Source organism: Chrysoperla carnea, chromosome 3 (genome assembly GCF_905475395.1).
Source record: "Chrysoperla carnea chromosome 3, inChrCarn1.1, whole genome shotgun sequence".
Taxonomy (NCBI): Eukaryota; Metazoa; Arthropoda; class Insecta; order Neuroptera; family Chrysopidae; genus Chrysoperla; species Chrysoperla carnea.
The window spans coordinates 67,336,454-68,433,391 of record NC_058339.1 but is presented as its reverse complement, the minus strand read 5'-3'; the positions used below and the strand labels follow the sequence as shown (position 1 = coordinate 68,433,391).

At 28.8% G+C, this 1,096,938-nt stretch overlaps 30 protein-coding genes across 46 annotated transcripts; 12 read left to right on the top strand and 18 right to left on the bottom strand.

Annotated features, from left to right (window-relative positions):
* Positions 1–3,793: 3,793 nt before the first annotated feature.
* Positions 3,794–8,583, bottom strand: LOC123294895 (mitochondrial basic amino acids transporter-like). The gene is made up of 4 exons (XM_044876083.1): positions 8,411–8,583; positions 6,807–6,867; positions 6,478–6,732; positions 3,794–5,470 (listed from the first exon to the last, which is right to left on the bottom strand). Exons 2-4 carry the CDS (start codon positions 6,838–6,840, stop codon positions 4,845–4,847), a joined length of 915 nt encoding a protein of 304 aa, XP_044732018.1. The 5' UTR covers positions 6,841–6,867; positions 8,411–8,583; the 3' UTR covers positions 3,794–4,844.
* A 9,438-nt stretch (positions 8,584–18,021) lies between these two features.
* LOC123294627 (xenotropic and polytropic retrovirus receptor 1 homolog) lies at positions 18,022–25,660 on the bottom strand. Of its 3 annotated transcripts, none has more exons than XM_044875719.1 (9): positions 25,390–25,660; positions 23,475–23,888; positions 23,024–23,285; positions 20,622–20,992; positions 20,413–20,560; positions 19,528–19,728; positions 19,186–19,355; positions 18,377–18,510; positions 18,022–18,310 (listed from the first exon to the last, which is right to left on the bottom strand). In XM_044875719.1, the coding sequence occupies exons 1-9, from the start codon at positions 25,456–25,458 to the stop codon at positions 18,037–18,039; spliced, it is 2,043 nt and encodes a 680-aa protein (XP_044731654.1). In that variant the 5' UTR covers positions 25,459–25,660; the 3' UTR covers positions 18,022–18,036. The 3 variants fall into 3 exon arrangements, with proteins under 3 accessions (XP_044731654.1, XP_044731655.1, XP_044731656.1); XM_044875720.1 differs by having other exon boundaries at positions 19,528–19,722; XM_044875721.1 differs by lacking the exon at positions 19,528–19,728.
* A 5,660-nt stretch (positions 25,661–31,320) lies between these two features.
* Positions 31,321–35,681, bottom strand: LOC123295082 (embryonic polarity protein dorsal-like). The gene is made up of 6 exons (XM_044876298.1): positions 35,650–35,681; positions 35,092–35,380; positions 34,436–34,644; positions 33,404–33,612; positions 33,088–33,337; positions 31,321–32,565 (listed from the first exon to the last, which is right to left on the bottom strand). Exons 2-6 carry the CDS (start codon positions 35,319–35,321, stop codon positions 32,063–32,065), a joined length of 1,401 nt encoding a protein of 466 aa, XP_044732233.1. The 5' UTR covers positions 35,322–35,380; positions 35,650–35,681; the 3' UTR covers positions 31,321–32,062.
* Positions 35,682–38,654: 2,973 nt separating this feature from the next.
* On the bottom strand, positions 38,655–42,787 carry LOC123296654. Its single transcript, XM_044878217.1, has 3 exons — positions 42,668–42,787; positions 41,981–42,055; positions 38,655–40,150 (listed from the first exon to the last, which is right to left on the bottom strand). The coding sequence occupies exons 2-3, from the start codon at positions 42,027–42,029 to the stop codon at positions 39,435–39,437; spliced, it is 765 nt and encodes a 254-aa protein (XP_044734152.1). The 5' UTR covers positions 42,030–42,055; positions 42,668–42,787; the 3' UTR covers positions 38,655–39,434.
* Positions 42,788–47,490: 4,703 nt separating this feature from the next.
* LOC123296653 (embryonic polarity protein dorsal-like) lies at positions 47,491–78,826 on the bottom strand. Of its 3 annotated transcripts, XM_044878215.1 has the most exons (7): positions 78,681–78,826; positions 57,128–57,230; positions 53,873–53,911; positions 52,571–52,853; positions 51,620–51,798; positions 50,333–50,562; positions 47,491–49,918 (listed from the first exon to the last, which is right to left on the bottom strand). In XM_044878215.1, exons 2-7 carry the CDS (start codon positions 57,135–57,137, stop codon positions 48,311–48,313), a joined length of 2,349 nt encoding a protein of 782 aa, XP_044734150.1. In that variant the 5' UTR covers positions 57,138–57,230; positions 78,681–78,826; the 3' UTR covers positions 47,491–48,310. The 3 variants fall into 3 exon arrangements, with proteins under 3 accessions (XP_044734150.1, XP_044734149.1, XP_044734148.1); XM_044878214.1 differs by lacking the exon at positions 57,128–57,230 and having other exon boundaries at positions 78,681–78,825; XM_044878213.1 differs by lacking the exons at positions 57,128–57,230; positions 78,681–78,826 and adding an exon at positions 71,117–71,261.
* A 31,074-nt stretch (positions 78,827–109,900) lies between these two features.
* Positions 109,901–123,978, top strand: LOC123295520 (SUN domain-containing protein 2-like). Its single transcript, XM_044876899.1, has 7 exons — positions 109,901–110,428; positions 113,860–114,094; positions 115,981–116,124; positions 116,753–116,944; positions 122,271–122,413; positions 122,635–123,013; positions 123,699–123,978. Exons 1-7 carry the CDS (start codon positions 109,911–109,913, stop codon positions 123,816–123,818), a joined length of 1,731 nt encoding a protein of 576 aa, XP_044732834.1. The 5' UTR covers positions 109,901–109,910; the 3' UTR covers positions 123,819–123,978.
* Positions 123,979–133,321: 9,343 nt separating this feature from the next.
* On the bottom strand, positions 133,322–307,247 carry LOC123295030 (apoptosis-resistant E3 ubiquitin protein ligase 1). Of its 2 annotated transcripts, none has more exons than XM_044876231.1 (12): positions 307,026–307,247; positions 141,430–141,586; positions 140,510–140,715; positions 140,166–140,446; positions 138,898–139,203; positions 138,411–138,618; positions 137,421–137,632; positions 136,333–136,687; positions 135,946–136,235; positions 135,043–135,363; positions 134,506–134,768; positions 133,322–133,539 (listed from the first exon to the last, which is right to left on the bottom strand). In XM_044876231.1, exons 1-12 carry the CDS (start codon positions 307,201–307,203, stop codon positions 133,437–133,439), a joined length of 2,880 nt encoding a protein of 959 aa, XP_044732166.1. In that variant the 5' UTR covers positions 307,204–307,247; the 3' UTR covers positions 133,322–133,436. The 2 variants fall into 2 exon arrangements, with proteins under 2 accessions (XP_044732166.1, XP_044732167.1); XM_044876232.1 differs by lacking the exon at positions 307,026–307,247 and adding an exon at positions 302,114–302,199.
* Positions 196,975–200,183, bottom strand: LOC123295031. Its single transcript, XM_044876233.1, has 2 exons — positions 200,136–200,183; positions 196,975–199,517 (listed from the first exon to the last, which is right to left on the bottom strand). The coding sequence occupies exon 2, from the start codon at positions 199,492–199,494 to the stop codon at positions 197,380–197,382; it is 2,115 nt and encodes a 704-aa protein (XP_044732168.1). The 5' UTR covers positions 199,495–199,517; positions 200,136–200,183; the 3' UTR covers positions 196,975–197,379.
* A 13,683-nt stretch (positions 307,248–320,930) lies between the features above and the next one.
* LOC123294881 (1-phosphatidylinositol 4,5-bisphosphate phosphodiesterase classes I and II) lies at positions 320,931–668,576 on the bottom strand. Of its 3 annotated transcripts, none has more exons than XM_044876065.1 (13): positions 667,975–668,576; positions 650,401–650,547; positions 354,750–354,887; positions 333,371–333,504; positions 333,103–333,288; positions 327,512–327,892; positions 325,105–325,367; positions 324,681–324,883; positions 324,400–324,616; positions 322,922–324,224; positions 321,900–322,179; positions 321,581–321,835; positions 320,931–321,267 (listed from the first exon to the last, which is right to left on the bottom strand). In XM_044876065.1, exons 1-13 carry the CDS (start codon positions 668,098–668,100, stop codon positions 321,172–321,174), a joined length of 3,729 nt encoding a protein of 1,242 aa, XP_044732000.1. In that variant the 5' UTR covers positions 668,101–668,576; the 3' UTR covers positions 320,931–321,171. The 3 variants fall into 3 exon arrangements, with proteins under 3 accessions (XP_044732000.1, XP_044732001.1, XP_044732002.1); XM_044876066.1 differs by having other exon boundaries at positions 321,900–322,155; XM_044876067.1 differs by having other exon boundaries at positions 321,900–322,152.
* Positions 668,577–668,847: 271 nt separating this feature from the next.
* Positions 668,848–671,088, bottom strand: LOC123296204 (intraflagellar transport protein 57 homolog). The gene is made up of 5 exons (XM_044877664.1): positions 670,937–671,088; positions 670,715–670,877; positions 670,535–670,653; positions 669,765–670,375; positions 668,848–669,032 (listed from the first exon to the last, which is right to left on the bottom strand). Exons 1-5 carry the CDS (start codon positions 671,086–671,088, stop codon positions 668,848–668,850), a joined length of 1,230 nt encoding a protein of 409 aa, XP_044733599.1.
* A 1,234-nt stretch (positions 671,089–672,322) lies between these two features.
* Positions 672,323–674,704, top strand: LOC123295797 (protein cornichon homolog 4). The gene is made up of 4 exons (XM_044877255.1): positions 672,323–672,418; positions 672,497–672,699; positions 673,108–673,430; positions 674,559–674,704. Exons 2-4 carry the CDS (start codon positions 672,622–672,624, stop codon positions 674,626–674,628), a joined length of 471 nt encoding a protein of 156 aa, XP_044733190.1. The 5' UTR covers positions 672,323–672,418; positions 672,497–672,621; the 3' UTR covers positions 674,629–674,704.
* A 2,811-nt stretch (positions 674,705–677,515) lies between these two features.
* On the bottom strand, positions 677,516–690,343 carry LOC123296203 (cilia- and flagella-associated protein 44). Its single transcript, XM_044877663.1, has 26 exons — positions 690,162–690,343; positions 689,932–690,094; positions 689,329–689,474; positions 689,103–689,266; positions 688,394–688,524; positions 688,086–688,337; positions 687,700–687,942; positions 687,004–687,120; positions 686,747–686,941; positions 686,282–686,558; positions 685,680–685,896; positions 685,009–685,446; positions 684,590–684,719; positions 684,328–684,524; positions 683,719–683,905; positions 683,465–683,653; positions 682,875–683,069; positions 682,414–682,718; positions 681,100–681,518; positions 680,105–680,276; positions 679,691–679,829; positions 678,997–679,193; positions 678,338–678,791; positions 678,117–678,280; positions 677,589–677,757; positions 677,516–677,533 (listed from the first exon to the last, which is right to left on the bottom strand). The coding sequence occupies exons 1-26, from the start codon at positions 690,341–690,343 to the stop codon at positions 677,516–677,518; spliced, it is 5,460 nt and encodes a 1,819-aa protein (XP_044733598.1).
* Positions 690,344–691,842: 1,499 nt separating this feature from the next.
* Positions 691,843–697,352, bottom strand: LOC123294894 (FGGY carbohydrate kinase domain-containing protein). Its single transcript, XM_044876082.1, has 7 exons — positions 696,958–697,352; positions 695,254–695,365; positions 694,393–694,630; positions 693,069–693,587; positions 692,858–693,008; positions 692,723–692,797; positions 691,843–692,236 (listed from the first exon to the last, which is right to left on the bottom strand). Exons 1-7 carry the CDS (start codon positions 697,153–697,155, stop codon positions 691,877–691,879), a joined length of 1,653 nt encoding a protein of 550 aa, XP_044732017.1. The 5' UTR covers positions 697,156–697,352; the 3' UTR covers positions 691,843–691,876.
* Positions 697,353–705,787: 8,435 nt separating this feature from the next.
* On the top strand, positions 705,788–733,479 carry LOC123295033 (SPARC-related modular calcium-binding protein 2). Of its 4 annotated transcripts, none has more exons than XM_044876236.1 (8): positions 705,788–706,003; positions 727,460–727,910; positions 728,032–728,085; positions 729,733–730,062; positions 731,794–731,940; positions 732,031–732,318; positions 732,771–732,858; positions 732,930–733,479. In XM_044876236.1, exons 1-8 carry the CDS (start codon positions 705,902–705,904, stop codon positions 733,222–733,224), a joined length of 1,755 nt encoding a protein of 584 aa, XP_044732171.1. In that variant the 5' UTR covers positions 705,788–705,901; the 3' UTR covers positions 733,225–733,479. The 4 variants fall into 4 exon arrangements, with proteins under 4 accessions (XP_044732171.1, XP_044732170.1, XP_044732173.1 ...); XM_044876235.1 differs by having other exon boundaries at positions 705,789–706,003; positions 732,019–732,318; positions 732,930–733,478; XM_044876238.1 differs by having other exon boundaries at positions 705,791–706,003; positions 731,827–731,940; positions 732,930–733,477.
* Positions 733,480–738,382: 4,903 nt separating this feature from the next.
* On the top strand, positions 738,383–751,418 carry LOC123294740 (titin). Of its 3 annotated transcripts, none has more exons than XM_044875872.1 (5): positions 738,383–738,666; positions 741,382–742,417; positions 746,283–746,519; positions 746,581–748,639; positions 748,897–751,418. In XM_044875872.1, the coding sequence occupies exons 1-5, from the start codon at positions 738,447–738,449 to the stop codon at positions 751,222–751,224; spliced, it is 5,880 nt and encodes a 1,959-aa protein (XP_044731807.1). In that variant the 5' UTR covers positions 738,383–738,446; the 3' UTR covers positions 751,225–751,418. The 3 variants fall into 3 exon arrangements, with proteins under 3 accessions (XP_044731807.1, XP_044731808.1, XP_044731809.1); XM_044875873.1 differs by lacking the exons at positions 738,383–738,666; positions 741,382–742,417 and adding exons at positions 744,353–744,393; positions 744,491–744,809; XM_044875874.1 differs by lacking the exons at positions 738,383–738,666; positions 741,382–742,417 and adding exons at positions 744,379–744,397; positions 744,491–744,809.
* A 21,857-nt stretch (positions 751,419–773,275) lies between these two features.
* On the top strand, positions 773,276–786,116 carry LOC123296202 (titin-like; the record flags this gene model as incomplete). Its single annotated transcript, XM_044877662.1, has 11 exons — positions 773,276–773,317; positions 777,455–777,580; positions 777,660–777,951; positions 778,713–778,893; positions 779,084–779,387; positions 779,461–779,552; positions 779,908–780,126; positions 780,437–780,817; positions 781,188–781,573; positions 781,630–781,960; positions 783,043–786,116. Coding segments are annotated over exons 2-11 (5,367 nt in total), but the record flags the coding sequence as incomplete, so codon positions are not given.
* A 51-nt stretch (positions 786,117–786,167) lies between these two features.
* On the top strand, positions 786,168–802,326 carry LOC123294739 (titin-like). Of its 2 annotated transcripts, none has more exons than XM_044875870.1 (5): positions 786,168–789,034; positions 789,083–799,599; positions 800,076–800,348; positions 800,411–800,626; positions 801,867–802,326. In XM_044875870.1, the coding sequence occupies exons 1-5, from the start codon at positions 786,453–786,455 to the stop codon at positions 802,301–802,303; spliced, it is 14,025 nt and encodes a 4,674-aa protein (XP_044731805.1). In that variant the 5' UTR covers positions 786,168–786,452; the 3' UTR covers positions 802,304–802,326. The 2 variants fall into 2 exon arrangements, with proteins under 2 accessions (XP_044731805.1, XP_044731806.1); XM_044875871.1 differs by having other exon boundaries at positions 786,168–796,235; positions 796,464–799,599.
* A 4,706-nt stretch (positions 802,327–807,032) lies between these two features.
* LOC123296568 (F-actin-monooxygenase Mical-like) lies at positions 807,033–839,191 on the bottom strand. 2 transcript variants are annotated; one of them, XM_044878092.1, is made up of 20 exons: positions 839,106–839,191; positions 838,552–838,791; positions 837,645–837,818; positions 830,700–830,949; positions 830,188–830,546; positions 829,079–829,688; positions 828,299–828,657; positions 827,428–827,637; positions 824,829–825,059; positions 822,748–823,005; positions 822,457–822,690; positions 822,188–822,381; positions 822,005–822,123; positions 821,017–821,337; positions 819,664–819,788; positions 810,539–813,649; positions 810,007–810,160; positions 809,812–809,947; positions 809,356–809,754; positions 807,033–808,561 (listed from the first exon to the last, which is right to left on the bottom strand). In XM_044878092.1, the coding sequence occupies exons 2-20, from the start codon at positions 838,756–838,758 to the stop codon at positions 808,474–808,476; spliced, it is 7,539 nt and encodes a 2,512-aa protein (XP_044734027.1). In that variant the 5' UTR covers positions 838,759–838,791; positions 839,106–839,191; the 3' UTR covers positions 807,033–808,473. The 2 variants fall into 2 exon arrangements, with proteins under 2 accessions (XP_044734027.1, XP_044734028.1); XM_044878093.1 differs by lacking the exon at positions 824,829–825,059.
* A 9,112-nt stretch (positions 839,192–848,303) lies between these two features.
* On the bottom strand, positions 848,304–854,619 carry LOC123295147 (motile sperm domain-containing protein 2-like). Of its 2 annotated transcripts, XM_044876380.1 has the most exons (10): positions 854,508–854,619; positions 854,334–854,434; positions 852,825–852,971; positions 852,567–852,744; positions 851,354–851,517; positions 851,069–851,289; positions 850,297–850,360; positions 850,118–850,230; positions 849,855–850,052; positions 848,304–848,873 (listed from the first exon to the last, which is right to left on the bottom strand). In XM_044876380.1, the coding sequence occupies exons 2-10, from the start codon at positions 854,416–854,418 to the stop codon at positions 848,550–848,552; spliced, it is 1,494 nt and encodes a 497-aa protein (XP_044732315.1). In that variant the 5' UTR covers positions 854,419–854,434; positions 854,508–854,619; the 3' UTR covers positions 848,304–848,549. The 2 variants fall into 2 exon arrangements, with proteins under 2 accessions (XP_044732315.1, XP_044732314.1); XM_044876379.1 differs by having other exon boundaries at positions 854,334–854,599.
* A 3,538-nt stretch (positions 854,620–858,157) lies between these two features.
* On the top strand, positions 858,158–860,712 carry LOC123295499 (ras-related protein Rab-21). Its single transcript, XM_044876874.1, has 3 exons — positions 858,158–858,408; positions 858,752–859,038; positions 860,201–860,712. Exons 1-3 carry the CDS (start codon positions 858,280–858,282, stop codon positions 860,439–860,441), a joined length of 657 nt encoding a protein of 218 aa, XP_044732809.1. The 5' UTR covers positions 858,158–858,279; the 3' UTR covers positions 860,442–860,712.
* A 1,719-nt stretch (positions 860,713–862,431) lies between these two features.
* Positions 862,432–867,380, top strand: LOC123295498 (SIN3-HDAC complex-associated factor). The gene is made up of 4 exons (XM_044876873.1): positions 862,432–862,535; positions 862,992–863,097; positions 864,552–865,091; positions 867,030–867,380. Exons 2-4 carry the CDS (start codon positions 863,024–863,026, stop codon positions 867,349–867,351), a joined length of 936 nt encoding a protein of 311 aa, XP_044732808.1. The 5' UTR covers positions 862,432–862,535; positions 862,992–863,023; the 3' UTR covers positions 867,352–867,380.
* An 11,599-nt stretch (positions 867,381–878,979) lies between these two features.
* On the top strand, positions 878,980–882,485 carry LOC123295289. Of its 2 annotated transcripts, none has more exons than XM_044876577.1 (4): positions 878,980–879,197; positions 879,273–879,400; positions 879,498–879,570; positions 881,034–882,485. In XM_044876577.1, the coding sequence occupies exons 1-4, from the start codon at positions 879,089–879,091 to the stop codon at positions 881,465–881,467; spliced, it is 744 nt and encodes a 247-aa protein (XP_044732512.1). In that variant the 5' UTR covers positions 878,980–879,088; the 3' UTR covers positions 881,468–882,485. The 2 variants fall into 2 exon arrangements, with proteins under 2 accessions (XP_044732512.1, XP_044732510.1); XM_044876575.1 differs by having other exon boundaries at positions 881,019–882,485.
* A 2,132-nt stretch (positions 882,486–884,617) lies between these two features.
* LOC123294538 (ketimine reductase mu-crystallin) lies at positions 884,618–888,512 on the top strand. The gene is made up of 5 exons (XM_044875599.1): positions 884,618–884,966; positions 885,994–886,170; positions 886,849–887,047; positions 888,033–888,245; positions 888,310–888,512. Exons 1-5 carry the CDS (start codon positions 884,643–884,645, stop codon positions 888,381–888,383), a joined length of 987 nt encoding a protein of 328 aa, XP_044731534.1. The 5' UTR covers positions 884,618–884,642; the 3' UTR covers positions 888,384–888,512.
* LOC123294537 (protein C12orf4 homolog) lies at positions 888,380–897,040 on the bottom strand. The gene is made up of 8 exons (XM_044875598.1): positions 896,847–897,040; positions 895,301–895,525; positions 895,141–895,237; positions 894,247–894,732; positions 891,367–891,470; positions 890,368–890,756; positions 889,098–889,223; positions 888,380–888,490 (listed from the first exon to the last, which is right to left on the bottom strand). The coding sequence occupies exons 1-8, from the start codon at positions 897,022–897,024 to the stop codon at positions 888,401–888,403; spliced, it is 1,695 nt and encodes a 564-aa protein (XP_044731533.1). The 5' UTR covers positions 897,025–897,040; the 3' UTR covers positions 888,380–888,400.
* A 225-nt stretch (positions 897,041–897,265) lies between these two features.
* Positions 897,266–899,445, top strand: LOC123295029. The gene is made up of 2 exons (XM_044876230.1): positions 897,266–897,480; positions 898,199–899,445. The coding sequence occupies exons 1-2, from the start codon at positions 897,405–897,407 to the stop codon at positions 899,443–899,445; spliced, it is 1,323 nt and encodes a 440-aa protein (XP_044732165.1). The 5' UTR covers positions 897,266–897,404.
* Positions 899,446–903,066: 3,621 nt separating this feature from the next.
* On the bottom strand, positions 903,067–938,936 carry LOC123294620 (guanine nucleotide-binding protein subunit alpha homolog). The gene is made up of 3 exons (XM_044875710.1): positions 938,214–938,936; positions 907,633–907,901; positions 903,067–905,345 (listed from the first exon to the last, which is right to left on the bottom strand). Exons 1-3 carry the CDS (start codon positions 938,691–938,693, stop codon positions 904,988–904,990), a joined length of 1,107 nt encoding a protein of 368 aa, XP_044731645.1. The 5' UTR covers positions 938,694–938,936; the 3' UTR covers positions 903,067–904,987.
* Positions 938,937–945,156: 6,220 nt separating this feature from the next.
* Positions 945,157–946,176, top strand: LOC123296200 (heparan sulfate glucosamine 3-O-sulfotransferase 6). The gene has a single exon (XM_044877661.1). It carries the CDS (start codon positions 945,157–945,159, stop codon positions 946,174–946,176), a length of 1,020 nt encoding a protein of 339 aa, XP_044733596.1.
* Positions 946,177–950,100: 3,924 nt separating this feature from the next.
* LOC123294766 lies at positions 950,101–953,460 on the bottom strand. The gene is made up of 6 exons (XM_044875905.1): positions 953,382–953,460; positions 952,766–953,200; positions 952,560–952,704; positions 952,098–952,322; positions 951,581–951,783; positions 950,101–951,286 (listed from the first exon to the last, which is right to left on the bottom strand). The coding sequence occupies exons 2-6, from the start codon at positions 952,918–952,920 to the stop codon at positions 951,154–951,156; spliced, it is 861 nt and encodes a 286-aa protein (XP_044731840.1). The 5' UTR covers positions 952,921–953,200; positions 953,382–953,460; the 3' UTR covers positions 950,101–951,153.
* On the bottom strand, positions 953,096–965,424 carry LOC123296199 (cilia- and flagella-associated protein 57). Its single transcript, XM_044877660.1, has 15 exons — positions 965,210–965,424; positions 964,537–964,816; positions 963,684–963,946; positions 962,838–963,192; positions 962,302–962,718; positions 961,228–961,425; positions 960,833–961,039; positions 959,420–959,741; positions 958,744–958,959; positions 958,306–958,496; positions 957,269–957,575; positions 956,958–957,127; positions 956,140–956,268; positions 955,813–956,061; positions 953,096–953,200 (listed from the first exon to the last, which is right to left on the bottom strand). Exons 1-15 carry the CDS (start codon positions 965,422–965,424, stop codon positions 953,096–953,098), a joined length of 3,624 nt encoding a protein of 1,207 aa, XP_044733595.1.
* Positions 965,425–971,612: 6,188 nt separating this feature from the next.
* LOC123295666 lies at positions 971,613–1,072,873 on the bottom strand. The gene is made up of 2 exons (XM_044877087.1): positions 1,072,776–1,072,873; positions 971,613–972,367 (listed from the first exon to the last, which is right to left on the bottom strand). The coding sequence occupies exons 1-2, from the start codon at positions 1,072,802–1,072,804 to the stop codon at positions 971,743–971,745; spliced, it is 654 nt and encodes a 217-aa protein (XP_044733022.1). The 5' UTR covers positions 1,072,805–1,072,873; the 3' UTR covers positions 971,613–971,742.
* Positions 1,072,874–1,096,938: the final 24,065 nt, after the last annotated feature.

Below are 1,096,938 nucleotides of genomic sequence, written 5' to 3'. Positions count from 1 at the left end.
GATATCATGTCTAAAAAACCAATTTTAAGTTTGAGAGACAATTCCGGCAGAGTAACTCAGATAATCATATATTGAGTCTTTCTCTACTTCATATGCAATATCTTGCAAAATTATTTCTGTAAACCGAGCTTTTTTGCCTTCTTTTGAAGCAGCAGAAGTTTGCAGTACGCGATCAATTCACACTTCTTTACCAGAAAATACGCTGTATCTCCGAAAATAATTCGTATTTTGAAAAATCTGTTTAAGAACATATTCTTAACGGCCTAACCTTTAAAAATATGCAACAAAAATCGATTTCCTCAAATTTCTAGACCAGAATACTTCGTTTAGTGAATAGCCAGTAACGTTGAGACAAAAATTATGTCATAAACGCAAACAGCAGAGATACCAACTTGATATTGAAAAAATTCACAACAATTATTCCAAATTTTCAGGATTATTCACAATTAATTTAAAAAGAGAATAAATAGACTTATTTTAAAAGCTACCCTATAAAATTGTTTAAATAAATTCACTTTGATAAATATTTACAAATTAATTATACATTTTTTTTATTATTAGATTAGAATTGATTCAATAATTGGATTAACTTTATAACATACAAATGGATAAAAAAAAATAACCAACCTATTTCTATGATTTCACTTCGAGAAAAGTACAAATATTTAATTGTTTTCAACAACAAAAAAACTATTCTCGAATTTTGTAATTATTTATTCTGTACCTCTACTGATATAATTTATTTTGTAATTAATAATTTTTGATATTTGAAAAGAAAAAAAAAACAAATGTTTACCAAAATCCCTCAAAACCTGTAAAACAATACTCACTCGGTTAAAAACGAAGGTGTGCTTCCATTTTTATTTAAAATTGAATAATTTAGAAAAAAAACATCACATAACCTGGTTAAAAATTCATTCCTAGTCCATTCCCAATAATTTTTGTTTATTCCGAAACAAAACTCCAAATAAAATTATGAATTTTGACATGAGAGTGTTAAAACTTTTGTGGTTACACTTTTGTTAATTTTCAAATCCAGGGAGCCGAATAAAATTTAGCAATTTTTAATTTGTGTAAAAAGTAGGTCTAACTCAAGTAACCCAAAAAAATATTCAATTTAGATATTTCTATTGTGTACAAATTGCAGTGTGCCTCCATTTATTAAATAAAAAATGGAAATTAGTTAAAATTAAAAACTTAAAACAATCAAATTTAGTATAATTATACATCGTATCATTTTTGCACAAATAGGCTCATTCTTCCATTTTAAAAATACAACACTTCAAATTTTTTTGTTCGAACATTTAGGATCTAAGATAAAGTATATCTTTATCCTTATCTTTAACAATTCTGCAAAAATCTTCCTCGAACTAAACTGAATTTTTGTTAAAATGTCAAAAATTCTGAATAATTACCTTTAACACAAATTTTTTGGCAAGTTTAACGCTATTTTTTGTTATCTTGACCAAATTTCTCCCGAAAGACGTCATTTAAATTATCCTGGCTAAAGGACTGGTAGATTTTTTTTAGATAAGTAAAAACTATTAAAACAGATAAGGATGATATTTTTAAGATCCTAAATAATAAAGCCTCGTTTAAATTATTCAAATTACCCACACACACATTTACCTGAAATGCAAATTTTCACTCAAGACAATTTATGTTTTACAAAATATTCCAATATTTGAAAATTGCTTACCAATAATTAATATGTAAATCATTTATTTAATATTTTTAATTACCAAAGACTGATTTCAAAATAATTAGTTATTTATTATAAAAAAAATAATTTACAATATTTATTTTTCATTTAAAAATTATTTTTTTTAATTATAAAAATCACATTCAACCGAATCATTAAACGAAGAATCGAATTTTTTTTTGTCACGACATTTTTGAAAACTCATTTCATCCATTATTTTTAGTAATAATTTTTGAAAACGGTGAAAACAAAAAATAATTTTTACGACACATAATTTGTTTTTAAAAGCACTTCTTGTTACTATATTATAATTTATTTTGTTTAAAAGAAGAAAAAAACTGCTTTTAAAAAAAAACTAATTTACTATTTTCGTAGTAAATTCATCTGTCCAGTAAAATATGTAAATTAGGAAATTTTTTACTAAACTAGTATTTTATAGTTAAGAAAAAAAAAACAATAATCTTGTTTGTACAAGAAATCTATATTTTTTTACATTTGAAAAAAAAGTCATGACTAAACAAACATATTTTAATCTCGAACGTGGAGAAAAAGTTCTACCAGCGTTTTCTCGCCGATATTTGAAATATTGAAAGAAAATTTGTGGAGTATTTTAAAATTGAAATAATAACTGAACAAATCTTATAAAATTTAAAGTTTAAGGAAATGTTGATTGTCAAATTTGATACAAATTGAAATTTGGCCCGCAAAAATAATTTACTAAATAAACATGTTTTATATAAAGGGAGCCAAAATACAAATAAATAACCATTTGCCAGTAATAACATAGGCAAGTGTTGAAACACAATTAATTTGGGAATCATTTACGAATAAAATTACAGTCAATAGAATTATGAGAAAATTAATCTTTACTTTTTTATATTTACAAAAATGAAAAGATGAGACGATAATTTAAAAAAATAATAGAAAAACCCATTAAAATAAGACGAGATAGTACTCTATTTATTATTAACAAAATACTTTTCTCATTTTAATTTGCTTCACATCTTTAAGATTTTGAATATAAAAAAAAAAAAAACTACTAAAGATATCGAGATACAAGATATTTTCTTTCAATATTTCTTCATCACTTTTTCTCTACAAATTATTTAAAAATAGTTAGTTTAAATAAAAAAATATCATTAAGCATTATTTCTGAATTATTTTAGATCTAGTCTTAACCAAAAAAAAAAAAAAGTTGAAAAAAATAGCGCAATAAACAAGAATGAATACTTGATTGCAAACTTTTTATTGTTTAAAAATGCATGTGATAAATCTAGTCATATTTTTTAATTTAAATGAATTATTTAGTCATGCACCAAAGAAATTTGTCATTGTAAAAAATTAAATTAAAAAAAATTGAGAATTTATATTATAGAAAAAAAAAGAGAAAAAAAAAACTATGTGTACATTTTTGTGTCTTTTTTTTTTTCTTTTGGGTGTATGTTTTGTTTTTGAATGTTACGACTGATTTGATGATAAAAAATAAAAAGCAATTTGTTAGCCATTGACAATGCAAAACTAATTAATTATTATTATGATTATTATTATGTGACGTAATTTTATACGAAAACAAGGAAGGAGAAAAAAACATTGAAAATGTTTTTTCTAGTAATAAAAAAAGTTATGAAAATTAATTTTGTGGTTTCTATATTTAAATTCCCTTTACTTTTCAGAAAAGTCGATTCGAAGGTAAGTATTAAAAGATTTTAAAGTAAAAATGTGAAAAGCGAATAAGTAAGTATATTAAGATAAATTCAGGTTTTAAAAAAAATTGTTTATAGACCGAAGACTAAAATTAAAAATATCAGAACAGATGGACATTAATTGTATTTTTACGTTCACCATTTTTACAGAAATCTTTAATTTATGGTTCAAAATGATGCTCATAGATGGTGCAATGAAATGTCAGTCTAAATTGAATTTATTTATTTATTTTTGAAATATAGCTTTATAAATTATAGCTCATGTGTTAGTCTGATGTATGAGCTATACTATTGTAAAGTTTCAATCAAATCCAGTCAGTAATTTTTACGTGAAAGCATCGCAACAAACAAACAACGTTACTTTCACATTTTTAATATATAGGGAAGGGATAGGGATAAGAGGCCGAATTTTAAAATGAACCAATTGATTTTACTTTTCATTTGGAAGGAATTTTATATTTTCTTAAAAAATGCACAATATTTTAACACAAACTTAAATTTTCACTCAAATGCTCATAAGTTCTAACACACATTATTTACACAGCTTATGCTCCAGTCTCCACATCTTTGGTTGCGATAGAAAGTGAATACAGAATCGCTTTGTTTTTTGCTATGAGGAATATCCTCAAAGAGTTTGGGATATATGACAAGATTGAACAAGTTGACATTTTGCATGTACATATTAATATCGTTCTCTCGAGCTAGAGAAAAAAAGACAGCCTGATGTGCAATACAAAGTACGCAACGAGATAGGCGTCTTTTTTCCTGCTACCCTCTCCACTCGAGTTTCACATTCTATATATATATATATATATATATATGTTCTTGCCCTTAGCCCTATTGTTAACTAGTATAAAATAAAATTGGCCATATAAAGCTTGAAATGGAATAAGGAATAAAAACAAATATGACTGGACGGCAGTAATCTAACTTCTGTTGCCTTTACCTGGCAAATTTCCTAACCGACAATAAGGAATATTCATGAAAAATATAAAAACACCGTAAAAGAGATGACAAAAAGTGAAATTAAAATTAAAATCGGCTAAGAAATACGGATGTATAGACATTTTAAATTACTAATTAATTAGGCAGATATTAGACAGAGAGATCGGACATAGTATGCGACGTCCTATACTTTTGCCTATAAGAACTCCATGTTAAATTCTGCTTTGCTAGAAAGAGATACAAACAAATCTATGATGTCCTTTATCTTGAATGTTTTTATAGTTATTCGAAAAATAATTTTTCTTTACTGTTTGTTACATGAACGAGCTTTTAAAACAAAAACAAAAATCATGAATATTCCCTATTGAGCTTTAACAAAAACTAAACTTAATGGAGACTGAGCTAATAATGACTTTGGAAAAATGTTTTTCATTTGTATTTTTAGACTTCTAAGAGTGAAAATTCATAATATTATTGTAAAAAAAAAATAAGTACTAGGCAAGTTGAAGATTATTTTGTGGGGTAACATCACATATCCGAAAACTTTCACCAGTCTTTTTTATTTCATTAATTTCACTACCAGAGCCTGGAATTGTTCTTCCTGCGGGATTACACAGTCTAAACGTCCAAGTCACAACAGCAAAACACACAGCATTTGATGGAAATGCTCGAATTAATGAGACGGCTATACCTTTCGAAAAAATACTGTACCCATCAGTTCGTATACTTTTTTTGGCACAATCAATTATTCCCTTATATTCTCCTTTTTGGTCGGATTGAAAACGTGTTTTGATGACATCTATCGGATACGTTAATAACCATGACGCTTGACCAGCCAATCCTCCGGCAACTAACATACGTGCCGTAGACGTCTCCCCAGTTTTATTTGTTAAAAGTTCATAAGTTAGAAAATAAATTGTGTATGCGGGCACTTCTCGTAATACCGTGATTAAATTACCCTTAAGAAGACCTTTACGTAAGCCTTCTTTGTTATAAATGTTTTTTATAAATTGGAAAATATTTTGTCCTTGTCTGTCCTTTGATGAACTTATTTGATACCTAATTTTAACCAATTCAATTGAATTTGTTAAGGGACTTTGTACCAATCCGGCTATACCACCTGAAACAAATTTTTTTTAAAATTACTTTTGGTAGTCTAAAAAACTTTTATGACGTGTTAATGTAAAATATCTAATGAATAAGCAGTGACGGAAGAGACAAAAGTTTATGGTCACGAAGTTCATTAAGGAAGACTGAAAAAAGGGGAAAGAGAAATTTTTATGAAAGGGCACCACAAATGGGGGCTCCAAGTTCAGTAACGAAGGCTAAAAAAGAAAAGCGTCTCAAAACTATAGTTTCAGGACTCCTAGGGAGATTTTGTCCACTGGGTCCTTTTCCTTAAATCCGCCGTTGTTAATAAAGAAAGAAAGGGGTCCAGGACCAAAAGCTGTCATGAATCATGGATGATGGAGCACCCAGATTGAATGATAAATGCTCCAGATCTGCACAGTGGGAAATTCGCAACGTGAATGTAACATCCTAAACCATTCAAAACATCTTAACCTATAGAGAACCAAATTTGATTTTTGAATATCGAGCTTATTGGGGTATTATATAACGCTTCTAAAGAAATTTTAAAGCTGTCCTGAGAGCCGGCAAAGTATTTAGTTATCTATACGCGATTATAAAGGGAAAAAGCAGGATGATAAAATAACCTTAGCTCATTTAAGAAGAGAAGGACCTTCTTCTGATTCGATGTTATATCTGCCAATATCCTTCTCCAAAAAAAGGCAGCGCGGCTAGAGTTTTCCACTTACTTTCTTGTGAAAAACAATCCTAGATAGTATTTTAATTCAAGTTGAACATTTATTTTCGTAATATCGTCAAAATTCGAGAAATTACGTCGGCTGTTCTAGGTACTTGAAAATCTCTGTAGCGTTTGCAATTCAATACTAATAAACTAATATTTGTATTGATGTAACTTTCAAATATTGTCTTATAAACTGTTGCCGGGGCTCAAATTTTGACACTGTTGAGTATCATATAATTTCTACTCGTCCCTCTCTAAAGGTTGTCAATGGCGAATTTTTATTAAAATTAGTGGCGAATTATGTAAAATCTCATTACCAGCGAACACACAGGGATAAATAACATTTCTTTTTTCAAAATAACGTTCAACATTTCCAAAAATACCAAAAATTATCGTGTTTGCCATAACTGATCCAGCTACTGGAGGCATAACACCTCTATACATTCCACGAACACCATCACTTTTAATAATATTTTTAAAAACATTAATCGCATTTTGACTTTTTGCTGTTTGCGATTGTACGAGTACTTTAATTGTATCTAATGGATGTCCAACCACTATTCCAGCAGCTCCTAAATTAATTGGACAAATATTATTATTAAAAAATTTCGCCATTATTTATTTTTGAATAAAAAAAATATTTTACCTCCAAGACATCCTGCAAAGAAATCTAAAGCCATTTGCTGTGTTCAATATGTGGTTTAGAACTGAAAATATAAATTGAAAAACTGTTTAAGAATAAAATTCTGGATTCAAAGTTCATGTAGCATAATTTTAAAATTTATCAAGATTATTTATTTTGTGTTACTAGTCGTAGACGTCATTCAATAACAGAAGATCTCTAGAGAGATGGACTCTAAATCTAGAAAGATATAGAAATAGGAAAATTTCATACGGAATTTTTTTCCTCATACATTTAATAAACAAACTTTAAAACTTCGATATTGTTTATACTATTTTCAAATATTGAAAAAATATATACATTTTTCCGATAACGTCTACGATTTCATAAGTATCAAAAAGAGCTAAAACACTGAAACTTCATGTCTAACTTTCATATCCATGTAGAATCGAACATTAAGCTATTGGTCGGCATTTTCGAATTAGATTATACACTTTACTGTAAATTATTTTAGGTAGGTATAATAGATTTTCTCGGCAACACATATAAAAAGGTTAAAGGTCGAATTTCTAGTCCTGAAATACACAACATCATTTGTGGCACACTTTATATATGTGATCCACAAATGATGTTGTATATTTCAGGACTGGAAATTCGACCTTTAATTTGCACATCATAAATTACTTGATCATCAAAAGAATCCAAATTGAATTATTTAGAATTTTATTAAGGTTGCACTCGGGTATATACCCGATATATATTATACTCCGTATAGCGCAGTATGGCTTAAAGCTTTTATTTCTTTAAGAAATTATGAGATTTAAAAAATTCATAATAATTTGTATCAGAATATTTTTTAAAACTATTCTTCAGAATACGATGTTTATTTTATTTTTATAATCTACGACAGGTTTTTTAAATTTTTATCTCTTCATCGCCAGCATATGCAAGTTTTACGCAGCTTCGCAGAAATACTTATAATTTGATGAGATATTTTTTAATATTCTTTATTTAAATAATATTCCATTATCTTTTACGTTTAATTACTAGTGTACTATTTAAACAGAATTTATAAGAAATTTTTTACAATTTTTATTGTGTAATTGTAATTATCAAGGGTAAAACAAAAATTTTTTTTAAATTATAAATACTATTTATACAGAACAATTCCATCATTTATTAAATAATATTGCAAATTAATGAATTTTAATTAATTGGAATTATTTTTTTAAATGTAAAGCTAGTTTTGCTCCGTAACACAACGAATAGAATTATAAATTTGATGAAAATTGAGTGTTTCAAACAAAAAATTTTATGAATTGCAATTTAAATAAGTAGTAGATAATCCCATGTAATTAAATTTCGCTATTGATTGACAACATATTAAAAACTTTTCATTAATGTTATTTTTAAATACAATATTCTGATTTATTATTTTTAATTTAACGATAAATGTAATTCAAAATTTTTTCCATATGGATTATTCTAGATTTATTATTTTTAATTCAAATAAATTGAGAAAAAATCGTTAATGATAAGAGATTATACGACCAAAAATTGCAAATGGTGGATTCTATTCTTAATCTAAACACACACACTCAAATAACGTGCAAAATTTAGTTAATTACATTATTTAAAAAATTTATTAGTTGAATCGCCTTCCTTTGTTTTCTATTGTTTTCGAACAAACTTTCAAACTTTATTACGAATTTTTGCTTTACGTAAATATGTTGGATTTAAAGTCATGTCCGAAAAAATTATTTATTAAAAAACCAAAAACTAAGGATTGAAAAAATCCTTAAAATTCACCACACGGACACAAGTTTATTATTTTAATATGATCACCCAACTAAGTGATGTAATTAACTAAAAATTTCATTAATTCATTGAATAAAAAAATTTACACCAATATAATTTAGAGTTGACTTTACAAGGGTCAAAAGTTTGTGATAACGTTTTGTTAAACAAGATTGAAAACATTTATTTTGATATTCGTATTTTAAAAATTTGTTAGTAAATGATTAAAAGTTTTCCAGATGATTTCAAAATATTTAAGTACAAATGTTTTATTGACTTTTTTTCAAAAATATTTTTTATTTTGTGTAAAATTTTATTAATTATACGCCAATAGGGTTTTTCAACAACACGTTGAAATTTCATTGACCTTAAAAGAGATTATGAGCATTGTTGTTTTATTGAAATAGTTTTATTGGAAAGATAAATATTTATAGCCTAGTAAAATTTTGCTCAAATTTGCAACTTAATTATGATAAAAATGTTCCAAAATTTCCAAAATTATTTAATATGTATTTTCTATATAAGGATGCATTTTTGTTGACTTCGAGTTGACATATAGTTATTGAAATAAATACCACGATACTCGAAATAAAATTGTATATTAAGAAATTCTATTTAACAAATACAATTAAAAACATACAACAGACTTAAATTTCGCTCAATATCGATATTTCGATTGCAGAAAAATCATCGTCAGTAACTAATTATATTCATATAACACATATTTTGATATTTTTAACTTAAAGAATGTTTGTAATGTGTTATATGTATAAATTTAGCTATACTGAAGATGATTGCGTTGCAATAGAAATATACATATTTAGCGAAATGTAAGTCTGTTGTATGTTTTACAATTATATTTTTTAAATAAAATTTCCTAATATGTATACAAATTTATTTCGAGTATCGTGGTATTAATTTCAATAACTAATTGCTTCCTCCTTCTCAGATATCACTTGAAATTCGATACGATCCATGACATCGGCCTTGTGGCTTCTTTAACTCCAGACGATATTTTGTAAAATATTGACCAATCGTCTAATAATCCGATTTTTGGGACCGAATTATCTTAGTTTTATTTAATTTAGCATTATATTTAACTCGCAAAAGATTCTACTGCTTTAAGATTTGTGCGGATTACTTTATTGAAATAACTTCATAGGAAATTTATCAGGAAAATTTTGTAATTTTTGCAAACATAAAAATTAACTAGGCTATTACAATAAATAGTGTAATTTGCATTAATTGAAATTTTTGTTATTATATGACCTTTTGATAATTATATTTCAATACATGCCCTAATTAAATGAATTTTGTTTCTTTGTTTATCCGACCAAAAATATATTCAAATTTTAAGGTTGTATTATTGACTATAGCTAAACTAAAATCCGATTTAGGTACGATAAAATACTTTTTTCAAAATTAATTCCAGAGATATTTACAATTATGAAACATTAAAAAAATGCCTTTAGAAAAAATGCTTAGTTTTAGTTTCTTAATCCCGTTCCTTCATTAATTTTCATTCCTGTGTATTTAGCAATTTTAACGATTACGTCGTACTGTTTTCTCCCTATGCCAGTCAGCAGGATTTCGATTTGCAAGCTTTGCTTTAAAGATTGATTATTTATAGCCAAGTATTTTCTTTTTGTAATTTCTACATTTATCACTTATTATTAATTATCAATTATTTATGGCTGACCAAAGACTATTGTTTATGTATGTGTCACAGCCAACTAGCTTAATTAGCCGTTAAATTAACAGCCTAGCCTTTGAGTGAGGAACCTTATTATTGGTGTTTCTCACAGTTTGATTGCGTTTACGCAAAAAAAAGTACAATCGGAAGAGTCTAGTGACAAAAAGTTTGAAACAAGTATCGTACTAGTTTTCACGGCAAAAGTTGCAGTATTCAGATAAAAACTATGACGATGAAATGAGAGAGGCTGTGGCAAGTCAGTCATTTTTTGGTGACCAGAGATTCCAAAAATTTATCTGTAAGCCTGCTCTGAATCAGTGTCGCAATAATAGATGTGCTTGTTTTAAAAACAAAGGTCTTTGCGGATCCAAATGCCATGGAAGTTTAACATTTCGATAAAAAGAAATATTTTAATTACTAACACGAATACTTTGTTATTGAGTTACGCTATTTGATCTCATAATGATCATGTTATAATTTAAAATTACGAAAATAACAAGACACCGTTTAGTAAAAAGGCTAGGCTACTATCTGTACGGATAATTAAACTAATCCGCTGCGACATATGTATGAAAATTGTATGCAAGTTAAAGCATCTTTTATATTCGGGCTTAAAAGGCTTCGTAAGGTGGAAAAAACGCCCATGCCGCCGCTTCTCTGTATGGAATTTACTTTACTGTGAATGTTCGGAATTTTGTTCCCAATAATTTTTTCCGGTTGTTTCAGCCTTTGATCAACTTAGCTTAGTGGGTGTGCTTTTTTAACAATTACTTCATAGTTGCTTTCTTGGCCGACATAAGCTAAACAAAATCTGAAACAAACAATTTCATGTGATTGCGACCCTTATGGTCCACATCATCAACTACATAAGTAATAAATATTAATATTTTTATGTACTCTATCTAAGTATCACTTGTATTCCAAATCCTTAACCGAATCACACTATTGAGTGGAATATGAAGGTTGATATTTGGTAACACGTGCCAGCTATTCTATCTATGATTTTCCATTAGGTTTGCACAAGATTAATACTGGGATAGTTTTAATACCGGGATAGCTCCTAACCAAGTCAACCATAGCTGCAAACCTCCCACTTCCTTCCATTTCTCCTTATCCCCTTTTTATGACATGTTCTGTACAATGATTGTATTATTTAAAAAGAATGATTAAAATTGGATTGAATTGAATTGAATATTAATTTTTCTTTCTATAAGATGATACACGCATTTGTATACAAAAAGTCTCGGAATCAGCACCCAGCACTAACAAACAAAAATTTTAATTATACAAATTCATAAGAACTTCTCCATGTATTAGAAGTCAATAGGCTCTCAGTGTTGGGTAGCAAAATTAAATTGGACTTGAATATCAATGTTCACTAGTTTTGTTCTTAAGAATTTTAGTACAACTGCCTTTTGAACTTATTTTTTTATAGCCTACTTGAACAAATACGTTGAAAACATGCGTAAATAAATTCGTCGTAAATAAAAATTGGAATCAATTAAAACGCTTCATGTATATTTACTACTAAAATTGTTTATTATATACAAAAATAATACATTTATTTGGATATCAAATATTAAGTTCATCAATCATATTGTTTTAAAGTTTATAATAAGTAATACAAATAAGTTTAACGTCATTTGACGTCAATGGCAATTATTTCATTGTATATGTTTATAAGTCTAATAATTGTATATCGAATTTATAAAATTGATCAAAATACGTCAAAATAATGTAGGTTTATTAATCTTCTTCATTGTTACACTCATTATAAAATCCGCTTAGAATAGCACCATTAGTCGATTATAATCAATAACAAAGGTTGAGATTTTTGGAACTATATTCCTTTTCGCGCGTAGATGGGGTCTAGACATAAAAAGTGTCCACTTTTTCTATAGTTAATTATTTTAATAGCCGAGGTGCCAAGTTTACAGTACTCGCTTCACATGCGGATGGTTGTCAGGTCGAAACCTATCCACGTAAATAGTTTTTTTTTAATTCTACTTTGTTAAGTAACTCTTGATCATGATATTTGGTAACTTCTGATAACTCATTCATAGATGGCTTTTGACATTATATTTGAAAAACATATTTTGTTTTTATTACCCATGTTGAAATTTTTCGGGTAAGTGCAGGCGAGAATATGAATGTCACACCCCTGCACCAGCAAATATGTACGCATTGATGAATACTAACTCTGCATAGGCATTCTAAGCGAATTACATAAATACAGTAGTTGTTTTCGATAAAGAAAGTGTGATTGTCATTAAAAATTATCATTTTCTGAACTGGAATATCAAATTATATTCACATAATAATTGTTATTTATATTTTCCTACATATTTACGAATTAGTAGTCACCTCAAAAATTTTATTTAATAAAACTTTTCATTTAAAAATGTTGTAAGTACAATAATTTAATTTTTAAATTCATGGTTATTTCATTTAATTAAAAGGCCGCATTTTTTATGTCTTTTCTTGTTATCGTAATCTAACATTTTATTTGTCAAAGCACTTTATGTTGTGTCGTTTTCGGTTTTTACTGAATGCTTCCGGTGACAAAACCGAATATATTAGGAAATCTCGGTCTTGCCAATAACAAGCATTAAGCACAGATCGAACACGTTATCTATACCTATGTTGTATTTTATTATAAAACGTGTAAAAAATTGTGATATATTTAAATTACGGGTTATTATTTTATATTTTACAATGTACAACAGCCATTTTATAGAGTTGTGTACGAGTCTATAGACCTTTTCATTTCAATTACGATTCATTATTGTTTCGTACACACAGTAATAAGTTGGACAAAGATAAAAGATATTTATTATTCATTTTGTCACATTAGTTTTTCAACAAACTGTCCGAAACAAACGGTAATCACTTTTTAAAATGACGAACTCTATTGGACTCTCCAATTGAGAGATGCTCTATCTAGTGATTAAAATAAGAACTAAAATCATTAGATTTTTTACACTTGCTTAGTTTGCTTGGTACAACACACTATAAGACTATTAAAGATTTATCCACAACTGAACAAAACGGGTCGAGTTTTTACAAAGTGCAGTTTACATATTACATTTTTTTATTTATTAAAGTACACATAAGTTTATATAAGATAAATTTAATCACAACTTTTATCACTGAAGTTTCAAACACTCCTTCTAGCCCAAGTAACTATTATTCGAATATCTCGATATGTATAAGAATGAATTTTTGTTGACTTCGAGTTGAGACATAGTTATTGAAATAAATACCACGATACTCGAAATAATGGTAATGTTTTCCATTTTTAATAATTTTAAATTTTCCGTAATTTTTGGTAATGTTTTACATATTAATTTTTAACTTTGTATAGAATGTTTGAAATGTGTTATATGAATAAATTTACAGACGATCATTGTGTAGCAAGAGAAATATCGATTTTTAGCGAAGTCTGTGGTATGGTTTTTAATTATATTTAAAAAAAATTCTTAATATACAATTTTATTTCGAGTATTGTGGTATATGTTATTTCGTTTGAGTACGATCATACACGAATAAAAAGAGAATCATCTATCATAAAATATACATTTCATCGATTAAGAATCTATCAGTTCGATTTATAACAATGGGGTTTAACCTCCGTTTCTCAGCCATATACGTCTATAACAGAGGCCACCCACATTATTATTTTTAATCTTTATTTATTTAAACTACGTTCTTATCCAAGCGACGACAGTGTGATCAATTTACCGTCCCATTAATTATAATTGATCAGACTGCCGTTGCCTGGATTCGAACCCGCAACCTAAGTCTAAGTATAAGGATGATTTTATTCCCATTATCGTGATATTTATTTAAATAACTAAGTCTAAGTAGTCAAACGATTAAAGTCGATTGCGCTTTAGCTCGCTCGGCTACTTAGCCTCAGTTCGATTTAATTCATTGTAAAAACAGCTATTTTTGCAGCACGAACATGTTTTCCATCAGGCTCCATCCACAATGTTCGAAATAATATGATCAAGTAGATGAAACTCCAGTTTTTATTTTTCAAATGGAAATATATTATTAAGTACTATAATACAAGTTTAAAAAAAATAATTTGATCAATATTAAGCGTAGAAAAAGGACATATTTCTTCTATTATATTAAATTTAGTAATAGTGTGATCATTGCGCAATTGGAAGATATCTATCGTAATACTTCAGATATCGGTTTTATTTTAATCCATTACTATGGATTTCCAAATATATCGTACCCGCAGTATACTGATTTCAAATATGAAGTCGCCATATTTCCTCCAATTACATTATTTTATTTTGTTTAGTTACACTTAAATATTCAAATAATTTCTGAGATGAACGGAATGGATATTTTGTACACTAAAATTTTCTAAATAAAAATAATTAACACTAATATTTTGATTATAGATTACTAAATCACTCTAATCTCATCATTTTAAGTTTATATAAACAAGTTAAAAGATATGTTTATAAAAGTATAAGTGTAGTTTTTATTTACATCATGTACCGTATAAAAAAATGAATAAGTTTACTCGATAAAGATGCCCACAATCACTTGAAAGTTGCTAAGAAATTATAAAATTTAAAAATTCTAGACCGCTAATCTCCAACGCAACTGATTTTACCTGAAATTCCCATCATTTTAGCGGAAAAAATAGGCCTGCTTGTCATCAATGTACAATTTTTCGTAAAAACTGTGCATTTTAGAGAAAAAAGTTGTAAAGCATAAAATTATCAACAATTATTCCCAATCTTTCACATTTTGAGAAAAATCGATATTTAAATCCACGTTTTTTTCGCAGTTTTTTAGAATTTATTCAAAAACTATGTATTTTAGGGAAAAAAACACTTCAGTCCAAAGTTGTAGAGAAATACGAAATATTGAGAACAATCAAAATCTACAAATCAGTAGCAAATTTTATGCTTACAACTGTTATTACAAGTATTTTCCCCTAAAATGCCTAATTTTAAAAAAAAATTTAAAAAAACCAACACGGAAGATTGTACCAATGATGTATTTTCAAAAAATATAAAAGATAAGAAAAAGTTTTTATATACAAATCGATCGGAAATTTTACGCACGATAACTTTTACATGGCCTATTTTTTCTCTAAAATTCATTGTTTTCGAATAAATGGCAAAAAATTGTAAAAACGAGAGAAATCGTTTTCTCGTCAATCGCCCTTTTTTTTTCTGCGCGTATGAAAATTTTTATTGTACTGGTAAAAAAGCTAAAACTTGGCATAGTTGCCATTGTTGCCTTCAAAAAACTTCAGTAAATTTCACCAAATTTGATGGGAGTATGGCAGAACACGGTCGCTATTTTGATTTCAAGTAATTGTAGACGCTTTTGTGGAATAAACTTATCCAATATTATATGTATAAAAATAAAAAACTTTGATAAATTAAATTCCTGAACTTCATAATTATGATTCGTAAATTTAAAAGATATCAACAAAAATTTCTATCCTCTGGTAGAAACATCTAATTTTAGAACTCAATTTATCAAAGCTTAATGCAAATAGCTAAGTACGATTATGTTTTCCAATCATTGTTTATCACTCAAAAAGCATAGTTTGAATCATTAAAAAATCGCCAAAAAAAACTAGAAAACATGATTATGAATTCCTTTTTTTCTGTTATATTTTGAATTGGGTAAGACTGCTGAAAGTGGGGTTTTACCTGGCAGAACACAATTTAAGTTAGGAGTGTTTTTTTTCAAGTTTAAAAGCAGTTCAAAGGTTTAAAAATTTTCAATTTGTTTCTCGTCAACATAACATCTTAAAAGATGGAAACATTAATGATTTTGTGGATTCAAATATTTTTATTATTATTATATTTTTACACATTCAAATATAATTAAAGGATATTACTCAGATTCTAAATATTTTATAGAAAGTTTAATGTATTACTTAGTGATGTCGAAACGAGTTTTTGTGCACTACTTTTAAAAAACAAAATTATTAAAATATATACTAAAAAATATCTCCCTTTCTATTTAAAATGGAATAAATGTTTAAAAAAAAGTTATGTATGTGATTATTAAAATATTTTAATCTTGATGAAATTCCTTTAACAAGGCACTAAATGTCTTTTCAAGTGTTACAGAAATTGTGTACTTAAAATTTAATACACAAATTTTATCTTATTTAAATTTATATAAAAAAAATTATTATCAATGTTCAGCCAATATGCAGTAGTTTAACTTAATCGAGTAACTTGGCTCATCTGCTTTGATTTTTCGCTGTTTACACATAATCGAGTTAAAAATTATGATTATTTCACGGGTTAAACTAATTTAGCAACCCTTATTACTCGACAGTGCAAACTGGCTTTAACAAATTTTTGTTTATTTTCCCAATAATTAGGCGATTGATAAGTTTTAAATTTTAAATCTTGGCACCAATGATAAAATTAAAAACCTAACGGAAGACACTTTTAAAATGAAGCGAGATATGAACATTATAATACTGTTACTGTTTGATGATTTAATCGAAAAACACTTGAGAGGGAATTGGATACTTGGGTTGATGTTGTAGGACGTAAGACAAGTCCGTACTTTAAAGAGTTGATTTCTAAATATTATGGCACGGATCTCACTTCTGATGCATTTATGTGAATGCATAATTAACTCAACCCTTCCCTCTCCCCCTAATGAGAATCTCCCCACATAAATTTGAACCAATAATGTAGTCCTGTAAATGCAGCTATTTATGAAACGCATTTCCACTAACTAGTTAGTGGTTCAAGCTGTTCCGACATTGGTTTACATTTATTGATTTTTGATCTCGAGACTTTTGACCGTGGATATTCATCGCTTTTTATGTAAAAAACCACGCATCATTGAAATTATTGAAAACGAAAATTTGAGTGTAAGGAAATAATTGAAACGCTGGAGAATAATTCTGCGATGAATACGACATGGAATTGCGGTAGCCAAGGCTCTTATTAAAAAAGATTAAACGCTTGAATTTAGAGACTGATTCAACTGGCCAAACTGTTTAACTATACTCAACAATTTTACACGATGATTTTCACGACATCAGGATCGACGAAGTTAAACTTTGATGAAGTTTAAGTTTTTGAGCCAGGCAGAACGTCTAAAATTCACTCGAAGCACTCGATATTTGCAATGAAAATATGAAATAAACTACCAAATGCTTCGTATGACAACAGCGGTGAATGAACGCTCCTTTTCAACTTTGTGTCGTCTCAAAACATACCTTAGATCGGCTATGTCAGAAGATCGACTAAACGGTTTAACCTCGCTCAATATACGCCGCGGTGTAGAGGTCGGTGCGCGTAGAGTTTTGAAATAGTATTTTCTGTACTTCGCAGAATTAACTTATTGAAAAATAGTGATTAAATGTCACATTTTGATCTGCATACGGGCCTGCCTTACCTTGTAAGCAATTTTATAAGTGCCAATTGTAATGAATAAAAGAATGTATTTTTTTATAGTACCTATCAAAATCTTGATTTAAGATAATTTTAAGAAACTGTTTCTTTTTAAGTTAATAGAGCAGCCATATTTGCTTCTTACTAATAAGTACACTTTAAAAATTACTGTAATCACAGAAACTAATAAACAGCCAATTCGATTTTAAATTCTAATAGAAAATAATAAAAAACTAAGGACAAAATTTAAAATTTCAACATATGCGAAAATATTTTCAAAAAAATATTTCTCGTTTAAAAATTATTTAAAAAAGAAAACTGTTTAAAATGTAATCATAAATATAAATGGTGTATATCAGCTTTCTGGACTTTCTTTAAACGTTACTTGATTCTCATTTGGTAAAATAACAACTGTTGGGTCATCTTTTAATAATGGCCGTTTGTCTTCTTTCTTTTTATATTTACGTGGTTTACGATTTATTACACCATCCTCGTCATCCATCATACGTAATATTTGTGAATGGTCGGATGAATCAACTGGAGCTACGGATATATCTCGAACAGCTCTGAACTTACCACAGTTATTCAAATGTTCGTTCTCTAATCGGAAGAAATTCCATACGAAACGTCTAAAAGAAAAACCCAATCAGTACATTCATTTATAGGTTATTTGAGAAATGGGATTTTAATTTTACCTAAATACTTCTAAAATGGCAAGAATCGATGTCGCCAAATCTCCACTAATGTACCCTCCGCTAACTAGTACATATGATGGGGCCCATAAAAATCGTATAACAAAATCTTCAACTATGGCAAAATAATAAAAACCCTAAAAAATTAAAAAATTAAATTTTATTTACACATTTTGAAGAGATTCCTTCCAAAAAATCATAATTTTTGGGGATGTTCTTACTTCGGGCAAATTTAAAAAAATAAATCTCTGAAAGTCGTTCTCAAAACTAAATAATTTTGCAAAATCTTGGAAAATATTCATACAATCATCAAATGAACTTGGTTTTTGGATTTTGTTGTGTCAAAATTACCTTGGTAAACTGAGTTTTTATGAAAAAGTTTTCTTGATATTTTGCATGTTTTTGAAGAAGTCAATCGAAAAAAAATTTAGAAATTTAATAAAACTCATATAAATATTATCGAAGATAATAAATGAGAACTCTAGGATATTTTGAAATAAATATTGAGACATCCTAGAGTTAAATGGCGCACTGCCCCATCAAATTAGCAACGAGTAACATACATAATAAGAGGTAATTACGATTAGCTAATTCATACTGATGATGACTACTTGGTAGTCGAAATGCGTATTTATAAAATACAAAAAACTGATATAGGAAATTGGTAAAACTCAGTTTAAAGGAAATTTAACAAGCGATTTCAGAGATATTGCCTGAAATTATATAAGAGAAGCTATATAATATCTCGATGTAATTTCAGGTATTCCTATAATTCAAGTCAAATGGAATTTTAAAAAAGGCAATTATATTACCGTTGACGAATATACAATTTCTTCTCGCAAATATTTATTTTCGCCAGCGCTTTTATCAAATAAACCCCAATCCATTTTGATATCCCAAGTGTACGCATACAATGAACCAATTGTTGATGCAACTAACCAACAATATAAAAATGGATTATCCATTTTATTAGGGTATTCCGCTAAAAATAAATTATTATTTAATATGAATTGTATAAATATATAGAAGCCTCGAAATGTCTTACTTTCAACCAATGTCTAAAGATTTTTAGCCAGGTTGAAAGGCGTTTAAGGATTTTCCTACGTGAAATGCTACCATTACGAGGCATCTTATAATAAATTATATCTACTTACATGCATGCATATCACGTAACGTTGCAAATCCAACGACGAAAAATGTTGTTGAATATTTTCCAGCATTCACTAAATGTGGAAATGCTTCACGCGAATCACGATATCGTCGTAAACATTGTGCAAAACGTAACCATGCCGGAATACAATTTACCAGTGGTTTTGTAATATATGAATATTCCCAACATTGTGTAGTATCTGTAACTTAAATGTCTACGCATAAATATTTTTTAATAATGCAAATCCAACTTCAATATTATGATTAGATCATTGATAACAATTTAGATCAATGATAATGGCCAAGGTTATTTATCCATTTCAACCAAATTATTTTCGCTAATATAGTACAGGCTGAGAAAGTTCAAAAAAAATTAACCCGTCTGGTTTTTCAACGTAATAATTAGAAGAAAATGGTAGTTTTTAAGAAAAAATACTTTACAAAAAACCGATGCAAACTTTACGAGAAAATACGGTGTTACCGCCATTTATTATCTCGTTTTATATAACTGTAGGAAATAGGTTCGATGCTTAAATTGTAGGTTTTAATGGTATCTTTTTGTAAAAAAAATTTTCTTGGCTAAATAATATAAACATTCGGCACAATTTACGGAAATGCAAAAATAGGTACTTCGGAAAAGCCGTGCGGAAGGGAGAAAAATAACATCCTACAGAGAGCAAAATAACTTCCCAAAAATTACTATTTTTCTCCTAATTATCACATAGAAAAAGCAGACGAATTATTTTTTTTTTAATACTGAGGTATTTTACGCCGCACATACTGCACTAATAATGACCTACTCGAGAACACTTCACTCACAATGTAGCTCATTTCAATTAAAATTTATTATAAAAAAAAAGATCAATGAAAAAACAAAAAAATTAAAATACCTTCTGTATAATTCCAATCTGGATTTGTAATATAAAAACAAATGAGAAAGTGTAAATCTAGTAACGCAGAAACTAAACTGTTCAATTGATCAGCCAGCCAGAAATCAGCAAATCCAACATGAAAAAATGGTGCTCCAAACATCCTACCCTGTTAACGTTATATAAACTTTTTTTTAAAACTATTTAAAAACCATTTTTGAAATACATACACAAATTCGAAGTAACCAAAATCTAGCTTCATGTCGAAACACTTTGAATGGATTTAATACAAAAACAATCATAATAACTGTAAGTGCCAATGGATTCACAAATTGTGGAATACTTAAACTGGCGCTATATAAAAAACTTAATAAACTCAGCGTCCATACAACACCAAATACTGCGGCTAGTTCCATTAAATGTTGTTCCGATAAATGATTCCGTGGGTCAAGTTCAAATATAAGTACATGATTAACACCAGACGATCGCCATCCATATACGTTTATACCCATTAAAAACACAAATTCCACAATTAATAATGGACCACGATATAAGCGAAATGCAATTTTTAAATTATCTAAATTGCCATCGTGGAAAATAGCTACAAATTAAAAATGGAAATTTTATTGCAAACAGAAAATTTTATCAAAAAAATTAACAAATTAATAACCTCGATAATCTTACAAGGAAGTTGGGATCTTGAGGGTCACAACACACACTTCACAAGCCGAATTATATTCCATCACAAAGTATAAATAATCAGGCAACTGTAGGGTATAAAAATTTTTTTATTTCTTTAGAAATTTAAAGGATATAGCGTGTGAGTGTTCGTTTTAATTTTCATAAAATTAAAATGAGAGTTTTCATGTGCTGAAGTGAAGAATTTGGATGTTGGATGTAATTATTTTGGACTTTTGCACACTTATTGGTCTGAGAAACGGTATAAGGTTGACCTTCACTCATCTGATAACCAGATGAGGCATATTTTTATGAAAATTTATTGATTGATAAACACAACTACGATAGTTTGTGTATCGTAAAGTGTTCATGACTATTTTTAATTAAATTAACTTTTTTTCATAACGGCTTTTTGCAGGAAAGCCTATACTATTATTTACATAATTAAACTATCTTTCTTCTGATACCAATTTCGATTAGTTAACAGATCGGTGTAAGTAAGTATATTGACTTATCTGAAATTGGTATCAAAAGAAAACCGTTATGTTCCTATAAAGTCTATGTAGATGTGTGAAGGTCGTATTCCTACCGTCTCCCGTACTATAATATTAGCATTTACACAACAAAATTTAAAGGTAAGAAGTGAAATCCATAGAATCTCTAAATTTTTTTAATATATTTTTATTCTGACTCTCATATTTTGAACTAAGAACTTCTGATCAATTTTTAATAATGTAACACATATTGAATGGCGTTAGAATAAATAGATATTTGTCAAATATTGGTATAAACAAACAAAAAATCATACAACATATAATCTATTTTATATCTATTTTATAAGTCTAGTTCGTATCTCAATTAGTAGAAATTATCCTTTTTTTGGTATTTTATATGTTCTAAGATAATGTTTACATCCTCTTTAACCGCTATTACAGTGCTATCTATGGTATCTTAGAGTCGGGAATAAACTTCCATCCAGTTCAATTTAGGAGACAGATAATAATAGCATCGGTAGGTCCTGAATTATTGCACCAGTGGCAAAAACGAGAACTATGGTCTGGGTTTATTAATGTATACAAGCACCGGTACGTCCTGAATTTTAGCGCAGCCAGTGGCTGGGTTTATTGTTGTGTAAATGAATACCAGAGAAAAGCCTATACCGTTCGGACCCCTTGTGTCTATACTTCGTGATTCCATCAATATGTCGCGCATGAACTGTCAAAAATAAAATATGGTAGATATAAACTGTCAAAAATAAATAGGTAAAAAAAACTGTTAAAACAAGTCGATAAATGAGGTGTCGTTGGATTATGAGAATATTATAAGATATTTTCAATAATTCAGAATATTTCAGAAAGTTAAAAATATGCGAATAAAATTATAAATAAAAAGCTCGACTATATAAAACATTTAAGGAGGCGAAAATAAGTAGAGTAAAAAAATCCTGAATATTTAAGCTTTAATGATAATATATAGTTTAAGGTTTCAATTACTTTTCTTTCCAAACTGTATTAAGAATTTATTATACGAGATTCATTTTTTTACTGATATCCATTGTTATTTCCGAACTTTTAGTAAATTTTTAAATTTCAAGTTTTCAAAACAAAGTTATTTATAGATTCTAATCGGTTTTTCTTTATTTAATCTGATTTATACAAATTCTGTCTGAATACGATTTTGAGTTTTGGTCTAAGAACGAGCCACAAGAAAAGTGTGCAAACATCCAACACTGTGTTCGAGTATTTCCAATAATTTTATTTCACTTTTTGATAATTATAAAAAAATAATCATTTTAGCATTATATCAAACAGCTTGTTGATTTTTTGTAAATTTTTAACTAAATATTTTAACAAAAGAATTCCTTTCCAAAAAATATTGCAAAATAAAATTAACGGAAATTTATTTTTGAAAATATTATTTGCCGTCAAATAACCAAATAATTTAAAATAAGTACCAGATAAAACTACGGCAATAAATAATACGATAAATGACCCAGAAAAGAGTCCAACTTTAAATGTTGTCCAAGGAGATTGTTGTTCACCCAATGGCGGTACTCTCAATCTTTTCATAGCTTTTTGCCTATCACCAGCCTCAAGTTCATTTGTCACTGTTGCCTCAGTTTCAGCAATTAATCGACCAATCTCAGGACTTGTATGAAACCGAGCAATATCTACATTTTCGGCTCGCCATCTTGCTCCTATATCCACATTTAGGAGCTAAAATCAAAGCCAACAAATTGTTAAAGATTTTTTGTTCTGTATACGGGATATGTACCACAAAAGTACACGCTGTTTATTCGATAAACAACTGGTTGTTCAATTTATTATTATCATGCGTCAATCGACTCGGAACAGCGTGTAATTAATATAGTACTTATCCCAAATAAACAAAGAAAAAATATTTACCTTATCGTGTTTTTTTAATATTTTTCTGAAGCCTGTATGATTTAACGTTTGATAATTTTGTAAAAGTATTAAACTTAAATAAAACTCACTAAAAGCAAGTTTCAATTCTTGATATTTCCGTGCAGGCACATTTGGTTTTTTAAAGGCAATTGTTGCTTGTTTTGAATGTGTTAATTTATGTTTTGAACCAGCTTCAGCTAAAGAAGTTTTTAATTCTGCTTGTAATGTTGCAAATTTTCTTGTTGCTTCAGCTAATTTTTCACAGTAAAATGTATCAATTTTTTTCAGTTCTTTTTCACAATAGTGCAAGAAATGTTCATCGAAATTTCGAAAATGTCGTGTTAATACTTCTGGTTCTACGCTTTCGGCGGACGGTGCTTCTTCTACAGCGAGGTAAAGCATAGCTTTCATTTCCTAGAATTATAATAATTAAGATAAATAAATTATCTATGCCTAAATTTTTAATATACATTCGAATTTTTAGATAATATTATTAAGTTTTCATATACTACTATTGAAAAATCAAAATCTATGAACTGATGGTATTTAGATTTCCATGTATACCCGGAATAAATCAGGGTAATGAAGACTCAAAAAACATAGAACATCAAGCTCATTTAATGATTAGATGACTATTTTCAATACATCTCCAGAATCGTTTCGAAATAAAGCTTTTCGTACAAGTATAAGTGCGATAATTTCTAGTCGATGTCCCAAAAACTATTCACCCGATCGTTAAACGAACCCGCTTTTTGAATTTTTAGGATTAAAGTTATTTAACAAATTAATTTTCGTCAAATTTCGGAATATAATTTTCTTTTCGTTATTTTCTCGATTTTTTTAAAAACTCTCGCCAAAATTTCGAAAAATTGGAAAGATTTTTTATTCTAAATTCAAATAAAAATCTCCATATGAGGTAATTTTGCTCCAAAAAAACAAAAATTGGGTTTATTTGATGATTGAATGGATTGTAGTTCATGACATATGGCCGAAATTCATGGTATGAGGAATCGATTTCGGGCGTTATCTTTGAAACTAACTACTACAAATTTTGAAACAAATATCGATTTTATCCAATAGTCGTTCCAAAAGTCGAGTTAATTTGGGTAATAAGATAAATTACCGAGATACCTATCCCCGAAATTCATGAACAGTTTCTCGAATCGATTTCAGGCTCCAGCCGAAATTGCCTAGTGTATGGGGCGGTTTAAAAAGCCTATATTTGACTAAATATGTCGCATTCTTTAAAATACTGAAAATTATGGGATTTCATTTCTTTCAGAGTATTGAGCAAAGGGTTACATACTAGATAGCTTTTTAAGGTTCAATTACGGGCATTGGGAGGCCAGATTTTTCGGAGTTTTTTAGGATTTCAATTTTAACTAATTGTGTATTCCACATTTCAGTTTTATTCAATTAATAATGGTAAATTTGTATTGTTTCTTTTCACGTGATTAGCCTTGGGAAAAAGTTGAAATAGAAAATCTTGTAATAAAATATTGAATAAAAAATAGTGTAATAAAATATTACTATGAAAAGTTAAGCCAAATAATATTATTTAAAAAGTTATTAAAAGCAATGAAATAAAACATTTTAATTATTTTTAATTAAAACGTTATAACAATCAAATTCTAGGAACATTTTTTTATAAATTGATATTAATTAATGTTTTAAATTAAATTGTATTTTTAGATAGATTTACAAAAATATTAATAATAAATGTCTTTGGTAAATAAACATTTTGTTTTTTAATCCATATTTATTATTTTCTATCCCTTTTGTTAATGAAGGATAGATAATAACATCTCAAAAAGCAGACATAAGACATAACCTCATTAATTGTCAAAATTGCAAAGGTAAATTAAAATACAAGGCTAGCAGTGTACAAAAAAAAATTGTTATTCAATTGTTTTACCTCGTAATTTATGTACTGTTTTCTCCATTCTGGTGTAATATGTGCTGATAAATGTTCTGCAAATTTCATTTTTTTTTTGTTCGTAAATACTTTTTTTTAAATCACTTTTTTGCTTTTATGTGTGAGGAAGATACATTGTCAACATTCTTCTTTGTAAATTGAAACTATCAATATCATTAACATCTTTTTTTTCAATAAATATCTCATTAAAGTTAATTAACTATCTTAAATGAAGTCAATGAATAAATTAAAGTGTGTGCTCATAACAACTGAAAATCTGCTACTGAATCAAATTCAGAAACCTTGACTAATATGTCTAGATAACAAAAGGGCTCCATTTAAGAAAATTATATATACATGTTGTACATTATTATTATTATAAATGCTAAACAAATACTTAAAGAATACAAATATTGACAAAAACAATTTATTAAAAATTATTAGTCTATATCGTAAAAATATATTGCACAAAAATATTTTGATGACGTTGTTCCACTTAAAAGAAATCACATGTAGTGTATTCAACTAAATTTTTTTTTTTTTGAACTTTTTAATTTTTGTAATTTTAATCACGAATTTGTACGGAAATAATTGTTGGAGTTGGCAGTAATATTCACAAGATAGTAAAACAATGAATCAGTTATTTACTCCATTTCAGAAAGTTGGTAACGACTGGCTGTATTAAACTGTGCCTCACAGCTTTTTCTATGTTAATTTTAAATAGTTTTGGTTACTTTTCTTGAATAATGATCGATTTATTTAAATCATTTGTTTTCATAATGCATGTTTGAATAATGCATATTACGTCAAATCTATTGCGTGTACCGTAAACTGGGTGAAGTTATTGTGACACCATCTTGCTGTTTCTTAATAAAGGATCTCAGCCTTCCCTTCAGAGAATTGCCTCTTTTAGATTGACCTTTCAGATAGTGTGGTTTCCAGTTTTGGCTTGAGGGGATAGGAAACTACCCTCCGGCGACTTTACCGTGATTCAGTTATAAAAATTTCGAATGGCTGTTACTCTCCTGTTCCTTCTTACATAAACTCTTTAAACTTTCTAAAATCTTGGCTTTTCAGTCCTTAACAAAATTAATTTCTCTTTGGGTACGTATTTCCGTCACCTCTTTCAGCCCATCTAGAAAATCTTGTCCTAGAGTCTTTTGGCATTAGTTTTTCAGAGCCAAATTCATCCAGATGATCTACCATTTCTTGAAATTTTTGCAGTAAATATCCTTTATGGTACTCCATTTTCTTTAGTTTGATCACGACTGTAATTATTTTTGTAGTTGTGCAGACTAGACTCTTCTTATGCTTTAATAGTCGTTTAGTCCTATTGAAATCACTTCTTGGAAACATATTTCGAGCTAGGAAGTGGCAGAAAAAATTCAGTGAAATTCAATTTGAACACTGTCCAAAACTTTTTGGTACTCCTTTTTCTTTAGTTTGATCCCGACAACTCAGATTTCTATAATTATTTTTGTAGTTTTGCAGAGTAGATTCTTCGTATGATTTAATAGTCATTTAGTCCTACTGAAATCATTTTTTGGGAACAGATTACGAGCTATGGAGTGGCAGAAAAAGTACAAGGAGATTCGATTTGAATACTGTTCAAAACACGAAATATCTTTTCTTAGCTTTTACCACATGAGATACTTTTTTAAAAGAGTTGGTAAAAAAATGAAAGAAATGTTACGAGCCTAAACTAGGCAAATAGATGCAAGAAATCGTTTTATATCGTTTCCTATTGAAACGGTTCAGCCGTTTTATTCCATAAACTAATATTTTTATATAGCAGTCTGCCGTATACAGGTATAAACGTTTATGTGTATATGTAAATTAAGTATAAGGAGTGGTATGTGGCATTTAGCGGGTACATATAGGTACCAGCGTACCAATTTTAAGACCTTCTGTATCGTATCTGTTATCTGTCAAATTCAACCAAACTATACGGACAAAAATCGATTATTATATTTTTGAAAAATAATAATTATCTATAATTCTCGGGTAAGTTTCAAAACTTACTAGAACATTATATTATTATTATGACATGCTTTTGGAAATAATTTAATGGTATAAGAGCTAAGCAAAATGACGGAAAAATTGATTTCAAAACGGTTGGCTTTAGGATATTTCTTATTGAGGTACGGATGAGCTACACAAGGGACCTGAGACCTCATTAACTTGAATCGTTTACTTATAGTACCCATCCCACAAAGGCTACGAAAAGTGCATATTTTAAAAGACAATTTTTTAATCATCTTTTAATATGTTCGGTTAGCAATATAAATTATAACTGCCAGACAGTTTTGCCAAATATTATTTTAATAATTAAAAAAATTTTTTTCTATCATTTTAGTGTTACTGTAATTTTAATATTACTTAGTTTTATAATTGAAGAATCTAATTTTATTTTGGCAGGTAAAAATTCGGTTGCTTTACTAGCACACAACCAACGTTAGATAACGCAACCGCTCTCAGATGCGAGATGAACTTCATCCTAAGTTCAATTAAATAAGGAAAATAATATTCGAAATTCAGCCGTCTTAAAATAAACTTTCGAAAACCCCGGTAAACTCCGCTTCTCAATTAGTGTGTATTTTAAGAGATTTTCGCCATACTATTTTCTTCTTTTACAAGAGAATTCAACACTCTTCACCAATCCAAAAAGACTCCTTTTTGTAAAGGTACTTAGGTACACTACATGCCAAAGAAAAGAATACAGTATTTATTCTGTATTCTTTGGCCAAAGCTTCTGCCATCTTCTTAAAAAAAACATTTTTATCATCCACATACAGATAGCGCTACCAAACTGCATTCGGATTAAACCAAGTGAGTCGTAGCAATATGTAGTTGTGATCTTCATAGTTCTAGAATGCTATCTTCAAGATAAAAATTTTGAAAAAACTGCTTTAAGGACTGCAGTCCATAGAATTTTTTATGGTTTGCAACATGATCTGCCCTAATAGGAAATCATAATTTGACTATTTGCAGCAGACTAAAACAAAAATTTCTCCATAAACGGCGGCGATTTATTCAATTTTAAGTGGCTTTCTTTTTGTGAAATAGCTTTTGTACTTTTATTTTTACTTACACTCCTGGTTCTTATTTATATCTAAAATAAATATTTATAATTATATAATATTTACATAATTAACTAATGAAATCAAAGTGGAAGATTTCCGACAAAATCACAATATTTAATTACATTAATAAAACTGATAATGGTACAATGTGTCCCTCCCTCCACATAATGGTCTAAATATTTTAGAATATTTTTCGAATTATATCTATGAATTAGGAATAAATATTTGACTTTTTTACTTGAACGCACTAATGCGATGCTCTTACTGCAATTTAAGAATTGTTCATTTTGATCCTTGACGAAATGTACGATCAGTTTCCTAGTAGTTGCGTACGAATCTGAATCGGATAGTGAATTGTGCATTGAGATTTGTCGAGGATGACATTTGTCAACTCAGACTTGCAGCTCTAATCACAGACTCAATGGAATTTTGTCTGTGCAGCAATCAGCCTTTCCCCTCTTTCTATGCTTTGTCTAAGTCTGTGGATCCATTACTTACCTTTATCATTTTGTTAAAGACCAATGTTCTATTATCAATAGATTTATTCCGTTACAGGTCCCTGTATTAACTTTTTCTATATTCTAAAATATTTTACTAAATTTATTTTTGACTGAAATATTAAAGTTCACATTTGCGTCAACTTGCTGGAGCAATGAAATTTAAACTTCAACTTAAGTCGTCGTACAAAGCCTTCAAAGCCATTAAAAAAATTTACCATTTTACAATAAATTCGATTGTCGATGTCTGTGTAGGAGCTATAATATGGTTAGTTGAACTTACGCATACCGCCGAATCGAGTTTTTTTTTTTTGTAAATTAATGGCTACGTTTAGCAGTTTTTTCTTCGGATAAGCAGAACATATCAAATCATATTAGGAATATGTTAATAATAACTGTATTCAATTATTTAAATTTTTAAAGCTAATTATCCCATGGCGAATCCAAAAATAAACTTATCTAAATAAACATAAATTCTATTTACATTTAATTAAACAAAAAAGATTCTAAATTTTAAGGATTCAAATACGAAATACGTATTTGGCGGTTTTATTTAACTTCAAAGAAAAATTCATTTAATAAAAATTAATTTTATTCAGTAACATAAAAATAAAACTTTAACAACTTTTATAAAAAATATAAAATATATATATAATCATAATTATCTAAGTGTATATATAACGTAAATTAAGGAGAACACACCAAGTTTTAAAGGAGCTATTTCGAGTTTGTATATTACATTATTGTATATTACATTATTGTACATTATTTATTTACTTTTTTTGGGTACATTTTTATTTGGATGAAAAGAAATAGTTTTTGACTAGACAAACAATTATCAAAAAATTACATTACATTACATTTTAATATTCGATATTAAATACAAAAAAATTACCCAAGAATTAGTTGTATCAAAAACGTGGGTTTACGAGTGATGGAAGAGCATCGAAGGAATGAGAAAGTGTAAAAAAAAATGGAAGACAACTCTTCCAATTCGTGGTGCAATCTATCATATGTAATCCACAAATATTCAGCAGCTAATTCAGTAGACAATTGCCTAGGACGGAAAACTCTTATATACAGAACTCAATGTTAACGTTTAGCCTCGGAGAATGTACAGTTAATTTACTGAGCGATCGCTCAGAGGTGTAGCTAGGTAATCAAAAGCCCTGGTGCAAAAAAATTCGGGTTCTAACTAAACTGTGTATGTTCTCTCAAGTAGCTGCAATAATTATCAAATATTCTTCAGTAGACTTTTCAACCAGTACTGCAGTGGTCACATTATCTGAGTCACTATTAACAGAAACAAAAGGGCAAAACTACTTGTAGAAGACTACTTTTTGTTTTCTATCTTCTCTTTGCGCTTAAGCATACCACTATAAAAGATTTTTTGTTGCAATAAAGTTTTAATTGATTTAACGGATTATTTTTATAGACCGTTTTCTTATTGCCTTAACCCGCTAAAAGTGACGGCAAATCTTTCAAGTTGGCAACACCAACAAACAACAGAAAGAGTACAGGGTAATTCACCACTGCCGAAACTTGTAGGGAATTCTCCTGAATTCTTTCAAATGAGCTGGCATGATTAAAGTTGTGTTGCAACCTACTTTATTTATATTCCAAAGGTGTTTTATTTAATTTAATAAGAAGTTTGTCGGTCGGGATCCGAGGACCCCCAGAGTCTAGGGGCACCGCCTAGCCCTTCGCCCTCATATATTAACCCTCGACGCAAAAAGAGGGGTGTTATATGTTTGATCGCTATGTGTGTGTCTGTCTGTGACATGGTAGCTCCTGGACGGATGAATCGATTTTGGTTTCAAGCAAATCGGTTCAGTTTGGAGAGAGCTGCAAGGAAAAAGCCACATTTGTCTTTAAATTTGATGTGAGAAAGCCAATGCAAATATGTGGTATTTTTACGTATATAATGAAGTCCTATAATTTGGTGCGTTCCCCTTCTGAATAATCACCTTTAAGTTTAAAAAAATATATTAACAGTATATTATAAAATTAAGCCAATAGTATCACCTTTGAGTATCAAAGTATAGTGTTCTTTTACGTTTAAAATGATCCCAATACGCATGAACACGCAGATCAGTATTGGATTTCATGCAAATAAGTTTAAAACCGTTTGGATTATTTTAAACAGAAAAGAACACAGCTTAAAAGAATAGACCTAACCACAGGTACAGGTAAATTCAAAATATGCTTTCAAAAATAAAATGTACGCATGGTAACAATAGTACTTTCATTGATTAAATCACAAATGTTGTTTAAAAACATTATCTAAAAATTTCTAATTATTATAATCGAAATATTCAGAATAATTTTTTAATGTCTATTGTCATGGATTTTAATAAATTAGTACGATATATACAAAAATTTACATTCGAGAATAAAAAACTTAGGCTACAGCATCAAAACGCATAAAGTTTGAAATTCAAGTAGGTATTTTTAAAAAATATATTCTCAAAGGTATTTTTTAATTGGAATGTATGAGTCCTAAACGGGGAATGGATCTCACTCCTATTCAATATTGTTTAGTTCTAAACCTCTAATTGATAATCTAAACTTTACAAACATAACTCGTAACGTATAGTATTTCTTTAAAAATCAGTTTAAGGTAGGTCAGTTTCAACAATTTGATCGAGCCTTATCTAAGTTAGAGGAACTTCAAATTGACGGAAGCCATATTCATTCATATACATTCTTTGACTAGCTTTTGTAGTGCAAGATGAATCAATCATTTTCTCGCTTGCTATTTTTGTACATTTCCAAATGAGTGAAGGAACATGTACTAAGTATTAGAAAGAAATTCATGTTTCAAGTGTGCTCTGTTCCGGATAGCCGCTATTCACGATAAATCAAAATCTCCAAGAAACTTTCCGCCGCACAAGTTGAAAATCAATATAGATTTAGCTGGGTCATAACAGTGAACGAATTTTCTAATTAAAGCTAAAACTACGTGTGCTTTTAAGATTCTCAAAATTTTCTTACATTTTCAAAAATAAAATGTTCAAAAGTCCATTAAAATAATTTAGGAGAAGCTTTATATGTTATGTTGATATAGCAAATGTATTTTAAGTTTATTTTCATTCAGAATCTGTTAAATGGACCTCCACCAATCGAGCTTGGACCATTCTCACCTAACCACTCCATTATTTCACCAGAATCTATTTGGTCAGTTTCTTCGCTAGTTAAAATTGGTTGCTGTTTTTGCATATCTTCCATGTGTTTCTGTCTTAATATGTTTTCAAAAATCTTCAGCTGTTCTTCAGGATCTAGTTTATTTGGCGACGGTACTGTAATATTATAACGCCTGCTTGAATTGTTAGATGAATCCATCAGCATTGATGTATCGGATGATAGACCAGGGGTGTTTATATTTTTTGGGCCTTGAAAAAATTGTTGCGATGTACCAGATGGTGGGCCAGGTATATTTATATTATTTGGACCAAAATTTTGATAAAATTGTAATAAATTAAGGTCATTAATATAGGGTTTAGAGGGTTGAAGCAGCGACTGAGGCGATCCTAAATCGTTATACTGTTGAATGGTTCTTTCTTCTGGGCGACGCCGTTTTTGTTGCATAGCTGAGACTGAAAAAAATTAAACTAGCTAGTTTATTTTTATTTAAAATGAGCCTAGTCAATTCATTAACTTTTGAAAAAAGAATTACTAATTTTAAAAAAAATTCCAGCCAGAAATTTGGGAGCCTATGAAAAATAATATGAAATGCCGGCTAAGTCGGTGACAATAAGAGAAACGTAATAATTTCTCTCTTACTTCAATCGGTGAGACGTGAGACTGCCTAGAATCCTATTATAAAGGAACCTTGCTACTAATAATTTGTGTACGTAATCTATTGATTTTTATAGCCTGTATATATGAAATATATATCAAGATATACTAACTATAGTCCCAAGTTTGTAACGCTTAGAAATATTAATGCTACGAACAAAATTCTGATATAGGTGTTCATAAAATCACTTAATTAGCCCATTTCCGTTTTTCCGCTCGCTTGTCTTTAAGAATAAATATTTTCCAAATTTTCGGAGAGTTTGATCGCATGCCATTTTCAATAAGAATGATCTGAAATTTATGTATGGATAAATGCTTACCGGTTTCATTTGGCTTATAGTAAAAATCTCGTGGAGCACTAGCAGTAACAACATCTCCATCGGTTCTTTCTAATCGAATTTTCACTTTCACTGGGAGTGTAATATCTGTTTTCCTATATTTTGGGGTTTTAAAAGCAATACCATATTGTTTGTGCACATCAGACGGTCCAAATGTTCCACAACTTTCCCAAACTATTTGATTATCTTGTTCTTCTATGAATCGAATTTTAATAGTATCTGATTTGACTATCTAAAATTGACAATGGAAAATTTTTAACAATTTTATTTTATTTGGGAAATTTTTTAATTATATTACTTTTTCACAAAACATTAAAATCTCTTCGTTACCCTCTACGGCTCCGCTTACATGGCTTAATTTATATATTATTAAATCTTTGGTGTCCGTAATTGGATTTGAAACAAGTCTAAAATGTGGAAAAGGATTTTCACGTTTACCAATAAATACTTCAAAACATAACCTAAGACAATGTAAATCAGCAGAAGTAATTTGATGACCAAATCCAGCTATAGAATAGAAAAACAGTTGTGAATATATAGTATACTTGTTCAGGATTCGACGTAAGTTAGCAATCCAGCATATCTGATAACATCTAAAGAATGAATATAAAGTCTAAGATAACTAAATATAGATGTTATTCGCCAAATATGCTGGATTGCTAATTTAGATCTAATAGGGAATATTCATGAAATTTAAATTTGGTTCAAATATTTTTCTTCCGCAACTTTAATGACTGGACATTTCAACTAAACCATTATTTTAGTAATTGATATCTTTTTAATTACTTAAAATTAATTAATAAAAATACAAATTCAGTGAGGGCATTTAAAAATTTCCAAAACGGAAATTCAAATTTTTATACGGACGTGACATCATAGTACGGGCTTGTCAAATTTGTTGGCATACTGTATGATATTAATTACTTACATTTTATATAGTATTTCATTAAATTATACTATTCTACGGTTTTTTATTAGAAAACTTAATAATAACGAGTGTAAATTCTGTGTTGTAAATTCATTTTTTTAAAGTGTAAATTTCGTTTTGTGTTGTGAATGATTTGTTTTAACATATACGACAGAAAAAAACTTTGTTTTACATTAGCCCGATATTTCGACCTCGTTTTAAGCCTAAATTTTCATAATTATTAAATTTATCTCTACCAAAACTTAAAAATTAAAAAGAATTTTCATTAACGGTTCGCGGTGTTTATCAACTATGGTTAAATTAAATGAAAAATGTTTGATTTGACACGAGATATCTTATTAATCAGTTAATTATTGTATTTAAAATAATTAATTACATAAAAAGACTATAAAAGAAACTTACTACCAAATGGATCAACTCCATATTGTGCTCGAGTCTCTAAAACTCCTTTAATATCGCCTTTTTTGACACAGTGTAAGCCTAAATTTGGAAACGTTATCCCATCTGAACTGTTTTCTATGGCAAGTTCATAAATCCCCTCATTACAGACAGCACGGTCTGCATAGGCATTATTTCTTACTGGCAGCTTTTTTAAATTATGTGGATGTGGCCTGTAAAAAATTTTTCAAAATTACTATTCTAAGTATCAGAAAAATATATTTGCAAAATTAAAAACATCTAATATGCACTCCTGCATAATCCCGTTTAAGTTTTGTGGCAAACATTTACGGTTTAATTTAATTTTATATAACTATACTAAATTTTAATTTAAAGTATCTTGGACCGCCATTTTGGATCTAAACAGATTAATCTATTGAGACAATCGTACTACATTTCTCTTCAATTCAAAGCGTTTAAGGACTTTGGCGCTCACAAGTTATAACATGAAAAGTAATCCTTTTTATAGGCAATTTATAGTTTGCGTAGCGCTATTTTTTTACAGTTAAAATTACAATCAATCGTTGAATAGGAATACAAAAGAAATCTGCTCAAAAATATTTGAAAGCAAAAAATTAATAAGCAAATTTTTTTACTTAAATGAAAAATGTTCTTTTTACCTGTGTTCGTCTGGCGGGCCTTTGGTTACACATGACAATCGAATATAGACCATCCCAGTATAATTATAAATTTTAATTGTTGGATAAATTGGAATTTCATTTGTATGATTTTTTCCATAGATTCGACCAGCAGTTCCTTCACTCACATATCGAAATCGCATCGAATCATTTGGTTGGACAGTTATCTCACAATCAATATCATAAACATTACGGAAAGGTCCAGTTGCCATTTTTGTTAAAGACAAATTGGTTTTTCAAATTTTTATGAAGAAACGAAGGAAATCCTTCTCTGAAAGGATAGATAATAACTGTTGTATTATTTAAAAATTAAAGAGTTTAGGTAATTATGATAGGAAAAAACTTTTAATTAAAATATTTTTTTCTTCATTTTATAATGCTTGATTGTCTTTTCCTCATAAGGTTATTCCAAGAAATCATGTAATTTACAGTAACCTAAAATACACCTAATACCGTTTGAGAATATTAATTATAAGTGCTATAATTTTTCTAAATTTTTTTATAAATTAATCTCGAAAATTAATAGCAACAATAAATTACCAAAATATTGCACTTGTTTCATTGATTTGTTTTCAAATAATCGTGTAACAATATTAATTTTTTTATATACATAAACAAACTACAAAGTCTGTACTGACGACTACTAAGTTCTCTGAGAGTCATCATCATTTAACTAAATCTGACTAAATCACAAACTTAATTCATAGTTGCGCAGATCATGTTGAAATTCTTTACCAGTTCGCATCTAAAAAATATTTTTTTTTTTTTTGATCACGCTTAATAATTGATAAAAAGTCGTGTGTGTATTGATAATTTGTATAATACTGTGACGTTTTGGAATTTCCAGTTTCCAGAGTTTTTGTTGTGATAATAGTGTTATTTATTTTAAATCTCTGGAATTGGAATTTCCAAAAATTGAATTTCAGTATATATCAATTCCAAGCGCGAATTCATTCTTATGGGCACCATGGGCATGCCCACAACTCTATAGACTTATAGCGGTACACTTTTACGCTCTATTGAGATCGATATTCTGATGAATTATTTTCAGAGGCAACAGAGCAAGCAAAAATTCCCACGTTCCAAGGCAAAGGTACAGGTCCTATTATCAGGCGAGATCGGCAGTAGAGCACTTTCAGAAATCAATTTACCTCTTTTAAATTCGAGATTAGATATCGATATTGAGACACTTAAAAGAAATCACATGTAGTGCATTCAACTAAATTTAGTTTGAATTTTTTGAAAATTCACAAGATGGTAAAACAGTGAGTCAGTCATTTACTCGAATCCAGAGAGTTGATAACGACTGTATTAAACTGTGCATCGTAGCTTTTTCTACGTTAATTTTAAATAGTTTTTGTTACTTTTCTTATATAATGATCGATTTATTTAAATCATTTGTTTTCATAATACATGTTTGAATAATTCATATTACGTCAAATCTATCGTGGGTACCGTAAACTGGGTGAAGTTACGGATATTGACCTTTCCTTCAGACAATTGCCTCTTTTAGATTTTTAGATTGAGCTTTCAAAAGCTATGGTTTCCATGAGAGGATAGGCAACTGCCCTCTGACGACTTTACTGTGACCCAGTTATGAGTGATAATGACATTTGTCAACTCAGACTTGCCAAGGGTGGGTACTTAACACAGACTCAATAGAATTTTGTCTGTGCAGCAATCAACCTCTCCCCTCTTTCAAAGCTTTGCATAAGTCTTCCGATTCATTACTTACCTTTATTTTTTGTTATAGACCATTCTATCATCAGTAAATTGATTTCGTTTTTAAAACAGTTCTCTCTAGTATATAATCTAAAATATTTTACCAAATTTATTTTTGACTGAAAAGTTCTTATTTGCGTCAACTTACTGGAGCAATGAAATCCAAATTTTAACTTCAGTCGTTGTACATACACTGCCATTAAAACAAGTACAAGTTTACAAAAAATTTGATTTTTAAAAGTGTGTATAAGAGTTATAATATGGTTAGTTTTTCTTACCCATACTGATAAATACCGATCATGTCAAGTTTTTTGTAGATTGATGCATTTTTTTTTTTTTTTGGATTAGCAGACCATGTCAAATCATATTAGGAATGTTAATAACTGTATTCAATTATTTAAATTTTAAGTATGTTAATCTAAATAAACATAAATTGCATTAACATTTTATTAAACAAAAATGATTTGAAATTTTGAGTATACAAATACGAAATAAATATTTAGCGGTGCTATTCAATTTCAAAGAAAAGTCATATATGTAATACTCCTATATTAGCCAGTGCCTTATGTTCCTCTATGAGAGAACTTTAAATGCTATGCGCATGCGCCTTCTTTTACTATAGAGCCACGAAATGACGCATGCACAAAAAAATAAAAAAGATAGTTTCATAAGACTATCCTTTTCTACTAAGAACCTATCTATTTTAAATTGTAGGATAAAACCTAAATTACGCGTCTAAACAAAAAGACCTATGTGAACTTAGAAGTGATGAGCATCAAGATCAAAACAAGACTGATTTGTCTATCTTTATCTTACACATCTACACTTGTACTTTGATCTTGCTATTACACATTAGTATTGGTGCTTCCATAATTGACTATCCCTGTCTTGCTCTTACAATTGGAAAATCAAGAAAGACTTTCAAAACTAAGACAATAGTGTAAAACAAAGATGTAAAACCAGTAAGATTAAGTATATTAACCAAAGATAGCCTTTACTTTTTAAAAGATGTAGAATCTGAAAATCGAAAATTAAAACTTGAATTTGGCAAATAACAGTCTCCGGTAAAATTTTACCATTCAATTTTTTGGGATATTTTTGATAATTTACATTTTTAGTACAGTCGACAGGTAATTAAAATAAAGATAGTTAAAGGTCGGAAGTTAATGAAACTTTGGGATGTTTTTTAGGATGGTGTATTAACATTTTGTCTAGTTTTGGACCTCGAGAAGCCTGTGCCAAAAGATGAGGAGGAACTGCAAAATTTTCAACCTTCCGCTGGTTTTTCATCAACAAGTTTTTGTGGTAGACTGAAACTGGGTTGTCGAAAGCCACCCGAGTCAGAGAGTGGAGAGAGGTTTCTAAAGTTAGTGATTATAGCCAGGAACCATAATCTACAAGTAAGGAACTTATCATCTTTGTATCTGAAATTGTAGTGTAAATTACACTCTGAACATAAGAACAACAATCTGAATATGTTCGCTCAGTGTTTGATTTGAATTTTTCTGCTCAAAGTAAACTCTACGTAATTAAGATAACTTGCGATTACTTTTGAGCAGAACTGTTTTATTCAAACATCAAGCAAACGTGCATTAAATCCAGAAAAAATACAAAATCGCCTTTCGAAATAATATATTTCCAAAAAAAAAAAACATATTTACAAAAAACAACAATCATTTTGATTTATATATTATATAAAACATTTTATTTATAATTAATGATATTGTTCATTTTCTAAAACAAAATATTTATAAAAAAATTTAAATTTTATAAAAAAGGACAAATATAACAAACAGTTTATAGATAATTTTTTTACTTTAATAAAATTTATCATTAAGATTTTATTTTTCTTTTTTTTTAAAGATTGCACTTTAAGTCTAGTACTTATCGGCGCACGAATCCCACAGTCAAAATTTTTCTTAAGGATCTTCTTGAGGATCGAAGTATACGCAAATATGGGTTTGACGAAAAATCCAGACGCTTTAGAAATATTTAACTTTTTATAAAAGTAATTTTACGATTGCTTATATTAAAGCACTACAAACTTTTGACTGGGACGGAATTTGATAGATATAAACAAGTTTTCTAAAGATATTTTAATGGATGGCAACACTTCTTATCGCTGTCAAAAATTTTAACCTCCTTAAATAAGTGAGCTTAGCTTAAGTTTAAACGACCGTCCATATATGAGACACGCTTAGCAAAAGGTTCATTATACTCAACGAAAGTCCCACCTTCATTGGATATTCCATGAATAATTTGGACTTTATAAGAGCGCCGTAAACGTACTTCAACGTCAACAGATTTTAAATCTAATATATCGTTAAAACAAGGCTGATCAAAGTGAGAAAGCCTTTTGTAGCATAGGTTGTCTCCTCGTCTTTATTTCCTAATATAAGTTTCACGCCTCGAAAGATAGTAAATTGAAAATTTTCAATTTTTATAACAGCGATTATCAATCCAATGAATATATATTTTCGTATACTTCAATAACCTCACCAGAAAATCGTAGGGAAGTATTTCGATCGTATATTTTTGCCGGTACGTGCTAAACTATCAATAAAAAGAAAAAACGAACAGTCTATTAAACAAGTATGTGTTTTTTAATTTTCGGGATACATTTTATTTAAATTACATATTTCATTTAGTGTTCGTTGAATGCCACTATCAGTCATATTTTCAACAGTTTCATCCATAGTACGATTATTATTATCTAATGTTAAATTATTTGAAAGTGTTTCAGATAATTGATTTTGATCAAACACATGTAAATTATTTGCAAGATCTGTTGAATCTAAATTTTGTAAATTATCACCAACAGTTTTTAATAATCGTAATTCTTGACTATCCAAATCGCAAAACGTTCCTGCACCAGTATTATCTGTACTTTTCATTGTAATATCATTTGTATTATGTATATTTGGTCCATAATCGACCCAATGGTTATTTGGTTGCGTAAAATACATTGGTGATTGTTGTGTGTTGGGTTGTGCTTCACTAATATTCATTTGAGGTATTTTATTACTAAAATCATTTGGACTTTTCATTCCTGTTTGCATATTCCATTGTGCAGCGTTATAACAGCCATCGTTACTATTTGATGGCGTTGATGAATCACTTGGTGATAGCATCACGTTTGGATTATGTGGTGATTGATATGGATTATTATAATACATCAAATCGTTTTGATGATGATCCATTGCTGGGGACATTGAGTGACCTGGAGATATTGATAATGGGTTGCGATATTGCATTGCGTCAAGTGTTGCTGGCGATGCTGGACTAAAACTTCCACCATATGTTTTAAGATATGGTTGATCTGTAAAAAAAAGGACAAGGAATTAATATTTTCAATGGTATTAATTGTGAATATTTAATAATTTTCGCTGGACATGGTCCTAGCTTTATACAATTTATATTTTTGACAAAACAGTGGAACGTCTTTCACTGCCTTAAACTATATCATTTCGAAAAGCATGGCCCAAGCATTCATCCTGAGGCACGCCAACACTTGTTTTTTGTATACCATAATGTTCAAAAATCGAGAATGCATTAAATTTTATTCAAAATCCTTTTAAAAAATTTGTAACTGACAACCCTATGCCATCATAACTGGGAATAATCTATATTTGCGAACAAAACTTTTGTTTATTCTACATAATTAACCTTTGACTACTGTACCAAATATGACCTTTGAATTAAAGAAAAAATTGACCTCTGAATTAGTGCCCAGTTAATTGATATAATATCCTTTGTTTCCACTATCTGCATAAAATATTCGTCCATTTCAAGCAGACAAATGTGTTATTTGCTATTCGTGAAATATATTGAAATTACTTATTGTTAGTTTAATTTAGGTTAAGTTTGTTGGGTCGTATTAATTAAGAGTTTGCGAATTTATGGTACAAGACTGTCTAAATTTCTGATTCATGTTAGGAACGAATTAATTGATTCGTGACATGAGCAAATAAAATTGTACAATTTCTGAAACTGTACGGTTAAATTTTAAAATATCAAGGCTGGGGAAAATAGCACATCAAAAAGTACTATATTTTCCTATATTATAATTTATTTATTTTTGAAATTATAAATATATTAATTTTTTTAATTATTATGTTATTTTAAATGAATAATTATAAAATAGATTCTGTATGAAATTCACTTCATGAAACGAACTCATCAAACTAATTGTTTTTTGCTACTTATTTATTTTAAATGTAGTTACATATTATATTTTACAATGTCACATTTAGTACAAATTCACGTAGTGCACTTGAGAGCATACAAATAAAAATATAATCATTACATAAAAATATAAGTAAGGTGTTATTTAGGGAGACAAAGGGACTTAGACTAATAAAAACAAACTCCTTTTCTCTTCATGAAATGGACAAATACTTTATGCAGATGGTGGAAAAAGAATTACAATCATTTAAGTGGATATATCCTCTTCATGAAATGCACAACTTCATTAAAAGGACACATACCTTATCCTACTTCTAGTAACATGAAATGTTTGTAACATTTACTCTGTTATTTCTTTCATTTTACATTAATTTTATAATTGTTAAAATTGTTTAGGCAATTTGATTTGCCTTTCAGGTTTGATGAATCCTGGTATAGAATTAATAAAGTCATCTTTAGACCTAGATCCATTTTTTATAGCTTATTTATCATCATTATCCTTAGACTTCTTTGACATTATTATATTTCTTGATTGTAGAACGAGTATTTTATTCGTAATTTTAGTATTCTCACTATTCCATGTTTGATGAACTTAAAAATCATTTATTTAAACTTGGATTTGAAAGTTTATTTCTAGTTTTCAACTAAAAAACATCTGAATACTCGAATATTTTTGTTTTCTAACATCATGTGTATGGTTACACCTAACAGGGGCAGTAGCTTTTCGGTAACAATTTGAGAATTCGAGACATACTAAACTGGTAGACAAATGAACTTAATTTTTATTTTTATGTCTTTTTTTGCTCTTTATTCTACAAAATTAAGAGACAGTTTCAGTTTCGGGTCAAAATAACTTTAATAATGATCTCCTAAACAAGAAGTCTCAAAAAGATTAACGCTTAATTGAGAGTGTTTAACTAACAGGATAGTATTTATCTTAAAAACAAAATTAAACTTTAATTACCTCGTGACTCGGTTTTTTCAATTTTAACAGACGTTGCAGGAATATTCATTGATCCATAAGGAGGTAAAGTATTTTCTATAAAAAACATACAAAAGTAATATGTAATAAAAAAATTATCAAAAACATAAATAAATGTAAAAGGCATAAAAATAATTCTACTTTTTATTTTTATACAACACAGTTTTCCTACTTAAATTAAACTACTTTTAAATATTTCTATTCCAATATATTTTAAGAATTATACTTTATATAAAATATATTCTCAAATAATTCTATTTAACATAAAACATACTTTAATATATTTCTACTTCAGAATAATTATACTCTCAAAGATTGGTACATTCTACTTTTAAAAACGTCTACTCCTGCCAATTTGAATTGTATATTATTTGATTCCATGTAAGTATAGATGTTTGAGAGTAGTATTATTTTGAAGTAGAAAAATATTAAAGTTTTTTTAAGTAAAATTATTTACGAGTATATTTAAACTAAAGTAAATTTCTTAAATAGAAAAAGGGTGTAGAAATATTTTGGAGCATAAAAATAAAAAGTAGAATTATTTTTGCCGTTGTAAAATATTTTAACAAAAATTAAAACAAAAAATGTTACTTTAGCTTTAATAAATAAATATATAAAAAAAAAACAAAAACATTTTACACTAATAAAAATAATGACATGCACATTTACCTACTAAAGAATTTTATCTGTAAAAACCGTTTCATATTTGCCTGTTGCCTGTTATTTAATGTAATGAACGTCGTGATACCAAGTTGCGAGACCTAGTATTTGCATTGGGTTGACGCTTTTCTGTTGTAAAATTAAAAGAAAATCTTTAGTAGGTAGAATTTTAATCGATTTAAAGATACAAATAACGTCAATATTTCCCTAGAAAAAATTTCCAATATGTTTTCTATTGAAATTAATCGAAATAAATCAGTAAGTAAAACTCATTTCTATTGAAAGACATTAAAAATTCCTTCCCGATTCCTTTCCATTCATTCCAATTCAAAATTTTGAATAGATCTCAATAAAAAAAATAAATGGAAACTCAATTTTCAATTCATTTCAATAGGAAACCCATGGGAATTTTTGTAAGCAGTTTTTTTTTTGACATTAAAAATATTCAAAAATTATTTGAATCTTTAAATCTTAAAGCGTACTTTGAATTACAAATTAATATAAAATTAAAGAGTGCCTAATTATAGCATCACAAAAATTATAATTCAGAGTATTCATAAATTACAAGATTTAACGACCTTTACTGATGACTTTCTAATTGAGCTTAAGAGTAATAAAATTGATACAATCAATCATCTATAAAGGTCGCAAAAAGTAAAACTTTACATGCTCAGGTCGCAATATACATTTAAGTAGTGGAAGATTGGCAGAAGGTCAAAAATTTCCATTGCAGAATATTTATGTCCCGGCTATAATACAATTTTCCAAACGATTAAAAAATCGAGCCATAACCGTCCGTCTTATTACGAGCGAAAAACAGCAATTCAATCATTTTTTTGAGGAAAGTTGCTATTAAATGTATATTGACTTTTCAATCACCTGTGTTAGTATAAAATGAATGTTAATAAAAGCAAAGCAAAGAAAACCACACATAAAATACAACATATATATATGCTCATACCCAGAAAAATGTTCCCCAAATGCGAAGATATCACTGAAATGGTTTAAACATGATATAACGAAAACAGTCACGTGTATAAATAAGCTTTTTCAGGTATTGTAAGCACGTTCCATAACTGTTTATTGGTTCTCAAAAATAAAATAGAAATTTGATCAAATGTTTTTAGTTTCAATAGAAAAAGACTGTTGAAGGTCATTTATGTTTAAGAAAACCTTTTATACACAGCCCTTTGTTATACACAGCAAAAAAGTGTAATAAAAAAGTACAGAAGATTTTTTAACCCTTAAATGGCCTGTTGCTGTCTTTTTTAATTGAAAATAAAATTGTTTAACCAAGTTTCTTCCCTAAGTTTAAACGTGTTTTGAAAATAATTGTAGCTCATGCTTATTCCTTACTGGCCTGGTTTCCAGAAATTTAACATCATAGTTATAATTCTTCATAGAAGCAGAGTACTTTAGTCTAGATCCTTTTTTTTCACAAACTTAAAATTCTCAATTCTTAAATTGGTAGAAGTATTGAGAATTATAAATTTGTGAAAAAAAGGATCTAGATTAAATTACTTTGTTTCTTAGAAGAATTATAACTATGATGTTAAATTTCTGAATACTAGGCCAGTAGGCCAGTATTAAGGAATGATGCTGAGCTACATTTATTTCCAAAACACGTTATCATTGCACATACTTGTTTTAGTTATATCATGATTTTAGGGCTCGAAAAAGGGAAAAATGATTTTCAAAAGATAGAAAAATTATTATATATTTATTGCATTTGTTTTTTAAAACGGCTTATTTATAAAAGGTATCTTCATCACTAAATGGGTGAAAATCTAAATTTAAAAAATACATTTAACAGAAAACCAGTTTATAACTTTCCGACATTTTTTTTTTTTTTTTTGTTTAACACACAAAAATATTTTATTTCAATAAAAAAAAGAAACGAAGAAAATGATTGAAATAAAATTTTTATATAAATATGGTATTTAACGACATTACTTTTTATACAATTAATTTAGTATTTTGATATGATTTATTAAGAAATTTTTGGCAGATGAAAGATAAGCGCAGTTAGGTTATGATGATTTTAATGAATGAATATTAGATGAAAACTCGTGAATTTTTTTTTAACCAGAAATGGTCAAAAATATTAAACTAGATATTTTAGGTAAATATATTTTTACCTAACTATGGGATGATATGTAAAAAATACCATCGTTAAGAGTGAATTTACGCGGGGAAAAATATTTTAAATTTCCCTCACATAAACTCTTTATACTCAAATATAGCTTTAGCCAAGAAATTTAATCTATCTCGCGCAATTTTAAAAAGAATGTCTTTTTATAAAATGGAGTGAATTGAAAATAATCGACATCCTTTTTATGTTACTTCTCGCATAACCTAAATTCAAGTTTGGTATGTACTTCATACAGAAGTTACTTCTTACTGTATCACCCTGTAGAAAATTGAACAAATCGAAGAAATGATTCTTAATTCAAAAATTTTTGTGTTATAAAAAAATGCATTGAGAAATTCATCGGGGGCGTAGTGACATGATGGCAGTAGTAGATATAAAAAAAACAGTTAAGATGACTTTTTAAACCATCTGTTATGTATTTTTAAGAGTCATTATTATTTTCGCATTTAAAGTACATTTGTTTCATTTAAACAATTAAGTAGTTACGACACTCATTTAGTAACAGGTTGGTTTCTTGTTAAAAAATAAATCGAAAAAATCAAGAGTTTATTTTAACAAATAAATAGATTAATAATACATAATAATAAATTCTAAAAATAACTTTATAACTTTTAGAATTAAAAAAAAAGCTGTGAAAATTTCGATATTCTGGGGTTAATTAAGCGGAAAATTTCTCAATATATTTTCTTATACTAAATTTAAGAATACCCAGTTTGTGTTTGAGATAAGAATATTTTATCAAAATAACAATACTGTAAGAAATAATCTCTGTTGTCCTAGATAAAAAAATTTTATATAACAAGAAAATTTATACTCCAAATAATTGTTTTTTGCCATAATAGAAAAGAAGAATATTTAATAGAAAAAGAAATTTTATATGACAAAATCCCGTCACCAATAAAAGTTTTTATACAATTTGATAACTTACTAGAAGTTTGGAGTGTTTTAGCCCTAGTATAATTATTTGGGGTATCAGAACCCGATCGTTGTGGTCGTTTTCGTTTCATATCTGCATCTAAAGAAAAATTTACAATAAATGCATCATATTTTTAAAATACAAATTAAAAAATTAATATAACAAGTTTTGTTTTGACTAGAAAATAAAAATATTACAATGATATCATTTAGCTAAATTTAAAGCAATTATGTCAAATTGGTCGCCATTTTAAGATGACATTGTAATATATAACAAACATTTTGCATAAATAGAATTCTTAAAAAAATTGAAAACAAATAATTATCAATAATATTGTGAATAATTAACAATAAGTAGTTTTTTTATTAACATGTGATAAAATATGTAAACAAAACACACGCATTACTTATAAATAAAATCAACTATCAACTACTCTGAAAACTTGTTTACATATAAGGGTCATGCGCTTAATATGACCCATACTTTAAAAGCCTTCTCCAAACTCTCGCGAAATAGAACAAAGTCCGGCGAAGGACGAGAATGTGCAGGTGATTCTTCAGGTGTCGCACATGCTCGCCTCGCCTTGTTCGACTTATCTAAAAGGCGGTTTTCTGTACCCAAGCTTCATCTACACATTATCATGATTACTTGTGAAGTTCAGTAAAAACGTTTTTTCAACAAACAAAATAATTGTTGATGTTAATTTTATGAAAGAAATTATATATTTTTATTATAATAAACATGAAGATAATTCTACTAGTTATACGCACAGAAAGCTACCACATCAGGCAGCTATTTGCCACTTCGATATCAGCCATAGCAATAAAATACTTGCGAAATAAAACGAGAGTGTGGTATTAAGTGCGTAACTTCAGCTTTGGCGAGTATACTTCGCGAAAGTGTGGATGAAGGATAAAATATACAAATAGTGCGATTCAGTCACATTATTCCAGTTTATATACGCTTTAATCCTGTAAATTAATTGCACATACTGCGAGAGTTAATTTAAAAACTGAACTTTGGAAATTGAAATTACATTATTTTTCTATACAACTAAATCATATTAAAATTCCAACCATACTAAAATGTTAAAAAAAAATTTTTTAAATTATTAGATTGGTATTTGGCGTGGTGTTAGTAACGACATAATTGTATGTCAAATATACATTAATATTTGCTATAAAATTCATCTCAACAAGGGAAAAATATCATAAGCATGAAAAATCATACTTATAAAAGAATAATTTTTCACTGCGTCTTGGCCTCTGATGAATTTGGTTTTAATTCCCCAACAAAATTTAACAAAAAAGGATTACCTCGGCACGTTTTAAAATATAAAATCATCCTTGTAACCTTTTAAATGTTTTGAGCCATGCAGTCTATCTCTAACTGCGTGGGAAATTTGATAAAATTCCGTTTTTTCAAAGTTAATAATGTAAAAAAAAAATTGATAACCTTTTGTTAAAGGTTATCAAAGAAGAAGCGGAAATAATCGCAATAAACTGGTAATTACTCGAAATTATCATCATAGATAAGATATGATAGTAGTTTTACGAAGCTCTTTTGAACTTTCACATAACAATCAGCTTTATCTTTCGAGTATAAAGGATATATTTGTCATTTTTGTCTCGCTTACATGTGTGTACACGGAGAAATCTGATCGTAAATTGTCTAGAAATTAAAATTAACATTGCCAACGAAGTCTGGCATTTGAATTTGATTTTAATTACTAATCTGTATATAATTATAATATAATTATTTTGTTTATCTCAAATTAAAAGTTTATGAATCAGCCATAATTTATCATATGGTCAACAAACAGATTAATTTTAGTTTTCATTCTTTACGGTTTGTTTTCAAGTTTGCATTCTTTCCGGAAGGTTTAAATTTAAAAAAAATTGTTTATCTGATTTTAAGGTCGCCTTAATAAATTTCTGTGAAATTAAGAAGGGATACATAGTTAGATTCTTGAAGGCGAATAATCGAGCTTCGTGCAGTCTAAGAGACAGAGGTAAATTCCCTAATTATATTTTTACTATGATTCAATAAATAATTCTAAAAAAAATTTTTCTTTGGAAAATATTTCTATAGATATGTTACAGTCAGAACACTAAACTGGTCGAAACGGCTTTTAACCAATCGAAACTCCTAAAACAACCAACAGTTAATGTTTTACAACAATTTTTATTGTATGAAAAGTTTTCGACTCCTGTTGTTAAGAAGGGTAGCGTTTCCGGACTCATGTTCCTTGTATCGGCGTATCTTATCACTTTCTTGGTTATTGACCATTTGTTCAGATACTGTATTTTTTTTTTTACGTGTTAATTTAAAAATTAAAGATAGTTAAAAGCACTTTTGAGCGATTTGAAGTTCTGACTGTGAAAAATTTCTCTTGAACATTTTTTTAACTATTAATTCATCTCATATTTGTGTAATTTATGTCTATATTAATATTCATAAATTCGTTATTATGGTAACCATATTGATTGAGCTTTTCTCTATTTTTCATCGAGTTAAATTTTTCAATAAGAAAATTAAAATTATGTACAAAATTATCTTCAATATTAATTTAAAAATTTGAACTTTAAGACATTATTTTACCCCCTTCGACAGGCGCATAATAGCATGAAGTCTCATCGAATTCACTTTGTGTTGCATGCGGAGCAACAGCTGTATATAAAGCATAATGTTCAGCTTCCGTTAAATCTAAGTTTAATTGATCTGAAGTAGGAGTTTTTGGTTCGTTTAAAGCATCGTTTACACTAGGTGAATCTGGATTACTATTTAATGGACCTTTTAATGATATGTGAATAACATCAGGTGTATCTTTACTATTCGGTGTTAGCGTTTTCATATGGCCACCTGATAGTGAAATATTACCCGCAGTTGAACTATCCCGTAATGATTTAAAGCTAGCAACTGAACCACGATTTGGTGTATTTAAATTACTATTATTTGTATTGAGTTTTGTACGCGAGACACTTTTTTCTTTACTACCCCGACGTGAGAATAATTTTGTAAAAAATCCCTTTTTCTTAGGATTAGGTAACGTTGTTGTACTACTGTGTTTATTTGGCGTCGGTGGTAAATTCTTTTGTGGGGCCAAATATTCTGGTTTATTTCGTACAACATTAAATGAAGCTGATCGCGATACCGGTTTACGAACGATTAAGCTTGAACTCGATCCTAATATACTTTGCGCTTGTTCCGTGCTTAGCGTAATACTATTTGATGAAGAATATATTGTTTGTGATAACGGACGACCTAATAGTGGTGTCTCAAGCTTTTTCACACGTTTTGGTGGAAGAGGTGGTAATTTTTCCGAATCATTTTCTCGTTTCTGTGAAACAATTTCAATGACTGGACTTTGAGCTGATATAATATTTTCCTCGAATTTATCTAACATATCGATAGGATTTTTGAAAGCTAATTGTAAACTTGAATAAGTATTTGTATCATCAAAATCGTTATCTATATCCATTGGATTCGAATTTTTGATAAAATTTTGTGTATTATGATTCGCGTCCGTTTCCATTGGATTATTATCCAATAAACGTGCTTGTGATTCAGAGTAAATTTCATCTAATTCCGCGACTTGATTTAAGAGATCATTTAATGATTTTTCTTCGTTATTATTATTTGGTTCAGTGTTTTCTAAAGGACTATCAGAAATGTTATTCCAATTTTCAATAATATGTTCGTTTTCAATTTCTTTAAGACTTTTCCATTGATCACCAATTTGAATGGAATCATCATTTAAATTAGGATCGTTGATTAAATTATCTGGTTTCTCCTCGTCTTCCCTGTCAACAATATTTGGTACAATTTCAACTAAATTATTTTCATTAGCTGTCTTTTTATCAGCAGCCAAGATACTATTAAATATCTCATTTAATGCTGAGGCTCCTTTTTTAGTATATGGACGTCTTAAGGACCAATATGATGGTCTACCTGATTCTAATGGTGTTAAAAAGAATGGCAATGGTTCACTGCACGCTCTGTCCGATGGTCTAAACAATTGTATAAACACTTTGACTGGTTCTGTCACTTCTAACGAATGATATTTAGGTGTTGTGAATGCTATTCCAACTTGTCGATGTACATCTGATGGTTGAAAATCTGCAAAACCTTCCCATACCATTTGTCCATTTTTTTCTTCATAAAATCGTACATTAATGTCATCTTTTGTTACCTGAAAAGTTTTAGTTTGATTATAATTTAGCATTTGCTATATTCGATTCAGAAATTTTTCAATTCAATAGAAACCTAAATTGTAAGTAGATTGTTACTGATTGCATGAACGTTTATGAGCGATCGAGACCAAGGGCGGGTCCTGCTCTCAAATTAGTTGAGGCGTTTTGTCACTGGTACGCCTGTCTGTACTAGCCACATGATAAGATAGTCTAATTAGATCTGATATGTAAACCATATCAAAAATTTGGAAAATATGACCCAAAATTTAGTAGAATTACATATTATAATACTTAGCAAAATTTATTGTTTCGCATGGAATTATAATTATCAGCTTATCTACCTAGAAGGTCTTAATTTGGGTTTCTGTTTGAATCAATGAATTTAAATTATGGATTTAAAAATAAGTCTTTACTTTTTCACAAAAAAGAAGTACTTTTTGTCCACCAGCTACCGAACTATAATCAGTACTTAACTGAAATATAGCTAAGTCTGACATAGCTTTCTTATCGAAAATAGGTTCACTAACGACTGGTGGTAGAGGACACGTAAAAGACTTTCCATCCGTACTTAAAAATACTTGAAAGCATAATCGAACAGCATTTAAATCTATTGATGATGCTTGATTTCGATGAGCGAATCCAGCTGAAAATGAAAATAAAAATTTATTATTAAATTATCCTTATAAATAAATTGTTGTTAAATACAAATACTCATTTTGTAACAGGTTATTTTAACATTTAGAGAAGAAACTTCTCTATTTGAGAAGTTGCATGTTTCTTAACTTTTTTTCAAACGGAGCAATGATAAAATAACATGCAAGATGGTAAATGGTTTGTCCCTCAACTGGTTTTTAATATATTATAACATAATTTTACTTGGAAACAAGCCGAAAAATGTAGGAGCCGATTGGCCCCCAGTCTCATGGGATATCAAGACGTCACAACCAATCACAAGGCGGTTTTTTTTTATTAAAAAGTATAACTATTTTTATTTATAATTAATGAAAAAAAAAAAAAGGAATTTAATAAATTTTAAAAAAATTACTTAAATATACTTTTGATGAATTGTTCTTTCATTTATATGTATATGAATTTGTGGCAAAAAGGAAACCTCTCTTGTTTTCAAATTGTATACAGCCGATTTAAAAAAAATGTATTCTCTTTTAAACATTTATTCGATTTTGTGTCACTTTTTTCCAGAAATAGAAATATTAAACTCAAGAGTAGTCAAGAGCAACGATCTTTTACAGGTATCATTAAATTTATTTTTGCAATTTCCAAGAAATTATCCAATGAAATTATTCTTGGAAAATTGTATTACAAAAAGTTTTGTATTAAATATTCTTTTAAAAAATTAATTACATAAATTTAGTTTTATCAAAGCAGAAATAAAGAAACTGCGGTGTATAATCTTTTGTGGTCTTGTGGTTAATATTAATCAAACTAAATAAGGTTGTAATTTTTAAACGCCTAATAACATCAGTGATTCGAATGAAAAATAGGGAATTTTAATTTTGAAACATACAGTTGTAACACTTTGTAGCAGGTTAGTCTCTCAACGATTTGTCTTCCTTTGGTTAGTTTATATTTAAACGTAGTTGACGTATTTAAATATAAAATATTTATCCGTATGTGTATACAATTCGTGATTTGCAAGTTTTCAATTCTTTTAATAGAAATTTAACACCAAAGATACTTACTTCGAAATGGATCTACACGAATTTCTTCTCGTGTTTGTAACGCCGATTCAATATCACGTTTTTTAACACATCTAATACCAAGATTTGAAAATGTTACTGTCATTGTGTCTGTGGGTATTTCAATTGTACATACGCCTTTTTTACATCCTTCTTTGCCAACTAAGTTATGAGGATGTGGTCTAGAAAAAAAAAATTAATTATCTATCATCTAAGCATTATTAATAGACCATGAGTTCATACGGAAATAAAAAGTTAGTGATTCGTTTTATCTGCTTTTTAGAAGATTGATAAGGAAAAGTTAAATAATAAAGAAAATGGCTTGACTGTGACCCGTATGTCGCAGCAATGAAATGGAAGTTTCGATTTTTGTGGCATTAAAAGAAAGAAATTAATCTACAAGCCCATGCTGAATCATGTTGAAACATATGCTCCTATATGTGAAAGTAAGTTTAAGCACCATGGAGTCAATTTTGCGGGGTACAGGTGAGTACAGGTGAGAATATGAATGTCACACCCCTTGGAATCTCACCCCATTACCATCAAATATGTACGGCGCTGCTGGATACTAACTCTGCATAAGTATTCGAAGCGAATTACATAAATGCCGTATAGGAATCACGTAGGGCTTCGGAAACTGACGGGAGATTAAAAAGTTTTTTTAATTTGCTTCGAATGCTTATGCAGAGTTAGTACCCACCAACGCCGTACATATTTGATTGTGCAGAGGTGAGATACTAAGGGGTTTGACATTTATATTCTCACCTGTACCCCGTAAAACTGACGCCATAGTGCTTAAACTAACTTTTACATATATGAGCATCTTTTATTATATGATGCCTGGTGAGTCATTCCATTCAACACACAAAAAAAAAAAGTGGCAGAAGGCTTGAAGTAGCGAAACGGTTGATAGCCGTCAGTAAAGATATAACATGGAAATTTAGTATTACTTACTTGTATGGTTTATCTTTTGTGACACATGATACTACAACTACAGCTTTTCCCTCATATCCTACAACTCGTATCGTGGGAAATGTTTTATTTTCTGATGTACTATTTTGTCCTGGTATTGAGCCTGCTGATCGTCCTTCACATTCATAACGAAATCGCATAGCTTTTGATGCAGGTTGTTCAACTATTTCTACGTATGCCTTAGACATTTTGTTTTTATCTAGATTATTGCCCGCACCTTCAGTTAATTTATTGAAGCTTGGATCGTTATTTTCAATGACTTCAACTGTAATTAAAAAAAATCCAAATTAATCAAAAATTTTCATGTCTTGTGTGTGTATATACATGAGAGACGAGTATTTTTATCCGACTTCACAACGCAAAGGAATGGTAATGTGTTTATCAGTATGTATATATGTTCCTATGTGGCACACTAGAAACCAAACATGTGGACCGATTTCGATTGTCAATCTATTTGCCTTAATCTTGTGAGGGTCACTGGAGATATGGCAGTAATGAATATTCAATATGTTGACCCTCAGAAGCCATATTGTGAAAAAGAAATATAATGAAAGTCATCGAACTATGTTAAGTAGGATATCATTGAATAGCTATTAAATCGATAAATCGTTTGACGAAAGAATCATTAAAATCGGCTCACGCGTTTGGTCTCTAGGGCGCCATAAATGATTATACACAAATATACAGGCTGAAAATCAATGTCGACGAACTATATTAAGTGGGTTATCATTGATTAGGTATTGAAAGTTTTAACTAAATAGTGCTAAAAAAAATTAATAAAAAAAACCCGATTGCGTTAAATAAAAAATGAAAAGAAAAAAACAAGTCCAGTATTACATAGCGACTGTAACAGTCGGAGCCCATTATTGGAAAAATAAAATTTAAGCCGGTTTAGATTTTAATGAGTCCCGAAAGTCGCTATGTAATACTATACTTGGTTTTTCCTTTTCAGTTTTTATTTGGCAATGTAGGTTTTTTTTTTTTACTAGTTCGCTATTTAAATGAGGTTTATAGGGATTTTTCTTAAGTTTATACATTTAATTGTAATTATTTTAACGAGAAAAATTAATGAAACATTTTCGTCCATTTAAATATTTTAAATGAATCTTTACACTAAAGTAATTTGTAATGTAATATATACTGCCTATTTATGATAATTTGGAGTATTTTTAAAAATTCATAAGTTTACTACATTTGGCGCTAGCTCTGATCCGCTGGCGCCAAATTTTGTATTCATTTATTCATAAACAGAAAAGATTGTTCGTATAGAAAAATGGTACTTACTGACATCGCTTAGATGAATATCACAGCCGCCTGTGCCGTCTAGAAAAAGAAATAACAAATGTTAATTCTAGTTAATGTTAACGATAATAAAAATCAAGTTCAAAAAAATACCATGCTGATATAATATTTAGTTAAAGAAAAATGAGTATTGAGCAAAGAAAAATTCAACAGTCATCTATTTTAAAATTGGTAAAAACTATAGCCAGGCTAATTATTCCTTCAACCAAAAGTTTTTAAATCAATTATGAAGAATGTTAATAAAATTTCTAGTTCCAACCTCTATTTTAATTTGTTTTTAACTTTTGTTTACAATACTCACCACTTAATTCCTTAGAAAATGTTAGAAAATTAAAAAATTGCTAGAAATATTGGAAAATTTTTCTACATCCAGTTCCCAAATAACTCTGGGATTGAGATTTAAACGAAAAAGTATAAATTTATCAATTTCTCTCATAATTCAAGAAATATAATTCTCGTCTGGGAGGTTCTTTCAATTTAAGTTCTATTTTTTTTATATTTCTTAAAAATATTTGTTTTGAAATAAGGGAAATAATTTATTCAGTGAAAAAAGATAAATTAGTTGATATTTGCACAAAAAAATTAAATTTTGACATATTTAAGGCTCAATATAAATACCAACTATTTGACGTCACAACATATGAATGTAACATTTGCGTTTACAGTGGAAAACTTTTTATGTTTGACAATTCAAAAAATGAAATTCCAACTAGTAGTTCAAAAAAACTGTCCTGTATTTAAACATGTTGAAAATTCGCATTCCATGGCAATATGCCCAAAAATTTTTTTTGTATTTATTTAAGATTAATGAATTTTTTTTCAATTTTGATTATTTAGTTTTAATTTGATTAAAAAAAAACAAAAAACAAAATAGAATAGAATTTTTTTAATAAAAAATTTAAAAGTTTAATCTAATGTTTTTTATTTAGCTTTAATAAATATTTTTGTATATTGAAATTAAATAAATCTCTATAGTGGTTTAAATATCGTATAAAATGAATAGAGGATTTTATTTTTTATTTCCTATACAAAATTTTTGGCATCACGTCAAATAAAAAATCATAAAATAAAAAAATTAATTGAAAAAATTATGTAAATATATTTTAGACAATATTGCAATATTATAATCTTTCAGGGTATATTTCCTGTCATAATAAGTCTGAAGCGAAATAATTTCAGCAGCTTTAAATTATATCGAAAACATAAAAAAAATTTTTATTAGAAGCAATTAAGAAAAATTCATGAAACACTTATTGAGTCCTGAATCAGAGAAATCAAAAGTCTTCTGTTCAAGTAGCAATTAGACAGTCTTGATTTTTTTCTGCCCTTGAAAGATGTTTATAATATGAAAAACATCTAACACTAATCGGCTTCATGATTACCATTTTCATCGAAGTATAATGAAAAGGAAATATTAGTGGAAAGTTAAATATAAACAAGTTAATCATAAATTTATTTTTTTTTAAATTAATAATATGCAATATTATTTTAAACGCCTATAAAATTGTAAAATTTTCATAAAAATTAAATTTATTACTTTTTGCTGATTTTAATTTTATATTGGGATATATGACTAGACGTTCCTATTTTAAACGATATTTCTATTCCACTGTTCAAGGATTTCTTAGTAAACTGGTGATTCATATTACTATATATTTCTGGATAAGGATGACTTTTTCTGTAGCTACGAAAAAACTGTGTTTCAAAATGAAACGTAGAAATGAAATTTGATTTAAGAATTTAACACAATTTACATACAATTTTTAATGATGAATTTTGTTAGTTAAATGAAAATACGAATAGGTACAACTGAAAGAAAATTAAAAACAAAAACTTGCATGCATTTTTTGCTAATTTGATAAAATTACTTTTTTGTGTGCTTATTTTTTGGCTGTGCATTTTTCAGCTTTCAGTGATTAAACATTTCTCAGTACTACAAATTTTGGTTAGAACATTGATTTTGAAAATAATCTATCAAATTTAGAGTTCTATAATATGAGGACTCCAAAATTAGGTAGTGCTACTTCTCTACATGTGTTTTAAAACAATATTTTTTTCTGTTTCATTTTCGATAAACTGGGCAATAATTATGTTATCTTTAAAACTTTGGCTCTCTCAATTAACTTGAAAATCAAGAGGTTTATGACAAACATTAAGGAGTTATATCCAGTTAGAATTTTCAAAGAATCGGTTTTCTTTTGTTGCATTTCCGGAATGTACATATATTTAATTATATTCTCAAATTTCAAGTTGATCCGAGTAATATTCACGAAGATAAACACAAAAAAAATAAAATTTTAACTGAGTGTAAACGTCTTTTGAAACTTTCGTGTTTTTCTCGAAACAGTGTTTAACACAATGTTCTTCGATATTTTCTCCAGGTATTAATCGAAGGAATAAGATTTCTGAAAATTATTTAGATATTTTAAACCACTTTGCCAAAAATCAAAATTTTGGCATTTTGTCAAAAATCAAAATTTTGACTAGTTCTTCGATTTATATCTGTATTCATCTATCGACTAAAGAAATTTTCTAGGATTTTTTCATTTTAAACAATGCAAACAACCAAACCATAGATATGGTGCTCACAGCCGGACACTTTTTTTTGGAAAATCTCCAGGAGATCGCCTTCCGGAGGAGTACCATATCAAATTTTGGAAATCAGACAACGGAATATTAAAATTAAAGAAATGTCTATATGTACACGTTTTTAATATTTAGGTAAAATAAATAGTCTTCCCAAAAAATAAAAAAACGTGTTTTTTTGGGTTCGTAACTGGATATAATCCCTTAAAAGTCATTGATTACGACCATGTAGATAAAACAAAGAATTTCTAAGTCACTTCAAAGGTGGGATTTACTACAATCACTATTAAAAAAATATTAAACTATACTTGTGCATTTTGTGCAGGCAATAATTTATAAACGAAATACTTCAACATAACTTTTGAACTCATGCAAGCAAAATAGAAAAAACAGTAACCAACACCAAATGTTACAGTTAAACCTTTTTAAAATTATTTTTCAGTAAGTTTTTGCAATACAAAGTACATATATACACGAATAGGTTTCGCGTAAATGAATAATGAGACGAAAGGAAATTGATTACAAACATTTTAAAGCAGTTTAACTGTAACATTTTGAAAAAAAAAAAAAAAACAAAGTTACACATGCAACATATAATTAGAATAAGACACCAACTTCACATAAAATGTTTTAACACACACATGTACACACCTCTCTCCATATTTGTAATGAGATGTTATGAGCACACAACTCGAATGACTTTAAGGATATGTTCTCGAATGGTGTGGATGGTTGGTCCTTGATACACCTCGTCCTTTATTCAAAAAACAAATTATCGTATTATAAATAATTTATTCATATTTTAATAATTTATTTTTCTTATAATATTTGAAAATATCATCAATGGAGAGCTTATATTCTATTTTATTATAGTTAATTAATTAAATTTGAACATTAATTTCATTAATTAGTTATTAAGAATTAATAATTATTTTAACGAAAATTAATTTTTTTATATTATATAAAAAAGGTTAGCAGTGAATCTATAATTCAAAAATCTAAACTTTTTTACAATGGTTTAAGAAATTCAGCAAGATGCAATGGTGCTGATCGATCAAAATTAGTCTCGATCTTGCAGTCGTGGTCTTTTCAAGACCAGGACCAATATAGTATTACATCGGCAAGACCAAGACATAGCCCTGCGAGACCAAGACTCATAACAAGACTTTTACTAAACTTATTTTTGAAAATAATTATTGAACCCCCTAGAGAATTTTTCAATGTGATTTTTCATTATACAGAAGTAAATTTTTCTTTCGCATTTTAAGTAAAATCAGAGAAATAAAAAAAAAACAATAACTAATTCACTAACTTTTTGCATATCACAGTTTGGGTGACAGGCTTTGGTTATCTGTTCTCATCATTTTATATAAATAATATACAGGGGGTCCCAGAAGGAATGGACGCCCTTGTTGCATCAAGTAGAAAATAAAATCCTAAGACAAAAAGTTCTCTTTCATTTTTTGCCCCTTTTCTACACATTCACACACTTGCACATGTATGCATACGTGCACGCCAGCATAACGTTGAAGTTCTCCCGTCTCACTCTCACCCCCCCCCCCACTGTTACGTCGCTCTAGCGTGCTTTTGATTGGTTGCCTATTTTTATTAATAGCTTATTATCCGTTTATCGGATAAAAATATGGAAGAGGACTTTTCGTCTTATAATTTTATTTTCTCCTTAATGCAATCAGGGCGGCCATTACTCTTGGGACACCCTGTATATGCAGCTAATAAATTTTGTAATAATTATTAAAAGTAAGACTCAATCGTAACTTAAAAGGTCGAAACATGGGTGATGCAAGACAAAAAATAAGACTCGATTGACCAAGGCCAAGACTGAGATTATTTTTGCAAGACAAAAACTAAAAATAATAATGAAAGATCAACACCAAGGTTTAATTGTCAATATCAAGATCAAGATTACTATAGTCTTGGTGTTGCTTTTGGTCTCGCTCAACACTAAGATAAGATTTTTCGAGAATAAAGAAAGCACTGCAAAAAGGAAAGATTCCACGAGGATCTCATACCAGAAACAATTATAGTGAAGTCTTGATAATCGGACATTTCATCCGCACACACCTTCCATCTCGCTCTCTACAATCACTCAGAAATGATATTGTTTATACGTATATACATCTAATATGGTTCATTGTTATGATTGTAAAAACTCAATAACACCACAACAGCACGTGTTTCATTGAACAGTCTCGCCTAATTACTTCCATTCGAATACTGTTTTTGCAATGCTTAATTTTATTTATAATGAATTTTTCCATACAATCTCAATAAATCATAATTGATAATATGTTCAGATGTTAGTATAATGCGATGACCATGAAACAGACTTTATAAATTTGTTTTCTTTACTCAAGCAGGTAAGTATACTCTTTGAGCACTGTTTTCCAAGAGACAACTAACTAATTGCACAGAAAATAGGACAGAAAGTGAGAACTAATTACGCAATCGTTAAAAAAAATGTTTTGTGTATGAAACACACAAGTGTTTCTAACATGGAATTGGTCGATTTGAGTTTTTATTATTTTTATAAATACTCTTGCATACTATTTATATTTTCAGTGCAGAGCAAAACCTAGAGACATTTCGCCGAAAAATTTATAACTGACAGATAGTAGGTTAGGTTAAATTGGCTCTCCAAGAACGACACACTTAGGCTATAGAGCCCATTGTGATATCATATATGTGTTTTACCACCTTTTCCGCTAATAATTTCATTTATCAGCTCCTCAATTATTTTCAGAGGCTGAGTGCACCTCCTTCATGCATATACCATTCTCTACACCAGCCCATCAAAACTATTAATTAAATTAATTTTTGTTGCGACGGCGGGAATCGAACCAGCTACTCTAGGCATACCGCGTACGGAATTGGTTATGCGTAAACTAACTGGGCTACTAGGGCGAAAGTAAAAACTAATAATCTTCTAGATATTATGAGTATCTGGCTGCATAAAACTTATGTCATGTATATTACCTACATTTTTTATAAATGGCAATTGGTTTTACTGTTATTTATTAACGAAATTGGCTAATCTGTGGAGCTAACTATGTTCTGCATTAACGGGTGAGGATAGCAAATCTGCAATAATGAGCTTGTTGCTAGACAATTGCTCAATAATTGTGTATACAAAAGCAGTTCTGAATGAATCAATAACTTGTTATTTTAAAATATGATATTTTACAATGAATGAATTAAACCGTGGAAAATTCGAAGCACTCAAGAACAGTTAGTTTTTAAAATGATAAAAAAAAATTCATTAAAAATAATAAAAAGGTCAATGTACACAATAGAATCACATTTTTATGAATAATACTATGGTAAATCCAGTCCTTAAGGAACTCAGAAGTATGAAAAAAATTTTAATAAACAATTTATTTCATAAACGTAATTAAGATTTCTAATTAATTTGCTGATTCATTTTTATTAGAATTTAACCTGAGTGTATAGAATGTCCCTTCAAGCACCTTCAAAAAAAGTCGTAGCGGAGGACCTGCGTTAGCTAAGCGGATTCCCTCAGAGATTTGAAAAAAAAAACACAGTTTTCTTAAAATCGAATATTGCATTTTTAGTTTTCCAAGAATTTTTATTTTGAAAACTAAATGTCCAGAGAAAAAAATCACAAGAGTAATTTTCTGCTTAAAACTGATCAATTTTGTATTTTGCGCACCACCCTTTGTTTATCTGTCGATTTTTCTCAATAAAGAACTTGACTTTTCAAATACCAAAACCCTTCTTGATACCAAATTTTATTCAAATCGGACTTAAATTGCGGCCGCTAGAGAGTTTACAAACACTTAAACGTATAGATACATATGTATACATATTTGGTCATTTTTGACATTTACTAGGTAGGATCGATGAACATTTGAAGAAATTTTTTCAAAATTCCATCATCAATGCAAAAACAATAGATCCATTGCCTTCGAAAATTCGCTAAATGTATACAAAATGTAATGGTTGTTTAATAGAAATTAAAAAACAAGTGAAAACAAACAATTGACTGAATTAACTGTTAAAATACCATGTATATACAGTGTTGATTACACTGGCACATTACACATAATTACATGTCGCACATATACATATAACTATGATATACCATATAAAACTATGCAATTTGCGCATAATTTGGGCTCTCACGGGTAAACAGTGGCATTTACGAAAAAATGTTTCAAACAAAAGTTGTTTATTTTTTTATAGGGAACAAACTTTTTTTTAAACTTTTGTTCTATCTCTAACGGTTTCTAAGATGACCCAAGACCCAATTAACCTATGTTGCTCATTTACCAACTTGACCTCACTTTTTACGTCCTCAGCACGCTTTAAATTTCAGCTTGATATCTCTTTTCGTTAGTAATCGCGATGACAGGCGGGCTGACAGACAGACAACCGGAAATGGACTAATTAGGTAATTTTATGAACACCTATACCAAAATTTTGTTCATAGCATCAATATTTTTAAGCGTTACAAACCTGGGACTAAACTTAATATACCTTTGTATATTTCATGTACTTGGTATAAAAAGGGGGAGGGTGAGTACATTCTGTAATTTATTTATAAATTTTTTTGTATTTATTTATAGAAAAATGAATAATTTGTTTAAATTATTTTATTTATAACATGAGTTATGTTTATTGAATTTTTAAAGTTTTTTTTTTTTTTTTTTATGTAATTGAGAGAAAAATTCCCATGGAATTTACGTAATATCAATGTGGTTTACATTTATATGATGAATACACGATTTTATAAAATATTTTCAAAATTCTATAAAAATATAAAGGGCATAATTAATAAAAATTGATATTCGAATAGAAGGTGAATCATATCTATAATTGTCATGGAAAAATATAGGCATTTTCCAAAATTTATGATCCATCATCAAGTGCATGAGAATACAGTTGATTTGAATAATCCCGGAAATGGTTCAATTATATATATTTATTTTATTAAATATTAAAGAATAATGGTGCATAATCATAATATGACATCAGTTTACAATATAATGCATGTTATGGAAAAAGCCTGGCTGACTTACGTTCCACTAATCTATCTGGTTATTCTAGCTGGTTACGCACTAGGCAACCTGGCTCGGCAGCCAGCTCCGCCTGTAAAGCTAGCCACGTATTTAGTAGCCTGGATGCCACTCGCTGGTTGTGGCATAATAGACCTTTTCATCGATTTGCTTTTGTTTCGGACAGTTGTGAAAAAATTATTCAACCTAAGAAAGTTAATATATCTTTTTTAAGCAGCGCTTTTTGACAAGGATAGAAGATATAAGATATGTCTTTAATTGATTTGAAAAAGTCCGAAACAAAAAAGAATCATTTTGTAAATGAAAAGCCCTATAGTAGACAGAATTTTATAACGTGAATAAACGGAGGAATTGATTTATAGCATTTTTGAAGTGGAAACTTCTTTTGACACGTTGAGCACTTTTTGGGTGCACAAAAATCATGGAACTGGCGTCATCGATGTTTGTTATTATTCAGGTATTGTGAATAGGTATTTATTCGAGTTATATGAGATTGATAGAGTTACAGGCAGAAGGCCAAATTCACTTCCGTCACAGTTTATGAAAGAGTCGACACTAGAAGCGTCACCAAGGACTAGAAGAAATTCATAAAAGAAAATTTATTTACTATAGGTCAGATTGTATCAGTAATTAAAATACAATTTTGATAAGAAAATAAATTTGTAGAGAGCCAGACCAGAGCTTTAGCAAAACGTCTCTAAATATATTTATGTTAAAGTTTTTATTACAATTAAGAAAATTTGCTACAAAAAGTATTGAAAATTGAATCGTACTAATTTCATAATTTTTTTCTAAAATATTTTTTCTGGGTACGGAAAAAAATAGAAAAGTAACACCAACAATAATAATTAAATTATATACATGTTTAAGTTTTCTTTGAATAAACTTGTACCTACTTCCAAGAAGACAACATGTTAAGCTTTTAATATGTATTTTATGAAATAATTACCTGTACATAACATATCACCTTGAAAATGTATATAAGATTTAATATTGTTAATAATATTTTATTAATTGTATATTATTTATATTCATTTTTGCTAATAATAGAAATATGAACAATATTAATAATTGGTAATATTCGAAATATCCTTAAACACTGAATTTTGGTGTTTTTTGGATTTTTCTACTCTAAATATTACAAAAACAGAGAAATTGGAATTTTATCTTAGGCCAATTAATTAAAGCAAAATTATGTTTTATATTTCAATGATTTGCAAATCATTTTCAAAATCAGTAACATTTCAAAGAATTTTTCAGTTTTGATCATTTTGATTTTAGACCAATGTGTCATCGAATTAAGTAGGATAACTTCCAGTGGCAACAAAAATATAGTTAATTTGACTATATAAGAAAACAATTAAATACAGACAATATGTGATTTCCAAAGTGATTATTGAAGGCTCACACCTATTTTTATTACCAGTAATGGATTTATTTACCTGGAAATCGATTTATTTATTCAATGATATTAGAAATTGATTATATTTACATTAAACAACGCGCGCGTTATGTACTTCAATTGATATTTTTATCTTTTTTTTTATTAATGATTCTAGTTCTTTATTGATTAAATTAGATCCTAGAATTATCTTACATCAGTTCTAAAATCGGCAAAATACTTTATAATTTTTTTATTTGATAACAAAAATAATCATTTTTTGTGTATTATTATCGTAGTATTTATAATTCTATTTAACTGTACACTTCGTCCGTTCTGGGTGTTGCTCAATTGTCTTTGTGTTTTAATCATTCGTCACATGAGCGCCTAAAGCCTTACATTTTTTAAGATATTGCCTGAAATGGAGCCGATGATCGCTTTTGGTGTAGCATTTTGAAGGGTGTTTCGGAAACTATGTATTAAGTCATTAAATTAAATAAACTCTTCTTGGATCATTACCTTATAAACTGAATTTTATCCAAGTTGGAGTACACAAATTATTTTCTAAATTTCTTAACTCTTTGGAAAAAGTAAAAATTACTAATTACGCAACTTCTTATTTTGGAAATTAATAAAAATATGTATATAGAGTAGTTTTCGCCCATAAAATCAGGTTATTTGCTTTAGCATTTTCTTCGGTATGCCCAAAATCCTATAAGACATGCGTGCTCGATTGTCTCGTAAATAAACAAAGGCGTCGTGTGGCGATCAAATAACTAACTCATCAAAGATTTCTACTGACGGTATCTCAACTACATATTTTATTTGCTAGTTTTTTTTTTGCTTTTGAAGATCTCCATGTACCGCAGGGCGTACGTTGTACCATTTTAAATATCTATGAACGCCACCGATTCTATCGTTAGTAATAATTATTGCACTGATAACTTATAATTTTGTAATTTATAATATTTTTCGTAATTGTATATTTAAAAAAAGTTACGAAATCATGTTTTTATTTTTTACAATAATAGATTTTTCATTGTAAACCACCCGCTGTAAAAAGTATTTACTTCCTTGTACCTACTAAGGAAGTAAGGTACCTCAGATAAATAAGGGTCGCAGAATAATATGATCCATATTTTAAATTTCCTGGTAAAACAATAATATCACACTTTACTCTGTATGCTCACATATGCTTAGCCGGTGTAAACGCTACGGTATTGCTCCGCAGTTCTCACGTCACTATAGTATTTTGTCAGTAACGCACGAAGCTTTGTTGAAGCAAGTTACTGAGTAGTTTTATAATTTTTTTTTTAAATATTATACTGCGTGTTTAACTATTTAACTACTATGGTCATATACCCAGTATTATAATTTTTCGTCCTAAGAAACGGTAAGTTTTTTTATTCGTGTACAATATAATGGATCAGTTTTTTTTTTTTACATTTAGAATAGATTTTTTTATTTAATAGATGTTATTATACCACCGCGTTATAATAACGTAAAAGGAAAGGGTATTTAAAAAAATCAAATATTTTCCTAGTTTATAAGAATTTTTGTAGACCTTTATTTTTTTGCACTACAACACAATGTTAAATGCTTTTTATAGCATTGTTAATTTAGGTATGCCTTAAATGCCACAGACACCTTTCTAAACAAATTAGTATTTGGTTTCTAACAAAAATATCTATTTAGAAATGTTCCTGATTTTTCGAGAATGACCTCAAATGTTTCAGAAAATTAAAAAACGTTAGAGGATGTGCATCGAATTTAGCGCCCAAGGAAGTAATGTGGGGTACACATCAGATTTTTTTGTACGCAATAATATTGTATTTATTTTTATTATCATAAAAACATAATAATGATATTGTAATAATTGTAATTTTAATAATACAAAAAACTATGAAATGTTTTCAGTGTAAAAAAAAATAAATAAAAAATAACAATTATGAATGATTAGTATAGATATTAATTTGTTGAAATATTTTTTATTATTATTATTGCTAATGACCTTCAATTTATTCAACAATTATCAGTATGAAATAGGTTTTGTTTACGAAAAATATGATTATGTACCTACCGGTAATCGGTATTAATGACCATTTTTAATAATGTAAAAATTATTCCGAAATGCTAACTAATTGTTAGTGCAGCGGTGACTATTTAATATTATGATTTTTATAAATTGTTTAATTAGTGTTTCGTCGTGAAAATCCCTATATATTATAAATGTGAAAGTAGGGATGTTTGTTTGTTACGCTTTCACGTCAAAACTAGCGAATGGTTTTTAATGAAACTGTACAGAATAAATATAGAATATAATTATAAACATATAGATATTAAAAAAAAATTAAATTTAATCTGATATACTATTTTAAATTTTTACAGAAATCTTTAACTTATGGTTCAAAATAATGATCACAGATGGAGAAAATGATAATCATTTTGAATCATAAATTAAAGCTGTAAAAATTAAAACAGTAAATGTCAAACAAATCATGGCCATCTTTTCTGATATACTCAATCAATTATGACTATTTTACAATTTAAAAACTTGAAAACTGTGCATATCTTTTTTAGCTACGTAAAACAATCCCTTCAAGTGTTACGGAAGGGGAATAGTGAGATCAAGAGAGGTGGAGGCTATAAAGCTGTGGTTTTTACTTTTAAGCCCAGTGAAGCGGTCGGGTATCAAGCTAATGATTTTATAAAATCACACACTGAGTAAAATTTATGAAATCGTGACAACTCCGCTCTGAGTTGAAAAATTCTTAAACTAGCTTCTTTTAAACCAACTGCGAAAGAGAATTAAAGTTAAGTTTTAACTGCAGTTGAGTCCACTAAATTTGAATTAGATGAATGAATTTGTTTTTGATACAACAAAATAAATAGTACAATGAATAAATCTTCAATAATTGACCTGGAACTTTTTTCTTTTCAATTTGTTTTAAAATTTATTTAAAATATTGAAGGATTTTTTGAAAATTTTTACGAGCGATTCTTTGAAAAATGTCAATCAACATTAATGAAAATAAATTTTCACTTAAAATAAGCAAAATTGCAATAACGCAGTATAATTGACTTGTATAGTATTGGCTTGTATAGAGAAATACATAATATAGGGATAGGAATTGGTTAGAATGATTTAAACAACCTACAACAACCGGTCATTTAACCATCAAATTAATGTTTTCTAATAAAATAACTTACATCGATCCGAGAAATCGTTATTTGTATGGGTTTTTAATCAATATTTCCGTAATTATCCATCCAATCTACAAAATTACCATAAATGATAGTTTTATCGGATTTGGAAATACAATTATTTGTCACCTTTTTCGTACTGATAAAAATCTAAAAATTATGAGGTATATTATAAAATGCTAGAAGTTTATTATGCGTCATTAGGAAGATTTACATTTGATAAACGTGACTGGTATAAACAAATTTCGACAAAAATTAATATAAATTTTATTTTAAATTTATACAAAAAATAGTACAAAATTAAAATTAATTACTTATAATTAAGCACGTGTAACGTTTCTAAAACTATTTCATTCATAAAATTAATGAAAAAACACATTAAAACCGATTTCGAAACACGTGTATAGCTATAATATTATTTTATAAGATTTTCCTTAATAAAATTTATTCAAAAAAAAATATTTAAAAAAAAAAGTATATTCCAAATCCCCAAGCTGTATTAAGTGTTGCATAGAAGACATTTATCATTAATGGAGATATACTAAATAAGTCGTGGTGGATATGACCTGTAGAGGCTAGATTAATCAACTTTTGATTATATTATTGTACTATTGCTAGATTAATCAACTTTTGATTATATTATTGTACTATTATCAAAGATAATAAATGAGTACTCTAGGATCAAAAATCGTAATTACTCTTATAAATAGTGTATGTCACTCGTTCCTAAATTCGTGACGGTCTGCATACTGGTGTTTTGGTGAGGATAGAGTTTAGATTTCCCAAATATCTAACAAATTGTGATATCAGCCAAATAATTCGATCAGGTTATTAGTGTTTGGTCAATGAGCGTGGATAACGTGATCTCTTTTAGGCCACTTATATTCGAATATTTTATCACCTGATTTTGACACTTAAAATTGCAAACTAAAAATAAATTATGAAGTTAAATAATTTTTCAATTTCTAGTTTGTAAAATCTATTACATATTAATTTCTAAAAATTTAACTTTAAAATTATTTTATTAAATCCGAAGTTGGAATAGTTTCCTTATCCAAGTTCATTGCCCAGTTTCTGAATGTTGTACTGCTTTTAAAAGTTTTAAATTATATTTGTCGATTTTATGATCATTTTCGATAACGTGATCAGCTATATATGCTTTTCCGATTCTACCATATTTTAAGTGTCACATGGTATATTAAAAATAAATCTTATAACAATTGGTCGTCTGTTTTGGCCTTCATTTTTTTTTTCGAATTCATACTGATGATGAGTACATACTGGGCGAAATATGTATTTAGATAATACAAAATTGATCAAGGAAATTGGGAGAATAATCGTAATTTAAGTTATAAATCAGAACTATCCTCACGCCTTAGATAAGATATGGCTTAGGTGACAGGCTTATAAATATCCATTCACGAAACATAAAATTTTACGGATAGGCTTGGAAATAACGAAACTAAATTCCTAGTAATTTATTGCAAGTATGGTGATTCGTGTAAGTGATCAAATTACTTAATTATTTGAAAAGAAAAAAATTGTCCCAATAATCGCAAGACGAATAAAATTATTGCTGTTATATCTCCAAGTTCATTCATATTATTTGTATTGTATTTCAATGTGTATTATCGATATACTGCATACAAACAGACCTGGAAGTCAATGGGGTAGGCTTTTGCCCAACAAGTGTGATCATATGGGCTATAATAATAATAATAATAATAATAATAATATCGATATATGTTAAGTGCAAATATATTTACGAGGAAACAAATTTTGCCACTATTTCCAGGTACTTTAATTATCTTACACACAGAGTATATCCGGACATTGTATTGTTCCAGAATATTTCCGGTTAACATAGCGGATAAGATTATGTTATATTTTTTCTCCGTACTAATGGTTTACACAATAAGTTAATAAATTATTATCAAATTCTTATTAGATCGAAGATAAAAGGGGGCAAGAAGAAAGTGATTTTACTGTTTAAGTGGCCTATCAATAAAAATTCCGTACCAGTTGCACACGAAATTGGGGACAAATTATAGGGAATTATCTATTTGTCACATGAAAAATAGTGCGGAAAGTGAGTAATTTTTACAAGCATTTATTTAGTTTCACCTTTCCTCATATCTGTAATCAAATCATACAAGTTTTCATAGGAAAAATTATTAATACATAATAAGAGTTAAACAAATAATTTTTTTTTTTTTGCTGCAAAAAAAACAATTTAGTCACATTAAACGCTACAAAACACAACTTATTTGTACGTGAAGATTTAAGAAAACATTTAAAACTACGCGCTTTGAATACAAAGCGTAAACGAGGAAAATTAAACTTTTAAATACAAAGCATATAAACGATAAAAATTAAAAGTTTGAATCTTAATTTTATTCAAGTAGCAATTTTTTCTTATTAAATAACAACATTTTAGATATTTATTTTTGGATATTATCGAAAAATCACGTAATAATAATTGTTTACAGGACATTTTAATAAGTTTTAACAATTTTAAAGACAAGGGAATTTCTAATACAAATTTTCATTTAAGTATTTAAAAAACGTTATTGAATTTTAATTTCAAAAACTAACATATTCCTGAACATTTTGATACGAAGAAGAAATAGATTACATTTAATATTTAAAACTTACACAAATTTAAGAAAGAAATACACAAAAATTTGTGATAGCCACTGTAATACAAATGATAAAGTAGTACTTTTTTTGATTAAAGATTATTTAATTTTGGCAATCATATGAAGCCACAGGCGATCTAAAAAACCGTATTTTCCTGTCTAATTGTATTTATAGTTTTAGAATAGGTGTTACTTAAGTGATATGAAGTTATTAAGTCATATTTTTAAAGTTATGAATGAAGTCATATGAAGTTATGAAGTCCTAATCTTTAACACACAAAAAAAACACATTTTCCTGTCTGATTATATTTTTAATTTTAGAATAGATGTTACTTAAGTTTTATGAAGTTGTGATTGATTTTTATCAAAAATATTGCCAAAACGAATCAGGCGAGCGCAAACGTTACCTTATAAGGGAGTATATTTTTAATTATTGTTGTATAATTGCCCTATTTTATTGAGATTTTATTTCAGTATGACAAGTGTAATATAGCGTAGTATTAAAAATACCACACGGTTCATTAAACTTAAGGGCGTTCCTAAAAAAAACGGGTGTATAGAAATATTTAAAACTTACGTTTTAAATTTTGATGAATGATTCTGTTAGAACTGGACAAATCTATACGAAAATTTAGAGTAAAATTTTTCGATATATACCCTAGTTTTTAAAATGTTGATGCGATAGATTTAGAGAAAATTATTTATAGAAGAAATAACAGACAAATAATTTATAGAAAAACGAGTCTCGTTTGTTATAATTTTCTTTATAGGAAAATATTTGTCATGATTTTAACCAATGAATATTAATTTTCAAAATTAAACTTGTTACATAATAAAGCATACCTTTAAAAACACTTCAATGTTAGATTTATATATTAAAAACGAAAACTTTAACAGCTGAAATCTATAAATTTAACATCGTAAGAAAACGTGATATTTTGAGCACGCCATTGAAGGAAAAGTCGTGTGATGAATAAATAATTCCCTAAAATCGAAACACCTTTCTGAGAAAATTATCTTTGAAAATGGTACGAGATCTGGTAGCGTTTTCTATAGTTTATTTTAAGGCGGATTAATTTCGAATATTTCTTTCTTTATTGAACTAACGTAAGGATGAAGTACATTTTGCATCTGAGAGTGGCTGCGATAATTAACGCGGAATGCTCGAGAATAAATAAACCGAATTTTTGTCTCGCAAAATTATTTAATTATAACTCTGACGCGGTGTTTGCAACGGCAATTAGAAGCCTGGCAATCATAATTTAATTGCTTAAAGGAAATGAAAAATGATTAAAAAATTTATGTTCAAATCCAGCAATCTTAAAATCAACTTTTTCGTGATGTTGCCAGCTAATTAAATGTAATCCTGGTAACAACCTCTCGAATGTCCAACTATTCTGACCCTAGTCCTACTAACATAAACAAGAATCTATGAATATCTTTGAATTGCCTGTACATTATTTCCATGCAAATGAATCATTAGTACTTGTAGCAAATAAAGGTATAATTAATTTCAAAAATTAATCAATGATTGGAAACAATTAATGTGGTAAAAATAATTTTGAAAAAATAATTTACATAAATATAAATTATGTGCCAATCGTGGAAATAATAACAGTTCATAGAAATTGATCCATATATCATAGGTATGTGACATTCTGAAGGTGATAATTACACTTTAGTGGAAAAAGAAATTTCCCGTTAAACAGTCTTTTTTATTAGACATCAAAGTTCTCAACATAAACTCTAATTCAATAGCGCAATTATTTAAAGAATCAAACAAGTATTTGACTTCTAAAGTTAATACCTTTAATTTACAGAAAAATATCTTGTAAATAAAAAAAAGTAAGCGCTACGTTTATAATGTACCAAGGTACGAAAGGAATATACTTCCAACTGAGTGTCCCACGACACCTCTATATCTTTTACACCTCTATATCTTTTTAAAAAATTTAGTTTTTTAGTTGCAAATATTCGAAATAAATTTATAATACAAAATAATAAAATATAAAACTCGTAAAATCAAAACTGTATACTTCAAATAGAATATAAAATTTAAAAAACTTCCCTGCGCCAACACCAACAACACACATCATGTCTACAATCCCCAAATAAGAACGTTTATTTATAAATATATTATTACTATCTACTCTGCATGCGCCTGTATGTATATCCAATTAATCCCAATACATAAATTTTGTAAATCTTAATTTAAAAAAAAAATTATTCATATAGAAGTAAATTTTTCAAATACATTCCATGCTCAGATATTTTTTCCAAACCGATTAAATAAATTTTACTTAAACGATAATCAATCAATTTTTACAAGCAAAGATAATAAAAAAGTTAAATAAAATCTTACTATGTTTCTTTATTTTGTAACTAAAATCATTTGGAGCCATTTTTGTATCTGGCGAAAACAAAAAAGCCGCAACAAACAAAATCACAGTTATCACTTATAAAAATGTTCTCAAATAAATTATTATTTTATTAGTCCACTTGCAATGAATGTTATAAACAAACTAAATGTTTTGATCATCAACCAATTTGATAAATAAGAATTATAGATGGGATTCCCAAGATATATTGATGACCTTGAATGTATTATATTTCCCCTCCCATTCCTAACACTTAATAGGCTGTGTGTGAGTACAATCAGAGTTAAATGAATGAAAAAACTAGTGAGCAGCAGAGCACCATCACTAAAGTCATATTCCCCTCTCCCCAATATATTGCTTTTGTTTGATTTGTTGAAGATTTTTTCTTTGAAATGAGATTTTTCTTTTCTTCATGTTTCTATCGATAAGATTCAGAGACACTCCTTAACATTAATCAATTCTCAGATAAATTTTCAACCTTCTAACTCTTTGGTAAAGCCGAAGAGGTGCCCAAAACTTTTAAAACATCGGAAAACATACTTTCATATATGAAAGGGAGTGGAGTGTTGGGTTTATAGCCCTAAAGGACACTTTCTTGATATTAATTCAACTCCAACGCCTTAAATCGTATTTTATTGCACAAAAAACACACACTCCGAGTCAGACAGTGAATAAGTCTATATTTTGGGAGAGACCAAAGAATAATATAAACTGTAATATAATAAAAATTATTATAATTTAAGTGTATGTTTTTACAAAAATTGTGGGACACGATTTGAATAATAATCGATTATATATTTTTACGCCTAGAAAATCCCCTCAATAAATTTGGCTAACATGAATAACATTGTAGGCCATAATATTTGACTTCCAACTTGACTTCCTCATTTTCACACTTTTGACTCGGAGGGTCCTCAGAAAATATTTTAGGGTTGGTTAAAATAAGGGGAAATGTTATTTGGACATTTGTAAACCTATGGTATTGTTTATGGACGTTACGATATCAAATTTCACACTTGTGATTAAAAATTGCCATGTTTTGTTGCAAAATCATGATCGTATCTTAATCCATTGTCGTTTTCCGATAGTAGGTCCGATATTCCGTGAGTAGCTTTCGAATGCGATTAAGCATCTCTAAATTTTTTTGTGAGTGAATTTGAAACCTGCTGGATTGATTCTTAGTTGGGTTACAGGTGGCATCAGATGTAGGTATCAATAGCATGTTTGGTGAAGGCCCCCTTAAGCAGCCGTTTTCTTTGATCCTCGTAAATCTTTCTGAGGCGCCACATAGGAGCTCTTTTACCAAAATTTTTTTAATGTAATTTTATTTTGGTGATGATTTCTTAAACATTTTCATTCTTAGACAGAAACTACCAAGTAGAAAAATTAAATACAAAATAATTCATGTAGAAGAAATAGTAGCCAAAAATAATAGGAGAAACTAAAAGATTTTATGATAACTTTATTTATCATAAAATATTGACGCTTCCACCTTTAAAAAAAACTATTTAAATTAAAACCTTAATAAATTATTGAAAACAAAAAAAAATTGTTGAGCCCGAATAATTAAGGATGTACGAACACGGTAGTGGGGTCACAAATAAAAAAAAAAATATATATTTTCAATTTTGATGGTGAATTATGTTAATATAACACGAAAAGTAAGAATTAAATTTTACGAAATCTGAAGTAATTTTAAAATATTGAAATTTTTTAAAAATATTTAGCTTTCAATATTTTGAAAATCAAGGCAGACTTCGAAAAATTGTATTATTTTTTTTCGTCTATATTCATAAAGTTATAACAAAATTAATCATCAAAGTTGAAAATAAGGTACAAATAATTTCAAGCACAAGTCTAAACTTGCCTTGACGCTCGTACTTCCTTAATGACCCGGTAATTATAGTTATATAGAGTTAGTGTAAATAAACAAATTGCTTCGCTGTTTTAGCGAAATTAATACTGTTACAACCAATTACGAACTTGGAAATCCCGTGGATAGTAGTAGTCATTGATAGGAGGTAGTTAAACATCACTCATGAGTACGTATACATACTGTAAAGAAATATCCTTATCTAACTTAACACAAATTTGTATCATCTGTCTTTGTTCACTGCATTTATATTTACGTGCAATGTATATTGAAATAAGTCAAAACATGTATGCGGTACATGATAAGGTGATTCACTCATGAATTCATCAGAATTCGATTAAAATTGAAAATATAATAGTAAAGCGATCTTTATTTAAAATCTAATTTTTTTATTGATTTTAATTATTAATTTTGACAAAAATATAGCATTCTGCAGTCATTGAAAGTATACTTAATTATATTCGAAATTATATACAGAATTTTACGCCGACTGTAGCGGAGGAACTACCTTAAAAAGAGATAAAAATGAAAAGAAAAAAATAATTAAATTAAGTCGTTAAGTGATATAATATTCAACAAATTGAACTCTCTAGGTCAATTTTATTGGAATTTCCAATGTTTATTTACAGTTTATGATTTTTGCTAAGTAGAAATGGTACTAGGGGGCTGGTAACATCATGAAATAATTGTTTTTAAGATGGCTGGATTTTTGATATTTCTTTTCTTATTGAAATTAGTTAGGGATGAAGTACGGCAAGGATAACCTAGAACAATTACGTTAACTATAGCACACTTCCGAAAAATGATGCAAACATAACTGATTTTAAAGTAATTTTGAAATATTTTTATTTTTAAATCGCTCCAGCTGCGTTTGCTAAGCTAATTACCTCAGAGATTGAAAAAATAATTTTTTTTTTTTTAAACCGAATATTGCAATTTAATTTCTCCAAGAATTTTTATTTCGAAAACTAAGCGACTAGAGAGAAAATCACAACTTAACTTTTTTGCTTAAAATTGATCAAAAAATACAAAAATATTTATTTTGAAAACATTCAAAATTTTGTACTTTGCTCCAAATTCGACCGCCTAAAAATGAATTCTCGATAACGTTGCCAGATCTCGTATTATAAAAACCGAACTCTATAGTGCAATTTTATTTTTTTAGATAAGAATATAAAAAATTTTAATATAATTTTTTTTGGACAATTTGAGTTATATCCTTATAATACAGGTAATAGAGAAAATCGTTACTCTTGTCTATAATGCAGTAAATTACAGGAGTTTTTTTTTTTTTTTTAATAGGTTCCGTATCACGTGTGCACAAAATCCTTACAAATTTGGAGGGCGGAAGTGCCACCCACCATTTTGAAAAAAAACTTTTTCGGTCTATATTTCGTTCTATCTTTTACTGTACTGTCATAATTTTATAGCCTGTATACAGGTTGCCTCATATTGATCTCATACAGAAATATATTTCTGTATATATACAGAAATATATTAATAGAACTGATTGATGATGGCTTTTTGTTTATCTACTTATTTAAGTAATAAAATAACCGAATCCGAAAAATATTTTCTTTTTTAAAATCTTCTCGATTATTCACTTTTGGCAGTAAGTATTTTTTAATCAATATTTAAATTTTTTTGCATTGATTTACATGAAACATTTACATGTACATTTAATGTATTGCAAATAAATAACAAATTAGATTTAGATACGACATAGTTAAACATAAAATATGAAGTATAAGTAAATAAAAGTCTGTGAATTGAACTGTATGAAATAATTATTACTTGCGGAAAGAAGCCATTGTGCATTTGATGATATAGATATGTACAATATATTTATTAAATGTTTGACCATGAGTAAAAAAGGTGGTCAAGTGCCAAGAGGACTCGCGCATACATGGATCTGTGCGAATAATTACCATGTTTAGTAGAAATTTAAAGATTTGTTTTAACTATTAGAGTATAATAGTATCGAAGTCATACCATTCTAATCAAATCAGCAACTTTTCTTTTTTAACAAACAAAGCTTATGAATTAATTTGACTAGTACGAAGCAATAACTTCCGTAAAATTTTTAAGTTGGTGTTACGTGTAAAATTTTAATTACTTTAAATAACAAAAATATAAACCAATCACGGAGGTTTAAAAAAATCATATATATTATTGCTATAGCAAGTTTTTTTCTGTCTTACCCTTATCTTCCTTATTCCTTGATGATTCACCCCTCATTTTCAAGCTTATTATGTCTAGGTTTGACGAAAAATATACTCACGGACTAAAAATGTACCGCTTAGGAAAAAACATACTAGACAATTTGAATTTGAAAAAATTACCATAATATTAAATTTTAAATAATAAATTTATTAGTCACACATGTTTTTACAGATGCTCCCTTAATTGTCTAGAAATATAATAACTATTTTTAGTACATATTCTCCTAATATTAGTTTTAAAATTTTTGATTTTTTTCACTTCTACGAAATTTGTTGTTTGTTGTTTTTTGCGCAGGGTCCAGCGTTGCCACGGGTAACGGTAACTACGGAAGCGAAATTTTTTAAAAACTGTGCAGCAAATTATGTTGAAATCCAATAAAAAATACGTTTTTAGTGCTATGTAATAAATACACCAAGATATTTTTTACTATTCGTTGTGTGCGTAGTCATGGTAGAGACAATACAATCGATGCCAGCGCTCCCGGTGAAAATTTTTTGCGATAAAGGAGGCTGTTATGACTAATTTGGAGTTCTTTACATGTTAATCTTATAGAAAATGTCAAATGATAATTATTGAAAATCACTAATTAATTAAACTTAATGCACTAAAAATTGTGAAAGTAAGAAATTAAATTGCACAAATATCATTTTTCAAATGTAAATTATCATAATTATTTATTTAAATTTGTGAGACAATAATATTTAATTTTCAATGTAAGTCATAAATGCAATCCATACAGTGAATAGGTGAACTTTGCCAATTTTGCTTACATAAACCATTTTCGGTAAAATTGACCAAATCTACCCCTTTTTTGTTTACTAGATTCGGGATTAAGAGTAAAATAGGCGTGTAAGAAACACGGACAAGCAGACATATGTCAAGGTTTCTTTTTATATCGGATGAACGGAACCCTTAATGAAACACAAACAAAAAACAATTGTTACTAAGAATTCTTTTTTCAATCTAATATTTAAATATTCTGAATTGTTTTCCTTATAATCATAAATCTTATATCTTTGATTTGTTGCTTTTTTATATATATTTTTTTTAAATTCATACTTGATTTTGTTTTAATTTTCAATAAACTAATGCGCATCAGAAAATTGAAAGCTTTTATAAAGGTTTGTGTACATTTAGTGAATACTAGAATATTACAAGGCTGCCACCTACCGAGATACAGACATAAAAATGAAGACCTTTTTTTTTAAACTACAGATCATTAATTTATTAAAAACAATCATAAGTTTTGAACTCTTTGTAATAAAATAAAAGTATATTTATTTATTCATGCGGTGAGAATCAGATTAGAATAAAGATTTCTTTTAGTTTTGAATTTTTCTAACAGATTGCTCTGCTTTTAATTTGCTCAAAATCCAATTCGAATCGATTTTAGACTAGGCACTTATTTTGTCTTTTTGTCTCCTCATTCGTGAGCCTGGAGCATGACAACAATGTTTGATTTAAAGGCTCAAGATTTATTTTTTATTTTTTCGGTGAATCCAGCAGATATATGTTGGAAACGATATTAAGGTTGCATTTTAAACATTTATTGTAGGCTGACTTTTACACAAAGAATATGCGATTCAAATTTCAGCTTAAGTATCCATGCAAATTTTTAAGAAAAAAATCATTGAAAATCGATATAAAATATATTGCTCTTACGGGGAAATCTCAAAAAGACATTTTTTGAAAGTTTTTGATAATTTTCACTTAGAACGAATGAAAAAACAAATAAAAAAAAAAATTTAATAGCAAGTCAATCATATTAGCAATGACATAGAAAAAAAAACCAAGTGTCCCCATTCATATCAGGGATGTACGAGCAGGGTATATTTAGGGTTGAAATTATTTTTATCTTATTTTCAGCTTTGATTTTTCTTCATTAATGTAGACAAAATTAAGAATAAAATTTTCGATATCTGCCTTGGTTTTCGAAATATCGAAAGCTGAATAATTAAAGAAAATTTCAATATTTAGAAAATTACGCCAGAGATATCGAATAATTTATTTTTACTTTTCGTCTTATATCGTAAAGTTATAACACAATTGATTGATGGAAAATTATTTGGGATTTGGTTAGAAACTGTCTTTGTTTTTAAAAAATTTGTGAAATTAGTTAACAAGTATATAAGTATATATTACAAAAAAGATCAATAACCTTTGAAATTATAAATAAGAAGATAAACTTGCAATACAATCCTTTTCATATCTTTTATGAGAAAAATAGCAACGTTTTTCCCCAAAAATTTTTAAAAATACATACAGGTTGTAATTATTAGAATTGTATATAGAGAATAGTGTGTATGTTATGAAGATGTTTTTGTTTGGTATTGAGATTGAGAACAAAGAAGGGGTTATTAAGAGTCGACTTACTGTGTCTTGCTTCTTTCATTATAAAAATAATGTCTTTCAGGAAAATTTAAGAATAGACCACAAAGAGTGAAGTGATAAATAAAATTTTTAATATACTGATATTTCACCACCTTTGTTATAAATCTCTTTATAAATAAAAGAATAATTCGCTTATTGGCTGTATGCGCAAAATTTACTGAAAATATCTAGATGTGACTTTTTTAAACTTTATACATAATAGCTAAAAGAAACAATTTTCTATTTGCCAATTAAGCTACAAAACGAATTTCTTTCGCTGAAGAATTAGTCTTAACAACCATCCAAACATCCAAAAAAGAAGTACTTATTGACTATTTGTCCGTATTCTCTAGACGAAGTGTTGCTATGAGCCTTAGACGAAATTTTTTTTTTTTATATTTGCTATCTATTGATATAATACAAACACTTTGTTACTTGTGGTGACTTACAAATTGCTTTGCAAATTGTATTATGGATACATTTATTTATTTATAAGTATTCTATTGTAAGGATTTCTATTCCTTAAATATTTGAGAAATTATACTGGTTTCTTTTTAAAAGAAATGGATTTTTTTTTATTATTTATTTTTATATTATAACATATCTATTCAACTGAGAAAATATTTTAGTTTGACTTATGTAAATTACAGTTTAATTTTTTTTATATACTCCATCTAAGTACCACTTGTATTCCAAATCCTTAACCGAATCACACTATGAGTGATACTCGGGAGGAATTTGATCTTTTAGTATCAGAAGCCGGCTATCCTACCTATGGTTTTCTATTAGGTTTGCACGAGGTTAATTTCGGGATAGTTCCTAACAAAGTCAGCCATAGCTACATACCTTCTCCCTTTCTTTTTCCCTATCCCTTTTAATGACATGTTCTTTACAATATTGTATTGTTTAAAAAAAGAATGAATAAATTGAATTTGAAACTCCAACATGTTAACTCAACCCAATCCAATGAGTGTGGGTGAGTTAACCCGACTTGGAATGTCTCGTAAATAGTTAGATAACAATGTTGCTACGATTATATACATTTCTAAACATAAATAAAACGAATAATATTAAAATTTTACTTGATAAGTTGTTAAACTTGTTCATGATTTCCCTTTCTATAAATTTTCATATTTTTCCCTGCAGACCATACAATTTACACATAAAAACAGTGATACACTCTATTAAAACAGTGATACACTATTAAAACTGATCACCGCACAATAGCATGAAATAAAAACTAATTTTTAATTGTATTTAATTAATATACACAACAGTACACTTTTAAAATATGTGTGGTCCAAAATTGTACTACAAAACATTATTTTCAAACTGTCAATTATTTATATAATTCGATAATGCTTCGTCGACATTAAAATTTTACGATATTATAATTATTTTTGTACTAAATGGTTAGTTGTAGAGACATCACTAAAATTTATAAATAGAACCTCACAAAAATAAAACGTATTTAACTGAACATGTATTTTATAAACTCTATTTCAACTAATCCAGTAGTAATAATATGTTACTGAGACTTCTGTGCATGTACTGTCTAACTACTTAAATTCTCATTTTATAATCTTAGCAAAGATAACTGACACACCTCAACAAAAATTAGAATACCTATCTATATTTGTTTAAATATTTCAATGTTGGAAAGATCAAGGTGATCATGAAATGAATCGTCTGCCTGTCTTCTAAACGGATGAAGTGATTTTTTTGTTTGTTTCAAAGGTAATTTAATGGAAAGTGTTCTTAGCTATGTTTCAAGAAAATCTATTCACTTTGGAGAAAGCTACAAGGAAAAAATTGCATTTGATCGAGGTTTTTTAAGTTTTGTAAAATTCATTTGTTCATTATGATCGGGTTTGGGTAAATGAGAAAATAGGGTAGGTACTTTCGGTATCGAAAAATAAATCATGAAATATACTTAAATATACTGATTTTGAGTCATTAAAGCACATTATTGTTTTTTTATATGAGAATTAAGAGTAGTAATTTTTAATCTGTATATCACGTGACCTAAAACATGAGCCGCCATGATGTGGAATCATATAGGCAAAAACAACATCCTTTAATTACTTATTTTTGATGCCTTTCAAAGTAATTTTAGGTTATGTTACCATCAACTTAATTTATTTTTATACATATAATAATGACATACACGACTGTTGTTTTTACAAATATTACGCCACCAAAATGGCTGACAGCATTTTTGCGAGAATAAAAAAGTTTTAAAATTTAATTAATTTTATGGCAAGAAAGCCTGTTTATTTTGCCGAAATAGATTTTTTTGTGGCTTCTTATTAGGAAAATAAACTTTTTGAAGTATTTTTTCAAACAAAGTAGAATACCCTATTCTATTAGTGTTATTAATTCTCATATATTCTGTTAAAAAACAAAAAAATAGCCGGTATTTTTACCTCCTTGTAAAAAGTTTTTCACGGAAAAACGGAGTTTTCAACGGAAAAAGGCTAGGAATTATCGATTAATATTAAGCATCTATAAATTATTTTGAATTTAGTTCCGATTGTATACTCGACTTCATTAAAATCTTCTAATTCATCTAAGCGTTATTACTATAACATTACATATTATGCGTGCACTTAGAATGTTCTATTTTAACTGTTTCGATTTTAATAACATAGAGTATACGTGCTTATGTATCTCGCTTAACTCAAAAAGCATTAACCGAAAAAGGATGAAATTTTCGGTTTAGAACTACTATAACGATACCGAAAATTTTCTATTTCCAGATTCCAATAGAAAAGTAGACCCATTTTTGCTATTCCTGAATCCATTTTATACTTTTTAACTCGTTATAAAAACATGGTACAATTTTTTTATTTTATTATTTTTATTTGAAGTCTCTATCGAGAAGCTAGTTTAACATCAATTAAAAAATTCTATCCGAACCCCAAAAAACGTTTTTTAATCTCTTCCTCCTTTTCGTGTTTCTTTTTCTTTCCAAATTTCAAGTCCCTAGCTCATCGGGAAGTTACTTCAAAATTAATTATAAAATTCCACCCGAACATAGAAAACGCGAGTCTCTTGGATAAATACTTAAATGATTGTAGAATCAGTTTTATGTGTGTACAATCAATCATACTTTGTGTCAATATTTTTCTCATCTAGTGTACCTATTATTTCACATCAAAGATCACTTCACAGTATGAGAGATAAATAAATAAATATAGACGAGATAAAATATTGTTAATATGCAAAACGTATGTTATAAATTAAAATGGAACAGACAGATTATAATAAAAATTTACAAATAAACTTGACTGATTTCAAGTACTTGGTAATTAATTATTAACTTTATCATTTTTGCATTGTTTATTATTATGTATTATTTAACATTGTTTTACATAATTTTTTAAAATTATTTATTTTATTTTTACATTTTATAACAATAAAATGTAAATAAATACATCCTTCTAAAATTAATTTTAAACAATTCTAAAAATCTTATCTCCGAATAGAACGAGAGTTCATCTGGTGTTTGTATATATTGTATATAAATAAACTAAAATGGGCGCTGTCATTCCGAAGTGAATTCGGGTTGTTTTTTCTTCTGGAGTTTTTTCTGGAAGTTGCTTTGTGGGTATCACTCACCAAAGAGTGAGTGATACCCACAATACTTCTGGCGAATAACACTATTTAACACTGTATTGTCACTGATGCTACTATAATGGCATACCAGTAATATTTATTAAAATGACAAAATAGGTTAAGAATAATAGAGTGACGATCAATGTGGTAAAACGCGAGCAACAAACACAGCGTTTACACCTATACTGATCGAAGTTCAATAATGCGTATTGATAAACGCGCCAAAAATTATAGCGGAAAAACAATTGCGCTATCGGCAATGTAGTATGGGACTCAAGATCATATACTGACGAGTTGAACTTACTATTTACAAACATAAGTGGTGCCAGGGCTTTTATACCATACAGTATTGTTTAGGGTATCTGTCCCTATACCATATCAGCATTGTAATAAACGCCATGCATTTCTTATCGAGGGGTTGAAATATATCAAGAGGTATAGAGGTATTAAAAATGCGAATCGAATGAGGGCTATTTCAAAAAGATTACTGTTATCGTGTTCGAGAAAAATTGAAAAAAAAAACAAAAAATTTGCTGGTTAAGACCCATTTTTGATTGGATGACATAGAACACATTCACTTTACGCGAAATTTTAATTATCCAGATTTTTTCGTTTGAAATAAATTATGGGAAGTTGTGTAGCGTTCACCTGAGCTTATAGGGTTCCATTTCATTTAGAAATCTAGAAAAATTGCTGAAAGAAATACTAGAAAAAAGTATTCTCCCAAATTATTTCTAGCTTGATACGTTTATCAGGAGCGAAGGAGGACTAGGTGAAAGTTTTTTTTTAGGGGGGCGGGGGCATTTTATTTAATCGATGAAACAAACCTGATATAAGGTGTTTGTATAATTTAAATGCTTATATTTATCGTTTATTACTTTTTATTCTAAGAGAAAATAGTTCAAATTCCGCATTCACCTATAAAATACTTTGCAATCCGACAATTTTTTCGAATAGAATAAATAGTTCAAATTTCATTTCCACCCATAAAAAAATAATAATTTTCCATTATCTATCTGACATTATTTTCGATTACATTTTTTTATTATCCTTAACGAGTTTTCAGAAATGGGAGTATTAAAATCCAATAATTGCGCAATTATATTTAATAAAACACTATAAAACATGTGAAAACTATTTAAAATATGGCAGTTAAAAACACTAACTATTTTATAGTTCAAAAATATGTTTAAATAACTCAAACTCCCAGCAATATTCTTAAGCGTTACAAATTTGAGCCTAAACTTAGTTTACCTTGATATATTTTATACATACAAAGTATAATAAAGGTTTATGATTATTTTTTATTCTAAGAATAAATAGTTCAAATTTCATTTCCACCCATAAAAAAATAATAATTTTCCATTATCTATCCGACAATATTTTCGATTAAATTTTTTTTATTGTCCTTTACGAGTTTTTAGAAATGGGAGTATTAAAATCCACTAATTGCGCAATTATATTTAATAAAACACTATAAAACATGTGAAAACTATTTAAAATATGGCAGTTAAAAACACTATTTTGTAGTTTACAAATATGTTTAGGTGTTAATAATAATGACTTAAAATACCTACATAATAGAAGTATGGAAAAATTGATTAGAATATAATTGTTAGGCCTTGAAATAACTAATCTAATTTAATTAATAAGTAAAAGCGTAAATTTAATTTTTAAGCGTAATACCTTATAGCGAACTAAAGCAATAATTGGATGAAAGTAAAATAAACTTCATTATTTAAGATAAAAAGTCCCGTAAATTTTTTTATAATAAAGTATGTAAATAAAAATGTGTTTTGTTTTTTTATGAACGTAGACGAAAAATAAGAATAAAATTTTTTTGATATCTGCCTTAGTTTTCGACTTATCGAAAGCTAGATAATAAAACCAAATTTTTGATAATTTGAAAATTACTCCAGATAATGAAAACTTTATTCTTACTATTGTCAAGTTATAACATAATTCACCATCAAAATTGAAAAAAAATATACATCCTTAATTACTCGGGCATAACGGGTTTCTTTTGTTTTCAATAATTTACTAAGGTATTAACTTGGAGAAATCTATGAAAAAATATCACCATCTATCGTTTTACCATAAAACCAATGTTAATTATGCCTATTTTTGAAGTCATTTACTCATTTAAATAATCAGGCAATCCCCCTAAAACTTTAAGAACTGATTAAGACTTAGTCCAACTTCATATTTAAAAAAAATCAAGCTTTATATTTAAAATTGCCTTGGTACTCGTACATCCTTAATAATTTGCCTCGTCCTAAAATATATAAAAGTCCTGACGCCATTTATCTGTTTTGTAAAGATTTAAGTTGCATAACAAACAAACAAAAATTTAAATCGTTACTTTGCAAGAGAGACTTTTCTTGAGAATTATCGGAGTAGATTATAAATGTTTTTTTGGTAGAATTCTAACAAATGATGTAAGTGGCGTCCAGATCATAGTTCCGAACCATTTATTATACATCCAAGTAAGTATTCGAGTGCAAGTAGCTCGTTCGAGATTTTTTCTTTGTTTACCTTTTCTTCTAGAATAAATGATAATTAATCCATTAATTGTCTTGAAACTTCAAGGACACTCACCTATATGGATTAAAAATTACCATTCAGAAAAAAACTTAATAACGTTTCCATTAATTTAATTTAAATATAATGTTAAACAAGTGAAAACAAACAATTGACTGAGTTAATTGTTGAAATACCATGTATAGACAGTGTTGATGCGCAATAGTTTGTTTTTTTGACGTCACGTAAATAACAAAAGATATTCACTTTTAAATAGACACACACACAACTGATTTTCCTATATTAATACATACTATAAAATTTGCACCTAATTAACGCCCTCGTGGGTAAACAGTGATGTTTACAAAAAAATGTTTCAAACAAAGGTTTTTTATTTTTTTATAAGGAACACTTTTTACATTTAAACTTTTGTTCTATCTCTAACGGTTTACAAGATGGGTCCTACGCACCCAAGACCCAATTGACCTATGATGCTCATTTACGAACTTGACCTTACTTTTTACGTCCTGAGTACGCTGTAAAAAATTCAGCTCGATATCTTTTTTCGTTTTTGAGTTATCGTGTCCACAGACGGACGGACGGACGGACGGACAACCGGATATGGATTAATTAGGTGATTCTATGAACACCTATACCAAAATTTTTTTCGTAGCATCAATATTTTTAAGCGTTACAAACTTGGGACGAAACTTAATATACTATGTATATTTCATATATACATGGTATAATATCTGTAAGTAGCCGCTTTGCTTTATTTTTTCTTGTTTATGTAACAGTTTGGATTTATTAATAAATTTAATGGGCTTGATTTTTTTTATAAATACTATTAAACAAAATTATTTGCTTCACATCAAAGATTGCTGGATTATTATTACCTGGTCATGGAATTGGAATAATTTGTGGTTGATGTTTGCAATACATTGAATTGGTTTGGCCTTGATTAAATATTTTATTAAAAGTAAAAAATCTAATCTCTTACATAAAATTATCAAAAATCCCAAAAAAAAAATTTCATTCATAAAATTTTGTTTACATAATATATTAGAATGTAAATACACCCAGTATCAAAACGGATTTAAAATAATAGTATTTGTACATTTAATATACAAACATTAAAAAAAACTTTCACCAAATAATATGTCTGATTTTTAATGAATCATAATGTATATAGATATAGTCTAGGTCTCTAGGTGGTATTGGTAGACATATATCTTTATGTTCTTGGAATCAATTGGATACTAATTTGACAACGCGCAACTTCTCAAAATAGGGTACTTTATGTACAGAAATACTTTAATATACTGATTTTGAGTCATAAAAGCACATTATTGTTTAATTATATTAAAATTAAAAGTCGTAATTTTTAATCTGTATATCACGTGGCCTAAAACATGAGCCACCATGATGTGACATCATATAGGCAAAAATAATATGCATTAATAACAAATTTGTTGATGGCTTTCAAAGTAATTGTAGGTTATATTACCATCAACTTTACTTACAAATATAATAATTACATACACGACTGTTTATGTAATGTTTTTACCAATATTACGTCACCAAAATGGTTAACACCGTGTTTGCGAGAATAAAAAGGTTTAAATTTTAATTTAATTTTATGGCAAGAATGCATGTTTATTATACCGATATATATTATTTTGTGGCTTTTTATTAGGAAAATCAATATTTTGAAGTACTTTTTCAAACCTAGTAGAATACCCTATTCTAAAAAGACCATGTAGAAGAAAACGACCGCAGTTAGCTTAGGAACTGGATAAATATGTTATTACTTATAAATCGAAAGTACCGAGCACTTGCATTAACATATCAGTAAAAGTAAATAAAATGGGACATTGCAAAAAACTGGAGAAACTTTTTCCATTGAGATGTATGCGTATCTGGCAAAAATCGAATACGCTATAAGAGATTAAGGCACCAAACTTTCAACATTTGAGATATTAGTGGCCATATTTTCTAGACTATACATATACAATACAGACTAGAGACAATATTATACCATTAACAGAATTTATAATAAAATAAACTAATTTAACTAAAAATATTATTAACTATATCATTAATTAGGATATTATATTTTAGAGATTATTAAGTTACTAAATTTCTTTACATCAATAATTTAGATATTAGTGCCCGTATTTCCTAGACTATACAGGCAAAGACAATATTTATTATTATTATCATAATTTATAATAAAATAAAATCATTTAACTAACAATAATATTAATTATTATTAAAATTAATAATATTATTGTAATTAATTAGAATATTATTTATCGAAATATAAAATAAATAATTACTTTTGTCATAAATAATTTCGTTAATTTTATTATTAATAAACGTTAATGTTTAATCTTTTTTTGAAAATTGTTTTGTAATTAAAATGATTTATATCCGGTTTAAGTTCAAATCTCTTAAAGTGTTTAAAAATATCTTACTCCCCCTTATATAAAAACTTAATTAGTTCGAAGACGGATATATAGATATAGTAAACACCTTTCTATTACGGTATTGTCCTAAATAAATAATGTTATGTAATTTGATGACTATGATGATATTAGAGAAGCGTGTCTAATTAAAAACAATTGAAATTGACGTTCTCAAGTTCCTTGACAACTTCATTCAAATTAATTGTCTTGTCTTGTAATTATTGTATTTACCTCGAAAAAAGTTTAAGACTCAATAAAATGTTTATTCGTTAATGGTAGAAAATTTTTTGTAAATTATAGGAAATTAATTACCTGTTAAGCTAAGATTACAAATATATTTGGAATTTTAATGTTTGATTTTCGGGGTTAATATTACTAATATTAATTTGATGGAAATTAGTAAATTTGTGTTGTGGGCAAAGTTTTAGAAAATTAATTTTACTATTATTTATCAAGCGCAGTAATGTAATCCATCAGAAGCTAATCAATCTGGCTTCTAAGAGTCTGACTTATGGGAACTTGTTTATTAATTTACAGATACGCAATTTATTATTCAAATATTGACAAAATTTATTTACTTAATTGAAAATTACTGGAATTCGTGAATTACACTGAAACTGATTACGATGATATGTTTATTTTTATAAAATTGCAAACAAATGCCAATCAATGCTGAATTAAGGTAAAGGCAGATTGAGATACGTTGACTAAGGTTAAAAAGAAGATTTTTGAATTGGAAGAATAAATAAAATTTGAGAATCAATAAATGTCATACTTTTTGAGACGTTTAACTAATAATTAAAGGTAGTATAGTCGTGCTATGGGCATAGTGTCAGAAAATGTATGCCTTTTAAGGATATTATAATACAATTAACATCAAAATTTGTCGCTTAATCGTCTCTTACTCGTGATAAACGTAATTAAAGTTCAGATCATTAACACGGAGAGCACTGGAGAGGTTGTGTTTTTAAGAAGTTTTTTAATCTTGATTGAATTTTCAAAAAAACTAACTGTTCATGTATTTGTTCTATAATTTAAAAAAAGAAAAAATTATTGTACTGTTTTTTGTTGAGATATAATAAGACAAAGTTACACAATATATAAAGCAATGTTACTCAATTTGAAAAATTGGTTAATACGTTACATGAGTATCTATCTGATTTACACCAAGAAAGTATTATTAAAAAAAAAAGCTAATTACCTTTACATTTTAAAAAACCAACTCAAATTTACTTCTAATACAGTGTAGAGTATCATGGCGACTTGAATGACATCAAACCGTGACATACTATCATTTTGTATATGCAAGTTTACAAGTATTTTGTAAGTTTACATGTTTTTGTATTTGTAAACTTGCATAGCCTTTCATATGGCGTGACGCAGTACCTTCAAAGTACACCTGATTGGTGTTTGCTGTCACGTGACTTGATGTATAATTTTAAACAATTTATTTTTTTAAATAATAATAATCCTTATATTTTATAAAAATTAATTTTGTGTTTTGTTAACTGCATGTCATGATTAATCATTGGAAATTTTTATTCGAAGTGTGTGTAGCCTCCGCGGGTACAGTTTTACCGCGCATATAACCCGAAATTTTTTTGATAATATTGTAGTACGACAACTATCTTAAGTAATAATATTTCTCAACGATAATAATTTATTAATGTTGAACAAAATATAACCTAAAGCCTATGACGTATATAATCACGTTTTGACGTCATTACAAAATCAGGTATATGTTAATATTATTGTATATACATTAAATTATTGAGTTTTATCATACTTAAAAATGCAATTTGATTGATACATAGTCAACAAACAGAAAGGTAAAAATTATATATTACTTTCATTCTGAATCACTGCACTGTCAGTCAGTCAGTGGTCGGTGTATTATAACACTTTTTAGCTGGATATTGAACCCGGATTGTTGATAAAATTACGCATTATTTCTAAACACTTTTATTTATGTTAAATAATTTCACTGTTAGTATGGAGAGATGTTATTTAATATAATACGGATTTTACACCTGGGAACTTTCATTGATGTCTTTTTATTTAACCGATTTGCTTATTTATTGCCAACCTACTTTGAATTACTAATTTGCCGTTAAACTGATAACAATCGATAAATTTACTGGAACTCACAGTTTAAGAATTTATTAAAGGTGATCCATTTTTATTAATGGTTGTTTATTTTTTTATAACGAAGATTTTTTACATTTAAACTTTTGTTTTACCTCTAACGGCTTACCAGATGGGTCGTACGAACCCAGGATCCAATTGACCTATGTACACCTGAGCACGCTATCAAAATTTCAGCTAAATACTTCTTTTCGTTTTTGATTTATCGTGCACACAGACGGACAGACAGGCATTCAAACGGACAATCGAAAATGGATTTTACGAACACCTATACCAAAATTAAGCTCGTAGCATCAAAATATATTTAAACATTACAAACTTGGGACTAAACTTAGTATACCTTGATATATTTTATTAACCCCGGACCTAAAAAGAGGGGTGTTATAAGATTGACCGCTATGTATGTGTGTCTGTCTGTCTGTGGCATCGTAGCGCCTAAACGAATGAATTGATTTTGATTTTCTTAGTTTTGTTTGAAAGGTAAATTAATGAAGAGTGTTCGTAGCTATGTTTTAAGTGCGTCAAATTTGTCGGGTTTTTTTTAAAACTTGTAAATTTTACTTGTATATACACGGTATAAAAAAAGTCATTATGGCCTCTGATAATTATTACCTTACTTTAATATTGATTTAAGTGTAAAAGTAAATAAATTAAAATAAATAACTATTAATAAAAAAATGATATTTCTAAAGAATAAAATAAATTAATAAGCTAATCGCTGTAGTAACACAACAGCTTTGTAGAAAGTCACCACATTTTATCTTATACTAACTATATAGAATTAAAAATATTCAAAGATTCTACGAATTTTGTTGTTCAGTTGTGCTTGTTATATTTAAAATCAAGTTTTGAAGGTAACTGATTTTCTAAGATTAAAAAATCAAACAAAAAATATGTATAAATTCTATTAATATTATTACATTGTGTTTCAAAAGGTTAGCGTTCTATATTTTACTTGTCTGGGTAATTCGATTTTTAATAATCACACATCCTCAAAAGAGGATCGAACTCTATTTTCGGGATTACTATTTTTGAATTGAAAAATGAAGTTGGATTTTAAAAATCTTTACTAGTATGGTTAGGTTAGTTTATATTGGCTGTCCACGAAGGACACACTGAGGCTATAGAGCCCATTGTGATACCATATATGTGTTTTACCACCTTTCCGCTGATAAATTCATTTATCAGCTCCTCAATTTCAGAGGCTGAGTGCACCTCCTTCATACATATACCATGCACTACACCAGATCATCACAGCTATTAAGTAAATGAATTTTGTTGCGACGGCGGGAACCGAACCCGCTTCCCTAAGCATACCGCGGACGGAATTGGTTACGCATTAATCAACTGAGCTAATATTCGACAATATATAAAATTCCTAATTAAACAAAGAGAAAGATAGCCACTAATGACGTCATACGTGGGTATCGCCATTGAGATTACATATAAAACTTTCTTTTGCTAAAAGGAGATGGGCAACAATCTTTGATTGCTTATTACTTCTTCGTTGTTTAATCAATTTTAATTTCACTTTCAAATTTTGCCATGGTATCAAGTCTAGTTTTACATTTTTATGGGTAATATGGCCTATTCAACATTATTGGATTATCCCCGATTAAAAACCAATAGTCAAAATCCGTAAATAAAATTGTACTCTTGCGTAATGACCGAGTAATTAAAAACGCATTGAAAAAAAAACCAATATCATAATCTTTTGTGAGAAAAATTCTCCAAATACACGTGGAAGAGACTTTTGAAACATTCTATCCACTTATAAAATAAATACTACCTATTTAAAATTATAATTCATTATTTATAATTTTTTTTATCCTTTTCATATGCACATATTATAACAAAACACTATTCATAATATTAATTTATTATCTTCATTACTTCTTTTTTTAAATTCATAGATCTATTTTGCAAAAATTATTTTAGTGCAGGCTCTGGCATGTGTTCGCTCTGAGTGGACATTATTGAAAGGTTTACTCAAGATAAAAATAATTTCCTACTTTTTTTGACTCGTAGAATCGATTTTTGACTCATCTATTCGGTTAGTTTATAGCAATTCACATTTTTATACTTTGTTATCGGAAGGCGCGGAAGGAAAAAAACATCGATAATGGGCTCTATAGCCTAAGTGTGTCCTTCGTGGACAGCCAATATAGCCTAACCTAACCTAACTTATACGCTGGATCAGTTTACCTTGGGAAAATTGATTTAAGTCAAATAATGATTCTATGTACACTTGCCACAGAACTCCTGCCAGTTCCTGGATGATCAGTTGTTCACATGACCAATCTAACATTTAGACCTTCACCTTTTTACTAATTACATAGAATCTGTCAGTATAAAGATATATTCATTGAGCTTACCATTAGTTTAAAAGTGATAAAAAGTATTTAAATTTTTTATAGTTGGGTACTGTCAAAATCAATAAAATTGAATTAGGTAAATAAAAATTAACTTGAAAATAAAAATCTAGTTCATTTGACTATTCGACTAATATTTTCTACCAAATTTTGGTATCAAAATTAACTTAAGCGAGCATTATCGAAATTGGAAATAATTGTTTTGCTCATTAATTGAGTTTTATCAATTTTCAGAATTTGATAAAAATATTCATTAATTTTAGTCATTATACTGTAATTTTAATCCAAAAAAAAAAATCTATTGTATTTGACGATTGATATTTTAGGCGATATCTCGGGAAATACCCACTTAATAGTTAAATACATCTTTTGGATCAATCGATTTTATCAAAATTGGGAGAACAAGTTTTTTTCGTAATTTGTTAAATTTTTCTTGAATTCTTAGAATCACAATCAAACTTCTGTTTCGATATTTGGTAAAATTCGATATATAGAGTAATTTTGGCGCGAAAAATATAAAAACTGGATTTATTCTGTGAGTTTTTTCTGTGGTATCGTTCGAAAAACCATATAGAATTTTAATATTTTGGATAGATTTTCGGCGTTATATCTCAATAAATACTCATTTGGTTATTAATGAATTATCTATTCTTTGCATTATATATTCCAAATCCAGAGAAAACAGGAATTTTCAATTTCTTGATATTTTCCAGGACTGATAAAATCTCAAAAACTAGAAATCGCAAAAATTGAATAAAATATAAACAATTTCTTTTTGATATCGATAAAAATCATTGTTCATAAAATCCACAATTAAAAAATTTCGTTCGATAAAATTCGTTTGGAAATCGAAAATCAGTTTGAATTTTAGTTTCATATTTTAATCACCTGTATAATTTTATAAATTTCACTGTCTACACGATATATATTTAAATATTAATTATATATGTTTACACTAATTAGTTGTTTGAATTGTAAACATAATGAATTCAAAATAAAAGAATGATCGTTACGTGTGTATGAAGTTAGCACAGAAGAATTAATTAATAGATGAATCATAGTCTCAGTAACATTGCACAAAAATGTGTTGCATTGGTTCATATGTTTTTGTTTTTAACGTTCTTCAAAAGGATGAGGTTCTCAATTCGACTGTTTTTTTTTTTGTTACCTCGGAACTTTCGACTGGGTGAACCGATTTTAATGATTATTATATTATTTGTAAGCTGGTGCTTCCCGTGTGATCCCATTTCAATTTGGTCCTGTTCTGACTATGACATCCATTAGAAAGCCATATAGGTCTTAAAAAAAACTACTCTAAACAAATTAATATGGACTAAAAAGTGAAAAATAACGATAATATAATGTTTTTACATTTATTGTTATTTTTGGAGTCGATGTCAGCCAAGTTAATGAGCAAAATGTTCTGTCACAGTTGTTTCCTTGGCTGACATCGACTCCAAAAATAACAATAATTGTAACAACATTATATTGTCGTTCTTTTTTTCTTTTAAGTGCATATTATTAATTAATTTTGGAATAGTTTTTTTTAAAGTCGGTTTTCCATTTGTTAAAAGTTTTTTTATTAATTGCATACATGCCTTAATTTTGTCCTTAGACGAACTTTTTTAAACCTGAACCGATACAAATCACCAGATGGTTTTTTTTTAACTTGACCAATGATTTATTAGTTTGGGGAATTTAAACAGAAATTTTTTTGCGAATTGGTTCAGATTATTTGTTTTTAAGTGTATACACCTGTCTATAGAGTATAGATGTATTTTTATTTAACCTGTAACCAACCAAAATTTCCCAGATATATTTTAACTTGATCAGGACTTCTTATCTTAAAGTGTGGAAATAAAAATAAAAAAATTGTGCGGTTGTTTGCAAAGATAATGATTTTTAATTCACGAATGTAAAAACTATAACTACAGCAATGCAAAAGTTGTAAGGAATGTCCATCCGTAACATGTGTCTCGAGTTATTGGCAAATATATTAATGATTAATGGGCATCAAGTTATGAGCACACGATTTTTTCGCCGTCAACCAAAACCTAAATTGCCAAAAGGTTATTAACAGTAGTAGGCAATAATGTAAGCAATTAAAAGCTTAATATACACCCTGTTAAAACTATGAAGCTAAAACCCGCTAAAAAAATTTTTTGGCCGTCAGAGCTTTTGATGAGAACGGTCCGAAGAACATTTTGTGTACGGTTGGAAAAAGTTTCACAGAAAACCATTTTCTTATCTAATCTTGCTTAGTTCTTTGGTCTGTGTTGTTTCCAAGGCTACGTTTACATGCTACGTCTTTTAAGTGGGAGTTATACTGCTAACTATAATGTACAAATGCTTTTTCAATTTATGATAGAGATCATAAAACAAGTTACAGCAGATTTCTTTATTTTATTTTAAATTCGAGAAGATCATCAAAAATTAACAAGACACGGTAAAAATAAAATTTTATTAAATTTATAATATTCATACTAGAGTTGTGTTTTAAAAGATTGTGACCTGGAAGCTGTGATTGGTCATAATCATTTTATAGATGATTTCGGTGAAGCATAAAAAACATAGACATCTACAATAAAAAATATATGCAAGGACATTGAGCGTACACTGATCTTGTAACTTGAAATCAAATAATTTGTGATAAAAATAAATATAATAAATATAGTATTTGGGTTTTTCCGGTAAAACAATTATTATCAGTTTTAGCATACATTTTAATTTTAAATGCTGCGACTATATACAGATTGTAATTGTTAGAACTGTATATATACCAATACATTACAGTTTATAATAAAGGCAAAAAATATTATTCGAACACTAGATAATGTCGGTAAGATCGGATAAGTACTTGAAACTTTAAACGAAATTTTCTCAATACTGTGTTTTCTAAACTTTCCTCTATCATAACTCGAGAACGGTTCAACCGGTTCACTTTAAATTTATAAGATAGGCTCAGTACATGTAAACGCAACAAAATGTTTTCACCTGGTTCTTCGTTTGATGCATTTGACTTTCTAGATTAAAACAATGTTTGTTTTTTCAGATAAGCCAATGAGTCGAAATCATGGACTCATGTACCACATGAAGTGGTACAACTTCCGTTCCAATAAAGATTATTCTTTGAAACTTTTTCTACATGATTTTAAAATAATAATAAATAAATGATAAAAACGTCAAAGTTCTATCTTTTCATTGTTCGTCAAAAACAATTACCAAAAAATGCTTAAAAATGGGCTGTCACACAGCAGGACTTCTTTAAAGTAAATTCCTCTACCCATACTGCTATAATACAAAGTTTGCCAAAGTCACCAGGCCAAACAGAAACTTATGTATTCCTTTATAAGGATTAAGGCGTCGTTATTTAACAGTTTTAATTTTAAGAATTTCTCTGTAGTCGAAGCAATGGTTTTAATTTTGTAAACTTTATATGTATCATAACTGCTTGTTTAAAAGCGTATATACACTTCTCACACTAAATTTGTTTAAAAGCGTATATACACTTCTGAAAAATACAGCCTGTACACATAATATAAAATAATTAAGGATTCAAACTCAAATTATGCTTATTACATCAAATGTATGACGTATAAATTGGAATTTCCTTCAAAACTTCGTCATAATACTGAAAAAAAATTTTTCTCTAATATTAATAAAAATTCCATATAACAATTTTTATCACGTATGACGATTCATCATTACTAGTATAATAAGATGTTGATAGTATTTATAATTAAAATTAATTTTGTTAATTATAAAATAATTAATTTTCATTATAGTAAAATGCAAAAATTAATTTGATTGTTTTGAGTAAATTTATTACATTGGTGAATTTTTTTTTAGCGATTTAATCAACAATAACAAAAATTAACAGAAGGGCATGTTGGAATATATGCATCTAAGGTTCCGTAGCAATAGACATATGAATAGATTTGAGATTATCAATAATTTTAGATTAACTAAAACCGTTGATCAAAATTAATCGGTACCAAAAAAGTTGATTTAATAATTAAGGTTGGTATTCAATGTATTCTTAACTCTGTAAGATAATGTAGATGTCCTCAGACATCCCGGTGTGTATTGAATCGTATGTAACCATAGAGATAACACCATAGAGCTGCAAAGTCGCCGTCCAAACTATGTTTCTCTTATACGCCTACAATTTCTGTCTCTTTCTACCTCTCTCATGCGATCAAGAATTCACTTTTATTGCGTTTTCTATGTCTATACAACTTTATGGTATTATCACTATGGTTGTACCCGTTGTAACTAAGAGCTAGTATATTTAAAGAAAATTTCAGCTAATTTAAAAACCTTATCTCATCAACTTCATTTTTATATGCGAAGAAATTTCAAAAGGAAATTATTGAAAAGCTCAGCAGTTTCAATCGCACATATACAATTTTGACTCAAGTGATTTTAAATAAATTCGGGATAGGTATTTATTAATTTAAGTACTTGAAACCATTATTGGTACAAGACATTTTGTTTTTTATATCCCTTCAGTTCCAAGTACTTAAAACACATTTATATTAAATTAAATTTTAATTTGAAAAATTATTTATACAAAATTTCTTTTATTTAATCATCAAGTCATTCTACGATAAGATAAATCAAAATAAAACATAATAAATTTTAATAAACTTAATAGACTTTATGGCGAGATAGATTACTAGGACAATAATTACTTCTTTTTAAAGGAAAAATTCGCGATTTGCTAAAGAAATGTATTCGCGAAAAAAACAATCTTGAGTATTGACCTTTCAATTCAATTACGCTCCATTATTGTTTTGGGCAGACAGAGATAAAGATACAAGATATTTGGACAAAGACACAAGATATTTGTTATTCATTTTATCATATTAGTTTTTTGACATACTACCCGAAACAAATGGTAGTCACTTTTTAAAATGAAAAGGTCTATTGAACGGAAATAATCCATTTTAAGGAGTCTTGTATCCATTCTGGTTAATTCTTCGTAACGTCTTTACGTTTGTACCGGTGCAAAATTCATACCGGGTGATTTTCTTAATTCTTCTCATAACTGATAGCTTTTATTTTTACACTTATTAGAATTTTATTCGGATTATTATCCGAGATTAAAAGCATTGACTTAGTTTTTTAAGTCCTATTATACTATATCATCAAACCAAAGCGGTTTCAACTCTTTAACTATAAAATTAAATTAAATTAAAGATATTATTTAAATTTAATTATTAAATAAATAAATACTAAAAAAAAATATAAATAGACTTACACTTACAATTAATTAATTAATTGTATGATGAATATAATTATATCAGGGGGATTTTTATTGTCTTAAAAAAAAGCTTGAAGATCTATTATTTAACAAATATTATGTAAATGCCTTAAGCCTTCTGGGAATCACATTATTTATTTTAGGAATTAAGATTCTTTTATAAAACCCCCTTAGTGATAAATAAGAAAGTATTTTGACTGGTGATTCACCTGTTCACAGTTCAATTTTTGTTTAGATTTAAATATTTTTGTGCTTAGCGGTATTTTTTAGATAAATACATAATGTATAAGGCCGAGCCCAAATTGAGACACAGCTTAGTCAGGAAACGTGGCGCCGTTTTATGTAGATGGAGGTCAGTGTGTTTGTTAGCAGTCACGGAGACTGCTAACAAATTCAGACCAAGACCTATATCTACAAATACTGCGTCAAGTCATCTCACAAAGCTGAGTCTCAATTTTCGTTCGGCTTAAAAGTGTAAGAAATTAATATAGGTCAGTGTTTCTCAAAGTTGGCAATAACTCCCCCTTTTGAGAAGGGGGAGCTAGAGGTCTACAAGGGAGGCTAATTTGTAATTTAATATTGATATATTTGCACACATTAAAAACTTATAACGGCAAAATTTTATATATAGGAGGCACTAGGAAATAATTGATTCTCGATGTGAGTAGTAGACGAAATAAGTTTGAGTAACCATGAAATAGGTGAATTCATCAAGTATTCTCGATTTTTTGCAATGGGATTTTAGTTATGCGAAATATATTCAATAATTATTATGTATTATTTCAATTACGATTAAATTTTTTGTAAATGTTACCAAATTTATTATACATACTAGCTGTTTCCCGCCCGCTTTGCGTGGCGTAAAATATACCCGCTTTGCTGGGCAACATGGCTGGGATAACAGTTTTGTAATGTACACGTCATGCTCTTTTATTTGATACCCCACTTAGGTATATTTGTAAATATTCGATATTTCCTTCCCACTTTCTCGCTACACCTTTCTACCCTCCGAAGGTTAAAAAAATTTCTAAATGTAATTTAAAACATTCTGACCAAGTTTTGAACTATTAAAAGCCATAATTGAAAAATATGAATTTTTTATTCATGAACACCCCCGCAACCCCCCTTGTGGGTAGAATTTCGAATATTCCTCCCAAATTTCAAGTCTCTAGGTCTTATAGTTCCAGAGATATCGTGATGAGTGACTATCTATCTATCTATCTATCTATCTATATCTATAGAAAGTCTCCTATATATTTATAGTATATATTACCATAAATATTTACTACACTACAATAATCTATATTTTTTACTTCAGTTGTCTAAATACTTTATGTCGAGGAAAAAGGGTTTTTTTTTTTTTTGTTAAAGCGGTAAGTAAACCATTCTGCGGAATTAAGAAGAATATCAGAGTTACCCGAAATGCTCAGATTTTAAGTTTCCTCAATATAATAATTTTAAGTTTGCTTTAATAATGGTTCATTCATGTAATAAACAACAGAGAAACATTATTTTTCGAGTAACTATAAAAACAACCAGCAAAATCAAGCTTCCTAGCAAAACATAAATTAGCAGGTAGCCCTCCAGGTTCTCTCTACTCAAATATATACTAATCGCAAAAATTTTGATTTTTAGTTTTTACAAAATGTTTTAACAGAAATTCGAAGAGGCGTCTGTATGTAAATAAGTATTTCGAGTAACTAAAAAATTACTAGCCACAAAATGTCAAAGTATTGTATTTATTGAGGAAAATTATTTAAATTAAAAGATTGTTCTAGTAATTGAGCTAACCATTAAAAATAACATTTTTACATTTATAAAATTTTTGATTTAATTTTCGCCAATTTTTTCCTCACTAATTTGGTTTAATGAGTTCATTAACCATAGGTAAATTAATGACAATAAATTATCAACGCTCAAAAAAAGCAAAAAATTAAGATTAGGTAGGTAAGTTAATCTCCAATAAGTTAAGATTAAATCATGATAAAAAATTATGGCATGGTGTCTAATCTTATAAAGAATTGATTCCTTTATATGTATAATTGAAAATTTAGTTTTTGAGATTATTGGTTAAAATTTCTTAAAATTATTCATTTACTAGTATAAGGTGATTTGTTAGTTTCATAACAAAGCAAAGTACCACATCAAACTAGATTGTTATTAGTTAATATCAATAGACAGTGAGCATAGGCGTCACTAAGGTGAAATTATTGTGCTATTCTATTTAAGTTTCCCTCGTATCCCTTCCCCTTAGCTATCCCTGCGACAATAGCACTCAAAAAATATATGGAAATGTGAAATTCTTTGTCTTGGGGATATAACACAGGTAGATATAGTGATGAATTTCTAGGGGCTCTGTATTTAAGTGAGAAGTCTTGTTCTTTCCCTTTTTCAAATATAATCCACGTAGGAGAATCAATGTTAATTATTATTAGTGTTAAAACCACTATAAAACTATGCCTCTATAACATTCATCTTTTTACATTATATACATATTGCTTCCCTGTTCTTACTTCTTATTAAACTAGAGTGAGTAGAGGCACAATCGACTTAAACCGTTGTGGGTTCGAATGTAGGCAGCGGCAGTCTAATCAATCTTATAATTAATGAAGCGGTAAATTTATCACACTGTCGTCGCTTGGATAAAAAGGAAGTAACAGACTCCACATCGTACATTTAATTGCATGTATTCGAATGTAGTTTAAATAAATAAAGGTAAAAAATAATGATATGGGTGGCCTCCGTTATAGACGTGCCTGCCTGAAGAACAGAGGTTAAGCCCCATTATTATTATTATAGCTGATAAATGTAAATAAAATTTTGGTCAACTTTGATTCGGATCCGAACAGGAACGGTTCGGTATCATAGTACAAGATATAACACTATGAACTTCTCTTATTAAATAATTTTGTAAATGGAATTAATACCAGTTTTTTATTATATAATACTGTGTATGCACTTACTTTTGCCAAAAAAAAGGATACGGAACCCTGAACTCCCACTTGAGCGGTTCTTTTTTATTGTTATACACTATACAATTTCAGTTGACTAACTATTGCGATTTATGAAATACAGCCCGATAACAGACTTATAATCCTGGCTTGACCAATTGATCGCATGTATCCGGCAGTTAATAATAAATCATCCTATACATTTCCGCCAGATTAATATGTCTATAAACATCTTAAAAATGACCACATATTTTTGAAATATAAGCAACGGAACTAAGGAAATGGAAATTTTGCAATAATATTTAATTATTCGTCTATAATCTTGACCTTCGCTATAAAAATAATAAAACGTGTGGTTAGTGTCTAAATTGAATGAATTATAATTTTCTTAGATGATTTATTAGAAAAATAAGATTAGTTTTTAAAAGTCTTTAGATAACATAAAAAGAATTGAGGTAATTACGTGAATCTGTATCCATATATACGTTTTAAAATCAGTAACTATATCAAATTACTCTTATGAAGTTAAGAATAAGTACACAGGTTTTATTTTTATGTTATTGTTGACAATAATTTTCTTAGAAAAATGATTATCACGTGTTCAACAAATGATCTTAAAATTTTTGCATAATATTTTCATAGAAATAACCAGAGGGATGCATACAATAAACAAATTAATTGAAAAATAACTCATAATAAACAGTGATAAAAATACATCATTTTATTAATCCACACAAATCCCCAACCAAAAACATATATTTCTATATCAAAAAGAACATACATTTATAAATAAAAAAACGTATGATTTCCTGGAATTTAAAATAAATGTACGTATCACCAAACACATTTACCCAATGTCGATAATTAAACAATTATAAAACAAAAATATTTATTATAAACATTTTATAATAATAATTAACTCACCTATTTAATTACTTATTAATATATATCAACATTGAAAAATAATATTTAATAATAATCTCACTTCACAATATAAAAACTATACAATAAATTGAATTTATATATAAAAAAAATAAAATCCAAGGTCTTTTTATAAACAGTTTTAAAATACAATAATAAACTTTTTTTAAATTAATCAACTAGTTAAAAAAAACTTTTTTTGTTCAACAATTTTTCACTAAACACTCAAAATATATAAATCTTTGCATTGTTATTTATTTAATATTTAAACTTGAATAAAATAATAAATTTTCATTTAATTTTTCAAGTAAATGTTGTTCTCTTTCAGTTATAAAAGCGTTTAAAATTAATTTTATAAGTCTTCTCTTATGTGATGTTTGTTTCTTATTTTATAAACTATGACTAATAGTACGTACAGAGTTAAATAAGCATGCACGCTCTACACATTCAAAGTGTATAATAAACACAACTGCCCTCTACCAACTAACAACAGTGACTAAAATATGAAACAAATGCTAGTCGCCAATCTCATTTGGCAATGTGATATAGATAACAAGTGTATTTTATAGTAATCCCACTTATGTCAAATAAATATCTTTATTAACCTAAAAGATCTACGGTTAGAAAGTCATCAAAAGTGAAGTTAATTTTTTTCGAATTTTAGAATGATTTTCTTTTTTTGTAAATTAATTAGTGATCACGTGGATAATTAAATGATGTACGTTTTTTTTTTGTTACTTAATTGAATACGCGTGCGCTGCCTATAACAGTATATTTGTAAAGCGCTGAGAACCTGTATTATTATGTATCATTTGTGTATTGTATATTATGAGATTTATAAATACACTTTTAACTAACAATTTACTATATAGCTTAAATATATTTTAATATTCTATGCTTGCTTAAGTAGTATAATAAAAACATATTTTACTCGTGCTATGTATGTAATAAAATAAAACCACACTGCTGATGTAGAAAAAGAATAATATAATAGAAGAAATGCTCTTTATACCGTGCTAATTGTTATTTGAGCAAAACTGCCTTTACTGATGGTCTAATTATAACCAGGGAGACTTTAGAATTAGTGGTCAAAACGAAGAAACGCTATCCAATTTGAAGCACTTTTAGTATATACTGTATGTCGTATGTATGTGCAGGCATGGGCAAACGTGGCTTAGAGAAGTCCCTCAGACTGCTGTACCTAAAATACGAGTAAGACAGTGACAACCAAAAATACGAGAAGACTGAGAGACAAAATTTTTTTTCTACCTATCTCATTACTATAAGAGAAACTGAGATAGGCAGAAGAGTCTTATACTCGTCTCGCTTCCTCCTCTATGAGCAATGCGGACTTGGATAAAGAGACATAATATAAAGTTTATGGCACACAATAAAGTTGACTTCGACTTAAAATAACTCGCCTATGCCTGAATGTAGACAGATTTTTACTTCATAACCAAATAAACATATATTCCTGAAATTACAAAAAAGGAGAAGTATAGAAGTGAAAACATCTGGACAATAATCCATCGTGAAATCGGGTCTTAAGTTAAGTTGTTTGAGAAACAGCTCTAGACATTATTATAAAAGAAAGAATAGAAAGAGTCAACTCCGAACGAAGGCTTGCCACATCTCTAGATCTCATGATACAGATAATGCAACTAACGACTAACAAGAAAATGGTCCACTAAGAATTTAGTGTTCGAGACTTGTCCAATATCGAAGATTAACGAAAAACTAGAAAATGTATAGAAAATGGAAATATAGTCAATTAAGCACACAAAAAGTGTAAGCAGAAATTTTCATTTGTAAACTTTCTTTAATGAAAAGTTTAACACTGTTGAACTTTTATTGTATCAAAGCCTGAGGACGAAGAATCCTTGGGAATATACATATATAATGGAACTTATAAGTCTATTGAAAGACAACAATTTAGTATGAAAGATGTAGAATTACAGCTATGCAGTTAGAATTAGAAGATGAAAAAATTTAACCGGAAAAATTGAAGAGATATTTACTGTGAGGTTATAGAGAGTGTCGTAGATTTTCCATGCTAAATCATTAAAAGAAGGCAGACGTTAGACGTCTTACCAATTGCAGCTTCCATATAGAATTTCAGAAATTAAACTTAAAACTAAATCTTAAATCTGAAAGTGTTGGAAATTTCGTCTAGATAATATGATTTTCTCTAAAGAGAGATTTCAATTAGAATATTATTCAAGGAAAAGAAATCTGGTTAACTCCTTTGAATTATTCAGATATTTATTTGAATTATTCTATTTTTATAAACACAAAATCGAAAATGGTGTTGAATATTCAAAGTGAAATAGACAGAAAAAATATTAATAAATTTGAAAACAGATCAAACCATAAGACTAGGTTAAAGTAAAAACATTGACTACCTCAAAAAGTTTTGAAAAAAATATGAGTTCAATTACACTTTGGGTCGACAATATTGCAAATTATAAAAATGATTTGAAAATTGAATATTTATAAATAAAAATAATATATTCAACTGTATGAAGCAGTGTTACGAACATTAAATAACAGATGAGACTTTATTTTGGCGTCAAGTTAATTTTGGATTATGACAGTGACGATACAAAATAATGAAGATAAAACAATTATTACAATTTAATAGTCTCACAAATCTTACCTTTGCCACCAATGCATATATATTATATACTTGGCTCCGCGTAATTTAAATTTATTGACACAAAAAAAAGTTGATCCAGACGACAAGTTTCAAAATAAAAAAAAAATTTTAAGAAGGGAAAAATAAACGTCTAACCCCACACACGTATACACTCACATAAATAATGATACAATTTCTAAAAATGAAACTGACGTCAAGTTTTTTTGCTGAATGAGCCACTAACGAAAAACACTACCTCACTTACGATGAGAGACGTTCTATGTTTTTTTTATGTAAGTTGGTATAACGTTTTTAGAGAGAGATTATCGTTTTTTTTTTTTACATTAAACGAAAACTTTATTCGCTAGTTGAGTAGATGTATAACAAACGTAATTTCACCATCAATTCTAAAAATAATTATTAGAACTAATATATTGTTGTGTATACTTGAAGTAAGTGTTGGATTGAATAAAACTAATTCGGCAAAATAACATTACAATGTGATAAAATAGCACATTATAGACTTATTTTTATTAACGTCTAGGATTCCGCTTTTGAATAAACACAATAAAGTCTAATTTAAAAAAAGGTTATAAATTTGGATATGAATTCAACGACCTTAATAATCTTGGAAAAATTCACAAGTCTAAACCTTTGCCTGCGCGAAATTTTTAATTACAAGAATATATACATTACAAGTTCATCAGGATATATACTGAGCTTCTTACTGTTGACTTAAAAATCATATGCACAAAATCAATATTGCAAGGAACAATCTGCGCAGATTTTGCCATGAAGAGGAGAATTCTAGAATCCATATGTGTCGTGAATGCGTCATCCTAGGACGAATAAAACACTGTGTCTCGTCAAGCTATATAAAAGTTATCTTCTGTACATATAAAATGCTTTGTTCTGAATGACTGACTGACGGATCAATGCATAGCCTAAACCGCTCATAGAAACCTAAAACTTGGAGAATGTGTTCTTTATATGGTGTAGGCATCGGATAAGAAAGGATTTTCCGAAATTCTTCCCCTAAGGTGGTCAAAAACGGGGGCAAATTTTGTATAGGACAACATGATTCTTTGCTCTAATATATACTTAAAATTTTGCATAAACATTCTTTAACAGAATTGATTGAAGTAGTTGTGTGTATTTAAAATTCAAATTACTCAACGAAGCGGATGAATAACTGCTAGTATAAATAAAATAAGAACTTGTTGTAATCAAAGAAGGCTGACTATGATCGGCTCCTCTACTAAAAGGAAATAGAAAAAATGGCTTGTTTAGAATATTTTGATGATTTCAATCAAGTGAATCAATTCTGTGAATCAGAATTAATGAAACCGACACTAAAGACAATAGTGTTAACTTAATACTTATCGGCTATTTTGTATTATTATAATAATAGATTCATGTTAAACATACGAATATTTCGATTTTTACAATTGTACAGAGTGGCAATTGTATAGAGTGTTTAACTTTTTAATCAAGAAAGAAAATATACCGTGGGACAGAAAGAGTGCTTTGTAAAATGATTAAAACATACTTGAAACTTCGTGAGTGACTTCGTTTGAGCGAATCTACCAAACTTCTCTCTACGAAAAAATGAACTATATATGTATTGAAAGGCAAAAATATTTAAGTACGGCATGTTCGAGATCGGATACGGGTAGAAAAGCTTATCTGTGCAGTATTTTTGTCGGACAAAATATTTTATTGTTTAATAATTATTACTGTTATCAAATGGTCAAAGTGGCAAATTCCCTCTGCATTTTTTCAGCTTAAATATGAACGTTAAGTTACCTATTGAACCCACATCAAGTTTAAATTTCGAATTATTTCCTTGGGTTAATTTGTCAAATGTTGTGGATAGCATTTAAGACTGTATTTTATATTCAAAGGTGTATCTGGTTTTAAAAGCTTACTTTTAGGAATTCAGCTCAAAATTTTGTTGAATATTTTACTAACTACCTATTTTGTGTCAATGGAAAACAGTTGTTTTTCATTTTTCAAATGACGCACTTGAAAGTTATAACAAAAATGGTGTCCTGCTTTCAATCTTTAAATAATTACCTGTGGATGAATTAGATCCAATATTACGCAACTATTATAAAGCTAATGGATTCCTTTTAGTACAAGGATTTCAGAAATGCATTTCACTTTTATAATGACGCACTCGAAAGTTGTTATTCGAATTGCCCTCCTTTCCAAAATATATTTGACGTCAAAATTTCAATTAAAGTTCCCGTAAAATAGGTCTTAACAGTTTTAATTCTCACTGTCCAATATTAATTAGATATTTGTTTATTTTTAATTTTAAATCAACACATACACCTTTTTTAATACCTATACAACTTTTATATGTACACATATAAACGAAAAAACAGAACCACACTGTTTTAAACTGAGAATAGCATTTTAGAGCAGTGATTAAATTTTGCCTCAGGTCATTTGAAATAATAATTAATTTACAAAATTTAAAAAATCCTCGACAAATTTCCGGTTTTTCCTTGTAGCCCTCTTCATACAGAACCGATTTTCTTGAAAATATATAGCTAAGAATTTTCTACATTAAATTACCTTTCAAACGAACAAAAAATCAAAATCGATTTATTCGTTTAGGAGCTACAATGCCACAAAGACACACACAACATCCGTCTTATTGTATCAGGGGTTAAAAACTGAAAAACTGTAATGGCCAAAATACTCAAAAATTCGAGAAAATCAACTCAAGATCCTGTATCTCAGAAAGGATCTGAGATGCAAGTAGAAGTGACATTTCTAGGGTTCTACTATCGTTATATGATATAGGAGATGCATGAATACGATGGATTTCTCAATGTTTGGTTTCTTAAATTGTACCAATACAAAGTTGCTGAAAATGTATTATTTAAATTTCTGTAAAATAAACATACAAATTATGTTTATTTAAAGTTTTCATTCTTTTTTTTTTTGTAATTATTTTCATGATTAACTGTGTATTATTAACTTTATTGTATTACACCAAGAAAAAGTTTGATTTTGGAGATCAATCAATCCATTATGTATAATACCGCAGTGCCATATAGGAGACGCGTAATTACCATTTAAGTAAGCCGCGAAGTGGGTCAGAGATCCACACGAATAACTTCCCAGCATTTATATAATAAAGAGTTATTACAAAATAACTCGACCGACTAGAAATGGCTTAACCGGATGTTATAAAATTCTTTCCGATCATATTGCCGCTAATACGCTTCGACCGACCTCTCAACGGAGTCGATATCATTTTTCGCGTTATATCGATCAGGAAACCAAACTTCGCCAAACTGATGTTAATGTCCTGACCATGAAACGTAAAGATATGTTGAATTTTGCGTTTTCGAAAATCGAACCCATTACAATAACTTCCTATACTGGGAAGTTAAAAACCCGTTTCTATAAAATACTCGATCGTTTAATTAAAAAAATTTTGTTAAGTAAGTAGATTCGGATAATGTTTTGTAAAGGTATCTCTGTGAAGTTATGTTCTTAAAAGTTATGGAGTACTTTTATGGCTACTCTACCGAAATATGTTTCAAATTTTACTGTCCATACGTGTACATAATTCTTTATAAAATGGTAAAGATTGACGTATTTATATTATATACAATAATATGTACATATTATTATGACGCATATGTAATACAAAAATTATGAATAAAACCAGTTTTTATATTTTGATTCGAAATCTTTTCAAGAATATTAATTAGCAATACAAGCAGAAAGGTAGGTATGTACTTTAAAATGTTAATGTTGATGATATGATGCATATTTGTATCTAGGTAATACCAACAATAATAATATACAAAGATTACGTAGGTACTATTACAACTAGTTTATATATTTTATATAAAAGTATGGAATTCAAGAATGGGGATTCCCGAGGACCATAATCAATTTTATTTATAAACATAATGAGATGATAATATTAAAGGTGAATGTGTTATGTGTGCGTTTTTTTTTTAATTGAAAATATTTATAGACACCTGTTTTGTGGGAAAAATTATTGTTCTGTATTATTAATAGAGAGCCGTAAGGTAGAAAAATCCTTATATCTCGGAATCCAGAACCAGTCGATGAATCTTTGTAAAAATTGTTCGACTGCATTGTATAAAGCTTACTTAAAGAAATTTGTTTGATCTTGCCCCGGTGGAAAAATATTTGAAGAAAGAATAATTCTGAAAAATTTTTAGGAACTGTGAATAACTCTGAATTTCTAAACGTTTTGGAACTGTCTAATTCAGACTGAATAAGTTTGAATAACTCTGCATTAGACGATCCAAAAGCGTTGAGAAATTCAGAGTTATTCAGAGTTTCTAAAACTTTTTCAGAGTTTCTAAGACTTATTACGACTCATTCTTTCTTCAAATATTTTTTTTTCACTAGGGTGGGTTTTAGGTCCATCTTGTAAATCGTAAAGAAATACAACAAATTCGAAATAATTTTTTGTTAACCATCACAGTTTACCTGTGAGGACACTAATTAGGTCAGGACATGCATTATTACATAAAGCTAACTTACAGCTAATTAAAATTCTAAACTAAACAAAAAATAGGTTATTTGAATTAAAGCATATTATTGTACCAGGTCCAAATTTACTGGAAAATACAATTGTATCGTCATAATGGTTCATTAGCTGATTTGATATCTTAATGATTTGGACTTTTTTATTAGTCCAAATTTAGTTCAAATTAGTGCCCTCACGAGGGCACTAATTTACAAGGAACATTTTTTACATTTAAACTTTTGTTGTATCTCTTACGGTTACAAGATTGGTCCTCCGAAACTAAGATCCAAGATCGCACAAATTTTTGTTTTTAACTTCTTTAAGTAAGTTTTAAACAATGCAATCGAATAGTTTTTGTAAAGATTCATTGACTGGCCCTGGATTCTGATGTATAAATCTTACGGCCCTCTACTATATCTGCCAAAAACGTTTTTTGGATTTCCCAGAAATTAAGTTTGCCTTGGGGGCGGTGGGGAGATGTATCGATAACTAGTTCTTGGGACATAGAATAGTGAGTCGCAAATTAATCCAAAACTATTATTTGGATATAAAACTATTAAGTTGGCCTATTGAGCCTACTATCTCAAGATTATTGACTATTGGGCAATATTTTTCGTGAGTAAACCATACTCTCTTCGCTGGTTTAGTTTGCTTCTTAACAAATGTGACCTTTTGAGTTTCACATTCCAAAAAGATTAATTTTCTTTTTCATCGATCTAAAATCTTTCTTTTGGTGGCTTGGGTACGTATGGAGTATTGGGAAAATTTAGTTAAGTAGTCAAAATAGCAATCATAAGCAGGCTTAAAAAAGCTGTAGTGGTCTATGAAAAGACTAGCTTGCCATTTTAAAAGAGTGGCCATAATTCATTTATACATTTAACGGTTTTTGGTTTCTTAATACTTATCGAATTATTGTACGCTACCTGAAACTCAGTTTAAGCCCTGTTATCGTAGTTCTATTCTAAGCCACTGGTTTATATTTTTGAAATATATATCCACATATGTATTGTGCTTATGTTATTTAAATAAAAACTTATTTATAACTCTTGTACTGAGGAAAATGATTAATTTTTAGTTCCTTCCAGAAACATTTAACGTATTTCCCAGAACTGTATGCGAATTGGGGAATTTATCAATTGGGAGTACCAATAGTAGGGTGTGTCAAGTTATTATTATTAATTCATTATTCTTTACGTCTTTTATTAAATAAAATATATTAATAAATTAATTAATAAATGCAAATAATAAACAATACCTATATTTTGTAAGATATTCTATTTTGGGTTTTTTTGACCTTTATATCTATTAACTTTGACTTTTTATTTATTTATTTCCTGCAACTTGACTTTCATAAAACTTTCCATTAGATACTAATGGAAAATTCCATCAGTTTGAGATTCTTTTTTTCTGAATCAAGTTTGTTTTTGCGTACCAATGGTAAAGGACAACCAAGAACAGCTACGCTTTTGGTTTCTATAATGATAAATTAACTGAGTTATCCTCTTTCTTTCATCTCAATCCAAAGGGTGAGTTTGCCTATATCCTTTTATTATAATTCGTCAATCCATTGCCTGTTCTTTTATCGATTATGAACGCCCTCATCAAAAATTTTTCGCACCAATGTGGGGGCCTGTATTTTTTTTCACCTTACCGATCGATCAGTTGCCATTCCTGCCGTAAAGTATAATGTTCGAAATATTAGTGTCTACTATGAGCAGTATAAGAGTATGTATAGTATGAATAGCTACGTAAGTCTTGATGCAATATTTATAAAAGGTGTGATTAGGTTTTGCAAATTTTATTTTTTTATCGGGCCAGTCGATTTTAGAATTTGACGACATATTAGATTGAAGTTATAGCTGTAACCTGGTTTCAGATTTTACTGCAAAATGTGTGTCTATATTTAGGTATCAAGAGAAAATCAAATTTTCATCGTCTCAACTCAAGCCTATCAAATTTTTTTTCAACTCTTTTTCACGTGTTGAGTCACCTTTAATAATGTTATAGCTGTAAGCTGGTTTCGGATTTTACTGCAAAATGTATGTCTATATTTAGGTATCAAGAGAAAGTCAAATTTTCATCGTCTCAACTCAAGCCTGTCGAACTTGTTTTCAACTCTTTTTCACGTGTTGAGTCACCTTTAATAACTTGAGGCTGACACCAAAGACAAGGAATGCGATTAAACTTCTTGAAGATTTTTAAAATTTTGAAATCAATCTAGAGCATAAACCTATCATTGGGAAATTTTTGATAGTATTCCTAACGTTTTTGAAATCATTTATTGCAAGATTGCTCGGTAAATTCATCAAAAAAACTTCTTGAAACCGTTTTTCAGCTATTTCAGTAGATTAGGAAAGGTAAGCAAAAATAAGTTTGTACAGATTTAAATTTTTGGTTATCGTTTTTTGGAATAAAATTCGAATCCTGGGATATCTAACACGATCTGATTTTGCTTATATGAGAGATGGCATAACTTTCAAAGCCACTTTTAGCGGACATTCAATTAAGTGTAGAGTAAGTGTATACTGACTAATCTATTGGTATTTACCAATGCCAGATGCCCAGCTTACGATCAAAATTTGGCAGGCTTGGCTCTTGGTATAGTATTTTTATGTCTGTGATGAAATTTTTGCCGAAAAATAAGCTAAACGGTCCATTTTTGAAATCTGCTAAATGAGGTCAATGGGAATTAATTTAATTTTTGTTAAATATCTCGACTTTCTAACTCAAATTTTCTAAAAATATTTAAATATTTTTCACAATTAGAAATTTTTAAAATAATAACAAAGAAAGCCACGAACCATTTTATAGAAAGCGTTGTAAACAAGTGCTTGTTTGATAAAAACAAACACAGTTTCTAATAAAATAAAAACATAATAACAAGTATGTCAATGGACAAACAGTGCAAAGATACATCAATTTTAATTGTCGAACATCTACCAGATACACCACCGAATCGTGGCGGTAGTGGTGATTATACCCAATTAATAGCTTTACATGAAAATAAAGCTAATAATAACAGTGTTGGGGCCGTTGTAACAACAACCGAACACCCAACTTCATTAACACCAGAAGTTGGTACAGTCGTTGGCGTTAATAATCGAACGCCAATTCCATCATGTCGCAAATTCACAATACGTTCATCCAGATCATCATCTAGAACACATCAACGGCGAATGTTGGCTGATAAAATACAACAAATTATAACGTCATCAACAATAACACCACCAAATACACCAACAAATAAATGTAACAATAACAGTAATACTAAGAACTATTATAATACGGATACTGGGAAATTATTTGTACGAAAATCACGGAACCGTCATAAATCTCGACGATCGTTATCTTTCGATGGATCTACTAGAATGGACAATCGAGAATCATCACTTCATAATGACAGGTAGATTTGTTTTAATTCTCGAGAATTCTTAACCATGGCAGAAAAAGCTATAGGCATTTCTTTCGGTAAGATAAATGCTAACAAGAAGGGATATGCAAAAAAAACTCTCTAGATGTATACTAGGGTTGTAAGTTCACTCTGGTTTCATCTTTTAAGGTATTTCGATACCAAAAAAAAAAAAAAAATAAATAAATAAATAAATAAATAAATAAATAAATGATCCAAAAAAATTTATTTATTACTTACGGTTTAGGAGAAATTAACTATCAAAGAAAGTTTTTTTTATAAAAAAAAAGGGCACATTTCTCATAAACCATACAGATATTCTATATAAATTTTTCACAAAAGACCTGTACAAGGGTGATTATAATTGATAAATAAATTTTTTTATTTTTATCATTTTCGTTTCAACTCTTTGAGGTATTTCGATACCGTAAATTGAAAATCATACCAAATATTTGAAATTCTATTTATCAATTAATCATCCTTTTATACGTCTTTTGATAAAAATTCAAATCGATTCTCTGTACGGGTTAGGTGAAATTAACTATCAAAGTCAGTGATTTTACCAATAAAAGTTTTTCATTCTTATGCACAGTTCTTAATTGGTACGATTTTAAAGCTTAAAACTTGAGGAATACTAATATAATTTGTTTATGCAAATGGTAAAACATTTTTAAAAGCACTTATTGACTAAAAAACCAATATATATTACGACTTCTTCATACACTACCATATAAAATGGTCTGTTTTTAATAATTAATTTATCGAAAACTGTACAGAGAATTGACTTGAAATTTATACAGAAGGCGTATAAGTATAGGCGTATACTCATTAGCACACAACATTATATCGAAACACCCGGAAAAACTTTTTTTTTACTATGACCAGAAATTCTCCCTTTTTCATAAAATAATATACCTTCTAATCATTGGATACCGATAACATCTATTAGCGAAAAGTAAAGCTTCATACGAAATCGAAATTTCAATACTCGTGTCGAAATTTCGTTTCGTATGAAGCCCTGGAGAAAAGTGTTTTTAACATAAACAATGTGCAACTCTCGAAAATTTGAATTATTTCTTAATCCGGTTCATGAGGTTGAAAGTATGACCTCTAACATTTTAGCACAATTTTTATTTATTGTGAATTTTGTAGTAATGCCTAGAAAAAATTTGGAGGATGACGCATGTTTACAATCGAATTCAGTGAATAATATTGGTTTTTTTACTAAACGTCAGTGAATCCAAATGATCCCTATAAATGAATGACCCCTTTACTATAAAAGGTCTATAAACTATTAAGTCTTCAAAATAAAAAATTTGTTTTTATTTATTTATCTCGTAACATGAATTAATAAAAATAATAGAGCAAATTAAATCTTATAAATGCACGGATTCATAAATTGAACTTAGTGCAAAACTAAAACCATTAACATTTCTTTATTAGTAACTAGCTCTGAATTACTCGCTTCGCTGGGCAACTTCAATTTTAAATACAAAATTAATTAAAACCTTTAATTCATATGCCGTCACTTACCCTCCTTTTGTTCACAATTTCGTTTAACCTCTAAAATTATCAGTTTCTCTACTATATTATTCATGTATTATATATAAAAACCTTCTCCTTGTACTGTATCTATTAGATGAAACCGCATCAAAATCCCTTGCGTAGTTTTAAAGATCTAAGCATACATAGGTACATAGGGACAGACAGTCGGAAGCGACTTTTTTTATACTATGTATTGAAGACTAAAAATATTTATTTCGTAGTCTTGGCGAATAGAAGGTAATAGAATTAAAGCATTAAAGACGCAACTATCAATGTTAATAAGACATATCAGGAAAAAAAACATTCTTTATCCCTTGAAATAATCTTTTCCGCTCTGCAACTATTTTTTTTTCCGATCTTATTCATTATGCCTAAAGCACATTTGATTGTATGAAATTTTATTATGATACAACTTCAACTTTTATAATTCCCACACGAAAGATAAGATTCGTAAGTCTGGCCCGTCCCAATACATCAGCCGAACATAGTATCTTTACGTTGGCTCAAATTATTTTACATATGCAATTTTCAGTTTTGTGTTTTAAACAATACGTAAAAATGTTTATGAATACGGCTAAAATTGTTTGAAAACATGCAAAAAAAACTAGAAAGCCGTGCATTTTTTAATATTAACTGAGATAGCAAAATAACAACAATCATTTTATATTATGGCGGAAACAAGTTCAGTATTATAGGTCAATGTCAATTTATGGATTGAAAATTACTATAATATATTATCCGCTAGAGATAATAAACTCAGTAATTGATTTTTAACCTTTTTGAAAAACAAATCTTAGATTTCTTAAATTTACGTTCGTTACCAAGGAATTAAAAATTTTTTTAGAGAAAAATTATTCAATTAGTACCTAATTTGATCAATACGAATTTCTACTACCTTTCTTTTAACTCGTAGTGTCTGAATGTTTGGTTGTCTGCCGAAAAAAATTTGGACCGAATTTCAACCCTTTTTTTCAAAACTTGGTTTTTATGGGTTATTTTTTTTCACAATAAAAATATTTAGAAACAGTGGCATATCGGTACCAGGGTTGGGAACATTTTTGATTGTTGAATTTTTAAAAGGCTCAATTTGGGTATTTCTTTCTTTATTCAACTAAGTAGGAATATGCCTTTTCTTCTTGAGAGTTAAATATAAAACTATATCATATTAAAATTGTAGTCACACTAAAATGATATGAAGACGTTTTTTTTATAATTATTATATTAATATCTGGCGACCTAAACCTAGCTACGGCAAAATTGTGTGGCAATTATAATTTATTTTGGGATATAATTTAATCTGGGACATGTTAAAAATAATTTAAATTAAAGTTCTCAATGTTTTTAAATTTTTCCATTTTCTTTAGGAAATGTACACTAGTAAACGCGACAGATCTAAGGTGACAGACGTACTTCAACTCCACCTTATTTCAATAATAAGATGATAATATGTACCAGCCGTTTTGAAATCAACTTTTCGTAACATTGCCAGCTCTTGTGCCAATATAGTAATGGTATAACGAAAGCTGGCAACGATTTCGAGAGTTTGTTTCAAGATCCACAAAATTGAAATTCGGAAACTTTGTCTTTCGGAGTTTTTTGTCGACTATAGATGCGGAGTTGGTTGTATTCTGAAGTTTTTAGCCCTTGCGTTCAAAAATGGGACACTTTTACAAAAAAATTTTTCGGTCTAATTCTTCCGGGTCTTATTTTTGTTAGTCTATTTTTCCAGGTCTATTTTTTCCGGTCTATTTTTTACACTATAAAAACCCTTTATTCGGTGTGAAGCCACGAAAAAATTAATGACCTCTTAACGATAATAATCTACATATAATTTAAAATTTTTTAACATAATTTTATTTTTACATGATTAATTACAAAAGAAGTAATATTTTAACAAAAGAAATTGTAATAAGAAATGATATGGGGAGGAATACAAATTCAAATAATGGTAATGATAATTGTAATAGCGACATCGACAACGATACTGCCGCCGCCAATTTGCACATGAAACAGGCGTCACGACGCGTCGGTTTTATGTTAATGTTAAATGCGTGGCGCCATTGTCGTGCCCAACTTTGTGATATGATTCAGCATTCGGTTAAACTCGAATCACAGGTTGGTTATAATTTTTTTTATTATTATTTATTATTTATTTACTTTACTACTAAACATAAACATGGCAGTGACTGTAGTGTAATGTCCGCGATACACTTGGCCGTCGCTTACACATTGATATATTTATAAACTACTTAGATCTAGTCCAGCGCATATCGGCGCACAAATATCGAAATATTCGGCAAAAATTTTTCTTTTGGGTTTTCAAGTTAGTCTATCAAAGTATATATATACGGAAATATACTCCCTGAGAATTAGAATTAGTGATCCTAAAGCCAACGTACTGGTTTCGTATTATGCCAGAACATTATTCTTAGGAAGAATTTTCTCCACCAGGGCCGGATTTACACATAGCGCTATTCTTGGGCACTGGCAAAAATTTCCTCCCAAAGTTTCATCAGCGTGTTCTGATACAATCAAATACATATACAATTTGAACTGATGCAATAATTGCACGAAATCTTTTTTATCGATCCTATATGCTTAAGAATTTGTCATTATTTCAGAAAGAATATGAATCAGGATTTAAATATAATTCGCTTGGTTGAGAATATGTTTCTAAGATAAAATTCACATGTATCCAAAAATATTTTAATATTTGGATCAATTTGCCGCTTCCAAAATTTACCGTCTAGGGCCATGGCCCATGTGGCCCAGTAGGTAAATCGAGACCTGTTCTCCACTGATAATGTAATATTTTTCATTCTTATTTCAACATAGTTAGTTAATGATACTTGGATATTTTAAACCATGGATTTCGAATATCGTTATATATGAACGCGTATTTGAATTTTATAATATATATTGCATGAAATAATGCTCTTTGAATAATTTTTAATTCAATACTTATTTCATGGTTACAAGAAAATATCATTAACTACCTATATTGAAATGAGAAGGAAATATTGTTTTACCAGTGGATAAAATACATAATAACTCCAAAATAACTTCTTATTTGAAAAAATCTAAAACGTCGTCCTCTCTATGTCATCTAGAGACTAACTATAATCCCAATTCCATACCTATTGGTTGGATGTTAATAAAAGCGAAAGTTAGTTTGAAATATTTTTGGGTTGCGATATTTCAAAACTGATGCTTAAATTAGGGGTGCTAATTGAATTTAACAAAATAAGTTATTGCATTATCAAAAAGTAGAGGGAGAAAAAAGTGAACTATTTATGGTTGCTTCCGTGAATCTTTAAAATACAAATTTAAAATACAAATTTTGTTGTGGCACTTTCCTAAATTGTATGCAAAAGGATAAATAACCACTTAAGATTGTTATTGACACTTCGATGAAATACGAAAAAATAGAATAATAAAAATTTTCGCCTAATATTTACGACTGCACGCCGATAAATGTTAGATTAATTTAAAAAAATGATATAGACATTAACTGAAAATTAATGATGCTTGTATGTGTTGTCGGTTGATGTGTGTACTTTAAGGTATATTTTTGAGTATACTTTTTTGAATAAACGATTACCTCATCGAAATTAATATGAACTATCCGCGTTTTGCATCCAAATCATTTTAAATAAGAAATTAGTATATTTATAGGTTGATTGTACGAACAGAAATCCTTAAAATTTATTTTTAAACGTTTTCAATCTCTAAGATAAAACACGTAAAAATTATAGAAAACTTGAAGCAATTAAAGCTCTGTAAGTTTAATAAAAGTTTCAACCGAAGTTATAAAGCTGTATTTTTTGATGTTTTTATAAATGATAATATTATCTAGTATATACCTACCTACTTTTCAATAATTCATATCATCCAAGATTTCCATTCACCCACAATCTTATTTCAGATCAAAATAATTTTAATCTTTTTCCACGCAATATCTTTGTCAAATTTGTTACCAGTTACTATTTTTCTAAAAACAGATTGATCAACAAAGGCTACAAATTGCTGTTTTACGAGAATTAATTAATACAGATAATTTAAGAGTATCAACGGCAAATGAAGAAGCAAAAAAGGCACAAGAAGCTGTTCTTGTCGCTGAACAATTAGTAAATCAAACACAAGAAGTATGTATTTTTTTCATAATTTCGAGCTTATATTTCTTTGTTAATTCGGTTTATGTGGTACATGGATGTTACTATTTACATGAGTAAAAGTATAAAAAGCACACTTTTAACCCTAATTTAAATCATATTTAGATTGACTTTTGATCGAAGTTTAATCATATTTTAAAATTATGTCAATTGGGGCTTTCCAATATTCAGCAATACAATAATACAATACATGAGTAGGATCCCAAGCACCCTTGTGACCCTAATTTTAATCATATGTAGATTGACTGATCCAAATTGTAATTATGTTAGACTTCAAGTTAAAAAGCACACTTTTTTTTTATTCATAAAAACTCCAAACAAATATTGAGATCTTTTGACCTAAATTTTAATTATATTTTATAAATGTGTCAGTTAGTTTTGCTACTAACAATTGGGTCAGTTACACTAACTAAAAAAAAACCCAAATAAAATACTTTTTTATTAAGAATGAGAATTATGTATTTCGCCTCCTTTTTTCAATCTTTTGGTCATCAGAAGATAAGAAAAGTGAGATTATACTCTATGCTGGCTCAATACTGATAGTAGTTTGCAAAATTTACGAAAATGAAATTATCTCAAAAAATGTTCTTTTCCAATATAGGAAAATGAAGAATTAAAGAAGAATATTAGTACAATGGAAGATAAAATCATTGAATACACGACAGAAATAAAGAATGAAAAGAACAATATATTAATGGTTCGATCACAAGTGAATGCTTTAGAAAATCAATTAACAAAGGATCGTGAAAAATTATCTAGATTACGAGATGATAAAATGCATTTAGTTCATAAGGTAATTTATAATATAATAGGTATAATTTATTTCGAATTACCTATATAATAATAATTTATTCTATTTTTCTACACAATAACGATACTCGAACTTTTTTAACTTACTTCAAAAATAGTAGGTTCTCAATAATTCAATTGTTTATATGTTCGAGTAGCTCCGACAAATACATGTCGATTTGAACTTGTTTTTCTTCTGTAAGAGCTTCTTATTTCTGAAGTGTTCGCATAATTGAACGACATAAGAAAAAGTTTATTAATTTGTTGCGCTGCTTTGTGAAGATTAAAGCTTTTTATACCATGTATATATGAAATATACATAGTATTATAAGTTTAGTCCCAAGTTTGTAACGCCTAAAAATATTGATGCTACAAAAAAAAATTGGTATAGGTGTTCATAAAATCACCTAATTAATCCATTTCCGGTTGTCCGTCCGTCCGGCCGTCCGGCCGTCCGTCTGTGGTCACGATTACTCAAAAACGAAAAGAGATATCAAGCTGAAATTTTTACAGCGTGTTTAGGACGTAAAAAGTCAAGTTCGTAAATGAGCAACATGGGTCAATTGGTTCATGGGTCCGTAGTACCCATCTTGTAAACCGTTAGAGATAGAATAAAAGTTTCAATGTAAAAAATGTTCCTTACAAAAAAATAAACAACTTTTGTTTGAAACATTTTTTTGTAAACATCACTGTTTACCCACGAGGGCGTTAATTAGGTACAAATTTTATAGTATGTATTAATATCAAAGTGAGTATCTTTTGTTATTTACGTGACGTCAAAAAAACAAACGAGTGCGCATCAACACTTGCGCATTATATGAGAATATCAGTTAAATATGTCAGATATGTATGTATGTGAAATGTGACAGAGTTATCAACACTGCCTATACATGGTATTTCAACAATTAACTCAGTCAATTGTTTGTTTTCACTTGTTTTAATATAATATATATATCGTGTTAGAGAATATAGTGGCCTAACATGCGTACAGAAACAGTTTCATCTAGTTAAAAAATAAAATTACCTAATTCAAAAGACACCCGTAAAAAAAGCAGAACTTTGGGAAAAGTTAATCCCATGTTAGATTAGGTACACGAATTCTGTCACGTATTCCAAGAACCATGCAATTATTGACCCGAAATTTCACTTGTTGGTACAAAAATTGAAACTAAGCATTTACCGTCCCAACTGTTACCTAGGAAATGTTTTTGGCCGCTGATTACGAATCTGATGTGAAATTATCGGATTCTGTCACGCTTTCTGAAAATCATACCATTTTTGGTCAACAATTTCATTTTTGGGGCACAAAAACGGCAATTGATAAAACAAAACTAACATTAGTTTTGGAAGGTCCCTATAAGAACCTCATTCGGATCTACAACAAAGTACCAGTTGATCTACTCAAGATAACGAATATACATTCATTTAAAAAGAAAATGAAAGATTTATTGATTGCGAAGTGTGATTATAAAGCAGCTTTACATCTCGTTTTGCAATTTTAGTTGTTTTTTTTTTGTGAGATTTTACTGGCGTTTAAGAAAACAAATTTGTGGTGCATTTCTTAATCATCTAGATTCTAGACCTTCGAAAAAACACAAATGTTTCTCATAAATATCTTTGGAAATTTTTGTCGAAACATATTTTCGAAAATCGAACAATTTCGGCGCAAACGGTGCACGTAGTTTTTCACGCTTGTAGATCCGAATGAAAACTTTTTGAGATATATGTTACTTATACCAATACCACATTTGTGGTCTCCTAAAATAATCATCATTTTAAAATAATCCGAAGGAAGATATTTGCATAATCTTTTTATTCTATTAAAAAAGCTTTTTTACAAAACTACTTCTGATCTTAGACCATTTCCCCCGCTTTTTGTAAGATGACCCGTGCGTATTTTTGCACTGGCATTTTTTTTAAAAATAAGTACATTCAGTTTTTATTTTATTTCAAAAACTAATTCTCGACAATATTGCGATACTCGAGCTTTTCTATTAATAAAAGCACAAATAAATTGTAATATAGAACGAGGGAGGACTTGTTGGAGCCAAGCATCGTGTATATTAGATGTATTTGAATGAGTCATCGAGAGTAGTAAACGAGTTCGGCAGGATAAATACCAGTTCCTGGAATTATTAGACATACTGTCTATATAGCATATATAATATTAACTCCGGTCTGACTCCGGGAAAGTAGTCTCCATTTATATAACTTGATATGTGGTGGTGTGTGTATGAGTCATTGAAATCCTCTTGACGCCATAGTGTGTGTCATAACACCACCTTACCATCACTACGGCAACGAGTTAGGGTTCATACACACATACAGTCATCGTACCCATCGTATATCGTACTCTATGAATGGGGATGTTGATATTGACCGTGAACTTGATTCGTTATAGTATTGCAGTTTTTTTCTACAAGAAAATGGACTCATTCTATTGAAAAAAGAAAAGCTTTTACTAAAAGATATCGCAGCAAAGTGGAGTTTCTTCTCGCCGAGTTACTAATTCTCTTACTTATATTGTATTTTTGTATTTGAGTAGGTACACAGTAAAAAAAATTACTGGATTGAAGAAAACACGGTTTATACTTGGCTACTGTTCTTATAACAAGAACACATTTCTTGAGTAGATGGTCTCAATACTTAATTCAAGAAAAAAGAATTTTTTTAAGAAATTTTTTTGAATCAAGGATATATTTACTTGCTACAATACAAAGAACGTATTTTTCTTGCAAATAGAACATTTTTTTACAATGTAGGCTAGTTTTACAATGTCACAGTGATTTAAAAAAAGGGCTTTTCCCTAAATTTAATCAGTCACCCCAGTTTACGCTACTAATATGCCTTGGTAATGTTAGGTATTTTTAGTTATCTACCTTTTTTGAGCTAGGCTTCTATGGCCATATTCAGCTTTTGTTTCAAAAGGGGAGAGGGGTCCGTAAAAGGGAATGTTTTTCATAAAGGAGGACATAAAACAATGTGTTTAACGAACTAAGCTATGAACATTCTAGGTTTAAAGTTGGATAACTAACCATTCCTGATCTTTTCTCATTCATATTAATGAATACATTTAGAAAATAATTAAGCATAATAAAGGGAATACTCGAGAAATTATTCCCAAGTAACATGGGTGTGGTTACAGGAAAAATGTATATTTAATGGAAAAATTATGTCATGAATAAGACCATTGATGCTAAAATTCTCTTTATAACCTGATACACAAATAAGTTTTTCCGGATACTAAATATAACATTCATGACGTTATCAAAGTTAAAAATAAGTAAAAACTTTTTTGGTATATATATATATATTCTATAAAAAACCACAAGTTATTTTTCTTAACGGGAAAAATCTTACGTCATCGATTATAATCCATTGCATTTTTTTACCTTTTGAATTTTCCAATTTCACGTAGATTTTATAGAACAAGGAAGTGATTTAATACCTATTGGAATAAACGTAATTGTTTTATGTTTTAATTAAATTTCGTATTAATTAATACGTAATTTTTATCTATGATGTGTAAATGGGAAATTTTACCATTTATTAATATCTTTATTTTGTTTATTATAAATAGTAAATAATAGATTGGACGAATTTAACAGAAAAATTCGAATCACAGATTAGATTTCCCTTTTAGATCAGACCTAATCAGAATCGTGGTTGACACTCTTAAAAAACATTCCCAGCATACTCCGATAATTTCATTCATGCACACTTAGAAATATAATGATTGAAAATTTTTGGGTTAAATTTGATCGCTATTTATATCAAATTAAAACTAAAAGTGCTTCATAAATCGCACATGGGTTAGTTAACTTAAAGACATAGACTTATGAGGTGTGTGGTTTAATCGTTTTCGCTGAATTAAGTTAACAGATTCCGTTTCTTACAAAAGTTGTTTGCTTCCTTACATAAAGAATAACATTACAATGTAGGTAAATGGCAACAGGAACTGCTTTGTTTTTTACCCTCTTGCGGTTGCTATTACATTTTTTCTGTTAAAATCGCCTGATCAATAAGACAAACAAATACATTACTATTTAAAACAAATTAGCCTTATTAGATTAGTCATCAATCAGTAACAAGTTTATCTACTGGTTTCAATGATATATTTAATATTTTTGGCAAGCGTTTGTGTGATCTTTAGGCTGTGGCTACACGAGCGTCTTATTTAACACGCGTTACAACGTCGTCAGTTTCAACATGCTTTTTATATATCGCACTCCACAAGAGGTCAGATAAAAATGTAAATAAAATTTACACTAACGTAAATTTTCCTTGGTATCAAATTTCTAATTTCATCTTACCACTTTTCTTGACAGTTGGGAGCCTGTATAATATCGATCGTTTTTAGTAATTCGTTTTTATTTATTAAGAGCCAAACGCCTGTTGAATTCAGTGCTCACCATTTTTTTTGTCTTTATCGATCGATCAGTACTAATGACAATAAAAAAATGAATTTAAACAAATCAAAAGAAAATCTGAAAAGAAAAAAACAAGTTCAGTAGTTTACATAGCAACTGCGGCAGTAGGGATTCATAATAATTGGAAAGATTTAAAACGATTTAGATTTTAAGGGGCCTCGACTGTTGTACACTACTAGACTTGCTTTTTTCTTTTCAGTTTATATTTAACGCAGTCCGATTTTTAATTTTTTTTCCACACTTTTTAATTAAGATTTCCAAATATCTACTCAATGATACCTCACTTAAGATAGGTCGCCGATTACTATCACGTCTTAGGTGATATTCGCAAGATTGACGTAAGAATAATCAAAATAGGCCCATACGTTTGGTCTCTGCATACAGAAACTGTATGTATGTCGTGCAGTCGGGTAAAAAGAAGGCATGCGTTAAATACAAACTCTGGTTATTTTCAACTTCAACATTCAACAAAGTAGTTTAAACAAGTGTTATCAACTCTTTGTACCACCAGATAGTCGAATGATTTTGAAAAACATCAATAACATTTGGGTTATGATAAATAAACTATATCAATTCATAGAAATAAGATGGAAAAACTGACGTAGACGCTGCAATATCCATGTACTCTAAAAATTCAAAATAGCATTCTGAATTGACGTGAAAATTAGGTTCATATGTCATCTAAATAAAATAATAATATCGAAGGCCACAAGGCTTAAAAAGTGCGTGATATTTTCGGTTGGCATGGAGTAGTATAGACAAATTTCGAAATGGAAGCAAGGATGATTGGAAGAAAAAATAGACCTTAAATACATGTTAAAATATTTGCTAATTTACTTACCATTTTTGAAGGAGATTGAATGTTTAGATATGTTTTTTTAAGTTTGTTGATTTTAATAGGTGCAACAAATTGAAGAAAAATTACAGCAAAAGGAAATTGATTTGGAAACGATAAAAGCTGTTCATTTACAATTAGAAGAACGATTTGACGAGCAACGAATGATTAATGCAGCTTGTATGGATGAAATTGATACACTTAATGAGTAAATATTTTTCTCTACCAGCTGATTTAACTTATCGAGTATAGTTATTTAGAAATAATGCCGAAATTCATTTCGACATAGGAAATATCTTGAGGGAACCATTGTCCTAATAGCGTGAATATGAAATTTAAAATTCTCATTCGAAAATTGCCATTCTAAATTTTTACTGGTCGTTTTTAATTTGTGAATATTAATGTACGAATTATAATCATTATTTAAAGGGCTTTAAAAGAAATGCAACTCAATAGAGAAAATTTAGAAGAAAAATGCAAAGCATTGGAGAAAAAACTTGAAATGCGCCAAAGTGAATTGACAAATGTACAAACTGAACTACAGATTGCCAGAGAGGATGTACATAATTTAGCTGAACATAATGATCAATTGAGCAGAAGTTTACATGATACACAAAGTCGTTTACATTTACAATGTCATCGCCCATGGTGGTCACTTGCTGCCGAACTTGCTACTGGGCCAATAAGTGCATTACATACAGCTGCACGTATTGCTCTACCAGCACTACCACAAAATCATCAAACACGATTAATGGATAGCGATTCGAATAAAACTAATATATTTTCTATGAATGAATACATTTTAAAGGTAAGCTTATTTTATTACGCTATCAACGTTTAGGCTATTTGAAAGCATTAGGTTAGGCATCGAAATCAAGATTTAAATCCTCTTTTTTTTCCATTCTATTAATACAGGGTTCCTCAAATTAGATAGCATTTAAAGTTGAAGAAAATACTGTTTTTTATTTAAAGTTAACAAATATTATAAGAATTATGTAATGGGTGGGCTTGTTTCTTGTCGTAAATTGATATCGAGACGATTTTAGGAGTAACTTTGGACAATTTGAACCTTAAATTCTGAATCAGCATCAAATCGAGTTCTGTATTTTGTATTTATCATGACCGAGTTTGAAAACCATTCTTACATAAGTATATTGTTGCGAGGATATTCTTTCTGTCTAGCTGCCTTTCTTTCTGTAATGACTCCTGTTGATTAATACTCTCAAACTAGAATTCGTACGCTCATTTGTGACCACAAATGTATTTCCAATCCAGTCTTTTGAGAAAGTTGAAGAACTCCTACACCTAAACACCGTACTCACCATTATATATTGTCGCGGACCCTCTACCGACAAATTGCGAGCACCTAAGGGTTCGTGTACCCCACTTTGAGTAATCCTGTATTCATAGATGAGACTATATTTTTCCAAAGTCGAATTTCTGGATCATTTAATCACTTTGAGATAAATCAAGTTAAAATTAATTATTTCTAGGTAACGACACCAGATAATAGTTCGGATGATGTGGGATCGTCATGTTGTTATTCGGATTCGGAATCGTCGCGTACTATATCTAATAATGAAAACTCTTATACTACTATTCAAGAATTGTGAAATGAAAAAAAATTGGTTTATGGATTAATGTAATCCTCAAGAAAATAATATATATTGATCGCTCTGCACTGTTGATTTTGTTTCTTATAATTTAAGCGTATATAAAATAGGAAACCCTACTACCATACATATTTATGGGGTTAAGATTTTACTTTTAAAAATATTCTTTTACTCGAAGTTCTTTTACTTTAAATAACTTATATATATTATAATAGTGATTTTTATATTTTTATTGTAAATTTTTGATTCATACAAATATAAATATTTTATTATTTAAAACTGTTAATTTATGTTATTATTCTATTTAGGGCGACATGATCGGAAGAACAATTCATTTGGTAAATGAATGGTGCCATTCTAATAGTTTATCTTTAAATTTGAACAAATGTCAAAATCAAACTTTTCCGGTACAGAACCGTAAACTTGCACTTGAAACATTTCTAATAACACTCTACAATTACCTTTTCTTTAGAGCATTCTCCAAACTGAATCAATTTTGAGGATCATGGTCTATTTTAGTTGTTCCGGGTATGAAACAAAATCGGTAAATCCGTTTAGGCGCTGCGATGCCACAGCCAGGCAGGCACAAACACAAAGCGTTCAAACATATAACAACCCTTTTTTTTTTGTTCGTGAGCTTAAAAAAAGGTTTTGCAAGGTTTTTTTTTTTACATTAGGCGCTTTTCTGAATTCATGAACCATGGAGTCCTTGTCTTCTGCTATGACACAGATACAAACACACATGCACTTTTTTTTTTGCGGACTTAACGATGAATAATGGTATAATCACGTTGTTTATTGTTTCTAAATCCGCTCTGATGTGTGTGCGGCCTTTTATTACGCTGAATGACATAAAAAACTACTAAAATCGACTACTTTCAAATCCTAAGTACGCGAAAAAAGATGCAGCAAATTTTTCAAAATCGCATTTTCTTCGTCTTGAAAAACCTTTTCAAATGGCCACACCTACCCTCATTTAATAAAACTTGTAATACCTCCTCATTTACGTTTAGAACTAATTTGAGGATTGTCAAGCTTTTTCCCATCACTATACTTCCTTTATTCATTTTTTTTAATGGCTATTTTTAATTAAATTTTAATCAATTTTTTTTCAAGATTTTTTGCAGTCAAGCCTATAACATTATCGGTGTAACCATACCTTTTCACACAAGTTTTAGAAAGTGGTGTGGATAGGTAAGTCATTATAAAGTAACTACACCGATCTATAGTCTTGACTGCATAATATCGTTATGAAAAGAATCGATTAATTAACCTTAAGTTGATTCAAAAATTGCCATAAACACTTTTTGATAAACAAGCTATCATAGGCGTGTTTATCAATAATAAAATTTCATAAAAAATATGTCTCATCTGATGGGTGAAGTTAGGTGTTATACTGTTTCTTAGACTATAATGAATTTCAAACCAAAGTTATGACGATCTTTTATAAATCAAAGAAATTCTATAATAGATTAAATGGAAAAATGAAACGAAATAAACTGGTTTTGAATAAACTATTTTTTATTGGTTGGTAAGATAACAAATTAAAAATTAAAATTTACATTTTTGTTCATTCCAAATATTTATTTCCAAACCAAACGATAAATTAGAAAAATTATTTTCATTTTTTGTACACTCACTGTCAAAAAAAAGTGCCACAGTTAAAACATTCTAAGCGTACTCATCATATGTTATGTTATAATAGTAACACTTAGAATGTTTTAAAACGAGCATTTTTTGTGACATTGAGTATACATTAGAACCTTAATGTGTTTTTCAAAATTAACTTGGACCATAAAATAATTGGATCTATTTACGATTATCCAAAATACTAAGTGACCCAAATCAAGGTTCTCATGAAAAAAAGTTCGAGTTGATAACTAAATTTTGTAAATTTTGAATTCTATTTGTGATAACTGCAAATATTTTTCTATTAAGTTCAATAATATCTAATTTTAAACAGAAAGGAGTTAAAATATTAACAGGCCATTATAATTCCTTTTTTTTGTACATTATAGTTCAGTAACAAATTTTCTATGAAAAATTTGACTGCATAATTTTTTCTGGATTAAAAGGGGAATAAATTGGGTAATATATTTTTAATCTTAAAATGTAAAACATTTTCAACAGTATATTTGCAGTCAAATTTTTTTAGCCGTAAATTATTTACTACTTCCACATTTTTGTGAAATTTTTCTTCTCAGTTATTTCCAAAAATCAATTCAATAGTTGAAGACTGGTATGGAAGTGTGAAGCAAATGGCGAGCTTTAAATTAACAATTCCTTTGGTGGTGCACCAGATACAAAAATAATTTTTTTTATCCACGGCTGAATGCACGTAATTTCTGTCTCCCAGTAGAAGCAGAAAGTACGTACTTTCGGCCGAAAATAAAGAAAAATAGTACACATCATATGGGCAGAAAGAATGAACTGCGTAGTACACGAATCTCAAGCTGTATGCCCTTGTAGTGTAATATATTACTATTTTCCTGTTTATTGTCACCCCCTTGTGCGTTCATTATAGTGCAACTTGTTTACGACTAAGTTTCTTCACCAGGCAACATAATTTTTCTCGTTTTAATATGTAAAGTTGTTTTACGATGGAATATATTTAAAAATCTGGATTCAAATTGGGGAAATATGGTCGATGGAAGGAAAATTTCACAAAAAATTATACATTTTTGTTCTAAATTCAACTATCGAAAGAATTATATGTAATGGTTTTAAATGACAGTGCTTGTAAAACCAAGCATAGAAAACGTATAAAAACACTTTTAAATTGATTTTACTATGCTATTTTCACTGCCGTTACTAATTTCAAAAGATGAGAGAGAGGAAAAACAAATCCACTACATAACAAAATCCCTGAGCTAAATATGGTTCTTTTAGGGAAGCATTCAACTCAGGAACTTGATTTTATTTATTTTTATCGTGTAGGTATTGAATATATTTAAACATGTGAGGTACAATGTATTTGTAAATTAGAATGACATGGGTTAATTACCCAAAAATTGCTTTAGAATTTTTCCCTGCGTAAATACTGACACGTTTATGTACTTGATAGAGATTTGGAAAGTTTTAAAACTTATCTTCACAATGGTTGCTGATGTTGCCTCACCAACTGATTTTTAAATACAGATGATAATATAAGTCCGTCATTAACGCCATACAGTTTAGAAAGAAATATGTATGCTATGCTCCTAAAGTTATGCATAGTCTAAGGAACATCTTAAAGTAATTTTGGGTATCCCTATATTTAAAATGGAAATTAAATCATACAGTAAAAATTATTTAAAATCACAAAAAAATTAATTCAATACTAATAATACCGTCACCAGGGGAAGGAGTTTCTCTTTGTTACTGAATTCTTAAAAGCGAACATTCTGCGTCTTGGTAGATAAGTTCATTTCTCTGAAAGATATGACAATTTTAAAATATGCTCTGGAAAAACGAGTTTACGTATTATGCGGTCATAAAAACATAGAATACGCTTACTAGTTCTCGTGGAAATCAATCGGCCACGAAAACCACCCCCTAGTTTCCGCATTATCAGTAAAATCACAAAAAAGTATACTTATTTAAAAATAACACAAAAAAACGTAAGATTCGATTGAAATATTTTATACATTTAAGAAACTTTAACACTTGAGTTAGTCAGTCCCTTCAAATAAAATTTTATTAAAATATCCTTTTTATCTTGGAAGAGATTGTAGGTCATAAAATCGCTTAAATGATAGAAATAAAATTAATATCTTAAAATGATTTATTTGCATTAAAACAATTATCGCCACGAGTTTCTTCATGTTCAAGAAATTCTTGATTTTATCTCTATGAATATGGGCAGAGAAAACCACAAGATTATATTTTATTTAGGCCGATTTCTATTCCCGGTAAGCACTATTCGATTAGTTTTAAATGAATCTAAACCTGCGAATTGCGTAAATCAAATTAATCGCACAAAATTCCCCAAATTAATTTCCGCGAAGAACATTACTTAATTCTCTTATTTAAAAATAAAAATCAATATAATCATTTGAACGACGATAACAAATTGTATCGATACAAAATATTTCCTATTAATAACGATGTTTTGAAGTTTAAAATTTTAGGCTAAGGCTAAGAGAGATTTATCATTTTGCGTTAAAAATATAAATTCAAGCTCATATTTTGATGATTATTTTAATGCACATACCAAAACTACAGAATAATACTTTTGAAAAAAAAAAAAAACTTTCAAATTCCTTGTATCTAAAACTCCTGAATTTATTTTATTCACACAAAAGTTTTAACATTTAAAACTAGCGATTAATGTATGAATAAAATTTATATATTTTTTAATATTCTTTTTTCAAAAGAATTTTTACTTCGAAAGTTAAGTAAATATCCTTTCGAGCACCGATATGGCTCTTGGAATTGAAATTTTAAATTAATACTTAATACTATGGTTAGGAATGAAAAAATAATTAAGTACTTAAGGTAGTATAGCAGTATGGAAGTCGTACTACTCTAGTCAAATCAGCAATAATTTTATTTTTTCAATCTATTATATAGTCTATTATATAATATGTGTGTGTTTATAGTTTTTAAAATAGCTATTTTTAAGGAATCAAAAAAAATTAATTCATATGAATTAATTTGACTAATACTAAGTAGTAACAACTTTCACTGTAAAACTGTAACGGTAAATCATGTTAAAATTCAACAAACATTCGCTTTTAGTGCTATTTAATTCATCATTTACTTTAGATGAACTGTCCCAATTTTGCATACGTAAACCATTTTCGGCAAAATTGAACAAAGACTAATCACGAATCTCCGTAAAGACCACAAGCCCATGCTCAAATTTTTCAAGTGATATAACCCGCCTGGATTCATGTTGAAAAAGATGCTCCTATACGTAAAAGTATTGCTGGATACTAACTCTGCATAAATATTCGAAGCGAATTACATAAATGCCGTAGAGAAATAAACACCACGTAGGGCTTCGGAAATTGATTTAATGGTGCAGAGACGAGATATAAAGAGGTGTGACATTCATATTCTCACCTGTACCGCGCAAAACTGACGCCATGGTGTTTAAACTTATATAGGAGCATCTTTTTCAACATGATTCCTGGTGGGTCATTTCACCCAAAATATTTCAGCATGGGCTTGTAGTCTAGTATATTTCTTTATAATTTTAATTAATTTTATATCTTTTTTCTCTTAACTAAGAGAAGAATGCTTTTTGAATAAATTTAAAAAAAATTGTTAACTATGACCCTTGATACTGCCATACTACAACCTTAATGGTGCTCTCTAAATACTAAAGAAATTGTATTTATATGCCTAAATTGATAAGTTTTTATTATTTACGTTTGTTTGTACGGGCTATGAATTAAGTATAAAAATGTATCCTGGTTAGAGTTCCAGCAATTAAACAAAATTGATTGTAGCAGAAAAGAATAAGTATCAGCTAACATATCTCAGAAACCAAAAACTCTGAAATTATTTGCATACACTTTGCTACAATTTGACTACTAGTAAAAAACTGAAAATTATAAAATGTTCGCTAAATCAAATTTTCCTTCTTAATTCATGAAAAAAAAAAATTATTTCTCAATGTAGCTTCATATGATTTTAACAAGAATACATCTTTTTTCGATATAATATTTGTGAAAAATGTAATCCTAGATTAAGAGAGAGAGAAAAGAGATAGAGAAAGAGAGAGCACATTAATATCTAAAAATACGATTTAAAAAAATACTGAAAAAATATAAATAATTTATCTTTTAATAATAATTTGTAGTGGAAGAAGATTCGAGAATGATATGAATATAATTTTGACTAGTTTATTTTTTTTTTCATTTTTTTTGTTATGTTTAATAATAATTAGTAAGTTTATTGCTTGTCAACAATCAGTGTTTTATTATAACTCTAAGGCCAACGTTGGTTAAAAAAATTGTTTAATTTGCCTGGCTTCGTGTTGGCCTATTTTTAAAAAAATTAATTATATTTGCAATATAATATTTAGTTATTCCTATTGCTTTATTTATTTAAATTTTTTTCGAAATTATAGATATTTTTTTAATATAAAATGCTATTTATCTATCGCGCTACAAAATATTGCACATTTTGAACAATTGATTGATTTTATTAATAATAACAAAAACAATATTTTTTATTTAAATTTGTGCTAAAATTGGTAAAAAGCCCTTTTTTTCTACAATAAAATTTATACTAATATGGAATATTTTTCATAAAAAAATATTTTTAGTATAATTGCATTATATACTTGCGATTTATATTTATTATAAATTAATAATAGTTTTTACAAATCTAAAACATTTAACGATTTATTTTTGATGAAAATTGCTACCAAATTTGAATTGTTATTTATTTATATAAAATTCATAAATAAATATCAATAAATTGTAGATTTTCATTGTTTTCTACAGTATTTTAGATTTTGTGTAGAGCGATAAACACATAAAATTTTAAAAACAAAGTAGAAACGAATACCTTTATAAATGATAAAAAATTTTCTAATTTTCATATCTAAAACAATTATAAATTCGATAAAAGTAGAAAATATTAAATTAAATTAATAAAAAAAAAGTAATATTAGTTGTAATACTGGCTTTGAATCATAGGAATCAGATCCGAAAGAAGTTAGAAGCATCCTTTATAAAAACTTTCGAAAAATCTTTAATAAATCAGTAGAACCTCGATAACGTAAAAACTTCTATAAATTAATAAATTTTTTGTTATCTTCTCCTCATAGCCTAAAACCTCTTTTACTTAAGGCTGTTATGAAAGTGGAAGGGGTGTCATTATCCTTCTGACTTTGTCTCAATCCAAATACATAGAACAAAGTATATGCTACCAACTTTAAATAAACAAATATTTTTATTTTTCAAATTGATGAAAGCATATTTTTTTCTTATTTATTTTTTATTAAATTATTAGATTGTGTATTTAATTACTTGTCTTTACTCGAGATAGGAGGGGTTCGTAGGAAGTAAAACCAGGATGAGTAGATGCAGTGTTTTCTGAAGGTTTTAAAGTCGCTGATTACGAATGTGTGCTTAAATTATTACATCCTTAAGCCTGATAAATCCTTAACAAGTAAAAAATTCGGTAGCTCAAATTATATAACATTTCCCATGATTAATCGAGGTTCTACTGTGCTTAATAAATTTTATAATGGGTATATTTTATATATACATTTTTTCTTCTCATTTCGTATTATCCTCCTTTCTTTATTAAGTGCTTCTTTTTGCTCCTGCTCCTATTATTAAAGTAATGTTCCTAGTTGTATTGTAATGGTATACATTCTTCCTTGATCCGTATAATTTTCATATGTATGGTATCATAGAAAAATAATTAAGAATTGAAAGAGATTGCAATACTAAAATTTTGGTTCTTGACAAAACTTTTCGAAGATTAAGTACTAAAATTATTATTTTCGATACGAAATAAATTCAGTCCAATTTACTCAACTTGAATCAATAATGAAAAATTCGTTTAATACAAAATAATTTTTATTAAGTTATCACAGATAAATAAATCTTACAAACAATGAAAATTAGAAATTTTTCTCATTTTTCACAATTTATTGTTAACAATTAAATGTATTTGTCTATTTTAAGCATAATACTTGAAAAAATTGCAATACTATTAAAAAATACTTTTTTTCTTTTGTATAATTGAAGTAGCTAGATTTTTAACGCTTAATAGTTACTTTTAAAGGCAGTAGAAAAAGATTCTTGACAAAATGTGGTATAACTTGTGACAAATGTGCCATGTTTATTAAATTTCAACTGGTGAAATTCACCGATAATAAAGATAGAGATAAAATAAAAATAAGTAACAAGAGAGTAGTGAGCTTAAGATTAAACAAAGTTAATAACAAAAAGAAAACCTTTAGTCAAGAACATATATACTAAGGACGTAAAAATAAGAACGCCTATCTGGGCGAGTCGGTCGTTGTGTACTTTGTACTGTGCATCAGACTGTCTTTTATTTTCAATCAATTGAACAATTTCACTCGTTTTCAACCACTTAGACAGCCTGATGCCCAGTACAAAGTGCGCTACAACCGATGATTAGACCCCCGCCCTTATAGCTCTGCATAGAAGATTTCATGTCCTTAATATATATGTTCTTTCCTTTAGTCTTACTTAAGGTAAAATTACAAAAGAACATTCAATAATTAAGCTCTTGGTGATCTATTTGGTATCGCGCAAAACCAAAAGGTAACAGCCTGTAAGGAAACTTAAGGGTATATAATGTTCTTTATAACCAGATTTTCTTTCTATACAAAATACAAAAGTTTTTTTATTAGAATTTCTTCTCGTTTGGTTTTGCAGGAAAGCTTCGCATTTTGAAATTAATAATTTGACGATAAAGTAAAACATCTTTTTGTTAAAATAGAGTTTTTATAATTTAATTAACCCATTTCAGCTCGAACGAGAAAACTGAATAAGAAGTTCGTGGTGATAAATAGTTTAAAATAATTTGGATGTAGAAAGTAATATTAAATTAGCTATTTATATAAATAGTTGCAAAATGAACTTTTTTTTTGCATCATGTTTATACAGCTTAGCAATAATCCCTTCTTCTATCCATAATATATGAAGTGAGAAGAGTTCTTATGGACATTCTTATGTATAAAATAAAGAAAGACAGGCAGGAAATATTGTGCTTGAACACTGCTTGGTTATGAGAAAATTGTCGAATATTTATTCATTCAATGTGTTCTCTAACTTTGTTTTATACATGGGGACTTTTCTACTTCATATATATGGACAGAAAACGGGATTATTGACAAGCTGTATACAAGATTATTTGTAATTCCGTTGACGGAATGTCATAATTTTAATACTCATACAAAACTTTTACACATTTAGTTACAAAATTATGACATTTCGTAACTGAAATACATTTTTTTATCTGATCATTTGATTCGAGTAGATTTTATATTTTTCTAAGTAAATGTGGAAGTTTACTATAAGTTTATTTAATACTTGAACCCCCCCCCCCCTTCCATCATTGCTTTGTTTTTTTTTTCTATTTTCTGAAACATTGCTGTGGCGAAAGACTTAATTCCTCCCATATCTAATTTTGAAACTAATTTTCTCACTCTCTAAGTGAAAATGGAGTTTGTAACTTCAAAACTTGCGTCAAGATTATTCTACTGCCCTTATTTACTACATAACATACAAATTTGTGGTAACAGAAAAAAATGAATATATCGTATCACACGCCGGAACCAGTATGTAGAACTTTTTTTTAAATTTGATTTTTCTATTATTTTAATATTTTTTTTGGTTGTTGTAAACATCACAGCTATATTACACATTTATATGTATATATATATTTTTCATATTGAACACTTGTAAATGTTATAATATTTTTTGTTATTTTTTTATTTATTTAAAAAGTGTAAAATAAATAATTATATTCATTTTTTAATTAATAATAGTTAAAAGCAATAATTAATATTATAAAAGCCAGCGGATTGGACTCTATGTTTACTAAATTAAGTGCAATTTTTTTATTACGGCGATTTATTATACATATATATAATTATTATGGTAAAGCTTTTCTTATTTTTTTTCGAAAAATTTGTTGATTTTATACCATGCCGAATCCTTCAGCACCTTCACTAATTGCAAGAAGTAGGGATTTTTCAAAATGTTCATAACATTCATAGCCAGGCAGGCAGAGTTGATTAAAGCTAAAATAATAAATAAAAAGGATCAAAATTTACATTTTAAAGACATATATAGAAGAAAAAATTATATATTATAAACAATCAATTTTAAATTAATTTGTAATACGCTGAAAATTTCGTGATAGCCCTTAATATGAATGCCGTGTTCTGTGAAAATTTTTCATGAATGAAACTGGCGTATGATTCATTTCACGGGGTACAAGATTAAGAGATATGTACCCGATTGTGAAAGTAGCTTTTACATTTCCAGGGGCGTAACTAGGACTTGGCAATGCAAGCACGCCACACGGGAACAACATAATTTGAGTCGTAAAACAAAAAGTATGTTTTGTACGTAAAACCAAATGTCAATCAAGGATCATACAAAAGACGCAAATACATTTTTTTTATCATGCCCGGCCTGATTATTTTATAATATTATATAAATGTCATAGCTTGTATAAAAAAATAATTGGTATAAGAATATTAAATAATTTTCCTTAAATATTAAGGAAACAAAAGCTGATAGTAAATTAAATGGGGTATATGAATGTATACATCAAGGAGCCCGTCTGTTCTATTATAGTGGCAGTATCGGAGATACATTGCGTGTCGCATCAATTGTATTTATTTTTTACCAACCATACTAATAATATTTTCCGAAAAAATACCGCACTAAATTTTAACACATAATAATTTAATTTGTTAAATTTTTTTATCCATATAGAAGAGAAGTTATTCCCAATTTATGTAACAATAAATAAAATAAATAAAATAGGGAACAGAAACTATCATTTCATTAAGGAGAAACACGATCTAAATATTTGCCACAAGCGCTGCGCACCCTACTCACAGCTCTGTACATTTCATTCAATTTAGGAACAAATAGCCTAAAAATTTAGTTTATAGGTAGATATGACGTGTTTCGATTGTTAAAACGATAATACATCGAATTTATTCACAAGAAATGAAAAAAAAAAGAAAATTTACCAAGTATGTGCTGTGGGTAAATTACCAAAAGTGGGAGCAGCAGTAATTTGAAACTTAGGATTTAATTCACGAAAACCACCAGGTGGTAATTGTGCACAACCAGTCGTAAATTGTAATAATCGAGCCATTTCCTCTTGTGTAAAATTACCAACAGCAGCCCAAAACCATCCAAGAGTACGTCGAAATTCACTAGAATTACCATTTATCACATGATGAGCTTTAAAATCTGCTATTGAATAATTACCCGTACCACACAATAAAAGCTACATTAACACAAAAACAAAATAAAACAAAATTTAAAATTGTTATAAAAATTTATTTATACAAACAAAAATAATGAGCCTATTCCAACAAATTTCTTTTATGATTTTATTAAAAAATAAAAAGTAATATATAATAATTTTAACGTTTGTGGAAATAACAATTGGCATAAGACTTTTATACTATTTTCTGGCAACGGTTATGTCTAATAAACAATGAAGAATATAAAAGAATAAAATTTTTTGGACAGGTTCATTTAATTATTAAATTACATACTTCAAGTTCATTTTCATCAAAAATACTTAATAAATTATCTGGAATGAGATCATTTAATCCTTTTAGGAATGCATCAACTTCTTCTCGTACACTCGTGGATAAACGATATTGTGCTAATGAATTTAAATATTGCCGTTTATTATTATCGGTTACTTTGATTTTAGAGCCATTTGATATTAATTCAACAGTTTTAGTTAATTGACCACCTTCATCGTATTGTTCTTCCACAAAATATAAATCTGTTTCAACTTGATCCATATTATTGTCTAAGATATATTTTACTTTACTTAAATATAAATCCGGATCATCTTGTTCGAAATACTAAAAGGAGAAAGAAAAAATTATTAATTTGTGTTTAACAGGTTAATTTCTTGTTTATAAATAAATTAGAAACATAGTTAGGGGAAAGAGCTATATAATGATCTCTAAAATGATCCCTCGTTGTTCTAAGTGAACTATTAAAGCCATCCATTTATTGATATTCTTACAAGGTCAGTAAAACTGGATATTGGCTTGCCAATATTGCAACACTAGAATGGAGAAACCATAAATATTTCGACGTTATACATATCTCGAAATAGTTTGGCTATAAATTGTATTTTTTCTTATCAGTACCTTCCCCTATTTTAAGAATACAAGTGCACAATCGGTTCGTCCGTTTAGGAGATACGATGCCACAGAAAGACAGACACACGCATTATAACATCCCTGTTTTTGCGTCGAGGGCTTAAAATAAAAGTTCAGATTAACATTATAAATTTTAAAAGAATTGTATGACTCTGAGAGAAAGAGGAATTCTCTTTTCGGTGAGATCAAAGTAATTTCCTTCTCCAGTGATCTTGGAACGTAGAGTTTAGGATTCATTAGTCTTCCATTATATAAAAGAATATGATTGAAACAAACCTTATAATGGACACGTAAACCAATAATCTGTGCAAGAAATGATCGACTAAAACGAGCTCGAACAAGTTGTCTATAAGATCCACCAAGTGCACTTTCATATAAACATTTACCAACAATTCTACCAGCGAATTCCATATGTTTTAATTTTAAATGTGGTGGACGATTTGGATTTGGATGCACTAATGCTTGTTGCCCTTCATGAAAACTTTTAAATAAACCATGACGTGCATCAAATAATTGACTACATAATAAACTGAACCATTCTCGGCGTACACCACCCCAATCAATACCTGAAATTTTTATTTTAATTAATAAATTTTAACAAAAAGAAAATTTTGTATTTCACCATTCAGTCTAATTTTATTGTCTAACAGTTAAAACGCTTACCTTGCTCACCAATAAATGTGATTTCAAAATTACGACACCAATCTGATACGGAAAAATTTTTCGTTGCTTTCATACTTGATTCCAATATTTTATCACGGTTCACTTTCATCGTTAATTTTTCATGATAATGTTTTTGATGATATTTTCGTATTTCATGATAAAAGAAATCTTGTTTATCTTTAAATTTTTCCGAACCACCAATATTCTTCAATAAAAATTGTGTAAATGTTGCCGCAATTACATTACGATCACGTGATGTTAGCTCAACTTGAGGTTGGCAGCCATCATCAATAATAAATGTATGATAACCGTTCGAAAATTGTTGATTGTTTGATTGTTGAGATCGAAAATGAAACTAGAATATTAGAAATTCAGTAAGTATACAAAAATAGTTAAATTTGTGTGGTTTGATAATTGATTTTACTGTCCGTTAGCATATGATGTCATTGATAGATACACTACTAGATCAGCCAGACTAGTATTTTCTGAAATATCGTATACGAGAGTAATATCTCAGAACGATTTCATGCAATAATACGGAAACTACTCGCCCAACCGTTAAATGAACTCGATTTATTTTCTTTTGGGTCAAATCGAAAATTACAAATTTTTATCGATTTTTTTGTATTAGAATTTGGTAAAACTCATTTTAGAAGGTATCTTTGACACAAAAAATACAAAAATTGTGTTTATTTGGCGATTGGGACTATCAAAAGCGGTAAAAAGGGAGCGATACCTCGGAAAATATTCGCCCAATTGTCACAAGCACATCCGATTTTTGCATTTTTTGGATACAAATTGTTAAACTAAATTTTATTTACTGATTTTTATCGAAATCGGGAAATAAAATTTTCTCGATTTGTTACTTTTTTCAGGGTAAAGCCTCCACAAATTTATTTGCTCTAGAATTTGGATAAAACTCACTTTAGAAAATAAGTCTGATCCATTAAATATAAAAATCGTGTTCATTTGACGATTAATACAACATTGAAATCGATATGCAATCATGTAACAGTTTCGAATTTAGACAACAATTAGCAGATCACAAAAGAAATTGAAAAATTTTAGATTCAAAATATAATTCAAACCTTGGTCGAAGGACAAAGACGAAATGTAACCAAACGTTTTGGTATAAATTTTAAAATTAATTCCTTAACAGTTAATTGTTTCGGTGAAACATAACAAAAAACTTTACGATGTTTTGTTAATCTTTCACCATTTAGGCTAATTAATTTTGCTTCATAACATACATTAGGATTTTTTGTTACCACATTTTTATGTACAACAGCTGCTTCTTGTGCTAGGATAGAAAAAGAAAAACTAAATTGATAATCGATATTTAAAAAAATTTTAAATAAAAATACTTTTTAAGGTTGATGCTTTTATTGTACCAAAAAGAAGAAAATACTAACTTATACACGACTATTTGTAAAAGCTATAGACAATATTAATATTCAATTTAAAATATCAAGGATGATTCGAAGCTTCAAGCTTTTACACCGCCGTGTGTAACTCGTAGAACAAAATTTTTTCTTTATTTTAGTACAATAAAAGCTTAACCCTTTAAAAAGTATATTTTATTAAAATTTTTAATTTAAAATTAAAAAAAATATGTATATCAAATATGATGGAAGCGATGGGAAAATCAGGTCATGTTTACCATAAAAATGTATTGTCATTTACATTTACATAAGCAGACAAAATTTAGCTCAATCGGAAACTGAGAAGTGGGTTTAGATTTTAATTTTGCCCCAATTTTCTAGATCAATTTTCGTATTATATCAATAAAAATTTCGATCTGGTGACGTACAGGTCGTCAGCAAATTAGCAACGAGTAATACAAACTATGGCGATTAGCTAATTCATATTGATGATGATTACATGATAGTCAAAATACGTATTTGTATAATACAAAGATTGATTCAGGAAATTGGGGCAAAATCGAAATTTTATTCGAAATATGATAGAGTTTATTATCTTTGATAATATTTATATTAGAAGATTTAATTACAGACACTGGAATAGATGAAACTAAATAAAAGCTTGTAAAAAAGGTAAGACTAAATAATAAAACTTACTTGTTAACACAATAATATCAAAATCACCATTTTGTAATTCTTGGCCTTGATATGCAATTGTGGCATGATAACAACCTTCTAATGTAAAACGTACTTGAATACTTAATCGACGTTCACCCCAGTCATATTCTAATGTTATCTTATGTGTCGGATCAAATTCCGGTGAACGGATTTCCTCCCCTAATAATGTTATATTTACATTATAACCCTGTAAATAAGATAACATGAAAAATTAATTTATTTATCTTGAAAATTATCGTTACATATTCGTTAAGTTTTAATATCTCTATACTCTACAAAATGATTCAGGTTTTGGGCGAAATATTCTTTGGAAAATCTTTGTAAGATTTCTAATGATTGATGATTTACGAAAACTCTAAAACACGGCAAATTATCACCATCAAAATTTTTCCTTAATTCCTTCAGTTTAGAAAGGCAAGATATATTTAACATTTTGAAAAAGTCGAATTAAATTTTTAATTATTACCTGTGTTGGATCCTCATTTTCTTCAAAAATACAAACATTACTGTATTCATCTCGTGGTTCAATATGTAAAATATGTGTTACGTCAACAGTGCACACAACCGTACTGCTATGCCGTAAAACTGGTGTTTTATTCGCATCTGTTGGTCCAGGCAAAAACGTTTTGACAAACGGACTACCTTGTACATGCGAATCACCAATCATCACCGATATACGATATTGGCCAGCATGACGTACCATAAACTTGATCTTTGCAATATTTGCACTGTTTGGATCGGTTGGCGAACCAAGCTCCGACAATGTGGCAATCTAAATTATACGTCATTTTTTTAATCATAAGTTTTAGATAAGGAATAATTGAGCCTGCTCAAAAACTTTTATTTTTAATTCTTTAGTGATGTGAATTATCTTTATATTAGGGGATGGTGTGCTTTAATGATTCCTCTAAGGTAAAATGTAATTTATAGCCAACCTATTCGACATATTTACAACGTTAAATTTTTTTGTTTCTTTATTCAAGTGTTACAATATTGGAATGTTAATTTTTTTGATCTGTTCAAATTTTTAGAATTATTCAATATTTCTCAAAAAGGATTGTTTTGACCGGCATCATTGATTAGGTATGAAAGCAAAAATCAACACAACATTCAAGACCCGCCACCTGATGCGGGATCATTTTAGCTATTATAATTTTACACGCAAAATAGGGATCATTTTAGCATATATAAAGGGAATCATTTTAGCCCTAGCGATATATTTGAATAGCGTCATAAAAACTGACCTTAAAAATTTTTAAACGCCTATCAAGATGTGTTATAATATTATTAATAGTCAACAGAAGCCAAGTGCAAAAACTAACCCAAAAAAAAAAATTAACGTTGAAATTTATCTTACCATAGATCATAAGCAGTAAAATTAATATTTTTGCTGCGAAACATAGATTAGCTTATACATCGCTATAAGTCGTGGTTAAATGATTAATTTGATCACGCGGAAGCCATTTATCTATAAATATACTAGATGGGTTTAATGGTTCACTTAAAACAAGGACATGACAGATGAATTAACGAAGACTCCTTATGAGATTGAATCAGGGATTGGATTGAAAGCCTTCGGATTCATATTCTTTTAACTTTTTTAACCGACTGCTCTTTTGACTTTTTTTGACTGATATTATTCTTATGAACTAAATATATCCCGAGAGGACAGTGGCCACAACCTAGCTTAACTAATAAAATACAAATTGTTGAACAGGCTCATTAAATATTTACTTTTCTCGTTCCTTCAGAAACTTCGATAAATAATTGATCAGTATCACAGATTGGATATGGTTGTCCATTACGTTGAAAAAATTTAACTGTAAAACAAACGGTACGACCTACAGGATGTGGATCAGACCAATGAAATGAAACACGACAATTTGCTGGTAATAAATATTTCCCCGTAACATATTGTAACAATGAATGCTTTGCTTCGGGAGCTAAAGCTGGTTGTGTCATTGCTGCAAGGGTTACTAAACCTGCTACAGACACTGAAACTACCAGCATCCCTCCTAAAATAAACAAATTTCACATTAAAATTTTATTACTAAAATTGTAAATACTAATTGACTTACCCCATGTCCAAGCGTCTTGATGTTGACTACCTTTAACAACTTCAGACCAGAGGTCAGCTTTTAATGATTCTAATTGTGGTTTTGAACTAGGTAACGAGGCACGTGCTTCCGTCCATAAAGCTAAATCCTTTCCAATTGCTTGCCGTGCAACTGTATCTTCTAACCAGTATACGTCTTCTAAGCTCATTAGGCCTAGACCAGCTAAGCTGAATACAAATTAAAAGGAAAGTTAGAACAAAATTTCTTCATGCAAAATGGGTTTATTGTAAATTGTGGATCGAATTATGTTAGATCGGTTTATTTGTGTTGATATTTTTTTACGATAATGGTATAAATATGATAAATATACAATTAGGCAAAATTCATATTGAACTTGATAGTTGCAGAAACGAAGCATTGAAGTTCGAAAATTTGAATAGTAAGACAGAATGAAATTTCTGCATTCGATTCGTTAGAGCCCCAGGAAATTTTGTGACCTAAATTGATATTATTAAGAAATTAAAAATATGCATTTTGCATAAATAAAATACATTTTTATTTGACCGTAAATGTACTAATTTCACAATTCGGTTATTAGTGATGGAAATGATTTCAAACTTGTTAATCGGGAGTTTTTGAGGTCGCTGACAAGAATATCAGAATTGATCGCGGGGGTATCTGGGGCTTATATAATCAGTCCAAACTCGTTATTTGGGGGTTTTTGGGGTGGCTCAACACGAATACCGTGACAGAATTGGTCTCCGAGGTAATTTCTTATAAATCACAAATGCACAAAACCGCATTACAATCCGTCTTACTGTTAAAATTTTTCGAACTTTGACTGTTTTTAGTGTTTCGTTTCCGCAACTATATGAGTTATCACTTCTAGGATAAATATGTGAAAGCATTCAAATTTACAATTGGGGATAATAAATTAGTACCGTGGATAGTGTTGATCCAGTTTATGTCGATTGAGCCATTGACGTAAAACAAGCCTTTGTTGAAGTAAGGCAGCTGCACGTTGCAATCTTTGTTCATCTGGCGCAGGTAATTCTGGTAGATCGGCCACTATACCGCATTGCGCGAGTGTTGATATACCTGAAAATAAAAATATTTTTAATATTAGAAAGCTGTATAATAAAAAGCTTTTATAAAAAAATATTTCTTTTCATTTTTCTATACAATTTTTTATTCAAGATAAATATTAATTCGAAACAATGATACTTGTTAATTCAAGTAGATTGTGTAGGTACTGAAAAAAAAAACCATCAAATAACAGTCACTTGAAATGAAAAATCTTTGACAAAGCGTGACCTTCATTATTAAAGATGAAATATATGGAAGAAAAAAAAGTAGAAATATTACTTTTTATTAAAATTATTTTTTCCCTTTTTTTTAATTTTGTCTAAAAATAATTTCGTTTTATTTTTATATAAAAGTCAAGAGCGAAGAAAATTTCTTATTCAACGAAATGAAATATTATTCGTTTTATTCAAAATCTCGTAATGAAATTAATTTGTTTTTCAGAGGCGTTTAAATATTTTATGGAAAACCTTGTTAATCAAATTAAAAAAAAAATTATTCTTATTTAGACCAAAATAAAGCTTTGAAAGAAGAAAATAAGATTATGAAATTTGTCTAGGCTTAAGAAATTATTCTTATTTAGACCAAAATAAAGCTTTCAAAGAAGAAAATAAGATTATGCTATTGTCTAGGCTTAAAAAATTATTCTTATTTAAGACCAAAATTAAGCTTTCAAAGAAGAAAATAAGATTATGAAATTGTCTAGGCTTAATTTTTTATATTTTATTGGTATAGCTGTGATTAAATTTTCCAATGACATCAATGAAGTCAAATGAAAATTGATGTTAGTCTATCACAAGTATATTTTATTCAGTTCTAATTAACCAAGAATGCAAAAATAGTTTGGATAAAATGCCAGCATATCGAATTAAATTTGGATAACTGGCTTCTTTTTTTTGTATCTCGTGATGACATAATATAAAAACAATTCAATTTTCTAACATTCAGCCCCCCCACCCCGTAAATTTTAATCAATTTTAATAAACCATTTTTTTATACTCTATACTTAAGCTTAAGCAAAGTCTTAAGCCACTGTTTTCAATTTTATGGTATAATTTTACATAACAAATTTTGTTTATCTAACCAAACTCATACGCATATCTAAAACTAACTGCCAATTTCTACAATCTAATTTTGATGGTCGCGCTCAAATTACTTTTCTAGCATCATAAAGTTGGAGTCTATATTTCGAAAACCAAACAAAACAAGCCACCTTGAGATTCACACGAATAACTTCCCAGGATTATTAAGAGTTATTAAAAAATAAATAAATAGTAACTCGACTGACTCGAAACGACTGGACCGAAAGATACGAAGTTATTTTCGGATCATATTGCCATTCATATGCTTCCATGGACTCCTCAACGAAGTCGATACTATTTTTTATTCGCGCGATATTGATAAGGAAAAAAATTACCACGAACGTACGATACAGTCACACATACTTTTTCTCCAAATTGGTGTTAATGCCTTGTCCTGACCATGAAACGTAAAGATATGTTGAAAATTTCGATTTCGAAAATTGGACCCAATACAATAACTTCCTTTACTGGGAAGTTTATATGCGATATTTGGTTTTATTGTGGAAATCAACAATTTGTTGTTTTTTGTTTACAAAGAAAAAATGATAAAGCAAAATTCATAAATTACTTTTGTTTTCTAAATAAGCGAGCTTGCTCGTAATTGATATTAGTTAGAAATAACGTTAATACCATGAAATAAATCAAGGCAACTCAAACAAGCCGGTACCACCGAGCACTTTTTAGTTTTTACATAATAAAGTTATTATTTTCCAAACTACCTAAAATATAATAAATAAACCGTATATGGCGGCGAATAATGCTAAAATAATGTAACCAAAAAAAGAAGCATTATATATTCCATTATTAGTAAGCTCTTCCTGTCTACCATACTTATTGCATTATACTTTTTCATACACTAAAATTCATTTAAAAAAGTTTTTCTTTTAATTTTTTTTTGTTATGTTTTGTTTCAAAGTTTTAATTTGAATAGAAAACATACATACATACATACATACATACATATGTACGTACAGGCATACATGTACCTAATAGTATAGTAGGTAATAAGTAGAATGCTTGGAATAAAATTATATTAGGATGATAAAAATCTGGTGTAAATCTGCAAGACAACCTCTATGTATAAACTTCAACAAAAATAGACAAATTAGTAGCTCGAATATTTGATTGGGACTCTTTGATTAACACCCTCCCCCCTCCCCACTAGTTAGCCGAAGTGAACAACTCACTACCACACTCTCATTGCTATGGCTGACATCTTAGTTGATACTGTTGCTAGGGTAGCTACTTGGTAGTCGAAATACGTATTTATATAATACAAAAATTGGTCTAGGAAATTCGAAATTTATTTCGAAAAATCCCAGAGTTCTCATTTAATATCATTGATAATACTTATAAGAAGTATCATAACAATACGGTTTTCACGTGCGTTTTTGTGGCTCTGAGTGTACATAGATTATTGATTAATTGTCTGCCTTACATTACTGTCGCTGTAATTTTAAAAAGTCATCTGGCAAAAGTTGTTTTTATTGGCTCTATTAAAAGGTTTTTTTTTTTGTCCTTAAATGCCAAAAAAATACCTGGATCGAATTATAGTGGTCTATAGTGGTTCATAATCAATGATGAAAACTTTTCGGGGATCGAACAATGGCATAAAGAAAATCAGTTAAAGGTGAATTTGAAATATTGGCTTATTCCTGAGGCCATTTATCAATTTGGTTTCAGTTTTGTACTTTTATGGATAATATAAACGGTGTCAGTGAAAAAACAGTTAAATTATTATTTTTCGGAGTAAATGTGATTGAGAATTATCGGAGTAGGCTATAAATGTTTTTTGGAAGGATTCTAATACGAATAAAAATGTAAAACTAGGCTTGATACTACGAAAAAGTTTGAAAGTAAAATTAAAATTGATGAAAAACGAAGAAGTTATAAGCATTCAAAGATTGTTGCCCATCTCCTTTTAGCAAAACAAAGCTTTGTACGTATTTTATACGTATTTCTAACCTAAATCTTCCTATTTGTTTAATTTGGAATTTTAAACGTTCATATTCTGCGTACTTCTAAAGATTTTCAAAAACCAACTTTATTTTTATGCCGGTGCAGTGAAAATTATTCCCCTGAAGTGATTAACAAAATTTATCACTCTGATATGCCATCCAGTCTCGATATATTTTTTGGGCTAAATATCGGTCTTAAAAGGAAAATTTGGATTTATCAGATTTATTCGTAAAAAGACAGCGTCCGTTTTCGAGAAAGTTCATTTCTAAGGTTAGGGTGCATAGATTTATTTTTCTATATTTGTATATAGACGTAAAAATAAATGTCTGTAGTAATAATAAAATTATATGATTATCGTATGGAACAAATTCACTACTGTTGTTCTTCTAACTATTGTTCAAGTATAATGTAATAATAACGAAAAATACAAAACTTGATTAAGCGAAGTGCGGGGCAAAGGAGGAATAACTAGTGACGGTGAAGTGGGTAAACTTTTAAGCAAAGTTTAAGGTATATTTAGGGTTCTATACACAATTTAATTTATTCGTGAAATGCCATTTTTCAGAAATTCTTTAAAATTGAAATATAAGATTAGGAGACATTCATAAATTGCGTCACACAAATTTTTATGCTTTTTTGACTCCCTCTTCCGTCTATGACCCAGATGGTCACATTTTTATAGTTTCAAATTATTTCATATTTTCATTCAAAATATTATTTAATAAAATTAACATAAAGTCGAATGGTGCGTAAATTGCCACTTGTCGAAGGTCTCGCAGACAACGGACACGCGGAACGGTAGGACAGCTAACATTGACTCGATTGATTTTTTTTAACCCCTGGCCCTTGTCACACGATGTCACAATTTGTTGACTATCTGAATCTCCCCTCCCCTTAACGTGTGACATAATGTATGGATGGTGTCTTAACAATAGTATTCTGTATAAAATAAAAAGAATTTTTTTTCACCTCCTGTGGAATGGGACATTAACAAGCCTGGGACATGGGACATTAAACACAATGTGCATAATTAACATGATGTAGATGTATCGAGTATAAAAAAATAGAAAATTTTATATATATCTCGAAAATAACGTATTGAAACATGAATATTTAGTACCAAGAAAATATTTCTTGCCCTTATAAATTTGCAGTTTTGTGTGTATTGGGCATATGTATTGGGATATAATGTCTTAGTATTGTACACTGCTATCACAAATAGTCCACGAATAGAGGAGCATTTTTGTATAAGAGCAAAATTGCAATACTGCACGTGCCAGAGCCATAGGTATCATGTGGGCCCTAAAATGACGATATATTAGTATAGTTGACGATAATTTGTTGAAAGTTAATCGGACCGATAGTTTCGGAGATTTCGTGATGAGTTAGTCAGTGGTAAATCGCTTATATTTATATAAGTTAATCGGACCGATAGTTTCAGAGATTTCGTGATGAGTTAGTTAGTGGTAAATCGCTTATATTTATATGAGTTAATCGGACCGATAGTTTCCAAGATTTCGTGATGAGTTAGCCAGTGGTAAATCGCTTATAGTCTGTTCTTAGTGGACGTCTATGTCACGAAAGGGGTAAGTATGCGAAATTTGTTTAAAGTTAATCGGACCGATAGTTTCGGAGATTTCGTGATGAGTTAGTCAGTGGTAAATTGCCTTTATATATATATATATATATACGGATTATACGGAATTCTTTTCCCAACGGATTTTTTTCGTGGTGTAGGCCTACTGGGGATCCCGCTACAATAAATAACGGGAACACAGTCCCAATTCACAGTACTTCATGGGTGATGTAGAAATCTGTGTATTCAGTGACTGGCACTATATTTTCCTATTTTAAATTTGAAAAATTTACAATATATGTCAAATTGAAATAAAACATTTCGTTAATAAAAGAAGTATAGACTCACATCCAAAAGGTTAGGTAAAGGTTAGCGAAGCGGGCGGAAATCAGCTAGTATTCAATATAAACATAAAATACGAATTGAGTGTTAAATATACTTATAACGATTACGAGCAACCTTCATTTTTACAGGGTTGAAATGAAGAATAGACATCAAGAGCCTAGAGCGTAAAATTTTCTTCTATCTATTTCGGAATAAATGTGTAATACAACTAAACCAATTCTATTGAATTCAAGTCCATATTTTTGTTGTCATAGCCATCGGCTACTCTTATTTCGTTGATACATTTTGGCTGAATTGTGTTGAAAGTAGGTACGTGGTGTTTTATAAAGAACTTTAATTGTGAAATTTATCTTTAAGATATTTTTTTGATGATATAGTTTTCTTAGAATATAAAAAAAAATAAAGAACGAAAATTAGATAACACTAAAATCTAAATTTTTAAATGGAGAACAAATAATCAATATTAATTGGTTTAGAGGGTAATCGGAAAAAATAAACCATAGACCAAAAATTTTATAGATCCGGAGTATTGTTGCAATTACGAGTTGGTTGGTTTGTGTTTGTTGACTATAGAGTAGTTGGTTGGGTTCTGAAGTTGTAGCCCTTGCGTTTAAAAATGAGACAGTATTACAGAAATTCTTTTCGGTCTATTTTTTCCAGTTTAATTTTTTCTAAATCCAATTTAGAGAAAAATTCTAATGGTGGTCCTAGTGTATATTATTTATGGCTTTTTAAATTGTTCGTACTTTTCAGTTTTTTCAACAACATTTATTTTGCTTGATAAATTTAATCATGATGTACTATATTGAAATCGGTACATATATTGCTTAGTTGACAAAACCAATCAAAGTATAATAAAGGGAGATCTCATTGCAGTTTGTTCTGAATATTTCCGTCTAATGTTGGTTTGGAATATTTAATTTACGATAATATGTTCGTTTAACTAACGTTCAACAAGGTTCAACCCTCAAATGGTTCACTAGTTCTACAGAAGAATTCTGTATAGGGAAGATTATTCTATCTATAAATATATAGGAGACTTTCTATAGATATAGATAGTCACTCATCACGATATCTCTGGAACTATAAGACCTAGAGACTTGAAATTTGGCAGGAATATTCCTTTTGCCAAGTAGAGGTCAGCTAAGAACGGATTTTACGAAATTCCACCCACAAGGGGGGTTGCGGGGGTGTTCATGAATAAAAAATTCATATTTTTCAATAATGGCTTTTAATAGTTCAAAACTTGGTCAGAATGTTTTAAATTACATTTAGAAATTTTTTTAACCTTCGGAGCGTAGAAAGGTGTAGCGAGAAAGTGGGAAGGAAATATCGAATATTTACAAATATACCTAAGTGGGGTATCAAATAAAAGAGCATGACGTGTACATTACAAAACCGTTATCCAACGCAAGGAAATGTGGTGGGAGGGGTGCAAGTGGGGATGTTGCCCAGCAAAGCGGGTAGTTCCCAGCTAGTCATGTATAAAGTATTACGGAAAGATTATGAACAATTTAATCGTCCTATTGTGCGAGCAATTCGCAGCAATTCGTTCAGCCAAGAATACGCCATTGGATTTCATTTTGTGATTTTTTTAAAAGTCGCTTCTATATCAACAAACCTGCAAAGCACCTAAAAGCGAACATCCTCCAAGTTATAGTTGAAATAGCTCCCCGGAACTTACAAAAATTACTTCAAAAGAACTGCTTCAGAAAGTCCAGAAGCAGCCATTTGGCAAAAATCATTTTTCAAACTTTTTCATACTAGTGTATACTTAATATTCGATTAATGTAAATATTAATAAGAAAATACTACATTTTGTGTTTTTAAAAATAAATTGAAGTTAGGTAACAATTTGGATCAACCTTTAGAGTTAACCTACTTTATCTTATAAGCCGGTTTGAAAATTATTTTCAAATGTCTAAGTTACAGAAGTGCATTAATTGTTCATACGGATCCATACAGGAAAAGAAGACTATCGTAGATACATTTGCAATTCGATAAATTGTATACTAAGACGATGCTTATTATCGGTGTATGTTGGTGAAGGTATGTAAGTAGTTAAGTTTCGACGTACTTTTGTTGTACCCAACGTGAAAACATAATAGTTAGGAATATAATTCATTTTTTATATTGGTATCATACTAATACGGTAGTTGTCTGATATCGAATTTGCCATATTACGCATAAAAATGTAAAACTAGCCTTGATACCATGACAAAATTTGAAAGTGAAATTAAAATTGATTAAAAATCGAAGAAGTTATAAGCATTCAAAGATAGATTGCCCATCTCCTTTTAGCAAAACAAAGTTTTATATGTATTTTATAGGTATCTCTATGGTGATATCGTATAATGACGTCATTAACCTATATCTTCCTCTTTGTTTAATGATTTTACAACATTTAATTTCTCTCTTTTGAGCCCTATTCTATATTAGGATCTATATTCTATTTTAAAAGGACTCTACTATTGTCAAATTGAATGGTTGGTTAATCATTCGTTTTCATGGTTAGGGTGTCACCAGAAAATCTATGGTGCTCAAATATTCAGACCAGGAACAAATATTCAATTCGAAAATTTAAAATAAATTATGTCTGGTGATCTTCAAATTTTAATTTTTGGGATTGATTTAGCTGAAAAACAAGCTTCGTTCGACTTATAAAAAAACAAGCTTTATATTCTAAATTGGCTTGGTGATCGTACATCCTTATAATAAAAATATTCAACAATTTGCAAGCGTTGCTCTGGCACAAAGCAACTATATGTTGTCAAATCGGTTGTCAACTCAGTTGAGTGTTGTCAACTCAAAGACATGAACCTCTAAAAAAACCCTCTTTAATAAAGAGAAATTAATACTTGTTCTTTTCCAAAATATGTGAACACCTTCGGGTTTTTTGTGACACATTGTATGTGTCATATTTGACGAGGGTAGAGTTCTTTGAAAGTAGAAATATTTGGTTTAGTTTATTGGCTAAAGGTAGTATTATTTAAACAGGAAAATAGTGCAGTAGAAATATTTTGCAGTTGATATCAGTCATTTAATAAATCGATATTATTCATCAATAAAGTAAATTATAAAATGAAATATTGAAATGTTATGAATATAAAAGCAAACTATAAATAAAATTCTTCCATTTTATCTGTATATTCCACTATCACACATCTAGATCGAATGAATTCGATGATGACGATGTCGACGATAATAATAATGACGATGATGACAAACTCAAACCACTATAACCTACATATGTAACGACAATTTTCTTTTTGTATGATACTTTGGTAGGTAGAGTTTTATAGAGAAGGTAAGTCTTTAAAAAGGAACTGGTTCTCGTCCTAGTTTTGCAAACAAACTTCTTATATGGCAAAGGTGAATGTATATAACATATATTACATTTCATCAATCTAATGCTGCTACATGTTATATAACGCCGCTATGCTATCTAGAAAACTTTGTACACACACACACACACACACACACACACACACAAAGTTAGTAGAAAATATCGAATAGAGAGAATGAATATTTTTGTCAGCAATTGATCGATTTGACAGTAAAAATAGAAGGATTTATTCTTATGTATCAATCAGAAAAGAGAATTGAAAGAAGCGAAAAACGATCTTCGTTTTTCTTTTTTTTATTTAAGTAGAGATATGTTTATCAAATTGACTCTTTCATAGAAAATGCTTTTTTTTCGAAATTGTAAAAAGCAGAGTTCTTCTATTATGATATGGGAATTGATTTATCTAATTTCATGATAGATTGGTAGCAATAATACACTACACCTCTGCAGTCCGTGAAGATGTCGTTTGCTAAATAAACCCGATGTAGCCTTTGCTAAAATTCTACTTTTTCTAAAATTCTATTTTTTTATAGTTTTTGATTGGGGACATCATGTTCTGACATCAGATTGGAAATTGGAGGAAATGCGACATAAAAAAAATTTTTTCATTATTGCATTCCATCGAAAGAACATGCGCTAGCTTTAGAAATGTTTTAGATAAAAATTATCAAGGGCAACAAAGGTTATTCGTTTTGTGTTAATAACTTTTAAGCCCAGGTAAAATTTCAAGATCATTTGAAGATCAAGGTCTTTGAAACTAGAATTCCAAGCCAAAGTTATGGACACAGGCGAATATCCTTTTTTACCCTTAACTTTGGTTAATGCATTTTTCGCAGGTTTTCTTTCGAGTAAATGTAAATGTATCATCAAAAGAGAAAAAACAAATTATTTTTGATTAGTTACAAGCGAATAAAATTTTGCACTTTTTCTTTTCTTGACAAAAGGGCGTTTCTGAGCTGGGTTTCAATTATCCTGTTTCTTGAAATTCGGTGTAAATCAAGATAAAAATCGTCCACTCATCATGGCGTTAAAAAATTTATATTTTACCATTTTGTATCGAAAGTTTAAAGGGTAAGAAATCTCTTAATTGTTTATGAAATTTGGAAATAATTATCAGACAGGAATCATTCTGATAATGTTTGAAACTTGATTTCAATTCTTTTTTTCTGAAAAATTTTGCCTGTTTCAATTTTTGTTTTTCTTGTTTTAGTTACCAGGCTGCCATTTTGAAAAAATGGCCAAAAAATATTACCCCATCATAAATAGAAATTCTGAAAGAATTCTAAGGAAATGTAAGGGGGTGTAATATATTTTAAGAGGAAAGCCGATTTCGTAACATTTTTAGTTTTTTTCTGGTCATGTCGGTTTTTTTCTGGCGAAAAGCCTCATAGTTTAACATTGTGTATCTCAGAGTTATCTAAATTTTGAAAATATCATTTGTTTAAACTTTCGAATGGATATTTTTAAAAACCTCCTGTATCTCTATCTTCTCTATCTCTATCTCTATATATTATAAATGCGAAAGTAAGGATGTTTGTTTGTTTGTTTATTACGCTTTAACGCTAAAAATAGCGAATTGTTTTTAATGAAATTGTACAGCAATATAGCTCATACTTCAGAGTAACACATGAGCTATAATTTATAAAGATATTTATTTAAAAAAAAGTTAACCGACATTTACTATTTTTAATTTTTACAGAAATCTGTAATTTGTGGATCAAAATGATGTTACAGATGGAGTAGACCTATGATCATCATTTTGAACAATAAATAAAAGGTTTCTGTAAAATTTTAAAATAGTAAATGTCAAACCATTCATGGCTAACTTTTCTGATTTACTCAATGAATTATGACTATTTTACATTTAACAAAATTGAAAACTGTGCTATAGAAGAGGCTATAAAGCGGTGTTCTTTTACTTTTAATCCCAGTAAAATGGGCGGGTATCAGGCTAGTATTATATATAAAGTATAATATTTCAAACCTATATATAAAGTGATACATTACATATTATATATAATATAGGTGGGTATGTTATTATTTTGTATACCTATAGTGGAGCAACAAAACTTCATTTTCTTAAAAGGTTTTTATTTTTATACATTTTTTTCAATAAAAAACACTAGAAATATACAAACATTAAAATATATGCTTTATTATTTTGTTTGTTTGGTACAAATTGATTTTTATTACTATTACCTTTTAATATATACCGATAGTTTACTTAAAAATCCTACCGAAACCTGCAAAAAATATTTCGAATAAATTATTCACGGAACATAAGATTCATGTAGAAAATTTCTTTTCTTCAGCATTCTTTTACACGGGTTTTTGCTTGCGGATAAATTTTTTCACGTATGCTTATAAAACGTTTTGTCACACTGAAAAATAGTTTAACACACATTGATTAAACAAAATCGTTGTTATACAAAATTGTCTTGACTTTGTTAGCATTCTTTATTGCAACAAAATGTTTAATAAACCTTTTTCATGAAAAATAGAAATGCTTTTGGTTAATTTTTTATGAAAATATAGGCCGAGTAAAACCTGTAACTCGAAAATTACGAATTTTTAACAATAAACAAATTGGAAAAAAGACACAATATTTTAAATAATTTAAAACGATTATTCTTGGATCCACTGACACACGTGATCTCTGACGTCAATTCGACAAGCAATAAAACAGTGTTGACAATAAAACAGTTTCAGCAGTCATATTAATATATCGTTAATATCAACTTTAAAGGGGTATTGTCTATGTTATTTCATTTCTGAAAGTGAAGAATAAAATGTCTCCAAAAATCGACAAGGGATTTTCAAAGGCAGGTCAAAGAAATCTACCGAAAATAACTTTTTTTATGATATGAGAGTTTTCAGTGCAAGATGACATGTTCAATGCAACTTTGTGAGTACTAATTTTAATAAAGCAACTTTTTTTTATAAAAGCAACTTTGTTAGTACTAATTTTAATAAGAAAATATGTAACATTCTAGAAAAAAAAAGTGAATAATAAAATTTCTTTAAAAAATGGTTAGATCATCGAAGCAGAGCTATGGGGACACTGCAATTGGATGGGTTTCTGTCAAACGGGAAAATCACCTTTGCACAGTACGAGGTAAAATGTGCCCTGAACATAGAATTTGCAACAAAAATTATACGGTTGAGCTGACTGTTGAGGAGAAAGAAGAAAAAGTTGTCGATGTAAAATGTTTTGATTATTTTTACTGTTTTGAAGGAGTATTCGGACACAGAGGCACAAAACACGCCCGAAATATTTTTTTACGCGATTTTTCGTCGTCACTTTTGACTGGTTTATCTGTCATAGTGGGTTTATTTCATTCGCAATCCGTATATTTATGATAATTAGTCAAAGTCAATTGACGAACTGCGCAAGTTTCCGGATCGTTTTATCCAATTTGAATTTTAATGATTTTCAATACTTTTTTCTCGGTCATATGGCTCAAAAAAAATCGGGGAAAAAATTAGCCCATTCATCGAGACATTTTCTTTCATTTAAAAGAAAAGAAATGTGAAAAAGGTCTATTGATTGGTATACTACATATTGATAAAACAGGATTTTAAAAAAGGTTTTAATATTACACATCCCTTTTAATTTTAATTTTAACTTTAAACAAAAGGGTTAGTTTACTTACGCATATAATCAAAACAGTTTGTTTAACAAAGTTTTGATATGGTTAATCATTATGTAACGATTCGTATTAAATACTATCGACATATTTGTAAATGTGTAATAATGTATATACTCATGGAATATTTTCATTTTTAAGTGCTTTATACATTTTTCCTTTCAATTAAAGAACATTAAATAAATGGTAAAAAAAAAATCAATGCATTTTACGTAGTAAACGATAAAATTTATTTTTATTGTATATGAAAAACAAAAAAAATGTTATTCTCAAGAACAATATTAACAAGTGAAAACAAACAATTGATTGAGTCAATTGTTGAAATACCATGTACAGACACATGTTGATTACTCTATCACATGACACATATACCTATACATGTCACACATACATAACTGATAATCCCATATTAATACATACTATAAAATTTGTATCTAATGTGTGCCCTCATGAGTAAACAGTGATGTTTACAAAAAAAATGTTTCAAACAAAAGTTGTTTATTTTTTGATAAGAAACATTTTTTATATTTAAACTTTTGTTCTATATCTAACGGTTTACAAGATGGGTTCTACGGGTCTAAGTCCCAATTGACCTATGTTGCTCATTTACGAAATCGACCTCACTTTTTATGTCCTGAGTGCGCTGTAAAAATTTCAGCTTGGTACCTTTTTTCGGTTTTGATTTATCGTGTTCACAGACGGACGGACGGCCAACCGAAGCATCAATATTTTTAAGCGTTACAAACTTGAGACTAAACGTAATATACTATGTATAATTCATATATACATGGTATACAAACTCGACTCTTTCTTGTATGAGAACCATAATAGCAAATTAATGATTTTATTATTAAATTTTTAATACATTATTATTTTATTATACCATTCTTCGAGTTAATGTATTCGAAAATGTGCTACTCTCATGATTTTAATTTTTTTTCCTATAAACTACAAAAAAAAAATAACGAAGATTTTCCATTCATATACATTTTAAAGAATATCTTTAAGTAATATTATCGAAAAACGACATGAGAATCTATGCCCTTGTCTAGTAAATACACAGGATGTCGCTTATCACATATCGCTTAGCTCAAAATAAGTTTACTCTTTTGCAATTTTAATCTTTGGTAGAAGAAAGATTGAGACAAAAATTAAGTTTTGAAAAATTATTTACATTTGATTGAGATATTTTTTATATAAAAATAATACTTAAACAACAGTTATTATTATACACACTTCATGGCCATGGGGAATGGGTTCAACAAAATATCAGAAACAAAAATCCAAAAAAATTAGCTTTGAAACAATCTATTTTGGCGGGTTTTTTGAAAAATTCTGAATAAAAAGCGGTTTTTTGGGAAAATTATTGATTTTCGCTGGTAACATTAAATAGGAAAGTTGAAGATAGTTCAAAAATACGTTCTCTAGTTATAGTCAATTGAAGCTTTGAAATTGACCAATTTTTTCTCGGAAACGATGGGGACGGAGGGGTTAATAATAGTATGAAAAGATAGCCCTTTTTATGTACTATTTATGATTTTTTTTTCGATTTTGTATTAATAATAGAAACAGGTCCACGCCTGTTTGTTTTTGAAAATTGGGGGACCGCCGGTGACAGTTGGGAGGGTTATCGACAAAATGAACCCCCTCACGCCAAAGTATGACTAAATATCTACAAAATATCAAAAAATCAAATTTCGCAACTTGCCTAGCAGTTATTGCAGAATTAACATTTTGGAAATTGAAATAATTAAAATATTACATTTTTAGTTAATAATTAATTAATTTTTCTTTTTTTTTTAACGTTTTTCAATAAAAACATAAAAATTATTACAAAAAAAAGACCTAAAGTTTGCTTTGAGCAAGGAAAATGAGGACTATAAGATAAATTTAAAGGATTTGCAATGTTTCAATCACATGCTTACTATAGTAAGTACTTATCTATAGTATAGTTCAATCACATACTTATATATATTCGTCAATTTTCTGATAGAAAATAGAAAATTGGATAACAAAAAATATCGAAATATGTGATCTCATACTAAATTTAAACATAAAATATAAACAAGATACCTTACATCCTATCCTATTTAAGAAAAAAGGTGGGTAAATGGGTTTTATACTTTTTCACAAATTACACACCTCAAAAAAAAAAAAGAAGTTAAAACCTTCATTGCCTACGAATACTCACACAGTAAACCTTTTTTTCATCGTCAAAGAGACTTGTTATTATCATTTAAAGAGGAAATATTCATATAAAATGATACTTTTTTCACCCTTAGATAATCCTAATTAGATTCACATTCATAATATGGTGTATATCCTTCTTGTTTCACCTACCTAGAAAGTACCTCGAACAACGAACCCTCTTTAAAATGTTATGTAATCTACATAAAAGTGTGTATAAACGAAACACAACAGTGAACAGAATCATATAAAGAAATGGATTATCATATAAAGAGGTTGTATTTTTTAGAACTGTTTTTGGAAGGAACATAGGGATGTTCTTCAACTAAAGATTTATAGTTAATTTAGACTAATTAATTATAAAATGGAATGTAATTTCTGTTTTACGAAAACTATTTTGATGTGATTTTTAACATTTCTCTAAAATTCCCACTTTCTCGAATATTTTGGTGTAAAGAACGTTTAGTTATAAAACTAGAGTTAAAGACCGTAGGACAGAAAGAGCGTTAATTGATTAATACATGCTTGAAACTTCGTGAGTGGCTTCCTTTTGGTAAGTCTACCAAAGTTTTCCCTACGACTTTTTTCGAAAGTGCTGCGTTTTCAAATGAGCATGATAACGTCATATTTAATGCAGGAACAAAAAAAGAGGAAAAATAAATTTGACGCGGTAAACTCGCGAAAAAATGATTAATAATTGAAAAAAGTGTTTAGATGAAGAGCAACATTTATATCAGCAGTCTGAAAAATATAAATATTATCAAATATTAAAAAATGAGAACTCTAGGATATTTCAAATTAAATTTCGATTTTCCCCCAATTTCCTAAATCTATTTTTATTATATATAAAGACGTATTTCGATTACTATTTGTCATCATCTTCAAAATTTCTATAAAATCGAAACATTTGAGTCAACCATTCTTGGACGACCTCTCTGAGTTGAGAAATATCAATAATTATTTGATATTGTTGAACAGTAGATGCAAATGGTCCAAGAAAATGACTTGCCATAGTCCTTATTACTTAATTGTTTTCCATCTGAACAGAAAATGCAATCTAGCCTTACCTAAAAAAGTGAATTTTTCAATTAAAGAAATAAAATTATCAAAAAAATAATTTATGTTTTTCTTAGAATTCTTTAATGCATCTAGATATTTATTTTTGAAATAAATTAAACAAAGGCTACTTTTTAACCGACTTCAAACAAAAAAGGAGGAGGTTATCAATTCGACTGTATTTTTTTATGTGTGTTACCTTGGAACTTTGGACTGGGTGAACCAATGATTCTTTATCTATATGAAAGTTGGTGCTTTCCGTGTGGCCCCATTTCATTTCGGTCCAGTTTTGACAACGGTATTCATGAGAAAACCATAAAAGTCTTAAATTTGCAATAAGTATGCAAGACAAGAGGACGAATTACTCAATATCACGCCAACCGATTTCGATGATTCTTTTTTTAATGACAAATTAGTTACTGTACTTCAGATTCACTAAAAATTGCAAAGTAAAAAAAACTTAAAACAAAAAGAAAACCGACTTCAAAATAAAAACTTTTCCAAAACAAATTAATATGCACTAAAAAGTAAAAAAATAACCATAATATAATCTAGTTAAAATTATTGGTATTTTTGGAGCCGGTGTCATCCAAGCTAATGTAGCAAACTGTTCTGTCAGAGTTGTTTCTTTGGCTGACACAACAATAATTTTAACTAATTATATTATCGTTATTTTTTTATGTTTTAGTTCATATTAATTTGTTTTGAAAAAGTTTTTCTTTTGAAGTCGGTTTTCTTTTTGTTAAAAGTTTTTTTAATTTATAAGTAGGTGTAAATGCCATAAATCTAAAGAGCTACTTTTGTTTGTTTGCAAAATAATATATAAATAGAAGAAGTTACCATATTTACCTAGATGTAAACATAATATTACTTTCAAAACTTTTACAATAAAGTTTTAACATATTTAACATAAATACATGTTATATAATATGTAATGTCTCATAGTCACTTTGTGGCAATTGTTCCTTTAAAGAGAAAACATGTAAACACTTTACGGTGGAACATATATGCATTTAAGGTAATTTTAAATAACTAGGAAGGCAGTCTTTATCTCTAACGTGTTCTAATTATTGAATTATTTGAGAGCATATTTCATATTATAATATTTCGATATAAAGCTCCATATTTTATATACCACTATAGTATATGCATTTATGGTTTGATTCTAGTTTATATTCTATTTTCTCTTGAGAAAAAATGTTGAATAATCTTCATTGAGTTACAAAAGAGCTAATGTTAATATTATTAAATTAAAAATTTAAAGAAATATCCAGCATAAAATCAGGTTTGATTCATTCGTTGGAGGCATCGTAGCTTCTAAAGGGCGATTTTAATTTTTTTAAATTTTGTTCGACAAAATTAGCTATGTTTTTTTAACTATGTTTCAAGAAAATATACTCAGCTGTTTGAATACATCCGTCTCTTTTCTAGTTGTTTCGGGTAAAAAACCCATAACCCGCACTTGAAATATAGCGAACAACACTCTTGATCAAATATCTTTCAAACAAAATAAAATGGATTCATCTGTTTAGGAGCTACAAATGCCACAAAATCGATCATAAGATTAGTTTCCGATATCGTAGCTTTTAAACGGAAACATCGAGATTTTTTGTTTGTTTGAAAAGTAATTTGGTCAAGAATGCTCTTAGTTATGCTTCAAGAAAATTTGCTCACCCGTTAGACGATCGTCACCTCTTTTCTAATTGTTATCGGTTACCGAACTCTTAACTTGCACTTGACAAAGCTAGGAAGAGTATCGATCCAAAAACCTTATAAAAAAAACACACAGATACGTTAACTTATATCACCCCTCTTTTAAGTCGGAAGTTAAAATAACAAGTTGTAGAATTTCCGAAATTATTAACTACAAGTTGCAGTAAATAAAAACAGATAAATAGCATACATTTAAATTTTAGAAAATCATTTTATAGTAAAAAAGCGTGGGGTGCTAAATTTCAATTATTGTAAATATTTTATAGACAGATATCGGTAAGTAAAGTCATTATATGACGCTTAAAAAGCGCTTTTTTACGATAAAATGATTTTTTTGTATTTAAAGAAATTATTTTCTACCTTTTAGTTCAGTTAGTTACAAAAGCGTGTTTTTTAGTTTTTTTAAACTATTATTTATTTTGTGTTTTTCAGTTTTTTAGGCAATTATTTATTTACTAACAATTCAGTATAAATATGGTGGGAGCGGAAATAAATGTATATATTTTCGGTCCTTGATAATTATGCCAAATTTCGAGTTAATCCGACGTTTTGAAGGGGACCAAAATCATGTACAAGTTTCCGTTACATACTGATATATGAAGCTAATAAAATAGTGTTAAAAATAGAGCGTTTTTAGTAGGTATGATTTACTGAAAGCAATTTTTTTTTTTAAATTTTCAATTAGTAATCTTTAAACTCAATTTATTATAGTAAAAGTAATTTTGATTCTAATTGAGAGTGTTACAAAAAAATTTTTTTTAAATAATTAATTTATGAACTTCCTAATTAAAAACTGTTTAATAAACACCCTATATGTAATAAAAATGTATAGTACTTATGTATAATATTTTTGGATGGGTAAAAACAATCCATTTGAGAGAAAACAATGTCAACTTAATTATTCATATCGTGTTCTAGTTATTATTATTTTTTTGTGTTACCTGCATTTAGTCTATTCGTCATGGCAACATTTTTGTTGGGGTAGTCGCTATATTATATACTGCGACTATTTTTATAACCTGTATATATGTATTATAAATCAATATAAGTTTGGTCTCAAGTTTGTAACGCCTAAAAATATTGAATATTGATGCTACGAACAAAATTTTGTTGTAGGTGTTCATAAAAACTCTTTATTAGTCCATTTCCGGTTGCCCGTCTCTGGACACAATAACTCAAAAACGAAGAGATGTCAAGCAGAAATTTTTATAGCAAATCCAGGACGTAAAAATTGAGACTTAGTTCGTAAATGAGCAACATAGGTCAGTTGGGTCGTGTAAACCGTTAGTGATAGAACAAAAGTTTAAATGTAAAAAAATAAACAACCTTTTTTAAAACATTTTTTCGTAAATGTCACTGTTTATCCGTGAGGACGCAAATTAGAGCAAAATTTTGGTGTCAATTTTCTCCAAAACTATAAAAGATAGAGAGCTGAAAAGAGAAAGCTTCAATTAGGGGGTTTGAGAAACATTCTCGAAAAACGAAAAAAAAAAGTTCTAGAATATACTTTCGAAAATTTTCGAAAACCAATTAAATCGGGGTGGTTTTTTAAACTCTTCTAATTAACAAAAAAATAATGCAAGCATTGATATTCACCACTTTCTATACAGGGTATTTCAATAAGGTACTCAGTTAATTATTTGTTTTTATTTGTTTAGGTTTAGTTTTAAGAGAGAAAAAACTAAAATTTAATCTGACATTTACTATTTTAAATTTTTACAGAAATCTGTAATTTATGGTTCAAAATGATGATTATAGATCTACTCCATCATGAATTAAAGTATTCTGTAAAAATTTAAAATATTAAATGTCAAACCATTCATGGCTAACTTCTCTGATAGAATTATGCCTATTCTACATTTAATAAAAATGAAAACTGTGCACATCAAGAGAGGTGGAGGCTAAGCGGTGTTTTTTACTTTTAAGCCCAGTGAAATGGGCGGGTATCAGGCTAGTCTTAAATAAACCGTAATTAAACCGTAGCGAATAGACTATGTGGATTATTATATAACAAATAATATACAATACTGTAAACTATTTGACAGCCCACTCGTATATGGTTGATGGAGGTTTTGGAAGGGTTTTTTTGATATGTTGTTTTGAGTGTATGAATTAAAAATTATTGACAAGGGAATAGAATACCTGATCAGTATATGATGTACATTCTGATACAGGTAAAAGCACAGGTAGTGATGAAGCTAAAAGCATATTCGATATTATACCTACGTGACTGATCTGTATATGAAACATATATATATATATATATGGGTTATTTGTTATCATTGGAAAATAATATTTGCTGATCATTTTAAACATATCAACGATTATTGTCTACCCACAAAGTTTGTTGTATGATCGATCGGTTTCTTGTAATGCCATTAGTTTTATTAAAATTGATGATTTCGCAATGAAAATAAATTTATCACTGTTGATTATTTTAAAGGTAGTTCTTTCGTGACATTCGCAGTTTAAAATATATTTCACATATTATAGATACAAAGAAATAAAGACTTTCTTGCATGACGATATTTTTTTGCATTATAAAAATTTATTTGATGCGAGGTAAATTTTTTCTTACCTCGTGTAAATTTTTTCTTGCCCCAAAAAATCTTTTTTTCTGGGTATAGTTTATGATTCAAGCAAATATCATACATTAGTCTCTTAAGGTGTATTAGATACAATAGTCTAAAGAAAAAAATGAAATGCGATTTATTGACACTTTGAAAACTATCTAGATGGAAAATGCTAAAAAATTATTATATTATCTCTGAAAAAAACTTAATTAGTTATTAAGATGAATACCTTAGCAGGAAGGTCTTTTTTTTATTTAGAAGGGGTTAAAGAAGCATCTGTGGCGATTCATTAAGATCTGTGCTGAAACAGTCGTCTTGGAGATGATCATTGTTAAAATTCGAGTACCCTTTCACATAATTTTTCCTCAAGTTCATTAATGCCCACGAGAAGGTTCACTACAGAAATTTGAATAGATAAAAAGTATGAATATGAGTTTCGCTTGAAAAAAAACTGTACTTTCTCTGTATATTTGTTAGAAAAAACGGCGTTGATTTGTTCCGTCAAATTGGTTCCTTTTTTAGCTATTTTTTGAACACGTTTTGACAAATATTTACAGATTGCAAAAATAAAATTCAATCTCGTAAGAAATGTAGTTTCGAAAAGCAAAAATCCCCCAATCATTAATAAAGAAATCGATGATGAATCGCTCAAATCTGTAAAAAGCCATACTTACCTTGGGGCATTCGTTACAAGCGATGGTAAATCAACAAATGAAATCAAGAGAAGAATAACATTGGCTAAAATTACCTTTAACAAACTAAAAAGAATATTAATGAACAAGTACATACGAATCTCTACAAAGAATAAAATCTGTGTGTGGTCAGTGTTAGGTTATGGCTGTGAAAGTTGGAATCATGAAGATTATAAAGAAGGAGAAAGATCGCTATGTACTAAAGCATTAGCGCACCTGTCCCTGAAAATTTGTAGAATTTATAGTTCATTTTTAAGCCACCAGCCGCGCTGTCATCAAGAAGTAGTATCTGCGAAGTTAGCTGTTTATGAGTACAAGTAGATGAAGTTAGTTGCATAATGTACAAATTGATATATCATTTCAAATTAGCGCACAACAGCCCGCTTTTATTGATACTACTTAACGGTCGCAGCGCCTCACTTATTTTATTCATATTTCTTATAAGCTTCATGGTTGGAATATTAATAAAAACTTATTGAAGTCATTAGAAGCTTGTGAGGTATGGTGCTGGAGAAAAATTTTTAAAATAAAATGGCCAGACTTTGTATTCAACTATAAAATATGGAGAAAAATTGGTTCAAAAAAATATTTGGTTCGAAGCATTCAGAAACGGCAACTGGAATTTTTGGGACATATTATTCGTAAGGGGGCATTGAAGCAGTGGCACTCACGGGGAAAGTTGAGGGTAAATTCGGCAGGGGTAGAAAAAGAACCAGCTACCTAAGCAACCTTCCTTGTGAAAATTGGACCACTGAAAAAATAATTCACACGGCATACGATCGAAGCCTGTGGAATAGCATGTTAGTCAACGTTTGGTGCAACCAAACATGACACTATCGTCATCAAGAAATCTAAATTAAAAAATGCCATTTCGCTTGTTCCATGTTAAATTAGCCAAAAAAAAAGTCAATTTCACCGCTAACGATTTGACTTGATCATAAAACCTGAACACAATCGTGATATTTGGCAGATTATGATTTTGTTTTGATAATAACTCTGCGCTAGAAATATAACGGTCATATTCGGGTTGATAGCCATCATTGTTGAAATATTTTACCATGTCGATAAAAATAAACTAAAACGGGAGTGTTGATATTTAAATTAAAAAAAAAAAAAGATTTAAAATTAAACGGTCAATGTCATCTGTTATGTAATTACTTGATTCTTAAAAGTTTCCAATATGGTATACTAAATATTTAATAGAAGCAGATTGTATATAATTTCATTTGAAACTGGAAAATTCAATATCAGAAAATTTTAATAAAAATACACCATAGAATTATTATAATATTTTCCCCAAGTAATTTAATATTTTTATTCATACATTGGGAAAAATACGAAAAATACATAACGTTGTGAATTATAATCAATGCAGGAAGTATGCACTTTTATCAGATTAATAAATTCAAAGATTTTTTTTGCTAGTAACTTTATTTGTTAAGTGAGATTTACAGGAAATTTCCGTTGAAGATAGTATTTATTTAATTTGGTTAATAAATAAAAACTTTCTTAATAATAGTTTCAAAGAAGAGGACTTATTCTTTTATAAAAAAATTCAGATAAATTTTTGATAATATCAAAGTTAGGTTCGTTAATTTAATAATCCTTCTATATAAAAGTCAGGTGAAAGAAGACAGAAGAATCTTCGTTGCTTAGGCCTTTGTTTTGAGTAATTGACGATAGATTTGGTTAGTATTTTTTTTTTATCAAAGCGTGCCTCGGTAAAAAGTAGAAAAAACGAGAATGTTTTCTCCAGCTTACTGCAAGAAGTTTGCTTAAATGTGTCCAAATAATCTGCAATATTTACGGGACAAAAATTGGAACTTGAGGAATAGTAAATTTTTTTATAAAATCAATTAAGTAAATTTCAAATAAACAATTTGCAACATTATACAGGGTTGGTCATTTAAATTTATAAATAACAGCTCACTTTGTAGTTAATCAATCAAAATATAATAAAAAAAAAAACAAAAGTTGCAGACTTTTTTGAGAGAAGATATAGAATAAACGGTAAAAGATAGAATAACACTTTAAATTAGAAAGTTGATCCTCATAAAAAAACTAACAATTTTTGTTGCATTTAATCGAAAGAAAATGCGCTTCAAGTTTATCGATAATTGTAGGTCAAAGTCATGGACATAGGAGAATGTCCTATTTGCCCTTTAAAACTTTTGGTCAAAGTATTTTTCCGTAGTCAGCGTGTTTTCTTTCGATTAAATGCAATAATGACATATTTTTAAGTCGCATTTTCTCCAAAAGCTGACATTTTTCGAAAAAAATTTTTAAAACAAAAATTGTTAGTTTTTTTATCAGGATCAACTTTTTAATTTAAAGTGTTATTCAATCTCTTACCGTTTTAGATTTAAATTGGCTATTAAAGAAAACCGAAGAACGAGGCCCAATCTGTTTTCAGAACATGATATCTCCCATCAAACTCTGCAACTTTTGTTTAACTTATTTTTCGATTGGTTAACTACAAAAAGAGCTATTAGCCATTATAGAAAAAAAATGACATACCCTGTATAAATAGATATCTGTAGTATATACAGAGTAACTAAACAATTAATTTGCCTTTGGTCCATCACAGTCTCTCAGTTTGTATAAAAGTGATAAAGTTTTGAGCTATTTATAGAAATTTGTATGCCAGTTATTTTGAAAATTAATACACATATTTCAATAACATAAAAGAAGCGAAAGCGTCTTTGTTGAAAAGAGAACTGGAAAACATATTTACGAAATGAAAGTATATAAAGTAACAAATTTTTTATCATCTGATAAAAAGTATCAGGTGCTTTTGAGTGTAAACATGTTTGTGACTTTATGTAACTCATCAACCATCAGTGCTGTGAATAAAGAAATAACCTTGCATGCATTTTTTAGTCTTGTTTTGAATGTATATTTTATGACTGCAACCTACATGTTACAATAAACTTTAAAATGCATAAAAGGACGTTAGTCATATTTGTAAAAATTACTTTTTTCTTTTGGTATAAGACATATGGTATAATATTAGTAATGCCATGAAAAACTTGATTTCAAGACGATTGGATTTTGAATAATTCTTTTCTTATTGATGACAGGGATAAAGTTCACCGGGCTCTTGAAAGCAGTCGCGTTTACTGCACTTAGAAGTTTTTCAAGAGTAGGCATTCGTTGCCCAGAATATTCAAATTTTCAATTACCTAGCGCCCAAAATTGATTTCTCGAGTTCTCGAGTCGTTGAGTGTTTTCTCCATCACCAGTAACTCTAGTTCCTATTTAACTATTTAAAGATTGAATGAGACATATTGTCGCAAAAAGTGATAAAATTACTTGTTAAAGCATTCTTTGAAGACACGACAAATTTTATAAGACACGAATGTTAAAAAAAAATAATTAAGTAAAAACGGAATCATACCTTTAAGGTTATTGAGGACACAATATGAATAAAAGTTTCGAGGTAAAGTAGTTAAAATATTGATTTTTTATTTAAAATAATGTTTTTAATATCGATTATACCTTCATATATATATATACATGGAATATTAAAATAATTACTCAAAACACAAACTTTCACAACATTATTTCGTTGAGTTACAAGTCTAGCCTGAATCGGTTCACGAGATTAGAAAAGTTTAGAACTAAAAATAGGGCTTCTCGAGTGAACATTAATTAAAGTGTACACGAAAAGTAAAAGAAAAAACGGTTTGAATCAATTAAGTTATTAGCAGCTAAGGATTTTGGATGAATGTTGTGTGGACCTTCATGTTAATCATAATAAAAGCAGTCTAAAATTGTAGGTGTGAAATAAAAGGCCGCATTGTTAGAAAAAACGCTTAGAAGAAAAATAGTTCGCTAAATATTTTGGTCTCTGGATTTGATAAAGGAACCCATTTCAGGTGGAAAACGACTTATCGAGAGTTGAAGTTTTAATTTTTACCAATCGTGTCATTTCCCTAATTTTATCTAATAATTTTTTATAAGCGATATTTCATTGGATCATGACAAATTTATTTAAAAATGATTTTATGTAAATTAACGCCTCTAAAGGTATCAATAAAGCTACTTTCTTAAATTGAAAAAAGTGAAATTTACAAAATTAAAAAAACCCCGGGAAGTTTTTCGGATACCGAACCTTAAACTCCCACTTGAAACATATCTAAGAACACTCTCCATTAAATTACCTTTCAAACGAAACAAAAAAATCTAAATCGGTTCATTTGTTTAAGCGATACGATGCCACAGACAGGTTCTTCTTTTTTGGTTCGGGAGTAAAAATTAGTTCATTTACACTTCCATATAATAAAATCATCCAAAACTGTTAATTATTGTGGAAGTGAACATGATGAGTAACAGCATTCTTAACTCCAAAGCGGCCTTTTGACGATATTGGAATAATGGATCTGTTTTAACACAGAAATTGCCGCATTTGAAGTTAAAGACCCCACTATAAACCCTTATGTTCATGAATCACGTTAATATCCACAAAAATTAACCGTTTGGCGTGTGTTTGTCTTATGGAAATGTAATTGAAAATGGAAATAGCCTTGCTGTATTCGAAAGAAGCGGTTATTTACATCAATTTGTGATATCTGATACCGTTTTGTTTTTATTCCAATTTAAAAATATTTAACTCTTATCTGCTCAACCATTACGTACCTATAAGAAATTAGATCTATCAGATGAAAAGTATTGTTGCACATCGTTAAAATTGATGGAAAAAAAGAAAATTTTCGGATACTTTTGTGCCAATATACACTAGACTTTGTAAGATAACCAAGGTGCACATTATAAACACGCAATTGCATGTTATAATAAATGTTAGTTCTATTGTTTCATAGTCAGTATATATACTTTTATACCTGTGCAATATAATTACATATTTAAAAAAATATAATTTATAATAATTTGATTAAAACTTACTGATATTTCTTTAATATTTATATTTAAAAGTAAGTAACATTTTTTTTAAAAGTATAGTAAAAAAAAAAATTGCAATCTTAATGATATAATCTTTACGATATAGGTACACCTACCTCTATTTGTCCTCGAAGGACAAAGAAATAGATATTATTGATTCGATGACGTGCAAACCATAATTATTAGTGTTGCTGTTATTAAAATCGTTAATTACCAGACATCTTGGCAGTAGAAATGGTTTATGACTGAAGGATAGTTTTAATATTACTTCGATAGCATAACACCTTGAAAAAATCGTTTTCCGTTTTCAAGCCATAATTCACAGTTATTAATACACTGTAAAAAAATTACTACTTGCAAGATAATATGTTCTTAGCATGATACAGAGTAAATATTTTCTTTACTCAAGATAATTTTGAAGTACTTAAGTACTTATTTTCTTGTATTCAGAGCAAAAAATATTGACTTGTAATACAAACATCAATAGACAAATAAATATGTTTACTTCAATTCAGTAACTTCTTTTACGGTATGTTAATTTTTTTTGAGAACCTCACTGTAACCACTTCCAGATTTTTAATGTTTAGAAACTTCCAATACGCGGAATAATTACCACGGTTCCATACAAAATACGGTCTTTACATGAAACTGGTTTCCATTAGCAAATGCCTATTTTTGAGGGTAGAATGCCTGAGCCGACAAAATCGTGGCTGTTTCGAAAAATGAGAAACGAACTTTTCGAAATGAAGATCACAAGAAACTGTCCATCTCCAAATCAAAGCTATAAAAGCAAAGCTAATTGTCGTCTTATCGTTTATCGTCTGTCTTCGTCTTGTCTTGTTGCAGGTCTTATTTCATCTCACATCAGGATAAGACGTCCCATAACTTTTCTATAATTCAAAAATATTCTCACATGTTCGTGGACATCTAGTTTGGGTTTTACGATGTTATCTTTTATTGTAATGTACTCAGAAAATTTTCAGTGCGATGATGATTATTTCAGATTTCGGGATTTTAAAACTAGAAGTATCAATTGTGCTTGGAAATCGAATATTTTGGTCCAAAAAGTTAGTATGTATACTTTTCTCAGATCATTTTCATGAAAAATAAGCAAGCTTCCGATTGGTCTTAAATTATTTATTGTAAAATAATTTTTGTAACGCTTCTAAACGCTGTAAAATAATTTTTGTAACCCTTCTGTAACAGTAAATAAGTTTTAGTATGCTTCTATAAAAAATTTAGTGATAACATTTCTCACCCTTCCGCCCGCCTTGCAAAGCGGCAAGGGGTGATAAAAACTAGAAAATACAAGTTTTCAAACGAACTATAGTTGTTCCAAACTCCATGATTTTTGGCAGAGATATAGATCTTTAAAATTTTGTGTTAACAAAATTTTCCTTTAATACTTTGATTCTGTAACTAATATCAAAAATCAAAACAACAAATATCGATTAGATTCGACACTTATTTATTGTATACCTCTCTGTATACAATGAAAATAACATATGATTTTAGTAATTTAATAAAAAGGCAAACAATATTTTTGGCAAACTAAATAGTAAATATGATATTACAAATATTGAATTCCATCCATATGTACCTACAATCATAATTTATTTTGTAAATACAAAATTGACCTGATTTGATATACTCATATCCAATATTAAATCTATGTAGATATGTGTGTAAATAAATATTGCAAACCATTGCCAATAGCGATATTATGTAATAGCATAATATTCTGGATTGGTCTATATTTTCCTAAAATATTAATAAATTACCCAATTAGTAATTAGTATCGTAGATAATTAACAAAATGATCTAAGGAATTATAATTTATTAACTGTATGCTATACGAATTGATTTCGATAAATCACGTTTAATACCCGTATACATGCAATGTACTATATAAGTTTAGTGTTAAGACGGTTTAGTTTAAGACATATTTTTCAATGGCGTGAAATCATTATTTGACTGGCGTGAAACTTTCTAATTTTTTTAAGACTCCTCTTAAATATTTATTGGTGAGAAAAAATATTTATAAAGAAAAGCTTTTCCAGATAATAAAGGTTAAAGTTACATTTGAATTTCAAGCACTGTGATTATACCTTTTACTTTACCGATTTGAAATTTGGATAAGTTATAAGTACTCATATTCTACCTGCACTGGTTACTTTTATTTTTCGAAAATGTTAATTTTCCCAATTTTCACTGTTCACATCCAGTTATAGTGGAATACGAAAAAGCACCTAAGTGTGAATAATAAAAAATGTGAAAATAAACAGGATTTTCGAAAAATAATAGTAATCAGGGCAAGTAAAATATAAGTACCTATAACATATCCAAATTTCAAATCGATAGAGTAAAGGATAAAAGAGAAAACCGCTTTTATTTATTAAATAAAAAAATTATAAAGTTTCACGCCAATCAAATAATGATTTCACTCTATTGAAAAATGTGTAGTCTGAAATAATAGCTAGGCGTGCATTAATTTCTGGTACAAGGACTTTCCAAGGCCAAGAGAAAAAGTAGCGTATAAAAATTACTGTGATTTTTGTATCTACGTTTTAAGAATTTTTGAAAAATTTTGCTAATAAGGAAAACTGAAGGTTTAATCGTGACAGAGTGGACTTTTTATATCAAATTTCTGACCAAAATATAATGAAGGGATTTTTATGCTCAAAAATCTATTTAGATGCAAAAACACCTTTTATTTGACAATGATTAAAAAGAAATTTTTTGGTCAGGTTCGTCTTTATCTTATTTGATAAATGATATTCTATAAGTTGCGAAGTTTCACTGGAAAACTTCCTGCTACTTTCTATTAATTCTCCCTGAAGCTATCCAAATCTGTCCTTAATCTTAAAAGAAAAGGCGCAAGTTCTCTCAAGTTTTGTTTCATCAAGATATTATAAAATACTTAAATTTTTAAAACCTGGCGACACATAAACAAAAAGCTTTGAGAATGATAAATTTAATGAAAAAATTATCTTTTTTAACAGTAAATATGAATCATAAACATTTTAATAGAAACATTAAAATTAATTACTAATAAGTAAAGCACAAACCTTTCTCTTCAATATCCAATATAAATCTTTACTTATTGGCGGGAGGCGAGGTTGAGGTAACTCAAATGGCCTGTTTGTGATGGAGTGGTTATCTAACTACACCAAAAAACTACTTTCAATGCAAAACAAAAGAGTTGGTTTTTCTGAATTTTGGCCAGGAATTTTATATAAATATTCCACTGTAAAGGATATTTGTAAATAACTCTTTTCTTATGTGTTTCGATGGTTGCAAACTTCCTGTAATTTGTTAGATATTGTATTCCCAATGACGCTTTTATACGACAGATAAAAAAAATTGTTGAAATACCTCAATTTTCGACCTTAATCTATCTAAAGACAGGCAAAAAAATCATAGAATTTTTAATCCCTTATGGTCTTCTATTTCAAAATATTAAACAATCCGACCATCATGAAATTACAAATTTCTATTCATATAGAATTTAAGAATCGGTAGAAACTCGTTAAAAACCGCTATATAACATGGCAAAATACTTGCGAAGATAAGTGTGGAATAATGTAGAAATTTACATTATTGATATACTGACTTCTATATTTACTACTTCGGTTCGATAAAAATCTGTTTTGAAAGTGAAATATAAAAATTATTATATCTTCTTGACTACAAATATTCAAGACATTCAATTTTATTAGCTTCAAGATTTGTACACCCAATCTTGTAAAAGCCAACATACCAAACATGGTTGAATATAGAATAGATGTTCTGGTTTGTTGCTTTATTTGTTAACTGATGTTATTTTAGTGACATGTAAAGTAATCTAGGACAACGTCCAACCAGACAGATAGATTGTTTGACACAATGATGGTTTTGTAAACATAAGGCATGTCTTTAAAACATATCGTCTTTTGTCTTCCTATAGCTGGTTAGTAGTGAATAGTCAATATAAGATAATATTAATAATAGCATATAGTGTGCTTTGATAGTGTTGAATGTATATAACAAGACGTGCATAATACGAGTATAGATGGGATAGCCGATGGGAAAATTAGATAAATTATAAAATGTCTTATTAAGGCAGTGTAAGCGCGTGAAATAGCTTTTCTTAGGGATTCAATAAAATTGAAATATAAAATTAATACAAGTATTTACAAAATTTTAAAAACCCCCGACAAATAGGTTTTTTCCTTGTAGTTCTCTTCAAACTGAATCAATTTTCTTGAAACATAGCTTAGAAAACTCTCCATTAAATTACATTTAAAAAAAAAAACGGTCCTTCCGTTTAGGAGCTAAAATGTCACTGACAGACAAAAACGCATAACGGTCAAACTTCACTTCTCTTTTTTCGTAGGATGTTTTACAGTATCCTGTATTTATTAAAAAAAAAAGGAAAAGGATCAATCAAAATGTGCATAATTATGTTGGAGGTAAATCGAAAATAAAAAAAATTAGTACTTTTCTAAATATCTCGAAAACGGTTCTAACCATTTTTAACTAACTTTTTGATACCAAGAAAACTATAAGCTTATAAATTTGCAGTTATGTGTGTATAGCTAGGTATTGAGTATATGTATAGATACAATGTCTTAATATAGTACACTCTTTCTTGTGCCTTAATAGGGTATTAGACTGGGGTATTATACTGGATACAGGTCTGGAAACCATTTCAGATTTATAGAGCCCATAAAAAGTGTTTATTTTTAATTATTTTATGTTTTTTTATTGCACTTTAATGCTAAGAAAGACTCTATCTAGCGATAGAAAAAAAAGCTATTGTCAGAACGCCAAATATAGGACAGCACATTAAAATGTATAATAAAGCATATATCTTCAAAATTATTATCATAATTATTTCATAATTAAAAACCGAAAAATTTTCTTTCATAACCGGCGAAATCGAAGAAATTGCAAAAAATCATTATTTAAGGATAAGAAAGTTATAAGTCTCAAAAATAGCAATCCATTTAAAAATTGAAATAACGCCAACGCCAACAATGCCATTGAGTTTAAAACTGGATCTCCAACGATAAAGCTCATCATGGCTTTCTTGGATATATTTTGAACCGTCAAATCTTTGGCAAACTAGATTATTTGTGAAATTACTAATTTTACAATTATATACTAAACACCATCAAACTCTCATGAATATATTCAATACTGTATCGAATCATTTTGCATATGCTTTTATGGAATATCAGACAATATGTGTGTTTAAGGTTAACTTTTTATCAGGTTACTATTATGAGGAGCTCGAATATAGAATGAAGTTAATACCGTAAAGTGAAAACTTATTAAATTTATAAACTTCAATTTTTAACATTTTATAAAAATGTAAATAAAAATAATATAAGGAATTTTATATTAAAAAATTTTATGATCCAAAATTGTTGAAGTTGTTACCGTTATTTTTATCAATAAAAAAAAGGAAATTTTTTTAGATAGTCAAATTATTTTTATGAATTTTTGAATTGAATAAAAAAGTTTTTTTTTTAGAGTTAATTTGTTGATCGAATTTTTCTTTTTACTTTTATTGTCACTAGTAAAAGTTTAAACAAAAATTTTGAAAATTGATAAAGATGATACTTAGCTAATTTTGTTAATATTTTCCATTTTCGGGTTGGTTTTGAGAATTGACACAATCAAACCATTTATGACAGTACGACAACTCGTTAATTATGACTAAATTAACTATTGAATAGAAAATAATAGTTAATAGTTATGTAATTCGACCTATCAACCGATCCATATTGAAACAAATGAAATGGTTTAAAATTTTGTGTATCTTCAATTCTAATAAAATAATATTGTTTAATAATTTACTAAGAGCCAAAGTTTTTTTAAAAATTATTACATCATATTTTAGAAAATATTATTTAAAATTCAATACATCGATTTAGCTTGTGTATACAATGGCATTATTTTTAATTATGGAATTTATAATAATAATTTTATCAATTGTATCTCTGTATAAAAATAAAAACACAATTTATTTTTTGTTTTAGTCCTTTGTAATAAAACCATATATTTACCAATAAAATTTTAATTGTTTACTTATAAAAAGCTAAAATAATAAACCAACAATTTTAATGTAGGGGGTTAAACGTCTCTTTTTAACAACACAAAAAAGGAATTAAAAAGAAAATATAATTTGTTTGCATGTTTAATTCTAATTAATATTATTATTTTTTAAAGGCCATTTTAGATACAAATTATGATCCGATTATATTTACCAAAAAAAAAAAAAAAAAGAAAATTTTTATGTTAATTTATTGTTTAAATAAAATATAAGCTATAAAAGTTAATGGTAGATTATTATTTAGGAAAATATTTTTAAATTTAGTATTATTTTTTTAGGATGTCATTAGAAAGTTATGATTTATAGAAATATTAAAACTAATAGGTTAATAAATGTTAATTCGATTCGCGATAATTTCCTATTTCGAACAAGCACCTAAAACTTTAATATCCATATTTTTAGAAGCTTTAATCACACTTTTCAGTTTTTTATAAAAACAGATATTAAAAGAACGAGATAACTTAAATTACAGTATCATCTTTTAAAAAACTACTCGATCAGTTATTTTATTTAAGAAAAAAGTTCAGTTAGTTATTTAAAAAAAATTTACAATATAAATTTTTAAAAAAATTTAATCTTTCCAGCCCCCTGAAGGTGGATTTTTTCTTCAACCTAGAATAGGATCCAGCAAGAAGTACTAAAGCTATTGAAAATTCATACCTACAATGCAGGATTTCTGATTTTAAATTGTATCTAAATTTAAATTACATAAGACAAATTATTGGAAAATGGTAAAATAAAGAATCTTAGTATTTTAGAATTAAATTTATTAGAAAAATAAAGCGTGCCTGACACCATCGTCACTATGGATTGAAAGATAGTGGTATTTTGAGTATTTTAAAAGTAACCTTAGAAATTTATATTACAGGGAACTTCAAAACCATCTTTAAGAAATAAAAATGTACTAAAATGCTATTTTTGAGTATAATTAAAAAGGATTAAAAGTTCACTAATAAAATTAATAATTGGAAATTTAACTCTCTTGGTTTCTATAAGCATAAATAAATAAATTTTAATGGAAACTTGACATTAACGAAGAAAAAATATTATTTAGGTACTAGAAGATACGGAAAGCTAAAAGTACTACAGTCTTGGCACATTGCTAAAGTATTTTTACTATCAAAAATAGTAATATTTTTTTCCCCATTCATGGTACACTTTTTCATGGAATCACCCATTTGTATTTTAACATTATTATGTCAGGATCATAGCGTACTGTGTCTAAATAACGTTTATAATCTGTGAATTCTTTTAAATTAACTTATATTCACTTACATATAACTTTAAAAACATTTTCTTGGCCAAATTCATTATTATTTATGATAAATATTTGAAATAAAATACAAAAATCGATGATTATTTTTCGTTCAAAAACCCACTTAGCTAAGACATACGTAACAAACATACATACAGAAATTTAGTCGCAATGATAACCTTCTTGTTTTGCGTCGGTTAAAACACTATACTGCCACAAGTGAAATTTAGAAAATTTAAAAAACCCCCGAAAAATGTGACTTATTCCTTGTAAACCGATTTTTGAAACTTAGCTATAAAATGTTCTCAATCAATTCGGTTCAAGAACAACACAGACTCACAGAACACTTTAAACTTATAACACTCCTTCTTAAATCAATATCAAAGTGATGGTCAAGGACATCAGATGAGATAAAAAGGATACTTAGAGAGCTTTCATTTTTTGGGATAATTTTTTGGAAATATTGTGATTAAAATTGAAATATTTGAGTTGACTTTGTTCTTTTGTATTATTGTTTTGAATTACCTAATTATTTTACCATTTCACTTTTCGAAATGAATTGAGCCAGGTTTATTTGATCATTCATTTCCATAGTAATTATTTATATGTTAAAATTATATGTCATGCCTTTTCCAAACTGAATCGATTTTGAAGATCATCGCCAATTATTTTTGTTTTTTGGGGCACGGAACCCTAAACTTGAAACATAGCTAAGAAGACTCTTCGTTAAATTACCTTTCAAATGAAACCAAAAAAAATTAAAATCGATTCAACCGTTTAGGCGCTACGATGCCATACACGGATAAACATATAGACACACACACAAAGCGGTCAAACACCGCTTTTTTTTTAGTTCGATAGTTCGGGGGTTAATAAACGTAACATTTAGTCAGATTTTTAAGGTCGAATATAAAATAAACAAAAAAAATCTCAGCATGTCAACTATATTGAACCGTTTAACGATATTTAAGCACATTCATATTTTAGAAGACTGGTAAGTATTACACGTTTAAAAAAAGGTGTTATTTATTTTAAAAACATCATTATAAATTTTTTGTTCCCAGATAAGTTAAACTTTAATGAGCATAATAATTACATGATGGTTGGTTTGGTAATTATCATCTTCAGTATTAAAAGCCCTAAAATATATGCGTACCCATACACTTCTACAAAACTTTAATGCTTTTGTTGAAATATTTATTTGTACGTGTATAAAAAAGTGCACGACATATATTTCGATCTTAGACAGCAGATTTTAAATACAATTTTATTACAATGCTATTAAAATAAACGTAACAATTATATAGCCCCGATCGTTACTTTTGTCATTACTTTTCATTAAAAATATTTTGTGACCAACTAATAATTATTTTCGTTCAGACGACACAAATCATGTACTAAGTTTTTCCTTGTTGAATTCGAATTCTTTAATACATATTTTACGGCGCCTGACTTTTCCGAAATATATCACCAAATCAGGCTTATACATCATAAATTAGAAAGAAATATTGAAGTATATGTTTTCGTTTAAAGATTTGAGATTCATAAATGCGGGTTTCCATTTTTTCTGATCTTATTTAACGCAGTCGAGATTTAATTATTATTTGATTTATATATTTTTTTATCTGAAGAATGATTATCATTTTCTCGTATAACAGATTATGAAAAACTAATCAGAATTTTTATCTATAATCCTACACATAAAAATAATCAGTTAACGTGTATTCGACTAAAACCTAGTTCGGTTTAAGATTACATTTTTAATTCTGAAAATTTTTAATAATTTATTTTATATACTCTTCAAATATAAAAAAATTTTAATGTGAATGTAACAAAATCTCCTACATAGAAGCTACAAGCTGATATATTGAGATTGCATTGCAAGAGAACTATATTATACTACCTTGATATCCGCCCGCTTCGCTGGGCTTAAAAACAAAGACCACTGCGTTATAGCTCCCACATCTCTTGCTCTTCCGCATTTCCCTTTCATAACACTCGAAATAGGTATAAGTATATCGTTCACAATTTTACAGAAATCTTTAATTTATGGTTCAAAATGAGGCTCGCAGATGGGGTAGTGAAATATCATAGACTAAATTTAATTTTATTAATTTAAAAAATATATATATATCTTCATAAATAATAGCTCATGTGTTACTGTGATGTATGATCTATATAGTTGTACAGTTTCATTCAAATCCATTGGCTAATTTTTGCGGGAAAGTGTAACAAACACACAAACAAACAAAAAAACAAATAAACATCCTTACTTTCACATTTATAATATATATATATATAGGAATATAGGGATTTATAAAATGGAATCGTGTATTTGAATTATTGCTTTTCAGCGATTTTTTTTGTTTGTCGTATTGAACAAAATACATTGCCAAGGCAATACGTAAAAAAAATTGCACCAAGCTTGTAGTTCTTGAAACGGTTAAAAAATAGAATGTAATTCTAAGAAAAATCAAAAAGATCTATCAAAGCTTTTATTTTATACGGTTGAAATTTTTACATAATTCTTTCTTTTTTTTTTTCGTGCGTTTAATTTGAGACAAGATTTATACAATTAAGTGAGAATATCAAAATTTATAATTAAAAAAAGATGATATTTTGATTTATGAAAATAGAAAAACTATAAGTTTTTGTAAAAATTATTCAATTGGATATTCATCAGGGAAATACGATTTAAAGTAGCCCAATTTAAGTTTCTCTTCGAGTCGAACTCGTTTTAATGATCATATGAGCATACATACATGCTCCTAATGACAGTTAGGAACAACACATCTACATTTTTCCTCCAAAATCAATAGCTGCAAGTGGTATTTTTTGCTATTAGGAATTCTCAAAAAGTAAATACACTATAGGTTAATCAACATCGATTTTTATACTAGTAAAATAGTTTGGATTGAGAAAATCACTGACGTCAGGCAGTCCTTATGCCAGTCATAAGCAGTGTTAAATATTATTAAAAAGCAACAGTGAACTATGGAACAATAAATAACCCATAACATAACCCCCGGCATAGCAAAAAGGGGGAGTTTTAAAAGTTAAGCGTGTGTATTTGTGTTTCTGCCTGAGGCAATGTTTCTTCCAAATGAACGAGACGACATTGATTTAGTTTTGTTTTTGTTGAATTGTGAATCAGATGTTCTTACCTTTGTTTCAAGGAAATTTGTTAACTTTGGAATGATTCCCACGGAAAACCGATAGAGAATTGAAAACTTGCATGTTCAGATAGTTCCTAAGAAACTTCTAACAAGGATGTCAGTTACTCCATCACCATTTTATATCGACATAATGCTTTTTGAAATTTTTTGAGATTTGTGCATCTTCCCAAGTAATTTGAACTGAGCTAGAAGAGGATTGGGAATGTTTATACTATTTTGCGGATGATCGGCAATTTTTATCCAATTGAACAGCATTGTTGTAAGTTACTATGATTCTGTAGAATCAATCTATTTATTCAGCTCCTGCTAAAACCCAGTTTAAGTCTGTTACCGTAGTTTGAGTTTTATTTAAAAACACCGACTTTCGACTATCGCAAAATCATTTTACCAATATAGAGAGGATAAAAACTTTAATGAAGAAAAAATAATTTTTATAGAAGAGTAAATCCAATTATACAATGTATCTTGATAGACAAACATAGGATATATAAATGGAAATATAACTCAACTGAACTGTATAAATGTGGAAATGTGTGCTTGTTAATTAGATAAAACTATAGACCATGCTTACTTAATTTTACACGTCAAGTCTGAACGCCATTATATTATTTCAATATATTTTGTGTTGAATGGAATTGTATCCATATTCCATCGTATTCTAATACCATCTTATTTCTAGAATAGCAATTCAATCTATCTGTGATGTAGTAATATTCTAACCTTTTACACCTACCTTATTTCGAAATGTAATTATTTAATTAAGTATAGAAAATTGTGTTACTACGTAATCAATTCCCAGCAAAGAAATAATAAGTTTGATATTACGTTTTATTTGCGTCTCTAAGCGGCTAAATATTATTTGGCCGTTGCTGGGAAAACTAGTTTCTTTCAGGATTTCAAAATTTTAATGGAATTCCGATTTTTCTAAAATAAAACCGAATTTATAGTAGGGGAAACTAGAACAAAAAAAATTTATGTATTTTTTAAAGTAATGCATTAAAATTTCACATCGAAAATTGTTTCTGGAAATTTATAGCACTGTTATTTCTCAACCCTAAGTATTTTTTTGAACATTTAAATATTAAACAATTAACGATAAAAAGGTGTGAAATCAGGTACAATATTATAATGTACCATGGTTCACAGCTTAGTGTACCTAGAATTACCCCCACTGATTATACCTGAGGTCGTTATCTTCAATACATAATCATTACAAATCACTGTAGGGAACAGAATCATTAAATGGATGGTTAAGCAACAGTTTCATCTGGTATTTTTAAAAATTTGGGTAAATGAGACTTTTTTCCCTACTTATACATCACTTACTAATACTTAGAAATCCATAAACACAAGAATATAATTTTAATATTTAATGCATTAATATATTACAAAGTACCAATAGTAGGTATATTATGTTGTTTGATTCAAGGTACATAACTTTACGTATTTGAGTAAAATGGAATTTTAGAAAGAATTTAGCATTTAACTTGCCATGTGATAATTGCATAATATCCATTTGTTAGCTTGTAAATAGTCACTCAGGTCAGAATAATCAAAATTTTTTATTTTTACGCAATAAAATTTTATGATTTTGAAACCAAAATCATATTGACACCCAGTCTTCAGCCTATTTTGAATCTGATATCCTCATTTCAATACTATTGCTGTCCAGTAGAAAGCAATAACTATCGAGAAATTACAGAATGATTCAAAATACATTGGATTACAAATACTACATCTTATGTTACTCGATTCCATCCCTTTTTTTCATTATTTGATTTATACAAGTTAGCAGAATGTAATTAAGAAAATTATTTACTTTATTCTTTATCCTTGTTTTTAAAAAATATCGAGAAAATTACCAAAAATTATTGTCTTTTATTCTTCCCTGGTTAAACCTTCAGTTTTATTACAAAATTACCATTAAAAATACATGAATAGATATTCCCAAACATGATATTCACTTGAATAATTAAACTTCTTTCGTATCATTGTGTAATATCAATTGAATTTCCAATTCTTTCTATCTCAATAAAAATGTTTTTAATGGATAAAAACCACCATATTACTTCGTCTGAAGAACGAACACCGAAGTCATAAGTGGACGAATATTTCTGTAAATAAAATATAAGTTTAATAAAGATAAATTTTTACGATTTTTTTATACTGCTCACACATACTAAGTTTCTAGAATTAAATAGATAATAAATTTTGTTTAACATTTGATGTTAGCTAGTACTACTAGCTTGCTATTTGCTCATAATACACACAATGGGTTTTTTGTTCAATTAGTGTAAAAGTATATAACCAAAAAGTAGTTAAAATGGAATTAAGTACCTACCATCTTATATGAATGTTTTTACTGTGTATACTTATATACAAAAAAACGTAATGGATTTCAATCAGATTTTAATATATTTGAAAGCTTTATTTACTGCTTTTGAAGCGAAAAAACGAAATTAAATCTTAAGGTTGCTCGATTACTAATGAAATACAAGTGAAAACAAACAATTGACTGAGATTGTTGAAATACTATGTACAGATAGTGTTGATTAGGTAATCGTTTGTTTTTTTTAACGTTATATGAATAAAGAAAGATAGCCACTCTTACACAAAAATTAACAAGAGTATCTTTGTTCTAACTTCCTAACGCGACGGGAAAAAATTGAAATTCAGTCGAATATTTGTATCGAACTACTGGTTAAATGAATAAAAATTGTTTGTCTTTATAAAATAAACATTTTTTGTTCTTAAAGATTTTCTGTTTCTCGCAAAGTTTTTGTTGAATTTTTTTTGGAATCTATTTGCTTTGAATCGAAGTTTAAAACAAACAAAACATTGTTCCTCGAAGTTAGATCTCTAACATATTGTCGAATGGATTTTGAATGAAATAACAGCCAATGGATTCACTTTTTGAAGCCAACTATAAATTTTCAACTTTCTTATCTTTTATAGTTTCAGAGGAATTAAATTTTTACCCAAATTCGCACTCTTATGAGATTACCACCATAGCTCTTTTCGAGGTAAATGCTTTAAACGAAAAATGTGAATTCCAAAGGCACAAATCTTGTACCGGCATCAAATACGATCTAAGTTTTCGGGTTCGATTAAAACTTCACTCTGATTCATAACTGACAAACACTAGATGAACAAGAACTAAATTAAAGTAGAAAGTTGTTCTTTATAAATACGCAAACATTTTTTGTTTGAAAATGTTTCTGTAAACCGATTAGTTTAGACAGTTATTGAAAGCTAAAATCTAGCTTTTTGTGCGTTCATTTATACAATTTAAACAAAAATGATCTTTATAGAAAAACAAACCACTTTTATTGGATTTAATGGAAAATGGATTTAATGGATTTTCGAAGAGTGCAAACAATTTTAATACGAAAAAACAATTTTGGATAAACCTTTTCAGTTCGTTTTTTACCTAAACTGTTTGGTTTGCGGAAAAATGTATCGAACAAAAAAATATTACTTTTTTTAATCAATAACAATTTTTTAATTTAATGCGTTCTTCTTTCAATTACCAGTTAGGGAGAACTGTGAGCTTTTCTTCAAGCTTGAAAAACTACATCAGGTTTAATGTCTACGTCTAAGATATACGCCTACACACCCAACATTTTTTCCTTGAAGCATTTTTATCGATAAAACTTATTTTTTTAATGTGTCACGCATATGTGAACTTAAAAAAGAACACCCTGTATACAGGAGGTATAATTTTTCATGTATATGAAAATATTTTGTATATTAGATAGTTATTTGTCATGTGGTACATGGTAGTTTCGTTAACAGTCTCCAGTATATTATTATTATTTTATAATTTTGTGCTGTGTCGTTATAAATACCATTCCATTAGTTAATTTGAATATGTTTTTGTTTGAATATAATGAATCTAAACAAACATTTCATTTATAATTAAAATTATTTAAATTTTATACGAATATAATACTTATACAACTCGTATATACCTACCTATATCTAAATAAATGTATGTATTTCTTGTTGTTTTTTGAAATGATTCATTTTACTTAATTAATATAAATAAAATGTTAATATTACTTCATAAACTATTAAAATAGAATTTTGATTCTTTAGAATATTTATGAAAACAAAATTATAACTTCATATTAACAAAGCTGCAGATTATTACAAATATTTGTTTGGTTTTTGTAGTTTATGCAATTAAAACATTAAACCTTCATAGCTCCTAAAACCAATGGCATATCTTTTAAAACATCAAAAGGGTTATCAAGTTTTTCCACACCATGGAAATTTTCTTAACCCATGGCTAAAAATAACAAATTTTGTATAAAAGTGGAGACAAGTGAAATTTAAAAAACCCCCGACAAATAGCATTAATTCCTTCTAAACCGATTTTTGAAAACTTAGCTATAAAATATTCTCAATCAAGTCGGTTCGACCGTTTAGAGGCTACGATACCACTGAGAAATATTCCTTCTTAAATCAATATCAAAGTCATGGTCAAGGACATCAAATGAGAGGAAAAGGATACTTAGAGAGCTATCTTTTTTTGGGACAAATTTTTATAAATATTTTAATTGAAGTTTAAATATTTGAGTTAACCTTGTTATTTTAAATTATTGTTTTTGAATTACCTAATTATTTTACCATTTAACTTTTCGAAATGAATTGAGCTAGGTTTATTTGATAATTCATTTCCATAGTAATTAATATTTTTTTTGTTAAAATTATGTCATAATCGCCAATTTTTTAGTTTTTTTATGTACGGAACCCTAAACTCGCACTTGAAACAACTATAAACCCTCTCCGTTTTATTACCTTTCAAAAGAAATCAAAAAATTGAAAATCGGTTCATCCATTTAGACGCTCTACGATGCCACAGACATATATTAGAGGGGCATGTATTAAAAATAGCAATTATTTGTCTAGACTTCTAGAGTATTAGGAGAGCATCTGTAAAAACTAACATGTTTGCATAATAAACTTATTTAAATTTATGATATTTTTTCGTTCAAATTAATTGTCTAGCATGTTTTTTCCTAAGCGGTGCATTTTTTGACCGTATATTTATTCTTCGCCAAACCTAAACTTGACAATGAGGGGTGAATCATGGAATTTGATAAAATAATATGGAAGATAAGGGTAGGGAAGAAAAAAACTTGCTAGAGTAATAATATATAAGATCGTAGAAATTTATTTTTATTAAACTTTTATTTTTTTTTATTTACAAAAATATTCATTCTCTTATGGCTTCGGTTCTTTTTTCAGACCAAATTTTATTGGTAGGTTTTATACTTTTTTTATTGAGATAGAAAGAATTCGAACTTCAATTGATATTACATATTGATACGATAAAAACTCTAATTACTCAAGTAAATATTACGTAAGGGGATCTATCTATGTTTTCTAATGGTAATTTTGTAATAAAACTAACGATTTAACCAGGGAAGAATAAAATATAACAATTTTCTTGATTTTTCCTAAAAACAAGAGTAGAAACAAACTTAATATTTTTCTGAATTACATTTTTTAACTCGTATGAATGGAACAGGTAAGATGAAGTATCTAAAACTTTTGTATTTTGATCTTTCTGTAGTTTCTCGATAGTTATTCCTTTTTACTGGACAGCATTTGTATTTAAATGAGGGTTATTTTATCAGAATGCAAAGAGGCTAAAGACTGGTTGTCAATATATGGTTTTATTTTAAAATAAATGATTTGGAATGGATTTTTTTGAATAGATTATAATAGATAAATTTTTCAATCAATTTTGAACGCTTTCTACAATATTGAACGCTTTCTACAGAAATAACTTGCAAAAGTAAATAATGGTGTATGAAAATAAAGTTTTAATTAGATCAATATTAGTTGATTCGAATAATTACATGACAACTTATTAAAAACTTTATTTAAACTAAAATAATTAGAAAATTACAAGAAATTATATTAAATGTATTTAATGAACATAACAACCAAACATTATAATTAGATATATTATGCATAACTAAATTCATAATATATTGATGAATAATAGTATTCTTTGAGAACTTATTGATTTAAAGTTTACCACATGTTGATTTAAGTTTGAAACATAGCATGCATGTTTTCTAAAATATTATCGTTAATTATATAATTATAATGGTATATCGTTATTTCTTTTGCATATATGAGTAATTTTAAAACGAAATTTTAATCCAGCTTTGCAAAACAAGATTTATTCAGAAAAATTTGTTCATAATCCCCAAAATCATATAAGATTTATTTTGAGTAATTTTATTCGAAAGTTGCGGGGATTGAACTAAGTTCCTTTGTATACCAAGTTGCGATATTCATTTCGACGGTCATAGTTTGACGTGTTTGAAATTGCGGATAATAGATTCCGGATGAAAAATTATCATTTTTACACTCAATTTTAATTCTTCCATTCAAATCTTTCCTAAGAAAAATCCTAGATTGCTTTAGTCGTAAATTAAAAATAAGCGGGTAAATAAGCCCAAAAAGAAGCTGTTCATGTTAGTATGAGCTTATGGAACTCACATTCAACTTTCTAGATGTTGAATATAATTTTGTAAAACACTGCAATATTAATTATTGTATTGGAGCCAAGGAACGTTCTAGGCAGGAGGTACTGGGATCAATATTTGACAAAATATATTTTCAAGATTATAAAAAATGCTTTAGCAAAGCGGATTCCCTCAGAGATTGAAAAAAAAACAATATTTTCTTAAAATCGAATATTATTGCAATTTTTAGTTTTTCAAGAAGTGCCCAGAAAAAATCACAGATTACTTTTTTACTTAAAATTATTCAAAAAATACATAAATATTTTTTATTTTCAAAAAATTCCAAATTTTGTACTTTTTCTCATTAACGAACTTGGCCTTCCAAATACCAAAACCCTTCTTGATACCAAATTTTATTCAAATCGTGCTTAAATTGCGGCCGCTAGAGAGGACATTTTTGACATTTACTAGGTAGGATGGATGAACATTTGAAGAAACTTTTTCAAAATTCCATCATCAGTACAAAAGCAATAGCTCTATTTTCGTCGGCAATTCGTTAAAAATCAATTCTGGTTGGAGTTGAATATTTCTGTAAATATTAGTTTTACAGATAAATGAAAAGAAAATTACTTTATTTTTATTAAAGTTTAATTTTTCTCTTCCCTCAACGCTCCATTGTCTACGCGCCATTTTTAGCAGCTTTCGTCCACGCCCAATTTGTATACTATCCTGCATTATGATTTATGCACATAATACACAGGAATTGTAATAAAAATTTATTGTATTAAGTGATTTGATTTAAAGTTTAGGATTCACTGTTAGACTACAAACATTGTTGTTAGAACGTTATTTATTTTTTAAATAGTAGGTATAATAATAATGAAATGAACATTGTCACGCAATCATGATACATACGATATTCTATCTAGTCTACTGAGAGACTCAAGAAAATTCGAACCCGTAAGAAATAAAGAAGATATTAAAAGAAGAGAATGGCTATATTAAACAAAAATATTAAAGACAATATACCACTAGTTCGATTTCCATTTAGGCATATAAATATCACTAGTATGACAGAATACATGCGTTAGGCAATGCATGTAAGTGAGAGGTATTATATACATGTGTTGACCCCCACTCTCTGCAGGCATACAACAGAAGAACTGTTGTATAGCTTAAAAGACATCGAAGCCACGATACAAGTCACTTTTGCAATTTCAAACAACATCTATAATACCCCTAACTTAGATGCATTGCTCAACGCAGGTACTCTGTCATACTCGTGATAGTTATATGTTTAGATGTAACTCGAACTAGTGGTATATTTTTTTTTTCCTCTTCAGTGGCAGCCCATTTTCTGTAATGTTTCCCTCATAATTAAGAATATTTCGATAAATGCTTCTTTCAAATGTGGATCCCTATAAGCTTATCATTATTTTAAATCGATAATCGATAATTGATTAATTAGATCTTTAGATAGATAACATACAGCTTCGACTTTGCTGGGTCATGCTGTAAAATATTAAATTTTATTGGTATGTGATTCATACGATAATAAAGTAGTAGTAATCGCCTGAAAGATAAAATTTAAAAGATAGTGTATGGGTTTATATGAAAACCTTGGAGTGAAGTTAATTTATGTTTGCTAAAAGTTAAATTGTTATACGATGCCATTGACTGGTGATGACAATGAATAAAAAAATTTTCTTTCAAATAAAAGGATTTTTTTATAAATGTTTTCAGGTGGTTATAAAAATTATATTTACGTTGTCCTTGTTGCTTCGTGCATTTCTTTCAAGGTAATATTAATAAAATCACACTTTGATTTATTGATTTCAAAACATAGTCTTCACTTCTATTGCTTTTAAATTAATCTTGTCAAATCCGCAGGGCCCCATTTCAATTTCCGTCGAAGGGTACAATAAATTTTTTAAACTCTTTAGTAGAAAAATGGATCGAAGTGAAAGCGTTCACTTGGTTCGTGAAGTTCTTATAACAAGCAAATATTTTCTTGAACCAAGAAAATATATACATGCTACCATGTTAAAAACATATTTTTATGATACTTTCTAGTATTTTCTTTACACATTTTATTCTTTATATTTCTTGAATAACTTTTTAATTATAGCCATTGTTACCAGAAATGACGGTTTTGTCCTGATTTCTTTATCAATTTTTGAAGTGAAAACTTTTTTGGCACGTTGAGCACTTTTTTGTAAACAAAAATCGTGGAACTCGTGTCATCGTCGCCGTCACCGCCAGCGTGTGTTTGTAATTGAACTCCTCCTAAACGGATGGATCGATTTTGATGAAATTGTGTGTGTGTGTGTGTTCAAGTGGACGTGAGGATGGTTTGAATTCACAATTAGGTCCACTAAAAAATGTTTTTGAGAGTTCCGCACCAATAAATTTAAATCCGTGACATAAATGGTGGAAACGCTTATAAATAATGTAATATACATTACTTACAATTCACAAGTTACTTAGTTTTCACTTCGTCAAAGACTGCTGGCATGTTTTTTTTTTTTGAAAAACTAAAATCCATTGCTTTGTGAATCACGCAGTTAAAGAAGCTTTTTTTTTAGAAGTTTGTGAATCAAAAAGTGCAATACTGAAAAAAAAGTGATGAAAAGTGAAAAAAGCTTTCTAGAGTTGTAGATTGAACGAATTCCAATAATAATTGATATTGGTGTTGTCCAGAGTCACAGGTCATCTCTCGTCACAAACTAAACTCTCGTGACAGACAAAACGGACAAACAAAAACAAAACTCAAACTACAACAAAACTGCAACAAAAACAAAAATAAAACTGAAACTGTAATAGCCATCGGCTAATACATTGTCTCCTAAAAGTTTGTAAAAATTTGCAGTTTTGTTTCATTTTCTTTAAAGTAAGTTGATATTTATCTACTATAAAGAAGTCTTTTAACGAAAATGTATAGTTTTTTTCGCGAATTTAAAAAAAAAAATAAATGATATGTAAATCGAATTTGATTATAATATGTCAAAAATTTCAAAAAAATATTGTGAAAATGTTTTTTGTGTCTGTGGTATGAGACACACGTTTATGCCAAATTTATTCTTTATATGAAAATAAATTGATCAAAATGACATTAGTGAAATGTTTGGAACAAAGCTCGTCTCACCCCTCTCCACCCCTACATTCGTACCTCCTACAGCGTTTATATAAAATTGAATGATGATATATCGTTTAGAACAACAAAATCAAGTTTCAACACAAACAAAATGTGTTTAAAAAACTCAGTGTATATTAAAAAAAAACTTGTTTTTTTGGTCATTAGCCTATTTCGGTATACAGAATGTAAGAAAATTATTATACAAGATTTTGCAGTATTGAATTAAATTTCAGGATTTTATTTGTTAAATTTAAGCAGTTACGGTAGCTTTTCAAATGGTTAAGGCTAGCCTTTTAATAATAGTATGACAAATAATTAATGTTACATCAGTATGATAATATCTGTAAAAGATTAGTCTAATGGGCAAAATCTCAGCCTCGAACGTAGGAGGTCCCAGGATCAAATCCCGCTTGTGTTCATTTTCTTTTTTAATAAAAAAAAATATTGTGCAGTAATTTTTCGTCAAACTGTTTTATTAGTTTTAATGTAGGTTATTTTAAAGTTTTTTAAAGGAGTTAAAAATGTAATCAGTTTCTTTTTTTGTTGGTATTTAGAATCCAAATTTTGAGCTTCCGTTTCGTTCCGATTTTTAGGGCTTCCGTTTTGTTGTTACCTTCTGTACAGGTAATGTTTTTGAATATTGCATATCCAATTGTTTAAAAAGGACCTTTTTTTTTGTTATTGAAAATCAATAACTTATTAAATGACTGAACCAATAATGTCATTAAGCTCTTTTTGTATATTTTAAATGTATATAGTAAACAATTTTTTTTTTCGATTTTAATGGTACTCAAATTAATTGATATTTATTAACTGATAAATTTTTAATATTTAGTGGTTTTCCATTATATTTTTCCCATTAAATACAAAGTGATTTTTTAGAAGTGAAGTTAGTTAATTCAAACAGTTTGTAATGCATTCATAAAATGATAAAAAATAGGTAGTCAAAAGTATACATAGATTATTTAAACAACTAAGTACCTGTTGATTTCTCGATTTTCTTTAAAATATCTTTAAATAAACTCGAGCGTGAGGTCTTGGTCAGTTTTTGACACTTACCTAAAATAAAATAAAATATATGATTAGTATATATTATAAATCTTGATAAAAATAGGATAGTTATATTAACTTATTAGAACTTATTGATTCAATAAATCTTAGAGAATATTACAGGAATTGAAGAATGTCAAAGGGATGGAATCAAACAAAGAGAAATAGATGATCTTTTCATCTGTGGTGTTAGTTTTTCGCTACAATTTACTTTTGTGCTAAAAGTCTGGACCAGGCCTGAGATTCGCCATGAGTTCCTTTTCTTCACTGACTCATTCAAGAACCATATTTTCTTCGTTCCAAAGTGGTTACAATATAAAATGCAACCAACTTGGAACGAAGAATATATGGTTCTTGAATGAGTCAGTGAAGAAAAGGAACTCATGGAAAATCTCAGGCCTGGTCCAGACTTTTATCACAAAGGTGAATTGTAGCGATAAACTAACACCACAGATAAAAAGAGTAACCCAAAATTAGGGATTTCTCAAAAATAAATTGATTTTTAGAACTTTATGACTTCCTAAAAACCCAAAAATTTAATTTTGCTCTATCACCTGTAAATTAAATTAAATTTTGATAAGCCAAGTATGTAATCCAACTTAATTTGGGTCATACTTTTCAAATTTCTGATAAAATTTAACCTCACTATAATACGTTTCAAGAATGTGGGATCCTGGTTCCGACTTTGTGTTCATTGGCGAATTTTAGCGAAAAACTAACATCAAAGATGAAAAGAGTAACCCAAAATTAGTTGTTTTCAAAAAATTTCCTTTTTAATTGAATAAAATTTGGCTGTATTATCCATAAATAGATTTTTTAAACTTTATGACGTCAATGAAAACCAAAAAATTTAATTTTGGTCTATAAATTAAATCCAAATTAAATGCAAATTTTGATAAGCCAAGTATGTAATCCAACAAAATTTGGGTTATAGTTTTCAAATTTCTGGTAAAATTTAACATCAATATAAAACGTTTCAAGAATGTTGGGCCCTGGTCCAAATTTTGCAAATACTCGATTTTTAGCGAAAATTTAACATCACAGATGAAAAGAGTAACCCAAAATTAGTGGGTTTAAAAAAACTTTCATACAAACCCTTTCAAATTTCGAAAAAATGTATATTTACCACCCTTTATATTATCCGACAGGTTTGGTATAAAATTATAATCAATAGACTAATTATTTCAAGGTACCTACAAATTTTCAATTTTCAATCTTGTATAGTTTTAGAGAAAATGGAAACCTATGTATTCTAGTATGCGTAAACAAAGATGTTTACGAAAAAATGTTTTATAAAAAAGTTGTAAATTTTTTTATAGGGAACATTTTTATATTTAACCTTTTGTCCTATCTCTTACGGTTTATAAGACCCAATTAACCTTTGTTGCTCATCTACGAACTTTTTACAAACTCACTTTTTACATCCTGAGCATGCTGTAAAAATTTCAGCATGATATCTCTTTTCGTTTTTGAGTTATTATGTTGACGGGCAGGCGGACAAATGGACGGACAAGCGGAAATGGACTTATATGGAGATTTTATGAACACCTATGCCACTGAAATTTTGTTCGTATCAATGTTGGGGCTAAAATTAATATGCCTTGATACGTATTTCATACATAGGGGGAATAAAAAGTCATTTGAATAAAGTTTTATAAAACTATTCCATTCAGATCGTTTTCATTCACATTGCAGGCATAATATTAAATTGCCTATTTTTAATTTAAAAAGAAGAAGGTAATATCGTTGTAACAATAATCCAACGTTATTTTTGTATATAATATAATATTTGTACTTGTTTCTAGGTATTCTGTAGACGTAGAGTGAAGTACAAGGTACTTACTACAAGTGGATTATACATATACTTATATACACTACGACTGCCAGTTAAAGTTAGAATAAAGTTAGAAAGAGGATTGTTGGATTATATTATTACTACTATTTTTGATATGTATATATTGTTGGACATTTGTGTATAATAAAAATAAAACCTTGTTTTTGTTTATATAATAATAATAATCATAATAATTATATATAATTTTGTTAAATAATTTGATATCTCAATTGTATCATTAAAATATTTAGGTACTTTTGTATTGTTATTATGTTTTTGAGTTGGTATTTATTTTATAAAATTACCATTCAGAAAAATAAACCTTTTTGAAACTGCAACCAAAAACCGGTTATAAAGACATCCGTTATAACGACGAATTGATTATATGAATGTACCGGCTATAACAACATCGGTTTTAGTGATATATCGGCTATAGCGATTAATATTCATAGGTATCATAAGCCGGAATATCTGCTATAACGACCATCACATGTATACACACTTTTGTTACACGTCCAAAGATTTTCAGTTTAACAAATCAATATGTTAGGTACTATTTTAAACATTTTTAACTTTATTTTAAAACTTGGATCTCATTGCCTCATATATCGGTTATGACGATTTATTGTCATTATAACTAGTCAGCAATAACGATCCACATGTGTAATATGAACTTAATTTCACTTTGATATAAAAATGTACATATCACTTAAAACAACTATTGTTACTGATCCCTTTAAAGTCATTATAACCGATTTGATTGTGATAATTTAATTACCTGAATATTTTAAACCTCGTAGCTCAAGGCCGCCCAAATTATCCGGTCAAATTACACATCCGAAGGTACTAAATATATTACATTACACAGGTACATTATACATTTTGTTATATTTAAATATCTGATCTACAATATTCGTCTGAACTAGTTTTATCGCGAGAATCACGAAAAATTCGTTTCTGTGACCTTTGACCACGAGTACATTTTTTTCTAGGTATCGGATAGATGAGGTCTTTTTAGACTTAATTTATGATGGTGTTTTGAACAGTCCTATCAACTTTAAGGTGCGGATTTATGTAAATTCACTCCTATTTTTTAGTTCAATTTGACCGGATAAAATGTTTTACCAGGTTGGTTTTTGAGGTGAAGATTCATTTATTTTATTGAGCCTTTGCTAAACTGTACCAGCACCCCATATTTGATAGAAATTTTTTTTCTTTAAGACACGTGGGGTGCCACTATCTTTTTGTTCACTATCAACTCTCTTTCTATTGTCTTGCCTGTCTGTCTTTATGTATTCTTAAAAACCTTGTATTGAAATGGGTTAGAGAGCTATAAATCACAGGACAAGTGTAAATCGGATGACAATATAAGATAAGGATATGAAAATAATATAAATATGATGGAAGCGATGTAAAACTTAATTACTTTTCTTATGGCTTTCATCAGCATTTTGAAAATATGTTGGAAACAATAGAAGAAAAATTGGAAATTCGGTTACCGCTGATGGTACTCGAATAAGAACTTGAATTATTGTCATGTATAATTTTAATTTCTTTATTTTTATTCTATTCTTCGAGATGTTTCCATCGAAGAATTTGCTCTACACATTTTCCCGTGTTTTTGTTTTGACAAAAAGAATTCACCAAAGCCCTTACACATGTTTAACAGATCAAACTTTTTTTAGGTATAGTTAACGATAAAAAAATAGGTTTGTAAATATAAATAGTAAAATTGCTAATATTTTTAGGCAAAATTAGCACTCTAAGCGTTTAAAATATTCCTAAAAATAAATGTGTTTTTTTTTTTTTTTTTAGTAGGAACTAAGATTTTTTTATTACTATTTCTTTTTTTTTTAATTCGTAAAAAAACTTTTATGTACCATTTTATTTTTACAAGAATAAACATTAATGAAAATTCATTTTATTAACATGAAAAAAGGATCACCCATCAAATTTTATATTGAGCATTAAAAATTTTGTTTAAAATGTGCTTTAAAAAAATAAATAAATATATTTATTATATTTAACAAAATAGTGTGAAACTATAAATTACTCTTCGTATTTAATACGAACGTGTATATTTTAATAGATTATTATATGGGAATTGGTTGGTTTGATATATCTTTCCAAACTAAATATAATGATATAGATGTTTAGAGGTTTGGTCTATTACAAGTCGACCGTGAGCCCATAATGAAGTGAACTTTTAATGATTTTTTCTGTTTCTCATTTGCAGAATCGATGAAGTTACGTACTACCCATTGACGAATCATAGAGGAATACCCAAAATTGATTTTAGTATAATATTATTGAGCTTTGGGTTAAGCTTGGAAAGCAAGATATATATATTGACATCGAAGGATAACAACGTTTCAACATTGGGTATCAGATAGTATACCAAAGTCGGAAGCAAGTAGAAAAATTTTTTTGCCTTTTATACACTACCATGTTTAACTTTACCTAGTTTGTCTCCTTTGATAATCTGATATTTGTTATGCATAATTACAAGCCAGTTTTTAGATCTATAAATTAGACTAGCAATTACCAGATGGGCATCGCTGCGAAATTTCAACTTTAAAAACAAAGACTACCGCGTAATAGCCTTCTCTTCCTTTACCTTCACGTAATTCCCACTTTGTTCGCCATTTAAGGGGTTTTAATGTTGACAACGTAGCGTGAAAGAATTTTTAAAATACGACTGCTATACATAAGTATTGTAAAGTTAAAAAAAATTGGTCAGCAATAATGTATGTCCCACAGGAACATACTATCGGGATAAAAGTATGCTATATGTTAATCCAGGATTGTAAACTATCTGTGATTCAAACTTCATCCAAATCCGATCAGTATTTTTTGCGTGAAAGAGTAACAAACATCCATACATACTCACAAACTTTTGCATTTACAATATTAGTAGGAGAGATTTTTCATAAACGGGTTGGGCTCAAGTTCGCACGCCTAATCTCTCTACTTTCATAACAACAAAAACCATAAATATTATTACTTATTATTGTTGTTCACATTTAATTATGCACACAATATTTACATCATGGTCTGTTTGACTAATTTTGATATATAATATGTTACATTCAATCGTAAACTAATTATTGACAAATGCTTGTCTAGTAATCTTAATTAAAGAGAATTGAAAAAAATACACTCGAGAAGTCCGGGTTCGAGTCCTGGTTCGAGTGTATTTTTTTCAATTCTCTTTAACCATAAATATTAATTAACAATAAACTAAGTTCCTTACCCTTAGACAAGTCTTGGACAAACACGGGTCTGTCAAGGAAAATTCTTGTTCTTCGCTTGTTTAAGGCTTGATTAAACTTAATTTATTAGCCTTTTCTAAAGTTTGAGCAAGGGCTTCCAAATAAAATAATGAAAAGTTCCATTTCATTGTATTCAATGCTCGAGTCACGGTTGAAACAGCGTTTATAGAAGGCCTAGCTTCAAATCTCGATTTCTCCATCAAGCTAAACCTTTCATGAATTTTGTTTCAATCGTGGCTCGAGCATTGAATACAATGAAATCGAACGTTTCGATACGTAAAAATTATTGACGATAGTTTACAAATGTCGGATTGTTCTCCATTTTAAAACCCTTTGGAAAGTTGCAAATTTCCTGCCATTTACACTGAAAAATAAAAAAATTACTGGATTGAAGTAAACGGGTTTACTTGATAGTCGATGTTCTTAAACAAGTAAATGTTTCTTGAGATATTTACTTATACAGCACTTATACTAGATATTTACTATTACTATTAACATATACAGCAGAAAATACGAAATTAAACAAACTCGATTTCCAGAAATTTAAATACGAGCCTCGACTAAAATCTCATTTTTTATTATTACCAAAATTCTATTTATTAATCCTCCGGATAACAGACAAAAAGAAGAATTGAAATTTCGTGGATTCATCATGGACTTATGGTCTAATATATATTTTATCATTCATGGTTCTATTACACACACATTATATTATTAGTGAGTAGTCACAGTATTAATCCATATCCACACATATTTAACATTTATTACCTATAATAATTTTTAATGTGAAATAATAAATAAAACCATAAATCCATATAGTCATTTTATATTTATCATTATAATATGGTATGTGTACCTACTACTGAATCTATTTTTATAGGTAGTTAGTTTTTAGTGAATTTCACTTTAAGAAAATGAGTTATTGGTTTAGAATCGATGATGAAATTTCAAATTTTTCATAAATTCAAATGGCCTGAAACTATGGATTCTGTTAGTTCATAATAAGGTATCTGCACCTAAAATGGCCCTACTCCTAAGATGGCATAAATACATTCATAGAATCTCACACTTGTGCACTCATGTTTGGTTAGTGTCAAATAATACTGCAACTTCATATCAAAGGAGTATCGCTATCTTTGTCAGAAAAACTAACTATTTTTTATTTCTCTTTTTCTTTCTTTTTTAATACAAAGTTACTTAGGTTTGAGGGTATTCCTAACAAGGAAAGTGTTCTTTGTATCCTTTATTAATTTTCATTAAAAAGGAATAGTTATTGTTAACGGGAACAAACCAAACCCTATAAATACCCACCACATGGATTGTCAAGATGGCCTTGGGAGCCCGTGTTCTTTTTTTATGTCCAGTATGATGATAAAGGTCTTCCGTGCTGTAGTTGCGTGTTATTAATAAGTTTCAGTTTAAGGGATTTTCGTGCTTATTTCATAGATTTTTGCAACTATGTTCTTTATCGCACGATATTTGTTTGCTGGTAAGAAGTTAAAACCAGAAAACTGCAACGGACACCAAAAATCGACATCTAGATTACCTAGGAAACTAAAACTTTTTCAATCAATTCAAGTTGCCGTGAATTTTGAGAAAATGCTTAAATATTTTTATAACTGTCAATTTGTATTTTTTGTCAAAATTTTATGTTTTATTTAAATAAAATAGAGTTGTGCAAGTTATCAGAAGTTAAAGAAAGCAGAAATAATTTAAAGTAAGTACAATGCAATTTTTATGTTATGTCATAATAAATGTACTAATCAAGCCAAACGTAATGTACTTACATATTGGGTTGACTACTGAATCAGAAATGTGTCTTTTTTAAACTAATACTACAATTATTTCATACAGAAAAAAAAAACTAAAAGTAGTTCTAAAATTAACTTCTTTAAATCAAACAAGTATTTGACTTCTTAATACAATAAATTTTCAGAAAAGTATCTTGTAAATAAAAAAAGTAAGCGCTACATTTATAATATACCAAGGTACGAAAGGAATATAGTTCCTGCCGGGTGCCCATGACACCTCTCGTTTTTTTGTTTTTTTGTTTTTTTTTTTTTTTGTTATACTAATGCACACCGAAATTATAAACAAAAAGTTTTTTGTGGTCATTTGCAAACATTTTATTGTTTTTTTATTCAATTCCGGAAAAAAATGACGAAAAATTTAAATAGAAAATTTAAAAAAAATCCCATATATGCTCTCGTATATATTTTGAAAAACTCGTTCTGAAAGTTTAGCAATTCCTACTTGTTTCAAATTCATGAGACGAAAACTTGATTGAAATATTTTCATAATACACAATAATTTAATGAATGCTATTTTTCGTGTCACAAGAAAATTTTCAACACCACAACAAATAATCCATTATTATTATCGAAAAAGAACATAAATCATTGTTTTTTGTAATAAAAAATAAACTCTAATTTTTTTTTTTAAATGAAAAAGATACACACCGTTCAGATAAAAATATTTTCTTTTTCAGAAGAGAGCACGACGACGAATAATCATATCAAAACACACAAAAATGATGAAAATAAAATATTATTAATGATAAATAAAAAGTGAACGGAAGATAACACGTTTTTTTATCATCATTTTTATTTCTACTACTTATACTAACCGTAACCCGTTCGCTTCGCTAGACTATTCGAACATTATAAATAAATACTACACAATATTGTTATTTGATTTTCTTCTTTAAACTCATGTAATCTAACCACCCATTTTCTTTTCTTAAAATCTTCGGACTATTACGAACATTTAAAAACAACAAAAAAGTTCGTAGCGTAGGAGCCGCGTTAGCTAAGCGAATTCCCTCAGAGATTGAAAAAATAACGCATTTTTGTTAAAATTGAATATTGTCTAGAGAAAAATCACAAGATTACCTTTTTTGCTTAAAAAATACAAAAATATTTTTTATTTAAAAAAAATATTTTTAATTTTGTACTGCGAACAACCAAGTCAATTTTTGTAGAATTTATCACCAAACTCTCTGCACTTTTTTTAAGTTTTTGCCCTCGTGGAAATTTTGCCATACACCTTTTGGAATTCGAGGGGTGAAACATAGGTAAGTGTCCTGGGGCTATCCCCTACCAAACAATAAAATTACGCCTTATTTCGATTTAATGTAAATCTAGATACATGATTCTACTGTAGTAAATTATTCAGCTATAATTCAATAATACGAATACAATGAAGAGATAGATAAGAGAATTTTGACCTGTCTCCCAAAGGCTTTATTCACCACGGTTTGTTATCTATTTGTATAGAATCTGAACAAAAATTTTTTGAGGGGTCATACCTTATCACAAAACCATTATTATACAGAATATTATTTTAAATATTAAACATATTGAAATTTTTGTTCCTATACGGGGTGTACCAAAAAAAAGTATACACTCTTTTCATGCCCACGAGTGTGGAAAACAGCCATTTATCGAAGGTATTCAGATTAGTGGCTATCTGAATACCTTGGATTGATAGCCTTTCTATTTATAAAAACACTGTGCTTGAAATGCTCCACAGACAAAAAAAAAAGGAATTTTCAAGTGTATTATTAAAACTTTTCGACTACTCCTCTTTCTCTTGCGGGACGCCGGCAGGTGAATATGGTCTTCCGGAATAAACATCAAAGTACTTTGGACTGTTCTTTCTTCTTCAAACTAATATCGCAAATAAGTAATTCCGTTTGTATATCTCGTTGAAACTTCACCAGTGTAAACTTTTTTTGGTACATTGTGTATTCGTTATAGTGTTGCAAAATCATTTCGATAAAAGCAAGCCTTTAGAATATACTAAATAAAGTAAAAAGACATGTTTGATGTAAAAAATATTTCATATTTATTGATTCAATGTAATACAGCCAAATAGTCCGAGCGATTTTAACAGAAAAAAATTCCCTTTTGAAAACCCAAAATATTAATAGTAAATGCAGAATCTTGTGCTTTTGTTTCAAAAATTTCTCCCTCTACCCCAATTTTCTTTAAAATAATAAGAATTTATAAAAAAATCATTATTTTTCAAAAGCATTCGTGATAAAAACTTTTTAATCTGAGAAAACTTGAAATTAGGTGTCAAAAATTGAGGTTTAGGGCAAAATTTTTATACAAAAGTTGATTTTTGGGGCAAAGAACAAGAAAGAATCTGCTACAAAAATATGTAATTTAATTTCATAATTAAGGAAGTAGTGTCTTTTAAATGATACATCAGCTCCAAATACTGCAAAGGAGCTTGCTTCTTGGAATTTTATCCTTTATAGAATTCTGATTTAAAAATGCGGTAGTTTGGCAGCACCCAATATATAATATATTTATAATATATAATAACAGTTCTTTAAAAAAAATTTAAAATAGAAACATGACCCCTTTGTTCTCCGATAATTCAAATAAATTATAAAAGTAAATCAAATACTAAACATTAACACTGTATTTCCCATAAACTTGCACGCCACAAATCTCCTGTTGGTACTCCAGTTTTCAAAGTAAACACTCTTCGTCTTCCATTATCCTTATAAAAGCGAATTCCCATAAAAACACCATCATCAAGACTATCCGCATGAAAATATTCATTTTTAAAAACATTTTTTAACGTAAAATATTGACCACCATTTCGCGGTACAATTTCCCATTCAGCTTGCGAAATATCATCAGGCTGTTGTTTAGTGAAAACTTCTCGCTTAGGATTGGTAGTCCCTATATTATCCCAATTATTAGATACATACAAATATTCATTATACTGGACATTTTTTAACGTAAAAGTTTCACAATTATTAGAAGTCTCAAATTTCCATTTACTTTCAGGTTCTAGGATACCAGCCGGGTCAGTAGCTGTTTGCCATTTCCAAAGAAATACATTGTGTCGATCACTACCAATATCACTCCATAATAGAAATCGACCATCAGCATATAAATATTGTAGATAAGCTTTATTTCTAAGTTTACATCCATTTGGGCGAACTATAAAATTAACCATTTGTTTTGGTAGTTTATCAAGTTCATTTCCAAGTTTTTCTACTAAATTTTCGATCAATTTTGTATTATTTGATGCTGAAAGTTTTGTTTTAAAATAGTTGATATAATAAATCAAGCTTAATGTATTACGATTTTCTAAAAGATTATGTGATATTATATAACCGTTAAGGTGAGATATTCCATCAGCAACTTGATCATAATATGGAAAATTTCGAATATTTTCAAGGATATTTTTTAATCGTTTTGTTTCATCAGGAGACTGTTTAGAACATGCGTTAGTTATAATTTTTTTGGAATAATAATTGAAATAGTTACCAAACTTTAATCGTAAAAATTGGTTAAATTCAGAATCTTTTCTATTAAAAGCTATAACATCAGAAAATGACGATAAAATTGGATCTATGAATTTTAGAATTTCATTTGTTATTTTAGAATCTGAAATTGCAGATTTTCCAAAGGTGTAATTAAGTATTAATACTCGTATACTGTTCAAATGTTCTTTTTCTTTCATTTCTTTGTAAAATGTTTGCATAGCCTCAACTTTTCCATTTTGTGGTAGACGTTGAATAAAATCAGATATGTTTATAACTCTATCAATTTCATCAGGATTGGAATGTTTATGATGATTATAAGCTTGCTTAACAATTACAGACATGGTTGTTGACCTTAATTCTTTAAAATGATCAACAGCTTCCGTTATCAATCCTTGAACAATTTCCATTACACATAATTCTGCTGTATTTACTTCTAAATTTTCTAACGCAGTATTTAATAATTTTCCTAAATTTTGCATTTCTTTATGTAATTTATCTAATTCTAATTGATGTTCGTGTGAAAGTGATTGTATTAAATTGTCTTTTTCTTTTTCAAATTTGTGTGATAATTGATCAAAGGCATTTTTCCATTTAGCAACCTCTTTAGCTGAACCTTGATTAGACATTGCCTCAAGATACCCGTCTTTTATATGACCTAAACCGCACTGTATTGTTTTCATGAGATTTTGACAATTATCATCGTCGAAATTGAGGGTACATTTCCTATCAGCTTCACTTTTGCTTGTGGTGTTTGAAATTATAGATTGAATTTCTTTTTGTAAATTTTCTAATTTAACTTTTGAAATGGAGCATTTTGGTCTAGATACTGTTGATCTGGTTACACGTGATTCTTTTTTATTAAGTGTTTTCGAAAATGAATCTATTATTTCATTAACCGTTTGCATTTGACTTAATATTCGATTTCGATCACTATTTATAAGTGATAAGTAATTTTTCTTTTTAGATTCGTATAAAGCTTTCAAATTTGATCTCTCTGTACATCTTCTATCATTTTCTGAGTCGCTATTCAATAATAATGAATCTGTTACATTATTTGGTTCCACTAAAAGTTTAAGTTTTGATTCCGGAGAAATATCCATTGTAATATTCTTTGATAATCCATGAAATTTTGTAACATTTTCAGTTCGATTTAATTGACTTTGGCATAAAGTTAACTTTATAAATATTAAATTTATAATTATTGACACTTTGACGCAATTGAACCAAAATGGTTTGTCCCTTTGCATTCTTATGGAATTTATTCTATGATCTAAAATAATAATAATCTTAATTAATGATTAATTCTGTTCGATAAGTCGAAACATGTTAGACCCTTTTTCTATTAAACATCTTTGTACGTTTTTACCATCAGTTTTATAGACCAGTAAAATGAAAATTCAATACATACTAATAGTTTCTACGTCATCATATATGTCTGCCCTTGTCTGTGGCGCAGTATCCTTTCTCATACATAATAATGTAAAACCAATATTACAACAATGAGAGATATAACAAGGATATTGGACCACAAACAAGGGCAAATATTACTTTACGGAATTTTTTTGACTAGTGTCCGACTAAAGGTCGGTTTCTGTCCGATTAATCGGCTATCGCCACAACCGAAACCGAAACTGAAGACTTAAAAGTTCTAAGAAATTTTGTTCAAGATTAAATCATCTTTAGAAGTTGGTCTAGAAAATTGGTTTTGTAGTTTATAAAAAAACCAGCTTTGGCTTCACTTCAGCCAGTTTTTGGGACGAAGTCGAAGATTTCGCTGAAGATATCCTTGCAGCCGAAGGTAACCGAAGTCAAAACCGAAGCTTTGCCCGGACACTTATTTTTACTAATTTAAAAAAAGCAATATGTATAATAACAGTTTTATACAGACCTTAATCAGTAAATCGCAAAAAATCAATGAAAATATAACATCTTTATCGGAATAATTTTATTCACAAGAATATTATTTATATATAGTTTTATTTAAATAAAACATGCAGCAATATCACATCTTTTAAGGTTACCAAAAACTGTTGTAAATAACATGAAATTTAAACTATCTTATTGAGGCAGTTTTATAAGTGGACTCCATGTCTAGGTTGGGTGATGATTCGTGGTTAACAAATTTTTTTAGTTTTACTAGATCTATGAAAAAATGGGATCATCATGGTAGGTATTGTGCATGTATAGTGAAATTTCTTGTTTGAAAATACGCAAGTAATTAAATCCCATCATTTGCTTGGTTGTGCTTTAAGCCAATGAGACAATGACGACAGTGAAACCATTGTGTAATAAAAATTCGTTCATTAGTTTTCGATGATTCAAAACGAAAATAACGCCAAATAAAAGTACATGTCGGAACAAACGAGCGAAATGATAGGATCACTGTAAATTAAGTGGGTACCTTTCTGGGTATAAAAGCCGATGGGAGCCATAACAAGATAGCATAGATGATCAGTAATTATTTTGAGATATTTGGAGAAACTTTCGTCAAAATGTTAGAAATATGACGGAGAGCTCTTTCAATTTAGAATTTGTATTCGATTCAATTCATAATGTTTGTACCTATACCTGATGAGAATTGTTTTGTCTTTTTCAAGTCTTCGAAGTTTTATTTTCAAACTTATAAGGAAGTATAATAATATGGAGCTTTCGATAAATGAAAGATCTAAATTTCTATCTCGAATATTATTATTTCATAAATTCTTGTTTACAAAAATTCAAAAAATAGCATAGTCGTCTCCTCATTAAATTGGGCATTACACTAATGTTTTAATAAAAAATTATCAATTTATCATCAATCAAAAATTTATTTAATATAAAACCTACGGACTTTCAAAGTTTATCACAAAGTTTACAGTGGTCAAGATTGTTTTCAAATTCAAATATTTATCAAACTCAAAATCCCAAGTGTTTCATATTATAAAATTCCCATAATTAAATTTCTTCCTTAAACAACAAAGAATTATCAAGCTTAATAAAATCGAATACAATGTTAAATATTTAAAATGTTAAGAAGACAAAAGTAGGACATTTTAGAAAATATTTTGTTCCATAGAAGAAACTAGAATGTTAATCATTTTTCTAATAAATATCTAAAGCTAAAAGAAGAAAATACTATATAAGAAGTTTAGTATACTTCCTTAATACTTTTATAAGGGAAGGTAAATTTTATATGATGCAAAAAAGTTTAATGTTAAAGTTAAATCATCGATTAGTGAATACCATAGAGATTTTATTATTTTTCAGAGATTATATTACAGTTAAACCTGTATATGTCATTCAGTACTAAATGGCCTATATTCTAAGAATGTATCCTTCTGGTATCTATACGTTTTGATGTATGCTCACAGAATTTTAACAATGTTTCCTGTTATGAAAGAGTATATTTCTGTTACGAAATAATATTGAAAGCCATATTTGGGTATGATAATATTTTCAGCGATTTTCCAAATGATTGAAATTGTAAAAAAAAATCAATACCTTTTAAATTTTAAGGTGTATTTTTACGAAAAGGTGTTATATGGAGACGCATGTTATGAGCTTTTTTTTTTATCAATACACCAAAGGAACTTGATCATTCCCATTCCAAACAAAATGCTAAATAATGAGGAACGGTTCGGCTCGACACTAAAGCTGCCCATTAAATTTTTTGGGTACTGTGGTTCCAAATCCCATCAACTAGGCCCTAAAATTAATAACTAAGTCCTAAAATTGATAAATAAGCCTTAATAACTATAAGCCACACAAGATACTGGGACTATTAAGTTTAAACTAAAAAATTAAACTAATTATATTTTGAAAATTGCCTGAGGAGGTGAAGTCTACAGCACTTTCATAAAAAACGTTTACTGTTCCACGTAGACGATTTTTTTATTGCTTGTCAGATGAATTTAATAAACAGTTTTAGTTTTGAATTTGATTGAGAATTTGCTTGTATTGGGTAACATTAAAATATACATAAATCAAACGTTATTAAATAAGGTTTTACTGTAGTTAAAAATAACTTCTCAACAAATGTTTCATAAAAGTTCAAATTTTTTTTTTCTCTTGTAAGTAAGAATTTAATTTTAAGATCATTTCTATGTTACTTTATTCTAAATATCTTGTGTATTAAAAAGAAATAAAGATGTGACATTCGGGAAATGTTACTTGTATTTTATTTACATATTTCAGTTCGCAGATACAGATACTGATATCAGTGACATTATATCTCTATCTTTAGTGATATATTTTTAATATTTACGTATATACGTAGTTTTATTTTCAACAAGACGAAAAAACTCGTTAAAAGATAATGTCACTCTTTTGTTTCGATACATTGCTACTTCATCTCGATTGTGAAAAACAAAACAGTTTTAAAATTTGATTTTTGTAGAAATTTTGGAAGCTTGCTTCCCAAACATAATATGTGCTTAATATTCGCGAATCCATAATGTAATGTGATTATTTTTACTTCTGATTTTTGGAGATTTATTAAAGCAAATTTGGTTTTAACTGTAGGTATATAAAATAATACGTTAAACAATATTATATCAAATAATAAGCAAGAAATAAGGAAGGGTTGAAAATTCATTTATCAACTCCGACGAGACATACACTGTTTTTCCAACTTTTTAAAAAACTTCTTTTGTTATTAATTATTTTGTTTTAACATTCATAATGAACTAAAAAATCATTGAAAAGAATTTAAGAGGATCAATTGCTAGCCCACTCCGTACGCGGTATTCCTAGGGTAGCGGCTTCGATTTTCTCTGTTCAAAAAAATTATTTTTTTGAATAGTTATGATGGACTAAATGGATTCAAAATAATTGAGAAATTGAAATAACCAGCGAAAAAGGTGGTAAAACACATAGGGTCATAGATTGGTAAAAATTGTAAAAAAGTCACAGTATTTGAAATAATTTAAAACGATTTTTTTTTTGGCTCCACCGCACACGTGATCTCTGTCGCCAATTCGACAAGCAATGACAATAAAACAGTGTCAAAGGGGTAAAATGAAGAATCAAATGCCTCCAAAAATCGACCCGGGATTTTCAAAGCCAGACCAAGGAAATCTATCAAAAATAACTATTTTTATGTTATGGAAGTTTTTAGTGCAAAATCACGGGTTCGATGCACCCGAAGTTCATGGAGTAAAAGCATATTTGTGAGTACTAATTTTAATAAGAAAGTACGTAACATTCTAGAAAAAAAGATGAATAACAAAATTTCATACAAAGATTGTTAGGTTTTCGAGGGAGAGCTATGGGGACACTGCAATTGGATTCGTTTCTGTCAAGCAAGAAAATCACCTTTACACAGTATGAGGTAAAATGTGCCGAATTCGCATCATCGAATTCGCAACAAAATTATACGGTTGAGCTGACTGTTGAGGAGAAAGAAGAAAAAGTTGTCGATGTCAAATGTTTTGATTATTTAACTATTTTTGCTGTTTTGAAGTAGCAGTCGGGCACAGAGGCACAAAACACGGCCGATATATTTTTATACGCGGATTTAAATCGTCACTATTGACCAGTTTATCTGTCATCGCGCGGTTTATTTCCAATCCGTATATTTATGATAATTCAACTGTCAAAGTCAACTGACGTCACAGCGGCATTCGTATAACTTCGTGAGTTTCCGGATCGTTTTCGCCAATTTGAATTTTAATGATTTTCAATACTTCTTTTCTCGGTCATATGGCTCAAAAAAATCGGGGAAAAATTAGCCCATTCATCGAGAAATTTATTTTCATTTAAAAGAATAAAATGTGAATAAAATCTCTTTTGTTCAATTCTCTAACTCTTATTTTTTCAATTTTGACTGTATAAAAGTTAAGAAGTTTTAATTTTAATTTTTTAAGTTTAATATTCTTACGATGTGAGAAAGCACAGAACATGGAATATTCAAGAAAACTATTGAATATATTTTTTCATTCTTTAATTTTCAATTGAATTGTCTAGAAAAAAAATGTTAGAGTAGCAATAAATGTAGTTATTCTATCTTGCTCTATTCCAATGTAAATAGTAAATACATGTGTTTCATTTTAACTAAGTACTTGTAGTTTATGAATATTCAAATAACATTTGTAATGAAATATTGATGGCATAACGACGCAAAAAAGTGGGTGGTACGTACGTATAGTATAAAGAAATGTCAAAGGAAATGAATATCATCAAAAGAAAAACCACAAAAAAAACTATAGAAGTAAAAAAAAAACATTCATATTTCAAATTTATTTGCATTTAATGAAAATATTTTCAACGTTATAACATTGATATCAGAAAAGTAAATGTGAACATAAGATAAAATAAATTGGACTACACTTGTATTGAACTGAAGGTATTTTTCTCGAATGTATGTGGGCTGAAGACTGATTGCCAATTTGATATTTTTTTCAAAATTTTGTAGTCGACAATTTTTAAAAAATTTGATTGTTTTTAATGTCGCTTTGTAAGCCGATTGCATATTGTTTGCCGATTGGCATAGATCGTACTTCATTGTTTATTGCTTGTTATACCATATTCCAGTTTTAAGCATAATGCTAAATTTTGAGGAGTTCAAGTTTCAAATATGCAAAGGTACCTTGAATCTATCAACAAAATGCACTTGTGGTACCATGGTAATACGTATTCACTAAATTTGATAGCTATCTTCGTGTTTTTATGAGTTACCAAGTAAAGGTAAGCAAAATATAAAGGGGAGAAAAATAAGTGTCATTCACCACGAGTCAAAAGAAATTCCCCCGAACTAAAACAAGGGGTGTTATAAGTTTGACCGCTATGTGTGTCTGTCTGTGTGATTGTCTGACTGTGGCATTGTAGCGCCTAAGTGGACGAACCGATTTTAATTTTTTTGGTTTCGTTTGAAAGGTAATTTAACGGAGAGTGTTCTTAGCTATGTTTCAAATGCAAGCTTAGAGTTCCGTACCCGAAAAAACTAAAAAATTGGATCTTCAAAATCGATTCAACTTGGAAAAGGCATAACGTATAATAGGGCTTTTCATTTACAAAATGATCATTTTTTGTTTCGGACAGTTTTCAATCAAGTAAAGACCTATCTTATATCTTCTATCCATGTTAAAATGCGCTGCTTGAAAAAGATAAAATATATTTAACTTTCTTAGGTTTAAAAGTTTTTGACAACTGTCCGAAACAAAAGCAAATCGATGAAAAGGTCTATTTTAACATATAAATTATTACTATGGAAATGAATGATCAAATAAACCTGGTTCAATTCATTTTGAAAAGTGGAATGGTAAAATAATAAGGTACCTAATTCAAAACAATAATTCAAAAGAACAAACTCAACTCAAATATTTCAATATCAATTAAAATATTTCAGAAGAAGTGTCATAAATTAAAATGTTTATCTGTGCGTTTGTGTGTTTCTCAGTGGCATCGTAGCCCTTAAACGGTTGAACCGACTTGATGGATAATATTTTATAGCTAAGTTTCCAAAAATGGGTTTACAAGGAATACATTTGTCGGGGTTTTTTTTATATTCTGTAAATTTCACTTGTAATCGATATTTATTAATATTTAAATTCTCGAAAAAAAAACATAGTATTGAGAATAACAATATTATAAACAGAAACAATTTCCACTGGGAAATTTAAATAAAATGACTTTAAAAACACATAAATGTCTATTTTGATTCTAGGTACATACACCTTTCGTATATTTTTTTATAAAATCGGGGAAATTTGATGAACATTATTCATATCTTATATCGGATGAAGGGACATGTAGTCAACGTTTTATTTCGTGCAGTGAAAAACAAAAACTGATGGAAACATTTTTTGCAAACCGAATAGTTATGGCAGAAATCTAATTTAACTTTTTGGAGCCTTCAAAATTGCTGTTTATGTTGCCCCATCCTTACCAAATAATATTACATTATTATTTTATGTGTATTATTTTATGTCTTTTTTTTTTATAGTTCCATGTATTTGCTTGTAGCAACAATTATTTACTAATTTTTATTTCATGGTCGCCCCACATCATGCTTATTGTGATTGCAGATAAGCCTCTGTACATTACGTCTAAACTTAGGTAGCACTATTGTTCACTTACCGCAAAACAGCTAACGTTTTTGAAAAATAACTGATTCGACAATCTATCTGCGACATACACATCAGCTTTTTATAATATTTTTATTATATGCAGAGAAAAAGGAATATTACATTTTTAAAATGGTAATATTTGTATTTTGTGTTTGTAAAGGTAGAAATTTCTATAAAGGTATAGCTAGCCGTTAAAACCAAAAGTACCTGCCTCCCGCATATTGTATATATTGCCCTATAAAGAAAATATACAGTGTGTCCACTGATAAAATCTAAAAGATGACAAAAGAAAAATTCTAATTTTATGCGAAAAAACAGCGATAATTACCCAGAGGAAAACCTGTATTAATCTTCAAATTCTTTTTCACTCATTTTCTGGCACATTCTACCCTTTTTAGTACCAACGTGGGTGTTACTAGTACAAAGGGGTATATTTTTAAAGGCAAATAAATTTCGATACACATAAAAATTATAACAATCGCGACGATATTGCGTTCATGGGCAAGCAAAATTTTGTTTTAAAATTGACCCTAAGGGTTGCTTGACTGAAACGTTAAGTGTATTTCTAGTGGAAAGAGTCTATTTGACACACAATGTTTCTAATGGGAGTCTGTTTGAGCTGACTGATAATTTATTCCAATATATTTTGTTATTTTGCTTCGAAATAACGCTTTAAAGTGGTCTCCTCGTATGGAAGTGGTCAACATCTGCGTCTTCTAACTGCTGTATCTTTATGACAACTACAAATTTAGCAAAAACACTCTACCAACATACTCTAAACCTGTCATCACACGGGGATCCCCTTAAAGAAAATTTGCACCATTTGTGTGATGTCACATCTATAGATTATTTTCTGTGGGGATATTTTAAGATGATAGTTTCCATCGATTAAATTACACATATAAGAGTAATTGAAATCCAACATTTGCCGTGATATTTCTGCCATATTAGATAGGAGTACTCTATGGAAAGGTCGAAAATATCATTTCTAGATTACCCTTTATTGAAACTAAACATGAGGACCAAAATTATATTAAAACAAATAAACTCAGAATCAAGGTTGATTGGTATTATTTTTAAAATTTTTATTTCGATTAAAAAGTTTATTCCGTTAAAAAAACACCCGTTACATGCATACTTTGGTTTTTCTAACTGTTGTGTTTTGTACGAACATATGTAGCGAAAAAATTTCAATTTACTTACATTTTATATTTTCAATTTGAGCAATATAAGAACAATACAGACTGTGTTTTTTTTTCTTTTTGCTTCATTATTTTTGTATACATTTGCTACTCTACAGGAATATGAAGTGTGTACATTTCAAATTAAGTTCAAATCTTATTAATGCTTTCAAATTATTCAGAGAAGCATTTTGTGTACATTTAGACTTGTGTAGATGAACAATATTTAAATATTACATTTGAATCTTGAATGTTACAAATCCCTATTATATTATAAATGTGAAAGTAAGCATGTTTGTTTTGTTTGTTTATTACGCTTTCATGCAAAAACTAATGAATCGATTTGAATGAAACTGGACAATAATGTAGCTCATACATCAGAATAATACTTACATTAGCTATAATTTATAAATTTATTTAAAAAAAATTAAAAAACATTATATACCATCTATTATCATCATTTTCAATCCTAAATTAAAGATTTCTGTAAAAATTAAAAATAGTAAATGTCAAACAATTCATGGCCATATTTTCTGATATATTTAATGAATTATGACTATTTTAAACATTAAAAAATTGAAAACATGTAGAGCCGGCGCTAGATAAAGTTGTGTGTGCAAAAATCGAAGACCGCATTTTGTCAATTGATTCTTTTTCAGAAAAGTTTATAGATTACTATTCCGGATGTTGCCAAAAACCATATTGGTCCAATTTTTATATATCCCTCCCCCTATACAGAAACAGTCAAATGTCAAGTTTTTGAACCAAATAACGCTACCCGAGGTTTTTTGGGTAAGTTTACGTCAATAAATATTAACAGTTTATTGTTTGGAAAACTCTAGAAAGGTTATTTTCAAAGCTGAAAATTAATGCAAATAAATTTCTGAGTTTTTCAAAATCTTAAATCATCTTTGAACATCTTTTATAAAGGTCTGAAGAGTAATTCCAAATTATTTGATTCTAAAGCCTCAGATTTTAATAGTTTAATCACATTTTTCGTCTTGTTTCTATGGAATAAACTACTATAAAATATAGTGAAAGCAAGTTGAGAAACTATTTATCATTTTCTTTGTTATTTTATTATTTCTTCGTGCGGTGGCGTTAATAAAGCGATCTGTTAATGTCACTGGCGTTTGAATGTATAGTTTGAAAAACCATTTTTAATTTTTTTTAGTAATTGTTAGTAAACTTTCGAAAAAATAAAATTAAACACAATGATAAATCATTGTGTGATCATTGTAAGTATTTTTTTTAATCGATAAATAAATCAACTGAAGTTTTATATACACAAAAAACTGTGTATGTTAAAATCATAAACCGGAAAATATTTGTTTGAAAAATTAAAATACGATTTTATGTTATTTTATCGAAATAAAATCCATCTCTCTATAATAAAATGGATAACATTTATATGAAAATGTAAAAATTACACCCAAAGGACACGAAAGGAAAAACAGAAATATATATATAGGATTCAATCATGAATGAAAAAAAAGAAATATTGTGAGAGAAGGAAATTGTAAAAATACTCATCATACAACAATATCGTTCAGGCTCGAAAAAAAAAACTAATTTTTAAAAAACAAAGACGAAAGAAGAGAAATATATCGTTGTTGAATCAATCAACAAGGTTTTTAACAGGAAAAATAAATTCTCCACAGAAAATGATTAAACCTTTTTTTATTTTTTTGTTAGTTTAGTTTCAAGTTTTGTTAGTTGAAAGTGAGAGATTGAGTTATTTTTCTTTTATGTGTATCTATATGTGGATGATAGGGTAATTCACTTTAATTAATTGAAACCATTTTTTATTAAACGTATTAAAAAAATTTTTCAGTAAAATTGAAATTTAAATAAACACGAGCTTTGCAACTTTTTTGATACAATTTTAAGCCAAAAACTTTGCATTCAATGGTCAATTAAGTTTTTTTGAGCATTAATTACCCTTAATATTTCATTGTTTTTATCGAGTTATAATCGATAAATTAAAAAAATGCAAAAAATTTGTTTACGTTTTTAGATTTTCTAGAGTTAATAATTATCCAAAAGTTCAGAAAATACAGTTAATTTGATCATTTTAGAACAAAATTTTGTGAAAATTTTCCTAAAATTTATTCGAAAATTCCCTTATTGATTCATATTCGATTTCATAATAATTGGACTAATAGTTTAATGTGTATAAACAAAACATTACCGCTGAGCAGCAAAGCTTTTTAAAATGCCCATTACAGCCATTTTCTGTATAAAACAGATTTATTAGTCATTACGAAAGTAAAGCACCAAAATTCTGATAGAATTAGTCGTAAAATTTTAGTGATAACATCATTTAAATCGTCTCAGCCATTATTTTTTTTATTATTTTTAAGGAAATAATCTTATTTTATCTATGAAAAACGACACTAAATTGTGCCTATTATACGAAACATCTTAACTATATTGAAAAGAAAATTGTCTTTAAAAAAAATATTTCTTTTTCTTAACAGTGTCGTCAAATCAATTTAATTTTATATAAGAAAAACAAAATGATTTTCGAAAGAAAATATGCAAAGGCGTTGGCGTTGAATTTCTATTTTATATTATAATGTTACTAGACAATGAAATTGAATTTTATTAAGATTGGGGACGACACCTAATTTTATCAGTAATGGAACGTGAATAAAATAAGTCATTTTAAATTATCTTTTCAATATGTAGTATCCGAACATCATGTTATCGATTTTATTAAAATATTCAAGATATTCATTATTGTATTGAATATTTGTCACAATATTCTTACATTATTTAGAAAATTCTATGAAATTGCAGATACATTTTGATTTACTTGAATAAAATTAGAACCCAAATATCACGAAAATTGAATTCATTGATTATGGGCAAATAGAAATTTCCGGAAAGCGATTCGATAAACCGTTTAAACCGTTCTTTCTATGGGGTCTCATCCAACAATTGTTTGTTTTTTTTTTTTTGATCAAAATTACCTTACATATAAAATTTTATCGGAATTGGAGAATTTTATTTCGGAATAAATTCTACTAATGATGGATAATTGAATGGCTTTTATGGTTTTTGGGCCTTTTTTACCTAATGTAACCCATACAAGTAAAAATTCGTTCAAACAATGTTTGACACTTCGTATCTACACCAGAAATCAGGTTTCGGTGTAATCAAAAAATCCTAGAAAGTTTGTATTTTTGTTTTGAATAAGGAACTGAGATAAATGTTAAATAATAAAAATTCGTTTTATACTTGAAAAGCTTCGACAATTTAGACACCTCTAAGATTTTCCTCATTTCCACAAATCTTGATCAATTATTTCCGATGGTCATCCCGCAAACATACGATCATCATAAAATAGATTGGTAACTATAAACACGTGAGCCTAAATAGGTCTAGTTGAAAGTGTTCGGCTTGGGTTATATACAAATTTTACATTTTTATTTCGAACTAGATGACTGAACTTCGTTTCATCTATAATTTATTCAATTGCCACTATTGATCAGTGTTTATTAATCTTAATTAACCTGCTTAGCCCGCCAGCCAAACATAATTTTTTTTGCGCTCGCATTAGGCTCTTACAAATACCTATTCACAATACATGACTAAAAATAAATAATACCTTAATACTATTCAAATAGCTGTTCACAATTCTAGATAAATATGGTGGGAGCGCAAATAAATACATAAGTACATAGTAAGATAATATAATGCATTATTTATATGCGTTTCTACCATTTATTGAATTTAATATTTTGACTTGAATATTCTAATATTTCGCTCAACTTCGTTTTTTCTTTCATAAGAATCTTCTCCTGACAATAATTAACAGAACAAAAAAAGAAATTGTTCCATCCATTTTCAAGTTACAGCATGATCAGGAGAACTAGGGGATAAATCATTATGTTAAATGCATTAGAAATCAGCACGTATTTATTTGTATATTTTTAATAGTAAATAATATTTTACATTGCATGTCCAGCACAAGCTGTATACATTTTTTGTGGATTTTACACTATATTTTTTATACCTTAACTCCAAGACTAGTAGATAGTAGACAGTATTAGATAGTAGACAGTATTAGTTCCCAAAAGCCGCCTTATATTCTATGCTTTACTTAATAACAAAATGTTCAATATACTAAAAACAAGTGAAAACAAACAATTGACTGAGTTAATTGTTGAAATACCATGTATAGACAGTGTTGATTACACTGTCACATTCCACACACATATATGTCACACATACGTAACTGATGCACCTTCACGGGTAAACAGTGATGTTTACGAAAAAATGTTTCAAACAAAAGTTATTTATTTTTTTATAAAGAACATTTTTTACATTTAAACTTTTGTTCTATCTCTAACGGTTTACAAGATGCAATTGACGACCTATGTTGTTCATTTACGAACTCGACCTCACTTTTTACGCCCTGAGCACACTATAAAAATTTCAACTTGACATCTCCTTTCGTTTTTGAGTTGTCATGATGACAGACGGACAAACAGACAAACAGTGGGGCAACCGGAAATGGACTTATGAATTTATTTTATAAACACCTATAGCAAAATTTTGTTCATAACATCAATAGTTTTAAGCGTTACAAACTTGGGACTAAACTTAGTATACCTTGATAGACATTACACATATACATGGTATAAAAACAAAACAAAATGTTGAACAAAAAGAAGAAAAATAATTTTTGAGGTATAAGTCAAAGAATTCACAAAAGTTAAGTTCAATATTATGAACAAAAAAAAAAAGCTTCCTTGCTTTTAACGTGATTGATTTCTAAACTTTATTTTTATAGATTTCTGACTGGAATGTTTTCAAGTTTAAACGTAACTATATATAAGTAATATTATTTATTATAAAGTTTTATTGTATTCTTCGATAGAATAACTTTAAAATAAAAATCATTCGGGTAATAAATAAAAGTATATATATTTTAAGAATGGAATGATGATATGATTTTTGTTAAAAACTAGGTGACAACAACCACCAATGCTGTTACTACAAAACAATAAAAATAATAAATAACCAAAAAACAACATTTTTTACATTATTGATTTTCGACTACTACTTGTTTTATTGCCATAAATTTTTTGTAATAATAGTTAAGTTATGTTATATTATTTATTTATTTTATTTTTTGTTTGTAATTTCTATTTCATAAAAGTTTGTTATTTTTATGTCAGTGTAATACACGAAATATAAGTAGAAAAAGAAGGTATTATTAGAATCAAAATGAGACTCAATTTTTTTAACTAACTTTTAGTGTAATACACACCTAGTTAAAAAGAACAATCTTTTATATGTATGTACTATAAAATATAATAGTTCATATATGTAACGTATTATACACAATATATTACTACATAGTGTCAAGTTTATGTCCGGTTTAAATATATATTACAGTTAAACCTAATTCGCGTAAATATATAAAATATTGCGATCACATATCGCTACTAGATAAAATATTAAGGAAATGTAACGTGTAAGGATTAACAAAAGTAGTAGCAAGTTATATAATATAGAGGATATACGACGGTATAGGACGTACACTCTTTGGATTCGCTTTGACTAATACAACCCTGTGCTTTTTAAAAATTGAACAAAATATGTCTTTATAACGTATACTTTCTGACGATTTTACTGTATACATTATAAAATAAAATTGAGCTGAAAATAAACTATCAAAACAAATCTCAAAAAATGGAAGGACCAAACTGGTACATTGATGAAAAAGAATGTTAACGAGTGACGGAAAAGAATCGTAATGTACAACCAAGTAATATAAACTTAAATATTTGTGAGAATTATAATGATTTTTATTGGTTAGTGTATCAGTGCGGTGCATTTTTAGACCGTGGGCCTAGTTTTCGTCAGTAGCCAACACGATAAGATTTAAAATGAGGTGTAAATCATGGAATTTGATAAATAGGGAAGATTTCGGGTCTAGAGAAATTATATATAATACATAAAGTATTTATAAAAATGAAATTCTAACTATTAAATTATTATTGTTTTATTTAAAAAAATACATGGATCATTATGGTTCTCTCATCTATAATATGGTCAACTCATCAACCGCTGGCGTGATATTATTGGACAAAATGCTATTAACATTTGAAAATTATTTAAATTATCTGGATTTAATGCAACGTATAAAATTGCCTAATCCTAGCCTAGCAAGTTTGCTTCAGGTTAAATAACAACATTTCAAGAAGATATTCTGCATTATCATGCTTCTCTTCACAATTGAAGGGTTTGGTTACCCATTCATTTATCAGGCGCTTCGGAAAATCGGCTCATTGAGGATTTGATGAACGAGAGTTTAGCAAACAAAGTACTTAAAAGATTAATTAGCCGTTGAGTAATACTGGTCGAAAAGTTACAAAAGAAAATTTTTTATTTGCACGTATGTTTTTAAATTGTTATATAAACAAGAAAGTTAGTTGGCGAAGCGGTAACAAGTAAAATAAATACTACACAAGGTTATGCACTATATAATTTTCAATAAATATTACATAAATTCACATAAAAGACAACTATAGGAAGAGTATTTTATTTGGTGGCGATTTACGAGTTATTGATTGTAAGGGTGTATTATTCAAAAACTCCACTATAGCCCATTCAGGTTTAACTTTACCATATCCTACTGTCTACTTTATTGTTAGTATAGGTAAGTGAGCGTCATGCAACCGAGAACATTTAGTGTGCAGAATGTATTTTTTAGAACTGTATATATAAGCAGCTTATGAAATATATTTTTAGATATAAATTAAAATCTCGAATTGAGTAAATTTTATCAAAATCGTTTAAGGATATGGTAACCTGTATGTTACAAACACATAGGAGTATTGGAAAAAACGGTTCGGGACACTATGTGTAGATGATGGTTATTAGAGGATCTATAATTGACTTGTCTTAACATAAAAATTTTAAGCAAACTCCTTTAAGAATATACGAGCACTGAATTTTTATAAATATTGAGTGATTGATTTTTTATAAATAAGAAAAATGAAAGTTTGAATAAAAGATAGATTTTGGAAAAATTGGAAAATTTAAAACTTTCCAAAAATTGTTACCATTTCATTTGTTACCGTTTAAGGTATTTCGATACAAAAAAAAAAAAAAAAAAAAAAGAGAAAATGATTCACAAATTTGAAATTTTATTTTAAGTTAATCATCTTTTTATACGTCTTTTGTGAAAAATTCATATTTATTCTCTGTACAGTTTAGGAGAAATTAACTATCAAGTCACTGTTTTAAAAAAATCATATATTCTTAATTTTGGTCTGATTTGAAAGCGTAAAACTTGAGAAATATTGAAAGTTTTTATGTACATGGTAACATTTTTAAAAGCATTTATTTACAAATAAACCCAACATTTATTACGACTTTTTCATATACCACCATATAAAAAGGGCTGTTTTTAATAATTAATTTATCGTATCGAACAGAGATTCGACTTTAAATTTATACAGAAGGCGTGTTAAATACTCATTAATTGACACACAAAATTTTAGTTATTTGACAACACTTGCTTTTGCCTTAACTTGTTTTTTAGGAAAATATCATTCTGAATTGATTTAAGATCGATTTGGTTCTTGGTTCACACTAAAAAATGGGAGTATATTTAGATACTGGTTATTATAAGACCTAGAATTGATCCTTGTGGAATTCCTCTTGCAATGTCTAATTTTCTTGATTTACAGGTTTTTTTTTTTTTAAAAGGCAATGGAATACTTTACCATATGCTTACACTCTTTTTTATCTTAACACAGATACAAGGTAATTCCTATTTACAGTTCTAAAACATCCAGCCTGTAATGTATTATTATTTTATGTATGGGGTAGTGAACGAACTAACTGTTGGTTCTACCCAACAAACAACAAAATAACAACACAAATAAATGCAAACGACATTATTATTTGTTTGTTTTAACTTGGATTATAATGTTTAAATTATGTACAGTATTTTGTTATGTACAATGTACTTGTACGAAAAGTATGCGGACTAATCCATTTGCATTTATATAATACCTACTACGATACTACGAGTAGAAGAAGAGAATGAACGGATTCATTCGTCTATTTTACATATATTACATAAGTACCACTTTAAGTAGATTTATTTTGTTGTAAAGAAATTATAAATAGTGTGATTTCAAAATCAAATGTTACATCATAATAACATTCAATTGAAAATTTAAGAAAACCCCTGATAATAAAAACAAACGTTTAAAAAATAAATAAAAATGGGATCAAGATTATTGATAATTGGCAGCCCCAGCAGACCCTACTTATATTCGTTCTGAACTTACATACAAATTTCCAACGCTCTATCTAAATTTAGAGAGGTTGCGGAGAATAAGAAACGCTTTGAAAACGTTTAATAAATAATCGTCTCTTAACTTTGCAGGACGAAAATTTTAATTAAGATATTTACAAAACTTTTCGTCAGACAGTTTTTTTTTCTTCAAATTTTTATCTATAAATTCCCTTCTTAATGTCCGATAAACCATGAGTAACTTTTAATTTTAAAGCAAAATAAAAATGAATTTTTTGGACGCACTTAAATTAAATATGTTGAAAGCAACAAAAATAATAATTTCTTCATATTGATTCCAATCGTTCCTAACCACTTCAAAATACATTTTAACAGAGTAGCTTAAATTGTCTTTACATAATTTTAAAGTCTTAATTCCGCAAGCAAAAAAATGGTTAGAAAGCTGGAAATGTTGGAAATCACATGACTTCGATATATCTATTTCAATTTCGCACATCATGTGCTAATATGTTTTTGAAAATCTCATACTATAGATCCTGATTTAAAGTGAATATCATTAAGAATAATAATTTAATAACACATAAAAATCCCTTAATTCCTAAAATAATATAAGGAATCTTCTTGTTTATTCTACGACTGTTAATTATCTTACAACAGATTCTGTATCATGAATATTCATAACATTGGCGTTCATACTTTTACTGAGGCATCAATACATTTTATTTTCGGATTTTATTTTATACAGAATTTTGATATTAAATAAACTAATTAATATTTCAAAACTCAATTATAACAAAGTGTCTGTGTTTTTTTTTTGCTAATGGAAATTTTTGTTTTTGTTTTTGTTGAATTTATAATTGAAACACATTATGTATGATACATTTCAAAATAAAATTCATATAATTGTTTTAAACCACCTACACGAGTCACGAAATAATTATAGGTCACACATATTATAGGTCATATCATTATTTGACACGGCATCAATGTGTCTATTTTTGATATTTATCGTAAATATTAAATATAAATATGGATTTATGACGTCTTAATACTATGCTGTCTAGTCCATCGATGGGCACCGGTTACTCTATTATTCAGTAAGTTCTGCAGGTAGTTTACGTATACTCCAATGAGAGAAAGCCAAGAGAGGTATGTTCTGAGGTAAGCCTCGCTCAGTGTTAATACAGAGTAGCCTACCAATTTTTTTTTTTTAAACATTTATTTGGGAAAAAATATAATAATGTAATATGAATTTAATTCTTTTTATAGACTGAAAAGCAATGGTCTTTTCCACAATTAAAATCACTTACAAAAAAAAGCATTTCTTTTTACTTTTTCAATTCAAAGTAACCTTCGAAGAAATTCAGTTATGAATGAATAACCATACAAAATTATCCCCACCCCTAAAACCTTATCATTGGCATGTGTATAGTAAATTAAAATTCCTCTTGTAATCTTTTTAACAACAGTAAACTATTTTCTATTTAGATTCTAAACAGGTAGCCACTCTAACGTTAAAAACCATAAAGAGTATAAACAAAGTCAAAACCTGTGGTCGACAGATGTATACCTGTAAATTCAAAATATTTGAAATAAAGGATCATACTAATTTTTTTAGATGAAACTATTCAAACTTCTGTCAACTAAGCTTTATAATCCAGGCAATAACTAAAGAACATAAATCCGAATCGGGCAACACAAACAGATTTACAAAACACCTGGCAAAATTACGCCTTCATTAATTATACTAGGATGAAAATGAACACCAATCGGTTTTCATAATTATTTAGTTGTCCATAAATCCGGAAAGTTATTGATTGACAATTTGTTTTAAAATTTAAATAAACATACCCTTGCATTAGTTTTTCAAATTTTGCAGTTTTTCAAAGTAATTAGAAAGTGGTTAAGGGTGTTGTCTCGCCATGGGCAATGTGACATAAAATTCTATACTTATTAAGGATATTCTTTTTTATACTTATTTAGGATATAATAACACAGTGTCATTGAGCAAACTCAGCTCTTAACAGGCGAGCACCTTACATGTCCTAAACGCTCAGGCAACAAAGAGACCATAGCTTCAAAAATTGATTAATTTTAGACAAAATCACGAATACCGTACTATTCAGGGGTAACAAGTTCACTTTTTGTATCCACTTTTAATAAATGAATCTTCATGTACGAAAAAATTTTTTAAGTACTTGGTGTGAATTTTTGGAGTAATTTTGAATTGTAAAAATATTATTAAAATATTTTCAAATTTAAAATGAATTTAAATTTAGATTCAATTTTATTAAAATTATGTTCAATCATCATCTCTTCAAAATGCTTGAATTAAAATTCATAGAATCGTAATCGGAAGTACTCATTTTTATGTTATATTGTTTAAAAAATAATTTTTTTGAATTAAATCGAATTAACATCCAATAAATATATAAAAATATTGAAAAGAAATAATTATTAATAAATATACAATAATAAATAAAATTTTCAATAAGAATGATAAAATAATTTAAATAACGGAATTTATTTAGTAATAATAATAAATTTAATTATAAATTATTATTATTATTAAAGATAGATAGATAAAGAAAAGTAAAATCCATTTTTCATTTAGTTCCGTCGAAGCAACATCAATTTGTATGAACAATAGATATATAGGTATGGATAGAATTATATCATTTTATAATAATAAATTCAAAGAATAGAAAAGAAGAATAATATATATGTATAGATGAAAATAACAAATGAATTGCGAAATAGGAAAAGCAGAATGAACACAATACTATGAGGGTTGTTTTGTTTAGGTGTTGCATACCTAATTTTAGATTTTAACCCAGTTTATGGGTGCTAGACAGCTTGGCTACGGCAGTCAAAAATGTTCATTTTCAAGTTCAAGTCATTAAAAATCAACGATTCTAAGATTCTCTTAAAAACATATATCATAAGAGCAAAGGAGACGACAAAAACGTCCACTTAACTTAGTTAGGAAGAATGAAAGCTGCTCCCAAAATTAGTCGACTGGAAGACAGTTAGTCTACGCTAAAAAATTAAAAAAAAAGATAGTCATTCATGGGCACTGGAACTGTCAACGGAAGTGAAAACTTAAAACCTTGGAATAACTGGCCTTTGACCTAGCCTTGGTCCTTTGATCTGAATTTCGGCCTAATTGGAACCTTCGGCAGAGGAGCTCGTTGCGCTTGTATATAGCTCTAATAAATATCTATTCACAATACCTGAATAATAATAAATAATACCTCAATACTATTCAACTAGCTGTTCACGATTCTAGATAAATATGGTGGGAGGGAAAATAAATACATTTGAATAGTAAGATGTAATGTAATATATTATTTATATGCGTTTCCACCATTTATTTCATGGATTTTATTTTTGTGGTGTGAAACTCTCAAAAGCATTTTGTAGTGGACCGCATTGTGAATCTAAATTTTCCTTCCTTTTCCGTTTAGGAGGTCAATTACGAACACAAGATGACCCGAGTTCCATGATTTTTGTTCACCCAAAAACCGCTCAAAAGAGTTTCTCACTTCAAAAATTACTACGTAAGTGGTAACATCTTATTAAACAACACCATGTGCTTATACAATAGCTTAATTTTCGAATCTTTTTGTAAAGTTATGTACAATGATATTTTAAATGAAGAATACCTACAATATTCAATTCAAGAAATTATAATAAATTTTGTTGAGTATAACATTATAATACAAGTATTTGTGTATGTCTGTATGGTATGTCTCATTCTGAAGATTATATTTTATAAAATAAATTACGTTATGTTTAAATTATATCCTTGTTTATTTTCTTCATTCATTAGTCTGTCATTAATTGAAAAAGGAAAATTAAAATAATTATTATGATATTATAACAAGATAAAAAAAAAAGTAATAATAACAAAAATTTTCAACGAATGTTAAATATCAACATATTTTTATTCAACAAAAACAATAATGGAAAAGTCAAGAATTTCTTAAATTATTAAAAATATTAAGATGAAGACATTTATGTGTAAAATGTACTTTTATAATTAAGAATACTATAAGGTAGTACGAGCGCCAAGACAAGTTTAGACTTGTGGTTGAAATATGTTATCTTATTTTCAACTTTGACGATGAACTTTGTTATAATTTCATGATTGTAGACGAAAAATAAGAATAAATTTTTTTCGATATCTGCTTTGGTTTTTGTAAATTAACGAAAGTTAAATAATTTAACAAAATTTTCGATATTTTGAAAATTACTCTAGATATCGAAAAATTTTATTTTTACCTTTCATCTTATATTGTCAACTTATAACAAAAATTAACCATCAAAATTGAAAATTAGTCGGACACCACGGGTTGTTTTTGTTTTCAATAATTTATTAAGGTTTTAACTTTAATTTAAATATTTTATAAAAAGTATATGTACTTGTACATTTGGTTAGAGTATTTAAATAGTATAGGTAGTTCACGCTTGCGCATTGACCTGAGTATAGAAATATTTCCTTACGTCAGGCATGGTAGAGTTATTTTAAGTCAAAGTCACCATTTTTATAACTTTATTGTGTCCGTATGGCTCATACAAAAGGAAGCGAGGCGGGTATACGACTCTTCTACCTATCTCAGTTTTTCTTATAGTAATGAGATAGAAAAAAATGTTGTCTCTCTGTTTTACTCGTATTTTTGGTTGTCACTGGTTAAGTTGCCACAGTCTTTCTCGTATTTTAGTTGCATAAGTCTTGGGGACGTCTCTAAGTAATGTTTGCCCATGCCTGCCTTACGTTCATTGTAAGAAACGTATTTTAGTGATAAGCAGCTACATTATTTTTGTAAAATTCAACGAGAGTACTGTGTATACTTTTTATGTACATTCTTTCTACAGCATTTACGCTATTGGTGTGAAAAATTAAAAAAAAATCCTGTGTTTATAAAAAAGAATATACTAATTTATTAATGATTTTCGAATAAGATAAAGGCAGATAAGAAAATCTAATAAATTATATAGAATTAAAAATTAGCGCATTGAAGCAGTTTATTTTAAACCACCACCATATACCGTTCAAATTCTAATAAATTGATATTAGTTCACTTGAAAACTAATCAAACACAAATGATAACAATTCGTCACGTGGATGACCTTAATGGCCGTGTGCCAGTAAGTATAAGTACTGAAGTATCAAAACTTCTAGCCAATAAAATTTCCATTGTTCAAATCACAGATTAGTACTATACCAAGTACTCAAGTACTACATATAATGTTATTCGTTTAAAATCTATACACAATATGACACAAAAAAAGAGAGACATATGGAGATCAGATATATTTATTGAATGCATAGTTAGATTATTTTTTATTTTGACCACTAGATGTCAGATGTGAAGATACTGTTGTTACCTTTAATTGTTCGCTGTTATGGTTTCTTATAATAAATATATCCGAAACTATTACCTACCATATCCAGGCCATAACTTAATATGTCTTTTACGTATACTAATTAAATAGCTATGTATTTACAGCCGAGATGAAAGCAAGACCACGAAGTTTTGTTGAGTGTCATACCTAAGGCCTTTTTTAAAGTAGCATCCTTTCATTTTTAACATTTAATTATTCAAATTTATAAGTAAGTTCTTCTCTAAATTTAGAGGCTTAAAGTAGAAAATTTCAGCGAAAAAAATCAAATTGTGAGAAAGAGTTGCAAGACAATTGTTAACCAGGAAAAGATGGCGGAAGAAGAAGAGATAGACCGAAGATCACTAGCAGTTCACCCGAGCAAGTTCAACAGATAAAAATTTAAGAAAAATTGGTAATTGTAAATTGGAAAATTTGTCGAAAAGAGAAGCATATAGCGAGAAGTTGCTTCAAAGTCAAGGACAACCTTTTTTGTCACATTCTGTAACATCCGGTAAAATTCATTGTTGTAATATATACGATTGCACATCTACTATTCGTTATATAAGCTAGATATACGTATAGAGTTCTATATACATTTGACCAATTAACATTTATCCTTGTTGCGGTATTGTTGCGGCAATATTAAAACAAAACCTATATAATAGTGTTTCTGGTTGGATAATATTGTTGGGTTTAGATAACTTATACAATTTATAATCCCAATATTCCAAGGTTTTGAAGTGAACAGATGTTAGATTGCGCCAATTGAAAGGCTATACAATTGAAAGACGGAATATTATATTGGAGTTATTTTGGTAGAAGTTGCAATATACAAAACTTTTTCAACATTTTGGAGCATAATAATTGGTAAACTTTTGAAAAATTAGCTGCACATGTCAACGAAATAACAGGAATTAAGAGTCGTTTTGAAATTAAGTAACAGTTTCTTTTGATTTATTAGTTTTGCTTTTGTACAATTACTTCCAAACCGTTGTCAAGATCGTGTAGTTAATCTTCCGACTTTAATGGATAAATATCTTTGCCTAGATATAAAATAAATCAAGATTCGGATCCTTTCTGAATGTGTAAGAGTTTACTCTTACATCTGAAAATGGAGCAATCTAAAATACGAAATAAAACCAAAAGAACTATGTTTGAGAATTCATTCCGCAATTGTCTAGAGTACAAACAACAGGCGTTGCTTAGGTAATGTTTGTCTACAAAGCAAAGTCGCATTTATCGAATGTAAATACATTCGATAGAAACGCAATTACAATGTCGTTACAAATGAAAAAAAATCTAATAAATTAAATTTCAAACTTATTTTGAAGTGTATCAATAAAATTTAAGAAAACTTTCAAAATTAATTTTAGCTGATAAAAGTATAATAAAATAAAAAGTGGAAGAATGGATCGAATTGATCCCAATCGTCCTTGAGTAAAACCGTTCATTGCCAAGGCTATGCCAGTAACGGCTGTTAAAAAAAGCTTCTGAGCGATTTACATCCTAAAAAATTCATCCACTTTAAACTTCAGAAATATTTGCACTAAAACCTCACTCAGAAAAGGGTCTCTGAACATTTCATCATGAAGAGGATAAAACTGGAATTCACATTTCGTGTAAATGCTCTTGAGCATCTTTGTTGTAAAGAATGAATTGCAGTACACAATTTCTCAAAAACTTCTCCGTAATTCTAAGCTCGTTAAATTTAAGTTAATTGCTGTCATGGTTACAAAGATTTAATGTTGTAAAACACAACGCTGGTCTTGCTGATATCCAACTGAAGAACGATCGTACCACGAATAGATAAGGAGATCCAGCACACAGGTACTTAATACCCGATGAAGAAATATTATGGGTCATCTTTAAGACTGGATATATTCATATTCTACCTGCCCTGGGTACTTTTATTTTTCGAAAATCCTGTTAAAATTCGAAATTTTCATTGTTCACACCCAGGTACTTTTTCTTATTCCACAGGATTTCGGGAAAATTATCAGGATTTCAAAAAATAAAAGTACCAAGGGCATAATATGAATACCTGTAACATATCCATCGATAAAGTAAATAGTATAATCGCAGTACATGAAATTCAATTCTAACTTAACCCATTCTTATCTGAAAGTAGCTTTTCTTAATAAATTTTTTTTCCACCAATGAAGATTTAATGAGGATTCTTTAAAAAATTATAGTTTCACGCCAATCAAAAAATTGTATAAAACAGCCTTAAGTATTTTTATTTTTACCATTTCTATGATGTGCTACAATTGTATTAAGTTGAGATAGCGACAAATTTTTGACGATACTATCTTTAAAATTATCGTGAATATATTTCGATTGGAATTTTATGAATATAAAAAATAAACAACATGATATATCCTGTATATTCGTATTTAGATAACGATTTCATTATTATATTATTGCTTTTGTTTTTTGAATATGTGATTCGTTTTACAAAAAAGTTTTTTTTCTGTTTCCTATTATAAACATGTTATACGGTTCCAAAATTATTTTGGCAGTGTGTGTTATATGAGACGCCATCAAACCATTTATACGATACATTAATCCGATGTATGCATGCATTTTGTGTGTCTATGCAAATGAGATGTATTAGTTTTCAAATCACGCTCTTCTACAAATAAAATATAGTCCATGACCTTGAATATATATGGTGAAATTTTACAGTTGAACAACTTTTTGTACTTTTGGCAATGCTAAATCTTTCTATATGTTTGTTATTGGAATTGAAGCTTCACGCATTATATTCAATAATATGTCAGCCGATATAAGCAAAATCATTTTGCCAGGCGACAACTGGTGGCTTAAAATGGAACTATGATAACAGGCTTAATTGATAAATATTAAATCGTAGCACAGGAGCTGCGTTAGCTAAGCAAATTAAATCAGAGATTGAAAAAATAACTTTCTTAAAATCCAATTTTGCATTTTTAGTTTTCTAAGAGTTTTTATTTCGAAAGCTAAGAGTCTATCGATGATTTGGTTATAAATTCAAGTGTTTTACACTTCAAGACAAAAGAAAATGTACAGAAACAGGAAAGAAAATGTGCAAAAACTGGAGTGTACGGCAAAAAAAACAAAACTTCTACAGCATATTAAGGATTCGATCTGATCATAACTATCTGTTTTTATACTTTCAGTTATATTTCACTCAGGTTTTTGGTTTTTGATATCTATGATTAATTTTTCTACATAAAAGTTGTCATCATCATTCAATGTCAGTTTCATGAAGACATAAGTGTTTGGCTATTTTGTTGAATTTATCAAAATTTTTTGACATGATGATATGGTTGAGAAGTAAGTACTTACCTAAACTATCCGTCCATAACCATTCAAAACTCTCCAAATAATATCATAAAGTTTGTTCGTTTTGAAACGGTGTAGTACACTCTAAGTACAAATAAGTAATGATAGGGCTATTACATTGTAATAATACTGTTTTTTTCTATAAACACTCAGTGTAAATAGTGTATACACTAGAGTACAAAATGAACTAACTTAAATACTGTATTATAACGATATAGTTGAAAGCAGTAATAAGTAATAAAACGTTGTTATCTGTGCACATTGCAAGCGACATTGATGAGCTTCAAGTGTTATAAATGTGTTTATATTATCATGTTTATGTAGTTGTTTACAATTGTGGTTAAAGGTACTTCAAAAACTATATTAAATTGCAACCAAATGGAAAAACTTGTTGAAAAAAAGATAGTCTTTTAGTACGAATATACTCAACAGTAAAGTAAAAGCTGTTACAAAAATCGGAATCTATCTCTTGTGTGTCAAAAATCTTTAGAAAGGCATGATTTAGTTGTGCAAATGTTTCTATTTGAATATTTTCAAGAATTTCAATTAAATGATCAATGTTAAAGTTAAATTTAAAATTAGTAAATAGGCAACGCTTAGAGAGTATGATGTAAATATTAAGTGCCAAATAATCGAAAACTATTATACATGTATAACGTATACGTAATTCAAGTTGCCTATTTATTAATAATGTAAGTCAACTTTAACATTGATCGTTTCACTGAATTAAACATTTATTGTTTATTAACAAATATAAATATTTGCGAAACTAACTCAAGCGTTATTAATGATATTTGACACCTAAGAGACACATTCCATGAGGTTTAAGCAACATGCGAGCGGTTTCTTTCATTTTCGTTATTTGTAACATCTTTAACTCTTTTAACTCAAGTATGCACAGTATAAATTTTTGCTGACAGTTGCAATTTTGGCATGATCTAGTTTTGGAACTTGCTACATATGGTATGTACATATGACGGTTTAATGAAGCTATAAAATGTAAATTTGGTGAAAGCTGCGGAGATAAATAATGACAGAGTCTACATTTTGTTTCATTTTTAGGTTTAGGTAACACCGAAGAAAATTTTTATGTATATAATCGTTGGTGAGTACGATTCAAAATAGGTTATCGTGAAGCCATTTGAACGAATGAGGTTAAATCCATACAATTGACTTGTTTTACAAGGAAATTTTTTGTTGCGGCAGCAGGAATCCCTGTGATCAAAGCTCAATCCTTCTCCAAATCTGTTTCCAACAAACTTACCTTTTTTTTTAGGGATATAAGCCTAAATGGCTATATTATGCTTAGAGTGAAGCAAGATCTGCCACACAATGGACAAATCCAATGATGATATATAAATGATGCATTGCATATATATAAATTACTAAAATATAAGCGCCAGCGACGCAGATCACCGCTGTTAGTATGTTCACATGGCTTTTAACTAATTGGAACCTCTGTTTTTATTCCCAAAACGTTAATACTTCATGAAATTTAATCTCATTCCAATGAGATATTAAAACAAGTGAAAACAAACAATTGACTGAGTTAATTGTTAAAATACCATGTATAGACAGTGTTGATTACCCTGTCACATTACACATACATACATGTCACACATATGTATCTGACATGCCCATATAATACATACTTTGATGTTTACAAAAAAATGTTTCAAACAAAAGTTTGTTTATTTTTTTATATGGAACATTTGTTACATTTAAACTTTTGTTCCACCTCTAACGCAGGCTATAAAATTTCCGCTTGATATCTGTTTTCGTTTTTGAGTAATCGTGATGACAGACGGACAGACGACAGACAGGCGGACAGACAACCGGGAATGGACTAATTAGGTGATTTTATGAACACATACCAAAATCTTGTTCATAGCATCAATATTTTTAAGCGTTACAAACTTGGGACTAAACTTAGTATACCTTGGTATATTTCATATACATGGTATAAAAATGCCTCCAAATTATTTTTATGATTATGGTAAATCTGTTTTATTTAAGCCTTTCCTTTATTACTTTGAAATGCTTTTATAGCATTGGATATTCAATATAATTACATACATTTATCATAATCGTTATAAATATTTTAATAGTCACTCATGTATGTGATATATTATATTGCATATGCATTGATTGAATATTGATACGCTTATAAAACACTACATTCCATTGTCATAGTTGATCATAGAATGAATGAACGCATCTATCTGTATAAAATCAAAAATAGTAGTTGTATTGTAATCGGTTGAAAATAGTGTCAAGTACGTTTAACTATTCAATTTAAATCCCACAAAGAAATATCAGAATGAATGAAAGTTTACGGCAATAAACCCTACCTTATAGAATATTTACATGTTGTTTTGTAAAATATATGATTCGGAATAAAATGGCAAAACAATAAACCTGATTATATTAAATTAAATTAATGGCAAAAAGTTTGTTATGCTTCATTGGATACAGAACAAATAATTTTTATATTAAAAAACATAAGCAACATTATTACATAAATCATTTAACTTTAGTGTAGAAATCTAATGTTTCGAATGGTTTACTTGACAAAAATATTTAAGATTTACACGTTAAATAAGTATTGATAATTAGTTATTGTATTTTTTTTCAATTTTTTTCAATTCTCTTTAATTAAGATTACTAGACAAGATATTTGTCAATATTTAGTTTACGTTGTATGTATCATATCACAAACATCGAATATAATCGAATAGCATGATGAAAATAAATGTCGTATGCATGATTAAAAGTAAACAAAAACAATAAGTAAAAATTATAAATAAGTAGATAAACAAAGTAAAAATTCATTGAGTTGAAAAAATTACATTCGTATCTAAAACTCGAATAGCCTAATTCGTAGGGCGCTTGACATGAATCCAAAAAGTCCTGGTTCGAGTCCTGGTTGGAGTGTATTGATAATCTTTTCACCCAAGAAAATAAATAACTGACTGAGTTAATTGTTGAAAAATCAGACAGAATATCTGTCGTTGAATTGTTTTGAAAATAAAAATCCAATTTTTCTCCACAAAATGATGCCTTTTGATAATCTTCATGTTATCGGACAAGTTTAGTCCGAAATTCGAATCAATAGCCATACTATTTGAAGCTACCTACAAATTTTCAAGTTTTTGAGAAAAAAGAAAATAAAATTTTGCTCTAATTTAGACCCTTTCATAAGAAAAAGTAATTATTTTTAAATTCCATCTTTTGCGGTGCACACGATGGGCTCTACGAATCCAATAGAACTATGTGGACCATTTACAAACTGAAACTCACTTTTTGAGTCTTAAGTACGCTATTAATTGGGTCCTAAGCACGCTACTTCAGCTCGATATCTCTTTTCGTTTTTGAGTTAACACCTATACCAATGTTTTGTTTGTAGCATCAATATTTCTAACAGTTACAATAATTCGGAACTAAACTGAATATACTCTGAAATATTTCATATATAGAGTATACAAATAAAAATGTTTTTAAAATTTTTTAAAAAAGAAAAACTGCAGCAATAATCCTTGACCTTTCTAGGACATAAACTCTAACGGATCATTGATCCGAATTTATCGATTAAATGAAATATATTTTTTATTTTATATTTATTTTCAAAAAGTTTATGTATAAAGAAGAATTTATCCAAGTATGAATCTGCTGAGTCAGAATATTCTTAATATACAAGGTGCCACCGAAATTGAGACGCAAAAAATTACACAATTTTTTAAATATTAGACATGTATGGTTCTAACAGCTTTGTATTGCCAGATGCCCGAATAATTACCCAAAATCATATAAAGAAGAATTTATCCAAGTATGAATCTGCTGAGTCAGAATATTCTTAATATACAAGGTGCCACCGAAATTGAGACGCAAAAAATTACACAATTTTTTAAATATTAGACATGTATGGTTCTAACAGCTTTGTATTGCCAGATGCCCGAATAATTACCCAAAATCATTCGAATCTAAACACGTATTTTCGATTTTTATTCTATAAATTCAAAATCTTGACAAATTTTTTTTTAAATTTCTTACGATTTTTATCCTTGCACATAGAAATTTTGAGAGAAAGTTGTCACGATTTTATAAATTAATAATTAGAACCCAAAAGTCATAAAAATCTATTTCTCAAAATTATTAGACAAATATTTTTTGTCTAATATTTCCTGTTGTTTTAATATTTCCTGAAATCGATCCGTGAACTGACTTTTCGAATAAGATGTTTGACGAAATCTCAGAAACCAGGAGTTTAATTATCAAATAAACCCGATTTTTGTATTTTTTAGCAACAAACAAAAAATTTTCTGGTTTTTTTTTTAAACTTTCTTAATCCTTTCCAAAAATCGTAAACAACTCATTGTTTCCGAATTTGAGAAAACTATTTATAGAATAATTTTTACTTCTTTTCTGGTATCGCCTAAAATCCTATATGCATTTATTTTGGAGCGGTCCTTGGCGGTATCTCTAGAACTATTCATCCACTGGTCAAATGAACTAAACTTTTGTATTTTCTTCGGTTTCCTCTACCTTATGTAATCCAAAAACTCATGTAATTAAAATTTTAGATAGCTTTTTTAAGCCTACCGAAATACTATCAACAAAAAGCTACTATCACAAAAATTTACTATCCGTTAAAACGATCAAATAATTGTTTCGGATAATTCGCATTTATTTCTAATAAAATTAACGCCTAAGATAATAATAACAGCGTAAATATTTGAAGATATTTGATATTCTTGAAAATTCTATCGAGCAATAAATATTTGAAGATATTTGATATTCGTAAAATTTCCCTGATTCCGATATTAATTTCGGATTGAACATATTTTCACCAAAAGTAACATTTTCCCAGATTGTAGTGGTTCTGTTTAAGCACTCTGTACAAAAAACAAAATTTTATATAAAAATCAAAATTTTGTCAAATCATGTTAAATAATAGAAAAATCGACTCTCTTGGTGATGAATATTTCTCTGTATTTTTCCATCTTTCTTTATTCCATACAAAATTCCTATACATTATTTAGAATTTAAGTCTTTAAATATTTTCAAGCGATTTAACTTTACTTTCAAATAAATGATAGAACATATGAGATTGAAAGATTTCGGAAGGAAGGGGAGGATTTTAAAATATATCAGAATGAACCACAATAATTCGACACCACTGCCTAGAGCTCCTGCTGCCATATATATGTATAAACAGGGTGTCTTTTTTAAGTTACATATTCTTGAATTCGATTTAAGTTTTCAGGTTCAATTACAACCTCACCACAATTAATAACTGGCAAACATTATGCTGTGTTTTATAAAAAAAATTTTTGTTTGAAACATTTTTTTGTATATCGATTAGTTTAAACAGTAATTGAGCCTTTTGCGCGTTGCTTGAATAATTTGAACAAAAGCGGTCATTTTGGAAAAACAAACCTCTTTTATAGGAAACTATTTTTCGAAGAGTGTCTAGATTCCACAGAAAGAATTATACGAAATAACAATTTGGAAATGAAAAAAATATTTTGATTAACCTTTATATCCGTTTTGATCATAACTGTGAGGTTTCGGGAAAATGTTACTTTTTTAATCAATAAGAACTTTAGTAGACTGAACTTTTCATTGAGCCTGAAAACCTAGGTCAAGTTTAATGCCTGCGTAAGATGTGCGCTTTTATACCAGACATTTTTTGCTTAAGGACGTCCCCAAATTAATGAGTTTATGCAAATATTTCAGACTTACGTTTTAGATTTTGAGGGTGAATTTTGTTAGAACTTGAAAATAAGAAGAAAATTAAGAGAATATTTTTCGATATATACCAGAATTGAAATTACTGATGTCTAAAGATTTAGAGAAAATCTTAGAAGAAATACTTATTTTCTTATCAGAAAGGTCATTGTTTCATCACTATAAATGTATTTTATGGAAAAACGAGTTCCGAACCTTCTATAATTTGCTTTATAAGACAATATTTGTCATGCTTTAACAATGAATGTTATTTTTCCAAGGGGTATTAAAAAATTTACTTGCTTAGAAAGGGCATTAATGAGAATGCATATACACGATTTAAAGGCGATCCTAGGAAAATGTGATTTTTTGGAAACATCCGGCAATTTTATCGATAGCATTTATTTTTTATGTTTCATTTATATGTCAACATAAAAATAAAAACATCCTGTATATGTAAGGTATTATGATCTTAGAAAAACGGAACATAAGTGAACGTAGGTGGGATATATTATTCTACATTGTCGAGTTAAAGATGAAGAACGTTTTAAAGTACTTTTTATAATGTGTTTGACATTATTTGTGCATAAGTAAAAAAAAAAAAAAAACTGGAAAAATATTATCATCATATCCACCTACGGTTTTCTAAATAACAAAAATTTATCGATCAAGTAGGGAAACAAGTTCAGTAAGAAGATGTTTCGTTAATTAAAAAAGTTAAGTGAATATATTTAAGAGATTATTTCAACAATTTTTATCTAGAAATCTCGCTTCATATTTTTATAGTTTTTATATACAGTAGTCTTAGTAATACGAACTTGCCAGTAATCTGACATCTTTTTGTCCATCCATTTCACACCTCTTTCCACGCCTGTGAGACATTTATGTATTTTTCTATACGAAAGTCGAACAAATCCAGTAGTCCAATCAATCCTGTCTTTACAGCTCCGATTAACGAATACTACTGTACTTTCAAAAACAGGCTACGTTCCCAATTTCGCTCACTTTGGATGTATTATATATAATTATTTCCAAAAATAAAAATAAATTAATACTTATATCCGAACAAAAAGCATTGTTTCCGGCGCGAAAAAATTTCCATTGTTATGCCAAGAAATTGCGGAAGCCCAATTGGGATCCATCCTACAGCGATTTTGATTTTACTAATTCCTAAAGACCCGTTTTTACTTGACAAGTACGTCAAAAGAGCCTAAAGGCTATCATCGTTTATGCAGCCAATTTGAATACAGTGAATTTTAAGTGGTTGGAAAAGGACTATATTTCAGGCTACAAAGGCGCTTTTACTAAGTTGTAAATAGATTACTATAAAAACGGTAAGTTGGAAAACGATTAAAAAAGTTGTTCAGTTTTGCCATTAAAAAGAATGGGTGTAGCCTGGAATCAAGTTTCTGATCGCGCGTTCGGTCGATGGAGACAAGATGTCCGACCGAAATTTTTTCAATAGTATATTATCTTAAAACTTATTATAAAAATTAAAATTTAAAATACATAAATCAATGCGGGTCGTGCTCTTGTGGCTACGGTTTCCGCTCCTCATGCGGAAGGTTGTTAGGTAAAAAACCATCAATAGATTTTTTTTTTTAATACAAAAATAATCGCGAAAAGAACATATCTCCTACCGAGTATCTCGCGACACCTCTTGCTCTTTTTTAATATGGTAGGAAATGAATACTTTTATAGATACATTTCGAATGGCTGCATGTTGGAATCCAACCTTTTTTTCTCGATAGATTGGCTCTTATAATTTTATTTTATAACTGCACATTTTACAAATGTTGCGCCACCATATTTATGAAGCACATTGCTTTAAGATTGACAAAAATAAAATTATATTTAACAAAAATATCCCCGTGATTGAAAAATTGTTACATACCTTTAGAAACATCATAACGAAAAGATGTAATCGAATTATTCACACTTACCTAAAACAAAAGAAAAATATGTATAAATAAAACATGTAAATGTCAGTGACTATTTTATTGATAGCCGAAATGGATGTAATGCCGGTTTTCCACTAGACGGACAAACCTAAACATAACAGAAACTCGTGTCAGAAAAAAACTGCAACTTTTTACAAACTTTTTGAAGACTGGAAATGTAATACAGTTTCATTGCCAGTGTTACAATTTACATTTAGTTTTTGTTTTTCAACAAAAACTCAACTGCCCATTTGGTGGAAAACCAGCATTAGATACGGATCACTAAAAAAATATCTGCAAGTGTTAGATTATATAACATGATATCACTACAGTATAGTTGACTGGTATCTATAATATCTCATGGTGTTTGCTCATTTTAAGTTTTTATCGTTTGGTAGCTTTATATGTAATATGCTATATATGTGATAAAGTTTATATTATTCAGATTCATATAATACTTTTATATAATATAAATATATAGCCAATATTACAGGCTGTTCAAGCAAATTATAAAATTAGCTGATTTGGATGATTTTGGAATGATTAGATTTTTTAATAGGTTTTAACAGCATTATTAACGTACGCCTGCGAAATTTTCACAACGAGTGTGTAGCACGAGTTGAACAATCGAAGAAGTACGTTTATAATACGGTATCACACGTATATCGTACAAAACTTTATCTACGCCTCTAAAATGTGAAAATAAGAGATAATTATTATTTAAAACTTGTCATGGCTTATTGAGAAAAATAGAAAATTAAAAAAAAAAAACAAAAAAACTATATTAACTGAATTTATTATCGCTCTAGTGCGGGAATGAATTCATTATCACACTAGGAAGGTAATGAACTATTTCGTAGATAAAATATAGAATATTACGAGCCTAGGCCCGAAAGTTGACGAATGATCGTAGTTGACGATTTATGGGAATTAGATGGATCTGAACTTTTAATATGTTGTAGTGGTAAGTGAATAAAACTTTCAGAGATTTTGGTTCGCCTTTTTCTTGTGAAACGGGCCTTCATAGAAGTGACGTCAGTTTTGTTATATCTCTCTTTTGTCTAGGAATTTTAAAGGTTCATATTCTGTATATTTTCAAAAACCAGCTTCATTTTCCTATACGTGAAATGATGAAGTAAAAAACTGGGGATTCTCGGGAAAATCATGATAAATGGCATTGGAATGAGTTTAGCATGAAAGATTATGTAGAATTATTATATTATTTTTCGTGATCATTATGGTTAACTACCGCCATATTGAGAACGTGCATGAGTTTTAGTTCAAGCTTTTCCATGAAACCGATATACTACTTTATTAATATAATTGTATGGATGGACATATAATTCTATGGTTTCTATATACGCTTAACATTTAAAATTTAATAACATTTTCTAACAATTGTTTCACCATTTGTAAGTAGTCATATTTTAAATAAAAACGCATGCTTTATTGTAATTTAGCCTACTATGTTCTCTGCCAATACGATTTAAATAAAGAAATAATTTTGTTTAAAAATCAAAGAAGATTTATTTAAAGAAATTAAAATCACTGACTGATTTACTAACGCTACACTGGTTAGTAAAAAATTACAACAAAATTTCTGACAATAAAACAGAAATACTTCTCAATTCGAAAAGAAAAAACATTAAAGAAACAAATCATGAAATGACATAAACTCTGCAGCCTTATAAAACAGCCTGTAGATAAACACATAACATATAAAAGCAATAAATTTATATACTTTTGTTTATTTCATCTTGGAAAAAACTTCCAATGCTTTTTGTTGTGGTTTTTCCTTTATAACTTTCATTTTCTCTCACTTCTGTATTCCTGTTACAATTGATACCAAAATGGGTGTGTATGATGATGTTGTGATGTCGACCATATTTTATTTTTATATGTATTTTTGTTTTTTAAATTATTCATAGCACAACAATAATCATAATGAAATCAAAAATAATGGTATCTATCTTGAATTTATTGTTTAGAGAAATAGAAAAATCAAATTTCATAATCATATCTATTTGTTTTGAATATTTTGAAGAATTTTATTCACCAAGGTCGAATAAAAAACTACCAGTAGCAAGTCGTAGAAAAAACGATTTCAACAGCTTCCACGTCTTTTTTTAATGATTCACTGAGAGACTGTTGTTTTCAATCCATATGGTTAAAAAAACACTCGTAAAATTTCAAAAGCAACATTATTTTTTGTATTTTTTAAACTGTCGAAAAAAAAAACGGTGTGCAGTTTATTTGAAAGCTAGTTTCGTGTAGATGACTCTAAGCTGTGCTTTGAGAAAAAGTTATTTAAAAGCCATTCTTTCCTTTTATGTGACATGAATTTCGATTACACAAGAACTTGACAGGGCATGAGTGATCATTCAGAATACGCCATTGACGCCCAAATATTGGCATGTGTGCAATAAATGTCCTTGTCACGATTGTGCAAGCTAAGCGGACTTTCTCTAAATTAAAGATGATCAAAATATTTTTGTGTAGCTCATTGGAACAAGTAATTTAGTAATACTGTCCACCTGAAAATAAAGAGTGTGCAAGATAAACTTCAAATAAAATAATAAATGAATTTGCTACCGAAAAATCTAGGAAAAACAGGCTTAAGTTATCATGAAAATTATGAGTATAAGATGTGAATAAAAATTATTTGATCGACGAACAATATTATTATAATGAATCATTTTTGGAAGGGGTCCCCAAATTTGGGTTTGTCTACTTTCGATTCTGATTATTTTCTATCTTATTAGACCGTGAGACAGCACGTTTTTTTTACAGGATGAATACAGACTTGAAACTTTGCGAGTGGCTTGCTTTTGATGAGCCACCAAAATTTTCCTCTGCGAGTTTTTTCGAAAGTGCTGTGTTTTCAAATGAGCATGATGACGTTATTTTTGAGTAATCGCCTGAAAAAATTCAGCAGGGAATTTATAGCACACTATGAACACTTGATAACTGCAGTATTTTTTCCGACTAAAATACTGCACTGATGAGTTTGTCTTCCAACTCAAACATGCAGTATTTTTGAATTTTCAATACATACATAATTCATTTTTCTATTCATACTCGTTTTGTTCTTTCGAAAAAAAATTGCAGAGGAAGGTTTGGTAGACTTGTCAAAAAGAACCCACTCACGAAGTTTCATATATGTATTTATCATTTAAAAAAAGCAGTGGTATCCCACGGTCTATATAAAAAGATTGTAGTACTAGAGCCGGCATACTACATATTTCGGAATAATTTTTTTATAGCTCGTTAGCTATAAAGTTATTAGGTAGTTTGACAACAACGAGCCAAGGGAAATAATGAGATTCATTTCTTAGTTGTGGTAGAAGGTAATCAATCGACTCGCTGACACAATCGTCATTCAACAAAGCAACGTACCTTTAGTCCAACACTCGTCCATTTCTTTTCGCCACATCTTTTCTCTTGTCTTTCGTGGCATCACTAATTAGATCAAATGACTTTATTTTATGTGAGATTTTATTATTTAATCAGTGTGATCTGATAATTTTTATTTAAGATTGCATGACTTTTTCGATTGAATCTGTAAAAAATTTTGATTGGCGTTTATGAATACTAATTAAAAGTAATTAGTGACCTAATATTAATAATTAGTTAAATAAGACATGAAATCAAATAAATAATTCAATGTCAACTGCACTCAATAATAAATATAAGTGTATTTAAAATTTAATTTGTTCTTTTAAGGTCGGCGTACTAACTGTAAGTAGAAAAAGATAATATTACACTTTTTTTCTGCTTATAATAATTACAGTATATCGATTTGTGAAATCGGCAAGTGAAAACAAACAATTGACTGAGTTAATTGTTGAAATACCATGTATAGAGTGTTGATCACATTGTACACATATACCTATACATGTCACACATGCATTACTAATAATCCAATATTAATAGATATTATAAAATTTGCATCTAATGTGTGCCCTCGTGAGTAAACAGTGATGTTTACAAAAAAAATGTTTCAAACAAAAGCTTGATATCTTTTTTCGTTTCTGAGTTATCGTGTTCACAGACGGATGGACAACCGAAACTGGACTAATAAGATGATTCTATGAACACCTATACCATAATTTTTTGGGACTAAACTTAATATACTATGTATATTTCATATATACATGGTAACGACTAAAACACGTTTCAAATAGTAGAAAAATTACAAAAAAAAACATTTGTATCACAAAATGTAAAATTACTCCTGATATTTGTCCATAATCGCACTAGTTTATGATATGGCGTATATTTTAATATTCATATTGACCCAAAAAATTGGAATAAATGCATTTATGTAAATTGGAGATATAAATTTAAGTGTCCCATTTCTCTATAGTATTTCATAAACGAATTTCATCATAAACTGAATATTCAATTTCCATGAAACATTTAAAATAAATGCATATGGAATATATGAATTTTTTTATTGATTTATTTTTATGATATTTAAATTGTTTTTTAAATAAAATCAATTTTCTTCTTAAAAAAAATTACAAAAATTCAAGTTATAGTAGGATACCAAGTTTAAGCAATGTTGAATGTATTTTTTTTAAATAAATATTCTAGAATTAAATCGAGAATCGAATGATACACACTTTTTGTATTCACAATTCTTCTGAGTAGTAAAAAAACTTTGAATTGGGCTTAAAAAACTTGAAAAATGACTCGTCATATTCTTGACTTCAGCTTCTCCGAAATCATTAATGAGTAAGGTGTAATGAACAGTTAAAAATAGGTTTAATCAAATTCAATTATTTTGATAAATATTCATATTATTGTCAAATTCATTTTTTTGTATAAGTACTTAAAATTAAAAAAAAACAACGCCCCTATTTTTGTAATGTTTATAAATTTTCTACTTGGTTCATACTATTTACAAATATTCAACCAAAAACAATTTTATTTTTTAGCATAAACTATAAAACATACTATAAATAATATATGTAAGAGTTTTAAATTTTAATACTTTTTTACAAGTTTTTTTTTCGGTTTTTATTTATTTATTCATTAAAACTACTATTTCAAGTTCCGTATCAAAAACGTTTCGTTCGGGCATATGTATGGATGTATCTGGGAAGAAAGCTCAAACGAGGTAAAAAGAACTTAGAGCCCGTGGACTCGTCGACAAGCAAAATCAATCCCACAAATCTTCATTTATTACGCGATAAAAGGTTGAAAAAAATAACTAATACAAAACAAATTGAGGGTAAGGATAGTTTTTTTCAAAATTTATTATTTATTTCTTTCTTTTACACCAGAAAAAGACGCCTCGAACAACGTCTCTTCTTTTTCAAAAACCAACTTTTGTTGGTAAATTTTACCTACAAAATAAATATATTTTCTGAAAATTGTTTATCACATATGTATAAAAATATGTTATATATTATGCAAATGATCAATAAGTTTAGTTCACATTCTTCAACAACAATCTTCATGTAGTTGAAACAACCACAAATAGCCTCGACATGACAGGTATATGCTCGTAGTAACCAAATCCTATATTTAAAGCAAACGATGAGCAATGTTTTTTTAATTCGTCGATTCGCTTTATTTACACGAATATATAGGTATTCCAACTAAGTACAATTGTATTTTCCATCAATAAAATGCATGAGATTAAACTAAAATCAATCTCTTTCATAAAATTAATGATTTTGTTTATTTAACTTCTGGGACTTTGTATCAATGAATTCATATTTTAAATTCAATCCCATTCTATTGTAAATACAAATATTTAGCTGTACTTATACCAATCATTATTAAATTGTTTGAAAGTTTACTATTACTTTTTGAAAGTTTCATATTACTTTATTTTAATATGAAATGGCCAACTTCGGAATGAGGTTGTCATTATTTTAACTTTTTCCGTGTGTTAAACAAACAGGGTATCACAATGGACCTCTGGCCTCCGAGTGAGTGTCCATCCAGTCTTTCAATTTACTTTCGTACCCTCTTATGTTGATTCAATTTAAGATACGGTATAAGAAATATCCCCTTTGCCTGTCGCATGACGTGGCGGGTTGAAACTTAACATTTCAATTGATACAAACATGAATGTAATACACTTTTGATTTAGCTGGTCCGTGATTTAACTAGGTAACCCATTTGTGATTACTAATCTAAATAACAGATGAGTGTATATATTTCTTATTCTGTGTCTCGTACTATCTGGAAAATTTGGTACTACGGAACCATTGCCGTGGAAGTTTAAACTCGCACACTCCTAATTTTTACCTGTGTAAGGTAGCAGCAGTAAATATACAATAATATTTCATTGTAATACAAACATTACTTACTACATTTATACCTTGCTATGTGCTTGCTATTTAAGGATTAACATAAAATTGTGGTTTGAAAAATACCGACTACTGTGTCTGTGTGTCTGCCTCATAACAGTATCTCCTCTATTTATATGTTTTTTTTTATTAGTAATTTTAATCTTATTTTCATAAATGGAAAATATTATTAACAGTGTTTGTTTGTATGTTTGCGTTTTGTAATCTGCATTTTGTGACTGTATATATAATGTGGCTTATTCGTACAAGGCGTCAACCAGTACGCCTTATCTATCATCAACATGAAGTTTCATATCCTATTACAGGATCTTAGAGACCACTCTATTCCATTGAATTCGGTCCATTGCGGCCGACTTTAAACTGTTGAATGACGTAAAGTTAGAGTATTTTTTAATATTCGATATTCACGTTATCCGCTTTCCGCCTCTTGACACAAAGCCATGCATTTTATCGCACATAATTAGTCTTTGAAGTACGTATCTATTTCCTCTATATAGATAGTGTGTCCCCGGATAGAGGTAACTATTCTTGTAAATTTCCTTATTTTGCATTTTAAGAAAAAAAGTCATTCTTTATAAGAAGTTTTGATTATTCTGAAAAGTATGTAGGTATATTTAAAACTTCTTAATAATGTACAGGGTAGCCAAAAATTTGGAATCACTATTTTTATTTTTGGTAAACTATCCTTCTTTTTTATTTAAGTTGGCGAAATGTTACTATGAAAAGTTACTCGCAATTAAAAATTATGACTTTATACAAAATACAAGAAGCTCCGTGTACTTTAATTATAGCATCATTTTTTATTTGAACAAAAGCTGTAATTATAAAAAAACGTAAGAAAGAAAATAATAATAAATCAATTAACATATACCATCCGAGAGTGTAATTTTTGTTGGATAAACATTCAATAAGAATGGAATTGTCAAAGTTGGAAAGATCTTCTTGATACTTTGTATAGAGTCATTATTGTTAATTTCGTGTACAAAAATTATTATTGTTAATTTAAAAAAAAAAAATAAAAAAAATAGTGATACCAAATTTTTGGCTACCCTATAAATTATTTAGAAGTTTTAAATATTCATACATACTTTTCATAATAAGCAAAAGTTCATACATACTTTTCATAATAACCAATATTCTCTTTAAAATTAATGTAACTAAACATCATCTCTCATATTTAACTTTACGATTACTTCAACGTTACTTAATTTCTCTGTCCACTTTATTTTTAACATTTTCCTGATGCACCATGTTTCAAAAGCATTCAGTCTGGCTTCACATACACTTTTTAATTTCAAAGTTTCGCACGAATATAGCAGCGCGGACTACACATAGCACCTTAACATTTTAAATCGATTATTAAAACACAATTTTCTGTTGGTTAAAAAAGTCTTAAGTTTAACAAAATTAGTTTTAGCGTCAGCTATACGTTTTTTAATTTCAGTTATTTGGTCGTTATTACACTTTGCCGTATCTATATATCAGATACTAAGACAGTGATCTTCCACTCAATTCTAGTGTAGGGTTTCCAACAATTCGAACCTATTCCGATAATGTATAATCACATTTCTAACGAGGAATGGCGATAAGATATTTTTCGAGACCTACTTTTCGAGTATCAACTGTGAAAAAAGAGCCAAAGCTATACCGACGTTTAACTTTTTCCTTAAATGATAATTTCGAAAGATTCTAAGTGAGATAGTGTAGATATAGAAATGGAATTTTCAACACGTGCAATATAATAATATGACGAACGTTCTCAATATGCTGGAATTACTTTTTCCTCCGCAATACTTTTTGTGGAGAAGACAATCTGTATATTTTTTTAATGGAAACCATAATATGAAAATGTGAATGAAAAAACGGTGGTTTTTTAATATTATCTATTGTTATAGTTTTCTTTGTTTGGTTTTGCAAAAGTATCGTATTAAAGCACAAAAATTATTTTTCTTACTTTTAATAACAAGGGTGCTCCAAAGTTATTAGAAAAAGTCGAAAAAGAAACTTTTGTAGATTTAAATTTTTTACAACAAATATTTTTTATTTTCAAGATTTCACTTTTCCAATTTTCTATGATTTTTTGCTAACTTATAAAAATTCCAAAAAACCTAAACAAATTATCTGGGCTTTTGCAGATTTTTAAAGTTATTAGGTTCTAAACATCAAAAAAACTCCGTTCATTTGACATCTAGACAAATATAAAAGAAACTGCCTTAAATAAATCGGAGAAATTTCTCCTTCTCTAGGATTTTTTGAGATATCTCAAAAATTATGTATTCAATCATTTAAGAACCGAATTTTTGAATTTTTTTGGATCAAAATAACCTTATGTACAGTGTTTTATCGAGAGTAAAATAATTTTTCTCGATTTTCTAAAAATTTCCTAAGACGGTTCTCTACTCATTTTTTAATGGCGTGAAATTATTATTTGATTGGCTTGAACCTTATAATTTTTTTAAGACTCCTCTTAAATATTCATTGGTGGAAAATAATATTTACAAAGAAAAGCGGATTTCCAGATAAGAATGGTTAAAGTTGCATTTGAATTTCAAGCAGTGCGATAATATCCTTTACTCTATCGATTTGAAATTTGGATATGTTATAGATACTCATATTCTACCTGCCCTGGTTACTTTTACTTTTCGAAAAATCAATGAAAATTGGGAAAATTAACACGATTTTCGAAAAATAACAGATAGAATATGAGTACCTGTAACATATCCAAATTTCAAATCGATTGAGTAAAGTGTATAATTCCAGTGCTTGAAATTCAATTGTATCTTTAACCATTCTTATCTGGAAAACCACTTTTCTTTATAAATTTTTTTTCCACCAATGAATATTTAAGAGGAGTCTTACAAAAATTTAAAGTTTCACGCCAATCAAATAATTATTTCACGCCATTGAAAATGTGTATAAAAAAATCATAAACAATTTTTTCGATTTGACAAAAGGCTTAATACATATATTTTGATCCAAAAAATACAAAAATCGCGACCATTTGGCGATTGATCCAGTAATTTCATTGGTATTAGCCCAAGATCCTAAATGAGTTCCTATAAGTTTAAGACGTTTTTAGATAGATCCTTGATACTTCATCAAAGGTTTTGATCCTAAGATTGTTCAAAAGATATCGCCAGGCAGTAGGCATATGGTATATCAATCAGGTAAGTAATATGAATGCTTGGAAATACAATATAATCATTTTTAAAATTAAATAATAAATTCGAGGTTTTCTCAAATTAAGAAGTGAAACTATGATGAACCCCACAAACTTCCCGCCAAAAATCGATTGTTTCAGGGGGAAATTAAAAATTACAGGCGTTTACGAGTCTTAAAGTCCGTGAATTCTAAAAAATTTTGTACATTTTCTATATGTATTTTTCACTTTTTGTTATATAGTTCAAATTTCAACAGTTTTGATATACAAAAGATTATTGTACATCGCATGAGAGAGACAAGAAAATTACAGAGATATAAAATAACATACCAAATAACAGTATGCCATTCATCATATTAATAAATAATGTCTTTTGTATTATATATATTTTTCGGTTATTTTTTTGTCATATAGTTTAGTTTTTTTTCTGGACACAAAATTATATAATATAATAATAATAGAATTAAATGTAGCTTAACAATAAACGAATTTTATTTAAAATATTTATACATTAACAGAGCTTTATGTTATTTAATATATTAAACAAAGCATTAAATAATGTGTATACATTTAGATACAAAAAAATAATAATATGAATGTATTGTAAAGAAAAATTATTATAATAGAATAGAGAAAATGTGGAAAAATGTGACAAAAAAGATAAATTCATACTACATTTAATGTAAAAAAAAAAACATGGTGTAAACTTCACCATCGCAACCTCTGTATAGTGTTTACAAAACTAGATTGATATACGCCCGCTTCACTGGACTTAAAAGTAAAAAACACCGCTTTATGGCCTCCACCTCTTTTGATGTGCACAGTTTTCAATTTTGTTAAATGTAAAATAGTCATACTTCATTGAGTATACCAGAAAAATTGGTCATTATTTGTTTGGAAATTACTATTTTAAATTTTTACAGAATTCTTTAATTTATGGTTCAAAATGACGATCATAGATCTACTCCATCTATAGTCATCATTTTGAACCACAAATTAAAGATTTCTGTAAAAATTTAAAAAAAAGGTTAATGTCAAATTAAATTAAATTTTTTTATTTTTTTAAATATATCTTTATAAATTATAGTTAATATCAGCTATATTGCTGTACAGTTTCATTAAAAACCATTCGCCCCATTCGCTAGTTTTAGCGTGAAAACGTAACAAACAAACATGCTTACTTTCACATTTATAATATATATTGGGATATAGGGATTTGTAAATTTACACACAATTTAAAAAACGAAAACAAAAATACTAAACAAGTGTATTATTTTATAAATATAATTAATTATTATCATCATGGATTTTAGAGCATGATATTTTAAGAATTCTATAATTTTTTTATACTGCTTATATGTAAAAGACCTATTTGTGAAGTACCTAACAGTTTTTATTTGAAAAAAGATAAATACACTAAACAAAAAAGAAAAACGCGAAACTTTCTATCTTTCTAATATCTGCAGGCATGTACCTTTGTGTATCCTTGGTTCAATGTTTGTGCAGTATTCGCAAAATTTGCGACATTGAATAAAAGAAACTGACAATGAAGCATACTTAGCTTAAATTTCAAATTCTAATTCTAAAGTTCTTATAAATTATTCTTCATAGATTTACATTCCTATGATAATAATATTAATAATGGGGTTTAATCTCCGTTTCTCAGACCACATTTTTAACAAAAGCCTACATCATTATTTTTGGTCTTTATTTATTTGTTAAACAACATCCGAACATACCATTAATTTAATGCTGTGGGTGGAGTCGGTTACTTAGTTCTTATCCAAGCCGACAGTGTGATCAATTTACCGCACCATTAGTATTAAAGTATTTTTGTTCTGGATTTGAGCCCGCAATCTCCCAGCCAGTAGTCAAAGCAAGTAAAAACGCCCTCGATAGGTCGTAAACTGAGCCGGTCGAAGAAAAATGACTATTCGTCGACTAATTTATTACTTGACTAAGTTTCCATGGAATTTTTGTCACTTATAACAAATTTTCCAATATAATATCATATTCATAGTAATCTGAGCATATAGGAATTTAACTGCTTTTATATGGAGGAAATAAACCAAAAAAATAATTTTTATATTTAGAATTTGAAATGTTTAAGAACTTAAATAAAGCTTTTCACTAAGTGAAGAATTTTGTAACTTTCTTTGTTAAAGTTTAAACATTAGAATTTCTAAAGAAAATTAATTTTTTATGTATTTCAATTAATTTCAAGCAATGGAAAAGGCATACCTATCTTTTTTCTGGTATGAAAGCGCACTAAAAACTGAAAAAGTTTTTCTATGAATCTTTTTATAATTTTCTAACGATTCCATTTTACTATATTTCGTTCAACATAGCCTCGTACATATTATCCTTTTATATAAAGTGTTTTGAAAATTCATAATAGGATCGGTAAAATTTTACAACCTGTGTAAGTATAACATGGGAAATGTGATATAAGTAGATATCTTGTTAGTATTTTATAATCTGTATTTGCCACCCCCCCCCCCTTCCTAAAATATTTTAGATTTAATTAATACAAAATTTGAAGGTAACGAAAAATATGTTAAAAATTTTACTATCAGATCGGAAGTATCATAAGTCATTTGCAGCGAATAAAATAACACAGAAACCGTGAAGAAATCAAATAAAAAATATTAAACAAATTTAAAGAAAAAGATTGAACAAACAAATTTTAACAATAATGCCCGATGGACACATTTTGTAGCTTTGTTATGTCACAATAAAGTGTCGTAAAAGGAATAAATCAATAAATGTTTTTATAGTAGGCAGTTATAAAACGTGTCCCAATACAAGACTAAAAGCATTGTTTATTGTACCTACACATACAGCTATTTTTATATAAGCTTTGGTGATGTTGGTGTAAAAAATTGGTGTAGTGTTTAGTTCGTCCAAAAACACTGGCTCGCTAAGAGTACTAGTGAAAAAGCTGCAATATTTGACTTCGGGGCTCCACTCATTTTCATATCCAACATGAAAATAAAAATAGAATTTCTAAGAAGAGTCTGACCCGAAAACCAACGGTATTCATTGTAAAAAAACACCGAAATTATATCGAATTTCCGATAAATGATTTATTTTTTTAAATAAATTGCCTTCTTGCTAGAATGAGGAAAAACCGGAAACCCATTCATCAATTTCAGATCATGATGCTCCGATGGATTTGATTTGCCCGGTTGATTTTTTATACTCTGATTGATACAAATCTTATGAAGCTGACGGTCGGACTGATCGCAGTAAATTTTAAAATCATCCACTGACACTAATATAATTTCTGACGGCTTAATTTAACTCAAAAACACTTAAAAAAAACCCATGACAACGGTGGGCATAAAAATTTGACATTCCAGAATCAACTTTCAACCCCCTTCCGCTCTTTTGTGCAGGTATTGTATTTTTTGAAAAATTGGAAAAGATAAAAATCCCATTTCAATAAAAAGTATATTTTATAAATAAGGGAGTAAACATTTAGTCACAAAAATTTAGTCTCCACCTGATTCGTCTCGAATTTCGATTACATCCTGTATATTTAAATACCTTTTGAAAATAATGTTATATTTGATCTTCTACTGAATTAGATTTTTTATTATCAGATATGGTCACCACACTTGAAACTTAATGATTTTAATGACTGCATTTGGTTATTTATAGGTTTAATAACGTTTTCAAAGAACTGTAACATTTATGGTCTGCTTTACTGAATGAGACTTTTTATTATGAAATTTAATTCATATTTTTGGAATTGAATAATGAAAATATCATGCATTTGATTATACAGGGTTTTAAAAAAGTATAGGAACAGTCGAAAATTCTAGAAATATACTATTTTAAAAAGCGAGAAATCACGCATATAGTTTATTTTTCGAGGGAATCTTCTGGGTCATACAATGGTCAACTTTGTTTGTTTTTTAATCGAACTACTTACTTTTGTAGAAGATTCTGATTCTTAGCCTCAAAAACATTAATTTTTGATTGAAAATCTGATTTTACGGTTTTTAAGGCTAAACTTTACCCAAAACACACTTTCGGAAAATAAAATAGACACATTTTTCCATTCGTCGCTACAAATTAATTGCTACAAAGTTATCGAGCCAGATTTTTAGTTCGTAAGGAAGCCTTATAGATCAATTGGGTCATGGGTCCGTAAGACCCATCTTTAAACCGTTGTACAAAAAAATTTAAATACAAAAAATGGCTAAATTTTTCTATCTTAGAATTTTCGTAATGGTCGTAAGGGATATTAGGATTAAACTTAAGTTTCTATTTTCTGAAAAACTATAAAAGATAGAGAGTTGAAAATTTGTGGGTTCTTTAAATAATAAGTCTATTAATTTTAATTTTATATTCAGCCCACCCTTTAATATTAAAGTGGTCAAAAAGGTCAATTATTGCGGAATTTTATTTTTTAATATTTGTTTCAAAGCATATATATCCCAAAAAGCTAAATAAATCAATAAAACTGTCTTTAGAGGGTAATCATCATCATCAATTAACTCAAACAATTATTTATTTTCACTTTTTTTAACAAAATAGCTGGAACCCCTTTTACAAAAATCACCTGTATATTTTTTATCACCTATATATTTCTAACATCTAACAATGAATTTTAATAGCCACAGTCTTCTCCAATGTAGTTTTAAAGTCTTCACTTATAAAAGCTTTTAACATTTTAAAGTATGACACTCATATTTTAATTGATGTAACAAGATATCTTATTTTACAAACTTTGTAACAAAAACTTTTCTAGGTAACAACAACACAGACAGATTAACACATAAACTTTTACTGGTACGACAGCTGGCAACGTTTTCAAGAGTTTTTTTAAGAGACTGAATTTTGGATATTTCTTTCCTTTTTATACCATGTATATATGAAATATACATAGTATATTAAGTTTAGTCCCAAGTTTTATACCATGTATATATGAAATATACATAGTATATTAAGTTTAGTCCCAAGTTTTATACCATGTATATATGAAATATACATAGTATATTAAGTTTAGTCCCAAGTTTGTAACGCTTAAAAATAATGATGCTAAGAAAAAAATTTTGTCATAGGTGTTCACTAAATCACCTAATTAGTCCAGGACACGATAACTCAAAAACAAGCGTACTCAGGACGTAAAAAGTGAGGTCAAGTTCGTAAATGAGCATCATAGGTCAATTGGGTCTTGGGTCCGTAGGGCCCATCTTGTAAACCGTTAGAGATAGAACAAAATTTTAAATGTAAAAAATGTTCCTTACCAAAAATTAAACAACTTTTGTTTGAAACATTTTTTCGTAAACATCACTGTTTACCCGTGAGAGCCCCAATTAGGCGGAAATTTTATAGTATGCACTATACTTGATTATCATTTATGTATGTGTCACATGTTTGTATGTGTAGTGTGATACAGAAATCAACACTGACTATGCATGGTACTTCAACAATTAACTCAGTCAATTGTTTGTTTTCACTTGTTGAATTTAAAGATAGACGTGACGTAAGTCTTTTATAATAAAGCAATCGTTAAACCGTACATTCTCATTGCAAAATAAAAATAAATTTTTTAATTACAAAAGTAAATGATTCTAATTATTAAAATAATATTCTGTCTCTGCAACGGCAAAACTGTCTAGCAATTATAATTTATGTTGCTAAAAGAATATTAGAAAATATAACAAAAGGAAATAAATTGCCTTAAAATCATTTTAAAATCAAAAATATTTACAGCATTTTGTGGCAGGAATGAGCACTGGTAAACGCAATCGCTCTCTGGTGCCACACATACTTCATCTCTACCTTATTTGAAATACGCTGTATCGAAAATGTTGAATGTCAGTGCTTGCATTATTATTAATAAATTAGAAGAATGTAAAAAACCAGCACAATTATGAAGGCCGTTCGCCCGTCGTTTGTTTTGATTTTCGAAAATTTGCGAAAGTATCAAGAGTACAATACCAAGAGCAGAGTACAATACCAAGTATGCTATACATGGGCAGTTTATTATAAAATGGCCAAAACCAAAGAGAAAGAGCAAAGTTCAAGCCAAAGTGTGTAAGATAATGAGAGTCAAAATAGTCATCTTTTGGTCTTGATACTCATCAATAAATGGATCCTACGAACCCAAGACTCAATTCTCCTATGTTGCACATTTACAAACTCAAACTCATTCGTTAGGTCCTGAATACGCTATAAAAATTTCAGCTTGAAAGCCCTTTTCATTTTTGAGTTACTTGTTGACGGACGGACAGGCGGAAAAACAGAAATGGACTAATTAAGTAATTTATTGAACACTTTACCAAAATTTTGTTCGTAGAATCAATATTTTTAAGCGTTACTTGAGACTAAACTAAGCATACCTTGGTATATATTTTATACATATATAGGGTATAAAAATATCCAAGTTGCCAACTCTTGTACCATACCTTTACTCACGTTATATATAAAAATATACAAAAATATGACATTGGTATTCATATTTTGTTTTTCATATCATGTTTTGCCATTGAACAATTTTTCCTAAACATTATCATGAAAAATTTTAACATGTATTTTGGACATTTATATATTACATTTTTAAGTTTTTCTTTATTTTTGTATTTTAAAATTGTGATATGGAAAGTATAAAATACTTTTTCATTGGTCTGTATAATAAATGTACAGGGTGTGCTGTACTCGATGAACATAGCTTAAGACCGTATTCTTTGGACAATTTTAAGTTGGAAGTGTGCTATATACTTTTGTACCAAACGCAATAGTCGAGGTGCTATGTGTACTATTATGTTCCCAAAGATTATATTCAAGAGGTATGGCCATCAGTCCATAAAGTCCCCAAAGATTATAGAAAATTCATGTTTTTTATTTTTTAAGTTGTAATTTTAAGATTAATTTTAATGGCTACGATTACAAATGAAGAATATACTGATATTCAATTTATTTACGGATATTGTGCCGGAAATACAATAATCAAGCGTTTTTCAAGCACAAACAGACGACAGACAGACAGACAACCGGAAATGGACTAATTATGTGATTCTATGAACACCTATACAAAAATTTTGTTCATAGTATTAATATTTTTAAGCGTTACCAACTTGGGACTAAACTTAGTATACTTTGGTATATTTCATATACATGGTATAAAAAGATAAACGTTTTAGGTATCACACCAAACATCTTTTTGAAATAATAAATGACTATATGAGAACTACAAAAATTAATATAAAAATCATAAGTGAGTGACACATATTTTATCGAATATGATATCGCATCCACATAAAAAACATATTTTGATACTTTTCATATAATACCTACATGATTCTAACATTAAACAATATTAGACGTCAATAAAATGACACAATGTCAAAATATGAACGAAAATAAAATATGAAACAGATATTATACATGAACACAACAGTTGAAATGCAATCAATTGGAAATGTAATTATCATATATAGTTCACATGACGGATTATTAATTAATTTGGGTAATCCTGCCAGTTAGCCATTTACTAATAGAGGATAATAGAGGGTAGAGCACTTAATAGAACGTAGCGCCATGCCTTAAAAATTATATGATTTGTTTATGTGTTCTTTATGTCCTGTTAAACATTGTCTTATACAACAAAACACCCAATTTTAGTAGAATTTGATAGGTCTGTAAATTCATAAATCATTCTATTTTTCCCATAGACACATCTCCCGAATCAGGCCTCAGATTGAAATTTCTTAAGGAGCTTTACCATTTGTCTTGATAAGAGTAATTAGTGGTATAATTTTCTGCTATCAACAACAGAACAACCTGTATACTGATCACTTACATAGTAGAGAATAATGATTAGAGATTCATTTCAATCCTAATTAAACATCCTTTAATTATCCTAATATAATTGACCCAGTTTTGTGGATAATAATATTACACATACATAATATTAGTATATGTGTGTGGGTATGTATGTCTCAATATTCATATAATTATGGTGGTGGTGAAGTCAATGTTGGGTGACTAAAATTATTATAATAACATCATGTTTGGTTGATTGTTCTTAAAAGTTTTAGTAGACAGGCTCAGATAGACAGGAGGGATTCAAGTGGTAAAACATTCTTGATCCTATTAAATTTTCTTCATTTAATATATTGTTATGTTGTTCTGTGATATAACAAGATTTAATAATAATAATAATCGCAATACGTTAGTGGAGAAAGTCAAGAGGATTAGATTAAGAAATAGAAGCTATGGTTAAAATGACCTTAAGGAATCAGGTTAATAATTCCCGATATTAAAGTAAAGTATTATGCTACTCATCTTAACAAACCCCCTTCCCCTCTCCTGTTTCTACTCGAGCTTCTAAGATCAAGAAGCTCAAGATTGTCACAAAACATACTTTGGAAAAAATCTGAGTGTAGGAAATTGTTTTAAAAAAATCAAAAACAGTGCAAAAAACATCAAAAAAAAAAAAAAAAACGAAAAAGTAAAAAAGTTTCAAAAAAAAGTATTTAAAAGTAACAAGAATAGAGGGTTGTAAAGATAAAAAAAAACCAAAGAAATGAGACTAGCTAAAATCAAATCTTTCTTTGTGAGAAAAGAAGATTTTTTCGCAAAACTAACTTTCTACACTACGACTTTCTCTAAAGTATGCTTTCTTAAAAAATACTATTTTTAAGTATCTAGTTGAAAACTGGACGGTATAATTTTTTTTTAATCTGAAGTATTTTCTGACGTATTTACTGCACTAAAAAAATTAATCAAATTTTTACAGATGCCTTTTTTCTTCAGGTTAAAATATTTCGACCCTTCACTAGATAATTCTTTGGGGTATATGGTGTTAGCTTATATTTTAAGGTTGCACATAAGTTTATGAAAGTTTTTGATTGAGTCTCTTTTCAATTTGAAAAATATTATTTATAATAATAATAACAATGATTGATTGATGGATGGGTAATGGAAAGTTCATGTAAAAGAAAACTGAAGAAAATTTTATTAATTTTTTGTATACTTCGAGAGTCAGTGATGCAAATTTTTTTCAAATGAAACACTTTTGTATTAAAACTTATATATCAGTTCTTCAAACACTAGGCACGATCACAATGTCAATTAACTTTTGAGAATATCGATATTTTATGAAGAATTGTCCTCTGAGGTTCAATAAAATTTTTAAATGAATGATTTTATGGAAAAATTGCACTTTCTTTTTTTTCAGATTTGATAATCATTTTATAAATATGATTATTAAAAGAAGAGTTTCATTTTTCCAAGAACCCAATGTTAACTGCTCCATTATATAAATTATAAAAGCACAATTGAAAAAAAAAAAATTAAAGCTTTTATAAATCTATTTATACATATTTAAAACAATAAAAATTTTTCAAAGCATTCAACTAATAATGAATACTGTAATTGACTTGTGTGTAAGGCCTATTGAAACCGTGCATGAGTTTTATTTCAGGCTTTATCCATGGTAACGATATACTACTTTATTAATATAATTTTATGGATAGACATATAATTCTTTGGTTTGTATATACGTTTTACATTGAAAATATAATAATATTTTCTAACAAATTTAAATTAGTAATTATATTAATTTACATTTAAAAAATATTATTTATGTAATTTCGTCACTTATTTTCACAGTTTAATTAATTGTTATTTTTCAATAATTTTAATTTGACATTTTTTATACCATTTACATGTAAGTAGTCATTTTTTAAATAAAACACATGATTTATTGTACATTTTTTTAAGTAGAAATCGTTGGGGTCGACTATATTGTCCCCTCCACCTGCAATGCTCCATGCCAATAGTATACCCTCCTTTATGCTGATAATTCATGACAAATTGATAATTCAAGACCACTTGTTTTAGCATTTTTTATATATGATCATTTTAATTTTGAATTAAACTTCGCGGTACATCAGACAAATTTTATTTGTAGACCAAATAATATATGTGTAAAATATGGAATGCTTTTCATGGAAAATGGAACGGTAAATATAATAAAATTATTGTTTTGTGATATCAATAGAAAATATGAAAGCACAATCGGAATAAAATTTAATTTTATACTTATTATAAAATTATTATAAAATACAAACCAATAATATAATATAGGCTAGCTAGTGGCTAGCTTATGGCTTGTTGTAATGTAATTTGATTAAAATTTACATTTAAAACATATAGATACTCAAATATAATGCAATACAATGGGATATTTCAAAGCATTAATTATTAACACTGTAATTGACTTGTGTTTTGTGTGTAAAACCTATATCCGTACTCTATGTATAATAATTCTCAATAATAATACTAATTCAGAGTATAATACACATAAGTGGTTGGAACTTGATGCATTTTAAGTATGCAGAAACTGATGAGCAAATGAAAAACAAATGAAAACAATTAATTGACTGAGTAAATTGTTGAAATACCATACCATATAGACAGTGTTGATTACTCTGTCACATTACACATACATAAATGTCACACATACATAACTGATATTCCCATACAATACATACTACACAATTTGCGCCCTCGCGGGTAATTAGTGGTGCTTACGAATAACTATTTCAACCAAAAGGTTTATTTTTTTATAAGGAATTTTTTTTACATTTAACCTTTTGTTCCATGTCTAACGGTTTGCAAGATGGATTCTACGGACCCACGACCCAATTGACTTACGTAGCTCATTTACGAACTCGACCTCACTTTTTACGTCCTTAGCACGCTATAAAAATTTTAACTTGATATCTCTTTTATTTTTTGAGTTATCGTGATGACAGACGGATAGACAGACGACAGACGGATAGACACCCAAAAATGGAGTAATTAGGTGATTTTCTGAACTCTTATCCAACTAACAAAGAGCAGATTTCAAACACGTTCAGCTTTTAATGAAATTAAATGTACCTGTTCGCACTAAACATCTCATAATGCGCGCCTTTTTAAAATAGTGTCTTTGTTTTTATAACTCTCTATTTACAAAATTTCATCTTTCGCAAACACCTATTAAGGAGTTTATTGAACAATTAGTACATTTCTTTAAAATATGCAATACAGATTTGTACGGTATTTTCTTTCTCACACAGATTTTGTTAAATAGTGAGATCTAGGTCAAGGCTTTTTTCAAACAACATTATATTTGTATTTGAAAAGTTCGTTTATCAAAAAAATCGACCGATAATCAAGAGGTGGGGGGATCCGCATAGTAGAAAATTTTGAATTTTATCAAATTAAAAAATATTTATATATTTTTTAATCAGTTTTAAGCAAAAAAGTACTCTTAACGCTTAGTTTTCGAAATTCTTGAAAAATTAAAAATGCAATATTCGATTTTAAGAAAAATGTGCTGATTTTTTATTCAATCTTTGAGGAAATTCGCTTAGCTAACGCAGCTTCTTACGCTACGATTTTTTATTTTCTCAGTATGCCTACAACAAAAGCATTATTTTAAAAATAATATATAATAAAAAGTTTTGAAATTGAAAAAATTACCCCATAATGTTCATGATTTTACATTATAAAATAAAAGGTATGTATCCAAAATATCTAAATTCGCTCATCGGTGTTTGCAAACTCAATAAGGTATGGTGAACGCTAACATATACATGTATTTATGGCGTTAAATACATTTTGTGACATCTATTTCACATATATATCGTATCGATGATAATATTGTATTGATACACATATATATATAATACTACATTATACGTATAGTAGAATAGTTAGTTACATGTTTCATTCAAATGTGAAAATTTTAGCATACATAGAATATGTAATTCAAATTTGCATTTACAACTACAGATGTTTGACGTTTAATTATAAATACCATTTCTATATATGGATTATATAGTATGTTTTAAACTATACAGAAAATCTTAAGATAAACGTTAACTCTTCTATCGTACTATCCTCTCTTGAATAAAAAACGAAATCGGCTTTAAATTTAACATCTAGACAGTTTTAAAAAAAATCAATCAATTTTTTTTTAAATCAAATAAATGAAATCTCTAGAATTTTAGGGATTTTGGTTTTTTCAAAAGATTTTTTTGGATTCTTTTATAGTGTTGTGAATAGAATTAGCATAGATTCAGTTCTCAGTTAGCTACACATTATCGATGTAAAATACCAAAGCTTTTTGAATGAGGAACTAAATTCAACTCAATATTTTTATGGTAGAAGAAAGTAACACATTTGCAATAATATAGAATTCAATATCTGCTACTTTTCTCAGCACTCCCTCATCATTACTTGATCTAGAAAAATTAAAAATTTTCAACGTGTAGGGACAAAAGGCTTTGTCTTCATACAAAATAGGTTATTTCATCAATTAAGTCTTTATGTACAAGACAAATTTTTCAATCAAAAAATACACCCCATTTTAAAGGAGTTCTTGCATGAGAGGTCTACCCAAAACCCAAAGGAATTGAACACAATTTTTGAGACAACGATGTAAATATTATATTAAATATCTCTGCAAAATTTAAGCACTCATTGCCTCATATTTTGCATACAAATATTGTTTTAAGTAATAGTTTAAAAAATAACTAAAAAACACTCTTTTTTAAAAGCTAGGCGAGTTCAATTATTGTAAATAGTTTATTGGCATATATTGGTAAAAGCGAAGTCCATACAAAATATCTTGAAAACCAACCCACGCTTTTTAGCGATAAAATGATTTTTTCCATAATCATTATATATATATAGTGATTAAGAAGTGGGTGAAAATCACTTTCAAAAAATCGCCCGTACTTACATTAGTTCAAACGGAAAAAGAATTTGTAGATATTTTTGATTTTTAGATCGGAAATTAATTTATTAATACTATAATAAAAAAAAATGTCTTTGCCTGACAAAACAAAAAGGTTTTAATAAAAAATTATGTTTTTCTTTTAAGACGACTTGTCAACTATTTTATTAACAAGGCACAGGTCTGCCTTAAATACGTATAAATAATAGTTTTAAGTATCTGCAAAAAATTCGTGCTAGCAGCTTTCAATTATTATGAGCCAGATTCTTGATTCGAGCGTAGTATCCAAAAGAAAGTCGCCTCCTTTTACAATAGCGTATCAGACTGAGTCTTTGTCCGAAAGTTTTTTTTTATTGCTTCAAAAGACGTGTGTTTTTCAAAGCGTAAACATCGTGTAAAATCAATTTTTGGGTAACATCAATAACTCCAAAAATACGAAGGATTTAAATGTGCAACTCGAAAGAAAGGAAAATAACACTTGATGACGTCATCGCGTCCAATTGCCATACAAAGACTACATATCAAAAGTTGTTATACAAGAATAAGATAGAAATAATTATTTAATAGTCCTTTTTCATGAAAAACAGATATTCTTTTTGTTAATTTTTTATGAAAATATAGGTCGAGTAGAGCTTAAAACTCGAAAATTACGCATTTTTAACAATAAAAGCATTATGAAAAAAATTTAAAAAAAGTCACAATATTTGAAATAATTTAAAACAAATTTTTTTTTTGCTCCACAGCACACGTGATCTGTGATGTCAATCCGACAAGCAATGACAATAAAACAGTGTCAACAGTCATATTAATATATCATTATTATCAACTTTAAATGACGTCACAACGACATTCGTGTAACTTCGTGTGTTTCCGGATCGTTTTCGCCAATTTGAATTTTAATGATTTTCATTGTCTGTTTTCTCAGTCATATGGCTCCAAAAAAATCGGGGAAAAAAATTAGCTCATTTATCAAGACATTTACTTTTATTTAAAAAAAAAAGAACAAGTGAAAACAAACAATTGACTGAGTTAATTGTTGAAATATCATGCATAAATAGTGTTGATTACTCTATCACATTGCACATACATATACAATTTATATAATACATACTATACAATTTACGCCTAATTTGCTCCCTCACGGGTAAACAATGATGTTTACAAAAAAACGTTTCAAACAAAAGTTGTTTATATTTTGATAAGGAACATTTTTTACATTTAAACTTTTGTTGTATCTCTAACGGTTTACAAGATGGGTCCTACGGACCCATAGGTCAAGACCCAATTGATCAATGTTGCTCATTTACGAACTCGACCTCACTTTTTACGTCCTGAGAACGCTGTAAAAATTTCAGCTTGATATCTTTTTGAGTTATCGTGTCCACAGACGGACGGACGGACAACCGGAAATGGACTAATTAGATGATTCTATGAACACCTATACCAAAATTTTTTTTCGTTGCATCAATATTTTTAAGCGTTACAAACTTGGGACTAAACTTAATATACTACGTATATTTCATATATACATGGTATAAAAAAAAACTGTGAAAAAGGTCTATTGCTTATATCTTTTATGTTTATCAATCGATTTTAATTTTGATTTCAGATCGTAAAATTTATTCTCGCAAATTTTAGAATTTTAACCACATATACATTGAAATCGACATCAAGACAAAAGTCTATTGTGAGTCTATACAAATGCTTATTCGATAACAGTGCGAATGTTTGCAGCTACTGTAGTACACAGAATTATCTCCCCATGTGTACTATATGTACGAGTATGTATATCAAAACCACAAATGTTAATATTTGACTATTTATAAATGAAATTAATAGTCAGTTGATATCAAAAGCTTTATATGTATGTAATGTATTATTAGCTTGATATGTAATTTAGATGAAATAAAGGGAAATTAATATGGAAGTAAGTTACTGCAATATTACAATTCAACATACCTACTAGTAAAGAATAGTTTAATAATATGTTCTAGGAAGTACATGATAGATATGGTTCTTGAAATGTTTGTTATTTGTGAAGAGTTTCTTGAGACTGAAACTATCTGCATTCGACTCTTACTATTTATTTATTTAATTTAGGCACAATAAAATAGAATTAGTTACAGTATTTAATTTAGGGCATATTGTAAAATTGTTAGAAATTGCGAGAACTTGCTCACAAAGAACTATCTGTTGAATTAAACTGTTTAAACAGACGCCAATTTCACCTTACATGACAGCTATGTTAAGGATGTACGAGCGCCAGGGCAATTTTGGATAATTTTTTTATATGAAGTTGAATCCAAATCAATTCTGAAAATTCAGGGGAAGGATGGCGATGGCTTTGCCCGATTATTTACAAAATACATGTCTTCAAAAGTAGGTATATTTTACATTGGTTTTATGGCAAAACGGTAGATGGATGATGACATGTTTTCATAGATTTCTCCAAAATAGTCGGTAAAATTAAAAAAAAGAACTATTTATAAATTAAAGTTAAAATCTTAATAAATTATTGAAAATAAAAGAAACCCGCTATGCCCGACTAATTAAGGATGTATGAGCACGGTAGTGGGGACTCAAATTTAAAACAATATATATTTTCAATTTTGATGGTGGATTATGTTATAACTTGACAAAATAAGACGAAAAGAAAGAATAAAATTTTTTGATATCTGGAATAATTTTTAAAGTATCGAAAATTGGAAGGATTATTTAGTTATTAAGCTTTCGATATTTCGAAAACCAAGGCAATTATCGAAAAATGGTATTCTTTTTTTTGGTCTACATTCATGAATTTATAGCAAAATTCATCATCAAAATTGAAAATAAGGTAGAAATAATTTCATCCTTAAATCTAAAATTGCCTTGGTGCTCGTACTACCTTACGAGGACCAAGGTAGTACTACTAACACCTCTTTTTAGTTATACTGCCTTTATTAATGTGTCATTATATAAGTGTGCTTCTTTTTATGTTCTTCTTTCGGATTAAAATATTCGTGAACGAAATGGAACAGAACGAATAAAAAACTTTCATTTCGTCTAAAAGACAACTTTAGACCTTAAATATAATATAATCCTGTAGCAAATAATTAAATCACGGAAGTAGTTTACGATGATATGATGGTTTTTACTATACTCACCTTTTAATTGAAAATTGAATTCTTACATTTATTAACAATTTTATAGTCAGAGTAGGTTTTACTATACCTTTTAAAAGGGAAACCATCAACAACACAAAGTGTACTATCTAAAAAATGTCCGCATAAAACACATGAAAAATCAAAGCCGTTTCAGCAGGTGTTGAATAGATAGAAAGATATTAAAAAACAGTAGTAATTTAAAACAATACTGTTCAAATATATGTCTAACAAAACATACTCAACTCTTTCATTTTCCTAGTCATTCCGTAGACCGCAACTGTTTTCAGTATATGTAAGACTCCCATATTCGCTGCTTAACATCCTTTGTAATTTTTCAATTCGTTGTGTGCGTAGTCATGGTAGGGACAAAACGATGCCAGCGCTTCCAGTGAAAAATTTTGGCGATAAAGGAGGCTGTTATGAATAATTTGCAATTCTTTACATATCAATGTTATAGAAAATGTCAAATTAAAATTATTGAAAAAACACTAATTAATTAAACTTAATGCATTAAAAATTGTGAAAATCAGAAATCAAATTGCACAAATATTATTTTTCAAATATAAATTATCATAATTATTTATTTAAATTTGTCAGACAATAATATTAAATTTTCAATGTAAGTCATAAATGCATTCCATACAAAATTATATATGCATCCATACAATTCTATAATTAAAGTAGTGTATCTTTACCATGGAAACGCCTACAATAAAACTCACGAACAGTGCGAATACTCAAACGAAAAGCCGCCTATTTATTTGGTTTTCAAAAATTTCGAAAATTTTCGAAAGTATTTTCTATAGTTGTTTTTTGTTTCTCGAGAATGTTTCACAAGGCCACGAGCTGAATCTAACTCAAATTTCAACTCCCTATCTTTTAATGTTTTAGAGAAGATAGACACCATAGTTTTGTCTGAATTTGCACCCTCATAGATAAGGAATATTATTTACATTTAAATTTTTCTTCTATCTTTAACGACTTACAATTCACCTATGTTGCTCATTTACGAACTTTATACCTTGATATCTCTTTTAGTTTTTGATTTATTGCGTCCGGAAATAGACTCTTTAAGTGATTTTATAAACATCTATACCAAAATTTTGTTAGTAGCATCAATTTTTTAGGCGTTACAAAGTTGGGACTAACTTTAGCATACCTTGATAAATATTACTTCTACACAGGGTATAAAAGTATTATCTGTTTTTTACGCAGGACAGCTTGTATAAGTTTATTTTATACATTTACAAGTTTGCAATCTAATTAACTATGAAAAGTGCTTTTACAATGATAATATTATGGTATACCCAGATATATAATCCAAAGAACAACCAGATTCCAAAATTATCTATTGAGCACATGTGTTTACATATGTCGCTGTCCAACTTATGTATTATATTACACAATGAAGTCTGAATGTAAGGTGAATCTAAGTACATACAGTTACAAAATTTACAATACACATGTGACGTGAGAAAATGATGTAAATTCATTTTATGTCTAACAAGAGTTTAAATATTAAACATTTTAAATTAACAATTATCACAAACCATAAGCTTGTTTTTAATGCTACCTGTCTTACATTCAAATAATTACTTTTAAAGAGTTTGTTCCAATTTCTATTAGATGGAATTATATAACATCAATATTACGTTAATTGACTTTTAAACTCACCAAAATTATTCGTTGCTTATATTCAGAAAATATGTAAGTACTGATAAACTTACCTGAAACAAAATGAAAGAAAATATTAATAAAGTTTTAAACATTCAATAAATATTTATAAAAATCGGATATGGGCATATATTATAAACTACATTAAAAAATTATAATAATAACTTTAATAATCTATTTTCAGTTTTCTTATATTTCTGTAATATTTTATTTTATATTAGAGCTTAAAAAAGTATAGGAATATACGAAACGTTGCTCATTAGTTAAATAAAGTTAACAATATCCACAAAAATCGTTAAGAATCATTTTAGACGAAAAAAGAATTTTTATGTACCTCAACCTATCGGGATAATTTTTTTTAATGTTCCGAAAGGTCCATATACCAAAATCTCCATCTAACTTGTTGCCGCTAGAAATTTTGGCCATTACTATGGGCCAAATATGCCAATTATAAAATCTATTTCTGAGGTGCTTGAGAGGGGGGGGGGGGTAATATATAGAAATTCTAACTTCGAAATCGTGATCAACGACCTCAAAAACTCCCAAGAATACTTTTTTGGGCAATTTTGTCGAACATTTACAGAATGTTAATGTTTTGGACCTGCGGGGGCGCATTGCTCCAGGAGAGAGATATCGAAATTTTTATTTCAGAATTATCTTCAGCGACATTTTGTTGAATATTTACAGAATATTTCTGTGTTGGGCCAGCGAAGAGCGAATAACCTCAAGAAGAGGGAGAGGTATATCCTCATTCTTACTTCGGAATCGTGATTAGTGACCCCAAAAACCCCGGAGTATACTTTTGTGGCCCATTTTGATGAATAATTCAAAGATTTAAAATTTTTTCAAATCACCTCAGAAATGAACTACTGATTAGCCTATTTGATCCATAGCAATGACCAAACTTTCTAGCGGCAAAAATGATGTAGATTTTGATATATGGGCCTTGCTGAACATTAAAAAAAAAACCCGATAGGTTGAGGTACAAAAAAATTCTCTTTGAAATGCTAAAATGCCATAGAAGCATGAGCACTTTTTGGAAGAATTCGCCTTTAATATGGGAAAAACTTGTTTCTCCTTAAATTCACATTCAAGTTGTGTTTCACCAGTGAATAATTGCCTTGTTGAGCATTAGTTAAACAATTCATACCGTAAATGGAAATTTTCAAATGAACTAACATTTGTCGTCTGACCCAAGCAAAAAGTATTCACAGTATTCTAATATACAGAGTTGCAAACATAGGAAACTGAATTTAAATAAATTTACGATTGAGTAAATAAATGGTGGAAATGCAAATAAATCACATATCATATATATCCTTACTATGTAATATACAGGTTACTTGCGCTCCCACCATATTTTTATAATAAATTTGTATGAGAGATAAAAAAATATATCTTAAACTTTTGAAATCCTTGACGTATTTTTAAACAACCTTTTAACCATTCCATTGGAATTCGTTCCATGAAAATCAGCTATGACTGGATAAGTAAATGTATCATATATATTGGACAGATTAAAATCATGTCTTGTCAAAAATATAAAAGAAATCAATTTTAAATAATAAAATCAAAATTTGATTTGTGATAGCAATGAGTGACATTTTTATTAATTTTTAAGCGACTTAAAAACAGGGAGGAGGTTATCAATTTGATTGTTTTTTGTGTATGATTGATACGCGATTACTCTCCCAATATGAATTGATTATGATGACTCCTTTTTTTTTTTTGGTAGGTCATACTTCAGAAGTGAACACATATAAATTTTATCGAAATTAATTCAGTGCTTTTTGAAAAAACATGTTTCAAGGCTCACCAATGCACAAATAAGTAGTTGCGCACAATGAAATGATTGATTGGAGGCAGTACTTTAAATTATTTTGTTCATTTCTTTGGGGTTGGTTCTATTTTTTGCAAAAAATTTGTTTATCAAAAGTTATTTTACACGTCTTCATGTACACAATGTATGTATCAATTTGTTTTCTTTACGAGTTTTCGTGATATGAAGTAAAACGACCACTATTTGAATATAAATGATTCTTTCTGCTTTACTGATTCTTTTTATATTTGGTATCTTATGCATGAAATTTTTTTACATTTTTTTTATATTTATTTATTCAATAAATTATTACATATTTTATATGCAAATTTCATGCACATTGTTTGTGTATTTGAATTCGGTTTTATATTGTTTTGACTTGAATAATATTTGTTTTAAAAAATTGGATAATAAACTAATATTTCTTGTGTTGTGTTTTTTAATATCATTTATGTTTGTAAGTGTCTGGAATATGAATGAAGGCAATTTTGTTTTTGATCAATGATTTTGACATTCAGCTGTTTATTAAAAACTTTAAAAGAATATTACACGGAGAGATTTTATATGAGTATTTACAACTTCTTTTAAAATACGCATTCAAATTGCAAGAAAATATGTTCTTAATACTCCAAAAACGAGGGTTAAACCTCTCAATTTGTTCCTATAGCTCCGATTGACTTGATTGACAAAACTAAAAAATGTCAGCATCTTCAAATAACTCGAAAATTAATAGTTACAAAAAAAGTTTAGAGGGAAAAAGTTTAGATCTTTTTAGCTTAATTATTTTTGGAGTTATTTAAAGATGGAATTAATGTTTTCCGGAAAAAAATTCTTGCATTTAACTTGCAATATTTCAAAAAATATATATCCGAAACTGCTGAAACTTCGTGAGCCTGCAAAACGGCAAGCAATAATTTTAATTTCCGTGGTATTTTCATTAGTTTTTGTTTTGACAAAAAAAAAAAAAAAAACATAAAAAAAAGGTACGATCAACTTTCTTTTCATTATAACTCCGTTAATTTTGTTAAAGGACTTTTTTCATTTTCAAAGGTTTTTATACAAATACCTTTTTCAAAAAATAGCAGTTTTTCAGATATTTAATTTCAGATTTCGTCTTCTTTTGCTCCTCCTTTACTGTACTTCAATTTTTAAGCTGTCATACTTATTTTCTATAATTAACAATTGATATCGTTGACTTAAGAAATATTTACTTGCTATAAGAACCTTAACATAGAGTGATATTAATTTTTCAATGAAGGATGTAAAAGCTAAACCTAAATTTTTACTTTGAAAACTTGTATCCACCTGTCTGGAGAAAAGTCTGGAGAAAGTCTTCCTCAAGGCCTTATAAAAAATAATGACTTTCATCAATTTTTTCTTGTTATTTTGTTGCATGTGGTCTTGAATGAAATTTTATGTGTTATTGCATGTGATGACGTCTGGTTATTATTAAAATAGGATTGTCGGATAAAGGGTGGGCTTACAGTTGATTTAACTTTTCTACAAAAATTTCATCAAAACTATATACTCTTTATATATATATATATATATATATATATATATATAAGTATATAGTCTTTATAACTATATACTTTATAACTATAATCACCGCAGTTAGTTTGACTTTATCCATAAATTATTTAAAAAATAATGCACGTTAAATTTTAATGTTATTTTCAAAAGTAAACAATCTAATGGTCCAACCTGTTTAGTGTTTAAAATAAATTTTGCATGTCAAATGATCATTAAATGCGATTCAACAAGCAAAAACACTGTTTTGTATTATAGAAGCCAAAATATGAATGATTTGATGGTACTATTAGATTAAAATTATATTTATAGCCTATGTGGCAAACAGTAAGACCTTCAAAATCGATTAAAAAATGTCCCAGGTATAGACAGCCATGAAGTGTTTAAGAACCTTACAAACATTTCATTTTCCCTGTATTTCTGTTAAAGTAGTACGGGCGCCAAACCAAGTTTAGACTATTTTCAACTTTGATGATGAATTTTGTTAAAACTTTATGTAGACGAAAAATACAATTTTTCGATATCTGTCTTGGTTTTCGAAATATCGAAAGCTAAATAATTAAAACTTATTTTCAATTTTCGATATTTTGAAGATTTATTTCCACCTAGGTACTAGTTTTGGAGAAATCTATAAAAACCATCTACCGTTTTCGGGCAATTCCTCCTAATAATTTTCAGAATTGATTTAAACTTAGTCCAACTTCATAAAAAAATAATCAAGCCTTTCATCCAAAATTGCCCTGACACTCGTACCTATAGCCTTAATTTGTATTTGAATTAAAAGTTTTGAAAAAGTATAGGAATAAACAAAACTTTTTTCATTGTTTATAATTAAATAAAATTGATGATATCCCCAAAAATTTAAAATTTGTCACGTAAAAACTCCATAGTCTGAGGCAAATTTTCTTTTAAGACTTTTTCTTATCAAACTAGGCTAATATACAGATAAATTTTTAAAGACCGAGGTACATTTTTGAAAGGTCGCACTTAATAATTTCCTCTACAAAAGCTCTAATAGTCAAGGACTTCTCATTTAACGCTATGAATAAAACACACAAATGCTTTTTACTAGAAATAACGGGGTCTGTTGCTTAACATTGTCGGACAAATGTCGAACAAAATAAATTATTGTTATTCTATTATTTACCTTATTTGAATATCACCCTCAACGTAAATTATCCAATTTGATGCTTGTGGAATAAAAACTGGTTTATAATTATTTCGAGAAAAATTCGAAAAAAAAAACACATTAATTTCCAACGGAATCTTTATTAAAAATTGTTAATATAACACCATTTATTATAGAATATTTATATAGAAAGTTAACTATTTATTAGAAAAGTTTTAAATATAATATACTACCTACGATATTACTAACCCAGTCCAACCATTAAAAAAAAAGATATGGCAATGTAAATAAAATCCTTCTGGTATAATAAATAATAATAATATTTATATTAAAGTATAAACCATTATCATTATTATCCACTGTTTAAAACCAATATTCAATACATTAATATACCGAGTGTCTACGAATCATGTTACTCATCCTTTAATTTTAATATTATTCAAGTATAATTGAATATACAGTGTGTTAAATTAAGTCAGCACCCTAAGGAAAATTAAAGTTTATTCTTTGTTTTATTAAAAAAAGTTATTCCTGAGAAAAAGTTGTGCATGGCCTAAAACGTAAAATAAAAAAATAATCAGATATCCATTTTTTGCATTCGTATACGTAAATTATAATTAATAATAAATATAAACTTTACCCTGACGAAGACGCCGAGATATACGCCGATTCTGAATTTAATTAGAACGTCCTTAATCAATAATATGATTACATTTCAGAACATCATATAAGTTTCATATTCTCATAATCAATGAATTATCTTAATTTTCGATAAAACAAAACACTTTTAGCTTAAAACTAAATAACAACAATAATATACATAACAACAATCAATACTTAATTAAATGTAAATATTTGACAATATCTATAATATACAATATTTTATAGACCTAAATCATCTACATATGAGATAAACAACATTATCATATTTAGATAAACAAGAAATACAAATAGGATTATTATTGCTTGTTTACTAGTTAAAGGGTGGGGCAAATTACAGAGCGATTTTGAAAAGTATATCAGAAAAAATGTATCAGAATAATTCACTATTTAACAACTTAATTTATTAAAAAACATAATTTACAAGTAACTTATTATGTTTAGGTTTGACAAAAAATATACTCACGGTCTAAAATGGCTTAGGAAAAAAACACGCTAGACAAATAATTTGAACGAAAAAACATAATTAATTAAAATAATAAGTTTATTTGGCAAACATGTTAGTTTTTACAGATGCTTTCCTAATACTCTAGACATATAATTACTATTTTTAGTTCATGTTCTCTTAATATTAATTTAAGAATTTTTGATTTTTTTCACCACTTCAAAACATTTTTTACATTTAGACTTTTGTTCTATCTTGTGCGGTTTACAAGATAAAACAAGACCCAATTATGTTGCTCATTTACGAACTCAACCTCACTTTTACTTCCTAAGCACGCTATAAAAATTTCAGTTTCTCTTTTCGTTTTTGAGTTATCGTGTTTACAGACAGACGGACCAAAGGAAATGGATTTTATGAACACCAAAAGTTGTTAATATTTTTAAGCGTTAAAAACATGAGGCTACACTTAGTATACTTTGATATATTTCATATACATATGAAATATTAAGTTTTGTATTGACATAAATGTTCATATTTAAGAAAATTAATTTTAAATCGTTAATTTCGAAGTGAACGTGATTTAAAAATTAGGAGGTTTGGGCTAGAAATGTTTTTTCGTGTATTTTAAAATAATAATTTGGAAATAATTGATGGGATTTTCAAATCCTTTCTTAACTATGCCCCACCTTATATGTATATTCTACATTACTATCATCTGTAGTATAATAATCATATTACCATAACCTTTTCCCCTTAATAGTTTGTAATAGTTGGATAGTTCTACTATACATATTATTATGCTGTCAAGTGAAACATTAATGTGTTTAATCGAATTATAGAATCAAATCACAAACATGATTGTTATACGATTATGTTAGTTAGTTTTGGTTTATTTAATGCTGCGTTAAGATTATGGTTTAAGCAGAACTACCTAAAAGTCACGGAGTTGATTTCAAGGCACCTAAATTTTGGATATTTCTATTCTTATTAAAATTAGAAATGGAATGAAATCATTTGAAGACAATTTTTTTTAAATAACTTTTTATACCCTTATAGCAATATGAATTAGACTTGCAACTACACGTCAAGACGTTAAAAAGACAAGAGACGAAATTTTGGCAAGAGTTTGAGTTTTCTACCCCTGTTTAGGAAGGCAGCCCGTGAGATATGCACGTTTTTTGCAGAACTCTTATTTACTCCTGTGAGATAAGAAGTACTTTTATCGCTCATCTTGCGTGAGTAAAATAGTTCATTACCTCACTAAGTTGGTAATACAACAACCGCATATTGGTTAAACATGATAGATTTGTGTTCATAGTAACCAAATCCTATATTAAAGCAAACGCTAAGCAATGTTCTTTTAATTCGTCGATTCGCTTTATTTACACGATTATATATTCCAAGTAAAATATTATTTTCCATCAATAAAATGCATGACTTAAATAAAATCAATCTCTTTCAAAGGCGTAATGATTTTGTCTATTTAGCTTCAGTGATTTTGTATCAATGACTTCATATTCTTAATTCAATTCCATTCTATTGTAAATTTAGTTATACTAATCATTAAGAAATTATTTGAAAGTATTTTTACTTTAATTCAATATGAAACCAATGGCCGTTCAGGATGTGATTGTCATTATTTTAATTTTCTTCAGTGTATAAATTCTATTATATGTGTAATAGTTTTGTCTAAGCTGACGAACGCAATTTATACCTTTAATTAAACAAATATGGAACATGCCATAATCGTTTAAGTTCCTACTTCATGAAAGATTTTTTAATTTTAAAAACGAATACTATTTTTAATTAATATTAACCAGCAAAAATCATTAATTTCTTTAAAACTTGAGAGTATATGCTCACAAATATAAAAATGTTACTTGGATCAATTTGATTTTCACGTCCCCATATTCTACGTACATTCGTGGCATAAAAAACGCACGGAATTACATATGTAAATTCGTACGTTTTCTTTGACACAGAATATACAATACATAATAAAAGTCAAAGCCAATCTTCAGTTATAGTTTGATATTTAACTTATATAATAATCATTGTTAAATATTTACGATAATGATTTCCGTTAAATCATCATAAATTATTAAGGTTTTTTCGAACGAAATACCAAAAGCCCATTCATTTACGAAGAGATATAATATATATGATAAGGTTTGATGGTAGATTACGTATCTAACGCATATATAGAGCAGAAAGTTTCTCCTATATATTTTCTGGTAATGTATTTTACGTCATATAGAACTTTCTAGGCAGTTATATCATATATTTTCTGTATAGATTTTCTTCTCACATAGTTTCTCAAATGATAATATATTGCAACAAATTATAGTTGGAAATCAATAAAAATGTTAACATTTTTAAATGGTAAAGTAAATAAAAATCTAGGACTTTTTTAACCTATTATTATCCTCTAAATAAAAGGATCCAAAATACTCCAAGGTTTAAAGTAAGAACATAGATGAATTCAACTAAGTCTATGCATAAAATCATTAATTTCCCCCAGGACGGCGAGGATTATGATTTTGACCTTTGTGTATATATATGTTCATTTGTTCCCTCATAACTTTTAAACTGCTTTTCATAATTAGACAAATGGTCTTGATCGTCCGCTGGTTATAGGCTTTATGGCGTCACAATAAATTGAATATAGTGTCCTGAAGAGGACAAAGTTATGAATTAAAAACAAATTTTAATTAAATGATACTGCGTTAATTTGTTTTTAATTCATGACTTTGTCCTCTTGAGGGCTCCATATTCAATTAATTGTAATATATATAATACATTCTATATATATACTACACATATTTCAATAATGTATTTAATCTGGATTTCATAACAACATGATGAAGTTACATAGCGGCAAACTATAGAAAAGAGAGCGGAAGGCGAAACATTTTACCTTAAAACCCACAATATTCGAGTTGTAAAGCGAAATCACCCAATTTAAATCCCAAATTTTAATGCTTTGATAGCTACAATATAAATACCATTTTTGGTTATTTAAATCAAGTATTTTTATAAAAATACAAAAAATAATTAAAAGTAGGTAAACACTTTCTATGGGCTCTATAAATACCATCGAATAATATGAGGTGACGTCTAGAAACCAGTCAAATACCTTATTACAAACTAAACTGATTAATCATTTAAGACCCTTAAGTGAAGACGCGAATGATTTAAACCAATAATAAAGGTAAACGCGCGCGCCTACATCCAGATTGAAAACAGAAATCGATTTCCATATATAAATAATTTAAAATATATTATTTATATTGTAACTGTGTGTTTGTGTTATTCTCAAATATTATAAAAGTTTTACGCATTTATTATAGATAATTGACCTTGACTTTTAACGACATGTTTTTAAAAAGCTTACCAAATATCAAACCAAAAAGTAGGTAGGTAGGTAGGTATGGTACCAACGTGGGTAGATAGATAGAACCATAGATAGATAACTTTACCTACAACAAATATCATGGTTCTTTTTAACCTCTATATGTAAAAATTACAGCGTAGCAGACAGATTATAGGCTTGATACCGAAAATCGATATTGAGTTTTGAAAATGATATTCACCATACTATGTGATATTTACTTTCACATCTAACTAAATGTTTCGGAGTAAATAAATTTTAAAAGTGTTTCATTTTGCACAAGTATTATTTCAATCCTCAATAGTTTCTTTACTTTGATCTGTGGATATAAAAGTATCTAACGAATAATGTGAAGCAACATTGAGCTATCGATTTTTCAAAAATCATTATTTGATAAAGTTGAATAAGAATTATTGTACCACAGAACAAGGTGAAGCCAGTCTCGAAACTGGCAGTCGATTATATTACTTCAGCTTTATGTTATGTCAACAGGAAACAGAAACTTAAAGGCATACACAATTATAATTTGTCCTCATACTAACATCAAGAATAAACTAAACTAATTTGTGAATGAATTATATGCTTCAAAAGGTAATGGGTAAAGCATTGTTCAAAAATACGATAAGGATTTCAATAATTCAATATATATATTTTTATCGACCAAACAAGTTCATGATAAAAATATGGTGGGAGCGCAAGTAACCTGTACATCCATAGTAAGAATCTGTATGATATGTTATTTATTTGCGTTTCCACCATATATTTCCTCAATTTTTATTTAAATCTAATTTCCTATATATGCAACTCTGCATAAAAGAATGCTGTGAATATTTTCGCTTATTTCAACCGCCAAATGTTAGTTTGGAACTTTCCATTTTTTATATGAATTGTTTAACTAACTCAACACTCCAATTGATCACTTGTTCTACAGAAATAACAATTCTGTAAGAATTGTGTATAGAATTAAACGGAAAGAATATGGCTAATTTGTCTCAGCGAGAGAATAATTTTGCAAGCATTGGAGAGCATATAAAGCATATAAAAGCTAACATCCGCCAAGTTATAGCTACTACTACAGAAGTTCCAAGTTCCAGAGACGGCCGTTTGGCCGACATAATTTTTCATATTATATTGAGTATACTTAATATTCGATTAGTAAAACTTGTATTAATTTAATTTTCTTATCTTAAACCTAGGAATCATTTAAGTCTATACACATAGATGTCTTGTGGTGCTTAGGTACTCCATAGATTTTTTTTTGTAATATCAAAAATTCATTTCATGTGTAACAGTTGCGTGAAACATACAAATCTTGCGTGTAATAAATAGATTTATTTTCATATGAGGAGTGTGATGAAGATAATTATATACATTTCCTAAATGTTATTTTGCTGTAATAATATGGGTTTCTACTAAAAGTATTCAAATTATGCTCAAAAACAATTTGTTTTTTGTCTAATTTAATTTGTAAATTTGAAATCGAAAAGTCATCAAGTGTACACCTTTTGAAACGAAACCCAATACCTTTATAAGCGTTTATAACAAAATATGCTTTGAATTCGTCTATTCACAACAATCAATTTGACTGTGAGCACTTTAGTTTAAAGTGTGATCACCACAATAACTGGTGATCCAGAAGCATAAATCTGGTCCGTAATACTAGAGGTTATCGGTTATATCAAAACTTTGATAGTGTTTCTTCTTTCAATTTCCTCATTTTCTACTCTTACGCAATATAAATCATAATCATACATATGTAATGATGAATTTTCTGAATCGTAGGAACATTTAATTTCAAAGTATTCAAACATCGACATCTCACTAAAAAAAATTCAAAAACGCTATTAAGAACTGACCAATCGAGGCACGCAGTCTGGTGGTAGAAAAAACAAACTATTAATGGGTTACAACTGTCGAATAAATGCATACTGTTTATATTAGCAATAAATTGTTTATAATAAATTATCGATAAATAAAATTAAAAATAGAAGTTGGAAATTTTACAGAACGTGTTAAATCAAAAAATAGATTAACTTGTGCAGTTAGAGATTGTAAAAGTAAAGCAAATAAAAATTTAAACATAGTTTTCATTAAATTTTATTCGGTTTTCGGAAGCTATATACAATCTATTAATCTCTGTGTATCCCATAACCTTAATTATTTTTTCTATGAATTACAGGTCTCAAAATTACACATCATTCATTGCAGTTCTCCATCAACAGAATATATTCGAAATTCATGATCAGATTATAGACGCTACAAATTTATTTGAGAACAATTTATTAGAACTACTATGCGATTTATTGGAAAAGTTTGGAAACAATCGTATTTCTTTTGAAATCAGTTAAAAATGATAATTTTGTTGAAATTGTTGCTTTTGATGGTATTTTTACCTTACTCAACAATAATGGTATGAATCAATCAAATTTTCTATTGAAATATTTTTTATATAAAAAATGTTAAAACTAACTGTGTTTGATGATTTTTATTATACAGGCTGTTCCAGGAATAACGAACGCCCTTGTTGCAGCTAGTAGTAAATAAAATACTAAGACGAAAAGCCCTCTTCCATATTTTTATCTCATGCACTTACATCTGTCCCTTTCTATACATTCACACAATTGCACTGGTATGTACGTACACGCCAGCATAATGTTGAAGCTCTCGCGTCTCACTTTCACAGTTTCTTATTATTCCTCTCCTCCCACTGTCTTGCCGCTGTAACACGCTTCTGATTGGCTGCATATTTTAATTAATACCTTATTATCCGTGTATCAGATCAAAAAATGGTACAGAACTTTTCGTCTTAGAATTTTATTTTCTACCTGATACAACAAGAGTGTTCGTTACTCTTGGGTTACCCTGTATATACAGTTTTCTTAAATGGACACAGTTCTGTTCTGAGTTCAAGGGTATGACATACTTGAAAACCGTAATAATAAATAATTTCAATTTACAATAATTATTTATTCACAACAAAATCAATAAATCGATATTAAAAAAAAAAAAAAAAAACATAAAAATGTATTTTTTATTTACACACATATAATAAACTAGGAGTTAACCGACCCGCGCTGGGAACCTGCAATTTTAACTACAAAGAATGATATAAAATTTTACATCATTTGCCATTACTTATCCCCGCCAATTGCTGCCGCTTTTTAAATAAAATACGAAATATTCTTACACATTCTTTATAATCGTTTTAAGATTGAAACTTGCCAACATGAGTAAAGTATTTCAATAAAGTATTTATGTGTACGTATTATTCGAAAAAAGTAACTGAGTAATAACACCGAAATGAGACAAAACCTCGATTTTTATCTTAATTCTCACAAAAACGAAAAACATCAAATTTTCTTTATTTTTAAATATAAAAAATTGGATAACTTCCCTAATCTATTTATCATATACAAAAACGTTTCTTTAATTTAAAGGCACTATGTGTGTGTATGTGTATAAATATATGAACATTAATATATAAAAAATTAAAATTAATTATTGTTCGGCTTTCAACATCATTAGCCGAATATCTAACACTCATTCATTATGTTTTAACACATATTATTCATAAATCGTTTTATTCAAATTAATCAAACTTTTAATTTATGGGTTGCTTGTGTGAAGTAAATAGCAACCCACCAACATCATGACTGACTGGAGCTTTATGTGTACGTAAGTTAGTTATAAAGTAGAATATGTGGAATATGGAAGAGAATGGATAAAATACAGTGGAATTTATTTATAAATACTATAATTATTATTAATTACATTAGTAGTTAATATTATTGGCTGAGATATGTCACTTTTTACGATAGCACTTCCATTTTTTTATCAGGCAGACGGTATTTTCCTTGAAAGGCTTGAAATTTTAGTCTAGAGAATTAAAAGGCTCTCTATACCGAATTTGAAAAAAAATTGCAAATAAAATATGGCAGGCTTAAACATAAAGATGCATTTTGCACTAGTGAGGAATTTTCCTATATATTTTTAACGTTGCTTAACTTATTTTTTACGGTGAAAAAATATTATCAATATATTATCTCATTGCCTTTCTGTTTCGTACTTTTTAACACAGAATTTCGGGGTCAACTTCTACCAAAGACACGGAGATAGTTCACATTTTCTAAGAGATTTTTTTAAAGGCAGTGTTTAATTTTAACCGAAAAAAATATAGCATTCTAAGAAGAATATTCTTCAAGCGAAGAGCAAATTTTCTAGATAAATCTATACATATACTGATTGCGTTTTACATTCAATGTCGTTCAAGGGTACATAATTCCACTATGAATAAGTTTTACTGTAAATAAATGAGAAGGATGTTAAATATAAAAGAGGAATATATACACTCACTTTTTAAAGGATAATTACAACAAAAGTATACATAATTATGATTTTGTGTGTAATTATAAAATTATTATTGTGAAAAGGTAATTTTTATGCAAATTATATTTTTGCTAATTTCATTTTTTTCTTTCTCGCTCATTATATTTTATTTTTTTCCTTCTACTAAATGTTGTCAATAAAATCATTTTGATTGACGTAATAATTAATTATGTGGGTGTTTATTAGACTTCTTTCCAGGGGGAACATTAATATTTTCCGTTTTGTATAAATTTATTCTTTAAACTGTGACAGGCGAGATTATATTAAAAAATGTTACACGTATTACGTTTTATCGATAACTATACGTAATGGAGAAATTTTAGAGAAACATGAATAAAAATTAGTTAGTTTGGAAATATCTATTCGGGATATCTAGTCGGGAAAATTAGCGATTATTAAAAAGTTATCACATGCTTTATAGCTTACATTTTGATTTCTCCAATAACTTCAGTACCTTTTATACCAAGTATATATGAAATATATCATAGTATATTAAGTTTAGTCCCAAGTTTGTAACGCTTAAAAATATTGATGCTACGAAAAAAAATTTGGTATAGGTATTCATAGAATCATCAAATTAATCCATTTGTTCGTCCGCCTGTCTGTCCGTAAGAACGATAACTTAAAAAACGAAAAGAGATACCAATTTGAAATTTTTATAGCGTGCTTCGGATGTAAAAAATGAGATCGTGTTCGTAAATGAGCAACATGGGTCAATTGGGTCTTGGATCCGTAGGACCCATCTTGTAAACCGGTAGAGATAGAACAAAACTTTGAATATAAAAAATGTTCCTTATAAAAAAATCAACAGTTTTTGTTTGAAACATTTTATTGTAAACATCACTGTCCACCCACGAGTTTGCAAATTAGATGCAAAATTTATAGTATGTATTATATTGGAATATCAGTTATGAATGTGTGGCTATCTAAGTATGAATAACTATCTTTACTGACCAGACATCAAAAAGAAAAGATTGCGTCATCAATACTGTCTATACATGGTATTTCAACAATTAACTCAGTCAATTGTTTGTGTTCACTTTTTTTTTAGAACCTGTATGTTTGTTTTATCTTGTATATGTTAAAGAGCAATGGATAAAACTTATATCACAAAAGATCTCAACGTTTTTTCAGAGCTGTTTTGGTATATTATTCACTTTCAATGCCAAATTTACCATATAGGCTATATAAACTTTTAAACAACTTGAATTATCGGTCATTTCATTTATTAATAAATAAAAAATGTTTCAACTCAAGTAGGTTCCCACAAAACTCCACCTATGGGCCTTTGAAATGTAAATCCGACACTGCTCACTTTACCTCGTGTGTGAGTAAAATCGTATATATTGTATATTCCGTCTTTATTATCGGCTAATTAGCCAGCCTCGAATTAAAAAAAAGTAAAGACTTAGTTTTGCAGAACGTAGTTTTCAAAAAAATAGGATTTTGTAATAATAAAAGATTTTTTAAATCCATTCATGTGCAGTTACAGTTTTATCAACACTTTTGTTTTATTTTGATTAAATTAGAAACAAAAGTATCCATTACCACAAATACCTACTTTATGGAGCATCCTTTTCGTCACTTTTTGTTTATCTTAAAAAAAAATACACCACACTTTCATATAAATAAAACTAGTTTCATATTATTTTCTATATGACGTAACAAGTTAAAATACATAAAATAAAAAAGAGAACCAATCTCTTCTTCTACTATATACTAAAATTTTCGGGATAAAACACTTGTAATATGGACATTTAATATATATCCTTCATGATATATTAAGGATCATATAAACATATATATCCTTTCTATATCACCAAACACATTATTATTGTATGATGATAAACCTTACATATATACTATCTCTCTCACTTTTCATAATTTTGAGTAAATATAATCCATCTTTCATTATCAACACAGCAAGCACACCAGAAGCATTCGTATAGCTATAGCAGATAGTCAGCCATATTACTTAGTATATTGTATGAATGTAATACCTAACACTAATATACTATTCATAATTCATAATAAAGTGTATGTAAGTGTTGTATGTATCATATCGGTATAGCATGTAATAATATGCTACTTACAAGATTTATCTAACCTTTGATTTACCCATCCGGCATAAAATTCTTCATTAGAAAAAACCGCTCAAATTTGGAGTAATACAAATAAGGATGTCAATTCATAGTTTTGGGAAGTCGGGAAATAAATCAGAAAGTCGAGAGATGATTATTTTTTGCATAGTTAAAATTTCAAATAAATTGGCAGAACATAGTCAGTGTAGCACTGATGTCGTGTAAGTGCGACCCCTGCAGTCCACACGACTAACTTCCTAGAGGGAAAAACATTTAAAAAAAAGGTCTTGTTAGCTTATGCTGGAACGATCATTATCTCCATAGATAAATGATTTTGAAATGAAATTTTTCCAGTTTTTTTATTGCCATTAAAAAACGGCTCAACTAATTCTGCTGAAAACTTCAGTTCTTAAATTACGCGTCAAATAAGCCCAGTCACGTGTTAAAATCATAACTGGTTCGCGAGATAATCAAGGCGAAAGAATCCGACACAGGCATCATATTGAAAGGGTTTGATTCGGATACTGCGGACTTGAAACCGCGGAAATATGTAAAACTGGAAATTTTCAAAATCGGTTCCATTACATTAAGTTCCTCTGGAAAGTTAATAATTTAAAGTAAAAGCTGCAAATAACTGTCGAATTTACCTGAATATGAAACCAATAATAAAAAAAAATCTTTACTCTGGACAATTTATATTGTTGTTTCTGAAGATTCCTCATTAAATTTGGAGAGACCCTTACTACAGATCTTTATTGCAATCAATCATATATTTACAATTAACGAAAATACCAAGGAATGTTGCAGCAAAAGATGGATTCAAGTTCTTCAACATTTATCGAACGATTGTTTAAAAAGCAGTTCATATGAATTACGTAGGTTCGAGGATGCCGCCACTTCTAGATATGTCATTGTTGTATATTTATATAAGTACCTGGATGATCGAGTTTTACTCGGTATTTTTTGAGTTAAAAAGGCACAAATTTTATCACTAATATAAGAACTATTTAAAATGTCTCCACACAAATATCAATTTGAATGTCTCGGTAATTTACTTTATTTCGTCACCAATAGATGTGAGGAAGAGTCATATTTTGCAATCAATGTTTCAGTTTTTGCTGAAAACACGGATAAAGCGACACTTTCTCAAAATGAAGCCTAGCTAGATCGATTTTTCGCCCCATAAACCCCTGTATACAAATTTTCATGAAATTCGTTGGATATATACATATACAAAAATTGCTCGTTTAAATAAATAAGATTGTATATATTTTTTGAAATTTGTAGATATTATTTTATAAATTTATTAAAGTCGTCATTTTTCCATTGTCAAACAAAACTAGACTGTTTTTACTGTAGCACTAGCAATACCTAAATTTGCCCTGTAGAAATATCAATACCTAATTAAGAATATACATGTTAGTAAAAGATATAAAATCTGCTTAAGGCAAAAAAGAATAGAAATTACGTATATCATTCCAGCAAGTTAGTATATATTTCTATAGCGAACAAAACTTCCCAAATAATATCCCAGAAATATCCCAAATAATATTAACAGATCATCGTGAAAGTAAATACAATTTACGTACGCCTACCTCCAACCTTAAAAGCAATTTGGAAAGCGTAATAAAACTAATTGGAGATCTAAATAGCGTCATATTTTTCTTAATCATGATCTTATTACAGTAATTTTTTAATTAAAGTAGCCACGTAACAACTAATACAAAAAATTATTTAAAAAATCAAAAGACCCAATTGAGTTTAATATAAACTGAAAAGAAATAAACAAGTCCAGCAGTTTACATAGCGACTTTAACAGTCGGGACCCATTATTGGGAAGATTTGAGCCGGTCTAGATTTTAAATAGATCCCGAGGGATTAAAACGCTATGTAAACTGTTGGACTTGCTTTTGTCTTTTCAGTTTACAACAATTAAAAAAGTAGTGTCTGCAACAAGCACAGTAAGTAGATGTTTCATAAGAAAATTCGGATGATTAGAACATCGAAATTTTAAAATAAGAGATTTTCCAGTCAGCACAAAGCCTTGGTACGATTCGTCGATACAGAAAGAAAGTTTAAATTGAATAGCCATGACACACACATGGATTAAAATAGAAATGCCTACGATAAGTAAGAAACACGCAGTACTATTTTCAACGTGATAAGTAAAGAATGAATATTTTCAAACAGAACTATAATAACTATTTTCCTTTCCCTGATATCAGAGTGATTCATTCAGCAATGGTATTGGTATTCTTAAATAGTTGCGAATAACTAGGTTTCGATAGAAGACAAAGAGAAAATTGACACATCTATCTCCAATACAAATCTTAGAAGACGGTTGATATTTATCAGTATTATCTTCTCTAAAAATAAATTTCCCCTTTCTACCTTCTCAAAATATAAAATAGAATATCTACATTGATTTACAATTTAAGCATATTTACCAGAAAGTAAATTGAGGGTTAAACAGAATGTAAATAACTGATGAAACAAGCAAGAATGAATGAAGAACCCATCTCATTCGAAGGGTATAGAATTTATGTTTGTAGTAAATGTTTAAGAAAATGTATATGTGTATTTTACCTAAACACATCAAAATTCGAAAACGGGCAAAAGTTCTTTTTTATTCTTAAAAGATTTCCTAATTATTGTCGCTTTGGATAGATCTAGACAGGACAATAACAGCTTTGAGAAGGTAGATGATACACTGATACCCCTTCCTATCCAATGAGATAATGGTTTTCAGCTTTCTGTTTCTAAACACAAACTTTCAATGTCTACTAAGAGCCTTTTGCTTGTAATAATCAATTTTTATAACAAGGTCCTTTAAACTTGTTACAAATAAAAGAAAAGCCGAAGTTTCATTTAAATTAAAAAAACACTTGTAAACATTTGAATTTTCTTTTTTGCGACTAAACAACCAGCAGTGTACTGATCTATTAGTTAATAAATAAATATATTATTATTAAATAAATATATTATTATTAAATAAATATATTATCATTATAATTATTTGCACGAGTAATTACTTATACAACAACTCTCAAGAGTTAGTTCTTTAAATATCCCCAATTATAACTATTTGATATTGAATTCAAGAAATGCAAGGGTTTTTTCGTCTGCCGGTTTTAACTTAAATGTCGCGAAGAGTATTTGGTTCCAGACATGTCATAAATTCACGGAAAAAAAGATAGTAAGTCATGGGTGAAAACTGAAAACTTTGAAATAACCAAAAATTTTGCAACAACACACAGTGTTTTCAAGTGTTAACCCATCCCAGAACTAAGTGTGCTCAAAGTTGCGTAAAGGCATGACACGTGACAATGACGCAAGTTCCATGATTTTTGTTCACCCATAAAAGTGCTCAACGCGCCTAAAGAAGTTTTCAATGCTTAACGAAAATAGCAATATAAATAAAATATTATTCTTATTCTGATGATTTAGATTTTTAATCCCCGAGCTAAAAAAGGAGTGTTATAAGTTTGACCGCCATGTGTGTGTGTCTGTCTGTGGCATCGTAATGCCTAAACGGATGAACCGATTTTAATTTTTTTGGTTTTATTTGAAAGTTTATTTAATGGAGAGTGTTTTTGCTATGCGAGCTATTCATGTGCGAGGTTAGAGTTTTGCACCCGAAAAAAATTGGCGGTGATCTTCAAAATCGATTGAGTTTGGGTCAGGCATGACATATATATAATTTTAAGATATGAGTAATTACTATGGAAATGAATGGTCAAATAAACATGGCTCAATTCATTTTGAAAAGTGGAATGGTAAAATAATTAGGTAATTCAAAACAATAATTCAAAAGAACAAACTCAACTCAAATATTTCAATTTCAATTAAAATATTTCCAAAAAATGATAGCTCTCTAAGTATATTTTTCCTCTCATCTGATGTCCTTGACCATCACTTTGATATTGATTTAAGAAGGAGTGTTATAAGTTTAAAGTGTTTATCTGTGCGTTTGTGTGTTTCTCATTGGCATCGTAGCCCCTAAACGGTCGAACCGACTTGATTGAGAATATTTTATAGGTAAGTTTCCAAAATCGGTTTACAAAAATTAAATCGCATTTGTCGGGGGTTTTTTTAATTTTGTAAATTTCACTTGTTTGACATATTATTATATTGCTCGGACTTAACCAACGCATTCTCGCGCATATAAGTATCTTATTTTATGTAAAGAAGTAGGAATATATTCGTAGTATAGTGAGTAAGTAATTCGTAGCTGTTGTATACACTACTATTTTATATTAATTCCATTTTCACAATAATCTGTAATCTTCATTTATATAATGTTGAACTTTTCTTCTCAATAGTTCATACATTTATCAAAATATGTCATTTAAATTCGTATATGGTTGATATAATAAATAATTATTATTATTTGTTGTTCAATTATATGTAAAACAAAAACATATATACCTACCTATTATTATTATTAATTAATAAAATAGAGAAAGGGTAAAGGGTTTGATAGATTAACTGAATTTATATAGAAGTGTTTTTGACAAATGTGGGTAACAAAAACACAATTCATTTCACATAAAGGTGAAAGTTCAAAAACCTAAATTAAAGTCAAGAGAATATAATAAAAAAAATAATAAGAGCCTATTGAGGTGAAAAGAGAGATTTAAGATAAAGAAAAATATTGAATTCGTTACAAAATATTAATCATTAAACACATACGCAGTAAAAATAAAACTGAATAAAAGAAAACGCGTCTACTTGGCTGTTGAGTCAATGATTTCAATACTCAATTCAAGAAAATAAATATTAGATTCCTTAAAATTTACTTGCTAATTTTCGTATCTTACCTTCTTATTTCAAGAATGTACATATTATATATTCTATGAACGAAAAAGTATATTCTCTGAAAATTTCCCGTTGATCTGAGAAATATTCACGAAAACGCGTGCAAAAACCAAGTGAAAACGTCTTTTGAAATTTTAAACGCATTTTTCTCGAAACAGCTTTTTTAAAGTCGGTGAGCAAGATGTCTCCCAAACAGCTCGACCGATGGGTTTCGAATTTTCAACACAATCTTCTTAGATATTTTCCCCAGGTATTAATCGAAGGAATAAGATTTCTGAAAATTATCCCTCTTTAAAGTTTTTTTTTTTTTTGGAAACCGCCATTTTTTCAAAAATCATAATTTTGACTATTTCTTCGATTAATACCTGCATTCAAATATCGGCTAAAGTTTTCTGGATTATTTCATTTTAGATAATCCAAACCAGAGATGCGCACAGCCGGACAACTTTTTTGGAGGATATCCAGGAGATCGCCAACGGGAACAGTACCATATCAAATTTTTGAAATTGGACTAAGGTATCTTAAAATTAAAGAAATGTCCTATATATGTTTTTATATTTTCGTAAAATAAATTATCTTCCCAAGCTCAATAAAAAGCGTGTTTTTTACGCTCACAACTGGATATGAGCTTTAATCCCGTAAAAACCATAATGGGCTTTAAGCAAACAAAGGTAATATATAATATTCTTAAATTAAACTGTAAGTATTTATATTAAGAATTTGGAGTGATTCAGTTCATCGTTTATAACGCATACTAATAGAATCATATATTATAAATCAATATTGACAGTTTTCTTTATGTCTCTATTTCTATTGATATCAACAAATAAGAGACACAAAAAATAAATTTGTATTATTTATTACCTTTTTTATAAAAAGTAATTGATAATAAATTTTTCAGGGACTTGACTATTAAAAAGCATCGAAAGCTATCGAAATTGATTAATTTATGATTTCAACTTGAGATAAGAAATTGTGACAACAATAAAAAAAAACAGTATATTTTCTATTCTGAATATTATAAGGTTTACGAAAATACCATTATTGGATTTTCGAAAATAGTGATCAGTAATTATGTTGAGTGAGTGCTCATCGATCTTTTTTTCACTTGTAATTATGGTAGCTAGGAACCAAATAAAAACTTTAAAATTACCTAAAGTTCGTATAATTGATAGCAACTTGTGTTTTTGTGATATTTTTTTAGTTTAAGGTGAGGTCGGTTCGATTCTTGGCTACACTTTTAACTATAAGTGAAGCAAAAATTCAGCAAATGTACAGAAACTACTGTATAGAAACCTTAGATCATATATTTTAATAGATAAGCCCAACGTATACCGCAAGTACGTATATTTTGGCTTTCACAGAGTAGATTAACAAAGACAAAAATACAATAAAATTGTTGATTTTTTATGAAATCACTTTTTTTTGCACATGAAAATTTTTACTTAACGGTTAAAAAGCGAAAACTTGGTATAGGTGGAATTGCTGTACAAAAAACTTCAGTAAATCAAATGAAATTTCATCTAACCAAATGGAACTATCTCTAATTTATTATGCCTAAATTAACTTAACAGAAAATTAAATTTATTTTAAAACTAGGCAAATAATTTCTACGAAATTGCCTCAAATGGATATGAAAAAACGTTATTGAAATGGAATTATGGACGATATATCCGAAACTGTGCATAATAGTATTTTCTATGGAATCGCTCAGAATTAAATATTTTAGAGAAAATTACGGCAGTATCTCAAGCACTACCCTTACCTATGTAATAATTAATAACTACCACCAATTATTGTTATCTATAGGAAAAAGTAAATTCCCAAAAAAAAAATATGTTCAACGACTTATTTATTTTTTGAAGGAGAAAAAAACACACAAGAAACGGCTTTTCGGCGGGTTTTACATTTCATTTACAAATAATCTTTTAAATAAGCATTTTATTTAAAACTGGTTGGTTGGCTGGTTAGATATATTCGTGTAGATTAACTGAGATTATTTGTGTTGAAATAAATTTAACAAAGAAAAACACACACTGACAAACACAAACATACAAACATAAACGCAAACACACACAAAATATAGAATTCGACAATGACTGTTGTGTTTAATTTAATGTTAAATAAGGTAGCTCAAGCTCATTTATTTTATTCTTTATTTATTCGTATTTTGTATGTTTTTATTATAACAGAAGATGTAACTAAGTAGATATTTCTACGACCCTTTCTTTCGTGGTTCGTATTGTCATATAATAAAGCGACACCCTCCAAAGATATTTTTGCAGAGTACAGGTTTATGACCAGAGCTATCTCTTCATAACAAATTTATCTTTCTTTAGAATCAACGGGAATTGAAATAGATTTAAGGACCATAATATTCTAATTGCTATCCTTGTATTATAATTCTTTTGTGGGCCAAGACTGCTATATCTAGTTCGTTTCCATTAGAGTTTTTCTCCTTTGGTCACTGTTATATCTACCCGTATTTTTCACGAAACAGGACAAATCACCTCTTGAATATTTTTGTAGACTAGATATATTATTCTGACTTAGCTCGGTCACGCTAGAAGATGAAAGAAGACGGCTTTACCCAATGCCTTACAAGATTATGAAAAGCCAGTGCCTTCGGTACTGGTTTATGTCTTTCTGGTGTTTCCAAGGACTGGTGTTCTGGTGTTTCTAATTATTTGCTTAAATTAAAAGTATCCTGTAAGGAATTCCGTCAGCAATCGTGATGTATTATAATTTTGCCTTACCTAGGTTTAAAAACGTATCTTTTTTAGTTTTCGTTCCTCCCGATAGAAATCGAAAATTTTAAGATATTTTTACATTTGCTACAACTTTACTTTTACGTGAAATTTAACTTTTGGTGAATCAAAAGAAAACAATAGCTTAATTTTACAAGTTTTGATATAATAATTGAAATAAACGCCAAAAAAATTTTGATACAAAAAATAATATAAATATTCCGAACGTTTCAACGACGATATATTAGATATATTTTTTGTTCATAACAAGGCATGGAAGCATCAATAAATAATCGTTACCTATCTATGTCGAACTTACTATGTGAGAGTCTTATTTAAATAACAGTCGATGTTGATACAAGAAAATTATGCGATTATTGTGAATGCTTTTTCAAATTAGATTTGTATGTATAAAAGAAAAAGTGAATAAATAGCTCTTAAGAATTTACATTTTTATGGTGGATGAATTTTCTTAATCCAAGTTTTATTGAGATTTTATATTTAATTTTATTTAAAGCTCAATATCCATTTAGATTTAATATACACTTTAGTTTCTTTGTAAATGGTACCGTTATGTATCAGGTATAAAATATATATATACGGTCAATGACGTCCAACTGTAATCGTTGAAATAGACGTTTAAGAAAAATGATGATTTCTATGATTTCTATATACACTTCTATATACATCCTAGATTGTTAATTACGATTGTTAAGAATTATTTAATTATAAGAAAAACTGTACGATAATATGGGCTATATTTAATCCCTATATATTATAAAAGTAAGCAAGTTTCATGCGAGCGAAGCTAACTTTGAGATTGGACTACAGGAGCCAGGTCAAAGGTTCCCATGCAAGTTTTAAGATGTAGAGAAGAATAAGGTAGTCGCGGAGGTTCAGGTAATAAATTAATAATAAACTATCATTTCCAAGTTTTATCCAATTTTGATAAAACAAGTGTGTAATCCTACTAAATTTGATTCATTCTTTTCAAATTTATGATCAAAATAAACCTAGCGAAAAAATGACATCACAGCTGAATAGAATGACTCAAAATTGATGGGTTTCAAAAAATACTCTAATAAGATAGGATCAAATTCGCCTGTGTGGTCAAAAAAATCGAATTTTTTAACTTTATGACGTCATTAGAATCAAAAAAATTTAATTTTACTTCTTCACAGTATAATGAATTTATGAAATCAATTAAAATTTCAAAACTATTTAATTTAAAATAAAAAAAATGATTCTGTTCAATCAAATAACAATAATATATTCATTAATCATATCAATCACCAACATAAAATGTATATATGAGATAGTGCTGTACCTTGGGTCATAGCTTACATTTATATACAGTTGAGTATCGACAATCCAGAGTCAATAAAAGCCAGAAGTGTTCCATTTACTTGGATTGGGTGGAAAAATTCTTGTTAATAATAAAGCATTGAAAAAACAGCATTGAAATGTAGGTATTTAACCTAGACTGTACACACACCATTAAAGTTATTATGTTATTATATGTATATACAAACAAACAATATCATTTTTTGAGTGATTTGTAGTGAGTGGTGTGGAAAGCCCGAGAGAGCGAAAAATGTTTTTTAATTATAATAAATACGTATTTCGACTAAATATACTAAATATCTATACTAAATCAGTATGAACTAGCTAATCGTAATTGTTCTCGAGAGAGGGGAGAGATGTTATTTCTCGCTAATTTACTAATTGACAAGGATGATACATTGTCGTCAAGGTACAACGCTTAACCACATAAAGGTATATAATATTCTGAATATAATATTATTACAAATACATATTTTAAATAATTTTGATAAGCATAATACAATATTATTTTAATATATGTGTTCATAAATTTTATAAACCAAATATTTTAATAATATGGCTTCAATTTATTACCAATAAATTTATTATTATTTTTATAAATAACATTGTTTTTTGGAAATTGTTTTGAATTGTTAGAAATTTTAACAATTTAATTACGCAGATAATCACATAATTGTGTTATATAAATTTCAATTTTTTCTTATATAAAAGTCGGGAAGCATCGCTGGGAAGACGTTATTTTGTAAAAAAGATTGAGGAACATAAACTTGTCAATTCGTATAAAAAAAAAATATAATCGATTAAAAAAATGATAAGAGAAGGCAATAAAATGATTGAGAGAAAATAAAGAAAAAACTTTGTCGTCACGCCGAGTTTCTTATCGGAGTCAACGTTGGAATTTAATTTTTAACTTTGTGGTTTAGTAACTATATAAGTCAAATTGATGAAGCGAAAAAAATTTTCCAGGCATGTGCAGGGGGTTTTACATCTCGAAAAAGTCGAAACAGGAACGAAGTGCAAATGGAGAATTCTGAAATTAGCAAAATTTGCAGAATTACTTATACCTCAAAAGACATGCTTCTCTTATCTCTTGAGGTTTAGTAGATTGTTTCTTGTGCATTAACATATGAATAATTCTGCAAATTTTGCTAATTTCAGAATTTCCTATTTGCACGTCGTTGCTGTTTCGACTTTTTCTTTTATGTAAAACGTTTTTAGTGTAAGTTTTTCAAAACTGGGCAGTATTTTTTCATAAACTTACAATTTCAACGCTGTTTTTAAAAATCTGTGGAAGATATTTTATAATTTTACTATATCCTGTATGGGTAATCATATATCCTTACGAGCTTTATGATAAAGATAAAGATCTGAAAATCGAAAGACAAATGAAATTGGATAACAATACAATAAGTTGTATTGTTATTAAGTAGTTGTATAGTTTGAAATGTCTTATTGCATTTTGAGGACGAAAGCATATATGAAACGAGTCCTTAGATGAATATAATAAGAAAATATTTTAAAAATAGTTATCATTTTTTGCACATTACATAATAAATCTGAAATAAAATATCTCTGAAATAAAATAAATAATACGCATCACATGAATTACTGTAAAATATTTCCATCAGCAATAAATCTTCATTGACATTTTCGTTCGAACATAAGTGTTGAAAACTTTTATAACAAACTCAATTTTCATTTTAAAATAAGAAGTTCCTCAAAACCAATTGTATCATGTAAGTTAGTCTAAGCAGAATAAAAATGTCTTCTTCGTTGTAAATGTACAAAGAAATAGAATATATACAGAACCAAAATATTATAGGAAAATTTTTTAACACAAAATTTTACCATTATTTTAAAAACAGAAATACAGCTGTATCTCTGCGAATAATCATCGAATTTCGAATCGCAATAGCTCATTAGAAAACTTGTACTTTCTAGCTTTGGAATCTATTGCTCAAAATTTTATCACCCCTTGCCGCTTTTGCACGGAGAGTTGAAAGTATGAGAAATGTTATGCATAAATTTTATATGAAGTTTAGAAGTGTACCGAAATTTTAAAAATTATTTTACAACAAATTCGCTAAGACTACTCAAAAGCTTGTTTATTTTCCTTACAAGCTTTTGGGGATAATTTTCGTACAAGCTTATTAGGCCAAGATATTTGCTTTCCAAGCAAAATTGGCACTTCTTGATTTAAAATCCTATATATAATGAAATAATCATCGCATTAAAAATTTTTTAATATTTTTTAATATTTATATAAAAAACTTTGATCACTCACTTTCTTTTCGTTTTTAAAATATGTCAAAAAACAGAATTTTTCTATATTTTAGGCGTTTTTTCACCTGGCCTATATTTTATAAAAAAGCGCATTATCAAAAATCTTATTACAGTAGTACAAGTTTTCAAACGAGCTATTGCGATTCGAAATTCGATAATTTTTCGCAGAAATACAGCTGTTTGAAATTATGGTAAAATTTTGTGTTAAAGAAATTTTCCTTTAATAGTTTATTTCTGTATACTATACAGCAAACATCTACATTTTCCATGGAAAAGTACAAATAAAGAAAGTAATATTTGTTTTTCATCAAGATGTTGTGTGTTGTTAGTCCACACACACACCATGTTCGTTAGGTACTCTTAGATACTTTAATAGTTAAACTAAATTTTCTATACTTATATTATATGTAAAAAAGAGGACTTTATTTTATACTTCTTGACTTCATCATCAACATCATCTTTTACGTTCTTGTGTTTTTGTAATAAAAGTTAGCAAAATAAATGTTATTTTAGAAATTAACACACAGAATGTAGAAACAGTAGAAAAAAACAAATCGTAGTGGATTAGATAATTACAAGCTAGATCAATAACTTTATTATTTTCTACAAGTTAAGAGAAATATTTATTTTACACAAACCAACCGAATAATTGCAAGTTTTAATGAACGGTGAACAAACCCCGACATGTGAATTCGTAAAGCAATTCTAAATCCCGGATGTTTAGAATTGTTTTTTTAATCGTAGCTCATTTATAAGTATGATAATTGGATTAAATAATGGTTTAAAAGATAACCGCGAAACGAAGATTGGGTTGGAGTAAAAAGGTAAATTCAAAAAATCCGGAATTTAGAAGTGATTAGTAATCGCTACCAAGTGCAAAGAGGCGCATTGTTGATAAACATAATTTAGGGATAAATATAGTAAATTCAAGATAAGTGATGAACGAGACCAAGAACAAAACCAAAATCAAGACTGTATTTGACTATCTTTGTTTAATAAGTTTAGTGTAATAGGTTTAGCATTTTTGTCTTACTCATTGGTCTTGATCTTGCAAGTCTTGTTTGGTGTTGCACATATGTAAGATCAGGATCAAAGTACAACACTAAGTATGCTAGACAGAAGTAGTTAATTAAAAGAGGATCAAGACCAATGTGTAAGACACAATGCAAAGTTGAAGCCTAAGTGTGTAAGATAAAGGTAGTCGAATTGGCCTTGTTTTAAAGTGTGGGTATAGTAACTTCTACGATCCTTTTAAAAACCGTAATAATCAATCTGGTCTATGTCATATACAAGGTTACTAAACCTTATTACTTGTGTGAAGAAAAAAACAGTGAATTCTTTTAGTTACATTTTGTATTCTTTCACTATAAATATAATATTTCACTGTAAATAAATCCAATTTAGCATTATCTGATTTGACTGAAAATAAATTTTTATACTTTTACAGCACTACTGTCCGTGAAGATTTCAAATCGCACACACATATTTTCACTACTCATTACGTGCAAACTGCAACAGACAGACATGTATTTTGTAATGATTTTAAAACAAAAATTTTAAATTTTTTACTCGAATGTTCGAGATGAATATGATAATTTCCTATCAGAAAATTTATAACACTATGAAGTGATCACTTGTAACTAACGACCAAAGTTTCTTCGTTTTAAGTAGGTAGAAATAAAAAACTGTTCATCACCTCCTATTTCAGATCACTGTAGTTTTTATTACAGAAAAAAACATGTGATTATTTCAATGAAAATATATATTTGATAAATTAAGACGAAGCACATTTTCATTACATTTGGAAAAAGATCTATTAGAAGATCTTGACAAGAATGGATGATTGTACCGAAGTTCTATACGATTTAAAGTGGAATGATTTTACTATTGCTACGTTAGAAAGCTGCGTTTCTCAATTTTATTCATATAAACTAAATTCATAAACATTATATTTACCAGACTTGAATATTTATTCTCAAGCGTGCATTTATTTTCAATTCTTAATACATAATAATAATGCTTGAAATTGTAGTTTTGTAACAGAAATTTCCAAAATAACGAAAGTAGAAAAATTATTTAAATGTAAAGATATAATACACACACGTTGAAATAGTGCAAAACATTCTTTACAAAAATGATGGGATATCGTAAAGACAATTTACATACTGCATTCGGTTGAAACGAAACACAAAGCTACAACAATTATTCCAATCTCCAGCAATGATGGAAGTTCTAAAAGACAATGTAGAAAACGAAATTTGTAAAATCGAGCCTACACCAAATCCTACTTACAAAATTAGCTGCATAATAAAATGACAGTTTTGTTTGTGGATCCACCAGTTTTAAATCGTGTGCTAAAAAGAATGTTGCGAGCTCTAGAATTCTGGGAACATATTCTCATCAGTGGCGACTCTTTAAAAATCTATCTACACACTTCATTACACGATGGAAAAATCAGTTCAGCGAAATATATCCTACCTATTTTGTATAGACATGAATGAATAATGCTTAAATGTCGGACCGTCACATTGTCGGATTTATGTTAACATATTGCTTGCTCTAAAGTTTATTTACTTAAGGTATTTCGAATGTGGTATTTGCAGTTCCCATGCTAAAACTATGGTAAAAATTTTTTCGGCAGAATTTAAAGAGAAATTAAATTTAAGAACTTAATAGGGTTTAGGTACTATTAAATCTTAAAGTTTCAGAAACTTTGATCGTTTAAAACACGAGATAATTATGCCTACGTTCCCAATTTTGATCAATTTACGTCGAAATTCTTAAAACATTTCTTTCAACTCCCCTACTTTTTTTCAATTCTGCTTTTTACATGCATTGAATGGGGAAATCGCGAACTTTGCAGCTGATTATCTCGCGATATAGCAACAGCTAACATTATTCTGAGCTTGTGAAAAGATCAGCCAAATCTGCTGACAAGTGCATTCACGCTGGAAATACATTTACAAAACAATAATTATGATTTTTTCACGCTACTGAACTGAAGTTGCCACCCAACTGTAAAAATTCCACTACACTGAAATGTGTAGAATAATTTTATTTTAATTATTATCTTAAATGTTTTTTTAAATTATTACCTTCAAATACATCAGGGTTCGAGGATATATATCAATGGATATATATCATGATATATAATGATATATCATGATATATCAAATGATTATTTATGATATATATCAATACAAAAAAAGATTTAAAAATTTTATATTAGAACAAAGTAATTTTTGGCGTTCCGTTAGAGTTAAAACATATTCCCTAACATGTTCTAATCCATATATCATAAATATCCGATATTTTGATATTTATGATAAATATCGGATATTTTCGAACCCTGGTGATAGAGCAAAATTAAATTTTTTGGATTCTGATGACGCCATAAAGTTAAAAAATTCGATTTTTTTGATAATACAAGCAAATTTGAACCGATCTTATTGTTATTTTTTTTGAAACCCACTATTTTTGGGTCATTTTTTTCAGCTGTGATGTCAGTTTTTCGCTAGCTATCACATATGTGCTTAATTCCGGAACCAGGCCACCACATTCTTGAAATCTAATAGAGCTAGGTTAATTTTAATCATTAATTTGAAAGTTATGGGCCAAATTTAGTAGTATTACATACTTGGTTTATCAAAATTGGATAAAATTTGGATGTGTTAGAGCAAAATTAAATTTTTTGGATTCTGATGACGTCATAAAGTTCAAAAATTCGATTTTTTTGATAACACAGGCAATTGTTATCCGATCTTCTTGGAATTTTTGTTGAAACCAACTAATTTTGGGTCATTCTTTACAGCTGTGATGTCAGTTTTTCGCTAGCTATCACATATGTGCTTAGTTCCGAAACCAGGCCTCCACATTCTTGAAATCTAATAGAGCTAGGTTAATTTTGATCATAAATTTGAAAAGTATAGCCCAAATTTAGTAGGATTACATACTTGGTTTGTCAAAATTTGATAAAATTTGGATGTGATAGAGCAAAATTAAATTTTTTGGATTCTGATGACGTCATAAAGTTCAAAAATTCGATTTTTTTGATAACACAGGCAATTTTTATCCGATCTTATTGGATTTTTTTTTGAAACCCACTAATTTTGGGTCATTCTTTTCAGCTGTCATGTCAGTTTTTCGCTAGCTATCACATATGCGCTTAATTCCGGAACCAGGCCTCTACATTCTTGAAAACTAATAGAGCTAGGTTAATTTTGATCATTAATTTGAAAAATATAGCCCAAATTTAGTAGGATTACATACTTGGTTTATCAAAATTGGATACAATTTGGATGTGATAGAGCAAAATTAAATTTTTTGGATTCTAATGACGTCATAAAGTTCAAAAATTCGATTTTCTTGATAACACAGGCAATTTTTATCCGATCTTATTGGAATTTTTTTTTAAACCCACTAATTTTGGGTCATTCTTTTCAGCTGCCATGTCAGTTTTTCGCTAGCTATCACATATGTGCTTAGTTCCGAAACCAGGCCTCCACATTCTTGAAATCTAATAGAGCTAGGTTAATTTTGATCATAAATTTGAAAAGTATAGCCCAAATTTAGTAGGATTACATACTTGGTTTGTCAAAATTTGATAAAATTTGGATGTGATAGAGCAAAATTAAATTTTTTGGATTCTGATGACGTCATAAAGTTCAAAAATTCGATTTTTTTGATAACACAGGCAATTTTTATCCGATCTTATTGGATTTTTTTTTGAAACCCACTAATTTTGGGTCATTCTTTTCAGCTGTCATGTCAGTTTTTCGCTTGCTATCACATATGCGCTTAATTCCGGTACCAGGCCTCCACATTCTTGAAAACTAATAGAGCTAGGTTAATTTTGACCATAAATTTGAAAAGTATAGCCCAAATTTAGTAGGATTACATACTTGGTTTGTCAAAATAGGATAAAATTTGGATGTGATAGAGCAAAATTAAATTTTTTGGATTCTAATGACGTCATAAAGTTCAAAAATTCGATATTTTTGATAACACAGGCAATTTTTATCCGATCTTATTGGATTTTTTTTCGAAACCCACTAATTTTGGGCCATTCTTTTCAGCTGTCATGTCAGTTTTTCGCTAGCAATCACATATGTGCTTAATTCCGGAACCAGACCTCCACATTCTTAAAAACTAATAGAGCTAGGTTAATTTTGATCATATATTTGAAAAGTATAGCCCAAATTAAGTAGGATTACATACTTGGTTTATCAAAATTGGATAAAATTTGGATGTGATAGAGCAAAATTAAATTTTTTGGATCCTGATGACGTCATAAAGTTCAAAAGTTCGTTTTTTTGATAACACAGGCAATTTTTATCCGATCTTATTGGAATTTTGTTTGAAACCCACTAATTTTGGGTCATTCTTTTCAGCTGTCATGTCAGTTTTTCGCTAGCTATCACATATTTGCTTAATTCCGGAATCAGGCCTCCACATTCTTGAAAACTAATAGAGCTAGGTTAATTTTGATCATTAATTTGAAAAATATAGCCCAAATTTAGTAGGATTACATACTTGGTTTATCAAAATTGGATACAATTTGGATGTGATAGAGCAAAATTAAATTTTTTGGATTCTAATGACGTCATTAAGTTCAAAAATTCGATTTTTTTGATAACACAGGCAATTTTTATCCGATCTTATTGGATTTTTTTTTGAAACCCACTAATTTTGGGCCATTCTTTTCAGCTGTCATGTCAGTTTTTCGCTAGCTATCACATATGTGCTTAATTCCGGAACCAGACCTCCACATTCTTGAAAACTAATAGAGCTAGGTTAATTTTGATCATAAATTTGAAAAGTATAGCCCAAATTTAGTAGGATTACATACTTGGTTTATCAAAATTGGATAAAATTTGGATGTGATAGAGCAAAATTAAATTTTTTGGATCCTGATGACGTCATAAAGTTCAAAAGTTCGTTTTTTTGATAACACAGGCAATTTTTATCCGATCTTATTGGATTTTTTTTTGAAACCCACTAATTTTGGGCCATTCTTTTCAGCTGTCATGTCAGTTTTTCGCTAGCTATCACATATGTGCTTAATTCCGGAACCAGACCTCCACATTCTTGAAAACTAATAGAGCTAGGTTAATTTTGATCATAAATTTGAAAAGTATAGCCCAAATTTAGTAGGATTACATACTTGGTTTGTCAAAATTGGATAAAATTTGGATGTGATAGACCAAAATTAAATTTTTTGGATTCTAATGACGTCATAAAGTTCAAAAATTCGATATTTTTGATAACACAGGCAATTTTTATCCGATCTTATTGGATTTTTTTTTGAAACCCACTAATTTTGGGCCATTCTTTTCAGCTGTCATGTCAGTTTTTCGCTAGCTATCACATATGTGCTTAATTCCGGAACCAGACCTCCACATTCTTGAAAATTAATAGAGCTAGGTTAATTTTGATCATTAATTTGAAAAATATAGCCCAAATTTAGTAGGATTACATACTTGGTTTATCAAAATTGGATACAATTTGGATGTGATAGAGCAAAATTAAATTTTTTGGATCCTGATGACGTCATAAAGTTCAAAAGTTCGTTTTTTTGATAACACAGGCAATTTTTATCCGATCTTATTGGAATTTTGTTTGAAACCCACTAATTTTGGGTCATTCTTTTCAGCTGCCATGTCAGTTTTTCGCTAGCTATCACATATGTGCCTAATTCCGGAACCAGGCCTCCACATTCTTGAAATCTAATAGAGCTAGGTTAATTTTGATCATAAATTTGAAAAATATAGCCCAAATTTAGTAGGATTACATACTTGGTTTATCGAAATTGGATAAAATTTGGATGTGATCGAGCAAAATTAAATTTTTTGGATCCTGATGACATCATAAAGTTCAAAAGTTCGTTTTTTTGATAACACAGGCAATTTTTATCCGATCTTATTGGAATTTTGTTTGAAACCCACTAATTTTGGGTCATTCTTTTCAGCTGCCATGTCAGTTTTTCGCTAGCTATCACATATGTGCCTAATTCCTCAACCAGGCCTCCACATTCTTGAAATCTAATAGAGCTAGGTTAATTTTGACCATAAATTTGAAAAGTTTAGCCCAAATTTAGTAGGATTACATACTTGGTTTGTCAAAATTGGATAAAATTTGGATGTGATAGACCAAAATTAAATTTTTTGGATTCTAATGACGTCATAAAGTTCAAAAATTTGATATTTTTGATAACACAGGCAATTTTTATCCGATCTTATTGGAATTTTTTTTGAAACCCACTAATTTTGGGTCATTCTTTTCAGCTGTCATGTCAGTTTTTCGTTAGCTATCACATATGTGCTTAATTCCGGTGCCCTGTCAGAGGTAAATCCGGTACTGTATATATCAAATGATTATTTATGATATATATCAATACAAAAAAAGATTTACAAATTTTATATTAGAATTAAGTAATTTTTGACGTTTTTTACTGTATTTCTACTTCCCAAATGTAAATGGCGTTCGGGTAGAGTTAAAACATATTCCCTAACATGTTCTAATCCATAAATGGCAACACTTCTGCCGGCATTAATGGCGTCAGCCGTGTTAGAAAAATTTCGTTACGAAAGAATAAGTTTTTTAAATGTTTATTCTATCATTTTTTACAAAGAAAGTAACTGACAAAGAGCAGAAACGATTTTACTTCATTTAGGAGTATTTAAGAAGTACTAAATAACTTTTGTAATTATAGAATATAACTATTTATTCTATAAATGTAAATATCAAACTTTTGATATATATCGGATATATATCATAAATATCCGATATTTTGATATTTATAATAAATATCGGATATTTTCGAACCCTGAAATACATACAAAAGCATTTATGAAAATTATATAAATTGAATTATAAATTGTAATTTTAACTAAATTTAGTAAATTGTACTGAAGTTACATAAAACAACATTCAATAAAATTAACTAAATGTAACGAGTTAAAAGACAAATTGATGGGTTTTTCATTTTCAGTGTTTATAACAGCATTTTTCGCTGTCCCAGCCTGTATAATAAAACTCTTTTTACATTCCGAAATTTTCTTAACTTCAGCGACTTCCTTCATTATTTCATAGACTTTCTGTATCTACATAAGATGTTTGTTGTATAAATTGTACGTACATTTATTTTAAATTATTTATTAACTGAGCAGATTTAGTGTGGACATGGTTATTGTAGAACATAGTAATCGTAGTGTTTCGTAATACTACAAGCACAAAGTATTATATGTATATACTCCTAGTAGTTGTACAAAACTTTGCACCTTATTGAATTATTTAAATAACCGCAACATTTATAGTATTTCTGGGCAAATAGCTACTCTAACACTGGCATTAATAAAGAGTTACTCTTTACATAAATGATTCTATTTATTTTCATTTCAGATGTGTGTTATATAATTTCGAATCATGATTTTGAAATTTTATACACATTGATAACTTTGCATTCATGTGAGCAGTTTCATTTTAACTTTCGAAATCTTCAAACCAGCTATATTTGTTTGGGTAGTCAAATTATTGGTACCAGATAACATTGCTATCTCCCTCTGCAGTCAGGTTTTATAAGTTTGTCCAATGATATTTTATAAGCAATTTTCTTCTGGCATTCAAAAAATAATTGCATAAACCATATCATATTTCGAAGATTAAATAAAGAAAATGTATATAATGATCATTCGATATCATTTCGATATTATTCGATAATTATTCTGGAGCATCGTATATAATTTAAAGTTAGTAATCAATATGGTAATTTATATCAAAAAATTTTACACCTTATCTACACTTTTGAAACTATAGTTAAGAAATATATCATGTCTTTAAACATCCTGCAACCATTTACAACGATAGAGAAAATGAAATATAGTTATAATAAATAACATATTTAGAGTTTGTGAAAAAAATATATTCCCACTCTCTTGCATTCTTCATCCATAGAGACCTTTATGTTTCATTTTAACGTTCGAAATTATCAAGGTTCTTGTATTCGAAATCTTCGAACCAGCTCTATTTGTTTGGGTAGTCAAATAATTGATACGAGGTAACATTGCCCTCTTACTCATAGAAGTCAGATTTTATAAATTAGTTCAATAATATTTATAAACGATAGGGGATCGGACAAAATTTTTTATATCACTTGAGATGAAGAATTCTCATCTCTCACGAATCTCACGAATAGAAAAGTGAAGTTGGTTTTTTAAAATTTTTTCTTGTACGCAAGATATGAACGTTTAAAATTTCTAATTAAATAAAGAGGAAGATACCCACTAATGACATCATACGTGGGTATCGCCATAGAGATTACGTATAAAACTTTGTTTTGCTAAAAGGTGATGAGCAACCTTTGAATGAAATCTTTGATTGCTTTTATAACTTCTTCGTTTTTTAATCAATTTTAATTTCACTTTCAAATTTTGTCATGGTATCACGTCTAGTTTTACATTTTTATGGGTAATATGGTCAATTCGACATCAGGATTATCCCCTATTATAGCGGTTTGTGTGCAAATTGTAGACAAGTCAAGTCTTTGTTTGTCAATTATTGAGACAAGTCTTTTTTAAAACTTTTTGAATGGTTTTTATAATCAGTTGTATCTTACGTTGTTTTTTTTTTAATTCCAGCAAATTTCAGGGAGAATATGGATTACGAAAACCTTCGACATTGAGTTTTGAACAGAAATAAACATTTTGAGTAGTTTTAAATTAATTTTGACTTAATTAGGGGTATTGTACGTATATACATGTGTGTGAGCATACCGTAAGTATCTCACATAACTCGCAAGCCATTAGCTCTAAAATATTTGGATTTAGAAGTCCGGTTTTTCGAACATTTGTTCCCCGAAGACGTAAGTGATACCATAATCTATAAATTCTATTCCCGGCAGAATGTCAGAGGTTTAATATTTTCACTTCTGTTTTATTTCCGGAAATGCAACGTTATAAAAACATAATATCATTAGCTCACTCATTTTAATATATAGTTTTCAAATAATAAGGGCGTTATGGTTTGACATTAAAACCTCGAACCAAAGTTCGAATTAGTTTCTACATTACAATATACATACATATATAACATATCTCTACATATTATGTTATAAGTAATGTTTTGAATAATTAACAAATATTACAACTAAAATTAAATTTGTTTAGGATTATTTTATACCATAAGGTATTCATAAATTTATGCTTAAGTTATACTTATGAATAGAATTACAAGTTGGTAGTTTATATATTATTATTGTTATCATTATTACTTGTAGTTGGTAGAAAACCATATATAGATTACATAGATAGCAAATAGAATATTGTTTAAGGGGAATTTTTCATTTAGAACTTTTTCTTGTAAAAATCATTTTTATTACAGAAAAATGTTCCACAGTATCATACAGGGTGGACCATTTTAATATAATATGGCTTAATCATATATAAAAATTTGTCATTATTGTATTTAATCGAGAGAAAATACGATAACTGAAGAAATTTTTTTTTAAACATTCGTCTGTGTTAATAAGCTTTTAAGCCCGAGTAAATTTTCAAGATCATTTGAAGATCAAGGTCAAATTGAAAATTAGAAATTCAGGTCAAAGTCATGGACACAGACGAATATCCAATATTGCCTTTGACAATTTTTGGCTAAAGCATTTTTCTGCAGTTAGCGTATATTCATTCGATTTTAAGATCAACTTCCTAATTTAAAGTGTTAGTCTTTCTCTTACCTTTTGGGATCTAAATTGACTATTTAAGAAACTTGAAGAACTAAATACAATCTGATATCAGAAAATGATTACCTCCATCAATCAAACTCTGCAACTTTAGTTTAAGTTATTTTTTGATTAGTTTTTAAACAAAGCGGCGTGTATTAAATTCTAAACGCGTTTTTCTCGAAATTAGGCTTTTCAAACTAGTACAAACTATTTCTCGTAGTCTATGCGGCCGATCTTTAAGAACTGAAAGGTGTTTAATTCGTTATAATCAAAACTAGACAATAAATCTCTAAGAATACTACCATATTTTGACAGGGGTAAATTCATTCCAAAAAAAATTGCTTTGAAATTAAAAGCGTGTAAAAACCATTAAAAATAATAAAAAATAACTTTTTAAAGATTTGTTGTCTAATTTTGAGTCTCACGAATAGAAATTTATTATATTTTTTACGAGTGGTCAGCAAAGTGTCGCACCAGATCTTAAATTTTAGTCCATTTTATTTGAGTAACTTTGCATATTTTACTAAAAAAATGATGTTGAATTGTTACAGAAACTTTACCAAGGGCCAAACAGGTAAACCGATCAGTTTTCTTCAAATATCTTTCTCTGATTAGGCTTTCTTTTTTTCACATTTTTTAAATCCATTTAACTTTAATTTGAAACGAAATTTGTGATAATGAATAAATCATATTGTATTACTTCAATTTCCCGCATTTTTTGTTTTGTTTTTATTTTTTTATTTTATTTTTTTTTTATTTCTAGTTTTCTATTTTGACCTAAATATTTAAATACCATATAAATACTGCCTCTATATAATAATTTTTATTTTTTTGTGTGCAGTCTCTCTAAAAACGCCGGATATTAATCACATTTTTATATGTAATATTTGTTGGTACACACTAAACTAAACTAAAACAAAAAAAAAAAACTATCTATAGGGTAGGATGTACTGCCTAGACTCCAATGTATCTTGAATCATTCTGTAATTTTTCAGCAAATATTGCTGTTTATCGAGCAACATTTGTATTGAAATGAGGATATTTTATCAAAATACAGGCACAATAAAAATTTAAAGGTAAAAAAAATTGATTATTCTTATATTAAATTTGAGTATTTACAAGCTGATCATATTATGAAAAATTATACTCAACGAAAATCATTGAGTGTAGGTTAATAAGTTGAATTTAGAAGAAGTGCAGTTTAAAATATAGAAAGTGATCAACCTTGAATATGCCAACATAATGTACCATTGGTACATTATGGTATGCGAATTATAAGTTGGAAATAATTCTCATTCACCACGAGTCATCAAAAATGCCAATTGAAGCTGTTTATGCACGCTCAGAACTGGATACCTGCCAGAAACATGTAAAGAGTTTTCAATGTTTCGATGAAGAGTTTTCAATCACATAGAATGTATATGATTGAAACAGCTCACTTTTCCATTTAGTAAACTGTAACGATTGTATGTTGAAGAGAACACCTACAATCATTGCAATCGGTAGGGGGCACAATAAGGTGTGATCCACGGCATTTGATAATGTACCATAGATATACTTCATGTACCATGGTTCGCAGGATTTAATCGATAGTTGATTAGTATTTAGTTTTTCGAAAAAAATAAGAGTTTTGAAGAATAACAGTACTATAAACTTGTACAATTTTCCTTATATTTTAATGCATGACTTTAAAAAACACATAAATGTAAATCTTGATTGTAAGGTATTACACCTTCTCCTCCTATATTTTTACATTATATAATAATTTTATATCTCTTTATTTAAATTTGGAATCAGTCCAAATATTATTTAACTCATTTTAGTGTTACTATGTGCTCATGCTTACAAGCTTTCTAGTAGAAAGTTATTATTCATCCCGAAAATCGAAATCAAAATATGCCATCATTATACAGCAGATATTTTGGAAACTACTAAACCAATTGTGTAAATGCAATTTTTGTAGAGCTACATTTTACAAACAAATAGATTTTAAGATATCGCCTGAAATTGTATAAGATTCTAGGTGACACTCCTGACAATATCCGCTTTTTGAATTACTTCAATATACGAAGTTATACCAAATTGCTGATTTACAAATAGCAAATTTAATTTTAATTTTTTCAACATCCCAAAGAGATTATAAAAATTAATTTTTGGCAAAGATTTTTGCTGTTTTTACGGTGATTAAGACCCAGAAATCACGAAAAAAATCCAATACGTAATCGCTCGGCGCATAGTTCCCGTTCGGCATATAAGATTTTGGGCGATATATAAGAAAGTACATATTTAATCGTTAAATAAACCTATTTATTGGTTCAAAATTACATTATACACATTTGAAATTTCTCGATAATATTTATCAAAAAAAAAAATTGTAGAAAATGAGTTTTTTTTAAATAATTTATCATACATTTAATGCATACATTCAAAAATTTATAGATCTGGCCTGTAAAAATCCTAACCATTACGACTTGTTTGTATAAGCTATTGCCTATATATGTGTTTGTTTGCACATTTTGTTCAGTTCAGTCATAAAATACAATTGGATTTACAATTAAAACATGAAAATTAAATTAATATTCAAACACTTTTTCATTCCCATTTTGAAATTAAAACAATAAAATCATTTTTTAATATAAAAATTTGTTATTCATTTCCATTATAATTCTTTTATTAAATTATAATTTATAATGAAAAAATTTTAAAATTATTATGATTATTCAAAATTTTGTAATTCTTATAATGTGATATAAATGGTGAGTATTAAATTTCGTTCGAAATTTGTAATCATTCTTGCTAAAATTATGTATGATATTCGTTTCGAGTGGAATCGAATTGAATGCGAAAATATGTGTGTACCTTCTATAAATTTTTATTATAATTTTAATTTGAGTTTTACACAATGCTTGTATTATTTATGTAATAATATTGCCTATATTTTAAAACTAATAATATTTATTTATAAATATAGGCAACATTATCAAAAACATAATACAAACATTGTGTGAAAAGTTAAATTAATAATATAATGAAAAGATATAAAAGTTATTAATATATCTAAGCGCGAGCGAATGGAGAAAAAAATGGACTCGAGAATGTTCGAAATCGATCCATTGATTTTCCCGTCTTTATCCTGTGATCTGTCTTTAATTAAAGGGATAGATAAAATTTAATGTAGCCATTACATAACTTTCTTGAAAGCAGAATAACAAAACAAACTAGTATATAATAGAACATTGCTAATATAGAGTTATTATGATTACAATTATTTTAAGTTCGTTATTTATGAAAAAATTCACTGAGAAATTACAAATTTAATGTTTTGACACTCAAATAAATCACCTCTTGTATATGCCTCAATTTTGCTCAAAAAAGTAGGTGTACAACCAGATATTAGAACATCTCAAAACCAAAATTTGGACATTGTACTGCTAATGGTTATTGAATTAGCCTTTATATCGAATTTCGTTTTCGTTAAGTGTCCAAATTTTCGAGTAAATTTATTCCGTGCCTACTATTCTAACAAAAATATTCTCATATACGTAGTTTTTCATTGGTTATAGGTGTCTTATCTAAAACAATAGGCTTTTGGTTTGTAAAAATTGTAGTGTCCGACCGAAGCTTCGGCTTCGGCTTCGGCCACCTTTGGCCACCTTCGGCCAAAAAAAACCACCTTCGGTCAAACATTCGGCTTCGGCCTGAATTCAGATCCTGACTTCTAGATCAACCTCTCAAGATCATAACCTCTAAATCAACTTCTAGAGATCAACTTTAATATTAAAGTTTTAAAATCATTTTTTTAAACCTTCGGCTTCGGCTCGGCTTCGGCTTCGGCCGAAGGTTGTGGCGATAGCCGATTAATCGGCTTCGGCTTCGGCTTCGGCCAAAAATCGACCTTCGGACACTAAAAAATTGGTTTGTATGTTACATTAATATCTGATTTACCCCAAAAAGTTTCTAAAAAAATAAAAAAAAAACTATTTGCATTATGTATTTTGCATTTTCCAAAACCAATTCAAATTTACTTCGAAAAAGCTCTGCACTGTCATGGCGTCTTGAATGACATCACGACTTGCCAAACAATCATTTTTGTGCATGAAAGTTGTAAACATTTGTAAGTAAGCCATAATTTTTGTGTATGGAAATAAATCAAGTAATCTGCTTCGTTCTATTAAAATGTAAACAGCATTAATAGCGTTTAGCATGCCGTTACGTAATACTTTCTGATTTGTATTTGTTGTCACGTGACTGGATACCTAATTTTCCTGGATTTTCAAAAAATAATAATAATCTTTATTTTTTATTTAAAATAATTTTGTGTTTTGTTATCTACATATCATGATTAAATCATTAGAAACTCTTATCCATCCGATTTATTCTTAGTGGACAAAAGCCCATTTGTCAAAACTATATCATTACTACTACTTTATTTCCTTAGTATTAGTTTGACTTTTAAGTCAGGCTACTCTCGAAAAACTTTGTAGTTTCAAACATTTTATAGAATCGAACATAATTTGCTTAAACTCACACTAAGAAATAATTTTTCGTATACATAATTTCTCAATATTTCTCTGGTTTCCTTAAAATATTCGATAATTTTTGCCTCAGAATGCCAATTATCAGTGTGAAAGAGATATTTCATTATTGCGTTGTGAAGTTGATGGAAGCGTCGGGAAATTTTAGAATAATATCGAAAACATTTAAAAAACTATTCTTTCTAAAACTATTCTATTATAAAATTAGTTTTATCGAGGCCAACTTTTTTAACTTTAAAGTGTGTTTTCGAGCTTTATAGTACAATTTAATTGATTTGAATTTATTTTTTTTTTATTATTTTTTATTTTAAATCAGAATTAAAAGATCGACTACTTAAATTAAACTGTGTGCTTTCTTGCAAAATGATTAAATGCCAAACTAAAGAAAATAACGGATATGTGAAAGGTTGATAATAATGACGGTTGTGACAAGCATCGACTGGGAAAAATTAAAAAAAACTTTTTTAGCCAAAATAAATTTTGAAGATTAACCAATCAAAAAATATTTCCAATTTTTATAACCACTTTGAAAAAAGAAGATAAGTAAAGTTTCTTCCTTTACTTCAGATTTTCAAAAAAAAAATAAAATAAAAAAATACACACTTTTATTAAACAAAATTAGTAGAAAACACGTTTCGTTTTTATATTTAACTAGTAATTAACGAAAATGTATTTCTGATTTTATTGAAAATTTAAAAGTCATCAAAATTCCGAGCCAATTTTAATAACAATTAGAAGTTGGTGAAATGTGACTTCCAAAATTTGATTACAAACACAGAAGTGAACCCAATAAAAGCGGGTTAAAAAAGAATTATTAATGGTTCAATAAACCAACAAAGCGTTGTGTTTTAAAACTTAAAAATATTACTGCATCACTTGAAAATATGACCTAAATAAAAACAGTTCAAATATACCTTAAAAAATTTGTAAAAAACCATTTTCAAAATATGAACATAATTCAAAATAAAAAAGGAAGTTCTACGCATGCATAAATCTATCCACTACAAAAAAATAAAAACACCAAAAAAGGTCGCTTACCAGAAGAGGCACTGGACGACGGTTGCATGGTCATTCCAATTGAGCAAATTTCAGATTCATCCGAACACCACATGTTGAAATTACAGTAAAATTTTTAAAACCAAACAAACAAAAAAATCAACAAATCAAAAATTAATCCAAAAAAAAATACATCAAAAATTAAATTTGAAAAAATAAAATTAATAAACTAACATCCAAAAAACACTTATTTAAATAATGCATATAAACAAAGATTTTGGGAAAAACATCAAAAAAATACTTGTTAAACACAAAACTGCTAAATAAAATGATACAATAATTGTTGATGCATAAATGATTGTACGTTAATTGTTATTAAACAATAATGCCAACATAGTAGAAGAACAACAATTGACGAAGTATACTGTTGAAGTTTGATTATTGTTATGTTCTGTTCAAATAAGTTTAATAATGATTGGTTTGTTGACAAAGGTAATGATGCTATCATTCTAAAACTATGTTTGAAAATATTACAAACTTAACCAAAAAAACAAAACCACTCAATTTATTGTCAAAATTATTTGTTCTATTTTGGACTACAGAAAATTAAAACCAAAAAGGTTCCAAGAAAACGAAAAAAATAATTTTGTTTAGGACACGTTTTGTTTTGGTGGAAAATTTTGTCTTTCTTGGGGTAAATTGGATTGGGATAATAATAATAATAATAAATACTGCTGCTGCTTGGCTTGCCGGCCCGCACAGCTCTGCGCCATATATTATATTTTGACCTCTTATGTTAGTTTCTATCTATGTTCGTCGCCGCGTTTGTACACTTCTCAATTCGCATAATATGTTATAGCGTGTATGCGCTACTATTATATTATGTACAAAATATAACCACCACCACCACCAGAATACGACGGTTATACTACCCCCTTTCGATGACGTCATGTTATCATAATAATCATCATTGTGTTATTTTGCGTCTGGTTGTAGCAATGTAGAGTAATCGAATACACGATGTTACATTCTAATATTCGGATATTGAAATACCCTTTGTAGTAACATTTTCGGAGATGAAAATAGCTTCGAAGAAGTTAATTTCCACCATGAAATAAGCCAAAAAAACAGACGTAAATGAAGTTTCTGGGGTAATTTGATTTGATCTGCGCTTGGAGTTATGACTCCAATAGCGACCTGTGAAATTTTGGTAAATTTTACTAGCTTTTTGTATCGCGATTAAGTTTTAATGAATGACTATGAACCCTATACTCTTAGGTGCAAGAACGGGAACGAAATGTTTGAATCATAAACTCTAAAAATCTCAATTAAGAGAGAAGTCTTGGTACAATAATTCTGGGAGTGTTGTTTCGCCATCGATAGATTCCTGTAACAACATCGAGAGAATCTTGTAAATTGTTTTAATATTCTGGAAGGGGGCAATGAAGGCTAATAATCATAATAAATCTAGAAGCAATGGGCTCAATTTTAGCCACTCTTACCATAATTCTGTTATTTTTGGGAGATTTTCAAATTAATTTTGTAATAAACAAATTATTAAAGGGTTGGCCATTTACAAAATGAAATTTAATTTTGCTATAAAATGAAAACGGATGGGTATGTTAAAATGGTTGCTGCTTTACTGAAAAGAGTTTAATTAAATTAAACATGGAATACAACATCGTTCCAATGACTGCCATCGCTGGCTCTACAGAAGCCCATTCTATCGACCCAATTTTTCAGTACACTTTCGATTGTTTAGGCTTCTATTTCGTCAATGCTAACTTCAATTGCATGTATCAAGTCGTCAATCGTCTCTGAAAGGTTAACGTAACACTTGAATTAACGGCTCCCCACAAGAAAAAATACAGCGGAGTCAAATCGCAGTCGTCAATCGTCTCTGAAAGGTTAACGTAACACTTGAATTAACGGCTCCCCACAAGAAAAAATACAGCGGAGTCAAATCGCAGCTTCAAGGTGGCCAATTGTCATCAGCATTTTGGTTGATTATCCGATTTTTGAAAACAGTGCCAAAAGGTCGATTGTTGCGTTGACTGTGTGGCACGTTGCTCTGTCCTGTTGAAACCAAATGACGTCTATGTTATCCTTTTCAATTTTGGAGGAAAAAATTGCTTGGCATGGCGCGGTAGCGATCATCATTCACTGTAACGACATTTCCTTGCTCAATTTCAAATTTCATAATATCAACTCGAAAGTTTAGAATAACACACCGTGTATATAGACATACAATACATGCACAACCATTCCCAATTTTTACTATGCATGGATTAAACGCATGCGCGATTGATATTACAAATACATAAGAGATTACCATGTGCATTTTATTATTGAAAAAAAAATACGTTGAGCAAGATTCTCAAACAATTATAGCAATAACATATTGGTCCGAACTCCCTGCTGGGTCGTTTAACTGATAAATACAGCATTCGGTGCTTTCGAACAATAGTAATGATCATATTGCTTTCATACAGGCCGAAGACCTTTTATACCACTATTGCTTTTCTATTCCTTTTCACCACAAACGAATATAAGCCTGCATAAGCATACTTAGGTACTCGAAATAATATTGCGGCTATCAAAAAATACGTATTATAAGCCTCAAAAATGTTTAGAATAGCACGGTCACTTTGATTCGGTTATAGTATTACGAAAATGCTTTCTTTTCCATATTCCGGATCCATAATCTTACTTGGCCATTTAGCGGTCATTCTGGCACATTCAATTGACAAAAAATTTTAAAACGAATATAATTACCATATTTTCTTAGATTTCAACCCTTTTGCTTGATTTTCCGATGATAGATTCTATCGTTCAATTCATTTAGCCAGTACGAAACTTTCGAAAATTGTTAAACGAATTTTTCGATAATTTAACCAAGGAACTCTCCGAGACGGAAATGAGAAATAGGACATAGGCAGATACTAGCCGTATAAAGTTATTCATAAAGAATCAATTCTTTACAACTTCTGTTTGAAACTTTATTTAGTGATACGTAAAAACGTCAGGAAAATGACTAACTTTTGCAGTAGAATTTTATCTTTTTAATATACTAGTCTCTCTTTTACGGCGGAAGAAATATCATAGTTAACTACTTAAAATTTTTAATGAAATGACTGAACTACTGGTGCATTCTACCCTAGACATTCCGAATGTGCTAATTAGGTTAAGTTGGGTTATGTTTACTCCTTGCAATCTATACATATTTTTTAGTACCTAAACAAGAATTTCTTCTATTCTTTAAAAATATTTAAAACTCAATTCATTTTGTGTTCACATTCAATGTATTTTAAGTTTCACCCCAGCAAAATTTTAAGAAAATAGTTGTTAGTTCATAAACTTTTTTAATATAATATAATAAAAACATATTAAGTTTAACATCATGGCGGTGTGGAAGAATATACAATATTCTTTAAACAAGAAGTTTTATTAAAAAAATTTGTTCAAAACTTTGTTTTCTTAAGCAAATAATGATAAAATTTTTATCCAAAGCATTTTATAAAAAGTTTATTGAAGTTGATCGAAAAAATTAAATAAAGTAGGTACATTTCTTTTTAGAAATGAAGGCCAATTTTTTCCGTTAGAGACGCTAATGAACCCGCTGTAACTCAAATTAGAATAGTTTGCTCTAATTTGACGTTTCTAACGAAGCGCTGTATTCTAAATTGGGAATTCTCTCCTGGTAAAAAGCAGACTGGACCACTAGAAGTTTCCTTTAGCTATCACATCACAAAATAGCGAGTATCAGCGATCTTAACATGAATTTATCAGGAAAACATTTGTATGATTTGTGACGTCATCATCATGTCGGACTACAACTCATTGCATGATGTTGTGAACATTAATGTCTTAAAACTGTAAACGATTAATTTTTTCGTTAACGTTTCACTTTTTACTCAATCTTCTATCTCATAATTATGTATATTCAAATCTTCTCGTGTATGAACTTTAATGATTTTAAATTGACAGAACGAATTGCCATAGATTTTAATGAGATCGGATTTATTCATGTTTCAGCATTTCATCAGCTTCTTCTCAATTCAACATTCTGCATGAATAAATTGGTTGGTATTGGTATTGCATTTATTTTACTCTACGCTTTTTTTAACCAACGCCAAAGTACTACTCTTTGCTTATTATTACGTGTCTCTTTTGATTTCTATTTAGGATTTATGTGTAGATTAATTTGTTTTTAAATCAAAACTTCTATTAATTTTCCGAGTACAATTTTTATGTGTATAGGTCGAGTACAGCCTAATCAAAGAAGTTATAAGCAGCTATATATAGTATGTTTTGCAGTCAGACCTCTGTAAACCTCTAAAAATGTGTTTCGCACAAACACATTACGAATGCTTTGATTGTTGAAGTTTCCACTTCTGCGAGTGTGGTCTTAAGAACGACCTTTTCGCAGGCGTTCATACATCTCCCGTGAATCATTTACATGACATATAATTTTCAAAATCATAAAGTGCAAATATCTTTTTCTTTTCATTCCAAACGAATTTTAGATTCTTTTTTTCAAATTTAAATTCATTAACTTCCCAGTTAGAGAATAAATTCCATATTGAAAAGTTAGTTACATTAGGGTAAATAGGAAAAACTAATACAAGCAAATGATACTTGAGATAAATAAAAATTTATTGAGCATTTAAAAAATAAAAAGCAAGCGCGCGAATTTTTTTTATAGATTTTCTGTACATAATTAGATATCATAAATTGACTATGTTTGATTCGATCAAAATCTATCAACAGGTAAGTAAGAATATGTAATATATACACAAATAATGCATTAATTTTGACTAAAATAATAATAAATTATGTTAATTTAAATCGAATTATAGTTACACTTAAGTGAAATTTACTAATTACAAACTAACTCAAATAACTAATTAAATAAATTAAACATCGAAAAATTTATATATAAAATAATTTTTACCTATCGATTTGAATATTTCCTTGTATTGTGAAAGATTATTTTGATCAAGCCATAAGTCAACTTCGTTAAGCTCCCTAGTATTAATTTCATCCCATAAGTTAACACACAATTTTATTAAACATCCTACACACGTTACAGATAATAAAATAGCTACTATTAGTTTGGCACAACGCGACATTGTTTTTAAATACTATCAATTCACATTATGAACATGTCTTTCAATTTATTTGTGTTCAATTCACCCATTTTTTCATCGTTTTCATCAAAATATTTCATTATTTACCCTAATTTTACACAAAAATCATAAACACTTGTCAGAAATGACAGTTGATAACAGCGCCAAAGTAATCTAACTAAACACTCAGTGACCGTCAAAATGTTTTGTCTTATTTCCTTCTTAAACTTCTTAATTAATTCTAATAAAATTCCTTGATAAAATTTATGTTTATTTAATCAATATATAGAATTGATTGATTTTAATATGCGGGATGGAATGGATTTATGTTTAGGAAACTTATGCGCTAAATATGTCACAATTTAAACTTTTTATTTTATTTTCCGGATCATTAAAAAAAATGGAATACCATAGGTTTTTACCTTGCGATTGTCAGAAAACAAGAGTATTCATTGATGGTACTTAGTAATTTTTATACCATGCATACATGTAATATGCAAGGTATATTAAGTTTACTTGCAAGTTTGTAACGCTTAGAAATATTGATGCTAAGCAAAAAATTTTGATATAGGTGTTCATAAAATCACCAAATTAGTCCATTTCCGACTGTCTGTCTGTCCGTCTGTCATCACGATTTTTCAAAAACGAAAAAAGATATCAAGCTGAAATTTTTTATAGCGTACTGAGGACGTAAAAAGTGAGGCAAAGTTCGTAAATGAGGCACATTGGTCAATTGGGTCTTGGGTCCGCAGGACCCATCTTGTAAACCGTTAAAGATAGAACAAAAGTTTAAATGTAAAAAATATTTCTTATAAAAAAATAACCAACTTTTGTTTGAAACATTTTTTGTAAATATCACTGTTTACCCGTACGGGCGCAAATTAGGCGTAAATTGTATAATGGAAATATCAATTATGTATGTGTGACATGCATGTATGTGTAATGTGATAGAGTTATCAACACTGTCTATGCATGGTATTTTAACAATTGACTCAGTCAATTGTTTTTTTTTTCTCTTGTTATTACTCTTTTTGTAATTTATGACTGTAGTTTTGTATAATAATACACTAGTTATTTTTGCTTGATTTTTTATTTTTTACGACTTTTCGTAATCAAAGCGTTTAGTAAACCAAATATTGAAATGTGAGAACAAAATTGAGCTCAAAGTGATGCTATTTTGTTCGAAATCTCACAAAATGATAATTAAATTAATACTTTTGAAATCTTATATCTCGCGAAACATCCAACGGAAGAGAAAAATTATAAAATTGTTCTTTTAAGACGATCCTTCAATGGAATCGTTCTTCAACTTTTCTATTCAAATGAATATCTACGGAATATAGGCGGCGGAAGACATTAACTTGCAAATACGTTTTTGGAATTTAGAGGAAATAGAAAAATACCATATATGGAGTCCCATTTGAGGTCCTGCAGCATTTCCTCTACAATCACAAGGCAAGAAAATTTTGGAGTATTCCGTATTATGTAAATGACACCTATTTTTAAAACTATTTGAATAGTGACACAAAGAGCGAATGCTACTAAGAAAGGATTAAAATAATGATTGAATCCTTTTAATTTAATATGATTTTATTTAGATACATCAAGCCTACCTTACAAATTAGACAATTCAGATAATACACATAAACCTAACATTTTTATTTTATTTGTTTGTATTTTAAAACATTGATACAATTAAACTGTGCTTAAATTTGGGATGGCGAAGGCACAAGTTGGAAAATTTAAGGAGTTTATAATATTTTTAAAAATTACAATAATTAATATAATATAATAGTTTTAAAAAGTAAAATCCCACTCCAAATATTCATTTAAATATAATTAATTAATTTTTAATAAAGGAATGTTTTTGTTGTTTTATATTTTTAATTTATTTTTATTTAAATAATAAATAACAAACCACACAACTAAGCATTTTAAATATATCCACAATTATAGAAATATTGATGACTAGAAAAGAAAAAGTTTAAAAAATGCTCAGTTACGTATTTTTTTTCTCATTAATAATATTTTAAGTACCTTTAAATTGAAAATTATTTCATGCACAGTTCTCTATTTTCTTTAATTTTTAGTAATAATATTTTATGTACGTACATTATGCATTTCTAGGAATACATGTAAATAGTAATAGTAAAGGAAATAACAAAAATTTATAACAAACTTATAAAAAATTGGAAAATACTGGTTTTTGTTATTCCTAGATTTGCTTCCTTATTTCTGTATTTGATTTACTTTCATAGAATTTGTTTAATATTCTGTAATCACAAATTGTTCTGATTATATTTTAGTTTATTAACAGAAATTACTGTCTGAGTTTCGATCTTAGAACAGGTTATTTTCTTCTTGGAAGTTACATCTAAGATTTTAAAATAAGTAATCAAAATGTTTGTGGAAGTTTGAACATACCATGAATTCATGACTATTTTTTCTATAAATTTTTTTGGAAATTTTTGAACTTATAACAGGATTTAATCTTTATTTCCTCTCAAATGTCTCATATATACCAAAAAACAACGTATTATTTCAGGAGAACAATCCTTAGAAACTTTTTGATCTAAATGTATTACTGATAATTTCTAGCACGTTTTGATAGAAAAATTTTTTGCGAAATAAGCGAATGACCGTGACATATTAATTATCCAACTGTTGGTCGTAATTATATTTATTATTTATTTCCGATACAAAAACTTTAAGAAAATTTTCTGTTTAACATTTGTATCCTTTTTTGTACAATTTATGGATGGTTATTGTGAGACATTTTATTCACTGATAAGCTTGAAAATTAAATTTTGCGATTTGTGACTACAGATCATGGTTCTAGTAGATTAGTAATTACTTAATACTTACACATTTACCCTCTATTTTAAACAGAAATATTCTGTTAAAGAATTTAGATTATAGTAATCTGAGTTTTCTTTACATATTCGAGTTTAAACAGATTTATTAAATAATATAATAAATGTATTTTTGACGAGGTTTAGAATTTATAAGTTTAGATTTAGAAGAGTTTATCAAAATTATTAATGCCCGTATAATTATTTTTCTTTAAAAGGTTTTCTTCAAACGAAAACACATTTATTATCGAAATAGAAATTTTATCTAAGGTATTAAAAACATGTTTTTCTTTTTTAATATGAATATAGATAAAACTAAGACTGTCTTTTTTATAATTTATACTTGCCATTTTTTATGAATAATCTAAACGAATAAAAAGTTGCAAAAAATTTCAAAAAAGTTTGTCTTTGATTCTTTTATTTCATATAGTAATTAACACCCCAAAAGTCATAAAAATCCAGTTTATTTGACTATTAGACAAATATTTTTTGAGAAATTACTTGAAATCGATCCAAGAAACTGAAGTTCGTATGGGGTTATGGACGATATCTTAAAACTTATACATCGAGTCATCAAATGTACCGAATTTTTGAATTTTTTGGGTCAAAATTACCTCTTTATCATTTTTTCTTAAGGAGTACCTCTTTTAAAAAATCGAAAAAATTCCAAACAAAACTTGGTGTATGGGCTGATTTTGATCCAAAAATTACAAAACCTGGTCCATTTGATGACTGGTAAAGTATTTTTTTGTGATATCGCCCCAAATCATATAAGAAGAAAAGAAATCCTATAATTTTCAATTTAATCCAATTTTACTTTTTTTAAATCCAAAAAATAATTAGATTATTAAATGACAATGATATTTAAAATATGAATAAAATTTTTTTTTTTTTTTTTTTTTTTGATAAATCTGTTGTTGTTGCCAAAACTCATCTGGTATGACATTTACCCTTATTCCAAAACAAATCTTTTTCAACTTTACTCAACTAAATAATTCTTTAATCAGACAGCTTTGTACCCCCTTGAACATAGATAAATACAAATTCGATTGTCCTAAGACATAATGTTTTTATAATAATAATTGTTACTAAATTTTTTTGTAAATAACATTTAATATTATTGATATTTGTTTTTTAAAATAAATTGTTTTTATTTTTTACTTTCTGTATAATAATAATAATCATAATAATAATAATATAATCGATAAAATACACGCTTTTTCACAAGATAACAATATATAAATATAATATTTACGTATTAATTATATTTTATATTATATTTTAAAATTTTAATTAGGAAAAATCAACACGTTATTATTTATATTTGTTTTTAGTTTTTTTTATTTTTTAAATAGGTTATGTACACCATATTTTTATGTGAATTTTCAATAAAATTATTATTTATATATGTGTTCTTTGCTTTTCAATTTTTATAAATAATCAAGCGTAATATTCTTATGTATTTCTTTTATTATATACATGTGTGTTTTTTAAATAATATTTTATTTTTTTTAAATATATAGGTATAATTAGATAATGGATTTTGTTTCTTTTCAGTTTGTTTAACAAAATTTAAAAAATATAATATTATTCATATATTGATATTTTGTACGTTTTTGTCATTATAAATATGTGTTATTATTTGAAATTCATTTAATTATTAATACGTATTGTTTTTTTTTTTTTGTTGGTTTTATTTTCAAACTGTTAATACATAAAAAGTATTTATTTATTCAGGAAGTCGAGGAATACTCAACAAACGAGAGAATTGACAAAAATTGTCAACGAAATGGCAGAATTTATAGCGTCGTTGGTGTCTCATTTTCCATTTTGTTAGATTTATTTTTCATAAATAAAAAATTAATTGAATATCTTATTTAATAATCAGATCAGATTCAATAATCTTTTAAAATCTAAATTGATTTGAAACCATGGGCATAGAAAATGGACTGAACGTTCCTATCTAACTGTACAGTAAATAAAAGCAGAAATTTATAAGAGAGACAAATCTATGTGCGGCTAGTTGATCGTTCTATGTGTGTATGTTACAGAGTGGACAATTTCTTGAGGATATTGCTTAGTCCATTCTCTATGTCTGTGTCTGAATCTAAATCACGGTGCAAAATGAACACTACTGTCATCTATGTTTGTCAGATATTTGGTTACATGGAGTTGAGTATCCTTGTGCAGTGTCCATGTATTAAGATATCGTGTACGGCTGCTAATACCTGGGGTGCGCAGCCAATAATCGAGTAACGCGGAATTGACCCGAATTAGAAAATGTTAATTTACGAACAGGTAAACACATAAATTTAAGCCACCCTCAAATGACAAACATCATCATAATTAATATAAACATACGAACTCAGTTTACCAATTGCAAATGTTTGTTTATTCATTTATTTGTTAAAGTTATCCACTTGATGTTTTTAATTTATTTAATCTACTAATCTGTTAAAAAATGAGTGAGAGAATGACTATAATTCCCATTTATTAATAGGGAAAATTCATAAAACAAAAATGAATTTAAATATTGTTTGCGAATAAACTTTTGTCTATACCTATGCGAAAACACGTCCCCACGTAAGTAGTTTTCCTAACAAAATAAACACTTGTAATATGTAAAAACAGTTGTTGAAAATAATACTACATATAAATCAAAAAGAATTTTCAATTCCACAAAAAACTTATTACGAATATAAAAAATCAACAAATAAAATTTTTCCATAAAATTTTTTTCTTATAAATAAGTATGAATATTATCAAAGATAATAAATGAGAACTCTAGGATATTTCGAAATAAATTTCTAATTTTGCCCCATTTTCCTAGATTAATTTTAATTACTAGATCAAATTCCACCAAATTAGCAAAGAGTAACATACACAATAAGAGTAATTACGATTAGCTAATTCATACTGATGATGACTACTTGGTAGTCGAAATACGTATTTATATAATAAAAAAAATTGATCTAGGAAATTGGGGCAAAAATCGAAATTTATAAATAACTAGATACAAATTTTTATTTTATGAAATAGTAGTGTAGTCATGTTTTTTTTTCTAAGTAAATTTAAAAATGGTTTTTATTTATTTATTTAAAGTTAATTTATTTTTTAGATAGGCCGTTTTTTAAAGAATAAATAGTTTACTAAAAAGAAAAACTAAAAATGATATTTACTTAGCATTTATCTCATGCTTTTTTGTTTCTTTAAATATGTATAATATTAATTTATTGTTTAATTAGATCTATTAATTCCTAATAAATTAAAGAATTGCTTAATTACACTGAGATATTTTCTAAAGAGAGATTGATTATATAATGATTAATTAATTTTTTGTATTAATTACAAAGGTGGAATTAAAATTTTGTATTGTTAAAATTTATTTATTTTTATTTCTAATATCAGAGTTACTGGTAAACTGGATCAAATTATGAACAATTTTTTTTTTTTAGTTTATAATAATTATATCACTACTTAATAAAACTTTTCAAAATATTCAGAGAAAATTTTTGAGTTTAGAATTAGTATTTAAGAAAATGATTTTGGATGCTCATAAAATAAATATGATTCAATAATATCGTTAGCTTCCGAGGCTGAATCAGTTTTATAGCTTCAAAAAGACATTTTCCCAAGTCTTGTTCAACCGAATTTTCCAAATAGTGTAAAAAACATTGTCTCAGAAAATCAAGTAATCTTTTCGACAACTGTAACCAACCCCTTCCCCCTCATCCATATTTTTTGAGTTATATCGATTCGCGAATACGAATTTCTACAGTCCTCATTGCCTTTTTTTCTGTCTGATTTCCTCGATATTGTTTTTTATTGATTTGATCATCGCATTTGACTCTATGTATTTTAGAAAATTACGTAACTGAAAGAAAATAAATAAGATTTTTCATTTTCGCTACTATCTAAATCAGTAAATTAAATGAAAGAGACATGATTGTCAATTGTGATCTAAAGCGTTTTTCCAAAAATTAACCAATTTTATACAAACGCATTACTTTATTTCAACTTAAATCTCCATTAATAATCTTCAAATCATATTTATTTTCTAAACATCTTAACAAAGTTGCTTTATCCTCTTTTCTAAAATATATATGATACACATCACATTTCACAAACTAGTGAAAAAATTCGACACTTCAAAAAATAAATACAGATTTGTATTATAGAAAAGATTGCACCCTTAAAAATTTAATTATTATATTTTTTTTTACAATATGGCTATACATCAATATTGGTAACATTAAGGAGAAACATCTATTTAGAATATTTTTTGCAATTAAGACGCACCAGTATTTATTATATTATGTATAATATCGACAACTCAAGCTTTTTAAAATTAATTATTTTTTCGTGTGATTACGACCTTTGTATTTGAGTGTATACTGAATAAATTTATTTTTTTTACAAAATAAAAATAATTGATAACTGTGAAATTTTTGAAGATAACTTTCGATTTAAAATCTAGGAAATTCATATGGCTTAGCACTTTTGATCTTCACTAAAAAAATAAATATATAAAGACGAGGATCTATGAAAGAGATAATTCTTTCAATACAATAACGAAGCCTAAATCACGACTTCTAAGAATATTAAAATAAAAATGTATAATTCAACTTCAATTCGAGTATTATCTCCAAAAAGTCACAATTAAAAATATACCTAACATATCAATTAAAATAATTATTAAAGTCAGTTGTGGTAACCATTTTTATAATTTAAAAAAAGTTTCATTATGTAGGTAATTTTTTTTAAAAGTGTCATTTGTTTTGAAAATTCCATTTGGTAAAACCTCGAACTACAGAAATTATGATTAAAAAATTTATCGAAAAACTCTTGAACGTTGGACAGCGTTAAATACTTCTTAAATGTCAGAATCAGAATTTTAAATGCCGGAATCAAACAACTTCAATCATCTGAAGCTACCATTTGTTCTTCTTTTTTGATAAATTTGGCGTTAGTGATCAGAAACAGATTTTTAAAAATATTTTTGTAATTATGGGTTTTCCATTAAGTAATCGATTATTGTTGAATAGTCAATTACTAAAACGGGATACTTCGCAAAAAAAACTTTTAAGTTTTTTATTTAATAATTTTTGTTACTTTTTTGACAAAGTAGTACCCATTTGTTTCTGGAAACGGCATCCATATTAGCTAAACCATTCTGGTATGATGTTTTATTTAAATGCTCTTTCTTATTATATTTCTTATTCAATTAAAACTGAACCAAGAAGTATTTTACGCTCGCGTTACGAAATAGTATTCATTATAATCAGTTCGATTTCGTTCCGTAGTTTAAGTGGAAAAAGGTAAAAAATGTCCTTTTTTCACCGTTTCGCCGTTGATGATAAATAATATCAGTTATTTTCTCATATATTAGAGAAAAAAAACTCATTATTTCAAACCAAATTTATACTGCCCGTGAAATAAAAATGTCACCACACCATAAATTAAACTAAATATTAGCTTTTAATAAATGTAAATAGTACAGTCGATTATATATTTACTTTTTAAATACTTCGATTCATTGATTATTGCCAATGTTAGGTATGCGTAATATTTGATGGATTAAATAGTAATATTGCACAAAACAAGATCTAGCAAAACGAAATGTTTTGTATACAAATGCCGAACACTGTACGGTTACCTACTTGAGTGCAATACCGCCATTAAAATCTTCATCTATATTACATTTTTTTATTCAAATTGTTAAAAAAACATTTAATAATAATCGATTGTAAACATTTATTCCGAGTATTTATAGTGTTTTTTTCACAGGCTGTAAAAAATAATTTATTTTACAGACTATTCTACAAATATTATTGCACGATATATATATATAATTTTTTTAAAATTTTATACATTATTCTGGAACTGTTATTCGACTTATAAATATAAATTCCAAGAAAGTGAATTTTTGTTTTTGTGATACCAACAATAAATTTCTCTACAACACGATAGAACTTTTATAAAGTTGTTAAGAGTTGTTCGACGACAGAAATTTTGATTAAACCATTGTTGACAACGTTTATAGACCCTGTTTGTGAATTAATATATGTAATATTTGTCATAAATGAAATAATTATTCATTTATCGTGATAAGAAATTTACGAGTATCAAAACATTTTACTCTCTGGATTCAGTAAAAGATTTTTTTTTTTATGGTACAGTTTATTTTATAAAAATAAAATCGATCATAATCAAATCCGTTAAAAATTTCATTGGATGGGCAAGTTTAAAATGATTCCGCAATTTCTGTGTAAAACAGATTGTGAGATTGATTTAAATATGATGGATGTCAACAACGTAAATAACTATGATAGGACACTCGAATTGGTGTTAATTAGTGGATTGCATTATGATTAAGCAGTTTCTTAAAACCGAAAGAGATACGTGCAACTAATTTTCGAATATATAACCGAGAATTATTTTGTCATGTATGTATTCAAAGAAAAAAAAAAAAAATGAAAGTATGACGCCTTCCGCTAAAATGAAGTAATTCTTAACTTTGAAGAAGCTGTCTTATGCGACTCATTATGCGGAATGTCCTATTCTGGTGGTATATATTATTTTTTGACAGCTGTTTTTTGCCAATCTGAAATTAAATTCGTTTATTTGTTTAGTTGATATTCGCTTAGAAAATTTTCTTATTGTGCGAAATATATACGCTTTATTTTACTTACACCTAATTTAAGCGCAGCCTTTACTAAAAGGAAAATGAACAATATGTTGAATTGGTTCAAAATTTTTTCTGAATCCAGAAAAATTATAAATAAAGCAAGCTAGGTATAATTATTACGATAAATATATAAATGAATGCATAATTAAACAATTCCATTTTGTGTTTCAAACTGAGATTTTATATTTTATTCATAAATTGTGTAAACTATTTAGAGTATTTGTGAAAAATCACATTTATTTACTTAATAATAATTATATTTCACAATCACTAATTTATATATTTTCACTAAAATATTTTATTATTTTCTACTATTTACAAGCTTTGTAGTACCACTACGTCTCATCTATATGTATATATTTTCATCAATATAAATTATTACTATCTATATCTCAACTACTTGTTTCTTAAGACGACGACATTCATATGTATTTTTTATTTGATTTACCTTACAATTCAGAATCTAAAGCATAAGTAAATGTCTCCTTTTTTTGTTTATAAAGCACATTTATGTCCAATGTTTCTTTACTAAATTATTTAAAAATTTAATGGGATGTGGAATAGATAGGAAATTTATATGCATGAGGAAATGAAGTATGGAAACAAATTACATAAAAATCCGAGTAAAAGTAAAAATATCGAGTCTTTAATCTAAACTGTTATGGTTTTCTTATTGAAACTTGAAAAATATTATATTTTTGAAGACATTCTCAAAATGCTTGAAGCAAAGATATTCATTTTGGACCTTTTTCTTCCATATGAGGAAATTTTAAGATTCCTTAATAGTGTGCAAATGCCCCCTCTTTCCTTAAAGGAGCAATACGGATTAAAAATGTGACCCTTCAGACCTACTTTCCGCTGAAATTTGCAACCTAAAGCTACTTCATAAATCCGAGCTTATTAATCAATGTTTAAAAAGTAGTAATTTTACATTAATATGGGCCGATCCTTTTATTGAAAATTTATTAGAAATGTAAAATAAAGCATAGTTTTACTCAAAAACTTAGAATCAATCTATATTTTCTAAATCCTTTATTCTAACAGGCGTTTGATGCAGTAGCTTGAGTTGAGGGTAAATTTTTGTATGTATTTTAACCGTAAATCGATGATATTGAGCAATCGTTAGTCAATGATGTAAATTTTATTCTTCAATTGGTTAAATAAAAAAACAGTTTATCTTAAAGACTCGGAGTATATCGATATTGATTAAAAATAATAGTCCTAAACAGAAACCTGTTTTAGAACACAATAGGAATTTTAATGTGATGTATTAGATTAATGTAAAATGCTTATTTTATACTCGAGGACCCAAATACATGACTTCCAAACTGTAACGGAAATCTCACTTTTTGTATACTTCTTGAAGAATTTACGCCCGGTTTTACGACCTCAATTTAATTTTAATTGTTTATTAAACTTCCAATTTAATCAGAGTTCAACAATGAAAATAACGTTTTATTGGTAAATACAAAAATTCATTAACAGGGCCTAAGATTTCACTTCGTTTCAAAATTGATTTTGTGATGCAATCTATGCAATATGGGAAAAAAATTTCCGTTACGATATAGTCAACTACAAATTAGTGCCTAGTGGCCTTGTATATGAATGATTAAGGTGAAAATTAATGGACTCGGGTAAAATATTTTTAATTCGAGATTCTATAATGAAATTAAGAGAGTATTCATTTTAGAGGAGTAACTTTTTATAATAAACTTACGCATTATTGTAAATAAAAAAGAGCTTTTACAATAAAAACTCTTTTATTTTGTTAATACATTGTTTGATTGCAAAAAAATTTAGATTTTGTTTCATGATATGAATGACAGATATGAATTATTGTATTGATCTATTTAATATATATTTTAGTTCAATTGTTTTAAAACCTTTAACGATTATCTTTTGTTTAAGTGTAGTTTCTCAGTGTTAGACCCAACGTACACTAATCAAGCAAAATCTTTTTATATACAGACCTACTGTTTGATCAATGTGTTATAATTATCTAACATTTGTATCTTATCAATGTGCGTTAATTGCAAGCATCATCCAAGACTTATTTAATAAAGACATATAAAATAAAAATACATGTCACCGGATTGTAATAATCGTTAGTCATTTCTATTAAATCTAGTTAGATTGTAAACTATCGATAGATTTGAACAAACTAAAATAAACTAAAAATGTTTACCAGTCATATCGTAATTTAGCCCATGGCGAAATACAAAGAGTGCGCTGATTGCTTGAATAAGTCGTAATAAAAAACCAACAATTTTGTGTACGTTAATATGCCCTGTATATACGAAATATATATCAAGTGTAGCCCCAAGTTTGTAACGATTAGAAATATTGATGCTGGAAACAAAATTTTTCCATGGGTGTTCATAAAATCACTTAATTAGTCCATTTCCGTCTATCCGCCTGTCTGCCTATCCGTCTGTGATGACGATAACCCAAAAACAAAAAAAGATATCGAAAACCAAGTAAATGGCGCCCGGAAGAGCGCCAGAATTGTATTGGTTTTTTCAACTCTCTTCTAATTTATAAAAAATAATGTAAACGCTGATATTCTACACTTTCTATACAGGTTATTTCAACAATTAACTCAGTCAATTGTTTGTTTTCGCTTGTTTAGTGTCGGTTTTGATGTTTAAATAATATATTTTAAATTTATAAATATTTTTATAAATTACAAATAATACAATTTAATTAATCTCTGTGGTCGCTAATGACCTAGATGTTAAAAGCAACCTTAAATAAAAAATAAAACAATTTAATTAAGAATAAAGTTGCTGACAATGAATGTAACGGAGCTTTAAAATTTATTTTTTATAATAAACGATATTCTTTAAGTAATTATGATTGTTCACGAATTTCGTAAGCACTCTCTCAAACTATTTATTTCAATTTGTTACTTAGTAGACTCAAAACTGTCACCTATAACAATAAGACTAAAAGTAAGATAAGAAGAAAAAAAAACGTTAGATTGTAAACTTATTATTTGTTCATAATTTATCCACGGTTTACAATCTTCCTGGATTTATTATAAACTATAACGATTCTTAAATAATTCGGTGACATAAAGGTACAAAACACATAAACAGAAGAAGTTTAAAATACTTCGCTTTGCTACATAACCGTTTGTGTAAGGACGTTTTGTTTGATCAATACATTTTTAGACAATACTTTCTGCCTTAAAACATTTTTACTAAAACAGTGTGCGTTGAGAGTGATACAACCTTTAAGCATAAACACGTTTTGCTTTAGGTCTTGAGCAGTCTGCGTTAGGCCAAGCCTTAAGCCATTCGAGTATTGATTTTTTATACTAATAGCATTTTCCACACGAGTTTAAAATAGAATAATATTGGATAAAATTTGAATTTATTTTAAATTATTTGAAAATATCATTGAAATTTCAATTAAATCTACAATAAAAAATATTTTTTCAGACTGTAAACTTAAACTAGAGTCTGCTATAAAGCACAAATTCCGAAATAATGGGTCTTTTGTAGATAAAGTTTAATAAATTCTCCATTGGAAACAAAATTTGTGGAACTGTCTGAACTAAAGCAGATGCTTTAATTCCAGATTAAAAGATAATATGATTTAAACAATAACCCGAATGAAATGCTAAACAGTATAAAAAAATATCCGTCTATTAAAGAGATTCTGATATTTAAATTAAAAATTGAATGTTTAAGGGTACACAACATTGAAAAACTATGCCCAAATAAATATTTTTGCGTAATTTTTTGTTTTTTTTGCACTCTGAAGCAGCGCCGCGCAATACATAGAATGCATATTGTTCTAATTTAAAAGCTATAAACTATAATTCAATAAATATCCTTATTACGTAATTTCAATAATAATATTTTTTTGTTTTATTTACGACTATATCCATTTTTTTTTTTATAAATGCTGTACTAAAATCAGCTTAATTTATATTTTGATTGTCAAAATTTTATCATAAACAAATAAAAACTAAAAAAGAGAGTTTTGTTTAGTTTAGTTGGTTTTTTTTTTTTTTTTTTTTACTTTTTTAAAGTAAAACATAATGATTGCAAAATAAATAGATTCGTTTTCCTATAAATACAGAATTTGATTGAAGGTATAATTCTTCCTACTTCTTTTTTTAAAATGAGTTGATAGTATTTTATACGTTATCGTTTTTACGTTAAAGTTTATTTTTTTGGTGGGTTTTTTTTTCTACTATCATGGTCCAAAAAAGATTAGGTAACATTTCCAATCACCTTAAATATATTTAGCTGCACATATTTACTCTACAAAATTTGTTTTCTTGAAATATTCTTTTCAATTCTTGACCGTTCTTGTTCGTCTTTTCCGCTTAGTCTTGAAAATTATCGTTTGTGATACGTCAAAGGCCACACAAACGAATAAAAAAGTTTAATCTCAAATAATTAATTTTTTTGTTTTCCATTACACCGTAGGCTGTTGTGGGGATGTTGCTGGATTTGATTCTAGATCCACACGTGCGTATCGAGTTTCAAATTCTCTGGTTAATCCAGTTTTTGCCTGAAATGATAATAATTGCTATAAAAAATGGTTTAATGGTCCTGGAGCCATCCTATACAAGAATTACATGAAACCTAACGCTCGCGAAAAATAGTGAGATTTTTAATATGAACCAATTTTATAGTGGTTAATTGGTGGTAGGGCAGAGTTAATGCGAAAATTGTTTTTTCTGATATCACAAACTGATGGAACAGATTAAAGGCTCAAAATTAGAAGCTGCACTGTTTTTCGTAAAAAGCCGTGTATCAGGCTACTTTAAATTTCTGTATATAATGGCTGCAGAACTATAAAGGATTTTTATTCTATAAAATACTTTTAGGCGATGTTCTTGCAACGCATTTTTAACAGCATCATGTTGACGTTGTAACTCATCACGTTTACGTTCAAAGGCTTGTGCTAATCGTACTCGTTCTGTTACACCTTTTTCAACCACTGCACTTGCAACTTCACGTTTTACACGTACTAACTCATCTCGATCTCGATGTACTTTTGCTAATGCTTTTACTTCATCCCTTCGAATTGTTTGCAACTTTCTCATGACTGCTGCAGTTTCACGTTCTAATTGTGCCTTTAATTTTAAAAACAAAAACACATTAATATAAGAATTCAACACAAAGAGAGATCTAACATACCCTTAACATCTTTAACTGCCCACTTTGCGATGATCGTAAAACTTTTTCTGCTGTGTTATAAATAGCTTCATGATATCTTTCCCGTAATTCACGTTCTTGTGTGACATGCTCTCGATATGCAGCTATTAAACGTTCAGATTGACTTCTGGGTAATCCAGGACGTATTTCTGATTCTCCTTCACTAGTTTCACCTCCAGTGGCATCTGCACTACCAGGTGTTGGTGTTGTCGGCGGGAGTGGAGGTGGTTTATCACTACTATTATCATATGAAAATAGTGGACTGTAAAATTATTTTCACAATTCCAAATATGTAGTATATTAAAAATTTAGGGGCGATTCTAATTTACACAAAAGTGTGGATCATAATAAAAAAGTGGGGTGCAATGAGCCATCCTTCATGACTCTTATTTGGGAGTTATTTGCTTGCATAGAAACTAATAAAATGAATGGGCTAGGTGCGAGCGGCTCAAGCATAAAAGGGTTCTATCATTTGATGATGAGATAAACAACAAAGAAACAAAGAAGCAGCATCGTATTATATTTCGTTGAATATATTTAACTAATTGTAAGCTCCGCTTTTCCCTTAATTAACGTATCATGTTCGAAGTTTTTATTCAATAATACTAGCGACATTTTTTTTTTTTTTTTTTTTTTTTTTTTTTTTTATACTGTGTTAACATCATGGTCATTACACAGTGTAAAATATAAACTTAGAATCTATTAGCGACATTTAATTACGAATATTTATCAAAATCGAATTACAAGGGTTTTATGATTATTGTAACTCAGGCAGTCATCGCAAAATTATTAGGGTTCCTTTTTTCATCTTTGATGTCGGAACCTTAAAAAACACCACCTATAATGGGTAAGTAATCGTAATCGAATCTTTTTATTCTATCTTAAGCCTTGAAAACGCCTAGTTGTGAATGCTTTCAATTGGCTAGTGATGAATGCATTGCAACGAATGAAGCCCTTCTTCTGTGTAATTAGACCCCTCAAAAAACTTATTAGAAACTACTTACATGTTCTTACTTGATAGTCGTTTCACTAATTTATGACTCATATAAAATTTCGATCTACGTTCAGCACCAAATTCACCAGATTTCTGTGATTGTAAACGCATCTTTTCTTTTTCATGTTTTTTACGTAACGCTTCCAATTTTTTATCTAGCTCCGTTTTTTTCTCTTTCACTAATTTGTTTTCTAAAATTTTTTCTAATGGTTCGGCGACAATTTCTTCAGCTAGTGCTGATTCAGTTGACTTTGGTAGAGTGTTTTGTTCGATTGATGTACTACCGGAAGTTTGTGCGTTTGACGTAGTTACATTGTCCTGATCATTCTCTGGTACAGTTTCGATTGACATAGTTGCAATTGCGGATATTGAATGCCTTGGAGCCGGTGAACCATTACCAACAACTTCTGTATTTGTTTTATTCGCTGTATTACTCCCACTTTTCTTTGGATGAGTATCAGATTCGGTTGTATCACCGTCAGTTGGTTCCATGTCATCAGTCAAAATTGCTAATTGCTCAGCACGTTTCTCTTGCTCACTTTGATATTTGATTGGATTCGCTAATGCTTCAGCGAAATCGGATAGTCCATCAGGAACATAATCTTTCACAACAACAAGTAAGAATAACGTACTAAGGGGTAAAGGTTGTCCTAATTCTGTTCGTAAATTTACATGCCGATAACCGGGGCACAAACCAACCACAGGCAATATTCTATGACCAATAAATTTTCCCGATTCTTCATAAGCTGTAATTCGTATACATGCTAATTCAGGTAAAACTACTTTTTTAAATACAAATGGTTCTTCACCATAAACAGGATTTATGCCATTGTTTGGAACGATTTTTGTACGAAATTTTTTCCGAACTGTATCCGCTGGTAATCCATACATGTCTACTTCTACATACGTGCCAACACGTTTATCAGTTATAAACTGACCAGATATCACAGTGATGCTTACTGTCCCAGCAATAATACCATCTACCGTTGATTCAGCGAATGGATCTAAGCGACGATCTTTTCGACGCATAAACTCTGGTTTTAAAACGTATCCAGAACGATAATTGTATTCAAATATACCAAGATTTAGTTGCATAGCTAAATCTAATGTTTGGTAATTTAATGTCACTAACTGGCAACCAGCATTCCAAAATATTTGTGGCATAAAATTTGATGAATCAAAACGCGTCCCAGCTGGATAAATTCGACTCAATTGATTTTTATTATAATTTACGAATTCTATCGGTTGTTCTTTTAATAGTGTTGTCGCTTGTTTTTCATCGAAGGATGACATCTCGTAATGCCTATTTTTCTCTGAAAAGAAATATTTTTATGAGTATTTATTTTCAAAAATTTAGTTGTATTTTAAACTTAAATAACAAAAAATCTTTATACTGTTTCGCGGATCCTTTTTGTGATAATTAATACAATTTTTTTTTTTTTTTTTGAAAAAATACGAAAATCGAAAAATAATTTTTTTTATACTTACTTTCTGAATTTTCAAAACTAGAAAAATGAACTGGTTGAACGTAATTAACTAACGCTGAAATTTCAGCACCAGCTTCAGTTTCTTTAGCTTGTTGTTTATGATCTGGAGCTACCACTGTTGGTACATCAGCCGTTAAACTAGCATCACCTTCCCCCGTTTCACCATCTTCTTCACTTGAAGATTCTTCTTCCTCTGTTCCCGTTGAGTCTTTTGAACCCTTTAAAAATTTATTCAAAATAAATATTTCAAGTCTTACACTTCCAAGAGAAATAACAATTTACCTGTCGTGTTTGTAATGGGGGAGCATGATGTGGAGCCACACCATTACCCGTAGCTGCAAGTTCTTGATTGGGTACTTCTTGTACAGCAATCGGCATAGCACTTGCAAGAGCTGATGCAGTTTTTTTATGATGATGATGATGTTTTTTCTTATTTTTGATTATTATTTTCCGTTTTAGCAAACATGGCGGCGGAAGTGGAGTACCTAATCAAACATGGAAACATACAATTGAGACATTCATTTTTTAATAATTTAGTAAATTTCCAATGATTCTAATAATAATTTGAATGACTGTAAATCTATAGTTAGGTCATAAAATTTCTTTTCAGATGTCAAAATTTCGACTTATTTTAGTGAAAACCTAAATTTTATCTAATATAGATTAAATGTTAAAAAAAGAAAACAATATTATGAAGAAAAATTACCTGGTTCTAACTTATGTGAATCTAACGGTTGATCTAATAACATTTCACCAAATATATCCCTACAATAATTTGCAATTTTCGCTTGCTGTCGTGGATTACAATGATTTTCAAATGATAATATTACAGGATATTCAGATGTTTTAAACGCACTTTCAGCTATTGCTTCTAATACTTCGCGAGCATTTATTTCAGGAACAAAAGTATACCCATGTACAATTACAGGTTCGTCAGTCTTTCCATTCCAAAAATCTAACTCCACACACCTTGAAACAAAAAATTAATTAATTCACAATTCAAACTAATTCACAATTAAACTGTTTTGAAGTGCATCGAATCACTAAAAATTCTGGGAAAATTTAACAAAATCATTATTAGCTGAATGCCCGAACAGAAGTGCATGGAAACGATGTACTCCGTTAAAGGGTCCTGAACCAATTATTGGGGAACCGATAAGCACAATAAAAATTAAAATACATGACTAAATGGTAGATGGATCCAACCTCTCTTAAGCAAACATTCATGGCCTTTGCAAAAACTCTTATAAAAGACTTTTCATGAAAAAAGGCTTCAGAGTTTTTGAAATTGGGAAAAAATCAATTGAAAATACTTACTGATCATTGTAAACTTAATAAGTATATGCGCAAAATTAATCTCATGGTGAACGAATTCTGCAGATTTTGTCATAAAGAGGAAGAAATTGGAATACACATTCTATGTGAATGCGAAATTGAGATAAATCGAAATGCCGCTTCTGGAGGATCTTTGAGAAATGGAGGTACAATAGATCAAACCGGTCGCAGGACAAAAGATCTTGTACGATTTATTAATAATTCAAATTTAATCTTATCTAATCTAATTTAAAGGTAGTTGAGATATTTTTCAATCAAATATGTAAGTGTTTACCATCGATAAATAATTAATTAAAAATATAGATTTTTATCTGCAAAAGACAGTAGTGCCTGTATAACCTTAACGTTAATAGAAATTAGTAGGTATATTGTCTAATATAAATGAGTAAAATTTATTGTTCAAAAGATGGTAGGTATTTAAAAAAAATATTATTTTCATTTATTTTATCACGTCTGTTTATCACGTTAAATGCAAAGAGTATTAAATTTACATAAATATTCTAAAGGTAATGAATAAAAGGGTCAGCAGCTTTCCTAGTTATAATTAAAAACACAACCTTTATATAATCATTTCCGGTTGGAAGCTAAATGCGACTGACATAGAATATAAATTACGAACGTGATATATTGTATACACATATCTACATTATAGTATTCTATAAACATGTACACCGATATGGAATAGAAAAAGGAAAAATTGAAAAGTGATTTTATATAAATATACAGTGAAAATCACTTATACATCTTTTGAAGTTATAACAAACGCAAAAAAACGCGTGTTTTAAGCATCGAACTGTTTCCCTTTCGGACGGTATGTTCTCGCAAAGCTAGAATGATATATGTAACCTTCAACTAAACTAAAGAGGGGGAATAAAAATAAAACAAACTAAATTGAAACACTTTCTACCATTTTTAGGGTAGATGAGTATATTCAGTAATAATCGAAGGACTAGAAGAAACATATCAGACTAGGTGTCTTAAAAAAAGTCTAGAAAGGCTTAGTTGTCAGGTTTTTGCTTCCCTTCCCTTACTTTGTATATCAACAGAATTTTGTCGCGCTAAAATAGTCTAAAAATAGGCTTACAATAATTCTTTGAAAATACCAACTGGATATAACCCCTTAAAAGTTTTGTAAAGAAAGTTGAGAAAATCACCCCCAAGGCGCTTAAAAGTCTTATCTGCAGTACATTATATGGTGCTGCTTGTAGTTTCCGTAGCTACAAACAAATCTTAGTGTCAATTTAAATAGATTTAATTTATAAGTGTACATTAATAGTGTTCCGGAGACGGAGAAAAAATCCCACCTGATTGTGTTGGGTGGGGTCTAATGCGAAGATGAAAGAATAACTATTGATACTTAAGTTAAAATTAAAAGTTTTAGACATAGTAGTACTGAATTATGTAAAGCCAACGAAAGATTTAAAATATTTCTCCGTCCTTCTTGATTTTGACCAGAAGAATCTTATGGTAGATCCACACGCTACCAACTTCACACAGACTTCTATAGAATTTTGTCTGCGCAACAAATCAGTGCAAAAAAAAGATGGTATGATGGTAAAGTCTTACATGAACATTTTTATTCAGACTTTCAGTCTGCACAAACAATAGTCTGTATCGTGTGGACCCACCATTAGATCGAGATAATGTTGGAGACTGAAAGCTTATGTTTATAAATATTTTTCACTGTATTTACATCCATGGGGGTGGAAAATTAAATAAAATATATAGAAAATACGAAACGTTTAAAATTATATATAAATTAAAAATAAAATAATTACCTGCAGCCGGCTAATAAGCTTTGTCTATATATCTCAACACTAGATTTGCCAGTCAATTGATGTCCAGTGAGGTAGGTATTGTGCGATGAATTTATAAAATAATGTGGCAATGGTTGATCCATTTCGTTGCATAACTCTAATTTATTAATAGCAACAATAATATTATCCTCGGACATTAAAAAACGTAAAAATCCATCAAAACTAAATTGTCCTCGTTGTGCATTATATTTATTCGGTTCATATTGTGCAATTATATCTTTGGCACGTGTTGTATTTGCATATGGATGTAATATTTCATTTAAGCGTGGATCCCGTTGTGTTTTATTTAGAAAATCCACCAATTGTGTTGCAGACATTAAACGACGTTTGGATGTTCCAACACTAGAAATTTAAATTTATTAATACGTTAGATGGAAAATTACATAATATAATTATCAGTGATCTTACTGATTAAGGCAGAGAAATGAAATAACTAAAAATTGGCAATCAAATGTTGAAAACAAAAAATAGGAATGTTCGCTACTATTCAAAAAATATCAAAATTTTTGTTTTGTTTCCAAAAAAAGACCCTAAACCAAAATCAAAACATGAACAAACAAAAATTCTTAAAATGAATTTCCTATCTTGCTTCTTGAAAATACACGTAAAAACACAACTATGGTGTGAAATATGTGCGATAACGTCATGAAAAACTTATAGCAAAGGGTATCTTGTTTTTTTAAAAACAATACACACACTTTTTATACTCTGTATATATGAAATATATATCAAGGTATAGTAATTTTAGTCCCAATTTTGTAACGCTTAGAAATATGGATGAAACGATCAAAATTTTGGTATAGGTGTTCATAAAATCACCTAATTAGTCCATTTCCGTATGTGCGTCTGTCTGTCCGTCTGCCATCATAATAACTCAAAAACGAAAAGAGATATCAAGCTGAAATTTTTATAGCATGCTCAGGAAGTAAAAAGTGAATTTGAGTTCGTTTTAAACCGTTAGAGATAGAAAAAAGTTTCAATGTAAAAAAAGTTCCTGATAAAAAAATTAACAACTATTGTTTGAAACATTTTTTCATAAACTGTACTGTTTAACCACGAGGACGCAAATTAGGACAAAATTTTTGATGTCCATTTTTCCCAAAGCTTTAAAAGGTAGGAAAATGAAAATTTGCGAAAAGCTTTAACTAGTGGTCTGGTAAAACATTTTCGAAAATTGAAAATTTTCGAAAACCAAATAAATTAACCCGAATTAAATTGCTTTTTAATTCGTAGCGCCTAAACGGATGAATTGATTTTGACTTTTTTGATTTCGTGTTAAGAGAAATTTAATGGAGAGTGATCTTAGCTATGTTTCAAGTGCGAGTTAAGGGTTCCGTACCCGGGACAACTAAAAAGTAGGCGATTATCCTCAAAATCGGTTCAGTTTGAAGAGGCTCTAAGGAAAGAAGTAATTTAATGAAGAGTGTCCTTACTTAAATTTTCCTTGTTTAAATAGTAGAAATAATTTAAGCTCTGACAACCTAGCCGAATAGCAGAATAGTGTGAGGTCGCGGAAGATTTACGTCATAAAAGACTTTTTTATCCTTAAAAAATCAACAAGACTAAGATCCATTTTCTAATGAATAAGAAAATATAAAAGACATTGGTAATTGTATCGATTGACAATTGTATCAGGGGTATAATTACGCATATGCGATGATGATAACTTTAAAACTCTTGTTTCTATGTCGTCAGTGGATGATCATCATAGAAAAACATTTAAATAACAAAGAAAAGTTTTGTATAAATATATATACACATATAAGGAAACTTTTGACGTAAGTTATGTAAAATATGTATGTTATTATAACAAACTAGAATTGAAATAAAAGTTTTTCTAGTAAAATGCAATAATACGAAAATATATAAGATTAGAATGTATATATTTTATCATATAAAATATGTTTTATCAGACTATAATCATGTACAATCTGTTTCAGGAATATTACTTCTATTCAGAACACTTCCGTAGCATTACGTAATGCCTTCACGAGGGGGCATGGGTTGATGTTGAATTAAAATGGTGCTTTTTATCCAAGGGAGGTATAGTAATTTTTTGTTTCTGCAAACACCATCGTGAGGAATAAGGAATATTATATTACAAATAACTTTTATCTTCGAGAAGTATCTCGCAAGAAATCATTAATAACGCTTCTCCGCCTTAAATTAGCTTATCATGGTCAAATAATTTTCTTTGAAAGGATTCAGTTTAATTTATAAAATTTTGGACTTTTAGTTTCGTAATTATTTACCCGAGAAGCAAAGTTTTTATTTGAATTTTGAAAACAAAGAAATTTGACTAATAATTTCGATTTTTGTCTCAAATAACTAGATCAATTTTTATATTATATCAATACGTATTTCGACTAAAATGTAGTTATCATCAGTATGATAGTAATCACCGTATTTATTTATTTCAATATATCCTAGAACAATTTTTGTATTATATAAATAAATTTTTGGAATACCATAGTAGTCATCAGCATGAATTAGGTAATCGTAGCCTTGGATAATATTTATAAGGAAGAACATCGCACAATTTAGATATGAAAATGGTTTTCTGATCTGAGATCATTTTGGAGGCGGTTCCAATCTAACTGTGCGGGATCCTTTGATTTAGTTTTAAGAGTTATTAAATTGGGCGAATGTGAGCAAATTACAAGGATTCCGTTTTTGCTAGTCGACATAGGAACTCGAATTTTTAAGCATCGTATTTGTGCAGAATTTCATAAGGATTATTTTTTTATGGCCATTGAACTTCTTTTCTCTGAGAGCTATTCATGTTGCGAAAACATGACATGTTCGGTCAATATAAGATTAAAAACGTAAACGTTGCAGTTCGCATTTGAGAATGTTAAGACTTTAATTTAGAGCCAACATATAACTTTGAAATTTATCTAAAACGGTTTTCAGATTTATTTTTCTGTACAACACATTTTTAATCTAATTTCACTAAACAATTATCATAAATTTCTTGTGCTTTTATTCACTCTGTATTTGAATTTATTTATTAAATAAATATGATAAATGTTCGTTATGTGGTGAACGTGTTCTAAATTTTACACGAGAATTGTGATTACAACGATGATGCACTCGCACAGCACACGATGATGACAAATATTGCACAAACGCGCTTCGTTATGGTCGTATGTGTATTCACTTTCTAAATATGTACATAAGTAGTAGATACATATGCAATCATCTAACTTCGTTGTACAATACAAATAATAAAACCATGGTAGGTAGGTGCCATGCCGTAACTCCAGTGTTGTCAACTTAGTAGTTTTACCACTAAAACTAGTGGTTTTTTTCTACTATTTTTCTACCTTTAGTGGTAAAATAATTTAAATAATTTAATATTTTAATATCATTTCTGGCAATATTATTGCTCTCTTGTTGTTTTTTAGTGGTTTTCTATCGCCTGTTTAGTGGGACGTAGAGTTGAAAGTTGGCAACACTGCCGTAAGCCGTACTATTAGATCTAAGGCTGGTGTAGTATTTGACAATCATTTTGGAATGAATAGAAATATGAGAGACTCTTGTCTTGTTATAAGAGCTAGCTAGCAATCAGGGGCGCAAAAAAAAAATCCCCATCATAAGGTTGGCAAATATGTTGTTTTATTTAGCACAACTAGCCTGTCAATTTATTTTGCAATAATGTCGTACAGTTGCTGTTTGTATACACAAACATTAAGTCATCTTAATATACAGAATGTTTGATTTACATCTAAGCATATAAATATCACGAGTATGACAGAGCACATGCGTTAAGCAATGCATCTAAGTAAAAGGTATTATAGGTGTTATATGAAATTGCAAAAGTGACTTGTATCGTGGCTTATCTGTTGTAGTTCATCTATTTAACTAAGAAACTCCCACTCTCCAAGCGTCTTACAACTATCCCAACGCATATCGAAGCTTCAACACATATATATAATACCTCTCACTTAGATACATTGCTTAAGGCATGTATTCTGTCAAGGTTGTTGGAGACCACCATTAGGTTGTACGAACAAAACTCTACAAAGTTTGTCTTCGACATTTTTTCAGTTATTATAATAAAAAAAATGGGGATCTCGAACTTTTTAAACAGCCTGTATAATTGCCAGACAGCTTTGCCATTGCGACAGAATTTATTCTAATAATTAAAAAAAGTATTCAAATCATTTTAGTGGCTGTTATTTTTTATACGATTTATAGTTTTATAATCAAAGAATCTAATTTTAATTTGCGGAGGTAGAAATTCGACTGCTTTACTAGCGCACATCCAGCGTTAGTTTACGCAACCGATCTCTGGTGCAATACGTTCGTAGAAAACTTAAAATTGATCAATATTCCTCAATTATTCTGCGCTATTAAACATTTTCCAAGCTTCTTTCAAATTTCCAGTTGTTTTGAAATGACTGCCAAATACTACCCGTGGCCCTAGACCTATGCTATCTATTCTAAAGATTAAAAAAAATTATGAAAAATTGCATTCTACAGTTATTTGTTATAAAATGATATTAATTTATTGTAAAAATTTATTAATAGTGTGTCTATGTAGAAAGAATCATCGTCTGGATGATATGGCGTGTACGTGCTTTTATAAATACGTATCTATAAGGTGGTGTGCATTGAAAACGTGAATAATATACAAATATTGTGAATTCTAGCCTTATCTCGCAGCAATTTGTTCAGTTTTTTCATAAATTTGACGTAGAAATAAAACCAACCGCAACCAGATGAGATTTTGGATTATTTAGAGTAAAATTACTCACCCATCGTTAAATAAACTCGATTTTAGTATTTTTTTGGGGTCAAAGTTACTCAATAAACTAAATTTCATCAAATTCGGAAGCAAAAATTTTTCTGATTTTGTTCTTTACTTTTCAAAGAGAAAAGAGGTACCTCCTCCCTTTGAAATGAAAAGAAGAAAATTACACAAGTCGAGAAATTTTTTAAATTTCCTATTCGAATAAAAATCATTTGCTAGTGTAATCTTGACCCAGAAAATACAAAAAATTCCTAAGATATCTACTAAAATCGTATACGACGGGAGATATTTCGTAGCAATTTCCTAAATCGATACCTCAGAAATTTATCTTCCACAAAATCAATCAGATTTTGTTATCATTGAATGTTTGGTGTAACTAGGAAAAATAAACACCCAGTTCATTTCACGATTAGATGAATGTTTTTTGAAATACCTGTACGATCGCTTTGAAGTAAAAGCTTTTTATACAGGATTTGAGGGGATATCTTTAAAACTGATCATTTTCTAGAGGTAATTTGATCCAGAAAATACAAATATCGGATTGAAGATTTGAAGATTTAATGAACTATTTCTGAGATATTTATTAAAAACGACCGATTATATCAATTAGAATATTGTCTTAGAAACGCAAAATAACCTCAATTTTCGTGTTTTTAGATTATTTAAAATAATTAAAAGCCAAAAGCTTAAACATTTAGCTCATTTTTAGCTCCATGGTATACAAAACAGACTCATATATCCCAAACTCATGTTTCACATTTATGATCTACATAAAATTATTTAAATTTATACTTACAGCTCATCGAAAACTTTTTCCACTTCAGTTCGTTGTGTTAAATTTTTGTAAAAATTAAAAAAATCTTCAAATTGAAATTTTTGTATACTAATTGCATCATTTTTCCCTGATGGTAGACCCGATATATCCAATGCTTTTTCAACACGTTTACGATCATCTTTATTTTGTGCGAACATTTTTAAAATACTGAAATTACAAAAAAAAAAAAAAAAAATTAAATAATTTAAGATAAACTTTTATTGAGAAAATTGGATTAAAAAGAAATTACTTTTTGATTGGGACTTTGTCCGTTTTGTCCATCATTAACGACAGTTTGGTGTAGGCTTTTAATAAAAACATATTTGTCGGTCCATTTAGTTGTGTTAAATTGTACGCCAGTTGCATTAATTCGTCGGTCCATAACTGAAAAAGAAACAAAAGTTAAAATTAATTTTTGGAAATTTTGAGTATAAATTTGGATGTAGTAAATTGTCTTACAATGTTTTTTTTAAGAACTGTTTATTACTCTAAGAACTTGGATAGTAAAATAAAAATAACTGAATTGAAATAAGTAAATATTACTGGAGTCAACGACTGTCATACCTAAGCAAAGAAAATTAGTATTTGCCTGCTCAAAAATTTTCTTGAACTAAGAAAATATTTACTACTAGATAGATACCCGCCCGCTTCAATGGTCTTAAAAGAAAAACTATCGCTTTATAGCCTCCACGTCACTTGATCTCACGTATTCCCCTTCTATAGCACTCGAAGGAATTGTTCTACACACCTAAAATACTTGCACTATTTTCAATTTTTTCATAATTCCTTGAGAATATCAGAAAAGAAGGCCATGAATTGTTTGAATTTACTATTTTCAATTTTTGATGGTAATAAATCATAGACGGAGCAGTAAAAACTCTATAATAATAAATTTAATTTTTTAAATATATTTTAATGAATTATAACTCATAGAACTGTTTGGCGAGAACTGTTATTTCCGATGTAATATATTAATGACAGTGACGCGGCGTCATCAATGCTGACGCGAATCCATAAGGTTTCTTCTACCAAATATCATCAAACGCGCTTATAGAAGTTTTCACTCAAAAAAAAAAAAAATGTGTACAAAAATTTAATTTATTTTCTTTAATTTCTAACTAATGTAAATTTAGTTACGAAGAGGAAAAAAATATTCGATTTATACAAAAAAAGGAAGGAGAAGATAAAAAATCTTCAACTACAATCGGAAAAAAAACTGGTTCAACAAAACCAGTTTGCTCCAGAAAAAATAATAAAAATGCATTCATTCATTTATATTTTTTCTAACCGTTTCTATAAATTACAACTAAATTAATATTTTTTCATTGTAATATACAGGAAACTCGGGAGAGGATATAATTAGTGATATAAAATTCAAGAAAAAAATTTTTTTTATCAAGTGTGGGTATGACTATGGTACGGTTTTGTGCCACAAAGTTATAAAATCAAAGTATTTACGTATTTTCGATTTGGTTTGTTACTTAAAACAGCACTTGGTTTTGATGGCAAGTTTAAAAAAACTTACAGCTCACGACAATGAAGATACAACACAAAACAAAGTAAGAATTTGGAATTTTTACAATCTGTATTAAATTTGTTGAGAATTTTTGCTTATATATAAATTCAAAATTTTAAATATACACAACACAATTTTTTATTGTGTTCGTTTCTTTACGGGATTGAGAAACGAAAAATTAAAAATTCATCATTTGCCTACTGTGCCTACAAATAGTTTCACCGGATGTTATACGAAGCTATCGAAGATAAAATAATTTATCTAATGGTCAAATTAACTGGATTTCTGTATTAACAATTTGGCTTCGATAATTTGGATGAAAAGTATTTCCTTATATAATTCGGACTAATACAAAATTTAGTTGAATTGAAAGCGAAAGAGATATTCGAAATTTTTTCTGCAAAGGATAAACACTAGAAATGTGTTAAATCGATATATCGAAAGTCATTAAATTAATCAGAAAGTGAATTTGGATAAAATTGTATATTTGAAATTTTTTGATTTTCTAAGATTTTTCGATTTTATTAGAAGTCCGATTGATCCAAGTCGATTCTCCATTTATTTTCAAAATATCATTTGTCACATTATTTTAAGAAGTGTTCATGATATTCAAGAATTATGAAACAAATTATGAAACAAATACAAATCGGCAAAAAAACGGATAAATCGAGTCCAACAAATTATTCCGATATTTTATTTTAAAAATTTCAATTACTGGGTATTTTGACGGTTTTTTAGTATAATATCACCAGCGATATTATCGAATGTCAAGAATTTCGTGAAAGAAGCATACCTGTATTCTAATGCAACAAAAATTGAATCTAACTAAAATAAAATTTCCGTGATTTGAACAAGTTTTGTTTTCCGTTTTGAGATACGGCATCCTCAAAATAACCAGATTTTTGTGAATGAATGTGAAAAACAAAAGGAATGTAAAGAAAGTTGTTAAATATGATCATCAGGATTCTTTCTATCCATACAGGCTATAACATATATTTTTGTAGTAGATAAATATACTCTTTTTTTTTTTTTTTAAACATAGAATCTGTGTGTTCCAAACCAATGTAAATTATTGTACATGTAGAGTAAGTTCGCTAAAAATAATTTATCAAAAATAATAATAAAAGTATGAAAAAATGGTTGGCTCTTCATGCTTTTTTTATTTGGTGTTTATAACGATTCTACATTTTAATTAGTTCATAGTAGTTATGCAAAAAGTTTGTATTTTGATCAAACTATCTTTGGTGAATTTATTTTTAAATAAATTTATTACTTTCATATTTATTTGTTTGTATTCTTTTTAATTCTCTTTAATTAAGATTAACTCTACAAGCTATGGATCTTTATTAGTGTATGCTATTTTATCATACAAAATGTCAATTATATTCGAAAAGCTTCGACGTTTAAAATTTGTATTAATGTTGATAAGCAAACAAAAATAAAATTCGTTGGGTTGAAAGAATTACACATTGTGTGTAGAGCACGTATAGCCGATTTGGTTAAGGTGCATGTTTAGCATGAAACCAAGAGTCCCGGATTCAACTTTTGGTGTACGTGTATTATTATTAACTCAGTCAATTGTTTGATTTCACTATTTCTTCTAACACTGTGTGTAATTATAAATTCTGTACAAAATTACAGTTTCAACAGTTACAGTTTCAGTTAATTTTTTTGAAAGGAATTAATTACCTGCATAAATTTTAATTTACAATTACAGGTTGCGGAGAACTGTACGTTAAAAAAGTTTTCTGATTGTCTATGATCTGACGGTAGAAAAACTGTCAAAGAATTTGTATTGCAATTTGATGCGAACCAAGAAAATAATATTTTTATTTATTTGCCAGTAGAATATTGAACCATACCACAGATGAACATCTATTTCATTTTTACGAGACCCATACAGTACATGTTGCAAAAAAAACCCAATACCCTTGACTCCTCAACTAAAAAAACACACAAAACTGCCTGTATATACATACATACATACATACATTTTTTTTCCAGAGGAGTATATAATCATCGTTACCGTATATATAAATTTAGACGAACCTCATATATCTTAATGATAACAAAAAGAATGATTATTATTATACATAGAAACTCTATGGTTGGTATAACTTTGGTATGCTTTTTTTAAAGATTTAATTCATGAAGCTTGAAATAAGACACAATATTATATACCTACCAAATAAGATGTGGTGGATAAGACATTTTATAGTCAATCAAATCAGCGGGTAAGAGACCCTATAAAATATTGATTTTTTTTGGATAATGTAGCCAAATTTGATCCTATATAGTGGAATGTGGGACACAGTGAAACACGAGACATAGTGAAACAACTATTATTTTATTTGAAGAAAATTCCTGAGGAAGTACTCAGATTTAATATGAGCCAGGTCAATATTTTAATGGAGTTATCGTTTGACGAGTGTATTGATTGAAAGTAATTAGATTTTTCACTTTTAATATTGCGTTTTTATTAAAACAAGAGAAAAAGCACTTACGGCGATTGCTCGTTTTTTCCTAATAATTAGTACATTTTGCTCACAAATGTTGGAACAGAAAAATGCCGTTATCAACAATTGAAAAGCTTGATTGGTTTGTGCTCGTCTTGTTTCACTGTGCTCCGACCTTTGTTTTATTGTACTCTTTGATATGTTCAATCTTTTGCATATATATTATAAATGTGAAAGTAACGATGTTTTTTTGTTTGTTACACATGAGCTATAATTCATAAAGATTTATAAAAAAAAATAAATAAATGATGGAATTAAATTTAATCTGACATACTGCACCATCTATGAGCATCATTTTGAACCATAAGTTAAAGATTTCCGTAAAAATAGTAAATGTAAAACAATTCCGGGCCATCTTTTCTGATATACTCAAGGAATTATGACTATTTTACAAATTGTACACATATTTTACCTGTGTAAAACAATCCCTATTATTATTTCGAGTGTTATGGAAGGGGATAAGTGAGAGCAAGGAAGGTGAAGGTTATGGCGCGGCTATAGGAGGTGATATTTACCAATCTTTACTTTTAAACCAAGCGAAGCGGGTGAGTATGAAGCTAGTATAAAATAAGTTATGAAATTAAATCTCAATTTAATTATTCAACAATTAAATTATTCAATTAGCTATTCAGATTTTTCGATTTGGTTATTTAAGATTATAAATTAACATTATTGGATAGGGTACAATAAAGAAGTTTTACAAAGCCAACAGCTTTAGTTTGGAAACATATTTCTACAGTTCCTTATTGTAATTTAAAGACAACACTTACTTTTAATATTTAACCACGAGTTTTACAACAGGTGAAATATTTTGAAATTCTAAAAACTCTTTTTTGTTTCACTGCCACTTTGATTGTATAAAATTTAACGAAAAATTTCATACTTATATTATTATCTTAAGTTTATTACAAAGATAAGGACGCCTTAACCATATCAGGCTTCACTTTGTTTAGTCTTTGTAAAAAATCTAAATTTTTTAAATTTTAAAGTCCTTTTAATGTTGCTGCCCTACGATAAGTTTTTACAAAATTCAAATTTTCAGGGTGAAAACAATAACTTTAAATCATAAAGTTAATAAGAAGGCACATAAAGGCATAATAACAAACACAAAGAAATCGTATATAATGAGAGAACGAGGTCTAAAGACTCATGAGATGGAATGAGTTGAGTATAAGAGATTTATTTGAGAAGAGTTATGTGTCAAACTGATACAGAAAATGATGATGATTTTACTTTTGTGTTTGTTCTTTCTTAAATAATATTAAAATCAATTTCATGGTTTAGACAGAGATACACAACAAAAAGAAAAATTTTTTATTTGGATAACGCATACTAAAGTTATAAAAAAACCTTTCATTATTTTGTGTGTTGTAATCCTATCTTATTTTGAAAACAAAAACGGGTTCTTTAATACAAGATTTTCGAGGAAATATTCCTTTTATTTATTGAATTTCGTAGAACATACTTAAAAGCTTCGATTTTTGAATTTCTTGGGTCAAAATTACCTTATATACAGAGTTTTATCGAAATTGGAGACGATAAATTTGTATCGATTTTTTGCAATTTTTTCAAGGGGTACCCCTTAGAAAAATTCGAAAAAATCGTAAAAAATTATTTGTTTCGGAATTTGATGAAACTCAGTTTATAAGGTAATTTTGACCCAAGAAATTCAAAAATCGAGTTTATTTGGCGATTGGCCGAGTAATTTTCGAAAAAAACCATATTTCGGATCGATTTCCGGTATTATCTCGAGAATTATTCGCCCAATCGTTAAATGAAACCGATTTTTGTATTTTTTGGGTCAAAATTACCTTATATACAGAGTTTTATCGAAATTGGAGACGATAAATTTGTATCGATTTTTTGCAATTTTTTCAAGGGGTACCCCTTAGAAAAATTCGAAAAAATCGTAAAAAATTATTTGTTTCGGAATTTGATGAAACTCAGTTTATAAGGTAATTTTGACCCAAGAAATTCAAAAATCGAGTTTATTTGGCGATTGGTCGAGTAATTTTCGAAAAAAACCATATTTCAGATCGATTTCCGGTATTATCTCGAGAATTATTCGCCCAATCGTTAAATGAAACCGATTTTTGTATTTTTTGGGTCAAAATTACCTTATATACAGAGTTTTATCGAAATTGGAGACGATAAATTTGTATCGATTTTTTGCAATTTTTTCAAGGGGCACCCCTTAGAAAAATTAGAAAAAATCGTAAAAAATTATTTGTTTCGGAATTTGATGAAACTCAGTTTATAAGGTAATTTTGACCCAAGAAATTCAAAAATCGAGTTTATTTGGCGATTGGCCGAGTAATTTTCGAAAAAAACCATATTTCGGATCGATTTCCGGTATTATCTCGAGAATTATTCGCCCAATCGTTAAATGAAACCGATTTTTGTATTTTTTGGGTCAAAATTACCTTATATACAGAGTTTTATCGAAATTGGAGACGATAAATTTGTATCGATTTTTTGCAATTTTTTCAAGGGGCACCCCTTAGAAAAATTCGAAAAAATCGTAAAAAATTATTTGTTTCGGAATTTGATGAAACTCAGTTTATAAGGTAATTTTGACCCAAGAAATTCAAAAATCGAGTTTATTTGGCGATTGGCCGAGTAATTTTCGAAAAAAAACCATATTTCGGATCGATTTCCGGTATTATCTCGAGAATTATTCGCCCAATCGTTAAATGAAACCGATTTTTGTATTTTTTGGGTCAAAATTACCTTATATACAGAGTTTTATCGAAATTGGAGACGATAAATTTGTATCGATTTTTTGCAATTTTTTCAAGGGGTACCCCTTAGAAAAATTCGAAAAAATCGTAAAAAATTATTTGTTTCGGAATTTGATGAAACTCAGTTTATAAGGTAATTTTGACCCAAGAAATTCAAAAATCGAGTTTATTTGGCGATTGGTCGAGTAATTTTCGAAAAAAAACCATATTTCAGATCGATTTCCGGTATTATCTCGAGAATTATTCGCCCAATCGTTAAATGAAACCGATTTTTGTATTTTTTGGGTCAAAATTACCTTATATACAGAGTTTTATCGAAATTGGAGACGATAAATTTGTATCGATTTTTTGCAATTTTTTCAAGGGGCACCCCTTAGAAAAATTAGAAAAAATCGTAAAAAATTATTTGTTTCGGAATTTGATGAAACTCAGTTTATAAGGTAATTTTGACCCAAGAAATTCAAAAATCGAGTTTATTTGGCGATTGGCCGAGTAATTTTCGAAAAAAACCATATTTCGGATCGATTTCCGGTATTATCTCGAGAATTATTCGCCCAATCGTTAAATGAAACCGATTTTTGTATTTTTTGGGTCAAAATTACCTTATATACAGAGTTTTATCGAAATTGGAGACGATAAATTTGTATCGATTTTTTGCAATTTTTTCAAGGGGCACCCCTTAGAAAAATTCGAAAAAATCGTAAAAAATTATTTGTTTCGGAATTTGATGAAACTCAGTTTATAAGGTAATTTTGACCCAAGAAATTAAAAAATCGAGTTTATTTGGCGATTGGCCGAGTAATTTTCGAAAAAAAACCATATTTCGGATCGATTTCCGGTATTATCTCGAGAATTATTCGCCCAATCGTTAAATGAAACCGATTTTTGTATTTTTTGGGTCAAAATTACCTTATATACAGAGTTTTATCGAAATTGGAGACGATAAATTTGTATCGATTTTTTGCAATTTTTTCAAGGGGTACCCCTTAGAAAAATTCGAAAAAATCGTAAAAAATTATTTGTTTCGGAATTTGATGAAACTCAGTTTATAAGGTAATTTTGACCCAAGAAATTCAAAAATCGAGTTTATTTGGCGATTGGCCGAGTAATTTTCGAAAAAAAACCATATTTCGGATCGATTTCCGGTATTATCTCGAGAATTATTCGCCCAATCGTTAAATGAAACCGATTTTTGTATTTTTTGGGTCAAAATTACCTTATATACAGAGTTTTATCGAAATTGGAGACGATAAATTTGTATCGATTTTTTGCAATTTTTTCAAGGGGTACCCCTTAGAAAAATTCGAAAAAATCGTAAAAAATTATTTGTTTCGGAATTTGATGAAACTCAGTTTATAAGGTAATTTTGACCCAAGAAATTCAAAAATCGAGTTTATTTGGCGATTGGCCGAGTAATTTTCGAAAAAAAACCATATTTCAGATCGATTTCCGGTATTATCTCGAGAATTATTCGCCCAATCGTTAAATGAAACCGATTTTTGTATTTTTTGGGTCAAAATTACCTTATATACAGAGTTTTATCGAAATTGGAGACGATAAATTTGTATCGATTTTTTGCAATTTTTTCAAGGGGCACCCCTTAGAAAAATTAGAAAAAATCGTAAAAAATTATTTGTTTCGGAATTTGATGAAACTCAGTTTATAAGGTAATTTTGACCCAAGAAATTCAAAAATCGAGTTTATTTGGCGATTGGCCGAGTAATTTTCGAAAAAAAACCATATTTCGGATCGATTTCCGGTATTATCTCGAGAATTATTCGCCCAATCGTTAAATGAAACCGATTTTTGTATTTTTTGGGTCAAAATTACCTTATATACAGAGTTTTATCGAAATTGGAGACGATAAATTTGTATCGATTTTTTGCAATTTTTTCAAGGGGCACCCCTTAGAAAAATTCGAAAAAATCGTAAAAAATTATTTGTTTCGGAATTTGATGAAACTCAGTTTATAAGGTAATTTTGACCCAAGAAATTAAAAAATCGAGTTTATTTGGCGATTGGCCGAGTAATTTTCGAAAAAAACCATATTTCGGATCGATTTCCGGTATTATCTCGAGAATTATTCGCCCAATCGTTAAATGAAACCGATTTTTGTATTTTTTGGGTCAAAATTACCTTATATACAGAGTTTTATCGAAATTGGAGACGATAAATTTGTATCGATTTTTTGCAATTTTTTCAAGGGGTACCCCTTAGAAAAATTCGAAAAAATCGTAAAAAATTATTTGTTTCGGAATTTGATGAAACTCAGTTTATAAGGTAATTTTGACCCAAGAAATTCAAAAATCGAGTTTATTTGGCGATTGGCCGAGTAATTTTCGAAAAAAAACCATATTTCGGATCGATTTCCGGTATTATCTCGAGAATTATTCGCCCAATCGTTAAATGAAACCGATTTTTGTATTTTTTGGGTCAAAATTACCTTATATACAGAGTTTTATCGAAATTGGAGACGATAAATTTGTATCGATTTTTTGCAATTTTTTCAAGGGGCACCCCTTAGAAAAATTCGAAAAAATCGTAAAAAATTATTTGTTTCGAAACTCATTTAATAAAGTAATTTTGACCCAAGAAATTCAAAAATCGAGTTTATTTGGCGATTCGCCGAGTAATTTTCGAAAAAAACGATATATCGGATCGATTTCCGATCGATTTACCTATACCAAAATGTTTTTCGTAGGATCAGTATTTTTAATCGTTACAAACTTGGGACTAAACTTAATATACTATGTATATTTCATATATACATGGTATAAAAGAATCATCGAAATCGGTTGGCGTGATATTGAGTTATTCGTCTTCTTGTCGTGCATTCTTAATGCAAATATAAGACTTTTATGGCTTTCTCATGGATGCCGTTGCCAGAACTGGATCAAAATGAAATGGGACCACACGGGAAGCACTAGCTTTCAAATAAATAAACAATCATCAAAATCGGTTCACCAATTCGAAAGTTCTGAGGTAACACACATAAAAAAAATCAAATTAAAACTTCTTCTTTTTTTGTTTGAAGTCGGTTGATATAATTTTATGTAACAGATTATTGATTTATTGATTGGAAATGAATAAATGATAAATGGTATAAATTTTTTTTTAATCTATGATAAATATTTCAATTGTAATAATATTAATCGAAATTTTCTATTTTGCAGGATAATATTATTCGTTTTCGATTACAAATGTAGCGTTTCAAATATTAAAAACATACTACAATTGAGCTATAATTGAAGTAAAAAAAAAAACAATTTACCATTATAAATATTCAGAGAAAACCTCATTCATCTATTCAACATTTTTCTTTTTAACTAATTGAAATCTGCTACAAAATATAAAAAATATGAAAGCATTAGACTGACTATACTACTTAATAACATCATACCACATAGAAGAATGATTTTAAATACTGAATCAGTTAAATATCTTTAAAATCAGTATCATTATTATTCAATGCACACAATATGCTTTTATTTTTTACATTTTTATATAACAAACGAATTTTCACAATGTCTTTTTACTTTTATGTTTTTACAAAATTTACATGCAAATTTATATTTCAAAACTGTTGTCTCTCTCAATAGCAATAAAAAAATATCAAAAATGAATCGGAACGCCTCATCTACTCCAACAACAATTTTGGTGGAACAATTTCGCTAATTCTTTTTGTTGTTGTGTTACATAGTGTCAGAAAAGGTTCTTATGAAAGAAAAAATTAAGAAAATTGAGCGGAACATTAGAAAATTTAAGACAAAATATTAAATCTTATTATATAGGTACTTATGTATTTATTTGCGCTCCCACCATATTTATCTAGAATTGTGAACACATATTTGAATAGTATTAAGTTAGTATTTATTATTATTCATGTATTGTGAATAGGTATTCATTAGAGCTAAATGCGAAACCATCAATATTTTAAAATCTATCAATATTCTACAGACGCGATCAATAACATTATTAATATTGACAAATTAATAATGTTATTGGGATATTGTGTTAATATATATATATATATATATATATATATATATATATATATATATATATATATATATAATAAATCAAATGTGATTTTTCTTTGCACGTACGCTCTACTGCCTCGACTCACAACTATGGTGGAAGATAGTACTTAGTCTTCGATTGATAATAAAGAAGTGAAAACAAACAATTAATTATAAAAGAAGTCAACGACTTAAAGTCTTTGATAATTTGAATAAATCAGAAACCTCAAAAATTCAAATTTTGTATTACATTTTTGTATTCTCGCTATCGAAATTCGACCGTACACTTCCAAATATTTTACTAAGCATTGAAAATTTAGAAATTAAACTAATTTTAAATCAAAAGTGGGAGTTAGAAAATATATTCTGTGTTTTTGTTCCACTTCACCTAGATAATTCAAAAATGTATGGCCTGGTTCTAATTTTTTTATTACACTCCGTATTTCTAAAATAATTTTTTTTTCTTTGTTAGTAAATATTTTATAGTTTTATTATTTTTATGATATATATTTATAAGAAAAATAATTTTACAGTTCACTGTGCATATAATATTATTAAAAACATCACGTGACTTGAATGTAATTAAATTTTCAATTGCTATAATCATCGTATCAGAACAGAGATATTATAGATACCTAGACAGATAGACTTGTCATTTTAAAAATGTATTGACATTTAATTATTTCATTTTAAAATATTGTAATAATAATCTATTTACTGTCAATGAGATAATGTCATGTAGGTTTATCATGTCCATAAAATCTATAAGACGTAAATGAAGGGAACATTCAATAAAAGAGGTGGGTTTTTTTTGCATCTTAAATAACAGAATAAGAAATACGAAAATTTTCAAAACTTATCAATATTTTAAAGTATTTTGTCGGAAATTTTTTTCTCTGTATCACTATAGATATTATGAGACACTTTCTTTTCGAAGAATATTGGATAAATAGATGAAGAAAATTTTGCAATTAAAAAGTAAATTTTTGGCTAGCAATGATTGGCTGGAAGTTGGACACAAGACAATTAACACTACCATCATAAGTCAAAAAGCCATAAATCTAAAAAACATAATTTTACAGTAAATAAGAGAAACAATTTTTTTTTCATAAAGATATATGAATTTATTGTGTAAAAGTTGTTTTATTATGTAAAACTTTGTTTTATATTAAGGGAGTATTCTGGCCTAGAAGCCTAACTGAAGGCATTTTTCAAACTAAAATTATAAAAAAATGATATACATTTCAAAAAAATTCATGGATTCAACAAAAAAACATGTCGTTATCGTCTTAACCTTAACAAATTGTTGACTCCTTTTTATAACCTTCTTGAATTTTTTAAAAACACTCAAAATTGAAATTCTTTAAAATCCAAGGTTCAGAAGATGAAAAGATTTATAAAGAAGATTTCCATCTTTCAAAGGAATCGATCGAGTTTAACTTGAGATATCACATGTCAACTATCTCGAAAAATGTAGTTTCAAGATAAACGCGTTTTATGCTTGATAGACAATTCCGGCAGAGTAACTCGGATAATAATATACCTTTCTTTGGATTAATCGGCGATCTCAGTGTCTTGCATAGTTATTTCTGCTAATCGAGCTGTTTTGCCTTCTTTTAAAGCAGCAGCAGCTCGCAGAACAGAGCGATCAATTCGAACTTCCTTACAAAAAAATCTACTCTAGCTCCGAAAATAATTTGAAATTTGAAATATTCGTTTAAGGACATATTTTTAAGGGTCTAACCTTCTCTTAAAAAATTCATTTCTTCAAACTTCTAGACCAGAGAATACTGCTTTAATATAATAATTATTTTTGAATCTTTTTTAAGAAAAAATTGATTTAGGACCATCCAAGACGAAGTCAAACGGGAATAAATGCCAACTAATCTTTAAAGACAACTCATCATCGCATTGGGTTTTGAGCTTTCTAGTATCATAAAAAGGTGTATTCTTTAGAGAGGTTTAGAAACGCTCAAGAAGCATTTGAAAAATGGTTGTAGTTAGGGACCTAACAAATTTAATTTTACTTTAAATTATCGTATTTAAAATTAAAATAAATACAGATGAAATCTTTAATTATCATTGCTCTAATGATGACTAATGATAAGTATGTTATCAAGTTTTCTAATGCAACAAAAAAAAAAAAAAAAAAAAAAAAAAAATATATATATATATATATTCAACATTTCGAATGCATGTAGAAATTTGAACAGTTGAAACGGATTTTAAATCAAATTATTGTTCAATTATTTTCAACACTGTGAATGTAATCGCTTGGGTTTTTTTAACAAAAAGTGTACATAAACCACATTGAAACTAACTTGAATATACGTATTTTGAATCTAAAATTTATGATACGAGAATTTTATTTACAACTATGTAGTGTACGTATATTCTGATTCTCTTTTTGGAAATATTTTCCCCGAAAATACAGACTTATTGACTGCATCGAAGAGCGAGGAAAGATGATGGGTATTATTAATCCGTTTCAAGACCGCTAGAATATGATTTCGTTTTTATAACACGTATATGACATATACCAAGGTATACTAAGTTTAGTTATATTATACCAGGTATATGAAATCTTCCAAGGTATGCTAAGTTTAGTGCCAAGTTTGTAACCCTTAAAAATATTGATACTATGAACAAAATTTTGGTATAGTTACCTAATGGACTAATTAGGTAAATCACTGAATTAGTCAATTTCCGGTTGTCTGTCTGTCGTCTGTCTGTTCGACTGTCATCACGATTACTCAAAAATGGAAAGAGATATAAAGCTGAAATTTTTATAGCGTGCTTAGGACGTAAAAAGTAAGATTGAGTTTGTTGTTGTTTCTACATGCGTTGAGATAATTGTAAGACGCTTGGAGAGTGAGAGTTTATTAGTTGAATAGATGAACTACAATATAACAGAGAAGCCACGATACAAGTTACTTTTGCAATTTCATGTTACACTTATAATACCTCTTACTTAGATGCATTGCTTATTGCATGTACTCTGTCATACTCGTGATATTTATATGCCTAGATGTAAATCAAACATTCTGTATAATGAAGAGAGGGAAATATGACCTTAGTGATAGGATTCTGTTGCTCACGAGTTTTTTTCATGCAATTTTTTATTCATTTATGCAATGCATCATCAAGAGAAAACTTACACTTGATCTTCTTATAACAGTACTATTCATGATAGGTAAATCCAAGTACTATAAATATGTTAAATGTACATGATTTGAATTTAAAAACTTATATTCAAATTTTTTGGCTCATTGGTTTTTTTTTTTAAGAAAAAATTTTGAAAACATTGATAATGAAATAAGACTTAAAATAATTATACCTCTACCAGTTTAAATACTTGAAATTGAAGATACAAGCAAATATCTCAAAAAATAAGTTTTATGAAATTAAAAAGTAACTAAATACTCATCTCGAAAAAATTTGGAGGAAACTAAATACTCTGTCGAAAATTCTTACCTATATTGGCGAATTTTCGACAGAGTAAGATCTCAAAGAAATTCCGATAACCATTTGAGGTTTTTCTACATGTTTAAGGTAGGTAAATCATTATTTAGGAACTCAATCTGAAGTGAAATATGAACATTTAAGCTCATGGATTTATATAGTTATTCTTAGCTTTTTGATCAGTACCTATTTAGAAAAATTTCAAACTTATTTTCCCACTCTCCTAAAAAGAAAAAACTCTCCTAAACTCCCACTCTCCTAAAAAGAAAGCTTCTAGCTTTCAGAACTAAATTTGTTCTAGTTTTGCATTTCAAGTAGTGAAATGTTTATACGAACTTTACCTTTTAAATACCGCAAATATTTAAGTGTGTGTTATAGTGTGTTATCATTGACGTAAAAAACAGTTTTTCCTTCAGCAATTAATCCAAATTTTCATTGTTCATCATCGTTTCTTTTATACAAGAATAATTTTAAACAAAATGAAAACATATCTTAAAAATATGTTTAATTTAAAATTAAAACACAAAAATAAATGTACAAATTTTTCGAATTTAAACTTAAAAAACAACTAACAGCAGCAAGACATGGGGAGAAAATATTATTAAATTTTTCGTACATACATAAAAGTTAAAATGAAATGCGTAATACGTTTATATAGGGTAACGTGTAGTATCAAGTCAACAATGTACTTTAATTCATGTTCTAGTTTCTCACATTGTAATCTTTTTATAGAAATTGATTATTGTGTTTTGTGACCTATATTAGATTTCTAAAGTGACCAAAATCACTACTTAATAGATATTTTGTTATATCGAATTTCAGTATTAAACTTAAAATAATAAGAAGGTGAAGTTTGAAAACACACAACGTCATCCGTGATGTATCTAGAAACAACAAATAATTAGTTATAGGTACATTAGAATGTGATCCATGGTATATTACAATGATGAATGACTAGTTTTTATCGATGGTTGTTAAAAATTTAAATTGGTGGTTGTGATTGTTGGATTGCTATAAACAGAGACAATTTCCATAGCAATGGTTCAAGAAATAGCTTAAAAAATATACACTGAAAAAAAATTAAAATAATAACATTCCGAAGTTGGCCGTTTCATATTGAAATAAAGTAAAAATACTTTAAAACAATTTTTACAATAGAATGGGATTGAATTTAAAATATGAATTCAATGATACAAAATCGCAGAAGTTAAATAAACTAAATCTTTACTTCTATGAAATAGATTGATTTTAGTTTAAAAAGTGATGCATTTTATTGATGGGATATAAAATTGTACTTAGTTGGAATATATAATCATGTAAATAAAGCGTTTGCTTTAAATATAAGATTTGCTAAGCTTTTGCGTTTGCTTTAAATATAAGATTTGGTTACTACGAGCACATACCTGTCATGTCAATGTGCGGGTGTGTCAACTACATGAAGATTGCTTTTACTAATTTACAGAGAGTTTGAAATAAACTTATTGCTCATTTTTATAATATATTACATATTTTTATACATATGAAAGAACCATCGAAAGTAGCCCAGTTAGTACAGCAGTGGAGTGGACTTAAGTCACTAGAATCAATAGTAATACATATAGGTCGCTGGCCAAAGTTCAACTCAAAGAAATCTAATTTCTTTTAAAAATAAACCTAATAAACCTGCTCATGTGGTTGTGTCAATCACATCACTATTTTGTTATAATATTTCTAAGTGGTAGAGCCAATCAAAAAAAGATTATTTAAAACTATGTTGCATTTCAAAACAACAATATTTGAATTTTGTTAGACAGTTTATTACTTTCATACATACTCATTTGATTGTGTCAACTTCACCACTCAGACCCGTACGGTAGTTGTATCACATTCGTGGCTCCATTCACCACATTTGCTCTCGCGATGAGGTTGAGACAACCTCATATCGGTTGACATTAAGAAATTTTTTTTTTCAGTGCATAAATACAAATTTATGTGTAAATATTAATTTTGATCCCAGGTACTAGACTCTTCTCTATTAATATTCTGATTATAAAATCAAATTAAAATGAATAAAATAATTAAGATTTTAAATGTGATAAATGAAAACGAATTTTCTTCTTTATCAATATTATTATAAAATGATGACTCTTAAAATGAATGCTACACTTGACTAACTTGTAGACATGTTTATGGTTTATGGCAATGAACTCATGGGCACGACCCATTCACTATCTTTACGTATACACAATTATGCTATTTTTGTGCTTGTCATTCTGTCATATTTTTCTCATGCTACCAACTTGTATTTTTTAGTTAAGGTTATTCGATTATTTCACGAAAAGTTAATTCCTAATTGGATTGTAGCCGGATAGAGCTTTGAATCCTCTTGAATTGTAAGACATTGTTATCAATGAGGCAGCAATATATATGAAGACAAATTTCACCAAAAGGCGAGCAATCGACGGTATGGTGGTCCATGTGCTTTGATTTTCAACAAATTTTTTTGTACAAAATAAAAAATCCTTTGCTCTTTTGGCACAATTCTTTCTAAATTAGTTTCTAGTGAGCAATTTCTTTTGTCACATTTTGGTTAAAGACAGAGCCTAACCTCATCGAGATCTTGGCGCATAACTAATCAGACATCTCTTTATAAGATTTGTAAAAATGTTCATATATTCAGTCTATTTGCAACTTGGCAATGGAAGTTTTGACAAAAAATTTTGAGTAAAACCTTTGTGTCCTTCGATTTCTTATTATTTGACTTCTAAAAATCTTAATCTATAAGAATAATCTCCCTTGAATTCACCAACATTTACGTTTTAGCAAATTGCCGAATTTTTAAGAATTAGTCCAAATTAAAAAAAATTTAAGCCTTTTATACAAAATTGCCCTGGCGCTCGTACATCCTTAAAAAATATGTAAGAGTGACTTGCGAGCATCTTCTTTTTTCGTCATTTAAAAACCAACGAAATCACAATTCAGTCGTATAAACATTGACATTAAAACATTCAGTAAAGTTGCGTCACTTGAAAACAGTAGGAGATGTCTAGAGTTGTTTACTATGTTGAAAATTTTTATGTGTAATAAGCAATTTTCTAAATCGAGAAATTATTTAAATATTGTTTTGATTTATTGTTTATTAATCTAATGACCTTAAGGCTAAGTAGTTAGGCTTTAAGCCAAGCTGGCGTGGGATGAAATGGTTAGTAATTTTTATATTTTATTTTTTTTAGTTCATAAATTTTTTTTCAGAGACAAATTATATTATATATATCATGTCGTGTAAAGAGATAACCTTATTAAAAAAATTATTTATTTTATAATAAAAATGTATATATGATGAAAAGTTTAAAAGAAAATACGGCACTAGATAATTTGTAATTTAGTTTTGAAAACTTATGGAGAAGTTTTTCATCATATATATAATTTTACAATTTTTAAAAAGAAGTCTTCTTCATAAAAAAATTTAATATTATTCGTTAAGTATGAATTTTAAACCATTGAAGGTTCTTAATTAAACTTAAAAGTTAATTGTGACATGCAACGTTAATTTTTCTTCCAATTATTTTCTACAGAATGCCTTACCATTTATTAAAAAAACTTGAATTTGACAAAGTCAAAATTGTAATAAAATAAAACAAGTAAGTTTTGGTAGACAATGACAAAATTTGTCAGGAGTTTGTCAAAGACAAGTGAAGAGCACTTTCGAAACAATTATGATTACTTCATTTTTAGCCATAAAAGGATAGTTTAATGAACTTCCATTAATTATACTTGACATGCAGTCGCAACTGGGATTTAAGTTGGTAGATCAACAGGCTCAAGCAGACATGTTTTACGTCTTAGCCTCCTCGCCAACTAGAAATTAAATTTCAACTTCAAAGCGCTTTCACCAAACTTGTACTCAAAGAGGAAAGTAGCTTAATGATTGTAAAATAATGACAGCTTAGAGTGCATTATCTTCTGGTTTCTTCTCAAAAAGAACAGGAGGATATGTATAAGTCAGTGCTGACAAAAATATCTCTCTACTTTCACAGTATCTACTTGTCCTCTTTTGAAGAACAGAAACTTTTAAAACTCGTAATATTGACATATTTTCTTACAAATCCAATCATGTTTGCTGTTTCAAAAAATGTTGAATATTACATTGTCGACGTGCAGTGTTTGCAAATTTCTCTCCATTTATGTCAAAACTAAAATGATTTTCAGCTACCCGAAGCAGAAGATTTCTATAACTAAGTTTAATAAAAATTAAATAAGGTGTTTAACGTAACTGTCAAGCAACCGATGAATCTGACTATTAAATTACGTAACGTTTATTATCCTTGCTGCCTTTTTTCACACCGATAGCTTAAATATGACGTCATCGTGCTCATTTGAGAACGAAATGCTTTCGAAAAACATCGTAGACAGAAGTTTGGTAGACTCGTCAAAAGTAAGCCACTCACGATATTTCAATTATGTATTAATCATTCAAGTACCCATTCTGTCCAACGGTCTATTAATAAAAACGGTCGAAGTGATTTTTAAATTAGTTTTTAAGAAAGAGTTCTTGTGACTGTTGGTACAGAATCATAAAAGAAATATAACTACTGTAACTTGTTTGTAGTTACAAATTTTCTAGGCGTGTTAAAATAAAATTTATATCAGATTTATTCTTTTCAATGATTTTTATTTTTGAAAACTTTTCTACTTGGTATGCAATAAAAATATGTAAAACATATTTGTAAATTTTGTACTATCTCAATCGATTTGCTTGTAGTATAGTATTGTAAAATGAACATCAAAATGAAGAATATCTATTGACAAAGAATATCATCCACTCCAAAAATCCCACGAGTGTTTTAAATATTTGAAGTGATTTTAAAAAATTGATTCGGTAAAGTACAATTTTAAGGTAGTTCAATCGTAAATTCACTTAATTTGAAAATTTAAGGTTAATAGGGTTCTTTCTTAAGCGCGGCTTATTGATGAATAAGTTTTCAAGCACCATCATGTGCCTTGGATCAGAATCAAGTCTTGTTCAAAACTAGTTACAATTATCTTGACGTTTGTTATAGGTCAGAATACCACATAGTAAAAGTTTGACTTAGAGAAGATGATGCCGAAATACGAAACTTGTAGGGTTTCCATGTTTCAATAACATATCTTCTGTGATGCATTTCTTCACAGTGAATTGTAAACATGAAATGTTGAAAAAAACATTAATATAATCAGTGAAGATGATCCAAGGTTTACTAGAGGGTGATCCATCACACGTAATGGTCTTATGCAATAGATCACACATTAAAAAAAAAAAATTTTTTTTAAATTTCTATATCTAGCTATGAACTACTCGCTTGGCTGAGCAACTTCAATATTAAATACAAAGATTATTGTGTTATAATCTTCGCACTTCATATGCAGCCACTTAGCTTTCTTTTGTTCACAATTTCGTTTAGCATCTAAAATTATCTGTGCATCTCTGCTATATTCATGTATTATATATCAAAACCTTCCTATTGAATCAGTCTATCTATTAGAAAAAAGCATACATAGGGATTAGGGACAGACAGACGAAAGCGATTTTGTTTTATACTATGTATTGATTGTATGATATTTACATTCCCGAAAAATACATGACGTGAAAAATACTGGCGGTATACGGGAAGACTTACACCACCGAAAATTTATTTAAATATCTTCGAAGTTTTTGAATTGGGCATCTGGACGAATAAAACCGATTTTACAGCGATATATTTACATAAAAAAGTACCTATCTATAAATGTTTAACGTTTTAACATCAAAATGGTCAACTACAAAAAATTTTGAATGGGTCTGGATGGTATATGTCATAAAAAAATTATGAAAAATTAATAAAAATTGTATGCGTTATTTGTATATAATTAAAAACATTGTTAAAAAAAGATTACCATTATAATACCAGAATATATTTCAATAAAATAATTAATTTTTGAATTTTTTATAATTTTTTATTCAACAGTCCTTTGGTAAGTGTAATCCTTAGGGTTACATTTAAATGCGGCCCACGTGTATAGTTTGTAACTAGTAAAGGATTAAAACTATAAACTAAAACTTGTTAAAATTTATACAGTACCTACATTGAACAACTGAGGTTATTCACATGCTATGTTTGAGACAAGTCATTATTATAATAAAAAGTTGTTCTCTAAAACTTTATATTTTGATTACTTTACTACATTTTAAATAGGATAATTAATCTCATTTTTTAACCATATTCATTCTAAACTACTCCGTTTTAGTCTTAACATATGCACAAACCCAGTTTTTCGAAATATAAATCTTACAAAATTTTACCACGGGAATAATCACATTCTTAATTCTTGTCAGAGAGTACAAATTAAGATTGCTGGATTTTGAATTTTGTTTCCTTTATTGAAAGGCATTGATGAAGTATTCCTGGCACTTGCGTTTGCTGCATTTCCTAATGTGCATTCTCGAAAAAAACGCTGATTTTAGAATACTTTATATGAAAAATTTTTATTTTATCATTTTTTTCATGTCCTTTTAGTGTTATCCTATATTATAAATGTGAAATTTTGTGAGGATGAATGAATGTACCAAACTAATTACAACTGATAGCCCATAGGTATATATTTTAAACATACAGGACATGTCACATTTGAGAGTTACAACAATTCTCTATACATAATTTAACGGGTTGTTTAAATCATTCTTACCAATCCGAACCAATTGCTATCAATATATATGTTTCCCTATAAATGCTTGTTTGTTTGTTTGTTTGTTACGCTTTCACGCAAAAACTATCGAATGGATTTGAACGAAACTGTTGAACAATATAGCTCATACATCAGAATAACACATAAGATATAATTTATAAAGATTTATTTTTTTTAACTTAAAACAAATTAAATTTAATCAGGCATTTTACTGTTCCATCTATGATCATCATTTTGAACCATAAATTAACGATTTCTGTAAAAATTTAAAATAAATGAATTTAAATAAATTCATGACCATCTTTTCTGATATACTCAATTATGACTATATTACACTAAACAAAAATTGAAACTGTGTGTATATTTATTTTAGCTGTGTAAAACAATCCCTTCGAGAGTTATGGAAGCGGGATAAGTAAGATCAAGAGAGCTCGAGGCTATAAAGCGGAAAAATAAATAATTTTACCGCCACACAATATTTGCAATCTTGGAGAATTTTAACTTCAAATTAAGAAAATTTTAAAGTTTATTCTCAATAAATAAAATAAAAAATTAAAGAACAAAACATAAAAGAAAATTAAACTTTTTTTTGGACATAGATTTCATTTTTCGCTAAAATCAAAAATTATGGTATAGTGGTAAAATTTGAGGAAGGAGATAAATATTAAAATTAAAATTGTAATTTGTTACTTACTTGGGCAATGTCTTTTCTTGTCGTGCAGAAGTTAATAAAAGTGATGTTAACAAAATCCGAAGCACAGCATACGGTAACGGTTTTTTCTTCTAATGTGTCCTGTGAGCCTAATGTGACCATACCACGCAATTTTGAATCCTGTAAATAAAAAATACAAATTATTATTCTGATAATAATACTTTTAGCAAAGTCATATTTTGTTTTTAGGTGACTATTTCCGAAAATTTATTCGTTAAGAAAATAACTCAAAAATTAAATTCAACATCTTACAATTGACTTTGAGCTTGCAAATGGAATGTGTCAACGTGTTTACGTAGCTGTTAATACTGTTATAAATTTTGGCATGGTGTGCTATGTTCTTGACGTAGAAATGTTAAGATACAAAAGCTTATGAATAAAAATATACATACATAATTAAAATTACGTCACACGATGTTTGACGAAATTTCTTTCTTCAAGCGTTTTCGTTTCTCTTTTGAAAAGCTTAAAAATAAAAACTTGCTTATAAAACTTGCGACCTCTCCATTTTTGCAAAAAAAAAAAACTTTGCTAACTCAAGTCAAGAAAATAGGAATTTGATAGGAGAGAAAATATTAACTTGCTCACAAGAGGGAAAATATTACAAACCCAAAAATTTGTGTTTGATATCTGTAAACATAATTTCAAACTCTGATAAATAATTCTGGTGTTAACGGTTTCCAGTTTAAATATTTTTCTAGCTTAGAGATAATGCAACGAAATTTAAAATAAACGGTCCGAAACATCGGACAAGACTTTATTATATTATAAAATTGATATATTATTCTTGTAATATTTTTATTGAAAGCAGCCAATTGTAAGAATTATTTAAAAACAAGTAATGAGGAACAGGCTTAGGTATTTATTGGATTTAATATAATATTTAGAAGGATCTAGTTTGTAAGGGTGAGGTTAAGCAAAGTTACAAAAGTTACTTGAAAGATATTTTAAATAATATTTGATCAATTTTGGGTAGGGTTGATTTGACCACATTTGGCGATTTCATCCCCTCCAGCTCCATGGCTCCAGGGGGAGGGCCCCAGAGGGGAGTTATATCAAACCTAGGACCTTGTTGATATAAACCCTGATACGAAGTTTCACTGCTGTCCCCTCAGCCTCTCCCTAGAAAATCCCATTTTTCTGTATTCGGAAAGATTTTCCCAAGAGTGTGGGCCTTCTCGAATTTTCCCGGATATGTGGCTTATACCAATCTTAGGAACACCTTAAGGTCTAGCCTTGTGCTAAGTTTAATCGAAATCGTTAGACCCGTTTTTGAGAAAACTCCAAAAATCCTGGAATTTGGCCTAAAGGGAAGTACCCTTGAAAAAAGGCCTAGGAAAAAATGAAAAAATCGTCTGGTATTATGACCAAACTGATCCTTGAGAAAAATCTGTTGAAAATTGAAGGCTCCAGCTTGGTAACGGACATACCGACATACCGACGGACGCAACATTTTTTAAAAACCACTTTTTGGAATCAGGGACCCTCAAAACGTTTTTCTGTTGAAACCCCGATATCGATTTTTTTTTCGATCGCAATAATTTATTATATTCATAATATAATAAAGTAAAAATGCTTAGTTGGCTTACAAAATATAAAAATATTACTTGCTACTATGCTCAGCAAATATTTTATTTTATAACTAGTTCTTTTTTGTCAATGTAAAATTTCGTTTGTACATGTTTCCAGAATATAATTTTTAACCACAAGAGAGAAAATATTATAAACACAAAAATTTTCGTTTGATATACTATAAATTTAATTTTAAACACTGATAAAAAACTCAGAGATTCAGTGAATATAAAGAATTAATTTTATTGACTGTAATTTTTTTTAGTTTAAATATTTTTCGTAGAGATGATCATGTAGCGAAATTAAAAAAAAAACGCTTCGTTAGCTTACAAAATATGTATCACACAAGGCTAGCGTATCCATGAGATGCATGCAAATATAAAAATTGAAAATATTAAAAAATAAAAAGAAAATACATAGAATAACTAGAAAAAAAAGTAATTTGTTGTTAGAGAAGAGAGCTAGTTCGAAGTAGTATACCAGAGAGTTGGTTACGATTGAATGGGGTGGGATCGGGTGGTGGATTGTTTGCTTGTTTGGCTGTTCAACTCAATAGTTTATAAAAATATCATGTGTCAGAATAAAGAATGTGTTGAATCAAGTGTAACGATTTCAGTTTGAAGTAAAGTATATATACGATGAATATTTGATGAAAATTCATTTTTCTTATATTTTTTTCAATTTTTCAATTTTAACCAAAGATTGATTGAAGTACATTAAAGCGAAGAAAATGTATACAAAATAATACTAAGAAACAACAGTATAGGGTGAAGTGTTTAACCATGATGATATTGTGTATTCTATTGCTTCTTTTTGTTTTCAAGTAGAATAGAAATAAAATTAATGCAAGAAAATTCTGTTTTTACTAATGATTTCTTTACAAGTAGATTATTACGTTCCCTGTTTAAATCATACCTAAATTTTTGATTATACTGTGGTCATATTTAAATTTTAAGCATAAAGTAAAAAATTTAAGAAGTCCTTAATTATACAAGTGGAAAAAGTTTGGCCCTCCTCAACCTGAGTCAATTAAAAAAGTAATTGAAATTATTAATTTTTAAAGAATGAGAAAAGAGGGTGCCTGATATTGAAAATTATAGGTTTTTATTTTAAATGTTTCAAACGCATCAGTCTCCTGAGTCTGTTCCCTGGAAAGCATCTTTAGGTACTATTAACGGGGTAGGTATATACATCAAGGTCGATAGCACCTCTTGGTCATGCATCATAAATAAATAAAATATACAATGTGTGTTCGTTATATCTAGGCATATAAATATCACTAGTATGACAGAATACATGCGTTAAGCAATGCATCTAAGTGAGAGGTATTATATATATGTGTTAACCCCCACTCTCTGCAGGCATACAACAAAAGAACTGTCGTATAGCTTAAAGGACATCGAAACCACGATAAGTCACTTTTGCAATTTCATATAGCACCTATAATACCTCTTACTTAGATGCATTGCTTAACGCATGTACTCTGTCATACCCGTGATATTTATATGCCTAGATGTAACGAACACAATTTGTATAGTTTTTATCGATAGCTGTTTACTATTTAAATTCATTAAAAAATACATAATGTGTAGGAATAATTGTAATGGAAGGAGATATTTTACGAATGTCTTAAAAAGATCTAAGGTATAGTAGTCTCCCATATATCTTATTCTCCCTTTTACAATATATATACAAATATTGTTAACTAAAAGAAGCTCCACTTCAGTAGGTAAGTGCCTGTGTTTATTAAATAAAATTTCATAAACAAGATAAAATATTTATTTAGAATAAAATTTATCTGCAACATAATTCGTGTAGAAGCAAAAAAGGCTAGCTGTTAATAATTGCTAAATAGAAAAAAATTTTATATACGAGTTAAAAAAATATTATCAGGATTATTTTAACGTTGGTTACAATAAAGCGTCATCTGAAAGTCTTATTTTCGACTTTCAGTTTTTGTCGACCAGTTAGACGTATACTGCTAATTATATCATGGCAAATATTGTATTTCAATTACGTGTGTGGATTATCGGTACATTCCAGCAATTTCATCGTCACGAAAGATAATCCATAGGTGGGAGATAACGCAAATAGTGAAATTTTTCCCCTTTTTGAAGCGCTATTCTTGAGTAGGTCTGTTAAAGGTGGAATAACAAAACGTATTGAATGTAAATCTCATCCGTAAGCTGTCAAATGAAGCCTTGCTGGAAGGAATGCGTCCAAGACACAGTGCCCTTCGGTCCAGTAAACACAACTGGCATAAATTAACCTTTCCAATGAGCCCAATATTATTTTATAAATTTAATTTCGGTTTACAATTTATTCCCTTAAAAAAAAAAAACATATTTGGTACCCTCTATTGATCGGTACTAGAACACGTTATTTACAAAAGTAATCATAGTCATATATTTACTTCTATTCAAAAATATTATTATTGCATTTGCATATGAACTCTTTACTAGTAGTAGGCAATCAGCCAAAATATGTAATTCACATTCAAATAAAAATAAGTAAAATATAGAAAAATTGTATTCACTTGATAGGTTTTTCAATGAATCGTGATAGTCATCGTGTATGAATTTTACTATGGAATAGAGGATGCCGAAAGACTGAAAATAAATTAGCTTCCTGTAAGATTTTCGTCTCGAAAGATTGCAAAGATTGGTTTATTATTTCGATCGAAAGATATTATAAGTATTTTGGTGTAAGGATTATAATTTCTAATTGGAAAATTAGAAAAACTTTGAGATAAATTATAGTAAATTTTATACAGTTATGATGAGACTAAAAATTAAATTTGATTAATATTGAATGAAATTTTATTTCCTTAATAAATAATAATGCATCAAATATTTTAAAATTTTGGTTTACAAAATACAAAATTTTTTTTTTTTACCCCTTTTTTTTTTTTTACAAAATATTTTTTTTTTACGTCTGTTGCATACATAAATAAGTCAGACACGTGGTTTCCAGACGCGTGAGCAAACCACACACAGTTATCCGTGTGAAAATCATGGATTTTGTAAATTAAATTCACACTCTTGCAGTGATTCTCTGTGTCTTGTTGATGGTCATTGTACATGCGAGTCACAATTGCAACCAATTTTATAATGGCTACGTGTGTATGGTAAAGTTAAGTAGACCTGCTCCAGATTTTTTACTATTAAATAAGTGGTTCTGATTTTTGGTTATATCTGATTACTGTTTATAGATGGCGTTTGATATGCAATTTGAAAAACATGATTAATTTTTGATTTGTTTATATTTTAATAATTATTAGAATTGTTTTTTATACACACGTTAATAATTTCAATTTACAAAATATGAAATTTTAATTATTGATACCATAGTTAACTAAAAATACAGTTAATCCAAAGTTTTAGCTTTCATCTCCGTTGACATTCCCCATAATTTTTTTTATGGCCCAATCCTTCGCGTGTGTCCTCAAAAGGCAAAAAAAAACGTTTCATCACAATCTGATCAATGGTAAAGGATCGTATAGAGGACAAACATACAAACATTCATTTTTATTTCCATAGATTGGAGCATAGACAACTAATTATAATATAGATAAGAAACTTGTACTGTTTTTACCATGTGAGTTCCAAAAACTTATGACTCTGTTCAAAAGATTTCACTACTGTAGATCAGTTCTTAATTTATACAGTATAGGCAATGAATATTACAAAAACGTTGTATGTATCACATAAACTTTCTAAAATTTCTACAATCATTTTGATCATAGTTGCCTGGTCAAATTTGACAGACTAATACAAAAATTTATCTGAAATAGTGTCAAATAAAATATTAATTAAAAATTAAATAAATATTAAGATGGTTTTTCATTGTTGTGTGAAAAGTTGTGTAAAAACACAGAAAGATATTAGTTTACATGTGATTCCTAAGAATTTTGAGGTAAGTAAAAAATTGTTAACTTGGATAGAAATATTCTTGAAAGACTTAATTTTTCAGAAGTTTAAAAATTGGACAATAGCGATTGGTCGAACGGACATCGAATACTCGAAACGTGAAAACTATCGTGTCTGCGATTTACATTTCGCCGACAAAACGAAACTCCAGGCTTCAACAGGAAAATTGTGAACTTACTTAAAGCCTAATGCTTTTCCTAGCCTCCACTTAAGTAGTAAGTTAAAATCCTTATGTAACTAACGTATGTTTAATTTATTATTGTATGTAGGTCTTATAGAGGGACCACGAATGTAGACACAATTTGATTATAAGGTAATTTTTATTTATTTTAGGTTCACAATTTTTACATGCAGAGACCTCGAACATAAATTTGAACAAAACTGCATCAAAACGACCTGGTGAGTGAATTTAATTGTTAGATACTAAAAAGTAAATATAAAAATATAGTTATGAGAATAAAAATAAAACCTAAAGAGATATTAAATATTCATTAATGCATTTTTTAAATTGTTATGTCTAGTGAATAAATCGCCATGAAACACAAGTTTATTTCCTTAAACGCTTGGAAAATTTACCTTTTATTAGCGTTTATTTTAAAGGAGAACTTTTGATAGCGAACCACCATCCAATTCTGTATGATTTTTCATGAGAAGGCATATTTTGTGCTCATTTACAATCTGTTTGGATTCAATTATACTTTATTAAATCACAAAAAATGGAATTGTTATTGAAATTTAGGAGCTTTTGTACTTTTACACTATTTGACACCTAAAATCATAATATTATGTATATAGAACATAAGTTTTTTAATTGTTGTTCAAAAAATTTTTAATTAATTTTTATCAATAACGGCAAATTTAAATGAAATCAATTTTTAGGATCGCCTATGGCTTCTACGAGTCGAAAGATTATGGATATAAATATCGAAGAAGAACAAATTCGACCTGCGTTTCAAATAGATTTGTTGCCAACCTTGTTTCTTTTTTTCTATTTTATCAAAAATCTATATTTTATTTTCATAGATTTGAAGAAAAAAATGTATTTACTAAAAGAAGGAAATGTGAGAAGGGTGAAAGAACTATCGAAATCAGCAAGAAAATATTACCATATTGCGAAAGATATGTTAAAACTTGATCGAAAGTTGAAAGATAAAAATGAAACATATCTTAAAAGATGGAAAATGCAAACACGAATGCAAACATTTATTAGTTTTAATTTTAGTTGTAAGAAACACGATTTAAAATTTTTATTTGTAAATAGAATGTTTTTAAGATTAGTTGTTTAATAAATTTATTTTATAATTTAAAAGCGTTTTTTTTTCTTTAAAATATTTAATTATTTTTTGTTTTACTGTTTTAAGCACATGATTTGGAAAAAGATATTTGATAGCATTTCAAATAAAAATTTGATACCAAAACATGTTCTAAAACAGTAAAACAAAAAAAAAGTAAAAATTTAAATTTTATTTAGAATTTGGCATTGAGTATTTTAAAAAAGGCGGTCAATTGATTGAAGCGCTATCTGGTGAACAGAGTGAGAACTAAATCTCAAGTTTCCTTGGTGATGATAGAGATGCCCATCTATAGTATAATATAAATATTTATTATCTATGGATTGGAGTACTAGTTATGCAAATATTAAATTTTCAATATAAAACAAATAAGTTCAAACTGTGAAATATAAAATTTGATTAGAAAATTTTTATTTAGTATAAAATATACATTTAAAAATAAATTTGGAATGTTTATTTTATACAAGGAAATACACGAAAAATTGTTTATAAACAATGGTTGAAAAATAGCCGACAGATATTTTAAAATTATTTTATAGTAGAGCTTTTTTTTTAATAAAAAAAGGATTTTATAATATATGAACAAGCATCGGAGCGAGCAGCTTATTAATACAAAAAAATCTAAAAATTAATTAATATCTGACAAACAAACAAAATTAATATGTTTGAGAATAAAATTATAATTGAACAAAGCACGTAATTTTCTAAAAAATAACTACATAAAATACAAAATACTAATATATTGTAATCCTTAAAGTAGAGGACATTTATAGGAAGTATTTGAACCAGTGTTGCCGTGAGACGAGTCGAAGGGCGATTTGCATGGCTCTTGAGTTATCTCGGCTTGTTTCTGTCATTAGAAATGTTTTCTTACGTTTCGTTTCATCTCATTTTTATAGTTTAAATTCTTTTTGGTATATTCAAATAAGAATAATCATTATTAATATCTCATTGGTTTAAACATTTAACAAGAATTCGAATTAAAAAATAGAAGAATTTCTTAGACAAAAATTGTCAGTTTCTGATTAGTACATTTACAAACATTAGAAATTAATAGGGATTTATTGGAAAATCTATCGTTTGCATCATTGTCTGTCCCTTGAATATCTGCTGCTGCGTATCGAATAATTATCGAAAATCGGGATTCTTTTCGCCTCTCGTTGACCTACTCTCGTACTTATTTTCTCGTTTCTCTCGTCTCGCAGTAGTCGTCAATTTGAAGCAGCATGTTTTTAGAAAATCAGCGCTTCATGTGTACTAAGGTTCATAAGGGATGTTAATTGGTTTGAATTAGCAATGCTGCGAGTCAAGATTTGTAAAAGTTTTCTTATGTTTCGGTATGTTTTTAGACTTGAAGATTTTATTTTGAATTCGGTTAGTAGCAATTTTGATTTTTCAAATAATTGTTCATAAATTATGACATGGATTGAAAAACACATTTTGTGTAAAAGTAAAAAAGTAAACAAACTTTAAGTTACAGTTATTAATATTCAATTCCTGTAAAATATTAATACAAATATAAATATTTATATTTAAGGAATAAAAAGCTATATGTATAATGTTTTGATTGACGATACTTTCTATGAAACTTTTTAAGATAAATTAGAAGAAGAAAAAATTTGGCACACATAAAAATTGCACGTACAACATTTTAAAAATTCATATTTCTCACACCGTCATTTTAAACAATCACATTTCTTTTGTTTATAATTATTATTAAAGTAAATATAAAAAGTCATATCACATAAAGATATGACACATCTGTTGATTTTTTACCTCCGTCTACAGTATCTTACACATAAAAGAGGTTGATTGATATTTTCAAAATGTTTAAATAGTTTTTGGGTCATTACATGCGTAAAATATCTACACATCTGAGAACCTGGTTGAAGCGCTGTTTGGGCGGTGTCTCTACTCTCTCGGAGTTCAGATACCGACTGTGATACTCTATAAGTGCAGGTGCGTGCAGAACTGACTTGGTCAACGGAGGTTTATTGTTATAAAAGTTTTACCACGTTTTTCGCTGATTATTTCAGTTCTTTAATTATTTTGAGAGGTTGAGTATATCTCTTTCATGCATATACTGTGCATAATACCAGCCCATTAGAACCGATTCAGACTTACTCCCATTTGCGTTGGAAAAACTGCTAAGCACGATTTTATGTAACTGTAAAAAGGGATGTAGTGCAAAATGTGCTTGCAAAAAAATTGGACTTGTTCTTTAGCATGTACAAATTGATACAGAGACTTGTTTGATACCAACGAGGAGACATGCGCTGCATCACTATTGGCCAATTTACTTGCACCTACGACGAAGAAGTAGAACAAGAAGAAGAGGAAGCAGAAGTATTAGAGAATTATGAATCAGATGAATAAATTTACCTTTTTTTTTTTTTTTTTTTTAATTTACAACGCTTTATCATTTTCAACCCTTATCTTTAATTATTTAATAGTTTTAAATTAATCACAACAGATTCGTGGAATAAGCTACCGGGGAAACCACGTTAAAAAAATTACCTAAGTGCACTAACTTAAAGATGACGTGGAAACGTGTGCACATTATGACTATTACAACTTTTCCAAGTTTTTGAATTGTTATATCTCAGAAACAGTGGCTCTTAAGAAAAGAAGTATTGAGATAAATTTTATATATAATTATCTGATCTATAATCTTTATCTGAACTAATCTTATGATAAAACTAAACGTTTTGTAGAAAATCGTGAAAAAACTATTTTTGTGATTTTTAGTCCTGGGTTATTTTTTCTCCAGGGTATTCTTCAGATTTGAGAGCATGTAGTAGTTCCTGGCAACTCACACCGACACTAATTACAAATCAATGGAATATGCTACAAAGTAGCTACATTTGCGTCAGTCCTAAGACTTTTCGATCCACGATGTACATAAAAGATTAAAGCGCGTTTAAATGAAAAAGACCTCGAACAAATTAGATGCAATCTGCATTTTGGCCAAACTTTTTTAAAATTTGGCAAATGATAGTTTAAGTCATTCTAAAGAAAAGTTCCCATGGTCACAAGCCATGAAAATGACAGGATTTCATGTTATAGCTAAATTAAAGTTGGAAAATGAACTTATTTGTATAATATATGCCTATGTGTGTATAGGCAAATACATATACTACATGCATACGTGTGTTTTTTAACATAAGGTTGTTGTTTTTATACCATGTAACATATATATGAAATATACATAGTATATTAAGTTTATTATACCATGTATATATGAAATATACATAGTATATTAAGTTTAGTCCAAAGTTTGTAACGCTTAAAAATAATGATGCTAAGAAAAAAATTTTGTCATAGGTGTTCATAAAATCAAATAATTAGTCCATTTCCGGCTGTCCGTCCGTCCGTCCGTCCGTTTGTGGACACGATAACTCAAAAACGAAAAAAGATATCGAACTGAAATTTTTACAGCGTACTCAGGACGTAAAAAGTGAGGTCAAGTTCGTAAATGAGCATCATAGGTCAATTGGATCTTGGGTCCGTAGGACCCATCTTGTAAACCGTTAGAGATAGAACAAAAGTTTAAATGTAAAAAATGTTCCTTATCAAAAATTAAACAACTATTGTTTGAAACATTTTTTCGTAAACATCACTGTTTACCCGTGAGGGCGCCAATTAGGCGAAAATTTTATTATATGTACTATACTTGATTATCAGTTATGTATGTGTCACATGTTTGTATATGTAATGTGATAAAGAAATCAACACTGACTATGCATGGTATTTCAACAATTAACTCAGTCAATTGTTTGTTTTCACTTGTTTAATTCTTGTTTTTTTTGAAGATGTTACAAAATTCTAAGAAGAAACAGTGTTAAATGTTCAGTGGATCAATAATATGAATTGTTAAGATCAATATTTTCAGCTAAATATATACGTACATGATTTTTAACAATTAAATTAACAATTAAATTACAAAAATTTTTGTTATATAAATGAGTACATTTTCCAATTTTAATTTAGCGATAACTTGAAATTGTGTCATTTTCATGACTCGTGACCATTGGAACTTTTATTCAGAATGGACTTAAACTATCATTCCCCAAAACTTGAAAAAGTTTGACCGAAATGCAGATTACATATAATTTGTGCGAGGTCCTTTGTAAACAAATTCTTTTATAAGAAATAGCTGCATAAGAAAATATACTACGATTAGTTGTTCAATCGTTATACACAAGTTTAGTGTGCAATATGGAGGTTGTGTTCATATAAGATTTTTCTGTCATCAAAATTTTTATTTTACTTTATTTAAAATTATTTGTAATATAAAATCAAATAAGATAGGTATAACTTAAATGGTGTTGTTACATTGGCTTCCATCGTTTGTTACTATGTAAGTGTCAAATTACACCAGTGTTGTTTTGTTTGTGCTATTGAATTTCATATTTCCTTAGATAATATTTGTTTTATAAAAGTAATTTTCACTTGAAAGTTTAATTACGATTTTCCTATTAATAGAAGCAATAATAATACGTTTCAAAATAAAATTAACGAAACTAATTTTCATTTATTTCAAATTACTTATAAATATTTGTATACAGGGTGTGCCATATTCTATGACGGCATGTACACATTGAGTAACTTTTACATTTGCCAATCGATGGAGTAGATTAGACATGTTTTTGAAACGCCAATTTAGTACAATTTTAACCATGTATTGCTTAACACCGAGACAAAGCGCCGATAAACTTACGCTGTACATGGAAAATAGTCGTTCTTTGTGCTAATAGGTACCACTGACGTCTGTCAAGTCTGACAAAACCATTTTCGGTGTTAAATTTTGTTGAGCACGGAACAGTGACAGATCGTAAACATGTCGTTCATCAACCACCAAGGTCTTATAATAAACTGGTTGAAGCAGTCAAAGAAAATGTTGCCAAGAACCCAAAAGTGTAATAGTACAAGATCCGAATTAAGGTCGACCTTCACCCATCTGTTTACCGAATGAGAGTTATTTTTTATGAAATGTAAAATATTTACAAATATCCCTGTTGTGGGTTGCCCTAAAAAATATGGTCCAGACAACTTTTAATAAAAATATCAAAACTTTGAAAGTTTGTAAACTTTATTTTTTGACTGATATTTTGTGGACAATCATATAGCACCGTATTTGCAATAAAATTATCTTTATTTATATATGTGAGGCAATGAATTAACAGATGAACGTAATTACTATTCACAACTTGTATAAATGCGAAAATAGTGAACGAAAAGAGGCAGACAGCATAGCTGCTGCATATTCTTTATGGCTTTTACTTTCGAGTAGATCAATATTCGTTAGATATGCAAGTCTGAAAAATTTCAAAAAATTTTACTCTTGATATTTTCACTAAAAGTAGTCTTGACCACATTTTTTTAGGCAACCCATTGCAGGGATATTTGTTAACATTTTATATTTCATAAAAAATAACTTTCATTCGGTAAACAGATGGGTGAAGGTCGATCCTAATTGGGATCTTAGACTATAATATTGTGATCAAACAATCGGTCGAATGGTTGACTCTGGACCTGCTTTTGATTACCGACGATCTTCATTTCACACACTCTGGTAGCGTTAATAAGTAAAATTTTCGCATTAGGGAAATGGAGAATCCAAAACAAATTCATGAAATGCCATTGTAACCCAAAAAGTGACTGTTTGGGCCAAACCGTGTTAGAAAGGACATATTTTGTTTTGGCCAATAGAGGCCACTTGATTGATGTTTGTATTAAAAAACTAGTCCAAATAAATGGCCAACAACCAAATTGAATAAAAATACCTTTTACATCTCGACATAAAAGATGGCACATCCTATAGAATTTTGTTTGTAGGTATAATAAGTGAGTAGTGATCGAGGCGATGCTTTAGCGAATTAATTAATTTTTTTTTAAATAAATCGAAAGTAACTTGTATCCTCTGGCTATAATACACAGGGTTTCTATTTTAAGTTTATCTTATATCGGCATCGAATTCGATCTAAGTGTTCAGGTTCAATTAAAACCTCACTCTGATTCATAACTGACAAAAATTAGATAAACGCTTTAAATAAGAAAGTTTTTCTTCATAAATACGCAAACATTTTTTGTTTGAAACCTTTTTATGTTAACCGAATAGTTTAGACAGTAATTGATAACTTATTTATTGAAAATTTTTTTTCGAAGAGTGCCTAGATTTTGCAGAAAGAAGTGATTAGTTCGCTGCAATCAATAACAACTTTCGAATTTAAAATGTTCATCTATCGATTACCCGTTATAGAGTAGAGTGAGAGCTATTCATTGAGCTTGAAAACCTAGGTTAAGTTTAATGACTTAGGCCGATCTCATTTTTTGACGTCCTAAACACGCTATAAAAATTTCAGCTTGATATCTCTTTTCGTTTTTGAGTTATGGTGTCGATAGGCAGACAGACGGACAGGCAGACAACCGAAAATGGACTCTTTAAGTGATTTTTGAACACCTATACCATAATGTTGTTTGTGGCATCAATATTTTTCAGCGTTACAAACTTGGGACTAAACTTAGTGTACCTTGATATATTTCATCTATAGATGGTATAAAAGTAGGTTTCAAAAAAAACCTAGTTCACGCAATGGACATTAGGTCTTTGTTTTAGGTAAATAATAAAAAATACGATACAGATTTAATTCTGAACAATCAAAATAAATAAAAATGATAAAAATAAATTTTAGTATACAAAAAAAAAGTACAATTTGACCTATAAAACTTTTGGACCTGACAGAGTACGTAATAACAAAGATAATTAAACAAAAAAATATTTAGATTGGTGTTTATTTTTTTAGTTAAAAACAATGCAAACAGTGACTACATATTATACAATTAATGATTGATATCAATAAAAATAAACATGCGAAAAATTGGCAACAATTCAAATTACTTCCGAGGAGTATCATTTACTTTTGAAAAAAAGTATTAATTCGTTTTAATTTTGGTTGATTATCTAATGGATATTATTTCTGGAATAAATCTTACAAGTTTTTGTAATCAATTCTTACAAATCACTTTCCGATTTCCGATAGAGCTGAAATTTTGCACGCGTATGTAAATCGAATGACAACGGTAAGTATGGCCTGATTTTCCCATCGCTTACATCATATTTGAAATACATACTTTATTATTTTTAAATTAATAATATAAATCAAAAATATTTTCTAAGGGACAAGCTTTTATTGTACTTAAAAGTAGAAAATAATTTTTCTTATGAGTCATTCATACTATTGTAAAAGCTTGAGGCGCTCCGAATCATCCTTGATATAAATACTCATGTGTTAGTGACTCAAGAAAAATTACTTTCTACTTTTTAGTACAATAAAAGTTTGTTCTTAAATAAGTATTTTTATACTCTATATATATGATTAATACTTACCAAGGTATAAAAAATTGGGTGTAGGTTTCATAAAATCATCTAATTAGTTCATTTCCGTTTGTCTGTTCATCTGCCCATCCGGCAACAAGATAATTCAAAATCGAAAAGAGATATCAAGCTGAAACTTTTATAGCGTTCTCGGGACGTAAAAAGTGAGTTTTAGTTCGTAAATAAACAACATAGGTCAATTGTTTTTGGGGTATGCAGGACCCATCTTGTAAACCGTTAGAGATAGGACAAAAGATTAAATGTTCCTTATAAAAAAATAAAGAGAGCTTTTGTTTGGAACATTTTTTCGTAAACATCATGGTTTACCCGCGAGGAAGCAAATTAGGACGAAACTATGATGTCAATTTTCTCCAAAACTATAAAAGGTACAGAGTTGAAAATGTACTTATTATTACTAAAATAATGCAAGTACTGACATTCTACACTTTTTATACAGGGTATTTCAATAATTTAATCAGTCAATTGTTTGGTTTGATTTGTTTAATTAAATTGCTGCGTCTTTGAGAATTCTTGTTAAAAGGAAATTCTATCAGAAATTGACTAAAAAGTGCAAAAAACTTGCCTGATACTTATAAATTGTCCGTTGTCTAACACTGAAAATTTTGTGCATTTAGCATTTAAAAAAAAAAAAAAACATCAAAAGCCTTCCAGCGGGGAAAAGAAAGATTCCAAGTGTCGAAAAGAAAGTTGTTAAACCAAAGTATAATTAACCCACAAGCCTGATCATGAATAAATTATTAAAAAAACATATAAATGTTGGCGTAAAAAAGTGATAAGTTAGATAAGAAACTTGAAAATTTTGAGATGAATGAACTTGTAGGATTTGAATTTCGTAATTACTCACGAGTTGTTTTCATCGTTAAAATGAATATTTATGACATAAATTTGGAGGAAGGGATTACATAATAAGCGTACACTAAATAAGTTTAAGTCGCCCTATTAGCTCAGCTGGGTTAAGGCGTAACAAATTCTGTCCGCGATATGCATAGTTTAGCGGGTTCGATTCCCGCCGTCGCAACAAAATTAATTTAATTAATAGTTGTGATGGGTTGATGTAGTGCATGATATATGCATGAAAGAGGTGCACTCAGCCTCTGAAATTGAGGTGCTCATAAATGAAATTATCAGCGGAAACTTGGTAAAACACATATATGGTATCACAATGGGCTCTATAGCCTAAGTGTATCCTTCGTGGACAACCAATAAAACCTAACCTAACCTAACCTAAATAGTTTTTACATCATAACTCAGAAGCGTGGCGCCATAAAATTAAATGAATTTTCGTGTTCAATTTGTGTTAAATTACATAAAAAATGGCTTGCTTGCATATGATATTATTTTGGCTGTCAAAATCGTGTCGTATTATTATTTTATGAGTCTTGGAAAATTTTTTTCAATGAAGTGGAAAATATATGATAATTTTAACAGTATCAAGTATTATAGTCATAATAATTATTAATCGGTTTTTACAAAATGAATTTTATTGATTTTATTGGATTCACCTATACCTATATATACATATAATTTAAGTTTCTTAAATAATAAATTTTTAAGTATGCCATAAATACACTTTGATGTACGCAGTATTAAGTATTTTAATAGTCTTTGAAGATTTTCTTTATACATATTTTTCCAATAAAAAAAACAAGACATGGTGGATTTAACGATTAAATACCAGACCAGTATCGTGCTGAAAAAATAAATAATTATATTCATTTACAACTTTATTTACTTGGAAAATTTTTAAAATGGATGAGAATCTGAATTTCAAGAGCCTTCTCCACACTCTTTCGTAGTAGTACAAAGTTGCAAAAAGGAGAAAAAGCTTCTCTAAAAAAGCAAATTTTTGTAATGTCAAAGGCAACACGAGGCACTTCAACGAGAAAAGTACTGAGCTGAGAAAGAACTGAGAAAGTAGATGAACTTCATATCCTAATTTTTGTAATTGTGGCTTATAAAAAATTTGCGGTCGTGGGATCTTCGAAACGAAGTTCCTTTCGTAGCTGTCCAGAAACAAATGTAAACGTGAAATAAATACATATAGGTAATATTTTCCCGCCGGGTTCTAAGATGTACATAATTATAGCACAGAAATTTTGCCATTTTTGTAATATTTACTTCCAAAATTAGTTATGTATATGTATGCATAGCTAGTTTTGGGTATGAGTAGTACAAAAATGCACAGTTCGTGTACTATAATAAATAAAAATAATACAAAGTAGGATAATATATCGTGGTTGTCATGAATATGGCACACACACACACACACACACACACACACACACACACACACACACACACACACACACACACAAAGAATATCTCATTTTGTTACGTGACTGTTTTTGCCAGTTTGCTCATCATTGCAAGCCACGTTAAGGAACTTCGTTCCAAGAATTGTTGTGTTTGATAATGGTTTATTTATTAAAAAACTTATTAAACTAATAATTACTGTTAATTTTATGGAAAAAAAACAAGTGAAAACAAACAATTGACTGCGTTAATTATTAACTTTAACTCCGCATAGAAAGTGTCGAACGTCAGTACTTACATTACTTTTAATAAATTAGAAAAGTTTAAAAACGAACACCATTTGTTATTGTTTTCTAAAATTTTCTTTTTTTGAGAATCTTTTACAAGACCAATAGTTTAAGCTACCTGCTTTTCCAGTAAAAACTGCATATATTTCATAGTTTTGCAGAGAATATGCTCCAATTTTTGTCCTAATCTAACGGAAAAACAATAATGTTTATGAAAAAATGTTTTAAACAAAAGTTGTTTATTTTGTTATAAGAAACAATTTTTTGAAACTTTTGTTCTATCTCTAACAATTTACAAGATAGATTCTATTAATCTATGTTACACTTTTGCAAACTCACTTTTTACGTCCTGAGCACGGTATAAAAATAACAGCTTGATATCTGTTTTCGTTTTTGAGTTATCGTGTTTACGATAACACACGATAACTCATCTCTTTAGGTGATTTTATGAACATTTAAACTAAAAAATATGTATTTAGAAGACGATAGAATCACAAGATCAAGATAATTTCTTGATTTTATGTTTTGTGTATTAATTAGCTGAATTTTAAGGTATACTTGTAAATTTGTAAAAAACTTTTACATCCAACGAATGATCAAAGATTGACTCAGGCTGTTTTATTGTCCATTTCCCTGTGATTTATTCATTTTAAACAGTTATTTTTCTGATCGTGATTACGATTTAATATTTAAACAAAAATTTTGTTCGTATTATCAATATTTCTAAGCGTTACAAACTTGAGACTACAATTAGTATACCTTAATATATATTTCATATACTATACAGAGTATAAAAATGATATTGTAACGTTATTTTAAGGAAGGTGATATTGATGTTAGATTTCATTTTTATTGCATGTATGTAGGTAGAGTTCGTACAAAACGAAGTGGCACCGAGCAAGAGAGAGTGTATGATGTATATGTATGTGCACTCGTATCTACACTCTCTCTTGTTCAGTGCCACTTTGTTTTGTACGAACTCTAGGTATATATGATGCATTATAAGCAGGCAACCAATACATTGTAGTCGACAAACAGGCAAATCATATCCGGACTTATTTTACTTGTTATCATATTTCTATTATACTGTGTGTCCTATTTTAAAAATTTAGCGTAAAATTTCTTCAATCACTGAAAAAAATGAATTGTTTAAGTAAAAGTTGTTTTAGCGGGAGAGGTAAAACTCACGGAGGCTTAAAATTTCACTTTAAGTAGCTAGGGCTTTTGTAAATCAACTCACTATATGTAAGTGCATAAGTAAATTTTTGTGATCAATTATCGACAAAATTATAAAGTTTACGAAAAATAATTTCTCTCTGATTATAATAATAATGGAGTTTAACCTCCGTTTCTCTGACATAAACGCCTCTAACAGAGGCCACCCACATAATTAGTTGTTAATCTTTATTTATTTAAAAACATACATATTTACAATTATATTTTGATGTGGGTGGATTCGGTTACTTCGTTGTTATCCAAGTGACGACAATGTGATCAATTCTACCGCCCCCATTAATTTCTTTTTTTAAATGTTCACACTGCCGCTGTCTGGATTTCAGCCCGCAACCTAAGTCTAAATAGGCGAACGAGTTGATTTTAAAAGTGACCTTGAAAGTCGAGACCAAATTCAAGACTTCTGTGACAAAAACGCTTCGTTAAACAAATTTTCAGCTGGACTGTTTTAAATGAAACACCTTGTAAATAATATCCAACTACTTAAAATATAATAAAGGATTGTGTTATATGGTTTGGTTTTCATAGGCTGTTTTTATCCATGATTTATTATGGCATTAAGAAGAAAGATAAGAAAATTGGACTTTTTTGTGGTAATTTATTGACACTGTTTATAGTATTATAGAATTGCTAATAATATTTATGTAAATTGTAAGTTTTTTTTTTCGACAATTTGTGAGTTTTACGTCATTTTTGACGTTATTGATTTCATGCTTCGAATGTTGGTATGAAGTAAACCTAGTTCTTTGTTCCTTCCCTGTGCTTCCGTAGCATTAACTCTCGTGTTTATTTAGATTGAGGCATACTATAGTAAATGGAATGATTCGATATATGCTAAATTAATGTCGAGAAATATTATAAGCTTGTAATTGAAAGTATTGAAATGTTGTTCAATATTTACGCTACAAAATTGGATTTATCAAAATATTAAAAAATTAACTGAAAAAACTCACTTAATTAATTGTTTAACTATTGCGTTGTATTAATTATTGCGTTGAGTATTAAGTACAAATACTAATACTTATTATTCAGAGACAATTAAAGCTTAGAAGGATACAATTAAAGCGATTAAGAGAAGCACAACAGAGGCACAACCAATTATAAAAGTACACTGAAATTTGGGTTGCTAAAATAGATTACTTCATATCCAGTCAAAGTGATTATTGAAAAAACTATTTTTCTATTCCTAATTGAAAAGTTCACTCTTGAAAATAAAGTATTAACCATTTTAAAATATTTATCTCATTTGCACAGGGTAGTACGAGCGCCATGGTAATTTTAAACTTAGAGTTGAAATTATTTGTACCTTATTTTCACTTCATCATGAATGCAGACGAAAAATAAGAATAAAATTTTTCGATATCTGTCTTATATTCTTACGTTTCATCTTATATTGTCAAGTTATAAAAAAAATCACAATCAAACCACCTTCCCCACCCCTTCAAATTTTTAGAATTAATTTAGACTTAGCCCAATTTCACATTAAAAAAAATCAAGTTTTTTTCTCAAGACATGTCTCACCAATTTGTTATTACTTTAAGCAACATTCCGGAATTAACCCATTGTATAGGGGTCTATCGGTTCTAGATCTTGAAAATATGGTTTCTCTCAACACGTATTTTATAATATAGAACTTCTATCAACTTATAAAGTCATTAAACATGTATTAAAACTCAGATTAATAGTTCTAAAATTTATATATATCATAAACAAAATCCTTCTATAGTAATATAATTATTCATGACTCCAATGAGATTCTAGTATAAGAAATACATACATAAAGCATAGAGCACATAATAAACCTCGAAGGATTTTATGCAATATTATTAAAATTCTAAACTGAACTTATTATATCCGACTCTGATGCATATAGAAAATACATTTTGATTAAACTACCACTACTTATTTATATTATATTATTATATCTATATTTTCATAGGTATAAGTATAATAAACTTTGAACGAGTCTTGTTAAATAAATATATTCTCATCATAATATCAATGTAGAAAAGGGACCCAGTTCTCTATGGCTCGCTTTGATCAAATATATTGCAGATCAAGGATCATTTTGAACTTTTTTCGGAAAGTATTTAAAAACAAGTGAAAACAAACAATTGACTGAGTTAATTGTTGAAATACCATCTATAAACAGTGTTGATTACTCTATCACATTACACATATACCTGTCACACATAGATAACTGATAATCCCATATTAATACATACTATAAAATTTGCATCTAATGTGTGCCCTCGTGAGTAAACAGTGATGTTTAAAAAAAATGTTTCAAACAAAAGTTGTTTATTTTTTGATAAGGAACATTTTTTACATTTAAATTTTTGTTCTATCTCTAACGGTTTGCAAGATGGGTCCCAAGGACCCAAGACCTAATTGACCTATGTTGCTCATTTACGAACTCGACCTCACTTTTTACGTCCTGAGTGCGCTGTAAAAATTTCATCTTGATATATTTTTTCGTTTTTCAGTTATCGTGTTCACAAACGGACGGACAACCGAAAATAGACCAATTAGGTGATTCTATGAACACCTATACCAAATTTTTTTTCATATCATCAATATTTTTAAGCGTTACAAACTTGTGACTAGACTTAATATACTATGTATATTCATATATTCATGGTATACAAATTTAGAGAAATCGTAAATTATCATAAAGAGAATGTTGGTATTATTGCTATACTACATAGTAGATGTCGATAATGATCCTCGTTAAATTGAGTATATAGTAAATTGAACACCCTGAACATAGCCAAATAACCTTAAAATATCAAGAAAACCACTGTAACCTCGCATTTTCAACTTTCTCTGATAACTTTTCGAAAAATGAAAGAATTGAGTTGAAATTCTGGAAAAAGATGTAATTTATGATCATAAAAAAGCTGATAAATTTTGCCCCGATACATAACCTTGATTTTGAGAAAAAGAACGATTTTAAACAGAGACATTGTAAAACAAAAATTTAAAAAAATCGAAAATATTATGATTTGCAGATTTCAAATATGTCTATGACAATCTCTTCTGCTGTTCTTTAAAACATCCAAATGCTTCAAGCAGTACGGGCTATTTGAAGGCGACCTATCTTCAGGTATCACAATGGGCCTTACGAGAAATTTTCTTGATGAATGAATACTTAAGTTACGTAGGCACTCACTCCTTCATACGCTCTCGAACTTTTAAATACTCTCACTTGCAAATTGATTACGATAAATCTTCAAGTAATATCACATCGTGTATATATTATTTTAAAGCAAGATCTATAAAATAGTTTTTAAAGCAAGATCTATAGAATTCTTTCGAACATAAAATTACGTTTTTTAAGTAAAAAAAAAAAGTTTTTGAATCAAGTATAGATATCGTATCAGATAGAGTAGAAAAAATCCAATCATATTTATCATAATAAAAAGTTAATTGGTTTTTACTGTTGTAAAAGTTTTTTAATGTTAGCATAATTTTTTATATGCTTTTTTGAGCTGACTCTTTAAGAAGTAGTTCAATTTCAATTAAATAAAGACCGTGTAAATATATTTTTAATGTAGACTGACAAAAAATTTACATATAAAAAAGTATATTGTGTGGCAAAGGATGAAAGAAGACGATTTCAGATGAGGGCTTAGTGAGAGCTTGTATCATTCGAAGTATGTTAAAGTATTTCATCCTGTATCACACATTATATTTTGCATATAATCTGTATCGAAATTGCAAGAAATCGACCGTTTTCTATACGCAGAATGAAGTCTGTGATTATCTAGTTACGATTGACTCATCAGCCATGAAAACTCGTATTTTCAATACATGTATATCCCTATCCCTATCCCTATAAATTATAAATGTGAAAGTAAGCATGTGTGTTTGTTTGTTTGTTTGTTACGCTTTCACGATAAAACTAGCGTTTTTAATGAAATTGTACAGCAATATAGTTCATATATCAGAATCACACGAACTATAATTTATAAAGATATATTTAAAAAAATTAAATTTATTTTGACATTTACCATTTTTTAAATTTTTATCATAGATCTGCTCCATCTATAATCATCATTTTGAACCATACATTAAAAATTTCTGTCAAAATTTAAAATAGTAAATGTCAAACAAATCATGGCCAACTATTCTGATATACTGAATGAATTATGACTATTTTACATTTAACAAAATTGAAAACTGTGTATATCAAGAGAAGGTGGAGGCTAAAAAGCGGTGGTTTTTACTTTTAAGCCCAGTGAAGCGGGCGGGTATCAATCTAGTGTGAAAATAAATTACTAAATTTTGGTAACTACACAACGCGGTATATTAGAACCGGCGGTCGTTTCAAATATACGACATTTGAAAAGATTTATACTAACTAAACATCCATATAGGACTTCTGTTCATTTAAGACATTTATATCTTCAGCCAACCTCTAGAGCTGCCTGTGTACTTTAAAGCAGCAATAATTTCTATGTAGATTTGAAGGTGGGTATCTCATGTATAATTACTCTAGCAAGATTTTTCTGTCCTACCCTTATCTAATCCTAATTCCTGTATCAAAATCCATGATTCACCCCTCATTTTCAAGCTTATTATGTCTAGGTTTGACGAAAAATATACTCACGGTCTGAAAATGTACCGCTAAGAAAAAACACGCTAGACAAATAATAAATTTAAATAATAAGTTTATCAGGCAAACATGTTAGTTTTTATAGATGCTCTCCTAATACTCTAGACATACAATTACACACTTTCTGTGTGTGTTATTATATCAGAACTCTACAAAGTTATAGAACTCAAAAATCTTAAAAAATGTCAAAAATAGTTAGGATTAAAAGAAGAATTTATTACTACTGGTTCTGGAGATGTACGGAATAAATACGGACCAAAACACTGCGAGAAAGCTTTATTAAAATAACTTCAATCGAAGATGTAAACTTGCCATTTTGCACCAAAATTCAACATGGCAACCCCAGTCAGCGGAAGACGAAACTCTTCGAAACTATTTTAATTTTTTATCTACCAATGAAAATGGGATTACCTCGTTGAATTTTGGTGCAAAATTGCAGATGAGATAAAATCTCCTCGCAGCTTTCTCTTACGAGAAATATCTGCCTACATTAATCATAAATTTGCAAAAGTTTAAAATTGATCCAAAGTTAAAGGTTCATCGTTATTTATCTGTCTATATGTTTCACGAAGTATATCGATGTAAAAGTCTCCTCAACATTGTTTCAATTTGAGTTATCTACCCCTTTCTATTTGGAAATTTAAAACAACTGGCCATAGTCCTCTAAGTTTCTTCTATTCTATAACAACAAAATGAAGAATTTTGATAATAAATAGACGTATGAAAAGAATGATTAATAACTATTTATGAATAACAATAGCTATTTATCAAAGATAATATTTATAATGTGATAAATAGTTTGTTTGTAACCAAATATTATAACATAAGGAAATTGTTTCCTTTATGGAAATTATCCTTTATCCATCTGTGATTATAGTATGTAGTAGGTATCTACTAACCATGTGCTATCAAATCTTTCACAATTAGTTTAACATTTAATATGTAACAAATAATAGAGATTTGAATATAGTCTAAGAAACGGTGTAAAGTCGACCTTTCCCCAATTGATAGCCACATAAGAGATTTCTTATGTTTAGTTGGTTAATAAGCACACCTGTGATAGCTTACTTGTCGAAAAGTGTTCATGGCTATTTTTAACCGACTACAAACAAAAAAGGAGGAGGTTATCAATTCGACTGTATTTTTTTTAATGTTTGTTACTTCAGAACTTTCGACTGGGTGAACCGATTTTGATGATTCTTTATCTATTTGAAAGTTGATGCTTTTCGTGTGGTCCCATTTAATTTTGGTTCAGTTCTGATGACGAAATCTATGAGAAAACCATAGAAGTCTTAAATTTGCATTAAGTATGCATGACAAGAGGATGATTCTTTTTTAGTGACAAATTAGTTAGTGTATTTCAGATTCACTAACAATCACAAAATAAAAAAAACTTTTAACAAAAAGGAAACCGGCTTCAAAAGAAAAACTTTTCCAAAACAAATTAATGTGCACTAAAAAGTAAAAAAATAACGATAATTTTGAAGTCGGGAATCGAAATCGAAATGATTTCAGAAGTCGGGATGACAATGAATAAGAATAAACTGTATGATATTATTTTATTGAAAGTCATACTGCTCGAGAAAATCGCTATTGACAAGACCTAGTAATGTATAACCCAAGCACAAGTATTCATTAACACGGTGAACAATGGAATCCTTGAATCATAATCACATGGCCGAATATCTTATATCTATTATCTATTTTATAATTTACAATGGAAAAGTTTCACGACAAACCATTTTGGGTATAATTTCTCAGAAATACCTGAAAATACCTTTTTGATCACACTCATCAACATTACCAAAAATATTATACTTTTCTACATTACGTAACTGACATCATTTTCATCAACATAAATAAATGCTTAAATTTTCCACAACTGTTGTGTTTTATGTTACTACCACATCAGATAGATAGATATATCTGTTTACTTTATATAACACACAAAAACAAATTAATAACTGTAATTATTGAAGTGCTGTATGATGGTGTTAAAAACTTTTTGTAAACAAATACTCGGTATTTTAGTGTATCATTAATAATAGTTGTTTTACTGTCGTAAATTTGCAGAAGAAATAGACTGTCTTTCCAATTTTTTATCGATAAGTAGGTTAAGTTAGGTTAGAGTGGTTGTCCTGGGGTGGGACACACTTAGACTATAGGATCCGTTGTGATACCGAACAAGGGTTGGTCCATCCCCGACCATCCCCGGCCACTACTCCATGAACCATTTGGAGTTGTTTAAGAACAAGCGGAGAGGTCGTCAAACAGAGACTGGCTCAAGTAAACCCATCTCCTCGTAACAAGAGCTGGGCTGTGACAGAGAAGATGAGACAATGTCTCCTCCTCCTCATCACTGTGGCAGCTCCTGCAGCAGTCGCGATACACTGCCAGGCCCAGGCGTTCTATCGATAATTATTAAAAAAACGTTTTAAAATTAACGAATTTTTGGAACGAGTGATGGGTAAAGTTTCCGAAAGGTTATTTCAAGATAGATGAATTTCAGAAAATTCTTTCTGAACCTAGGCAGAGATGAAATACGCTTTACACATGAGAGCGGTTATAATTAACACAGCATGTGAGCTTTTAATGTACTCGAATTACTATTTAATATTAATAAAAAAAGAAATTCTACAAATGAACTAGTTCGTGACATTGCTAGAGCTGTTGAAAAAGATGATTATTCTTGATGTGAGCATTGTTGCCGAAATTTTCAGTTTAGACATCCAAATTTCTCTTAGTTTTATTAATTTCATATTCCTTTTTAATTTTTGTTTTGCCTTAGAAAATTCATGTAACATTTACCGAAATACATTCATCTACACAGCAATATTTATTCAAATGCATTTTATTTGATATTCGAAAAAAATTTTTAATTTCCAAAACAAGCCAAAAATTATATATCCAAATATAGTCAACCAAAATTATTTAATCGCAGGTAATCACTATGAAAAGCATATAATTAACAACCATAATTATGGCGAAACATTACATCTGTATAACATTCTATGTCTATGAAGTGTCCTGAAAAAACGTTCCAATTAAAATCGATAGATATAGAGTCTTCCTTAGCAAGATTGTCCAATACATAAATACTAATAAGTTTATATTTCTATAGCATAAAATATCGGTTTCTAAAACAATTATTTAAGAATCATTCTCTTTTTTTCTCTCCATAGTAGATTTTTCCTAATTAGTTAAGAGATTTTGCCAATGCAAATTTAAAATATAGACATACTTTCGCGTTTAAAAGAATTTATTACATATCGCTGAAAATGACGTCATAATTGATTTTATAAAGCGTCTATTATGGTTATAAGCAGACAGATACGCAGATAAACTATCTACTTATATATTATTTATAAAAAGGGATTTTGATTACATTATTTATAAAAATGGATTTTGAAATGATGTACCAGATTTTTGAATAAATAGCAATAAATAGCAAATCTTTAATGCCTTGCCGATTATACAAATAATTTATGGAAAAAGGAATAGTTTGAAATACTTTGCAGATTTTGCAGTAAAATATACCGTGAATTAGTTTATTAATTATGATAATAATTTTTATCACAGAAAAATAAAATTTTCATTATTATTATTTTTTGTATTTCGAAAACCTTTTTCGAAAGACAGTCTGTACACAAGGGTTGTGGTAATAGGCAATATAGTTTGTTTTATATAATATCAAGAGATGTTGTTAGATGATGTAGCCTTAAAATTTTCCTTGAATTATACAAGTTAGACGTGTACACAAATGTAATAACTCTAATGTTAAAGTCCTTAAAGTTGCATCAGTCTTTTCCTTGTTCTTTTTCTTCCTTGTGAATAAATTTTTATTTACTTCGTTTGCAAATAGTGTTTTATCTTTTGTAAATAGTGCTTTAATTTCGTTCTAATTCAAAATTTTTTAAGTAGTGGCTAAAGATCTAAAAGCAAAAGAAAACGTTTTAATTCTTTTTACTCGTATTATGTCAAAAGAAGCTTTTTTTAATATTATGTCAAGAAGAAATGCTTTTCATAAAGTAAAATGTCATGTTTATTTATGAATATTTTTAAATTTATTGTACATTATTAGGTATTATTCTAAGAATATTCTCCTACATTTTCATAAAAAATATTTTTTATTTGGTGGTCAGGAAATTGCTTTATCGGAAAAACCTTAGGAATTTTTTTAATAAGTCTTGAATTCCTTTGATTTTTGCCAAAAATTTCTCTTTTTGTCAAATAAAAATAAGTTGAAATTGAAAAAAAATCGTTCTTTCAGAAACTTGTATTTAGTATCTAAATGAAGTGTGCAAAGTTTAGGCGAAATCAGTGCGAGTGTTTTCGAGAAATTTTAACTACCAATGTTTAAAAAAATTTTTGAGAAAAACGCGATTAAAAGTTAATACATGAACAAAATAGAGAAAAAAATACATATAAAAATATACGAATAAAATAGAGACAAAACAAGTGAAAACAAACAATTGACTGAGTTAATTGTTGAAATACCATGCAAAGACAGTACTGATTACTCTGTCACATTACACATACATACATGTCACACATATATAACTGATATTCCCATATAATACATACCATACAATTAGCGCATAATTTGCACTCTCACGGGTAAACAGTGATGTTTACGAAAAAATGTTTCAAACAAAAGTTAATTTTTTAAAAGGAACATTATTTACATTTAAACTTTTGTTCTATCTCTAACGGTTTACAAGAGGGGTCGTCGTACGGACCAAAGACCCAATTTACCTATGTTGCTCGTTTACGAACTTGATCTCATTTTTTATGTATTTTTAGGAATTTTTATAAAAATTCCAGTTTCTTTTCGTTTTTGAGTAATCGTGATGACAGACGGACAGACAGACGACAGGGAGACAACCAGGACTAATTAGGTGATTCTATGAACACCTATACCAAAATTTTGTTGGTAGCATCAATATTTTTAAGCGTTACAAACTTGGGACTAAACTTAATATACTATGTATATTTCATATATACATGGTATAAAAAAGCGCTCGGTAACTCAACTTGGAAAATTTGGCTCCTAATGACACAAATTTTTCTTTTAAGTTGTAGTATCAGAAAATAAAAAGAACAAAAAAATAATTTCAGACCGATGTCAACCCCGAAGCCAATGAAAATAAAGATTCGATAATGTCGACGAAAGATTCAGTAATAACTTTAGGGATGCTTGATACTAAAATGTAATAGTTTCATTATCCTCTCTAACTGACCTTAAATAATTTATAACATTTATTAAATTATAATACCCATTCAACAATTCACTTTAAATGTTTTAAGACTTTATAAAACCGTGTGTCACAGTTACAGGAAACATTCAATCTCATTATCTACATGGGAGCTCTGACGGGCAGGGATTTGTTTGACAATCTTTTGTAGTTTAAAAAAAATAAATTGTTTAAAATTATCAATAATTTGCAAATTACAAACAACATGCCTGATCATCTAGCTGTTGGAGGTTTACAATTATAATCAAGTAAGTATTAAATAATACCTAAGAACGGATGGAAATTTGACAGATTGGCAAGGTTGTATTTAAGAAACCTTTCACCCGCCTGTCAAGGAGTGGTTATGTTTTCGCGCGTATCTTATCTGTATGTGTGTATGATATTGGTTTGTAAATATCACCTATACAAAAATTTTGTTCGTAGCATCAATATTTTTAGGCGTTACAAACTTGGGACTAAACTTAGTATACCTTGATATATTTCATATATACATGGTATAATAATAAATTGGTTTTAAAGGTTAAATATAGAATATAGTATAATAAGAGGGTTTTGAGTTCTGGAACACTAAAAAGTCTAAAACAAAATAAATAATAAAAAAAATAAAGAAACAAGTCCAGTAATTTATATACTTGAATAGTCGGGACCCATTAAAATCTTGATCGACTCAAATCTTCCCAATAATGGGCCCCAACTGTTAAAGTCGATATTAAAAGCTCGCTATAAAATTCACATTTTTGCGTTTACCTTTTTAACAAGACGGACAAGAACCGTTTTCTTGGTACCAGAAAATTTACATAAATTAAGGTATTATTCTGTTGGACAAATCTGTATAAAGATCTGTTTTTAAGATATAATTCTAAATCAGTTTTAATCAACTGGTACATTTACCCATGCAAAAAGTTCCAATTTTGATAGCGAATACTTTTTTAAAAGAATGTGTAAGAGATTTTGAATATAGCAATTCTCAACGGAAAGGTATTCTTAACATCTACAAAAATTGTATTTCATTCTACAAAAGTGGGTTAACGGACATTCTACCTTAAGCAGCAAAAATTTCAAATATGACTTGCCTCATTGGATTTTTTAGCAATACATTCACAGGTTTTGGTCGCCCTATTAGCTCAGTTAATTAAGGCGTAACCAATCCGTCTGCGGTATGCTTATGGTAGCGGGTTCGATTCCCGTCGTCGCAACAAAATTAATTTAAATAATAGTTGTTATGGGCTGGTATAGTGCATGGTATATGCACTCAGCCTCTGAAATTAAAGAGCTGCTAAATGAAATTATCAGCGGAAAGGTGGTAAAACACATACATGGTATCACAATGGGCTCTATAGCCTAAGTGTGTCTGTCTGTCCCCCTGACAGCTAATATAACTTTACCTAACCTTACCTATCACATGTTTTAGTGTACACAAGTAGAAAAAAAAGATTATATTTTTGTACTGCTCACTTTGAATGTATCGACAAGTTATATACACAATTTTACATCAGGAATTTTCTAAAACTACACAAATAGGAAGTGCCTACACAATTTTTGTGGGACTGTACATTAAAAAATATCTGTTTAATCTAAGGCAATACGTTTTAACCATCAGAAATAGTTACGAAAAAGCAATGTAAAGAATATCTCGCATGTTAAATATCTATCTTGCATGTTACCTTCTGTATAAATAAAATGAATTATGCTTGCCTTAGATATTTATAAATATAAATAGATTAAGCCATTAGTTACTGTTCTGTTATTGTTATATTTAAATAAATGGATTGTTATTCGTGATTATACACACAAAAGATATTGTAATTTTAGGTTTAAATAATATTACTCGACCTAGGCTAATAACAAATAATATTCACTCATATACGTTGTTATCGAATCAAAGTATTATAACATTCAGGATATTTGAATTGCTTGACACTTAAAATAGAAGACAGTAAAAAAGTATAATACAAGTATTGTAGTATTGGGAGAAAATTATTGATGATGTAAAGCTATCAATTCATGGTAGGGACAATAAAATCGATGCCAGCGTTTCCAGTGAAAAATTTTGGCGATAAAGGAGGCTGTTATGACTAATTTGCAATTCTTTACATGTTAATGTTATAGAAAAAGTCAAATTAAAATTATTGAAAAACACTAATTAATTAAACTTAATGCATTAAAAATTGTGAAAATGTAAATTATCATAATAATTTAATATTATTTGTAAGACAAAAAATATTATAAATTTTCAATGTAAGTTACCATGGAAATGCCTCCAATAAAAGTCACTCACGGTGCGAATAGCAGTCGTAAACAGGTTTAAATTGTTAATTTCTTAACATTCAGGATTTTTACTAAGGCTATTGAAATCCGCAATATAAGCCTATTATCGTCAATTTAAAAAGAAAGTTAAAGTTCGATGATTTGCCTTAACTACGAGCTGTTGAAATTTTTCAGAAAAATTCGCTTTTCTCAAACTTGACTTCATGTATCGCGCTAAACCGTATCCACATTTTTTATAATCATAAGTTACATCTTTGTTCATAATTTCAACTCGAAAAGATATCAGAGAAAGTTAAAAATGTGAGGTAACAGCGGTTTTCTTGAGATTTTGAGGTTATCTTGCTATGTTCAGTAGACAAGAACGATGCAGTATTCTTGACAAACAATTCTTTTTTTATTCATCTCAATCCGATCAATAGAAGCTGAGATATTCAAGAAAACGTCAAGGAAGAAATCAATGTAGAGATAAAACCGCAGAAGGTCAAAATTTATCGATTAAAAACCGCTAAATTTATCCAACTATATAATCAATTTATAAAATTGAATCATATAAATAATCTATTTTTATTTTGCTTTTCTACACAAAACTTGACATGCGTTCATTTATTCAGTAGAGTAGGTAGTTAAGCGCTCAACCTAAAAGTTACAAACCAATAGTCAGCCCGTGTTGTTGTCACATTAAAACTATATTTATATCCTCTGTGATATACTTAAGTAAAAAGTTTGTAACAAAGTAATATTAATAATAAATAACACCACTAAGATAAATAAAATTATAGTATTCGTTAACTAAAATAATTATTCAGAAAAAGAATTCCATCGAATATTGTTAAACGTCTAAAAATTCTGTTTATATCGATTTTTATAATTTTTACCTGAAAATTTTGTCAAATCTATTAGTAGCCTGTTTTCTGGACTGTTTAAAAAACAAATAATATATCTGTTGAAGGTGATGTATTGCGAAAATGCAGCCAATTTTTCCCTGGAGTCAATTTAATCTCCTTTTTTGCTCATAGGTATTATATTATAGAAAGATAGTGATAGATTTGAGTACCTCAATTCCCGTCTCTGCCAGAGAGGTGGCTAAAAAGCAATTCAATTCAAGGTTGACTAAAATGAAGGGAAATTTGTAAGTGAAATTGTCGTAATGCGAAAACTCGAATGAAAAGCACTGAATCTTAATTTACAATTCGCAGGTCTTATGCCAGTATCATTTTTGAGGCTCAAAGTATCTACCTTCATGATTTCAACAAAATACTAGTAATAGGACGCTTTAGAAAATAAGGGTCTTATTGAAAACTTTTGCGATTTGCAAAAGATATAACAATTCACTTGCAGTTTTTGCAAAATAAAAAGTTTTGATGTTGATGTTGATTTAAGAGTTTTTATTAATGGCTTTCATAAATTATTTTCTAAATTTTTTTATCATTTTTCATTCTACTAATGTAAACTATATTTTAAAACCTGGTCATAAAATGTATCTATGAAATAAAAAAGTTTTCGTTCTATAATAAATAATAGTTATTCATATATTGAATGATGGATTATCTATCAGCTAAAATATTTCTATTATAAAAGTTAAAAATATATTTCAATTTTATTTGGATGATATTAGCTAGACCTGCACTATATAAAACATACATATAAATTTATAATATATATTGTTATAGTATAGTCTTTTATTTAATAAATAACATATATATACATAGAATGTTATATATGGATAATTCCCTTTGGTAACATTAAACGGGATACATAAAATATAATCCATAAAGGAATTTTTCAAATTATTATTAATAATTTGAAATAAGTTATATAATTATTATAACAGAAAATAAATTTCCGAGGTCATTAATGGTTTTGGGAATTTTGAAGAATGCTTTTGAATCTAAAGGCACTAATGTTTTAATAATGACGATTAAATTAGAAATATTAAAGTTGGTAATAGCAAAGATTTTTATAAATATAATGGAATATTGCTTTTGATTTGCTATGATTTTGTTGACTTGCTTTTTAGAGGATTGACGGCAAGTTTGATAAAAAAGAAAATTGAGATTTTAAATTGAAAGCTCTATGCCATCTATTGACAACCTCATCCCGAAGTTGACCGTTTTATATTGAAATAAAGTAAAAATACTTTCAAACAATTTCCTAATGATTGCAATAAGTACAGCTAAATATTTTTATTTATAATAGAATCGAATTGAATTTAAAGTATAAATTCATTGATACAAAATCACGGAAGTTAAATAAACAAAATCATTACTTCTATGAAAGAGATTGATTTTAGTTTAAATTCATGGATTTTATTGATGGGAAAGAGAATTGTACTTAGTTGGAGTATATAATCGAGTAAATAAAGCGAATCGACGAATCAAAACAACATTTTTTTGTGTTTTCTTAAATATAGTACTTGGTTACTACGAACACATACCTGTCATGTCTAGCCAATATATATGCGGGTGTATCAACTTCATGAAGAATTGTTACTAATTTGCAAAGACTTTGAAATAAACTTGGAACAATATTGGAAATTTGTTAGACAGTATATTACTTTTCTGCAGTTGTGTCAACTTCACCGCTCAACTCCGTATGGTAGTTGTATCACATTCGTGGCCCCATTCGCCATATTTGCGACGAGGTTGAGACAACCATGATATCGGTTGATATTAAGAATTTTTTTTTGTGTATGATTTTTACTTTAATGATACTGTTGCTGATTCTGGCTTAGATGTGTAGTGGTTCATCGGATCCATCAAGCTACTTCATCACAGAAAATAATCCACAGGGGTGCGATTGTGCTATTGTTTAAATTTTGAACGTTTATTCTTGAGTAGATTTATTTCAATGAAATAACAAAATATAATGAGTACAAATTATCTGTTGTTTGTTAAATCTGTTATCTGTTACTAGAAATAAAATGTGTGTTATGTGTAGTTTTCACATCATGCTCACTTTAAGCTCTATTCGAGCGAGAAACAATACATAGATTCAAAATATTAAGTGCCATAAAATTAGCTTTTCAATAAATCGAATATCATGGAGATTAAAATAATTTTTTTGGATTTAATCTTGATTTAAAGTTTATTTCCTTAAAAAAAAAAACACCCGTTATCTCAAATTTAACCGCATGTAATTTAAGGATTTTAATATTTAGAGAAAATCTGTTACAATAATCTATATTAAAAATTTAGAATGTATAATGAAAGCATTAAATAATATCTTTGTACTTATATATTAATTAAATATTTTAAAAGTGGTCTCTAACGTTATCCCATCCAATGTAATAACAACAAGATATGAAAACTAATAACAATTTCATTAATTCTACCGACTTTAAACGTACACACAAAACACAACAATAGATCCACATGTACGAAAATTTATAATTTAAGTTGTGATGAAATCGATGTTGTTATTTACATAATTCAGCAAGTAGTACACCAAGAGCCAGGTCTGTCAAAATTTAATTCCTAAACTGGACTTTTTGCTTTAGTATTTATATCAATAAGTCAGGCGGTAAGTATAAACTAGTGTAGGACGATGACAAAGGTAGTTTAACGATTACGGTATGTTTTTTAAGAGGTCAAATTGATTGAAGGTAATTTTAGATTGAAGATTGAAAATGATGAATTTTCTTAAAACTTCATGAATGTAGACGAAAAATAGAATACAATTTTTCGATAGCTGCCTTGGTTTTGGAAATATTGAAAGCAAATAATTAAACAAAATTTTCAATTTGCGATATTTTGAAAATTACTCCAGATTCTTCTTACTTTTCGTCTTATATTGTCCAGTTATAACATAATTCACCATTAAAATTGAAAAAAAAAATATTTTTTTAAATTTGTGGCCCTATCACCGTGCTCATATATCCTTAATTAGTCGGGCACGACGGGTTTTTTATTGTTTTCAATAATTTATTAAGGTTTTATCTTTAATTTTAATTTTTTTTTTTTAATTTTCACCGACTAGTTTTGGAGAAATCTTTGAAAACATATCCTAAAACCAATGTTAAATATGCTTTTTTTGAAGTCATTTATTTATTTAAATAATCGGGCAAGCCCCTCTAAAATTTATGGAATTGATTTAGACTTAGTCCAACTTCATCAAGGTTTTAAAATTGCCTCAGTGCTCGTACACCCTTAGTAATTTCTTCTGCTTTCAAAATATTTGCCACATCATTTTAATAAATAGTTATGTTAATATCAATAATGATTTTAATATCCAATTCTTTAGGCGAAAGTAAGAATTTTATGCAACAAAAACAATTTGCAAAAAAATCAAATAAATATTAGTGTGTTTGTGCGTTACATTCAAAATACAACACTCACCGTATTTGAAACTTTTCTCCTCAAAATTAAAACTGAAATATGGGATAAGAACTTATTCACCAATAACCAATGGTTTAAGTTGACTAAGATTAATAAAATACTATCCACCTGTCAGCTTGTAAATAGACAGAAAGAATCAACAATTTTAAATTTTTTGAGAAAAAATTTTATTTTTTAGTTTATTCGAAAAACAAACCACAATGACAATCATTCTTCAGGTTGCCTTCATTTTGATAAGATCGCTTCAATTCGGTATTTATATACAGATGTAATGATTGAATGTTCGATTTACTTCTAGGCATATAAATATCACGAGTATGACAGAGTACATGCGTTAAGCAATGTATCTAAGTAAGAAGTATTATAGGTGTTATATGAAATTGCAAAAGTGACTTGTATCGTGACATATCTGTTGTAGTTCATCTATTAAACTTAGAAACTCCCACTCTCCAAGCGTCTTACAACTATCTCAACGCATATCGCAGCTTCAACACGTGTATATATTACCTCTCACTTAGATGCATTGCTTAACGCATGCATTCTGTCATGCTCGTGATATTTATATTCCTAGATGTACATCGAACATTCTGTATAATCAGCTATAAGTGCTGCCCAGTAAATAGCAATATCTGATGGTTTTGTAATAGCAGTAAATAGTAGTATCAAGAGGCACTGTACCCTAGGTACTACAACTTATATTTGGTAAGCTCTTGGAATATAACACGTAGCATAACTTAGAAATGTAATTGTATAATAATATAAGGTCCTTAATATCAACCACTAAATGTTACATTCAATTACGTTAATAACAACACACAAACTACGTCTCTACGACAGATATGGTGAGTGTTATTTTAAGTTACCTATGTCTTATGTGCTGTAATAGGTATGTGCTATAATAGGTAGGTGAACTTTATTTGAATGTTCACTCACAAATACCGGCTATCATACGGTGAGTAAAATGAGTATTGCGTATGTTAGTTTATTATCATCTAAACACCACCATGGTATGATGACAACGACATAATCTTATAAATATAGGTTTTGTCTTTTTTCTAACAGCGATATTAAAATCCTAAACAATTAATTCAATGCACGAAAAGTTAAGTTCATTCAAATTGAATACACCAAGATATCGAATTCTACAAAATTTAGGAATATTTTTCCAATTTTTAGTTAAATTATATTCATTTGATGAAAATTAGTTATCTTATCCCCCCAAAAAACTAATGTTTCTGTATTAATTTTGCTTTACTAGCTTATAACTTTCAATGTTTGCGAAGGAAAACGCACCTGGTATTGTGTACACTCTTCTATTTAATATTATGCAATACGAAGCAAGAAACATTCATGATATTATTATTACACATTTCATTCTTTATATTTGTTCCAACCTTGATATTAATTTCGATTATCAGCTACCCAGCCCAGAGCAGAAGATAATATCGATATGAAAGGCAGAGAACTCATTAACTATTGTTAATTAACTAGACTATATAGAGTGAATTATATTTACTAATTAATTTATTTTGTCCTTATCTTAACTAACGATAATCACTAGTGGAGTTATGCAAGTAAATGTTAATATTATTCATCATTAACATTTTCAAATGCGTAGTTTAACCAAAATCTTAATAATTATTAAATTCTGTTCAAATAGAGATTCGGGGTTGTCTTTTAAAATCATTAAAAAAATTCAAATTTATTTTTTCACAATCATAGTTAATTTTATTTGGACAGAGACGAAACTGAAAAAAAAACTGAATGGTACTTACTGTCTCAAATCAACTCTCAAGTTTTGTATTCTACTTTTGGATAATAAAAATAATTATTTTGGGTTTATAACTATTATGTGATAGGAGCGTAAAGACAAAAAGTTTATAATGTTCTGCGAAGAATTTTCTCATCCTTAAGAGCAACACCTCGGAAAATTTTTTCATGCATTTTGTTTTTGATGAATGGAGGAAACCAGAATATACATGTTTGAATGGGAAAGCATGTCTCTCAACCGACACCATTACTGGATCTCCCTTTCAACTAAAATCAATAAAATGCTGCTCTGAAATATATTAAAGGTGAAGGATTTCTGAAGCATCTTTGAAGCGATGGAAATACATCAACTCTATTAACTTAAATCTCATCTAATCAATCATGATGTCAAATTGGCCATATTACCCACAAAAATGTAAAACTAAACTTATACCATGATATCATGACCAAATTTGAAAATGAACTAAAAAGTTGATTAAAAAATGAAGAATTTATAAGCAATCAAAGATTGCATTCAAAGGTTGTCCGTCCTTTTTAGCAAAACAAAGTTTTATACGTAATCAGTATGGCGATACCCATATATGACGTCACTAATGGATATCTTCTTCTTTGTTTAATTAGAAATTTTGAAAAATCATATCTTGCATACTAGTAAAAATTTTTAAAAACCAAATTCACTTTTCTACTGGTTAAGTGAAAATTCTTCATCTGATAAAAAACATTAAGTTCAATCCCCTATTTAAGAGTAACACATTTAAGCTGAGATTTTCGTCAAACAATACTTGTATTAAAGTTGCCTAAAGTCATTTTCATGACTCGTTTAGTAAAGCTAACATCATATTATTCTAACAAACGTACGTTAAAATCAACACTCGTGTGTTCTTACCTTTAATTACTCCAGCACCATTTAATTACTATCCATATTTTACGATTTGTGACTGATTTACAAATATTACTTTACGTAAATACCATTAATATTCTGTTATAAAACAAACATTCGAAAACAAATGATGACTATTTTCCATAAAGTACAAGAAAACGATAAGATAGAGTGTAAAAGAGATATTCCGAGTTATATGAAAAGATAGATATAAGCATTATTCTTAATTACATGCAGTAGATTTGCATTAAATTTGGGTATAAAATTAGAGTCTTCAATTAAAATACACAATTAAATTAATCTTATAAATAAATGGTGTAGCATTTATTGAATTTTAATTAGACTTGTCACTATAAATTATTAATAATGTTCAATTCAAAGTTGGTACCTCTACTATAGTTATAGAGTATAGTATAAAGTGAACATTGAACATATTCACAAATTAATTTATGTTATTTTGACACTATAAAATACTTTTATTGTGTCATTAAATTCGATTATAAATTTTCTTTTTTTTATTATCTTTATATGCTGACGCTTATTGCAGTATTAAAAAGATGCCCTCAAAATACAAAAGTTGAAACTTTGAGACGTACGATGATAATTCTTTCTGATTATTTATTGAAGACAATTGCGTTTTACTTTAGTTTTTCGGACTCGCCAATTTATTAACCCCCGCCCTCGAATCAAAAAAAGGAGCGTTATAAGTTTAACCGCTATCTGCGTGTGTCTGTCTGTCTGTCTATTTAACTGTTTGTATGCCTGTCTGTGTCATCGTAGCGCCTAAACGAGTTAGATTCGTTTGAAAGGTAATTTAATGGAGAGTGTTCTTAGCTATCTTGCAAGAGCGAGTTTAGGGTTCCGTACCCAGAACAACTAAAAAATTCGGGCATGATCTTTAAAATCGGTTCAATTTAGAGAAGGCCCTAAGGAAAAAGATAATTTAATGGAGAATATTCTTAGATAAGTGCGAGTTTAGGGTTCCATACCCGTAAAGTTTGTAGAAGGTTTTGTAATTTTGTAAATTTTACTTTATTTATTTTCTGATGATAAGGATAAATTAAAAAATAAATTTTTTGTTGAATAATATTTCGTGATAATATTGCTATTTATTCAGGCTCTGGTTGGTTTTTTTCTTAGAACAGAGACCAGGAATAAAGTTCACAAACGCGTTGGAATTTAAAAGAAACAGACAAAGGAAATTATGAGCGTGTTTCTGACCTCACAGTTTAATTCAAGAAGAAATGGAAATTTTCAAATACGAAATGGTAATTTTTAGAATAAAATGACATTCATAGGTAAGTTTTGTGGATTACTTGTTATAGGCTAAAGATTTTATTGCCTTACTGTTCGCATTTCATTTTTAATCAACGCCTGCGTTAAGTTTAATAATGATCTTATTTAAATGTACACGAATACAAAAAGCTGAGTAAAATGTTTCCATAATAATTTCCAGGCATAAGCGTTCAGCATGCTTGCCGCCCAGCCAGTGTCGCAACAACTTTGCGAACAGAGGCTCTTGGAAGTGATATAAGAACTTCGGAACGCCTGCGATTGTACTCAGACCACATCTGTCTTGTAGTACCACAAGTACGTTCTTCCCTCCATCTAAGATTGACCTTTTTCAAAATATCCTGATATCTTGTTATGGGCTAAAGATTTTATTGCCTTACTGTTCGCATCTCATAATGATCTTATTTAAATATACTCGAATACAAAAAGCTGAAGTCATCGAATTAATTAAATAACTTTTATTGAGTAAGATATTTTCATAATAATTATTTGGAATTCATCAATTATAGAGAGTTGTGTGAAACTAACAACAATTTATAATAACAATAATTATTATTAAAATATAAATTTATATACCAAAATCGAACATCATTTCATCTCCCACACAGACGAAACCAACGTTTAGTCCTGGTGCCCATCACCATATGATACATTTGATAAATTTATTTCTAGATATTCTTATCTAGACTTTTTTATCGAGATTTTATTTTCTTTAACTACCTTTTTCTCTATGTAAATTTTTATAAGTTGAAGCGTTTGGTGATAGTCTTAGAGACGGTATAAGGTCGAACTTCACCCATCTGTTAAGCAGATGAGACATATTTTTAATGAAATTTTATTGCTTTATAAACACGGCTATTACAGTTATTGTAGTGTTCGTGGCTATTTTTAATTAAAAATTTTAATCTATTTTTTCCATGAAAAAATTTTTGCAGGCAAGCGTAAATCAATATTTTCGTAATTTATTATCTTTCTTCTCATACCGATTTCGATTGGTTAACATATCGGTGTAGATCTGTTCATATGGTATGAATAAATCTACACGGATATGTTAACCAATCGAAATCGGTATCAGAAGAAAGATAGTTTAATTACGAAAATAAAGGTGAATTAAACAAGTGAAAACAACAATTGACTGAGCTAATTTTTGAAATACCATGTGATTTTTAGACAGTGTTGATGACGCAATCGTTTGTTTTTTGATGTCATGTAAATAAAGAAAGATATCCACTCTTAGATAGCCACACAATATTGCTGATATTCCCATTTAATACATACTATAAAATTTGCTGATTTGTTGGTAGCATCAATATTTTTCAGCGTTACAAACTTTTGGGACTTAACTTAATATACTATGATATATTTCATATATACATGGTATAAAAACCGTTTAGAACGAAATGAATAAAAAATATTCATACACTTTTCGATAGAATAACTATGGGCGTGTTTATAAATCAATAAATCAATAAAATTGCTTCTTTGGGACAAGTTCCATCTTATACTTTCTCCTGTACTATCAGAAAACAGGAATTGAGTTTCAACGGACATCTTGTCTTATCGAGTGTTGGTGATAGAAAGCACAAATAATTATTTTCAAAAGTTAATTAGCATTCCAGAATTTTAGCGCAATATAAAAATTGCTGAATTTCAAGTGAATAGTCCTTGAGCCAACGATATCACTACTTTCAAGAAAATAACTAGCTTCCTTAAAAATTAAAGTATGGGAAGTAACTATTATAATAATGTGGGAAATGACTCGGCTGGCTTTATGGTTGAGAGCTACCATAAGCAGGTAAAGATTGCGGTAATGGGATAGGGTTGTGTCCTGCCACTGTACTGATTTTTATAATTATTATGTCGACAAGCCACAGGACTATTGGTTTTAACCAAAGTACTATAAGAGAATATTATTCATGTAGTAGTTATTTAACATATATACATTTATAAAGTATCGATAATTAATTTAAGTAATCAATTCTAAAGTTAAATTGTTCTAGTAATACAATTATAAGGATTTTGTGTGTTATTATAAATGTTTCAAGAAGTAAAGAGATATTATATTATATTGACTTTGATAAAACTTTATATGATATGAATGAATATATTATATTTATTATTAATTAAATGAATATTCAATTTTATCAGTATGCATATAATATTATTTTATTATATTCCATTTATTTAAATGATTGATTTAAGTTGTCAATGTGTGATGAAAACTTTGTGCTGTAATTAGGTATATTAATACAAGTATAATTACTATTAACGCACAGAAGTTGGTAATAAACCTCTATATACCAGGTGACAGGAGAATTCCAAAATTTTATTCGATAAAAATTAAGAGCCGTAGAAAACATATTTCCTTTTTAATGGCGGAGAGGTTGGGTTTTTTAATTTTAGAAAAAAAAAACTTACTTTTCAGCTACATTTAAAAAAATAACTAAGCATGGATGTAATTGATTTCAGATATTTCCAAAATCTAACTGAACATTGATGTATTTGTTAAAAAGAAAAAAATTATTGACAATTTCATAACGGAGATATAATGAAAAGTTAATCAATTTTATTGGAACTACCCCTTATTGCACGCTATCGTTCTGATTTGTTTGCTGATTGGGAGATAAAACCCAAAAAGTGCTACAAAAAAAAACACCAAAAATCGACATGTGGGTAACCTAGGGAACTAAAACTTTTTCAATCGATTCAGCTAGCCATGAATTTTGAGAAAATGCTAAAACAATTTTATAATTACTGTCAATTTGTATTTTAGGTCAAAATTTTATGCTTTATCATTTAAAAAAAATTCAATTTTGAAAGTAATCAGAAGTTAAAGATAACAAAGACAATTTAAAGTAAGTACAATGAAATTTTTATGTTATATGATAATAAATACCCTGATCAAACCAAACGTAATATACGCACATATTGGGTTGACTACTAAATCAGAAGTATTTCATAAATTGACTGCTTCGCACATAGTGACTTCTAAAATTAATACCTTTCTTTTCAGAAAAATATATTGTAAATTAAAAAATTAAGTACTAAGGTTATAGTTATAGGAATATAGTTCCTATCAAGTGTCTCACGATACCTCTTATTCTTTTTTCTTTGAACAGAAACGACTTTAGTTACAGTATTGGCAATTGAAGAGAGATAATTTATATTAACACGGACTTGATACACAATATTTATTACGAGAATACGTCGCGTTGCACATTAGAGTTAAAAATGACACATTATTTGACCACAAGGCATGTATACTATTACCATATATATAATCCAAAACGTTTTTATAATATTGTACGGAAGCTTCAACTTTTATAAAGAATATTTTTGTCAATTGGAGGGCAAAAAATTTTGAATTAAGTAATTCTCAAGGCGACGGTTTTTCTTAATATTTACTTAAAATTTTATTTCATTCTGTAAAAAAGTGGGTTTACGGGCAGGCACTCTACCTTAAAAAGGTTGTTCATAATATTAATTCAAAATACAATAATGAAATTGTCACAGATGAACATCTGTAGGTAATATATTTATTTATATAAATAGAAAGGAAGTAACGAAAAATTTTTGAAGAATTTACATAAATTTATATCTGTCCTTTGCATATTTTATGTACATCGGAAATAAACACGACATCAACTAAAACCCAACCCAAGGAAGGATAAATAAATACACAATACCTCTCTACCTCTGAACTAAAACATCCTGTGCTTGTTTCATAATAAATAATTATTTTAGTAAACATTTCAAACATTAACCACATAACAGTGCACATTCACACAGAGTGCGAAACATATGGCTGTCTTTATTTTCTGTTAAAATTTTCATCTACAATTCTATTTTTAGAATGAAAAATAAATATAAAATGGAACCACACAGTCAGTCAGTATTGTTTTAATATTAATCCTTTGGGATTTCTATCAAAATTATCAAAATGACGATGAAGAACATTTTCTTTTTTTAACTAAATTAGTTTTCTTTTTTTTCTTTTTAAATAATTTTAAAATTAGAGTGAATTTTTAACAGGATGTTTTTGAAATGTAATTTGCCAAAAATGTGCCAAAAATAGAATATGGTGTTCTACTAGATTTGAAAAAGTATTTCCAAAGGTTGATTTTCCTCATATAAGGCCATAAAAAATGTCTTTCGGAAAAATAAACACGATTTATTGCCATAAAATAAAATTAAATTTTAAACCTTTTTTATTCTCACAAAAACGCTGCCAGCCATTTTGGTAACGTAATATTCGTAAAAACAACAGTCGTGTATGTATTTATTATATGTGTAAAGTTGATGGTAACATAACCTACAATTACTATGAAAGCCATCAAAAAATTAGTACTTAATTCATTTAATTATTTTTGCCTATATAATGTCAAATCATGGCAGCTGGTGTTTTAGGTCACGTGATATACAGATTTAAAATGGTTGACTTTTAATTTTAATATAATAAAACAATAATGTGCTTTTATGGCTCAAAAATCAGAAGTATATTTCTACATAAGTTTTAAATTTTATCAAATTTCATAATTTATTTTTCACTACCGAAAGTACCCTATTGTTACATCTAGTGATTCCATTAGATTCCATTGTTAAATTATCAGAATTGTATTTTGGTTTCTACAACAATCAGCTCCTTACATAATGTGGACAAAATTTTGAATTTTTCGCTGGGTCATCTTTCAAAGTCATATACGAGAACAATCCCCTTGCAAATATATTTATCATCTCGTTATTAACGTGCTTGCTATTAAATTGCTTTATTTTATAATTGTTGCTCGGGGTGTCAATAGATGAAAACCAGATTTATGTAGATAATTTTAATTCAAATACTATGAAATTTCAAATTTTTATACTAAAAGTACTTCTTTCACTTCTATCGGCAGTCCCTATGGCTGCAATTTTTTTTTTTTAATTTGCTATAACTTTTTATTTGTTTATTTGTATATAATATTTTGTAACAATAAATAATAAATATGTAATATATTTTATGAAAATTTATTCAAATCTATTTATTTAAGTTGATGAAAGTTCGGCAAGAAAATATCCTTGGAATATATAATTAATACCAAAATTATTCACACACAAATATTATACAGTTGAAACTTTTACATTTCAATATTATTTAGTTACCCATTTTATGAAGAATGGATAAAGTTAAGGGTCAGCCGTGGTATTTGATGGTCATTCAGAGCGATTGAAAATTTGAGAAACTGTACTCTCTCTTTGATTTTCGAAATCTAGAACATCTCTTCAGGAAGAATTGGAAAACTTTTAATTGTGAAAAAATTGATGAATTATTTCATTTAAGGGCGATATTAAGAAATCATTTCGCCTGACACTTGAAAGAAGGAGATAACTGACTCCTTAAAAACTGCAATTTTCAAGGTAATCAACGAGGATACCTTGCTTTCCTGACTGGCAGAGAAAATGATATTTCAATTTTTTATTATCATCTTACGTGAATAACGATCGTAACGAATTCATTTTTATTCAATTTTTCAATTTTAGCATGCACAGACAAAATTTTCTAGGTCTCTGAAAAAGAAACCCACGATTTTTTCAAAGATTCGTAGAGGAAAAGGTTGTTAAACACAACCTTTACAGCATTCTCTCAGAATTGAAGTCCTTCCTCAGAAATGACAGCCAAATACTACGGCTGGTCCCTGACTAGTAACAAGAAATATTCATATATTATAGATAAAATTAATGACAGTATCCTCCTCAGTTTTCTCAGTTGTGTGTTTAAAATAACACCAACAACATCAGCATTAGTTAGTTTCATCAGCATATGAAAATGAAATTGATTAATCATATATTAAACACAAACAACACAAGGAAACATTATAAATATCTAAGTATTCAAATTTTTTAGACATCACACACAAATTTCTGAATATTTTATTTGAAAAGTTTCCTAAAATATGTTATATGAGAATCTTTATTATATTGAAGAAGACGTCATCAAAAGAAATTTTTTTCCCCAAAAAACTTTTTATCAATTGAAATTACTGTTTTGATGTTTTTATAGGCTATATATATATATACATAGTTTCATTTAATCGAATGTATTATTAACGCGAAAATCATTTGTTAATTTTATTTAATTTACCTTGTACCAAAGTGATGGAGTCTTTTGATGCTTATAATATTTTCCCATGGGTGATAGAAAAAAGAATTTTCTGCCATTCTATTCCTGTTTGATTTAAAAGAAAGCGTCGTAAGGTAATTTTTTTGCATAAACAGAATTTTTGAAGCTCTTCGATTAATTTTTGTACAATTAACATTATTGTGAGTTCTTGCATAAGGTACTCTGTTAAAAATCACAATTTTAAAATGAAATAATTCGCAATTTTACCCCGCAAGAATCTCCAAAACTGTGTTTTTATTTATCTATCATTTACCGCAAAAAAATGAACATCCACCGAACTTACTCAAACAGCCGAATTACTTTAAATATTTTTTTATGTGTTTTAATCGTGTGTATTTCTCGCTCGCAAAATTACTACAAAATAGTGAGTAGACAAAAAAAAATTTAAATTTAATTTTTCGTCAAATTTTACGGAACATTTATAAATTTCAGATTATACTAATCAAAATTGGTGAAGATAATGCCAAAATATTCTCATACATTATTCTAGGGCTAGTTTGATAATTTTAATTTTGGCTATTTTATTTCATATCATAGTATAAATTCGTGGAATAAGGAACGATCCTACCCTTATCGAGTTTCCTAGCGAAATTAGCATTTTATAGAAGGATACTTAAAAATTGTAAGATCGAGCGAGCCTGCCGAAGTTGGGTGAAGCTCGATCATAATTATATTGATAGTTTCGTTCGAAGAGATCACTGTGTAGTACTGCCCTTGTACGCTTATTCAATACCACATAGTTTAACTGTAAATTAAAATTAAGTTAGTATCTATGGCGACGTGCTTATTTATTCTTCATTCAGTTCAGCTTTGCTTTAGTTAAGGTAGAAGAGATCACTAGGAGGGTGACATATTGGGTGGGAGTGATCTCTTCGAACGAAATTATCAATATAATTATGATCGAGCTTCACCCGCCTTCGGCGGACCCACCTTCGCGGGATCTTACAATTATATTTCAAGTTTCGTTTTCGAGATCACTGTGTAGATGTTAAGAGCTGTGGTGAGCATATTTAATATATTAAATATTACTTAGGGTTGATTAATAGTATCACTTGAGCTGCAATTTTGTTTTTTTTTTGTTTTTTTTTTGTTTTGTTTTTATTTGAGTAACTCCAAATGATAACTGTTTTCCATTTACGTTTATTCATTTTAAAACAACCAAATAATGTTTTAATTTAAGATAACTGATAAATTTATTGAAAATTGATTAGAGAAATCAAAATCGATGTTTCTTGTAAGCGCACAAAAGACATAATGAAGAATAAATAAGCACGCCGCCATAGATACTAACTTAATTTTAATTTACTGTTAAACTATGTGGTATTGAATAAGCGTACAAGGGCAGTATTACACAGTGATCTCGAGAACGAAACTTGAAATATAATTATATTTAAAATAGCATTCTAGGGTTGTTGGTTTAAGATCCCGGCAAGCCTATGCTTAATTAAAATAATTTATATTCGACAATTATCATCGAGCTATCTTATACACTTAGAAAATTCAAGTAGAGTAGGTCAATTTAGGTAGCGATCTTGTACTATGATAACTTCCTAAAATTATTCTTCTATCACATTTTCAAAGAATCAATTTATAACAGTGGCTTCATTGAACAAAAAATTGTTTTCATCAACACCTACATTTTGTTCGTTTGCATTTTAATTAACTGATTGTGGCAGATTTGTAATTAATTTTTTATCTTTTTATTTAAATAATATATGATATGTAACGTACAAAAAATTAAAAAAGTATAAACATAATCCATCATTTGTGTGTGTCACAAACTAATTCATGTATTAATTGTGATTAATTATATTTTTTGTGCACACAAATTGAACAAAAAAAAAACGAATTAAAATGGATATAAAAATGAATTATTTTAAATTTATGTTTGTGAAAGAAACTGAATAGAATATTTTAACAAATTGTGAGTATAAATTTATATGTTTTTGTAGAAGATATTTTTAAAGCGAAAAAGCTAGTCATACTATACGATGTGTGCACGAACAGAGGCTAAGAAACTTAAGTTAGCTATGGATCGTAATGATGTTAATATTACACAAGGAATCAATTAAATAAATAAAAGCTTTAAACAAAATTATAATTTTTAGCTCAGCTAGCTATAAAAGCGGGTTATTTAGTTTTATAAACTTTTATTTATTAATATTTTGGAATGTTATCTGCACTTCCACCATCAAAGATCAGGAAAAATAAAGTCAGTTTTTCACGTCACATAATCTAAGACACGTGGCCCCTCAGCGATACGATATTAAATAAAACCCATTCAACTGTTTATATGGTACGAAGTACTAAAAGTCCTTCCTTTAAGCTTTCTCAAAACTTAAAATCACACGAAGGCGACGCGAGGTTAGGAAAATTTTAGTTTTGTCGAGACAGGCAATCATCGGCAATACACAATCGCTTGACTTCTACTTACTTTGATTGGCTTAGGCAGTCAAAATTTGGTATCAATGACGACTTTTTTTTATATTTCTCAAGCAAAGTTTTTCATCTATTGATAAAAAAATTTTAACACGATTTATTAAGGAACTGTTGTATGATTCCAAACGTATCTTGAAGTTATACAGGGTATGATTTTTAAGTTGAAATATGCTTGAAGATCGATAAATAAATTTAATCTAGGAAAATGCTTCAAATGAAAAATATTAGTTTCAAAGGCTCACTTCTTATACCCGCATCGAATTCGAACTAAGTTATCAGGTTTAATGAAAACCTGATTCATAGCTGACAAACATAGAAAGCTTTAAATTAGAAAGTTGTTTTTTATAAATATACAACCATTTTTTAGTAAACCGTATATTTATTAATACCGTAATTCATATAAAAAATCCATCTTTGTGTACGTTTCTTCATTCAATTTGATCAAAAATGGTCTTTATAGAAAAACAAACCACTTTTATTGGATTTATTGGAAAATTTTATTCGAAGAGTATCTAGATTTCGTAGAAACAACTATACAAAATAACAACTTTGATAAAAATTTCGTGTCGTCGCGGACTGCATCACCACCAAATTAGCAAACAGTAACATTCATAACAAAAGTAATCACGACTAGCTAATTCTTACTGATGATGACTATTTGATAGTCGAAATACGTATTTATAAAATACAAAAAACTGATCTAGGAAATTCGGGCAAAAATCGAAATTTATTTCGAAATATCCTAGAGTTCTCATTTATTATCTTCGATAATATTTATAACTTTGATACGAAAAAACGAATTTTCGGTAAAATTTTTCAGTCCGTTTATTCTTTTTATTTTAAAGTGTTCGATTATGTATCGATTACCAGTTATGGAGTGGAGTGAGCTTTTCATTGAGCTTGAAAACCTAGCATACCCACCATTTTTCGCTTGAAGCATTTTTAGCGATAAAATTTATTTCTCAAGTTTGAAGCATATGTCAACTTAAAAAAGTCACCTGTAGATATGAACTTGTAGCTTTAATCATTGCTTTTCATATAAGAAGACATTGAGTAGACAATTTAAGACCCTCAATACTTTTGACTAATAATATTGTATAATATCTTACTAGTTAAAACATAAAACATATGAAAGTCTTCATACATAGATAGATACATATATAAAATATAAAGATATTGAATTATTCAGTTTTCATATTTCTTTTAAACATTATTTTCCCTCATATATTATGAAAACACTTATATAACAACAAATAGTAAGATTGATCGTTTTATTTCTAATACATATGATTTTACTGTATACATCATCCTTTATGTTATATTATCTTCTGTAAGACATAATGTTCCCTGGTCAATATCTCATCATTGTAGTAAATATCCCTATCCTTATCCCTATCTATATATTTATAATTGTGAAAGTAAGGATGTTTTTTTGTTTGTTTGTTACGATTTCATGCAAAAACTAATGAATGGATTTGAATGAAACTTAACAATAATATAGCTCATACGTCAGAATAACACATGAGAAAATTGTTATTCTTCCTTGCTGCTTTGCACGGAGGGTTGAAAGAGTTATCCCTAAAGTTTAGAAGGATATAAAATTTAGAAGGGCACCAAAATTTTAAAAACTATTTTACAACAAATTTGTTAAGACCAGTCGAAAGTTTCTTTATTTTCCAAGAAAATGAGCTATAAAAACTTCCGTACGACCATTTTGGACAAAAAATATTTACTAACTAAGCAAAATTGACACTTCGGGATTTCAAATCCTGTATCATCCGAAATAATCTTTGCACTGAAATTTTTTTCGTACTATTGGAAAGTTGAAACTGCCTTCTTCTAAGCTCTTGCATATTGTTTCTTAAAAATTCCACTTTTCATTTTTAAAACATGGAAAAAAATTTTTCCCATGTTTTTGGGCGTTTTTTCACTTGGCCGCCATTTTATAAAAAAAGTCGCTGTCTAAAATCTTATAGTGCTCATTAGAAAACTTGCACTTTGTAGTTTTGGAATCTATTACTTAAAAATTTTATCATCTGCTGTCGCTTTGTACTGATCTACTTATTTAGATATTTAAAAGGTACTCTTTGAAAAAATCGGAAAAATCAAAAACAATTTTTTGTTGCAAAATTTAATAAAACTTGGTATAAAGTTTAATTTTGACCCAAAACATACAAAAATCGATTTTATTTGATGATTGATCGAATAAAGCAAAAATCATATATGAAGCTCAGTCGTTACAAACCCCTTATGAATTTTTTTATCAGGCCATCATTATTAAGAAATATCTGTTCATTCTAAAGTCGTTGAAAAGATAATTTTTACACCCAGAATTTAATTATTCTAACACCCAGAATTTTAAAATTTGTTAATTTAATTAGGATTAAAAAAAATGATACTGGTCATATTTTAACGGGTATTTCATTTCGTAAAATGGGTATCGTATACGTATTTTTTATTCAACAATATGTGGTTCTCATACAGCATTTGACAAATGATTTTATTGTTGGTTTTTATTACAAAAATTGAAATATAAAAATTATTTTGAAATGATGTCAAACAAAAGATAAAAAAATTGCTATATATTTTTATGTGCTAGCAAGAAATGAGTTACGAAGGAAGCTTTGAGATATAGCATATGTGTATGTAAGCTTTCTATTGCTTGCTTGCTATAAAGATGACGGATATCAAAATACACAAACAATTGAAATGTATTACTACTACGTATAATTTAAATGATTATCTTGAAAAATGATCTTGAATTAAAGTGAAAATGCTTTTCAAATAGTATTTGTTCATTCTATGTCACGTCGAAAAAGTCATTGTCATAAAATTATGTGTTGAAGATTGTGATCAACGGATTTTTCGAACAACGTCGATTTAAGCTTTCATAAAATTTAATGATTATGTACCTAGCTTTATTTAAAGATGTGAAGAAACTTTAAAGATTTATTGAACAAGTAATCAAAATATAATGGAAAGACGTGCTGTAAAACCACCGGTGACTTCCAGCAGTAACTCGCATTTTCTAACATTTTCTTGAATCTTACTAAACAGACGCTATTATTAGAAACCGGTTTGTTCGTTCCAGATTTTATTTTTTAATCTTTAAAAATTTACAACTAAACAATTTAAGGTATTGGGAAAAAATCATTTTGCCACGGGCAACCTGTAGATTAAATAAGATACAGCTTAATAACAGGCTTAAACTTGGTGCCAGCAGGCGCTGAATATATAGATGGTTATTGAAAACCAAAGCAATAATATCTTACAAAATTGATCAATATATTTGATCAATACAGTACAAGTGGTGGTATAAGATCGAACTTCACCCATCTGATAACCGGATGGGACATATTTTTTACGAAATTTTATTGATTAATAAACACGCCTATCATAGTTTTTCTATCGAAAAGTATTCATGGCTATTTTTAATTAAATTAATTTTAATCAATTTTTCCATGATCAGTTTTTTTCAAGCAAGCCTATACAATAATTTTTGTAATGAAATTATTTTTCTTCTGATACCAATTTCAATTGGTTAAGAGATCGGTGTAGTTCTGTTCATACCATATGAACAGGTAACTACACTGATCGAAAATTATTATGAGAAGAAATATCATTTAATTACGAAAATAAGCTTGCATGCAAAAAACAGTTCATAGAAAAAATTGACTAAAATTGATTTAACTGAAAGTAATCAATAAAATGTCTAATCTGGTTATCAGATTGGTGAAGGTCGACCTTATACCATCTCTAAGACTATATGAATGAACTGTCTATTCAAAAATATTTTACTCTTTTAATCACAGATTGTAATTGATTACATAAATAGATAGGTAACTCTACTGAACATGAAATGTTGTCCAAAAAGCCCACTGGAGTGAGAAACTTACAGTGATTTTTTTTTAAATGGCGGGAATTAGGTACTATTTGAATTATTTCTATTCACTTTATCATTTTTTAAATAAAATTCAAAATAAAGTTTTTTAAATAAAACAACAAGTATTAATAAAATAATAGTTTATTCCAATATTGGGTACAAAATAGCATTAATTTTAATTTTAACATTATTATTAACAATTATTTACTAGTTTGAAGTAAGTTAAATGCAATATCTAACCATTATAAACACACCTTAAACGACCTAAACTAAATTACACTAATCAGTTGTGAACAGTGGCACAATGAAAACGGCCTAAACACTTAAATAAAGTCACTAAACAATTGGGCCACAAAATGTTAATAAACGCAATCAATTGAGAATACACACAAAGAAACTTATCGAATTTTAAAGACATGCAAACGAATTTTGAAAGACTTGTTTATTTATTTAAAAATATATAAAATATTGTTTCCCCAACAACCATTGAAATAACGTGTAGAGCCACCTGGAATATGGCACCTTAAAAGAACGAAAATAGTAATAATTTTTTAGGGAGTTGCAGATCTGTTTTAAATTAAAAACTATAACCTATGCTTTTAATGGTCTAGTAATTTCATGCCCTTCTATGATTGCCATATTGCCTGATTGATTGGTAAAATATGTTTATTAATAAGATTTTTATCAGAGCCGAATATTATCCTTCTTTCATACCATTTGTCACAGTCTTGACATTTCTTTTCCTTGATGTACACTAAAAAATCATGTTCGAAATAAAAAATAAATATTTTAATGAAGAAATTTTTGTGGAGTACACTTTCAATAAACTTACAGCTTTTTTTTATAAAACCACTTCATCAAACAAGTGGCTGTAATTTAAAGTCTATGTCAATTGAAAAATATGGGTGGATAGTCTTCTAGTTGTAATAAACATCCTCCTACGTTATACAAAATTTCATTAACAATACAGATTCTAAAGTAAATTACATTCAGTAAAATGTCATATCACTAAAATGAAAGAAAAAAATAGAATGGTTTTATCAAATAAAAAGTGTGTGAAAGTTCAAAAATCATAAACACCTTTACGTAGGTGTCTGTCTCTACGATATTGTCTTCATGAAACCTCGTCAAACATTTCATCTGTTTAATAACATCGATGGGTTTGGGTTTATGAGAATGCGTTGAACAAGCTCGAGCAATCTATGTATGAAAAACAATTAGTACTTCCATTCATTGTCTAAAATATTTGACCTTGATGAACCAACATTTATTGTAAATATTTTTTGCTATAGCAAATTTTCAATTTTATACGGGCTTTAATGGCTATTTCTTACTCCCGAACCAACGAAGAAAGGTGTGCTTAACTTAGATCACTATGTGTGTCTGTCTCTCTGTATGTTTGTCTGTTTATTTGTCTGAGTGTCTGCCTGCCTGTGGCATCGTAGCCCTTATACGGATGAACCGATTTTGATTTTTTTGTTTAGTTTGAAAGGTAATTTAATGGAGAATCACCTTAGCTATGTTTAAGTGCGAGTTTAAGGTTCCGTACCCGAAACAATTGTCGGGGTTTTTTAAATTTTGTAAATTTCACTTGTTATGAGAACAGTTTATTAATCACTGATCACTAACGGGCTTAATATGTTGACCAGAAGATAATCCTGGTGTCAAATTGGTCATATTACCCAGAAAAATGTCCAACAAGACTTGATACCATGTAAAAATTTAAAAGTGTAATTAAATTTGATTAAAAAACGAAGAAGTTATAAGCAATCAAACATTGCATTTAACGGTTCTTTAACTCCTTTTATCGACCCGATATACTTTACCCACGTATGACGTCACTAGTGGGTATCTTCCTCTTTGTTTAGTAAGGAATTTTATACGTTCATATCTTACATACTAGTAAAGATTTTTAAAAATCCAGCTTCACTTTTCTGATCTTTTCCGATCCCCTATTGTTAAGCTTGGCTTTTAACCAATTCCTAAAGAGATATTAATCAAGAACTTTGTCCTTTTTTTCATTCGTATTTTTGCTTAGTATATACCGTTTACGCCACATATCCATTCAAAACGTCACTATATACGCATAATCCACAAAAATACAATAATCCACAAAAAAAAAATAAAATAAATAAATAAATTGAAAGCATTTTGTTGAAATACGTATAAATTCGAGAGTGAATATTTAAGTTGAATAAAATATCGATTTGTTGCGTGACATTGATAAAAAAATTATTTATTTATTTTTTACTTTTTTTTTTTTGTCTGTTCGTCTCTTCTACTAGTAGAAGTTTCTTTATCAATTTATTTTGATCTAAACAATTTTTGTGCGTATTGAGATTAAATTAGTTATTTTGTTAGATAGATGAATGAACGATTCATTTATTTGATTAAAACTTGTTTGTTTTCGATATGAATTATTCGTTTTTTCGTGTTATGTGTTCGATTGGAAATCGATAAATATTTATAAGATGAATGAAGAAAGATGTTTGACTTGATTACATTAAGGATTTTCGTATAGTAAATTGGATAAGTTTAATTTGAATTTGTTTAATGATGTTTGAGTGATATGTCTGAGATTTTTTTCTCTTTATTCGTACCAAACGAAAAAGAAATCTTAACAGGTATTTAAACTAGATTACTTTTAAACTCAATTAACTTAAAAACTTGATAAAATTGACTAAATATCAAGTAAGATATTTTTATTAATGAGTAAAGTTCTAATTCTTGACATGTGGTTGTTATGAGTCAAAGAAGTGGATTTTATTTGAAAGAACTTATAATTTTAACTATCGTTTTGAAAGAACATTTAAATAACTGCTTTGCTCAGAGATGTATTTTCTTTGAACATGTACGAAAAAATTTATGAAACACAAATTGTGATTTTCATAAATTCGAAACTCATAGTGATTACAACATTTAGATGCATTGCTTAACGCATGTAGGTATTCTGTCATACAAGTGATATTTATATGTCTAGATGTAAATCGAACATTCTTTATATTACATATATACATGGTATAATAAATACATATTTCAACCCCTTTTTATTTTGCCAACAAACTAAGTATATAATAGGTTAAAATAAAAAAACACCTACAGACTGGTTACCTATTTAAAGTAATCAAATACCCCAGAGGATAGATATAGATGAATACATATAATTTCCGTTTGAATTGTTTGTGAAAATGCCATTTAACTAACCAAACAACAACATTTTCATTCACATCCACCCACACACACACACCTTTCCATACCTACCTTTTCTCTCTTCAATGAACAAATATTGTCGTTTAGTTTTTGTTTTAAAATGTAATGATGATAATAATAAAACTCCTGTAGGTACGTGTACGTTGAAGCTTGAAATAACTAAGTGATGCTCTCTAAATATGAAGAAGTAAGAGTAACTAAGTGTTGTACCAACCACAAAGATTATAAACACACTCTGTGTGATTCTTCTTCGGTATTATTCAAAACGTTTATTATAAATGAAAATATATTGTACATTTTAAATCAAAACATTTGAATTGGAATCACAACATTTTTTGGAAAAATAAAAGTTAAAATCCGATGATTTACTTAAACTTACCACTATTACAGTAATCGTAGCCGAAATCAAAGATAAGTTTAAATTTGAAAAGGCCGGATGCTACCCTTGGGGGAAAGCCGCCGTCTTGTTTTGAAGGGATGAGTTTGTCTTTTTGTAGTACCCAACTGCTACACTATTGATTTTAGCGAAAAAAGTGCCGGAAGCATTTTTGTAGAGAATAACACTGTCTACAAAAAGATCAAATAAAAGGTAAAGCAATTGTTTACTATGACTCGTTATTCTCGCGCAAGAGGTCGCCAAAGTTGCACACTCCCGAACAAAGCGTATACATGGTAATTTAAAAGCAGCTTAAGCGCCTGTAAAACATTAATAACGCTTTTTGGAGGAAAAATACCCATAGATATGTTGCTGTTATAGAATTATTGTATTGTGAGCAGTAGATTGTTTAAAATGTGACTTACACAAAAATGCACAAGACCTTTTTTTGTTAAGTATTTTATTCTCTACAAAAATTCTTTTGGCACTTGATTCCCTAAATTGGCGGCCTTCCTCCAAGGGGTAGCATCCTGCCTTTTAGAATTTAAACTTATCTTTGATCACCCTTACCGTAACCAAAAAGTCGGATTGCGACTTTTCACCAAAAATGCGATTTAAAAATCAAGGATAGGATTGTACTACACACGTTTCTACGATCATAAATTACAATTTTCCCATAATTTCAGCTCAATTCCTTCATTTTTTTTTAAAGTTATCAGAAAAAGTTGAAAAATATGAGGTAACTGCGGTTTTCTATAGATTTTGAGATTATTTTGTTATGTGTAGGGTTCGATGGTAAGGTCGATGCAGAAATTCATAATAGCGAAAACAATGTAGAGATAAATGTTCCGGAACCGGAAAACTCCTTTTCTCTGTTATACAACGAAAAAAAGCTATTAAAATTAGCTTTCTTCCAAAATTTTTCGAATTGATTATCAAAATCCGGTAGATATACCCAACTATAAGAAATATTTTCAACTTTGTATACAGTATGAATCAAATTTTTCTGAACCTGTATGTAATACTTGTAACAATGATCGTATCATGAAGGGTGGTTGCTTTTCATTATAATATTTATTTATATTATTACATTGTTGTTACTACACCTTTAAAGATTCTTCAACCTTTTTCCTACCCACTACACTATATTACAACGTAAACTATTTAATATATTATTTCCCTAGCCTGTTTTTTTCCTGTTCACGCGAGATCTTCCTTAATCCTTTATCAAATTCGATTATTTACCCCTCATTTAAGGCTTTTCACGCTGGCCAATGACAAAAAATAAACTCACGGTCGAAAAATGTACCAAGAGAAATTATATTAAAATTTTATTTTCTTCATTATATAATTTGTATATCATTTCTAGCCGTTTTTCAGTCCCGGTAAAAGCACTGTGGAACTCGACTAGCTTGTTTACCACTTCAAAGGTGCCGTACTTAAGTATTTTTGTTTTATAACACAAGTTTACTCTTACTGACATGCTTTGACACGAATTAAAAAAAATTTTTTTTCCCGAAAATTAACCCCCTTGAGCCCCTTAATATTATCATGATTTTAACATGAAACTAGAACCAATACTCTTTATTTGAAGGTACCTACAAATTTTCAACTCTTTATCTTTTATAGCTTTTGAAAAAATGGAAACTTAACTTTTGCCCTAATTTGAGCCCTTACGAGAAAACAAAGATATTTACGACAAAAAGGTACAAATAAAAATTATTTACTTTTATAAAAGGAAAATTTTTTTTTTTTAAATTTTTGTTCTATAATCCGTGAGAGAATTATTAAGAACCTTCTTGTAATAATCCGAAAGAGAAAAATTTCAAATCGATATCACTTTTATTTTTCGAATTATCGTGCTGACGAGCAAACAGACGAACGGACGAAACGACTTAATTAGATGATTTTAGGAACATCTATACCAAAATTTGGTTTGTAGTATCAATATTTCTAAGCGTTACTTGGCACTAAACTAAACATACTCTTTATTTCATATAGTATAAAAAATTACTTGATTTCATGTTTCATTGAAATAAAAAACGATGGAAGACATTCATCCATCACCATCGTTTTGGTGTCTTTGGTGAAAAATTTAATGATATATAGAAAATTTAATAACAATTTATAATTAATTTTGAAGTGTTTATAATAATTTAATTACATAAAATATTAATTGGAAAATTGTATAATGGTACCACCATTAACTTATTTTCTCAAATCATACGTCGTAAGTGTGCATTTCTTTTAAAAGCTCTTATAACCTCAAGTTTATATAACCCGATCATCGTAGTCATAAAAAGTGGTCAACCTCGGAATCTAACGGAATAAGCTGTATTTTTGTATAAAGGTACATATATTTATTATGAAAGTTGTTGAGGATAAAATTCTCTACAAATTTTGTCTTAAATATTTACTCTTGTTTGTCAATTTAATTTCGCCATGCGTGATGACCTTAAACATTTCTACATTTTTAAACGTCCATTAACATTTCTATCGAACTTTCTCAATTTGTGAACACCTTGTACATTCTATGTACAAAGTGAATAAATAACTGAATGGTAATATTTTCGAAAGCAGAGATTTTTATAAAAGTAGTTTTTTTCGTAAACTTTATAATAAAAAATCTTTCCATATGTAGCAAACTTAAGGATGGACATCCTGTATAAGTAATTCTAGGAATTAATTAATTAATAATTAGTAAGTATTATCATTTTACAAAAAGATTCACTTATGAAAACATTACTTTTACATACGATTGCACACTTACAAGGTCATAACACAAATTGATAAAGTTGATATTAATTATATACAAATAATTTATTTTAAATCAACAAAAAATAATTTGCATAACATGTGTGTGTCATAATAATATTTTGTTAAAATATATATTTGATTGTTTTGTGTTGTTTAATTAAAATTCTAATATTAATTAATCAAAACGGATACTTTTTACAAAATAAAATACATGTTACGTAGTAGCAAGTTTACTAATGTGACAGTTCAAAAGTATTTACAGCAATACAGGAAATTGAATTTATCAATAATAATTGTTCTATGAGTTGTATAACTACAAGTTAATTTTAAAATTAATTATAATGTTAAAGTTATAGAAATTTATTTTTTTTGTTTAAATTTTTAAAGATGTTTCCGACATCAAAAGGAATCGTTGAAATTGAATAATCATAACGAAAGTTTCTATGGTTGTCAACTTTCCAGATTTTATTCCGCCTCCCGATATCAATTTAAGTCCTCCAAATTTCAGTAAATGAAGAGGTTTTTTGATTATTGAAATTCTTTTCCAATCGCGAATTTGATGAATATGAGCTACTAAAAAGAGTTGGGTTGTATTGAATGTCTTGGGCAGACATACTTTGCCCATAAGCCCCATTGTAATACCAAATATGTTTTTTAACGCTATTTCCGCTGAAAATCTCATTTGTCAGCTCGTTAATTATTTCGAGAGGCTGAGTACATTTTCTTCATGTATATACCATGCACTAAATCAACCCATCACAACCATTAATGATTGCTGACGGACGGACAGACAGACAGGCAGAACCGAAAATGGACTAATTAGGTGATTTTATGAACACCTATACCAAAATTGTGTTTATAGCATCAATATTTTTAAGCGTTACAAACTTGGGACTAAACTTAGTATACCTTGATATATCTCATATATATGGTATAAAAATACAATTAAAATACAATATTTTCTAAACAATAATGATAATAGTAATTCATGCATAATGTCTAAAACACAAAAAGGAATATTATAATAATTGAGGGTGAATACAAAATTTAAGCTTCATTATACTTTATCATAATTTTTATTATGTTACAGAAAAACAATTGCTGAGATTAGCTAAAAAATAAAAAAAATTTTACAATATATGTTTATACATACCGGGTGTTCATAAAGTATAGGGCAATATAATTTGATTTGTTAATAAATGAATTATTAATATTGAGAAAATCATTAAGAGTAAGCTGTTCCAAGAGTACGCGGTAGATAAGAGTGCGGAGTGAAGTTAGCGATCAAACAGTTTGCTACTTGCAACTAACTTCAATTAAGCTTGTCCACATAACAGTGTAAAAGTGCGTCACGAAAAAAAAAACGAAAAAGCAATAAAACGGAGAAGTTACGTAAGAATGAAGTTTTTTGTGCCATTTGTTATTTATTTTCATCATTTCTAAGTATTACAACTCGAAAGTGTAATGTATTTCATATAAAATAAATATTGTTTTCGTATGATGGTTTATCAAGCTTATAACGTAAATAAAGATAGTTCCGTTACTCACCACTAGACGGCAACAGCAAAAGTGTTTACATAAAATGGCTCAGTGGTGTAAGATGACGCAGTGCGCACGTGTATAGGAGTATGCTATGTGTATATAAAGTGAAGCTGACTCCACTATACAAATTCTAAAGAACTTTTAGACCTGCTACGAGGATGTAGTTTTTTTGCATTTCTACGCCAAATTGGGAAAATTTCATTTTTTTTAATGCAATCTCCAAAAAATCGTAAAAACACTTCCCAAAATTACATTTTAAAGTTATATTCATGCTTGAAAAGAAGAAGACTGGATGGAGTATTCGAGGTGAAAACCTTGGTGACATGAGATATGCACCGCATATATAGGGGTTGGTGGATTTATTTGCAATTTGCAAGATTGTAGCTTACACTAGCTCTTACACATCCTGTAAAATTTATAATATGTATATGAATACTACGTAGCAAAAGAAGAAAATGATGACGCGGAAAAACTAACACACACAGTTACAATTTTCCATATCGTGTGTTAACTACACAACAACGTCATATAATTTATTTTCAGAATATAATATTTGAGATGGCTATGAATATTCAAATAGATGTGATAAATATTCTCTATCTGTATATCAGCTCTATGTTTGTCGTCTGTATCTCTATCTAGACAAATTTATACCAATATACAGTTTGGCTACATAAATTTAATGATATTTATGCAGATGAAAAATCGTTCTCACTCAAATTTATATGTCACTTTATTTTAAAATGTGCTGCAGAGAAAATTTGATTTTCTTATATGTGAAATGGAGAGAAACTGTCAGAATTTGGTTTTCTAGAAGTGTATTATACATATAAAATGAAATTGTTTATTTGGATTGATTTGAATCGAATATTCAAATTTTGAAATGTATCGTGACTGTAGTTCATTCGATATAGCTTGAGACTCGATTTTTTCACTAATTGCAAAAGAATTTGATTGGAACTTGGTACAAAACTAAATAAACTTCTATACCATTTTATACCTATACACTCGTATACAGGATGTTCTGGTTCTAATTGATCCTGGAAAGTTCTACTACGAAATTAAGCTCACGAAACGAAAAATATTTTTAACAAATTTAGATCTGATATGTACTTTTTGAGATATTGTTAAATGAAAATTGAATCAGTCCATCCAATCACAGAACATTTAGAGTCATGAGGCATACACTTGGTAACAGTGAAGCGCCTACTTAGCTCTTCACTAGTATGGCGACGGGTCAAATCTCCGCAGTCGATAACACTGTATTCTCACATGCTCTTTTCCCCTACCTTCTTCAAAGAGGACAGCTAAGTAGATAGTTAAATGTAAGCGATTAACTGAAATTATCAAAATCGTGTGCAAAAAAGGATAGAAGCTATTTTGTAAACACAATAGAAGTTCAATTTCAAAATTAACAATTATTGTTGTATTAAAATAAAAGTTGTTGTATTAAAATTTAGAAAACTGGAAATTTTAATTCGTATAGTCAAAGAAGAATTGAGTGTGGTCTTGATTGGTGTGCTAGAACAACATCACTCTTCTGCATAAACAGAGAAAGCTTTAACAAATCCAGTGTAAGTAGGCCGAATTGATAATATTCTTTTGTCTACGATTATTAAAGAAAATATTGGAATACCCACATTTCCGAGACACATTAGAATACATTTTTCATATCAACACTATTAATAACTCCCTGCACCTTTAACTTATTTTAAAGTAGCACCCAATACAAGTAATTTATTTGAATACCATAATATATTTCATTTGTGTGAGAAATTTGTTTACTTTGTATTATTTTATTTTTATCATATATTAAATAGTTTAAATTTTTATTATTTATGGCATAAATTAATCGATTTTTTACGTAAATTATGTAAATAAAACAAAGAAAATTTGTGATGATAACAATAGTTTTACAAAAATAACAAAATAACAAAATGTTTCTATATTTTAATGTGTTAAAATAAATCGACTGTCAAAAATTACGTACCTACTACTTGTATAGCGAAATTGAAGAATATATTAAATTCGAAAATGACATTATATTTCGAATAGATAAATTATCATATATTTTATTTTATAGAGCGAGTTTTTCAAATATCAAGGGAAATTCGAAATGGTTTGATTCTTTATGTTGAATATTTTGTATTCATTCATGCTATTCAAGCAAAAAGTTTTAAAACTTCACAGTTTATTATTTTGGATGTGATGAGTTTACCTTTTTAAAGGAAAGATTTTTCAAGAGAAAAGAAAATTAAATATTAACGAAAAAAATCGAAATCGAAAATAAATCTCTAGCTCTTCTCTATCTCTATTCTCTATTCTCTATTCTCTATCCCTATCTCTATATCTATATATTATAAATGCGAAAGTAAACATGTTTGTTTGTTTGTTTGTTACGCTTTCAAGCTAAAACTAGCTAATGGTTTTTAATGAAACTGTACAGCAATATGGCTCAAACTTCAGAATAACACATGATAAATAATTTATAAAGATATATTAATAAAAAAATTAATTTAATTTGACATTACCATAAATTACAGATTTCTGTAAAAATAGTCAATATAAAATATTTCACGGCCATCTTTTCTGATATACTCAATGAATAAAACGACTATTCTATATTTAAAAAAATAGAAATCCATACATATATTTTATCTGTGTAAAAAAATTCTTACCATTATTACGAGTATTATAGAAAGGGGATAAGCGAGGGCAAACTTTACTTATCTTTACTTTTAAATTCAACGAAGTGGGTGGGTATCGCTATAGTTTGTATATGAAAATCGGGTTTATTTGACGATTGAAGGATTTTTTGAGTATGTTCCCAAAAAAACCCCATTAGCTATTCCTAAGATCAATTTCAAGAGATAGATTAGAAACTAATTAAAACAATCGTCGAATAAATATTTTCGGATTCAAATTACTTTACGGACTGACTCTAAAATATGAAAAAAAATTTTGAATTTTTCAGTTTTTTACTTTTTAATTGAGAAAAATTTCGGTGTTAGTTTTTAAAGGAAATATTTATTTTCAGCGTCTTTGAATCCACTCTGATCTCTGTCTTTGAATCCACTCAAGGACATCTGTATAACAGAAATTCGAATGTCGAAAGTACAACAGAAATTCATTCAATCTAAATTATCCAAAATCGATAATGTAGAAATAACAGATAATTCGACGTTCAATATATAATGAAACTTTGTCATTTAGATCATTATCAAATTATGTATATTCTTGTCATGAAAACCTGAATTTATATAAACATGACAATATAATTAAAATACAATATTCTAAAATTATATTATTAGATAAAAATTATTGACGATATATTTTCAATCACACAACAAATACAGGATAATCATGAAGTTAAACCTCGATAACGTAAAAACTTATTTATTAATAAACTTATAAATTAAAAGTTTTTTTGTTCCCTTTCTTTCAGAGTCTTTAATTTTTATACTTAAAAACCAAAGCCTTTATGACTTAAGCGAATTACTAGAATAATTTGAGCATTGAACCTAATAAACTTCAATATTTTTATTTTTATTCAAAATTGAACATAGCCCTTGTGTGAATAATAAATAATGATAAATAGTCGAGCGACTAAAGGCGCCTTTAATCGCTTGACTACATTATTAAGTAGTAAAACAATACAAGTATAATCAATAACTAAACCACACTTAGTAAAAATATGAAATAATAAAGAATTCCTTCACTCAGTAAGTAAAAAACTCGATAACTCAAATTATATAATATTTCCCTTGATTTTAGCCTATCGAATTTAATAGTTGTGATGGACTGGTGTAGTGCATGGTCTATGCATGAAGGAGGTGCACTCTGAAATTGAGGAGCTGATAAATGAAATTATCAGCGGAAAGGTGGTAAAAACACATGGTATCACAATGGGCTCTAAAGCCTAAGTGTGTCCTTCGTGGACAGTCAATGCAACCTAACCTAGCAGCTATCGAGATTTTACTGTATATAAAATTTGATTAAAGAAAGGAGTTTTCCATACAAATACCTTCAATAAAATATAATTTTTCAATCATTAATAATAATTAGAATAACCTAGAAAATTCTAATTGCAATTATAAAACCTGACATTGATTAATTATAAAACGAAATTTATATATTCTGTGAAAAACAGGATGTATCAGGTATAACACGTGTCTATTACAACAAAATTTAGGAATAACATTTGTGATTTGACGGAAATAAATTATTATTATTCTAAACAAATTTTATTTCCTAATTCATTTTACATGTTTTTAAGAAAAGGAAAGCTAATATGCCTATTCAAGAGCTAGCTTCGCCGCAATTATTGTTAATATTGCATAGATGGAATGATTTAGAAAAAAAAATGCAACACACGTATTGCTTCGTTTTTAGTATTTAATTTTTTAAGTCTTTTTGTTCAAAAAGGGATCAACTCTTTTTTAATGGACCTACATTTTTTTGGATCTGACCAAAACTTTATTTAAGGAAATTTTTTTTCTAAAACTTCATTTTTCAGCACCTGATTTTAGAATTTTTAAACTTTTTTTGAATCGCTCATCTACAGGCATTTTACTCGTGATAGCACAATGTCATCTATAAGCCGGCTCAGTGGTCGAGTGAGTCAAGGCGCAATCACCTTTAACTGTTGTACTACTGACTTGGTGTTTGCTGGCTCGAAAACTCAGGCAACGGCAGTCTGATCAATTATAATTAATGGGGCGGTAAATTGATCACACTGTCCTCCCTTGGATAAGAACGAAGTAACCAATTCCACCTACATCATTAAGTTAATTTTGTAATCGGATGTAGTTTAAAATAAATGAAGATAATCAATAATGATGTGAGTGGCCTCTGTTATAGATGGATGAAAAACATCCGTCTTTACTGTTTAAAGTCTTTAATCTTTCGGTAATGCAATTATTTAGACGCAAGGTCCCTAGACAGAAATCCACAATCTTGGACTCCAAGAAGTGCAGAGGCGAGCAAATTAAACACTCAAACCTATCACTATCTTACAGCCAATAGCATTTCACGTGATTTCAAAATCATTCTATCGTGTGACTAGACACTAAAACAGCTGATTCGATTTAAACGCTTGTTCCACTTACTTTAATCACCAAACGTGTTAATGTAATTATCTGCATCGTAAACGTATACGGTTTTAAACTTGTGCACTTAGATTACATACTCAAGCGCGTATCAAGAAAATTTTTAAGAGCAGGTTAAATGAGTGATTTTTTAGTAACGAATAAGTTATTATTAGCTTGTCTCAGGTTCTTCGTTGTTCACTAATTTTGAGCACTTGTTTGTTATTCCATTACTATGAGTAATGTATTTAAAATAGTTATTTACGATACTAGTGGCATAACGTCATCATTAACGTACGCCTGCAAAATTTGCATAGGAAGTACATAGCATGAATTGAACTTTATCTACGTCTCTAAAATATGAAAATAAACTATTACTTTTATTTAAAATGTGTCTTGGCTTCTTGAGAAAAATAGAAAATTAAAAAAGTTACTACAATAACTAAATCCATTACCGAACCTGTGCAAGAATGAATTGATCACACTAGGGCGATATTGAATTATTTTTCCCACGTATCCTGCGTGAGAAAAGTACATCTTTTTTCACGGGCGTAGATAAAAGTTTTTTTGGCTTCCCCCCTCAGAATCCGCTTTCTGATTATTTGCACCGTGGTGTTCATTATTGTAGATAATTATAAATTGATTTTTATGCTTGAAATACTTATGCAATCCTGCTTCTACTTCTATTAAATCCAAGCGAATGTAGAATGTACAAAGCTGTAATAGAGCTTTTTCACAAAGACTGTACTTATATTTTACTTATTTTCCACTATAATTACTATTTTCTATTTTCTGATTTTCTTCTGTGTAGAAATAACAACTAATATTAATAGAATTAAACTGTCTTTCTGTAGTTTTATCTGATTCCTCAGATACTATGCATCCAATATTTAATGAATTCAATTTTTATAATTTTTTGGGACAAAAATATCTTCTGTGATGAGTTGTATCGAAATTGAAGACGAACCATTTTTACTTCACTTTGTCCAAATTTTTTAAGAAGACCATTGAGAAAATCACAAACAATTTTTTGTTTCGAAATTTTATATAGAGTATTTGAACTATATATAAAGTAATTTTGACCTAAAAAATACGAAAATCAGGTCCAATTGACTAATGGTCGAGTATTTTGCATGATCACCTGGAATCTTATATTCGAATTAGATTTTCGGCAATATTTGAGGCACTGTTCAAATAGTCGTTAAATAAATTAGATTGCATTTTCTGGAACTTCATAAGTCTAAAAACAGAAAAAACTGAAATTTTGAAGTTCTTGGTATCTTTTTAAGCGTATCGGTATTATAATTGAAAAAATTTTTAATAAAATGTTTGTAACTTGGATAAAATTTATTGTAAAAGATAATGAAAAGCCAAAGAACGTAAAAATTCATTTTATTGTTGGATAGTGTAAGAATAATTTTCTTTTCGAGAATGCAATATCGATTTTATTATCAAAAAGCAATAAAGAATGTGATAATACAGACATACAAAACTAACTTAAAGAATGATAAGAGAGTCTTTGTCAACAAATCCATAACAATTTGTAAATGACATATTAAACAAATAAAATAATACATTAAATGAAAATTAAATAAAATTTCATGAAACTATATTTTCATATTATGAAACTGATAATAATATGTGTATGTTACCGGCAAGGTATTTATTTGACTAGATATCTTATAGAACTTCTAGATTTTCTAAATTATAATAACACGTTCAGACCATCTGTAAATTGATAAATATTTCATATTCCCATTTCCTAGCCAGTCTACACATAACACAATACAGTAATGTGTATAATAATACGATGGCTAAGTACATTTTTTAATTTTAGCGAATTTTCGAAGAAAATGGAGAGCGTAAAGTACAAAATTTTAATTTTTTTCAAAATAAAAAATATATGTTTATTTTTTGACCAGTTTTAGGCAAAAAATTACTCTTCTGATTTTTTCCTAGGCGCTTAGTTTTCGAAATAAACACTCATGCAATATTCGATTTTTAGAAAAATGTGTAATTTTTTACAATCTCTGAAGAAATTGGCTTAGCTAACGCAGTTCCAGTGCTACAAATTTATTTAATTTTTTTTAAGAATTATTTTTTCAGAAATATGAATTTCAAGAGTATGAGTTAAAAAACAGGGCCAAAAATCAATAAATTAAATCGATTTTCATTTAGACATTGAGTTAACACGGGTTGAATCAGCACTGATTGTCCTTTTGTTGGTTGCAAGTGTTAAGAATGTGATGATATATAGCTTACTCCAACTAATATGAGCTCGTGTACCAACATTAAAAGAGTTGATTTGACAAAAGCTGAGTAAGCACGGAAGAATATAATTGAATAAAAGATGCACAATACAGTAGTTGCTTGATATCGAATTTGACATATTACTAATAAAAATGAAAAACTAGACTTGATATCATGACAGAATTTGAAAGTGAAATTAAAATTGATTAAAAAACGAAGAAGTTATAAGCATTCAAAGATTGTTGCCGGCATCCTTTTAGCAAAACAAAGTTTTATATGTATTTTATTTGTAACTCTGTGGTGATATCAGACAATGACGTCAATAAGCTATTACTTTCTCCTTGTTTAATTAAAAATTTTAAACGTTCATATTTTTCTAAGGATTTTAAAAAACCATCTTCACTTTTCTACCCGAGCAGTGAGAATTAATTCTTCACCTGAAGTGATAAAAATTTATGAAAAAATTTAGCCAACATGCCTCTTCGACTGAAATGATTGTCAAACAGTCCAAGACTTAATATTCTCAAGGTAACATATGAAATATTGTTGCATAGATAGATGATTTTATTAAATTCGTAGGAGTTCCATAGAACACATGCATTATATACTCTGCCGGCAACATATACATATAAAACATAATAGTTGAACAATAAAAAAGTTCCACGGCAGATTCACTACATTACTATCATTATGTGATAGGTTGTAGAAAATTCGATTACAATTTCATCCCCCTTTATTTCTAAGAAGATTCCAATCATCTGATACTACTCGATGTGGTGTGTACTATTACAAAACAACGTACGTACGCTGACGTACGTAGTTCACTCAACCTCTTTCTATGATTGTGTGTCTGTGTGTGACGCTAGTTGTTGGTTTCTACGTTCTATTTTCTTCTTCTTCTCCTTCGTCGTCTCTATTTTCATCTAATATTTCCACAATCATCTCCTACACTTGCCATGCCTCCCTGTTGTTTGATGGGTGTGCAGATGATAGGAATACTCTAGGTATATATTGGTTAAGGAATAATATTGACTTTCATTCAATTTCTTTCCTTACTTAGCATATATATTATTGTCTCTTTGTAAATTGAATTAAGTTTTTCACCCATTTTCACAGTGAAAACACATTTTCACTTTTTTTGTGTGTAAACATAGCCAAACAATAAAATTGTCAAATAATGTTGATCGATTTTTATTCCTATATTAGCACAATCAACTTGGGTTTTCACCCCTCACGTATCGCATACATAGTAAGTTTTTGTAGAAATAACAGAGTTTGATGGTTAAAATCCAATGGAAAACATCTCTAACGTGGGTCTTTTCATCCCAGAGATATTTTAATTGCAAATATCTTGAAAACTACTACTAACTAAAAAACAAGCAAAAGCTGTTTTGAAACCCGGTGGGATTTATGTTCTTCACTATAATTTATGCCTTTTCAATTTATAAAAAAATTTATTAACTAATTGAACTAATAAACTATAAAAAAATGTCGATCTGACAGGTTTTTATTTGTCAATCTCCCATTCGGCGTTCCCAAAAAATTTGTATTATCGAATGAATATTCTAAGAACATTAAATTAACTAATCAAAATTTTCAAATTTTATCCAGGAACCGAGGAAAATTTTTTTGAAGAGTTGTACGTTTTTTGTGCGTATAAGACTTCTATCTAAGTTTTTATTAAAACTGCGAGACCATTGTTTATAACAACACTGGTATTAATAATGAGCAAAACAAAAATTTTGTGTGTATAAAATATTGCTCAATTTTTTTAATCTTTATTGCACAAAAACTTGATTATAATGTTATCAAATCGAATTTTACAGGGAACCACAAACAAATATTTACAATTAACTAAAGAAGAAAATTGTATCAAACGATTACTATTTTGAATGATGAAAAATAATTTTAATTTTCATAATAATTTTTATATTTATGATTCAATTCATCATCTATGAAGAAAATAAATTTTTAATATGAGAGAATTGCAATAATGCTCAATAATTTTCTAAATCAAATATGTATATCCCACAAATATATTCAACTCCCCTTCAAGCTATGTAGATTTATTGAGTTAAAAGGTAATATCAGCTCGTCGATATACATACACGTATAATTGAGCTCAATCAAAATAAAGTAAAGAGTATCATATGAGATTTATTTTTGATGGAACAAAAAATGCAAAAATATACTGAATGTCCCAAAATGAATTTAAATTTTATTTAAAATAATCATTTTGAGAAAATTTATGGAAAAACTATACGCACTTGGTGAAGGGGCCCCACTTGTTTCGTGTTTTGTTTGGTTTTTCTACTTGTATTGGGATATGCATATGTTTCTAAAATCGAGTACAATCCATAAATACCTTTTATTTATTATTTATTGGATAAAGGTAAAGTAGTTTTGCGATTGGAACAAGGGAAAAACAGCTTTAAAATCGTAATGTTGAGAAGAAACGTTTTAACAAATTTAAACTATGATCTAAGCGTGTTTTTTCTAAAGCAAATGTTACCCATCGTTTATTATCTCTAAAATAAATAATATAACATCGAGTTATGTGTATTGTTCAGAAAAATAAGCTGTTTTACCGTGAACGGTCAACCTCGGAATCTAAAAGAATAAACTGAATATTTGCACAAACATTTATTTGATGAACATTTGAAGAACCCTGTTATGCATTACAGCTTTCAAAACGTCTGGTAAAATTGACATAGAAATTTTTGAGAGCATGTATAGATCTCGGTTTCATTAAAATCACACCAGTAGTGCGTAATGTTATAATAATAATAATAACCACTTTTCTACAACGATACAAATAAAAAAAAGCCAAAAAATTTTACTTGAAAATCATTTTCATAAAAAGAGTATAAATGCCAAGAGTATAAATTAAATTTGGAACACCCTTTTATAATGATTGAAGAACGTTTTGTTGTGGAACAACGCTCCGGTATGTAGGTATAGTAAAATGTTTGTTTGTAAAATCACTATATTGTTTAGCATTTATTTATAGATAATAGATATGTAAATATATGTACACAATGTAATTGTGTTACCCGGTAAAATTTACATAACGTTTTTCCAATATATGTTCAAGTAAAGTTTTAAGCTAATGCTTTAAATTGTCTGACAAAGATTGATAATAAAGTGTAATCATTTTGTTGTATGTACACATTTTCATTATATTTCTTATCATTTCAATTGCTTTTTCGTTTTTTGTTTAAAATAAGATTTTCTTATTGTGAGTTTAAGGAAAGTTTTTTGATAATGAATTCATGAAAGGGGAAATAAATTCAAAAATTCAGAAGATTGAATTGATGTAATTCATGTTTTATGGATTTTGGTTTAATGAATCAACTCTCAAATTTCCCTGATGATTTGCGCATTTCTGATGTACTTTATCATATTTTACAAGTGATATATCGCAAACTGTACCAAATTATTGATTTTGATCAAAATCAAAAACAAACTTTTTAAGCTCTGAAAGTCACGAAAATTTAGTTCTTTTGAATGCCAATAGGGTAAATATTTTGTAAGAAATTGTTTCAAATCGATCCATGAAATTGCAATTCGTGTGATATTTTATACAATATCTCAGAAACCCCGTTATCAAACGATTTGTGTATTTTTTCAAATAATTTTTCAAAATTTTTTCCTTACTCCTTCAATCTGAAAAAAATCCACAACTTTTTTGTTTGGAAACTTGATAAAACTCGGTTTACAAGATAATTTTGACCAAAAATATACAATGATTGGGTTTAATTAACGTTTGCAGAATTATTTTTCATGATTTCGCGTCAAATAAACTCGTATATTGGGCCAACAATTTTGAATTTACAATTTTTTTTTGAAAGTACCGATAAAATAAAATCTCGAAAATTAGACATAACTAGAATAGCTGTGAATTAAGTGCCGTATGTGGATGGTCTATTTGCCGCCACCTTATTAGAAATTTCAATATAAAGCTTACAAATTTGTATAACAACGCTAAAATAAACGAAACAGTTGACATATATATCATATTGGATTTGTTCTTCAAACTTATTACTATTATAATTTTCGTGGAATTTGCGTATTTTTCTCTAAAATGACATGATCTTCATCAGGATCGTATATGTAGTAACGTTTGTATCAGGTTAGATTTTGTTTTGTGATTCTGTACCAAAAAATATCTCTACTAGAATATAATTAGAAAAATTTTCAGGTAAAAAGTTTCCTTTGAAATCCTACCTACTTTTTATTGAAGTACTTTATCTGCAAACCGTTTGAATTTTCTATGCGAATATAATTATATCGATTTACACTTTTAAAAGACAAACCCTTAACTGATCTATATTTAAGATTTGATAAGTATTTACCTCATAAGAAAATTACAGGAAACAAAATTTATTTTAACTTACACTCGTAAGTTTTAAATCAAAATTATCAACCATGTCGATTTTTTTGGGTTTCAGATTCTTGAATGGTAGCCGACGTCTTTTCATTACAGCTCAGAACCATTGTATGGTAACAAAATCAAATTCGCACTTACCCATTTTTGTGTTTTGTTCATGCGTTATATATACCATTTCATTATGGTTGACTAACTGACGTAATGTTCTTTATAAACCGATTTACAAATTTTCTCATTTTTTCGCAGAAAGCAATTTAAATTATTTGTATATCATATTTTATGAATAAAAATATGAAGGTTTACCTATTTCTTGTATCAATCTTATTGCGTACGCATGAGTTTTCAAAAAAAGAAAAGAAAAGAAGATTAACTTAAAAACAAATATGTTTCACTTTTCGCAATATTTATGTGAGATGATATGTGAAAATCGTATAAATAATTTTATGGTTTGTCTATCGTGCGATGTCCTATGAGCGACAAACATAGTTTGGAAACCATTTTTAGAAATCTAAATGGTTTTCGTTAGAAGTTTGACCGATGTGTGTGGGTGAGTGAGTGTGCCTTTCTGTCTGTGTTTCGTAGGTCCTAAACAGATAAAATAATTCTGATTTTTTGTTCTGTTTAAAAAGAAATTTAATGGAGAGTGTTCTTAGCTATATTTCAAGAAAATCGGTTCAGTTAGGAGAGAGCTACAAGGAAAAAACCGCATTTGTCGAGGGGCTTAAATTTTGTAAATTTCACTTTTAATGAAGAACGTAAACGTCACGGAAAAGTTGATTTCAAAATGGCTGGATTATCGTTTTTATTTTATTTGGGAGAGATAAAGTTCGTCCGCCATCCGATTGCATTTACAGCTTTGACAAGTTGCGCAATCACGAAAAAAACTGCTGACTTTTTAAGCAATATAAATTATAATTAACAGGCCTTTGGATCCTAGATAAAAATTAACAGTCATTACAATACTCATATATTTGATAAAAGGAGTAAAAGCAGCGAAATTGTTAAATCGGCTTGCGTCTATAGAAGGTTTTATAGAAAAAACTGTTCTTTTAACAAACATTGAAAATTCCAAAAAGGCTTCGTTGATTTTCAACGAGTTTTAGGTAACTTATATTATTATTATAATATAAATATATTTGCTTGTCACCGGTTTTTTGTATGGACAATATTTTCATAAAACAAATCTAAAGGCCCCACATAATACACATAATTTTTGTTTTTTGTGTTGTTGTTTTTTTCTTGATGGGTAACTTATAACACAAACAGTAATAGTCAGTATGTAGTTTGATGTTGTATAATAATATATAATATTCTACCACAAAAATATTACTTTGTGCGGGTAAATCTGGTAGATACATACACATATAATAATGTTAATGCTTCTTTATTATCTTTTTTTTGGATTTTTATGTTTCTTGTATGTCATATATACCGGTTTAATACGTACAGAATGCGTGATAAGGGATTATTTATATTTATTAAAGACAGTTTTATTAATATTTTCACCCACAGTAGGTTCTGGTTTCAAAGCTAATAATAATGGATTCCGAGCCAGGCCAAAATTGATTCTGTAAATTTACTAAAGCTGATAATTTGAGGATTGGTAAGAGTAGTTGTGTTCAGACACATACTGCGGTCAGTCAAATGAACGAAAGCACAAGAGTCAGATATATGCTATCGAAATGGTTATGATTGCCGTGATATTTAAATGAATTTACTAAAGCTTAAAATTGTTATACAAGTTGTATGTATATTGCATATAAATAACAGTTATGACAGTAAGTCAGTTAAATCTTACAACAGGGCTGGTCAATCATCCCTAATGTATGTACAATAAATAAATAACATTTTGACTATGCCAGAATTCATTTTGATAAGTTTATAAGCATGTAAAATAGGTAAAGAAGTACACCTTATATTGTTTTAGATAGGTGTTATATATGTCTTCAATCAAAGACAAAGCTATTCTGAAATGAATTGTATTTTATTCTTTTTTAACCAGCTTCGAAAAAAGAGGAGGTTGAATTTTCGACAGTATGTAGTTTTTATGTATGTTCATAAAATTATCCTCAAAATTTGCACAGATTTTTAAAAACTATTGGACAAGGTGTAGTCTCGAGGTGGTCCCATAATTGTTCATTCAAAATTGGTAAGCTACTCATTAAAAACGAAAAACAAAATTTTTTGAAAAATACCGACTCCAATCAGTATCATCTTTGTGAGCAATTACCCTTTAAAGTGGACGCCAATAATAATGATTTACATCGAATTGAAAGGGTAATAGGGAATATCTATCTATGACTTGTTTGTTGCTTTAATAAAAGTTAATGCATTTAACAAACATCAGAGAAAAATAATTTTTGAATAACTACAAAAACAACCAAGAATAAAAGATAAAACAAGAAAAAATTAATTAAAAATTTGTTTGTATATCTTCCTAGCAAAACTAGAACTCTAGAATTTAGCATGGAGCTCTTATGGCAGAAATATGTCGTCAAATACTATGCCCGATCTCCTATCTAATTAGTAGTTTAAACTGCTTATTTCATCCGTATTTCTTGGTCAACTTTAACTTTAATTTCACTTTTTGTTATCTCTTATTTTGTTAAGAATTGCGGAAAAAAAATCATCGACATCCGAAAATTACTAATTAGAGTGGGTATTTCAAAATAATTTTTTACTTTTTATGAATTTTTTGGATTTAGTTCTATTTTTTCAAAATTTTACAGGAACACATTCAAATGAACCTATACTGGAAAGTAGGAACTAGCTTTTGAGGTACAAAGAATAAAGCTCTAGGGAATACGGACAAAGCCAACATAGAAAAATACAAAAATGATGATGGACATATACAGATACATACACAACCATTTGACAATAAAAATATTCATTTTGGTAAAACAAAATTTTTATTTAAAACTATTCTAACAAGTCATGGTGAATATGATCTCCAGAGACCACATCAAGTGCTAGAGACCAAATCAATATCTAGCTCGGAGAAAAAAACCAAAACTCTAATATGGAATTTACTTATGTGCTGTGGCCAGGTGCTGCTTGATATACTGAGTAACGTTGACAGATTTACTGCGCTAATGCAAATTCTATTTAGAGAACTGTAGTTTTTTTTTTAATGATATCGATTTCGCACTCACTCAGATAGAAATACCTAAAAATATCTAAACTTTTAATACAGAGTTTCGCATTTAAATTGAAGACACCCTCATATTTTCGTTACTTAGAGGAATATCGATTTCATATTCACAGTCATATAGGGTGATCGGTCACATTTTTTAAGATATTTAACCGAAATCAGAATTTCAAACTCATAATATTACAAAATGACAAATAGAATCAATTTTTAATATTTTGCCTTGCGTCAGAGATGATTAGAGATATCGAAAAAAACTATTAGAAAAAGTTGCTAAGAATATTTTTTTTAATAAGGTAAATTATTAATAATTGACTTTATTTGTCAATTAGTAGTAGGCTGAGTTTAAAGTTCTGATTTAGGTTAAATATCTTAAAAAAAAGATCACTATACGCCGTGTTCTGTTAGTGACTGCAAAAATCCAGAACACCAAAATAAGCTCATCAAGAGCAACAATAAAACTCTTTTCCAAATTTGGATCTGAGACCTAATTTGGGAGATACATGTATTACAAAAATTGATAAATTTGTTCATTCACTGACTATCATTCGATAACCATTAGCCAATGATAATCAGTAGATATTAGCAAATTTCATTTAATAATAGAAGGGATTTTAATAATATAATAAAAATATAAAAAGTTGGATAATTTGGCCAAATTAAATCATTTTATACTATTATTAAAATCCCTTCTAGTATTAAAGGAATCCTACAAACGCCGTCTGATTATCATTGTCTACTGGTTATCGAATGATAGTCAGTGAATGAACAAATTCATCAATTTTTGTCATACCCGTATCTCCCAAGTTAAGCCTCAGATTTAAATTCGAAAAAGGGTTTGTTTGTTGCTCTTAATGAACTTATTTTGGAAAGCTGGATTTCTGCAGTCAATAACAGAAAACCCTGTTTATGACTGTACAAAATTTCAAATCGATATTCCTATATATAACGAAAATATGACGGTGTCTTCATCTTAAATGGGTCACAATGTATATCACAAAATTTGTTATTTGTTGTTCAAGATGCTAACAAACACTTTCTATCAGCAAATCAAATACGATATTGCTTCCAAACCTAAAATAGTAATTTCAATATCTAAATTGGTATTCCATAAACTAGGTATATATCCGTGTGTATATATTCATTACGTAGATTGATTAATAAATTTAGTATCTACATAGGTACACATTTAGGTAGCTACAATCTAATGCAATTTTACATATTTTGATAATTGCTTATTGATTTCAATCGTACGATATAGCTTTTACAAGCTAGGCTATTACTAAATTTATTTACATAGATAAGGATTGTAGTCATATAGTCGTATAATATGCAAACTCAAGCTTTAAACATATTACATATTAAATACAAATTCTGTTTACATTCAGGTATGTATATGGCCAATAAATACATTTCTTCTCTTCTTAATACAGACCTTTACATTTCTAAACAACTTGGAATATTCACCACAAGGCATAGATAGTTAGGTAGGTAAATTAAAGGGCAGTTTGGGTAGTGCCAACACTGTCTCGGGGGCCAAAGGCCCCTTGCGCTCATGAGTTTTACCTAAAAATTTAACAAAACCTATCGAATATGGTATCAAAATAACAAGTTATGTGTTCAAATCAATATATAAGCTATATGTTCAAATTTAATTAGGAATAATAAATTGGCTTTAAAGTTTTTATATAGTATATACGAGAGTTTTAGTGCTGGAGTACTAAAAAGTCTAAAAAAATATATAATTACAAGAATATAAAACCCGACTACGTTAAATAAATTCTTAAAAGAAAGAAACAAGTCCACTACTGGACTTGTTTCTTTCTTTTCTGGAATTTATTTAACGCAGTCGGGTTTTTTTGTAATTATTTATTTTATTCGCTGATTATATTAATTATTTTGCGAGGATAAGTTTTAACTCCTTCATGTATATACCAAAAACTACATCACGACCATTAATAAACTTAATATTGGTTTTGGTGGTGGGAATCGAACTGTGACATATCACAAACGGAATTAGTTATGCTTCATACAACTGAGTCATGCCTTCTGGATATCTCGCCTTTAAATTATTTCATTCTTTAGTCCAAACGGTTTACCCGTTTTAAAATTTTCGCTTGCACATAGAGTAGACATAAATATGACTAATTTCCAAAAATTTATTAAAAAAGATAATTAAGTGGGCAAATTAGCTCTGAAAAAGTTTATTATTAATCAAGTTTTCTTCAAAATTCACAGTCACAATATAAAATAAGTTGGTTTCTAAAGTAATAAGCAAAGTCAGTCCATAAGATTGGCCTTAATCCACTCTGAAAACATACGAGATGGAGAAATACTTGATAAAATATGAATAACCTCGGATAGTAAAAAAAGTTTTATTTATCAATTTTGAGTAGTAGATTGTGGCACAATTTAAAAAAATTTTAATGGACTCTCAAAAGAGAAATTATCTTCAAGAATTTGAAGGGCAAACAGATTTTCACATACCCAGGGTACTGGATATACTATTTTAGTTGTAACATTTCTTCTTCAAATATAAAAAGTATAGATTACAGTTAAAAATTTTATTACATCGCATTTCCTAAAGATGAATCAATTTATATTCAAGTAAAAGCTACCAAATAAAACCGAGAGGCCTAAGTTTGTCCACATTAAACGACTCTCTTGTGCTTATTATTAAATGACACTGGTAGCTAAAACTGAACCATAAAAAAAAACAACTAAAAAGCTTATAAAAATAAACGAGATTATTTGTAGTAAACACATGTTTCAATCATCTTCAGGCTTTTAAAGCCTACACAATTTTAAGCTGTTTGTATCCTTTTAGAAGCAAGTCATAATGTAAAATAAATTTTAATATTTTATTTTTGTTGACAGTACTAAAATCACTACAAGGTGCTTGATTAAAACGTCCTCTCCTTGAAAAAATTTAGAAAAAAATTTGTCTTCCAATTTTAAGACAGGATAAGTCAAATAAGAGAACGTTGGAAATTTTAAAAGAATTATTGGGCAATTCCAAATATCATCTTGCGATTATTTATTAAAAATTATTTGAACATTAATCATTTTATGACAATGAAGGTTTTGTAACCTAAGCTATATATCTTAGAGAGACAAGAACTAGAATTCGGTTTTCGAATCTTCTTTATAAATCTCTATGGTCGGAACCTAAAAAAATTCAATTTTGAGTATTTTTTAAAAATTCGAAAAGGTCAAAAAAAGGGGCAAACCAAATGGGTTACAAACGATTGCGACTAACTATGAATTTTTCAAAATTTTTTTTGTTTCGGTTCAATTCTAGGGCTGAAATTGTGTCAACCAGGAGATGTCGTGTAATTGTTGTGGCCCCCACCGGTCTGTAATTCGAAGAATTTTAATTTTTTTTTTACAATTTTTATAATATATTTTTAAAACGTCAATAAATATCATATCGAAAAATGGCTAGAAAAATGTATTTCATTGTTTTATAATCTTAGTTTGAATGCCTACAATTTAGGCTTCTAGACCAGAATACCACCTTAACTAACGAAGTTATTTTATCGATTTGACATTGATGTGAATAATTAGAATTAGATTACTGTCTAAGGAAATGTATTTTTTTTAAATCTGAAGAAAACATTAGATGGTACCTTTTGAGTTGAAAGGATCGGGCTATCTGAGTATGACATACATCTTTGAGACACTGTGTAAAATACACTCTTTTATATAAATTAAATTTTATAGTTATTTTTACCTTTAAATTCTCTTGTAATATGTCATGTGAATGCGACAACTTCACATATAAAAAGCACATAAAATAAGTTTTTTTGTTCATAGAGTGTCGTCGTACAGCGTCGGCGTCCACGTTCATACGTCAAATTTATTATTATAACACATAGAACACAAAGGTTTTCTTTTTATACTATGTTGATTGTTAGTATTGTATATAAATTACAGAGCATGCTGTGAAAAAAATGAGACATAAAAGAATAAAATTTATGGAAAAACCTTCTAATATAAGGTTAAACAACCTACTTTATGCAACCAATTACGTAAAGTAACTTGTAAAATAAATTATGAACAATTCACCTCTTGATGCAAAGAGGAAGGTAAAAGACAGAAATTGTGAGTAAAATTTAATTATTGAAATCAGGCTCATAGCTATTTCAAGTGCGTTCGTAGAATTAAGTAAAAATAAGACGAAAGTTAATTGGTTTTTGTCTTTCGTATCGTATTTATCCATGTCTTGAAGACTACTCAAGTCCCTTATTCTTTCTCAAAGTCCATTTGTTCTTTTTCTAGCGATAAACTTAAAGATATTGTACTTTCTCTTTGACATATACAGTGCAATCTCGATATAACAAATCGCAAAGGAACAAGTAAATATTCGTCATATCAAGTAATTCTCTTGTTAAATTGAGGTTAGATTGTTATAAAATTTGTAACAAAGGGGTAATTAATGATATTTCACTTTTCTGCGATTGATAAGAAACACTTATTACGTTTCTGAGCCATTGCAAACTTGAATATTTAACAATAGTGACGAGTAGCAATGTTTACATTACTTTCCACCAAATAATGTGTCGCGACATGAATTAACTGCTATGGGATTAAGGGTCATATAATGGTTATATAAAGGTTATGGATAGACAAAATTCGTTAATATGGTATTTACACTTTTTTTGATAGTTGAAAATTCGTTATCAAGAGGTTGTTCGTAAAAAATGTTCACAATGTAATTTATTTTTTACATTGACTCTTATGGACAAGTCAAACGGATTACGAAAAATTTGTTAAATCGAAGATATCGTTATATTGAGATATGTTAATTTAAGGTTGCACTATACTATTATATTTTTCTTCTGAGGTTAAAATTACTGCAATTTTTATGAAGAATAAATCAATCTGGAGGGCACACGACCGTGGCGGGATCCTAAATAAAATTGTCCGTATCATAAATTAATTTATTTCTTTTCTCATTTCCGAATGGTAAAATTTCAATCCAAGCAGCACGGGCGAAAGGAATTGATTTGTATTATCTTCTGTCTTGAAAACGAGTTGAAACTATTTCAGTAACGAAATTAAAATAACGTAATAGTTAAGTATATACACGGTAAGAAATTTATGGCGTTTACAACAATGCTGGTATGGTATAGAGACATATATTATAGTATCTATATTAGAATAAGTAATATTACAGTATTGAAAAGGGCTACTCACCAGAAGTATTGTGATATCGCTTACCAGTATGGACTTGACGCTCACACTGCATTGACTCGTCCACCATAACTATTGCTAATGTTACCCAATGGTCAAATCAGCATGGCGTTCAAACCGATACTGCCATAGTGAAATTCATAAAAATTGTTAACTTTATAAAATTGTATTTTCATTGTTATTCCCTAAAAATGAGGGAAGCTTCCTTTATTTTTTTTAATCTCCGCTCATTTGATATAACCAAATAAGTGTTTATTTATTTTAAAAGATATTTTTGTAGGTTTTCTTTATAGTGATCTAATGGCATTAGTTTGTCCATTAATTTAATTATTTCGTTTTTTATATAAAAACCATAAAACTTTTACCTTTAACATTAAGTTCAATATTTGTTTCCCTCACGAGAAAAATTTACGAACACAAAAATTAATAATATAACATCAATTTCACAAAAACAGCTTACTTTAATAGTATTTTTTTGGTACTTTTAGGATACATTAAAAAATAAAAGTTACTTACAGTAGTTTACGAGCTTTAACGTTCTCTAATATTATTTTGACACCTCATAAAAATCCACTATAACTTTTAATTAAAAACTTTTCCATCATCATCAAACATACAATAAATGTGTATGTAGGGACGACTAAAGCAAATTTATAAGAAAATGTGTTTTGGAAGTTTTTCTCAATCATATCTATAGTATAAAACTAATTCGAAAATGTGTTTTGGAAGTTTTTCTCAATCATATCTATAGTATAAAACTAATTCACTGAATGTGTTGCCAAGCGTAAATCTCGAGAGCAGCTGAACCGATTTCGCTTATTCTATTTTAATAATATTCCTATAATATTCCTTGAAGTACGAGGATGGTTCTTACGGAGAGAAAAGTTATAATTTTGCACCCTATATAATAAGCTAACCGCAAAGGGTAGAAGTAGTGAGCTCAATTCAAGACCAATGATTTCTATTTTCGAATAAAATCTATTTTAAGTAAAACGCGTTGTACGAAATGGTCAAATTTTAGCGGTTTTCCAATGTACATTTCTGAAGAATGGGAAAATTTTTTTTTATAAGTATATGAATTTACAATTGATATGTGGTGAGTGATTGTTACAGACGAGAAAACACCAAAACATTTTTCTATTTCTTCAATAGATTTTCGGTATCTATGAAAAATAAAAGTAGAATTTCAATCATTTAGTTTTACCGAATGGAAGGAATTTAAGAAATTTTCTCTTACAAGTGTATATTTTTACAAAAAGAATAGTTTTCAACATGAACTTTTACACACACAAAAATTACATCACATTACGTTCAGGACATGAGTGGTTCTTTTATGGTCTTTTAAACTGTGATAAAACTAGAAATTGCTAGTCAAATAAGAAAACTTTTCCCAATTTTCCCTTAATTTTAATTTTGCCATGCATATTCCTTTAATTTGCTTTTAATTGCTTGCAGACATACATTTCAAATAAACTGTCGATGTTGTTGTTGAGTGCGACCCTTACGCATTCAACTGCCAAGATGAAGAAAATATCATTCCATAACTTAAGAAATACAAATTCATAAAATTCAATTATGATAAATATTTCAGGAATTTTTTTTAAATGTTTCCAGTTTTTAATACAAACAGGAAAATTTAATGTTTTATTTTCAGACTAACTCCCTCTCCTCTAACGGCTAAAATTTTTACACCTCCGTTTTCGTAATCTTTTCAACACATTTTGATGTTATTATGCAACGATATACGCAAATACGATCGCTATCACCTTTCATTCACCAAAAATCGGTAACGAAAAATGCCCATTCAATAAAAGTGGTGTTTATAAATTGCCCTGATCAACAAATCTTAGATATGCTGAAATTTTTATTTGTGTTTTCGGACAGATTACAAAAGCTTCCTTATACTGGAAAGTTGTAAATTTTGATGTAAATTTTTTTAATACTTTTCTTGCTAAAACAGCAATTTTAAAATATTTCTAATGGAGAAATATCTGTCAAATCCGTATAAATTAAATTTGAAATAGTAATAATAATATAGTAGTTACTTTGTGGGTTAGGAGTTAAACTTGCATATGATTGGACTACATCAGGTTGTTACTACATGTAATAACTATTGTTATCATTTCCACAAGTTTGGTGGACCACATTACCATCAGACTTGAATAACTCATAGCAGCTTACCATTTCTTATTCAGCAAGTAATAAATAATTTAAGACTGCCATTAACTTAATGTTCCATTTCATATGAGCTTGTACAACTTATTCTAATTTACATAAATTATTATTATTCATAAAATTATAATTTTAGGACTATTTTTATTTCTATTTGTAGTATTAATGCTAGGAATAAACAAGTGAAAACAAACAATTGGTTGAGTTAATTGTTGAGATACCATGTATAGATAGTGTTGATTAAGAAATCGTTTGTTTTTTACGTCATGTAAGTAAGGAAAGATAGCCACTCTTAGATAACCACACATACATACAAGTCACACACACACATAACTGATGTTCCCACATAATAAATACTATATAATTTGTGCCTAATTTGATCTCTCACGGGTAAACAGTGATGTTTACAAAAAAATGTTTCAGTTCATTCAAGTTGCTTATTTTTAATAAGTAACATTTTTTGCATTTAAACTTTTGTTCTATGTTACTTATTTACGAACTAGACCTCAATTTTCACGCTCTGAGCACGCTACCAATTTCAGCTTGATATCTCTTTTCAGACAGAAAGACGGACAGACGTAGTTTTTAGACGTTTTGATCATAGTATCAATATTTTTAAGCGTTAAAAACTTGGGACTTAACTTAGTATACCTTGATATATTTCATGAAAATTCGGGAAAAAAATTTGCGGAGATTAAACGTATACTTTATTAAATGTTTGAACATCAGGAATAATCAATTTGAAAATCAGGAATAATTTTAAACTTTTTTTGTTCATTTATTTAACAATTGCTTGTGCTTCAATATTAATATGTAAATTTCAAGACAAAATTAAAATTAAATCATTAATGATAGTATAAAAAATAATTATATATTATTTCTGATTGAAGGTAGTAAGTATTTTCTATTTTTTTGAAAGCTTTTATTTAGTTTCACCTGTCTGTTGTTTGTAATCAAATCTTATTGTGTAATCTAATCAGATAAATTTGACTCCCTTTCCAGATTCTGATGAAGAACTGAAATCTTGCATCCATATGTAAAACAGGTGACAATGCATTTTTATGGTAAACGTAATTTGATTTTCTCATCGCTTTCTCCATTTTTATTTGATATACTTACGTCTTCAATTTTTTAGTTTTAAATGAAAAATACGTACTTGTTTAGGGACAACCTTTTATTGCACTTACAAAAAAGTTTTTTCAATAATTTTTATTATTAGTCACTCATACATTTGCACTATTTGTAAGAGCTTTAGAAGCTTCGAATCATGCTTGATATTTTATATTAAGCGCTTTCAGCTTGTAAAAATAGGCATGCATGAATGACTGATAAGAAAAATTATTTTCTACTTTTCAGTACAATAAAAACTTTGAGATAAACACGAAATTATCCTCAATTATAGCTTCTTTCATCTATTTTATTTGTATTTGATGTGAATTTAGTTTTTCGATTATCAAATCTCATTTCTAATCTTAAGAAGAGGAAGAATACGGTATTGACAAAAAGAGAGTTACGACTATACTACCATAATTTAAACGCTTAAACGAACAATATTTTTCTCGAAAGCTTTTCAAAAAGAAAAACAAAACAAATATAATAAAACATATGCTTTTCAATTTTACAGTTTTATTTAAAATGAATAATTTATTTTATGAAAAACGTATATAAAATTATATGTTGGATAAAATTAATTTAGTTGTCTTACAGCTGCACACAAGTTCAACACTATTTTAAAAATATAAAAAAAGGGTTCTCTAATCCATAGAATATAAATTACAGGTTGTAGCTCTTAGAACTGTAAATGAATGTTACGATATAGAACATAAAATTCGGATTTGATATCTGATTTATAATAATCAAATTGAAATTTTGTGATAAGCAAAGCATTTTACCTCCATATCACTCTATTTCTCTAAGGCGGTTTTTTGGATATCTTGTAGACAAACTACAACCGCTTCATATATATGGAGTTGAAAATATGACCAATTATGCATATTTCTTTTTGTGTTTCCCATTTTTTAAGAAAGAATAGACAAAGGTTTTTGAAAAGAAAATAGAAGAAATATGAAAGCCCGGCAAAGAAATTAATAACACCAATGATGAGGACTTAAGAATGTTTTAACCTAAAGTTTTTTAGTAATGCTTTTGTTCACTGTGGTCGTATTAACGAGAAACTACTCGTATATCTACACAAATCAATTAACCAATTTCGGCTTTATGACTATATTACACTCAGTGGCGTGCACGAGTCTTTAGACAGGATGATGGTAAATAATGATGTAGGTAATTTGTTACCACAAATATCCATAGATTGGCTGATTTTATAGACTTTATAGATTAGAATTAAATAATATTTCAGACGGTATCTAATTAGTATTTTTGGCAAATACTAATTAGACAAGGGAAACAAAATTACGGATTGCAGTGTTTGCAACCTGTCAGCCAATAATATGAATCATATTGTTTTGTGTTGTAATTACGATTGACTTTACCTTTAGTTTGTATTAATTGCAAATCCGGTGTACAACTTTCACGATCACTTGTTTTTGATCTGAACCAGTTTGGCAGTGAATTTTATCCATTTTTCTCTGTTATCAACGTTAAAATCTTAAACATCTGATAATATAACCACAAAATCAACCCAAAATGATCAATATTCGACTCGGCTCAGTATGAAAACAATAAGACGAAAAAGTAATAGTGCCTAATGTGCGTAGATCATTAATCGTTATATGAATTTGGAGGGGCCAACGAGTCAATCAAATACTTGTAGTGCAGGTGTATTTAAATGAATAAGAAACGAAGCTACTTCGGTAAATTTCGTAATTTGTACTGTTGTAAAAGACAATGTCTTTTTATGCGTTCGTATGTGAGCCATTTTATTGTATTTATACGAACACACATACGTCTGATTATGAGTGATTATTTAGTAAAAAATAGTTCATGTCTTTGCTTGGAAACACTCAGCAGCGTTAGTGCAGCGCAATGAGATGTTACTTAAAATTCAATGAACGAGCTGGCATAATCTATATGCCGAATAGAATTATAGATGATACCCGTTAAGATTTTATGTTTATTGATAGTACTCGATAAATAATATTAAATATCATAACAGAATTATACATATTTTTCTGAATTATACAGGGTAGGCAGTGTCTCTCTGTCTATATGTAATGCACGCCACTGGTAACAATAAAAAAAACTGCAACCAGTATATGATTCAAACTCATATAATATATAACCCTGTTAAGCTTATAAGTTTTATACAACTTAACTTTGTCTTCCCTATGTTACACAGTAGAATGCTTTTTCAACAGGTTGATAAAATAATGTTTTTGTTTAAATTTTTACAAAAATTTCATTTATTATTCTACCTCGCTATATAAATTTTTAATGAGTGGATTATTATTGCATGTTCGAATTGAATATATTCGTGAATAAAGAAACATAAAAAGAACAAATGGACCTTAATGGATTTATAAATATTAAATAAAATCGACTATCATACAATATTCAGGAGTTTCGTGATATATTTAATTGTGTTCATCTTATCGACATTGACATAAATTTAATTTCAAATGATGTGCTGTTATTCTATACTTCTATTGAATTGAAGTCAAAAATTGTTTAAAGCATTAAAACGGAAGTACAAAAAGAGAATTACGCAATCACAACATTGTTTGGGTACTGATTTTTAAGTTATATAAGAAATGTATGTAAAGATGACACTCCAAAACTTATCAAAATTTCTCTATTGTCTTCATTGGATCTGTTCCTAAAAGCTATATCAACCTTAATTCCCAAGGGAGGATCACTGGAAACCTGATCAACATATTGTCAAAAATAGGGTGTCAAAATGAGAATTTTACAGTACACTTTACATAATCACAGTATCAACTATCCTTCAATACTGTTCGGGGGTTTGCGAACTTCGGTACCAAATAGAATGCAGTGTCAATTTACCAAGAAATTACACTAGCTTCCAAAAAACTACCTTGTCTGCTTTTACCAGATCTGAAACAGGACGCGTACATCAGTCATGGTATGTATTGAAGAATACTATTCGCTGGTTGCATAACCTTCTGACATAAACTGCCGATAGTATCGCCAAAATTATCCAGTCAGAACTCCACCAGTCAGCAACCAAAATAGTAAATTACAAAAATTTCACATGAAAACAGATAATGTCTTCAGTTTTCTTCTTATATCTTCAATAATCTAAGAACGTTAGGTATCTTTTTGTTCACCTTTTTTTTTTGTTGGTATTTTCAATATCAAGCAATATATTACAAAACAATATGATTTTTTTGTAAAAAATATGTGTAAAATTTGCAAAAACTAACAATAAATTTAAACAATAAAAAATGATGGTTTTTTTTTTTGGAAGAGAAAATACAATTTTCATTTTATAAAATTATATACAACTGATATGCTAATATTATATTCGCTTATGACATAATGATAAATCATGAAACTCCTTAATAGGTAATAAAATTTGAAATAAATCAAACGAAATGTAATTCATTATTAATGTATTGGAAAATGGAAAGTTGAACAAAAAAACTATATACATAGTGTTCCAATCTGGCTATTCGGTATTGGAAAACTAAAAAGTTTGAAAAATGATAACCAGAAAAATAAATTGTTTTAAACTCAAAAATAAAGTTTCACTTCTTGCTACATTTGAAATGATAAATGAAAAGAGGTTAAGGAATTTTGGTAATTTTGGTTTACCGCTAAATGTGAAAATTAGAAATTTTTTTTACACACTGATTTTATATTCCTTCCAAAAATTACTTCCAAAATGTTAAACTTATAACGAAGTCCTTGTTATCAAAATTACAAAAGGTAATATCTTTTAATAAAAGATGAAAACCAAATATTTCAAACTGATGAAGTCTCTAGAAAAAAAATTTCGAGATCCACTCAAAATCGACTCAAAATTTTGGACCACAGAGATTTTGTTCCGAAATTGTTCAAATATTTAGATAAAATTGGTACATCCAGTATAAATTTACATGAAGTTTTCTTTTTTAATATTGAAATATAAAGTTTTCTTTAGAGAAATTAATATATTCCCGTTGAAAAAATACGACACTTTAATATGAATTAGCAGAGAAGTGTCGCATTTATTTTGAATGCAACTATACATAGCAGAGAAGTGTCGCATTTATTTTGAATGCAACTATACATTTATTATGTTCGAAATACTTTATACTTGATAGGCATCATACATTATGAACAGATACACAAACGATACTTGATAATATATACATTATTGAAAATGAACCCCTGCAAATTTATTTCACAGGTAGCGATTCATTATTGTTTTACATTAAAAATAATAATTTTCAATGGCAAAAAAAAAACGATTTAGGCATTTTTAATTATAATTAAGACTAGAGTATTCGACCGCTAGCTCATAATGAAGCGAAAATTAAATGATGCGTTTTTCCTGGATTTTGGAAAAGTAAAAATATGTTGGGTAATAAAAAAATAGAACAAAACATTGGTTCGCGAGTCAAATATAAGAAAATAAATTTTTTTTTTAATTTCGTGTTTTTCAATGATGTTTTTTTGTTTGTCGTATATGTTAAAAAGATAATTGACAACTCAAAACGTGACAGAATAGACGAAAGATTACTTATATCCAAAACGTTGAAAAATTCCACGTATTTTGTGGACAATTACTTTTTGCTATATCTCACGGAAGATACAAAAAAAAAAGTTCTCCAACAAAATAAATCTTAATTTCCTTATTGTTAAAACGTCAATTATTTTTTTCATCAGAAAGTTTTACCTATTCTATTAACGACAGTTACCTAAAAGATACACAAAAACAATCATGAAAATTCGATTCATTATTGACTCACGGTCTTTATTATTTTATATAAAATTGACGCATTAAAAAAAATATTTTCAAAGTTTACATACAATAGCAAATAACTTTACAGGAATTTTTATTTTAATCATAATTAATTTTGGAGTAGGTATGTTATTGACGTAAATTTAAACATAAAGCGAATCTGAAATTGCAACAATAAAATTAAATAATGCACATTTTTTCTTCCCATGAGTTTTTTTAAAAAAAATTTTCATCAAATAATGATATTTGATGAATTTACCGGGTCATTCAAAACTGCAGAAAATATTCAGTTAAATTGTTCTTGAAAAGCAGTAGGGGTTCTGTTCAGATTTGTCGGAAAATTCTAAATTTTATACTTATTAAGGATGTTATAAATACAATTACAAAAAAAAATTGATGTTGATTGAACTCCACCCCCCCCCTTAAATTTTCAGAATTGATTCAAATTAAGTTCATCTTCATATAAAAAAATCAAGGCTTTTATCCAAAATTGTCCTGGCGCTCGTACATCCTTAATTTATTTCAGATTCGAGTTTAGTATTAAAAATTTCGTCAATAACATGTTAAAAGAGTATGTACACAAATTTGACCTAGGATTATGGTTTTTTTATATTGACAATTGACATTTTAAGTTTAACAATGCAACACATGCACAATTTTTATTCCTTTACCATGATTACACAAGTTTATCAGTGGTTCAAAACAAATATAATTTTAAAGGGTCTACGTTTGCAAGTGAGAAATATCTGTGTGAACAAGAAATGGCAGGGTAAAATTCCAACAACAGATTGTAACTGCTTTTGGGGAGGGGGGGGCAGAAAACTCACTTGTATCTGTTCTCTGAGATTAAACTGCAAAAAAATGCGTAATATTATTTTACAGAATCATTAAAAATAATTATTATTTACCAGTGAAGATTTCCATAAGTAAATTGCAAATCATTAAAAATTCCATTAATTACCTGAAACAAATAAAATTAAATATTAATAATTAGTATTTTATAATTTGATTTCAAACGAATTGTTAGTTAGGTATGAAATAAGCCACGCAATATAAGGTTCAAGAATATAAGACTGTTCTATACATATTTTTCAAAGGCGTGAGTGAAATCATTAATTGATTGGCGTAAAACTTTATAATTTTTTTAAGATTCCTCTTAAACATTCGTTGTTGGAAAAAATATTTATAAAGAAAAGCGGTTTTCCAGATATTTCCGGTTAAAGATACATTTTAATTTCAAGAACTGCAATTATACTCTTTACTCTATCGATTTGAAATTTGGATATGTTATATATACTTATATTCTACCTGCCCTGGTTACTTTTATTTTTCAAAAATTCTGTTAATCTTCCCAATTTTCATTGTTCACATCCAGGTATAGTGGAATACGAAAAAGTACCTAAGTGTGAACAATGAAAATTGTGAAAATTAATAGGATTTTCGAAAAATAAAGAAAACAGGGCAGATAGAATATGAGTGCCTATATTATATCCAAATTTCAAATCGATAGAGTAAAGAGTATAATCGCAGTGCTTGAAATTCAATTGTAACTTTAAGCATTCTTATCTGAAAAACCGCTTTTCTTTTTAAACATTTTTTTCTATCAACGAATGTTTAAGAGTAAAATTATTAAATTTTCTTAAAAAAATCATAAAGTTTCATGCCAATAAAATAATGATTTCACGCCATTGAAAAATGTGTATAGAATCTTAAGTGTCTTGAGTGTTTATCTTTAGATGAAAGTTTACACCTGTGCGTAATGTCAAATCTGCGAGACTATAATTAATGAAAAAATGTTTCAACCCGTACGTAAACAGGAAGAATTTTTACCAAAATGAGATTACGTTAATAAACTCTTATGATCTTAAGTTGGTTTACAAAAAGTTTGGATGAAAAATATCGAAAAAAAACGTTTCTTTATGGATCTAACGATAAGAAATTTTTTCCGATATCACTATGTAAGTATAGGTGTGAACGAAATACTGTATGGTTTCAATGATTTTGAATTGCTATAAAATATTAAACATAGATGATTTTACCATTAAATGTACCGGAACATGAGCAATTGTTTAGGGCTCATGAGACGATGTTAGTATGGGTATCAGGCTGGCCCATACTGGCAGGTGATCCACAATACTTCAGGCAAATATAGTACTATTTAACACTGTAATGTCACTGATGCTACTAATGGTATACCTGCAATATTTGTTAAAATGACAAAGTAGGTTAAGACTAATAGAGTGACCGAGCAGTGTGACAACAAACATAGCGTTAACACCTATTCTGAATAGGATCGTAGTTCAATAATGCGTATGGATAGACGCAACCATCGACAATGTAGTATGATATTCAAGACCATACTGTTGAGTTGAACTTACTATTTACTAATGTAAGTGGCGCGAAAGTTTTTATACCATAGATAGAGTAGGTATTGTAAATAACGCCATAGTAATGGATTTTACGGTAATATTGTATTATAAAGCATACTTGCATTGTAATAAACGCCGTGTATTCTTACCGCGTGAATGTATATTTTAGCAAAAATGTTTCGTTTAACATATAATGGTCATATGAGCACTGTGTTGTGAATAATATATTCAAATTCAACTGATTATTTCTTGAATGATGGCTTGAATTATAAATTCATTTACCCCCAGTTCCAAGTTTTATCATATTGAAATAAGCTTCGTAGCTTATTGGTTCATAGATAATTGTCGGTATTATACAAGCTTTACATAGTTACAAGCTCTACGGATTTCTAAAATTTAATAATGTATTAATGAATCCAAATATCAAGTTTTTGTACAAAAATATTCAGTTTCCTTCCTTCATTAATTTAATAAGTAATAATTAACAGAATGAAATAACATAACAAGTATTCGAACATTCTAAAGTTTCCCTTTTTATTTTAATTTAAATGAAATAATAATTTTAGCAAATTTTGCATTTAGTTTTAAGAATATTTTCAAATATAAAAAATAAATTAATGTATTTATGAATAATAGTTGAAATTGATAGTACATGGTCGATTACAATTGCATTGAAAACCCAAAATATAATTCATCGGATAACCAAGAATAATAAAATTTTCATCAAACCAGGTTAATATTGTAAAGTTCAAAATAGTTCTTAAGTAATGTAAGAGAGAAGTCAACTCCCAAAATTAAATAATTATTATTACTTTATGTTTTTGTTGTTTTCTTTTAAACATGCATACGATATTTATTTACATCATGGTTTACATCAGAAATCTTAATTAAAGAGAATTGAAAAAAATACACTCGAACCCGGACTTCTTGGATTCATGTCAAGCGCTCTACCAATTAGGCTATTCGAGTTCTAGACACGAATGCAATTTTTTCAACTCCTAGAATATTTTTTACTTTGTTTATCCACTTAATTATTATTATTACTTTATGTTTTTGTTGTTTACTTTTAATCATGCATACGGTATTTATTTACATCATGGTCTATTCGATTATCATTGATATTTTAATATGATGCATACACAGTGTAAACTAAATTGACAAATATCTTGTCTAGTAGTCTTAATTAAAATTGGCAGGGCGCTTGACATGAATCCTAGAAGTCCGGGTTCGATTCCGGGTTCGATTGTATTTTTTTCAACTCTCTTTAATTAAATAATTATGTTCGCCAAAAACTTTTTTCGAATTCCCACTAGACCTAAAAAACGATTTATGTATAAAATAAGTTATTTTTTAATTCTATAAAATCATCTCTTAATCATGTTGCTGATGCCTGGTTGTATTATACATTAATAATCATAGACATATAAATATTTGAAAGTAATAAATCGAATTTGCTATAGTTTAAAACTGTTTGGCCTCAAAAGATTTCGTATTAAATTTTCAATATCGTATAAAACCACGTTAATAACAAATATCACTGTGACAAGATGTCGAAACATCGTTTAATAATTCATTCCATCTAAACAATATTACCAATTACAGTGGAACCTCTCATTTAAAATAACCCTTGCACATAAAATTTGAAAAGAATATCAATTATACAAACCAACTTCTGCGTATTGATGGTCTCCAGAAGATAATAAACAAAATTTGCATATACAATTACGTGTGTTTATCCGAAAACATTCTCATTTGTAACTTGTACAGAAGTTTTACTATAAATTTGTATAAATAAATTTAAAAAATCTCTTGAGTATTACATCTAATAATAGAAAATTTTCCACACAAGACCAATTTAACAATTGCACTGTAAGTTAACAGAATGTTAAAATTATTCATAACCTTTGGTGGTATATATCTCATATTCGATCTCTAAGCACGTAAATAAATAATAACTTTTATACAAGTTTTTATTATGAATAGTATTAGGACCGATAATACACGGTGATGTTTACAAACTTTGTTAACATATACATAGATTTTTACTAACAGAAAATGAACCTACATGCTTTTAATTGGTGAATCAATCAAAATTCATAGTTTATTTTGCTTTAAACAATCAAAATTAAGTTTATAATATGGAATGATATAAAAATAATTACAAATGTAGGAACAAAGTCTTCTAAACTGATTGGAACACCCGAATGTCACAATTCTTCGTAAAGAAAGCACACTCTCCATTAAATTACCTTTCAAATGAAAAAACAAAAAAAAACAAAATCGGTTCATTCGTTTAGGCGCTTCGATGCCACATACAGACACCGACAGACATACACGCAGAAATACAGACAAACACACATAGGGGACAAACTTATTATACCCCTTTTTTTGGTTCGGAGGTTAAAAGTAAATGTTTCGGTATAATAAACGAAACTTTTTCATTTTTAAAGTTATTAAAAAATGCTCTCCGTGTGTTTAATAATACATCATCTGTCTATAAAATCATCTTTAATGAACGTTAGACTATTATATAATAGGGTATCTACTACTCGTAGGGATGGTAAAATCAGTAATAAGTACACAAACCGGGCTGGCAGGCTGTAAAACAGCCCGCCATTGTTCAGTTTATAAACTTTAATTTAAATAAGATTTAATTTTATATTAGAAAAAAAAAAATTAAAACGCATAGTAAATATAAAAGTTTTCTTAAGCTTCATAAATAGACCAATGGCTGTTCATTGTTTTACCTTCCCAATTCAAATTTTATTTACTTTAAAGACTTTTTTTTATTAATCTTTTGAAGTAATATAATGTTCGTCAAAGATTTTAAAGAAATATTAAAATTAAAAAATATTAAAATAGAAGTTTCACGAAAGAGAGTTTTTCCATTCCTAGGTAAAGTCAAAGCTTTTGCAATTTGAATTATCATAAAAGTAAAAGGAAAAATATTGGAATATCCTCAAAAAAGCCAATTGACATAGACCTAGGTATATCTGACTCTTCTAATTTCGAAATTTATTTCTGGCCCGTTATAAGGGAGATAAATATTAGATTCACTGCCAAAGAGCAGTGAATGATCGAATATATTCAAATATACCCGAGTCTGATACCAAATAAAAGAATGACATGATGTGTAGAAATAAAAACTGTAAGTTTCATAAAAATCTGTATAGTCGTTTAAAAGTTGCGAACCCTTTTATCGGGGGTTTATCAAATTTCATAAAATTTACTAGATACTTCTCATCTGTTTCCTCAATGCAACCATAATGTACCACAGCGAAGTTTGGCGGGGATATATATAATAAATGTGAAAGTAGGGATCCATCTTTTCACATATACCCAATGAATTATGACAATTTTATTAAAAAAACTGAAAACTGTACATATATTTTACATGTGTAAAACAATTCCTAGCATTATTTTTAGTATAATGGAAGAGGGGTAAGTCAGAGCAAGGGGGATGTCTTCCGAGTCTTTAACAGATTAAAAAGAAAAAAATTCTACTTTTATAATTTAAATTTAAAAAAAAAAAGGACTCCGAGTTTTGTAAATAAATTAATTAAAAGGGCGGAATCAAAAGATTATTTATTATTTTTAGCAATTAAATAATTACATAAATCAGTGATGTTACATGCAATTTAAATTTTAATAATTAATTTACAGATGAAAATTTGTATGTCTATAAAATTTTATTTGAATTTTATAAAATTACATGTAACTGTCTCAACAACCTTAAGAATTTGATTTTGTTTATAAGCAATTTATATTTGAGTATTATTTATAAACGTTTGAACTACATTTAAAATAAAAACCAAGATACAATCGTTTTGAAATATTATCTTTGAAGTTATATTCTTTCAAATATCATGTGTTTCGTTAATAATAAAAACTACTTATGTGAAGAAAAAAAGCACAGTTCTAGTTTCTTTTATAAAGTTATCCTAGTAAAATCCTTACAGATATAGCAGTTATACATATGTTACACAAAAGGCAAACAAAAATCCTATAACCGTTAAAACACTAAATATTATTATTGTGGAATGCAACAAAATAAGTAGTACCAAGTGTATTATATTATTTGAAGATCTTCAATATATACTTACTATAACTCTGTGGTTATCTGTTATGTCTTTACTTATGCTTAGCTCAGCTCATGATATCAGAGCTATGTATACCAGTATCATCTACATGTGAGTCTAATAATGTTCAACTATGGGTGTAGTACGAATGTTTGGGAAGAAACGTATGGAAGTTTGTATGAAATTTAAAAAAATAATTCGAATGTCTAGGAGGGAGGTACATTTTTGCTGTAACTTAAGTCAATTTAGCTTAATTTATAGAGTACATTTGACTGCTTCTGCTCATCTTTATTAATCACGCTGATAGTTTTGCTATTAATTAGATCTATTCCTCAACTAGCTCCGTATAAAGCTCCATTGCTGGAACTAGTGTAGATTGACAGATCTTATCTAGAGAAAATCTAGTAGTATCTTTAAAAATGATAATATGCAAATGTGATCGCAAATCGATATTTAGCGCAAAATTGTAATACGTTAATAAAAAAAAATTAACCAAATCTATCGAGTAGGTTATCAAAATAAAAGAACTTAGAAGAGGATTTCAAAAATATATATATAAATGTATAAATTTATAGTAAATGATAAATTGTATTAAAAAGTTTTGATTTAGTACTTATAATAAGAGGGTATTTTTAGTGCTGTGACACTAAACAGTTTGAAATAAAATAAATCATTACAAAGATAAAAAACCCAACTGTGTTAAATAAAATCTGAACAGAAAAAAATTAGTTCAGTAGTTTACATGGCGACTTTAACAGTCGGAGTCCATTATCGGAAGGATTATAACCCGCCCTGACTTGTTTCTTTCTTTTCAGATTTTATTTAACACAGTCGGGTTTTTTATTTTTTTAATTATTTATTTTATTATTATTTCTTATACTTTAAGATGTAATCATTCACTTTGCCTAAAAAATAAAATACTTTCCGCCGTATTTAATGCCATTATTCGAGTTCACTGGAAAATTACTCTGAAGTTATATAATTTTCCTGAAGTTAAGTTTATCTCAACTTCGTATGGGAAACGGTACAATGCTATTATGACTGTAGTTTCCGCACTATATCAGTTGTATCTCTAATAATGTTAAACTATATACTTACACTATAAATACATATGTGCTGAGTAGAAAAGCAATGGTAGTGAATGTCTTTTTATAAAAAACTTTATCCATTGTGTGAATATCATATCTGCTGGAATGGTGATGACAGACACAGACAGACAAACAGGCAAGCATGTTCAGTTTATTTAAAAAGAATGAGAATATATATAAAATGTTTACTTACATAGAAAAACTAGGCCAGTTATAGTCAATAAGAAGGCAACAGGCTTAATATACATTATTACATTATTATATTTTGTATATATGTATCTTTACTATACAGCGAATCTGAAAAATAATGAAGAGTACTACAAATTTCTCCGTATAACACAAGTTCGGTTGGCATCTAGGCATATAAATATCAGAAGTATGACAGAATACATGCGTTAAGCAATGCATATAAGTAAGGGGTATTATATACATGTGTTGACCCCCACTCTCTGTAGGCATACAACAGAAGACCTGTTGTATAGCATAAAAGAAATCGAAGCCACGATACAAGCCACTTTTGCAATTTCACAAAACATCTATAATTCTACATAATTCATCTATATTACTTAGATGCATTGCTTAACGCATGTACTCTGTCATACTCGTGATAGTTATATGCCTAGATGTAACTCGAACTAGTGGTATATAAATTAGTTCATTTTATTCTATATATAAAACTCGGTATGTGCAAAAATAAGTTCTTAACTAAGCGAATTCCCTCAGAGATTGAAAAAATAATACATTTTCTTAAAATCGAATTTTGCATTTTTAGTTTTCCAAGAATTTGTATTTTGAAAACTAAGCGCCTAGAGAAAAAATCACTACAGTACTTTATTATATTAATGTTCAAAAAAGTTCAATGTATTTACTTTTACCTGGGAGCCTTAAAAAATTTTTTAATTTAGCGAATTTATCATGTTCATTACGTTTAAAGTTATGAGGTTTCCAAATTAAGCAATTTTCAAGAACCAGCTCAGTGGTCGAGCGGTCTAAGGCGTTACAATATGACCGTTTGTTTATCTACTAACTGAGAGGTAGCGGGTTCGAATGCAGGCAGTGGCAATTAAAATTAATGGAGGCGGTAGAATTGATCACATTGTCGTCGCTTGGATAAGAGAGAAGTAACCGATTCCACCCACATCATAAAATGTAATTGTATGTATGTACGAGTGTAGTTTAATAAATAAAGATTAACAAATAATGATTTGGGTGGCCTCTGTTATAGGCATAAGTCAGAAAAACGGAGTTTTAACCCCATTATTATTATTAAGCAATTTTTCTGTTCTTAACATGACAAAAATTTTAATAGTAATTAATATAAACAATTGTTCACTACTCACTCCTCTCTCTCCATTAACAATCATCAATTCCAAGTTAGTTTAAAACTTAGTTACTGTTGTAAAAACAAAATTTTTATAATTGTATTATGTTTTAATAAAATCCTTAATTTAATAAAGAAAATACAGTGAATATTTAATTAATATAGAAGATAATTATTTGAAAATTTTACTAAATATATTCCAAATATTGTTATTATATTATATATAAGAAATAAATATGTTCGAATTAAATGTACCAGTTTTTTTTCATTTTTTTTTAAATTTATGACAGAACACTCGCAAACTTAATTTTCCTAACAATTTGTCGAAATTGCAGTAAAATGATAATATCACATTTTTTCGCTTTATGAATAAATTTATCTGTGTTTATAATATAAGGTAGTTGGGTCACGCAAGCAAAATTTTAAGAAATCTTCAAAACTGAATATAAGTAATCAATAGCCTAATGCACACGCTATTAAGATTTGAATAAAATTTACCACGCCTAAAATGAGATAATTGCAATTAAAAGTGATATTTGTAACATACGTAGCATGGGATTATGGCAATATTTTTAATTTTTTTCAGTGACATATTATATTTCGAATGTTTCCATAAAACATTAAATTAAATATTATATATATAGTGTAGTTTTAAGTGAAAAAAAGCTAAATTTATTTATTTAAATATTTCAACATAAAAATGGATTTTCACAAATTAAGAATCGAAACAATAAATAATGTATAAAGGATTATTGAATGAAAGATTATGTCTTTTCATCTCCTGGTATATACGTGTATTCCTAATATATGTAAGACAGTACTGTAGATGTACAGTAACGCTAAAAAAACTTTACTACATTAGATGTCGAGAAACGAATAGCATGGGTAATAAACCAATAAAATTCTACTGGAATGCTGGCATAGAACTATGTTAATGCATCATTCCGGCGTAATTTTGGAAATGCAAACTAGCGCTTGTTTTTTTTTCTTCCCAATAAAGCATTGTTCAATCTTTCATAAAAAATGCATGATGAAAACAATTCGAAAAAATAGATAGGCGGAATAAGAATAAAAGGCGGTTTAATTTCACCATGTCGCGATCGGTCCCAGCCTTTTGGTAAAATCCTTATCGAGAAAATTTACTTCACATTAGAATATTTACTTCCCTCCATTCGTTGAATTGACTGTTTATTAAGCATCTTGAGGCCAATTCTAAGATAAACATAAAAGTATTCTTAATAGTATAAAATAGTTTAATCACCTACTGTTCCGACGAATATACTACCTTAAACACAACTTTTAATTTAAATTTTAGTAGAAAAAAAACTTTTTTTTTGTATCTTGTTATAAAGTATTGTTCTATATATAACAAACAATAATTAAAAGAAATGTATTTGAATTCTAAGGGAATATTTTATATAAGAAACTGTTTTAAATGAATGAAATAGATTTTTGGACAAATTTAATTAAATTAAATGCCGTAATTATGAAATTGTTACGCAAATAACTCTTAAATAGAGATTTTTATGACAATTATATGAGTAGAAATACTGCATGTATATAGAATAGAAATTCTTGTATGCCTACGAGAATCTTCCAATCGGAATGTCCACTAGGATACCAATCGTTTCCACCGAACAAAATTATTCCTTTGTTCTACTTTAAGCTTCTTGCGTGTATATTAAGAAGGCACCTGGTTTATTTTTTATTTTTTCAATAGAATTCATGTTACATGCTTATAAAAGCTAAGGCATCAAATTATTAATTTAATCTAAATTTCGACACAATTTTGGCCAATGTGACCAACGATATTTTGAAAAAAATCCAACAATTACACACAATCTAACTTTCCCTCTCAAATGTTTCGAGTACGGTATTAAACTCATACTTGAAACGTAAGTAAGAACACTTTAATAGTACAATTAAACTAAATATGTAAAAGCGTCGTTAAAAAAAGTCGATCTCTCAGAGGCGTATCCCGTATTTTTGGGGGATAGTTGTAAATAAGCCTTTTCTTATAGCCTTCTCCAAACTGAAGCGATTTGGAAGAACATCGCATCTTTGCTAGTTGTTTCGGGTACGGAACCCTAATTTTGCAATTGAAACCTATACCTAAGAACACTCATTATTAAATTACCATTCAAACAACAAAAAAAAAACCAAAATCGGTTCTTCCATTTAGGAGCTACGATGTCATAGATTGATAGACACACACACATAGCAGTCAAACTTATAACACCCCTCTTTTTGCTTAAGGGGTTAAAATAAAAAAGAGATTATCCTTATTCGAAGCAAATTTTTCTTTTTGAATTTCTCATAGTAACTAAAAACTAGGGATAAAATTGATATATTCAATTCATTATGCACACTTTTAACAATTTTCAAAATATAATTCGTAAAACTTCACAGAGAAAAACCCAGCATAGAAAATAATAATTCGTAAAACCGCACAGAGCAAACCCAACATAGAAAATTGTATGAAAATAATAACATAAAGTTTTATATTCTTTTTAAATAGAACGTGTTTTTTTCTTGCTTGCTTGTATAATAATAGGTAAAAAATTTACGAGCATATTATAAAACTATATTACTTTACAAGAGTTAACCAGTTACTTCATCTCATTCATCTTCTAGAGAAAGAACTGTGTGTACAGATCTAGCATAAATTGGACTATCATTTTAGAATGGCCGGTAATTTGAATGGTTTTTGTGAATATTGTATCATACGAAAGTTCTTTTTTAAGGGACCTGGAAAGTTTTCAGTTCCCCGGCAAGGTGCTATTCATAAAATACGTCATGTAAATTAGGTTAACTGAGCACTTAAAAAAGGCCAACTGTTGATTTTATGGGCAGTAAGACGGATCGGGTTTTGTAAACAAAGTCTACAAACTTTATTTACAAAAATGATGAGGGAGAAATGGAAATCTAGAAGAGCTGGAAACTAAAAAATTTGATGGAAATGCATCTAATTTTATTAATCGGGAGGTTTTCGATGCTGCTGAGCTCGAATATCACAACGAAAACGGTCCCCGAGATATTTGATGTCCAGAACGGGCAGTATACACCTTGTCTCTAGAAGTTTTACGAGAATATGTAACACATTTCGACGGAACTCCATACTCGGGGGTTTTCGGTACTTTTCGGTACTACTGAACGCGAATATCACTACGAAATGGCTCCGAAGTACCTGGTGCTCTGGTGAGAATGTATCGAGACTCACTTTACTAACTTCTTTCTTGATCTGATAGCACTTACATAATATGAAATAGCCCTGCGGAGCAGGCTGGTAACAGCAACAGTACTATACTTTTTATTCTATATTTTCTACTCCGATTCACATAAATGCTCGAGGTTCAACTATAACCTAGACAACCATTATGTATTCACAATACGATACCATAAAACCTAAGGTTTATAGTTTAAAAGGTAAAACTGCTATATATAGTTTATATAATAATAATAATAATACGAAATAGCATCTAGAATTTCTATTTAAAAAAACTAAACTAGACAAACAAAATCATAAAAATAGAAATATAAAATTTATATTATACTATTAGATCGTGCGCCCATCGCGAAAGACATAGCAAATGGCTTTAGTTATTTAACTTAAATTTAAAATCGATACGAAAAGCCGAGAATTGAGTTGTTAAACGAACTTTATTTTTGGACAAAAATGGAAAGATTGCATTTAAGTTTTATTATAAAACGGTTTTTATTTGTTATTATTTCATAACAATTTAAAAGTTACATACATTTAAAAAAAAAACATTTTAAACCAAACGAAAACACCCGCAGAAAAAATTTTCGTTAAACTCGCATAACGTAATGATTTTAAATATGTATGTATATTTTTATATATATTTTTTTGTATTTCAACATTTACGTTACGAACATAGCACTCTGTGCCTAAATAAAGTTTGTTATGTGTGAATTCATTTATATATTATATTCATTTTAATTAACTTATATTTAATTATACATAGCTTTTCTATACATAAAAATTTTCTTGGCGATTAATTAAGCCAGTCGTATGGTAGTCAAAATCGAGCCTGTTTTGAAAAAAATTGCGAATGGCTGAAAGTAATTTCTAAGGGGTTAATTTGTTCGCTGATGATAATACCGTTTTTTTTAATGATTTTTTCGAACAAGAGTTTGAGTTGTTTTATTACTATCGCTACCTCCAGCGCCAAAATCAACCGTTTCCGGAAAATCGTAACATTGAGTTTTTTAGGTCAAACCAATTTTACACTTTGTTAAGTTTTGTAATAAACAAAATTGAAGTATTGACCGTGGTGGAATTGAATTCGGGTTTTTAAACTTTCATGTTTTCGATAATTTTCTTTTGCCTTGTGTGTTAAAGTTGGAAACTTTTAGTCATTTGTTTTAACGGATATTGAATTGTCAATGTTTTCGTTTTTTTAATTTCCATAAATGCGAGATTCGGTTCACGTTCAAACCCTCATTTTCTGTATTACCAAACTAGTATTTTTGTCTATCCATAAGGTACGCAAGAAGCATCATAAAATTTTCTTATGGACTCACGGTCTATGTGAATGTTTTACCGTACGGTACGTGTACGTGTGACGGATAAAAAAAAAACATTAAAATGACATTTTTTTATTAAAATAATAATAAAATATTTACTTTATTAAAAAGTACTTCTTTATATTCATTTGTTTGTGTGTGTGTGTGTGTGTGTGTGTATTGTGTTCTTTTAGAGAAAGAAGATCTATCATCTTACTCTAAGTACCTTAAAACTTATTATTTTATTTATATATCTTTAGGTTACCTTTTGTACATATTAATGTTAAGAATAATAAAAAAGCACACGATGGAGAAAAACGTATAAGATGTGACAATCGAAATGAATTAACATATAAAGATGGATATACAGTGTGCGAAATTAAGTCGACACCATATGAAAAATTTTTTATGTATTACTCCCTGTATTACTCCTTGTATTTTAACTTGTAGTGTCAACATGCTTGCCTGTCGAAAAAATATTGGACCGATTTTAACCCTTTAACCCGTTTGCGCAATATAGAAAATTTGGAATTTTTTCAAAATAATAATTTTGAATTTATGACCAGTTTTAAGTAAAAAAGTACTCTTGTGATTTTTTAGCTAGGCGCTTAGTTTTCGAAATAAAAATCCATGAAAAATTAAAAATACAATATTCGATTTTAAGAAAAATTGGTTATTTTTTCAATCTCTGAAGGAGTTCGCTTTGCTAACGCGCTGCCTACGCTACGAATTTAACTCCAAACAAATTATTTTTAAACAAACAAAAAATATCACAGTTTCTATAAAAACAATATTACTATAGAATAATTGATTTAAAAAAAAGTATAAATTCAACTTTGCACTTTCCATATGTCGTGACTTCTAGATTAAATGGCGCTAGGTAAGTGATTAAACGAAGTGGAAGACTGGCCACAAAAGTCGTTCTTTCTGGAGCCAAATGTGTTCTTCGTACAGGAAGCACATACTCTCATACAGAAAAAATTACCTGAATGCAATAAAAACTTATAGGGTTTTTATCCGCTTACTTTTTTGTTGTTGTTTGAAAAAAACTTATTCGTGATAAAAGATTATGCATGGCCTAAAACGCAATATGAATCTATCAGATGTAAATTTTTTGCATTTGTATACAAGTTTGTCGAAAGTGTAAATTTTGCCCAAGAGTAAGGTAGTATCGTTATTTTTACAATTTCGACAAAATTTATTGAGAAATCCTAATTGAAATCTACGATCAGAGATATACCCCGTGCACCATGAAAAAACTGATTTTGTTATTTTTACTAACTCTCTCTTCTCTGTATTAGCATTCATAAATTATACCTAGGGCGTGTTCCGTAATATTCACCAGTATACTGGCCAGTGCTCATGACGTCAGAAATCGCCGCCATATTGTACTAGTAATACAGTCGTTAAAGTGTACATGCGTTCACCGACTGTTTGTGCAAGAAATTTATTTATTTATTGTTCATTAAGAAGAAATAATGGCTCCTGAAAGACTTACTCGTAATTGACGAATACAATAAGAATATATAATTATTTAAGAATATATTATACATATATGCACGCACTGTCCAGTATATTTCGGAACGATTCACCAGTATGGCGTTGGTTTATGGCGTCATTAGCACTGGCCAGTATACTGGTGAATATTACGGAACATACCCCTAATAATTTCGAAGTGTAGAAAAAATGATGACTTTACAGAAGTTGTTAGTGCATCCTAGACGTCAGTCTGTAGACATAAATTACCAATGCTAATGCAGAGAAGAGTTAGTAAAAATAATAAAACCTGTTTATTCATGGTAGATGGATAATATTGGATATTTAACCGTAGTTTTCAATTAGGATCAATTTTCGTCAATAGTAGTAGAGGTAGGTAGGTTTACTCGTGGGCAAATTATTTATTTTCCGATAAACTTCGTATACGAATGCAAAAGATTGATATCTGATAATTTTATTTTACGTCCTAGGCCACGCAGGATTTTTTACCAAGAGTAACTTTTTCTCATAAAACAAATAATAAAGAAGTTTTCCATATGATACCGACTTAATTGGACACATTGTATATTTTATAATCGGAAAAATTTGGGTTAACATCCAACAAAAATTAACACTTTGGTGAAGGCCTTTGTGGTATATCAAACGTAAAAGAACCATATAGTTTTTTTTGAAAAGGAAAGCATTGCTGTTACAATGAAGAAATAGTAAAATTGATGATTTTAATGATAAAACAAAGTAATTTTTATACCATGTATATATGAAATATATCAAGGTATACAAAGTTTAGTTCCAAGTTTGTAACGCTTAAAAATTTGATAACACGAACAAAATTTTTTACCATATTAGTCCAATTCCGGCTGTCTGTTTGTCTGTCTCTCAACACGATAGCTCAAAAACGAAAAGAGATATCAAGCTGAATTTTGTATAACGTGCCTAGGACGTAAATCGAGTTCGTACATGAGCAAAATAGGTCACTTTGAACTTGGTTCCATAGGACCCATCTTATAAACCAAGCGATAGAACAAATTTAAATGTAAAAACGTTCCTAATAAAAAAAATTAACTGCTTTTGATTGAAACATTTTTTTCGTAAACATCACGGTTTACCCTGAGGGCGCAAATTAGGTAAAAATCATTATATAGTATGTATACAGGTATTGTATATATTTTAAATTTATACGTTACATATATTATTATGTATGTGTTACTTTGTTTGTTTATAACATATATTATATTGACTGGGGAATTGAGAATAATGGAATAGATACCTATTTTTTTTACTTTGTGTGTAAGAGTGGGTATCTTTCTTTACTTATATGACGTAAAAAAAACGATTATGCATAAACAATACTGTCCTTGCATAGTATTTCAACAATTAATTCAGTCAATTGTTTATTTTCTCTTGTTGAAACAAAACTTTCGTATCCAATTACAGAAGTAATGAAATTCAATCAAAATAATGTTACACAAAACATTACAATTAAATTACATGAATAAAAGCCTGTTGAATTATATATATTTGAACCACATACAAGTATATAACAATTTTAAAAACCAGCAACTCTCAATATTATAGAAAGAACATCATTTATCCATTTTAAACAATGAATATAAGTATCCGCTGGGCTACCCACAATACAAAACTATATACCAGCATATCATCCTTCAGGAACATATATATATACATAGACGAGTGTAATGTAACATACAAATATAATAAAACTGATATAGAATTCAATATCTTTTCAATCTTTGTATCTTTTAATGTAGGGGAATTTGACTATAATGACATTGTTTTTTTAGTTATTTGTTTAATTTTGTTTCACGTCAAAATGGACCTTTGCATAGAGATACCCCAAAAGAAAATCCCTGTTTTTAAACTTGTATAGACAACACAGACATAATTAACAACCCTTAATTGTGATGCGTTTGTACCGAACGTTTACCCCAGGAAATTATTTTTGTGAAAATTTTTATTACAGTCTTAATCCTATAAAATTGCATTTCTGTAAGGATGCAAATGAAAACAAACATAGGAAAAGAAACATTTTTTAATTTCCAGAATCTGAATATATTCACAATAACATGCTTCTAAAGAAAGTACCAATTACTGAATTGTTCATTAATCCTCCCGAAATTATATTTCATGATTATTTATCACAAAACTTCATTAAGATAGTACGAGCACCAAGACAATTTTAGATTCATGGTTGAAATTATTTGTACCTTAATTTAAACTTTGATGATGAATTTTGTTATGACTTCGTGAATGTAGACGAAATCTCAATCTATGTTTGTATGAATTACGATTAACAATATTACTATGTTAGAAAATGAAACTCCAACAAAACCTAGTTGGTATTCGACCTAAAACATTTGATTTGTTAATATCCTTCGAATATTTCGAATAAAAATCTACCAGGTATCCCTTACAACGTTTGTATTGTATTTTTTTGCGAACAAACTATCAACGGACGTCATCATTTTCTCTTATATGAAACGGACGATGTATATGTGTGTATGTAATAACTTCCACAAAAAAAAAACTTCAACTTTACTTCACTATTCACTAGGTAGCAATGATAGAAGCTATACAATACAGAAACCTCCATTTATACTGATAAACATTTCATTTTATTTATTTATAATATAAAATTTATCAATGTAATGTTATTTTATACCTAAATATGTTTTACATTTAGTTTCATATTCCGCTTTTATGATTCCGTTGTTTTTAAAAGTTAAATAACAAGAAAAAAGTTACTAAGCACGACTAAACCTTACCAACAGCCTCGAAATTTTAACAGTCAAATATAAAATGGTCTTGAGCCTTAGTTTTCGTATTGAAACTACGTAGGGATATAATACGTCCAGTATCAGAGAGCGATTGCATTTATTTCGTTTACTAGGGCGCATCCTCGTAAGCGCTGCGAAAATTGCTGATTTTTAAGTAATTTAAACACAATTTTTTCAAATTACTTTAAATGTTCTTTTAGCATAATTGCCTTGTTAAAACTGCGCCAGATATTATTCTAATTTAAAAAAAAAGTTTCTTAATGATTTAAATGTGGCGGTTTTTAAAAATATTTATTATTAAAAAATGTAATTTTAATTTTTCAGACAGAAATTAGGCTTCTTTACTAACGCAAACACTATCAGGTGCAAGACCTACTTGTACTATAAAATGATTCCTCAGGGTAAAATGATCCCTCCTCGGTGTTTTAAGTGAACCATTAAAGCCATCTAGTATATATTTATCGGTAGATGGAATCCACGTGATGAACTAATTCGATGGATTTTCTATTTTGTTTTTCGTAGCAAAATATGGTAAGACAAATTTCAACGTAAAATTTAATTTTTTTGTGTTATTTTTGGCTGGTTGGTTGTTTTACTCTTGGCTTCTGTTGACTTATAACATATTTTGACTTATAACATAATATTATAACATATTTTGATAGGGGCATAATAAATTAAAAGATAAGTTTTTCTAACGATATTCAAATATGTCGGTACAGATAAAATGATCCCCTTTATGAATGTTTAAATGATCTCTATTTTGTGTGTAAAATTATAATAGATAAAATGACCCCCCCCCCATCATATGTCTTGAATATTTTATACAAATATTCTTACAAGTGAGTAAACGATCTCTTTTGAAAAATATTGAAAAGTTAATAAACAAATTTGAACAAATAAAAAGAAATTGACATGCCAATATTGCAAAACTTTAATATAGAAACCAAAATTATTTCGAGGCTATACATATCGCGAATAGTTTGGCTAGAAATTACATTTTTTCTAAAGGAAATAATTATAGGACACCTTCCCTTATAAGTTATCTCTATTTTCAATAAGCAAAGAAATATCCGAAATTCAACCGTCAAATTCACCGTGAACTTCCTAAAAGGACCGCACAAAAATGAATTTCTCATTAAAATTATTTTATTTCGCAGGATGTGACGTCAAGGAAATCCGGTTGTTTAAAATCAGCAACTACATAAACATTTAAACAAAATAAACATTTTTGAATTCTCAGACGCGAACTTGATAATAATGTTTGTTTGCTACATTTGATAAAGAGTTCATGGTCAAATCAATTTACATTTCTAAAATTCACCGACAAAATATATTTATGACGAGAAAAGTTGTATTAATTCATACGCAAACTTTTTCGTCAAGTAGTAAAAATAGGTGTAAGAGATGGACAGCCTTTAAAGCATACTTGAAGCAGTCAAGTATGCTTTCAAATACCTAAGAACCAATTTCCTTAAAATTCAATACACATTTGGTTGTTTCTATCAATGACAATGCAATATAAAGAAACCACCCAAACGTTCGAATAATGGAATTAGAAAGTATAAATTTGATCAAAAATAATAAAGTGGAAGCACAGGAAAATTTATTTTTAGGAAATTGTTTTTAATATAAATTTTTGACTTTTGAAAAGCCCAAAAACCATAACTGATCTATTCAAGACTATTTTTTATATACATAATATTGGATTAAGAGCCAGGAAAAAAAAAAATTCCTTGAATTTACAAAAGATGATCTTTTGGGACCGTTCATAAAATACGTTCGCACTCAGGGGGGGGGGTAGGAGTTCTGCTGAGTGTGACAATATATGACAAAGGGGACAGGGGGTCTAAGACAATGTGTCGTTCGTGGCTTATCAAAAAATTTTATTGGAGAATTTCTTTCAGCTATTTTTTTTTCATTTTTTGTCATGATAAAAAGCATTAATTTCGAATAAGTTAATATACAGATAGCTAAATTTAAAAATTTTTATCATGACTATAAATTGTAACTTAATATATTTACTTATGTTTATTTTCCATTATAAGCGCTAGCTTTGTAGTGCGACTCTATTATACTGTATCGTTTTGACTTGTTTTTAATGGCGTTGCCGAAGAATACAGATACATATACAGAATCCCAGTTCTATACATATTTTTCGAACTCGCCATTTGAGTTTTCGAACTACTCCAGAGGGCTTAAGCGTTACTTAGGTTACCTAGATATATCGGAGCATTTACAGAATCCTTCGACTTAAATAAATAAATAGAAAAAAAACACTATTTATTTTTATTATTTTTGAGTTTTGTTAATTTATTTATATTTTATTGGAAAAAAAAATTAATATTTTTTAATATAAAAATTTGTGCACTATTAATCAAAATTTGCTATTTTTTGGGGGAGGGGGGACTTAGTTTTTGTGACGTAATATTTATAAGGGGGTCACAGAAAGTGTGACACAGTGTGACAACCGGGGGGAGGGGGGAGGTGGTCTCAAAATTCTAATTTTAGCGTGACGTATTTTATGAACCGCCCCTCTGTGGTTATAATAGTTGTGTACACACAAATATTGCGGTCAGTCAAGCGAACGATATAACATTGGTCACATATATGCTATCGAAACCGTTAAGTTTTACGGGGTACTAAAAATGAATTTAAATAACAGTTATGATTGTCAATCAAAGTTATGATGTATGGAAATTTATGATTTCCATGGTATTTAAATGGATTTATTAAAGTATTAATTGTTCATAAATAAAGGCTGACTGACCAGCCCTGTTCTTACACCTTACTGACTGACAATCATAACTGTTATTGATATATTTATATGCCATATACAATCTGTGTAACAATTTTCAGTAAATTCATTTTAGTACCATGTAAAACTTAGCGGTTTCGATAGCAATTACCTTACCATGTTTTATCGTTCACTTGACTTGCCGCAGTTTGTGTGTGTACACAACTACTATAAGCAAACCTCAAATGATCAGCTTCAGTAAATTCAACGAATTTTTTTTGGCCTGGCTCTTCCATTACATTGTATGTCTTGAATACAAAAACCATATCATATTATTATACGAAATACTATTTTTTATGGCCACATTCACTTTTAAAGTCAATACTTTGTTATTAAATGAAAATATATTGATAATATTACATATATGCGTGCTTGTGCAAGCACACAGAATACACAAAAAGTTTCTTCCACAGAAAAAAATCATTTTTATATTGTTAAGAGACGAAAAAAGCGTATTTTCTTATATGTAAAGAAATTTTCATTTTGAATTTTAAATACCTTTATATTAAACATATATGATTTGAAATTATCACACGACGTCTGTATAAAGTTACAATAAGACACATTTTATATATATAACCGCAAAAAGAGCTTGATTTGTCCGCCACTATCAATTGTCTTAACGATAAAAATGCTTCTAGCAAAAAATGTTGAGTCTATAGGCACACATCTTACGCAGCCATTAAAATTGACTCAGGTTTTCAGGTTTTCAATCTTAATGAAAAACTTTTATTGATAAACGAAAATTTTCACTCCTTTTCCAAGACTCCTGAGGTATGTTTATCTCATAAAATTTCAAGTATTTGAATTGGTTTTATTCAGTTACAATGATAATTATCCTGTCTCTTAATCTCCTAGTCGAAAAGACCGTCTTCCCGTCTCCATTTAAAACATTGCTGAGCGAATTATTGTAGTTCGGTAGCATAGTCAAGCAAGCCAAGCAAGTCAAGCAAGCCACACTCAAGCAAGCCAAGTCGCTTTACCAAGACTTAAATGCGATCGTATATACCTTACTTGCAACTAGGGGATCATGAAAAAAGCCACAGCTTGAATGTTCTGGCTTAGGGGTCTTTATATACTATTCATGATTGTTCTATGTTTCATGATATGCAGATACGCAGTTCAGTTTTACTGTAAGACCTAGATCAGCATATATTCCCTAGACATTGAATATGGGCGTCCCTTTACAAATTTATTATTATTTTGCATTAACACAAATGTGTGTTTGAAAGATGAACTTAGTAGATATTTTTCTCTATGTATTTTCTTCAATATTTAGATACATTAAGTCAACATTATTTTCATCTAGAAACATATGCATGAATATGACATGTGTACCGATAACTACATAGGTACGTTTATATCATGTTTTGAATATAAAACTACTACGTTTAATGTTCATTTTATTTAGATTCAAAGTCTAATCAATAGTCATTTTTACTTTTGTGTTGCACTGAAACACAATTACGGTGTATGTGATATAAACGAATTGTTATTGTTCAATATGAATATTGGATTTTATGTATTTACATTTGGGAGAATATCAATGATAAGTAATGCTTGCTAGCTAGCTTGATTATTTAGATTTATGTAAAATAAGTGTTTAAGACGGTTCTATAAACATTTTTCAATGACGTGAAACTTTATAATTTTTTTAAGACTGCTCTTGAACATTCGTTGGTGGAAAAAAATGTTTATAAAGAAAAGCGGTTTTCTAGATAAGAATGGTTAAAGTTACAATATAATTTTAAGCATTGTGATTATACCCTTTACTCTATCGATTTGAAATTTGGATATGCAAAAGGTACTCATATTCAATCTGCTCTGGTGGTTACTTTTATTTTTCGAAAATCCTGTTAATTTTCCCCATTTTCATTGATCACACTTAGGTACTTTTTCGTATTCCACTATACCTGGATGTGAACAATGAAAATTGGGAAAATTAACAGGATTTCGAAAAATAAAAGCAACCAGGGTAGGTATAATATAAGCACCTAAAGCACAACTAAATTTCAAATCGATAAAGTAAAGGGTATGTATAATTGCAGTACTTGAAATTCAATTGTAACTTTAATCATTCTTCTCTGGTAAACCGCTTTTCTTTATAAATATTTTTTTCCATGAATGAATATTTAAGAGAGGTCTTAAAAAAATTATAAAGTTTCACGCCAATCAAATAATGATTTCACGCCATTGAAAAATGTGTATAGAACCATCTTAAAATCCATCTTAAGAAAGAAAAAATTCCTTAAATTAGCCTTCGTTTTGTTGAAAAAAACATAAAACAAGGGAATGAGATTTTTTATTGGGCATTATATTCATAATTAAAAACAAAATCTCAGCTAGTCCATTTATTAATACTTCAGTAAACAAGGCTTAAACCTCTGAATTCTTTCATATAGCTTTGATTGACGTGAAAATTTGAGATTAAGTTTTGTTCACCCTCTAGATCAAAAGTTGGTGATGGTACTTTTGCCCAGGGGGTGGTAACCATCTCTTATAAGGGGGTCGAAAAATATATGTTGAAAATGGCAACGAAAATCGATAGAGCGATGAAATCTATGCAAAAAGTGTCGTTTAAGTATATTTCGAAAATTCAATACTTTCCGAGTTATTGGCAATCGAAATAAGGAGTATTTAACGATAAATAACTGAAAATTTGACTTTGACACAAAAACTGATGAATTTTCCACGGGAACTGAAATTAATGCTTGAACCTTCCCAATTTACTTTATTTAGATACTGACAACATGGCTACTCTCAATTTGTGTATTTTAGACAATTTTATTCACATTCACATGCCTAATGGCTTAAAATTAAGATAGTTAGGAAATATGACAGTTAGTAAAAAAAGTGAATTTGTGACGAAAAATATTGGTTTTTATATCTATGTTTTTGAATTTCTGTTGGTACTGTCACGCATTAGATAAATTTGAATTTTTCAATCTTTTTCATATATTTTCTTATGTCAACTACTTATTGCGTAAAAATTTTTAAAAAAATCATTAGCAAACACTTTTTCTCCATATACCTTTACGAAAATACAGTAGACAGTATAATTCGCTTATAACAAAAATATGATAAGAATAAAAATTTTTTATAACCATGACTTTTCCAATTTGTAGTTCAATTGTTCAGTCTTATTTCTTTAGTGAATTCAACCAAACCCAATTATCAAATATTCGTAGATATGTCATTCATATATACCAACAAAATTTTTATACCCTGTACATATGAAATATATATCAACGTATACAAATTTTAGTTCCAAGTTCGGAACGCTTTTAAATATTGATAATACAAACAAATATTGATGATAGTCAATTAACGTTTATCCGCCTATCTTTCCACGGGTCTGGAAGCCCAATAGAGTTAAAAATTTGTAGGTAGCTTCAACTTCAAAGGATGGAAATTTGCTTATAGTTTTGGAGACAATAGACATCAAAGTTTTATTCTAATTTTTATATTTGCTCTCAAGGAAAAATATAAAAATTTTACGAAAACATATGTCAAACAAAAATTATTAATTTTTTTATAGGGAACATTTTTTACTTTACGGTTTTAATATTTCGAAAAATTTTCGAAAACACATGGCGGCCGGAAGACCGCAATAATAGAGTTGGTTTTTTAAACTTGTCTAATTTATTAAAAATATTGCTAACACTGATGATAAATACTGTCTATACAGGGTGTTTCAACAATTAACTCGGTCAATTGTTTATTTTCACTTGTTATTTATAAAAATGAAATAAAAGGTCTTATACTACTTTATACATAACGAAAAGAAATACATTTGAGATGTTTATCGTAAAATAAATATTTGAAAGAAAAATATGAAATGTGACAATTCAAAATTGTAGACGAACACACCAAACACACACACACACACACACAAACACACACAATGAAATGTCATCCATTCTCCCTTGAGACATAATCAGTTTTCGTCGATACTACTTTTTTTGAAAGCATTATACAGTCTGTATTTCGTTCAACTATTTAGGTAGAAGTAAATTTACTCTCTCATTCAATCCAAATCAACATGCGGGCATTTGTTTCTACTCTAATGTTATGCTTCGAAAATCAATAACCTTTTTTTTTCGAAGTGTTTTCGACTTTTTGGTTCTTAGCTAATAAATTAAGTTAACCTTTATAAATTAGTCAAAGAAAATTTGTATTTTAAATAAAACTGATTATAGATTTTGTATACCTACTGCTTATTTATGTAAAGGGAAAAACATTACGTATTTTCTATAAACACTTTTAAAAGATACAACCTGAATATACATATTTTTATAGTATATCCGTTTTCTTACAAAATTTTTAGTTCATTTTACGTGTATGCCATTTTATGGTATTCAATTTTTATCAAATATTGTCTTAGTATATAAATTTTCTTTAAAAGTAATATTGAAATATATTTTCATGGAAAATGGAAATCCTTGTATTTCCATAAATATAAGCATAAATATCTCTAAAAGAAACAAATTTCTAGTGGCTTTAGCTAAAGAACCAGTGCATAATACAGTCATTTTTAAATCAAATACGAATATGCTGTTTGTTAAGTTGACAGCATAAAAATATCATACAGAAGTGTCTTTTTTCTGAAATTAATTTATAATCAATTTTAATTTTGAGAGAGAGTTTCGAAAGGATTTAGTTCTTCATTGTAATTTTTACAATAGTAGGTTTGCAATAGAGATGCTGACAATAGGGATGATATATTTTTTGGTTTTCCAAAAGGAGATGGGTAACAATCTTTGAATGCTTATAAATTCTTCGTTTTTTAATCAATTTTAGTTTAATTTTCAAATTTTGTTATGGTATCAAGTCTAGTTTTTTATTTTTGTGGGTAATATGGTATCCTGTCCGCTAAAACTTTTCATTAGTTACCTAACTAATAAATAAAGAAGCTAGACTTTATTATTTTTGAATTTCGAACAGTAAAAATGGGTTTGGAACAGCAGCTAGGTAGGTCAAATTTATGATGTGATCACGTCGTAATTGATGTAAAAAGTAGGATTTAAGATTTTAAACTTTATATATGAAATTAGAATTTCCCATAATTTTTCAAAGCTCCGTGGGAGAAACTTTAAGCAGCTTTAGCTAGACTTGCCCAAACAACGTGACTCTTTAAATGACCCTTCAATATTCTCAAGGATTAAAACCGATTAAAGATACAATAACATTTACGAGAAAAAATAAAAATATATAAAAACTTAAATAATATTTTTCCTTCATTAAATCGAAAAGAATAAAAAAGAATATAATATCGAATAAAAAAAAAAAAAATAATGAAAAGCTTTATCGTGAAAAATGTGATATAGGAAATAATTTATTATATTGGCATGAATACAATATACATGAATTTATTGACGTTGATATTGAATTCGGTATTTCTTTTTTAATACATATATAATCACAGATTCACACACAGGTATGCATCATAGGTAGATGATATGTATCAGATACGATGTCATTTGGGCATTATTTTATTATAAGCTTTGATTTAAATATTTCTAGTTAGAATGCATTAGTCGAACAAAGTAAACTCTTTACTAGTAAAGCCGTTCCTTTTTAAATAAAATGAATGATTCAGATATGTGTAATTGATAAACAAAAGTTTTGATCATTTTATTATTAATCAAAAGTTTTTGTCGTAATTTTTAAACGATAAAACGATTTTAGATATTGTATGGCAAAATTTTTGCATGGTTAGTGTGCCTTGAAATATATTGTGATAAAGTTTTTCAGTAAGATTTCCTTAAGGTGTTTCGATACCAAACAAAAGTGTTACCAAAAACTGAAATTTTGTGTGTCAATGAATGAGTATTTAATACGCCTTCTTTATAAATTTTTAGTCGATTGTCTGTACAGTTTACGATAAATTCATTATTAAAAACAGCCTTTTAACATAGCCATCCATATATGAAGAAGTCGTAATAAATGTTGGTTTTTTTATCAATAAGTGCTTTTAAAAAGCTTTCCATTTATATTAAAAACTTTTATCAATATACCTCAAAAGTTTCAGCTTTAAAATAATACCAAAATTAAGAAATGAACATAAAAATGACAAACTTTTTTTAGTAAAAGCATTTTATAGTTAAATTCTTCTAAACCGTACAGAAAATCGATATGAATCTTTTCAAAAAGACGTATAAAAGGTTGATTAATCGATCAATAAAAATTTCAAATCTTTGGTATTGTTTTCAATTTACGGTATCGAAATATCTTAAAGAATTTAAATCAAGATGATGATATCAAAAATTTTAAAATTGTATTTATCAATTAATCATCCTTTTATACGTTTTTTGTGAAAAATTTATATTGATTCTCTGTACAGTTTATGAAAAGTGTGTCCTTTTTTTTGGTAAAAAAACTGACTTTGATAGTTAATTTCTCCTAAACCATTCACAGAATCGGTATTAATTTTTCACAGAAAGCGTACAAAAGGATGTAATTGATAAATAAAATTTGAAATTTTTTGAAACATTTTCATTTTTTTGTATCGAAGTAGTACCTTAAATGCATTCAGTCAAAATATAAATTTTCTGATAAAAAAAAGCAACTGATCTCACAAAATTTTTAATTTAAAAATTAATGTTCAAAGAATAATCCTCATCGTAAGGAATTAATTTCACCACGCATTTATATCAAAACATACACTAATACTTATTATTTTTTTTAGTGTTGTTTTTAGGTAGTTTAATGCCCAGATTATAAAATACATCCATCACATGGATGAATGAAATAGATGATCATATTCTTTTCAAACAAACGTTGTTGGTTTTGGTTTCCATACAAAAATAAGAAATATTCAATATAAAATGTATTTTGTACATGAACATGTTAGTATTAGTATAGTTTATGTAATTTTATGTGTCTATGGATGGTTTACAAATTTTATTATTGAGCAGATTGTAAAGATTTGATACCTACATCTATTCATCAACATTTCAATATTACTATCTACTATCTGTAATAGTATTTACTGCCTTCTACTATCTATGTAGTATCAATGCATTCTTGATAATGTAATGCAGAAAATATTTAATTTGAACAGGTGTAAGATTACCTACAAACTTCTGGCTCGATTTTGATTAAATAATGTTTAAAAGCTTATGGTTGGAATAAATTTATTCTAGAAAATAATCGGTTTATGTCGGTTTCTTATAGAACATTAATATTGAAATAAAGGATATTTTATTAGAATGCAGGTAGGATGAAGTGTGGTTGTAAATTGGTTTTGTTTTCGAATAAAATAAAAAAATTCTGCCTGCTTATTTACAAGCCGATCATTACATATTATTTTATCTACGCCTATGAAATAAGAACTACTTTTCTCACTCGGAATGCGTAGGAAACAATAGTTCATTACCGCACTTGTGTCGTAATGAATCCATTACCACACTCCAAATTATTGTAAAAAAGAAAACTAACAACAAGTAACAACGACAACTTTTTTAATGTTCTATTTTTTTCAATAAGTTAAGGCAAATTTAGTACAAATTTTGCACTCGTAGTACAAATTTCGTGCGAGTACGTTAATAATGCTGTTATCTCACTAGTATCATAAATAACTATTATAAATCTTACTCAAACGTAAAGCAACGGCTATTGGTCTATGAGTTCTTACGCCACATTTCTGACATCACGTTAACTTTTGAGAAGGTAAAGTGGTGTACATTATTGAGTAATGATACGCATGAATTAAATACCATGAAAGATATACATGTTTTTTTACGAGTTTCTAAGTATAGGTAATTGAAGTATAAGTGGGGAAAAGGAAGTTTCATTCACTTCGAATTACCAAAAATAACAGTGGAAACAGTTGAAGTTGTTGTTGGACTCTCAGAATAGTGAATGGCTGTAAGAAAAACGTGTAGGCTCTTCAATGTTTCAATCACATAGTTTCCATGATGTTATCTATTCCTAAGAATGAACTGTAACGATAACCTGTTGAAGAGAATAAGCACTTTCGGACCAATTTCAAGATTTAGAATAATATAATAAATAGGAAATTATCAAGATGTGTCAAAAAATTACGATATATATAAAAACTGTAAATTATAGTTAAAAAAACAATAGGATTTCATTTCTTATTATACATTTCTTAGAGGTCAACATAACTGAAAAAGCGATCTTTTGTGAAACAATTCAACCTAAATTGATTATTGTCTTGCTCAGCTTCCAAAGAGTTACTACGTCTATACATAATTTTTAAATGGTTTACATAAATCTATAGTTAAAAAAAAGCTAAATAAACAATTGACAAAGTTTGTCTTATTTATTTTGTTTTGTAGAACAAAGAAAAATAAACCAACAAATATTATGAATCGTTTCTGGATTGTTTCCAATAAATTGTAACGGAAGTACGTAAGGTTTTTTTTTTGCTTTGTTTTGTTTTTCTATATAATACATATTGTGTGTTACTATTATAGTCATAAATATATTAGAGAAATAGTATCGAAAACATTACATTAGTTTTGAAGTTGTCATTTATAAACGTTTTTTGTTGGGTTGAACAATACAAAAACAATAATTGACTACCATGATTGATTGATTTGGTGTCTTTGTGTCTGTGAAGACAGTTGAACTTTGGATATTTCTTCTTTTACGAGTTCATTTAACGATTTTCGGATTTATTAGAAGCCCATAATCCTAAACATTCAACTTATTTGACGATAAGATGAATGTTTTTTTTGAAAGATTTTTAGCCGATATCTTAACAACTCACTATAATTTTTAAGACACCGGCTAAAGGTATTGCAAAAAAACATTCATCTTATGGTCAAATCAGCTGAATGTTTATGTTTTTGGCTCCTAGTAACTCCTAGTATTTATTTAATTTTGTGATTCCAGGTCTGGTTTCTGAGATATCAAATGAGCAAATTGCTACGGGATTTTTGCCGTCGTATACGATTTTAGAAAATATTTCAGAAAAAGCTTACTTAATCGTCAAAAAGTCACGAATTTTGTATTTTCTTGGTCAAAATGACAATAGAAAATTATTTTTATTCGAAAAGGGTATTTAATCCGAAAAAATGAAAAAAACCGAAAAAAATTGCTTTTGAAATTGCTGAAACTTGGTTTATTGAGTAACTTTAACCCAAAAATTAAAAAAATTGAAAAAACATTTAACGATTTGGTGAGTAGTTTTGAAATATTGCCTTAAACCCCGCGGAGCGTACAGGCATTTGAAGAAAACTCTGCTTTTATTTTCGCTCCCTATTAATCCAAAGAATCCAAAGAGCCACAGATCTGGTTGATTCTGTGATTAACAAATTTCCGACGTATGTACTGAAGAAATTATTCGAGGATACCAGGCATTGTTAGCTAATTATGGTATAACAGATAAGGCAAAAATTCATAATCTTTACACCACCTTATACGTTATTAAAAATATATATTTATGAAAGCACGTAGTCGCCATATCATCCAGATGATGATTCTTTCTACATATACATGTATAGAAAATTTTTACAATAAATAAATATCATTTTATAACAAATAACTGTAGAATGCAATTTTTCATAATTTTTTTAATCTTTAGAATAGCTAGCATTCTAATAGAATAGCATTGTATATAGGTATAGGGTTAGGCGTAGTATTTGACAGTTATTTCAAAACAGTTGGAAATTTGAGAGGCTGTTGTCAAAGTTGTGCGTTACAACCTTTTCTTATACAAAATAGACGGAAGTTTCTCTTTTAAGAGGCATTCAAGTTTTTTAATAGCCCACAAAACTTTGAACTAGGAGTCTCAATATAGCAATATTGTGAAAATTTGTTAATCAATAAAGTAAAAATCAAATTATTTTGTCGATCTAATAAAAGCAATAAACACAATCGCAGCCAGCTTTCAAAAGTATTTCTTCTATCTATATTTAATTTCAATAAGAAAATCAGTCTCCAAAATACAGTCATCTTTCCAACTTTTTAATGTCATTACTAACTCTTCTTTTCTTTGCCATGGTAAACATAACCTTAAAATATCCGTTATCCAAACAAATATCGAAGTTTGAATGATATCCAAGAGTTATTAAGAAACAAATTGAAGAATTTTTAAGATATTCATGAAATTCTATCTGTGTTTTGTATATACTGTCAAACTATTTTAATAAAAGTTTAAAATATTTATATATATTTCGAAAAACTTTATTGTAAATTACAAAAATATATTTAAAAATTAACATACCGTACCATAAACAAGTACAGAGCTTTACTGAAACTTTGTTTGGTAATTTTAAGAGTAACTCTGTTGGTATAAATTTTATTATAATAATCATTACCAAATAAGTTTTTATTCGTAAGTAAAATAGGAAATATCTAGGAAAAAAATTAACAAATATTAATATTTTAAAAAATTTTAAAAAAATTTAAAAATTTCAAATTGTTAACAATTTTTCCAAATTAAAAAATACCGTATCAACTTAAAAAAATAAAAGTAAAAACTAAATTGATGGTGGAAGCGCAATTAAGTTATGCAATATATCAGTTACTCCTATGTTATATACATTTACTTGCGCTTCCACCATATTTAAAATGTAAATAAATATTATTGATACATATAATTTTACTGAGCCTGTTTGGAGGTGGTTCAGCTGGTATTACATATCTGACTTGAAAAATTATTATACACTTTATTTCATTTAAGAATCACTATCAGGAAAAATATAATTAGTCATTAAAAACAAAAGAAAAGACATTATTAAACAACATGCAGATATGGATAAAATTCACTTTAAAATGTAAAAATAAACAAACAAAATTAATGGAATAATCTCTAGCTGATATTAAATTTTCCCAATCTAAATATTTAATTTTACAAAAGTATCAACTACGTATTCGTATTATAATTTGAAAAGAGATGTAATTAACATAATTTATTATTTAAAAAGAACGTGATAATAGTACGTAGGTAAAGAAAAAATAGAACAAAATAATGCTATAACTATAAGTAGTTTTATCTTTTGTAATTAAATTAAAAAAAGGAAAAAAAAATATATATCCATTGTGTAATTATTACAAGCTTGTGATTATTCCTAGTAGTAGCTAGAAACCCCCTTTTAATTTACGTATATTCACAACTTATCAAATAAGTTAAGTATGAAGTATATTTTAGTTCTAAATACATCATACAACAGGAACAATTTTTTGCATGTAAGAAAATCTGGCTCGTAAAATCTAGAGAAAAATATACATCTATATGATTCGTTACCAAAAAGAAAAGAACCCGAAATATGTGCATGTGAAGAAGTTGCAAGGTAGAACTATACACAGTAAATCACACGTATGGTCAATTTCTACAGGAAATTCCACCTGCTTTGAGTATTACTCGACTTATAGCCAAACAAAAAACTTTAAATCATTTTACAATTTGGAATTTTTATCTATCTGGTCTGGAAGTACATTTGATGTTAAATGTATAAATGCAGTAGCTTTATAGTTTTTATAGCCTTAGTTTTACGGAATCCTTAACAAATAGAACATATATTATTAGTATAGTTAGTAACGTCGCCATTTCATTATTAATGATCTGTAACCGTTGAGAAAACTTTTTTTTTCCTCTTTTGTAAAATAAATTTATTAAAACAAAAAATATTCTATGAACGTAGGTATTCTTGTCTCTTTTTTTACCAATGATGATTTTATTTCTTCTATAAAACAAATTAATATAATTTTTTATTATCCATCATTACGGTCTTCTAAAACAGAAACTTGAAAATACATGAAAATATGTTGAGCCGCAATCGAAGTATTTTAAAAACCAGCAACGCACACCGGTATCGGTATCAAGACAAACATCAAGTAAACTCACAAATAAAAATGCATTTTGTATTACTTTTTACAGCCTGATGAAGAATTCGATTGTGAATTAGTATATATTTATTTCCAACATACAATTTCCTATATCTCTATCTCTATATATTATAAATGCGAAAGTAAGCAGGTTTTTTTGTTTGTTACGCTTTCACGCTAAAACTAGCGAATGGTTTTTAATGAAACTGTACAGCAATATAGATCATACTTCAGAATAACACATGATATATAATTAATTTATAAAGATAAATTAATAATAAAAAAAAAGGTTAAAAACTAATTTAATTTGATAGTCATTTGACATTACCATAAATTAAAGATTTCTGTAAAAATAGTCAATATAAAATATTTCACGATCATATTTTCTGATTTACTCAATGAATAATTACGACTATTATACATATAAAAAAAATAGAAAACCATACATATATTTTATCTGTGTAAAACAATCCTTACCATTATTTCGAGTGCTATAGAAAGAGGATAGGCGAGAGCTATCTTTATCAATTTTAACTTTTAAACCCAGCGAAGCGGGTGGGCATCACTCTAGTTAATTAATAATTGGAAAATTAAAGTAGTAAATTAAAGCTATGGTTTAAGCGCATAAGTCAGATTATTGTTTTCTTTTAAAAATATTTTATGAGGCTTCCAAATACTAGTTTTTTCAGTTTTTAAAAGTCTCTGCAAATTGCAAGATCATATAAACTGGGAATTTATATTTAAAAATTGCAACTCCTCTAACAATTTATGCAATAAAAATGAATAAAATATTTTTTTACATTTACATAATCTGCTTTACTTACAGAATATATTGTGACAATTTTGTAACATCCCTTAACTTATTTATCGACATGGGGGTCCAACCAGTCATTTACAATGTAAATAACATTGACAAATTAGGTAATTTCAAAAATAGATCAAAACCACAAATATACCGAGTGTGTAACGATCTGGTGATTCTTACTTCTTATTGACCTAACTATTCGAAAATAAGTAAAAAATTATTATAGGTCGTTCAATCTTAAAAGGCAATCGTTCAAAAGGGGATACTATTATAGAAATTTTTGTTGGTCTTTTTTTTTCGGTTTATTTCTTCCTAAATTCATAATCTTAACAAGTGAAAAAAAAAAACAATTCACTGAGTTAATTGCTGAAATACCATGTATAGACAGTATTGATGACGCAATCGTTTAATTTAAGCTCTCGTGGGTAAGCAGTGATTCTTACAAAAAAATGTTTCGAATAGAAGTTGTTTATTTTTTCATAAGGCATATTTTTTACATTTAAACTTTTGTTCAATCTCTAACGGTTTATACGGAGGGTCCTTCAGACCCAAGACCCAATTGACCTATGTTGCTCATTTACGAAATCGACTTCACTTTTCACGCCATAAGCACGTTTATTTCAGCTTGATATCTATTTTCGTTTTTGAGTTATCGTGATGACAGACGGACGACAGTCAACCGGAACTGGACTAATTAGGTGCTTTTATACATAGCATCAATATTATTAAGCTTTACCTTAGAACTAAGCTTAGTATACCTTGGTTTATTTCATATACATACAAAAATATATATACAATTATGAATATTGCAAAAACGGTTACTTATAGAAAAAATGGAAATATAACAGAAAATGCCAAGAATATGCATAACGTTATTATATTTGCAACAAAGTCAGTAGCGATACAGATTATTACTCAAACGGGAATGCTCTATCTTTATCGCTGATTTTTGTAATTTATTACCATAAGTCGTTGATAATAAAGTGATTCTTAACTCGTTTTGTCAAATTTATAATTTATTAAACAGACGTTCTGATAATATCCTTTTTCTTTTCAAATTTTACCACGCTATGCCTAGAAAACAACGATTTCCATGCTATATAAAATTATAAACCAATTGTATTTATTCTAACGTTGCCTATCAACATTTGTTAAAACACTGCTATAATAGCTTGGTCCACCCTGTATATAGCTAGCTCCTCTTTTAAATAAACAACAATCTATTTTTGCAACTCTCATCCAATATACGAATAATTACGTAATGTCTTTCAATGTTAACATATTTGACATTTTGTTTAATGTGTGCGAATGTGTATGCGTCGTCTGTCTATTTGGTTGGTTGGTTGGTCTGTGTGGCTGAACGTAGATTGTATATTTGTTCATTAAAATTTAACTATTTTAAAGAGATAAAATATAACACTACCGTCACACAATAGATGAAAGACTACTGATAATATGTAAAACGACATAGACACGAATACAGCAATAGTGTAGGCGCTACAGATGGCCAGGATTGAATTTGTAAAAAGCGACGAGAATTTTAATAATTATCGAAAGACATCATCAAGTATAGAATATTTCATTTTCGGTGTTACTTTTAAATTTGCCGTCGCTTTGGAGTTTTATATTAGAACTAGCGGGTCGACCACGCCTGATTGTGAATCAGACTACCTAGAAAACTATGGCCTTCACTTTTCCTCCTCACTTGCTTTCTTCCTCTGCACTCACAAGTTCAAGGGTTTTTAATTTTTTCATGTAGAATCCTCATTTAAACAAAATAATATATAGCCCATTTTATTTGCGAAGCCAAATAAAAAAATTCAAAATGATGGATTTATATCATACACCTGTCTCCTACCCTTATTTGAGCGAGGGAGGGGGTTTGCTAAAAACTATATTATATTTTATGTTGAATCGAATTACAGATATTAACGTTTGTTTACGTTTCGGAAGTAATTTTTATATCTATATCACAAATTTTGACATTCTGGGCAAGTGAAAACATACCGGTTAACAAAAATGACGAAATATTCCATCGACGGGTGTATATGAATGAAGAATGTTAAATTTAGGAAGTTTAATTTTTTAATTATAAATAACTTCGTGGAAACGTTTCAATTACGAGATTTTTTAATCTTCAAGATTGACCGTTCTAAGACAATCACTCAACAACAAAAAATGGATATAAAACGTTGCTTTTCCCAAACAAATCAAATTTGATCCGATTTATAGTCAAATACATTGGCATTTTTATTTAATTTTAATCATAAAAGTGTAGGACAAGCATGGCTGCCGCTAAGGTCATACCAAACAACTGTTTACCCTACGAAAATTTCTTTAATCGTTGATTTCTCTTTCACGGGGCCTGGAGAATATTTAATTGCGCGATAATTTGTTAAATATTTATTTAGGACGGTATTAAAACAAAATTATTGTGTAACAACATTTTGCCGACTAGAAAAAAGGGTGTTCGTCATCTGACTCCAAGTATTTGTAAGGTGTCGACCAATTTGTATTTGTAAAGTGTCGAATAACAGAGATTTCGTTTTTTGAGCGTCCGATAAAATGGTAATTTCATTTTTACTCCGCTGGCATGTAAGGTTACATAAGATTTCTAGAACCCGCTTCCTCTCTGCTTACGTAAGATTTACTCATTTTTCAGAATAATTAAATATTGTTAGACAAGGATCAGTAACACTTAAGCTCACAATTTGACGTAAAGCAAAGATTTTTATTTTTTAGCAGATAATTTGGGCTTAAGATATAATTCGAAGTGTATATTACAGAATGAAGAAATCATGCGGCATCCGATATGGAACTAGATTTCTATTATTTAATTCGACTAACAAATCGACTCTAAAGAAAAAACTCAGAATTGTATTTTTTACCCCGCTTTTAAAGATTCTCTTTCATCGCCTGTACTACGCCAACAAATGTTCAAATAATTTTATTTCATACCTAGGTAGCTCTACTTACGTCAGAGATTCGACTACATACATCCGTAAACGTACGTAAATATTTTGTGATACCTAACAATTGTAGCATCATCACAAAGCAAACATCATGATAAACAGTTGATATTATAGTAACAAAAAAAATGAGAATATAAACAATAAAAATGGTGGTTGTATAAATGGCGTCATCATTACACATTGTTTATAATTTAAACATCAACATTTATACATAAAATAATAACGATAATAATAATATTTAAAATGGTTAACGTAAAATAAGGCAAATATATAATTTTATTTTACTGAATAGTGTCTTAAATTAATAATTTTACCAAATGCATGTACATTCTTTCAAATAATACATTTGTTAAGGATGTTACTCAGGATTATGAAGATGCTGATCTAAATTCGTCGTCTTTCACGGCCACAAAATTTTTAACCAAAATTTTTTTAAACGTACGACTATATTATACCTTTAGTTTTCTGTGAAACTTTTTCAAACCATCCCCAAAATATTCTTCAGATCGTTCTGATTAAAAACTTCCACTGCCACAAAACTTTTTAACAAGTAGTTTTCGAGCTAAGCAGATCGAGCCATTTTCCTAGTCATATACTAGAACTATAATATATTCGTAGCTTTTAATCGCTCGTAACTCGAAAACTACTCGTTAATAGTAGTTCTGATCGTGAGAGCTGTTGATCAGAATAACCCAAAGAACAGATCAAAGTGGGTTAGAAAAAGTTTCAAAGAAAACCATTTTCTATGTCTAATATGCAGGGTCCTTTTGCATTTGCCTTGTTTCAATTATGTTCTTAATTAAATGTTGACTTAAGTAGATATCTATTCATCAATATTAGAATTGTTATCCAATTAAAAATTACCCAGGGCTATGAAAATCTCAAAAACTTATCTTAGTAATCTTGTCCTACAAAATACAAAAAGCAGTACCCTTTGAAGATTGGAGGTGCAATTAATCAAAGGCGATATCCTGAAGTTATTTCAATTAATTTCTTAGTTTTTTCTAACAAGAAAAATTCATATCATCCCCGCCACTTCAACTTTTTTGGCAGAACGCACTTTATGTCCATAGATGGAAACACTTATTAAGCGCAACTTTAACCAATGCCTATCAAATTTATGTCCTTTATCCCATGAATTTCTATTTCTTTGTTTCTTTCTGATCTTTCTTTTGAAAGTTTGTTCAAAGTTTTAAAAAGTTTTTTGTATATAAAATTTTGTGCGAGAGCAGTTTTATAGATAGAAGTTGGTAAAATAGAAAAACTTTCTACTCAAATTTCTCTGAAATAAAATTCGAATGCATCAAATAAACATACATTAATTTAAACAAAACAAATTACAAGTTATAAACAAATTATAATTTCGTATTGTTTCTCAGGAAACAAGCATATGGATTACTGACATTGGCCTGTAGTGTTTTTCTATGCCGTATGCAATAATCCGTTAGCACAATAAGATGAAGAAAATACGAAAAAGGTAGTTTTTGTTATTTGTTATTTTTAACCGACTTCAACCAAAAAAGGAGGAGGGAGAACAAATACAATTCGACTGTATTTTTTTATGTGTGTTACCTCAGAACTTTCGACTGGGTAAACCGATTTTGATGAATCTTTATTTATTTGAAAGCTGGTATTTCCGTGAGGTCCAATTTAATTTTTGTCCAGTTCTGACAACGGCATCTAAGAAAACCATAAAAGTCTTAAATTTGCATTAAGTATGTACGACAAGAGGACGAATGATTGAATATCACGCCAATTTCGATTATTCATTTTTTAGTGACAACTTAGTGTACTTCAGATTCACTAAAAATCACAAAATGCAAAAAATTAACAAAAAGAAAACCGACTTCAAAAAAAAAACTTTTCCAAAATAAATTAATACGCACTAAAAAGTAAAAAATAACGATAATATAATGTACTTAAAATTATTGTTATTTTTGGAGTCGGTGTCAGCCAAGCTAATGTAGCAAACTGTTCTATCAGAGTTGTTTCCTTGGCTGACACCGACTCCAAAAATAACAATAATTTTAACTACATTATATTCATTTTTTTTTACTTTCTAGTGCATATTAATTTGTTTTGGAAAAGTGTTTATTTTGAAGTCGGTTTTCTTTTAGTTAAAAGTTTTATTTTATTTTATTGCATTCGATAAAAGGTTAATCTATACCTACATTGTATTTTCTTTACGACCTAAAAAAACTAAATATTTTTTCTAGAGTTTATTGCTTCCGGCTTTCGAAGTGTTAATTCAATTGAAGAAGTTAAGAGCATCAAAGGGGTGAAAAGTAGTAACAGTCAAGTGATGAAGAAGAAACTCTTACTTCATTTATAGATATTGCACTTTTAGTAAAAACAGATGGTTGATATTTTATTTCGATTTACAACCACTTTCTTTTTCATGACATAAAATCGATTTTTTTCAAATGAAAATAATCTAGATATAACTGCGTTGCTCCATGACAGATCCATTTAACCTTGGAGGATAAATAGTTAAGTTGTAAAACTCGGTGACTATCTATCGTGTTTCCTTTCATAATTTGATGCTAAATAGAATTCGCCGTTCAAAGAAGCTTTACCATATTTGTAACATATTTTAATTTTATATTCTCGTATGGTTATTGTTTATGTTTATGTTAAAACGCAAACACAACTTATTTTATTTCAAATTCATGACATTTGCGTCATTCGAAATGGATAAGATTAACATTTGCGTCATTCGAGTTATACTTTTTTGATTTATTTGTGTTAAATATATCAAGACGATAACTGGGCTGCTGACATACAAACATCTTCAATTTTACATTCTTTATTAAATAATGGATATTAATTGGACTTTTTTGAAAAAGTCATATTCCAATATATGTTGCATCCATTAAATTTTATGGTGATTCATCGAAAAACAATTTCCTTTGAAAAACTCGCTATGTTAACTGCTGGATTTGTTTTTTTCTTTTCAAACGCAGTTGGAGTTTCTTGATATTTTCAATTATTTTAAATTTTTTTATTTTACACTTTTAAGTTTCAATTTTCAATAACCAATCAATGAAACCCGACTTAAAACAGTGCACCGATTTTCATTTTCAATCTATATATGAGAATGTTTGGTACTTTGTGGCTGCTTAAAGATCAAGCGCGTGGGCTTTAAAAGCTATTTAATGATACCTGAACACTGAACATAGGTAGTGACTTTCAATTGTTTCTTTTTTATAATATGGCGCCTGGCAATTGCTATATCGAATTTTCATTACTACCGTACCCTCAGTAGCCTTCGCAAGATTAAAATAAGTCGATTGACGTAAAATTGATCGAAATCGGTCAACGTGTTTGATCGATGTGGCACATTAGACTACATAGGAACCTTTTTATCATTTTTCCTGAAAAGAATTCTATTCAGAGCATTTCATTATTTTTTGAGTACGCAATAAGAACTCACGAACCACCTTAAGATAAGGCAAAGTGAACATAAAAACATTTTTGATCATTAGCAGTATTCTATGTTGTTAGAAATTATAATGTTTAAAATAAACTATTAATCTTTTTAAGATTATTCAGTTTTCCTTTGTCTCATTTAATTACTGTGGAGAATCATTTCAAAAATAATTTACAGTTAAATGCTACTAACAAAACAACAGCTTTCACATTTTACTTTTACTAGAAATTCTATTTATTGGAATGAGGATGAAAAAGGTCTTGTGAAAATATATACAGACTATCCTACTAAATATATATAAGATCCTCTGTCGCCCGGTGAGAGATACAAATTTGAAATAAAACAGTTTAAAAAAATCAATTTGGTTCGAAACATTGTTTAAGAAACTAACTATATTCCACTAAAATTCAATGGAAAATCATTAGTGGTATAATTTTGTAATTAGCCGAAATTATTTGGTTTACAAATTATATCAGTTATCAATCAAGATGTCTTTTAATTTAAATGTGAGCTAATTTACAGAAGGCCACTGTGAAGTTTAATCATTATGTTTTCCCCCTATTTTCCCATTACGAGACATTATTTTCTTTATTTTACGAAACTATTCCACCTCTTTTTGAAAACTTACTCTCCGTGATACTCAATTTGTACATTTAACATTTTTTGATTATTTGGCTAAAAATCATAGAAAAAACGACCAGACGAAGTAAGCCAGTTAAATTCTACTTTAAAATCGCAAAACACGATGGAAAGATGGTTTTTTTTTAATGTTATTTGGACCCCTTAGGAGAGTGAGAAAAAAACTAGGAGCAGCAATACGAAAACATTAGTTACTACTATCGTTTGAAAGTATATTAAAATTTGAACAATTGAAGCCAACCCACAGCTCCGTATGTCTAATATATTTTGATATATGATGCTTGAAAAATCTCCATGGTTTTCAGAAAATTTTGAGTTTTACTCATGTTAAAACGTTAGCGAAAGAATAAAAGTTAAAATGCAAAAATATTCTTTATAAAAAAAATAAACAACTTTTGATTGAAACGATTTTTCGTAAACATGATTGTTTTCTTGTTTTCAAATTAGAGCAAAACTTTGGTGTCAATTTTCTCCAAAAATATGAAGTAAAATAGAGAGATGAATATTTGTAAGAAGCTTCAACTAGTGAGTCTTATGAAGCTTATTTTAAATATTTTATGTAATTCAGTATCGCTTATTACAGCTTTTCTGCTCAGTACATCTAGATACTATGGTTCTAATTCTGTAATATTTAACGCAGGTATACCCTGTAAGTATTGTGTAATGGTACCAATTGTTCCATGTGATGTGGCAAGCAACAACGTATTTTAACGAAGTTAATATTAAAATATATCTTTATTTTTGGTGAAAATATTCTTCTTTCTTGTTATATTTTTATTATAATGCTATAAAATTTCATGTTTTGTGTTGTAGTCAGCCAGCCAACCAACTTACGACAATGATGTCAAATTAAATTACATTTTTTTTTTTATAAGTAAATGTTTTGTTTGAATTTTTCTACACAAATTTTTGAAATAAATTAAAAATATCATTAAAAATTTTCATTTGCAAAATCTTGAATGGTTTTATAATGTAAAATACTATTTTTCTAGAAAATATTTTCAAAATAAATTAAAAATGTCACTAAAAGTGATTTAGTGAAGTGAGTGATGAGTGTTGAATTGAAAAATCATATTATCAGATACCCAACAATCCAATATTTTTCAAGAAAAGTTTTTTTTTTCAGCTTATTTCGATCAAAAGCAAATGAAAGGAAAACATCCGGTTTTTTTAAAAATTGTATATTTTTAAGTTACACTGACCGATAGTAAAATATTTTCACTTGTATTACAGCTTCAGTGATTGTACATGGCGTGCTTATAAATTTTATGACGATTGCAACTCTTCCAACTTTTTGAATCAATCTCAGAAACTGTGTCTCTTACAGAAAAAGTATTGATACATTTTCACATTTAATTATTTGATATATCATTTTCGTCTGAGGTTATTTTATGTTAAAATATTTCGTTTTGCTGAAAATTACGAAAAACCCATTTTTGTAACTTTTGGCCCCGAGTAATTTTTTTCCCATGTCTTGGATCGATCGAACTTTTTAGATTTCCTAAATGATGATGTTTCGAACAATCCTGCCAAATTTCAGGCGGGTGCGAATTTTTGTATCTTTACTCATATTTTTTATTTAATTTGATCGGAAAATTAATTGTAAATATTTTGTAATTTTTGTAATTTTTGATTTTTTGCAAATTTGATTATATTTTGCGACTTGATTAAAATACGGAATTTATTTTTTGAACATTTTTTGGATAATTTTTTTTGTAATAAATTTTCAATTATATAAATTATTCCAATATTTACAAATGTTATTATTATTACCCTTACAGTACATTTTTGAACATTATTTAACCCAAACATTACACACATATTTAAATACATATGTTCATATATGTATGTATACATACATACATCTTTATATATAAAAATTACGTGTCACGTTGTTTGTCCGCGATGGGTTCCTAAACAGCGGAACCGATTTTAAATTTGATTTGCACACCGTGTGCAATTTGACTTGAAAGATAGGATAGCTTACATCTCAATTCATATTCGCAATATTGTTTTATTGCAAATTATTTATTGGTCTATTATTTGACAGTCACAATTATCTGTTAGCTCCAAACGATTCTAACAAATGGCAATATCTGTTGACTGGGTTGAGTGAGTATTCAATAGATGGCGCTATTTAAAAAATACAAACGTTTCGTATAAGCTACAATTTAATAGCATAACCACCGTGTATTGCTGAGGCTAAGGTATAACCTAAATTTATTTTGTAATAAACGAAATACAGTGAAATTCAATTGCTCTTACTTTTTCAATTTTTGGTGTTAGCATAGCCGGTCACGTGTTACGATCTTCATGACTGATGTCCTACTACTGTCCCCCTTGAATAGTTTACTACAATGTAACACAAAGTTTAGCCACAAAAACGCGTGGCCGGGACTGCTAGTATTAGAATATTTTTTCATACCATTAAAACAAATGTAAATGTGTGTAAACCTTTTTATCATTCATACATACAAAAGAGTGAACACTGAACAGTAAAACAACATTTATTACAATTTCATGTTTTTGCATTATAATGTATTTTATATGTATTTTAATAACTATGTGTTTATTATAATAAAATTTTACCATTATTTATTATCATCAAATTTTTATATAAAACTAGGTATGTATTTTAATTACTGTAATAATAATTTTGTATAACTGGAGTGCAAAGTTTAGTTTTTCTGATGAGATATACATGTTCATGACCCTGGCATTTATTATAAAGTATTCAAAATGAGTAGGAATGTAATCAATATACGAGTCCATTGGCGAGGTAAGTGGTTTACACAAATATTCTTTGAAATTCTGTATAAGCTGGTGTGCATGTATAAATTGCATATGTCATCAGCTAAACCAACATTGCACACCAATTGTATAACTTAAATTAAATCATATGGATAATTTTTTTAAACCTCATCCGAAAGTTTACCTTGAGAAAAATTAGAAAAACAAAACAATACCAACTGCACAAAAAATAAATAAAAAATATTATAAAACTAGCTTGATACTCGCCCGCTACATTGAGGTAAGGATTTACTCTAATCATTTGGTTCGAAAACGATGTAAGAAGCAATCATATCAATTTTTCCTAATTATATTTTTACCACCTTGAACTACATACTTACTAAAAAAAGTATTTCAGAACCAAGGAAATTTATATCTAAATTGGAATAATGGACCGGGCTGTTAAGGCCGCTATGTAAACTATTGGACTTGTTCCTTTCTTATTTATTCAGATTTCATTTCGCACAGTTTTCAAAATCGCACACTACTCAATCTATTTCTCTTTCGTTGTATATAATCGCGCAACTCTGTGGATACAACGTAATATTTCAATGGATAAATTAGTACATCCTCATATTAGTGACATTTATTAAAAAATAGTTTTGTCCAAAAACACTAGTTTCTAAAGTATTGTACTACATTACTGTTGTAAAATTAAGGAAATCTTTCGATATTATTTTCGAAAATTAGACTCGTGAGTAAATTGCGAAGTGAGGATATTGCGAACGCTATATCTTACCCAAAAATTAAGCATTCGGTAAATGTATCACAAACAAATATATTTCATATTGTAGTGTAGTTTTTAATTCGACTGTAAAAGTTTATATTTATTAATAGACATGAAATGTACATAGAAAAGAACTTAACTACTACTGGGTTATGTAAGACTATTGCAGGAATCTTCTAAGAATAAGATTCGTAGCACAGGAGATGTGTTAGTTAATCAAATTCCCTCGGAGATTGAAAAAATAACACATTTTTCTTATAATCGGATATTGCATTTTTAATTTTTCAAACATTTTTATTTTGAAAACTGAGCGTATGGAGAAAAAGTCACAAGAGTACTTTTTTGTTTCAAACTAATCAAAAAATACAAAAAAAAACCTTTTTATTTTGAAAAAAATTTTGTAATAAAATACAATCTCCCCTTTCAAATACTAAAACTTGACCGTTCAAATACTAAAACAATTCTTGATACCAAAATTATATTCAAATCGAACTTAAATTGCGACCGTTAGAGAGGGTACAATCACATAAACGTATAGATACATATGTATATGTGTCTACCCCACATCTTGCCCGACTTCGTTAAAAAAAACCGTTTTTTGTAACCGAGTCAAAGGTGATACATTTATACGAGTACAGCCGAGTACCATTTTCACATAAACTGATTACTTACGTGAATAGTAGCTAATTTTAGAGATTTCTGCGAGAATATTTCGCGAAAATGTAGATGAGGAGTTAAAATATTTCACAATCTTTATCACGATGAATAAATATACATTCCGCATCGAAAACATTACTTGCATAAAAGAACACACATAAATGTCAACAACTCTGTAAAAATAGTTTGATAAAAATTTGCTCAATGAATGTAATAACAAGCTCAATTATTATTGTGAATATTACTTATCTATATGTATGGTACCCAATAGAACGTGTACACAGTCGTAAAGTCGTATTATATGCCGTGTAAAATTTGAATAGAAATCAGTTCTATAATATGACAGCTGGTTCAAGTAATAATAATAGAATTGAATCTCCAACATGATGCTCTGTGGAACAAACTATATTGCCTGATTCAGCTAAGTTTTACCTGATATTACCCGTATTTGAAATAACTGCCACTATATAACATTGTACAGTATACACAGAAAAAATATTTCCAGCTAAAATTTATATATGTAAGAACAATCATAGACTACGACTCATCACCTATATCATACAAATTACATATTAGAATTTTTATCTAGAAGAAATTAATTATAGTAATTTGAGAAAATTGGGTGTCGTCTACAGGGAAAAATATCGGGAATAACTATTTTTTTATTTCTGAGATTTTGATTAAAGCCTATACAAAAACTCATATCCTACAATCAAACAATATCTCAAACAATTTTTATCGAATTCAATACTTTAGTATGTACAAGCTTCATTTTTTAAATAAAGTTAGGCTAAGTCTAAATCAATTCTGAAAATTTTAGGGCGGAAAGCTGTACGATTATTTAAATAAATAATTGATTCAAAAGTAGACATATTTAACATTGGTCTTATGGGAAAACGGTAAATGGATAATATGTTTTTATAGATTTCTCCAAAACTAGTCGGTATAACTTGACAATATAAGACGAAAAGTAAGAGTAAAATTATTCGAAATCGGGAGTAATTTTCAAAATGTCGAAAATTGAAATTGAGTTTAATTTTTTAGCTTTCGATATTTCGAAAAATAAGGCAGATATCCAAAAATTTTATTCTTATTTTTCGTCTACATTTATGAAGTTATAACAAAATTTATCATCAAAGTTAAAAACAAATACAAATAATTGCAACAAGACAAACTAGCCTTGGCGTCCGGACTACTTTAACTGAAAAACATAAATAAGATTTTTAAATTTTTAATTTAATTAATTAAAGAAATATTTTGCAATTATTTCATACCAACAGATGGTTGAATCCAGAAAAATCGAAAATGTAATGAATAATTTCATTGTTTTCGAATTTTTGGAGTAATTTGGATTCAAAAATACAAGGTATTCTGGAGTCACAATAATTAGAATCCATATCCATATCTTGTTTAGGAAATACGTCTTTCTCGAAAACTATCTCTAACAATAGTAACTGTATTCGAAAAAAGTAAAATCTACTTCAACTCACTGCTAGCGCTGGTATCTTTACTTTTTTCCTGGTTATTTGTTTAGCGATACTCGATGAAATTTTTATACAAAATTAAAGCAACATTTGTATTTATATATATATATTTTTTTTTACAATTTTCAATAAGCGAGAATACTCAACAGGCTTCGGATCATACCTACATACTGCGATGAAGAAGTAGGTACAAATCATGAAGATATCAATACAAATACTAAGATCAGCTTGAAACAATTCAACAAACTTTTAAATTCAGAAACATTAGAAAATTTTGAGAGTATGTTAACCGTGTATGAATAGAGATATGTTTTATAGCTTAGAACAGGTACATTCGAACATGCCATTCAGTTGAAATGGTTATATCGTTGGTTATGTCATTTGTTTCACTGGAAACGGAAGAAGACGACTATACTACAGCAATAGATATGTATTACTATATGCAATTACATAAATACTATACAATTCTGTTCCATTATTACGTAATACTACTGTCATTGTACCAGCTATATATCTCTATGAGTGCATACATATAAGGGCGTAACTACATGTTGTTGTAGGTGGTAAATTAATAGCTGTAAAAAATATATATAAAAAAAATTGTCTTGCAAAAAAAAACAAAAAAAAAAAACAGTTAAACTTGGAATGAACCACACGTTACGTAATTAATTTGATTTTTTTAAATATGCAATTTAGAGTAGACCACAAGCCTATGCTGAAATTTTTCGGGTGAAATGAGCCACTAGGAAACATGTTAAACAAATGTTCCTATATGTAAAAGTAAGTTTAAGCACCATGGCGTCAGTTTTGCGTGGTACAAGGGAAAATATAAATGTCGCACTCCTTGATATCTCACCCCTGCTCCAGCAAAAATATACGGCGTTACGGGATACTACCTCAGCATAAGTATTCGAAGCGAATTACATAAATGGCATATAGAAATAATTCCGAAAACTTTGGTACCGGAAGTTAAAAAAAAATTTTGATCTCGCGTCATTTTCCGAAGCCCTGCGTTTTTATTGTATCTAGCAACACCGTACATATTTGCTGGTGCAGAGGTGAAATACTAACGGGTGTGACATCCATATTTTCACATGTTCTCACCTGTACCGCGCAAAACTGACGCTATGGTGCTTAAACTTACTTTTACATATAGGAAGGAGCATCTTTTTCAACATGATTCCTGGTGGATCATTTCAAACGAAAAATTCTTGTCAAATTAACCTGATTTTTGAATTATTTTAGCTAAAATTAGCTTATGTACCGTGTTTTTCCCAATTCCGAGACAAAAGTTTGTACTTTTTTGGATTTTTCAAAAGAGATGCTCTTTAAGAAATTTGGAAAACACCGAGAAAAATTAATTATCCCCAAAGAAATACAAAATTCGGGTTGATTTGATGACGACGAACAGTTTTTCTTCGTATCTTCCGACGAATGGTATTTCGGTGTATTTCAGCATGGGCTTGTGATCTATATACGTATTAGCGAGTTTTTAGTGAATACCTCCTTCAAATGGAAAGTGATTTTGTTATACATTTTATAAAATATGAGTGTTCGTTTGTAGGCAGTTAGGCATTTTGTAAATTGCAAACAAAACAAAAACGGATATCAATCAGCTATAAGATTGTTTTGCAATTGAAAAAATTTTGAAGCCATAAAAAAATCGCAATATTTTCAAGGATTTTTAAACTTTTCCTCAATATTTTCAAGGAAACTATAAGGTACTATTGGCCGGTATGTGGATTAACATAAATTTTTTTTCAGAATTTTAGAATTCGAAGAAATATGATTCCGTACTAAGCAATTACGAACATCAGCGAAGTTTTAATGATCCTGAATGTCAAAATGAAATTCAATGTAACCAATAAATACATCGCTCTTTTCAAACAACTTTTATGTGAAACATTTTTGTGTACTTATGTAGGTCTGAATCCATCATATCACATATTGAATCAGTATTTTCAAGTAAATATTTAATTTTTTTTTTAATTTGTACTTGCCAATTAGGAATGCTTTCGTATTTGTTGTAAGTTTTTTCTTGGTATTTCTTAATAAAAATTTGGACTTTTTATTTTGAAAAAAATATACATTTTTAGACCCAATTAATGAAACAATTGTCTGTTTCATTTATTGACACCGTGTGTGAGTTTTATTGGAGGCGTTTCCATGGTAACGATACACTACTTTAATTATAGAATTGTATGGATGCATATATAATTGTATGGATTGCATTTATGACTTACATTGAAAATTTAATATTATTATCTCACAAATTTAAATAAATAATTATGATAACTTACATTTGAAAAATGATATTTGGGCAATTTGATTTCTTATTTTCACAATTTTTAATGCATTAAGTTTAATTAATTAGTGTTTTTCAATAATTTTAATTTAACATTTTCTATAAGATTACCATGTAAAGAACTGCAAATTAGTCATAACAGCCTTCTTTATCGCCAAAATTTTTCACTGGAAGCGCTTGCATCGAGTATATTGTCCCTACCATGACTACGCACACAACTACTAAGTAGAAAACTAATTTATATTTTAAACTTTTCTTATTTTTCCTAAACCAGTTTGTTTTCGAATCATTTATTGAGTTGCATTTGTAAACATATGAAAATTCATTCGTTACGGAAAATTAAACATATTGCACAAACATATTACTTTCTATAATAAACATCTACAAATCGACTAGTGACTGTAAACATTTTCATTGGTAAATCTAAATATGCAGCAATGCAGCACCGTAGAGGTTAATTCCTTCAAATTCTGTTGTTTAACGTAAATTATTTCATGTAAGTTCCAATGTATATGCACAATAGATACACTAGATTAAATCTTAAAAGGAAACAGTTAAATATTATATTGTATCTAGAATGTCATTCTGTTTGATAGTATTCCGTTTCCGAGTTCAAAAATATTACCAGACTCTAATAACAAACAGATACTATTTTGTTTACTGGAAACCGGACATAAACGAAAGAAATTTCATCAGAGTAGCCAATAGAATCAACTGTTAAAGTTCCCTAATGATTCACAATTTTTCAGGTCAATTTGTCCAAATTTTTTACGAGGTAAAATTTATTTGTTAAATAGATTTGAGGTTTGTATCGATTTTTTAAATTCCTATAGTACATAGCACCAAAAATTCATTTGGCTATCATAGAAATTTTATTTTGCCTGAAATCGATTCGGAAAATCACTCTTCAAGTAGGATTTCCAAATAGGATACTAAGTCTGCTGGATACTAACTCTGTATACTTGCCGTGGAGGATACTATTGTTGGTAGATACTAACTCTGCATTAGTATTCCAAGCAAATTGCCGTACAGAAATAAATCACATAGGGCATCGAAAATGGACGGGAGAGAAAATATTTTTTCTTGTACCGAAGTTACCGGATTTATTTTTGTATGGCATTTATGTAATTATGTCGTTCGAATACTTCGAATATTTATCTAGAGTTAGTATCCAGCAACGCCATACATATTTACTGGGGTGAGATATCAAGGGATGTGACATTCATATTATCACCTGAACTTACTCGTACGCGCGAAACTCACTTCATGATGCTAAAACTTACTTTTACATATAGGGGCATCTTTTTCAAAATGATTCCTGGTAAGTCATTTCACCTAAAAAATTTTAGGGCTTGTAGTCTAGAAATCTCCCTAAATCGGTCTGTGAAATCGCTTTTTGAATGGAATTCTGTGGGATATTAAGCTATTAAAATGATCAATAAATAAATGCATTTTTTTTTTTACTTTTTGACTCAAAATAAAATTAACACAAATAAAATTTTGTTTCAGAATTGGATAATACTTTCTAGAATGATTTAGAAACTTAGAATATAGTTGATGAAATACCGAAAAGGTAAATACGAGTACATTGTATAAGACATTACTAAAAGAATGTGTTTAAAATTTAATATCAAAGTATCTCATATTATTAAATAGTTGAATAAACTTTCCGGATTTTGATAAAGAATTGGATAAATTTTTGCAAATGGATAATTCTTTTAAATAGGTTTCTTTTCCTGTAAAAAATACAGAAAAAGAGGTTTTCGGTTCTGAGACGCGCGAACTTCTTCTGCACGCTTTATTATCTCAACATTGTTTTCTTTGGTGACGTTTTCTTGAATATCTCTGCTTCTATTGATCGTATTGAAACGAATAAAACAAATAATTGTTGATTAACAATGTCCGCATCGACCTTGTCTGCTATTGAACCCGAAACATAGTAAAATAACATCAAAATTTCAAGATAACCGGCTGTTACAATTCACACGGCTGTTTAATTAGTATCCATTCAAAGTTAAGTATTTTACAAGTATTATTTACATTTTATTCTGAAAGTATTATTATCTATGATTACAATTAAATTACAGCATATCTTTAGCATTGATTAGCTGTTGCAACAGATAATAGATATTTTCGGTCTATAGTATTACGGTGGTATGGTATCATGATATTTGAATTATATGCACCTAATATATGTGCTGGCATTTGTTTTGTCATATTAAGAGGATATGTTACATTGCATAAAAGAGGTGGTTAGTATTGTATATCAGGCACTTACTATGTCAAAAGACATATTATGCATATAATGTTTTGTTTATCTGTCTTTAATGTTCACAGTTCTAACACGAAGATCCTCGTATTAAAACTTTATTTATTATTGCATAAAGTTACTTGGAAATTTAATTAAATTCGTTTATCAATCGAAATAATACTGATTATTTATTGACTTAAAAGTTTCTGTTACCCAATAAGAAAATAAAGGTATTCAAGAAGACTTCAGAATCATGATGAGGGCTGATCAATTTCGACCAATTTGTCAATGGCAATCGTTATCTAATTTATGGGATTTTATTATAATTATAACGTGCATGCAAGCGCTTTAAAGTTCTATTACACAGTGATAGGCTTTTGTGGGTGAAGTTCATAAATCATTTTGCATTAAAGAAAGGGAGACATTGAAAGGGTAAAGAAGATCTAAATTTACACGACTTATGGCTTTGATTTTTGAGTTACGAAATGCATCACCCAGAAAATAAACAGATTGTTTAATTTTTCCCTCATATTATGAGGAAAAATTTATTAAAAAAATGTTTTCTTCATTTTTATTTTACCTTTCATGGTCAGGACAAGGCATTAACACCAATTTTGAGAAGAAGTATGTGTGTGTGTGGGTGTGTACGTACTTTTTTCCTGATCGATATCGCGCGAACAAAAAAATAGGATCGACTTCGTTGAGGTGTTGATCGAAACGTTTTAACGGCAATATGATTCGAAAAGAATTTCGTCATAATCGATCGAGTAGTTTCGAGTCGATGTAGTTTTTTTTTATAATTCTTTATTATGCTGGGAAGTTCTTGTCAACCTCAAAGGTAGCACCGGACCCATCCAACGACTTGTTTTATTTAGATTAGACCGTGCTTTTCACAACAATAATCATATAAACAGTGAGATCTGACAAGACAAAAGCTCTTATCATAAGTTTATTATAGTCGAATAAAACAAAAGAAATTTACTATCAATATTTCACACATTCTCTGTATATTCAATATACATGAACATTACAAATAAACAATGAACCTATTGAAAATGGAAATTACATCGGTCAGTAAACTTTATGACACTAAATGCATTTATTTGAAGCCTTTATTTCACATTTCATATGAATTTCTCTATAGTTTGAGAAGGATAACCAGAGCATTCCGAAAGCAACTGCATACTCTTTAATCACCAAAATTCAGCGCATTAGAAAAAAAAAGTTAGATATAAGTTGTGTAGTTCGATCAAGAATTCCTCCCTTAACTTTAAAACAGAAAAATTTTTTATTCTAAAACTATTTTTTAATCACCGAAATTAAAAAAGGGGTGTTATAAGTTGGACCGCTATGTGTGTGTGTGTGTGTGTGTATTTGTCTGTCTGTAGCATCGTAGCGCCTATACGGAAGAATCTATTTTTTGGTTTGATTTGAAAGGTAACTTAACAGAGAGTGTTCTTAGCTATTTCAAGGGCAAGCTTAGGATTCCGTTCCCAAAAAAACTAAAACATTGGCGATAATCACATATAATTTTAACATATAAATAATTACTTTGGAAATGAAAGATCAAATAAACCTGGCTCAATTCATTTCGAAAAGTGCAGATTCTCTAAAAAAAAATTAAGCAACTACGAGGTCAAACTTCTTCTACCTCCTGCTTTACGGAGGAAGAAACGATACTTTTTGAAAACCGTGTATTTATATATTTAATGATAATGGATAGACATAGGAAGCTGATTAATATGCATCATTCAGTATAATTTCCAATTCATTAATTTTATTAATGAATCATACATAACATTATAACTAATATTTTAATGTATTTTATATTAGCCTAAAATAATTTTAATTATTTATATACAAAAAGTAAAAACCAAAATGTACATTATTAATGTTATATTGTTGTAATTATCTGTTAATGAATTATTTCAAAATTACTTTCTATAATTTTTATGAGATAGGTATTCATGTAATCATTAATTATCAAGGTAGCTTTCATAGACCAGTTTAGAGAATTATCATTAAATAATTGTATTTGCTGATAAATTATAGTAAAATTTATTTTCGACAACTTTATGACTAATATGTCAATTTTACAGTAGAAATCGAGAAACTTTTTTATCCTTCTCCCAAAAATATCTTTATATTTAGTCGCATCAATGAATGTTTTTACCCGGGAGTCCTCAATAACAGCTCCGATTTTGATGATTTTTTTTCAATAGTTCTTTTTGTATATTATTTCAAATCAGAAACATTTCAGAGAGGAAAATAATCTGGAGGAGTAATAGGCAATGTAACGACTGATATATCGACGCCCAGCCTAAATCGTTAATGATAGAAGGAGATATGGATTTAATACTGTAGAAGTCACATAAGAAAGGATTTTTCGAAATTCCTTTATTTAAAAAAACTTTGATTGGACAAAAGACGGTTTTCTTATATTTGCTATCTATAAAAACCAAATATAATATTGACCAATAGAAGGAAGTTTATGTTAAAATAAATCTGATAGGGAATATCATTGTATATTAATTTTCATATATTTCAATATTTTTCACCATGAGAGCTCCCGTCGCTTTTCCGGATTTGTGACCACTGTTGACTTCAAGGCTTTATCTCTCGTCTCTATAAAAATTAAATTGATATAGAAAGCCAACGGGAAAGTGTCCTTTTCTTACCTGAAAACAAAAGAAAAATATGTTAATAAATAATTAATAATATAATAAGCAAAAAGAGAGAGTCCAAACATCTCGGTTGCACCTAAGAGGAAGCTGTAGAAGGCTGACCAGGAAGGGATCTGTAAGGCAGTAGTAAAGAAATAAGGCCCCTGAATCCATCACCAGATGACAGACTCTTATCCACTTCTCGGACGAATCGACTCGAGGATATAAGCACTACAATTGAGGTCAAACTCGCTATTTCTCCCAGTAGTATATCAATAGGCTGTTGATACCTACAAAGTCACCAAAATCTCTCAGTACTTCTGTCGCTGCAGAAATTCATGCTGACATGTGCACCTATGAACAATTTCATTGCTTGCTAGATCCATATAGTCTGCTCTCGAATTTCATTCACCTTCTGTAATATACTCGACCGGGGAGTTGACCAGGGGGAATAAGCCAAAGACTGGGAACGAAATTGACAAAATCACAGACAAAAGTTTGATAAGATATATCAATAAGTTTTCAGCGTTCATAAACGAGCGCATGGGGCTGAACGATAATGGCATAATAGACACTGCTAAGTAATCCTAGGTTTAGCCGTTGGCCTAGAACTAGGTTTAAACAAGCTTAGTTTGTTTTTTATATTGGCCCTCTACCCAATCTGGCAATATGTTTATCATACTGACAAAACTGTGTTCTGATTAAAGTATAAATTTACATATTTTATTATTTTGGTTTTAATTTTGTTTCTCTTTTATAAATATCGTGGGCCATAATTCAAGACTGTGATTTCAGATTATTTATTAGTTGCATTAAATATTTTTAAGTATATGTATGCATCCTAATTTATTATTTGCCATTTTGTTTTAGTATTCATATATTTAATTTGGCAACTATTTCGATTTACCTGACGTTAAAGAGTGAATGGGTTGCTAATGATCTTTTATCGATGCTGCCCCTAAACCCAAAAGTAATAATAATAAATAAATAAACATTTTGAGATTCATACATAAAGCAAGTTTATTAATTTCACCCGTATTATTTATTTTTCTGCCTCAATGGGTTCTAAAACATGTAGGTGGTTTTCTATATGTATTATAATTTATAAACAAATATGCAACAAGCAATAAATTTTTATAAATTCATATGAATTTTACTACGATTTGATGGGTTGTATTTTTACTTCCTTGTAAAAAGTAAAAGAAGTATTGTAATCGCAAAATTGATATCAAGTTTTCAACGAAAATCTTTATCTCTGAAACCTTTTTGAATATTTTCAGCCTGACGTATGGGCAGATAGTATGCATTTTTCATGGGCCAAAAACCATTATTCGTAGAATGTTTAAGTTGGATGTTGTGGCAAATAGTTGTTCATATTCTCTTTTGTACTTTCTTGAACGATACCGAAAATTATCGATTTTCAGATTACTTGAAAATATCCCTTTCGAACAACTCCATCCATTTTAATCAATATATAAGCGTACAAGGAAGTCATTTGGTTGACTACATTCGAGTTTTTGCTTTTTTTGCCTACATTTCAAAGCACATATTTGGTAGATTCCCTAGACAATGTTAACTAATGTATGTAGTATACATGCGATATATAAAGTACTATTTCATCCATAAATGTATGTACAAAATATATGTGTATTTTAATGACATGAGAGAAAAAAAATTTTTTTATGCTGAATACTTTTTTTTATTGTTTATTCAATATATCATCTTGTATTATAGCTACAGTTCCAAAACAACCAAATATAACGGACCCATATGTTCATAAATCACAAATGACCGTTTTTGCTTAAAACTGATTAAAAAATACAAAAATAATTTGTATTTTGGAAAAATTCAAAATTTGGTACATTGTGCACCACACCCCTCCTCTATCCTTGGTTTATCTATCCATTTTACTCATAAACGAACTTGACCTTTCAAGTATCAAAACCCCTCTAGAGAGGGTATAGACACATAAACGTTACCATGTTTTCTTAGACGAGTCCATAAATCATTTTGTTATTAGCAAATGTTATGACTATAATACCAGCGCTAATTTCCTCACAACTTAAGACGACCTCAAATACTTTCCCGACCTTTTGAAACAGAAACTGAAAATGAGGAAATCTCTTCTACCTAATTCTAGGTTTTTCATGTTACCGATCGAAATGTTATGAAACGGTTTTTATCTCTTATTTAAATATCTTAGAACAAGTTTTCCATTTTCGATTGATAAAATTGTTTTGTATTATCATGAAATTTAAAGCACATGTAAGCCTAATAAAAGGTTGTTATAATTTCAAATCTGCGTCGTTTTCGTTCTTGACTTATCCGATTCATAAACATAAGAACTGATACCATTTGATACCCCTAAAAAATTGTTCTTTAATGATAAATAATGGCAAACATGATTGCTGAAAATCCCCTTTATACATCGCATAATTATTTGAAAAGGATAGAAAAAGTATTGCATGATTGAATAAAGCATCCAATTAGATAACCAAACTAATACCATACATTCTCCAATAGTATTTGCTGAAGGTATTTTAATAGAACCATTCGATAAAGTAAATCGGATAATCGGATCTAAAAAACACCATTTTGTTTTAGCTTTTTTATTTTTTAAATTTTTTGATTAATGAACATTCGAAAAAACATTTTAGTATATAGAATGCAATAAATAATTACGAAAAGCGTGAAAATTTTTTTATTCTCTTTTATTTATTTTATCATTTACTACCAAAAATTTAGTTGATAACTATATGGAATAATGTTTTTGTTTTAATTTCTAATAGACAGCTCATATTCTATATTACAGAATATTCAACATTGAATGTAGTACAGGATAATTCATTTGAAACAAAGGACACCTTTTCATTGTTATATTAAGTTTAAAGCTGAGAGACATATGGAAAAGAGATCATAGAAGCGTTCCCTTATACATACAATTTGTAAATTTGTATGATAGTTCGAAGGGATTTTCCATGACCCTGTAAAGAAGCGAAATCTTTTCTGATTTCTCTAAAATTAATAAAAGTTAGTTTGATAATCAAGAAATATTATAGTGGTTCAAGTGTCGAATTTATAAAAAAAAAAACGAGTTTTTCGTCGATTTTCTATATGTCTACTGCTTACCACAGGAAACTTGGTACCTAGAGAATTTTAAAATTTATAACTTGGCCTCTAGCCACTCGAACTTTGAAATTTCCTATGGCACCCCCTACCTTGTTATACATCTTTTGAAAGGACATAAAAATCTCTATTCACCATGATAAAAAAATTAAATCGGTCGTTCGTTCTTGTACCGCTCAAAATAATGTTTTTACGTGAATTTATTCAAAGGCAAAAAAAAAAACTGAAAAAAAGGTTTCGGCATCTAGTTTAAAACTCTGCTAACGCGCAGTCTTAAAAATGGTAGGATTGCGTTAATTAAAGCTATGTATACGTAAAAAATATCTCGGAGACCATCAACTTTATGAAAAATAGTTTCAAACAAAAATTGCCGTAAATTCAAGAGTTAATAAGGGTACATAATTTTGAAATGATCACTCAGTAAAAATGTGTAGGAGTAATTAATTATTTACGGATGTGAATAGGGATTTTCTTTCATAGACATTTCTGTTTCTTATTTCTCGAAGTTTTTGAATATTAAAATGAGAGAAATTTGTAGTTATTTTAGATTTTAAAATGAATCGTTCAGTATATTATGTCGTATATTCTATTAAAACGCAGAGAACAACTTGTGTGCCACATATAAAACATTTTCCCTAACATAATACATTATTTTTTTACTTCATACAATATGCGAATAGAATATAATACCTATATATAGATAGATGTAGACCGTGAATCCAGAATGAAACGAAATGTTGAAAAATGATGTTCTTGTTACGGCACGAGTGATGGATTCATAGAATTAAAGTTTTTTGATTTTCATATATTCAAAGCCATCAACAATTGAGTTATAAATTGGAACTATCGAAAGGATAGAAAATTGGAGTGCAATTTTGAGAATTTTCAAAAAGAGTTTTCATTCTTTTCGGCAGTTTCTGTAATTTGTTCTTCCTTCTCACTTATTTTCTTGTCAATAAATGGAAAAATCGATTCCATAAATTCGACCTTCAAGTAAAGTTAAAGTAAAGTTATTTTTCAAAAGAAGGCATAACAGCTCGGTTAACAGATATAACTTTGCAAGGCGTTGCATATGAAGTTGAAGAAGGTCCAATGTACAGATCTGGAATCGTCGATTAATCCAAAGTGAGTAATATTAGCCGAGTTACTCTGTCGGAAGTGTCTTTCAAACTTAAAACGAGGTTTTCTTGAAACTCAATTTTTCGAGGTGGTTGACATAATACCTGAAGTTCTACTGCACCGATTTCTTTAAAATTTGATGGGAATCTCCTTTCTAAATCTCTCTGTCGTCTGAACTTTGAATTCTAAAAAATTTTGATTATTTTAAAAAAATACGAAAAGGTCTTCTTTACTAATTAAGTTTCTTGTTTCAGATCACTAGAGGAGCTGCAATCGTGTCAACCAGGGTGTAGTGTTGTTTTTGTAGCCCCCCCTTCTCCGACCTGTAATTCGAAGAATTTGTAATTTTAAAAAAAATATTTTTATTATATTTTTAAAATGTCAGTAAATATCTATCATATGAAAAAATAGCTAAAAAAATATAATTTATTTTTTTTATAATCTTAGTTTGAAAAATGTCTCCAATTTAGACTTCTAAGCCGGAATACCCCCTTAAAACAATATCAAAAAGAATCACAGAAATTTCAATTCGTTATAGGCACACGACTTATTCAATACTACGTGCATTTATCATCCTACATGTGTGTTAGAAGAACTATTACAAATAATTAACAAACCATACCCACCCATAACATTTATAGCATGGTATGTGTTATAGAGAGGTTACATTAACGTCATATAGAACGCACACATGTAACGTAACGTAATGTAGTAACATATGAAAATTATAGAATTAGTTTTCAACTATCATTTATTATAAATGTATAATTTTTTTTAACGTTTTAGAATCTGGTTGTGTTACCGTTTTATGCCTATTATTATCATCATGTATCAGTTTGAAATAATGTATTAATGGTCTAAGAGACGGCATCAGATCGATCTTCACCCATCTGATAACCAGATGAAGCAAATTTTTATGGAATTTGATTGATTTTTAAAGATGCCTATCATAGTTTTTCTATCCAAAAGTGTTCTATTATCAATTTAATAAGTTTTAATTAATTTTTTTCCATAAACGGTTTTTTTCAGGCAACCCCATACCATTAATTTCGTAATTAAACTATCTTTCTTCTGATACTAATTTCGATTAGCTAACAGATTGGTGAAGGTACCTCATCAAGTATAAACAGATAAGTCAATATAAGTAACTACACCGATCTGTTAGCCAATCGAAATTGGTATCAGAAGAAAGATAATTTTATAACGAAAATAATGGGTTGCCTGAAAAAACCCTTCATGGAAAAAAATAATTAAAATTAATGAAATAAAAAATAGTCATGAACACTTTTCGATAGAAAATCCATGAAAGTCATGTTTAAAAATCAATAAAATTTCATTAAAAATATGTCTCAACTGGTTATCAAATGGGGGAAGATCGATCTTATACCGTCTCTTGTACTATAAATGATTATTCAATTTATTAAATAAGAATCAATGAATTAAATGAAAAATCAAGTTTCATTTTTGTCCTGCTCTTCGCTGACTTACTCTCGTCAATATCGTTTCCCTCGTCATCACTAGAGCTACTTGTCTAAGAGATAAGATCGAACTTCACCCATCTTATAACAAGATTAAACATATTTTTTATGAAATTTTATTGATTTTTAATATCATAGTTTTTCAATCGATATTTTTAATTAAATTAGTTTTAATCAATTTTTTTCATGAACCATTATTTTCGTAATTAAATTATCTTGCTTCTGACATCAATTTACTTTTCACTTTTTTAAATGAGCTCTACGAGGAAATCAGACTTAATAGAAGGAAATGGAAATAGATGTAAGAAAAAAGGCATTATTCTTTGATTATGCACCCTCTTAATCATAAAATTTAGAAAAAATATACTTTGCAGCTGAAAAAAAATTTATTTAGTCTTTCAAATAAGAGAAGTTTTCAGCATGAATGGTAAGAAGAGTGATCAATAGTGTTCTTAATCCCCGAATTGAAAAAAAGGACGTTATAAGTTTGACCGCTATGTGTGTGTGTGTCTGTGCCTTTGTCTGTCTGTGGCATTGTAGCGCCTAAACGGTAATTTATCGCAGATTGTTTTTAGCTGTTTTTCAAGTGCGAGCTTAGAGTTCCATTCTCGAAAAAACTAAAAAATTGCCGACGATCGATTCAGTTTGGAAAAGGCATAACGTATAATTTTAACATATAAATAATTACTATGGAAAGGAATGGTCAAATAAACCTGGCTCAATTCATTTTGGAAAGTGAAATGGTTAAATAATTATACGTAATTTAAAACTACAAACTCAATTCAAATATTTCAATTTCAATTAAAATATTTCCAAAAATTTGTCCCAAAAAATAATAGCTCTCTAAGTATCCTTTTCATCTCATCTGATGTCCTTGACCATCACTTTGATATTGATTTAAGAAGGAGTGTTAAATGTTTAAAGTGTTTATCTGTGCGTCTGTGTGTTTCTCAGTGGCATCGTAGTCCCTAAACAGTCGAACCGCCTTGATTGAGAACATTTTATAGCAAAGTTTCCAAAAATCGATTTACAAGGAATAAATAGCATTTGTTGGGAGTTTTTTAAATTTTGTAAATTTCACTTGTAGTTATAATGTCTTGGTTTTATGTTTATTGAAAGTACTTTTAACCCTAGACAGTTTAGATGGGAAGCCCGAGCCAGCGCTGACTGGGGCAAACAACGATGTCAGGCATTTATTATATGTTATTTAAATATATTTGAATACCAATAAAAAACGTTATTGACTAAAAGATTCAAATGCCATTTCCAAAAAACACTCCTTAATATTTATAATTTAATAAAAAAGAAAAAAAAAGGCATGTTTCAAATATACAAAGATTATCCCCATAACATTAATTGTGAGTATAAAACAAAGCTAAGTAAAAAAGATCATTGAATTAATAATTCTATTATAAAATTAGGTTAATAACAAATTAAATTAATCTATATAATCGTATATAGATAAAATATATAGGGTAAACTGTTATTCACTTATCATAGTTTCAAACAACCGAAAGAATGGCTGTCTTTGTGCTTTTGTTTTTAAGCAAAAAAAATTTTCAGTTTGCCCTAATTGGTAAAATCACTAATGACGTCAAGCGTTCATTATGGCAGTCATAAGCAGGGTTAAATCTTATTAGTGATTTATGAAATAACTAAACCAATAAAAGAGTGGGCTCTGAATCACAATAAGTTAAGTTTCGTTTACATGGTTTCTTTATGGAGCTTTTCATTTTAAAATCAAGATTCACTTTTGTTTTGGGCTAAACGATTTATAACCAATGTGATAAAATAAATAACAATTGTCTTAATCCAACTGATTGTTGTCAGTTAAAAAAAGCGGTTTAGGTGCGACCCGAAAAGTACACACGACTAACTTCCCAGTGGATAGGATAAAAAAATATCATATGTTTTATTATTGTTTATATTATTATTATTTTTTGTAAACAATTTTTTTTTTCATTTTAGCTGGCTTCGCCCCCCGAATCTTCCAGCGAGGGCTTGGCCACCTGCACCCCCGATGACGTTAAAACTATGCAAATGATAAGTGATAATAATGACAATTATACAATTTTTCATTCGGTACAAAAAACGGCTTGACCGATTTTGTGAAAAATCTTATCAGGTCAAAGGTACGACACTCGCCCATATACATTTGTGATCGTATTCATACAAAATATTATTATATTATCATATATGTTTTGAAAATTAAATATAATTCGCTTAGACACACAATTATATTTTATAATTAAAATATTTATTAAACATAGGAGATTATATTTTATTTTATTTAATATGATATGAAGTCGTATAAATGAAAATTTTATATTAAGTATAATAAATTTATTTTTGAAATTCTAACGTAATGAGTGATTTTAAATGGTTGATCAACGTTTAATAATAAGTTTAGAAATTTTATCATGTTATGAAAAAGAATTTCTAAATGAACTGAAAGACACTACAAGAATGAACATTTTAGAAAATAACGAGTGGATAGTTTTTATTTAAAGACGGTGCATGTTAAACAAAGATCGATAGGTTTCGTGGGACACGTATTAATTTTAGAAGTCAAATACTAGTTTGATCCTTTAAAGAATTTAATTTTATAGTTACTTTTTACTGTATGTTTTAACTGTATGAAATAATAGTGGTATTAGTTAAAACAGACTAACTTCTAATTTAGTAGTCAATCCAATATGTGAGTACATTAAACTTCTGATAACTTTCACAACTCAATTTTTATAAATGATTGATTAGACATAAAATTTTCACAAAAAATACAAATTGACAGTTATGAAAGATTTTTGCATTTTCTCAAAATTCATGTCAACCTGAATCGATTGAAAAAGTTTTAGTTCCCTAGTTAACCTAGATATCGGTATTTGGTGTCTGTTGCAGTTTTTTTTTTGGTTTTACTTCCCAACCAGCAACGAATATCGTACGATAAGGAACACAGTTCCAACATTCAGCTTTTATAGTCTACCAGCTGACCTACCCGGCACGCACAAAATAAAAGAGTGTGTAGGTACAACAAGAATAATTCAGTCGGTTGACATTCATTTTTTCAATTTATATGTGTTTATGGTAAAGTTTAAAGAGTGAAGCTCCTCTTCAGATTTGTTTTATTTATGTAGATTTTTGCAGCCATAAAGCTTCAAGGGTGGTCCTTTTAACACTGGTTTAGGAACGAATATAACACAAACATTCAATTCAAAAATAAAATTGTCTATTGAGTTTTTTGGGTGCAATATAAATTAGATAGGTTCTTTAAAAGAAACGAATGAAATTATATATAATTTTTTTTCGTCAATATTCTTAACATTCTTTCAGTTTGATTTGACAGCGTAACAAAGTCTTTTAGATAATCTCTACGTATTTATTTGAAACAACTCATTTTAAATTTGTGTGCCAAATAGAGAATATATTCTAGAGGTGATGAAAAAGATTTCATCTATGCATAGAAAATTGTGTTCATGAAGATTTAAAATGTAAAACTTTATTAAAACTACAGCGTAATTACATTTGATAGAGAATGAAACTAACTTTATGTGGGAAAAAAATGTACGTTCATAATGTAAATGTGCATTTATAAATGTGCTTATTCAAGTTTGTATAGTACTAGTTACGTAAGAAGACAGTACTTTGACGTAAAAGAGACTACGTATTTGGGATATATAAAAGGTCAATAAAATATACAGTGAAACTTGGTTAAGTGGGACATGGATAAGTGAGAAACCTCCATAACTGTAACTCATGCTGAGGTTCCAACACTTTGACACTGAATTACCTCTGTGAGTGGGATGAAACAAACCTCTATATCTGGGATTCGTTCTTTCGGTTTTATCGGCATAGTTATCTGTATAACTGAGACATCGAGTGAATTTTACCTGAGATTATTACCTGAGATAACATCGTTTTGTTTGCTTACTTACTTATTCTCATTCTGCCCGCAAATTCCGTACTTAAATAATTTTGAGCCTCAATGACCTTCAGTTTTAGTTTTGCTTTACTATCATACGGATGTTAATTTGAAAAATGTCGAAACGAAGGCTCAAATCGTTATCAGTATGTAAAAAAATTAAATATATATCCGTTTATGAGCGAAGACACGCGATGAAGTCGTGTGTCGAATTTCATGTGCCAAAATTTACTCTTTATGGGATAATTCAGAATAAAGATAAAATTCAATCATAATGTTCTAAAGAACAAGGAAAACTAAAACGTGTACGTTTATCAGAATATCCAGAGCTTGAACAGTGTTTGCTAACATGGGTCAAGCCACTTCGCAACTAAAACGGTCCGGTACGTGGACCGATGATTTAAAAAAAGGCACAAGATTTCACGCGAAGGTTCGGTATTCATAATTTTTTTAGAAGCAATGATAATGATAATGCATTATTTTATTTATTTATCGTACATCTATAATTGAAATAACCTGTATTCTGACCTCTATTAATGAAAACCTTTGTGAATTAGACATATATTTATTTATATCTTTATATCTGAGACACTACGAGCAAGTGGAATACCTCTATAAGTGAGACAAATTTGCACTTTTGGCATTCCATTGATGCCTCACTTAACCAGGTTTTACTGTATATATAACGTACAAAGTCGTAGAAGTGTCGATGAAACGAATCTAGTCGACTAAGTAAGCCTTTAAAAAACAATATTGCTTTAACAAGCTATTCCAAATTATACCTTTCAAAAATTTTATGCTTTTTTTCAAAATGATGGAATTGTTTGATGATGGAATGAGTTCCGTGTCTTTACCGTTTAAAATACCCCACATAAGCAATCTTAAATTATTAATTCCTATTTTTTCACTTCTGAATAAGTCGATAAAAACAAAAAATGGTATTTTTAGCTCAAGAATATTAAATATTAATTATCAGTTCAAGCAAGAAATTCCTTGTGACAAGAAATTTTATTTTTTTATGTAGAAGCTTTATTTCGGATCGATTCAAGTTTCTAAAACTAAAAAAAAAAAACAAAACAAAACAAATATAAATATTTTTAATCACGCTGTCGAAGCTGTCGAAGTATTGGATGATTTTACTTGATTTAAAATATTTCCCTATAAAATTTATCTACCTGAGGTTATACATAAAATATAAATAACATTTTCCAAATTTAATTGAATTTGACCATTGAAACATATCAACACAAAAGGATACATAAATACATCTTTGTGTCACATCGAGATATTTGTTACCTTCTTCCAGGTATCTCTTTTATCTATCTATCTTTAGTATTTGGAATGAATACAATGTAATATTTAACTACAGAGTTGGTTCCAAAACTATCGCATTGAAGGTTCAAAGTGATATAAATTCTAAGAAAAAAAGTTCATTTGCATTTTTTGGATCCGATGTAAAATTAACGAAATAGGAATAATTATTTTTGAGAATTGCTCAATATACATTTGTCAAATTGAAATTTTTATAATAAAGATAAAGAATGTAAATTTTTCAATTTATTTTCTAAGCACTTTTTAACTATGTTCAATTTTATGTTTATTCATATTTTGGTTAAATAATACATACATTGTAAAAAAAAAAAAAAATTTTAACAAAAAGAAACCCGACTTCAAAAGAAAAACTTCCAAAATAAATTAAAATGCACAAAAAAAGTAAAAAAATAACAATAATATAATGTAGTTAACATTATTGTTATTTTTGGAGTCGGTGTCACCCAAGGAAACAACTCTGACAGAACAGTTTGATACATTAGCTTGGCTGAAACCGACTCCAAAAATAACAATAATTTTAACTACATTCTAGTAGTATCGTTATTTTTTACTTTTTAGTGCATTTTAATTTATTTTGGAAAAGTTTTTCTTTTGAAATCGGTTTTCTTTTTGTTAAAAGTTTTTTTTTATTTTGTGATTTTTAGTGAATTTGAAGTAAACTAACTAATTTGTCACTAAAAAAGAATCATCGAAATCGGTTGGCGTGTTATTGAGTTATTCGCTTTCTTGTCATGTAAACTTAATGAAAATTTAAGACTTTTATGGTTTTCTCATGGATGTCGTTGTCAGAACTGGACCAAAATGAAATGGGACAACACGGGAAGCACCAGCTTTCAAACCGATAAAGAATCATCAAAATCCGATCACCCAGTCGCAAGGTCTGATGTAGCAGACATTAAAAAAAAAAATACAGTCGAATTGATAACCTCCTCGTTTTTTGTTTGAACTCGGTTAAAAACATGTCATAGTAATAGGATATTCTGGCTTGTATCCCCTGTATATATGAAATATATCAAGGTATATTGTCTTTAATTCCAAGTTTGTAACGCTAAAAATTTTGATGCTACGAACAGAAAAATTTTGATGCTACGAATAAAATTTTGCTGTAGGTATCCATTCACTTAATTAATCCATTTTCGGTTTCCTGTCTGTCTTTCCGTCTGTAAACATGATAACTCAAAAACGAAAAGATATATCGAGATTAAATTTTTATACCGTACCAGAACGTACAAAGTGAGGTCGAGTTCGTAAATAAGCAACATAGGCCAATTGGTTCTTGGATCGGTATGACCCATCTTGTAAATCGTTATGAATAGAACAAAAATTTAAATGCAAAAACGTTATATAGTATCAGTTATTTGCATGGTAACATAAGTATTGTATATATTTCAAATTTATACGTTTAATAAAAAAATTTGGATTTATTAAACTATTCGAATTTATAAAAATTAACGCAATCACTGAAAATCAACACTGATAATTACCAAAATCTCGTAATAAAATCCAAAAACTGCAAAGAAGGATAAAATTTTAAGAAAAATTAAAATTTTTATCCTACATATGGGCTCTATATCTATACTGCTATAGTTTTGGAATCACCTTGTACACACGTCTCAGTTACTGGTTTTGTAAGAAAATTATATTGGCAAGTGATATCTTTCTTCATAGCAAATGGGTAAGAAGCATTATCTACATACATTTTGAATTGTATCGAATGTTAATTTAAATTCAGGTTTGACAGTAAATCGATAAAGCCCCCAAATAACAATAATAATTCCATTTTATTGTATTGTCTACAAAGTTTCTAATTTAATCTTGACAAATACAAAACAGTTTAGTTCGTATCGTGTAAATGTTTACAAACAAATATTGGATACGGAGATGTTTTAAAATATTGGCAAAAATTGTATATTTCACAAAGTCAGATAAAAAAACTACAAGTGAAATTTACAAAATTTAAAAAACCCCTGACAAATGCGATTTATTCATTGTAAACCGATTTTTGGAAACTTAGCTTTAAAATGTTCTCATTCAGTCGGTTCGAACGTTTAGGGGCTACGATGCCACTGAGAAACAAACAGACACACAGATAAACACTTTAAACTTATAACACTCCTCCTTAAATCAATATCAAAGTGATGATCAAGGACATCAGATGAGATGAAAAGGATACTTTTAGACAGCTATCATTTTGAGACAAACTTTTGGAAATATTTTAATTGAAATTGAAATATTTGAGTTGATTTCGTTCTTTTGAATAATAGTTTTGAATTAGCTAATTATTTTAACATTTCACTTTTCGAAATGAATTGAGCCAGGTTTATTTGACCATTCATTTCCATAGTCATTATTTATATGTTAAAAATGTCGTGCCTTTTCCAAATTGAATCGATTTTGAAGATATCATTGCCAATTTTTAGTTTTTTCGGGCACGGAATCCTAAGCTCGCACTTAAAACAATAACAAAAACATAGCTAAGAACCCTCTCCCAACAAAGAAGTAGGCTTTTTTCAGATTGATTTCTATTTCAATATTTTTTTTTTATTTCAAGGCTGTTTTAATTCTAATGTTTATTAGCAATATGTTCGATCGTTTCAAGTTTATTATTTGCATTCTTGAAGAGACTAAAATAATAATGTGGAAGCGCCGAGAAGCTTAAATTTTCCAAAAATACATTGTTATACAGATATGCGCTTCCCTTTTAAAGATAAATATATAGAGATAATTTTTCACATTAAATTTTGTTGATTCTTCTTTGTTTCTGTAGTTTCCAAATACATACATAAGTTCAGATGATGGCGTTAACATTTGACGAATTCTTTGTATAAACTTAGTTCAATACAAAATGGAAAAATATGTTTTAATATTAAACCTTTAAAACACTGATGTTTATTAATACCCATAGAAAATATAATATTGAAATAGGGTACATAAACTAAGTAATAGTAACATATTTTAAATAACTGGTATTGCTGTTCATTAGACACTGTTCTATGTTATATAAAGTCTTTAAGACACTTAATAACTTAAGTCTGCAAGAAGGATTAAAAGGTTATTAGAATAGTTTTCTTACTTGTTTTATTAAAATTCTGTTTTCAACGTTTTTCATACGCTATAAAAATGAATTTAAAGATTTAGATAGCTATCCATATGTGATGCGCTTGTTTATTCTTATAAAATAGAAATTACTTTTTGTTTTTTTTCACTTTGACGTATTCAATACAATTTAAATTTGTTTTTATTTGAACAAAGATTTTTATTTATCTTCTCTGTATATACATATATAAGCGATTTACCACTGATTGACTCATCACAAAATCTCCGAAACTATCAGTCTGATTGACTTCAAATTTCGCATACTTACCTCTTTCGTGACATAGACGTCCTTTAATAAAGGATTTAACGGAATTCCTATTCCATCGGATTTGTTTTCAGAAAAATTCGTTAAAAATAAACAATGAAAAAAAAAGTCCTAATAGGTCAATTTTGTAAAAATTTCTGTTTAATATAAAAAAAAAGATAGATTACTCTTATAAATTAAATAAATTAATAATTTAATATTTACTGAAAATAAAATACTATTTAATAACAAAAACGGGAACGCATCCCAATACACAGCACTTCATGAGTGATGTGGAAATCTGTGTATTCACTATCTGGCACAATAAATTGGACAAATTTACAATAAATATCCAATCGAAATTAAACATTTCGTTAATAAAAGAAGTATAGATTCACATTCAAATGGTTAGTGTGCCCTGCGAAGCTGGAGCGGGAATCAGCTAGTTTATAATAAAGACGATGTGAAATTTATCTTAAAATATTTCTGTATTTTGCTTAGTCAGACAGACAGAACTGAAACAAAACTCCAAAAAACTGTTTGGAGTTCATTGAATAACTAAAACATCTGAATAAACATAACAAGGGCAATGTTGGCTAGGTGTTGCATTTTGTGAGCTTATTCTTCAACAGACAAGTATCTAGCGAACAGAGTATTCTTCGTCCTATATATTTTGTCTCAGATGCCCTAGATGTAGTTTGCGAGCAACAGTTCTGCAAATATAATACACCTGCTACTGAGTTATCTTCGAAAGGCTATAGTGTCTCTTTGGATGCTTTTTTCGTTGGTTCGTTCGGGTCCTGGCTAGCCCAGAACTACAGGGTTGCGTAGTCGGAATATCTCCAAAATATACGCAGACCATGGCTATGTTGATGGGGGCAGACACGATCTACTGGTCTCGCGACATCTATATTGAATATCTAACCGGACACGATACAGTACCATGATCAGCCTCTGTGACCTCCACACAGGTATTGGATGGTCTGAATATCTGAACCATCTCTCCTCTCAACCTTATTTGATATATAAAGGGATTGTGACATGTGTGTGATGCAAGCCGTATTTTAATTTTTTTTTACTGTGATAATAAACTTGTATTTTATTGTTATTTCTATAATCTGTTTTAATTATTTATTTACTAATTGTTTTTTAAATGTGGTACTCTATTTACAAAATGTTTTTAATTAATTGATTTTATATTGTATTTTACTTTCATACTACACTCTTTATCAATATCTGCTATTATTATTTTTGTATCTTTTAAGATAATTAATATCTTTTATGCTTATATCATCCGTATTTCTTGATCGATTTCAATTTCACTTTTTCCCATCTTTTTTTTTCGATATTTTGATATTTTGCTAAGAAACAAGAGAAAAAAAATTGCATACATGTACTTACCTCATTCGCAACAAAATAAACTGTCTTATATCGCTTCGTTATACGCATAATATAAAAATTGGCACTTAATAGTTTAAGTTTTATTTAATATTGAAGAGAATGAATTGTTATAAAAGTATTAAAACTAATTTCGTTTAGAAACTTAAGGTTTAATTAGTTTTTTTTTTTCATTTTTTCTTGCACGATACTGTTTGCATATTTGTGCATTGGTAATTGTGAAAATTTAAGGTATTAATTTAAGAAGTCAAATACTTGTATTATTAATTAAAGATGAAATACTATAGCTACTTTAACTCTAAACTTTAGTAATTAATTGTAATATTAGTTTAAAAAACATACTTCTGATTTAGTAGTCAACCCAATATGTGGGTACATTACCCACAATTTAATTGATCAGGATACTTAATATGACATTAAACAAAATTTCCTTGTACTTACTTTAAACTTTCTCTATTATGTTTAAATTTTGATAACTCACAATTCAATTTTTTGAAAGATAAAACATAAATTTTGGACAAAAAATGGCAAGCTGAATCGATTAAAAAAGTTTTAGTTTCCTAGTAGGCTACATGTTGGATTTTACCTCCCAGCCAGCAAAAAAATTATAATATGCGAGGAATATAGTTTAAAAAAATAGTTGGTATAAAACTATTTTCCACAATTTTGGGTGGATGGCACATTTAGATCAAGATTTTCACTCATATCGCTAAAAAATTATACCATCAACACAATGGAGAGAAATAACCTACCTACCTACCTCAATTCAAAACCAATTACATTGGCTCGCCTTATTAATTCTATAAAATAAAACATACCTACTTACGTAATTCGTATAGCATATAAAATTAACCAGCCATATTACAATAAATCTCACATTATCATGAATTTATTTATTAATTTAAGCACATAAAATAAGAGCTTGGTTTAATATAAAAACCGTAGATATTTTATGTATTTTTAACGACCCAATAAAAATCACATAAGTATTACTACATAGTATAATATATTTACCTCTGTTCTGTATAATTTGTGTGCATTACACATGAATGTATGTATGTGAGTATTTGTGGCGTATAGTCATGAAATGTTTTTTATAAGACACGATCTTATAAGCAATACAATACAAGAAGGTCACATTTATTAAAAGTATTATTGTTATTATTTGAAACAAAAAATAAAATGATGTGCCTTGGAGATAATGCACTTTGGATCATAATTTAGTTTCTCGAATGATATTGCAATCTATGAGACGGCAACTATACGAGAAAGACATAACCTACACAATGACAAGCAACAGAGAGCATGGTTGCATACGTTCTTTTGTTTCTCAGTAAAACTTTTTAAAGATATTACCTCTAATTTTATTTCTCGTAACTTCCACAACAATAATGGTTAGTTTCATATTGAAATGCCGTGTGAAAATCTACATTCAAATGTCGATGTAGTAGATTTTTGTAAAAATTAACTAAAGCGTTCAATCAATCAATGAAGTACCATGTTTGATTAACAAAAGTCTTTATTAGTTCATGACCTACACCCGCTTTTCGTAGAACAAATTCATTTGTTGTTCGTTGGGTCCATGATATCCGCTGGGAGCAACGCAGGAACCACATTTCTGTCGCAGTTAATAGTTTTTCAGCAGTTGACACTGTCCTTGTTTCGCATGCATATAATGAATTAGTAGAAAACAGTAAAGAGACTTCGCGAGATGTCTAGCTAAAGCGTCACAGAATCTATTAGTCAGTCTGTGAATCATTCAATCAGTTAGTAATCTACTTGGATATGAAAACATGTACCTTGGGCTCAAAACAACCTAAGTACTAAACCACTGATCAATGACTATAGTGCAGTACAAGTGGAAAAGAGTCGTATTAAACTATATAGTCAATTATAAAATAAATAATTAAAAAAATTAAAAATCCGGCTGCGTTAAATCAAATCTGAAAAAAAAGAAACAAGTCCAGTAGTTTACATTCCGACTTTAACGGTCTAGATTTTAATGGGCCTCGATTGTTAAGGCCGCTATGTAAACTACTGAACTTGTTTTTTTCTTTTCAAATTTTATTTAACGCAGTCGGGTTTTTTATTTTTTTAAGTATTTATTTGATTTTAGACTTTTTAATATCCCAGCACTAAAAAATCCCTCTTATTATACTTTTTAAACCAATTTATTATTCCTTACTAAATTTGAACACTTATATATATTTTTGTTAGCTCCTTTTAATTTCCTTTATTTTAACACCCTACTCGGTAGGTTTTATTAATTTTTTTTTAAATGTATTACTATTCCGCTCCAAAAATCCGACATTTTGTTTTGTTTTTTCAAACACTTATCTTAGAACACTTGGGTTTTTTGAGACAATTATAATGATATCTCAAATGTTGAAATCCATTAAGCCGTTTGGAAGATACGTGGCAATAAAGTAATTGTAGCTTATACTAGTCGCTCAGAGAAGAGAATGTATGTGAGAGAAACTTATAGCGTTTTCAGTCATATACGTTCTATGAAGCTGTTCCTTAGGTCAAGTACCTATAATCAGTATGAGTGATCCAAAGTACATTTTGATGTGATCTATCTTATATTGTAGACTTGTATCATGGACGGATCACGTATGAATTGAATGTAAGTGCAATTTTTTCCATGATGTTTAGTAATGAAATTATCAAAAAAATGCATAGAGTGAAAGAATCAAGGTACAACACTCTATCATTTATAAAAACCTGAACCTATCTTTATTATAATTGTATTGAGCTTTGTTAGGTATTACTAATAATGTTATATGTTTATTGTCGAATAATATATTGTGAATTGATTTACATAAATTTACAATTTTATTCGTAAAAAAAGAATAATTTATTAAAAATATTTTTCATTCATAAACACTTTTAAATTATACTAACTTATGTATTTTAATTCAACTTTAAATAGATTGAGAAATTTATCAAGTTAAATTTTTCAACAAATTGGCAATTATTAAGAATGTCTCAATATAAAATGCGTAGGAAGTTTTTAACGAATAAGAAAAACGTATAAATTAATCGATAAAAGTATATGTATAACATATACATCAAGATACAATTGTAAATTATGTAAGATTAAAGCCATAAGCGTCTAGAAACAATGAACAATGTATTCGAATTATTTAGAAACAAAACCAATTAAAGGCTATCAAGAAACCTTTCCGTGTCAGTTTCACATTCTTCTTTTTATGTATAAAATCAAACGATTTCCCATGATTTCAGATCAACTGATAATTTCAGACCGAATGGAACCGCTGCGCTGGATAACTTAATTATTTTAAATACAAAGATCACTGTGTTATAACCTTCACTTTATATGCCGTTACTTACCTTCTTTTTGTTCATAATTTTCTTTAACATCGAAATTATCAGTGTTTTCTCTACTATATTATGCATGCATTATAGATAAAAACCTTCCTCTTGAATCACTCTATCTATTAGAAAACCGCATCCAAATCCGTTGCGAAGTTTTAAAAATCTACGCATACAAAAGGACCATAGGGACCGACAGCGGGAAACGACTTTATACTATGGTTTATACTATATATTGGATATAACCAAATAAAAATGCGATAGTCATTTTACCAGACACTCAACAAAGTATACAGGATTTTAATCTAGAATGGCAATAGCTAGTTTTTTCGTTAACCAAAAAATAACTTAAACAAAAGTTGTACAGTTTGATGGGGTTCTGACACCCGATTCAGATCTGGTTCTTCGGGTTTCTTTAACAGCCAATTTAGATCCTAAACGGTAAAAGAGATAAGATAAAACGTCAGAAAGTTTATCCTCATAAAAAAACTAACATTTTTCATCTAAACTTTTTATTTTCAAAAATTGTCAGCTTTCGCAGGAAATGGGACTTAAATAAAAAATATGTCATTAATGCATTTAATCGAAAGAAAACAACGGAAAATGCTTTAGCCAAAAATTGTCAAGAGCAATAGAGGACATTCTCCTGTACCCATGACTTTGACCAACAATTATCGATGAACTTTAAACGTATTTTCGTAAGCAATTAAATGCAAAAATGACAAATTTTTAAGCCGCATTTTCTCCTAAAGCTAACGTTTTTCAAAAAAATGTTTTGAAGAAAGATTGACTGTTCGTTTTTTTTTATGAGGATCAACTTTCTAATTTAAAGTGTTATTCTATCTCTTACCGTTTGGAATCTAAATTGTTTATTAAAGGCATCCGAAGAACTAGGTAATCCAATCTGATATCAGAACATGATGTCCCCCATCAAACTTTCCAACTTGTTTAAGTTATTTTTTGTTTAGTAACTACAAATCGAGCTATAAGCCATTATAGATTTAAATGACCTACCCTGTATACATCATTGTTTAAAATGGCGTTTTTTCAAACTTTTCTTTCTGCTAATATATATTGAAGCATACTGAGTGACCAACCGACTAAAATATCCGACTAAATTAATAAGCTATTTATCAGCTACAATTAACGATGATTTAAGGTAATATATGTTTTAAATTTTCGTACAAAAAATAGATAATTAATATATTAGTAGAGAAACTTTGACGCACTGAGGTGGTAATCAGCTATTTGCCATAAACCAATTTCAACTTTTTTTAAAGGCTTCAATATTGGAATTATTTAACTAATTAAAATTTCCACGAAATATTTGAAAATCATATTATAAGCAATTCGCACATTACATTTTTTTTACTACTAATATGATAATTATAAAGTTTTTATTACAATATTTTTATTGCAACAATTTTTATATCCAATTTGATATTTTCAAATAAAATATACGAAGTGTGAATTAATATAAGAGCATATAATAATATGCCATGGTCGAATAACAACACAAAGACGATGTTAAGGTCTTTTTGTGTAGATTTAAAAGATTGTTTAATTTTATGGAAAAAGAGCTTTTAAGGTTTATTCTTTATATAACAAGATGATAAAAGTTGAAAATCTTCATTCTAGTGAGAGAAGATATTTTGACTTAATGATGATACAACATTATCCTTTACGTTGTTAAAACGGTGAACATTCTTTATCGAAATTTATTATAGTGATGACGTTGCAAAAGAAACTATCATTAAAGTTCTTTATATAGTTAACGATAAAGTTTCCTATTTGTATTGAATATTTGGTCTCGTACTTCAACATGAATAGTTTTGATAGGTTGCAAAAAATGTAATAAAATATTAAACTCATTTAAACTTCAGCGTAAATTTTAAAATCTATTTCCATATAAGAAGAATGTTTCTAGATGGATATAACCATCGTTTTTATTTAAAAAATAAAATAAGCAAGTGAAAAAAACGCAAGGGAGCAAAAGTGAAGGATGTCTCAGATCTCATGTTTATGACAAACATGGGACCTGAGACGTTCTTAGCTTGCTCCCATAGTGTGTATACTATTCTTCTCCCCGGCGGAGGCCGAAGCGGTAACTTCGTTTTGCACAGTGAACAGAAAGTTGAGTATATTAAGAGTATCTTTCTTCTAACTTCCTCAGTGTTCATCGTAATAAACAAATATATATACAAAACATGTATACATAAATACAATGCATGTTTACATCCTATATTTGGTCTAATCTAATTAACGACCTCGCGGGTAAACAGCGATTTTATGAAAAAATGTTTCTAACAAAAGTTGTTTATTTTTTTATAAGGGACATTTTTTATACTTAAACAGCTGGCCTATGTTGCTCATTTACAATCTTTACCTCACTTTTTAAGTTCTGAGTACGCTCTAAAAATTTCATTTCGATATCTCTTTTCGTTTTTAAGTTTTTATGTTCACAGGCGGACAGACACACAGGCGGAAAACCGGGAATGAACTATTTTAATAATTCCATAAACACAAATACCAAAATTTTGTGCGTAGCATCTTTATTTTTAATCGTTACAAACTTGGAGCTAAACTTATTATACTTTGATATATTTCATATATACATGGTAAAAAAAAAAGAAATTGAAATAGTCAATTCTGGCAAGAAAGAATATAATAATGATAAAACCTGTCCATTGTGAAAAGATGAACTCGTCACAAGTTTTTTGCATTATTGTTTTTTACAGAAAAATTTATTACAATATACATCGATCTTTAGCCCGAAAACTGAATCAACTTTTATCTAGACTCTAAAAACTCACAATGTTGAAATTCCTTTTAAATATACATTTCTAGAGTATTTCGATCGTTCTTATCCCGTTTTACTTCGAAATATAACAATTTAAAGATACTATTTTTATGAGCTCAATAATTGGACTTGATTTATTGAAACCATAAAAAATATAAAACTGAAACAGTAGTGATAAATAATGTACGGATTTTTACACGAAATAAGCTATTAAAGAAAAGTCTTTATAATTAATAATTCCAGCCTTTTTGAAATCCGTTTCAAATTAAAGATTAAGGGTGCAGTTTGAAGTAAACGTGACTGAAAAGACTTATGGGAGAGGGTAAGGTGATGTTGTTATAGGAATCTTAACACTTGATGTGAGAGAAATCCAGATTCGGATGCCTATTCATTTGCGAGCATGGAAATACGATCGATATTAAACGATTGAATAGTTCTGTTTCAGCACAAACAGTAATTTGCAAGTTCCATGAAATAAATCCATTCAGACGTGAGCCATCCAAACTTTTCAATTTCTTTAACATTTTTTTTTTTTGTAAACTAAATCTAGGTAAGAAAAGTTACATTGATAAAATATTTTCCATCAACATTACCTAAATATCTATAAAAAAAAAAGAAGCGTTACCACTATACTAGGGTTTATGTATATTATGTTCAGATATTAATAATGTTTTACGATAATTAAAAAACTTTTTTTTTTGTACATTTTGAACAATGTTGTTCAACGATGTAGGTAATACATGTCTAGACTTAGCTATGTGTACACCTACCTAATACTCGAAAATATTTTAGGTAAATAACATATAAGCACATCAGCGAAAATGTTGAAATATATGAGCGTGATAGATATTGCCTACAAAGGCTAGCCCAATAACTTTCTGACGAACGAGTATGTGTAGGTGATATTTACGGTGTTTACAGGCGAATATCATCTCCACATTCTTGTGATTACTTGTATAGTTGAGTAGCATAAAGTAAACTAACGACCTGTCCCGGCTTCGAACGGATACAATGCTGATACTTAATATACTACGGAATAGAATAGAAACATCTAAGGTTTTTTTACTATATTATTCATAAACCTTTCTCTTGAATCACGCTATCTATTAAAAAAATACCGCATCAAAATCACTTGCGTAGTTTTAAAGATCTAAGCATACATAGGGACAGACAGACAGCGAGAAGCGATTTTGTTTTATATACTACATAGTATAGTGAATACATATAAGCCTTCCTCTTAAATCATTCTATTTAAAAAAAAAAAAAACGCATGAAAATCCATTGCGTATGTAGTGAAATAGTAACGCTTTACTTTAAGTCCAAACGATTGGAGGTTAAGTCCAAGCGTGGGGGACCAAACGGTTTTATTTTGGGATGATAAGCATCAAGTTTACATTTCTTGGCTTCGTTTCAACAATACGCACAACTTTTTTATGTACGAAAATTATTGTTGTGTTTTGTGGTATGTTTTCTTTCACATGTCTGAGAAACTTTTTAATCGCACCCACATGGCGAATATCCGATAAGATAATTGAATAATAAATGAAAAACAAAAATGGCATCTGCCCAAGATGCTACCTTGGGAATCCAGTAGCCGAATTATCGAAATAAGAGCGTTTTCTTTTTTTAAAAAGAAGAGCGTTAAAAGGTTGTAAGCCAAATGGAATGAATTTACCTAGGCAAAATAGCGCTTCAATCTTCGCTTTGGATAGCGTAGCTGATTACGGATAATAGATAGTACAGCTAAATCATATTTGAAAATTCGCCGTATTGCTCAGTAGGATGTAGAACTGCCGAGAACATGTTTTCGTACATTGTATTCACAACGCTAGAAGTCAAAAAGATTTACAAAGAACATTTAATGAAATGTTTACGCAAGTAGTGTTCTGCAATTTTTAGTCTTAAGATAAATAAAATACTATTAACTTTGTGATAATGCTATCTACGGGTCTTCTCAAATAAACATCTCATGTCATTGCATAATATTAAAAAACACGAAAATTGTAGGGTTGAAAACAAGAATTATCCATCAGAAAGTTAATAAACTTCGTGATAATAAGTTAAATACATTCATACAATCCACATATAATCTATATCACAGAGTTATCTAAACTAAATGTATACGAAATTTCGAAAAAGTTTGAAGAAGTGTAGTTCTATTTTTTTTTTTCGATAGTTTATAAAAATGGTTAGAAGCGTAATAAAAGCTTTTATCGTATAGTTTTTATATTTTAGATCAAAGTTTTGTTTTTTATTGGAAATAGGTTACTTGATTTATTTCACGGAAATAATAATAGTATTGGTATTTATTAACTTCCCAAGGAAGTTAATGTAATGAGGCCGATTTTGAAAATCTCCAGTTTTACATATTTCCGCGGTCTCAAGGCCGCAATATCCGAATCAAACCTTTTCAATGTGATGTCTGTGTGTGTGTGTGTGTACGTATGTGCGTATAGTAATGTGATGTCCGTATGTTCGTTTGGATTCTTTCGCCTCGATGATCTCGCGCAGCAGTTTTGACATTAATACGTGACTGGGCTCATTCGACACGCAATCGCGTATTTAAGAACTAAAATAGTTTTCAGCAGAATTAGTTGAGCCGTTTTTTAAAGGTAACAAAAAAAAAAATGAATAAACAGAATCTGAAAAGTGGATAAAAAACATCATTTATCTATGGAGATAATGATCGTTACAGCATAAGCTGCAGTACATGTTCGAAGAATAATCTATGAAAGCTAACAAAACCATTTTTTTAAATTTTTTTCCCTCTCTGAGAAGTTAGTTGACTACAGGAGTCGCACTCACACGACTTAAGTACCGCACCGTCTATGTACTGCCAATTTTTTTAAATTGTAATTACACAGTAAAAAAAATTCTAGTTTCGAAAATATATTATTACGCTGATAGCAATTAAATAGATGACTCGAAAAATACTTACTTGTTATAAAAATATCAACAAATAAGTACACGCGTTTAATTGAATCCCTGGTACCAATGCACTACTGGCAAGATAAATGCTTGATGATTTTAAAAAGTAACGCTAGTACTTTTCTATGCATTTGTTGCAGATTTTTGGAAAATTCTTTCTTTCCCAAAAAAAATGAAGATCCGAAAATGATTCTTTTTGTTTCGGACAGATGTCAAAAAAAAATCGTAGTGCAGGAGCTGCGTTAGCTAAGCGAATTCCCTCAGAGGTTGAAAAAATAACAATTTTTCTAAAAATCGAATATTGCATTTTTAATTTTTCAATAATTTTTATTTTAAAAACAAAGCGCTTAGAGAAAAAATCACACGAGTACTTTTTTGTTTAAAACTGATCAGAAGATAAATAAAATATTTTTTATTTTGAAAAAATGCAAAATATTGTACTTTACTCATTCCCCACCTTGTTTATCGGTCGATTATTCTTATTGACGAACTTGACCTTTTTAACGATTGTCATTTTTGACATCTATTAGGTAAGATACACTAAAACTGTTAAAGCCATAAATAGCATGTTCCATTTTTTTTTTTTTTAAATTTTTCTTTTACCAATTTTGAGATATTTTTTTGGCAGTAATTAGTATTTTTTCATTAAAATTCTTTGACGTTTACCATACTGCTACATTAGCTTGAAGTATAAAAATTTGTATGGAACAAATATTTGAAAACAACGATATATTACAAAATGAAATTTACACAGCAATTAGATAGTACTCGTAATATGTAATTTGTCTCTAAAAATGACTGTTAGAAAGACCAGTGGATTTCCAAACTCATATACACATTCACTAGACAAGAGAGAGAGAAAAAAAACACAAGAGCTAGATAATCACAGAGAAAATGAATGTGAGTGACAGTCAAGTTCTTCAACAACTCAACAGTCGAATATGAAATGAGTAGAATATTAAATTCAACAAGAAATACATACATTTTAGCGTGTGCTACAAGATGACCCAAAGAAACTGAACATGCAGGGTGGCCACAAGTATAAACTTTTGTAATTTTAACCCCCGCTCCCAAGTATAATTTACTCTAAAATATTCATTGGTGGAAAAAAATAGTTATAAAGAAAAGCGATTTTCCAGATAAGAATGGTTAAAATTACATTTGAATTTCAAGCACTGCGATTATACCCTTTACTCTATCGATTTGTAATTTGGATATGTTATAGGTACTCATATTCTACCTGCCCTGTTAATTTTTCTAAAATCCTCTTAATTTTCTCAATTTTCATTGTTCACATTCAGAAATAGTGGAATACGAAAAAGTATCTAAGTGCGAACAATGAAAATTGTAAATTAACAGGATTTTCGAAAAATAAAAGTAGCCAGGCAGATACAATATGAGTACCTATAGCATATCCAAATTTCAAATCGATTGAGTAAAGGGCAAACTATAATCGCAGTGTTTGAAATTCAATTGTAACTTTAACCATCTTATCTTTAAAACCGCTTTTCTTTATAAACATTTTTGTCCACCAACGAATGTTTAAGGGGAGTCTTAAAAAAATTAATAGTTTCACGCCAATCAAATAATAATGGCACACATACGTTGGTCGTTAGAGATCATATTGCTTATAATTACAACAAATATTGGTCGCTACAGTCGAATGTCGTAATACCTGATCTAATTAAAGACGATACATTTATGCAGGGATGTGTCAGGGACTTCTCGTCATTATAATATTGTTAGACGGTAATTGTGTTTGGAGTATAAATTACCATTCACTTTTACTATCCTCTTGCCCAATTTTCTAGAAAAATAAGAGTCCAAAAGTCAAATCCAGTTATATAACCGATTTTCTAAGAAATTTCCGAAAATCAATCTTTTAAATTGCCATAGCGATTTGGACCTTATCTCAAAAATTACATAGTACAAAAAGTCCAAAGTTTTATCAAAATCAGAGCCCAAAAAGATTTCTTACCCCTTAGACAAGAACGTAATTAACTTTTTATGTCGAAATAAAATAAACCTTAGATAAGTTATAGAGTAATCTAGACACAAAAAATTACAAAAGTTTTGTTCATTTGACACTTGTATTGGTTGAAAAAAAAATTGAATAAAAAACTTGTAAATTTTAGCTCTTTATTTAGGAAAAATTTTTGGCGAAATACCTTGAGAAATATTGCTTTATAACGACGCCTAACTAATTAAATTTTTGAAAATAATTTCTAAATAAAATGCAAAAATTTATGATAAGTAAACAGAGAACTTCGAAATTAATTTCATATAATAAAATTTTATTTGAAAATGCTTTAACTTGATTCACGCCCTCATGTTGTTCATTAACTAAACACACTGTAAAAAAATGTTCCATATAAAATAGTGATACAGGATGATCTGTAGAATAAAGCTTTTATAATACAACTTAATTTTTTAATATTAAATAAGATGATCGTTTCAAACAAGAAAGAACAGTTTCTGTAAGAAAAAAATCCCAGATTCGCTCTTTTTGTATCATTTTTTAATCCAAACTAAATCAACCAGATAAGTGCCTTTTTGAGTTTTTGTGCAAAATTAATTTTATTTATATTGACCCAAAAATGGAAAACTCGGGATACATGAGCCTTAGCTTAGTGTTGGCTATGATATTTTCTCTATCTTAAAGATTCTCAAGAAAGCTCTTATGGTACAAGCTTTAATTTAACTTCCTATTTATATATGCATCTTGGAATTTTGAAAGTTGAATATGAAGTACGTTCAGATTTCCGATTGAGCAGAAATTTTACATGAATATGTAAATTGGTTGCATTTTTATTACCTCACTTTCGCATCGCTTGCACTATACTGGATATAAATATGTTTTTATACCATGTATATATGTAATCTATATTAAGGTATACTAAGTTTAGTCCCAAGTTCGTAACGCTTAAAAATATTGATGCTACCAACAAAATTTTGGCATACGTGTTAAGAAAATCACCTAATTGGTCCATTTCCGGTTGTCCGTCCGTCCGTCTGTGAACACGATAACTCAAAGACGAAAAAAGATATCAAGCTGAAGGTCAAATGGGTCTTGTAAACCGTTAGGGACAGAACAAAAGTTTATTTGTAAGAAATTTACCTTAGAAAAAAATAAACAACTTTTGTTTGAAACATTTTTTGTTAAACTTCACTGTTTATCCATGAGAGCGCAAATTAGGCGCAATTTGTATAGTATGTATTATATGGGAATATCAATTACATATATGTGACATGTATGCACGTGTAATGTGACAGAGTAATCAACACTGTCTAATGTATATAATATATATCATAATATTTCAACAATTAACTCAGTCAATTGTTTGTTTTACTTTAAATAAAAAATATATTTTTAAATAACAAGCGTTAATTGTAATAAAAAGTAGAAAATAATGTGCGTCTAGCTTTTACTAATAGTAATGTATGAATGATTCTTAAGACAAATTATTTTCTACTTTTTAGTACCTGCAACAAAAGCTTGTCTATAAGAAAGTACTTTTTAATTTAAATTTTTTTGTCTTGTGTATTCTGTCGGCTTGCATCGGCTCGTTTCTATAATTTAATGATTCTTATCGCCTCGTCTCGTTTTTATAATTTAAAATATTTTTGGTTTTCAAATAAAACAATTGATCGGTTTATGCGTTTACTTAATAAGAAAAATAGAAGAGACACTGATAAAATTTGTCACTTTCCGAATAGTATATTTCCAAAGACTATAAATCAATAAAGATTTATTAGAAAATATATCGTCTGACTCTCAAATATTCCAAGTCTTTATCTCGAATCTCTGATACTAACCGATCGAATCATATCGTCTGCAGAACTCCCTATATATTGCATATAAAATACATATATAAATTTGAAGTATATAAGAATGAATATAGTAGTTGGTTACGGAAAAAGATTGTATATATAAAGCAAAAAGCACTTTAATACCGGAATTACTTGAGCTTTACTTTGAGCATTAAATTCATCATCCTTTCTATATATACTCCGCCTACATATTACGTTCATACATACATTCGTATGTAATATGTACCTACCACGTAATAATATAAACTGTGTTTCTACGTACAAGGGAAAGTTGTCTAGATCATCCCTATGGCAAAATAGATCCAATACAATTTTTAAACTTTCGATCACTTTTGTGAAACTAAAATCAATAATACCAATAACAAAATATGTTCTTAACATAACATGGTTACAAGCTTAAGTAGGCATTTATTTTCTTGACTTAAGTATTAGATCGGTGATCGTTATTAGAAATATTTACTTGATATAAGAACATTAATAGCTAAACGCGTTTACTTCAATTCAGTAATTTTCTTTAACCACGTATGTATTTCCTGAAGGTAAGGTACCTTTTGAACCCGAAAACGGCAAGGGTTATGTGTTTGTCTGGTATGTATGTATGTATGTTTTCATCTGTTCCCTCATAACTTTTAAATTTCTTATCATAATTTGACAAATGAGGTATCGTTAAAAGTAACTTGATCGCCCGCTGGTTACAAGCTATGCGACGTAAATTGACTGTGATATCTAAAGCACCTAAAGTCATGCCCTAAAAAATTAAATAATTGGCACATTTTAAATATATATTAGCTTAATTAACACATTTCAAATATAAATATTCAGTGTGTCGCATTTAAAATGAAGACACTTTCATATTTTCATTATTTATAGGAAAATCGATTTGAAATTTTGCACAGTCATACAGGCTGATGGATCACATTTTTTAAGATACTTAATCGAAATCTAAGCTTTAAACTCAGCCTACTACAAATAGCCAAATAGGACAGATTCTTAATATTTTGTCTAGCGTCAGAGATGGTTTGCGATATCGAAAAGAATGATAAAAAAATTTTAAATTTATTCCTGTTACAGCTGAGAAATTTTTTTTTACTAACTATAAAAACATCTATGATAAAAGTAATCAAAGTTCAAGTCAAAATATGAGTGTGTCTTCATCTTAAATGCGACACACTGTATATAATTGTAATTCAGAATAGGAAAATTCAAACAATTCAAAAAAATTAAGCTTTTTAATCCATTACATTCATTTTCCATTTCATTTCAGCCTGTATATCATAGATTTTTACAATCTTTTCTATCCAATCAATATGTTTGCAGCAGTGTGTTTAATATCCCAAATTTTATCTTAAGACGGTTCTATATACATTTTTCAATGGCGTGAAATCATTGTTTGATTTTCGTGAAACTTTATAATTTTTTTAAGACTCCCCTTAAACGTTCGTTGGTGGAAAAAAAGTTTATAAAGAAAAGCGGTTTTTCAGATAAGAATGGTTAAAGTTACAATTGAATTTCACGCACTGCGATTAGTTTGCCCTTTACTCTCTCGATCTGAAAATTGGATATGCTATAGGTGCTCATACTCTATCTGCCCGGTTACTTTTATTTTTCGAAAATTCTGTTAATTTTATAATTTTTATGGTTCAAACTTAGGTATTTTTTCGTATTCCACTATATCTGAATGTGAACAATGAAAATTGGGGAAATTAACAGAAAAATAAAAGAAATCAGGGCAGGTAGAATATGAGTACCTATATAAAATATCCAAATATCAAATCGATAGAGTAAGGGGTATAATCACAGTGCTTGAAATTCAAATAAACTTTAACCATTCTTATCTCGAAAACCGCCTTGCTTTATAAATAGTTTTTTCCACCAATGAATATTTAAGAGGATTCTTAAAAAAATTATAAAGTTTCATGCCAATCAAATAAAGATTTGAAAAATGTGTATATAACCCTCTTAAGCGTAGTTTACGAGCATAAATAAAAAGTATAAGTGACCTAAACAACTTTCTCGTACATACATTTCAAGCATAGCATATATTCATTTAATGTATTTGTCTACAATTATTTCAGACTCTGTACTATATACCCTACATAAACTTACTTGTGTGCTTCTTGCATTTTATGTCATAAATATGTTGTTTAAGTCTATTTATTGTATGCAAAACGTTTTAAATGCACCATTTTAAAATAATATGAAACTTAACTAAGTGAAATGTGTGATATTTGGTAGAAAATATTCACAAATTTGTTTTCACCTAATTTCAAAAATATCATATTATTTAAAGTATCTATCTTCTTTTCTTTTGTAACATTTCTAGTAAGTTTTATAAGCTTAAAAAAATAAAATGTTGATATACAGTATTTATAAGATACGGTGTTATATGAAGTTTTATTTTAACCCGTCAGCACTCACGTTATGAGCTTTTGCTCACGCTCGATTTAATAAAACATAAGTAACTTTTTTTTTTATCAAATGGTATGTGTGATTGAAACTTCCCTAATCTTTCTATAATTTTATCTATTTTCGAATTATACATTTTTCGGATTTTTTCAACCAATCTGGAATCAACAGAAATTTTCGTGCTTGTTCGTATACTTTCGTAAGTTTAATATAAGTCGTACTCAGTAAAGTATTTCCATCATGAATGCACTTGTCAACAGATTTGGCCTTTTTTTTTCTCACTCGGAATAATGTTAGCTGTGAGATCTTGAAGCAAAATCTTTTGGTCGTTTAGATCGCGAGATAATCAGCTGGAAAGTTCGCGTTTGAATGGTTTCCCCATTCAAAGCATGTAAAACTAATTGTTCTTCCAGCTATTTTTTACGATATTGAAAAATTATCTCGACAGAATTGAAAAAAATAAGAGAGTTAAAAGAAATGTTTTTAGGATTCAAATAATTTTCGTTTTCCTGATATTAATTTTTACGTAAATGAGTCAAAATTGGGAACGTGGGCATAATTATCTCGTGTTATGAGTGAAACTTCTAAAACTTCATCATTTAAGGGTGTACGAGCGCTAAGGCAATAATGGATAAAGCGCTTGATTTTTTTATATGTGCTTGGACTAAATCAAAATGAATCCTGAAAATTTTAAGGGGGAGGGTTGTCCGATTACTTAATTTAAATAAATGACTTCAAAAGTATTCATATAAAACATTGGTTTTATGGGAAAACAGTGGATGGATGATATGTTTTCATAGATTTCTCCAAAACTAGTGCGTAGAAATTTAAAGAAACTATTTAAATTTAATTTAAAACCTTAATAAATAATTTAAAAAAAGAGAAACTCATTGTATCCAACTACTTAAGTATGTATGAGCACGGAAGTGGAGAAAAAATTTTTTCAATTTTGATAGTGAATTATGTTATAACTTCACAATATAAGACGAAAAATAAGAATAAGATTTTTCGATATCTGGAGTATTTTTCAAAATATCGAAAATTGAAAATTTTGTTTAATCATTTAGCTTTCGATATTTCGAAAAATTTTATCCTAATTTTTCGTCTACATTCAAGAAGTTATAGCAAAATTTATCAACAAAGTTGAAAATAAGGTACAAAAAATTTTAACCACAAGTCTAAACTTGCCTTGGCGCTCGTATTACCTTAATAGTAAGCCTTATTAAGTTCTTAAATTTAATTTCTGGCTAAATTCTATCGAAAAAAATTTTACCATAGCTTTAGCATAGGGATTGCAAATACCATGCTATAGAATAATCCAAGTGTATAAAGTTAAACATTTTTTTTATTTTCTAGTTAGTATGGAATATCCATTCAAAAGTGTAATCTAGAGAATTTAAGCTAACAGAAAGTTTATTGTACATAGATAAAATTAATATTTACCTTATCGATTAATCGAATATTAAAGCCAAACATTAATAATACTTTTGTAATAAATGTTTTGTAATAAATGAAGAATAATTTATAAGCTTATATTATAATTATTAACAATAAACAATTATTGTGATTCAAAATGATAAAATATATTGTAGTACCTACACAATATGTTGTACCCATTAGTTGTTTACATAGAAAACGTTTATAAATTATTAATTTTATTATCAAAATACACATCAGTTTTACTCATTATTTTTGTCGTGGGTATATTATAAAGGTACACTGAAAAAAATGTTTAATAGCAACCGATATGGGACTTTCTCAACATCATCGCGAGATCAAATATGGCGAACGGGGTGAGAGGTCAAGTTGACACAAACGCGTGAGTTCTTTGTATGAAAGTATTATACTCTCTAAAAAATTTCAAATATTGTTGTATTAAAATACAACATAGTTTTAAACAATCTTTTTTTGATTGGTTCTACCACTTAAAAATATTTTAAAGAAATACTGATGTGATTGTCACAACCACATGAGCAGGTTCATTAGGTTTATTTCAAGAAAATTTGATTTCTTCGAGTCGGATTTGAACCAGCGACATATTGATTGTTATTTATTTAAGTGGTGTTCAGCCACTACTGTACTCACTGCGCTACTGATTGTTGAATATTTACACAAATATGCTATATATTATAAAAATGATCAATAAGTTTATTGCAAACTCACTGTAAGTTAGTTACAACAATTTTTATGTAGTTGACACAATCACACATGGACTAGACATGACAGCTATATGTTCGTAATAACCAAATCCTATATTCAAAGCAAATGCAATAAATTTTCTTTTAATTCATCGATTCGCTTTATTCACACGATTATATATTTCAACTAAGTACAATTGTATTTTCCATCAATAAAATGTATGACTTTAAACTAAAATCAATCTCTTTCATGAAAGTAATGACCAATTTCGGGATGAGATTGATATTATTTTAATTTTTTTTCAGTGTAAATAAAGGTTTACGTTTCGAAGAATTCCTTGTTCAACAATGAAAATGCCTTTTAAAACGACTGTTTCTTTTTAGAAGTTAATCCGTGTGTATACTTTCATTAATTAGGAAGTTTTCAGTCGTCTAAAATTTTAGATTCATTGCCGCCATTAAAAAACAGAATTGATTTGTAAATAAATGGTATAAAAACATTTTTAAAATTATACCAAAACTTTATGTGCGTACATTGTTTGGTGGGTAATTAACACTTATTGCTAATATTACCTTCATTTATTGCCTTATTAGATGTAAAGCTATGATTCAACAAAAAAACATTTTGCTAGTTTTACAAGTAGCACAACAAAATTAAAACAAAAATCTAGTAATAAAGAAAGAAGTGCATTACGAATTTAAAATTTTCCACAGTTGTTTATAAGATTGTAAAAACTTCGTACCAATAAATTTGTCACTCAGGGGGTGCTTAGCTTATGTAGTAAATAAGTTATTTCCCTTAACATATGTAGTAAATAAGTTACTTTTATTACGTGTTTAAAGAAGGTCAGAATAGTAAAGAAGTAAATAAATTATCTCCATTTTTATGAAGTTTTTAAAAAATTCGAACATTATTGTGCAGGGGGCACGTGCCCCCTATGCCCCTCTGTAAGGACGCCTATGTCATTAACTCTTCTCCTCTTTGGTATTTTCAAATATTTGAGCGATTATCTGAGAGTTTACGCTTATGTTTATAAAATATTATTAACAAATATATTAATTAGCAAATATAATAATATCGTTGGATGTAATTCAGTTAAACAAATGAACACATTATTAGCATTCAAATGAATTCCACACATTTATTTAATTTGTTAGCGTAAACCGTAACTAGCTCACGATAAAGACTAATGAACATTAAATAAATTAGTTATCATTTTAAACAATAAGGTTATTTAACTATATCATACATGGTGCATATAGGTAAATATAAATGAGCGGTGCATTCATAAAATAGAGCAAAAAGAAGAAAAATTTATTTATTTTCTACTGGAATTATATTCCTTATCGCACGGTCTAATTTTTTTCCTGGTTGGGAGGTAAAACCAAAAAAAGTGCAACAAATAAAAACGACCCCAAAAACCGACTTGTAGGTTACCAAGGAAACTAAAACTTTCTTAATCGATTCAGCTTGCCATGAATTTTGAGAATATGCAAAAATATTTTACAAACTGTCAATTTGTATGTTTTGCCCAAAATTAATGTTTTTTATTCAAAAAAATGAGTTGTGAGCTGTCAGAAGATAAAGGAGATAATATAAAGTAAGTACAAGAAAATTTTATGTTATGTCATAACAAATATCTTGATCAAGCCAAATAAAAGTAATGTACGCACATATTGGGTGGACTACTAAATCAGAAGTTTATCTTTTTTAAACTAATATTACAATTATTTCATAAAGTATAGAGTTAAAGTAACTATAATATTTAATTCTTTAAACAATAAAACAAGTATTTGACTTCTTAAATTAATACTTTAAATTTTCAGAATTACCAATGCAGAGTATCGTGAGAAAAAAAAAACCATTTACAAGAAGTAGCGTACCACAAAACTAATAGGTATTTATAATTACCGAATTGCTTACACAGTAATTTTTATTTTCTAATAATTTTTATCTTATTGTATATTTTTCATTGGAATTGTAATTTTTTTTTATAGCAAATCGACTACAATCGCAATGAATATTTTAAAAAATATAGATAGAAAAAAAACACAAAATTATCTTACAAAGTTGAACATGTGCATAATCAATCATTCAAACTACCAAAAAAATTAAAGCAAATCTGAGTAAAAGCAAGCGCTACATTTATAATATACGAAGATACGATAGGAATATAGTTCCTACCGGGTGTCCCACGTCACCTCTGGTTTCTTTGTATTGTCTTTGGTTGTAAAAGAAATTTATGGTTTAAACAAACCAGCTGCAATTTTCGGAACATTTTATCATGTTTTCTCACTTTATCGCCTAAATATACTTTTTCAACTTCCAGATATTGTTCTCTTAAAGCTTTTATCCTAAATTCAAGTTTCAAGGAAAGCTCTAAAATTTTCGGAAACTATTCTCTTTGTTTGTACACCATCACCACCTAAGTTTTCTCAATTCTAAAATATTATGAATTTGTTATCTTCATCGTCAATTTCATAAATAAAGTATATTAAAAAATAACAAACCAATATCATTCAACGACGGTTGTGAAGTGAAGAATTAATTCATTAATTACCTGAAACAGATAAAGAAACATTAATGATTGTAAAAAAACTTAAATTGAGTTATAAGCAATAGATATAAGACGTAATTTCATTTGCCGTTTAAATTACTCTGTAGTGTACTTTGGAATTGATGATTATTAATGAAATTTGTTTGTAAAATAAGTTTTGTTTTGGAGTCAAATCAATAGAGCAATTTCGCTCGTCCATAAACTAAAGGTTACTTAATTCTGAGTTTTAGAGAACACTATACAAATTTTAAATTAGATCAAAGATGATAGATGGACGACCAGATGTACTTCATGGGTACCATTAAATTTCAAACGTAAAGGAACTGATCACCAACAAGGAGGAGAGATGTCATTGATGGTTTTGTGAATGGTCAGTGGACTAGAAAAGCTATCAATAGGGAAGCTTGAAATACACTGTGGGAGACTAATTCAGACTATAATATAATCTAATTTAACATATAAAAATTATGGATTTATGGAAATTAGCTAATTTGATAATTTTACACATATCAGTACAAAAATTTTAATTTTTATTATCAAAATGGTTCTTAGATATGTTTGATAAATATTTAATCAGCAGCTGGTTAAAAATTATTAGTTTTTTCCCTCTGACGTCATCGTTAATGCAGCATTTTGTTGTTTTACTTTTACAAATTTTACTTGTTTCCTCAAGGAATTACCGTTAGTCTGATATTGAATAAATATGTAAGATAAAAAGCGCTTTTTAAAGATATTTAACTTTTTGTAAAATACTTAATGTATCATTTGAGAGTTTTATTTTTATATATCTTTTGAGGGTTATACCGTTCATCTATTACTACATTATCTAACGAACAAATAATACGATGATATAGATATGTTCCACTAAATATGGGCAAATAGCCAAGAAAAAACACTGAGACTCTGTGAATATTGACATTACTATTATATGAACCAGTAGATACCAGTAAAATGATAATTTAACTTCTATATATGTTGCAAAATATTTTTATGGTTTTTACAATGTACGAACTAAAGCACATTTAATATTATATAGTGTGTTCAAAATGGCTTTGAGAATTTTTTTTTTAATTTTCGTTGCCAATAAGGAGGTAATGATTTAAATATACATATCACATGTTACAGCAACATAATATTTAAATATAACCTAGATTTTCTTCAGTATTTTCAAGATCAAGACTATTTTTATTATCATTCAATTATGAATAAACTATTATTTGGTTTCTAAAGTTTATCAATATCTTCAAATTCACTTACTGACGATACTAACGACAAACTTTGTTCAAGGTTTTTAGCGTCTTAACTACCTATAACAATTTTTAGTTATGTACACATAAATATTTTATACATAGAAGATACGATTGCGACAATAAATTTTATTCTATATTTCGAAAACACTTAATCGAAAAAATAAATAAACCCGTTTGCGTTAAATAAAAACTGAAAAAAAAAAACATTTCAAGTAGTAAACATAACGATTTTAAAAGTCGGGGTTCGTTAGTGGGAAAATTTTCCCCGTTCTAAAATTTAATGATCCCCGATTGTTAGAGTCACTATTTAAACTACTTGAGTTGTTTTTTTTTCAGTTTTTACTTAACGCAGTCGATTTTTATTTATTTCTTTTTAACAATTCGGATTATAGTTGTCGCTATATTGAATTTTTATTAATGCCTAATCTTTAGTACTGGAGTAAAACTAAGCAAAAAAAAGCTGTTATATGGATTAAAAGTTCGGGCAGCGAAACTTTGGGGATTTTCTTTTCACAGCAAAATAAGTATTTTTTGAAATTTTTTACTTTCCCGGAGTGGTGCAACATGTCTAACCAACAAAATGGCGTCAAAAATGGAATTTTTTTCAGAAATTTTATCATTTTTATTTTATATTCACAAGAGGAGACATCGGTGCATATCCAAATTTTGTAGGTTTGTAGTCAATGTTAAGAACTACTCCTCATATTTTTTTGGGGAGGTTTCGTCCCTTCCCCTCTCAGTTATTTATATATGTATACATACATATGGTAAAACAGTTCATTTGACTGTAACTTTGATTGATTTTAATGAAACTAATACATAGAATAATTCCACCTAGAAAGCATAAAAGCAACATAATGATTGAAATGAAAATCCAACAGCATTGAACATTTACAAAATCTTACACCTACCAAATAAAATAAAATTTAAAAACATTGAATTTTAGCCCATTTGTAGAATAAATAAAGTCTGAAACTGATTAAAACTTCCCCAATAGTATTCAATATTACTCATCTTTTAATATTGCTGCTCGAATAAAACTTAAAATTCATATTCAAAAATGAAAACACTTATAAGGTTAAGATCAAAACAAAATTATAATAATTTTTCCATAAATGAAATTACTTTCTATAAAAGTGTTTTCTATTTCGATATTCGAACAAAATTATGGTAGTAAATTATCATATTCTGATAGCCGTTGTCAATAAACACAGCACGAGTTTCATTTTAATGTATAGTAATAATAGATTTCTGTTTATAAAAATATATAACGCTCCATGAGTTCGAAAAATTTTATATACATAATATACCTACACGTTTTAGTAAATATACATATTGCAATCATCATTTCCGTTGTATTACTTTACCGCCATCTTTTATTTTCTGGCACCATATATGGATATGAAATTAAAACAGTGCCTACTCACAAAGTACACGTGGCTGAGAATTTCCACAGGACTGTCTGTTTTAATAAATGATTACATGCTACATGATGATATTACAGTCAACCCTAGATAAGCGAGAAACTCGAATAATATTAATTGGAATGTGACATCGTCACCACTATATAGGCATAAAAATCGTTAAAGAGGCCAACCTCTCGGTCTGTCTTTATAGAGACCAATTTCAAAACATTGGTTTATAATAGGAAACCCTCCATAAATACGGAAACATAAACATGTTTTTCTTTTCTTGAATTTTTCGTCAAGTATTGATTCTATTCATACAAAATGGTTCACAACTTGCCGTGACCGAATAGATTGTAATTTCTATGTAAAAAGAAATCAAGATTGTGAAATGTAAAATTTACTCACTCACTAATTGACTGCGACTGACAGATCAACCTTATAGTCTAGATATTAAGAGGTTACAGTAAATGAGGTTTGCCAAACCATCACCATTAGGTAGACTATTTTGCGATGTTAGAAGAACGCTTTTTATATCCGGGATCTTCCTTCTTATCCAGCACAAGAGTAAGATGTAGCTACGTTTTCTAGTGGGTAGAGTTGGTATTCTCAAGATTAAATACAGGGAATTGGTCGGCAAAACGAAGTTTAAAATTAACAAGACCTTTTCTAAATCTAAAAAAAAAAAATTTTAATTAATGAGTTAATTGTTGAAATACCATGTACACACAGTGTTGATTACGCAATTGTTTGTTTTATTTCGTCATATAAGTAAAGAAAAATAGTCAAAAATAGTAAAGAAAAACATGTTTACGAAAAAATGTTTCAAATAAAAGTTGTATATTTTTCTATAAGGAATATTTTTTTACATTTAAACTTTTGATTTATCTCGGTTTACACGTAGGTCCTACGGACCTACGACCCAATTGATCTATGTTGCTCATTTGCTTTTGGTTTTTGAGATATCGTGTTGACAGACATACAGACAACCGGAAATGGCCTAATTAGATGATTTTATGAACACCAATACCAAAATTTAGTTCGTACCATCAATATTTTTGAGCATGACAAACTTGAGACTAAACTTAGTATACCTTGAAATGCTTCATATATACATGGTATAATTACATTTTGTTCATCTCTGATTAACAGAGGCAATAAAAAATTAACAAGAATTTATTTAATTTGGAAAATGAATTGAATAATATTAAAGTTTTTAACAAAAATAGAAATATGTCAGACGAATTTATTAAATGAAAAATATGTCATAAACTTTAATTAAGAAAAGACCGTAATTTAAAATTGTATTCATCGATAAAGTAGAGCATACCAATACTATCAAGAATGAAAATACCTTACAGTGTAGGGAAGGTTTGTATTATGCACATGCATAATATCAGTATTAATTTTGTTTGATTAATTGAAAATTTTGAAGTGTTGAAATGGAAAAATTATAGATAATAAACACTCTCTTATATAGCTCGCTCTAATAGATGATATTCTCTATAGTTAAATTACTTTATATGTATAGAGACTGAACATACAGTTTATTAAAGTGGAATAAAGTGAGTGAAATGATTGTAAATAATGATGATAATGGATAAAGAAAGAAAGATACCATTGAAAGAATATACATATTGGGCCCTATCTGCATAAAATTGTCTTAACTATTCTCTGGCTGCACATCTCTCTAATTTTAAAATATTTCAAAGCTGCAGGAAATTTAACTTGACCAAGGCAGATTCCATACAAAAATCCAAAATTTTATAAAAAGGTTGATAATTTCTAAAACGATGACTTTCAAAATTTAATGACATACAATTTGGTAGAAGAGCGGAGGAAACACCATGAAAAATTTGATTTCATGACGGTTGGATTTAAGATTTTTTTCTTATTGAAATTGGGTAGAGAGAAAAGATTAAAATAACCCGATAGTTTGCTGCTGCTGAAAGCGCAAGAAATATTTTAATAATTAAAAAAAAAAAATTTTATTTTAGTTGTGACTTTAATATTATTTAATTTTAAAATGAAAGAATCTAATTTTATTTAACCAGACAGGTTCCATTACTAGCGCTTATTCAGCGTTAGTCTATGCAACCGCCCTCAGGCGTACTTCATTCCTATACTTTATTTCAATAAGGGGAGAAATATCCCAAATTCTGCAGTCTGAAAATATACTCTCGAAAACCATGCTTATTCGTGCCAATATAATATTTTAAAAATCTTAATAATTTAGTAGCTACCGTGATCGTACACCCATACATTTCAAGAAAAATCAAGTTTTAGTGACACAAAATTGAAATTATTTATATTTTCTCAAACAATTGTAGGGACAAATTGTAAAATAAATGGTGAAGAAATAGAATGTTGCCAAACAATTGACTAATCCGGATTTTTCTCGATTTTCCATCTTTCTTGCGAACAATTTACATGCAAATAGCTTGCCAGTAAAATAATATCAAAAGAATACAAACGCCCGGCATGTATTGAGCACAAGGCCTTCGATAAAAATTTAAGAAAACGTCATTAACATAAAAAAAATATAATCGGGAAAAGTTATATATAAATATAAACCACCCCAATAAATTAAAAATAATTGTCTTGTTTTTTTAATTTGTCTTCAGTAATTTTTTTGAAATTCGGAACGAAAACAACCTTATAACAATATGAAAAACTTTTACGAAAAAAAAAAGTTTAAAAACTATATCGCTAATTTTTCAATGAGTTTTCCATCTCGTACGTTATATTGATTGAATAATATTGAATCAAAGCAGTTGAGTAATATTCTATTATAAAACAGAAGTACTGTATTCAGGAGAAAAACCAATCAATGATTTATTGTCTAATAAATAAATAAAATTTTATACAGGTTGGTTTCATATTAGCATCAATGAATTTTCCAGAATTTTCTAAACTTAAATGATCATTTGTTTGATTTTCTAAGGTAGCCAAGAAATATTAGAGATAAGTTGTTATCGATAAAGTAAATTTTTTCGATATGTGAACATTAAACAAATAGAGAAAAAGAAAGGCAAAGGACTTTATTTCCAAATGCTATAATTTTTGAGTACAGTCTCTTTATATCACTTTTGAGGTAAGTTCGGGTTGCGAACAATTAAAATTAGCTAAGAATTTCAACAAGTAGCGTATACGGAAAACAGCGTTATCCATATTTTCAAGCATTGGAAAATGACACCGTTTAAGGTAGTACGAGCACCAAAGAATGTTTAGACTTGTGGTTGAAATTATTGGTACCTTATTTGCAACTTTGAATTTTGTTATAACTTCATGAATGAAGACGACAAATAAGAACAAAAAATATCTACCATGGTTTTCGAAATGTTTTGAAAATTACTTCAGATATCGAAAAATTGTATTCTTACTTTTCTGTCTATGTCTTATGTTGTCAAGTTATAACATTATTCATGCATCCTTAATTAGCCAGGCACACAGATTATTTTGTTTTCAATAATTTATTTAGGTTTTAACTTTAATCTAAATAGTTTTTTTTTTATTTCCACTGACTAGTTTTGGAGAAATCTACGAAAACATATCATGCATCTACCATTTTTCCATAAAACCAATGTTAAATATAGCTACTTTTGAAGTCATTTATTTATTTAAATAATCGGGATACCCCCTTCCTCCAAATTTTCAGAAATGATTTAGACTTAGTCCAACATATTTTTTTTAAATCATGCCTTTTTAAAGAATTACTCTGGTGCTCGTACAACCTTAAGATTAAATAATCTGCTAAAAAAGATGCTTAACTAAGAGCTTAAAACATCAAAACTAGCAATCGATAGAGCTTTATTCGTGGAATGAGTTAAGAAAAATGATGTCATGACTGGTACACTCTGTATAAAAAATTGATTAAATATCAATAGTTAAAATTAGCACTCTCGTTGAATGAAATGTTGTCATGTGTAAGAATGTAGAACTAGCGAACACGATTTGACTATGACTAATATAACATCTATACATAGAATATATAGATATTTTATATACTTTACTTATACATATGTATTATATATGCTATGTGCAGTTATTATATTAAGTTCAGGTTGTGAATATATATGATTAGTAAATAGTACAAGTGAACTCTTTACCTTTAGTTATTGACTCTCAACATAAACTTTACCCTATCAACCTCATATCGTACCGTGTGTTTTAGAAAAAATTAAAAAATATCAAATTTAATCAAAAAGTTAAACTCACTATTCTCACTACGTGGTTTTCGCTTAAAATTGAAATTTTTTTTAATCCAATGATCAAACAATAGAGTGATTTATAAAGAAGATTCCTATCAAATTTCAAAGGAATCGATCGAGTAAAACTTGAAATATCATGTCAATTATCTCGTGTAAAAATGTAGTTTCAAGAAAAACACGTTTTAAGTAGGGAGGCAATTCCGGCGGAGATATTCGGATAATAATATTACTCACTTTAGATTAATCGACGATCCCAGATCCATACATTGGGCCTGCTGCTACTTCACATACAATGTCTTGCAAAGTTATTTCTGCTAACCCAGCTACTTTGCCTTCTTTTAAAGCAGTAGAAGAGCTCGCAGTACAGAGTGATCAATTCGAGTTCTTCGTTAGTAGAAAATCTCTTGCATCTCCGAAAATACTTCGAATTTTGAAAAATCCGTTTAAGGACATATTCTTCACGGTCTAACATTCAGAAATATGCAAAAAATCGAATTCTTCAAATTTCTAGACCACAATACTAACTTAAATTGACTCTAAAACATAATCCAATCAGCTCGCGAATAGCTCACTTTTTTACTGGAAATATCTGTTCGAGTAGCTGCTATTTAAATAGAAGGTACAATTTTTTTTAAAATTGTGTCACTTATGAATAAAAAATGTGAGCCGCCACGGGACGCCTGAAATATGCAGAAAAGAACAGATTGTGATAGGAACTAAATATGTCATAATATAGCAAAAATTTTGTTGATAGTATCAATACTTTTAAGCGTTACAAACTTAGTAATACAGTGCAACCTCGATATAACGAATCTGAAGGGAACCAGTAAATATTCGTTATATCAAGTAATTCGTTGAATTGAGGTTCGTTATGTTGAGGTTAGATTGGTCTAAAATTCGTTATAAAGAGGTAAAAGAATAGTTTTATTCACCTCAATATGTATTACGTACTTATACTAATAAATGATAACACATTTTTATCAAATTACTACATATGTATATGTGTTTGCTATGTATTTATACTATTTCTTGATAGTTGAAAATTCGTTATATAGAGGTTGTACGCAAAGAATATTCGTAATGTAGAGGTATATTTTATATTGACTCTTATGGACAATTCAAGGGGATTACGAAAAATTCGTTAAATCGAGGAAATCGTTATATTGAGGTTCGTTATATTAAGGTTGCACTGTACTTAGTATACCTTGGTATACTAAACTTGGTATACCAAGGTATATTTCATATACAGTGTATAAAAATGGATAAACTATAATATAGCGAAGTCAATAGTGAAGTATACTCTATGAGTTTTTAATCCAAGTGTATATACATAGTAATTGTAATCGGATAAGTAAGTATAATATTTTGCTGTAAGTTTCTCAGATTGTCTTCATACTCAAATTTACATTATTTTTTTAAAGGTTAACATAGATAATCTTTACTTATGTTATCGAGTTCACGATAACTTCTTATCGAGAAGCAGTACTCATCTTCAAAAACTTTATTGCATTAGAATATAATGTTAGGTTATTTTCTTTCGGGAACAGTGGCCATAAATTCATTGTTTTATTTTAAAATATCAATTATAGGTAAATAATTTCTATGGAATTATAATAATAAAAAAAAATTTTCCTTTAAAATGTTTAGTCACATTTTTTAAGCAATAAGAATATTTTCAAAAAGCAATTAAAGTAATTTCAGAAAATTTTGTGTAAATGCTTCAAATAAGTTAATTTTTTATTTCGTCGTATGTATACAGGGTGTCTTTTTTAAGTTACATATGCTTGAAACTCGAACAATAACTTTTATGGATAAAAATGTTTTAAGCGAAAAATCTTGTTTGTGTAGGCACACATCTTACGCAGACATTAAACTTTATCAACGTTTTCAAGCTCAATGAAAAGCTCACTGTAATCCATATAACTGGTAATCGATAGAAGAACACTTAAAATTACAAAGTTGTTATTAACTAAAAATGAACATTTTTTGTTTGAAACATTTATCCGCAAACCGTACAGTTATCAAGGCAAAAAAATTTCCCGATAAATTCAATAAAAGTGGTTTTTATTTCTATAAAGACCATTTTTATTCAAATTGAATGAGCAAACGCACAAAAAGTTAGATTTTTGCTATCAATTACTGTCTAAACTATTACAAAAAATGTTTCAAAATAATAATGTTTGCGTATTTATGAAGAACAACTTTCTAATTTAAATCGTTCATCTAATGTTTGTCAGTTATGAATCAGAGTGAGGTTTTAATTTAACCTGAAAACATCGAAGTCGATGCCGATTAAGAAGTGTGCTTTTGAAACTGACATTTTTCGTTTGAAGCATTTTCCTCGGTTAAATTTATTTATCGATTTTCAAGCATAAGTCAACCTAAAAAGAAGACACCCTGTAGAAGATTAAACATCGTGGGGCTCAACTTTAAAGATATTCAATTTTTTAATACAGATAAACATAATAACACTAAAATTTCATTTACTTTTCCCAATCGAATTTGATCAGCTAACTAGATTTTCTTATAACCTATTTAATAACAAAAACAATTAAATTAAAATATTAAAATCTAAAACATTATTTTCATATAAATATAGATAGAACATATTATTCAATTAGAACATAAAATTATAATGTTACAATTCTATAAACTTTAGTACATGAACCCTAATAATAATACCCTAACAGCAATATTATATACATTTAAAACATACATATACCTTATATACCTTCGAAGGGAGGATACAGAATACCATCACATAATACAAACTTTATCAAATAAAGAAGATATTACAGTGTGTACGCGACTCAAGTCTTTATCAAAGAGAAAAAATTGAAATATTTCTTTCGAATTGTAATTATATTAAAGCACAGTAAAAGTTGAAATTCGACCACAAAACTTAACCAAACTAAAAGATTTTAGTTTTTGTCCTTCACATTGAAACGCTTATGGCCTAGCCATTTTCCTATAAATACAAAAATAATCGTTAGAAAATTCTCCAAAAAAATATTAACAACTTCTTACCAAACTAACTTTTCTAGGTATTGAAATAAATATCATGATACTCGAAATAAAATGTATAGGAATTTTATTTAAAAAATATAATTAAAAAACATGCAACAGACTTACATCTCGCTAAATATCGATATTTATATTACAATGCAACCATCGTCAGTAGCTCAATTTATTCAAATAACACATCATTTTAACTTTTTACTACTTTTAACTTTTTACTACTACATTTTTTTAACTTTTCTACTTTCGTGGCAATTGCATCATCCTACAGCTTCACGGTCATAGGACGTTGATCTTTTAAAATGTTCAACCATGGGCATTACTTCGGGAAATATTCATCGAGTATAGATATTTCCATTTTCGAAACTTATTCATCGATATCACGAAAATGAAAAGTAGCACAGTTTATTGGTAAAAAGAAATATTTGTAGGGCAACAATAACAAAACAACATTTGCTACTTTGGAAAGTTTATTTTTTAAATATCAACTGCTCTCCAATTTCAACCAGGGATACATTGTACATTTACATTCAAACATATTTAGGAGAAACAACTGTAAACTCAATTTCAGGTTGGTTATCAGATGTTTTGGGGCAAATTGAAAATGAAAAGTAAATTTTACAGTTTACGTCATCATTCTGTTTATTCTTGTTAAAAAATATTTTTATGATTTCAGTAAAATTTGAATACTAATAAGAAAAAATTGATCAAATTTTTTAAAATAAAAATAAAATAAACATGTAAAGAGTAAATATCTTATATATTATTATTCTAGCCTATTTTTTCATCAAACCTTATTATTCCTTTATCAAGTTCCATGAAAAACTCGAAACGGTCTAAAAATATACCGCTGCGAAATACCGCACAGGTCGACTAGTTGTATATAATATGTATACGTAACGTGTAACTCTGGTTTACTTTAGTTGATATTTATTAAGAGTTTAAAAGTTCCTGTCGCAAATGATAAAAGCGTAAAGATTATTTGAAAAGAATAATCAAAAATAAAATACAAAACTATGAAAATCTGATAAAATATTCTGAAAAATCAATGTGAGTACAAAAGAATTACAAAAATCTTGTTTTATTTCTTCTCCTAATCACTGTTGCATTCGATCCAATTATGCACCTGAGAAAACTCTGGTAATTGTTTGTACCAAAATCAGCTTTGATAGTCCTTATCTTAAAAATATGATCGCTTGAGTGCATATAAACCGCTCTGTACGAATAACGGAGAGACCAATGGTTCAAATCTTGCAGTGATGTTTGAGTTAATTTATATACAATGAGGGATCGAACTAAATTTCTTTTATCACTTCAGATCAAGAATTTTCACTTCACAGATAGAAAAGAGAAGTTGGTTTTTAACATTTCTCTACTAAGTAAACAAAGAGAAAGATACCAATTAGTGACGTCATATGTGGGTATGTTAGTATCGTCATAGAGTCTCATTACATATAAAACTTTGTTTTACAAAAAGGAGATGGGCAACCTTTAAATGCAATCTTTGACTGACCAAAAGCGTCTTCGTTTTTTAATCAATTTTAATTTTCACTTTCTCATAGTATCAAGTCTAGTTTTAAATTTTTATGGGTAGGTATATGACCAATTCGATATCATTTCTGTATTTGGCAAACTATTTCCATAATCTTCGTGAATCAGAGTAAAACTTCAGAACAGACACCAAGGACACAGCTTAGAAAATACGAACGTTAATGAGATCCCCTTAGAAAACAAAAATTAGATGTGTAATCATATTTCATTTCATTTCCACCAGACTCTAGGGAAATTATTTTCACAGGAAGTTTTCCACGACCAATTCATAGATAATACTACAACGTCACTCTCATCATAAAAAAGCGTGAACATATTCTTGCGTGACAAACAAACTAACAGATAAGAAATACAAAAAATTATTAGTTTAACTTTTGTACTTATTTCAAACAGACATGCAAAATGTTGATAAAAAACCACAAAAAATTGTCAACATATTTACCTACATTTTTCAGTGAATGAAAAAGAAAATTACTTATAAATAATGTATATATATTTAGAATATTTTTTATAAAAATATATCGACATAAAACCTATCATTTTAAATTTGTCAATCATTTATGTAATAAAAAAAAAAAACTTCATGAATAGTGGAAAACCATTCGCCCCAGGCATATGTAGGAAAAAGTAATAAAAATCAATGAATACAAAAGGTACGGGTAAGTGAAACTACGTACTGTAATATCTTTTTTGTATCCATATAATTCAAATGGTTATCAATTCGTGAAAGGTACTTGGAAAATTTTCATTAAGTTTGAAAATGTTTCATGAACGTGATCATTTTGTAGTTAAACATAACTGATATAAATTTATTAATATTGTCACTACCATGCAAGGATCATGTTAAATAGTGCCATCTGTCGATAAATGTTGTCTTAAATCACGTTCAATAAAATAATGTACAAAAACTACTAACTAAACTAAACTACTAAAGTACAAAAATTATTTTGTTAGACTTGGGTAAGGATTTATAATAATCCAGGAGCGGGCGGTTAAACTACTTGTCTCATCGGTAACCGGATAAAACTTTGTAAGAAGCGGCAATCAGCTCCGTATAAACAATGGGCTATAGCCACCCAATAAGATCGATTGCAAAAATGAAGGAGAGGGCAATTTATTGCAAAATTGGGATACGAAATTATGAATCAATCTATTTTCCAAGAAAAAAAAGGTTACCGAACTTAGTCGGAAAAATTTAGCAAGCCTTATTTTTATTATTTTTTGGTACCAGGTTGGCTCATCGTTAATGGACGATGTTTAAGTGATTTGCAGTTTTCAGTGTGCTAAAGTTTGTGCTGGTTATCGATGAGACAAGCGATATTGCGATTTTGGGATGAGAAAAGTGATTTTGTCTGCCTAAGAAGACGCAACTTCTTGATAAACAGCCACGCACTTTGCGATTATGCCGCCATTCATCAAATATTCAAGCGAAAAACCTTCTGTTATAACCATTGCATCTTCAATTATTCTTCATCTATGATCATAACCACGAAACGCTATTTTACCTTTCCAAAAGAGCAATGCAAAATTTTTCGAGTTGTCGTATATTCTTGAATTTTATAATTTGTCCGGTTAATTTTATGATACATTGCATGCATGTGATTTTTTTGACAGTATTGTATGTTTCAATTCTTCTTACCTCTTGATGTTCATCACTCTCGTTACTCAGGTTTTTCGTATCATTTTTTTTAAATGTGAGTAAGTATCTAAGGCACCTTGCCTTCAAACGTTATTTATAAAGGTAATGCACGGCGGTAGTTTTAAAAGCAAACCATTGAAATTGATAACATATTAAATATAAACTAGAAAACTATCCCTGCATATAATATTTACAAATTGACATTTACTTTAACGGCAAGCAGGGCACAAAGAAGAATATACCATTTAACTATCCAAGAAAAGAACATAGAATACGAAATGATTTTCTAAGTTATGTAGTAGAGTTAGTCGATGATGCTCTATACTTAACTATTGTCCACATCAACATACATTAATAATGAAGTATAGTATATACAGATTGGTCCGAAAACATGCATACACTTACGAAGTTTCACTTTCAGTTTTTGAAAGAAATAACTGTCCGCAATGTAATAAAAAACAGGGAAAACCACGATTAAACATCGTCCCACAAAAGAAAGAGAAATCAGCGTATCAAGTTTCTGCTATCTTCGACAGAAAATTTCCAGGTTTTTTCAGTAACAATCAATGATTAAAAAGATCCTATTAATAAATAATGATTACAAAAGTTGCCGATTTCATCACTTAGCAGTATTACCAAATAGGTCCCTGGATTACAGTGGCAAACACTCAGACTAATTTTCATAAATGGATGGTTTCAATATTAAAGCACATTATTTTTAATTTTGAAAGCTTTCCATACACTTTAAAAACAAATTTAGTTGCAAGAAAATATGTTCTTAACTTGGTAACAAGTACCCAAATATTTTCTTGGTTTAAGAAATATTTATTTCTTTGTTATTTTACCGAATCCAATATTTAAAAAACAAAGTACGTTTTTAAAATGTACAGTTTAACTTAAAGTGGTTCGATCTTTTAATTTTGATTTGAAATAACTTGAATTAAATCGTAGTATGAGGCTCGAAAGTACTTACTTCTTTGACGTAATTCTTAAAAGAGGTAACTCAATAAATCAGTAATTAAATTCAGTAATTCTTTTTACTATGTAATAATTAGTGGTATAACTAGTCATAAAAATAGTGTATACATTTTATTGGGTCATTCTGTATACTCATATAGCACATATAGTAAGTATAAGAAGAAGAAGTAGTTCATTTCATCGAGTGAACATTATTAAATATTGTATAACTTAACTACTAGAAATCAATTCAACGGTCAAGTATTCTTTATCTTTTAGAATTGGTATTCAATAGAGAAGACGATACACAAGAAATGACAACCTATATATACAAAATGCATATTGATATGCGTATAGGCCTTTCAGAAATACCTACAAATTCTTCTTTCGTGAAACATATCATCATACTTTGTTTCAGAAATTTAGGGAATAGGTAATTTCAAAAACATTAAGATTTTCAGGGTGTTTGAAAACCCAAAAACAACGACGAATTAAAAAATTAATTGCTTTTTGGGCAACGGGGAAAGGTACGTAAGAGTTAAATTTTATCGGTGTGTATTAGAATGGTCTCCTAAACAAACACTGAATTTCAACGTCTTCGTTTTACCAATGAACAAGACTTCTGTCTAAAACAAAGATGTAAAACTAGTAAAACTTAATCATTTTTAAGTAAAAGAAAATTAAATATATCCTGGCACACAAGTCTAAAAGAAAACTACTAAAATATAGAAGTATAAAATCACGTATCACTACTATTCTTACTTTATAAGGGTATAAATATAAAATACACGAAGGTTAGGTTTGGTTGAAGTGACTGTCCTTTGTGGTACCGAAAAAGTGGCTTCGCCAATTCCCGATTACTACTCCATGAACCATTTGTAGCTCTTTTAGAACAGGAAAATCATTTTACGTCAACAGACTTCAGATAGACGCGGTCGGCAACAGTATTAACAGAGAAGAAGGGACATCGGTTTCTCCTCCTCCTCACTGTGACAGCCATAGCAATAATCACGATGCACTGGTAAGTTCAGCCTGTCAGCCTGCCGGTTGCTTAGCCAGATTCCTGTAATAGCCGCAACGATTTTACTTATTGCGGCTCTTTAAAAAGAGATAAAATTTCGGAACACCTAGACGCAATTCCCTAGAATGTCCCTGTGTCGCGGTACTCATATCAGATTTACATTCACTTGATTCGCTAGATTATTTAAGAACGTTTGTTAGCAGTCCTGTACTACCTTTGACAAATGCGCGAAAAGAAATACTAAACGAAGAAGCGTTTCAATAATTAAAAAAATACTTTATATTTGAAAGGCTTATAGCATGTAATGTACGTAGTCCAAGCACCACCGCAAGCAAGCCCTATAGTACATTCTCATTTGTAGTAGAGTCTCAGATGACTGTATATTATGTTGTTACAAAGTAAATTTATCGTAAGTGCAATCTTTATAAGTATATGTACGAAGTACATTCATTCATACATAATATATACTTCGTACATAGAAATTTCTTTACTTAATAACACATAGAAGTGTATTTGACTGCACTATATAACTCCTGAAAGTATTATGCAACGAAAAGAAACGAATTTTACAAATAATATATATGACAGTCAGTCGTACTTGTATTGTGGCGGTAAAAAATTGTAGTATTTATTCCGAGTAACAGTTGTTCATTATCTATTTTTAGATTTGAATTTAACTAGAAATCGATTAATATGATTATTATCTACTATTATGTCATTTATATTTGTAATCGCAAATCTTTTATTTATGGTTACATGGATACAACTAGAGACAGGCAATACATATTTTCATTCCCGTTTCAATTCAATTTTGTTTCAATCAGACAATAATAAGTTTAACAAACACATAATATTTGGTCAGCTCAAAACGATGTTTTGTCGTAAACTTAATAAGGCAAAAAAAATCTAAAAAAAGGAAGGTTTCGGCATCTAGTTTAAGACCCTAACGCAATGTATACGTAAATAAACGATTTTTGGGCAATATGTCGGAAACCATCAACTTTATGAAAAAAAGTTGCGAACAAAAATTGTCGGATATTTTTTTTCCTAAATAAAAAGTCGAATCAAAAATTTTTATATCTTCAGTCATTTTCCTAAAATCGGGCAAAGCGACCAAATATATTTAAATTTATATGGTATGATTCTACATTTTATTTAGGGAAAAAATTTCCAGAAATTTTTTTAAAACTATTTTTTATAAATTTGATGGTTAGACTTAACAAGACTTAACACTATCATTATCTCCGATGTTATTTCGTTAATACTTACACACGCTGTATACTTATAATAAATGCATTTATTAATTAAAAATAGCGCACATTGAAGTCTCGTAAATCAGATAACAAAATAAACAAGTAATATTAATCTGTTGAATCAGTTTTCTAATATACAATTTGATTTTATTAATTAACATTGATTAGATTAAACAATATGTGTATTAGGTGCCAAGTTTATTTTAAATGCTATAACATAAACTTACAACACATGTTACTGTACATAAGTTTGTTAATAATATTATTGTGATTTGTATATATTACAGGCAATATTCATAATAAGGTATTTTATAGAATACCTAAAACGTTTAAAAATCTACGAAGTATTATTTACCGGCGCTTTGCTTCACGATTTCGACATTAAGTTACGGCTACCCGCGTTTTCGCCTGTGTAATAAAATATATTAAATTGTATTTTCGCATAAAAATCATAGGCAAAGCGTTCGAGTATCTTCATAAATTATAGCTTATTTGTTATTTCATACATCATAGAACTATATTATTGTTAGGTTTCATTAACATCCATTCAGGAGTTTCTAAAATCGTTCAGCAAAGCGGGAGGTTAACTGCTAGTATCTTTATGAATTACAGCTTATGTGTTATCCTGATGTATGACCTATATTAATTTTCATTAAAATAGTTTTTGCGTAAGAGAGTAACAAACATCCCAACCCCCACGATAATAATGCATTACCTTGTTATTCTGTGCAATACTAAGGCAACACTGTAACGCAACTGTAATTTATATTGCTAAAAGGACATACAATTTTAATAAAACTATCTTAAAATGATGTTAAAATAAGTGATAACAAGCACTAAACTGAGTTAATTCTTGAAAAACAATATATAGAAAGTGTTGAATGTCAGTGCATGAATTTATTTTTAATAAATTAGAAGAAGATAAAACAATTATGTCGGCCTTTCGGCCACCAATTATTTGTTTTTCGAAATTTTTTTTTTAGAATTTTTCTTCGTTTATTGAAAATTTTTAACAAAACCAATAGTAAAAGCTACCTAAAAATTTTCAACTCATTATCTTTTATAGTTTTGAAGAAAATGGACCCCAAAGTTTTGTCCCAATTCGCGCTCTCGCGGATAAACAGTGGTGTTTACGAAAAACTGTTTCAAACAAAAGTTGTTTATTTTTTTAAAAAGAACTAATAATTTTTTACATTTTACTTTTATCCTATCTCTACCGGTTTAAAGGATAAACCAATACCTTATAATACCCAATTGCCCTATGTAGTTTATTTACGAACTCAAACTCACTTTTTACGTCCTGAGCATGCTATAAAACTATACCAAAATTTTGTTCGTATCACCAATATTTCTATGCATTATAAACTAGTAAAATGGAATGAAAATTTCGGACATGTGTACTAATGAACTTAGCAAAGACAATCGTTATCAGGTGCCTACTTTCTTTGAATAAGAAAAGGAATATCCAAAGTTTCTTTTTCATGACATTTCGTGACTCTTTTACCAATATAGCGTCTAAAAATTATAAAGAAAGATTGGATTATATATTTTTACGGTAACAAATAGAATAATAGTCTGTATTAACTATATTAGACTACAAGCCCATGCTGAAATTTTTCGGGTAAAATGACCCACCAGAAACCATATTGAAAAAGATGCTCCTAAATGTAAAAGTAAGTTTAAGCCCATTGGGGTTAGTTTTGCGCCTTACAGGTGAGTACAGGTGACAACATGAAAGTCACACATCTTGGTATCTAATACCTGCACCAGCAAATATGTACCGGATTGGTAGATACTAACTCTGCAAAAGTTTTCGAACTGAATTTAGTAAATATCGTACAGAAATAAATCCGGTAACTTCGGTACCGGAAATTTGAAAAAATTTTGGTTCTCTCGTTAATAACCCTACACGTTTATTTCTGCACGGCATTTATGCTCTTCGATTCGAATATTTATGCAGAGTTACTATCCAGCAACGGAGTACATTTTGGCTGGTGAAGAAGTAAGATACCAAGGGGTGTGACATCCATATTCGCACCTGTATTCTCCTGTACCGCCCAAAACTGACGCCATGGCGCTTAAACTTACTTTTACATAGGAGCATCTTTTTCAACATGTTTCCTGATGCTTCATTTCATCCGAAAAATTTTAGCATGGGCTTGTGGTCTGTATTATTTATCTATTTATAAAATAATGCTTCATTTCAATATGAATTAAAGCATCTAGTCGAATAATAATTATTATAGTCATCATTAGATTCTTTGATGATTTATTTATAAATGTGTACTAATACTTATCAAAATAATTTTAATTAATAGTTTTGTTAAATCTGTCTGTAAGTTTATTCAAATGTTTAATAACAATGGAATTAGTACATAGGCATTTTTAATAATCCAAGTTTATTTTATTTTGAAAATGGGTTGGGTTTTTAATAAACACTTTATACGATTTCTTCACAAGTAACATCTAATTGAGTTAAGGATGTACGAGCACCAGGGCAATTTTGGATAAAAGGCTTGATTTTTTTTTATGTGAAGTTAGAATTATTAAGTCAAAATCAATTCTGAAAATTTTAAGGGGAGGTGGCACGATTATTTAAATAAATAAATAATTTTCGAAAGTAGGCATATTTGGTATTGGTCTTATGGGAAAACGGTAGATGATATGTTTTCATAGATTTCTCCAAAGCTAATCGGTGGAAATTAAAAGAAAACGAAACTATTGAAAGTTAAAACCTTAATAAATGATGGAAACCAAAAAAAAAACCGGTTGTTTCCGACTAATTCAGGATGTAACGGAAGTGAGGACACAAATTTAAAAAAATATTTTTTTTTCAATTTTGATGGTGAATTACGTTATAACTTGACAATATAAGACGAAAAGTAAGACTAAAATTTTTCGATATTTGGAGTAATTTTCAAAATTTCGAAAATTAAATATTTTGTTTAATTCTTTAGCTTACGATATTTCGAAAGCGAAGGCAGATATCGAAAAATTACTTAAAAATACTTATTTTTCGTCTACATTTATGAAGTTATATAACAAAATTCAACATTAAAGTTGAAAATAAGGTACTAATAATTTCAACCATAAGTCTAAACTTGCCTTGGCGCTTGTACTTCCTTAATTGTTTAATTTAAATTGTTTTTCGTTTATGATATAATTTTAAACACAGTCGATGAATTAGTTATCATTTAATTTATTGAACATTGATCATAATATAAACAAATTAATATTAATTTTTTTTTAATTTTTAAAAGTCAAAGTTTATTGCCATTCAATAAATAAAAGTGAATTGATAAAGGATGAGAAGTTTGAGGCGAAGTTTGACAACGTATTTCTAATAACATAAATTTATCCTGAGCATGAATCAAACAATAATAATTGTCAGCTAAGGTTATAAAGAGAGAAAAAAAGTTCAAGGATGTTCATCACGGACACTATCTATTTTTACTGATAATAAAAACTTAAGAAGATATAATAATACACATACATGTACATTCGAATTCAAAAAAATTGAAAACACCATCTATACCCAGACTTGATTACGCAATCGTTTGTGTTTTTACATCATGTAAGTATAGAAAGATACCCACTCTTACACACAAAGTAATAATAATAATATTTCTTCTCACTACTCAGTGGATATAATTTATGCTATAATCAAACAAACACTTATATAATATACTTTAATCTATAATGGATAATAGCTCGTTTTGTAGTAAACCAATCAAAAGCTAACTTAAACAAAAGGTAGTGAAATTGATGGGATCCATCTTGTTCTGGCACGAGATTGGATCTGTTTCTTCAGGTTTGTTTAGTAGCCAATTTATATTCTAAACGATAAGAAATAGAATAACACTTTAAATTAGAAAGTTGAAACACAAAAAAAAAAAATTAATTGAAAGAAAATACGCTTTAAGTTAATCGATAATTGTAGGTCAAAATCATGGACACATGCGAATGTCCTCTATTGTCCTTGACAACTTTTAGCTAAGGAATTTTTCCGCAGTTAGCTTGTTTCTTTCGGATAAATGCAATAATGACATACATTTAAGTCGCATTTCCTCCGAAACCTGTCGATTATCGAAAAAATGGTTTAGATGAAAAATTTTATGAGAGTTAAATTTCTAATTTAAAATGTTATTCTATCTCTAACCGTTTATTATCTAAATTGGGTATCAAGGAAACCCAATGAGAACATGATACCTCCCATCAAACTCTGAAACTTTGGTTTTAGTTATTTTTTGATGGGTTAAGATGACCCACCCTGTATGTAAGGTATAAATCTCACGGGTAAACAGTGATGTTTACAAAAAAAATGTTTCAAACAAATTTGTAAATTTTTTTTATTAGGGAGGTTTTTATATTTAAACTTTTGTTCTTTTTTTATATCTCTAACGGTTCTACGGATATCGATCTATGTTGCTCATTTACGAACTCGACCTTACTTTTTACGTCCTGAGCACGCTATTTCAACTTGATATCTCTTTTCGTTTTTCAGTTATCGTGTTCACAGACAGAAATGAACTAATTAGATGATTTTATGAACACCTATATCAAAATTTTGTTTGTAGTATTAATATTTTTAAGTGTTACAAACTCGGGACTAAACTTGATAGTATAATTATCCAAAATCCAACTGTCTTGAAATCCACTTTGTCGTTACGTTGCTCCTATACCATAATCAGGTTCGATTTTTTCGATTAAGAGATAACAAATACATGCAGTAAATGTTGTCTTGTATATTATTGACAGATTTTTATTAAATTTTCGATACGAAATTGTAGTAAAAATCCTCTGTGGGATTTTGTAGTAACAATGTTACAACAATTTAGGTTATATAAATAATATAATATTATATAATTTTTTTTGTCTTTTGTACAAACGATAATGAAATATTAACTTTTTGTCTGTGTGTGTGTGTAGATGAGACCTTTCGTTTTATCAATAAAATGGAGATATTATTATTTTATTAAGTATGGTAGGTAATCTTTTTATTATTTATATTTTTTTTATTGATGATTGCCATTGGCCATCCCTAAGAGGATTATTATTTCAAGGCGAGTATACTGAAATTAATACAGGGTAAAAAGAACGAGCAAGAATAATCAATCCAGGGTCAGTATACATTTTAATTCATTCTATCAAGGACAGAAAGTAACTTCTTGTCATGGTAATCAAAAGTGAGTTTAGAAATTGGAAAAGTTACAGTCCTAGGAGGATAACGTTCTTTCAGATGTCGACATTGCTGTCGTAGGCATTGACTATCATAGGCCTCCCCGATCTCATCTACAAACACTCGACATTTAGACAACCGCACAAAGCCACTTTCACTTGAAAATGTATGTTATAAGACATATTTCTACAAAATTGACCATTCGGAACTCTGCTAAAAATCGGAAAAACCCCCTATATTTCAGTTTTTGTTTCTATACATGCTAGAAAGACGGTATATTCAACAATTGACTCAGAGTAAAGTTACATGCATGCTAGAAATACGCAGTTTTTTAATTCGAACTAATCTGTTAGTTGATTTTATTTCGAGTCGATTGTTGAAAATCCCATCCATCTAGGATATATGGAACTGAAAAACGTTATTTTTGGTTTTCTGTTTTCAATTTTTCCGAATGCTTACGATGCAAGAAATTAAATTTTCTAATATTTTGACTATTCTAATAATTTGACTTTATTTCTAGTCTATTGCTGAAAATCCCATCTTTCTAGTATGTATAAAAATAAAAAAAGTAATATTGGGAGAATTTAATTGGTCAAAGTTGTGTCAATTTTGTAGCAAGGTGTCTTTTTAATGCATTATTTCACTCGACCCATCATTCCCTGTATCTTACCAGGGGAAGAATTAAAAATACTTCACTGCAGAGAAGTTGCAGTTGAAAGAAAATCTGTTCTTGAGCCTTGTTATACTAAGAGATTTGTTATACTAAAAAGTTTTTAAAAAACTGTCTTACTTTAAACTCGTATTCTAAAAACGAAAAGACGTATAAGGTATAAGGTTATAAACTATGTTCAAACTATTCATTACACTTTTTACTGCTATAAATATTTTTCTCTTGTACTCTTTTTATTTGCGTAGGCAAATTGTAATCCAATTACTTTAAAAGTATTTTTGATACCCATATCAAAAATGTATACATCTACACCATTTGTAAAAATCATTTTAATATTTTAAAAAGCTTTTTTTATTCGAATGAACAGTGTTTTTTTTTTTCTAGAATGTAAAAATGAAAATCACCAATGGTATTTAATCGAATAAAAAAACTATAATTTAATTTTTAATTGACAGGTTTATCGGTTATTTGGATAAAAACCATTAAAAAAATTATTTTGTTTTGAATATTCAATGGAAAAATCGTTAATAAAGAGATAACTTTTTTGTTTATTTTAAATATTTTAACAATGTTTTTTACTTAATTAAAACTAATATTGCATTTGTTTAGTTTTTTTTTGAAAGTTGCTTTTTTATTTAGGTTGAATTACAGAATTTCATTTAATTTAGTTTCAACCATGGATACTTCAGGCGTTTTAAGTTTATGCATGTGGTCAGTGTTAGTAATCACTTTTTATCAATCAATTAAAGCCATATTTGACTTTGAAGTATGTATAATAAATTATTAAATCATTTTTTGACAGTCAAAACATGGTTTTCGTTCATATCATACTATTCTTAACGTAGTTCTTACCATACGTATATACACAGCTATACAACTACACTGAATACAATTAAGTGTTTTTACTGCTTACTGTGGTGTACACTACTAAAATAAAATACAATACAACCAAATACAAGACAATTAATACACACATATAAATAATACACTAAATTTCATAATTTAGGGAAACTAAATGGTGAATAATTTTATTTCTTATCTTTCAATGATTCTAAATATAATTTCTTTCAAATATTTGTTTTTTGTCAAAATGGTAACTCCCTTTCACTGATAAAAATAAAAAATATGCCATTTTCTCACGTTTATCCTATGCTACCTGTTAAAATATAATTTTTAATTGCATTTATCTCATGTTAGGCTTGATAAATTTTCTTTAAATTTTAACAGAGTGTGTATTAGGCGTTTACTTACTTATATTATATTAAGTTTTGAAGATTTCTTAACATTTTTGCTGGAATGACCGAACTATATCAAGCACGAAATGTGTAATATTCAAGCAATAGTAAGAGCTTCATTCAGCAAGTTGCTCCTCAAAGAGGAGTTCTTAAAAAAGGCCAATCTTAGATGGGGGGAGGAACATACTTGTGGTACTACAAGACAGATATGATCTGAGTACAATCGCAGACGTTCCGAAGATCTTATATTACTTGCAAAGGCCTCTGTTCGCAAAGTTGTTGCGGCTATTACAGGACCCTAGTTGGGCGGCAGGCATGCTGAACGCCTAGGCCTGGCAGTGTATCAAGACTCCTGCGGGAGCTGTCACAGTGGTGAGGAGGAGGAGACAATGTCTCATCTTCTCTGCAACTGCCCAGCTCTTGTAATGAGGAGATGGACTTACTTGAGCCAGTCTCTCTTTGACGACCTCTCCGACCTGTTTCTGTCAACGTCAAAGTTTCCTGCTGTTCTTAAACAGCTCCAAAAGGTCCATGGAGTAGTGGCCGGGGATGGGACAACCCTTTTTCAGTACCACAATGGAACCTTTGGTCTAAGTGTGTCCCACCCCAGGACAGGCACTCTAATCTAACCTAACCTAAGAGCTACATTATTTTCACACGTCAAACATTCAAAATACAAAAAGCTAGAAGTTTCTACGAATAATAAATAAATTACACATAAAAAATGTAATAAATACAAATTTGTTTTTCGAATCCAAGAATTAGAATTATTATACCGAGTTCCGACGGAATATTCTAATTCTCTTTACACGATTTTCACCGTAAAAAGGAAATGTATGTTTGTTATATAATATTGTTAATAACTTAATAAGAACTAGCTCGTTTACTAACCTTTCTATGTATTAATTCTAATCATTTTCTTATCATGTTGTATTTACGCAAATGAACACCATGTGGTAATTTTCTCATCTTAAACAGGGGGAAAGCTTATACTTATACCTAAAAACATCAAATTTAGACACTTCATATTTTGTCCATCTAATTGGTGCTTTGCTTTTCTCAATTTGAAATAATTTCGTGATTTGTCGACCATAAAATCTATCATAAAATATAAATCTGAAATTGTATATAAAGAAGGCATCCCGAAATGTATCCAAATAATGTTTCAAAAAATTTTATGGCGCTTTTCATTTACAAACACGATTCACTTTTGTTTCGGACTAGATGATTTATATAACCAATGTGACTTTTAGTCCGAAAAAAAATTCTGCATGTCATTATGGAAATGCCTGTTTAATAATCTTTTTCAGCGTCTTGCTTGGGAAAACTTATTTCCTAATGATATTAAATAGACTTCAGATATATTTGGAACAATGTTCTTTATCTCACGTTATGATTTGTTTGCTGATTGGGAAGTAAAATCAAAACAAATGTAACTAGTAAAACCGACCCTAAAATCCGACATGTAGATTACCTAGGAAACAAAAACTTTTTTAATCCATTCACCTTGTCATGAATTTTGAGAATATGCAAATCTGTCAGTTTTATTTTTTGTCCAAAATTTATGTTTTTTAAAGAAAAAAATTGTGAGTTGTGAGTTATCAGAAGTTAAACATAATAGAGATAATTTAGAGTAAGTACAAGCAAATTTTATGTCTTATTAAATATCCTGATCAAACAAATTGTGGGTAATGTGGTAAATTGGATTAACTCCTATATCAGAAGTATGTCTTTTTTAAACTAATATTAAAATAAATTCATAAAGTATAGAGTTAAAGTAGGTAGAATATTTAATTCTTTAAAAAATAAAACCAGTATTTGACTTCCTAAATAAATACAGTAAGTTTTCAGAATTACCAATCAGATATGCAAATAGTATTGGGCCAGAAAAAATGAAAAAAAAAAAAACCTAAAAATACCAACGCACAGAAATGCAAAAAGTATCAAGAGAGAAAAAAACAATTGAAGAAACTAATTATACTAAACCTTCAAGCGTACCACAAAACTAATATTTATAATTAATTACTAACACAGTTATTTGTATTTTCAAATAATTTTTATCCTGTTGTAGATTTTCTTTTTTTTTTTGTAATTATTGTTTTTTTTTATAGCAAACTGACTAAAAGCCGCGCTGAATATATTAAAAAATATAGATAGAAGAAAAAGATAGAATTTATAATGTACAAAGATACGATAAGAACATAGTTCCTGCCGAATGTCCCACGACACCTCTCGTTCTTTTTTAAGAACATTTCGAGAATTTAATGAATATTTTTGAATGATAATAATTTAAAAGTACAACTTTTATAATAACTATTAAATTTAATTTTATTATGTGCTTATAGAGCTTACAATGTATAAAATGTATTGCATTTATGAGTGCTAAAATATACAAATTGCATACAAATTATGCATTAATTTCAAAATTATTATAGAAATAATGGTAATGAATAAATGTTTTACAAAGATGTTGCACAAGCAATGTGATGTGGTTTTTTCGGTGCAATAATTGAGACTAAATTACCTACTAAATAGATAATGGAAAACGTAACATGTGTGGCTAAATGTTTACATGCATGTGTGTTTTATATAATTTGTTTTTATTCGCTACTTTGCTCGATTGGATTATAGAAAGAAATAGGGTAGTTTTGTAAATCAATAAAAAGGTTTTAAAGTTAGGCTAATAAGTTTTTGATGATGAAAGCGGCGACAATTTCATTCACTAACGTTCCACCCCCGTACGTTCGATGCATTTTTTAAATCTTTACAGAAATCTTTAATTTATGATTCAAAATGATTATTATAGATTGAGCAGATCTATGATCATCATTTTGAACCATAAATTAAAGAATTCTGTCAAAATTTAAAATAGTAAATGTTCACTGAATGAATTATGACTATTGTACATTTAACAAAATTGAAAACTGTGTATATCAAGAGAGAGTGGAGGCTATAAAGCGGTGGTTTTTACTTTAAAGCCCTGTGAAGCGGGCGGGTATCAATCTAGTTTAATAATAACTATTAGCACTGCACCTTTTCTATCGTCCACATTAACTAGCCCTAGTGGACACTTCAAATCGACTGACCATAAGACGTTTCCATGGAAACCATGTACTATTTTTGTTATCCACAGCTTCCCTAGATTTCAGACTTAATTACAATATTTTTAGAAAAGATGTTCACAGCCTCCCACCACACCAGACTCTTTATAATATTATCATTATCAACACCCGAAGGTTGATCAAGGATACATTTGACTTTAAAGGATAAACACACTTCCTCTTACATTTGCAGTTTTTTGTTTTCTTAAGTATATGTAATTTTGTAATCAAATAAAGGACATTCGGAATAAATTATAGGTACACTTTGAAGTGGTCATTTCGTGTATTCTGATTTTCAATTCTGATTTTACCTAAATTACATTGAATGGAGACGTTTAAATACGTTTAAATTCATAAATAGCAACAACAACAAAATTGGAATTTTGTTTAATTCCTGAATTGACTATATGATGACTTCGACATCTCATAATAATCTTTTCTAGTATTATTTTGTCAACCATCTACTAGTATATAGGGTGAGCCGATAGAAACGCATCACTGCACAGATAAAAATTACTAACAAATTCCAAATGTAATTACAATTAAGGCCTATGAGCATTTCCCCCTTCGAAGATTTCTAATAACTTTAGAATTTCTTAAACGTAAAAATTGCATGTCGAAAATGGTGCTGAAGGCCGCAATCGGAGACGATAATAGAAGGTACACTGAGCAATGGTGCATTATGGTCTTAAACTATGGATCTATATGCATTATATGCATCCTGATATATTTTACTTCTCTAATGAATTGGCATAAAATGACGATTTAAGTTAACGTATCAAGTCGGGAAAAACTCTTGAGTTTTATATTGTCATTAAACATAAAATCTTTGTGTGAATTAAGGGGTTTTATTCAGTTAGAATTTTTAAAGAATGGGTTTTTTTTTTTGCACTTCCGGAACACTTATTTAAGTATATTCTTTGAAAAGTTAATCCAAAATATTATTGCGCACGCATCAAAAAAAAAAAATATATATATATATGTGAGTGTAAACGTCTTTTGAAACTTTAAAAGCGTTTTTCTGTAAACAGCGTTTTCAAAGCCGATGAGCAAAATTTCTCCGAAACGGCTCGACCTATCGGTTTCGAATTTTAACACAATTTTTTTAAATATTTTCCCTAGGTATTAATCGCAGAAATGAGATTTCTGAAAATTATTTCGATATTTAAGACCACTTTAAAGTTGGAAATTTTTGGAAGAATTTTGAATATATATATATATATATTTGTTTTTTTGGAATTCGCCTTTTTGTCACAAATCATAACTTTAACCATTCCTTAGATTAATACCTGTATTCATCTATCCACTAAAGAATATTTCTAGATATTTCATTTTAAATAATCTAAACCAGAGATATAGATATTTTTAGGGGACCTCTAGGACATCGCCTACAGTAGCAGTACCATATAAATTTTTGAAATCGGACACCAGGATTTTAAAATTAAAGCAAAAACCTATATGTATACGTTTTTTATATTTATGTAAAATAAATGGTCCTCTTCCCAAAAAAAAAACTCGTATTTTTTTGCGCTCGCAACTGGATATAATCTCTTAAGCCTGCTTGTTTCATTCACATTAGGTACATCTCAATGAAATTTCTCGATACTAAAATTCTTTATTACGGTGAAAATTTGTAATCGTTCCAAATACAACTTAACTAAAAATACTTAACAAAATCAAGAAACACAAGAAAGCATAAACATTATAAAACAAGTTCATTCAAATTAAAACAACTGACTTCTTGGAAAAATGTACCTAACATATATGCAGGGCATTTTTTAGTTTTGTGTTTCATTTTTATGTTTGGTGTGATTTTACTGAATGATCCTGTATAAGTGACGTTGTTTATTCAATCTAAAGTGGTTAAATGTGTACATACGTACTCTTCGCAATATATACAACATATACAATCACAAGTGCTTAATTAAATCCTAGAAGTCTTTAATTTTATGTTGCAAGTGGAGTGTAGGTTTATATAAATTAAAATTTTATGTTAAATTAATAAATAAGATATATTTCTTTTTAATTCATCATCCTTAGTAGAACTTGATTAAATTACAAGGTGGAAATTAGTTCGCAACAGTTAAGTAGTAATTTTCTTTAAAAAACATGTTTTTTTTTTTAAACCTATAAACAAACATTGTACATACGTATAAGATTGCATGAATAGAATTTGATTGGGAAATAAAAACTTGCGTTATTTCTTTTCTTGCATTATAAGTATTTAAAAAAATATTTTTGCCAAGAAGATTTAAATTAATAACTGTAATATTTATGATGCATATTAAAATAAATGGTAGGTTTAAATTGAAATTTGAAACTATAAATTTAAAATTTTATTTTATTTTTATAATAAATTATTCGTTGCATATGACACGTTGCATCTTTGTTAATATTTTTTCAAAATTGTCCTCTAAGCTTACGTAGTACTTTTGTAAAAATCTAACCACGATAAAGCATTTCAACAAAAAAGATTCAAAGTAATTGAAAACAAAAATTACAAAAATATATTAAACCAATAAATTTTTTACAGCCACGACATCAATCTAGTTTACTTTATTTTTTTAAATTAAATGATTGATTAGTGTTATTTTGTCTTAATAATAATCAATTATTATTATTAATCAATTATTATTTTATATCCAGTTAAAATTTTCAAAAATATTGAATTTATTTCCGGAATGTACATATATTTAAGCATAAAAGAATTTTAGCTGAGTGCAAACGTCTTTTGAAACTTTAAACGCGTTTTTCTCGAAACAGCATTTTCAGTGAATCGGTGAGTAAGATTTCTCCGAAACGGCTTGGCCGATTAGTTTGGAATTTTTTTCACAATCTTCTAAAGTCAAAATCATAATTTTGACTATTTCTTCGATTAAGGTCTAAATTCATCTATCGATTAAAGAAATTTTCTGGATTTTTTTATTTTGGATAATCAAAACCAGAGATATGATCCTTAATGACTTTTTTTGGAGAACCTCCAGAAGATGACCTACAGGAACAGTAACATATCAAATTTTTGAAATCGAACAACGAGACCGTAAAATTAAAGAAATATATGTATACTTTTCTATTTTTATGTAAAATAAATGGTCTTCCCAAAAAAAAATCATAAAATAACTCCTTAATAATTTCGCTGTTTATTAAATTCTTAAAAGTACCATTTTGGTAGCTTATTTCATAAATGGTACACATTGCTATCCTGAATATTACTCCGGTATTATACACAAGGAACTCACTGATCCCCAAACTTTTTCTGGTTGATAATAAAAAAAAGTTAATAAAACATAGTTAATCATAAATTTGATTGTTTATTTAAAATAAATTGTACGTTTTCAGCAACTTTTAGTTTGTTTCATTTAGCATACATGGTAGAATTTAAAAGAACATCAAAATTACCTCTATAATTAATAAGAGCCATAGAAATTTCGATCTACTGGATCTGAATTTAGTATCAATTTAATTGGAGATTGTGATTGCCAAAAACTTTTTATTTTCTTTCCTCTCTATCATGATTTCTTGTTTTGCTCTCCTTAGCCAAAGTAAGGTATGCCCCTGCATACGATTTAACCAAATTGTTGTATCATTAAACTAAAAATATGATTATAACACAATTAAAATTACATTTGGATGTAATGATGTAGGTATACATTCTGTTTAATACGTACGATTCACACCAACTAAGTAATTTACTTTGTTTGTTGCAAGTAATAAAAAAAAGAATTTAATTTTATTATTATGAATGAACAGCTGCGCTTAATCTTTTTTTAACATTTCTTCACTTCAATATATGAAATGTTTGTTGCACATAAAAAGCCTACATTCAAAATGTTCTCAAGTATCTTTCTTAGTAATATAAAATTTAATAACATTTATTTCATCAATTTCTTCGAATACAAGAAAAAAAATTGCATGATCGCTGTGTAGTTCTAATTTTAAAAATTTAAATTTAAAAAATAGCCATTTTGAAAAAAAGGATAATCATTATTTGATTGGCGTGTAACTTTATAATTTTTTTAAGACTTCTCTTAAATATTCATGGGTCGAAAAAAATATTTATAATGAAAAGCGTTTTTCGAGATAAGAATGATTAAAGTTATATTTGAATTTCAAGCACTGCGATTATATTTATTATATTTTTCATATTTTACCTGCCCTGGTTACTTTTATTTTTCGAAAATCCTGTTAATTTTCACAATTTTCAGATGTTCACACTTATATTCTTATTACTATTCCTATCGAACTTTTTCAATTTGTGGACACTAATTCACAGATCTCTGTTATAGGTATTGTGGCCATGCAAACGGTTGATCGTTATAGAGAGAGAACAAAAAAAGTTACCCGTATAGCTGCCTTCGTCTGTCTTACATTAACTCTATGAAATACACAGGCATGCACGTGTTTATTCAATAATTCAAAATATTAATATAGCGCTTTTGTAGGCAGCGAGAAAAAAGGGAAAAATGGTCCGTTTTTTTGGTTTCTTTTTTAACGGTCAATAATTCACTTATTGCGTTTCCTATGCTTTTAAGTCCCTGTGTTATATATAATCTCTTTGGTATTAACTGTGTACTAACTAACAATAAGTACAAGTAGTATCATTTATGATTTCAAAGAAACTGACGGTCACGACAGTTGTTTTTCGTAAAAATAAACCGAAGGTTTTATTTTCTTTATTAAAAATAGCAAATTCCTTATTATTATATAATAAATTACGAAAACAAAAAAATTATATTGTTTTAGTAATTAGGTCAGATAATTAAGTAAACAATAATAGCTTTAAAAAGATTACTTATCACAAAGAATAAAAAAAATATACAATTTTCTTATATAAACATATATTTTATTTTTACAGGAAAAAAAAGGAAAACTTCTATTCACAGAGAAAAGCCGTACCAAACAATTCATATTTTAGTGACCTGCAGGCATTGAAGAAAATTAATGTAAACTGACGTCAAACGACCATATAGAAAAAATAAAAGTAGAATTCCGTATCCATGTTATATATATATATATAATACATATATAGAAGCAATGGCTACCCAAGCTAAGCCGGCCGTAGGACCCACATCAACATGCTACGTTAAAATTGTTCAGTTTTTTTTTTATAGTTCATAGTGTACCTTTAAATTCAAAGAAATTGAATCAGTGTAATCGATGAACTTAAAAAAATTAGAACAAATTCGAAAAATATAGGTGCTTGTCGGCTTTTTAAAATTTTCTTCAAATAATTAGGATTCAAAATTGAGGAATATCCGTTTTTTTTTTTCTAATAGATAAATATTTTTTTTAAAGTTGCATTGAATCGATCCGAGAAATAGCTCTTCGTATGGGATTTTGAGCAGTATCTCAAAAAGTATACATTCCAACATTAAATGAATCCGTTTTTTGTAATTTTGGAAACAAGAAAATCTTATCTACTGTATTTTATTAAATTTGGAAACGAAAAATGTCTACGAATTTTTCCCATTTTCTTAAAGGTTGAAAAATTTTTTTAAAAAGTGAAAAAATCACACAACAATTTTTTATTACGGAATTTGATAAAACTTGTAATATATATATATATATATGGTAATTTTGATCCAAAAATTACAGAAATCACGTGCGTATATTAATAGCATGCATAATTTCTGAAACATCGGCCAAAATACCACACAATTAATTTGTAAAGATAATTTCTTTGAAAATATTTGTTTAATTTGTAAATTATTTCAGTTTTTGTGACTTTTGGATACTATTAACTCCTACTTATCTATCCTACAAAAATATTTTTTTCTCAAGTTTTTAAGATATCACAAAAAGTTTTGATGCAAGGAAAAATAATAGTAAATTTTTCCTAGAGAATGATAATTTAATGGAGTTTATCTGGAGAATGATAATTTAATTTAAATTTAAGGGTTTTAAGTTCAATAAGAGAGTTTTCTAGATGCCAATATTTATATGTATATATAAATGAATCTATATTTTCCTTGCTCATTTCATCACGCGTGAACGGATGGGATAATTTCGCTAATTCTTTTTTTGTTATGTTAATTATTGTCAGTAATTTAAGAAAAATTAATTTAAGACAAAATATTAAATGCAATAAATGATGGAAATGCATACAAGTAATGCATTGTACTACCCTATTATTTACTTATATATTTATTTGCGCCCCCACCATATTTATCTAGAATTGTGAACAGGTATTTGAATAGTATTGAGGTATTATTTATTATCATTCAAGTATTGTGAATAGAAATTTATTAGAACTATTTGCAAGCGCAGCAAGCATCACTGTCAAAGGCTACAGCCAGATCGAAGGCCGAAGGCCTGTCCAATAGATACTAGTAAACTTTGTGTTTAACAGGTGGCCTCAACTGACTTTGCAAGCGAATTAAGTATAGTACTTATAGCTATTTGAATTGGAGCTGCAGGTTAATTGGATTGTAAATTAATTGGATATGCAGGTTATTTTAGATTAATAATCGCTGATCAAAAGTTGCAATTTCTAGTTAATAATAAAAAAGTTTTACAAAATATTATTCAATATTTTGTATTATTCAGTTTTATTCAAGGTGAATAAATATTTTTGAACAAATGTGTATATCAAAATTTAAAAGAGAAAATTTTTTTATCAAAGTAAAATAATAATATGATGAGGATGATACTTTGTGAATTTTTTATCAAAATTTTTATATTCTTTCTAGAAATAAAATAATATGTGAAAAGCGATGTCCTTGTTCTGTTGAAAATTATTAACCATTCTTTCATAATTTTCGATTATAGCATACAGACTGGGGAATTAGTGAATATACAGTATTAATTGCTTCATTATTATTAGCAGTTGATTGATATCGTGGCCTGGTGCTATTGATTTTTAAACTATTTGAATATGGCCCTTTGTATTTTCAGGATATGAGTTTTAAAAAAATGCAAATTGTTGTTGTTGGAGCAGGAAAGATCAACATACTATTTTAGAGTTGGATTATTATTTCGTAGGTTCTAGATTTATTTGCTTAGTTAACAAATTTCGCTTAGAGCCAAAGCAAACAACAAACTAATGACTTAAAGACACTACATAACAAGTGAAAACAAACAATTGACCGAGTTAATTGTTAAATACCATGTATAGACAGTGTTGATTTCTTTGTCACATTACATATACATACATGTCTATGTACATATACATAGATATATAACTGATATTCCCATATAATACATACTATACAATTTGCGCATAATTTGCTATCTCACGAGTAAACAATGATGTTTATGAAAAAATGTTTCAAACAAAAATTGCTTATTTTTTTACATTTAAACGTTTGTTCTATCTCTAACAGTTTACAAGATGGGTCCTACGGACCCAAGACCCAATTGACCTATGTTGCTCATTTACGAACTTGACGTCACTTTTTACGTCCTACACGCTATAAAAATTTCAGCTTGATATCTCTTTTCGTTTTTGAGTAATCGTGATGACAGACGAACAGACGGACAGACAGACGACAGACAAACAGACAACCCGAAATGGACTAAGTAGGTTATTTTATGAACACTTATACCAAATTGTTCATAGTATCAATATTTTTAAGCGTTACAAACTTGGGACTAAACTTAGTATACCTTGGTATAATTCATTTACACGATATAATAATAGCTGTATATTCGCCTACACCCCCACTCTGCATGTTTTATATTTCTTTACGGATCAAATTATGCTTGAGGTTTCTTCTTCTTTATGTACTTAAAGTATTTACGAATAAAAGAAAATCATTGTGAACAATTTAAAAATTACTTTTATGTCTTTGTTATCTATTAAGATTTTTGTAACATAAAGTTTTAATATAAACGAATTTCAGTTGGGCGATATTGAAGAAATATTCTAAGAAATAAGATCTTTCTTCATGTTTTAATGTTGACAGTTTTTCATGTTATTTAAGCATTGATGATTTCAATTCGATGTTATTACTTCTTTATTTGAGTATTTCAATTCAAAGCCGTTACACAGTTTGTGTTTCTCACTATCAGCCCGAATTTCCCGATATTCAGTTATTTGATAAGATTTTTCTTATCCTGGAAAATAGGAAAAAGGTTGGAATGAAATTGATTATATTACGTTTTGGAATGTAGGGAGGGAAAACTTCATTGGAAATACGATGCCTAAAAGAACTTTCAAGTGGAGGTGTGAGAAAAAAAATGTGGCTTCTTTAGTCAGTTTGTGAAAATGCTAGTAAATTGTTATTAATTAAAAATTTTAAACAGTTTACGGTTTAAAAGATTTAAGCAAACACATTGAAAAGTTAACTATATACAACGTGTTCTGTTATAACAGAAACCTAGCTTCAAAAAACAAGCTCATCAAGAGCAAAAAAAAAACTATTTTCCCAATTTGGATCAGAGGCCTTATTTGGGAGATACGGATAAGGAAAAATTAATAAATTTGTTCATTTACTGACTATCATTCGATAACCAGTAGCCAATAATAGTCAAGAGATATTTTGAAGGGATTTAAAAAAGTATAAAATTATTTAATTGGTTTTGGTCAAATCAAACTTTTTATATTTTTATTATATTTTTGCAAACAAATTACGTCACAATGAGCGTGGTTTGTTTGTTTATGTCCAATGATATAATTTTAATTCAGATATTGTTTTCACACAAAAATATAAAAAAAATAAAAAAAATGGGATATTTTGACCAGATTCAATTAAATAATTTTGAACTTTTTTACAAATTCCTTCCATTATTAAGTGGAATTTAGTAATATCTACTGATTATCATTAGCTTCTGGTTATCGAATGAACAAATCAATGAATGAATTAATTTATCAATTTTTGCCATGTCCGTATCTCCCAAATTAGAACTCAGATCCAAATTTGGAAAAGAGTTTTTTTATGGCTGTTGGTGACCTTATTTTGGTAAGTCGTTTTTCGGCAGTCAACAACAGAACACGGTGTATAGATATATTGTGAAATTATTGTTTTAAAAAGATTGAAAACAGTTTTAACCACCAAAAGCCAAACCAGCCAATTTTGTATCGTGTGCACAAAATTACATATACCACAGGATGCCTTCTCTTAACGCTGAAAAGATGACTATCTACTCTATAAGAAAGTTCGATTGTTACAAGAATTTCCTTTATATCATCAAAATATCATTGGACACATTCATTTAAATAGAAAGATCACGATATGCACGAAGTCAAGTTTCAAGTGTAGGTTGTTCCAAGTTTGTATGTAACAAAAACGATTCGCCAAGCAATCGATCGAAATCAAGACTTAAAAATTATTTCAATTTTATCTTGCTAAATTTCTATAACTGGCTACTTTCAAAAACAGAACTTTTAGATAACGCTTTATTGGCTACTGTGCCTACTCTGCTACTTTGCCTTTAATACATAGAAACATAAGTGCCATATAATTATTAGCTTTCCAATGATGATTGATTTTTATGAGTTTAAATCCGATTAAAAGTTTATTTCCTAAAACAAACACCCATTACACTTACAAATTTGGCTGAATTAGCTCTATGTAATCGCATAATAGTGCATTCCACGACCATCCATGAAATCATCATTTTCAACAAGCGATAAAAAAAATTTTCAATAGTATTTTAAGTATTGAATATTAGACCATACCAATCAATAACAATGAATCTCAAACAGTCGATAAGTGTTGACAAAAACTACGTTGTAAATTACCTGAAACAGATAAAAAAAAACAGCAATAAATAAAATGTGTCTAAATTGATATATCATTCTCAAAAAAATAACAATAAATTCACACGTTAAATATTTGATGAGCTTTTATATCAATCATCATATCGTATCGTTTTCGTGGTACTAGAGCTGGCAAAGTCTGAATTTCGGTAATTTCTTTTCTTATTGACCTTAGATAAGAATCAAGTAAGTTATGTAGCTAGGACAGGTTATGTCAACTTTCGAGGAATATGCGCTAACAAACAGGCAAAATAAAAATATAATATCTGGATGACCGAGCTTTGCTCGGTTATTCGCCAATAGATGTCAGCAAGAGTCATATTTTTCACTTTAGACTACTCAAACGCCTCCTTTTTGTTATGTTATAATTTGCATTGTATTTCATTAACTACGTTATACACCAATAGATGTCTGATGAATTTGTTTCACTTTGGACTACTCAAACGCCTCCTTTTTGTTATGTTATAATTTGCATTGTATTTCATTAACTACGTTATACACCAATAGATGTCTGATGAATTTTTCATGAAAAGACGGATAAAAGGACATTTCTGATAAATGAAACCTAGCTAGATCGACTTATCGCCCCAAAAAACCCCTACATACTCATTTTCATGAAAATCGTTGGAGCCATTTCCAAGATCGTTGATATATATATATATACAAGAATTGCTCGTTTAAATATATAAGATAAGATAAGATAAGATTTAGTCGCGTTAGACATTTTTGGTAAGCTATGACTATAGCTACAGACATTACACCGTAACCTAGGAAATTAAACTTTTTTCAATTGGAAAAACGACCACTATGTAATAATAATTAAAAATTATTATTAACGCAGGAGCTGCGTTAGCTAAGCGAATTCCTTCAAAAATTGAAAAATAACACATTTTCTTAAAATCGAATATTGCATTTTTAATTTTTCAAGAATTTTTATTTCGAAAAGTAAGCGTTTAGTGAAAAAATCACAAGAGTAGTGCGCTTAAAACTGATCAAAAATACAAAAATATTTTTTTGATGTTGAAAAAATTCAAAATTTTCATAATATTATTGTCCCACAAACTTAAATAAATAATTATGATAATTTACATTTGAAAAATAATATTTGTGCAATTTGATTTGTTATTTTTACAATTTTTAATACATTAAGTTTAATTAATAAGTGTTTTTCAATAATTTTAATTTAACATTTTCTATAAAATTACCATGTAAAGAACTGCAAATTAGTCATAACAGCCTCCTTTATCGGACAAATTTTTTACTGGAAGCGCTAGCATCGATTTTATTATTCCTACCATGACTACGCACACAATGCATAACGTTGATAAGACGTTGTTAGCTCTTATATCTTCGTATAATTCTCACATAGATAAAGTTTTTCGTAATATTAGAATCTATAAATATTTAATTTATAGAAAGCAATCTATCACAATATAATAGGTTATGGAGAATATTATTTTGTAACAAAAAGAAAAGACATAAAAAAAACTAAATTAAAGTAATTGTTTTAAACAGTTCGTTAGTTGCCTCAATTTAAATATCTAATTACAATTGAAATCAAGTAACAATAAATTTGAATTGGTCCAGGAGTCGGTGATGATTTTTATCACAGATAGTTCGTAGCAGAAATAATTTTTCAGTAACTTGGCGTTAAATACTTCGAATTTCAATCGTCAATAGCTCGGACAGTGTTGACTTTTCGAAATATGTTTCAATTACACTTTTGGCTTAAAATTCATTCCTTAATTGATTTCCATTGTCATTTTCAGCATTAATTTTTCCACCCCCGAGAAGGGGTACCCCCACCCCTTGAACAAGTTCGCACAAATTTTTGTTTTTAGCTTTAAACAATCTAGTCGAGCAGTTTTATAAAGATTCATTGACTATCCCTGGATTCCTAGGTAAAAGTCTAACGGCTTTCCACTATAAATGTTTTTAATAGAAAAAGGATGCTTATCCAAATTTGGTTAATTTGTTGGTTGGCATAAAAAGGTTGGAATGGGCGGGCGTCAGGCTTCGTGTACAAACTTCAACATAACAATATTAGTTAGTAAAAAAAATATTGTTATGTGAAAGTTTACACAAAAGAAACAACGTTTGCCAATGAAAGTTTTTTAAACAGCCTTTCCTTTTATTTAAATAAATAGCCGACTGTAAAAAGTTGCACTTTGCATTAATGCATTATGCATGATATTTTATACCTTTTTTGTTGCTTCTAACTAAATACAGGGTGGGTCATTTAAATCTATGCATCTGAATATCTTCATAGGTGCCACTTATTAAAAAATAACCTAAACAAAAATTGTAGAGTTTGATGGGGTATATCATGTTCTGAAATCAGATTGGATCTAATTCTTCGAGTTTCTTGAATAGCCATCAATTTAGATCCTTAACGGTAAAAAATAGAATCACACTTTAAGTTACAAAGGTGATACTCATAAAAGAACTAAAATTTTCATCTAAAGCATTTTTTCGAAAATGGCCAGCTTTCGAATAAAACGCGACTTAAAAATATGTCATTATTGCATTTAATCGAAAGAAAACACACTAACTACGGAAAAATTCTTTAACAAAAAGTTGTTATTTTTTTTTATGAGGATCAACTTTCTAATTTATAGTTACTCTATCTCTTACCGTCTAGGATCTAAATTGGCTATTAAACCCGATAAACTAGGTCCAACTGATGTCAAAACATGATGTCCCCCATCAGACTTTGCAACTTTCACTAAATTTATTTTCTTATTGGTTGGCTACAAAATGAGATATTTAGGTGTAAAGATTAAAATGGCCCCCCTGTACATATATATCCCCTATCATTGGCACAGTGTAAAAAATTGAAAATTTTTTTCTGTCACTATCTACCAGCCTATAATTTATTCGTTTTTCCTTAACCATTAAAACAATGGCTTCTGTTGTAGGTATATGCTTTACTATGTAATTAATACATCATTATACTATAACATACTGAATACACAGATATTGGATACCTGTAATGTGATGTATAGTAAATTTAATATAATGTTTTTCAATTTAAAAGTTACAGATACATAAATATAAAACGTCTACGATTAGTCGAATTCTGAGAAATTCTTTTACGTTCATGTGCAAAGTTATTTTATAAGTTTACTAGCCCTACATCCACCCTTCTCCCCAAATCTCCTTGCGTAGAGGTTACAGTTTTGTAATGTACACGCTATGCTCTTCTATTTGATACCCCCCTTAGATAGATTTGAAAATATTCGATTATTCATCCCCACTTCCCGCTCCACCTTTCCACCCTTCGAAGGTTAAAAATAGATAAAAACAATTCTTGAAGCTGGTTTTATATCTTTTCAATATTTGAGCTTAATCGATCCACAACTTTTTAATTGTTGTGAAGCAAATTCCTCTCAACCCCCTATTTCAACCCCTTACTCTACTATCCACTCACCTTACTCTTGAATCATTCTATCTATTAGAAAAAACTACATCAAAATCCGTTGCGTAGTTTTAGAGATCTTAGCATACATAGGGACATGATAAGTACAGACAGCGGGAAGCGACTTTTATACTAGGTTAGGTTAGGTTAGAGTGGCTGTCCTGGGGTGGGGCACACTTAGACCATATGGTCCGTTGTGATACCGTAAAAGGGTTGGCCTATCCCCGGCCACTACTCCATGAACCATTTGGAGCTGTTTAAGAACAGCAGAAGTGCTTTGACGTCGACTGACTTTAGGTCGGAGAGGTCGTCAAAGAGAGGATGGCTCAAGTAAGTCCACCTCCTCATGACAGAGAAGATGAGACATTTTACCCTCCTCTTCACCACTGTGACAGCTCCTGCAGTAGTCGTGATACACTGCCAGGCTTAAGCGTTCAGCATGCCGCCCAGCGAGTGTCCTTTGTTTTATACTATAGATTGAAAAAAATAAAATAAAATTTTTGTAGTCACCGATTTGATCGATGTCGAGGAAATCACACCGTCAATAATCGATCAAATACAAGTGGCATACGTACGTAAGTTAAAATCAGCTTTAAAACATGATTCTTTTATATACGTCAAACTTCGCATTGGAGAATAATAACAAATTTCTGAACATGTATTAACAATTTTATTGATATTTCAAATATTTATGTGGGTTTTCCAAATTGTATTTGATCGATAAAATGCAAAGTAAAAAGAAGGAAGGAGTTAAATGGCTCTGAATGGTGAGTGAACTTCTCTTTTTACTAATATACACGTAATATGACATATTGTGAGACAATTGGGGGACTCATTCTCAAGAGAATTGTTTTATTACCATGCACTATGAAGACTACAAGTATACCACCTATATACATTTAGAATACTAAGTATTTACAGCATGTTCCAAGCATAAAATTTTAAATCCAAACGTCAAGTTCCAAGTAAAAGAATAAATATCATAGGTATCTTTTGCGAGCTACAATCTACTCATAAATGAAATCATTTTTAAAAACTGACGCTAAATGGTTCAAGGAACTGACTTGTGGTTAACTATGGTTAAAGGAACGCCAATGCAGATAAGATCGAAGTACAAACGGACGATCCGAAAATGTCATTTTACGAGGGGGAGAAAGAGACAATAATGACTAATTTTCCATTGTCTAGATCAGTGACACAACATCATGGACACGCAACCGCTCACGAAATTCACTATCAATTATTACATTACGAACAAACGGGTTTTCTTGTTATTGTAGTTACATCGTCGACTAAAATTGGCATTTTGAAACAAAACACAAATCCGTTAGTCAAAAAAGCAAACCAGAGCAAAAGGAATTAATTGCAAGTGTAATGAAAGACATGAATAAGCAATCGACGTCTTTGATTAAATATGTTCGCAAAAATTGTCATACGAGCACGGCAAGTTACTCGGCTGTAAATGTGTCATAGCTCGGCATAGAAAACCTTTTCAAGAGAGTCAGTTTTATAAGGAAGTTTAGTTAGCATGTTCGCCCTCACTTTTTGATGATTTTGCAAATAAAGAGAAGATAATTCAGCGCAAGAATACTTCTCTGTCTAGAAATACAATAATAGAAAGAATTTTAAAACTAGCCAGAAATGTAACAGATCAACCAAAACATTGATTTTAGCTCCTCTCGTTTTATATCGATATGTCTTGACGAAAGCACTGATGTCACTTAAAAAAGCGCAAGGCCAGTCGCTTATTTAGGTCTCACAATGGACGTTATGGTCGAAATATGTATCACTTTGAAATAAAGCTGTAAATTTAAGGGGAAGCTTTCGAGAAACACCTGATCTTCGCACTTTAACAATTAAGAACAATGTAAACTTCGAAAAATCTTCTTCGATTTGAATGAAGCTTGCTTTACTAAACAGTCTGTACCTAAGAAATTGAGCTCATATATACTAATTGGGTGGATACTGACTGATACATTCTCTACCACACGTTTTTCATGTTTTCTGTTTCTCGCCATGAGTCATCATGAAAAATGATTCATACAAATATTTAGATTCCCGTCCTTTTAAAAACATACTTGACCTTCAAAATAATAAGTTCAAACAAACTTTGAAAATAAAAATTATCACCATGATTTGACAAAAATGTTCCCAAGCCCACATAAAATAATAAAAGATAAGAAGAGACAACAGAAACACATAATACCAACTTTCTGGCAAATAGATACATCTTAAAATTTTGGCTAACTTTCAAATACCAACCATTTCAAGCATAAAAAACGTACGTTGTATCTATATTGGAGTTTGTTTTAAGCATATCATATAAATTCACATACTTGGACGAGTATATACGGCGTACTCGTCCGTAAGACGTAGCTGTACTGTAGTACAAGTATAGAAGCGTTTTTTATTATGTCAAATATATTTATTTTAATACAGAATCATATTTATTATTTTTTTTACATCTATGTTAAATTCACTGCGTAGTATACACCTGAAGACAGTGGCGTATTTGCTATCAATTTCGAGAAAAAAGGTCCCTCTACTCTATTGGACCCCTCCTCATCCTTTCAATCAATCAACAACAAGAAAAAAACAAAAATTATTTTGCGCTGAAAATTATTAGTGATAACTAAATTTCTTGTGAACTTTCATATTCAGAAATACATTGATCATATTGAAAACGACTACATTTCTTGGTTCTTCGTTTTCAAAAGAAATGTTCAAAGAGCTCAACTTTTCTTGTCCCATAGTACTTCTTAGATGATTGCTGATCAGTTTTAATTTAAAAAAAAAACAAGAGAAAACAAACAATTGACTGAGTTAATTGTCGAAATACCAGGTATGGACAGTGTTGATTACTGTGTCTGATACTATAACTGATATAACCATAACATACATACTATACAATTTTGTGCTCTCACGGGTAAACAGTGATGTTTACGAAAAAATGTTGTTTAATATTTTATAAGGAACATTTATTACATTAAAATTTTTGTTCTATCTCTAACGGTTTACAAGATAGGTCCTACCAGCAAAGACCCAAATGACCTTATGACTCCTTAGAAAAATTCGAAAAAATCGTAAGAAATTATTTGTTTCGGAATTTGATGAAACTCAGTTTATAAGGTAATTTTGACCCAAGAAATTCAAAAATCGAGTTTATTTGGCGATTGGCCGGGTAATTTTCGAAAAAAAACGATATTTCAGATCGATTTCCGGTATTATCTCGAGAATTATTCGCCCAATCGTTAAATGAAACCGATTTTTGTATTTTTTGGGTCAAAATTACCTTTAATACAGAGTTTTATCGAAATTGGAGACGATAAATTTGTATCGATTTTTTGAAATTTTTTCAAGGGGTACCCCTTAGAAAAATTCGAAAAAATCGTAAAAAATTATTTGTTTCGGAATTTGATGAAACTCAGTTTATAAGGTAATTTTGACCCAAGAAATTCAAAAATCGAGTTTATTTGGCGATTGGCCGGGTAATTTTCGAAAAAAACGATATTTCAGATCGATTTCCGGTATTATCTCGAGAATTATTCGCCCAATCGTTAAATGAAACCGATTTTTGTATTTTTTGGGTCAAAATTACCTTATATACAGAGTTTTATCGAAATTGGAGACGATAAATTTGTATCGATTTTTTGCAATTTTTTCAAGGGGTACCCCTTAGAAAAATTCGAAAAAATCGTAAAAAATTATTTGTTTCGGAATTTGATGAAACTCAGTTTATAAGGTAATTTTGAACCAAGAAATTCAAAAATCGAGTTTATTTGGCGATTGGCCGAGTAATTTTCTAAAAAAAACGATATTTCGGATAGATTTCCGGTATTATCTTGAGAATTATTCGCCCAATCGTTAAATGAAACCGATTTTTGTATTTTTTGGGTCAAAATTACCTTATATACAGAGTTTTATCGAAATTGGAGACGATAAATTTGTATCGATTTTTTGCAATTTTTTCAAGGGGTACCCCTTAGAAAAATTCGAAAAAATCGTAAAAAATTATTTGTTTCGGAATTTGATGAAACTCAGTTTATAAGGTAATTTTGACCCAAGAAATTCAAAAATCGAGTTTATTTGGTGATTGGCCGAGTAATTTTCGAAAAAAAACGATATTTCGGATAGATTTCCGGTATTATCTCGAGAATTATTCGCCCAATCGTTAAATGAAACCGATTTTTGTATTTTTTGGGTCAAAATTACCTTATATACAGAGTTTTATCGAAATTGGAGACGATAAATTGGTATCGATTTTTTGCAATTTTTTCAAGGGGTACCCCTTAGAAAAATTCGAAAAAATCGTAAAAAATTATTTGTTTCGGAATTTGATGAAACTCAGTTTATAAGGTAATTTTGACCCAAGAAATTCAAAAATCGAGTTTATTTGGCGATTGGCCAAGTAATTTTCGAAAAAAAAACGATATTTCGGATAGATTTCCGGTATTATCTCGAGAATTATTCGCCCAATCGTTAAATGAAACCGATTTTTGTATTTTTTGGGTCAAAATTACCTTATATACAGAGTTTTATCGAAATTGGAGACGATAAATTTGTATCGATTTTTTGCAATTTTTTCAAGGGGCACCCCTTAGAAAAATTCGAAAAAATCGTAAGAAATTATTTGATCGAGTAATTTTCGAAAAAACCGATATTTCGGATCGATTTCCGATCGATTTACCTATAACAAATTTTTTTTTTCGTAGCATCAATATTTTTAAGCGTTACAAACTTAGGACTAAACTTAATATACTATGTAAATTTGATATATACATGGTATAATAATTCAGTGATTGAATATTTATTTTTTTGTTTAATGGGCTGGAAATATATTTCTTAAATATCACAATAAAGTCTTCTAGAATTCTAAATTAATAAAAAAGATACTGGAAAGATACTATAAGTATGGTTTCGTTAATACGACAATAAAATTTTATATAAATAATTTTAACGAATGTTTTATTATAATTAATATAATTTTATTATTATTAATCAAAAAAGTCGGACTACAAAAGCGAGAATGACCAAGGCGCCATTATGATTGGTCCAGTCAAGATTGAATCTTTAAGAGCAAGACTCAGACCTACACTTGAATGGTAATGTTATTATTCGAATTTTGAACAAATCCGAATTTTAAGAATTTTTTGTCAATAGAAGTAACATGCGAATACTCTGGAGAACATTTTTTAAGAATTTCAAAATAAATTTGACTTGTATACAGAAGTGACATGAGCATATAAAAAAGTATGTTTTATAAATCATAATTTAATCCTAGTACTAACACCAGTACCCAGTTTCAATTCCAGTACAATAATAGTAATAATAATAATGATGATATATATTGTTTGAAGTTCTACAGAGTTTTCGAAAAGTATCCAACCTCCTCCTGAACTAAAATAAGAAATTAAGAAAAATTAAAATATAGAAATTTATGATGCAACTAGATTTCACAAAAATCGACTCTCAGAACAAAATCAATATCAAAATTTTGTATTTTGTATCTTCCCAGTCTGTAAAAAAATCGCGGTTTTCAGGATATTTTAAAATTTCTAAGTGGATCGTGGAAGATAATTTGCAGAAGAAGTATGTGTGTGTATATAATAAATATATACTCAAAATAGCCACTCAGCTCTTAGACTATAACGGCAATATGAATAGAAACACAACATTCGGTCAAGTCGTTTTCCTGAAGATTAGTTAATTCTGGAAATTAAAAAAAAAAATTATCATAAATACTTTTCAAGGATAATTTACAAATAAGTACCTACTGCAGTGATCTATCCACAAATAAATGTGATGAAATTGATTTTTTTACGGGTCGCACCAGATCCACCTCACGGCTTGTTTATAAGTGGATTATCTATAAAATATACCACACAAATTGGCTCTTTTTGAAACCCCTACCTCCTGGATATGATTTCTACAACGCCCCTGAAAATATATTTTCACAAGACCTCATAAGTGATCAACGATTGACAAAAAAACAAACAAAAAAGACAAAAGAAACTGTTATGAACTCCAAACATCACGATTCTTTGAAGCCGCTGTCTCGCCTTTATGCGTGACGTATTTTATGAAAAAACCCTAAACTATCCCCAGTTTTTCACTCGAGTTGGTTTTGATATGTCTATGCAACGTCTGTCATTCACCTTTCAAGTCCAAGAACTTTAACCATGGTCATTTTTCTCTAAAGCCCATTAATTCAAAGATAACGGGGGTGGGTCCTGATACTTTTTAAAAACCCTGTATAGTGTTATAAGTATGATATAGCTGATGTGATATCAACATTATAATCCATATTTTTATATGTATTATAAAATTTTAATGTGAAACATTCACATAACTTTCATGAAATACTGAAATAGTTAATGTTAGTAATAATAATAACAACAAATATAAATATATGTAATTATTTTGTTATTATTATACAAACAATAAACTTGTTTATTTTTTGAATAAATCATTATTATAAATATTAGAAATAGAAGTGTAGAGCGTAGCTGTAGAAGTTTCCGAATATCTCAGATGATCGAGCTTTCCATTCTAGTAAATAATATTCCTTAAAAAAAAATCGAAAGGTGTCGTGGGACACCTGGTTTAGAAGTCAAATAATTGTGTGATTCTTTAGAGAATTTAATTTTATAGTTACTTTCAGTTTTCACTGTATAAAATAATTGTATTATTAGTTTAAAAAAGACATACTTCTGATTTAGTAGTCAATCCAATATGTGAGTGCATTACGTTTGGTTTGATTAGGATATTTATTATGAAATAACATAAAAATTGCATTTTACTTATTTTAAATTATCTCTGTTTTCTTTAACTTCTGATAGCTTTCACAACTTTCTTTAAAGAAAAAATTTTGACAGTTATAAAAAGATTTTTGCATTTTCACAAAATTCATGGCAACCTGAATCGAAGTTTTAGTTGCCTAGCTAACCAAGATGTCGGTTTTTGGTGTCTGTTGCAGTTTTTTCCACATAGTTCTAAAAAGGGAAAAATTATTTATGTACAATTTTATAATATATACCACTACTTCACAGTCGAGCAATAAAATTTATTTTTTGAAAAAATAAATCATGTAAAATTAAAATTATTGAAACAATAAAGACTTTAAAAGAAAATTGTCATCACTAAAAATGTTTCCATCTTTTGTGGTTAGTAGGATAAAGTGGATACGAAAATTTTTAGGCGCGGAACCCTAAATTCGCACTTGAACATGTCTCTTAAAACACTCTTCATTAAATTACCTTTTCCCTTAGAGCCTTCTTCAAACTGAACCGAGTTTGAATATCATCGCCTATTTTCTAATTGGTCTAGGGACGGAAACCTAAACTCGCACTTAGCTAAACATAGCTCAGAACACTCTCCATTAATTACCTTTCAAACGAAATAAAAATCAAAATCGATTCATCCGTTTAAGCTCTACGATGCCACAGGTAGACACCACACACACATAGCGATCAAACACCCCTTTTTTGGGTCGGTGGTTAATAAAACCGAAATACAAAATAGGAGTTATAAAATATTTATTTTGACATTTTTATAATATCATATACTGTTTAATTTACTATTTATTATTTAGAATTTATTTTTATTTCAATTTTATTTTGTATTTTTATCGAAAGTTGTAAATTTTGTATGCCAATAAACACGCTAATTATTGCTATTATTTATTATTAGTATTAAAAATTTTACTCTTAATTTAAAAACTTATTTGTGTTTAAAAACTCATACACTGATCAAGAGTTAGTGATGTGGAATAACAGCGTTTAATAAATGCATAAGACCATGATTAGTGATAACACCAAAACATAAATATCAGAATGAATAAAAATATTTATTACAAAATAAATCTATATAATAACTTTTGAAACATTGATTTAACATTTATACATAGACTTGGAGATACTGACAGAATTTTCGAATCATTTGTTAGATTTTAAAGAAAAGCACTAGCTGCAAGGAATGATTCAAGAAATTGTATTCTTAACATGGTAGCAAGAAAATCATTTCATTTTAAGTATTTTAATTACTTCTTCACAGAAATCAGTAAATTCTTCTTGCAAAAATGTATCACAGTGAGAACATATTTTCTTATTTTATACCCTTTTTTTTGTACATTGAAGAATAAAAATATGATTCGTTTATTCTTTCTTGGACCTTCAAAATTCGTCTTTTACTGCGCAGCCTAGTCTATATGCATTTTAAGGTGAGGTCAAAACAATAAAAATCTTAGCCCGCCCTATCATAAATTATAAAGTACTCCCCATTTATAACATATAATCTTATTACAAGCAGTGGCTCTCAAATAAGATCATTTGGAATTTTTATTATTATTGTAAAAGAAAATACTTTGTGTTGGATTTACTTTAATTTACTTTTGCGATAAACTGTATGTTGTTCGTTTATTGTTCATTTATCTTTTGTAGTTTAGCTTGATTTTATTTTGATTTTTTTACTTTGGTTCAAGTATTTAATGCTACACAAGAGGATTGCTAAAGCAATCGATCGGTTTAGCTTATTAATTTTTTAATAGTTTCAAGTTATTGGCTAAATAGGTACATTTGAGTCTCAAAATTCTATTAAATTCAAAATAAATATCTAAAGTCGCCATTTTATTAAAAATAGCCAATTTATGGCCACTGGATTGTCGTAGGTGAATGTAAAACTAATCATAAATATTTTATTTTTTCCTAAGCATAATAAAATAATTTTTTTTTTCTGTACCCTGAGTGCCATAAAACTCAGGGTACATCCTTTTCGTAAAAATTTTTTATTTTACAAATTATTATTGGAAAATAAATAAAACTCCCCACTCAATTTTCTTTTTCGTCCATATCCTGCGCTAAGGGCCAACAATTTTTGTAATCACTATACTACCTTTCAGGTAAAAATATTTCTTTAACGTAAGTAAACAAGTTATATTTTATTACAAATTTCAAGCATATGTAAGAAAATAATCTCACAATTTTTTCAATTTCTAGTTTATGCATAGTTTAACTGAAAAAAAATTGGGCATATTTTATAAGAGTTTCCCAATATTTATTTAATAATTAGCCTATTATATTATCGTAAGTCCTTCTATTTTAATAAATTATTAAGTGCTTGAATATATATATATATATACTCTTCGTGAGTGGAGGGGAGACTTGCTAAGTTACACTCATATGTTTAGTCTCTCTCTTCCCCTCACACAGAATATATATATAGTTTGAGAAAATTTAAGAATTTTGACAACATGAATATTTTTGGTTTTTCATATTGTTTTTCAGGATTGAAAGTGGTCATAGTCGCATTTTGCAAAACTTTAAATAATTTATATCTTTAAAACTATTAGTTTGAGAGAAATTTGTAAGAAACCTTTACTGTAATCGTCCAAATAATCTTTTATCATAATAAATAATTTTTGTAATTTTATTAAGTAAAATTGTTTAAAAATTTGCGACCACGCTGATTTTACTCATGCGCCGACTTGTACAGTACGAATAAGAAAAACAATCATATAAGCAAGTTTTTTTAAAGCATAGTGTAAGGTTTGGAAATTTTTGTCAATGTTTCCAAGCCTATACATAAAATACATAAAATAAATAAACAATTTATAGTATGAAATCGGATTTAATGATTAATGACGTAATTTTATAAAAAGTTAAATATTTGTCATTTAATTATGATCGCCAGACTAACTGACTGTTGTAGTTATAACCATTTTTAATCATCGTTTTTTATACTCAAATATGTTACAAATAAATAATTTTACACCGCATGTCAAAGTATAAATAAAGTCTAGTTTAAAATCGAATAAACTATTCTTAAAAGTCAGTATATTTTGATAAACGTGGTATATACGTTTTTTTTCTATTTTTCTATTTTTCGAATCTTCTAATCGAAATTCTAGCATATATTTATTATTTATATTTGTTTTTTACGAGGTGCAAACAAATTTTTGTAATTGTTACGATTTTACTTGAAATGAATGAATTTTTTATTGTTTAATCGGTTGGTTAGTTTAAAATTTCGAAAAAACAAATTATTTTGTTACGTTTTATGGATACTGTACACTCACTGTCAGAAAAAGTGCAACAGTTAAAACATTCTAAGCGTACGCATCATATGTTATGTTACAATAGTAACACTTAGAATGTTTTAAAACGATCATTTTTTGTGACATTGAGTATACATCATAGTACATCATAACCAAAAGTTACGAAAATCCAGTTCTGACTATATTTTCGTATATGAGATTTCATTTCATATATGAAAAACTATACACGCCTTTATCGCTAAATGAAGGCGATTTTTTGAAATTTTTCTTCTAGCTCTTGAAAACAAAATTTCTTTATTTTTTGCAATTATTTTTTTATGTGTAGTGCATATGAATGGGAATTTTCAAGATTCGACACAAAAATTTTGAACTGATTTTCCGTAAAACTTAGTGTAAAAAATAGTCTAACCCAAACATCGTATTTATAATATGTGTGTTATATCTTAAGGAGATATGTAAGAATTGAATAATACTAGGAATTCCAATAAAACTTTATAAATACATTTTTTGATTAATAAAGTTTCCAAAAATCACAAAAATTCCTGGGTCATCGGGCTTTTTATTATTATTTTATCGTTCAAAGTTGGCTGAAAAATAATAAATCATATAGATGAGAGATTAATACTCGGGATTTCAATAAAACTTTATAAATACATTTTTTGATTAACAAAATTTCCAAAAAGCACAAAAAATTCCTAGGGCTTTTTATTATTATTTTATCGTTCAAAGTTGGCTAAAAAAATGATGAATCATATAGGTTATCCTTTTCAATTGGATATTTCTATATCAAAAAATTTAGAGAGGATGATAAAAAACTATCTAAAATATTTACACAATCTTTATAATAAGAAGTTTATAATAATGCCATAAAAATATAAGGTTATCGATGATATAAAAGGATAATTTTAATTTAATTATGAGTTCATCGATGATCTATCATTTGATGAACAGAGACAACTATAATTAGAGTATTGATGATTGAAGAGCGATATCTATATTATCAAATTTATAAGCATCACTTGCACACAATATATAGTAGTATAAAGTATGGATACGAATATTGAAACAATATATTATATATTTTTGTAGTTGTGTGGTATTGTAAAGCTAAAAATAACTAATTACTTGACTACAAAGCATGTATTTATTTGGTTTATATGTATGTACCGTGCAATAAACCAAAACTTTTATACAATACTGCCGGTTTTCAATCACCTTAAACCGTTTCTACCAACCAGCAGATAGTATTTTCAGCTAAGACTTGTTAATCAACTATACTAGACGATATGTAAAGCGTTCCCTTCTGATACACTTGGTAATAAAAATATTATTATTAATCTAAATGTATATCTATTAAAAAAATAAACGTTGTAATAATTAATGATCAAACTGAGCGAATTCATTAGGTAAAAATATACGAATGATGATTTAACTTCATTTTATAGATAAATTTATTATTATTATTATTTTTTTAACTTTAATTACTCTATAAAAAAATTTTATATCCCTTTTTTACGTTTGTTGATTTAATAATATTTTTTAAAATATTTCTATCATATGTCATTTTCATTTAAGCACATATCGTACGTGATATTGTATGGATATTAGTCTGGAAGCCAGACGTAGTATTTAACAGTTCAAAACGTTTGGAAAGTTCCTCTAAAACTCCTGTTTCATTGAAGCTGAAAAATTTATAATTGCGGGACTAGAAAAAACTATTGCTGCAATGTTATTGAAAATGCTAATACTGAACAAGTTACATGGGGAATAAATTTTTTCCCTCAAAACAATAGACATCAGCAGAAAATACCATTCACTCCCCTTCAAAAACGATTGTCAACTTATCTATATATATATATATATAAGAATTCAAGCTGACTGATCGATAAACGCACAACTCAAATCGCTGGGTCTATACACACGTTTCTTGAATGGCGTAAGAGATCACTAAGAATTTTGGAAATTCCTCCCCTAAGAGATTAAAAAGGGGATTGTGAATTTCGTATATGGGAAACCCATGTTAATAATTTTATAAACAAATAAAGATCAACGTGTGTATGTAACCAAGGTTTTTTTAATATACAATATTTACAGTATTAAAAAAATAATTATTATTCTCACAATTAGCGATATGACATGAATCCCTCTTATTAAATCGAAAATCTGAAGGTATATTCAATCGTTGTACGAAATATTTGAAACAATGGTTATAAAGCTTTATGACTGAAGTTCAAACCGGCAGAAAGAGTCGAGGCAAAAGCCACTAAAGATAGAAATTTGAATTTATTTTTAAACATTTCTAGAAGGAAAACCAGTATAAAAGATTTTCTTACAAAATCAATTATCTTAGAAAGAATATTTGATTCATAACAATTAATAGTTACGGTTTTATAGAATATCTAAAAAATTTTCCTTCCTCTCATGAACACTATGTTCAAATTTTAAATATTAATATTTCCACTAATCAAGAAATAAAGAAATCAATCTTTTCAGTATATCTTCATAAAATGAGTGTTGGAAGTTTGTGTGAAACTTGGTCATTTTTGGAGGTTAGAAAACACTTTTGAAAATTTGATATATGAGTTCATAGTTTGTTTTGACAAAAGTTTATTTTACTTTTTTCATAAAAATTCATTCTTTAAGAGGGTCAAATTGGGGATGAAAGTTTATATGAAACTCCGTTATTTTGGTGAAAAGGGGATGGTTATGAAAATTGGTCACTTTTGAATTAACTACTTAACCGATTTTAAATTATTTCAGCTATAGAAAGTAACAATATCAGCGAGTATCATGGCAAAATTTTTTTGCCAAAAAATTAAAATCCATAGAATTATGAACAAAAGAGAAGATAAGTGAAAATAAAAACGCGGTAGTCTTTGTTTTCTGCTAGTCCAAATTTTTTACAAGCCTTATAATATAATACGCACTTAAGATAGGCATAAATATTATGTGTTAAGTACATATTATATTTGCAATGGCTTCTCTAATTTTTAGCCGTTCTCAAAGTCTGTCAAAAAACGCGCCAGATTCTACGCCTATTATGCTTTTATATGTTGAGAATTATAATTGATTTAACCACAAGCAAAATGAATAAACCATAACATTTATACCGGCTGCTATCATGATTATCAAAAACTATGACGTTTTGTGATTGATTTCATATCATTGGTTTTGATTAATTTTATCATTTTGCAATGCGTGTTAAAATTTATAGTTTAATTTTCATCATACAGCCATGAACAAAGAAAACTGTCAAAGTAAAATAATTCAAAATATATAGTTATTGAGTTAAGTTGAAAATCAAATACTTTTTTATAAGAGAAAATCGAAAATATTTACATACTCAAAGAATGATTTTTTTTATTCAAAGAATGAACGTTGTTTGTAAAAAAATTGTAAGAACCGTTTTCGAGATATACAAAAAAGGATCTATAAACATATTTTGATTGTTAATATCTCATTCCAAAAATGCCCTTTTTTATTGAATTGTTAAGAAAAGCCATTTTACAAGAGTACTACCTTAAAACGATAACAAATAAATATTTTCTTAATAAATATTATTTTTGTTCAAGAAAATTTTTACTTCCTATACCTACTTTAGATTTTTAGACACTCAAATACTTATTTTCTTGAAATAAATATCTAGATCGTTGACGGAAATATTTCTCTTATAAATACGCTTATAACCCAGTTATTTTTTGGCCCCCGAACTAAACAAAGGGGTGTTATAAGTTTGACCGCTATGTGTGTGTGTCTGTGTGCTTGTCTGTCTGTGGAATCGTAGCGCCTAAACTGATGAACCGACTTTAATTTTTTTAGTTTCGTTTGAAAGGTAATTTAACGGAGAGTGTTCTCAGTAATGCGAGCTTAGAGTTTTGTAACTAAAAAATGATCTGGCGATGATCTTCAAAATCGATTTAGTTTGGAAAACGTATGACATATAATTTTAACTTATAAATAATTACTATGGAAATGAATGGTCAAATAAACCTGGCTCAATTCATTTCGAAAAGTGAAATGGTAAAATAATTAGGTAATTCGAAACAATAATTCAAAAGAACAAAGTCAACTCAAATATTTCAATTTCAGTCCCAAAAAATGATAGCTTTCTAAGTATCCTTTTCATCTCATCTGATGTCCTTAACCATCACTTTGATATTGATTAAGAAGGAGTGTTATAAGTTTAAAGTGTTTATCTGTGCGTCTGTGTATTTCTCAGTGGTACGGAGCCCTTAAATGGTCGAACCGACTAGATTGAGAAAATTTTAAGCTAAGTTCAAAAATCGGTTTACAAAAAATAAATCGCATTTGTCGAGGGTGTTTTAAATTTCATTAATTTCACTTGTTGTATGATCGATAACTTAAATCAATCATTTAATTTAATATTTTATTAGTTTCTGATATTTCTTCTAGGTTTGCAAAATATAATTGTTTTTGCATGAAAAAAACGTTTCTAAATGCAAAACCATTTATAAATTCTTTGTTGAGCATCCCACTTAATAAACTTTCGCTTCGTACAATTCACAAATACTTTTATTTATTTATTTATTTTATTTTATTCTATACCAAAATATAATAAAATGTTGTAATTCTTCAATTTTTAATAATCGTAAATTATATGGACGTAGTATTTCCTTTTTAATCAAAAACTTATTTTCAATCATAAAATTCGTAATTTTATAATTACACACCTATTAAAATAAAAAACATTTTATTACACTTGAAAAATATTTAATTATTTATTTAGTTTTTATACTAAATTCACTAAGCCGCTATTCATGGTAGGGAGCAGCTAAATCGACCGTTGCGCTGTTATTTTAGAAAATTTGCAGTAAATGATGCGTTTTAATTAAAAAATTCTTTATTGAAAACATTTTTTCGAAAATCGATAGCTTTCAGAGGAAATGCATCTTAAAAATATGCCATTAATACTTTTAATCATTATTTTAAAAAAATGCAAAAAAATACGCTTGCTTTAGAAAGATTTTTTCAGAGAAAAGCTATAAAAAAAAGTTAAGTACAATAAAAATTAATGTATGTGTCAATAGCTTTTAAGCGCAGATAAATTTTCAGGATCGTTTAAAGGTCAAGGTCAGTTCACCTTGAAACTAGAATTTCAGATCAAAATCACGGACACAGGCGAATGTTCTCTATTGCTTTGACAACTTTTGGTATGCATGTTTCTGTATCTGGCGTGTTCTCTTTCGATTAAATGCAATAATGACAAAATTTTAAGTCGCATTTTCTCTGAAAGCTAACGATTTTCGAAAAAATTTGATGAGGATAAACTTTTTAATTTATAGTGTTATTCTATCTCTTATCTTTTAGGCTCTAAATTGACTATTAAAGCAACCCGAGAAGTAAAGGTCCAATCTGATGTCAGAACATATTGTCCCCCATCAAACTATACAAAGTTGTAAAAACAAAAAAGTTTAATGTTTATAGACTACAAGCCCATGCTAAAATTTTTCGATTAAAACGACCCACCAGGAATCATATGCTCCAAAAATATGCTCCTATATGTAAAAGTAAGTTTTGCTGGTGCAGGGGTGAGATACCAAGAGGTGTGATATTAAATTTTTACCTGCAGCCATCTGAACCGCGCAAAACGGACGCCATGATTCCTGGTGGGTCATTTTACCCCGATTTTAGCATAGGCTTTATAATCTATTATCCTGTGGTACGGAACGTATCTCGTCCTTTTTTACGAAAACTGATATTACCTTTAGAGAGTTTTATTTTTTCGATTACAATTTGATTTTTTAATTTTAATCATGTTTAATGCATAACACTAATTATATAAATTCAATGAGCACTGTAAAACTTTATTAATTATTTAATTAATTAATATATGTATATCTATATACATTTATGCATTATATTTTGTTGTTTTTCAATTATACTATAAACAACACTTTTATGGTAATTTCATTAACTCTTTATTGATTATTAACATGTATATGTATAATGTATGTATGTGACTTTGTTTGAAGTTAATTTTAAAATTTAATTTTATATTTTAATTAATAATTTATTGATTTTCAATTAAAATATTATTTAAATTTATAATAAAAAAGTTTTAGGTAATTAGTGAAGAGATTTTTTAATTTTTTAATCATATTTCTTTCTTATCATATATACCTATTTAAGATTAATTCATGGTACAAGTGATAAACTTTTGAAACTAATTTTCTCGATTTGTATTCAAAAAAACCATTCCTTAACAGGTCCTTTTTTCACTTAAAATCGACAAGCCCTGTTAGTCTATATCGGTTCTATTGTGAAAAATCAATCTTAACCTATACCCTCAGAAAGTAGACTTAAATACAAAATATTATTTGTAAGCGTAACCAAAGTAATATATGCGAGATGATAATCGTGGATCTAATTGGTTTATAAGATCAATTAGAAAAAATAATTACAAATTCATTCATCAATGCCTTACCCAAAAAGTTAAAGTTTGCGTTTTAAACATATATTACAAATCTTATATTAAAGTGTTTTTAAAGGAATGGTTTGTTATATAACTAATTGTCTTAAAATTTATTTGGAGAACTAACTATTAGTTAAAAGCATGAAAAATATTTTCGTATAAAAAAAATTATAACTTCGGCATTCTTTTTTCGTAATATACATTTAAAGCAGGCATGGGCAAACGTGACTCAGAGAAGTCCCTCGGACTTTTGTAACTAAAATACGAGTAAGACAGTGACAACCTAACCAGTCACAACAAAAAATACGAGTAAGACAGAGAGACAACATTTTTTTTCTACCTATCTCATTACTATTAGAGAAGCTGAGATAGGTAGAAGAATCGTATACCCGTCTCACTTCCTCCTCTATGAGCAATGCGGGCTTGGATAAAGAGGCAGACAATAAAGTTTATGGTACAAAATAAAGTTATAACAATGGTGGCTTCGACTTAAAATAACTCGTCCATGCCTGATTTAAAGTAATGAAATGAATGGCAATTATGTGTTATTTCTTTTATAAGTGATTAAGTCTTTAGACATCACTATTTAAAAAACTATGGTACATATCCAAAAATTTTACCCTTATTTTTCGTCTAATTTTCTAGTTCTAGTTCTAGTTCTAACAGAATTAACCCTCAAAATTTGAAACGAAAGTCTTAAATATTTGCAAACACTCATTTTTTTGAGAACGCCCTTAATGAATATTGCAATGTTGACATGCTTCTATTGTAGAATTTATTCAATATGTTAATCACGGAAATTTTTCAATACTTTTTGGCTTTCCGAGGCGGCGAATCAGAACCTATCATAATCCTACGATCTATAAAGAGCTTTTTCAGAATACGGTCCAGACTGAAGAAAAGATTAAGACAAAGCACGGCTAATTTGATATATTTTCGCTTCCACAACTTTTATTTTGAAGCTAAAATTATTCCAGTAGTAATGTTTTTTAAGCCAAGGTTTGTTGAATATTTTATTTCGACTCACCCTTAATTACGCATGATTAATTACGAAACACATTTTATCCTTAATAACATTACTCAATAAATTATCTTAATTTTTTCCTCCTTCGCCACATTTTGATTCTAGAATAATTCAATGTCAAACAACAGCTTCTGTATTCGACCAACATTAAAACCATAATCAATAAAAAAACAAGTGAAAACAAACAATTGACTAAGTTAACTGTTGAAATACCATATACAGACAGTGTTAATTATAATATCACAAATATACCTATATATGTCACACATACATAACGGATATTCCCATATAATACATACTATACAATTTGAGCCTAATTTGCGCCTTCACGGGCAAACAGTGATGTTTATGAACTGTTTGAAATGTTCCAAACAAAAGTTGTTTATTTTTTTATAAGAAACATTTTTTAAATATAAATTTTTGTTCTATCTCTTACGGTTTACAAGATGGGTCCTACCTTTTTACGTTTTTGAGCTATCGTGTTGACAGACGGACAGCCGAAAATGGCCTAATTAGATGATTCTATCAACACCTATACCAAAATTTTTTTTGTAGCATCAATATTTTTAAGCGTTACAAACTTGGGACTAAACTTAGTATACTATGTATATTTCATATATACATGGTATAAAAATCAAATCTGATGAAAAATTGACGAAAAAATCATTTAAAACTACGAACAAAGACAAATAACATCCAAGACAAATGATGATAATTGATACAACCAAGCATTAAATCAAACATTTTAACATGATAAAAGTGATAAAAATAGGCCATGGTCACAATGACTTCTTCAACAACACCAACTATTATAATCCATATATGAATAAAATTATGATGAATAGTTTTTCATTTAAGTAAAAAGCAAATACATTAAAATATATTTTACTTATTCAACAATAGATGATTTTTCTTTAGAAAAAAATTTTTTTTTCAACAAATAAATTCCAATTACTTATACTGGATATTTATTTAACCTTGTTGTTGTCACTGTGAATTTATTATGCTTTTTATTGTGTGTCGAAGTCCTTCATTACACAAATTTTTTATCCACAATGTTCTCATACAGAACAGTGACACATATCGGGAGTAAAAAGTAACGGGACAGAATAAATAAGAAAACAAGTGAAAACAAACAATTGCCTGATTTAATTGTTGAAATACCATGCACAGACAGTGTTGATTACTCTATCAACATTACACATACATACACAATTTACGCCTAATTTGCACCATCACGGGTAAACAGTTTACGAAAAAATGTTTCAAAGTTGCTTTTTTTTTTATAAGGAATATTTTTTACATTTAAACTATTGTTCTATCTCTAACGGTTTAAAAGATGGGTCCTACAGATCCAAGACCCAATTGACCTATGTTGCTCATTTACGAACTCGACCTCACTTTTTACGTCCTGAGTACGCTGTAAAAATTTCCCCTTAATATCTTTTTTCGTTTTGAGTTATCGTGTAGACAGACAGACAGACGGACACACAACCGAAAATGGACTAATCAGGTGATTTAATAAACACCTATACCAAAATTTTGTTCATAGCATCAATATTTTTAAGTGTTACACTTTAACTTGGGACTAAACTTTATGAATGAACCTTGTTTCACTTGTATATTACTAAAGGTGTCTCAAACAAAGGACTGTTGAACCAAGCAACGATTTCTCTTTCTTTAAAAAAGTTGCCACAAAAAATGACAATTTTAAGACATCTTTTATCGAATCACAGAATAACTAGCACAACCTAATGGCCAAGAAAACCAAAAAAATAATAATGTAGGCTATTTTGGTAACGAAAAACATTAAATTTCACTGTACGATCATTGCTCCCACTTCCTACAAAGTCATTATATAATTAAAAGGTCCTTAGCTCTTTAGATGTTTAAAATATGTGATATATAATTAAATTTCATTAAATAAAATAGTAATTATAAAATTGACCACCAAAAGCATTTAAAATTATCTATGACGCATTCACATTAATTTGCGTTAAGCCACAACTCGTGTGGTTTTTTTAAAATGATATTCGACACTTTTATTTTAATTATATTTATTTAACGAAACACCTAAAGTTAACCTCATTCAAATTTATTTAAATTTTTAACTTATTTCAAAATTATTCCCAACTATTTGACTGTCTAAAAATGTGCAAACGCAATAATAAGGCAAAAGCACAATTAATTGGTGTTTTTCGGGATGAGATTTCGCGACTGAAACATTATTTGTAATATACAAATTATGGTATGAAAGCTGGTAAAGTTTTCGATAATTTATTTAAAGAAAGCTTATATTTAGGATATTTCTTTTGTTATTGGATCTGAGAGCGATCGCTGAATCTCTGTAAAATTAACATTCTTTAGTTATAAAACTAAATTATATTAAAATTACAGTCTTACTAAAATGTTCTTTTAACTATTATAAGAGTATATATCTGTCGCGGCTTTATCATTGGCAAAACTGTCTTTTGTTATAATTTGTATTGGTAAAAGGACACGAAAAATGATTTTAAAAAATCATCTTAGGTTAGGTTAGGTTATATTGGCTGTCCACGAAGGATACACTTTGGCTATAGAGCCCATTGTGATGCCTTATATGTGTTTTACTACCTTTCTGTTGATAATTTCATTTATCAGCTCCTCAATTTCAGAGGCTGAGTGCACCTCCTTCATGCATATACCATGCACTACACCAGCCCATCACAACTATTAATTAAATTAATTTTGTTGCGACGGCGGAATTCGAACCCGCTACCCTAAGCATACCGCGGGCGTAATTGGTTACGCCTTAACCAACTGAGCTACTACGGCGACGAAAATCATCAAAATGATTTTAAAATGAGCAATTCTTGCAGGTTTAACAAAGATGCACTAGTAAACGCAGTAAACCGTCTTAACAAATTTCATTAAGAAAAGAAATATCCACAATACATTCATTTTGAAATCAAGTTTCTCGCGACGTTATATATTATTGTAAGTGATGTATTTCTATGCATAATGTATTTTAAAATAAAATAATAAATTTTGCTGATATTTCAAAGGAATGCACAAGGTCTACGATATACAAGATAGATATACTTGTATAGATGGAGAAGGAATTAATGTATACGTATCCAATTTATCTATTTAACATAATAGTACAAAGAAGCAATTATTTTGAATGACAATATTATCATCTTCAAGTACAGGTTGTATTTTAAGCGTATGTAGTTAACGAAATAACAATATTTTCAAATAAACGTCTCAAAATCCAGGATTGTTCTCAAAATCTTATATATAAAAATCTCGTGTCACGGTCTTTATATTTAAATTTCTCCGAAATAACTTGACTAATTTTAATGAAATTTTCTTTTTGTACATACGGTAGGTATATGAGAGTGGGTCGTAAAGTATTATTCACATTTCTACCACTAGGCTTAGGTGATGAAAAATATGCCTATTATTTGGTTTTTAAAAATCTTTACTAGAATGCAACATATGAACTTCCTGAACGAAAATTCCTAACTAAACAAAGACGAAGATATCCGCTAGTGACACCATATGTCAGTATCGCCATAGAGATTTAACATATAAAACTTTGTTTTGCTAAAAGGAGATGGGCAACCTTTGAATGCAATCTTTGATTGCGTATTTCTTCGTTTTTTTTTTCATCAATTTTAATTTCGCTTTCAAATTTTATCATGATATCAAGTCTAGTTTTACATTTTTATGGGTAATATATGGCCAATTCTATATCAGAATTATTCCCTATTTTGACTTAATGTTGTTTTTGGGACACTGCAATTTCTTCAGAATTTGTCAATTTGGGGCGGCCAAGAAAACAATTTTAATTCTAAATTATTTTTAGTAGCCAATGACAATTAAATTAAGTTTCTAAAACATTTTTCATGATACACCGAAAATTTCTTTGTAGAACTACCCATATACAGTTGTAAAGAATACATTCTGTATGTACCAGTACGTAGCACATAGTATTAGTAAATGTTTAGGTAATAATAGTTCATAGATCAATAATCAATTTAAACATAATTTACTCTGTATTTGTTTCCAATTCCATTCACAATTATTTTATATAGAGAGTTAGAATGATGTAAATGGAATAAATTTTGAATTTAATGTTAGTACCTACCTATTATCATTTAAATGTTAGATATTGAGTGGTTAATAATGCATTAACTTAACGAAAACTGTGCTAGATAACTATTATTTAATCTAAAAATTTGAATTCTTATATATACAGTTATTAAACAAAATCATGAGAGACGCTAAAACATTAAAAAGTTGACAAATGATGTTAATTCATTCTAAGAAAAATTCGTAGCGCAAGTGCTGCGTTAGCTAAGCAAATTTCCTCAGAGATTGAAAAAATAACACATTTTTCTTAAAATCGGCTATTGTATTTTTAATTTTTCCAAAAATTTTATTTCGAAAACTAAGTGCCTAGGGAAAAAATGACAAAAGTACGTTTTTGCTTAAAACTGATGATACAAAAATATTTTTTATTTTGAAAAAGTTCATTTCATAATTTTGTACTTTGCGCAACACCCCCCCCCCAACCAAACACCTTGTTATATGTTGATTTTTTTCGTTAAAGAACTTGACATTTCAAATACCAAAACCCTTCCTAATAAAAAAATGTTCAAACTTCAATTTGTTTATAGTTTGAAGCGGTAACTTGATAGGTACAGTAAAGCAACAACAAAAAATTGACCAAGTGTCGTGCCATAGGGTCAGCATCAGATTTTACGAGGCATTTCCCAATATTTTTTTTTTTTTACTTACTTAAACCTAAGTTTTAAAATCAGTTTCAAGCGGATTGGTACAGTTCATCTACAAAAAATGTATCGTGGAAGAAATATACCAATTTTATGCAACTTTTTTGCTCTGGCACTAAATGATATTTTTAATAATTACAATTACTAGTATCATTTAAAAAATACTTCATCCGGTAGCTCGGCAAGCAAGGTTTTTTGCAGCGAGCTCTTTATAAGTACAAAATTAAAAAGAAATCATATTGATATATTATTTGATGGCCCTTTACACCAATACATCATAGTATAAAACAAAGTCGCAAAGCATAATATAGTAGAGTAAGGCGTTGAAATAGGGGTTGAAAGCGATGTGTTTCAAAACTTAAAAAGTTGTGCATCGATTAAGCACAAATATTGACAAGATATACAACAATCTTCAAGGATTATTTTAGGTTTATTTCTATCTATTTTTAACCTTCGAGGTGTGGAAAGGTGGAGCGAGAAAGTAGGAATAAATAATCGAATATTTTCAAAGATACCCAAGTGGGGTATCAGATAAATAAACCCAAAACTGTAACCCCTACACAAGAGGATATGGAGGGAGGGGTGAAAGTAGGGATGTTGCCCAGCAAAGCGGGTACTTCACAGCTAGTTCTTTATCTTGCCCTATAACTGTTTTTTCATACACTATTAAAATATTTCTGATATATTGTCATTTTTGTTTACGATATAGGAAATTCACATTCTACACAGATTTTTCTCGTATCCAAAAAATATTTCGTAGATATAGAGCAAGATAGCAAAGGAATAAATATATAATTCTTCACTACGTAATACAACAATACAAGTAGAACCATTGTACTCTATTATCGTTATATGAATCTCCTCCTTGTATATCGGTTCAACATCATTAACAATGAATGTGCATTCACAATGATAATAATAATAATTCAGTAATAACGCGATATTGTAGCGAAGCATAGCTTTGTTGTATAAGCTACGAGTAGCTAGCTTTTCACATACAATGAAAATAAAATGTACATATTATGTGAAAATGAGTGAAAAGCATAATTGAAAATATTTGAATTGAATTGCATGCATTTCGAATTATTACTATACAAAAATATATTAAATTTAAAATATATTGTACTGAACAAGATTCAAATTATGAATTACGATTAATTTTACAAAAGTTTAGACATCGCTTATGATTTTACCTGGCTTTTCACTTTTCAAAACACTTCGAAATTCGAATTTGAAAATACAAAAAAAAATATATTCCGGCGTACGCTTTATCCGATTTTAAAAGCTTTTATTTAACTTGCAATGTATGTTAGGGTGGATTCTTTGAACTCAATTTTGAAGTAGATATCTTCAACCGATTGAGCTGAAATTTTGAATGCACATTTAGTTTTCATGACAATGCATGGTAAGGTTGCGCCGTCCTGCTTTTCCCATCACTTCCACCATATTTTATATAAATAAATTTTTTTAGTCTTAAATTAAAAATTTTAATAAATAATACTTTTTAAGGGATAAGCTTTTATTGCACTAAAAAGTAGAAAATAATTTTATCTATAAGTTACTCATACCCGACTATTTGTAAAAGCTTGAGGCGCTTAATATCAAGGATGAATCGAAAAGTTATTGGACATGTAGAATAGAAGAGGCTTTCCGATTCATTTTTGGTATTTTAAATTAACCGCATAAAGCTTTTACAAATAGTCGGGTAAGAGTGACTTATAGATAAAATTATTTTCTACTTTTTAGTACAATAAAAGCTTGTCCATTAAAAAGTATTTTTTATTAAAATTTTTATTTATTACATGGACTACATGAAATAAAGCCCTCAACCGAATAATCTCGAAGTAGGTATTATTAGTTTTAAACTTAAAAAATTAGACTTAAGTTTTTTTCGAAACTATAAAAACTAAAGAACTTCTCGAAAATTATGGATGGATGGAATTATGGAACTCGATTGAAAATTATGGGTGCAAAAATTATTTTCCAAGTATAGAGTGTAGATTTCAAGAATTCGTTCTCGAAAATGACTGTTTCTATGTGTTTTTCTCCAACCTTAATTGACAATTTTTTTATTTTCAAGGAAGTGGGGTTTTGAGGGTAAAATTGTAAAATATAAAATTATTATTATACTAATTAAGATATAGCATCGTAAACAATAAAATCAGACATAATACCACATAATTCTTTATTTCTTTCATTGTACGTATTCGTTTCATGCAGAACAGAATCAAGCGACACGCGTGGAAATATTATAAGTTTAACATCTTTTCAACTTAAATTAAATAATATTTATAATAATTTATTAAAAAATATAGACAATATTATTACATAAATGTTCAAAAAATTGTGTGAAAACTAATATTAATAATTATATAATCAAAAGCTACAGAACTGGTAAATATTTTCGCGCGCAAGTTTAATAGAAAATGTTCGAATTAAAATGATTCATATATATTACTGTATAGGGTAATCAAATTGGGTTTGTATATTTTTAATTTGAAATAAAAACGGTATGAGATAACAATATGATATAATTTTTAATTGTTGATATTGAAAGGTATTTGAAATTTAAAAACACATCATGTAAACGAGCAACTCTTAGAGGTAACAAGCCTATTTTATTTAGCAAAGAGTAAATTTACATTTCCATATCACATCAAACTGGTTACTTTTGTCAATGTAAATATGATTATTGAACAGTTTTATTTACTGTAAAGCGGCAATTTTCATTCACTATGGATCTGGAAATAATGGATCTACTTGAACGCTTTAGTCTCGCATTTGATGTTAAAATTTCCAATGATAAGAACCTCTACCCATCTTCGATAAATCCACATGTTCATGAAATACGTTATATCCACAAAAACTAACAGTTTGGCGAGTCTTTGAATGATGGAAGTGTAATTGGATACTTTAAAATGAAAATAGCCTTGTTGTACGTCTAAGAGGGGGAGACACAGTCATTTCTACATAAAAAGGCCATGATCTAATGTCTAAAATATAAAAATTCATGTTGTAATTTTACACCGTTTTGTTTTTATTCCCAATTTAAAAATATATAAATATTTTCTAATCATGTTTACAACTTACACAACTTTAACCAGTGTAGTACAAGAGACAGTATAAGGTTGATCTTCACTCATCTGATAACCAGATGAGACATGTTTTGTATGAAATTTTATTTAATTTTAAAACACTCCTATCATAATTTTTCTATCGAAAAGTGTTCAATGCTATTTTTAACCCCCGGATTAAAAAAAAGGGGTGTTATAAGTTTGGCTGCTATTTGTGTGTGTCTGTGTGTGGCATCGTAGCCTTAACGGATGAACCGATTTTAATTTTTTTGGTTTAATTTGAAAGGTAATTTAACTGAAAGTGTTTTTAACTATGTTTAGAAAAAACTAAAAAATTGGCGATTATGACCTATAATTTTAGCATATAAATAATTACCATGGAAATGAATGGTCAAATAAACCTAGCCCAATTCATTTCGAAAAGTGAAATGGTAAAATAATTAGGTAATTTAAAACAATTCAAAAGAACAAGGTTAACTCAAATATTTCAATTTCAAAAAATTTGTCCCAAAAAATGATAGCTCTCTGAGTATCATTTTCATCTCATCTGATGTCCTTGACCAAAACTTTGATATTGATTTAAGAAGGAGTGTTGCATCATAGCCCTTAAACGGTCTCACCGACTTGATTGAGAATATTTTATAGCTAAGTTACCAAAAATCGGTTCATAAGGAATAAATCGCATTTGTGGGGGGTAAAAAATTTTTTTAATTTTGTAAATTTCACTTGTTTATTAAATTAATTATAATTAGTCTTTTCCATGAACTTTTTTTTTTCAGGCAAACCTATACCATATTTTCGCAATTAAATTATCTGTCCTCTGATACCAATATCGATCGATAGGTTAACAGATTGGTGTAGATCTGGTAACCAATCGAAATTTGTATCAAAAGAAAGATCGAAGAAAACTATGATCGGAGTGTTTAAAAATCAATAATATTTCATAAAAACTATTTATCATCTGGTTATCAGATGAGTGAAGATCGACCTTACACCGTCTCTTAAACCATTGCAACCATCCGTCATGTCACATAAATTAAAAAAAGCATGAGCTATTTTACAGCTTATGTGTGCAGTTTGTGAATAAAACTAATAATAAAATACTCATGCTCACAGTTATAAATAATATTTATATAATAATATATGAGAACAATTTATAATATAATAAAATATAAATAGTTCGTTGTCATAGTGTTTGTGTGTGTGTATGTTTAAAATAGCAGAGCGGGTGGCTATAATGAGCTTTTATTTATTATATAATATGTTATATGTATGCATATATCTGTTTATATTATTGAAATATAGCCATATTATATAATCTGTCATATTTACACCCTGTTATATATGTAATATATAACAAGGTATATTAAGTTTAGTTCCAAGCTTGTAACGCTTAAAAATATTAATGCAACGAACAAATTTTTGGTGTTAATGCAACGAACAAATATTAATGCAACGATAAAATCACCTAATTAGTCCATTCCCGGTTGTATGTCTATCCGTCTGTCCATCTGCCACTCAACGATCACTCAAAACGGACAAACATATGAAGCTGAAATTTCATAGTGTGCTTAAAAAAAGAGTTTGAATTCGTAAATGAACAACATAGGTCAATTGGGTCTTGTAAATCGTTAGAGATAGAATAAAAGTTTATTTATAAAAAATGTTACTTATAAAAAAATAAACAATTTAATCGGAGAAAATGCTTCAAACGAAAAATATTACTTTCAAAAACACACATCTCATACCGGTATCGAATTCGATCCAAGTTTTCAGATTCAATTTTTCTCACTCTGATAGACTGACAAACATTACATAAACTTTAAATTAGAAAGTTGATCTTTATACATATGTAAACATTTGTTGTTTCAACATTTTTCTGTAAGCCGAATAGTTTAAACAGTAATTGATATCGAAAATCTAGCTTTTTGTGAGTTTGTTCATTCAATTACAACAAAATTGGTCTTTATAGAAAAACAAACCACTTTTATTATATTTCCGATGAGTGCCTTGATTTCGCAAAAACAATTATGTATACGAAATAACAATTTTGATACGAAAAATAATTTTGGGGAAAACTTTTCAGTTTTTTTTACCTTAAACTGTACGGTTTGCGGAAAAATGTTTCGAAGAAAAAATTTTACTTTAATAATCAATAGCAACGTTTTAGTTTAAAGTGTTCATCTGTCAAATACCAGTTATGGAGTAGAGTGATCTTTTCATTTAGCTTGAAAACCTTCAAGTTTAAAATGTGCCTAAGATGTGTTCCTACACACCCAACATTTTTTGTTTGAAGCTTTTTTATTGGGTTTCAAGCATGTCAGCTTATAAAAGACACCTTATATATAGAAAGCTCGCTATTTTGCTATCCGTGTCTATCCATTAAATTCTTCTATGCCACGTAACATATTTGGAAACGGCTTTCATCAACATGGGTAAAAAAATTGTGTTAATACAAAATTTTTTGAGTCTACTTGAGAGTAAACCAAATGCGTGCTTGGAGGTGTAAAAATTTCCCACAAATCACATATACACTCGTGGAAGCTGGCCCTCACCGCTAGTCTTACTTATACATTCATAGTTATATCTCAACAGGCACTCCTTGAAACCTGGTTTTGTAAAAACATTAAATTACACGATGAGAAATGTCTACATTAATATATTTCTTTGTCATATTAAAAAAAAAACTATTGGATATTCTACTATACATTAAAATAAACATATAATGTATAAAAAAAATATGGAGATAATTTATGTAAGGGAAAAATTGAAAAAGAAATATTTCCCACCCAACATTTCCGAGACACGATAATAATAATCATAATAGTACTCTTCACGCTCATCCCACACCCATCACCTTCTCTTTTATGTTTCAGTTTTTTTGTTGTAGAATGTAAGCATTACATCGTATAGGGTAAGATGTAGTACCTAGAGTCCAATATATGTTTCATCATTCTTTATTTTCTTGGCAGATATTCCTATTTACCGCGCAGGACTTGATTTTTTCAAAATGCAAGTAGACTGCAGACTGATTGCCAATATGGTTTTATTTTCGAATAAACTAAAAATAAAATTGAGAAAACAGTAAAACGTTTTTATTGTGTTTATTGCATATTGTTTTATAAATCATACTTTAACTCAATGGTTATGGGTTAGTTGTTATAAAATATTTAAATTTTAAACATAACGTTAAAATTTGAAGAGCTAAAGTTTCAGATACGCAAAGTGATGTACCTTGAATCTAGCAACAGCTTGTACCATTGAACCATGATAATATTTATGCACTAAATTTTACATTTACGCTCTTGTTTTTTGAATAACGGTAAGAAAAAAATATAGGTAAGAAAAGAATTAAGCAAAAGAATTCACTCAGAGTCACTAAAAATAGCAGTCTAGAATGTTGCTGAAGATAGCGCCTTCAAGTCCAATCGGTGGGAGGGCTTCTGGGTGAATTAGGGTGTGACCCATGGTACAATATAATGTAAGATTGTTCCAGGAATTTATCGATAGTTGTTTAATATTTAAGTTTTTGAAAAAAAGAATAAAAAATATGGTGCACTATCGTAATGTACCATTGTTCAGCGATCATGTACCATTATTTACACGATTTTTCTATAGTTGTTTACCGTTTAAATTCTCTTAAAAAAATAGAATAAAATTTCCATTTTGATATTGCTTTTAAAACATATAAATTTTGTCTCTAGGTACTACACCTTCCCCTATATTATTCTCACAACCAAAACAATATTTTCAGATTTCAATTAAGATATTAATATTAAATTGAACAAAATGAGGTAAAGCATACTAAAAGCAGAATGAATAAATATAAACAAACATATAACAATACATGGATTATTATTCGATTTTACCCGACCTACGTCATACTTTTGTGTGAAACGTACAAAGAAGGAAATGTAAGTCAGTCACGAATTTTGTTAAAAAGGCTTTACGTACATATAATTACGTATACCCTGATATTTAGTGATTTTATAGGTATGACCCAATTAATGTTTCCAATTCATGTTTTCTGTTGGTAGCTTATAATTAGTTTTTCAAAATGGATCGTAGAGAATCATACAGGAAAACATTCACTTGAATCGCAATTTATTATCATCTACCTTAAAGTTGTCATTTAATTGTTCTTAAGTCATCATTGGATCTCACGTGATTTAAGTGAAGAAATTCAAAAAGTGATTTTAAATGGTAAGCGTTCGGAGCGCATAAAATGAAAACGCAGGAACTCCAATTAGTTTTGTAATAAAAAGTATCATTTTTCATGTTTTAGTGATAAACTTGTCACAAACATTTTTTCACGTTTTAGTGACACCAACTGGCCTTGAAGATCATTTGATTTGAGACTCATTTTTTTTGTAACTTGAAGGAATGCTCACTAAAAGAATATCACATATTACAAAAATAATATAATTATTATCAAAGAGCACAATAAAATTCAGAACTACTGATACTGGAGCTTAACATCCAAGAATCATTTCCACTTTCACAGATATAAAAGACTAACTTTTCATCGTGTATTGAAAGGGAACGATTCATCAGGTTTGCATGAAAGAATTATAATTTTTAATAATTTTGGGAGTTTCTTTTTTAAAATTGCATAAAATTTGGATGCGATAGACCAAATTTAAATTTTTTGTTTTTGATGACGTCTTTAAGTTTAAAAAATCAATTTTTTGATAACACAGGCAAATCTGATCCAATCTTGATAGAACTTTTTTTGAAATCCACTAATTTTAGGTCATACTTTTCATCTATGTTGGCTACCACTCATTTATTTGGTGGATTTATGCTACCACTCATCTTTTTATTCAAATTTCGTAGAATTGCATACTTGTTTATCAAAATTGGAAGAACTAAAATTTGATAGAACAAAATTAAAATTTTTTTATTTTGATGACGTCATTAAGTTCAAAAAAATTAAATTTTTGATAACACAGGCAAATTTGATTAAAATCTTTGGTCATACTTTTTATCTGTGATGTTAGTTTTTAGCTACCATTCATCTTTGAGCTAAAAACCGTAACCAAGATCCCACAATCTTTAAACCTTTAAAGGCTTTGTTAAATTTGACAACAAATTTGAAAAGTATGATCCAAATTTAGTAGAATTACATACTTGGTTCATCTAAATTGGATAGCATTTGGATGCGATAGAGCACAATTAAAATAGAGCAAATGAATTTTTTTGATAACACAGGCAAATTTGATCCAATCTTAATGGAATTTTTTTTGAAACCCACAAATTAGTTTTGGGCTACCATTAATGTATGAGTTAAAACCCGGGACCAGCATCCCGCAATCTTGAAACCTACAAAAGCCAGGATTCAAATATTGAAAGCTTCATTATCAGCAAGTAACATGGGTTGTTTTCAAAAAAATTTAGTTAATAAAATCGATGAAATTTTGAACAAGAGGATGATAAGTGACGGCATATGAGGTGAAGGTTATAGCACAATAATCTTTGCCCAGCGAAGCGGGTAGTTCGTAGCTAGTTTTTATTAAATTTAATAATATTATATGCATAAGTATATTGACTATAATATATTAGATATTCTGCCTCCAAATTTATAAACTTGAAAGTCTATACAAAACAAATTTTCCACACACCCTTTTTACAGTATTAAAATACAAACCTTAACATGTTTTATGAAGTAGACAACAAAATATAGTAAGAAATTTTTTACTTTAAACTTTACTTTGTAGTGGTATTTAGTAATTCTATATAGGTACTTCCGTATACCACACAGGGTACTATATCTATATATATCATAGATAATATCCTTCTGTACCCAATAGTCCAGCATACATCAGCGCAAAATTATTATTACTTCTTCTAGAACAATCTCAAAAGTATACAAAAACATTTTTCATGATCATTATATTACTATTTAGCATAATCAATCGAACTTATTTTATTAGCGAACTAATAACGCCCGCTTCGCTGGGTTTAAAAGTAAAGACCACGTGTTTTAGCCTTCATCTCCTTTGTTCTCACTTATTCCCCATCCATAATATTCGAAATAGGGGTAGGAATTGTACAGCTATCAATTTAAAAAAAAAAGTAAAATAGTCATAATTCATTGAGTATATCAGAAAAGATAGTCGTGAATTGTATTTCGTTTAACATTTTTACAGAAATCTTTAATTTATGATTCAAAATGATGCTCATAGATGGCGCGGTAAAATGTCAGATTAAATTAATTTAATTTTTTTATATTTCTTTATGTGTTCTTCTGATGGATGTGCTATATTCAAATCCATGCAGAAATTTTTACATGAAAGCGTAACAAACAAACAAAAAAACAACCTAACTTTCACATTTATAATATATAGGGATATATCACCGCAATATTGTAATTTCCGTCAAGTTGTAAACGAACTAGTATAAATGCCAAATAGATTTCTAAAAAATGGCCACATTCTTAATCGACGCAGACCAACTAAGCATTACACAATGTGTTGATTTTCGTGAATAGGTGTTGAGTTAGCGCTAGTTGGAATGTTTTTTTGTAATTAGTTTACAATCTGGCGGAAATTACAATAATACGTTAACATATACAATCTCTTTTGCTAAAATTGAAAGGTTTCAGGCGTGGTTTTTAATTTATAAATTTAAAAAATAGTTACAGAGGAATATATTAGTTTAAATACCAATCAGCTCCCAAAAATATGACGATGCTAACAAAACCAAATAAAAAAAATTCCTAGCGCAGGAGCTGCGTTAGCTAAGCGAACACCCTCAGAGATTGAAAAAATAAAAGATTTTTCATAAAAACGATTATATCATTTTTAATTTTTCAAAAATTTTTACTTCGAAAACTAAGCATCTAGAGAAAAATTACAAGAATACTTTTCTTCTTAAAACAGATTATAAAAAAATAAAAAAAATTAGGTAGGAAAACATCTATTACGTAGAATCGATGAACATTTAAAGAAAATATTTTCAAAATTCCATCATCAGTTTACAAAAGCAATAGCTCCATTTCCTTCGGCAATTCGCCAACAAGTCAATGAAATGACTTTGTATGTATTGAATATGTTTCGGGATGTAAGGAATAAACATTATACAAATATCACGTAATAATTGAATTGTTTTTAATCAAATTTTAGAAATTTTTTCATCATCAAGTAAGTTTTTCAATAATCTCTTATTGACTTGTTTAGTTAGAAGCTGGTAGCTTTATACAGAGATTAATGTTAGTAATAGTCCCAAACGTGATAAGGGTAAAGCCACGATGCTAATCGGTAAAACATGTTCGCATCTTTGAATGATTCAAAAAGAATATGCTCGAATATTTTTCGATACTAGATTGCCGGTAAATGCTAAACTATTATATACAATATGTACACAAAACCACACAAAATGTTGAATAAACAAGTAAAGCTATTCGAATATTTTAATGACTTTGAACACGCAAATTAAATAAAATAGAGAATTATAATCTATACAGATATACAGATATACTCTAGTCATATATAATAAACAAGAAAATATTTTATTTAAATCGATAAATTGGCGGATTTTGTTGAATATATAATATGGGTTAATTTACAGATAATAAATTTAATAGGTGGTGTATCACTCATACCCTCACAGAAACTTATTCACAAGACATGTAACATGATTCAGAATCGATATGACTGACGTTCATGTCTAGATTGATAGATAAATGAGAAAAACTTTCGTATTTTCTTGAAGGTAGTTCACTCGCGAAAACGAGAATATATACAATCTTCAATCTGTTGTCTCGCTATGGCCATAGTGACAGAAAATTCTAAAGAGTATACTCGTTTTCTGCGACTACTAGAGTAATAATACAGTATCGGTATTGTATTTAGGGTGTACTGCGAGAATAGAAATAGGCTGAAGACTGATTGTCAACGTGGATTGTCTAAGTAAAAAAGTTTCTTCTGTTTAAAAAGTTGTTTTCCATATTTCAATTTCAAACATAAAGTTAAATTATGAGGAGGTAAAGTTTCAAGTACGGAAAGGAATTTACCTTGAATCTAACAACCTAATGTACTATTGCAAATATGTATGAACTAAATATTACAATTACATTCTTGTTTTTTATAGGTTACAAATATGTAGGTGAATACAACCAAAGTGCAAACGGCAAGTTAGTAATTAATAAAAATTGAGGTGAAATGGTAAAAATAAAAAACATTTTTATGTATTAAAATAAAAAATGTTATAAAAAGTAAAAGTTTTTTAAGAAAATGGATTTTCTTTATGTGTTGATTACGTCAATCACAGCACACAAAAATATAAAACCTCTAACAATATATAAAAAAATATCATTTTAAATTACTATGATACCAAATGGTTGTCGAAGTTAATCGATATTACCCGATTATTATTAACGTAACTATATACTTATAAGCTTTTCATTATACTTTTTTTTACGGTTCACTAAGAAGTCAATGAAGAGAAAATTATAATCTCTTTAGAGAGGAAAAAAAATCAATAAAAAATAATAATTTGTTTTTATGAATTTGTTATGTTGAAAGTGTAAAACAGGATTCTGGTAGCAAAAAACACTCACCGGCACAAGAATTGTTATCAAAAAATACTCATTATTTCACACTTTACATTATTTCGCGAAAAATGGTTCGAACTTGTTCGTGTGCAGTTAAATCAAAAGCATGTACTCTTTTGAAATGATGTTTAAAAGCTATTATCATACCACTCGAGGGTTAAGAAGATAACGACAAAATTTGTCATTTATTTTCATAATCTTAAAAAGAGTTCACCGAGCGCAATAATTTTTTTGTGTTAAACCGATATTATCATTGAACTGCTTTTTTTAAATTAGCACTTTTGATTTGAAATTACTGTATCTACTAGAATAGAGGTCGAGCAGAAGGGGTCAACCGGGCAATAACCGAAAACCGAAAGAGCCTTCTTTCTGTGATGCTTTCATCGACATTTTCCCGAGGCAAATGTCTTTCCTTTTCTTTTCGTTCCAATTCCCATTAAACAAAAACAAAAATAGAACAGCGTAGACACATAATTTAGATCCAACATAAACAACTGACTGAGTTAATAATTGAAATACCCTGTATAGAAAGTGTTGAATGTCAGTGTTTAGTGCTTGTTAAGACCAATTTCGTTCGCGGTATCCCTAGAGTAGCGGGTTCTATTCCCGACGTCACAACAAAAATTAATTTAATTAATTTGCTATGATGAACTGGTGTATTGCATGGTATATGCATGAAAGAAGTGCACTCAGTCTCTGAAAAAAATTGAGGAGCTGATAAATGAAATTATCAGCGGAAAGATGGTAAAACACATATACGGTATCAAAATGGCCTCTATAGCCTAAGTGTGTCCTTCGTGGACAGCCAATATAACCTACCCTAACCTAATCTGCATAAATAACCTCAAAGTAGTTTAGATAATGTCTTTCATTCGCACGACTCTATTAACGAATATTTTATTGAGGATCAAATTTTCAACAATATGTTTTGCAGAGCACTTTCCAAAATATATAGTTGCGTAAACTATGCTCTCTACATTTTACGCTCCTGCCTAAATCGTTTAAATAGCACGCATATACCATATGTGTAATATCATACCTGCTTATTAATGTATCTTGTTCCATATGTAATACACATTTTTTTCCACCCTTGAAAATACAATTTTCACACTATTCATATCCTCTGCGATCATATACATCCATACAAATACCGTTACAACCCATTTCTAGGTTAGGTTATATATACATTGTATACGCAAATTACCGATTGACCGGAATAAATTATAACAATAAACGTATTATTTTCTCATTATGGAAAATGTTTACATGTGTTAATTTATTTATTATTAGTTTTTCATGAAACGGCTCTTGTAAAATATTTTCATACATACACAGATGGTAAAAAAAATTACCCGTTTTATTGTACTTATTTATACCATTTCTTCGGATTCTATTAGGCAACTATATATGTTTCCGAATTGATAATTTTAGTTCCTTATTATTGGAACTATGTTGCTTAACACACTGTATAATTTGTTTGCTAGTTAGGAGATAAAACCAAAAAATGTGCAATAATTTAAAACGACCCCAAGATGCGATGATGTGTTACCTAGGAAACTAAAACTTTTAAATCGATTCAGCTTGCCATGAATTTTGAGAATATTTTGAAAATAATTTACAATCTGTCTATTTATATTTTTTGTCCAAAAAAAAAGAGTTGTGAGTTATCAGAAAAAGTTGAACACATATTGGGTTGACTACTAAATCAGAAGTGTTTTTTAAACGAATATTACAATTAATTCATAAAATATAGAGTTAAAGTAGCTTTAATATTTCGTTCTTTAAGGTGTTTACTTGCTATGGGCTATTGACAGAAAATTCTAAATTTGTGTATACTTATTAGGAATATAATAATACATTAACCAAAACATTTGAAGTCGATTGACCGCCTCTAACTCGAGTTAAATACAATTAAAGTTCGGATAATTAACATGGATAGCATAGGAAAGGTTGCGTTTTGTTGTGTTTTTAACAAATTTTTAAATTCTAGAAAAAAACTAGATTTAAGATATTTTCAAAAAACTAACTGAACATTCATGAATTTGTGCATGTGAGTTTACAAAAAAAACCAAAACTATTGACAGTTTTGACAGTTTCATTCTTAAGATATATTACTCAAAGTTTTATTGACAGAAACAATTATATTTAAGTATAGGTAGTGTAAGAGAGATGTCTATTATATACAGAATTTACAGATGTTTATTATCATGCTACTATCATACAGAATACGTGAAAAATTGTTTTCCATAACTGTGGGTTATATAGTCCATACAGCACTTCCCATTTTCGATGACACATTGAGCATTTTTAGTGGTATTTAGCGAATAACGCAAATAATCACATCATAACGCAAGCTTAAATGTTTGGAATTTTTTGTTTCCAAAAAATAATATTTAAAAAATTAATGTCAAGAATGGTTCTTTTGTATGATAATAATAATACAGTAAACAGATGGGCTAAGGTTGACCCTAATTTGCCCCTTAGACTATAAAGATATTCCGATAAATTAGTTTATTTTGTGTTTTTTTTTAGTGTTGAAAAAAGTAATTCTAAATGAATCACTCATTGCAGCAGAGAACAACGGATCTTCTGCAATATGGCACAAGATAAACATTTCAAAAAAATACGACAATTTTTAGTATGAAACAATAAAATAAAAACAAAAAAATATTACTTTTTGTCAACTGTATGTTTAATGTTTATAAACAGTTTTCTAATGTCAGAAAAAAAATCGTTGATTTATTGTAAACAGAACATGTTACAAGTTAAAACCGAATTATTATCTTTACAATTGATGTAAGCATGTCTACAGAAGCATACTAAATAATTAGAAAAGTTTTTCTATAGTTCTTTTTATAGTGACTAAGCGATAAATAACTTTGTCTGTTGAGTTGTTTGATATTGTAACTTTCAGAGAGAGTATAAAACAAAGTTTTTTTTTTAAAAAAAAATTAAAAAATATACATTAAAAAGAATTTTTATGCGTTTTTTGTTTTATACTTTGTTAAAATATAATTTTTTGAAAATGAATATTACTATGTAAATTTTTGTGTAGATTTGTTAAAAGTTTGCCAGTGTAAAAGCTTTCAGAAATTTTTGAAAAAATTAAAAACTTATCTCAAAACAAGTGAAAACAAACAATTGACTGAGTTAATTGTTGAAATACCATGTATAGACAGTGTTAATTACTCTCATTACACACATTACACACACATACATGTTGATGCGCACTCGTTTGTTTTTTTGACGTCACGTAAATAACAAAAGATATTCACTTTTAAATACACACACACACACGCAACTGATATTCCTATATTAATACATACTATAAAATTTGCACCTAATTAACGCCCTCGTGGGTAAACAGTGATGTTTACGAAAAAATGTTTCAAACAAAAGTTGTTTAATTTTTGATAAGGAACATTTTTTACATTTAAACTTTTGTTCTATCTCTAACGGTTTAAAAGATGGGTCCTACGGACCCAAGACCCAATTGACCCATGATGCTCATTTACGAACTTGACCTCTCTTTTTACGTCCTGAGTACGCTGTAAAAATTTCAGCTCGATATCTTTTTTCGTTTTTGAGTAATCGTGTCCACAGACGGACGGACGGACGGACGGACGGACAACCGGAAATGGACTAATTAGGTGATTTTATGAACACATATGACAAAATTTTTTTCCTAGCATCAATATTTTTAAGCGTTACAAACTTTGGACTAAACTTAATATACTATGTATATTTCATATATACATGGTATAAAAACACGAATACATTCAAAAGTTAGTTATCATATGCCTGCAATTTTCATTAAAATTATCTTTGATAATAGTGTGTAGTCGTAGCCCGAAAATTGTGTCAAAATTCCTTCAGAAAACATTTAGACTTTTACAAATGAACTATAACTGACATAAAGTCTTACTTATTGAAATTTTATTTGGTTATAATATGTATCAGAAGTAACGAGTAACGTAACGAAACGGTAGTAAAGGGTACTGATTATTTTAGTAACGAATACATTCGGGTACTCCATTTCTCGTTACTTACGAGACGTATCTTACTCTACTTACCACAACACTAGATAAAATTTTTGAATAGAAAAAAACAAGTCCTTTATGTTCATTACTCTAGAAAATCAAGAAAGGAGAAAATTGGGGATATTTAGTAACATCCGGTAGGAACTATATTCCTTTCGTAACTTAATACATTATAAATGCAGCGCTTACTTTTTTGTTTACTAGATATTTTTCTGAAAATTAAGGGTATTAATAATAGAAGTCAAATTCTTGTTTGTTTCTTTAATGAATTTAATTTTATAGCTACTTTTAGTTTTTACTGTATGAAATAATTGTAATATTAGTTTAAAAAAGACATAATTCTGATTTAGTAATCAACCCAGTATGTACATTACGTTACGCTTTGATTAAGATATTTATTATTACATAACATAAAATTGCATTGTATTTACTTTAAATTATGTTTGTTTTCTTTAACTTCTAATATCTTTCACAACTCAATTTTTTTAAATAATAAAACATAAAATTTTGACAAAAAATACAAATTGACAGATATTTTTGCGTTTTCTACAAATTCATGGCAACCTGAATCGATTGCAAAAAATTTAGTGTCCTAGGTAACCCAGATGTTGGTTTTTGATATTTGTTGCAGTTTTTTATTTTTTGGGTTTAACTCCTAACCAGAAAACAAATATCGAGCAATAAGGAACATAGTTCCAAAATTTCTTCGAGAAATATCGCTTGAAATTTCATAAGCAAAATTTTTTTATTTTATAATGTAAATTGAATATTGAAAAAGCACTGTCTCAAGCACAGGAAAAATCTTATTTATTTTCTATTATTAAATTTTCAACAAGCGATTAAATTTGTAGCGTCCAATACTTTACTACATGATCCTTCAAAAATCAAACGAACATACCCGAAAAATATTTGATTACACTTTGAATTAATGAATGACGATATGTTAGTTAAAGTTAAAAGTAACAGAGAATATCGATGAAGTGATTGTGTAATTTGATTCTGCCAAGAAAGGTACACATATACATAATTTATCATTCAAAGTAAAAATGTGTAATATACCTACATAAAAAACTATTTGTAAATTAATGTAAAAAGTTTATATGATTACACAAAAACAAAAACGTGTGTATGTAACACGGGTGTGTAATCATTAAAAAGTTCCATAATCATGTTTTCAAAGGCTTTCTCAATTATCGACGATGTTATGTTATTGGTGAATGTATAAAGGATACATGATTATATAAAAAAGTACACAATGGCCTTCCAATATTTTTAAACATTTTAAAACCTCAATAACATTGAACTATTCGTTTACTTTATATATTTATAAAGTTGCCAACATTGTTGATACAGATAGCTACAAAAAATTGTACTATTTTTCCGGATCAGGACGTGTACATTTCTTTACTATCTGAAAAGAAGTAATACAAACTCACACTTCAAGAGGTAACAAAGGCATGTAGAATTTTCCATGGAGGTGGTCTGTATTTAGTCAGGGAGCGTCCACAAACCACGTAGCCTGGTCAAGAGGGGCGGGGATGAGTTTGAATGCTACGCTGAGCCACGTAACGGGGGGAGGAGGTAAGAGCAAAGCTACGTAGATTCTTCAAAAATCATTATTATTCATTTAAATTGAATTTTCTTTTTTTTTAATTAATGTGTACTAGAAAACAGAAAATATTGTCACAAAAAAGCACGTTCCATCAGGGAGGAGGGGGGGGTTGTAGGAAAAGCTACGTTAGGCTACATGAAGGAAGGTAAGGGTCTAAGAAGGGCTAAAATATGACCACATGGTTTATGAACGCTCTTTCATGAGAGTGTTCAGAAAAAACCACCATTTAAAACCATTAACCATTTTAAATCTTGAGCCATTATGCCGATAATTCCGCTACTCAGCAGAATCAGGAACAAAATAGTGATTTTGAACTTTTTGTAATACATTGCTCAGGTTATTTAAATAATATAACGTCAGAATTGAACGTTTCAAATTGATACATTGGTCTTTTTTCATGTTTTAAATTTTTACGAGATCATCCGAAAGTACGAAACAAAATTACATACCAATATCTCTCACTGAATGAATTTAGAATACATTTCTGAATTACCTGAAACCAAAAAATAAACATTAATTATTTGAGCAATTTAAAACATAATTAATTATTAATAAAATTATTTCTAAAGAGATTAATTAGAAAAAATTTATTTGGATGCTGTCAATACGAATCGATATTTTCAAGGTAACATATTCTTTGATTCAGGACAAGTTCTTGCCGCCATACAAAGTCAGGGGATTTAAAGCAGTATCGATTAACCAAGGATTCAAAACAGAAAATGTAAACATAAGGACACATATTATTTGATTTCTTAAATGTCTACCAAAAACTTTGATTTTGAAAACTATCTTTATTAATACTCGTTCATAAAACTTTCTTTCATTCATCTTCTCAAATTATCTATACAGCAAAAATATGTCGAAACACTCTGTAGAAAAAAATTTTCCAATATTTTTCATTTCCTTTTAAATCATTATATTTTCAGAACATATAAAATTTCACTTAAAATACCAAAATATAATTTTTGTTGAAGAATATAATGTAAAAAAAAAATTCTATCACAAAATACAATTTATGTAACATAATTTTATTTTAATAAAATATCCGGGAAAAATAGAAAAAGTGTCATAAAGCTTTATTTTCCTTTTTTTTAGAAAAATTTTGCACGTTGTGACATAGTATTGGAGACAATCATCAAGGTAGAATGGTTTTGAAGAATGATTTGTCGAAATAGTAGAAATATGGCACGACAGTGAGATTTACCGAATAATAAAAGAAGAAAAATTCAATACACCTATTTTAATCAATCTATTTTCCACATCATTTCAGCATAAATTTTGTCAATTTTCAACGATGGATCGACCTAGATACAGCAAAGAAAACCAATCTTTACTATGGTTGCTTTTATTTTTCAAATGCCTATTCCTTTTTAAATGCTTATTTGTTATCGAATCAATTTGCAGTATAAAGAAAAATACTTCCTTTTCACAGACCTTAAGCGATGGTTACATCGGAAAGCATTGAATAAAAATAAACAGAGACATTGACAAAATATTCCCAGTGTTTAGTACTATAATGAATGAGCCACCGTTATATTAAGAGCGCTACATAACGCCATCGCTCTCCAATAAAAAAAAAGCTTTACGAACAGTATACTAGAATTTCTCGTAATTTTTACTTGAAGCGTTTCGATACCAAAACAAAAGTGTTACTAAAAAACTGAAATTTTTTGTGTCAATTAATGAATAGTACGTGAATGACCAAGCTTTGCTCGGTATTTTTTGAGTTAAAAAGACTCAAATTTTATCACTAAAATAAGAACCGTTTAAAATGTCTCCATGCAAATATCAATTTGAATATTCCGGTAATGTACTTTATTTCATTAACTACTATATACACCAACAGATGCCAGGAAGAGTCATATTTTGCAGTGTATGTTTCAGTTTTTCCTGAAAAACACGGATAAAACAACGTTTTTTAAAAATGAAAGCTAGATCGACTTTTTGCCCAAAAAAACCCCTGTATACTCATTTTCATTTCCGAGATCGTTTATATATATATATAAATAATAAATACAAAGACAATAATAAAAAGCATGACTCCCATATATTCACGTGTGTAGATTATTTACCTTCTGTCTCATAAGTTTTCACATATTTTTTACCTTTTGGAGAAGAATTCGTGCGATAAAAATTGTATTAAAATCGTCTTATCAATTTTTATAAGCTTAGAATTCCAATATGGCTATGTGGTATGTGCATCATATTATATTGTGTTTTATTATTATTACATATAGAGATTACTGATATAATCTCTATGCAGTATAACGAAAACAAAAATAAAATACACAATGAATGTTAGGTTTTGTTCGTTTACCTCTGTATCGGGTTCACTGCCATTAAATATGTAGACAGAAATTACTTGAATAAAAATATGAAGATTATACTAATGCGATATCTTGTCAAAACGGAATACATATTAGATAAAACAAGTGAAAACAAACAATTGGCTGAGTTAATTGTTGAAATACCTTGTATAGAAAGTGTAAAGTGTTAGATAATCAGTGCTTGCATTATTTTTTTGATATATTAGAAGAGTTTAAAAAACCAACACAATTATGTCGGCCCTCGGCCACCATTTAATTGTTTTTCGAAAATTTTGGAATGTATTTTCTATAATTTTTTTCGTTTTCCAAGAATGTTCACAAGACTACAAGTTGAAGCTACCAGCAAATTTTCAACTCCGAGAAATATACTCCAAATTTTGTCCTAATTTTATCTATGTTTTGGCTGCCATCATGAAAAAAATCCGGACTTTTCGAAATAAAACCCGGACACAAAATTTTTATACTTTGATTTATTTATCCCGGACTTATATCAAAACCCTTCCCCCCGGACCCCCCCCGCATGGCAGCCCTACATGATATGTTGCTCATTTACGAACTTAGCCTCCATTTTTTTACGTTCTGAGAACGCTAAAAAAAATTTCAGCTTGACATCTCTTTTCTTTTTGGATAATCGTGTGAATAGATGGACAGAAGGGCAGATAACCGGAAATGAACTCTTTAGATGATTTTATAAACATCTATACCAAAATTTTGTTCGTAGCATGAAAATTTTTACGCGTTACAAACTTGCGGCTAAACTTTTTAGCCAACGTTACAAAATCAAAAGGTACTACCCTTATCATTAATCGGAAACAAAATATTCTTGATAAAATAATCGCATGATTTCCTTGGTTATAAAACAATCCCGCACCAGTTTATACAACTTTTGAATTAAGAGAGAGTATACTTGCCGGTAAACGGAAAAAATAGACCCGGAAATTTTATAAACCCGGAGTTTTTTTTGTAATAACGAGTTGGTTGGGTTGAGTTTGTCGACCATAGAGGAGTTGGTTGGATTCTGAAGTTTTTATCCCTTGCGTTCAAAAATGGGACACCATTACAGAAATTTTTTCGGTCTATTTTTCCTAAATTGTTTGTGCCATGTTCTTAATATTTATTGCAAAGGTACATTAACTCTTTCACACAAAATCAATTTATCTCGATTTCCAAATATATTCACAACCAATATATTTAACAATAATTCAACAACTACTGTTCACACTGCACTGTTGTTTCAGCTACCCACACAATGGCTGCCCGTAGAGAACTGACTTGTTATTTACATAGCACACATAGTTTCATATATGTATGGTGATTTTCATGTTCTAGTTTTGATATTCGTACAGCCACCTTAGATATCGGACTTATTACTTTCGTATTCTAGAAAAGACCCTTTCATAACCACCCACGATACCAGATTGGTTACAATATTTTTATGTACTCCCTTTAATTTTCCAAATTTGGCAGTATCGTTAAGGGGAGAACAGATATTTCATTACAAATGTATTGAATTTTTATTGCACAAATATTCAATAAATAAAAGCTTAAATATGTTACAAATTGATTGTTACTTAAAGTTTTTCTACCACTTTTCCATCCGTCTATCAGATAGTAGCATGGTTTAAAAAAACATTAATTTATGGGTTCTTAAACCTTATTTTCAATATTCTGGTCCAACCAGAAAGAAAATTTTGTCAATTTGATCAAAAAATTGTTTTCAGCAAATGCGATATATATATTTACTTTTGAGACGATATATAAGATAAAGTACAAAAGAAAAAGTTCCATAATTCGAATCCCTGTAGATATGTAATTTTTTCCTCGATTATTTTTATAGAATTTAATCCTTAATTAAAAATTAAAAAAACATTTTTTTAAAATTTTATTTATAATTACTTATTTAAGTGTGGTATGATTAAAAAAAATATTTATTTTAATTTCAATTTGTTAGTCTTGTTGATGGTATCAAGGGAACACGAACGACATACAGTTTATAATACTAGGGTAAATAAATAGTATGTACATATGCAACAGGGTGTTTAAGGTGGCTTAGACTAAAGAAATAAACACAATTCTGTATTTCTGTACTGCTTGTAAAATGATTCTTGTTTCTTCCGCAGTTTTATAACTCCCGAATAAAAAAAAGGGGGTGCTATAAGTTTTACCGCTATGTGCGTGTGTGTCTGTCTGTCTTTTATCTCAATAAGATACCGGATAGTAAAAAAAAATCTAGAGGATAATAAAGCTCACGGTATTGGTCCGCATTCACCCACCCGCCATCTTGTCAGTGATGGACAAGGCTTTGTTGAAGCAATAAGTTATTGTAAAAATTATAATTTTTCGTCCGAAGAAACGGTATGTCTTTTTGTTTTATTCTATTTTATTATTATAAAACGCACACTCTCTTTTGGTTTTCTGATAATATGTCGTAAAAGTCAAATATTCTTCAAAAGTTATAACTTTTGTAGCGTTTATTTTCTTTGTACCACAACAAATTGTACAATTTTAATTACATGCTTTTTAAACCCCTGCCTGTCTGCGGCATCGTAGCGCCTAAACGGATGAATCGATTTTTACTTTTTTGTTTCGTTTGAAAGGTAATTTACTGAAGAGTGTTCTTAGCTATGTTTCAAGTGCGAGTTTAGAGTTCCGTACCCGAAGCAACTAAAAAATAGGCTGATCTTCAAAATTGGTTTAGTTTGGAGAAGGCTTCAAGAAAATGGGTTAATTTAATGGAGTGTTCTTAGATATGTTTCAAGTACGAGTTTAAGGTTCCGTACACGAAAATTTGCTGGGGTTTTTTTTAATTTTGTAAATTTCACTTGTATAACATGCCCATGTGCTGGTACGTATTAAAGGATGCAAAATATTTTCTCAAGCATATGTCTTTATTTCTAATATAACGTGATCTCTACCTCTCTAACAGTTAAGAATAGAAGTATGTTCATAGAAACTGTTATATTTATTTTGCGTCTTTGAATACATACCTAAAATTAACATTTCCTCTTAAAACATTCTGTATACAATGTTCGCAATATATTCACCTATACGGTACCATGTACCATTCTCTGGAGGTGATAGTGAAAAGTTTCGAAGGAAATGAGAAAACTACATATTATATGTATATGGTTTGGTTGATTCAACGTCCGTCGCTTAGTTCTCGATGAACGACCTGTTTAAATGGTTTGTACCTTACCTTTACACATATTTATCATGCAAGTAAGTGTATGTGTGTTAGCAATGACGTAATTGTTGGAGGTGGTGTTTTTTTAACATAGTTACAATTTGAAAGCTACGTTTTTATTCGATTACACAATTATTATTCTTTATACAAATTTTGATATAAAAATTAATATTAACTTTTAGGGTCATTAAACTTAACATATTAACAAAATAGTTAACTTACATTTACAAACTATACTGTTGTACGATATTGTTACAAATTACAAATAATTGCTTGTACACCGGTTTATCGAATTCGAAAGAAAGATAGGCCAATTAAAAAAAAATCTGAAGAGAAAGTAAAAAACTTTGCAAATGGTTAGAGCGCGACGACTTTTATGAAAAAAACCCTTTAATGAAGTTTTTATTGGTCAGGGAAAATGATGAGAAAAAGAGTCAAGCCTAGATTTTTTTTTCATTATTTGAGTGGCTGCCATCTTGTCAATAAAAAGCAACGGTATCTAGTGGAAGCTTTGGCTAATCAAAGGATTGGACTGCGTTATAAGGGGCCATCTATCAATTACGTAACATGTTAGGGAGGTCAATAAATGTGACATTGTTTAACGGCAGGGGGGTGTTATAGTAGCCACTATAACTCGTGGCTTCGCTGTACCCTGTAAAAACTAACATGTTTGCCTAATATACTTCGTTCAAAGTATTTATCTAGCGTGCTTTTTCCTAAGCGGTACACTTTTAGTCCGTGAGTATATTTTTCGTCAAACCTGGACATAATAAGCTTCAAATGACATAATGAGACATAATAAGCTTCAAAAGGTAGAACAGGAAAAGCTTGGTAGAGTAATAATATGTATGAGATTTTGAATGGAAAATTAACAAATTTTTAAACTGCTGTTTTAATTTAATTATTACTAAATTTCTAAATATAAAATTAAAAAGTATTTGACATCACACTAGGGGATCATGTTTACACAATTAGACCGTTAAGTGACAAAAGGGTTGAAATAAGAATATTATTATGAATGTGAACGTGGTAGCCTTTGGTAATTAGACTTTCAGCATGAAAAAGTCAGAAACCACAGGTTCTATAAAAAAAAATTTCGTAGAAAAGTTGTAGGTAATTTAATTATAATTTTATTAAAAATATGGTGGGATCGATGGATAATCAGGATGACAAAATTTCAGATCAATCGGTTAAGGATAACTGCTTTAAAATTGATTTGCAAGATTTGATTACAGACAGACAACGGGACAGGTGAAACTAAATAAAAGCTTGTAAAAAACAGTGCCCAACTTTTTTCGTTAATTTTTATAGGCTATGATAATTTTTCGCGTTTCTGCTATTCGAATGTATTAAAAAAGTTTAAGGCCGTTACGATTTTATGTGAAATAGTAAAGAGAAATAGTTTTCAAACAGATCATGTCCCAAATACTTTAATAGGTAAAAGGTAAAAAAGGTTATTGAAAACACATAAATAAAAAAACAAGCGAAAATAATAATTAGGCACTGTATCAATTATTTAAACACTCTTTAGTTCAAACCCTATTTATCAAGAAATAAACTAAACATTAACGTATATACTTTTATCATCCAAAATCTTTAACCCAAAAATCATTTTAGAAGGTTTCCTATTCACCAAAAATACTTTTTGTATCGTCTAGAATATTTAGTGCGTACATTGAATTTAACAAATTGGATAAATACCAAGTACGATATAATATTGTACCTTTAGCCATACAGCTAGCGTACATTATTATATTCAACAAGTCCAAAATTTGAAGTGAAATTTATAAAATTTAAAAAACCACCGACAAATTTTTCTGGTAAGGTATCCTAAACTTGCATTTGAAACATACCTAAGAACACTCTCCCTTAAATTACCTTTTTTAAAAGAAACAAAAAAATCAAAATAGGTTCATCCGCTTAGGCGCCACGATGCCACAGACAGATAAGCACATAGCGGTCAAACTTACCACACCCCTTTTTTTGGTTCGGGGGTTAAAAAATCATTTTGTTTGAATATAACAAAATGTATTGAAAACTAAAATTTCCTAGGTGTCGGAATATCCATATAAGATTTAGCAATATTGACGATGGAATCGAGACTGATCCAGGTATTGGTTTAGACTTGACCCAAGTCTTGGCCAAGGCTTAAAAATCGAGCCTTGGGTTGCCAATATTTGCACAAATCATGACTAGACTAATAAACCAATGCTTCGTTTGCCAATCCTTTCCCAAGGTTTAGTCAAGCCCAAGCCTTAGCCCAGGCTAATGAATCAAGTTTGCTGTTAATGTATATGAATTTTATATGCAATTATGCTATTTAGTAGCGGAAACGAAGCACTGAAATTTGAAAATTCGATCAGTAAGACGGATTTGAATACGATTTTCTGCATTCGATTCGTAAGAGCGTCAGGAATTTTGAGACGAAGGAAATACCATACCAGGTATCTCAGATAAAAATTCTGATTTTCGTGTTCAGCGACACTAAAAACCCCCGTGTAACAAGTGTGGATTTTCATCACTATTAATCGAATTGTGAATTTAGTATATTTACGGTTAATTTAAAAAGCAATTATAAAATGCATATTATTTATGCAAATTGCATATTTTTAATTTCTTATAAATCAATTTAGGTCACAAAATTTTGTGACGTTCTAACGAATCGAATGCAGAAAACCGCATTCAAATCCGTCTAACTGTTCAAGTTTTTTAGTGTTCAAGAACTTTGCTGCTTTTACATACACATACACTGGATTAAACTCTGCCTATGGCAAATCCATATTTAATATACAAAGCTCATATGTATAAATATTAGAACTTATGAACACACGTAAAATCCAACAATGTTATCATTCGATACCGAGAGTAGATTTAGCTGGCTTAATTTCGAGCTTGCTCCGATTTCCTACAATCCCAAGCCAGCCTTGAATAAATATTGGCAAGAGTGCTACTTCCTTAATGTATAAAGACATACCGCTTGTTGAATGTTGGTAAAATAATTTTGGCATTTGCTTATAATTTATTTTTTACCTGATTATTATAAGAAAGAAAAGCAAATATTAATCCATTTTAAGTTGCTTAAGAACGTGGATCTCAATAACCACCACTCTCAAAATTGTTTGACTATTGAATTGTAAGTCCACATAAATTTATGATTTTCTGCAAATAATCTAAAAAATATACGCTAGCTTTATACCTACTTACATTATATTACCTTTTCAACCTACTATAAATCGAACAAAAAGATTGGTAACACATTCATATAGAAAAAAAGGTAAACTAATCGAAAATCAATTATGGATAGGAGTAATACTTTACCAACTAATAATAACCACACCCTTAGTAGAATAGGAAAAAAAATAAAACATTTAAACATTAATAAATGTTTTCCGGAAATGTAGGTAATTTGTGTGTGTGTACATCACCATGGGTATAAAACAAATAGTTCTGTTTGTATATTCAATTTTTATTATTTTCTACTCTTCTGTTTGATATTATATATAGACTGATATTTAGCGCGAGAAATAGGTCATGACTCCGATCTGGACCATAAACATATAAGAACAGACCTCACTAGTAACGGACGATCATGTAAGTTCGATTCCAGGCTCGGTAAAAAGATAACGATGCACTAACGTACGTTTTGTCTCTTTTTTTTTGGACGTGACTTATTGGTGCCTTTGTCCACTTACAGTAAGCACTTGTCCAAGACTGTTAATGTGGAAACGCAACTAAAAAGAACAAAACGTACGTCACAGCAATGTTCTCTTTTTATCGAGCCTGGGCAGATCACACCCACTTCTTCAGTCTTTTCTTATGTCTGTGATCTAAACGTTTTGCCACTCATACACGAAAAGAAATTTTTTGTGGATATTACTATGAACGCCTATTGATTTGACAATTGATGGAATAGTAACATTAGCAATAGTTATGGCTGACGAGTCTTCACAATAATTCTGGTGAAGAGCCCTATTCAATACTGTAATATTAATTAAGCTAACATAGATACTATAGTATCTATTTTATACCATACCTGCATTGTACTAAACGTCATACATTTCTTACCGTGTAGCAATTGTTGCAAGTTCTTACAAACAAAAATTATCACGAAGTTCAATCATTTTCATCTTTACTTCATATAAGAATTTTAATTTCTCTCATTGCATTTTTTATCTACACAAGGCTAAAAATCCTTGACTGACTTTTTTATGGAATAGTCATTTTTCCTTGATTAAAAATGAATTTAAAAATTACTCGAATATATGGTTTACATAGAACTTTGATAAACAGCACTTTCTCCCATTTTCGACATTTTATGGCATTGCGCATCTCCACAACGTCTCATAGAATTGACTTAGAGGGCTGGAAGTTTAAGTTGAAGAAGTGCCTTTTAAGGGTACCAATTTCCCAGCTTCCTTCTCAACTTTTTATATGGAAATATTAAGTTTTTCAAAGTTATTAAATTTATGCGCAACTGTTAAAAATTAAAGTAGAAGATAAAAAAATTGTATGATAATTGAGTTTATAATAGGCAGTATCTTTTGGTAGTGTCAATTACTCCTCCCCCCTTTTCCGCCTTTTTATAAAGATATTTCCTGTTAAAAACATCAAAAACATTAAAAAGTCTTTTTCAATAAAAAGCATCTAATAATAAGGAAGAAACATATAATGAGGAGCAAAGATGACATTAGTATTGGAGATCTGCCGAGTATTTTTGTTACAGTTTTATACGTTCGGTGCAAACGTTTGAAGAAATTATAACAAGTGGAAGTCCAGGCTAATTATTCGGACTAGATACAGGTTTAATAGAAAAATATTATTATTAAAATAGTGGTATGTAGGACGACTAATAACATCAAATCGATACGTGAAATAAAAGAAACTTCCTAGAAAATCATTATCAGACATATTAAAATTAGTTATAAATAGTTCCTCGATAGGTCAAAACAGATAAGTTCATTTTACGATTCTTCTAATGGATTTAAAAGGAAAACAAGTTTATGGTGGCTCACAATACAGAAAATCTTTTTGTTTATTTTCTGTGTTTTAAGAACAAAAAAATTTTCTCAGCGCAGTTTTTTAAATATTAAATTGCCTTTAAAAATACGCCAAAGTTAGCTAAAGTGAAGCACTCTCTACCACACTCTCGCCTTACTTTCCTTGTATCTCTTTTTTTTTTTGTTGACATCGAAATAGCAATATCTGCTGCGTCTCTGTGTGCTTATTAGTTGCGTGTGTAGTCCCATAAACTTGGGACTAAACTAAGTGTGCCTAGGTATATTTCATATACATGGTATAAAAATTATCCGTCGTAAAAAAACCCATAGCATATTCGTTTAAGTATAATCTTATCTAAGATTTTCACACATACATATGCATATGTATGATGTGTACTTACTTTAAACTTAAACTTCGTAAAGAAGACTTCCTTTCACGCTTATTATTAATTCATTAAAGAAACTAACTAACACATAATATGTATACCACGCTACTAATAGATACTAGAGATAGTAACTAGAAATGTAACCATCACATCCACATATAAACTTTATATAAACTTTTCCAAGCAAATGTTTATTTGGATATTAGCTGGTATCTTTATAAAGTTTAAATTAAACAGATCGTAAGCCTATAATAAAGCGAAATTTCTATGATTCTTTTAGTCTACAAGTTCATCAAGCAATGAGTTTATTGAAATCAAACTTTTCAATTTTACAGCATTACGTGAAACGGTTAGTGATACAAAAAAAAATTGGTTTACAAAAAAGGTAGGTAATTTAATTATCTACAATAAAGGTTATTACCATTTTTGGTCTTAAAAGCACGGTTATGGAGATATAGCCTAAAACGGTTTTCCTTAAAATAGAGGCACTTCCCCCGCCTATTTTTGTAAGGATTTTGTACATTTACATTCAGTACGAAATACTGAACCTATTTAAATAATAAAATAACTCCTGTAATTTAATGTAGAAAAAAATTCCTTGTAGTCTGAAGTGTACTTTATATTAAAGTGGTAAAAAGTCTCATTACAGATAATATGTTATGCTTTTATCGGTCTAGTCTTCATTAGCCAAATATTTAACATGCGATAAGGAAATAGTTTCAAAAACAGAGAAACAGAAATTTGCAAGTGTTTCTATTTTTCAATAGTTTTGTTGTCAATGACTTTCTTTAATACATTTGAGAGACCATAACAGCATTTAAAGCCACTATTATTAAACTTCGAAATTTCGGTACATTATGGGCTCACGGCCTAACAGTTAGGCTTTATTCACACACTTATATAACATTTCAACTGTACATCAAGCAGTTCATTTAATATTTAAACGATATTACTATCATGTAGTTTATATAAACATTTGTATAAAAGAGAGCTTTAAGCTGAAAAAATATTATCATATTTTTTATTTAATTATTTTATAGTTAAATTGAATTTATTATTGAATCAGAAGTTAATGAACAGAATGGTACACAAAGAGATACATCGCAAGTGCTTTTTTTTTAATTCAAGTTTTCACGGATACATTACTACTATTAATCCAGAGGCACAAAATGAGCTTCTATTATCCAGTAGTAAGAGACATCGTATCGCTGATATACAGCTTTCTCTTTATGAAGATTGGGTTAAGTTAGACCAAAGTGACTGTTTTGCCTCATACTTAGGCCATAGGGTCCATTGTGATTCCGAAAAGATGGTTCATTCATCTCCTAGTCACTACTCCATGAACCATTTGCAGTTATTTAAGAAAAAGAATAGTCAAAGTTTGCATGTTTTACGTTCAGAGGTTTTTTAAATTCACAAATTTAGGTCTCATTTAACTTCGAAATTATTTAGTAAATAAATAAATTATTTCGTTTAATTATTTTCATTTTTCTTGAAGATCAAAAACAAATCTATCTCAAATCTGACTAGGAAAATCATCAAGCTAAAATTGTGGAAAATTACAACAAACAATATTTTCTTATCAAATTTTCACACATAAACGATTTTACTTAAAAGAGCATCCTACATTGAATTTTCTATCTCAACACAATACAGGATAAAAATTTAACATCAATGGAAAATCATATACCAACCACATAATCAAATAACCTAAAATTTACTTTGTGTGAAGTTTTCCATATTATACAAGTACAAAGAAGAGATCGTTGTACATAAACTATAAAATATTTCTTCATCAATATCAAAATAGAGGCACTTGTAGGTACCACCACAAATTGCAAGAGGGACCACACGTAGTATTTGACAGACATTTCAGAATCGCTGAGTTTTAAGAGGCTGTTAAAATTATGCTCTATAATATATTATTACGCTCTAGTAATACAGCTTTTCCTTCACGAAAATTATCCTAATGGATTTCTCTTTCAGAGCATCAGAGCATTGATGAAAATTGACATTGTGGACGACATTCAAATAAAAACATAATTGAATAAATGAAAATACAAAAACTATTTTCTCAGATACTAAACAGGCGTGTTCAAGTAAAATAGAAGAGAAGGGTGTTCCTTTAAGATCATTGTTCAATGAAACATCTTGTTCTTTCGAGTGTGTAAATATAATTTTTGTATTTTCACAAGCTTTAATTTAATTGCAATGTTTGGTAATCGGGTTAAATCTTGCAACTCAATTTTAAGGCAGATATCCTCAACCGATTGAGCTTAAATTTTGCATACACGCTTAGTTTGGATAATAATGCATGGTTATCTAAGTGACGTCATTCTAAATCCAACAAGGCGCACCACCAAGATGGTGGATTAGTGTTTTTTATGCACTCCCATGATATATATTTTTATGTTATAACCTGATTTTCTCATCGCTTCCACCATATTTGTTATACATACCTTTTTAATATTAAATTAAAAATAAAAATAAAATTTTTTTTAAAAGGGTAGGCTTCTACTGTAGCGAAAAATTGCAAATAATTATTTCTATGACTCACTTGTACGTATGATGAATTGATAAAAGCTTAAAGCGCTCAGAATCATCTTCGATATTTTTAATTGAACGCCTCCAGCTTTTATCATTAGTTATGAATGAGTGACTACAGAAATAATATTTTTTTACATTTTAATACGGTACAAACTTCTTTTAAAAAGTATTTTATAATTAATTTTTTGTATTTAATCGTTTTCTTATTTGAATATTATCTTCCATTGATCGGTCCGAAGACCAAAAAATGACTCTGGCCTCCAACCTAGACGCAACTCTCATTAATTGTTAGGATTCCTTCTAAATACATTTTTAGCCTACTTCAATAATTCTTAATTTACTTTACATCGAAATATACAACGCTTTAACTGTTATAAATTCGTAAATTAGACCTGAACTACCATTGTGATCACCATTGTTTATTCCCTACTAAAAAACTATCATAATAAAATCACTCAACGAGGCTTAAGAAGTTTTCACTTAAAAAATAGGCTATGCAAATTTTCACAGCGGAAAAGTTGTTAGTTTTGATAACAGTCTCTAAAATTTCCAGTCGTTCTGAAATGACTCTGATATACTACATCTGTCACTAGACATAGTAGTGTTTTAGTGTGCGGAAATAGTAATAGAAAATATATGGAGGAAATTCATACAAAATGGACGTGAACTATTAAGTATTACAGATAGTAAAGTTAAGGAATGAGGTTATGTATGGTAACTTGAACAACAACATACGACACTTTTGATGATAACAATAATAGCTGACAACAACAACAACAACAACCTGTAAATACTATCCTGTATGCTGGTATAAATTTTGTTCATACAGGATGTTATAAAACAGGAGGCAAATATCCGCCTTCGATAAGGAGAAGGTGGGACACATAAATGAAGTGTTGAATATTAAAAATTTTCACATTCAAAACTTAAGGCATATGTTCATAAATTAAATCTTATGGGCATCCTTTTCAGATTTTCTGTGATTTAGCTTATTAATTTTTGTTGTAATTTGTCAAGATGTGTTCTACGGTGATAGGTTCATTACAAATTAAACATAAAGATTGGGGCCTCTTGATAACAGGTGTGTTATCTTTATTTAAATTCAAATAGATAATTTTCTCATACTCATTGGTTTATTTTATGAAATATATTATATTAAAAAAAAATTTTTTATCATTCTTATAATTTTGCAATCCATAGTATTACAGAACTTTATACAATACAGTCTGCATCAAATCCGGTAGTTCTGATTTTTAGCAGACTTGTTTATGATGTTGTCGCAATAAATAATCCAAGTGTGTGACCTCGAGCGACGCACGCAACTTGAAAACTTTAAAACTTTGAAAGTTAGTGTCTAATGATGTACGAAATTTTTGTGTTTTGGATTTTAATAACTACAGAACGTTGAAAAATCACATAAATTCAGTTCATTTGACCATAAAACAAATAGTTTGTAATGTTTCTAACTAGTTGACTGATATCGATTCGAAATGTCTATTTTTCTAAGGGATTTTGTACGATATCTCAGATGAATAGTATCTGATCATTAAGTAAATTTTTGATTTTTTTATCAAAATTACCTTATGTAGTTATTTAATTGAAATTAAAAACAAGTTATTTTTTTCGATTTTTCGCCATTTTCTTGAAATCGCAAGCAATTTTTTGTTTTGGAACTGGATAAACTCGATTTGTAAGATAATTAGGACCCAAAAAAATTCAATAATGGAGCTTATTTGACGAATGGACAAATAGTTTTACAGTTAAGATTTTTAAATCTTACTTATTACTTCAGATAATCAAAAAGGCCTTTTTAAGTAATTAAGACATTCGTTCCAGGTCACCCAATATCACAGTTTCGAGTAGTTAAACTCAACAAGGACTAAGATTCACACAAAGTCATATAACAAACTCATAGTACAACACAAATTATAGTATAAAATATTATACACAACGAACTCATTTGTATTAATACCCTTAAGATACTGTGTATCCAGATTACTACTCCAAGCAAATTAGACACTTAGTTACTGAAATTCTGAAATGAGCAATTTCTCCACGTTAAGTTGTAGATTTTTTAATTTTTTTTTTTTAAGAATTATCGGTACTTGTCTACACAATTTTACAGTACGTGGCAAATTTTATATTTATATGAAAACTAGTTAACTCGACCACGCGTTGCTGTGGCTCAGTAATAATACAATCAATTATTTACTCAAACACTCAGGTTTTTCATATTGCTTTTATGTGAAGAACAAGGACTATGATGTACGACATCTATTAAATACTTACACAAAACAAAAACAAGATTGTTTAAGGGAAATTGTATAATTCTTATCTCCATCTATTGAAAATTTATAGATCATAAAAGTGAATTTAACCCATTCTTTAAAAAAAATCTTGACATCGCAATAAAAAAATTGTCTAATTGAGATTAAAAAAAATTATCTTATCTTATAAATTGGACCAAAAAATACACATCTACAAAATTTCATTGAAATCGTTTGAGTGGTTTCGGAGCTTAGCGTAAACGAACTTCGTGATATAACATTTTTATATATAAAGATGTTTGTGTATTGATTTTCAACAAAGCCTAAAAATTTGGTATATAATATATAACTACATACAGAGAAATTTTTCATCCAAAAACCTTATAAATATCAGAATTTTTTTTTACACAAATTGTTAAAAGTTGTCTAAATAAGTTTAAAGATTCATAATTTTTTACAAACCTAAAAAGCTGCAATAAGAGGTTGAAAAACCTTGTTGAAAGTTTTACTGGCATTTTGTAGTTAAAATAATACTTGAACTACATATTTGTACCATTTTCTTTTTATAATTTCATTTTTATACCTTGTATATATGTAATATATATCAAGGTATACTAAGTTTAGTCCAAAGTTTCTAACGCCTAAAAATATGGAAATAAATTTTTGGTATAGGTGTTCATAAAATTAGTCCATTTCCAGTTTCCATCCGCCTCTCCGTCCGTCTGTGGACATGATAACTCAAAAATGAAATGAGAAAACAAGCATGAGATTGAGAATTTTTATAGCGTGCTCAGGTCGTAAAAAGTGAGGCTAAGTTCGTAAATGAGCAACAATTGAGTCTCTTGTAGACCGTTAGAGATAAGACAAAAATTTAAATGTAAAAAATGTTTCTTATAAAAAAAGAACATTTTTTGTTTGAAACAGAGTTTCGTAAACGTCACTATTTATCCGTGAGGGCGAAAATTAGGAGAAAACCATTTTCCATTTTCTTCAAAACTGTAAAAGATAGAGAGTTGAAAATTTAAAGATAGCTTCAAATAATGATCTTGTGAAACATTCTCAAAAAGCGAAAAAAAATTCGAGAATATACTTTCGAAAATTTTCGTAATTTTCGTAAACCAAATAAATGGCGACCGCAAGGGCGCCATAATTGTGTTGATTTTTTAAACTCTGCAAATTTATAACAAAAATAATGCAAACACTGATTTTCAGGGTTTTACACAGGGTATTTCAACAATTAACTCAGTCAATTGTTTGTTTTCACTTGCTGTATTGGCTTTTTAAGATAGATATAAACATAAAAATCCTAAAAATCAGCGAAAGGTAATACATATATATAATATGTACATTCATATAAACACAACCAAAGTATTAAAGAAAAGTTTGTTTACTTTTATCAAAATTTCAAAAAGTTGTATCTCTGCGACAAATCATCTAATTTGGAACAATACCTCGTTTGAAAACTTATACTTTCTAGTTTTGGAATATATTACTCAAAAATTTTCACCATCCCCACCCGCTATGCACGGAGGGCTGAAAGGGTGAGGAATATTATCCCTAAATTTATCTTACCACAAATTTTTTAAAACAACCCGATAGCTTGTTTATTTTTCTTGGCAATGAGCTGGAAAAAAGTTACGCATGGAACGACGGATTTTTGGATGAAGATATCCGTTCTCCAAGCAAAATTGACACTTGTGGGCTTAAAATGCTGTATCATCTGAAATAATCATCAGACTGTAATTTTTCTCATATCACTCGAAAACTTAAACTGCCTTCTTTTAAGCCCTTACTTATTCTTGTTTTTTTTTTAATTTCACCACTCTCCCACTTTTCGTCAAAATGATGAATGTCGAAAATTTATTGCTCAAAACTTTCAGAGGGTTGAAAGGGTGAGAAATAGATTCCAAAACTAAATAAAAAAAAAAAAAAAAAAAAAAAAAAAAAAAGTTTTCAAACGAGCTATTGCCAAGTTCCAAATTCGATAACTTTTCGGCGAAACACAGCTGTTTAAAATTTTAGTAAAATTATGTGTTAAACAAACTTTCTTTTAAATTATCCCGAATATAAGGAAATATATTATTGCTAATTTGATTGGAGTATATATAGTGTATATTGTGAAGCAGTTTCCAGTTTAATACATTTGTGAACTCTATACATAGAACTATATATAGAAGAACTCGAAATGACCTCGTAACAACTAACTAAACTATTTAACTGTTTTAACGATAAATTCTATGAGATGTTCAAATAAAAATTGGGCTACAAAGAAAATTGATGATAGGGAGAATTGATTGCAATTCTCAAATCTTGTGGGATTCTGAATCTGAGAGATATTCTCAACCTTCTTCTCTTTAACAGAGAATCCAAACCCTCTTCACACCTTATACAACAAATTTAAAAATCCGTCAGCATCAGAGATAAAATAATGACATGGTATTTCGAGATAAAATAAAAAAAGAAAGGGTCTGGGAATTTGATAACTTAAATCACTCAATTTTAGCACCACCACACCGAGCACCGAGGCAATTTTAGATTTAGGGCCGAAATTATTTGAACCTTATTTTCAACTTTGATAATGAATTTTGTTATAACTTCATGAATGTAGACGAAAAATAAGAATACAATTTTTCGATAACTGCCTTGGGTTTCGAAATATCGAAAGCTAAATAACTAAACAAAATTTTCAATTTTCGATGCTTTGAAAATTACTCCAGATATCGAAAAATTTTATTCTTACTTCACCATAATTCACCATCAAAACTGAAAATATATATTTTTTTAAATTTCTGCCGCACAACCGTGCTCATACATCCTTAATTAGTCGGACACAACGGTTTGTTTTTGTTTTCAATAATTTATTAAGTTTTTAACTTGAATTTAAATGGTTTTTTTTTTAATTTCCACCGACCAGTTTTGGAGAAATTTATGAAACATATCATCCATCTACCGTTTTACTATAAAACCAATTTTATGTATGCCTACTTTTGAAGTCATTTATTTATTTAAATAATCCCCTAAAACTTTTAGAATTAATTTTTGTAATAGTGTCCCATTTTTGAACGCAAGGACTAAAAATTTCAGAACTCAACCAACTCCTCTATAGCCGACAACATTCCGAGTCTATAAATTTTTCGGTCTATTTTTTTCCGATTACTGTATTTTCCATTTACCACAGAGCCAAAAGAACAAGAAATAAAAATCGTTTAATTCAGACTCACTTAAATTTGTTATATGTAGACTTTCTGTCTGTCTTTTTCCTATCGATTCTTTTTCTAAGCCTGTACAAAAGTCTGCGAAGTGTGAACTCACATTTAGTTATATTAAATTTTGGACTATTTGAAAATCATCCTTCTCGAAATAACAAACTGTAAATAAACTAAACAATTAACTATATATCATTCCTTTCATTACTAGAAGGCACTAAACATGTCGAAACTCTCTCGTTTGTAATAAAACATAAAGTTTTCACGTTGTTTCATTGCATACATCCAGACAGGATGTTTCAGAAAATGTTATAAAATTTTACACTACAATAATAAATTATACAAAATAAAACTTCCTTTTCGAAAAACATTTAACTCTATTAAGTTACATACAGATATAGAGTATTATGTTTAACTTAAGGTTAATCGGGCAGTACTTACACTCAATTTTTGTTTAACAGATATTTAAAATTTTAATCTGAAAATTAATTATTAAAATTAAGATAGCATCTAATATCACTAGTAATCGGATTTATATAATTATTTAATTACTAAAAATAATAAATAATCTTCTTTTGACTCCCTCTGTCTTGCTAGACGAAAATTTTTCTGAATCTCTTAAATTAGGTCTTACGGCGCCGAAAATGGAGCACTCAGCTTTACGTACCTTAGTGCTGCGTCAATATTTATAAATATAAGGTATTAAATAATTATTTATTTAATTTATTTATTTGTGTAGTATTTAAAGTGTAGTATTTATTTATTTGTGTAGTATTTAAAGAATAATTATTGAGTAAAAAAAATTTTATAATGAACTGGCTCAATAGTGAATTCTAATCTATTATGCGGTTTTTTACTTTCTGATTCATTAAATCCTCCTTCATTAATTATTTAATACCTTATATTTATAAACATAGACCCTCTACTAAGATACGTTAATGTTCGGCGTCCTCTATTTCAAAAAAGGATCTATTGGAGAAATAACAATATCATAAAAACCTCAAGAATCGCCTTGAACCTTAAAATACATTTATTTTTTATACTTTCCGTAAAATTATGTCTACGACACCCGGTATAATAAATAAAAGCACTGTTTCATAATAATTACATGGCTTATTTGAAACATTCGCAAATGATATAATCAGTAAGCGCAAACAATGCAACAGTTACAGTTATAACATTTCTGTTGAAGAATGTAAGATGTACAGATCTCTAACTCTTATTGTGTTCACTCTTGAAATAACAATGTCCAGGTCAACTCTAATTACCAACAATTACATGGATACAACATTTTCATAAATGAAGAAAACTTTTTGCAACAAAAAAAAACATTTGAACTAGCTGTTTTAACATTTGAATGTATAAATAGGTCTCTAGAATATAATGACACGTTTTTTATTACGAAAGAATTTGATATATATTTTTTTGTTGCTATTTTCTTCTATTTTAAGAGAAATGTAAGTTGAGAAAAAACTTCTGAGACCAAATTCATTCTATTTTCAACCGACTTCAAACAAAAACGGAAGAGGTTATCAATTCGACTGTATTTTTTTATGTGTGTTACCTCAGAATTTTTGACTGGGTGAACCGATTTTGATAATTCTTTATTTGTACAAATTAAAATTAACAAACTGATTTTGATGATTCTTTATCTGTACAAATTAAATTTACATACTGTTTCCTTTTAAACGCGCATAGCAAAACAGGTTGGTAAACATACATCCTTGGACAACACTCGGATTTTATAATATTTAAGAAAAAAAAAAGCTCACTTATTAATTTAAATAAAACTATTTAGGATGCGAAGTACGAATTTGGAAATATAAAATAATTTACCTTTGTAAAACGTTTTAATACAATTTATATGAAAATATGAAAAAAAACATCTCATTCAAACACCAAATTGTAAAGTTTGTATTGAATGAATATAGAGAATATAAAACATGTGACGTCAATATCTTTACCACCACAAACGACAATTCAATCTTAAAAACATTATGAATATGGTCCGGAGGCTAACAACACTTTCATTGATATATAAATTAATGTATTCGTTGTGTGCGTAGTCATGGTAGGGGCAATAAAATCGATACCAGCGCTTTCAGTAAAAAATTTTGGCGATCAAGTAGGCTGTTATGACTAATTTGCAATTCTTTACATGTTAATCTTATAGAAAATGTCAAATTAAAATTACAAATATTATTTTTCAAATGGAAATTATCATAATTATTTATTTGAATTTGTGAGACAATAATATTAAATTTTCAATGTAAGTCATAAATGCAATCCATACAATTATATATGCATCCATACAATTCTATGATTAAAATAGTGTATCGTTACCATGGAAACGCCTCCAATAATACTCACACACGGTGCGAATACGATTAATACAGGCATTTATCAATGATTTGCACTAACTTCTAGCGTCCAACCTCACTATTAGACGCAAAATGACTAAAAAAGAGCTCATTTTCGAAAATGCTAAAGGAAAAAGGAAAAATTAAATTAGAACTTTTTCGAAAAGCAAGATTTTTAGTTAGGATGGTAATTGAAAATTAGGAAAATCAATATTTTTTACAAGAATCAAATGCCGTTATTATGACAGATATTAGTTTGTACGGCAATCGTTGTTAGCTTCCGGTCTAAAAGGTACCTATAAAATGAATGAGATAACAAATTGAAACTTTCCCCATGTGTTAAAATCGTTACAGACGATAAATTTTCTATTTGATAGTTTAATAATAAAGACATCACATTTTGATGATATTTGAGAAAAATAACCTTTTCAATTTTCATAATTAATTTGAATGATAGCCAAAAATTTTTAATACAAATAGTATAAACATTTAAAATATCATTTTCATATTTTCAATTGAAAAATGTCGTTTTATTTAATCAATATTTATGAAGAAACAAATGATTTTACAATGAGGTTACCATACCATTATCAATTGCATTGGCACAAATGAACAAAAAAAAACTCGAATCCCCGTGCAACAAAGCAACTGTGGAAATTAATATTTTTGAAAATATCCTATTTTGCCATTAATTAGTTATGGAAAAAAAATTTTTGTCATTCAGATCTATTCAAAAATTGAATATTTTCTGCTAACTAAGTCAACTATAGTAACTCCAGTGGTAGCGTAACCAATTCTTCACGCGATATGTCTAGGATAGCGGGTTCGATTCTCAACAACACACCAAAAAATTGTTAAAATAGTCTGCCAATATTTTGTCACTTTTGTGTACTCGTTACGGAAGTTATTTGGCCAGCGGCAGAAATTTTTTGCAGTTTTTATTTACTTTATACTGTTTTACATCAGTTTTCGAGAATTACTCTTATACATACTGCCAGTCTGCGGTGCCACTATTTTTCTACAAAAGTATATGTTGTAACAAGAAAATTGCACTTAAGTTTATCCGGATTCACTTTTTCCCGGTTCACTTCACCCCCCACCCCAGTCCGAAATTCCATAAAGTTTTGTCTGCCATTATTCTTCACGGTTTTTAAAATAGGGTGGTTTTTACTTACAGTTCTTTCCAGACGGTTAGGGTCCACTTTTTTCCTAGATTGCTATACCCCCATCTATCTCGAAAATGGCCGTTCTGCCATATGTATGGTCTGAGAGAAAATGCTCCAAATTGACTCAAGAGTTTATTAACCACGCGGCAGAAAGTTAGAGTTCATGGATTTTTTGACGCGCCACATCCTAAAATAATATATGGCATCACATAATATATGACCTAAGTGTGTTCCGCGTGGACAAACAATATAAACTAGCCTAACCTAACCTCCTGGTAACTTCATATGATAATAAAGCATTTTCTACTAACTTTATATGAAAATAAGCATTTCCTATAAACCTCATATAATATATAAAGTTAGTAAAGAAAACTATTAAAAATCGATCAAAATGATAAATGACTTGGTCCAAAATTTCCCTCTAATTAGTTGTAGAAAAGTGAAATTTGTTGCTCATGCCGTTTGGAGGATACAACATTTTCTGCTAACTGCATACGAATTCAGAGATATCCAAAATATGTACAATGTTTCTATTGAAAACTGAAAATCGGTTATTTTTCTATATTACCACATACATGGAAATACAAAAAAGAAGGTACACAGCAAGATGAGAACAAACAAACAAAGCTTATAAAAGTTTTATGAAAAAATAAATAAAAAAAAGAACACCGAAAATATATGAAGAAATTAAAATGAAATAAGTAAGCATCGCACATCGCCTCTCACAATAAAAAGTAGGTATTCAAAAAACCGAGTGTGTATTAGAAGACATACACAAAACGAAACCGACAATAAACTTTACGAATTTAAAATGGCATAAACAATAATGCAACCCAACAAACACACCAAAAAAAATACGAAATGAATAAATAAAAATGTTCAGACAAATTATCGTAAAAGTTATTAGAATAAATTCTCTATCTGTTTAAAGTGGTTCAAACACATTCAAAATTTTTGCATCCATACACCTCGTCTTATTTTTCAGCCGCTAACAACACAGAAATGATAAAAACTTGATATGGATACAACAGCCTTATCATAAGTTTATCATTGACTTTAGCTTTTATATTATCATAGATACCAAACATATTTGACTGAAAATGGCGGAAGTGACTTTAACTCTCTCTGCAAACTTCGAATGGCATATTTCACTTGCAAACAAAAACCCAGATTGATATTGTACGGCGTTTATACGGCCATAAGTTTTACGTGGATGCGTCTAAATATAAGAGCATATTCGGGCAATTGAAAGAACAATACGAATTAATGTTTCAAACTGAGTTTAATTAATTCATTGCTTCTTCGTCCACCACTAATATTCGATTTAGTAGATCTTATACCTACTTACTTCGTTCACTTATGTGTCGACAGATGGTGTTAGGGAACGCTAAGTGTCGATATAGTAGACCTCATACTTACCACCTTCATTCATTGACGCACTAATTGATGGTGTTAGTATATGAGCTCCTGTTCACGAAATAACCTCCTTTATAAACGAAAATAAAGGCGTTTCCACGCCGAAAATTGTTTTAAAATAAATGATTAAAGAACTTTCTCCCTTGTGCCAGCCTACAAGAACAACTTGCAAAGCCAACAAAAATATTGTTATAAATATCAGTACCAGCTCTATTATCAACTAGAATTATTATCAACAATATTTCCATTCTAACACGTTTCTTCTAGCTGTTTCTAGATTCATTTTACTTTGCGTACCACGTTTTCTTACTGCAATGAAAAATTTTGTTTCCCAATGGTTTCATAAACTATTAAAATTCTCCCGAGTCTTTTTTATCCTCTGAAAAATATTCAAATGTGTGCCACCTTGGACATCTGAATGAGAAAATTTGTAATTCCTTATAAGAAAAAAGTTTTTCTTTGGTATTAATTCTTTCACCAGTGTATAAACATTAAGCATGTGTAAGACGCTTTACAATAAAACCAGTCTGTATTGGTGTAAAAACTGGTAGTCATTGTACACGAATAAAAATATTTATCATTTATAAAATGTATAATAGCATCCATCTCATGACTTTTTCACAAACTTCACTAATGTAATTGTCGAAAAAAGGTTTTGTATACTAACAACTACGGTCTGAACAATAAATTACTGAATATACTTATATTTTTTTAGAAATAGAAATGCCGTTTGTCTGTGATGTTTACGCAAATAAATACTGCAAAATTTATTTGAAAATAATACACTTAAAGAACTTGATGACATTGAAATATGGCATGAAACCAATAATACAGTGACCTATTACGAAACCGTTGAAATGCAGTAGACCAAACAAGTAAGACTCAAAAAATGTTAAAAAATTTAAATAAATCATACTTTTTAAAGGGCAATATTTTGTCCTAAAAATAATCATTGTACTAAAAAGTAGAAAATAATTAGAGTCACTCATACATGACTGTGGGTAAAAGCAAGAGGCGTTCAATTTAAAATATCAAGGATGATTCGGAGCAACTCAAGCTTTTAGAATAGCCATGAAGAGTAGAATTTTCCTTACAAGGGTATATATACTGTAATGTTCTAGGCCCCCGTCTATGCGATAAAATAAAACACTACTAACAATCAAATTAAACATTGGACCTTGAATCAAATCAGGTATTTTGGTTTTTTTATGTTGTTTAAAATGTTAAATCCAAATTTTCGACCCTGGCAAACGACCGGATCATGTCGGCAAAATAAGAAAAACGAGAATTTCGAAAATTTTTACCTTATTTCAGTTTTTGCCGATTATGACTCGAATGGACTGGTTTTTCCTCAAAAATGGTAGTATTTACTTTTAAGAATGTTAAATTTTCAACAATTTGAGATAAATTGGTTTTTATAGGACAACAGTTTTAGAGATTCAGCTTTTCAAAATTTGGAGATAGAACAAAAGTTTAAATGTAAAAAAATGTGTCTTATAAAAAATTAACAACTTTAGTTTGGAACATTTTTTCCTAAGCATCACTGGTTTTCGAAAATTTTCGAACTAGTATTTTCTAGAATTTTTTTTCCACCACCACCAGACCACCAGTTGAAGCTACCTGCAAATTTTCAAATGCCTATCTTTTATAGTTTTGGAAAAAATCGACACTAAAACTTTGTCCTAATTTGCGCCTTCGCGGGTAAACAGTGATGCTTACGAAAAAACTTTCATACAAAAGTTGTTTATTTTGTATGTTTAAATTTTTGTTCTATCTCTAACGGTTTTCAAGATGAAATTTTGCGAAAAATTGTATGACTTGAAAAAATGACAAACTTTGAAAACCTGTGTCTCCGAAACTATCGGACCTACAAAAACCGACTTGATTTCAAACTGTTGTAAATTTAATATTCGTTAAAGTTTTTGATGAAAAAGCAGCTCTTCCAAATTAAAATCAGCAAAAAATGAAATAAGGTCAAAATTTTCGACGATTTTTTTATTTTTCGGCATGATCCGGTCGTTTGTCGAGGTCGAAAACTTGCATTTAACATTACATTTACACAACAACATATCAAAGAAACAAATATACCTGATTTGATGCAAGGTTCACCCCCTATTCATGTTAAATTTGATTGAATCATTAATTTCAAAGGTACATTAATTATTCCATATAAAAACAATTTACAAGCACTGCACTGTTATATCAGCTACAATGTTTGTCCGTAGAGAATTCTTCATATATGACCATCCATACTAAACTGTCCATATTGACAGACTTTTTATTTTGCAGTCCCTATACCTGCACGTTTACAGATAAGGCGTTTCCATCCAAGCCATGTCCTATTTTTGTTATTCTCATAGCCACCTTAGATGTCACACATAATTCTATTCTTGTAGAAACGACCTTCACAGCCACCCACGATACCAAACACATTACAATACAATGATAAATTCTAGAATTATTTTCTGAATGCTTAATTTATAATCATACACTATCTATATTTTATTATGCCAAAAGTAACACAACATACATCTAAACAACAATGTATGTACTACATTTTTGATTCCTGAACAATAAAAAAAAAACAAGTCCAAGAGATCATCTATAAAATTCAATTTGAATATTTTTCTAAAAATGACATACAGAACAGAACAGACTAGAACAGAAGCACAAACATAAAAAATACATTACATTTTTACATTTATAAAAATGTTTATAAATATGTCAAGAATGATTTATGTATTTTATATTCTGTACTATACTGGTTTCTTCATCATATTTTCTCTGAAAATATAGACAGGGTGTCTAGCGATTTAGCTCACAAAAATTTTCCTGGCATTTCCAAAATAGTCTATAGTACAGAGGAGAGGGGATATGACTACGTGACTAACACATTCACGAAACTTCATTAGTGGCTTCATTTCAGTGTAACCTACAACATTTTTATTTACGAAAAGTTTGGAAATTGGGGCATTAGCATAATAAAACATACAGTCGTTAAACTTACGTAGGTCTGAGAAAACGCCTCATGAAATATGTAGGCCAGTATGTACATTGAATTTTACTTATATTTATCAAACAATTGTGTAAAAATTAGCCGGTTGTTCATAAATTTTCATACCCCCGTTTTTCCGATATGTTGGGGGTGGAGGTCACACCAAACGGCCCAATATTTTTGTTGGTCCTATTATTCTCACTTATTATATTCATAAAAAAATAAATGTACGTACTGGCCTACACATTTCATGAACCGTTTTTTCAAACCTACGCCTTAAACATGTCAGTTTAACGACTATATGTTTTATTACGCTAACGCACCAATTTCCAAAGTTTTCGTGAGTGAAAATGTTGTAGGTTACACTGAAATGAAGCCACTCACGAAGTCATACTCCCCTCTGTACTGAAGACTACAAGTTTTTCAAAGCACATTATAGTATGAAACTTAATTCATTTAATCATAAAATGGAAATTATTTTTTTTAATTCATCTACTATTTTCTTGGTTCTTTTTAATTCATGGAGTGAGAGAGAGAGGCTTTTGGGGGTACCAGCTTCCCGACCTAATGTCCATCTATTTTTAACTCCCGAACTAAAAAAAGGGGTGTTATAAGTTTGACCGCTATGTGTGTGTGTGTCTGTCTGTGGCATCGTAGCGCCTAAACGGATGAACCGATTTTAATTTTTTGGATTTTGTTTGAAAGGGAAATTAACGACGATAAAAAAAAACAAATAAAAAATTAGCAACGATTTTCAAAATGTTTTAAGGAAAAACGTAATTGAATAGAGAGAGTGTTCTTATATATGTTTCAAGTGCAAGTTTTTCCGTACCCGAAGAGTTCCGTACCCGAAAAATTTGTCGGGTTTTTTTTTAATTTCTTTTTTAACATCTACACAGCCGCTCAAAATTGAGCTAGAGATTTGAAAATATAGTTTAAAAGTAGGTTGGTTTGGTGCCAAGGAAGGGCGTCTTGAAGGTGACAACCTCCCAGCTTCACATCTCCGTTTTTTATAACCAAATATTATGGACCTTTGCAGGTTTTAGACTGGATGCATTTCCATAGTCCTTCCAAGTTGAGATAGAGAAAGCTTTAATGTTTACTAAAAATTGTGCAATTATTATTTTAGAAAAGCTGCAAGCAAAAATCATAATTTTATTAATTTCCATATGAACTAATGTTAATTTACGGTAACTTATTTTCTATAACTTGCATAATTTTCATTTTCATCTTTTCATCAAGTACCTTTTAGCAGTGTTAACTATGCAGCCTTCACTCACAATTTTATACAGTGTGTAGACCTCCATATCTTCGTTATTTATATGGATATTGCAGTCAAACAGGGTGATGGGTCATATTTTTTACGATATTTTACCGAAGTTTTTCAATATTTCTGACGCTAGGCAAAATATTAATAATCGGCTATATTTTACAATCTGTAGTAGTAACCCAGTAGTATGTGACCCATCACTTTGTCTGATTGTGAAATAATATCCCTATAAATAACGAAAAGATGAGGATCTCTTCATCCTAAATGCGACACACTGTATAAACATTGCATGTGTTCTGAAGAGAATCTCGAAATCTCAATTCAGTAAAAGGCTATCTACTATTAAGTAGCATCTAGAGGGGAAAATATGCTCCTAGTGATGAAACTACGCTACTCATACATTTTTATTTTGTTTTCTTTTTATTGTTCCATAGCTAGAATACAAATAGTCGGTGTATATAATAGAAAATCAAGGATCATTCACCACTGAATAATTATTATGCGTAAAATTAAAGTTTTCTAAAAGAATTGTAAAAACTTTTCACTTTCTAGTCACGATATATAAAATAAGTCCAATAAAATTGTCCGACTCATCTATCAAATTCAGTTTTAAATAAAGAATAAAAATCATTTAAGGCTAACAATACATCTATCGTTAAAACAATTTTGTAATTCCAACTTTCATGAGTTACAATACAACTTTTATGGGTCACATTATAAAGGCGCTATTTTGTTTTCTTGTTTAAAAAATATATTTTTAGTTCAAACATACTATTCAAAAACTTTTAATTTAATGCTCGACACAAGACATTTATTCTACGATATTGCACGTAAAAAATTCATGAACCCTAACTTTCTGCCGCGAAATAAATAAGCTCCTGAGTTGATTCGGAGCATCTTTATCTCATAGGGCATATTTATGCCTGAAAGGCCATTTTCTAGATAGAATAGGGTGTAAATATCTGGGGAAATGAACCCTAACCACCTGGAAGCCACGTTAAATCAAAGCATTAATTTAGCAGGCAAAACTTTTTGTAAAAAAAGTGGATTATATTTTTCTAACCATTTTCTTGTTACAACATATACTTTTATGGAAAAATAGTATGACGGTAATTGTAAATCAAGAGTGGGAGTAGTCCCAAAAACAGCTGCAAAACAAAGTGAAAACTTTAAATAATTTCTGCCGCTTACCAAATACTTTCAGTAACGGCCGCACAAACGTTATACAATACTGGTAGATTTCAATACCAAGCTGCAGAAATCTTTTTTTTTTGTTTTTATTTACTTTATTTTACAGCAGTTTTCGTGACTTCTCCCACGCTTGATTTCAGATTATCGCCATACTGCTAGTTTGCGGTGTCTGCCACTATTTTTCCATAAAAGTATATGTTGTAACAAGAAAATCGCACTTGAGCCTAAAACATACCAGGGTTTTGTTCAGGAGGATCAAATCTCTGTTAGCATAATCCATCGATGATAATAAGTAAATTGTGTGCGTTATCCTTAAAGTCATTTTGAAAAGCAGAACTTGTTGTTCTAAAATATTTTGCAACTATAAAATATTCTTGCATGAACTTTTCTTGCAAATTTTGAGAATTCAAAGTCATTGTTCACAATATTTTTTTACAAGCTTTTATTTAAATAATAGTCAAGTAAGTACCTTTTCAAAAATTTAAATAAAATGTACTTTTTAAAACCCAATCTTTTGAGACGCTCCGAATCGTCCTTGATATTTTAACTTGAGCGTTTCTAGCTTTTACAAATAGTCATATAAGAGAAATAATTATTTTCTACTTGTTAGTACAATATAAGCTTGTCCTATAAAAGATATTTTTATTTAAATATGTTTACACTCGATACTGGCAACCAATAGATGTGTGGGCGAGTTTATATTTAATATAATTTAATGTAAAGGTAATAATATAAAGCATATACTTATTTTTTGCAATATAAAATATTTAAGGTATAAAAGCATAATAAAATACCCATAACTTTCGATTAAAAAAAAACAACTTAAATGATTACCCATTAACATTAAAGTCAACCTTAATTTTATTTATTATCAAATAAACACATTTAAAATTTTGAGTATGTGTACACCATCACACTATGCTAGAATATGATTTAATATTACTTAATAACAATCTTACTAATATTATAACAAACAAGTTAAAACAAACGATTGACTGAGATAATTGTTGAAATACCATGTATAGACAGTTTTGATTACACAATCGTTTGTTTTTTATGTCATGTAAGTAAAGAAAGCTAGCCACTCTTACACATAAAATAATAAGAGTATCTTTCTTCTCACTTCTTCATTAAACATAGTATATGTATGCTATACAAACAAACACATACATTAGATATGTAAAGTATAAAAACGTATTGAATTGACGCCCTCGCGAGTAAACAGTGATGTATACAAAAAAATGTTTCAAACAAAGGTTGTTTATTTTTTTATAAGGAAAATATTTAGCATTTAACCTTTTGTTCTATCTCTAATGGTTTATAAGATTCAACAAGACTCAACTGACCTATGTTGCTCATTTACGAATTCAACCTCACTTTTTACGTCCTATGTACGCTATAAATTTCAGCTTGATATCTCTTTTTTGAGTTTTCGTTCTTTCAGACAGACAGGCAACCGGAAATGAACTTATTAGGTGATTTTATGAACATCTTTATCAAAATTTCGTACATAGCATCAAACGCGAAGAATCAAAGCGATCAAAGCGTTACAAACTTTGGACTAAACTTAGTATACCTTCGTATATCTCATATATACATTTTCTTATTAACTTGACTATAACAGTCCTACCTCCTTAAAATGGAATGTATTAAATGAAAACGCGCCGCGCCACAGGATACATTGCATGTATACTTGCGTTTAATAAAAACGCGACAGTATCAAAATATCAGATATATTTAGTGGTTGAAAAAACAATTTAATGTGTTTAGTGCCACCGAATACATCTGATATATAGACAGTGTCGCGTTTTTGTCGAATGCAAGAGTATAAGTTAGTGGCCGAGCACATGGCATTCAATCTTATTCGAAAACGTGGGCGCTTTTCTTTTCGCTTTTTTTTCAAGGAAAGAACAATTGCGTATGGAGGCCTATACTAATATGATTTTTACTAAAAAATGGGCCTTGTTCTAAAACTTTTTTAACTTCCCAGTAAAGGAAATTATTGCAATGGGTTCCATTTTCGAATTCGAAATTTTCAACATATCTTTACGTTTCATGGTAAGGATAACACATTACTACTAATTTGGAGAAGAAGTATGTGTGTGTACGTACACTCGTGGAGTTTGATGACGTCATAAAGTTCAAAAAATCAATTTTTTTCATAATGCATCCAAATTTTATCCGATCTGAATGAAATTTCTTTTGAAACCCACTAATTTAAGGTCAAAATTTTCATTTTTTATGTTATAATTTAGCTTACATTCACCTTTGTGCGAAATATCGGTACCAGGCGCTTACTATCTTCCCAACTTTTAGAGTTAGGTTAAATTCGACTACAAATTTGAAAAGCATGACAAAAATTAATATAATATATGTGGTAGAACAAATTCAATTTTGTGGATTTTTTAAAATACCCCCAAATTTGATTCGTTTTGAACAAAATGTTTTTTAAAACTCACTAATTTTGGGTCAAACTTTTCAGTTTTGATGTTCTAATTTAGCTTTCGTTCAATCATTTTTGATGTTATAATTTAGATTACATTCTCCTTTTCGTGCGAAATATCGATACCAGGCCCTTACTATTTTCATAACTTGGAGATAGGTTAAATTTGACCACTTAAACTTTGACCAATTTGAAAAGTATGACCCAAAATTAGTATAATTCCATACTTGGTTTGTTAAAATTGGATATAATTTGTATGTGATGGAGTAAAAAATTAAAAAAGAAGATTACAAATTATGGCAGCTTTTTATTTTTAAAAAAATTTTACATTTTATTATGCTATCGATAAAATAGATCAAACGTTCAATTCACAAAGTTATAACAAGTAGTTTATACAAGGACGTAAATCCATTATAAAACAGTTTAAAATAAGCTTAGTGAATATTATTTTAAATGTCGCTTCATGCATGAACATATAATCTTTCCATATGCTCATATGTTACCCTTAGTTCATACTAACTCGAGTTATCGGGTGAATTCCCCACATATCCATTATTGATCATTTTGGTTTAACAGGTTACGTAACATTTCGTACTCAACCGGTTGAATTCCAAAAAGGATTGAAATAGATTAAATATAAAAAAATGAACATTAAATTTCAACGAATTGGTTCAGTAAAGAAAATTACGCGTCGATATATTTTTGGTAACCAGAAGGGATTGTTTTAAAACATGAATGTCATTTTTTCTAGAAGCATTTTAGTTTCCCAAAAAGTCATTCATTAATCTAATTAAATAAACGAACGAAAATTTCTAGCTATGGCCAATTTTACAATTTTTACCCTTTCATGAATTTTATCAATTTAGGTTTATTATAGTTATAGCGGTTTTTGTAAACCCCCATTTTCTAATAAACAATCGCATAATAAATGCATATTGCTGGAAAATTATAAAGCATATGAGCCTGAAACGAACAAAAATCGATTCTAAGGATAAAAAACGTAAGAAATTATCTTTGATACTACGGATTTGTAAATCCGTAGAATCAACTTTCGATGGTTATTCATTCGCTCAATCAGTTTTCCGCAATCCGCAATTTACATGAAAAACGAACTGAGCGGATAAAACTAAAACTTGCATCTTGAGTAAAACTAATACCCACAGAATTTATGTTAGCACAAAGATGATCGAGTATTTGTCTGTTTTTTTTTAAGAAGAGTGCTAATAAAGGGTTAAATTTCCTCAAAAAATATATAATTCATATATTATATACCTACATTTATTTTTTGATGAAAACTTATAAAAGCTTAAATAAATAATGCAGTATATACACAGAAAAGTAATAGTAAAACGAGAATTGAATATGTGTAGTAGATACTAGTGATGTGACAAATGTTCGCATTTGCATTCGTTTTCGCAAGAAAATATGCAAATATTTGGGGATATTTTTCATTTACTTATATTTGAATTAAAAAAGGATGATAGAAGTCTTGAAGAAAAGTGGTGAAGGCTTTACTCATGTTTATACCATGTATATATATAATATACATAGTATATTAAGTTTAGTCCCAAATTTGTAACGCTTAAAAATATTGATGCTAAAAACATTTTGGTATAGGTGTTCGTAGAATCATCTAATTAGTCCATTTCCGGCTATCCGTCCGTCCATCCGTCTGTCTGTCAACACGATAACTCAAAAACGAAAAATGATATCAAGCTGAAATTTTAACAGCGTGCTTCTGACATAAAAAGTGATGTCGAGTTCAACTGATATAGTATGTATTATATGGGCATATCAGTTATGTATGTGTGACATGTATGTATGTGTTATGACAGTGTTATCAACACAGTCTATACATGGTATTTTAACAATTAACTCAGTTAATTGTTTGTTTTCATTTGTTTTATATCACTTTGTCGCTTTTTAATTATAGTTAAATTTGACAAATGCAATTACGCCCAACTAACCTACCAAAAGCCAAGCCTATCAAAACAATTTGCGCGCGCTTCGTTTGAAAGTCAACATTCGCATTGTTAAATGTGAATGTTTATCTCCAATAATCGCGAATGTGAATGTTAACTTTCAAATAATGCGCTCGCAAATTGTTATACCACTAGTTCGATTGACATCTAGGCATATAAATATCACGTGTATGACAGAATACATGCGTTAAGCAATGCATCTAAGTGAGAGGTATTATATACATGTGCTGACCCTACTCTCTGCAAGCATTCAACAGAAGAACTATTGTATAGCATAAGTAGTGGTATATTGACTTAATACATATAATTTTCCATTAGCGTTAAAGAGTCCGTCGTATAAGTCCATTAAATAAGAAACGCATAAATCTATTAAAAGCAAAATTCAGTTTGCTTTGATTTGAGGTTAGTTTGTTATAATCGCATTTGTCCAACAATCAAATTAAACTGTGATTCAAAAGTGATATCTTTATATATAAAAATTACGTGTCACGTTGTTTGTCCGCGATGGACTCCTACACTACTGAACCACTTTTAAATTTGATTTGCACACCGTGTGCAATTTGATCCAACTTGAAAGATAGAATAGCTTACATGTCAATTTATAATCGCAATATTATTTTATTGCAAATTATTTGTCTATTATTTGACAGTCACAATTATCTTTTAGCTCCAAACCATTCTAACCGACAGCGATATCTGTTGACTGAATTGAGTAAGTATTCAATAGATGGCGCTATTTAAAAATACAAACGTTTCATATACGCTACAATTTAATAGCATAACCACCACGTGTTGCTGAGGCAAAGGTATAACCTAAATTTATTTTGTAATAAAATAAATACAGTGAAATTCAACTGTTCTTACTTTTTCAATTTTTGGTGTTAGCATAGCCGGCCACGTGTTACTTAGACTGAAGTATAAATTAAATTCATACTATAGTGAAGATATTACAGTGAAATTATTCCTGCTTTATTATTTATATTTAATTCCCATACTAGATTTAACGTCTTCGTATAATAATTTCATTGTATTAAGGTAGTAGAAAATCAGTCATGGAAATCGCCATGCCATGTTTTTTTACAAATTGCATCTATGTAAAAAAGCATGGTGGTTTTCATGACTGATGTCCTCCTACTGTTCCCCTTGAATAGTTTACTACAATGTAATATAATAAGAACCTTATCCACAGCAACACGTGGTCGGGTCTGCTAGTACAAATATAAATATATAAAGTACATATTAGTGAAGTTTGGGGTTATTTTGTATTGTTTCTTAAAAATTTTGCGAATATTAGCAAGTGTGCGAATATTCGGCACATCACTAGTAGGCAACTAACTACCTACCTACTAGATAGCCTAACTATTTGAATCTATGTAATATCTACACTCTACAGTACCAACGTACTAAAGCAATGTCAAGAGACTATAACTAAATGAGGAAATCTCTTGAGTACTGGGACTATTTTTGTAATATTATAGCATCATCCACATATGTATAGAAAGTATAATAATACTTTTTAACGTTATATCAATTTTAGTAGTATAAAACTCTTGGGTGATGAATTCATCAACATTTTATATTGTAAAGAACCAAAAATATTTTTGTTATACTTATATGAGGAAAAAAGTAGATAAAACAAAAATTCTCAATGGAAATGTTTATGTGAAAATTTATTATAAAAACATTTAAATAAAAAATAATTTTTAAAATACTAAAGCTTTATTGTACTAAAAAGTAGAAAATAATTATTTCTATGATTCAATCATAGATCATCGGAGCACCTCAAGCTTTTACTAATAGACTTGTACGAGTGACCCATGGAAATAATGTTTATCTAAAAATGATACGTATACCAAATATGGTGTAAGCAACGGGAAAATCAGGTCATGCTTATTAACTTACCAGAAGAAGTTAATGTAATGGGGCCGATTTTGAAAATCTACAGTTTCACATATTTCCGCGGTTTCAAGGCCTTAATATCCGAATCAAACATTTTCAATGTGATGTCTGTGTGTGTGTATGACATTAACACGTGTCTGGGCTGATTCAACGCGTAATCGCGTATTTAAGAACTTTTCAACATAATTCGATGAGCCATTTTTTAATGGTAATAATAAAACTGAAACAACTCGATAAACAGAATCTGATAAGTGGATAAAACTCATCATGGAGATAATGATCATTCCAGCATAAGCTACAAAACATGTTCGAAACATGATCTATAAATGTTAACAAGACCTTTTTATAACTTTTTATTATACTGGGAAGTTTTTCGTGTGGACCTCGAGGGTCGCACCGGACTCAATTTATTTTAAAAATTCATTGTCGCATGATTTGTATATATTCTTCTCTACTCTTTCGCTTGAAATTCATGTTATGGGAGTGTATAAAAAATTTTGAGCGCTAACCATGCTTTGTCATCCAAACTATACGTGTATGCAAAATTTCAGCTCAATTGGTTGAGGATAAATTTAAAAAAATCACGCACTTAATTCATATAAATTAATTATCATTACATAGACAGTTTTTTAATAACGATAATTTAAATTAATTTAAATTAAATTTTTTTATCAAGCTCTGCTTTTTATCTTTTTCAAAATGGCATATTTTTTATCAACAGGTGATACAGAAATTTAGTTACTCTAGAAATGTTTGCACGACTTTCAAAAATATCCAACGTTTGTAGTTTACTATTAATATCTTAAGTGTGTTTTATTAATTCAATAAACAATCTTAATGTCTGGTAAAACTGTTGGCGAAATTGAATTCAAATCTCATAAAATTATTAAATGAATATTTTTCATGAAAAATAAGCAAACTTTTCATCGGCATATTTTTACAAATTCAATTAAATTTATACTTTATAGTATATTTTTTCTAAATTCTTTTGTTTCCTTACCCACCTTTATTCAATTGCTGGATCATAATTTATTTTTTGACCAATCCGACTTCTGTCATAAATTTTTATATTTTGATTTCCCACAAGTGACCACTAAATCAATCCAAAAATTATCTAATCGGGTATCGATATGATTAAAATTATTACGTTTTGCTTTCGCCCAAGTTTATGCTAACAGAATACTAAATAGTATCTGTTTCATAATAACAGGGTGCTTTTGTAAATTGACATATGTTTGAAACTCGATAAATGCATTTAATCGAGGAAAATGCTTCAAACAAAAATGTTAGTTTCAAAGGCACATATCTTATACCGGCATCGAATTCGATCTTAGCTTCCAGGTTCAATTAAAACTTCACTCTGATTCATAACTGACAAATATTAGATGAACGCTTTAAATTAGAAAGTTTTTTATAGATACACAAACATTTTTTGTTTGAAACATTTTTTGTAAACCGAAGAGTTTAGACAGTACCTAATTGATAACAATAATCTGGATTTTTGTGCGTTTGTTCATTCAATTTAAACAAAAGTGGTTCAAAACTTTTAGAAAAAACAAACTTAACTTGGATTTATTGGATAATTTTTCTCCTTGGGTACCTAGTTCGAGTAATACTTTTCAATACGTTTTTGCCTAAACTGTACGGTTTACGGAAAAATGTTTCGAGCAAAAAATGTTACTGTTTTAATCGATTGCACCTACACACCCAACATTTTTTGCTTGAAACATTTTTATCGATCAAAATTATTTTTTGAGTTTCAAGCATATGTCAACTTAAAAAAGAAAGACGACCTGTATATAAATTTTTCTAGAAGAGTTTCTAAGTTTCCTGGCAATTCCCTCACTTTTCAAGAAATCCTGAATTCCCCGACGTTTCCAGGATCGCAAGGACACTCTGTACAATCTATTATACCAAATATCAAGCAGAATAAATAGCGTTTTTGAGATATCAGGAGTAACTTAAAGAACTGGAACGCCATAAGGAATTGATTGGAATACTCTGCATATAAAAATAGACCTATAATATACAAATATATTGTATTGTAATATTTACAGAACATGTTTGTATGAATTAAATAATACGAATTTAATATTTATTTTATTTAATTTTATTCTAAACTTCGTTAATATTAATCTTTAAATAAATAAACAGTTTTAATAAACAACGTCAATTATTATGTAAACTTAACATTTTAGTTTATTTACCCTCCTGTTATATAAAAAAGTTCCTTTACATATTCCATACCTACTAAAAGTTGTAATAGAAACTCAGAACTGTAATTTTAATTAAGAAATTGTTATAAATTATTTGAGTGTTTTGTTTTTAAGGTAGTATAACCGTGTCGAGGACTAAACTACTTTTTAAAAAATTTATTCAAAATATCAAAATATCCATTAGCTTGAAACTTAACCATAATATATCTCATACATCAGAATAACACATGAGCTATAATTTATAAAGATGAATTATTAAAAAAAAAATTTTTTTAATTATATTTAATCTGACATTACCATAAATTACAGATTTCTGTAAAAATTTAAAATAGTAGATGTCAAAAAATTCATAGCCACCTTTTCTGATATACACAATGAATTATTACATTTAAAAAAATTGTTAATATATTTTACCTGCTGTACATATATTTTACCTGTGTAAAACAATCCCTACCGTTATTTCGAGTGTTATGGAAAATGTGGTGGTCTTTACCAATCTTTACTTTTAATCCCAGTGAAACGGGTGGGTATCAAGCTAGTAAAATATATATGTAAAGTAAAAAAACAAAAAATTTTTATACTGAGAAAATAAAAAAAACAAAAAATACGTTATGTAGTTTGTTTTAACAGCTGAGCACGATGAAGCAATTCAGTAATCCGTTGCAAAGCTGCGAAGCTTTAAAGCATTATCTCAATAGTGATGTATGTCAATTGTTTTCTCTATATTTAAATTTGATTGCAAATAAGGCGATACGTATAAATGTTTAAGTACCTACAAGCTATATATAAAAACAGTGAAGTTTTTATTGTAATTTAATTAGTTTTAGCGAAGATTAAGTACCTAAAAGATAAAATCTTAGATAAGAACATTAATTAGTTGGACATTTCGTATCTACTACTAGCTTTTCAAACTATCTAATAAATATTTGATTGACAGATATATAATATAAAATAGGTACTATATTGGTACCAACACCAATCATTTAATACTATTATCATCACTAAGTAAGCATTCATGATAAGAACCTGTCTGTGTTATGTGTTAGGCGTTCGGTAAAAAGCTCTAAAGTGAACTTTATTACAGTAATCATGTATTTTAGTGGCAGGTAAACAACAAAAACAATAACAAAAGCAAATAAATAAATAAAACTGATCAAGAGAGCGGTTGTGAAGTGAAGGATACGGTTTACGTAGTGGTTTCAGTTTGGAGCAACACGAAAATTTTCCAATTCAAAATATGTATCAACTGTATTTTTCTGTCAAAAAAAAATGAACCCTTTATTTGAAAAACCACTGGTGGGAGCTCATTAGCAAATTACGTTAAGGGATGTTAAGTTATAAGCTGAATGTTCACAGTGTGATGTCACTGAATATAGACCGGAAAAAATAGACCAAAAAAAGTTGACCCTAAATAACTTCATTTATTCCCAAATTTAAAATCTCCCTTACGTGGTACCTTATTTCAATCCATCGAATCCATAAAGCAAAATTTATTAAAAAACTTATAGATATTCGTCAAATATTGGTGCAAGAGTAAAGCGTGATTTTAGTCCTACTTTAAAAGATAATAGATATTTAAAGTGCAATACCTAATTTATACTTATTAAGAACAATTATCATAAAAATTTGAAATCGATTGACCGTCTCTAACTCGAGATAAATTCAATTAAAATTCGGATAGTTAACATGAAAAGCATAGGAGAGGTGTGTTTTTAAAAAATTTTTTAATTCTAGAAAAAAAATTGATTTAAGATATTTAAATTTATTGCTGGACAGAAACAATTATATTTAGAGTATAAGGTTGAAGAGAGATGTCTATTATCACACATACTTTAATAAGATAATGCAGAATTTTGACTACGAGAATACCTGGCAATTGTACATTAGAGATAAAAAGAATACTTTATTTAACTATGGATGCATACTAAGCATGTGTATGCATACTATTGCTGTTGATATAGTACACAACATTTTTACAATTTTGTACGGAGAGTAACACTCTAATAACTTGATTACTTTCATTTTTGCTACGGAATCTTAATATATGAAAAGGAAATTGTAGCAGATTTTCTTCTTTTATTTAACAAAATAAATAATAAATAAGAAAACAATAAACAATAAACAATATAAGTATCTACTAACTCGTTTAGAGTACCACAATAAGGTACTTGTGTAGTTCAGTTCGTTTTATTGATTGAAACGTTACCACAAATATTGGTTTTAAAAATAAAAATTTACCAATTTATATTCACACGATAACAATATAATAATGGTTACTTATTTCACGCCAACTAAAATCAAAATCAAAATTTTACTATCTAAAACTACTTTTAATTTATAATTCTGATTGAATTTTCTCTAGCATCCATAGAAATCAAATTAAAGTCAATCTCCGTTTATTATTTGAAAATAATTTTCATAAAAAAAAACTACATATTTCCGCAAGTATTGAAATTCACATTTTGGATGAGGCAAAAATTACCCCATATATTAAACTGATATACGTTTTATATTGATCATTCCCTAGTCATCCTCTCGTGTTCAAAGCAGAAGCGGAATTTATCCTTTCATAACGAGTGTGATTTCGTGGAGGGCTGTGAAGGTCGTTTCTAGAAGAATACAATTAAATATGACATCTAAGGTGGCTGTACGAATAAAAAAGCGTAGTTATGGATACTGTAAAAAAACTGTAAAATAACAAGTCAGTCCTCTATTATAAACGGACACTGTTACAGTGCACTACTAAAAGTAGTTGTTGAATTATTGTTGAATATATTTCGAAATCAATATTGTAAATTGATTTTGTGTAGAACAATTAATGTACCTTTATATTAAACATTAAAATATAGCAAAGTTTTCAAAGAATTCTCCTAGTGGTGTTTTATTGTATCGATCTAACGTGGAGTAGAACGTTACACTTGAATATTCTGGCGCCACAAATATCAAAAATATCTTGAGGCATCACATTATTCAATTCTTAAAACTCCACGACATTTTTTCCAAATCGTAGTAAGTGTATAAATGGATATTATATAAATAAATTCCTCACCTTTGGTATTTTGGCATAACGGCCGGTACGCGTGTCGCGTATAGTTGCAATATCCAACAAGTCCATTTCGTGATTCTGATCTACCCAATATAGGTAGAAACCATGTTTGTCGACGCGCAACGTCACGGGGGTGCCTACACCACTGTCCTGTAACGTAAAATCAATTTATTTAGTAATTTTTTTTTTTTTCAATTTTTACATTGTATAGATAGAAAAGATAGAAAAACAACACATGATTCTTTTAAATGGTTCAATGCATACGCCAAGCCAATTGGCCAGGCTAGTTCTCATGCCTTTATATCCAACAGTTTTTCAATATTTATTTGTATCTATAAAATACATGTATAATGTTCTATTTTATATGAGTCCTGTGTTCTTTTTTTCCCGTCATCCGTAATTTTTACCAATATTGTATGTTTTTCCGATTTTATGATTGTCATAGTACAATAAAAAAATAACAATTACCATTACAGTGTCTCCCAAAATTATTTCTCAATTTGACAAATCGAAATAAAAATATTAAATAAAAAAAACCGACTTCAGTATTTCATAAGACGTGTATTCGAACGTTTACAGTCTAACCAATTTTAAAGAGAGTTTATTATTATTGAACACCAAAGTCGTTAAAAAGTCGAAGATTTTAAACAAACTTGTCCTGTTTTGATGAGAATTAACTGTCTTACCCGGATCCTGTGTTATCCCGAAAAATACATCATTTGTTGACATCGGTTGAGGTATAAATATTATCAAAGATAATAAATGAGAAGTCTACTATATTTCGGAATAAATTTATATCGGTTGAGGTGTTTGGACTTCATAGCGTAACAACCTAATAGACATTATGAGGTCTCGTATCTACAATATTCATTTTTGAAACTTGAAAAATAAGTTTTATCAATAAGAATGCTTCAAGCAAAAAAATGTTGGGTCTACAGGCGCACATCTTAATCTTATGCAGACATTAAAAAAGTAACATTTTTTGTTCGAAACATTTTTCCGCAAACCGTACTGTTTAGGCAAAAGCCTTTTTATAAAGAACAACTTTCTAATTTTAAGTGTTCGTTTAATTGCCAGTTTGAATTAAAGTGAGGTTTTAATTGAACCGGAAGTCTGAGATTTTAATACCCGTACCTGTAAGATGTGTGCCTTTGAAATTAACATTTTTCATTTGAAGCATTTTCCTCGATTAAATTTATTTTTCGAGTTTCATATGTCAAGTTACACCCTGTATGTATGCCCCGTTCATCAGATAAAAAGTAATAATATGGAGTCCCTTTACTTCGATAAATGAGGACCTTTGGCGGTCTGCAAATCTGGCCGTGTTTTAGTTTGAATAATGGTCATGATTGAAAATCTACTTTTATGGCAGTTGTGCTCAATATCAATTTTGAAACATTCTGTACGTTATACAAAGCAGTACAAGGACAATAAAATTTTCAATCATAAAAGCGTTTTATTTTAAATGTAAACGTTTTTTCCTCCTAACTAATTGAAAAAATAGTTTTATTCCCTTTTTAATGCCACAGGACAGACACACAAAAAGGTATCAATAATATCATTTATAGGTTTTTTTTTTGTTAGCAATTTCATTGCGATTAAAAGAGACAAAATTTCAATTCAAGTAATTTATGTGTTGTGTTTGGAAAAACACATTTAATGTAAGGTAAATTAACTAACAAAACAATTTCCTTTATTTATTTATACTTTTTTTTTTAGTGTTTTATTTTTATATCGAAAAATACAAAAACCAACTATATAGTTCATGTTCATCAAAGACCTTTTGTTGTTAGAGAATGTTTCAGAATTATACGAAACAATCTATTGTTCATCAAAAAATATTGGAAATGTGATACATAGTAAATAAATCAGATAATATTCATTATTTAGACAATTGATCATGACATTTTTATCTGGAATTGATTTAATGTAAATAGTCCGCCTTTTAGAGATACATACAACAAAGCTATTTGAATTTTCAAATATAAAGGATGTGCCAAGATTACGCAATATTTGAATGTTTGCCAATTTGCGTAGTAAAGTGTTGACAATGAAAAAGCAAAGACAGCTGACAATTTAGGATTTTTAGCGAATTGCCGAAGGAAATGGAGCTATTGCTTTTGTATATTAATGATGGAATTTGGAGAAAATTTCTTCAAATTTTTGTCGATCCTACATAATAGATGTCAAAAATGACCTTAACGATAGTCAATTTATGTATAAGTATATAATGTATGTATATACATATGTGATCGCAATTTAAGTCCGATTTGAATAAAATTTGGTATCAAGAAGGGTTTTGGTCTTTGAAAGGACAAGTTCGTTAATGAGAACAATCGACAGATAAACAAGAGTTGGGAGGGTGCACAAAGTACAAAATTTTGAATTTTTTCAAAATAAAAAATTCTTGGAAAACTAAAAATGCAATATTCGATTTTAATTAAAATGTGTAATTTTTTCAATCTCTGATGGAATTCCCTTAACTAACTGCTCTTTTAAATGAAAGATCGAAGAGGAAAGATCGCGTTTTCACGATTTTCGAGACTGTTGTCGCGATTTCACTGTAATAATAGTTGAAATCGTGATTTAGCTGCATTAAAATTGAAAATGATAAATTTAAAAAAATTCAGAAAGTTTAAACCATGATTGACAATCCAAATTATGGGGTTTATTGGATTTCTTGCCATGGATTTTTTTGTGGCATGAGATTTCAGACAACAAGTTTTCGACCATCCACGCTATGAGGGAGAAAAGATATGCATCACCACTATTTAGCTACATTTATACAAAATGGTCAATTTCGACAAGAAAAACTTCTATGTGTCCTCAACATCTAGGAATTTTACCTGATATGCTATAAAGTTTACCAGATTTGTATTTTCTATCAAAATTACTTCTTGCGTTAATTTTGTCATAAACACAGATCAAACAGTTAATTTTTCTGATTGTTAACGTGATTCATGAATATGTGGGTTTATTGTAAAGAGGGAGAAAGGTTTATCGTGGAATTTCTAAACATTATAAAAGTAGTAATTTCTGTATTCAAGTAGAACCATTATTTCATAAAAGAATCGATGAAGGTCATTTTTAGTAAAATGGCTTCATGAACAAGCAATTTGAGGCTTTGGAGATAAGCAAACTGTTAAGTCTGAATGTTTACACACACAAAAATTAACTTTTTTGGTGCGGTTTTGTGGTATGGAAGTTTAAATGGACTATATTTTTTACAAAAGAAAATAGCCTGTTATTCCTGTAAGATCCATTCATTTACTTGAACTCATTTTTAAGTAGAAATTCCATGGCCCAATATATGAAATTAACAAGTTAAAACAAACAATTGACTGAATTAATTGTTGAAATACCATGTTTAGACAATGTTGATGACGCAATCGCTTGTTTTTTGATGTCACGTAAGTAAAGAAAGATATTCACTCTTAGATAGCCAAACATTCATAACTGATATTTCATATAATACATACTATGAAATTTGCACAGTAAGTTTACAAAAAAATGTTTCAAACAAAAGTTGTTTATTTTTCTATAAGAACATTTTTTACAATACCCAATTGACCTAAGTTGCTCATTTACGAACTCGACCACACTTTTTACGTCCTAAGCACGCTATAAAAATCTTGATATCTCTTTTCGTTTTTGAATTATCGTGCTTACGGACAGACAGACGGGCAGACGAACAGACAACCGAAAATGGACTAATTAGGTGATTTTATAAACAATATTTTAAGCGTTACAACTTAGGACTAAACTTAATATACCATGATATATTTCATATACACATGGTATGAAAAGAAATAAAGATATAACTCGATTTAATCATAACAAAAAATAGTGGAGAATATACCTATTCTAGAAATTCTTTTCTTTTTTTTTTGGTAATTTAGTAGATAAAATTTATTTGTGATTTGGATAAAAATCATTGTCTAAAGTACTTAAACTCCAAAAACAAAAAGACTCTTTTTTATGGAGTTTCCATGATTTTTCATGTTTTTTTAACTACTTGGTCATTACGAAGTAGTACAACTTTGTTTATGGGATTTTATATTTAACGTTAAATGTTTTCCACAATAATCACACTCAACCACACTACCTGATAATTTCCGTTTTCTCCGGTTTGTGGTCACTCTGATTACAGATATCAGTAAATAGACCATTTATAGTTTTTAATAAACAGCGTTTTAATTGTATCCAACAAATATACAGGATGATTGAAACAGCAGGGTTTCATCAAAACGACGCTTTCACGCTTAAACTAGCAAATGGTTTTTAATGAAACTGTACAGCAATATAGCTGATATACCAGAATAACACATGAACTATAATTTATAAAGATATATTTTTTAAAAATAAAAAAAAATAAAAAAATTTAATTTAATTTGACATTTGAAATTACCATAAATTACAGATTTCTGTAAAAATAGTCAATTTAAAATATTCCAAGGCCATCTTCTCTGATATACTCAATGAATAATTACTATTATACATTTACAAAAATAATATGATTTCCCTGTGTAAAACAATCCCCACCATTATTTCGAGTGTTATAGAAAAGGGATAAGCGGGAGCAATCTTTATCAATCTTTACTTTTAAACCCAGCGAAGCGGGTGGGTATCACTCTCCAAGCAGCTATTTTTGCAATATTTTTATTTATTTATTTATTTAAAGCTGTTATGTACAGATTTCTTATTTGCTTGAAACTTTAGGTGAAAAAATTTATTTAAAAAAAAGCGGTTTTCCAGGTAAGAATGGTTAACGTATCAATTGAATTTTAAGTACTAGGCAATTATATCCTTTACTCCATCGATTTGAAATTTGGATATGTTATATTCTACCTGCCCTGGGTACTTTTATTTATCGAAAATTCTGTTAATTTTCGAAATTTTTATTATTCACCTTCAGGTACTTTTTCCTATTCCACTGTGTCTGAGTGGAATAGGACAATAAAAATTGGAAAAATTAACAAGATTTTCGAAAAATAATAATAGTCTACCTGTCCAGGGCAGGTAGACTATGAATACCTATAAGATATCCAAGTTTGAAATCGATAGGGTAAAGGGTAGAATCGCAGTGCTTGAAATTCAATTGAAACTTTAACCATTCTTATCTAGAAAACCGCTTTTCTTTTATACATTTTTTTCCACCAATAAATAATTAAGAGGATAATTTAAAAAATTATAAAGTTTCACTCCAATCAAAGAATGTTTCACGTCAGTCAAAATTTGTACAAAACAAAATTAAATTTTAATCTTATTTAGGTATTTTATATATGCCAAGGAATATATTAAATAAATTTTATGTGCAAATCATTTTCCGTTTCTCGGCTATGAGCATATTGAGAAATGGTCATTATTCAACACAATCTACCATTTGATGAAATCCTGTTGTCACTACTTGAACCAACCTACATAACAGTTGAAACATTTTTATCCTATTTTCAAAAAAAAAATGCCGTAATTATAAAAGTCAAAAATCATTAAATTTGATGCAATCACCCTACTAAAAGTCAATCCGTAACACGTACAATTAAACGTAATTAATATTACGTAACAATTAATAATAATTGTTCACATAATTTCATTTCATTTACGTTTCAAAATATTTACATGTTGGTTATTAATTTTAGTATTTACAAGTAATTATAGTTTTCACTTTAGGTGTCAATAAAAACACAAAATAAATAAATAAAACATTAAATAACGGCAGTTAAATACGACATGCTATATTATTTTTGTGTTCACTTCTCACACACACAAACAAATGCAAATCAAAAATGTAGCCAAGCACACAGTGCCGGATTTAATGTGTAATTGAACAGTTATAATCCAAAACTTGGATTTGTTGGACCGTATTTATTTTTTTAATCATGAAAAATCGCATCGTCATGTTCCTTGGATCAAAACATTCAATGGTCATAAGTTTTGTATCAGTATTCAATGGTCATAAGTACTTTATGTTACAATTATTTTATGCTTTGTTTTGAACATACAAATTTTCAACACTCGTATCAAAATTCGTGGGGCTGGAGAGATCTCCCAGGCCCTTAAAGCGTCCAAAAATGCAGTTTTTTCCTGGAGAAACTGTCCAAACTGACAAAGACACATTACACTATACGTTCAACTTATAACACCCCGATTTTTGAGTCGGGAGTTAATAACAAAGAAAAGTTCTGATTAATTTGTGAATTATCCTTCAGTTTCTTGAAAGATGTTGCTATCTACGATACAGCAAATGCAGAAGAGAGAGTTTATTTACCAGATGGTAAGCAACAGATGGAAATGTTGTCCATATATGTTTTGTATTAATGATCAATGGTAGAATGTACTTAATATTACCGAGAATATAGAATTTTCAATGTTTCAATCACAAATCTCCTACGATGCTATTCCCTAAAGTGAAAAGATTACATGTTAAAAGAAACGTATCATGCGAACAATAAAATTTCAATACAATATATTCAGAGTATATTTTGAAAGTTGACATAAGCTTGAAGCTTGATAAAGATATTTAATCGAGGAAAATGCTTCAAACGAAAAATGTTAGTTTCAAAGACATACATCTTACTTATACCGGCATAGCATTCAGTCTAAGTTTTCAGATTCAATTAAAACCTCACTCTGATTCATAACTGACAAACATTACATGAACGCTTTAATTAGAAAGTTGTTTTTTATAAACACGTAAACATTTTTTGTTTAAAACATTTTTTTGTAAACCGAATAGTTTAGACAGTAATTGATAGCAAAAATCTATCTGTTTGGGCGTTTGTTCATTTTAAGTATAGTTATTTGAACAAAAATAGTCTTTATAGAAAAGCAATCCAATTTTATTGGATTTATTGGAAAATTTTTTTTTGAAGAGTGGCTAGATTACGCAGAAAGAATTATACGAAATAACAATTAATTTTGAATAAAACTTTTCAGTCCGTTTTTATCTAAACTGTACGGTTTACGGAAAAATGATTCGAGCAAAAAATGTTTCCTTTTGAATCAATTACAACTTTCTAATTTAAAGTGTTCATCTATCAATTTGCAGTTATGGAGTAGAATGAGCTTTTCATTGAGCTTGAAAACCTAGTTTAATGTTTGCGTAAGATGTGCGCCTACACACACAACATTTTTTGTTTGAGGCATTGTTATTGATAAAACTTTTTTTTTAAATTTTTCAAGTTTCAAGCATTATTTCAACTTTAAAAAGCCAGCCTGTTGCGTTGCGTCATTGTCTGTTGCGTTCAGAGTTATTGTTTTTAATTTGATTTTTCAAACAATAATTTCTTCATTTATATTAAAAATATTGCCTATATTTATAAATAACTAATATCGTTATTTAAAAATTCAGGCAATCCCATTACATTAACGATATAGTCTACGATCCCAATTAGGATCGACCTTCACCCATCTGTTTACCGAATGAAAGTTATTTTTTTATGAAATATAAAATGTTAACAAATATCCCTGCAATGGGTTTCCTAAAAAAATGTGCTGAAGACTACTTTTAGTGAAAATATCAAGAGTTAAATTTTTTGAAATTTTTTTCCGATTTGCATATATAACGAATTTTGATCTACTCGAAAGTACTACCTTTACCTCTTTTCGTTCACTATAGTCGCATTTATACAGGTTGTGAATAGTAATTACGTTCCACAAAATTCCACAAAATATCAGTCAAAAAATAAAGTTTACAAACTTTCCAAGTTTTCTTGACCATATTTTTTTAGGCATCCCTCTACAGGGATATTTGTAAATATTTTACATCTCATAAAAAATAACTTTTATTCGGTAAACAGATGGGTGAAGGTCGACCTTAATTCGGATCTTGTACTAATACAAGCATTGTGTGAAAAATCAAATTAATAATACAATGAAACGATATAAAAGTTATAAATATTTTCACTGGCAGCACTGAAATAATATGTTAATTAATTGAAAGAGAATTTCATTATTGGTTTAATTGAGAAAGCAAATACATGTAGAGAGACAGACCACCTCTAACTAATTATTATTATAATACACAATCGTAAATTCTTATTGAATTATATAAGCTTTGTGTTCTATCTTAATTGCAATTCGAAGATGATTATTATTCTCTAATTATTAATTATAGGAAATTAATGTTCGCAACACCGGTTTATCGTTAGGATATATTAACTATTGCAAGTAGGATAAAGTGTAGCATGCCAGAGAGCCAAAGTACGTACAACAAGAAATAAATAGATATATGCAGATAAGGCATATATACGGTGACCGCCACCTATTAAAAATGACCTTAACAAAAATTGTAGACTATGATGGAATACATCATGTTTTGCCATTGAATTGGATCTAGTTCTTCGAGTTGCTTTAATAGCCAATTTACATTCTAAATGGTAAGAGATAGAATAACACTTTAAATTAGAAAATTGATCCTAATACAAAAATTAACAATTGTTTTTTTACATTTTTTTGAAAAACGTTAGCTTTTGGAGAAAATGCGAATTTAAAATATTTCATTAACGCACTTGATCGAAAGAAAATACGCTTAATGTTTATCGATATCTGTAGGTAAAAGTCATGGGCACAGACGAATGTCTTCTATTGCCCTTGACATTTTTTGTTAAAGAATTTTTTCTTTAGGGCATAAAATTCTCTGTTTAACTATGATTAAAAAAATGAAATTGATCGATTGGTTCTTAAAATAGACTACCCAGAAGATTGATTTTATACCCTCCATCTTCTGTGTAGTCTATCTTAAGAATCAATCGAACGATTTCATTTTTTTTATCACAGTTAAAGAGATAATTTAATGCCTCTTCAAATGAGGTATCACAAAGAAGGAAGTGCTATTTGAAATTACAAAGTTGAGGTGGGTAGTTTTTAAACTTTTCCGTCGATAAACAAATTATCGACAATTAATTTTGGACATTAAAAACAATTAAGTAATTTTGATTGATATAAAAGGAAAAAATTATCAAATAAAATTAAAACAATAACAAATTTCCCAAAGGTCAAAATAAAACCAAACAGCTAAGTACATTTTGTAACAAATATTTTTATATAAACAGAAAATTTGTTGTTTTTAGTTAATGTCATTGATAAGTATAGTAGAGTCCCACTAATCCGGTACTTAAAAATTTTGGCACGTAAAATAATCTGGTACCCTCAATCAGGGCCTCCTCTATAGCTCCCTACTCATATAATACATACATACATTCCATTATTAAATTAGTACATTATGAAATGCTTTACTCTAATCATGAACTTTTCTAAACAATCCAGTAATCCGAAAATTATAATAATCCAGTACCTCCTATTTTTTAACAGTGCCGGATTTACGCGACTCTTTGTATTAAGCTCAAAATCAAACTTCCCTAAAACCTGTGTAATTTAAATTGTATCGTTCTTCACTTTCTAGTAAAAACAATGCTTCAAAAAGTAATTTGCTATAAAATTGCTATAAAAAATAAATGCCCTTCCATAAACACGTATATGTCAGAGAAACGGAGATTTAACCCCATTATTATTATTATTAATATTATTACATTCAATACTTTCTATACAGGGTATTCCAACGATTAACTCCGTCAATTGCTTGTTTTCACTTGTTTATTATATTTTCACTTGTTTTATTCACAGGGTATTTGAGGATGGAAGTTACAGAAAACTTTCGCCAGTTAGCTTGGTCATTCTATTGATTATCAACGATAAACTATAGCTGTCAGTATCGAAGCCCGTTACCTACTAGTTTCGAGCTGGGGACTTTTGAGACTAAAGCACTCTAATTAATTTCTCTGTTGTGGAAGCTTTACATAAATAAAGCTAAATCAAGCGGAATAATAAACTAAATACAGGACTGTATACAGGTATTTCATTGAAAAAAATATAGCATCTATGAATTTAATAGTGTGAGAGGCTATAATACAGTGTATAACATCATAGTCCAAACATACACATGCCATTTAAAATAAACAATAGCTCATAAAAAAATATGAATTCATTTAACAAACATTTTAACAACAACACATGAGAATTTTAAATATCCATTTAGTGAGTAATGATGCATATTCACACTTAACTGGTCCGCGGTGACATACTGTAGCATCTAGCGTGGTCGTAAACAGAAAAAATATGTCTGTATACTTGAAAAATTTGCTTATCTACCGTTAATTATACTAAACCGCAATAGATAATTATAACAAGTGAAAACAAACAATTGACTGAATAAATTGTTGAAATCTGTCTCTGTCACATTACACATACATATATAACTTACATACTATATAATAGATACTATACAATTTGCGCTCTCACGGGTAAACAGTGATGTTTATGAGAAAATGTTTCAAACAAAAGTAGTTTAATTTTTAATAAGGAACATTTTTACATTTTAACTTTTGTTCTATCTCTAACGGTTTACAAGACCCAACTGACCTATGTTGCTCATTTACGAACTTAACCTCACTTTTTACGTCCTCAGCACGCTATAAAAATTTCAGCTTGATATCTCTTTTCGTTTTTGAGTAATCGTGGTGACAGACGGACAGACAGATGACAGACAGACAGACAGACAGACAGACAACCGGAAATGGACTAATTAGGTGATTCTATGAACGGCTATACCAAAATTTTTTTCGTATCATCAATATTTTTAAGCGTTACAAACTTGGGACTAAACTTAATATACTATGCATAGTTCTACTATACATGCTATAAAAATGACCCATTTTAAATTATTAATAGAAGTAAAACATTTTGTGAAATTATTTGATACGAGACCCTATTAATTAATTCATGTTGAAACAAACACATTTTTAAAATATACAGTAGCCAATATTGTATAAAATTCAAAATAGGGCCCATCAGAATTCACTAATTTTAAGTACCGGAAAAACAGAGTATCAGTTTGAGATATTACAAGAGACGGAATAAAATCGATCCTCACCCAACTGAAACATATTTTTATGATATTTTATTGATTGATTTTTGACACTCCTATCATGGTTTTTCTATTCAAAAATGTTCATCGATTTTTTTTAATTAAATTATTTTTAATCAATTTTTTCCATGAACGATTTTTTTCGGGCAAGCCTATGCCATATTTTCATAATTAAATTATCTTTCTTCTGATACCAATTTCGATTGATTAACAGATTGGTGTAAACCTCTCCATACCATATGAATAGATAAGTCAATGTAGGTAGTGACACCGATCTGTTGACCAATGGAAATTGGTATCAGATGAAAGACAATTTAATTACGAAAATAATGATAAAGGCTTGACTGAAAAAAAAATTCATGGAAAAAATTAATTTAATTAAAAATAGCACTAACACTTTTCGATAGAAAAACTATGATAGGAGTGTTTAAAAATCAAGAAAATTTTATCCAAAATATGTCTCATCTTGTTCTCAGATGGGCGAAGATCGACCTTGTATTCATCATGATCAGCGACGCATGGTGATCAGCGGTAAATTCTTAGCGAGAAATTAGGATAGAGAAGAGTAGGGAATATAAATGATTTTTTTGACTTAAAAGCTCATTCATGTAAGAATTCTGTTTAATTAGTGGTTTACAACCGAGGTTAATTAATTTTACGGTATTTTCATATTTTGTTTAGAAATGCGAAAAAAATCATCGTTATTTCATACTGTTCAAATGTTTATGATTGGCTAATGGCTTTTGTATTACCATTATAGATAACAAAACTGTATGGCTGAAAACAGCGGCCTTGTCTTAAGCCTCCCTGGAACAACTCTAGATTAAGAAGGGGAGCAGTGCTAATAGAAGGCTGTTTTCATGGAGTTATCGAGGAGAGGGCAATTTAGTGCTTCGACCCCCCTGGATCTGGATTTACCATGAATTTACTTAGCTATCTATATGTATATGTGGAAATACTGCTATCGGGACTACTTATGCGGGAATAATTACTTTTAATTTTGTATCCCCTCTAGACCAATAATTCATGTTTTATCCTAGCCCCCTTAAACCAAAAGCTACATGAGCCCATGGTTATTTTATTTGCCTCGAAAATCGAATTAAACAATCTTATGGCATTGATACATTTTGGTTTAATTACAGAATTATTATAACATTTAAAAAATAAAAAAAGTATGTCAATTTTTAATATACGATCTTTGCATAATATTTTAACTTTTTATGTCAGCTTAAATAATGGTTTCAGTAAAAATTGGACACTTTTGTTCAATGTTCATAATTTTTCATATAATTGGCACCAGCATAGCATGGATTTGGCAAAATATGAAGAAACGGAAGATTTGGTAATAATAGTAAGTTTGGTTTTAAAAAATCTTCAGAGCTGTTGCTTGCTACCAGATTCTTCCAGCTGGACGTGTAGAAAACAGTGGATAGTTTCATTTAAGACTTGTTGGGGTTGGAAACATTCAGTTAAACTTTCTACAAAGTATAATGTTCTCATTTGGAGATTGGGTATAGAATCTTTAGATTGATAGGATAATGTATAATAATAAGAATTTGGAAAATGGTGGGGCTCAATAAGACAGGCAGCATGTGGTACAATATACAGGCGCAAGGAATTAAATCTCCCAGAAACTATTAAGTAATGTCCGCTACGGAATAATTAATTCTGAAAGGTATATGATAAAGGTGCGTGGAAAATTTTATTACAATTTCTTGCGGGAAGTTATATTTTTGACTAAGTTATCGGTACAAGCAAGTTATCGGTGTTCTTGATTTCCACTGTTTATAATTGAAAAACTGTTTATAATTTCCAAGATCCACTATAATGTGTACTGCAATATAAATCAAATCGAAAAATGAATGTTTATATCAAACCAAATATAGACTGAATGACCAAATTATTTAGTACGGAATCCTTTAAAATATTTGCAATATTGATAAAATGACAATAGAACGAATATTTGTGTCGATTAATGAATAATTTGTCAAAGCATTCGTCAAACAACGAGCTTTACATATTACATTTACCGTCATATTGCCAGTGGCGTTACAACAATTACTAGAGATGTTATTTATAATTCACCCTGCTTATTGAAGTGAAAAAGAACGTTAGTTTTCAGTCAATATTTTAAAAAATTGCAGAATTCTTGAATTTAAAAAGTAACAATTAGTATTTGTGAGTTCTCTGGACGAAATTTGAGAACCTCAACTTAGGATTATGGAGAGCCATGCTTTCCGCTCTTGTGCCTTCTTTTCTTAATATTTGTTGAAGTTAAGCGATGATTGACTAATCACTCAGTTGGTGATTATTTAATACATTATATTTATAAATATTGACCCTGCACTAAAGTACGTCTCGCTGAGATACTGTTTGTCTGAAAGCTTTTTTATATGTTGGACCGTTTTTGAAATAGAGGGCGCAGAAGATAGAGCGCTGACCTATACGTACCTTAGTGCTGGGTCAATATTTATAAATATATGGTATTAAATAATTATTTAAGTAGTAAAAATAACCGTATAATAGACAGGGTCTATCGTGAATCCCAATCTATTATGCGGTTTTTTTCATAATTATTCATTATATACTACTTAAATAATTATTTAATACCTTATATTTATAAATATTGACCCAGCATTGAAGTACGGTAAGCTATGCGCACCATCATCTATTTCAAAAACGTTTAAACGTACAAAAAAAAGTTTCCGGCAAAATTTATAGCAAATTTTATCCTCTACAACTTTTATAATAAATGTTAATGCGACTGAAGGCAAAAGAAACGACATATTCACAAAAAACTGATTTTCGAGCCTTTTGATTTTGAATATCGACGCGCACGCATGTGACTTTTAACACAACATTTGTACTATCAAAATAGAGGTTTATACAAAAATTCAGCTTATTCCGTTAGATTCCGAGGTTAAACCCTAAGATGATTGAAGTATGAACTTATTTACTGGTATAATTTATTAAGAAGCGCCACTGTATAAACTGAACGTCAAAAATTTTTGCTATTTTACTTATGTGTTCATATCAAACGTTGATATAATATTTGTTGCATTTGTAGGCGATTATTATTGATGACTTTATAAAAGCTAATCTCAGGAACTATTGACCCAATTCTATTGCGGTTTTCACACCTATATAATACGTCATCATTTTATGGCGTATGTTTTATCAAAATACAAAATTACTATTTGCAATGTACAAAGACTTCAAAAAAGTGCACCATCATATTTTAAATTAGATTGATTGTTAGCATGGGTTCTTAACATCAATATATTGAAGGGAATTGGCATTTCCAAAAAGGAATTTGGCTCTATATTAGAAGCTTAAATCAACCCCCCTCCCCCCAAAAAAAAGGACTGAAAACCAATTATTAGGTTGTTTCAAAAGCTTTGTGTTTTTAATGTCATGTGTTTTTGTAGCTCCAAATCTCAATAAATATTTATTCTGCTGTGTCCTGGTGTATACTGATCGATAGAGAATTTTGCAGTCTATATATTGATGCTGTTCATTTTAATTTTTGCCTCTTTGATAGTTTAAAACGTATTGGAAAAGAGGAAACGAGGAAATCAACGAAATGTACCGAAGATTGCGTCAGCAGCAGGATTTTATCATTTTCCTTTTTTTTAAGATTTTTAACCATATATTTTGAAGATTCACTGTATAACATAGCATATTAATAATGAGTACGTAGGGGAAGGTTGAACTTGAAACCCCCTCTCGTGGATCCGCCACTGATCTTCACGATTAGTATTTGGCTCGTTGAATAATTGTAATCTTCCGAAATAATTCTTCAAGGCATTCTGGGCAATAGGCTTTCGTCCACTAAGGATAAATCGATTGGATAAAAGTTTCTAATGATTAATCATGTAGTTAACAAAACACAAAATTAATTTTTATAAAATATAAGAATTTTTTTTAAAATAAATTCTTTAAAATCATCTGGTTTTATACATCTGGTCACGTGACAGCAAATACCAATCAGATGTACTTCGAAGGTACTACGTCACACCATATGAAAGGCTATGTAAGCTTACAAATACAAAAACATGTAAAATTGCATATACAAAAATGATTGTCACAGTTGGATGTCATTCAAGTCGCCATGACACTCTACACTGTTTTTAGCCCCCGAACTAAAAAAAAGAAGTGTTATAAGTTTGCCCGCTATATGTGTGTGTCTGTCTGTGGCACCGTAGCGTCTTAATGGATGACCTGCTTTAATTTTTTTGGTTTCGTTTGAAAGATAATTAAAACGGAGAGTATTCTTAGCTATGTGTAATGTAACGGAGAGTGTTCTTATTTATGTTTCAAGTGCAAGTTTAGGGTTCCGTTACCGAAAAATTTGTCGGGGGTTTTTTAAATTTTGTAAATTTCACTTGTAGAAGTAAATTTGAATTGGTTTTTTAAAATAATACTTTCTTGGTGTTAATCAGATACTAATGTAACGTATAACCAATTCAAATTTAGGATAAAAGTCTATTCTTTCTCCCTCAAATTTATCTCGCTAACGCCTAATTGTGATTTATACAACTTATGTTTAGAAGAAGTTGTCATTTTTCATAAAATGTTTTACAAATAACAGTTTTAAATGCTCTTTTAAGACTTGAATTTAATGCGACTTATGACAACCATATTGACTTCATTTATTTTCCCAATATCAAAGTCATGTAATTTACATATTCCCCGGTACATTACGACCACAAGCTCTCTCACGAAACCCTAGCTTTATCTTGTAAACAATTCAAATAACTTTGAATTGATTGACTTTAAAAAGTAAATGATTTGATTGCGGCTTTGCCAAGATTCCTATTTGTTTTCAAATAAGGCCCTTCGGCAAATATTTAATTTTAGTAAGTGTCTGTATAATATATATAATAATCTATTTTAATACAAATATAATATATTAGTCATTATTTTTCACCTCAGTGCAAAGTTTATACAAACACATATGTGTTTTTTACTTGAGGTATATCTAAATTTGTCATTTTTATGGCTAGTAGACTAAAACAAACACACATTTTTATTTTAAACGAAAATCAACAGATGATATCTCTCCTAGTAATTTCTTCAAAATTATAGAAAACTGAATGACCATAACAAATAAAAAAAAAACACTTTTAACAGAAACATCAAAAAACTAAAATAAGGAAATCAAATTTTTCATTAGTTTTATAGTGTTCTTATGATTAGGTTCTTCAAAAATTATTACTTTGAAAACTGCTTGAGTTTAAAAAATAATTTATTAACTTCGACAGGTTACAATAAATACAATACATCTTAAAACTATAGTGCCTAGCTTAAACTTTAATTACAATACGCCATCTTAGTAATTAAGTACATCGAAATATATTTAAAGATGATGTCATCGTTTAGGGAAATGAAAAATTTTTTATAGAAAACTCCCAACTCTCTAGACTTTTTATTACTCGTCACTAAATTAGTGACATTTTTACTGAAAATAAAGCAAATTTTTTTGAATGTGCGGTTTTTTTTTAAAAAAAAACTCGCTTCGAAGATTTTTCTGATTTAGGAAGTCGAAGAATATTTCAAAACATAAGTCTGAGTTTCATTTATATTTCCTCCGTACCTAAAATTTTTAAATACTAAGGATGCATAACCTTACCTACTTTTAGGATCTCTTTTTGTTTCCTTATGCGATATATATACTTATATGACCGTATGATCATCTAATTAGTCCATTTTCCTAATTAGTCCTGCAATGCTAATACCGACAGAAGATATTTGAGAGCCGCCTATACGTGTCATTGAGTTCGTCATTCACCAAAATCGGTCTGTAAATTTGGGTACGAAGATAGATATTTTAAACGGTAATAGATAGAAGAAAAGATCGAAAAAACAAAATGTGGATTTTTCGACAAAAAAAAAAAAAACATAATCGGACCTAAAATTATTATTTTGAAAATTTAAATTTTCTTTCTCACTACTGATATTTCTTATTTATTGCACAAATTGAGAAAGAAGTGGAAAAAAGAAAATAAAAAACTGAAAAGACAGTCAACAATGTAGGTACCAACTATCAGCAAACAATTTTTATTGTTACGATACGGAACCCTTCAAAATTAATTTGTCTCATACAGTTGATTTATTTTTTTAAAGATTTTTTAAATATTAAAATTTTTCAAACACAACATAAGTAATATTCCGAATTAATCGGTCTTTGTAAATACTGAATAGATAATTTTAAAAACAATAATATTTTATTATTTTAATTCATAATATTGACCCAATTTTTTTCTAGCAATATAAAAAATGGGTCAATTTTAAATTTAAATCTTTAATTAGTACAATCATTAATTATACAATTAAAATTTATTTTGAATTTTGAAACATTTCTCTTGAATATTTTCATCACCTACGGATTATCAGAATTTAGTTTTAAAAATACAATTTGATGATAATTTTTATTATAAAAATCGTGATGCAAAAAATACTTATAAAAAAAATTAGATACATCATTTTACTAAGTCTGACCACAGTAATTCTTTGAAATTATTGTCATATAAAACTTATTATTTTTATTTAATACTATTTACAAGGTTACTTAATAGTTAATACCTTTGACTTAAGTATTTAAAAACAATATAGGTAAAAAAAAAAAATTGACTGCAAGATTTTAGTCTTACCTCGTCCCATTTTATAAATTTTTCACCGTCCTGTAAAGCCTGAGGAACTTCCACAGGCTTCAACGAAACAGCATTAACTGGGGGTGAGACTACGGTCGCAGACTTGCCCCCCGGTTGGGTGGCCATGCCCTCCCCTCCTGTCACTACGTCACTGGTCACTGCTCACACATTTCACATAATCCTTAATAAAACCCCAATAACGTTACAAAGAAAATCGAAAACACAACAGGTTACAAACATAACATTTAATGGTCCCACATGACCTAACAACATTTAGGAGTGACATAACTTATATAAAATGAAAACATTCTTTAATATGAATATTTTTTTATGAAATGGCCTGGTATTTTATTTATAATAATACACACATAATATCTTTGAACATTCCCGCTAATAATTCAAATTTATTTATTTTATTATTGTAAATATGATCCAATTGATTAGTGAATGATCACGTTTGTGTCAGGTACTGTCTTATTATTCTTATTATCATTATCTAAAATGACAAGATGTATGTAATATCTCTGTACAATGTTTATATGACGTTCAGAACAACGTCTTATCTATCCCGCACCCACACAAGTATTCACGGTAACTACAGCTGCTCCTACCGAATTGAAGCTATACGGCTGCAAATCCTCGAACGAGCCCTGTCACGGCTCTCAGCCGGGTCTGTAGGTCGCTCTCTATATCTATACTATTCAACGAATATCACGAATATAATCACACGAACATATCATTTACTATTTTTACCGCCTAGGTGGCACCATCTTATTATACAATCATCTGAGCGCTCCATTTTAAAGTAGAATTCTTTTTTTTTCTTAATAAATTAATAACAATTGTAATTTTATTATTCATTTATTATTTTATTTACATAACTAAATTTACATAAGAATTAATATTACTATGAGGACTACTTAAATTTTGATCTAGTAAACGTTTATCACGAATTTTCGATTGTAAATAAATACTTTGTAAAACTCCGATACGAATGTCCATTTCTTTGATTTCTGATTTTATATTTGAAACAGCCTTTTTAATATTTATGAGTGGTGCTAAAAAAAAATAACAATATTAAAAAATGTACATACTCCTTAAAATTATTGTGTGTTGAAATTTTTATCACACAAATTAAAAGTCTTAATATTAATTACGTTTGCAGTAATCTTATATTTCAATGGCATATGTAAATTTTATTAATTAATTATATTATAAAAAACGATATTTTCTGGGTAATTTGAATCAGAAAGTTTGGCTACTCGTTCTCTGAAAAAACAAATTTCAGTAAAGACTTAAAGAAAACTCAAATTTGGACAATCATAATGTAAATGTCACCGCTTATAACTGCACAACTTTTATATAATAGAAATTATGGAGGCGTCAACGATAATGGAATGTGGAGGCGAAATGTGTTTTCGAAACTGAAAAGATCCTTAAAATCAAAGATACCGTACGCTTTGCTTAATCTCAAAGTCCTTATTGGTTAAGACACATTTTGCGAATGGAACAATGATGCACAAATATAGAGAATAGAAAGCGTCAAAGTCACACTATCGCTGGTATGAGAAGGTGGAAATAGACCTTAGAAATCATGTCAATTTTAGGGTGTTGGTAGCATTTTACTGGCACATGTGGAAGGAACTCGAGATCGCACGAGAGCATAGAGCTTACACGATACTAAAACGACAAGATGAATATTTTATGGAGACAAAAATTCTACCAACATAAATTCAAAATGCTTTTTTGTTTAGATTACTATTTGCTTTTGTATTGAATTTCAAACTTACTTCCATCTGTCATAGAAGCTCCTCGTTCTTCCATTTGCTGTTTAACTGTATCCAATTGATCCGTAAGTTGAGTTAATTCTCGTGTACGTTCTGTAACTCCTCCACTAACACTTTTATAATGATCATTAATTTTTGATACTTCATCTTTTAATTGCCGATACTGCTCCAAAATTGGTTCCAAATGACTATTCATATATTTCTCACGATTTTGTATTTTCTCCAAATTCATTGAAATATCTGTTTGTAATTTATCTAATTGACTTTGTGTTGTGGTTAGAGCTTCTTCAATCCCAGCTCGATGATTTTTCATTTGTTCTAAATGTGCTCGCCATTCACGACCATCTGTTCGTACGGTTACTTTTAATTGAGGTAAAATACGTTCTAATTCTAATCGCCATGATTCTGAATCAACATTTGATAATACAATTTCTTGATTTTTATCTTTTTTATTGGAGAGTTTTGAGACATCATCAATACGAAACATTGCTTCGTCATCGGATGGTTCTGAATACGATCCCGCTGCCATTTCTTCTTCCACACGATCTAAGATTAATTCGGAATCATCTTCAGCGATTTCTGGTTCAGGTTCTTGTTCAGAGACTATTTCGGGCCTGTAATTACAATTATTATTAATTTTTGTACTACTTCAAGAATAAGCAACCATTTTAAACACCACTTGTGGATTAATGTTTATAAGAAGTGGTGAGTTCGATTTTCTTCAATAATTTTGAAAACCGTTGTTGTTATTTTTGAAATATTTGCAAACATACTTATTCCATAAAAAGTTGTTCTTCTGTAAGACAGCATTAGCTAACTGATTCAAAACATATATAACTTGTTCTCCAAATCCTTGTTTTAATTTATTGGGCGGAAAATCAACCACAACACCCTAAAATTTTTAATAAAAAAGAAAAACTTTGCAAAATATTCTCTCTTTTACTAAAACTCACTATTTCTCGAATAACTTCCAAAATACTAGCAATTGTAGCATTAGGATCATCATACTCTTGAGGTTCGTCAAATGAACGACCCAATTTCTTAATTAACCACGCCGATAGTGAGGTAAACATAAAGAACTGTTCGCCTGGGTTTCTTTGCACTACGAAATAATGTCTAAAAATTTGTAAACATTTTGAAATAAACATTAAATACATAAATTCTAGATTACAAACCGATTTAATGGCTTCATTTTTAAATTCTTTACAAATTCTGGTTCGTAATGCAATAACATTAATTTATCCAGTAAATCTTCCATTGCTACGTATGTTGTAAAAATTGTATCGTTGCCATTTTCAACGACTATTTTATTTTCTGGACGAAACATTGCAAAAAATTTTTTATTTATTAAATCTTTAATTTCTCTTTATATTTGACTTGACAATATTTTTAAAAATATGTCATGTTATTGTTGTTTCTTATTGTTGCTATGCCAACATAATTACATATAATGGAGGCAAAATACAAACATTTATCTGTACAAGATTCAAGCGTAAGTGTTTCACGAATAGATTCAGAAAATGTAGAGAATCACAATAATTTAAGTAAAAGAATTACTGCTGGAAATTGTGCATTAGCTGAATCATAATATTCACCTATTAAAAGTCTGAAGAAGTCTTAAATAGAAACGAATCGAACTGATTAACGCCTATAAATTGTCTCGTAGCCATATAGGGCTTCGTTATAATTGTTTTTTCTTCATAATTAAATAATTCTTCAAATTTATGAGAAGTTGCTATCAACTATCAGTGGGTTTGCTTATCAAACCATAATGGCGCTTTGAGAGACGATGTGTCGCAAGAAATTTGGTACTACCTTTATCAATAATCTATATTATCCAAAGTTCAAAACAATTTTTGTTGTTTTTAAAAAGTCCATTTTCTCGTGGATGGAATTTATTCATAGACGTGTCTTTATAAAAGAATTTACAAAATTCTGACAAATTTTTCGACTGTGGAATCCTAACTCGCGTTTCAAACATATCTAAGAACACTCTCCATTGAATTTCCTTTCAAATAAAACCAAAAAAATCAAAATCGGTTCTTTCGTTTAAGCGCTACGATTCCACAGACAGGCAGACACACACACATAGCTTCAGAATTTTCAAAGTCCGCCATTATCACCCTCTTTATGACTTCAGTGGTTGCATTATTGACCATGACGTATATTCCAAAAATATTATTTAATAACTTCATCTTTGCCATTTGGAGATGGGTCAAGGGGGAAATTTACTTGTAGATCTTTAACGCTCTATTGCAAATGACTTTTATTTTTAGGTATAGACCATAGAATATATGTATAGACTTCTTTCTTATTTACTCACTAATATTAACGTTAAGTTTAACATAGGACAAAAGAAATTTTATATATCAGAAAAGCATGGTTACATAATTTTATGATAAATAGGGTAATTAGATAATCAGTATTTCAAAAATTACTTAATTTACATAAAAATAAAATTAAACATACAGGAAATTTTAATTTAAGATAATTGCTTCTTATAATAATTATTAGGTACGTATTGTTATTTCATAATCTGGAACAAACCTAAAATTTGACGTTTCAATTTCAAATCACGGCGTCATTTTGTAGCGGTATATTATTTAGAAAAGTGTAAAAACTGTGATAAATAAAATAATGATGAATAAAAAATTGATGTAAGAATTGACTCTTGAACTTTAAAAGAATCTAGTGATACTAATTTTTTTTAATAAATTATTTACATTCTATTTCAGCAAAAGAACGTAATGTGTAAGATTTGACAATTCATTGTCTGCGAATAAAAATTAAAGTGATACGTATATTGTATAAATAATTAATAGAATTTCTAGTAGGTAACTAGTTTCAAGAAATACTTACGATGATTTTTTCGGAACCATTGCTTTTTGCAATTTGTATGGTAGATACTGCGGCTATTCTATTTTTACTAGTTTATTATGTATCCTTTTTAAGTGAATAATTTCGAAATCCCAGAGAGCTTTTGAAAAAAAGAACTTTTTATTTGCAGGCTGCAAAAGATACTCACCTTACAGGTGAAAAAATGTCCAAATAACTTACTTCATTAAATATCAATTTTAAACCGGCTTAAAAATTGGTACACAGAAATCACAATCTCTTGAACATTTTACGTATGATTTTTGAGAACACCATACGGAAATGAGCAAAAATAATAAAAATAAAGTTTATTCGTCCAAAAACGTTTCAGTGTGGCTTAATTTGTTTTAAAAATAATCAGAAAAGTATGATAAATTATATTTGGCAATCGGGAATTATCAAGAAATTTTGAAAGTTGGTTATTATGTTACTTTTTTTAAGAAATGAAATTTTCCTTAATTACGTGCACTAGCTAATTACATTATCCGATTTGGAATGTGATTATTTAAATGCTCAACAATGTTGTGCAAAATTAAATACATGGGTGGGTCCAAAAATAGTATGCCATGGTTTTGCATCATTTTTACTTCTAATCCATGGTCAATGGCTGTGTTTTCTATTAAACATACCAATGTCGTTATGGATGAGTTATGAAATATTATTGATACCAAAGGGTAATATTGGTGTGTATGATCCAACTGAAATACATAATCGCGGCCAATTAAAGAAACATATGAGAGATTGTATGATTAATTTAGGATTTTATTTAATATTATTTTTTATTTACCTTTACTGGTAAGTTTCAAATGTTTTTTGTGTTAACAAGAAAAACAACTTTATACGATTCTGTGAAAAACATTTTGAAATATCATTGAAAGAATTCTACTGAAAAAAGAAAGAATGTAGAAAACTTAGAAAAAAAGAAACTCAAACTAGACGACTTTAACTGTATCTAATTTGCTGAACAAAGTCTATTTTTACTATTTTAAATACGTAAGATGTATAAAGAGATGACAAATGTCGGACAATAGCTGATTACAAGTCAAAAAGCTGAATTACTCCGAATTTAATATCTCGTTTGGATTCGTTCTTTAAATTTAATTTACTATTTCGATAAATTAAATTTATTTTGATATCGAATTTTCCACATTACCCGTAAAAATGTAAAAGTAGACTTAGATATAATTTTAAAGTTAAATTAAAATTGATTAAAAAATTAAAAACGAAGGAGTTATAAGCATTCAAAGGTTGTTGCCCGTCTCTTTCTTACAAAAGAGAATTTTTTATGTAATTTCTATGACGATACTAAACGATGACGTCACTTTTAAAGTATCTTCCTCTTTATTTAATTAGGAGTTTTAAACATTCATATTTTGCGTACTTCTAAAGATTTTCAAAAACCCACTTCACTTTTCTGTTGTTGTACTTCTGTTAGTACAAGTTGCTTTTTGACAACTTTACATCAAACTCAATAATTCTTATTAATTAAAAAAAGAAGTGGGCTCGATTTCATTAGTTCCAATTTAGACTATCAGATTACAATACTTGTGCATACCATTTTTAAAGGCGAATGAAAATATTCAAATTTTAAATCAGTTAAATCCCCCCCCCCCAACTGGCGATAACAATTCGTACTAATTACAACAGGAAGTGGACCGCTTTTCAGTAGTTAAAATTTAGACTATAAGGTTACTTACTGTTTATCAGGTAAAGTTCGAACTATTTTAGTCAGAATTTCGACTAGTATACTCCAACTTCAACATCCTGCCTACTATGTGACAAGAGACTTATCTTTATATTATACGGAGGGCTTAGTGGGATTATTTTACACGAAACAGACATCGTAAATAAAGTAGTTTCACTTTTAATGTAAAATTAAAATTACCTTAAATATTACTATTTAAATAATATTTTCTTTTACAGCCTTATTATTGCTCTACTAAAAATCGATCCACTAAAAACTGATGATGATAATTCAATGCCAGATTATTAAAATGGAAGTGAGTTGTGGCTCGACAGGCTCTAGTCATCTATTTAATTTTTTAAGATATGAAAATATTAATTTTAAGTCTGATTAAACTATAAATTCATTCATTCAAAATTTTTTATATTCAATAACTGTTATTGGATCTCTACTAATTTAAAAATAATACTTGTTTTTACAATTAAATGTTAATAAAAAATCTCTAACTATAAAATTTATTTGTGATATTCTTTATTTATTTTTAAGAGTCAAGTAAGTTGTCCGTCTATTAGAAACGAATTGTATCGATCTAAACTGAGTGCGTCTATGATCAAAGTTGTCTTAAGAATCCTATATAAAACGCATTCGTTACACACAGTCTTTTCATGCGACTCTATTCCGCCGAGATGGGATTTTCAGAATCATTTGATTCAATTGTGTAATAAATGTGTTATTTATATTATTCGTGAATTCAAGAAAACTTCCCCTTGTGGGATATTTTACCTTCCGTCTTCTCACATGGTAGAGATTGTCCAATAATAACATCGATTTTTCACTTCGGTTCTAACAATTACAGGTTTTAGGTAATGCGAGACCAATACGAGAAACATCTGATAAATGACGACCGGATCTCGTCTCTAGGGGTTAAATTGGATGATTGTTCTGCTGATAACGACTATTCGGTCATTAATTATTTCAATGGATTTTTTCGAAAATGAAAAACGATTATTCGTCTCTAATGGACAGAGAAGTAATAGGCAAAATTTTCTCTATTGTGATTCTAAAAGAGATGAAATTAACATAAACTTAAGCGCATTAAGAAAATGTAGGAGTGATTTTTTATAATTTTTGTGGGATCAAGTTAGCCGGCTTACAGACTCAGTGAGGGAACTGGTAAGTTAATATTTTTCATAACAATCTTTGGTTTAATTTTCGGTATTAATATAACATATCTTTGCTTTGAATGATTTTAAACATTGGTTTTAAATTTGGTTTTTAGAACATTTAATAAAATACTAAAGTGACAGTGAATTGGGTAGATGACTGATATTAAATTTGCCACAATTATACCCGTAAAAATGTAAAAGTAGACTTGAGAACATAACAATATTTTAAAGTTAAATTAAAATTGATTAAAAAAACGAACAAGTTATAAGGCTTCAAAGATTGCTGCCCGCCTCTTTCTTGCAAAACAGAGTTTTAAATGCAGTCTTTATGGCGATACTCACAAATGACGTCACTTTTTAAGTATCATCCTCTTTGTTTAATTGGGAGTTTTAAACGTTTATATTTTGCGTACTTTTAAAGATTTTCAAAAACCAACTTCACTTTTCTGCTCGTGCTCTGAAAATACTTCACTCATTTGAAGTGATAAAAAAATTCAGTCATCATCCAAATTTTCTATTAATTGACATAAAAATTTTAAAGGCGTAAATAATACAAAATATATTAGATGTACAATGAATTTTTATTCGTTTAGTTTGGACCCTTTTCAATCACCACAACAGAGAGTTTTAATTTTTGCATTTGAAAACTATTTGAGAAACTTATTTATAAGTCATTTATTTTTAAATTTGGTGAAAAAAATTGCATTGCCTTAAAAATTTATTTACTTATTATCGATTACATAATTTTTGCTAGAAAGTTGTACATTTATAATAAAAATGTAGATAATATAAAAACACTGAAATAATTAATTACTTTTTTGCCTGTACTTTGTTACCCAAATCTGGTAACAGAACCCCATTTAAAAATTGTTTCATGATTTCTTCTAATAATTGGGTTACAGGATTTGTTAAATCAACAACCGAAGACGTTTTTAATCGTTCTAATATATCACTTAGTATTTTATCAATCGATAACTTTGGTATCGGACTATTTTCATCAACTATAGTAGCTTTATTTAATTCTTCAATAAGTTTTGATATATTTTCGTCTGTTATCATCAAAGCTGGTGGCAATTCTTCAAATAAAGCCACTATTACGTTTACAAGACTCTCTTCAAACATATCAAGTGGAATTGTTTTTGGAGTTTCAGATTTTAATGTTTTTGTTACAATTTCCATGAATAGTGCGTTAGCTGTTTGTTGCATGTCTTCTTCATTTACCTATTACATTATAAAGAAAAATTTGTATATATTTCCAGCAAACAAAAATCCAGTTCATTTCGAGATATCGAATGAAATCATTTCCAAATACCGCTCTTTGTATAGGATATCTCAGAAACTGCACATCAAATCATCAAATGAACACAATTTTTTGTTTTTGTGGGTCAAAATTATATAGTTTAATCGAAATTACAGGTAAAAAGTATTTAGATTTTGTCGAATTTTTCAAAGGAGTAGGTTTCCACCAAGAAAATTGCACTAAGTCGAAACAATTTTTGTATTTATAATTTCGATGAAACTTAATAAATAAGGTAATTTTTACCCCAAAATATACAAAAATCGGATTCGTTTATTGGATATTGGATATGAAGATGTTGCCCAAAATCTCATACAAAGAGTAATCGATTTCAAGCAATTTCTTTGACAATACTTATACTTTTATCAAATGAACTAGATTTTCGTAATTTTTTGGTCCAAATATTCCTTCATAAGGTTTCAGGTGATTTCTCAGAAACTGCTCTTCCAATCATCAAAATTACTTTATAAAAATCTGGAAACAAGTTTTTTCCAATGAAATCGACATAAGGGACAATTTTAACCGCAGGAAAAATAACAATCTGCTTCTTTTAACGATTATTCAAGCAATTTTTAAGAAAGGTTGTTTACGTTTGTAGAGAACGAAGATATAAGATATCAAATAGTAATATAACTCACTCTTTTATCAGCTTTTCGTTCTTCCAATCGTTGATTTGTTTTTAATGCTTCATAAAGTGTACGCATCTCCCAAATAATATCAGCAATAATATCAGTCAATGTGTCTTCTGATTCTAAATCGTTGATAATTTTTAACTTATTTAAAATTTCATGAACAAATTGCTTTACAATGATCATAAAACTATCAGTTGTTTCTTCAAGATTCACTTCGAATATTTTCGTAACGTGCTCTTTAATAAATTTATCAGCTTTTGCCTGCTGTGGTATGTTTTTATAAACAAAACCAATAAATTCAGCAATTAAAGATTTCATTAATTCTGTGTTTCGTGTTTGTAACCTGCGAAAATACAAAATTAACTGTGAATCATTTTCCTGATATTCACAAAAATTATTCGCATTGGAAATTTCAGGTGAATTTATTTGCCTAGATCTATTATAATTCTATTTTGCTTTTTAATGTACGTTTTATGTAAAAAGCAATAACATCTAGTCAAGACACGCTAAGTCCGAAGAAGGTACCATCTAGTAATTAGTTGGTTTTCTACTAGTACTTAGTAAAAAAAGGTTCATTGAATATTCTAAAACCCACTTAATGAATGAGAATAATCGCACTTCCGATTCATTTTAATAGAAAAATTGTTTTCGCACTAAATACTATTTTTGCTAGAAATGAACGAAAATTTGTTGAATATTTACTCGACTGGTGCTGAATTGAATACTTCATCGATGATTGAAGGTGCATCACCTTTCTCTGGAGCACTAGCCGGAGTAGACCTGTCTGTCTCTGATGGTTCTAATTCACGTTCCGGTTTCGGACTAGGACATTTCATTTTTAAGATATTTATTTCATCCTTTAATGCCTATAAATAAATTTTCATTAATCAATGGTAAACTATTTTGGAGAAGTATTTTCAAACCTGCATTTGTAAATCTTGTGTTTTAGCAATTCGAGTTAATTTATTTAAATCTTCCTGAAGAGTTTTACTATCATCTATTTCAGTTAGACTTTTTTCTCTTTTAGCTTGCAGTTTCAGAATTTCATGTAAATTATTTTTCTCTTCTTCAAGCACAACAACTAAATTTAATTTTTCGGTATTTTCTTGAATCGCTTTTGCTAATTCTACTTCTTTTTTTGAAATTTTTTCTTTCCATTGTGATAATTCACGTTCTTGTTCTTGACGAACAGATATCATAGATACCTTTAAATCATGTACTAATTTTCGTAGCACTGATTTTTCTAGATCTTCGATATCAACGACGCTGCCAAATCTAACTTTCATGGTTTTTTTAATTTCTGCATTTAAATCACTTATCACTGTGTCCATATATTTACAGTCTGCTTTCATTCTTTGTAAATGGACTATATTCTTTCTACAAAAAAAGAAATATTACTAGCTTTCCGTTTAAATACTCTATACATACTAAAATCTATTGACTTTCTAAACAAGTGCTTAGTAAATAAGTTGATGTTTTTTTCAAGAAGGTTAGATTTCGCTTTTAAGGGTAAATTTGCATATTGACAAAATAGTTTTGTTTCAAGTGCTGAATTTTATTTAAATCGTTTTGGTTATGGTACCTATGCTTAGCTTTCTGTTCTAAAGTTTCATTTTTTAATTCAGCTATTCGACGATCCAAACTTTCAAGTGTTTCTTTATTAAATAATAAGCTATCACGCAAATGGGAAATTTTTCCATCTGGTGTAAAATTTCTTATTTGATTTAATTTCAACACCAACAAACATTCAACCTCATTTAAACGCCGTTGTTTTTCTCTCTGAAATAAAAATTTATTTTGTATAATAAATTATCATTAGTTTTGATAAATAAATTATTTATTTTAATACAGGGCGCGACAAAATTTCCAACTGTTGTTTGATCAGAAAGTACTGGACCATTAGGAAATGTGGAAGGCCATTAGAAAAGGAGGTTTATTTCTTCCATGAATACATTTCTTACCTCAAAGCATAACGCATATTCGTATATAATTGTTTTATTCGGAGTGACGAGTTGGTGAATTACAATACATAGTGAATTCCACCAGAGATTCTATATGTTTAATCGATAAACCCAATCTTACGTTTAATCAATAAACTATTAGCCTTTCAGTTCGAAGATTATTAGCCCAACGTAGGATTGTGTTTTGGTAGGGTCCGGAGTCATATATTGCAATAAACTACATACTCCTCCTTTTCTAACGGTAGAGTATTTCCTTATAAAAAATATTTTGGTATGACCAACCTCCCACCCTGTATCTTACACAGTATAGTTTACCTGATATTTATCTAATTCATCTTGTACCACTTTTAATTTTGCATCAATCCTAAGGATTTCTTTTCTTGTTGTTTCAATTTGACGTTTATATGATTCAATATTTTTAGTTTCTTCAATAATTCTTTGTTCATGTGAATGTCTAAACAAGAGGGTTTTTATAATATTATTATATTTTGTTTTTCTTAATTAATGCAAAATTTCGTCTGCAACATTGAATTTTTTTAGTGCCGCAATCTACCCACATTAAAATCTAAAGTGTAATTATTATTTCTGTTTAAAGGTAACTTTTCTAAGGCTGGTGGGAATATTTCATTTGGGGGTAAATCATTTCTAGGGTATTATTTTCTTTAATTTATTTAGTCATATTGTTAACTTAAAAATCGACAAATTTGTGTATGATATTATGGAACTTACCGTTCACCACGTAACTGGTAAGTTAAATCAAACAAAGTTGGTGGTTCTAGCTCAGGTGGGCAAACCTTTTCATCTAATTTTAAAATCATCAATTGTTCGGATGTAAGACTTGCATCTTCATCACTTTCACTTGGGTCATCACTATCGGATGAAGATTCTTCTTCTTCATCATCTACATGGCAAAAAATGATTAAAAGGTGCGTATCGGTGTATTTTGAAAAAAATGACAATCTAGATATAATAAAATAAAACGGAAAGTTTTTCCGTAAGCCGCGTTTTAGATACGTTGGAATTAAGAAGTCTTAGCTATAACCGCTAAAGAACGGTATTGTTAAGGCTTAGTGATAATATGGTAATAAACCTTGACAATATTTCAAGGGCAAGTGGCAAACTTGCAAAAACTTGGGGATTCAATTAATGCTCAATTAATGATGATGTGAAACTTGACTTATCTGAAGACTAGAAATTACAGGTAGAAGAAGAGAGATTACAGAAATTCATTCAACAATCCTTAGTAGAGAAATTGAATTTTCAAAAGTATTGTTCCGTGATAATACTCAAATAGCCAGATAATACCCTCCTCAGTCAATCAATTTTATTACACTTACTTTATTTGATTTAGATGATTGATACATTATTGTGATGCCATTTTGGTGTTTCGTAAAAATGTAATGATTTGTGGACAAGTGAAAACATCCCGATTAACAAAACTGTCGAAATATTTCAAACTTTTATATTATCTTTTGAATGGCAACAATGATATTTAGTTTCAGATGATTTGAGGTTCATTGGTATAGAATTTTGCTTTACGAAAGATTTTTCGATAGCCAAACACTTCAAATATAAAATATTTTGTAATTTCGTTAACCGGAATGACATTCTAGTGCAAAACACCAAAATGGCAGCACATTAAAAGATAATATCGAAAGTGAGACTTTTATAAACTCTTTTTGTGTTGGTAGTCTAAATGATGGCTGCCGAAACGACGAAATTACCTTCTGATTTTATTTTTGGCGGTTTATATTTCCTTTTAAAAATACGTTTCAGAAACGACAAAAATCGATTTTCATGACTAGCCATTTGAAATTGCGCTTGAATTTCTTTGATCCTTTCCGTACTTTCTACAATATTACGGCTACTGATTTCCGTTGATGTTTTTAAGTGATTTGATAAGCGTTTCTTTTCATACAATTCATCTAAAATATCATTAATTTTCTCTTCAAGTGAATTTTCAATTGCTTCAAATTCTTTGAGAATTATTAGTTCTTGTATCAATCCGAGTGAATAATGTTCTTTAAACAGCAGATCAACATTTAATAATAAACGTTCTTTAATTAAACCTTCCAAATCTTCATCAAATGTTTTGATTTTTAATCGAGCTTCTCGGATTATTTGATCTTGTTCAAAAATTTTACTAAAAACAAATACCAAGTAGTTATTTCATTTGAGGATCATTATAGCCACAAACCAGGAGAGATGGGAATTATTAGGAAAATTGAAGAAATCAAAGAAGTATCAAAAAATACTCCTAATTATCAATAAAGTAAAATAATAAAATGGATTTTTATATTTTTTGAGTTTTGCCTAAAATGAAACCGAGAAGTTCAAAAATTTTATTGGCTATGCTTCTGGAATATGCAGTGTAACGCAGACCCCAAAATAATAATTAAATTCTAATTCATTTGATAACTAGGTGAGTAGTTCTCGGAATATGGCTGAAATTCTCTTTAAAATATCGGGCTTTCGTGTAGGACCGATATCACGGAAAATATATCGTTGTTGTTATAAAAGTAGTCGCTGATTTTTTCGATTATCCCAATCGATAAAAATTTATCATTTCCAATGTCGATAAAATTCTGTGAATAATGTAATTTTGACCCAAAGAACTAAAAAAGTCGGGTTTAACCGTCTAAAATCTCATTCGAATTGATTGAGTCGAATGATAGCGATTTCTCGGATCGATTTTAGACAACTTCTTAAAAAATATTTGTCTAATATTCAAATGAACTAGATTTTTGTAACTCTTGGGTCCCAATACTCTAAAAAAACAAAAAATACAGACAAAAATTTATTGTACTGGTAAAATCGTAAAAATTATAATTTGGGTATTTTATATCTAAAAGTCACAATTATATAATTATTGAACGTACAATTTTTGCTTTAAATTCTATGAGAAAAAATACAAAATTCCGAACTTTGATAAAATTTATCTTTCAAACTTTGCATCGATGGAGTCTTTTGTTTGGCAAGCTATGAACGGAAAACTAATATATCAAAAAAAATAATTTATTTTGCGTTTAAATACGAACCTAATTAAACGAATTTCTCGAAGCTCTGCTTCCCACGGTGTATCATCTTTTTCATGTTCGCACAAACTTTTTAATTTTGTAATATCTAAAGCACTTACGCTAGATAATTGACTTTTATCTATCGTGGATGAATCAGTATCTAAAATTCTAGTTTTAAACCATTGTTTTTTGTCAGTTTCATCGTAATATAGTCCCAACAATTGTATTACATAATCTGATGGATTAATTACAAGCGATGGTTTATCAAATTGTGGTTTTCTTACTTTTGAACGGGACTCATCAAAATCGTCTGGATTCACATTAACCTGTGTAAAAAAATCCTTTCAAATTTTCATTATGTTTCAATATTTTTTACAGTAGATATTTACACGGAAAGCAAATATTCCAAATTGAAATAAAAATCGATTTCAAGTCGTTTTCTAAAAAAAACATCGTACGAAATTTAAAACTGAATCACTTACTTCAAATAATCGTTCGGGAAATTCATTCATATCAACTTCGGGAAATTTTGGAAATGATTGTCGTTTGTCTTCTGGAATTTCATTATGTATTTGCCTTACTTTTTCTGCCATTTCTTTTAGTTTTTCAATTAAGCGAATTTTTTCTTCGCGTAACGCTACAAGTTTGTTATTATAATTCCGTCGTTGATTGTGTAGCTAAAATAATTCTGAACCAATTTTCAAATGAAACTAATATTCTTCGAAACATCTATTTAAAATTAAACTCCCGAATTTTTATTCTTATTTAATTTGAAGGTTTGAAATAATATGTTCTCCTAACCAGAGGTGGATTATCCAAAAGGCAAAGTAGGTAAATGCATACAGGCCCGAGACTACAAAGGGATTATTAGGGGGGGGGCGCTATTAAAACTTCTTATGGGCGCACAATTTCTTAATCCGCCTCTGCACCTAGCCTTTTAAAAAAAATTGAAGAAATTTTAACTACTTAAACATTTTAAACCAAATTTAGTGTGGAAATTTTTGTTTAGTCTTCGGAATATTAATTTTAAATAGCAACTTCGATGTTGGGTTGCGCCTTTTTCGATATTTACGTCTTCTCTTGTATTTAATAATTGTGTATATTTTGATAATGTTGTATCTTTTCGATCGGCCGGTGGCTTATAATCAATGGCTGATTTCAATTTGAAATCACCAATCATTGCTTCGGCATCTTTAATTGCTTTTTCATCATCCGGATGATTGACACCTGGTATTGGTTTTCTTGCATTCAAATAATCCCACTAAATTCAATTTAAATTTTTTTAATGTGAAATAATAATATCAAAAAGCGTACGTTGAACTTTACCTCTCTCTTACGAGACTCCATTTGTGCTCTTCGATTACGATATTGTCTTAGTAATCGATTGATTTTTGCTGTTAAACGAAATTCAATTGTTGATGGTGATAAACCCATTAGGAATGATTCTATAGTAGTGACTGTTTTTGTCGTAACCGGAGGTGGGCCTTCATCGCCTATATCAATTTTAGGTTTCCTAATGTAACAAAATTTGATTAAAGATTCAAGAGTTAATTAAATATTGGCCAGGAATTGAAAAATTTCATTTTATATACTTACATATCTTCAATTATGGATTCTTTCCTTTATTAGAAGCGATTAAAAAAAATTTATGAATAAATAACTTTTATAAAAGCAATTTTTAAATTTGTTTTACAAAATAAATAAAAATGGAGTGACTGTTATACGTCATCAAGTGACGTGATGAGCTAAGCACAATACGAGTTATGTATTTAAAGAGTAAAAACTATTGGTCTTCGATGAAGAAAGGCCAAATAAAAGAGAGATTCATGTGGTTAAAAGATGGTTAAAATAATCTGTGTGTTCCCAACCTCGGGCACTGATTTCTATCTCCATGAAAGATAATGGCAGTGAATAAAACTGGTATCGTTTAAATACCTTTTACGGGTTTCATCCTCTGCGATTTTTCTCAATAACAATTCTCTCGCGTCGAAAAAGTCCTTCGTTATAATTCTATGACGACAAATATGAATTTTTGCTTCAGTTCTTAGAGCTGATATTGTAAATGGAAAATAATCGGTTGGATCAATAAAATAATTCATTAATTTTTCGTATTTAATACGAGATTTTTCAACCTAAAAAAGATATATATTCAACATTATTAGGCAAATTTTCTTCTAAATTAATTTGTACTACTTACATCAAATGCTAGTTTTCGATTTACTAGGGCCACTTCAGCTGATAAACGTTGATTTAAATCTTCCGTAATTCGATCATCTAATAAAAATTCCTCATGAGGAATCATTTGACTTGGTAATAATTGTTTATTTCTAAAATGAACGTAAAATAGGTTTAAGTATAAACATTTAAAAATAAAAACACTTGCATTATTACAACATAATCTTGTAGGCAACCCTACTTATAACTTTCGAGCGTTAAGTTTACAAAACTGATTAAATAAGTTAGAATTTAGTTATAAAACAAAGTAATAAATAAGTACAATTAGGTATCATGTTGACTCGGAATACAGAGGTCCAGAGTTCGAATCTCGTTAAGATGGAAAATTGTTTGTATATCAAATACTGATATCTAAAATGACATTTTCGTAATTCTTCTTACTTTTGAAGTAATTTTCGAAATGATACAGCCATTACACGCAATTCTCTCAAAACTTTTTGCTTTCGTGAATCTGCTATTGCCATACGTTTGTTATGGTCAGCCAGATTTTTTGCTTGTTCTAAACTTAAAAATTCACGATCCGTTATATCTTCAACACTTTTCGAAACTAAATCTTTTATTTTTACTATTTCGGGTACTTCAACCTTTTCAAATTCATATGGCGGATTAAAGTTGTATGAAAAAATATTTCCGTCTTCACCACATGTGAAAAAATTTCGATAATCGTAGCTAAAACACATTTGTGTTATAATTCCATTGTAGTTATCATGCATCGATAATAGCCAATAGTCATTCAAATCTCTAAAGTTGTCATATTTGAATGTGTTTATTCGAATTTGACCATTTCGTTTAGCAATTATTAAATATTGTTTCATTGGGCTGAAAAAAACAAGCATTAATTAAAATATTGCCAACACTATATTCCCCTAAATCCAAAGCGATATGTCGCTACTTTTCTGGAAGAAAAGGCTACGTGATTGGGAATATTTGAATTATAGTGAGAAGTTAAGTTAATATTTGTCTCGTAGCTAAACCTGATTTATAAAAAATTAAAGATAGAACCAAATTTATAAATATGGGAATATTCTTCACGAAAAGTTTGGGTAACTTACTCAAAGATATATGAAATTAATTCTTCATGTTCGCAATCAGGAATCAAAGTAGTTCTGACTGGTCCTTTCGATTCAGTTGTATATTCATAAATGTAACCCATATCATAATCACCCATAGACAGCCATATAGTATTTTCTGGCGTATACATTGCAAATAGTATGGGATGTGGTGGAGGAATATATAATTCTGGTAATTCTGGATCTTCTTCCGAATCCGCTAAAATTTCGTATTGAATTTTATTATTAATCATAGTAATTTCTCAATGAAAAATTAGATTATAGTTCCAAGACAGCTCTAGAAGTCACTTCGATTCGGAGGCTGGAACCACGGATGGGTTTTAAGCCTTTCGATAAATTTTTGATAAGCAAAGGTCCATGATTCGAGTTCTAGTAGAATGTGTTTATTTTGTAGTTATACTAATTTAAAATATAATTTAAGTGTTTGCGTAAATAAGTAAGTAAAAAAAAATTTAGTGTTTTTCATAAATAATTCATTCTAAGCATTCCAAATAATGACCTAATATGAATTTAGTATAAAACACACAGGTTTCAAAGTTACCAAACCATTTAAAATATTTTACTTTATGTTTAAATAAATATACCCAAATATTCAGCTTCATCAAATTTAACTCCAGGATTTTCTCTTCGTAATTTTTCTAATTCTTGACGTTTTTGCTCTAATTTTAATTCCTTTTTATGTTGTAATTCTGCTATTAATTTATTACGCAACATCATTGATTTTACCGATACAAATTTATTTTGTCGTATTTGAACTTTCTTAAGTAAATATGACACTTCAGTTTCTTCGGGTAACGGTTCAAGTGGTAAATCCGCTTCAATGAAATCACCATTGTTACATACTACCAAAACTGTTTGTGGCTATAACAATTAAAAAATCTGATAGGAGCTTCCTTGTAAATAGCTACAGGGATATTTCACAAAAACATTAAATTGAATGCATTCACTATTGATTAATAGCTTATAAGATAAAAATTTTTATTTTTACATTATCCTAATTTTATTAGGAGTGAATGTTATCAATTGTGTTCGAAAATATAAAGACTAACCTGTTTTGGATTCCAAGTTAAATATGTACTTGCTTCTGGTAAATTTATGAATCCTATCGGGACTAATTTTGGATATTCGTCATCACGCTGTATGTAAAATATAAATAATGTTTTATCCTCACCAGTGGTTACCAATAAGGTTTCATTTAAATTTAAACTTATATTCGTTATTGCTTTTGTATGGGGTTTATAAATCTAAAAGTTTTATTCAACAATAGCATAAATAATGTTGTATTTTTCTATGTTTATTTACTTACTTGAATAAAAGTTATTGCATTTTCATCACTTTTCTCGATCAAGTCAGTATATACTGAAATTATTCGAAGGACTCCATCATCAAATCCAAGAACGATTAAAGATCCTGTTGGATCTATCTAAAATTTTCCAATTATATGCCAAGTTATACTAATCAAATTATACTACTAATCAAGTTTTAAATTAACTGATTAAGTTTAGCAACATCCTGTTTTAATTAGTACGAACTATTATCACCAGTTAACGGGTTGTAACTCCCAGTTATCATATTCGCTTAAGATGTTTAGCGAGATACTGGTATGCCTAAATTCGAATCCTAATTAATTAATATGAATTAACTAGGATTCGAACCTAGGCATACCACCTTTTACATGACAAAAACAATTGATATTTGGACAAATTTTAGAAACAGAAAATCTTTTTACGTTAAGTGTTAAAATAGTTATGTTTTAATTATGGAAGTGCAAGAAAATAGTGTTTATTTTATTATTTGTATAAAATTTAATATCTTTTTATTCTTAACATAGCAGGCAATTGAGGTCTTCAGATGTAGCTTTCTATTCGGTGAAGGCATATATGCGCCCAAGAAACAGATTTCAAAATGTTAATTCGTTTTTTGGACACTCGGGTACAAATAAGTTGACAATATTCACTCAGCAATATTTTGGAATAAATCATTTAAAAATGTTCGAACTTACTGATAAAGGTAACCACAAAATTTTTCGACCTTTAGCCACTAATTGTTTTACCAACAACAATTTTTTCCTACTGTAATTATAAAAGAATATTCGTCCATCAATTCCTAAACTACAGATATATGGACCATGTGGACAACTTGCTACACCCACAACGGCACCAGCATGGCATACGAGTAATCTTTCTGTTTTTGCATCTTCTAATTCGGTTGAGATAAATGTTCTTAAAATGCCACCATTCCCATCCTGAAATTTTTAACTATGAAATAAAAACCACTTGTTTTAAAATATATTGCTTATACCTGAGCATAGTAAAAAAAATCTTCTGGATCTTCCGGTCGTTTTTTTATTAAACACATCAGTTCAGTTTTGACATTTTTCGATTCGGCAATATAAAATTCATAATTAGGTTCAACCGCAACAAATCGTGCCTCTTCAGGTGGATTTGCTAATTCAATTGTCTCATAAAACCAAATTCGAACGTATCCATCCATTGCAATAGTCGTTAATTCTCCATTATTGTATTCAAATTGGGTAATTGGACCATTATGACAACGTTTATTTAATTTACGCGTCACTTCTTTTGTAATTAGACCTTCATCCCAAATTAATATATTTCCCCATTCACATCCAGAGCAGACCTAAAAATTTTTTTTTTAATATCTACTCAAGAAACGTGGAATGAATAACTATATACTTTCTCATCTGGCATGGGGTACAATCCAATTACATCAGATATTTCTGTTTTACCAAATCGCCCAATTTGACCTTTTAACTTTAATCCAGTAAACGTTTGGCACATTTTCCAAAATTTAATATGACCATTTCCTGTAAATGTTTCCAAAATCGTCTGTATCTTTAGACGTATTATTTTTCAAAAGCTACTTAATAAAAAAGGAAAGCTTTTGTTCAGAACAAAGAGCATATCCTTTATCTCTTAAAGCAATTCGTTAAACCATTTTTGCTGCTACCAAATTTGGATGGTTTTAAGTCTACTTATAAGTATGTCTTTTTGCTGCATGATTCATCACGGTAAGAAATGCATTGCGCTTACTACAATGCTGGTATGGTATAGAGACAGATCCAATAATATCTATCTTAGCATAAGTAATATTATAGTATTGAATAGGGCTATCCACCAGAAGTATTGTGGGTATCGCCCACCAGCATGGTCCTGACACCCATAGTGCATTGACTCGTCAGCCATAATTATTGCTAATGTTACTATTCCCTCAATATAGTACAAAGTATGGCGTTCATACCGATACAGTATGGCGCTCATACCGATACTGACATAGTGATATCCACAAAAAATTTCTTAACGTATAGTTAAAATTGACCATGCAGCTGTTTTAAAGAATTTCAAAAAAGAAAAATTTTCAAACTTACAAGAAGCTAGAAGTTACCTGCACTTGTTAAATGCCCCGGAACTGTTGGGGAGAAGACTACATTATAGATATCATTAATATACGACATCATTCTTAACATTATCCGACGTTTTTTCCAATTCCAAATTGTTATCAAATAATCTGGTTCACCGCCTTGGGAACATAATAATTCACCATCAGGACTAAAAGAATTTATTAATATTATTGTAATATATGTTGGACGAAAAATATTACATCCCTATACCTGTAAGCTAAATGACTGTATCGTCGAGCTGATCCACCTTTTAATAATCCAAAAATTTCAAAACTTGGCCACTCATAAATTATAATTGGTGGTGCTACACCATTTTCGGCTACAGCAACATGTGGATAATTTGGATTTGGATTTTTCTAAATAAAAATTAATTTCTTTTCCTTAGAGTTTACAATTCGGTAAAAAAACATTTTGGGTCCTTTTATACAGATGGTAAAATGTATAGCTGTGGCAGAACAGAGGTAAATTCGCACCCTTTGAGAGGCGTGAATTAACGAAAGAGCTCGAGGATAATTCGAATGAAAGCAAGAAGACGAGTGCAACTTTGCCGTGGAAAATTAATTGGATAAGTCTTATTGAAGAAGCTTATCCTCGAGCTCTTTCGGTTATTCGCGCCTCTCAAAGGGTGCGAATTTACAACGTTCTGTTTATTGCTAAAGTTACCCTATCTGAATTTAAAGGCGACATTTACACTTTGGCTATTCCGAATTATAAATCTGATTTAGTTAGCCCGGCTTAATAATTTACCTGTTTTTAGCGTGCAAACCTTAGAAGAAAGTTTTCAAATATGTACCGTAAAAAATTAAATCTTACACAAATATGACCAATGCCTTCACCAAACGCACTTCGACGAAACCAAACTAAATTTTCTTCAACATCAAAAAAAGTTATAAAATTACCAGAAGCATAAATTAAAACATTGTCTTCAGGACAAATTAAATTAAAAAATCGTTTACAATCATACCCAAACGAATGGCTAAAAACATTTAATTTAAAAAATAAGTTAGACATTTAAAAAATAAAAAATAACCAAAAATATTTACTTAAATTCTAAAATATTTTCTGGTATTTCAGTATCCTCTGATATATATGGACCTGATATAAAATCATTAGTATCGTAAATTTCTTGTTGTTCTTCTTCGAAAAGAATATCAGAACGTCCTTCTTCTTCATTATATACTTCGTCATCATATGGAAGGTCTTCGAAAACATCAAGTTCGGACATTATTTTACTACTTGAGAAATTTCTTCAATAAAAATTTGAGCGTAATTATTTTCAAGATTGTTTAGATTAAAACACCTGTTTATTTATTTACGTAAAGTACAAGTTATTGATTTAATATAAACACAGAATTATGGAGTAAAAGTTTTATTGATAATACAAAATAATATTTATGAGAAATTTCAGTGTTGTCATGGAAATATGTTTAGTTTAGAGCGATATATAACTTTTAAGAGGATACCGTACCCATAAGCGGGGAGCCCGTGACAGTAAAATTGCACTTACACGGATTTCGAAATTTCGCATATGAATCAATGCTATTTATATATAGGTACAATATGGATTAGGTGTGCCAGGGTTTATCCTAGTAGAAATATTTTTTATATTTTTAATAATTACTAGTACTTTGCACTTTCATGGAAATTAATTTGTAAGAGACCATTTTATTGCAAATTTTATCTATTTTCAAGAAAATTTGGTGTGAAAGCTCTTATCGTGGCCAAAGCCAATAAAATTTTACCCTTATCGCGGAATTACCCTTTTTTAAATTTGTTCGTTTTGAATTCTACTTTCGAAATATCTCGATGTGACACCCCAAAACTTGACCAAAAAATCTGCCACATCAGTAAAAAATAAAGAAATCCTTTTGCCAGGATAAACCTTGGCACACCTAGTCCATATTGTACTTACCGTTAAATCGTATTGATTTATATGCGAAATTTCTAAATTCGTGTAAGTGCAGTTTTACTGTCACGGTTTCTAGGGCTACTAATTTTCCAAATAGGAGAACTATTAGTCTGTCCGTGATAGGGAATCCAAAATTAGTGAATACGATTGATCATGAGCGATCACTTATGATTAACGACGATGAGTTAAAGACGCCTTCAAAGAATTGAGTTAGAAATTTTTTACCTCTTTTACATGAAAATTAAAGATAAACCCTTTTGAACTTGAGAAAAAAAGAACAAAAAATTTGGTAGCGGACTGCGTGGATAATATATCGAAAAATTAGTTTTCTATTTTGCAGATCCTTATTACTCTGGCATTCGCAGAGCTTATACTAATATTTTTTGTAGACCCCACGATTTTCCCTTGATACAATTTAGAAGTAGGTGAAAATTGCCTTATTTGCTTAGAAAACATTGACAGAACCAAAAAAATCGTAGTTGTTTTGAAAACTGAAAAACTAATCTTTAAAACGTAAACCTCGAAAATTTGTCTGGTATTTCTCCAGTCTCGTCGAAAGACTAAATGATAATATTGCAGCACCTTGGCCTCTCATGATCTTACGGTCTGTATACGATTCTCAACTACTCAAATGGAAAACTATGCTTGAAGTAATGAATTCGGAATTTGCTCTGATAAAAGCTGACAGAGGTACTAAATTTATTAACTATAATGGATAAAAATTCATTTATCAAAGAAATATAGGCAATAATATTACAGAAGTGATTATATTTATATGTTGTTCTTTATTTATTTATTATACAAGTTATAAAATTTATGCCATTTAATAAAAAAGAAATTCTTAAAACTTTAATTTGACATAATTTCTCGATAAGTCTTTTGATTTTGCACCATTTTCAAGAACACTTTATATTTATTAGCATGATATTTGGCAACTTCTTCATTTGGTCGTACAATATCTGCATTACCACCCATAATTTTGATAGCTTCATGAACCGATGCAAACTGTTGTGCGGCACATGCACCTAAAATAGCGGCTCCTAACAATACTGATTCCGTTTCATGCGGGCACAGTACTGGCATTCGAACAACGTCAGCTTGAGTTTGTATAAATATTGGATTTTTACTTAGACCACCACAAATTAATATTGAATGAATATCTGTGTAGCCGGAATGTAGAAGTGTGTCTAAAATGTGTTTGGTTCCATACTGAAAAGAAAAATTTTGCATGAAAAACTTTAATTAAAATTAGGCTGGCTACAAAGTCATGTTTTGGATTGGCAAAGATCCAATGATACAGATGAGCGCCCACAGAGTCCACACAACAGAAAAGTGAATCATTATATTTAAAGAAACTTTTGGAAACTGATGGAAGTTTTTTCTATTTCATGCTCACTATTTGAGTGGCGAAAAGACCTAGTGTTAACAATTTGAATAAAAATATTTCTTCCAAGGTAATTTTTACCCAAAAGTTTCGTAAAACAGGTTTATTTGATCGTTTGATTTACTATTAGAAGCCACTGAAAATTTACTGACAAATTATAGGGTATTCTGTTACGCATTTTGTTTGTGCATTTTTTGTTGGTCAACTTTAAAGCCTGCCACCCGAGACGCATATAATTTTACTTAGTCTGCCTGTGAGTCAGTATATTGCAATATATGCAGTCATTAACCTCAAGAAATTTATTAACTTACCGCTAAAGCTTGGATTGTGGCTAAATAAAGAATGGCTAAATCTTCTTCGCTGGTAGATAAACTCAAGCCAGAAATCTGAAAAAAAAAGTTTGTGTAAGAGGAAATAAAAGGATTACTTTTAATTTTTCGGTTTACCATTCCACGTAATGTTGGCTCTGCTAAAGGTGATCGATTCCCATGAAAATCTGGCCAAACATGTACATCTTTAGTTAAATATGCCATACTTTTAATTTTCTTTGTTTCCGTGAGTTCCTTTAATAAATTTGAAAGGTATGTTTGTATATGCCTAAAATAGATTATAAAATAATTTTCTTAGCATTTCCACAAATTTTGGATTAATTCTTACATGCCATTAGTTAATTTCTTTTGAATATCTTTTTTCGCTGGGTGTGAATCGATGATATGATCAATTAATTTCCCAGTTGCACTTTGACCTCCTTCGTTTAACCACATACCCGGTACCATAGCACTATAATATGGCCCCCAGATACCTGGCGCAAATGCAGGATTACGACTGACTGCCATATGGCATGTTGATGTGCCACAAATTAAACCTAAACGTGTTTCAAAATCATTTGAAACCCCTTCCGTTGAACAACCAATCATTCCAAGTCCACCAGCATGGGCGTCAATAATTGAGGCACCTACCGGTGTTCCAGGTAACAAACCCAATATTTGAGCAACATTTTCTGTCAAACCTTTACCACAAGGTGTTCCTGGCATTAGTACAGTTTTTCCAATTTTTTCACAATTATTTTGTAATAAATCTCCGAGGCCTATTTCTACTAAATAACTTTCATTCCACCCTTCTTTCTCGTCGACACCAATTACGTAATTCCATTTGCATACAAGCGAACATAGCGACCTAGTTTTGGAATTTTTTTACATGAACTCAGTTTAGATATAAAGAATACAGGGTTCAGTACTCAAACTAGTAATTTTATTAAACCAGTGTGTATCATTACCAACTGAACCAAAAATTGCTATCGACAAAGTGTAAATTCTAACTCAATGCATAAGAGCCGGATGGGAGTGCAGGAGGGTGCACGTGCACTTCGAAAACAATGTAGAATGCCATGGCGTCTTGAATGACATCACGACTTGGCATACAATAATTTTTTTGTATGCAAGGTTATAAAATGCAAGCAGTTATAAAATGTTATGTAATGTATAAAATGTAATGTTGTTTACATAGCGTTTATCATGTCGTGACGTAATACTTTCAATACTTTCTGGTTAGTGTTTGCTTCCATGTGGATGAATGCCTAATTTTATTATAAAAATAATTATAATCCTTATTTTTTATGAAAAATAATTTTGTGTTTTGTAATCTACATGTAATGATTAATCACTAGAAATGTTTATATCCAACCTATTTATTCTTAAAGAACAAAAGGCTATTGTTTTGTAAAGTTTATGTTAGTGCATTTACTGTTAGTAAGGATGTCTATAAGGTAATTCTAACTAAGATTGACTGAGATGGGTATATTTTTCATATCAATGTAAGTTGGTATACTCATTTTAAATTTATATATCAAAATGAATCTGGTTTTGATATCGAAACTGGTAGATGCAAGAAATATAAAGTGCTTGCAACTGTTAAAGATTCTTGCAACTGTAAAGAACTCTTGCATGGGTACGCAACTCTCTAAAAAAACGTAATTTGTTACCTAGAATCAGCATTTGTGGCTTTCCACGTTAGAAAATCAGGTAAATCAAAAAAGTAACGATATTTATGCCAATTATCCTGTTGATTTTTCTTCAACCATAGTAATTTTGGAATTTCCATTTCTAAGGATACTTTACCACCAACGTAACGTAATATTGAGTGATTAAATGAATTGATATAATCAGCTTCTTCAGAAGCTCGATGATCCATCCATAAAATTATATTTTGTTCATTGTTTCCTAAAAATAGGATGATTGTTAAATCAAATACTTTGCTTCTAAGCTAAAATAGGGTGTCCGATGTTGTAGTTATCGAATCTGGACAATCAATTCGTTGATGAGTCAAATTAAATTCCGAGTCATAGACTAAAAATTTCATGCTAGGAACAAATTAATTTAGGATTATCTCGTTAATGGTGCAAAGGATAAAAAAAGTTCTCAGGAATGTTCTGCTTAAAATATTGTTAACTTCCCAGTATAAGAAGTTGTAATGGGTCTGATTTTCGAAATCGAAATTTTCAACATATATTTGCGTTTTATTGGCAGGACAAGGCATTAACACCAAGAAGTATGTGCGTGTCCTACGCACGTAGTCATTTTCTCCCGATCGATATCGCGCGAACAAAAAATGGTATCGACTTCGTTGTGGTGACTCGTAACATTCGGTTGAGTCGATTTGAGTAGGTCGAGTTTTTGTTTTTATTTATTGATTTTTTGTTTATAACTTTTTATTATACTGGGAAGTTATTCGCGTGGGCCTCAAGAGTCGCAGAAGTCCCACCCCAAGGCTTGTTTTATATATCACTGTATTGTTCGAACGTTACATTTTTTATACGCTATACTACGCCACATGCTTTAATTACCTGTAGGGCTTATACTTAAGGGTGATCCATTTTCATCTAGTGCTACCAATGAACATGTTGCATCAAATCCAATTCCCTTTATTAATTGTGGCTTACATCCTTCTATGACATCCTGTAAAATAAATTTTAAACTATTTTTATTTGTTGGTTACTAAGGCGTTATCAGAATAAATTCTTGTTTATTTGTTTACTTATACAAAATATTTTGATTTATTTTTTTAATAAATTATTCCATTGTGTGTCAGGGATAAATAATTCATTCATTTTATTGATTCATATAAAAACATTCCGTTGTGAGAAGTGGACAAACAAACATATATATACAAAAATTTAAATTGTTTTTAAAGAACTATGTCGATTATAGCTTATGAATCAATTACCGTTACTACCCTAATTGCCAAACTACTTCGCTTCGCTTTGCAGATTCAATCCGGCAAATACTAAGCCTGTTTGCACCTTATCGGCCATGCTTACTCGACTGGTGGGTAAAAAAAATATCAAATCCTATTTACACATAGGTCTACTTAGGTCTATGCGCACAATAACTATTAAAAAAAAAAATTTCAGAGATTCAGCATTTTCAATTTTTTTATTTCATATTCAAACTTAAATAAATTATCAATTTGTCCAGTTTTTACATTCCATAGCACAATAGTTACAAAAGTATATTTTTTAATTTTGTAACTAGTGTGCTATGGAATGTAAAAACTGGACAAATTGATAATTTACTAGTGTTATGTATTCAAATATTTCAATAAACTTGTAATAATTTTGAGTAAATACCAAAATAATGAAAAAATTAAAAATACGAATTTTATGTATGTCATGAAAATCGTTCTATGGGTATAAAAAAATATTCTAAGCAACATTTTTCGATATCTCTAACCATCTCGCTAGGCAAAATATTAAGAATCGACCCTATTTGTCAATTTTTAGTAGGCTGAGTATAATGATCTGATTTGAAGTATCTTAAAAAATGTGATCTGTCACCCAGTATGATTGTGCAAAATTTAAAATCGACATTCTTATAAATAACGAAAATATGAGGGGGTCTTCATCTTAAATGCGCTGCACTGTATATTAAATAAGGTGGAAGCGATGGGAAAAAGAGAGTAGTAGGCCAAATTGAACCGGTAAGATTTGATTACAAACAACGGATAGGTGAAACTAAAAAAAGCTTAAATAACGAAAAGACAAAGAGTGGTCTAAAGTTAAAAATTTTAGAGAAAAATTGGGCCGGGCAGTACTATGTGCTACGAACATTTTCCTCAAACATCTGTTCGTAAGCTCAATAGATTTGCCACAATTATCCCAAGAATAAATTTTTCAATATACAGAAAATATTTCAACAATTAAGTCTGTTAATTGTTAAATGTGTTTTGTTTTGTTCTCTTGCTTATAAAAACATCACTTTTTAGTTGATTTCAACTCTTTTTGGTGAGGGTTAAGATAAACTTCTATATTCTAGAATCTAGATGTTCGTTTAGACAATTGGTTACAGCTTTGCATTAGCATTGTTATTTAATAGAAGCAAAACCCATGAATTTCGTACCATAAAGTAAATTATCATAATCTACGAAGAGATAATAACAGAACAATGCAATTTATTTTCAAAATTCATCTTACCCATTCTTGATGCTTAATTATATACAATCAAAAGATTTGGTTATAAATTTTCATAACAATTGAGTTTAACAACAATACCTGAATAACAGCAACACAAGTTGCCCAAATATCATCCGATGATTGTTCATAATATTCCGTTTTTGGTGACCAAGTTTGAATTGATTTCACAGATGTTTTAATAATACGACCTTCATTTGTAACTAAAGCAGCACGGGCACTTCCGGATCCTACATCCACACCCACAAAATAACTAATATCATTGGTTGTTAGATCCATTTTTTTTTTTATAAATAATTTTAAAACGTAACTATATTTTTATGAATTTAAAAACGAGATGATATTAAATTTAATAAAAAGAAATAGGTATGTAGCAAGTGTTAAATTCACATAGTATAATGTTAAACGATACTAATTATTAATTTGTTTGGTGATTGTAAGCTGTAAGTCAAGGCTAAATAGCTCAGTATAAAGTTAATACCGTTACATTAAATAAATAAATATTATGTACTATAGTATTAAAAATTTAATTCTGATAAGAAGATTTCTTTTTAATAAAATTATATTTTCTTTCTTTAAACAATTGTATTTATTTTAATTAAATAAATTTGTTTTAAACACGACACACGAATTCAATCGAATAAAAAAACAACGTAAATTATTATTTATCTGTAGGTGAATATATTCAATTTTATATATTATGGAGAATTTTTGAACATAGAGTGTGGAAAAAAAAATTACTTAGTTGATAAATAAAACCGATAACCTTTGCATCAACCTTTTTTTATGTAAATATAGTCTGATTATTAAAATTAATAAAATATAATAAATATTTTAAATCGATCAATTTTTTTTTGTTTTTTAGAAAATTTAAGTCTTTATATGATAGGAAATTATAATAACTTGTTTCGCCTCCTGGTCGGATGTATGTATTTAGGGAGCTTATGAGGATATAAATTTATTTGTTATATTTAGATAATATGTTTAATCAAAATAAAGGGATTATTATGGGTAACAATAATTCATAACACTTTTATATAATAATTTTTTATTTACTAATAAAGGCAAAGTGTATTACATCCCAGTAAATAATGAAGCATATGTCTACTAGAATATTAAGAATGAACCTAGCCAATAGATCTTTTATTTTTAAAAGTGATTAACTTTTGTTTCGGACAGTTTGTTAAAAAACTAATGTGATGAAATGAATAACCAATATCTTGTATCTTTGTCTAACTTATTACTGTCTGTATGAAACAATCATGAATTGTAATTGAAATGAAAAGGTCTATCAAAGTTACTTTTAAAAAAGATAACGATCATGGCGTCGAGAAAGGGAACGGGAAGGGATGGCTGCCCCTCTTAGATATTCCAATGAATTCGAAATTTAATTTCACATTCAAACTTTCGCGTTCTTACAATATAATTCACATTTACTGATTGTTGGAAACTATAGCTTTTGAAAAAAATAAAATAAAAAAGGACGGATATTTCATACAGTTTAAGTCCTTGTAGAGACGATTTGGATTTTTTAATGGAAATTTATATTCTTCAATTATTATACAAATGAATTATTATTGATCAACTATTATTTTTACAAATTTCTTTCAAGCAGTAGGGTTTGTGAATAAGTGATCCTGCCATTTAGTTGAGTCAAAAAAAAATTATTATTTGTTTATCAAACTACATACTATGCTGCATAAAAAAATATGGAAAAAAATTACTAATCAATCAATAATAATTGATTTCTTTAAAAATTGGATAACACATTGTTCACATATTATTATTAATTTATTGTTACGATTTTAGTCACGAGGCGACGGACAAGTATCGTCCCCCTTACCCATTTGGATGCTAGATCAAGATGAATAGTAAACAGCAACTGCTTATCAGGCCCATTGAAGATTTTGATATTCTCAGATTGGAGTGAACAAATATGGATAAATTGATTTTTAATGTTTAAGAACAATATAATCATGGTTGCACAAAGTTCTGTAGATAAAAAAGTGAAAAAACTTTTTCAAAAAAAAAAAAAAATCGAAGGAAAAATTGTTACTAGTTTTTACTCGGCGGAATAACAAAGATTTTTTTTGAAATCTCTTTTGTGATTTTCTATACAGAGATTTTGTATGACGTTCACAACAGATTTTTTAAAATTACAAAGCCTACAAAAATGTAATTTTAGAAACCTGTCCAATTATGATAATATTTATAAGAGTATCACACAAAAGTATTGTTCCCTGCATATTATATCTACCATCAAAATAATTGTAAAGTTCATTCACTTTGATAATATTCTTAAAAATTGCAAATAATTTTTTATTTCAACCGGTTTAAGTATTCAATAGCATTCGAATATCTACATTTTTATGTTTCATCATTAATCTAAGTCTCACATCAATAGGTAATTTGCTTTAAAAATTCATTTGAATATTATCAAAAATTACTGTTTTACGTATAAATTTCAAAAATTTGTAAATTAATCTATTAACTTTACAAATTTCTTAACATAATTTTATCGTGAGAATATTAATAAATTTTAAGAGTACATTAAATCATTTTTTGTTTAAGAATACAATTTACACAATACAGAAGCAATAGTTATTGCGTAAATGTATTACTGTATGCCTATGTGATATTTCAATATTTTTAATATCGTGATTTAAAAATTTTTTTGATTTTCATCAAATTTAATATGTCCTAAGGTCATTGAATCTTATTTAACTTAAAATTAATTAGATAAAATTTCCATGGAAGAAATAGATTTCGAGTTTTTCGTTAAAACTGCATATTTTGAGAACCTCTGAATCAATTTTCCTCCTTTTTGTGATACCTGTGGGTGTGCACATCGTTTAGTTTGTCAATAAGAAAAGAGCAAATAAAGAATTGAATTGAATACTGTACAGGTCCCACCAGGCCAAATTTTGGGGGTGGCAAATTGATCGAAATGTCCAAATATTTTTGCGTACTTGTGAATTTTATTGTAAACATGAAGAAAAATGTTGAAGATGTTGAATAATTATATACTTTTGAATTTCATAAACATATTCTCAACCAAACATATAATTTTTAAATTATGATTCACACGCTTTCTGAAATAATGACGAATATCGATAAAAAAGGTACGTCGGAATTTTTCTCTTCAGTTCAAATTGTACATGTATTTTATTGTATCAGAATTAGCTGAAGAAACTTAGGGCGGAGTATTTTGCCATTGCCATTTTGTATAAATCCGGCCCTGTGTTCCACTGTTTGTATTTTGGTTATATCCTTATTTCAGTATATGCCTATTGCATAAAGAAAGCCCTATAATTTTTGAATAAAATCAATTAAGAACGAGTTATTTACAGAATACCCAAAACTGAAAACGGGTGGAAGTTTTATTTGGTAATGAGAGACATTGTATTTGTATAATGAAAAGCTTAATATTTAACGAGTTCCTTTCTTTCGGTCACAAACAGAATTGACACAAACTTTTTTCCAATAAAATTAAATTCAGAATAAATATCCTCGCTGACATTACTTGGATATTTGCGAAATGATATTTGTTATTGACACTCAAGTGCTACCTAAAGAGGTTTACACAGAGATAAAGGATGAAATCTGGGAGTTTTTTTATGTCAAATTTCATGATTTATTTCAGTATTTTATAAAAATTTTTAAAACTTATCGTATATAACAAAAATTTCTTTGAGCGTTTAAAGCTATATACAACAGGCATGGGCAAACGTGGCTCAGAGAAGTCCCTCAGACTTCTGTAACTATTATACGAGTAAGACAGTGATCACCCAATCAGTGACAACCAAAAATACCTAACTCTTTTTTTTCTACCTATCTCATTACTATTAGAGAAACTGAGATAAATAGAAGAATCGTATACCCGTCTCGCTTTCTCCTCTATGAGCATTGCGGACTTAGATAAGGAGACTCACAATAAAGTTTATGGCACACAATAAATTTATAACAATAATGACTTCAACTTAAAATAACTCGCCTGTTTCCATGCCTGATATACAGTACAGATTTTTAACAAAGAATTTTTTTATTTTAATTAACATAAGTAATTCGACCTTATGAAAAAGTAATAAATTGTATTAGAAAACTATATTAGGGAATCAAAGCTTAACAACATTAATAATTAATATTTATACAAAAACAATATTTACTTTTGTAATAAAATTATTATGCAAATAACAATTATTTTGCGCAATTAATTAAATTATTTATGAATATTGTAAATAATTAATTAACTTTATTTCATAGAAAAAAATCTTATGTTTCTAATTAATCAATTAATGTTACTTTAATTAATTCGTATATAATTAAATTTAATTCTATGGATTCTTATGTTTTTGTACAATATGCAGATACATGCTATAAAAATTTCAACTTGATATCTTTTTTCGATATTGAGTTATCGTGTTGTCAGACGGACAGACAGACAGACGAAAGGACAAACGTAAATTGATTTTATGAACACCTATACCATAATTTTGTTTGTAGTATCAATATTTTTAAGCGTTACAAACTTGGGACTAAACTTAGTATACCTTGATATATATTACATATATACATGGAATAAAAATGGTGAAGGAATTGGATGTGAAAGTATTAATGTTTTAAAGATTCTGCAAAATTTTAAAAGCTTAAAATCGAAATAAAAATTTTTGTGTGCATAGTAATTTACATTTGCGCAATTTATCTTTTTTGTCTTTTGTATTTGATGCTAATACTTTCAGGAGCAATTTAATCTTTATTAAAAGGGTGATATAAACCTGGTTCTATAGAAATTTTCCATCTCTCAATTTTTTTAAAGGATGACCTTTTGATAAAATATGCAATTTAATACTGAAAATCGTATTTCTCTCTTTGTTGGAGTTCCTGTTTCCATACCGGACCCCGCCCCCTAGCAACAAATTTCTGGCTGCGGTCCTCAGAAGTCCCTAAATTTTTCGACGTTAATTCTTTTTTCTCTATTTCTCTGTTCATGAATGCGATATTTTTACACTTAAAAATCATAAATATATTTTTCTTCCAACATTGAAATAAATATTTTATATTTCTATTTATTTGATTCATAAAATGTAACAGGCCCGTGCGCAAGCTGGGGTTTTGGGGGTCAAAACCCCTCCTATTGAGAATCTAACCACAAAAATTTTGAACTAACAATATAGTCCTGTAAATGCACCCATTTATGGGACGCATTTCCATAGAAGTTGATGCACAGCGAGTTTTGAAAAAGTTTTTTTTTCTGTACCTCGCAGAATTAACTTATTAAAAAACAGTGACTGAATATTACAATTTTACTTAATTAAATGTTCTCTTACTTGAAAAAATAATTTCTTGTTTTATTGACTGTATAACACCAATGGCGAACAAAAGTTTGAACCCCTCTCTTGGACCATTCCTGCGCACGGGCCTGAAATGTAATCATATTTAAAATACTGGATTTAATTGTCATAAATGGTACTATGAATAAATACAACAAAATGTATTATTTACTCTTGTAAAAAGTAAATAGAATTATTTCATATACAAAATTAAAAAAAAAAAACCCATATGCGATGTTGATCTGACTGACTGACTTTGGCTGCAATTATGTATTATGAATGCAATATATTGTCTTTAATAATTATTTATAATATTTCAATATCAATGTAAAATTTGTTTTATAATTAACTACTTATTACTATAAAAGTATTATTGTGAAAATTGAGAATGTATGTATGAAAAGAAAACAAATTAAAACAATTTATTTTTTCAATACCTAAGTATTTACTATTATTATTTGAGTTTGAGACAGGATTTTAATTTGCTTAAAACGCTCAAAATATTATTATGTTTCTACCCATTGATTCGATACAATAAATATAACACTGAGTGAATTCTTTGAAAATTTCTGAGTGAATTCTTGAAAACAAAATCAATTTAAATAATATATTTTATAGCAAAACAAAATTAAATAAAAAATCATGGTAATGGTAAAGCAAAAAGTGATGCATCTTCCTGCCACTCAAGGGGTTGTTAAAAACTGTTTTGGAGAGGGGGTTTTGTTGGTTTTAATTAGTTTTTTTACAAATTAGCAAAAAACAATTCATCAAATAAAAAAATAGTTAAAAGTTCTAGCCGATTTTATTTAATTGCTAAGGAAAAATTATTTTACCAGATACTCGATAAAATGGATTGTCCGTTAAACCGAAAATTGCAATCTTCTAACTATCGATAAACGGACACCTCTCACTGCGGGTACAAGTGGCTTGGGCTCACATCGAAATACATCCACTACACATTCCAAATTAAATTTGTTTCTTGCAAATCTTCCCTAGAATTTTATCTGAATAAATCCTTACATTAACAATACACGCGAAAAAAATTTTGATTTTGTTCAAAATAAAAAACATTTTTGTATTTTTGTTTCAGTTTTAAGCAAAAAAGTACTCTTGCTATTTTTTCTCTAGACGCTTAGTTTTCGAAATCAAAGATCTTGGAAAACTAAAAATACAATATTCGATTTTAAGAAAAATGTATTATTTTTTCAAGGATTTCGCTTAGCTAATGAAGCTCCTGCACTACGAATTTTGTTTAAATTAATTTTCCTCAAGGGAAAAATTGATTTCAAACCCATTTCAAAACAAAAGAAATCAAATAAACATTCCAAAAACTTTTTTTTTTATATTAATAAAATTCCTAAAAGATAATAATATTTTAATATCGTGCTATAATAATTTTTTAATAAATAATATTATTTTATTATTATTAATAATTATTATAATAATATTTTACAACTTGTAAAGCAGATGTATTAATAAACTATCCGGTACTTATATATACACGTACCTATCGTTGTTATAGTATGGTAACCATCGTCAATGGTTAACTGCAGTCATCATCAACTTCATCATGTCACAAGAAGAAGTGATGCTGTATCTGTTGTATATATGATAGTTCAGTTTATTCTTTCTTTTATATAAGAATATGTAAAGAAGAATGTGCCCAGGTGGGCAGTATTAGTTAGTGTTGGGGACACCCGTGTACCCATTAGATATGTGTCCATGATATATTAACCAAAGCAGAGTCAGACTGTCTATCGGGAACCCTCAAGCTAACAACAAACACCTTTTTAATGTTATTGGATATTCTTATGATTTTAATTCTTCATATATAAATTACTAGCTGATTCCCGCCCGCTTTACTGGGCACACTAACCATTTGAATGTGAATCTATACTTATTTTATTAACGAAATGTTTAATTTCGATTTTTTATTTTTTGTAAATTTTTCCAATTTTAAATATGAAAATATAGTGCCAGCCAGTGAATACAAAGATTTCCACATCAACCATGAGGTACTGTGAGGTACCTTATCCCTCAGGCTAGTGGATATCGGAGAGTATTAATCGACCACTTTTAAATCCGCCTCTTTTCGATTCGGTCGAAAATTTGAATAATTTTGAAAAAAAATTACTGAAAATCCAGTTTTTCTTTCAAAAAGGTACCAAAACAATAGAAAATTATGATAATTAAAATTTTCACCATAAGTTATTTTACTTTTTTATCGGTGGTAAACCCAAAACTGTATACCCACAAAATATTTAACATTTAAAAGAAATTTGTTGACTGCCCTACGCCAACAACAATTAGTTCCTGTTTTCCCATGGGGGGATGTAGGACCGCTACAAACACTTTATTTCACCCAAGCTCTTGCCTTCTTCCTCTATTTCCTTGTTGACCGACTCTTTTCCTGTTCCCTTGAGGGTTCGCTCGAGGATTTGGCGACTGTTGGTGTTATTTCGCCTTCTTAGCGTATGTCCAATCCAAAAAAATTTTATTTTATTGATGGTCTATTTACTGAACTTTGATTTGTTATTTTCAGTATGGTTCTTCCTCCCATTATAAAAACAGTCGGTTCGCCCGTCACCGTAATTTCTAATACACGGGTATTGAAAGACGTTTTTTTTACAAATTATAGATATAAATGTCAAGAATGGTACTTTTGAACAACGTCATATAAAAAAATTGTTATATACAAAAATAAATTTGCATACGTCTGCTCTATAATTAAAACACTTAACCAAAATTGAGATAAAATCATAAAAACATTTTTTATGCAAATATTTTACAACTTTTGATTGACATGCAATAAAACACAGATCAAGCAAAAAAAAAAAAGCGAAAAAAAAATTGCATAAATTAATCCAATACACAAAAATATTGAAAATTGGCGCCGGAGAACTAAAATTCAAATGAACCATAATGACCACACATCACATCTTATATATGTGCGATAAAATACGTACATATACAAGAGATCTATACTCAGGAGTCTGTGCGATCTATACGACCACAAACATCTGGCCAGAGTAGAGTGCTACAAGCCACAACAGTCTGTGTTGTTTTATACGCGCAAAGTGTCCAATACCACTGTTGTGTTACCACTGATTTATTAATCACAACACACATGCATATAATTAATAAAATTAATAATATAAATAAATTATTTAAAAAAATTAATAAATAATTTGTGATTAATAATAAAATAACTCGAAAAAAATTGATTTTGATTTGTGAAGTAGTTACCGTATGGTTTTTTCTTATTTTGAAATTGATCTCCTTTTAAACTTCATCGACGTATCAATAAATTTATTTATAATTATTTATTGATTAGTTTTATTTTTAAACATTTAATTATCACTCTAATTATAACTTTAAAAATTAATTAAATTTAATTGAAATGTGTTTTAATTCTAGGAAAAAATGAATTTGTTTGTTAGAACTTTGTAATTATTGTGTTAATTTATGTGTTTAAAAATATGTGGTTTGTTGAACTGAAATTATTTATTAAAAATAATATTTTTCTGTGAATTTCTGTGAAGGATGACGAAAATTCAAGAAATTAAAATTATTGTTTCAATGGAAGTTGCTGCAATAATAAGAAATTTACATCGGTAGTATTATTGCAAAAATTGCAACAAAAAAAAAAAAAACCTTATTTAAAATATTAGCAAGAAAATAGGTAAACAACGAAGATGACACATTTTGCAACAATGAATATTTCATATATTATTGTATTATTTTTTGGAATAGTTTTTCATTGGTATTCCGTTTATTGTACGGAATTGAATTCAACGGTAATTTTTTTTTTCAATTTTCTTTCATATTTTCTATCTATACAATTTTTTTTTGTTAAAAAATTTAAATTATGCTAATTTTTTGAAAAAGCAAGAAAAGTAGTGATATATTGGATTGAAACATGTGTGTCATTTCATGTTTTAACAATTACGAAAATTTGTTGATTTTAAATAAAATGATTGGCGTCTAAAGTTTCAAACAAATATTTAAAGATTAAAATTTAAAATTTATGGACAAAAAAAAAAAATGGTTTTCTTGGCTTAAAAATACTTTTTATTATATTTTTCCATTTAAAAGGAAGACAAAAAAATAAGAAATGCTTTTTTTTCGGTGTTATAGCTATTTTTGGATTTAGGAAAAACTAGACCGAAAAAAATAGTGTCCTATTTTTGAACGCAAGGTCTAAAAACTTCAGAATCCAACCAACTCCCCTATAGTCGACAAACTAAACCCAGCCAACTCGTAATTAAAACAAAACTTCGGGCCTATGAAATTTTCGGTCTATTTTTCCGGGATTATTTTTTTCGATTACTTTTTTTTTCGGAGGTAAATAATTAATATACAATTACTTTTGTCGAAGATGTGGCTCAAGTTATATCAAAGATGTATAATTGCATTGATAAGAGATTGTTATAATCAGTTAATCACTTCATTGGGTATTTTTGGGTAGGTTTCTTGGTTAGCGTAACGAATTTAAAAGCTTTTCTCAGTTTATTGCTAATAAAATAGCATTTATAAATTCTGCATGTCAGAATATGCCTTATAAGGACCTAAGTGAATTGGACAAATTTCTACGAATTAATGAGGAAAAACCTGGAGCTATCACTATGTTCTATGTAGATTTTTGAAAGAGAAAATTGGGGAAATTTCCAATCTAATTCAACAAACATTTAAAACTTTTAAAATTTTTTAAAAATGTTGAATTTGTCATAAAATAAAAGAAATTCTTTATACAACATTTTTGTAATCTAAAATGGAGATCAGTGTCAGAATTTCTTAGAATAGTTGCATTTATCTTACATGGTTTATAATTATAACTATAATTTTTAATATGGTAATTATTAGAAGGCAAATAAAAAATAAACAAATTATTCATTTTTTTTATAAATAGTACAGGTAGTTCTTTGAAAGTTTAAACTTTCCCGTTTATTTGCTTTAATAAATAGATGCTTTTATTAACACCGACTTCAAACAAAAAAGGAGGAGGTTATCAATTCGACTGTATTTTTTTATGTGTGTTACCTCGGAACTTTCGACTGGGTGAACCGATTTTGATGTATCTATATTTATTTGAAAGCTGGTGCTTTCCGTGTGGATTTAATTTTGGTCCAGTTCTAACAACGGCATCCATGAGAAAACCATAAAATTCTTAAATTCTTTAAATAACTCAATATCACGCCAACCGATCAATGATTCTTTTTTTTAGTGACAAATTTGTTAGTGAACTTCAGATTCACTAAAAATCACAAAATAAAAAAAAATTTTAACAAAAAGAAATCCGACTTCAAAAGAAAATTTTTCCAAAACAAATGTTTTGTTTTTCCAAACAAAAATGTTTCCTTGGCTGACAACAACTCGAAAAATAACAATAATTTTAACTACATTATATTATCGTTATTTTTTTACTTTTTAGTACATTAATTTGTTTTGGAAAAGTTTTTCTTTTGAAGTTGGTTTTCTTTTTGTTTTAAAGTTTTTTTTAATTTATATTCACATATATCTGATTTTGGGTAATAGTATATTACGACCTTAGGCAGGGGCGTCGCCAGCCAATTGGCCAGGCGGGAGCAATCCGAAAGATACACAATAAGAATTAAAAGTAAAAAATGTTAACGGGATTGATAAGAAAAACAAAAAAAATTATTTCGCTTTCCTTACGCATGTAACTTTATTTGACAGATTTAAAGATGATACCTTTTGTTTGATGATTCTTTAGAATTTGGATAAACCATATCCTTATAATTTTTTGAGGATGATTACATTTAATTATAAATATTTTCTAAGAGTCTAAGTGGCCGAGCGGTCTTAGGCGATAAACTTTGACCTTTTGTCTACTTAGACTTAGGTTGCAGGCTCGAATCCAGGCAGCGACATTGTGAACAATAATAATTAATGGGGACGATAGAATTGATCACATTGTCGTCGCTTGCATAAGAACGAAGTAACCGACTTCATCCAAATCATAAATGTAATTGTTAATATGGATGTAGTTAAATAAATAAAGATTTACAACTAATGGTGCTTCAACAGCCTCATATTCCAATAATGGAATATATTCCAACTTTTTCTAATAGTTTATTTTCGATATCTCTTACCATCTCTGACGTTAGAAAAAATATAAAGAATCGGTCCTAATTGTTAATTTGGAGTAGGTTGAGTTTAAAATTCCAATTTCGGTTAAGTGTCTTAAAAAATGTGACCCATCACCCTGTATGATTGCGCAAAATTTCACACTGATATTTCTATAAATAACGAAAATATGAGGGTGTCTTTATCTTAAATGCGACACACTGTAGGTAATGAAGTCGCACTTATAGTAAATCCGGCCCTGCTTACGAATGATTATTTATGTACATTGGATAATTTATACTAATAGAATTTGAAACTTTTTAATCTGGCTTTTTAGATTATTTATTAACAATTTTTTTAAAAATGCCATTTGTGATATTAGTATACTTTTTAGAAATTCTTAAAATGTGCACGGGAAATTCCATTAAAATATACTCATCGATATTCACAATGAGTGTAATTTTCTAAAATGTGGTATAGATTAGTCATGATGAGTTTATCTTTTACATAATTCAGAGGAATAAAGTTGACTTAAAAACTGATTCTAAGAATTTTAAGGCATATTATGCTTTGTTTTTGTTTTTTTTGGTAAAACTCTATACTTTTAAATTAATCCACAACAAATAACCCTTCCATTAAAAATGCACTTCGTCAAAAATTAGGACTGAATAACCTATTATTTTTGGCTAAATTTAAGAGCAAAACTTAAAATTTTAAAAAACCTCCATCGTAAAACCACCTACTTGAAGCTTTTAATGACCATTTTGGAGGAAGTGCAAAGTAAATTCAATTTATTACAAATGGATATGTTTTATGAATCGTATGCGTTCCCACCCAAAAAGTTTTATACCAATAAATTTAATGCCAATATTTGCGATAAGTCCTATATTTAAAAAAATATTTATTAGGAATAAAAATTTATTACTAATAAAAATGACTTTACAACTACTTTTTCTTTGTCGGAGTGTAGAAATAGATGTAGGGGCATTAGAGAAATAATGCTGCACATTATATTCTCAAAATTTTAGACATTTTCCTCTTATGTTTAGTCCATGTAGGAGCATCCATAAACTTTGTTGCTCAATTGCGGCCTCTTTGGAAACCTTTCCTTCCTCCATGTAGCCTGCCATAGCCTTTATAATGATCCTCTACTTCTGATGAACTTATTTTTTTACAGAAAATTATTTTTTTCCTACCGTCTTCTGACAAACCTCAGCGTACCTTTTGAACTAGCCGCCCTCTCTTTTGGCCGGGACACTTAATTTATGGATGCTCACTATCGAAGTTAAATAGAATTAATAGAAGAACATATATTTTGGATAAAAATTGATTTCTTTTAAAAATATATAAATGTAAATTTTACTATGATCATAATAGATACTATGATACTATAAATACCGTAAAATTTACAGAGTCCTACAAGGATTTTTTATTGTAAAGCTTATTTTAAAGATCATTTAGGGCTTATTTTAAAAGTATTACCTAAAATCCAACATGTCCTGACATGTTTTTGAAAAACCTTTTTAAAAACTATAAATGCGTGACTAATAACTCACTTAGTACTGACAAGTTGATGCTTGCTCGAAGGACGAAATTTGAGTCATGAGAGGTAAAAATTCAAGCCGATTTAAAATATCAGGTATATTCAATAAATTATTCCAAAGCTATGAATTAATATTCACTGATTTTCATACAATTTTGATAAACCTTGTAAATAAAGGATGTGTAATACACATTGTGTATACGAGCACCAAGGCTATTTTGAATAAAAAGCTTGTTTTTTTTTTATATGAAGTCGGGCTAAGTCTAAATCAATTCTGTATAGTTTAGGGGTGTTTCCCGATTTATTAAATAAATAAATGACTTAAAAAATTAGTCATATTTAACATTGGTTTTACGGGAAAACGGTAGATGAATGTTATATTTTCATATAGATTTATCAAGACTAGTCGGTGGGAATAAAAAAAAAACCATTTACATTAAAGTTAAAACCTTAATCAATAATAGAAAACAAAAAAATCCGGAATGCCCGACTAGTTAAGGATGCATGAGCACAGTAGTAGGGACACAAATAAAATAAAAAAATTTTTTTTTTGTTATCATATATTTTCAATTTTGATGGTGAATTATGTTTTATTTTGACATTAGAAGAACGAAAAGTAAGAATCAAAATTTTGCGATACCTAAAATAATTTTCAAAATATTGAAAATTGAAAATTTTATTTAATTATTTAGCTTTCGACATTTCGAAAACCAAGGCAGATATCGAAAATTTTTTATTTCCGTCTACATTCATGAACAAAATTCATCATCAAAGTTGAAAATAACTTCAACTAAAATAATTTCAACTACAAGTCTAAACTTTCCTTGGCACTCGTACTACCTTAATATTCACTGATTTTCATACAATTTTGATAAACCTTGTAAATTAAACCAATACCTACTTGCAAAATCAATTGTGAATATTTAAAAAAATTATCTTTATAGGAATCGGAAACAAATAATTTTAATAAGAAACTCACATCGTCATTATTATTATTATTTTATAGAAGTAGGTTATTCAATAAAAAAAAGTCACCATCGCAACACATCGCATTAAATAACGGCATCCTTTTGTAAAAATTTGTATAAATATAATATAAATATATTATTATAATATTATATACAGTATGGTATTTAATCAAGAGATCACAGTTCGTTTATTCATTTATATGTAAATCAAGTACATATGCATATGTTGAAAGCAGGACAAATTACGACAAATAATCATTTGACTGTTATAAAATGCAACAAGAAATCTTTAACCAAGAAACCAATGACTACATATATTTCTTTATCTACGCCCGTGATTCGTACGTATCTCCCGGGTCTTATCTCATAGAAAGAATTTATTATCGTTGGAAACTTTTCTTAAAGTTAATTTTTCAAAAAAATTTCGTTTTCATTGTAAACTAAAAAAAATATTTTTAAATAATTGGAGTAAAAAGTTTTGGCTTCATGGAGGCCTGATTTATATATTAATAAGATCACATCAAAAAAGTTAAAAAAATGTTAATACTTGGTTTATAATAATTTTTTTTAATGCATGATTTTTCATTTTTTATGCCTTTTTTTAACTTAAAATCGATCCAGTGCAGTGGCCGAGCTCGCTAAGGCGTCTTAGCTTGCTATGTTCTCTGGCTGGGCAGGGTGCGGGTTCGAACCTAGGCAGCGGCAGTGTGAACAAAAATAAATAATGGGGTGGTAAATTGATCACATTGTCGTCGCTTGGGTAAGAACGAAGTAACCGACTCCATCCACATCATGAAAATGTAATTGTATATATGAATGTATTTGAAATAAATAAAGATTAAAACATAATGATGTGGGTGGCCTCTGTTAAAGACATAAATGTCTGATGAACGGAGGTAATACCCCATTATTATTATTATTAACTTAAAAAAATTATTATCAACAAAGTATACAATTTTTTTTAACTCTTTTGACGTGATCTTGTTAAGTATATAAGAAGGGCTTCACGAAGCAAAATAATTTTTCGCCAATTAATTAATTTTTTTTTTTAGTTTGCAATAAAAACTAAAATTCCAGAAAATTTCTTGAAAAATTAACTTTAAGATAAATTTCCAACAAAATAAATTGTTTAGTGTTCAGAATACACCATAACTTTTAAAATTTTTTAATTAATATTAAAACCTTACAAAATGAAATTTACAAAATTTAAAATACCCCCGACAAATTTTTCGGGTACGGAATCCTAAACTGCATTAGAAACATATCTAAGAACACACTCCATTAAATTGTCTTTTCCTTAAAGCCTTTGGAAGATCATCGCCATTTAGTTTTTTCGTGTACGGAACTTTAAATTCGAACTTGCAATAGCTAAAAACACTCTCCATTAAATTACCTTTCTAACAAAACCAAAAAAATCAACATCGGTTCATCCGTTTAGGCGCTACAATGCTCTGTATGTGGCATAGCACGAACACACATAGCCGTCAAACTTATAACCCTTTTTTTTAATTTGGGGACAAAAAAATTGCTTAGTGTGAGATACTCGTTTTTAACGATATTACAATAGTCTAAAATTAATGCAAAAAGACTTATTTTGGATATAGCTTTTCTTCATCTTCAATAGTTTATAACTTTTGCAATTTTTTATGTACTGAATGCGCGAATCCAGCGAGCTGTCACACGTATTTTTAAGCCCAGTATTTCTAATTTGAACTTGTTGACTAGGACTATAGGGAATATCAGGTTCTAATGGTCATTGCTTGGACCATCAGACTACCAATCACATTCCTTTGAATTACCATTGGCCTACAATGTGTAGGTATATTGCATATATTGTTACTTATTATAAGTACTGTATAATATTATAAAATAATAAATTTTATATGGATATTTTTAAACTAAAGCAATTCAACATTGATTGTGATACGCGATAAAAAACAGGAGTTACAAAATAATAAATTAAAACTTACATACATGCGGGATAAATTTATTTTTTATACTTGCATTTGTTATACACTTTTGTATAGTGAAACCCCTCTTCAAGTTTATGTGAAAAACATATTAACTTGAAAGACTCGCTAAACTACTTTGCAATGCTAAGAGGCTTAAATTCAAGTGCCCAGCATAGAAAGGAGCGAGAACTACATGAAATTTGATTGGAAAACATACATTTTTCTATCGAAAATGATAGTTTCATATAAGCCAATTGTGTTTGAAAAAAAGATTTAAAAATGCCAAGTTGGTTTTTGAATACATCCCAATTTATAAACGTATCCAATGTTAGAACCATAGAATCTGCAAATAAATGGAGTCGATCTAGCACAAAAATATTTAAGAAATTTGAATGTAGTTGATTTTTGCCAACAACTTGCCTTACTTAAAGAGCTAGTAATCGAAGTTAATAAAAAATCAAGTGCATTGGACTTGCATCATCTATCTGTGCAAGCATACCTTCCTAGCCTTTGAATATTAATCTGTCTTTGAAACGAACTTTAATAAGCTATTAATTGGACTTTTGCAGACACGGAAGCAAGCGATAGAAAAACTAGAGAGGAAAAAATGCCGGGTCCTAAAGATTAAGGAAATGTCTTGAAAATCAAGTACAATGAAGTTGAGTTTCCTTTCTTTAATTTTATGTTACACAAATTAAAATTATTAACTAATGAAAAGTGCTCATTTATAAAATATCTACAGTTTTTTATCTCTGGAGAGACGGGGAAAATATCAATTTTCATCAACTTTTTAACAATTTAACCCTGGTTAATCAAACAATGATCCGGGACTGAATCCTATCCAGGGTGAATTTCAAAATTATTATATGAATTTATTTCTGGCATCTCCTTGGGGTTCAATAAAAAAGTTTTTTCGAAAAGGTTCTAAGTTACATTTGATACAAACTTGTTCAGCTGGTCATGGATGATTTACTTTTTTTTCAGAAACGTAGAGATTTCAACAATATAGTGAATATTTTAGTTACCTTTTAATAATTAATATGTATAGGTAGAAATAAGCATCCATCAATATTCTTTGATTCTTGGAGGGATTCAATTTTCTTTCATTATTTATCGATTATTTTGGGAATTATTAACAGAATCAAAAAAATCGTATACTACCATGATAGAGGTTCCACTAGTGTTTTACAAACGACCATGATTGCGTGTAACTCTTGTATGAATTATTAATAAAAAAAATATATATTATAATAAAAAAAACTTTCTGTTTTATATCATTTACACCATTACAACTTTGTCTAAAGTGTAATAACATAATGGCTTGTTTATTTTGATTAATTGATTATAATAATATTTATTTAAAAAAAATTTACAATAATATTTTTTTAAAATATATTTATTATATTTATTAAATAATAATCTAAATATATTTGCTTATATAATTTTTTTTTGGTTTGATATAAACAAATTTTCATTAGTGACAGTTATATTGGAAAGGCCATAATCATGATTTGGTTAAAAAAAAACCTTTTAAACCTGTTTTTTTAAACACTTACTGGGTGATTTATTTTATGGTAATCAGTCGAATATATTCCAATATAATTAAAATTATCTCGTGCTGGAACCAGTATTTAATGTGCAAAAATGAAGATGAGTCTTTTAATACTCTGTTGGAGACGATATTTCCTACCTGCTATGAAATACAAGAAATGCAATAATTAACAGAGTTAACTGTTTATATACTCTCTGTATGTGATTTTTATTGATTGAATTTGAAAATTTGAATAGCGACAAATTTATTGTTTTTTACCTTTTTAAAATTGGATGCTTTTTTGAGATTGATATACTTTTAAAATTTATCTGGCAAGAAATCGTTTGCGAGGAATATTCACATTATTTCAAGATTTTATTTGCCCACTATAGCATTGGTAGAAGAAATTTTGCATAAATAATTTTTTTTCCAGATTTTTCCAAGATTTTTTGACAAAATTTTCCTTCGATTCCGGACTATAATGTCATTAATATATTAGCCAAAAATTTTATTTTCCGTATAAATATTATTGATATGTTACTTATATTAACAAAGTGGTCTATCAAAAAGGGACTACTATACCTGTCCGTTATCACAAGTATAACAGTTTAAGGATGTACGAGCGCCAGGTCAATTTTGGATAAAAGGCTTGATTTTTTTTAAATATGAAGTTGAACTAAATCTAAATCCATTCTGAAAATTTTACTGGAGGTTGCCCGATTATTTAGCCTTCAATATTTCGAAAACCAAGAGGCAGATATTTCTTATTTTTCGTCTACATTCATGAAATTATAACAAAATTCATCATCAAAGTTGAAAAAAAAGGTACAAATAATTTCAACCACAAGTCCAAACTTACCTTGATGCTCGGAACAACCTTAAGAAAATTCAAAATGCAAAAAATCTCTTTTTTACAAAATATATTCAGAGCATTTTCACTAAAACTAAAAAGTCGCACAAGCATCATCTTGATAGATGATAATGGCACACCTGCATTAAAAAAATGTGCCACTCTATACGAATAACGTTCTAAGGTTCAAGGGCAAAACAAAAGTAAATAGACTGGAAAAACGGTAGACGAAAAAGAATGAAGTGGATTGGATAGAATTTTACCAATTTCTAGAAAGCAGAAAATTAAAAGATTTATAGGCGCCACAGCAAATTAGGCAGTTGAAATAAGCTTTGAAATTGATTTCATCACGGCTGTTAAAATGCCGAAGAGAAACACATAAACTTCTTTCTAATGCTTAAAGAAACTAGTCTAGGAATAAAGAACGTAATAGAAAACTAAAACACATTATAGAGGACCACCCTGTATTGGATATGCCCAATTTAATTTCCATAAAATATTAATAGGTTTTTTTTTAATACTTTCATGAAATTCTTTTTAAACTTAAAATTTGAAAAGTTTTCCGAATTCATATAATAAAATATTTTTTATTACAATTTATTTATGACATAAAAACATTTATACACACTTAAAAATAAATGATTATTAAGTGTTGTATATTGAAAATAATTAATTGTTTTTACAAAATTAATGTCAATAAATATTTATATTTAGAATAATATATTACTATTATATTTAATAATATGTTTTAAATTGAACATTAATAATATTTTGTTAAGTGGACTAATCATGATCAATTTGGTTTTCTTTCTGCATGATTTCACTTTTATTGTTTGTTATCGCAAAAAAATCTCAAATCCTCTTTTCAGAAAATAGCTTCCGAATTAAATTAAAAATTGAAAGAAATCCCCCCTAACATAAAATCTGATCTGATCGATTTTTGTAGTATCATTCATTTTAGTTTTTGTTTGAAAGATAATTTTATCGAGTGTTAGATTAGTTTCAAGAAAACTCGAACAATTTACCTTTAAAATTTGAAAAAAATCATAATTAGTTCATCCGTTTAGAAGCTATGACGCCACAGACAGATACACAGATACACGGATCCACAGACACGATAAATTTCTACAACACCCCTCTTTTTAGTTGAGGAAAGCAAGTTTCAACTATATTTAATTTTTGCAAACAAAAAAATCCACCCAAAATTTCTGTCTTCTTTCTGAAATTATTAAACTTTTTTAATTTTACCAACCATAATTCAATGCAATCTGTGCAATTAGTAATATTTTCATTCAAAATTTAAATACAATTCTGACGAGAGCGCTGGGTACATTAAATATACCTACAATCGGATATGTATATCTGATCCTCCACCAATACGAAGACTTACTCAATCCTTCATAGGAAACAAAAAAGTTTCGTTTACCAAAAATAAGATCGATTTTAAATTTCAATAGTGCATGTCTAAATAGTTTATTACACATCTAGGAAGCAAAAGTAAATAATGCCTCAGATTTCATGTTCATTGTCGCAATGTCGCCAGAGGCGAAGCCGAAGGTGAAAAACATGAGATCTAAGACATTCTTTACTTGCTCCCATGATGTGTATACTATTTTTCTACCCAACGGAGGCAACTTCGTTTTGCATAGCGGGACGAAAGTTGACACTTTTTGCACGGAGGTGAGAAAAGAATAATCTATAACATCTACATCTTATATATTTAAACGAGAAATTCTTGTATGTGTTTATATTTGGAATCTGGGAAACGGCTTCAAGGATTTTCATAAAATTTAGTATGCAGAAGGTTTCTAGGTTTTATTTTTAGAAAACATCGTTTTATCCGAGTTTTCAGGAAAAAAATGAAACATAAATTGCCCAATAAGACTTTTCCTACCATCTATTGGCGAGTATATACATTGTACGTGGTTCGTTTCGTATGTATTGTATAGGGTGCGGTCCGAATAGCTATGTCAGTTTGTTTTGATAGGTAGCTGGTGTGATATACGTATATTGTAGTTAACGAAATACATTACCTACTGGAACATTCCAATTGTTATTTGTGTGTAGGGAGACATTTTAAACGGTTCTTATATTATTGATAAAATTCGTGTTTTTTTTATTCAAAAAATACCGAGCTGCGCCTTTTTAACTCAAAAAATACCAAGCAAAGCTCGGCTCGGTCATCCAGGTACTATTTTTTTATACAACGTTAAAAGCTGTTCCATATCCCTATTGTAAAACTTTTATGATACAATTTCAAGTATAATAAGTTACTAACGGAATCACCATATTAATAGGAACAAGTCCTACCAACTAAAACACAATATAAGTAACTTGTTTTATTGTACAATTAAGTCATTATACAACATATATTTTTATCTTTTTAGAATAATAATGTCAATATAGGTATATTTTTACATAGTGCCATTCTTTTTTTTTTTTACAAAACTAGAACATATTCAAACTTTAAAAATTTTAAATTATAAAGCACCATTACAAATGGCCAAAGGCTGATTTATTGCACCTTAAATATGCGCAATAAATTTATGTATAATAATATAATGTATATTTTATTTTGAAGTATGTTACAAGTGATTTTAGAGTAGATTTATTTATATAATTTATATATTATTATAATAAATATATAGATTGGAGATTTAAAAAAAAAAAGCGGTCATTATTCTTGTACTTAACATGTGCGTCATTGTAATGGGGTTTTTGATTGGACTATTGAGAGTTATTCGTCACTTGTAACTAACAATGTAATAAAATCTTAGAAGTCAAATTTAACCTACTTGTCTGATTGTCTTTAGTCTAACTTGAAAATCTGCAAATTAACTTGAAAATCTGCACACGTACCAAGAGACCCCATAATAATACAATAATTCAATAATTCAATCCTATTATTCTGGCCAGAATCACCAGGAATAACCGATCGATAATCTTATATTTATTACTTTAACAATATTATCTTGAAAAATGAATAGTACCTAATCACAACGATCGGATGGTGTAGTGGTTATAATGCCCACTCCTCATGCGAATGGTCGCCAGGTCGAAACAATCCCAGCTAAGATTTTTTCTATTCAACTTTTCCCAAAAAGTGCTTTATTGCACTAAAAAGTTGATAATAATTTTAATTGTAATGTAAAATTCATTCAAAGCGTAGGGTGGTCAATATTTGTCAAATCAGCTAATTTAAAAAATGAATGTAGAAAGCACTCCACGCTTTAAATTTTACATTACGGTTAAAATTATTATCCACAAGTGTAATAAAGCGTGTTTTTTTTAGTTTTTTAAACTATAATTCATTCCTTTTCTCTCGTAAGTACATAATTTTGAATTTTAAAAAAAAATTGTATTTTTTGATTAGTTTAAGACGCTTAGTTTTTGAAATAAAAATTCTTAAAAAATTGAAAATGTATTATTCGATTTTAAGAAAAATGTGATATTTTTTTAATCTCTTATGGAATTCGCTTAGCCTACGCAGCTCCTGCGCTTCAAATTTTTTTTTCTAAATGTTTTCGAAGTTAGTGTTTGAATAAATAGTCAGTCTTATACAAGGTTTGGCGTCTGTATGTCTATAGTATAAAATCATTTAGTACCATAAAATAATATAATTTTTAGTACCTAAAACTACTGCTTGAAAAAAGATGCTAAACTATCATGAAAGTTGGATAGAATTTATTTTGAAAGTTATATAATATATTGTAAAGTTATTTTTGAAAGACTGACCGTTTCTCAATTGTTACAAAATAGTTAGTTATGTTATTTGTAAAAACAAATATTCCTTTGAGTTTTTTCCCTTTGTAATTTAGATCGTAATTTTTATAAACATAAAATGTTACTGAAAGAATTTTGGAAACATTATAAATTTGTCCAAATTTTTTAACAACTCTGTTAAAAAGATTTTTTTTGGGAACGACATACTGTTTGAACCAAATATCATACGGTGTTTAATTGCTCTAAAAAAGTTTGGATGACCCTCGCATACAAATCGGAAGACATCATTGTTCATGAGGTAGAATGCAGAATTACAATTACTGTTAGATAGGGATCGAACATCACCAAGGTAACGGTCCTGACCTGCTAGCGACTTTGGGAGCCAAGATGAAAAACTTACTAGAAGTTTTGGAGCACTAACTGGACGTCTACCAGTGGCCTCTCCCATTGGAGGTGGGTTTTGTTAGATACATGGCTCTGTCTGATCGTGAGGGTGTATCAAAAGGGTTCAAGGTACAAACGTTTACAAATACGAAGTTTACAAATTCCATTTTAAGTTACATGAAGGATGTAGGGATTTCCCAACATAGAAAACTAAGCGAGCTCTTGAAAAGGTACTAGTTAAGTTCTATGGGAAACCATCATACTTTACCAACCAAGAAACCCTATTCGAATCAAAATTGTTAAAAGTAAACTAACTGCCTTAAAACTAATAAGATTTACATATTATAGATATCTTCTATTTTAATAAATTTAGTTCATACCATAAAAAATCATGATATTTAAATTGTAAAGTAAATTTTCTTTTAAAAAAAAAATTTGTTCTTTTAAACTTTTCAAGTGTTTTGTCATAAATTACAATTCTATTATTATTGTTATTGTTATTATTTATATTGTTATGATTATTATTATTATCATATAATACTTCTTCAAGAGGTTTTCAATTGTATACAACAAGAGTGCATGAATGTTGTGAGTGTGTGATAGAATTGTAAAAGAATTTCAAAACATACTCCTCAACTTTTATAAAAAAAAAAAAGAAAGAAAAAAATCTTATATCAATTGTATTTTAACCATAAATTATGCAAAAGTCAATGGGGTTTTCTGCCTGAGAGATCTTTGTAGACACTATGTCTATGATTTACTGTTTAAAACAGGGGTGTATAAAAGTATTATAATTTAATTTTTTTCTTATAATTTGTTGTTTAAAATTTAAATTCCTTCGCATATTCTTTGTGGACTGGACTGACTAGTGCTTTCAGAAAATTTTGAAATTCTGGTTCTTGAAGGGCAGAATAAACATCTCAATGACGAAAAACTTCAAAAGTTTTCGAGATAATTTACCTAGAACTTGGAAAAAAACATTTTTTAGTCGCTTGTTTAAATTAAAATTGGATTATTAGATTAATCAGTAGCACAAGTACAGCCTACAATAAGACTTTAGTTTTCTTGATCGCTTTGCTATTACAGTGAAAATTGGTTATAACGTCGAAAATGTATAGTCCCGACTGTCGTTATATAAACCCATATAATAACGTATCGGCTACAACGACATATTGACGGGTATATATTTATTGAAATTATGAAACGACATATCGGATATGACGACGATATTTAATTTTCAATTAAAGTGTTTCGATACCAAAACAAGAGTGTTGCCAAAAAACTTGAATTTGGTATGTCAATTAATGAGTATTTAATAAGCCTGCTTTATAAATTTCAAGCCGAAATTTATAAAGAAGGCTTAGATAAACCGATTCTTTGTACGGTTTACGAGAAATTAATTATTATAAACAGCCCTTTTTACATGGTGATATATGAAGAATAAATTTCTCTTAATCCGTTCAGAGAATCGATATGAATTTTTCACGAAAGTTTATTTTTACTCAAATATCAGTCATAGTGACCAATTGCCATTGGAAATAAACACTTTTAACGACCAATATGAGTACATATGCACATACTTTCACTGTAATCGATAAATGAATATATCGCTTATAACAACCAAAATTGTTGGACCCTTCAATGTCGTTATAACCGATTTTGAGTGTAATTCATTTACATTTTTTAAAATATGTAAAGTCCTTTTATTAAATTTGTGGATGAGGATCATATCGGCGTACGATGTACATCGTACGCCATAATAATTGACAACAAAAAAATGAATTTTTATTTTCTCAGGGGATTCAATCATTTGGTTATGTTTCATTATTTTTTTATTTAAATTTTCCGTTAAAATAAAAGTTTTGCAGATACTTCACTGACTTCTAACATAGGCAAGCACAAAACCTCTTAGGTATTAAGCACTGCGATTACAAAACACACAAAAAAAATCGAACCCTGGTGCTACCAAAGAGATATTACTGTTTTCTCTCCTACTAATTTAAATAAACGTTTTAATTACAAGAATTAATTACTCAATAAAAGAATCATATTTTATTTGTTAATACTAAAATAATTCATAATTAATAATAGATGGTTCACACGTTCTACATTTTTAATTATATAGATTTTAATATAATAATATTATAATATAAAAGATGTTTAATAAAATAATGGTCAACCCTATATTTAAGTGTTAAAATGGGTAGACTGTTATAATATTCTAACTATATAGGTACTTATAAAGAGTATAATAACATATATCGTATGACGAAAGATCTTTGTAGTTTTATACACGACCATTCAAAATTATGCTTCAGTTTCTTTGATTCTAAAAATCCTAGCAAAGAAAAGTACTAAAGTACTAGTTGAGGAAACTGAAGAAAAACAGGCCCTAGGCTGGTGAATCCAGAATTCGGAGTCCGGCAGGGGATTTGCGGTTACTTCGCTAGTGCACAACCTATGACATTTGCAAAAAAAATAATCCAAAAAATATGCTCTAGGTAACTTGAAATTTGTTGAATATGTAATTTTAGCATCTATTTAATCCCGCTGACCATGCGTAAATAATCATACCTAAAAAATATACTCTTGGCATTCTGAAATTTTTATCTTGATCAATATTTACATCGAATTTAATAAATCAACCCAGAAATTCTGGTCAGTGATGTCAGTGAAGGAGGGAAGCTTAAACTCAAATTTCAGCAAACTAGGAACCTTTCTTTAGGAGGGGAAAGTGATCATTAATGATCCCTGAGGGTAAAACGATCCCTTGTTTTATTAAGTGAAACATTAAAGCCATCTAGTATATTTATCGAAATAGCTTCCATGTGATTAATTAATCACTCAATAAAGACTTACGGCGATGTATAAGCTATTTTGTGTTTCGTAGCAAAAATATTAATTTTACTACTTATGATTTATGGTAAGACAAATTACAATGTAAAATTTCTTTTATTGTGTTAGTTTTCTCTTGGCTTCTGTTTTAATAATATTGTTTATTATTAAATTATTATTATATTATATATTATTAAATAATGATATTCAAATATGTTATTACGGGTAAAATGATCCCTATTTTGTGAATAAAATTATAATAGGGAAAATGAACCTCTCCCCATCATGTGCCGGGAATGTGTTGATATAGATGATTTTACCAGTGATTTTTGTTTTCATACTAATCGTTAAATGTAAAAGAACAATTAATATTTTGTGTGAACTGTTTGGTAAAAAAATGCAATGGGGTCATTTTACCCACCTCTTCTTACAAAGAGAAATATTGAATAGTTCTAAAAATTTGAACAAACCATGCCAATATCGCAACACTTGAATACAGAAAACAAAAATTTTCGACATTATACATATCTCACTTTTTCTTAGGAGGATCATTATAGGACACTTTCCCCTACATGCAAGTGGTAGTCTCTGTTATAGAGGTTTTGAGGGATTAAAATAACGAGACCTAGAAATTACTCTCACTTATAGATGCTTATCCAAGTCTAACTCACCAAATTAATTGCTAAGATGTGTAACCTGTCTATCCAAGTTTATTGTGTATCCATTCAATTACCGCATGAGCATGACATGACTCGTTAATGAGCTTAAAAACTAAATCGTTTACGTTTTGATCCAACTTTTGTAATATAGTGTAAACAAAATGCTTTCTTTGAGTGTCTTGAGAACCATTCTACGGGTCGAACAAATAAATGCTGTTGTTAAATAAGTGTTGTATTCTTTATAATACAACAATAATAAAATAACACAAGAGGAGAACACCTGTGACTCTCACACAGCATACACACAGGTGTTCTTTTTACTACCTGCACACCGCACTACCCGTCCCCCCGTTCCATGGAGTCCCGAACCATTGTTCTATGATAAAAACATGCAGAGTTGGCCTTACATATTATATTTATTTCAATTTAATTTTTTTTTATTCCGTGTTTTTTTTTTGTTAGTCAATTATAAGTAAAACAATGCCTATAACATGTTTGATTCTTTTTATAATTTGCCGAACAATATTACAAATATTTATGGTATTGCTTAAAATGAGAGTTTTTTTCACGGTTTGAGTTTGTGGGAATATGTGAAAATGTAAAAACCCAAATCAGTTGATAGTTTGATTTGATTTTCGTTGTAAATATTACGTCATTTGTAAAGTTAGAAGCTTGAAACTTATTAGTTATGAATAAATAAATACGACATTCTAAATCTGTTAAAATTTTATGCTCAAGGGGGTAAAAATAGGGGATGAAAGTTTTTGTGTGATAACGTCGGCAAACAAGGTTACGGCCCAGAAAATAAAATGTAGAAGAAATACAGATAATTATGGAGTCATTTCAAAATGTCAGTTCAAAAATGAAATTAACGCAATAACGCAAAATAAGTGTTCAATTTGAAAGGTGAAAGCAACAGAGGATATTAACTAGGCGACAACCTTCAAGATATAGGTGCAGGTATTAGGTACTTAAACGATTTGGAAAATTATTGCACGTATAGAAAGCTTCATTTTCAGCCAGTAACATGGGCTATTTTCTAAATCGACGCTAAACTAAAATCGACGAAATTGTGAACAAAAGGAGGATACGTGACGACATATAAAGTGAAAGTTATACCAATAATCTTTGAATTTAAAATAGAAGTTGCCCAGCGAAGCGGGTGGTTCACAGCTAGTATTATCTAATATAATATTCATGGCAGTAGAAGTGCTTTAATAACGGTCATAATTCGTGAATTTTTATCGTTCAAATTTTTTTAATATTAACTTTATTTTTGTTTAAACAGTAGTTTAGAAACAACAAACAAAAAATTTGTCGAATATTAACATAATCGAATAAAAATTGGATACATAGATTGAAAATCGAATAATTTTTTTTTCGTCAAAATGGTTTATTTCGACTAGATTTAATTGAAATTAATATCTATATGTTCGTACAATGAAATACGCCACGGAAAAAAATATTGGTATAGAAATGCTGTGAAAAATATATAAATAGTGAAAGCTGTGTGACTTTTTTTAAATTTTTTTATACATATAATCCTCATGATGTAGTCACCATAATTCTATTTAATAGTGATTTTCGGAAGTTTATTTTAAGAATTTTAATACTCTAATACTAATTAAAAATTAGTCGATATTTTTATTGTAATATAAATCACAAATATATAAATATATAATGCAATTATAATCACAACTATTGAATTGTATTCAAAATTAATTATATTTACAATGTTATCTAAATAAATGTCATAAGATAAAAAAAATATTATTAATACAATACACAAACTAGAAAACAATTTAAATCTGCCATTCGACTTCCATATACAAACCCTACAAACCCTATCGAAACATTTTATCGGCAGTAAACTTAAAATTAATTTATTTGAAGAAGCCCCCACAGAATCGTTGTGCAAAAGATCTATCGGTCAATTTTTCTGATAATTTTCGAAAGTTTTTTTTTTCGAGATATAATTTGTGAAGTAGTTTATTACTATGAATAACATTAAAGTGGCAATAGCTGTTGCGGTAGCTTTCTGTGCGTTATAACACAACTTTTGAACAAAAATGTTGTATACAAGCCACAATAGCTACTGACCTACAATATTTGGCATTTATTGTACTTAATGATCAGATAGTGTCACGCACCTGCTAACAAGACCCCCCTTCGATGGAGAAGGTTACTGAGATACGAACAGTTAGCGTGCCAAAACTTCTAGTGTGTCTTCCATCTTGTCAGATCAAGGCAGTTACCTTGGTGAGGTTCGCACCGTATCTAACAGTATTTGACACTGAGTTAAAGCTACTCTTACCTATTAAAGCTACTGATCTACACAAGTAATCACAATAATGTGGAGATGAAACTCGCCTGTAATCGCAGAGATGCCTCTTTTGCCTTTGACCCGGATACAAATAACCGCTTTTCTATCGAAGTCGGAGAAATCACAAGCGCCACCTACACATGATTGTTTCTTTTCCAACTTCGTGCAACTTTGCGAGAGTGTGGAGCAAGGATAACATACCGAAATATTTTCATTTTTCATGTCCTTAATTAAGACCATTCTCAGACGTAGTGGACTTTACTGTATCCACTTTCATATTTTCGACTTTTAAAACGCAGAATATTGTCCTGTATGTTTTCCGATGGTAGCTTCAAAAAATTCATTCAGAAAATATGACGATAAAATTGTAGCTGTTTCAAATTCTTATTGCAAAAAACCTCAATATTGCAAAATACCTATTGCAAAAACCTCAAAGAGATTTCCCCTTATTCTAGACAAAACTGATATACTTTACAGTCTTATTAAAGTCGGAAAAACAAGAGAATGGAAGTACCTTGACCTGTCAGCATATTACGATCTATATAGAGGTAAAAAATTATAATATTAAAGATATTTATTAAAAGAACAATAAACTCAATAAATGATGTTGAAATGCATTCTGGTACACTAAACTTCAATAATACCATACAAGAATTTAAAAAAAAAAGAACATTTACTCACATCAGAACAATATTTTTCTTATATTTATATTTCCATAACAAATTAAAATTTTAAATGGTCTTCCTTTTTAACTAACTTTTTTTTTTGTCTACATAAATTGTAATTTTATTGTTTATCTTACAAATATACAATAAACACCTACATTCAATTTTTTAAACATTATTTGTTTTAATTCTACATGTCCTCTTTAACACTTTAACAGACATTCTACAATGTCTAATTACTGCAGTACTGAGTTGTTAAATTTGTCATTTTTTTCATTCAAGACATCAGAAACTTGCTGTTCAATTGCTTAATCAACCAGATTGTCCTGCTGATGAAATATTTAGGGTACCTTATTAGTTCCCTTGACAATTACAAGAGTATTTTTCGAAAAGTCGCCAGAATCTATTCAAAATAAAAGCTTTTCATGCTGGATTTTAGGTGATATCTCAAAACCTACTACCCGATTTGACATGAACACGATTTTTTTATTTTTTGAGACATAAATTTTTTTGAGATTAGTAGGTACGCCTCAAATCCTTTTCACCGTACCCCTTAAGAAAATTGCAAAAAATGTGGAAAATTTTGAAAGTTCGAATCACTTAAAAATATTTTTCTAGATTAATTTTGACACCAATAATACAAAAATTGTATCCATTTGAAGATTGGACCAATAATTTCGGACATATCGACTAAAATCGTTTACGGAAGTGATATCTCGTAAGAATTCCCATCTTCAATAACTTAGAAATTTGAGGTTCAATGGCATTATTATCCAGAGTTTTAGATATTCGGATTATTTACGATAATTTGGACCACAAAATATAAAATTACTAGTAGTACATAGTATTTTTTTAAATATCTCAAGAATCGCAACAAAATAAAAGCCAATTTTGAAACAAAACTTTTTATGAGATTTTCTCAATTTACATTGTACGCCTCAAACCCTTTTCGCCGTTCCGCTTAAAAAAATTGAAAAAAATCGGGAAAATATGTATGTGTTCGAATTTCGTTGCCAATTTTATTTTCCAGAGTAATTTCATTTGAAAAATCAGGTCCATTTGTCGATTTAATGAGTAGTTTCTGAGATATCGACAAAATTCAAATACGAGGAGTGATATCCCGTAACAATTCCCATTATCATTACCTTAGGAATGTGACGTACAATTGCATCCCAAGTTTCAGATATTCGAATTAGTTACGATAATGTGGACCACAAAACACAAATTTCAATTAATTTGATAGTTAAATAGTACTTTTCGAAATATCTCCAGAATCGCAACCTTATAGTTAAATGCACCCGATTTTTGTATTTTTTAGGTCAAAATTACTAATTTAATAAATACTTAAAAAACAATAAATTATAGAAAACACTTAAAAAAGTATTTACCAAGTTTCATCAAATTTCGAAACAAAAATAGACTTTCTTAAGAATAACTTTGACCAGACAAACGCAAAAATTGGACCTATTCGACGACTGGACTAATTGTTTCTGAAATGTCGCTAAAAATATGTATATATGGTAAAATCCAAGAGTAGTTTCCGTTATTATCTTAGAAACTTTTCGTTCAATCGAAAATAGAACCAGACTTCCATAGTTTCAAAAGTCGTAGACACCAAAATAAACTTAAATGTAAGATAATTACTTAAAAATGTTTATTTGGAAAGATCATAATGTACCCTCCCAAAAATTTTTGAATTCGCGTAATTTATGATTCAATTGTTTTATTTACAGAATGATTGTATGACACGTGCTGATGAATGTTTACGGGACCCAGCAAACAACGCAAGGGGGCCAATATGTGGCACAGATAATCACACTTATCGAAGTATATGTTCCTTACTATTAGCACAATGTCAAAATCCTGATATTAGTAAACAATATGACGGACAATGTAACGACCCACAACCATGTTTACAAAGTTTACGTTATGCACAATCACGACGAAATGCTGGCATCACAGGATTGTACATACCAAGATGTCGTCCTGATGGAATGTATGCGGCTGTACAGTGTCGTGATTCCGGTGGAACAGATTTAGCTGGTGTGTCTGGTGCAAATCGATATTGTTGGTGTGTAACACCCGAAGGAAAAGCTGTACCAAATACAACAGCCCGTACAGGACGGCCTCATTGTGGACATCACAAGCGAAATAACAATAATAATAATAATAATAAAAATACTGGTAAGAATTTTTTTCGAATTAGGGTTTAATCATTTTATTTTTTGCTTGAATCGTCTAATCGTACTAAAAATAGCAAAATTATAGCTAATATCTTGGGGTTATTTGTGGGATTTTGTTTTAGGTAAAGCAAAAACAACGAGGCGATATTCTAGAGGTGGAAGAAAACAACGACAAGGTATCAATTCCAAAATTTTGTCATTCAATTCTTATTAGAAAAAATATTTATTTTATGCGGAAAGGATTTTCATTCGCCATGTCTATTCAGACGTTAGTGTAGTGGGTAAAATTTCATCTATGGCAAAAATATTTGGTTTTTGGTCTGGGTAAAGCAAAATTATTTACAGAAATTAAATGAAATTATAAACATCTTTTCAAAATTCTAACTATATTCTAATTTAAATCATGAAGATATGAGTCGGTAAGTTCTATTATAACATTATGCCGGACAAAAATGCGAGAAAAAAAACTTTTGCTATCGTAAGCATCTCATATAGTTCAAGCAACACAAGCCTAGCGTGTGACTAGACACGGCAATTTATTTTTTGATGCTATTTCGGCATGCTTTTATTTTGATTATCACCAGAACATAATTTTTTTAATCTAATTTTAATTAATGTTCATAAATTCATTTTTAACTTAATGTTAATCGAAATCGAGTTTCAATTTTAAATTTAAAATTGTTGAGTTTTGCTTAGAAAGGTATGTATTCTAAAGCGACTCAACAATTGGACATCAATGTATTTTAAAAGTTGAGGAAGGTAGTTTGAAAATGGAAGTATTTTCCTCTCTCAAGAATCTTAAATACATACATAGTGCAGAATTTGCGATGCAAAATACCTCAGTTTAAAAACAATTAATCCGTCCTGTTTTTCAACGGGATAATTGGAAGAAAAATAGTAGTTTTTAAGAAAGTATGATTTGAAAAAAATCGGAATGTAGGAAATTGAGACGGAAAAAGCATTTTAATAAAATAACAAAAAATATAGGGTTGTAGAACTAAAAAAACGAAAAAAATGAGACTAGCTGAAGTAAACTCCGATGAAACCTTTACGAGAAAACACGGTTCTATGTCGCGGAAAAATTGTGTTTTTTTGCCATCAATTTTCCCGACCTCTATGACTTGTATTGCAGGAAAGTAGATAAGCTATACCGTTTCTAGCACACGTCGGTCGTCTAACTTTAACCCTTACTTACTATTTATTTATTAAAGTTAGGCAACCGACATTACACGAAAGAACTAAAAAAGTGTAGAATGGATCGCTACAGCCCCCTATTTTGTTGTTTTCCTATTGAAATGATTGTTTAATCTTTTTCTTTTGTACAAAAATCAGTTTTTCTCATCTTTCCAATTTTTTTAAAATAATTTATTACAACTCCGAGTTTTTACAAAGTATTTTTTCTTAAAAACTACTATTTTTCTCTTAATTATCGCGTTGACAACTCGGATTTAATTTGTAAACAATATCCAATCAGCACATTTGCAGATTCAAGTTAGATTTAACCTCCATCAAATATTTATAGAAATTTCTGCCAGACCACGTTTTATAGTTTATTTCTAACATAAAAATAAACAAATTCTACTTGAGCAATAATTATTAAATTTCTGACGGTCCCATTTCGGTCGCCTATTCTTTTAAAAAGATGGTGGTCCAAATTGGAGGATAAAGGAGCATAGATATAAGAATTCAAGTACTGAAGGACACACAAAAACTTTTCTATGCGTAAAAAGTAAACCCTTTGTACCTTTATGTAACACCCTAAACAGAACTCATGAAAAAAACTTAAAATTTGAATAAATGCTAATTGTTTAAAATTTTTACAGGTTGTAAACTACTCGACAAACGTGCATTCAATTCAAACTTAATAAAAATTTTCAAATCAGAATGGCAACGTGAATTGACATCAAAACCAGAACAACGTTCTGAATTAGAATTAGATAGAATTGTATTAGATTGGAAATTTACCGTACTGGATCGTAATTCAAACGATAATTTAGAAATATCAGAATATGTTGATTTTAAAAGAATTGTTAAGAAAAATGTGAAACCGAAACGATGTGCTAGACAATTTACACGAACATGTGATACCAACAAAGATCATAATATTACACGGCAAGAATGGATTGAATGTTTGTCCCGAAACGCTATTGATGGTAAATATATACTTTTATTGTTATTACTGTTTTTTTTTTTCCATTTTCACACATTCGATATTTTAAGCTAAGCATAGAAATGCAAATATTGTAGTCATAAAATTCATTAATGACTATTTTTGTAGTGTATTTTTTATATTCATAGCATTCCAATCTGAAAAATTACACGTAAGCTTAAACATATTTTAAATAAAAGTCATTATAATTCAGTCTGCGAACTTATATAACTTATAAAACAACAATGACAATGGCGGATTTTACAAATCGGCAAAAGAGCATTTGCCAAAATTTTGAGTATTGCGAAATATTCGTGGTTAAATATTCGTTGCCTAAAAAAGGTAAACAATTTGGATAAGATTTTGTCCAAGGCGCCCATAACGACAAAAGGTCGACCTTGATCTTTTTCCTTAAAACTGCCACTGAACAATGGGCTTGTTTTGATTTATGTGACTAAAACTTTGAATACGGTCTTGGAGAACGTCCATAAGCTACTTGGCTCAATTCCAGCCTCTTTGGAACCTCTCCTTTCCACCATGCCCACCATGCGCAATATGTACCTAGCTTTACTATGACCCCCACTCCCTAAAATATAAAAATACCCAATGTTTGAAATTAAATATCCCTATACCGCAATATCAAGAAAATTACTGAGTGTCTTGACTTTTTTACCACCCTTCCCTGGCGTAACTCAGCGTAGCTTTAGTTTTTTCTATATTGCTGTTAAAACAGAAGTCGTGCTATCTAAAAATTTTTCACCAAGAAAAAGGCCTAATTAATAATATTGCTTATCAGGCAGTAAAATTCAGACCAGAATACGAAATTTTGGAATGCTATAAATCAAAAAAATAAACTATAATTTGCTTAATCCCAAAAATACCAAAATAATTTTTTAAGAATGTATGTTTGTATGTGTGTGATCATTTGGGATTTAAAAAGTTTCTAGAGAGCGTTCAAGTATTATGCAAGTTTGATTAATCTTAACCTTCCATCAGAATTGAATACTCAGAGATGTACCCCCATTTTTTTCACTTCCATGCCAGCAATTTCTGTCGATATGAAGTGAGCTGGCAGAACTACCTAACCTTCACTTCATATGCCGTCTTTTGTTCAGATTTTCGTTGGCTTTCCCTCCTTGTTCACAATTTCGTCGGCATCACGTTAACCTATAAAATTATCAGTGTTTCTCTGCTATATTATGCATCTATTATACATAAAACCTATTATACCTTCCTCTTCACTCTATCTATTAGAAAAAACCGCATCAAAATCCGTTGCGTAGTTTTAAGGATCTAACCATACATAGGGACATAGGGATAGACAGTGGGAAGCGAGTTTGTTTTGTACTATGCATTGATTATTACGATTAGCTAATTCATACTGATGATGATTACATGGTAGTCAAAATACGTATTTATATGGTACACAATTTATCTAGACAATTGGGGAAAAATTGAAATATCCTAGAGTTCTCATTTCTTATCTTTGATAATACTAATATTAGTAGAATTATTTTACATAATTCTTGGACGTCACCTAAATTTAAAAAAAAAAAAATTTTTTTAACAAAATTCGATTAGTTTTTATCTCTTAAAATTAACTCTGTTTCATTTTTCGATGTAATCAAAAAGTTTAGGGTCATCTTTCAGAAGTTTATGTGTGCGTATGAATGTTTTTGCTTGCTAGAAATAGTTCAATCATGTGCATGAACAGATTTGCGACACTATTATATAGTATCTTTGCGTGTGTTTTTGTCGCTGAATGCAGACAGTAATACTCGATTATGGAGTAGTCAATCTGGTCAATCAACAATCGATGATTTGGAGGAAGAAGAAGATATTGAAGACACAAAACCAATAGATGAGTTACGACATCCAAGAGGTAATACTTTTAAATAACCAAATTTATAATCGAGAATAATAGTTCAGTTTTGTCTAAAAGTAAAAATAATTTCCCAAGTGTTTACTGCAGTTTTACAGAGCATGCCAACATCTGAAAGTTTACCAGCATTTAGCGAAGATTCAGAAGAACCACCAATGGAAGGTGATTGCTTGTATGAACGTAAATCGAATGAACAACAATCAGCGAATTTATTTGCACCGGAGTGTACACCAGACGGGCGATATAAGACTGTACAATGTTATAGTGATTATTGTTGGTGTGCAAATGCCGATAATGGTAAAGGTATTCCTGGTACAATTGTTAAAGGTTCGCCACCAAAATGTGACCATATTTCGGCGAGTTCAAGGACTATGAAAGGTATGTACTGAATATTTAGGGAAAAACAGGTTTTGCAAAAATTTTTGCTTATTCTGTTAAATATCCAATATCAACTTCTTCCAAACTTACTTTCGCAACGATTCCGGAGATATCTTTAAATATACTAATAATAATCGACAAATTAATTGAACTGTTGTGTCTTTTGGATCCAAAGGACCTCACATAACACATAGAAATGAATATCGACTGAAGGACTTGCTCTGGAAATCACATCTCGTGTATAATTTTAGTCGATATCTCAGAAACTACTTGCCCATTCGTCAAAGGGATTCGACTTTGTATTTTTTGAGAAAATAATTTGTATTCAAATCGAAAGCAAAATTTTTTTTGAATAGGTTTAGTTCGAAATAATCAGTTAGAAGAAATAGCCTTTGTAAGGCATTTGTAAATATATTTCGAAGTCTTAAGTAATAAAATTTCTAATTTTGCAGGATGTCCTGATAATCGAAAAATTCAATTTTTGAAAGAACTAATCGATTTCTTCATTCAAAAATTAGGACAAAATAAAATGGATAATGGGTAAATATTTTGTTATAATTCTTTTATTTTTCCAATTAAAATTGAAATTGAAAATTGACCGCATTTTTTAGGCAAAAACGTGAAGAAAAAGCAGCCGTTTGGAGTTTTAATTATTTCGATAAGAATGGCAGTCAATTTTTAGAGAAAAAAGAATGGAAAATATTCCGTTCAATGGTTGAACAAAAGAAAAATTTACGTCATTGTGGTAAAAAATTACCAAGATATTGTGATATAAATGGGGATAAGAAAATTACATTAGAAGAATGGAATAATTGTCTTGGTGTGAATAATAACGCAACCAATTCAAAGCCAACGTTACCTAGAAAAAAAGAGAATCCGTTAGAATCAATTCTAAAAAGTGATTAGTAGTATTTTGTGTAAAATAATTATTTTTTATATATGACAATTCAGTGATAAATTAAAAAAATTAAAAAAATGCAATATATTTTTTCTATTGCTTTATTAATACGGTCTGCAACTTCGAAAAGAGGATTGGATAGCGATGAAACCCTATTTTAGAATTGAGTGTTAGTTCCTTTAAGAATTAAAAATCCAAGTCTTCAGCCTCTGAATAAATGGTATTATTAATTTTGATTTATTTCAAAATAATATACATTCTAAAGATTTAAGGGTTCCCCCTTCTTCTTTAGACAAAAAGTCGACGTGTTTGGAGAAACTTTATTATTTATTTAAATTACATAATGTTGTGCAAATAAAACACACTTTAACGACACGTTGGCGGTAATAGCTCTAAAATTCGGTTTCAGTGGTCAGAAACAAGAAAATTAAACAAAATTTTGTTAGTAATAACGTCTTCAAATCTCTAAATGTCAAAATTAGTCATAATTAAGAAAAAACAAAAAAATTGAGCACGTTCTTGTGAAAAAAACGGATTTTTGGTAAAAAAAATATATATACAAATGGCAATAAAATAATATGTTTTATTTTTTGACAGATTTTGGACATTTGGGTAGTGGTTTTAGTTATTTTTTTAACAGGTTGCTCAAGGAATTAAGGCAAATAGTTTTTTTTCAGAACCGTGGGAACCGTTTTATAAAACCACGAGGAAAAGACGTCTTTTTAACCTTTCAGCCTTCAGATTGGCCATTTTTCGTAACACAATAATTAATTTAGTGGTGAGAGAAAATTTCGCAAGCAGTCAAGCACCAAGAGCGAAAATTAAATATTTGTTTAAAATGTGTTTTTCGGTTACGAATGTTTTCGTGTGAAAATAAATTAATTCCTATGAAAGAATAGTATATAAAATTTACTTTCTTTCTGGAAACTTTCTCTAAACGTTCTGGAAAAATTGGTATTTTAATTGTAATTATACTACAGTCCTTTGCTTATTAGGTTCAGCTTGGAATGAAAGATATTTCATTGCATTATTCAAACTCAAAAGAAAGATCGAAGACTTGGATTCAACTCATGAAAAAAGGTTCTATGTTATTCTTTCTATTTGGATTGTACATTCAGATTGACCTTTATCAATTATTTTTCAAATGATTTGAAAAATTAAAAATATATTAACAAAAAAATTTATTTTTGTATTTGAAGTATTCTTCTTCAGTAGACGATTTCAAAGGGAATGTTAGATGTGTGCCTTCTTTTTACTAAACAAAATATGAAAAAAATATTTTTCTTTACTCTTGCAGACTCTTGAAGTACTCTTGTTTCACGTGCGACAAATAGCTAAAAACTACACTAGTACGTCAAATTTACTTATCGTACGCAAATTACCATTCGCGTGCGACAAGACACGCTATTGTGATAATTAGCTATTAGCCATTTCACGGATCGTACAGAAAAAGAAAACTTATCCTGCATTCGTAAAGAAAATAGCGTGTACAACGCGTACAAATTGTCCATTATACACTCGAATTTTAAGCCTCATTTCAGGGTGCGATTGTCAATTTTTGATACTTGTTGTACAATTTATTATTTTCTTTGTTGTGTGTAAAATAATTATTTAAAAATGTTATATTTTGTATTGTGCCATGGATGTGAAATGTTGTACTAAAAGCAAATTTTACACGATACGCTCAATATCATCTGAGTGTGTTTTTACACTTCAATCCCCCTTAAGGACTAAGAAGGCATTTTGTTTTCTCTGTTAATAAACTCTTAAAATAATTTGTTTTCATTGTGCAAAAAAGAAAAAATATATCATGAAAACTACGCAGCTTGACTTTATTTCCATACCTGTCCTCAAATAGCTTAGCGTAGCTTTTGAACTAGCCCTCTTGATCGGACCACGTGGTTTATTGATGCACCCTATCAAACAAATTTTGTTTTTTCTGCAAGCGTCAACCTTTTCTTTTTTAATTTAATAAGGAAATAAGGAATAAGGAAACATTTCTCGCGTGGTGTGAATCAGATATTATCATCAAAGTACAGGGTGCTTATTAAATTGGGCAAGATTGAGCGTATCGTGTAGTATCTGCTTAATAATTATAGCATAAATTAAAATCTAAAGCTTTTGTAAATTTTCTGAATATTTAATGTGTATTTATATATTATTTAGCTGTTTAACTCTTAAATAGTCAGAAAACTAGATAAAAGGAGAAGCTATTCTCTCAGAAACAACTGAAGTACTTACCTGACAGAATTATTATATGCAACTGTGGAAAAGTTTTTTTAAACAATAGGCATGTTGACTAAATTTTTTTAATCACTTCAGGCGAAAAATTTTCTCTGCACGGGCAGAATAGTGAAGTTGGTTTTTGAAAATCTTTAGAAGTACGCAAAATATGAACGCTTAAAATTCCTAATTAAAAGATAGATGGAAATTCCTAATTAAAACAAAAAGGAAGATGTAGGTTAGTGACGTCATTGTCTTATATCACAGATGCATACAGATGCATATAAAATACATATAAAACTTTGTTTTGCTAAAAGGAGATGGGCAACAATCTTTGAATGCGTATAACTTCTTTCTTTTTAATCAATTTTAATTTCACTTTCAAATTTTGATATGGTATCAAGTCTAGTTTTACATTTTTATGCGTCATGTACCGAACTCGACATCAAGCAACTACCGTATTATTTAACATTCAAATGTATTTTTAAATTTTTAGACATTACGGTTGTAGAGAAAGGATTTACATATTTCAAATTTTCAGTATATTTCGATATATTTCTTTTTTCTTTAAAGCAGCTACAACTTATCCCAGTGACGGATTAGCCATGTAGCAAGGGTAGTAAATGCTACAGATCCCGCGAAGACTAAACAAAACAATAATGGAGAAATAGAAAAAAAGTGGAAGGATGTAGACAAATTTTTGGCCAAAGGACACCTCCAAGGGGATGAAAAAGTGGCGAAAGAGAAGAAAAGTGGAAGCTAGTAGGTAAATTTTTGGTCAAAGGGTACCCCCAGAGGGCCGCAGGTACAATTATGAATACAAAAAATAAACACACACGTACAAATCGGTTGATAGAATTTACTATGGGTTTCGCACTGACTTAAGCCGACACTGAATTATCCATACTCCGTACCAAGCACGAGAATCTCTAACTGAAAATTCCATTAGTTTAAAAACCAATAAAAGCCGTAAATGTATTTTTGGTGTAATCGCTACTCTATTTTAATATATAGATAACTGCTAAAACATTTCTGTAATATATATTGCATATATATTCAAAAGTTTACATATTTTTGGCACCACAATAAATAATTTATGCTATAATAATATTGTTTTCATGCTGTATCAATATTTGTGAAGATATTAACTATAGATAAAAGAGTAAAAAACATTGTTTATAGAAAACTTTAACAATGTTTTTATGCGCTGGTATGTGTTAAGTATTTAATAAAAAAAAATATATGTAATAAGTGAGTGATATTTCAATCACAATTAAATGTTTCTTATATGTGATAATTTTTTTGTATAATAGAATTTAAAGAAAATAAAATTTATTTGCTATATATTATGTTTCATTTTGTATTGTTTATGTTCAGCCCTAATCCTTCTCAATCTCTCTCGAGTTTCAAGCATATGTCAACTAAAAAAAAAAAAAAAACAGCCTGTAAGTAAATGTCAACGTAATATTGTAATTTCCGTCTGATTGTAAACGGGTTACTAAAAACTACTCCAACTAGTGCTAACTCAACAAATATTAATGAAAATCACCTGATTGCGTTATGCTTAGTTGGCCTGGGTCGAGTTACCACAGGTTGGGGTGGTTTTTGGTCCTTTTTTGCAAGCTAAATTTACAATTTTACTAGTTAGATTACAATCTGAAGGAAATTAATAATTACGTTGCGTTGGCATAGTTAGTATATTTAAGTTTAATATGCAACTTGTAAAACTTTGATGTACTAAGATTGTGTGGGCTATTTTGTTTATTTCGGAGCATTCTGTAGCTGATTCGGCTGATTAGACTGTGATAAACGCGATTGGAATAGTAAATCGTGGGAGTGATATATAAGAATATTTTTTTGAAATTTAATATTTTAACAAAATGATGAATGTTGAGAGCTTTAATCGCTTGAAATATTGTGCAGCTTGAATAGATTCTTACTTTCTGGAAAAGATAGATCCTAACATTTTACCGTAAAAAAAATGTTTTTTAAACCATAAGCGGTTGATAAAAGAATTTAAATACCAATATTGTTCTTTTTTAAATCCGAGAAACTTTTGTTTGAAAGTTTTTTCTATGAAATATATAGATCTCCATATATTCAGAGTGTTTACATAATTAACTTTCTTTGTATTTAGTATAATAGTTTTCAATGACTAATATATTTACCAATTAATCTGAGTCGAGTCATAATGAAGAGTGATAGGTAATTGATGAATAATCGTAACAGATTTTTCACACCTAAAACGAATTGTTTTTATACGCAACGAAAAAAGTAAATATACAAGGTGTCCCATCAAATAAAAATAAAATGTGTTAGTTTTAAGATATTTACTTGAGTAATTTCTGATCTAGGTGTCACTCATATCAATTTTTGGAATGCCATTCTAACAATTCTAAGCTACTCTTATTACAGCAACACCATAAATTGAACTGAATCACTTTGCTTTTAGTTTGAAACAAATTTTATAAAGGATATAAAATCTGACCGACAAAGAACTTTCCTTTAAAAAGTGTTTTAACTTTTTTTTTTTTAAATTTTAGATGATTTATAAGTGGAGAGGGTGTCTTTGTAGGGTATTTGCAAAAAACGTGATGAAATTAAGAGTGAGTGAGGGATTCAGAAAATTGAAACCTGCGTAGGCCACCCTTTATAAACAAATACTAGAAAAAAAGTAAGAAAATATTTATACAGTTTTTAATTAAAGAGTTAAAAAACCTAACAGACACCATAATTTTCTGGCTATGATCCAAAACAATTTTATATCCTACTCTAACACAACTTAAATACGTTTCGAAAAAGTGACATCATCACAAATGCGAAAATAGCAATTGAGCAATAAAGAAAAACATTGATTTTGAAAGACACAAGTTGAACAAGGTACGGCAATTTTCCATATTTTTTTTTTTTTTTTTGCTTTTGAGTAGTGGTTGTTAGATAGATCAAATTATAACAAATGCGAATAATAATGTGAGTTAAATAACGTAGTAGTTTAGTGAAATGAGAAATGTCCAATATTGATATTAATAAGGACAACAATAATAGCAATAGGAAACAGCAATTGAATAACGAAGAAGAATCTCCTCCTTCTATCGATTGCATTCCAATAGATCGTCAAATCACACCTACCAGTGACACAAGCCAAAAATTTGTATCAGAAAAGATTGATAGTAGTAGTGAAAATACACAACAATCGAATGATTGTTATGTAACAACAAATGCACAAGGTAAAGTTGAAAACGAATATTTTTTCTTTTTTTTCTCGATAAAAATCATCATTGATTAATGTGATCTCACCCAAATTAAATGTGACATTCAGCGTTTTAAAAAAAAATTTAATTTGGTAACAGTTTACTATTTTTCCGTGGATATGTGAATTTTATTTTTAGAAATATTATGATTTTTATATTTTACGTTTGTTTTTTGTTGGGTCTATTTGTACGCTAACGTATAACATACTTATTTACACGCTAAAATTTTATCCAGTGTTTGGTGAAGTGTATGAGTTTGTAAACATATTATTGCATGGTTTTTCTATTCTATAATCTTAAGCACTATAAAGTCGCTATTGAGAATCGGAGATAAAAAATATTTTGTATTATTTTGTTATATTTTCCTAAATAACGGGGACATTAACCAGTGAATGAACTTTGACTTAAGGTTTACGTCATCCATTGTTTGTAAAGATACTCAATATGTTTATTTCTACATACATCATGCCCACAAGACCACAAGGTTGTGTGTTTCTATAATGGAGGTGATTACCGTTTATTTACTTTGGGACATTTAAATAATGTGGCTGAATATTTTTAATATTGTTGGAATCATTGTTTGACAAAAAGATCGAGAGGTGTCGTAGGACACCCGGTAGGAACTATATTCCTTTCGTGCCTTGGTACATTATAAATGAAGCGCTTTATTTTATTTATTTACAAGATATTTTTCTGAAAATTTATGGTATTAATTTTAGAAGTCAAATACTTTTAGTATTAGTTTAAAAAGGAAATACTTCTGATTTAGTTGTCAACCCAATATGTGAGTACATTACGTTTGGTTTGATCAGGATATTTATTATGATATAACATAAAAATTGCATTGTACTTTCTTTCAATTATCTTTGTTTTAATTTCTGATAACTTTCACAACTCAATTTTTTTAAATGATAACATAAAATTTTGACAAAAAATAATAATTGACAGTTATAAAAAAGATTTTTGCATTTTCTCAAAATTCATGGAAACCTGAATTGATTGAAAAAGTTTTAGTTTCCTAGGTAACCTAGATGCCCCAACCAGCAAACAAATATCGTGCAATAAGGAACATAGTTCCAAAACAAAAAATGTGGGTAGAACTCAAACCCTTGGGCGATATTTCGAGCCGGTGCTCTTCACCTAGTTCTGCTCCAGGGATGTCGTCTCCGTGTGATGTACATCTCTTCATTATCTTGATGTCTTGTATTTTTTCTTTATCTGTTTTCAACTTTTTTTATTTACTTCTTATACTTCGTAGACTTTTCTAATTTTTCGGAGTAGAGTAATATTACATAAGTAATATTAAAAAAGTCGATTTTTGCAGCACATGTTATGTTATGGAGCACATGAAGTATTTATATAAAAGAGAGGTAAGAGATGCCGGAAAGTTGTCATTATCAGAAGGAAATTCTTTGACATTTACTTCTAAGACAAACTTTCTACGCTATAGCTCAATTTGTTGGAGCTGCAAAGGTGGGTAAAGATTAGACCCTACAAAATACTTCCTGGGCACATCTACATATCTAAGTTTCGTGAATATCTACTTTTTTTAAGTGCCGCAAATACAAGTTGTATAAAATGATATGTTTTGATAATTACGATTCAAACATTTTTTTAACGTGTAAATAATATTTGAAATAACTTAACGTGTAAACAGGTATGTTTATTTTTTAACATATGTGTAAAATGGGTCATACACAGTAATTAAAGCGTATATGTGAAAAGTAGTAATAACATTTCCTAACGTTAAGGCAAAAAGTAAAAATGATTTAAATATTTTCTTCTAAAAACAAGTTATTTTGTGGGTGTTAATTTCTCCTTTTTTTTTGAAAAATGTGGCTTTGGCTTATGTCGAAACAAAGGAACAAAATATATAAAGTGATTTTAAATAGTTTTTGGAATTTTTTGTTGTAAATTTTTCCAACTGTAAGTAAACATTGTTTATTATTAGCTACGTATTTGTTCTTCGTCCATGTAAAATAAGTGCCGCACAACGGAGGTACTGATAAATGCATGCTTATTATATTTACTAAAAGTGCTATAAATGTTGGTACGAATGTATTCAAAGGGTAGGTCAAGGCATACACCCCTCAACCCCGAAATATTTAAGATGAAATGTTGTCTGTTTTTGATATATGGGCTAACCATAATCCTGTTTAGGGAGAGTGACATGTTAGACAAAAAATTGGTAGCTTCTTCATGAGAAAATGTAAAAATTTTCCAAAGATATTTAAACTTCCGCGGTATCTAGTTTTAAATGACTTTCAAACGAAAAATTTTAAAACAATATTCGAAAATAATAGCGCCTGTACTATAAACATTAAATTTTCTCTTTGGCCATCATTTCTTGGCATTAAAAACTTGAAACCATTAAAACAATATTGTACTGTACACTCGACACCATTAAAAATGAATCACTCTGAATGATTTCATGATAAAAAATATCAACATTAACACTACAAATCAAAAAAAAAAATTTTAATTAAACACGAAATTATATTTTTTCTCCTTTCAGAAATGATCCTATACGTGAACTGAGAAATTGAAGTGAAAATTATATAGAAACTCGAAAATATCCAAAACTACTCTTTTTTAAAACGATCATGCGTTAACGAATTCGATATATTAAAACGATAAATAAAATTTAATTTTACGAAATTTTTTTTGTATTACATTGAATATTTTTTCTAGAGAAATATTCACCACCGGTCCCACTTAAAACATACAAGTGGGAGGACATACGACGTGCTAAGGAACAAGGAAGATATCCATGGACATACTTAAAATATACAGATTTAAGTAATAGTGATAATAGCATTCATATCGATATGTCCGATAATACGGATAAATCCTTGTCGGTTGAAGACATTTCCTCTAATATAACCGAGATAAGTGAGGAAATATTAAAAAATGAAGATAAAGAAAATCCTGGTGATGTTAAATCTGTGGAAATTGAATCAGGAAAAGTCTCAAAGATTCCAGAACCTGAAGTAATTGAGGTAGAAATAAAGAATGAAGAACCTAAATTAGAAGATAAACCTAAAGTTGAAGAGACCAAAATTACTGAAGCAGAAGACAAACCAAAAGTTGAAGGAAAAAACGTTATTGAAGCAGAAGACAAATCAAAAGTTGAAGGAAAAAATGTTATTGAAACAGAAAACAGACCGAAAGTTGAGGAAATGAGGGTTATTGAAACAGAAGACAAGCCAAAAGTTCAAGAACCTGAGGTCATTGAACCAGATAAGAAAACAGAAGTAATTTTAGAACCAATTCTGGAAAAGAATGAAAATATTGAACAATCAAAAGAGTCAACACCAGAAAAGAAACCAGAAATTATTTTAGAGCCAATTGAGTATAAAATTCAAGAACCAAATAAAAACATTGAGCCCCGAACAATCAGAACTAACAGTATAACTCACATTATTATTCCAATCGACCATACAATTCAGGCGCAAATGAATGATGATCACATCTATGAGCCAATTGAACGACCTGAAGTGGAAATTCATATTAACGACATACCAGTACAAAGGTCATTGGATGAAAATGATGTACCAACAAACGAAAATGATGTGGAAATGCCGCAAAAACTTAAGCCACCGCCATTGAGTAAAATGGTAATGGAAAATCAGAGTATGTCAGTTGACGAGGAACGGAGTTATTTGGATAAAAAAATTTTGAAAGCCACATCATTGGAAGAAGATTATAATAAATGGTCAACTTTAAAGTAAGTAGAATAATTATTTGATTCAGATTTTAATCAAACTTCCGATTATGCTGAGTGTTTCGGAAAAATTATTTTAATTTTTTTAATCTTCAGCTGGATTTTTTGATATGATCAAAATTTTTGAGCTATGAATTATTTTCAATTTGACAATCCTATACATTTTACGGTTTTTGGTTCATCACTTACGCCAAAGGTAATTGGCTAACTTCCTTTTTGAGCAGAAACTTTTTAGCTTTTAGATTTGCCTTCTCCTCTTTTGCTTCGAATTTTCGGGGAATATTTTTGATCTGAGACTTTCAACATATTCCCAAATGTTTTCATTTGGTAAAAAAATGCTTCATTTTAATCCAAATAGTGAAACCAAACACTTACTTAGACAAAATATTCTGGGTTTTATATATTTCTAAAGTTTAACCATCTGAATCAGTGTGTACCAAAACTAATTAACACAGAAACGCTTTGATATTTTCTAAAAATTTAATGCTTTTGATTTTCATAATGGTTTTGCCCATTTCCGTTTGTAATCATGGAACCGTTTGTTATCAAAATTCATGGATCTCGTTAATAATTTCAATTTACAAATTATGAAATTTTAATTATTTTTACTATAATTTAAAAACTTAACCACAGTTATTCCAAAGTTATAGATAAGTTTTCACTTTCATCGACAGTCCCCACGACTGACTGTTTTTTTTTGCGGTCTTAAGTTTTCGAATCTTTAATGTCATTTAAATTACCTTAAAATACTATAAATTTTTTATATTGGATCATTTCATTTTTTCATTAGCAAAAATAGGAAAATTTTTATATATAAATGTTACGTTTCTGGTTTTCGTGTTGCTTATTATACACAAGACTTTTTTTCCTTTTGTCCCTCCGCAAGCTTTGCGTAGCCAAGGTTACTGTTTTCAACATTCGAATAAAATTTGAAGGGGGCTTTTCTCTATGGAAATGTAGCTCTCAAACGGATGAACCGATTTCAATTCCATTTTTTTAAAGGGTGGTTTGATGAAAAGCATCCATTTAAATATTGTCAGATCTTGTCAGCTCTTTTCCTAGTTGATATCAATAATTTGTAAATGTTTTCCATTATTTATGCTAGATAAGTATTGTCCACAAGGTTTTTGATGTGCCAAATAGATAGTTTCCCTTAAATTACCTTTTTAGTTGAGACAAGTAGCAGCAGTTGACAATTAATTGAGACTATACTATTACTGTACTGAACTCAGCACCGAACCAAGGGTAGAGCAAGTGGAGCGGGCACTCCAAGCCCCAGGTTATAAGGGGCGCCAAAATGCTAAATGCGAAAAACAATTTCGCATTTATGTATTGATTATTGAAATACAAGTTAATTTATGGGAAAAAAGGCTCCGAAAGACGATCTCGCTCTACCTTGATTTGGGGATAGAGCCGGCGCTGACTGCACTTGCATGAAAGTAAGCTTTTCACTTTAATTTTTAACGGGCTGGTATAATTTGGATCAATAGTGAACCAATAAATAGAATCTCTCAAGCTTGAAAGAAGGGTGTTTAAAAGGAGATATAATTCGGCTCACTGGCTTTTAAATACTTAGAACTGACTGGCGTTTATCTGTTAAAAATACACTTGGAAATTTATTCGTTCTAAACTGTTTACATTTATAAAAAACTTTACATATAAGAAACCTAATTAAATATTAAGGCCATTGTTATATATTTAAATACAATAATCGTTACCTACCATTTATAAAATCTACATCACTTATAGAGTGACACGGCGCGCGGCGGTATCTACACTGATACTAAATTAAATTTTACAATGCGACAAGTACATAAAACACAATAATCATAATATCTCAATCATTATGAGGCATACAAAAATAATTTATTTCGAGCCAAATCGAATAATTTCGTTATAATTCGTCATGACCTGAGCTGAAATTCTGAAATAAAGTAGTCGCAAATAATATTAGATCTGGTTAAGTGGTTTTTTTTAAAGTAGGTACCTGTATTATTAACATTTTTTTACTATCAATTAAAAAATAATTTATTGTTATTAAATAAATAAAAATTTTCTTTCATAAATCTCAATCAGAATGGCAACGGTTCAACTATTTGATATCGGATAAAAAACGAATATTAAAAACAAAGTAGTGGAAAGTAAAAATTATGTCGACCAATAAGCCGCGTACATATTCGAAACGGTCACGTCGTACCCGATCACGTTCTGAAGATTCAGAATCATCGACAACGTCGAGAGATGTACGATGCGCTTGTCAATTTTTTCAAAGTGAAGAACTGTTACCTGAAACTCGTAAAAATCTTGTTGGGACGCCGCCTGTTGTACGATATTCATCAATGATAGGTGATCGAATGTCACCGGTTATGTTTAATACACAAAAATTTTATTCCGGGTGAGATCAATCAAAATCTTCTATTACACACACCATATTTTATTTTTAATATAAAAAATTATAAATATATTATTCAGATTTTTAAATAGATAATACATTTTTTCAATGATCAATACTGTGCCAAATAAATCCGGCCAAAAATAAAAATACTATCATATTTACATACATACAAACATACACACATACATACATACATGTTAATTATTAATGGGACACACTGTACTTAGTAATAGCTCATGCATTGTTTTTTATAGACCGATATTTAGTCCGCAAAATGAGTCAAGAAATATCCGCCACTCATAATAATTGCTGGGATAATATCAAACAATAAATTTCTAGCTTACTTCGAAATATAACGAATTTAAAAAAAATGATTTCCCATTTATGTGCATAAAAAAAGAAAGTGTTTCTTAAATTTTTGTGGGTTCAGGATGTACGAGCGACAGGAAAATTTTGGATAAAAGGCTTGTTTTTTTTTTTTTTTATATTTAAAGTTGGACTAAGTCTAAATCAATTCTGAAAATTTTAGGGGGGGGGGTTGCCCAATTATTTAAATAAATAAATGACTTCATAAGTAGGTAGATGGATGATATGTTTTCATAGATTTCTCCAAAGCAAGTCGGTGAAAATTTAAAAAAATTTTATTTTCTATTTAAATTAAAGTTCAAACAAAAAAAAAAAAAACACAAAAAAAAACCGTTGCATCCGACTAATTAAGGATGTAAGAGCACGGTACTGGGGATATAAATTAAAAAAAAAATATTTTTTCAATTTCCGGAATTTTATTAACCTAGAGCATAAAAGTGGTAGTTAGGATTAGGACATAGTTAGTATGACAAGTCCAACAAATTTTACGGACTAATTAGACTACAAAGTAGTTTACTACATTATTTTATTGGCTGGGAATTGCAAAATAAGAAAACTGTACAATGATTGTTAAATTTTAAAAATTTATAACACCACAAATGTAAAACGTTAAAAATTATTTTTTATATAGAAAAAGCTGGAAAATAATGCAATTTATAAAAATTAGAGTTAAAAAATGGGGAGGGATCCCTAAGAAAAACGGATTTAGGAAAAAATAAACCGAAGAAAATAGACCTAGAAAAATAAACCGAACAAAATTTTTGTAATAATGTCATTTTTGAACGCAAGAGCTAAAAATTTCAGAACCCAACCAAATCCTCTATAGTCAACTGAACTCGTAATTACAACAATACTCTGGGTCCATAAAATTTTCGTACTATTTTTTCCGATTACCAAGAAAAACATCAGTAAGAAATTTATGGTCATGGCGTTTCTAAGATAATAGGTAAACAATTTCTAATCTCGATATTGGCTTTGGTAAGGTCCTGAAAAAGTTGTGGTAGTGTTGTTTTAAAGATACATGACTTGTATACTTAATAAACAAAGAGTTTTTTAAAAATTTTACAGTCAGGCACGCACCATATTAATTGCAATTATGTTTTTTAGCGATCACGAATACGAAATTATAAACGCACCAGCTGAAGAAAGTCGAGCAAATGAAGTCCTTAAAACAGGACCACCATTGGCACGTGAAGTGGAAATGGAAGATATTGATGATGCTAGTAGTATATCATCAGCTGAACGCAGATTTTTACGAGTTCCACTGGATACAGAAATTATTGTACCAGAAGATGGTCAAAGTGAAGATGCCGCAATGAGTGATGAAGGCATTGGAGATGATAGGTAATGAAATTTGATATAAAAACAAAAATTATAATTTTGAAATTATGTTATTTTTATTTAGATGTGTTAGTGCGACTCCCACTACAAATGATTCCCGAACTGATTGTGAGCTGAACACAAGTCAAGTTGATTCGTCTGCTTTGGAAGTATTGCCATTGCAGAGAGAAAGTCGAAAACAGGCTACGCTTGCAACAGAAGAAGTGGTTAATCATCCAAATATTGGACAAAGAATGAAATCGAGTGCAAGTCGAATCAAAACAAAACTACAAAACATTCGAAAAACTCGAGAAGCAACTACGGATCGTCCGCTGAAAAAGACTAAAATAGTTAAGGTGAAAGTTGAGCGTCCAAAAAGCGAACGACCAAGTTTACTGGATCGAGCAAGAAAAATTGAAAGACCAAAGTTTTCAATGCCAAAAATGCCAGATCGACCTAAATTTAACATGCCTAAGATGCCTGATATGCCAAAAATGCCAGAGCGACCGAAAATAAATATGCCAAAAATGCCAGATCGACCGAAAATGAAAATGCCTGATATATCTATGCCTAAAATGCCCGACATTTCAATGCCGAAAATGCCTGATATATCAATGCCGAAGATGCCTGACTTCTCTTCCCTAGGTAGAAAACCGAAAGAAACAACTGCTGCACCTGTCATTACTTCGACAATCACAACAACTTCAGAATCAAAGAAGACTACAAGCACGTCAGATTCGCCCGATGATGATGCACCAAAAAAGAAACGATTTGATTTTGAATTTAGACATCCAAAGAAAACCACAAGTACTTCAGATTCAGCTGATGACGATGCACCAAAGAAAAAACGATTTGATTTTGATTTTAGAACTTATCCAAAAATATTAAATCGTACTAAAAAACAAAAAACTGTTGTCATGGCACCGTTGAGTACCAGTACTGATCAAAGTGTTCAAAGTGACGACAAACCAAAGAGTACATTTTTCACCGAATACATCCCTGACTGGGTAACAATGCCTCGTAAAGCACGTAAAAAAGTACCTGTTGGTCAACGTTGGGCGAATAAATTTTCTGACATCAAATTTGCAGATGATGAATCATTAAGATCAGGAAAATCCAAGGAAAATGTATATGTTCAGGAATACCCTCCACCCACGCCAGCACCTGTGATATTCAATAGTAATGATCCTCTAGTTCAATATATTCCACTAAAAGATCCCAATAAGACACTTTCAGATGAAGAAGAAGAATACGAGGAAGATTTGGGACAGGAAAATATTAATACAACGAATATTTTATATACAACTGAAGAAGATATTCAACCACAAATCCAAGAAATATCTCCTGAAAAACAAGAAATATCTCCTGAAAATTTAATCAAGCCACCTATAGTTGAGGAAGAAATTATTTCCGAACCAGAATTATCTCCATCACCGGAAGTACCAGAACCAAAAAATACATTTGCGATTATCGGTACAACAAATTCGGGTGAAAGTTTACAACCAGATAGTCACAGAGAGGATCGATCTTATGCTAGCTCTGAACGTGGTGGTGTTATTGAAGAAATCAATTCGGATGAATTTTTTGTTAGAGAAAAAGGCCTATCTCAGGATAATATCGATGTGAGTTTATATCTGAGTTCAGAAATAAGAGAAGCTTTTCAAAATCCTATTAATGCTCTCTCTCAAATGATTGAAAATGGGGTACATTCAGAAGATTTTGTTGAATATGACAGAAGATTACAAGAAGATTATATAAAAATGCGAGACCAGTCACCAATCTTTGAGCCAGCACAAACACCACCCACAAAGACTCTTCGAAAGAAAAAGAAACAAAGTATTTGTTCACAAGATGTATCAACAATTTCAACAGACAATATTCCAGAACGTAAAATTGATCAAAGTGATGACAATTTTAAAACTTATCCACCATCGAGACCTTCGAGAAGTCGAAAAGGATCTGTTGCATCGAAAAAACATGACTCACAAGGCATTTCACAAAATGATTTGGATTTGGAAAATAATGTAATACCACAAATACCATTTAGACGCAAAAGAAGTTTACGTAGTGCGAAGAGCTTAAATATTTCAGAACATTTTAATGATTCTTTACTTCGAAGCGACCAAAATGTCTCTTTGCAAGAAGTAAGTACAATTATTCATATCTTAACTGTCACATTGGAGCAATTTTGCATCAAAACTTAAATAAGACATATTTGTGGCTTTGATAAGCTACCCGGTCTTCTCAAAACACTTTCTGTCCGATTAATACGATGGCGATTATTGGGAGTTTACCCATTGTGCAAAATTAACTGCTTCAGGATACACGAAAGCTTATTAATTTTAATCCATTTTTTTCAAATATTTATTTAACTAAAAGTTATAATTCTTGTCTTTTGCAGATTCGTAGTAATAATTACGCAATTGAAGAAAGTCCCCCAGTTCCGAAACGTCGAGCACGATCATCGCATTCACGTTCAACCATTCACACAATTAACGATGACGATCGCACATCGCGTGGTGCAGATTCATTAATTTCCGAAGATCGTAACGATACTCAGAATTCAATTTCAGCACCAATTAGAAACTACACACCACCTGGATACGCCAAAGTAGAAAAAATAAAAGACAATAGTAATGTACCTCCGGCTCAACCACCGCCAAGAACCAAAAGAAAAAAACAAATAAAAGAAACACAATTTTTCACAGTACCTAGACGCTTGAAAGATGAAGATACTCCGCAAAGACCTTTAAGAAATTATAGCACATTAAGAAGTTCTCGAAAGAATTCATCTAGTAGACAATCGACTCCAGCACACGATAAAGAAAATCAAATACAAGACGACGAGTATATAGAAATTGACGATGAAGAAGCATCTCATAAAAAATTACAATCTGGTGAAGTTATACAAAAAATGAAATCAAGACCTTTACCAGCACCCCCAAGACCACCGAGAAAAACAACTCGTCATCCAAACGATGGAATTTTAAAAGAAATTCACATTGATAATATCGAGGATGCAAATTTATTAACCAGCGAAGATAAAACGCATTCAGCGAAAATTAGTAATGAAAGTATCATTAAAGGTACGCTACTTTTGGATGGAAATCAAATTAATATCGATGTACATCCAATAAGTTTGGAAGTTGAAGCAGAAAATTTAGCTAATAGACTTAAAGATCTACAAACAGAAATAATTCCAAACAATGAAAGGCATATTACACCAGAAATTACTATTGTTGATAATGATGGAAAAGTTGATATTCCAGAAAAATTGGATGAAGGTACTGAAAAACAAGACATTTCAGAAAAACGTTTAAGTAATCTAAGTGATAGAACAACAACGCCTTTGGTACTTGGCCAATTTTCAATTGAAGAAGTGGAAATTTCCACCCAAACTGACCCACTTCCAGAAGATTTTGTCTGTGAGGAAGTAGTTGCAGAACCAACAGATATTATTATAATTCCAACAAACAGAAAAAATATATCCGAGGAAATAACATTTGTTCCAGTTCAAGAGGTTCCATCAACACAACGAAGAACTTTGCTAGAACAAATATCGTTTGATCCATCGGAGGACGGTTTTACAGGATCTGAAATGTCTCCATCAATTGATATGTCAGATAATCCACTAGATCGACATTTGGATGAAATCAAGGTACCAAAACGTGGTATACTTGAGCAACAGTCCCATGAACGATTATCTGAATCGCCAGTTGAGCCATGTGATGAAACTTATCTAAAAGAAAGTTTGGTACGTCTTGCAAGATCAGAACAATCGTCATTGATTAGTCGACCAGTTGGTGATCATGAAATTACACAAAAAGTTGAATACCATCCTCCCAGAGAAAGTGCGCCACCAAGTACAAATATTGCTTTGCCCGAAACATTACGTGTACAACGATTACAGGTATCCGATTTAGATGTAGATCGATTAACAGTGTCTGAATTAATGGCACAAAAACTTTTAGTATCTGAAATTGATGGGATGAGCTTAAAATTAAATGATATAACCTCGCAATCAGGTACAATATCAACAGATGAAATTAAATTACCCCCGCATTTAATTGAAGAAATTTTAAGTCGCTTGCAATCATCTATTCAAATGAGTCAACCCCCACCTGTACCTGCTCCAACAGTAACCCCTCCAGAAGTTGTAGAAAAACGGATAACGTACTACAAAGAAGAAAGCACAAACACTGATGACAGCTTACCACCACCCTCAGAGGATACAAAATCCATGCAATCATCAATATCGATTGAAACAGTAACTGAAAGTACAGCGACGCCTAAAGCTCCTTCAACTGTAAATGAAATTGTTTCACAGGCAGTTCCTTACCCCCACATTTATGTCCTTCCTCCATCATTTTATCAACATATGACACAACCTAGTACCAGTACAACGGCGCCTCCACCTACAAACGTGCCACCTGCTCCAGCACCCGATCCTGAAATTGAAACAATTCCTGATCCATCAATTCCAAATTTAAGTGCACAACTTTTACGCGCATGTCATTCATCTGCATCAAATTCAATACGCCAAGTTATCATTCAAATTACGTCATATTTAAATTCGGGTGATGAAAAACAGGATGCAAGAACAGCCATTATTGTTTTAATTGTATTATTGGCTGCGTTAATTTTATTAGGATTTTCATCACGAACTGAACCAGTTCATCATCATCATTGGGAATACTTTAATCCCCCGACTGGTGATAGACCAATTTAAAGACGATATTTGCAGGGGTGACACGAAAACGAATTTTTTTCGATAATATTTTGATATTTATGAATGTAGTTTTCGAGTTTAATATTGATCCTTACGAATAAATAATATTTTTTTCAAGATCAATATTTTACTCATTTGAGTTTAATTACCTAAATAATATAATTTTATTTGTACTATCACATAAAAAATAAAATAAACATAAAATCATTTATTTTATCGTTGTTGTAAATGTTATAAAAATTTAAATAAATATATTAATTTAAAAAATATATTTGGAAAATATATTTGGAAAATATTTATTTTTTAATTTTATCAATTTTGATTTTGATGCATTTTTATAGCATTTTTCAACGTTGATTTGGAGTTACTTCTGTATGTCATGTAGAATATTTAAATAAATTTTGAAGAGTAAAATGTTTTGTGTTTTAATAGTAATGGTCTAAGAGACGGAATAAAGTCGATAATTTCCCATCTGATAAACCAGATGAGACATATTTATGAAATTTTATTGATTTTTAAGCACGCCTATCATAGTTTTTCTATCTTACTTATTTTCATAAGTGTTCATATCTATTTTTAATTAAATTAAATTTATTCAATTTTTCCATGAACGGTTTTTTTTCAGGCAAGCCATTACCATTATTTTCGTAATTCAATTATCTTTCTTCTGATACCAATTTCGATTGGTTAACAGATCGGTGTAGTTATATTGACTTACCTGATATGGTATGAATGACTTATCTGATATGGTATCAAGCTACACCGATCTGTTAACCAATCGAAAATGGTATTAGAAGAAGGATAATTGAATTACGAAAATAATGGTATAGGCTTAAATGCAAAAACCTGTTCATGGAAAAAATTGATTAAAATTAATTTAATTAAAAATAGCCATGGTCACTTTTTGAGAGGCAATCTATGATAGGCGTGTTTATAAATCAATAATATTTCATAAAAAATAGCGGCGAGTAATAAAATCATATCGGAACTCTAAAATCAACCACTCGTGAGATAAACGGGTTTTTACCTCGAAAATGCAAGAAAAACACACTTATAACTGATTAGCTTCTTCGAACTTAAGATTGAAAATATAATTACAGCTTTTATAAATACTGTTAATTAAAAATACGATGAGAATGTCTAAAATTTTACTTAAAATTTAATTTATCGAAAATTAAAGGGCGCAGTATGTATTAAAATGTATTTTGCGATGCGGAGTTGGTTATAGCCTCTAATCTTACAGTAATTTTAGGATTCGAATAATCCCAAACAAATGAAGGTGAAAAACTTTTTTTGTAGGAGAACTAAAATAGTTTAGAAATGAAAAATTTTATCAATTTTTTCCCTTATGAGCAATTTTGTTTTAAAATATTTTTTACTTTTTTGAGGTCGGTAAAAATTCAATTATTTAATTTTCATGCGGACTTAAAGGAGGCACATAAAGACTAACTATAATTTTAGATGAGATTTACAAGTTGCATAAATAATATACCAATATTCAGTTCAGTTTAATATACTTCTATTCTATATAGAATTTGGACACGTTCCTCTTAACTCGCCCTGTATAAACTATGTGTATAAATACCATAGTAACAAAAAATCAATTTATGATAATATTTGCAAAATATTAAAAAAAATAATTTTATTTTCAAAATACTTTTTTTAAACTGACTATATTTTATATATTTAATACAATTGGTAGAAAAAGTATATAGGCTATAGGATAAACAATGGGTAAGAAAAAGAAGAAGAAGCCTAAAATTGATGTAGAACTAACAAGTTTAGACGAATGGATTGCAATATACGAAGAGCAGCATAAAAATGATCCAAAACCAGAGAAAACACCAGAACAAATTAAAGCAGAAGAAGCGGAAAAGATTAAATTTGCTAAATTCAATAAAAAACAAAAAGTATCATTCTTACAAACGAAAGCAAACGAATATCGTGAAATGATGAACGTGAAGTATCAAGCATGGAAAAAAATTGAAGCTGAGCGAAAAGAACGATTACGCATTGCTTTAGAACAACGTGAAATTGTTGAATTTAATCAAATTCCTATACGTTGGTCACAATTAGACGATACCATGCAGAAAATTAAGAAAATGGAAAAAATTGCATGGACTTTTGAAAGTCAAGATCGGTATATATACTACCGATTTTCTCTATAACCATATTCACCTAGCAAAAAATACAAACAAATAGCTTAAAAACGTGGGAATATGTTTTTCTTTTCAATACTTTAAAAAAGTTAATTCGAAACTTTAAGATGAGTGTTTGGTACCTAAAAATGCACATTAATTTTGTTTAAGTTTGATTCCTATACGCAAAATACGAAAACTTTCGTAAAATCCTTTTGGGTTTTTTCGCAATTCCTTTTCTTTCATCAATTTTTTAAATTTATTATGAAATTTTTATAATTCAAAATGTTGATCAATAGAGAAGTTGCATGTTTTTTTATTCTATTTTTAAAAATTACTAAGAAAAATTAAAAAAAACAAATTTCAATTGATTTTTCATATAATTTTACTATTGAAAAAGTTTTTTCTAAACTATAAATACAAACGGCAGTGACGTCAACACCTCGCTTTCGTAACGACATCGCACAGAGAAATGATAAAATAACATGAATAATGATAAATGGTTTAGCTCTCAGATAGCTTTCACTATATTATAACACAAATTTCCATAGAAACCGGTTGGCTCACAGCCTCAACGGAAGTTAATACGTCACTACCGTTTTATTTATTCAAAAATATAACTATTATTTAATAATTAATAAAAAAATGGAATTATTAATTTTAAAAAAAAAATTATTTAAATAAAATTCAGATAAATTATTACTTCATTTATATATGAATTTTTTGCTAAAAAAAGTTAATGCAACTACTCTATTAATTGACCAATAAGTGTACCTTGCACTAAACTAGAAGTGTCGGACATCACGGGATATGGATTACTTTTGTAATACAGAAACACAAAAAAAACAACAACCGTACCTACTAGTTAAATCGTACTAACTGCTAAGTCATTTCTTCATCATGGAAATAATTTTTATAATCATTTTGGCTCAAAATTTAAAAATTAAAAAAAAATTATAGGTTCTTAAAATTAGTTTTCTATAATTTTTTTGTACCTTTCACATTGCCGTGGAATATCCTCAAATCCCAAAACTTTTATAGGTATAGTTTAGATTTCGGATGTTTATATTAAAAAAATATGTTTAAATAATTGTAGAAAAAACAATGAATGGGAGTTGTATGTAAGTTGTAATCCGTTACCATATCCCCAATATGTACAAGATATGAACGCATATATTGAGTATTGGAAGAGCTCCAATTCAGACCAATGGACGTTGGATGATGTAATTGAGCGCTCTCAAGCGGTTATGTATTTTTTATCAGCTTTGAATCATCAAATAAAAAAACCATTAGATGCATCAAAAAGTGAAATACAAGAGTGGAAATTAATTGCACAAGATTTAAAAATAATGTTACAAAAAGCCATAAATTACGGTTAGTTTAATCAGAGAACTATGAAAATGAACCAAACCTATCTCTTAATTCTCAAGAACAGTTAACGATTTTAATTATTGTTTTATTTAAGTGATTGCTCTTATTAATTGGCTTAGTAGGCCAAAAATTTTTAACCTTTTCTACCCTCAAAAATTAATTGCCAGTATATTAAAAAATTTGCCAAGTTTAAGCAGAATTCAGAATCAATTTGAAGAACGTATATTCTTCTATGCAAACGCTAATAGTATTCGTGTTTTATGATTTTATTTTTTTCGAAAGTTTACTAAAAATTACTTAGAAAAATTAAAAAACAAATTTTTTTTAAATGGATTATTCATTTATATTTTACAATTGAAAATGGTTTTTCTAACTTTTGTAACAGCACCTCACCGAGAAATGATAAAATAACATGCAAGATGATAAATGGTTTGTTTCTCAACTTGCTTTCACTATATTATAACGTAAATTTCCATAGAAACAAGCCTATAAATGTGAATTTAGTTTGATTCCGATTGGCTCACAGCCTCAACGGTTGTAAATACGTCACTACAAATTACAAGTCGTTTTTTTATTCAAAAAACTATTTTTTATTAATAAAAAAAAGGCATGATTAATTTTTTTTAAATTATTTAAATATACTTTAAATGAATTATTCTTTGCTTTATATATGAATTTGTGGCAAACAAAATTAATGCTCTATTTACCAAAAGAGATTGTTACTAATAATTTAGTATATTTTCGAAAATAATTGAAATAAATTTTGCTTGGAAAAGAAAACGCTCACAGATTTTTGCTGTTTCTGATTTTAAATAAATTATAAAAATTGATTATATTGATACAACTAGGTACACGTTACATTTTGGGTGATTGCCAAAATCGTATGGACTTATCGGATGATGTACGGATAGCAACGTTTAAAAAAATTACAAAACATTTTTCACTTGCTTTGTGGACAAAATTAGTAGTTCCAATACCTCTACCTGATCCACGTGAAAAGATCCAGGAAAAAATTGAAGTGAAATTTAAAGATCCAAGATATGATTTTGAATTTCCATTTACGATGGATTTAACAAATATTGCAATACGTATATTACAATTGGAATATGATCATCAATCATGGTTAAGCTCCAGTTATGCCACTCCCGAATGCCCAGAAATATTTGAGGTACAATCTCATTAAGTAAGGGTTAAAATTTGGAATGATAGTAGAAGGCTGAAAATTCTAGCTGCTTTCGAAAACTAAAGCCAGAGGTTATCGGAGATCAAGGGAAATGAAAACTAGTTTTAGCTGAAATATTGCTTGAACAATGCCTACGGGTAGAGATGTTTATGAACCGCCAATAGTTAAACTGGAATATAGTAACAAGGTTCTAAGTTGGGGAAGGAGTGGAAGGAATTTAAGGAAAATAAATGCGAATTAACATAGCGTAGTAACCTATTCTTTATTCCTTTTATCTGATTTTTTAAAACTCGAATTCCGATCATTTTTCTCCCTGTATACCTGGAATTTTCTGTTGTTACTATTTGATATTCTAGAATACAAACAACATCCCATCTATATCATTAAGATTTATTAAGCAATTATTGAAACAGCTTTGTAGTAGTAGAACGTAAAATTGTGATATATTTGGGTACCCAATTTTCTCACTTCTATCTCGAAGGAGATTTCAAATTTACCATTGAAAAAAATTTAACTGACTCGTTTTTAGCCATTCGCAGACTTTTTGCCAATTTTTGAGTCACAGTATATCCAGTTTCGCTGACTATAGATTTGCTGAAAACTTTTAAAATGTTTCTTAAATGCTAGAAACATTGTTGTTTGTTTAACCCTCGAATATTTCGTCATCTAGGTTGTTAGGTTATTGGCTGTCCACGAAGGACACAATTAGGCTATAGAGCCCATTGTGATACCATATATGTGTTTTACCACCTTTTCGCTCATAATTTCATTTATCAGGTCCTCAATTTCAGAGGCTGAGTGCACCTAATTAAATAAATTATATTCATGCATATAATTAAATTAATTTTGTTGCGACGGCGGGAATAGAACCCGCTACCCTAAGCATACCGCGAACGATATTGTTTACACCTTAACCAACTGAGGACGACGTGATTGTAGAAGCAATAAAATGGTCTATGGTTGCCCTGAAGAAAAATTTGTTTTCTACTTTTTAGTATAATTAAGGCTTGTACTTAAAAAAATAAGTTTTTATTAAATTTTTTTTATATTAAGGATAATTTTTATGATTATACTGTCAAACAATGGGCTCAAAAACAGCGTATCAAATATGAACGACGTATAAGAAAAATGATAAATGTACAACCAGACGAAGATTTACCGCCCATTCTGGAACCGGCACCTGAGCCACCAATTACTGAATCAGAGCTTATTAGTAGACGTTGGACATATGATCGTGAAATTTTACCAGTTCCAAGTGATTTACTAGATTTTTTTGCTACTGAGGAATGTACAAAAGAGCAAAAAAAATTTTATTTTGATGAAAAACAGAATATATTTAATTTACGAGAGTATTTAATTGTTGGTACAATAATTCATATTAATTTATTAATTTGTCCACCTCAGCCGAAACGTCTTATGATGGATGTAACAGAGACGGCTTTTCAATTACCAAAAAAATTAATTGAATTACCGTACCATATTAGTCTGAACCCCGACGAAGAAAGTTTTCCACGTAATTATTTTTATGATACTTAACCATCAAGGGTGTATTATTGTCTTAGTATTAACAATGAAATTGAAGTTAAAAAATTTGTAAGAATCAAAATTCAAAAAATTTTGCACTACCACACGTCAATTTTATTCAATTTTTAACCCCCAACTAATAAAGAGGGGTGTTATAAGTTTAACGTGACTATTTATCTATGTATCTATGTATCTGTCTGTGGAATCATAGCTCCTAAACGACTGAACCGATTTGATTTTTGTGTTCCAAGTTCAAGGGTTCCGTACCCGATAACAACTAGAAAAAAGATGATTATGTCAAACAACTGAGCAAATTTTCTTATAACATATCTAGAAAACACTTTAGACAAATTACCTTTAAAAAAATCAAAAACGATTCATCTGTTTAGGAGCTACGATGCCATAAATGAATCGATCAGACCTGATTTTGTGTCGAGGATTTAATTTTACTAATTTTGAATCACATTTCCCCAAAATTTTTGTTAATATATCGGTTCAAATTTAGCTAACTTATTTAAAAATTAATTTCTTTTGTACTTTATGACGTCATCAAAATCAAAATATAGCAATTTTACTATATTACACGGAAACTGCAATCCGATTCACTGAACCTTTAGAGGTATGTCTTTTTTATCGAACACATGCTATTACTCTAAGTTTAGTCCCCTGTTGGTTCAAATCTAGCCTGATCTACTGCCATTACTTTTTTTATTCAATTGCTTCACATAAATTTGGTTGTAGCTGTGTTGAAATTACGAAATTACGTTGTATCGATAGACAAAGAGCCTTAATTTAATCAAAAATTGCAAAAGTCCTCATAATAATTATTTAATTTCAGCTAGTTTAACTAAGGTTGTTGACCGTCCTAAACATGATGTATCAATTGGCTTATTAGATGAATCATTTAAATTATATAACAAAGAACATCAGAATATTCTAAAATCATTAACATTAGTTGCATCGAAACTCAGACTTTCTAAGTCGTACTTTTTACTGCAGGAAGAAAATACACGTGAAGAAGATTTAATATGTAAGTCGAAACAAAATGAAACAAAGAGCTCTGGGACCAGGTGTAGTATTTGATAGCCATATTAGAATCGCTGGAAAGATTAATCTATTTAATTAACAAGCTTCAAGTTTATGAATATTCATTGATAATGATTGATCTAAATAAAAAAATAATTGAATAAGAAATGCATAAATCATTTTGTCTAATAAGCACAAAAACAGGGTGCGTGAAAAATGTAATTTTTGATTGTATCGGAAAAGATATTTCGTTTTTTCAAATTTCAGACAAAATTATTATGTTTTATTATAATTATGGGTAATAATTTTTATTTGAACATCGTTTTCAATGAATTATCATCAATTAAGTTTGCCGCAAAATTAAAAATCTTCCAGATTCTCTGAAAATTGAAATGGAAAAATTTGTTTGTTTGTCGCTGTTCCAAGGCAGAGTCTAAAATTTCGAGTCGTTTTTACAATGGTTATGAAATACTATACCTGGCTGAAAGGAAATTTTATTTATACAAATATTTTCTTAATATATTCTTGTTAAGATTTGCGCTTATACATTTTTATGCCAATTTTTTCGAAATGACGGAAGTTGCTTTTGGTGCATTTGGTAGCACTTTTTAAAATCTGCATTTTGCAAAGTGGTTTTGTAAGGAATTTTGTTTTCAAATTTTTTTGTTTTGTTTTTTGGAAAAAAATTGCTGAATAATGGCGGCTCAATCTCAATTTTTTCAGAACTTATTTTCACCACATTATATTTCAAAAATCATAGTTATAATATTTAGAAAAAAATTTTTTTTACACATTTACATAATTCACTCAGCTGTTATGGTTCATGTAAAAATGGATATTCCACAAAATGTTTATTGGATTGACAAACCAATATTGTGTTATTGGGATGATAAAACATGTAATTGGACAACAAATAATATTCATGATTGTACGATTGATGTCGATTGGAAATATGTTGAATTTCGTATTGGACAATTTGGTTTATTTGCTTTTGTCGTGAATCGTCATCATTGTTTCCCGTTTAAATGGTGGACAATGATGCCGCTGGATGCGGAAACATTAATGTTTAATTTGGATACAAATTTATTTTCATTTAAATTTTTAATAAAATCAAATAAATTTTGTCTGGATGAAATTGTTGGTATTGATGAAAAACAAACTAAAACATGGAATATATTAGGTAACTCTACAAAAAGTACAAATTAAAAATGGTTAAATTTACAGAATTTATTAAACCTAAAACCACAAACTTTTTTTTACGTCAAATGTAGAAAATACATTTAAATGTTTTGTAATTTTCCCAGCGCTGCCATATTGTAATACATTAGATCTCTAAAAAACTAGGAAAATACCGGAAAATTCCGTTTAAACTATGCAGGGTGTCTACTTAAGTTGGCCACATATAAAAAAAAAATTTTATAAGGTTAACGAAAAAAAATTCTTCTTTAAAAAAAATCTCTGCTTTCGAAAATATTAACATTCAGCTATTCACTTTTGACATCAAATGTACAGGGTGTCACAAATTAAGAAAGTTCGATAGGAATGTCGTTTAGAAATGTAGATCATTTTGAACAGATAATAGGGGAAACTATTCAAGAAATCACTCCCGACATATGTATGGAACACGAAAGTAGATACGTTGAGGCAAAAACTAAATGAAGATAACTGCGTTTAGGGATGAATTGTTAACGATGGGAATGTTTTCACCACTTCAATTTTTAATTAAAAACAAATCCTAATAAAACATCTGTTATCCAAATTAACCAGTCATCGCCAATTAAAATGTTTATTAGCTAATTTGAAACATTTATAACATAACAAAATAATTAATACAGGAGTGATTTCATGAACCGTTTTTCTTATTATCTGTTCTAAATGGTCTCTACAATTCTAAACGACCATTAACATTCCTGCTTTTTCAATTTGTGGACACCTGTACATTTGATATCAAGAATAAATAGCTGAATGTTAATATTATAATAAAAAATTTTTCCATATGTAGCCAACTTAAGTAGCACCCTGTAGAGCGTAGAACTCAAAAAAAGTCCTCTAAAGTCCTGTTCTCTGAGATAGAATTATATGAACTTTATTTTTTTAATGTAACACCGAATAACGGAAAAAAATCCAATTCTGAAATCTACAATCGTCACTGTGTCTAAAAAATTGAGCTTAGTTCAAATTATTTGTATTAAATTTTCCTCGATATCTAGGTGAATATTTTCATTTACATGAATTAATGGATAAACTCCGTCATTGTGGTTTTGACATATTCCCAGCATTTGATACATTTAAATATGTCGAAGAAACCACTGAAAAATATTGGATATTAGAACGGCATATTTATTATTGCATGGCACTAGTGGCATTCGGCTATGAAATGCAAACATCGAAATGGAATATTCGTAGTGGAATACGAAAGATTTTCTTTCAATTACGTGAAATTGAAGGACGTAAATTTAAAATTGTTTATACGGATGAATGGAATGCCATTTTAATAAATTGTATTGAAGATGATTGGGAGTTAGATATGACACCCATTAAAGGTAGATTTTTAAAATTAAAAGTAAGACATTTGAGAATTTTACTGAATACTGTAACAGGTCTCATCTATATCAATCCTCCTTTGCTTAAAACAGGCATGGGCAAATGTGACTCAGAGAATTTCCTCGAACTCCTAACTTAAAATACGAGTAAAACAGTGTAAACCTAAAATATGAGTAAGACAGAGAGACATCTTTTTTTTTCTACCTATCTCATTACTATTAGAGAAACTGAAATAGGTATAAGAGTCGTATATCCGTCTTGCTTCCTCCTTTATGAACAATGCGGACTTGAATAAAGAGACACACAATAAAGTTTATAACACACAATAAAGTTATACTAATGGTGACTTTGACTTAAAATAACTCGCTCATACCTTGCTTAAAAGGCGTTCTAATAGTTCAATCAAAAGTTTTATTATCCATTATGACATTTTTTATGATATTAACGTTATGACAGTTTTATGATTATTCTTGAAATTATGAGTTTGTAAGACTAAGTACCCATAATCAGTTCCTTTCGAACATAGATTCTTGCATGGTATTGTCTAAGCATGTGTGGATTTGTATTTCGTACTTTCTTTTTGTTTCTAATTTTAATCTGTTCTATTGAAAGGTATTCCATTTGCGGCGGATTTTTATCAGTTATATGAAGTATCCGCAAACGTTACAACCAAACGTCATGTTAATGCAACGATCTATGAAACCTCGTATGCAGCATTTGAATTATTATGTGCATGCCGTCCATTAAGTTTTACATACTTTGAAATGCCTGACCTCGAAGAAGAGGAAGAGGAAGAATCATCGATGGAGATATCTATAGCAAGTACGCCTAAAACAAAGCGATCGTCGAAAGCTAAATAATAGCAAGAAAGTTCATGAAAGAAATTAAAATGAATTGAATATTGTGATTTTAAATATTACCATTTATTTTATTTCGTAAAAGACGATTTTTATATAAAATACTGCAGTAATAAAAAAATTTATTTTTAAATATTTCGAAATTTTTTCCCGTCTTGTATCATAAGAAATGGCATAGATTGTCCTCCTAAGCCAGTAAAAATAAAAATTATGGATATAAAAATCTTTTATTTTAGAGGAAAATAAAAGAAGTAAATTAAAAAATTATAAAACTCGATTGCGTAAAATATCAAATTAAATTTACCTAAATAAACGATAAATAATAAGTATTCATGAAAGAAAACTCGATTAATACATCATTAAACGTAAATTTTGCTTCGACTTTAGTCTAACAATATATTAAATTATTTAATACCAATCACTCAGCGGGTAACTAATGAAACATTATTAAAAAATTCATTTATAAAAATACGAAAATAAAGAATTTTAGTATAATATTATTCTAAAGCGTTTTAAAAATTGTTAATGATAAAAATATAGTTGTCATCATAGTATTAAAAATAAAAAATTTCATAAAAATAAATAATAAATTTTAGTAAAAAAATTAGGTCATTAACATATATTTTTGTCTATTTAGTCTAGTTCTATTCGATACTGCTATAAATTTTAAATATTCATTAATTTTTTCAGAAATTTGCAAATGGACTTTTTTTCAAATCTTATATTTAAGAATAATTTATAAATGTAGGGCAAAGAACGTATTAGTCCCAATTTTTATTCGATAAACGATAAAAAGAAAACTACCAAACATTTTTTTGATTAATTAGTAATTAATTAAAAATTGGTGTGAGAATAATTCTAAGCCCCGTTTACTTCACTTCCAGCTGGAAGATTCTGCTAGATAGAATCCCGATAGAAAAAATTATATATAATCATATATTATTATATAAAATTATATATAGTTTACATATAATTATATATAAATTACATATAATTAGATATACTCATATATAATTATATATAGACGCTCGAGAAATTAATGTATTGTTATATCTAATTATATATAACTATATGTAGTTATATATAATTATATATGATATTATATATAATTATATCTAATTATATATAATTTTTTTTACCCGGGATCGGCTATGAGGTTAGAAATAACAGTTTTTTATTAACAAACTAAAGGCATATCTCTCAATAACACCCCTTGCTTAGTGTTTTAGGTATTTAAACTAAGCACTCCGTTCATACAAATTGGCTTGTTGTAAATAAGCCAAAAAAATGTACAATGCCCATGGATTCATGGAACTGGTCTATATAAAAAACGCGTGTTTATTCAATGGCGGATTAGCCACGTAACAAGAGTACCAAATGTCACATATCGAAAGAGTCCCCCCCCCCCAAAGAAAAAGAGGAGACTTAAAAGAAAAGTGGAAGGAAGGAGACAAATTTTTGGCCAAAGATATACTTCCCGTTGGGGCTCCAGGTTGATTGAATTTTCTACAGGATCCGCGCTGCCTTAATTAACAGATTTAATTGCTGTACTTCAAGGTCAATAATCTCCAGAAACATGTTTTTAGTTTAAAAAAAGATTAGCAATTTCCTAGCATGGTTTCTTTTATTGGTAATTTAGATAAAATAATTTGAGATAGACTGTTATCTTTGTCTGCAAATGCGGTTACTTTTTGTCTGCAAACGTGTTCACATACGAGCCTTACTGATCTCTCTTAAGACATCCAATAAAACTTTCAACTAAAACACAAGCAATGTTCTTTTGTGAACTGCAGAATATTTGACCGTTTCTAAAGATATAGAAACTATTGCTATAATTGTAATTTTTTAATAAATATAAAAATTCATATGTTTGACTGAGCAGCATATAGACTTTTAATAATAGTGTTGTTTTAAAATATTCTAAAAATATATAATTAATAATATCAATGCATTTAAGCAACTTATACAGGGTGGTATACCGAAATTTATTTAAAATTTAATCGAAAATATTTTTATCATGTTTTTAACAGCTTAGCACAATCTCTTATATTTGACCCCGAGCGTTTGCCAGGGCGAGTAGGAGAAATAATAATCCATGTACTACCTTATCTATGGTTATAATAGTAAAACTTCCTCAATCGGTAGATAACGTTACAATAATGGTAATTTCTTGATACACTTATAGCCGAGAAAGTGTCCTTTCCTAGATACAAGGTGTTGAAATTTCTGAAAAAAACAATATTTTTGTGAATTTTACCAAAACGACTCGTTAGAAAGATTGGAAATTTGGTAGTTTAAGCGAAGGGTCCTACGAAAATGAGCGGTAGAGATTTGGGTGTGTTCTTACCCAATTTCGAGAAGAAATCTCTAACGCCATTAACTATTGCAATTACAGTTACCACTGATCCACCAGGCAAATTGTATATAAAATGAATTTTTAGCATTTAATTTCAACCGTTTAACGTGACAGTCACGCGAGTTCAGTGCTTTTTCCCCATAAGTTCTGACGCGCCTAAACAAGTTTGCACTTCAAAAACTAAATTAAACTTTGGGTTATCTGGTAAACCAAAATCTGAATGAAAGTCTTGTTACACCTACACGGTTAAAATATTATAAAAATTTATGCATAATTTTCAGAAAAATATCATTTTTTCTACTTAAAAATGGATTTTTATGAGAGATGAACACCCCGTATAAATCATACTCACACACAATATTATTCTAAACAATGACCTGATATATTGGATGAATATGCTTTGCGATCATAGCATGGCGTTCAGCAGCTCTGCGGCTATAAATACTTTATTAGCTAGATATTTACGTCATCATTTCAAATTCAATCGTACATATTACATAGTATAAAATACAAAAAAAAAGAAGCTGTTCATGTGAATACGACCCTTATGGTCCACATCATCAAATTCCCAAATAATAAATATAAATTATAAATATTAAATAAAGTTTATAATGAAGAAGTGTAGTTTAAAGGCTAAACACACGGTTTGCATACGAGAAGTCCTAGGATTAAAACTCGACACTTCCAAAAAATTTATTTTTATACTTAAATTTTATTTAAAATTTAAGTATAAAAATCCATAAAATTCGAAATATTTTTGTAAATATTAGTCTTATAGAAAAAATTATCAGGGGGTAAATTTTGGTTAATTGATTTTCTACTGCTTCACTAATTTTCAAAATTTCTAATTTCTTAATATTTACAAAAATATTTCAAAATTTATTCCTCCAATCCTTCAATTTCAATGCTTCGCTTTTGTTAATCTTCTCAGCATATATTGATGTTATTACGCAAATACGATATCTTTATGACCTTTCATTTCCGGGAAATCGTGAACGAAAAAGTATCTATGAACGAACAAACATGCGTACACACAGACGTAAATCTAAAAGTGGTGTTAATGTATTTTCCTGGCCATGAAACTAAAAGATATGTTGAAAATTTCTAATTGTATTTTCGGACCCATTACAAGAACTTCCCCATGGGAAGTTAATAATATTATGTATATTTATTTGCATTTACAGTATGTAAATGTAATTATTTTATTTATTTATTTATTTTATTTTGTATTTTAAAAAGTTTATAGACCATCATGATTTACTTTTGAGTTTGAATTTGAGTTGCACAGTAGGTACATTCATCATATAATCATAGTCGTAAAAATATAATTATGGCTGTTCTACACATTAAAAGTTATGTTCTAAAAATGTTATACAAACAATCGTTAGTCATTGTTTAGATAAAATTTAATTTATAATCTTGGATAGTATATCCGGATTTCTATTGGATATCGAATATTTTGGTCATGATAAACATTTAATAGCGTTGTATAACATACCGTTTCTAAAAAAATACATTATTTAATTTAAATTATTTTTTTGAAAAAGCAATTTAGAAAAAAATTAAATCTTCAAAAATTAAAACAATTCGTTCACAAATTTTTCCCATTTTCAAAATCATAGTAAGAAATAAAAAAAAACATCTTAAATGTTGAAATTCTCATTCCCAAAATATATATAATTGAATATGCTTTTAATTTTCAATATTAATAATTCCATTTATTTGAATCAGAACAGAATATGATAATGAATAATTTTAAATATTAATAAATTTTATTTATTTTATGAATTAAAATTATGCATTTCATTCAATATTTTGCCAATATTTTTTTTAAAGAATATTTTTAATACTCAAGTTAATAAATTATTTGTAAAATGAAAACAAATTAATGATGATTGCAGAAGCTTTATTATTGCATATCGTTAGATGTTGTGTCTAAAAATCAATAAAACCAGATTTCTTTAAATATCTTTTTATATTTTTAAATACTTGAATCAAAATTATAATTATATTTTTGTTATATTTGGTGAAGCGCAAATAAAATGATTTATTAATATTGAAAGAAGAAAGATTTTTTCGATTTTTTAATTCATAGATTTTTTTCTTGAAATGAAAATAGTTATTACGATATAAACTAATAATATTTTGGCGACCTTCTGATATATAAACTTATTTTCAGATGTTTGTCTACTAAAACTGACTCGACAAGTATTTAGCTTATGCCAGATTCACACCTACGGTCAGAAGTTGAACAGTTTCTAAACTATTTTTTGCTTATCGTTGTCGCCAGTGAAAAGAATTATGTAAAAATGACCTTTATGCGTGGTACATTATGCAATAAAACTGGTTTCACAATACATGAAAAATAGATTTGGTAATAAAATACAGATGAAAATCATTTGTAAAACACAAAATTTATCGACATTTTGATATATTCGTGCAAAATAGGACAATATTTTAACGATCTGGCATTAGTTAAGAAATAAATTTTGCAAAAAATTTAAAAGGTATTTTGTAACTTAAGTCAATAAAAATATTTTTAGGATATTTATAATAAAGATAATAAAATGAAATAAAAATATTAAATTATAAAAACTCGACTTTATAAAATAAGAACGGACAAAAGAAAAAAATTACTCTCGAATAAAAATTCTGAAAGAGTAAATTATAGTCGAAAACTCCTATACTAAGAAACTTCCAATCTGCTCCTTCCTCTCCCCCAACGTCTTTAGCTTTACCAGTTCAACCACCCTAGTATTCTACCTTATAACCTTGTATCCAGGAGCCAGCAAATACTTGTTTCGCTAGATATCCTTAAAATTGGGAGCGTTTCTTAGAGTTTATCAGCTTTTTTATCAAGTGTTTGGGTATTTGATCGATTTATCAAAGCCGTATGTGCGATATAACTTCGGTATAGGATGTGCCATTTCGTGATAGCTTCTTAAATTTACGTATTCATATGGCTGCCTCTTTTAATGAAATTTGTTTCAATTACAGAAAATAGGCTATGGTTTTATAAACACCTTAATATCTTGTACATTATCTTCTTGTATATTATATCTTATCTTTATATTTAAACTTATCTCTTATCTATATATTTAAACGAGCAATTCTTGTATATATATAAATATATATATCAGCAATCTCGGAAACGGCTCCAACGATTTTCATGAAAATTAGTAGGCAGGGAGTTTTTGGGGCGAAAAATCGATCTAGCTAAGTTTTATTTTTAGAAAATTTCGTTTTATCTGTGATTTGAGTAAAAACTGCAAAATATGACTCTTTCTGACATCTGTTGGTGTTTGTCATAGTTAACGAAATAAAGTGTATTACCGGAAAATTTTAAACGATTCTTATGTTAGTGATATAATTTGTGTCTTTTTAACTCAAAAAGTAGCAAGCAAAGCTCGGTCATCCCGGTACTTATTACATAAATGATGATACTATTATTTTATTTTATTTTCATTTTGAAAAAGTAACGGGAAAACTTATAAATGTCTCACAGTGATCTGTAGAATATTGTTTTATTTTTATTTAGTTATTTGTTTTTCTCAATGGATGTGAATTTAATATTCATTTATGTACCGTGATAAGGCATTGGCAAATCAATAACAAAAAATGATAATAATATTAGAAAATTCAAATTAATATGTCAAATTATTATAATGATGAATCGAAGTAAAAATTGTAAGTATCGCAAAAATCGGTTCTGCAAACAACAAATAGTAAAAGACAAATGGCAAAACTCTGTTGCATGTAAAGATTGCAGCCGTGTCTCATAAGATTAAAAAATGTCTCATATAAGATTAAAATTGCCTATAAATCATTATATAAGTTATTGCAACAATCGGAAGCTTTGGCAATTAAATAAACACACGCAAGCTACATTAACTTCTGTGTGTTGATCAAAATAACTTTAGGAAAATGAACATACATTACTTTGCATTGTTCTAAAACAAAAACTAATAAATACTGTTTTGGATGACTTCAAACGACAAATAAAAATAAAATTACAAAACAACCACATGAAATAAAAAGAAAAAATATTTCGAACTAAATAATATGATTATGTATGTAAATACTATTATTAATAATTCTTGGATCAAATACTTTTAACGACGATATACGACGGACATTTCTTGTGTTGTTGTATGATTTAAAAATAGACTTCGGTATCTTTTCAAAATTCACAACCAGTAGCAGCGTAACATGTTTCACATAAGAGAAAAAGCAAGCCGCGGATTATGTAGCTTTTGGAGGTCAGTTCAATACCTTTCTGATTAAGATATAACTTTGATAATTAAATTAATTCAAATCTCATTATAAAGATTTTGTGAATTTTTAAAATAATTGAAATTCAACAGCTTCTCTCTCTAATTAAAACTCCGAAAAAAAAATTGGTAAAATTTTATAAAAAATATGATAAACTCGTAAAAATAATCTCCAACTTTGCTAATGATTAATATTTTCGATTTATGTTCTCTTTTAAATCCAAATATGTCGAGAAATATTATTAATCTTGTAAAAAAAGCCTTATAATTAGGAACCGGATATTATACCACTAGAACTGGAGATTGCCTTTTTATTTTTTGGTCTTCGTAAATACTCGAAGATTAAATTATAATCCATATATATTGTATATGAATGAAGCCCTAATTTTTCAGGTCACACTATAACTTGAGAACGGACAGAACAATTTCGCTAATTCTTTTTGTTGTTGTATTAATTCTTGTCAGGAAAAGGTTAGTATGAAAGAAAAAATTCAGGAAGTTGAGCGGAACATTAGAAAATTTAAGAACAAATATTAAATACAATAGGTGGAAGCATATAAATAATGCATTATTACATTACATCTTCCTATGGACTTCCTATGTTCCTATGTACTTCTTATGTTCCTATGTATTTATTTGCGCTCCCACCATATTTATCTAATATTGTGAACAGGTATTTTAATAGTATTGAGATATTATTTATTATTATTCAAGTATTGTGAATAGGTATTTATTACTGCTATAGAGATAATAATAAAAATTGTGTTTCACATGTTTATCCCCCTATAAATTTTCCTTGCTACATCTCAATTTAAAAGCAAATCTAACGAGAACTCCCAAATCAACTAGAATTTCAAATTTACCGGAAGATAATTTTTCATATAGAAACATCCATTTTGCTGCCAACACGTCAAAATCAAATTAGATGTAAAGCCAGTTTTGATTTCGATTATCGGGTTACAACAATAATTATAATTTCAGAAAATTAAAATCGTACACATACACATTTCGATAACGAAACTGTGTGTGGCAGTATTAATCTTAATTTCGACTGTGCCGTCCACAACGTAGATATCACCGCCTCCGTCACAACATACAAAAAAAAACAGTACGTCAAATTCTGGGACAACTTACGAAAACGAATTTTATAAATTTTTATAATCTTAAATATTGTTTAAAACAAGTGCGGATTTTTTTTTGGCAAAGTGTGTTTTACAAGTGAAAATGTAATTTTATTTATTTAGTTTTTTGTAATTTTTTTTTGTTTTTTGAAGGAAGAAAAAGGTAACAGTGATCGAAGGATAATTTTTGGGTAGAATAGATTTTTCTTTCTGTTTTTTCTTGATCCTTCCTTGGAAAACCTTTTTACGTGTTTGTTTAAAACAATTAAAAATTGTTTCATTTTTGTTTCAGTTTAATAAAAGTGATAATAAAAGTGTTGTCAAAGTTCACATTGTGGTAAAAATAGACATTTTCCGTCAACATTTATTATTAATTTTTTTTCTCTGTACATCGATATATAATTGTAGTGATGAAGGTGAAGTTTTCATGCTAACAAACAACTATACATTCTTGTGTTCGTTCATATATACATCTCTGCATATCACCGACATTTTGTTACTTCTCATAACTTTCTAAAATAATATAAAAATGTGTTCGAACAACTGTGAGATTCATCAAATCGATTGTGTAATCATTAATTTTTCATATTTTTTTACATTTTCTTTTTGCGTTACCCTGAAATGATCAGTTTTAATAATAAAATAAAAATACTCAGATTTTCACCTACTTTAACTAAAGTTCAAGTCAAATTTATTAATTCCCTAATATCGTTTCTGCCAACATTAGGGGAGGGTAGCCATAAACGTACTCCTTAGCTTTAAAGAGCCAGCGCATCAATCAGATTTTATTTATCAAATGATTGATTTGTCTGTACGCTCTCGAGCAAAAAAATTGATTTATAACCAATACCTATAAGCATTAATATTTTTGCTACTTATTTAAATACATAAAATAATTCCATTTTAACGACTTGTTTCATAAAATTGTACTAATCTGGTTCCTAAATGATACTCCATTATTACATAAAGAACGCTCTGATCCCCAAAATTAAACATTTTCTCTTTTATAAAAAAAAAAAAGCTAATAATACGCAGTTTATTAGTTGATCAATAAGTTAAATTGTTTGTTTGACAAAAATTGCACAAAAACTAAATAAACACTCACATAATTTATCTACGCCCGTGAGATAAGAACTACTATATTTTCACTCAGTATACTTCATTCAGAAAAAATAGTTCATTACCGCACTAGTGTCGTAATGAATTCATTACCGCACTCGAAATTATACTGTCCAAATGTAAACTAACAACAAGTTATTATAGTAACTTTTTTAAATTTCTATTTTTCTCCATAAGTCATTAGTAGAGACCCGTTAGATTTATACCTCGGAATCAAAGGATAGTCAATGAATCTTTATAAAAACTGTTCGACTGCTGTTTAAAGCTCGCTTAAAGAAGTTAAAAACGATCGATATAGCAAATTCTAAGGAAAAAGTGTCATTGAATTTGAAACATATTTCAAAAAGTCAATACTTTCAGAGTTACTGCCGATTGAAATTCGGAATATTTAACGTCAAATAATAGAAAATTTGACGTTTTTTGAATAAAGTATATCGTACACTTTTTAAAGCACTATAAAAAACCTTGAAAATGAAAAAAAGAAAAATTTTCAAGTCATTTGCATAAAAATTGACGGAGTTATGGTGAAAAAAATTTTATCGAGCCTTTCTTTTTATGTTTTATTTAGTACAAAAACTGATAAATTTACCGCGGGAACTGAAATGCTTGGAATTTCAATCGGCAATAACTCGGAATATATTGACTTTTCGAAATATGGTTCAATGACACTTTTTCCTTAGAATTCATTCCTATATCGATTCTTGTTGTCATTTTTCCACACCTGAGAAGTGGTGGCTCCCACCCCCTGGGCAAGATCGCACAAATTTTTGTTTTTAACGTCTTTAAGTAAGCTTTAAACAATGCAGTCGCACAGTTTTTAAAAAGATTAATTGACTTTCCTTTGATTCAGAAATTTCATGATATTTATTATTTATGATTAAATAATAATTATCGTTTATTTTGACATTTTAGAGGCGTAGATAAAGTTTTGTGCGACATACGTGTAATAACACATTATTAACGTACTTCTGCGATTGCCCAACTTTTGCACGCACTCGCTGTGCAAAAGTAGCATGCGTACATAAATAGTACTGTTATCCAATGGTATCTATATATAACTATTTTATGTTTAATATAGAAATTTAAATGTAGGTATACGTTTACAGTAACACTGTATTAGAAAGCTGTATCAAAAATTCTGTTAAAAGAAAGTTAATAATATTTCATTAAAAACACAAATAACATAGTTCGAAAGCACAAGATTCCCACTTTTGAAAAAGCTACGCTTAAAATTGACTTTTTGAGAAATTGACTGCAAAACTATAAACTTTTTACTTTTTTACTTCAAGATCAAGGGTTTTGTTGATAATAGAGCAAAATTCACGAAGTGGAGGGAGGGTACATTAAAAAAATTTATTTTTTTGTATAAAATATAAATAAAAGATAATCAAGATTTAGGTGCAGATAATAATACAAAGAAATAAGTATAAATGTCGAAAATATTTATTTTGGCAACATCGCAAAACTTTAACTTTAGTTCTAACTAACAATGGTGAAATATTATGAGTTATATTTCTATTAAATTTCATGCTGATTTATTTTAATCCGAGAGCCAGCTACACTTGACAATAAAAAAACCGAGCCTCTTCCAGAAATTCAAGTATATGCGAAATTTCAAAAAGATGTGTAAAATAGTTCAGAAATTTGTACTTTGTAGTTTTTGAATACAAAGCTGAAAATTGAATTATCTCTCCTTACCGCTTTGTGCAAAAGGTTGGGAGGATGTGCAAAGGGTTGGGACGAAGGTAAAACCTATCTTATAATTTTTTAAGAACTTAATAAAAAAGCGTACACGAAGTATAAATTTTTCAAGTGGTCCAATATATACATTCGAAAGTTTTTACACATTTCAATGTTGTTATGCATTCTGATACGAACTCTTTTGGCCAAGTTACGCACTGTCAAAGCAAATCGGGCACTTTGGAATTAAAATTTTTTTTAAAAACATTTTAATCAAAATATTTTTTTTCTAAATTTTCCACCGTTTAGAATTCGCTTTTACGGCTTGTGGGTTTCAAAAGCTTTATTTCTCTGTATAATGCGACATTATACGTACTCTCTTACGAGCCTCGCGTACTGTTTAAGCATATTCGAAAATATCGAACAAATAAACAATTTTTCGTTGTTTTGAGGGTTCTCTTATAGTTGGCTCTCGAAAAAAGATAAATTAGTAAATAAACTAAAAACAATTTATGCATGATTTATAAAATCCAATTTTATCACTTTTTTTAAAACTTTTCTATTTAATATTTTTCTCATTTGAAACCATTTTCTCATTTCAAAAATATATTAAAATATTTTAAGTTAATTTTGATTAAAATATTTAAATATAAACAAAAAATTTCATTTTATTTTAGAATAATATGTGTTCCCGATTCAAATATATTTAGAATTATTATTATTTACTTTAAAAATTTAATCTTTTAATGAAAATAAAAAAATAATTATATATATATATATATAAAAACTAAAGACATAATTATTTAAAAAAATTCATTTGTGGGTTAAAAAGTATTTTTAACTATTTTCTTATATTTAAAATATAATTGATTGGATAATCAATAATACATATGGTAAAATAATGTAAGTATTTAAAAAATAATTCCAACAATATTATGCTTTTGTGAATTTTAAGCTAAAATGCTCTAAAAAGCTTTTACTAACAATTATATTTTGATATTATAATCAAGTTAATTACTTAATTAGTTAATTAATTAATCAGAATTATTTCGAAACAATACTCGATTGAGTTAAAATCCAAAGTTGTTTCTCTTAAGGTAGTACTATCGGTAATAGACTTTTGCATTCAGAATTTAAGGAAACTTGGCATAGTTGTCCATTATTATATTACAATTAACCAGTAAAATTTTTAGGGGCCTTCAAAGAACTAAAATCTGAACGTCCAGTTTTGTGAAATAAAATAAAATCTGTGATTTCCCATAAGGATCAATGTTAAAATATCTTTAAGATATTTTTTTTTTTCAGTTCCCTGAAGGCCCTTAAAAATTTAACTGGTTAATAATGATATAATAATGGACAACTATGCCAAATTTCATTAAATTCTGAATGCAAAGTCTATTACCGATAGTACTACCTTAAAAAATTTATATTTTATGAAAAGGGTATGGCTTCAAAAGTTATTTCGGCATCGACGACAGGCCACAATAAATTTTTTACATTAAATTTCTTTTATATGAAAAAATAATTTTTTATGTAGAAATTGCGTGTATTTAAAATTATGAAATTGAAAATTACATAAATTTTACAGAACTACTCATATCACACTAATCATTTTGGCGCCTTCTCAACAAAATACAGATAAACAAATTTTTTTACTCCTATATACAGACCAAATTCAAAATCTAACTTTAATTTGAACAATATTCGAATCTTCCTGGAAGACCTGGAAGTGTTTAAAAACGAAGTTTTGACCTACTTAAGTAGGCAAATTTTAACTCTAGCAATTTTAAAAACGACTATAGTTGCTTTGGTAATTTAACGCAAAGGCGATAGTGAGTGATCCACAAAAACCTACGAATACCAATAGATTCTTCGAAATCACTTTTACATTCAGAATAATTATTAAAATTTAGAATATTTTTTAATTTGCAAATAGGTATGTATACATGCGTTTCTGTGTTTTCCTAGCTGTGAAGAGGTCTAATTAATTATATAATGGTGGAAGCGCTAGAAAGAGTAAAAAAACATAAGAATAAAATATTTGAATTCTCACGTCAGAAGCTGTTAGATTTTCCAAATTTCCTTTCTTAAGTTCTTACAATGTATTTTTAAACTCTCAATGCAAGGAGGAAGATGTTATAGTTTGACCGCTATATGTGTCTGTCTGTGGCACCGCAAATCTTAAAAGGGTGAACCGATTTGAATGGGGTTGTTTTCGTGGGAGTACGTGTTCTTAGCTATATTTCAAGAAAATCTGAAGGGAGTAGAAGTCGGCGGTTATTCAAATTGTGTTAAATTTCACTTGCTGTTTTTCTTATATATTGAAGTGAAATGACGTTCATGACACTATTTTTTTATAAATTTTGAATGTATCTACCCACATTTATCTTTTTAAATAGTACAGACAATCTTTAATTCAATTTTAATGTTATTCAATTGTTATTGATTCTTCAATAATTCATAATTTATAATTTTGATTAATGGTTCGAATTCTATTGGTTTCACAAATTTTTATTCAGATATTATTTCACAATTTCATAACAACTTTACACTTAAAGCATTATCATATTAAAATAAATTCTGTACCAAAAAAAATATTCTGAATAATAGATTTTTACCACAGAATTACACAAAACTGGTCGACCCGAGCGGAATTCCCCAGTGCGATATCCGTGGCATAAAACAGGCTAGAGAAATAATATATAAGTGATACAAAAAATCAACAGTAATTTACTTTCTTTTTACTGTGTATATTGAATTTTATTACTGATATGATATACAAATAATACAAAGTGACTAAAATTATATCTTGAATAAATTAAAATAACCAAATCGGTGCACTACATTTTTAGACCGCGGGTCTAGTTTTTGTCATTAGCCAGCGCGATAAGAATTTGATAATCGACTAAGGGAGAATTGCGGACCTACAAAAAAATATGCTAGAGAAATAATATATAAGTTTTATAAGTAAAAATTAATAATAATACCTAATCTAATCAGGAATAATGAAAGCGAAATAGAGAATATCTTTGTTTTTTAATAATATTTTGTTTCCAAAAAATATTTACCCATTTTTATTAAAATTAATAAATTTTCATTTAAAAAAAAAATACTTCATAAAATTAAGTAACATGAAATTAAAATATAAAAATTCTATTTTTATATGGCCATGAGACTTATTTATAAATTTAATATTTTTTGTAAATTATATGTTTTTAAAACAAACTTAAATTCGATTCGATCGTATAACGTATCAATTGATTTTAGCCTAGACAAAAACGCTAAAATGCACTGAAATTTCTAACAAGGTTACAAAATATCATCATTATTATACATGAAATAGTCGTGTCATTTTAGCATTTCATAGAGAATTTTTTTGTACCTCAACCTATCGAACCAGTTTTTTTTAAATGATCAGGAAGGTCCATATATCAGAATTTACATCTAACTTTTTGCCGCTAGAAAGTTTTGATTTTTGCAATGGGCCGAATAGGCCAATCATTAGAATCCATTTATGAGGTGATTTTTGAAAATTTTAAAACCTTGAAAATATGGACCAGAAACGTATATTCGGGGGTTTTCGGGGTCTCTGATCACTATTCCGAAATCAGAATTTCGATATAATCCCCCTCTCTTGGGGTAATTCACCTCGGTTTTCCAAAATTGCAATATTCTGTAAATATTCAACAAAATGGATCAAAAAAGTATACTTAGGGGTTTTTGGGTCACTGATCACGATCCGAAGTCATGCTCTTTTATTTGATACCCCACTTGGATATTTTTGGAAACATTCGATTATATATCCCCATTGCTGTGTTGCTAGAGGCGAACCGCAGGAGGGGAAGTATTTCCACATTCTAGCTTCAGAATCGTGATCAGCAATCACAAAAACCCCCGAGAATACTTTTTTTGTCTATTTTGTTGAATATTTCTGTGTTGGGCCAGCGGAGTGAATTACGCCAGGAGAGGGGCAGTATATCGAAATTCTGACTTCGGAATAGTGATCAGCGATCCCGAAAACCTTCAAGTGGACGTTTCTAGCCCATTTTGTTGCATATTTTCAAGGTTTTAAAATTTTCAAAAATCACCTCAAAAATGAACTATAACTGTGCCGATAGGTTGAGGTACATAAAAATTCTTCATTTTGTACTTTTTTCATCTAAAATGATTCCTCTAAAGGTAACTGTTTAAAAGTTGAATATCACTGAAGTAAATAACTGCAGATCAGTGGCATCGATTAGAAAATATTTCACGATGAAATAAATTGTGTTTATTACAAAAGCGTCGTCTGAATTACACTTTATTTACATTCTTATAATATACGCATTACATAAATACTTTGGTAATGTAATGTCTAGGTATTTCACCAAAATAGACTTGCATAATAGCATAGTCTAAGAGCCCATAAATTATTAACGCCTCAAAAATTTTATACATCAATAGTATAATATAATAAAACCCATAAATTATTTATGTCTCAAAAAATTTAAGAAGGTATACAAAATTTCTCCTCGTCCAATCGACTAGGACAATAAACAGCTTTGAATTTTTTAGATAAAAAATCGGCGTTTTTTTAATTGTTTTTTAGAGAAAAAGTTACATAATATTATCCAAGAATTAATAATTGTGTAACGTATAATTCGTCTGTATTTTTTTTTTTTTTTTTAAATATTTGTTACCTCAGAACTTTCGACTGGGTGATCCGATTTGGATTATTCTTTTTTATTTGAAAGCTGGTGCTTCCCGTGTGGCCCCATTTCAATTTGATCTAGTTCTGAAAATTGCATCCATGAGCAAATATAAGTCTTAAATTGTGTTTGTAAAACGCGAATTCTAAGGAACGCTTATTTTAAGCTTGTTGGCTGTATTTATTCTAAAATAATCGGAAGATACTTCCTTTGTAAGGCCTTTTAATATTTCTGAAGGTTTTAATTAACATTATATGTCTATCTGTGGCTGCTTATTTAAATGTTTGCCTTTAATGATTCCAGATAAGAAATAAAATATATGATGCCTAAAAAATTGTTTATTAAATTTCAGGTTGGAGTATCTAGTCTAGATGGGGCAATCGGTGTGCAAATGTTGCAACTGTACCTCATCTCAAGATGCAAAACGTCGAAGTACTAAAATATATCCACAAAGACCGCTAAGTGTTGATTGTGTGTGGTAGGATTATTAATATCTATTTATTATCGATACAAAAAAAATTTGAAAAGTTAACTTTTTAAATTGTATATACTATTAGGACCCAAGGTTCAAGTCTTCCATCATCAATACATCGTCGTCCATATTTATCATCTGATAGTGATTTCCATTCCATGGAAACCAGTATGGGTGAAGAGGATACATATTTAAAAAAAGATCGAGAAGATGTTGGTTCCTCAGAAATAATAACCGAAATATTTTTGGGATCACAATTTGGAGGTGATTCAACGGATGAGTTACCACTGTTTTTGAAAAAACTCAAAGATGTTACTGTTCGTATTGGGACAAATAGTCGACTGTTAGTTGAATTAGAATGTAGATCAGACTTTAAGGTAACTATAATTAAAACTTATTTTTAATAGTCTAGCAAAATACCTTTCCATAATTTAAGTCTATACTATTCGAATTTTTTCGAAAAATTTCTATTCTTTAAAGATATCGCATTGTTAATTTCTGGCCAAATCTATACAAATGAGTGTTTTTCTCGAGTCAAATTTTTTCAGAAGTGTTCAAGAATTAAAAAAATTTGCAATTTTCTTAAAAGTTACTTCTTTGAAAAATCGAACAAATTTTTTAAACTTAGAATATAAGGTACTTTTGATCCTAAAAATACAAAAATCGATTAGACGAAAAGTTTTTTAGAATCAATTTTTTAACCCCCGAACCAAAAAAAGGTGTTATAAGTTTGACCGCTATGTGTGTCTGCCTGTGGCATCGCAGCGCCTAAACGGATGAATTCATTTGGATTTTTTTTGTTTCATTTGAAAGGTAATTTAATGGGGAGTGTTCTTAGCTATTTTTCAAGTGCGAGTTTAGGGTTTCGTACTCGGAACAACTAAAAATTGGCGATGATCCTCAAAATCGGTTCAGTTCGGAGAAAGCTCTAAGGAAAAAGATAATTTAAAGAAGAGTGTTCTTAGATAAGTATCAAGTGCGAGTTAGGGTTCCGTACCCGAAAAATTTCTAAGGGGTTTTTTAAATTTTGTAAATTTCACTTACACATTTTTCGGATCAAAATTAGCTTCATAGAGGTGGTTCTTTCATTGCTGTAAGTCCTGGAACACTTTTATATTAATAATATTTGATTTTAAAGGTTACATGGTATCGAAACGATAATCAAATATTAGCGAGCGATGAATACAAAATAGTAAATGAAGGCAATATTTACGCATTGGAATTCACATGCGTTAGTATACAAGATAACGGACATTGGACGTGCTCTGCCGAAAGTAGAAAAGGACGTGTGACATCGTCATGTTATCTTCAAGTAATTGGTAATGCACAATTTTAGTATAATACCCCCAAAATCCTGATGGAAACAACAACTTTCCCCCTGAAGCTCTTCCCATATTAAAAGATCAACTTTAAAGATTAATTTTAAAGATATCTAAACTTATCAATTTCATAGAGAATCCTGCAGGATCCTTGGGAACAATCATACTCAAATGGTTTCATTTGTTACAGTGCCGAAATCGTATAAAAAGCCGGTATTTTACGAAGAATTAGAAGCCGTATTAACTGATGAAGGAACAGTATCGTTACAATGTAAAGTTGTTGGCGTTCCAACGCCAGTTTTACGATGGTTCAAAGATGGTAGTGAAATTAAAGCGGGTGATATCTTTGCGTTAGTAGCAAATAGTCGTGATCCCATATCGTTGGGCACGTACACATGTGAAGCATCCAATTGTATGGGTAAAGTTTATTCTTCTTCTGGTGTGAAAGTCAATAGCAAAGCAAATTTATCTCAAAATGTTCAAGAAGTTTACAAGTAAGTTCTTGTTTTTAACTTTTGGTACTAATTGTTGTGAAAATTTGTTACTCTATTTGTATAATATTTTCAGTGTTCCACCAACGGGACAATCGCCTATATTTATTCAAGAACTAAAAAATGAAAAAATTAAAATCGGAGAAAGTTTTATTTTATCATCTAAAAGTATGTATTAATCATTCAATTTCTATTAGGTTTTCTTTATAGTGTTCAACAAGACGCAGGCCTTTTAGCGCTCTAGAAGTGGGTCAAATTTGGCCTGAATATTATCTACTTTTCTACGTCTAAATAGTAGTTGCAATATTTTAAGGATAATTTATTTAGTAAAAAAATAACCGATTTAAAAGACTGAATGTTCATAATCACGCTTCAATTTTGTTTGGCATATTTAATACTCAAATCTAGTTTTAAAGATGTTTTGAGAAAACGAGCCAAGTTTTAGGCGTGTCATACAAGCTTTCGGTCCACATTTGGTAAAGCAATAATCTTAATCTAAATGATATTTATTTTCTTGACTCAGTTGCTGTTCCACCTTGGCCAAAAGCAATAAAATGGCAAAATCCACAAGATCAATATGTTGATACAAGTAATCCACGCTACAAAGATTTAGCTGATGGTCTTGGTGGGTATATGTTGGAAATTATCAGTTCTGAAGAATGTGATAGAGGAACTTGGAAATGTGTTGCTGTAAGCGGAGATAATAGTACGGCTGTGTCTTCTTGCGATATACAATTAACAGGTAATAATACTTTTTCATTTTTCTTTCACGCGAGTAAGTATCATGATTAACTTTCTTCAACCCATAAAACAATTATTAAAAACCTTAAAAGTGTGTTTTTTTTTTATTTAGAATTCTTAACTGAATTATAGTTTTTTTTTCTCGTCGATTCCACCAAATATGTTATCTTTTATAAAGTATGGGACAATTGACTTCTTAGATTTAATTACAAACTTAAGTACAGATATCAATAAAATCTGTTGCCACCCTAACATATAATTAGACCATGGCCTAATAAGATGCAATTACTAAAAATTTTCTTTTAATTTAGTTCCGAAGAATTATCGCAAACCATATTTTGTTGAAAAGTTACGAGCAGTTTTAACCGAAGATGGGTTAGTGTCATTTGAATGTAAAGTGGTTGGTTATCCAACTCCACATTTACGTTGGTTCAAAGATGGATCAGAATTAAAAGCTGGTGATATTTATCAATTAACTGGTGTTAGTTCGCTGGGATCATATTTGTGTATTGCCAAAAATTGTATGGGAGAAGCTAGAAGCGAAGCAGAATTAACTATTGATGATATTAAACAGCAATTAAGCCATGAAGAAACCATGATGTTAACGGCAATTCGACAACCGCCAAAGTTTATTAAGAAACTTATAAGCTCTGAAGTTCCGATTAACTCACCATTTAAATTTACTGTCCAAGGTAAACATTAAGCCCCATTATGATAATTTAAAGAAGGAAAAATTAAAAAGAGGGGTGTTATAAGTTTGATCGCTATGTGTGTCTGTCTATCTGTCTGTCAATCTGTGGCATCGTAGCTTCTAAATGGATGAACCGATTTTTATTTTTTTTGTTTTGTTTGAAAGGTAATTTAATGGAGAGAGTTCTTAGATAAAAATTCACTTGTTAAATAGTTTTTGAAATTGTTCATATGGGTATTGCTCAGAAAATGTTTCTCCAAGAATGAGGTCTCTCCTAAAAAGTTATTATTTTTTTCCTTCATTAACATTCCCGTTCAGAAGACAAGATAATATATTACTTTTATCGTCAAAAATATTTATTCTTCCCACAGTTCAAATGCCACCAACTCCCAAATTATCGTGGTATAAGGATGACCATAAATTAGAAATCGATGGGAAAAAATATACTCAAATAAATGAAACGCAAGGTGTATTTCATTTGAATGTACTCAAATTAGAATTTGAGGATCAAGCCGAATGGAAATGTGTTGCATCAAATGAATTTGGACGAGCAGAATGTTCGAGTTTTTTGAAATTAATTATACCGAAACATTTCAAAAAACCAAAATTCTTAGAAAATTTACGAGCCGTTTTAACTGAAAACGGTATCGTGAATTTGGAATGTAAAGTCATTGGCGTGCCACAGCCAACATTAAAGTGGTTTAAAGACGGAGTGGAATTAAATCCTGGTGATATTCACAAAATTATGTCTGGGCAGGTAAATATTGATTACTAATTTTTTGAAAATTTGTTACTAAATGAAATTTTTTTCAGGATGGAACATGTTGTTTAGGTCTATACACTTGTGAAGCCCACAATTGCATGGGGTCTGTAACAAGTTCTGCATCTATTCATGGTATTGAAGATGCAACGCCTGTAAAACCGAAATTAAGAAAATTATCACTATCTACAATCAATGAGGAAGATACATTTAGGACGGCAGATGATGAAAATTCACTTCCCATTGACCAACCGCACGAGTTATCATATTCATTTGATGGCAAAGAAATTTCTGTTTCGTATTATGATACACCCGACCTGACTCAAGAAGAGGCAATTCAAATTATTGAAATGTATGCAGATCAACTTTCTGAACACATTTCAGGTATTAATTATTTGGTTATCAATAATCATTATCATTCTAGAATCAGAATTTTCTCAAAATTTGATAGCAATAATCGACATAGAGTGGAAGATGAAAACTAGACACATCCTAGAAGGCAAATTAAGCCAGAGCATCACTTTTAACGCCAGTTTTTGCTTTTTCCAAATTCATCAAAAATATCCATGAAATTAGATATATTGTTGGGGTAAAACAAACCCCCATCAATTTTCCAAATTACTTTTTTATTATCTTAAAATGCATCATAAAAAAGCATTTAAGGAAATTACATAAATGGTATTTTCAAGTGAAATTGGACTAAATATAAATCAATTCTGAAAAGAGGGGGGGGGTCGGTGAGTAGGACCCATCTTGTAAACCGTTAGAGATAGAACAAAAGTTTAAATGTAAAAAATGTTCCTTATCAAAAATTAAACAACTTTAGTTTGACACATTTTTTCGTAAACATCACTGTTTACCCGTGAGGGCGACAATTAGGGCGGAAATTTTATAATATGTACTATACTTGATTATCAGTTATGTATGTGTCACATGTTGGTATATGTAATGTGATAAAGAAATCAACAATGACTATACATGGTATTTCAACAATTAACTCAGTCAATTGTTTGTTTTCACTTGTTCAATTTTATTATAACTTGACAATATACTTAAGATGAAAAGTAAGAATAAAATTTTTCGATAACTGAAGTAATTTTCAAAATATAGAAAATTGAAAATTTTTTGGCTATTGACTATTAAAAAAACTTGGAGAACTAGGTCCAATCAGATGTCAGAACATGATGTCCCCCATCAAACTCTGCAACTTTTGTTTAAGTTATTTCTTGATTGGTTAACTACAAAACGAACTATTAGCCATAATAGATTTAAATGAATCACCCTGTATAATGTTCTTAGATGCTTTTTTATGTATTTCAAGAAGGTAAAAACAATGATTTAATATAATTGATGAGTTTTTGTTTTACAGCATTTCCGAAATTGCAAACTTCTCTATCTCACCCCGTATTTTCTTACGAATGACTAAATTATTTTTCGCCATTAATACAATTGATCTATATTTCCAGAACATAATGTATTGGAATTGCCACCGTTACGTATAGTGAAAGAAACATCGACAGCAAGTAATATTTTAATGGAGGGTGTTGTCATTGATATTGTCCCCGAATACTTTACCGTTGAAGAAGATCTTCGTACTGAAGTAGGAATCGAAGATATTTCAGTAATTGAAGATACAGTATTCTCATCCCATTCATCAGGTCGCTTACGTTTGAACAGTGATTCAAGACATAGTGTCGATGAAAAAAATTATGAAATACGTTCCATCTCTGAATCAATACAAAGTCCAGATTTGTATTACAGTCTATCCGAATCGAAAAAGGATGATTTATCTCTACCAGTTTCGCCAGTTAGCCGTATGTCCGTTGAACCAGAGACAGAAACTTACATGAGTGCAAAAAGTGGTACTCTTGATCGACGATCAAGTATTAAGAAAACTTATTTCCAAGACTCACCCGACCGTCCACAATCAACAACTGGTCAAAGTCATACAAGCGAAGAAACTGGTGATATTATGCCAGATGATGATTCAATTTTGCGACATAACTTCCAATTTTTAACTGTACTTTTGTCAAATAATCTTACAGATATTCAACAACGATTGTGCTACATTGAACGCGAAATGTTTTTGAATTCTTTGAAGCAACAATCGGATATAAATGAATCCAATTTCAGGGATATTGGTGGATTGATACAATCCGTTCAAGGATTGCGGACATTCTTCTTGTCTTTTAAACAAAAGAAAAATGGAGATTTCCCATACACTTTTATGGATTTGAATCATATTGCCGAAGCTTTACAAACAAATATTGATGCAATCCATACAAGTATTATAAATAATCCAAATTTGGCTGTGCAAAAGAATAACGTTAAAATCGTGTACCAAGTTGGGGAAACACTTGTGAATGTACTAGATTTAATAAGTGATATTATTAAATTGGATACGTTTGAGTTATGTAAGTCAAATGTGACTCAAACCGAAAAGCAAAAATTGATTAATATGGTCTTAGACACACGTGATGAATTAAATGAACTTGTAATAGTGACACATGATTTGTTTATTGACACACAAGATGTGACAGTAGATGCTACAGACACAAGAAAAACTGTTGATACGGTCGATGAAATTATGTTGAAACTAGACACAGATGAAACATCTAAAGAAGGGTTGATTCAAGAACAACTTACAAAGACACTGGGCTCAGAGACACAAGGTGAGGAAACTGTACCGGTAGATATAAAACAAATTAAAGAAGAAAAGGAGATTGAAAGGACGGAAATTAAGGAAGAAAAGAAAATTATTGAAACTCCAGTACCCAAGGAGAAAGTTGAAACTCCAGTACCAAAGGAGAAAGTTGAATCTACCTTATCAATGGAAGAAGAAAAGAAAATTATTGAGCAACAATCAGAAAAACAAGAAGTCGCGTCACCTTCGGTGATTACAGAAGAAATAAAAGAAGAAAAGAAAGTTATTGAATCAGAATTGCCGTTTGAGAAGAAACCTGAGATCACTTTACCAGAATCAAAAGAAACCAGAGAAGAAAAGAAAGTAATCGAAGCAGAATTGCCGTTTGAGAAGAAACCTGAAATCACTTTATCAGAAGCAAAAGAAATCAAAGAAGAAAAGAAAGTAATTGAAAAGCAGGTGACACCTGAAAAGCCTTTGCCAGATACAAAAGTCATTCAAGAACCAGAGAAAAAAGATATTCAAGAAGCAAAGAAACACGAAAAGCAAATAATTGAAATAGACATTGGTTTGGATAAAAAAGAAGCCATCAAGGAGTTGATAACATATCAAGAAGAGAAAATTCAAGATACACTTTTCGATATTGATTTAGTAAAACCATTATTTGAAACAATTTCAGAATTAAAATCACCAGAAATTAATGTCACAGAGTTATTCGAAAATGAAACTGTTAAAAATGTATTAGTGAATATTCTGAATGTGGAGAAAGACATTATCCAAAATCAATTAAAGGAAATTAGATTGTTGGAGCTAGATGAAACTGATATTAGAAAAATATCTGAATCTGAGAATAATAAAATGGTATTAAAAAATCAATTGGGCAAAATTACCGAACTAGAAATTACTTTAGTTAAAGATAAAATACCGGAAAAAGATATCACTTCCAAAGAAAAAATCAAGAAAATTATGTCTTTAGAATGGTTAGAGCAAAAACAAAGTGAATTAAAATCATACTTGCAAACATTTAATCAAAAACGGGTAGGTTTGATTGAGTCTCAACAAGCGGTGGAAACCGAACTTTCACCTAAAGAACAAATCAGCGAAGTAACTACACCAAAACAAGATAATGAATTACAAATCCTTACCGATTTAATCGAGTTATATGATTTGCAAAATCATTATTCCACGATCACAAATGATCAACTATGGGACTTGGCACAAGAACTACAGCAAAATATTAACGATGAAACCTATGAAGCGAAATTAAGCTCCATCGAAAGTAATCTGCAACAAGAGTTAAATCGAAACCAATTAAAACAACTGAGTTTAGATACTTCCGAAAAAATTGCAACTGAAGATACCATCAGTGATTTACAAGATCAAATATTGGATATAAAAGTAAAGAAATTCGCATTGTATCTTGTTAGTGATTTGCAAATCCATAAAATTCATCCACAATCCACGGATGCAATTTTCAAAGTACTTATGTCTGAGTTACCACAGACATTAGAACACAAGAAACATAAAATTAATCTTGAATTAGAATTCAATGCAAATACATTTTTAAATAGATTAAAACAAGATTTTCAAGAAGTTGAAGAATTGAAAAATGAATTTCAATCAAAAGAAAGAATATTACTATTCAATGAATTACAATCCCTTTCTAGAAAATATAGTTTAGGTGAATTAGATACTGTAGAAAAGAAATTATCAACAAGGCTAGAAAAAGTTACTCGGGAAAAAAGAAAGCAACCACAAAACAAATCATTAATTGATGATGAAAAATCAATTCAACAAAAAATTTACAACATTAAACTCTTAAGAATCTTATTAAAAGAACTACAGGCAAACAAAAATTTAACTTCAGATCCAGTACAAATTCTTGAAAATAAACACGATCAAATTATAAATTTGATAAATTTGGTTAAACAAACTTTAAATCAAAAAGTATTAAACTTAAACGACTTAAAATCGTACACGAAAAATGTTTTACCTGAAAATAGTTTACAAGAAATTATACAAAATGTAACAACAAAACGAAATGATCCTTCTTTTGAAGCACAATTACATTCTGATGAAATTAATTTAGATATTCAAGCAAATGAAATTAAATCACAGATTTTATTCTTAGAAGAATCTTTGAAAGAATCGACTGAAACTGAAGATAAAGAATTAGGAGAAAAACATTTAGCTCATTTGCAAGAAGAATACAAACATTTAATAGAAAAACTAATGCATACCCAAGTCTCACAATTAGCGTTGGAAAAGCTAAAAGATGAACCTCTGGAAGTAACGAATCTCTCACCTATTATTGATCTTATTGAAGCAAAACGAAATTCTTTAACAACTCAACTTAATGAGCTAAACACATTAGAAGGTGGAACTGGTTCAGTTCTTTCTTCACAACTAGATTTAACAAATGATGAAAAAATTGTCATTTTAAAGAAATTGCAAACTCATTTTGCAAATATATCCAAAACAGAGAAATTCGATTTTCTTAATGAAATTTCAACAAATTATAATAAAGAAGAATATGTGGCAAATTTAAATTCGGAAATTGAAAAATTAACATCTGAAATGCATGAAATTAATGTTCAAAAAGTTTCTGTAAAAAATACTGACGAGAAAAAAACGTTAGAAACAAATGAACAAAGCGTCGAGAAAAAATTATTACATGCTAAAATAAAACAATTAGCTATTGCAAAATTATGTGAATTGCAAGAAATTCATGAAGATATAACTGAAGATCTTAAAAATATTGAAACAATTATTCCAAATGTTTTACAAGAACAGGAAATTCTTATCAAGAGTGAAATTGATTACTCAAAACCGAACGTTCAACAAGATTTCCAAATAAGCCAACAAGAAGAACTTAGTGAAATGGATACTTTAACCGAACAACAAAGTAATTTAAGCAAATTAAAAGAACATTTTACTTCTGTTATAAAGAATGAAATTTCAGAAATTGTGGAAGAATTAGCATCTAATTACAAAAATAAAGGTGAACAGTATGCAGAGGCCTTAAATTCCGAAGAGTTACAACTTAAAGATAAGATCAATGATTTGAAATTACAAAAATATAATATCGAACTTCTATCTGATTCTGCATTGGATGAAGAGAGTACTGTAAATTACGAAAATCCATCAGAAAAAGTGAAAGCTATTGATACGGAAATTTCATCAAATGAAACAAAATTACTGACTTCACAAATTAAAAAACTTGCGGTTGCAAAAGTAACAAATATAAATACACAAACAGAAAAATTGGAAGACTTGTTTGAGGACGCTTTATTAAGCTTACCAAATATCATTGACGAAGAAGAGAAACTTTTACAGGCTGCAGTAAAAACAAAAGCTGAGGTGTTGGAATCGGTTCAAACTACGAAACAAGAAGAAGTAAAAGATGTTAGTATCGTAAAACAACAAACTGTTGAAAGACCAGATTTACAAGAAATTGATTCAGTGGAAGCTCAACAAAAGTTGGAAAATATACATAAATTGAAACAATATTTCACTAATGTGGTAGCCAACGATATGTCAGAAATTGTTGAGGAATTAATATCGAATTCTAAAGATGTTAATTATGCCACCGAATTAAAAGTTGATGAAGTTCAAATCAAAGGAAAAATCAATTATTTAGCTAAATGGCAAACGTATAACCTTGAAAAATTATCAACAATTCCTTTGGACGAAGCTGAAGATATCTCTCAAAAAGAAGGTATATTAGAAAAAGTTAACACCCTACAACAAGAAATTAACTTAAATGAAGCAAAATTATTAAAGACTCAAATTAAAATTATGGCATTAGCAAAAGTAGACGAAATTACTGATAAATCAAAACCTTTGGAAGATCTATTCCAAGATGCATTGCTTAGTATACCAAACGTTCTTCAAGAAGAAGAGCAATTAGTTTATATGGCTACTAAAGTAGAGACGCCCGATGTAAAATTCATACCAAAATCGAAGGAATTAGCCGCAAAAAAGAATGCTGTAAAACTTCGAGAACAAATTAAAAACGAATTAAACAGTAGTAATGAAGATATACTTAAACTAAGACAGCATACTACTAATTTCAACGAGGGAGAAATAAATAAAATAGTTGAAGAAGTAGCTTTGAACGCCAGAGATGGAGATGATTATACTAAGCGACTAAAAACAGAAGAAAAACGTTTAAAAGAAAGAATAAAAGACTTGAAATGGCAAAGATATAATTTAGAAAGATTATCCAGCATGTCAACAGATAAATCTGAAAATCAAAACGATATTTTAGAAACAGCGAAAATTTTAGAACATGAAATATCTTACAATGAAGGAAAATTAATGAATACACAAATTAAAAAGATGATGATAGCAAATGTAGCCGAAGTTATTGATCAAACCGAGAACTTGACTAATTTATTCCAGGATGTTCTTTTAAATTTGGTTACTGAATTACAGAATGAAGAATTGATTAGTAAACCTACACCAGAAATTCCTTCTACTGCTGATGGCTCAGTTGCGGCAACGGAAACGAAAGAACAAGAACAACCTAAACCTCTTGACGAAATAAAATCAAGAGATGAAGACAAATCTCAAGCAATAGATCAAATAACAGCTTCTTTAGACGAAACAAAAGCTCCAGAGCATGTAGAGAAAAAAGTAGCAGAAGAAAGTACAGAGAGCAAAGTAACAGAAAACAAAGAAACAGAATCAGTTTTGACTGAGGAAATAGAAAAAATTGCAGACAAATCTCAAACAGCAAAAGATATTAGTAGTCTAAAATCAAAAGAAACAAAAGATATTGTCGTAATCGAACCTGAAAAAGCGAAGGAAGACGATACGAAATCTACAGAAATTATTTCTCCCAAAGAAATTGTTGAAGGTAAACTTCAAGTATTGGAAAAGATGAGAACTGATGGTGAAAAACCAAAAGAAACAATTACTTCAAAAGAAGTCACAATTGAAAAATTCGAAAAGAAGACAGCCGAAGACGAAAAATCAAAAGAAACAACAACTGTTGGTCAATCACCATTAATAGAAAAGAAGAATGTCCGCGATGAGAAAGAAGAACAAACAATTTCTACAAAAGAATGTGTTGAAGAGGAACTTCCAATCTTTGAAAAGGTAGAAACTGGCGAGAAAGAAACAGAAATAATTTCCAAAAAAGAAACCGTTGAAGAAAAAACTAAAGCATCGGAAATGAAGAAAACTGGCAATGAAAAAACAAAACAAACGCAGGAGGAAACAAAAGAAATTGACTTGGATCAAAAACTTCAAAGTATAGCCAAACTAAAAGAACATTTTGCGACTGTAACAAAATACGAAATAGAAGAAGTTGTTGAAGAATTAAAATCAGAAGCAAAAGATACTGCCTATGCTGAAAAATTAGAAGCTGAAGAAGAAAGATTAAAATGCCGTATAGATGATTTAAAATGGCAACAAAATTATTTAGTACGTTTGACAAAAATTCCTTCCGAAGAATTTGATGATGTATCAGAAAAGAGTGATATTGTCAGAAAAGTAAAAAAATTAGATAGAGAAATAACATCAAATGAAGAAAAGCTGTTGGGTACTCAAATAAAGAAGCTTGCATTTGCTCAAGTTAAAAGTAGTAACGAACCTTCGGAAAAACTAGATGATTTGTTCGAAGATGCTCTTTTAAACATTCCAAATATACTTCGAGCGGAAGAAAGAATTCTACAAAATCCATTGAAACCGAAAGAAGATGTACACGTAGTAATCGAGTCGAAAACAACAGAAGAATTGCAGCAGAAACTTTCAACAGGTGACAAATTAGAAATAATAGAAAAAGATTCAGTTACTGAAAAATCTGAAACTAAATTACCAGCAGTAGAAAAATCTAAGTTAGAAGAAAAGGTATCTGAAAAAGGTATAGATCCAGAAATGCTTAGTAAATTAATGCAACATCATGCAACTGTAGCAAAAACTGAAATGTCAGAGCTAGCAAACGAGCTAGTATCGAATGCACAAAACCAGAATTATGCAGAACAATTAGATAATGACGAAGCGCAATTAAAATCTAAAATAAATGATTTAAAATGGCAACGATATAATCTTGAAAAATTATCAGACATTACTTTAGAAAATACTGATGATATAGTTAAAAATGAAAGTGTATTAGAAAAAGCTCAAATTCTTGAAGACGAAATTTTCCTTAATGAAGTGAATCTTTTAAACATACAAATTAAAAAACTAGCTTTAGCAAAAGTTTCCGAAATTACATATCAACCTGAAATTGTCGAAGATTTATTCGAAGATGCTTTATTAAGTTTTCCGGATATACTTTTAGAGCAGAAAAAATTCATTGAAGACATGTCTCAAATATCCGTCACATCACCAGAAATACAAAAATTGAGTGAAATACAACAGATATCAGAAAAAACGAAGGAATTAGAAAACGTTATCAAATTAAAGGAACATATTGCTGCTGCAACAAAAGATGAAATTGCAGAAATAGTCAAGGAATTAACTACTGAAACCAAAGATGATAACTATGCTAACAAATTAAAAACAGAGGATACGAAATTGAAAGCAAAATTAAATGACTTAAAATGGCAAAGGTATAATCTAGAACATTCTATAAAGATGCGTTCAGGACAAGCTGATAACAGAACTGAAACTGATAAAGATTCTTTAGAAAAGCTTAACATTCTAGAACAAGAAATATCACTAAATGAGACAAAATTACTAGAGAATCAAATTAAAATAATGGCATTAGGACAAGTCGCAGAAATTAAGGATGAAAGTGAAAATATTGAAGCGTTGTTCGAAGATGCTCTTTTAACATTACCCAATGTACTTATTGAAAAAGAAAACTTATTGTCCCAAAGTATGCCTGCAGTTATTGAAACATCAATTGCCCTTCAAGAAGCAAAAACAGCAATTCAAGCTGAACTAACCTCTGAAGAAAAGAAAGAAGAAGTCAAAGATAAGACAGAAAATGAAGAAAAAACTATTTCTGTCGAAGAAGAAAAGTTACAAGAGAAGTCAGTTGATAAAAAAAAGGAAAAAGTTACGAAGTTACAAAAAGATAATGAGACCGAAGACAAAACAGTGATTACAAAAAAAGAAGATATTGGTAAAGAAAAACTTGAACTAAAAGATAAAGAAAAACCAGAAATAAGATCAGTTGAAAAAATAGGTGATGAAAAGGAAGTCAAAACAGTGGATAAGATAGAGAAAGGAGATGATAAAAATCAAGTGCAAAGTAAAGAAGTTCTAGAAGAAAAGCAGGAACGAGATAAAGCCACCACCAAGACTTCTGATGACTCTGATGATTTAAAAGAAAAAATTGTTGTAAAGGAAGAAAGTATCAAAGCAGAGAAAGATAAAGTAGAGGATAAATTTGATGAAAAGAAAGAACAAAAAATTGAAATCACAGCAATTGGCAATGAAAAACAGAAACCAGCTGAAGAAAAAAAAGAGAAAGAAATATCGGAAAAAACTCTTGCTAAGACCGGCGAAACTGCTGACGTAAAATTAGAACCAAAAGTAGAAAGTAAAGCAGCGGAAGAGAGCCAAGAACTCATAGAAGATTTAAAAAAAGAAAAAATAGAAGAGAAGGCAGTTGATAAGGAAGAACAGAAAGTTATCGAAGAAAAAAAGAAAACAGATATATTAGGCGAAGAGGTAGATCAAGAAGCCGTTGTAGAAAAGGAAGAACAAGTGGTAGAAAGCAAGTCTGTTGAAGCAGAAAAGGAAAAACTTGCTAAAGAAACAGTTGAAAAAAAAGAGAAACTTACCAAAGAAAAGAAAGAAGAAAAAGTTGCAGACACAGCGAGTAAAGCAAAAGATGTTGATAGAAATATTGAAGCAAACAAAGGCGAAATAAGCGAAGCAGAAGATAAAGAAATATTGATTAAACTACAACAATATTATGAGAATATGACTGAAAATGAAAAGCATGAAGTTGCAAAAGAATTAACAATAAATGCCACCGATGAAGAATATTGTAAACAACTTATCGCCGATGAAGCAAAATTAAAAGCTAAAATAAATGATTTAAAATGGCAACGTTATAATCTAGAAAAATTGTCAAATGTTGCGCTGGAACAAATCGATAATATACCAGACAATGATACAATGTTAGAAAAATTACATATTTTAGCCAAAGAAATTACATTAAATGAAGCTACTCTTCAAAATATTCAAATAAAAAAATTAGCTCTTGCTCAAGTCGCTGAAATAGTTGATAAATCAGAAAATTTGGAAGATTTGTTTGAAGATTGTCTTCTTAATATGCCATCAATATTAGAAGAAGACAAAATTCGTCTTGTATCTCAGCCTACAATAATCTCAACAATTATTTCACAGATTCAAAAAGTTAAAGAGGAACAAATTAAAGTCACACCGTTAGAGGCTATTCAAGATGACTCAGCCTCATTATCGCCTGAGAAAGAAATAGAACAAAAACTTGATAGCATTTTGAAACTAAAAGAATATTTAACGTCAGTAACTCAAGATGAAGTGGCGGAAATAGTAGAAGAATTGAAATCAAATTCTAGCAATGAAGATTACGCTGAACAATTAGAAATCGAAGAAACACAATATAAAGCTAATATTAGTGAATTAAAATTGCAAAAACATAATTTGGAAGAATCTTCGAGTATCATATTTGAAAAAACAGAAAATATTGAATTGGAAGATTTACTTTTAGAGAAAGCAAATGTATTAGAACATCAAATAACACAGAATGAAGCTAAATTACTAAATACGCAAGTTAAAAAACTTGCACTTGCAAAAGTAAATGAAATTGCAGAGATATGTGAAAATATAGAAGGATTAATTGAAGATGTCGTGTTAAGTATCCCTGCAATTCTTCAAGAAGAAGAGCATATGCTTCAAAATGTCATAAAAATTGAAACTCCATTAGTTAAAACTGAAATACCTGTATCGAAAGTTGAATCTTCATTGGCTAAAACAGAAGAATTTATGTCAAAACCGATAGAAGCCCTTATAGAATCAGAAGAACAAATGACAACAGAGGATATCGAACAATTAAATTTACATTATAGTTCAGTAACATCAGCGAAAATAGCCGAATTCATAAAAGAATGGCAATCAGATAACGATGAAATTGCCTACGCAAATAGATTAATAGCGGAGGAAAAACAATTAACTGCTGCTATAAATGAAATTAAAGCACATAAAGTATTATTAGAATCAATTTCCACGTTGCAAAACGGAAACTCTGAAGATTTAGAAAATAAAAGGAATTTGGAACAAATTGCAATCTTAGAACAAGAAGAATTGCTTTTAAACAATAGATTAAAAGATAATCAAATAAAAAAAATTGCTATTGCAAGCGTATATCTGGAAAGCAATGAAGAAGAGGAGAAAGTGGATTTATTGAAAAAAATATTTTTAAACATGTTGAATGTACTAAAAGAGAAAAGCGAAAAATTGAAAGGAAAATCAGAAAATGATAAAGAAAGTGATACTGAAGAAGAAAATATTAAATTAAGTGAAAAATTATTCATGGATTCTAAACAAGAAAAGAAAGAAGATATCGAAAAGAAAGAACAAGATTTGAAGAAGCAAAAAGAAGCTACACAAACCGAAAATGTGCTGGAAAAAACTGAAAGTGATTTAAAAGCAGTCGAAGAAAAATTAATAAATAAAGATGAAAAACTACAAGAGACAAAAGTAAAGGACATAAAATCAAAATCAGACACCCAATCTACAATTGATTTGGAAGTGTCGAAGGAAGAAAGATTTTTAAAACAAGAAACTAGTGTTTCGGTAGAAGATAAATTAGAAAAAACAGTTGAGAAAGAAAAAGATACAACAAAAGACAAAACGGTTAAAAACGATGAGGATACAAAATCAGAATCGGCATCTAAAACAAAAGAAAAAAAAGTAGGAGATAAAGATTCAAATGATACAGACAAAAACAAGCAAGAAGAAATTCTTGAAAATAAAAAAGAAAAATTGGAATTAAAGAAATTGAAGAGTGTAGAAGAAAATAAATCAGAAAATTCAGCTAAAACTGAAGAAAAGATAGCAGACGAAAATAAAGCAATTAAAAAAAGTTCTGCCAAATTAAAAGATGAAAAAGAATCAATTGAAGTTGATAGTCACATTACTCAAGAACAAAAAGAAGAAGTAACCGAAAAAGAAGCAGAGAAAAAATCTGAATTAAGTGAATCTAAAAAGCTTGAAAGTAAAAAGAAAGATGAGCATATTGCAGATCAAGTAATTGAAAAGAAAGAAGAAAAACAAATAGAAGTTTCTATTGAAGAAGAGAAAACGAAAACCGAACAAACAAGCATAATTACAAAAGATGAAAAATCTACTAAATTAGAGGAAAAAGATTCAAAACAACTTGATATTACTAAAAAGGAAGAAAGCAAAGAGGAAGAAGTTGAAAAAAATATAGAAAAAGCAAAGGCCAGGGAATTACTAGATAATAAAACAGAAGTAAAAGAAAATAAGGAAAAAACGGAAGAAAGACAAACATCAATCGAAGAGAAAGCAAGTGAACAAAAAGAGAAAACAGAAAGAACATTAGACGAAAAACAAAAAGTCGAAAGCATTAACAAACAACAAGAGGCACAAAATAAGTTACTTGAAAAGACAGAAGAAATAAAATTATCTTCTGAAACTAGTGATGAAAAGGAAAAAACTATTCAGAAACTAACAGAAACGTCAAAAAAGATAAGTGAATCGTCTTCTGATATTAGCGATAAAAACAAAGAAAAATCAGATAAAAAGACTGATAAAAAGACTGATAAAAAATTATCAGAAGAAGTAATGAGTACCGAGCAGAAAGAGATAACAGATAGTACAAAACTAGAAAGTAATAAGAAAACTGAAGAGAAAGAGGAAAGAAAAATTAAAACACTTTCTGAAATCACTACCGAAAAGAAAGGAGAAATGAAAGTTAAAACACTCAATGAACAGAGCGAAGAAAATCAAGTGAAATCATCTACTGAACTTGCTGCCGAGGAAATAGAGAAAATTAAAGATACATCTCTTGAACCGATTAATGATAAAAACGAGGAAACAAAAACCGAATCACTTTCTAAGTCCATTGATGAGAAAACGGAAGACAAAAAAGACAAATTATCGACAAAACCTTCCGTTGAAAAGATAGAAGAAACAAAAGAGAAAACATCTCCCGAACAACCCGCAGAAACAAAAGAAGAAATAGGAGTGCAGTCATCTACTGGAACATCCGGTAAAGAAACTAAACGTAAATCATTTTCTGAGCCTATCGATGCGAAGAAGAAAGATCAGAAGGGAAAAACATCTCCCGAACCTGCCAAAATATCAGATGAACCTATCGTTGAAAAGAAAGAAGATAAACCAACTTCAGAATCTACTGAAGAAAAGAAAGCAGAAACTCAAGTAAAACCATCTTCTGAATCTACCGAGGAAAAGAAACAAGATGAGAAGGTAGGTAAAAAAACCCAGTCTTCTACTGAAACAGAAAAGAAAGAAGAAATAAAAAGAAAGTCATCTGTTGAAACCAATGATCTTAAATCAAGTCCTGAGCCAATTGATACAAACGAAGAAACGAAAACAAAAAGATCTGCTAAACCTACTGAAGAAAAGAAAGAAGTGCAAAAAGTTGAACCATCCAATGAGCCTGTTGAAGAAAAACAAAGTATAACAATAGCTAAGCCCACAGAAGAAAAGAAAGAAGCTGAACACACTTCTAAGCCTATCGATAAAAATAAAGAAGAATCGAAAGTTGAACCATCTCCTAAACCTACTGATGAGAGCAAAGAAAAATCTAAATCTAAAACATCTCCTGAAAGTACAGAAGAAAAGAAAAAAGAAAAGAAAGAAGACGCAAAAGTTGAACAAATTTCTAAGCCTATCGTAGAAAATAAAGAAGAGTCGAAAGTTGAACCATCTTCTAAACCTATTGATGAAAAGAAAGAAAAATCAAAAGCTAAAACACCTCCTGAACCTGCGGAAGAACCAAAAGTCGAACCAGCTCTTAAACCTACTGATGAAAAGAAAGAAAAATCTAAATTTAAAACGTCTTCTGAATCTACAGAAGAAAATAAAAAAGAAAAAAAAGTTGAACAAACTTCTAAGCCTATCGTAGAAAATAAAGAAGAATCGAAAGTTGAACCATCTTTTAAACCTATTGATGAAAAGAAAGAAAAATCAAAAGCTAAAACATCTCCTGAACCTACAGAAGAACCAAAAGTCGAACCATCTCCTAAACCTACTGATGAAAGCAAAGAAAAATCTAAATCTAAAACATCTCCTGAACCTACGGAAGAAAAGAAAAAAGAAAAAAAAGAAGACATAAAAGTTGAACAAACTTCTAAGCCTATCGTAGAAAATAAAGAAGAATCGAAAGTTGAACCATCCCCTAAACCTACGGATGAAAAAAATCAAAAATCAAAAGCTAAAACATCTCCTGAACCTACAGAAGAAAAAAAAGAAGATTTAAAAGTTGAACCAACTCGTAAATCTACTCATGAAAAGAAAGAAAAATCATGTACAGAAGAAAAGAAAGAAGATGCAAAAATTGAACAAACTTCTAGCCTTGTTGATGAAAAGAAAGAAGAAACGAAAGTTGAACAATCTCCTAAATCTACTGATGAAAAGAAAGAAAAATCAAAAGCTAAAAAATCTCCAGAACCTACAGAAGAACCAAAAGTTGAATCAACTCCTAAGCCCACTGATGAAAAGAAAGAAAAACCGAAAACTAAAACATCTTCTGAACCTACAGAAGAAGAAAAAGAAGTTGTACCAACTCCTAAGCATGTTGATGAAAAGAAAGAAGAAACAAAAGTTGAGCCATATGCTAAGCCTATTATAGAAAAGAAAGAAGAATCTAAAGTTGAACCAACCCCAAAACCTATCGATGAAGAGGAAGAAAAATTAAAAGCTAAAACATCTCCCGAACAAAAGAAAGAAGTTCCAAAATTAGAACCAACTTCTGAGTCTGTTAATGAAAAGAAAGAAGAAACAAAATTGGAATCATCTCCAAAGCCTATTGAGGAAAAGAAAGAAGAAACAAAAGTTGAACCATCTCCTAAATCATCTCCTGAACCTACAGAAGAAAAGAAAGAAGAGAAGAAAATATATCCAGAAGTTAAATCAACTCAAAAGTCTGTTGATGAAAAGAAAGATGAAACAATAGTTGAATCATCTTCTAAGCTTACTGACAAAAAGAAAGAAGAAAGAAAAGCTGAACCATCTCCTGAACCTATTGAAGAAAGGAAAGACAAATCAAAAGCTAAAATATCTCCAGAACCTACAGAAGAAAAGAAAAAAGAAACGAAAGAAGACGAAAAAATTAAATCACCTCCTACGCCTATTGATGAAAAGGAGGAAAAATCCAAATACAACGCATCTCTTGAATCTACCGAAGAAATAAAAAAAGAAATGAAAGAAGACGCAAAAGTTGAACCACCTTCTAAGACTATTGATGAAAAGAAAGGAGAAACGATAGTAGAAACTAAATCTTCTCCTGAACTTACTGAACAAAAAGAAAAAATTTCAAAAGAAAAAACATCACCAGAACTGACTGTAGGCGAAAAAGATGAAAAAGAAAAGAAACTGAAACCTAGTTCCAAATCTAGCGACATAGACAATGATGATCAAAAAAATAAATCAGCCGTTGACAAGAAAGCTAAATCACCGCCTAAACCTAGTGTAAAAAAGAAAGATGATAATAAAGAGAAAAAATCAGAGGTAAAAAAAGATGAAGAAAAATCAATGTCCTTAAGTAAAGAATCAGAACTTAAAACAGATAAAGATATTAAATCGAAGTCGGCGCAAGATGATAAGTTCGATTCGAAACATTCCAAAACACTTGATGATGACAAAAAAGGAGATAAAGAAAATACAATTGAAAAGAAAAAAGAAAGCGAATCCTCAGTTTCTTCTAAATTAGATGAAGTTAAATCTCGTAGTGAACATATTAAACGGAAAGAAAGCATAAGGTTACTTGAAAAACAAGACAAGGACACTAAAAAAGAAACTGTGGTACAAAAAGAGGAAATTTCTAAAGTAGATACAACTAATCGAAAAATAGAAGATACAAAACAAATTATGAAAGATACATCACGCAAGGACTCATCAACATATAAGTCAACCATTACCAAAAAAGATCAACAACTTGAAAGTAGTACGCAAGAAAAGGATACTCTCATAAAATCCACTGATGATCAAATTCAATCGTATACTTCGACAAGCACTTACAGGCAAATTTCAAATGCAGATGTTGCAGATAAAAAGGCAGGAATTGCAGTAGGTCGTGATAGGAAAACTACCGACGCATACCAAAAAGATACTGAGATAAGCACTAAACGATTTGGTGCTATTCCCAAACGTGTAGAACCCTCAAAAGACATAAGCAGATTAAAAGTTGAAGTTCCCACTAGTAATTGGGAATCAAGAAGCCTTGCTTTAAGCAATAGACAAGCATCGCCTTCAAAACATTACCATAAATATGATAATATTATTAAAGATACTGAAATTTCACGATCGTTCAAAAATGCTGATGAAATTAAGAAGGGATACAAAACAATAATTTCTGATTATCAAACGGGATCAAAAGTATTAAAACAAGAAAAACAATTACTTTCGTCACTATCGGATTATTCAAAATCTGTGTCACTAACAAGTGCTACAATCTCGCCTAAAACTTACAGCGTTGAACCTTTACTTTTTGCGCGTGATAAACCAAGATCGAAATATAATGGTAATCTTTATTCACATACTAGCTCGGATAACTCTTATCAGGCTTTACGAGACACACGTAAAACACACGATCGTATACAAAATTTAATCAGTTTATCAGAGTCTGTAACAAATTCGCTAATCTCAACAAACACAATTACGTACAGTGACTATGAAAAATGTAGCAGAAAAAATAGACATGCAATTCGGGCTAATTTACAAATATCAAAATATAAACCATCAATTGATCTAAATTATTATGATGGGTATAATCGAATTTCACAAATTAATCGAATAATGGATTTCGAACCATATTATGATCACTATTTCAAGTTACCAATGATGTCTGCAGTTTATAAATCGAATATTGAACGATCTTATCTTTATCCACGCCGTTATGAAGTAACTCTTTATTGTGGATTTTTAAGACGACATGAAACTATTGTAAGGGGGTATAATCGTTATAAATATGGTGGACATAGTTATCCAAAAATTATAAAGCACGATGCTGATGAAAGTTTTAATTTGAATGCTGTTAAATTCAGTTGTTATGAGAATTGTCATTCTTATGAAACTTGTCGCCATCAACCAGATGCCAGATCGTTGGTGAATACAACCACAGGTAAATTGGTATTAGGACAAAAAGGGTATATGGAAGTATGTCCTCTGAGGTCGCAACATCGTTCAGTTAAATGGAGGAGTCCTGATTCCGACAAATATTTAAAAGGTAAGAAATATTGGCTGCACATAAAGTGTTTCAAAAGAATTATTCTTTTTTATAAGGTTATTTGCCACTTTGTTTATGAGGTATTATAAGGTATTGGTCAATTGAGTCTGTTGGATGGAGTTATAAAATATAAGTACCTTGTTTTGCTTTAACAGTTTCTGCATACATTATGTAAAAGGGGGTAATTATTTTGGCTAAGACTCTTCAAGTTGATTTTCTTTAACGCATGAGTTGCGACAACATCTCAACACGTCTCCCAGCCTACAAAGCCGCAAGCGCTAGGAGGAATAAGTACCCATCTTTACTAAAAGGGTTCGAAAAATTACAACGAAGAAAGGATAATCGATAGGGACGTTACGGGTTAAAACACGTAAAAAGAACTTTACGTATAATTTCTCTTTAACGAGATAACGAACTTTTTCATACTCCCAGTTTATTTCATCATGCGTTCTTACAATTTAATTTTAATTTTATAGGAGATGCAGGAACCGATACAATTACAACCAGAGTACGTTCAAGTTTAGTTTTTGTAAGTGTTAAACCTAAGGCTAGAGCAAATTCAGATCATGACATTCCCAAAATAAAAACGCTGAGATCATGCACAAGTACTTCCAAACATTCAAGCTATTACCCAAGACTTCAGAAATCAACAACATTGTTTATTTCACAACCAGATTCTTTAATATCAGTTGCACCAGGACAAGATATCACTGTATCGTTTGAGATTAATCCAGATTCCAATGCCAAAGGTATTTTTTATAAATTTAAATACAAAATTATTTTTAATATTTATACCACGTTATTGTTTTAGTGAACTGGACTAAACGAACAATTGATGTAACAAGGAATCCTAGATTTAGGACGGAATCATTTGGAAATGTTACGAAATACATACTTAAAAATTCAAATTACGATGATATGGGCACGTATTGTTTATCCGCTGAAAATAATTATTCAACCAGTAAGGCATTTGTAACGGTTACAGTTGATAATAATTGTATCTATAAAAATACAACGTATTATAAGTGTAAGTAAACAAAAAACCCCAAAATATCTAAAAGATTACTTAAAATTTTCCACCCTGTATTCAAACTGTACTTTCTGTTTTCTCTGGTTAAACTTACCGTACACCCAAAGGAAATGCTACACCCATTTAATATAACTATCACCAATGTTACACCAATGTTAATATAACTATCTATTTACTTTGCGTTACAACCAAGCCAGAATTGAATTATAGATTTTCGACGACCCAGATGATACACTAACTAATAGAACTCCATAAACCATGTAACAGTATTAGAGGTAAAGGGGGTTGGTGTTGATGTAAAAAATAATTTTCTGTTTTTAATTTATTTGACTATTAAAGTAATATTAATATCTTCTAAAAACATTCCTGAAATTCAATCGAAAAATTGCGCTGCGGATTTTTGTCGATATCTTAGAAACTATGCTCTCATGTCATCAACTCCATTTTTTTTAATTTTTCAAGTCTAAATTACCTTATTTAATGAATTTGATCGGAATTGAAAACAATTACTAAATTTTGCCGAAGTTTTTTTTTTAATTTTCCCTTGAAAAAATCACAAGCAACTTTTTATTTTGCAATGTCATAAAATATAAGGGAATTTTAAGCCAAAGAATTCAAAAATTGGGTTCATTTAAAGATACATCCCACCCCTGGGCAAGATCGCACAAATTTTTGTTTTTAGCTTCTTTAAGTAAGCTTTAAACAATGCATCGAACACAGTTTTTATAAAGATTTGTTGATTATCTCTGGATTCAGGGGTATAAATCTAACGGCTCTCCACTAAAATAATTGTTTAAAATAATTAAAACTCAAAAAAACATACCTAAATATTCACCTTATTGTTGGATATCTTCTAAGACTTTTTGATATTTTAAAAATTTTTCCGATTTCCACAATAATTCCCGGTCAATCATATTCTCTGTTAATTTCCAATTTTTACGGTTTATGACCATTCTGTAAGTTGGATCAATGCATCTTGAAAAAAATCCCAACAGGGAAGTTTTAGTCGTTCTACGTCTCTTCTGACTTTGACAGAATCATATAAGTGAATTTTCTTATAACATAGCATTTGATTAAGAGATATCCTTGCCTCCTAGTAACAGGTTGCTTTCAAGGTGAATCCTGCTTTCAAGGTGAATCCTTTACGTCTATGCCAGGAATCCTTTGTTATTCATTATCGTTACTTTGTTTATATAGTCATTCTGATAATTTCATCAATGTATTTTTTTAATTTTAGTATTAAAGAAACATAATTTACCAAGTATTGGATCAAGTAGAACAATGCCAACATATTCAAAACTTCAAGATATGCAACTCACTACATACAAACCAACGAATGTTATTACTTCATATTCCATGGTACCTCCAATCTTTTATACATTACCACATAACACAGTAGCAGAGATTGGTGAATCAGCACGGTTTCAAGTAACAGTTGGTGGGTATCCATCACCAACTGTTACATGGACAAAAGATGGACTTGTAATTGGTCGTAACTCAAAAAACAGAGTTATAGAAAAATTTAATACCAAAGTGTTGGAAGTAACACTCATAGCAGCTGAAGATGCTGGTATATACACAATAACTGTACAAAATGAAGCAGGACGAGCTTCGGCATCGGCGAGATTAGATATAATTACTATGAAAAATAAACCCTATAATTTACGAATGTAATAAAAAGTTTTCCGTGTAATATTCCTGATATTATTTTCATTTATTATTTTTTCATTTAATTTATTATTTTATTATTTTATTGATTTTTATTATTTATTATCAATATTTTAATTTAATATTAATTTAGTAATAGAAAGTCTTAAAGGAAAGACTAGAAAGTGAAATTAGATTTTAAAATAAAAAATTTGTTTTTGTTATCAAATCGACTTTATGTTTGTTTAAAATACGAAAGAAACGACTAAAAATTAAACACAATGTGATAAGACAACACTGTACAGATATCGAAGAAAATGTAATGAAAAATTATTGAAATTTTCATGTATAAGAAAAATGTTACAAATAAAGTGCATTTCAAATGTTATTTCTCATATATTACTTCCTCGATTAAACAATATCGGAATATGTATTTACGTTCACCTTGTATTAAAAAAACAAATATGTACAGATTTAGCGAAGCAAAAAAATGAAAACAAAGAAAACGAATATCTCACTAAATGATGAAACCAAGGTCCAAACAAACGTTATGTTAAGTAAGATCTTATTTTATCAAAATTATCGAGGTTTTCTGCTGTAGTCAATCCCATTACTTAACAACATTACCCCCCCCCCTCAGTTAGAATTGCACTGCAGCATGGATACTACTTGCCTTAACATCCACTTCTTTATTTGCTTCTATTTCTGTGCGAGCTAATTATTCTTACATAGGTTTTTGTCGTTAAGATATTTACACGCTATTTTTGAGCTGATAATACAGTTCGAAAAAACCGCCTTGCCACAATTCCTGTAATTCCATCTTACATTTTCTTTTTTTTTTTTTGGCAGGTCATTCTCTTTGCCATTTTATTTTAGTCCTGCCATTTAATTTTACCAAAGTAAATAACCTTTATTATTCTTAGGTGCCACCGTTTACTAGGCATTTCCAGATTATAGAAGATAATAGTGTAAGATCTCAGAACTTTCAGGACTAATAGACATTTCATTGTGTTGCAAAAATTATGCAGCCAGTCCAGCTAGTGAATTATTCAGCATCTGAAATCAAAACTGTACAGCTTTTACACACGAAGCTACTAAAAATAAACTGATTGATGACTGAAATCTCTAGCCAATCAGTGGGCAGTCATGGCTCATGCAATTGTGAATGGGGCCTTTTGTGGGTAACCAATTAGTCGCCAGGTAGTAATCAGTTGTATTTAAGAATAGCTGCGGCTACTCAAATCATCATTTTCCCAAAATAAATATCGTTTACTATTCCTAGACATTTTCAGACTGCAGAAGATAATAATGATCTCAGCACCTAGTGAATTCTTCAGCATCTGAAATCAAAACTACAAAGCTTTTAAACACGAAGCTACTAAAAATACACTAATTGGTGATTGAAACCTCTATCCAGTCAGTGAGCAGTCACATACAATTGGATAGAAAACTGTGAACGGCGGTATTTGTGGGTAAACAATTAGTAACCAATTAGTAATCAGTTGCACTTAGAGCAGCTGCGGCTACTTAATCACTCTGTTTCTATCTATAGCCCACAATGTTATTATGTCCACCATGTCTATAAAGAAACTATCAATTTTTGAGTAACAAACCAATTGAGTTTCTTTCGAGGAGCTTCGTATGAAGAATCACAACACAATAATATAACAATTCGTTCTCAAAAATATTTTAATCAACGCATAGAATTACTAAATATTACATATTACATATTTATATATATATAACAATGACTTCAAAGTGGATACTTGTTAAAAATACTCAAAAACAAACAAACTAAAAAATAATTTATTTTGTCACGCAAGCGCGTCAAATATAATAATTATAATAATAATAATAAGCGTCAGAATAAATTCATATAATATTATTAGGTAGGTATAGATGATTTTTAACGTACATTATATATTAAAACAAATATGAAGAATAATAATTATGTAATACTTTAAAGATTGAAAAAAAGAGTTAGTCCATTATTTGTTTTAATATATAGGATATTTCTAAATTTCCATGAACAATGGCTGATTATATGGCAATTTGTTTATTAGGTGTTTTTTCTTTTATTTCGTTTTGTGTCGGAGTTCAGTTCATTATAGAATTATTTTTCTGTAAAACATTTTCCGCACTCTCTAATAATTCGACGTAACTTTACGCCATTAAGAATGCAATATTTTTAAATTTCTTGATTCAGACAAGGAACGAATCTTATTTATTTTTTTCAACTTGAATAAGAGGGTTGAATATTTGCACTTAAGATGAATTAGTGACAATGATGTGCCTTTTGGGTGAGTTTTAACGTTACTGCCCATGTCGCCCTTTTTTAACACCGAAATATGGCTTCTCGCAGAGAAAGCTTTTATCACCTCTACGTCTTCTCGAATTGAGGCTTGAAAATTTTTTAACTTAATTAATTTTAAGGAAATGCCTTTTAGTAGCGTCAACTCCGATACGAAACAAAATTGAGGGAAAAAACTAAAGAAACAAATTATCATTATATCATCCCAAGATTTCTTTCTAGAACCGTCTACATTTAAAAACATCCTGTACATGTTAATACAGATAAACGTTATACATTTTATTTTTTGATAATATTATCATGCACATTAGCTTGTTTTTCAAATTACAAAAATTGTTATTTTTATTTTTTTACTTAAAATTTGTTTATTTAATAATGAGGTTTTGTTTTTTAATTTAATTTATTTTTTATCTAGAAATATTTTTTTTGTTATTAATTTTTAATAGGATTATTGTTGTGATGTAAATTTTATAATAAAGAGGCCACTTCTTTTTTTGTTTTAAATTTACAATAAATTGTAAAACAAGCACCATATATAATTTTTATATATTTAATAAACCTTTGTCCTTGATCATCGAATACATTTATCAGTTTCATATAGAATGTTTATTGTTTATGAGGAACACAATAACATGAATTATAATCTCAAACGATTGGAATCATAGGTTAAAAACAGAATTATTTTCATAGGCCTTAGAAAATCGATCCATTTGACCATTTAGATAACTTATTAAATAAACACTTTCAGGTTATATACATGAAAGAAACCTAAAAAGAGTCGCGCAATTTTTATATCTAATTAGCCAGGGGCCGGATTACCGGGGGGTTCACTGTACCGTAATAATAGAGACAGAAGTTTCGCTTAGAATGTTGTAAAATACTTCGCATTGTAGTCATATTTTCATTATTAATGCGTTAAAAGCGTGAAGTGTTCTTCATTCATATTTCCATAGTTACTCTACCTTTATAAATATTCAGCGAACAATTTAGGCCAATGAGTATTAAACCCAATTTTTTTAAATTTTACATAATTTCCCATGCTTCTACCTAACCAAATTTTTTTTTTTATTTCATGGTGTATTTTCAAATTTCATTCCAATTCAAGAAGTAAAAATCTTATTAGGAGCTTGAATTTACTCGTTTTTTCACGACAAATCATATTATCTTAGCCTCTGTGTATATCACATTACTCTAGCCAACTTCGTCTTGAAAAGCTTACTATCAGCGTCAAAATAACAAAATAGTTTTACGTTCCGAAATATAAACACATTTTTCCACAACGATAAAAGTCGTCAAATTCTTATGAATAAAACATAGGTTAAGGCAAAGATTTGGAAGTATTACTCGATGAAAAATCTCTGTAAGAATCAACAGTCTCCAAAGTTGCTACTACAAATATTCAGCGCAGCGTTTCAAGTTCATATTTGTTAAGTTCCTTTGGGAGGGGATGCGGCAAACTGATAAAAACAGTGAAAATTCAAGTTCTTAATAAATTAAGAGTGTTGAAAAATAAGAAGTTACTTTCAATAAATTGTATTTAACATAGATTGTATTCGACATTTAAACAATAAACAATTAGTACAAGATCCGAATTAAGGTCGACCTTCACCCATCTGTTTACCGAATGAAAGTTATTTTTTATGAAATGTAAAATATTTACAAATATCCCTGTTGTGGGTTGCCCTAAAAAATATGGTCCAGACAACTTTTAATAAAAATATCAAAACTTGGAAAGCTTGTAAACTTTATTTTTTGACTGATATTTTGTGGACAATCATATAGCACCGTATTTGCAATAAAATTATCTTTATTTATATATGTGAGGCAATGAATTAACAGATGAACTTAATTACTATTTACAACCTGTATAAATGCGATAATATTGAAGGAAAAGAAGCAGTCAACATAGCTGCTGCATATTCTTTATGGCTTTTACTTTCGAGTAGATCAATATTCGTTAGATATGTAAGTCAGTGAAAAATTTCAAAAAATTTTACTCTTGATATTTTCACTAAAAGTAGTCTTGACCACATTTTTTTAGGCAACCCATTGCAGGGATATTTGTTAACATTTTATATTTCATAAAAAATAACTTTCATTCGGTAAACAGATGGGTGAAGGTCGATCCTAATTGGGATCTTAGACTAAATATCCATATAAAAATTGAAATATATTTATTTCCTAAAATTTAATTTTTTTTTTTTTTTGTTGTCATATCACACTTTTGTATTTCAGTTAAATTCTTCATAACTGAAAATTATTGATATTTAAAAAATAAAATAAAATGAAAAACATACAAATAATAATAATAATATAAATAAAATTTGCCAATAAAACAAAAAAGTTCATGTCATGTATATAATAATAAAATGTGTGGTTTTTGATTTGTGAGTTGTATATAAAAATTGTAAAATACTTAAAAAAAATTAAAAATGAAACCTTTTTATATAAAAGTATAAAATTGTACAAGCAATTGTAAAATTGTTCACCTACAATCGACATAAACATGATTGATACTTTTTTTTTTTTTTAATTTTTGAATTATATTTTTTTGAGCTCGGATATTAGGTTCGCTTTACAGCTACTTGCAGATTCTTGAAGATATAAATCATTCTAAAATATGTAATATTAAGACGATTCATATCATCAAGGATCTGCAATAAACTCTAAACCAACATTAGATATTAAGATGAATAATTTGCTACATTTTAATTAATTTCGAAGCTTTACTTTTAGAGAAATCCCTGTTGCCTTCAAATCCTTCAGCGTTTAATAACTATGAGAAAGAATGCACTTACTTCCTTTTTGTTTATCAATAGCGACACTGGAAAAGGAACTATGGATTGTGAATTCGTTCTGACAGTCTAAGTGATATCAAAAATAGGTAAATATGGCGTCTGTTAAATGTCATTTTGTTAAATAATTTTGGTGCATCCTAAAACTTGAACAGTTTGGTGGATTTTTATTATAGACATTACTAATTTCGACTTACATCGTAAAAATGCTTCTGAAAGTTAACATAACTACCGTTAGCCACCGTTTTAACGAAATTATGCTAGCATAATACTCCAACGCTCTCTAACTTGTAGAAAGATTTTTTTTTTTAATTAAGAAAAATCCTATTTATGGGCCCCAAAAACAAAAATTGGTGCGTGTATCTACATATCAATGGTATTCTGACGCAAGATTGTATAAAAACAAGATTTTATTCCTTGCCTGACTTGATGTACATTTTAAGTACGGCTATATTTTTAAGGATGTACGTAGAAATGCGCACTCTATAAATAAAAATATGAAAGAAAAAAATTTGTATTACAAAGCTAGATCAGATTACCGCTGATGATTTATTTGATAAATGATAAATGTTCTACTTCAGATTTTTAGGCCAGAATGATACATCAATTCATCTCATCTACTTCTTCCGAGTTCATTATTACGCCGATTGGAATTTAACGGAAAAAATAATTAATTAAAATACATTGTGAATATTCACACGACTTAATTTCCCATCTCTTCCTCTCTTCACACTCCCATCCACACATATTAGACCTTTTTTTTTATTACATATTATATCAGTTCGTAGACTTTAAACTGAGAAACACGTATTCCATTCCCCGAATGGAGTACGCTCCCAATTTAAGATCGCATTACCTCTATACACAAATATCTATCGTACTTGCCTCTTTATAAATAATTTTTATTAAACCCCTGACGCTAAAAGAGGGGATATTATTATTTTCGGCTTTTTTACTATTTATGAAGGACATATGACGCTGATTTTTTAAATAAAAAAATGAATCAGATTCATCATGCTGCCATCGTTATATCACAGAGCAAACTATATATGTTTATTTATTTTAAATTTTTATTTTTCATTAAATATTCATTATTTACTGGGCGATTTTTTAAAGGACGTTAACTGTAACCCTTTTGCTAACATTAAAGCCTCCAAATCACTATCTTCTTTAACATACCTACAAATAATATAGTAATTTATTTCAATAATTCAATTATTTATTATAATTCATTTCTAGTTAGAGAGCTGGCGACATTTCCAGAATTTTAACCAAATTTTATTTTAGTTTGCCAACTGTGGAGGGTAGAGATAAGAAGAACCATCTCTGTGTATAAAAAGTGTCCATCGAATGCGTCAAATTGATGGCGCCATGTTAGCAATTGATATAATTGCTGCTATAGCAAAAGTGTAAGTTTTAAAAGAAGTGCTCAAAGTAATAAGAATAAAATAAAAATCACAATTTGTTAGAGAAGGATAGAGAAGTTCACATCAAACACAAAGTAATAAGAGTAAGATAAAGATCTAAACAAGTTCCTCACCGATGAATTTTGGTTCTCTTTATCTCTAACGGTGCGTTGAACACTCTTTTGAATGGAACAAAAATGTCAAATTTTTACTCAAAAATGGGTGCCATATCTGAATGCAGGTTCAAGATTATGGTTTAGAATCAATTTTTTATAAATTTGAGCAAAATACGAAATGTGAGCAATACCTCATTCTTGTTCTGATAAAAATTGCGAGGGACTTCAAAAAGCCAATTCTCGGGCACTCAACCAAATCTATTTAGCGATATTACAATAAACCTGGTCTTGTCACACATATGCATGCATTGTTATCATTTTTAATATAATCCTAGTCCCCCAGCACTATAGACCCGAATGCGGCAAAATCGACACCTCATTAATGATATCATTAAAAATCTACCGCTACCAGCTCGGTAACTATTCTTTGTATTTAAAATTAATCATTTACCTTTGATGATTTCTTTCTAGAATTAATGCAAGTGATTCACGTTTTTCGTTAATATCAAGTAACTGATCCATTATTGCACTATCGGAAACTTGTTCGGTAGGACCTTTTGATGACCCTGAGGAAGAACGTAATTTTGTTTGAAGTAATGAATGTCTTTCTTCAAGTCGAAGATCTTCAGCTCTTGCTAATAATTCCCTTTCATAACGTCTTAATGCGGCAAGTTCACGCATTAATGTTAACCATTCAGCTAATAAAGCACTTTCATCAACTTTTTTCTCTACCGCCGAAGAATCTTCACCTCGAAGAATTTTTTCCAATTCAACACCACGTGATTCTAAATCACGTGTTTTCACCTCAGTTTCTTCTAATTTTCGTTGAATTTCTTGGGCAATCCGTAAACTACATTTTCAAAATGCACATTAGATTTTTTTCTAATATCGAAATCATTGTACTTACCGTTTTTGTTGCGACATTCGCATATGTTTTCGTTGATCTAAATCGTCTACTGAGAGTCTTCCTGTTTCAGAAAAATCTAAAGCATCTGAACTCCAAGCACGTTCCCTTTGAAAATCCGTTTCGGAAAGACTTTCATCTAAAAATTTATTTTGTAATAATTATTGAGTTCGAAAGATCGTATTTTAATTAAGTTACCTCCAGTTCGATGTGAAGAATTTAAAACGTATTCTAATGGTGGAAGTGGCGGAACTGGTGGTGCGTCTTTTTCTATAGAAGAACTGCGGCTTCTTGGTGAATATGATTTTCTACTCATTTTCGTTGGACTTTCTTTACGAAAGGACAATGGTTTCTAAAAATCAATATAAAAATTTTCGTTTTAATTAGAAAATTTATTAAAAATTTTTTTTTATATTTAAAACATTACAATTCAAACTATTCGAATAAATGAAAACAAGCAAAGAGAAGAGAAAAAATGTAAACAGCTATCGGAATTGAGCCCGGTTCTTTTGTAACACGAAGATTACTTTTTGTACACATCAATTTATATGAAATTTTATAGCAAAAAATTAACAAAATTAATTTTTTTTACTAAATTAAAAAGTTAAGTAGTGAAGAACTATTTATTTTTTTTTTTTTTAGCTCTGAATTTTCAGAACCTTAAACCAATTTTTAAGGTGTAGCGTGAGTCATTGGAATGTAAAATTAACCTGTAAAAAGTAAATATTACCTTTGATTTATCTCTAGATTTTGGTGATATACGAAACAGAGAAAATCGTTCTTTAGACGAACTATCACCAGGACTTGAATTTGACCGTGATGACTTTCCAATTGGTTCCACCTCTTTACGTTTATGGAAAAAATTACTAACTGCTTGAATAATACTTTTTCGTTTTTCACCCGCCGGTTTTCTTTCATTATTTTTTTCCGCCAAACACGGTTCGGATTTAAAATATGCCGAATTTCTATCACGATTACGACGCACTAAGTCACTTAAACCATGTCCCGAAACTGATTTTTGTATACCAATACGTGCTTCTCTAGATATTTCACTAAATGATTTCGTTCGATTTGGTTTTTTCGACGATGATGAAGATGGTACTACTTCCGATGAAAACAATGGCGACGAAGATGAATCGTTCGTTGAAATATTTTTTATCGTAAACATTAAATGTTCGTTAATTGATGAAGATCTATGAAATGTTGGAGGATTACTTTCAATTACGTCGGTTTCAAACACAACACTATGTCTTTGTGGTTTCTCAAATTGTCTAGGATTTAACATATCTGTATGTTCTGACGTACTTTTTCTCATGATTGTATTATGACTACTAAGATCTTCCCTACTTTTTGTTAAACCACCCCCAGAAGGCGCTGGTGATTTATTTTTATTCGACCTTGTTGGTGAATTCCTGAATAATTCGGTATCCGTGGTGGATTTTTGTAGAGTGTAAGTTGATAACTGAGGTAAATCCTTTTTGATTACTTTTTTATCGGCACTATTAGAATCCTGAATACTTTTTTTTCGATTTGATTGTAACTTTTTTTCGGCTTTTAGTTTGTTCATAACCATTTCATGGATTAAATCCTTTTGTTTTGCTCGTTCTTTGGTAATTTCTTTTAATTTTTCTGATGTGCTTAAATGTAATTGTTGTTTGGGGCTGGGTGGAGGTGGTGTTGTTTCTTTATGTTTTGGTGAATTGTCTGATTTAGATGACGGTGATGACGATAACGACGACTTACTTTTACCTTTTGATTTTCGCACATCGATTGAATCTCGCACATTACCAAATTCAGTAATCTTATTTTGCAGTCTTGTTACATGTTCTAAATATTCTTTACTATTTTCTACATTCTCCTCAGTCTTTATTTTACTGTCTTTGGCATTAATATTACATTCTTCATTCATTTTTAAACTATTTTTATTAGAACGATTACTTAAAATATCATCCCCACCATCCTTATCAATTTTCCTATGCAAAGAATTATTTTTCTCTGGTTTCGTAAATAACTGTTTACGAGCCGAAGATGTTAGATTAATATCCTCATTGTTATTAGATTTTAAATAACTATTACCTGACGTTAATTGTAAATTATGTGTATCTACATTCACGAATTGGACATAACCTTGATTTCGAAGCATGGCCATATTTGTGGCAGATGTTACATTATCAAAAACATTATTATCCTCCGAAACGGTATCCATAAATTCAATACTATCCAAATCAGCTAAATGAGTTGGAATTGTATTAAAATCTATTTTCGAATCTCGACCACAAACATGTCCGATATTTAAATCATCTAAATTTGGATTTTTCGCTGATGCTATTAATAATTTATTCTTAAATTTTGGTTCTTTTAATTTTTTTCGATTTGTATCAAAATCTGCATCCATTTTCATATCATCTAAATCATCTGAAACATTTTCATCTCTTGCCCAATCAGACAATTCCGTTTCAGTGAGTGCCGCTCCGGTTATATCACGATTCGAATCAGTACTTGAAAGACTTATATCGCTAGAAGATTTTCGTACTGATAATTCGGCTAAATTATGTATGTCTAATAATTTCACTGGACTTTGATCTAATAATTTCGGTTGATTTAACACTTTTGGTTCACTTTTTAAACTACCACGCCTATGATTTTCTGGCCCTTCTAAAGGTTTCCATGAAACTGTATAATTCATGTCGATATTCTTTGAAGGAATTTTATTTGCTTCCTTCTCTGGTTCTTGAATTACAAGTAGACTGTCCATAGCCATATCCTCAGGTTCTTCACTTCCATCATTTATTTGTAACTTAGGAACCGTTAAATTATTTGTAGTTGACGAGCTATGGCTCAATTCATGGTATTGTTTCTCCATCGAATGATTTTCATCAAACGAAGATAGAGAATCGGTATCCACATCATCGAAAGAAGAAGATGTTTGCGTTGTTAATTCACGATTATTATTATAACGTGGTAAATCGGGGACAATGATCGATGTTTCTTGTATATCATTATTTTTATTATCGGATTCAACGGCTTTAATTGTTTGAACAGTATCATCCGTATGGGATGATACAGGATTTGATTGATGCGATAAGCCTGCGTTTGGTGAATCACTTGGAGCTAATCCAAATTTACCAGAAACTCCATCATTTTCTGAATCAGATTTTTGTACGTTTAAACAACATAGCTTGTTATATTTATCCGAAGTAGAATCGGTTTTAGGTTCTTCTTTTAAGTGAGTCGGTGACAAGGTTGGCGTATGCTGTATTTTTGGTGGTGTGTTATTGAAAACAGTTTGCATAGTTGGTGAAATTGAGGGAGATGGATTTAATAATTTTTGATGTTCACTAATATTGCTATGAAATGATTTTAATTTTGAGTCCAACATCGAGGCTGATCCAGATTTTTGTATGTTATTACTAACATTTGCCGAGCCAAGTAAATATTGTTTCTTTAACTCTAAAGATACTTTTGATGCAATTCCTTCTGTACTGTGTGTACGATTTAAAAAATAGAATCCACCCTTTTGATTTAATGGTGCTTTCGGTGCGAGCGTTGATATATCTGGAACAATTGGTTTAATTTCAAGATGTATATCTTCATCTTTTTCCTTCAATTGTTTTTTATTTTCAGCATAATCGGACTCTTTTGTTTTGATATACTTGATTTGGATTTTTTTCGGTGATACATAACTGCCCCGTGTTTTTGTTACAAACGCATCATTTAATAGAATTGGGGGAATTTCCATTGTAGGTGTTGCTCCATCTAATTTGAATTCGGAATCTGTTGATATTTCGGTAGCTGAATCGCGTGATTCTTCTGATGATTCGGTTTCTTCATCCGATGCCACCTATAAAAATTATCAATCCTAATAAATATATAATGTTAAATAAAAATAAACATTCAATTTGATTTTTTTGTAATTTCACACAGCCAATCATTCAATCATCCAATTTTAAAATATTTCTATAAAAATTCAATGAAATATCCCAAAATACTGAATCAACGATATCAAAATTATAAATATTTAGAAATGTATACGTCTGTGCGGGAATCGAACCCAAACCTTCTAGCATTCCATGCCAGCCAGCACTCTGTCCCTGATCCGTCAGATTATAGGGTGGATATGTCATTGTCATTTCAAAATACAAATTAAGAAATTCTTTCTGTATCCCAAGTATTACAGGCACGAAATACTAAATGCCATTCGTATATTCTTAAACTTATCAATGAGGATAATCTAACAAAACCTGGGCCAACATAATTTAATTAGATTCAAATTTAATTAGATTGGGTTGAATTATGTTGGATTCAATTTTTGGCAAACACAATGATAAGTTTGAGATGTACCAGTGGTATTTGTAGCCTTGTTTATCTCGTGATAAATCGATGAAAAAAATAATATTTGTTTTTAGTAATCGAAAATTAAATCCCATAAAAACTACAGTTTTCCATCTACACAGATATATCAGTATGAGGTTAGTTTGAAAAAGTTTCAAGTATCAACATAAAGATAGCGTTACTCGTCAAATATATTTATTTATGTTTAATGTAAAACGAAAATTGAAGATACCACCACATTCACGGTGAACTGCAGAAAATTAAACGTTCCAAAAAAATGGTAGAGATTTTTTCCATGAGTCAAAAAAGAAAAAAGGCTGATTTTAAACAAGTCAAGGAATTACTGAAGCATTAGTTGAAGAACTGGCTTGTAATTTTATTCTCCACAAACATATTAGATGGAATGGGAAAGTCATTAGATTTATATTAACGCTTATTTGAATCATTAGATGCCAAATAATACTTAGGGCGAGTTAAAAAGATGAGATGTTTGGTGCGTTAAAAGTAAAATCTCACAAAGCGGCTATGTTAAATAATATAAATAAATTTGACGAATAACTCTTGTTTTATTGTTAAATTGGAAACTTTTCAATTTACCCTCGTATTGAGCACACCCCACAAATTAAAACCGTCACCACATTTATGGGTACAATCATAAAATTAATAAATATTCTTAGAAAATTAAACCTCCATTCACACAAAAATAAATTTTACACATTCACAGAAATAAAATAAAAACAACCATGCAATATTAGAATTATTTTTTAGTTATTTTTACGTATTGTTTGTGTGCTTTTAGGGAAATATTAATTTTTATAATATTAAAGAATAAATATTTATAATATTTGTAGGTAATTATTATTTACAGATTTGAAAAAGATTTTCAACTTCCTTCAACCATTTTTTCTAGAAATTTAATTAACAAATAAAAAAAATCATTAGCACAAAAAAAATTATTGTTTAGAATCTAAAATAAATCGTAGGACGTTGTTTTGGATTTGGTTAATTTCAAATAAGCTAAAATTGGTACAACAGAAATAGTAGATAAATTAAGATATTCGGATAAGAATTTCTTATTTTAACGTTATGTTTCTTTATAAATCAGAAGTAAACTAAAATTAATTAATAACTAAAATAATTTAAAGAATATTATACGTTGTTTGAATTGGATATTTGACTTTGCGAAACATGTTGCCAGTAATGTAACACTCTTTTATAAACCTAAACTTATCCGAGCATACAGAAACAAGTTCCTGTAGTTGGGTTAATTAGTTTGTACCTCTTTAGGATTTATTCTTTCAATCGCCATTTTTGCTATTATGCGATTCGATTTGATTTGTAATCGATCGATGTTTCATGTTACTACTCGTAAGAAACCACTTATCTTATTCGTAATGAACCACTTGTCTTACTCGTAGGAACCTATGCATTGCAGAATTCTTTGTAATAACTCGAATTATATTATTGTTAATTATTGTGAGCCTTAATTTTTTTGCAAATAGTTATGTACTAGAAATTCTAAAATTTGGTCTTTTGTTTAATGTTTTGCAAATGCACTCTTTTAACCATTAACAGTTTGAAAATAACCGAATAATCAGAAAAATGTAATCTCTAAATAATATAAAACGTCTACCTATCTGTCCGTTATTGTATGTGCAAATCGAAAATCACTTCTTCGATTTACACAACCTTATTTCTAATTCATAAGTATATTTTCTGATCAATTTTTTAGTACATATTTTCTCATGTTAACATAAGAAAAAGCGCTAGTGTTAATTTATAATAAAGTCAAAAATATTTTGCAGCCATTTTCTTGCAATTTGCTGTATAGCTGTTAAATTTACGCGAGCGAAGCACAACTAGCTGGAAGTAAAGTGAATCTGCAAAACAACAAATTATATGACAAAAACAATACAACTATTTACAAAAAAGGATCGTAATTTACTAAGAACTTGATAAAAAATAGGATCTAGATAGTCATATTTGTCTAACTTAAGCTTCTCCTTCTCTTCTATGATTACATTACTGAGCAATAAATTTTTTTTAATGGCTGATATTTTATTTATTTTTTCATGTTTAGCATGAATTAGTTCATAGTTTAGTGAAGCGTTAACATATTTTCTAAAGATGGAAAAAAGTCAAATATCCAATTTAAGAATCCTTTTAAGAATAATATTTGTGTAATTTTTAAATTTTTCTACGGCTAATGTCCATTTAAGAAAACAATAAGCAATAATTATAATAGACAAAGACTTACTGTTGAAATTTTACTTACTTGGAAATTTTTTTTATGTAAAAACCGCTTAATATTTATCTGATTTCTGTTGTGTGATCTAGTGTTTCGATGTTGAAGCAAAAGTCGAATTATATAAAGGCAATTTTGTTTAAAAAAAATAAAAAAATAAAAACGGTTATCACACGGGATTAGAATTTTAAGCACACATCATCAGGGCACAAAAAGCATGGCCATATTAATTACCTTACACTATTTAATATTGCATGGTGGTCATATTGAAAAAATTTCATTTCATCTCAAGTTATCTAAAGGAATGGGAATTCGAGGAAGGAAATGATCAAAGGAATAACTCAAATGATTTAGTTTAAAAAATATTAAGCAAAGAAAACAATTAAACACTAAACGAAAGCAGGAATATTTAGTTATATTGTATGTTAGAACTAGTTTTACTGTATACAACAATCTTTATCGTTTTTATTTTTATTTTTTTTATTTTTTCGATTTAATTCTGGTGTCACCGGTAATTCATTATTTTTAACATTCTTGTTTTTCTTATTTCGTCCTGGAATAGGAGGTGACGGAGGAGTTGTAATTATACTATGACTAGGCGAAGGAGAAGCAGTAATTCTACTATGACTATCCTCCTCTATGCTGTGTTTTTGTTTTAATTTACGTCTCGGTGCAATTGGGGTACCACTCATTGATGAAGTGTTTGAACCAATTTTCTCTTCGATAGAGTTATTAGAACTTATTTTACGTCTTGGTGCAATTGGGGTACCACTCATTGATGAAGTATTCGATCGAATCTTTTCATTAGCTAATAAATTCGCAGTGGTTTCAATAGGATTATAAACGTTAGACGTAGAAGGTTCAAGTTTTGGAGTTTTACGACTTTTATCGACAGTAGCATAAAGTGCATTTAAATCATCTAATTTAACAGTCAATTTTTCTTTTCGATCTAATTTTGGCGAACTAAGTATATGTTGTAAATTTACATTATTTGGTTTTGTATCATCGAATTTGAAAGATTGCTTCAAGTCATTGTTAGGATCTTCTATTATATCCAACAGTTTCACCTTATCATCTTGAGAGGAAATATTTTTAGACTCTTCCGTTTTCTGTAAAATATTCTTCAAACTTACATTATCTTCAGTTTTTGGTAAATTATTAATTTCTATTTTTTTCAAATTAACTCCAGTATCAAATTTAATTTTCGAAGCAACTTCAATATCAGTTTTATTTTGATCTACAATAGTATCATTTTTAGATATCGGAGATTCACTTTTCTTTTCGGTTTTCGGTAAATCAATATTTTCCAAATTCGAACCTACTCGATTGTCAGTTTTATTTTGATCTGTATTATTTGTTTTAATCGGTTGATCGGTCTTGCTTCTCAAATTACCTTCTAGCTTAGCGATATCAACATTACTTTGATCTGCTTTAGAACTATCTTTTTTGAAAGTTTGAGAAATTATTTCCAAATTAGTATTTGAATTTTTAAGATTCGAACTACCATTTTGCTTAACGTTATTAGCATCTTCTATAATTTTAGAAGCCTGATATATCATTTCCGAATTAGTATTTGAATTTTTAGGATTCAAATTTTCCTTCTGTTTTTCATTATTAATATTTACAACCATTTTACAATCCTGAGATTTCATTTCTAAATCAGTACATGAATTTCCTTTCTGGTTTTCATTACTTTTATTTTCGACCTTCACATCATCTTTTGTGGAATTTACTATTTCCAAATTAGTATTTGAATTTTTAACATTCAAATTTCCGTTTTTCTTATTATTGACAAGCTTCTTTTGCTTATTTGCAGTAGTTTTTAATCTTCCCTCAATAAGTTCTTCATTTTCAACTTTATTTTCCAACAATTTTTTCACATTTCCAACACTTTTCGATTGTTGTAATTTCTTCAAATCTTTAGCCAGTCGAACATCCGTTTGTCCGATATCACTTTTTGATTCAGATTTAGTGAGCATATTTTCAAAAATTTCTATACTTTTTCGCGGCATTTTGCTAACTAGAACACTTTTTGTGCGACGTGGTGATTTTAAACTTTTTTCTAATTTATCATATTTTGCTGCACTGTATGATCGATAAACTTTACTTTCTAATGGTGTATAATCTAAGCTATCCATAAAATTTAATAAATCACTTATTTTTTCATCTTGGACCTCTGCAATATCTTTAATATCTTGCTCTTTTATTGATGTTTCAGTTTCTAAAGCTTTAAATAAGTTTTCTAAACTATCTGAAAGTTTAACATCTTGTTCCTCCTCTTCGTCTTCATTATCACTACTCATCATAGTAGGAATTTGTGGAACAGGAATTTTCGATTCATCGTCATATGTCAATAACGATTCAATGTAACTGTCAATATTATCCAATTCTTTGTCATCCGGTTCAAATGAATATGATTTCTCTATTTTTGGTTTTGTTTTAGGTTCAGATTTCTTTTCTGGTACACCTTGTCCAAAATATTTTTTTGCTTCATTATCAATTTTTCCTAGTGGTTTAATAATTAGCGAAGGCGCATGTTGTGGATTTACAGAATTACGACGTTCTCGACGTTTCTTATCATCAATATGTGAACGCAACGCCAATAACTGAGAGGGTAACATATATTGTTCTTTCAATTGTTCGCGTACTTTAGTTGCTTTTTCTTCCATATCAAGTTCTTCGAAAAATTTTAAATCATCTTCATTTACCGAATCCACATTTTCTAATAATTTTATAAAACTAAGTTCATCGTCGTTTTTAACTAATTGTTCTTCCTCGGGTGAAACTTGTAATTCTTTATCATTATCTGACTCTTTTTCACTGTCTGGTTTTAAGTCTTTATCTGATGAATTTATTTCTTGTGGTTCTATCGATGTTAATGCTGTCACGCCTATTGATTGTAAATCTACTGGTTCCGATAACGGAGGCTCTGTTACATCTTTAAATGTTGATTGCAACTCTATTAATTCATCGTTTACTGTTTCTATTAATTTATCGAAATCTAATTCGGAGCTATCATCTATTGAAGGAATATTAATATCATTTTCACTAGATAAATTAACTAAATTTTCACTAGCTAAATTATTTTCAACTATTAAATTATTTTCATCACTTGTTTTAGTAATTAAAACATCATTTGAGGTATTTATGTCGTTAGGAACACTTTCGGTAATTATTTCTGGAAGATTGGAATTGGTTAATGAATTATTATCAGTATTGAGCAATTCAGGAATAGGTGATAAACTAGGTGTTTGTAATTTAGATGTTGAGATGATCACCTCAGTATCAGATCCTGTTGTGTCCGTATCTGTAAGAACTAAACGCTCCTGTACATCATATTCTAAACGACGCATTTCACGCGCCAATATGATTTCTTCTTCATCTGTCACCGAATCTTTTCCATCTAATAATTTATTAAAAAAATATTACTTTTTAAAGAATTATTTTAAATAAAAATGAAATTAATAATGAAAATTTGGCTCGAATTGTTAGAAAAATTCATAAACTCATAACTATTCAAACGCCTAAATCTCTGGCCTTGAAATTAATCATTTATTTAAGGAAATTTAGTTCAAAATTATTAACATCCAAATGATAAAGAATTAACGTCAAATATATTCTAGATTACGTCACGAAAAACAATGATTATTGATTGATATCAATTAGCAAAAAACACAGTCCCGTGATATGAAGTAAATTGCTAGATATTTTTTCAGGACTATATAACATTTTTTTTAGAATTTTTAGGGAATTTATAATTATATTTCTGGCACCCTAGAATCGGTCAAAGGTAAATATTTTTTAAATTAATGTTATTTATTATTTTTATATCTAGTTTTTGGTAATTAAAAGAAAAAATAGGACAATAGGGTACGACTGTTGTTTTTTACCAATATTACGTCACCAAAATGGCTGACAACGTTTTTGCAAGAATAGAAAAGGTTTAAAATTTAATTTAATTTTATGGCAACAAAGTGTGTTTATTCTACTGAAATATATTTTTTTGTGTCTTTTTATTAGGAAAATCAACGTTTTGAAGTACTTTTTCAAACATAGTAGAATACACTATTGAAAAAAATTTAAGTTTTGGGTCAAAATTTAAAAAATCGTATTTGTCATACTATATGTCAATATATTTGCAACAGTTCATCACATGTAATGTTATTGTAATAGCTACATGTGATGTTGAAAAGAAGACTAATTGAATATTTCAACTGGTGCGTTTTTAATGACATAGAATATAAATATGATATATAGAATTTTGAGTCATATTTATGGGTCAAATTAACCGTATAAACTGAATTTTATCAAATTCCGACACAAAAACTTGAACTTTTCGATTTATACAATTACGATAAAATTCAATTTATTAAGAAGATTTTAACCCAAAAAATACTGTGATCGAATTCATTTATCGATTGAACGTTTACAATTCATTTATAGATTAAATAAACCTCAGTCGAGTAGGGGCTTTTATTTTGTAATAGTTTAACAAGTTTCGATTTGCTACAGCTAGTACGTTACTTGCATTAATCTATGAGGCCTATATAATCCAAGAAATTTGTAAGAGAATTGTTATCTATGAAGTTCATAAAAATGGAAAAAAATTAATAATTAATTTGTGGAAATACCTCCATCGCTGCTATAATCATAGTAACTCGATTCATCATCACTAGAATTATCATTATCTGAATTTGGTGAATCTCCTAAGTATCTTGTAGCTTTGTTATCATTTGTATTTAGTTGAACTTCACCAGCACGTTCTAAAGCTTCTTCATATAAGTCATCAGAATCAGAATCACTTAAATCAGATGAATCTAATTCTGCTGTTGATTGTCCAAAATTGCGATCAGTCCATTCATCTTCATCCATTTGACTAGGAGGTTCTTCATTTTCAGACACATGACCACTTTGTACTAAATTGGCAAATTCAATACGTTCTGGAGTTTGGCCTATAAACAAAAAAATTGTGAGCAATTGAACTTTAACCCTAAGGTCATATTTCCACCTCATTAAAAAGCATTAAATGCTTTCTATTTAAATGGAATTTTTGTCTTTTTATTTATTCGAAAATATGACATATGGAGGATAAGAGGTAAGGAGGACGATCTTAAATAGAGGTCAAAGTAAAAGTGTCCAGCTGAAATCAGAAAATAACAGTTCTAAAATTGACCAGAATGGCGCTTGAATGGTAAAAGATGTTTGCTGTGAACTTCCCTATCCTTCTCTAACAACTTGTTCAGATCTTTATCTTACTCTTATTACTTTCTCTTAAAGCTTACTCTTTCGCTAGAGCAGCGCCATCAATTTTGTGCCTTTCGGTGGGATTAGCCTTATCTCTACCCTCCACAATATGAAATATCTAGATAAAAGGGCACGAAAAGGAGCTACTACCAAAAGGCTTCCTTACAAAATTTCAACTCTCTTACTCAATTTGGAGGGAGTGTAGAGATGCGAAACTTTAAAAACGCGATATTTGGACAAAAAAACGAAAAGAGGTTTGCTAAATTGAAACCACCAGAAGGCAGTTCACTACTTTAACTTTATATTTTCTGGAGAAATATGCCTAATTATCATTTTAAAAAAAATTCAAACATTTTTATCCCAAATTTATTTTACCTTTGCCAGCTGTAGTTTTTGCATCCAAAGTATCTTTTTCCATTTTGGTATTAATATTCTTCGCCTTTTCTATATTGCGTGTTTTACCTTGCATTCCTGCATGTTGAGGGCAATAAAATCTAGAAAAACGAGAAAAAATGAGTTTCGTAGTAAGTAGATAAGTAACTCAAAGGACAATCGTACTTATTTCCATGTTGAGCGTCAAAAACATAGAACCCGAGGCGTAAATTAATTGAGCAATATTGACATCGGAAACAACCACGATGGAAAAATCTGCCTTCGGCTGATAATCTTTCCATTAAATAAACTCGTGTACCGCAAAAATGACACATCTCAGAACCACCTTTTGCTGGTAAATTTATAGCTGACTTTGAGCCCTAAATAATTTTTAAATATTGAATTTTACATACAAAAATCTAACTTCCTTTCTAGATTTTATCGAAAATACTTACCGATTTTGAAATGACTTGATTTTTACTGTCAGAATCAGTTGACTTAACATCAAATTGTTCAGCCATTGACGCAACTTTGTTATTACCACGTTGTCCTTGCTCTAAAATTGTACCTTCCTTTAATTTCTTATCCAAAACTTTTAATGATTTATCTATTTCCGTATATTTTTCGTTCAAAGAATCAGCCCTTTCTAAATTCGCTTTCCGTTCCATTTTCGATTGTCTTGCTACAAACTATCAAAAATAAATTAAAAATACTGATTCATTTTTTATGCGCTTAAGTGGACATACTTGTTCACGATTCCATTTTGGCACTTTTTCTTTTTCATGATTATTTTTGTTTTTACCCAATTTATTCTCCATAATTTTCTTCTCAATTTCACGAACATTCCAATCAGAACTCTCAATTTTACCAATTGCACGTAGAAGATCCGGTGGCTTCTTTTCTTGTACACCAGGACGATTCTTCAACTTTTGTTCTATGTTTTTTATTCGGCCAGAAAAATTTTCATCTGTACCACGTATGTCTTGATAACGATGTTCCCGATCCTAATTTATTACATTTTTTATTAGTTACGTAGTTACGAAATATTTAATATTGTAGTTCTTCAAAGTGTACTGAAAATTAGTCGTTACTAAACTTTTTATATTTTTCCATTAATAAAATTTCGTAAAAACTTATACACCGTTGCATAGTTTTTGGTACATTTCTGCAGAACCACGAGTTTTTTTACTATTATTCTTATTGACAGTTATTTTTTAAAGATTTTACTCATTCGAATAAGAAAATAAGTAAATTTAAGAACAATTGAGCATCTATTAGAGGAATTGGATCGTTTATTCACGTTTGCAGAAAAGTTTTGTAAAAATTGTAAGTTTCTAGATGCTCGTAATAAAGGGCTAGGGCACTTCTTGGCATATTTCATACTAACATTCTTTCTATCTTGTTGTAAAAGCGTAAATGTTATTTTTATTTTATCTACATTAAATCAATTAGGTAACGACAGGTTTTTTAAATGATCAAAGAATCAGAATGAGTAACTGACACTCTTAGGGTTCCATATCGTTATGTATATTATAATATAAAGTATTCTAGCTTATCTCATTTGAATAACCTAAAATACCATAAACAAGAAACGTAATACAAATAATATTATAGTACAATGATAATGTGAATTATATACACGTTTGATCCATTTTTTTCACGTTTTTTTTTTTCGTTATATAAACCATACAATAAACTTTATTAAGACATAAGTCCATAACGAATACTTTATTCAAAAAAAATCGATATAATTTCAATCGACGTTTCAGAACACAATTAAGACCTACTTCCAAGCCTGAATAAAAATAATTGTTGTGTTATCATGAAAGCGAGCCATGGACATGTTAGAAATGCAATATGTTATACGAGCAGTTTATCATCTGCCTCAAACCTTTGTTGCAAATAAAAATATATTTCGCTGTGCAACTAACTATTTAACAGTAAAATAAAATATACACTGCAAAAATAAAAACGGGATACTTTTTGTTTCGTTAAAAATACACAATATTCGCAGACTTGTAACTTTGTTATCCTTGATTCTTTTGGATTATACCAGGACTCATTTAAGGATAAAGAAATGAACTTGAAGATGCGATCTATACTAAGGTCGAAGCGTTGTCATGGCAGTCGGAAATTCAAGACAATTTGTAAATGGAAAACAGATCAACGATTGTCCTGAGACACGACACGTGTCGAGCCCATATTAGGAAAACTTAATTGCTTTTTAGAATTTTATTTTTCTTCTCTAAATGAATGTGTATCAGGACAAATATTGAACTTTTTTACCTTTTAAAAATGGTCTTGAATTTTCGATTGCCATGGCAACACTTCGAGTTTTACGAATATATTCTAGTTAACTTCTTTACTCCTAAAATGAACCTTGGTAGAAACCAAAAAAAAAGGACCAACAATAACAAAGTTACATACCTGTAAGTATTGTATATTTTTAACGAAAAGTGTTTTTATTTTTGAGAAGTTTATTTAACAAGAAATTAAGAATAGAACCTTACATTTCTAACACCACAATGATTGGTCTTCTCAATAACAATTTATAGAAGCATAATCAAAAAAATTTATTATTGGCACAATAAAAGCTTAAAATTTATTATAAATCGAATATACCACAAAACTTTTATTTATCGACGGAACATATCAGCTAAAGCGTACTCCATTCTTTTATTTAAAATTTTATCGTTGCGAATTAGAATTAGTAGGCACACAATGAGATATAAATATTAAATGTTAAACTCTGTTGTTAATTAGGATCCAAAACGTAGTTAAAATTGTTTCACACAACACAAAATTGAAAATTTCATAAACATCTTACACCAAATAATAATCTTTGTTCTAAATTTTTAACTCTATCACCAAAATTAGCTGCCGTTTGTCTATACAAGTATATAGAATAATCTTCGAATGGTACAGAATCGTCATATTTTGCATTTGATGTTAACATATGCATACTTTTGTAAAATTGTTCAGTTTGATTTTTTCGATTTTGTCGACGACGTGACATTCGTTCATTTCGATTTTGTATTATTTCAGCTTCACGTATTTCCTAATTAATTAAATATTTATTCTAATTATATTTTCATTTAATTTTCCATTAATAATAGGACAAAAATTTATAGATTTATTCAATTTCAACACCGTGAAATAATTTAAACAGAGAAATTTTATTGATAACCACAATTTGAGATCAAATATTTGGAGGAGTATAAAATCAAAAATAAAGAATTTCGATTTCAAAGTTTGGAAATGTTATTTATAGAGCACATGATGCAACTGTGGGGAGTCTTTCAAAAAGTAGTTGAACTTCATCTTCAATCTATCACACATTTGGGCCATTTCTTGTATTCAACTAAACTAATTCTAGCAGGGGTGACAGAATATCTGGTGTAAATAGATCTAGTGAGAATACTTTTCATGACAGATTTTTGATAGGAGAATTGCCCATGTTGATGCAAATTGTAAGTATTCCAAAACCTTGTAGTTCTAAAAACTTTCTTAAACCTTATAGCTTACTAAATAAACTCTTGTTTTTGATCTAAGTTTAAAGCTTTGGAATTCACAATTACTTTGACTACAAACAAAATTGATGCTAGATCTATTGGGTTTTTTCAGTTATTGAGAAAATTGATAGTGATTTATAACTCTTTTATCTCAGCGATCCTAAAATAAACCATACCAGATGAAAGTCATATTCTTGATGTACACTCATAATATTTTTAGACAAAGTAACACTAATAATATTTTAGCTTTTTGCTCAAACTCGTTTTTATAAATAAAAAATGAGGAAATAGCTTTCTTAAATATTTTTATTCCAAGGTAATACAAAATTTTCATTTAAAAGAAGCTTAAATTAATTGAGTTTGAACTTCGTACTTGTGAATTTGTAATAATTGTTTATGAAATCCATCAGTTTCTTATGACAAATAATTTTCAGTCTGACATTCAAGGTTTTGTAAGAACTTTAATTTTGAATATTTTACTTTTACGATTTAAAGTGAACGAAAAATTTATCAAATCAAGATAGCAATTTTGAGCAAAATTTCATCAGCGGATTCGGATTAATTTTAAAAGATTATTCATAGAAATGAATAACAATATAAAAAAGCGACTCTTGTAAATAGAACCTAAAACGAATACAATTTTGCTCAAAATCGTCATACGTAATAGGAACCTAGGTGGCTTTGATCGATAACTATCACTTAATATTTAATATTTCTATTTAAATTTTCTTTGTTCTCGAAAACAATTAACCAAGTCTTTAATAAATTGTTCAAAAAATATTGACAAAGTTCTTCTGACAACTGTCGTTAAATTCTTAGAATTTGTAATAATCTGTGATAAGATCTAAAAAATAAAAAATAATTTTAGATTCTGATTAAATAAAACCACTTAAAATTATTTTTAAACTGTGACGCACCAGAAAATCATGGGATCTCTCTGCAAAGATAATCATGATGGTTTCCGGCACATACCGCTTTTTTGGTTTATCAGAGATTCATATACGACTGCTGCTTCAAGAATTATCAGCTCTATTTGAGCAGCAGATCTAAGTTTGTAATTTTAGCAATTTCTTGCTAAACAACATACAGTGATACAGACAGCTGCTTCAATCGAGTTATTATATTCACGTATCTAATAACAACTTCCATTGTTTGACGAAATCGGACCCGATGAAAGCCGTACTCACAAACTTTAAGCCCTGTTGTATTGTCAGATACATATTAGTTTTTAACCTCCGAACCAAAAGGAGGGGTATTATATGTTTGAACGTTATGTGTGTGTCTGCCTATCTGTCTGTGAGATCGTGGCTCCTAAAAGGATGAACCTTTTTTGTTTTGCTTTAAAATTACTTTAACGGAGAGTGTTCTTAGCTATGTTTCATTGCTAATATTTGTTGGGGAATTGTACAAAATATTGCAAAATATTTGAGACGTAATTTTATGCGAAACATTTGTATTGAACACTGTGAATATAAAAATAAAAAACGCAAATACTATTAAAAGATACAATTAGTTCTCTTAAATACAAAATTACTTATTTAAATAAGAATATTTACAGACTCGGGTTTAACAAATGAATATTTTAGTGCAGAACACATTTCCTTATTAAAAAATGTGCGTTTTTGATTCGTGTTTCGTTCAAATAACTTAATTAATAAACGAGTGGCTTTTCCCAAAATCTATAAAAATCAATTTGAATAATGGATTTAATTTTAAAACAAAGCAAATCCCACGGAAGCAAGACTATATCATCTCACTTTCCTGATTAATGACTTAAGGGTTAGGAGAAAAAGAAATCAATCTTCCCGCTCGAATCATAATAGAAACAGTATAAGGGAAGATCGCTGTCTTGTCTGTCGTATGGCCTGCGCGGTAATGTGGTTACGAATTAATAATAAAAAATATATAACTTACGGCAGCTTTATCAGCACTACGTCGCTTACGACGACGATCAGCCGAAGATAAATGACTTGTTCGCGTTACATGTTTTCCAGAAGATCTAGGTGTAATATGCGTTGAACTAGTTGGATTCACAATACCTATATCGTGATTTTTCTTCCAATCACTTGCCGTTAAAGTTTTGAGTTTCGTTTGAGGATATTCTTTCTTTAATTCCTTCATATCCTATAAAAGTTGATTAAACGAATTAAAATTTTTATAATTCAATTCAAGGATCAATGGCTCAACTAAAGCCTATTTCATACAAGTTTTGAAAGAAAAAGAGATGATATCTGCACATACGGGTCAAAAACTGGAGATTATACATGATTTATACATGATTATCACAATCAGATTGACCGAAGCACTTTGGTTTTGTGGACTTTGTGTTGTTTTTCCCTGAAGGGAAATTTTAGGAAGAGCATTTTTCTCAATTACTCCAGGGTACAATAAGGCATTACACCCATTTTTGAAAAGTGTACCAATTAGATTCTATAGTGCAACTAAAGCACGAAAAAACACAAAAATTTTTATTCAATCGATAAGTGCCATATAAATGTAATTAAATTTTATATTTTCGCGCATAATTTGACGAAAATGCTCATATAATGATAATTAATTGCTCTATGGTCATGTCATCAATTGTCTGTATAAACAAATGCGCTGATAATTTGTATGGCAATACTTTATAATTTAAACTTTTTAGTTTACACAGCCGTATGGCGTAATAATAATGGCGGCTACTATTTCATGTATTCATTTTTAAAATTTATTTTGTTATTTTATAAGATGGAGAAGAAGTACACTCTCAGAAGAGAACTATACAAGTAGCCTAATGACAACTTACAATTTTCAAATGTTTAATCGTTTGTGGTATTTCACCATGGAAAGTTTCATAAATTTGTGATAAATAAGAGAGCATTGTTAATTTATCTGGCGTTGTACATTCAGCCATCTCTTCACCAGTCATTACTGGTGGTATACCCAATTCTTTTTCTAATAAATCAAATGCTAATTGATTATTTTCAACAATATTTTCAGGTTTCAATGAACTCCAATCAACTAATTCTGGTCGATATCGATGTATTATTGCACATAATACTAAACCATTTTTAAAACTTTCTGTAATGTTCTCAATTTTTAATGAATATGCCGACACCTGCTTCTGTATCCAATGTAATAATGTGTCAGGATGCACTTGAGTATCTGAAACAAAATTTACAAACATTATTATTCAACGAAAAATTTGTTAATTTTTTGGAGTTCTCGAAATCTTGTAAGTTTTTCTACTTTGCATACTCATGTAAATAAAATCTGATTATTACTCCCTCCCCCAACTTTAAGGCTCTTTTTATAAGCGTGAGTCTATAGAATAATAAAGTGGAAAATAGCCTCTCTAAAAAGTAATTTAGTTAAAGTTATACAATTATTAATCATTTAACAAATATCCATGAAAAGTGCATATGGTTCCAAAAATTTTTCTAAATTTGCGTTTGTTTAATATGACTTTTACGTATAACTTTCTCACAGTTTTGAATTAATATATTCGACTAATTAAATAGGTTTTAATCTGCTTAAAGTGCTTCAACCAGAAATTTGGGAAGTAATACTAATTAAAACAACATACCTCGTTTACGTTTCTTCTTTTGAACTTCATTCCCAGGAGCATTGATATCTTGTATAATAGGTATTTCTATTCGTTCAGTATTATCGGTATCGTAAAGATAGCGAACTTGAACTGGCGTAACTAAAAATCTATTTAAATTTGGATATCTAGTACTAGGGCATAAAGTATAAGCAGCATAATCTCGTTGTAAATTTTCTGGCGTCGTTTGCCCCAACAATCGATAAACAGATTCTCTTTCAGCTAATACTTCAAGTGGATTTGAGCTACCTGATCCCCAAGATCGTACAGCCCAACATGCATCTAAACTCGATAAAAATCCACGCGCACATCCAGAACCCGTGGGCCAAAATGGTTCAAGCAAACTATCGCCAACTAAACACATTAATAATCTGTAACCATTTCGTTCGACAACTCTGGATGCATTTTCCGCTGCATACATCGATGTAAAATCAAACATTGCAACATCTGGCTGACCATAATGATTCACTGCAAATTCTAAATTAGGCATTTGATAGTTCGTTGAAAAATCAGCAGCTTCACGTGCGTATTTCATTAATGCTTCTCGATCAACATTTTCTGGAGCTAATAATTTTGCTGTATCTGGTACGTCCTAAAATAAACATTTGATTTGAAATTAATAAATCGATTATCAAACAAGAAAACAAAATAAAAATAAAATGGCAATTTTTTATAAGAATGTACCAAAAAATTCAATGTAATATTAGGTTTTTGCATAAGGTTTTTAAGTGTATTATGGAAAATTTATGATAAATAGATTTTCAAGAATAGAAAAAAAGTTTCAATGGCCACAAAGCTCAAAAGTTTTTTAATTTATGCCAATAACTAATCAATGAATAGAAATTTGAGATGTTATTGTCAAGATCGTGTAAATTGTTTATCTACGAAAATTTTCGTAGCTGGGGGCTTCTCTTTTAAAGGACCTGGAAAACTGAAACCTTGAAAAAAGCAATTTTTGAGATATTGGCAAACGGAACTCTAATGAATATCAGTTTTAAGTTTGTCGTGGAATTTTTCACGTTCCCTGAAAAATATGTCCCCGGCTATAAAAATTTTCGTATTTTAAATATTTGTAAATACAAAATAATTACCTGTAGAATGACGCCCTTATCAATTAAACTATGTTTCTTAGCGGTCATTACAAAATAATGTGTTTCATCTTTATAATAAACTATATTTTCTAAATCTATCCCTGTTTCTTGATATAAATCTTTAAAAAATTTTTGATTAAAAATAAATGCAACACCACTAATCTCTTGAACTCGTGCTTCAGCTTCCGAATGTTTATTAATAAAATTAGCTGTGATTGCAATAGCAAGTTTCCCACGAAATTCTTTCCTTTTAAAACCATCTAATGTATTTCGTTTACCATCGGCTCCAATTAGTACATCAAATTCATAATGTGATACTGGATGATCTTCAGGTGAAACCGATGCATGCCATCCATGTTCTATAAAAATACGAATTTAGAATATACTTCATGTAAGAGACAAAAGTTTAATTTTGATCAAATGAAGAACTTATTAACAATAATCATGCAAAAATTTTTTCATTGGATAAAATTATACAATTCAGTCTTTTGTTCTTAGTTTTTTAGACTTACTTTCATTCTCAATCTCTGTCGGTGGCACTAACGATTCAAAACCAACTCCTTCATGGATCTCGACACCCAATAAAAGAGCCACCTTAAGTAAAATACATTGTAATTGTCGAATACTAATATGATCAATTGCACCAGCGCAAAATTTTCCAAAAAATTTCTTTGCTCCTAAAGCTCGTAAATCATGAATAACAAACGGCCATAAATGAAGTACATTATTTCGTGATAATCGATCTCTTTTTTCGATGACAACCTTAAATAAAAAAGCAAATAACATTTTGAGTAAAAAACTACATGTAATTTGCGCTAAAGCAATTGTTATTCCATGCAAAAATCAAAAATTTTTGATGTCGAAAAAATTGCAAAATCAATTATAAACCATCAAAATTATAGACCAAAAGCCTACAGTATAGTTTTGCGCCAAAGAACTTGGGAAGAAGTAAGACTGCAGATTTTGGCGCTTTAGTAAGACTTTTCGGAATTCAAAAAAAGTTATCTCAACTCTTAAACATAAAAAAAGTACATAATAATAAGTACATCAGCCTGAGAACAGGCTAGACCGCTTAAATATTTCCTTAGTTAGGAGTTTTAAAGCGGTTTTTATTCATAAATTCAACCGAGAAAAATAAAGTCTTTCTGGCTCTACCAAGGCTCATTTTAAGGGTTAAGAAGCAAACTAGAAGATGTGAAACTCCAATTTATTTTAAGATTTGATGTTTTGTCATTGGAATCGGAAATTCAAAATTATTTGTAAAAGAAAAATAGTTCAATGTTTACCCTGACGTATGGCACGTGTCACCCTCCCCTCTTTTTATGAAAACAGCTATGCTTTTTATAGAGTCCGATTTTATGTGCATCTCGTAGCTGTAAGACTTATCGTTATCAAGTTATGAACAATTTTGTAAGCAATGAATAAATATGAATGTGGAAATATCTTCTATATTTGAACTGAGTTCTGATAGAGCCGAAAAGAAGGAGGACCAAGAATAACAATTTTGTAGTTTTTACAAAACAAAGTGCCGCATTTTTATTTTTGTGTAGTATAGTAGAGCCTGGAATATCTAATGGAATATGGTATTATTGGATCACCCTGTATAAAAACAGATTAATACCAAATCTCATAAAATTTTATAATCTCAAAAACAAAACAAAAACTAGTAAGAAAAAAATATTGATAACAATTTCTTTTCTTTGAATGTAATCTTGGTTGAATTGACGTCATTTGTTTATGTTAATTTATTATAGAAATAAAATACTTTCAACGTAATACAGGAAAATTACATATTTGACAAGTTTCCAATTAAAGAAATGCATATTTCAACGATTTGCTAACTGAATACGTCTAATCGGGAAACTATTATAAAATGATTTTATCAATCATACTACCTATTACATGTGTTTTCATAATTGATTATTTATATCAATGACATTAAAATCCATTTTAAAATTGTAACTTATTTTATACCTGTTCTTGAAAAAACTACTGAAGATATCGAAATGTTCATTTTTTTAATGTTTATTAATTATTTTAACTCGCATACTTTCTTTAAAAATGGTTCATTTAATGAAACTTAAAATTTCTTCTAATAAAAAAGATTAAAATGCTGTATAGCCACATTTGAAAATTTTCACTCCCTGCATCACAACCCCTAAGGGAAAAACATGGGATAATGATAATACATCCCTAAAACTAACCCCTTTCTTCTTTGCAAGCTAGAAAGATGTGGTTTTTTGTTTTTTTCATGTAATGATTTTTTCTGTCAAGGGGGAACCCACTTGCGGGTTAAGCTAGTATAAAAATATGTAAATAGATTTTCCGAAGTTCGAGCGAGTGTTTTACCCACTCGGAATTCTTAGAGTGGGTAGAGCTACCCCATCAACTCATATGAACCGCCGACCCAGCGTGTGACATCATTGGTAGCATTTTGAATTTATTCAAAAGAGTAAAATACTCTTTATAGTAGCGCTCGATAAAAATAATTTTCAGAAAAAGTAATTGCCTTTTTCAGTCGCTTAAAGATTATATACTGGAATATAAACAATATAGAAAATAAACTACAGCCAATTACAACTTTTTTAAATACCATTAAAGAGGAAAATTAGTTTTAAATCTGTAAACTAGTTTATGTAATAAATGCCACATGTGTTATGTAAAATTATGATAATGCAATCAAAATACCGTTGAAATTTTCTTAATTTATTACACCTGTTTGTAAACTTTGACCTTAAGATTCCGTTAAAACACGTTTTTTGTTTGAGAGAAAAATCAAATCATTATTTCTAGAATTGCTTGACGTATAGATTTTTAGATATCGTCAAGAAATAATTTATTTTCAAATCTCTGTTACTATTTTTATGTTCTCGAATCTAATTAAACAGCCTGTGACTTAATAATTATTTGTAAACAGATTTTTCTAAAGAGTATTATTGGGATTATGTAGGTGTATGGCGACTTTGTTAGATTTATTTACTATTTATTTAATATTGCACATGGCTTATTAACAACATACAGGGCAAAATATATCACTTTATAAGGTCAACCTCACACCGTCAATATTACTGAGCCAAAATCTTAATTTAACAATATATTCATCGCCTAGGAGGTTTATTAAAACAACAATATTGATGGAAAAAATATTGTAGCAAGTTAAAAATGCTGTCTCTATTCTAACCACGATTTTAATTAATCATTATTGACTCGTGTGAGGGTTTCCGACCCAACTATAATTCAAGTCATTAATATTTTATCAAGTGAGGCTAAGTTTTATGGTTACCGAATATTCCGCTCTTTTTTTTAGCGGATGTTGTCTTGACCCAAAACTTGATTTTTTTTGCTCAATATTATTGGTTATGTGATGATACTTCCGAATTTTAGTAGCATCCGAAATGATTTACCAAACATGCTGTATATTGCTTCCATTTATCGTGTGGAAGTGGTGTAACTGATTATGATCGCTGTTCCAACAAGGAAATTGTAAAATAATTTTGAATTCGAATGACCCGATCACTGAGATTTAAAAAAAAATATGGTTTCCTTTTAGTCTAAACCATGTACCACTCATGCAAAAAAGTGCTATACAGTTTGAAAATCATCCCGTTAGGGATTTATAATATATTAAGCATATGTTAAGGAATCTCACACAATACATTTTCTCTTTGTTTTATACATAAGAACGTCCATAAGAACTGGTCTTACTTCATATATTATAAATGCCTACCGAGATAGTTTCCAAACGGTATAATTTCAATGTCTAGGTTTACAATTGGTTGTCTCCTTTATACTAAAAAACATTTCGCCCGTAGTACTATTATTCACTTAAAAAAATTCTGCTAAATTAAATCGGGTCTTTTAAATAATTAAAAGAAAAATCTTTCAATTGAAAAAGAAAGGAAACAATAATATTAAAATTGACATTGAATCAAATCAAGTAATAATGAATGAATATGTAGTGTTTCTCTCTTATTTTTGCATCTCTAATTATATTCATTAAATCTGTTTTTTATTAGCATATTTAATCATTTACATTTTAAAATACATAGAATAGATACCATTATTTTAATATTTATATTGCATGTGTTAACTTTTTGTTTTGGCTATTTATAAAAATGTTTGAATAAATAAATAAATAAAAAATTGTTTTAAACAATTAGTGAAATCTATATGAAACTTAAAAAATATCAAACTCATGTGATTTGATATTTTACTGAAAATAATAATAATTATTAGTTTATTTAATTTTTTTTTTAATACAGTCAATATTTGTTATAACGATGAATCGATTATTACGACGAATTGGTTAAGTTCAAACTGTATTTAAATGTAAATACATACCGATTATGTAAATACATAACGATCAACAATTATTAGAATTATTCATAGAGAGAAAGTCTTGATCGAACATGATACGTAGCCGTATCTTGACTATCCAGTCTGATTTTCTGCATCAGATGGAAATTATATAGTTTCATCTTTCCCTGTTAGATTATTTATATCGGAATCTTCTATTTCTATGATAACATGCTTTTTTAGAGACGATACACTGATTCTTATTAAAACAAATGAGTGTTTTAATTTAAACAAACCTCGATGAGAATTTTTCTTCATTCATTCACGACCCCAACTTTGAAATTTAAAATGGCATTTCCTACTTTGTGATACCTCATTTGAAAAATTTTCTCTTAAACATCATAGTTTTTCGCTCTAACATCAAAAAATTTAAATCAATCGATTGATTCCTACTACACAGAAGACGGATGGTATGAATTCAATCTTCTGAGTAGTCTATTTTAAGGACCAGTCGATTTATTTAATTTTTTTATCATGGTTAAAGAGAGAATTTTATACCCCTTCAAGTGAGGTATCACAAAGTAGGAAGTTTCCGGGAGGAAGGGGTGAAACTTAAAATTCTCTAGGTACCATTTTTTAACTTCTTCCTCGATATCGAATTCAATTTATTTATTCTTTTTTAAACAATACAAACATTGTACAGAACATGTCATAAAAAATGGATAGGGAAAATAAAAGGAGGAGATATTCAGCTATGGCTGGCTTAGTTAGGAACTATCCCGGTTTAAACCTTTGTTAATGTTTGTGTAGTAGTGAGTGTTTCACTTCTGCTAACTTTGGCGAATTACTCTGCGAGGATACTCTGCGATAGTGTGGAACAGGGTTAAGGTAGACTTTTTAATTTGTCTTTAAGTGTAAAATGTATTATCGTTTATAACGATTATAATTGTACGGTCGTTATAATCAGTTTTGACTGTAATAATAATTATTAGTTTATTTAATTTATAAATATATTTTTTTATTCTTTGCTCTACTAATCATGTATATTAAAAAGAATATAAAAAAAATCAAAATTAATTGAGATATATATTTTTGTTATAAATAATTAAAACATCTAATTTGATAATAAAACGTGTTAAATTTCATACAAGCAGTTGAACGTGTTAATAAAAACATGGTATTTAATTCCTAATTAATAGAATCTGTTTATGTGAGTGCGAACCTTACGGTCCACACAAGCAGCTTCTGAGATGATTTCCATAACTGCCTTAAACACTGCAATATTAATTATTTTATTTTAACAAAGATGTGTAGCTTAGACACTTAACGCGCGCTTTGTATGCAAAAACTCGTGAGATCAACACCCAGTACTTGAAAATTTATTATTCGTATATATTCCTGTAAAAATTATTTTTACAGAAAAAATTACCAGATACGAGAAGAGTCGAACCTAGCCTCTTATAAACTTTTACCAGTCACAACACTTTTTCGGATTATCAATAATTTATACACAAAGTCATAACTTTTCGGAAAATAAAAATGTTCCTAGCTAAAGAACCTATTGTAGAATAGAATAAATTAGCAAAAAATCTTCCAAATTTTACTCATTGAATTTAAAACTCTTCGAGGTTGCTAACACTGTTCTCGGCGAGAATATAATTCATAATCGAGATTTTGTTATTTAAAAGACCTTACTTATATCCATTCTTATATGGGTACCAATACATGTGGTTAGATTTAGATACATATTTAACGTATATCAATGAAAAGAAGTTTAAAGTAATTTATATAGCAAACGCTAGAGACGCTAAATTTAAATTTAATCTGCAGTATCGTTAGCAAATAATTTTCTGAGCTCGAAGTACTGCTGCTATTGTAGTTTCGGCTCTGGGTATCACGCAGCGATTTGCCCAAATCCTTGATCGTTATCACCTTGCATTCACGAAAGACCATGAACACAGACATCATTCTAAAAGTGATGTTAATACATTGTCCTGACTATGAAACGTAAAGACATGTTGAAAATTTCGATTTAAATTTTCTGGACTATAAGAGTTTTGACTTCATATTTTTCAGGTTAATAGGCTCTGTGTTAATATCACCTTAGAATGTTCTCGGGAAGTTTCTCACCCATTCACAATTTGTTCCGCATCATGCTAAACTATTAAAAATATAATATAAATTTGTAAAAATTTTTCTTAATTACTTAACTAGTCAAATCAAGATCGTTTCGTTTTTGCCATGTCATTTCGTTGCTAAGTATCTTGAATAACGATCGAAATATTTTTATGAAAAATTGCATTGTTAATATTTGTTATTTTTTAAAAACTCGAATGTATCTATGTTTTATTTTAGGTCAAATACTTCTGAAGTTTAGCCCAAACAAAGATAGATTTACTAATATACAGATGGGTATCAAAAGATCCCACTTGCAAGGTCAGATGGATATCAGATGATCCTCACTTGTAGGATCTGTAATGGAACTTCCATACATGTTATTTCCACTTAAAGAAACCTGCAGGGAGTCGAGTATGGAATGTTTGCGCCCGAAACTTGGACCCATAAATCCAAAGAGCAATCCCGACACAGAAGCTGTGGGCAATCTGCCCGGATTTTAGCCTCTATAGAATCCTAAAGCTTCATCTGCTTAAAATATCATCTCTTACACGGAGATGGTTCTATGGTCTAGGTTCACCTTCTCAATGAAGTCACACTTTCAAGAGGCCGCCCTCATTCACAATTGATAAAGAACACAAAAATACAGCAAATAAAAAGTATTCCTGTAAAATTATACCAAAAGCGTGAAAAGTTACGTTAAATTGAAAAGCTTGATCGGAGGCTTAAGATCCAGATGAAGACTAGCTCCACATCAAATCATATTTGCATTTAAATTTCCTCGTAATGTTTCAATGATAAATTTATGATGTAGACGAGATCGCTGATTAACGAATAAAAATGATTTTCCACCCATTTTACTCGGAGTACTACTCGTTTCTTTCTTCAAATGAATTATCGATTCTGGTTTATAAAATTTAATTTAAAATGTCATTACTCATTGCCTACACATATTCATATATTAAAAAGACATAATATCCGAATTGTTAATCAGGGAAAGTAAATACCGCAAAATAAATGAATGAATTTTTTTTAAATAAACTTACAACTTTAGCTCCAAGTAGTTGACATTCAATTGCAGCTCGTAAACCACATGGACCAGCCCCTATAACTAGCACCCGCGTTGATGCACACGCTTTCCCACGTCCATAACACTTATGATTTGCACGAATATCCAAACGTTTCCATAATGCTTGAGCTTTCCATGAACGTAATTTCAACTATAAACACAAAATTTACTATTATATTTGGATTTTCGATATTGAACGAAGTAATTTCCGGGAATATATCTTCACTTGTTAAGATTATACTAAATAATTGATAATATTATTAAATTGGTGTCACAATATTAGGAGGCGTATTTTCTTTTGTATGGAAAAGTTTGAATCCAATATCTTAGATTCATGTATTTAAAAAAAAATCCCCGATAGAGAAGTTATTTTGCATCGCTTCTGATATATATATAAGAATAAAATAAATCAACCTTGGGGGGAATAGTTGAGAATCCTGGATGGAGGAATAGTTGGAGAATCTTATATCCAAAGGATAAGTAAAGAACACAAGCGATCTATGATTTCTATATCGGTGGAGAAATGTGATATCGGTGAGATACTTATACTGGAAAAAAAGGCATTACACATACAAACATGAAAATCAACGTTCGTTTTTTTAACGTTTGTGTGCCCCGAGCCTAAAGTGGCATCTGGATAGTCTGGTTCCTGTATCGAAAAGTCACATTCACGCTATAAGATTTCGACACGCCCCAGTCTTAGAAACAAGATTACTTGCAAACAGTTCGGGAATGTTTCGAAAATTTGGGAATGGGCACTTCATTGTAGTCGTATGAAAAACAAAATTTAATCTACTCCCTCTTCGCCTTTTTCTAGACCGGGTAGGTACAATCTATGCAAAGGATAAAATATATTCCAAGAAAAATCACCCTAAATAACTTACCTTTAATTTAGGATAAAAAAGGGGCAAATTTGTAGGCCTAAGTTTCAATAAATCGCACATATGTCGATGTAGACCGAGTATCGATTTCAATGTGGTCGCTGCACAAAAATGATCAAAAACATCGGTAGCTAATGCAGCACCCTCATCAAATGGTGAAACTTTACCGTGGCCAACACCACCAGTTCGATTTCCACGTACATTATCCATTGATTAAAAAAAAAAAATTGTATCTATTCCAATCTACAAAAAATTTTTTAACATTTAGCACAAAAAAAACCACATTTGTTTATACGAAGATTTTCCTCTAAAAATTTGACATCCATAATTTGCAAAGCACTGATAATAAATTTAATGAAGGTTATAATTATAAATATTATTTATTTATTTATTTACATGTAAAAATATACATTTCAATTTGACACCGTTTATAAAGAGAATTGTTGTTCCACATTTAAAAATAAATAATTAGGACAACGTTAAAATTATATAATCGAATTTTCATTTAGAATTTTTAATAAGAAAAATATATAATTTTAAATGTAAAAATTATTTACCTATTTTATGTCTGGATATGTTTTTAAAATATATTGTTTATATTCATTTTTCTCTTCATTTGTAATGACATTTTTATTAGGTTAACCTTACATTTAACAAAGAAAACCAAATAAACACATACAATTTTTATTATAAAAAGCAGGAAACTGCAACACAAATTAGAATTTATTTTATTAAAATATTTGTTTTATTAAAAAAATTAAAAGCAAATGAAGTTCACATATCACAAAATTTTTTAAGTACTCCACACTATTAGTACTTCACAATAACTGTAGAAATGTATTCATGTTATATTTTTGTCTATGTAATTACGCCTTTCTAACCCACGCGAACTACAATACATTTATCTTTTATTATAAATACAGTCGAATCGCTTATAGTGACATTGCAATGAACTCCGTTTTATTAAATATTAAGCAAAAAATCATGAGTATCCGGTTTTGTTGTTGTATTAACATGAATATCGTCGAATAACAAATGGAGAAATTTTCTTTGCCCATCATTCAAAAAAACGGAGTACCCGTAGACAGACACGACTGTATTTTGAGGTGTCGGTTAACAGAAATCCCGTTTCAGTGAATGTTATATTTGTTAGTCGATGATCCTCCTGATAATAAGAAAAAAACAAATAACCATCAATTTCAAGGCTCAAAAAGAGAACAACCCGTTTCCGGAAATTTCCTTACGTAAAGAGTATGACACAAAGAATACATCAGTGTCAACAGTGAGATAATAATTGCAAAGTTTTTAAGTCGTGGGCCTTAAGCTTACAGCAATATCGGATACAACGACATATCGACTATAATCGCCAATATCATTAGAATTAGTCGTCTATCTAAGGCTAACTCAGCTCTAGCCCTAGATAAAAAAATTTAATAGTTGATAGTTGTTCATTTTTTTAAGAAACATATACAAATCTGCAAAGATAAAATTTTTCTTTAAAGTGCTTTATTTTACCCTGTGCTATTAATTTTATCCAAAAAATTAAAAATGATAAATGATTACAGCCTCAATAACATTTTAACTTTGTCATGACTGTAGTTAGGTATCATATCTTTTTTTTTTGGCAAAAATGGATAGAACGGGTAAAAATAAAGCCCTTCAAACAGTTAAACTTGTTTTTTATTTAAAAGATATGCCTCATTAAATGCGCATACATTTTGCCCAGCTTTAATAGAATCGCTCAGGGACTCTTTAGGTAGCTCATTCACTAAAATCACCTTTCTTTGAAGAAAAATAAAAGCTGCTATAATGTAAATTTCGCTTTTAATGACCATCGGAAATCAACCATAATATTGTAGTAGGTACCCTCAATGTCGTTATAATTGATTTTGACTGTATATTCAATGTGTATATGGAATCCCAATGAATCATTTTTCATTACATGAAAAAGAGACAAATATGGCAAATTTCTGGGTGTGAGTGAACTAGTATTTTCAATGTCAATGAATCGAACAATATCAAATAAATCTAAAAAATAAAATATAATGTTTTCAAACTTACTTTATTAATTACTTTCCTTAACAATTTCGAGCTGGATGATCAAAAACTATAACTTTTTTCTTAAAATAGAAAATGTGTTTTTTTTGTTTTTGTATGTTAGCTATTTTTATAAAAAACTTGTTCCAAATATTTTTTTTATTTCGATTTTATATTAATTAAGTTTTCTTTTGATTAATTTGAAACGCAAGGTGCGTCAACAATTAATTATTTAGTCACGTTGCTTATGACTTTCAAAAGATGAATAATATGTTGTAATCCGTATATAAATAAATATAATATTAAACATATAATTATTTTCAAATAACTTTGTACTTCATATTCGACAGTCAGTCGGTTCGTACTTATATATTTATATTTCAAAAATAGAATTTCGATTAATCTAAATTAATAAATTTTGGATGATTTGCATGTAGAATTTTTTATTAAGAATTTTTATTTAAATCTATTTACACTTATGTTTACATAATACGTTTTTAGTCAAAAAATACTTGAAACAAATTTCTTATCAACATTTCAATTTTTTATATTTTTAATCAGATTTGATTATTGTATGAAAAATTTTATAATTTTTCATTGTTCAATGTAGATCTTTTATTTAAAAAATATTTCTAGAAAACTAATAAGATGCATTATAAATAATAAACGCATTAGGAACTTATTATAAATTCAAAAAAATATATAGTGAATTATAAAAGCGTGGGGTGATTTGTGTTGAAATTAAACCATTTAATTTTCAACACAAAATTAATTGACTAATTTTCTAATTATAATTTTAATTAATGCTACTGTTTTCTATATTGTGGTGAATCAAAATTGCATAGGTATATTGACAAAGTTTCATTTGAGAGAATAAGAAGTGGGTGAAAATGGATTTCCTAAGTTTACAAATAAATTACATTTCCGTCTAATCTAAGCTACCAACCAAAATCCGTAGTGCTGTTTTTTAGGCGGTTTTTTTTTCAAATAGTATAGGCAATACGATTTACATTTTTGTAAATTTAATATACATATATATACCATATATGTATAATGTTATGATTAATATAGAGTGTTCCAAACTGTTCGACTTTTTTCTGTGGGTATTACTTGTCTAACACAAGACAATCTAGAATCAATTGTAACGTTTAGAACGGCTAGGAATTTGAATACCTTCGATTGACGGCTAGCACCTTTTATTCCCATTATATAGTATTTGGAAATTTGTCCGAATCTTAATAATTACACTAGTTTCAATGAAAAGTGTTTTTTTCTTTTTTCTTAAAAATTGAGGTGCACTGTTTCCTCAATATTTTTGGAAACTCACGTCCAAAATATATATTATTATTGTTTTACAAAAAAAAAAGTTTACAACAATATTAAAAATGAGTCGCCTTAGCTTTTTCTTGTATTTATTGTTTAAAGTTTAAAATAGACCAGCAATTATTGCCCCTCTTGTCTTTTAATATAGACCAACGATCAGGTTAGGGAAAATCGATCATTTAAAAGCTTTGCTAGTATTGTCTAAAGTCTTGACAAAGTTTAAAAATAAATATTTAATCAAACAATGTCTGAAAATAAAATGCGATGATAACTTGATTCTTTGAAGTAATAATAATGAAACAAATACATGTTTGCATTTAGTTATTGCCACTAAATAAAACGATATGAAATTCGCTGGAAGTACATGAATTTTATTTTATAAACTAGTGCTACAATCATAGTCTATATATTTTATTGGGGGTACTCTGTATGTTGTCTTATGGGAATGTTAACGCAATGGGTTACGGGTGGTAATCAAATGAATTTTAAAAACACAATTTAGAGAGTGTTCTAAGACACAAAAATCACATTCAGAGACCCATATTAAGGTGAAAATAAATTTAAAATCACTTGCAACAAAAACAACCTCTAAATATTTCCTACGACACCTTCCTCGACTTAAAACAAATGAAACATTCCTTTTTTTCAAAATCTAGTTTATTAAATTACACAAGATGCGCCAAAGAAACGACCATACTATTAAACCTGCTGTAAACCTAAAATACATAATTATCTTGGAATAGTCGGGTATTATAAAAACAAATAATTTTTTTTAATAACTAAAATTTAATTTTAATAATTATTGTGCATACAAAAAGAAAAATTTTAACAAAAATAAACATTAAAAAAAAATTTTAAATATTTGGAAAAACATCAAATTTAAGGTACAATGATCTACAAAAAATAGAAAATGTATTTATAAATTTATTGTTATTTCCTTAGAATAATTTTTTTTCTTGTTAATTCCTCATGTTTTGTTAACAGTCTTGTAATATAATATTTACAAGTACAGGCTACGCAAAATTCACACACACATTTAACAATTGGAATAACTTTCTACACTTTATATATTTTGACTTCAGATTCTAAAAACGTTAGCCAAATGTTTTTAGTATTTCTGTTTTTAACCGAATTTTTTAAAATTTAATACTTCATACTATCTATAGGGCTTGGTGGATTTTATTTGTTGCCCTAAAACAGCCATCATGGCTGTAAGTAATAAATTTTAAAATGAAATCCTACATCTAAAATTTTTTTTGCGTCACGTAATCTAGGACATTTGACCATTCAATAAAATCTATATTAAATAAATCTAAAATTATTTCATTTTTAAATGTGCGTGTTCCTTTTGCACCACCACCTTGCAGTAAATTAAAGAAAATTAAATAAGTTGTATTTAAAAAAATTGTATAAAGGCTTTAAAAATCACAGCCTGCTAACCTTCGTTGTTTTCAATAATAAGTATTAGCAAATTAAGTCTGAAGGCAGAAAACAGAATACTTTAAACAAAATTATAAATTGGTAGCTGCAACTGAACAATTGTTCAAGTCTCCAGACCTTGCATTCCAATGTCAGCAGTTTTCCAAATGATAGACGGGTATTCCTGTTGTTATTTAATAAAAGACAAATAATATTTATCCCCTCCCCCACTTCGTGCATTTTTATTCGAAATGTATGGGACCTCAAAAATAACGAGTTTTAAGACATCACTAATGATGAATAAATCATATTTTATTCACATTTTAGTGAATTCCCGTGGATTTATTATCGTGATTCGTAGCTTAAAATTATCAGTGAATGATTATACAGAAATTTAAAAATTCTTTCAATACTTTCAATAGTTTTTGCGAGATGCACTCTCAAACCATAACAGAGCATAGATTACATCACATGTTGACACTATTATAAATACAATTCTAAAAAATACAACCTTTTAAATGTGTAATTGTAAGTTTAAAAAACGAAAATTATGGGAATTATTTTTCATAGTCATATTATGGTTCAAATAAATATAAATTTTCAATATTTCTTTAAAAAGAAAATACTTATATTTCGGCGACATTGGTTTATTCATAAATATAAAATGATACACAAATAAAATAAATGAAAATTGAAAGAATGCTAATGGGAAATGTGCTACAAAAGTGGGCAATAAATAGTTTTCGATACTGTGAAGAGTGTTTGTGACTATATCTAATAATCTACTGTATTTAAAAACCACGCCACTATAATATGACTATAAGGATTAATTTACGTAAACTTCTACATTCGTTAGATTTGGCTACACTTTGCTGTTAATCCCAAAACAGAAAAGGAGCTGTATTAAAATAAATAAATTTAGTTTCAATATAAATTTATTAAGGACTAGTACTCACATTTTGATAACAGGCAAATATTTAGTTTAATCTCGTTTTTATTCTATTAAACTTTTAATTGCCAGACAGATAGACGACATTGCGTTTCACAATACATAGTGGCACAAAACTAGCGCATTAGAAAAGTAAAGTGAAACAGAAAACAATTTTCTAAGAAGAAAATTCATTTTCAAATTTTTTGGAAATATATTGTTAATTATAGGACTTTAATACCATTAATTACCGATTACACTTTTGAAAATTTATCGTATAATATTAGTCAAATCGAAATGTTTATCGTAAGCACAATTCTAGAAAATAAAATTTACTAGAATTAATATTCTTAGTATTTTTCCAAGTTTCATATTTACGAAAATATTTACAATGTTCTACATTACAAAATTTGAAATTTTTCTACAAAAAAATCAAATTTCGTAGTTTAAAACTATCAACATAAATATTAAACTTAGGGGAAAATATTTAGAACAATAATATTAATGGCAAAGTAGACATGTGCCTACAAGCGCGAGGTTACAAAAAGGTACGCGAGTGGAAGATTTTAAACAAACATAATAAAAATTAATTGTGTAAGTACAACAGCAAGCCTTGGAACTGCCAATAGTCAAAGAATATGAAAAGAACAAAAAGAGGATACGGAAGAAACATCTCACAGCAGATTAATCTGCCGAAGACATTACTTCTGCATTGCCTGGTCGGGAAACATTCAGAATGACTGTATATCTAGTAATTATAGACAGAGTTTTGGTTGAACTTCAAAAGAGGCGAGAATAATTGTACAGCAATTTTCAGTTTTTGAACAATTTGAACACTAAAGAAGTTCAAAATAAAGCAAGTATGTTAGCAAGGATTCTTACTAAAATTCTTATTTCACAGAGATAGCTCGAGCCGGAAAACTGCCCCAAACTAAGCAATCTAATAAATAAATAACTTTTAAACCAAAGAACTAAAAAAATATATTATATGAAACTAAAAAAAGGTCCTTATTAATAAATTTTTATTACGGGTGGCAATAATTTTTAAAACTGCCTACGGGCAAAAATCTGCTTTTGATTAGAAGACTAATAATAATCGATAAATTCTCAAAATTACAAACAATAATTAACGAAGCGCTTTATTCTTAGATTAAATGTATTGGTTTTGAGACACCCCATATAAAGTCATTTATATTGAAATTAAATTAACAATATGAATTTGATAAAAAATAATTTTATATATTTATGCACCAAGATTATTTCAATAAAAACATGGCTACCTTTTTGAAAGTAAACATAGCTTAAAATTTTCTCATTGTTCGTTTTTTTATACCGATTTATGTGTCAATATAGCACACTGTTTCATTTATGACGAAATTTCATTTTTCACCACTTCAAAGAGGTATATGATTACTTATACTTCGCTTAAAAAACAACATTTCAGCACACAAAGCAACGCATAATAAGCATATACCACCTTTAAAATCCATTTTGATTTTCAAAATTGCTAAATGCAAGTTAATAATTCATAGAATAATAAAAATAAATTATATACTGAATTAAGATAATCGTCGAATTTCAATGCTACTGAAGATGATTAAACAATCGAAACTAATTTCTAGCTAATTAATTTTTTTTAAATTTACTGAAGGAGATGTCCTTTAAAAAAATACAAGGTAATTAAGTTTATTCATATTCGTGTAAACTTGGATTAAAATATCTTTCAACTAGTTGAAAAATTTAATTAAAAAAGTCGATCTTTCATTTTCTTAATTCAGTCTATTTTCTATAAGCTTAAAAATTTATACTATAAATTTACAAAATAATCAATAGAAAATATTTAATTTTTTTTCTTTTATAAATCTCACTAACCTGACTATAATTACGTAATTTGTTTTCAAAATATATAAATTTCTAAATAATCAAACCTAAAATACTTTATAATTTTTGATAAAGTATAAACAGTAGGGATTTAAAAAGCATAAGGGGGGAGAAACTCTTAATTAGGGCTGTTACGTCTACAGATTATATCCATACTCTCCACTTTTCGACATCTGTTTTCGGAAACCGTTCGTAAAAGTCGTCGTAAAAGTTATTGACATTTTTTTCATAAAGAATTATAAAATTTAAAACCTCCACATCGAAATTTTTTTCTAAAATTTAGAATTGACAGCCTCAAGTTTTGATGAGTTTTAGAAATAACAATCCCAACCGTAATTTTCAATTCGCTGTTGCCTCTTATGCTGTCCCTAGCATACATTATTTTCAATGTAATACAAAATTACAAATATGGTAACGTATAAAAAAAAATTAATAAAATTTTAATTATTATTGAAATATTATGACTAATTAATAAAATTATAACTAAATAATAAAAAACAAATGAACTACAGGTTGGCGCAAAAATCACACAAACACTTGAAATTGAAATAAATTAAACGTAGGACTGAAAGACTTTGTTTCGTAGTCAATTAATTTGTAGCGGACACAACAATCCAGTATGTTCCAAATTCCAGTTTTTATCATACTATAAAAGAGATGTTTTGTTTTTTCTGTAATATTTCGTGACATCGAAATGACTGGACGAATTTTATTTTAGGTATCGTTAAATTTAACTAACAGGTCAAGTGTTCTAGAAATATGTGACGTGAAAAACAAATAAATATGGTTACATACAGTTTCAATTTTTAAAGATATAAAATAATAAAATTGTATTTTAAATATGTGCGTGGCTTTTGCGCAACAGAGTACATAAAAAAAATCAATAAGTTAATTAAAAAATTTAACAAAAATGTGCAAAAAATATAATAAGGAGAAAAACTTAATTTTTAAATAGAAATGAAAAAGAAATATGGAATTTACAGTGTTTTTTCAAAATTAAATGACAATTACTTGTTACAAAATTAATGGAGACCTAAAAGCTTTGAAATTGAAAAATAATAACTTTCATGCAAATATTCTTTAATTAAAAAAAATATTTTTTGATAACTCGAATCGAAATTTAAAAGTCGAGTGATTTTGTTTTCTGAATAATGAAGTTCATAGACATTTTTAAGTTTAAAAATCCATTTGCAAAGTGATGCATAAAAATTCTTTCCGTAGTTAATACCACAACGGTTTAAAAACCTACTCAACAATCTGACATAATTTGTTGAATCAATAAATTTATTCAAACATCAAAAACACTTTTATAAAATTTATATCAATTTCATTTTATAGAAATTATAAAAGTTTATAAACTCAAAAATTACATCAAAAATATTTCTGTATTATCTTTTTTCATTAAAAAAACGAAATTTATGAAATTAAGTCATAGATAAATACTGGTTAAATACGAAAACATTGCTTATTAATTGATGCGTAGAAACGATTAGTCGATTTAAATATTTATCGCTTATTAAAATGATTTATCTTATCCTCTTGCTTATTTGACGATTAAATTCTAATTTGCAAGTTAATCAGCGTCAAGGTTTATTTAAGTAGATAAATTGTTTTCTTGTATGAAATGGCCCCATGAGTTTTAAAAGTTTACGTATGGCACCCTGTATTTATGTATATTTTACATACTTTAAATTGTCGTTAAATCATTTCAACGCATCATTTATTTCTACAATCATTATCTGTTAAACACAGATGATTCTAAGAGTACACAGCCAATTCGAAGCAAAAAACAAAATACATTGAATTATAACAATTATCTAAGCAAATTTTTTTATAATATAGAAAAATATTTTCATTTTTAGGCCAATAGTAAATAGAGTTTTATTTTATAAAGAAGTAAAATAGTTAAGGACGCTCTTTCACGAATTCTGAAGTCGAAAGGTTCCAAATTTTTTTTTACTAATTCAAAATATATTACAATGCCATCTCTGAACGCTTAATTAATCTAAGTACTATTATTTTTAGTATGTGTTTGAAGTCAAATAACATTTTCGCCATTGAAAAATATGTTATATAAAGTGACCCCCTTTTGGCGAAGAAAATCTCAATTTTTTTAATGACTTTCTTCAATAACCTGGTTTTTTTCTTATAAAATTTTTGTTTTTTTAAAGATAATGTTGGATTTATGTATTTTAAAGATAATGTAATTCCCGGTAGTTTCATAAGACCAAAATTAATTAAACAAATTTGGCACATTTCTCTAAATTTTCAGTGTGAACACATATTAAAGTGTATAACATTCTGTTCAGCAGATTTCTGTCATACTTCATTAATGTTCATGAAAGAGCGCCCTCAAATAAAACACGTTGCACACATCCAAAATATATTCAATACAAATATATAAAAAAACGATTTATTCTCTGTAACACATACTCGATGAAGCACCACCTCCGCCCCGCTCTAACGATAGTTCATTTTGTAACATATACAAAAATATTACAGATATTGTTATAAATAATATAAGATTTAATAATTGTAAGATTTCTATTCGTTTTATAGACCTTTGTAAATGTTCTTGTGAATTATGAAGTTTTTGTACAGAACTGATCACACTGTTCAATTGTTTGGATACATCGCCGGAGGTGTTTAATATTGATATACCATTGCGATTTGCCGTTAAATTCTGTGGTTCACCGCAACGTAAACGATGTTGTTCGATTTGTTTGCCAGCGTTATTCTAAAAATTAAAAAGAAAATAATTATTGTATATATACATATAAGTGAAACATCACTCACTGACTGACTCATCAAGAGATCTCTAAATCTATACACCCGATTGTAGACGCTTACCAAGAACGGAATTTTGGTAATTTAACTTCTAAGGTGGTGAAAAAGGGGATGAAGTTTTGTGTAGCATAAGCTGTATTTTATTTTCAAAAAAGTTAGGGTGACGGGTTCCGCACCAAAAAATTAAAACCCCATGAAATTGTGAACAAAAGGGGACATACGTAAGTGAGAGCAAGGGAAATGAAGGCTATAAAACGGTAGTCTTTGTTTTTAAAGTTGAAATTGCCCAGCGACGCGTGTAGATAACTGCTATTAATGTATACACGGATCTAGAGACGCACAATAAGGGCAATTGGAATACTCTTTTGGCTCAAAAATGTGGTTGTAATTTCCCCGATTTTTTCGATGGAGATTCCTAACGAAAATTGCAAAAAATCGAAAATTTTGTTTGTCTCTGATTTAGATAAAATATAATGATTTGACGAGTAGCTTCTGAGATTGGCGTTTAATCGATTAACTGTCGTGTATTTATAGTTAATCGTAAAATCATTCAGGTTTTCGTATATTTGACCATCAGATAAGTATTTTTCGAAATGTATCTAGAATCGCCTCGGAATGAAAGTTTTTCGTACAGGATTTAGGCGATGTTTCAAAAAAAATGTACTCCAATCGATAAATGAACGCAATTTTTTTATATAAATTACCACACAAATTTTTTTCAGATTCAATGAAACCAAAATTCTTTTGTGATTTTCTTCAAAGCTAAAGTATCACCGATTTTGATAAAATTCATTTTCTAAAGTTATTTTGGCCAAAACATACAAAAATCGGGTTCAATCTCAAAATGAACCAGATTTTCGAGTTAATAAATCATAGGTTCAGGGTCAATAGTAATAAAATAATCAATTAACATAGCCTTCAATATACTTACTTTCCACAATTCGTTAATATCACTCACAGACATATTTACATTATCCACATTCATACACATCACTAAAAATTTGTCTCTTGATAAACCACCTAGTTGAAAACCAGGTTGTAATGCAACATTAATTGTAACATTTTCACCTTCGCTCAGGCATCCTGAACTTGGGCGTACTCGAAACTTTTCTGGTGATGTTGTTTTTACCTAAATTAAAAATTAAACAAAAATTTATTAACAGGAATTTATTGTAAGCAAATTAAAAAACTCACCTTATAAGAAATTATCTGTTTACTTTTATTTGTTATTGTTAACGAACCATGCAAATCACCTCCGTCACTGCTAAATGTAATCACTTCTGGAGGATTTATTAAAAGAATGGCATCTACAAAATAAATTTATAAGAAATTTTACTAAAAAAGTTAAATAAAATTTAAATTTAGGATATTACTTGGATTAGCTTCATATTTCTCTGAAATATTATTTGAAAGTTGTGAACCATCAGCAAAGTGCACCTAAAATAGAGAAAAAAATTAATATAAAATAAGTTTATTAATTTATTAGGCCAAAAGCTCCCAAAACCAAAATTTTACCAATGAGTATTTTTTTGGATTTGCAAGAAATCTGAAACTTAGAAAAAGTTGAATACATTACAGACAATATGCTGCAATGCCATTTGTGGTTGTGTGATCATGGTGGCCATTGTTTTCCATAATAAAATATCCTGACTTTTCCAGGCTTTGCAGTTGAATAATTCAAAAATTAATTCCATGACCAAATTATTACTTTTAAAGAAAGTGAAAGGAAAATTTTACAAATAACGAACAGGGAAAATCGTAATGTTAAAAATGACTTAAGATATTACAATCACATGCACCATTTTTTTAAATAATTCGTATAAAAAAACAAAATTAATAAAATTTGTTTAGAACTTGGTTACGAAACTAGTAAAATTCCCTAATTTTTCTATTTTTTTACAGGATTTCCTGACTTTGCCAGGTTTTCCAGTAATGTGACCACCATGGTGCTAATAATCAGACAGCTCCGCAGGGATCGCAGGGCTGTAAATAATTGTCTTAAGTCATCATGAATGAAACCCATCTTTACTGGAAGGTATCGTTTTCGCTGAGTTAAATTAGCAAAGGCTTCAAGGAATTTGGAAATAAAAATTTGAGAGAAAACTCAAATAAATTTTTGTTAAGAGAGGAATTGATCTGTCTTACCTTCTTATTATTACCCCCGTCATTTGAATTACTATCTTTCATATCGCCTGTTGTATTTTCAAATTCAAATGGCACGAAAGTGAATGTATAATCGTCTAAACCACCCCAACATTTTAATGCTTGTTCGGGTTCAACATATGTGGATAAAGTTTTCTTATTTACAAATTTAATTTTTTCTACAGCTTTTTCTGGCAACCATGATTTAATTATTTTAAATGCAGCTTAAAAAATTTAATAAATTACTTGAAATGAATAATTTAAATCATTTTATGAATTTATATTTACCATTAAGCACCCAAGGCATTTCAAATATAAGAATATAATTTAAGAAATTTGGATAATATTGTTTAAATAAACTTATTAAATATTTTGTAAATTCCATATCCATGTTGGATAAACCAGTATCAGCCATATCAAAAAATAACGTGATATGTTTTCCATTATCCATTCTAAAATATACAAAAACAACTGGTGAGCAACAAAACTTCATCACTAAAGTCATATTTCCCTCCTCATTATACAGGGTGGGTCATTTTATTCTATAATAGCTAATAGCTCGTTTTGTAGTTGACCAATCAAAAAATTACTTGAAAAAAAAAATATAGAGTCAGATTGGAACTAGTTTTTCGGGTTGCTTTAATAGCCAATTTAGATTCTAAACGATAAAAGATAGAATAACACTTTAATTTAGAAAGTTTATCTTCATAAAAAAAACTAACAATTTTTGTTTAAAACAATTTTTTCGAATAACGTTAGTTTTCGGAGAAAATAAACTTAAAAATATGCCATTATTGCATTTAATTGAAAAAAATATGCTTAAAGTTTATCGATAATTGTAGGTCAAAGTCGTGGACACAGGCGAATGTTCTCTATTGCCCTTGACAACTTTTGGCTAAAGCATTTTTCCGTAGTAAGCGTTTTTTCTTTCGATTAAATGCAATAAAGACATATTTTTAAGTCGCATTTCATACGAAAGCTAACGATTTTCGAAAAAAATTGTAAGATGAAAAATACAAGTTTTATTATGAGGATCAACTTTCTTATTTAAAGTGTTATTCTAACTTACCGTTTCGAATCTAAATTGACTGTTAAAAAAACCCGAAGAACTAGGTCCAATTTGATGTCAGCACCATCATGTCCTGTCGAAAAAACAGTTTTCTCTTTGGCAATCACCAAATTGCTGAAAGGATCCCCCGCTTTTATAATATCGATCTGCTTTGTAAACAACCCTACATACCGAATTTTAGATTATTTGAAATAAAGATGACTCGAGGGGATTCCCAGAAGTAGTGGGAAACATATAGATAAACAGTGGTGGAAAAAAGTTTGGCAACCCCCAAATAATTTTTCAGCGATTCAAGATAAAGGGCTTAAATTTTTATGATTTCAAGTGGACTATAAACGGAGGCTTTATACCGATAACGAGACCTCCTTTTTTATACGGATCTCTTTATGACAATACCACTCATTCAATCCTGTTAATTGATAATAGACTTACTTTTCTAAACGTTCAAACCAATAAACAACACAACGTTTTAGCTCATCAAAATCTTTCTGGCCTTTGTAGTGTTTCTTAGATTTAAATATAAACAGCCTGCATCCATCTTTATCTCTATTTCTTGTAAAAATACTACCATCTATTAAGTATTCCATACGCACATTACTTTCAGAAATGTCTGGAAAAAAAATTATATTTTCAAACATTCACTGATTTCCATAATTTCATTCAAATTACGAAATATGTTAAGTTCATTACCGTTAGTTCCAAATTTTTTACGCCATTCTAAAGTTTCCCATAACATATTTAAAGCTTCTGATACATTCCCATCATGGTGATCTATAAAACGTCCTAGCCAGGAATCACCATTATTAATACGAGCTAAATCATTCGGATGAAACGCATCTAAAAATTAATTTTTTTTTAAATTACATAATAAATTTAGCGACCATTTATTTAGAAAACTATTCGACGTAATTAAAAGACAAAATTTGATTGTTATGAAATTCCTTTTTAACATTGATTTTTTCCAAACGATTATAGTGCTTAGGTTTTACAGAATTCATAAATAATTTAGTAAAAAATTGAGTTTTTTTAGGCGAGTAAAATTTAACTTTTCTTTAACAGGTTTAATAAAATTAATTTGGTAAAATGGAGTTATTAACAAAAGGATTAATGGACTAAATAGTTTTTGATAAATTTTGAAGATGTGAAACCCTTCTGCTCATGATTATGATATCCGTGGCATCACGATTTGATGGTAGAAAATCCCCAATTACAGCAAAATAAAGCGAAAATGAAGATTAAGAATTTTTCAGTTTTCGAGGAACAATTTTGTTTTTCGAGGAATTGACGCCTACAGTGTAAACTGAAATCTTATATCACAGCCATTTTTTGGTCAAATTTTATATATTTCCATGAAAACCAATAATTAACGTTAAAAAGTCTCCAGAATCACGCGATCGCCACCTGTCATCTGGACGAGTCCTAATTATATATACAATGAATAAATTTTGGCCTACAGAGACTACAGACCCCTGCTAGCTCGACTCCATTACAGGCATAACAACCGCGAGTTTTCATGTGAAAACTCAGTGACTTTTATTAAAATTTCTAGAAATCTGTTCCCAATTGTCTTAAGACAGTAAGAATACTGTGGCATCAGACAGATTAATACTTGATTTTTTGTTTGTAGTACCAATGCTTACACAATAAATTTTGAAATTTTTAGGCTCAAAATTGTTTTTTTGATTTACCTACTGTAAAATTCCCCCTCCTAACGAATCGATAACATTTATATTTGTATATAAATTATTCAAATTAGCCACAATATCAAGTTTTCTCTTAATATTGATTGAGGACAGTAAAGTCTAATCGATACTATGTTTACTGTGCTGAAATTTTATTTCTAATCTAGTATTTGAGTTATACCTACTGAAATTTTATCTCATGACGAGGGAAACTGATATTTTATCTCATATAGAATTATGAAACAAATAAGTTACGTCACTATAGGCAATATGTAAATCTCATGGGAAAAGAATGCATTAATTACAGAATAAACACAATAATATTAAAGTACAAATTAATAACGAAAGTTTTGAAAAATAGGTACCAATAATAAGAAAATTACATTGAAAAGTTAAAAAAATTTTGATGACCTATTCAATTTATAAATTACCATATTTTTTCTGTTTAATTAGATTCAATTGATTCATTATTAAAAACACTTTTAACAATTAAAAAATAAGTACTTGAATGAAATACCTTCTTTTGATGAATATGTTTCTTCAAATTTTGCTTGAAACAGGCTTCGTAATTCATCGATTTGTGCTTGTGTTGCTTGTGACATTTTCTCCAAAGATTTTCTTAAATTTATTTTTGAATGTATACAAAAATTTTGATGAAAAAATACAAGAAATATGTTTCAGTTTCACTTACTGATGTTGGACTTTGAAAATCTTTGCGTAGCAGTATAAATTTTAATCAATTGACTACTGACATAACCCTTTAAACAAATAAATATGACACTGAACTCAAGTACAAATTTCAGGTATCCATATATTTTTTGTTGTTGTTTAAATATGCCACTTGTATTATTAGGTGGTATGCAAATTGGAAAATTTAAGAAAACACATCATCAAAAGATATGTGGATATTTTATATCATTAATCATTTTAAAGATTATAGAAAATTATGCGGGTTTGTGGGAATATCTGTAAACTTTATTTTGATTTTAATTATTGATTCTAATTTAAATTGAATGGACTATTGTAAATTATTGATTCTAATTCAAATTGAATTGCATCAAAGAAATGAATTACTAGTAAATAAATGCTAATTAGATTTAGATATTTACATACAAGCGTAAAAATTTACATAACTATTAGCATTAGGTCTAGGGCCAGACCGCCTGGTATAGGTATGTTGAGATTCTAGGGTTCAGTAGGGTTAAAATTTTTAATTGCTGGACACATATATGTAATATACTCCTATATGGGTAGTTGGTACGGGAAAGAATGTCCAAACATTACGGTGCCGACAATATTTGTTTTCTCTCTCGTTCGAGACATTTTATCTATACTGCGCATGCTAAAAATGCGCAGAGCATGCGCAGAGCTGACAAATGCGATCGGAAGAGTGAGAGAACGATACACTATCTGTTTCACTTAGTCCGAACGCCTTCCACTTATAGGAACTGACCATATATGTTTACGTATTACATATATGGCTGGACAAGTTTAAAATTGATAAATATGTAGTGAAGACTCAACAAATTTGCGTCACATTCAAAAAAACAAAATGATTTTTACTTGAAATTTTTATACCCTGTATACAAATATAAAATATATATCAAGGTATACTAACTTTAGTCCCAAGTTTGAAACGCTTAACAATATTGACGCTTCGAACAAAATTTTGGTATAGGTGATCATAAAATCATTTAATTTTATGGTCACCTATACTCAGTCAATTGTTTGTTTCAGTTGTTTTTATTAACTAGACCCATTTATTCATTTTTAGGCTCGAAAAATAACTTAATAACTCAATGAACATTAAAACTATTTTCCTTAAGTAAAGAAAAATTGTAGTCGAGTACCTACTCAACCAATAAAGCCTCTAGCGTAACTTGAAACTTTCCACGTCTATTTACTATATTTTTTATCTATGCCTGTGATGTCACAAAGCATTCATTAACAAATGAGCTTCATTTTTAACTTCCCAGAGGAAGTTAATGTAATGGGGCCGATTGGAAAATCTTCAGTTTTACATATTTCCGCTATTTCAAAGCCACAATATCCGAATCAAACCTTTTCAATGTGATGTCTGTGTGTGTACGTATGTGCGTATGTTGGTAAGTTCGTTTGGATTCTTTCGCCTCGATTATCTCGCGAACCAGTTATGACAATAACAAGTGACTGGGCTTATTCGATGCGTAATCGCATATTTAAGAACTGAAAGAGTTTTCTTGAGTTAGTTGAGCCGTTTTTTAATGGTAATAAAAAAACTGAATAAACAGAATCTGAAAAGTGGATAAAACACATCATTTATCTATGGAGATAATGATCGTACCGGCATAAGTAGCTGCATATATGTTCGAAGAGTAATCTATGAAGGCTAACAAGACTTTCTTTTTAATGTTTTTTCCCTCTCTGGGAAGTTAGTCGTGTGGACTACAGGTGACGCACTCACACGACTTCGGTACCACACCGACTATATACTGCCAATTTATTAGGTTTAAATTAAATAAATAGAAAAAACGAATGCATATTTATTTTACATTGAAAGTGTCTGTTGTCCATTGAATATTTAGTGGAGAGTCGAAAGATTTATTCCTCGGAATCCAAGAATAGTCAATGAATTTTTATAAAAACTGTGCGAGTGCATTGTTTAAAGCATACTTAAAGATGTTTAAAACAATAATTTGTGCGATCTTGCCCAGGGAGTGGGAGTCACCCCTTCTCGGGGTGGCCAAATTTATGCTAAATATGACAAGGGGAATCGATATAGGAATTAATTCTAAGCAAAAAGTGTCATTGAAACCTATTTTGTAATTCAATACTTTCCGAGTTATTGGCGATTGAAATTGGGAGTATTTAACGTCAAATAATAGAAAAAGTTGACGTTTTTTGAAAAAGTATATTGTACACTTCTTAAAGTACTATGAAAAACCATGAAAATGAACAAAGTTTCAAGTCATTTGCATGAAAATTGACGGAGTTATGATGAAAACAAAATTTATCAGACCTTTCTTTTTTTGTTTTATTCAGTACAAAAACTGATAAATTTATCACGGGAACTAATGCTTGCCGCTTTTAAATTAACTTTATTTATATAGGTACTGCCCACAGGCTCACTCACTTAATTAAATGCAAAAATTTTTTTCGAAAAATACAAAAATATGTCTTTTCTGTTCAATAACTCGAAAAATAATAAAGTTACAGAAAAAAGTTTCGGGGAAAAAATTTGCAATATTTCAAAAAATATTTATCCAAAACTGCTAGAACTACCAGTTGCCAGTACCTAAATAAAGTTAATTGGAAAGCGACAAGACTAAATTTTAGTTCCCATGGAAAATTCATCAATTTTTGTGCTGAATAAAACATAAAAAGAAACGTTCGATAAACTCTTTATTCATCACAACTCCGTCAATTTTCATGCAAATGACTTGAATCGTTCTTCATTTTCGTGGTTTTTGATAGTACTTTAAGAAGTGTACGATATACTTTTTTCAAAAAATACTTTTTGCTTAGAATTAATTCCTATATCGATTTCCGTTGTCATTTTCAGCATAAATTATTCCGACTCCGAGAAGGCGTGGCATCCTACCCCCTGGACAAGATCGCACAAATTTTTGGGAATAACTTTTTTAAGTAAGCTTTAAACAATACAGTCGCACAGTTTTTATAATGATTCATTGACTTTCTCTGGATTCCGAAATTCTAGATATTTATACCTTACGGCTCTCTGTTAATTGATCTTTATCTGAGAAACGGTCACGGCCGGCTTTTCATGTCGAATTTTCTTTGTTTTGCAAACAGAAATCGGTACAAAAATCTTATTTTGTGTTTAAATGCCAGTAATGCCACAAAGACCTTAATGTGATGCGAGGCTAATGGAAAATACAAATAATTTTCCATTTTTTAAATTAAATTGGTATATTTAACAATATTTTGATTGTTGATTTTTTTTTTAAATTAAAATTTGTGTTGTAGAAGACGTAAGATATTATTGTATTATATGGTATAAAATGGTATATATTTTTGATATAAATTGGAAAAGCACTTTTCTCTTCAAAAATGCACTAATACTTACTGAACATACGAATAAAAAGAATATAAATTCAAATTATAAAATGTTTGAGTAAATAAAGATTTGAAGGTTGAAACAATTAATAATATCTTATCTCAACCCAATAAAATTAATACATTGAATTTATTCATAAATAATAAAAGAAATGCAAATTTCTAGAAAAAAGTGAAAGGAAATTTTTTTTTAAATAAATTTAAATTATTTCAACTTGATTAGTTTTTAAAATATCGATGTAATTCCATGTCGTAATAAACAAAAAAATAGATATTTTCATTAAATTGTCAAACAGCTGAGAATGATTAAATGTCAAACTTTAAGATTTACCAAAAAGTGTCTTAAAATTAGTGTAAAAAATATAATTGATATTTGAATTAATTGGTTTGCAAATAACAGTGATACTATGACTAATTCAAATAATACTCGTAATTTTAAAATAGTCTTACTTGGGGAGGGCTGTGTTGGTAAAACTTCATTAGTTTTGAGATATGTTGAGGATAAGTTTAATGATAAACATATATCTACATTACAGGTTTTTATTTTTTTTTCATTTAACTATTATTTTCAAATACTTTGATAATTTCTAAATTTAGAGCGATTTTTGGATGTTTTTCGGTTGTATAAAATATTTGGTTATTTCCATGACGTAAATTCACCGATATATAAGCCGCAAAGAATTTTGTAATCCAATTAACAAGACTTTATAAAGTATTAAATGTAAAAAATTGCTCCCAGGTTTAGCCTTTTATTAAAATGTTTTATTTCGGTTATTTGAAACCCATTTTAAACCAAAATTTGGAAAACATTGAATATAATTTGAATTGTTTTAATCCACCATTTAAATTTTGTAATAAACAGTTTCCTTTTAATTCCAGGCATCTTTCTTAAATAAAAAAATAAACATAAATGGGCAAAGGATTAATTTATCAATTTGGGATACTGCGGGTCAGGAGCGATTTCATGCATTAGGTCCTATTTATTACCGTTCTTCTAATGGAGCCATATTAGTTTATGATATTACCGATGAAGATTCATTCCAAAAAGTGAAAAATTGGGTGAAAGAATTACGAAAAATGTTGGGGACTGATATATGTTTAGTTATAGCTGGAAATAAAATAGATTTAGAAAAAGAACGAAATGTGCCTATTGAAGAAGCTGAATCGTACGTATACTATTTTTTGCTTACTCTCGATTTTATGATGCAGCACTGTGTATAAAGTCAAATTTGAGATATTTATTATACTCAAAAGGAAAGTATTTGCTTGACTTACAAGAGTCATGGCAGATGTGTAAATTTATTTATCTCATATCTGTATTCATTTCCGTAGTATTGAGTTTTAATACTAAGAAAGAATACATCTAGAAAAAAGAACTATAGTTTGCAACGCTCATAGATACATAATATTTAATGGAAATGTTTGTTTAGAATCTTGCAAACCATACCCACATACCATACACATATAAAAGAGTACTGCACATTAAAATGTATAATAAAGTAGGTATATTTTGCCTTTTCATTCAATAAAAAATCAGCTGAGTTGTTTGAGTATGGTTAAAATCGAATAATATAATCTTTTAGCAAACTTATTAGGAAAGTGAATGGTCCAAGTCTATAAAATATTTTCAACATAAAAGACGATAAAACGTCCTTGAACGATTGAAAAAAGAAGAAAACTTACGACATACCTGTGCGTCTTTACTATTTAGCGATGATGGGCCCTTAGATACAAAGTCCAAATGCTCCTCTTACTATATTTTATACAATTTTTGAATTTTCTAGGGTAATATGTATCTAAAAGAAGAAAAAAATTCAATATTCTATACAACAAAATTATGCTTATTTGTGGTTTTAAAGTTTTGCATATCCCCACAGCATTTAAAATCTAAGCTAGAGGGCTAGAAATTAGTATATAAGTTGAGTTTTTGTCAAGAATATGCCTTTTGGCGGTGGTAACTTCTCAGTTCTCTTCCTCTTTTCGATACAATAAAATCGTGTTTAAGCAGTTTGGTTTGAAGATATTACATGTTATTAACAAAAGACATCTCATTTCAATAAAAAACAACCTCACAGTAAGAACCAATAAATGAGGGGAAAAAGAATTTAGCTCAAGAAACGTTTCGTCTCTAAGTGGCGAATTGATCTCAGGAAAGGCGCAGAAATCCCTTGGTCTAGTTTCTAAAAACTCATTTATGGTATTGTTTTGTGTTCCTCTTATTATTATTATTATTATTATTATTATTATTATTATACACAAATTTAGTGCTGCTTCTTTAAACATTATATAGGGAATTAAAAAAAATTTACAATAAATTTTTGATCACAGGTATGCGAGTAAGGTAGGAGCGATACATTTTCAAACATCCGCTAAAATGAATCTTGGAATTGAAGAAATGTTTATAAATCTTGTACAAAGGATGTTGGATAAATCTGAAGAGCAAAATGCCGCAAATAAAACATTATTATCAAGACAAAGTTCACAACGAGGGACCGTTTTTGTTGCTGAAAATGATGAACAGACCGAAAATACTGCAAATGTATCGAAATCATGCTGTTCTAGTGGATAATGGACATTTAAAAATAATTTGTTGTTATTACCTGGAATTTTGGCCAAATTTTGTTTATATTTTATTTTGCAATAAGAAAAAAATTGCAAAAATTGGCATATAATATAGGATAATTCAGGATAAATTTTTCATTAGCTTTAATTATTTCAAATAAATTTTGTTAACAAATTTTATTATAATATTCCTCTCTTTTTTTTCCAATTTCTCAATTTATTCTGAAGGATCCTATATATTTGAACTCTAGAAAATATGGCTTAAAAAAATTATAACAATAATTACTAATTAATTAAGGAAAATAAAATTGTAAATATTTTAAGAAAATTTTCAATATTAATGGTTTATTTTTTTTTTATTATTTTGTTAATAAATTTATCTTTAATAAATATCTATTAATTGAATCTTAATTCTAATTTTTTTTAAATATATTTTGAGCACAGATTTATATTCAACATACAGTTTGTCCCAAAAATCCTTAATATGGCCTTTTTTCTAAAATAAGTCCGAAACAGAAAAATGTTTTATTAAAAGTGGACATCCCATAGACATCTTAGATTGAACATTGACCCTAAAAGTAAGTAATTGGTATACTCGATTTTGTTACAGGCAAGAAATAGAAGAAAACTTCGTTATAAGAAAACAAACATTTTTTGCAAAATCTTTTTGAAAGATGAATATATTCCGCAGAAATTGAATATAAAAATTTATTTATTTATAAAAATGCCTTGAAATTTTAACTCACTTTGGTCATGAGATAGGGTTTTGGACGGGAAAAAATGAAAAACTTCCTCAAAACCTGAAATTGTCAAAATTTTATTGTTTTAGTTGATTTTTACCAGCGTGTCGCCCATTATTTTGTTTGTGAATTCGTCCTAAAATAAATATTTAACAGATTTTGATATAATGTTAAGTTCGTGCCAAAGCGACGTCCACGAGCGACACGGAATTAGAGACAGACCCGTACACTGAATTCTATGAAATTATGATTTAATCAAACATTGATAGTGTCCAGCCGCTAATTGTGTATCGATTGTCGCTTCGAGGGAAATAATATATATTTACAAAAGTTGTCTATTTTTTCATAAGAAACATTTTTACATTTAACTTTTGTTCCATCTCTAACGAATTACAAGATAAGTCCTACGGACGTAATACCCAATGAACCTACGTTGCTTATTTACGAACTCAAAATCATTTATAATGACTCTTGAGCACGCTACAAAAATTTCAGCTCTATACATCTTTTAATAAGTTATCTTTCTAACAGGCGGATAAACGGAAACGGACTAATTAGGTTTTTTTTATGAACACCTATACCAAAATTTTGTCCGTAGCATCAATATTTCTTAGCGTTAAAATCAATACTATAAGTATAAAATGAACAAAGAAAAATGCATATTACTAGAAAATGTATTTGTATTTCGAATATCTAAATTATTTTAGAAAAAACATCTACAAAACTAATTTATGACTTTCTGTTAAAGGTTAATTTACGACTCTTTGATTAATATACATATTCGAGCTGAAATTTAAATTTGTTGCTCAGCTGATCCTTTAGACAGTTGGATTTTTTATACATAAATCAATGTTTTAAGGGGTTGATGAACCACCAAGGATGCAGATTATCCTGTTTTTACCTCTCATAATAAAGTCTAGCCAAAATTACATTTATAATATTTTTACAATGTGTCTGTTCAATATAGATACTTTAATGAAACTACAAGAAATTTTATAATTTTAAAAATTTCCCCTATTTCATAATTTTGAAATAAAGTTTTTTATGACTTTCAAAATTCTTTACAAAAAGAAAACTTTATAAGATATTCAACATTTGCTACGAAAACAAACAAAAAATAAATTTTTAATTGAAAAGTTATGTATTTTAAATAAAATCATTAATCAAAATTTTTTTGAAAATTGAATTTATATTTTTCGTTACGACATTTTTAATTTCGAAATAATTCATTGAAGGAATTAACTAGTAGTTGCAAGAGTTGAAGCCGCCAAGCGTGCGCGACAGATTGCGCACGATATTATTGTCTGTTTGGAAGTCCTTAGTACTCACGTCAGTGATTGACAATTATTGTTTTAAATACTGTAAGTATTCAAAGATTTTTCATAATATTCCAATATGATATCAGTATATTTATGTAGATTTATGTTCATAAAAGTATGTTGAATAACATTTTAATATTTACAAACATTTACTTGAATCATTTATCAAGTATATTTGAAAAAGAAAAGCATGCCCAGTTGTTTAATGCCGCTTCATATAACTTATTTTATAATAAAAAATTTTTTTTGGAAAACTATTCACAAAAATTTAATTTGTAATTAATTCACAATTTAATTAAATTTAACATTCAATTAGAAACTTTTTCAAATGCTAAATACTTATTTTTTAATAAATAATTATTTTTTAAATAGGTCGCTATGTAATTTTTTCCTTATCATGCATCATATATGTATGACATATTTTTGATGGCCCTAAAATTTAATTTTCATTAAACATTTAATCTTAATCATAAATCATTTATTTTTATTCTGTTTTAGATTCATTTCATCCCATAATCATTTAACATACCATGTTCTCTTTTCACAAACCCAAAGTCTACCGCTCGTCTACTGGTTGCTGTATTTGTAAAGCTAAATCAAGCAGGTAAACCATTTTTCTTTGCATTAAAACATATTTTTTTCAAATTTTAATATATCTAAAAAAATTAAGAATAAGAACTTATGTGTTTGATACAAAATTTGGCATTGAATGTAAAAAAGTTTGTTTATAGTACTGAACTGTTTTATTTGCTGAATCAACAATTTTTTTAAAATATGTACTTGATTGTCAACTTGCTGGGCTAGTCACGTGTTAATGTTTTGTTATTATATACGAATGTCAAGGAATGTTTGTTATTATGGTCTCATAAAATTAATTTATTTGGCATGCATTTATTAAGATAACTTTCATTTCAAAGCAGCTGTTTAAATAGATGCAAATATGTCAATTGACTTGCGGTTTTCAGTTTTTTCATGTTTGTTTGCGATTAACTTTTAATCTTCGTGTAAAAGGACATTTCTTATCCCAAGGTTTTTCTTAGGATAAGTGATAGAACTGAGGAAAGTTTATGTTTAAAATTAAGAAAGTTTCCTGTTGCGTTTTACATCGTTTCAGGTCTTGATAGAATCTTGCCGCGTCATCTGTTCTTAAAAGAACTCGTGTATCGAAAGCATTTCTATCACCACGTGACAGGTTTCTTCATTGTACAAGGTACAACCATATCGATTTAATTCATTTGGGACACACATACTGTTATTAACTTTTAGAATATTATCAAGTAGGAACTTTGAAATTTTATCGGATCATTTAAAAAAGCTATCAAGAAATACAAACTTTTGTTGTCTCTGATTTTTCGAGAAGAGTGAAGAAGAATTTCAAAATTCAGTTTATTTGACGACTAGATGAGCATATCTCGAGATATCGCTGAAAATCTCAAAAAAAAAAAAAAAAAAACAGGATTTCATATAGAATTTCAAGCGAAAACTCAGATAATATTTGACTAATCCTCAAATTAACCTAACCTATGTATTTTTTTGGATTAAAATTATCTTTTATACAGAGTTTTATCTAAATTGGAGATAGAAGATTGTTTGTGATTTTGACAAAACTAAGTATATAAAGTAATTATAACCCAAAAAATACAAAAATCGGCTCTATATGATGATTGAAAGCATAGTTTATATTGTCAAAAATCTCAATCGAATGTCAATATCTTAGCCAAAAAGACTTTCAAATAAACTGGATTTTACAAATATTTGGGGCCTTAAGTAGAGTATAATCTTACTAATCCGACACTTCAATAAACCAATCCGACACCCTCCGACAATCGAATTTTATTTTTAAAAAATTACCAAAACGAGGATTTTCGTGCCAGTGATGATATTTATTATGAGATTCTTTTTTTTTTATACAATCCAGTAATCCAAACATTCCAATAATACGACACCCTCTGGGTTTTAATAGTACCGGATTTGTGAGACTGTACTGTACTTACAAAATATCGTCTGAAATGCAATCATTTGTCGATTGTTTTTCAATAACATATATTTTATTTTTAGCTCCCGTTTTACGGACAGTAGAAAGTATGAACAAGATTTTCTACAATGCTTCCAATTGGCTACACCACGTCAAGGTGAAATATGTAATGCTTGCGTGTTACTCGTTAAACGATGGAAAAAATTACCAGCAGGTTCATCGAGAAATTGGCGACATGTTGTCGATGCACGTGCGGGGCCTGGAATGAAATCAATGGTGAAGTTTAAATCGAAAAATAAACTAAACGATGCAGCATCAGAACGATTATCTGAAATGAAAATTCGAAGGAAGAAAAAGGATGTAAGCCATTCTAAACGTGAAATAAGTCCATTTCTATCTGACGATAATACTACTATTGATGAAATTAGTGGTGTTTCAAATCGAGCGGATAGTCCAATAAATGCTGCATTAAATAGTGATCCTGAAGAGGTAATGGATCACAATTCGAGAGAGAAAACTGTGCAATCGACTGGCAGTCGATGTCGATTGAAAGGTTTTAAGAGTCGCCATAGGTCACCGTCATTACCAGTTAGCAGTTTTTTGGACATGTCATTTTGGAAAAGGTATGTGTGTAAATATTTTTAAACTGTGTTTTTGTATCCATAAGGCAAGAGTATAGCAAGAATAAAAATAATTGTTTATTTCCTCGTAGTTTTTAAACAGCTGTATTGGTTCTTATTATTGAGCCTGCAAAAACATCCAAAATCCTTCTCACATGTATTCTAGTAAGTGGTTAAGTACAATTTACGGTTTCTAAAAAATTTCATTGATTAAAATGGGTTTGCCGTAGCCACTTTTTGATTCGAGACATCTTAGAAAATTTGTTGGAATTACAATCTCAAGCGACGGAAGAAAAATTTCGATCGACTTTTTATGTTCCAGCGAATACGCTTTCTCTTTTCGTTGCATACCATAGTAACCTGATGCAAATATTAGTCTGACTGTTATTCAATACCAGCACCTTTAGTTTCTCGGAGCGTTTATAGTTGTTACAGGAAAAGTCGATTGTTAGCAAGAGTAAACTCTTGATAAAAAGAATATGAAAGAGAAAACTCTTACTAAAAACATTCGTAACAGTTGATTGAAAATGAGTAATTGAGTAATTTTTGCTGGGAAGAGTTAACTATGTCTACTGTGGAGTAGTTGAAGTTGATGAAAGTCAATAAATTTATTTTAAGTGTAATAATTATATCAGATTCCTTGTTTTAACAAATGATAGTCTACATTTCTATTAGTTCTATGTTTAGCCGTGAGTCTCACGTTAAGATAATTTGGAGTAGATAATTAACGAGAACAGAATATTTTATCACGTGAACATAATAAGTTTTTGAGGAAAAATTAATAATTTTTTTCTGTGACTGCGGTAATTCACTGATCCATGCTTTTAATGGGGTCGACTTAGCACGGGTCTGCGAGTTTTTTTGCTTTTTAGTTAACCTTATGATTACGTTCATTCACCGATCCTTAGAAAATTTGAGAAAACTCACAAAAACCTAAATAATATTCTGTTCACGCTAATCATATACTACAAATTATGTCAACGTGAATCTCACACTAAACACACGATAATGTCCGTATAATCTCACTCTTTTTTATTATTTTTTTTTTTTATTATACGTTTTTGTACCATCTAGGCATACCAATATCATTAGTATGACAGAATACATGCGTTAACCAATGCATCTAAGTGAGAGGTATTATATATATATATATATGTGTGTGTGTGTGTTTAGCATGTAGTTGCCTCTACAGATACGATACGACAAATCTTTTGTTATATGCATGAAGAGAGTGGGAGTTTTGTTCAATACAAATATTATTAATTGATATACACATATATATAATATCTCTGACTTAGATGCATTGGTTAACGCAAGTATTCTGTCATAGAAGAGCTTAGTGGATGCACATGTTAAGTGACATTTTTGAGGAAATCGAGATTTTCATGTGGATGAACATGTTATGCTCTGCTTTAAACATAGCATGTTTCCCCTTTTCGCTAACCTTTCAAATAAAGCTATTTTCAGTGGATAAAGTTGTTATGTCTTGCATAACTTGTTATGCAAGACATAACAACTATGCCTAGATAACAACTATGCCTAGATGGTACAAAAACGGCCTGTATAGTAATTGTTAGTGTTTTTTAAACTTTTCCATGTACACTTATTAATAAAGGTTTTACCATTTTTTTCAATAATTATCGGTTTTAATAAACTTTTACTGAAAAGACCAGTTATAGTCGAGTTTACCTATGAAGAGTCAGCTCTTATTGCAGGAACAACTTATATTGTAACATAGATAATCATGAATAATTTAGGATTTTGAAGCTGATATGTACTCCCTACAACTTTTGTTGTTACAAATCTGTACATCTTTACAGAGTCATAGAGTCATGATTTGCATTTGTAAAGTCTTCACGTATTGACTAAAAAGAATCGATTCCTTTATTCGAAGCCCTTGAACCTCCACTTCTACATGCAATTAATTTTTTTTTTTTTCAGAGAGTATGTTTGCTGTGGTACAGTATTTATCGGACCTACTGGTGAATTGCTAGTGGATCCTCGTTTTTTGAAGCCATGTTCCTCACATCGGAAAGGTGAACAAGTTAATAATGAAACAAACGAGACGAATTCAACATCATCAGCGGTACGATCCCCTGAATCAGCATTGAGTAAATCAACACTAACACTGAAATCATTCAGTGACAGTAGTTCAGATTCCGGATATGATGAATCATCAAATCCAGGTAATGAAAATCATCGGCCTGAAATAACTGAATCCGTCGAAGTCGTTATAGATTCACCCTTAACCACGATTCATTAATGACAAATATTTATATAGACTTATTTAATTTATTGATATATTTTATAATATATAATCTTTTATATTATATAAAGATATACACATATTATTATTATTCATTTGTAGGTTTACTAACAATTTTTTAAAAATTATGTATTTTAAAAAATTTTTAAATATTATGCCATAAAGTTTACAAAGTTAATTATCATTGAAAAATTTGAGGATTCCGGTTTTATTTCATATGATGTTCTTATTTGTACATTTTTAAATTTTATTCAAACTACCATTAAACTTGGTTAAATAAAAACTCAAGGAATATCTTTGTTGGATTTTCATTTAAAAGTGCTCTTTTATTTAACGGACACTGGAAGTCAATACTTGGAAGTAGTAATATTTGGAATCCAGCATAGGTTGTACAAAGAAAAGTTATACTAGGTCATTGATTTTACGCATTACAGTTAAAAATTTTACTTATTTGGCGCTAACGATATTATTTTCTAAGTCACTTAAAGTTCAAAGAGTCAATGAAAAGGACACCTTTAAGGAATTTTCCACAACATCATCAAAAATCCATACCGTCATTTTTTATTGTTTTAAACTCGAAAAATCAACAGTATTTTTTATACTTCTTTGAGATTTCGTTTCAAAGAAAATTTGAACCTTTTTAATCGTTAGTTTTCAATTTACTTGGTGCTATTCAAAGTGAATTCTAATAACGTAAGTCTGCTAATATAAATAACGCCATAACTTTTCCAAAAATTAAAGTAGTTACCATATATAACACATGTCTCTTTTTTTAGACAAATTTTTTCCACAATGTTTTTTCTTTCGTCTTATTTGCATTAATTCATAGGAAAGTTTTCAAAAAATTTCAGTTACCACGACCTTTTTCTTATTTTAAGACCAACTTCATACTATTCGATTTTATTTAATCAGGTTTGATTAACATTGTTTCTAAAATATTACAAATAAAATACTCGTCACTACTAGCTTTGAAATTGAAGAAAATCGATTTGAAGTTTCATCGAAAAATGATTTTCCTTCATAAAAAAAACTTGCCCAAAAATATAGTAACCGAAAACCACTAGCTACCTCATAGCTATAGTTAACACAACTTATACCACAATGCGGATTTAATTCTTGTAGTGAAATCGATGTTACTTCTTTCACAAGATAAAATACTGTCCCTCAAATACTAAATAGTATTACGCAGCTAATTTGCTTTAACAATGTAAACTTTATGATGAGTTTTAATAGTAATTTTATGAAATCAAGACTAAAAATCAATTTTCTTTTTGAAATTATATTCAAATATGATAATTACGCACACGGACTCAAATTCGTTTTTATATCCGAATATTATTTCACTAAGAACTATGTAGTATTCTTTTAAAAATATTATCGTGTTCGTTTAATTTGTATAGACAAAAACTTCGGATACATTCCGTCTGCATTGCCAACAAAAAATATTTTAAATCTAATCTTAATATCATTATGAACAAATTTTTTCGAGTGTGAGAGAGAAAAGAGAATAAATTTTGTTTTATTCTTTGTATCTTTGTTTATTTATATATTATATATATATATACAAAATATGATTTATTTAATTTAGAATTCAATTAGGAAAAAAGTAATTATTAGATAAATATTTTGATAATAGTATAAAGAATATTGTATATATATATTGTCGTCCTCGAGATTATATAAAAATATTGTTTTGAATTTATTTTTTACAAATTTAATTAAAATTACTATTATTTCGATTTATTCCAACGTGTATGTATCGGTGGACAATTATGAATAACATTATTTTTAAATTATTCAATTATGACACTGTCTTAAAATTTACAAAGTCAACGAATTTGCCATTGAATCTACGCCGTTTATTGATTGAAGATGACGCCTATTGATTGAAGAAGAATCTCTTTATTTTGAAAAGTAAACATTTTCATGATACCATCAATGCGTTTTCTTATAAATTAAATAATTCTTCATTTAGAACATGTCGTACATTCCGATTAAATAAAAGTAGCCCTGATTCAAAATAATTTATTATAAGAAATCTTTATGCACCTTGTTGAAAATAATTCAACTACAGCGCCACATGCAAACAACTACAAACTAAGCGGATTCCATAAAAAGAGTGTAAAAACCGAGCTCTAGCGGATCGAACTCTTAAGCCTATGCTAAAAGGTTCGTAGATCACAAAATTTAGTACCATCAAAGAATGCAAGAGAGTTGGCAAGTTATGATTTTGATGATATAATTTTTATCATATATTATGAACTTGTTAAATTAGTTATCTATGGCTTTCGTGCTGCTCTGCAATCAACGAATAGCAATAGGCTCTTGAGATAATCCTTGAGAAGATGATGTCATTACCATATTTATTGAGCGAATTTAGAACAATAAAGTTCTTACATCCATTCTCTTCACTTAGAAGACACACATGTTTTCCAGATTCTAAATGTTATCTTCACGATTCTTGCTAGCTGGCAACAACTTCGGAAGAAATCCTAGCTTAATAAGCTAAGTTGGACACCCAGAATATTAGTTTTACCCTTATCCCAGTATAAATAATTTCTTAAATTAGTTAAATATTCTGCGTGTCTAATTTACTAAGAACTTGTTGTTCTGAATACGCCATATTGTCAAATGTTGTAACTTTAATTAATATTAAAGTGTCATGGTCGAATGATTAATTTATTAAAAAATTATGACAATTTAATTTTAGGAATCATTCATAATTGCCCACCACTAAAAATTATGTATTTTAAAACTAAAACATTATGCAACATTTCCCTGTTACGGAAAATTCATAATATTCTGATCACTTTTGGCGACCATTCTATAAATTATAAATTTTTAACTAAATCTTCAACTGAAAATTGCAAAATCTTTTTATAAACAATTTTTACGTTAGTTTCCTGCAACGGAACTTACCACTTCCAATGCAATAATGTCACAAATGAAACGTTTTGCGCATATATATATTTTTTTTAAGTCATTCAAATTGCTTCTAAATAAAATTGTATATTGATATATTTTTGCCAATAATACTATAATTATAATAATAGTTACAATTATTATTTTATTAGATCTAAGGTCAGGCATCGTAGTATTTGACAGTTATTTTAGAACGGCTGGTGAGAAATTTTTATCAAGGATGCATGCATGATTAACAATTTTTTTCCCTAGAAATTTTTTTTATAATCGAGCACTTTTCTTCCAGGGGACCTGAAAAATGTTTAATTGCGCGGGCAGATTAAAATAGATAAATACATTCAAATATTAAAAAATGCAAAAATTATTTTTTCCGATACTCAAAAGAACGAAATATCTAGCAGTTCTAAAATGACTGCTAAAAACTACACCATACTCTATATCGAAATAATCCGATGAAAAAAAACATATATACATAATATTTTATTTTCATAAATTTTTCTTGCTAATATAATTTATAATTAATTAATATTTAAGACAAGACATTTATATAATTATTCAAAAATTGCAATTTTAAAAATACCACTCATATTTTTAATTTTTTTTTTTCAAATTTCGAATGGGAAATTGTGCAAATATATTTTGTATAGGATTTATATTTTAAAGATAATCAAACAAACTCTGTCGAGAATAATGCTCAGAATTTTCTTTTAATTCAATAAACAGGTTGCCTTTGAATTTTTTTAATATTTTTTATATTCAAAAGTGAAACTTCTTTACATCCATGAGGTTCAGTTAGACTTAATAAAATTGCACTAAAAAATTCTTCGAAATAATAATAATATTAATTTTTAATCGATCAGAATAAGTGAAAACTCTCGCCACTGTGTAGGGTATTTTTAGAGAGGTCTTTAAAAATACAATAAAAGACGAATATGTACGTCGTATGAAGGTCTTTTTTGTCTCTGTTTAAATTTTGATCCAACCTATAATAAAAATCCGAATTATTTGAGCATACTTTCAATCTATTCATTAAGAACTATTAGAATCCGTAGTTGTTTCAGAAAACAATTTCTCACAAAGTGTGAGGTCGTTTAATATTTGTTTAATATCTATGAGAAAAAACGACTTAGAGTAAACAAGAGTAGAACCGGAAAATAGAGCGAATTTGTGAAATTTTTTATGGATAACTGTACTTTATGTTTAATTTACCTGTTATATAACCTAGTCAGTCCGTGTAACGAAAAACGGTGACATGTACTTACAAGTGCTTTCTAAAGAAGTTTCATTTTTTATCTGTAGTCGGAGTTCATATTTTTTTATTGTAAAATATTGATAGTCCATTCTTTAATACAAAATTTTTAGAAACCTAAGTATATTCATTTACAGATTATCCGTTGGATATTATAACGGCATGTTGTTATATCTGGGTTCTGAGAATGATAGACGTAATTTTTTTTATAGTTCATTTGTGATCGCACATTTAAAGAAATATCTAACAAATTTTCTCTGATTCCAATCACAAAAAATTTCAATTCAATCGTCACATTTTTGTCCCAATTTTTATGCATTTAATAACGGAAATCAATTTTATTGCATATTGCATTTCAAGAAAATTTCTGCCTTACATGAAAAAACTACGCACATATTCCTAATTATAGGTTAAAAATAGAAATGGGATGTTGCAAATCAAAACTGATTTTTTAAAAAAGGAAAAGTTCTCAATTCGATATGTATGTAGATATTTTTTTCGGAAAAAAAAACAACAAGTAATCCTGCTATTCAAAATACTAAGACATAAAAATTCAAGTTTGGATAAATACATACCTAGTTAAAAGTTAATTTAATGAAAAACGATTGTTACTTTTAACTGTGATTTATTCGATTTTTGTGATAATAGGTCACTGTTTAATGTATGTACCAATAAAGTGTTATGACGAAAAAGTAAGCGTCGTTGGAATGAAATTATTGGGGGGGGGGGGGACCGAACATTATTTGAATGATAATAACGACAGAGCTCTCGTTTAATTTCCCTGTTTTTTATTATTTTTTCAAAATTTTGTTCGTTTCGCTCCTCATTCTATTTAGAGACGTTTATGGACCAAGAATGCATACCAGTAATCAGAAAAGTTGGTGCCTGATAAATTTTACTATTAAATAAATGACCATTTAAGATAATTTCGTTAATTTTTTATTTATTAAACCGTAAGGATGTGTAATAATATTCATAACAACGATAAAGTAAAGGATGAGTCAAAAGTGACTATACATTTTGAAATTTATTAATTTTGAACATACTTTCAATAAATACCTATAAATATTTCTTTTACGTCAGCTCAAAATGATTTATGTCACTAGGATATTCAATAAATACACAAACGAAGTTATAAAAATGTATAAGGACTTTTGGCGTATTCTGTACAAGTATGTATTAAGATAACAATGGAATGGTGTAATACGATTTTTTATTTTAGAATAATAAAAGATTATGACGATTCGGATGAACGCATAAATTATATTAATTTTAATTAAATTTGCACTTTTTTGTCAAGTATTATTAACGTATAAAAATAATGTAATTATAATTGTAAAAAAATTATTTATACCAAATTTTTTCATATAAACGATAAAATCAATTCGTATTTTCTATTTAAAAAAGAAAAAAACTATGAATTATATAACACAATTGCTGTTAGTCTTATTATAATACTAAGCATATTGTTTTAAAAAAAAATATAAATTAAGATAGTTCCATTTTTGATTTTATAATTTTTCAAAAAAAAAAATATTTTTGCTGGACAACAAGAGTCTTGCAATAAGGGTCTATCTGGATTGTAGACTGTGAGAGATGAAATTCACTTTAAATTCGGGTGAAATGAACTTAGTTTAATTTTTGAATAAAATATAAATTCATGTAAATTTCAAAAGTCTTGTGACCATTCTTTTATGTTCGTACATCTTTATCTGCCACTGGAGAATTTTGTTTTTCAGTTTGTTGTACTTTGAGCAAAATGTAATGCTGGATGTTTGACTTCTTAAATCTTCCAAAAGCTGTACCATTACGTAATTCGCAATATTTGGTGAAAATCTTTTAAAGTAACACATTAGTTTAAGAATCTCAAAAAATTTGAGAATATATTAGAACTGAAAATCAAAGTGTAACGGTGAACAGGAAAGATGTAGGTATGAATGTTCTAGAAAGCTTTGAAACTTATTTGAATAATTGGGAAAAACGCCCGACAAAAAAATGTTCGTAAAACATCGTTGTAACGTAATAATGTTAATTGAAATATATACACTGTATACAATTATTAATTAACATAATGACGTTACACGATCTTTTACACACATTTTTTTTGTCGGGTATTTTCTTTTCTCTTTTGAAAAGTTCTTTTAAAACTGTCTAAATTATCATGAAAAAATAAAAAAATAAAATAATTTTTTTTTTCAAAATCGAAATTCTGGACAAGTAGTAACTTAAAATTATAACATTTTCGAATTTTTTTGCTAGACTTTTATCCAGCAGTTTATATTTCTGTGAAAATCAATTATGTAATAATGCTTGGAAATTAGATTTCAAAAAAAATTTATTTTGTAAATCGTATCAATAACGTACTTGCATTAAAATTGTAAATTTTTAGATACCAACAAATGTATAAAAAAGTATTTACTTTAAAGCTTTCATTGTATTTTATCAAATAATTCTTTTTTGTTTTTCTTGTAATTAAGAGCAATATCAATTTTATAACGTCCTGGTTTTGAAGACATATTGGAATAACGAACAGGTTTTTTTAATCGATAAATGAATCAAATTTCTCGGCATTTTACGCCAACAAAAGGCTATAAATTAATACATATAAATTATAACAACTGGGTTTATTTAGTTTTGAAAGTGGAATTATTTCTAATTTAAAAATTATATTTAAAGAATACCTAACTTAATTCTCGGATCTAGTCGTTTTTCAACGAGGCGGAAAGTATAACAAAATTTTGGAAACTATCCAATAGTCCATTAGAAATTATGTTTTTAGATTTTATTTAACCTAACGATTTTTATCAAATCAAAAACAAATATTTTTATTTTATTGATAGCTGGTTTTGAAAGAAAACCTAAAAAACACATAAATTTAATTAATTTTTGTAATTCTTGGTTCAAGTTTGTTTGAACCAAGTGTTTGTGATATTTTTTAATTTTTCAAGAGAGCAAAAAATCTACAAATAATTTTTTTGCTCTCTAAATTCGATAAAACTCTAAAAATAATATTAACCAAAAAAATAAAAAATCGCGTTCATTTGATGAGAGAATGCATAGTTTCTAAGATATTGTACAAAATCTCAAAAGAAAAACGATTTTTTGCCAATTTTTAGAAAATATTTATCTAATAGTCATATAAACAGCCATGGGAACTGTCGACGGAATTGAAAACTAAAACTTTGGAAGAACTGTGTTTTTTTTTATAACCTTTTAATTAATTATAGTATAAATAATTAAAATTTCATAATTTGTAAATTGAAATTATTAACGTGTGTATAAAAAAACTATTATAAATAATATAAAAAAAAGCAACAACACACAGTGTTTTCAAGCGCCCACCCATTCTAGAACTAAGTGTGTCAATGTTGCTAAACTTCAGTGATCGGGTGAGAACCGTTGTTTTCAATGTGGTATGTAAGGAGCGTGGCGATGACGCAAGTTCCGTGATTTTTGTTCACCCAAAAAGTGCTTAACGTGTTTAAAGAAGTTTTCACTTCAAAAAATCTAGTTAAACTGAATTCGTGAGTAATTGACCATTTGCGAACGAAATGCTGCATTCGAAAATGATTTTTTGCAGCAAGTGTTACAAAAATGAAAATCCACTTTCAATTTTATTTAAACTCATAAAAATTTCTAAAACTATTATTAGATTTTGTACAAAAAGAACTCTAATGGTTCATTAAAAAAACACAATTGAATCGATTTTAAGAAAATACATTAGATTTTTATACAAATTGAAATAAAAATTCTATGAAATACATTATTGAATGTTGTTTGCGCTTACAATTGTAATAAAAAACATCAAGAGAATATGATGAGATTCAAATATTAGCGAAACAAATAAAAAATTATTAAAACGTTTGCAGGCAAACTTCCAAAATATTTTCATATAATGAAATTAAAAAAAAAAAACATAAACAAATATTGTAGACCAAGTTTTAATATTTTATTTTGGAAGTTATATTTTTATTAATGTTACTAAATGTAATTAGATTAATTATTATTTAATTATTAGTAAAAATAATTAATTTTGTTATTTATATTATTAATGTGTTTATGAAAATAATATCAAAATATTTGGTAATCTTAAATTTTAGAACCAAAAACAAGTAAACTCTTTTTTTGTGAAACTTAGAAGCATGTAGGATTCATACGTGGAATAAACATACCCCTTTCTAACGCCTTTTTTCTTGTTTTACATATACATGAAGAAGAGAGATAACTATATAAACCTCAAGGGTTTAGTCCCAAGTTTGCAACGCTTAGAAATATTGATGCTACCACCGATTTTTGGTACAGGTGTTCATAAAGTCACCTAATTAGTCCGTTTTTAGTTTGTCTGTCCGTACGTGATTACGATAACTAATAAACGAAAAAAGTTATCGAGCTAAAATTTTTATAGGGTGTTCAGAATCTTTTAAACCATAACAGATAGAACAAAAATATAATGAAAAAAAGTTCTTTATCTAAAAATAAACAACTTTGGTTTGAAACATATTTTCGAAACTATCTTTGTTTTTTCGTGAGGGTGCAAATATTTTTATAAATTGACGAACGGTTTCAGAGTTCAAGCGACTGTTTTATATTTTAATTAAATTAAATTAATTAAAAATATTAAAATTAATTCAGTTTAATTCAACAGGCATTAAATTGTTTATTTCTCGTTTATTTTTTACTGGGCAAAATTCAAGTGTCTTCCAAATTGGAGTTAATTGTGTGAGATTGACTTGCATGATTTTTTGTACGGGTTTGAATATTTCCCAGTAAAAATCTTAATACAAACAAAATTAGAAAAATGCTTTAAGCTTCACATAAAATAACTGAGAAATTTAAGAATTACCTCAGTTTTATTAACTCTACAATCATTAAAAAAAGACTGATGTAGGTAACATTTTTAAATTATTTCGAAAAACGTACACCACAATACTCTAAATTATTTGAATTGAAAAAAAAAAATACATTTCATTTCCATAAAATTTATTTTTGGTTGTATAATTTACCATAAAATTATCAAATTTTTTAATGTTGTAATTAAACATGAACCAATTTGAGCCGTATCAATTTCGATGCAATAAAATTAAATAATTTGGCACTATTTTCTAAAATTATTACTTCTAGAGGCCAATTGAGTTCTAAATGAGTAAAATAGGATGTGTTTTATTGCCTATCTAAATCGGCAATAAATATATTTACTCATAAAATCCAATGATCGTGCTACTCCGTACATTTAATGGATCTTGCACACTAAGAAAAAGAATGATTTATTTGCAGTTACATATATACTAATTGCAAATACTAAATTTTAATTTAAAATGTTTATTTTAATATTCTTCTCTACATCTAGAAAATATATAATAATAATCTTGGGACTTTAATGATGTGAATATTAAATTTATACACCAAAGAAAGGTGCAAGTTTTCCCTATTACATGTACATTGTACAGCATGTATCAGTCATAGTGAAAAAAAAAAATTACAATTGGGTAAAATAAAAATTAGTGCCAATAATGTGTATAGAGATGCTAGTATTTGGATATGTAAGTTAAAAAGAAATCCTTTTGTTTTCGTGAAGACTGTGTTTACTTCTCAGTTCAATAAAAAAATGAGTAATAATAAATTGTTAATTTTTGAACTTATAAATCTATGGTGTAACAAAACTCATAAAATTATGATTGTGAATGCTTCTTTAGTTGGTAATATTTTTACAATTATGTATTGAATTAATTGAACTTAATTAATTACAATAGGTATGATCTCAAAGGTATTATCACTAATTATAAGATCTATTTAATAGTGTTTACCTAATTTTATATCATTTCAAATTATTTCAATGTTTTTAGATGTGTTTACGGAATAGTATATTTCAATCAATAAATTTATTATAATTCTTAATTAAATATAATCATGAGTTTTTTATTTTATTCGCTAATCCCTCACTTCCACCATTAAATTTGTACCAGAGTTGTTTAAGCAAAATTTCTATTAAGGGGTCTGACAATATAATGAAAGCGCCAAATTATTTTCAAGCATTAACACACGGGTAGAGTGAATTTGGTGCCTGCATGTGAAGTAAATATTTCTATTGAGTTGGATGAGCTAATTTCGAATTGGACCTCAGAAGTGATCTATCATGTCTACTTTTTGAGCAATAAGTATGGAGTGTAGGGATAAGGAGAACCATTTTAAATGATGGGGGCTAAAGTAAAAAAAAGTGTCCAAAATAACAGTTCTTGACCAGAATGGCACTTGTGCAGCAAAAGGTGTTTGATGTAAATTTCTCTAACAACCTATTTTATATTTTTATTTTATTCTTAGTATTTTGTGTTTGATGTGAACTTCTCCAACAACTGTTTAGATCTTTATCTTACTCTTATTACTTTCTTTTAAAACTTTTGCTACAGCAGCGATTTTCTACTTTTCTTGGACACTTTAAGAGATAGTCGTCTTTATCTCTAACCTCCATAATTAAAAGTCTAAGAGACCCATTTTATTTTTTTGGATTATAACACTAGTTTACAAAATGAAATAAAGGTTATGTCCTTCCTGCGAATTTCTAATCGTTTTATTAGTGGTAATAACTAATTGCAAACACGAATATTTGTTTCATTTTTATTAAGTCAAAAAATCAAGTCCAATTAATACAATTATATTTTTCATTACAGAAGATAATTAAGGGTAAGTAAAGAGGACCGTCTCAGTGCTGCTGCAGCAAAGGTATAAATTTTAAAAGTAGTAGGTAGGTACTCAAATATGGAGGGTAGAGATGTGGTGAACCATCTCTGAATATAAAAAGCGTCCACCAGAAAGCAGAAGATTGGTGGCATTGCATTAGCAAAAGTGTAATTTTTAAACGATAGTAATAAGAGTAAGATAAAGATCTAAACATAGATAAAATATAGTAGTGGGAAGATCTAAACAAGTTGTTAAAGAACGATAGAGAAATTAAAAATATAAGAATAGAATAGAGAAGTTCACACTATGTTCACATTGAGCACACTCTTTTCTATCCAAGCGCCATTCAAATAGGAGACAAAAATATTTTCCCTTTGAAAAAAACGACAAAATTTCAAAAAAACGTTCAGATTTCTTATTCATTTTAGTCTTTAATTCAATGTAAAAAATTTCGATATTTGTATCTCATGATTCTTTAATTAACAACTATCTAATACCATTATAATATCTCATAATGGTGTAGTGTGAATGCATGTTGCAAGTGTGAATGCATCCAATACTGTCCATTTTTAAAAAAATGTTTATGGGATTTTATCTCGAAACAGGGCTTTTAACGAGAAAGCAAATAAAAAACATTAATTTCCACTTTTATTAAATTATTTTTATTTAAATTTTTCGTTAAAAGAAATGAAAACAAGTATCTAGGGATTTTTCTAATGTAACTAAAAACTTGTTTTGACAAATTTAATTTAAAAGTTTATATTTGTATGTGTAACGGTTTTTTTTCAATACTGTCAAAACTATCATCGTTAAAAGTAAAAAAAATATTATTAAACGTTTTAATTTTATGGTATAAATATCAATAGAAATTAATTTAATTTAAAAAAAATGCCACGAACGAAATTTAGAAAACAACCATTGGCAAAAATAAGCGAAAAAGAAAATGTAGAATCCTCCATAACTAAAACGAATTTTACTGCTATGACTGAAAAGAAGTGTAAATATCAATTTTTATAACAAACTTTGATTTTAAATTCTAATAATGTTATATAAATGGTTTTTTATTTTATAGTGGTAGATTGTATCGCAGATTTAAATCAACTCAGAGATAGATATTTGGCGCAAATTGATACAAAAGAAAGACAATTAAAAATGGTTTTCAAATTTGATATAATGAAACATAAAACCTTAGAACAGCTGGTATGCGTATTTTCTTCTGTCCAAGTCTAAATAATCTTAATCTGAACACACGTATGTTTTTGTATAAAATATTTTGTTAATGTAAAACCTTTTTCAGAAAAATGAAAGCGGTGAAACATCCATCGATTCTTTAAGTGTTCAAAGTGTTCATCAAAATTCATGCGACGAAGGTAAACAAATTGATTTTATTATTTTGGTGATGGTTATCATTCACTTGCACACACATCATAAAATACACAAATTATTTTTAGGCATTTAATACAAAAATTTTTCTTTTTATAATTTCTTATACTGGGTACCCATTTTAAACAAATTAGCTAAAAGTTTCTTCGGTGAAGAGTTTTGAGAAAAAAATATCTCATGATGTTCTGCGTTTTCGTAAACCTAATACATAAGGCAGAAATCGAAAATCAAAAATCACCCTATACTCAGTGTGCTGAGGCTCAAAATTTTTGGAAATAACAATAGATAGGGAAAACATTTTTGTAAGTCGATTAGAACTCGTAGAAATTAAAAGGAAAAACTAGTATCGAAAAATTTTGGCATTAAATTTCCGCCGAAATTATAAGGTGGACGAAAAAAATGCTCCAATATGAGAAAAATTTTCAAACTTTTCCTCTTATCATTTATGAACTTGAATTGATTTTCAGAAGAATTTGTTGTAATTTGCGCCCTCACGGGTAAACAGTGATATTTTCGAAAAAGTGTTTCAAACAAAAGTTGTTTGTTATAACAAACATTTTTTACATTTAAACTTTTATTTCATTCTAATGGTTTTTTTTTCTTATTTTTTATGTCCTGAGCACACTATAAAAATTTTAGCTTGATATCTCTTTTCGTTTCAAGAGTTTTCAAGATGACGAATAGAGAGACAATCGGAAATAAACTAATTAGTTAATTTTATAAACATCTACACCAAAATTTTGTTCCTAGCATAAAAATTCTTAGCGTTACAAATTTAGGACTAAACTTAGGACTGTATAAACTGTATAAAAATTCCGTACTCGTTAACAACTTTTGTTTGAAACATTTTTTCGTAAACATCATTGTTTTTCCTTGAGGGCGCAAATTAGGACAAAACTTTGGTGTCCATTTTCTCCAAAACTAAAAAAAAAGGTAGTTCACAATTTGCATTTAGCTTCAAGAAAGATTCTCGAAAAACGAAAAAAAAATTATAAAAATTAAAGAAAATATTTTCGAAAACCAAAACAAATGGCGGCCGAAATGTCGACATAATTTTATTGGTTTTTAATCTTTTCTAATTGGGAGAGAAATGAAAATGCCCAACAAAAAAATTTGATTCAAAGTCCCAATTAATTAAAAATAATGCAAGCCCTGGCATTCAACACTTTCTATATAGGGTATTTCAACAATTAAATGAGTCAATTGTATGTTTTCATTTGTTTTTTTTTAATGCATTATTCGTTACCCTGACTACACTCTACACCTTCACTACAATTCCCATTCTCTTGCACTTTGGAAAATACTAATCTACTCAATATTTAGCCTAAAAAATAATTTGTTTGCAAGAATTATAACTTTCACTCATACTATTTGACTCACTTCATCTCATTTTGTAACTAACACCGCTTTGGGAACAAATTTCTTATTTACACAGGATATTTAACTACAGAATCATCTGAATTCACATCATCAAAAACAACATCGAAAGTTACATTTAATACAACCAGCAGTAATATGACCATGAATTCGAGCAACATGTCAGCATTTAAAACACCCATGGTCAATAATTTCATGTCAAAAGAAGCAGCATTAGCTGCTGGTTACATAACACCAAAAGTCAAACCAAATAGACCATTAACAGTATTACGACGAGCACAACCTGGTGAAATGGTTGTATCGATGACCGGTAGTCCTGTTTTAGTACAAGCCATTGATGCAGAAAGACCAAATGTTAATGTACCTTTAGCTGATGGACGAATAATTAGTGTACAACCGCAGAATTCAATACGACGTTCTGAAATACCTGAAATTGATGAGACTACACGAAAGTATTTACAAACATTACGTGATAATCTTGATAAAATTGTTAATCACGTTAAATAAATTTAATGTTTTGTTAAATTATTTTAATTTTTTTATTTGTTCAATTTAAGTCATAGGACTTCGCTTCAATACGACGTAAAACGGTTGCTTTGGAAAGCGGTAATCTATCAGAAACCCGCATTTGTTACGTACCGATTGACGTTTCTATGAAGTTGAGCCCTTATACTGAATAGATTTGGGCATGCAAAAATTGCGAATCGAAAATTTTTTTATTTAGTATAAGAAAACCAATATTTATAGAAACCCAAGCCGTCTCCAATTCTATTTTCTTTAGGAAAGTATAACAATAACTTTTGTCGTATTGACCTAAAATTACGCATACGCTATGTCTGTTGCTACGATCGAAAACTTTCAGACGGTTTAAGTCCACACTGTGTCGTTCTGTTTTTCTCATAAAGTCGTCATTCTCTGAGGAAAATTAGATGAAATGCTCTTTTTCAGCTTGATATTTTGAGACCGGGCTTTCCGGGATTATTATTCGGAAAATTTTAATGAGTCTGCAAATTAGCTCGTAGTGATATTTCTATCAGAAGATAATTGTACACAGATTCTAGTAACAGAGCCCTTAGTAATACAAAACTGTTGAACAACTGTTCTAACATTTACTTCATTGGTTAAAATATCTCATTGTTTATAAAAATTCAAAATAAAGTGAATAGGACTAAAAATGGTATGCCGTTTTATTCGATTTTGTGATAGGCGCGGTATGTTCACATTTGTATTTATATTTGGGTTCAGTTAGAATCCTGCCAACTAGGCGTAATAACGAATGTTAAAAATTATTAAGCAAAAATCCGTTTTTTTAAACTTTTAAGTGCAACCAAGATCTCCAAAACGACTCAATTTTGGCAAAACCATTCCGACTTTAAAAATAGAATATACGTATTCTAAATTTCGGGTCCGCAAGATAAAAGATATTTTCGCATTACTTTAAAAAGTGGTGGGGGTACTATACTTCGAAGATTTCTGTAAACGATTCATTAAAAAAAATTTCGGATTGCGAATTTTTCATGCAAAAATCCATTCAGTCTATCTGATTTGTTCAATTTTCTACAATTTGCAAGGATTTATTTCCTTCAAATAATTTAGACATTGTTTTGTTTTATAATTTCCTGATAATTGAAAATAATTTTGTTTGAACAAATATCCTGTTCGTAATTTTAACCAAGTATTGTAAATGTGTTTCTTAGAAATGTAAGATTTTAATCAATAAAAATTTATCGATAATGTAATTAAAAAAAGAAAAACTTTTATACTCGAAAGTAAATGTATGAAGTGTGAGGACTGAGGATTAGTTTTTATTTACATTTGAATGGAATTAGTTAGTAAGAATTGATTGAAGTATAATAAGTTATGTAAGTTAATTTTTCATATTCATAAATATACTGATAAATATGTTCGATGATTCATTTGTTCTAAAATTTTTACTTTACCAAAGAGCTGCTGGTTTGGGTCTGGAGCTATGTGTAATATTTGACAACTATTTTAGAATGACTGGCAAGTTGAGAGGCTGTTGTCAAGGTCGTGTCGAAAAACTTTTATCTGTTCGTACATTTTTATTCCGAAGACGTCTCTTTTAAGGTATACTTAATTCCAAAAAAACTGCTACAGTTAAAACATTCTAAGCGTACTCATCATATGTTATGTTATAATAGTAACACTTAGAATGTTTTAAAACGAGCATTTTTTTTGACATAGAGTATACTTGGAAGATTTTTAATTTTGCAAAAACTGATGAAATTCTTAGAAAATATTCAAATAAGAATAATTTTTGTGACTTCTTTTCAAGCGAATATTACGTCAGACATAAGCGTCCAAAAGAATTTTTTTAATTCGTGTTCATGAAGACTTCTAATATACTCGTCAAGAACTTAAAAAGCCATAGTTTCGAAAAATTTGACAAAATAGACTTTTGATAAGAATTGTGCGAGGTCCTTCAGCTTATATTTATTGTTTATCGATTGAACTAAATGTAGTTTTTGGTTCAACAACCCAACCACAGTAATATCAAGAATTACCTCTTTATTGTTTGTTGAGAAAATAGTGTAGTAAAAGTGTTAAGATTGAATGACCTTCGCATCATATGATTACATTTAGAAATATATTATTTGATTATACAGTAAAACCTCAATAGGTTGATATAGCTTACGGGGAAACGTTACAAGGATTGAATTAATGTGTACAGGGTGTCCCCAATTTGTAACATTACGTCTTCATCAAATGATAGATAACGTTAATAAAATAATTAAAATTGATCTATATACTTATAGCCGAGAGAGCGTCTTTTTCTGGATATTGGTGTTAAAATTTAGAAAAAGGGATATTATTTTGAATTTTGCCAAAATTTGTCACAAAATACTTGATAAAAGCATGAGGCGTTGTATAACGTTATTGTTTTTGCAATAAAGTCAATGGTGCTATAGGTATTTTAATCTCGAAACGGAGTGTAATGTCACTTAGACTATAGGGTCCCGCCATCACTCCACGAACCATTTGGAGCTGTTTAAGAACAGCAAAATTGCTCTGACGTCAAGAGACTTCAGACCAGCGAGATCGTCAAAGAAAGGCTGGCTCAAGTGAGTCCACTTCCTCGTAGAAGATGAGACATCGTTTCCTCCTCCTCCTCACTGACAGCTCCTGTAATAATCATGATACACTGTCAGGCTCTGTAAGTATTCTTTTTTTTTCATTTTTCGGTATCCTGTATCTAGAAAAAGACACTTACCCGGTTATAAGTATGTTAAGAAATTGCCATTATTTAAACATTATGGACTCTAGATGTGGGGTAAAATAAAGTACTACATTGTTTTCGATTGCAAAATTTAAATGGATCTGATTTTGAATTCGAACGGAATTAACTAATTTTAATAAGAAGTCTATAATTTAAATTATTTACTAGGAGAGATATGAGCTAACGAGATTCCACTGTCTTTTTATTTGCTGAGAATAATAATCAGATTTAAATATCTATCGTAAAAACCACATAATATATTGATAAGAAAATTCATTTTATCTATATTTAGATAAATATTTTACAAATAAACAAAATTTCCCTATATAAATAAAAAATATCAAATTTATTCTTTACTTAAAATTTAATTTACTTAAAGTTTATTAAAATATTACAAACAAAAAAATTGTAGTTTAAAAGTGAAAACAATTAATTTTACTTAAAATGGATTCTGATCAATTAATATTTCTATCAAGAGAGGAAGTAAAAAGTTTGCTTGAATGGGACTGGTTAGTTGAAAAAATTGAACAAGCATTCCGATCTACAAGCGATGGAACTGGCCATCAATTAAGTAGAATTTCATTGCGTCATAAAGATGGTTTATTTGCATTAATGCCAGGTTTTGTTGAGAGTAAGCAAAATAATGAAACCGATAATGGGCAATTACTTGTTCTTAAAACTTTAAATATATTTACTAGACCCGGATTACCACCACTTGTTGCAACTATTTTCGTCTTTGATATTAGCACTACAGGACATTTAAAATGTGTAAGTATTTAAGTAGTATGGAGAGCTAACTCACATGGGTTTTAAGCTGTAAAAGTGTCTGACAAAATGCCGAAAATAAGGGTTCCTAAATCAATTACCGAAATGACGCTAACGTAGCAAATAAGTATGATCTGAATATAAATGTATTAGATGAAATGAAGATACTATGGCAAAATATTCCAGTAGATTAGGCATGGGCAAATGAAAAAAACATCGCTATATATCGTATCGAAATTTAAAAAAATATCGATATGTATACAGTAAAAGATATCGATACTTCGATATTTTTGCCCCAAGGCGTGATTACCTAAAAATTTTGTCCAAATATTCGAAAAAAAATCTCGTAGACCGGTGATCGGGGAGGCCCACGATCGGGTATGTACATACGACGTATGTACAGAGCTCTTAAAAAAATATTAAATTTGATACAAATTTTGATATTCGTCGATATATATCGATTATTTCCTGAAAAAATATCGATATGTTTTACCCAAGCCTATAGTAGATTAGTTGTTTTATGGAGTAGAGCTGTTGATAAAAGTACTCTAATTTAATATCAGAAAATATTAGCTAAAGAATATAATAGGGTGAATAAAAAGTATTGAAACACCCCTATTCGGAGCTACATGAATTAGAAACTTCGCAAATTGTTTCGTGTTTATATCCAATCAATTGGGTTTCCGAAATGTTTCTAGCAAAAACATTTTTGTAATTTAAAATTTTCCTGTCTCGAACGGTTTTCGAATAATTTGCCATACCTCTCTGTAAACATATATTTGTATTTTAAATACCCCGAAAACTTTAGTCAAGAAATTTCATAATAGAAATTTTGTTTAACTAATATATATCTATTTTTAAATTATTTATTTCAAAACTCTCAAAACTTTTCAAATTATTTCGCTTCTGTAAAATACTACTTGCAGTATTAATATTCAAAGCGGTGAGGCATAAAGCAAAGCATATGTTTGTTAAACGGTGACCTAGCCTGAATAAGTCGAATGTAATCGAAATATACGTTTGTTTTTAGGTGATGGATGGAGAAGAAATAACTGGATGGAGAACAGCTGCAGCTTCCGCAGTCGTTACCAAAAATATTTATAAAAATGTTCCAAGTAATAAGACCGATGTGTTAGCTGTTTTTGGAGCTGGAGTTCAAGCCAAGTGCCATATTGAGTGTTATCAACATTTATTCAAATTTAAGGAGGTATATTTTCATTTTATTAAAACATATTTTGTTGTGAATTGTCGTTTAACAAGGGGCGGCGTCAATCCAAAAAAATCGAAACCGAAGTTACAAGGTTCTGTAGAGTTTATTTTGGAAATAAAACTTAAATATCAAAAAAGGTTTTGGATCAGGATATTGATATCACGGGAATAATTCTATGGTACTCTGCAAAGGAAGCGATTTGTTGCAATACATTTCTTATCCAAAAAATCGAATATCCTCGAAAAATCCGAAACTCCATTTCTGATTCATAGCGTTTACCTTCTACTTTTTGCGTTTTTTTTCCGTATATCGTCTGTTAAATTTAAAACTGTCGTATTGCTTGAAATTTTTAAATATTTGTATACATATTTATAATTTCTTTCAATGTACTGGATGTTAAAACATGGCTTATTCGCCAGAGGCTCAATATCACTTGTAATTTTCGAATTAAAGGCTAAATAACGAAAAAAATAGATGACATTTTTTTTCGTTATTGAATCTAAGACTATTAATCCAACGTAAGATTGTGTCGCGGAGGAGTCAATATAAACTTTTCATAGACATCACTTAAGTTTTAGTTGTACCGTTTCTGATATCGTTAGGGAATCGAATTTATGTTTCCACATATTAGGTATTTAATCAATTACATTTGTTAGTAATTAAATTTTTTGTTAGGTAAGAATTTGGGCTCGAAATGCCAAACAAGGAGAAAAATTGGTTGCTGATTTAAAAACAGCTAATGTTTGTGGAAATATTAAATACAGTTCAAGCAAACAAGAATGTGCAACAAATGCTGATGTTATAATAACAACGACTACATCGCCTGTACCACTTGTGCAGTACAGTTGGTTGAAGCCCAACGCACATATAGTTTGTAAGGTTTAAGTAATCTTTTTAACTCAACGTAATTTTTAAAAAATTATTTTTAAAAAGATAAAAAGTAAAGCTTGAAGCCTTTAATGGAGGGCATACGACGTACACCTTATAGCTTTTATCTGGTTTTTTGAAAATGAAAAAAAAAAGATACAAATTTTTCAATATTCAAATGCATATTTTTTTAATCATTGTAAATTGCTTTTATTGCATCTTGATTGCCGCGAATGCAAGATATCCAGTTTTCGATTCCTAGCTCGTTTGAATTTTTCAATTCTGGATTTCTTAAAATTCATTCGGCATTAATTTGTCTAAGCAACGTACGGTACAACGTACACCAATGCCATTTGCCCAACGTATAACAAACACCATTTGTTTCATAACTACAAATATCCCTAGTTGATGTCTACTGTATTACAAAGTTTATATAAACAATTTTTTGACAATAACTTTTGTTTAAACGTAAAATACAATGGCTGCTATAGCTTCTATTTTGGACTAGAAAACATAAATCACTTCACGAAATGTAAAATCTCTGGCGAAGAAATAAAATCTTTTAAAAACAAAATCGCCAGTCGAATAGATTCAATTAATAAGCAGATACAAAAGTGTTGCCAGTAAAAAAAAACTGCCTACATTCCTCGACTTAAATTTAGCAAAAAAATATGCCTTGTATAATTTTCTTATAGTTTTTTATACATTTTTTAAATATATAAATATCCGAATGTAGATTAAATAATAAATAAAGATTAAAAATAATGATGTGGGTGGCCTCTGTTATAGATGTATATATCTGAGGAACGGAGGTTAAACCCCATTATTATATATAAATTTGTTTTGTTTATCCAAAAAATCCGAACACTACATTTCTGGTTTATACGGTAAAGGAACCGTAAAACAAATAAACAGAAGTCCACCAATTTCTAGTTTGTGGGTACAAACTTAACATATTGGAAATCTAATTAATTGTATTTTATAATTTCAAGCAATCGGAGTTAGTCCTGGTTCCAGAGTGAATGAACTTGATTTAGAAATTTATCGCCATGCTTGGCTCTGTGTTGATTCGATTGCCACAGCCAATAGTGATCTACCCATACTCAAAGAGGCAAACGCTGTTATTAGCGGTGAGGTTGGTGATATACTGACAGGAAAAGTATCATTACCGCCGAGTAATAAAATAACGATTTTCCATTCTTTAGGTAAGCTATTGTACAAGCTATGAATGTACATTCTTAAAATTATAAAAAAAATTTAATGTTTTAGGAATGGCAGTTGAAGATGTTGTTACGGCTGAAACTGTATATAAAAAATATGTTTCTAAGTTACAAAGTACTTAAAATAAATAAAAAATTTATTATTGTTTTTTAAATACAACAGGGTTTGATAATTTGAATATCGTTGTTAACATTGTCGCCAAAGATGTAAAGACGGACGTTGAAATACCCTGAAAAATTTTTAAAATGTATTTTGTATTGATTATAATTTTGTAAAGATGCAAATTAGCATAAATAAAGATTTTACTCATAAAATAGTTTTTTTTATCACTCGCTAAAATTAATTTTATAGATAGGCTAGGTTAGGTTAGAGTCGCTGTCCTGAGCGACATACTTAGACCATAGGGTCCGTTGTGATACCGAAAAAGGGTTGGCCCAGTGTTCTGTAGTAGCCGCAACAATTTTGCTAATAGAGTCCCTTGGAAGTGATAGAAGATCTTTAGAGCGCCTACGATTGTACTCAGACCATATCTGTCTTGTAGTACCAAAAGTACGTTCCTCACTCCATCTATGAGTGGCCTTTTTTAAGGTATTCTCTTTGAAGAGCACGCAAACAGAGAGATTTCGCAAATGGAACTTCCGGATGTCTATTGATGCTTGTGTCACAGGTGGACGTGGTGAAGTTATAAGAATTCCTCTTTTCATATTTGATGATGGAATTCTAAAAATGCTAGTAATAACTGATTTATGGTTATTTTGCATTCAAAGCCGGTTACCCAAACCCCTTTTTTATTCCCTTAGGAAAGTCTACTTGTTATATAAAATGAAATACTATACTTTTGGTATTATAAATTGTAAATTTTTTAATTCTGATCCACCCCACGATGCCATTTCAATCATAAATCCTTTGACACATTTAAATATTAATTCAGCACGTTTTGTACACCATTGGACTGTCATCTCCTAGATAAACAAAAGCACATTCGGTTTGTTTTATTTATTTAAAATAAAATACATTCCACAAAAATAAAACCGCGTACCTTAGTTTCGTTAAAAATACGCAATACTTGCAGACGTGTAACTTTGGAATCTTTGGTTGTTTTGGACGCTCTTATGGCTCATTTTAAGAGCAAAAAAGTGTGCTTGAAGAAACGGAAATTCAAAAACATTTGTAAAAAAAAATACTAAATCTTGGTCCTGACGCACGACACATCTTAAACTCTTTTTATGAAAACTGTTCTAATCTTTTATAACAAAAAATTATTTAAAATATAAAGTTAATAAGGAAAAAAGAGTTGCATCTATGAAATTTGGCACAGTTGCTTATTTGATTGTAATCACTTCGTATCGAAAAACCGTTTAGTCAAGGGGGGAGGAGTCTTAATTGTGGGTTTATCAATGTCAAAAAAACTTAGGCGTAAAATAATTATATATGTTCTGTTATGCAATGAAATATTTATACAGAAGCGTAAAATAAAATATATATCAAAGAAATTTTGTGATTCATTCCTGAGAATCAAAAGCTAAACTATGTTTAGCTTTTTACGATGTGACGCTGCACAGCCTAAACTAATCATGTGAACTACTTTGACGTTCAAACTATAGAATGTAGAGATAAGTATTTCTCTACTATTTCTGTTACAAAAGTGACCCTAAAATTGCATTAAATTAAGTTGGCATTGGTGTAGCATTGATATCATGCAATACATCATAGATAAAAGAAAAGTAGGGGCAAAGTATAAAGTTGTACAATAATCGTTTACTCTCTGGTACAATTAAACTCCCTCCCTTCTTTTCCTTTGTCCAAGATATACATATCCTTTGCTTCATGAGCGCCATTACAGAACGTTAATTTAATGCTATTTTGTGGAAATTTTTTGATTCAAACAGCCATATAAGATTGTGTTCATTATCTCTACATTACATAGTTCAAACTAAGTCTCAAGCGTCAGCGTGAAACATATCTGAATAAATTTTAGTAGCTCATCTTCAAGTTTACTTCTTTGCGCTTAAAGTGAGCCCTGGTAGAGACCAAAAAGACCAACGATAAAAACATATTTTTGCGGAGTGTATAAACTAATTAAAAAAATTAAATTAAATGATATACCTCAGACATTTCATTTTGTAATAACAATGGTATTGTTAACGTTGTAATATTATTCGAACATGCTAATTTCAATATATTACGTATACCCAGTATAACATTATGACGACTATTAATATCCGTACTACTGCAAGTACTATTATACATTAAATGAAATACAACATGCACTTTTGATAAGTTTGAATGAGTTGTTATATAAATATCACCATCTTTTAAATTTTTATATAATATTGTTTGCCATTCATCACTATTACCACCGTTGCTACCATTGTTTGTATTGTTTGTATTTGATAATTTACAATTATTTCGTACGCATTCGCCAATTAATTCCATTTGATCATCGACATTTAAAAAATGATATTCAGTTGATTCTTGACAAATGTTTGTAAATTCTAAAAATCAAAATAAATCAATATTATGTAAAGGTCCACATCATCAACTTCCTAAATAATAAATATTAATTATTATACCGGGAGTATATTTTAAGTTGACATATGTTTGAAACTCGAAAAATAAGTTTTATCGATAAAAATTCTTCAAGCAAAAATGCTGGGTCTATAGGCGCACATCTTATGCAGACATTAAACTTGACTTAGGTTTTCATACTCAATGAAAAGCTAAGTCTACTCCATAACTGGTAACAAATAGATGAACACTTTAAAATAGAAGTGGTTATTTATTAAAAAAGTAACATTTTTTGTTCGGAACATTCTTCCGCAAACCGTACAGTTTAGGTAAAACATACTGAAAATTTTTTCCCCAAAAATTGTTTTTTATTATGTCTTCTGCGGAATCTAGGCATCTAGGCTAGTACATATATAAACATATTACCACTTCTATGTGTGACGCAGTCAGGTAAAAGGGAAAAGTTTTTGTCGAGGTGCAGTAGTTTAAAGTTACAACGTTGGTCTAATTTTATCCAGAAAGACTGTATGGCTACTTTATTATATTTAACCAACTCATGCGACTGTTGAAAATAATTAAAAACCGGGAATTTCTTACCTTTTGTTATACTAGTAAATCCCATATTATTATCTGTCAGAAGTATGATTCCACATAAATCATTTGAGTATAATGCCATAGCTGTTTGTAATCGTTGAGCCGAGCTAAAAAAATTAAATATATATTCGAAAAATAAAAACGTGCAAATTTTTGTTTCGTTAAAAATACACAATATTTCCAAGAATGTAACTTTGTTAATCCATGGTCCTTTTTGGCTCTACCATGGAGGGTTTATTGTCAGGGCTAAGAAATGAACTTGAAGATGCGCTATTCCAATTTACACTAAGACTCGAATTGTTTTCGTGGCTATTAAAAATTCAAAACCATTTTTAAAAGGAAAGTTCAATGTTTATCCTGACGCATGGAACATGTCACGAAAATTGTTATGATCTTTAAAGAGTCCTATTTTTCCTTTCTTAAATTAAACAAGAGAAAACAAACAATTGACTGAGTTCATTGTTTAAATACCATGTATGGACAGTGTTGATTACTCTGTCTGATACTATAACTGATATAAGCATAACATACATACTATACAATTTTGTGCTCTCACAGTAAGGGTAAACAGTGATGTTTCCGAAAAAATGTTGTTTAATATTTTATAAGGAACATTTTTTACATTTAAATTTTTGTTCTATCTCTAACGGTTTACAAGATAGGTCCTACGCAGCAAAGACCCAAATGACCTTATGACCCCTTAGAAAAATTCCAAAAAAATCGTAAAAAATTATTTGTTTCGGAATTTGATTAAACTCAGTTTATAAGGTAATTTTGACCCAAGAAATTCAAAAATCGAGATTATTTGGCGATGTGAGGAGAAATTTTCGAAAAAAAACGATATTTTGGATCGATTTCCGGTATTATCTCGAGAATTATTCGCCCAATCGTTAAATGAAACCGATTTTTGTATTTTTTGGGTCAAAATTACCTTATATACAGAGTTTTATCGACGATAAAAAATTATTTGTTTCGGAATTTGATGAAACTCAGTTTATAAGGTAATTTTGACCCAAGAAATTCAAAAATCGAGTTTATTTGGCGATGTGAGGAGAAATTTTCGAAAAAAACGATATTTTGGATCGATTTCCGGTATTATATCGAGAATTATTCGCCCAATCGTTAAATGAAACCGATTTTTGTATTTTTTGGGTCAAAATTACCTTATATACAGAGTTTTACCGAAATTGGAGACGATAAATTTGTATCGTTTTTTTGCAATTTTTTCAAGGGGTACCCCTTAGAAAAATTCGAAAAAATCGGAAAAAATTATTTGTTTCGGAATTTGATGAAACTCAGTTTATAAGGAAATTTTGACCCAAGAAATTCAAAAATCGAGTTTATTTGGCGATTGGCCGAGTAATTTTCGAAAAAAACGATATTTTGGATCGATTTCCGGTATTATATCGAGAATTATTCGCCCAATCGTTAAATGAAACCGATTTTTGTATTTTTTGGGTCAAAATTACCTTATATACAGAGTTTTACCGAAATTGGAGACGATAAATTTGTATCGTTTTTTTGCAATTTTTTCAAGGGGTACCCCTTAGAAAAATTCGAAAAAATCGGAAAAAATTATTTGTTTCGGAATTTGATGAAACTCAGTTTATAAGGTAATTTTGACCCAAGAAATTCAAAAATCGAGTTTATTTGGCGATTGGCCGAGTAATTTTCGAAAAAAAACGATATTTTGTATCGATTTCCGGTATTATATCGAGAATTATTCGCCCAATCGTTAAATGAAACCGATTTTTGTATTTTTTGGGTCAAAATTACCTTATATACAGAGTTTTATCGACGATAAAAAATTATTTGTTTCGGAATTTGATGAAACTCAGTTTATAATATTTTTATTATTTGGCGATTGGCCGAGTAATTTTCGAAAAAAACGATATTTCGGATCGATTTCCGATCGATTTACCTATACCAAAATTTTTTTCGTAGCGTCAGTATTTTTAAGCTTTACAAACTTGGGACTAAACTTAATGTACTATGTATATTTCATATATACATGGTATAAAAATTTCAAAATATTTACAAAAATTTCCAAAAAAACAAATTATCGGCAATCAATTTAAAGAGCGTAAGTTATAACTTTAAAAAAAAAATTTATAACTTTCTTAAAAATGTTTTTTACAAAATGTGTTCATATACGTTTTGTATTTACGATTTAACCAAAATTGTACGCTGTATAACTATTAAATAAAATTGAACAAATTCGCTGACCAAAAAGTCAAAAGCCGTGAGAAAGTGAGAGAACACAATCACAGGGTTAAGAAGGATTTTGCGACAAAATCGCGCAGTCACCGCCCATAGACCTTTTCATCATGTCATATGCGCAAGTGCAGAATTTATTTTTTCGTACTGACAGCAATAAGTAGGACTAAGATAGAAAATATTTGTTATGCATTTTATCACATTGGTTATAAATCATTTAGTACGAAACAAATGTGAATCGTGATTTTAAAATGAGCCCTATTATCTGAGCGGGTGTTAATTTTACAACGAAAATACTCATTACAGATTATTATCTATCGTAGATTGATTCTATCTATAACAGATTGATTAAAATTTAATTTTAAACACTTGTCTATTTTTTAAAATTGTGAAAAATCATACAGCTATAAAACGCTCATCAAATTGGAGGTGGAAATATGTCTCCCTAACAAACATATCAGTCATGACAACACTTTACATCTCAAGACTATACTTAAACCTTGCTAGTGCCCAAAAGATTTCTATAAACATTTGGAATTTTTCTAACTTTTTTAATATTTTTTATGGCTCTATAAGCTATCATCGCGGTTTTTCGGAAAGCACGGCTCTAAAATTCGGAGATGATTTACTTTATATTGCATTTAACGTATTCAAATAATAAATTACCTATTAATAATCAAATCTGGATTATCGGTCGCAATTATATTACTATCATCATCATCTTGACTTCCCTTTCTACTATTATTATTATAAATATTAAAAAATGATTGTATCTTAGTACTAATCAATCGAATATTATACATTTGTTTCATTTGTGAACCTAAATGAATTGTAAAACTCTCTTCAATATCATTTTCATTCATCATATCATTATTATAATCAGAATCAATTGTTGTAGCAGTGGTTAAAGATGGTGTTGTTATATTTGTATTATTAAATTGTTGTTGTTCAAATAATTCCATAATCCATGTACGATAAATACGTTTCTGTACATCTTTAATTGTATTAATCTCTGAACAACATTGTGCATGGAGGTATGAATGAGCATTAAAATGTTTTATTGATAGTTCATTGATTTTATATTCATCATTGGTATCATTTGACATACTTTGATTTAAATGTTCGATTGCTTTACTCATTTCATGCATTTGCCTGTAAGAATACAAAATAAATATATAAAAAAACTCAAAAGCAGTAGGGATATTAAAGTCATATTTCCCCTTAATTATATATTTCTTTTTAAAATTGAATCTCAATCTTCAATCAAGTTCATTTTTATTTCCTGTCCATTCTACCACTAAACATTTCATGCAGGAACCAGATCTTATAAACTAAAGGGGACCGCTGAGGATGCCCAAAGGAGTAATAGAAAATAAAAATGCATACATAAATATCATACATTTAGAAAAACCCATAAATTGTGTTTTAGGGATCATGAAACGGATTTATAAGCCAACCCATCCCTTTCGGTTGACCTTCGATACAGTACATAAGTCTATTTTTGGAAAAAATATGACTAAAAATGAGAATTAAAAGACAAAAACAAAAAATTTTACTTACTTTTTTGATAATATACTTAATTGTTTATTTTGCTGTTGTAAACACTCTCGAACGCATTGTGCATAACTGTATTCTCGATCCAAAATCATTTGCAAAGCTAAAATAAAATTAGGATTTAAACAAAAATTTAAATAATATTTATACAATTTATGATAATCACCTGAAGAATGTACTAACTTATGATAAGCTAAACCAAATACTTGTTCATCAGATTCACTAATATGTTCACTATACGTTGAAGTTGTATCTTTAAGATAATCTTCCCATCCTTTACAGCATTCATCAATATCAATATCTTGTTTCTTATCGATTAGTTTTTTGATTTCATTATTGAAATGTTCATTGCATGCATTTGTTTTAAAATTAATTAACGCATTTGTTAAATCTGAAATTTTAATTTTTGGCGTCAATGCTAAATATGCGTAAAAGTACTTTCTACTGGAAATGGTACACACAACTTTTGACTTTTCAGGGAACTCGATATTTTATATGGTAAAGCGCTGGTCTGTCATGCCAACGGTTGAAAATTTGATTCCCGATGGAGGCTAGTTTTTAACCCCCGAACCAAAAAAGGCGTGTCATAAATTTGACCGCTATGTCCGCTATGTGTGTCTGTCTGTGGCATCGTAGCACTTAAACGGATGGACAGATTTGATTTTTTTTTATTTCATTTGAAAGGTAGTTTAATGGGGAGTGTTCTTAGCTATATTTCAAGTGCTAGTTTAGGGTTCTGTACCTGGAACAACTAAAAAATAGGCGATGGTCCTCAAAATCGGTTCAGTTTGGAGAAGGATCTAAGGAAAAAGGTAATTTGATGGATAGTGTTCTCAGATACGTTCCCAGTGTGAGTTTAGAATTCCGTAACCGAAAAATTTCTCGGGGGTTTTTAAATTTTGTAAATTTCACTTGTCTTCATATACAGTACAGCTTTAAAAACAAAGACTACTTGTTCACAATTTAATAGGCTTTAATTTTTTGATGCGGAACCCTACATTCTTATGAAATATTTTGTAAATCGAAATTTAATATTATAAATCTAATTTAATTTCGAATACCGAATGATTTTTAGATACAGTATATGCATCGTGATGAGTTTTATATCTAGTAGAGCTGCTACCTCTTTCGATTTGATCGGGAGACTGCAGAAATTGTTTAGTTCCTCCCGACTTACGATACCCAACAAAAATCTTCCAGAGTTCAGTAAAAAGATTTTTCCGAATTTTGAATATTTGTTTCATATTTAGGTAAATTCGGCAGTTCTAAGTAGCTTTTATTTAAATTATTTGAAAGATATTTATTTAAATTTATAATAACTGGGTATATAAAGCATCAAAAATATTGTACAACATTATGATTCAGTGATACAATTATAGGGTGAGGCTATACGGGCACTATCGTGTGATTAGCGTGAGTCACGTTAAATTAATTTTATTAGATGATTAACGTGAACAGAATATTATCGTTTTTTGAGCTTTTCTGAGGATCAGTGAACAAACGCAATCGCAGGGAAAAACTATTAATTTTTTCTCAAAAAACTTGAAAGTATTTAGTGAGACTCACGCTAAACGCACAATTGTGTTCGGATAGCCTTACTGATAATTAAATTAATTTCATGATCTCCCGAATTCCCGGAACTTTGAGCCGGCAACCCTAGTATCTATGTTTACAATAACATTATTTAAATTTTTGAAAAGAAAAATGCAAACCATTTTCAATATACTTCGGTGTTTTGAACATATTAATTATTCGATGGGATAATTCTTCAATTGATGATGACTCCAAATGTGATAAGTTCAATGGTATATCCAATTCGTATACATTTTGATCGGTTTCGTTAACATTATCTAACAGTATATTATATTTATATTTAAAATTAGTATTCATTTCGTGAATCTCTACCATTTTTCGAAATTATATTTTGACAAACGTCAAACTTATAAATGTCACTTTTTAACGATGTAAACAAGGGGAGTATCTTATATGAAGCTAGTTATGGATTGAATTTTTTTAAAATTTTGATTCCTCAAATTTTGAAGAGCTCTTTTTCGAATAAGTAGAATAAAGACGTTAAGAATTTTGCATTTAGAGATTAAATTACTTTGATTTTTAATTCGTATGAAGCATTATTTTACAAGTGTCAAAGTTTTGAAACTGCTAACTTCATTCCTTTCAACTTTCAACAACACATGGTGATGACATGTGTTGTTGCGCTGGATTGCATAATTTCGATTTTAAGTAATATGTGAGTGCCGAAAATTATCGAAATGGAGATTTTATGGAATTTAAAAGATCTATTGCCACCCCCAACAAATACATCTAAAGTGAAAATTCAAGGAACAGGTAATGAATTTATTTAACCTAATTTTTTTTATTGAATACTAAGTACAAAAAAATTTTCTTGTGTTGTTTAATTGGGCTTCATTTGAGATAGAATCTTGGAATTTGTTAAATATTTTTGGGAGATTGTGAAATTAAGAAAACCATGATTTTCGAAAAAATAAATGTTATTTCTTTATAAATATCCATAGCAATGTATATTATCAAAATATCTTTCCTTCGGGAGAGAGAAGATTACGCTGTGACGTAATTTTAAGGTGGTTGGGTACGCGTATGGAGCATAGAGATAAAGAGAACTAATCTCTGTATATAACAAGTGATCATTGAAAAGAACAAATTGGTGGCGCCACGTTAGTAAGTGATATAATTGCTGCTGTAGCAAAAGCGTAAGTTTTAAAAGAAGTGCTCAAAGTAATAAGAGTAAGATAAAAATCTAAACAAGCTGTTAGAGAAAGAAAGAGAAGTGCACATCAAACGCAAAGTAATAAGAGTAAAATAAAGGTGCCACTTGCTATGCTAACGCTCTTTTGGTGGGTTTTTGAGTTAATAATTTACTCGTTACGGTTGGACACTTTCAATTTGTCCCCCATATGTGATGATTCTCCTTATCTCTATCCTCCATAGATACGTGGTATTAAAACAGTTAAGATTTAAAATGAAGTATTTTATGGCCATTTATTTAGTTCATTAAATTTTTGTCTGATACGATTTTTATTTTCAGATGTCCTAAACTTACATAAAATCATCAAAAAATTCTTTCGAGAATTCGAAAACACACAATGCATAAACCAGGAAGCAGCAATGTTATCACGTATAATTTATCGTATGAAATATAAATTTCGTAGCGATAAAGGTTTCAAAAATATGGAAAAAGTGAATAGAGCTCTTTTACAATATTTAAACATGAATTACGTTCAATATATCCAAACATTTTTAAATACAATCGATCTCGAAGACATCAATAACGTCGACATATATTTACCAACGAAACAAATGCTAGAATATTTATTGGTTCGAACTCAAGGTTTTGCAAAATTAATGCAACGTATCATAGAATCGTGTGAAATAACGGCGCAGTATATGAGTAGTCGAATTAGTATTGGCCAATCGTGGAATCTAGGTTTGTTAGTTGTTAGTAATTGTAGTCGAATCCATTTTATTTCAAATTATTTACTTCAAAAGTCGTGTGAGTTTTATAATGGAATTGTTCCATATTTGGATATATTACAACTTTCTGGCGTAAAATGGTTAGCAGATGATTATAATTTTCCATCAGATTTATATTTATGGTTGAATATTTCAAATGAAAATCCACAAGAATTTCCTCAAATTACGAATGAAACAGGTTTTGAAATTGAAACAAATTGTAATTCAAATACGAATATAGATTTTGGAGTTAAGATTGATCGGGAATCACTCAACACACAAGAAGGCAAAGCCTCGAAGAAACAGAGAAAAAATAAGAATGTCCAAAATTTACAATCCAAGGAAAATTCACAAAATAATAAAACATCTCAAACTAAAGATAATACCGGTTTTGAAGCTGAAACGAATCGTAATATTGCAGTTAAAATAAAAAGGGAATCATCACTCATACCACAAGATAAAACTTCGACGAAGCGCAAGAAAATCAAAGGTATCCAAAATTTACAACCAAATGATAATGTCCATAATATAAGCTCAGAAGGGAAAGTTTTGGAAACGAAGAAAAACCAAAGCGAACATAAAGTAGATAGCATTACGGATTTTGAAAGTTTAAGATCATTCATGAGAAAAGAGGATAAATATCGAAAATCTGCAAATAAGAAATCTTTAACCAAACATGTGGATTTATTACAATGGAAATTATTACAAAAAGTTGTTTGTAAATTTATGAAGAAAATGGTTAAGGCTCAAGATAATAAGAAAACTACAACAAAATTAATTGGGAAAATTAAAAAAATTTTGAAAAATAATATTGTGAATTAAGAACCATAAATAAAATATTATTTATTTGAAATTTTTTGTAATTCATTTTTTTTAAATTATAGTAAAAACTTCAGATTTTTTCACTAAAAATTATCCTTTCCCGAAGAAAAATGATTGCCAGGCTGTTCATAGATAAGCTGGAATACCAAAGGGTCGGATTGTGAGACTCCGACCTTACCCTTTATTGTTTCGGTTTGTATTTTGACGCCCGCGTTTTCCTTTTTCTTTCTCCTTTTTTCCTCCTTTAGTGTAAGAGCCACACTGAAATTTTTTGCTTCAAATACGATGGCGCCCTAACGCTAATAGCTTTTCAATTAAGATTTCAGCGCCATAATGTCATAAATATCAACCACTATCTCCGATAAAACACCTGTTTTTTGCGTCTGGCCAGGTAAATCATCTCATTTAAGATCAAATCGCAGTATTTTTATTAAAATATATTTTTAACACCATAGAAACAAAATAAGAGTTTTTATTAATTCATACCAAATAATAATTTTTTACATTTCAAAAGTTTTACAGGGCAGTGTCGCACTATCGAATTTGTTTATGGAGTACTGCCTAAGATCTCCTATAGTCCGGAATTCTTTACAAAAGAGTATATTGTAATCCAACAAATCCAATGACAAGTTTCTATATGTTATATTCAATAATATGTATATCTATTTACCATCTTTTAATAAAAAATAATAATTTGAATTACAAGGAGCGCTGTATTAGCCAGGGGTCGGATTACCGGGGGTCTACTGTATAGTGAATACGACTCAAAATTAAGTTAATAATAGGTACTGCATATAATTTTTAATCGACTAAAAATTGCGTTGGTTGGTTTTTTGGGGAAAAGGGTTTTTAGGAATAAAAGAAATTATATAAAAATTTTTAATTCAATTTTATTGATATGTTTTTTGTACACTAACAGTATTGAATTTGTTTTTATTCTTTTTTCAATTTATATATTTACAAGTTTTGTTTATTTTTTTGATAAAACAATGGATGAAATATGAAATAAATTAACTTGAATCTTAAAAATATATATTTATAATAAAACTGATTTCTTTTATAAATATTTTTTTAATAAAGTGTTTGGCATTTAAATCAGAGACATTATTTTTAGTTGTTTTTAACAAGGAAGACATTCATCATATTTGCGATTTGTTAGTATTAGCATTATTTTCGATCGACAATTATTATAAAATATCCGTTATCTCTTATAGAATCACTTACTCCGAATATAAAAAGTTGTTGGAAGTTAAATGCACAACAGAGGGTTCCGACAAAAAGTAAAGGATATTAATTCAGAATTGGCAAGTTTTAAAAAATGTACATAATTATTAATTTTGATCATTAAATGTCTGGGGGTTAACTATTTATTAGGGATGGATGTAAGTGATTAAAATAAAATAATTTTTGATTACAGATTCGTATGCCTTGTAAACGTATATTAACAATGATATTTTTTCCACAAAACAATGATGAATATTTTGTAAAATAAAGTTTAAAGATGCTTAGTCGATAAGCTATTGGTAGCTTTATTCACCAATAGTGTTGTTTTTAGGCGTAGATAGCTTATATAAATCTAATTTTTGGTATTTAATGATAATCTTAGTAGAATCAAATAAAAAATAATGATTAACTATAGCGTACACACATGATTTCATTTTAAATTTTATTGATGAATATTACTAGCTTGCGAAGAAGCAAATTATTATTTTTACTCACACTGTTTTTCGTTTTACAAACAGCTAATTCCCGGTTGCCTACGTCAAATTTTTATTCCAAAATTCAGTCAGTTTTAACGGCTAAAGGCTTTCAGGAATAAAGAAGCATTATTTTGTGATGGTTCATTTTGGACGCGGAGCAGATGCTAATCAATTGAAACCTATTATCCGATTTCCTTAGAAGGAGGGTCATGTTCTTCAGATGTATGTATGTAGATGTAGATGTACGTTTCTGACATATTTCTTCGTATTTATTTTTTACACAAGTTTAACATTTTCGTCAATAATAAACTATTATATTTTATAAGAGGTCACCTTGAAGCTGAACTGGGTTATGTTGTTACGAATTCAAGTTGGGACTATTTTGATAATTTAAATGAAATCTAATATTAAATTTATTTGGTGGAAAAAAAAAAACGTACGCATTATTTAACGGAATGTAATAAACTGCCATGCAAACATTAATTGTTAATTAATTGTTAAAGATAAAAGGATTTAAAAATATTGTACAAAAAGTTCAAGGTTTTGAAAATGATTGTAATCAAAAAGATAAAAGTTATGTTTGAATGTCAGATGAATAATTTAATTTTTTGGTGCAAATGAGTAGACGAAATTAAGAATACGACAACATCGAAAATTAGAAACATAGGGATGGGAAATAAACGTGCTATCTTTCATTAATTTTTTCTATCTTTAAGCTGTCTTTTGCTTATCCATCATCTATGGACTGTTTAACAAAAGGACAATTAAAGTACTAACCACGGTAAAAAAACAAATTATTGAACTTTTCACTGTTGAAAAGTTAATCAATTTTATTGTTGAGCAGAAACGACCATAGTTAGAGTATTGGTGGTTGAAGAGAGATATCTATATTAACAGAATTGTAAACAATACTTGGTACATTATATATTTTATGAGAAATAAAATAAACCAAAACTTTTTTACAATACTGTAGGAAAACAATAGTTATATACGATACTAGAGCGATAGTAGCATTATTAGCGTACGGCTGTAAAAATTTGCGTGCGATTGAGTTGGACAATCGCAGAAGCACGTTAACAATGCGCTATCACACGTATATCGTACAAAACTTTATCTACGCCTTTCAAATATGAAAATAAACAATAATTATTATTAAAATTTTTCATGGTTTATTGATAAAAATAGAAAATTAAAAAAGTCACATTAGTGAATGCGTTGCCGCCCTAGTCCGAGAATGAATTCATTATCACACTAGAGCGATAATGAACTGTTTTTCCCATACATACTGAGTGAAAAAAGTACTTCTCATGGGCGTAGATAAATACTTTTAGTTCAAAAACTGTTTTTATTTTAGGATTCTCAGTGATTCGTGGATGATAGGTTGCCGATGCCTGCGTCTAATCTGTTTAATTAAAGCCGTGGTTAAAACAATATGTTATCGAAGCAGCGCTTTTAATTTAAGTAAGAAGTCATAACTATAGAAATAAAAAATATATCAATGATTTCTTTAAACTTTAATAGCATTCATAAATAGTTTGTAGAGTTTAAACTATTATTAGGAGGGAGAGGAACAGGGCGTTGTCTTATTTTTAATTTGGTTGAGTTTTCACCTAAAAAATGTTATAGTAATTAACTTTGACATAAATATTTCTTATACGTATACAAATTATTTTTAATTTGTAGTTCGTAAGTGCTACTGTAAAATATTCTTTAGAATTGAGGACAATTTTTTCGATATTTTCGATTTCGTTTTATTCTTAATCTTTGTTATATACATTTATAATAAACGAAAGTGATCAATAATCATATTGAATATAAAATATAATTGCTAAATAATAATATTCTCATTATTTGTAAAACATTAAAATCTTAGATTTTTTTACTAACAATTTACCCATAATTCTGTGGGAATGTTTCAAAGTTTACAATATTTACAAATTTATTTTACGATGATTGTTTTTATTCAAATTTTTGGACAATATCAAAAGGACATTTTTTAGTAAAAAGAACAGTTTAAATTAAATTAACATCTTATTAAAATTCTGTTTCAATTAATTAATACATGTTTTTAAAAAATGATGTTTACCGAAAAACAATTAAACGATAAACTCAATGATTGAATCAACGAATTTGCATAGCGGAGCGGATACAACGCAGTTTCAACGTGCTCAACGATTAACCAATAAGAAATACTGTTTTATTATTGGCTATAACTCTTCTCTAATCACATTTTTCTATTGGTTAACTATTTAGCGCGTGGATGTGGTTCTTATCTTCTCAACAAGTTCAATTTCTTAGCTTTTTTTTTTATAATCAGTAGAATCAAAAACTAGTAAGGACATTCAGCTTTTTTTACTAGACAAGTTATTTATGCGCATGATTGAGTCCCGGCTACAGTTTTATCGTTAAATATCAAGTAGAGCCCATCTCGTAATTTGGTTGAATCCACTAAACTTGATTTCAAAAACAACAGAATGTCCTTACTTGTTTTGATATTCTGGGTGTAAAATAAAATCATACCCCCCGAATAATTCGAAAAATAATGATTTTAATAAATAGTTATCTTTAAAAATTGTAAGATAAAACAATTGTACTATTTGGTCCTCATAAAAAAACTCAATAACTTAAGTTTCAAATCTTTATTTCGAAGAGATTGAGCATGAATTGAATTAGAAATTATATCTACAACACATGTTTGTGGTTATATATAGATCAATCTTTGCAATTTAAAGATTCTTCAAGATCTAACAGAATTTGAATTTTGAGTTTTCTTTGAGGAATAATTCTCCAATTTAAAGTATCCCTGTATAACTTAAGAGCTAAAAGAGCAAGAGTTCAATTTCTTGACTTTGTGGATATTACTCAGTAAAATGTTTTTAATCCAACTTTTTTTTATAAAAACTTTATTTTTTAAAATTATTTTGAGGGTCCCATCTTGTGTATTTGCTGGAATAATTTGTTAAAATATAAAAAGATGAAACATCAGTCGATGATTTAACTAACGATCTAAAAACAATAATGTACATAATATTTTTGGATTATATAACAAAAGAATATGGACAAATTTGCCAACACTTTATTCTATCTAAGAATAATATTTCAGATCTTGCGTCATGCATAGAATTTGACATTCAATTCAGAACGGTAGAAAACTTGAGTGGCTGTTGTCAAGGATGTGCCTACCAAATTTTTACTCCTTGAAAGTTTTCATAGGGGACTCTTTCAGTCTAAATATTCATTTAAGAGAATATTCAAATTAAAAAAAAAAAAATTAAAAACTCAAAAACAATTTTTTTTTGTCACTCGAAAGAACGATAATATGCTCGTTGTCCGACACAATTTTTAAAATGTAGTCGATGGCCAGAATTAGAGTTTCCACCTCTTAGATTTGATCGGGAGACTTCAGAAAACCAGCAGTTTCTCTCAACTTCCGATATTAACAATAATTCTCCAGAGTTCAGTAAATAAAGATATTTTAAAGGATTTTTCTGTTTCTTATGACTTTTACAATCCTCCGTTTTTCTGATTTATCTCCCGACTTCCCTGAACTGCGAGGTGGCAACTCTAGGCTACAAACACTTTTTTCATTTTTATTCAATTTTCTTATTATTTTAATAAGCTTATCAAATAGTTAAATATTTCCCAAGCTTATTGAAAATATTTTCGTAAAAGAAAAATTTGTTAGACATGAATTTGACAACAGCCTTTCTAAAAAAATTTCCAGCCTTCTAGAAATGGCTATCAAATACTTCGCCTGGCACTAGACTTATTTTGTCTATGATAAAATTAAAAAAATAAAACACTAAAAACAACTCTAAAAAAATAGAAAATAAATAAAAATATTATTCTAACATTAATGTTTCTAAATTTCTATGTAAAATTGTATCTTTCACAGAATTAAAAACAACTTTAATATTTTCGGTATCAACAGCTGTTGTAAAATGATAATATATTGATTTTTTTGGATCTCTTCGTACGCCAGTGAACATTGCTAAAATAAATGCTTGTACATCTTGTATTGAATGTGAGTTGCCAGTGAATTGTGGAAAATACCAACGTATATCCGTTTCTGGATTTCGTACTTTTTGCGATAATAAATCGAATTTATTTAAAAATAATATTATTGACATTTTACCAAATACACGATTATTTACAATGGTATCGAATATATTTTTGGATTCTTCTAAGCGATTCGTTTTTCTGCAACAAAAAAGGAAAATTATTATTTATAAACAAATAAAATTTATTATATAACCCTGCCTCTCAAGTCCTTAGTGTCTATTTTCAGAACGGAGACGGATAATTTGAAATTGGATCCACTCAAACTTTGGACTTCATATTTCTTCTCTTTTATGTGTTATATTACAAGGATGTATCATAAAGAGGACATCATTTTACTCAATTTTTGATTTTTTATAAATTTGAGAAAAAAAAAATCCCGTTATTCAAAAAAACAAACAGAATTTAAAAATTCCGTACTGTTTTCGAAATGTTAAGAGGGAGTAAGAGCTATTGAAACAGACTTCATACAAAGATAATGGAATTCATGGAAACTAAATTTAATAATAAAAATGTTATAATCTTTCAAGTTTTTCATTCATTATCTTTGCTTCAAAAAAATTTGTTTGAAAGCATAATGATAAGTGGGTCCTGTTATATGATATGTTTTTTTATCTCATACAGTGAAAAAAATTAACAAGTTCACGGAAAGAAATTCTTAATTTTTTTGATAATTATCAAAAAATTCATCTCTTTGCATGCTAATCACATATTTATAGTGAGTCAGTTCATACACAACCGCATCGAAAAAGCTTTAATAGTGTGCCATGCCCCCTGAAGAAGGCATAACGGGGAGAAAAGTGACACGATGGATTATTTCATCTGTTATTTCCCATCTCTTACAATGAAAAAATTGGGAAGGAGTTACTTGAGTTAGATTTTTCGTTCAACCACAGGTTCTCAAATCATGAATATATAAGAAATGTAATTAACTTAGTTAAATTGACCAGTTTTATTAAAAGAAACTTTTCCACAGATTCCTGGACTATTAATACTATCATAATACGTGAAATTGCATTTGATGAATAATTCGTTGCACTTCTGAATCATATTTTTACTATCGGAATTATGATACCAAAATGGGAATTTTTATTGTTTTGAACAAATGATAAATTATAAATAAATTGATAATCAGCCAAAAATACTTTTATTTTTCTAATTAAAAATTCATCTCGTAAAACATGTTTCGTGAATAATAATGGACGATTGACGATTAATAATGTAAAAAAAATGGCTAACTGATCAATTTTAACCTTATCTGGATTGTATAGTTCAGATTGCAATAAAATTTTCTTTGTTCCACTTTCATTGTCCCAGAAGTAATAACGGTCGTTTACCTAAAAGAAACTTAAATTCTTTTTCAAATAAAGTTGTCGAATTTAACGTCTTTTTTGGGGGGGAAATATTTGGTATATATTTTGTACCATCTTTTATCTCACATTTTATTATTGTAGATCAACCTAGCGTTGTCACCGAGTGTATTAAAATTTCTAGGTGACGAGAAGTCCCCAGGGATATGTTGTCTTGCTAAAAAGATGTTTAAATAGTAGGCATTGACAGCAAATTCGACCTGAAGATAAATACCTAAAAACGACAAATGTTACAACGACATCTTTTAGTCTTATGCCCTTTTATTCGAGCAAATGATGGTTTCTAGAGCAATGTTTGTGGAGTGACTTTCTGGGAAATGTCTTGATCCACTCTTCATTTAACGGTAAAGATGATGGCTACATATCCGGGAACAAGCGCGGAGTGAGAGAAATTTATAATTTTAGTATTATTAGCTGGATTTGAACACATTTATAGTGACAGAAGAGAGCATAAATTCAATAGTCATTACTAGAAATATACGCAGATGAAACTTTTCAAGCTGATTTAAAAAGGGTGTCTTTAATTAATTTTTGGGCAACTCGATAGGAAGAATACCTGAACTCTAACGCAAAGCGGTGAATTTTCTTTTACTTCTCGGAACAACATACTTGCGTGAAAGTGAGTTTTCACACCCTTAATTCTGATGAGTCAGAATTAAGGTTAAATTTATCCAAAATTACTTCTAAAATCGACTCAATTTGCTATAAGAAACAAGCCCGTCACATTAATACTTATAACAAATTTGTTTGTGACATTGTATTTCTTAATTTTTATTAAAATAAAAAACCCTATTTTCTTCTACAGCTAGTTTTTCTTATTTTCTTTATTTGATGGTATTACTGTCGTCTGAGAACTTCAGGAGGGGTACGTGGGGCCATAAGTTTAAAGAACCCTGGTTTAGAGAATTGATTCTGTTTACAAGAATCGAACCCGAACTTACTGGATAAGAATAAAAAAAACTTCAAATCCTTAATTTCCAGTTAGATATTTTTGTCTGTTTCATAGTTTCATCTCTGTTACATTAAGTTTAATAGTTGGACATTAAATAATTTCTTACCTATCTTCTAGGAGCACCTGATCAAATTCCGATGATGATACTAAAAATAATATTGACGTAACACAATCAAAACATTGATACCATTTTTGTCGTTGTGATCGTTGCCCACCCACGTCCACAAATAGAAAAGGTATTTTATTAATTGGTATCACAAATTCGGTAATACCTTTTGTTGATTTTCTACAATGTAATATATCTTGATTTGTTGGCGTATAATCCAATCGACCAATTCGATCCAAATTATTTAAAAAATATTCTACAGAATCACTCTGAAACAGAAAAGAAAAATTGAATTTAATAAATTTTATTAATAATTATGTCACGTAGTTGAGATTTAATTTATTTTAATATGTGATATCTTGGTAACAAAGAAAAATTAGTATTTAATTAAGCACAAAAATGGATCACTAAAAAGATAATTAATGAGAATTCTAGGTATCATAATGTGAACGAAAGTGTGACCAATTTAGCAACAAGTAACCTTTGCCTCCGGATTGGAATTACTATTAGCTAATTCGTACTGATGATGACTACAATGGACTCGAAATGATCTAGCTTCCAAGGAATCAGTTTTTATGATAAAAAATTCAAGGGAAATCTTAGGGGTAAACGAAACCAGATTTTGACTAATAAATCAAATAAATGGTAGTTAAAAAATTTGAATTAATTACAGAAATTAAAACAAAAGAATGACATAGGAAGGGAATTTTAGAAAAGTAGAAAAGGGGTAGGGTGCCAAAATTTCTGAAACGCAATTTGGGAAGAAATAAAATCAGAGGTAGACCAAGAAAGAAGTGATAGAAAGTATTCAATATCAGTGCTTGCATTTTTTTTTATAAATTAGAAGAGTTTAATAAACCAACACAATTATGGCCTTTCGGCCGAAATTTATTTGGGTTTCGAAAATTTCGTAAGTATTTTTTAGATTTTTTTCTCGTTTGTCGAGAATGTTTCACAAGAACACTCGTTGAAGAAAAATTTTCAACTTTGTGTTTTTATAGTTTTTGAGAAATGGATACCAAAGTTTTGTTCTAATTTGCGCCCTCACAGATAAACAGTGATGTTTACGAAAAAATGTTTCAAACAAAAGTTGTTTATTTTTTACCCTTGTTCTATCTCTAACGGTTTACAAGATAGATTCTACGAACCCAAGACCCAATCGACCTATGTTGTATATTTACGAAATTAATCTTACTTTTTATGTCCTGATCACGCTACAAAAATTTCACTTTGATATCTCTTTTCGCTTTTGAGTTAACGTATCCACAAACGGACAACCGGAAACGGATTAATTAGATGATTTTATGAACACGTATACCAAAATTTTGTTCGTAGAATAAATATTTTTAGCAACGTGGGACTTAACTTAATATACCTTGATATACATGACATATATACAGGGTATAATGATATATATTACATATATACAGGGTATAAAAAGGTAGAAAGGTACCACCGAGAAATTGATCAAGGATGGATGACTCCTGACTTTAAATGAACTTGTTTTCTCAAATAAATTACCTTTAAGTGTACCCCCTTAGACTGTGACTCAATGGTTCATACATATTGATTCATACTATATTGCATTTCATCATTTTAAAATTATAAATTTTAATTATAAAATGTATTATTTTAGCGTTTTAAAACCATCGATTTTGTAATATTCTAAAGAATAAAAATTAATTTCAGTTTATATATGAAAGCCACGAATACATAAAATATGTATAATAATTTCTTTGCGCTGCGTTGTCGGCAACTTATTTACACAAAGGTCACAGTGATTAATGGAAAATTTATGTTGTAAAAATATGTGATTTTCATTAATAATAAAATAGGTAATAATTATTATATTAAAAAGTTATGCTTTTCTTATAATTCTTTAAGGTAGTTCAAACGTAAAAACTCGGAAGGTTGCGTTAAGCTAGTATTCGCTTTTGATTTTTAAGTGAATATAATCAATGAATGCTTCCTCTAGGTATTTTCATGAAAGTGGAGGTTTGGCTTTGCAGTTGAACAATTCATTAGTTGAAGATAACATATATGTTAGAATTTGCGGAATGCAGGATGAAAAATTTTCATTGATTATATGCACTTAAAAATCAAAAGCAAATACTAGCTCATCGCAACCTTCTGAGTACCCAATCAATCAAGAAAAAAGGGATTATATCGAGCCAGTTTTTTTAAAAAAATTGGAAGGTCCATATATCAGAATCTACACCTAACTTTTTGCCTCTAGAAAGTTTTGATTTTAATACCTTGAAAATATAGGCCGGAAACGTATATTCGGGAGTTTACGGGGTCTCTGATCACTATTCCGAAATCAAAATTTCGATATAATCCCCCCCTCTTGGGTCACTTGTAATTCACCTCACTGGTTCAAAATTGCAATATTCTGTAAATATCCAACAAAATGGATCAAAAAAGTATACTCAGGGGTTTTTAGGTTACTGATCACGATTCCGAAGTTAGAATGAAGATGTACTCCCCTATTCTGGGGTTATTCGCCCCGAGAATACTTTTTTGGCCTATTTTGTTGAATATTTCTGTGTTGGGCCAGCGAGTGGCAAAAAACCCCAGGAAGGGGGAGTATATCCCCATTCTAAATTCGGAATCGAGATCAGCGAACCCAAAAACCCCCGAGTATACTTTTTTGATCCATTTTGTTGAATATTTACAGAATATTGCAATTTTGGACCAGCGGGGTGAATAACCCCTGAAGGGGGAGGGAGTATATCGAAATTCTGACTTCGGAATAGTGATCAGCGACCCCGAAAATTCCTAAGTATCCATTTCTAGCCCATTTTGTTGTATAATTTCTTATGTAACTGTTGTATATCTTTTTCCTGAATTTTGTGTTTTTTTGTTAAGATCGAATATTTTTTTGACTTTTCTCGAATTGAATACATTTTTTTTCGCAAATAGAACATCTCTTGATAATCATCGATACTTTTTGTTTTGGATTTTGATATATGAACAACCATAAAACATGATGATTTTTCTTTGAATCATATAAAATGTATAAAATTTGTTAATGAGATCATTGCTAATATGATTGAGATTGATGTCTGTGTAAATTTGACATGACTTCAAATATTAAAAATAACTTATGGTCTCATATATTATAATTATTATTAATATTATAATGTAATTAAATTAGATACATCAACATATTTTATGCAAATTAGAACAGAAGAGATAATCAAATCAAATAACAGTATTTGTAGTATATACTTTACGGTACCGTACAGCATTCCAAAACAGACAGATATATAGTCAATGTTTTTATACCATGCATATATGTAATATGCATGGTATACTAAGTTAAGTCCCAAGTTTGCAACGCTTAAAAATATTGATGCTATGAACAAAATTTTGGTATAGGTGTTTATAAAATCAAATAATTAGTCCATTTTCGGTTGTCTGTCCGTCTGTCTGCCAACACGATAACTCAAAAACAAAAACAGATATCAAGGCCGAAAAGTCGATCTAGCTAGGTTTCATTTTAAAAAACATCGTTTTATCCGTTTTTTCATGAAAAACTGAAACATACACTGCAAAATATGACTCTTCCTGACATCTATTGGTGTATATCGTAGTTAACGAAATATAGTACATTACCGGGACATTCAAATTGGAATTTATGTGGAGTTTTAAATGATTCTTATATTAGTGATAAAATTTGTGACTTTTTAACTAAAAAAATACCGAGCAAAGCTCGGTCATCCAGATATTAATGTATGATATGTGTCAAGGAAGTGTCTTCTGGTGGATCCAGAAGACATCAAAACAACTATACCCATTTTTAGTGAAATTTTTTTCCAATTTTCGCCGTTTTTAAGGTTTTGCACACCTTTAAAGTTTCCCTAAATTGAGCAAAAGTTAATGTTAGTGGCCTTTAGCAGTTTCAGATCCCTACGTCTCCCTCTTCCAATGCAATAATATTGCTTTTGTTCAAAATTATGAAAAAAAGAGGGGAAACCAGGATCTAAGTGATAGAGCTCTGCTGCTCACGAGTTTTTAATTTATGTATTTTATTTTATGCGAATGCATTTAACAAAATATATTTGGACTATTTTTAACAGGAAATTAATTCATTACTAATTGATAGGCTTAAACGTAAAATGGTTTTTATCTCCGATTCCAAAAAAACGAATAGAAATCTATTTAGCCTTAAATACTTGTTTTATTTAATTTTCTTCGGTGCTAGTTACATTTCGATAGTCCGATATTATATTAATTTTTAATTTTTTTGTAAAATTTTCGACTTACCAATATAACTCATCGCTCTTTTTCCTAATCTTGTAGAAATCATACAGATTGAAGTTTAACGTCATTCGGAGGTAGAATTTTTGGACAAATGCATATTTTTTACTTTTGTTTTTTTCTTTACTGATTATCCGACATTATCTCAAAAACTACAAGTTAGATAGCCAAGTGAACGGGTTTTTTCACACTAATTTCCTTTAATATTGATTTTTATTCAAACTGATATTGATTTTTGCAACTTTAGTTTCAAACAAATACTTTGTTTTTATTTTTTTTGGATGTTATCTCATAAATTATGCATTCAAACAGTAAATGAAAGAAATTTTTGTATTTGTTGCGACAAAATTAGCTTATTTTCTCAGTTTTATAAGAATTGGAGCTAATAAATTTTTAGCTCCTATTTTGCAATTTTTTGTTTCAAAATTTAATAAAATTAATGTGCAATTTTGTAATAGTATAGTTTAGATCTAAATACAGTAGAATCTCGATAAGTTAAAGTCCAAGGGAAACACAAAATATTTTAAGTTATAGAGGTTTTAAGTTATCAAGTGTCTATATGTTAGGTAAAGGTTAATATAGAGGTATGTACATGTTTCTATGTACCCTAGTTAATATAGAGGTATGTACATGTTTCTATGTAGTTACTGAGGGCCTATACAGAGATTATTTATTTAAGTTATAGAGGTTTCGTCTTTTAAGTTATAGAGGTTTTGGGCTGTGATGGGAAGGGAACATAGTATTTTTTGAAGTAACAGAGGTTTTTATGTTACCGAGGTTTAAGTTATCGAGATTCTACTGTATTACAAAAAACAAGTAAAAACAGACAATTGACTGAGTTAATTATTGAAATACCATGTATAGACTACTCTGTGCTGATTACTCTATCACATTACCCATACATACATGTCACACACATATAACTGATATAATAATACAATTTGCGCATAATATGCGCTCTCACGGGTAAACAGTGATGTTTACGAAAAGATGTTTCAAACAAGAGTTGTTTATTTTTTTATAAGAAACATTTTTTACCTATAAACTTTTGTTCTATCTCTAACGGTTTACAAGAGGGATCCTACGGACTCAAGACCCAATTGACCTATGTTGCTCATTTACGAACTCGACCTCATTTTTTACGTCCTCAGCACGCTTAAAAAATTTCAGCTTGATATCTCGTTTCGTTTTTGAGTAATCGTGATGATTTTATAAACACCTATACCAAAATTTTGTTCATAGCATCAATATTTTTAAGTGTTACAAACTTGGGACTATACTTAGTATACCTTGATATATTTCATATGCATGGTATAAAAAGCGGGATCATTTGACTTGACTATTGATCGGGTATTTCCTAATACATTGCCGAAGTCTTCTATGAACTTTCTAGTTTGGAGAGATTTTCTACAGTATCTTGAAAACCACCCATCCAATCGGCAAAAGAATTTGGTTTTTGTGTTGTATGCATCTTGTTAGAGTGATTTTTGCTGCCGAAGAATCGTCAATAAACGAATTTTCCGAATATTAACACAAGAAAGGCGTAAGAATTACAACGATTTTCCCAGTAATTGTTCGCAATACCATATTAAAACATGTTGGGAATTTCTGCATTAAAAAAACACATAAGAAAATTGTATTTAATTAATAAAATACAGTAGAATCTCGATAAGTTAAACCTCGGTAACATAAAAACCTTAGTTACTTCAAAAAATACTACGTTCCCTTCCCATCAGAGCCCAAAACCTCTATAGCTTAAAATACGCAACCTCTATAACTTAAATAAATAATTTCTGTTAGGCCCTCAGTAACTAAAAGAAATGTTTCCACAACCTCTATAACATAAAATTGTGTGAATGAGTCATTTTGAAAGAGTGTCAAAACAAATGGTTTCGATATTTATTGCTTGCACGTTTTTACTTGTTAACGTAAACAATAACATTACCTATTGTTTGCTTTATCTAAATTCTTCAAAGCTTAGCGGTGGTTAGCTTTGTGACAACGACTTGCTTGCATCATAAGTTTTTTGATTGTTGTTCTGGAAACATCGCTTTACTTACTGTGTGATAAAACTGTCTTAAAATGAGTACATGTAAGTAATGTGAATAAATATGATTACATATGTATTTAATTTTCAGTATTTTATTGAACCCATCCTTCTGATGCATTCAATAACATAGACCCTTGATAACTAAAAACCTCTATAACTTAAAATATTTTTTGTTTCCCTTGGACTTTAACTTATCGAGATTCTACTGTATGTTGCATTTTATTAAAAACGGAAGTGTAATAAATTTTATAAACATGCCAAATTAAAATCATTTATCACATCATGTAAGAATCATTTTATATCATTGCATTGCAACCAGCATGCATCGTTTTAAATGACAGTTTAAGGTGGATTGGGCAGTACACTTTAATTTTACATTATACTCTAACTTTTTATACCATGCATATATGTAATATGCAAGGCATATTAAGTTTAGTCCCAAGTTTGTAACGCTTAAAAATATTGATGCTACGCACATTGACCTATGTTGCTCATTTACGAACTCGACCTCACTTTTTACGTCCTGAATACACTGTAAAAATTTCAGCTTGATATCTTTTTTCGTTTTTGAATTATCGTGTTGGCAGACAGACGGACAGACAATCGAAAATGGACTAATTAGGTGATTTTATAAACACCTATACCAAAATTTTTTTCATAGCATTAATATTTTTAGGCGTTACAAACTTGGGACTAAACTTAGTATACTTTGCATATTACATATATGCATGGTATAAAAACTATTTAAATTAAATTTAAAACCTTAATAAATTATTGAAAAAAAAAAAAAAAACTCGTTGTGCCCGACTAATTAAGGATGTATAAGCACAGGTAGTGGGTACACAAATTACAAAAAAAATATATTTTCAATTTTGATGGTGCGCGAATTATGTTATAACTTGACAAAATAAGACGAAAAGTAAGAATAAAATTTTTCGATATCTGGAGTAATTCTTAAAATATCGAAATTGAAAATTTTGTTTAATTTTTAGCTTTCGATATTTCGAAAACCAAGGCAGATATTGAAAAATTTTATTCTAATTTTAAACTCATCATCAAAGTTAAAAATAAGGTACAAATAATTTCAACTCTAAATCTAAAATTACCTTGGTGCTCGTACTACCTTAATATACAAATGTACTTTATGTCCAATCAACCTTAAAAACTTATTAACTGAATATACGTACACGCGTTCAACTCATCTCTGTCACCATGAGTTTGTGACTGTGAGCTGTGACATCAATAATATTTTATGTAAACAGACATATTTTATATTGTTTACATAACTTTTAAATGCCAAATAAAAATTATTATACTCTTATTATTGTTATGGCGACAAATTCCATCAAAGATTTTTACTTCCACGCACAAGCATCAGCCGTAGAATGATGTAAGGTTTTTTTTTTTTATTTAGGTCTGATTCCTTCAATTCCAACTTCTGAATGTCTCCGCTCTTGACATATCTGTGTATAAATACGCTCTATTCATTTCGATTACAAACGCTCGAGCAGAATGAGCAACACTAAATTTGCAGTTGAAGCTTGGTCATTATATTCGCAAGACCCGTGTTCACGCTGTTGTACTACCATCCAAAATTTGTAGATAGGTCGTTCTCATAGCTTCTGTTTCAATTACTTGGTGAACTGGTAGTTTAGAAGTGTTCAAAGTGAAGCAGTAGGAATTTATCTCAGATCCTCAGTGACACTAACGACTACAAGCTTATAACTCCTAGTAGATAATCAAATTTTTAATCATTATAAACGGTAATCGGAAAAAATAGACCGAAAATTTTATAGACCCGAAGTATTGTTAAAATTACGAGTTGGTTGGGTTGAGTTTGTCGACTAAAGAGGAGTTGGTTTGGTTCTGAAGTGTTTAGTCCTTGCGTTCAAAAATGGGACACTATTACTGAAGTTTTTTTCAGAATATATTATTTGTCTTGGTTAGTTTTCAGTTCAAGTGATCTCCACAGTTCAATGTACAACAGGATTAGTTTAGCTTATTCCTGGAAGCTGTTTCTGTTGGTAATTCTAAGTACCAGTTATCTCTTAAGTCTATTTTCATCACAGAAGCACATACGGAAATGTTAGGAGTTGGTTCTTAGTAAAAATGAACTCTCAAGGAGAAACTTACAGGGATAAGGTAAACTAATCCTGTTGTAAATTAAACAGTGGTGGTTTCTATTGGGCTGGTGATTAACCAAGGGAAATAATGCATTTTGGATATGCAGGAATATATTTACCCCTTTATTAAGAAAAAGCTTCCAATGGTAAGGCAAACTTAGGGAAGGCATTTTCTTAAAAAAGAGATATTTCAAAAGAGAGTGCTTCATTTCTTGATGAGATGCTGAAGCGTCGATTATTCCGAATATGAGAAAGATTGGGCATAATCAAAATATACGTAGGAAATTTTTGCTCAGGAAATAGAATGCAAAGTTTTTAAGAAAAATTAAAAAATCACCAAAAGGACAGAAAATTTTAGTACATTGATGCCAATTTTTCAGAGAACATGAAAGATAATAATGAAGTTTATACTCGTATATACAAATGGATCAGAATTTTATGCCCGATCACTTTAGACTGACCTATTTTTTCTCTAAAATACATAGTTTTCGATAGCATTTAAAAGTTGGAATCGGTGGCATTGCTGTCTCTAAAACATCAATACATTTCATCTAATTCGATAGGAGTACTAGCAAAATTAGGATTTTGGTGGATATAGAAGTTGCATGAGTATTTAATTATAAATTTTTTAATATAAATATTATTATAAATAAAACAAAATGAATATTTTATTTATAAAATTATTGGGTTGAATAAATAAATACATTTTCTTAATTTATAGAGGTCTATCTTAAGAACTCTTGAAGCAAACAAAGAACGATACCTATGACAGTGATAGCAGAAACACGCTCCTTAAAAAATGAATCATCCTTTCATTAGTAGCAGTAAATTAATTTTATATTGTTTTGATTAGATTATTAAATATTATATCAATTAAATAAATACATAAATAATATTAATTATAATTAATATTATATTTCAATAAACAATACTTGAAATAAGAGTAACTAAATAAATAATAATGTAATTAAATCTACCACCATAACTTTTTATAAATGTAAATCAGACAAGAACGTAATGATTAGGAGGAAAATTTATTTTCATTAACGTAATGCGTAATGGCCGTTAATCTATTAAAGTGTACATTTTCGGTCTCATCTTCTTATCTATAAATATATAGGAGACTTTCTATAGATATAGATAGTCACTCATCACGATATCTCTGGAACTATAAGACCTAGAGACTTGAAATTTGGCAGGAATATTCCTTTTGCCAAGTAAAGGTCAGCTAAGAACGGATTTTACGAAATTGCACCCACAAGGGGGGTTGCGAGGGTGTTCATGAATAAAAAATTCATATTTTTCAATTATGGCTTTTAATAGTTCAAAACTTGGTCAGAATGTTTTAAATTACATTTAGAAATTTTTTTAACCTTCGGAGGGTAGAAAGGTGTAGCGAGAAAGTGGGAAGGAAATATCGAATATTTACAAATATACCTAAGTGGGGTATCAAATAAAAGAGCATGACGTGTACATTACAAAACTGTTATCCAACGCAAGGAAATGTGGAGGGAGGGGTGCAAGTGGGGATGTTGCCCAGCAAAGCGGGTAGTTCTCAGCTAGTATATATATATAAGCGATTTACCACCGATTGCCTCATCACGAAATCTTCGAAACTATCGGTCCGATTAACTTCAAATTTGGCATACTTATACTTAACTTTCGTGACATGGACGTCCACTAAGAATTTACGGAATTCCTATCCCAAGGGATTAAAAACGGGGTGTGAATTTCGTATATGGGAAGTCCATGTTAATAATTTTATTGACCAATATAGATTGATGAACGTATGTTGTATTGTAACTAAGATTTTTTTGATATACAATATTAACAATATTTTCAAAATAATATAACACTTCTCACAAGCGGTATGATATCAATTCTTCTTTATAAACCTAAAATCTGAAATTATATTTTATTAATAATAAAATTATAAACAAAACTGGTTATATTGTCATATACAATAGGTACAGTAAATGTAAAATATAACATACCATGTATAATTAATTTTTATAAATATAGTTTTCTTTTGCACTATATCTTATCGTTGTACGAAATATTTGCAACCATGAAGGTATATACTTAAGGTTATGAAGCTATATACTTAAGGTTCAAACCCACAGAAAAAGTCGAGGGCAAAATCACTGAAGATAGAAATTAGAACTTAGTAGGCACAACACTCTTCCGAGTGGCATTTGTATCCCGAAAATTATCCCCTTTCTAGGGTAATCAGAAAAACGAGATGTTTAAGCTACAACACTGAAAAAAAAATGAAGAAATTTTATACGCCAATGATCATACGCGACATTCTATATCTACTACTATCAATTTATATATTTTGTACCAAAGGTAATTTGTTAAATAGAAATCGATATTATTTATGGATATTAAATAATCAATCAATCAATCAATATTGTTGATAAGAAAAACCTTTAAATTTTTCTATTAATCATCATAATGAAAAATAATTAAAAAAATGTTACAAGAAAAAATTCACGCATATTATTAGGAAAAAAATGTTATAAAAAATATTTTCAAATTGGATAAAAACTTTTGTAATTAGTTCAAGTTGATTTACCTTCAAACTTTACAGCAATTCAGAAAATATTTTTACAAACCTTAAAACTATTATCGCGCGTTCTTAAAATTTCAACATTTAAGGTTTTATAAAATTAATATGCTGAGGAACATTTTTAGTTTTTTTTCTTACGGTTTAAACAAATTGATATTCCTAGAAAAGTAATTCGAATAATTCTTTCCTTTATCATTTCAGAACATGCTAAAATCCAGACTTCCATAGATTCTAAATATCATATCCAAAACTGATTAAATCCTTGGGCAAAGGGAGTATGGACAGAAGTTATTTTTTAGATATATTTTTCGATATATAAAATTTTACTAACAAATAAATTGAAAAATTGTTACATAAATTCAGTAAAAATTAGCCAAATTTGATTAAATATAAAAAAATTTAACAAAAGTCTTTTGGTAAGTAAGTAAATTTGATCCAATAAATACAAAAATTGACAGTGCATAATTTGATCAAAAAGATCGTGCAAAGATGCGTTAAAACACATTCGACAAAGAAATGCTATAATCGATTTGGTATAATAGATCTGAAAAAATAGCCCGAAAATTTTATAGAACCGGAATATTGTTGTAATTACGAGTTGGTTGGGTTGAGTTTGTCGACTATAGAGAAGTTGGTTGGGTTCTGAAGTTGCGTTTAAAAATGGGACACTATTTCATCCCTAAGATTTATAACAAAAAAATTTTGCGCCCCGTATATACGCTTTCAAATTTTATAGAAAATTATAAGATTAACTATTTTTTCATCTTTCTAAATCTCGACGATATATGTTTTTCATCTTCGTAGTGGTGAAAAACTACGAATTACAAGCATTCGAATGAGTTGTAGATGATCGCGGTAAGACAATTTTCTCGAAATTACAGAATACAGATGTTTTGAAATTTCGCAAACATTTGAATTTTTTTAAAAAGTTTCGATTTTTTCCATGCTGCAATGTATTTTGACAGAAAACATTGGACATTCTAAAAAATTATACACACAATTATGATAAAAATTTGTATTAAAATAAAAAGGGATAGACATGGTTAGTCAGAGTCAACTCAGAACAAGATTGTTGATCTAGACATTTTTGTATTTATTTTTCAGCACAAAGAATGTTAATTATTTATCCATTCATAAATTGATTTGAAAGTATTTATCAGTTTTAATTTAGAAAATTCAATGTCATTCATATTCATACGTAAACTGAACTGAATTGAATTGAATGCTTGAGATATACAAAATAATATATATATTTATTTTTTTAAAACATAATATTCAAACGTGCGATAAAATAGGAAAAATTTTGTCTAAAGTTTTTAAGTTTTGAAATGTTGATTTGAAATTTTTTCAAGTTAATATATAAAAAAAAAGTGGTATATATCGTTTTTTATTTTTAATTTCGGATAATGATGAAATTATGATACATGAAAAAAAAAAAATTGGATCGAAAATTTTAAGGGGTAAAAAATCTTTTTTTATAAAACAATCAGTTCCGAAATACCTTTTCGAAATCTTCAAATACTAATAGAATTCGACCCACATATCGGATTTGGTCCGCAAGCAGCTCGTTTGAAAAGAATATTTAAAAAAAAATTTAATTCAGATTTTTAAAAATCAAACCTAACCCGCTTTATGTTAAGGGTTTAAAAAGGGAGACAAATTTTTTGAAAGCGCTCTCATTTGTCTACTTCTGAGATTTTTTGATCGAATTATTAATAGCAGTCAAAGAAAAATTGAATTTTTTACTTTAAACTGCTTATACACCTAAAATAACTTCCTTAAGTTGTTACACTTGGTTTTCTAAAAAAACAATTTTTTTGTGTTTCATTGTTAAAAGAGGTGAATTTTAGATAAATATACAGCAGAGATATCAGAATTAAGCCTTTAAAATCACACAAAGAAGCTGAAAGTAAACAAATAATATTCGAAAGCTCAGACGCTTTAATTCTTATATTGAACAAGTTGTAGGTCACTCGTGCATCAGAAATTGTTTTTGTTTTTTACTTTCAAAATCTGGAAATGTTCTGTGATGTTTCACGAACCTGAAATTATTGTTGATATTTCAGCCAGGAATTGTGGGTTAATTTTTACATATTAATTCAAGGTTGGAAATTAAACATTTTATTAATAATAATTTTATATAAAATTTAGAAACACTTATTTTCCTTTTACTTATTTAGAGAGAATTTCCAAGATATTTATCAATATTCTAAGGAGAAGATTGAGTTTAAAAATGAATTAATTTAACCTTTTTTTGTAATTTGGGTTTTTTGTAAAATTATTATCAATACTTTTGTAGAAAAGTATCGCGTGGCATTGAAACTGATACAGGAAACAAAAATAATAAAAATTGAAAAAGATCCACATTTTTAGAAATATTATTTGTGATAATTACGTACAGTGGTGTAATATTAAAAAAATTTCTTTTAATATTTAATTAGTTAAAATAACGGATCAACTTATTAAAAAAAAAAAACAAATAAATAAATACATACAAAAATGTTTGAATAAACAAAAATATATATGAAATTAATGACAAAAACAAAGAAAACCACTAATTGAATAGTAATAGACAGACAGTAAATAAATAATATTTTAAATATTAAAAATGTGATGCATACGATTTTATCCATTTTTACTTAGTCTAGGAGATATTGGCGTGCATTATTCGCAATTGGTGTCGATTCTATTTTGCGTAGCTTGACTTGAACTTTAAAATTTCAAAACAAAACAAAATTTCAAAATAATTCATCGATTACCTTCGAGTTTTGCGACCACAAACATACGGATTCTATATCAGAGTTATGATCCAATACATATCACATATGAATACTAAACGAAATTATAATTCTATACATAGTTTGCCATCTATGAATGCTAAACGAAACTGCATGACATTTATATATCTTACATTCTTTTCAGTTATTTTTAAATATTTGCCGCTTTCGTGGGAACTTTTGGAAATACTCTTGAGTATAAATATACCAACGTGTAAAGTTTCGAGTGAATCCATTGAATAATTTTTTGTAGCCAAAAACATGGGAAGGTTAATTTTTATTTATAAGATTTGCCAATATTTCCGGGCTAGGCAACTCCTTATGTAAAGTACAACAAATTATGAATACATTTCTTTGTTCTTAAAAATATGTAATCAAGTTTTTTCAAAACAATGAGCTTATGGATAATATTTTATTCTTTTACTTTACTCATTATATTAAGTGCTGAAACTTGAACAACGGTAATCAATCACAGAGTGTTAAAATGCTTTTATAGTAAGTCAGATACAGAAAATATTTCAAGAAAAATTATTCGGTTTCATAAGAGAGTATTTGATTACTGGATACCTTGAATTAGACGATTACCTTCAAGATCATTATAATTTCAACTCTCGTAAAAAGAAATCGTCGAAAGGTTTCATTAACTTCCAAGAAAATTTTCTCGAAAAGTGGCATTTTTTCTGTGAGCAGTCATTGAAAACAAACAAATGTGCCCAAATACCAGTTGTGGCGCAAAGTTTTGGATCTTAGGTCAACGTTAGCAGCTTTGTTTAGACCACAATAGCAAAATACCTAAACATTTTTAATTACTTTGAATTTTGACATTAAAAATTTAAATAAATCTCCAACACAAAAGAGGTCTGATCGATTCATTTGTGGCATCGTAGGAAAGGAAATATGACCGATAGTGACCTCCCGATAGTGAGCTATGTTTCAAGAGAATCTGCTGAGTCGTCTGAAGATCATCATCTATTTTCTAGTTATTACCGGTACGGAACCTTCACACATGAAACAGCTAAGAACACTCTCGATCAAGTTTTCCTTTCAAACAAAAAAATAAAAAACGTCCCAGGTCTGATCGGTTCGTTTGTTAAAACATAACTGAGAACACTTTCGATTAAAAAACCTTACAATAAAATTAAAATCGGTTCATTCGCTTAGAAGCAACGATGCCACAGACAGACACGCAGATACATAGTTGCACAGACGCGATAAACTTTTAACATCCCACTTTGTTAGTCGGGGTTAAAAATGATAAACCACACGTGAATTAAATTTATAAATTAATGAAAATTATATAAAAATAAATAAAATATAAAAAACCTATTTTCAATAGAAAAATAAGGAAATAGAAAATAATATAAATTTGAAATAATAACAAATTTTTGTATTAATTATTATTACACTTGCTTTGAATATATGATTTGTTGAATAATAAATGAATTTTAATATAATAAAGTAATATATGATGAAAGATATTGGGTGGTCGTATTTTTTTATAATGACTCATATTAAAAAATTAAAGTATATTAATTTATTACAATATAATATTACGCAGACATAATATTTCATTTTGTATATGTGATTTTTTTTTAGCATTTTAAATTGTAACAAATGTCATTTTTCACATATTTGTTTATAATTTATGAATATTTAAGAAAATATTGTTTTATATATGGAAATATTAATAGTTTTATTAAGTGTTTTTGTTATTAATTATTTTACTGAATATAATAATTAAATTAATTGCTTTGAATTCAGAACTTTGATGAAGATTTTATTGAAAATGTATACTAAGGATTTAAAATTAGAGTAACTTGTGTAGGGTCCAAAACCTAGGGTTCAAATTGGCATTGAATAAGAGAGTGTTAAGTCCATACATAAACACAAATCATTTTGTTAAAATATATCTCCTTCAGGACCCACAATAAAAGTATTTAGCTAGATTATAAAATTATTATTAATTAACTAGACCGGTTTCAATTGCTTTGGCAATCCTCTTCAGTAGCATTACTTAAGCCTCTTTAAAATTAAAAATAAATTACCAAAATACGAAAATTTAAATAACATAAAATCATTGCAACGCCCTGACTTAAACAGCAAAAAGTCAGGGGTATACTAACGGGTAACGAGGGGGATATTCTAACAGATACCCGCCCGCTTTGCTGGACAATTTCAACTTTAAAAACATAGATTACCGTGTTATAGTCTTCACTTCCTTGACCTCATTTATCCTCCCTTTTGTTCACAATTTTGTGGATTTTAATTTTATAGTGGGGAACCCTAGTTCTTTCGAAAATAAAAAGCCTATAATACTCACTGATATTGTAACTTTCTTCTATAGGTGAAATAATTTTTAAAATCGGTTAAGTATTTAATTCAAAAATTACGAATATCAATTTCTATACAAAAATTACTCTCAAAATCACTTTCTACCCCTTTTTAACCCCGTTAAGCGATGAGTTTCAATAAAATACAAAACAAGTCTTTCATCAATGAATGTTTATGCAAAATTTGGAGTAGATTTTCAAGGAATCAGGTTGTTTCATACAAACTTAGTTCCCGTTTTCCCCCTTTTTGGGATATAATTTCGAAAATCCTTTCTTATCGGATGCCTACGTCATACAAAGAACACACCCTCCAAGTTTCAGGTCTCTACGATCAGCGGTTTAGGCTGTGCGTTGATCCGTCAGTCAGTCATTCAGGATCAAGCTTTATATGCATAGATAATAGGAATTTCATAAGAAACTTTACTAGTAAGCCCCCTCGCTACCTTGCCCCTTTGCTAGGCCCATAGAATTTATAAAAATTTTCATAAAAACCTATGGAAACAATAAAAAAAAACTTTTAACCAATAAAAATTTTAAAAACAAGATTCAATTGACATCATATTTCGCCAACAAGTAATGGCATAATGAATAATGAATTTCTTACATCTTATGTAATTATGACATCATTTTCACGTCAAACTTGCATAAAAGATTAAAATGAATGCTTATGTTCTTGTATTTTTTTAACACTTCTTCTAATTATCATCCTTGCAATGACTAGGAGAAGAAATAGCATATAATCTTAGATCAGAATAATAAAATGGAAATGGAAAAATATAGATATGACAAGAATTTTCGCAGAAATTTGAAAAAAAAGAAAATATTGTGGTAATTTGAATGTATTAAGTACGGAGCGTAACAATAAATATTTGTAATGGCCTTGTCATGAAAATCTGTAATAAAAGTATAAAAATACTAGTGATTAAAATAGTTTGTTAATTAAAGTAATACCAATAGCCCTACAGCTACGGCATATATATTTATAAAATGTACAATTCCATTCAAACAAACCTCATGAATTTTCTTTACTATAACAAGGATTCCGTATACATTTTTAGAGAAAAAAAACGAAAAAGGATTTCAAATTTATACAAGTGTAAATTCTTCATCTTTAAAAGAAAGAAGAGCGTTTGAGAAAACTTCCTTTCTAGGAAGTCATTTAGTTTATTCACTTCATGCTAACAGATTGGACATAAAAATCAATTTTCAAATTAATCTTATTATAAATTTTTCACAGTATTCTATCATACTTTTCTCTGATTTTTTAGAAATTTAAAGTCGTACTGAAATAATTTTCAAGGATATGACACGTAAAAAACCCCAACTTTCTGTCGCGTGGAAAATAAGCTCCTGAGTCGATGTGGAGCATTTTCTCTCATAGGACATATATACGACAAAGTGGCCATTTCCGAAATAGAGGGGAAGGGCGAAATAAAATAAGTAATAATTGAGAAAAATTAATCCTCTTACCAAATAAGCTTCCATATGATCGCACAAGTGTTACATACTCCTGGCAGATATCCCCCCCCCTTCGTCCTCCCAAACGTCCACAAATGAGTAACATAGTTTGATTGATATTAGTCGAGAAGGGAAGGGGGATATGTCAGCTAGCATTACGTAACATTTTGGCGGTCGTTAGGGAACTTATTTGCAAGGAGCAGAAGTTTTTTTTTAAATTTTTACCCATTTTATTTCCCCCTTTCCCTTTATCTCGAAAATGGCTGTTCTGCTATATATATGTCCTATCAAAGAAAATCCTCCACATCGACTCAGGAGCTGTTTATCACACGGCAGAATGTTAGGGTTCATGGATTTTTTTTACGTACCATACCCTTGAATATGACGTCATGTCACTTTAGAGCAATGATTTTGTCCAAATAAACTTATGTTTTGTTTTCTTCGTTATAGAATTTTCGAGAATTTAGAAAAACTAATCAGCTTTTTTTTCACGTTTCAATCCACATTTGGATTTTTTGGGTTACAATTTATTGAGTTTTATTAAAAATTGGAGACCAATTTCTAATGGGTTACTTAATAAAATTCACAAAATTACTTTTCGTTTCAGAATTTGATATAGTCTATTGAGTAATTTTGATCCAAAAAATATATTATTCCATACGAATTGCGACTTCTAGGATCGATTTGTATCTCCGATTGAGATTATTACATACTAAATTTATAAAATCAAGTAAAATTTTTTAAAATTTTTACGGAATCCTAAAACAATTTTTTATTTTATGGAATCAATATGTAATAAATCAAAAATTCAACAATAAACATGTTTTATTTGAATTGCGAATACTTTTAAAAACATATTAAGTCTACGTAGGTAATGTTTAAATCAAATTTTGACTGTATTATTAATGAATTAATCAATATTAAAGTTTGTCAGACTATTAAAAATTTTCCAAGTCTCCTAAAAGAAAATGTCGCAGTTCTGAAAATTTTCAAAGAAATAATGATCGTTAGATACGTTCTTGAAAGCACACCACACTTAGTGTCTCACTCCTGCACCAGCAATATGTACAGCGTTGCTGGATACTAGCTCGGCATAAGTATTCGTAGTGAATTACATAAATGCCGTACAGAAATAAATCACGTAGGGCTTCGAAAATTGACGAGAAATCAAACAATGTTTTCATTTCTGGTAACTTCACTTAACGTATTCAGAGTTAGAATCCAGCAACGCTGTACGTATTTGCTGGTGCAGGGGTGAGACGCCAAGGGTGTGACATTCATATTCTCACCTGTACCGCGCAAAACTGACGCCATGGTGCTTTAAGTTACTTTTACACATATAGGAGCATCTTTTTCAACATGATTCCTGGTGGGTCATTTCACACGAAAAATTTTAGCATGGGCATGTATATAGTCAAAATAGCCTTAATTGATTTTTTAGTGTTTTTTGTCGTGCAAAATATTATTAAATAAAACATTCTTTTGTGTGTGAGTTCACATTATTTCTTTCTACATCCTACTTAAATAATATGTGCTTTTTAATCATTGGGCAGCATTCATTCATTATTCAGATCGTAGCCAAGTCAATGGAGTGTGTATGAGTTAGTGGGTAAAGGAAGTGTAATTACTTAATTAGGAAATGTTCACATCATAAATTATGTATTACTTAATTTAAAAGATTGGCGGTATATATTTATTTGGCATAACTTCTGTAATTAAATGTTAAGGAGATTGCATCAAAGTTAACCTTTAACCTACCAAGGATGGTGGTCAACTGAAAAATCATAATTGGTTCAGGATATGTACTGTATACCTACAAACTCCTATCTGACTCTTAATGGTTAGTTGCACAAAGTAAGGAATTTTTGGTGTCTCAGCTAGAATGTCATGAAAAATGTTTTACACTATGAAACGGAATCATTGAACGTGATTTTCACTCATTTCAAAACGTTGGATTGAATTGAAACTTCGCACGCTTATCAAGGACCGATGACAATACAATAATTTAATAAGTTTATCCTGTGCCACTAAAAAGTAGAAATCAAATAATAGTATAAAAATAACTAGCTGAACTAGAAAGTAGAAAATAATTTAATTTTTCTAATTAAGAAAAAATCATTTAATCATAAAAAGCGCTGGATGATTTTTAAGATCTTTTATAATGACTTTTACCAATATCTGCCAACGATTAAATGATATTTTCTTTATCGGTCTTGTTTTTAACTTACAGAAATTATTTCCTACTTTTTAGTTCAGCTAGTTATAAAAGCGTGTTTTTTTAGTTTTTTTAAACTATTATTTATTTGAATTTATTTTCTTCTATTTCTAGTTGGTCCCGTAAAATAATTTAGAATTAAAATTATTTTCTTGGAGTAGTTACCATTCAAAGTATTAAATTCTCAGAGACTTGTAGTGTCTCCCGAACAAAACTAGTCAAAAGTATAATGTGAGTTATTTACTACGACATAAAGGATCATACAGGATTTTGTTAAATTTATAACAAGAAAATCGGTCGATTGATGATCGTTCTATGATATGTTTCGAAATTTATCTGAAGCCCTTTATTTTCGAAATATTTTGGGTGGTATCTTCAGAATAAAGATTTTGCATCTATTCTTAACGATGGAAGTTTTGTTATTTTCTGTTGCTTTGACGTCTATTTCTACAAAAACGCATAGGCATTGTTTCCTGTATCAAATAACAATACTGCCTTCATAAAGTAACAAAAAAATCATATGATCACCTATTGTGTAGTCCAAATGCAAACAAATTAATACAAATTACAAAAAGAATAAATTTTAAACAGCCCACACGTTAACAAATTATTCTTAAATGCAAATGTAAAATTTTTTGTAGACAAAAAATAAAGTATTATCTAATTAAATGTAATTTACTGTGGTGTACTACTTGAAGGCCTTAATTTTGTACACAGTCGGTGCCCAATATATTAATAATTTAAATACAAAATATGATTAAGACATTTAATCCCGTTGCCCGTAAACACAAAATTCTTGGGGGTTGTTGTCTTTCACGCGACTCGGAAAATTTTTCACTGTGAAAACACCTTCAAAATTGATGGGTATCTTGTTTTGTTACTATAACAAAATCATCGAATAACAAATGGAAAAATTATTATCTTCCTGTTATAATGGTAAAAAATAATAAAAATTAAAAAAGGTATTCCTCAATTTTAAGTTTGCTCTCGCGATGAAAAATTCGTGAAAAACAACTTTCGTAGAGGAAAAAGTTGTTAGACTAAGCATAAGTAAGCTAGAGAAGAATTTCAACAGTTCTATTTATCAATGATATCTTATTGACTGGCGCTCGGACTAATTATATTAAACATATTATCCAAAAACTTGTAGGATGATTATTGTATTCAATGATACGTTTGTTCGTAATAAGATGAAGGAAGTTATTCATATTTATAATGTGATAAATATTATGATAATTTATCTAATAATTGTTATTACCGTGAGTAAAATTATACGAATCGCTTTGTGATATTGCAATAAAAGACAATTTTCATGAAATATTCTTCTTATAAGTGACAAGTTTACGAGAATTTGCACATACAATTTCAATTTTATTTTCAAGGATAGTAAATAACTAAGATATTTGAACAAAATTTGTAAAAATGTTCCGAAGATATATGCTTTAAATTGTGATATTTTTTGTCAACTGGTACATTTTAACCCATTTAAAAAGTTCCAACTTTGATTGCGAATATATTTTTTAATTGACAGGCAAAAAGTTTTGAATTTTGCATGTCTTAAAGGGGCTCTTAACATCTACCTCAAATTTTTATTTCATTCTATAAAAACTTAAGTTTACGGACTTTAATTAGATTCTTGCTAAATTGAATTAAAAATTAGAAAGACGACTTTAACTGTTTCTTTTAATACCGTTTTGTGTGTAAATTAAAAAAGTAAATATTTTGTCAAAAAAACACATTTACTTTCATTGATGATTCACAACTTAAATTTCACCTAAGTCTGGGTAACCCCATACAAATACAATTTAAATAACATGATTATGATTAAAAAGCCGGATATTCTTCTTCTGCATAATAAAATTATTAGGTCAGTAAGTATTATTATCATTATTATTATTATTATTATTTAAAATTAACATTCATAATAAAAATAAAAGAAAAAAAGTGAATTATTATCAAGTAAAATACCATCAAAAAAACGGTTGGTATTATCATTTACTTTTTGTAGAAGATAACCGGAGTTGAGTGTGCCAATTTTATGAGCGAATAAATATTTCATTAATGAGCATGTTTTGCTATTACTTAGTTTAAAATCTTTTTGGGACCATTCATAAAATACGCCACACAAAATTTCTTCTTTGGACAACCCTTTCTCTCCTTTCATCACATTTTCTACAAGCTACTAAAAATATCACAAATTCTAGAAATTTCTACCATATTTTATCGCGTTAAGCCAATTACCCTTCTCACCCTGTTTGTATTTTATAATTGGCTCCTTTGTGGAAAACGTTATATCTTTAAATAAACAGATAACACTCTCTCAATACATCTTATTTTCGTAATTGATTACCTTAATAAACAATTTTCATTAAAAATTGAAAACAAATCATTTAATTCACACCTTTTTCAAGTGATACTCACGTTGTGACACCCTTTAAGAAAGTCGAAAAAATTCGAAAACTTTGCTCCACAATTTTGGACCAATACTTTGTTTTAGGCTAAATTAAACATAGTGAAAACGATGGCAGTGACTGCAATCCGTTCCTAGTTATGACTTTCGAGTATAGATGTTATGGAAATTCGTAACTGTTAACGAAACTATCGGATATTCGATATAAAAATTTATCCGAAATTAAGAAAGCAGTGGTTAAAAAATAAAGAATTAAAATTAAAAGGAGTCGAAATAATAGTGTTCGTACTAATGACCTTTAGTCAAACGTATTGTACACAAATGATAGCATACTGAATGAGTGCATGTATTGTATACGGTAATCAGAAAAAATAGACCGAAAATTGTTGTAATTACGAGTTGATTGGCTTGAATTTGTCGACTATAGACGAGTTGGTTGGGTTTTTAGTTCTTGCGTTCAAAAATGGTACACTATTACAGAAATTTATTTCGGTCTATTTTTGCCTAAATCTATTCTATACAATAGCGATGTTATGGAGCTCCGTAACCGTGGGCGAAAACTGGAAACTAGTTTATTATTCAAATATCCGTATCCGTACTCGAATCCGAAATTTTATATTCTTAACATCTGTAACTAAAGTAAGTGATAACGTCATATCCTGAAAAATACGGGCAATACGCTCAAATAAATTCAAACAAAAAGAAAGTTTTTCATAATTTTTGAGTCGAAATTACCCTAATGATTGAATTTTATCAAAATTGAAAACTTATTTTAATCGCGCCACGATTATACTGGTCAAGTCGCAATCGAGCTGCTATTAAAGTCGCCTCTATAAAATCGCTTGTCGGGTGATCAAGGGCACGCCACTGGAAAGGATCCCATTCATTAACTTTGAAATGTTTTCGATTTTTAGACAGTGGGTCAGTTATTACAGTTAAGCTTTAATTTTAAGCCTGACTTCCCGATACAATAATTTCATATCAAAGTATAAGTTCAATCTTTTTGCTTACTCAATGTAGACTAGGACATGCTCTACACGTAAATATTATCATCAAAATGTTGGTACTATCAAGTACGCTTACAAAAAAAATAAATAAAAAGCGGTATTTTTTTAGTAAGTTGTAATTACTATAATTGACCAACATATAAAATGTATGAAGATCTTTGTATTACCGCAGCAATACGGATACTACAAACATACATCTAACTTTTTTTTAAACTATTGGAATTTATCTTTTTAATTATAAATAGTCCGGGTGTCACTGTTTAAAAGGAAAGGATTGAGTGCAAATCCAATGTTAACTAAAATTGGCATAGTTAGCTTCCAAAAGCATTAGATATTTTGTTATGGTTATTTCCATACGTTTACTTAGTAGAAAATACTGTTCTTTACGGGATCCCACTAGTTAAAAAAAATGAATAGATCTCCAAAATAATCAAAAAGGGTAAAAATGATTTCATGTCGCAAGATAAGATAATTTTTTTTGTCCATGGCAGAACTAACGAACAAAGACAGTTAAACGGAAAGAAAGTAACTCGTTCCAAATAGTTTCGAGGTTCCATTACTCAAATACTTGATTACTCATTGAGTATAAAGGGAAGATCGCGAAACATTATCCTGCTACAAAAGCGGGTGGATATACGAAAAATTTTAAATGATTATATTTTTGCAGTAATCGCTTGGACTATGTAATTAAAAGCCGGAAATTTCAATTCAAATTTATGATTGTCGATTTGAATTTTTAGGTTTTTAATTGATCCGGTATGTTTTATTACGCAATTTTTAGTGTTCCTGTCATTTTGTTATTGTATACCTTTCATTTCTTTTAGTAATTTTTTTTTAATACACCTCAAAATATTTTTCGGAAGAAACACAAAAAGTCAACATTTTCTGCTCTTAAAATTCAAGATGATTCGTGCAAAGTTTGACGCCTCCAAGTATACACTTGATTTACTCTCAAGTAGACATACAGAAAATTTTTTACATCCAATTTTTTTTTTTTTTTAATATAGCCTATTTTTTAACACAAATATGTTAAAAGTATCAAGAAAATAAGTTTCTTTTTAAATAAATTTTTTAATATTTTTTTTCGACTTTCTTATTACTTAGCTCACTTAAAGGGGAAAATTATCATGAAAATAACAGCAAATTCATTAAAATTGATGAAGTATTAAAGGAGATATTTCGTACTGTGAAATAATATAGGGATATAAGGATGAATTCTTGCTGACTTCGAGTTGAGACATAGTTATTGAAATAAATACCACGATACTCGAAATAAAATAGTATATTAAGAAATATTAACGAAATAAAATAGTATATTAAAAAAAATACAATTAAAAAACATATACAACGGACTTACATGTCGCTAAATATCGATGTTTCGATTGCAACGCAATCATCGTCAGTAGCAAAATTTATTCATATAACAAAAACCCACTAAATAATTTGTTGTGAAATTTTTACAAAAAGTTTGGTGGTATTGAGAAATTTTTTCTTCAAATTTGTGATAATTTTTGTATTTCTATTTTTGCAAATCGCTACTGTTTTGTTGGTAATGTTTTGCTTATTTATTTTTAATTTTGTGTAAAATGTTTGAAATGTGTTACATGAATAAATTTTGCTACTGACGATGATTGCATTGCAATCGAAATATCGATATTATATTTTTTAATTGTATTTTTTTTTTTTAAATAGAATTTCTTAATATACAATTTTATTTCGAGTATCGTGATATTTATTTCAAAACAATATATGGATATTTGTAATTGTTAACAATCTGACCTAAACACCGTTTCGCGTGCCAATCTGACTTAAAAATATGCCAACAAAAAGAACTATTTGGAACTTAGTATAGCTACTTCCTTAAAATAACGGCATTACAAGACTTAATACAAAAGGTTTTTTTCCTTCTATTCATGCCAGGATTCAGTGGCCTTGTCAATCAGATTAATTACTTAACAATGACTTTCCTTTAAGTATGAAATGAAAATTACCAAAAAATCCAAAAACAGTTTTCAAATTTTTAAACGCCCTTCAATGAAAAATTTTATTTTAATAAAAACGAGAAAAAAACGATTATAATAAAAATTTAGAGGAAATCATGAATAAAGCAGTAAATAATTGAGTAAAGGCAAATTTCAAGGCATGACGCCAATTATGTTATCAAAAAATGCAGTTAAAAATAAACTTTTACTAATTCATCTGTTTTTTATTATTTAAAAAACTAATTCTGACTTAATGATATTATTTTTAAAAGAATTGTACATAATATAAAATAAAAAAATTGTTCTATTAAATTATTATTTCTTAAATTTTAATTAATAATGAGATAATATTTATTGAACTAATATATCGTATAATTTTTATACAGATTGTATTCTTTTGAATTGTATATAAAGAAAATAGGAGAGGTTTTCCGGTCATAAGTAATGGGTGTAAGCATGCTACTAATATATACAGACTCGAAAAAAAAAATGACGCATTTAAAATTTTTTTTAATTTTCTTGAAATTTCAAACAGTTTTAAATTGACGAAAAATTATTGGATATGAATGCAATATATACCATTCAATATCTTGTAATATTTAGGTTAGGTTAGGTTATATTGGCTGTCTTAGGCTATAGAGCCCATTGTGATACCATATATGTTTTACCACCTTTCCGCTAATAATTTCATTTACCAGCTCCTCAATTTCAGAGGCTGAGTGCACCTCTTTCATACATATACCATGCACTACACCAGCCCATCACAACTATTAATTAAATTAATTTTGTTGCGACGGTGGGAATCGAACCCGCTACCCTAAGCATACCGCGGATGAAATTGTAATATTTAGATAGAAGTACATTTTTATCATCCCTTACTTTTTTTATGCGCAGGGTTGAATCACACAGATTTAAAACAATATATATTTTCAATTTTGATGGTGAATTATATTATAACTTGACAATATAAGACGAAAAGTAAGAATACAATTTTTCGATATCTGAAGTTATTTTCAAAATTACGAAAATTGAAAATTTTGTTTGATTATTTAGCTTTCGATATTTCGAAAACCAAGGCAGATATCGAAAATTTTTATTCTTATGTAGGCGAAAACTACATTCATGACGTTATAACAAAACTCACCATCAAAGTTAAAAATAAGGTACAAATAATTCCAACCTAAAATCTAAAATTGCCTTGGTGAACGTACTACCTTAAATGAATCTATTTTGAGCTAGATAAAATAGTCTACGGCATTTACAGTTCGATTTAAAATATAAATATACTCTGATGTGATACAGATAATGTATGTACCGTTGATTATTCAACGGATTTCATCAAATAAATATAATTTTTCAGATATAAATATTTTTATCGCAAATAAATAATTTCCATTTCCTTGTTGAAAAAACTAAACTGTAGGAAGTGTTGTTTTCAAAATGTGTTAAAAAGAATAAGTATTTTTGTGTTTAGTAAATAAACAAACGCCTTCATTCACATTAAACACGCTGTATTGTTATTTTTTGTTTAAATACAAAATATGATGCAGTATAGATTTCTAAGAATTCATAATCACATGAGATAATTTACAAAAAGTTTGAATTACGTATGTGTTTATAAATTTTTTTTAATTTTGTAAAATGCTTTTTAATTATATGTTTAACTTGAGTCATTAACAGAAATATGGGCATGGTCTATAGAAAATTTATTTATGCAGAAAAATGACAAGAATGCAATTTATGTCGATACATAATTATTGATTTGTTTGAAAACATCAAAAAGATATTTTGTAGAAATAGTTCTTTAATCTAGAATAATGATTTTTCAATTTTATTTCCAATAAACAATTTACGATCGATAATAAGATTGTGGCGCCAGAAAAACTAGGTTAAGGTAGTTCCTTCGTAAATCTTTTTAATATCCGAATAAATTCGAGCGCAAATTAAAACGAATCTAGATGAATTGGCGTGGCAGTAATATATATATATATATATATATATATATATATATATATATATATATATATATATATATATATATATATATATATATATATATATATATATATATATATATATATATAAAAGAAGAAACTGACTGGCTGACTGATATATCAACGCATAGCTTAAATCGCTAGGTCTAGAAGCATGAAATTTTACAAAAACTTTTCTTAAATGACCATAGTATGCATGCAGTAAGAAATTTTGTTGTATGAAACTTGGTCAATTTTGAAGATAGAAATGTAAAAAATGATGCATGAGCTCACAGTTCAAAACAAAAATTTACCATGATTTTTAAAAAAAATTTATTCTTCATGGGGGGGGGGGGGGGGGGGAGTTTATTCATTTTGAAGCTAGAAATGTAAAAATTGATACATGCGCATGGTTTGAGACCAAAATTTACTGTATTACTTTTTTATGAAAATTCATTCTTCAAGGGGGTAAAATAGGAGATGAAAATATTTGTATGTATTTAAAATTGAAAAATTTTGATTCAGTTTTTCAATTTTCTAAAGTAATAAAGACTTAAAAAGTCACTAAGAAATTTCCAAACACCCATTCGTGCACCATCGTAGAAAAAATGCACCCAATCATAAAATAAATACGATTTTTGTATTTTTTTGGGTCAAAATTACCTTATCCAATAAGTTTTATCCAAATTTGAACCCAAAAAAATTTATTACTTTTTGCAAATTTCTTGAGGAGTACTTGAAAAAATCGAAATATCACAATCAATTTTTTGACTCCAAATTTGATAAAACTAATAATTTTGATCCAAAAAATGTAAAAATTGGGTTAATTTGACGAATGGTTGACTATTTTCTGTGATATCCCTCGAAATCCTCCATATTTTGAAGAAATTTTCGACGGTATTTCGAGAACTACTTATCTAGCCGTCAATGATACTGGATTTTTTGTGTTCTTTTTATCTACTTACTATCAATTCCAAAAAGAGAGCAAATTTTTTTTGCATTTCTTGGTATCTTTCGGAAAATAAGGTAAGTTTAAAATTTGTAACCATTATACACCTTATATGTGTCAAATAATTTTGATATATGTCCTAATTAACGATATAATTATTTTAAAAATTAAAGAACAACCTCCCAAAATCTTGTAAGATGTAAGGTATTAAAATGCTTTTAGCTAGAAAAACTTTAAAAAAAAAACATTACTTTTGGGTTCAAATGGTTTATGCCTATGTCGGTTTTAACCAGGTAAGAATATTTAGATTCTTTTAAAAAATAATATCCATTTTTATTACAGAAGTACAAAATAAACAATTTTTTTTTAAATAAAAAATTTTTTGTTGGTTTCTTTTGTAACTACCAAATGTTTAAAAAAACGCATAAAATGTATTTACGACAATAAAAATTAGAATCAGGGATTCTAAAAAAGTGGTTTTGGGTCATGTATACATAAATCTCAGTTATTTACTTAATTTCTACAAATTGGCAGAGCAATAATTTTAAATCCCTAAAAGAATTTTTCTAAATATTCAAGAGCAAACATGTGATATTGAATAACTGTCACAAATTGTAAACAAAATAAATAAATAATTCATGGCCATAATAATTCTCCATCTATTTTTGAAGTCGGTTAAAATGCAACCGCTTTAAATGTAATTGTACTTTATTTATCACTAGAGTGATACCCATCCGCTTCGCTGGGTTTAAAAGTAAAGATTGATAAAGATTGCTCTCGCTTATCCTCTTTCTATAACACTCGAAATAATAGTAAGAATTGTTTTACACAGGTAAAATATATGTATGGTTTTCTATTTTTTAAATGGTATAATAGTCGTAATTATTCATTGAGTATATCAGAAAAGATGGCCGTGAAATATTTTATATTGACTGTTTTTACAGAAATCTGTAATTCATGGTAATGTCAATTGACTACTTTTACAGAAATCTGTAATTTACGGTAATGTCAAATTAAATTAATTTTTATTATTATTATTATTATTATTTTTTTTTTTAAATTAATATATCTCTATAAATTATATCTCATGTGTTATTCTGAAGTATGAGCTATATTGCTGCACAGTTTCATTAAAAACCATTCGCTATTTTTAGCGTCAAAGCGTAACATACAAACAAACATGCTTACTTTCGCATTTATAATATATAGATATAGAGATGTTAAAAAGTTTTAAGACCATAGTTACTTTAAATACATTTTACACAAGGATGGCATGTATTGTCTGTTCTCTGATTCTTTCAGCCTAAAAGGCGCCAAAATTATCCATCACTGCTGGATGAAATTTTTATTGCGACAATAAAATTATAATAAATACTATATACGAATTATGATTTCGGTTCTCAAGAACAGCCTTTTTTATTTTATTCTGGATTGGAGTGTCCTAGAAATTACAAAACAGTTGAATTGTAATAGAAAATCCAAGGATACTTTCTTAAAGTTCCTTCCCTTTTAAAAATTCGTTTATAATTATGAATTGAAATGAATTATGTCTTGTGAATTCAAGTTTTGATGGAATCGAATTTCGAATTACCCTAATTACTAGATGATTCATTCAATAATTGTATTCTATAAATAAGCATTTCGACCTCAAAGTAATCATTGTAAGTATGACTTAACTAACCGCAAATATTTTCCAGGTAAAAATACGGTACTATGATAATGTGTAAACTTTTTATTAATGTTTCTTAAAGTAACTTGGTGACGATTTCTTTGAAGAAATATCAGTCACCAAGTTTTGTAAAGATAAAATTGCATATTCGAAGCAATAGACCTTTTCATTTTAAAAAGTGATTACCTTTTGTTTCGGACAGTTTGTTAAAAAACTAATGTGATAAAATTATTAACAAATATCTTGTATCTTTGTCCAACTTATTACTGTCTGTCCAAAATATATTGAGGAAAAAGTTTTTTAAAAAACATTTAACCTTATATTTAGAAAATTATTAGACTGTATCTCAGACATCACCGGTGTGTTTTTAGCCTAATATCTTTATCTGCTTGAAATTCTATTAAAGAAACATTGAGCTTAGTTTTTGTATTACCGAGATTTTAACATATTAGTTACAATTATTGAATTCAAACTAAAAATGGTTAATAAAAAGTTCTTCCTGTTCGAAATATGCAGTTTCTTCGAAGAAAACAATGAATTTGAATAGAAATAGTTGCCAAATTAGTGATGAATAACACCCTCCTACGATTAGCTACTTTATAATGGAAATATGTATTCAAGAAAATACTTAATTCATCTAGAAATGGTAGGGAAATTAAAGTTCAACTCTTATAACCAAAGTTATCCAAGTTGACATGTCAAAACCATTGACTTAAAAAGTAGGTTTGTTATGAAGATAAGTAAGTATGTAAAACTAATTAAATTGATGAATTAAAAAGTTAATAAAAATAAGAAATAATTACCAATTGAAATTCTCTTCGCCTTTCATACGCCCTTTTAATACCTGAATCACTCCATAAACTAGTTAATTGTGGTACAAATTTTAAAAAAAGTCTTGCATCTAACACAACATTGTTTTGAAATTGTAATAGATTTAAACCAATATCAACATTTTTCGTATGCTCCCATGGTATACCCAATTTATCCCTAGCATCCACTAACACTTTCATCCCTTTAACAATATTTTGATAAATAACATGTTGATATTCTTTCACTAAATCACTTTCAAATTTAACACCATGTATAATTCGCATTTGTTTTAAAAATGTTGATTTACCACTTTCACCAGCACCCAACAATAATAATTTCACTTGACGACGAAATGTTTGTTTATCCTTTTCGATCATACGATCAATTTCTTGACTTTTATAACGTTGTTCAATCTCTTCAGGACTAAATTTAAATCGTAGACAACATGAACATGACCATGTTATTGAGTCCATCTTGAGAACTTGACAATGCTACTGAGTCGCATTGACTCAATCGATCATAAGCAGGCAGACGCACATAATAATACTATGTGTGTATGGAGTCGAGTACGATGTACGAGTCGTTGTTCTACTTAGCAGGTAAATCAGTAGATACATTACAGAGAGTCAGAGTTGTATAAGCGACATCTACAGACAACTATTACTAAAAGAATCTCATAGTCATCAAACTTTTAAAATATTTATTATGTACAAAACTTTTTTAAACACGCACATTTTAAACTTAACATTTATGATTTAATATTTTATTATGGCATCAATGCTTTGTCAAATAAAAAACTTGATTAGTTTTTGAATTTTATTTTTTTTTTACAAAATTAAATAAACTATTTAAATTGTTGTGTTTACAATCGCACAATGTATTTAGCATAGTCAACCAGCTAACCCCAACAAGCGTACATTAAACATATACTCGTTAAAATAGTCATCATTTTTCAATAAGTGTGAATCAAAACGAAACCGTATGAGAAGTGTTATTAAAATAGTACCATTATCTGAAAATAAATTGAACTGATTAACTCAAATTCGAGAAGGGATACTAAAAGATTAATCGGAGAAAATGATGGTTGTCGTTATATGATGCTATAATAAATTCAAAACCCTTCATTCGAAAATTCCATAGATATATATCACTCTAAAATATTTTTATCACTTCAAACTCCCATACTTCGTCTTCCCATCTAACGCTCCCTTTTGGCCAATTAGGAATCTCCTCAGTTCTTTAACCCTTAGTTCTTCTCCTTGATTCTTAGTCCTTCTGAGTCTTAATTAATTAGCTTTTTTACTCTGAAGATTAAAAAAAGATCCTCTAGATGGCAGGATATATTTGTACCCCCACCTAGTGTTGCCATCTAGCGGATCTTTTTTTAATCTTCTGAGTAAAAAAGCTAATTAAAGCATTATATTTTTTAAATAATACTAATAAAAATTTTTAACTAACTACATAAGACAAATTATAAACATTATCATATTATCATTAAATCCGGATACCTTTTTCCTCTGAAGATTAAGAAAAGGTCCACTAGATGGCAACACTAGGGGGAGGTACAAATATATCCTGCCATCTAGAGGATCTTTTTTAATCGTCAGAGGAAAAAGGCTAATTAAATAAGTGGGTAGACACAGAATACTTATAATAACATAACTGCGAAAAACTTTTTTTGCTATATAAATATATAAAACACATCTTGGTATATCAGTGAACCTTAATCAATCACAAAAATCCCTCTGATACTCGAACTGAAAAGGTAATTGTTTAGTTAAGACCATATTTAATTTATTAATTGAAATTTTTCAGTTGGCATTCGGCACATTTAAAATTAGCAAAGACGTAGTTAAGGGTATACGCTATAGTACATCCTACCAAGGGTTATAGAGCCCCTGTGCTTATTTTAAAACGACCGCCGTACATCGGAGAATGATCCATTTATTTTTTCGCGAAACGACTATAGAGAATATATAATTTTATCTACGGACCCAAAATATATTATCGATAAGAAACTTTTTTTTATTAGTATATAAATATCATTTAACGATTAATTACAATTTTAAATTAGAATAGTTCATACATTTTTTTTCCATTTGACCTAAAAATTATTATGATAAAACCATTTTTTGCATTCGCATACACACAAACATACACTCCCGTCAAATATTTGCTTCAAATAAAAATTTAAATAAATTCTATGATTCATTTTTTTTTTTTTGTTCTGACTATGCAAAAATGTTGTAACATTTTGAATACACAAAAAATTAACAAAAGCAGATTTTTGGAATTAATAAATGAATCGTAATGCAAATGCAGTATTCAAAAATTATACGGTTTAAATAATTTTTTTGTCTATCACAATATTTCATTGAATATATTTTAATAATACAAATAATTAACATTTGACTTCACTTGACTTTTATCAATTATTGAAAGTTAACTGTTTGGGACACATTCAGTTTTATTCGTATAGAATATTAATGCTCAAAAATAAGTTTTGATCTCTTAAGAAACATTTTGTAGCTTATCCATCTAAACAGGCGTAATAGATAAGAAACATTACGCTTAATTGTTGGTGCGAAGCTAAGACCTAATCGCCTCTTAACAAAGTAGCTTTAACGCAAGAAAACATCATTAAAAATATGATTTTTTTAAATTCGCGCTTATACATCACGCAAAATGATGTGACGTCACTGAATTGAATTTCCAATATATTAAGATCACAGTCTTATTCGAAAAATATAGACTGTATATATAATATTCAAAATTCATTATTTCCCAGAAGAACTTAATCATCCTTCGACGAGATTTTTCTTTTAAGGTAAGTCAGATATAGCAAAGTGTTTCATAGCAAAAGTTGTTAGTATGAAAGAGAGGCATCGAATGTCCCTTACTAGATTGAAACTTGACCTTCATAGTCGGATAAAGGTCGATTCTTTTTCGTTACTGATAAGAGATAAAAGCTAGACCAATGTAAATTAGAAAGTTTTTCCCTATAAAAAAAAACTGATATTGTTTGTCCGAAACTTTTGTTTGAAATTGAATGAGAGAAATCAATCTATGGAAAAAAAATGCCTTGGAAATTTGAAACTCTGATCATGAGATAGGTTTTTTGGAGTCTTGAATGATAAATTGTGATTTTTTAAAAATTCTCCGAAAACCAAAATTGAACCAAAATTTAATAGTTTTTGTTGATTTTTAAGCAATCATATTTTTATCGAACATATTCATATTTTATACACGAAATATTCAATTTGTAAACGTATTTTCCCACAATTTGTGGACCAGAAAGGACAAAAAACTCTATTTCGTATTACTATACATTTCGTACCAAATATTAAAGAAAACAAGACATTTATAGACAATAACACATTTATTTTTTACCTATGGCACAGTGACGTCATAAAACTATACAAAACCAATCCATTATTACTGAACAATTCAAATAATTACAAATACGAAAACGAAAACACATTGAAACTATGAAACACATTTTTGTATCTTGAAACATCACCAATAAAAAATATTTTTTCCTTATTTAGGTAACACATAATTATTATTTAAATAAAATAATTAATTTATTATCATCAAAAGGAATTAAAAGTATTAAGTTAATTTATAATAAAAATAATTCCTGTATAATCCACCTCAAGGTATATTATACTTTTATGACTAATTATATTTTATAAACTGATTTTATTAATTCATTATTATACTCTTTTTAAATGAATTAATTTATTTAAATATTAGATAATAATGGAAATTTGTACCCAAGTGACATAGATATTGTAACAATATACACGATAATCTAATGATGGAACGGATACTAGACTTTATTGAACAAGGCAATCCAGAACTATTTAATAATAAAAATTATTAATAAAATTGAATAGAAGTTTTTATTAAATATGTAATTTGTATAAGCAGCTACAATAAAAAGTACTAAGTCAGCCTATAAAATGGACTCTAGTCGGTTTGGAATATGTACAAAAAACCGACTATTCGTTTACAAATTCGTTTCTTATTTTCACAATTTCTAATGCAATTAATTTCATTGTTATATTTCAATCATTTTAATTTTACATTTACTATACCATTTACATGTGAACAATTGAAAGTTAGTCATATTTTAAATAAAACGCATGATTATAATTGCATAATTTATAACAGAGCTACGGTCGCTTTAGCAACTCCCCTCATGTTCCTTGCCAATAGTTTAAACTAGAAGCTTTGATTATAGCAAAAATTTTGTGATTTTAAAGTTATAAATGTGGCCGCACCGAGGGTGGGTCGGTCAGAGCAACTGCCTCCTAGGATGTAATCTTTCCACAGATTTTATTATTTAAGTATGTGTTTATGACAAAATACTGGTGAATTTATGATATTTTAAGATCTAAAATTTTTGATTTGCCCTCCTCCAAAAATCATGTTTTAAACTGCTGGATATGTGCATGGTTACAAGAAAATTTATTTAAAACTAGTTAAAATCTTTCAAACTTGTTAAGAACATTTCAAGTTTTACGTGGATACGTCATTTCATCCACCAATAACTGACCATGGTCAATAACTGCCAATATAGTATATCTCGTACTTATACCGACTTCGTTCACTAATGGACCAACAAATGGCGTTAGTGCATGAGCTTCTATTTACGAAATTACCCTAGTTACAAACGAAAACTGTAATTAGCAAAATTAATTTTTACAAAACGTAATATAAAGACTCGAGTATTTGATTGACTAACGTATCGTGTTTTAGCATTTAAGCCAATTATGGTGAGTATAAAATTAATTCAATCGACCCAAAGAAAAAATACACTCTTTGGTTTTTGTAAACACAAAACCTGGTAGTGGACGCTCTTTTCGCATGTAGTTTATTAGACGACAAAATTAACAAGTCTTTTAAGTATAGCACAATAAATAATTCGCCTTCGTAGAATACTTCCTTGTTTTTAATTTGCTTGCTATCGTCATATAATTAATATCAACTATTTAATAAAAACTAAATAGTTTTTTTAATATTTGGCCTAGTAATTAACACATTAAAGTATTTTTAGGATGAGGTGTTATTCACATCTATAAGGATTTCTTTACAGTTGTTTGAAATCTATCGAATGTAATGAGTTTAATAATTTTTATTTGAGTAAATTCTACGAAAGCGATAGAAAAATTTGTTTTAACGGACTCATGTGAAAATCACCATAAAGTTTAAATTATTCTGATATTTAGCAAACTTTTTATTTTTAGGCAACTTGTTTATCATTTATGTAAAAATTACCAATACTAAATGATTATTTTAAAAGCTATTCATTTTATTTATTATTTATTGTTACTTAATTGTACTTTTTTGGTTAATGGCTATATAGCAGATTTGCTGAAGCCAGTTTTAATAAAAAAAAAAAAGAAGTTATTCCTAAATTTTTTTGGAGCAAATAAAGAACATTTTTAAAAAACATATTTATTTTTAGCTAATAAATTAATTTCTTTCAAATTAATTTTAAAGTTTCGTTGAAATGATCTAGTGCGACGTTAATTCACAACAAATAAACAGTATGGGAATATGTTGTTAATTTTATTAAAAATAGAAATTTTTTAATTAATTAAATCATTATTTAAAAAAATTTCAGTCAGTACTTAGAAAATGTTGAGTGTGGAAAACCATTTATTTACGTAAAAACGTAATAAATAAGATTATTGTGGCCGCGAAAGCGAATTGAGTTGACTACAACGATAAAATATTTGTTTCGATTTGCAACAATAGGTATGCGACAATATTCCATTGTAGTATAGAAGAAGTATTCCATGTTGAATATAGAAATCAAAATAATTTTCCTAAATATTTACAACTTTTTCTTCTATATTAAAATTTAAACTTTTCATCTGATTTTATTTCCAACCTCAAAATTTCTATTTTTTTCTATAGCCCTCCTACTTTGTTTGTTATCATTAACAAATAGAAAAATGCGTTATCAATTACATAATAATTATCATATACAACAACTGCCCATGAATTTGAATAGACAAAGATAACAATATGAAAAACAAGAGTTAAAGAATATATTTTTTATCATGTCAACAATTGATTTCTGATTACAGTAAAAGCTTTTCCTGCACATCGCAATGCGTATAAGTTGAAATTATGTCAATAAGCACATCACACTAATAGAGTCCAGGGTATATTAGTGTAAACTATTAGAAAAAAATTCTATAAATAAAAAAGGGCTTTATAAAGGGTTTCCCATTAAGAATGATGAAATTTGAACTTAATCAACATTCAATGTTAACGCAGGCAAATTATTAACATTTTTTATCAAAATAAATGTTCAGTTCAAGGGACTTACCTTGTACTACATGCTTTTTATAGACGTATATGACCAACCATCAAATAATTTTGGCAATAAAACATTTTAGATCAACTGCTCCCTTAAATAATCAGATAACAGGTAAAATGTCTTGGAAGCGTGAGATCAAAAAGAAGAAAGGAGAAAAGAAGCGTGAGATCGATTTAGTGCCCATATCGAAAATGGTCTAGTCACCGAAAAATTGAATTTTTAACATTAATGCTGTGAAAATATTATTGAGAAAAATATTAGTTTTGAAAATGGCAGCACCGTTCTATCCTGTACTAAATATAGTGCAGTGTTCGTACATTACCTACACCGGGATTAAGTTTACAGTGTATACATTCAATGGAAAATAAAATTTTCTCCAAAAAGAAAAAATTAAAACGTATTTTTTATTTAAAATTTGTGTAAATAAAAACTAAAATGTAGCCGATAAACAAACAAACAAAAATTGTGTCAATTAAATAAACAAAAAAACGAAATTTAAAAAACCGCGCACAGAATGTGATTTTTTTGTAAAGAATTTTAAGAAAAAATATGGAAAATTTTTATTAGTAAATGTAAATAAATATAAGATAAAATAAACAATGACTGTTGAACAAACTTCAATTCCAACTGCATGGCGAAGACCGCTACTAGCTTTTCTATTTCTTGGTCTACTCTCATTATACTTATCGTATACATTTAATTCATGTTTAGTTTCGAGTTTAATACGTCGTACAACACCAATGATACCTCATCAATCACCATACATTTCAAAAGGTGTTCGGGTAGTTCCACTATTTACAAATGTATCTGAAACAAAATACCGTTCAGTGCGACAACGTGGAGCTCGACGATTACCTACAGCGTTAATAATAGGTATCAAAAAGGCTGGAACACGAGCACTGTTGGAATTTCTACGAATTCATCCAGATATACGAGCTGCTGGTTGTGAAGTACATTTCTTTGATCGTTATTACGATCAAGGTTTAGAATGGTATCGTAAAAAAATGCCCCCGACTGTATTGGGTCAAATTACCATGGAGAAAACACCAGCATATTGGGTTTCAAAAGATGCACCCGCCCGAATTGCAAAAATGAATCCAGGCACTAAATTATTAGTAGTTGTAAGAGATCCAGTTACGAGAGCTTTAAGTGATTACGCACAAGCGTCCAGTAAACGACCAGGAATGCCATCATTTGAACAGCTAGCTTTTTTAAATGGAACAAATGGTGGGATTGTCGACACCCGTTGGGGACCTGTTCGCTTAGGTGTATATGCACGATATTTGTTACGATGGTTGAAATATTTTTCATTATCACAAATGTTATTTATAAGTGGTGAACGTCTTGTGGTCGATCCTGCCGCAGAAGTGGGACGTGTACAAGATTTTCTTGGCCTGAAACGATTAGTTACTGAAAAACATTTTTACTTTAATACAACGAAAGGTTTTCCATGTTTATTTAAATCGGAAACGAAATCTAGTCCACATTGTTTGGGTAAAACAAAAGGGAGAAGTCATCCACGTGTACCCGTCTCAGCTTTAATTAGATTAAGAGAATTTTATCGACCTTTTAATCAACATTTTTATCAGCTTACTGGTATCAATTTCGGTTGGCCTTAAAATCAAAATAATTAATCATAAATTATTTTTGCACACTTAATAATTATATGTAATCCATATATTTGCACATACGTGATTTGTATACGAATCATCTTTTTTCATCATTCAGAACATTTTCATGATTCGAATCTTTATGAAATATTTTATGTTCTGTTTTCAACTTTTTCAATGTAGTGTTAATTGATTCGTGTTCTTAAAATTAAGACAAAAACGTCGTCTTCATATTTTGTTACATAAAAAACACTGAAGGCATCTTCAAATTTTCATTGTGGTAAAAAATTGAAATAATATTCAGTGTAAAAAGTTCATATAACACTTTTTTTTTAATATGAATGTTTTTTGTGGAATGAAAATGAACGACTAGAATATCTAAAGGTGTTCCAATTTCGATGTTATTAAGTGACAAGTAAAAACATCCCGGCCAACAAAAATGGCGAAATATTTCATCGTTGAACTTATGTGAATGAAGGGTATTCCATTAAGTTATTTTTGATTAAAAACAACATCTCAATTATCAAAAGTTTAGATAAAATTTTGACACAGGATCATTCTTGATTTGAGGATCATTAGTGTAGACCTTTGCTTTCAAATATCTCAAAAAAATAGCCAACAGACGTTAAATCGCAAGGTCTGATATTTCATCACTTTCGTTAACCTGAAGGTTTTTATTTGCCACATGTCAAAATACAGGAAATTCTAGCTTAAAACTTCAAAATGGTAATACACTAAAAAATAACATCGAAAATGGAACACCCTTTGATCCACACCAGAGGCTAATTCGCCTACAGATACTTAAAAAAAAAACGCACTGTTCATCTAAAGACACTGAAATCAAAGTTTTGAATTTCAATTTCTAATGGATTTCTAAAAAATGGCTACTATTTAGGTTGTGTCCAGACTTTGGCTATAGTGTCTATATTTTGATCCACCAATTGTTTTCATTCAATTTGCCAAATATTAGCATGACAGATCTAAGGACAAGTGAATAATTTGACGGTTATTTCAAAACAATTTGAAATATGAGAGGCGGTTGTCTCGCGGATTTATCTTTCGGAAGGTCTGAGATATTTTTAATTACGCAGCAAAGCTTAAAAATTTAAAAGTATTCGTTGAATCAGTTATTTGAATAGAAAAAAATCATTTGTTCGTCACTCGAAATAAAAGAGGTATCCGTTGCTGGACACCATAAAGTTTTGCAATTTTCAAAATTTCAAACGACGGATACCCTGCTTTATTAATTGTCGGAGAAAATGATTTTTATATTTTTTTTATTCGAATATCGTCATCAATTTTCAGTTTGCTGTACAATTTAAAATTTTCCGGATCCCCTTAAAGAGAAGTTAAACTTAGTAGACCTAGATCTGTGATAAATATTTAAAACAAAATACATTGAATCTCTATATCGTTTTTTGTAAAAATATATCCTTTCAATATTGAATTAAATTACAACTATTTCGATTATTCAAATAAGAATTATTTATGAAAGAAATGAATTTTTTTTACTTATTTAGACAAACAAGTCAAATTATTTTTAAATTTCAAATGGGATTGACTGTGTTTTAAAATGTTCATAATCGTACACATTTTACGTTTTGCAAAAATGTTAAAAAAAAATTTGACTTCTTTTAATTAAATGCATCGGATCAGAAACTTTTATTCGATGAATCTATTGGCTGATCGCCTGTGAACAAATTTTTATGTAAAAGAAATTGTGGTTAATTTAAGCAACTTCGATATAACATATTTAGGTAATTTATGTAAAAATTAAATTATTTTAAGGTCATAAAATTTTAGGTATTTATTTGTGCCATATTTACAAGTTACCAAAACATTATTTTTTCGATTGGCAAAGTTATTCAGTAAAGAAAACCAAAATTGAATAATAGGCCAGTGAATAGAACATTCAAGATCGTTTTAAAACGTCAAAAAGATCAGTAATGAAAAATCGATTTTAGATATTGATGATTGTTATCTTCTTTTGCTTGATTTGATTATATAAATTGATTTTATTCTCTGGTCTAAAACTGTAATAGCAAAATCTAGTCTAGTTTGAATATTTAGTTTAAAATTAAAAATATGTGAAAATTGGAAACACAGTCTCCTAAGTCTAGGGGCAGGCGTGGTATTTGACAACCGTTTAATAATATTTGGAAATTTAAGAGGCTGTTTTAAGCTCGCGACTAATAACTTTTTCTGTAAAAAAATTAACATAGCTGCAAACTTTTCTATTTTAACATTGACGGATAAAATAAGAAAAAATTTAAAACGCATTTTATCCGACTCAACAAAGCAAGGTTCCATCGCCGGACTCCTGTTAATTGCTATGTTTAAGGTGTCAAGCAATGATTTAATTTGAATATCATACTCAATGAATATTCATCAATTTTTAGCTTGTCGCCTACTTAAACATTTTCTGAGTCGGGGTATGCAAATTTTACTCTCAAATAACTGTCAATTACTACGCCTGGCCGTAGACCTATTTCGTCGTAAGTTTTTTTTTTAATTATTAAAGTTGCTTAACTTTCAAGGAAAACATTTGTACAATTATATTTAATAACCAAATAAGACTGTGTGTAGAATCATATCAAACAAATTTTCACTCTTAGCGATTACTCAAAAAGATGTTCCAATCGATGTTATTTTTAAATTTGCCGCTATTTTGGTCTTTTGTACTAAAATGTCATGTATTGTGAACAAGTAACAAGTAAAAATATCCCGTTTAACAAATGTGATGAAATATTCTATCGATTAATCAAGGCTGTTCCATTTTGATGTTATTTTTAATTTTTTAAATTGAAAATACCGTCTTAATTATCATTAGCATATAGAGAAATGATAAGAATAGAGTGAGCGAGTGCCCATGCTAATCATAAGCGAGAGTATTTTCAAGTAAAAGAGAGAACGCTGCCGAGCTACAATATCTCTATGTATCGTGTGATGACGTCACTCTATTCTCTCTTATCTGCGGACACTCTCACTTTTCTTTCGGATACTCTTTTCTTATAATACCTCTATGATCATTATCATAGACCTTATTGACTAACCAAGTGTTAAATCGCAAGGTCTAGATGTGATCAAGTAACGTCTGTTTTACGAGACATTATTCGATTGCCAAATCGTTTAAATATCAAATATTTCGTCATTTTCGTTAACCGGAATATTTTTATTTACCATATGTCAAAATACACAAGACATTCTAAAACACCAAAATGGCGCCACATTTTAGAATAAGACTGAAAATGGAATACCCTATATTATTATTTATCAATCATCGACGATATTTATATGAATCTTACTCTTCCTATTACTACTTGTTCCTGATCAAAATACTAATAACATTGTTCTCCACTTGTTACCGATTTTTCTACCGCAAAGCTAGATTAGATCCATTTTAGAAATCATATAATATCTTCTTTTTTTTAAGACCATTGAGCAGATGTAATAAAAAACTGATTGGTTTTACATTTTTGGGTCGAAATCTGAATCCAAACCGATATTATTATTGGCAAGATTGTTATAGAAGAGCTATTTAGCATTTTTTTAAGCGAGTTATTAATTGCCAAAGCGAAATTGACACTCTTATGCGAAAATGGATTATGTATCCTCGAAAAAAATTTAAGTTAAAACCAAAAATGTTAAAATCTAAACCAAATACTTGCACATTCTACATTTTATGTTCCCGAATCAAAGAATCCGAAAATGAATAGCCAAACTATTTTATTATTACATTCCACTTGTAATTTCTCTATAAAATAAAAATAGAACCAATTTTTTTACTTCTCGAATAGCGCTGTATTTTTAATTTTTGAATAGACCTTAAAATATCTGACTGAATTTAGAATATAAGTTAAATGGAAGTTTTAGTATAACTTCATTGCTCAGTTTGAAAATGAAAGAAAACCAGGAGTTATTTCCATATACACAGGGTAAATCATAAGCGGTTTGAATATATTTTCTTAATTTTTTTTCTAATTATTTTATTGTTCAAATTTTGTTACAGACTATGCATCATTTATATTTTTGTTTATAAAATTAATGGTATAAGAGCTAGCAGCATCACGGCAAAGTGAATTTCAAGATGGCTGGATTTTGAATATTTCTTTTCTTATTGAAATTATGTAGGGATGAAGTACTCGAGTACCAGAGAGTGGTTGCATTTACTGGTCACACTCCAGAAAAAGATAATGTGCCTGATGTTATTCTAATCTAACAATTAAATAGAAACTATTTCAAATTGTTGTAATTTAAATAATATTTAATTTTATAATTAAATAATGTAATTTTAATTTTCTAGACAAAAATTCGATTGCGTTACCAGCGCGCATCCAGTTTTAGCTAACGCAAACGCCCTCAGTGGAAAGAGGAACTTCCTCCCTACCAAATTTCAATAAGAAATGTTCGAAATTAAGCCGTCTTAAAATACACTCTCGAAAACGTTTCCAGCTCTCGTACGTTATTTGACTAATGGTTGATCCTGGTACAAACTTTTAATTAATAATAAAATAAAAATAGCTTTAATTTATTATCCAAATTTATTCTTTAATGCTCAATTAATATATAAATGTAAGAAATAAAATTTGATTATTAAATTACTTTATCTTTTTATCACAAGAATACCCGTCTTTAAAATATAAGAAATTCTATTTTTTCAGATGACTAAGATCATTACAACAGTTTTTTCTTGATGAAAAACTCAGAGATCAAGGGCCTGCACACATGAGTGCAACTTACGTTACTAATTTGCAGTTTTCGTGCTTAATTGAAATTACAACCAAAACTCCATTCATATGTGCAGGTTCTAGGTTTAATAATAAATTTTGGTAAAAATATTCTGTCAAAATAAAATATCCCTTACTAAATATTTGGGACGTCACTTATTCAACGGCTTAATACCATTACATGCTCAGAAAAACGATGCTTATGAAATTTTAAAATTTAGCATTTATAATTCATGACTACAGAATCGATCCCGAAATCTTAAAGTAAATTTTGTATACTAACATGCTTTACAGAATAATAAACAACGTCTTTTGTAGCCTCCAATGCAAAAATATATTTTGTCTCACTTTTATTGTCGGAATGGCTAATTGTAGGAACTGTATCGTTTGAACTAGAAAAAATATACATTTTAATATAACTTCCTTTTTGAAATCGGTAAAAAAAATTATAATACAGTCAAAATCAGTTTTAATCTGTTGGCGGGCACTAAACTTTTTACAGCTGAAATTTCATTTTCCCTCGGCGTAGGTTAATTTTTAGTGAGTTATCAAAGTAACTCTTAGAAGATAATTATTACATTTCGATAAAATGTACATGTAACGACTAGCGGATACAACGACCATAGTTTTTCGGTCACTTAATTGTCGACTTAACTGGTTTTGACTGTAATTCTGTTTAAAATTACCATGCATAATTAATCAATAAATCCGGTTCTGGTGGAATATTATTCTTCGAAAATTCTCTTTGTGGATTATATCCATTATAAATAAAAGAAATTTTTTCCACTGGTGTCGGACTAGTGTTAAAGATTTGTAATCGTTGCATAGCTGTATTGATATCCACCACAGATTCATCTATTAACGGTCTGAATTCGATTGTTTCTTGATCCTAAACAAAAAATTTTAAGGATAACTTTTAAATCGGCTCAAAAAGTAAGTATTGTGAAACATGTTTCGAGTAATAGATCGGGCAATTTTGACTTTAAAGGTCGAATGGTAGATTACAGACTGTCCATTTGATTTCTCAAAATAGATATAATTACTAAAGCGGAATGCGAAAGTTTAACGTTAGTCGTAGGTGTAACATAAGTCAGAAGGCTGCTAAAAAGTAGTTTATGTTTGTGTTGAAACTTATAATTTTGAATCAATTGTTTTTACCAGAATTTGTGCATAATATGGTCGAAAAAAATCAGCATTTTTTACCTCAACTTTTTGTTTTTTTGGAGGATTTTCGTTTTTTGTATCATCTAAGTCTATATTCCCATCATGATTAACTTCATGTCTGATTAATCGATATCCTTGTCTTAATAAATGACTATAAATTCGATAATGTTTTAATTTACAATAAATATCACTTTCATCTAATAAAACTGCATACGCTTGCTGAACACTCATAGGAATTGAATTCCATTGTAATTCTAGATAATTCTGAAATGTAAAATATCACAAGTTTTCACTAAAATGCAATATTAAAAAGTACGGTGTGACTATTACACGTAATCGCGTACTTGAGCACGATATATTTAACTCGTAGATCACAGAGAGAACGCTAATTCGATCACATTAAAGGTATTGCCAACTCGTGGATCACAATGCCCTTGTACATGGGCACATGTGAATAGTCATTCCGTAAAAAGTGAGATTCATGAAACGTGAATAAATTACCATTTCTAATAAATATAATGCTTCTTCTGGCAATAATTTATAACTATGCTTAGTTTGTGTCCCGAAATATAGAAACATTTTTCCTAAACGTTTTTTGATTTCAATTTCATTTCTATTCTTGAATTCTGCCACAGATCGTAAATGTCTAAAATAAATTTACGTTTTTCAAGGTAAGATCAAAAATTGAAGTGAAATTAATTCTAAACCTTGGAGATGAAATAGAAAATAAAGCTTTATGCTGGTTAATTTTTTCTTTGGCATCTTCTAATAATTTCTCCTTATCCAAACTTTTATTTTTTACATCAATTGGACAAATTTTGGGTCCTCTTACTGGAAGATGAAAATCTTTAGGATTTTCCATTGTATATAAATTAAGTATTAAATTTAAAAGAAAACAAATTTGTATAAAAGATTTATTATCACATTTTTTGAGGTTATAAAATTAAGAAATACAAATATCGCGCCATCTTTACTGCGAATGTCAATAATTTTAGTACTAAATAATTCCAGTAGCTCTCAAACAATGGAAAATCGTATTAAGCAATATGGTCATCAGAACGGCCACCTTTTGTGTGCATTAGTAGTTTATGGAAAAGATTTGCATTTTCACTTTTAAGATTTTTCACACTTCTTTCCAAAAACTAAAAAAAATAGAAGAAAACATTATTAGTGTTATAGGTATTTCTAGATTTAAATTTTTATTTTACTAAAGGTTCAAAGCGATAATTACGGCGGTAATTGTTTTCCTTCTTTAAAACAGAAAATTTCAATATTAAAAAGCTTTATCATGGAAATTAATAATTTTACTGATAAAAGAAGTACCTTATATGAACTTCTACCACCTAGACTAAGGGGTGTTCTATGTTCTCCTTGAAAATAGCGATAGACTGTTAACACTCAGTCTTTCGCTATTTATTTAAGCTAATGAAGTTATTCAATTCTGCCAATAGCATAAGATGCGCAGAAAGACTACAGCTTTTTGACCGAGATTGTTTACTGGATTAATGGGTTCAAATTTTGTTCATGGAAATTACTTAACACTAGTGATGTTTTTTATCAAACATGTACCATTATACTGCATAGAAAAAACGGACCATACAGTAACTAAAGTACGGTATTTTTGCACTCCTGTGTATATTCTATTTACATAATTGGGTGCCAGTAAAAAAGGATGGTATTTTAACACTATGATAGCATCATCCTTTTATACTCTCATTCAGTGTAGTACACCGATCCACAAAGAACAAACCATTGATGTTAACCCATCAAAATTCTCCTACAACTAACAGTAATATACATATATCATACAAATCTAAATTGTGTAGCTCTCACTAGTGAGATGTTGAAGTTTAATGTATAAATACAGAACTAATTTTCGAAGATTTCAATTTCACTGAAACACGTAATATACAATTAGTTATCATCTTTCAAGCAATTAATTATATGTAAATTTTTGGAAAGAGCCACTTCTACTGATCACTGATGTGATCAATGAAGAGGCTCATTAATTGTAATATAAAAGTAACTTAGCTTAAGTGTCCGGGAAGAACATGGCAATATTAATTAATCATTAAACAAAATTGTAATAAACAAAAAATGGTAATAAATTTAAGACTCTCTCGGAAGATTTATTCTGAGTTCTCCTAGAAGACTAATTCAGAAATAATTTTATGAAAATTTAGTTAGCCGACTAAAGTAAAAGAATATTCTTTTTCTGAGATTTTCATAATTAATCAGTAAAATTTAAACCATTTCACATCAGGATATATTTAAACTAACTACAGGTTTTACTTTTATCATAATTCTCTTGAGAAATATAAAAATTTTCCAGGAAATTATTTAGAGCTTTTCTGACTAATTTATTGGCTCTGAAGAGTAACTAGACAGGTTAAAATATCTATTTGTAATACCTGAAGAACTCTGCAGTAATATTATTAGCGCCTGGCTATTTGCGCCTGATATTACTCTTGGTAAGATTCTGAGATTCATACTCTGAAGTGTGATAACAGAAGTAACTGCACAAGTTTTTTTGTGCCATTGTACTTTCTGAATATTAAACTAAATTGCATTTAAATTTCAATTAATGAGACTCTTCAAATATTTTTAATGTAACCAAATATCTTTTTGTTTCACTATTATAGTAATGAAAATAAAATATTTTCGACGCATCTAAAATAGTGCCGTGAATATTTAAAACAGCCTGTATATAATATAATAAGAGTTTCTGATAATAAGTTTTTCCAAAATTTCTTGGGCATCTTTTCGATGTATGGCTCATTATCACATAAATAGTTAGTTTGGAAAATAACCTACCATATTTTTTACACAGCTTCAGACCGTGTTTAATAGATGGCTCAATGATTGTAATACTCTTATCAAGAACGTAAAGGACAAATAATACTTCATATGCCGAGCTATAAGCGCCCGTGGCTGAATTTAAGGGGATTTGAACCTGGGCGGGATTTCGTCATCGGTCGTTGCATACTTTGTACTGCGTATCAGGCTGGCTAAGTGATTGAAAAATGTTTTTTCCTGTTACCCTTCACTCGAGTTTTACGCCCTTATTAGATACGTCCTTGACTCCTATATTATCAGTTGTGATGGGACAGAATGTCCCAACTACAAACCCATATAACAAGGACATTAACTCGAGTGGAGAGGGTAGCAGGAAAAAAGACGCTTATCTGGGCGAGGTCTAGTCCTCCGTCTTTGCGTACTTTGTACTGCGCATCAGGCTGCCTTTTGTTTAAATTTTTGTCTTTTGTTTTCAATCAATTGAAAGTGATTGAAAACAATTTTAATTGTTTCAATTGTGTAAAAATCGCCTTCTCTCTCGTTCGAGAGAAAGATAGCCGGATGCGCAGTGCAAAACAAAGTGCACAACGACCGATGACTAGTTCCCATCCAGATAGGCACCGTAAATTCAGCCACGGGAGCTTAACTTATTCGAATATTTGGGACCATCAAAAAATCAAAAAGGTCCAATTTTGTTTCAAACTACAGCTCAGTCTCAAATTAAATAAACACTATCAATTGTTAATATAGGGCAGAAAATACAAAAATATTCTTTATTTTACAAAAAAACCCCATTTGTGGAGTATATAACAATTAGAATTGAAATTCAAATAAACTCTTCAAGCCCAAAAAAAAAAGTTCTGAAGAGGTCACAAAATGGAAAAAAAAATTTTAAGTTTGAGTGTAACCATCAAAATTGTTGTATTTTGAAATAAATAATGTGAATTGAATTGCTCACTTGTATTTTTTTTCTATACTGTTCATGAATTTCTTCTTTATTTTTAACAACATTGTTTAATCGTTCTTGTGCTTCTGTTGGACCCATAAATCTACTGTTCAATCCTAATATGGATTCCATTTTCACATTATTATGTAACGTATCTTTATACTTTTTACGTAATTTATTTGCTTCCATAATAAGCTGTGTACTTTGTTCAACCACACGCATTTTATCTTCAGTTCGTCCATATTTTTCTCTACGTTCATTCTTTAAACAAAAAGTTTTATGTTTAAACTTTTTGATTTTCTATATACTTTAAACTTTTATAAAGAATTTTAAACTCACAGCTGTTTTTAATCCTTTAACAGTACGTTCTAAATAACAACGTTGACGTGCGAATTCATTTTTAGCTTCTGCTTCTTCCATTTGTGATGCTTGGAAATCATTTCCTTGATTATATCGATGATACATTTCCTTAAAAAAATTTGGTAATAAAACTTGATATACGCCTGGTGTACTTGGTGGCAAATTCAAAGTTTGATTTTGGGAGAGTGGTACGATTTAAAAAATGTTAGTACATCATGGTTAGCCCGAATAAGAAAACTGATCAAAATTAATGTTTGTTATAGTAACATCAAATTTAATTTTTCTGACTGGGGTCATGGTAGAACGCATGAAGAATTTTTTATTATTTTCGATTTTGAAAAAGACTATTTGCTTTTGCTATTGTTACAGGAAGTGTTAAATACATGATTTAAAGCTGCAAATGTAGCATTTTTTAAAGAAAACCTTAGAAAAAACTTATTGCCGGGTTGCTAATCGTGGTAGGACTAAGTGGAATCGGCGCTCTCAATTGCCACTTTTTTTCCCGCTATTTATGTATTTTCCCAGGTGATCCCCCTTAGATCGGGTCCTAAATATGCGCTACGGTGTTGAAATCATAAGGAAACACGAACATTAAATTATTGGAATAAATATAATACAACTTAAATTGTTGATTAGTATCCAATTCCCATTATATTCTCATGTGTTGGTATCCAAACAATATTGGTGCTTAAATTTTATGAGAATGAAGAATTTTTGTTAGCTAATTTTCAAAACTAGCAAATTGACTCGATTTCCCTCCCGGATAAGATGGCGTTGAAGTTTATAAGAAAACTAACTTTGAGGGCAGCTTTCAGTTTTAATGGGTCTTGTATTAATCCAGTGGCATCATGTAAATCAATTTGCATACGTCGGAGCACCGATTTACATTGTTGTAACTTTTGATGTTCGCTTTTAATTTGATTATCGGCTGCATGCAATTTTTCTTTTAATTCCCTTATTTGTATATCTAAAAAATAAAATCTTTCCATTATTTTAAATAAAGTATAAAAGAAGAGTACTTTCTGATTCTTACAGCACTGAAAAGACCTGACTTGGATTTAGAATTCACACTGATGAATCGAACTAATGAAATCTAAATTTTGTTTACCTAAACTATGGATTTTTTTCTGTAATTGTTGTAATTCCAATATCATATCATCAATTTGTTCTTTTTGTTCAACAATTAATTCCTCTTTTGGTTCAATTTGTCCTTTTAAATCTTTAATTTTATGATCTAATACAAAACGGAATTTTTCCAATTCTTGATTTTTCCGTTTTAAATCATGTATGCGTTTTTCTTTATCTTGTATTGTTTGATCACGTTCAACAATTTCACGTTTTAAATCATCAATATCATTCTCTAATTGCGTAATAATTTGTTTAAATTTCGTATGATCATCTTGTAACGATGTCACCTGATGCAGTTTAATAATGATAAAAATTTTTCCCTTAAACAGGAAGAGGAAGCTCTACGACTGAAAATTTTAATGCGTTATCTGTATTATCGTTGGATTCGTGTAAACGAAATTGTCCTGATGGTCTTCAAATTCTTTAAATCTGTAGGTCAGTAAAAAAAAATCATAAAGCCAGGACTAATCCTGTCTACACAAGATCAGTATTTCAAACCAGCAAGCCCGTAAAATTAATTTCGTGTAAACAAAATTATATCGGTTTTTAAGTCAGCAAGCCAATATATATTTTCCCCAAAAACAAAACGAACAAAAAACCAACTATAAAAAATTTTTTTAAAGAAAAATTGCATTTATTGCAATAGTTGTAGGTATTTAAGCTAGCGACTTTCAATTTATTTATAATAATAATAATAATGGGGTTTAATCTCCGTTTCTCTGGCACATATGCCTATAACAGAGGCCACCCACATCGTTATTTGTTAATCTTTATTTATTAAACTACATCCGTGTTTACAATTACATTTTTGATGTGGGAGGAGTCGGTTACTTCGTTCTTATATGATCAATTCTACCCTCCCCCTAAAACTACAAAGAAAAATGCAACTGAATCCTCCGATGGAAAATTTTTAATGGATATGAATTTTAGACGTCTACGAGTCGTACAAATAACATCACAAAATTTTGAAACGTAGAGTATTTTCCTAGAATTCAAAAACATTATTACTGAACCAACCGTATTTTTTAATTCTTCCATTTCTTTATTTGCAGCAATATATTTTTTATGTATAATCATTGAATCACTCCGCAATTTTATATTGACTTTTTGTTCCTCACGTAGTACAGCTTCATGGGCGGATTTTAATTCTAATATTTCACGATCTGCATCGTCCTCAATTTGTTGTTTTATTAATTCATGTTCGCGCACTAAAACATTATTTCATATTTACATAAATTTGAAATATAAAAAGTTTTGTCAAGACGTAGATATGGGGATTGGCTAATAACATATAATGTTATTTGTAATATTTTCTACAAATTTGAGTCAGACGGACGAGTTGGCTATGTGGGTCCGCAGATTCGTTCGACGCGGCGGACCGATCTTGATATGTTAGTAGGGAAAGAAGACAACGAAATAGTCTATACTATTATTTTATTAGGAAAGTATATTAACCCAATTGTTTCATTTCTTCATTGATTTCTTCAATTTGTATATCTTTATCTTTTAATTGTATTGTAAAATTTTCTATTAATTTTTTTTCATCAAGTTCTTTTAACTCTTGTAAATCTTCTAATTGTTTATTGTATGTTTTACGCACACTTGCTAATTTATCTTCTAAACGACTGTATTTATCGTATTCAATTATTAATTTTTCATTAAACATTAATTCTTGTGATTGCATTAATTGATCATGATTATTTTTCATTTTTTCAATATCTCCATTAATATTATTTAATTCTATAATATGATCAGTTTCTAAATTCTGCAAATTAATGAAAATTTTGTTAGATTTGGTTATTACCAGAGTTTTTGCTCGAGAATTCTCGCGAAATTTGTTTTTACCCTGATGGAAAAAATATTTGAAGAAAGAATAAGAAATTCTGAAAAAGTCTTAGGAACTTTGAATTTCTCAACGTTTTCGGACTAGTCTAATTCAGAGTTATACAGAGTTCTTAATACTCTTTTAAAGTTTCTAAGACTTTTTCAGAGTTTCCTAAGACTTATTAAGACTTATTCTTTTTTCAAATATTTTTTCCACCAGGGTAGTCGAGACGGGAAAAAAAATTCAACGCCTCAAGAACTTGAGAAATCAATTCCTTTATGCCAGCGTAAGTTTATTCAATTTTACTTACTTGTATTTTATCTTTTAACTCTTCAATTTTTGCATTATAATCTTTATGAATTTCTCGAACATTTTCCGAGTTTGTCGTATCAATTGTGCGTAATTGATACTCATGTTCGGCATCCATTTCATGTATACGTGTTGTTAATTCTCTTATTAATTTAATTTTTTCCTCTAGATCACTGTACCCAATCAATATTTCATCCGAATAGCCAAATTCTTTATTTAATTTTATTGTTTTTCCCTCAACAAATAACAATGACCAAATTATAATAATACCATTTACCGAAACAGATATTAATCGTTTATCATCGTATGATAAACGAATCTGGAATTCATTAATTTTTGCATTAATTAATCGTTGCACTATGAACTATTTTAAAGAAATTTGATGGTAAAATGTTGTCACCAATATCAAGTAAGCTGTATGTCATAATATTACATAAATCACCAAAGCAATCGAAAACGGTCTACCTAATTAATAATAATATTTTTGTATAAACTTAGCTAAATATTTTTATTGTGGGTCCTGAAGGAGATATATTTTTTTGACAAAATAAAAAATTATGTAAACGATTTCATACCTTTTAATAGTAGTTAGGGTATTCCACTATTTTTGAAATAGTACCTCAAAATGTTGATTTTGCTAATAAAAAGCCACCAAAAATTTATTTCGGAAAAAGTACATAAAAAAATAAAAAAATATTTGGCTTTCTTGCCAAAAACTTATATTAAATTTTAAACCTTTTTTAAACTGTCAAAAAGGCGGGCATCAAATTTGATGACGTAATATATCGGTATCATTATACGAAATAACACAAATAAGTTTGACAGATATATTCATAGACATCTGATTATAATAAATATAAGTACCTATTATCTATGGATATATTATATCCAGCTGTCTACACTGAACTAAGTAAGGTCTATGGCTCATACCGAAATGACATCACAGTAGGGCTTGCCCGCGTTTTAGATCACGTGATATAAGTTTAAAAATTACGATTTTTAATTTTAATATTTTAAAAGAAAAATGTGCTTTTATGACTCGAAACATTTTTTTTACATAAATTTTAACTTTTTTCAAATTTCATAATTTATTTTTGACTAACGATAGTACCCTAATATGTTTGGAAAATTGACAGATTCTAGTAACGGCCGTGCTTAATAGCAATTTCACGAAGGACAATTAAACTAGCTTTTATAAGCGCTTCCTGCACAATCAAATATTATCCAATCACCCTGATTGACAAGCTCACCCTGATTGACAATTTCCTATGAAAATTTTGGGAAAACAAATCCAGATACGACCTTAACAACAACGTCTCGTTCTGAAATGATTGTCAAATACTACGCTTGGTCCTAGACCAATATGTCATATTTAAATTGTCTTTCCACTAAAAATTATTTTAAACTTACCTTGGTTACAGTATCATTATGGATTTTATAATCATTGTAGTCCACTGTCTCAGCAGAATCTTTTATTGGGAAATCCAACGAATAAATAATTCCAGGACCACCAGTAATGAACATTAATTTTTCGGATCGTGCTTTAGCTAAGCTAGTTAATTCTCCATCATATATAGGCATATCGCGAACACATACAGAATTGTGTATGTATTTTAGCTGTAACAGAAATTATCTATAGGTACGAAAATCTGATTGATTATGCGATTGAAACACAAGTATTTATCGAAAGAAGAAGGTGTCAACACACCCGTATAAAATGTTAGTCAATATTTCAGAAACTACTCGTTAATTTACTTTTTCTAATTAATGAAATAAGTTGTATCAGAAATGAAGCGGAAACAAACCTTCCCATCTGCACCAACTGCATATGTTCCATGTCCATCCATTCCGATTGAACAATCGTTGTAAACAATTGATTTTGTAATATATTCACTGCTTCGTTTTACATGATCTGGTTCAGTCAAATCCCATTCATAAATGGCACCTCCTATACCGCAAGAACTTAATTTCAAATCGTATGATGACCATGATAGTGAGGAAACCTAAAATTCAAGTTATAGAAATACTTTGAAAATTATTTGTGCAAAGATCTGGAAATTACTATTGAAAATTTAAATCAAGGATTTAGTAATTTTGAAAATTTAACTTTCCCAAATTTTTACGGACAGTACCACAATTTTTGATAAAAACATATATCTCGATATACACCCTTTCATTATAATAATGTTAAAATGAACTTCTAATTTTATATAGTTGTATGATTTTATTGCTACTGCGACGTTTTAAGCTAGCTATCTTAATTTTATTATCGAATAACAGCAGGACTTCAGCAAATGGTACCTAACGACGTTAAAATAATGATAATTTCTCAATACACTCATAGCCGGAAAACCTTCTTTTCTAGATACGGGAGTTGAAATTTTGAGAAAAATGACATTTTGGGAGTATTACCAAATCGTGTGCTTAAAAATTGAAATTTTGGCAACCAGTATGATCTAAGAATTTTACATGGTTTGAAGCTTATGGTGATAAATTACGAAAACCAGTGGTGGAGATTGGACGTGCCATAATCCTGTTTCGAAAACAATTTGTTACGTTACTTCATTCAAATGAAAGAATATACTTAACGTTATTTTATTTGTAATGAAATCTGTGGCATAATAGATTTTTTGAAACTGGGTTATAAAAAACCCAAATTTTTCCCGCTGATTTTCGTAATTTATGACCATAACTTTAAATCATGAAGCATTTTTTTTAACAACCGTTTCGGTACTATAAACACAAAAATACTATTTTTTTAAATTTCAACACTCCTGTGTCTAGAAAAGGAGGCTTTCCCGGTTATTCGTGTATTGAGAAATTATCATTATTTTAACGTTATCTACCTACCATTTATAACTTGGAATTTAATCGCTTACCTTCGCATTGTGACCTTTTAAATTATATAAATTATCGAATGAAATTGTTGAAAATATTTGTATAACATTTTCATTGACTGCCGCAAACATATGCCCATTTGAACTGAACGCACACTCATCACAATATCGTATCGGGAATTCTTTTTGCGCTTCAATATCATCAATTCGTACAAGCATATAACGTAATTTATCCGAGAATCCAACAGTGGCGTATAATCCGGTGGGATGTAATGCAATACTATGAATATCTTCGTTGTATTCTTTAACAAATGATAAATTTTCTAGTTCATAGTTCCATACACGTAGCGAACGATCCAAAGCACCACATGTGATAAATATTGGTTTCCATGCACACATTGCAACATGTGAGATTGGACCGTGATGTAATGATGCACCCATAGGTACTAAATAGGTATCCTTAAAAAATACAAAGAAAAAATAATTATAAAGTTATGGTCTATTTTTGGGATTGCATTGGGCGTATTTTATTTCTACGGTTTGAGAAAAAAATGTATATTTATGCAAGTAATTCTTACCGTATTTGTTTCTGGACCCCATAATCGAATTGTATAAATTTGTGTACGTAAACATGTAACAAGTAATTGATCTTCCGATAGATTAATTGCAATCGATTGGATTTTTGTCATTTGATCATATTCAGGACCAGAACGAAATGTAATTTCAGGTACTTTGTATAAATGCCGTTTTACATATTTAAATGGTGATAATTTTTCAAATAAATGTATTACACCTCGTTGGCACACATAACAAAAGCCTTTATTGAACGCAATTAAAAAATCGAGTGCGTTCGTAGTGGATACAATACTTGGCTTGCTTGAATGTCCGCTTGATTTTGGTGGTAAACTTTCTTTTGATGGTTGTTCTTCGATTCTAAACATAGAAAGGAATAATATTGTGAAGAAGCTGTTCATTTTATGATCCATGCCATTAACTTCTCAGATAGTAAATATCAATATTACTAATATTTTTGAATCAAAGTTGTGTAGCATAGAGGCTAAACAGGCGCTTTGTATTTGTATGTAATAAGTCCTGGGATTAGCACTTGCAAAAATATTTTTTTACAAGCTTTTATTATCTTGCAATGTGTGCGGGAGGTAGCGTTGCATTTTAGTTGCTCGAATGCATAATAGGTGAACCAAGATTTATCTTACGTACCGGCGAAGGTGTGCGATTCAAAGGTTGCGGAAGTGATAAAAAAAGAAGAAAAATTTAGGTAATTATAGTACGCGGTAGTTGATAGTATAAGGAGATGAAAAAAAAACGTCAGCTGCATAGTGGCGGGAAAACTCTGCGCCAGCTGCACGTATGAACTTGTAAAAAAACACGAATTAAATTTTATTTCTAAATGTTATTTCACTTACTCTTTCACTTTAAAATTATATATTTCAGTATCAATAGCACGAAACGACAGCTTATATTCACCACTTTCAATAAAATGAATTTGCCCATCTATGGCACCAGCTAAAAATCTTTCTTGTGATAGCCAACAACAACATGTCAAGTTCCATAAATCAGCTTTACTGAAACCCCATTGACGAAATACGGATTCATTGATCATTAACAAACGTAATAATTGATTACCCACCATTCCAATTGTTGTTGGGTCGGTTGGATTACAAACAAGCTAAAACGGAAAAATATCTATAGTTAAATCAAGCACAAAAATTACTCTCATAATATTATTTTAAAGAGAAACTGGTTTTTCCTGACACAAGCAAATAATTAGAAGAATAAATTTTTTTCTTTTTTGAGAAAACATTTCAAAACTTGAATTCAAAGCATCTTTATGATGATCCTTCAGGGACTCAGAGTTGTCATAAAGTCAACTTAGGTTTATCAGGGTGTCTGACTAAAAAAGAAACCGTGACATTTCCAGATTTTCAAAGATTTAAATTAATTTTTTTGGACTAATTTTTATCTAAAACATTTTTAGAGGGAGGGGGAAGTTTTTTTATTTATTTTTTTTAAACAATTTTTTTTCTTCTTTCTTTTAAAATTTAAAAATCTTTTTTGATGGGTCTCAATATCTCTTTTTGTTTTTGAGATATCATGCACACTGATAGACGGATTGGTAGAACTTGACTAATTATATTGTTTTATGAACATTTGCACCAAATTTTGTTCCTATGATTAATATTTCTAAGCGTTACGAATTTTTAGACTTAGGTAAGTAAAAGAATACTTTTTTCTTTAAATAAGAAAGAAAATATTTACTTGAACAACATTACCAGTTCCATTTGGATTTAATGCCTTACAGAAACATTCAGTTTTACCCTTTTCCCAATTATAACAATACAACATCCAATCGGGTTCACCTGTTACAGCCATTAAATATTTTGAATCCATTGAAAATTGTGCCGTAATAAATTCTTTTGATTGTGGTATCTCAGGCCCAACTGCTGGTATACCAATTACCTTACGTTTTTTTAATGTTCCAGTATCGTATATTGTGATTATTGGTTTATCACCTTTTTCACAGAGTGCCACAACTTTTCTTTAACAAAAAAGGTGAACTTAATGATAGGAATAAAAAATAGCTAAAGGTATCTATAAACTCATCTAAGTTAGTCCAATTTCGTTTGTTCGTCCGTCCGTTTGCTATAACTCATAAACGATAAGAGATAGAAAGCTGAAAGTGTGTTTTCTAGACTTCTAGAGTAAAATTTTTAATTCGAAAATCAGCAAAATCGGGAAATTAGAGCATGAGTTCTTGTGACAAAACGATTCTTGATTCAATTATCTTCTCATGAAGAGTCGAACGGAAAGTTTTTGGCTATGCAAATTTCCGAAAAGGAAAAAGTTGCTAAACACTAGAAATTTCTTATCATTTTGAAATGACTGTTAAATACTACGTTTAATGAACTACCTACTTATTTTTAATACTTACTTATTTGGACTGATTACAATCATACTGATTGGCTGATGGGTACGATCGCCCAACTTAATAATTTTTTGCCTGTTATGATTGAAATTATGAAATGCCAAAACATTTCCCACTGGATATATAATTTCTTCATCTGATTCAAACTGTACATTCCCTTTTATATCAGGTTGTAATCCAAAAACTAATTTTGGTTGTAACATAGGAATTTTCGATGCCATTATTATTTTGAAAAGATTTTGCTTCTTTGATAATCACTCTCCTTATAAAAATAATAAATAATAAAGGTATTGTAATATTGTAAAGTATATTCGATTTGTAAATATTTAAAATGTAAATATTTATAGTTGTCATGGTAATTACTCATTGTTTGATCCATTTTTAACTACTGTACAGTGTGTTTCGATTTAAAAAAATTAAATTTTTTTGCTGACATTTTTTCCAAAAAATTTTAAATTGCAAATTTTGAGTAAACTATAACTACTCATTGAGCTACGCAAAAAGATTTTGATCAACTTTAATTTAGAGGAAGCCCGCTCGGCGTTCGCAGTCACAGTAGAGACAGTCACAGTTAGGAACATCAGAACTGATTTGCACACGTCCGGATGACTGTACGACAATGACGAATTCTGAATGATCTTTAGTCCTCTGCCAGAAACCCTTGGGACATTTCCCCGATTACTCTATTATTAGTTTCGGCCATATTTCTGCCTTGACAAAGTCCATATTGTTTAGTATTTCTAGTTTTCAAAGGTCTTATTGCTTATATAGTATAGGCTTCTTTTATATATTTAGTCTACTTTCAATATATTTGTGTAAAAAAATTGCCTATATTTAAAAACATTTTGTTGAAAACAATTCTTTATACAATTTTCTAATCACAGTCCTTGAATTTTTGAATTATAAATTGGGTAGGTTTTTTATTATTGAAATTGTATTCTTTAAAGTTTACTAAAATTATTTTCGACTACAAGCCTGTTTTTAATTAGCTTCCGAGCAAAGAATTCTTTTCACAATCTTCCATTTTTAATCTCCAAAATAACAGAAAAGGAGTGCTATACGTTGTATTAGTCTGTTTAAACGGATAATCCGATTTTAATTAATTTTTGTTTGTTTGAAAGTTTTTTTTTTGTTTGTTTTGTCTTGATCGAAAATATTGTTGGATATGTAAGAGCTGTATAAATTGGAGAGATTCTCATTTAAAAAAAACTTATTATTATGGTTCTTGTTTATTTATAGGCCCTCCTAATTGGGATAGAGCGTTGGAAATTTGTGTATAAAATCAGATAGAACCTGGGAAATGCTTATTGGGGCAGTAAATTATCGCGCACCTCCGACCCCGTTTATATTGTTACGGACTGATATGGGCTTCAGAAAAAAAAAACAAAAACACTTAATTAAAAATGTAAAAAAGACTTTATTGTAATAAATTCGCATTATAATAATTAATAATAATACTACTAAATACAAAAATTACAACAATTATTTTTTATTATTTTTGTTTTTAATTCAATAAAAGTATTTTCCATACAAATCAGACTTTATTAATTATTAATTAATATAATAATAAATTTTTATAATTATTATTAAACAATGAATAAAATAATAATTATTTTTATTTATTGTTAATAATTAGGTATTACAATAATTAGTTTTATTTGTATAAATACACAAATAGTATGTTTTTTTATGTTTTATTTGTGTTCAACAATGTTGTAATCTCTTAATTCAGATAAATTTAACGACGTGAAAGGTTTCTTTAAAATTTTAAGTATACCGATTGGAATTGGATTACTTTAAGTCTTTTTTTTTTTTAAATGTTAATCAGTGAATTACGAAGGTTAGCTAATAGGAAATTAAACACGATGTTAAGGTTGATCGGACACTAGTAGGAGAAAGGGCTATACAATGAGCCCTCAGAGTAAAATGATCCCTTGCTGTTTCTAGTGAACCATTATAGTCATCTAGTATATATATCGATAGATGGCTTCCACGTGATTAATTAATCGCTCACCAAAGATTTATGGCGACGCTATTTTGTGTTTCGTAGCAAAAATATTAATTTTACTGTTTATGATCTATGGAAAGATAAATTTCAAAGTAAAATTTATTTTTTTGTGTTAGTTTTCGATGGCTGTTTTTTTTACTCTTGACTTTTGTTGACTTTTAATATTATTATAACACATTTTGATAAGCGTTTAATAAATTTTAAGGATAGTTTTCATGATGATATTCAAATCTGTCGTTACGGGTAAAATGATTCGCTTTATATGTTAAAATGATCCCTATTTTGTGTGTAAAATTATACTAGGTAAAATGATCCCTCATCATATGGCGGGCTTCAATGGGTTGACTGGAACTGATTATTACAACAATGTTGATTAAAAATATTTTAAATTTGTATTTAATTGTTTCTCTGATATTATTTCAAAAAAAAATTGTTATATAAACTGATCGGTATAGAAAATGAAACAAAAATAAAATGCTCACTTAATTAATTTTCATGTTTCGAAAAATTTTCAAGCAATATTATGTTGAATGAGAAAAGTGTATGTATTGATATCTTGTATAATCAATATCATCTACCCATTAGTATAAAATTGCCAGGGCTAGACTTAATTGTTGTTTTATTTTCTTTATCGATAAGTGTACATAATAAAATTCTTAAACAATATTTGCACATTACCAATAATAAATCATTATTTTTTTTCATATGCAATCTTTTCTTTTAAATATAAGATGCAGTTAATATGGTAAGGTGTAGTACCAGAGTTACCTCGATTCATTCTTGATATTTCGACAGATATTGCTGCCTATAAGTATACTTTAATTATATGACGACAAAGTTTAATTACCAGAAAGCAAGCAACATAATGAACAATTATCCATGTGTATTTGTTTTCGGTTAAAGTAGAATAGCATTTTTTAGTGTTTCAAAGCACACAAATTTGCATTAATCTATTCTTTTATTTACAAGTTGACTATTTTTTTGTGCGGTTTAAATCATATTTTTCCTAAATCATTACTTATTGGTGGGCATTTTGTCATTTCATATACAATTTGAAACATAACGTAAGATGTCGAGAAGTTAAATTTTAAAAAAGACACACCGTAATGTACCTCTGGTCAAGAAACGGTGTTGTACCATGGGTATTTGATAATAGATATATCCACTAATTTTCAATTTCTCCTTTATTAGAGGCTACCACCATATCAGATTAACGTAGTAAAAGTGGAGAAAAATAAGTCTCATTAATCGAGATTCATTAAAAATACCAATGTAAGTTCATATTAGTCGCTCAGAGTAGGGACGTTTTCGATGTTTCAATCACATACGTTCTATGAGGCTGTACATTAGATTAAATTGCAAATAAGGTACAATCGATTGGAATGATTCTGGGTACATTAGGATGTGAATCATGGTATATTATGATCTTCTATCATGGTTCACACGTTATCTAAAGTGATATTTTAAAAAATTGCATTAAACAAGTAACATAAAAATGTAAATTTTGATTCCAGGTACTACACACTTTCCATTGTTATATTAAAAACTATAAAACTAAATTTTATATTTCTATAAAGCTCGTTATAGTTAACAAATACAATATAAATGATTTGTTTGTGGGAGGGACATGGGAAAAAGGCTGACTGTTTCATTAACTAAAAAAAGGAGGTTTGACTATAAATTAGAGGTCTTAAAATTTTGTGTGTTTGCTTTTGACACTTGAAATTGAGAGGAAATTTTTAATCCTCGGATCAAACAGAAACTATGTATTTCTGAAGGAAATCTAAGAAAAGCAAGAGCAACGTTAAATTTTGTTCTTAATTTTAACAATTTCTCGATTAGTATTACGAAAACTTAAAAAATAAGCTAAATTGAAGGAAATAAATGATATACCTACTACAATTTAGCATCAGAGTTCTAAGATATAAAATTCAAGTTTTATATTCTAGAATTTTTTTGTACGTAAACTTCTTTATGAAATTAAACTTACCGAATAAATAAGCTGATGATAAATTATCGAAAAGATATTCTCTATAAAACCTTGCTGATTATAAAAATTTAAGTTATGATAAATTGGTCGAGATATTCAATGAATAAGAAATGACACCTTGTACATGCACATGCAATATGACGTCATAACACAAAATTGTAAATATTTATTTAATTTTCCCACTTTCTTTTTAGTCAAACATCGCAGTACCTATTTTTCAGTTGCATGAAAGTTGCGTCCAATAGCACAGGAAAGTTGCAACTAATTACTATGATCTCTCTTGTGTTAATGTTCACCTAGTAACTCATAAATTGCAGGAGTACAAGAAAAAAGTAAAAACTTCTTAAAATAAATGTTTTTTATTTTTCACTTATTTTGCACATAAATTTATATTGAGGGATCTATTACAATATTATTTTGATTCGTTGAAAAACATTTCAGTTTCAGAGAAAATTCGTATAAATCACTTTTCTTTTGAACTTGATATCCAAATATAAACAAAAGCTTTAATTAAATCATATAAATAGTGTATGGTCTGTTCCATGATGTAAGACAAAGTTAAGGTGAAATTATAGCGAAGTCGGTCGGTACGCGTATTATTTTATGATAACTTCTTTACAACGCCAAATTTGCAGTATACTACTTGATACATAGCGAAATCTAACTTCCCAATTTTAGAAGAAAACACCTTAAAGTTGTCTACATCATGGCCTGGTTTATATTGATTTCGGGGACGCAACTTACATATTCCACTATTTTTTTTATACAATTACATATATAAAGTTGTTCATTTTTACACTTAATTTTTTTTGATTGCAATATTTTTATGCGAGTTTTATTTGAATAATATAATAATAAATGCATATGAAATTATAAATATTTATATTTTATACAATATTTTAAGATAATTCGCACCATTTTGAAACTCCGTAACTCGAACCACAAATTAAATTTACAAGGTTTTTATCTATAAATTACTTTAAAAAAAAAATTACTTTCGAAATTACTTCATTAAAGCTTGAATCAAGTTGAGCTTTGAGTTTTAATATCAAATTCAAATTGGTATTATGGGGTGATCGAAGTGCGTTTATACATTTTTAATTTGAAATAAAGTAAAACGGTACGAGATATCATTGATATTTCTTATTTATTTTAAGCATTGGATCATAGCGTTTTTATTTTAAAATGATTTCATGTAAATGAACTTCTTTAGAAGTAACAACAACGTTTCTTTTTTTTTCTTTTTTTAAATACAGTCTATTTACTCTTCTATTCCAGGAAACCACACCAAACTTTGGCTATATTTTGCGGATGTAAACATGATTAATAAACAGTATTCCTAACTTCAAAGTGGCAATTTTGCTTATTAACCAAGCCATTTAACAAAAAATGACTTTCACCAATTTTTTCATGAAATTATGAAAAAGTAAATATATCGTATATTTGAAAATGAAAATAGCCTCGTTACACGCCTAAGAAGTGTTTATTTATGGATATAAAATCATTTTAAATATAAACTTGTATCTTATACCGTTTTGTTTTTATTCCAGTTTAAAAACGTTTATCTGATCGCCCTTTACTTTCTTGCACTAAACATTTAGCTGTAAGAAGTAATTTCGGATATAAAAAAAACCTTGATTTCACATATTTGCTCCCATAAAATAAATACTTTATTTACTTAAAAATATATTTTTTTAGAGAACCTAATATTTAATAATTGTTGACAAATTTTTCCATTTTATATTTTGTGTTCCTTAGAAATGATTGGTGGATAAAAGTTGAACAAAATATCTTAAATTTTTTGTCCACTATAAACAATTTTAGCTGAAATCTACTAAAGCTCATTGAATGTTAATAAAATTATAACTGACGTTAATTAGCCAATATGGCAGTCATAAGAAAGCTTTAATCCTAAAAAAAAAGCAGTGACCTAAGAAACGACCTGACCATTAAAAGAGAGGATCATTTTGTATATGAGAGTTCATTCATTTGAGCAGATTTAAGTAGTATTGTTGTAAGTTACTATGGTTTTCGAATAGAATAATCTATCTATTTCTTACAACAACACCTACTGAAACCCTTTTGCATTGCAGCTACATACTAGCCAAATAATTATCCGATAAAATTTTACAGTGTTCGTTAGCTTTTTTTCGGTATACAATTTTGAATCGTTAGAAAAAATGCAATATAATAACGGAGAAGGTCGAAACATGTCACATAAATTAATTTTAAAATAAATAAGATGATTCATTTAATGTAAACTTTGTTCTTTTGTCCAACAATCTTTCTATAATGTAAGTAAAAAACTGGAATACTATTAAAATTCCACATTTAAAATAAATTAATGATCAATAATTATAGATTGAGCTTTTTTCTTAAACTGATGCTTTGATGAATATTGTGATGTGATGTTGTGGTTTTTGATGATATGTGATTTTGTGGGTTTTTCTCATAAATTTCTACTTATAATTACAAAAAAATGTCTGTTTCATTCACTCAAAAAAAAAAAAATTAAAACTTTTTTTTAAAAATATTTAATTTTCATGGAAATAATCGATGATAATGTGGTTTTTTACTTTTTTCAATCACATAAAATGATTTTGGTTTACCATTACCAGCGAAATATTTCCGGAATGAACCTTTCTTGGATTTGGTTGCGCTTTCTGGTGCATAATATGTTGGTGATTTTTGATATTTACGATTTACATTTGTAATTTTATCATGAACTTCATTAGCGAATTTTTCATAATCTTTCATTGGTAATTTTTTCAATTTATGCACTGAACTATCGTCCAATCGTGATCGACTACTTTGTGATGTAACAATTTTCTTCAACACTGGTATATTCCAGTGGTAGATTTTACCAGGTTTACCATTGGATTTAAAACCGACTGGAACATTTTTACCAGATTCAGCTGTGTCACTAACGGCATTTGGATTATGATTGACATAGTAGTATGGATTTGGTGGTAGTTTTACAACATACATATGGGAATCGTCAGAGCTTTGATGATGTCGTGATTCTACAGCCAGACGTTTTCGATGATGACTCGGTGAGACACGTAATCGTTTTAAGCCAAGTTTTGATAGTACTTCAGCATTACTTAGTGATTTTGGTTTTGGTAATGCTAATATTGTTGTCATGATGCAACTTAGGCAAATAAACCTAAAACAAAAGAAAAATTTTATTAATTAAGGATTAAAAAAATATTGATAAGAATGGGCGTTTGTCATAATATATTTTTATTGTTGCAAAGGAAGTTCGTTATCGATACAAAACATCGTGTGAAATCAATTTTGGGATAACATCAATAACTACGAAAATAGGAAGGATTTAAATGTAGGTACAAATAGAAAGAAAGGAAAATAACACTTGGTGACGTCATAACCTGCAATTACCATAGAGACGACATATTAAAAGTTGTTATGCAAGAATAAGATAGAAAAAAAATAGTTAATGGCTTATAGCTTTTATGTTGCTCAATCGATTTTAATTTTGATTTCAGATCTTGTTATCTAATTCTTGCGCATTTTCAAAGTTTAGCGAAAGATATATTGAAAACGGCTTCAGGACAAAGGCCTATTCATTTGGAAGAAATTTTGTCTCAATAAAATCATTCTAGTAAATAATTTCCAATGACAATCTTTTACTAGTCAAAGATTTCTTTTCCATGGCTAAATTTTTTTTTTCAGAACATTGAGATTTTTAATAATTCAATAATCTTGTATTTACAGAGCTATATAGAATACTATTGACAGTTTCAATTTTCTTTCTACAGAAAAGTTATCCAGGAATTTCCTCTTAATTAGCTTTAGTAAAGTTGCTCTGAGGGAGGCTCATATAAATTGCTTTGATATCCAACAGGAAGTATTTCATCTTCAAACATTATCCTTCTTTTTACTCGACTGCGCAACGCAAAGGAGGGGTAATGTGTTTACCAGTCTATGTATGTACGTATGTTTGATCCTTTGCGGCATTCTAGAGACTAACCCGTGGGTCGATTTTGATTATTCTTACGTCAATCAATTTGTCTTAATATTTTGAGTGTTACTAAACACGTAATAGTAATGAAAATTCAATATGGCAACAAGTAGGCGTAATTTAGTGAAAAAGATAAAAATGAGAGCTGGCGAACTATGTTAAGTAGAGTTGCATTGAGTAGGTATTTAAAAATTCTAACTAAAAATGGTAAAATCAAAAAATCAAAAAACCGGACTGTGTTAAATAAAAATTGAAAAGAAAAAAACAAGTCCAGTAGTTAACATAGAGTGTTTAAGTCCAGACTGTTAAAGTCGCTATTTAACGCGGTCGGGTTTTTTATTATTTTTTAAATTTATTTAAATTTTTGTTTAAAAACAACGAGGGGAGTTTTTTCATTGCAAGAATTTTTCCTGCAACATTCTTCAGTGAACTAGTTTTATTGAACTTATGGTCAATTAAAGATCTATTTATTGCTTAGAAATTACTAACTGAATTTATACTTCTAATGAAATTTTCGGTTTTCACCTAAAACTCGGTTGAAAATGGTTTGTGTTTGATAACGTCAAAAGCGTTTTAACGTGTTGGGATCGGGTTTATTCGTTTCTTTCTTGCAGTGCAGGAAAAATAACCTGTTTTTTAAACTCATAATATCTGAGGAATTCGGACATGTTTGGTCCTAAAGTTGGGTCGAGTTCTACAAAAGAAAACCGGTAACAAAAAACAAAAGTGTAAAAACAAATGTTCGTCTCTAATAGGAAAACAATCTTTAGTCTTTCTTCCTGAATTATGATGTTGGCAGGTAGAAAGAAAATCTATCGACCTTCTTTTGATAACTTACCATAAAGCTAGGTCAAAAGTTTATCACAAGAATTTACGCATTACATTGATGATACACACACCTTTACAGTTTATATCCAGCCACGGGCATAGCTTATTTTATTACCATTAATTATTACAGCCATAATTTATAAATTTATAATATTTTATTAGTTTTTTTTATTGTGTTTACTTATTTTTTTAGCATGAACATCACAAAAAAAAGTTACACTTTATCAAAATAAAAACTAGTGCAGATTAATAATAGTAAATTGAGGAAAGTTGACTAGATAAGCCCGCTACCAAGGCCGAATCACTCCCTTTTTTTAAACTTTCTGTTATCATGAAACATGTTTATTTATTTTTAACCTCCGAACCAAAAAAGGGGTGTTATAAGTCTCACCGGTATGTGTTTGTGCCCATCTGTCTGTCTGTTTATGGCGTAGCGCTTAAACGCATAAACCGATTTTGATCTTTTTTGTTTCGTTTGAGAGGTAATTTAACGGAGAGTGTTATTAGCTATGCTTTAAGTGCGAATTTAGAGTTCCGGTACATCTAAAAATTAGACCATGATCGGTTCAGTCTGGAAAAGGCTCTAAAGAAAAAGATAATTTAATGGAGAGTGCTGTTAGATATGTTTCAAGTGCGAGTTTAGGGTTTCGTACCCGAAAAATTTGGGTTTTTTAAATTTTGTAAATTTCACTTGCTCCTATTGCATATAAATTTAGCTCCGAATGTCATACTAATTTAGAAAAGATTTTCATTTCGTGTATTAAGAAAATTACTAATAACGTCAAGCGTAAATCTTAAGAAAAACAGTAGTGGTTTATGGAATAGCTAGAATCGTTTAAAGAGTGGTTTTTATTATGAAACACTTCATCCACATAGTTGAACAGTTTTGTTTCAAATTTAATGGTTTCTTAATAGTTCGTCAATTTATTAAATCCCTGCAGAAACCTATTTTAAATCCGTTTTCGTAGTTATACTTTAAGGCACTGGTTTTCGCATGGGAAACTCAATTTTTAATATACCTAGTTGAAACAAAGACATATGGTAAGTATTTAATTGATTAAAGTTAGAGAAATACACTGAAAAAATCATGTGTTATCGATTTAATTTATTTCAGGGTTAATTTTGTATCAAAAGACCGTACCAATCAGAAAAAGGATGGCTAAAGCCACGAAAAGGTCGTAAAATCTACAGCAAAACCATATTACGTTAATATTTGGAGAATGTTTTGTCGGAATTTTAGGAATATGACGATTAGTTTCCATTCCCTTGAATTGTAATTTTAAAAAAAAAGGAGAAAATTAAACGAATTTGGCTTTTTAATTCATTTTCTATATCTAATTAATCATTGCAGTATATATTTCATCGATTTTATCGTGTCTAGGTAATCGAATAACCTAGACAAAAAGGGCAAATGTGGATAAAAAATGTATATGCGTATTCCTTTTTCATCTTTTGTTTTTAAGTCTTTTCAATAATATGTCATTCCATGCCAAATTCTTATAGGAAAGTTATAGGCAAAAGTATAGAGTGTAATCGACCTTGACGACCTTCTCAAGTAAGTAGGTACTAATAAGTATAAAAAAAGTATTACTTGTAAAGTGTATTAGTAACGGTTTTAGATTTACATATTAAATTATCGACATCAAATAGTATATACGAGTATATAGCTATTACTGATTAATATAATTAATTATATTTATTAACTAATTTATAAAAGTGTTTGGATTATAATATGATTGATACGCTGATCAATTTGTAACGATTTCTTCTTATCTTAATCTTATATCACAAATAATAGAGAGATTAGCCAACTCCGACGTGAAAAATTTTGGCACCTCGTTGAAAATTTGATTTGAAATAATTTAAAATAACATTTCAAAGTTGAATTTGCCATAATTGGGATTTTCAAAAAAAAACTGTTCGTAAAAGACCGCGTAACGTCATAATGCTAATTAATAATTGTATACAGTGTATACTATTCAATTAACATTATTACGTCATAACGATGTTTTACGAACATTTTTTTTGTCGGGCGTTTTCGTTTGTCTTTTGAAAAGTTCTTTTAAAACTGTCTGTAACTTTAAAATTATCAGGAAAAATAAAAAAAATAAATTTGTTAAAACTTATATATGATCTTTCCATTTTTAACAAAAAAACTTTGGATTAAAAACCCATTTCTACATATTTAAATTTGTAAATCGACTTTGTAGCCTGAAATCCGACTAAGATTCATAACTTTTTAGAATAAATACTTTTTCACGTTTTCATATAAGCTCATATATGTGAAGCATCAAATTTTAATAGTTGTTCGCGGAAAACTTAACACCGTACATTCAATAGAAAAAAGTGTGTTATCACTATATCAGTTTTAAACATACCAGTTTTAAACATAAATGTAACATTTTGAGGAGAAAAAGTTTCAAATAGGCAAAGTCATGTACTTTGAATCTAATTACATATTGTACCATTGATACATGGTAATGTGAATGCATTAAAAGTAAAAACAAGTATAGGTAAGCGAAGAATATGTGGTGTAGTTCTTGCTGGGTACTCAAAAAATTGATGCTTGTAACAGAAACATATACAGCTTTCTATGTTCCCTGTTTCAAACTGAGCTATAATTGGTGGAGCGATCCTAGATACATTAGTGTGTGAACCATGGTTCAGTATGATATTTGATCATTGGACACTTATCATGTACTATAAAGCACACGTTTATTTCGATAGGTGTTTAATATTTAAATTCTCAAAACAAATAATAGTTTTGATTCATGATACAACATCCTAACCTATTAATAAATTGATTGAATCTACTGGAGATGAGTCGTAATAGTCGGGTTTTTATATTTATGCGTTTGTTGCTCCTTGTATGCAATAAATAAATGTAATCTCAAATAACAAATATACACAAAAATGTTGTTATTATAGGGATATAGAATCAAAGAATTCGATAGAAAATAAAATAGAAAATGGTAATTTCAAGTTTTTAAAAAAAAGTTTTAACGAATGATACAATTTCAAAAGTACACATTTAATAATAATAATAATAATCATAATAATAAAAGTGACCATATTCAGTAGTGAAATGTTAACAGTATAAAACATTGATGGTCGCAATCAACTGGTTATAACCAAATTTGGAACCGCTCTTATAGCACACAATTGACCCTACACAACAAATAAACGTTATTATTATTGCATGAAAACGCGCATCCATAACAAACAAATATATATAAACAAACATTACGATTGTAACCCATCAAAAGTTAGCAAAACAGTAAATGTACAGAAAGGAACGAACTTACGAAATGACGAAACTTTGGTAATCAGAAAGATAAAAATCTGAGCTCTTTGACAAGTGAATGAATAGTTTTCGAGACAGTAACTAAAATCTTAAACTCTCTTGATTTTACGGAGTATTTTTTTAATCGATATCCAGGTATATACTATCCAATCGCAAAATCATTTGGATGTCTGTGGAATATTAAGTTTAACTTGAATCTACAAACCATAAAAATCTAGATCTTTTAACCATTCGATGAGTATTGTTTGGATTATTTCAATAATTTCTCCGAAATATAAGCTTTTTGTGCTGCATTTTAGTTAATATATCTTAAAATACTCGCCATATCATTAAATGAACATGTTTCTCTTGCCCTTTGTGTTATAATTATCATAAATACTTGCTAAGACTCTGAAATATTAATTTTTGTGATTTTCTCAAAAGGGAAAATTATTTGATCACAAATCACTTTATATATTAAATTTGACCCCATAGAATGCAAAAATCGGGCCTATTTGACGATTGGACATTGGAGATTTTCAATGCTCAAGAAGTCATTCAAAATTGTGTGCAAAAAGCTATATCCTGGAGCAATTTTCTAAAATTTGTTTATTTGAAATAGATTGACCCATCTTTAATCAATTGATTCTTATTTATTTGATTGATTCTTTTTTCGGTAATCCATCCGCGATGTTTCCGAGATTTGGGACGCAAATTTATCTCATTTTCAGTTTAGATTTAACATTAGGCTAAAGATGCTCCAAAAATTATTATTAGAAAGATCAGTGAGTCGAAAACGAATAAACATATGAATGGATTTTTCGTAAGAATCCGAATTAAAACTGTGTACCCGCAGTAATTTTACAGATTTTTAGTAAAATTTTTAGGAGTTCCATTTGCGAACTGTAAATTGCTCCTCAAAGAGGATACCTTAATAAAGGCCAATCTTAGATGGAGAGAGGAACTAAGTGTATCCCACCCCAGGACAGCCACTCTTACCAGCCTACCTAGTAAGATTTTTAGAAATGTACTAGGCCAACGAAAGAGTTATAAGGATTTGCCCAGAGGCAAATATTTCTAAATTTCGACAATATTTAGTCGTATTTCGAGTCGAAATACTCTTGGAATTATCCTCCGTGTTTGAATAGACAACCTGTATATTATATTAAAATGTATGGACATTTACATCAACATTTTTGGTTGATGTATGATTATTATTGCGTTTATCAAAGAACAAGAAGCGCAACTTAACTCCATTTTATGTATAATATATAAAATTAAATTGTTGAATTGAATGAAAGAACAATTTTATTGTTGTGCAATGTTGCAATGAAATAAATATGTCATCTTTGAATGTTTGTTATGTTGTTGTATTTATATGCAATTGATATAGCTTAAGGAATAAGGACGTTCCCTAAAAAATGAGTTCATGAATTTATTTGAGACTAACATTTAAAATTTGGAGAATGGATTCTGGTAGTATTTGGGGAAATTAGACGAAAATTAAGAGTAAAATTTTTCGAAATATACCATTGTTTTTTGGTGTAGTTAGATAACCACTCTATCACAAACAGGTCACTTGAGTTACCTACGCGCACCGCCTGTTTTGTAAGCCAAAATCTACCTGCTCTTACGAGTGCATGTTATAATTGTTGCCGCTCTCGATTTACCGTGTCATTCAATTTATGTTTTTTGTTAGTGCAAATTAAGTAAAGATTTATATTGAAAATTTAAGACGAAGGTTTGTGCTTTATTAACTAACATTTAATTTTAATGTTTCTATTAATATAATTAAATATTTGTGATACATATTTGCTGTTAATTATTTTTTTCGTTAAATTTATCATACTCAAAGCTTTTTGTTTATGTGCCCGGTTTTGTCGGACAAAAGTGAAAGTATTTCTTAATATGTTTATGAAAAAAGACTAAGATAAGGATAGATTAAGAAGACTGCAAGCAGTTTCCGGGTGAAACTTTGCAACGTATAATTAAAGAATCACATGGAAACAAAAACAACCATAGATAAGATAAAAAGTTGTTCAGAAGCAAAAGAAATTAAAAAAATTAGATGAAGAAAATGAATTATATTTGAAGACAATCAATTTTGAGCATAAAATTCCAACATTATATTTTGGCCAGAAATTTGATATAAATACTCCACTATGCGCCTCAAAATTAACTTTTTCGTGACGTTGCTAGTTCTTATACCAATTAGTAAAGAAACCAAAAATTTAAACAAAGTAATTCATAGTTTTTCTATACTCACATAACTCTTGTTAGAATAAAACATTGGTATTTATCAATTGCTGATTTACACAAATGCATTTTTGATTACGAATTAAACACGTTTATTAGATAAATGAGATAGTAAGTAATAGATTATTTACTTCATGAGAAATTCATTATTTATGACTATATCAACAATTGTATAAAATAAGTATAAATTATTTATAAGAGTTATATAATGAATGTATGAAATCTATCATACTATCATCATATACTTAGTACTGCGTGTAACAAAAAGTGTTCTTAAATTCATTCTACTTATATATCCAGATTTGATGGTCATTCTTTATGGTTGGCAATTTGGGAGGATGTTATTTAGGTTGTATCTTACAAACTTCTTCTCAAAGAATGTTCATTGAAGACGACATTCGAATGAGAAAATAATCAAATAAAATTAGTCGATTTAATAACCCGAAAAATGTTGAGAATCTGCCGGACAGCACCGCTTTGGAAAAATGTTTTTCCGGTGTGTAAACCCTTAAACTACCCCCCCCCCCAAACATCTATAATCTCCGTGATTGGCTCTAGAAGATTTTTTGGATTAAATTAGGACTAAATTCAAAAATATCACACTCCAGATTTTTACATTTTCGATCAAAAAACTCAATTTTATGTTCAAAAATTGAAATATAAATATTTTGATGCGAGAATTTCTCCCAGAGGGTTTTTCTAGTATCTGATCTGAAATAAGTTTTTTAATGCAAAAATTGAAATATAAATATTTTGCTGTGAGAGTTTATCCTAGGAAGTTTTTTCTAGACGTTGATTCCCAATTCGAGGTGTACATTCATCAATAACACTTGAACAACCTCTCGACTTTCCACATGAGGAGCGGGTCCCAATGCTACAACAATCCATGACCGTTGCGTTGTTAGTACAGTTAATATTTCAATATTATTGAAGTAATAATGTATCAATCGATTATACTTCTGATCAGAGTAATTGCCATCTGTCCTTGATAAGAGTTGCAAGTTTTCAAGTAAATCGGACGTCTACAAGTTAGAGAAAATTTCTTTGAAAGATTCCGTTACATTCATCCATATGTACATACTGGTCAAGCTAATCAAATCGTGTTAATTATTAAAAACACTCCAATCAATATTTTATTTCATATTATTTTCTAATATTTATGTACATTTTATAGTCATATAGCTCCAGCCCAGTCATAATATTTAAATACATTGACCTGACAATGAATAATAATTCAAATATGTCGTCTTTATTCTTTGTAATTAACTTTGTAATAGTATATTATGCAACAAGTGCTATCAGTTGTTAATTGTCAGAGTGATTTTACAACTTCAGTAATAATCAATCTGCATGTGCTTCATAGGACCTTCATGCATTGGCAGACCATGCGGAATTGTCTGCCAATATGTAAGAAACTGAGATTTGTTGGAGCTGACTGTAATGTTGGTTTCATATAATAATAAAACTTTAATTATGCATTTATGTCTGCCTGTCGGTCTATGTTTTTACACAGCATAGTTTTTTTACTATGTTGTATATAATACTGGCTGTGAACTACCCGCTTTGCTGGGCAACATCCCCACTTCCACCTCTTCGCCCATATCACCTTGCGTAGGGGTTACCATTTGTAATGTACACATCATGCGTTTTTATTTGTTACCTCACTTGGATATATATTTGAAAACATTCGATAATTCATCCCTACTGGTTGTATATCTTGTCAATATTTGAGCTAAACTGATGCACAACTTTTTGAGTTTTTGGAGCACATACCTTTCAACCCCTATGTGAACACCTTACTCTACTATATTATGCATTTATTATACATAGAAACCTTCCTCTTAAATCACTCTACTTATTAGAAAAAACCACATCAAAATACATAGGGACATGATAGGTCCAGACAGCGGGAAGCGACTTCGTTTTACACTATGTATTGATACATTAGTACCAGATGGATCTACAGACTTGCTTGACCTATCAGTGTGAGCAACTTTCAGGGTTGCGATTTGTCAAAAGAATGGCATACTATTATATTTATGAACGTGTTCTCTCTTTCTGGACATTTTTCGTATAAAGTAATTATAGGTCGCACAGTCTATAGTGCGGAAAGAGAGTACTTATTCTACATGAGTAAAAAATAATAATGAATTGCATATTTACAATTTTACAAAACAGTTAGAGATGTAAATATTATCGAAGATAATAAATGAGAACTCTAGGATATGTCGAAATAAATTTCGATTTTTGCCCCAATTCCTAGATCAGTTTTTTGTATTTTTAAAATACGTATTTTCGACTACCAAGTAGTCATCATCCAAGTAGTTAGAGATGTATATGAAATAGTCAATAGTCAGATAAATAGGCAGATCTTACAATCATTGTCATTCATAAAATAAATAATAATATATTCAATAATAATTAATACTTTATTGATAATTAATAATAACGTATGGATGTTAAATGAACATTGCTGTTTTTTGTAATTAGCATTTAAAAAAAATATTTGTTAAAAAACATTTCTGCAAGAAACGGATGTTGTTTTTGCTAATGATAGAATATCCTGGGAATGTTTTCATATACTTACTGTATGTCACAGTCAATAGTAATGCCTTTGTTATAAATAGTTGGTTACCCGATGATCCAAGAACTGACCGTAGGTAAATCTTTCTGATAACATTTATCACTAAGACTGACTTATTTTTGTCTATAAATTTAAATTCTCATAGATATATTACAAATTTCGAGGTTTATGGCAAAGCGTCAATTTTAAAATAAGTCTGATATAAACTAATTGATTACAGAGGTTTAAGTTTAAGATGGAAGTTTAAGGACAGTTGCAAAGATCCGGACTTTTAAAAGGTTGAAATGTTTTTAACATTTATATCGATTATTTTTATATTATAGAGCTTTCGAAATATCTACCAAACTACACTTAAGAAACTGATTATTTTTTTTAATCTTGAACTAAAACTGAGTGTCACACTACTTTACTGATTGAGAACCCAGCTTCGAAAAATATACGAAAGAATGGTAAATAATCGAAGAACTTTTGATTCATTCTGTTCATTGCTGTTTTTGGAAGAAAACAATTTTGGACACGTTTTCTAAAGCTTTTTAATTTTTTGTCTCGAATTCTTACTAAGTACCTAAATACATTAACCGATCTATCTACTTAAGTTCAAAAAAAGATATTTTTCAATGTATTTTTCATCAAGAAAACTGTCATCTATAAAATACAAGTACTAAAAGATAGAAAAATTGTACAAGTCTAGATGATACAAGAGAAATTCTACTCTCAATTTGTCTTGTAGGAAAGATAATTTTTCCAATGAAGTTGAAAATTTCAAATTCTTGTAACTTTACATGTACGGTACAAGACATCTGGTATATTTAATTTAAAATAACTTTATTTATAAATAAATTAATAATGCATAAATAAAACAAAAAAAATACAATATATCATAGAAGAACATCCTATATTATTGTTAATTATCACAAAAAAATTACTGAATTTAATTAATTTACTTAGAAAAATACTTAGAAATAAAAATAAAATGAATTAATTTTATTATTCAATCAAGAAAATCGTTAACATAACCTACTCACGAAGATAGAATAAATTAGATAAGATTATTATTGTTTTTACTTTCAATATAATATAGAATTTTACTTAGAAATCATAATATTATGCTCTAATGCAACATAATTTATGTACTTATTGTGTTGTTGAATTCCATGTAATGAGCAAAAAAAATTTTTAAAAATTCAATCAGAATTATTAAAGATTGTTCTTTAACTTGTTAACATGATAAGAGTTTTTTTTTTTTTAAATAAGCATCTATCATCACTTATAATAAAACAAGTTTATGAAATTGATATTTGAAAGCCAGAATTCAGCAAGTTTTTATCAGTTTCATTAAAGCTTGATTAGTTATAAAAGAAGTCACCACAGCCGGAAGTACTTTGACAGCAAGTAATAAAACAGCGAGGCACTCAACGGGGTCCAAACGTTCTGAATTGCTGCTAAACTTATAGCAAAAATATCAATTGTTCAGTTCAGAAAAAAAAAACAGATTAGAATGACTTAAACAAAAAGTTCACCCTAAAAACCTTCCAAAGCAAGTTAAAATAGTCTTTTACAGTACACTCTAAATTTATTTAAATAGTAGTAATAGGATTTACGTAAATCACCCATCTTTGTGGAAGAAAATTTTCGTGAATGTTTTATCCTTCAAATTAAGATATTAACAAAATTCTTAAGGAGTTTTGATTGCGTCAATTAATGAGTATTTAATACGTCGATTCTCTTTACGTTTTACGATAAATTAATTATTAAAAATAGCCCTTTATACATGGTGGCCCTTTGTACATATGAAGAAGTCGTAAAAAATTTTGGGTCTTAGTCAATAAGTGCTTTTAAAAATGTAACTATTTACATAAAAAACGTTTATCAATATTTCTCAAGTTTAAGCTTTAAAATCATACCAAAATTAAGAAGTTTGTATAAAAATGAACAACTTTTTTTGGTAAGAACACTGACTTTGATAGTTAATTTCAAGTATAAAAGGATGATTAATTGATAAATATAATTAAAAATTTTTTGGGATCATTTTCATTTTTTCGGAAGACTATCTTTTTTAAATTTTAACGTAATGTAATCTATAGAAGATGGAGTAGTAATTTACACATGTACAAATATCAAAAATTCAGATTATTATCTATATATTGTCTTAATAACCGATCGACCTTAAATTTCATCTGTCGGCGTTGGCCCATGGGAGTAAATAAAGTTTTAAAATATTTTTAAAACTTTCTGTTATTTGAAATTGAAACATATTCATTTCTGAGTGCTGCAGTATCAAATTTATGCTTTGCTTTCATCTTTTTAGTTCATATTTTTTGCAGTCTTTTTTTAAATATGTATATATTTTTAACAAGAATCGAAGTATTGTATTATTAATGTACCAAACTCAAAATTACTTTTTAATTTGGTTTTAAGGACCGAATATTTACGTTTATAAAATATACTTCCTGGATTATAAAAGTTAATGATGCTTGTTTGGATAGGATTATTATTACATTATACATACTAAAAGAAGTTTTAATGTTTCTGTAGAATTTACACCTTAAATTAACTATATTTGGTTTAAACAACTTTTGATATGATTATTTTATGGAAAGTTTGAAGAAGAAGAATCATGAACAAACATACATATAAAAGGTTTCCCATTAAACGTGTCCGAACTTTTAACTTAAACAATTTGTGTTTCTTATCTCAAAATTAATAATAATATAATGTGAAATACAGTCTCATACCGTCAATACGGTCGACTTTTCATCGTTTGATCAGTAATATTAAATCAAATATTTTAGTAAAGCTATCGAAATGAGGGATGTCAAACCAAATTTAGATCGAGTGATCGAAAAATTGTACATTTAAAATACGGGCCTCTCAGCGAAGCTACGCGTTGTCTTTTATCGGTTTACTATACATCACAAAATTTTACATAAAATAATCTTCCAAATGATCATTTACTATACCCTGATTCGACCCATCATAACATATGACAGTGATAGTTGAACTCTGACACATGAAGACCAGGAAAAAATAAGATTTGAAAGAAAAATAATAAGAAGGGTATATGGTGCAATCCGAGTGAGCGAGGAAGAATAGCGCATCCTAACCAACAGAGAAATTCAGGAGATTCTGAAGAGAGAAGAAGTTCATTAAATTACAGAGGCTCAGATGGTTCGGACATGTGCAAAGAATGGAGGAAGGAAGGATGCCCCAGAAAATATTGCATGCCAAAGTTTACGCCACACAAGGAAGAGGAAGGCCTCGACTCAGATGGTTGGACCAAGTTTTCGACACTGAAGTTGATCGACAACTTGGTTTCAGCGAGTCACTGGATAGGGATCTGCTATCAAGGGTTATCTGGAGGTAAGTGGTCGAAAAGGCCAAAGCCCAAAGCACACCCCGGGCTGTAGCGCCTATTGGTTGCTTGGTTGGAATCTTTCAAATAAACTTGTACTTTTTGAATACACGCCTCCTAGCGAAGCTGCCAGTTGTCTTTGATAGATATACTATACATCACAAAATTTTCCATAAAATACTCTTGCAAATATAAAAAATTTTATGATATATCCCAAGTTCTTTGATTTAAGTTTAAAGTTCAGACAATGCTAATGGAAAACCTTTTGCATAATATACACACACAAGATAAAGAATTAAATTGTACATGAAAAGTTCAGGTCGTATAGTTTGTTTGAGAAATGCATCAATGAAATATTTATTATTTCATTAAAAATAAAATTGTACCTATAAGTAAATGTTTATTTATTATCAATATAGAAAACGACATGATTTATTATCAATTTAGAAAACATTATGAATATTGCTTTTAGAAATCGTTTGTCGATAAAAATAATGTTGCACTGTTGCTATTTACATGCTAGAGTAAATGAAATTTTTTGTAATTTTCACGTAAATAAAAGCTTTCTAAATTTATCGTTTAATAAATTCATATTCATTCTAATATCGCTTCTAACAAGAATAGAAAAAGAGTCAGAAGATTAAACCAGCTTCTTTTTTCTTTTTTTTTTTGGAATTAAGTGACAGTTTGTTAGAAGAATCAAATCACTGATTCATTTACTAGGAATTCAATCGAATGGGTCAATGAATATTAATCCTTCCTTTTATACTGACATTTTGACCCAGCATACACGTTCCGTGACGCGTTCCGGACATCTGCACAGATCTCCTGTACAGATAAATTGTGCGTGTGTGTGAGTCACTCCGACACGCTTGTGCAATATTTAGATAATCTGTCGCTAGTTCCTTGAATAGAGAGTGTTCGATCAACCTCTTGTAAGGAATCTCAAAAAAACTCTCAGTCTGGAGAGAATAGAAGTAACTGTATTTTTCTTTTGTATTAGGGGAGTTACGTGTGACAACAGTTTTTGGTCGACTTTTTTATTCATCTACAAATGATTACGGTAATTTGTAGGCCATCAATTTAACTTTTTTAGTTACCTTGTATGATTGTATTCATTTTTTTTTTGTGAGCCAATCCTTATACTAAACTTTGAGTTTTAGATTCTGTTGACACTAATAAACCGACTACATCTCGCGACTGAGTTTAAAATCTACCGGTTTACCGTAGCGTGTATGTAATGTAGGATAACAGGTATACTGTATCGTCTGGCCTAAGTGATAAAAAAATCTTGCGAGGAGAATTAAATCACCAATCCCTTTACTGAGAATTGAATCGTATGGTTCAATATCTGAATTACCATTGCTTAGTTCATCGCATAAAGTGTTGTATGAACCATGATCTAAAGAAAAACGTGGACTATATGGCAGGTAAATTAATTACATAAGATAAACAACTTTATGAGTTAAAAAAATTTTTTTATGTTAAAGTTTAAGGTGTGTGATATGTGAGTGTAAAACAGTTTTACCTATATTTGTAAGTTTTAAAATTTTTAATTATCCATGAGAGTATACAAAACATATAAACAAATAATATAAATAAGATAAATAAAATATAATCTTTTGATGTACGCTAGCAGTAAATCATTAGACGCACGTTAACGGTTTATTGACTATAGTTAAAAATTTTGAACTTTGTGTGTTTAATATACCTTAAACATTTTTATTAGAGTTTTGATATGTGTGTGGTTGTGACACCTAGTCATATATTAAGGTTGTTGTCTCGTTATAGTATCTGAAAATTCTTTATTTGTTTATACATGCTAAGGATATTATATTACAACTAGCTTGATATCCGCTCGCTTCACTGGGCTTTAAAGTAAAAACTACTGCTTTATAGCCTCCACCTTTCTTGATCTCATTTATGCCCCTTCCATAAAACTCGAAGGGATTGTTTTACACAGCTAAACTATATGCAGTTTTTAATTTTTTTAACTGTAAAATGGCCATGAAATTTATGACATTTACTATTTTAAATTTTTACAGAAATCTATAATTTATGGTTCAAAATGATGACCAAAGTTATCATTTAACGACTTGTAGCGACTTCTAATGATATGGTAATCTTCCGATTTCTGAGAAAAACAATTTAAATGTTCGCATCTTAATTTAAATCATAGACCTTGTAACCTTTAAAACAACTAGGAACAATTCAATGTAAACAAGCATTTGGAACAGGAATATCGTAAATATCTTGATAAGTATAGAAATTGCAAGAGGAAACCGATTAAAGAATTTTCTGAAAAAATTGGTAACTATAAAAAAGCCGTAAATGCTAAGTTTTTAAAGCATTCTTTACAACATGCCTCAGAATTTTTAAGAACGTGTAAGGTACCCATCTCGTCAAGTGCCAGGGGGTAAACTTGTTGTTCGAGAACTATCAAAACAGAGAGGTATCATAATTAGGTTGTAATTGATCAAGTTTTCAAGTTTTGGCCAAAAAAAAACTAAATTTGGGTATCTGACCGTTTATAATATGTAATGTCTCTGACCCAAACAGTTTTTTACTAGTTATCTGAAATGCCAAAAGTGAGATTCCACTTAACAGAAAAAAGTGTGGTCCACTAAATTTATAGCCCACTGAGTTGGAAAGTGGAAACTATTCTCTTTTACAAAAAATTAAGATTTTTGAAGAAAATAATAAACTATAACCGAACACAAATTGATCAAGTCTGTGTCTGAGCTTGTTGAAAGTGTTTAAAAAAAGATAGCACTTTAACCATTTTTTAAATCCTCGTTGATTCACATAAGATGTTTCACGTGAATCATGTCGGTAAATATCATTTTATAATTGAATTTTTGATACTTGATGGCAGACTTATAATATGAAAATATACATCAATTAACATATTTCATCTTTAAATTAACTTAATCGCAAAACTCAGACATACTACAAAATGAAAAAAAAAAACTTTTTTTAAATCAGCAAAGATGTCTTAAGATTATGAATATTTATTATTCAAAGAGTCAAAAACTTCATAATATTATTCATAAATTTATGCATATAGTATGGTAAAGTGTTTTACCTTGTTGACAATGTACCTTAGATCATCCTTTAGCTTCTTGGAGGATATGTACTTTCTCTATCAGATACAACTAAGTATATGAAGATAAAGTTTAGTTTTTAAAGTTTAAGGATAGGCAACGAAGAGACGGATCGTCTATGTGCTTTCGTTTTTTATTTATTTATTTATTTATTTTTTTTAAAACAAAAAGTAAAAAGTTTTGCGTTTTAAATCACATGTAGGGGCAAAGAAAAAACGCATCTGTAAATTATCATGTGGAGTCCTGATCTTTAGTCAATGAAGTAATTAGTTTCCTGAAAACACGGATAAAACGACGTTTTCTAAAAATGAAACCCAGCTAGATCGATTTTCAAAAACACTCTGCATACTAATTTTCGAATTGCTCGTTTAATTATATCAGATAAGATAAAAAGAGGCTATTTCCATTGTTATTATATACACAACCAAATTTTTAAAGGAACAAAATTTCACTTTAATTTCAAATAGCTGTTTCTCTGTGAAAAATCATTGAATTTGAATTCAAAGTGCGATGATTGTTTCAGAAGATACAGGATTTTAAACCCAGATGTATCAATTTTGTTTGTTAAGTAAATATATTGGCCAAAAAGCTCGTACGGGAATTTTTATAGCTCATTTTCATGAGAAACAAACAAGCTTTCGAGTGTTCTTAACAAAGTTGTAAAATAATTTTGGTACGCTTCTAAACTTTATATAAAATTTAGCGATAAAAATTCTCACCTTTTCAATCTTCGGTTCAAAGTGGCAAGGGGTGATAAAAAATTAACAAGTTTTAACAACAGTCAAGTTCGAGTTGGAATTCCTGTGTGAGAAGTGTAACATCGTGCAAGATATATATATATGACTATGTCCTTTTCATTTAATACTATAGTAAAAGAAAAAAAAGGCCTTCATGCGCAAATTCAACTCGCACCTGACAGGCGGGCGGGCGGATGGATGAAAGGCGGAGTCTCAGTAAATGTCTTTTAAATAGGTATTATAATAATCCAAGGTACATTACTCTCCCATTTAGTATATTAAAGCCTGTAAGGTAAAAAATTATGTGTTTAATATAATATTAATAATAATAATGCTTCAAAAACATTTTTTGAAATAAATATTTACATATTTATAAAGTAAATGTATGAACACATTATTTCATTATTCAATATGCTTTGTGCTTGTCTAATGGTGTTGGTACTTTAAGAACGTTTATTTTCAACTTGTTTAATATATTTATTTGTAGTTTGATTGTTGGAGATGTCTTAAACTTTATAACTAAAACTGACATACTATTTACATTCGTGAAAATATTTGCAAAAAAACTATTAAAATATTCTATACAAATACTAGCTGTGAACTACCCGCTTTGCTGGGAAACATCCCCACTTGCACCCCTCCCTCCACATTTCCTTGCGTGGGATAACAGTTTTGTAATGTACACGTCATGCTCTTTTATACCCCACTTAAGTATATTTGTAAATATTCGATAATTCCTTCCCACTTTCTCGCTACACCTTTCTACCCTCCGAAGGTTAAAATTAGATAAAAACAATAGATCTTTGAAACTGGTTGTATATCGTGTCAATATTTGAGCTTAATCGATGCACAACTTTTTTAGTTTTTGAAGCATATCCCTTTCAACCCCTATTTCAACCCCTTACTCTACTTAATATGGATGTATTATACGTAAAAACCTTCCTCTTGAATCACTCTATCTATTAAAAAAAACCGCATCAAAATCCGTTGCGTAGTTTCAAAGATTTAAGCGTACAAAGGGACATAGGGACATAGGGGCAGAAAAAGCGACTTTGTTTTATACTATGTAGTGATTAAAAATTCTATACAGAATTTATTTTTCTCTCTTCTTAAAGTTTAAATCGTTGATAAAACCAAAACTTTTCTCTCTGAATATTTTTATTTCGAAAATTTCCAAGAAATTGAGAATCTGTAAGCTTGCTTACTTTTTTCTAGATGTAACCCTTTGGTAGCCACAAGAAATGACAGCTGACGTTAAAAATCTTTCCAGCACTCAAAAAAATTATTGAATTTCTCGTAAGTTAAAATAAATTTCAAAACATTAAAATTTATTATATTTTGTTTCTGAAAAAAAATCTTCCTATTTAATTTTTAATATTGATATTTATTTTAAACTTTTTCCAATATTCATATTTTAAAGAGATTATCGCAGACAAAAAAATAGTGGCTTAAATATTTCAAACTTATTCTCATTATTTATTATACCATACATATATGTAATATGCTAGGTATACTAAGTTTCGTCCCAAGTTTGTAACGCTTAAAAGTATTGATGCTACGAACAAAATTTTGGTAAATTTGTTTATAAAATCACCTAATTAGTCCATTTTCGGTTATCTGTCCGGCTGTCTGTCAACACGATAACTTCAAAACAAAATAAGATATCAAGCTAAAATTTTTACAGCCTACTCAGGACGTAAAAAGTGAGGTCGATTTCGTAAATGAGCAACATAGGTCAATTGAGTCTTGGGTCCGTAGGACCCATCTTGTAAATCGTTAGAGATAGAACAGTAGTTTAAATGTAAAAATATTCCTTATAAAAAAATAACCAACTTTTGTTTGTAAACAACATTTTTTCGTAAACATCACTGTTTATCCGTGAGGGTGCATATTAGGCGAAAATTGTATAGTATGTATTATATGGGGATATCAGTTATGCAAGTGTGACATGTATGTATGTGTAATGTGATAAAGTAATTAACACTGTCTATTCATGGTATTTCAACAATTAACTCAGTCAATTATTTGTTTTTACTTGTTTTTATCTTAAATTGGATCTTAATCCAATCCGATGATTTGAATCAATAAAATCGTATCTTTTTATCAAGATGTTTGTCCGAACCGATTTTTGTATTTTTTGGGTCAAAATTACCTTATATACAGAGTTTTATCGAAATTGGAGACGATAAATTTGTATCGATTTTTTGCAATTTTTTCCTTAGAAAAATTCGAAACAATCGTAAAAAATTATTTGTTTCGGAATTTGATGAAACTCAGTTTATAAGGTAATTTTGACCCAAGAAATTCAAAAATCGAGTTTATTTGGCGATTGGCCGAGTAACTTTCGAAAAAAACGATATTTCGGATCGATTTCCGGTATTATCTCGAGAATTATTCGCCCAATCGTTAGATGAAACCGATTTTTGTATTTTTTGGGTCAAAATTACCTTATATACAGAGTTTTATCGAAATTGGAGACGATAAATTTGTATCGATTTTTTGCAATTTTTTCAAGGGGTACCCCTTAGAAAAATTCGAAAAAATCGTAAAAAATTATTTGTTTCGGAATTTGATGAAACTCAGTTTATAAGGTAATTTTGACCCAAGAAATTCAAAAATCGATTTATTTGGCGATTGGCCGAGTAATTTTCGAAAAAAACGATATTTCGGATCGATTTCCGATCGATTTACCTATACCAAAATTTTTTTCGTAGCATCATCATTTTTAAGCATTACAAACTTGGGACTAAACTTAATATACTATGTATATTTCATATATACATGGTATAAAAATATTATAATTCAGATTTATGGTCGAATAATTATAAAAAAATTTTCGTATTTATAAGTTCGTTTTTTTTGAAGAGCCACCTTGTACAAGTTTATTTAATTATATTATGAATGACATAGTCTGTATACAATTATTATTATTTACAAAACACTTCAATTAGTTTGGTGGTAATAAATTATAACATTGAAAAGCATTACTTTTAAAACATAAAATCGAATCGTTATTGTGGGTAACTATACTTACTTAGCCATTTCAGTCTCCTATAGTGTAAAGGTAGTACCTCTAAGAATAGTCCAGTTGATAGGTATTTTCAGATAGATAAAGGTCGGAAATTTTGAATGTTGTTCAAGAATGGTTAAATAACATTTTCTTACGTTTTGGATCACGAGTACCCTGTGCGAAAAGAGGACGGAGGCCTGGAATATTTTCTACTTTCTTCCTGTTTTTTTCTTACTAGCTTTTTTTCCCTTTCGTCTTATGGAAAAGCGTCCTTATACATTTATGTAAAAAGCCTAGTGAATCCGTGCTCGCGTAAAATGTGACCGAAGATGGCGTCTACATTTAGTGAATCAAACTTGTATTTTATTTGTAGAGGAAGATTTGAAGTGACTTGTGACCCCCGGTTAGGTACATGAGACGTAGCTTTATATTTGCCATAATTACAAAAACATTTCATCATAATTTGGGTATAACAGAAGAAATAAGGTAGAATTTTGCGAATAAGAAACATACAAATATGTTTGAACGGTCAAAATTAAACATTCTACAAAAAAGTATGGAGATGAATTTGTAATTCTCCCTCACTTCTCGCATATTTCTTGAGGTCCAAAAGTTGAGAAAATGTTAATTAATTATCTCTAAACAACATCCCAAAGTTTCAGTACATTCCGACATTTTTTCATCTAGACTCACTTTTTTCAATCTGTCGACTGGACTAGAAGTAACTTCATCTTTTATGGAGATATTAAAGTAAGCAGGCACTCTTTTGAAAAATAATTTAACATCAGTTTTTAATTAACTTTTTGAATAATTATCTAATAAATGAACTAGTTTATTAGTTTATTGTTTTAGAGAACAATTATTATAATTTTGATAATTATTGATTGTATTGTTTGTGTATGCAATTTTTATACCGAATAAAATCGTAGTTATCAACTATTTAAAAAAAATTTATTCAAGTTTGTTTACCGTACCATTTAAGAGATATAATTAATTAACATAATGAAAAAATACACGGGATCTTATGATTGTCTGTTCAATTTTATAGCAAATAGTTTAAGTATGTATGCAAAATTGGTAAAGTTAGTAAAAAACATCTTTATGAATTAAATAGCACTAAAAACGTTTTTTTTCCTTCCTTCCAACGCACCAATTTCTATGCACCGTTTTTGTCAATATTTTCAGCTTATCTTGATGTCATTACGCATTGATTGGTGCAAATTCGAGTTTCGATTTACGATAACGGAAAAAATGCACTTTCGTGCATACAGACAGCAATCTGAATGTCAATACATATACTGTATGTTGAACATTTTGAATTTTTGGTCCCAGTATACGAATTCGATGGGAGTGATGGGAAATATGATTGTATTAAAAACAATTTAGATTTTCAATACTTCAACTCAACACTTCAACATAAGTAAAGTTGTAAAAAAATCAATAAATCTTTCTTCCAATTTATCAGCTGGTTTTTTTTTTGTCAATATAATATTTACAGAGAACATATTTGTGGTTTTATAATGTTACACTTCTATAAATGATTTGCAAGATGTGAAATTATTAGTTCCCATGGAACTTAAGTGCATAGAAAAACCGTACAATTTTAATATAATTTGTTATAACGAAGAAAACTTTCTAAGACTTCACATATTTTAGATTCACGAGTGCCATTAGATACTAGCATCACCCAAAAACAGTCCTTTAACTGTTAAATATATCAATCAGGCTTTAGAACCAATAGGAAATATACATGCATTTTTTTATATTTTTAATTTATTGTTTACACCGTTATAAAAAAGTAAAAAATATAAATAATGCTTCAAATTCAAAATGCTGTAATTAAGTGTAAAAAAATTTACACTTGAAAAAAATGAATTTACAACACAGAATTTACCCTCGTTATTATTAAGTTTTCTAATAAAAAGCCGTAGAATAGTATAGTTTACTGAAATACCATATAAAATGTAAGTAATACATACCATACAGTATGTCAACAAATTTGACAAGCCTGTACTATGATGTCACGTCCGTATAAAAATTTGAATTTCTGTTTTAGAAATTTTTAAATGCCCTCACTGAATTTGTACTTTTATTAATTAATTTTAAGTAATTAAAAAGATATTAATTTCTAAAATAATGATTTAGTTGAAATGTCCAGTCATTAAAGTTAAGGAAGAAAAATATTTGAACCAAATTTAAAATTCATGAATATTCCCTATTGTAATTTAGTTTTTTAACGTTTTAAAATTTATTTATTAACTACCAAAACAGTATTTCATAAATTCAAACCCCGCTGCAGGCCTGCAGTTTTGTAAATAAATATTATTAAAAACATTATGAGCCATGGATAATAAATTTAATAAAACATTTGGTATTAAATTGAATAAAACATTTTTTGATATTAAAAAAATATTATGCCAGTGTATAAAAAGAGAAGAAAAAGATATGTCTTTTGATATTTTTTAAACTGTGATTTATTAACTACGATAAGTAAATTTTAAATTAAATTTCCTGTATTGACTCTGAGTATAAAAAGAAGCTTTGAAAATTATTCTTATTTATTCTTATAAGTTGCAATATAGTCGAGCATGTATTAGTGTATCACAGTAAAAACTTTGCGGGTAACATGTTTTAGAGGCACCGTCGAAATTGTCTTTTTGTTTTGAAGGAATCCAACAACAGCTTTTCTTCGAAAAATTTTGTTGTTAAAAAGCATAACAAGATCATAAATTTGGAACAGAGAGATTACGAGATTGCACGACAGCGGCAGTTTGACAATTATTGTTAATGGGATTAATTGACTAAACTCGATAATTCATTATTAATATTCGATCTGGAAATGTATAATTATCCTTTTCATTGTGTTTCGGAAGAAAAATGGTCGTAGAATAAAACTGGTACAAATTATTGATTTTATTTCGAGTATCGTGGTATTTATTTCAATAACTAATCCGTGACATTTCGAATTGATTTAATTCTTCATCAAGTACGTACTATAAAAAGAATATAAACAAGTGAAAACAAACAATTGACTGAGTTAATTGTTGAAATATCATATATAGACAGTGATGATTACTCTACCACATTACACATATAATACATGTCACACACGACGGACGGACGACCGAAAATGGACTAATTAGATGATTCTATGAATACCAATACCAAATTTTTTCGTAGCATAAATAATTTGAAGCGTTACAAACTTGGGACTAAACTTGATATACTATGATATATTTCATATATACATGGTATAAAAAGGGCGGTTATTAAATTAAAGAGTATTGATTGTATGAGTTTCTGCTAATAACTATATCTTAAATGCTTTTAAGAACTCCATAATTTAGTAAAATAAATTATGTTTTTGAAGTTAAAAGTCGATTATTTTTCGAACTAGTGCGCCGAAACGTACTGGCCTAGTATTATTATGAGCATTTGATCATTTTTGATTTATTACTTTTATGTGTAGTGTTATAGTGTACGTTTTAAAGCTTTTTTTTTATTTCTTATTTTTTATTTGTAAACTTTAATTTATTGTTAAATAAAAAACATGTAATATATTATTTTTTTATTTGCATTTTTATTTATTTATTTATGATTTTTAATTGAATCAATATCTTGGGGTCATCCCATGACACCACACCAAGTTTTTTAAATTTTATTTATATTTAATTCTTTAAAAGTTTGTCTGCACATATTATTTATAGCTCAGTAGGATTGCGAAATCTTTGGAAGATATAAATATTTTGAAAATATAACCAACAGATTGATCATTTTTATAAATTCGTGAGAATATCTAGCGGCTATAAACTTGCTACGATTGATTGTTTGGAAGAAGGAATTTGAATAAAAGTTTTTACTTCGATGAAAAAATTGATTTTGAGTTTGCAAGGAACCGGAATTAAAACGGTTATTTTTGATTTTCAATTGAAATAAATATCAAATTCACAAGAGAATTTTAGAAAAATTTTGAACTTTTGTTAATTTTGGGGAAACAATTTACGGAGAAAATATAAAGAGACTGTTTCACATCTTGTATAAAGGGATGTAGCACAAAGATATTTGATTCTTATATTGAATTTTTCTTGGACCATTGTAAACAATTCATTTTGTATCCACTGAGTTAAGGCTATCTTTTTGCAGACTCCTCACCATCTATTGTGTGGAACGATTGTTTTCTGTTGGACTACATTATTTTTGACACATAATTTGGCCGCTTGCGTTTGCTTTTTGTTTTTAATTTATTATAAATGTGAAAGTAAGGATGTTTGTTTGTTTGTTTGTTACGCTTTCACACAAAAACTAATGAATAGAGTTGAATAAAACTTAACAATAATATAGCTCAAATATCAGAATGAGCTATAATTTATAAAGATATATTAGAAATAAAAAAATTTATTTTAATTGGACATTAAATTACAGATTTCTGTAAAAATGGTCAGTATAAAACATATCATGACCATCTTTTCTGATATACTTAATGAATTATGACTATTTTACATTTAAAAAAAATAGAAAAGCGTACATATATATTACCTGTGTAAGCACATTCCTGTCATTATTTCGAGCGTTATAGAAAGGGGATAAGTGAGAGCAAGAAAGGTGGAGGCTTTAACACGGTGGCCTTTAATAATGTTTACTTTTAAACCCAGCGAAGCGGGAGGGTATCACGCTAGTTTTATTATAAAAAACAAAACAAGTAATATAAAAATAATAATAATAATAATAACACCGTGATTTATGATAATTATTTTTATAAACCTCGGGTTAAAATGTATAATAATTTATTATTAACATTTACCAAAAAATAATATAAACAAACTTTTATAACATCTTGCAATATAATAAAAAAAAAAAAAATATTTTTGATATTAATTTTTCCCTAAAGTGAAATGATTTTTTAAACAAATGATTTGATACTTTTTTTTAACGGTATATTCAAATAATACATTTTATTAAAATTTTTTTATTAATATTTAAGGTTATTCGATTGTTAAGTTGTACACGCATAGTATCGAAAATTGCGTTTAAATATGATTATTGGCTCTTTTTAAGAACAAAATTTCCTAAATTGATTAAATTTACAAAATTTATAAAACTTTCTACGCTGACAGCAGAAAACTATACCAGTCATCAAAAAGCCATACCACTTGGAAAAACTCAATTCAAAATCTGTACCTCGGTGAAAAATATTTGGATTTGTATCAAACATAGTTATAAATTTGTAAAGTCACACTGATTTTAATCAAAAGGTCAAACTTTGCTGACAGTTGCAAAATATTGATTTAAAAAAAAGTATGTTGAATTTAAACCGCTGTTTACCTGAAATTTTTATCACACAGAAATATTTCCAACAGCATTCGAAAGTTGAAATTGTTTTCTTTGAATCTACCATTTGATTTTGTAAAAAAATACGTCAAAAAAGTGACGCCTTCCTCCTTAATTTTATTAACTGACTTCAAACAAAAAAGGAGGTGTGTTCCCTCAGAACTTTCGACTGGGTGAACCGATTTTGTTGATTCTGTATCTATTTGAAAGCTGATGCTTCCCGTGTGGTCCCATTTCATTTTGGTCTAGTTCTGACAACGACCTCCATGAGAAAACCATAAAAGTCCTAAATTTGCATTAAGGATGCGCCACAAGGAGACGAATAACTCAATATCACGCCAAATGATTTCGATGATGATTTTTTTAGAGAGACATTAGTTAGTGTACTTCAGATTCACTAAAAATCACAAAATAAAAAAACTTTTGACAAAAAGAAAACCGCCTTCAAAAGAAAAACTTTTCCAAAACAAATTAATATGCACTAAAAAGTAAAAAATAACGATAATATAATGTAGTTAAAATTATTGTTATTTTTGGAGTCGGTGTCAGCCAAGGTAATGTAGCAAACTTTTCTGTCAGTCTGTCTGTCTGAGTTTATTCCTTGGCTGACACCGACTCCAAAAATAACAATAATTTTAACTACATTATACTATCGTAATCTTTATACTTTTTAGTGCATATTAATTTGTTTTGGAAAAGTCATTTTTTTTCGTCAAAAGTTTTTTTTATTTTCAATAAATTGAAAATATAAAATTTTTTGTTTGTGAGAATTCCACAAATTTTGGTGTATTTTATTTTTACCGAATAACCTTAATATAACACGACCAGAATTATTTCAATACATAAAATATTTATATAATGTTTTTATTATATAAATATTAAATGTAAATATCATTTTAATAAAACTAGTCAAACCACAAGAACAGAACAAGTTGGTTGCTGCTCTTATCTGTTTCTAAAGCATATCTTGTTAATTTGTATCTGGTTAAGATTTTTTTTTCAAAAATAAACTCATTTTACTGTTTTTCACTTTATTTTTAATGAGAAACATGTATTGCGATGGTACATATTACGTATGTATGTATGTAAGCATAGCGGTTTTTTGAATCACAAAACTGTAATGTATTGACGACAATCATATCGTATTATTACTTCAAATAATGTTCTAATGGTTGGTAAAGGTAGGTTTATTTGCATAATTTATAACAAATTATTCATGGATGAGTTTTATCGATAATATTTCCTCATAGGAGGTACAAATAAATATGTTAAGGTTGATCGGACATTATGACAATGTATAGTACTAGCTAAAACGCATAAAATAATTTAACAAAAAATCTGACAAAGTGTTTTTATGTTAATAATAATTCAAAATTTGAAATTCTAACATGTTGTGAATAGCAAATGTTGTATGAACGCGTGCATTTCAGACAATGTTGCTTCACCTTCAATGGATTAAAAAATTAAAAAACTTTTATAAAAAGGTAGAAAATAATTTCTTTAAATTAAAAAAATCATTCGATCGTAAAAAATGTGGGGTGCTCAATCTTTATAGAGAGATATTAGTAAAACTAAAGTCATTATAAAATATCTTAAAAAGCACCCCACGCTTTTTTAAGATAAAATGACTCTTTTGAACTTAAAGAAATTATTTTCTACCTTTTAGTTCAGCTAGTTACAAAAGCATTTTTTATATAGTTTTTTAAGCCATTATTTATTTTGTGTTTTTTAGTTTTAAAGATGATTATTTATTTATAAAAAAAACAATATAAATATGGTAGGAGCGCAAATAAATGTATATATTTTCAGATATAGAAATTGTTATTCTTGACAATCCTGATCAGGATAATCATATAAACTTTTTAAATTATTACATTTTCATCGGTCCTTGATAAGTATGCCAAATTTCGAGTTAATCCGACGTTTTGAAGGGAGTTAAAATCATGTTCAAAGTTTCCGTTACATACTAACATACTAACATATTAACATACGTAAGAAACTAATAAAAGCGTGTTAAAAAGATAGTCTACCGAAAGTTTTTGTAAATATCTTAATTAAAAAATCACGAAAATTTACGTCTGCCAAGAAGGACTGAGTCAAAAGACGACAATTTATTATTTTTTGTAATTAAAATGTTTACATAAATTCGACTACTGGTGATGTTAGATGCTATCTAAATTTAAATCATTAATTTAAAAATTAAAATTTTTAATTTCTATTATTAAAAATTATAAGTTCTCTGTAAGATTTTGATATAGTAAGATTTTTCTGACAAGGAGAGATTTAATTTTACACTGAAAAAGGTACGAAAGTGGAAAATTTATTTACACAGGAGATTTGAAAATGCCAGAATTTATTTTCAAGCTCATTTAGACTCAACTAATTTATTCCTTACGGATTTTCACAAATTCAAAAATGACGAGGCGCTGAATTCTTTGTACAATAGGCAATTTTGTTGTCGTAGAATGTCATGTTAACAATATGATTTTTCGAAAATATTGCCAATTATATCTAATGAAATTCAGGGAAATGGAAACGAATCTTAGTAATAAAAACAATGAGGGACTAAATCCTAAAACTTTAGCTAAAGTAGTAAACAAAAATTTAAAAAAATTACTACAGGGAGAAAATAAAATGTCTAAATACAAAAATAATCCCATCTACGTTCAACTCTCTATATTAAGGTAAACATTTAAATTGGCGCCAATTTATAAAAACAAATCAGATTAAAATAAAAAAATGAATATAAATTTTTTTATGCTACATTAATTTAAATAAATTTAGAGAAAATACAACAGATATACTGATTACTGTTGCAATGTCTACTAATATTCTTCAACATGAAAAAAATAAAAATAAATAAATGGCTTAATATTAATTAAACAATTTTTTATACACGGATTATACTTAGCTAAGAAGACTCTTTTAGAAGAGTAGCTTACATAGAATAATGGGTCTTGCATTCAATGTAAACGTAGAAAACGAAAAAAACAATGTAAACGGTTAATGCATTGGTTTAAATTGTTCAAGTTAAATCTTTATATCTCGAAGTTAATCCATGTAGGAAATGTCAACCTTGACGATAATATCGAGATTATGCCTTCATGGTCGGCCCTTCTCCAAAGGTAATAAATTAATTGGTTTTCCAAGCTTTATTTAAAACTTGACCACGATTAATTAATCAAGCTTGGTATGGAAGACATTGTCCAAGTTATCGTTTGCCAACTCTTGATTCAAATTTCGTTGAAAAACTGGTTAGCAGACATAGAATTTAAATAAATTTGGAGGAAGAAACAAACTGGATGAAATTTTTCGGGCCAAGAGATTTGGGGCAAAAAGGGATAACCAGGGTGACACTCAACCATGAAGCGTAGTTATCATTCGATGGTAATTCAAGACTGGACCTTGCTTTCCAAGCTTGGTCAAATGTTCAACAATCTTCAATCGGGCAGAGCTTGATCAATAATGGATAGGATGTTACTTCCTTTAAGTGAAAATCGTGACTGAAAACAATAAGATTATCCTAGCATTTTTGTTTGCAGAAATATTATCAATTGATTTCATGGGTGCCTAGATTGGAGTCACAATCAATTTTTTAAGCTTAATACCGGTCTATTTATTACGAAGAAGAAGGTATGCATTATTAATTTAGAAAATTATACGGTATAAAAATGTGGGCGGTTAAAATTATTAATAAAACCGGCAGTTATTATAACCTGAAGGTATTATTAACAGCACAATATATGTCTGTATGCATGTATATATATCAAAGCGATGTGAGGGGTCAAGGACATATAAATGTAAAAATTTGAAATTTTTTATTATAACTTTGGTATTTATGGCAAAAAAAAAGATAACACTGGTTTGTGGATTCTGCAAATATATATTAAGTAAAAAGTAATTAAAGAGGTTGTTCCGCTACAATATTGTCCAAAAGTTTTGAGCTATACGCTAAGAGTATATGGGCTTGTAATGAAATGTGGTATAATTTGCGATTGCTTTTAATTTTTCAAAATTTACAATGTTTTTGGACATACAACTTATTTTAAACATTTAATTAATTGATTGTTGAGAGCTTCAATTTGTGGAAGTCCATGATAATCGTTATTTTGTTTAAAGGTAAAATAAATTAATTTTACCTTTAAACAAAATAACGATTTAATTAATTCTACTAGATATCAGTTTTTCAAGATGGTGATATTTTTACTAAGAAAAATAAAAGTTATAACTTTTTCCACGCTTCTCTCAATTCAATTTTAATCACAATTATTATAAACGGTGTGGTAAATCGCCTTTAAATTTTAACGTGGTGTATATCGTGCATTTAACTATTTATCCTAAGTTTTGCAAATTTCTTAATATGTTGCAAACGCGATGCATTGAACAGGGCTTTAGTGTTTTTGGAATGAAGTTCTTTATCGCGACTTGTCATGGTGAACAAGTTGATAGAAATCGCCACGTAAGCATGTGGGATATACTGTGTGTGTGCCATACCCATGGAAACCACTACATGTCCACCTGCTTGACATTAACCAAATTCATTAATATAGACCAGGGCTTCTTAAACTATGGGTCGCGACCCCATTTGGGGTCGCGTAGCAAAATTCTGGGGTCGCGAGAGGTAAAAATAAAATTAAACAGAAAATGTTTTTAACTTGTAAAATTATTGTTATAAAGATAAAATAACAATTATCGTAGATAAATATATCAAAATCTTCTAGTTCGGAAAGATTGTTTGTACCTGCATTTCTATTAAGAGTATTATAATAACTTGAATAACATTTACTATGAATTATGAAATGTTATTGGAATTAATAAAAAAAATAAATTTATTTTTGTCAATCTCTAAAAGCCGAAATAATCTCGAGAAATAATTGTCAACAAAATTTCTAGGTATTATTGCTGAAGAAACAGCTTTAACACATATTAAATCCCAATATCGTTCAGCGATAAAAAATGTTGAAGAGGTCTTACGTCCAGCAGTTTCAAACATTCCACCAAGATTTGATTTGTTTTGCAATAAAAAACAGGCACATCCATCTCATTAAATTTTTAACTTAAACTTTAATTTAATTCTTACCACGCAACTACTTCTAATATATTCGAGAGAATTAAGACGGTCAGAATCCACTTTTATTTTTGAAACTATAATAAATACAATTTTATAATTTTTTGTGCAATTTTTAATTTATGATTTTTGTATGTTTCAAAACGAATTCTAAACTTATATATTTTCATATGTATATGTATATTGTTACCTAATAAATAAAGCATCAAAAAATATTAATTTATTTTTCTTTTATATTTGTATGGGATCGTCAAGAAACTCGCAATCATAAATGGGGTCGTGAATTACAAAAGTTTAAGAAGCCCTGATATAGACAAACGAACAATAATTTTTAAACGTTAATTATTTAATACATTATTATACCTAATTAGTTTATATCTTTATTTAGGCGAACAAAAACAGATTATATGTATAATACAGATTTAGAAAAGTAAGTAAATTTATATGTATAAAGTAAGTAAAATTATATGTATAAATTAAAGTAAGTAAAATTATATGTATAATACAGATTTAAAAAAGTAAGAAAAGTAAAATTGTATATTTAACGTTTACATTTGTTTTTGTGAAGGTTTCGTAAGGAATTTCGTTCCTAACAGGGGTCCCACGACCACTTTTTAAAAATATGTTCAGAGTCGATGATAATTTTCTATTACTTCAGAATTATAGCTTTATAGTTTATACGATGACTTTGGCAACTAAATTTCAATATCCAACTTTATTCAGTTTAAATAAATATGACTTTAATAAGTGACGTTGGGAAGTTTTTCTTCAACGTCGGAATAATCCTTTTTGCGTTCTCTTGCAAGTTGAAGAAACTGGCTTAGTTACTTCAGTCTTATTTTAGCATACTGTTACTAGACAGTTATAAAGCATTTCAAATCACTTAAATGTCTAAATTTTGATACTTCTTAAATGTTTAAATGTGTACTCAAATGACAAAGCATTTTGTTTCAAAACATCAGCAATATGAAATGCTGGATATTTTGTTATTTGAACTCACATTTAAAGGTTAAAAAGGTGACTAAAAATTTAAGGACTTAGATGCTTTGAACAAAATCATTAATATCACTATAGGATAACTTTTGTGATTGAATCAGTGCTTTTTTCACAAGCTTTTCGAAATAAATAATAGAATTAATAGTCGTTTTGAGATGTTAAAATGAATTTGAGTTCAATTTCTGTTCTATTACAATTTTTTTGTAGAGAAAACGTTGCCTTTCTCACGAAATTTATCAATACCTATATCTTCGACGCATTAACATTTTGCAATTAATTTGATAAAAAATACCATTTTAGTTAATTAGTAAAGTAATTAACGCGTGTTTTTAGATTTAGTTATCAATTTTATAGACACATCAAAAATATGATAATTTATTAAAATTCGTCGTATGCTTACTTTATTATATAAATAATAACGGGTTAACATACGAAACGTTTAATTTTGCGCGATAATACAGATAAGAAATCATAAATTTTTTTAATGACAAACTTCTTTGACAATGTATAATACCGCTTCAAAACATTATTTTTTTCTGAGGTCTTTGACTTGGCTTCATTAAATTTAACATATGTGCGAATTATAGCTAATTAAGAAGATGTCTAAATTTTTAAGGAATTTTGTAACATGGAATTTTTGGTGTCAATCTTGAGATAAATACAGCCATTAATTGATATCATACTCAAATATATCATTTTGTTCGAGGTTACTTAAAGTATGTTCAATCCGTTAATGCGACCCAAAAAATTTGCCAAAATTAATTATCTTTATTACTATTGGGAAAATCATTTTGTCATCTGACAAAATAAAAAAGAGCTACGGTAACAGTTTTTAACGGGATTTAACAGCCGTTGAATAAATAGAAGCATATTAAGAAACTTTAATGGTCTTATCATTCGATAGACGGGTTTCTATTACTGTTATTTTTGTCAGATTTAAACCTGATGATGATTGCCATATCGACTGTTTGACGTCGTTAGTGATTTTTCCAATAATTTAGGATTTATTTTCTTTTGGCTTGTCCCCAGTAAATAACTTATTTGCAAACTTTGTAAATAACTTATTATTTACAAATGTGTGACACCAACTTTATCGGGATCAAGATCTGAGATCTTTAATCGGCCAAAAAACTTTTATGAGGTACACACTTTGTGACCAAATAAGGATGGGTTCTTAATGTTATCAAAAACAAAATCTCATCTGTTTATTTTTGAAAATTGATGGACCGCCGCTAACAATTGAGGGGGTCAGCGACCAAAATGGGCACCCTCAGGTCAAAATATGACTAAATATCTACAAAATATCAAAAAACCAAATTGTTTTATTGAATTGCCTGGCAGTAATTACAGAATTAATATTTTGGGCAATTTTCAAAACTTTGGTCAATTTGGGCATTTAAAAAAAAAAAAAATTTTAATATTTTTAGTAAAAAAATTTTTGAAAAATGCCCAAATAAGTAGATATTTGGTCACACTTTGACCTGAGTGGTTCATTTTGGTCGCTAACTCCCTCAATTGTTAGCGGCGGTCCGTCAAGTTTCAAAAACAAACAGGTATAGACCGTTAATATAAACGTTAACAGTAGTGAGGGGCTGGTGTGGTGCATGGTATGTGCATGAAGGAGGTGCACTCAGCCTTTGAAATTGAGGAGCTTATAAATGAAATTATCAGCGGAAAGGTGGAAAAACACATATATGGTCTCCAAATGGGCTCTATAGCCTAAGTGTCTCCTTCGTGGACAACCAATATAACCTAACCTAACCTAAACTGAAATTTAGTTTTGGTTTAAATTTTTATCGCAGTATAACTTAAAGATTTTGTTGGAAACACTTTTTTATTTAGAATACCGAAATCAACTTTTTTTTCATGAGCAAATGTTTTAAATAAAAAATGTTAATTTTTTTATAAGGAACAGCTTTTTAGTTGTTAAATATTCTTGTATCACTTGTGAAGAAAAATTGCATCAGTCTTTGAGTCAATAAGATATCAAAGAAGATTACTTGCTATCAATAAATGGCTAAAACTTGAAATTTATCAAATATATCGATGTATAAATATATTTTGCCAAAATTATTTGATACATCCAGTACAGTTTACCTACCACATACCAAAAGTGAGACAATAAATGACCAATTATATATTAAAATTATTATACTTGCAAAGTAATAATTATTCATCATCTTAAGACAAAAATTCCTTTTAGTAGGTATATGTATTTCAAAAATGATAATGTTGTAGTTATTTTATTTCTTAATGTTTCACTGTATGTCTTGCGTTTTAAAACGGTGCATTTGATTTTTATTTAAAAAAAAAAGTACAGCTTCATTTTATGGCTATAATATTTTAATAATGAATTGTATCAAAAAATACTTTTGACTTATTATGGTAACTTACTTACCAACCCAACAAACAAACAACTATTCATGGATTGCACTTGAAATATTAATCAACTCACCTGAAATGAGAAAAAAATTACATTTAGTATGAAATTTATATCGTAAAAGTTTTGGTAATTCATTATATTAAAAAACAACAAATTTGACAAGTTATTCGAATAAATTAGGATACCGTAGCGAAGCTGATGTTTGCAATTGGGGTTACAGTGTATTTTTACTTAACAAATTTGGTACATTATAAGTTAAGGAAAAATGAAAATAAATTGTATAATTAAATCTATGATAGTGAAAGATAATAAATTTAATTTTTGAATTATTGGAAAAGATATTGGGAAATCATTAATGATATAAAGCAGCTAATATGGCAGTTAAAATCAGGGCAAAATGCTCCGGAATATCACCCATCATATATATAACTTTAATCGAAATCTTAGAAACTACTCAACCAAATAAAAAAGGGACTCGATTTATGAATTTACTCAGAAATGTCAAAATTAATCACAAAATGAATTTATTTTAAATCAGACACATAAAATTTTTCTCGATTTCTTAAAAATTTTTAAATAGTGGAAACCCTTTGAGAAAAAATCGGGACAATTTAACAAAAAAAATTTATTTTGGAATGTAATAAAATTTTGTGCACAAGGTAATTTTGATCCAAAAATACAAAAAGCGGACCAAAAGATTGGGTAAGTTAATTTTTTGGATATCATCTAAAATCATGCACAAAAACATTTTACTTCGGTTCGATATCGCGAAAAGATACTCAATTAAACCTCAAATGAGAGCGATAAATGTTTTTGAGTCCAAAATGCTTCAAATTATGATCAAATTTCTGAAGAACATTTCTGTAGAAATAGTTCCTGGATCATCCCGACTGAATTCCTTTGTAAACACATGTATTTGTAAACCAATTCATCAGGGAATAACGAATATTTATTGGCATTATGAGAAAATATATCGGCTATTACTACCCACGTATGTGAAAACTCACGTTATTTTACATGTATATATTTTTAAGTAAAACAAAACATTATTATATAACCATTATTTTGAGCCTTATGGAGTTTATTTTGGATCTTATTCACTCATATATCGGTTATAGTGACCAGTCGTCGTTGGAATTAGTCGGTCAATAACGACCGAATGTGTACATGCGTATATGTATATACTTTAACTTTAATATAAAAATGGACATATCGCTTATAACGACTATCGGTTTTGAAGACGAAATTTTTGGATCCCATCAATGTCGTTATAACTGATGTTGACTTACTTTGAAACGGTAAATTACTTCTCTTTGATTTGTCCTCTGACTTATGGGTAGTGGGTAATGCGATGAAGTTTTAAGCGTCAAAAATGGGACCAAATTACAGAAATTTTTATCGATCTATTTTTCCGAGCATATTTTTTTTTAGTCTATTTCCTAAATCGGGATTAATGGATATCTTTAACAATGTATAGCTTAATACAAAAATACAGAATATTACACTTTTCAATGTTTTGTAATTAGTAAAGAACACAAATAAATAATAATTATAGTTAATTAGTCAGTCATATAATTAAGATTCATATAATTCATTTAATTAGTATTAAAGGTGTGTAATTCTATTCTATTCATAATAATAAATGTTTTTTTTTCTTCAAAAAAACACTGTCATATCGTTAATGTAAAGGTAAATAATTATGTTTCTAACGGTATAAATTAACAACAACAACACTGTTTTTAATATTTTTCATACACATTAAAATTGAAAAGAATATTGCAGTATTGTTTTAATACTTTTCTCTGTAAAAAACTTGCTTTAAGTTAGTTTATTTGACAATCGAAGCTAATACAGTACTACGAGGCGAGGCCTACCAATAGACCGAATAATAGCTATATTAATTATTTAAAGATAATTTTCTAACAGGCATTTGTTGAAAAACAATTTTTAATCAACGCCTCGAGAACTCGTATATATTATAACCAAACTGAAATTCAAGTTCAATCTAAGTTAAGATTCAGTTTTCAATAAATTTTAAAAGTTTCGAGATATTCGAGAAACTCGAGAAATCTTGGTTGAGAATTCTCGTGCCTCGAGAAATAAACTATGGGATAACAACACTATTTCTTTTAATAGCTAAGAAACATTCTGGTACACGGGTGAATCCAAAACCGAAACCGGATTGCATTCAGGAATATACTCGCGAGTGTCTGAAAACGAACATCTATTCCACGGTAAATACGCCCGATATTCCAGGCTAAAATGAATGTCTTAAATAAATGTAGAGGTGTTAGTGGAATCACAAGAATAAACATTCTTTTAGATAGTTCGGCTGTGCTCACAACGGTAAATTTACTTGGAATAAAATATAAACCTATTTTTTTGAGCAGCGAATCATTAAAATGTGGGGAAACATAACAAAAAGATTATTGGCTCTGTTTCCGAACACCCAGGATTCCATGGGGAACGAAAAACCTGGCCAATTAGCTGAAATGGGTGCATGTACTCCGTTAAACGGCCCCGAACCATTTACTGAAAAGTGTAATAAAAATAAAGGATTGGCTGGTACATGACTCTTATCACTCCTGGGCAAACAAATATTTATGGCTAACACCATGTAAAAGCTTTCATGAACAATTCATGGAAAGATTCAGAGTGTTTGCAATTGTGGAAAAATCATGTGAGGGTATTTACTGGTGATTCTAAACACAGAAAGCATATGCATAATATCAATCTCACAGAGACAGATCTCGGGTAATATTGTCTGGAATGCACACTATGTAGGTACGAATGTTAAAGCATTTCTCCCAAACGACCTCACGATCACTTGGGATTGGTTGATCTCCACTCAAGAGAAATAAATGAAGTGTAACTCAGGAATATCCAAAAGTTGATTAAAGTTGTAAGGTTTCTGGAGCACCTTTGATGCAAGGAGGTACAATAGATCAAACTGGTCGCGGTACGAAATATCCATTGAAACTTACTTCTAGCTCAAATGTAATCTATTACGGACTAGTAAGTCACTGAAGACGATTAGTAAAACAAAAATATACTTCTATTTACATATTATGTAGGTAATTAATTTGTTTTCTCATTAAATATAAATTTTAATATTTATTTAATTTCTTTAACACTAATGTTATAAAGTATTTACAAATTGTAATCATTAATTTAATTATAACTAAAAAATTTAATAATATTCACCTTTAATGATTTGAATGCGTGCTAGAAATGGGCGTATTATTTATACTTTTTATTGTGTTTTATTTTATTTTATTTGCAATGTAATCATCCACGAGCTAAGCTAACACTTAAATATACATAATAATTAAATTTAATGTGCATAGGTATACCTACATTTATTTAGTGCATAATAATTATGTTTTATATCGACCTTAAACTTGAAACAACTAGAGAAGAGAGGTTATACTCCGATTAAAATGAAATTGTATAGGTAATTAGAAAGTTTTTTAATATGCAAATTTTATTTATCTCAATACAAGTGACATATGCTTGAAACTCGAAAAAAAAACTTTTATCGATAAAAATGCTTCAAGCGGAAAATAAAAGAACACATCTTACGCAGACATTAAGCTTGACCAGGTTTTCAAGCTCAATGAACAATCAGTTGTGGAGCTCACTCTACTCCATAACTCGGAATCGATAGATGAACACATTAAATAAGAAAGTTTTTATTGATTAAAAAAGTAACATTGTTTGTTCGAAATATTTTTCGGGCAAACCGTACAGGTTAGGTAAAAATCGACTGAAATGTTTTACCCAAAATTGTTTTTTCGTTTCAAAACTATTATTTCTTAAAATTGTCTAGTAATCTAGTGATAGAAAAAAGAACTATAGTTTGAAACGCCCATAGATACATAATATTTAACAGAAATGTTTGCTTACAATCTACAATGTAAACCATACGCCATACACTATAAAAGAGTATAAGCACATTAAAATGTATAATAAAGTAGGTATCGTTTACTTTTTAATTCAATGAAAAAATCAACTGAGTCGTTTAAGTATGGTTAACATTGTTTTTACTCGTGGCGCTGAAATCTTAAAATCGAATATAAATCACAAAAATGTGTTAAGATTACTGAAAATTATTACCCAATTATTGATAAAACATGTATCGATATTCATGGGTTTCAAGAACACATGTATCGATATTCAAGCAGAGCAGTTCTCATACGTTTCTATTTACATACTTCTGAGAATCAAATGGTCCAAATTTGTGGCTATACTAGTTTTGTATACCGCTATACAAATTAGTAATTCTAAATAGTTTTTTTTTAGACAGAATATTTTGTCTATGACTATTGAGTTCTAATCTTTTTATCAACTCTCTTAATGCTACATCAGAAATTAAAATTTAAATTAAACCTATATTGTTGTTTATGATGTAAAACTATGAAAAGATTTATATTAAATGAAACTCAAAACCAAATTGGTTTTTTTGTTATGAATTTTTTATCATTTAAAAATAATTTTTAATTAAATTTTAAGTTGTGATTTTCAAGATATGAATTTCAATAGTATGCATACAATATGTGTTCTTGAACTTGAACAATATGTGTGTATAATATACAATAGTTATGCATATTAACATAATATTTATGAATGAATAAATATGATCTTTAATAATCATAAATCATCAAAAATTAATTAAATTATAATTTTTATTTCATCGCACATAATTTATGAACCATTTAAAAAGTGAATTATGAAGAAGTTTTTATATAAATAAAAATTTACAATTGTTTATTTTTGTATAATGAGTATATTTAAAAGATACTGAAAATGTAGCCTATTCAAAAATTAAAAAAGGATTATTTATATTCTTGAATTATTTAAAATAATGAACATTTTTGAATAAAAAGAGCCTTGTTTAAGACTGACGCGCGTTGGCGCCATTTACAGACGCAAACAAGTTGCAATGCATATGACATTTAAATATCTGACTAATTACTTTCTGTTTCTAATTACGTACAGTAAGTGTTTTACTGATAAATAATATAACTGATAATGGATAACGCACAAACTACATGGAAAAGAGATCCCAGTCAAATTTATATTGAATAGGTTTATTTTCTGGATATTTACGAAAGGAACAAAAGCGGACAAATAACACCTACAAAGGCACTTTTTGGGCACTAACTCAACCTTTATACATATTTTCAATCCTATAGCTTAACTTGGAGGGGCTGTAGAGGTTCGTAAAACTTTAAAAGCTTCCTCTGCGTTTTTTCTCGAAAAAACTTCCTCTGCGTTTTCAAATGAGCATGATGACGTCATATTTGAGTTGACGTTTTCCCTGCTGCATTGTTTTAGAACGATAACTCAAATATGACGACATCGTCTCGTCAAAACGAAGCCACTCAAAACAAAGTATTAATTTATCTTTTAAGAAAACCCGTGGTGCTCCACGGTCTAATATACCTTCAATACATAAGTTCTTATGTGTTCATTCGTGGAAAATATGACTAAAAAGATGTTACAACATTTTTAGATACTTCAAAATTTTAAAATATTATAACGTTTTTCCTCTTAGGTTCGATAAATTAAAAACATCGCTAGGTGTTACTCTTTCAAAACTTTGATATATTTTACTTTTTAACAAAATTTTATATATAATTTTATATAAAATTTTTCCACAATCCTTACAAAATTGGCTTCCAAATACAATATTAACTAATTAATGATATTTTTAATAATTCAACAGCATTCCTCGCACTATACTGTTTGTTTCCACTCTTCCGTACCGACTGACTGTTATTTTCAAAGCACACTCATACACTTTTTATTATTTATGTCTTCTCCATGCAAATCACGTTCTATTTTTGTTACTTCTACAGAGCTTAGATCCCAGACCTAATTTCGATGTTTTCTACGAAAGAACTTTCCATATCCACCCCCGATATTAGAGTCCTCGATACCAGAGTACAATATCATAACATTTTTGATTTTAAATTTCGGTGCGAATGCAATAAAATCCTTTATAAAAATTAATAATTGCAACAAAAACATAGTATCCATTTGTAAACAAAATGTTAAATGGAATTGATACAACATCACTTACCCTGATAATTTATGTTAAAGCTACCGAATGAAATTGTAATACAACTTAAAAAATACCAGATGTAAACGATTTTTATTAAATTCAACATTTAAAAAAAAGGATCTATCATTAAGATTGATACTTTAAAGTTTTTAATATATTTCACTTCTCGGAGGAAGTTAATGTCATGGCCGATTTTGAAAATCTCCAGTTTTACATTCCGCGGTTTCAAGGTCGCAATATCCGAATCAAACTATTTCAATGTGATGTCTGTGTGTGTGTGTGTGTGTACGTATGTGCGAATGTTCGTTCGGAATTTTTCGCCACGATTTCCTCGCGAACCAGTTATGACATTAACACGTGACTGGGATTATTTGACGCGTAATCGCGTATTTAAGAACTGAAAGAGTTTTCAGCAGAATTAGTTTAGCCGTTTTTTAATGGTAATAAAAAAATTGGAACAAACTGAATAAACAGAATCTGAAAAGTGCATTAAAAAAATTGGAAAACATATCATTTATCTATGGAGATAATGATCGTTCCAGCATTAGCTGCAGTACATGTTCGAATAATAATCTGTGAAGGCTAACAAGACCTTTATTTAATACTTTATCCCCCTCTGGGAAGTTAGTCGTGTGGACTACAGGGGTCACACTCGCAAGACTTCAGTACCACACCAACTATGTACTGCCAATTTATTTTTCTAGATGTGAAAATATTCAGTACAATTTGCAGTTTCCTTATAAAACAATTCCTAAACATTTTGGAATCTGCACTTTAGAAATTGTTAGCCAGTGAATTGGGTCACTTTAGTCGTTTCTCTAAATCCAGGTTATACATCAGGGTCCACAAAACGTGTCAGTTAACGTTTTATAAGTATAGGATCGAATTTTCTGGTTATTTCGGTGTTTTCTGCTTAGTGTGCTTACAATAAAAAGACACAATTTTTTGGCAATATCTAAGCTTCAAAACAAAGAATTTTTTTTAAATATATAATTTCGAAAAGTATCATTCTTAATGAAAGACCCTTTATATAAAAAATAGAAAGACATGATACAGTGATGAATGAGTCTTCATGTGACCATCAAGTTTTTACATAAGGTTTTCAAGTCAAGGTTATTGTTTTGTTTACCAACTTTGACATTTGCATTCCTTTATAATGAAATGTCACTTGAATTCTTTTACATTTTATATTATTTTACTTCGTTAATTTTTATAAGCAAAAAATTGCTTTAACTGCAAAGAAACATTTTTTTTTCGATTTAATTGTTGAAGATGGTACTGGCAGAAAGATTCTGAGACCTCGTGTTATAAACAAAATCATCATGTTGGCTTTAGATTAGATGCAATTTTTTGAAATAATCATATTTTGCCGTAACTTTTATTTGAAGATAATTTTTTATTTGCTCTGTAATAATTGATGGATATAAAACCCACAGTAATTTTTTGGGATTATTTGCAACAAGTTTAAAAATTGAATCTAGACTCCACAACAACACTGACCAAGCCGGTATTGAGAGATTGGAACTTTTTAAGTTCAAAGTACAGGTTGAACAGATTTTCGCTTAATTGCAAATTTTAAGAAAAAACATATTTTTGCATTTGTGATTCAATTATCTTTATTTTTAGAGTTTTTATACCTTGTATGTATTTGAAATATATATCAAGGTATACTAATTTTAGCCTCAAGAAATATTGATGATGCAAAAAAAATTTTGGTGTAATTAGTCCATTTCCGTTTTTCCGTCCACCCGTCTGTCTGTCTGGAAACAGGATATTTCAAGAAAAAAAAGAGATATCAAGTTTTGTAGCGTGCAAAGGACGTAAAAATTGCGCTTGAGCTCGTAAATAAACAATGTAGGTCAATTGGGTCTTGGATACATAGGACCCATCTTGTAAATCTTATTAGATAGATCAAATTTTTAAATATAAGAAATGTTTCTTATAAAAAAATAGTTAGCTTTTTTGAAACATTTTTCCGTTAATATCACTGTTTTCCCGCGAGGACGTAAATTAGAGCAAACCATGAAGTCCATTTCCTTCAAAACTATAAAAGATAGAGAGAACATTTGTAGGTGGCTTCAACTAGCAGGTCTTGTAAAAGTCATAAATGGGTTTGTTTTTTCAACTTTTCAACTTTTCTTTTTTCAATTTATTAAAAATAAAGCAAACACTGAAGATTCATACTATCTATACAGCGTATTGCAACAATTAACTCAGTTAATTGTTTATTTTAACTTGTTTTATCCAATTTTCAGAACTTTTATTGCTCTATTTACGACAATTTTGCTTATGGAAATATTCAAAAAGATGGTGTTGTGCCTAATACGGTAACATCTTATCTTATCTTATTTATTTAAACGAGCAATTTTTGTATATATATATATATTTATATATATCAACAATCCTGGAAATGGCTCCAACGATTTTTATGAAAATGAGTATGCAGGGGTTTCTTGGGGCGAAAGTTCGATCTAGCTAGGTTTCATTTTAAAAAACATCGTTTTACCCGTTTTTTCAGGAAAAAACTGAAACATACACTGCAAATATGACTCTTTCTGACATCTATTGATGTATACCGTAGTTAACAAAATAAAGTATATTACCGGGACATTCAAATTGAGATTTGCATGGAGACATTTTAAACGGTTCTTATTATTCGGACTAAAAGCACCGGTAATTATATTATTTCGAGACATAAAAAAATGATTAAATAGGCATACAATTTTTTGAATATAAGCAATAATTAAGAAATTGTAATTATTGCATAATGAAGAAAAAAAATTTTAAAATTAATTAATTACAATGACGTTTTTTTTTAAATAGATAATAAACGTTATTGCAGTTTAAATGTAGTTCTTCAATAAACAGGTTTTGTATTTTTTGTAATAAATGAGTTTTACTTTTTAATGATGGAGTCCATAGGTAATTAGATAGAGATTAGTATATGATTAATATATATTGAATTTTTTTTATATTATAAAATATATAATCTATTAATAAATTCATAATATATATCTGTGAACTTTGATTTCCCGCTATAATGTTTGATGCAAACGAGTTACATGCAAATGACTTTATTGCACTTTTAAAATGTTGCTTATTCTGGTTGCAGAAAGATTGAGGTTTTTCTATTAACGTATGAGAGGCAACATCATCTTCTTGGGTATGTGTATAAACAAAAAAAAATTAAGAGTTGTGGACCCTGTAGGAACTCTATACCTTGCGTACCTTGGTACATTATATATGTAGCGCGTACTTTTTTATTTACAAGATATTTTTCAAAAAAATTTAAGGTATTTATTTTAAAAGTCAAATAATTGTTTAATTTTTTTAAAGAATTTAATTTTATAGCTACTTTTAGTTTTTACTGTATGAAATAATTGTAATATTAGTTAAAAAAAGACATACTGATTTAGTAGTCCACCCAAAATGTGAGTACATTACGTTTGGTTTGATCAGGATATTTATTATGACATAACATAAAAATTGCATTGTACCTAGTTACTTTAAATTATTTTTACAAAAAATATAAATTGACAGTTATAAAATTATTTTGCATTTTCTCAAAATTCATAGCAACCTGAATCGATTGAAAAAAGTTTAGTTTCCTAGGAAACCTAGATGTCGGTTTTTCGTGTCTGTTGTAGTTTTTTTGTTTTGAATTTCCAACCAGCAAACAAATAGCGTGCGATAAGGAACATAGTTTTAAAATTTTTTAATATAATAAAATTGCCATATCTGCGCTTCCACCAAAGTATTTTTAAATCATATTTATTTAGCGGAGTTTATTAGCAGACTTTCGATTTGACAATTTTTTTTCAAAATGGATACAAAATTGATATATTACCCAAACTTGAAAATGAAAATAATAGAAAAGCTATTGCAATGGTCTCCAAATCGAAATTTTCTACATATCTCACCACTTTATATGACATTTTTGTTTCTTTAGTGGTATTATGCCGGTGTATATGAATGTTTGTTCGTTCATTTGTACATATTTTTTCGTCTACAATTTCGTTTACGATGTAGAAAATCAATTTAACAAGAATTTATGCTCCAATCGAAGGAAAACTGTATTAGATTTCCTGTAAACCTTATACATAAATATTAAAACAGGTAATTGATTTTATAAATTTGTAAGGAGTTAAAAAAATATTTACGAAAGTTCCGTATGATGCCAGTACTTATTGCGTAGAAAGCGCATGTTTGTTTAGAATCTAAGCTAAACATCTGTGGTACAAATAAAAAATTAATATTGCAGTATTCAAGGGAGTTATTGAAAGTTATTTTATCATCTGCGAAAATATACATTAAAAACACAATTAATTTGGTTTATTTTCATATTCTGGGAATTCTGGGAATGTGTGACTATGTGTGACAAGCTTTTTTTCTGTATGGTTACAAATTATACCGAGCCAAAGGTAAAACGAATGGTTTAAATGCATTTGTTGGCTCATATTAATTATGAAGAAATACTTAAATAATAATAAAAAAATTATGAAACTGGTTTTTTAAACATTAAAACAGCATTTAAAAGGCCCTACAATATTAAACAAATTTTACTTTTAATAATAATTATAATTTATCTCATCATAAATATTTAATGAAATTTTAATTTCGTTTATTACAATTAGTTAACAAATTAATTTTTTTAAACCGAACTTTAATAATTATTCTTAAATAAAAATTAAAAGTGTTTTTATTGAATTTAAATTTAATAAAAAACAATTAATTCTTATTTATTCTTAAATTAATGTTTAATATTTATCGTTTAATAATATTTTTGAATATTCATAAAAATGTGACCCTAATTCTCTTTAGAATTAATTAATTATTTATTAATGAATTTATTAATCTTAATGTCGTTAAGACTTTCTAAGATTGTGGCTCGCTAAGATTAACATCGGAGCTTACTTAGCTTTCAAATTGTTTGCCTAATTTTTCTAAGCTTTCAAAGTGGAGTACTTTCAGCGAACGTCCGTAGTTATTCGATTTTTATTTTCGCGGTTCGTTTGTTGCAAAAAGTAATATTGTTACAAGTCTATTAAATTTATGTGTTTGTAAAAATCAACAACTAGAAAAAATTTCAAAGAGATAGAAAATTTTTTTTGTCGTTTATTTAGAAATGCAAAATTGTTTACGAAACAGTATTTTGTTTGAATATCCATGAAATTTTACCTTATATAAAGACCGCATGGATTTTTCAAACATATTTTTGGGTTTTTTTAAATCTGCAAGTTTTTACAAGAATTTTAGCGGCATAATAGGCTATTTTGTCTTAGCAAAAATCAATACGAGGTATGCATACAAATTGAATGCAAAATAGTTATCATCTTTGTTATATGATAAAGACAAGTTTATCCACATACGATCTAAATTAGACACGGTATACCAAGATATTTATCAAGGGCAGTAGGTAAATTCAACAAGTTTCTCATCTCTTTCATCTTAAATTCCTTGCGAATTCACCGATTATAATTTTCTTTTCGAATAGACCAATCCCAAACCCGAAAATTGGATTGGGTTCCTGGTCTTCACGTCTTTCACACCAATTGTTCGAATTTCCCCAAAAAACATTTGTACCCTTTTTCAAAACTCGGACTAAATTTTTTTAATCTTTTCGAATGAATAATTCTCACTTTACGACGAGAAAAGTGAAGTTGATTTAAAAAAATCTTTGCTAGTATGCAAGATATGCACGTTTAAAATTCCTAATTAAACAAAGAGGAAGATACCCTCTAGTGACGTCATACGTGAGTATCGCCATAGATATTACATATAAAACTTTCTTTTGCTAAAAGAAGATAGAATGCCACCTTTGATTGCTTTTAACTTCTTTGTTTTTTAATCAATTTTATTTTCGCTTTCAAATTTTTCTCATGGTATCAACTCTTATTTTAGCATTATTATCCCTCATTATTATTTCATTCAAATCTCTTACCAACAATGAATGCAATGAACAGAACATGTCATAAAATAAGATAGGGCAAATGAAAGGAAGGAGTAGGAATACAGCTATGACTGACTAAACATCATTCATGTTAACTTCATTCATGTTAAAAATTGGAACAAAATTGATATATAGCGTGATGATTTGGATTTTTTACAAATATCTCGTAAACTCAACAAATTTTCGAGAAATTTTATTGAAAACTTTTTGAAGAAAATCAAATTTTCCATTGGATAAGTATTTTTTCAAAATTAAAAAAAAATTGTTTCAAGCCAAAACAGTTGAAGCAAATAGGAAAAAAAATTTAGATTTTTTGTGATCTTTTTCCTTTTCGACTATATTTTTTTTTTTGAGCAGAGATAAGTATTGGCATTGCTTCAGACAAAAGCAAGTAGACTAAATTTCCTTTTAAAAAAGTTCCTGTCCCTTTTTTCCAGTTTGTTTCGACTGTATTGGCATGAAAATTTTTTTTTTTTAAATTTTTGAAAACTACTAATCCTATAGAAAAGTTGATTCCAAAAAAACAAGATTTTTTATTAAATTTCTCGAAATTTTAAAAGGAGGCTTTTTCATCCCCATTTTCAATTTCCACCATTTTAATAGAACTCCGCGAGTTTTCTTCTTTATTAACCCACTGAACGATTCCTGCAACTCGTGAACGCCTTAATTCCTTTCTATATGACATAATCAACAGCCTTATAATATGATGAATTTACCTAAGATCTTATGAAGTTAAATATACAAAAATATTATATTTTAAGTATATATATTGTTATTATATTAATAATATAACACTTCTTTAACATATGAACAGTCAGACCCTCAGTATGAATATAAGCCAAACAAGAATGGACTAAGAAGGGTCATTACACTTCCATAAAATAATACACCTAACATAGTAAAAGATGTATATTTGTATTTGTATATTTGTACATTGTGTGGGTATAAAAAATGCATATGTGATATACCAAAGCAAAACTCTAAAGGTTGAAGATTCAACTGTTCCTTTCCAAAATACATACAACCGTGTTTCACAAAACGTTTTTGATTACTTAGTTTATTTGACCTTTGAGTTGCTATTTAATATTTATTGTTTGTTTACTTAATTTTGTATACAAATTTAAACACCCAAGTCCTCCGATTATTATTGATGTTGTGGAACTATGCTCCTTATCACACGATATTTGTTTGCTGGTTGGAAACTAAACATTTTTCAATCTATTCAGGTTGCCATGAATTTTGAGAAAATGCAAAAATTCCTATCCCTATATATTATAAATGTGGAAGTAAGGATGTTTGTTTGATTGTTTGTTTGTTAAGCATTCACGAAAAAATTAGCGAATGGTTTTTAATGAAACTGTACATCAATATAGCTCATACATCAGAATAACACATGAGCTGTAAATTAAAAAGATAAAGATACTAAACAAAAATTTTTTTTAAAATTAATTTAATCTGACATTTACTATTTTAAATTTTTACAGAAATCTTTAAAATAACAAATGTCACAATTCATGGCTACCTTTTCTGATATACTCATATCCTTGAGTATATCAGAAAAGCTGCGTAAAACAATCTCTTCAAGTGTTATGGAACGTTGATAAGTGAAGTCAAAAGAGGTGGAGGCTATAAAGCGGTGGTTTTAATTTTAAGCTCAGTGAAGCCGGCGGGTATCAAGTTAGTCATTTTATAACTGTCAATTTGTGTTTTTTGAAAAAATTTTATGATTTATCAATTAAAAAAATTGAGTTATGAATGTTATCAGAAGTTAAAGAAAACAGAGATAATTTAAAGTAAGTACAATGCAATTTGTATGTTATGACATAAAAAATATTTTAATCAAACTAAACGTAATGTACTCACATATGGAATTGACTACTAAATCAGAAGTATGTCTTTTTTAAACTTATACTACAATTATTTTGCAATATTCGAATCAAATTGTTTCTTGAAAAAATAATTCTTTATTGATTTACATACGTTTACATTTTTCTTTTTAGTTACACGGTTTGATAAAACTGTCGATGAATTTAAACCATTGGCAGTTGTAGTTAATCGCGGCATTAAAAGTAGCTTCAATAAGTCATTCAAAGCCAAAGTAATTAATTGTTTAATAAAATTACCAATTATATTTCATTTAATGTTTAGAAATAAACGATTAATCAAACTATTACAGATTAGATGTAAGATTATGTAATCTAACAGTTAATTAAACAATCAATAAATCGATTGTCAGATTATTATTTGTTATTAATTAAAATGTCAAACTGTTACGAATCAAAGTATCGATTAAATCAACGAACAAGTATTTTTTTACAGTTTTTGAAATATTGCATGGATTGTGGGTTAATTGAAAGATATTCAATTTACTAGGAGTCTCAAAAAAAATTGTATATGTTCATGATTTAGTTAGTAAAAAAAGTCACTGCAGGTCAATATAAATTCTTACAGCTCCTGGAAAACATTTCTAAGCACTAAAATTTATCTCCTTTGAAAAAAAAAATATCTACTACATCAATATATGTTACATTTTTGTTATAATTTTGAATTTTTGGCCTTAACATATCAAAATAAATATTTCAATAATTTTTACACCAATATTGTAAAATCACAGCCGTGGGTGGTGGACTTTTGAATTATTTACATAAATCATTTACTGGTTATTTAATTCCTGTCAAATGTTTATACCATAAGGAATGTATGATAAAATGCATGCTTTTGGTAAATAATTTATGCTAAGTATATTTCCGGAATGAATAATATATATTAACATTTTTTTTACAACCTATTGTTTTAAGTTTTAAACTATAAACTGATTTATGTTTATGAATTTTACGCACAGTTATTTGTATTAATGGTTAACAAAGACCTAGGAATATATTTAATGATCATTTATGAGTTTTAATTTTTTTTTTTCCAAATTGATTCAAAATTATATAGTCCACGTTTAATGGAGTTGTTTTAGTTTTTAAACAGTTTAAAAGTAAGCATAGGTTAGGTTATATTGGGCTGTCCACGAAGGAGACACTTAGGCTATAGAGCCCATTAGGATACCACATATGTGTTTTACCACCTTTCCGCTGATAATTTCATTTATCAGCTCCTCAATTTAAGAGGCTGAGTGCACCTGCTTCATGCATATACCATGAACTACACCAGCCCATCACAACCATTAATTAAATTAATTCAGTTGCGACGGCCGGAATCGAACCCGTTACCCTATTCATACCGCGGACGGAATTGGTTTCAACATTTTCGAGTCATAATAGTTAACCAGACCTCATATAAACAACGCCATGCATAAATAATTTTAAGTTACGATTGTTATCAAATATGCAGCCTTATGTACCACAATTTATAATCTTTAAAAAAATATCAGAAAAAGAAAGAAATTATGCAATAAAAATACCTCACAGCTTTTATTCATAATATTAATAGCTTAGTGTTTGTTATATTCTTTAAATAGTTTAAATGGCCGCCTTCATTTACATAACAATCTTTACAAATTAAATCACACACGTGTCTTGAAAAAGGTTGAAATTTGTTGTTTTACCTACATGAGAGAAGTAATGGTTCAAATATTTTTATTAGTAAATATATAAGCGGTACCCTAATTTTTACGTGAATAATATTTTTAAAGCAATGGTATAGTAGTATATCAAAAAAGTTAACAAGATAAGTAAAAATATAGCACGCAACGTTTTAAAATTTAAAAAGTATCTATAAATTTAGAGGTAAGCAATCATCCATCAAAATACAGGAAAAATTCGAAAAGATTGGAATAACTTTGACATGAAATACATTTCAATCAAACAAGCAGTGCAAATATAAAATTATTCGGGCTCAGCAATTGAGACACATAAAAAAAATAACGAACGTTGAGGGTGGCTTTTAATGATGACAGATTCTTTTAAAATTATTTTTTTTAAATACTTTCTGAAATGTTAAACATAAGATGAATTTATAATAACAATTTAACATACCACCCACTATTTGTGAATATCCAAATATGAAAAAATAAACTTGTAAATTACCTGAAACAGATGAAAAAACGTACATTAATAACATTTCCAAATAAATATATTATTCGTAAAGAAGAATGCAATAAATTTTAACGTAAATATTTTAGGAGCTTTTGTATCAATCAAATCTATATCTCTCACAGATACACTTTTCATAGCAGGATTAGAATTGATAAATATTTAATGTATAAAGTATTTCGAGCAATCTATCACGATAATATAAATTAAAAACAAATTTTGCTGCTTTAATTTTTCGACAGTATAAGGCTTTTGCTGATATTTTACCAACCACACACCGATGATTCAGTGATATGAGAAGCTCTAGTTTTTCGATTCTTTGAAATACTTTGAGGTATTTAATATTTAAATGGGCCTTTGTCCTAAAATTTTTGTATTGCTTCAAAAATCGTTCTTTATCGTGACAAAATATCGTCTGAAATTAATTTTTGGATAACATCAATAATTACGAAAATATGAAGGATTTAAATATACAAATAGAAAGAAAGGAAAATAACACATGGTGACGTCATAATCTGTAATTGCCATAGAGATTACATATCAAAAGTTGTTTTGCCAGAATAAGATAGACAAATTATTTAATTGCTTATATCTATTATGTTTGTTTATCAATCGTTTTTAATTTTGATTTCAGATCTTGTCATCTTTTATTGCACATTTTCAAAATTTAACGAAAGATACTTTGAAATAGGACAAAGGCCTATTATATTAATCTACTCTCTTGGCAAATAAAGAGTACATAATTTACCCATGCGTATACGTTCGAAACACCATGATATTAATTTCTGTTTGACTCGAAAGTTCTGCTAGTACCTTTTATTCCTTATAGAGAATGTTAAGAGCTATGTTTAGTCTTCAGGGAAATGGTTTAGGAAAAATTACTTTTTTATTTCTCTAGGTGGCTTTCTACCCCGATAATCAATAGAAAAAAGATAACAATACACGTTGGTTTGTATATAAAAGTGAAATTAATTCACAAAAATCGATTTGGACATTTTTAAGTTATAAAGTGACAAACAAACAAATAAACAAAACTTTTTTCTTTATAATATTAGTATGATTTATTAAAAGCCACTATATAAAATGATTATTACAGGTATATACGTTAATAACTATAACAGGTTAGTTATCATTATTATTATTTTATATATATGTATAATATATTTTTATTTATAAAAATAATGATTTAGATTTTAGAATTACTAGTGTAGTATAGTCACGATTCATCTATTAGACAAACATATGATTAACTATATAATATTATTTTTATATTATATCTATACAATCATCTGACATATTTGTGGTCATTAACAGTCACAGTATTTATTTTTGATGAAATCAAGATTATAAATTTTTTTTAAATATAAATCAATTACAGGTTCTCTTTTATTCTTTCAGTGTTCTTTACGATCTCCTAATTAAAACTCGGATTATTTCGCTTATTCGTCTTATTTGGATCAAAAAGTAATTAGAGATGAAAGGAGTGAGAAGTATGAGAAATTAGGGATAGTACCACAAAAATTGTAGCTTATACTTAAATTATTTAAAAAACTCCTACCACAAGAACAAGGCTTGCCGGACGGCAGCATTTAATAAATGCGACACTTAAGCGAGTGAATGCGGCAGAAAATGTTTCCCGTCAGCACTCGCGCTATAAGCATTTTGCTCACGCTCGGCTTAAAACATATATAACGTTTATTTTTCAAATGGTATGGTTGAAAATTTTCTTCATATAATTTTTTTCGAATCTATTTTCGAATTTTTCTATTTTTTGAATTTTTTAACCTATCTAAAGTTTTTTAAATAAAAATTTTTCAAATCCTTGTTAGGTTGTGACAGTTTCTCTCATCACGAGAGTAAAGATTAATAGATTACACGCCCATGCTGAATTTTTTGGGTGAAATGGCCTACCAGGAAATATGTTGGAAAAGATGCTCTTGTTTGTTTAGGTAAGTTTAAGCACGATAGGCGCGATATAGGTGATTAGGTACAGGTGAAAATATGGATATATCACTCCTTGATATCTCACTCATGCACCAGCAAAAATATACGGCGTTTCTATATACTAACTCTGCATAAGTATTCCAAGCGAATAACATAAATGCCGCACAGAAATATACACGTGAGGCTTCGGGAATTGCTGGAATATTAAAAGTTTGGTTTTTCTTACTCGGTATCAAGTTACCAAATTTATTTCTGTACGGCATTTATAATAATGTAGAGATTATGATTTCCTAAATTAAACAATATTTAACGCAAGTGACGCAAAATATTTGAACGATTGGTGCGAGTGCTGGTGGGTTAAGCTGTTTGTTACTAGGTTAAGCTGTTTGTTCTTTTTATCCTAATTTAAATAACAAGCTTTGACAAAAATCAATTTAATTAGTCAATCTATTTGATCAATGTAATAAATGATTTATTTTAAAAATACTATTTGGGTGATTTTTTATTTCTGATTTTTTTTTGGGTAAACATTATTTTTTTTGCATTTTGCAGAGATTAAATAGTTTGCAGATCATCAACAATATACCCACAGAAATAAAATATTAATAAAAAGTAAAAAAAAAAATTAAATAATTTTAACTTGAAATAATTTCAATAATAATAATTTTAGAAAAAAAAACTTCAATAAAAAACTTTAATCATACTATATAATTGCTTACATTTTTATTTCATTCAAATTTTTTTCAGTTTATTATTATTGATAAATCGTGTAAACGTGTTGATCAGTTTATTTTTTAAAAAACTAATCCATTAAAAAAAAACCTTTTGACAATATGAATACAATAAATATTACTGTTAATAAAAATGGAAACTCAACCTAAATACCAAAAATAATATTTATTGTATTGATCAATTATCAATTTTTTGTAATAATTGACAATTCTATAATTTTCAAATACCGTACCAAATACGCATACGGAGCAGTGTGCAATACGTAATATGACCCCGGCGAGTAGATTGTTTTTTGCAAACTCAGATTCAGGCAAAAGAAACCAAAGAAAGGTAGTATAGTTTTCAACTTTTCTTTTTTCTCAAGTAAACCTGGTGAAATGTTTGGATGGAAGAGAAGTGAATTCATCATTCTACGTTAATGCGAAAATCCCAATCATAAAATATATTTTCGTTTGAGAATATTTCCTTTTATTTTACATTCCTTTCGTATCTTGGTACATTATTTATGTAGTTACTTTTTTTATTTAAAAAAAATTTTGCTGAAAATTTAAGGTATTAATTTTACAAGTCAAATACTTGTTTGATTCATTAAAAAATTTAATTGTATAGCTAATTTTAGTTTTAACTTGAACAAATTAATTGTAATATTAGTTTAAAAAAGACATTACTTCTGATTTAGTAGACCACCCAATATGTGAGTACAATACGTTTGGTTCGATTAATTATTATGATAAAAATTGCCTTGCACTTACTTTAAATTATCTCTGTTATCTTTAACTTCTGATAGCTTTCACAACTCATTTTTTTTAAATGATTAAAGATATAATTTTGACATAAAATACAAATCGACACTTATAAAAAGATTTTTGCAGTTTCCCAAAATTCATGGCAAACTGAATCGATTAAAACAGCTGTAGTTTCCTAGGTAAACTAGATGTCGGTTTTTGGTGTCTTTTTTTGCATTTTTTTTTTATTTTTACCTCCCAACCAGCAAACAAATCACAACGATAAGGTGCGATAAGGAACATAGTTCCAATAAACTGTTGCTAAGAGATATTACTTCTTTTATTAAAACTATTGAGCACCTTGAAAAAATCAAAAATAATAGGTCAAATTAGATATGGCACAAAAGGTTTCACGAACTTATTTTCAATTATAATATAATCTAATTTAGTTCTTAAAATGCCATCAACCGCTTCGGATCGAGTCTCAGTAAGGACTACTTGACGACTTATCAATTCTATGATTGTGCTCAAAGAGAAGTTTTGATTTAAGAGATAACAGATAAAAGAGAATTATTGATTTTTTCTAATTTCAAGTGAGAAATTAAGCTCCCATGTATGAATCTCGTCTTTAATGAAACACTACATTTTCAGAAGTTTTGTTTCATATTTCTAGATTTCTAGCTTTTCGCTAAGTTCTTTTCATTGAAACTACGAAATCAAAATAATTTATTTTCATGGTTGATCGATAATATCGACATTTATTGTTAGAAAAAAATGTAACCTAGACAAATTGCAAATTTATTACTTTTATTGTTATTGTTATTAAATTCTAATAATTGATTGATGTTTGATTTGTTTAAAATTGAGAATAGACCAGAAAATTGGAACAGTTTCACTTCTATTGATATGATGATCCAGATTCTATGGATGCATTTTTTTGATGAGAACTATTTTATTTTAATTTTTATGCTTGATTGTGAAATTTTATTTCTTTTTATTATAATAAATTTAATTTTTATATAAAACGTTGTGCTGAATAAAATGTCTAGTTTATTAGAAAAGCACATATTAAAAATTATATATTGGTTAAAACACATATTTTGGTTTGACTTGGAGGTGATTTTCCATCTTTTTTTTTTAGAAGAAAATTTTGATTAAAAAGTAAAATTAATGTTCGAATTTTTACTCAATTTTCTAGATCAATTATGTATTATATGGATACGTGTTTCGCCTAATCATTGTATTAATATAACACAAGATGGATCTAGAAAAATTGGGATAAAATCGAAATTTAATTAAAAATATCCTAGAGTTCTCATTTATTATATTTGATTATAAAAACACATAATCTACTCACATTTTTAAAAAAAATTAAAAATGTGAGTAGACAACATTTTATAAGCGAGTTTTGCAATTATTTTGAAATTTTTAATTTGCATGGTAATAAAACGTGTTTTTTAAAACCATATTTTATTAATAAAATCATACAAACAAAAATTTTATATTTACTAAAAAAAGAATTTTAAAAAATGTGCATAATTGAAACTAAGCACGTATGAAAATAAAACTTATTACTTTCAGCGTTTGAATGCATGTACGTATTATATAAAAAAAAAATAACTCAGATATTTATTTAACCCTTTAATGGCTAATTATTTTTTTAACAAAATTAAGTTTTTCTTATTTAGAGATTTTGGCGACTTACATTTGAGATGGATAATTGGAGTGAAATTTTACGAAATTAGTATTTATAATATGAACAAGTATTCCTTGATATGAATTAAAAAAATTTGGAAATCATTTTTGATCGCCTCCTCGAATTACAGAAGCGATGATTAAAGAATGATGTTTTTGGGGCACAAAGATTCACTGGTGTAAAAACAAGCACAAAACCGCTTGCGTTATCTGTGTTTACTAATGCGCATTATACAATAAATCTGCAAACATTACTAATTTAAAAAAAAATTTAAGAAGCATAAATTATAATGGTCAAACAGTTTTGCTGTTGCTAAAATTACGTCAGGCATTATTATAATATTTAGTGAGGCTGTAAATTTGATATAATCTAGTTTTATAATTAAACAATATATTTTTGATTTGCACCCTCAGTTGCGGGACTTATTTCAGCCTTACCGAAATTCAATATCCGAAATTCTGTCGTCTTAAAATAGATTCTCGAAAACGTTACCAGCTCTTGTTTATATTAACTTGACATCGCTCTGGACGATAGAGGTGAAAAATTGAAATAAAACTTCTCAAGGGTTTAATATTTTATTAGTTAATAATGGTCTTTTATTAAACAAAAACAAACAAACTCATTCATTCAGTCTCCGTCTCAGATGTACTTGTTTTATGTATAATAAGAAGCAAAAAGGTATATTATTCATACATAATAATAGAGCAGGCGCTGGATGGAGCTGAGTGTGTAAAATATGTGTACCGCATTTTGTCAATTGATTCTTGTTTAGAAAAGCTTATAGGTTAATACTCTGGATCTTGCTAGAAACTATATTGGTCCAATTTTTGGATACCCTCTCCTCCCTCCACAGAAACAGTCAATTTACATTTTTTTGAAGCAACTAAGTTACTCTAGATTCTTTGGGCCATTTAACGTCAAAAAGGTTCTTTGTGATTTTTTTGTAAACTTCTTCGTTTTCGAGATATTAACAGTTTAATGTTTGGAAAAACTCCAAAAAGGCCATTTTAAAAGCTTAACGGGGCATAAAATTAGATTTTTGAGTTTATCAAAATTCTAAAATAATGTTTAAACATCCATTAATAAAGTTCTGAAGAGTAATACAGGTTACTTCATTCTAGAGGCTCAATTTTTCAATTTTTAAAAAGATGTTTAATTCCCATTATTAACAATGCGTAAGACTGAGATTCTAAATATTTCAGTCTTACGCACTGTTATTATTAAGAATTATAACATCTTTAAAGAATTAAAAGTTGAGGCTTTAGAATTCAAGAATCTGTAATTACTCTTCTAAAATTCATAAAGGATGTTCAAACATTATTTTAGAATTTTGATAAGTTCGAAAATCAAATTTTAGGCCCCGTTTACGGCTTTTAAAATGACCTTTTTGAAGTTTTTCCAAATATTAAACTGTTGACATCTCGAAAACGAAGAAGTTTACGAAAAAATCACAAAGAACCTTTTTGGCGTTAAATGGCGCAAAGAATGTAGAATAACTTTTACTTGGTTCAAAAAATGTAATTTAACTGTTTCTGTGGAGGGGGGAGAGCGTATCCAAAAATTGGCCCAATATAGTTTCTGGCAAGATCCAGAATATTAATCTAGTAGCTTTTCTAATCGAGGAACCAATTGACAAAATGCGGTACTCATATTTTGCACACTCAGCCCCATCCAGCGCCCGCTCTATAATATTTCGTTACATTACTACAATCCTACGTGAGGCAAAACGATAAAAACACGCAATGTTATAAACACACATATATCAGAGATTAATAAATGAAATATTTATTTGTTTGTATTTTTCTTTTTTTTACTTCCATAATTGAATATTATTAAGTAAACGCTAGTCATCTTCTTTGGTAAAGTAGTAGTAATTTTGTAGACATCATTTAACGTGTTTCGATACAAAAACGAAAGTGTTACAAAAAAACTGAAATTTTTTGTGTCCATTAATGAGTATTTAATACGTCTTCTGTTTAAATTTCTAGCCGATTCTCTGTACGGTTTACGAAAAATTAATTATTAAAAACAGCCTGTTTTGCATGGTGGTATATGGATATATCGTAATAAATGTTTTACCATTTACATAAAAAGCTTTTATCAATATTCCTCAAGTTTTAAACTGTACAATCATATCAAAATTAAGAAGTGCGCATAAAAATGAGTTTTAAAACACTGAAGTTGATAGTTAATTTCTCCTTAACCGTACAGAGAATTGATATGAATTTTTTACGAAAGACATATAAAAGGATGATTGGTACATAAATAAAATTTCAAATTTTTTGGATTATTTGCATTTTTTTGGTATCGAAATACCTAAATAACAATGGATTGATAGACGTTAATTTTTGTTCTTCATCTTTGGATGATAATAATAAATAATTGCTTCCTTCGACTTAAGACGTAATTGAATTCAAAAAAATAAATTAAATTATACAGTGGACATCACACCTCGCTTTATGGTAACACGGTGCCTACATAAGGGCAGAGTTTTCCAAACTGTGAATTTATTTACCAAACAGCTAGACTGGCACTGGGCTGACAATTCTTTTTTTTTCATCATATTTAAGAGAGATATTTAAGGGATGCTGCAAACTTGGGGAACCACTGATCTTGCGTTCGAAGATAATTACTGATTATCTTAATTTAGAACACTACCCTACCCAGAGTTCAAAAACAGTTCTTATTTACACGCTCTAAAAAATTAACTAAATTTATCAGCGCCTCCACCAAATATACAGTATGAAAATTCGACTAAAGAGAAGATTGCTAAAAATTAAAAAATAATTTTAAAAAATTGAAAAAATACACATAAATATAGTGAATCGATCCGGAGTCTGTTGAATTCATGTCAAGAGTAACGCGTTCCTTGCTTGGCATAAATCTAAGAGACACCTGTTCGACTCCTGGTAATGTGTATTTTTTCAATTTTCTTTTTTTAAGATTTGTTCGACAAGTAATTTTTGTGTTTATGGTGTACGTTATTGTATCATAAACATTAATAATAATCGAAAGACTTTGATGTTTAAATTTGTATATCAAAATATAGTAAAACAAAAAATTATAAAAATTAATTCAAAATTTTGATTACATAACAATCATAATGGATTAAAAATAGTTACTAGAAAATATATTAAAATAGTTATCAAGTTTTAAGCCGGTAGCCATTTGGGTTTTTTGATAAAACTAAAACTTTTATATTTCAAAGTAGGTAAAAACAAAAGTATTTATGAACATAGATGTTTCGTGATGCTTTATGAATCAACTTTACTTTCAAAATCAACATTTTTTTTAATATTATATTTATTTAAAAAAAAAGTAAAAAAATAAAACAGACATTATTTCTATGAATTTTTGGGTGGTTAATTTTTTATGCTATCGATGTAAAAGAAACGAAGAATTTAATCTTTACATACCAAAAAAAGAAATAAAAAGTTTATTGAAAGTAAATACGTTTGCTGATTGATAAGTCTTTAAAATTCTTTGTGAAAACCGAAAGCCACACATTTGGTGATAATTAACCGAATATTTGAGAGAATATACACAAACATTTAAAATTAAATAAAAAATTCACTTTTTGTAAAATAAATAATATATAGTAAAGTTGATTAGTAACTATAAAGTTTTAGTATAAAATTTTTTAAATTAAAACTAAAAGTTAATTTAGAATAATTATAGAATTTAGCGTGACTAAAAAACTTGCACATAAATTCTAAGAATTGTAAATATCATTTTAATATGAATTTAATATTATTAACATTAACGCGAAAACAAAAAATAACTAAAACCAAAAGAAAAAATAAATAATTAGTAAGCCTTTTGAAATAATTACACAATGTTTCAAGATTTATCTGTTATTCAAATTAAAAACTAAATTTTATTATTTTTTAAGTATTTATTGTTTTTTAAGTATTTTTTGCTACTACTGGCGAAAGCTAGAAGCTCGGAGCTCAGTCTTGTACTTGAATGTATAGTTGATTTGACTCATCGACCTCCACTTTAAGGTATTTCCAGCATTAATGGATTTGTCGACGTATTTGGCCTATTTTCTTTTTGACCGACTCAGAATAATGTTGATCTTTGATATCCCAGAGTTGCATTTTAGTCTGCAGAGTTCGCGATTTCCCCATTCAAAGCATGTAAAATTCACTGTCCTCTCAGCTATTTTTTACGATATTAAAAAATTCTCTCGACAGAACTGAAAAAATAAGTATGAGAGTTGAAAGAAATGTTTTTAGAATAAAATAGAAAAAAATACCACCATGTCGTTTTGTTTTCGAGGTATTAATTTTTCCTTAAATTGGTCAAAATTGGGAGCGTTGGCATAATTATCTCCTGATTGAAACGGTCACAATTTCTGAAACTTTTGGATGTAATAGTAAGCCCTATTCAATTGTTAAATTTAATTTCTCGTTAAATTTCAAAAAATTGCCATAGTTTTAGCATAGGAACTGCAAAAACCATGCTGGAAATATTCTTTCGTCTGCATCTACAAGGTTTAATCTGAACTTATGATACAATTTTGGTGTGGATTTTTCAATTTTGTCTTTATTTGTATTTGTTTTTCTTCGATTATACAACCGAGGTTTAAAATCATTTAAGTATATTAGAGCTATTCTAATATAATATTCTGCCTTGAGTACTTTTAACAAATTTTGGGTACTTGAAGGTGCTAAAGAATCATTGACTAGTGTTATTTGCATAAAAAATATATTATTTTGTGGAAAATTTGTTGGTAGTGCGATTTAAATGACAGTACAACATAAGCAACCCTTCATCAACTAACAGATTTGATTCAAGGATTATTTTCACTTAAATCTTAAATCTTAATTCATAAATTTTCCTGAACCATTCTGTACAAATTATACAAAAATTTTTAGACAAAAATAAAACAAAACTTATAATGAAGCAGAGAATACAATGACATTATTTTTGTCTGGGATTGGATCAATCGTTACGCTAAAAAGTGAAGAAAAAAATTAATCTCATTATTAATTTAAGTAACCAAAAAAGATAAAAAAACAATAAAAAAGTTACTTAAATTAAGTACCATAAAAGATGATAGCATGATTTTTTTTTTGACTGAAATTAATTACAATTTAAGAGGTACCATGGTTTTAAAATCTATATATTTTTATTTTCATCTAAGTATGAATGAATTCAATTTAGTACAAAATAATATAATAAGAAATTAGTAGTTAAGGAGTTTATATGAATTTTTATGTAAAAATTCTAACCGTCTGATTATTGGTATTTGCCCTTTATCTTCTGGAAAATGTTAAAGAAAAAATTTAGAAAAATGAACCATTATTAACCACGCAACCAGACCAACTTCTTTTTGAAATCAAAAAGCATTATTGAAAATAAGGCTGCTAAAAAGAATTTCAATAAAATTTTTTAGTAAGTACTACGGTAACAAAAGTTTCACCTTATCATCCTGTATTAATTTATAACCATTAAAAAATATGGTTATATGCTTTTATAGATAAAATTGCATGTCAGCTCCTTACTAATATAGTAAGATAATTGGTATTTCCAGAATAAGCTAATGTACTTAAAACCTTCAAATAATTGTACGAATTGCGGTTGACCACTTATTATAATTTTTAAATTTTAGTACAAAAAATGGTGCATTTAAATTATTAATTAAAGAGCGGAAAATATTAAAATCATGTATTAGATGCGTAATTATTTCGAGCAGCTTTATGAAACACATTAAAGGAAGAGTTTAAAAATAATTCTCTGATTTTTGGATATTTTATTAAAAGTTTGTTTAGAGAAGTTTCCTGCTAAAGGAATTCAAAAATAAATGTTTTGTTTCCAGTAATTGATTTTTTGCCTGTGGCAAGGGAAATTTCAAAGTTTAGGGACTTTTTTGTATTGCTTGACATTTTTTACTAGTATTTAATAGTATTATTATTAGATTTTTTGTTTACCGTCGAATATATTAAAAACTAGTTTGATACCCGTCCACTTCGCTGAGTTTAAAATTAAAACTAACGCCTTCAACTCCCTTGCTCTCACTTATCCCCCTTCCATAACACTCTAAATAGGAATAGGGATTGTTTATACAGGTAAAATATACGTACAGTTAAATGTAAAATATTCATAATGCATTGAGTATATCAGAAAAGATGGCCCTAAATTGTATTTCGCTCAGCATGTTTACAGAAATATTTAATTTATGGTTCAAAATGATGATCATAGATGGCTCAGTAAAATGTCAAATTTTAAAATTTAAAAAAAATATATCTTAATAACTCGTGTTTTAGTCTGATGTATGAGCTATAGTTTCATTCAAATCTATCACTGGTTTTTGAGTGAAAGCGTAACAAAAACACAAACAAAAAAACAAACATAAAAATTAACAAGTTAAATTTGAACCACTTCCCAAGTTTCGATTGGGTTGAAGTATGACCTAGTTTTCTCGTGGCTTCCACCATATTTGATATATGTCCGTTTTTTAGATTTAAATAACAAAAATTAAATATAAAATACCTTCAGGGACTTTAATTGTACTAAAAGGTACAAAATAATTTTTCTTTTGAGCCACTTTTACATTACTATTTTTTAAAGCTTGAGGCGCTAGGAATTATCCTTGATACTTTAAATTGAGCGCTTTTAGCTTTTACAAATAGTCATGTATATGAGTGACTCATGAGAAATATTATTTTCTACCATATAGTAGAAATTATAAATAAAAGCTTGCCCCTAAAAACGGATTTTTATCTTATATGCTAATGCAATATTGGCTTCGTGGCGTCTAGAGCGATATACATTCTCGTTTTCAAAGGTTCGGATTATAACCGACTTTCAAAATTTAAATTTTTTTTCCTAATATCAAGAGTTTCTTAACTTGTTCTGTTTCGACTGCTGCTTGTTACATCAGGCATATCTGAATCTTAATTCAACTATTCTAAGGTTAAAAAAATCAGTTTTGATTTGTAGTGGAAAAATCATTTGTTGGTATGATGGTCAAAGACCTCCCTGTTAGAAATATAAAAAAAAATTAACGTTTCCAAACAAAAACTATAATATTAAATTTATATATATATATATATATATAAATATTTGAAATACATAGATTGCGTGCAAAAACGTTTTTCCCTTCTAATCAAATATAATGAATTAATTATATCTTTAATTGCAATTGTTGAAATAGTTCTATTGTGTATTCTTATAGAAAAAAAAAATTTGATACATTTCTACAAAAGATTCTATCTGTTAAATATATATCAAGTATAAATTGTTTCTTAGTCATCAAAATGATATTCTTGCCTTTGGCGCCGGAAATTTTATTGTTTTTGGATTTGTTTAATTATTTAATATTTCTTTTAGTAGGTATAATTTTTGTGTTCACTTTTTATCATCAAATCTGATTATTGATTTCCGAATTGGCCAATTGCACCAAAATTTATTTGAGGACACCGAGCTTCATTTACAGATATTAAAATAAATGGATAATACAGAGTAGATCATTTAAATCTATTATGGAAAATTGCTTTTTACGTAGCTAACCAATCAAAAAACAACTTAAACAAAAGCCTGCAGAGTTTGATGGGATGCAACATGATCTGACGACAGGTTGGACCTAGTTCTGCAGTTTGGTTTAAGTGCCAATTTAGATCCTAAGAGATAGAATAACTTTTTAAATTATAAAGTTGATCCTCATAAGAAAACTAATATTTTTCATTTAAAACCTTTTTTTCGAAAATCATTAGTTTTCGTAAAAGTATATCATTATTGCCTTTGATCGAATGAAAACACGCTACCTACAGAAAAATGCTTTAGCCAAAAGTTGCCAAGGGCAATAGAAGACATTCGCCTGCCTTCGCGACTTTGACCTGAAATTCGGTATGTACGGAATGGTGTATCTTTTTTTATACCATGTATATATGAAATATGCATAGTATATTAAGTTTCGTCCCAAGTTTGTAACGCTTAAAAATAATGATACTAGGAAAAAAATTTTGGTATAGGTGTTCATAGAATCACCTAATTAATCCATTTCCGGTTGTCCGTCCGTCCGTCCGTCTGTGGACACGATAACTCAAAAAAGAAAAAAAATATCGAGCTGAAATTTTTACAGCGTACTCAGGACGTAAAAAGTGAGGTCAAGTTCGTAAATGAGCATCATGGTCAATTGGGTCTTGGGTCCGTAGAACCCATCTTGTAAACCGTTAGAGATAGAACAAAAGTTTAAATGTAAAAAATGTTCCTTATAAAAAAATAAAAAACTTTTGTTTGAAACATTTTTTTGTAAACATCACTGTTTACCCACGAGGGCGTTAATTAGGTGCACATTTTATAGTATGTATTAATATAATTAACTCAGTGTTTGTTTTCACTTGTTTTTTTTTTTATTATAAAATCATCAACATCAAGTAAAATGGTTGCAAGTAAAAAACAAAAAACCTTTTATAACATGTATATGAAATATACCAAGTTTAGTCCCAAGTTTGTAACGCTTAAAAATATTAACATTGGTCAATTGGGTCTTAGGTCCGTAGGACTCATCTTGTAAACCGTTAGAAATAGAATTTATAAAATTTATAAAATCAAATTCAAACTGTGATTATATTTCTTTGTATCATAATAATTTTAATAACAGTAATTGAAAATTGAGTTTTTTTCTTTTATATTGTTTTTGATTACTTTGATCTTAGTGTAGGTACGTAATCTGGAGAAAGTCATCCCTTTTAATGAAGTGCACAAATAATTGGTTTTCTTTCTAATTGTATCAAGAAAAAAAAATTGAATGAAGGAAAAGTTTTTAACGAACTGTGTATTTAAAATAAGAAAAATACTTTGGAATATGAATAAATAAAAAAACATAAATAATACATTAATATCGATTTAGAAAATATTTCTAACGATTTGGGATTTTCCTTGACCTAAGAGAGTCCGGTTCCTAAAATGGCCCATAGTAATATCAAGTTGAGATTCGTGGTTGAAATTATTTGTTCTTTATTTTCAACTTTGATCATGAAAATACGAAATTTTTCGTTATTTGTCTTGGTTATCGAAATATCGAAAGCTAAATAATTAAACAAAATTTTCAATTTTCGATATTTTAAAAATTACTCCACATATCGAAAAATTTTAATGATAATCATTATGTTAATCATTTACAGTGGAAAAAAAAGCATTAATCATGTGAAATCTGTAAAAAAAACTTTTCGTATAAGAGATTAACTACAACATAAATGTAGTAAAAAAACCGAGGAAAAACCTGATATTTGTAATAGAACATTTTATAATAGAAGCCAAAAATTCTTAATAAATAGGGTCTATGAATAGTTATTACACACTGTATCCGAATGACTTAATGTGTTTCGGTTTAGAAGCATGTGTTTTCGGTTTATACTTATTCGGTTTTCTCACTCAAATCTCGGATAAGTATAAACTTTAATTTTTTTTTTAATGAATTTATTAATATGATTTTTTGCAAATCAATTAAATTAATTTGAATACGCATTTATTTTGGAATAAGTTAAATTTATTTATTCATTAGGTTAATATAATTTTCTCACTGATATTGCTTGTGTAATTTGTATGTGTATATATCGGGTCATATGGCGAAGTGGTGAGCGAGTCCGACTCGTAGTACTAAGATCGTGGGTTCGAAACCCACTAGGTAAAAAATTTTTTTTCACCTACGTTATTAATTTAAGTTTGTGTAACAATCCCACAGGTGTTTTAGTCACTCAAAGTTTTTCATTAGGTTTGTACAGCTGTATCACCGATAATGTCTCTTGATATTGTTTCATCATATAAGAGGTGTCGCAGCTCAGTGTTAAGCGGGTGCGACTCGTAGATCGAATGTCTATGGTTCAAAGCTCGAGCAAATAAAAATTTTAAATTTTTTCTCTACATTTCATGTTCTGATTTATTCAAATTAATTTCATTAATTTAAATGCGTGTTAAATTTCCGCGCTTTTTTCGGGTGTGGTCAATCAAAATTATTCATTAGGTCAGTAGTGTTTCATCGTTCATAGTGGACAGTTGGTTACATTTGTGCTTTGTGTTTCACCTTCATTTGACTTCCAAACGTCAAATTTCATTTTCGAATTTGTTTCTGAGTAAGTTTTTGTTTTAATTTGCATTTTTCTAATTCTTTTTTTGTACATTGTAAAATTCTATATTACATTTAATTTGTTTCACATTTTGTCCAAATACTTTTTTACACAAAACTTTTAATATTAATTAAAAAAAATTATGTTTGAATCATTTGTCTATTTTTTCCAATTGAAATCACATTCTAGAATTAGTTGTTTTATTATTAGTGATTGACTACAAGTATTTTTATTTGATTTCAAAATTTTTCGAGCTTGCGTTTATTCCCAAGAGATTCAATCTCATTTATACAAAATTTATTTATAATAAATATAACAAAATGAATATGTACTATGGTTCGATAAAATTTTTTGACGTTAGTGTTATTTTAGATGTAGAGTTTACTAATAAACACACAGTTTTAATATTAATAATTATAATTTTTATTTAAAGACGTTCATTCATCAACCTGTTTTGCTATGTGCGTTTATATGGAAACAGTATTTAAATTTGAAATAATTTTGAAATTTTATTAAAATTTTTAATAATTACTAATTGATAAAAGTTTCAAGTATAGTTATCGATATAATTTTTGAGAAATATCGATTTATATTTTCCATTTAAACCTATGTTAAAGATTAATTTTTGTCACTTTTTGAATTTAAAATTTAACATTAATTACGTTTCGATTAATTTATATAATTGTATATTTTTTCTTTCTTAAATCATTCAAAATCATTTAAACTTTTTTATCATCATAATTATTTTTATTTGTCTACTTACAAGTCTCATGAATGTACGTCCTTAAATGAATAACTAAATAACTCTACATCACTTGAACATTCATAATATTAATGAAATGTTTTAATATTATTGTTTTAATCAACAACTCCGTTACTAAATATCGAAAAAAATTCTATCAAAATAATAAATAAAACTAAATTTGTATTCAATTGATTTCAACACTCCGCTCAATTCAAACAAAACAGATTTCTATGGACTTAGCAAATTTGTGAAATTTTTGATTTGATAAACCTTTGGTACAAATATCAGCCAGTTCATTTTTTGTAGGTATATAATCAATTTTTTTTTTTTAATTCTGATCGAATGAAATGTTATTTCAGTTCACGTACATGCGTGAGCCTGTTTTGCTACGTGCGTTCATAGGGAAACAGTATGTAAATTTTAAAGAATTTTAAATTAATAGAAATTTTTTTGAAATTCTATTAAAAGTTTAAATACTTATTACCTGGTAAAAGCTTGTAAAAAAAAGTATTGGTATCGATATAATTTTAGAAAAATATCGTATTTATATTTTCCATTTAGTCCCATATTAAATCTTACTTTTAGTCAATTTTTTAAACTTAAAATTCAATGAAAATAATTCGATAACAGGTTATTTTTCTTGTCTTAAATCATAGAAAATCATTTAAACTATCGCATTACCATATTGTTTTTTATTTCTCTACTATTATCGTTGACGCATGTACGCCCTTCAATTATTTGGAAATAATATATTTTGAAAATCTAAAAAACAGAATATTGTTGCATTAACTAGCTGCGGTTTGTAAAATGAATGTTTTAATATTATCGTTAAACCAGTAATTTTTGAGGATAATCAATCAAATATTCAATAAGTTAAGAATTGGGAAAGTAAAAGAAGTAAACATATTGGCATTAAATACCATTTCATTCGATCAGAATTAAAAAAAGATAATTTAAAAATTGAACATATACCTATAGAGAATCAATTGGCTGATATTTGTACATACACTAATAATAAAATTATTTTTAATTATTTTAATTATTTATCACTAAAATATATTTATTCATTAGGTTGGTCCAGTTTTACCACCGATTATGGCCGTTTAAATTGTAACAAGCATCAAGTCGTGTGGCAGAGAGTATAGCGAGTCCTCTTACACAGGTATGGAGTTCAAAATCCAGGTAAGTAAAATTTTTATTTTTATTTTCTAAATATCATATGATAATTTATTCTAAGTAATATAATTAATTTGAGTGTGTGTTTTACTATTCACTATGAATAGCTTATTTATTTGACATTTATCTATTCCCTTCATTTGAATTCCAAATCTTAAATTTCATTTTCGGGTTTGTTTCTAAGTAAGTTTATGTTAATAAAGGTAAATTAAGATTAAATGAGCCATCTTTAATTGTTTATGCATAAATATTATTGAAAATTAAGCAATTTTTAACTTTTATGCCCAGAGATATTTTTGGTTTTTTTCAATTTATTTTACTCTAAATATCAGTTCATTAATTTAAATTTGTAAAATCGGTCTGCCCTATATCCTGAGAAGCGACGTTGACTAACTAAGGTTAGTATGATGTTTCTCAGGAAAAACTCGTTCGATTTGTTGCATGTGTTATAACACTATGAGAAATTGTGTAGTCAAAAATCAATTTTTTCTCGTTATGTCTGTCTATAAGCCAAGCGCCTCGATAGGGGACTGTATCAACTCATGATGTCGTTCAGTCTCATCTGCAACGTGAGCAGTCATCACTTAAAATGAGTTAGGTATATCTAGACAGATAATGTACGGAAAAAATGATCTTGATTACATGGATTTTTCGCCTGTGTTATAGCCTGTGATATATTGGATTGGTTTCATTCTGGGGTAAGTCTACTTATAACTGGGTTGAAAAATTGCCTAATTTTTCTTTTTAAATTTTTTTTATTTTATTTTTTAAATATATTATTTTAAATTTGTAAATTCGGTCTGCCCTAAATTCTGAGAAGCGACGTTGACTAACTAAGGTTAGTATGATGTTTCTCAGGAAAAACTCGTTCGATTTGTTGCATGTGTTATAACACTATGAGAAATTGTGTAGTCAAAAATCAATTTTTTCTCGTTATGTCTGTCTATAAGCCAAGCGCCTCGATAGGGGACTGTATCAACTCATGATGTCGTTCAGTCTCATCTGCAACGTGAGCAGTCATCACTTAAAATGAGTTAGGTATATCTAGACAGATAATGTACGGATAAAATGATCTTGATTACATGGATTTTTCGCCTGTGTTATAGCCTGTGATATTTTGGATTGGTTTCATTCTGGGGTAAGTCTACTTATAACTAGGTTGATATGGTTAATTCAAATGGACCTTCAGAAATATTTATGCATAAAGGTTATTGTAAATTAAGCAATTTTTATTTATTCCTTTTCTTTTTAAAATAATTGAATTTTTTTCCAGAGATATTTATGCTTTTTCATCTCCGACATTGTCATTTGTATAATTCTGTGTTTGTGACTTGTAAAATTCATATCCTATCCTAGAATTATCTTTTTTTATCATATCCTATCCTAGAACTTTCTTTAATTGTTTATGCATAAATATTATTGAAAATTAAGCAATTTTTAACTTTTATGCCCAGAGATATTTTTGGTTTTTTTCAATTTATTTTACTCTAAATATCAGTTCATTAATTTAAATTTGTAAAATCGGTCTGCCCTATATCCTGAGAAGCGACGTTGACTAACTAAGGTTAGTATGATGTTTCTCAGGAAAAACTCGTTCGATTTGTTGCATGTGTTATAACACTATGAGAAATTGTGTAGTCAAAAATCAATTTTTTCTCGTTATGTCTGTCTATAAGCCAAGCGCCTCGATAGGGGACTGTATCAACTCATGATGTCGTTCAGTCTCATCTGCAACGTGAGCAGTCATCACTTAAAATGAGTTAGGTATATCTAGACAGATAATGTACGGAAAAAATGATCTTGATTACATGGATTTTTCGCCTGTGTTATAGCCTGTGATATATTGGATTGGTTTCATTCTGGGGTAAGTCTACTTATAACTGGGTTGAAAAATTGCCTAATTTTTCTTTTTAAATTTTTTTTATTTTATTTTTTAAATATATTATTTTAAATTTGTAAATTCGGTCTGCCCTAAATTCTGAGAAGCGACGTTGACTAACTAAGGTTAGTATGATGTTTCTCAGGAAAAACTCGTTCGATTTGTTGCATGTGTTATAACACTATGAGAAATTGTGTAGTCAAAAATCAATTTTTTCTCGTTATGTCTGTCTATAAGCCAAGCGCCTCGATAGGGGACTGTATCAACTCATGATGTCGTTCAGTCTCATCTGCAACGTGAGCAGTCATCACTTAAAATGAGTTAGGTATATCTAGACAGATAATGTACGGATAAAATGATCTTGATTACATGGATTTTTCGCCTGTGTTATAGCCTGTGATATTTTGGATTGGTTTCATTCTGGGGTAAGTCTACTTATAACTAGGTTGATATGGTTAATTCAAATGGACCTTCAGAAATATTTATGCATAAAGGTTATTGTAAATTAAGCAATTTTTATTTATTCCTTTTCTTTTTAAAATAATTGAATTTTTTTCCAGAGATATTTATGCTTTTTCATCTCCGACATTGTCATTTGTATAATTCTGTGTTTGTGACTTGTAAAATTCATATCCTATCCTAGAATTATCTTTTTTTATCATATCCTATCCTAGAACTTTCTTTAATTGTTTATGCATAAATATTATTGAAAATTAAGCAATTTTTAACTTTTATGCCCAGAGATATTTTTGGTTTTTTTCAATTTATTTTACTCTAAATATCAGTTCATTAATTTAAATTTGTAAAATCGGTCTGCCCTATATCCTGAGAAGCGACGTTGACTAACTAAGGTTAGTATGATGTTTCTCAGGAAAAACTCGTTCGATTTGTTGCATGTGTTATAACACTATGAGAAATTGTGTAGTCAAAAATCAATTTTTTCTCGTTATGTCTGTCTATAAGCCAAGCGCCTCGATAGGGGACTGTATCAACTCATGATGTCGTTCAGTCTCATCTGCAACGTGAGCAGTCATCACTTAAAATGAGTTAGGTATATCTAGACAGATAATGTACGGAAAAAATGATCTTGATTACATGGATTTTTCGCCTGTGTTATAGCCTGTGATATATTGGATTGGTTTCATTCTGGGGTAAGTCTACTTATAACTGGGTTGAAAAATTGCCTAATTTTTCTTTTTAAATTTTTTTTATTTTATTTTTTAAATATATTATTTTAAATTTGTAAATTCGGTCTGCCCTAAATTCTGAGAAGCGACGTTGACTAACTAAGGTTAGTATGATGTTTCTCAGGAAAAACTCGTTCGATTTGTTGCATGTGTTATAACACTATGAGAAATTGTGTAGTCAAAAATCAATTTTTTCTCGTTATGTCTGTCTATAAGCCAAGCGCCTCGATAGGGGACTGTATCAACTCATGATGTCGTTCAGTCTCATCTGCAACGTGAGCAGTCATCACTTAAAATGAGTTAGGTATATCTAGACAGATAATGTACGGAAAAAATGATCTTGATTACATGGATTTTTCGCCTGTGTTATAGCCTGTGATATTTTGGATTGGTTTCATTCTGGGGTAAGTCTACTTATAACTAGGTTGATATGGTTAATTCAAATGGACCTTCAGAAATATTTATGCATAAAGGTTATTGTAAATTAAGCAATTTTTATTTATTCCTTTTCTTTTTAAAATAATTGAATTTTTTTCCAGAGATATTTATGCTTTTTCATCTCCGACATTGTCATTTGTATAATTCTGTGTTTGTGACTTGTAAAATTCATATCCTATCCTAGAATTATCTTTTTTTATCATATCCTATCCTAGAACTTTCTTTAATTGTTTATGCATAAATATTATTGAAAATTAAGCAATTTTTAACTTTTATGCCCAGAGATATTTTTGGTTTTTTTCAATTTATTTTACTCTAAATATCAGTTCATTAATTTAAATTTGTAAAATCGGTCTGCCCTATATCCTGAGAAGCGACGTTGACTAACTAAGGTTAGTATGATGTTTCTCAGGAAAAACTCGTTCGATTTGTTGCATGTGTTATAACACTATGAGAAATTGTGTAGTCAAAAATCAATTTTTTCTCGTTATGTCTGTCTATAAGCCAAGCGCCTCGATAGGGGACTGTATCAACTCATGATGTCGTTCAGTCTCATCTGCAACGTGAGCAGTCATCACTTAAAATGAGTTAGGTATATCTAGACAGATAATGTACGGAAAAAATGATCTTGATTACATGGATTTTTCGCCTGTGTTATAGCCTGTGATATATTGGATTGGTTTCATTCTGGGGTAAGTCTACTTATAACTGGGTTGAAAAATTGCCTAATTTTTCTTTTTAAATTTTTTTTATTTTATTTTTTAAATATATTATTTTAAATTTGTAAATTCGGTCTGCCCTAAATTCTGAGAAGCGACGTTGACTAACTAAGGTTAGTATGATGTTTCTCAGGAAAAACTCGTTCGATTTGTTGCATGTGTTATAACACTATGAGAAATTGTGTAGTCAAAAATCAATTTTTTCTCGTTATGTCTGTCTATAAGCCAAGCGCCTCGATAGGGGACTGTATCAACTCATGATGTCGTTCAGTCTCATCTGCAACGTGAGCAGTCATCACTTAAAATGAGTTAGGTATATCTAGACAGATAATGTACGGATAAAATGATCTTGATTACATGGATTTTTCGCCTGTGTTATAGCCTGTGATATTTTGGATTGGTTTCATTCTGGGGTAAGTCTACTTATAACTAGGTTGATATGGTTAATTCAAATGGACCTTCAGAAATATTTATGCATAAAGGTTATTGTAAATTAAGCAATTTTTATTTATTCCTTTTCTTTTTAAAATAATTGAATTTTTTTCCAGAGATATTTATGCTTTTTCATCTCCGACATTGTCATTTGTATAATTCTGTGTTTGTGACTTGTAAAATTCATATCCTATCCTAGAATTATCTTTTTTTATCATATCCTATCCTAGAACTTTCTTTAATTGTTTATGCATAAATATTATTGAAAATTAAGCAATTTTTAACTTTTATGCCCAGAGATATTTTTGGTTTTTTTCAATTTATTTTACTCTAAATATCAGTTCATTAATTTAAATTTGTAAAATCGGTCTGCCCTATATCCTGAGAAGCGACGTTGACTAACTAAGGTTAGTATGATGTTTCTCAGGAAAAACTCGTTCGATTTGTTGCATGTGTTATAACACTATGAGAAATTGTGTAGTCAAAAATCAATTTTTTCTCGTTATGTCTGTCTATAAGCCAAGCGCCTCGATAGGGGACTGTATCAACTCATGATGTCGTTCAGTCTCATCTGCAACGTGAGCAGTCATCACTTAAAATGAGTTAGGTATATCTAGACAGATAATGTACGGAAAAAATGATCTTGATTACATGGATTTTTCGCCTGTGTTATAGCCTGTGATATATTGGATTGGTTTCATTCTGGGGTAAGTCTACTTATAACTGGGTTGAAAAATTGCCTAATTTTTCTTTTTAAATTTTTTTTATTTTATTTTTTAAATATATTATTTTAAATTTGTAAATTCGGTCTGCCCTAAATTCTGAGAAGCGACGTTGACTAACTAAGGTTAGTATGATGTTTCTCAGGAAAAACTCGTTCGATTTGTTGCATGTGTTATAACACTATGAGAAATTGTGTAGTCAAAAATCAATTTTTTCTCGTTATGTCTGTCTATAAGCCAAGCGCCTCGATAGGGGACTGTATCAACTCATGATGTCGTTCAGTCTCATCTGCAACGTGAGCAGTCATCACTTAAAATGAGTTAGGTATATCTAGACAGATAATGTGCGGAAAAAATGATCTTGATTACATGGATTTTTCGCCTGTGTTATAGCCTGTGATATTTTGGATTGGTTTCATTCTGGGGTAAGTCTACTTATAACTAGGTTGATATGGTTAATTCAAATGGACCTTCAGAAATATTTATGCATAAAGGTTATTGTAAATTAAGCAATTTTTATTTATTCCTTTTCTTTTTAAAATAATTGAATTTTTTTCCAGAGATATTTATGCTTTTTCATCTCCGACATTGTCATTTGTATAATTCTGTGTTTGTGACTTGTAAAATTCATATCCTATCCTAGAATTATCTTTTTTTATCATATCCTATCCTAGAACTTTCTTTAATTGTTTATGCATAAATATTATTGAAAATTAAGCAATTTTTAACTTTTATGCCCAGAGATATTTTTGGTTTTTTTCAATTTATTTTACTCTAAATATCAGTTCATTAATTTAAATTTGTAAAATCGGTCTGCCCTATATCCTGAGAAGCGACGTTGACTAACTAAGGTTAGTATGATGTTTCTCAGGAAAAACTCGTTCGATTTGTTGCATGTGTTATAACACTATGAGAAATTGTGTAGTCAAAAATCAATTTTTTCTCGTTATGTCTGTCTATAAGCCAAGCGCCTCGATAGGGGACTGTATCAACTCATGATGTCGTTCAGTCTCATCTGCAACGTGAGCAGTCATCACTTAAAATGAGTTAGGTATATCTAGACAGATAATGTACGGAAAAAATGATCTTGATTACATGGATTTTTCGCCTGTGTTATAGCCTGTGATATTTTGGATTGGTTTCATTCTGGGGTAAGTCTACTTATAACTAGGTTGATATGGTTAATTCAAATGGACCTTCAGAAATATTTATGCATAAAGGTTATTGTAAATTAAGCAATTTTTATTTATTCCTTTTCTTTTTGAAATAATTGAATTTTTTTCCAGGGATATTTATGTTTTTTTTTTATCTCTTTCTTATATTTTAGGAATACCTGTCCTGTAATTATATTAAGTGATGTCAAATTTAGGCTGATAGTATTTGGGGATTGTGATTTTGTTTTTTTAGGAATTGCGATAATGTTATCCAATTTGTCATGTTCCGGTCACGACAAATTGGATGATTATTTATCTTTTTCTTCTGTTTAAATGTAACCGGATGCACTTAAATAGAAGGAAAAGATCGTGGATTAGGCCTATAGGGGATACCACGTAAAAAAAAACGCGCTGATGTATCCTACCTCAATGGTAGTGTGGAAACGGATACAAATTTCTTTTATAATGCCTTTCTTTTGCAGTGAGAATTTTGGGTTACAAATGACAATCTTGGCTAAAAATGCAACGATCTGCCAAAATTTCAAGTATATCCATCGAATATAAATAATATCAACAAACATTTAAACAAACAACAGACTTAACAGCACACGTGAGTATTTGTTTTATGTTTCTTGTAAATAAGTCATCCAAAACAACATTTATCCAACTCAACAAGATTCAATGGTTTTCGTGATTCAATATTTTGTTTCATATAAATTATATTTGAAGGTATCATAAAGTTTCAATGCCGGAAAATATAAAATTTGTAATAAAATTTGTGCTTTTTATTTCTTTATAAATTAATAATTTATTAATTGATCACTAGAAAATAAATATTGGCTTAGGATATCGATTCTAAGTGCTGTTAAATTAGTTGCAAATATTATTTTATTATTTTAACATTTGGACAACTTTTGCTTAAGCATTTTTCTGTATCTTGCGTTTTTTTTTTCTTTCGATTCAATGCAACAATGATATATTTTTCGTATTTCGTCGTATTTCCTCCCAAATCTTACAATTTTCGAAAGAATATTTTCAACCAATTTCCTAATTTAATGTGTTATGCTATCTCTTACATTTTAGGATTAAAATTGATTAATAAAGCCACCCCAAAAACTAGCTTCAATCTGAACGAACTATTTTAGCCATAATAGATTAAAATGTTGTACCCTGTATATCCAGAATTCATGTTCCCAGAACATTTTTCCCAACTAGATTAATCAGTCCCTATATGCGTAAAATAGTATAAAATGCGAAATAAAAAACCCTATTTGTATCTTCGATTGTCAAGAAAGAAACAAGCTTTAAACTTTTTATTATTTTTTTATTTAAAATTTGCACTGAATTCTTAAGATCGTGTTAAATCGATCTTTACCGATGTCATTCACAGGTAATTACAGTAAAATTGCGTTATAAAATACTTGATATTAAATAAAATGACTTGCAGAGTTGCAGTACATGTAATAAATTAAGGGCATTATTTAATACTTGAAACAAAATATGTAATTATGAATATCATGAATTTATAAATAGGAGCCGAGTCGAGTTGAGCCGGCTTCAATACAGTAGGTCTTAACAAAATTATTTACTTTCACTCATAGCACGTCGATCGACCACCGTTGGCATTGTGCATGACTGTTCTACGGGGCAGAGGCATACTGGCGGTGTAATACGTATTGTTTTCAACAGTTAAACAATTTTTTAATTTTATTACAAGATAATTACTTTAATCTGATTACTAGACTCTTTTTTTTTTTTTTTTTCTTTCAAATTCAATTTCTTTGTCGATATGTCCTAGATATCTTTCTTAATTCTTCCAAATATTTTGATACTTTGATTTTTATCTTAATTAAATTTTTCTTGTGTAATTCAATGGCACGCCTCACATAGTTCAAGTATCTTACAAAAGTGATTCAAGACTCAAACAGACTTAATACTCTTTCTATTTTTTATCAGGGTAAGCTTTCATTTGGGAAAGTGGGATCTTAGATTAAAGCAATTCTGGGTAAAATGTAAACGCAATTAGCAACTGTCTATGCATGGTATTTCAACAATTAACTCAGTCAATTGTTTGTTTTCACTTGTTTTTATCAAAATAAATATCAAATAATATTTTAAGAAATGCATTTAATTATTTATTTATTTCTTCATTTTTATGCTAGTGTTTTAAAAAATAACTTTATATAAAAATATGTAGAGGCTATGATTAACAAATATTTGAAACATTTTTAAAACGCGTGAGCAAATCTTTGATCATCTTGACGGATTCATGGTCCCATTTTCTTTGCCCACAAGTATACAAAAAGAAAATAAATAGATTTGAATTAAATATCTATCAAAGATTTTTTTCTTATTATTTTGTTTTGAGAATTATTTCTATAATTAGAAAAAAAATTCCTTTTTGTATTTAAGTATTTTTTTGTTTGTTTTGTAAATTTGATCCCGGAAAATCTTTAATTCAATAGCATTTTCCGGGACTTATCACAAATGAAAGAATATACTAATTTTAGTACCAACTTTGTAAGGCTTTTAAAATATTGATCCTACAAATAAAATTTTGCTATAGGTGTTCATAAAATCACTTAATTAATCCATTTTCGGTTGTCCGACTGTCCGTCTGTCCGTCTGTAAACACGATAATTCGAAAACGAAAAGAGATATCAATATCAAATTTTTATAGCATGCTTAGAACGTAAAAAATGAGGTCAGGTTAGTAAATGAATAACATAGGTCATAGGTCAATTGGGTCTTGGGTCCGGTGGACCCATCTTGTAAATCTTTAGAGATAGAATAAAAGTTTAAATGCAAGAAATGTTTCATATACAAAAATTAATAACTTTTGTTGAAACATTTTTTTCTTAAATATCACTGTGAGGGGGCAAATTAGGCACAAATTATACGTGTTATATGGGAATATCAGTTATGTATGTGTGCCTATCTAAGAGTGGCTATCTTTTTTTAGTAACGATTACGTAATCAACATTGTCTATACATGGTATTTCAACAATTAACTCAGTCAATTGTTTGTTTTCACTTGTTTTTTATTAATTTTTTGGTTATTCTATTCCCCCTTAAAAGTTTTTTACGTCTTTTTTAGTAAAAGTAATAATTATTACATTTAGTATGTTTATTATGACGGGTATTGACTACAGAGAAATAAAATCATTACCACCCAAAATTATTTGAGATTGAAAGAGAATATTGTATGAGTTAGCTCTTACATCTGAAAATGCTGAAATCTAAAATATAAAATAAAACCAAAAGAACTATGTTTGAGAATTTATTCCACAATTATATGGAGTACAAACAACAGACGTTGCTTAGATAATATTTCTAGAAAGCAAAGTCGTGTCTATCGGATGTGCATGTATTCGATAGAAACGCAATTGCAATGTCGTTACAATATCAGCGACTTCGGAGAATATTTTCTAAATATATACCGAATATCAGAACGTCTCGCTTCTCGTTGACCTATATTTTATTAATTTATAATACTAATATTTTTTAATTTTTAATTTATAATACTTATATTTTTAAATTTTTTTATCTCCTCGCTTAATGACAAACGAAAACCGTTGTGAGTAAACCTTTGACATTTTCAACTTAAAATTTCAATAAGAAGCAAAGAATTGAGGTCATTATTGCGTTCGTTTTATAGATCAATAATTGGTTGCCAAAATTATCCCCAAATTTTTTATTTGATTAAACCATGAAAATTAACCAATGTTTTTTATATTGATTTTACAATTGTTTGATGAATATATATGTGCACAAACTGTGATATGCAAGAATTGGTTTCGGTTCATTTGTACAAAATGTATTTACAGATAAAAAACACTTTTGGCATGGCAGACAACCAAAAGAAGACTATTTAAATGTCACACTTTAAATTTAATTTGATTTGAGAACAAAACACAAAAAAAAATCTATCAATTTGAATTCAATGGCGACGGTTTGAATGTAGAATGAAGGTCATTGAAAAATATGTGACTGACAATAGCACATGTATTTTGTTAAAAAAAATTTTAGATTTTGCAAAAATCCAAAAAATGTTTTTATTTCATAAATACGTGCCAAGTTGAACATCTTGCTATTCTTATGGATTATTTGATTTGTAATGTAATTTAAAGTATCAAGAGTCAGTTTCGTCAATTTAAAGTTTATTTTCGAATCATGGCCTGAAATTCACAGTAAATGGTCAAAGAAATAATATAAAATTGAAGATTTAAAGAAACCATCGACACAAAATCAGGTCTGATCGATTTGTTTGTGGTATCGTAGCTGCTAAACGGAATAACTGATTTTGGTTTTTGTTTGTTTAAAAATTTATTTGATCGAGAGTGTTTTTCATTTGTTTCAAGAAAATTTGCACATCCGTTTGAGGTCATCATCTTTTTTCTAGCTGTTATCGAGTACGGAACCCTAAACTCGCACTTGCACTTGAAACATACCTAAGAAGGATCCCTCGATTTTAGATTTACAAAACTCCAGACAGACAAACAGCTACACAGACACGTTAAATTTATAACACCCCTCGGGGATTAAAAAGACAAAAATTCAATCAATTTTACATAAAAATTAATAGTGCAAAACAATTCCTTTCGAAGCAAAATGAATTTATATGTTAATTACGATAATAAAAATTGAAAGTAATTTTGAAACAAATAAATCAAATCTATGGAATTTGCATTACTGCAGGTGAATTGTAAATGTCTTCGAGATATTCGTTTTCTTGTCTATGAAAAGATAGCGTGCAAATGTTTTATTAACAATTTATCAATCACACTCGAAGAATGTGAACAGGAAACAAAGTAATTGTTTTATTTTGCTAAAGTAAAACATAATAAAAATTCGTTATATTAGAACTTGTCTAAAACTTGAAATTTTTTTAAGTTTGCATAGCTATTTTAAAGATAAAATCCATCAGTGAACTTTGGATTTTGGAGAAAGAATTGATTCCGATCAAAAGTTGCAAAGCTGGTAAAAGTTTATTGTTTCTACCCACTTTAAACAGGAATTTCATTATTTTGACTATGAAATACTAAAATCGAGCGTTAAAATGCTAATATTGAACCACAAAAAAATACTTCAATCAATTTCAAAGTAGCTCACATATTCATTGAAAAACATTTAATATATTTAATTGAAAAATACATTCCTGAATTAATTTCACAAATAACTGCTTCCACAAAAGAGATTATTTTATAAATATATATTGAACACATGTTAACAAATACAGTATTTCCATGTTCATAGATACTCCTAAAGCCGGTATACGTTTAATTTGGATTTATCTTTCTATGAGTAAATATTATTCTTAGATTAACTTATAATATTGGGCATAGCTTTTTTCCCCCGAAAATTGTATGAAATACTTGTTGCACAATTTTATTAAAGCGAAATATCGGTACAATTTTGAAGCAAAGAAATCAGTGCTGAATTTATCAGTAGGTCGCTTATGTCCATGGTTATAGAGCCAATACTAGTTTACTTGGTTGTTAATATCTTCTAAAGTACCAGCGCTTTTTAGAACCATCAATAAAATATTAACAAAAACTTTCAAAATACAGTTTTATTTTTACATCGTGATTCATTTGGGTTGCCTTAATAAGTACTGCGTTTATGGAACTTTTCAAATAGTTGTAAGTAGTGTTCGTTTTTTAGAAATAGAGATGCCAAAACTGTAACTTTTTGTGTGGAGTTAAATTATTGGACTGAAAAAAATTTGAATCCAAGAGTAAACAAATTTAGCTTTTTTTAAGAGTTTAAAAGTTAGGTTCAGTGGTCCTTTGGCCACGCTTTTTATATTTTGAACTTAATTTTTTTTTTCTAAAGAGAGGCTTACTCAAACGACGCGTTCAAGCTAAAATCGAGCACTAGTTTTAAGTAAATATACTATATCGAGTCTGGGATCGTGAGCGACTATGGAAAGATATTTTCTAGAAAGAATGAAATTAATTCTAGCATCTAAAGTAGCTGAGAAAAAATAGAACGTGTTTTCTAGGGGAAGGAAGGAAATATCTGCCAGTATTGTGTAAGATTTGTGCGGTCGTTTTGGAAGTTATTTTTCGAGTGGCAGAAAGTTTTTTTCAGTTTTAACTTACTTTGTTTTATACAGCAGTCATCCGTCATCCTGCCACTCTTTGGTGTTTGTCACTTTTTTTTCCATAAAAGTACTTGTTGTAAAAAGAAAATCGCGCTTGAGTTCATCCGACTAGGGTTAACTTTTCAACCCTACCCCATCCTAAATAGCCAAAAAGTTTTGTCTGTCAATATTTTTTCTGATTTATAAGAAATGAATGCTTTGCCTTACCCTTTATCTCGAAAATGGCTGATCTGCCATATATTTGTCCCATGAGTATAATACTCCAGATTGACTCAGGAGCTTTTTTATTAGGAGGCAGAGTTCATGGATTTTTTTTCGTGTATATTCTAGAATATTTGAAAAGTCAACCTTTGATCAACAGTAAAATATGTTAAAGTTCACTGCGTGTTGTTTGGTTTTATTGTATTGAAACTATACAGGGTGAAACTTTACAATACACTGGCTTTATGACTAACATATAATTTCCATTAAAATGAGATAAAAAAATCAATAATCTGTATTGTATGCACACAAAAAAAACCACAGTTATAGCAGACCAAGAGTAAAATAACAAAACAATGAATAATTTGTCAACTATAAAATAATACTGTATAATGTATAATGGATAATAGAATAGATTATATGCATGCATGATGTCGGTCTAATGTTTAGGCTTATTATTATCAATCAATAAAATAGTTACTATAAACATGTACTACCTATATATATATATACAGTTTATTAGCATATTATTAGTCGCGACTATAAATTGCATGAACAGAATATTATTTTTATTTAAAATAACGAAATAAATATAAAACGAATTTTAATTTAATGAAATACTGTTAATTAATTATAATTCTTTATGTCTTGTTTAATTGACGCGATTGTTTGTGACATTGTAGCTCCTAAACGGATTAATCAATGCGGTTCTTAATAGTCTTTATTTTGGTGGGAGCGCAGATAATTTTATTAAATATAATTTTAAGGAACAATATTATATAGGAAAATGCCTTTCTGTCAAACTGTTTGTAGCTCACCTTGAAATGATCTTTGGATCATTCTGATCAAAAGCTCTCTTGGCGACGGAAATTTTTAATGAGTAGTTTCCAAGCTACGGGCGATCAAAGCTACACATATATTATATTTAAAGTACCTATGTACCTAGAAAGCTCTTACGGCTACAAAAATTTTTTACGGGTAGTTCGGGCTACGAGAAATCAAAGCTATACAAACATTAAAGTTATATAGCCTTTCAAATTCATGACGAATAATACATCAAGAATAACCAAGTAGCAACGGTGCATCCATCTTAAATTTTCAACAGGGAACGTACTAACAATCACTTGTAAAAAACTAAAAGCTGAAAAACCGGAACAGGATATTTCGTTTATTAAATTTTGCAGGAATCGCTAATCACTAGGTAAGGTACTTATATTAATAATATACATTATATAAAACTTTTAACACGTTTTCCTCAAAATATTCTAAGCCGTTCTCCCGATTCTGAAAAAACTATGGGATCTGTCGAGAACTTAAATCATTGTAGAACTTTGCTGAAATAAGTCCTAAAAATAGTCCTAAATGTCCGAAATCTGTCAAAAAAATAAATTATTATATTTTATTGCCATTATAAACTTATGCCCAAAAACCCCTCAAAATCATTTGCAATTTTGACATTTAGGGATTAGTATTACTCTCCTTTAGAAATAGAAAACATGCGGTCTAGCGGGAAAAAATTTTTGCTATACTCTTTAATACTTGCATGATATTATTAAAAATGTTTTTTATCTCTTAAATAACAAAGTTTATGCACACAAAAAACCCCAAAAAACGTCGATTTTTTAACAAAGAAATTGAAAATACCGTTTAATCCGGAATAATTGATTAAAATTATGTGTAAAACCACCAGCTTTTAGTGATAGATCCTCAATTATGTAGGTATATTCTGCGTCACAAAATTTGCACAAAGCAAATGTAAAAAAATGCCATACTTTTTTCTCTAAAATATATTTGGTGATATACAGAATGTTCGATTTACATCTAGGCATATAAATATCACGAGTATGAAAGAATACATGCGTTAAGCAAAGTTGAGATAGTTGAAAGACGCTTGAATATCGGGAGTTTTATAGTTGAATAGATGAACTACAACAGATAAAAGCCACGATACAAGTCACTTTTGGAATTTCATATAACATCTATAATATCTGTTACTTAGATGCATTGCTTAACGTATGTACTCTGTCATACTCGTGATAGTTATATTCCTAGATGTAAATCGAACTAGTGGTATATGTGATATATACATGTCATAACTATTTTTAACAAACCTTAGAAATTTTAAACCTTACAAACCTTAGAATTTTAATGAATTAATGAAAATGGATGATCAATTTGTCCAAATTTTGTGACGCAAAACATCCAGAAGAGATACATCCAGTTTTACATTTCTTTCTTTATATTGTAAAAAGAAGTAACAATAAAATATAATTAAAAATTGGTTGTATGATGTCTGAAGTTTCTAAAAATTGAAAATTTCACTTGTTTACGGGAGCCTTGAAGCTTGGATACCATGAAGTCAATGCCTCTTTGCCATAAAAGAGTGCTGCTTTTTAAATATCCAACGTATAAGCGGTGACCGATGTATAACAATATATAAAATAACGCGTGGGTTTTATTTATTTTCAATTGTTTCAGAAGTATATTCAACCCATACATAATGTGTACAAAGATCACACATTAAATTATATAGATAGTATTTTTGCAAACAACATGAAGAAGTTCGTGACATATGCAGAGCTAAATCGTTGCGCCGTTATGTTTGTGGTTACAATAACAATAACGTAAACAACAACAAGACATATAGGGTAATGTGTAGTAGCCCGGGTATTATACATATATATAAAATCACTGTATAGTATCTTAAATAACTATCAATGAAACAGCAAATATAGGTCAGAGCCCCTATTAGGAAAAAACATTTTTGAGGTACACACTTCCTGACCATGGAGGGATTGGTTCAAAATGTTTTCAAAAACAATAATCCAAAAAACTTCACCTGGAACGATCTTTTCTGGCTATTGGATTTTATCAGTGTCCAATTATGAAGAACTGTAAAGATTACACACAATAGGCGATCGGACTAAATTTTTTTTTTTCACTTCAGATGAAGAATTCTCACTTCACGAATAGAAAAGTGAAGATATTGTTTAAAAATATTTACTAGTATGCAAGATATTAACGTTTAAAATTCCTAATTAAACAAAGAGAAAGTACCCACTAGTGATGTCATACGTGGGTATCATATAAAACCTTACGTAGATTACATATAAAACCTTGTTTTGCTAAAAGCAGATGGGAATCCTTTAAATGCAATCTTTGATTGCTAATAACTATTTCGTTTTTTTAATGAATTTTAATATCACTTTCAAATTTTGTCATGGATCAAATCTAGTTTTACATTTTTATGGTTAATATGGCCAACACGACATCAGGGCTATCCCTTATTAGAGATATTTGAAGAGAACGCCATTCAGTTGGGTGATCCATGGTACATTTTGATATTGTATCAGAAATCAAATATTTATGATCTCTGGTATTCTATTTTCCCCTATAATATATAATCATATTATACATGAGAGTAAGATATCTTTTTTTATAAATATTATAACATCCTAACACAACAGCAAACATTATAATTACTGTCAAAATTGTCTATGTCAAATCTGTACATCATTTTATTATAGAAAATAATAATATGTGTCAAATAATAGCCTTTATGATATATGGAGTGTTCCACACTGACCGAAGCTATATAATAAAAAGTATTTAAAGAATACAACAGTAAATAAAAAAAGTCCTCAGAAGTTTCCCGAGTCGATGCATTTAAATAAAGAGGGTTGGATATTGTCAAGCATTTTTACCTGTTGGATCACCAACGGCCCCTCAGTAGAATACTGGTTTCGCTTTTGAAAAACTCAAGAGAGAGAAAACGTTTTATTCGGTTCACATTTGTTATACCCTTACGATATACTTGTCTTCGTCAGCCTTGAACTGTTGGCAAGGAAACTACTTCTTAGAATGAAGTTCAACAGATAACAATTTATTCACGCCTATCCTTGTTAATAGGTAGCACAATGCAGGAGACAGTTTACTATACTGTTTCAGACACAAAGTTGCAAGTGAAAATTTAATCAGCCGCTAAGAAAAGAAAATATTTAAATAGGAAATAATAATTGAATAATGATTAAAGAGAATTGAAAAAAATACACTCGAACTAGGACTCGACAATAGACCATGATGTAAATAAATATCGTAGGCATGATTAAAAGTAAACAAAAACAAAAATTAATAATTGAATAATGGTTAAAATGACTAAAAGGCATCGATATCCTGGATTGAATTTACGGGGAGGTGGAATGAATTTAGGAAAATCCAGACCTGGAAAAATAGACAGAAAATTTTTTTGTAAAAGTGCCCCCTTTTTGAACGCAAGGAAAAAAATAAAACTTCAGAGCAAAACCAACTCTTCTCTCGTCAATAAACTCAACCCAACCAACTCGTAATTACAATAATACTCCGGGTCTATACAATTTTCAGTCTATTTTTCCTAGGTCTTTTTTTTCCGAATACCATTACCGGTGGAGTTTCTATTTCATTATGTGGAATATCGATATATCAATATTGAAGATGTCTTTTGCCATCTCTGCCAATCGAATATACGAAATTTAAGAACCTCAAAAATGAATATTTTTCTTCGAAAATCGAAAAATCAATTTTTTAACAAATTGATTTTTTTCACAAATATACAAAAAAAATTTGGCATCTAGAAATAACTTTGGTAAGCCAACATTTCAGTTTACTTAGTATCGACTTGTACGAATATTATGTTAATTGGATATATTCTCTACCTAATGCTAAATATTGATAAATATGTAACTAATAAAAAATGTATTACTGACGGCATATCACGGTTTCGTCTTATAAAAATAAGTCAAAAATATTAATTAAATCACGCATGACATTGATTTGAATGAAAAAGATAACCTATAATTTTTGGTGATAGATGAAAGCAATCGAATAAATCACGATAAAACAATGTTCACTTATGTTGAAAGTTAAATAAAAAAAATTTAAAGATATAACCATCCATTTTAAGTTGAAAGAAAATAAAAAACATGAACTTCGTTTTGGTTGATTAATTTTAATGATAATTATAAAACAATATAATATAAAAACATTACAATTATTAGAAATTTAGTACAATTTAAAAATTAATAATAATAATAAAAACAATAAAAATTTTCTTAATTAGAAATTTAAGATAATAAAAGATATAACAGAAAACATGTTTAATATAGTACAAATTGATTTTGATTGTAAGATTTGATAAAAAAAGATATTAAAAACCAATTATACATAACTAATATTTTATGAAAGAAAGTTATTGTAATCGTTTCTGAAAATCGAAACAACTGATACAATAATAAACGCGTATGACGACATTTCTTTATTATCGAATAGCTCCGAAACTTTTCGTTTAATCGAAAACGCTAGCTAAAATTTCGAATGTATGCATTATTTACGGAATAATGACAAAAAAAATATAAAAATTTGCTTATATTAAAATATTAGATGATAATTTTCCGAAATCGTCCCGGAATCGTCCGTGAATCGTCCGTGCATTTGCAATGAATTTGCCCGGAATTTTAAGTAATATATCAAAAAGTTCAATTTTTAAATAAACCGTTTTATTATCTTTGGTCAGAATTATTATATATGTATCCATCTAATTGTATCAAGTTTCTAGATTAATTATGATCCAAAATAGACAAAAGTCGTATTTTTTTAATAATTGCACGAGTAGTCTCTGAAATTTTGCTCAAAATTCTACAATAAGGGAGATATATATTGGAGTAACTCTTGAGCAATATTTGTCGTTGCCAGAAATGAATTCTTTGAAAACAAAGGTCATGTCAAACTCGCCGAATCAGCCTATCTTATTAGATAATCAAATAGTGGAATAAGTTAGCGAGTACTTCTACCTGGAACAGATAATATCAACTAAGGGCAGATAGTCGCAAGAAATCCACAGAAGAATTCCGTCAGGTTTAAAAAGTATTGGTCACTTAAGAAAATATAAAGGGCAACCACGTAACAACTATAAAAGCGATAGTTTTACAACGCTGTATCCTGCAAACTTTAACTTATGGATGCCAAACATGGCTTTTAACTCAAGCCAACGAAAATAAATTATCTAGCACCAAAAATCAAATGCACAGATCCTTGTTAAATATATGGAAAGAAGAAAAAATGAAAAATATCGATATAATTGGCAAATTAAGAACAAACCGAGTTGAGAAAGTCATAAAGAAGTTAAAGTTCAAATTGGCTGGCCATGTTATAAGAACAGCTGAAAGCAAGTGGAGCAAAAAACTATCAGTATGGACACCATTAGAAAGGAAAAGAAACCGGGTAAATGTAAAAGAAAAGGCGAGTGGACGAAATAAGAAAGATATGTGGTAGCCTTTGTGCGATAGATGCGAAGAACAAAGCTAAATGGAGAGAAATGGTTGAAAAAATCTAGGGATGGAGCATCTCATGATAATATGGGGAAACAAGTCAAAAGAAATTAGAAACAAAATTAGAAGATCCAAACATATACCGCTCTTCACAGAGTATGGAACAAAAGTAACTAAAAAGTAAGACCATAGGAAAACAATTTCATTACCAAATCAACATTATTTGATTAGGAGTAACTTTTTCTAGCTTTTTAAATTACCTTTTTTCATTGTATCTAAAAGTTCCGATATTAATAGATTGGACTCGATTTTTACAATAGTTGATCCACGAACACAGAATCAAAAAAGTACTCAGTCAGATCTCGAAACGTCATAACCGTATCACCTTGTCTAATGTAGTGCAAATTGATTTAAAAAAAGTATACATTTGATAAAAATCAATATTTAGTATAAACGTGTGATGTTGTAGAAAGTAAATATAAATTAAACTAGATCATATTATTTTCAATAGATTGCATTGCAAAAATAAATGTAACGTGTGTCACTGCGTGAAGTTATTATTATTTTACTACAATGAGTACAATGATAGACGATTTAATACTACTCAATGATAATAATATGATGATGTGATCATATAATATAATATACAATATAATACTATATGTGTTTATTTATTATGTTATTTACAGGATGTGTAACGAATCTAGGGAGGTTATCATTATAAAAAGGCATCTGTAGCCGATTAGATAGTGCCAACGCCAAAGCAAGTTTATACTTGTGGTTGAAATTTTTTGTACCTTATTTTCTACTTTGTTGATGAATTTTGTTATAACTTCATGATTGTAGACGAAAAATAGGAATACAATTTTTCGATATCTGCATTGGTTTTCGTTTTATATTGTCAAATTATAACATAATTCATCATCAAAATTGAAATTATATATTTTTTTAAATATGTGTGCTCATACATCCTTAATATCCTTAATAAGTCGGACACAACGGTTTTTTTTTGTTTTCTATAAATTATTAAAAATTTATTTAAACTTTAAATTGGTAAATTTTTTTAATTTCCACCGAATATTTTCGAAGAAATCTATTAAAAGACATCATCCATCTACCTTTTTCCTATAAAACAAATGTTAAAAATGTCTACTTTTGAAGTCATTTATTTATTTAAATAATCGAGAAATCCCCCTAAAATTTTCAAAATTAATTTAGACTTTGTCCAACTTATAAAGAAAATCAAGCCTTTTAATCAAAACTAGCTGACCCGGTGAACTTCGTACTGCCTAACAGTTGATTCATTTGTTTTATACGATACTAACGTCACTCAATTGTTTTGCTTTTTGCCCCTCTACTAACACTTAAACTGAATGGTATGGTATAAGTGTTCAAATTGACTTTTAATTATTATTACGAATCTTCTGTATGGGAATATAGAAAAGTATTGTTTTTAGACTTTTCCCGGCAATTTTAAAAATTTTTCTCTCCTTAAGAACCATCCTCGTATGTCAAGGAATATTATAAAAAAAGAATTAGCGAAATCGATTCAGCTGCTCTCGAGATTTGCGCTTAGCAACACATTCAGCGTTTCATTTTTATATTATAAATTGTCCTGGTGCTCGTACATCTTTAAGACTGCTGATCAACAACATACCCTATAATACTGATATCAATGATAATATATACCACAAGTGTGTGTAGCTTATAGTATGAGAGAAACATTTGAACATTTGCTATAATAATAATTGCAAGTGTATATATATAAAAACAAAAGAAAATAAAACAAAACAAAAAAACAAAAATAAAACATTGCAGTGTATAAAAACAAATGAAAATAAATAAAATAACAAAATGAATGACAGTTTGTCAACTGACATCACTACACATCTCATGTGGTTGTTTGGTATCTTATAGTATTTTATGTATGTTCAACAATAATATTATACACATATTTTAATTAGTAGAATTAAATTCCAATTTAATACAAGAAGAAATTATTACATTGCATTGTCTATACTTTAGTCTAGCAGCTAAAGGATAAAGTAAATAACGCATATACAACGTATTTGAACTCTTCATAATGAATTCAGGGAGAGTCAAAACGGATATTTCAATTTAAATCTATAAATCAAAAATTTTCTTTATCGCTTACCAAAATGAAGGGGGAAAAAGTAGATACAATAATCCGAAAAATAAAAATTAGTAGTTAATTATATATTAAAGTATGGAATATCCTATATTCAAGAAAACAATTGGTAATCTGCAATAAAAGGATGATCAAATACTCATAATCTAAATATCTCAATTATACACTATCTTGAAGATAAAAAAAACCATATTGAATTCCGTGGCAGCTCTAATTCCAAGGACATATAAATAGCAAATAATCGCGAATTTAGATCGATTTTTATCGAATTTCAAATATTATAAGTGTTAGTTTGACTTGTCCCTTGTTTGTTATCAAATCTTGCAAGTTAAAGAGGATGACAATCCATTTTTAAGGTGGCATTTTTAAGTATGCCCTAATTTTCCTATCGCTTCAACCATATTTTATATGTATACGTTTTTATTCCTTGTATAATATGAAATATATACCAAGGTAAATTAATTCTAGTCCCAAGCTTGGAAAACTTAAAAATATTGATGATACGACCAATATATTAAAATGGGTGTATAAAATCACCTAAATAGTCCATTTCCAGTTGCCAGTCCTTCCGTCAACTCGATAACTCAAAAAAGAAAAGAGATATTAAGCTGATATTTTTATAGAATGCTCAGGACGTAAAAAATGAGTTAGAGTTCGTAAATGATCAATATAGGTCAATTGGATATTCCGTAAGACCCATCTTATAATCCGTTAGGTATAGAACAAAAGTTTAAATGTAAAAAATTTTCTTTTTTAAATTCAACAACTTTTGTTTGAAACATTTTTTTTGTAAATATCACTGTTTACGTGGGGTCGCAAATATTAGAACAAAACTTTGCTGCCCATTTTCTCCGAAATTTTTATGAAAAAAGTGGTTTTAAAATGTGTGTTTATGGCAATTTTAAGTGTGAAAATGCATCCCTATTTTGTAAGCTAAATTTGATTTAGCTAATTTTAACTGTAAATAGCTACTTAATTATGATTGAACGTTAGGGATATAATTCCAAATATGAATAATATTAAATCTTGAACTCTTGAACGAAGAAAACAACAATCAAATTCGGTTTCCAAGAAAAAAACTGTGTAGATTGATTCCGAGACCTAAGCTTTCTCACTATTCAATTGCCTTTTCTATGTGTCATTGATGTTTTTATTTTCAAACAGATAATAAATTTTATTTTTTTAATTGTATTTTCTTTTTAATTGAGAATCTAATTACATTATTTAATAAATTTATAAAAACATTTTTTTTATAAGCGTACAAAGAAAATATTTTATACAAAGGAGACGTATTGATTAATTACAAAATTTATAGTTTGTAGTATTTTTTATTTGAAAAGAAAAAAGTTTACATTTGAATATTCTAAAAGCTTTTGGTTCCAGAAATCGCGTTTATATAAAGATATTCTTTAAATAAAAAGCTCCATTAAAAAGCCTACATTAAACTTTTGTAAATCGGTTTTTCAAAAACATTTTTTTAAATTTAGCATTATGTAATTAATTTCGATGTGTTTAAATTTGGTTTTTGAGAATCCACAATTCTTTATCGGTAAATTTGTAATGGATAAGGATTTTTAAGTTTTGAACAAAAGTACGCGATGGTAATTTTACTATCTCGACACACAAGGATACTTTCCCACATTTTTTACTCTCTTTAAGTCGGTGGGCACACTGTATTTTCGAAATTTAATAAAAGCAAGTGTTTATAAAATTAAAAGCCATTATCGGTAGCATAATAATTAGAACATTATTATTAATTATAATAATTATAAAAAAGAATTTCATTATTACTTACTACATACCAAAGTGTATTCCCAAACGTAAATGCTTTGAATGTCCGTTGCTGTATGTCTGATATCATTTCATATCTGCAAAATCTACAAGACCTCTATTAAGAATATCTGTATCAACTTTTTGTACATGCTGTAGTGGAACTTGGCTAAGTGAAACATCAAAGAGCCTGCAAATTTGTCTCACTTGTAGAGGTATTCCACTTACCCAGTGTATCAGATATCCAGGTATAAAGAAATATTTGTCTCATTTACCGAACGTTCCATTAATAGGTCAGAATACAGGTTAGTTCAGTTAGAGAGATGCAATAATTAAATAAAATAACCTATAGAATAATGAATTCTAATCTTTATAAAATCAAATAAAAAAAATATAGTAAATGAAACATACATATAAAAATATTCATGTAAATAATAAAATAATTAAAATGTAAATAACAATATTTTTCAAAGACTGGTATGTCATCAATCTATTGGCTACATTTGATACCATAAACAGCGCTTCTTTCTCCACATCGTGCTTTGAAAAATATACCGTTTCTTTTTTTAAACCCTTTCAAAACCGAGCCTTATGCCTTTTCTTTAATCATCGGTCCACTTACTGAAAAGTTTTTGTTATGAAATTGCTTGACCCATGTTAGCAAACACTTTTCATGTTCAGGATATTCTGGTAAACGTACACGTTTTAGTTTTCTCTGCCCTTCAGAATATTGTGATTGAATTTTACCTTTATTCTGAATTTTAACACATTAAATTCAACACAGGCTTCATCGCATGTCTTCCCACTAGTTAAGTGCATAATTTGTGGGTAGAATAAGAATACAAACAAACAAAACAATGTTATCTCAGTTACATAGGCTTATGCATATAAAATTCACTCGCTGTCTCAGTTACAGAGGTAACTATGACTATAAAATCGAAAGAACGAATTATAGATATAGAGGTTTGCTTCATCCCACTAACAGAGGGAATTCAGTGCCAAAGTGTTGGGACCTCAGCATGAGCTCCAGTTTAGGATATTTCTCAGTTATCCAGGTCACACTTATCCAAAGTCCACTGTATATATAAACGAAATATAGGTAAAAAGACCGTAGTTTTCAACGAGATTTTCGGCTTCTATATTAAAAAAATAATAAATGCTTTATCATTCATAAAACTAATCATATTTTAAAATAGATTAAAATTTTTGATTTTACTATCGTATCGTTATTTTTATATTCATTCAAAAAAGAATTCAGTTTTTTTTTTCTTAATGTATACAAACACAAACAACTTTTGTATCCAAACTATTATTAGATACAGAGAATAATATGTTATTATCATGAATAAATAATATTATAAAAATTTATTATGAGTTGCGACAAAATTAGATAAAACTTTTAAATTAATTATAGTTCGTATGTGTTTAAATCTGTAAAGTTAGCAGTTTTAATTGTAGGCAAATTAAGAAGGGCTTAATCTCGTTCACAAAAAATTAAACTTGTTCAGAGAAAAAATGAGTCAGGACTCTGATTTGAATGATACTCGCATCAATTATTAAAATATCTCCAAAAAAATATGAAAAACTAGCAACCCACCCCGGCTTCGCACGGGTGCAATGCTGATACTATATATAGAATGTCTTTATATACAAAATGTGTTTATTTACGACTTCACATTAGAAATCTCTAAAATTATCAGTGTTTTTCTAATATATTATGCATGTATTATACATATAAACCTTTCTCTTAAGTCACTCTATCTAATAGAACCGCATAAAAATCCGTTGCGTAGTTTTAAAGAGCTAAGCATACATAAGAACAGACATACAGCGGGAAGCTTTTTTGTTTTATACAATGTAGTGATAGTGGTGATGTCAATCAAATTAATATGATAAATGATGTCAGCTAAATGGTCACCCCTGGATCTTCTGTAGCAGTTTATTCGTTCTTGGAAATTTTGTATGACTCTTCGAAAGTCTCGTGGGGTAACTCTATGCACAGTTCTTACAGAGTTGTTATTTCTGTAGAACAAGTGATTAATTTGGGCGTTATGGAGCGTTATTTAAACGATTCATATTGTAAACGTAACGTTTCAAACTAGCATTCGACCTTTAAAACAAGCGGCATTATTCAAATTTAGAGACTTGCAAACAAAGGAAACTGAAATTGGATCACCTTTTATAACAGGTGATTTACACACCTATTAATTTATTTATTAAGACAAATTTTAACCTTAATTTATTCAAATAAGACAAATTTTCAAATTCTTCTAAATTTTACTGTTTATATGGCTAACTTCAAAGACCTAATTTAATCTTATTTTAAAGTATATTATTTTTAGAATTGGTGGTCTCTACTCTACACAGTTTGAATATTATTTTTAAAACGGATAACATTTATCTTCTTTTTTTTTGAATGCATTATTTAATCTAATAATAATGATAGACTCTGTGATGATTCTTCGACTTTGTAAACACGGAAATGAAGACAGGGACAAAATTTAAATAATATAAGCAATACGAAATATTAACATTTGATATAAATTTCTTTGATATAAATGTTTTTATAAATTAGGTAATAATTTGTGTACGGTGGTTCCAATTAACTACAACAGGATATTTCAACAGAAAAAAAAAAAAAAAAAAAATTTTTGCCAAAATCACTATAAGTTTAGTCGTGAACGCAATCCTGTATGGTTTCGATTATTTGATTAGCTATAAAATTTTAAACATAGATAATTTTAACATTAAATATATCGGAACAAGAGCAATAGCTAGGGCGCGGGAGCTAAACTCAGTGAGTCCAGTGAGTGTCAGGCCCAGACTGACTTCTGATAATCACAATACTTCTAGCGAATAGTTCTATTTAAAACTGTAATGCCACTGATGCTACTAATGGTATACCAGCAATATTTTTTAAAATGACAAAATAAATTAATAATAATATAGTGATGAGCATGACAACAAACATAGCGTTTACACCTAAACTGAATAGGATCGTAGTTCAATAATACGTCTTGATAATACGCCAAAAATCATAGTGGGAAATACAATTAGCATTGCGACATCTGCAATGTAGTACTTATGGCACTCAAGACTATACTGTCGACTTGAATTCACTATTTACTAATGTAAGAGATGCCAAAGTTTTTGAAAATAACGCCATAGCTATGGATATTACGGCAATAATATACAGATTTTTTTAGCATTTCTTGGGACGTCTTTTTCAATTTCCTTTCTTAACTTAGTAATAGAGGGGTAATAACTTTCACTTGAGAAGTTTTGAGAACTCTAATTTAAGAAAAACTATTTTGTGTCATTTTTCCGTGAGGATTCATATACAGGTAATCCGTTTATAACAGGAATTATGAATCTAAACGGAGGTGGGAGGAACTATGATTTGGCCTATAACCGTATGCAAAATCGTTCAAAATCATAGTAATTAGATAAAAGGATAAATCAGAGAAAATTTTTCATGACAAATATGGAATAATGTTCGAGCAAACAAATTTTCAAAGTTAAAATATTGTTTCAAATTTAACTAAATAAAGTTTCTATATCTACCAAAAATGCTGTAATTAAAGAATTAATTGCTATAAATATTAAAATTTACTTTTTAATTCTATAGTATACTAATCTTTATTTTTGTGTTTTGTCTACACAAAGTTAACAATTGTTTCTCACGAAATTTTTCGTGTTTTATTAAATGTTTAGTACGATAAAATGCAAAAACATTTTTTTAAGAATATTTAACTTAAATATTTCAAATAATAATTAAAATTACAGAAAAAAAAAGTATCAAATTTCACATCACATAAAAAATAAATGAGACTTGAGTTTATATTTTAAAACATCATAAATCCTAAGTGGATTTTATTTTATGCTTACATAATACATTATAGTGACCATTTAAAACAAATTAAAATTGGTTTTAAAACTGTTATGTTTCAAAACCGAAAAAATATTTATACTAATCTTTAAATCAAGTTTTGAATGAGAATTTAGGAGTGCAATCAAGTAAGTAAAAGCTATACAATCAAATCAAGATTTTGTTTCTTTCTATTTATTTAAAAATTGAACCTTTTCGTTTTCGCTTATTAAAGTTAGGTATTAAAATAAATAGTAGGCTACAATAAATAGTACATTATCTAGCTTCATGGCTTGATTTCGATGGCTTTATATTTACAGAAAGATTGAATAAGATAAAATTCGTCCCAAAATATCGAAAGATTAGCTTTCAATCTAAATATTCAATGAACTTACAAGGTCAAACCTTGATATAGATCAATGTTCGAATAAATTAGATTCTCTAAATTTTTACACAGTAGGAAATTTTTGATGAATATCACTATGTAAGTATAGGCGTAAGCGCAATATCGATGATTTTGAGTTATTATTGAATTTTAAACATAGATAATTTTATCATTAAATGCATCGGAACATAAGCAAAAATTAGCGTGCATGAGCCGATGTCAGTATGGGTATCAGGCCCATACTAACAGGCCCATACTATATCCGCAATACTTCTGGCGAAAAGTACTTTTTAATAATGTTTTGTCTAAATGTTTTATTTAAATGTAAAAAATGTTCCCTATAAAAAAATAAAAAAACTTTTGTTTGAAATATTTTTTTGTAAACATCACTGTTTACCCATGTGAGCGCAAATTAAGCGCAAATTGTATGGTATGTTTTATGTGAGTATAATCAACACTTTTTAAACATGGTATTTTAACAGTTAACTCAGTCAATTGTTTGTTTTCACTTGTTATATATTAAAAACTGACTTCAGAATTCGCTATACTGTCACGTAATTTTACATATTTCATGAAACTCGTAGGTTTTGATGGCGAAAAATCTTAATGGAAGAAATTGTTATTAAACTTTTTTTCTATTTCACTATTGTTTCTGTTATCTTACTATTATTTCATTAATATTTACTTTCGTCATCAAGACTTTTCTACAGTTGACGATGCTTCACTATGAATGACGTATAGTTACACATATATAAGTTAAATTAAAAATTAAATTTGATATTTTAATTGAATTTGAAATATAAAACATAAATATAAAATTACTGTTGGCAGTTTGTTTCCTTCACAATATCACAACATATTAACCAAGTTCATTATACAAGATCTACTAACATATTACACATTACATGTTACTTGTGTACTTGTAAAGCTACTCCTATTAAAACATGACAAACATTATATATCATTTTATTTATATATATACATATTATAAAATTTACATTAAATTAAAGTAATTTATAGACATGTTAATTATATGTCTTCCACTATTATAGGTACTCTTTAAACATGCATATATTGTATAGATTAAAAAATCTGGCGTTAGCTCTTTATGACTTCTATATAAGGACAAAAATATTTACATAGAGGTGGTGTTGCAGTTTGGTCAATTTAAGATAAAGAGTCGGCCGGTACTGGCTCTCGCTCGTAGTTCCATTAGTTTGAAACGTTTCCAACACTTTACAAAGCTAATTATTCTATGCTTTTTTTTCGCAACTCCGAGCCCAAAAAGCTAGGTCAATGGCCTATTGTCTATTTTCCTGCATTGCATTAATATTTTCTATAGTTTTGTTCTTGTTTTTTCTGGAGCTGTTTTTTGTGATATCTCTTTTATTCTCTTCCAACTTCACGAAAGACTGATACTTATACCAGTCTCCTCTGGATATCACCGTATTTTCGAGACTAAATTGAAACACACTGTATCCGAAACGTAAATAAAAGGAGGCTCAACTAAAATTATTTGAAAAATCCGTTTGCATTTTACGTCATGTAAGTAAAGAAAGATAGTCATTCTAACACACAAAGTAATCTTTTTTCTTACTTCCTCAGTGGAAATGCTAATAAACAAACACATACATACATACAATAAGTGTATTCTTGATACAATACAATACATGTAAAATGCTCTAACTTAATTTGCGCCCTCACGGATAAACAGTGAGGTTTATTAAAATGTTTTAAACAAAATTTTTTTTTCTTATAAGGAACAATTTATTTTCTTATAACATTTTTTACATTCAAACTTTTGTTCTATCTCTAACGGTTTACAAGATTGACCTATGTTCCTCATTTGCGAACTTAGCCTCACTCTTTACGTCCTATGCTATAAAAATTTCAGCTTGATATTTTTTTATCGTGTCCACAGACAGACAGACAGCCGGTCAAACGAAAATAGACCAAAATTTTGTTCGTAATGTCAATATTTTAAGTGTTACACACTTTGGACTAAACTTAGTATACCTTGATATATTTCATATAAATACATGGTATTATAACATATATTATAATATCCTTATTTTTGAGAATTTTTGCCCACAGACGAGACCGAAACGATTTGGGACATTTTTGCAAAAGCTGAGTATATGTTCCTATAGCTCTTGCCTTGTGTTCATAATGTGCCCTAGATTTGATGGATTTAGCCGTTCAAAGATTACTACAATGGTTGTCTTGGGTTCTAGAACGATGGTAGTGCAATTATCAATAAGCAGGATTTGATGGATTTTACACGTTAGAAAAGTTCCCCCAAGGAAAGTATGAAAAAATTTATGCCATCGTAAAAATAAATAATTTTAATGTTCTGGGAATTTATCATTACGAAACTTCCCGGAAACAGAAAGACGATTGTTGATCAAATATTACTCTTGGGAAAAAGTATAGTGGTATATATGAGCAATTTGAAATCGTCCAATTTTTCAATCCACAGGGAAAGCATGACTGTATTAGAATATATGAACGAAAGACTACTTTGATTCTCTACGGTTTGAGGTATTTTGATCCTTGAGAAAAGGAATTAAAGAAAATACTTTCAAACAGACGCTGATCAAAATCGTTATAGCTATGATATTAGAAACTTTCAAAACGTGAAGTTCTGATGAAAAACCGATTTTGGGTATGAAAAATACAGTTCATTCTATTATGAATCAAAGTGTAGTTATATAGAGGTAAAAAAACCAATCATAACATTCATTATATGTAAATGTAATATTAGATTCAATATTGAATAATGTCGGACGTTTTTTTTTTAATCGCTGCTTGTTTTTTGAGGGAAATAATAACTCTTTGATACGCAGACAAACACATATATACATATAATAACAGAGGTCATCCACTTTGATCCATCCAATTCGATCGATGGACTTTTATGAGTCTTAAATTTAATGGTAAATTGTTTTTATATAATTTTACAATCTTTTTATTAAAAATTGTATATTCATTGCTAGTGTTAGTGAAATTAGAAATTAAAAAAGAGTAATTATAATAATGACTAGAACATTACTCTCTTTGGAATTGAGACCATTTGTCCATCGTTGTTTCGATAACGCCATTAGGATGCTAAAACAACTTCCAAACATATAGCATGTTAGAGAAGGAACAGTCTCGAAATTTACCATTTGGCTTCTAACCTTGTTAGAGATCCTCAGACATCGATAATTGTAGCGATATAAAAATTTGGGAAAGAACTCTAAATTGCTTAATTTATTTTCTCAGAAAATCCCAACGTAATTCCATAAAACTTTGATTTAGATTAAGTATCCCAAATTCCATTACATTCAGTTATTTCGAGCTATTGATACACAAAAATTGTAAAATTTGCTAAAGTTACTAGAATTCGCACAATTATAGTTGTCTGCTAGCTCTTAAGTAATTTTACCTATAGTCACAAATTCACACATATTTGCATCGATGATATATCTGAATTTCCTAAGAAGGGAAATTTATAAAATTGATAAAACATATTTTTTTTAATTTTCGTACAGAAAGTTTTAATGCACATAATTATGGTAAAGGCGCTGTTAAAACTAAATTTTATTATAAATCAATATCTTAAACGCATTAACCTGCGCTTCCGCCAAGATAAATATCCTTATACAGAAAATTCAGTTTTGCTTAGTTATGAAATAAGCCTAAAACTTTATTTTTTTCACTTTCACAGAATTTGATGAAACTCGGTGGATGGGGTAATTTTGACCCAAAAAGTATAAAAATCGAGTTAATTTAATGATTGGATGCAGAGTTTCTGAAATATCTCAATATTTGGATCGATTTTAGTCCGTATCTCAAAAACTATTCGACCAGTCATCAAATGTACCCGATTTTTGAAGTTTTTGGGCCAAAATTACCTTATATACTGAGTTTTATCGAAATTGGACATAACAAAAATTTTTCAATTTTTTGCAATTTTTTTAAGGGGTACCCCTTTGAAAAAATCGAGAAAAACGCAAAAAAAATTTTGTTTGGGAATTTGATGGAATTCGGTGGAAGGGGTAATTTTGACCCAAAAAGTATAAAAATCGAGTTAATTTAATGATTGGATGCACAGTTTCTGAAATATCTCAATATTTGGATCGATTTTAATCCGTATCTCAAAAACTATTCGACCAGTCATCAAATGCACCCGATTTTTGAACTTTTTGGGTCAAAATTACCTTATATACTGAATTTTATCGAAATTGGACATAACAAAATTTTTCGATTTTTTGCAATTTTTTTAAGGGGTACCCCTTTGAAAAAATCAAGAAAAACGCAAAAAAAAATTTTGTTTGGGAATTTGATGAAATTCGGTGGAAGGGGTAATTTTGACCCAAAAAGTATAAAAATCGAGTTAATTTAATGATTGGATGCAGAGTTTCTGAAATATCTCAATATTTGGATCGATTTTAGTCCGTATCTCAAAAACTATTCGACCAGTCATCAAATGTACCCGATTTTTGAAGTTTTTGGGTCAAAATTACCTTATATACTGAGTTTTATCGAAATTGGACATAACAAAAATTTTTCGATTTTTTGCAATTTTTTTAAGGGGTACCCCTTTGAAAAAATCGAGAAAAACGCAAAAAAAAATTTTGTTTGGGAATTTGATGAAATTCGGTGAAAGGGGTAATTTTGACCCAAAAAGTATAAAAATCGAGTTAATTTAATGATTTGATGCAGAGTTTCTGGGATATCGCATATTTTTTTTATCTTATTCTTGCAAAATATCTTTTGGTGTGTAGTCTCTTAGAATCGAAATTTTATCGAAAATAATGCTGCATTGAAATGGTTTTAATAGTACTTTATATATGATTCATCCATAATAATGATTCCTCAAGAATAATTATATATATTAATAAAACTAGAATAATTAAAAAGAAATATAAATCTTTTTAAAAAACTAATGAAGAAGTGAAAAAAGGCGATCCATTGAAAACGCCTATTTATATGTCAAAATAAACAATATTCAAAACCAACATAAATATTCATCACTCTTTTTTGCCGCAAAAAACATCTCATTAAAAATGGGTTCATTTACCATGTATTTATTTATCCATCAACACCCTACTAATTAATTCAAATGGTTATATCTTTCCATCTAGAAGAATTCTTTCCACTTCCTGGGTTCTATTCATTCAATAATAAATATAACAACAATTAATTCTGTTTTTATATGAGATAAAATCAATCAACTCTCGATTTCATTTATTAAGAAATTTTAATAAAACACATAAAAATAATAAATAATGGTTTATTTTGAATAATTATCTAAATTTGGTTCGTTTCCGGGATATTTGTGAGAGAAAAAAGTAGAATAAATTTATCAAAATTTTTATGAACCATAAAGAATTGAAAAAAGTAAATTTTTAATAACAAAAATACACAAATTTGAACCTAATCTCAAAATAAAAATATCATCTAAATCTAAATTGGTTTATTTCTAGAATACTCGAAATTTCTAGAATATACTATTGTTATTTTTATCACTACTTTAATCAAAATATCATTTTAAAAATGTTTGATTAAAACTTAGCTTTAGTTCGTATACAATGATTTTTAAAGTAAACGATATTAGTGAATCATTAAATAAAAAAAAATTAATTAAATAAATTTAAAAAATGTAAAAAATAACAAATATAGCAACTACGGGAAGGAAATTGTATGAAAATTTTCCTTTAATATCCTTTGCGTCTTGCATTTTATTGTAATCAGAAAAATAATTCTTGCTCTTGGATCCATTTTTACTAAATTCTGAATTGAACATTTTATTTCTTTTCCCTTATATTCTAAATAAAATCGTTAAAAATTTGAATATTTAATTCTAAAGTTTTTACTAGTCCAGAACCCTGGATCTCTGACATTTTCGGTTAATATTTGAACAATCCTATTAATTGTTAAGGTTAACCATTACTCTATCTATTTAAGGATAACTATTACTCTATCGATCTATTTTAATTAACTCTATTATTAGAGGTCCAAGGACCAAGTCTTGTGGTACTCTCATTTATTCTATTCGGTAAGTTGATCTGTGTCGTACGCAATCGTGTGTTGAAAATTTCTAATCTGGAATAAGAATCCAGGTTTTTCTAAATTTTACTTATTTGTAGTCTCGGAAAATTCTAGAAAAAATTAAAAACCAAAATACTTAAAATAAAAATGCTAAAACAACTTACCTTAAGATATTTGCTGTTGAAAAATACATTTTCGACGTTTTATCTCACAAAAGTAAAAAATTTCACAACAATTCGAAAAATCACTTAAAAAAAATTTTTTAATTCAAAAACACCCAAATGTAAAAAAAAATATTATAATAATTCACTTGTTATAAATAGAATCGATTTAATTGTGCATAAACCAATTTCCTTATTAAAAAAACAGATAAAAAATAATTTGTCGTGCGATTTATTAATTGAACTTTTAAAATAATCGGATGAAGCGCAGCGAGTTGATCTTATATGATGAACAACGTGAAATTGAATGACAGCACATGAAGTTAGTGTGCAGACTATTTAGTAATTTCTACCACTCCACACTACAAACACTAAAAACTACGAGAGAATATCAGAGAGTTTTAGGTACACTAAAAACAGTTGATGATCACAGCAAGAGAGTGTAAATATTTCGTTTTGTTTCTCCTACTTCGTTGTTCTTGTCGTCAATATAACTCTAACTAAAAACTCTCTCATCAGTCGTCTTCTTATAAGTAACACATAAACTGTACTCACAAACTGTTTTGTATATACGACTTCGACTATAGGCAGCAGTTAACTAACAAACAACTACTTTACGATAATATAGTGTGTGGATATGTTTTTAGTCTTCTACTGTGCGTCCGCGTCGTCGCTTCGAATGCTTGCTTGGCTATAGTCGAATATTATATGTGTTTTGTGTGTAGTTAAACTTTTTGTAAAACGCATACATGCCCATTCACAATATCTGCTATGTGTGTAAACGAAAACGAAATATACTTAACGATACGCCTATACTATATGCATTGTTTATATATGGGGTGATTGCGAATATGTTCGGATAATTTGGCTAAACTCTTACCGAACACCAATTCTTTGCTAATAAAAAAAATTGGCGGAATTTAAATGCTGAAATGCTTTGGAGAAAAACAGAATGAAAGGCACGGAAACTATACTTTATGAAATTGTAACAGGAACATTTGTAATGGAAGGCAAAACTTGAAACTCTATATTCACAAAAGTCCATCAGAATTTAGAGAACTTTCGAAAAGATTGAAGCTCTTGAAATATTTTCAAAAGAAAGGCATAGAAACGCGATCTATGAAACAATACGTATTCGAAGTGTTGCACTTATCGAACATTTAGGAAGTGTTCATTAGATAATCGAGAAGACAAACTAACAATTATACTAAAATTTCTTTAAAGAGAAAGGTGGAACTTGTTTTCGCAGAAAAGAAAAAAGTTTAACCTATAAAAAAATTAAAAATTTGTCCTTGCAAAATTATCTTCACTGGAAAATGAACTGGGGAACAAAACAAATTGTATATAATAAAATCTACACATTCCATGACATTTTACATTACATTGATAAGCAATAATTTCAATTTTTCACATTAAAAAATGAATTCCTATTGGCATGGAAAAAAAAGTATTGACTAAGGAATCCTTCCTATTTACTAAAAAATAAATAGAAGATAAAAATAATCAAAACATTTGTTAGTTTTCTCAACATATGAAATGCATATAAAAATGGTGGAGGCACCGATAACATTATTTCTTGCTTAAAATAGATATGATGAACGCACTGACTTGCGTTTCCACCTTTTGAGGTTTACTAGATTAACAACAATGACTAAATATATTTTTTTTTTGGAAAAAATGATATATAAAAACTTCTTATCAAGAAGTATTGTACATTTTCGATAGATGTTTATTCTTGTTAGGATAATTACCAAGTTAAATTAATTAACATTTTATTAATTAATATTATTATTAATATTATATTAATTGGTAACATATAACAAATTTATATATTTGTGAAAATTTTGGATTTTAAAACATTCAGTTTTCCTAAAATATTTCCTATTGTTTTAAATTTTATATTTAGATTTCCAAACCTTGTAGCTCAGTTGGTTTAAGCGTAACGGTAGGCCTAGAGTTGCGGGTTTCATTCCCACCGCCACAACAAAAAATTAATTTAATTAATAGTTGTAATGGGCTTATGTAGTGCATGGTTTATGTATGAAGAATGTGCAATCATAAATAATTGAGATGCTGGCCAATGCCTATATAGCCTTATTGTGTCTTTCGTGGATAGCCAATTTAATCTAACCTAACCTAAATTTAGATTTTATTTTGAATGTGTAATTTGCATCATTTATAAGTATAAACATAATTTTAATATGAATGCAGACCTTTGGATTCAACTGACGAGACCATTTTTGAAATTCCAATCAATCTGAGATTTTTCATCCAGCTTTGTTGCTAATGGAAGTTCAAAATTACGAACTTTGAGAAAATAAAACCTCTTTAATAGCACTTTGGCAGGGAAGAGTGTTTAAGGAAATCTTGTATGGGAAAATTTAAGCTTTTTTCAATGAAATAACACTTTTTTTAGTCACTGATTTGGGTAACAAAAAAAATTTTTAATTATTTTTTGAATACAACCTGTATATAAAAATGATATAACCAAATAAATAAGCATAATCTTTGGGGGTTGTATGTCTGTTGCAGACACAGCGTACAACGTACAATTCTGTTTTCACCGCAGTTTATATATATTTTTATTCCTGTTTCTTTTTTTTTTTTTTTTGATATAAGACTTATACGTTCGATGGATGCACATATACATATATGTATACTTATATAAGATGAAATAATAATGTTTAGTAGATACTACGTTAAGGTGTAGTATGTATAAAAACTATTACTATCCAATAATATTTAGCAAGTGTGTGCAGGGGTGATGGTGATCTGGGCAACCAACTGTTTTGATACTTAAATTTAGCATGACACTTGAGTTTATTTATTGCATAATTGAATTTGGGTAGAGAAGACTTAATTATACGAGAAAATCGTTAGGATGATATTCATTACCAATTTCCAAAGTTTTAATTCTTGAAAGTGAGAAGTGGAACTTCAATAAGAAGAGAAATTTTTTCATGGCGAGGGCGTTATAGCAGATACTGTATTTCTCACTACACCAACATAAAATTATTTGTCTATAATTCTTAAATAAGAAAAAATGAAAACTTATATTGGGAAAATCATTCGGAAAACTGACAATCATTGAATTAAAAAACAAATCGGCTTGCAGACTAAAGATGAGTTTCAGTAGGCGTTGAAGCAATAGATGGATATAAAGAAATCATTGTAATTTACAACAATACTGTTCAAATATATGAATGAACTGCCTATTAAAAAATTGGCGACTGATTTCATGATTTAGTTATTATATTTTGCACTGCTGTTTCTTTCAAAATTTAAGCCCACTTATGACTGCGATATTGATTTGAAAAAAAACTCTCGATCCTCTGATTCCTCGCTGTGTAAGATTCGATTATATTCATTGAATAAATCTAGTGGAGCAACTGTTATATAAATCGAGACTAATTTGCGGAAAACTTTCAACTAGATAAACTATCTCTCAGCTAAGATAATTTTTTTTAAACAGAAAATCCTATCACTGGCTAAAAAAGCTAATAATGTGCTAATAGTTGAGTAGATTTTCATCAAACTACTGAAGAATCAATTAAAGAAACTAAAAAATTTGCTGTCTGGAACATCCTTCATAAATAGAAACATAAAAGAGAATAATTACAGGTGAATTCAATGAAGAAAAAACGATAGACCTTATGCTAGGCCGATGGTGGACCTTTAAGAACTGGCGCTCCATAATTTTCAGACAGGGTTTTTTTAATAGTTCTCCCTAAAGAATTGAAATGTTTTGAAGTGAAGTTTTAAGACAATAACGCATATCAAAATCTTTTATAAGAAATATACAAATACGTTAAACAAATTTCAAAATGTTGAATTCTCACCATAATCTTAAGCATGATCTTAAGCCGAAATTTGGCTTGAATCAACTTGTTTTTTGGTACAGACCAATACATTGGAATATCTGATGGTTCGGAAATACTTTATTTTGACCAAACCCTTTTACCCATTCAGGTTCAGTCAGGTAAAACCATAAAAATATTACCCAGCATAAATGAAAATTAAAGGTTTTCTCTCTAAAGATAAAAAAGAACCTTTAACTTTCGATTATATTACCAAATTTACACGTGCGGAAGTGATGTACATTATTAAAAGTGTTTTGTTTGACTTTTTATAGATGTTAATGTTTTATTCATATGAAATATTTTTTTTCCCATTTCAAAAATTTTTTTAATAAATATCTAGACGAAGATATTTTATCCCTTGATGTTGGAAGGAAAATCGATTTGAATTACATGTAAAAGAATTTTACTATAATGTAAATGTTTTTACAAAGTAATTTATACCTTCCTAAAACAATAAATTTTATAAGCAAAGAAAGTTTTGTAAATGATATTAGACATTGTAACCTAACTCTTTACCAAGTAGAAGACTAAGTACATGTCTCGATGATTTCGAATTAAACTTCTATGTATACCGAATGTCGAAAAAATACAGTGACATTAAAGAGTCTCTTATACATTTAAAAAGCAAAAAATTTTGTAATAATGAAAGTGAATCGTAATTTAGCAATCTTTTCTACGGGCAGTTAGTAAATCAGTATGCTTTCAGGAAAATATTTGCAGAAGGTCGAAATTTTTTGGTCTATTAAAAAGCGTGTGTACTTTAAGGTATTAAGGTTGGTAAAGACTGCGCAAATTCGTATTACTTAAGACGTTCATCAGCTACGAAAAATAAAGAAATTTTTTTTCTTCACAAGAGTATCCAAAATACTCAAAGTTTCTGACTTTTTTCCACAAATTCTCTATCGTTCAGAGTATTTAATGCATTCGAACATTGTAATTCATTCAGAAAGTTTTTCCAATGAAAAATTATCGATAACGGTAAACTGTTAAGAGTAATGTTATCCTTGAGTTCGCTATTGAGCGGGCTTTATAACAAATGACTGATTTCATTTTAAGTATAGTAACCCAAAATTTTATTATTTACATTTTGTACGCCTATCAAACATTTTTCAAAAAATTGATTTATTTTACTATTTTTCAATTTATTTTTACATCAAATAAATTGATTGTAACAAGTTTTTTTTATCAACTCCAAAATCTTGTTATCAAAAGAAATAAAAAAAAAAAACACAGAATTTTGTTATTCATCAGACCAAAACAAAAGTTTTTAAACAAAAGGGTTGCTTAAAATTGAGTTTTATTTAAAAATCAGGAGAAAAAACTGTTTCATTCATTGGCTTACAAAAATGTTTAAAAAACCAAATTTTACATGAAACTACAGCGCCAAGCATTAAAATTTGACTTAGGCTAAATGTTTATTATTTATATTATAACATAGTAATGGAATTTCTTCACTAGGTCTATGGTTACACTTCATTAACTTTTATTGTGGTCTTTTAAAAATAATAAGATGGCCACTTTTTTATTTTCTTTACTCAGAATTCCGTATCAGTTTATTATAACGAATGACGTTTAATGAATGGTAAATGATTTAATCTTCGTTGAATTTGTTTCGCCTTCATCTCATGTATTTTGTTAGAATGTTTTCTAATCAAGTATCAAAATCGATTTATTGAGGTATTCATTTCGTTAATAACCATTGAATACATTCTAGATCGCAGATTTGCTTTTTATGAAATGCTAAGAGCCAAACCCTTAGACGGACCAAAATATACATTACTTGTTTTACCCGACTGTTAAGACCTGCTTAAGGTAATCTTAGTTATGAAGAAGTTGAGGTTTTACCCGTTCCCCGAGAGTAAAGTTAATCCTAGTCGAAAATACGTCTTGGGGTTAAAATCATCCCAATCGCATTTAACTTAGAGAAACCTTGGCTTGCGTTCTTGTGGCTCGATAACATAGCAACACTCTAGCAAGTCAAAAAGGTCGTTTTTCTAGAGTTAGAGCGGGAAATATCGAATTTTCAACTAGGGGATCAAAAAAAATATATTAAACCAACGGCCAGAATCTTGGATGCCCTGGCGTATGTCATAATAAGGCCGTGGCTTGAGTTAGCATCACATTCGCCAGAGCAAGCAGGGGTGGCATGCGTGCCTTTCTGAAATGAAGCCTCTACTTCGCCTCGGTCATTATATCACATATACCAAAAAATTCTGAATCAAGGAAAAATTTTTTCAAATTTTCCATTTTACCATACTAAGCTTTATCGATCCCCCAAGAGGCGAGTAAAATGAATTATAGTATTTTCATTTTATTTTGGTATAGCATTTTATGAAATTGCTACACAAATTTACGATCTGTAAGAATTTGAAACCTTCTTAAGGATGTGTAAGATTTGGAATTAAAACATTTGATTCATTTGCTACAATTGCCCTCACATTCTTAGCCGACGATTATAATAATAAAACTCAAGGAAAAAAAGCTGTGATGATTGGTAAGGTGATGATTGTAACATACTTAAGTAGGTAAATATGAAATAAAATCGTCGTAATATTTTATTAGTTTAAGGTATAATGTCCGTTATAGTCCAGTTCATAAAAACATGCTGCTATATACGTACACTACTTTTGACAACAGACGTGTATAGTTTTTCATATTTATACATCGTATGTATGCATATACTGATTAAGCATACACAGCTTCATATTTGTTTTTGGAGTTTCTCTTTTTAACAAGAGGAGCAAGAACCGTTTTCTTGGTAATTAAGGGATTTTTTAGTTGTTTTTGAACAAAATCTTTAAAAAGGTTTTTTCATAGCGAATAAAATTTCGAAATTAACATTTCTCAAGAGGCCATTTATTCTTAACATCTACCCTTAACTTTATTAATTAACTTAATTTTATTCCATTATGTAAAAGAGTAGGTTTACGGAAATTCAACCAAAATCATAAAAATTATTAGTATTTATATCCAAGAAAGTGTTATAAAACTTAAATGCGGGTTTAAAAAATACCACCAGATTACAAGGATTCAATTCTATAATTATGACATGTGAAGATTTGTTGTCTTCATTAGAGGCTATTATTTTCTTAATACTTGTGATTTTAGATAATGCCTGCGTTTGTGATGTTACGATAGCAGTTTAAGCATTTATCAAAACTTTATATATGGATATAAATATTTAAAAGTGAGTATACCCGCAGAAAAAAATACCTTTGTTTCAAAAAATCTTTGAAAATATAACTAGGCAGTTAAAAAAATTTAAAATATAACTAGGCAGTTAAATTTTAAACACATTAGAAATCATAATCTCCTGAAAATTTTTAAACTTAAAATATCGGATATTATTTTTTTACACGGAATATATGGTAAAATTGTAAGTCTATTGATTGATTTTTTGTATTTAGAAAACACTGCTCAAGTTGGTCAGCCAATTTTTCAGGAGATCAAAAAAGAGTTAATGATTTTTTAACTTTTCTAACATTCGCTCTATTTGAGTAATCGTGTTGATAGGCATTGAACGCCATCTGGAAATAGCACTCATTTGTTTGTAAAGTTTGAGAAAAAAGTTTAATAGATATTTTTCTGAACAATATTTCCAGTCGTTGCTGAATATTTAATATTTACACGAATGAAACAAAATACATTAGTTCGGATTAAGAATTTATTATCACCTTTACTTTAGTTGAGCCGTTCATAAATTGCTCAGTTCAAAATTAATATCGTGGATACCTATTATGATTTATTGGTGTAACAAATTGGTCTTGGCCTTTACACTACGAAACTAATTTTAGGCTTGATTTAAATAAAAAGCAAGCAAAAAATGAAATTTGATTTTACATTTGAATTTTATTATTTAATAATTTATTGTTTTAACGAAAGGTTAAAAATTTAATTTATGATTTCCTTCAGATTGCGATGTTTTTTGGTTTATCAAAGTTTTCTTTTAGGAAATTTTACCAAATTTCCTGAAATTTTCCCAAATCGTTGGGAAATTGGATGTCGAAAATATTTATATTCACTTTTAAGAAAGTATAATCATTCGTAGTCGAAAAGTTTGGAATTTTTCCTTTTAAATGGCAAATCTCTTCAGTGTCATTAATGTTAAATTAATGACACTGAGTGTCATTAATTCATTTTTTATCCTTTTAAGAAGTGTTTATATTCTCCCGTTCTTTCAGGGAAATTCCAATAGGTTTTTCTACGAAAATTAATTAATGTACTTTCTTGCAAACATTAGTAAAAAATAGAAATGAAATTTTATGAGTTTATTTTTCCTGCATGGTTAGATTAGGATAGGTTATATTGGCTGTGCACGAGGGACACACTTAGGCTATAGAGCCCATTGTGATACCATATTTGTGTTTTACCACCTTTTCGCTGATAATTTCATTGATCAGCTCCTAAATTTCAGATGCTGAGTGCACCCCCTTCATGCATATACCATGCACTATACCAGCCCATCACAACTTTTAATTAAATTGATTTTGTTGCGTACCCTAAGCATACCACGGACGGCTTTGTTATGCTTTAACCAACTGAGCTAATAAGGAGACCTTTTCCTGCATGAATAAACAGTTTTTTTTTTGCGATAAAATATTTTTCAATTTACATTTTTATGGCCATTAAAACAAAATGCGACTGCGTTTTTGAAAATATTTTTTAATTTTTCACAGCAATTAAACCAAATGGCCATTGAAAATTAGAAAAGTGTGAAAAATATATTTTTCAAGGTTTTGTTTGTATGATTATGCATAGCTGCAGCCTATTTAATTAAAAATCAAAACTTATATGCCAATGTTAAAAAATAAAAAGTTCGTTCAAAACCCATTAAATAAGCGGAAAAAATTGTTTGCTTAGTTCTACATAAATTTGAATAAAATTTTGGTTAAGGTTACCTTATTTCACGCACATTAGCATTCTTAAAATCCAAAATATTTTCAAAATAATATCTAGAACCGGTATAAAAAAATTTTGATAAGCATATTTTAAGTTTTTTTGTAAAAATATTTTTGTGAATATTGTATAACGTTCTGATAAAAAGCCTTAAGGAGTTTCGATGTATACCGTTATTACACACTAAAATATATAAGCAACATATAATAAAAAATCTTTAATACCCATGATTTTATAATAAAATTGCAAATAAATATTCTGGATTATGCTAATTTGATCATGTCTCTTTGTGTTTTGGCTTTTGTTTTGTTTTTTTAATTCAATTGGCATATTTATTTAAATTGATATAATCAATTCAAAAAATTCTTTTGTTGTTAGTTGAAAGAAAATGTAGACATCTTTATAAAAAATCAATTTTGGCTCTTTGAAGAGTTTGAACATTTGGACACAAGATGATCGATCTAACTGCCACATTTGATGAGAAAAGTGATCGTATTTTAAGAAAAATAAGACTACTACATATTGTTGTTTACTTTTAATCATGCATACGATATTTATTTACATCATGGTCCATTCGAATATATTTGATGTTTTTAATATGACACATACAACGTATACTAAATATTGACAAATATCTTGTCTAGTAATTTTTAACTAAAGAGAATTGAAAAAACTTGACATGAATCCATGAAGTACGAGTTCGAGTCCTGATTCGAGTGTATTTTTTTCATTCTTTTTAATTAAATAGGACTACGTTAATTATTGCTTGTTATTGTAAGAATATCTTGATTAATGAATGTTTTATTAATCAATTTACAGCTATTTATTTTCTTCAATATTTAGTATTCTAAAAACAAATTTTGTGTTTTAGATCTGTAAACGTAAGTAAGTATTTTCTTAAACATTAAAAATAGATTAAAAAATGCTTAGAGAATTAAGCTAAGTTCGTATATTAACCCTCGGCGCAAAAATAGGATTGTTAAGTTTGACCACTATGTGTGTATGTTCGTCTGTCTTGTGACATCGTAGCTTCTAAACAGATGAACCGATTTGAGATGGAGATTGTTTTTAGCTATGTTTCAAGAAAATCGGTTCAATTTGTAGAGAGCTACAAGAAAAAAAAAGCATTTGTTAGGGGTTTTTAAAATTTTTGTAAATTAAACTTGTGTTAAAATTAAACTTGCATACATTCTCAAAATTACAAACAATAAAAAATAATTAACGACGAAACCATATCTCATGATTGGTAATTCGATGTAGAATTAGTGATATTCTTTTTCTGAAGTTAACACCCTACATAAAGAAATCTCATAAATTATTGTGCCCGTTTTGGTTAACTGTAAAAATTGTAAATCTGAACTCACTTTTAGCATAAGGCCAGCTTTGGCAAAAATAGATTTTTCTGGTGTAAAAAATAATAATGCCGAACTTAAAGGCAGTGTAAAATATTTTCATGAGTTCTTAGAGATTTTTTTGAAAGTCGATGTTATTATTTAATGTTTCAAGTAATTCGACTATGAATTCAAATAATTCCATCATTAATTGGGTAAAAATGGAATATTAAAAACTAACTTTTTTATTAAAACAACCTCTGCAAAGCCGCAGGGGTAGATATAGTCACTAATATAAATCTTATGTATGGGAATTAAAAACATTCAAAAAATGTAATACTTATCTTTAGATATTGTTTGAACATTAACTATATTTACTTAGGTCCACTTTAAGCAATCAATAATAAATAATCTTGTGTTTCTTGTGTTCTTGTGTGTGATAAAATATTTTATATAAGTGTTTTAAATCATTTCGTAACACTTTTCAAACTTTTTATGCTATGTCAAAAAAAATATTCAATTGTTTTCTATTTATGTCTATCTACATCCATTTTCTAAACGAATCTCACTCACCTTTATAAAAATGTAATAAAAAATCCTCATACGACGTCTATATGCAGATATAATCAGTCCTCATTATTCAGTACTCTTAATAGCTTACTCATTTTAAGCGCAATTTACTTAGATTCTATGATAAGGCCAGAATGTCGAATCTAGTAAATCTTGAGTTTTCTAGATAATTAAAAAGATTGAGAATATATGCCATTAGCATTGCGAGAATACTCGTTAATTATTCGTTTTGAACTGTAAAATCAAAGAAAAACGAAATTAAGCGATATTATACGTATGCTACTGCGAGATATATATCGGCTAGAATACAATATGAGACATTTACGAGGATATTATTTACCTTAGAAAGTTCTCTATTGGCTGTTAGGGCAAACATGCAAAATACTCTACACGGTAAGAAATGCATGGTATAGTGACAGATAGATATAGTATCTATATTAGCATAAATAATATTACAATATTGAATAGGGTTATCCACCAGAAGTATGTGCGTATCGCCAACCAGTAGACCTGCAGACCTGACGTCAGTACTGCATTGACTCGTCCGCCATAACTATTGCTAATTTTACTATTCCCTCAACACAGCATACATTGTTGCGTTCACACCGATACTGACAAAATTTCCGCAAAAATTTCGTACCGTGTGCGAACGTTGAGGCGGAAGAAGAAAAATTTATTACTTAGCCATATTTAGGCTCTAGTTTTGAAAATCCATTTACATTTGTTGATTACCACTTTGATTTTTAAGCCCACCGACTTCAAAACTCCTTTTTGAGACAATGGTTCAAGGAGTATATAGAAGGAATATTAAGATGAGCCACTTTCTAATAACCTCAAGGAACTTATGATACAATTACGACTCACTTTTTTGTATTCTTTCCAGGATAACCATTTCGTTTTCCTGGTCAAATATATAAGGTGGGTTGCCTAATTAATTATGAAGTGTAAGTGTATTTTTTTACACTGTCAGATGTAGGTGCTATATATGTTCAAGCAATATATTCGTCTGAGGAGAAAAATCACCGGATGGTTTGTATTCATTATTAAAATATCTATTCAAATTTGATTTTAACTTATCTTTTAATGAGTATAAGAAATAATCTTTTTTTGAATAAAATTGAGAAACCAACCTTTGCATTTTTACACACGTCATAAAACATAAATATTTCGATAATTATTACCGAATATTTTGCTTGGTAAAAGCTCTCAAAAGCGTGCATTTTATGCATGCATTCTATATGAAAACTTTGATCCGTCAGTTTGATAACCGTGCAATTCTATTATTTTATAGATCCTTTAGTCGAACTCATTGAAAGCGCTTTTATTTAGGTTTGTGCATAGTGCTTTTTATTTAACTTATTTTTACGTTTTCGATAGCTTGAAGATGGAGGTCGATCGAATCCATCTATGTAACATAATTTAGTTGTCTGTTGAAGTTCATAACATGTCTGTTTTGTCTGCGTTATTCATATAGATAGGTATTTTCTACTACACAAGATAGAAACAAAATGAAATGAAATGAAATGATTGGTATTGTCTAACGATCATGTAGGTAAACTAATAATATTTTATAATAAAGATGATTAATACCTTGAGGGTATTTATATTATCAATTATTTCATATTATTTTAAATTTAAGAATAAGAAATCTTTACTACCAAAAACCTATAATTATTGTCAAACATTTTATTTTATATTCATTGATTTTTAACTTCTATTCATTTATTTTGAAATATAGTCAAAATCATTCATCGTTTTCTACAGCGTAGACAGTCGTCAAAATCAAATATAGAAAACCCAAACTGGAGTTGGATTCACCTGTGACAAGTACCAGACAATTTATCCCTACAAACATACAGGAATATTCTAAAGTCGTAAAATAATTACAGTTCAAAGTGCTCCATTTTCTGTCTTCTACTTCGTTCTAGGCTCGAAAAATTATTGATAACTGGTCTGAAGGTGTGAATTTTTAATTTTGTCGGATCTAATTCAGATCAAAATAATTTTCTCAAATTCTGATAAAATTGTTGAAGCTTGCTTTTTTATAAAATGTGGTAAAAATAATGAAAATATGAATAGTGTAAATCTAAGTTCCTCAGCACAGTGTTTGCATGTGTTTTCATTTAAGACGTCGGCCACATGAAATAAATAGATCGAAAAACGAGTTAACTCTATGGATTTTAAGGATCTGACGAACGATTTTGGATACGTTAAGTAAACTCATACAAAAAGTTCGTTTCAAAGAAACAAAAATTCAAGATTATATAAATTATAGGACTTTGTTTAAACATCTTGGGTATTTAATCCTATAAAGTCGGCTTACTCACAATAAGTCTTAATTATCTTTTTATCGTCCCAATAAAAGATTTTTACTGTAATAAGAAATTATGGATCGTTTGATTGTGATTAAGATTGCTTTATCTTTAAGTATTATTATTATTTACTGATTTACTGATTGTTATCTACAATAAAAAATTACTTAATTTAATATGAATGGGATAATTTATTGATTTATATACTTTAAAATTAATCGTTATTTTATAAGCACCATAGATATAAAGATGTAGCAACTACTAGAGCTGGTACAATAAGGGCTTTCAATATACATACTGATTTGATATACTTACATATGTTTTTTAAAGACCTCCTAGTCTCATGAACATTGTTTCTCTCTCATTAGTTTTAAGCCTGTCAAAAAAAAAGTCGCTTCAATCCTTCAAGCGACAATCTCCTATAAACAAATTGTTTTCGGAAAATGTGATTTAAAGGGCATAATCTTTAACTATGTTATCTTTAACTATGTATAAAAATCCCCTGAGAAATTTAAATGTTTCTCAGTTTGTTCCTAGTTTTTGCAAGTTGTAAACAGAATTTATAATTAGGTGGGAGCGCAAGTAAGTGGACTTTTATATTGTAGTTGCATCAATATTTCTTCGGTCTAGCTAATTAATTCACGGTTATGATAAAAACTCGTATAAAGTTTAATTAAGTCCGTACCTGGACGAGATAGTTTTGCTCAGATGTTTAAAAGATCGACGTAGTTTTGCTTTATGACCATCAATGGTAAGAATCTGCCTCATTACCTCAATATTATTTCAGTTTGTATTTTTTGTTATACTTTTTTAGTATGCTGTATCGACCTTTCTACCACAATGATAACAATGTCGTATATTTAAGCTTTGAAAAAGATAAGAACACATATGTATTTTTAACCCCCGAACCAAAAAAAGGGGTTTATAAGTTTGACCGCTATGTGTGTCTGTCTGAGGCATCGTAGCTCCGAAAGGAATAAACCGATTTGGATTTTTTTGTTCGTTTGAAAGGTAATTTAATGTCCTTAGCTATGATTTAAGAGCGAGTTTAGGGTTTCGTACCCGGCTAAAACAACTAAAAAATAGGCGATGATCCTCAAAATCGCTTCACTTTGGAGAGAAGGCTCTAAGGAAAAAGATAATTTAATGTAGAGAATTAAATTTTACTAGTTTCTATATATTTTTTCAAGTAAACTAAAAAACTTATTGACTTACTTTATTTTACTATTACATCATGTATGTATTGATCAATAAAATGTATTGAAGAAAATGGTTCAATAACAAATATAAAAATTATTCTTTTAGAGAAAAGTGCCTCAAAAACGATAGTTGTTATATCACTCTATGAGGAACAATCCATGCACAGTGTTTTGTCTTCCTTGTCAAATAATAAACACGACATTTAATAAAAAAACAGGGATGAGTTAATAAAAGTATAAAACCATACATACTTTTATCTGAAGTTATTACTATTATTATTATTATTTGATCGTTGTCGGCTTCGGCTCAACATACAGAATTATTATGAACATTATAATGCTCCTGGCAGATGCTGTTTCACTACGTTCTGTTGTATAATATGTTGTCATTAAAAAAAGAGAGTCTTGTGCCAGACAGATTTATTGGAATTTAATGTAGAAATAGAATTATATAATAAATGTATATCATATCATCTAGATTCTATAATATTATAACTTATTGTACGATTTTTATTATATTGTGTTTGTTGCAATGTATTGCTTTTTTTCTAACTTTTTTTCTAAACTATTTTTATTAAATTTTTTTTTTTGGTACATTGTCGGATCAACATATTAAATAATTGGTCAGGAAGGTTCAGTGTTCGATGTTTTCTTTAAACATCTGATCGTAGTAAAATAATAATTTCATGAACAATAATTTTCCATACCTTGCATTCCTTTATTAGCAGTGTTTGGGAGTTAGGAGAAAAACTTTTTCTATAATATTATCGGGAACTTCATTAAAACCGCCTAAAATATCTCGAAAAATATTTATTTCATCATCAAATGTTGTTGATTTGTTGTTTTAATTAAGGTATTAATTACCCTAACTGAAGACACAAAAATCTATTTGATTTACGGTTAAAATATTAAGTTTGTAGTGCATGATTTGAAGAGAATTCTCTGGGATATTAACGTTTACAGTTCTCTAGGATATTAATCCTTACATTTTTCTTGAAAGTGTTCTTCATAAAAATAATATCTACCTCTTGCCCAATGAACAACAAAAGTCTACTATTAAACAACGTGGGTTAACTGCACAGTTTATATAATAAATATACGACTTCAAATACTGTTGATTCAATCTATTCCAATTCTAAGATAATAATCGAATTTTTCGACGGGTTTTCGTATAGTTTTATTTAATTTGCTATTGAAATGTTTATTGGGATATGAAAGATTTATTTACTATAAACATTTTAAATTTTGTTTCTGATAAATTGTTATCAATTTTGTTTTTAAAATATGGGGGGTGTGTTTGACATTTTAATATTACTGTGTTGAATTTCAATTCGTTTCTGTTATAATGGAAAAAACTTATCGAGCAGTATATTTTAATTTATAATTAGTGATACTCGCAACTTCGTGTGAGACCGATGAGTCCAAAGTTATTTCCTCTTTTACAAAATTACTTTCCTATACCTACTGCAGTAGTTACGACACATTTTTCGTCCATTGGTTACACTGTTATTCCTTTAATTTTTGTTTGTTTTGCTTCTCCTTTATTTGTTTGAGGCTTACCAATTTCTTATTTTTTGCCAACAGTTTAGATTAAATGTATAAATGCATTTTGTTGGATGGTTTGTTGAATAGTTTCGAAGTTAATTGCCTTTCGTTTGTCGAATGTTAATTACATCAGAAAATTTTAAACTATTATTTTATTTGTACATGGCTTGCTTGAATTACGGAACTTAAAATATAAGTACAAACCAACATTGAGTTGGTCTGAATCTCTGTACATCTTTGTAGTACTCCATAAACATTTCATCAAATTAACTCTTAATTTGCTCTCCTTCTCGTAAGAAGAGCTTGAGTTATCACCTCACATATTAATAATAAATCTCGTTTGAAATTATAAAAGACAAAGGTCTGGAGTTCAATTCCCTACAGATGTCCATTTTTTCACTTCTCTATTATGTATCAACTTATAATTCATTAAGTGAATAAACCCGAAAGAATTATAAATAAAGATTTAAAGGGCGTCAATCAAACTTGTGCATTTTACAGTATCATAAATATTTTAAAGTCCATTTTGTAAATTACACATTCAATTGTTTTTTGTGTAGGTAAATATATGTAAATAATTTATCATATTAAAAAAAGAAGACATTACTTTCATGAAAACTTGAAATGAAAGCTTCATTGTATACCTAATGAAAATGTTAGTTTTCACTATACATTATTATAACAAAAGTAAAATTAATCAATAATGTAATTTAATGATTATATGACCCCTCATTTCGTGTGAGTGTATGTACGTATAAAGAAAAAGATTGTTATAATACGTACATATCCCTGTGAAGTTTTTAAAAAGGGAGAGATTTGTATACAATCCTATAAACAATATACATTGTTGATACGGGATGTATATTAAGTTTTCTGCGAAACATTTTCCGGAGTACAGGAAGATTGTTACGTTAGCTAATAATATTCGAATTTTGTTATATTTGAAAAAAAAAACGCGATCCGATTTGCCTTGCGATTTCTTAGGTATCAACTGAAGAATTTGCTTCGTGATATCAAATCTAGTTATATGATTCTAGTCTATATCTCAGAAACTATTCGTCAAGTCTTTGAAATTTGTTAATTACTTAAGTAATAAATAGACAGTACTGAAGTCGTATGAGTACGACCCCTGTAGCCCACACGACTACCTTCCCACAGGGGAGAAAAACATTAAAAAAAAGGTCTTGTTAGCCTTCATAGATAAAGTATATGTTTTATCCACTTTTCAGATTCTGTTTATTCAGTTTTTTCCAACTTTTTATTACCATTAAAAAACGGCTAACCTAATTCTGCTGAAAACTCTTCCAGTTCTTAAATACGCGATTATGCATCGAATAAGCCCAGCCACGTGTTAATGTCATAACCGATTCGCGAGATAATCGAGGCGAAAGAATCCGAACAAACATACGCATATACGTACACACACACACACGTATAGACATCACATTGAAAATGTTTGATTCGGATATTGCCAGAAGAAAATTGAAACCAGAGAAATATATAAAACTTTAGATTTTTAAAATCGGCCTCCTCTTCCTGTGGGAAGTTAATAAACTTTCTTCTTTTTGGAGAGTTCAATTGCCTTATTTGCCCTCTTAAGATTCAAGCAAAATAACGTCTTGTTTATTTTGGACTATCCAATCGTGTTAAAATTAGTCCTCTTTGATTTCATACCATAAATAAGGCCAAGGAAAAACATAATTTTTAAACAGAGCTAAGAAAATTTTTTAATAATGACAATTTTAAAAAAATATTCGTCTACCATATTTTAAATTTGCTTAAAAATACAAAGAAGATTTCTTAGAAACTAGCTATTGGGTTCATTTTAACATTTATTTGGTTTCGAAAGCAACGTGCAATATCGTAGAAAATAGAAATTAAATTAAATATTTTTCTACAAAGTATAGGCTTGAAATTAAGACTTTATATGCATCCTCTAACTAAATAGATTTTGATATGCTGTCCGTTCATTTTATTCACAACAGCAATCAAATTTACGGAACCATAATAGTTATAACAAAGAAAATTTTATATAATAAATTATTTAGAAAAACACTTTTATTGCAATTTATTATATATGAGTCAACAGAAAAATTTGTGTACAAAATTTTTCAACAAATAATATGTATTTCGTTTTGAGTATTTTCTCTGAAAACTTTTTATTTATTGATTTAAAAAATAATTTTGTAAAAGCTTGAGGCGCTTTATATCAAGGATGAATCGGAAAGTAATTAGGCATGTGGAGTGGATGAGGCGTTCCGATTCATTTTTAATATTTTAAATTAACCGCCTCAAGCTTTTACAAATAGTCGGGTATGACTGACTTATAGATAACATTATTTTCTACTTTTTAGTACAATAAAAGCTTGTTCCTTAAAAAGTATTTTTTATTAAAATTTTTATGTCACAAACAGATCTCTAGTAACATCTTTTTGAAAAAAATCTCTCCCATTTATGTGATATAATCTTACTGGACGACATTCTTTTTGGCTTTTTTTTTAGTACATTCTTTACGGAAACGTCTTAGATTTAAAGAAAAAGAAATTAATTCTGTCGAATTTGTAGACACTCGTGATATAAAATTTGAAGTAAAAAATTGAAATATGTGAACATTTTTTATAATAAATTAAGCCTATAATAATCAACCAAAGATAGTTCAGGACAGTGAAAAAAATTTCTAACGATAATTTATAATAAATCTGTCTGGTTTTAGGGAAAAAAAAAGTTATCAATATCATTTTTAACATTCTATTTATAGAAATTTTTTCGGAAAGCAAAGTTGACTATACCCACAGAGTGTCCAACGATTAATTTTTTAAAACGACAGGTATTATTAAACTTAAAATAAATTCAGATCTGTTTCCTGGTTGACATTAAGCAGTATATGCTTTTGTCAAACAGTTTTTGTAAATGAAATCTTGTTTTTCTAGTTTTAAGAAATCTGACGAATATGTTGAAAGGCCGGGAACATAGTAAAAGATATTTATTTCTACATTAATTAATTTACAATGTACTAAGTACTCTTGTGCACGCCGTTTTTATTTCTTCTAATTTCTCTAGTTTCAAAACAGACTGACTATGTGACAGTTATGTATTATTATTGATAGTAAAATATCGATGTAAGAGTTACTTCATATTTGTATGCCAGTTTCACTCCTCCTGGAAGTTATGAATAGTTAATTTTGACGATTCTGTAGACATAATAGACGACTATTGTTCACAAAATACCTAACACACATATTGGACAGGTAATAACCTGAATTTAATCAAGATTTACATTTTTATTTTAATATTTCCGGTTTGGTGCTATAATTATTATCATTTAATTTTTTTTTTAAATCCCGTAGACTAACTACAATCACCATAGACACCATATGTTATACTATGTTATACGATTTTAACCTTCGTTAATTTAAAGCATAAGAATTACATGATTTTAGCAGTACTTAAAACAATATTTTGTGGATAACAAAAGCAACTTTTATGCTTCTTGAATCCGCTTACAACCAGCCAAAGCTCAAGAAGGTCGACATGTTACGTTCAAATTTTGTCCCACTTGATAAGCTTGTTTATAAGGTCTCCTTCTGCTTATCTACTTATTATTTAGAGTCTCTGGTTAAACGCTAATTGAAAAGTAGCTGACTACAAACAGCGTGGGTAGAGCAGTTTCTGTGAGCCCTGATATCAAATGCAGGTGTGTACATTTAGACGAAGCCCTGTACTGCCCCTACGTGTGAACTTTGAACTTTAATAATATAGCGCATTTCTAGACCATCAGTTCAAAACTACTCGACAGTATGCGAGAATACTGTGTGATACGATGTTTTGCCTTGTGCTGTTGACATTTCGCTGCACGGCGTTTCGGTGCAAGCTCAATGTACGATTCAGTTTACTCCCGTTCTTCCGGATGGAAAATTTTGATCAAAACGAAGTTCAGAGTTCTAGTCAGAATATATTATGTATAAAATGTCATCACTTAATCATGATATACAAGGTTCCAATGTGCTAGTTATGTTCATTTTAGACGCTGCAACTGAAAATAGTAATCAGGAAGTACAAATTTGAACTTTTTCATACAATAAAAGTCATAATAATAACGTACTCTTATTTAAAATAATAGTCAGGTATAAGTATAGATATTTAATGAACTAATATGGTGAAACATTATGGTGAAGTGAAGAGAAGAACATATTAACAAACATATACACACCTGAAGAATTGAAAAAAATCAAAACAATGTAAGTAAATTCCAATATATTAAATATTTTTACCTCTATGTGCAGAAAAAATAAACTTTGTGCAATATGGCGTATCCAAATCTAGAAGATATATGAACAAAATGTTGTACGGTTATAATATTGTTCAACTTTTGGCCAACACAACCGAAGTGTTTGAATTTCAATGGAGCTATCCTCTCTACTACCATAAGACTTCTTCCACGCAAAGTAGCAAAAAGTTGAGCAAGTACCGAGAATGTGGAGATGATGCTTGTTTTGTCTCGTTTGTCCTCGCCCCGTCTAGCTACACTTCTCTAAAGAGGCATCCACCCGCACCCATTTTTGGGTGCGGGTCAAAGGCAACGCTATCTCATTGCTATAGATAACACTATGTGTCAGGTAAGAAGAGAATGTGGAAGTGAATGCTTCACTAATGTTAGCTTTGGCGAGTATACTCGGCGAGGGCGACAGAAAAAGCATCAATGCGAATTAACAGTAAGCTTAGTTCATTAGCCCCAGGTAAGAATTGCTAAAATAAAACTTGATATATTAGTTTTGGAGCTGGCAAACCAAATTTTGATCTATTAGTCTTAGTCAAGGTTTGGACAAAAGTTGGCAAACCAGCCTTGTCCAAAACTTATACAGAGGTAAACCAGTTGCTTGGAAATTCAATTCTAGTCAAATCGCAAACATACTTAGGGACATGGGGACAGACAACGGGAAGCGACTTTGTTTTATACTATGTATTGATCTAAGGGCGTATAAGTTAAACTGAATACGTAAGCATAGGCTAAATTGCCGTCAAATTATTTTAAAGCCAATCAAATATAGAGAGCCATTTAAGAAAGGTGGCACGAGTGATAATTTAATATCCAATGGAACGTCGATAACTAGTACTCGTTAAGTCATAATACTCAGTATGTCGCAAAAAAAAAAAAATTGCATTAGCCTTTGTAACTCGAGCAAAATGTTATTTTTCTGCGAAGTATTGGTAGTACAAATTAATATTCGGTCACCCGAATTTCAAAAAGCAGACTCCGTAAGTCGTAGTTAGTAAAAGATAATACCTAGATATTGAAAAATATTTACGGAATGTTTCACATTATCCTAGTTTTTTTTTGTTTGGTAATGGTTTATATGGTTCTAAATATTAGCTAGCGGTGAAATTAGCAAAGGATGAAGAAATTATAGGTAAATATTTGTATATAGAGGTTGTATGGCAAGGTTAAGCAGACTTTTTTTTGTTCATATGAACAAATAAATGTATTTATGCTTTTATATTCATATTGTTCAAGTTGTTCATCATCGTCTTACATAAATAATATTCAATTTTGTTCTTATATTGAGAAGACAAGACTAAGATAGACTAAGAAATAAAAATATGTTTGGTATGAAATAAATGACATATTGGTGTAAATTATTCAGACATTCCATACCTAACTAATATCAAAACGTTTACATAACTTGTTTGTTTGTTTGTTATGTTATTACAGATTGAGTATGAGTAGTCTATGAGTGAATCTGTCTGAATACTCTTCATTACTGCATGCAAGTGTAATGTTCACAGGCTGTACGTTTTAAAATTGTTTATACGCTTTGGAAATAGTTTTAATAACACAAATGAACCTAGGTAGATAAAGAAATATTGTAAATTGTCCTAACACGTTTAGGTAGTTATGAGAGCACACCTATGTAGATATAAGAAGTTGGTACTCCTTCTTATAGCGTCTTCTACATTCAAAGGGTGAGAAACCTTTGTCTTTTGATTCAGCAGCACGTATGATTTCAGGCGAAAACATGTCAAACAGGTTAAGATACTTCACAATATCGAAGATTCATAAAGAAATTAAGCGAAATGTTCTAAACTTAAACTTTTGTTCTATCTCTAACGGTTTACAATATAAATCGGGCAACGGACTCAAGACCCAATTGACCTATCTGGAGAAATAAAAAACGTGTGGTCTAACCAGCAATCATACTACCGCTAGTATTGTTTTCTATATTCAATTCTAAAAAATATAGCCTGTATGCATTTATAATATAATTATGAGCTATGTATATTTAATACTATGTATGAAGAAATTCTTCAATATGGGAAAACTCTTAGAAATGTAAACATTATAGAAGATATTTATAAATATGATTGATTTATGTTTCAAGAAATATAACAGCAAACAGAGTTAATTGTTGAAATGGTCCATTTCATACACAGAAACGTAGAAGTGGACATTAATATCATTATTTCAAATAGTTTAATATTATTAAGTTTGAAAAAAATTGATTGTAATTAACAAAAAAAAATATTCGAAAATAGCTCTATTCAGTATTGATGCCTTAACCCTTTGAGTATCTCTTCAGCATGGTTGCAATTTTATAAATGAGATTTACAAAGTATCGAAACTATTTCTGATTTTGAGAACTGAAGGCTTTCTTGTAAATTAAAGACTTTCAAGATCAAGTTAAATTTTAAAACCCCTGATAAATGTGGTTTTTTTCTTGTAACTCTCCCAAAACTAAACCGAACGAAAAAAAAATCAAAATCAGTTCGTCAAGTTAAGGTGCCACAGACAGACAAAATGATACACACGCCAAACGTATAATACCCCTCTTTTCTGTCGGTGGTAAAAATGTAAAATTATTTGTCTAAGACAAGAAGATCGATTGGGCTCGGCAAAAATTTGCAATTTTAGTAAACAATTTTCCAACGAAATGTAAGAAATCACGATTTGTATTCATTTTTTCCCATACTTATTTCTTCTATTTGAACACCTGGTGAGAAAACTTTAAGGATGCAATTTTACAATAAATAATTTTAATTATAGTAAGTTATTTATAATGATCGTATAAAAACATTTTCCCCAAAAGTACCCAATCATTTTTAATATTATAAAAATTTGCACCCATGATTCACCCTTTTATAACAACCCAAATACTTTAATGGTCACAGTTGCTATAAAGCAAAGCAGTTTCAGTTTTCTTTGACACAACAATTTATAAACAAGTTGCAAGTGTATTTAAACGTACACTGCACCCCTGCATAGCTTATAGAAATATAACAATATATTGACATGACAAATGTATCAAGATAAATAAATGGTATGTAATTTGTCAAAACACTTTACTTGCAACCATTTATTTAAAAAAAAAAAATCATTTTTTGTACCACCCAGTAACTATGAACTATTAAGTAAATTAAATTCAGTAGCATATTATATAACATAAATAATATTTTAAAATAAAACGAGTCAATTTTTTATTCACTTTTTATTCAATACACCAAAAAATTATAAATTAGAAAATTGTTTAATGTTATTGTGCTACAGTGAAACCGTATTTTTGATTTTATATAAGGATATACAAATTGGTAAATAGTAGTAAACAACTCTCGTTTTTTACGTGTTTCGGATGTCATTTCGAAGAAAATCGAGCATTTAAAGAGAACTTTTTCCGTATTCGAAGTAAAAAGAATGAGAATCTTCTTTAGGTGCTAATATTACACTCTTGAACTCGAAATTAGATCTTTAAAACTTCCCTGGTATAAATAATTTTAATGTTTATCTAGCAAAATATTTTTAACAAATTCCATCAAATTATGAACACGAATTTGTGTAGGCATAGTATTTCTACAAAGGGGTTAATTTTATACGACATGACAGCAGACAGTATATGTGTGGTTGATCACTTTACACCCCTTTTTCACTAAATTATGTACTTCATGTATAATTACCATGAATAATATGTACTTGTCGGTTGGAATTATTTTTTGTGGTTGGTACAATTAGAATATGCACTCTGTTACCCCCATTGACATTGTGATGGAGTTAATTTAAATAGCATATGATACAAATTTTTATAAGTTTTAAATTTATGTTAAATTTCTGCTATGTTCACTTAAGGTAAAACGAGCGCCAAGGCAAGTTTAGAATTGTGGTTGAAATTATTTGTAGGTACCTTATTTTCAACATTGATTATGAATATTGTTATAACTTCATAAATGTAGACGAAAAATAAGAATAAAATTTTTCGATATCTGCCTTGGTTTTCGAAATACAGACAGCTAACTAATTTTTCTATTTTCAATATTTTGAAAATTACTCCAGATACCGAAAAATTTTATTCTTACTTTTCGTCTTATATTGTCAAGTTTTAACATAATTCGCCATCAAAATTTAAAAAATATATATTTTTTTAATTTGTGTCTCCACTACCGTGCTCATACATCCTTAATTAGTCGGG

Coding starts and splice junctions, on each gene's coding strand:
- LOC123294739 (XM_044875870.1), top strand. CDS start 786,453: ATGCATACCCAAGTCTCACAATTAGCGTTGGAAAAGCTAAAAGATGAA. Junction 789,035..789,082: donor CCTGAAAAAGCGAAGGAAGA/CGATACGAAATC, acceptor AATTGTTGAAGG/TAAACTTCAAGTATTGGAAA. Junction 799,600..800,075: donor TTCCGACAAATATTTAAAAG/GTAAGAAATATT, acceptor TTAATTTTATAG/GAGATGCAGGAACCGATACA.
- LOC123295666 (XM_044877087.1), bottom strand. CDS start 1,072,804: ATGTATTTTTCAACAGCAAATATCTTAAG. Junction 972,368..1,072,775: donor TCAACAGCAAATATCTTAAG/GTAAGTTGTTTT, acceptor CTTTTGTTTTAG/GTTTATTTGCCTAAGTTGCA.
- LOC123294894 (XM_044876082.1), bottom strand. CDS start 697,155: ATGGATCTAACAACCAATGATATTAGTTATTTTGTGGGTGTGGATGTA. Junction 692,798..692,857: donor AGCCAACATTACGTGGAATG/GTAAACCGAAAA, acceptor TTTTTTTTTCAG/ATTTCTGGCTTGAGTTTATC. Junction 692,237..692,722: donor CCACAATCCAAGCTTTAGCG/GTAAGTTAATAA, acceptor TTTTCTTTTCAG/TATGGAACCAAACACATTTT.
- LOC123294538 (XM_044875599.1), top strand. CDS start 884,643: ATGGATTCTGATCAATTAATATTTCTATCAAGAGAGGAAGTAAAAAGT. Junction 886,171..886,848: donor ATTTATTCAAATTTAAGGAG/GTATATTTTCAT, acceptor ATTTTTTGTTAG/GTAAGAATTTGGGCTCGAAA. Junction 887,048..888,032: donor GCCCAACGCACATATAGTTT/GTAAGGTTTAAG, acceptor TATAATTTCAAG/CAATCGGAGTTAGTCCTGGT.
- LOC123295082 (XM_044876298.1), bottom strand. CDS start 35,321: ATGGCAACTGGACCTTTCCGTAATGTTTATGATATTGATTGTGAGATA. Junction 34,645..35,091: donor GGCCCGCCAGACGAACACAG/GTAAAAAGAACA, acceptor AATTTTTTACAG/GCCACATCCACATAATTTAA. Junction 33,338..33,403: donor TTTTAATGTTTTGTGAAAAA/GTAATATAATTA, acceptor TGTCAATTTTAG/ATAGTCAAATCAGATACTAT.
- LOC123296200 (XM_044877661.1), top strand. CDS start 945,157: ATGACTGTTGAACAAACTTCAATTCCAACTGCATGGCGAAGACCGCTA.
- LOC123294620 (XM_044875710.1), bottom strand. CDS start 938,693: ATGGACTCAATAACATGGTCATGTTCATGTTGTCTACGATTTAAATTT. Junction 907,902..938,213: donor GGCGAAGAGAATTTCAATTG/GTAATTATTTCT, acceptor TTTCTGTTTCAG/AGTGATTCTGTAGAATATTT. Junction 905,346..907,632: donor CAGGTGCTCCTAGAAGATAG/GTAAGAAATTAT, acceptor TTTTTGTTGCAG/AAAAACGAATCGCTTAGAAG.
- LOC123294740 (XM_044875872.1), top strand. CDS start 738,447: ATGTCCAATATTGATATTAATAAGGACAACAATAATAGCAATAGGAAA. Junction 746,520..746,580: donor GAAGGCATTGGAGATGATAG/GTAATGAAATTT, acceptor ATTTTTATTTAG/ATGTGTTAGTGCGACTCCCA. Junction 748,640..748,896: donor AAAATGTCTCTTTGCAAGAA/GTAAGTACAATT, acceptor TGTCTTTTGCAG/ATTCGTAGTAATAATTACGC.
- LOC123296568 (XM_044878092.1), bottom strand. CDS start 838,758: ATGGATAATGTACGTGGAAATCGAACTGGTGGTGTTGGCCACGGTAAA. Junction 822,691..822,747: donor CAAAATGGAATCGTGAACAA/GTATGTCCACTT, acceptor TATTTTTGATAG/TTTGTAGCAAGACAATCGAA. Junction 822,382..822,456: donor ATCAAGTCATTTCAAAATCG/GTAAGTATTTTC, acceptor AAAATTATTTAG/GGCTCAAAGTCAGCTATAAA.
- LOC123294895 (XM_044876083.1), bottom strand. CDS start 6,840: ATGGCTTTAGATTTCTTTGCAGGATGTCTTGGAG. Junction 6,733..6,806: donor CTTTGCAGGATGTCTTGGAG/GTAAAATATTTT, acceptor CAATTAATTTAG/GAGCTGCTGGAATAGTGGTT. Junction 5,471..6,477: donor TTATCCCTGTGTGTTCGCTG/GTAATGAGATTT, acceptor AATTTGTTTCAG/GTGGTATAGCCGGATTGGTA.
- LOC123295029 (XM_044876230.1), top strand. CDS start 897,405: ATGGAGATTTTATGGAATTTAAAAGATCTATTGCCACCCCCAACAAAT. Junction 897,481..898,198: donor AGTGAAAATTCAAGGAACAG/GTAATGAATTTA, acceptor TTTTATTTTCAG/ATGTCCTAAACTTACATAAA.
- LOC123294766 (XM_044875905.1), bottom strand. CDS start 952,920: ATGGAAAATCCTAAAGATTTTCATCTTCCAGTAAGAGGACCCAAAATT. Junction 952,705..952,765: donor TTTTCTATTTCATCTCCAAG/GTTTAGAATTAA, acceptor AATTTATTTTAG/ACATTTACGATCTGTGGCAG. Junction 952,323..952,559: donor CATTATATTTATTAGAAATG/GTAATTTATTCA, acceptor TTTACATTTCAG/AATTATCTAGAATTACAATG.
- LOC123296654 (XM_044878217.1), bottom strand. CDS start 42,029: ATGAATATTCCTGCAACGTCTGTTAAAATTGAAAAAACCGAGTCACGA. Junction 40,151..41,980: donor TGAAAAAACCGAGTCACGAG/GTAATTAAAGTT, acceptor TTTTTTTTACAG/ATCAACCATATCTTAAAACA.
- LOC123295520 (XM_044876899.1), top strand. CDS start 109,911: ATGTCAATGGACAAACAGTGCAAAGATACATCAATTTTAATTGTCGAA. Junction 110,429..113,859: donor TCATCACTTCATAATGACAG/GTAGATTTGTTT, acceptor TAATTACAAAAG/AAGTAATATTTTAACAAAAG. Junction 123,014..123,698: donor TGAATGAATACATTTTAAAG/GTAAGCTTATTT, acceptor AATTATTTCTAG/GTAACGACACCAGATAATAG.
- LOC123295289 (XM_044876575.1), top strand. CDS start 879,089: ATGCCACGAACGAAATTTAGAAAACAACCATTGGCAAAAATAAGCGAA. Junction 879,401..879,497: donor ATAAAACCTTAGAACAGCTG/GTATGCGTATTT, acceptor AACCTTTTTCAG/AAAAATGAAAGCGGTGAAAC. Junction 879,571..881,018: donor TCAAAATTCATGCGACGAAG/GTAAACAAATTG, acceptor TTATTTACACAG/GATATTTAACTACAGAATCA.
- LOC123295499 (XM_044876874.1), top strand. CDS start 858,280: ATGACTAATTCAAATAATACTCGTAATTTTAAAATAGTCTTACTTGGG. Junction 858,409..858,751: donor AACATATATCTACATTACAG/GTTTTTATTTTT, acceptor TTTTAATTCCAG/GCATCTTTCTTAAATAAAAA. Junction 859,039..860,200: donor CCTATTGAAGAAGCTGAATC/GTACGTATACTA, acceptor TTTTGATCACAG/GTATGCGAGTAAGGTAGGAG.
- LOC123295498 (XM_044876873.1), top strand. CDS start 863,024: ATGTTCTCTTTTCACAAACCCAAAGTCTACCGCTCGTCTACTGGTTGC. Junction 863,098..864,551: donor TGTAAAGCTAAATCAAGCAG/GTAAACCATTTT, acceptor TTTTATTTTTAG/CTCCCGTTTTACGGACAGTA. Junction 865,092..867,029: donor GACATGTCATTTTGGAAAAG/GTATGTGTGTAA, acceptor TTTTTTTTTCAG/AGAGTATGTTTGCTGTGGTA.
- LOC123295033 (XM_044876235.1), top strand. CDS start 705,902: ATGACACATTTTGCAACAATGAATATTTCATATATTATTGTATTATTT. Junction 706,004..727,459: donor GTACGGAATTGAATTCAACG/GTAATTTTTTTT, acceptor TTTTATTTACAG/AATGATTGTATGACACGTGC. Junction 732,319..732,770: donor GAGTTCAAGGACTATGAAAG/GTATGTACTGAA, acceptor CTAATTTTGCAG/GATGTCCTGATAATCGAAAA.
- LOC123295797 (XM_044877255.1), top strand. CDS start 672,622: ATGATTTTTTCGGAACCATTGCTTTTTGCAATTTGTATGGTAGATACT. Junction 672,700..673,107: donor TATTTTTACTAGTTTATTAT/GTATCCTTTTTA, acceptor TACGTGCACTAG/CTAATTACATTATCCGATTT. Junction 673,431..674,558: donor TTTTTTATTTACCTTTACTG/GTAAGTTTCAAA, acceptor TTTCTTTTACAG/CCTTATTATTGCTCTACTAA.
- LOC123294881 (XM_044876065.1), bottom strand. CDS start 668,100: ATGGCCACCCAACCGGGGGGCAAGTCTGCGACCGTAGTCTCACCCCCA. Junction 327,893..333,102: donor GAAAAAGTTTTCGATGAGCT/GTAAGTATAAAT, acceptor TTAAATTTCTAG/TGTTGGAACATCCAAACGTC. Junction 321,836..321,899: donor GGCAGTTAAAGATGTTAAGG/GTATGTTAGATC, acceptor TTAAAATTAAAG/GCACAATTAGAACGTGAAAC.
- LOC123296653 (XM_044878213.1), bottom strand. CDS start 71,156: ATGGCTCCAAATGATTTTAGTTACAAAATAAAGAAACATA. Junction 53,912..71,116: donor TTACAAAATAAAGAAACATA/GTAAGATTTTAT, acceptor TTCTTTTTCTAG/ACGGCACAGGCGGCTGTGAT. Junction 49,919..50,332: donor TACTTCTTTTTTGTGAAAAA/GTAAAGACTTAT, acceptor AAAACTTTTCAG/GTAACAAAAGATGACATTAA.
- LOC123296203 (XM_044877663.1), bottom strand. CDS start 690,343: ATGTCCGAACTTGATGTTTTCGAAGACCTTCCATATGATGACGAAGTA. Junction 688,525..689,102: donor GGGGCATTTAACAAGTGCAG/GTAACTTCTAGC, acceptor AAACATTTACAG/GAAATGGTCATATTAAATTT. Junction 686,942..687,003: donor ATGCAATAACTTTTATTCAA/GTAAGTAAATAA, acceptor TAAAACTTTTAG/ATTTATAAACCCCATACAAA.
- LOC123296199 (XM_044877660.1), bottom strand. CDS start 965,424: ATGGCATCGAAAATTCCTATGTTACAACCAAAATTAGTTTTTGGATTA. Junction 963,193..963,683: donor TATAATTTTAAAGTGAAAGA/GTAAGTGAAATA, acceptor TTCTATGTTTAG/AATCGAAGAACAACCATCAA. Junction 957,128..957,268: donor GAAAAAAATCCATAGTTTAG/GTAAACAAAATT, acceptor TTTATTTTTTAG/ATATACAAATAAGGGAATTA.
- LOC123296204 (XM_044877664.1), bottom strand. CDS start 671,088: ATGTTTCGTCCAGAAAATAAAATAGTCGTTGAAAATGGCAACGATACA. Junction 670,878..670,936: donor AAAATGAAGCCATTAAATCG/GTTTGTAATCTA, acceptor ACAAATTTTTAG/ACATTATTTCGTAGTGCAAA. Junction 669,033..669,764: donor AGCTTCTATGACAGATGGAA/GTAAGTTTGAAA, acceptor ATTTTTTTTTAG/CACCACTCATAAATATTAAA.
- LOC123294627 (XM_044875719.1), bottom strand. CDS start 25,458: ATGAAATTTGCAGAACATTTATCAGCACATATTACACCAGAATGGAGA. Junction 20,561..20,621: donor TTTGGTTACTTCGAATTTGT/GTATGTATTTCA, acceptor TAACGTTAACAG/GGTAGGATGTTTGGAGCACC. Junction 19,729..20,412: donor AGATTGGAATTATACAGAAG/GTATTTTAATTT, acceptor TAGACATTTAAG/TTACAGATACTACACAATGT.
- LOC123294537 (XM_044875598.1), bottom strand. CDS start 897,024: ATGAATACTAATTTTAAATATAAATATAATATACTGTTAGATAATGTT. Junction 894,733..895,140: donor TTAAGTATATTATCAAAAAA/GTAAGTAAAATT, acceptor GTATTCTTACAG/GCAAATGCATGAAATGAGTA. Junction 891,471..894,246: donor CCAGATTTGATTATTAATAG/GTAATTTATTAT, acceptor TAATTTTTTTAG/CTCGGCTCAACGATTACAAA.
- LOC123295147 (XM_044876380.1), bottom strand. CDS start 854,418: ATGTCACAAGCAACACAAGCACAAATCGATGAATTACGAAGCCTGTTT. Junction 852,972..854,333: donor AACATATTCATCAAAAGAAG/GTATTTCATTCA, acceptor ATTAATTTTTAG/ATGCGTTTCATCCGAATGAT. Junction 851,290..851,353: donor AATGCCTTGGGTGCTTAATG/GTAAATATAAAT, acceptor AAATTTTTTAAG/CTGCATTTAAAATAATTAAA.
- LOC123295031 (XM_044876233.1), bottom strand. CDS start 199,494: ATGCAAAGGGACAAACCATTTTGGTTCAATTGCGTCAAAGTGTCAATA.
- LOC123295030 (XM_044876231.1), bottom strand. CDS start 307,203: ATGTCGCGTTGTGCCAAACTAATAGTAGCTATTTTATTATCTGTAACG. Junction 138,619..138,897: donor AAAATGAGGATCCAACACAG/GTAATAATTAAA, acceptor TCTTATTTACAG/GGTTATAATGTAAATATAAC. Junction 135,364..135,945: donor GTTTACGTGTCCATTATAAG/GTTTGTTTCAAT, acceptor TTCTCCTTTTAG/TATTTCGAACAAGATGATCC.